General features: G+C 39.6%; 8 protein-coding genes across 15 annotated transcripts in view; 4 read left to right on the forward strand and 4 right to left on the reverse strand.

The window, feature by feature from the left end:
- Nucleotides 1-41,112: 41,112 nt before the first annotated feature.
- TIPARP (TCDD inducible poly(ADP-ribose) polymerase) lies at nt 41,113-155,566 on the reverse strand. 4 transcript variants are annotated; one of them, XM_081026325.1, is made up of 8 exons: nt 155,139-155,566; nt 122,724-122,906; nt 113,123-113,192; nt 66,791-67,748; nt 51,867-52,035; nt 50,367-50,527; nt 44,623-44,901; nt 41,113-43,931 (listed from the first exon to the last, which is right to left on the reverse strand). In XM_081026325.1, the coding sequence occupies exons 4-8, from the start codon at nt 67,705-67,707 to the stop codon at nt 43,484-43,486; spliced, it is 1,974 nt and encodes a 657-aa protein (XP_080882451.1). In that variant the 5' UTR covers nt 67,708-67,748; nt 113,123-113,192; nt 122,724-122,906; nt 155,139-155,566; the 3' UTR covers nt 41,113-43,483. The 4 variants fall into 4 exon arrangements, with proteins under 4 accessions (XP_080882451.1, XP_080882450.1, XP_080882448.1 ...); XM_081026324.1 differs by lacking the exon at nt 155,139-155,566 and adding an exon at nt 125,050-125,150; XM_081026322.1 differs by lacking the exons at nt 113,123-113,192; nt 122,724-122,906; nt 155,139-155,566 and adding an exon at nt 70,728-71,017.
- A 9,118-nt stretch (nt 155,567-164,684) lies between these two features.
- Nucleotides 164,685-180,122, forward strand: SSR3 (signal sequence receptor subunit 3). The gene is made up of 5 exons (XM_081065821.1): nt 164,685-164,899; nt 166,091-166,217; nt 170,750-170,848; nt 175,037-175,168; nt 176,225-180,122. Exons 1-5 carry the CDS (start codon nt 164,767-164,769, stop codon nt 176,289-176,291), a joined length of 558 nt encoding a protein of 185 aa, XP_080921947.1. The 5' UTR covers nt 164,685-164,766; the 3' UTR covers nt 176,292-180,122.
- Nucleotides 180,123-180,203: 81 nt separating this feature from the next.
- Nucleotides 180,204-526,114, reverse strand: KCNAB1 (potassium voltage-gated channel subfamily A regulatory beta subunit 1). Of its 3 annotated transcripts, none has more exons than XM_081065790.1 (14): nt 525,773-526,114; nt 286,176-286,219; nt 258,630-258,667; nt 254,409-254,488; nt 252,060-252,104; nt 248,523-248,567; nt 246,430-246,473; nt 237,880-237,966; nt 204,941-205,026; nt 203,442-203,562; nt 202,282-202,376; nt 195,091-195,211; nt 189,673-189,761; nt 180,205-182,039 (listed from the first exon to the last, which is right to left on the reverse strand). In XM_081065790.1, the coding sequence occupies exons 1-14, from the start codon at nt 526,012-526,014 to the stop codon at nt 181,950-181,952; spliced, it is 1,227 nt and encodes a 408-aa protein (XP_080921916.1). In that variant the 5' UTR covers nt 526,015-526,114; the 3' UTR covers nt 180,205-181,949. The 3 variants fall into 3 exon arrangements, with proteins under 3 accessions (XP_080921918.1, XP_080921916.1, XP_080921917.1); XM_081065791.1 differs by lacking the exon at nt 525,773-526,114 and adding an exon at nt 412,432-413,508; XM_081065792.1 differs by lacking the exons at nt 189,673-189,761; nt 525,773-526,114 and adding an exon at nt 412,432-413,492 and having other exon boundaries at nt 180,204-182,039.
- Nucleotides 526,115-597,021: 70,907 nt separating this feature from the next.
- On the reverse strand, nt 597,022-624,582 carry LOC308510230 (vomeronasal type-2 receptor 1-like; the record flags this gene model as incomplete). The annotated part of the gene is given in 4 exon segments (XM_081079370.1): nt 597,022-597,099; nt 597,101-597,883; nt 597,885-598,018; nt 624,540-624,582. Coding segments are annotated over 4 exon segments (1,038 nt in total).
- A 10,479-nt stretch (nt 624,583-635,061) lies between these two features.
- GMPS (guanine monophosphate synthase) lies at nt 635,062-694,492 on the reverse strand. The gene is made up of 16 exons (XM_081066079.1): nt 694,017-694,492; nt 675,784-675,965; nt 672,414-672,528; nt 668,498-668,595; nt 664,957-665,060; nt 653,768-653,961; nt 653,364-653,529; nt 650,996-651,147; nt 650,311-650,484; nt 648,882-648,987; nt 646,852-646,967; nt 643,992-644,117; nt 641,825-641,940; nt 638,706-638,836; nt 636,255-636,427; nt 635,062-635,184 (listed from the first exon to the last, which is right to left on the reverse strand). The coding sequence occupies exons 1-16, from the start codon at nt 694,041-694,043 to the stop codon at nt 635,083-635,085; spliced, it is 2,082 nt and encodes a 693-aa protein (XP_080922205.1). The 5' UTR covers nt 694,044-694,492; the 3' UTR covers nt 635,062-635,082.
- Nucleotides 694,493-721,002: 26,510 nt separating this feature from the next.
- On the forward strand, nt 721,003-748,412 carry SLC33A1 (solute carrier family 33 member 1). The gene is made up of 7 exons (XM_081067197.1): nt 721,003-722,214; nt 735,470-735,660; nt 738,698-738,882; nt 739,148-739,265; nt 741,792-742,007; nt 742,693-742,889; nt 747,216-748,412. Exons 1-6 carry the CDS (start codon nt 721,446-721,448, stop codon nt 742,858-742,860), a joined length of 1,647 nt encoding a protein of 548 aa, XP_080923323.1. The 5' UTR covers nt 721,003-721,445; the 3' UTR covers nt 742,861-742,889; nt 747,216-748,412.
- Nucleotides 748,413-756,747: 8,335 nt separating this feature from the next.
- LOC308505273 (protein C3orf33) lies at nt 756,748-766,666 on the forward strand. Of its 2 annotated transcripts, none has more exons than XM_081067217.1 (5): nt 756,748-757,214; nt 759,360-759,411; nt 762,751-762,898; nt 763,523-763,683; nt 765,904-766,666. In XM_081067217.1, the coding sequence occupies exons 1-5, from the start codon at nt 756,877-756,879 to the stop codon at nt 766,285-766,287; spliced, it is 1,083 nt and encodes a 360-aa protein (XP_080923343.1). In that variant the 5' UTR covers nt 756,748-756,876; the 3' UTR covers nt 766,288-766,666. The 2 variants fall into 2 exon arrangements, with proteins under 2 accessions (XP_080923343.1, XP_080923344.1); XM_081067218.1 differs by having other exon boundaries at nt 756,890-757,214; nt 759,352-759,411.
- A 21,421-nt stretch (nt 766,667-788,087) lies between these two features.
- Nucleotides 788,088-975,936, forward strand: part of PLCH1 (phospholipase C eta 1) — a 202,184-nt gene continuing 14,335 nt past the window's right edge. Inside the window, exons 1-18 of one of the 2 annotated variants that reach the window (XM_081025261.1) lie at nt 788,088-788,202; nt 812,093-812,211; nt 900,640-900,786; nt 902,751-902,994; nt 906,919-907,048; nt 910,385-910,555; nt 924,776-924,869; nt 927,169-927,372; nt 936,292-936,412; nt 941,162-941,333; nt 945,432-945,539; nt 956,471-956,632; nt 962,084-962,155; nt 964,930-965,021; nt 966,920-967,017; nt 970,093-970,272; nt 970,364-970,471; nt 971,607-971,731. In XM_081025261.1, coding sequence (XP_080881387.1) covers nt 812,133-812,211; nt 900,640-900,786; nt 902,751-902,994; nt 906,919-907,048; nt 910,385-910,555; nt 924,776-924,869; nt 927,169-927,372; nt 936,292-936,412; nt 941,162-941,333; nt 945,432-945,539; nt 956,471-956,632; nt 962,084-962,155; nt 964,930-965,021; nt 966,920-967,017; nt 970,093-970,272; nt 970,364-970,471; nt 971,607-971,731 — 2,307 coding nt within the window. In that variant the 5' untranslated portion in view covers nt 788,088-788,202; nt 812,093-812,132. Of the gene's footprint in view, nt 788,203-812,092; nt 812,212-836,626; nt 836,966-900,639; nt 900,787-902,750; nt 902,995-906,918; nt 907,049-910,384; nt 910,556-924,775; nt 924,870-927,168; nt 927,373-936,291; nt 936,413-941,161; nt 941,334-945,431; nt 945,540-956,470; nt 956,633-962,083; nt 962,156-964,929; nt 965,022-966,919; nt 967,018-970,092; nt 970,273-970,363; nt 970,472-971,606; nt 971,732-975,936 lie in introns of those variants that run through there. The other variant, XM_081025260.1, reaches the window with a different exon arrangement.

Below are 975,936 nucleotides of genomic sequence, written 5' to 3' on the forward strand. Positions count from 1 at the left end.
CCCAGGATCCTGCTGGGCTGTGTCATTTGCATATCGGTCTCTTGTCTCCCACAGGAAGAGCTTGTTCCATCCCATTAAAGATGGCTGAATATTTTATTGACTAAAAACTGGGGGATTGAAGCAAATGGTAAAAGAAGTTTGGAGTGCTGTGTTTTAGTCGTGTTTATGTTTTATTCATGGAATAGTGTTAAATATATATTTTTGTAATTCAAAACACTCCAGAAACTCTGCACCTTGAGGAGACAGCTACAAAAGTTTCATAGCAACATTTGGACACTTTAAAGATCATTTCAGGAACTTTAATGGTGATAAATGAGAAGAGACAACCTTTATTAACTATAACATTTTAGCAGCTGGGTACAGAGATCAAAACCAAGAGCAAGCATTCCAAATTCATACTGTGAAACGCCTACAAAAACATTCTCTGTCAGCTTTCACAATGTGGAGAGTTCATCTTTTCATCTTATCAAGTAAAAATATGCCCAAATTCCCGAATAGGTATTCAGTTAACAAAAGGGGGTGGGGGGATGTGTTCTCTTTCAGCAAACACTCTGCAGACTTATCTAGTCAAAGATCCCCTTGGTCTACGGCTAGTGACAGAAAGGGTGCCCTCTGCCTAGCACAGCTCGCAGGGATCAGCTTTCACAGATGCAGGCAGGAGAACAAAGGGCAGGCTTTATTGGGCCGCACCCCACAGGCCCCGGTGCAGGGGGAGCTCCATTCCAATGCCCATCACATGGCCTCTGTGGCATAAAAGCCTTTTAATAATTCTGATTTTGAATATCAAATTGAAATAAAAAGGGCATTTTGGAAGGATGGGCTCCATCCACATCGAAGAGCGTGTTCTATACAAACAGTTTGGGCAGGCCTGGCTCTTACAGAGCTGTGGTTCTCAACCTGGGTACACATTGCATCACCTGCTTCACAATGTACTGATACCTGCCTCCCCCTGACTCCCCCCCCCCAAAGAATATGATTTAATTGACCTATGATGTGGTGTGGCAGAGAGCAAAACAGTTAACTTTTCTCCTACCTCTAAGTTCTGCTACCATGTTTCCCCCAAAATAAGACCTAACTGGAAAATAAGCCCTAGCATGATTTTTCAGGATGCCATCCCCTGAATATAAGCCCTAATGCATCTTTTGGAGCAAAAATTAACATAAGACGCGGTCTTATTTTGCGGGAAACACGGTAGTTGGACTAATCAAATTAACGTGAAACAGGTTAACAGGAGAAAATGTCTGTTAAGAAACAAAATTCAACTGAGGACGTTTGAAGATCTAATTGGCTTTATTAAGCGATTCATGAATCAGGCAGCATCCATTTTGCAAGTAGGAGGGCACTGTAAACATTGGGAATTATCCTGGGCTGTTATAATAATCTTCTTGGCATTGTATTCTCTCAAAAGCTTTCAATGCATGTTCACAGCTGCTAACTGCCAAGCAAATGGATCTGTCTAAAACTGGAATGCTAAAGAGGGAACTAAGAGAATGACCAGTTTACAGATTATGAACCAGGGATCTGGAACTTGGAACTGTGACCTGTGAATGTCACAGAGATTAAGTAGAAACATCATGCCACATTGAGGATAAACAGAGCTACAGAGAGATAGCTAAGAGTGACACTAATGCCTTACTATTATTATTATTATTTTAAATCCCATCTCTGTTAAACTGAGAGTATGATCAAAAGGAGGGAATTGTTAAAGAAAAAACTATAGGCCCAAAAAACTATAGGCCCAAAACTCTTGCTAAACATCCACAATACTATAAAATTAATTTTAGACTATTATAAAGAATCATAAGCATTTATGTGAGCAAAAGGAGCTGTATCCCAGGAGACACAGAGTCAGGTAGCAACCTTGGTGTTCCACCAAGACAAAGGGGAGGCCATCTTTTATAGTGAAAGTTCCCACCCAAGTTCTCAGTTAGGTCTGTGTTATATAAGTGAGGTATTCAAATTGTGCAGATCTGATTGGACAGGACAGGTCTCAGTCCATTGGTTGAAAGATTAAAGACCAGGTTTCCCTGCAGTGGTTGACTTAAAGGGCGTAAACAAGCATAGCATAGTGCAGGAAGCTGAGGGTTCAGTTTGAGGTTCTTTCCAGTATGCAGAGTTGTCAGCAAAGGGCTGCTAGGCTCTTACTATTCATAAAATTTGGGTCCTTGGTTGACCATGGGGAGTCCATCTCAGCAGATAAATTCCTTCTTGGGGTTCACATCAAATGAATATTTCTTCTTGGGGGTCCACATTACCAAACCTAGATGTAATACCTGATCTAATTGCAGTTTGAACCTCTCCCAGAATCACAATCTTAATTAACCAGTCTGGAATTTTCTGGTCAAGCACCAGTATTGGTAATCTGTCACATAGGCCCTCTCCATCCCCTCATGGAAAGAAAAGGCAATCTATGTGATAAAAACAAACAAACAAACAAACAAAAACAAACCTTTCCCTTTTCTTCCCCCAAAGAAAAGATGTCCAAATCAAAAAATAACCCTGTCTTTTCTTTCACTAATAGCTTCCTTGTCCTTCCCTGCTTTCTAGAAAAACCTTCCATGTTGTACAACCCCTTGGATCCCCTTCTAATTACTAGGTGGGATGCTGCCCAATTCATGAATCACTTAATAAAGTCAAATCTTCAAATTTACTCGGTTGAATTTTGTTTTTTAACATGTCCAAAATTTATTATGGATGTATATTCGGGGGTGTGATATGAGACCCAATGATACATTGGGTAGTTGAGATTTATCTGCCATTTTAGGCAAAGGAGAAGGGGGGTCGGAGTCTGGGATTTCAAAGAGAAAGCAGGTAATTTACAGAAAGATAACAGGCAGTAAATAAATTCTTGCTGGGCAACCCAAAAACAATGGGACACAGAGGGGAATGTAGCAAACAGACTTTTACTTGGATCCTCCCTATCTGCCCCACTTAATTCATATAGGCTAAGGTGAATATGCTAAGGCCATTATGGAAAAGTGAATATGCTAGGATTCCCTTCCTGAAGCACATTTTTCTATCTGAATTCCTTTAGGCAAAAAAAAAAGGGGGGGGAGGGTCATAGGTTCTTTCTGAGTCTTTTGTTTCTTAATAACCAGCTTAAAATCAATATCCCAAATGGCATATTTTGGGGTGGCAAAACTTTGGACTTTGGTCCCCTTCAATGGCCTGGGATTGGGAATTTTAAAAAGCTCTCCAAGTGATTCTAATGTGCAAACTTGAGAACAACTATAGAGTAATTTTATATGCAGCATTCAAGTCCTCTCATAATCTAGCCCCATCAAACGTTTTTACTTTTTCTTCCTCCACCTCTGTGACATAAGTCACAGAGACCTTCTTACTGTGTCCTAAATGTACTTTGCTCATTTGTATTTCCATGCTTTCATGCACACATATTGTTTCACTCTGTGCACAAAAGAAGGCCCAACTCAAATGTCCTCTGTGCAACCTTCCCTGACTGTCACTCCATCTTCACAAGTGAGTCATTCCTTGTCCCTCAATCACACAACACTGTGCATAGCTTTATTAGAGCATTTCTCATGTTACATGAAAGACGTCTGCTTATATGTCTACCCGTTCCCCCTCACCAACGGAATGTGGAATGTAGTTTCAATAATAAGCACAGGGCTTGGGAAGGTATAGGTTTCTATGAATGCTTATTGAATGAATGAATGAATGAATGAATGAATGAATGAATGAATGAATGAATGCCAATCTTGTAAACTGTTGATGTTCCACCACATTGAACCCAGTTCTCAAACCAGGGTCACCTGGGAGACTCTGAGTCAGTAATTTGGGGATGAGAGATCTATATCTTTGCTACTAGCAGTGGTTACATTATCAGAGAGCCTGTTACAAGTGTAGAATTTGCATTTTACCAAGATCCCAGAGTAATTCCTATGCAGTTTGAGCTATATATTTTTAACAAGCTCCCAGGTGATTCCTATGTAGCCAGTTTGCTGACCAGCATTTGGGACCTACTGTTCTAGACTTCCATTTACCGAATGTAGTGATTACCTACTGGTTTCTTCTATTCTCCTTTTTGCATTCCTAACAAAACCTGAATTTTGTTCAGGTATCAGCCCTTCACTTGCCAAACTTGTGACTCAGGGAAGCTTGACCCCACTTTAGCCCCAAAAGTGGACCTGATTGGTCAAAGGGCCATCCCATCCCCTTGGCTAGGGATGAGTTCAGGAATGGACATGTGACCAAACTCAGGTCAATGAAATATCAGAGTGAGTATGCTGGAGGCAATCTAGAAAATGTTTCCTGTTTCCTAAGAGAAAGCTACAAGTGGGGGACAAAAATCTCTCTTCTTCAGGACACTGCACTGCCTAGATATGCTGCCTTATAATTACTGCTGCCGCCTTGCTACCAGCCTAAAGAAGAAAGCCAACACTGAGGGATCAGAGGAGAAAGGTGGGAAAAGACCTGGGTCGTATGACATTGTTGGGCTTTTCTATCTCTGGACTTCTTGTCATGAAAGGTAAGTTTTTTTCTTTTTCTAACTATATAATCCGTTTCTGATCATTGCAAACCAAAGCACTCGTTGATATACTAAACATCTTACTATGTTCCTTCAATCCATAAGTATTTGAGTACCATTGTGAGGTACTATGCTAAGTTGACTATAAATATTATCCCTAACCCTCAAGCAATCTGTAAGTTGGGTGTTATTACTCGCATTTATAGAGGATGGAACTGAAACTTACAGGAATTAAGTGGTTCGATAAGTGAAGTAGCGAATAAATGATAACGTCAGAATTTGAACCCGGGTCTGACTCCAAAGCACATTTTTTTTCTACTTTACTATGCTTCCTAGTTTGGATGCTTTATTATATGAGGTTTCAGTAGATCAACAATTCGCGACTTTTTAGACTCAGGACTCCTCTACATTCTTAAAAAAATATTGAGGATCAAAAATGATTTTTCAGTTATTTAGGTTTTATCTATTGATATTTGACACATTAAAAATTAAAACAGAAATTTAAGATGTTTACTTAATTAATTTAAAAATAGCACTGATTAACCCATGTAAGGCTAACATAAGTAATATATTTCCACAAAAAATAACTATGTTTTCCAAAGCGAAAGAAAATAGTGAGAAGAATGACATTGTTTTACATTTCTGCAAATCTCTTCAACATCTGGCTTAATAGAAGACAGCTGGATTCTATCTGCTTCTGCATTTAATCTGCTGTGATGTATAGTTCTGGTTGAAGTATACAAAGAAAATCTGACTTCACGTAGACATGTCATTGGAAAAGAGAAGAGTGTTTTACAAGCCTTTTCAGGTAATTGTGTATATCGTTTGATACTATACCAAAATAGTATCAGTTTTGTAGTTTCTTAAAGGTTAGTTGCAATGTGGAACCCGAAACCAAATGAGTAAATTTTTCACCTCTATTGCATTAAAATACATTGGTGTGTCTTGTACTTTGAAGTGATCTTTTACCTGTGTACAATCTTGTAACAACAGGCATTGGTCTTTTGGAAAATGTTGATTCACTGAATTATGCAGCGCTCCCAAATGTTGGCACATTACATTATACAGTTTCAAAAATTGCATTTATCAATATAACCATCGATATCATCAGTAAAGTCTTTGAATATTGGTAAACTGTGAAGCTCATGGGACCTAACACAAGTTTTCCCAAATTCTAATTTTTACTTGAATGCTTAATTTTGCCATTGGCTACAAATACTGTCAGCTATTTTCTTTGAAGTGCGAGTCTTGTTTATTTTTGGGAAAAATGTCTACCAAATACCTGAGTCTGAATAACTATAATTTGCACCATTCTTTCAAGTAAAAGTAGTGTTTCATGATAAAAGCAATTAGTTTAGCTTATAACTCAAACAATTACACAAGTACTTTTCCTTGGAGACAAACACAGTAATTCATGCTGCAGACATTCTTTATGCATATTTCCCATTTCATCACATAGACTATTGAAAGGACAGGTACTTTAAGTTTGAAATTTAATAAGATGAATACTTTTAATGGTTTCATCAAGGACTATCTTAAATGAGACTGGTAGAGTGTTTTTTGCTACTGTAAGCATTTGGCAATAAAGAATGCAGTGGTTACTAACACAGTTAGGTCCCACTGCCTTGATTTGTGTTAAGGCACCAGTGGGTTTTTCCACCATTGCTTTTGCATCATCACTGCAATGTCAACACAGTGAAAAAGGTTAATGGCATCTCAATATTACCATGAAAATAGTTTTGACCTCATGGACCACCTGAAATAGTTTTGGGCTCCCCAAGGGTCCACAGACCACGCTTGGAGAACTGCTACAGGAAGTGATCATTTTGTAAATGAAACCTCTTAAGAGAAGTTATGGATACAACATGATTATTGCAAGGGCTCGGAAGAGACTTGAGTTCTGTGTCACATCATGGTCTGGTCCCCGCACTTGGGTCCAGACCTAGTGCCTTGGTGGCTGACAATGCATGGGGTCGTTAACAGAAGAGTCTTGGGTGTGTCCAGGTGCTGAGGTGCTTGTGAGCCTTGGGCTGCAGGGCACAGGAAATTGGCTCACCCAGTTCATGTGCTGCCAGTTACAGACATACTTACAACCAACTTCTTTGTTTCTCTGTTCAGCCCGTTAGGCAATTTAACTTGTGCTCCATTTAGAAATGCACTATTTAAGATGATCTAATTTCTGTTTATAATTCTTAAAATGCTCCTATTAGAGAAGTTGTCTAAGCCTTTTTCTCAAGATAAAATCTCTGATGCTGAATAACTATTAAATAATACACGTTTTGTGTCATTCTGAGGGGCATCAAGACTCCCTCTCTCAAACAGCCTCTTTCCCCCATGGCTTGTCAGAGGCAGGCATCTTGGCAACACAAAGCACAACTCTGGGGGTGTCTCACTGAGCCAGTCCCTGTTTCCAGGAAAGAAAACCCATGTCCTTGAGCCAGAACAAATGTTCTAAGGGCTGGGATTTTCCTTTCTCCTGCTAGAGAGGGAAGACTAACAATGGTTTGCTTGAATCCCTTCAGTAGGAATAGCCATCCAGAAATTCCAGCCCGCCAGACATCTCTATGCGAAAGATACTGTCCCTTGACTCATGAATACACTGAGGAATTTGCTCTGGCACCATATGAAGGGTTAAGAAAGGATCCTGTTCCTTATTAGCAGTGATGTTTGGGTCTGACTCAAACGGGGAAAAGGCCAGTCATGCTGCTGGCCTGCTCTATTTACTGAATGAATTTCTTAAGGCACAGAAGCAAGACAACCCAAAAGACTGACCTGCATTTGTTCTGCAGAATGGTAGTTTCTGTCTTGCTACCCTGCTGGGAAAAACAGCACAATCTGAATACAGGAAGGGAAGGAAGCTCCCAGATCATCAGAGAAATAAATGTCTCTGAGTTTTAGCAAGTTTTTCCTAGTATTTGACCTAAAATGTTCTTTCCTTCAGAACGTCCCAGACCCCTCCCCCCGTGTTTTTTTCCTCAAACACGAAAAACAACTGCATCATACATTCCTATTCTCACATATGTATGTGCTGGGAACATAAAAGTTGTAATAATCTCCTTGTTTCTCGGTCTCTAAATCTTCACAGCCAATCCACCTCAGCTCCGTGCATCAGGAAGGGAGGGAGGAAGGCGCAGGGGCTGTAAACATACTTGGGGCAATGATTTCCCAGCTCTGGGTCCAGCCAGTCTTATCTGTGTGACATGCCTGGCCTCTGCGTGCTCTAGTGTTTGCATACAAATAGTATTCCAGATGACCCTCACTTCTCTCCATTTTCCATTTCCATTGCTGTTTTAGCTGGTTATTATGAAATACAAAATTAAAAAACATTTAGAAAGAACCTTTGACCCTCCTTCTTTCCTGCCCAAGAGTTTAAGAATAGCAAGGCCTGTTCCAGGAAGGGACTGTTAGCATTTTCACCGTAGCAGTAGATAGGAAGGCTCCAAGCAGGGGCTGGATTCCCCCATGTCCCATTGTTTCTGGGTTGCCCAGCAGGAATTTGTTTACCACCTGTTCAGCTCTGTCTTGGCTACCTGTAAATTGTCTATTCCTCTTTCAAAATCCCAGACCCCTGTCCCTTTTTCTCCTTTATCCATAGTGGCATATAAGCCTCAACTGCCCAGTGTGTTTTGGGTCTCATTTTTTTGGAATCTCCGAATGAGCGTTTGCGTAATAAACTTTGGACATTTTCTCCTGTTAATCTGCCTCTTACTTTGATTATTAACCCAGCTAGAAGAACTTAGAAGGTGGGAGGAAAATTTTTTTCAGCCCCCACAACTGTTACATTGAGCTTTTGCTTGGTTAGCTCTTATTATTATGTTGGCGGAATGATTTACCTTTTAAGCACAGTTCTAGTACATTATTTCTGTGTTGTATTAGAAGGAGAAATGGACCAATGAGTTGGGGAGATTTGTGTTCTAGTTCTGCCACTAGATGGTCATAGATATTGAAAAAGATGTCCCTGTTCTGGGCTCCACCTGGAAACAGGATTGGGAGAGGGCTAAATTTCCAGTGTTTAATAAACCTGGAGACCAGAAACACATTTTTGCAAGGCCCTCTTTCCAGCACCTCCTTCTATTGGTCATTTGAAGAGAACAGTATCTCCCCTGTGCTGAGACCAGCTTTTGGGACTTCTGGACTCGATGGGTTCTAGATTCTTTACAATCCTAACATTTGTTTTTTTCCTCTCTCCAGATGCCAAGTCTCCCTGCTCCCCCTCCCCCTTTCCTCACTAGCTTGCACTTAACTTGCCAAAGCATCTGTGCCTTCCAGGTGGTCCACATGGTTTCAGGCCACTCCCAATCTCTCCAGTCTGTAGTCTGGACCTTCCACAGCCTGAAAGAGATGGCAATTTGGTGATTTTTAAAGTATCTCCTTTATCTAAAAGAGGGAAATGGAGGCTTACAGAAGTCAGGTGGTGGCAAGCACTCCCAAGTTGGGTCAAAAAACAGCAAATAGGTGAGAAGTCCCTCATTCCTCAGGTGCCACATCCCAGTAGTCACACAAAGAGGCTTCTGGGAGAAGACATTCCTACCAGTTTCCAGGGGAGCAGATGGCCTAGCAGAGCTGCTTGGAGCTGCCCCACGCACAGGCACCGAGGCCCGACTTAGCTTCCTGCTCCTGTCACCAAGAATGACAAGCGCCCACCTACCGTGTGGGTGGAATGTCTGAGAACTTAGAGCTGTAGGGGAGCACAAACATTTACTCTCTGGAGGTGTAGTGTTGGTGATGCTGTGACCAAGGACAAAAATGTGGTTTCCTAAATCTCCTGATCTTGTTATAGAGCACACACTACAGAGAGAGAGAGAGAGGCTGTGTGTGCCAGTTGGCTAGGCATCTGTAGAAAAAGAGGGAAAAGGGAAAATCTGGGTGGCTTTACGGGAAACCAAACAACCAAATAAGAAAAGAATTCAAGAACATACAGAAGTGTTAGTGAAATACATGAAAACACAACATAAAAGAAGAGCCATTCATACCAAAAGTAAACATTGAGAAGGGGATCCTATGTGGCGAGTAGCTTAAAATGATTACCCCCATGTATGTTTACTCCAGGAGACCAGTAAAGTCTTGCATTTAAAACAAAAGCAGTAGATATATAATTTGCCAGTAAGATAAGTGCTGAAACAATGTATTAAAACTTGAGACAAAATTCTGACTGTATTTTACTTATATATTTCCTTAAGCCACTATTTTAAAAAATCAAGCTACTTCCAGCTAATGTGCTTATTAATTTAAACATACCACAAGAGAATTTAAGATAAAATGATAGCATTGGTCAAGGAGTCTGCATCAAAAACTAAAGGGGAAAAAAAAGGAGAGAAGAAAAGAACTAAAGGAAAATATTTCAAGCAGTCCAAAACTCAGCTGTGGCAAAATTGCTTAAATATTTGGGACAGAATGATGACTTGCGATCTTAGGTTAGTCAGTCATATTACAATCTTGGAGAAATTTCCCAAAATTTCCATGCCTCTGTGTTCTCATAAATAAAATGGGACAATACTGTTTCATGGCTCTATTGTGACAACATGAACAATCTAAAATGCCCCATAATTCTAATTAAAATGTACCTCGAGTGAAGCCTTCTCATCTTTAAGAACCAGTTGAACATTTTTTCAGAAAAAAAGATTTTCCGTAAGTTAGCCAAACCACGAGGAAAAAACAATTCTGTTGAGAGAGGAAAAAAAAGTGGCTGACCCAGCTTTCAGCTCTATGTCCTTTTTTTAATAAAGAGACAAGGCAATCATGGTTTATATCTTCTACTAAGAATTCATTTGGGATGTTTTCCTTATCCATTATAGATAAGTTTCAGAATCCAGTGAGTTTAAAGAAACCGCATTTTCTTTGTGGAGTATGTTGCTTATAGAAATCATTCCTATTACCTGTCACGGAAACGTTTGGCCTATTTAAAGGTCGCAGGTGTGTGAGAACAGATGGTATCGAGAACAGGGACATATTCAGGCTGCAAAAAGACTGCCAAAAGCCACAGTGCTTTAAGAGCAGTGGTGTTTTTTCCTTTCTCTTACTCAAGTGTGCATGGAGAGCAGGTACTCTGTCAGAGCCATGTCCTGGAGATTTAATTTGTAGTTTTTCTTTTTTTTTCTTTGCTGTTCTTTAGTGAGAGCAGTGCTGTATACTTCAAAACATAGGCTAGCTCAGAAAACCAACTTGGAATCAATGCAGTGAGCATCCTTGAGAATGGTAGGTACGGAGTGAGTTGTCCCTACTATCCTGGGTTTAAAAAAAGAAAGGAGAGAGAGAGAAAAATGGAAAGAAAGGCACAGGAGCTGCTTCCTCCTGGGTGAGGTGGGGGCAGGGTTCACATTTGGGACAGGCTGGCGGTTCAAGTGCAGGAGAGGCAGATCCTGCCGGAGGAGTCCTGAGCCATGACTCCCAGCCTCTTGGCCTCCGCAGGGGTCTGTGGACACGAACGGAGTGTGCAGGGCACTGACAATGGCCACAGCTTTGTGTGCAGCCTGATAACTTGTGCCGGCTGCCGGGAGAATGAGTGTGGTTCTGGGGGATCGTCCAAACCCAAAACACCCTGTGAACCGCACAGCTCCGTGGCAGTGGTCCCAACTGAATGCCCAGCCTCCAGCTCCGCTCCCCACGCCCAAACCCACTCTCAGAGTTTGTTTCACCAGGGAGATTCAACCGCCACAGGTCCTGGAGCCACCCTGTGCCCCGGAAGTGGCATCTTGATTCCAAAGGACTCAATCACTTAGGCTGAAACTTCCCCCATGGTGTATCCGTGAGTCATCAAAGATAAGTGAAAAGCGTAACCCTGTCACCTGGACCGCTGTGCTGGAGCTCTTCTGCCTGGCATTGTAGGAGGCAGGGCAGCCCCTGCCCACCCTGAGGACACCAGAACAGGGGGAACGTGACCTGAAAAGCCAAGGAGCTACTGCCTGGTGCTGGGGTGTCTGTCCAGCTTCCAGTGTCAGATGCAAGCCCCCAAGGCCTGCTTCTTTCTCCAGCCCTCCTGCCAACAGCTCAACAGAGACCATAAAGCAGCTCACCAAGATCCAAGCGGATTCACACTTGCTGCTCAGGGCCACCTAAAACAGGGAAGGGGAGGGTGGAATGCGAGTTTTCCTGTTACTCTGGAACTGGCATTTAGAGCTCTCCTGAAAAGAAGAGGTGCTAAATGCCTCACATTCAAAAGAGAGTTATCAGAAACCGAAGCACACCCTCCTCCTTTGTAAGAGGCAACAGATGATACTTCCACAGTCCACACCCACCACCTCACCGCTCCCCTCACATCAGGAGGAGCAGGAAGGAGTCATCTAGCTGTGAAAGTGATTGCCTCCCTGTGTGCCACTGTCCACTCCTGCCCTGAGGCAAAAGAAGTGGGGGGAGGGGCTGCAACAGGGGAGGGTAGCCTCTCACTCCCAGGTGGACATCTGCTTAGGCTGTGGACTTGCAGTTCTGCCCCTTGCCTACTGGAGCAGGGGATGGTGGCAGGGGTTCTGTACCTGCAAAAATCGTTGGTCTTGAGCTGTCTCACCAGGATCCACCCCAGAGGGCTGCCCACGAACAAAGGAACCCAACAGTGAGAGGCTGTGTGCTACGCCACCAGGGCAGAGCTGAAAAGTGGCAGCAGGGGCCTCACGGAGCAAGATCTCCTACATTAGGGAAAGCTGTGGTCCCCAGTTGCCTACCCTTCCCACCCCAACAGCCTGGACGATCTTAATACTATTAAGTCAGAGAAGTGGGCTGGCCTAGAAATCTGAATTAGATATGAGAATGAGGTTTCTAATTGGACTGAAAGCGACAAGAGAGTAATGGAATCTGCCCAAGATGAGCTAAGGGAAAGGCTTTTCCACTTGTATTTGTTAGTTTGGTTTAGTTAGGAGCACATCAAATTTGAAGGTAGTGATTGGAAAAATTAAGACCCCACTGGGTCAGGGCTGCTCCGTGAACAGTTATGTAATCATAAGGGGTGAGGGGTTTATGGAAGCTTGGACTAGATAAGTTTCTAGATCCTTTCACCCCTGAGATGCCAGATTTGATTGTAGCAGGGTATCCATTTGAAAGAGGGCCGCACCCACCTCTGGGATTCAGTTGTGTGCCGACATGTCTGGAGGAAGGTGGGATTAGTCAGCCCTGGGCTCCCGTCTGAGTCCTAAGGGGAAGGTGGGAGGAGGTGCTGAAAGTAATACCTGAAAGAGCCACTTCTATTAAAATTGGGTAACACACTGGAGTTAAAGCGTTGCTCTAAAGTCACAATTATCTTAGTGTAAACTGTGCTCAGGATGAAAAGTTTTTTGCTTGACAACCACTGCTTCTAAAGCTGTGCTGTTCAATACAGAAGCCACTAGTCATACGTACTGTCTAAGTATAATTAAATTTCAATTCTTATATCACACTAGTCATATGTCAAGTGCTCAGGAATCACACATGGCTAGTTGTTACTGTATTGAATAGTGAAGATAAAGAACATTTCCAGCTTTGCAAAAAATTCTATTAGGCTGCTCTGCTTCCGTGAAAAAGCCACTTGATCCAATGATGGAAGAGAAAATGGCCAAGCTGGACTCCTGAGCTATCATATGATATGTACAAAATTACACATTCCAAACTTCATGGGCGAGCCCAAGGTTAAAGAGACATAACAGAGAGAGGACAAAAAGTAGACCCATTACTGCAGGGTAAGCAGTGAGCCCTGAGATCTCAAAAGTTCATGAGGCCTGAATTCTGTTTTGGGAATTTAAGGGCTGCTTATGAAGGAGTCCTCGGGGCCAGGGCCAGCCCAGTCACTAGGCAGGGGCACTGGCCCTCTCTCCCTCTACCCCCGAGGGAAGTGACGGCGGTGCCTGACAGAGATGATGGTGGTATCAGGGAAGGTGGGAGTGCATGATGAAAGGGATTCCTCTATGACAGTCACTTCCCTCCGAGGAACTCTCAGAAACTGGGTGAGAATTAAGGGACAAAAGCCTGGGATGTACACTTGACGGTATCTTATTTTTCTCACCAGGGGCAGGAGGTGAGAAGTAGCAGACGAGGTCTGTTAGTTATGTGATGCTGTGTAACTAATTACTCCACAACTTAGTGGTCCAACAGAACGATAGTTATTTATTATCTCAGTTGCCCACAGTGGGTCAGAAATTTGGGGTCAAATTAGTAGGGTGGTTTTAGCTCAGGGTCTCCCCTGAGGTTGCAGTCAAGGGGACAGCTGGGCTGTAGTCATCTGAAGGCTTGATTAGGGCTGGAGGACCCACTTTCAACGTGGCTCACTCGCTCACCTGGCTAATTAGTACTGGCTATTAGTAGGAGGCCTTAGTGCTCGCAACGTGGACTTCTTCACACAGGCTCGCTGAGTGTTCTTACAACACTGCGGCTGAACCAACTAGAACAAGGGACTCAAGGGGCCAAGGCAGAAGCTGTAGTACATTTTTTGACCTAGCCTTTGAGGTCACACACCATTATTTCTGCTGTGTTCTGTAGTCACACGGCCTACCCTAATTCAGGAAGGGAGGGAGTTCTACTCAAGAATGTGACTACTAGGAGGCAAAGTTCACTGGAGGTCCTCTTAGAGGCTGGCCAGCATGAGGCCATGGAGACCCAGAACTGCGTATTATCAGAATGTATTATCAGAAATCTGACTGTTGCAAGTGACCAAAACCCAACTCAAATTGTCTCAAGAAAAAAATCAAAGAAAATGCATCTACTAACACATACAGTAGTACCTGGGTTTTTGAACACATCCATTGACAAACATTTCGGTTTACGAACGCCATAAGCCCGGAAGTAAATGCCTCAGTTTATGAACACACTTCGGAAGTCGAACATGTCATGCTGGCTTCTGTGGAGTGCAAGATCCTGACGCCTAGCTGTCAGCTGTTTTCGAACGTTTTAGAACTCGAACAGTCCTCTGGAATGGATTATGTTGGAAAACCGAGGTACCACTGTATAATGAAAAAGTCTTGATATGGTGCTTAAATGATATCTCTGGGGTTCTGTCTCATTCTCAGATCAGCTTTCCTCTTGTGGTAGCAAGGTGGCCTCCAGTAGCCCCAGGCTAGCATTTCCAGTGTAAAAGAAAGAGACTGCCTCTTTCCTGTGAGCACCAACAAAAATCCCAGTGGGGCTTCCATTGGCTAGAATGTTTATCTCTGAACCAATCACTGTGATCTCTTTTGGATATGGTGTTCTGATTGGCCAGGCTTAAGTTGCTCGCCCATCCCTGGACTGGAGTCCTGTTACCAAAAGAAGGATGAATGGTGCTGGGCTGGCAAAATCAACCACCGTTCCCTACAAAAGCACATCTTTATCTGTGTGGTTTCATAACAGAAAATTACATCACATTATACTCCCTGCCTTAGGATGAAGACTGGCAATACCAAACATCTGTTCGAATTCAGAGGCACATCACTGTTTTCCATTACCCTTATTACAGAGCCAGAGGTAGATACTCCTCTGTGAGTTGTTTTGCACAGCCAAGGCTAGAGATTTCTCCTGGGTTGACAAGCATCTGATATCTCTAAATCTAGATGGTCCTCCAAGGAGCTGTGACTTTGGTTTATATTGATCACACAGTACATCACTTCCAGTGTCCTCTAGTGTTTCTCTGCCAGGAGGTGGAAAGAGTAACATCCCAGCAAGACCTTAAAGATATGTGATTAAAACTTCTTTATTAAAGAGAAATGTGACCTAGTATATGTAGGCAATAATAAATACAGTAACAGCTCACTCATGTAGACCCTGGAGGGCTGGTTTATGATATATTCAAACCTTTAAAACACAGACTGTCTTCCTAGATGGGAGAAAGTTTCTGCAGATCAGATAAAGTACTCACACAGTTGTACATTTAAATACTAATTTGGAGATTCATTGATTCTGACTGGGCATATAAAGTTACAGTTCTGGACATGCTTGATTTTTCTAGTTCCCCAGTCCATCACATTAATAAACAAATTCCATTGGGGTGGCACGGAGCTGTTGGAGACAGTCACTATGTTGTCGTCAAAGAAGAGATACGATGGTTTGAGTTGCTGAGACTACAGTGGTGTCCTGGTTCTCATTGTTATTTACCACTGATGGCGGGTAATGTGCTGTGCTAAGCACTTTAGATGTTGTGTCTTATTCAATCTTGAGAACACTATAAACTCAGGGCTATTTTCCCCTTTTTATAGGTGGGAAAACTGAAGCTTCAGGGTGACATCAAATTCTTAAGAAAATGTTGTATGTTTTTTAACATCTGTTTAATAAAACAGGTGGGTAGATATCTTTTAGAAATGCTTTCTTCAAAAGTGGCTTCCCAGAGACTTCTTGGAGCTTAAAGGAATACATAGAAAGTTCACTTCCAAGATCTACCTTATCCCATGACCAGGCAGAGTGAAGTGGCTCTGGGGTGTCTTCTAGGCCTGAGATTCTGTGTTCATGGAGGCCCGGGCCTGTAAGGTCATAGAACTTTATAAACAGTGCCGAGGAGGTTGTCTATTGGAACTGCCCACGTGCCTACTGCGTGCCTTCAGAGTCCCCATCAGGGCCCAGGAGGGGAAGTCTGGGCCAGCAGTGGGCATGTGGTCTTCTCTTCAGAGTGATTGCTAATAATGGACCCCGGCATCTCCATGGTGTGTCCAGTTCCTTCAGCTGCATTTCTCTGGCCCACCGGGCATCCCAGCTGGAAGGACATAGATCCACTACGACTTTGGTTGTCCACCGTCCTCTGCTGCCCTCATCCCCTGTCTCAAGATTACACAGACACATTCAAAGAATTCTTTTCTTTGAAGAAGGTCATCATCTTTGGACTCGAGGTCAGATGCAGGAATTACTGAGGCTCCTGCTCTCATTCTCTCCCCTGCCCTTGGTTCAGCTGGTTGTGAGAAGAAGTTATGGGCTTGAATGTTTTCTTAGCCTTGACAAGCAAACAAATGGAGGAGGGGGGAAATCCAGTGTTTTCTTCTCTCACAAGACATATTAAGAGGCCTTTCTGGATCCTTCTCGGGGGGAGGGGTGGATATGTTATTGGGAAGGATAAATACTTGTCAAGACTGTCAGGAGTCATAAGATTATGTGGTTTTCATAGATAGGGTGTATGTGCGCATGCGTGTGTTTTCTTACAGTTTTTCACAACCCAGTGCAGTTCCCCAAGGCCTAAAATGAGCTGAAATCATCCATGCCTCTTTGAATGCCAGTATCTCCAAAGGGTTCAGGAATTGCATGGTTTCCTGGAACTCAGACCTATGATGTGAAATGATTCAATTTCTGACCCTTGGCAGTGCCAATACGCCCATTGTTCTTTCTGGCCTGGAACTGGCCCTTGCATCCATTCAGTAAACACTTATTGCACCGGGCAAGGAAGAGTCATGGATGAAGAAAATCCAGATATCAAAATAGGCCTTTGAAAAATAGAATTGATTACTAGATTCAAATGCTCTGCAGGAACCGAGGGCATGATGTTCTCTTTCAAAGGCATTTCTTTTATTGTCAGACTTTACAATATATAAAGATCAAATATACACCCATAGAGTGTGGTGTTGGCTGGTGCTAGACGAAATTGCGAAGAAAAGGACATTGATTTCCCCATTTTCCTTTTTTGCAATATTTTACCGCCTCTTAGTGATTCCCCTGCCCCAGATTTTCCTGCTCTTAGGACATCCTCTCCTAACATGGAAGAGACAAAGCTTTGTAATAAATTAACTCAAAGGGAAAGAATTAGGAATGTATTGTAATGTTTTACACTGCCCAGAAACAATAAGTCTTAAAAGACAACCTCTAAAGAAGGAGGGGGGGCATTTTGGAGGAACAACTTTATTTTGAGACGGGAGAATCCAAGAGCCATCAAATCAATGAGAACTGAATTTCCAAAGCTCCTCGTCCCATGAAAACCACCTGGTGGTACAACACGGCTTTCCCCAGCCTTACTCCTGACCTGGATGCTCTAGGAAAGGAATCTAGAAGTCAGTGCTCTGGGTCACTGTGTGACCAGCTGAGCTCAGGAGTCCCTGGTCTAGAGAACTATGCACTCCATACTCACACAAAGCTGAAGGTCTGGTGGGGTTTCGGGAAGTTGTGCTTCTTAAGGAAAGACAGACCTGTTGTGTTCGATTCATGACTGTTACTCGACAGGTGGCTGGAGCAAATCATGTAGCCTCCATGAGTCTCATCTGTAAATTGGATTAATTATCCTGTTTCTGCAGGGCTGTTGCGATGCTTGGCAATCACGCATGCGAAGGCCTAGCACACAGACGCTGAGGTCCAAGGCTAAGGCTAAGTGCTCAGGTAATGATAGTCCTTAATCGTAGTTGAGTAAGGATAGACACATGACAAGTGTCTTTGTATCGTTTCAAAAGGGTGTTCAGTCTTCTTTAAAAAAAAGTATTGAAATGATATATACATAAACGTATAGAAAATAGTATAATAATGCTCCCTGTACCTATTACCTAGCTTTTACAAGGATCGACATATTGCGCTGCCTTCTTTTTAATTCTGTTCAATTTTTTAACTGGTAGAAAATGTAATGATCCCTATGCTCGGTATTTTTTAAATATTCTGAGAGCTGATGCTACCGTTTTGGGGAAGGGAAAAAAAGTAGACTAGAAAAACCCAGGGTAAGTCGCCACCCTGATGACAGGCAAATGACAGTGACTCTCCTCACATAATGTGCTGACCTTACAGACTTCATCGTTCTTGCTCTGGACCTGAGGCCCTCAAGGTACGTCCACACACAAGCCCAGTGCCTGAGCCACCGTCAGGACTGCTGGTGGCATTGTAGAGTTAACTCCCGCTAAGACAGATGTTTCCAAAAAGTGCAGAGGGACTGGGTCTGAGCACAGGACTGGGTGACAACTGGGAACACCATAAAGTAGATTCATGTCCATCTCATCCCTCCAGCCAGACTGCATGTTTTGTGCAGAAAGCTGTGTGTCACAGCAGCTCCTCCCCAGGATGAAGAAAGCGCTGATGAGGCTGAAATCCTGGGCCTGGTGCGCTGGGTGAAAGGTCTACTCTTTGAAAGTACAAAGAACATTCGTGACTTCTTCCTTCCTGACAGACCTGTGGATGTTAGCACGTTAGTACAAGGTGACCTTTGGTCCTTTTCGTTAGCATCTAACACTCATTGTTTTTGAGGCATTGGTCTGAAGTACTAATACTCCCAGTGAAAACTCATAGCGCCTAATGTTTTTTATTCATAAGTTAACCACTGAATGGAAAGCAGATCAGCCTATTAACGAATGACCCTAGCCCACACAAAATATAAATAGGGAGAAAAAACACCAGCATAGTTTAGGACTCAGCTCTGCTGACTGTTCGGAGTAGACATCATCAGAATTCAGCATCATGTAGCTCTTATTTTATGAAACCAGGGCAGAAGATGGTTCCTGGGGGGCTCAGGCTGCCATAATGACCTGACTCTTAGGTGCCTACTGAGGTTGCAAAGTTTGGAACCCAGGAAGAGAGAGCACAGGGCCTCAAAGTAATGGCTGTGGTGTTTGGTTTTCTTGTTTTGTTGTTGCCCTCCTCACCTCAGGAAATCACCAGGAAACCTCTGAGGAAATTTCCCACATGCAGTCAGACACCTGGTCCTTAGAAAGTTGCTAAGCATCTGATCCCACCTCTAATGACACACATCTATCTCCTCGGCCTTGTAGAAGGGAGGGCTTTCCCACAGTGGAAGCAGGGTGTACTGTGAACTTAGCCCAGAACGCTGCCTGTCACACACTTGCATTCCTACTGGGTCCCTCGCCTGCCTGGCCCTGGAGGTTGATAATCCTAAAACAATGCACTGTGACTTAAAAAGTGAGGAGACTTATATCTCCCACAGCCAGACCTGGAACTCTGACTTGGTACTTTTCAGTCACACTAGGCGTGTGACGCACTTGGAACACCTCAGAGGAGAGGTCAAAAAGGTATCACTTTTTACTTAAAGAATTACGTAAAACCTGTTACTCACAGTTAAGAGCAGGGAGGAGGAAAAGGGGGAGGAAAGGAAGGAGAGGAGGAGGGAACCCTGGCAAGAAGGGTGGGCATTTGGCTACTAGTCACAAATTAGGGAGAGGTCCAGCTCCCAATTGATACAGTTAAAACCGAAAACATTTCCTCTTTGGCTAGGACAGTTTACTTTGCTTGGGATAAGATTTTCATTCAGTCTGAGGTGAGGAGGTGTCATGCGGTGCATCCGGCGGGGTCTCTGGTCCCGCTCCCCACATAAGAACACAGGATGTGGTGCCGCCAAAAAGGAACACCCACGGAGCCATAGATAGGGGAATCAAACCAATATATTCTCGCTGGCGGCTGGGCTGGAGACACAGGAAGCAGGATCTACATAATCTGCAACCCGCCATCCTAACAGCAGTCCACGCTTGCCAGCCACCATCTTCTTGCTAGCCCCCATTTTCTGCTAGCGTAGCCACGGCAGTTATATTAGTGGCCAATGGCTTACGGGTTACAGCTGACGGCCAACTAGCCACAGCTGATGGCCATCTGATCACAGTTGATGGCCATTTACTACCTGAGCCAGCACCTTTCCACGTGAGGCCGAGAGCCTGCAAACTGCTTTTTGGGGCTTTGTCCCCACAGGAGGAGTAGCACGTTGGCTAAGAAAGAGTTTTCCTTTAAACTGAGGAAAAGTCTTGGGGAGAGAGCCCCTTAGAAGTGCAACATCTTGCCCTGGCAATCTTCATGTGTGACGGACGCACTGAGTTAGTTCACCTTGGCATCTCATGCCTTTCATTTACAAGTTACTGTATTCATTATAAATCATCTAATCACAATATCTAATATTTCCCCAAGTGAAGAAAAACACTGGACAAAATGGGGGGGATAGAAATGTAATCATTAACTTCCACCCCTTCCCCACCCCTATCAGCAGCCCCCGGACCTAACACAGTTGCCATTTCCACACCCTACTCAGCACAACGGACATCACCGTATCAAAGAATTTGCTGGGGGAAATTCAGGTAATAGCAGCTTCCACCTGAAGTATCTGGCCAAGTGCCCACAGCTGCTGGCTGCCCATGGCTTCTCAGAAAATAAATATCTCCCAGGGGTCACTTTTTGTTCTCGTCTGTGTAAAGGAAACTCATCAGGCCTGGAAACTGTCTGCCCACCTTGGTTAGGTCATTCCTCTTTTGAAGAATCTGAATAAGAAGTCAGAGAGAAAAGTGCTCCTTCTCTCCCAAAGCCTGCCCAAGTGTCTCTCTCCTGGGCCACCTGGCTCCCTTTGGACGGCTCCCTCTTACCTTTGTACGGCTGCGTGTTGACTTCAGGTAATTACAGGCAGATCTCTTGAAAGGCAGGCAGCAAGTTCGTTGGGCGGAGGCAAGTTGCAAAGCTCACTTCCTTTACTCATCCTTCTTCGGTCTGAATGGCCTTTCCAAACACTGACTGGTGGGTAATTGGGTGATTCACACTCATTCCTAAGTGACAGGCAAATAACATCATCCCTGCTTTGTCAATGAAGAAATGAGCACAAAGTGGAAGCTGGCAGTCCAGAACCACACAGCAAGTATGTCAGCCACAGACAGGGCCAAGCAGTATTTGTGGGGTGAGACTCATGTTCTGCTGGTCTCACCCTGGGCAGCTCCACTTCCTCTGTACTATTGGGGTATCTCAAAACTGGGCAAAGGGAGAAAACATTAAACAGTACACTTTTTAAACTACAAGATTAATTGAGTGCTCACATCTTAGCTTTCCAAAGCCCCTAGCTTTGGCCAGTCTTTTGGTGCAATATATAAATGGAAACTTCATGAGGTCAGGGAGAATTGATATCCTCTTGGTTGTAGTATCCCCAGTGCCTAGCTCTGTGCCTGGCTCATAGTAGAGGCTCAATAAATTCCAGGTGACTGATGAGTAAACCTACCTGCGTTCTGTTAGCCTTTGGTGCTAACACCTGGGCCTTGCCTGGCTGGTGTCTTTGTCAGCCCTGCACTCCTTACCCAACTCAGTGATAAAGGCCATTTAAATAGGCTTTTCGTTGAGTTTCTCTGAAGAAATCCCAGAAAATAACATCTAGAATGACCTCTATGCTACAGATGAGGAAACACAAATATTTAGAGGTAAAATGATTTGTTCAACCTCCCTCAGCTGGGACAAAAAACTTCAATTATCCTGATGTAATATCTGCTATAGACTGAACTGTGCCCCTCTGCCCCCACTTGTGTTTAAGCCCAGTGTGATGTTATTTGGAGTGGGGCCTTCGGGTGGGTCCCTTGTGTTCTCTCTCTCTCTCTCTCTGACACAATGAGAAGATGGCCATCTGTAAACTAAGAAGAGGGTCTCACCAGAGTCTGTCCATGCTGACACATTGACCTTGGACTTCCACCTTCCAGAACAGTGAAAAAACAAATTTCTGTTCTTTAAGCCACCCAGTCTATGGCATTTTGTCATGACAGCCCACGCTGACTGAGATAATACCCTATACTGGCTTTTCTAATACAACTCTGTTTCAGGGTTAGGTGACAACCACGCTGGTCACCCTGTCCACAGAAAACTTACATAGAAGATACGGAAACTACAGAGAAAGCTATATTCTCACCATTGTGCCCTCAGCTCTGGAAAACTGAGTTGATACATAGGTTCTTGTTAGGTATTTATTTTCAGGGCACACATTGTAAGACTTTAAGCCAGGCTTGGCAAAATGAGCCATCCTAAGGAGCAGCTGTCTTAATTAAAGGGCATTTTGTTTCAGAAACAATCTCAGTGGATCACATGAATGGGAATTATAACATCATTCCTCATTCATGTGCCAGGAAGTATGTGTATCTCTATACCTTTCCCCCTAGGTAACTTAAGTTACTTGTGGGAAAATTCTTATTTCCTGGACAAAAAAAATCTAAGGCAGGCAGACTGATGTTTCATAACCTATAAGGAAAAATATATACTGGAGAATCTTAAATGGGACAGAATTCTACCATTTACCTCTTTTCAAAATCTTACACATTTCTTAAACACAAATATGTAGTTTCATTTGTTTTTTGAGGGTATGTCACGAAGGGTCTGGGAAATATATGCTATGAAAAGGAGGAGAGCCTTGAGCCCTTCAGGTCAATTTCGGTCCTTATGTCTTAGAAACCATGAAATTCAAACAAACTTTTGAATGCTCCAGTCACCCACAATTCAGTACTGACTTTCTTCCAAGCTGTGGAGAAGGGTATCTGCTCAAATGTCCCAGTCTAAGGGGTCAGGGCTTTGCACAGCCCTGAGGGCGAGAGTCCTTTTGCCAAGTGTTGGTGGCGTGCGGGGGGACCCTGCTTGCTGCGCCATTTGTCATGCGGGGCATCAGGCGGGGTCGCTGGTCCCGCTCCCCACATAAAAACGCAGGATGTGGTGAGGCCAAAAAGGAACACCCACGGAGCCATAGATAGGGGAGTCCAACCAATATATTCTCGCTGGCGGCTGGGCTGGAGACACAGGAAGCAGGATCTACATAATCTGCAACCCGCCGTCCTAACAGCAGTCCGCGCTTGCCAGCCACCATCTTCTGGCTAGCCTCCATTTTCTGCTAGCGTAACCACGGCAGTTATATTAGTGGCCAATGGCTTACAGGTTACAGCCGACGGCCAACTAGCCACAGCTGCTGACCATCTGATCACAGTTGATGGCCATTTACTACCTGAGCCAACACCTTTCTATGTGAGGCAGAGAGCCTGGAAACTGCTTTCTGGGGCTTTGTCCCCACAGTTGGTATTTGGAAGTTTCCATGTGTACAGCCTTGGCCTGAGAAGAAACCACTTGTCAAACACAGAAAAATCCTCCTGCATGCAGTGCCACTGGTTCCATCGTACAGAGGACAACCCAGTGCTGCCATATTCTCCCACAGTTAGGTCCCTGGGCTTGCTGAGATCAGAGCAGGGAACTCTATGAAAGGCAACCAAGAATGACTTCCAGGGATGTGGTATGTCCGACAGGGAAGAAATAGAGAGCTGACAGGCTGCCGTGCTATGGCGGCTTTCTTCGGTGTCTTCAGTCAGACCATGCCCAGGGCTGACTGGAACATTGCTCTAGTGGGGACACTTGGGAAGAACCATCTCACTGGATGTGGGGGCTCACTAAAAGACTTGTCTTTGAAGCTGCACTTTTTTAGCACTTTAAGCTTAAGAAAACACGAATTATCCGTTTAAAGAACTGGGGAAGGTGACTAATGGGGATGAAAGGGGTCTCATTCCCACAAGCCACCCCCTTGGCATGGCACTGATGCATGAAATATTACAGGCACTTTATATATGAGAAACTGAACAGCAGACTTCTCTAAGAATTCTGAGAAATGCACATTCTTACACACAAACCTACATCATGTATTTAAGTAATCAAGACTGAGAAATATTTTCCAATGGGAAAATACACATGGTGTCCCCTATATCTTCCAGAATATATAACGTCTGACATTTTCATGTCTTCCTGGTGCCAAGCCAGGGAATGGGCGGCAAGAAATGTTTATACCAACAGTCATTACTAAAGTTTCCCACAAGGCTGAATCTAATTAATTAGGCCTAGCCAAACTTGCCAGCCACACCCGGACTCAGCCGAATAACCCTTAGAGAATTTAGAAACACCCATTCTACAAACACTCATTTATTACTACCTGTATTCCCTGAATACCCTCTACAGCAGATACAGCCTGGCAGAACTTCCTCAAAACAGTACTTTATAAACTAAAATTCAAGGACGTCTGCTTTATTTTTCATTGAAGAATATTTCTTGATTCTCTTAATAACCATAGCAATGGCACTCGACACTATTCAAACTGTTTCTATTCCACTTTGACGCATAGTTTGCCCAGAATCAAGGATAATGCAATTTATTTTTCTTTAGGCCTCAAATCAAAGCACTGGATAGTTTCTGCCAGCCCCATTTGTTTTCCTTGAAGTTGGTGTGACCCTTATTTTCTCTTAAAGCCTGTAAAATATTTCCAGAATGGGTTAGAAACTCCTCTGAGTCACTCCCCCCATCCCACTTTTCTTGGAGGGCTCTGGAAAGTTATTCCAGAGCAAACTCATTCCTATGGGGACCAAGAGTACCTTTAGACACAGAGTTTCATTCAACACACATGTACTATGTGTTGATTCCATGCCAGCTACTGGGTGAACAACATAGGTTGTCATGCTTCCTGTTCGCCCAAGGCTTACCTTCTACTGGGGGTGGCAAGGTAGGGGGGACAATAAACAAAGAAGCAAAGTCATGTCTAATAGTGACAAGTGTGTGTAAGACAACACAAAGGATATGAGGTAGAGAGTGACTGGGGAGGTGTATGCTGTGTGGTCTGAAAAACTGTGTTGAGGGAATGACATTTGAGTTGAGACCTGAAGGATAATATTATGCTAGTTGTGTCATGTTCTGTTAGATATACTTCTCTATTTTTACAGCAATTCCACAAAGGCAGAAACTCAAATACAGCAACGAGATTGATGAGGCGAACACTGTCTTCTCATACCTTTTTTTTTTTGAGTGGGGGGAGGTATGCAAAGAATGTGGGTAAATTGGTTCAGTCTCTAAAGAGGTCAACATTGCGATATCTGTCAAAATTAAAAATGCACTATCCTTAGACCCAACAACCTCACTTCTAGGAATTTATAGAAATAATTCTATAAATGAATGTATAAGGATGTTTGTCACAGCATAGCTTGTAATAGCAAAAGACTGCAAACACAAACGTCCATCACTAGACGATTGGCTAAGTTAATTATGGAATATCCATATGAGAGAACACTTTGTAGTCGTTAAACAGAATGAGGTTGAGCTCCAAGATAAATTAAGTAGGGAAAAGTAAGGTGCAAGAATTACATGTTCAAAATGATGTCATTTTTGAAAAAAATATAGAGACACATATTATCTTTGGAAGGTTATATAAGAAACTGATAACAGTTTGGGCCTCAGTCAGAGTTGGGGGGAGAATTACAGAAACTCTATGTTCATAAATTCTTTTGTAACGTTTTCATTTTTTAGCTTTTGCATCTCTTAGCTATTTAATAAGTGTTTGGAATAATAAAGCATTGCAGTATAAATAATTATATCTGAAATTTTCATACAAAGTTCTTTGCCTGTGTCCTTATACATCACAGTTCCAGCTGAAATGAATTTTAAATGCTAGAAGTGGAAAAGCTCCTAAAATCAGTTGTGTGGTCACCTTCTTAGCTGGCTTAACACATGGGCATTTCTCAGCCAGGGTTTGGGTTTGGTCTCTGGAAGGTGAGTTTAGGAAACGTTTCAGAAAAGGTATTTTTCTCTCAGGATGGCGTCCTTTTTGGAAGACGATATACTAATTTCTAACCTATTTAGAGATCTGAACAACTAACCCGACCAATATTCAGATAGATAATTGAAAAAAAGGTGACTTTTCTTGAAAAATACTTTCCAGTGCATATATGCTGTTATGATTTTCCTACTTCTAAGTTAGAATAAGCCTTGGTCTCTAAGAATAAACTTGTTCCAGCAAGAGTGTTTTTCTAAGTTCTCACAGCTATTTCATGTTCTGGTCCATTTATGACTATGGACTGATAAGAGTCTTCAGCTACCAGTAAAACTTTAAGAAATACAATGGAAATCAAATGTCTGTATCCCGAGCTCAATCTCTGTGGTTTCCTACAATTCTGTGCCAGGGAAGGACAGCAAATAATACTTACAACCCCTACTCCTCCTGGGAATAAAATCTACCCAATGTTAAATAAATCATTTATGCATATAAAAGTTTTATTTAAAAGAAAATTTGCTATCGATCATCTGAAATAGCCATGGAAATGACAGTCAGTATCTATTTTTAAAATGCATTAAATATGTATCTAGTAGAATCGCAAGGAATTAATTTGCTTGTAGGCAAAACTTCCATCAGCTGCAAGGTGGATGTGAGAACCCAGGCAGGGGCTGAGCCTGGGGAAGTGGCCTGCGGTTTGAGTGCCAGTGGGGCTGCAGGGAAGAGAAATGGTTCGTTAGAAAAATCCTTGGTAACACCCCAGAGAACAGTGGCATGTGAAGCTGAGTCAGAGAGCACAGCCAGACTAAGAAGGAGCAAAGTGGGCAGAAACCACTTACCATCAACCCGGGGCTAGACGCTTTGAACGCTCCATTCAAGAAATGAAGGTCATCAATTCTTGGCAGGGTCTACCCCCTCTGTGAAGCGGGGTACAGATGAAAGGTGTTTCCGAACACTCGCTAGCACACTGCGGGGCTTGCACTGCAACACAAGCCCCAGGGGAGAAAGCCAGAGTCAATATTGCAGGAGCCTTTCCAGGCGGCAGGCCTGTTATCTGTGCCGGCAGAACCTGATCGCAGGGGAGGAAGTTATTAAAAAGTGGGTCACTGGAGAGGGCTGAGCAAACTCCTGATCAGGGTCCCTGTCCTTGTGATCAGGTTTCAGGGAAGGCTTTTGTGGCCCTTGAAGACATTCTCTGGTATTCTCGGAGAAGGGAGTAAAAGGGTGGTGGTGTGGGCCCTGGTTGGTGAAGGTAGAGAGAGAAACCTGAGAGAGAGAATAATTGAGACAGAACTCTAGAAATCGTGACTGGAAGTGTCTGTGTCCCAGGGAGGGGCTGCTCTAGGACAGGCAGCAAATATGTCTGAGAGTCCTGTGGAGATCAGTGTGACAACTGTGAATAATCTCGGATTTTCCACTTTCTGTTTTTGAGATCCCTCTTTGGAGTCACTCAGCGTAGAATCAGATGACTTTCTTTATAAAGCATATTTTATATCTAAGGTCAAGGTTTTTAGTTTTAATGATTCAAGCTGTAGGTTTATTTCTTAACGTATCTTAGAATCATAAAGTTGGAAGGGGCAGTAGAGATCCAACTCATTCATTTTACAGATGAGGAAACTAAGGCCTAGAAGAGTTAAGTAACTTGGATTAAACTATCAGAAAAGCTGGGACTACAATTTAAGTTTTTTTTTCCCCCTCTAAGCAGAATCCTTTGCTACTTGAAAAGTAACATTAATTTTCTACTTTTGCATTCTACTCACACCTCTATTTATTCACTCTGTTTCAAACTGTGTGGTCCATTTCCCTGTCCCATAGAGAAGTGAATATGTTGATTCAGCAGGAATTTTCAGAGAGCTGAGCTCAGAGAGGGAGAGGGAGAAGAAGGGGGAGAGAGGGGAAGTGAGGGGACGGGGAGAGTGCCAGAGCAAGAATGCAAACCTATATATAAGGGCCTACAAAGCTTAACGTGACCAAAGGAATCTTAACTGACAAATAATATCCAGATTTAAAAACACTTAAGACATTATAAACTGACACCAGTTCAAACATGAAATACAGAAAATAGGATTAACCTTTGTCTTCTGGGGAAGCCATGCCTGCTTAAGGACAATCTATCGTCAGCTGGCTAATGTCTTGACATGGTCTGGGATTCTGCACTTAATCATTGCAGATAATATTCATGTGGTGCCAAGTGAAAAGAATTTGGCATTTTCCAGTTCAATAAGTCTAAACAAACCACATAATTTGGCATTAAGTACCATGTTTCTCCGAAAATAAAACCTAGCCAGGCCATCAGCTCTAATGTGTCTTTTGGAGCAAAAATTAATATAAGAACCGGTCTTATTTTACTATAACATAGACCGGTTCTTATACAATATAATGTAAGACCGAGTCTTATATTAATTTTTGCTCCAAAAGATGCATTAGAGCTGATGGTCCAACTAGGTCTTATTTTCGGGGAAACAGGGTAGATTATGTTTTACCAGAATTTTCCAGTCCTGCAGTCTCGATTGACCAAATCAACTAATGTTTATCACTCTGGCTGTCTGTGAAAAAACAAAATGAAAAAACCTGGTGCCTTCCCTTATGTAACACATCTCCTGATGATGTGAAATACCCCATTCCACTGAGTCACAGTAATGCCCTCCCTCCCTCACTGGGGGTGGGTCTGTGATGCACAGTGTCACTCTGGGGACATACGCTGCTTTATATTTTTATGTGTCTTTCTTATCTTAGCTAATCTTAAATTAACCTATTCCTAAAGAATGGGTCCCATATCTTGTCTCTTATTCTGCAACGCGGCATTCAGTCACACAACAAACGTGTATTGAGTGTTCACGACACCTGGTTTCTTAAAAAGCTACGAAAGATACCCTCAGGGAGCTCCCAGTCTTGTGGCGGAGATACACCTTTAAATAAATCATAGCAATGTAGTGTGGTAAGACAGATTTAGTCCGGATGGTAATTAGAAAATGCCCAAGAGCCAGAAGCCCTGTTCTGTTTCTTCTTCCATTAGTTCATCTCCTTGACCTTCATCCTTGGAGGCAGCCATCCCTACTTTCAGACACCCCCAACTGAAAGTTGGCTAGTGCTAGAGACGGTAAATTTCCCACACGCCCTCTCCTTCGCTTCACCTACCATTTTTATACCAATCACTTCCTTTCGCAGGCAGAGGTGCAGTAGCTTTAAGACAAAAAAGGGGTACGGAAAATGATGTGGGGTGTAAGCAATAGTCAATTGAGCTGAAGGACAAAAATGTTGGAACATCATATACATTCATTTTTATCTAAACATTTTTAAGAAAAATCTTAAATTTCCTGAACTTTGAACTTTTATGCCACTGACACCCTCATTAGTCCTGTCTGTTGGATGGGCATACACTATACAGTAGGCATGGCACCCTCAGGAAAAAGGGAGAGGTTCCTAGAGCAGAGGGAGGCATCTGCACTCTTTTCCCTTTCAGGACATTGGAACATATTGCTTGGTTGAGTGGATTTAAGAATTGTATCATCCTAAATCTAGGGTCAGCAAATGGTGACCATGGGCAATTCCAGCTTGATGCCTATTTTTGTAAATAAAGTTTTATTTACACAGACTTGCTCATTGGTTTAGTATTGTCTGTGGCTGCTTTCAGACAGCAATGGCAGAGGTAAGCCGTGAGGTGCTCCCTGAGATGTGCTGCCTTGGCATGCAGATTATTTCCAGCTGAGAACAATTACAACCCAACCCACTCAGGAGATTTATTATTTTGTTTTACCTCCCTGCAGAGATTCAGAGAGAAGAACCTGCTTCAGGAAGGGAACCTCAGCATAATCACCTTAGCACATATAAAATTAAGTGTGGCGGGATCCAACCAAAAATTCTGTTTGCTAGTGTCTCCTTAGTGTCTCCTCGTTTCTGGGTGGCCCTCAAAGAATTTGTTTACCAAACACTTGCTCTTTCTCATCTACCTGTGAATTGCCTACTTCCCTGGCTCCTTAGTCCAAATGACTTGCATACCTCATTTTCCCTCACTGTCTTTGGAATTTTCATGCTTATGTGAATTCCCCTTATTAAAATTCGATATTCTTCTGTTAGTCTGCTGTATGTCATTTGAATTACTCGACCAGACAGAAAAACCAAAGGGTTAAGGGGGAACATTTCCCCAGTCCCAACAGTCGTTGCAACAGAGACTGTATGGTCTGAAAAATCTAAAATATTGACTATCAAGCCTTTTATAGAAAATATTTGCCTAACCCCACCATCAAAAGCTCAATTTTTGTAAAATTTTATAAGCTGGGAAGAGAGGATAGTGGCCGTGAAAGTCTTTATATCACACCTATGTTCACAGGTTATCTCTTAAAACAAAGAGTGTTCTTAAAACAAAGATTCATTTTGCATTTTTATTTTATGAAAACACTAATGTTTCAAAGTTGCTGACCTTTTTTTCTGATGACAAGCAGCTCACTCTAGTGACCTAGAAAATATTTTTGAAAAAAAACACAAAACAAAAAATTCCCTGCACACTAAAATTGTCGTTTTAAGTGAAATTGTCTTTTCACTTTTGAACAATGTATGAGAAATGCTTATATTTCACAAGAAACTTGCTATACAGAGAGAATTTTGAAAAAAAAATATTTTGATGTGTTTCCACTTTATGTGATTCTGTTTCTAAATAAAAATAAGTGTATCATAAAAATATTCACATGTGTATTCTTAGAAACACTTGGAAGCAGGATTTTTCTGTTTAAAAGCCATCAAAATGAAGAGTTTTGATGGAATTTGAAGGTGTGTACTATATATACATATATCACCTTTCTACTAGTTTGCAAGAATGATTCACATCTGGAAATACGAATATTTACTATCTGATCAACAGAAATCTTTGTCAAAGGAGGATAAGAATGAAAAAATGAGCATCATGATTTAGTAAGCTCATTCAATGATGGAGTTTTTCCATTTGAATATAAGTGTCTTTGTGATATAATTTTTCCAGCGACTACAACTATTATTATTATTTTTTAGTGAGAACAAAAAATTTGTGTACATTTAATAAATATAAAAACACTACAATTCTTGTTTTTAAAATACTTTTTATCTATACTTCATATTATATGTTTCGTCTTTTCCTTGTTCCATTTCTATTTTTATGTCTATTTTATTACATATATATATAATTTACTAGTAAAGATATATATAATTCATGAATAAATATACATACATTGGGGTGTATACTCCCAAAGTTTTTAATAATAGAAATGTATAATCACAATGTTTGAAGACCACTGATTTTGATTGTGACTTTGAAAATTAGCAGACAATTTTAAATAGGGCTCTGCCACTCACTGGCTATATTCTCTTGATCAGAATAATTTATTATAGGTTTTACTTTCTCAACTGTAAAATTGAGATAAGGTCCATAAGGCACTTAATATGGAGCCTAGCACATAATAAATGTTCAATAACTATCAATAAATATTATACCTAAATATCTCCACATTGTCCAGCCCTCTAGGGTCACCCTTTTGTTCGCTATCTGAATAAAATAATGCAATTCCTTTCTTCTTATCTCACTTATTAATGAGAAGGCCAGCTTATGCCCCTAAATTTCTGTAGAGGGTACTTAAGTTCTGCTGGTAGTAAACATTTTCTTGGTGGTTGCTTGATCTCTCCTGGCTCAGTTGTCTGTTACCTGCAGGCTTCTGTCCTATTCCTTTTCTACATGACCCCAAGAGCAGACATAACCTCCTTTCCAGCATTCCTTAAGACTTAGCTGTTACAAGACTTTACTTAAAACTTGTGGATAACATAGGGTAAATACTCATACAGTTCAGAACAGTAAAGGACTTAAATTTTAGGTGTCACACCACGCTCTTCCTGAGTTCATGGACTGTGGCCCACTGGGGGGAATGTCTTGATCTGTAAAGCCTTGGGCCAAGCCTGTCTTCCTTTCAGAGAACTTTCTGCCTTCTTATTTCTTCCTTGAATTCAGGGTCCAGAGAAAGTTTATCAGACTGCTACAGGCTACTCTGTCATGCCAGGGCCTTAAGCATAACTGCAGTCTGGGCATTAAATTCCTCCAGGGGTGCCACGAGTGAATAACGCTCCCTGGCGTTGTACAATAAGGCAACCCTGACCCCGTCAATCAACAATAGAGATAGATGGGGTGACTGGTTAGCTCAGTTGGTTAGAATGTGATGCTAATAAGGTTGCCGGTTCGATCCCCACATGGGGCACTGTGAGCTGCACCCTCCTTAAAAAAAAAAAAAAAGAGATAGATTAAAAAAAAATTCACTTTCAAAATCAAGAAGCTATTGACATATCTTCATAAAAAAGGAGAAACATTCACCATAGATCTCTATTTCTTGCTAAATAATCAATATGTGTTTCCCCGAAAATAAGACCTAGCCGGACAATCAGCTCTAATGCATCTTTTGGAGCAAAAATTAATATAATATCGGGTCTTGTTTTACTATAATATAAGGCTGGGTCAATATAATATAATATAATATAATATAATATAATATAATATAATATAATATAATACCGGGTCTTATATTAATTTTTGCTCCAAAAGACACATTAGAGCTGATTGTCTGGCTGGATCTTACTTTTGGGGAAACATGGTAGACAGTGACTCCCAGAGCCCACTAAATTTCAACCAAGAGGAAGCAGAGGTGACTTCAGGGTTCCAAGACCTTGTGGGAGAATGTGGGAGCCCTGGAAAAGGCACATTCATGAATCCAAAAAGGCAAACTGGCAAATCCAAACTGGCAAAAACGTGAGTTAGGTCTAGGGAGGATTATATAAAACCCGGTCTTATATTATAGTACAATAAGACTGGGTCTTATATTAATTTTTACTCCAAAAGATGCATTAGAGCTGATTGTCTGGCTAGGTCTTATTTTCGGAGAAACACGGTAGAATCTTTTGAATTTACTGCTTTTCTTTCCTGACTCTAAAGTTATCAGATTGAATTCTGAGGTAGGGCTTAAGGTCATAAATTTTGCACTTCCCTTCTCCTATGAATGGAGCCAAGAAATACAAAATTTGTTTCCCCTACTTTTTTCTAGATCTTTCTTTTCCTTTCCCTATAATCAAATCTTAGGGGTCCTGATTTCTTCCCCTGTCCATGGCCACCACTACAAATAGCAAAGATACCACCCCCCCACGTGACCTACAGGACCACCATGACCATGACCATCACTATCCCCACCCGAAGCCTGTCATCTTCTCCATTATCACTACCTCACCACTGCTACCATCACTGACATCTGAGTCGCCACTGTCATGAGGGACCACCGTTATCACCCCAATGATTGTGATGGCCACCACCATAGCCATAACTACCCCCTTGTTGGCTTTTCTGAGGTCCCATGGCAATTCAGTGAAAAGCTGCCACAGCTCTCTAGAGTTTTTTATTTTGGGAAGTCTATAGGCATGTCTGCTAGCTATCTGCTTCAAATACCCTTTTCTTCCATTTCTGGAGAGAGAGAGAGAGGATAAAACCCATTTCACAGCCCTGATCTCTTGCTTCTATACAGCCCAACTGCAGACTCTAACATTGGCCTCTTCAGATTTGTGTCTGATCCTGAGCCTTGTCAAACATATAGTCATGGTTCAGTAATATTATTTCTACCCTTTCCATTCCGTTGTCTCCTTTTGTCTCCAGAGAAAGCTCCCTCTCTGTTTTCTGGCCTTGGAGAGCCCTACCACCATTCAGACAACACGAACTCTTGGAAAAGTTAGATGGGAATTATGACGCGACCCTTGTGGGGCTTCTTTAGCCCCTTGGCAGTCCTGTGACAGAAAACCCCAAAGGCACCCTAGTAAGAGACTGATCATCTGCCACTATTGGAGCCAGTTGGTTTCTCATCTATTCTGCCCTCTGATATGAGGTTTCTGTTGAACCAAAACATCAAGGACGAAATGGCCTTTCTACTGGTGGGTATATCAGAGCAATGGTAGAAGAAACTTTCTCGTAGTGGCCTCATGATGTCATCTGCCCCCAGCGGGGAGAATATGAGCATTTAGCATGCCTTCACAAATAATGTCAGCCAGAAAGCATAGCCCTCCTATAGGCTTCCCGTTTTCTTTTTGAATTGGATGTGGTCTATTAGAGGACAGGGAGGGAAAGGAAATTAGATTTTAAAAAGTAATAATAATGCTTTCCCTATAATTAGAAGCACAGCTATAGTAAGAACAAGAAGCAAAAATTTGATTTAGAACCTGGACATCTCAAGTAACAAATCAAATAAATGAACTTTGGCTCAATTATTTAGATTTAATAAAAGTGGTGTATAGCATAGGTGGCAGCAGGCTAGGAGTAAGGTTTTATTGGAACATAGCCAGGCTCATTCACTTACACATTGTTTATGGTGCTTTTGGGCTACAATGGCAGAATTGAGTAGCTGTGAGATTCTGGATGACCTACCAAGTCTAAAATATTTACTATCGGGCTCTTTATAGAAAAAGTTTGTTAACCCTTGTTTTAAATAACAAATACTTTTCTCTTCCTGGAGTTGGCAGGAAAGTGAATTGGACTTGTATTTCTTTGTATCAGAGACATACAGGCTGATATGCCAGGTAAGGCATTAGAAAGGGAGTAGTTGAGGCAGGGCTCCTACATAACCTGCTGAATCTGAGGGTATTTGGTCCTAACCAATAATAGACAAAGTAGCCTACCAACCTTCAGTTCAGTTTACTGCATTAGAGATTGAAGTTAAGACTCCAACTAATAAAAGTCTCTTTGCTTTGCTTTCTTTGGGCAAATACGTCCTCAGAGATCTTATGGGGATACGAAGTGACTGATCCAAGGCAGAATTGGGCATACCCAGAGCTGGGTGTTCCTGGGTTTCTCAATCAGAATACTGCCTGGTAACACCTTAATTCCATCAGATGTTGGTTTGAATTAATGGAGAAAGCTAGCTGAGTTTGCTTGCTGGTAATGACATAATTTAACATTATCATATCCAAGGCCTGCCACAAGCTCAAGGCCTGTGGTGTCCCAGCAAATTCTGATGGACAAGCATCCATTTCTGATGCTGCCCATTGCCAATCCCATCTCCTCTTCCAGATTCTGAGTGAGAACTAGCTTTTGGTTGCAGTTCCATAAAGCTGAGAGGTTGGCTTTGACACCAAGGGATGGGGTAGGCAGAGTTAACTTTTAGTTTTCATTAAATTCTGCTTAGCTGTATTTTATCATCTTTGTAGTTTATATATTTTTAAAATTAGGAGATTTTGAGTCCAAAACCAAGGAAAGTAGGTAATTTAACTCTGCAGGGATTTATCCCTACTGTCAAATACCAATCTATTAGGTTGGTGCAAAAGTAATTGCGGTTTAAAAGGTTAAAAATAATTGCAAAAACCGCAATTACTGTTGCACCAACCTAACACAATTTGGCCTCAGTTGAGTCCTTGGACTCAAGGAATAAGTCAGCATTATCATTGTGCTAAATGAATTCTCCTTTAATCCTTATACAGCCCATGAGGTTATTTATTATAAGGAAACTGAGTCTTAGAGATGCCATCTTGCTTCAGCTACCCGACATGGAGACAATGATGCTAAATTTCCAACATAATCTAACTGGAATGTTTGTTCCTGGCCCCTCCTGCTGCAAAGGGTTCTTAATGTCAGTCCACAGGAAGACGAACATTTCACATAAAAAAATAGCTGCACTTAGAATTTGGAAGTCTTGTAGATTACACAGCAGTAAATCCAGTTTTAAGTCAGTTTATAGGCTTTCCGAAACATTACTTTTGCTTCCATAACTCTTTGGTCTTTTAAGTAAATGGGTACCGAGGGGTCTTTGTGAAAATAGATGGGAAAACTTTCCCAAGGAGTGCCCTTTAATGCAATCTCTTGATTTAACCTTGAGAAACAATATTTGTGACAAGTAATTGTTGTTTTTTCTCCCCAACAGCTACTTTCCTTTTTCCTGACAAAACCCCAATCTTGTGCAGGTGACTGAACTACTGAACTGGGTGACTACTTGCTTAACGGATCACTCTCCTGCCCTAGACAGTGAATGTTGGTTAGGCCAAACCATTCATCGGGCTTCTGTTCCCCTTGCCAGGGATTGGTTTAGGCATGGGCACATAATGCAACCAGGACAATAAGACAAAAATGGCAGTCCACTGGGGTGATTTTGTGAAGTTTTTTCTAACTCATGAAAGGTAAAAAACAAACAAACAAACAAAAGGCACTAGATTAAGATCATTCCTTTCTACTTTTGGCTGCTCCAGATGAGATGTAATATTTGGGGTCAGAGGAGTCACTTGTAATCATGAGGGGAGAACCAAGAGAATCATACAGAATCTTTGGAAATTTCGCACCTTTGAATTAATCAGTGTTGGCATAAATTGCTGTTACGAGAGACGTTTAAGTATTTTTACCCAAACAATCTGATTACTGTGACCCTCTCCATAAGACTCTTTGGAAGAAGGTACAATAGAGAAAAGCAAAGCTAAGTGGATGTCCCTTCCCTTCAAAGGGAAGCACCAAATGAAGTCTTCTGCTAAGAAGTTCCTAATTACAGAAAAATAAGGTTAGGAGTAGGGTTATTCTTTTAAAAAAAAAAACAAAAAACTTGTATTTATTTTAAGTGTGGGTGTCCAGGACCCAGGAGCTCCAAGTCAAGTAGTTGTTTCAATCTAGACTTGGAAGGCACAGCTCATGATGGTCCATGCGGGGATCGAAAGCAACCCTGTCGTTAAGAGCACCTCGGCTCTAACCTGCTGAGCTAACTGGCTATCCCAGGAATGTGGTTATTCTTAATACGGTTTGAGACTTTAACAAGGTCTCTACAGAAAACAGGGGTTTCTAATATTCCTTAACAACAGGGCTGAAGGGAAGCCTAGACCTTACTAAGTTAAAGGAAGCTACTTGACATCCTGGAGCCCAGTGCCCTTTCAAGGAGGAATTCCCCGGGGTTCTAGGAGATCGTCAACAAACGGTTTTTAAATAGTTGTGTACTCTTTCTTAGGTAAGATCACCCAAAGGAGTGATTGATTACTTTGATTATGCAAAGTAAACCCACAAATAATCTCCTATGCTAAATTTTCCATCCCTACATCTTTTTCACCAACCGGTTCTCTAAAGCAATTTGATTTCTCCCAATCTTTCATGAGGACTGGGCTATCTAAGTATAGTACTTGTCTTTTATTATTATTTAAATGCCTCTTGGAAGAAGGCTTATTTTAAATGAGGTTTGTCTTCAGCATGTATACCTCTCTTTGAAAGCCACTGGTATTCTACTCTCTTGGAATTTCATACAATCTTTTAACATTTCCAACAAGCATTTGAATTTTTAGTATTTGTAGTACTCGTTTTAATTATTAATTTATACTAGAAAAGCTTCCTGATAATTCAATATAATTTCTATTATAGTTACTACTTGTATGAACTTCCTACTGCTGCTGTTACAAATTACCACAAATTTAGTGGCTTAAAACAAATTTATTATCTTACAGTTCTGGAGGTCAAAAATCAAGGTGTCAGCAGGATTTTGTTCCTTCTGGAAGCTCTAGGGGAGAAATGTTTCCTTACCTTGTCTAGCTTCTAGAGGCCACCTGCATTCCTTGGCTCATAGCCTCATTCTCCATCTTCAAAGTCGGCAGCACAGCATCTTCCAATCTCTCTGAACTTCTGCCTCCCCCTTATAAAGATCTTTGTGATTACACTGGGCCCCTAAGATAATCTCCCTACCTCAAGACCCTTAATTTAATCACATACGCAAAGCCTCTTCTGCCATATAAGGTAACACATTCACTGGTTCCTGGGATGAGGACTTGGATATTTTCGGGGCCTACCAAATCTTTATTTGGATGGGATATCTTTATTCAGCTCACTATAGTACTACTTCTATTACTATCAGCAAAAACTTGATGGTATATCATGAGGCAGGCATTGTGTTGCTTTACATTCTTCATCTCAATCAGTCCACAAGCCACGTACTAAGATTGTGTAACTTTCTCAGACAGGCTTATGACTAAGCCATTGCTTTCTGATGACAGTAATTCATCACAAAAACCCAGTAACGATACAAAATCTGCATTCCCACTCCTGTCTAGCACTGACCTGTATATGCCTACAAGTTAATTATAAGACTGCAAACTTGTATTTTTAGAAAAACATAGTCATAGGGGTAGACATTTGTATTTAGAAGAAATTCAGCTACATTTATGAGTGAAACTCAAGCTTGTAGTTACTGTGTTCAGTTACTTAGATCATGGAGACCAATGATACATTTATGATTGCTGCTCCTAAGAGCACTGTTCATTACACTCAGGTTAAGAAATTATGACTTAAACCCTTGACCGTGATACTATGAAATGCAAATCTTCAAGTAGGACCCTGTCAGAAAAGTGTGGCTTAGTGCCCCAAATCTATCACTGCTGCTCAAAAACCAATTTATATAAACTGATGGTTGCGCAGGAATTTCATGTTAGCATTGAAGAGTCTTGCATCATCGTGTTGAGTACCATCTGCTCAGTGTACTTTGGCCACTCAAATCTGTTGGATGCCATCCTTAACACACGGTGAAACTCTTTTAAGTGTGGCCGATGTATCTAAACATAAGGCCCAACAAATGACAATTTGGCACCTGGGACTTACTAAGTGTGAGGAGGGTCAGAGGCTCTTGAACAGTGGGTTGAGCCTCTTAGCTGCCTGATTTTTTATTAAGGCCAGTTTAAGACTGGATATAATTAAGGAGATACATAGTCATAAAAACCTGAATATGTACTCTCGCCCAGTGTGGGGACAGAGCCAGGAGAGCAGTTTCCAGGCTCTCGGCCTCACGTGGAAAGGTGCTGGCTCAGGTAGTAAATGGCCATCAACTGTGATTGCATGGCCATCAGCTGTGGCTAGTTGGCCGTCAGCTGTAACCAGTGAGCTACTGGCCACTAATATAACTGCTGTGGCTACGCTAGCCAAGAGCGTAGTGTGGCAGAGTGTGGATTGCGGATCTTATGGCTCCTGCCTCCTGTGTCTGCAACCCAGCCGCCAGTGAGACCATAGTGGTATGACTCCCGTACCTATGGCTCTGTGGGTCTTCCTTTTTGGCCTCACCACATCCTGAGTTCTTATGTGGGGAGCGGGACCAGAGACCCCAGAAGAGACCCCGCATGCCACCCCGCACGACACATGGTGCAGTGAGCAGCATATGGTGCCGGCCAAAGCTCCCCGAAAGGCGGTGGAGCAGTTTGTGCGTATGAACACTCAGTCTCAGGAAGACCAGGAGAAGCAGCTGCTGGAGAGCTGGAACCCCATGGAGGGGTGGAAAGACATGGACGGTTCCCCAACCAAGCGAAGGTGGTTGCGGCCCTGAGAGCTGGGAAGTGCTTGCTGAGGCAGCCCGGATCCAGGACTTGTAGTCCCAAGAGGAAATGCTTGCTGAGTCCTCCATGGGAGCTGAGGGTGAGGTCAAGGTCATCCCTCACCCCCAGGACAGCCCTGGCGAATGACTATGGACTCTGGAGAATGGGCTCCATCCCTAATTTAATGATTGCTTGGGAACGTACCACCATGTAGTGGAACTGGCGGATATTTGCTTTTATGTCTTGACCAGCTGCTATCGAGAATATGTGAGAACCCTGGCAGTGCCCAGAAAGATTGGTGGTGCCCTGAGAAACCATGGCTGAGCCCAGGAAGTCTGGCTGTGCCCAGAGACAGTGGCAGTGCCCTGAGAGCCCTGGCTGAGCCCAGGAAGTCTGGCTGTGCCCAGAGAGAGTGGCAGTGCCCTGAGAGCCCTGGCTGAGCCCAGGAAGTCTGGCTGTGCCCAGAGAGTGGCAGTGCCCTGAGAGCCCTGGCTGAGTCCAGAGAGCCTGGCTGTGTCCAGGATGTTGCATTCACCTCCAGGCTCCTCACACAGGGCCCCTCACGGAAGAGGCTTGTTTCGTAGATTGTGAGGTGAGACCCCATAGGGGTGGAGTGTGGGGACAGAGCGAGGAGTGGTTTCCAGGCTCTCGGCCTCACATGGAAAGGTGCTGGCTCAGGTAGTAAATGGCCATCAACTGTGGTTGAATGGCCCTCAGCTGTGTGTGGTTGGTCGTCAGCTGTAACCAGTGAGTCATTGGCCACTAATATAACTGCTGTGGCTACGCTAGCAGCAGATGGGGGCTAGCATGAGATGGTGGCTGGCAAGCGTGTAGTGTGGCAGAGGGTGGACTGCGGATCTTGTGGCTCCTGCCTCCTGTGTCTCCAACCCAGCCGCCAGTGAGACTATAGTGGTGTGACTACCCTACCTATGGCTCCGTGGGTGTTCCTTTTTGGCCTCACCATGTCCTGCGTTCTTATGTGGGGAGCGGGACCAGAGACCCCGAAAGAGACCCCGCCTGTCACCCCGCATGACACCCAGTGATATCCAGCCTATTGGCTATAAACTCGAGCTATATACGGGAGTTATTGTAAGGAGCCCGTTAATCCATTTAAGCGCCAAATGTTGTCTGAAGACTAAGTATATCCTACATAACACATGTAGATATGGTTGTGATGAGTAATACACATTTGCTTAAAAGATCACTGAATTCATAGTTGTTTTCGGTCATTTTGCATTTTACTAATTATTAGCCACCTAAGTACAATTAAGTCCGTGAAATTCTGACATCCTCGGAGTGGTTAGGCAGCTCTGCTTGGAGAACGCAGCAATGTGTTCGTGAAACACTTGTAACACACACACATTTCCCTTCACGTAAGATTAAAGCTTTAGAAGAGCTGCCATCTGATACTTCTATTTAGGAGTTAGTCTCCCAAAAGATATGCTGAGGAGTGAGTTGAACAATAAATTAAAATGAACTCATGCCTATGAAAACTTTCAATATTTTTTCTTTCTACAACAGTTTAAGAGGAAGGTTAGCAAGCTAAAGAAGGTAGAATGTACTTTCATTTCCTTTAACTTGCCTGCAAAGAATACCTAAATCAATAAACTAGATGGGTCTGCTTTTAAAACCCAAAAGTCTTTCCTGAGGAAAATGTACCTGGCTCTTAATTTGTAAATAAATGCTATCGGTTTGCATAGCACTTTACAAAAAATTTTGCATTGTGCGGTCCCAAAGTTGGATCATTATCAGCTGTAGTCTTTCAAAACAAAACAAAACAAATCACCTCTATTTCAAAGATGAAAAAACTAACCAACTGAAGTGTTAAGTGATTTGTCAAAGATAGAAGAGCTTGTTACCAAAAAAATAAATAAATCATATAACAGCAAGAACATAAGTGATGCGGCTTTGATATTAGAAAAGTGCCATACAGAATTTTCTAAATGCATTTTGACTATTCGATCCCAATTAAGAAAACTAGAAATATTTTGTGGTTCTTACCTGCTTAAATGGAGGAAGGTAAAACCCTTGGATTTAAACGGACTATATGGTACTGTTTGGATATTGAACATATCGTTTTTCAGTCATTTTCAGACTTGTAAAAATTTCCTCTATAAAAAGTTCAGTGTTTCAGGCCCTAATGATTTTTATATCTAAATAATCATTTATGAAAATAAACAGATTTCTAGTAAAAGGCAGAGTTGGGTTTTAGAATTTATAATTACAAAGGATCCAATATTTATAAATTTTGCACATATAAAGACACTTCCTGTATATAGTATTACATGACATTGAAATATCTTGGGGAGTTTGCCAACTCTCCCTAGAATCTTAACCATAGTTAAATTATGAGTAAGTTCCAACTTTCTGAGGTACAAATTATGGCTATGCCAATAGGGAGAAAGATTTACTGAAATGTCTTTCAGTATGTTTTAAATCCATGGAACCATCACAAAATTTAGACTAACTCCATAGTTCTCGCTGAGTTAAAACAACATACAATACTCCATAGGAATTTCAAAATTATTACATTGGGGGAAAGTACTGTCAGAGATGCTCACATGTATCAGTCAGAGGAAAGCTGGCTGAGAGCTAAGGTGCTTGAGAACTGACAAGATTTCTATAATTCCTTTATATTTTCTTCAGCACCTGTTGAAGGGGACAAGAGGCTTATATTTTTCACTACAGTTGTATGCTGATATAAAACTTGTCCCTTTATATAAAATATTTACCTGCAAAATAAAGTATTCACTCTTCTCTGCTGACTTGACCATCGACTGCTAAGTAAGGTACTTTCTGCTGATTCTCAGAGCACAAAAGTTTAAGCAGCAGGTTCTGGTTAGGTCTGTTCAGTCATTCAATCACGCATTCATTCAACCAACTGGTATTTATAGATCATCCACTACGTGTTATATACAGTTATCTTAAATGGAACCAAAACAACAAAAAAGTTTTAAAGAATTCCCAGAACTTTTATTTTTCCTTAGTTTTATTAAAAAAATAAATAGGTCATAAAGTTTTTTTGTTTTTCTTTAGGGAGAAAAAAGGAACAAGTTTCATAAAATCAGATAAGCAACGGTAAGGTGTCTTAACTTGAAAAAGATTGGGAATCACTGGTTTACAGGTTATAACTGAATGAAACAACGACTGTAACAGCCACAGTTGGCCGTTTCATGCCAATGGCAGCAAACAACAATCAACTAGGGCAAAATAAATAACTGTGGAAGCCCTGAAAAGTGTTTAAACAGACTGATTCACTGAGACACCAGCATAGATGTATCTTGCTTTAAACAACACAGAAGTTCCTGAAAAGTTTTGTGTAAATGAAATAACCACAAACATACTAGAAGAGGTTGGCATTTGAAGGAATTCTGTGGTGAATTCTTTTGTGAACAGCCACTTCCACTTTTGTAAATCCAAATGTTTGCTTTGCTTAAGGCGAAGTCTGTCTAGCTGCTAGTACCTCTGTGAACTGAGGCATCAGAATATTCACCGAACACTGCTCCAGCTGGGCCAGTGGCACAGTTTCCAAGTTTGTGTTTCTATTAAGTAGTGTAAAATACAGAGGCAGCCAGGGAACCCAGCTGCATCTGGCAAAGCAGGCATAGTGGTGGGATGACCACCTTAAACAACATTTCCAAGTCAACAAATGCTTCTGACAGTCTACTTTGTGCAAAGCGGTAATAAACCTTATCAATTTGGTTATAGCTATACTTCCTTTCTCTAAAACCTGTCAGGGCCTAGGTCTGGAACCCTGAAATAAAGTAATACTTCTAATCCTCCAGACTGGCTTTAAGCAAGTTAGCCCAACTTGTTCAAACTGAGTGGATGATAATGGGAGAGACTGAGTTTTCCAAGGCTAAAGTTTAACATGAGAATCGCACGTAACTAGTTAGTGAAAAATTTTGCTGATGACAAAAATTGTTTAAATTGTTCCTTTTTTTTTTTTTTTTTAAATTTCCTCTAAACAGAACTCTGAATTCTCAGGCAAACTGCAGGATGGTTAGTCACTGACACTCTCTGCTTGGGTGATACATTTCAGTCCTGCTGATAGAAATAAAAATTTCTTTCCACCCAGTAGAATTTCATGAACTGATATACACCATAGCAGTGATATTTTGGACAGGAATAAATATGACAGTACTAGTTCCAGTCAGCTTTTTATCATTGTAAATATACAGAATCCTCATTTTGTTCACAGCTTCCATTTCATTTGGCTTCTACCAGGCTTAAGTCACATTTAATTAGGTAGGCTGTCCTTTTTCTTTTTTTTTAAAAAAGCTTCTAATAACATTGCTGCCTATATGTACAAGTGTGAATGAAGAGTATGTAATCTGTAGTCTTTCCCACACTGAGTACACTAACGACAATTAGTAAATAATTAAAGACTAAGTGGTCATTTTAAAACTTGTTTTTCTTTTAAAAAAATTTCACTTTCTAGCACTTAAAAAAATGGGTCTTAAAAGTGCCCTATTAACCTCCAATGCTGTTCCCCACTCTGTCCCACCCATCCAAAACCTGCTACAAATGCTGGATTGAGTTCATATCAAATCATTTAGCAGTACCAAGATTTTTCAAATGGAAACAGTGTTACTGACTTCTTCATATTGAATAACAAAATAAGGGTAACTCTGGTCATCATTAAAAATGACAAAAATCTGAGGCTCAAAGAAATTATCCACACAAGAGTCATATAGGTCACTGGTGACACTGCCAGGATTGACGGGAGGAGGTCTTCTCATGCCATGACTGCCCATTGTGTATCTGCCAGTTAGTACTTTGGCCAGAAACATGAAATGGACTCCTTTGGAGGACTTCTTAGAAAAGTTATGAGAGTAGCTTGCCTTCTTTGCAAAATAACTGCCTTGTCCAAACATTGTGGCATGCTTTCCACAGACTCGGGGGTCAAAGTTGTGCTTGCAGATTCCATCTACCACATCCTGGGATGTTCCATGAAATAAATGCCTCTCATTGATTATCCTGTCACGGCCACACATTTTCCTGTTCATATATTCCTTTTTCCTAATGCAAAGAGCGGATAGGGAATTTAGAAGAAAGACGGTATAGATCAATTTAATAGGCATGATGTAGACATAAACTTTTCTTTATGGTTTCAAGGGGGAGGAAACATTAAAATAGCTATCGAGCAAAATGCCAAGTAAGAGCATGTTAAAAGTTTAAACTTATCTTTTCCACTGAAGATAGGAAAAGCCCTTTCCTTTTTATTATCCACCAATCAGTTACATGCTTTCTCTTCCATTTCAAAACTAGTTTTCACATCTTACCTTCTCCTTTACCGCACTTGTCTAATTCCACACACCTGAGTTCTCTTAAAGCTAGGATTCTTCAAAGCTACATGTATTCCTTTTGTAATACATCCGTTTGTTTGTTGACTGGAGAGGCAGCCTAGTAAAGTGATGAGGAGCAAGGCGTCCGGTGCTAGACTGCCTGCGTTCAAATTCCAGCACCATATCTTATTAGCTGTTATGCCCTGCGGCAAATTACCCAACGTTTTTGTGACTCAGTTTCCTCTCTGTAAAATGTGGATTGCAATAATCCTACTTATAATCCTCCGTTAGGAGGATTATGTGAGTTAATGTATGAAAAAATACAAATATATTAAGTTCTATGCAAGCCTTCACTATTCGAGTCTGCATTTGTCATTAGCTACAGTAAGAAAAGTGCTCTTGAACTTTTCGTACTCTTGACTTACCTTTTATATTTCTCCCAAAGAAACTGATTTTGGACTCTCAATATTTGCAAAATTCTATATTTAAACTCAGGCACAGTCTTATGAAAAAGATTATAAATGATGCGGTAACTTTTGTCCTCTGCGGAAACAGGCACTTGGATGAAGTCCTGAGATGGATGCATACAAACCCACGTTTCAGGGTAAAAGTTGGCTGAGGTGACCCCATCGGGGCAGATGATTTGTGACGATGAAGTGGCTTCGAGAGGCGAAGGAGCCTGTGTGGGAACGCCACCGAGTGTCCTAGAAGGGAGTGGAAGGAATGTCAAGGGGAAACATTCAAAAATAAGCACATCTCACAGTACAGTACTCCATAGCAATACGTGATATTACAATTTGTATAGCTTAACTGCTTCTTTAGAAAATAATATGGAACGTGCTGTCTATTCAAGAAAAAAATCTTAACAGCAAATATTGCCTGTACACAGATATTATTAGCTTCCTCCTGGCCTTCTCCTTGTGGAGAAAAGTATAGAATACCCTGCTGCAAGGTAAGCAAATAAGCAAGAGCAAATTTACAAATATGTTTCCTTTCTGAGTCCTGGACTCCTCTCTGGCCTATATAGCTAAAGAAACTGTTTCAAGGGAGTGATGATCATTTACATTCCGTTCTTCAAACTTCGCTGTTTTAAGTAGAAAACATATTATTACTAAAGTCTATGTTGGGTAGGGGAGCACAGTGAGGGGAGACTAAGGCAGGTGGGAATGAGAGGCTTACAGGCAGAAAACACAAAATACTAAAAATAAAAAAGCTTCAACTTGAATTTTTTATAAAAACAAAAATCATGGTGTAGGCATTGACAGTTGACATTTGGTATTTGCTTCATTTTTCAGTATCACATACAACAACAAAACCATCAATACTATTCAAATTTGATAGCTTTAGGTGTGATGGAGCTAATTACTTTGAGCTCTAGACACTAAACAGCACATCCTTGAACCTTTAAATTCAGGTCTGCTACTTTGAAGGATGATTTTAGACTGCTGCCTGATTAAATGCTTAAATTGAAATCACATTTCTTGGCCACGATTAACACAGAGCAAAAGGGAAACAGCAGAGAGAAAGGAAATCCTGACCCTGAGACACAGATTTAGGGCCAGGGTACTGCAACACTCATCAGCATGTAGTGGTCACAAGGAAGCAATGAGTCTGCCAAATGGATTAGGAAACTGAAATTTTCAAAAGAGCTTTGTGACACAGAGGTTACAACTGTGTGTGAACATGCATCTAACCTCCAAGAGCCTATGTTACCATCACCCTCCTCATTATAGCCACCTTATGACCAGGCATTTTACACACAGTATCACTAACTGGAATAACCACCCTGCAAGATGGCTTGGTTATCCCTTCTATTCAAATAAAAAAACTGCTAGCATAGCTAGCAAGGACCAGAGCCAGGATTTGAATCCAGGCCTCTCTAGATAGTTTCTAAGTGCATGCTCTTTCCATTTCCATGTATTTCACAATTCATACATATATTTAACAAGGCTTGAAAAGTGATGGATACCAAGTGATGCAACTCAGGTTTGCCTGATTCCCACTACTACCACCACCTCACATCGTCTTTTGACTTTTAAGAGATGGCTTGATAAGAAGCTAAAAATTGTAGAGGTACAAATGCCTTCTTTAATGTCCCCCCGCACCCCCCTTCAAATAGCTGTGCCTAAGATTTATCATGCCTCAAAGTCCCTGTGTGAGACAGACATGAAGTTCTGGGTGGATCCAGGGCTTCCAGGAAACCCTAGGCACTGATTTAAAGGGGTGCTGGTTTCTCTAACCCTCATGACAGAAGGTTCAATAGTTCTTGTCCTCTGGAGCATTTTCACAGCCCTGACAGATTCCTCCAGAGTCTTCATTCACTGGTACCTTTTTCTGAAGAGGCGCTTCACTGTCTTAATCAGATTCTGAAAAGTGTCTAACTCCTTAAAAGCCACCTCTATTCTGGAGGATGGCAGGAAACACAGAAGATAAGCTCCTTATTTTTAGCTATCCCTGCTCTGCAAAAAGGGTAAATCACAGCCCATCAGGTTTTCCCATGTCATCAGTGGTCAAAAGTACCGACAGATTTCTGGGTTGAGGGAGGAAGGTAAGAGTCTCCCAAATACTCTGCCCAAAACAGGTTTTAGGCTGTCGTCACCGTACTGAAAACCTGGCACTAACAATAGAAGACTGCGCTCCTTTCTGACATGATTCCTGCCTAAAAACCAGTTTCATAAAATAAAAGCTTCAAAATGTATTCTTTCCTTTTCCAGGGGAACTGGGTCTATTATTTACTCACACATTCTTGAAGATGAGCCTGTATAAATAAATCCTATCCATCCTAAGGTATTAAATTAGATTTTATACATAAGGTTAACATCCATTCCTACCCACAAGATGCTTGCTTTTTTTTTTTGAAAATAATCAAAATTTTTAAGTAAGACATGTTTGAACACGTCACAAAGAAGGATATACAGAAGTCAATTAAGCACATGAAAAGACATTCAACATCATTAGCCATCAGGAAAATGTAAATTGAAACTTTGAGGAGATAATGTAATGAATCTATTAGAATGTCAAGGGATGCTTGCTTTTAACAAGACAGCATCCTGAAGCTAAAACATAAACATGCATATAGATGTGGCTGATGGACTCGCACACTCTAGTTGCCATGGGGTAAAAGCATATACCCCAAACGCAGTTACAAATGTGGCTTTATTTTCTGAGTATCCTAAGTTTTTATTCAGCTCATGGGTATTCTGAGAACTTCTTTAGGGAGGCAAAGTTGAAGTCTAAGGAGCTTGTACAAGGACCTCTGAAGAATGGATTTTCAGAATCCAAGGTCACCTTTTACCACTCACTTTCCCTACTCCCTTGTCATTTTGAAAGACTTTTTCTAACCCAACTTCAGTAATGAAGTAAAAACGAATTCATTTTATCCTTTCGGGGGAAGAGTCAAAGAAATTGTATCTGGCCTTCTCATGACCACGAGGTGACTGCATGGGAGAGATGTCCTCTCAGCCGAAATGAACTCCTACAGCTCAAAACCTGTGACTTGTTAGCTCTCATGCAACCTCAGCTCAAGGATTCTAAGAATATTCAACAATAAGCTCCTGTTATCAGCCCTATTAAAGGGCAGCAAGCACAGAGAAACTTTTTTCTGTACGCATAACTATGAGGTGATGGATGTCAACTAAACTTACACATTTCACAATACACGTAAGTCAAACCATTATGCTGTATACCTTAAACTTAGTGTTATATGTCAATTATATCTCAATAAAACGGAAAGAAAAAAAGCAGCAGGGAAACCCTCATTTGTAAAGAGCTAAATTTGCAGGAAATTGACGAATTAAGTCAGCCTCCCTACCCCACCATCTTACCACCTCCCTACTAGGGCATTCCCAATTCTTAGGCATCTCTGATTCCCTGATCACTTTGGCTTTTTGACACCTATGTTTTTCTTTGACCTTTTGTGTTTACTAACACTTAAAAACAAAACTTTCTTTCTGACTAAGATCATGGTCCCTCTGAAATCTATTTCTCAAACCTGCTTTGTAGAACTAATCTCACTCCTCTTTCTCCCTCTAGGCTGGTCCACGTGACCCTCGCCCCAGACTCTACAGGAACTGAAGCACTTCATTTACCCATCCCACCCCAGTGAACCTGCTGCTTCTCTGTTCTTTTTTCACTGAAGTGTCTGCACGATCTCTTTGATTTGCTAAGCTCTTACTTTATATACTCATTATCACTGTTCCAAACAAGACGAAAACAGGAAATTTTAAAAAGAAAAAGGAAGAGAGAATAGTGACTTTTTTTGTTCTCTTGTAAGCCTAAGTTATAAATAGCAAGGCCATGTTTGCGGCATTAATTATACTATAGCTAATATTATTATTATTATCATTTTTAAAAAAGATTTTATTGGGGAAGGGGAACAGGACTTTATTGGGGAACAGTGTATATTTCCAGGACTTTTTATTGGGGAACAGTAATGTGTTTTTCCCAGGACTTATAAGCTCCATCCAAGTCAAGTTGTCCTTTCAATCTTAGTTGTGGAGGGCACAGCTCAGCTCCAGGTCCAGTTGTCGTTGTTAGTTGCAGGGGCCGCAGCCCACCATCCCTTGCGGGAGTTGAACCGGCAACCTAGTGGTTGAGAGCCCGCGCTCCAACCAACCGAGCCATCTGGCCACCCTGGAGCTCAACGGCAGCTCACTGACTTCATTCTAGTTGCGGGGGGCATAGCTCGCTGGCTCATGTGGGAATCAAACCGGCAGCCCCGTTGCCCAGAGCTCGCGCTCTAACTAACTGAGCCACCCGTCCGCCCCTAATATTTTTATAGTTCACACCTTTACAAAACAAGGGGAAGTTTAAAAAGAAGGGGGCCGAAGGGGGCATTCTACTATAATTACTCGGCTTAGGATTGAAACAAACCAATTTTCACAATTCTGTCCAATTCTCTCAACAATGCAGCACTAGAATGAGCATTCTTACTCTCACACAGAAGCCACCTGTCACTTGACTGGCCCAGCATGCCGAACTGCAGTCTCACTAACGAGTTCCCCTAGAAGGATAGTATGTTCCTAACTACTGGACGCTGACACTATCTCCAGCTGTGCCAATGAAATCACATAAATGGCATTGTTATTATTGTAATTTGCACACTTGGACTAGAAAAGAAAGCACACATTTACTCCAAGCCAATATACATTTCTAATATTGGCCTTATTACACAGTGCTTTTAGATACTGAGAATTTGTTTGTATTTTATTTTTAATGTTCCCTTTGCAACCTCAGAATTAGAATCATTAAGATTGTGTTATAATGATCTGGAAAAACACAGTTTTGGCTTGAAATTAGAAAAAAAAAAGCTAGTAAAAATTTGAAAAGATTATCTTCACCTCAAACATCAGCAGAAGAGACCAACCAATATTACTCTAGTCCTCCCAAGTTCATAAAACCAAGTAAACTAGTATCATTTAAAAATATCAGGCTCTAAATATAGTATGTCTGACTAGACTATATAATGATTTTCCTAGAGATACTGACTTTCAAAAATGGCCGTGCTGATGGTCAGGTGCCCACCTTTTGGCAACTATGAAAATGTGCCAATGGGCTATCTAGAGAGGGAAAGAAGAAAACTGGGAAAATGGAAAAAGAGCTCACCTACAATTCAGAAGGATGAGTTGAGTCTCAACCTAAAAGTACGACAGGTAATTTAGTGAGTATTACAGGAAGATGGGCCACACTTAGCAAATGAGAATGAGAATTATTTGAAAAGATGAATTCTTCCCATGCACTCAAGGAAGAAGAATGGAGAATACCTCCTTGAAGAACTCTCCCTACTTGACCTGGCAGTTTACCTGGGCTGGGAAATAGTCCCATAACGAAAGGGTATCATCAGAAAACTCAATCTTCCATGAAGGACGCAAATACAAACTTTGCCTCATTCCAGATATAATTACTTTTAGTTGTATAAAAATGTTAATTCTTCTGTGCTTTTCAGTCCAAAAAAATCTAATAGGATGCTCACACTTTGGTGTGGGGTTAATTGGACCTTATCTGAATTCTATTTTTTGAAGAATTAAACCCAAAAAATAACTTAGAATTTCCCATTCTAGAGGTAATAACAAAGTTAGTCTCTTAATTTAAAATCTTTTTTTCTCTTTGGCATTCAGTTGTACATGTATGTAAAATGAGAGTAAAATGAGACTTTTCACTGGACACTTACTGTAAATATGGAAGCAGTATAAAACATGAGCGAAAGAGTGGTCTCCTTTTTATTTCTCTTCTGAAGAATGAATTGTGGAGGATGTAGTGGTTGTTCCACATCATAAATCGGACCTCTTTCAGACCCCGAGAGTTGGCTTCTTCAATCAATCGAATAACAGACTATGGAGTAGTAAACAAGGTAAAGGGAAAAATGCAAGTTAATAAACAATTACAACGAAATATGAAAAATGTTACTGTAACCAAAGCCACAAATAGCTAAACTTGCTATTAGCATCAGAAGAGTTTCAATAAAGTTCAGTGAGTCAAATTAATTCATTTTATACGTAGGAATTTTTTTCTTTTTTCTTTTTTTTTGGCAAAGATGCAGAGTAGAAAGATGGTCCCTGTTTAGAAGAGCATGGATTTTCACCTGAAGAAACGCGTGGAGCCCAGGAAACGACTCTATTTTGAGGCCCTACCAATGTCCTAGAGATTTTTTTTATATTTCTTAAGGTAATTTTCAGAAGAGGATTTAAGATCGTAGTATATACACAGTTCAAATAAATCAATTAAGTTCCAAGCCTAAGAAACCTCTCAGAGGAAAAATACAGGGACAGCCCAAGTATTCTGAAAACATATTTTAAATAGCTTCTTATTCTCTTTGGAAGGTATCAGACGCTGGTGATTACTTAAAAAGAGTCAAAAATTTTAATTCAATATTGTGTTTTATAGCAATTAACATACTAGGTCATTTTGTTAGTGCCTTAAAAGAAAACCTAAGGTAGATAGGTTAATTCCCTCTTTTGTAATGCTGGAAATTAACCTGATCAAATTGAAAAAGTCAAATGTTTGGAATGTGAAATTAACCTCTAAAGTCCATTTCAGGATGTTTAAACTTGACTCAGAATTCTCATTTAGAGGCAAAACAAACCATCATCATTTTAAAACCTTGCTTTGTGATTGATGAGCTATTCTTACCATCTTAGACTAAGGGATGCATGTGTACATTTGATAGAATTTTAAATGATTAATTTGTCTAACCACGGCTCAATAAACATTTTCAAGTACTTCTTCCAGGGGCCTAAGAGTGATTGTTTCCCACTAGACTTCTGAAATGCTAAGTGCAACACATGACCTAATCACCTGAGCGCAGGAGCCAGATATACTTGTAGTCAAAAGTTACACGAATGGCTCATCTCATTAAAATTATCCCAAAGTCGGCACTGTGTCTGAGTCCTTACCACTGTAAATACTCTCCACAGTGTAAGATGCTGGGGAAAGCGTTTTCTCTCTTTGATAATAGTGGTATTCTACTTACGGATTCCAGGAGATTAGTGGGAAGAAGTACATTTTCAGAAAAACCGAGAGAGAAAAGTGCTACTTAGATCAACAAGAGTCAATTACTTTTTTGATTTGTAGTTTTTTGATTTGTCTGATCATTGTTGGAAAGGATGAATGAAAGATCAGTCAACGAGAAAAAAATTCAAATGTACTTTTAGGAAAAAGAACTTGTAAATACCTCAGGATATTCTCTCCATCCAAAGTGGTCCCTACAGAAGAATTTCCAAACTGTGTGGTAAACAGAGTTGACATTGCTAGAGGGTGGTGTGGACAGTCTTCGTAGTTGGTCAAATTCAGTTGTTTCATACACATTCATGGCGTTCAAATCTGCCCAAAATTCTTGTCCTCTAAAAAGACCCAAGAAAAAATGATTTGTTGATATTGTATGTGCAAAATAGAAGTATCTGAACTTCTCATTGGACATTAAAAATATCCAGTATAGCATTTGTGGAATTTTCAAAACTGGTCTTATTTTATTTTGGAGTAAAAGGACATTACTGATTGTTTCCCCATTTCCTACATGCCTTTTCTTACTAAGACCAAAATTTCCAGGCCGTGGAGTCATGGTAAGATTGATTCTATCCTACAGCATCACTGGCCTAAATCAGTCAACATAATCCCATCCTCTCCATCAAAGCAGGATGCCAAACCCTGGTCTCAGCCAATCAGGGAGGCAGATTTAGGATGACGCTAACAGAGAAACAGAAGAAACTTTTCTTGAAGCTTGTCCTTTTTTTCAGAGGCATCAGTTTACCTAAGTGAATACAGGTATATACAATCCTGCCTGATGAAAGACAGGAAAAAGAAAGGGAAAATTAAATGACCCTAGATGAGGTCGGTACTGCTCCTGTACCCAACATCAACACTATCTTTTATGTGGGTGGAAAAAGGAGTCGGCAAAACATGGAGAAAAATAGTTTGGCTTATTATGCGATTTAGCTATGAGAATATTGTCGTCATTTTTGTTATCTGGCTTGTTGCTGTTGAATCAGCACTTTACAAAACATCTCAATATTTCTGGGGGGAAAATCCCACTATATGAATCATAATCATTCAAGCAATTAATTTATAAAGGGAGCTCCAATTAAAACATTTGTGTTTCTTTTTTAATGGAACTTCATCTAGTGTCTGAAACATCTGAACCATTATTTTAAGTCACTGGCAAAATGTTCATTGCTCTTCTTTTCATTTTTGTTTTAAAGTTTGCTAAGAAAACAAAAAATAAATCATAAAATAACATCATAGCTATACTTCCACCACCGATTTCTAAATGGATGTCTATAAACACATGGGACACTCCAGATCCAGTGGCACTCAGGATGGCTGGTTCATGTGAAATCCAGACGTTTGGAAAGATATTCCCAATAATTATTTCCTTGTTGTAAATTAGGATTTTGAAAAGGGTATTAATTTTGACCTGTTGGTTAGTCCAACACTTTCCAAACTGCTCTTAGAACGCTTCTTGGAAGGACTGTTAATAGGAATGCTGTGCAAAAAGCATTCTGTGGTCAAATGTTTAAGAAAAGTTGGTTACACAAAGTTAAACAATTTACTTACTGCAGCCACTCCTCAGCCCCTTTAATGTGCTAAGAAGTGCCGTGACAAGGACTATTAAGTATCCGTCCAAACCTATAACAATGTTGTCCCTTTTCCTCATGAATACCTATTTACATCTCTCAGCAAACACCAGGGAAAGCAGTATTTTCCACCACCATCCCAATACTCGTATTTGTGAGTCAGCTTCTATTTGGAAAAAACTCAAGCCATGAACCCAGTTGATGATGCCGTGAAGCACATAACTTGTAAACAGCAATATGGTCCTTTAAAAATTCCTAAAGAACTTTCCAAACCCCTAATTTCTTGCACAGAAAGAGTACCGACTAGTAGGATGTGGTCTTAAAAGGAATATAACTTTAATTGTAAATTGTAGAATGGGAATAAGACAATAAAACGTAGTTTAAAGTCACATTTGGACACACTGTTTAAAATGATCTTTGGGAAATAGGAATACTCAATCAAAAAGGAAAAAATCTTTTTAGGAAATCCTTAAAAAAAAAAAAAAAAAGAAAAAGAAACCACTGAAATTTGAAACTCCTGTACCTAAACTAAACTTCACATCAACTTGCTTTAAACAATGTTCACTTAACTTTAGGAGAATTTGATGTTATCACTGAGCCAAGAGATAACTAACTTCTTTCGCCCTCTTAAGATCATTTCCAGTTTGTAAGCAGATTTTCCTGCTTTAAGTTTATTTCCCAGTAACTGTTCCCAATTATGAGTTAACAAATCCTCAGTATTTTCTTTAAGGAGTTCTTAGAACAGCAGTCGTTATGTTCAAACGCATTATAATACACACAGCCAACGCTTTTCGCTATTAAAGTACCCGATTTTATTCTGGACACCGCTCCAGCAATTTTTGTTTAAGTCTGTGTTATTAAGACTTCAGAGATAATAATTTGCATGAGAAAGACAGCTAACACTGCAGCTTTTGCTACATCCGTCCTTTGGGTATTATGAAATTTCTATGACAAATCCTAATTTACTACAATCAAATGTTCTTTGGATTGATGTATCAAAATACTGTTTTAGCTCTACTGGATTTTCAATATGCTTTTCTAGATTTGACAGAGACAAAACAACAAATTTGAAAAACATTAAATTATCTTTTTATAAGATTAATTTTACCACCTGCTCTCCCTTAAACAGGGAATGCTTAAAAAAATTCAAAGCCAAGAGTTTTTTCCCTCCTCGGTCTACATCAATATAAATGCACGAAATACAGACGCCAAATGTTCAACACCCGCCACCCTTCGTTAGCAGACCATTGTTTTCTAGTATCGGAAAGCAGTCAGGAGTCATGTATGTGTGGTAACGGTGATGGTGGGCTGTATTAGGCAATACACAAAGATGTAAACAGATGCAGTTCCTGGCTTCCAGGGGCTTCAAGAGAGAAATGAAAAACCAAACATAAAACCAAAGAAACAGTACATCTGCCCATCTAAACTTATCAGCTGCAAATACACTCCCAGAATGAGAGGACAAAGAATAGGTATGCAACATTATGGGAGAGGTGGTGGTTACTATCGAACAGGAATGGATAAAGGTCAGGAAAAGTAAGAGGCTTTACTGCGTCAATCCAAGATAACTTTCTGTAAGAGAAAAAATGCCAGGAGCAGTTTAAATAATAGGAAATAATACCAGTAAGTAAAGGGCTATGTGGAAGAACAGCAAAAAAGACTTCTTTAAGAACTGTACTTCTTGGAAGAAGAGTGGGCACAGGAAGGGACAGAAGCAGTGCAGACAGTTTGAAAAGGAAACCTAAACAGGGGTACACAAGAGGCAATGTGCGAGACGTCAGGCCAGGAGCTGAGGAGGTAGATTCCGGGTCCCAGACAGAGCCTTAAATAAGGGTAGGAATTTAGAGTATTGAGCAGTTGGTGATAAAGGGTCGAAGAAGTAAACAAATACAGGATGTGTAAAAGTTCAGCAACAGACAGTACTAGAGATTGGGAGGGGGAGCTTTGGAAAAGCAGGGTGCAATAATCCTGGTGGAAGAGACCCCTATGTGGCCTAAGGGCATTCCTAATGAGGGATGGCCAGAAAAGACCCAAGTATGGGAGATAGCCACTGTTCTGTAAGATTTAGATATTGCTAAATATATCACATGGCTAAATCAATCAGTACTGATTTACCCAACATATAATCCTATCATGATGAATCAGGAAAAAAAAGTCTTGTGAACAGATTGCTAATTTTTGCTATAAAGGGGAAGAATGAACTTGCAGTGATAAAATATTAACAATTCTGTTTCCATATACTTTGCCAACAAACACACCACCACCACACATACCAATATAAGAATCCAGATACAAAACTAATTTAAAATTCTCAAAAGGACACCCATTCTCATAATTTAGATGCTTTGTAACAATGGTTCGCCTCCTACTCAACAAATATCTTGACATACCAATTAAATCAACATTTTCCAACATGTATTAGCAATACCAACACCCACACTAAGTCAGAAAGTATGCCCCCCACACTATCTTCTGTGGATATTTCAGAGAATAAAAAGGAAGTAAAAAGGGCCTACAACGTAAATGATAAACAGAGCTGTAATGGAAACCAAAACTACTAAAGAAACAGTTGCTGAATGAAATACAAATTAGTAAGAACATGATCTCTGTTAGATAACTACTACTTGGGATTGTGCGTTTGGGAACTCAGTAAAGAGTGTAACCATTTGGGGTAACTTCTCTATTTATAAATTGTTTGAAACCAAGAAAGAAATGTGGCAATTAAAAAAAACAAAGTAAGCTTACGTAGACACACTGATTAAGCACTGGGCTAGGCATGAAGATAAAAAAGGCAAAAAGCCAAAGAGTCAGTGGGGAGAGAGACAGATACAACAAACAAACCTTGTGGCTTAGTGTAAAATGTGACACAAAGGTGGTCTGGGGAAAGTGAATTTCAGAGAGGGCCTACCTCTGCTGAAAAAGGGGTCAGGAATTATGGTCAAGGGAGGTGTCCCACATGGATGGAACGAGAGCCAAGTCTGACCAGTCAGCAGGCAGACAATGGGAGGCAGGACCCCACGTGCAGAGTGACTGACACGACAGAAGCTAACCAAGCAAGGCACGAAAGAACCGAGAGCGCGCAGCACATGCAGTTCATGTGGGAGGTCAGGGTGCATGTGTGTGAGAGGGATGATAAGAGATAAGACTGAACTGGAGAGGGTGGCTGGGGCCAGATAATGAAGAGCTTTGTATGCTGGGTGAAGAGGTTAGGACTTGATTCTGTGGGCAGTAGGAATCACTGGTGGATTTTCAATAAGGTTCAGACTTGCCTTTTATAAAGGTCACGCCGATAGCAGTGGGATGGAGGACTGATTTGTTTATTGTTGGTAGGGCGGTGGGCAAAGGGTGGAGACAGGCACTTATTTGCTAACTATCAGCATGTTCATTATTAATATTTATTTTTGTTCTTGGCCATCTATAGCCATTAGAACTGCACATGAGACACATGATTACAGAACTGAGGAGGCAAAGGATGTTTTAAGAGGAATTTCAGAGTTAGAACCTTGTATGGAGTATGATTACACGTGGAGCTGAAGGGAGTAGAAAGAGTCCAGCATGTGTCCCATGTTTCTGGTCTGGGTAATTGGATAATGGTGCCATTAAGTGTGACAGAAATTACAGGAGGTGGGACACATTTAAGTGGGAAGATGATGCAAATAAAATATAGAATTCCAACTTTAGCAAACATCAATTAAATATAAAGTTTTTCTGGACATACTCCGTACAGTTTTAACCAGATGGGTTAGACTCTGGAACTTTGGCTTCCTGCCTGTAACTGGTTTCTACAAGGACAAATCTGTCACTTCAAACTAATTAACACCTGCCCTAATCAGCCGGACTACCTAGACACAATTAATAGGTCCTCTTATTTTATTACTGTGACATAAAGTGAAAAATGTCTCTTAAAACTGAGGGTCATCACGATAGAAAGATAAAGATCAAATGCAGTATGAAGAGTGTGAAGGCTCTTCTGCTGCAGACTTAAGACAGGCATGACAGATGGGCTATGTTTGCTGCTGCTAAAGAAATTTTACAGGCACACAAAATATAGCTGGCTTTTGATACCTGGCTTTGATGTTTCCAGGAACTCATTTAGCAATGCTGGAATATCTGGCAGCTTACATATCCCTTCAAATATGTTACAAGGTGATGGGAATCAAAGCCATGGCATATACAATACCAACATATTTTGTAAAAGCAGTGTAATTATTCAGCTTCAGAGGACTATGTACTCTTTAACTTTCTGCTTTAGAAGCATAGTAACTGTCATTTATTTTGTTACTAATTAAGATTTTTGGGTAACAACTGGGTCTTTCTCTTGGTATCCAGAAACAGCTAGAGACACAGAGACATACCTCCATCAAAACTGGGAGCTTACACGATTATACACATGGCCCTCAGTAGTTATGGGTAGGGAAGAATCAAATGTTGACTCTCAATTAGATCTGCTCACATCTAAGGAGACCCTGACCTAATCCAGACAAGTTTGCTGAGGCTTACATCGCTCTGTAAAACAATTAACATTAATTTTGGATCATGGATTTATCTTACAATCCTCAATACCTCAAAAGATTGTGGGGCAGGTAAAAATATCCCCCACTTTAAGATATATTCTTTAAAAAGGGATCATTAAAAGGCAAAACTGTGACTGTGTGTGCTGCTACTTTGATCCCTCTTGGGACATCTTGGAAACAGGTGAAAGAGAAGGCAGCAAGTTAGTGAGCAGAATGCTGTCTAGAACCACATTTATCTGTGTGCTAAATCCCATTTACAAATTGTCACACATCTAATCAGTGGTCTTAAAGTCATTCTAGAAGTGAACAGTGAAATAAAAATGAGAGTATAAGAGATAGGAGGAAAATGGAAGGCAGGAAGGTTTCTTAAACGAAAGGATATCCTGCTTTTAAGCTTTTGTAATTCTACTGCCTCCAAAAGAATGTGGGCCACTAAACAAACACATAACACAGTTTATTCTCAAGAAGCTATACTAACACACAGCCATTTGAGTATATCTAAATGTTTCCTAAACCCCTAAGAAATAATATCATACATTGAAGTCCCCTCCACCCTATGCAACCACTAAAACAAATGACTATATCCACTTGGGGAAGAGAACCTATTAAAACACTGTTGTGTTGGGCTTTTTTTGTTGTTTTATTACAAAACTACCGGCTTAATGCAAAGAATACGAAAGAACTTTCCAATAAGACGTGGATAAGCCTAAAACCTTTTGTAAATAAATATTATGAGATCATAAGATGGCACTACTATCTATTTATGGAGGCATACGATTCAATTTTGCATCCTGAAGACATCAGAAATGTCATACAGCCTTAATTTTTATCCAAGTTAAGTCATATGTCCTGAGACTCCTAGAAGGTAACTTAAAGGAGACATACTTCTCAATCATGGCCTGAAGAGGAAATGAAACTTAATTTCTATAAGAACAGCTGAGATAGAAAGCACATTTTTTAATAGATTTTTAAAATGTGGATCATGCTTTACACAATCCTTAAATTTTGCAGTTGTTGCTTTAAATGACAATGTATAAATATCCCCTTTGTTAAGTGAAATATTTTTAAACAAAGAGTTCTATCTTACCTCAGAGTGAACAATAAAAAATGCCTGCCATGTACTCAGGGCACAAATAATGATTAACTCAATTTTGTGGATATAGAATTTGACAGCATTTAAAGAGAGCTGAAATATACTTGTTTATAAAACTTTTCTACATAAATATTATAAAACCAGTTATATGTAAATGCTATAATTGCTTTAAAATAGTTGTTTTCAAATAAGATCAAACAATTCAGAATTCATTTACACATAAATGAAATACTATAATTAATTATAATAAAATATACCCTCCAATGACTCCTAGTAAGATACAATCTGCTAGCTTAATTTATTTCTGGGTTGATTTTTAAAATTACAAACAACTCCTAAAAAAGGTTTTTATTCAGAACTCAATTGAGCCTTGGCTCTCCCAACAATCAGTACGATAAACTAATTGATACAATGAACAAATTAAAAATATAATCAATGATGGCTTATTATAAGAACCCAGAGATGAATAAGAAACACTTTCAGCACTAGAGATTTGAACGTATGCAAACTAACTATATAACAAATGCATCACACCCTGAGTTTTTAAAGCAAATTTCTGAAAGAAAAAGGACCTCCTATAGAAAACATACTAAGAGGTTTTTGTTTTGTTTTTTGTTTTTGGTCTAGGTTTTGTAAACTAAAACCACAAAGCCTTTTAGCAGGGTTTTAAGTCAGTCAACTTTTCCTAGGAGAAAGGGATTCTACAAAGTCAAATTCCTCTAATAGATTAAATTTTATCAATTTCTTAAGACAGTCTACATTATTTTTTTAGTAGCAAATTAATTGTAGAAGACTTTACAGAATGCTTTTGAGGTGTAGCAACATTTGGACAATCCAAATGTCAGAAAGCAAGCAAGCAAAGTTCCTCCTTTCACAGACTCTATTCCCATTCAAGGATGTCTTTTATTAATTTGGAAAGCAAACCTAGCATTTCTCCTGTGCTTATTTTTATTCTCTCAATGTCTGGAAATGAAAGAGAGAAGCCAGGTGACAGTCAGAAACCAAAGACCAACCACAGCAGGAAATTTAATTTAGAGTATTTGTGCCATTTACCCTCTCAGCGCCCTGATCAGCTGCAGGAGCTGTGAAGATTACAGGGTGCAGGCAAGATTCTGCAAGCACATGGACGGCTGCAGGCAAAGCACACCCTTAAGCCCCTGCCCCTGCCATTCTTCACTTACTATTCAGTGCGGGTAAAAATTTAGAGCAAAGAAGGTCACCCAAACTCGATGGCTATGTCAACGAGAAGGAACAATCTAAGACCCTCTTAATCCAAAAAGAAAAAAACTAATGTAATAAAAAGAAATTCCAGTAAGTGTGGCCTAAACATTTTCCAATCATTATGAAAAGTGCTATGTTTCCACATTAAGACTATTCACAAATCCTTCCTTATGCTCAGAAGCAATTGCACTAAAACAAAGAACGTCTATTTGCATAACAAATACAAATTCCCTGAACAAATCTTTCTTAGACAACTTAGTCATGGGGATTCTAATACACTCCTTACACAACATTTTGTGGCACACATACTGGCAAATCACTGGTTTCTGTAGAATGTGAAAGGGAACAGTCATCACTCCAGCATTGTCACTCTCATAGGAGTTTACCCTTTCATTGTGATGACCATTGCAAAGGTTCTTTACTGGTCAAGTGGGTGTCACCAGTAAGTAAACAGCACATAGCAGGGAAGGATCTAGGAGACAGGCAAATTTTGTTTTATGGACATTACAAACAGGAATGCTTAGTTAACTCCCTTCCATGCTTGTCTTAGCAACAGTAACTGACTAGGTCAGCAAGGAAAGGAAGCTTTAGAAGTAGCAATTAATATCAACTTCTAAATTTGAGTTCATGATCACAGAATTGGTTATATTTAGCACAAAACTGCAATACTGTCTTTTGCACAGATTAAATATAAATCTTTACAAACTACCAAGCTGAGTAAGTGGAATTTATTTTACAAAGAACCCTTGATTTTCAAAGATTTCAAAATGTATTTCATCAGAACCTACCTCTTGTAATTTCAAATTCCCCTATTAACAAGGAATTAATCTATATTGGAAACTTGAGGCTTTCAGTTAATGAGTCAGGGATTGGGCTGGATTAGTTTTAATACTTACAGGGATTTTAAATAGAGGTGAGTCTGTGTAATATAATTCCTGGTCCCTGGAAAGCACTACCATAAATAATCTATAGATACAAAAAAAATGTTTTGTTTTTGTTAAAAAATTTCCTTCATATCTAAAGTGTGACTTGTTTTGCTCCTAGAAATGGTGAACTATATTCGTATTTTATTCCTTTGTACAATGTTTATGGAATTGCAAAGAACTGTTCAACCCAAGATCTTAAGCCACTACCTAACAATATCAAACCCAGAATGAAACAGAAAATGGCTCAATCCTCAGCACTCTGGTGTCTTCCAAAGATATAAAATCAATCATGGTCACTTCACTTTAGTTTAAGATTCCCACATTTATTTTAGAAGAGAAACTTTACTACTTTTAACAAAGGGAGTTTCTTGCAAAACTTACCAGTGTCCAATTTGAACCAGCCTCACAGAAAGTTGTGCCAGAATAATCAAGAGTCATCTTGTAACGCAAAATGTATGTTTTTTTTCTTTTGAAAAATGATATACACAGGTACTTAAGTTTTCCTTCCACAAAAGGCAACTGCAACTCACAATGAGTAATTATTAAAGGTTGTTGACCTAGGTTAAGAGGACCTCAGGTCCTAATTTAAATGTGATCAAAATGACTATCAGATAAAGGATGCAGAATCTGGTGGTCTCAAATCGGGGGATAAAAAATAAGAAAGGCCATAGGAAAATAGTCACAATTTCAAATGGCTGGATTTCAGTAGCATTCCTTGAGTAGTCAAGGTTTGTATGAGCTCTATACATACTGCTTCACCCTTTAGAAATAGCCCCCAAACCCAATATAAAACTAAGAATCATTAAGATCAGAGATGCACTGATAGAATTTATGAATTTACCTTTGCTTTATGGTAGAATGCAAATCTAGAATCCTGAGATTCTAATGTAACAATAGGAAACAGATTTACAGGACACAGTAAATTAGTCAAAAGTTGCATTTTTTTGCATGTCCACACATGCAGAATAAAGTTTTAAATGTTGGAGTTATTACATACTTTTCTCCCAGTTTATTTTCAATAAAAAGTAAAAGCTTTAAAGTCAACTCAATAAGAAAATGCATACTATATGATGTACTTGTAGGGACTGCCAGATAACCTTATAAACTATTTCTTCCAATTGTCTTTGCTTTTTGCAAGTTCATTTTCATTACCATAAATATATCAGGAACAGACTGACCCCATCCTGAAGCCAGGTGACAGCTGCTTGAAAGTCTAATCTGTTTTTTGATTAAAAAAAAAAAAAAAAAACCGGAAAAGAAGTAAATGAATGATTGCTATTGATTCCCATGATAGCTCTATGCAGACCCACTAACTCCTCTGGGTTAGTATAGACAGAAGCCAATTAGTTTTATTTCATATGTAAATAGAAGCATAAAGAGGTACAAAAAATAATTCATTGGATTGCTTTATCCTAAAGCACAAGGCACACATTTTGAAAGTCACTTCAAGTACAGTTCTTGCTTATGGAGCTCTCTCTTTCTCTTAGGCAGGAATTTTTAAAATAAATTCAAACTCATTCAGCTGTGTATATTCAAGAAATACCAAAAAGTCACAAGGCATAGTAAGTTTCAGCTGTTCTCATCTTTCCAGTATTATCAATAACACATAATGAGGTAGTTCATACATCATCACAGCTGTGCAGGCCAGAGTTAACTTGGCTAATTTAACTATTCCAGTAGACTTCAGTCAGGAGCTTGCTCTATTTTGGATAATATACTCTGCAAGTCATATACCGTGTTTCCCCGAAAATAAGACCTAGCCGGACAATCAGCTCTAATGCGTCTTTTGGAGCAAAAGTTAATATTAACACCCGGTCTTATTTTACTATAAGTAAAATAAGTATAGTAAACTTATTTTACTTATAGTAAAATAAGACCGGGTCTTATCTAACATAATAGAAGAACAGGTCTTATTTTTGCTCCAAAAGACACATTAGAGCTGATTGTCCAACTGGGTCTTATTTTCGGGAAAACACAGTAGAAAAGAACAGAGTATGACCTTTATTATCATTAATATGCAATTCTCCCATCTTCTTTCAGAGTTCCTTTTAAATCATCTAATGATATTGTCCCTTGGACAAATTAAAAAACAACAGCACACAACAAAACTTCTAAGAGCAATTAGCAATCGAAATCATGCAAAACTAAGACTATGACAACACTAGGCTTTAGCTGTATTAAGTAAAACTCCCTCTTTTATCAATATCCTTTAATTCCAAAGAGAAGAACACTGTCCTCTGAGAAAAATTAACCATGAAGTCGAAGTCTGCAAGTTTCTACTCCACCCTCCCACTCAGAAAATTCAGAATTAGAAATAATCACCAGTCATATTTTCACCTACAGATTACCTCCAAAATAAGGTTTGCAGAATGCCTCTTCTTTATGGTTGATAATAACTATGAGACTTCTTTAAAATGTATGTAATGCAGAAACTAATGGTGATCTTATTTGCTAATGGCAAACTTGCACATCCTCCATGATTTTAATTATCCATAACAGTAATGTACAGTTAGTGAAGCTCTTTTAAAACTGCTTAGACCTGCCATTTAGCGTCATTTTCTATTAAGGATGAGTGCCTAAACTGGCAGAGACTGTGTTTTCTTAATCAAAACATAACATTCAATGTTGTTTTCTTAACTTCCTATTTGGAATTTGGAAATTCTCCAAAGCCCATCCCGTGTGTAAAAGCCTCCGCATCTAAATATGGGAGTTCATACATACAACTAGTTTCCAGTTAATGTTGGCAATAAACATCTGCAGATGTACAAAAGCAGAGTGTGATGGCAAAGTGGGATTGTATCATAACTTGGGGTGAAGGCAAAATTGAAAAATAATTAAAATAATTTCATTATAATAGACCAAGTAAGCATTTATTATTATTGAAATCCTCTTTTTAAAATGCAATTTTTAGTATCTAAGTATCTTGACTAAAGAGTTGGAAGGGACCTGTGAAGTCAGGTCAACTTACCTTCCCATTTGATTCTTGGGAATAAAATAAACACTGCACATCTAATTTGGATTAATTTAGATGTTAAAACTAATACATTTGCAAAACAAAGAATTTTATCTGCATAGTAGACTCAGAACTATGAACCTTCCCCAAGTTCCACACAATGAAGCATTATGGATATAATATGTAATAATGATTTACCAAGTCATATAAAATACTGAACACAGTGGGATCAACAACTGCCATTCATTACTCCTGAATCCAAAGACTGCTGGGTCTGACTTGGACATATACACAGCTGAACACATACTTCCTGGTTATGTGCAATCTGCAGAGATAGACCAGCTTTACAGGCCTGACCACAGAGATTAATAGCTTTAGCCAAATAATGTGGTAACCATGTGAACCTGGGCTGCTCCAGCTTGTTTGTGAATCTCTCAGCAAGGCTCAACATGCCGTTATCTGCATCTTGTTGCCAGGAAACACAACATCGCTTTGGAATACAAGGAAAACCAGGTTGCAATGACCACAGGTCAACTTCCCCAAAGCCTAATTTTTGACACTCAGCTATCTACAATCTTATACATTTCTTACTATAGTTCATGGAGAACTTCCCTTTATTAGGCAGGACCACTTACTACCATTAACAATGTAGAAGCAGCAACAGTAATTACAAATAATAATTCACTTATACTTCTGTCAAGTGTCAAATAAACCTTACTTCATTAAAAGTGTCCTGGAAATCAAGCACTCACAGCAACAACTTTGTAACTGGTCCAACAATGCATACTTATGAGCCTATATCTATGACTATTCTTCCATAAAGTTAAGTTTACCAAATATGCTGCTGACCTAAGAGTTCTTGGATTTTCTGGGATCAAAATATCTGTCTTGCCTTGCTCATGATAACAGAATGTAATGTGTTGGACAATAATCCTAGTTTCTTCCTGACCAAGTCAAACAGAAACTTAATGTACCAAGATACTGAAGTGCTCAGCAGACTGGAAATGTGCTTCGTAAGAGTGAAGTGGGAGTCGACGGTTCTGCACCGCTTTGCAATCTAGAGATGGACGGATCAGCGTGGCGTTGAAAGTACATAAAATTAATTCCCCTTCGCATACCAATTAGAATTGCTAGCTCACGGGCAACAGAAATTTTGGACAATACCTTATTAAAAAGATTTTTAAGAGAAAATGGAAAACATTTCTGTCTTCCAATGCTGACTCAAAATAAATAAATAAATAAGAGTACTTAGCTTTAATACAGGATCTAAGAATTTTGCTACCCAAGCATGATAGAATCTTGAATGCATTATATTATCAAGATAACACATTTACAATCAGGGAAACTACACTCTTGATATCATCTTACTTTTATCTCAAGGGGTATTCTATATAATAAATAATACCTTTAAACTTGGACTTTATATTGTTTCTCATCTTGTTCCATACATCCTTTAGATGTCCCTTTGTATTTTAGAAGATGCAAAGTTCTAGTCTCATAATTAAGTTGCTAAAAAGACACAGATCTGTATACTATATAACCGAAATACTGAAAGAAAACCACTTACCTAATACTAAATGGGAGCTAGAGAAGTTAAAAAAAAAAAAAAAAAAAAAAAAAAAGACCAGGTCTCCACAATGCCAACAACGCTTTAGCACTGTTGGAACACTTAAGATTAACATTAAGGCTAACAGAATCGACAACTTGGATGGGTTTACTGCCCCATTTGCTTACTCCAGACACGTGAGCAGCGCAACCCAGATCCCCTCATGGTCTCCCAAATCAGGCAGCATGGACAGAAGTGCTCTTCTCCCCCCACATAATTTTAATATTTACTCTTGGTCATACACAAATAACTATTAACATCACACATTTTAACTCCTATACTACAGGAGAAACAACTTAGAAATATAAAGATTAATATTATACAGCCACTTTGACACTAGCCACTTTACATGTGGCATCTATTACATTTTTCTTCTGAGTTCAATTAAAGAATTCAGATGTATCAATTTCAGTTCCCTATCAGTGAATATTGCTTGGACACCCATACTAAAAGAACCAAATTATTTATATAATGTCTTCCATACAAAAACATGGGGATAACTGTTTTCTATGTACATGAGAAATAAACATACCGATTAACATAAACCTTCCCTTCACTCATTGTTTAAAAAATACCCTGAACTGAGGAATAATTTATTTTATCTGTAAAATACACAGAATAATAAGCTTAATAGTAAAAACCTTTAAGGAAACAAACAAAACAGAAAAAAAAAGAGATGTTTAACAGTTTTGGGCATGATTCATAAGTTTTGGGGAAACTTCTATATCATTCACAAAAAGCTTATACCATTCAAAACTAAAAGGGGGCCATAAAACTCTCCAGATAATACTATTTTCCTTTATAAAGCATCATCTAATCAATATGCAAAATTTTAAAATCAGATAAATCAGGTATTCTTTATTTATGTTATAAGATTCATCATGGATTTTCTTTCAAAAGTAAGCTCTCCTGTGATTAAAATTGTATTTGATTCACAACATTCAATGTATATGCAACTTCTCAGTCACATACATATTGCACAGTGACATGTGAATTGTTCAAATCACAAAAACTTCATTGTCCGGTTAGGTAAACACCCTGCATTTAACCACCATGAAAAATTAGGATAGCACACAGCCAAAAGAATAACAGTGGAAAAAAGGATAAAACCTGTTCGGTTACTATTAAAAGAAACCACCTTACGAAGCTTTTAACTTCTTTATATTCTCTGTAGGATTTAACAACAGCTTTAAAAAAGTTGTAAGTACATACCCATACTTCATTCTCATTCTATCATTTTCTGGGTTACAGTAAAATCTTTCCAAGTGTTCCTGGGAATCATTGGATACACTCTGCCACTTCTGAGTAGTTGTCCTCTTGATCTGCCAATGATATGGCAAGACCGTGTGGTGCTTCAAACAATCCCTGCCATAAATACACGTGCCTTGCAAAAAGTCCATGCAAATTTCAATTTCGTTCTCTTGGTGAGTGTGGTACTGTAGCTGGTTCACCAGCTCAAATACAAGGTCAAGGGAAGCCTCCTCGCTTTTGTCCTTAAAGAGCTCAGTATTCAACTTGTCACTTGTGTCCAAAATATACTGGATTGTAAAACTATTGTCTTGGAAAACCCCTGGAACATAATCCATGACTTTGTCTATGCAGTCAGGACTAGCAGGAACGTCAGTTGAAACTGGGTGCAAAAGGGCAGTCTGAAAGTGCCCTGCTGTAGAATCTGTCACTGTCCCACGGATGGTTTCTGGTGGAAAGCTGTGATCCTGGATTGGGACCACTTGTTCTGCAGCATCAGTGGAAGGATGAGCTTCTGGTATTTGGCCCCCAACATTTGTTCCATCAGGAATCAGGACAGACATATTGTTTTCTGCTGGTGGACACGATGGATTGATTTCCAGGGGTTTTTTCACCATAGGTTCATGTAAGCTGTTCTCATCTGCATTCTGGTTTCTAGATCTAAAAACCCCATCAAGTGAGCCAGATTCTAGCAAAGTGTTTAATATTGGCCGCAAAGACCTCAGGGTCCCAGTTCCCAATCTCTTCTGATCCTTTTTCTTAAAACAAGTCTTCAATGGAGTGATCTTCTCAGAGAGTCTCATTTGACATGAAAAATCATCAGGAGGAGAGGGAGGCTGCACTACACAGTCTGGCTCAGGTTCGGTGGTTTCCATTTCCATGATGTGGATTGGCTCCAACTGCTCTTCAGAGTCTAAAAATCCTACCAGGAAAGGAATGAAGATGATCATTTACAAGCTGAGAACAATTGCATCCCATCCCATTCATCAAAACGTTTTGTTTTAGTCTGTGACTAAGTCCCTGAAATCACTCCTCTTATACTATATTTCATCTTTATGGGTCAATTTTAAATTTTATTGAGAAATCAAAGCTCCAAAGCAACCAAAGCTATTCAAAAGCCCATGGCAGATAAAGGTAAAAGAGAGTCTCTTCTAATAGGCTCTTGAAATTTATTTGTGGACATAATATACAACAAATTGTAATTCTACCAGGATATGCAATTTAACTATAAGTCTAAAGTAGGGTGGGGTAGAAATAAGTGTATCTCACTAATGACATTGGGGAAACCACATCTTCACTGCTTTGTGGTTTTCTTCCCCAGTTGTTTACTGTATCACCTATTTCATGAGGTGACAAAAACTGTTTCTTTGTTAAAAAAAGCAAAACCCAAAACAAACAAACCTCGAATGAAGGGCAACTTCAAAGTTAAATAATGAGTGAATCTGGAGTGTAAGGACATACTCAGGAAAGAAGGGCTCTCGATTAAAATGTTGTTATGGGAGAAAGCCAGGAGCCTGTTGAAGCATTTCTATTCAGTTAAGCCTTCACTTAAGTCACCTGCGACTTGAAGGGAAGTGACTATTATGAAACAAATTTTACCATAGGCTAATTGATATAAACAAGAGTTAAGTTCCTACAACATAATGTTATTTGACAAGCTGCTGTATTCAGAAAATTCCAACATATTCCCCGAGGATGTTAAGGGTCTACTTTTGCAATTCCCCAAACGTTACCACTGTTGGAGGAGGACTATACCACGGCTTGTTTAGCAGCAGAAGCTACATCAGCAACAACCACTGCACACTGTTTTGGAAACCAAACACAACTTTGTAAAACAGAAAGAGCCTCCCTGTTTTCAGAAAAGTTACATGTATTTTTTTTAAAAGGCAAATGAAGGCATACTGTAGAAAAAGAGCACAAGAATATAAAACACAAAACACATTTCAGATTCCTTATGAACTACTGAAAGAAAATAAAAAAGTGCTTTCTTCAACAAATCAGACCCCTTGGAAAAAACTGCAACTTAAAGTAAAAAGCAAAGAAAACTTTGTAAAATGACAAACGGTGTCTCCTCCACAATCTAGCACTTATTAACTAATTCTGAAAATATTTACTGAGCACGGAGCCAGGTGGAACAGAGTTGGTGATGAGCAATTAATCCTTTCTCTCTTGTCCAACACATTGAGAGAGGTATTTAAGGCAAGGGCCCATGACTTCATCAAGTATGCCTCCCAGGTGCTCAGTATAGTGCCCAGCACAATGCAAACAGTGGGTGCCCCACAGTATTTTGGGGTTGAATTATTGAAGAAAAACAACCTATTAAGTGCCTAATTCTATTAGTCTTTATGGATCCACAGTAACAAATGGTAAAATTGAGTCCCCATAAAAACGAGTATTAAAAGATCTAATTGGAGAGAGTCTGCAATGTGTGTGTAAAATGTGCATAAGGATCCAACACACACACACCACACACACAAAACCAGCATATGACAAGGTGTTAGTGTATACGGTTAAGTACGAAAGGAAAAGGTAGAAAGAGTTCAGTGCAAGCTGCCATTGTTAGGGAAAGCTTCACGAAGGAGGGACTTGACAGAAGAATTGGAAAGCAGCCAAGCCAGGCGTTATTATTCACCATTCAGTGCTCCTGCCTCAAGGCACAATTGGCACAGACTGTGGTATTCCCTCTCAACCACACCAAACCGGCCTGTGCCTTCCCCCACATCCACGCGCGGGCACGCGCGCACACGCACACACACACTACCCACTCCTATCACACTCGATCAATGCAGCACAGACCCGAAACCAGTTTTATTGACACAGACACCCACACTACAACTTTTCCTATTACCCTGTCACACTCGGAAATAAAATTGAGGAAGAGGAAGAGAAGTGCAGTGGCCGGAGTGGGGAAGTCACTAGGACCTCGTTCCTCAATTAGCTCGCAGAACAAAAAATAAAGATGGAGAGGACCCTTCCTCGGGCCCGCAGGTCCCCGGCACCCCGCGGAGAGCGACCTAGCGCTCCGCCCGCCTCGCGAGGCTCGGGCTGCTCCCGCACGCCCGGCTCGGAGCCCGGTCCCGGAAACCGCCCGCCCCGAACTCGGGACTCTGTCGGGGGCCCGCCGCCGCCCGACTCCTCGGCGCCCGGCCGGGTCCGAGCGGCGCCTCCTGCGGGCCGCGGCGGGCCGCGCAGCCCCGCACCCCGAGCCGCGTCTACTCCGCGCAGCGCCGCCCGGCTCCGGCTCGGCCGCGTCCCCGAGTGCCGAGCACCCTGCCCGCGCCTCCTCGCGGGCGCTCCAGTGTCCGCCCCACGAGCACCCCCAGTCCGGGCTCCCCCGCCAGCAGCCCCGTAGGCGCCTTCCGCACACAATCGCCACTTCACCTCCTCAACCGACCTGCCCGAGAGGATCGTCCCGCGGGTCTCGCAGGACCGCCCGACCCACCCGCGGAGCGCCCGGGACGCCCGGCGGACGCTGCCCGGGCAGGAAGGCGAAGACCTCCGCGCCTTCCAAGTGAACCCACAAGCAGTCTGCAAACTTGTGCGCCGCCGCCGGAACGCGGGTGGCCGGAAGGCGCCCCCCGCCGCCGCGCCCTCCCCCTCCGTCTGCGGGGCGCCCCCGCGCCAGCCCGACCCCGGGCGACGGGGAGACGCCGGGGACCCTGAGCCCCCAGCGTCCGGCTCCGACCCCTACACCTGCCAGCGGCTGCAAGTGCCTAAGAAGTGTGAACTGAGTCCATCCCGACACTGACAGGCTTCCAGTTCCCTTGGTACCAAAAGGCAGCGCAATCACCAATCCCCCCGGAGCCCCGGGAGCCGGCCGCCAGGCCGGCGCCCCCTCCTCGCCCGCCATCCCCGCTAGGGTCCCTCAGCGGCTCGTCAGCGCTCACCCGGAGCCCTTTACCTGAACCGGCAGCCCGAGAGAACCGACCGCAGGCACCGAGTCGCGGCGCTGCCGGCTCGCGGGCAGCGTCCGCGCCGGGGGGTCAGCGCAGAGGGCGGGCCCAGGGGTCTAGGGGTCGCAGGCCGGAGACGCCGCGAACCGCGAACGGGCCATTACGCCGCCGCGAGCGCAGAGAGCCGCGACAGACGCCCGATCCAGCTCCCTCTCCTGTCACCTCCAGCTCTGCTTTAAAGTGGCTTCCGGTCGCCTGCTCACAGCAGCCCGGTCGCGAAGGCGGAGCCTCGGAGGCCGGGTGTGGGGTGGGGTGAGGGGGCCGGGCGCTCAGTGGGTGCCGGGAAGGAGACCCGCCCCGTGCGCGCGCGCGCCGGCGCTCGCTCACGGGGAGGCGCGCGGGGTGGGAGCGCCGCGGCCGCGGGCTCCCGCGAGGGGGCGTGTCCTTTGGGAGGCCGGCCGGGTCTCGGAGGGTCCGCGTCTACGCGCGTCGGGGAGCGCGCGGCGGCGGGGAAGGAAGGTTCTCCCTGTGGGGCGGGCTCCACCTGCCTGCGGCCACATGGAGGGTCACTCTGTTCCGAGGAAACCCTGGCAACTGAAGGAGGATGTGAAACAGAACGACCCGTTTCTGGGCGGTTGGCTTTGTTTATTTGCCTCCGCACAAGCCGTCTCCTGCCCCTGACGCCACCGAGCCCCAGGAGGAGGCAAACGGCTGCCACCACCGCGGCGGCCAGACGGGGTCGCCCGCGCCGTACACAACGGGCCGGCCGGGAGGCACACCCGGGTTGGCCACCCGCCCGACGGGGTCACAGGCTTTCCTGTTTCAGGGAAACGTACACTGCATTGCAGAAGGGAAACCTAGCTTTGGGGTTTTGACGATAAAAGCCCGCAAACACCGTCGTGACTTACTCACTCACTCCTGGGCGAGCGCCTATTGTGTGCCAGGAGAGCGCTAGGCTTGGACTACATGCCTGAGCAGCCCAGACCAAGCCTGTCCTCGTGGAGTGTGCAGAGCACCGCGTGCTCACCTCTAAAATAGACACCCCATGAGAATTTACCATATTTTCTGAATTAATAAAAGGCCTTGAATGGTAAGTCCATATATCGAATAGGTTTGCAGTGGTGGAGGAAGAAACACTACATTAAACTCATGTAATTACTATATATTGGAGAAACAAAGGCCCTGATCAAAATCAGAGAAAGTTAATTATGGCTTCACCCCCAGCAGCTGGCAGAGAACAAAATACAGGTTACAAAGAGATACTCTCTGTCAGTGGCCTGAATATGAAATGACTTAATTCCATAATGTGGAGCCTTTCTCGGTTGAAAAAGCCAACTATTACCTTACCAGACATGCAAACCTATAAGAATAGGAGCTGAGAGGTGGTAGTAATAGATACATGGTTCCACACTTTTCTTAAACTCTTCCAAACCAAACGGGGTGACAACTAAACTGTGCTAAATCTATTCAGCAAAGAATAGATTAAGGGTAGTATCTACCCAACAGGCTTATTTCAAATATGGACAATGGTATGGATAGGATTCAGAGGTTAATAAAGAAAAGACAACAATTTCCAGGCTTAAAAAGTGTACTGAGACAAGATCTTGGTCTATGCCTACTCATACATGGAATTGCCTAGAAACAAGTATCTGAGTATAAATCGATTTTACTGTTTGCTTTCTATTTATCTCACCTGTTCTGTTTTATTCTTTTCATGTCTTCTTTTGGATTAAGAATTTGTAATCTATTTTTTCCAACAACTAGATTATTTGCTATACATTCTTAGTGTTTCAGTTATTTATTGCTATGTACCAACTATCTCAAAACTTAGTGACTTAAAACAACTCTTCTTCGCTCATGATTCCAGATTCTCTGGCTCAAGAATTCAATCAGGCCATTGTGCAGGTGGTTCATCTCTACTCCATCATGTCTTGGGCCTCAATTGGGGTGGCCCAGATGGCTGGGACCTGGTTCAACTAGGGCCAGTGTACTGGGCCTCTGTCCTGGCTGTTGGCGGGCTTCCCTGGTTCTTCTCTACATGGCTTCTCCATGTGGCTAATTTGGGTTTCCTCACAGGATGGTAATCCCTAGGTTCCAAGAGGGAGCCTACCAAGAGGACAAGCCTCAATGTAAAAGCCTTTGCTTATATCACCCTTACTAATGTGTCGTTAGGCAAAGCAAGTCACACAATCAACTCAGTCTGTGGCATAAGGCCATGAATATTGGGAGGTGAGGTTCTTTGGGGGCCATTTAGATTAAGGGCAGATCACCTTAATCCAGTCAACAATTAATTAAAAGTTACTTCCAGGGTGTTGCTCTTTGGAATTACAACTTAAAATCTTTCCTCCTCGGGTCCTGAACTCAAAATTTTCACCCTCCACTCTCCACCCACTCCGCTTGAGAACTCGAGCTAGTTTTCAACTTTTCCACTACTGTTTCAGAATGTCAGTCCCCTCAGAGGGAAAAATGGCACCAGATTCTGGATTTACCACTCTTGGATCTAGTCTCAGACCGCCAAAGTTTTAATGCTCCAGGAAAGGTATCCTCCACAGTGTCTACTTCAGATATGACACTGTGGAAGACAATTCAATAGGAAGATCCCCCTACAGAACAGAACCAGGAACTGACAGATTAATTTACCAAGGGCATGGATACCTTGCTATAGTTAATGCAACAGGATTTGAGATGTTCTATGGACCAGTGACCACTATGAGTTTCCCCTTTGCCGAATAAGAATTTTACCAACATCCTGTACCTTGTCTATCCACCATTACTTATTAGGAGTATCGAGGCAGATAACTTTTCTTTAAAAATTATCAGAGCCTGAAGATTCACATTTTTGATGGGGAGTACCCCACATCATCAGGACTTCTGGATCCTGGACCTGAGCTCATTGCAGTAACTGGATGAGACTTGGGGAGTGTTTCTCTTGGGGAGGGGATGAGTATATTTCTTACATGAGAAGCAGGGGCAGACACTGCTTGCTTCCCTTATCTATTAGAAATATCTGGATACTTTTGTGGGGGAGGAGACAAGAGCTGGCAACATGCCTAGCCAAAAAAACTCATTTCCCTAGATGACATACGATGATGTGATGGGATATAGTTATAGACATATGGTGAAGGTTTCTAGGAAAACATTTCTTTTCCTAATACAGAGATACCATTCCATGTCTTACTTTTTCTTCTTCCTACTAGAATACTAACATAAAGATGGAGATGGAGCTTCATGACAATAATGGTGAGAGCATGATGTGGGAAATATGAAGATGGAATTCACAAGCTAGGGATGCTGGAGCAGAAAGATGGAAGGAGTCTGGGTCATTCTTGACATCTTAGAGCTGCTGCAGCAGTCCTAGACTGGCTACCCCTGGACTTACTGTTGTCTAAAAAATAAGCCCTAATTTGGTTTTCTGTTATGTACAGCTAAACATGTTACTTGGATAAGTAAAATATCATAACTTATCTTCTAACTAGTCTTTCTGCTTGCAGGCTCTACCAGTTGGATGGCAGTATGACCTAGTATGTCAGAGATATAAGAGCTGTCACAAAGCCCTATAGAATTTCCTGCCAATTCCACAGATATACCAAATTATAAGATTAAGAAATGTTTATTAAAGAAAAAAATAAGAAGTAGAGAGGAGACATAAGAATACCCAGAACTGAACCTTCTAAAGTCCTGTTTTAACTATAATTTTGCTATAATTTGACTATATAATTTAACTATAATTTTGCTATAATTACGTTCTGTCTTATTCAAAGATTTTTTCTATTATAACATGACTATATATTCATATTTTACTTCACATTTTATCATAAGCAGCTTTCCATGTTAACACAGACTTTTAAACACATAGCTGTTGAATATTCCCAGTAAATACAACAAGTTTTACTAAACTGGTTCTTTGTCATTGAAATTGTCAATTCGATTTAAAAAAATCATTTGTTCATTGAGTATCTAATACATTCAAGTCACCGGATTAAACATTTAAGTATGCATACATGAATAAGTGGCTCCTTTCTGAATGCTCTTCAGAACTACAGAAGGCCCAAATGTGTGTGTGTGTCTGTGTGTGTGTGTAGGCAACATATATGGAATTGCATATTTATACTTTCCATATGTGGCCCTAAGCCATTTAATTCTTTTTAAATATGCTTATAGGATTGAAATATTCTAATTTCCTTTGCATATGTTCCTTTTATTGCTATTGCTGTTTTCCTTGTCTGCCGGATTTGCCTTAGCATGACTGATCAGTTTAGCAGAATGAACAACTTATTAATGTAAAAGCCAAGACTACTTACTTGAAATTTTAAGTGACTCAAGAGCTCTGATTTTCATCTTCATTAACAAAGTACATGCTATAAAGTACAAGTATCAATATCTGTTGCTTTCTGTTTCCGTAATTGTTAGTAATAGTTATTTCCCCAACATCCTTCTGGTGGAAAGATAATCATTTCTGGTTACCACACCAAGAAGGAAACAGTGACTAACGTGACTCAGAGAGCACAATGAAAGACCTGAGATTTGAAAACAGAGACTTTGGCTCTTAGCAATGCTGTACTAAGATTACACGGAGAACACAGCCAACTTGCATAAATGGCAGACTGACAATTCCTTATCTATGAGTGCTAAGTCCAAGCTATAGTTTTCGGACTATAAGGACAATTTATTCTCTAACTCAAAAGAAGTTCAGATGTGCATGTATCTAATATATCCAAAGTGAAAGAAAACTCCAACTGTTATTATCTAGGCAACTAAATGACTGCTGTTTTTAAACATATAAAATCTACTATTGAAAATTCTGTCTTGCTGTTACTAATGAGCCAACTGTTGGAACTTTGTCTAAAGGAAGATTTCCTATTTTCCTAAGAGGGAGTTCTGCACTTTTGAGATTCTAGAGCAAGAAACGATTTTGGCTGAATGTATTCACCTCAAGTGGGTTTGAAATATGGTGTTAATGGGAGAAGATTGGAAAATGCTACTAGAGAATATGTCAGAGCAACAAAAGTAGAGATTTAACCAGCATGAATTAAGGGTGAATTAATTCAACGCTCAAAGGTGGGTTCGTTTTAGAGCATGACATGAACCTGCTTTGATAAATGTAAACTTAAGATTTATATTTTCATAAAGTGATAGAATATTCACTTTGCAGACCATTTCTATGTTTTAGAAACATTTCTCAGTTATAATCTCCTTTCTTGAAACTCACTTCTCTCTGCCTCTGATGAGGCAAGATGCCTCTGTCTGGAAAAGATGAGGGTATAAGGCCTAGTGGAAAATGAAACAGATAGAATATGCATAGGATGAGTTCTCAAATACTTTTGTCAAATTACAAACTAAAGATGATTCTTGACTTACGATGATGTTATGTCCTGCTAAACCTGTTATAAGCTGAAAAATTGTAAGCTAAAAACTTATAAGTCGAAAATGCACTTAATATACCTAATTTACCAACATCATAGCTTACACTAGCCTACCTCAAATGTGCCCAGAACACTTACATGACAGCTACAGTCAGACAAAATCATCTCGCTGCTGCCCAGCATCATGAGAGAGTATCGTATCACATAATCATTAGCCTGGGAAAAGATCAAAATTCAAAGTACAGTCTCTTCTGAATGTGTATAGCTTTCGCATCATAAAGTTGAAAAATCGTAAGTCAAACCATTGTAATTTGGGAACCTCTGTGTTCTGTTTATCTAAGATTTGCATTTGTAAACTGCCTTATCAAATGCTAGACTGTTCTGATCTTCACAGGACAACTAAGTATGCTTTTTAATCCTCTTCAGTTTTGGACCTGTTAAGTGCTGTCTGATCTAATTGGTTTTGGGTCTACATGAAATGAGTTTCTCAGAAAAGTCCCCAGATGTTTTCCAGACCATTCATTCATTCTGCACACATTTGTTGAGTGTGTATGTGCCGGGCACTAGTTATGTAATGACTACAATAGTCCCTCCTCCCTGTTTTTTTTTTTTATAGTGAAGTCTGTGAACCTACCACACAAATCACTTGGAAAAGTCTGCTGCAGATTCCCCAGCCCTATCCTAGGCGTCCTGAATCAAAATCTGGGAGGGCAGTGGATTCTGTACTTTGAAGGAGCTCCGAGGTAGAATTGGAGGCATAGACTTGGAGGCTATGGCCAAATAGGAAAACAAACAAATATAGTGTAATAAGCACTATAAATAGTAGCATAACTACAAGGTGCTAAGAATAGAGAGAGAGGAAGAATTAAGCCTAACGCTATATTGTCAGAGGAATTACCAGCAGCAAGTTTCTTGAGGTATCTAGAATTATTCCTTGGAATGTTAAGAAACTCTGTTGTTTCTACTTGGCGTACACCTAAATTTAATAGGGGAAAAAAAAGTTTACTTTTTTAAAAAGTGAATTCCCAAGTAAAGATAATCTTGAAAATCATGTGCAGAGATCATTTGAGTTAATAGCATCTCTACTTGTGTGAATTTGTCCTAAGGCTATAATTAGGGTTATATGCACAAGATTGGCTACAAAGCTGTTCCATGCAGCAAATGAATTGTGTCCAAATGCTCATTTTCACCAAGTCCCATACTTAATTCTCTGTTAGACACCTTCCCTGTCCCTATTTCTTATGCTGTCTTTAGACATTCTGGGCCCTAAATACTTCCCCTTTTTGCTGTTTAGGCTCTGCAAAATCAGTAGTCTATCTTTATAGTAAAGACTTTTTCCAGTGACAAAGATATAATTTAGGAATTTATCATTAACCCTGGCTGGCCACACTGGACAGGATCATGTACATAGCATACTCAATATGGTGATTTTTGGCTGACGGGATATCCTAGCCATTCACTGAGGGGAAATATTCTGACACCCATCTGCCTTACATCTGTGACCCCTCCACTAGGCAGATAGCTCCTAGACCATAGATTTTCAAGCTCATCTGTACATCAGAATCACTTGAGCCACGTTAGAAACATATACATGTGTATGTTTATATGTTTCCAGTCACACCAGACCGATCAAATCAGAATCTCTCAGGTGGGACTGGTGCATTGAATAGGGACTGCATCTTATTTATCTTTTCCTCCCTGGTTCCCAGGAGAGCAATTGACACTGTCAGGTAGTTAATCACCCCATTCATTCAGCACATATTTATTGAGTATTTGTGTTGTTGGCACTTCTTAGTAATAGGGATACAGCAGAGAATAAAACAAAAGGTCAACTTTTATCAACATTCAAATGGAAGAGAGACAGGTGGTATTAGATGGGGATGAAAGCTGTAAAAATAAAACATGGTAAGGGTATACAATCACATGATTTATCAAACAAGGATATTTTGAGAGTAATTACTTATATCAAGACAATACAGTTGAAACCAGGACTGTCCTGGATAAATCTTACTCTAGGTAAGGCGTTAAAGAGCATTGTGGAAAGGGAATGAGGTGCTTTTTAAAAATGGTGTGCTGTTCAGGAAAGGCATTTCCTAAATGGAACCATTTAAGTAGAAGCCGGAGGAAGATAAAGGCGCTAGCCATGAGAGTATCAGAGGAGGACTTTCCAGATAGATGAAATAGCATGTGCAAAGCTCTGACGTAGGTGCAGCTTGGTTGGCACAGTAGAGGAAAATCACAGAAGTCAGTATGATTGGAGTGGAATGAACAAAAGGAAGTTCTGCTGAAGAGTTCAGAGGGGTGGCCAAAGGCCAGATTTCGTATCATTTAGGCCCATGGTCAGGACTTTGGATTCTACCTTGAGACAAAAATCTACATGATTTATTTACATTTGAAAAGGATAACTCTGGCTCCTGGGTGTAGAGGAGCCTTTTAAGATGGCAAGAGTGAAAGCAGGGAAGATCAGTTAATACTCTAGGCAAGAGATTATAGTGGTTTGGATTAGTGTGGAACTGTGGCAATGGTGAGATGTGCTTAGATTCTGGACACATGCTGAGGGTAGAACTGAGAGGATTTGCTGGTGAACTGGATACAGGGTATGAGGGAAATTGAAGAGCCAGGGATGACCCCTCAGTTTTTGGCTCGAGCAATTAGAAGAATGAAGTTGTCATTTATTGAGATGGTGAAGATTATGGGAAAGGGGCTTTTGGGAGCAAAGGAAAATAAGAGTGTAGTTTTGGACATGTTAAGATTGAGATATATTAAATATTCCAGTAGAGATGATTAGTAGGCAATTGGATAATAAAGGTTAGAGTTTAGGGGAGAAGCTGGGACTGCTTGCTACCATATTTAAGAATATCCCTATTTCTAAACCTACATAGCAAACATATTGGTTCCTCCATTTGACATGAAGGTTAATTAGAACGGCTTAAATATGTGTCTTTTGAAAAGAGTGGTGAGCTATATTCTGCATTTGCAGAGGAGGAAGATTTATTTTCACAAAGCCTGAAAGTGAGATGTTGCCCAGTGGTGTGTGTGTACTCATTTCATATTTCTCCAGCAGAGGCAAACTATAATCCCTATAAACCTACGCTAACTATGGTTCCCATTATCCAACTTTGTCAGTGACGACACTATTCAAGAAAGCTGACTGAAAAAGAAATTGCTTTGAAGCTACAGAAGTGAAACAGTTAACATCTGTGTGTCGTATAAACCTAGAAAAAGAAAAATTGCCAACTCCAAGTCAAGCATATTAAGATAGAAAATACAAAATTGGTACAGGCTCAAACAAGTTTCTAGTAATGTAAGCCTAAATCCAGTATCAATTCAGGTTCCCATTATTTATTGACTTTTTGCCTACAAACCTTCTAACCGGCAACCTTGGTACTCCCAGTACCATGCTCCAACCAGCTGAGCTAACTTTAAAGAAGCAGTTGTCTTTATTTTCAAATGTGAAATAGATTGGAATTTACCAGGGGAATCTATATTAAGCAGAAGATCATATTTGCAACATTATTCCTGTGTCATTTTGACTTCATCACCTACCTGAGACTCTTTATTTGTCACTTTTAGAGGAGTTAGTCAAATTGGAAATTAAGGATCTCAATTGCTTTTTCTTAATGATCAGTGTGTTTATTTTGAAACCAAGGTAACCTCTTGGTTTCGAAGTTTTGCAAAGTCATCAAAGACCAACATTTCTTTGGTTAAAAATAACGTTCTATCGACATGAAATCAACTTGACCATAAGAGAAATGGAAACTGCAACTGTTTTTCTTGTTTGTTTTTTTTGTTTTGTTTTGTTTTTAAATCAGACTTCAAAATTAAAGGCCAGGAAATTCTAGCTGCATCAACAAAAACCATACATGCAGAATTGTTGATGGAATAAATGGGCTAATTGCATAGATAAGTGACTTTAGATTGACAATCATTTTTCTTCTTTCCTCTATTTTATTGAGCGTCTGCTACTAGTTGCTAGGCATGCAATGATGAGCAAAACAGACGTGATCCCTGCCTTTATATAGCATATCGATGAAGAGAAATATTACTCCAATAATCACTCAAAGATTGCAATTACAAACTTTAGTAAGTGCTTCGAAGAAGAGCAGGGGTGCCACGACTGAGACCTGCCTAGGCCGGGGAAGCCAGGGAGGCTTCCTTGCTGAAGAAACATTTGGCTGAGCTCTGGGGTAAGTAAGCATTAACTAAGTCAGAGGGGGAGATGGGAGAGAGCAGTTGACAGTCAGGAGATGGAAACCACAGTGCAAAGCCAAAATTGTGAAGATGTGGCATGCAAAAGAGAGCCAGTGTGTCTGGAAAGGAGAAAGTGTGAAGGAGCGTGGCTGGAGATGATCAGGGATATAGACCTTTGGGCCTACTTAAGGATTCTTAAGAAAAACAAGCAGTCATTGAAGTGTTTTAATTAGGAAAATGACATAACCATATTTTTATTTTTAAAAGTCAACTCTGGGGTAAGGAGAACTTTCACTTCCAATAATGGATTAGGTAAGTTAGGCTAACACTTTTACCGAGAAAACCCACAGAAGTTGGACAAAATCTTTAAAAATCCTTCTGAGAGCTAACATGGCAATGAAGAGTTAAGGTAACAAGATCTGAGAGAAGAAAACTTAGAGAGGTAAGCAGAACTTTTAGAGCCGCTTTTCCCAAAATAGTTGGCTGAGAAACTGAACAGAGCTTTTGACAGATTCACAGGGATAGGGGTATAAAATTGGAGTCCGGGGAAGGTCAAGGGGAGTGACTCCAGGTTTTGGGTTGGGACCCAAAGGCCTGCATTGAGAGTAAGGATAAACCAGAACTAGGCCAGCTCTCCCAGCTTCAAGTCCTCTCAAGCCCTCTAATTGGATTAAGGTGATCTAAGATTGCCAGTGGCCTTAACCTCTTGCCAGAAGCAAATGTAAATCCTCCTTGGAGAAGATAATATTATTCTAGGCCTCAAACTATTTTTTACAATTATCCAAATGCAATGTCTGGTACTCAATTAAAAATAACCAGGTAAGCATTCACAAACTAATGGGATGTGTCAAATGACACAGAAGCCAAATTAAAGGTCCTCCCACTGGCCAATATAGGACAATTTGAAAGATTAAAATAATGATGGCAATTCATTATAACATATTGAATGAAAAAGAATCCATGAGTCAATAAAAATACTAAAAAAAAAGGAAGGGTGCAGGAGAGGAGGGAAAGCTCTTCTTCACAGAAGAGTGCCAGCTAATAAATGTATACGGACTGACAGAATTGGAAAATCATTTTCGTAACCACCAAAATAATAATTGATAAGGAAAGGGTTCCCAGTGGATGTTAGCACCACTGGGTAACAGGTTAGACAATAAAATATTCACATAGTCCCCACCTATCTCCTTATATGTTACTCATTAATAACAAAAGCAAAGAGGTAATCAATCTGACAAGAGAGAAACCTGATACACACCACCTTAACCAAGTGATCAAACTTAAAATTACCACTAACAGGAGTTATATACTTCTGATATGATGACTAGAGGAGGAGAAATGATTATTGGTGTAGCATTGTCAAAAAAATATATCTTTTTTTGATTCAACAAGCATCTGCTGAACTCCAATGACAGGTAAGGCATGTGTTAGGAGCTATGGAGAATACCTTAAGATATCATAATTATGTCTTCTCTGAATTCACGTGTATAAACTAATTGGGGAGATAAGCCATCCATGAAAATTACAAGAATAATTTTGTTGGCAAAGACTAAAACAACAATATTTCAGTCATTCTTAAGAATGTGGAATGTGTGGGAAGATCCAGGGAGGTAGTTGTGGAGATGTTTAGTTTGTTTTTTGGAGGAGGATTGGTTGGTTAATTGTTGGTTGGTTAGTTAAGGAGAGAGAGGAAAGAATAAAGAGAGAGAAGGACATTACAGAAATTTCACTATAACTTACCATACCTACCTGAGCCCTAGTTGGGGAGTGGGAATAGGGTAGGTGGAGGAAACAAGTTAGATTTGATCCAAATCTAAGCATGAGAAACAATCAGACAAGTCCAAATAGTGGGACATTCCACAGACTGTTTAAAAAATATCAATGTCATGAGGGAAAAAGAAACAAAAAACACAGCAGAACTATTCTAGATTAAAGGAAACTAAAGGCTATGCCTGATCTTCATGTAGATACGGGATATTAAACAATGCTATAAAGGATATTATTCAATTGGGGAAATTTGAATACATACTGAATACATAACAATACATACTGATATAATATCAATGTTTAATGTCTTGAGAGTGTTAAGAGACGTGCTATGATCATGTAGGAGAATGTCCCTGTTCTTAAGAGATAGAGATTCACGGTAAAATATTTTAAGAGGTAAAGCATCATGATAACTGTAGGGTACTTTCAAATGGCTCAGGGGAAAAAAACCAACATATATATATATATCACATATATATATATATATACGATATATATATCACATATATATATATATCACATATATATATGTGATATATATATATGTGTGTGTGTGTGTGTATATAGGTGTATATACATATATATGTATAAACACATATATTTATACACACACACACATATATATGCAGTTCTCACTTTGCATGGTAGTGTAGGACTCAAAAATGATTATGTAAAGTGAAACTGTGTAAAATTATTTTAATAATCAGTGGAAAAAATTACCACTGTTCCATGACCTTTAAACATTTTTGTCAGAACATTATGAATTCCCTTATGGTTAGTTATAAATGCAGTAAAATGAAAAACTAGTAGAACAACTTTTCATTTAGTACACTGTAATTTAAAACACTAGAAACATTGAGGATTGTTTTGTTTCTTTGTAAAAAAACTTATAGTAGTTCGAACAATTCTTCTGATTGTATAACTAACCATATGGACTGAGCATCTTCTCTATGTCTTTGCAACTTGTCATACTCCTTTTTAAGTTTGAATCAGCTAGTATCATTTTATCATTTGCACTTATAATGTCATGAAATAGCTTCAAAAGTTCCTTTAATATGAAGTTTTTGCCAATGTCACTTCCTCCAAGACATCTTCTTCCTTTTCATCACAACCACTTTCTTCATTAATCTTGATAAATTCATCTTCACTAAGTTCCTCTGGCTGCATAGCTAGAGAGTCTCTATGGTGACAGTGTTAGTACTCCCAGTTATCTCTTCTATGACTCCATTTTGATTCCAATTTCACTTTCACTGTCATCACTTTTAATTTTTTCCTGCACTTTCATCTTTTTGGCCAATTTCCTCTTTCAAATATTCAAATTTATAAAATGTCATGTGAGTTTATCACTTGGAGACAAAGAAACAACACAACTGCATGCCTTTGCTGTCTGTGCATGAACTGAATAGCAGCTGTGCAGTGACCAATCACTGACAGATTTGGAAAGAGCTGTTGTGATTGGTTACTGTTACTGATCATGATGGGCATCTGTTAATTATGTGGTGCTTTGAAGACTGAAGTTCTGGCAGTGAAGTTTGCGTTTTCTGTAATAACAGTTAGTATACCATGGTACTGAAATTTGAGTCATGTTATTGTGTAACTGCGTGTGTGTGTGTAGATATGTGTGTGAGAATCTAGATAAAGGGTATATAATAGGTGCCCATTGTATTATTCTTATTATTTAAAGCTTTTCTGTAAATTTCAAATTTATCATAATAAAAGTTGGTGAGGAGCAGGTCATGAGGAGAAAAAAACATGCAATAAAAAAACCCTAGAAAAACAATAGAAATAAAAACAGACCAACAGGGAATCCAGAGAACACAAGGCTAGGTGTTCTCTGCTTGGGTTGGAATCCCACTTTACTCATTAACTATATGATCTTTGGCAAGTTACTCACTCTGAATCTGTTTTCTCTTAAAAATGAAGATAAAAATACTACCTACTTCATAGGGTAATATGATGACTAAATAAATTGTATATATGAAATACTAAAAACAATAGTTGTACATAGTAATTACTTGGTAAGTGTAAGCTGTTACACGTTTGTTAAGATAGAAGAGACTTTAACATGTTTAGATGCTGATAAGAATCCAAAAGAGAGAGGCTAAAGTTACAAGAAGGGATAATTAATGGTGTATGGTTCCAAGAAGGCGGGGATGGGAGCCAGGGAAAAAACAGAGGAATTGGTCTTGGACTAGAGGAGGAGCATCTCTATTCTAACAGGAGGGAGAGAGAATACGATGGGTGTGGGTGTAGGTTGGGTGGTAAATTTGCTAGGGAGAATGTGCTACAGTATAATGATTTCTGTATTTTCCAATAAATAAAAGATGAGGTATTTTCTGAGAGTGAGCAGCAAGGTTAGGGAGTAGAGTGGGGAAGACTTGAAACGGCCCTTGCAGAGAGCAAGAGAGCCAGTTGGCCAAAGAAATATAACTGGATTGCTGGCAGTACTGAGTACCCAGAGCGAGTGACCTTAAAATCATAGTCAAATCAGCTGTCCCTTTTGTGTTTCTCCATTGTGGTGCCCAGCTGTCTGGGTTCAAGCATGTAGAATGTGAGCTGTTGAGTTAATTCAAGATTGAGGTTTTTTTTCTAGATTGATGTGAGGAAAAGATATTGGCAAGAGGATTACTGAAATTATGGACCATGAAATCTAATCTAGGAGGGAGGGAGACAGGCAAAGTCTAATGATGAAAGTAAGGGGGACCATGAACAGGGGAAGGGTCCCCTTGAGGTCAAGTAATGGTCCTAGTGAGATTGTTTAACAAGCAAACTAGCCACTTCCTAAATTAGGGAGCAGTGTTCTGTGTAAACAGGATGTTCAGTTGGGGCTCTGTTTTAGTTTGGCTGAGGCCCTAAAGAGAGGATGGAAACAATAGGTGCTATAATGAGAGGCTATATCACCTAATACAGGACTTGCAAAGAGAGGGTCAAACTGACGGTGTAACCCTTAATCTACCACCCACCTGGAGTGTGGACAGAATTGAAGTTGAAAAATTAACAGAGAAGTTATCTTTGGAGAATTGCTGGAGTGCCTTGCATTTTTCCCTCTCTTCTGGGTGAAGGAAGTGATGCTCCCCTCTCCCTAAACCAAGTGAGAGAGATGCATTAAGGAAACTACTCAAAGAGCTTCAAATGTTCCTCCTTGAGTTTAAAGAATGTAAGGTCTGGTAAGAGAAACTGACCAAATTAAGTGGGCTGGTGGTGGTGGGAGGGGGAGGGGCATAAGGCTACCCTGGGAGCAAGCTATGTATCCTCCAACAGTAGGGCAAGATGTGGGCCTGTGGGAGCAGCCAGTCTGGAGCTATCTCAGATTCCATGCCTGGCTGGAGGGAGTGGCCACAGATGGCCAGGGGCTAAGGAAGAAATTGTAGGAAGCCAGTAAGAGACAGAAACACTGGATTGTTCCAAGGCGAGAGTGACTCCTCAAAATTCACAAAACACCAATCAAAGGAAAGAGTGAGGAATAGGATTCTGCCCTCCCAGAGGCTGCCACGGTGGACTGTGTCTGTGCCAAACAAGTAAAACCTTGACAATCTCTTCTCTCTCTCTCTTCTTGATCCGATCCTGGAAGGTGCAGAGGTAACCCAACCAGGGACGGGATGGGAAGGACACAGAGCAAAGAGAGGACAGAGAGAAGCTGCCATCCTGTACTCCCTCCATAGGCTTTCCAGTCAGCGACAGCAAAAAGATGGGGGAGGAGAAAAGCTTTAGCTTTGAATGTGGTTCAAATTCTATTGAACATTTAAATTACCAAACTGAGACTATTCCTGTGACTGAGAGTCCCCAGGAGAATTTTTTTTTTTTTCACCTAAAAATAGCCAGAAAAGTTAGTGATCTACCCTAGTGATCAGAAAAAATAAAAACTAATTTAGAGAAAAAGTTGAAAAGGGCAATTGGGAGAAAAGAAGAACTTGCCTTATAATTCTGCTGTGCAGAGTGCAGCTAATTCACTGTAATACTGGTTACTCCAAATGAGTGAAATAATGATGACAAGGTCCAGAGTGTGGCTGTGGGAGCGCCTCTCACAGAGTGGAGTGAAAGGTCACTGAGAGTGAAGAGGTCAAGATATGAGAGATCTGCTGTTGGCTGAGTCATCGTGTGGGTGATGAAGTCTTCCATGAGGCTGACAAAGGTTGGAGTAGAAAAGCTGCAAGCCCTGTGCCTAAAGCCAATGGTTCTCCAACTTTGGAGTGTACTAGAATCACCCAGAGAGCCATTAGAAGATACAGAGACAGGCTTATTGAAGTAGGATAGGCTGAAACTTCTGTATTTTTACCAAGTTCCCAGATGATCTGGAATATACAACAAAGTTTGAGAAACACTGCCCAATATTTAGTGGAGAGAAGTAACTGATTGGTCAGTACATAACAATACTGTTTCCCTGAAAATAAGAAATAGCTGGACAATCAGCTCTAATGAGTCTTTTGGAACAAAAATTAATATAAGACCTGGTCTCATTTTACTATAAGACCTGGTATAATATAATATAAAATATAATATAACATAACATAATATAATATAATATATAATATCATATATAATATAATATATAATATAATATATACCAGGTCTTATATTAATTTTTGCTCCAAAAGACGCATTAGAACTGATTGTCTGGTGAGGTCTTATTTTTGTGGAAACTCTATCTACCAGAAGAAAGGAAGAGAGGGTAGTTTAAATAGCAGGGACCTCTTGGAAGCAATTTTTTGCTATCAGTAAGTAGGGAAGTTGTGGTCTGGAAACAATAATGGGGACAGCTAGCCTCCCAACCAATGATCCATAACTACCACTTTGCTTCCTTCTTTCCTTTTTTTTCGAAAATGAATGTTAGGGATTAATTATGTCTCTTCAAAAAAAGATACGCTGAAGTCCTAACCCCTAGTACTCTAGAATGTGAACTTATTTGGAAACAGTCACAGAAAACTGGGAATAGACGTGATTAGTTAAGATAAGGTCATATTGAAGTAGGGTGGGCCGCTACTCCAGTATAATTAGTGTCCTTAAAAAAGATGGCCATGTGAAGACACAGGCAATATAACATGATGATGAAGACAGAGATTAGAGTTATGCAGCTGTGAATCAAGAACCAGCAAAGCTTACTGGCCAACCATCAGAAGCTAGAAAGAAGCAAAAGAGTCCCCTCCAGGTTTCAGAAGCAGTATGGCCTTGCCAACATCTTAATTTTGGGCTCCTAGCCTCCAGAACTAGGAGATGATACACTTCTGTTGTTTTTAAGACCCCCAGTTTGTGGTTCTTCGTTATGGAAGCCCTAGGAAACTAATACAATGAATTAACTGACACAATTCCTTTCATGGTGTACTATAAGTCATCTTTCTTACATTCTGCCCATGTTGTGTCCCTGTCCCCTTTGCACGGAACTTACAGTCTTTCTCAGAACACAGAGGAACCACGTGTAAGTCAATGAGTGCCATTAAAGTAACAAGAAAAAGTTCACTGCTTCTTGACATGCTTCAGCTGAAACCCTTTCTGTGTTCTTGATGGAGTAATCGGCCCCCACACCGGCTTTTGCACTTGTTATTGACAAATGAGTCAGTTCATACAAGACTGGTAGCTTATTTGAGTAGGTGTAAGTTAAAGTTACTTTGAAAAAAAGGAAAAGAAGCCTGTAAAATATACCTGCATGGTACTCTCGCAAGAAAACATTCCCATGAGGAATCTCAAAACCGTCTTCATCAAAGTGCTGAGAAAACTTCTTGGCAGTCATACATAATGGGTTCCACCTCCAAAAGTCCTCCCACCTCTTCGGATTTTTTTTCTTTTTTCTACCTCTTCTGATTTTCATAGCTATTCCCTTCTTCCCAATTATTTAAAGAAAGTCAGGGGCCATAGAATGGCCCAACAGCCCACACTAACTGATCCCAGAAAAGATTAAGTTCCTGATTTACTTAACAAAGGCTACAGGAACCAAGCACATATAAGGTGCCACTCAGAGCAGGAAGAAAGAAGCACAGCATATCTCATTCAGCTTTCTCCAACCTCCCACAGTGCCATAAGAGTATGCACAGCTGCTGCCTCTGACATGTCACAGTAAGACACACATTGTGGTCTAGAAATGCTACTTCTAGAAAGTTCTTTTATTGGAAAAAAAATGAAAGGGCCAGGTAAAGGACTAAAGCGGCTTGTAGATTCTAGAGAGGATGAAGTCAGTAGCTGAATGGAGTAGTACAAGACTTACATCTGGAAGGGTTATGTGTTACATTTCCTCTTTTACATCAGGCTCTTGAGCACAGACTGTAGGAAGAGACAGGGTATGTTAAAAGGGCACGTGGGCACGAAACTCTTGTCCTAGCTTTGGTTGCACATACATGGTTCCAAAGCTCTCTCTCAAGTCATAAGCCAGCCTTTTGTAAGATCATTTCACTTTGTTGGTCTGTAACTGTATGGAGCTCACCATATCTAAAAACTTAGTTCATCTCAGCCCTTCTCCCTCCCCCAAATCTGTCTCCTCCTCTTGAATTTTCTTTTTATATGCTATCTAAACTTCCCCCAAAGAGTTATCTATTGGTACCTTCTCAAATTGCTCATCTCTCCCAAGCTATCCAATCTGTCTTCAGTATCTTTCATATTCTGGAAACTGTTTGGTTAAGGCCTCTAGTGACCCTGGTGGTGTCCAGTCTAATAGTCAATTTACTCTCCTCACGCTTACTTCTCAGCTGACTATTTTCCTCTCTTGACCTCTGGTACATTACACATCCTGGTTTCCTTTCTACTTCCTTTCCCTGTTCCTTTTGTATCTTACATTCTCCTCTTCAATCTCTAAAATACAGAGTTCCTCTAACATATCTTTAAATACCATCAATATATGCTGATCCACCATATATCTAGTAAGTTCCAGACCTACGAACATAATTACTGACTTGATATCTCTCTCTCTGTATGTCTCTAAGGCATCTTAAACATAACATAGCCCTAAGCAAACTTTGATTTTCTTTCAAAGCCTCCCATCTCAGTGAATGGTATTGCATTTCATGCAATTGCTCCCTTTCCTTCATCTCCCACATGTAACCCATCTGTAAATCTTATGATTTCTACCTTCACAGTAAATCTCAAATGTACTTCTCTTTATTCCTGTTCTACCACTTTGGTCTAAGCCAACACCTGGCCTCCAAATGGATTTCTCTAATATACCTCTTGTCACCCTCACCCCAAACCCAGAACAATCAGAGAGCAAACGTTTTAAGGACTTTTTACTGTGGCCTAAAAGGCCATGCATAATTTGGCTTTTGCTAAACTCTCCAAGCTCATCTCATTCTGTTCTCTCTTTGCCCACAGAGCTTAAACCTGCTGTCCTTTCAGTTCCTGGGACCAGCCCAGCTCTTTCCTGCCTCAGGGCTTTTGCATCAACTGTTCCCTTTTCCTTGAACACTGCCTACTCCTTTTATGTGTATTCCCGTCACCTAATTACACTTGACATTAGGTACAGTGACTGACTCATACTAGGTTCTCATTTGCTGAATGAGGGCAACAAATGGATCAGACCAGAAAATTCTACCAACAACCCATTGGTCAGTGAGTAGGATAAGGGGAAACCACTCACTGTGCAGAAAATGCAATGGTGCTCCATTTTCTTAAGGATTTTACAATCTCATTGGGCAGGTAAGAAAATAACCAAAATATTAAAAGAACAATATTTAGCTAGAATGAGACGATTTAAATGCTTTCAGAAAAAGGTAGTATGTAAATCACAAGTTAATAATACTCAGGTAGCAGCAGTATAGAAAGATAATTGCCAAATGATTAGTACAGACTTATGGTTCCCAACATTTTCATTACCAAGGATTACAAGGACCTCATATTTTAAAAAAAGAAAAAAAAATCTAGTAAACAAACTACATTTATCATGCAATAGTTTACTTTCTCATTTTTAATTATATGAAATTCCTAATTAGACAGATATGAGCCCTAAGTAGAGCATTTAAGTAATCAGCATGCTACGAAAGATGCAAGTCAAAAGTTTTAGCTTTGTTTCAGTATCGACAGAATTTTCAGTGGGCATTTTGAAATATTTAAAATATCTTGCAAACAACCACCTGATATTCCATTCAAATCTTTAGCCTATGTGTTTCGTAAAGAAAATAATACACATGGCTCGTTTATCTTTTTTCTTCATAAGAGTCTCCCTATAGCTCTTTGCTGATTTGTAACTGTAAAGTGAATCGGATTCCTTGAGGGAGAGAAACTTATCATTGTGGTATTTTGATAATAAGGTAATCAAAGTTTGGATAATCTACCAGAGCCAAATACGTTAACAGACGGCAGAGCTTTGCTTTACGTCATGGCAGATACCACTGTGGAAGCTAACATGCCTCCTCTTTTCTCCAGTGGTTGCCATGCAGCAGTAGAGAGAGAAATGGAGAGGAAGGAAATGAATAAAACTTTCCATTTTAATGGAACTATAGGGTATCCTTTCCATCTTGCCTTTATGAAAGGAAGTAACACTATATACTAGTCAAAGCTAATTTAAGCACTTAAACTCTTATTTTTCCTCTGTACTTGTTACATGATTTTAATCATTTTACACACTGTGAGTTCTTAAGTAATTTGCATCAAGGGAAGGAAGAACATGTAAACATTTTATATTCCATAAAATGAACAATCCTTCATGTGCTTTAAAAGTGTCTCAAATAAATAATTCTTTTCAAGCTGTCACACTTTAAGAGTATTTCCTAAAATCTGACCATTATCAACAAAATGGGTGTTTCTACAGAGGTGTTCAAGATATACAAATCATGTTACATAAGTTCTAAAGAAGAAGAAAGTTAATCATATAGTTGTTGAGCAACTTAACACCGGAAGTCAAGTTATTTCAATTCATAATTTTGCTAACAGGTGCTAAATCTTCTATATTTTAATAGCTTTTGTGTGGGAAGCAAGCTGTAGTTTAGTTGGTAGAAATTTTATCTTACGAGACAGATGCTTGATAGAGCAAGCTTTTTTGGTTCTTAATGCACCCCACAGTGCATCGAAATTTTCGCTTTTCCTGTCAAGATGTTCAGAAACATCCCCATGTTAAGACCTAAAAGGACTTTACGAATGAAAATTTTCTTCCACATTTTAGCCACAGACAACTGTGGTGACTCTTCTGAGGTTATATATAGCCTCTGCAAGCTGGAATCCAAAGCTGTAGTTTCCTTTTCGTTTTATGTATATTTATTTTATTGTGGTAAAATATACATAACAAAAGCATGCCATTTAACCATATAATTCAGTGGCATTAACCACATTCACAGTATTATCCAACCAGTACCATTATCTATTTCCAAAACTTTCCCAGCACCCCAAAGAGAAACTCTATCACTAGGAATATTTTATGCAACTCGTTGAATAAATGTTTATTCATTAAATAGTTCATCCACTAAAAGCATATTTATCAGCTACCCACCATGTGTATAATTCTGTGCTCAATACTGGAGATGAACAATGAACAACTATGATGAACGAGAGTGAACAATGGAGAGAGTGGCATGTTTTTGGACATTTGTGTCTTTCTGGGAATAGCCAAGTGATCAAAGCAAACATCAGTAATAATAATATTCATACTGGCTATTTGACCTAAGAGCTTTATGTATGTGAATTCATTTAATCCCTACAACAATCCCATGAGGTATGTATTATTATTATCCTGAGTCTACAGGGGATGAAACTGAGGCAAAAGGAGATTAAGTAACTTAAGTCCAAGGTTACATGGCTAATAAGAGTTGGAGCTGGGTTTCCAACCCAGGGTGAGAGGTTTAGAGTGTTGGCCCTGAAAGCACTGTATGTAACTATTTTTAACAAATACATTTTATTGAGGCATAATTTCCATAAAGTAAAAGGCAACCAATTTAAGTTATAGTTTAATGAATTTTAACAAGTGAATACAACCATGCTATGACCACAGTCAAGAAATAGCACATTTTGGGGGGTTGGCCATTTAGTTCAGTTGGTTAAAGCATGGTGCTGGTAGCACCAAAGTTCGATCCCCACATGGGCCACTGTGAGCTGTGCCCTCCTTAAAAACAAAACAAAACAAAAAAACAAAAAAAGAAAGGGAGGGAGAGAGAGAGGAATGGAGGGAAGAAGAGAGGGAGGGTGGGAGGGAGGAAGGAAGGAAGGAAGAAAACACATTTTCATAACCCTAAAATGTTCCCTTTTAGCCTTTTGCTGTCCATGCTCCCTGACCCACAACCCCCTAGGCTTAGGCAACCACTAATGTGCTTTGTGTAACTATAAATTTTTCCTTTCTAGAATTTCATATAAGTGGAATCATATAGTATGTACTCTTTTATGTCTAGTTTCTTTTGCTTAGCATACTGCTTGAGATTATTGATATTGTTGCATGCATTAGCAGTTCCTTTTAATAGCTATGAGTAATATTCCATTGTGTGTATATTCCATCAGTTGATTATCAATTCATCTGTTGATGAGCATGAGGGTTGTTCTCAGCTTTGGCTACTATGAATAAAGCTGCTGCAAATATTCGTGTACAGATACATACAGATCATATTTTCATTTGTCTTGGGTAAATATCTGTGAATGGGATTGGTGAGCTGTATGGTGAGTGTATGTTTAACTTTTTAAGAAACCACTCAATTATTTTTCAAAACAGTTGTAGCATTTTATGTTCCCATCGGCAATGTATGACAGTTACTCCACGTCCTTGCCAACTGTTGGTATTTCAATCTTTTTCATTTCAGCTTTTTCAGTGGATATGTAATGGTGACTCACTGTGGTTTTACTTTGCCCTGAAGACTAATAATATGAAGCATCTTTTCATGTGTTTACTGGTTATTCATACATCTTCTTTTGTGAAGTGTCCAAATCATTTGCCCCTTGTTTTATTGGATTGTTTTATCTTCATACTATTGAGTTATAGGAGTTCTTTATGTAGTATTATATTTTGGATACCAGCCGTTTGTCAAATGTGCATTTTGGAAATATTTTTCCCCCAGTTTGTGGCTTATCTGTTTAATTTTTATTTGAGAGCATAGGTTTTTCATTTTGATGAAGTTCAATTTATCATTTTCAAAAATGATTTGCCCTTATTTTTGTTTTAAGAAATCTTTACCTATCCCCAGTTCAGAAAGATTTTCTCCCATGTTTTCTCATCCAGTCTTGTGCAATTAAGTATGGTGCTATTTGTAGGCATTTGTAGATGTTCTTGCTCAGGTGGAGGAAATTTCTTTCTATTGATTTGCTGAGAAATTTTGTCATATATGAAACACTTAACAAATGCTCTTTCTGCGTCTATTGAGATGGCCACATTATATTTTCCTTTATTTTGTTAATATGGTGAATTACATTAACCAATTTTTGAATTTCAAATATTTCCGGAGATAAACCTCCCTGCATCATGATACAGCATCCTTCTAAGTACTGCTGGATTTGATTTGCTAATATTTTGCTCAGGATCTTTGCATCTACATTCATGAGGGTATTGGTCAATGGTTTTCTTTTCTTAGAATGTCTTTAACAGATTTTGATATCAGCAACGTTGACCTCATAAAATGAGTTGAGAAATGTGATTCCTTTCTCTATGTTGTGAAGGAGTATACACAGAATTGATAATGTTTTTTCCTCAACTGTTTGATGAAATTCACCAGTAAAGCCATCGGGGTCTATAGGTAGGCCCAGATCAGGACTTCAATTTTTTTAAATAGATATTAGGAATTCAATTTCTTTAACAGATATGGGGCTAAGTGGGTTTTCTATTTTTTCTTGAATCAATTTTGATGACGTACATCTTTCAAGAAGTTTGTTCTTTTCATTTAAGTTGTCAAATTTATTAACAGAGGTATTCATATTACTTTATTATGCTTTTAATATTTATACAACCTGTAATGATGTCCCCGCTTTGATTTCTAATATTGGTCTTTTTTCTTATTTATTGATTTGATTGATGTTTTCAAAGAATCAGCTTTTGGTTTTATTGATTTTTCTCTTTTGTCTGTGTTCTATTATGTTGATTTCTGCTGTTATCCTTATTTCTTTTTAACTTTGGTTTAGATTTTCTTTCTTCTTTTTACAGCTTAAGTTGAAAGCTTTTAAGTAAAAAGTTTTTAATTATTTTATTATAGTTGATATACAATGTTATATTAGTTTCAAATGTATAACATAATGATTTGACTTTTATATTCCTTATGAGGTGATGACCGCAAGAAGTCTAGTAAACATCTGTCACTATATAACGTTATTATGATAATATTGACTATTTTCCCTATGTTACACATTACATCCCTATGACTCATTTTTTAAAAATATATATATAATTTGAAGTTTTTACCTCTATTCCCCCTCACCTCTTTTACCTGTCTCCCTACTCTGTCCCCTCTGGCAACCATCAGTTTGTTCTCTGTATCTGTAAGTCTGTTTCTGTGTTATTTTATTTGTTCATTTTTTGTGTGTTTGTTTTTTAAGATTCTGCATGTAAGGGAAATCATACAATATTTGCCTTTCTATGTCTGACTCATTTCACTTAGCTTAATAACCTCAAGGTCTATGTTGTTGCAAATGGCAAAATTCCGTTATTTTCTATGGATGAGTAATATTCAGACATCTTTATTCATTCATCTCTAATGGACACCTAGCTTCCTTGGCTTTTGTAAATAATGCTGCAGTGAGCATAGTGGTGCATATAGCTTTTCAAATTAGTGTTTTCATTTTCTTACACAGAAGTAAACTTGCTGGGTCTTATGGTAGTTCTACTTTTAATTCTTTGAGGAATCTTCATACAGTTTTCCATAGTGGCTACACCAATTTACAATCCCACCACCAGTGCAAGAGGGTTCCTTTTTCTCTATATCCTTGCCAACACTTGTTATTTGTTGACTTTTTAATAATAGTTTTGACAGTATGAGGTGCTATCTTACAGTGGTTTTGACTTGCATTTCCCTGATGATTAGTGAGTTGAACATCTTTTCATATGTCTGTTGGCCATCTGTAGGTTTTCTCTGGAAAAATGTTTGTTCAATTCTTCTGCACATTTTTAAATGGGACTGTTTGTTTTGATGTTGAGCTATATGAGTTCTTTATATTTTGGATATTAACCCTTTATCAAATATCTTCTCACATTCATTAGGTTCTTTTTTCATTTTGTTGATGGTTTCCATCACTGTGCAAAAGCTTTTTAGTTTGATGTAGTCCCATTTGTTTATTTTTGCTTTTGTTGCCCTTGCCTGAGGAGATATATCTAGAAAAATATTGCTAAGATTGATGTCAAAGAGTTTACCACCTATGTTTTCCTCTAAGAGTATTATGGTTTTAGGTTTTACATTTAAGTCTTTAATTCATTTTGAGTTTATTTTTGTATATGATATAAGAAAGCTGTCTAGCTTTATTTATTTTTTGAATGTACAGTTTTCCCAACCCCATTTATTGAAGTGACTATCTTTTCAATATTGTATATTCCTGCTTAAATTTAAAACTGTCCATTTTGTCTCTTTCTTCTTTTGTAATATAAGCTTTTAAAGGTATAAATATCTAAGTATTACTTTTGCTGCACCCCACAAATTTTGATATGTTGTGCTTTCATTTTCATTCTGTTCAAGATGTTTTCTAATTTCCCTATGTTTCTTCTCTGGTGCATAGGTTTAGAAGTGTGTAGTATAATTTCCAAATATTTAGAGATTTTCCAGATATCTTTCTATTATTGATTTCTAAGTAATTTTCCTTGTAGTCAGAGAATATCCCCTGGATGATTTCAGTTGAGACTTGTTTAATGGCCCAGAACATGGTCTATCTTTATTGTTCTGTGTGCACTTGAAAAGAATGTATATTCTGCTGTTATTAGGTGGAATTGTCTATAAATGTCAATTATATCAAATTGGTTGTCGTTCAAGTATTCTATATCCTTACTGATTTTCTGTCTACTTGTTCAATCATTTTAAGATAGAAGTATTGAAATCTCTGATTCAATTGTTGACTTGTCTATTTTCCTGATAATTCTATTAGTTATCACTTCATGTATTTTGAAGCTCTGCTATTAGATGTCATCAAGGACACTCCATTTGGCTGGTCAAAGCTCAAATGTCTTCTAGGCCTATGAGAGCACTAGAAATTGGCTTACAGTTAACCAGTCATTATATAAACTTACAACCTGCCCAATACTGTGTTTATCAATCAGTATAGGCTAGGTTATGCTGTGATAACAAGCAACTCCCAAAGCTCAGTGGTTTATAACACAACAACAAAGAGTTCTTTCTTGTTCATGCTACATGTCCATTGCATGTTGGCTATGACTATTCTACACCGTTACTTTGAGACTCAGAGTGATGGCGTACTTGCTTTCTGAACATTGCTGGTCATATGGCAGAGGAAAAAGAGCACATGGCAAACCGTGTACTGGCTCTTAAATCTTCTGTCTCAAGTGTCTTAAACTGCCACCATTCATATTTAATTGGCTAAATCAAGTCTCATAGCAAGGCTGACATCAATAGGATTGGAAAGTCTAAGCCTCCCTCAGGAAGGAATACCAAATATTTGTGAATGAGAAAATAATCTACCACACTGTGCTAAGCATTCAAACACCTTGTCCTTTACTCTTCATAGCAGCTTTCTATAATAGATACTATTATTGTCTCCATTTTACAGATGAAGAAAGTGAGGCTCAGAGAATAACCTGGCAAAAGTCAAGCAATACAATAGTCCACTCTTATCTACGGTTTCACTTTACATGGTTTCAGGTATCCATGGTAACTGCAGTCTGAAAATATGAAATGAAAAATTACAGAAATAAACAATTCATAAGTTTTAAATTGCTTGCCGTTCTGAATAACATGATGAACTCTCACTCTGTCACACTCTGTCTTGCCCAGGATGTAAATCATCCCTTTGTTTAGCATTTCCACACTGTATATATTACCTGCCTGTTAGTCACTTAGTGGCCATCTCAGTTACCAGATCATCTGTCGCAGTATCACAGTACTGGTGTACAAGTAACCCTTATTTTACTTAATAATGGCCCAAAGCTCAAGAGTAGTAACACTGGCAATTTGGCTATGCCAAAGAGAAGCCATAAAGTGCGTCCTTAAAGTAAAAAGTTATGTATGTATAGGAAAAAACATAGATTTATAGGGTTCAGATTCAGGCATCCACTGGGGGTCTTGGAATGTATTCCCATGGGTAAGGGGGGACTACCGTCATCAAAAGGCAGGGTCTGGGTCCAGTTAGTCTGACCCCAGTGTAATTGTGCTATACTGCCATAAGAAAAGAAAAGGAAAAGGAGCGACAGAGTTTGGGAAGGAGTGCAGCAAAGAGAAAGGAAATGAAGGGAGACACGAAAATAATTGCAAACTACTTCCTATGGAAATCTGATGCAGGGATCAGAAAGAGACAAGGAGAATAGAGGAGGCCAGAGAAAGAAAAAGTCTTCCTACCTCATTCTTCCCAGTCCACTGCTCCTCTGTCTATTCCATACCACATGCCTTTATCTCACACTATGCCAAGAAAGTTCAGCTCCTGCCTTTCCACATTCCAAAAGTACTAACCCGATTATCTACACTGAAGTTCCCCCAAAGTCCCAGCCTATTTTAATTGACTATTCTGTTTATACAGTGCAAAAAAAAAAAAAAAAAAAAGAGTTACTATAGAAATTTAGCATTGACCAAAGATATTTCCATTACCGGTATTTATGCCTGGCATGTTGTGGAAATTCTAACACTTGACATTTTTTATTGTCATCTCTGGAGACATGGATGTTAGGGATTTGTGAACCAAAACAATACCAAAAGCTTTCTGAAGCGATTCTGTGAGAACTGGAGGTGAATATAGCTCATTAACACAATCTTAGAATTACATTAAAAAAATAAACTGGAAAATATTATTACCACATATTAAAAAGGCTAAAAATCTATATATAAAATGCTCATAGAAAAATATTAGATCCTTATAAGTAAATGAGGTGGGAAAAGAAAGATGTTTCATTCAAGAGGAAATAACTAGTAAACAAATACATGGACGAGTTCAATATCACTAATGTAAAAGACATGCAAATTAAAACAACAATGAGGACTATTTTACACTTATTAAAGGGACATACGACTCTTTAAATGTCACTACTTGGTCACTTTTTTTTTTTTTAACTGAAATTGTTATAAAGTGTTGGTGTTACTCCTTGTTGAGAACCAAGCTCATGTGGGTTACCAGTCATAATATTTGGGCCTATATTTCCCTGAAATGAACTCTGAGCTTGACCCAACTTTCTAGTGTGGGGGACTGCAGCCCCTTGATAAACCTCTGATGGAGAATTGCCCGTCTCTGACGGAAAATGTGGGAGGCCGTGGCGGGACCTGCAGAGCCCCTCGGTCACTGGGTAAAACAAAAACTTTCTCATATCCAGGCTTCTGACTCTCAGTCCTGCTGTTTGGAATGTATACTGAAGAAATCATCCATAAGGAAACAAAGCTCAATAAATAAAAATTACCTGTAGCATTATTACAGAAAAGATGACAAAATAAATGCCTGACAGCGGGTAAATAATTAAAAATATAGTGTAGTTATGAAATTTTAAATCACAAAGACTACAAAGCAACATGGGACACGCTTCTGAGATGGTATTAATTGAAAATGGGAGAATGTACTCACTGCCATTATTCACAAGGGCTAGAAGGGAGCAAGGTCAAAGGAAAAGTTAGCTCTGCTGAGGTGACAGGACTGTGAGCACAAGTTCTCTCTCACTTATTTAGATTTATTGTGTAATGCAGATAGAATATTTATATAAGAATTCTATTTTTAGAGAAAAGGAGAAATAGAACACTATGACCCTTTCTACTCTGCTTCTCTTTGGAGGCTCCCGAATTTTATTAAAATGCAAAACTCAGAATCATTCTCATTTTTGGTACATTCTGATAAATATATTATAAGCTTACTCAGAGTTTGAATTGGTCATCTTCTTGGGAGGGTTTATGTGCAGATTAATAGCTCTTATATTAATCCAATTAGCTTGGAAGACTGTATGGGAAAGGTACATCAATCCTATTGTCTACTTAAGTTTTTTAAATTACAGAGTGTGATGCAGGGTATTAGTAAAGTCAGAAAGCACAGGAGAATTACATTTTAAAAGCATGATATTTACACTTTTTAAAATGTTCAGTATGTTTTTGTTTTCAACGACATTTCAGATGAGGAATCTCCATTTAAAGCAGTGAGTTTAATTGTTAATCTGAAAAAAACACAGTAATTACACAATATTGTCTGTGTTTCCAGACTTTTGGATACTCCTGTAGTGTTTTTATTATACTTTTCAGATGAACAATTGGACCCACTATATTACACTTAGAGATGCTTCACCTGAAAAGGGGTTTGGAGGTTAAAGAAAGAGGGTCAGCATATTTTTTGGAAATATCTAATATACTGTTTACAAACAAATTTATCCGACATTTTGAATACCCTGTGGTGTCTTTCCCTTAGCATTATATCTTGTAAATGGCAAAAAAAAAAGAAAGCCAGGCACGGTCTCTCAAACTGGGGGGTGGAGGTGATGGGAGAGTGGAGCAAACAGAGAAGAAAGGGGGGCCAGGGCGCTGTCAGTTTCTGCGGCTGTCTTGGCTGAGGAAAGTTAGGTTTGAACTGAAGCTTTGAAATGAGTATGGATTCACTCACTGATGGATGGGGGTGAAATTGGGGAATGAACCAGGGAGGGAAGAAAGAGTGTGTTATGCCCTCTACTATGTCTGGAAACAGTTTTCTTAGTGTTCACACTGGGGTTGAGGCAAAGTTGGGAGAAAGATGAAGCTCTATAGATGTTCCTCTCTTTTCAGTAGTTCTAGTTACCTCTAGGCCTCAGAGGTAACAGTGCAGAAAGCTGTGTGTGTGTGTGTGTGTGTGTGTGTGTGTGTGTGTGTGTGTGTGTAACGTGGGGGTGGTAGCAGAGGCAGTGGTATCAGGAAGGAGAGGAAAATCTCAGAGAAGATAATGAGGCTGTTGAGTGTGGGAGCCCAGAGCAGAAAATATTCTGGTGCCTGAGAGAACAGGAAGGAGTGTATATAAATGTGTGCGTATCTCTTTTTAGATTCTTTCATTCAGGAGGCATCTCCCTGGAGACTGAGGAGATGGTAAGAGTGCTGAGGTGCTGTCAGCTCCACTTACTGAACTTCCGGAGAAAGAGTGAAATGCAAAGTAAAGGAACTGCCTCCAGCAGCTCTCAGGGAGAGCCAGGGCTGGCAAAAGGAAGGGGCAGGTTCCTGACCTGGAAGGGTTGGAGAGGTTTCCAGATTGGTTCCCTTCTCATTCTCTCAACCTCACTGCACTAGCAGCACCCTGAGCAGGATGGAAAACTGTATGTTCCAGGGCCCCGTCCAACTCTAGGACAGCTGCAGGGATGGTACCCACACTCGTGCCCTCACCTTCCCTACTTCTGTACAAACCCCAATGCCCCCAATCTCAAAGAGGATCCTTTCCTGGGAAAGATCCGATGACAAGGTCAGGGAGTGTAGATGGACAGACAATACATTCCCCTGCAGGGACTTCAGAAACTTTATGCTCAAACTCTCCTCAACCATCCCGCCCCTGTCCCTTTCTGTCTCCTCAAAGGCCTGCCTACCAGAGGTTTGTTTCTGACCAGGAGTCACTAGGGCAGAGGAAGTCTGTGGGGTTGAAACACTACACCATACATTTGCAACAGCCTTCTTTGCTACGCTTTTTCATTGCAAATGTAAAGTAATCCGTCTGCAGTGTTGCTACGGAGCTCCTATATATATATATCACTGTTTTGGGGATAAGTATGCTCCATGTTGAAAAACAATAAAAGCCTGATAAACAAACATTTGGAGCATAGACCCTTTAAAGAATGTTGTCTTATAGTCTCTAGAAATGCCACCTAGGTACTAACAAGATTTCTTATGTACCTTACGCCAGGTTGCGAAGCCTGGAACACATTGTGCTTTCACAGGATGGGCCATTGCTGCTGGTGCTATGGGATGATTTTAGATTGTATGCTGGCTCTTAGGGCAGCAAATGCCATTGATTTATTTAGTGAGAAAGTTATTACCACTCTAGTTTTTTTTCCTTCTGATGACACCAACAAGGAGGTCTCGGTTTGGAGCCAATAGATTGACTGCTTTGGTTGATACAGAGGGCAGAATTCCAAAATGGTGGCTCTGCGGCTAGATCCAGCCTGCAGGTATGATTTGCACTGCACCACATATAATGTTTTGAGCCAATATTTAAAAACTCAGAATATTCTGCCTAAAAATCCAGATTTCTAGCTTCTGTTGAACAATCAGAACATCTGGCAACCCTAGGCCTGCATGTTTTCATGACAACAGCTGGCTCTCCCCTTTAAATAGGACATACATTCTCCAGTTTGCCACAGTCTCCACTACTTTTTATCGTGTTGTACAGGACCCATATCTACTTCCATACTTCCCAGCCGCTCTGAGCATTTGAGTCTTAGGCCTATTTTAGGATTCTTTGGCTAAAAAGGTAGATCACAGTCAAACCTGAGTTCCAAGCTGAGGAATTTGGCCTTTATTTCCATAGTAGAAAGCCATTAAGAATATTTTCAGGGGGTAGCCAAGGTTTAAACTAAACCCCCAAATAATTCTGCCTTTTATTTGAAGCTGGGAATGAGAGGAGGAGACTGGAGGCAAGAGGTTAGTGAAGAGGTTACTTCAAACCTCACTGCCTGGGGAAATGGGAACTGGGCTCTCTTGCTAGACTGGGTTGCTAGGAGCTGGACCTAAGCTGTGAAATGAGTGGCTTGACCTACGTGGCTTCTAGATATTTGGTTAAGAGCAGGGTTGGGAGCTTTGGGCAGTGCAGGGGCAAGCAGGGAGCCAAACCTTGACTGGAAATACATGGCTACCAGCAGACAGGTGAAGCTAGCTGGCTGAGAACCAAGAAGGGCTCCCTGACACAGAGATACAAGGAGAAGAGGCCTAAAAGAGGGCCTCCAAGCAGGAAGGAAACCATCATGGAGCTCAAACTGGTTCTGGCCAGGCAGGTAAAGGCCAGACCAGGATGGTAGCTGTAGGAATGGAAATAGCTGGAGAGAGGCAAGAGCCATTTAGAAGGAAGAGTCAATCCAATTGGTGACTAATAGGAAAGGGGGTCTGAAGGAGGAATGACAAAATGAGTTTAAGACTTTTAACGTGGGAGCCAAGAAAATAGTGGTGCTATTACCACACCCAGAAAAGTGAGGAGGAAGAATACATTTTAAAATATATGAAATATGAGGTGGCCTCAGGATGCCCAGTAGGCATTGAAAGGACCAGAATTGAGAGAGGTCTGGGCTGAAAGTAAATATTAGGGTATCATCTAGATGTAGATGGGGAAAAAAGGCAGAAGGAGGGAGAGAAGGAGAGTAAGGAGCGAATCTTGGGCCCTGTTTAGTTTTGAGAGCCACGGAAGTATCAGGAGTGGTCTGAAATGGAGGAGAAACATTTAGCTCCATGCTGGTCAGGGGGCAAGGCTATGGTGTTCAGTTAGGTCAAAACCTTCAACGACCAAAGTGAATGAGGACTAAGAAACAAACGCTGAGCCACAGAAAAGTGTTTTCTAGAGAGATCTCCATATTCGTTCATTTGTTTGACAAATATTGATTGAGAGCCTGGCTCTTATCAAGGCCCTGAACAAACGGAGGTGAACCAAACAGAGAGCCTATTTTCACGGCGCTTGCCTTCTACTAGATCACATTACTGACTGTGATCAATGCTGCAAAGAAAAATGAAGCAGGGAAAGTGGATAGAGAATGACAGGGTGGTCCAAAAAGGCATCTCTGAGGAAGTGGCATTTAAATAAACAAAACCCTAAAGTGAGGGAGGGAGCTATGCAAATATCTGAGGAAGAACATTCTAGGCAGAGGAGAAAGTAAGGGCGAGGCCTGAATCTGGCCATATGCTTGGTGGATGTGCAAAAAACAAGGCGGCCGGAGTGGTAGAGAGCAAGGGAGAGAGAGCCGGGGGGGCCAGGCCATGCAAGACCACATAGGCCATGACCACATAGGCCATGAGAAGGACGTGAGACATTAGCCTATGTGAGAGGGCCCATTGGACGGTTGAAACAAGACAGTGATGTAGTATTAATTTACCCTGCAAAGGACTACTCGGGATATCTGTTTGTGGCCTGAGGGTGAGCCCAAGGAGGGGGCAAGAGCGCAAGCAGGCAGTTAGGAGGCTCTTATAGCAGTTGAAGTGAGAAATGGTGGTTTGGAGCAGGGGGAGTGTGAGATGGATGCTAGAAGGATGGAGGCATCAGAGAGGGAGAACTTGCAGATGCTGGGGGTGGGGGAGGATATAACTGAGAGCACAGGAGAAGAGGAGGGAAACTGTTATGTACATGAAAGAATAAAATCGTCTACACTCAGGAGGTGTTTAGAAGTTCTGAGGCATAAAGAAGTCAGGGTACTCCGGCCTTCATTCCAAACACTTTTGTTTTTTTCTTTTGTTGTTTTTTCCCTGTGGAATGGCTGTTGATATTACAGGAAGGTTAATTTGCCAATGTTCAAAGAACATTTGGGGAGGAAACTTGTGTTTCTAGAGTATGATAGGAAAATGTTGACCTCGCCAGACCTCAAGTGTTGGTCTAGACAGAGGGTTTCTTATCTCAGTCTAACTAGTTTTAAGAACAACACCTCGTGATATTACCTCCTTAGCCTGACTCCGTGGTTTCCTGGACTCTGGGAACCGACATGTGGTGGCCCCCTGTGGCCCATCCTGAGGGCCACCACTCTCTGTCCTCTCCATACTATTAGCTTCTTCCATCTGGCTCTCCAAGCTGCACGCTGGCACTCAGGCAGTGCTCCAAAGTACTGCTTGGATCACATCAGGTCTTTTCTCAAAAATTTTCACGGGGGCCTTTCCTCCTTAGCAAGTTGAAGTAATTACCTCTTCTGAAAGCCCCCCCGCCTGTATCTGTGTCCTACTGGTTTCCTACTCACTCCAAGATCCAGCCAAGTGGCACTGCTTGCATTTCTCCAAACATGCACCTCCTTATTCTATTGCATCACCTTATTCTATTTCCGTGCCTTTGCTCCTGCCCTTCGCCAGATAATTTCCCCACCCATCTTGGCCTCCAGAAAACCTCCTTACCATTCAAGACTCATCTCTCACACCACTGTCTCCACGAAGTCTTCTGAATGTGACCACCCTCCTTTCTTTCACAACTCGCACTATTCTTGGGTACTTGCCAGATTCTGTGTTGGGTTATATGTGTGTTTGTCTCCTCCCTCCCTGCATGAGTCTGGTGCAAAAGCTCCCTTTTCCTCTTGTTTGTGTCATCTAAGGTTTGTAGCACAAGGCCTTCGACCTAACAGGCCGTCAACAAATACTGAATTGGATTGCTTTTCAGATGAGACAAACAAGAACTCTGAAAGACATGAGAATGTGGGAAAAGCAACTTGTAAGCACATATGCACAAATGTTGAAATGTGCTGTAGGGAAAAGCAGTGGGGCAGCCAATGAGATGGACGAGGGTGTGGTGGGCAGCCAATCACATGGACCCGGCAGTGATGGAGGCACAGGCCTGGAGCCAGGGCTGCAGGGTCACCCTCCCACATGTGACCCCTCTGTCTGGACCAGCCACCCTGAGGATCTCCTAGACTGCAGAAGTTATAGGTACTGTTCTCACTTAAGACAGTTTGCTTTCCTGCTATAAATTCTTCTAGGTGGTTTGAAGAGGCCCTCCTACCAGTCATTTTGCATAACAGCTGTATAAGCAGAACAGCTGAGCCCCTCCACTCTTAATTTATGTGCCTACACTTGGCTATAAGGGCCTGGGGTCACCAGACAAGTTCTGACTCCCTCCTCCTCATTGATTCTGGTTCTCTTTAACTGTTTATCACCATGAATTTGTCCCAAATCTATGACTGACACCTAACCATCAAAAGAACTTGGCACAATAGACTCCCAATTCCCCAAACAGCCTTTTCAGCTGTTAGAGCACGAAAGACATCTACCATTATTTAATTCCGCAGCCCCCCAGCTAAGCTGCAATGCAGAATCAGCTGCATACCGTGTTTCCCCAAAAATAACACTAGATCTTATATTAAGTTTTTCTCCAACAGACGCATTAGGACTTCTGTTCAGGGGATGTCATCCTGACAAATCACGCTAGTGCTTGTTTTTCCGGTTTGGTTTAATTTCGGGGAAACACGGTAGCTTTCCTGGGCCCCACCCCTAGAAATCCTGATTGGGTAGGGCCCAGCATCTAAATTTTAACACGACTCCTGTGGGTGGTTCTCACACAGCCTTAGGAATGGTGATGTAATTTCTCCCCTTCTAAGTGAGGGCTGTGAGGCCAGTGCATGTGGCCACCTGGTCCGAGGTCATGCTGCTGGTGTTAATAACAACAGTTCCTTAATACTTCACACGGTACCTTACTTCACGTGATACTCCAATAACCCACAACGCTGGTGTGATTACAGAAGAAGCCAACAAGCTGTGGAGCAGGCAAATGACTTATCTAAGGTCTCACTGATAGTGAACAAACTGGCACTGAGATTTGAGTCCCAGCCCTGCCATCTTTTCATGGAAGAATAAGGGTCCCTAGCCCAAGCAGGTGCTGGCGGGTGGGTCTGAGTGGGAAGGACATCCTAAACCCGTTCCACGCAGGTCTGGCCCCTTACTGCGTGCTGTTACCTAAAGAGAGGGGCAGTATACGAAGGCATACATTGACTTCCTGCCAGGTTCACAAGCTTTCTAACGATCCATTTAACCTTTCAAACAGATTTTTAATGATGAAACTGGTCAAATATATGAAATTAGAAAGAATTGAATAAAAAACAAAACCCTGTTCACCCAACATCCAGATTCAATAATTATGAATTTGTTGCCCTTGCTCTATCTAGCCCCTTTTATTATTTTTCTTCTTTATTCTTTGCTGAAGTCCTTAGATTTGAATATTTTTTTTTTAAAAATCCCAGACATTATATCATTTCTTCCCTTTACACCAGGATGCGTCTTTTAAAAACAGCCACCCTTTGTGTGTGAAGTGTGGCTCTGCAGGCAGTGACCTACCTGTACCAGGGGCACAGATTCCGGCCAGCGCTGCAGAACTGCCTGGGTTCGCTGGCAGGTCTGTGTTGCCCTCTGGCACCAGGTGTGGGTTCTCAGTCATCCTGGCTCGCAAACAGTTTGGGTTCCCTCCAAACCCTCTGCTACATTCAGTTGTTGATTTAATCCAGTCTTGGTTTGCCAGCCACCTTGCCTACTTAAAGGCTGTCAGAAATGGAAGTAGCAAAGCAGCTTCAGGACAGGTTACTCAATTCACGGTTCACAGGTAGAGCTGTAACCAATCCCCTCAATGCAGTAAGATACAGGACATACAATTCTGCTGCCATAAATCTGAGACACAATCACAGATTGAGGCAGCAGCCAGCGTCTCAAGCACACATCAGCAGGAAAGAGCAGTCATCTTTTTTGGAACTCCTTAAATATTTGCCTGCTCAATGCTGGGTGCCCACCAGCCACGCTAAGATAAGAGGTGCCATTTCTACAGTGGGAGAAAGGGTGTGACAAGAGGGCCCTTTTATAGTTCACTTGGTGGAGGCTGTTGCCCTGCTACATGCCACCAGCTGTTCCCATCAGTACTACACCTATAAAAACAAAAGCCAGAGTCATGAAATGTGGCACGAAACATGTCCATCTAAAGCTTTGGTCCCGGCCCTTGGCACTGCCACAACCAAAGCCATGTGTGGACTTTCTTTAGTCAGCTGGCCAGCACCCCTACATCCCTGCTGATCCTAACAAGGCATTCTTAAGAAGCTCCAGAATGTCTGTCCGCTGAGATTCTTCCCCATTCATTTTGCTGACACACTATCCAACACAGACTGGACACAGGAACCACAACGTTGGCTTAAGTTACCCACACTTCTATTTTGGGGAGACCGTAGCATATATGTGTCCTAAAATGCTTTCAGGAAACAGGAATAGCCAAGCTCAACACATGTTTTTACAAACACCTACTAGTTTCCACTTTCAGTTTGAGTAAACAATACTTGACCACTTAGTAGCTCCAGGAGGATCTCAGTGCTGCATTCTGCCACCACCACACGATCTGACATCCACTGACTCACCTCATTAAATTCTTCTCTCACAGGATCGCATTCCTGTTTTTATGTGGTGACCAGGGACGGAGACAATCAGTGCTGTAGTTATTTTTCAACTCAGAAGGGAATTGATGTCATTTGACCCCTAGATGCATCCCTCACATTGAAATTAAACTACATGTGGCATCATTTGTAGATAAATGTGTCTTTATGATGCTGGAACCACCACAGAAAAATTAAATAGTTCAGTTGATTTAACTGACTGTTTTGCAGAGAGAATTCTTTGGCTGGGTTTCCCATAATGATAGGCCCCACTTGTTAAATTTACTTTATCTGGAGCAGGGTGGAGACTAGGGTGAGGCCAAATGAAGTGCCTAAGGCACAAAATTTAAGGAGGTACTCACTCTCAGGGTCATGCACCTGCTGATCCTACACTTGTGCAACCCTGGGAGTGAGTGCCTTCTTAAAGTTTGCACCCAGAGCTCTTCACTTGGTCTCTGTGCTGTAGACTGGGGCATAATAGTTACCTAGTTAAGTTAGCATATTCCAGTCCAAATCTGGGAAATTCCAATTCAGTACATCTGGGGTGAGGTTCAGGCATCATTTTAAATTAGCTCCCTCAGGTAATCCTGATATGTAACCAGATTTGGGATCCAGATTCGGGATCCACTGATACAGTATTTAGAATGCCACCATTAGAAGGTGACATTCCCTTAAATTTAGCATGATTAGCTCCAAGTGTAAGTACCGGGTACAATTTTGAGTTTTCGCCATGTAAAAAGTACTTGGAGATCTGATTCTCTGGGAGTTAGAATTGTGTTCTGCTGCAATCAATGTAAAATCCTACTAACAATGGCTTACACAAGTAAGGGTTTATTTTTCCCATGACTAGAAGTCTGGAGACAGGTTACCGCTAGTATTGGTCAACAGAGAGCTAACATCAGGGTCAAGGCCTCTCATTCTCTTTGACTATTTTTGCTTGTATGCCTTAGAGCCCCCAAATGGCAGCTGTAGTTTCCGGGGCCCCTTACCTTCAAGACAGCCAGGGAGGAAGAAGAAGCAGGGCACTGCCAACCTCCTCGATTCCCTTGTATCAGGAAAGTGAAAGGCTTCCCAGAAACCACCTCTTCCCAGACCTCTACTACCGTGTTTCCCTGAAAATAAGACCTAGCCGGACAATCAACTGTAATGTGTCTTTGGGAACCAAAATTAATATAAGACCCAGTATTATATGATATGATATGATATGGTATAACATTATATCATATCATTATACCCAGTCTTAAAATAATACGGGTGTTATATTAATTTTTGCTCCCAAAGACACATTAGAGCTGATTGTCCGGCTCCGTCTTATTTTTGGGGAAACACGGTAGGTCTCATTGGCCAGAACTAGGTAACATGGCCACCTGTCGTTGAAAAGGAAGCTAGGAAATCAGGGACCAGGCTTGTCGTCATGGGCTTAGACTAGTGCTCCTCAAACTTTAGCAAGCATTGTCATCACCTGGAGGGCTTGTTAAAACAGATTGCTGGGGGTTCCACTCCCAGAGATTCTGATTCAGTGGGCTTGAGTTAGGATCTGAGGATTTGTATTAAAGTTCCCAGTTGAGGCTGATGATGCTGGTCTTAGGAAAAACATTTTGAGAACAACTGACTTGCATTGAAAACACCTGGTGAGCATTTTTTTTTAAGGTACAGTTTCCCTAGGTACCACCTTTAAATGTTCTTTTTTGTTGGCGGGGTTCAGGCATTCCTATTGTCAACGCTCAACAGGTGATTCTAATGGTAGCCAGGGATGGGAACCACTTTTTAGGCCAATCATGATCCCTTATCTGGGGATGTTCCTGAGGTTTTATCAGCAAGGAGGGAGTCGAGGGTAATAGGGCGGCAGTAGATTTAGATAGCCGTTCCCAAACTTCTCTGCAATTTAATATTTTAAATTGGGAATATTTAAAATCTCAAAGTTCAGGTCATACCCCAGACAATTAAGTCACAGCCTTTGGGGGTAGGGCATCAGTAGTTTCTGAAGCTCCCCATATGATTCCAATGTGCAGACACGTTTGGGGACCCCATGGTTAAGAGAAAATTGCAATGAAGATGATTGCTTTTGAAAACAATGTAAGAGGAAGATATGAAGGGAGGTTATTCTAATTGGAAAGAAGATATTTTAAAATTATAGTTTCCAAATGTGTGAGAAAATTTCACAAAGAATGCTGTTGTCTATCTGAACTGAAGACAAGCAAGGAGGAAATGGGATTAACCTGGTCAAAGCCTTTGGGTTGGACACAAAGAAAAAGTTTGTAGCTGCAGATTGTTACAAGGAAATGTGGTACTGTGAGAATGGGGTTATGCAATCCTGTCACTTAAGAGCTATAAAAATAGTATAGATTCTCATCTGTTTAGAATGTTTTAATGTCATTCTTTCTGAGGGTGAAGAGGTAGATGAAATGTCCTGTCTAGATTCCTTCTTTGAAAAATTTCTGTTTTATTTCTCTTCTCATTTCACATCTCAACTTAAAAGACAGACCGCCGCATTAACAATTCAAAGAAAACATAACCTTTGCCCACCTATCTGCTTGAATGGATAAAATATTTGATGTCACCAGCTCCAACTGTTTGGATCTCTAAAAGGTTATTTTGTGCTTCTCGATGACAAGCATACTGCCAAATAGAGAGGGCCATCCGAATTTGATTTGAATAGGTTCCTGTGTTTGCAATGTAAATGTTGTGCTCATGCATGATATACCAGCATGTCTGAGCTCTGCTACTAACACACACACACACACACACACACACACACACACACACACACAAAACCCCAAAATAGCTATTTTCATGTCATCCATAAATAATTCCCATGTTTAAATATAGCTACAATTAAAATGTGTTCTCCTCTATATATGAAAGTGTTACTGGCAATTGTCAGTAGGACATGCCCCTTGAATTGTCTTTTGCAGGGCTGGTAATGGATTTACCCTGATCATACCTAGCCTTATTACCAGTAACATGCACCAGTCCAACTGCCAGGGTTTTAATTCAGAGGAAAAAAATAGGAGGCTATTTGTGGGGACAGAGACAGGAGTGCAGTTTCCAGGCTCTCAGCCTCACGTGGAAAGGTGGTGGCTCAGGTAGTAAACGGCCATCAACTGTGATTCCATGGGCATCAGCTGTGGCTAGTTGGCCACCCGCTGTAACCAGTGAGCCATTGGCCACTAATATAACTGCCGTGGCTACGCTAGCAAAAAATGGGGGCTAGCAAGAAGATGGTGGCTGGGCTCGCAAGAGCAGATTGCAGCTAGCAAGTGAGGTTGGTTGGCAGAGACAAGTGGACAGCGGGTTGTGGATTGTGTGGCTCCTGTTTCCTGTTTCTCTAACCCAGCCTCCAGCGAGACTATAGTGGTATGACTCCCTTACGTATGGCTCCGTGGGTGTTCCTTTTTTGCCTCACCATATCCTGCACTCTTATATGGGGAGCGGGATCGGAGACCCAGAAGGCAGCTCTGCATGACACGTGGCGCAGCGAGCAAGGTCTCCCGCATGACACCATTGATGGAGCAAACCCACACCCAGTGGTTGAATATCCCAAAGATTTAGTGGTTGAATATCCCAAAGATTTATCCCAAACTTTGTTGCACATTAGAATTGGCATGGGAAGCCATGGGTATGGAATCCAGGCATCAGTTTTTAAGATCCCCAGGTGATTTCAATGTGCAGCAAAGTGTAAGACCCATTGACTTAGTCACCTTATGGAATCTAAAATCTCTTAAAGAATTTCTCTCACGTCTCCTGTCAGAAGTTAGAGGTAGGAATTAGGTAAATTTTCCTCTTTCCTGAGTATGACAGAGATTAAATATCCCACCTAATATCTCAATCCTAAGAGAACCTCTAGTAGTTTGCCGACATGGCCATTCAGAATAAACACTATTTTTTCCAGCCTCCCTGCAGGAGAATGTGGCCTTATGCCTTAATTTTGGCCAATGGGGCTAAGTAGAAGTGGTATATGTTTATGCCTGAACAACTCTTAAAGGGAAAGTATGTGTACTTCTCCTCTTCCTTCATCTTGCTAACTTGCATGCAAACTTAATTGATGAAGCTCCAATGGCCAATTGGACAATGAGATGACTTGGAAAGTGGAAATCACGCAAAGCAAAGAAACAAGATGTTTCCCAATACCACTGAGCTTGGTACCGGCCCTACACTATCGACTATCTCTGGGCTTCTTAATCGGTAAGAAAAATAAGCTTCTATCTTGTGTGTGGCATTGTTCTCTTAATTGCAGCTGAATTTAATTTCAACAGAGTGAGTGGTTCTCAAATTTTGGTACCGTGTTTCCCCTAAAATAAGACCTAACTGGGAAATAAGCCCTAGCATGATTTTTCAGGATGTTATTCCCTGAACATAAGTCCTAATGCGACTTTTGGAGCAAAACTTAATAGAAGACCTGGTCTTATTTTCAGGGAAACACGGTATATATCAGAACACCTACCAACCTAATGAAGCATATTGAAGTAGATGATTCTGATGCCTTTCAGAACAGCTATGCAGATATCTCTGGGAGTTAGAGAGGATGCATGGTGAGGGTAAAACTTTGAAAGGTAATGATTGATTAGACTCATTTTGGAAAGGTGAATCTACTGAACAAAATATTTACCAGTATAGTGTACTGGTTAAAGATTTTGGTTCAGGCAACAAACAAACTTAGACTTAAATCCTAGACTTGCCACTTACCAGCCATTAGTAACTTAACTTTTCTAAGCCAGTTTCCTCATTTATAAAATGGTTCAGTAACAGTCTCTACTGCTGGTGGTATAATGAGAATTAAATGAGATAATCAAAGACAATGCTTAGTATGGTAACTGCCACATAGAAAAGGCTCAATAAATTGTTAGCTTGGAAAAACTGAGGGTAGAATTTATGATCTGGCTTTGAATTACATTTTAGTCACTGACTATTCAGTTCTACTCTGGGCAATGTGGTAACCACAAACCACATATGTCATCACTGCATGCTTACTAGAAAGGCTATAGTTAAAAAAGACAATAAAAAGTATTTGCTAGAATGTGGAGAAATTGGAACCTGTATACATTGCTAATAGGAACGTAAAATGATGTAACCACTTTTGAAAACAGTTTGGCAGTCCCTCAAAATGTTAAACATAGAGTTATCACATGACCTAGCAATTCTCCTAGGTATACACCAAAAGAAATGAAAACATATGTCCACACAAATACTTGTACACAAGTGTTCATAGCACCATTATTTATAGGACCATTAGTCAAAAAGTGCAAAAAACCCAAATGTCCATCCACTGACTGAGTAAACAAAATGTTTCATACAATATGATATTATTTGGCAATAGAAAGGAAGGAAGTATCGATACATGCTACAACAGGGGTGGACCTAGAAAACATTATCCTAATGAAAGAAGCCAGCCACACACACACAAAAAAACAACACACTGTGTAATTCCACTTGTGTGAAATGCCCCAAATTAGCAAATCCATAGAGATAGAAAGTAGGTCAGTGGTTGCCTTGGGCTGGGGGGAAGGGAAACGGAATGACTGCTAACAGGTACTAGCTTTCCTTGTAGGATGATAAATGTTCTAAATTAGATAGTGGTGATGGTTGTACAACTCTGTGAATATATGGAAGACCATTGAATTGTACCCTTTAAATGGCTGAATATTATGATATGTGAATTATATCTCAATGCTGTTAAGGACAAAACATAACACCCCATGGGAAAAAAAAACTTTAAAAAATTAGCTTTGTAGGGAAATATAAAATTTACCAAAGCAATGTCATATAATGGAATGACCATTGGCCAAGAGTCAAGCACCAGACTGGAGGCCTGTCCTCACAACTTACTAATGGTGAGGACCAGGGCAAGAGTGTCCACTTCTATTTTTTGCTTCTTCATTTATTAAAGGATGAAGGTTCCATTTCTAACATTTGGTGGCAATGATGTCTTGCCTGTTAACCTGATAGAATAGCGGTTGCATCAGATTCTCAAGGGGCTCGATGATCCATGACACATAAAAGCTGCAGCTTCTGGCTTCAGCCCTGTACTCGCCTTACTGGTAAAAATCTGATTAAATACCTGCATGTTGCCAGACCAATGAAACAGCCCTTCCTCAGCAGGAACTCCATAGTACACTCCCCTAGGAATCCTGCAAAGAGAAAGGGAATCATGTTCTGACTCGGTTTTGATGGAAGAATTTGGTTCAGCCTATGCCCTTCCCTTACAGATCAAGAGGGGTGTGAGGAAGAGAAATATGAGTAAAGCACACTTTAAGTCATCGTTACACAAAATTATATTCCTTATACTATATCAGGAACAAAACAAATAAAACAAGGAATCTTACCAGTTACAGACTCATCTCAAAAAGAATAATATAAAATGTGAAAGAGGAAGGGACATTTGTTCTAATCTTCTCATCTCGCTGATGCAGAAATCAAATGGCTGGAGGTTTAAATGACTTGCTCTTGGTCCCATTTTAAATGACTTGCTCGTGGTCCCAATTTGTTGAATTGGGATTAGGACCTTTGACTGTTGACTCCAATTCTGATGCCTTTTTCTTTGACCTGATATAATACATCTCAGTTGAATGTCAGAGTGGGAGAGGGAAGATTTAGCCTCATATATACCTTACTTTAATTAAACAATCAGTCCAATTAAAACACAAGTGAATATGTTTTATCAGCTTTTATCTGAAAGAATTACTTCAGTCAAATATGAGGCCAGTGTTTCCAAACTATTTTGTTGAAAAGTTGACATGCCTTCTGCCTTAGAACATGGCTATCTTCCCTTCTCTAGGCTCACTTAGATGGTGATCTCATGCTGTCTCTCTTCTTCTGAATTCACAACTGATCCATCAGGAAATCCTATTGACTTGACTTTCAAAATATACCCAGAATCCAGCCACTTTTCCATTATCATTGCTGCCATATTGGTCCAAGCCACCATCATCTTTCATCCCAGGATTACTGCCACAGCCTCTCAAGTATTCCCTTGTTTCTGCCCAATATGCCAGGCAAAACAATGCTTTGAAAGGTAAGTCAGATCATGTCACAACTTTGCTCAAAACCCCCCAATGGCTTCCCATAAAAGCCAAAGCTCTTATAGTGACTTCCAAGGCCTTACATAATCTACCCCCTTCCTCCTACCTCTCCTGTTCATTCTGCTCCTACCATGGGAGGCTGTCCTTGCTATTCCTTGAGCAAGGCAGATGCATTCACCTCAGAGTTTGCTCTAACTGGTTCTTCTGCTGGAAAAAGTTTTCTGCAGGGGTAAATACTAAAATGTATGCAAGTTTGTACATCTTCATTAAGAAATCACAAACACAAAATTAGATGGGATGCCTGCAAGTTAGGGATCTTGAAATTTAAACCTCACTAGCTGTATAGTAAATCCACATCTTTTCTCAGATGTCTGCTTGGCTGACTCTCTCACCTCCTTCAAAGCTTTGTTTTTACCTTCTCAGTGAGGCCTGCCATAACCTGTCTGTACAATACTGCAGTTTGTTTCTCCACTTTTCTACTTCCCCCCCACGTAGAACTTATTCTTTTTTAACTTACTATATAATGAACTGATTTATTATATTTACTGCTCCTCCCCCACCACCTTACTACAATGTAAGCTTCAGAATCCCCAGTCCCTAGAATAGTATTGGCATGAAATAGATGTTCAACAAACATTTATAGAAGGAATGAATTTCTATTTCTTCAATGACATTTTAAAAGCAATTGGAACTCCTAGGTCTGGCTTATGCTAGATGATCAGGTAGTTAGCCATCATCTTGAAGGTGAAGTTAATTTTTAAAAGCCATCATTGCTACTATTCAACCAGTATCTAGCATGTGCCGAGCTCATTTGTACATTCTCTTGACAATGCCATTAGGTAGATAGTATTATTATTCCCATTTTTACAGATGAGAAAACCAGCTTAAATATATTATCTGTGGTCACATAACTCAGAAATAACCAAATGGAATTAAACCCAGGTTTGTCTTATTCCAAAGTCTGTGATCTTTCCATTTTGCTGGTAGCAAGTGCCATGAATACCCCAGTTTCTTTCTGACATGGCTGAAGGAGGCAGTAGAAAAACGACATGAATTTGAAATTAATTCATAGCTCCAATACATACTTGTATTGCAACCCTGGCCAAGTTTCTTGACCTCAGAGTTGTTTTTCTCATCTGTAAAATGGGTTTCATAGTGCTTAGTTTGAAGGAAAGATAAGTGAAGTAAAGGAGATAATATCTAATATCGAGGCTTTACTAAACATCGGATAAATAATCCCTTCAAAGGATTTGAAAGAGCTGATAATTGAACACACATTCATAAATAGAATTCGGAGGAGGCTGTGAGCCAGTTGCTATGGGGAAGTCAGTGGCAGGGCTTTTCTGGAGCCAAGTACACAGAGGCTGGGCTCAAGGAAACAATGTAGGAGTTGGGCAGAGAAGACCAATGTTGCAAACCACAGGGAATGAAAGAGACACTCTTCTGAAGTTACATTTTGTCCTTGCCTCCCACAAGTTGGCTTGCTCACATCTTTCAGTAAAACCCTAGAGTAGGTTTTTTTCAACACTTCACTGAACAAGTGTCACAGGATACCTGAAGTTTCCTGGAATTGAGTCATCCCACACAATTTCAAATATCTGAAGTGCTAAAAGAAAGAAAAACTCCAACTTGTTATGTTTCTGCCAAGCTTCTTTGGGAACAGTAGATGAGGAAAGCCAATCTGGCAATGTTAGGCCTAGAGGAAGTTGAGCCAAAGGTTAGGAGGTCCCCTAGATGAAGGAGTGTCAGGCTAGTACCCACAAGATTCCAGTTAACTCAGCTAAGGGCCTAGGGCTTGCCTTATGCCTTACGCATCCTGGAGGGGTCCACATCTTACACAGACCCTGGTATGCGCAGGCAGCATTGATTCATGTTATTTTATTTTCTTCTTAATGCTACCTGGGGACATTTTTTGGATATTCTTTAAATAAACAATTTAGTCTTACGAAAGATGAATTAGCATATAGTAAAATATTAATTTAAAAAATGTATATGCCTATAAACCTATGGCTCTAATGTGACAACAAATAAAAATATGTATTTTATAAAAACTGTGTCCATGTATCCACATATGTGACGTTCTTGGTTTTCTAGCTCATAATGCAGGGTTCTGATAATGAGGGAGGTGGGACAATAAGATATATAAGACTTGCCAGGATTAAGTCTGGCTGTGAATAACAGAGACTTGAAAAATGGCAGCTTAAAAAAGATATAATTTTATTTTCCTTTCATTTAAAAGAAATTTATAGGTAGTCCAGGAGTAACATAGTGCTCCATGGTCATCAGGGAGTAGAGCTTCCAGGTTTCTGTATCTGCCATCTTTGGGCTGTGGCACTTGATGGCTGCTGGAGCTGCCCAGATGATGGAAGGGAAATTGAAGGGTGTGCCCTTTCCTTCTAAGGAGACTTCTATAATTTCTAGTTACATCTTGTTGCTTACATCTGATTGGCCAGACCTTAGTCATATGATCATACATAGCTGCAAGGGAAGCTGGGAAATGTAGTCTATTAGCTGGTGTATTGCTCCCAGAGAAAAATCAGGTTTTATTATAAGGAAGAGGAAGGACCAATATTGGAAGGCAATATTATTGGTTTGCAGATTCACAATCTGCCTCCACTTCCTTCCTAACTCTAAACTGTGATGAATAACTGAATACCTCTGGTGTTATGAATACTGGATAAGAATTCTGTTAATATAAATTATCATGTTTAATCCTCATAGTCAGTAAAACACCACAGGTTAGGAGTCTATAGACATCTAAAATTATGAAACAACGTGAAATGCGATAACAGCTCAAGACGTGTTCAAAATATGATTCCTTCTCAACTGAGTAACGCTAAGTGAGCAAAACCCCAGAAAAGTGTTAATTTTTTTTTTTTTTGTAATTTGAGGTAGTGATATATTTGAGTAAATTGTTTAGTAGCAAGTTTAAAAAAATATTCTGTTTTTATACATATGATTTTTTAAAAGATATTTGATGGATTAAATCCTTAAGTCTAATATTTTAGATAAAGAATTGCTTAAACTCTAAGATTTTGTGAGATTTATAACTACATTTTGAAGTGTTTGAGGAGTCTGAGAGAATAAAATATAGTAAACTCATAATTGTGGTTTGAAACTCTAAAGGAATCTGTTTAATTATGTAAGCAGGATTGGCCATTTAAGAAATTCTTATTCATTAAATTTATGAATGAAGTGCACATTAGTTAAAGAATTGAGTCATTCCACACAGGTGTTCCATTTGATTTATAAAATGATATGATCTAATATAATAGAATAAAAATACAATGTAAAATTATCTGTATTGTCGTAAAAAGGCTTCAAAACGTCAGTGTTAAAAATGAAAACTTTTGGGGCAGCCGAATGGCTCAGTTGGTTACAGCGTGAATTCTGAACAACAGGATTACCGGTTCAATTCCTACATGGGTTGGTGGGCTGCACCCCCTGCAACTAAGATTGAAAACAGGGACTGGACTTGGAGCTGAGCTGCACCCTCCACAACTAGATTAAAGGACAACGACTTGGAGCTGATGGGCCCTGGAGAAGCACATTGTTCCCCAATATTCCCCCCCACAAAATTAAAACTTTTAATATAATGGATATTAATTAAAATCCAAGTAACTGGGAGACATCGTACACACACAAAAGCTCTCTGTCATTAAAAAACCACCAATAGGTATTATTCACCCCATTTCACAGATGAAGAAAATAAGGCTCAGAGTAATTAAATAATTTGCTTCACATTCCACAGTGTCTCACACAGCTGGGATTCAAATTGAACTTCCTACCATCTCTCTCAGGTAAGGCGAGAGTTCTATTTCTACTTAGGAGGGAGCGCCAGTTCCTTCTGGCCCAGCAGCAGCTAGGAGTCAAGGTTTAGGTAAACTGTCTCTGACTTCACTCCAGCTAGAATTGAGGTTTTCTGTCTAAATACCTCTGCAGTGAGAGCTTCCAGGACTCCTCACATGAGTGATAGAAACACATGCCCTATTTTTATTTTTTAATTAGTTTTAATTGAAAAATTAATGTATGCACACAATAAAAATCCATGAAAATTCAGAAAGTACAAAATAGTCTGTGAAAAGTAAATCATTCTAATTTTCCTCTCTACAGATCCCCTGTAGTCCTCTCTGCTGAGGCAACCACTGTAACTCACTTCTTATGCAGTTTTCCAGAAATATTTCCTATATATGCTAACACATGTGTAGCCATGTGTACATACGTACTTCCCCTTTTTAAACTTTTCACTGTATACTCTCACGCTGAATTGTTTTTTTTGCCACGTGTCTATATTACTTTTTCAAAAACAAATGTAATTTTGCCCAGTGCATTCAGTTGGGTAGGAAAACATCTTTTGAACTCTGTTCCTGGGGTCATAGGAATTGTAAATTGTTTATGGGGCATCTCTGGGCACATCTGGAATCACATCTCAGCTCTAGGAACAGCTCTTCCGTAATGCTAATCCAGAACAATGGGGAGAGGCATTGGGAAGACTGTGCCTGGGTGTGATTTTGAGACAGTTTATCTGTGATGATTCATCCTTCTCTCTCGGGTACCCAGTTCTCCACACACAGTTGGATCACTGATGGAAGCTGGGATAGCTCTGATTTGCTTCAGGATTTCAGACTTTCTGAGGTGAGTTCCTGCAAGCTCTACTGTAATAATAGATGTGCAGTAACTCTGAAAATATCAAACACTATAACCAGGGAGCAGAGACATCTCTGTTGAAGAATCAGTGGGAGAATGCTTAGAATTATCAAGAAAGTTCAGGAAAATGGCTGGTCACAAGAGAATCTTGCAGGAATGTACAGTTGCCTGGATACTAGCAATAACCAGTTAAGCCAGTGTTTCCCACACATTGGGCATGAAAATACCACCGTCATAATTTTTTCTCTATATCCAAATATCACTTCTGCTATTATTTATTTTTATTTCAATAGATTCATTTTTATTTAAATATATCTAACTATTATCCACACAGCAGCCAAAGTGGTATTTTTAAAATGTCAATCAGATCACATTACCCCTCTGCTCAAAATCTTCAATACCGTGTTTCCCCGAAAATAAGACCTAGCCAGACAATCAGCTCTAATGTGTCTTTTGAAGGAAAAATTAATATAAGACCTGTTATTATTATATTATGTTATGTTATGTTATATTATATTATATTATATTTATATTATATCATACCGGTCTTATAGTAAAATAAGTCTGGGTCTTATATTAATTTTTGTTCTAAAAGACACATTTGAGCGGATTGTCTGGCTAGTCTTATTTTCAGGGAAACACGGTAGCTTTCATCTGAATATAAATTGTCTACGAGGATCTACATGACGTGTGCCATCTAAGTGCCCTCCTCACCTTATCTACACTTGTCATCTCCATTAAATTCATCCACCGTGGCTTCCTTGCTGTTTCCCCCAACTTGTTAAGCTCATTCCTATCACAAAGTCTTTGCATTTTCAGGTGGCTCTGCCTGGAATGCTCCTCCTCTAGATACCTCCTTGTCTTACAACCTTAATACACACAAGTCCCAAATATCTTTCTCAGAGAGGTTGGTTGATCTGACCAACCTATTCAAAAGGCACTTGCTCATACTACATGCCCTTCACCCCACTTTACTTTGCTTCTTAGCATTTAACACTATTCAAAATAGGTGTTATATAATTACTCATTCCTTTAATTATTATCTGTCTTACCTGACTGGAATGTAAGCTCCAAGAGTTTAGGATCTTTACTTTTTAACTAAGTATTGTATTCCCAGAAACTACTGTGTACTGTGCCTCATACACAGTAAGTACTTAATAAGTAATTGTTCAATGGATGGACAGATAGATAAATGGAACAGATTTGACTGCCTAGGAGAAGACCCTATTATTTAATAAGGGAGGCTTCACAAAAAATGGGATGAATGGATTCGTCAGTAAGGTTACAGAAAAAACCAACTAGCTTTCCCAAAAAAAGTGAATATAGATATCACCACCATGCAACTAGCTAACTAAATATGTGTCCAGATGGATTAAAAATGTAAGTAATTTAGAGGAAATCATTTTAAAACACCTGAAAATATTGCTGAATTTTCTTCTGATTACTCATGGGGAAAGAACTTTCCCTACAGTAGAAAAATAGTAAACAAAAGTATCAATACATTTGAATTCACAAATACTGTTAATTTCTTTAGAATATTTATTACATTAGGCATTGTTTACCTGTTTTTTTATTTCTCAGGGAGGTGAAAATTACAATCACAATGAAATGCTACTACACACATTCCACATTTATTACCATGGCTAAAAAAAAGCTAAAAAAACAAAACAAAACAAAACTGGCAATACCAAGAGCCAGTGAAGATGTGGTGCAACTGAAACTTTCATACAACCCTGGGAGGAATAACAAATTGAGAGCCATTTAGAAAAACAATTTAGTAGTTTCTTATGAAGTTAAATATATACTCACTCCACAACCCAGCGATCCCACTTTGAGGTATTTACCCAAGAGAAATGAAAATTTGTGTTCAAACATTTGTATGTAAATGTTTATAGTGGTTTTATTATTGACAAAACTGGAAATAACTCAAATGTACATCCACTGGTATATGGATAAACAAAATGTGGGGTTCTATACACTGGAGTATTACTCAGCAATAAAAAAGTACAAAGTACTGACATACACAATAGTATGGATGGATCTCTCAAACACTTTGTGCTAATTGAAAAAGGCCAGACTCAAAAGGCTATGTTCTGTATGATTCCATTTATATGACATTTTGGAAAATGCAAAACTATAGGGATAGAAAACAGATGGGTGGTTTGCTAGGGGCTAGAGGTGGGAGAAGAGTTGACTATAAAAGGGCATGAAGAATATTTTTGGAGGTGATGGAAATATGTATTTTGACAGTGGTGCTGGTTACCTGACTGTCTATATGTGTGAAAATTCCTAGAACTTTTAACTAAAAAGGTGAATTTTACCATATGTAAAATGTACCACAATAAACCTGACTTTTTAAAAGAAAAGAATAAAATTAAAATGCAAGAAAACTTGAAAATGTTTTTTAAATCATGACAAAATATTTATGTTAATATATAAAGAGTACACAAAATTAATAAGAGAAACACTAGTTGCTAAATACCAAAGGAAAAAATGTTTGTTCTAACCAGTAATCAACTAGTATAAATTAAAGCACATCAAGGTGCAATTTCCCACATTTATCCTCTTTCTCCATTGCCTTTTTAATAAGGTTAACACAGAATGCTGGTTACAGTGTAGAGGGATATATACGCACACATAATTTTGGTGAGAGTGTAAATTAGTTCAGATCTTCCTGGGAAGAAGTTTGGCAAATGTATGTCAAGAGATTAAAAAGTGTCCATGCTTTTTGTTCCAGTAATGTTGCCTGTGAGAATAGTTTTATTAAAAGACGGTTGGCACAAATTATTTATAGTAGTAAAAAGTTTAGAACAGCCTAACTGTCTTACATTAAGGTAACGTTAGAAAATTTTGATTTATTCATTTGAAGAATATAAGGCAGCCATTGAGAATGATATTTTTGAAGAATTTTTAATGATAGAACAAGTGCTTATGTAATAATGGTAAGAATAGAGAATAGTATAAAAAGTATAATCTCAACTGTGTAAAAGTATTCATACATAAAAACGTTCTAGAACAGTTTACTAACATGTTGATCATAGTTATCTGTAATAGGTGATCTTATTTTCTTTCATATTGGCTTCTATTTAAAAAAAAATACCCTAAAAATATTATTGCAAAAGAAACATTCTAAGGTTAAGGGGACTCAGCAGGTATCTCTGACTTTAGGATTTCAAATTACTGCTGTTATTGTTCCACAGAAACATATTCTCTTGAGAATCTGCTATACATGTGTGTTTTGTCTCCCAAAACCATACGCCATAACATTTTGAAATAAAATATAACACTGTAATGTTGGAATATGTTAGATTTTTTTCTTAGAAGTTAAAGTATGGCTCTGTTTATACTTCTGTTGTTACAGTTCAAACTTTTAAATACAAGATTCCAGATTCCAAAACTTCACTGCCCAATACGGTAGCGACTAGTCACCTGTGCTATTGAGGTGAAGTGTGTTCAGTCCTGAGAGGTTGTGCAAATGGAAAATACACACCAGATTTTGAAAACTTTGAATAAAAAAGAGAATACAAGATACAGTGATTACATGTTGAAATTACATGCATATGTAAATTAAATAAAATGTAGGTTAAAATTAATTTTACCTAGGTTTTTTTTTTGGTGAGTAATTCATCTCATTACTATTACCTGTTTCTTTTTTACTTCCTCACTGTGGTTACTAGAAAATTTCAAGTTGCACATGTGGCTCACAGTGTATTTCTATTGGGCAGAGCTGCTTTAGTATCTGTTCTCAATCTAGCCTCATATCCTCCCTCCCTCATGTTCGCACACGAATAAACAATACAGACCCCTTCCTCGTTCCTCTTGTAAGATAAAATCTATTTTCTGCTGTTATCTCCTTGGGCTGCAATACCTTTCGCTACTTTAATTCATGTATAAATTCTGTTGATCCTTAGGTCCAACTAAAAGGCTGATGAAGCTTTCTGCATTAATAGGGATTCTATTCAGCTGCATGCAGTAGAAACTACAGTTAGATACCTCAATCGAACAGGGATTTCTCTTTCTTGTATGTCCAGAGGTGGGGAGTCCAGGAGTGAGGCAGCAGCTCCCTGGCATCATCAGCTTCCAGACTCTTTCTGTCTTTCTGTCCTTGGTGTGGGGCTTCTTTATTCATGGTCGCTTTATAGTCACAAGACAGCTGATCCACCTCCAGACAGAACTCTGCATTCCAGGGAGGGAGAAGAAAAAGAAAGTAACAAGAACGAAAGGAGACATCTATAACAGGAAAGCAAACTCTTCCAGACCTCTTCAGGAGACTTTCACTTGTATCTTATTGGCCAGTATCGAGTCAAATAGATACCCCATTTTGCAAGACAGAGAGAAAAATACAGTTCTTTTTGGTTTCGCTGTTGTTTTTGTTCTTGTTGGCTTTGGGTTTTGATTTTTGCTGGACACCTTGCTGCAAGGATATATTAGTAAGGAAAAGGGATTCTAGTAGTGGCTTCCCACGTCTTTGATTTTACTGGTGAAAATTTATTTCCCTGGATGGTGCTAGATACACACTGAAAGCTCCAAAAAGCCTTTCTGAGCTATCAACTCTAGAACCCAATTATATAGAGAGGGTATTTTTATTTTATGATCCAGAAAAATGGAACATATCCACACTATTCAGCAATAGAGGATTGGTTAGGTACATTATGGTATATCCACCCACTTGGAATACTATGCAGCCTTAAAAATTACAAAGTCAATATATATTTCTTAAAATGAAAAGATAAGCATGATAAAATTTTAAATATTAAAAAACAAATCACATAACGATAAGGTATGTTCTGGTTTAAAAACATACATTTATGTATGTATGTATGCAATTACTGGCAGTGTACGCATAAAACTATTAATATTGAACATTTGGATTATAGAAAATATTTTTTTCCTATTTTTTTCTTAAGAAATTTTTTTAAAATGTGGAAAGTTTGTGTATCGAATACTAAGTAAGTTCTCCATACCTACAGGTCAAGTGTGGGGACTTTTTTTTTTTTTGGCTGGTCAAGCCAACAGCGATCAGCAGCAAAATGGTCAAACTTTTGGCACAAAAACTGCAGACCAGCTGCTGTCCTGGTGGCTTCCCTTAGCTCAACACAAAATGATTACTTCAGGAGGAGTCATTCTTGCTTTCCTTAGGGGCTTGGCACCCTGCCTGCCTCCTGCCTTTAGCATTGTGTCAGGGTTTTTTGTGTTATTTTTTGTACTTTCTCCTTTTCTAGCCACCATGGGGACCAAAGCTTGTCCTCTGGCTGCCCATTTTGAAGGCCAAAGCGGTGAGCTGCGTGAGCTCGGAGAGCCCAGCTTTGGAACATAGGCGTGCGTGGTGCGTAGCCAAGGCTCCTGCGCATGGAGCCTGAGGATTAAGCACACGCAGGCCTGGCCAGCCGACTCAGTCCTCCACCTCCACCTCCACTGTCTTCCCAGTGTGATGGAAGAGTGGTACCAGAGGGGCTCTGAGGTTTTCTCAGCCCTGCCGATTCCCTCTTCTATCTCAGAGCCCTGTCCCTAACTCAGCAACATTAATTTGAAGAGAGAAGTGGCAGGGCCCAGGGAAGAGAGCTGACCCACGTAAGAAGGAGTGTGACTTGCAAACTAGACAGGACAGCTGCTGGCTGTTGTGTATTTTTTACCTGCTGCGTTAGGGTAAGCAAGAACCCTCAGGAGTAAAAACGTGGCTAGTTTATTTTTCGTGGACCTTGGGAAACAAGATGATACAAATAGCAGAGTAATGCCAATGAAACTGTCTCTGAAGCACTAATTAACACTAATTACAGATTCCATGAAGATCCTATTTGATTTTCTGTACCTTCAGTGTTGCCATTTTTGCTTACAAAAAAAGAGATAAATGGAGGCGATGAAACAGATTAAGTCAATTCTTATGTGGAAAAAGTCTGAGTTCTCATATGCTTTCAGCTGTTTTTGGTCTCTTGATTATCTTGACTGATACTAGCATCTTGTTTTCATAAGTGAATGTTACAATTTATTTCTGTTACCAATTAACAATTGTAAATGCCAGATCAGTAGTACGGAAATTGAATACAGAGTTGCCCTAAGACAACTCTACTTTTATTGGTAAACAGCATAGTCAGTAGTAAAGAAAAGATTGCTTGAAATATAATTATGCAAGTGGAATCCATTGCTATATGATTCAAATGGATTATTTGTAGGAAAATAAATTTGCTGTAGACATACAGCAAATACTTATTGTCATGCAGGGTGTCATGCAGGGTCTCAGCTCCCTCTCCCCACATAAGAACGCAGGACATGGTGAGGCCAAAAAGGATCACCCACGGAGCCATAAATAGGGGAGTCATACCACTGTATTCTCGCTGGCGACTGGGTTGGAGACACAGGAAGTAGGAGCCACACAATCCGCAATCCGCCATCTGCTTCTCTGCCTGCCAACCAACCTCACTTGCTAACTGCAATCTGCTCTTGCTAGCTCAGCCTCGGCAGTTATCAGTGGCTAATGGCTAACCAGTAACAGCTGATGGCCATTTACTACCTGAGCCAGCACCTTTCCACGTGAGGCCGAGAGCCTGGAAACTGCTCTCTGGGATTCTGTCCCCACACTTATTTAATTTCCAGTCTCTGACCTGCCTACGAACTTCACAGAATGAAGATCATGCAATCGACAAAAATTTATTAAGTGACAGCTCTGTGTGGGATAGCATTTTGATCACCTCCTATTCACCCCATATGGAAAGAGGCATTTCCCACCCTAAATTGTACAAAATGGCCAAACATCCTACATCTGACTCTATATAGATGAGCTGGACAGAAGTATATCGGTCACGTATATACTTCCAGCCTGTGGGAGGACATCACACACCATGGAGGGTCACAGGAAGGTTGCATCTAGGAATCACGTGAATAAGCAGGGGTTGTGGGAGGTAGGCTTTACAGAAACAAGAGGTAGGGTGACCCCTGGTTTCCATGGAAGGGTGTGACTAGCTTATTTGAATAATTGTACAGGCTGGCAGGAAAGTAATATCCATTAGGTTCTGAGAACCAGGTGAAATGTGGCTGGTGCGGCTAATGGGGGAACCAGCCAAGTGTGGAGTTTCCCACTGGGTAGGATTATCTGGCAAAAGCAGGAGAGCTCGTGGTTAGGTCTCTGGGGTCCTGACAGACTCACAGATGTCAAGACAGCACATGAAATTACAGGCCTTACACTAGAGACACAAAAGAGTAAGACACGGTTCCTGACTGCAAAAGGGCTTGAATTTTCTGGGCTGGGCTGGGAGTGGAGGGTTGGGTGTGGGAGTGTCAAGCTAAATGGTTCTGACTGAGCACAGGAGGACTTCTGAGCATATAGAGGAAATTGGGCACAGTAACCGGGACAGATAGACTTCAGAAAAAACATGGTGCTGGGCTAGAATCTCAAGGTAGGCAGGATGCATGATTAGAGGGAAGCAAGTATGGAGGCATTTCAGAGGAGGAATGAGGTGAGAAAGTTTTTGCTTCTGTTTAGAGAACATTCAATTCATTTATTCAACATATACTTACTGAGGGAATGCTCAGGGTACAAGCATTTCAGGGTGTAGGTTAAAAAAGAAACAGACCTTGCCCGTTGGGCTGTCAGGTCCGAGTTGAGGAAGCCGTCTGGCTGGGGCCTACCATTCACTGAGGGCCTCAGACGTGGACTTTGGACATAATTGTCAATGAGGTAAAACAACCACAGAAATACACCAATGGGAGATGTTCAGTTTGTAATGTTAATGTTTGTAAACATTTAAATATTATACATTGCGATTTCAATATTTTTTTAACATTTATTTTTTAGTATACCAGGACCTCAAAACAATGGGAATATCCCTGGCGTCCCTCAACTTCAGGGAGGCCATGCTAACTAGACTGCTCCCTGGAGCCCCCCTTCCATCACAGCCAGGCTGGTGCTTCAGGGCTCACCTCCAGACTCCCTCCTGCTTGTTCACGCTGAGCCTTCCCGTCTCAGCACCCCCCAGAGCACTCTGAGTTTGTTCTCTGCTATGGAGCAGTTGGTACTTAATGCTCCAGCCAACTGGGCTATCCAGCATGTATAGGCAGGCACAAAAAGAAGCCTCTAAATTGATGAGGGGAGCTCTATGTTCTTTCCAGCACAGGCAGTCATTTTTGGGTTGTCCAGTATGAGTGTGTACCCGTAAGATATTTATCGGAGACTTGGTTCACCTCTTGTACTTGGCAACAGAAGCACATAGATGCATAGCAACGTGTCCTCAGGTTTGTTCTCATTTTATATCCCAAATATACTCTGAGAGAAAAGATAAAGGAGTGTTCTTTGGCTCCAGGAAATTCATTATGTCTTAATTTTCTTCTTTTCCTTAATGAATGACTATGTGCTATGTGTTTTTTATTTGTGACACACCAAATAATTTAGCTGGTAAGACATGAAGAGAAAGAAACCTCACCATATCTTCAGGAACGACAAGAAAAAACTTAAAAAGAGAAGAAAAAAAAACATTTTATGGATACAGTTATCCCAGTTGGCACCAACGAAGTCTAAAAGCTGTAATATAAAATGGCTGAAATTCTCATGGCAAAAAATGAACTTGTCCGCAAATAACTGGCTGTACAGATGAGCCCAAAAAGTTTCAGCACAACCAAATTAATAGTTTGGTTTGGGAGGTCAGGTATACTCAAACATCACATTAGCCAATTCTGAGAACTGTTTGCAGACTTTTAAAGACAACTGTGCTACCTTTACAATGACCTCATGGGTAACAATGTTCCCAGATCTGGACATCAGGAAATCTTTAAGTATGTACCAGATCAGTTAAAAGGAAGCCATGCCGACCCTAAATGTGATTATGAGTTCAGTTGACACCTTAGTAGGAAAACAAAATATCCAAAGTCTGTTAAAGAGTTACTAAGGCATAAAATGTCCTAGAACAGGGAATCATTGTACTGTACATTCTTGCAGGAGTTGTAACATTTCAGATGTGTTCTTTCAGACTGGAGATTATTTGGGAAATGAGTGTATAAGAATCATGAGACAGACAAATCACCACTCACATCCTGAAGAAATTCCAATTTCATCTTTGACTGTGGTTTTCTTTGGAACCCTGAGTTGCTTTCAAACCGTAATGCATGCTTAAAAATGACCAAAGGGGCTCTCGTATGCAGCTTGGGGAGATATAAATATGAGATGAGAGAATGCTAGACACTGAAATAATGTGGGAATTGCTAAAGCACTAGTTTCAGCCCTGGATCTGTTAGTGCTGCAGTTTTGCTCCTGATCGGCTCAATGAGCTTTTGGTTAGGGAGGTCTTTCCACCCTGGGCTCACTCCACCTAGGCCCAGGAAGTACTATGGTTTTCATCTTCTTTCTCACTCATCAAAATGTACTGTCCGGAATCTAAGGTAGCTCTATGAGAGAGTCATTACATGAACACAGGCACACGTAACTTCATTTTGTTTTATTCTCAGCTGTCTTATCAGCTAATTTAGCAACTCTACACTGTTTGCAAGGGTCCTCTCGGGCCAGGACGAAGGTGAGGTGCGTGCCTTACTCACCTTGGGCACAAACTTTAAGAGGATGTCAAAAAACTCAGCAATCAAGGTAAGCGATATTTTAATGCAATGTTTTAAAAACAAAATTGACAAACCATGGCTCACAGGCCAGCTGCCAATTATTGTAAACCAAGTTTTATTGGAACCAGGGCCAGGATTTGAGCAAGGTGAGGGAGGCAGGATCATGCAAGTGCATCCTCAGAGCCTGTCTGTAGGTATAAATTTATGGTTTATCATGGTTTCTTTGCATTAATTTTGATTTTTAATAATTATCCCACTTTCTAAATTGCCTTCCATCCTTCCTCCCACTCCCATCAATCTCCATCGTGACTAGTTGGGGTCTAGTGCACAAAGCAAACCCCACCCCATCAGTGCTTTCTTCCTTCTTAGGCATGTAATCAACCTCACACTTTGTTCTCCTATTGTCCTGTCATTCCCAGCTCAGAGCTAGCTTAATCCCACCACAGGTGGTCATTTTCTTATATCCCTACATGTGTAATTAGTTTTTCAATATCCTTTTTCTTCCTCTCTTCAAATTAGCATGATGAAGTTTTACTTAAGATATTAAAAAGAAACCTGATCTGGAAGTGAAAGAAAGCATTGTCAAAACCCTGCTTCAACAGGGCGACCTTGGGCAGTTTCCTTCAATTTAATGGAGCTGCTGTCTCCATTTGTAAAGTCGGTGGGTTTCGTTGACTGATCTTTAGCTTTCCTTCGAGCTGTACAATTTTGGGATCAGAGGTTACATTACCTGAACTGCTAAAGGTCTTGAGAGTACCTGAAGGTTCAGGTAATCCATTTGTAAATTAAGTACTCATGTGTCACACACACACACACACACACACACACACACACAAACACACCATTTTTAAAAATTAGAGTATTACATTTGCTGAACTGCATTTGCTTTCAATCTAAATATCTTATTTATTTAATGGCCTGTAAGTAGCTACTTCAGTGTGTCTCATGAACAGTACAGGACCATACCTGAAGAAGCATTCATCAAACAAGAGCTCAGATTATGGACATAGCGTTATCCTGTGTATATGTATTTAAAGCACATAAACAGGTATACTTTAAACAGGTTTTTTTTAATGTTTATTGAATAAGTAGAAACAGCTCAAAACTACAAAAATTAAAGAAACTACATCTATGATGGAGATACATTAAAAATCATTTATGTTAAATTCAGTGTTTTAAAAAACACTTATCTTTAAATCAGCAATATTTAATTTTAATATGGAAAATTTCTTGAATTTTGACAGCATGCCTGAGTAAGAATGCACAGTTTATACATAATCTCCATGGAAATGACCCTGTGACCTCTTCATTTTGTTTAGATCAGTATGGCCAGAAGTGACCACCTCTTCCTCAATGAGGCAAATGCTGTGAAGAAAACCACCGGAAACCACGGGGGTTGGGGGTGGGGGAGTATGAGAAGCTGAAATGGGCAGTGAGCCAGGAAGGCCCGCCCTGGGGAGCTGAAGGCTTTCTGAACCTGCAGAGGCTCAGAAGCCCCAGAAAAGCCATTTTTAAATTGTCTCCATGCCTGGTTTGGCAGAATGGGTCCAGGTAGCTACTACTCCCTCCCCCAATTTCATGGGTGGACATTTTGTATTTACAGAAAATGTGCACTGATCAAATTGATAGAAATATTAGGTTGGTGCAAAAACCCGCAATTACTTTTGCACCAACATAATATAATTGGGTTTTTCTCAAATGAGGACTATTTACAGTTAATCTCCTCTCCTTGCTTTCCATTTTACCCCAGCTCCAGTCCTCCCTTTATACAGAATGATGCTGAGTGAGTTTTCACCACTCCAATCTGATCACATGCCTTCTTCAGGAAACCCCTGGACTTACTGGATAAAGGGCAAAACCCTTAGCTCAACACACAAGCCCTGGTGTGAGCTCGTCCCTGCCTTCAGCTCTGGCTGCAGATGCTACTATGCGTATCACAGCTCAACAGTCTTTTTTACCTCATTTTCTTTTTTCTTGAGGTATAACAAGTGCACTAATTTTTACCTCATTTTCTTTTTTCTTGAGGTATAACAAGTGCACTAATCACAGTGTACAACCTTGGGGTTTCAATGCGTTTTTGTACCTGTGTACAAATCAATACAGAAAACATTTTTCCCACTCCATCCGTTTCGCTTGGGAAGGGTCCCACTTTATACACACCCTACCCACCACCCCAGGTTTGGCCTGTTCTTAAGCTTTATATGAATACAACCATACAATATGCATTATTTTGTCTGTCTCCTTTCAACATAAATGTTTATGAAATTCATACGCATACATGCTGTACATATATTTAATTCATTTTTTCTTCCTGAATAGTATTCCACTCTATGAATATATCACAGCTTACATACCCCTTATCTTGCTTCTTCTTCATATTTCTCTTATGGCACTTAGTGTAGTAGAGGTTTGAATGAAAAGGCACTCGGGGGCATAGCCCCTGCCTGGGAGGTGGTTTCCTGAGGCCTCAGGGGCACTCACTCCTGGTGTATTGTCTGACTTTGAGTCTGGCTGCCATCAGCCTGAATTGTGAGATTAGGCAGAGGGCCTCAGAGCAACCATGTCCTCAGGACTCAGTTAGAAGGTGAGCACCCATTTATTTATTTATAATGAGAAATATAACTGTCACATATTCAGGTGAATACATTTCATATATTTTAAAAATGGCTCTGTAATATTTAGGTAGCCTTTCTTCCAAGGAATGATGAATACCTTTAAATAATGAGTTGTCACAACATTCTGGTAAATAGACTGTGGAGATTTACAAATGAAGAATTTGGGACAAAAGGAAGAACCGAAGGCAAACTGGTAAGGAAAAAAACATGAGCTTTAACTATATCTCTGCTTTTTTTATTTTCCTCCTCAAGCAGGGCAGCTAACTGGTTAAAGCTATAGGCTCTGGGGCCAGAGGGTTGTGGGTTCAAATATGTGCTCTGCCCAACTCTGTGACCATGGGCAAGTTAAACACTGCTTCACCATGCCACCAAGAAGAAGAGGATGACAATAGGAATTCAAGGAGCTGACAGAGGCAGATTTGAACAATGCTGGTGTGTAGCAAGCAATGAAAAAATGTTTAAAATGTTTTTATTGTCTTGGGAGCCATACATTGTCACTTTTCTCATTTTCAGAAAATTAGATCACATTTAGAAATTACTACCTACTAAGGCCTCAGCTTGAAGTCATGATCTCCTTTAAATTCCCCAAGGACAGGTATTTCTAGAGAAGAACACATGTTCTTTTGATGGCTACTGTAAGATTAGGGTAAAAAAGACCAAACATTAGTCAAAGTATCTCAAGGTGATTAAAATGTTATAAATAAATATCCCAGGGTAGTTAAAATGTTTTACATAAATATATTGTGTGAGGGACACAGTTTCATTTATCTGTTTTGTTTGTGCTGTTTAGTATGCTCATCTAGAAAAGCAGGGAATCTGAAGCATTATTAAAGCTGAGGCCTTTTCTGGGATGTTGCTAAGGAAATTTCACAATCCAGGGCTACTAATTAAAATTAATTCTATTTATTATGCATAAATTAGGTCTTAATGAGGTGAGAAACTGCAATAAAATAATTAACGAATGAAAATATCTTCTCTGAATAAAAACAAAAAAGGGAGGCTTTCCACTCTCAGTTCTATCTTGTTTTTCTTTAGCTGCAGTTGGATAAAAAGAAAACAGCTCTGAGAACAGAGAGATGGAAAATCAAAACAAAATCTTTCATGTAATTAGCTTACACAATCTAGGCAGGGCAAATAAGAACACCTGTGAATGGTAGAGAATGAAGTCTTTGTAGCCATCGAAAGATAAGCCACTCAGGGGCTCTTTAGCTCAAGACCAGTCCAGAAGCAAAGGACAAGTGCCCAGGAAAGGATTGGATTCCAAGCCATAATGACGTGAATATGAAAAGTTAAGAATTACTTGTCAGAAGAACCAGATTATGTCATAATCATTTGTATCTTTCATACTTTTAAAGAATAACTTGTATCGATGAATGTGTTCAAGTTCTTTTCTTTCAATAAAAATAATTATTTTTACAGAGAAAGAGAGAGAGAGAGAGAGAGAGAGAGAGAGAGAGAGAGAGAGAGAGAGAGAGAGAGAGATCCAGGAAGTCTGGATATTATTATGTGTTAGATTTTAAAAAAACATGACAGACCCAGTGAGACTTCTTGGGAAAGGCAAATTCCAGTTTGCCAGTTCTTGGTAAGATTCCGTGTTAAATACAGGGACAGGGTGGGGCATTGGGTCTCCTGGAATCAGAGGTCACAGTCTAGCTGCAATCTGTCTGAAAAACCATTTTGGATGATTTACACTGGGTTTGAAAATATTTGAACCGTAACTCTCAAAAAAAGAAGATAGTACATGTTTTTAAATCCTAATTTCTGTCTTCTCTCACAAACCTTGATATTCTAGCAACAATGGGCCAGGGTTCCTGCCTACCAATAGTTGGCAGTACCTGGTACTTGAGTAATGGCTGCTTCTCTGTAGTTTAACACGGCCCCGGTTTGGTCCGCCCCACCTGCTGAACCCTGGAGGCTTTTGAGGTTTTACCCTTGCCAAAGGTATTTATATTGGTGGAGGTGTCTTACGGGTGAAGGTCAGTAGGAACTTTGGAAAATTTTTTTCAAGGTAAAATATATCTGTGTCTGTTTGAAGGCAAACAGATGGGAGTATTATGGGATTTCTTTGGGGATTCTAATGGACAGATCTTTGCTCCCCTTGTAAAATGGCACCAGTCACCTCTCAGGTAGCTATCGGGGCATAAATATTTGAATTACTACCTCCAGACTAAACTTTTCCATGGCAGGAGACCCAATCTCATTCATCATGTCCCCAGTTTAGCATAGTGTGTGGCACAAATTTGACAATAAATACCTATTAAATGAATAAAAGCACAGATGGCTGTAATGTTCTCCATCCTCTAAATTAACCATGAGGCAGTATTTGCTTTTTAAAAAGGAGTAATTTAGTTCGCTGGATATCATCCCTTTCGACCATACACGAAAAATCTCCATTCTCTTTCCCCTTATGACGCTCAGGAAATTCACCTCTTACCAACAAGCAAACTAGATGGGGGAAATCACTGGGCCACTTCTAGAGTCCCTTCCAGCACTTAATATGAGCCTCACAGGAAATGAGCTAAGAGTATACCAATTGACTACCAGTTGCATTATGAGGAGGAACACAGGGCATTAATCACTTGCATATCTGAGTAATATTAATCAGAGTACACCACAAAGTCAATGAATATCTCTTGTGTGAACCAGCTGCTTTCATTTTGCTAAAAGGACACTGGGTTTTCGGATTCCGACATACTTGGCCTGATTACCCCAGGATAATGATGAGCAAATGTTGGCTGTTCATAAAGCCTGCTTATAAACCAGGGATTCCAAATTCAGAAGCCCACAGGGCCAGGCAGGTAAGGGACATGACTGAAACTTGCTGGGTCAGTCACAAGGGACAGCCACTCCTCTGCTACAAATAGCTAAAACTAATGCAGGAATCTGGGTCCCGTTGTTGCCAGGTTTTCCCATTTTTTAAGAGAAGCCAAATATCTGGACTTACACAAACAGTGTAAAATTAAACAACAACAACAACAAAAAAGGCCAAATTGAGCAGGCCAGATTGAGCCATAAGCCCTCAGGTTTTTGGACTCTGCTGTTTAGCCAGGTAGGGAATTAAGTTCTCCTTGTGAAGGTTTTTATAAAAGGCATCTAACGCAACTTGGTGATCTGTGACTAATAGACAATCACCCTCTCTCTAACTATAAAGGGTTCTGGGACCCTCTGAAAAGAAACTAGTTTTACTTTTTTTTTGGATTTATTCTTAGTGAGGTACTTTGCCATCTTTACAAAAAAAGAATAATATGAATGTATTTAACTCACAAAGTACCTATGTGGAAATGAATTAGTAATATTTACTAGAGACAACATAACTCCCCTACAAGCAGCTGAAACTGTTGTGCACATTAGCGTGTATGTGTGTGTGCACGTGTGTGTATGTTTGTGTGTGTATACCTTTTTTTTTACCATAGGTAATTGATATTTATTTAAGAATGCTTTCTTATTTCAAATCAGGTTTTAGCAGATTTTTTTTTCCTTCATCAAATAACCCTAAGATAGAAATGCATCCCTTGCCTAAAGCTGTTTTGTTTTCAGTGTGGGGAAGGAAATGGGAAAATTTTCAGGCTTTGATCCCAGGACCAGATTACTTTCCGACTCACGATAAGGCCACAAAGAGGACATGTGAATAGAACAAATACTGAGAATCTGCATGGCTCAAAGCCAACGCAATGGTTTCGGACCCTGTCGCTTGATTTTTTTGATAGTAATAATGGAAACACAGACAGTGATGTTATTACTTCCCTTCTGCCTGGGTGTGTCTTACTTTGTGGGGGGAAAAAGCTTGTGACAAAAGTTGAGCCAACTCTGATTTTTAAATTTTCATTTGTAAAGTGGAGATATGAGGAGGTAGGGTTTTTGTTAGCATTGATAAGTTTAACATCTATAAGACACCTGGAAGAATACCCGGTGTTGGCAGAACTGAAAGGTAGTAGGTAGTATTATTGCTGTTACTTGACCCTTTCATTTGTGCATCACAACTCTGATGCTCCGAGTGTGGCGGCCCGGGATCAGTAGTGACAGCATCCCTGGGTGCTTACCAGAAAGGCAGGACGTCAGACCTGTCCCCGGACATACTGGTTTAGTTTATTTGGGCTGCTGTAACTAATTACCATAGACTGGGTGGCTTAAGCACAGCTTTATAAAGTGAACTTTATACTTCAAATTTTTCATGTTTTAAATGTCATTAAGTAGTGTCCAGAAACTTCAATTCTTTTGTACCATCTGTATACTATTTGCTATATCTGTGACCCATCTGCACCATTATTTACTTAATACATACTTCGAATAGTCTTAATAAAAAAAAATACAATTTAGCCTGCTCCTAAACAACTATATAATGGGTTTGATATCCTAGTTATATTTACTTCTAATATACTTTGAAATAAATAGTTAATTATTATGTTAAAAATGTCCTTCCTGTATGTCTAACAGCATCCCGGCTATGCTTATGGTAGACACGTCATCTTTTGGACCACATTCTCCCAGGGAACACACTATCTATAAGAAGGCTGTGCTAAGTGAGTTAATAAAGTGAAAACACTTTCTCTGATCTGAATAATCACTCTCTGTTTTGTTTTTTGTTTTTCTATTTTGTCCATTCACACTGAGGCTGCATGATGTAATGGAAAAGATTTTACTAGTCGTCTGATAGACAACTTTCTAGCATGTATCTGGGCTCGATTCCTTCTTCCCTTCTTTCTTAATTTCCATCAACATCTATTCAGCAATGGCCACAGGCCAGGCCTTGTGCTTGCCATGGGAGACAAAGCTGAGGAAGACAGTACCCTTTCCTTAGCTTAATCGAATGTGACCCTGGTAATGCAAAAGCAGCCCTCAAGACATCATGGAAGCACAGAGCAGGGCACTGGGCCCAGCATGGGGTCCAAGCAAGGCTCTCTGGCAGGAAGTAGAGAACCAGCTGAAACCCAGAAGCTTGGCAAGGGGCAAAGGAAGAGAGGCAGCAGCAAGGGATAGCTACAGTTCCACTCCGAGATATATACCCAAGAAAAATAAAAACATACGTCCATACAAAAACTTGTCCACAGCTATTGATAGCATCATTATTTATAGTAGCCAAAAAGTGAGAGCAACTCTAATGTCCATCAACTGGGGAATGGATAAATAAAATATGGTACATTTATACAATGCAGTATTATTTGGCAAGCAAAAGAAATGAGGTATTGATACATGCTACAACATGTATGAACCCTGAAACATTATGCGAAATGAAAGAAGCCAGAAACAAAAAGTCACATATTATACAATTCCATTTATATGAAATGTTCAGGATAGGCAATATATAGTCAATAGATTCTTATATATCTATAATGTTTAAGGACAGAAAGTGGACTAGTGATTGCCTATGGCTGGAGATGGGGGTGGCAAGTGATTGCTAATCAATGTTGGGTTTCTTTTTGAGGTGATGAAATATTCTAAAATTGATTGTGATGATGGATATACAACTCTCTGAATATACTAAAAACCATTAAATTGTACACTTGAAATGTTTGAATTGTATTATGTGAATTATATCTTAATAAACTATTATTTTAAAAGCACGTAATAGCTAACACTCATAATCCAGGCACTGTCCAAGTGTTGTATGTATGTTAACCATTTAATTCTTATAATACCCCAGTGAGATAGGTACTAAGATAGTCCCCAGCGGCATATACACATCTAACTTCCACTCTACATGATCCTAGGTGAAGGACCGTTAAAAGCTTCAGGTTTAGACTTAGACAAACCAGGGTTCTGTTCTTAGCCCGCTCTCTTACAAGCCACGTGACCAAGTAGGCAAATAGCCTACTGGGCAAGTAGCTGGAGTTGTTTTGCTCATATGTTAAACGGCAGTACTAATAACACATACCTCATAGGATTGGTGTTTAGTATGGGGACTATCTATAGTACGCCCTTATTCACTCTGAGGCCCTTCTTTTAGATAGAATTGTCACCAGTTTAAGAACTGAACAGCACTACACAAAGCGAAGCAGCAGGCAGCCTACTGCCACGGAGCCGTGAACAGTTAGGTTATTATTTCTGCAAGTACAGAAATTTGTTTTCCACATAGAAATGGCCTGGTAAACTCGTGGTCTGGCATTCTACCTTTTACATAATGTAACTTAAAATTAAAGGTTTAAATGAGGATAAAAATATTTGCCACATGCACTAAACATCTGAAATGTTGAAGATTTGCTTTTTATTGCATGAAAATAAGCAGAAGTGTGGGATGGAGAAAGAAATGTGTCACTTCCCCAGCACTGACCTGCAAGGGCAGAGTGACCTTACACAAGAAGAAAAATGCCAGTAATTTCCAAACTAATCTAATTTTACATTTCTGGATTTTTTTTATTTCATCTTGTAGCAAGACATACTTTATTCTTGGACGGGAAAAAAACCCACAACATTAGTGATAAATGAAGTTATATGAGTTTTGCTGGCAAACTCACACTGTGCAGTGTTACAGAGCTCATGTACAAGGCTGAGAAGCAAATCAAAGACCACTGCAGGTCTGTCACTGCCCAGAATGTTTCTTGGAGCAGAGTTTGTGACCAGAATTTTTTGGGAGGGGACGGACAGGGAGCGTAACATATTTTTCTATCATGTGATTCAGTCTCTTCTTTCATCTCCTATAACTTTCCTTTTAACACTCAAGGAGCCCACTCCCCCGCTCCAACACACACACCCAGTTTCCACACTGTGGGAAATATACTACCATCCATTCAGTTGTTCAGATAATCTTTGATTCCTCCTTTTTTCTCCCATATCTAGTCTATAGATACATTTGATAGGCTTCCTCCAAAATATATCTTGCATGTTTTTACTTCTCTCTAACTCCTTTGCACTGCTAATCCAAGCTATCTATGCCTGCTGCCCGGACTTCTATAATAGTCTTCTAAATGCTCGCTCTGCTTCTTCTGTTTTCTCTACATTCAATCCTACACAGAGCAACTGGAGGGATCTTTAAAAAATACTAATCAGGTCAATCTCCTGCTTAAAACCTATCAATAGTCAGAATCCAAATACAAAGATGGAATCTGAAAAGGTGTTCATCAGTAATCATCAGGGAAAGCAAATTTAAAGCTACAATGAGATACTACTACACACCTGCTAGACTGGCTAAAATTTAAAAAATTAAAAAGACTGACAATATTAAGTATATACAGTGAGTTTGGAAAATTGTTGGGCAATAGCTAATAAAACTAAACATATGCTTACTCCATGACCTAGCAATTCCACTCCTAGGTATATATCCAGGATAAACGAGTGCCTGTGTCCACTAAAAGATGTTGACGAATATTCATACCAGCTTCACCTACAATAGATAAAGATTGGCAACAATCTAAATGCCCATCATTAGTACAACAGATAAACAATGATGTGTGTATATAACAAACTACGACAAGTAATAAAAAAAAGAGTGAATTATTGGCACATGCAACAGTATAGATGACTGTCTCAGACAGACAAATGAAGTCAAACAGGTTTGTCCTGTCTGATTCTATTTAAAAGATTTGAGGTATTCCTAATCTTAGGCAAAACTAATCTGCAGTGATAGAAGGCCAGCTCGTGGCTCCTGGGACTTCACCTTTGCTAGGCACTGGGGTCTCAAAATGGTTAGATTGAGAAATGGCTTGAGGGAATCTTCTGAGATTTGGAAATGTTCTATGTCTTGAACTGGGTGGTAGTTTCATGGTGTGTGTGTGTGTGTGTGTGTGTGTGTGTGTGTGTGTGTGTGTGTGTGTGACCAAGTTGTACACTTACTTTCTGCACAGCTTACAGTGTATGTTTTACTTCAGTTTTAAAAAATCAGTGGCATGCCAATGCATGTGCAATAGAATTTACACATGATGTCATGATCTGCCTTTCCTTACCTCATTCTTCATGCCCCTTGTTCTTTATGCTTTTGCCACACCGGCTTTCTGGTTTTCCCTCAGACATGATACTCCCTACCCATTACTCCACATATGTTCTTCATAGACCCTACCACCGTTTGAAATTATCTTATTTGATTATTTATTTATTTCCTACTCTCCTTTTCTAGAATGTCAGCTACATGAGGGCTCCATTTTAGTCACTCTCTATTCCCAGTGCCTACAATGGGGCAATTATAGTACTCAGATGTTTTTTCTATGAATTCACGGTATAATCTTTAAATATTTGTAAAAAGTTACACTTCTGAGTGTTTACAATATCTTGATATTCTTAACAATATCTCAGATGAAAGACAGCTATTATGGCCATTTTGTAAATATCTTACATGACAAATGTATTCACTTATAGCTTCTAACAATATTTATTAAATGTTCACTACAAGCAAGGTTGATTTGATTAGTATTATATGGCAGTGCAATGAGGGATTAGAGAGGGGGAATTAAAAGTACAGGAGACAAAAGAAGATACAGGAGTAGTAATTGAGGGACTATGTCCTAAAGCTGGCCTATGAGTAGAAGAAGGTCATTGCTTCATGTGAGACTGAGAGGAAAATATGGGTGGGGATATATGAATTTATTGGTGAGGAAGTGGGAAATTTTGAGTTCTTACTTGGTAGCTTCTATTTCCTGTGAAGTAAGAGGCAAGGTCATGTGCTGAAAAAGAGAAGGGCAGGAGTAGGCCAGGGAGCTCAAGAAACTGCAGCAGTTTCATGTTCTTCATGCTCAGGGCTCATGTTCTTCAGAGTATGGGCACCTGCTCTGTGTCTCCCAGGTTGAAAGAATGCAAGATGGCATGGTGGCAAGGCAGGAAGTGAGGGAGCTGTGGGTCTTCATATGATGTGGATGAAATGGTAAACATGAGGAGTCAAGAATGGAGATGAAAGGCTGTGAAACCAGGAGGACTTTGGGGAAAGGAAGAAATTAAATTGCTATTGTTAACATCTAGATCAAGACGGCAGAGGGATCGTATAGAAACATCTATATCAAGATGGCAGAGTAATCACAAAGAGAAACTTCTTTTTTCTTTCCAAGCACAAATAAAAACATTTTGAGCCAAAAATCTAATGATACCATGCGTATTTGGGGAACGTGGTGAGTCAGGAGGGAAGTTAACTTGTTCTAAATGTCTTGTCTTGGAGGAGGCCAGAGATACAGATTAACCATTGACTTTGCTAGGAAAATATAAATTTAAATCTGCTGAAAACCACTAAGTGGTGAGAAATAAAGTGTGTAACTTTCAAAGTTGTTGAAGAAAAAGAAAAAGAATTAGGAAAACCTGACAATCCAAAAAAAGGCAAAAAGGAGAGAAAAAAAGAACAACTTTCGTAAATTAGAAACTATAAAATGCCAGAGATAAGTTATCAGATTTCTAATCACAATGAAAAGTAAATATTTAAACTCATCTATTAAAAGACAGAACTCTTAAATTGTTTTTTTTTTAAATCCAGTTATCCATACCATTTACAAGTCACATATCTCAAACAAAATAACATAGAAAGATTACAAATAAAAGGATGAGAAAAAGATATACCAGGAAATTAGTAACCAAAAGAAAGCTGGCTTAGTAATACTAATATCAGATAAAATAGATGTTAAATTAAAAGCATTTCTAGGAATAAAGATTTTATACAGATTATGCAACTATTCACCAAGACGTTATGACAATCATAAACTTGTATGTTTTAATAACACAAATTTTATGGAATGTGGTCACGCAGCAGCCTAACCATCTGTCCCCTCGTGCCTACCCCTAAAGAAAGAAGAATCTATGAGACTGATCCTTTCAGGGATTTTCCTCCACCTTTGTGCTTACACTTTGTCTCTCTGGCCTCAAAAGATGGCTGGTCAGTCAATGACGGGTAAGATTCCCCACGGGGTGGGGGGGACAACCTAAGCCAGGCAGAACCATGTGGGGACCACAAGGAGAACTCATGGGGTCAATAGAGGTGGGCACAGCCCTCCACCTACCCCCTGATGAGGAGAGCTTCTGCCTCTGTGGCTACATTCCTTCCCACAACCTGCTCGGGAAGTGATTCAATGATGTGATAACATCAGTTCTCCTTCTATTCTTATCAATAAGTTTCAGCATAAAGGTTTTGTTCCTGGGGAGGCACATACCACAATTATTAAGACATCATGGGACTTTTGATTCTGGCTGTTTTTAGGCAAGGGTGATTGGTTTGAATCAGTTTTCTGGTATGATGTATGAGACTCACAGACCGTGGAGAAAACAATATTACTTCCTTGTGTGTACATCAATAAAAGCCACAAGGTGACCCGATTTGGGGCTCTCAGTCCTTTGAGGCTGTGAGACCCTTGGCCCCTACTGCACAAATTTCTTGATTTCTGTTTCTTTCTTAACCCTTCGCCGCCCCTTCTCGTTCTCTCACTGTCTGTGTTGCGCTGGACGCGACAATGGAAGACACGGGAAATTGGCTCATTCAATACCACTCCAACCCTTTGTATATTGTAGTAAAAGCTTCATTTCCCAGTTTCCTTTGCAGCTAAATTTTCTATGTGACCAGGTTTCTGCCAAGAAAGAGATTTAGAAGGTGAAAGCAAATATGATGTGGTGACCACGAGGTTCTTCTGGCAGGAAGGGTGGTAGAGGTGCTTGGTTCTTCAGTGACTGTGGGTTCTCAAATCCTGGTTCTAGCACTGGACAGGCTAAGTGGCAGGCAGTGGCTGGCTGTGGCATTCATATAATATTTGGACATTTCTCCTGCATGTATTGCTCACAGTACGAACCAAATGTGACTCCTAAGCATCCCTAAAATTCTGTAAACTACCTTGTAGCCTATAATAAATCCCTTTCTGCGTAAGCAGGCTGGAGTGTATAACATGTGCTATATTAGAGGTAAGGCCCAAGCACTTATTGGATTCCAACTGCGACTGAGGCAAAGTGTGGAATCCTTGTAGGCTTTCTAGAGCAGGTGAGAGCTGCAATATGAGCTGAGGTATGAGTGGGAATTAGCCAGGTAGAGGAAGAAGGAGTAGGAGGGCTTAGATGAAGAAGGAACGGCATGTGCAAAGGGGGAACCCTGGAGATGTAGAGCTCTAATTAGTTCAATGTCCCTAACACAGGATGAAAAGTATGGAGTGACGAAGAAGGGGACTATCTTGTGTTAGGGGAAAATCACAAATGGCCTTGCATGCCAATTTGTAGAATGCAACTGTTGTGGTTTTTTTTTTTTTTTTTTGGTCTACTCAGCATCTTGGCTGCTTCTCCTACCATCTTCCCCTCTCCTCTTCCCACCCCAATCTATACACACACATTTCCTTTGGGGAATCACTCAAATCAAGTGATTTTGATGAGATGGCCAATCACACTAGCCCTTCTTCCTGGTGATATGGAGAGTCTTGGTTCAGGTCTGACCATCAAGGTAGCCATTCCTATGACCATGGCAATTGGTCTAAGGTGAGCCCATGAGTCAATCCATACCTACCAGAGTCTTTCCCAGGGATTTAAAAAATTTAGAACTGGCTCACAGTGTTGTAGATTCTGATAGTCATGTTCTGCCCCCCACATCCTACCCCCAAGAAGAAAGTCTATCTGTGGTGGAAGAGAATGAAGTCAAATAGAAAAAGCTAACAATGAGAGATGGAAGGGGAGAAAAAAGAGAGGGAGAGACAGAGACAGACAGAGACATAGTTGTAGCAAGAACAAATCTTAGGACCCAAGGTCTGACCTCTCCACAGCTGCTCTAGTTCCTGTAGCCCTTCTCTCATATTAGTCAAATACTGACCGGTACACATACTCATAATCAATTTGCTTATACAGTTTGTTTATATATATATGTAAACATTTTCCTCCTTCCTCCTCCTACTCCTCTCCTCTTCCTTTTTCTTCATTTTTGTTCATAATATTCCATTGAATTTACACATATTTATTTTTTTACCTCTTAGGATATTTCCAGTATGTCTGACATTGATGGCTAGGGTTTAGACAGGATAAAATGAGGAGGCAGGTGTGGCATGCTGCTTGCCAGCAGCAGGGAATTGCATAGAAAAGGCATGGAGGCAAGAAGGGAACACAAGCTGTTTAAGGGTGAAACATCCAGTTTGGCTGGTTTGAAGGATAGCGGGAACAGAAGTAACTACAGAAATAGTCTCTGCCTCATAGTATACTAATGGTAGGCTAGATTAAAAGTTATAAAAAAGGGTGCAAATTTTTATGAGGTTTATTGCTAAAACCTGATCAAGAAGTGGACGGGGACAAAATCACCGGCAGTCACATGGGAACTGCAGCATGCTGTTCTAAGAGCTACAGATTACAAGCGTTGAGAAGAATTGCTATGCCTCTAATGATCTGAATCAGCACTTGGAGGATTTGATGTGAGGGAAACTACAGAAAGTCAACCAAATATTGAAAGTGAAGATTTGAGAGGAAGGGCAAGTTAACCAGGTGGAAAGACCAAACTGTACGCAATTGTCAATTCTTAAACTCATAGATGTGGTGACAGTGTGTGTAGGGGATGGGTGTTGGGGTGCTTCTTCCCTACTCCTCTGGTTTATATGAGGAGAGGGATTCCTGGTACCTTGCTACAAATTATATAAGAATATAATCTGTTATAACAAAGGATCATAATCAATGCAGGAAAGTATTATTTAATAAGTGATAGTGAAGCAACTGGTTACATGTTTAGGAAAGAAATCCAATGTAGATCCTCTTCTTAGAGCTAACACCATAACAAATCCAATATAAAGAGAGCAGAGAGTAACAACTCACATCAAAAAAGTCTGGAAGGAAAAATGTGATTTTTTTAATTAGATACCAGTAAAGAGAAGTGCAAAGAGGTTTGGGGGTACTTTCTAAGCTTAAAAGTGTTAGAAGACATTTTTAAAAAGAAAAGTTTAATGCACTTGACCGAGCAATCATTACAAATGTCTATAGGTATCTTACTCCTCCAATTAATATATTCTCAATATATTTACAAAAATTTGCATAATTATGAAAGAACATATTATATGAAATGCTCATGCAGATGAATTGAAATCAGCAGAAATACAATTTCTGAACACATAGCTCAGCTCAGGTCTGTGTCTGATACTTTGCAAACATTCATTTAAAGTGGACATCCCCAGTTGGTCAAGAAGGAAACTGAGGGTCAGAGAAGTAAAAGGTCTTGCCCAGCCACTCACCTAAAGGGCACGTGCTGTTTTTGCCTATCAGACATCTGTTCCCGCCCCTACCAGTCCCACCCAGCCAGGTTTGTAATCATACCTTGATTTCCTTCAGGTAACCATTCCCCCATCCCTCTCAGCACAGAAGATGGATCCTCAAGGGTCTCAGTTACTGAAGGTGTGGCCCCACTCTTCTTACCATTGATTAGGTTTAGAAATGGACAGCTGGCTAATCATATGAGAGGGACCAATCATCTAGGTGGTTTTGGAAAATGATTTCTCATACTTATAAACAGGCAATGCCTTTCTTGCCTTCCTCGCTCTACCATTTTGTATTCCTACCAGGATTACATGAAAATTTAATCAGTTGCTACACATATACGTGGGCCCTTGGATTACCAGTTTGGGGTTTTTTGTTTTATTTTGTTTTGTTTTTGTATTTTAGCCATTCTAATAGATGTGTAGTGGTATTCTGTTGTGACTTTAATTTGCATTTTTTCTGAGAGATGCAAAGACAAACAAGTAATACCTAATGCAGTAAATGTCTTAAAAAAATTAATGATATTTGTGAATTTAAATGTATTGATCTTTTTATTTATTAATTTTCTACTGTTTTTTAGATTAGTAAGTTCCTTCCCAATGAGAAATCAGAAAATAATTCAGTTATATTTTTAGAGTTGTGTATGGATGTGATACCTGGAAGTGCTGTATACATCTTGTGATTATTAGAGGTGGCACAGAGGTTCATGGGTAGAAAGCCAGAATCCTAATCATACGTGGTCTCCAGGAGCAGCTTTATTTGGGGCTCCATCTTATGGGAGATAGTACATTTCTTTATTATTTAGTCCTGTTGAATCAGAGTATTCCATTGCTTGCCACAAAAGGCCTTGTAACAGAGCAAATGAGTGGAAGAACTGAGATTTGAACCTAATTCTAAATGAGAATATAACCTATTAACACACACGGAAACAAGATTCAACTTCACTAGTAAGCAAAGAAACGTAAATTAAATAAGACTGAGCCTCCATTTTTTTAACTACTACATGATTCTTTTTAACTACTACATGATTAAAAAGTTTATATATATAAACTTTTTATATATTATATATGTTATATACACATATACATATATATATACACACACATATATACACTGTCATAGGTTGCTGGTATTTAAGGATGTAAACGTGTCACGCGGGGTGGCACGCGGGCTCTCTAGGAACACCCACGGAGCCATAGATAGGGGAGTCACACCACTATATTCTCGCTGGAAGCTGGGATGGAGACATAGGAAGCAGGAGCCACACGATCTGCAACCTGCCATCTGCTTTTCTGCCAAACAACCAACCCTACTTGCTAGCTACAATCCACCATGCTAACTGCAATCCGCATTTGCTAGCTCAGCCACCATCTTCTTGCTAGCCCCCATTTGCTGCCAGCGTAGCCATGGCAGTTATATTAGTGGCCAATGGCTCACTGGTTACAGCTGACGTCCAACTGATCACAGTTGATGATCATTTACTACCTGAGCCAGCACCTTTTCACGTGAGACTGAGAGCCTGAAAACTGCAGTGGCTCTGTTCCCACAAAACTGTCATAGCTTTTAAAAAACAATAGCAGCTATCATTTATTAAGTGCTCACTAAATGACAGATACTATGCAAAATAAGTGAAACTGATTTAACCCTTAAAACAACCCAATAAAATAGAAATTGTTATCTTCTGTTTAAAGATTAAGTTCAGAGAGACCCGTTGAACTTGTTGAGTTCTTGTAAGCATAAAGGGTGGTTCTCAGGGGCCCTATCACTCTGCAAGTGAACCAAACATGTGTCAAGGAGACGAGGAAAACAGAGGCACCAAGAAAGAGAAAAGATAATTTAACAGAGTTTGAAATTTGATATTCAAAAAAATAGCGTTGAAGTAGTCATCACAGGGAAACATTTATTCATTAGCCTTCCTTACAACATACTTTCAGTTCAGTGTTTTATTTGAGTTACCCATTGGGGGGAGCAGATGGCACCCTACACCCTAATCATTAGTGAGGGTCTCACTACAGCCCATTGAGCCAGGACTCAACCCAGATCCGACTCTAAAGTCTGTACTTATAATGAAGACTACTGGGACCCAACTTAGCCATTTAGCAAATTAAATCAAAAACATTCATATTTCTTAATCTATTAAATTAAATATTGTGAAAAGTTGTAAAAGCCTAAGAATAAATGTATTGAAGGCTGAAATCAGAAATTAATACATACGTTTGACCATAGGGGCCTTGTTAATTAAATTATGTAGTGCAAGCATTAAAAAAATCTTTATGAGAACTTTGAAGTGGGAAATTGATTACATCTTGTCAAGTGGAGAAAAAACAACATAGAAAAGTATTTATGAAAAGTAATTAGAACTACAAAAAAGTTTTTAGTGAGTATAAAAAAGAAAAGAAACACACTAACAGAGACTGGATCTTGGCATAATGAGTGATTTTCTCCAATTTCTTACATTTTTTGTAATGAGAATTTTCTCTAATGAATATTGCTTTTAGAGTAGAGCAGAAAAAATCCTAATAATCTTTATTTTCAAAGAGGCATAAAGGTCTTGGAAATGGTCTTTATTTACATAGTAAAAATTACTGAGGGATGGAGAGGCTTCACATGAAGTTATCATTGTGATTCCTCTATGTTTGAAGCAAAGTCTAGGAGGAAACACCTGAACCTATCCTTTACTCACAGTTTTCCAGTACTACCTGATGTCAAACATTTTGCCCCACTGTCAACTCATGTGATTCAGTATTTGGTTCAGGAAAAGTGGTCTTGGTAGACTTCAAAACATATATACTTATGAAGCATCTTGGTAGGTTACCTACGTTTCTGGGTCACTAATGCCTGAAAAACCCAGGGAGGTGCAGAACTCTTTAAAGCTTGAAGGAGCTGAATAGCAAAAAAATAATATATCATGGAGTAAATCTACAAAGCTCATTATTGTAATTTATTAAAACTCACTCCCTTTTCTTGGAAACACTCTGTTTACTTGGTATCTATGTCATCCAGTAACCTCCCTGGTTTTTCTCTGGTCATCTCTGGCTATTCCCTCTGTCTTCTTTGAGGCTCTCCACTCTGCACTTATCCAAAATATATATGCTTGCTTGTCTGTCCCAGGCCCTCTGTTCTTCTGTCTACAACCTCACCTAGACAACTTCATCTATTTTATTAGCTCTTGTTACCCTCTCTATAGAAATCATCTTCCAATAGCCCCTAAAAGGTGGTACTTAATAACTTAGAAATAGGTTCAATATAAAAGTTTTCATTAGCCTTCATTTTTTAAATAACAGATGACTCTCAGAAATGGTTAACAAGGAACAAACGTATAAACTAATATGTTATCCTTTGATTATCTTTTCCATCAATCTGACTCTCCAATCGAGGATGTTTCAGTGTTAAAATACATAGATTGTCTATTGCTTTCAATGTGCTTCCTCTGAACTTGTTTCATCATAGATGTAGCAAGTGTCCAGTCAGTGTAGTACTTTTAAAAATTCATTTGAGAAATCCAGATATTGAAGAACGCATCTAGGCGTTATAGTCATCCCATGGCTTCCCAGCTGGCCATGCCTCCGTGAGGTACCAGAGTAACACCTACTAAGTAGGATGTCCACTCCCGAAATAAATTCATGTATAAATGATAATATGATAATCCCCAAATTGTCCTTCCTAAGCAAATTCCACTTTTCCTTGTAAATGGTGCAGATTGTGTTTGATTCTCATTGTTTTGCATTGTCTGAGAATCAAAGCATTTGTATTTTCATCCCATCGAAAGATTTGTTACAAGGTTCATCAACTACTTCTCTTTCTCCTTTCCTTCCCTCAGAGGTCGCTCTTAACTCTTTAAGGCAATTCCCTCTCAACTGCACAAGCTAAGTTACGTATTGTTACATCCCCAACCCCCTGCCCTTATTATTGTGCTTGTCAACAAACACTTTTGAGTTCCAACTATGTACCAGAAACTGTGCTAGGCACTGTGGAGTGCAAGAAAAACGGAACAAGAATCTTCAGAAGTAAATCACAATTCTGTCCCCTTCCTCTAGCTTTCAGACCTGACCTGAGCCATGTCCCCAAGACCTGTCAGCCACGATCCCCATATACAACTGCTTTGTGGTTGAGCTCAGGGTCAAAACCTATCAGGGTCTGATGCTGGTTATTTTGTTCTTTAGCGCAACCTTTATTGCAAACTTGAACCTACTGACATGAAGTTAGGTATAAAAAACCCCGAATTCAAAATTAGACATTTCAAATATTCCCCAGCTATCCCAACCTAATGCTTTAAATATTCTTCTTTCTTAGATCAAATACTCCATTCTCCAAGATCATAACTAGCCCATTGTCATTTGTGCCCTCTTTCACAGCAAGTTAGAGAGTTTGATGATCACCATTATTATCAAATACTGACACTGGGTTTAGCCTTTAGACCAATTTTTAAAATTTGTTTTTGCTCCAAGATGCAAACAAAGGAGAGCAGATGTTATTCTGCATTCATTAAAAAATAGCCTTGTATTTGCCTCCATGAATTTCATACTTAGTAATGTGTGAAAGCCCTTCGTAAATAGTAAATGCACAGAGCCAGTGCCACGCATTCAAGAGCACGGAGGTTCTGAGGAGCAAAGGCGGCGGCCCAGGCAGAGCTGTGACCTCCCCCCAACCCCCATGGCCAGCAATGACATCTGCAGCGTGCGGCTGGCCCCTCTCCAAGTATTCACCCCTATTTTGGAACTTTTATGTGACTGTTTTATGAAAACACACTCATTCCATATGCAAAGACCCAAATACATATGCACACCAATGACCCTATGCATGCAAAATTGCAGATGGGCAAAGGAAAATGAAGCCCAGGTTTGGCACGAAGACAAATTATTAACCCCGGAATTCCTAAAAGCCCACATAGGAGTCCTGTGGAAAACCAGTCTTTCTTAGAACTGGTAATGGAAGTTATTTTAGATTTCAGAAACTGTAGTCTAATAAAGGTGTAAGAAAAACACCTTTTAGAAGTTTACTCTTTTTTTAATTTTTCATTGTTCCCTTTGAAAATGAACATCTGAAAGGTCGCAGAATTTCAACCAGCAGGACCATCACCAAATTTTATCTTTTCTTCATGGCTTTAACCTAATATGGACCACAATGTCCTTAGCTGATATGGTCCAAGAGAACCAAAAAATAGGCTTCCTTAAATTAGCTAACAGCTGTATGATTCTTTTTGGGGAATGGAAAGTGGGTAGAATTGGGGGGTAAGAACTATAATACATTTTAAAATATTTACTATTCCCATAGTATTTATAAATACGTGATAGATCTTGCAACAGGTATACCAAACTTTTTTATTAAGATTATTTATTTAGCTTATAGAATTAAAATGCTTAGATTTTCAGATCATATTTAGGTCTAAGGGCTTCCAGAATTAGAGTCAGCATTTCTTTTTCTTTTTCCTCCCTTTCTTTTTTTTTTTTTTTAAAGATTTTTTAAAATAAATTTTATTGGGGAATATTGGGAGACAATGTGTTTCTCCAGGGCCCATCAGCTCCAAGTTGTCCTTCAATCTAGTTGTGGAGGGCGCAGCTCACTGACCCATGTGGGAATCGAACTCTCCGTTCAGAGCCATCCTGCAGCCCCGGCCTCCCTTTCTTTTTTTTTATTGAGATATAATTAACAGATAATGTTGTATTAATTTTAGGCACACAACATAGTGATTAAATATATGTATATATTATGAAATTACCACAATAAATCTAGTTAACATCCACCACCACAGTTACAATATTTTTTCTTGTGATGGAACTTTTAAGATCTACTCTCTTAGCAATTTTCAAATATACAATACAGTCTTATTAACTATTAGAGTCAACATTTCTGAATGAAGATACGTGCAATTTATTTTATTCTCCCCAAAAGAATCCACATGGAATCAACTCAGCAGACTTACTTATTTGTGAGGCACTAGACTGAAATACAGAAAACTCACCTGCTCCGCAACACTTCTTCAGCTTGTCGCCTCACACCATCGATGATGTCACAACTCAAGAAATCCTTTTGCAGGCTGGTGAGAGCCTTACACCTACCGGTGCATTTTTCTGTGTCTATTACAGTGATCAATATTCTTCTCTAGAATCTAAGATCCTGGAGGGTATAGACTGTTGCACCACGTCCCTAGCACCTTACTTTCCATCTTCAGGGAAGTCAGACATTAAGCAGTTACGATAGGTTTTGTTGAGTGTTGTGCTAGAGCAAGGATTGTGTGTTTTCAAAGAATGTAACAGGGAGCCTAACCTAGTCTAGGGATCAGGGAAGGCCTCTTAGAGGAGTAATATTTAAAAAGAAAACTGACTTAAAATTACGTAAGAGATAAGACAAACTTGACTTGATTGACCGAATGAAAGGTTTGCAAGAGCAAGGATAATGCCCAAGTTACGTGGGCAACTGGATGTAAATTGAAATAGGAAACAATGAAGAAAGAACATGTTTGGGAGTGTGAGGTGAGATAAAGAGTTCAGTGTTACCAATGAAGTTGAGTGTGCTACTGAGAAGTTCAAAGGGAGCTATGTAGGAGGCAGTGGGATACAGGAATAGCCAGGAAAGCTGTTTGTACTCTGGGAGTCATTAGCATTAGGGTGTCAGTAAAAGCCAAAACAGTAGATGAGATTGCCCAACAAGATTGGACAGAGAAAGATAAGGGCTGAACCAAGGAGAGGAAGCCTAGGGAAAAGGGGAGGGCCAGGGGGATAAGGAGAAAGCTAGGAGAGGACAGGGTATGGGCCAAGGGAAGGGAGGGCTTCCAGAAGGAAGAGAGGGTCAACAGGGTCAACACTACTGACTCAGAAAGTAGGATTTGGCAATGAGAAATTCTTTAGTGACCTTGAGACGATGGAGGGCAGTGGGGAAGTAAAGGGTACATGAGCCAGATTACACAGGTAGAGGCATGAATGAGGGGTCAGAGAACGGAGGCAGCAAGTCAAGTTTGACAGTGAATGAGGACATGGAAGTAGCTGAGGGACAGGCTGGTTAAATCAGTGTTTCTTAAACCGGGTCATACATTGGAATCACCTGGGGATCTTTAAAAAAAAAAAGTTTGATAACTGCGCCCCCACCCCTGGCAATTCTTACTTAATTGTTATGAGGGGCAGCTTGTGCACCATGCATTTTAAAAAAAACTTTCCAGGTGATTCTAATGAATGAGTAACCAAAGCTGAGAATAATTGGGATAGAAAAATAATGTATTTTAAAGATGGGAGTCAGTTAAGTATATATAAATGCCAAAGAACAGAGCCATAGAGAAGGAGCAGCTGAAAATAAACAGAGGCAGAGATGACAGTTATTGACGTCGGGGCTCCTGGGCGTGAGGTGAGAGGATGGACTGAGCCAAGTAGAGGATATGACTTAGAAATAAGGAGAAGCACTTGTTTTACTATGGCAGGAGAAAGGGAGAAACACAGGGGTATGGGTCGAGTCAGGGTTGAGGTTCTGCTGGCAGGATGATGAGGAGACAACTTTCTAAAGTGGCCTGTGTTGTCTGTGAATCAGTAAGAGAAAAGAGAGGAGTGGGGAAATTAGCATTTGGAAGAAAACAGAGAGAACTTGGTGATGCTAAGGGGCCTGCTTTAGGTTAAAGACCCTGAACTTGTAGCGTTAGCAGCATGAGAAAATGATGGTTCCCAGCAGAACATTAAGAAATATGAAAACAGTACTTCCCTAAGCATGAGGTTTACCTTCTTCATATCATGTTGTTAGGAGAATTCAAAGTTGTAAAGCTAAGACCTTGGGAAGTACTGGGTTGGGGGTGGGGACATGCTTGCAAATGAATCAATGAAACCCCTTGTAAATAGTTACATTCTCTAAATCCAAAACAAATGAACAAACAAAAACTTACATTGATCTAAAAATCTTATATCAATAATAGAGAATATCAACAGCATTCTACATGTTTTAAATGAGTAAAAATTAAATTCTCTATATTTTTAACTGTTTGCTTTCTAAAAACGTTGCAAGATCTCCCTCCCCTGTATTTTCAGTGAGATGTTTAGAAATCCATTCCGCAGACTGAGACTGCGCTCCCCTCACTTCCCATAGTCAGTCTAATCCAATACCTATGGCCTTTCTGGTTTTACAACTGAGTGACTTGGTATTTATGTAGATGCAATCTGAACATTTTGAAGTTGTGAAAAAAATAATATGTCTAAGTGAATCCATGAATACTTGAATTTTCCGTAAGACTACTTCAAGCTGATGAATAGGATAACCAGCCTTCCATTTTGGCAAGGAACTGAGGGATTTCCCTGGATGCAGGACTGTCAGTGCTAAAACCTACAGAGGCCTGGGAAAACATGCAGGGTTGGTCACTGAACCCCTCCCTCCCCCACAAGAATCCCTAACTCCCTGTTTGGTGACATGTGCTTGCTCTCGCGTGGCCAGACGGGGTCTGTGTGCCATGTGGGAGGCAGGAGACCGATGTGCTGAAAGGAGACACCAAGCATTATTTCAAGACCACAAACTCTTCTATTATCTTCCTCCTGTTCCATTGGCCTCTTACTGTGGGGTAGTGAAGCACCCACACAGGGTTAACCCCTAAAACCCCTGTCCGTTTTTCTTCACCACCACTGTTTCTTTGAGGAGGCTATTCTGGCATGTTTGGGCTCAGAGACGGCTCCTTGTTTTTTTGTTTGCTTTTGTTTGTTTGTTTTGCCTTGTGGCGAATGTCCTAAGGCCTCTTTCCTTCTCAAACCACATTTATTTTCTCCTTTCATCCTCAGATAAGAGAAACTAAAATCAAGCACATACCTTAACTATCAGGCCAAAACACTTCATGATTAAAGAATTTTAACCATCTCAATACAAAATGGGTGCTTTGCCCTTTAGAAATGGAGAACATTGCCTGACCAGCTGCTTCTGCCCTTTGACAATGGAAGCCAAATCTTTATCAGGAAGAAACTCTGCTTTCTTCTTCATTCCATCATGTGCTTTGCTTAGAGCCAGTTTTTAAATGATCAACAGATGAAAAGTCACATTCTTGAGGGAGAACAGAAAAATAGTTTGTACAATAGATTGAAGAAATGAGATTTATCTGTATGAAATCCTCAATCCATGTTTGTTGGTTTGATGAATAAACGAAGACAAAGCAGATTTCTTTAATGATGACAAAGTTTCTAATCGCCTTCACTAAAATGTCGCAAAGATGTATATTGCAGCACTAGGTGTAAAGCTCTGGGTCAAGACTGTAGGGTATATAAGTATAAGTGAAGCAAGACTCTCATCATAATAATAAGCTATAATCACTTAGTAGAAGGTGGTAAGATGAAGAAAGAAAATTACAGAGTAGAGGTAAGACCAGAAGAAGTTACTTCAGGGTACCTTTTCCACAACCACATGGTGAGTCAATCTAACCATAAAATAGAAAGGTGTTGAACATTTGCAGGGAGGACGAGAGGGAAAAAAAAGTGGAGTGAATAAATTCTACAGATCCTGTGTAAAACAGAGTGAGTGCCTATTTGTAAGGAGAACATGGTGGCTCATATTTTGGTTACTTTTAAAAGTTATTTCCAGATTTCATGTGGCCGAGTCTCTATACAGAGTCCATTCAAAAGAAACATGAATGTGTCTTTTGAAGCCTTGAAGATTATTGTTATTGGTATTTTTAAAGAGCCAGTCTAGACACACACCACCTTACAGAAAGCATCCCAGAAATCCTCCTTGGCCATAGTTATTTTCTCCAAAGCTCTGTATTTATGGTGGCTCCTAAAAAAATCTATTTTATTCACTCTGGTCCTTGCAGTGGACCCTCTCCCACTCCTCCTTCACCCCATGGTCTTTTCCCCAGCTGTAAGCGACTGTCAGAATTCCCGTCCTTAATTGCCAGCTTGCCAGACTGCTCTAGGATTCTGGAGCACTTTGTTCTTTCCCCATCCTGGTCTTTCTCGCTTCCCACAGCTCAGACTTCGTAGAGTCTTCTGGGATGTGTTGTTGATCCTTACCTGTGACCATTAAAAAAAGACTGTGAAACATTTCTGGCAAACACATATTTCCACTTTGTTCTACATTCATTGCTGGTTGGATATAATTCTCTCTGGGGACAGCTTGGGTAGCTGGGGGCAGATGAGGCTCAACTTAGAGGAGAAGTGAAGTGGAGGTAAGGGATGAATTCAGGCTGGTGTTCCTTTGGGTCAATCTGCTAGGGACAACTGTGTAAATCAAAATGTGAAACCCTGAGTTCGTCTATGTTAAGATTTGATATAGTTGAATGGCATCCTAAACAAATCTTGTCTTTTCCCCGTGAGGCCAGAGTTATAGCGCTCATATTCAAATTAATTCTTCTTGGCTTCCCACTATCCTCATTCTGTTATCTTGGGCCTTATAGAATGTAGTCATTTCCCTTCACCTTAAAGCTTGATATAGTTGACCCTAGAGAGGTCTGTGTGACTTGTGTGCTAGTGCTCATGTGCTTTGGCTCAGTCTCTGCACTTAGTATCTGCATAGGAGCCTATCCCAAAGAAATGGTTAGAGATGCAGGCAAGTATTTATTTATACCTAATTTAGATTTACTTACAATAGTGAAAAGATGGATACAACCTAAATGTCCCCAAATCAAGAAATGGCTAAAAATTTTTGATAAGTTATATGATGAAATATCATGTATTTGTCAGAATTCTGATATCAGAGAATATTTAATGACACAAAGTATTTCTAATTTAGTTTTAACTAAAGCACAAGTACGAAAAGTCTATTTGAACTATGATATCAATTTTGTGTGTATATATATATATGTACATGTGTGCATACATACAACACACACACAATTTGGTAACCCTGGATAGTAGAAATATAAATATTTATTTATCTTTCTGCATTTTATCATGAACATGTTTATTTTATAATCATAAGCAAATAAATATTATTTGTAAATAAATCAAAAAGAGTAGTTCTTAGCAGAGTAACTGATAAAAAAGTAAGCTGGAACAATCTAAATGGTTAACAATATGGGAGGGTTGAATAAGTGAAGGTGCATTCATCTGTCCCATGCCCTGAGGACTATACGTCCTACCCCTGGCTCCTGCCTCCTGAATGTTAAGGAATGTACTTGGTTTCTCAGGCCTGGAATCACTTCTGCCTGCTCCTCTGCCCTTTCATGCTGCTGCTGCTGGTGATGATATGGCCATTGACCTCTTACCTGCTCATACATGATCCTGCCAGCATTTCTTCCTTGTTTGGAGAACCCCACTCCTGCCACGCAGTTCAGTGGAGGTGTCTCTTGTGCAGCCCACTAGGTGTGGTCCCCAGGCACAGCTTTGCCAATCAGATACTCTCTCTTCAGAATGCCTGCTGGTAATCTTCAGGAGCCATTAGGAAACCTACTATCCAATCTCTGGGATCAAGAGCTGTAAACCAGAGAGTCATGTGACCAGCTTTTTTTCAGGAAAATATCCCTCTTGTTCATATTGGAGAAAATGACGCCAACACACACGAGCAGGGATGAGAGATGACAAATAAAAAAGTCCTAAAGATGGTGATTGAGCCTCTGTATTCAGTAGTGGTGGAACTTTATTTTTTTTACCTCAGTTAATAAATGTTTCTCTTTTACCCCTCCTTTCTCCTTTCCCTTCTTTCCTTCTTATCTCTGTTTTTATTGTTTTTCTATTGTTGATTTTTTTCTTAACCTTCTTTGAGAAAGGGCGCTGTCACTTGTAACTGAAGGAGTTCTAACTCAAACAATTACCATCCTTTAGTCTGGTGACTTGGCTTTTGCAAGAAACCACTTGGTTTTGCATGCCAAGCGAGTCTGGACTATTTCTAGAGAACCTCTTGATTTGGGGGCCATGGCCTTATACAAGCCTTTTCGCTCTCTTTCTGGGCATTTTTCTTTCCTTCTTGGCTGGAAATTTCTTTCCTCCCTACCAGTAAGAGAGTAGGATCAGACATATATCATTTAGCATTTTACAGGCACTAAAAATTGTTTTTCAAAGCATTTTTAATGATATAGCAAAATACTTGTAATATATGACCTCAATTATTTTAAATATGTAATAGCTAGTCATAGAAAATGCTAGCAGGAAATATATCAAAATATAAACAGTGGTTATAATCTGAGCGATAAGATTATGGGTGATTTATATATTACATTTTCTAGTTTTATAAATGGTCATGCAATTATTTTGTGATTAGGAAATAATACAAGTTATTAATATAAATATATAAATTGTAGTACATTCATCTAAAGGGCAATTTTCCAGTCATTAGAAAGAATGTTTTGAAGACTTTCCAGGGACATTGAAAAATGATCATAATAGAACAACTGGGAAGACAGACAAAACTATATATAGCACTGATCTCATTTGTGTTAATTACAGATGTGCAAATAGGTGCATAGGAAATGACTAAAGAAATTGCTTCAAAATATTAATGGAAATTATCTTTGAGTTGTAAGATCACAGTTAATTTTGATCTTTATATGTGTTTGTGTTTTCCAACTTTCAAGATCAGAATTCTCCTTTTATAATCATAATACAATAAAATATTACTTTAGTGGAGAAGAGGTCTGAAAAAGCAACTCTACTTTACTCCCACTCCTTTAATATAGGATACCTTTCTTCCTTTTCCAAGGTCAGGGGCTAAAGTCCCCTCTGTCTTTTCTGGAGGAAGTAGTAGATGAGGGTCCATTTACATTCTGAGCAGAGACCTAGGCCTTGGAAACCTTCACCAAGGGTGGCTCTGCTTTCTTACAGCCAAGTTCTCCTGCTTTATTTCCCAATTCAGTTACGTACACACCACACACATACACACTGACACACACACACACATTTGTTTATTTACAAATAATTAAAGCAGACTATCTCAGAAATGGAGGAGGTGAATCTGGAAATATAGCAAGAGAAAAATACATGTTTATGTAACATATTTTGAATGCAAACCCCGAGTCCTGCACTGTGCTAAACACTTTGTGTACATTTTCTCATTTAATCTTTTCAAAATCCCTATGAAAAAGGTATCATCATTTCCCTTGAATAATAGATTAGCAAAATAGGGTCTCAGAGAGACATGAACTAACTTCCCCAACTTCACACAACCAACAAGTGGTAGAAGTAGAATTTGAACTGAGGCTATTTTACTCTAGGTCTTCTGCTGTTAACCAATATGTATATGACAAACCGTGGTAATATATACCATGAGTTTTGTCTTTCACATTCCCACTAATGTCTTCATAGCTGAAAATTGGTGAAACCCTTGCAAAGGGTGGTAAGGGAAGTTTTCTTCATTGTATAAGATTCATAACTGATGTATAACAGAATAAAGACTTCTTGGGATCAAGGATTTTAAAATTAATTGTAGAAAAAGCTCAACTTATCTGCGGTTGATTGAAGCTCAGACTCTAAATACACAGTGTTCAGCAGTTAAGTGGGTACTTTTAGATATTTCTGCTCCTTCCATCTCCCGAATAGATCTGTGTAAGAAAAGAAGACAAGAAGTATGTTCTCTAAGGTGCTCTCTGGAAGGCTCTGAATACACTTCCAGTCGCCTCTCACTTTGTTCTGTGTTGCTGGGGTATGAAGCAGTCTAAAGATCACCTCAGTTTTTGTTAGTTAGGGAGCAACACTGAATTGAAGACTTACCCAGAAAAGATATCTTGATTTTTCCAAAATTATTGCCAGTGTCATATTACTTCCTGAGGTCTCTGGTTGGAACCACGTGGTTTTACTCTTTGACTTTTTCATATCCACGTGAGTGGGCAAAGCTACCCGAAGAAGCAGGGAGAGGCAGTGGTCAGTGCAGGACCACAGAAGGAAGGTCAGAGAGATGGGAGGACAACCAGGGGCCCCTCTAGGTTCATTGGAGACCAGAAGGGCAGATATTCAGTGGTGCTAAATGCTGAAGATAGCTTAGGGGGTTACCAACTGAGGAAAAACGGTTGGACTTGGCCATTTAGTAGCCTGTTTCTGGAGTAGATTCAGGAGAGATGCAGGAATAGAAATCAGGTTGTAACATGGTTACGAGTGAGTGGGAATTGAGAAGCTGAGTCAACCCCAATATATTCTTTCTTTGGCAGTGAAGGGCAGGTAGGAAGTTTGAGCATGTCGCGGAGTTGAGGGAAAGCGTACACACGTGTTTTTGTCTGGTGTGTGTGTGTGTGTGTGTGTGTGTGTGCATGCGCATGAGTTGAAAATGAGAAAGCCGAAGAAGTTTATAAATGGAGCAGGAGGCAACACATCAAGAGAGAAGAGAAGGGAGAAGAGAGCTTACTCTGTTCCAGGTACAGTGCTAGGGCCTCAAATTATTTGTTTCATTTAATGTGTACAGCAACCTTGGGAGGAAAGTGAAGCTCAGAGAAGGTGAGTAATTTCCCCAAGATCACACAGCTATTGCTCTGGCAGAGAAAACAGACAGATCTTTCTGACTTTAAAGACTATAAGTTCTATGCATGGAAGAAAGTGGAAAGAGAGAAGAATATTTAGTATACAAAGGTCCTAGAGGAGGTGGTTGGAGATGGAATAAAAAATGGGTTAGTAAGACAGAGGGACATACCTACCCCAGATGCAAAAGAAGATGGAATCAAAAAATACTGTAGAAGGGATTACAACTTAATTTTGTATTTTCTGGATAAAAATAGCCTAGGTAGCTGGTGTAAATTGTTCAAATTGATTCCTAGGAGAGACCACTGATGATTTCATTGAACTTCCAATGACAGATGTGTATTATCTTTTCTGTGTCTGGTTTTGATCACCCCCCAAATGATCTCAAATCATATACTGTGCCATTGCATGACTGTGGACTAATACAGCTCTTCCTTTTACTAGAATTTCCTTTCTTGTCTATATGTGAGATGTATGGAAATGGACATGACTAGTTTATTGGCAAACCAAATGAAATAAATACTGTGATGAATGAATTTTATTCAAGAATTTGGTCTTACGATTTTTGTATACTAAGTTATTGTTGGAGCATGTGAAATAGAAAAATTTTTAAATAAAGACCCCTAATAATTAATTAGATGAGTAACAAATTACAACTGAGCTTTTGTATCATCTAAGCCATTCCAGTTGAAATCTATGACCTACTTTATCTTATATTCTGTTGCCATAGTGCTTAGGTTAAACATGTAACTAAAGATTTATTTCCAGTGCAAGTCTGAATTTTTATTGTGCCCTGCAGTACTGCATGGATGATGCATGTGTGACAAGTCTCATATTTAGAAGATTCCAGAGGGAGTTTTGAGAGTTAAAGTATTATCACCCCCATCAGTGGTTATTAAGATAATATATTTTCTGTAGATGTGTATCATTTTCTTAAAACAGTGACTTCATGAATATCCTTAGGCACAAAAGAAGCAGACTTTTCGATTGCTTCAGAAGCAGGCTGCAGTTCCCCGAAAAGGAAAACAATATTTATCTTTGAAAGCATAAGCTTAGAGCTCAAAGACAAATTTTGTCCTTGAAATGTTTTAATGCCTCATTTGGTTTAAAAATCAATTCCATAGTAAAGTGTGCATTTTGCATTCTCAAGACCTTATCATTATAAAAAAATTACCCAGCTGGCAAACACCTCCTATCAATGGCGGGGTTGTTTTTGGTGGCATGGAAAGAAGTGACCTGACTAAGTCTAAGGGCCAACATTCTGCAGCATTCTCTGCAAAAGGGCACATTTCTTGCTGAAAGGTAAAGTTTTTTTCATTACATCTGTGGTATAGGAATTTGTAATAAGAAATATATATTTGATCTTGGTCACTTTTCCTGCACAGAGCTACAAAAACCCTTGGGATTTCCTAAGTGTAAAGAGTGAGAAGGTGTCTTTTATTATGCTAATGAGTTCACTTTTGGAAAGCCCCTGGGTAATTTAAGGATGGGTGCTGGTTGCCGGGGGAACCAATCAGGATTAGGTGGTTGGAACTCTCATTCCCACCCTCTGACTTCCAGGGAGAGGAGAAAGGCTCGAGGTTGAATGGATCAGAATTGATTGAATTTTTGAGACAAAAATTCAGTGTTGGTCAGCTTCCAAAGAGAATTGAGTTAATTGCTCAGTGGTGTGGAAAAAACACACAACCTTAAATTGTTTTCTATATTGCATGCATTTAACTCTGTGTAAATTTGGGAGTTTATGGGAGCAGATTAAATCCCAAGTGTGTTCTGTTTGGTTTACCAGGTCTGACAATTAAGTTCAAGAACTTGTTGCAAAGATGTTGCTAACCTCTTATCAGAGGGATTATTCATTATGAATTTGTACCAAATGGACAAACTGTTAACCAAGTTTACTATTTGGAAATGCTGAAAAGGCTGCGTGGAAAAGTTAGATGACCTGAACTTTTTGCCAACAATTCATGGCTCTTGCATCACGACAATGCACCAGCTCACAGGGCACTGTCTGTGAGGGAGTTTTTAGCCAACAAACAAATAACTGCATTAGAACACCCACCCTACTCACCTGATCTGGCCCCCAATGACTTCTTTCTATATCCAAAGATAAAGGAAATATTGAAAGGAAGACATTTTGATGACATTCAGGACATCAAGAGTAATACGGTTACAGCTCTGATGGTGATTCTAGAAAAAAAGAGTTCCAAAATTGCTTTGAAGGGTGGACTGGGCACTGGTGACTGTGCATAGCTTCTCAAGGGGAGTACTTTGAAGGTGACTGAAGAGATATTCAGCAATGAGGTATGTAGCACTTTTTCTTGGATGAGTTTGCGAACTTAATTGTCCAAACTCGTACACAGTATTTATTGTTGATTCTACCTATTTAGTCTATCTCAGTTTTAAGTGTCTTTTGGCAAAGGTGAACTTTTCAATTATATTGACCTCCTACTATCTCATGTCCTATACTGGGCACAATTCATTCATTGCAGTCATTATAGAAGGGAAAGAATTGATTTCTTTCTACTCGATTCTGAACACATCTTTGGGTTTTTTCACCTTAAATGTATGGAGTTTTCCACACATTTAATTTTTGGTGATCACTGACTGTGTAGCCTACAGTTTAATTCAATTTCTGAGACTAACTGCCAGGAGTTAGCACAAACCCCATAGCTTAATGGCTTAGTCCCACAAGACTATCCCCCACTTCAGATACAATTGCAAGTCCCAAGTTGTCATTTGTGCTCTGACCAACAGGCTATAAATTGGTGGTTCTTATGGCCCCCTCCTTGGGTTTGATAATTTACAAGAACAGCTAAAAAAAACTCAGGAAAGTGCTTTTGTTACTATTGCTGGTTTATTATAAAGGATACAACTATGGACAAAAAAGGAGCCCCATAATAAATCTGACAAGTCTAGTGACCGAAAGTAACCTTAAGGTGTGATCTGATAATGAATTCCTAATTCAGCAGGTCATGGTGAGTATAGCTTCCTTAGTAAAAAGTTAATCTTTACCTTAATCGAGCCCTATCCTCTTTTCTTATGCATCTAGGATAATGTACCTTTGAAATGCCAGAATAATCCTCTTTTCCAAATCCCTTGGAGACATAACCAGAGCACATGACCCCAAAACTCCTCATTGTTATCATATTGCCCAAATACCATCACTAGTTACTGTAAATGTTAATTATTAACTATCCTGTAACTTCCAATGTGAAAGAAGTATATATCTCTCCATTTTACTTTTTATCTAATCTGAGAGAATTCCCCACTGCTTTCTCCTACCCTCTTAATTGATCACCAATGGATTTCATGTAACCTACCTAAGTTTACTCCTTTGATTCTAAATGTATGAAGAGAACTGCAAAATTGCTATTCTCTGGAGTATTTTCTCGATCTTCTGAGATTGAGATGCTACTGGGCATGTTTTCAGTTTGGCTCAATTAAACTCTAACTAAAAACTCTTTTAAAATTTTTCTATAAGATTGGAGTTTCTTTCATTGACACTTTACTAATCGCGTACCTCAGTTTCTTCATCTGATAAATGGTGATATAATGACACATATTGCTTAATGTTGCTGCAAGGATTAAATTAGGTGACATACGTGAAGGGCAAATCATAGAGCAGGACATGTAAAAAAATTCAATAAATTTTGCTTCTTATAATTATCATGACTATTTGGATACTTCCAAAGGTCTAGCATAGTACCTTTCAGGTAGTAGCTTTTCAATAAGTATTTGAATGAATATGTGAACCAATGAATTAATCATACACCAGTGCCTAAAATATGTAGTTTGACAGAGTAAATCATCTTTCAGGTAGGACTTTAAAGTATTATACCTAGAGACTAACATAAGTGTTTCATCTTACAAAAACTTATTTCCATAATGAGATTTGCATTTCAAATGGGCTTTATAACAGGAACTTCCACACTAGCCCTGGATGAGTCATTTATTATTCTTCATAAGGTCCGAGTGAAGAGCTAGCAGTGGTTTTCTTTATTGTCTAGGCAACTTGCAGTGTCTGCCACAGAAAGGTAAATTAATTTATAACTTGCCAGATTTCCTTCCACAAAGCTATCAGCAGTAGATGAAAGAAATTTGTTATCCATATCCCTGACAGCAATAAACATTATTGCTCTAAATTCCTTCTCTCTCTCTCTCTCTCTCTCCAATCTGATAAGTGTAAAGTGAGATAATGGAAATGTTAAGCCTGAATTTCACAGATTAGGAACAGGCTGGTATGGAATCAAGTCCATCTGGTTACTTCATGGAGTTGAACTCTGTTGAAATAGGCAAAATATATTGCAAATCTTTGTGGATATAAACTGTTGTCTATTCTTCCTTTTGTTTTTTAGCACATTTACTTTGCTTTGTCTTGCATTTACTTTGCTCGTCCAATGTGCCATGGCCATATATGGCCATATATAAGTGCTCCTTAGGTCTTGCTGCTTTTCAAAAGGAACAAGATAATATTTGATGTAAGAAAACATTGCTCCAGTATTTCAAGTGTACACCTTCATAATCTTCATTGTAACAATCACCAAAAAACCTTCTCTGATATAAGCATCATTGCTTATCATGTTTCTTTAACTTATCCCTATAAAATTTTTAAGTACCTACTATTTTAGATTCTCTCTGCTTCTATTTACTATCTTAGGTTTTTATTCTTGGTTTACAAAATATATTAATTGTTTTCAGCTCCTTTTGATCACTTCAATTTTAACACTTTTATCTACTTAACATTTCACACTTTTATCTTTCCTATTTTATTTGTTTAAATACTTTTTCCTCAGGTATAATATTTTTTTAAACCATTGTTATTTGTTATTTTCTTCCTCTTTTTCTTTTAAATATCCTGATGATTTTTTGGTCCCATTTGATATTATAGTTTTGGGTTTTTTCCTTTTATCTTCTTTTTATATACTTGGTTTACAAATAGTAGCAGGAAATCTAGTTATAGTGACAGGGCCAAACGGTTTTGCTGATGAATTGGTTATAGATGGAAAGGGAACGAAAGGAATTAGCGCTGAAAGCTAGTATTTCAGTCAGAGTAAATGGATGAAAAAGGGAGTGATTTCTTAAGACAGGAGTATGTTGGAAGAAAAAATAAGAATTTCTTGTATCAGCATCACCATATAAGAAAAAGTATTTTAACATAAAAAAAGATGTAAATGCAGATATATTTAAATGAATACTTTTAGTTTCTGAAAAATTCACTAGTCTGTTTTTTAATTTCTCATTTTGCAGTGAATTGGTGAAAACCTCTGGCATTTGGGAATACTTGCTGTAGATAATGGAAGGATTTACAGTTCAGGAAAACTCACTGTGGTACCTACATAGAGATTAGGCTGAAAAGAACAATGCCATTAGAATGGAAGCTGTGGAGGTGTATTACAATTTGGATAAGGTGAGGGAGAAAGATCTATAAATCTGATGATGGGGAAGCTGAAGGTTGAGGAAGTTTGGTCTGAGGTCAGTGATATAGATGAAAAAGCTTTTGCTGAGAAGTGAAGTGGTTGAGGGTTATTCTTTGAGATAATTTGACGAGGCAAAATGGTGTCTAGTTGTTTTAATAGGCACGTTCAATATTTTGAGCTTCGAGGAGGCCTGTGCAGCCAACGTGTTGCCTTCACTTAGTATTATGTTTAGTTTAGCATGTCTTTGGAGACCACATGAGTTTAAAGATTTAGTTGAAATAAAAGTAATAAAATAACAGTAATTTGTAAATGTACTAAGACACATGTTAAATATTATCTTCGTTAATGAGACCATGAGTTCCTTAAAAGCAAAAGTGCCTTCTTTTTCGTACAAAGGTAAAGGCTGTCTTTTGGTGAAAACAGCCCACAGGGGAGACCAGCCCCGCGGGGCTCCCATTCTCAGGTTCTTCACCTACAAAATGAGCCAATGATATACATAGAATTTTTGAGGCCATTTAATGTAATGATGGATGTGCGAAGGAGAAGGGACTCGACTCGTATTAGCTATTTTTCTTTTTCCTCTTCCTCCTCCTCTGCCCCGGTCTTGGGGACACACCGAGGGTACTAACCATATGCTCGTGGAATGAATGACTGTATACCTCGGAGCCAAAAGGTTTTATTTTGGAATTCCAAACTGGGAAAGCGAGAGTTCGTCAGCATCCGTGAAACGGAATCTCAACAAAGTGTTCTTCACGTGAAACACAAAACTACAAATCCCAGCCTTCTTCTGGAAGAAGTCAAGCGGCTCACCAAGAATGCGGAAGTCTGGCCTGCTCGCCCAATCACGCCGGGGAGCTCATGTTGCGGCGCCAACCTGGCCAATCCTGGGGAAGCTTGCTCCGCGCCGCCGCGTGAGTGCCGCCTTCGCGCGCAGCGCTGACGGGTCGTTGGCGGATACGGCGGCCGTGGGGGCGGGGCCAACGCGTCTGCGGGTCGTCGCGCCGTCTGGGCCGTCTAAGCGCCTGGCTTTTGCTCCACCATGGCTCCCAAAGGCGGTTCCAAGCAGCAGTCCGAAGAGGACCTGCTCCTTCAGGATTTCAGCCGTAACCTGTCGGCCAAGTCCTCAGCGCTCTTCTTCGGGAACGCCTTCATCGTGTCCGCCATCCCCATCTGTGAGTGCTGGGAGTAGGCGGGCGGGGGAGGCCGCGCGCGCGCGGGCAGGTCACGCAGGACGGGGACGTGGCAGGGCCGGGCGGACCCGTGAGAGCGAGCGCTGGGTCCTCGGTTCGCTCTCTCGCTCAGGGAAGCGCGTAGCCTCCAGGGGCCTCAGTGCCCTCGTTGGGGATGGCGGTGGGGGCATCCCAGGAGAGTCACTTTGGCGCTTTTTAAAAGCACGCGTGATCCCGCGTCCCGGCCCCGGAGATGGTGAGTCACTAGTGCTGGGATGACAGCCCCGATGTGTGTTTAAAGAAGCACCCCGGTTACGGTCTGGCGCGCACACCCCTGCGCATAGCTTGCTGCTTTTTTCCTACACACCCGCAGTTTGCCGCTGCGAGATCTTCAACTTGGAGCATTACCTCTTTCGGGAAATAATGAATTCCCAGAGGGAGAGGGTCCCCTGACCACTCACACTGAACTGGAAGGTGGACCGCTTCTCAGCGCCGAGCATCACCTTCCCCATTCGATGAGAAGTCAGACCACTGCCCAGGACCAGCGCTTTACCGTTTTAAACGTGAATGAGTCGATGAGGGCCGTTCTCACTTGGGTGGCAGAACTTGGCAGACGCGGCCCACGTGGTCTGTACAGCTCGTGGTCCCCCCAATTGATTGGCATTTCCCGGCTCGTTGCCGCGATGTGGGGCGGTCAAAGCCAGACTTGTTTTCTCTTTCGGCCTCGTAGAACCCATTGTGAAAAGAACGCGGGTCGAAGCCCTTACGGCCCTGAACCCGCCCTGAGCTCTGCCTGGATTTCAGGCAACAGCCACGTCAGCATGTACACTGGGGTGCAGGGCTGCACGTGGCCCTCTGGCATGGCCTGCAGGCAGCACACAGCGCCCCGATGAATGAAATTGGAAGTCTGACTTGTGGTTCTGTTGAGCCAGGTCTCATTTTAGAAGAAGCGGAAATCGCCTATGGACTAGTTAATCGGAAGGTTGTGTTTTTCAAGCGCTCTGAGCTGGGAAGGCTGGAGACCGTGTTTTACTTGACCTCCCGCTTCTGAAGGTCCTCATCTACTACGTTGGAATCCCCAACCTGGGCTGTATTTTAACCAGGCTTAGCTGTAATTATCTCAGCAGGCCTTTGTAACGCGGTGGTAACGTTTTGTTCCTTTTCTGTACCCCCTCCCCCCTTATCTTAATTCAGGGTTATATTGGCGAATATGGCATATGGACCTTATTCAGTCTGCTGTGCTGTACAGTGTGATGACCCTAGTCAGCACTTACTTGGTAGCCTTTGCCTACAAAAATGTGAAATTTGTTCTCAAGCACAAGTAAGTATGTTTCTCAAGTGAAAGTGTGTTATATTTTTATATAGTAGTAGAGTGTGTGTGTGTGTGTGTGTGTGTGTGTGTGTGTGTGAGAGAAAGATGGTGGTGGTTTGGTTTCAGTAAGCATTTGAGATGACATATTTCTGTTTGGGGGAAAGCCACCTTAATGCTATAAAGAATTAACTAACTGAAGCAGAGACAGTGCTTCTGACACTGCTATGCAAGTAGGTTTTGAAGGTGGAATTAGAACACTTAAGTTCTATCCTATATCATGGAGTTTAATCAGAAAAACAAACTCACCAATTAAATGAACAATTCAGAAGCAAATGGAAATCTTTCTGGAAAGATTTGTTCTGGGTTGTCCATGTTCTATTTTTAGATATGAAAGAAGTAGTCTTTTTTTTTTTTGGTTATTATTAAACTCTGACATTTTTAATGCTAATTACATTTTTTTCTTATGAGTATGAAAATGTAAAAGATTACCATGTTTCCTCTATTTCAAGATCACACATATTATAAAATATATCATTATTGAAATGATAGCTTTTGGAGAAGAAACCCAAGCCTCACAACTAAATTTATACATTAATTATAAGCAATTATATATTCTGGTTTCATAAGGTTAAAATGTGGAGGCAACAGCCTAAACTTAAGGAAAGATGGTAACATTTGTTATGTCAGAGTGCCATGATCCCCGTGGGAAGCAGGTGTAAATTAATGTTTAATTGAAAATGGTGTCTTTCGAAATTGCTGTCATGCACACTTTGCTCTCTGATTTAGGATAGCAGGATTTTTCTCTGCTTCCTTATTGGAGCCTTGATGGTGCTGTTTCTGTGGAAGTACTTTCTTAAAGGCAGTTGGAATATTGCTGAGACTCAAAGTACCAGCATGCTTTGTGTACGCTTTGTCTTTCCATTCCCATAGTTCCCACTCTAGTTTGGACACTGTGTTTGCTTGGATTGTTGTAGCAGTCTCCATCTAGTCTCTTAAAAATAAAAACTTAGGTCCCACCCTGCCATGCACTGCATATATAAAGCACATTATACTCTCTGTAATTCTTACATCATTCAGGAGTTATTGTTTTATGGGATGAAGAACGTGTATTTATCGTTATCTGCCATCCTTTTTATCATGTCACTCTCTTACTTAAAACTCACCGTGCTGTTCTCTTTTCTAAGCGTATTAAAGCCAAATTCTTCCAGCCCCTGGAATATAAATCATCTGCCTCCTACCGGTGTGGCTTCATCTTTCAGGGTTGGACATTAGCTCTTCTTACTCAGCCTTCTTGTCATCCTTTGAAAGCTGTCTTATACCTGCCCTCATTTAGGCTTGTCTCCCTTCCTTTCCATTCTTCCATGTCTGTCATTTCGAGACCTAGGAAGTTTTTCCAGAGAAATCCTTCCTAAATCTGTTGTCCCTGTGTTAGGCTCTTTCTGGTGACAGGGCATAGAAACACGTTGAGGTGATCTCCGTTAAAGGGGTTTTATTGTAAGGAGACCAGAATAGCCTCAGTGGCTGAAAGGCGCCTCAGCAGCTTCTCCACTGCTATTCTGGCCCCATGGGAGCTCAGGTGGTGTGTGCGAGGCTGCGGTTCTGCTAGACCAGTAGGGTGACCGGGTGGGTCATCTTTGTCATCTTTCTGCTTGTCAGCCCCTCCTCACCAACTGCCATTCCAGGCTTCAGCCCATCTCAGCCTCTGCTGGTCTGGGCTATCTTTCTTGTGAGGGAGGCATGGCCAGCGATGGAGAGTGAAGCTCTCAGAAGTGGGCGTTCAGCACAACTCATCCTTTGTGAGCCCCTTGGAACTCAGTCCCTTTGGGACTTTGTCGTTGTTCACTTGTTCTGCATGTCATGTTTCATTCACCATTTGGAATCAAATCATGTTCATTTTACATTCTCGTTTCTGCTTTAGGCTTTTTGAGGGCAACTGGCCTGTCTTTTGCTTTATATCCCTTACAATAGTTAATGATATATTTAGTTCAGGAAAAATTTCAATGAGTTACTGATTTAATAGATTCTCAAAGTGGAATTTTTTTTTAGCCATAGTTTTGGTTTTATATTAAATATTGCCGCTGACATCGAAACTCGTAAGAATTGCAAGAACATTAAGAGTCAGAGAGCAGGGGAGAAGCTGCTGGGTGTGCTTAGGTAGTAGACGGAAGATGACTTCACAGTGGACAGTCTGCATTCCAGTCCCAGTTCTGCGGCTCTTAAATCTATAACCTCGGGCATATATTTTATCTTTCTAGACTCAGGTTCCTGAGCTGTCAAATGGGGTGACTAATGGTACCTTATAAGATGGTGAGGATTAAATGTAAGATGTGTGATGTGATAAGCATAGTGTCTGGCATATAGTAAATGTTTATGTGCAGTGTTGGAGAGCTTAGGGGGTGAGAGAGCCCTTAGGAATTCTTTTTTAAAGATGGCATGAGTTAATATTTGCAAAGATGTGTTTATTTTAAGAAATTAGATCTTATTTTTGTTTTTTGTTTTTTATTTTGGAAAGTTTCTGACACACTGATATAAAAAAAAATAGTAGGAGAAAAACAGTTGATTTTTGTGGGTTATCTCATTTGGCTGGGTCACTGGAGTGGCCTCTGTTGTTTTAGAGCATTCAGTGCCCAGTGAGGTTTATTTTCTAAGAGCCCTAAGACGGAGGGTAGGGTTTCTTCTTGAGTTGTAATAATCTTACTGTGTGGTTATTGAATATAGAGTTTTAGACCGAGAAGAGAAATTAACTATTTATCTGGTTCAGTCTTCAGAAAGATTTGTCATGTGGACAGATGATTGACTATTTGTCCTGGATGCTTAGAGATAATCAACTCTTTTGAAAATAGCTTATTCCTGTGTCCTAGCATCCTGATGGGGGGGTGTATGTATGTGTATTATCCCCCTTCTGCTCAGCTAAGAAAGGTTTCTGCTGTAAAGCCTGTCCATTTCTTTTTAATTGGCCTTGCTTAGAAAAAAGTGGTCCCATGGTCCCATGTTCAGAAACACTGAGTACCTGGACTACTAGACAGGTTCAGAAATAAGAGTCTGCCCTTCGGAGTAGAACTTTTACAAAATGAATCATGTGAAGTTGGATTTTTGGAAGAAAAAGTACATTATGGTGTCCTAAAGTATCTCTTAGAAAGACAGCGGTCTGCTCCCTTAGCTGCATTTTCTTTAGGTTTCAGAACTTAATTTCCTTTTATTTATTTTTCTTAGTTATTAATTTTCCTCCCTCTAGTTATCAATTTGTGGAAGAAATACATTACTTGAAGCTGACCAAAGGTTTTCTTTTTAACAGTGTTGATTCTAACTTGGTTCTTGAGTGAGAGCTAGAGATGGAGACATAAGTAAAACTAGACAAAATTTGTGCTTGATTTGTATCCCAGAAACTCTGCTGGTTAGAAAGTTTGAAAACTATTGCCTTAAGTGATCGTGGGCTTTCTTCTGAGGAATCCATCCTGATTTCTCCAGTTTTCCTTGGTATATCTAGTCATGAGGGATTGATTAATTGAACATAAAATGAATAGATTTCTATCTCTGTGTTCTACATCCTGTTGCCTTCAATACATCTCAGTATCGTGTTGAATGTTTTCATAGTGGGACTATGTAGGTAATTGTTATATGCTGCTTTTTATCAGTTCTGACTTTTTATGTTTACGGCTAATCACTTTCTCTATTGTGAGAAATACATCATGTTGCATTTAAATGTCATAATCTTTAGGAGGCTTTCTGTATTTCATCAGTTTAAATTTTATTCTCTTTCACTAGCAACCCCATGTGGTAAAATTCACCATATAGATTTTTTGATGAGTATGCATTTAATTATTTTTCTTTATCTGACTTGGCACTGAAGACTCTGATCTGATATCTTGGATATCACTTCCAGCCTTCTCTGGCTGATTCCATATTATCTTTTGGTGCAATCCTCATACCAATGGTTCATTGAACTAAAAGTGGTGTGGTCAATCTCTGATCATATGGTATTATTTCCTTTTATCAAAATCGTCTTTTGGAGTGCAATTAAAAACATTACTTCAAAAAAAAAAAAAACATTACTTCAAGATATAGCTGTTAATTTCCCTTTGTTTTTTAAGCCTGGTTTTCTTTCCTGTTATGATATTATGTATTTCTTTCCTGTTATTACTGGAATTGAAATCATATCATTTGTTAATGTCTTGTCAAATTTATTTGTTGAATAGTTAAATTATAGGCTGAGACAAAATGGATTTACAGTAATTCATAGCTAAATTGTGCTAATAGCATTTGACTTTTATTTCCCTATTACATATCTAAACTTTGGAAAATTCTCCCTTTTAAGCAGATATCAAAACTCATAACTAACAAACCCCATCTTGGAAGTTTCTTGAGCTTGCTCTCTTGGCTAGTACAGTGTAATAAACTTGGAACTTGCTGTTCAGTTTATTTTTTTTGAAATATAAAGTATCATACAGTTGCCAATACAACAGATGAGTACAGAGTGTTTCTGAGAGAGTGTGGTGTTCACTCCTGGAGTATGTGGAAACTTTTTTTTCTTTTCCTTCCAGAGTAGCACAGAAGAGGGAAGATGCTGTTTCCAAAGAAGTGACTCGGAAACTTTCTGAAGCTGATAATAGAAAGATGTCTCGCAAGGAAAAAGATGAAAGGTTTGACTCATTTAAAGTGTTTGGAGTAATCATAAAAGAGGATACTTTGTACAAAATAAGTTTTTGATTTCTGCTTAGAGAATGAATATTGAAATTGAGGCAAATGTTAGTATTGTAGAATATGCAATAATGGGAATAACAACTGACTGTGAGTTTTTATTACTACCAGATACTTTTCTTTGTGCTGTACACAGTTCATTTATTTCTCTAAAGAGCCCTATGAGGTCTGTACTGTTGTTATCTCCATTTTACACCTCAGGAAACTGAGGTACAGAAAGCGTTGGTAAGTTGCCCAGGCCTGTAGATTCGTGTGTGGTAAAGCCACTATAAGAACGTAGTCATTCTGGCTTCAGAGCTTGTACTCAACTGCTCTGCTGTAGAGCTTTGTCCGGTGCCGGTTCTGCCACTTGATAGCTGTGTGACCTTGAGCATATCATCTAACCCCTCTGGGTCTGAAAAGTTTTCATTGTGTTGTGTGTTAGCATTTTTAGGTGGTGGTACTTCTGTTCCTGAGCTTCCCTGTGGACGTCCAGTCTGGGTTATCTGCTTTGGCTGGGAAAAAGAAAACTCAAGTTTGTTTCCTGTTGCCAGTCCTGTGCCACATTTGTTAGCCCTAGCCCCCACCCCACCCCCATACCCCCAAGTTTTCCCGTTAACTGCTCTTGGAAGGCTTTGCAAATAGTCTATCATCTGAGTAGCAGAAGCCTCTGAGTGATTGAGTAAACTTGTGCTTGAGAGTTGCCAGATGGTTTAATAGAGTCATGAGTCGAGGTTGTTTTCATGGATCTTAAGTTTCAGTATCTACAACGTGGTTTGCAAAATGGAATTTTTATCCCACTTTGCTCCAGAAAGACTTTGTGGGGACTTGCAATATTAAAGTGCATATAAAACAAAGCAGTACAATTTTAAAAGATCACAAACCATTTAAAAATAAGAAAAGGTGGCCTCAGAATAAGTTATAGCAATTGAGCACTAAACTTAGCTCTGAGCTTCCAAGTGTCAGGGGAAGCATCTGAGGTCATACAGCTTTTGTTGTCCAATGAGAAGCGCATGCAGATCCTTCTGAAAAGAAACTTTCCTGGCACTGATTATTGGAAGGACTTTATCAAGTGGTTCCTTATTTAAGGGACACTGAGTAACTTAATGAACAATGTCTTTAGTAGTAGTTTTGCAAAGGCACCAAGACATTATTGAAATGGTTGTCTCCTATGGATCCTTTATAAAACTGAAGGCACAATGTTAAAAACATGACAATGAAGACCTTTCTTCTGGGAGCAGCTTCGATGAGGTCTGGCTGTATAGCTTTCTGATTGCGAATTTTTGCATAGGAATAGAGGTTAGCTAATCTAGAACACTTAAACAAAAATCTTTTCATTGAGTTATAACACTTATTAGAATAGTGGTTCTTAAACTGCAGTGCACATCATAATTACCCAGTTTCAGAATGCTTGTTATAGCTCTTGTAGGTTTTAGGCGATTAATTATATTAGAGATGGTAAGTGGGTCTCATCCCATTGCGGACTTGCCTGCTTTGGTCTGCTACTTGTTCTTGATCCTGGGATGTATCTCAGCATCTTTCTTGCTCGGTATTCAGGTAGTCACTACTAATCAGAATCGGAATGGGAAGTGAAATCTCTTTGTCATTGGCTGGACCACATACTTCAAAGTAGGATGAAGTGGAGGTTTTATTGATACATAAAATGCAGAGTGTCAGATTATAAAATTTCTGTTCTTGTCATCAGTAGAAATTTGTGCTATTAGTATTTCTCTCACAAAGCCACACTGGATTCAATTGTACCCATGTCTGTACTCATGTTTGACTCTTAGAACTGGGACTAATACTCCCATTACATGCCGATATTTTTCTCGAAGGATAAGTTGCTTCCAAGAGGTATGATTTAGGAGAAGGCTTATCAGCACATCGTTGCCTACATGCATATCTATCAAAGCTCCATCTGCACTCACTCTGAATATGTCTTCCATGCCACTGTGAAACTGCTTTGCCACCCATTCAAGGATGGGAATGAGCAGAGGAAAATCAGAGATTCGTTGACGCTTGTCTTGTCCCAGAGTGTGAGTGGTATTTCCCTTTGACTTACCAATGGTCTATCAGTTAGCATTATCTGATTGTAACAGTTGTTGAGTTTGGTCTCAACTTTTCCTTTGTTGTAGGAAGTGCTCCTTGGAAAAATGACTCTTTCGGAAGTGCTCTTCCAAACTAGACTTTCTGTCAGTGAAGCTTTGGCAGAACCATTGCTGATGAGGCCATTTGTGGGTCTTAAAGTTTTTCATGAACCAGGATATGAGTGGACTAGAAAAAGTTATGAAAGCCGTTAGTCCTGATTGTGTACACACGGTCGTCTTGGGAGCTGGCGTGACCTAAATGATTGAGCTGAGTCTTTCTTCAAAGAATTGAAGAAAGGGCATGACAGGGAGTTAGGAAGAAGTGCCGTGTGGGAGGTGGGATGATGTAATTATTCATAGTAAAGGCAGGCTAGTAGCCTGTTTAAGGAACCTGTCTCCATGGGTCCTGTGCCAGAGTCTTCAAAACAGGCAGTTGTTCTGAGTGTTTTCTAGCATTAGACTGTGTTGGAACTATGCATTTTCTGAGTTGGTATTTTCTTTGATCAATGTTAGAATGGTATAGTGTATTTCTTCCAATTTCAAGTCATACATATTTTTAGAACTTACTTTTAAACTTCTCTGAAATCAGAAGCTATTTTATAGTGGATGGCTGCATTGAATGTAATATTGTACTGTACTTCTCCTAAACTCCTAGCACCGCATTTCCCTGAAAATAAGAGCTAGCCGGCCCATCAGCTCTAATACATCTTTTGGAGCAAAAATTCATATGAGACCTGGTCTTACTTTACTATAAGACTTATTTTCTTATTTTGGGGGAAACACAGTAAATTGAAGATTTAGTAAATTAATGGTATCCACAGAATAAAAAAATATGGCCTATATGTTAAAAGCCACAGATTTGTTATGATGGAGATGAGGTGCTAATACACTTTATTTAGCTCCTTTACAGCCACTATGGTTGACTTTGGATTTGAACATTTGGTGAATAAAATGTGGCAGTTTCCAATGACATTAGCCATAGTGCTGTCCATAGGATTGGTAAAGGGTATCATCTGGCCCCAGAGTCGTGTATCTTTTTGGGGGGACGAAGCATCAGTGGCAGTGGCTTTCAGCCTTTTTGGTAATGACCCACAGTAAAAGAATACATATTTTACCTTTTTACCAAATATACTTATACATACACACATGCAAATGTTTCGCAAAACAGTAATTACCCTACTGTGAGTAGGGTAATCAAGTACTCGATACGTTTCTATGCTTAAAAAATTTGTATTTTTAAAAAATGCTGGTCTCACCCCATTGTTATTTTCCCTGAGCATAGGATCCACTTAACTTATTTCACTTTCCACCAATGGATCACAACTTACTCTTTTAAAAACTGCTTTACAGAGTTAATTACCCAAGAGGAATAAAGTATTCACAGGTACCCTGGAACTTCTTCCTGTTGCCCATGTGAAGAGGTCAAAGGAAAGGTTGATAAAGTACTACCAGTAAATTAATCAAGTAGCATAATGGGTTAAATAAAAAGTAAATGGATTTTACAAAATTAAAAAAATCCTCCTAATGATCAATCCTCCTAATGATATTCTTTGTTTGACTTAAGTAAAGAGGGCTAAAGATAGTCACAGACAGGTCTTCTTTTGTGAGACCACAACTAGGTTTTGTCCTTGGGATTGTCTTAAGGTTTAATATTTTAGGGTGAAATCTGTAGGCTGGAGAGAGCCTCAGGCCAGACAACAGCCCAGGAAGCTGTCTTAGCTGCTGATCATCGAGTTTGTTGTAGGTGAGGAACTAGAGAGAGATGTCTGCTTTGGCTGCTAATGAAACAAAGCGAACTGCAGTTACTTACTTTTCCCCAGGCAGTCACGGCTTCGGATGAAAAGAAGATAACATACCCAGCCACTGTTTTCTTCAGCATCAATGGACGGAAATACCTTTTCAGGAGAAAAAAGGGGACCATGCTGACGAAATTTCATATTAAAAACACATTCTGCCTAGAACACCGAAGGAAAAACTTACCTTACAATGAAGTAGAACCATGTGGTATTTAAAAATTTTAATGCATATTTATAAACTTGATTGACTTGTTTGACTTGTCTACAGAATCTTGTGGAAGAAGAATGAAGTTGCTGATTATGAAGCTACAACATTTTCCATCTTCTATAACAACACCCTGTTCCTCGTCTTGGTCATCGTCGCGTCCTTCTTCATCCTGAAGAACTTCAACCCCACAGTGTATCCTGCTTATGCTTTCCTAGAAGTCTAGAAACAGTGGTTTGTTTCGGTTTTGTACAGGGCCCAGTCTGTTAAATAGCACTGTGACCTTAGGCGAGTTTCTGGACATTTACAATAAGGGTTTTGGGTTTGATTTAAAGTTCTTTAAAGTTTGTAAATTATGACTTCATGATACATAACAAGTGTTGCAAAGCCGTCTCACGTATATAATTATGTATACCTGCCTATTCCAAAAAAGATGCAAGGAGCAAAAGCAAGCTTGTCTTCTTTGATAGCCCCTGGCATAAGCCATGTGTCTGTTAGTGTTTGGGGCTTTGGGGTTGGGTGGATGGCCAGTGTAGTTAAATAGGCACATTTCATAGTACCTAACAGCATTTCAAGCTGCTCTCTTACATTGAGCTTTTGGGCAAGTATCAGTATTTTCTTGTTAAGGTAATTTATTCAGGGTGTTATCCAGGGATGTGCAGCCAACTTTTTAACAGTTGGAGATTTTGATGTAATAACATATTAGAAACCCTTCAGCTTGCATCTTCTGGAAACACTGGAGTGGTTTTCCCCAAACAGTCCAGTCCTGAGGCTGAGTAGCTGCGAACTTTCACAACCTCCTTTTGGTCCGCTGTAGCCCAGTGTTTTGGTCAGCTGTATCCCAAACACTGATGGGCAGGGGAGACTTATTTTTCCTGTGTTCTTGAGGGGAAAAAGGAAAACAAGTCTCTTCTTCCTTCCCATATTCTTTGATCAGCTCTTTTCCTGAAGGTTAAAGAGCATTCATTCAGATGTTTTCTTTGTGATCCTGAGTTCTGGGTTTCTGTCTGAAACCCAGACAGAATTGGAATACATATTTTAAATTGGAACACATATCCTGTGCATGTTCTTAATTTTTTATAGCCTTCTTCTGGCTTGTAAATTGTGTTTGCAGACAATGGACTACATATAATTGCCATTATACAGAGTGTCAGGAGGGAAATAGAACATTCTAAAGAGATGGGCTCTTTGTTTTTTGTTGAAAAACTAATTTTGGGTTCCTGATTTTTCCTTAACATCAAATTCTTACAGGAACTACATTCTGTCCATCAGTGTTTCTTCGGGACTCATCGCCCTCCTGTCCACGGGCTCCAAGTAGACCATGTCAACGTCGCCCCTAACTTTGTGTCTGTGGGTGGCCTGTGGTACATGGAGAAGTAGCAGGCTGGTCAGAGTGGAAGACACGGAAGGTGTTTGGAGTTTGAGGGTTTGAAAAACCCAACAACATGCAACTCAGTATTTGTTTATTGGCTCTTTTTTGAAAAGACTGTTGAAATTAAATAAATTGAAAGGGAAACTCAGAGTACCAGGACATTTATTAAAAGGCAAAAAGTGTCTTGCAATGTATAATGCTATAATCACAAGAGGAGAAAATAACTTGTTTCCTTGATTTGTCAGAGGTCACAGTAACCTGGGCTGACTGTTATTATTTATAATAATAGCAAGAAGTTAATAACTGGTTCTGTGTGTTCCAAGCACAATATTACAACTTTTTTTGAACCTTAAATATCAGAATGAATCCCTGGCGGGAGGGGAGTGTGGGCTAGGCGGATTGAACTTCATGTTTATAGTTTCCTGAATTTGTGATTTGATATACTCATAACTCAAAGTTAAAAACATGGCTTCTCCAACTTGGGGAAGACAAACTTGTGGAAAAGTACTTTGAAAACAAAAAAAAAAAGAAGAAGAAAAGTAGCCAAGGTAATAACCTAAAAATAGTGCCCAGGCATATGCGAGGTGTCCTGTGGGGTTAAAGCACACACTGTTCAGCTGGACAGTGTTGGCCTTGGGTGGCCAGGGAGGTCAGTTTGACCCTCCCATATTGGTTTGCCTTGTTTATAGAGACTGGAATCATTGTTTTCTTTGAGTATGGTCTCAGACCACTGGAGGAATGTTCAGTAAGAGAGAGAACCTCTTTCCTGAGTATTGATGTGTAAATGACCAAAGTAATTTTCATGATCTTAGTTCTAGAATTCTAAGAACACACCAAGGAATTACGGTGATTTTAGTGCTTATCGGCATTTTTCCATTAGGACTTTTATAAATTTGACCCTTTTAGTCCATAGGTTCCCATTGATCGTGAATAAAATATTGATTTCTTCAGCTCTTGGGGCCGAGAGCAGTCTTTTGCATTTTTTAACCAGTGTGAGTATACAGATACTATCATTTTCTTTGTGTGCCATGCATTTTTTGAAAAAATTTGGGAAGCTCTTCTTGAACCAATATCATTTAAAAGGTTATGGAATCCCAGATGGTAGTCGTTTCATATTCCTATGAGCTTTTACCACATCTAGTAATTTCTTATTGGCAGTAGCTCAAAGGAAATACCATTATTTCTAATTCCCAATCTTAACTTGAATCTTGTTTTCACTTCTTAAGGTGAATATTGCAAATAGTACTTGCTGTTTTACTTATAACTATAGAAAGGTGTTCGTGAGGAGTTCATTTCTTACTTGCCTGTTGGAGACTTTGGTAGGCCACGTCCAAGAACTGGGAAAGAAGATATTGGCACAGTGGTCTTCATTGTCTTCAGGTGAGGAGTACAGTAGGTTGGTGCAAAAGTCATTGCGGTTTTGGCAATTAGTTTTAACCTGTTAAATTGCAATTACTTTTGCACCAGCCTAATATTTCATCATTGTTTCTAGAAGTTTGAAATTCTTTACTTTTATTTGGTGCGTTATCCATGTGCCATCACTGGATAATATGGGGTAAATGGGAAGTCAGAAGAGATTCACTGCACAGCAGCTAGTGTAACACATGAGAGGTTTATTTTTGTTTTAACCTTCCTCCCCCTTCTCTCCCTCCCCTCGCCGTTGATAAATAATAGTTTGAGTAGTGGCATGGGGTTTATGTACCAAATACATTTGCTTCACAAAATGACTATTTGACTGTCAACATCTATTTGTTACTTGTAGCTGGGCCAAGTATCTTTTTAAAGTGCGGGTTAAAAATTGCCACTAGATGGCAGTGCCTGTGTAGCTGGGGGAAATTGCCACCATTCTTACTATATTACACAATGTAGCTGAAATGGGGTGGTGAAATAGAGGCCTGTGCTTAACAAACTGAATAATTTGAAGAAAAGCAAGTAAGCAAAATTTGATTTTGGTTCTGGGTTTTTTCTCCAGCACTCTTTTGTTTTTAATCTTTATAATGGTTTCTAACTTCTTATACTGTTAGATAAATTTGTGTGCATAAGTTTATGACATGTACTCACAGTTCCACAGTTTTCATTCAGGATACTTTACCAGTACTTTACTCTTGGGAATTACAGAACCTTTTCTCCATTCCTCTCCCATCGTCTGAAATGACTCTGTGGTACATAGAATTATGATTTATGGTTTAGTTAGTAAAAACTTGCTGTAGAATTTTTATCTCAAAAGACCCCCTTGTCCAACAGCAGTAAAATAAAGGGTTCTGCTGTAATGGGGATTCAAAGTGATTAAATTCCATTTTTGACACCCCTAGTGATAAGTAGGGGCATAAAGTACTGGAACATTTTACATTTCCCTATTTTTAATTTTTTTACAACTTAATAAAAATCTTGGATTGAAATTATTCTTAGCCAGTAAAAATTTACTGGTTGTTCTGTTTGATATATTATTCTACCTTGGAAAGAATAATTTGAAGTAAGTTTTGAAATTAACTGAAATGAGGTTGGATTCATACCTAAAATTCTTGTGAAAGGCCTTATTAAGTATCATTAAACTTTGCTTTTTAAAATTTATATTTTCCCCAGGCTTCTTTATAAGAATCATGTGAATAAGTATATCTTTATTATGTTACTTTACATTATCCATCATTTTAATTTCCCACACATGTAAACGTGTTTTTGTAGTTACTGATCAAATATTTGTATGGCGTTGACTGGCATAGTGCAGTTATATTACAGAGCAGAATAATGTTAGGTCTCTGCCAGTATGTGCCTGCTGTGCCTGCCCTCCCTGTTTGTGTGTTTCCAGTATGTGTGCCCGTTACTGCTGTTTCTGGAGACACAAAGGAAGCCTATACATAGTCATGTACATGTATAGAGACCCAGTCTACAGGTACGTGTGTTTGGGCTGAAGGGCTTATCTCCCACCTGGGGAATTAATTGAAGATTAGGAGGGGGTTTTAAGTGGTTGGTTTAGATTTTCATGCAGGCATTTAGAGACTGACTTCTCATTGGCCTTCATGAATTTTGATTGCATCTCTTTGACCTTTTCCCTCTTAGCTGATTCTGAATGTGGATTCATACCCAAGCTTTTTTTAACTTAAAAATTCACACACCCAGTTGACTTTTACGTAAAACTTTAAAGCTAAAAAGGAAAGTTGTACTTACAAGAGCACTGAATAAAATACGAAATACTTGGGTTGTACGCCTGGTTCTGCCATGTACTAGCAGTGTGAGTTTGGGAAGTTCTTTTTCTCTCCAGGCCTGATTGCCTCACTGGCCAAGGAGGAATGGTCTTAAAGACAGCTAAGGTCTCTTGAAGCTCTGCTAGCTTATCTGGTGACCCTTGGCACAGTGTTAATGGAGATGAAGGGACAGTTCTTAAAGTGGAAAGCTAGGCACAGAGTTTCTCGTTCTAATGTCTCTTGGTCAAGATTTCAGTATGTGGATGGCTGCTACCCGGGTTAGTCTCAGGAATGGTATGTTTTCTCCCAAAAAATTCTTTCCAGAAAATAAAATGAGTGCATGGACATTTTTTTTAAGGATATAACTGTGAATTTCTTATCTAGTATATTTACCATGGCAGATGATTTGTTTATTAAAAACGAGCTGTTTCTACGGCTAAGCAATACTGTTTGTATTTGGTTGTAATTTGTGGGCTCTTTTAAATGAGTTTGAGGAGTTGTAACCTTAGTGCAGAGGATTTCTAAAACCCAATGAGAGATGGTATCTTTAGGAGCTAAGCATTTACGCCATTAATAAAAGTTTGGATTGCCGTTTAAATCTTGATCACTGCTGTTTCTGTTAGATAGATATATATACATTTTTTACCTTATAGTGAAAGATCAGATAAAAACTAATTGTGAGATTAAATGCACAAAATGCTTTTATTACTCTAAGCAAATTAATAAGTTAAATTGCAGTTCCATTAGACAACTTCAGCTTATTATACATACAGTAATTTACTGGATTGATTGAATATACAATGAACAACTGCAAAATGATCCATTTTCATCATCAGTCTGATAATTTGGGGTAAAAAACCCAAATTATTTCCCTAATTGAATACAAGTAGTAGTAATCAAAAAAAAAAAATTAGTTGGTATTTCACACTAACATTTTCAGATTTAGAACTTAACCATGAAATACATATCTGGAAATGATGGCAGGAAATAGCATTTAAAGCTGACAGTGTATTTCTTCTGTTAGTCTCAAAGTGATTTCTATATGAAGGACCTGCTGGCCAGAAAATTAAATTATAATTTTGTACATGCTCAGATATCCAAATAGTTATAGGACCTGTGCCCCCAGTACACCCCCCCAAAAAGAAAAAACATGTTTTCTCCCTTACAGGTACACAGTATATTCTCACAATTTTTCTCAAATGGAATATTCATGAGGGTAAGTAGCCAATAGTATGGCAGGGCTAGATAGGTCTCAGTTTCTGAGTGCACTAGAGCTAGTCCCCTTTAATCCATGCAGTGAGCTTTCATGCATATAGTTTAACGCACATAATTTGATTATAGAATCAGGAAGTTCTTTAACGTTTGCTTTTCATTGGGCAAGTTAATTCACCCAGCGTATGCCAAGTAGTGACATTTTTCATGAAGCCCATGATTTACTTTCGTGTAATAACTCCTCAAAACATCAAGCATGATGTTGTAAAATCCCAGTGCTAATTAAACAGCAAACATTTGCCTTTCTGGGTATTATACAGGTTTACTTACAAGAACTGAGCATGTGTATATTTTTAAAGCTCAAATATTTAAACTTGCAGAAGCTGTGCCTACAAGCAGTCGAAGTATAAAGCAGGTTTTCATAACATGTAGTCAAAAATGAACACTTCATTGCAGATGCAGTACATTTTATCCAAAGCTAAGCTTCCATAGCAGTACAATCTTCCCTTTCATGAATTAACCACAGTGTCTCTAGTTAAAGGTGGAGGTGTTCATCCTTTTACCACCTCTACGTGTAAATGGACATAGCATTATTTGAATCTTAATAGACATCTTGGCTAAATTGCTATCCAGGGTCGTTCTTGGGGCCAAACACAGTGAATATTTAAAAGGTTATTAAAGCAAATACCTAGGAATTTTAGTTTTGTTGAATGACAAGTGAAACAACTCTTGCTAACAGGAATGTGAAAATAGAAAAAAAGTGTAAAATTGTTTGTGTTTATTTTTCCAGACAAGACTTCTGACTGAACATAGCTACTCTTTCAGATGCAATCCATGTTGCATCTGTGGATTTTGTTCATTTGAAAAAATATATCTGTGTAGCCTTCTTCAAGTTACTGAATACCTAAAGGTAATATATTTTACCCCCATATACTTTCCATTGTATTAGCATGAGGTGTACACAGCAATGCAAGAATAGGTGACTCCAGTCCAAGATAAGAAAATAGAATGGATTTTCTTAGTTATGAGTTTTCAGATGTGCTCATAATTCAGGTGCACAGTGGTAGCAACAGCAGGCACCTCAGAATCCAGGGACACTAGAGGTTGAGCAGCGGGCTGCTAAGTGATGTAAAAGACTGGCTAGTAACACCGTTCTGTACCGGTATAGACCGATTTTTAACCATGCAGCTCCTGTGGCTCATGCATTGCCTTACGATCTGTAGTCCTTTTTGCTGTAGGGCTTGTTGCGCAATATGTTATCAATCTCATTTACCACATGTGATGTCATCTTTGGGAGAACCTGAGAGCAGGAGAAGTACAAAGGATGTGATTAGGACTTGATATTTGTTCTCTGTGCTGAAAATCTAGACTGGTATACATTTATAAACCTAACTGGACTATAAGCTCCTCATCAAACTATAAGCTCCTCGAAGTCAGGGATCTTGTTTTATTCACCCCTGTATCTCCAGTGCCAATAAGAGCGCTTGGGCCATAGTTGGTGCTCGTGATTACAGGTTGGCTGAATAAATGAAGGCTCATAGAAATATAGACTATCCAGAGCAGCTCTACCCAGTTAGAAATATAATGCAAGCCACACAATACGATTTTAGATTTTCTAGTGGCCACGTGAATGAAAGTGAAAAGAAACAGGTGAAATTAATGTTTTTAATCCATTATATCCAAAACATTTCAACATGTAGTCAGTAGAAAATTCTTAAGATGCTTCCCATTTTGTTAAAATACTAAGTCTTTCAAATCCAGTGTCCATTTTACACTTAACAGCACATCTGCATTTGGATGAGCTAGTGTGCATGCATTCAACAGCCACGTGTGGCGAGAGGCTACGGTAAGTGGACAGGACAGGCCCAGAGACTAATGAGAAGCTACCACTGGGGGTCAGAACCCCAGTGAAGGATGGCCAAGGGTTAACAGCATCTTAGGTAGAGGAAATAGCATGAAAAAAGCAGAAGTCTGCAATGGAGTAATACAAGTTTGAATTGAGTGGCTGAGGTGTGGAATGGTAGGAACAGGGGAAAGAAGTGTGGGGAAAAAGGGGAAGGCTTTGAATGCCATTTTTTGGTGTTGGACTTTATTTTGTAGATAGTAGGCAACCTCTCAGGACTTCTGAACTGGGAGAGAACCCATCAGACACTTGGTAGCTTGAAGGATGAGTTGGTGTAGGCTGAGAGGGAACACGGATGTCAGAAATTTATTGCTATATCTCAACATAATAAAGGCCACATATGATAAACCCACAGCTAACATCACACTCAATGGGGAAAAGCTAAGACCATTCCCCTTAAGATCAGGAACAAGGCAAGGTTGCCCACTTTCTCCACTTCTACACAGTTCTAGAAGTTCTAACCACAGCAATCAGATGAGAAAAAGAAAAGGCATCCAGATTGGTAAGGAGGAAGCAAAATTGTCATTATATGCAGATGACATGATACTATATATCGAGAACCCCAAAGACTCCACCAAAAAACTGTTAGAACTGATAAATGAATTTAGTAAAGTAGCAAGACACAAAATTAATATTCAGAAATCAGTTGCATTTGTATATATCAATAATAAAATGTCAGAAGAAGAAATTAAGAAACATTTCCATTTCCAATTGCTTCAAAGACCGTAAAATACCTAGGAATAAATTTAACCAAAGAAGTAAAAGAACTGTACTAGGAAAATTATAAGACACTGAAGAGAGAAAGAAGATACAAATAGATGAAAACACATACCATGCTCATGCATAGGAAAAATTAGCATAGTTAAAATGTCCATACTGCCTAAGGCAATACACAGATTCAATGCAATTCCCATCAAACTACCAAGGATGTTTTTCACAGAAATAGGACATATAATCCTAAAATTTATATGGAACCATGAAAGACCCCTGATAGCCTTGGCAATCTTGAGAAATAAGAACAAAGTGGGAGGTATCACAATACCTGATATCAAATTATACTATAAGGCTACAGTAATCAGAACAGCATGGTAGTGGCATAAAAACAGACACATAGATCAATGGAACAAAATAGTCCAGAAATCATACTTAGACGGTCATTTAAAATACAACAGAAATTTTGTTGGGGTATAGACAGTCTATTCAATAAATGGTGCTGGGAAACCTGGACAGACATCCAAAAAAATGAAGCTGGACCACCTCCTTACATTATACACAAGAATAAATTCAAAATGGATTAAAGACTTAAATGTAAGACCTGAAACCATAAAACTCCTAGAAGAAAATGTAGGAAGAAAGTTTACAGACATTACCTGAAGTAATATTTTTACTGACATATCCCCTCAAGCAAAGGAAATAAGAGAAAAAATAAACATGGGATTATGTCAAACTAAAAAGTTTTTTCACAGCTAAGGAAACCAATAAAAAGGGAGCCTACTGAATGGAAGAAGATATTTTTCAATGATATATCTGATAAGGGGTTAATACCCAAAATTTTAAAAAACTCAGTCAATTCAACTCCAAAAAATAACCCAATTAAAAAATGGGTGTAGGACATGAAGAGACATTTTTCTAAAGAGGACATACAGATGGCAAACAGACATGAAAAAATGTTCAACCTCACTAATCATTAGAAAAATGAGATACCACCCTACTCTAGTCAGAATGACTATCATCAATAAATCAACAAACAAGTGTTGGCGAGGATGTGGCAAAAAGGGAACCCTCATGCACTGTTGGTGGTATTGCAGATTGGTGCAGCCACAATGGAAAAACAGTATGAAGGTATCTCAATCTCAAAAAAAATTGAAAATGGAACTACCTTATGACCCAGGAATTCCACTCTTGGGTATCCCAAAAATGCTAATTGGAAAAAAATCTATGCACCCTTATGCTTATTGCAGCACTATTCACAATAGCCAAGACATGGAAACAACCTAAATGCCCATCAGTAGATGACTGGATTCAGAAACTGGTACATTTATACAGTGGAATATCACAGCCATAAAGAAGAAATCTTACCATTTGCAGCAATATGGATGGACTTAGAGAACATTATGCTTAGTGAAATAAGTCAGACAGAGAAAGACAAATACCATATGATCTCACTTATATGTGAAATCTAAAGAATAGAATAAATGAACGAACTAATCAGAAACAGTCTCAGAGACATGGAGGAAAAACAGGATTACTAGATAGAGGTGGGAGTGGGGATAAGGGGGAAGTTGAGGGGATTAGAAAGCACAATCGATAACCTTACGATTGCCACGGGGATACGAAAGACAATTTGGGGAATATAATCAAAGATTTTGTAGGGTATCCAATGGATTCTTGTCTTATTAGGGAGACCACCTCAGGGAAGATGTAGATGCCTGATCACTGCACTGTACACCTGAAGCTGAATAATGTCAACTATAATTTTATATATATACACATATATATATGTATACATATATGTATATACACCGTGCTTCCCCGAAAATAAGACCTAGCCGGACCGTCAGCTCTAATGTGTCTTTTGAAGCAAAAATTAATATTAAGACCCAGTCTTATATATACACACACACTATATATATATATATATATATATATATATATATATCGTCACAAGAGGTGGAGTACAACATAAGGAATAGAGACAGGAAGTGTAATGGCTGTATGCGATGTCAGGGATAGTAGATTGGGGAAAGGGGTATCACTTTGAGAGGGGTATAAATGATAAATGTCTATTACAGTGCTTTGTACACATGAAACTAATAAAAAAAATAAATCAAATTGGGAAGTTCTGGCAAAAAAAAGACAGTCATTGCTGCCCTAGCTAGACACTGAAAGCCTTAAGTAAGACAGGTGTAGTGGAGTAGAAAATGAGAGTGGTTCTGAGACATTCTGGAGGATGATAGTGATTTTAAGACTGCATGTCTAGAAAGATACTGATACAAATGATTGTGATTGGCGTCCACAGGAGAAGTAGTTTGGAGTGTAAGTGTGGAGTTGAAGGTGACTGTGTGTGGGCTATCCAGGTGGAAATGGCTTTAGGCTGCAGGAAGTGCAGCTGTGGAGCTTGCTAGTAGCAGGAGGATGAGTTGAGGATTTGCAAGTTATTGTCATGGACATGCTAACTGAAGCCCTGGGAAAGGATGAGATCATCGGGGCTAGCTAGTGTTTATTGTGAGAAGGGGGCCAAGGGCACACATTACACCATCAGACAAGGAACAAAGGCAGACGTTTTTGCAGGAATAGTCTGACCCTGTGTGGAGACTGTGGTGAAATACAATTACGATGACCAGTTCTAAGGTTTAAGCCTTACCCTGCCTCTGCTGCAGTCACGCTGGGCAGGGTGACCTTGTCTCCACTCAGGTGCCATCCCCAGAAACCTTAGGGTTGGCAGAGCAGTAGAGCTACTCAGTCTGGGAACTGGTTCTGCTTAATGTTTTCTTATCTGAAGCTAAAGGAAGAGTTTCATTTCCCACCAGTTCTGGAGTCTCAGAGGATGTAAACCAATGTGTTATTTCAAGTGAGACTGCAATGATGAGACCCAAATCTAGAAATTGGATTTGTTGGAAGTTTTGTGTCTATAGTGGGTTAGCCATGTGAGGAAAAAAAAATTTTTTTATTCATTACACCAAAATAAATTTCAGATAGAGATTTAAACATTAAAAAAAATGAAACCATGAAAGTACTCGAATAAAACAAGAAAAAAATATATAATGTTGCAAGGCCTGAATTATAAAGAGAAGCCATACATCCAGAATTTCATGTGAAATTACCCGATTTTTAAAAATGTTGACAGCTGTTTTACATTTTCATCTGCGCATTACACAAACACTCCCTGGGCTACCAGTTTTGCAACCTTGGTGTTACTCTGACTGGAATAATTGGTGGGTGAGGGGTGTCTGACTGGTGGGGTACTAGGGAAGTCCCAGGATTGGGTCCCTTGAGTCGGACCTTGGCAGGCTGGGGTGGTGGCCACTGCCGGCAGAGGACCATTGTTACTTCTGGTGATCTGAGTGGTTCCAGGTGGCTGGAGATTGGGATTCTGGGGTAGACCAGCCCTGGATGTGAGGAGCCTGGGCTTCTCTGAGCGGCTGATGGGGGCCTCAGAAGGGTTTTAAGGCTGATGGGGTGGAGAGGGAGCGGCAATTCTCTGCACCTTTTAGGTGGGGAGGGTGGGGGCTGTGTAGGTGGTGGGCTTTCTGTAGCTGTGGTTTCTCCTCCAGTCTGTCCCAACTGAAGTTCTGATTTACATATACCCCCTAGGTTATGCACATTAGGCACATTTGATCCCTTGGAGCAGCTGCCTTACCGTGCCTACTAGAAATTTCCTTTCCTGACAACTGCTGGCACTGCAGCTTTCTATCCTGTACCTGGTCTCACCACTGCTGGGACCCTGCAGCCACCCCACCTTATTCCCCCCACCCCCACCCCCGAGCAGCCCAAAAATAGCTTGTCTAGGGTGGATTCTTAGGTGCCGGGCTGGTGGGAGGTGGGAGTAGGAAGGGGATGAGGCTGGTAAGCGCCCATGGTGGGAGCCTCCCCGCCTGGATAACACCTCTTGTAGCTTACCTTTTGAGTGTGGAAGCCCTATCTCGCTACCAGCCAGAGTCGTACTGGCAAGGAGATGCTTTGGGAAGATGACTGACCCAGAGTTTTCCTCTGAAATGTACCCTCAGCTACCTGGAGTACTACAGCCCAGGAGTGACCTCTCTACCATCTAGGCGTGTTGACTGACCCTGGGATGGCAATGCTCGCTCTGTATCAGTATGACGGGAATCCTCTTTCCTCCCTCTTCTTGCCAAGCTATCAGCAAGTCCTGTCTCTGTCTCCAAAACTGACAGAATCCATCCACTTCACCTCCATGGCCATCATCCTAGCTGGTCCAAGCCACCATCACCTGTCACCTGGACAACTGCCCTTGCCTTTCTTCATTCTAATTTCCAGCAGCCAAGAGCAATCTTAAAACGTTCAAATAACAGCATGTCTCTCTTCTGAAAACCCTCCACGTAGAACAAAACTCTGACCCCTCTAGTGTCCTGTAAAGTCTGTCCCCTGCCTGGCTCTCCAGTATATCCGCCGTCCCTTTTGCGTACTGCATGTTGGCCACACGTGCCCAGGACTGGCCTTCCCTGGGTCTGGAAGCTCTTCCCTGGGTTTTCACATGCTGGGGCCTCTTCTTCCAGACTTCAGAATGCACATACCGGGAGGGGCCTGGCAAGGACACTATTTAAAGTGGGCCCATCCATTTGTCAAGTAGCCTATTACCACACCCTCTTAAGTCATTCTCAAGCTTTGAAATTCTTTTATATATTTATTATGTGCCTCTCCCATTGGAATGGAAGCTCCTTGAACATTGGACAATCTCTTGTTTCCTGTGGTATCCCCAGTGCCCAGTCACAGCAGGTTCTCAAAGCTCTGCTGAATGAACGAAGCGACAGGTTGCTTAATTCACTGTCAGCGAGCCCGTGTTCTTACTCTCTGCCTGGCGTGGTTCTAGGCATAGAATAAGTGCTCAATAAAGCTTAGTGGAATTGACATCATCAGATGGAATTCCAGGTCTGTTGGGTACATGGTTGCTCTGTTTCCTCACCATCACTGCGTAGCCTTTATCTTTTCCCAGAGCGTACGTGAAAAGGAGTAAAGGTGGGGGCGGCCATCATAAGAGCAGCATTTCCCTGAAGGGATGGGGAGCCCCCACAGAATCCAGGAGGAGCTGGGCTCGGAGGGCTTCTTGGAAGCAGAGGCACAGCCCTCAGAAAGGTGACGGTGGCAAAGGAAGTCTGTGCCATTTATCCCCCAGCATATTCTGGGCTATTCAGAAGGGTTTTTAACCATTTTAGGTTAGATCAATTTTATCGCCACTCCATCTGTTTCTTTTGGGAGAAGTAATGGAGAGGTAAGTGCTTGTTTCAGGGACAGGTGAACAGGGGAGAAGCTGTGAGACAGTTCTGTTCCCCAGTAAGCAGGAGGAAAGGACACCTTACCTGTTGGGCAGGTGGTGGTGGCTATGGCAAGAGCACTGGGCGGGCTCCCTCCTGGGGACCCCTGCTGAGAGTGGGGGAGGCTCAGGACTGAGATGTGGCCTTTGGGGAGGAGGATGGTCAGGACAGCCGCTGAGCCTCACCCCCCTCAGAACTCCCACCCCTGTGGGCTCCCCAGAGCAGTCTCTGGCCAGAGCCTTGGGCCTCAGGCAGTCCACTCATGGGAGGGAGTGGAGATGGGCACTCTTGAATGTACTGCCAGGGAGATGGGACCCTGGAAGTCCAAACAGAATTTTGATTCTATTTCTTTCAAAATGTGGCAAACATTCATTCACTCAACAAGTGTTTCTTAAGTGTTGACTAAGGGCCATATAGTACGCTAGGAACTGGAAACCAGTGGAGAAGCAAGAAAGGCACAGGTCTCTGACCTCAGGGAGCTTACAATCCAGCAGGAAACCATGCTACATTATCCTAAGTGCTGTGATCAGAGGGCGTGCAGGCTGCTATGAGAGCAGAAAGGAGGGGCTTGGCACACTGGAGGGTGGCAGTAAGTATTTGTGGAAAGAACAAATAAGAGTAAATGATATACGTATGTTGTCCTATGGCTCTTACATTTCAAGCAGGTTATTAAGCATACTTTTATGATCAGGCCTGAGAACCCAGTCAGCAAATTTAACATTGCTTGGGGCGTGGCATGCCATCCTACAGAAACAAACCATCCTGAGACATGAGCTTTCAGATCATTGCTGTTAATAAGAATACTCCTGGATCCATGTTCTGTAACAGTTCTGTTGCCTGTTCTGCCTTTGTCCCCCCTTTCCTTCCACCCCCCATCTAGGAATAGGTAGCCTGTTCCCTATACTAGCAGCTTTCGTGCAACTGGAAGCTGTGACATGAGGGAGGACAGAGGCGGGGAGAGATGGGACCCTGCCTGGGGACATCTTTCAAAGACACTGTGAAATTCCCTGGAGTGTGTTGGAAAGGGCTGTGGTACTTGCCTGAATGGCACCAAGGTTCTCAATGAGTTGTTCAGGGGTAGATGATCCCAGGAGCACAGAACTCACACCCTCGTTCCTCAGGCACCATGCTGGGGAGACAGAGCACTGGGTCAGGATAGCAGAGCACTTCTGATGATTGATTCGCTTACAAACACCACCTACAGCTGCCATTGTGGCAACCAAACTGTACTTTGTGGCAAACATTTATTTTCATAACGGTCATTCATTCATAACGTTTTGGGAGAGGATGGACTGTGTCTCCGGGATTAGAAACCTCAGCAGCACCCCTGTTGTGGAGACGATCTGGTAAATCTGTGCGTTTGAATTGTGGCCTTAGGGCACCACTGCTTTCTATGTGAGGCCTTGCCTGAACAACGGGGCATCGGATCCAGCCACTCACCCCAGGAACACGTTCCTGTGCCTGGAAACACCTGGCACTGCTCAGCCGCAGACGTCTGGATTCCTGTTTCCATGCTGGCCCACAAGCTCCTGCCTTTGCTTCGTATTCATGCTCTCACTTTCCTCTCCCCTGCTACAGAGTTCTGTAGACTCTATGTGTCTGGTTCCTTTGTTTCTACCTGTCCACCCTCGTGGGACCGACCTTTCTTCCTAACAAAAGATGCATCCTGTGTCAATTATCTCACTCTCACTAACCCTCAAACCCCACTCCCCTTCTTCCTCTGCCTCTCTGGCAACATCTACACTTAAATTCTCCATCAGCGCCTGCCCCTCACTCTTAGCACATGACCTCTGGCTTGATGTAAAACATCAAGGCCATCTGTGGGGTCTTCCTTCATTCCCCACTCTCCACGGGCACAAAGACACGTCCACATGCCCCAGGTTCAGAGAACGCCTTGTGCTGTTTCTGTCTGAGGCCAAACTCGGTCTGGATCCATCTCCTTTTGTCTTTTCTTGGACTTAATTCATGTTCTCTCTCTCTCTCTCTCTCCCCCCTACCCCTCCTCCCCGAATTGTATTATTTGGCAATACTGTCGTCATTGTCTTTTCTATCAACATAATGTGCTCAAATGTCTTCCAGTGTAAAATAAGCTTCCTCTGATCCTTCATACCTGCCGAGCAGCGGTCCCACCCTTTTCGCCTTAAACTTCTGAAAGGCCAGTTTAGACTCCCTGATGCCCCTTTCTCACCTCCCAGTCCCCTTCCTGACATGTCTGAAGCCGAGGTCTCCCTGGGGTTGCAGTAGACTGCTCGGCGTGTGGCTGCCTGGAACTCCATGTTTCTATAGGCCCACAGACGCAGTGTCTGCTCTGTGTCCCTGGGAGATGTCCGACAGGCATTGCAGACTTCTTGCTACTTACACCTAAGCCTGTCACGCCTCTATTCCCCATTTGGTGGTGTCCCCAACGACGTGGTCTCCCCATCTGGAAACCTGGCACTTAAACTTTGGGACTGTCGCATTCTGACCCCACATTTACCTTTCACTGCCAAGTCTAGTTGAGTACCTGCTTAAATATTTCTCTAATCCAGTGGTTCTCTAAGGTTAGCATGTATCAGAACATCAGAAAGGTTAGCATGAGGGCTCGTGAAACACCGATTATTGGTGCCCCTCCCAGACTTTGTGACTGAGAAGGTCCCGCTGGGCCTGAGAAGCTGCATTTCTGACAAGCTCCCCCTGTGATGCTGACGCTGCTGATCCAGAAACCAGGTTTTCTTTCTTTCTTTTTTAACTTTACTAAGGTAAAACTTACACACCAAAAATTTTACCCATTTTAAGTGCGCAGTTCAATAATTTTTGGTAAATGTACCAAGTGTGTTAAAATCTAAAACTGTATTTAAGCCATTTTAAGTAGTTTTAGAACATTTCCATCACCCCAATAAGCTCATTCATGCCCATTTACAGTTAATCCCCTTCCCATGGCCAACTGCAGGAAACCACTAATAACTTTGTATCCTGCAGATCTATTGTTTCTGGACATTTCAACTAACTAGAATCATAGAATATGGGTCTTCTGTGTTTGACTTCTTTCATTTAGCACTGTTTGTGAGGTTCATCCATGTTATAGCATGTATCAGTATATCATTTCTTTTTATTGCTGAAGACTATTCCACTGTGTGCATGTGGGGCCCACACTTGAGAATCGCTGCTCTGGTTCTGCTGTCTGCTGCCCTCCTTCAGGCCTCACCATCTCTGTCTGGCACAACTCCTTCTCCTACCTCTTCTTTGGATTGTCCCCCACCCCCACCCCCACCCGGCTTTCACATGTCCAGCAGCAGTTTCTCCAGATACAAATCTGATCGTGTCACTTGCTGGCTAAACGTTCCTCAGCGTGTGCCTTACGTAATCATTGCCCTGTAAGCTGAAACTCTCATTTCTCACCGTGGCAAACCTCGCTTTCTAGCCCACTCTCCAGCTTCACGTCTCCTACTCCTGGCCTTGAACTTTGTGCTTTAGGAACACTTTGTAAATCCTCTCCATCCACAAACATCATGCTGTTTTCCTCCTCCTTGAGCCCTTGGCTCAAGCAGTCGCCTTGGTCTGGAATGTCCCTTTGCGTCCTCCCTTTGTTGCCTTACTATCCACTCAGCATTTGAGATTCCGCACAGGAACTACCTTCTCCCAAAGGTCTTCCCTGAATTCCAGGCTGGTTTGGGAGCTCCTCCACCTCCTGGGCCTTTCCCAATTATTTTACTACAACACTGTATTAAAACGACCCGTTTATTTTTTTGCTTTGCCCACCAGGCTGTGAGATTTGCTCAGTTGGATGCTCAGTACCCAGCCCAGTACCTGTACGTGGAAGGTACTCAAGGTTCTTAGCAAATGTTTGTTGAATAAACACAGGCATGAATGACTGATGGGTGAAAAGGACCCAAGGACTTCTTCTGCCCCATTTTCTCAAGGCCCTGCTGTCAACTAAAACTCTTAAGCTGTTACCATGCTCAGGCCTTTTAATGCAATCGCTAAATCTTTCCACGTGGGCAAAATAATGTCCTATAAAGGCAACAAGCCAAGGTATCCAGGGCTGCTGCTGCTGCTGCTTTTTCTTCCTCACTCTCTCTCTCTCTTTCTCTCTCTGGCTGCATTATTTCCTGCTTGGTACTTAAAACTCTGTTTTGGCACCAGTGGACCTTTTCTACAGGCAAAGCAGGTAATGGGGAAAATTATTGCCCATAAACTAGCTGGTATCAGCAACAGCCAATTTCCCACTCTGGGATGCAGGGCGTAGGAGAACCCACTGGACAGAACTGGCTAGCACACATGCAGATGATTCTAGATAATTAGCATCTAACCAAATGGCACCAAGCAGGCGACACAGAGTGCCTGTACCAGCCAGGTGTGAACGCTGGCTCCTGCGCAGGCAGGTGCAGGCCTGTGAGGTGGGAGCCTGCCCATGGTTGGGTTCAAGTAGTTGGTTTCCTGCTGGTGGGGAGGGAGGGATTTCCCCTCCCCCACATCCTTCTAGCAGATCAAAGGTAATTTCCCTCTTGGTTTGAGAGGTCTGTGGTTAAAAACAAAACTACTTGTTTATTGAAAAAAAGAAATGACAGGCATGATAGATACAGCTGGGGGCACAGAGGGAGGGAAAGGAGAAGCAAGACATGTTCTAACTTAAACTCAAACTCTGTAAAGAGGATCTTTCATGTGTATCTAACATCGAGTGAACGTTTAAATCTTGTAAAGATTTCCTCTTTAGAAAGACAATGTTCTCTCTCTTTCAGAGCTAAATTTAATACTCAGTTTCATGTTACTACCTAAAAAACATATTTATGACTATATATCAAGAATAAGTGTTTCTGCTTGTGCCTGTCACTCTGACCACATGCCATGCCAGGGGGAGACAGAGTTTCAGGTCCCAGGTGTCTAATTCTTTACAAAAACATCAGCAGCCTCATCACCATCGATACCACAAAGAGTATCTACTCTCTGCTTACTCAACAAGTTTGTAAGATGTGTATTATTATACCCATTTTACAGATGAGAAAATTGATAGCAGGTTAAATAACTTGCTGATGAGCAAATAACTAATACTTTTTACTGTGTTCGGTAAAGATATAGGGATGCTAACTAATCACATTAAATATAGTCTTGGATTCTCTTTTTTTTTCCTTTCAGGAAGAAAGGATTAAAGGTAGTCATACATATACTTAGGTTAAATGGTATTCCCCTCCCTGACCCCCAAACCACCTCCCATTTCCATCTTTCCATGACTATTAACTGCCAGTACCATTTCCTTGCCTTCCAACCTCAGAAGGGTCAAGATTCTAACAAATATTCTATCACATTATTTTATTTTTATAAAACTTGTCTTGAGCTTTTTTTTCTTCTCATTAAGTCACTTATCTGATTTGTTTCAGTTCCTGCTATTTCTTAATTCTTAGGATTCTTTTCTAGAATTTACACCTATTTTATTTTTCCCATAGCTACCACACGAATTCTTTTATCTTTAGTTTCTTCATTTGTAAAGTGGAAATGATAATAGCAAATGCTCCATTAATATCTGTAAGTAAGGGCTTGTAATAGTATAGCTCTCAGGGTTGTTTTGATGACTAAGGCTACGAGATAATGGCATGAAGTGCTTGTCACAGAGCCTGACGGATAGCCACCAGCATGGGAACTGAAAGTTTCCATGCTTTTTTATCCAACACCCAGCCACTAGCCACATGTAGCCATTGAAAACGTGAGATGTGTTCAGCCTGAGTTGAGATGTGCTGTAGGCATAAAATACATTTTGGATTTTGAATAGTATGAAAAACAGAGTGTAAAAGGTCTCCATAACTTTTAAAATATTTATTACCTGTTAAAATGATAATATTTTGACTATATGGGGTTAAATAAAGTCCCTTATTCAAATTAGTTTCACGCATTTCCTTTTTACATTTTGAATATGGCCACTAGAAAATGCATAATTAAATATGTGGTTCACATTATATTTCTGTTGGATCGTGCAGTTGCCTGTGGTTTTCAGTTGTTTCCAGGGACCATGACCTTCCATTGACTCCACAGTTGTTAGAGGAGCAATTTCCATGGCCCCTGGGAAGTTTCAGGGGGACATTGCTTCTCTAGGACAGACTTTCCCTGAGGCAGTTGCCTTGGTCCTCTGTCCCAGCTCTGTTTCTCAGTCTCTCACCTTGCCCTGCTTAAGCTTCAACAGGGATGGAAAACTGAGCCAGAAGAAATGGATATCCCCACACAATTCAGAGGGTACTCCCACCCCCGACACGGTGAGGATGTGTGCATTTTCACTCACGAGTCCTCATTTAAACTGGGTTATAAAGGAGGGGAAGGAGGTGACACACGTAGAAAATTCTGGGGAACTCTGAAAATCTCGTTTTAGATAATATTCACCAGGAGTTTATGCTGCCCCTACATATGTGTTTTCTCATAGAGGGATAGGGACCAACAATTGAAAGCTGTATTTTCTGTGCCCCAGCAGAGCCCCTCCCTCGTAACTGGCTTACCAACAGCTAGCTGGGGGAGTGTGCAGCCCAGACGCTCAGCAATCGGGGAGAGGTCTTTTAACTTGTTTTGCTGTTTTCTTCCTTCTTCACTCACAATTCTTTCCTTCAACCACTGGTAGCACTAGGAATAAGATTTAAAGGTTAATGTCCAGTAAGGGTTTGACGTCAAAGACTGTTAATTCAATAAAACATAAGAACCGCATGGTGAATTCCTGCATTTCCTTGACTCTGACCTTTGTGTTTCATGGTGCTGAGGATACCTTATGCCTTCATTCAAAGAAATGGTCCCCATGGTCTTGCTCCTTATTTAGTGGTTCAAAACAGATTAATTTTAACTAATATTCATCACTCAAATCCATCAACATGCATGAAAGATGTGAAAATCCTGACATATAATCAATTATATCCAGTTTGCTAAGTGGAGGAAATGATGTTTCTTACTGCCATAGCCAATTTTAGAATGTAGCAAAAGAAACAAAACAAACAAACAAACAAACAAAACCCCAAAGCATTTACATTTCACCAGTCTATTATGTTTCCTTTTTGTCAAGAAAGCTGGGTGCCAAGCTTTCTGCTCAAAGAAAGGCATTATTTTACATTCTTGTTATAACTGTCTTTCTCCCTCTTGCCTTCAATTTACTCCCAGTTTTGTATTCTTATAATGGGGCTTTATTGTTAGCTTTTTCAGCTCCTTCCTAGAAGTAGACATGGTATAACTGATAGGTACCAAGCACATTTTTAAAAATTTAAAAGTGGATAAAGACTTTCCCAAATGTGTATTACCTTTTCTATAGTGAAACGTAAAAGGTAAGGAAACTCAAATGGGAAACTATTCTTTAAAACGTATGAGAAGTAACTGACTCTGATCTGTGGACTATAAAGTGAGCCTAATTTCCTGAATACAAGGACTTTTAAATCTTTTAAAACTTCTCAATGGCCTACTTTTCAGAAGGTTCTGTTCTTACTATGAAACAGGGAAGAATAGATTCTTCCATACAAAGCTAGCACTAAGGCAGAAACACCCAAAGCAAAAGAATATTTGTAAGACTTTGTTAGTCTGTTTTAGTGAAAATAATAAAAAGCATCCCACTCTGTGGCAATGTGGACTTTCTCCATTACGCGTATGTGTGACATAATTGCCACCACAGACTTTCCTTTATCTTCCCAAAGGCAGCATCAAACTCTGCAGTTGTCACGGTCACTCCACCCACACGATTTGAATAGGCAGCTGCCTTTTGTTTTGAAAGTAGTTTTTCATCATTCTAAGACAATGTTTCCAAAGAAAAGAGGAACCACATTATGTTTTATTATGATTTTTTGGAATGGTTTTGCAGATGTGGAAAAGAGAAAGGGCAAGTCTCCCTGGGCGGTTCACCTCCTTGACCTCCAAGGCGTATGCTCTGCCTCCTTCCTTATGGGAGACTTTGCTTAGGGACATGACCAAGAGTTTTCCCAGCCTCAGCTCTGGGAAACCTCAGCTTGTCCCAGGAGGGAGGGGACTGGAGATGACAGCTGGTGCCAGTGATGCTGAGGTAGACAGTTATGATAATGAACACTGTGACTGGGGCTCAGCAGCCTTCCCTGGCAAGGGGGCTGGGCATGTCAGAGACTCCCTGAACCAGTGGGAAAAACAGCAGTCCTCACTGTAGTTTCCTAACATCTGTCAGGGGACCAGTATCTCTAAATGTTATTCAAATTAAAAATAAATAAATAAATAAAAAGTTGAAAACCAAAAGCCAAATGCTTTTTAAATAATTGATTTTTATTATAACTAGGAGACTTCCTAAGGATTCGATACATACCACACATATAAAGAATGATTGGTTTATTTATTAATCTCTGGAACTCCATTTTTCAAATCTTATGTGCAACGCATTGTTGCTCTTAGGATTGGGTTACAAGTTCTGTGTGTGAAAAAATATTTATACACGCACACACATGCATGCACACACACACACACCAGGGCAGACTTCCCAAAGTAACAAACATCACAATCTTTTATTGAGTCCCTCTCTTCCCACCCTCAACACTGTCAATCTCATTGCTGCCTTAATTATTGGAAAAAGTAAGCAGGTTAGAGTTTTTAAACAGTAAATGCATAGTATTCATATTGTTTTCCTCCTGCCAAAGGAAACAAAAAGTGTTTTGGAAATAAATAGTTTTAACTGCCTTACAAGTGCGAAAATGTTAGCATCAGGAGGAGAAGAGGCTTAATTAAAATATTAATTAATTATGAAAGCAAAGCAGTATTTTATGAGAGAGGATTGGCTGGGGGTTTGGTTGTGTGCAATAATAAAAAACTAGCTTGTTGATTGTGAGCAATACTCTATGAATCAAGAAGACCTAGGGGGTTTGCAGGCATCTGTCACATTGCCTTGTGAGCCACAGTCATTGGAAAGACTCCCCCTCCCCCCAAAATACGAAATTTCCTCTTCCAACCTTATTGTGTTGCTCACCCCATTGCTACAGTGATTTGATTACATGTTGATCTTTTTTTCTAACTAAGTGGAAGGCAAAGATAGCTTCTTGTTCATTTCAACATCTCCTGCCCTGACACAGTGGTTGGCACAGAGGAGGGGGCCCAGCCCATATGTTGGCGAGAAAGGAATCTGAGAAACCAGGCGCCACAAGTAAAAATAAATCTCTTCAACTTTTCAGATTGAGCACCCCCTCCTTCCTACAGTATGACTTCATACAGTATGATTCACAAGTCCATAATGCTTGTGAATTTCACACTGTTTCCTAATTCACCCCTTCACATATCTGTCTCTCAGACACGTCCCAGAGTTACTCTTTGAGGATCGAGGCTGTCCCCATTCATCCCTGTACGCTTAGCACTCAGCACAGAGCCCGGCATGAACTAGACACTCAGTAAATATTTGTGTAAAAAACAATCAAAAGAGCTTTTCTCCACAGATTAGGGGGCTACTGTGTTTATACATAAGTCACAAAATTCTCTAAATTTTCCTAAAGCCTATTTCTTTGCTGTCTTCCAATGCCATGACCATTATTTATGTGTCCCCATTTTATAGGTAACGGTAGTGGAGTGGGTATAGTCTGTGAGCCTGGCCCCATAACCTGTGATTGGAGCTCAGGCAGTGACTAGGAAACTATGGACAGAATCAGTCCCACTGCATCTCTGGAACTTGTCTAGAATAATTTAGCATCCAAGATTGACTATTTCAATTTAAACATCAAAGTTTGGGGCTCAAAAGAGCAGCCAAGTCTTCATGAGTGAGGTTGCAACCTCTAGGTAAAATGCTGGAGCTAAAACATTTCCTTCTGATATCAGACCATAATGTGCAATAGCCTTAGTTTCTTAATTTGAACCCCTGGAGTACTTGGACTGCCCTTCTCTATCCCCCCCATTTTTATTCACCTAGTGTTGCATGTTTCCTAGTTTCCTTTGACAGAGGGGTACATATTTTATGACTCTTTTATAAGGCAGTTTGCTAACAACAGGGAAGAGCTTTCCATAGTTTTATTGTACTTTTCATTTCTATTTAAACTTTCTGTTTCAAAGCTACACACCTGGTCTTTTGATCAGACTTGTTGATCTTCTGTTCTGGCTCACTGCATTCATTTAACAAACATTACTGAGTACCTATTGTGTGCTAGGTTCTGTTATGAGTTACATGAGTAAGTTTCAGTCATCACAGATCATTGTCTGGTAACTTGAGAAGTGTTTTATAGTTGGAGTGACCCCTTCAATGATTTCCTTAGAAGCCATGTTTGTACTGCCCTCCTGTGGAAAATACCCAACAATGGTACATGACGTGAGCTGATCACAGCAACTTATCTTTTTACTCACTGTCATTAGTCTCACAGGTTGGCACATGACCCAGGCTTGGCCAGTTTTCTCTGGACTGATGCTGAGAGAGAAAAGATCTCTTTCTCTTAGGTTACATGCTTTAAGGAGGTAAACCTGCAATCACCAGCTTTCCCACTACTGGCCTCATGGAGAAGACCTATTAGTAGTAGAAGAAAATGACACCCCCCATGCAGAGAGAAATAGGGCAGCTAGAAAATCCTGACAACGTGCAAGTCTGTGGATGGAGTCGCCTCTCAGGCCATCGCCACTCATCCTTCCCAGGGAGTGCCTATGTGTCCTCTTCTTGGACGAAATTAGTTTGAATAGAGTTCTGTTCCTTGCAACCAAAGAATTCTAAGACTCTGCAAGAAACATTCATGAACTAACAGAAGAAGATGAAATAACTCAATTTTATAAAGTGAAAAGGTGAAGATGACCAAGCTTTGTCTTTAGAAATGAAGAGAGCTTCCGGATGAAAAGGGCATTTCTGGGAGGCCGGGGGGGGGGGGGGTACAGTGCATTTGGGTGGAAAACAAAGTAATATGATATGGGGAGAGAAAAGAATGGAAAAACGGGACCAACTTAGATCCCAAGGGGATTTCCTTGAATATTTTTCTGTGGGGCTTGGGTTTTGTCCTATAAACAATGACTGGGGAGTCATTAAAGTATTTTAAGCATGGTTATGATTAATCTTTTAGAAAGATAAATTGGCCATCGTGGTGGGTTGTTGAGAAAAGGGGGGAAAAGAGAGTCCAGACAGGAGGTTATTGCAACTAACCAGGAAAGAAACGATGGCAATCTGAACAGGAGCTATGCTGGGTCAAGATGTGGACTGGAGGAGTGGCTGCCCCATTAGACAAGAGTGAGGCAGGAGAGGACGCCCTGAGGTACTGCCTTGGCTTCTCAGTGGGACGACCAGGTGGATGGGTGGAGGCTCTGTTTAACAGGAAGGAAGGGCAGGGTCTGGGGTGTGAGGTAGATTTCATGGGACAGCCCATGGGACAGCCACCTGGAGATATGTAATAGACACAAAGAAGCAGTGGTGTTTAGCTCAGCAGTGAAGTCAGAGCTGATGACACTGATTTAGAAGTCATTGTTACAGTAGTGGGTCAGATGCAGCCTCCCAGAAAGCCCCCGGGTAAATAGTTCTAAAAGATAGGTATTTTTCACACTGGGTTAATTTATCCTTCAGATACAGTTCAATATTTACAATAGACACAAAATATTAGCATCTTTGTTTTATGGGTATAACTTGCAACAGCCAGTGTGAAAGACCAATCATTTATTCTATTTTTTGGTGGGGGCGGGTAAGGAGGGAGGTTAGGGAGATGTGAAAGTTACCAACTCATTTGTCTACTTGCCTGACTCTCTATGTTAAATTATTTTTAACTATTAGCATTCTCATTCGCTCCTAAGGTTGTCCTGATGATTCAGGAAGCCTTGAGAGTATGTTTTATGATTGGCTGCCTTTCACCTGTTGAGAGCCCTTAATGTTTACCGTTAAGGACGTTTCAAAATAGATGGAGCTGACTTTATAAACGTCAAAAATATAAATGTTTTCTGAGTCGCTTTTGGGCTTAGCCACCTTCAAATATTTTGTATCTCCTTTTTAAATTTTTTTCTCCTTTTGTTAGTGCATTTGTGAAAGTTTTTTCAGCTATCTGTAAGCTTTTTCCAAATAGTGATGGAGGTTAACCAATCATACACTCCAAATACAGGATAGCTACTTCTTCCTTCTTTAAAAACCTGGATTTGGGGTGATGAAATTGAGAGCCAGGAGACCCAGTTTCTAATAACAACTTTATTATGAGTTTATGCTCTTGGATTAGTATCTACCCTCTCTGTGCTCACTTTCTGCATCTGGAAAAGGCCTACCCTCTTATAATGATAGTCTAAAAACAAATACCCAATATATAGGGAAGTACTGTGAGTTTTTCAGAAAGTCTGAAAGAATGTAAGGCAATATACTTAGTTAAAATTGACTAAAAGTCACGCGTATCCATTTGCCTTTGTGAGGATAAAAAGAGATGAATGATAACGCTTAGCTCAGTGCTCAGCACATAGTAGGCGCTAAGTACAATTGCAGTTTTCAATGCTTCCCTTCCTTCTTCACTCTCTTTTTGCCTTCCTCCTTTTATACCTTCATCCCTGAAAATGCTTTTTAGTTTTTCTTTGCTGACTTATTTAAACTTGGTTCATAACGATCTTCAGTTTTCAGAAGCAAGACCATATTTAATATTTTAGGATAATTATATTTGTGATAATACAAAACTAGAAATAGGACCATGTCACCATGCTTACGTTGCATTATTTTAGAGAACAAACAAGCTCACAGGTCAACTGTTACAGGCAGAAAGGAAAGTGACAGGCCTTGAAAAGGTTCTGATTAGAGAAGCTCACGCTGGTCCCAGCCACAGTGATTAAATGGTTGGCAGTTTGGACCTAACTTGAGCTGACCTCCCGCTAACTTTGTGCGGATGGAGGCAAGAGGCTTTCAGACTTCTGCTTCCTCTTAGGGGCCTTTGGCTTGTCTGACTTTTGAAAGTGCCTGTATTCTCTCTGCCTAACATTACGGAGTAATTTGTGATTCTAATGTTATTACACATTCTCTCAAGGTTTAAGAAAACAGACACGTTGTTATTAATAAGGAGATGTTTGGAGTACTCTCCAATAAATTAATCATCAAAATTTTCTGAACGGAGGTAATTTTATGTCAGCAATCTTAAACATCTTATGCTTCAGAGAAGAATTTTAAGCTACAAGATATAGCAGGCAGAGTTGACCTCTGAGAAGGCCCTCCTCGAGCCCCCGTGACAGGCTTGGCTGTGTGTGTTTCTGCTTCCCCAACTCTCCCTCCTCACCCTCCACCCTCACACAGTAAAAAATGTTAACCAACCTCAAACCGCACTCAGCTATAACTGGTTAACCCCATATGGGTTAAATTTCTGTGGCTTAAATTTTGTTTTCTCAAGAAAAGTAAAATTAGATCCTCTCATATAGAAAAGGGATTTTTACATTTCGGTCAGTTTCAAAGGAGGAACGAAATGCCTTTTTTTAAACATAAGAATATATAACAATGGAGGCATTTGAGCCCTGAGTTGTCCAACCAGGTCATTGGCCATTTCCTCCCAGGCCCCAGAGGAGGAGAAGTCTCCATGCTGGCAGATTATGAAGGGCTGACTGATGCCTGGCCAGGAGCAGAGACCTCTGGCGCGCTCAGGGCCCCAGGAGCCTGCCAGAGGACACTGCCCGGCTAAGGCCATGCTCTGCCTGAGCGGGAAGCCACTGGCTGCTGCTCAGCTCTTTCATTTCATCTTCCCTCCCTCTCCACATCCCTGTCTCCCATCCCCAGACTCTTTTCTAGAGCTGGAAGAAAATACCTTCAGAGAAGCCCTGGAGCTTTCAGGCACCCCATTTCCATATTTTCCTGAGATGATTCCACAGGCAAGCGGAGACCATGTCATTGCTCCAACTCCTACAGAAGGGAAAAAAAACAAACTTTAGAAGTTGCCTGTGCAAACTGGGATCAAAAGTGTGGTGGTGTTTAAGCAGGACTTGGTTTGTTATGGGGAAAAGCTGGCCAGCTAAAAAGAGTTTATATCAGCATCTATCTTTCTGTTCCAATTTAGGCATTTACGAATTGTGCTTCATTTTTATAAACCAATTCAACACACACTGTCAGTTACAGAGAGCAGGCCATATTAACTACCCTGAAAATGTGACTTATTCATAATTTTCTGATGTCCAACATTCATGTTTCTTTTTACACTCAGAGACGCCACACTTTTACTTGCACAGAAATCAGCTCTTTGCTTGTCCACTCGGTGCCTAAATAGTGCTTTGTACAGAGTAGACATGCAATGCCCGGTGCACAGTAAACACATGGTAAATGATAGTAATAATAATTATTGTTGTTGAATTTTTTTTATCCTTTTTTCCCTTACCCAGCATTTTTCTGCTCATGTGAACCTCTATTTCTTAGAGAATAAATTATCTCTGGAAACTGCTTTGATAAATAAGCCTGAAAATATGGCTTATTCGTTTTTCTGAGGTCTAAAATTCTTGTGTATATGTTGTGTATTTATTTTTCCCTCTCTTTGAAATCATCATGTCTACCTCCACAAACATGTCAGTCATTCTTGAATTTCCTGTCAGACTCAGTTTCCGGCACAGAGTAGGAGATATAGATGTATATATCCATAACTTTTCTGGAAAGACAGTCATAATCCACTCAAAGATGCATGCCTTGGCTCCAGCAAGCACCCTATGAGTTTAGTTCTTCCCTTCATTCTATATGTATTTTGTTTTCAACACCTGCTGAGTACAGCTTATATGCCGGTCACAATTTGCAACTCTGCTGTATCTGCCTTGTAGACTACATATAAGCACATTTGATTCTTCTACAGTTTCTGGAATGTATAGCTCTTACATCCCTTTGTTAATGAAGGATATTTAGGAAAGCATTTCAGTAAATCTTGTTTTCCAGGTCACTGGTCTCCTGTTGTTAAAAATATTAAGTAAATTTGATTGTGAAGATTACCTATTTTATGGTAGAGCTCTGGTAGCTGAACTTCCACTTTCTCTCTCTGGAAAAGATGGTACTCAGCTTGTTCACAGACTGGAGGGATCATATTGAATTGTCTTGCTACAGAATAGGCTTCCTAGGGAGAAATGAGATTGCAGCTGGTTTATACTGATGAGAAATAAGGCTGCCCTGTGATTTGTGTGCATGAGAAGTTTTCATTTTAGTGAAATCAGTACAAACCAAGAGACATGGAGGATGCCAAATAATAAGCAAAATTATGACCATCAATTTCACTCGGAACAATCAATACCAAATGCAAGAAATACTTTTTAGTCTTCAGAAGGGTTTGGACTAAGTAGAGTCCAGAGGAAATTATCCAAAGTGTGAATTATGGACAATTTTTAAAAAATGTAATTTGACTACTTTTAGGTTTCTAAAGAAATAAAACTTAGACTAATAGAAAATGATCTGTAATTAGCATGTAATAAACAGTATAGTTATTTAATACAGTGTTTTTAAAGAAAACTAGAATTTTGTGTTCATATATCTTATTAGCTGAGAAATTCAATTTATTCTCTTGTCACCCAAGAAGGTGCTAAAACATGATTCTTTTTAGAGACCTGCACCCTCCCTGTTGTATTGTGAGCTGATGAGATCCAGGCCCCATATCCATCTCTGTAATGATGGAATTCATCATAGAATTTGAGTGCCATGGTGATTACGAGTAGAGATTGTGAGAGTTCTTTCAGTTTAGACGTATCTGCAAAACAATAGAGGCACACTTCGGAGACTTTGGGTTTGCTCCAGACTACCGCAATAAAGTGAGTGTCGCAATAACGTGAGTGACACTACCGTGTTTCCCCAAAAGTAAGACCCAGCCAGACAATCAACTTTAATGTGTCTTTTGGAGCAAAAATTAATATAAGATCTGGACTTATTTTACTATGAGACTGGGTCTTTAATATGATATGATATGATATGTTATGATATGATATGATATGATATGATATAATGTAATATCAGGTCTTATATTAATTTTTGCTCCAAAAGATGCATTAGAGCTGATTGTACAGCCAGGTCTTATTTTGGGGGAAACACGGTAATTTTGGGCTTCCCAGTTTATATAAATGTTATATTCACACTATATTCACACTATACCATAGTCTATTCAGTGTGCAATACCATTATGGCTAAAAAACTAAGTGTACATACCTTAATTGAAAAACACGTTATTGCTAAAAAATGTTAACTATCAGGAAGCCTTCAGGAAGAGGTCATCTTTTTGCTGGTGGAGGGTGACAAGGAATAACCAAAATGTGACACAGAGACACAAAGGAGCAAATGCTGTTGGAAAACTGGCACCACTGGACTTGCTCAACACAGGGTTGCCGCAAACCTTCAATTTATAAAAACGGTGCAATATCTGTGAAGCGCAATACAGTGCAGAGCAATAAAAACAAGGTATGCCTGTGATAAGATACTGGGTGGCCATTTGAAAATAGAAATGAAATTACCATGATCTCCATAGCACTCCAGCGTGAGGTTCCCCAGTACATAGCCATTCCTTGGTTTATCACGTGTGTCATGGCTCGAACAATTTCTACGGAAGACCAAACAGCATTTCAAGAGTTTCTCGGCTTTTCAAAGTTATGCGGTCTTTGTCTCTCTTTTTGTTTTTCCTGCCCAAAGCTTAGAAGTTTAATGCAATTATTTGTTTGATTAATACAGTTACTTAACATTGGCGACAACATAATAGTCTACCATGAAATATTGATGGTTTGGAGGCTAATGGTACTTTTGGGTAAATTGACTTTCATTTCCATTTGCAGCAATAACACTAAATGATATTAAAAACATAATGACCACCTTAAGTTCTTCTTTTACTTTTATTGCTTCATGGTTCCTGGCCTGACAAAACAACGCATGAGTCACCTCTTGCAGAACCTGGGAGACGTAAGAGAAAGCATCTATTTTGACTTTGTAGAAGTAAGGTCAGTGAGGGTAGGAGGCCTGCCTTTGTGTGTCAGATTCGCAGAGCGAGGGCTCACACAGGGTGGCTGTTTAATAGAGATGACAGAACAACAGTGTATTTAGCAGAAAGATAAATCTACTAAATGCTGAGCAAACAGCTGAAGCCACATTGGGTCCCAGCCCACAACGGCACTACTTGTCCTTGAGCACTTTGAACCAAGCTTTATTCGAAGACACCCATGTAATGAATTTTACTGGGACCTGCTCGTGGTCCCACCCAGTTTGCTCATCAGCCTCTTCCAGCTTGACACGACAATTCCTAAACAGGACAATGAATGCCTTCCCCAGAGGGGTGGACTGAGCTAATCCCCTTGGCAGCCAGATGTGATGCAGAACCAAAGAGCAAGAGAGCCTCAGGTTCAGCTGAGTGGAAAGTCACAGTCACAGTTGGATTTCTCCTACCAAGCAGGTCAGCCAGACACCCAGGACGCCTGCTAATTTCACATTTTCAAGGGGTCGCAGCCTGGACTTCTCTGTGTCCCACAAAGACCTGTGGGTTCCATGTCCTTCAGAAGAATCCAATCCTGGTCTCAAAGTTGAGTTGAGGATTGGGAATGAGACAGAGGGTTAGGTTCTTTGCTTCCTTGCTTTGGCTTATGTAAATCATTTTAAATTGCTCTTGGTTTCTTTCCCCTCACTCTTTCTTTGGAACATGGGAATGCTTTCATTCACCATTGTCTACCCAGTAGAGGTAGAATTTGGCTTACAAGGAAACTAAACTAACTCAGCCTTGAAAGCAGGAAGTTCATTCTCTCTTCCTAAAGCAAATTAGATATACAAAGTTATGCGAAACATTTTTCTTTTATTATGTAAATGGCAATGATAACCATTTCTGGAAGCGGAAAGCCGTTTTAAAACGTCTGCCCCAGAAGCATTCTCTCTCTTTGATATCTCCATTGTTATACCAGCTCCCTTTCCTTTCACATCCTGTTTCCTTCAGGAGCCGAGGAGTTTATTGAATCAACAATATTTATTAAGTATCTGCTGCACTGGGTACTGGGAATACTGTGATGAATCAAACATGTTGGTAAACACTGATGAGGTTAACAGAGAATAAATTGAACCTAGGACACTTCCCTGTTTCTAATCTGTCGTCCAGTACGATGAGCACAGAACAGGGCCGTGGCTTGGCCACATGGCAGTCACTGAGGCCATGACAAGAGCAATTAAGGTGGAGTGCAAGTTCTGACTCTTCCTGTACCTTCATTCACTGATATAACGTACATGATTAAAAAGCCTAACATTTGCCAGGCACTGTGCAAGTTGCTGGGTTCATCTGTGAGTAGAACAGATAAAAAGCTCCTGGACTCAGGGAGTTTAAGGTTGAGTGGAGAAGATGGAAATGCAAACAAGTATGTATTTGTTTACTTCATAACATTATAAAATGTGAAATGTTATGAAGTAAACAAATAGGGGGCTGAGATAGGGAATAAAAGGGAAGATTTATTTAGTTAGGTCAAGGAAGGTCTCCTTGAGGAGTCATGTGTAGGTGTCAAAAAATAAAAAGGAGCCTGCCATGGGAAGAACAGGGGAGACGTATGCTAGACACATGCATGTGCAAAGGCCCTGAGGCAGAGCTTAGTGATTTTTAGCAGTCTGAAAAAAGCCCTTGTGGCTGGAGTCTGGTAAGGAAGGAGGAAGGGTACAAGATGAAATTGGCAGAGGGCAAACCATGTTATTTTTCTGTTATTCAGAGTTTAATGGGACATCATGAACATTCTTTAGGTAAGGGAATGACAGGCTGTAGTTTACTCTTCAGAAAAGCACTCTTTCTGACTTGCTGGGAAGAATCACAGTGGGAGGACTGCAGGAAGCAGGAAGATCGTTAAGAATGTATTGCAGTATTCCAGGCAGGAGATGCGCGTGGCTTGGAATAGGGTTGTGGACTAGAGACATGGATGGATTCAAATATAGTTTAGAGATAGAATGCACAAGATTTGCAGATAGACTGAATGTGGCACGTAAGGGAAAGGTAGGAATCAAGGGGATCTCCCAGGGACCCGGTCATTTACAGTGATGAGGGAGTCTGAGGGAGGAACAGGTTTTGGGAGGTGGCGGGAATCAAAGGTTCCTGTTTGGACATGCAAAAAATGGAGATGCCTATGAGATACTAAAGGGGAGATGTCGTGTAGAGATGGTTGGATAAGTGACACAGTAATCAACCTGGGTTTGAGGTGATATATTTATTAGTTACCAGTCTATTAGTTGTACTTAAATTCATGGAAGGGGATGAGTCTATGTAAGGGGAGTCTACAAAGAGAAAAGAAAAGAGAAGAGGTCCTAAGAGCCAGCCCAGGGGTTGGAGATCGGACATTGTAGGGTCTGGGTTATCAGCAGCCAGAGAGGCAGGAAGCTTTCAGAATCAAGAGCAGAGAATGCTTCGAGAAGGAGCTGAGCTCACACACTTGGAACACTGTGAGCATTGAAGTCAGAAGGGCCCAAAACGGTGTCTACTGGATTCAGCCACAGGACAGGGCAGTCACAGCAGACCACAATATGAGCAGTTTCTGTGCCAGTAGTGCATGGGGCCAAGGCCAGGCTGGAGCCAATGGAAGAGTGGGCGTGGGAAAAGGAAGCCGTTAGAGACAACCTGGGTAGACTCTAAAGACTTTCTTTTCCCATGTTCATGTTTGGAAGTGAACCAAGCAGAGAAATAGGACAGTAGCTGAAGGGGCATTTAGGGTCAAAGAAGAAATTTATTTTAAAGATGGAAGATGAAAGAATAAGCCTATATGCCCTTGGACGTGATCTAGGAAGAAGAATTATTGATGATACAGGCTAGGGGGGTGGGGAAGAAAGGAGAGAGAAGACTTTTTAAAGTGAGATGGAGGAGGCGCAAAGCACCGGTGGGGGAGGAAAGACACTTTTATCAAGATGGTGGGATGTTTGTAGAACTCATCACAGGACAACACGGGAGCTCCTTTTTGATGAATTCTATTTTCAATAAACTATTAGTCAAGTGAATAAGAGGAGGATGTGAGAAGTGAGGAAAAGGTGAGAACAAATAGTTCAGAGTGTGGAATAGCCTACAGGAAACTCCAATGGCCCAGGCGCTTTAATTGACTGTCAATTCTTTCTCCCTGATTTGTCTGGCCTTTGACTCTGCAGACCAGAGCATGGTGGAATGTGGAAAGGAGAATTCCAGGAGTCCTTTTTTCTTTGTTACAGACACAATCATTATCTTTGAGAACAATCTATCATGGTAATAGTATTGAAAGATTTATAGTTGAGTTTCATTGATCACAGTATTACAACTTGAAGAAGAGCCAAGGACAACAAAAATTGTAATATACACCAAATGAACAAAGCTAGCTTTCTCTTTTCTTCTCGTCTTGCCTTGATTGGATGAAGGCATTTCTCGCCAAGTTCTGAGATAAAGGATGTCTTTAGAATCACACTGACTGATCATAATATCACAAATAGTCCCTGTCATTGTCCCATCAAAAATTAATTTAAAAATAAAACATTTAGAAAGGCTAAAGGACCATGGCTCTTATTTTCAGTTTCATTTGTAGTAAAAGCTTTAATTCAGGAGTCCTTATCCTCTGGAGGATTCTGCAGTGCAGAATGCAGGAAGAAATTGTGGGAGAACTGAGAGGCCACGGTTAGAGATTCATGTTGCCACAAATTAAATTTCATGCATATTAATATTTTTTTAATATCAGGGAAAAATTCCCCAAGTGTTTAAGGTGTCTAACAGGAAATCACCGTACTGATGCCTGAGGTGGGTTTTTATATGATTCTACTATTTAAGAACACTAGAGGGCAGCATTGTTAAGAAAAAAAAATTAACCGAGTCTAAATGCATTCGTTTTACTTGTGTATCATGGAAATACATTTTAAAAGCATCCTAGTCTGAGCATTGATCCTAAATGGGGAAGAGCACATTAAGAATATCATTTAGTGCATTGCATTCACTTGACCTTGGGAAAGGACATCCAGACAAACAAACTGATTAAATCGGTCAACCCAGGACTGAATGACTTCCCTGCTTTTCCGGGAAGCCTTAGCACCAGTGGTCTCAAACCTGAGTGCACATTAAAACACCAAGGGAGGTTGGAAAACAATACTATCCGGGCTCCACCGAAGTAATGTTTATCAGAATCTCTGGGGGTGAGGGCTGGTATCAATACTTTAAGAATTCATCCTTTGCAATTCCAGCGTGCAGCCAGGGCTTGGAACCACTGTGCTTGTCTCCACCAGTGCTCCCAAAGTGTAACAATGCCACTTTATGGACCAGCAGCATCAGCAGCCCTGGGAACTTGTTGGAAATACAATTCTTAGGGCCTGACCTCAGAACCACTGAATTACAAATTCTGGGGGTAGCTGGGGCCTAGCAGTCTATTTTAACCGGCCCTGCAAGCCACTCTGGTGAAAACTGAAGTTTGAGAACCACTGCTTTATATCCTTCCCACCTAAGCCATTGCAGTGGGTATTAATTTCCATGTTTCCTTTCTGCTCTTTCATCTAATCTGAATGCTTCATGCTATAAATTAACATTTAATTTAGTTATTTGCTTTAGTCCATATGACATGCATGCATGTACACATACACACATACACACACACACACACACACACACACACACACATATTTTGGTATGAATCAGGATCACCTGAGAAATTAGATGAAAATGCAGAGGTCCAGGCCCTAGCCTACTTCAATGAACCTGGGCCTTTGTATTATTTTCATCTGCTCTCAAATCTCAAAGCTTGAGAAACACTGTTTAAACTACAGGCAAACTTTGTTAAATCTTCTCTGTGTACTCCCTGTGTCCTCCTTTCCAGGCTGAAATAATCAGTACTGTTCTTTAGCCCGCATGCTGCAGACAGCTCTCTGTCTTATTCCCTGTATCCTTAACGTGTAACTAGCCCTCTATAAATGCTGCAAATCACTTGTGCTTCTCTGAGTCTTCCATTTCCCCATCTGTAAAGTGAGGATAGCACTGGTCCTGTGGAAGCCTTTCAAAGCTTGACATGAGATAACGTGTGTGGACCAACTTGTGAAGCTAAAAGAGCTAACACAAACTGAGTAAGAAGTAAGCAGGGTATGGCCCTAGTCGTGTCTTCCCAAATAGGCTCACATTCTAACATTTTAGTTTAAAAAAGAAAAAAAGATTGACATTTTTCTTTCAATAATGTAGATCATCTATATTTTCAAATATGCATTTTATGCTAAAGGACTTAATAAAACTGTTTTTGAGTGAAACATATTTGTCAATAAACATGTTTTGTTTTAAACTAGCCCTCATGAAAAAAATGGTTGCTCACATTAAACCGTGGTTCATGGGGAATGTTCCCTAGAACCTTGAAAGTCATAAGTAAATAGTTATCCTGCATGAACAATAAACCATAGGACTAAACATACAAATATGCAGAAATGAGTGTTTTGATCACATAGAATGTACTCAAGTTAATCTGGCTATAAAGACACAAAATGATTTAAAAAAAAAGAAACCTTAGAGATATGCCAGTGCAGTTTCCTCTTACTCTGGATGAGGAAATATAGGCTAGGAGTTCATTGTTTTAAAGCCTAATTAAAAGCTTGAATGTTATTAACAATTAAAAATATTTCAAATATGCTTACAAAATGCTGAGTATGAATATACAAACTAATAATTGTACTTATACAGTGGAACTATATGTAATTTTGTTCTATATTTTCCAAGTTTCTGTAAGTGTGCATTATCACACTTTTATAATATAAAAAAAGAAAGAACAAGATTCCCAAACAAAGGTGCCACTTTAAAACACTAACATGTTATAGGTTAATTCACAAATACTAGGCTTAAACAAATGAAGTTGCCATTTTTAGAGGTCAAAATGGCTGACTGTTGACAGTGTCATTCACGTGGTTCAACTTAACTGCTCTTAGGTCCTTTCTTTTTTAAGAGGAGAGCACCGTGACAACTGGGGCACTGGTAGAACACAGAGACTTGATTTCATTGGAGGAATTGTTGTAAACACTAATAAAAAATAACTCTAGACCTGGACACCATTTTTATTCAAAACCAGCTGTTTGTTGTTTATCTAACTTGAGTTATTTACATAACGTCAGCAGCTTGTGGTGGTGTTGATTTATAATCGTGCCTCTTTGTGGCTTAGAAGTTTCCTATTGGTTCTTTGTTAGTCCTTTATCTTCTTGGCTGAGGAGAGCCCTCCCTCAGTGTTCAGCTGAGTGTCTAGAGATATGCCCTTTCTCACAGGAATGGAAACGCATACCCATACAATGTAGTAATGCCATGTTTAGCCTTAATGTGTTGCTGACTGAGGAAAGTCTGGCTCCATCTGCCTTGCAGAGCACACAGGATTCAGGAGACACTGGTTTATGTCCCATCCTTGTCACTATCTTGGGCACATTCCTCGACCTTCCTGGATTTCAGTTTCTTCAACACAAATGAGCAGACTGATATTAATTGAGCCCACAGGCAATCTTTCTAATAACTATTTAGGTGGGTTATATTGTAACCCTTATTTTATTGATGAAAAAGCTGAGGCTCAGAAAAATAGTCACATGGGCACGTTCTCAGGAGATAGTCTATAATGCCTCTTCTAGCTTTGAAGTTCGGTGATTGGTTGTCTTGGAAGGTTTTGTGCATAGTACACGGTGGGAGAAGGTGGGTTGGGGCCAGAAAAATGACAGGGCATTTACTTCATTGATCCCATTGTGTATTTGTCAGCACGTGATGCCTTCTGTGTGGTTATATCGATCCTTTTGTACTTAATACACCAATGACTATAGTTCATGATGTGTTTAAATGGCTTGAGAAATATGAGCTATCTTTTTGCTTCCTTGAACAAAGACCTCAAAACTGATAACTCTTTGGAAAAAAAAAAGAGCTAAAAAAGAGCTCATTTCTGCTTCTGACCTGTTGAGACTTAGAGAAAGAGTGATCTTCACAAGATAATTTATAAGGAATAGCTTTCTGGATCAGGGTATCAGCCAAAAAGATTCTCGACCAAACAGCTCAGAATAAGAGACTAAGAAGGGATACATATGGAGCTTTATGTCTCCAAGGACAATACACTGTTCTCACCCTGCAGCTACCCTGAGAGAACCTCTCTAAAGGTCATCCGGTCTTCAACCTCTTTGCTCTGCCACACTCTGGTTTTCCCTGACCCTAGAGAGTTTGAACTGAGACTTTAAAATTGCCCAGATGTGATTAACGAATCTTACTCTGGTATGTAGAAAAGGTATTTGAAATGGGACAGTTTTATTCTCACTTTTACCCAGAGTCCAAAGTCCTTGAACAAAAACAACAGTTGGTAAGTATCCCCAAGTTCCAAACTGAGGTCCTAGACCATCTATGTAGGACCAGCAAAAAAGGTGTGGCTATCTTTAGTCCACCCCCCACCTTGGAAGAATAAATGGGTGGAGATTAAGGTTGAGAGACAATTTAATTGGACGTGTTTGAGTTTTGTGGCATTTCCTTACCTCCCTCGTGATGCGTCCCTTCACCGCCATTTTTTACCTTATCTCAAACTGAATAAAACTCTAGAACCTAAAAACCCCATTTGCAGAATGTGCAAACAAGAACAATTCCTTGTAGAGCCTGAGCTTACTGTGACTTATGAAGAGACAGACACAGGCTATCCTGGGGACCCTGCTTATGCCTCGTTCAGCTCCCCCTACAGAGGGGGAGGCTATGTGATGCTGCCTGCTTTTAATATTATTTCTTCCGCCACTAGATGGGGGCTATTTAATCCTAGCAAGAGAGAGACCTTTAATTTTACATTTAGATGACCATGTCCAAGCAACTGGCAATAATGACACAGCTTTCTTATCATACAATACCACTCTATCCTCAATTTTTCTGTGTAATCCTCTTTGCACTACATCCGGCCTTTCCAGCTTCTCACTTAGATGCACTTCTGCCTGATGACACTCCCAATAAATAATTGTGTCGAATATGGATCATAAAATCTCACATTTCTCTTCAACATAATCTAAACATGGTCCCCACTATTTCCTGCTAAAACCTGTCGAATTGAAACTATCAGTTTGTAATTTCTATGTTTAGTTAATACTAAATGGTAGTAATTAAAGATTTCTATTCTGGTGGGTATAAAGTGCTATTCTCGCATAATGCCAAATTTTATAGGATTTGTGAATAGTGGAACAAATTCTAATTGACTTAGAGACTATCAAAATGAGAGTACGTGAACCCATTGCCTTAAATTTTGTCTGGAGCAAGGCAACTAATAAACACATTTACACAAATAAACAAATCTAAGTGAACTGAAATTCCAGGGTAGTGCAAATTTCCTAGATACCTAACTTATAGATTCATTGGTGAAGCTAAACTTATGTCATCAGTGGATTGTAGGAAACTGGTCTGCTACATTCACATCCTGGAGTTTTCTTTGACAATATTACTAGTCAAACTTTTAAAATGGATTTTTTGTAGTTTGAACATGAATCTTCCCCTATTGTGGGATATCTCTCTGACATGAATGACAAAATCGAAATTTGAAAAAGGATTCTCTTTCCCTCTAAAATTTTTGAAGTTTTGCTCTTGTCCATTAAGTCCGCAAACTTTATTACAGAATATGGCCGTCTCAGTTAGTTTGGGCTGCTATAACTAAAATACCATAGACATATACAAAAATACAAGAATACCATAGGTGGCATACATACCAGACATTCATTTCTCACAGCCTGGAGGCTGGGAAGACCAAGAGGAAGCACTGGCAGGTTTAGTGTCTGGTGAGAGCTTTCTTTCTGGTTCATAGACAGCTTCTTGCTGTGCCCTCTCATGGTGGAGGCACAAGGATATTGTCTGGGGTCTCTTTACTAAAGGCACTAATCACATCCATGAAGCCTCCACCTTGATGACCTACACATTTACCAAAGGCCCACCTCCTAATAGCATCACATTGAGAATTAGGTTTCAACATAGGCATTTCTGGAGGACACAAACATTCAGTCTATAGCAATGGCCTAGAAAGTTCTCAAAGCAGGTGTTACCAGCTGCTCTTGTCGCCATGGAAGACATTCATTCCATGAATACCTGATTTTGAATAGCCTAATTTTTTTCCCAGTGAATGTACTAGAATGAATGATCTACAAAATGTATGCATAAATAAATAAGGACATTAACTTGCTGTGTACATTTCTTTGATAGAACGAATTTAAGTTTAGAATAGCTAACTGAAACCCTTCTTAGATATCAGGAACAAGGATGGTGGAAGGGAATTCTGGTATATGACAATAAAACCTATTAGCAACACATAGAAAAAGATGTGCTAGAAGCTATCTTTGAGAATTATTATCTTTTTATTTCGTGATCCTCTTGAGTTTTAGGTTGCAGTTTTTCTTAGTGTGTTAGTTTTTTTTTTTTTATGGAATATGTTATTGAAAACTCAATTGTCCTTAAATTGTAAGTCCTTAAATTGTAAAGGAGATTTATAGGCTTTTGTCACCGGAAATGCAGAGGTCGTACATACTTCAGAATTGGTTGTTCCGAGTCATTAAGGACCAATATTTTCTAAACCTGTGCTCTGCTATCCCCAGGCTGGATTCCGTTGTGGCATTAGGTGGCCATGACTGCCTGCTTGCTTGTCCATCTTTGTCCAGGGCTCTTTTGCCTCAGATTCCAAGACTGCTGACATTTACTCTGTGCTGTTTTGGTCACATGAACCAGTGACTCTGGTTAAGGGGAAAAAGTGGGATGATTGACTTAACACAACCCAGGCCCATCCTGGAACTGAAGACTGGAAAGGGGAGAGGAAGAGGGCTTCCTCTGAGTCAGTCGGCAGTGTGGGGAGGGGGTGATTACCCACACGAAAATCTGGATGCCTGAGAAAGGATGACTGCTAGGCCAACCACCAACTGTATTTCCGCTGTGCTCAGACAGGGTTTGGGCATACCAACAACAGTGGGGCAGGGAGAGAGCAAATTCTACCAAGTGCTACCGTGTGCTTGGCTCTGTGCTGGGCATTTTACCAACATGATTGCATTTAAGTTTCGCTATAGCCAAATGAGGTGGCATTGTTACATTTTCATTTTACATTTGAAGAAATTGAAGCTCAGAGAGATTAAGAACTCGATGAAGCCACATTTGCAGTTTCCTCTGAAACCAGCCTCACCCAGCTACCCCCATGCTCAAACAATATGAAGTAAAATATCTTCTTCCCTTTGTCTTCATCCAGATTTAGGTATTTCACGTGCACTCTTTTGATTTTGCTATTTGAAGCACATAGAGGGTTAAAATATCTTTATCAACTGAGGCAATGAGTCTTCGGGCATGTCAAAAGGAAACGTATTATTCAAAACACTCATTAAGGAATAGTTTTCCAAATGTTCATTGAGATCCTAAAAAATGAATTTAACCAAACCCTACAAGTTCTACACGGCACCCAATATATTTATAGCCATTATCAGTGGAACAATTATTTTTATACTTCGAACCATCTGTCATTGCATTGTAGATATCTGACTCAAGCCTTGCATTTCTGATCTTTTAAATTGTGTTCATATCACTTTCATTGGTCAGACACACCGATGGAGAATCTTGACTCGTAGCTTCCTAGTCTGTGATCCTGTCTGGAGCTTTTTATTTATACAACTGTCTGTGTATCAGTTTCTTGGGATAGGCTTTTAACTTTACTTTAAAAGGAATTCTGTCTTGTGGATGAAAGATGAAAGCAGGCAACTTAGCAGAGCACAGATAAGAGAAAAACAATATTTATCCTAATGTGATTTTCTGCTGGCAAATCTAGTTTCATGCTGTAACAGGAAGCAGTCTTTATTGCTTCTTTAGAAGTATAGAGCTGGCCTTACTTCCTGGTCCTATCATGGGGGACGTCTGAAAGGAGATGCTATCTTAATGATATTAAAACCTCTACCCCTACAGCAAATGCGGCCCCCCTGTCAGACCCATTTTTGGCTTTGCAAAGCTTATCTGTATCTGGTAACTAACCAAAAGGCAACTTTTAAACTTGACATGGTGGAGTGATTTTTCTCGGCTTTTCAACAGTGAACTATGTGATAAAGAGGAAATACTAACTCTGCTAAATTTTAAAACAAAGTACCTGCTGCTCTGTATTGCTAAAATGTAAGGCCCAGTGGCAGCTGAGCAACTCCACTGCAAGAGCCAATGCAGAGGACGCCAGCCTGTCCCCGGGTCTGTCCTGGGATGCCCCATGTTCTTTCCTTGTGTCTATTTTACGGTTCCACCCGTAGTCTGCTTGTACCTGGAGCCCTTGATCTCTTGCTTTGGGGCTTTCTTTCCCATTTCTGAGGTGCTTCTATCCCGCCCCCCCCCGCCCCACAGAGGGCTGTTTTCCCTTATTTTCTTCATTAGAATCTTCTCATAAGGAAGTATTTAGCAAGGTTTCATTGTGCTTCTTAAATATTTCTGCATGATCCACCAAAGTGCCGCAAAGCAAATGTTATTAGACAGTTTTGACTTTAGCATGCAAATTTATGCAGATTTCTACCCCACCCGTCAATAAAACATTTACTTTAAAACAATCATAACATTTTTCTTTACAACTCTTTGAGTAAAACGGAAGGAAGGAAAATGTCTCCAGTTTACCCTGTGGCTTTTCCAACTCCCCTCACCCTCCCACAGCTGACTTTTCCACACACAACACACTTCCTTGTGCTTCAGGGGAAACACATGCCTGGCTGTGAGGCAAAGAGCAGCAAGAAGGAGTCAGCGACTAAAAAGGTGTAATGAATTGTCCCCCTTGGGGACTGGTCTTTAATTAGGCACAGAACCCTAGTTTAACCTAATCCTTCATGTCCTGAACTTTGATATATTTTCATGCCACATTTTATGAGGCTCTCTTGTATACAAATAAGGGTCTTCTGGAAGATTAATAATAAGGTTACACTCATTTAGTGCTCATAATGTACTTGGCCTTGTTCTGAACACTTTACATATTTTAAATCATTTAGTTCTCACAACAATCTTATAGCATAGGTTTATTATTACTCGTATTTTGTACATAAGGAAAGTGAGGCATAACGAAAGTGAGTAAATTATTTAAACTTACCCAGCTAGTAAGTGTTGGAGCTGGGGTTTGAAAGCACGCAGCCTGGCCCTAGCCTGCTCTTACTCATAGAGAACACTTCCGCTCATTAGACATAGGCTGAATTGTTCCCAGCCAAATGGATGGGGATGCCCTGGCAAAGCATGACAGGTTACATTAAAGGAACAAAATGCTGGCTACAGAGCTCCTTTGGGGAACCAACAGGAAGTGTGGTTTCCTGAGATCACACAGTTCATATAGGTGGCTGCCCTGTGTGCGGACGCGTGTGTGTGTTTTGTGTGTGTGTTTTGTGTGTGTGTTTTGTGTGTGTGTGTTTTGTATGTGTGTGTTTTGTGTTTTGTGTGTGTGTGTGTGTGTGTATGTGTGCATGGTGCTTCTTTGTGACATAGCAACATGGACAGTTTCTCTTCCCTACTTGGGACTCATTGCATTGAAGCTTTTACATGTGAACCTCTTTCAATACAGGAAGTTGACAGGATAGAAATAGATGATGGAGTCAACTACTGTCTACAAAGTAAGGCAGGAAAAGGTAAGTGCTACACAGAGGAAGAGGCATCATGCTACACAGGTGAAAAAAGAGGGGGTGCTTAATTCCAACTAAGATCAGGATGGCTTCCTAGGGGATAGTCCAGGCTGTTTGTTTTCTTAACAAACAGCAGTACTTTCTACACAAAGAGCAGTGCTTTTCAAAAATTTTTATCACACTTCCCAATTTTCTTTTCCAAAAAGGTATATTAGTTGATATGTCAAATAAGTACTGTACTATCAAGCTAATGTTATAAAATATATATGATGGCACCCAGATCTTGGCTTCAAAGTACTATTTTTCATTAAAAGAAACTAGGGCTCTGGCGAGAAATGGCTGATTATACAGGGCTGAGGAATACATAGGTAAGCTTGGAACATCTCGTGCAAAAAACAACTGGGGAAGCAAAAAAGTCCTCAGAAAAAAAGAAATATGGAGACATGTGTAAAGGACATGGAAGACATGCTAAAGATACTCTAAATATCCATGTTGGGGATAATTGTAGCAACAAAATAAATAATGAATTATAAATCATAGGATAAAATCAGAGCCCATTAGCTCATACTGACATAAATAATTGAATAAATTAAATAAAAAATATTCAATAATTGTCACATAGATCAATGGAACAGAATAGAGAGCCCAGAAATAAATCCATGCCTATATGGTTATTTAATCTACGACAATGGAAGCAAGAATGTACGGTGGGGTAAAGACAGTCTATTCAATAAAGGGTGTTGGGAAACCTGGACAGACTCATGCAAAAAAATTAAGCTGGACCACCTCCTTACACCATATACAAGAATAAATTCAAAACGGTTGAAAGACTTAAATGTAAGATCTGAAACCATAAAATTCCTAGAAGAAAATATAGCAAGAAATTTTACAGACATTACGCAGAGTAAGATTTTTACTGATATATCCCCTCAGGCAAGGGAAGTAAGAGAAAAATAAACATGTGGGATTACATCAAACTAGAAAGTTTTTTCACAGCAAAGGAAACCATCAATAAAACAAAAAGGGATCCTACTGAATGGGAGAAGATATACCCAATAAGGGGTTAATATCCCAAACCTATAAAAAACTCACTTAACTCCAAAAAAACAAACAACCCAAAAATTAAAAAATGGGCTGAGGACATGAAGAGACATTTTTCTATAGAGGACATACAGATGGCAGACAGACATATGAAAAAATGCTCAACCTCACTAATCATTAGAGAAATGCAAATAAAAACCACAATTAGATACCACCTCACCCCAGTCAAAATGGCTATCATCAATAAATCAACAAACAACAAGTGCTGGCATGGATGTGGAGAAAAGGGAACGCTTGTGCACTGTTGGTGGGATTGCAGATTGGTGCAGCCAGTATGGAAAACAGTATGGAGGTATCTCAGGAATCTGAAGATAGAACTACCCTATGATCCAGTAATTCCACTCCTAGGTATCTATCCAGAGAAATCCAAAACTCCAATTCAAAAAAATTTATGCCCCGCTATGTTTATTGTAGCCCTATACACAATAGCCAAGACATGGAAACAACTGAAATGCACATCGGTAGATGACTGGATTAAGAAACTGTGGTACATTTGTACAATGGAGTATTACGCAGACATTAAGAAGAACGAAATCTTACCATTTACAACAATATGGATGGACCTAGAAAACATTATGTTTAGTGAAATAAGCCAGACAGAGAAAGACAAATACCATGTGATCTCCCTTATGTGTGGAATCTAAAGAAAAGAATAATTGAATGAACTAATCTGAAACAGTCTCAGAGACATAGAGGAAAAACCGAGGGTTGCTAGATGGGGGGTTGGGTGGGGACAAGGGGGAAGGTGAGGGGATTAGAAAGCACAATCAATAACCACAAGATGGCCAATGGGATATGAAAGTCAATTTGGGGAATGTAATCAATAATGTTGTAAGATTTTATAGGGTATCCGATGGACACTTGTCTCTTTAGGGAGACCACCTCAGGGAAAATGTAGATGCCTGATCACTGCACTGTACACCTGAAGCTGAACAATAATGAATGCCAACTATAATTTATATACACACACACACACACACACACACAATATATATATATATATATATATATATATATATATGTAAGAGTATAATTACTCTTCTTGTAACTACATATATATATATACTATATACTATACTATATACTATATATATATGTATATATATATATATATATATATATATACACACTATATAGTTACAAGAAAAGGAGTACAGCATTAGGAATAGAGGCAGTGGAAATGTAACGGCTGTGTGAGATGTCAGAGGGGTAGTAGATGGGGGGAGGGAGATTATCACTGTGTGAGGGATATAAATGATAAACGTTTAACTATTACATTGTTTTGTACACCTGAAACTAATAAAAAATTCAATAATTGAACAAACAAATAAATAGGGGAGAAGAGAAAGCTCTTCCTTACAGTAGAATGGCAACTAAAAAAAGTAGAAAGAATGATGAAAATAGAAAATCATCATTTGGCAAATACTACAGTGCTTAATTTCAGGCAAGATTTATTGAGGAGTGCTAAAATTAAGTGGGCAAAAGTATGATGAGAAACAGGATATTTGCATAGTTTAAAAGTATCTCCCCCAAAGATACTCATTAGGTATATACACTCTCTATTTCATACGTACTAAAGGAAAAATAGTAACTTTACAGTGGAGAAACCTGGTAGGTATCACATTAACCAAAATTGACATCATCAGTAATGGGAAAAAGAGACCCCCTGATGTGATACACTGAGAGGGTGCCACATTTCTATGGCTTCTTTGTCCAAATTACCCGACTTGAATTTAATCAGTAGCAAACATCTCTAACTGAGGAACATTCTACAACATAACTGGCTAGTAGTCTTCTAAAGTGTCAAAATTATGAAAGACAAAGACAGCTTAAAGGAGACCAGACACGTGACAATGAACTGCAATGTATGAACTACAAGTTGGATCTGGGCCAGAAAAAGCTATGAGTGAGACAACTGGAGAAATACAAATAAGATCCATAGATTATATAACATTGCTGTGTCAATGTTAATTTCCATATTTTAATAATTGTACCATGGTTATGTAAGATGTTAGTGCTTGAGGGAATCTGGGAGAGGGGTATATAGGAATCTTTTGTACTATTTTTACTACTTTTAATGCCCATAATTATATCAATGGATTGTTTAAAAATAGAAAATAAGACATATGCAATAAATAGAAACTTGACAAATAACAAGATGGAAAATAAATGGAAATTATGGTTTCTTCTCATCCTGCAATGGATTATCTGGCACAGCCTGCTTTGGAGTCACAGAGGGAAGGAGGCTGGCTCAGCACAGCTTGATTAGGAAACGGCAGGTAGGTCTCTTGTGCTGGCATGTTTCTGGAGGGATGTGGTGAGAAATGGGTTGGCTTCTGATGGTGGACTCTGGGATAGAAAAACTAGCATTGATTATGTATTTCTAAATCCTCAGGACTGTGCCTGGACTTCAACAACCATGAGATCATATTTACTACTGACAACTCGATACCACGGGCATTTTTATCTCATTTGTGTGTTGTATGTGTGTGTTTATCATTTTAATATTTAGCTTTGTCAAAGTAACACATGCACGTTGTTTAAAGAGTTAATGCTAAAAGGCTTATGACAAAAAGCAGTAGTCCTTTGACTGTTTGCCTGCACCCCAGAGGAAACCATTTGCAACACATGCAGCTGTTTATTCTGGTACGAATCTCTACATTTCTCAATAATATTTATGCATTACTCTGTTGGTCCAGCTTTTTTAGATGTTATCTGCTGACCTGTGAAAGTGAGGTCAGCTCCCTTTCATACACCCCTCTGTCTTCACGATCTCCCAATATATTCACTTCTCAGTTTAGAGTTAAATTCATATTCTGTGTTTTCATTTTAATGACTGAGTACTTAGTGTCCACTGCTGAGCAAAGTAGTTTACAATGATCACATTTCCTTTCTTCTATAACTTTTTCATCTTCTTTTAGTTGACAATTGCTTCATTAACTTAATTTTATATGGAGCTGTAGCTGAATTTCCCATACTTTATGCAAATGTCTCTCAATACAGTTTTCCACATGGTCAAGTTTGTGAGAAACTCAGCAGTCTTCCCCTCACTCCCCCCCCACCCCGCACTACAACATCCCATCTAGAGCCTGCCATCATCCTGTCACAACCTACACTGGCTGCTCTCTGTCCCTCCTGCACAGCTGGCATTCTGGCACTTATTTTCAAAACGTCCTGGAAATTCTCTTCTTCCCTTTAATGAATTGGATCTTATCCTTTTTGTGGCATTCTTTTCTCATTTTGGTAGAGAACATATTCCAGTAGCTTCTGAGGAGTTGTGTTTGGGAAATAGGAAAGTCAACATGTTATTATTCCTGTAGATTCCCACCATGTTTTTCCTTATAATTCTGAAGACTTGCTCCAACATACTGGGTCTCAATTCTGCTGTTGGAAAGCTCTGGGCAATCGTTATTCTCGATCCTTCGTGTGTGTACACTATTAAGTCTCTGGAATATTTTAGGATGCTTTTCTTTATATTCTCAGTTGTGAAATTTCATTATAATGTTTCTTTGTGTGGGTCTTCATTAATTGTGGTGGTCACTTGGTGGGAACTTTCAATCTGGAGACTCATAGTCTTCAAATGTGGACATGATCTTGTATTTTTTTTTTTTTTTTGATAACTACCTCTCCTCCCTTGCATCTGTTCTTTCTCTAGAAATCTTGTAGCTGAATTAATGTTGGACTTCCTGAAAAGAACCTTAATTTTCTCATCTTTTCATTCCTATTGTCTATGCCTTTTTTTTCTTCACTTTTGGAATATTTCCTCAACTTTAATGTTCAACTTCTTTATTGACTTTAACATTTTTTAAGCATTATATTTTTAATCTCTAATATTTTTCCTTTTCTATTTTTCAGTTACAGTTGACATACAATATTATGTTAGTTTCAGGTGTACAACATAGTGATTAGACATTTATATAACTTATGAAGTGATCACACCGACAAATCTAGTACCCATCTGACACCATACATAGTTATTACAATGTTATTGACTATCTGATCTACGCTTTACTTTACATCCCCATGACTTTTTTGTAACTACCAATTTGTACTTTCTTTCAACTTTTTTACCCATCCTCCCGACTCTCTCCCATCTGGCAACCATCAAAACGTATCTCTAATATTTTTTTTTGTAGTGCTATGCCATTCTTGCTCTTTTTCATCCTGTTCTCGTTCTATTAATGCAGTATCTTCTCTTATCTGACCAAGTATATTAATTATAATTTCCTTGAAATTTTCTATATCACTCTTCATTGCTATTTTCTTCTAATGAGCTCTTTCAAAAATTTTTTTCACATTGGAGGTTTTCTTTGAATGTCAGGTTTCTGTTTACATGTAAGGGCAAAGCACTAAAATTGTGCTTGGATGGCACTTGTTAACTAGTGCAATTCATGGTGGGAGCAATTAGGGGACTTGCCACTTTTTCCCACTGGGATTTTCTTTCAGTACAATGTCAGTATCTGTTAGTTTTTTTTTTTTTTCCTGGGATAGTTAATTTTCTCCAGAGAATTATTCCCTTATCTTTGCATGGGGAAAGCAACCTGGCTGTTAGTGACCTGGAAGTGAGAGGAGAGATGTGGGGTCTCAAATTTTACAATCCTTTTTTTTCCCCCCCAGCCTGGTCCCACTTTCTTCTGACTGGTATCTCTTAGACTAGAGCTTCTCAACTAATTCCTCCAGTTAATGTACCTATTGCTTTCTTCATTGAAGGAGAAAGGCAGGATCCTGCCTGCAGATCTGGACAGGGAGCTTTAATAACTCTGTATAATCTTGTAAACAACCAACTTGTATCTAGTTCTTACTCCACACAGCCCCCACCTGTCTTCTGTGGCATTGGTGTCTGTAATGCCATAACCTTTCTTAAGTTGTATGGTGCAGATTTACTTGCTTCTCCCTTGTGGCCATTTTTAATAAATCTTTTCAGTTCTGCTAAATCATTTACAATTTCTCTATCCCTTCCCCAATTTCATATATATTGGTGCAGGTTTCCAGTTGTCTGCTACTTCCATTAGAAAGGGAGTTTCTATTTCCGTTCTTGGCTCTGTATGTTATTTATTCGGTGTTATTTATTTATTGGGTGATTTTTTAAATTGCCTATTTTTTAAAAAAGGGGCAGAAATATTTTACTTTGTCATCCTAAATCTAGAGGTTTCTTCACTGTTTTCCAATTGAGGAAGCTGACACTCAGAGATTACGTAGCTTTCACTCCTTCACCCATCCCCTATTTCATAAAATTGGTCTTGTCAAAATTATTGATCAACTCTGCACCGTGAATACCAACGTACAATTCTTAGCCCTCATCTTACTTGTTCCATCAGTAGCATTTCATATGGTCAATCAATTCTTCCTCTGTGATGTGTTCTCTTTACCTGCTCTTTGGGCACCATACTCTTCTCTACCTCTTAATATTGGAGAGCCCCAGAGCTCAGTCCGTAGTCCTTTCTTTCTATGTCCTGTTTTTCTTTCCATTTTAACTCCCTGCGTAATTTTATCAATTCTCAATGCTTGAAATACCATTTACATGCAAAGAACTCCCAAATTTAAATCTCTGTCTATCTCCTGAGTTTCAGATTCAGTGTCCAGCTGCCTACTCAACATCTTTACTTGGACGTCTAATGAACATCTCAAACTCACAATGACTAAACACAGACTCCTGATCTCTCCTACAAACCAATTCCACCTATGTTATTTCCCTTATCAGTCGATGGTGGCTCCATCTTTATGGTGACTCAAGCCTAATCCCCTGGAGTCAGTCTTCACTTCTCTTTCCATTACACCCACATCCAACTCATCGGGAACTTTCGCTGGCTGTACTATTAATATTTACCCAAACTGATCCACTTTTAAACTTCCACAGCTAGCACCCTCATCTGAGCCATCATCGTCTCTCACCTAGATTGTTACAATTATTTCTTAACATGTCTTCCTGCTCTTGCATTTGCCCCTTTATAATTTATTCTAATTCTAAGCCAGAGGGATCCTTTAGAAATGCACCGTATTTCCCCCAAAATAAGACCTAGCCAGACAATCAGCTCTAATGCATCTTTTGGAGCAAAAATTAATATAAGACCCGGTCTTGTTTTACTATAAGACCGGGTCTTATATTATAGTAAAATATATTATATATAGTATGATATAATATAAACTAGGTCTTATATTAATTTTTGCTCCAAAAGACACATTAGAGCTGATTATCCAGCTAGGTCTTATTTTTGGGGAAACAGGGTAAGCTAAATCGTGTCACTTCTTTGTCCAAAATTCAGACGGCACCAAAAGCTGTGGCCCCTGTATTCTCTCTATCCTCATCTCCTATACTCTTCCTTCCTTACTGTCTGCAGCCGCATTAATGTCCTTGATGTTCCTCAAACACAACAGGCTGCTCCCATCTCAGGGCCTCTGCACTGTTTCTACAGCCAGAAACAGCCTCCCTGTCTTCCTCCTGCTCACTGTGCTCCTTCTAGTCTTTGCTCAGATCTTACCTTCTCAGTGAGCACTCTCGACTCCCCCAGCATTCCCATCCTCATGCCCTCCTCTATATTTTCTTTTTGCTACATTTTCTTTTCCCATTTCCTCCAATTTTTTCTTTTTGGTCTCCACATCTCCCTTTTTTGTGTTGTGTTAAGTTTTGTGTGAGTTCTTAAGTCAGTTTTTTTTTTTCTCGTCTTATTAGATAAAAGCACTCATTTATAGGTGGTAATTAAGTTTGTTCCATTACCAACTATACTTCCAGTTTCTGTGCTAATGACACAACACTTTTTTTCTCTCCAAGTAAAGAAGAATATTGAAAACACTGAACTTCCCCCGCCCCACCCCGCCTTCTGCTCTTTCTCTGTACCCATTGCTTCTACCCACTTACCCTTAAAAAAAAACAAAACAAACAAACAAAAAAAACCCAAAAAAACAATTTTCTTGTATAAGTAAATTCTGGGTTGACTTTTAAGGATTTAAAAAGTTGTCTGAAAGTATCTCTTTTAATTCTCATTAATATTGTATGATTGGCTTCACTGAAGCTAGTCACAACACAAGTTCACCATTCAGAATTTAAAACAAATAAGCAAAACCTAACACAGGGATACATTCAGAAAGGATGAATAAATTCCAAACTGCAGAGGTTGAGGATTTCTGGCTTATAACCTTTTTTCAGTATTTGAACACTGACAAGCAATTACCCCCCAAAGTAGAAGTGACACTTTCAAAAGTGTTCAGATTCCTGAGGAGGGTTTGTGGGGAAGAATAGTGATAGGGTATGAAGGATATCTATATATAATATGTAAATTTTATATTTGGCCTTTTTATATTTGACCTTTATAGGTGGCCAAGCACCTTATTTTATAATTTGTGGACACCTGAATCTTAAGCACACAAGTTTTTCCCAAACTTCCAGTTATATTGGACATAATGTTATTTTCTTATAAAGTAAGCAAATTTGTGTTCTGAAACTAATAGAAGAGTTCTTTTTTTTAATGTGTAAGTTAAGTCAGGTTGATTTAAAATTAGGTATTTAAAGACATGTAACTAGTATGTGGAACAAGCACGAACATGATAATGTAATCGTAACATAGCTTTAATTTTAAAGCTCCCACTGGCTCTTCACATTCACTGGGAACAAATGTCCCTTGGCCCTGATGAAAACTCAGGCTGGCCCTACAGCTTTTCTGTCCACTCTTGGGTAATAGACAGCCCTGACATCATTTTCAATCATAAACAGCTTCCATAGATCTCAGGTCAAAATTCCAAACTCAAATTCTTTTCCCTTTCCTAGCTTGGATCTGCTTAGACTAGAAGCTTGCAGTAAGGGGTGACATGGGACAGCGCTGGTGTCCCTTCCATTCCTCTACTTTCTGCTTCTTTTCTGGTCCCTTTTACTACTGGCTTTGGGTGTTTAGCTCCAGCCCCTAACCTCCTAGAGGCTGTTTTCCTAGAGGACAGGACCCAAGATGACCCCACCCAAGAAATATTCACAGACCCTCTCTGTCACCCCCAAGGAGAAAAGCACTCTCCTGGCTGTACCCCTAAAGTAGAGATCCAGCCCACTTTTCTACCCCTAGATCTGCCAGACATGAGTCAGCTCCCAAGCCACTATACTCCCCAACTGAGAAGGTCACATTTTGAACAATATGAGTAGCCTCCCAACTCCACACCCACAACTAGGGCTGGAGTGAAGAGACAGCCTTCTCCCACTGTTGGGGTGGGATGGGCTCACAGCACAGTTTCCTCCAGATATACCCTTCTCACTAGATCCTCTCTCCTCCTCTCTCTCAACCTTCATATTCTTGCAAGTGAGGGGGCTCCAGAGTCAAGGAACTGAGAGTGAGGTGGGGGAGAAGAAAGGGAAAGCTCGTCTCTACAGAAGAATGCCCACTCACAGATGGAGAAGGGTTGCAACCTCCATGTAACAATGGACATGCGCAGGGATCCTCATTGGATGCTAAAACCAGGTTGTGGGGAAGGAGGCTATTTACCTGGTCTCAGAGAATCACATTGTAGGTTATTCATTAATTACCAAGTCAAAGAGGTACCATCATGGTGGAGAAAGCTGGCAGACATCATCTTAACCAAGTGATCAACCTTAACTTGACCAATAATAGGACACAGTGACCCTCATGGGAACCTCTGAGGGACACACTGAGAAGGACCCAACATCACCTGTGTAGTCTTCTTGCAGAAATGCTTAATCTTAATCTAATCACAAGACAACAATCAGACAAATCCAGACTGAGAAAGTTTCTCCAGAGCAACAGGCTTGGATTTTTAAAAAATGTCAATGTCATTAAAGAGCAAAAAAGGTGAAGGAACAGTTTTAGACTAAAGGAGATTCAAAGGCCATGGCAACTAAAAGCAATGTGGAATTCTTAATTAAATCATGGACCCACTTTCTCCCCGCGAAAACCTCAAGTAAATCCTGTAAAGGACATTACAGGAAATTTGAATATGGTTTGTATACTAGATAATAGTACGTATTAATGTTAGAACTCTCGGGGGTGATGATTATGTTATGGGTATATAGAAGAATGCCTTGTTCTCAGGGGACAGGAAAGTGTGGGTGAAACATTACAACGAGAAAGCGAGAAAGAGCAAAATAGGGACAAAATACAGCACAATGTGGTACATCTAGATGAAGAGTATTATATGTTTATTTTTTCAACTTTTCTGTAGGTTTTAATTTTTCAAAATAAAAAGCTGGGGAAAGAAAGAGAAATGGAACCAGCCCTTGCCCATTTCCTTTGCAAGTATACAAATGCAGATTGGGTGCCTCTCTTTAAAATTTCATTTCAAAAAGAAATGAAATTGTGTCTTGGTGCCTGGCTGAAACTTTAATGATTATATCTCATTATGCATATCTATTTCCCAAATTATAAACATATGTAACAACAATATCAACCTCAAAATATGTGTACAAGGCCTTACAGTTTCTAAAACATGTTTACTTATATTATCTCTTAATGTCTTCATACCAATCTTGGAAATAGTTAGGGAAGGTAATATTTTTATTCTTCCGATTTTCCAAATGACACACAGAGCAACAGAGTCTGAGCAACTCAACCAAGTTTACATGCCTACAACTAACATCCTCACCCTCTGATTGCAGACCCCCTATTTTTTTACTACACATATTAAATATACAGGAGGAGTTTAACAAAAAACATTTACTCTCTTGTTGCTTCATTTTGTACAGAGAGCAAGAGAGAGAGTTAAGGGTATTTGTTTGTCCCCACTGTCTGAGAGTTCCAGGTAAATGATGGCATAGGTGGCTCTGCTCACCCCATGAAATCAGCAGGCTTGGAAACCCTGCGTTTGTGTGAGATGCTGCTCAGTGACAGGCTGTTAAAATCCACAGCCCCACCTGTCCAGGCTAGCGAGTTGGATAATGTTAGTCTTCGAGTTGCACCCATGTCATTGCAGATCAGCTGCAGCATAATGAGGAATTTACAAAGATGAATTCCCCTGAGATTGAGTCAACATTCCCTCAGAATACGGAGGTAAATCTTGTCACAGCTCCAGCTATCTTTCAGGTAGATGACAACTCCCACAGAAGGAAGTTCACATGAGTCACAAACCCACAGCCCCAGAATACTAAGCAGCTCTGTTTCCACCTGACAGCTGGGGGTGAGCAGAAGCCATCTCCGTTCTCTCTCTGTTTCTTTTTTTCTTAACTAAAAACAACTTGAAAAAATAAACAACAACAAAAACCACCCTTTCTGAGCTTGGTGAGGGCCACAGATTTGGGGCAAGAAGTTCCAATGAGCCCCCAGACACACGGTCCCTGTTGTTTCTCCTTTTGTATCTTCCTAATGATAGGGGTTGAATCTCTTCTGCCTTCACTGTTGACTGAAGATGTGAAGAAAGGAAACAAAAGGGGGCAAGAGAATGGAGGATGTAGCTAAACGGTATGGAACATGAGCATATTCTATTCTATGTGCTCATGTTGGAAAGATCCTCCCTTCCAACCAAAACTTTATGGAATAAGGTTGGAAATCTTTGCCTTCCAAAGAAAGCACAAAATACAGTAGCAGATGATTACAAAGTGGAATGTCGTTTTCTTTAAAGCTAGCCCATCACGTATTTTCTGCAGCCTTGGCAATCTGAACTTCTCAGTATGTCTAATAGAGGGAGTTTTTCTAAAGCCCCTGTTCTGTGGAACCCAGATGGAGAAAGGTAATTTGTTAACCAGGGCCCGGTTCCTGAGAGAGGCATGTCAGAGTGATCGTGTTCAGAACTTTGGGGCCCTCTGTCAAATCTGGAAAATTATTTCAATGGCCTTAGAAGACTGCAAGTCTAAGGCAGAGTGGTAAACTCTGTAATGTGCCTTTGCTGTGTTACTTTAGATTACTCAGTTCTGCTCAAGAAAGTAAGAACACAAACAAATAAGGAGGGAAAATGAGACGGGGTAGAGAACAGAGCAGTTTGTGAGACTGGCAGAATTCACAGTGTGTGTCTAGTAAAACGAAGTGGCTTAGTAACCTTTGAGTCATGGCAGCCACAGACAAAGCAGCAACCGTGCATGCTGAGCATAGAGAGGGGAGGATGGAAAGACATGATATTCACAATGCATCCGTATGAGTAACACCAAACACTCAAGATACACTAAATATACATGAAACTCGTGAGGACTCAAAAGAGGTCTTAAATCAGCCACCGTGGGTGACCCCATTCTGGCTTCAAAAATTCTCTGCAGAAGAAATCCGCATTTCTTGTTCACAGCTATACATCAGGCTAACTAGTGAGGTACAGCTAATGGCCAGGTGGATTTGTCCCCGACGTTTCCAATACAGCAAGTGATCCATTGACCCAGGCACCTTCAGTCTGCTGTGTTTCTTGCTCAAACCTCACCTCTGACCATTATAACCAGGCCACCATAGGGAAGGCCAATGCAGCTGAAAGAAGAGATCACGTGAACACTGCCTGCCCCAAAATTCGTGTAGTTGGGTCCCTGTACCTGCTTGTACTCTACCCTAATTGATTTAATTCCACCTATCTCTTCCCCCTCGCTTCTCACTATGTTTTTCTTTTAATTGGTTTAATAAACCATGTGATTCATGCATCTTAATTTGTTGTGTGAGCCTTTCTGTTTTGGGACCTCTAGGATTACCGGTAGTGAACTAGGAGGCTACTATTGCCCCAGGGTCATTTCCCACGTGGCAAATTTACAAAAGGACCATGCAAACAATAACAATAAAAATTGATAGCTTAAACTTTTTGAACAATTACCAGGTACTAAGCAACATTCTAAACATTTTGTATGTATTATCTCAAATAATTCTCATAATAACCCGTAGAGTAGATATTATCACTTGCATTTTACAGACAAGTAAACTGAGGATAAGAGATTAATTTGCCTAAGATCACAAAGCTAGTAAGAAAGAGGAAGATGATTTGAATTCGGATCTATCTGACTCCAAAGTCCTGCTCTTCCTATGTCGGGGGAGGCCTAGGTACTCCCTCCATATCCTTCTCAGTTAGACCTTCTTTGGACACCTTATGTAAATTCTACCTCATGTACTTCCTATCCCCCTTCTAGGATTTATTTTTTTCTCTATACTAGTATCACTATCTAATGTCATTTTCTTACCAACTTATTATCTATCTCCCCCACAAGAATGCAGTTTGCAGGATGTTTGCCTGATTTATTAACTTCTGCTTCTCCTGGTGCTTGGCACATAGTAGATATCCAATGAATATCAGTTGAATGAATGAGCGAATCCTATTACTGAGCTTTTTTCTAGATACACATTTGAAAATAATGTCACAGGTTCAAGATTGCTTTTGAACTGAATAGATTAACCTTGGAAAATCTATGATGACATTAATATTAAAGGGAACGGAGGATTTCAGAACAAAATTCCAAGGAGAAAATAATGGGCTAGAAGACTTCCTCGCCAGCGCTGTACCTTGATTGCTCCATGGCCTCACCATAGACCCTGGTTGGCCCTACACCTGGCCACTTTCATTGGATTTTCATCACGTGATAATTTCAGGGTCTTGGATTTCTATGGTTACCTCCGAGTAGAGATCCAGAGAAAAATCAGTTTTACATGTAGGCGCATTATGTGGGGCATTTTAGAAATGCAGCTTATATTTGCCTCCTCAGCTCTGAGTGAGGTGGTGGACCTACATTGTTAACTCATTCAGATGTCTCTTTATATATTACCTCCATTTTCAGGTGAAGATATGGAGTCTCAGCGAGGATAGTAATTGTCCCTGGTATACAGTCTAATGGGTACAAAGCCAGGATGAGAAGATGTGTCCATCTAATGTTCTGTCGTCCACTTTGCAGAAATATTGTCCCAATGAGAAAGAGGCCCGCAATGAATAAAAAAATGGTTTCTTTCTAAAAAGCTGCACTGGAGACTAAAAGAACCCAAAGTTAACCCAATCATCCCTCCCTGTGTTTTTCCTTAGAATGGATGAAATTAATTTCTCCTTTTATGACAGGACTTGCTTCCTGTTCTGTATAGGATAAAACATCAAGGGATAGAAAGTATGCAGGGTAGATTTTACATAGGGTGTCCAAGGTAGGTCTAACCAAGAAGGATAAAACATAAGTCTAAAGCAGTAGTAAAATGTTTGGCAAATTCACATTTAAGTGAAAATAAAACTGATTTCATAAAATTGGAACACTTTTTCTCCAATTTTATGAAATCAGACTTGGTAGGGTTTTGCTTCTCTTCTTGAATATGAAAATCATTTTCTCCAAATTAATTTATTGAAAACTCAGCTATCGCAGCCTTCTCAAGCCAGGAGGTTAAATTGATCTGATGGATACCAGAGGCTCTCAGGAACCTCCTGGCCAGAGACATAAATGACATGTGCTAGATAATTTTAATTTGATATCATAATCCTCAGGGGCAACTGAACTGCCAAGAAATCATCCCTCCATTCATTTCTACTCATTTAAGTATCAATCAGATTTCTAGGGAGAGATCCGGCATCTGGATGCTGCCCTTGTTGCAGATGAGGAGACATGGGTGTAAGAGTGTCCTGGGGCTGTTTGCCAGTGTCCCATCCTTCTTAACATCACCCTGAAATATGCTGAAACAGAGTAAGTACCAGCATGTTCACAGATGTTAGGAAACCCACATAAGTTTTCAAGTAGAGAAAAATTAGGTTAGAACTATTTGACTTTAGAGCTTCATTCAGTCAGTTGCTCAAACACTTATCCATTCATCCATCCATCCATCCATCCATCCATCCATCCATCCATCCATCCATCCATCCATTCTTCTAGCTATCCTTCCACCCAATAAATATTTATTGAGCACCTACTCTGTGTCTGGTCCTCTGTTAGACTGGAAATAGAATTTGTATGGTCAAATACAGTGGCCACTAACCGCATATGACTATTGCGCACTTGACATGTGACTGGTCCAAATTAAGATGAGCTATAAGTGTGAAATATATTACAAATTTCAAAGACTTAATATGAAAAAAAGAAAGTAAAAAGTCTCATTAGCAATTTTTATATTGAAATAATTTTTTATACATTGGATTAAAGTATACATATTTTTACAATTAATCTCACCCATTTCTTTTTACTTTTTAAATGTAGCTAAAAGAAAATTATAAATACATATGTGGCTTGCATAATATTTCTATTGCACAGCACTGTTATAGACTATTTGCAGAAGACTTCTTCCTGCTATTATTATGGTGTTTTTTGGGGGGACAGATTGAGAGTGTCTTTCAGGAAGGATAATAAAATATAAATGCAGAAGGGATGACCCATTGTGGGTAGGTGATATTTCTAGGTTTTAGATCATTAAGATTTTGTTCTGAAAACTTTACTTTGGATGCTAAATATCTAGGTCCAGTGTTCTGGAGGTGAAAAAAAAATGTAGAAAAATTGGGATGCTGCAATGTTTGCCACTTTCTTGTATTTCCTGTACTGTTATTGGATATTCTAGATTCCTGAATATCCATAGATCACTGATTGCATATGGTGACACTAAAAAAGATGGTTTAGAAAGAAGTAAATACTTATGGAATAGGTTGTTTGACATGATGATATTATGGAATTAGGTGAAGCTAACTTTGATCTCGTCTCTCTCATTTGAAATAAGACATCTGGGTTGTTTTATGTCTGCATTGAATTGCTAACAGGAAACTGTAATTAGGAAAGGAATAATATCTAATGACTCAAGGAGTCTATGAGATTAACTAGTTTTGGCCAAAAGCTCAAAATAAAAGTTAGAAGGCTCAACTCCAAGTGTTGTTTTCTTTTAAATTAAAAGTTAAATTAATATAAAAATCATCATATTCACAGATCAACAAATTATTGGCTTTCTTCCTTCATTTTTAAAAAGCTATATAAAGGAAAATGGGTCCCTTCTTTCTTCTGTTATTCACAAGTGGTACAAGGTTTATAGCCTCCTTTCATTGCCTATCGTCATGCTCCATCACGTCCTCCCTGAAGCAATGAGCAGCAAGTAGATGGAGAAATGAGCCTGGCACTTGGGAATGACAGAAAACCGAATAAAAAAACTCCTAGTACACGTCGTCAGACACACACATGCTCCAAGTCTATCCCTATTCAGGAGGACTCGTTGGAGTGAACTTTCTCTTTCCAATGAGCTCAAGAGGTTTTAAAATACACATAGGGGATTGATGGAAAATGAGAGAATTAAGACTATTAGTGTCACAGAGCATGAGGACCTGTCAGTGACTACAGGGAAGAACACAGCAGCATGAGAAGTAAGAAACAGAATATGGGCTGATTTTTCCTGGGATTGGAAAACATGCCACCGATGCCAGATATTGTAGCAGAGACAGATGGCACAGCAAATGCTGTGAAAGAAAAATGACTTACTACGAGGTGAACCAGAAAAACAAGGAGGCCAGAGGACAAAGCACACAAGTGCCCCTCTGCTGTCCAGAACATCTTCCCAGAGCTCTAAAATGTTGAATTGTGTGCCGTAGGGTTGTAGATTGCAAATGAAGTGTCACCCCTTTCTCCACTGATGAGACATTTGGAATTCTTTTCAGAGGACTCGGTTTTTGTCTATCGGTTTTCTAAGGAAGAAGGGAAGGCAGCAACTCATTGGATATATGATGCCAAGATATTATGAAGAAGGTGTTACTGCTCATCTTTTTCTGGCTCAATGGGTTGCTCTATGATATGTCAAAACTGGATGAAACTCATCCTGGTCTATTTTAGAAATGTTCCCAATTAACATCCTTTCAGGGTACAAATTAAATGAATGGAGTTGGCATTTTAATACATTTAAATCAAAGTTGTTTAACATGTGTCTTGGAAAGCTGGTCTATGCTCTTTCATTAGATCTCATTAGGGGTTTAAAAGAGGTGCCTCAGAAAAAGTATAAGTTAGTTTGTGTGGTGCCTCTGTGGAGTTGTCTGGGAATGGCCAAAACCAGTAAAAATCTACAAATGCTAAGGGTCTCCTACAGGATAGCCAGCATATACACACAGCACAGGGCCAATATCTGTAGGTTTAATGCATGAAAATTTGGCAATACATAATCGGCAACCACTCTTGCATCATTTCATTTATATTAGACATGAATGTGATTGAGCCTAAAATTGCCAATGTGAGTTGCTGAAATGAGAAAAGGCTGTGAATGATATTAAGAATTTTCTGGCCATTACAAAAAAAAAAAGTGGCTCGGTGATATCTAGTGATGGTTTTGTCACTATATTTGGTGAAGAAATTGAGTAACTAATTAAAGGCTATAGAGTAGCATTGACTAACAAAGAATTACTGTAGAGTTTTCAAGGGTAATTTTGATTATACATAACATTTACTTTCTGTGTTGCTTTTAGAAACAAATAACCCTCCTAAGGTAGCCCCATTGTACATGTACAACTTTCATTCTCCACACATATGACTTACAAAACCACTGAAGAAATGAATCTTAAGAACAACATGGAATCCAGAAAAAGCTTGGACACCAGTTGTTTTTGTTTTTCTTTTTTTTGTTTTGTTTTTTCATTCTTAGAGGAGCAAATGTACCCAAGGCCACCTGGCAATCCCTGTCTATTTCTTACATGCTTCTTATTTCCCATTTCTTCTTCTCTCTATTACCCAGATCAGTGCTTTCCTCTCTTACAGTGAAAAGATGAAATGTAGAGAATGAGTTTCCAGAGACTAGCCTCAAACTGGCACTTCCATTGCGCCCACCTTAGAACATAGCATAGGAAGTCTGAGGATACACCTGTTCTGAAAGCTAGGGAGAAATCCCATTTTAATCTGGAGCAAGTCCTACGTGAGCGATTGCCTGTGGTGTGTCCTTGCTAAGTCCTCGCAGAGGAATAAAACTCTGAGCCTGATGGGCCGGCTCGGAGTGGATCTGCCCCTGGTGGGGGTGCGAGTGGGAGTGGGGGTGGGGGTGGGGAAGGATAGGCTACATGGCAGTATAAGGTGGCTGACTGCCCCAGAGCCACATTCCTCTCCATTGTTTGACACTCTTCATTAGACTTCTGAATCTGGACAATGGCTCATGATAAAATAGCTTCTTATTCTGCTATGCAGAATTTTCTATAAGGAAATCAGAGAACATGGGAATGTTATCTGATTCCAGCAGAGGCTGGACCATGCTACAGTTCTACCTTTTTTTTTTTTTTTAACAATTGGAAGCACCCTTCTAATAAATTTCAACACATAATCAGTGTTCATACAACAGACACCATTATCATATCAGCATCACATAGTTTGGCTCCTAATCGAGAATTTCTTCCTTTTATAGGTACATCATGCAAATTACAAAACTGTCTGTTTGAGAGACTCCTACATTATATCCCTAAGATTAAAGATAGGGGTAGGATGGGCAAAATGGGGAAAAACACAAAAGACTGAAAAATCCCAGCTGTTCGTCTATCCTGCATATGGTGTAATTGCAAAGAACACTAGGACACTTTTCCAAAGAGGAAAATAGTCACTAGGCACTTAAAATGGGAAGCAATTTCAGTCTTTCACAGCCCCCACTAAATGGCCTTTCATCTGCAACTTTTACTCACTACATAGCTGTAGTACTCTGCTCTAATGTGAAAAGAGTGACATTATATTATCCTTGCAATAAGCACTTCTTGTACTAAAAAATGTTTATGATTTGCTTTATCAAATACCCATTTTCTGCTTTGATAAAAGTATGCATTTTTATGTCATTTCCATGGATAATTTTTTATTATGAATTTCTAACACTAATATTGCCTTATGCAATAGTAAACTCCTAATTTACTCAGAATCAATCAAGCAGACAATTCTAGGAGAAAATTATACATATATAAATATGTATTTTAAACATTTCTCTGTAGTTGAAAAAGAGACAAATGGCAAGGAAAATAACTTAAATAACATTGTTTTGGTCAGAAATGCAAGCCACAGGAAAATTCATATGTACTTCAATCATTTATAACTTGTACAACTTCTATAACCCGACAGCAAGAATAAATCTTCATAGAACTTTTATAGGTTTATTACAAGATCCTGAACTACCTTTTGAATCATCAAAGACAGATTTACCATCAGTGTAATTTTATGTTGATTATTCTAATTCTTTGAAAATTTGTAGATCTATGTCATATCATAAACCTCAAATAGCAAGAACATTCTCCTTTTCCCAAAATGTTTTTATTCTCCTTTACCCCAGATAAGTGATAATCCTATGACTGCAAACCTCAATTAACTAAAATATTGTTTGTAATTTACCTCCCAGACAATCTTCTTTCTCAACCATTCCATAAATTAATGTAAACTGAAGAAAACCTGGTTTTAAGAATGTTCTGAAAAATGCTTAAATTATTGTCTTCAAGCAGTTATAACAGAAAGGAAATAAAACGTTGAAGCTCCTTTAGAATCAAAAACCAAATTGGAACAGTCTCATTTTGAATAGTGGCTCCTGTAAAATTCCTGCTCATGGTACCACTTAGCACTTATTACTACAGATTGGAAACTAATCAGACTTAGGGTCATTAAAAATAGGAAGACCCTCAGCAGACTCACTCCAAAATAATGATGGCTGAGTTATAAACTCCCCTTCCAATTAATTTTATTGTTTTAGTTGATAGAATCACAGAAGTGAAATGAACCTGGAAAAAGTGAGCATGGTACCCAACAGGAGGCACAATTCCAATGCCTGCAACTGCTTTAAAAAATAATGAAGATGTAGGATGTTTAGCATTGGCTTAAGGAGTAAATACTGAGGCTGAAAGACATCGACTGGAAAGGTTTTTATTTTTCATACTCAATCAAATCCGTCTGAATGTATTTTATTTCCTACTGTGAGTGGAATAAATTGTGAAGCTGGAATCAATAACTCTACAATTTTTATTAAATTTCTTCACTCACCTTCCATGGGGGTGTTATTGTCTGGTCGATTTGCAAAGACTACGTCCACATACTCAAGCTGCAGCCTCTGGAGGGAGCCCTTCAATCCTGAGAAGAGAAGCAGAGAAAACCAAAAACGTCTAAGTATGAGCACTATGAGAAATAGCTGAAGTTTGGTTACCTTTAAGAATTTACTCTCTCTTTTTTCAAAAAGAGCATTGGATTAGTTTCAAAAAGGCATTGAATATAATGATGTGTTAACTGATCTCTAAAACCTTTAAAAAATATATGAAAGGCTGATTTTGACCCCAACAAGGAAAAATCTTAGAATTTTCTCAATGATTTTAGCTCTCCTATCTCACTGGAAAACCCATACTTAGTAATAATCTTGCACAATGACTCATGGGTGGCAGTATCCAGAAGCAAAGTTTAGAATAAAAAGCAGACTAAGAGTTTCTTCTTGAAAAATGTAAATTAATGTCATGTATTGAATTACTTAATGGGATAGAGATATATTTATTGCACATCAAAAACATAAAAACAGTATAAATCAGAAATAAATGACTACCAGCCCTATGTACACATGGGTTTTATTATAGTAGGAATAAAAGGGTTGGCAAATGAAGGCTTTTGTTCCAATTTACTGATTTGAACAAAATTTGAAGAACCTTAAATATAGCTGAGCTCTACCATTTTTATTGTTCTCCATTTTTTGGGGGAGATACAAAAATGCTAGAAGCTATAAAGACCTAAGAGGTAATATAAAGGAGAGAGTGAGAGCATTAAAAAAATCTGGCACTAATATTCATTTTTTTAGCCCTAACCATTTGGTCACATTTCTATGAGCACTCATAAAAACTTATTTAATTTCAGTGAAATTAATATTTCCTTGAAATAGAATGCATTGTATATAATATTATACAACCAAAAGGATGACAGTGTTCATGAGTAGTTTTACCTCATTTTCATAAGGCACAGCATTTCCTAATTAGCCAATTTAATTTCTTCAGGAAGACCGGAGGTTTTTCTCTTTTTATTATAGGCATAAAATTAATTGCATGTTAAATGAAGCTCTTATAAATTTAAATTTGGCTCATTTAAATTTGATTTTTCAAACTGGTTTATTGGCCAGCCACAATTATGTTTTTGACAGGAAAATGGAGTGCTTGAATATAGTTCCGGAAATATTTTTCATTCATTGAAAAAGGATTGTCTGTAGTGGAAGCTTGTTCAAAAGAGCACTGATGAAGAGATGAGGGTAGGTAGGTGTTATAAGGTCTAATGCTTGCTCTCAAAAGACTGTAGTGACTTTCAGACTCAGGCTACCTCAAGGGCAGCTTGAAATTAAATTTACTTTAAAAAGCACTATGATATGAGCTACTTTTCGGAAACAATTGTGTTTATGGAGGAGGTAAGGGAGGACAGGATAACCAAGCAGACAAATAATAGGGTGTTACAATTGCGAAAGTTTAGAAATCTGTACCCTAGCACGTTGTGTGACCCCACCTGGGTTATTTCACCTTCTTTTGTGACTCAGTTTTCTGATCTGCAGTGGAGATAACAGTATTTACTACCTTTGGAATTGTTGCTCCAGAGAGCAAACAAAATCAATTGTCAAGAGATACGGTAATTATAATGGTGTGCACATCTGGAAAGGTTCAGAATGAGAAGTGCTAAAGCAAATGCTACAGATTTTCACTAAAGCCCCTGGTTTTGGAAGGAGGCATTTAGTGACATTCTGGTCCACGCCTGGCACTGGAAGCAATGTCCTCCTTTCTGATGATGGCCCACTCCTTCTATGTCTTTTCAAACAGCTCAGTGTGGGCTGAGAGCAAGTAGGAGAAGAAGCTGAGACTGACTTGGCCCTTGTAATGCTGTGTGACCAATCAGTCATGACTTAAATCATTTCCTCTTTCACACCATAAGCGTGTGCTGAATTCCAATTTGATCCTGAAATTGTGCTGGGCTCTGGTGGTATAAAGATGTATGGACACGGTGCTCACCCCCAAGAAGCCAGCAGTGCATACTGAGAGCATCTATTGGTATAGGGTCATTGATCATGGTAATAATGTGTGCTCCTAAATAATGGCGTGCACTTGCCATAAAGGTCATTGTATTTGGTCATTCCTCACCTGTCAGTTCTTTCTCTAGGAAGCAGAGACTCAAGTGTCTTCATGTGAGACTATAAGCAATGATATTAGTGATCCACCTGGTCCCTACTCTGTCTTTGCAGTGAAGTAAAAGGAGATTGTGCCCCTAAGAGACATTATCCACTCAGTGTGAAAATCTGTCATACAGTCTTGTAATCCGTGGTATGAATTTTGGATTTTACTCTATGTGAGATGGAAAAATATTGGTTGTGGGACTGGGAGGTAAGGAAATGGGGGTTAAGCAGAGAAAACGATATTTCCCTGAAATCTCTAATGGGATAGACTTCCATTTTGAACTGAGCACTTGGTGTGCTGAGAAAGATCCGTTGGGGACAAAAGAGAAAGCAGGAGGGACACCAGTAAGGAGGTGACTGCAGCAGACCAAGGTTGGACCAAGTCGGTGAGAGGTGTTCAAATTTGGGACGAGTTGTATAAGCAGAAATGTGCTGATGTGCTGGATACAGAGAGTGGAGTCAAGGATGACTCTCAGATGTTTGGCCTGAGAAGTGAAGTGCGTATAAGTAAGGTGAGGCAGTCAGGGGAAAAGAATATTGGTGGTGATGGTGGGAGCCATGATAAGTCTGAGCAGCACATGCAACACCCACACGGGGCCATTGGCAGCTGGGTGGCCCAGTGTGGCATATTCAGTGAGATGTCTATATGCAGGTGAAGCACAGGGTTTGAGATGCAGGGTACTAATTCAGGCTTGCCTGAATGACCTCGCCTATGTCTCTGAGCTCCTTTGGGCCTTCATTTCCTCATCTGTCCAAAGATGAAAGGGAGCTAGGTGATCCTTGTGCTTTGACCTTTCTGGGGACTGCAAACCAAATCGGGTAGTCCTGTCTTTTCCTATTTGGATACTTTAATCTTGTAGAAATAGCAAAGAATCATAGCAACATAGAGATGTGCTCAGTGACTGTCTCCTTGAGAGCCATTTAGGGTTTATCTTCAATAAACAAATTGTCATGTTCTATCTCCACTTAGCAAATGTTTGTTGAGCACTGACTTGGGGCCAGGTATTGTCTTAAGTTTAACTAGACATGCAAAAATGCATTAGCCTTGGCTCTGGAGGGGCATCTGGACAGCGAATCATAACCCAAGGTGGTAAGTGCTCCAGTGCAGTGTTGCACTTGCTGGAGGCACTTTTGACATAGCCTGTCCTTTGGCACCCACCCAGGGTCTGTGGGACTGAACATAGGAGAAGCATGAGAAATGCTTCCTGCCCTTGAGGAACGTCTAGCAATTAACTGGCAAATCCTCAAAAGCCCACAGGATGATAAATTGTGTTGTGCAAAGAAAATAGCTTTTAAGTGACTACAGTAAAAAAAGAAATCTAGCTTCGTTTTTCTTCTAGGTTCTGAAGTTGAACAGGAACTGTATTATTCATAAGGTGAACCTCAAATCAAGTTAAGCCTATTTCACAGGCATCTAAAGAAATCTGCTCACTCAGAGATTAAGCAGATCGCCATAGAGGTGGATCAGGTGGTCAGGGTTGCAGGCTTATTGGGGTGGAAACAGGAAATCAGTAGTTTGGAGATTCTGCAAGGGTTCTACTCAAAGATGCTATATCGTCATCTTTTACACCTACCACACATTTGATTTCCTATCTAGCTTGAAAAAAAATGTTAGCTTAAGTAATGTACACGGTTTCCCTGCATAATTTTCCAGCATCTTCTTGGCAGACTTCTCATTCATGATTTAAAATACACTTGAGATATGTATATATATTTGAAAACTGCACTGTATTAGAATAATACATGTGACTGCATCTGCCATTATGAAACATGGTTATCCTGGTGGGTAATTTTAGTTTACTATGAACATGGAACACTAGAAAGGTATCCTGTGCTGAATCCATTTGTTAAAAAATTTATACTTCAATTGCAAAATCATCAATTATCTCTTTTTTTAAAAAAGTTCAGATAGGAGGGTTTAACATTTGCTATTCATTAAAAAATTTCAAGCAGAGCTTTCTCAGATGATTTTCTTTATCTACTCCTGAAACAAAATGACAGTGGGTTTTTGTTTTGAATCGCATAGCAAAACTGTTGTTTACCTGAAAGGCAAACACAGACTTAGACACAGCTTTTGTAAAAGCACACAATTTACTTATTCTTCCAGTATGACTTACCAAACCATTTCTATTTTTCCTGGTAGAGCCTAAGGAAATTTGATCTGCTAAATTTTAAAAGAGGCTTAATGAATGTTTGTAAAATGGTGGAATGAATAAATAGAGCTTCAGAGACTGAGAGGACCTGGGGATTCTAAATGGATATAATAAACCTATTAGTGAAATTTCTACCCCTCCTTGTGAATCTAAGGAGAATGTTATTCCTAACTGGACTCAAGTCAAGGACTTTGGGCCCATTGAAAAGGCCTTTCATATGAATTTTCTTCAAAACTACATTATGTACAAGTCAAACTCATTTTTCACTCTATAAACTAACTCAGGTGGCCAAGGTCACTCAGCATACAAGTGGCCTGAACTCTCCATGAATTGGGCTTCTGTCTTATCCTTTAAGAGCAGCTCTCAGATTTAATGTGTGTATGACTATCCCGTGTCGAACAAAGTCACCTTCATCACAGAACAAGTACCAATGAGGCTCAAGGATAATGACTTATAAATCACTCAAATTTTATTTTGGGTCTGGAAATCTCATGTGCCTTTTTTCTGCAAAAATCACTCAATTCCCTAATTTTAGCCTGCCCAGAAATATCCTTTTTGCTGACTCTCTTGCACTCATGAACATTTTTTGTCTTTGGCTGAAACTGTGAACTGAAAAATAACATAATGACATAATAATAACTGATCCTAATTCTTCTTCAATCTCAAAAGTTTGGAATTTTGTGTTGAAGTTTGAATCTGGGTCAGTTTGAACTTCAGCTGAACTGCTTCATCTATCCTGAGAGATTAGTTCCTAAGAGAACTCCTGACTTATTTAAAAGGGAGCGAGAATTTAAGGTATTTCTATTAAGTTGTATGAGGCTTGAAGAAAACTTCAATTCTCTCTTTAAAAAAAGAAAGAATTCTAAAATTATGCGCACACACTGGTAAATATTAAAGCAATGGAGATTCGTTAAAAAGCACAGTATCACACCTCCATTTTTTTCTCTTTGATTTTATTTCTTCATTGATTGCCAGTGTGAACAATTTTCTAAATATCTTTTTTAATCAATTAGAGTGAAAAGAAAAGAAGTAGCACTGTTGGTTCAACTTGTTACTACAAGCTGACTTGGGTTTAACAAACTGTGTGGTAGATGAAAATACTGGGGTAAAGGCTAGAGAAGGAGTGGTACCACTTTTGAGAGGCAGGTTGGGTTTAACTTTACAGTGACAAACTGGACACCAAGGCCTGAAGAGAGCTTGTTTGGGTGAGGAATCTGGAAGCTTTCTGTAGTGCTAGAATGTGGTTATTTATTGTGACGACCTCAGGTGTTGCTTACTTAGTAAAGGGTGTTCTTATCCATAGAATGGTGACTAGCAGTTGCACTACGAAGAATGATGGTGACAAAAGTAAAATTTATCAAGTGCTTATTATGCTCACTGTGCTCAATGTGAATGATCTAATTTCAATTGATGTATAGTATCATCATAAGGCAGGAATATTTGTGACCCATTTTATAGTCAAAGAAATGGAGGTTTAGTGAGGTTAAGTCATTTGCACAAAGTCCCCCAGCTCATACATGACAGAGTTGGAACTTGAACCAATGTTTGTCTGATTTTAGAGCCCAAATGCTTACAAATATATTAAAAACCAGTTAGTGAGAAATACCAAACTCAAACAAAGACTATGGAAGTAAATGAATATAATTATTACTGTTAAAAGTGTGTGTGTGTGTGTGTGTGTGTGTGTGTGTGTACACAAGATCTGGCTTCAAAAGTCTCCATTTTAAATTAAATGATTGAATACTAAAACTGTTTTTTATTCTAATGCAAGTCTAAGATATTTCAAAGTCATTATCGTTATAGGTCAATAGGGAGCTCCAACTCCCAAACTAGGAAGAATGTCTTTAAAAGTAATATTACATTTTAGATTAGATTCATGCAGAGAAAAATTTCACCATGAAATGACAGCCTAGGAGAAAACATTTGCAACTCATGTCATTGACAAACGGTGAACATCAATAACGTATAAAGAGCTCCTACAAATTAATAAGATCAAAACAAACAACTCAAAAGAAAAATAGCTTAAGAATACAAAGACTTAATTCCCAGAACAAGAAGCACATAATTATGAAAAGCTCAAACCCATTAGTAAATAATTGTACAAAAAAGCAAATAAATAAGATCAATTCATTCATCAGATAGGTATGTTCTTTTTAGAAAGTAATTTTGTGTGAAAATATCCATTATTTTTTGACCTAACAATGTAATTTCCAGTTTCTAATTCATTTATATAACGATGGTCATTTGTATAATTCTTTAAAATGCTAAAAACAGGAATGACACATAAATCGTGTGTGTGTGTGTGTGTCTAAATTTATTTTAATTGAGACAAAAAGTGAAGTTTAAGTTCATAGCTATAGCTTAATTCCATTGGTTCAACACGATATGTTTTTGTGTTTATAAGTAAGTTGTGTAGATAGTCAGTGTGACTGTAGGAAAAAGTTGGGAACCAGATTGTCAAATTTGGAATGACATGAAGTGAGCAAAGGGAGGACTTTACTTCTTTATCCATTTTTATTTTCAGAGTGGTGTGATTAGAATATATTTTATGCTTTTTGGTAACTTTGGCATTTCATAAATGAAATCAGATTTTAAAAGGAGAAAAATCATCTGTGTCAATGATTAATCATGAATCTAAAGTTATAAAATCTTGGATTTTTATGAATTAATTCATGAACTAGTAGAAAGATGTTAGAAACATGGCAGCCCCTTTTAACATGTTTTCCTTTATTGAAAAAATGTAAAATTTTTGTAATATACAGACAAGCAAGAAATAAATGAAAGTTCCTTATAATTTTCATAATTCTCACAGAGAAATAGGGTTGTAGTACTCTACTATTAATATAATGGTTCTTGCAGACTATTTTATTAGGTTGGTGTAAAAGTAATTGCGTTTTTTGCAATTATTTTTAATCTTTTAAACTGCAATTACTTTTTTTTAAAGATTTTTTTTTTATTATTGAGGAAGGGATACAGGACTTTATTGGGGAACAGTGTGTACTTCCAGGACTTTTTTCCAAGTCAAGTTGTTGTCCTTTCAATCTTAGTTGTGTCAATCTTAGTTGTGGAGGGTGCTGTTCAGCTTCAAGTTGTTGTCCTTTCAGTCTTAGTTGTGGAGGGCGCAGCTCAGCTCCAGGTCCAGTTGCAGTTGCTAGTTGCAGGGGGCAAAGCCCACCATCCCTTGGTGGGATTCGAGGAATTGAACTGGCAACCTTGTGGTTGAGAGCCCACTGGCCCATGTGGGAATCGAACCCGCAGCCTTCAGAGTTAGGAGCACGGAGCTCTAACTACCTGAGCCACCGGGCTGGCCCAAAACTGCAATTTATTTTGCACCAATCTAATATTTTCTCTTTATTTCTAAGCTATGCAAAATTTTGATACCATTGCAAAAGCAATGGCACCATGAATCAATCACCCAGTGGTAATTTTCTACAAGTTTTTTCCATGCATATATACTTTTTTTAAAAAGTATGGTTGTCTTAACATAGGTCCACACAAAAACTTGCATACAAATGTCTATAGCAGCATTATTCATAGAATAGTCCAAAAGTGAAAACAACACAAATGCATATCAACTGATGACTAGATGATATGTGGCAGAGTTATACAATGTAATTTTATTTGGCAAAAAAAAGGAATGAAGTACTGACACATGCTACAACGTGGAGGAACAATATGCTAAGTGAAAGAAGCTAACCACAAAATATCACATACTGTACGTTCTTATTTATATAGAATGTCCAGAATTAGAAAATCTATATAGAGAAAAGTAGATCAGTGGTTGCTTGGGGCTATAGGAGAGGGTAAGGAGGGGATGGGAAATGACTACTAGTGCGTAAAAGTTTTCTTTTTGGGGTGATGAAAATGTTTTAAAATTAAATTATAGTGATTGTACAACTCTGTAATTACCCTTAGAACCAATTAACTGTACACTTTAAATGGGTAAACTTTTATGGTATATAAATTACATCTCAATAAAACTCTTTAAAAAGTCTTATGGAAGTGTTTTATTAATGTCAGCATAGCTGTAAATGAGAAGAGTTCTAGAAACTTTGACTTTTTTCTGAGATTCCATTCTTTCCTCTATTATCACTACACTCCCCACACTCAACCCCAGGAAGAAACTTAGTTGACTGTGATTCTTTTTACAGAGAATTTTCCACCCCCCCTAAAATATTTTGAACCTATTCGGTTGATACCTTTTTTGAATCAGCAGCCCACAGACGAAAATAAAATGGAAGCACCAGTACCTACCTTCAATAATATGTTTTCTTGACAACCCTCTTTCCGTTTCAGCTCTAAGAAGAAAAAGAAGCAAACGACTTTGAGTGGAAAAGTACAGAATAATAATTCTAGAACAAATTGCTAATTTCATACCCTGTTCTTTGCAAATTCTGCACCTCTGCAGGCTGAAGAGAAAAGGCTGGTGAGCAACATACTGAGCCCCTTTTCTTTGGAGACCGCAGGAGATGAATTAACCATGACTGTCATCACTCCATAGTAATAACAACTTAGCCATGCACAGCCTGTCCATCTATAACTTGACACATGGCTCAACCTTCCCACCTTGTTCTTACCCAATCCCAAGCAAGTTCAAAAACTCAAATTCAAAAAAGGCTTCACTTTAGTTTGTGAACTTAACTATAAAATTGCCAGGCTGCTGACGAGTCATTAGCTCTTCTGAGAAAGGAAGCAAATTTGATAGCGCCTTTGACTTTCAAAACAAATTAACTATTTCCTTTTAAAATGTGATCGACCAACTTTTCCTTAAATGATATGCTAAGAAGAGCAACTTTTAACCAGGACTTTTGCCTTTTCAGACCATTCTCAAGCTCTGGCCCATTAGAAAGAAATATGTCTGAGTTTAAAGTATTGATGAAATGTTTCTTCAAAATTAGTACCTTTGGCAACCTCTTTTTAAAGCATACAAGTTTACCATTCGTGATTTTATATCTTTTATAAGTATATCAGATAATAGTGTACATAACACTCTACTACATAATGGTTCTTGTGGATTGTTTTACTTCCTGTTTATTTCTTAATTTTAGGCAAAATTTGGAGTTCCACTGCAAAAGCACCAGGCAATGGCACCGTGGATCAGAGCATAGACCATGTAAGCCTATATTTCTCATAGGTACTATGTTGCTTTATTTTTATATAAACTACAATAGGAATAAACATCTGAATTCCATCTTTCTGTCTTCATCATGGGTGTGCACACTAACATCATAAACAGGCTCAATAAAATATGAGTAAATACAGAAGGTGCCAAAAAATGTATACACATTTTAAGAAAGGAAAACTATATTAAAATTGTAATACTCAATATATACCAATAACAAAAGATGAATACAAGTCACGCTTGACTTCCGCATTTACAAGAGGTGTTCAAAGTGATTACCATCAGCATCCAGACACTTTTGATTACGGTGAACTACTGTTTGAGCTACGTTGACCAAAGTGTCGACATGTATACATTTTTTTGTCACCCCCAGTTGTATGTGTGTACGTATGTATACACATATACATTTTGAGGAACTGGCCTCTGACTCTAATTTCATTTTTAACTCTTCCCTATCAATTATTAGCAGATGAATAAGGTTTCGTTTGTTTGTTTTTTTTCTAAGACTCCACGGAAGGTACATGAAAAGGTACCTTGAAAAGGTACATGGAATAGCTTGCTATTTTCTTACATGTTTGTCAAAAAGATCAGACTTCTAAGTCCTGCTGGGTAATGTAAGCACCAGTTCAAACACCCGTAGACCCATCAGAAGCTAACTCACCCTGTAAAATTTGTTCTGCATCCCACACCAGAGAGAGGACTGCTCTTTCATGAGGCCTGACAGAGAGTGACACAAGTAGCTCTGTGTCACTCTCCAGTGGGATGCTCCTTTTGATGAGCACGTTCAGTGCGCTCAGCAGAAACGATCAGAGACGTACACGTTAGACCAGAAGAGATATTTTTATCTTTACATTCTGTAGAAATCTCCAAGTTTGGGCAGATTTGAATAGATTTTCTTTTGTGATGCTATGTGCTTATTTTCTTCCCCCAAAATTTGAACTCTATTTTGAAGATGGTTCTAAGGATGAGGATGGTATTTGAAAATTTCCACGAATCACTTGGTAATGAGCGACCGCATGCTTTGTACTACATTTCTTTGGGGGCATCTTGCTAAACTTGACTCCTAGGCTAACTGCTATTTCCTTCAAGTGAGAAAAAAATAACCTTTCCTTGCAAACCAATTAATTTAAGTACGTTAGATGTAAAATGGTTCCCTAAAAAGATAAAAGCATGAACTACTACTTGTTTACTGTCAAGAAGGGAAAATAAAAGGAATTTAACTTACTTTCCACCCCAGTACAGTTTGGTTGTTATGACCAGGCTGGACCTCCTGTATATGGAACAGACAAGCAGAGAGAAATATTAAATAAATTGCTGGTTATTATACAGAGTCATATTATTATTATTATAACACTACAAAGAAATATATAAAATATAGCTTATATTTTAAAAAATTGGTGTAAAGAGATAAATTTGTTAATTCATGTCACTGAAATGTAAGGACAAAGGGAACTGGTGAATGGGGACTTCAAGTCAGACCCCAGAGAAAGAGGCTGAATGGAGTGACCTTTAATAGAGGGGTTGGAGGAGGGGGAGGGCTGTGACAGCAAACAGGTAAGTGGTGGTGGCAAAGGGAAGGTAATTGGTAGGCATAGAGGGTCAGAAAGAGTAAATGAGAAGGGTAAGTGAAAGGACTTAAAGGATGGATTGCTTTAGTAGCTCAGACAAACAGCCATCAACTACCACTTACTTAGCATCTAACTTAACGTTGCGCATAAACTTTTCTGGGGTTAAGTCTACCCTCCAAGGACCATAGACCTAGTGATTCTGAGTTACTACCTCTCCCACCACCACATTTACAGGCAAGAACTGACTACATGGAAATATGAATGATGAAGTAAATTATAATAGTCAATAAATAGGAATACAATTTCTTTGAGTGTCTTATTAAATGGAAATGTCATTTCAGGAAAACGGTCCTATAATCCTTAACTCAAAGCTTTACTACCTTATGCTTAAGGGAATAAAATGTGAAAATCTTGTCAGCAAATTTATTACTTTCTCAAAACCACACCCAAAGGCAGAAAATACCATTATGGTCGTGGAATAAGAAATATGTCTTGAGAATTATAGTTATATAATTTCAAATTGGGAGACAGATCTCAGTGTAATATAGTTGCTCCAGGTATGTAATTCAATTGAACTGGTCTAGAAAAAAAAATCATTTGTGATTCAAAAGTTAAGACCAAAACTTGCCGAGTATTTGAAATAAGGCATTTATACTTCCATTAGCTGTCGCGGCGATGCCTCAGGGCTCTCAGGTATGAAAGCCTAGTATGATTAATGATAACCAATGGGGAACAGCAGTGACAATTCTGACAACAGGCTGCAACAAGAAAAATTTGCAGAAAATGTCAGCAACCCCATCCCACTGAAGCTAATTCCCCGAAAATAATTTGAATCACTGAAATGAAAAGTCTACAGATATATGCATCTGTACATTCCAGAAGGGCTGCTGCATTTTCCAGGTTGATCTGTCAACCTCATGAAACCTAGTATAGTAGCAAGGTCTCCTTTAGCAATCATTGGCAGAGCTTCAATCGAAAACTGGATGGGGTAGTATGAAAAATGCATGCAGCCCTTTTGATGATTCAGAGTATTTGCGCCTGCCAAACACCACCGCGGACTTACTTATTTTTGTAAAGCTGGGCTTTCTGTAAAATGTTCGGCCTTACATGGGTGTGCCCACTAACATCTGTGTTCAAATTGCAAGAGTAGACAGCAACCTGGCAAATCATCTGGCAAATCATCACTGACCTCACGGAGGCATTTGGAGTGGGTGGAGAATGATAATATGAATGGTTTACTTTGCACCACCTTCAAAATACTTTTGCATACTGTCTGTCACGTTATCAGCATGACACTTCCTGAATAATTAGACTGTCCATTTTACAGGTGGGGCAATTGAGACTCAAAGACAGAAGTAACTTGTCCTGGGCAGCACAGCTAGTGAGTGGTGGCACTGGGACTAGAAGACAAGTATGCTAGTTGAAACTGCTTTTATAGACTCTGTGCTACGATGATATGGTTTATCTTTTCATCAGTCTTCTGGGGGCAGCTGTGAACTGATATCAATACTTTGTAGCATGATGATAGCTTGAGTTTTTATTTGCAAGACTGAAAGGTAGTTTGTGAAATATTCATGTTAATCTGCTTTCTTTGGGCTTGTGCACTATGGAGAGTGGTGGCTAAATGTTCTCTGGGTGCTGAAGGGAGAAGAGCTACTGCACTAACACGTCCCCTCCTTCCTCAGGTACTCTGTCAGCCTACACCTCACTGCAGATTTCACTGCACCCCTACTGGCCTCATCTCCAAGGTCTCTGTTATAGGTTGAGTTGTGTCCCTCAAAATTTTATGTTAAACTCCTAACTCCTCAGTACCTCAGAATGTGAGCTGATTTGGAAATAGGGTCATTGCAAATGTAATTAGTCAAATGAAGATGAGGTCATATTGGAGAGCGGTGAGCCTTTATTCCAATATCAATGTGACTGATGTCTTTAAAAGAAAACACAGACACACATGGGGGGAGAACACCATGTGATGACGATGACAGAGGTAAAGGTCTGCAGCCCAGGGGATCTTATGCTCCACACTTTGTACAGACTGACAGGCCAGTTGATCTGCTGTGTTTTATACTAGTGACAATAAAGATTATTTTTGGATAAAAAAAAAAAAGTGCTGTATCTGTACCAAGGAACACCAAAGCTCCCACCAGACGCTCAGAAGAGGCAAGGAAGGATTCTACCCAGAGTTTCAGAGGGAATATGGCCCTGTCCAAATCTTGATTTTGGACTTCTGGCCTCCAGAACTGTGAGAGAATAAATTTTTGTTGGTTTAAGCTCCAGTTTGTGGCCCTTTGTCACAGCAGCACTATGAAATTGATCCAATCCCTATTTGGGAAATGATGGATGGATCAACATATGAGTGGGAAAGTGACTCGGGTAAGGTGGAGGACTGGGAGGGGACATGAATATTTTTCCATATTTAAGGATGAATACAGTTCTCTTATAACACACAGCCCCTGGAGTTGGGGAGGAAGAGAAGTGGGAGGGAGAAAGTAGGTCACTAAATTTTATTTGTTGACATCTCCATAAATTTCTGGTTTTCTATTTCCACAAGGCCCCTAGTTCCTACCAAACGTTTATCTAAGAGTGAGGAGTAAACAGCCCTAATACATAGAGCTCTGTATGACCTTTCTAGCTTCCTCTTCCAGAGGGAAATTAAATGCTTTGTACAGAGAACCCATAAAGGATAGCAGATGAAGCGCTTTCTTGAGTCCCCAGATAATAGGGCTGCCGGTAGACAAGAGAGACACTGGCAGATAAGAAAGCTTTGGGGTATTTATCTCAAGGGCTTCTTACTTTATTATTTCTTTGCTTTCAGAGTTATTAATAGTGGTGTGTACAATATACATAATCAGCTTCCTGTCAGCTGGCTTCCTTCACCAAATTACCATAAATGGTGGTCAGAAGCCATGAAAATGTCACTTTCTTTTATGGACGAAAACCTCCTGAACATTCCCCCCTTCTCTGCTCAACCCCTTGGTAATTCACTGTGATTAATGACTAGTCAATAACTTTTGAAGCACCAGAAATGAACTGGCTGGTATTTTCAGAACACTGTAAATCATTTCTTTACTAAAAGTTGACCTTATTTTGGAGAACCCTTTTGTCAATTGTCATACAATTTTTATTTTCCCTTTTCTGGTACAAATAGTAAGTCTTTTAAAAAGGTAAGTAAATGATTATGGTGAATGAATTACCTCCAGCCTTTCTTCTTGATGATGCTCCCCAGAATCACTTCAGCCCTGCAGGGGGAAACAGATAATGTCTTAGGGTACAGTGTCCTGGAAATGTGGGAGTCAATCCAAAACACCAGAACCATTTCTTGTTTGAATTGTCAGTGCCTTCATCTCCCCAAAATAGAAAGGGCTCTCCATTTCCACTGTTTCTGCTCATGCCTGCAGAATCCTGCTCCGGAACATTCCAGAAACACCTGCCAAATCCTGACACACTGGCAGGAGACCACCTGAGATTCTGATACTAAGAAACAGTGGAGTCCCTTGGCAGTTTGGTGTTTTGAAACCACTGATCCCATATATAAATGTTGCGCTTCGCAGTGCCCGATGGGAGTCAAGGTTTTCCTTCTATTTGCAGTGGTCCCCATTTGGGACCAGGGAGGACAATGAGACCTCAACTGTTTAGACAGAAAATACTGACTCCCAGGAGATCTTGCAGGATAAAAGAACCCACGTGTGGGTTTAGATGCCCCAGCGGCCAGGACTACAGCTCTAGTGGCCCACGTAGAGAATGATCTGGGTTCCAGTGAGAAGGACTGTCATAGAAACAGGACAAAAGGTCCTTCTTGCACCAAAGCCTGGGTTGTGGAAAGGTTCACTGATGGGATCCCCACTTCCTCTCCTCATCTACCTAGCTCAGCTGGGACCTAAGCTGGAGGAGACTAAAACTGTCTTCTAGGTCCCTCCCAGTAAGACCAACTGTGAGAAGCAGCTGGTCTCTAGAGACTTGTGAATGGGGACATCAATGGAATTAGCACTTGGTCCATTAGTGTCCTATAGATGGGAGTCATTGCTAATCGGTTTTTGTCTTCACTGAACACTCCGTCTTTGTTGGAGTGTATTTAGGAGCCTGGCAATAAGCCATGATGTGCTTAGCTCTGGAGCATGCCCCCAAAAGACATGCACTGAATGTTAGGGTTATCTTCTTCCTCTCCTCCATCTCTCTGACAGTTGCCTTTGCAACCTTGCATTTCACAGTGGGAAACTGTCTCAGTTACACTCTGACAATCAACCAGAAATTAGCCGGGACTGATTATCCTTCACAGTAGGAACATAAACAGAACTCTAACAGACTCGCTCATCACTCCTCCCTTTGTCAACCTGAACCCAATTTGGTGTTGAGCAGAACTCAACAAAAGAAGAAAACAGTGAGAAAGGGTAGGATATAGAAAGGAGCAAGGCCTTATCAATTGTATTTTCTCTCCTTGAATTCAACAAAAAATATCAGGGATGTGGGCTCTCAACCTCCTTGATGGTCCCTAAGCACACACCTGCCCTTGAAAAGGAGGAAACCCACTCAAGGGACAGGCCCTTCAACTAGGCAACAGTGAACCGGATGCAGCAAGTCCAGCAGTTTGATCGTGATTCTCACCTGGAAGTGGGGGCGGGCATTAGGCCTGCAGGTGGCTATGTGTTACAGTCCTGTTAGAAAATTGCAGAGCTGCTCAAGCAGCTGTCCAGCTATTTAGTTCCTTTCAGCTCCTGGAGCTGTGTCCATGTTCACCGTGGGAGGCCCAGGTGTTCCAGTTCTGTTCTGGAATGTGCTGCTGTGCCTGGACCTGGAACGCATGGATTCTGTGGCCTGGCCCTGAGGGCACAGGCCCCATGTGTTCTGATTCAGGAGTGAGCCCTGTCCTAGAGCTCATACCTGCTCTCAGGTCAAAGGGAAGGTGGTAGCAAGATGTGACTTCTCCAGCAAAGGAAGCAAGGCCTCTTTGTAGCCCTCTCTGTCCTCAGAATGGAGTCTGAAATGCCCTCTTTTAAAAGATATTAGATTTCCTGGCAACATTGACCCATATTTTAATCTCTGACCTACCTATAATGCTACATGGAGGGACAAGTCTGTAAACAGGAAAAGCAGGCCCTGCTTCCCTGCAGAGTGGACAGCCCAGTTTCCCTCAAGGGCTGAGGAACTATGAGATGTCGTCATAAAATAACGAGACTAGCTTTTGAACAACCACACTGCAATCTGTTCATTTATTTGCTCATTCGTATATCTGATTAACATTGATTGACTTCCACTGCTACCACTCTGGTCCCACCCACTTTTTACCCTTACGTAGACCATGGCAATTGCTCCTGGTCTATTCATCATGCAGGGACCAGAGGTGGGAAAGTTTGGGTGGGCAGAGGGGGCTGGAGATGGTCAAGATCCCTAATCCTGGTGATGGTGGTAGAGGGGGGGAGAAAAGCAGTGCCATCCACATGTGTGGGAAGGGCAGATCCTTTTCACCAGCAGGTCAGCAATGTTTTGGGCAGAGTCTCTTGGTTCTACAGATGCCACCTCAGAGCCACAAATAGATACTGACTTACTTTCCAGCGGCGTAGACCTCGGCAGTATCAAAGAGATTAACTCCACTTTCGTAGGCGATTGTCATGAGCCGTTCAGCAACCTGCAAGAGGATGCGAAGGTCAGTCAGAAAAGCCAAATGCTTTCCAAACATGGGAAATGACTTTGAATCCTCTAGTGGTCTTTGAGAACACTGAAATTCCACTAACCACTCCTTGATTTCTCAGTTGTAGTAAAGAAAGAAAACAAGAAGCTTCAACCAGCATGTTTAAGGTAACCATTCTTCCCCTCAGACATCTACCTGGGTGCTAAGGGATTTCCAGTGGTCAGGAGCACAGTGAAGTAAATAGATTTGTTTCTCACTCTGCTTGGAAGATCAGGTTTGACAACATCTCTCTGACAAAGAGGATAATTTGTACTGTGATTGACTTCATTTCTCTTCTCCTTTCTCCAAGCCAATAGGTTGTGGTACCTGGGTGACTCGTGACCGAATAGTTTGTGCCTTTTTTCCTCAAGGCTTAGCAGACTGTACTAATGAATCAATGGTTAGACAGAGCTGTGACTGTTCTAACTCCTGCCACCCGCTTCTCAACAAAACCTCAGACATCATCACAGTGGCCAGCCAGCCAAATCGATAGAGAAAGGAAGGAGGAAGGCACTGGCTCACCAGGGATCCAACTCCCTCATGTCAGCCTGAAAATAGATCTCCAGGCTCCTTGTTCCTTCCTTTGTTCTGCTGAAGACAAGTGGCAAGTATGACAGAAGAGTGTTGGTGGGGATAGCTGTAAACAACGGCCTGAGTGATAGCTATAGAGGAATGGCCATAAACAACAGTGGAGAAGGGACATTTTCATCTTGCTGATAGACTTATTAGTCAACTGAGAAATTATATACCTCACAAATAATTAAAATTGATTTTTCCATTATGGTTTTGACTGTGGGCTAAAGTTGCTTCATCAGCGTATCCAAGATAAACTATTTTGTTGTTGTTTTTAAAGTTGGCTATTCAAGAAAATTGTTAGGCTAGCAAAATGGAGATCCTGCAAATCCTTTAGAAAAGTAGCAGCAAAAATGCTATGACTGCTTTTAATTTGGTACTCTTATCACATTTATCCTGAATAGAGATTAAAAGATAAGTATAATCTTTCCCACTATGAATGTCCTGTGTTTGAGAAATTATCATGCTTGTATTGTACATCATTCTTGTGTTATGTCACATGATGTACTGGTGGATTATTACTGGGAAATGTGCATAATACATTTTATATAGAAAGAAGTTTTAAGATAAGATGGAGAATCCTGGATGGATAGTTGGACTAAATGATTGCTGAGATGTTTCCCAACCATAGAATTTGAAGACCTCAACATAGAATAACAAAATCACTGAACTAAGTCAGAAGACCGACTTCTGGCCCTGAATGTACCAGTTACTAGATAAATGAACTTGGGCAAGTCATTTGAACGCTCTGTATTTCAGTTTCTTCATCTGCAAAATGAGGATGATTCTGTTCAGATGTCCCATGGAGCCTACAGGCCCAGAGGAAGCTGACCTCCCTTGCCTTTCCCTGGCCTTCCCATTCTAATTGCGGCCCAGAATTCCTACAGCTCTCTTACTACCTGAGGATGGAGTCGATACCCAAAGGAATACAGGGCCAAGAGAATCACTGGGAAATGGAGTGGGGGCCACTGGTTGCGTCAACCCCGAAGCTTGCTCTACTTCTACACTTCTAGTGTGAAAGTCAAAATAACTTATTTTCTAATGGGTTAAGACAATTTGAGTTCTTAGTTACGTGCAATTGAAGGAATCCTAACTACCTTACAGATGAGAACATGTAAATAAAACTCTGAAAATTAAATGCCTTATAAGATGATAATACACCATTTTCTAGAAACGGCATTCATATGAGTAACATCTATCACGTTTTTTTGCTGAAGCCAAATCATCTTTGGGAGGCATCTCATGGTGTTATCTAGTTATCTAGTTTCATGTTTGAATTTCATGAATGAATTTTGATAATATCCCTGGCAAGTGGCTATTCCATCTATGGATATCCCCAGTAATGGGGATATCACCACCTCTTGAGGCTGCACTGATGATTGCATCACCCAGCACATTACTGTGTGGTCATTCCTGGATCCCATAATTGTCCTTGCTTTGTGCTGAGCTCATCTGAAGGCGAAGTGGGAAAATTGCCATGAGCTTAAGCAATTCACCCACTGGCATGACTGGTCTGCTGCGCCTCCCTTCCTTCTCGTGACTGGCATTCTCTCCACAGGGACCTGGGGGATGTCACAGGTGCTCTCTGGAAGGACAGTTAGCTATTTGTCTGGTCTGTATCTGAGCTGAGAGTGGTTGCAGCCATTCATGAGATACGTGTGGTTGAGATTTTAGAACCATAATTTTGAAAGGATTTTTTTCAGAGCCCAGCCCTTCACACTCTGACATGGGCAACCTGGGCTTATTGCAGCAGAGTGGCCAACACTGTAAAGGGGAAAGCAAAGATGAAGGGGAAAGTGACGTGCTTACAGTCGGCCACTCTGCTGCAAAAGGGAAGTGCCATACCTGGCAGTAGAAGGTTATGCACGTACTGGGTACAGTGGATTATTAACTTTAGACCTCCTTCCCTACTTGTTACTATTTTGTATATAAGTCTGTGGTCATTGCTCTGATACCTGTGGGCTTGCCTCTGTGCCGCCTCCATACGCCCTACCTGATGCCCATCAGAGGACCCTATACTGGACTCTGTGATGGCCACCCAGATTCTCCTTCAGAACTGAAGGACTTATTCCCATAGTTGCTAGGAATGCTGACATGAGATGGACTTCAGCTATCAGCCCTTTCTGGAAATTGCACTTGGCTAAAGAGAGTTGCCAAGCCCAATCTTAGACCTGCTTCTAGGGATATAATTGCTCAGTCCTCTTGCCCCAACTTGGGACAACCCTGCAGGCCATTTCAGCTCCTGAGCTCCCCAAGGGGTCAGCTGAGATGGCAAAATGGCTCAGTTTCTGTCTGCCCAATTCTACCTCCTTCCCTGCCCTGTGTTGATCCTGAGAGCGCTTCCTAACAGTGCTCTGCATGCTACTCTCTAGCTCAGAGTCTGTTTCTCAAGGAATCCCCCAGGTGACACTCTCTCTAGAGTAACCCGTGCCGAATACTGGGAACAGGCATTCAGACAGATAATAATATGCAGATAAGATTCCTCCTCCAGCATCTATTAAATCATGCTGGTGACTTTGGGAGCTGTGGAAAAGACCCCTGGTTCCCCCAGGGTTCTGCTTAGGAATGATAGTAAGAACTACCTTTACAGAGGGCTTGTTCTGGCTGGGTACCCGTCTGAGCGCCTTCTAGGTGTCATCTTATTCATGTTGGCCAGGACCCCTCTGAGTTGGGGCTATCCTCTGCATTTTCCTGGCAACCGCTAATACTAGATGTAAATGTTAGTTAGTCTAGTCAGTGCCAAAGTGGGCTGCGTCCCCTGAGTGTATCCATTCAGATATAGCATCAGTGGTGCTGCAGGCAGGCAAGGAAGGATCGGGGGTCTGGAGGGCACTGGAGCCTCAGCTCATTATGCCCTGTAGATACCCCTTAGGGCAATGGTAAGAATGTCACCTTGGTAAGCATTGTTCTGAATGTATAAACAAAGATTTAAAGGAATTTTATGGCAACTATGATTATTACAGCTGCCATTTATGGAGTGTCTGCTACCTACTAGTCAAAAGTCTATATAACTGTCTGATATGCACGACATGCTTAATCCATTCTACAGACCTTCAACGTCTACATTATCATCCCATTTCACAAAGGAGGAACTGAGACTCATGGAAGTTGGATTAACTTGCCCAAGCCGGGGTGACCAACTGTCCTGGTTTGCCCAGGACTGAGAAGGCCCAGGCTAAAAGGTGAAAGTCCATGCAAACTGGGACCAGTTGGTCACCCTAGGTGAAGCTAAAGCAAACAACAGCAATAAAATATTTTCATAAAGTGATTAATTCCAAACTGGTTCCTTCTCTATCTATTTAGCCTGCACATATAATACATTGACAGCCTCAGGATTAATAGTCTAAATGTGAAAAATATAAGAAGCAAGAGAAAACTGAAAACAATCTTTGAGTCAATCTTGACCGTTTCCTGTGATTAAAACATCATCCGTGTAAGATGCCAGGATCCCAGGAAGAATACCTCTACCATATAGCTCTCTTTGTATTTTCTTTGATCAGCTTAATGGAAAGAAAAAGTAACTTACCTCATCTGAAATTTGACCTCCAAATGTCACCCATGTTCCTAGAAAATAATAAATATTTGCACGTTACTTATAATTTTTCTAATATTGTGTATAATGAGAGGACACACTTTTTCTTATGATAAGACCACTTCAATTGGTTGTTCCTGAAGGAGCCTGGATGAGGGGCACTGAAATCCAGCCCACCCCCGTCTTCCCACTCAGCGGTCCAGCAGCACCTGCATACCCCTGGAGGGAGGGATGCCCTTTCTTCATTGAAAGGCACCATATATGCTAGGAGCAGCCCTGTCCTACACAATGCTTTTTCTTCTGATATAGAACCATGAATATTAGTGTGAAAGAGGGTAGTGCTACCATGCCCACTCTGGCTATACATCCATTCTTACTTTCACTTAGATAAGAAGCCACCAGTTCTGAAAGTGAAGGTAAGACCTTGGGTTATGGTTCTTCCCTTCTTTGTCTCCAACAAGCAAGGGACTCTGTTTTTTATTCCCAGGTATTTTATAGTCTTGAAAGCAATTGTAAATGGGGTTGTTTTCTTAATTTCTCCTTCTGATGTTTTATTATTGGTATATAAAAATGCAACTGATTTCTGAGTATTAATTTTGTATCCTGCTACTTTACTAAATTCATTTATCAGCTCTAATAGTTTCTTGGTGGATGTATTCCCTATTATCTTTCAAAAGGAACCCTCTCAACTGTCCTTCCAGTTCCCATTTTCAAGCCCCAGGAGGTGGCACTTAACCACCTTCTCTGTTGTGATCTGCTACTCCAGAATGGAGATCTCCATTGGTTTAGGGCTGGGAGTAGAGGGAACTGGAGTGAGGAATGGGAAGGCAAGGGGAGAGAGGCATAACCAGCAGCCAGATTTGCCTTGGTCCAGCAGGAGGGAAGCAGACCCTGCATGGGCTCTTGCCACTGCCCTTTACTGCTACCTCATTCCTTCCTTCCTACTCTGATCCACTGTTTGAGCCCTAATTGCATGCCAGGCAAAGGCATTGCACCCAGGTGGTAGGTGGTAGGGACAATCAGGTGGTTAATCCAATTCCTTCCTCCCATATGACAATACTATGCCTGAGGCGGACACAAGGTGGTAAGACAGGCAGTTTGCTACCCAGATTGGAGGGAGATAGCGCTCAGGAAAGACTTCGTGGAATTGGTGACATTTTAGTTGAGTTGCAAAGGAGGTGACTGAATGAAGAAGGAAGGGACAGATATTCAATTATATAGGCAAGGCAAGGAGGTAGAAAACTTTAGAGTGTGTTGATAAGCTGTGGCGTGGGCCATTGGGCCAATGAGGAAACATAACACAAAGAGAAAGGTGGCCGGAATGAGAGCAGCGTGGGCTCAATTGCTATTTGTGGGAACATACAAAGAAACACTGTTGGAAACTTATGTTTTGTATTCCATAATAACAGTCATTGCTACCATTTATGGAACACCTTCCAAATGCCAACAGTATGCTGAGAAATTTGCATACTTTCATGTTTAATCTTTTTGGAAAACGTACAACACAATTTTATTATTCCTATTTCCAGATCAGGAATCTAACGTCAACCAACCTAATGAGTGAAATACTCAGGATTCCCCACAGACGCTTGGCTTCAAGGAAGCCATCCTTGACACTGCATTTCGCTGCCTCATTAGAATGTCTCCAAATTAATTACGGCACTTGGATTTCATACTCCACAGAATGTTGATGTAATTGTATGTTTTCCCTTCTTTGTTCCCAGGGACGAACTCAAAGGTAGGATATAAATTATTTTTTTCTACACCCTACAACCCCAGAGGGTGCAGATGGGCAGTCCACAGGCTGCCCCAGACTTGCTGTGCCTGGCTCGAATTATGTTCACCCACCTGCTATTTTAATACATTTTGAATAAGCTACCAACATTTAAATAATTTGAAGATGTTTCTTTAAAATGTCTAATTTCCAGTGTCTCTTAACAACAGAGGGCCTGTGTCCCCACTGTGCCAACATCCCTGACTCCGAGGGGCGATGTCGTCTGTTGGAAGGATGCTGCCCTCCGCAGTTAGTCAAAGGCCGGACGGCTTCCTTTGTATTTCCAACACTGAAATCACATGCAATCGTTCTTTCCCACCTCACGTTTACTGCTATTTTTCTTATTGTAAAATTAAGAGAAAAATGAACTTATGCATCTCCTGAAACACAGAGTTGAGTATTTCAAGAAAAATATAAGAGTGTGCTTTATGGTGGATGTGAAGAACATTTAAACAAAGACTGTTCACACAAACAAATTATAACTTAAGTCACCATAATAAAACCAGCCATGAGTGGTATACAGAAAAGATGGGCGTTGAGAAGCTTAATGGACTGGTGAAATGTCAGGGTTTGTTCTTGAATGAGAGGAAAATAAGTGATCGGCTGTGAAATGCAGTTCTCTATTAAGTGAAAAAAAATGGCCGGGGCATCAAAACCTTTTTACAGACAACACTTTTATAAAATAATCTCTTTTGAATGCAGCAGAAATGATATGTCCAGAGCATAAACAAACATTTGCAAATTTTAGTATAACCAGAAACATTGTAGTTTTGCATGTTAAAAATATGGTTGAGAACTTTCAGGATAAGTTAAATTATTGGTGACATTTTCTATTGCAGCAAAAGAGAGCACAGATATAAATAACAGCACATTGTTAGCTATATTTATTTGTGATGTTTTGCGAATTTTGGAGGGTCTAAGAACTTTTGAACAAGGAGTTCTGTGAGGCACAATGTCAGGAAATGGCTCAGTTCAGGACGAGAAAGGTCTCAGACCACTGGATGTAGGATGTACTGTTCCAAGTTATGTGACTTTACAAGGGGCTGACTCTGGAGCAGCAGATCCCAAGGCAGCAGTATTTTGTAATAGGGGCACTAAACATTTTAAGTCTATAAATCCATTAATTTTCTCATTCATCAGGAGTTGCTTTGGGCTAACAAGCTAAAATGAGACGAGCCATGGATTCAGTAATTAATATCATGAATCGGCTATTCTGTTATAACTTGGAGCAACATCAGGCCAGTGTCTGCTTGATGAATTTGCTGGCTTACTTGTGCTGTGATGAAGGAGATTTTTTTTAAGTATTCATGGCATCAAAGGGAGCAGTCCTATCTCCACTGAATAGAAAAGGTTGGCTCGAAATTCCAAGTTTCTTGCTGACATTATAACTCATCTACACCTTTTGAATATTTTTTTTATGAGACATTCACAAGTATTTGCATAAATATTTCATTTGCTTCTCTACATCCTGACAGAATAGTCTTTGGGAAATTCATTTGTTAAAGAATAATTTGGTCCTCTTTCCTACATTGCAGGCAGTTTCCAAAAATGAAATTGATAGCTTGAAATTTATTCCTCGAAACTGGGCCATTGAATACTGAATTTCAAACTTTATGAAAACAAGCTAGCATTATTTAGCTTAACTTTCTCAATTAATTTTTGACAATACAAATGAAGGGCTCTGATGTGAAGTTATTAAACTGTAGTACAAAATGATATTGAAGACTAAATATGACAACATTGAAAATCAGGATTGAACACACATCTTGGAGATCACCCTACTTATAAGAACCATTTAATAATTCTACCCATGTTGGAAAGAGTTTATTTTTAGAAATATGAATCTGAAAATAAATCTGAAAAAACTACCTACCGACCCCAGTTTAAGTATTTAAAGCTGCATACAGTATTCGTACCACAGTGAAAAAAATACAGTGACTGACATTTTGCTACAGAAGATGTCAAGTTTCTGATTCCAAATCAAAGCATTAATGAATTATGAAAAAAATAGTAATTATTAAATGTTTTTATTTTTCAGTTAGTTTGAAAATTTTAATATAAAAAAATTTTATATTAAAATTTTAATATAAAATAGAACATGGATATCATATATGCATATATATGAGGTGTGATCAAACAGTATGGTGAATGTTTACATGAAAAAAAATTATTACAGTAAAAGAAACATTGCCATTCATCCCCATCAGAATACTCCTCCTTGCTTCAAACACACTTATCCCATCATTCTTGCCACTTTCTGAAGCAGTTCTAAAAGTCCTCTATTGTGAGTGTCTTCAGTTGCACTGTCGTGGCTGCCTCTGTGTCCTGAATCATTTTGACTTTAGAGAAGAGCCAGAATCGCACAATGCCAGATAGGTGAATAAGGTAGATGAGGACACACTGTCATGTTTTTATTTGACAGAAATTGTCATTCCAGAAGTGATGTGTGACACAGAGCCTTTGCTTTGCGATCACAAAATACAGTGAATGCTGCTGCCAAGTGTCGTCTGACAGAAAGGCAGGGTTCTTTAATACAGGAAGTGGCGCGAGGAACCTTAGTAACACAGTGTGTGACAAGTTTCAACTTGTTCAGGGCAGTCAATCAGGTGTGAGCTACAGTTGAGAAAAGATGTGTTTTAAAGTGTGTTATAAATCATCCTCCATCATGACAATGCTCCATGTCACAGATTGCTTCTGGTATAAGGCAATTTCTGTCAAATAAAACATTACAGTGTGTCCTCATCCACCTTATTCACTGGATCTGGCACTGTGCAACTTCTGGCTCTTCCCCAAAGTCAAAATGATCATGAAAGATAAACATTTTAAATCTATTCAGGATATCGAGGCAGCCACGACAGTGCAACTAAAGACACTCACGAAGGAAGACTTCCAAAACTGCTTCAGAAAGTGGGAAGAACGATGGGATACGTGTGTTCAAAGAAAGGGGGTGTATTTTGAGGGGGATTAATGGCAATATATCTTTTACTGTAATAAATTTTTAAAAATTTAAACATTCATTGTATTTTTATTACTATATCATATATAATATACATATTATATTTATATATGTCTATATATGTAGACATATATGTATATGTCTACACTATAACTTAGCAAAAATAAAGAGCTTGATACCATTTCTGGGACTTTTGTTACTCTTACATTCAGCTTCCTTATTCAGGTAGGCTACCTCATTGAACTTTTAGACATTTGCTACTCATTTGTTTTATAATTATTTGTTTACAAACTTTAATCTTTCACTAGGGAATAAGCTGTCTGAGGGTTAGTGTTTTATTTCATTTATCTCTTATCTCCACAGCCCTAGAATAGAAGTGAGTCCTTAGTAGATGGTCAATAATTGTTGGTCAAATTGAATTGCCTTTTCGACAGTCATTAATCTACAAAATACTGGGATAATTCCCCACCAAACTAACATGTTTATTTTGATTTAAAGAAACATAAGCAATGCCCTTCAATAGTCTTCAGTTCTTCTAGTCCTGAGGTGATTGATATGTTTTTTTCTGGTCTCTGGGTACCCACCCAGCTGTGTCCCATCCCGGAAAGGAGCTTGGGAAAGTCCCTCTCCTAGGCTGCAAGGCCTCTGGGGGTGGGTTGGGGGTGGCAAAATGAAGCAGGGTCCAACAGCCACCCCTGAGGAAGAGTTGCCACTTACAAATAGGACGCAGTCTCTCCTGATGGAGAGGGATGGAGTGGCAGACTTCCAGACAGGGAAATTCTGCTCGTATGATTTTATTCTCTACTGCCCTCTTCACCCAAGATCTAAGGTGGTTTATTAGTTAATATGATTCTTAAAAGTCCTCTGTGACCGGTTTCTTGATCATTTCTCTGCTTCTAAAGAGAATACTCCTTCTTGAGACCTAGGATCGTGTACGATTCACTGTGAAACCTCAAGTTAGGGGGGCATTATTTAGAAGATAGTTTTACTAATCTGACACGTGTTATTTCTAACCTTTTAAAAGCAGAGAGAGTATAAAGAGAACTTTGAATTGTTATTGTGTCTTCTGATGAAACTCCTTCACGTACCAAGGAATGTATGCTTTGAAGACTTCTGCTTGGTCATAGAAAAATGATTGCTGAAACATTAAAACCTGCCGTTACACATACACACATACACAGCCGTATCTTGGTTACTCAGTTACCTTGTTGGTAATTGCTTCTTATTACTCATTTAGGAAACACGCTTATTATTTAAATGACTTCCTTCCTAGAGTGTGAAGAGATGTTTTAGACCATTAGATGTAGTACATTAGAGGTAATACTGTGTGTCCAGGCAGGCTACCTCCCTGGCCCGTTAGCCTAGTACATCATCTTAGTGCAATTATCAAGACCAGAAAATTGACATTGTCCAGTACTAATAACTAAACAAAAGACCTCTTTTGGAATCTCACCGTCCTCTCTTCTGTCCCAGGAGCCTATGCAGGACCCAACATGACATTTAGTGTTCATGTCTCCTTAGTCTCCTCTGACCTGTGACAGTTCTTCAGCTTTTCCTTGTCTTTGGTGACCTTGACATTTTTGAAGAGTACTGATCAAGTACGCTATAAAATGTCCCTCAATTTGGGTTTGAATCATTTTAAGGTTCTAGATTTGGTGACTTCTTTTTCTATATTGCAGTTTGACTTGCTTAAGGTTTGGATATGTATTTTTTTATAACTACCAAGACGGAAATATATAAATGCAATTGTAATATTTATTATGCCACAGCTAACTTTTCTTCACTCTTTCATGCAACAAATATTCATTGAGTCTACCATATGGCAGGCATTGTACTTAAATTATCAGGATACAATAATGAGCAAAACTGGTAATTATTTTTCTTCTCATGGAGCAGATTTATGGGGAAAGAGAAAACAATAACAAAAATAAGTTAAATATATGGTTTTGATTTATGAATGTTAATTTCATAAATAAGTAACATATAAAACACATAATATTTATTGATGGGTGTTAAAGAGAGTCATTTTTATGAGGCCAGGCTACGGTATATGAAATGTCAGGAGGTGGGTGTCGAGATTTTAGATAGGGTGGCCAGGTAAGTTTCATGAAGAAAGTAGTTTTTGAGAAGAGACCCAAAGAAAATGAAGGAGCTCGCCATGCAGCTAGCTGGAGGGAAAGACAGGGTGTGGTGGGGGGACATGAGCAGGAGGGGTGTGTACTTCTTTGGAATGTTCCAGGTCAATGAGGAGGCCAGAATGACCAGAGAAGAGAAGGTGAGGTCCAAGGGGTCATGGGGAACAGACAATGTAGGGTCATGTCAATTACAAAAAGGACTTTGGAGAAGCCAATGAAGAGTTTTGAATAGTGAAGGAACCCCATCTGATACTCCTTGAAAGAACCATGTGTTGCAGTGTTGAGGTCACACCTCCAAGGCTGAGGCTGAAGCATAGCAGCAGTTAGGAGGCTGGTGTGATAATTAATCCAGGAGAGACGACAGTGGTTGGACCGAGGTGGTGGTAGTGAGGTTAGTGAAAAGTGCTTGAATATTTGATAAGTTTTGAAGACAAGGCAATAGGGTTTGCTGATTAAAAGAATGTAGGGTGTGAGAGAAGGTGAGACTTCAGGAACAAACAACATCAAGGTCAGAGCAAGGGGAGAATAGAGACCCAACTCAACACAAACAACTGTAAGTTTTGCACATAGAGCACATATCAACTCCAGGTTAATGTAGTCAAGGTTGACCAAGTGATCAAGAACTATTTAATCTCGAGGTGTTTAGAGTTATTTATTAGAATCTGTTATATCACTGAAGAATTTAAGGTTAGCGATTCAAACCCCAGATCTCACCGAATTTAGACAACGTACTGGGCAAAAGTTACGTGGTCACTATCTCATTCAAATGGAATTGTTCCTAGAGAGAGGGGGAGCTGGAGGAAGGAGCATCCCTCCACACTGCATGGAAAACAAGAAACAATGTAAGCTGAGGATGTGGAGGAGGGGGCACCAAGCACCCCTGAGAGCAGGGCCGGGGAAGAAGCCCTCTGAGGTCTGCCCTTCTGAGCTGTGGGCTGAGTCTCCTGAGAATGGAAGCCTTCCCATGTCCTTATGGCCAAGTCTGACTTATACTTCAGGACCCAGAACTTCAACCTCAGAGTACAGAGCTGCTGGACACAGTCACTTCACACTTCCTCTGGGGAGTCGAAGTGAATATTTTAGGTCTCTGTTCCATTAACTCTGTGACCCTGAGAAAGTCTTGGTGTCTACTTTCCTTAATTTCTAGTTTCCTTGCACACAAAATTAGGGACATCAAGCTCCTTTCATTTCTATAATTTCATGACTCTGTGGTTGGAATGTGAAGGGAGAAAAAATCATTTCATTTACTCTTCTTTTACACTTTGAACTGCTATTACCACACTGACCACCTTGCATTGAAACTATGTTAATTTACTTTCACAAACGACTTCCCCATCAGACTGTAACTGTCCTGATGGCAGGGACCAACTTTAATCTGTATTTTCAATTCTAACCACTGAAGTGGAGCCTGCACATAGTAGGTGCGGAATAATTGTTCAATCACTAAATAAACATTTTAAGACACGGGCATTCCAGCCCTAGTAAGAAAGTGTCTCTGACATGACAGCCTGTGCAGTATGTGGGTTGCTTCTCTCACTCACCATCTTGGGCGAGTGACTCTCAACCCTGGCTGCACCTCTGAATGTCCTGGGGAGTTTTCAATGGTACTGCTGACCTGTTTCCTCACTAGACCCGTTGACTCAGAATCTGTGGGAACAGGATCCCGGCGTCAGAATTTGAAAAGGATCCTCAGATAATTCCAGGGCTAAGAACCACTGTTCTAGACTCTTTCCATACCGATAATTGAGTATCTCATCCTTTTCTTTACACTTTCACTTGTCTTTCTCACACTTTTACTGAACTTTTACCATCCCCATTTTTACAGAGGTCTAAGAGACTTGCCCAAAGTTCAAGTATCTAGTAAGTGTTACAGCTGGAGCTGGCATTGAAATCCAAACAAGTCCCTCCCTGCCCCCAACCAACTTCCCACTCTTATCGATACCATGGTGTGCAGTAAAAGCTGTTCTTTCCGTAAGAGAGGTTCAGTTGCACAGGTAAGTGCTTTAATGTGCACATGGCTGCAGGACCCAAACCAAACAGACAGAAAGCAGGCACTTAGCTATCTGGACCTGAGGGGAAATCTCAGATGATAGGGCTGGGATGTACCGACAGTTGACAGAGGTGAAGAATTGGCTTCTTGCCCTTGTTGCCCTCTACCAATTGAGGATCGTGGGATGGAGGTATTCTGCTCAGGAAGCGGTAGAGTTAGTAGTTGAGCAGTTAGGGGGAATCAGGCAGCCCTGGGTTGGAATTCTGACTCTACCCCTCACTAGCATGGGGAGGGAGGGTAGTAATAATAGATAGTTCACAGAGTTGTTAGGAGGAGTCAGTGAAATTTGGTGTTTAACAGCGTCTGCCAATGCAAGCATTGATTTTCAATCTCCAATCAATGGCTCCTATGCTTCAGGGTACATCAAGAACTCTCTAGGAGCCCCACTCTGAAAGCTGATTCTGCAAGAATCTTTATATGTAACAAGCATCCCAGGTGATCGGGAGGCAAAACGCTGTTCTGAGCAACCCAGTTGTGGCCACTACAGATAAACTAGGTGTGGACCTGTGTCTGGGCACCTGGGACACAGCCCAAGGCTCTAGCTGTGACAAATGGCGCAAAGCGTTCTTCCTTCATCTGTTGATGTTTGCCACAGAGCCTGGCCCTTAGTTTTGGATTCAAGCTGCAACTTGGTCTTTCATTTTTGGCTTCTAGTGTATTGCTAACGAGCATCTGGCCTGAGGTAATGAATGTGATAACAACTTGGCCTTTTCATTTTTACTTTGATTATCTTTTCTTGCAAGAACCAATAAAACCACTCAAACTCTGGGGGATTGAGGGGGTGCTTTATAAAGACACCTGCACTTTATAAAGAGCTGAAAATAACAATGAAACTAGACAAGGAAGTGGTAAAGCCCATGTGGAATCAAACAGGGCTCTCAGGCAGGTGAAGGGCAAGTAGAATTCCCATTTACAGGCAACTCTGCAAGCTCTGAAGAATTCTACATATTTTACAGATGAGGAAGTGAGTGGTAGAGAAGTGACTTGCCACAGCTGGTTAGAGGTGGGGTCTCCAAGGCCATGGTCTCTCCCAGCCCCATGCTGCTTTCTGGTAATGATACCTCCCTCACCCCTCCACCCTCTTGAGCCAAATGGTACAGCCTAGTGTTTTCTCTCAATGCTTGTAACAATATCCCACTTTCATGAATCTTCCATGTTCTTCCATCTGCCAAATGCCTCTGTCACTGAACCTGCCTTATAATAAGCTTAACACCTATCTCTGCCCCCAAACCACCTCATCTATGGATGAAGAATGGCATACACTTGCCCTCACTCCTCTGGGTCACCTCCTGGCTCCCAGTTTCTCCCAACTCCACTTGAAGACAGGTTTTATCTTCCTAAGAGACCCCATGCACAGAGCCGTCCTGGGCTATAAGCTCTCAAATCCATAAGAACCCCAGAGCCAAGGCTGAGAGCTGAGCAATGAGATGGGTGTCACTGAAGGAATCTGGGGCAGGTTGTACCAGGGATCAAGGCAGTAGCAGAGGGGAGTGCAGTCTTAAGTTAGTCAAGGCTGGGGTAGGGCTGGCTGGCTGGGTTTCCCAGAAAAACCAATGGACAGTTGGACCCTGAACCACCTTTTAATGCCCATGTATAGGCTTGAGGTTTTGAGGGTTGAATGCCTGGGATAGACATTAGGTTCTTGTGATTTTTGTAGAGAATGTACAAATATTTGATATTTTCCTTCTTTCTTTGAGCTAAAGTGCCAAAGGACACTACCAGTTCCATTTTTGTTTTAAGATTTGTTTCAGGGAAAATTTGCCTGGAATCCTTGTGTTCTGTTTCTCCATTAATCTGATTAGTAAAGTTTAAAGACAAGGAAGTGGTGATGGAAGCAGGACGAAGGATGGGGACGAGTTTAGAAAAGGCAGCTTTGTGCTATAAGACACTCCTTTGTGAGCATAGCATAGGAATGAAATCTCACTGCTCTAAATCTTCCCTCAGAAAACAATGACCCACTCCCCACATTTAGATGTTAGAATTAATAATATACTCATATAGTAATTTAAATCCATGGCTTAAGCACCTTAAGTTTCCTTATGTTGGTATGACTCCTGACTGGATCGATTTAGCATGTTGGGCCTGTTATGGAAATTTTAAAATAAAATAAAGCCCCCAAATTTTCAGATACATTTTTCTTCTCAGTGTTTTGCCCACACTATTGAGATGAATATTATTACTTTTACAATCAGAAGCAAGTTGTTTTTTTTAATTTTAAACCTTATTACTTCATGGGGAAATCCATTCATAAACAAGAGTTTTAACAAATTATAGCTTTCCCTCCTTCTTGAATATGAAAAAGAGGCAGTGTTTGTGTTTTGTTCTAAGTTTCTTGGTAAAAATTCCTCATAGTTTCTTGTACTGATATTTACATGTTGAAAATTATTTCTTACAATGAAGATTCCAGGGCATTTATAACCAGCATGTATCATTAATGTGCCTGTTCATTTGGTTATTTGAAAGAACTCCTATAAGAAATGTACACAATAATTAAATAGGTGAAATAACGCAGTGTTAGAATAAGATTAGACACCTATTGTGGGACATTAGGTCTAAATGTCATTTTACGTTTTTGTAAACAAATTCAATATTTTCAATATCTTCTAAAATGGGATCTATTATTAAGATTGAAAGTTTTGTTGTTTTTTCAGTGAACTCCTAGCACAGGGCCTGGATAGTATGTGTTCAAATATGTTTTTCTTATTTTTTTGCATTTATCTTTTGTTTTCCCACAGTAAGTTACTGTGAATAAGAACTCTCTGAAAAACACTGATGTCAAGAAGTTTTAAAGTCAACATTACTTCCTTTACATTTTCTTTTATCTCTGAAAAGTTCACATCAAATCTTTGTCTTTGTGCAGGGATATGCTTTCGGATGGTTTAGTGAGTTATTCTCCTCAAACAGTAATAATTTTAAAGAACTCTGTTGTATCTGTATGAAAAAAACAGTGTGTGCTCATAGGGCTATCAGGTATTCCAGGAAATAAATTTTTATTCCATGGTGAGGCAAAGAAACTTTTAGTGAAAACAAGGATAACACATTGTAAAAAAGAATAAAAAATATTTTACAACAGTCCTTTCAAATTCTCCCTCTTGGGCTATGAGCTTCAAGATGTTTGCAGTTTTAAATATCACTAACAAAAACTCAGAAGAAATACAAAATGATTCACGTACTTTTTGACTGAGAAGTTTTTGAAATGCAGAGAAATTAAAACTGAGGAACTCTATAAAGAATAAGTTAGTAAAAACTTAAAGACTTTAAAAGTTCCCAACTCTATTACATTCAAATTAACTCAGTTCCCATGTAGAATCCCTGTAGATTTATGGATTTACATATAAAGTTTGTTTATTTTATCTGTGACTAACAGGTACCAACTGTTAATGATTTTAGCTTTTTTTATTAATTCTATAATAACTTCCTTTTCCTAATGGAAAATTCATAGCTGTATCAAGTAGATGAGGTATTTTTTCAGCTCCCATAGAACTATGCATGGATTTTTAAAAAAAACTTTATTTAAGAACTGACTCTATTTCTATCTAAGAGTCAGAGACCTTCCCTTTTCAGTAATTATATGTAGAAATTTATCATGTTAAAGAAGAAAGTGGAGCAATACTAAATCATAAAACCATGTTGGTATATCTTTAATCTTAGCAGATCCCATTTAATTAAAACTCTACGTAGAGTCATTCTCCTTTGAAATGATATTTTGTATTATACTGAAAAATTAATTATGGCACTGGAGAAGTCCAGAACAGCTCCTGGCAGCCTGATCTGAACACTGGTGTTCCCAATCAGGTTTTAGCATGGAAGTGATGACATTATAACCAAATAGTCCTGATTTTATAGGGATGGAATAAAATTTCCATCATGCAATTTTCAACATACTGTATGCAAAGTTATCCAGAAATTTAGGTAGCCAAAGACATCAAGGAATAGAAAAGTTACATTTCTAGATCAACAATATTTTGGATTGTTCTCAATATAGAAGATTGGTCTTCCTGAGCCATTTTCAAAACCACTAACATTTTGGGATAATTTCTGTATCCCCAGAGTCTATATAAAACCTGGTATAGCATTATTCACAGTAGGTAAGATATGAAAGCAAGCTAAGTATCCGTTGATAGATGAATGATTAAAGAAAATGTGGTATATATACATGCAATAAAACATTATTCAGCTTTAAAAAAAACGAAATCCTGCCATTGGCAGCAACATGAATAAACCTGGAGAACATTATGCTAAATGAAATAAACCAGACAGAGAAAGACAAATACTGTATGCTCTCACTTATATGTGAAATCTAAAAAAATTGAGCTCTTAAAACTAGCGAGTAGAACATTGGTTGCCAGGGACTGGGGAGGGGGTGGGAGACATGGGGAAATGTTGCTTAAAGGGTACAAACTATCATTTACAAGATGAATAATTTCTGGGGATCTAACACGTAGCATGGTGACTATAGTTAATAACACTGTATACTTGAATTTGTTAAGAGAGCAGATCTTAGTGTTCTCATGACAAAAAAAAAAAGAAAAATAGGTAACCATGTAAAAAAAAAACACAAAAACCCTGGTACACAGTAGGAGTTTATTAAGTGTTTTATGAATGAATAAATTTAAGACCAGCAGAGAGGAAATAATCAGCATAGCAGTGATGTTCAATAAACTCTTTTATCGACTGCTGATCTTCTTTTCATTAATTCATTGCTTGGAAATACGTTAATCTGAATCAATGCATTTGTGGCTTTATATGAGTTAGTGGTCTGGGTATTCCCCAGCTACCACACCAGTATACACAGTGAGAGAACATTCCAGAGGATTGCTGGGAGGTTGGCATGGATCCAGAGAGTCATTATCGTAGAATAACACTTGCATTTGCCATCTTAAAACAGTGATAGCATTTTGTTACTCCTGTTAGCAGCAGGGGCCCTGGTTTCAGGAAACAAGGGACAAGGCTACCAGAAGGAACTCCTGGGGGAGCAAATACACTCGCCTGGTGACTCTCCACCTTTGATCATTTTGTGATTAGTCAAGAACCTTAGGGACCACTCATTGCAAAGCATTAGAACTGTCTGGTAACTAGGAAAGAATATGCCACTAAGAGATCTGGTTTGTACCATGCTTCATGGTTCCTGAAGTTTGGCTGGAAATCTCAGCTTACTCACCACAAAAACAGGGAATCTGACCGTCTGTTCACCACTGTCCCTCCAACACCAAGAACAGAGCTCAGTTTTGCAGGTCAACTATCTTTCAGATCCTAGGCAATACATTCTGAAATTATTTCTCTTATTTTTCAACAGGGCTGAGTATGTCTAGTACAGTACTAAGGACACAACAGGTCCTCACTAAATGTTACTTTCCTTTTTATCTTCCAAAGAGATGTATGTCAAGCAGCAAAAATTCTATAGGAAAATAAATGACTTTTCCAGAGACTGCCAAAGTTAGAACTTAGAATGCATTAGTTCTAACAGTATACCCATCTTAACATAGCACAGGAAAAATCTATGATTTATTATGGATTGTTCGGAAGTGACATATGGAGAGTAATGAATACACTAAAACATTCAAAAGTGCTGCAAAATTCTGAATTTTAATTGGAGACCAAAGCTAAATGAAAAACAAAGACCCCACCTGGCACTTGCATCTTGCACTGGGCACTAAAAGTGGCATGCCCCTGGTCACTGGATCTGTCTTCTGCATGCTGCCTGAGAGATCTGCAAAATCTCTCAGGTGCTCAAAGCCTCCATGGTGGACTCAGCCATCTGATAAAAAGTAACACAGGTGGGGATTCAGGAAGCAGAGTTTCGAGCTCCTTGACCTGGGATCTGATGCCTTACCCCACCCCAAAGATTCTGGGTTAGTTGGTCTGAGGAAGAGCTCAGGCACAGGTATTTTTTAAAAGCTCCCCATGTGAGAGTAATGGCAGTTAGAGTTCAAAACTGGTCTAGGCAGTGATCAGAATGTCATTGGAATGGACTCAATCCCTCTACAAGCTCCCACAATGACGGGAAGCTTGGAGTGGTAGGAAGAGAGACATTAAGTATGGGGCAGAGGTTGAAGAACCATTCAGAAAAGATTAACAGGCCTTGACTCCAAACTGGACATTGTAATGCCTCACAGGGTCTTTAGCTCTGACCAAATAAAGAACTACAGACTATTCTTTCAAGATTCTCTCTTTGGTGATTTGCCCTTCATTTTATCGGGATTATTAAACCTCTGCAAAAATCCCAGTGGCAGTAGATGACTGTAGCAAAAATAGCTTACTGGGGGGGAGGGGGAGGGGAAAGGTGGGATAAAAGAGCATCAGCATTCTCACTTTCTGGGACAATATTATAAGGGCTACCGATCCTGATAGAAAAGGGTACAGGTGAGACACATCAGTTTGATGAGGCCAGGGAAGAATTTCTCCCATGGTGCCATGTAGAGTGATTAATTCAATATGGAGATTTAAAAGCTTAACTGAAGCTTAGTCAGAGAAGAGCTACTAGGACATTACACTGTTCCTACACATTTTATTAACTCTAGGCGATCCTTGATTTTCCACTAACAGGTTTTCGTGTCTATGGCATCCACATGCAAATAGAAATACAAAATTCATTCCAAGGACAAACATAAATGCATTTGGGAAAATGTCCCTCTCTCAGCAGAGGTAATTGAGAATCCATGTCTTCCTCATACAGCTCCAGTGGGTCAGAGGACCAACATAGCAGCCACCAAGTCACCTGAATAAAATGCGAACTCTTCTGAAAGTTACAGCGACATAGAAATTACATACAGTTAGCACTCCTTGGATATTGCAAACTCCCAAGTATAAACCTCAATTTAAAAAATTGTATGCAAGACAGGTGATGACTATTAGATGGACAGTAGAAAATGCTGATGGGGTAGAAATAGAAGACCACAAAGCTGCCGTGAAAAATACAGAGTTGACAATGTGACACATAGGTGATGTATTGTACACTTGAAACCTATGTAACTTTAATAATCATTGTCACCCCAATAAACTTTAATTAAAAAAAAAATAAAGCTGAGCTTCCACACAAGAAAACTTGAGTGGAGGTTCGCCTTATTCATATTCCAAATATATGTATTAAAGATCTACTATTAGCCCTCGATTGCTATCATCTCTCACTCTTGCTAATTTTGTGCTGTTGCCTTCCTCACACACTGTCCTCTAATCCCTGTCTTCAATTCCTTCCTTAACCAGAAAGGTTAGAAAGGTTGGGTAACATGGTTCACTGTGTAGAAGATCCTCTTGCCCTATTCTCAACTGCATTATTTCACTCTTCCGTCATTGCACCTGCCTGGCTAAAATCGACCCCTGGAGGAATGTGACTATCTGGCTGCTCATTACCTGTAACCAAGATGCTGAGCTGTGCTGGAGAAAATCACAGACTGCTGAGACCCATACGTTATAAATTCTTGGTCTACAGTAACTGTGCATAGAGCCCACCAGTCCTCTGTTTTCTAATCATTTTTTTCTCCACTGTTTAGATTTCAAACTTGCCCTGCTTTTCTCAACCTCAGATCCCACCCCTCTTCCTTCATCGTCAGCGGATAATCACACCTTCTGCTTCACAGAGAAAATAAAACCGAACAAACTATAACCTCCTCCACTTCCTGCTGCCGAATCTATCAACCTCCCCATAGCAGACACGATTAATGTCCTGCATACTTCTCTGTGGGTGTCCAGCTACCTGAGGACTCCCTCTGGTATGTACCCCACCTCCCTCACTCTGGTGGATGGGCACTCACCATTGGTTCCAGAGTTAAGGGGACATAAACTAAGACAGCACCCATCTTTTCTTCCTTTCTTTCTGTCACTGTGGAAGAGGGTCCCTTCTCCCATCCAAGATTCATTTCTCTACTGATTGATTATCTGGGTCTCATTTCCTGTTCTTTCTCAGGGACCTCACTCCATTGATTACCAACTCTCATTACTGTATCTTTTTTTCGCCTGATCCTACTTCGTTTATTAATTTTATGACTCCATTTCACTTCCTTTTTGTTCATATTGTCTGATTTGTATTTGTCCATTTCTTCATTTTCCATTTACCTCTGTCCTTTTCCTTAAAGAACAGAGCTTCTTTAAATGCACTGTGGCAAGTGATTCCTGGAGTTAAATATTTCAGAGTCCCAATCACAAAACCAATAAATTCCAAGTTTCATGGCACGGCCTCCAATATTCTTTGTAATCTTTCCAAAGTCCTCTCTCATCATTTTCTTTCCCATATAGTTCCCTCTCCAGGCCATGCTGATTTAGACTTCCTTGCTTCTCTTCCTGAAATTGATCAATTCATTTACAAAATATTTATTGAGCTCTCATCATCCCCCAGAACCATGCCAGATAGTGGGGGTCAAAGTGGCAAATGGTAATTATGGAGCTCCCCGTTCATTGGGGAAGACAGATCAATACTCCAACAATTACCATACAGGCCTTAGGAAGCTTCTCCTACACTTGGTCAGGAAAGCCCAGATCTCAGTGAGGGGTTTGTAGGAAATTCAACAAAAGAAGTGCCTGTGGTTTTCTTTCTCTTGCTGACCTGACAGATTCCTATGCATGCTTCAAAATCATACTGCTCCAGCAACTTCCCCTACTCCCTGGTCCATGCCATTTCTGTGTTTTTTACTTCAGTCTCTGTCTCTCTACCTCTATCACATCATTGTTAAACTGCTTTTTCACTTGTTTACTCTTTGACCTGTCTATTTTTCACCTTATTCATTCTTTTGTACCCAACTCAGATCTCTCTTCTTCCAAGAAGCCTTCCACGATCTCCCCAACTCTATCTTAGGCAATCCTCATTGGTGTTCTCCTAGCACCTTGCATTTCTCTCAGAGCACTAGCCACACAGTGACTTATTCAGTCATTTCACAAAGGAGAATATACTAAGCACCTTCTCTGATCTAGGCACGTGTGCTGAGCTGACAATCCAGCAGGAAATAAGTCGGGCTAAAGAAACGATCACCAAAAAAACAAATGCAGGGTGTCCTCTGGAGACACACAGACCAAGGATCTAGTCCAGCCGGGGAATCAGGTCATGCCCCCTCCCCCCCCCACCTCCCACCCCCATGTAGGCTGTGTGAGGGCAGGTGCTGGTGCACTGGTCCATCTTTTCCCCAGCACAGCCTCTGGCACACTTTTGTATAATCCAAAAACACAGGCATGAATGAGAGGAAAGCCAGATTCCAGGCCTTCCAGGGACAATGGAGTCAGTTGCAGCTTCTGCCCTTTAAGGCCTTACAAACTAAGATGCTAGTGGAATCTAAGGCCATAAATCTACGAGCAGGGCCAGGGCAGCCGACCAGCCCTCCCGGGAAGGTGCTGAATGGGAAGGCAGCCGCTCTGCTCCTGAACATTGACCCTGGGAATGGTGTGACAGGTAATGAAGTCAGACAGAGGGTGCCTTCCAGAAACAAGTTGCAGGACCCGTCCTGCCTCCTCTCTTCAACCAGCAGTTATGAATATCACTGCTAAAAGCAGCTTGATTCCATTCCCCAAATTGACTTTCGTATCCCCATGGCAATCTTGTGGTTACTGACTGTGCATTCTAATCCCCTCACCATCCCGCTGATCCCCCCCCACCACGTCTCACAACCCTCAGTTTTTCCTCTATGTCTCTGAGACTGTTTCTGATTCGTTCATTTATTCTTTTTTTAAAAAAATTCCACATATAATTGAGATCATATGGTATTTGTCTTTCTCTGTCGACTTATATGAAGCTAAACAATAATGAACGTCAATGTCAACTACAATTTTATATATATGATTACAAGAAGCAGAGTACAGCATTAGGAATAGAGACAGTGGAAATGTTATGGCTGTGTGCGATGTCAGAGGGGTAATAGATGGGGGGAGAAGGGTTATCACTGCGTGAGGGATATAAATGATAAATGTTTAACTATTACATTGTTTTGTGCACCTGAAACTAATAAAAAGTAAATAAATAAATAAAAACAATAAAAATATGAATAAAAATGATGATAGCTCAAAAAAAAAAAAAAAAAGCAGCTTGACCAGGTTGGGCTACTGTTGCTGCTAAGGGGAAAAGGAAAGGGAGTGAAGAGCGGCAGATGAAGGTACCATCAGCAGGGGAGGTAGAGACTAAGAAGAAACATGACAAAGTCCCACAGAAAACTTGTTTCAAGTCACCACAAACAGCCAAACCAGGACTTCTATCTTTCTGTTTCCTTCTCTTCACCCTGAAATAATCCCTATGGTTACACTGTCAGCTCTAATTTATCTCCTGCTTATTACCTCATCACCAATTTTCTATAATTGCATGTTAGGTAGCCTCTTCCTCCTCTCATTTTAATTGTCAAATATAAAATACACATTGCTGGTATTTTCTGCTTTGCTCTCTTGGAGGTCCTCCTTTGCATATTTTCATCATCCAGGTATTAGGATGAAGCTTCCATTTGTAAATGAGCCTCAGTCTCACGGATCCTTCGAGATTATAGGGAAAATGTACAGAAGAGAGTGTATTAAAAATGCAAAACTACATATTTACCCTGCAGAGGAAAATTTTCTCAATTAGGCAAACTGAGGTATCAGAAGCTGACCTCATGAGCTGACCCACCAAACTGAGCATCATGCTATAGAACAGGCTGGGAGAACTTTAATTTCAACCAGGGCTATCAATGACTCAGAAAAGGCTCAGATAAGCTAAACGAGGGGGGAAGGGATTTCAGGACCCAGGGATATCTTTTCATCTTAACTCAGAGCAGAGGAACTCAGAGCCCTTTAGGCAAGAGCACTGTAACTTTCCTTTGGGAATCTGCATTCTGTGGTTGCGGTAGATTTAAAGCTGTCCTCCAGCTTCAAGAGTAGTTCTTGATTGACTGAAATCTTTCAGTGATTGGTTCAGGATGGATACACAAGCCCGTCAGAGCCAAGGGGATATGAGGCTTGGAGCCACTGTGGCCATCTTGTCATTCTGAGGCAGCCCAAGAATGGAACCAACCGCTGGTTTGCAGAGCTCACAGTCTGACCCAGGGATCAGCCATCTGGATCCACAGTGCATGGGAGCCTAGAAATTCTCCTACGTGAGTCTAGAAATTTCTGTTTTTGCTTAAGCTGATGTTTTTGCTTTGCCTTGAGCTGGGTTTTCTGTTCACTTACTCAAGAAGGCTTCTGATTGATTCACACTTGATAAACCTAAAAAGAACTGAGATTTTATTCCTAACTCCGCCCAGCTAAGCCCTCTAAGGCGTATGTATAATCTCCACACGTTTCTCCTCCGTGTGCCACTGCAGGGCACCCCTCAGACATTTATGCCACCCTCCCGGAGGTGTCTCCCCACAGCCCTGCACTGTCTTAACACGAACACACCAGAGGTGGACCCCCTCTTTACAGGAGGATAGCACCCAACTGATTTCCTCGTGTGTAGCCTCACTCCTAGAGGAGCACAACTGCACTGATGATTGAAATAGTAAAACTGTCCTTTGGGTTTTCATGCTGCATAGAGTTTAGGAAAATAATCTTATAAAGGTGATCTTTATCAACATAGAGTGTTCAGGGCAAACTCTGGGGAAACAACAGGAATAGACTCACATGTACACAAAGTGTACCTTAGGCTGCAGCTTTGAGTACAGCTAGCCACTCATGGCAGGACTTCCTGAGGAGCATGGGCAGTGTGCACAGAAGGGGCAGCCAGGAGTCGGGAGCTTCAGTCAGGGCACTCACTTGCCTTCTTACTTTGAAATCTCATAGGGAAATCACACCTGATCATGGGCCACAGGACACAGATTCTGGCCCCCATTCCATCTATGGAGCTTTGATGGGTCTTTGTCTTCCCTCACTCTGGAGAGTGACGCCAGGAGTCATTCAGGTTCTGACATTTTCTAGTTCTAAAATAAAGGCATTTTTAACCAGCTGCCACCCTGGAGTCATGCTGAATTTGATGGCTGCGCACATCACAGCTATTAGAGCTAGAAGGGGCCTTACATGCTGGTCCAGCCATTCACGTCCCTCAAAGAGGAAGCTGAGGACCCGAAGAGTGGCAGACAATAGCAGTGGCTGTGAGCACTTGGAATCTGGAGGTAGATAGGGTGGTGGGGACCCAGGTGGCTGGTGGAGGGGCCAGGGGCTAGATATAAGGGCTCTGCTGTCTCTTGGGCATTTCCCATCTTTCTGCCTCTGTTTTTCTCATCTGTAAAAGGAGTGGTGACTGCAAGGACTGATTCTCCCTCTCATAACTGTTAGACCATGTTTATAAATTATTATCCGTTTCAGCAAATTGCCCACATCTGGCTCTGGGAGGACCCTCTTTCCCATGCTACTCAATAGCTTTGCAACCATTTGTGTCATTTTTGAATCCCAGATTAGCAAATGAAGGCTAATCATCCCTTTACAACTGCACTGAGGGCAATGAGATTGTGTGTGTGTGTATGTGTGTGTATACACGGGGTTCTTTTAGACTCCTCTGCTTTCTCTTCTTAAGTTTTCCCTTGAGCCCTAGCTCTGACCATGCGTGGAAAATCAGGCTGCTGTTCTTGCCTCACACTGTACCTAATAGACTCCACCAGGGACGGCCAAGGCACGTGGGCCGCAGTCATTGGTAATTCAGAGGGCAGCCAGGTTATCAGCAATTCTTTAGAAGGATTTTATCTATGCAAGTAGGAAATGAGGGAGAAGTATTTTAAAATAAATTTGTAAAAATACAAACGTCTGCTCATTTTTAATGGGTGCGCATCATGATGCTTATTCAAGGTAGACTTTCCAGGAAAAGTGACAAGCACCAAACTCGGGTGCTATGTTTAATATTCATGCAGCATTTAAATTCTGAGTATTTTGGTCTTAAGATAGTGCACTCTGTTATGCAGAAAAATTAATAAACTTTCTCAGGGAAGAAATTGCACTTTTTAAATTGTTTCTCCAGAGTCTTGGAGGCCCTTTATAAACACTATTGTTGTTATGTCATTGTAATAATAAGCAAGGGGCCTAGTGTACATTAGCCTCGGCAATAAGGGTGACAGTCACAAAGGGTGTCACAAAAATAATACCATCCGTGTTAAATATTTCATGTCATGTTCTCTTTGTGTCAAAATATTTAGTGCAGTGAGAGCATCTCCAAGGCAGAGGGAGACGAGCCAGGAGTGTGTGCTGCACATATGCAGTACATTACAAAGAAGCCCACACAGTCCATTCTTAAGATTCACAGCTTTTGCTCTAGAAGGTTCCCTCGGTTAGGGAAGGGCATAAGGCAATACGGACGAAGGTGGCAGTCACGGAATGGAAGGGAATTGAGCTCAATTTGCCTGCCCCAGGAACCTTCTCAGGACTTTGGCTCCAGAGAAGCCAAAGGCCAGCCCTGAGCTGGGCAGATTTTCCTGTTGGAGGCCACGGTTCAGGTGGAAATGACTTGGCAAACTCCAGTAGCCAGGACTGGAGGCTGCCGCCACCTGGTAGGTAGAAATCACGGCTCTGGCACCGAGCGGCTCACCAGATACCAGTTCTCCATCTGGTGAGGGCAACAGGTTCCAACACTGCCACTGTCACCAAATCATCATCAGTGCAGGCTTTTAAAAACACTTGAGTCTGGGAGCTTATGATTCCAAAGGTCTGGGTGGAGACCAGTTATCAGCATTTTTAAAAGCACCACAGATAATTCTGTGGTGAGAAGAAATGGCTCTGAAGAGACTCGTGTTCTTCAAGGTGTTACATATTTTCCTTTAGGGCTTCATTTTTTCAAGATGAAGTGGGAAAGGGCTACATAAAAGAACATAAGATGTAATAATCATGGAGTCAGTTTGCACTACCTAGGAATTACGGCCTGGAGGTTTGTGTAAAACAGTGCAGGGTAAAATCGGCCCTTTTCAAGCACCTGTAGGAGCAGCTGCCCACTGCGGTGAAACACCTCCATGGTAAGCAAGAATCAGGCAGGTCTCCTGCTCCCCATGTGAAACTTTGTGGAGCAACTCAGAGTGCAGACAGGTGTCTCTTTCTAACTACTGGAGTGAGAGCCCTGCTGAGAAGGCCAAAGCCAACCCAGCCTGGACCCCATGGCACAGTATATGCAGTAGACCTCCTGGTCCCTGACTTGTTTGGGGGACAATCCTCGATGCTGGGACTCTCTCTCTCTCCCCTCCCCACCTCCCACCTCCACAAGGCCCTCTATGTTTCTGCATTGATATGCTGCTGAAGAAAACCAAAGAACTGAGCTGGCTGCAGCCCAGCAATTCATGATTTCTGACTTCTGCAGGATCTTCACTATTACCCAGTGCACTTTTTGTCATTCCTCAGCAATTGATCCATCTATCCAGTCATTCATTCAGTAAATACTTTTGAGCACCTACTACTTATCTGATACCATGATCTATTAAAGGTACAACAACAGTATAGAAAAAACAGGTGGTCTTTGCTCTCAGGGAGCAAGCAGTCTGGTAAACTCCACAAGGTGGGTGTCCTAAACCTGTGCAAATATTTCAGTTCTCTGTATTTGCCAGTGATCTCAATGACAACCCTGGGTTCGCCATTGTTAGAAGTTCCGGGGTCTTTGTTTCCAGCTCAGAGCTCTCTTCAACTCTCCCCATGCCCTCTGGGTATCTGAAACCAGAGGATCACAGGCTCACTGATCACCATTCCCCAACAACGCTCCCACTTCTCCAGATCCTCCTGCCTCTGATTGCTAACTCTTGCATTTCCTCCTGAGATTTCAACTTGTCCACCCCCATTCCCCATCCAGGAACCCAGGCACCCTCTTCTCGGGACGACCTCTCATTCTGCACCCCAAGGTCACCAAGTCCTGTTTATTCTTCCTCCTAAATAATCACATCCTTTCTGTCCATCTTTGATATCACCATCTCATTATCTGACTCCTAATCTATCCCCCAATCTCCAGTTTCAACCCTTTCCCCCTCCAATCTAGCTTTCGAATAGCTCCCGGAAAACAATCCTAATGCATTTGATCATGTCCTACTCCTGATCCAAGTTTTTAAATGGCTTCAGAGTTTTAAACTTTTCTTTGGCAGAAAGATGTCTTCCCTTCACCCCCCTTCAAAATGTAATATGAAACACTAAAAAGAGCTATTAAGCCATGAAAAGATATGGAGGAAACTTAAAGGCATATTGCTACTGCCAGTGAGAGAAGCCAATTTGAAAAGGCCACATACTGTAAGATTCCAACTATATGACATTATGGAAAAGGCAAAACTTGGAGATCATAAAAGGATCAGTGGTTGCCAAGGAATAGGAGAGAGGAAGAGATGAAAAGGCAGAGCACAGAGGATTTGTAAGGCAGTGAAACTACTCTGTCTGGTACTAGAATGGTGGATACATCCCATTATACATTTGTCTGAACCCACAGAATGGAAAACATCAAGAGATACATATACCTAGTGTAAACTATAGTCTCTGGGTGACGATGATGTGTCGATGCAGGACTGTAACCAATGGATCACTCTATTGTGGGATGGAGACAGTGAGGGAAGCTGTGGGTATGTGGTGGACGGGCTCTCTGTATTTTCTGCTCAGTTTTGCTGTGACCCTAAAACTGCTCTAAAAAATAGTCATTGATTACCTATCATATTTAAAACATTACATTTATATTTAAAAATTTGTAATTTACATTTAAAATTTTACATTTAAATTTACATTAACATTTTTTATATTTACATTTTGGAAAAAGTGGAGTTACTTTGAAGGACGCTGTGGGAATGGAACGAGGAGAGTGGACAGAGTGGAGCCCTGCCTGTCCCTCATCCCCCAAGAGTTCACTGAGACCTGGGGATGTCCTGGAGACCATAGGTCTTGGAGGAATACCAGAGACCTAGTGGACAAGAGCTAAATGCCTTACAAAGACAAACAAGGGCTTTCCCGATCAGGCCTCGCTTTCCTTCCAGACTCATTTCTTCTGGTTCCCGAACACCTTGCATTCACAATATTCTACATGTACACTTATGTTTCCCCAAGTACCTCCTGCCCTGTAATACTCGCTCCAAGCTATTGTTCGTGTTGCTTCCTCTATCTTGAGTTCTTTGCCCTTTTTCCACCTTCTTCTCCACTTGATGACTGCCTTTAAGTTTCAACTCCTGCATCCAAATTCCCCAGGAGCTTTTCCTTGCCGCTTGGTTCATGCAGGACTCTCCATTATGGTATTGCCAAAGGCATTGTCTGTTTTTATAGGCCTGACTCCCATTAGCTAGGAGCAATCTGACAGGAGGGTCCCAGCTTTCATCTTGGCATCTCCTGTAACCAGCACAATGACTGGATTCCTAAATGCTTGCTGAGAATGAATGAATGAATGAATGAATGAATGAATACATAAATTCTACTCTTCCGCTCTTCGAAGATGATCCTACCTCCATCTAGTGGATTTTGGATGGACTTACTCCTTTCCCACAAGTTTTGTTGAATTTGGGTCTTAACAGTAGTGGTCAGTGTAGTTATAAAAGAGGCCAATCACAGCAACCGACAAGTGGGTTTGGCCACTTAATATTTTCCCCTTTCTCTTGTTGGCAGAGCTATGTTCCTTCAGATGTCTCTTCAGTTCATCCTCAGGCTACTTCACCTATCTGCTCCTATTTACACATACTCTTTGTTTATCAAAAGGAAAGATGGCAGAGCAAGAAATTCCCAGCCTGTCCTCTGACAGAGAAGAGAGTCAGAATTGTTAGCTTTAGCTATGAACTTTAGAGTATTTCCATAAAAGACACCTACAGTCTTGTGATTGCTTGGAACACTTGTGGGGAGCCATGATTTCTTGTTTCTCAGGAGTCTTGTGGTCTGGCTTCTAAAACATTATCTCTGCAAAACACCTGGGGAGCTTGCAAGTTGCTGAGGAATAAGGTGGGAGTGGCCGGTTTCCCCGGACACAGATAACCGATGGCTATCAGGGCAAATGGTAGTCTCTTTCATATGTTAATTACTTTGGGGAATTTTGTAGTGACTCTGTAGTTTCTTTGAAGTTAAAAATTTACCTTCTGTGAGGTAATGCACACATGTGATTGTTAAACTGCACGTACCCATAGGGTATATATTGGTGAAGGTAAAATAAATCCGCGCTCCAGCATCACTGGAGACCGGCCGCATTATTTCTTGTGTGTGTCTCTTTTTTTCATTTCCACTCCCCCTTCCAGGGACCTTTCAACTCATGGCGGCTGGCCCGCCACAAACACTGAATACTGACTTTCCAAAACCTCAGTTGAACATGAGCTGTGATTCCGCTGACATCCCAAGCCTACAGCAATAAACCTGCCCCCCCCCCCCCCCGGATTTCACAGTAGGGTCTGCAGAGCCTGACACACTATCTAAGGCAGGTTTATTATTCCTTTCTCTGAATTTTTTGTCTCCTCTGGCTTACAGAGGCAGCTCAGAAAAATTCTTAGAGAATTCTTATTCATGCTGTCAAGCTTTGTTACCTGTTTTGAATGAAGCCAATCAGCCCATAAACTTTCTTGTTTCCTCCTATTTCTCATTCAGTGTCTTATCGTACGTGTTCAGGCTCTCAGAAAAGCTTGAAGCTCAAATCCGGACTTGTTGCTCCTGAATCAAGTCTGTTTCAAAGTTCACCCAAATACCTACAGCTTACGCATGTGGGGGTTTAAAAAAAACTGTTGTCCACCCTCTGGAGACTCATTTACATGTGGCACTTCAGGGACACCTGAATGTTTTAGGTGTTAAGGGCCTTTGGTTGAGTTTTCTATGTACTTTTGACTAAATTATTTTCTGTCATAGATACTGACTCTATAATTGGTCAATGACTCTTTTTTACTATATTTTTAAATTTATGTTTTCTTAAATCATATGTTTCATAATTTATATTTATAGGTAGTTTCTTTCCATGGAGAGTGAATAATTATTTACCATAAAGCACATTCGCATAAAACTAAGGTTAGTGAATCTCCTGATAGTGAGATTCCCTGGTAGTGAATCTCCTTTCAAATAAAAGTAAATGGTGACAAGATCAGAGCCGTAAATTAAGCAAATGTCTCATTCCCTTCGACTTACGTTGAACAAAAACCACCCTTACCTCCCAAATCAGAGCATGAGGAAGAATCAGAAAGAACTTAGCCATCAATAACTTTAGTATCTTTGAAACACAGTCAAAGGAGGCAGAATTCGTTGCCACGATCTCATTCATTCACTATCATCCCTTTCATTCAACATGGGTCAAGAAACCCTCCTCCCAACTTATATATATATATATACATATATATATATATATGTATATATATATATATATGTATATATATATATATACATATATATATAAACTAAAGTACATAACAATATAGAAAACTAAGTCAAGCAATTAGGCAAAGGGAAAATAAGGATGGAAAAAGTTCAGGTGACGCAGGTGAGGTGAGCAAACAAATATATCCGATGAGGTCCTTCACACTTGCTAAATGGGAATAACACATGAGCCTCTCCCTCTAGGCTGTGCTCTAATATCAGGTTTCTTTCTCTTTGATGAGACCCCATAAGGCATCATGAATATAGTTGCTCTGTGGGCCTGACAGAGAGAGGGGCTGCGTTGGGCAGGAAAGGCTCCGAAAGAGAAGTGGCCCGACGCTGATCAGGAAGTCCTTTCTCACCTTAGAACGGGTCACCATGCACCCCAATCACTCCCTGGTATCCTCCCTAACCTCCCACCTCCCAGCTTACCCCACATGATACCCCAAGTACTTACCAAGTCCCAAGCAAGAAACTCTGAGTCCTGATTTTCCAAGATTCCTAGAATAAAAATAAAGCAACACATGGTCAGCGTTTCCTCAGCTGAAACTGTGTACATTTAACCATGAATATTATATCTCACTTTGGATAACATTGTGCTCGACTAGAGCCGTGGCAGACGCAGAGCCCCAGACACAGGCTGTGGGGTGGGGTGGCGGAGAGGTCTCTCTCTCATTTCCATTTGGGCGCTAGGATATTTGGAATGTGCTGAGGCTCAGCGCAAGAACAAATGTCCCCACCAAATGCAGCTTTGCAGCCCCGAATGACAGTTTTTATTAGTTTGTTTACAAGTTGCCTTTCTCTCTCTTTCTAGAAGGTGAGTTCCTTCAGGGCAGGGTCTGTATCTTATTCACCAACGAGTCATGTATTATTATTCATTCATTATTCATCAACAGAGCCTGACACGCGGTGGACCCTTAATAAATAAATACTCGTTAGTTTAGTAACTGACTTCTACAACAGAGTATTATTACTAGTGGATGGGTATTATTAAAAGAACAAAATCCTTTAGGGTATGTAAGCTAAGTTATATTATTTTTTTAATAAAATGCTACATAAGAAGGTTAAATAGTCCTTTTAAAATGTTTCTTTTCCTCATCAACACCTTTGCTTTTCAACCCTTGAAGTCTATCAGAGAAAGGAAATACAGTCCCACTCTCTAAAGAGGGAGAGAACTAGGCACTGTAGTCTGCATTGTAAGGCATCTGTCCATGGAGACCCAGACTCAACTCATCTTCCTGTCATCTGCCTAACTGCCTTCAGAGAAGGACTCAAATTCTCAGGGAGGGGATGCTTCATAGAATTTTGTAGGGGTTCAATGTGAGCAGTGAAGCTTAAATAATTGAAACATGGTAGACAATTCTGTCTCTTACTATCTGATCAGATGCTCTTCTGAGAACACTATTTTCCTCCCGCCCAAAACAAAACAGCACACACAGACTTTTCTGGCTGCATCACAGCTCAGCTCCTCCAGGCCTTGCCTTGATCTTCCACAGTTTGGCTTCTTTAGAGTTAGTAATCAGTGCTCTCATTTTTGCATTGATTTCTTTTCTCTGCTTGTTATTCTTGTTTATAAAATGCCACCTAAGCAACACATTGAACTTCATAGCACAGTCCACATTGCGAAGAGTGGAACGTTGAAAGACCATCAAGTTTCTATTCCATTGTGGCAACTAGCTTGGTAACCTTGGAGAAATCACTTCCTTCCTCCAGCGTTCATTTTCATCCTCAGTAGGATGGGATAGTAACGCCTATCCCATTCATCCAGCATCACTGTTGTGGGGCCAGGACATGGTAATGTACGCTAAAAGTATTGCACAGTACACAAATGCAAGGCATAATTCTTTTTTGTGATCTTTGACTCTGCTCACCCTCTTACAGGCATAGTGCTAGATTTTCCCATATGAATTAGATATATCCACCTGGAAGGAAGCTCTTGCATAAAGGTGTGTGTGGAAAATATTTTGAACTACTTTACTCAATAGGATAAAAATAAATCGAACCTCTCCCATGAAAATAATTTGCATAAAAAATTGTTCATTTAGTAGTTTCTCAGAAAACTCTAGGATGTGTAGCCAGAAGATCTTTTAGTCTAAAAGTCTACTGATCTACGGCAAAAGCTATACAGTGGGGAGAATAAAAGGAGACTACACCAAAACCAAAAAAACAAGTATATGTAAACAACAGTCCTCCAGATAGAGATATCCAACACTGATGAATTGGTAAATATGTATGGGGAGGTGACCACGTTCCAGGCAATGTCCTGGTCATGGGGATCAGAGAGGAACAAGGCACAGGGCTCTACCCTCTCACCCTTTTCTGTGGGCACAGAAAGACAACCATATAGTTACAATAGAACAGGGTATGGCCTCCGTGGACGTCTTTGGGTGTAAGAGGAAGGCGGATGCTATTTCACGCTTGTATTTGCATAATTTTGTGGGTGTCATGGAAAGAAGATCCAGGTAAGGATTTTCAGGTCATTTTAATATTTTTCCATGATTCTGAGAACAGGGAGGAGGGACTTAGTGCAGAAAACTATGCAGAGCAAGACATTTTTCTCACGAACTCCAGTAGGGCAAGGTGGTCACTGAGCAACATCTCCACAACCAAGATGGGGAGACCTGCCCTATTTTCCTTATGACAGTGACATGGGAAGGCAATGACCACTCTGCTATGAGTTTGGAAGACCCCACTTGATAAATTTGAGAATTGTCAGCAAAAACAGACTGCAAAGTAGCAAGTACTACTCACGGCCCATCTTGCTATCACTGCTGTTTAAACACCCAGGCCAGCTTTTCTGGAATGAAAGCCTTAGAAGATTTTGCACTGTAAGAAAAGTTCGGTTAAGCCAAATATTGATACAGTGGTAATAGGTCCCGCATTGAGCCTTGGAGCTTTTATTTCCTTTAACTTTTTCTCTAAAAGGCTTCACCCTCTACATGGAATGGCTACTACATTCAAATGGCTGTTTATATTTATTTTCTTTCTTCTTATTATTTTTAAATTTTCAATTATAGTTGATATTCAATACTATTTTATATTAGCATAGTGGTTAGACATTTATGAAGTGGTCTCCCAACCCCAGTCCCAATCTCAGGTGGTTGTTTTTAAAGTGAGAAGCCTTTTCTGGGTATGAACCGTAGCCGGTCTCTCAGTCCATTGCCCTGACCTTGTCCGGGGCTGAGTCTATTCACGAGACTCCTACCTCGGTCAGCCCTCTCAACACATGCCAATGCCGCTCGCTTTGCAGATGGAGAAGGTAGGAGGAGCTAGTTTCCTCCAGTTCAGGGACTGGAATCCCAGCACCAATTTCTAAATGTCACATCTGCATCGTCCTGCTCATGTTTCAGTCTGCGCAATACTAACAGGAGACATGGCCATTGTCCAGCTACTCTGATCTATTTACGCTCGGCTAGGTAATAAGAGCCCAAATACCGTATGCATTTGAGCTAATAAATACAACATATATCATCCAAAGCTTTTTTGGGTAGCTGTACCACAAAATAAGGGCCAAGTTTATACCATCATGCTGGGCTATAACAGATGCTCTGGAACCTTCTTTATCTCATCCATATGGAATTTTCACGAACACTTTATGATCTTGAGTGACATTGTACAACAAAACAACTTTAGAGATTTTTCATTTCATGTCTTAATTCCTCAGTGTTTGCACAATTGGGACTACGTAAAAATTCTGTAAGCACATCAAATTTTCAGTTAGATTAAACTCCTTTCCCATTTTATTCAAAATACTAGTCTCATTGCACTGCTCTACCTAGTTTATCTGTGTCAGATATACCAGAAGGAAGTCTCACTGTGTTCATTTTTAGTATCTGCTCCTGTTTAACTCAAAATAAAAGCTCCTCTTCCCCAGGTGAACCTGAGCTGCTCTGCTGCTAATATTAGAAATGAATGACATCAGTGTGGGGGCATGGGACATTTGGCTTTGATAGTCAAATTTTGGAAATCCTAAATCTTAAATCAAAGCTTCAGTAAAGAGTTATCTGGAGAAGGGATATAGCTTCTCAAAACTCAAATGTCGTATTTCTCCTTTCTTTCTTTTCTTTTCTTTTTTACCATGAATTTGCACTTAATTTATTGTCCTCTATGCCATAATTTTGTTTACTAAAACATGATAAAATACAGTTTCACCACCTTGCATCCTCATTATGTGGAAACATATATATTTTTAATTAAAGTTTATTGGGGTGACAAGTGTTACTAAAGTTCCATAGGCTTCAGGTGTACAATTCTGTCATACATCATCTATATATCACATTGTGTGCTCACCACCCAGAGTCAGTTCTCCTTCCATCACCATATTCCCTTCTTTCTGAAGGAAGGACTATCTACTTAGTGAATAATCGGCTGAGTTTATTTTAGAACAGTGGTTAGTTCCATGGCAGAGGCATTAAATGTAATTCCTAGTGTTGTTCTGTGGAACATCCATCAGGCCCTTTTTGATGTTAAGGCAATAATGGAGTGGGGAGAACTGAAATCAGGCATCACCTCGGCACCACATCACAAGCCAGTCTGACTGTTACGGTTCCTTTACAAATCAGAGATGCTCAAAGCAGAAGAATAGCAGCCCAAATGGGTTGTTTTAAATTGTTTATCTCTGAGTACATGTATTTTAGACATTATTCACGGTTGTAAACTGCTCGGAAAAGAGGAGTAGCTAGCTAAAATATGTTCCTTGCTTTCGATTAAGAAAGATATGTATTACATAGGAAAAAATTCCTGATTTACATTTACACAACATGGATGACTGAAAGTAACGGAAGAGGCTTCAGTGGCCTCTTCCGTTAGTGCCATAACGATAACTACAGAGGGTAATCACGCTATCTTACAAGGGCATTGTTCATCACTGTTGATAAGTGAATAATGACTCATTTGGAAACTACCAGGCACATAAATAATTTAGCCATGCATTTTGATGACAAGCATTGACAAGTAGAACAATGAAACTTTGTTTCCTTCTTAACTTTCATTGAAGTATCAACAAAGTAGGATGGCATTCTTTCAGATTCTTTGATTTAAAGGTTTAAGTCATTTGTCAGTTGTAAATCCCAACCGACAATGTAAATTCCTATTCATTTGCTTTGAACATATAGAATCACATATTGATCTGTATCATTCTAGAAAAGTCTAGAGATGTACGGCAAAAAAAAAACCAAAAAGACTTCCTTAAAATTAATTAATTAGTTCAATAGAGATGCATTGAGTTCCAACCTTATATTACTGTTGTATCAACCTACATACCAAGCCATGTATTATGGTGTGGGGTTGTTGGCTGAGTGACAGAGAGTTGCTGATGTCATGGAACTTACATCATAGAAAGGGAAACAGACGTTAAACAGTGAATTCATGTTTTGGTTATAACCTTAAACAAAAGAACAGTATGCCCTACGTATAAAATTGGGATGTTGGGGAAGCTGACCTGGTCCTGATGGTTAGGAAAAGCTTCTCTACAGAAGCAGAATTTAAACTGAAATTCAGAGGAGGAGCAGAAAGTAACTTAATGAAAAGAGTAGGGATTAGCAGTTTAAGCAGAGTGAACAGCATGTGCAAAGGCCTGGAGTTTGGAAAAAGCGTGGGTGATTAACGAAATGGAATAGAACAGGTCAGCGGAAGAGTAGAGTGCAGAGTGACTGCAGATGAGTCTGGCGGGGGGGAATCTGTAGGAGGCACATCAAGCAGGTCCTCACCAATTAATTTACGTTACCAATTTTGGTCTTAATATGAAGGAGTAATGGAAAACTACTGAGAAACTTAAGGGGAAATGGATTAAAGGGAGGAAAGGAGAGGAGTCAGGAGGCTCCTTTGGTAATCCTGATGAGAAATGATGGTACCTTGAAATCAGATTCAATGGAGATAGGAAAACAGGGAAGATTCTAGATATTCTTAGCAGGTAAAATCTATAATATTTGTGTTTGATTGAATAGGTGAGTAAAAGAGAAGGAATAATGAGCCATTCTCAGGTTTCTGACTTGAGCAGCTGGGTGAAGAGCGCTGCACTTTACCAGAGTAGGGTTCATTTGAGAAACAGAGGGTTTTGCCTCAGCTTTGGGCCCCTGGGCAAACCTGCGTGAGATATCCTAGCTTTCCCTGAAGCTTAGAGTGGGGAGAGGTGTTTTCTGGGTATCCAGGGTAACAGGTGCCGTGGGCTGTGGTCAACTTCCCAAGGAGACAGTGCTCAGCTGGAACAGAGGGCCACGACTTCAGGAGCTCCCACATCACAGATGGCAGAGAGCATGCTGCACCGGCAAAGGAAATAGAGAAGGAAGGAGTGGTAGAGGTGCAGAAGGACACCAGGAAAGTGTCAGCACAGAGGCCAAGGTGGACACGGTTTCAACAGGGCGACAGTGTCCGGCAGCATTGCAGGCTGCTGAGAGATCCAATTCCGGGAGACAGAAATGCCCTGGCTCTTCAGTCACGTGAGATTGCCACCAACTTCCATGGCCAGTCATTTCAGCGGTGCTGTGGGTGGGCATCAGGCTGGTGGACTGATGAGAGCTTAGGTGCAGAAACGATGCTTATTAGCTGTGTGTGACCTTGGGCGGGTTATTTAGCCTTTTTAAGCCTCTTTCCTCATTCATAAATGGAGATCTTAACAGCCCACATTTTTTGTTGTTGTTGAGATTGACAAAACGTACATGCAGCACTAGACCCAACACCTTTCAATAAATGTTCACTGCTTTCAGCCTTTCCTATATCCTAGGAAAAGTAGTGTCTCAAACACTGAATCTAGGCGGCGGGGCTCTGGTTCAGGTACTGAAGCTGGTAGGAAGCCACCTCTGTGCCTTATACGACCCAGTTCCCTGAACTTCGGATCCACCTACTGCCTGGATTTGTGTTGAGATATCACAACCGTCCTGAATCTATTACATGTACATTGTGAGTCATTTTCCTAGAATCATCAGAAAAGTAGGAGCCAGGAGATACAGATAGATAAGGGAGGCAAAGGAGAAGGTAGTACTTGGTTGGCAAAGATTGGGTAAATCACGTGGGTCTGGGGTAGTTAGAATAGTTCTTCCACCATCACCAGGAGGGGAAGATGGAGGTGTGACAGAAAGCTATGTGGACGGGGTTACACAACCTTGGGTGTTTGGCAGGGGTGGGGGTGGGGGGGGGTTGAGAAATGCTCCCCCAGGTCTAGTTGTCGCTTAAATAAAAGTTACATTTCTTTTTTGCAAGTATCAGAACAGAGGGAAATCAATAGCTCATAGTCCTAAATCAGAAGACTCTAGAACCTTTACCTCAGGGGCATAAAATTTGGGGTTCATGAACTTGGGAATGGAAAAAGAGACATTTTTATTTTTCACCAACTGAACTGAAATTTCACATCTCCTTCAGTTATGAATGTAGGCAAGAAAGCACAGAAGTAGTCACAATTCCTGTGACTTTGCCACCAATAAAAATTACAGGAAAATTTCTGTCACATCACAGTTGCTTCAGCGATCTCAAAAAAAATTATTTGCACTCACCATTTACCCTCATCACCACTTGGAAACTGTGGTATTCTACTTGTTTCTAGAAGTTGTTGTTTGATATATTGATAAAGAAGTGCATGTTTTATGAGGTTGTGAATTTGGATTTTAAATATTTTGAACGGTACTTCAACTTAAGTGGAACCCTGTGTATTTTGCGTATTTAGAGCTCTTATTTTTCTGAGGGGTCTGTAGGCTTCACTGGACTGATAGAGGGCTCTATGCATTAAGGATCTTGGATGCAGATGAAAGATGAAAGTTGTTTTAAAAATGCCGCATGTTACATCCATCTGCAACAAAGCAGGTGAGTTTACAAGGATCTTTTTACAAATGGGAGGGAAGACAATCTTGAAAAATATTTGAAAGCAAAATTAAATATGCAAAACCCCACTGCTACTACTTAAAAGGTGTATAATGTAGTCAATAGGGTTGGCACTTAGTAACCCTACTTATGTGTCTAATTTTGGTAAAGTAAAAAAATATTTCTTAGGCCCTCAATGAATTTTATTCCCAACTCAGGCCCACTACTTGTGTTATCTCTACTAGGATATAAGTCCTTGCCTCTAAGGTCTCCGCGGGCTCCTCAAGGGCCTCATCACCCCTCCTGCAGCACGGGGCTGCCGTGCTTGCCCTCTGGGGCACAGGAGAGAGAAGAGGACTCGCCAGCCTCAGGGCTCTGGGGTCGTAGCAAGAAGTGGATTGCCTCAGGCACAATGCTTTTTATAACAATTCACTTTAATGTGATTCATTCTTTCCACCATTTTATATTCCATTTCATATATCTGTGTCTGTTTTAATATAAAATAATGCTTCCTTCTTAAATTTTCAAGCATGTTTCTTATCTTAGAGATGTGCCGTGTTGGTCCCATGGCTTTACTGGGTACTCCTGGGCACCCTTTACTGCCCCAGTTTGAAAGGCCTGGCTATATATGATTACCAGTCATTTACACCTTAGTGTGAAAGAGTTCCAGACCTTTCTCTTACATCATTTTGCAGGGACCTGAAGGTGCAATCAAGAGATAAAGCACTAAAACTCTGAGAGAGATGGAAAGGGTAATAAAGGTGGGGTGGGCATTAGATGAAGGAAGTGAGCCCCCGAAGGGAGAGCACACTTTGGCCCTTTTCAGATTTTGTCCAGGATCATAGCTCTCCTCCTGACAGAATGACGACACTTTCCTATGTAAATATCTTACGAGCACTTGCTGAAGCAAAGGTCAAGCCTTCTCTGACATCTACTTTGTAATGAGGGCTATGATTAGTTTCCGCTGTAATGAGCTGTGCAGTTTTCAAAGGCAAATGAAACAAACAAAACAGCATCTGATGTAGGAGTTCCATGCTCCACATCTTTTCGACTCCTTTTATGTGGGGGTGTTTCTTACTTCCTCTTCAGAAAGCAAAGTCAGCAATGCAATGCCGACTGAGAGGCACGAGCCTGATGGAGGCAGGTTGGTGTCTAAATAGCCACTTAACCAGAAGGAAATGCTTTCAGCGATAGCGCATTGGTTTGCCTTTCACTTTCCTTGACAGAGGAACAGAAAATTAATGCCTGTTTTCTCTGTGGTGTCCATCTCCTTTACATCTGCCGACGGAGTGCCCTATATCACAGTGCAGGTTATACTCATTGTGTACACGGTTGGTTCTACTTGCAGACTGAGATCTGTTGGGACAGGGTCTTGGTCTGATACACCTGCTTATTTCCAACACCTAGCACAGTGCTGGGTACCTAGCAGGTGTTCAGTGATGCCCACAGTGGGTGCTCTCATGCCATCGCTTTGCTGTGGATAAGGACTGCGTTGTGCCACTCTTGTTGGCTCAGGAGGCTCTGCGGTTTGCTGGAAAACACTGGCCAGCATAGTGCAATGGTGGAATACAAATCGTGGAGAAGTGCCTCTACCCCATCAGTGAAACCTTGGGAGAGTTACCCAACCTCTCCGTGCCCCATCTGCTACTGGGGATAATAATAGAGACTACCTCATAGGGTGCATGTGAGTATGAAATGTGAGGATTAATGCATTTAAGATAATGCTTGGCACATGGTAATTACTCTAAGTGTAAGCTGTTATCAGACAGACGCGAGTTTGAATCCAAGCTCCACTCCCTCCTGGTAACCATAGGCAGCTCATTCACCTCAGACAGTAATCAAGGCAGTGTGGTATTGGCAAAGGAATGAAGCACATATAAATGGAGCAGAATAGACAGTGTATGGAACAGAATAGACAAGCCAGAAATAGCTCCACACAAGTGTAGTCCACTGATTCTTGACAAAGGTACAAAGATAATTTACTGGAGAAAAAATAGTCTTCAACAAATGGTGCTGAAACAAATGGAACAATTGTTTATATACAATAAAATAAACCTTGATACAAACTTCACATCTTATACAAAAATTAACTCAAATGGACCACAGACCCAAATGTAAAACTTAAAACTACAAAACTTCTAGAAAAAAAAAAAGGACAAAAATAATCTGTAAGACTTTAGGTTTGGCAAGAGTTTTTAGATATTGTACCAAAAGATTGATCCATTGAAAAAATTGAAAAATTGGACTTTATAAAAATATAAAACTTTTGCTCTGTGAATGATACGGTTAGGAAAATAAAAAGACAAGCTACTGATTGGAAAGAAAAATGCCTGAACAAAAAATCCAGTAAAAGGTGGCCAAAGTACTAAACAGACACTTGACCAAACAAGATAGTTGGATGGTAAATGAACCATATGATAAAATGCTCCACATCATTAGGCAATAGGGAAATACAAATTAAAACTGTAATGAGATACCAGTACACACTTATTAGAATGGGCAAGATAAAAACAAAACCAAAAACGAACACAATGCTAAGTACTGGCAAAGAGGCAAAGCAAGTGGAACCCTTGCTGGTGGAGATGCGAAATGGTACAGCTCACTTTAGAAACCATTTTGACAGATTCTTATAAACATACTCAGACAATACGACTCAGCAATTCCACCCGTAGGTATTTATCCAAGTGAACTGAAACTTATGCTCCTGCAAACAACTACAGGCAACTACATATATAGCAGCTTTATTCGTAATCATCAGAAACTGGAAACCACCTAGATGCCAGGATCCTAACAGGTGCTTTCACACGGAATTCATGCATAGAAAGGCACACAGTCTTTCCAAGTAGACACTCTTGTGCCCATTTGATCCATGAGGAAATGGAGGCCGAGAGTTTAAGTAACAACAGGCCGAGGTCCCATACATCTAACACGTGGCTCCTTCCAGGAGTGGAATTCTGTCTGCTATGGAAGTGTGTGCTCCTTCCACTGCTCCACCTTGCCTTCATGCAGCCTGCCCATCACAAATGACTCAACAGCTAGCTATTTTCTAGGGGGACAGCAGGGGGAGGGTCTCTGCCTGGGTTGGGTATATTTTAGAGGCCTAGACCTAAAAGAAAATGAGTTTCTGCAGCTCTTGCTAGGCATGCATACCCTCTCCCGATGTCTGTTCTGGACCCCCCGCCCCCTGCCCCCACTCTCCACCCCCACTCCTGACTGTAGCTTTCCACAGTCTCTCTGTGACTGATGGTATGGCAGCAGTGGGAGGTGGTGAACTGCCACTCATCTCACTCTTTCCATCAGCCTTCAGACAGAAACAGCAGGGGAAGAAAGTAGGCAGAAGGAAATGTACAGCTCACACTGTTCAAAATGCAACAGAACTGATTTCATCCCATTTTTTGCTCTTTTGAAAGGAGAAAAAAAAATGAAGTCATTTGTGTGCTCTGCTGATTGGAGAAGGGATCACCCATGGTGCCGGGACGGACCATGTTCACAACATGGGCATGAGGTGTGGGGTTAGGGGCTTGGAAAGGGGGACAGAAAGAAAAAAGTTTGGAAGAGCTGAGGTAGCCTTGCCTGAAAAAGAAGGTTGGATCAAGAGTTATTTCCAGCACAATTCAATCTCACAAACACTTTAGAGCTGTGTGGGCAAGGAGCTAAGGACATCAACGTGAATAAATCGTATCTCCACAATGAATTATTAATTCCCCCAGTACATGTGTATGGAGCACTGGCTGTTGAGACGGATACTGTTCTAGGTTCTAGGGCTGTGGCAGTGAACCTCCTCCTGACCTCAGGAGGCTTACATTCTGCTGGGGTGACTCACAGTAAACAAGGAGGCATAGAAACGGCTTCAACAAATGAGAGGTGCTCTGAAAACGTGAGCTGGATAATGGCAAACCCGAGTGGTCAGGGGGCAGCCACTCCGAGGAGGTGACATCAGAAGGATGGGAAGGAGAAGTCTCGGAAAGATCTTGGGGAAGGAAGTTCCAGGCAGAGAGATGAGCCAGGACTGAGGAACAGAAAGGAGGTGAGTGTGCTTTAAGTCAGGAGGCACTGTGGGGAGCAACACAGGACGAGTTACACAGACACAGAAGCCAGGCTTAAAGGCTGCAGGCAACCAGCTTACTGCTCTCTTCCTGGGCAGGGTGGAGAAAAATCGTCCCCAGATTGCTGAGGACTGTATTCTAAGAGATATTTTATTTAAATAGAGCTTTATAACAGAGAGGGTATTAACCTGCGCTGGAGAAGTTTAGAAGAGGACAGAGACTAGATAAGGGTGGAAGGAGCATCATTTGGGAAAAGGTAACATCTCCCTACACTGGTGAGGTCTTTGGGTTTGGGGGCCTAGGGTTGCCTTGTTGCACAACTCTAAGGGCACACTATATTCCATTTGCACACCCCCGTTTCCCAACTGTACAGTTCCGTGTTCCTGTCTTAGGCTCCCTGCTTTTCCTTTCTGCACCCCTTTGCTTTTTAATGGTATTCTCTCTTGTCCCTCTGGTATCAAGTATCTCCAGGTCTCAGGCTCTGTCTTTTTTCTCTGCATCAAATTCTGTTCTTAGGAAAGCCAGAACAACTCATTCTCACCAAGGTAGGAGTGACCAACACGGCAAAGTGCTGCCTGGAGTGGGGAAGGAGCGATCAGCAACTTAGGATTCCCGGGAAACAGGAAGAATGGCTCTTTACGTGTGCAGATGCTTGGAATGCTTTTCTCACATATTCTCACTCAAGACCCAGCTTCAGAGTCTGTTTCCCAAGGAAGCTTCCCAGGAAGAGCCAGTTGCTTCTTCCCTGAGCTTACCTCTCAACTCTTTTCATTTAATATGGTAAATGCCTTGTCTGGTTGATCTGTCCCCTCTCAAGCTTATGGACTTCTTGAGGACAGAGTCCAGGTCTCATTCATCTGTCTCCCGGGCCCTTGCACGATGCCAGGCTCATGTTGACTGTCTGACCAAGGAGTGGGGGAGGGTTGTAAGAGCCCTTCCTTTGATCATAGTAGATAGGGTCTTCACAGTGATGAACTGAATTAATACTTTTTAGAAAGTATTAATTCGTTTCTTTTTAGGAAACCTCCCTTCCTTCACAGTCTTGCAGTCACTACAATTTTGATTTCTTCAATATTATAAATATTGCTACCAATTGAAGATTCATTTGTTGGCAAACTTCCTCTTCTAAAATGCAAATTATCCTAATAGGATTATGTTCATTTATTTATACAAGAAACATTTATTGTACCTCTGCTCTGTGTCATACGAGTGCACTGCTCCACCAACCGTACCAAAATACTGCTCTTACATAAAACTGCTCTTCATTTTCATATAAGGAATCAAGACTCCCAAGACCTGATGATTCTACTTTTAATAATTTACCTAAAAGAAAGATTCAGATATCTACAATTAGATTTGTGCACAAAAATATAGATGGAGTCATTATTTATAATGGGCAAAGGAAGAAAACTAATTTAAGAGGAGAATCAAATTGTTTCATCAGTAAGATGGAATATTATGTAACTATTTCAAATTACATTAAAAAGAAAATTTTATTAACACAAGCAATTGCTTGCTTTACCATATTAAATGAAAAAAGCAGGATCTGAAAGTTGTTGCAATATGATCTTTAAAAATGCATAGAAGTAAGCCAAGAAGGAAATTCACTAAAAATGAAAACAGTGGTAGTCCTTCTAGGGGATAAGATACTGGTAGATTTAAATTTCTGTATATTTGTATTTTCTAAAGTTTCTTGTATTAAGCATGTATTGCTTTTATGATGGGAAAAAGAAATGTACTGAACTGAGAAACGCGGCACTAGTTGTTAAGAGCAGCCACAGAAAAGGAATGGGCTGGGAGGGGATGGGGACAGCTTTATAAACAGGATGAGCCCAAGCCTGTGTGAGGGCAGGGAGGGCAGGAGACTGGCCGTCCAGGGGGCTGACCTCTGCAGATGGAATGGGGAACAGCGAATGCATGCAGATGGGAGGGCACAGAAGACCTGGTCCAGGGTAGCTCTGTCTTGCCTTGGCCAAGCCTACGATGGAATAGAGACTTCTCCATGTTGGGACAAGGTGAACAAATGCTCTGGTCCCAGACTGGCTGCGCAGCTGAGTAGGAGCCACCTCACTGGGTCTATTTCCCCATAGGTATAATGAGCTTCTAACCTCAGCAGCGTTTATTTTTATTTTGTCATTTTGCAATTTAAGACTCAGCTGTTAGTGTTAGTACCATCAGGTAGCGATGTTAATGAACCGTTCGTCACCAGGAGCTGAAGCTTCTAGGCCCGACTGAAGTCTACAGCAGATCTCCGAGGCCCACAGAAATTCGGCCCTGACTCTGACCGGAACAAAACACCCACATACAGCGCAGGGCCTCCCGCGAGCTCTCCTGAGCTTTGCTCCTGAATCTTACATTCATCTCTTCTATGTCTGATACCTTCCTTTCTCATTCTTCCCAAGCAGACACACTCAACAGCAAAGTCATCAAATTGCTTTGCATGAAATCATTTCTGACCACTCTTCACACACTCTCACCACCAAAAAATAATTAACAATAGTAATAATAAAAGATTTAAAATGAAAGTGAAGACAGGAAGCATAATGTTGAAAGGCTGGAATGAGCAGCAAAGACCTCCGGTTTGAAGGCTGGGCTGCACTCCTCAGCAGCCCTGGGATGCTGGGATCGTCATGTAGCCTCCCAAACCTCAGTGTTTCCATCTGTGAAATGTGCAGAAATTCAGTGCCTGCCTTAACTTGCTTACAGGCAGTTAGTTGTGAGGGTCAAATGAGATAAAGTATGTGAGAAGGCTTACAGAGCCACACAGTTCTTTACAAATGTTCATCATTGCCATGATAATAACTACTGGGATTAATAGTTGCAGGAGCTGCTGCACATGCCCGAAACAAGTGGGGAAAAGACTAGCATTTCTGTGCTCTCAAGGCAAACAGTGGCCTTAGGTTCCATAGCCTGATAGACAGATTTTGTAGCAATATCAAATAACTCACACTGTTAAGAACTCTGCTGAAATGTTTTGTGTAGCCGTTTATGGAAATAAAAGGATTAAGATACATTCTGAACAAAAGTAAAAACAAACATTTTTTGAGTAAGGAAGTTCTTATTCACTCTTTGCTCATTGAGATCTGCACTCAAATAAGGCCAAGAAAAGAAATTAGAAAGTGATTTCTATCAAAGTAATAAATAATGTGTGTGTGTGTGTGTGTGTGTGTGTGTGTGTGTGTGGCGGGGGGTGCTGAGGGGATAGGAAAAGTAGGGTTGAAGAAAAAAATGTCATGTTCAAACCACTGAAATTCCTTTGTGCAATGGCAGATTATTTTTAAAATAATACTCCTCCTTCATTAATTTATGAAACAAATATGTGTTAAACAGCCATTGTGTGCAAAGTCTGACAAGACAGCAGAAAAAACAGACGTGGGCCTTGCCCTTACAGTCTTTAAAGTCTAGCTGGGGAGATTAAACGTTACATGAATAATTACATTATCGCATTGTGTTAAAAGCTATAGAGAAGTACAGAGAACAATGAACACATCCTCTCTATTGTCAAGGCCTAGTGCATCCCGGCCTCAAGTATCCTTATTACAAAACTCCACAATAAGCTACTGTGAGATCTGAGAACCAAGGAGTGAATTCATTGAGTACTGAAGGCAGAGAGCGAAGGCTCGCAGGTGGTCACTGGATTATGGCTATTTTACCTATTCCCTATGGATCTAACTTGGTTCAGGAAACCCTATTTTGAGTCATTATGTATCATGGCCTTGTCTGTCTGCAAAGGGAGAGAAAACATACTCAAGATTTGTCATAAAAATAGCAGGTGTTGAGGAATGTGGATTCAATAATTGAGACCCCATTATTTCATTTGGGCAGTTTGATGATAATTACATCAACATTCCCTAAAATAAATTTTTCAGTGAAAACACTGGTAGGCCAAAAGCATATGTTTCTGAGGAGAGCTTGTGTGAACTTTGTTTTTCTTTTCTCTTAGTGAACAGAAAAACATACCTCTTAGATTAACTTGTAAATCTATTATTTCGATATTGAGAGATACTTCATATTGGTCTCTAGAGATTATGAAACACTATGATTATTGCATTTCTTAACATATTCCCACCTACAATGCTTCTTTTTTTTGTTGCTTTTAAGTCAAACTGCAATTTGCTTTTCCAAACACTTTTTTTTTCTAACTAGTGTAAAAAATAAAATTGAAACTCTTTGGGGGAGACTTTGCCCTTTTCTCTTAATAGAACCTTGCCAAGCAGTCATGCTTTTACAAATGTAGAGAGGAACATGTTTTGGAATGAGCTTTACATTTAATTTGGCTCATTTTGGAAAGAGCATTTCAAAACCCTGGCTGTACGCCTTTGTTGCTATTCTGCAAAAAATGCAGGTTTCATTGGGCGGCTGGGGACTTGGGGACTTCTTAGCTGAAGGGGAAGAGGGTTCTCGTTGTTAGACTAAGAAAATGGAAATCTGCACTCAGACCCTCCTGGTGGCTTTTCTGTGATTAAATGAATGAACTTGGACATTGATGTGTCAAAGTAGCCTCAATTCAATGTCAAGACGCATCCATTAGCTGTAGCACCCTTAACTTAGATTTCACTGCCTAAAAATAGAAAGAAAAATAAAAACACAATCAAGACCCAATTCAGTGACTCATGAAGTACATTTTCAATGTTGAGGGCTGTTCCAATCATGGAACATCAGATGCAGAACTGCTGGTGAAATCCAATTAGCATCTGGTTCAGGATTTACCTGCTTTGCACATACATGCATGCATAAAGCAGGGCTAACATCTAAAATGTGAACGATATCTGTGGTAGGGAGGAAGAGTTAGCAATGAAGGACTCTTTCTAATAATGTTTGTTTTGTATTCTATTTCAGCTTGAGGTTCTCTGTTTATTTATGGAATGTCCTATGATTTGATTCAAGATATTTGTAGAGAAGTGGTGAGAATTTGAGGCCCTCCACATCGAGACCTGGGGATTGAGCCACCTACAAACAAGAATTATATACCCCATCAGAAAGGAGATTTCCTTATGTGGAAACCTTGGAGATCAGTAAGTTCCTTCTGTTCCGTCATTTGTGGAGGGTTTGAGTAGCCCTTGGGTATCACTGTGTTGGGTTCTGGGGCATAGAGGCAAGGAAGACAATGAGTAGACAAGAATCGGACAATAAGTAGACAAGAATCAGTCTAAGATGATGATGAGTAACAACAGAGCTATGTAGGAGGTGGGATGGGAGCAAAAAAGTGGGCAGGGACCTCTGTTTGCTGGTGTTTGAAAGCAGCTTCCCTGGGGAAAGGAGGATCTGAGCTAAGACTTGAGGAGAGAAGAGGTGTTCACCAGGGCAAGAAGTTGGGGAAGGGTTCCAAACAGGAACCAGTTCAAGTAGAGACACATCTAAACAAGAAGGTACATGGTGTGGTTATCAGATGGGCAGTGTGTCAAAGTAAACCTACGGAGTTTGAAACAGAGCTAGGAAGGTCAATTGGGACTAGAGAAAGGCTTGAATGCCATGTTTAATGAATCTAAAATGTAAACCTGTGGGTGATACAGAGCTATCAGAGTATTTAAGCAAGGATAAAATACCATCCAATTTGCATTTCAGAAAGATACTGACAGCAGTGTGGAGGATGGATTGGAGGAGGCAGTGATTGGAGCGAGGGAGATCAACCAGGAGACGATTTCAGTAATCTAAAGAAGAAAGTATCTGTAAATTAGAGCAGCTGCCTTTGATTGACAAGAGGTCTGTAAGTGACCTGTAGTACAATAGCTGTTATCATCACAGACTGCAGAGTTTCACAGACTCTAAAAACATTGCTGGTGTGTTAGATGATAGAAGGGAGACCAACTCAGGAAACATCCTCAGGAAATTTAAACGTCTTTTGGCATTAACATCAAATCTTTGTAAGCTGTTCTTCCTTTCTCTGTCACTGACAGATTAACTTATTTTCCTCCCGAGAGGGCATTGAAAACAAATGAAAAGCTCACGTTTGGGAATCACGCGAAGAATTCGTTATGGATTCGCTTTGACTCGCGGGTGCTTAGAGCTGTGGCCACCACAGAGAGACACCCTTTACAACGTAGGTATATGAGGGACGTGGTGTGGCCTCTGTGGGGTGTAGAGGATAACAGGCAGGGCAGGTAACCGAGCTGGATGATGGAGGCCAAGAGCCTGAAGGAAGAGTTGTGGTTGAGAAAGTGGTACAGTCACATGATATGGCTTCTGAAGTGGAGGATTGCAGACTGTTTTATTGACAATGGAATGCTCTTCATGTTACAGCTTTTAGTGATGGAAAATTCTCCCTCCTCTTAAATTTTACTTTGTCATCTGCCCTTTCCAGGCAGAGGCTACTGAATGGCTGTGGCACCAGGGCAAGGGTGGCGTTTAGCACCCCGTTCACTGTGCGTGTCCATCTTGAGTCCACGTGGGCATCTCTTTTGGGCAGTCGTGGTCTCATAGGCTGTGTGACAGGACTGGGATGGGATACACAGAACTTCCTCTGGATGACTGCCGCCTCTTGTCATGACCAGCTGCTTGCAGTGTAATTTAGTTTCTCTAGTCCATATTTTGTCTTCCCAGGAACACTGAAATCTCCCTGAAGCGGACAACTCTGTCTCAAAGTTCTCAGCCTCTAATAGGGCCTTAGTGCATGTTTGGCGGACGAGCTATTGTGTGGGCTCCCTGCAAGTCCACAGGATGGTCCAGGTTCCACGGTCACATGGACCCCAGCCTTTCCCCATCACCTCTTTACCATACCTCCATCTGCATCCTGAAATGAAAAGCCAGATTGTTTCTGCAAAGAACGTTTCCCACAATTTTTGTGGGTGACCATTCCATACAGCACCCCTAACACAACTGAAACACCAGGCAGACTGTGAGATCCTCACAAACCAGCAGCCTCTGGGGGCTTCTTGTATTTATGAGAAGAGGGGGAAATGCAGGCAGCTGGTGCACCTTTTGCATCCAAGAAAATAATCATGGAAGGCTTGAGTCTAAGTTAAGTAAGACATCCGTCACCCAAATGTCCCCCCAGATACCTACAGAGTCAATGTGTACGGGGGAGGGAGGCATTGAACAGAGAAAGCATGGTAGGCAGGAGACTGGTGGAAAATAAAAAGCAACCCAGAACATGCGTCTCGGTCCTGCCTGGCCAGGGTGACTGTTCGGTCTTAAAAAAAAAATCAGCCATTCCTCAGCGCTGTGGGGCAGCAGTCTCCAAAATGGATGCTCGTGTCCCAAAAGGCAATGAATGCACTGCGGTGTGGAAAGAAAAATTAGAAGTGCTCATATTTGCATTTTTAATCCCTTTTTAAAATGTCTGCTTTTTTGAGGTATATTTTATAATTAATATTAGCACAGCAGTACATGCGTATATTTTAAAAATGAATACTTATGTGTGGGAAGTGCCTGGTTTTCCCATGCACTCAGTGAAAGATGTTTGGAGGTATCTACTGTGGTACAAAACAGCCATCCATTAAAGGTCTTGTTTGCAAAGGCTTCCCTTCTAGTTATGGAGCTGAAAATACATACATACGTAAACATGCATTCAGTAGTTGTTTTTCCCCAGGTACGTACACATACACACACACCCCAAGAGCGTGGCCGTGCTTCTTAAAGCTCAGGACAGATGTTGGGAAAAGAGTGAGTAGAATGAAGGTGAAGAACAAAGAGCATCTCTCTTCTCCGGTAACAGGATGGGTCTCTGGGGGCTGGCATTGTTATTCTTGTGTGGATGGGATTCTTCATACACCAGAAGAAAGGAGTTTTAATGTCCCGATGGAAGGAAGGATGGAATGAAGGATGGAAGGAAGGAAGGGATTCTTCATACACCAGAAGAAAGGAGTTTTAATGTCCCGATGGAAGGAAGTAGAAAGGAGAGAGACACCTTCTTTCAGGAGCCAAGCCATTACAGCTTCCCAGGAGGCGGGGAGCGTTCTTACAAAGCAGAAGGGAAAGGCATAGAAAAATCTTGATAATTCCATTTCTTCACAAAAGCAGCTTGGCTTCCCATGGAAACCGTTCCAGAGCTCTTTCTTCCAGTTAATGTGAACTAAACATGTAGACAGTTCAGAAGTTTGCAGAATAAAGAAATTGAAATATGCTTAGCAGGTACCCAGGTACTCCTAGTTCTCTTTACAGATAAACTGTGCCCAGCTCTTTACGTACATTACTTCATTTACTTCTTATAAATAACAACTGTGAGTTGATAATCTCTCCCATTTTTCCGAGAACTCAGACTCACAGAGTGTTTGAGTGACTGATCCAGCTAGCAGTGCTAAAGTGCGAGTTCCAGCTATCCCTGCTCGACTCTGCCATGGCACACAGCTTTCAAAGGCTTTGTTAAAGGACTCCTACCTTCTGAGTATCCAGTGTGGTTTCTGGTAGCCAGAGTGTATTACTTCTCCTGCCTCAAGGCACAGAGGCGATTCCTACGCTTCAGCCCAATATTGTTACATTTACAAATCAATATACACTAGTAAATACCACCAGATCAGCAGCCAGCAGTCACCCCAAATGTTTTATAATCCTACCATATGTGTTGGATTGTGTCATTACGTCGCTAGTCCTAATTAAGATGAAAAGAATCTGAATCAAAGTAACTGGTTCTGTGAATGCCAGAGCCACTAAAATAGACTCCCCATGGACCTCAGGCTTCCCAGCCCCAAGGCTGCTCGTGTAAACTTCCTGATTACCTATCTGCTGTCCATCCCCACTTTTAGGAGGCCAATGCCTTATCCATTAGGCGACTGGGGATGTCCACCCCCACTTTTAGAATAATTAATTACATTGAAAATGTTGGAAAATGAGTATTGCAGTCAAACATATACCCAGGCAGATAAGGCTTACCCAGGAAACTTGGGGCAGTAGAAATCACATGTTTCATTACATTGTATATTTGCCAGAAAGCTTTCAACCCCTCTACAGTGTTCTTTTGGTCTTGTAATTGGTGGGAGGCCTTTGATTCAGGGCAGCAGAGAGGAATAAGAAGAAATATTGAATATTGTATCTGGTTGATTATGTTATGACTGAGTTCTGGTAAATGAGGCCACACATGAGTGAATCTTGGTGAGAAATGTTTGCCTTGCTCTGGTGGAAAAGATGCATTTTAAGTACAGGAGAATGAAAGTGGCCGCCCTGTTCAATATTTATGTTTTGAATTTTAATTTTAGAGTTTTGTGGGGGATTTTTTTAATACAAAATTAAGCAAAAGAAAGTTTCTAACTTCTTTTCAGAATTTGCATAGTCTACATGTTGAAATAGGTCTATCTGATTTAGCTCTACCTGCCTACAAACAGCGAGATTAGGGCTAGCTATGCATGGAAAATTATCTAGGGCCAACACATGCATTAGAATAATTCGATCTCTCTTTAGAGAAAAAACAAAAACAAAACAAAATTAAACAAGCCCCGTACAAATGGGGATGTTCTCCAGCTCTTCCAAGTCATCTAAAATAAGGTTTATCTAGCCAGATGGTTTCACCAGAACCTTCTAGGTTCACTGCATTGTTTAACCTTCTCATTATTTGTGATCAATACATTGTCCCCAACCTTTGAAGTAATAATAATTTGGTTCGGTTTGACAACCCTTTAAAGGCATCAAACTTGGGCAGGATTGAGCAAATGTTTTTCACATATGGTAATAGGTATAAAGTAGGAAGGAAGGAGGCCGCTTCTCCCGAGTCCTTGAGGCATCGGTTTCTTCTTTTGTCCCTGCCTGCCTGCTCTCGTAGACATCCACGCACACCATTGGCAATATACAGACATATTTAAAAGTGGAAAGAGAGATACATTCTGCTTTGGGAATGTTTACCTAAAATTCACAAGTGATTGTTTTCTTAGGAGAGAGAGAAAACAATAAAAATTGCAACACCAGCAATTTTTCCTTTTCCAAAAATGGTTGGAACCCACGGCCTTCACAAATCAAAATGTCTGGCTTTGAAACTGCGAATTATAATGTGGCTGAAAACGTATTAAGTGCCCAAAGAGAAGAAGAAGGCATTTTTCTTGATAAATGAAAATTGGACTGTGGCGAGCATTTGTATCTGAAAAGAATGATCACCACGCTCTTAGGATTAAAGTGCACACGTCCATTACTTCAACATTGGAACAAAGAAGTTTAAGAAGAAGAATTTCGGAAAGTTCTACTTGATATCTGAACGTTATGTGAAATAGAACGGCAGAATGCGAATAAGAGCTTGCATGCAAAACAGCTCACAAATTGCTGTCTTTGGTTATTTAAGACTATTTCGATGTTCGCAGGGAGAAGCTTTCAATAACACTAGATGATTGACATATCATTATTGAGTTCATTTATATCCTGGACCATTTCCAACTTTCACTGAACACTGGAGCCGGAAAGACTCTATTCTTTTTGGAACTTGAAGAAGAGAACAGAATAAAGCTGGTAAACAAAAATGTATAAAACAGGAAATGAATTGGGAGTTACAAGGATTAGTGTAGAGACTGTGGTTGGGGTGCGGTGCTTAGGGGTGATGTGGTGGCTGAACAGCTTAAGGGTATTTATATGAGGCAAACGTGTCATATTCCTCTGTGATTTGACCTCAAATATTCTTCCTCCTCCTCGTCTTTCTCCTCTTCCTCCTCTTCCTTGTTTTCCTTTCTAGCCTCACAAGGCTTGTCTTTACCATGCATGGTCAGTAAAGGTAAGAAGTTGACAAATGGTTATGGAGACAGCTTCCTTCCTTGTACAACTCAGCTGAGGAAGAAGTTTCTCTTCACCTCTCCTTTGCCCAGAATCAAACATTGTGTGATATCCCCGAGGGCCAGAACACTTCCGAAGCTTTTTGTTCCTATCTTAGTCCAACTTCCCCCGCCCCTTCTGGTCCCTACCTTTGAAAATAGACTTCACTCCTGAGGGATCATTTTTAGAACAGGGTAGAATCAGCATTTGCCTTATTCTAGCTCCCTTACTACTGCTGAGCTCCACTCTAGAAGATTCCAGGAGAGATGGTGAGGCTAATAAAAACGGAGTGTTTATTTCCAGGTTTTGCTCACCCAGCATAAGCCAAATCCTGCCTCTGTAAAACAGCAACTGTGCATTTGTATAGCACCATCTCATTTGAACCCACTATTTTCACTATTCTCATTTAATGTGGGCAGGGTAGGTATTGTTTTTGTCTCGTGGATGTCTGTCTAATCAATACTCCAGAGGTTGACTAACTTCACAGAGAAGAAAACAGAGGGATGGAGTCCGCCCTCAAACGCGCATCATTCCATTATTGGGCTTGTGTTCTCTCCCTAGGCTATGATGCTGCTTTCCTCCTGGTGCTGCTGTGGTAACCATTTTTCAGCTTAGCAATTTAAGATGGGTTCCAATTTGTGCAGATGAACAGATTACTGACATATTCCTTAACTAGACCAAGCTACCTTCTTTTGAACATCCCTTCAACCCTCCCTAGAATGAGGGAATGGAGAGAGAAATTAGACCTTACTTATTCTGTCACACATTGGCTGGTACTATTTAATTTATGACTATTCATTAAGAAGGGAGTGTCCTGTGCTCTATCAGGCAAAGATGGGAAGCTTATTCCTTGTATTGAAAAAGTTTGCTCCATAGGAGCAGATATAAATAGGGGTTTGGAATAACTATTACAGAAAAACAAAACAGGAGGGAATGAAAGGCTTTGGTGTGCAGTGTGGTTGCTGGGGTCAGTGAGGAAGGTAAGAGGAGGGTCCACAGAAGAGATGGAACCTGGCAGGAAGGTGAGATTTGAGCAGCCCTGGGGGGTGGGGTGGAGAAGAGGGGTGTCCCTGGAGACAGGATGAGGCAGAGAAGGTGCAAAAGTGGAGAAAAACAGGGTATGGGGTTGCTCTGAGGAATGGATGTACCTAAGGGACAAGCACATCCAAGTGACCAGAAAACAATGTCTTATTAAAACTAACTTCAGGTAGTTTTGGCAGATGAACTACTCTGAGGTAACTGTAGGGCCCTCTAAGAGCACCACCACTCACAATTGCCGTAGCTAGCCCAGACTGGTCACATGGGAAAAAAAGGTATCGTAAAGTTGCCTACAGAATGTTATACACAACCTAAGTGCACGTTTTATTCATCATTCTAGCTTAAGAGTAAAGCAGCAGCAGAGTTTTAAGTCAGTTAATTGGGAAATAGGCAACAAGGATCCCCCAAATCTGCATACTCCGATACAACAGCCACTAGCCACCTGTGGCTAGTGACCACTTGACATGTGGCTACTCCAAAATGATAAAATACATATCAAATTTCAAAGACCTCCCATAAAAACATATATATTCTTAGTAATTTTATATGATTTGCACGTGGAAAGGATATTTTGGATATGTCGAGTTAAATAAAATATTTTGTTAAAAATTTAAAAATAAATTAAAAAAAAATAAGTTCAGTCTGTCCACTCCGATGAGTGTCATCTCCTTCAAAGCAGTCTCCTTGGGAGTCTAAACCCTAATTCCCATACTCCTGCCTCATGCAAGCTGATCCTGGAACTCCTGTGTGTATGTGTGTGTGTGTGTGTGCACGTGTGTGTACATGTGTGTGTACGTGTGTGTGCGTGTGTGTGTGTGTGTGTGTGTGTTGGGGCGGGATAGCCCTCCAACTTCTTTCTATGTTTTTCTAACCCTGACCTAACTCTCTGAATATTTTGAAGAGAGTCTTATTTTTATAGGCAGCAAAATTAATGAGAAAATCAATCTGTTTTTCCTATTTCTTACTATCCCCTTCCCCTACATCATATGCTCCAATAATTTATTGAGTACTTGTTATGCACTAAATATTGTTTAATACACTTTACAGGTGACATCACATTTAATTAAGTGGTCTCATAAGGTGGAAAATATCATTAATCCTATTTTACAGAAGTGATAACTGAGGCTTAGAAAGGTAAGTTACTTGACCAGGTGAGTGCTATCAGAGCCAATATTTTCACATAGGTATGTCACTCTTTTTACCACTGCGCCATGTTGCCTCTCAATTTATCTCTGTTTTCTCTTTTCATGTGCTGTTCCCTCTCCCTGGAATGACCATTCCTCCTTTTCTTTACTGCTAACTCCTGCTCCTTTCTTAGAATCCAGACTAGCATATGGCCTATTAACCATATTTTCTAGAAAGAATCAGTGTGCTACACGAGTATGTCCTCTCTGTATAAATACCTTTGGTTCTTTGTAATGGTACCTGCATTATGCTGTCATTTGTCTGTCTAAATACCCATCTCCGCAGATTACGACCCCTCTGTTATTTATCTTTGTATTCTTTGTACTTTGCCTGAGGTATTTGGTACCAGTAGGGACTGAAGAATACTTTTTGAATTGATTTGAATAAGAAGGTAGCAATCAAACCTGGTCCTGAAGATGATGCTAATGAGGAGATCAAGAATTTCTCAGCAAAGGCAGCATATTTGGAATAAGTGTGTGGCCCACCACAAGACACTACTTTGAAAGACTTCACTTGGGTGTACAGGTTCTAGTTTCCTTTTTTGTTTGAGGAAGAAAAACACCAAACTACTGTCTGGTCATAGTGGAGTATGTAATTTAGAAAAGCTATCCAACTGAAGAGAATAAAAAAGCTGGACAGAATGAAAGCACACATATTTGAAAGGAACAGAAAGGCAACAGATGAGTGTAAAATTATGGGACCACGATCGGGGAGAAACTGGAAACCCAGAGCAGTAAGGTGGGACGCGGCAGCTGCTCTATCCCCAGGGGCTTCTGCTGATTATCAAAGAAAAGGCTGACAGGCTGAACAGCACTTTGGACAACCTTCCGGGCTGGAGGACAAAACATGAGGCCTGGATGATGGCAGGAGGCTTGGAAAACTCTCCGCACTTTGGTTTGGGATCCTGAATAACTAAACCCAGAAGCAAGGGTGAATGGAAAGTAGACTGGTCCATGAAGAGATGGCAGCTAGGCTTTGAAACCTCTCAAGCCCTGAAACTGGATTGGTATGATCTGTTGCTTTCCTAACACCTGAGAAGCACAGAAGTACTCCAGGCCTAAATGGCTTCATTAATGAATTCTATCAAGTACTGCAGGCAGAAACAACACCCACCCATCATGCCAGAAAACAGAAAAAGAGGGAACATGACTTTAATATCAACACTGGAACAGGACATTATGAGAAAGAAGAATTACTGGCCAATCTCATTGTTGAACATAGATACCAAGATCCTAAAAAAAATCTTGGCAAATTAAGTCTAGCAAAATATAGCAAGAACCCATTCATGACCCAGTAGAATTCATATCAAGAGTGTAAGGATGGTTTAGCACTTGATAAAACAAGAGAAAAATCCTATGATCATTCCAACAGGTACAGCAAAATTATTTGTTTATATTATCCACACATAATTAAAACAAAACTTAGCAAACTATAAATAGAAGGGAACTTCTCTACTCTGATAAAGGGCATCTCAAAAATCTTACAGCAAATACCATATTTATTGCTGAAATGTTGAAAGCTTTACCTTTAAGATTGGAAATAAGAAAAAGATGCCCATGCTTAGGATAATATTCAATATTGTATTGACTAAACCAATAGAGTAAACCTAGAAATAAATACAGCAGGATCAGACACAAGCAAATGAATGATAACCTTGATCCCAGAAATAAAAGAGAGACTTTCTAAAACAAGAGACTACTGAGTCAGTTTGAAGCCTCCCTTTTTACAATGGGACACAAATTCTAATTAGAATTTTATTAAAAATTGTTTTTGGGGAGTTAATTCCTTCACCAAATGCTTGTGTATTGAGTACTTGCTCTAAGCCCTGAGGATAAAGCAATGAATAAGGCAAAGGCCTTTTTCATTCTGGTTGGAGAGCCTGACAATAAACAAGTAATCAGATAACTGTACCATATTATTTCAAGTAACGATACAGTGAAGTGGGCTAGGTATAGGCGAGTAGCTGGAGTGAGAGGTCACTGTAAACGGGTGGATGGGATGGTGGATGGGAAGTCTTCTCTGAAGAGGTGACTACGAGCAGTGACCTGAGTGAGAATTCATGCTGAGTAACAAGAGCACTTCAATCCTTTCCTCCAAACGAATTAATTTATTCCTTATGAGAGTAGTGGGCACAGCCCTTAATAACAAAACACCTATTGATAAAGTATTTTTATTCCTGGAGATCACAAAGCGTCTCCTTTTAATGATCCATAAGTTGTTGGGCATCTGACAACTACAAGGGCTGAGATATTAGTTAATAACTATTGACTTTGTGGAGCTCTTTCTCTTTTTCCATGTGCCATCACTCTCCACTGCCCCATTCCCCATCTAAGTCACATGCGTTTTAGACAATGGAAATTGCTGTTGGGGCTACTTTACTCTCAGGGAGTCCTGAGAGTAAAAATAACTTGGTTGGTCAATGCCTGAGGCAGCTCTAGAGCCCTGTTTGTTAGAGTCATCTTTATACTTACTTTCACCCCCTCATTCCTTCCCCCACCCCACCGGTGTTAGGATGTGCCTAGGACACTTGTCCTCTGTCTGGAAATTCTTCTCCAGCATCTTGTAGAGCTGTTAACCCAGGACTAAGCAATTTCAAAGACCACTACCACACGCAAGAGAGATGAATAAACGAAGCTCTTTCCTCAAGTAAGGGAAGTTCTGTTAGCTCTCTTAAAACAGCATCTTTTTTTCCCTACAAAGCTTCTCTTTTCTCAGTTCTGCTAAAGTTTCCGAAATTACAAAACAAAGAAATCATAAACTATAAAAGGAAAAATTCTACCAACAGGCCAGGGGAGTAAACGAAGGTTAACACTGACTGAGTGTCCCATATTACATTAGGAACTTATCATCTCAAGTTTAAGTTTATCTTTAATCTAGATATGATTATCCTTATTTTGTAGATGAGGAAACAGGTTCAGAGTGGTGGAGGTTAAGTAACTTGCCCAAGGCCACAGCAGTAGAAAGCTACAAGACTGAGATTTCAATCTGGGTATTCAAATTCTAGCTGAATTCTAGGAGCTATTTCTTGCCATTCTACTGCATTGTCTTCTTGACCTTCAGAAATTGCTGTTTCAGAATGGCTATTCCCATTTTCTGTATTTCTTCTGAAAAGGTGAAAATATCCTCTTTTTAAGGCAGATGATTTCCCTCCCCCCATCACCTCCATCTCCCATGAGTATTAGAGACTGAACGACACGTCTAAATTGGAGGTCTGACCTAATGACATTCTCCAGCTTTAGACATTTACAGATTGCTCTTGTTCTGGAAAAGCTTGCAACTAGGGAGTGTGGAGAAAGCATTTTCGATACTGTAGAGAGAGCCAACAAAGAAAAATGGAATTTCTTAAGCTGCTAAGGGAAAGAGCTCAGATACTCTCTCCACTTTTTTTTTTTTTGAGTCTAGGATAATCAAATAGCATGCTGCCTTGAAAAAATCTGTATTTTTTTAATAAGAAATGCTTATACTGCTAAAATGTAGTCTCTTCTATACGCAACTGACAGCCCAGCATTCCTGCGCACCTGCAAATTCTGTGCTGGCCCAGCCCTTAGGCCTCGGGTGGCCTGGGGCACCTGCCAGCAACAGCCTTTACCAGAGACTTCTGATCTCGACTAGAGCTGCTTTCAGGGGTTTGCAAGTGCTCATTTCACGGTGTGTTATTGTTGTTGTCTTTGCTTACATTTCATTTGGCAAGAAGCCACGTATTTGGTCCAAAAGAGGATTTGTCTGCGTAGATCAGGGGTCAACAACCTTTTTCTGTACATATTTTAGGCTTTGAGGGCTATACAGTCTCTGCGACAACTTTTCAACTCTGTCCTTATAGCACAAAAGCAACCATAAACAATATGTAGATCAGTGGGCGTGGCTATGTTCCAATAAAACTTTATTTACAAAACACACAGTGGGCCGGATGTGGGCCACCGGTTATAGTTTTCCAAACTCAGGAAGAGAGTAATAATTTCCCCAAGCTCATAAACTGCTTCTCAACATGTGGCCCACAGATCAGCATCAGCATTACCTGGGAAACTGTTAGAAATGCAAATAATCACACGTTGGCACGTATCAAAATAACCTGGCAGGCTTGTTAAACACAGAATGTCAGGTCCCAATCCCAGTACGTACGTATTTTTGATTCAACGGTTTTGTGGTGGGACCTGAGAATTCACTTTTCTCAGAATTTCCCGGAAGGCATGAGTCCTGCAGGTCCAGGACCACACTTTGAGAACCACTATGATAAATGCGTACCTTCCTATTTAAAGGGTCTGGGGAGGGGGTATGTTGTCATAAGAATGCACTGATGGAAGGGGCTGGAGGGGCAGGAGCAGCTGGGAGATTCAGCTCTGCCTGTCTTTCTAATGGACTCCTTGCTGGGGTGAGGGTAGGATGGCCAAGGAAGCAAAAAGAGCCAAGGTCATGGCAAGGTGAGGAACTTCTGGAGCAGGCGCTCAGAGAGGAAAGCTATAATAGGGTTGGACTGTCCCCTTTCCCTGGAGCTAAAGATGGCCCGACAGACTGCATTTCCTTGTGTCCAGGTATAGGAGAGAACAGGGGAACTTTCTGAGCCAGGTGAGGAGTGCACAGGGAGAATTTACAAAAATCTACCTTGCCTGAGAAGGCTGTAGCACAACCAGACCCCAGTTACTTCCCTGTGGTCTCAGATCACACACCTTCAGATCTGAATGACTAGACATGGAGTTGTGGAACTGCAGGCTCCAGCGAAACAACTGGGGGGCAAGAGGAAGGGACACCCCCATTAGACCAGCCCCAGTCTCTCTCACTTTCTGAGCAGAGTTGAGTTTCTTTAATCATTAACAGCCCCTGATGTGAAAGAACAGGCTTGTCAAAGCCAGAGGCTGGTGTGCAAACAGCTTGGATACTAAGCCCTCGACCCTTGAGGGCTTGTCTGGGGATTTGCAGGGCAGGTGGAGCTGGAGATGAGGAGAACTGGGAGTGGAGCTGCCCACAGGATGTGAGATACGCAGGCATGCTCTTGGTGTCCTAGTGGGAAGAAAGTGAACGGGCATAATTGTTTCCACAGCCATTTGCTCCAATGTGTATTATGAAATGCACCCTTGCACTACCGGGACGCTGTCTTGGTTGGAGCCCATGCTAGAACTGCCCAAGAGGACAGCCTGAAGAGAATCAGCTCAGAGTTGTGAAGCGTTGGAACACATGGTGTTGGAATATTATTAGGATGTCTAAGGCTTCATGTCAGAACCAGACTGGGAGAAGCAGCAGTCAGGCTGTACTGCTCTCTGCCCTAACCGTGGGGCCCTGTGGAAGGTTCGCAGGGTTCCAGCGCTGAGCTGCCACATTCTTCCAACCTTCCAGGAATTCTGAACCCAGTTCCACTCCCGGTTTTTGTGAAAGACCTTACTCAAATCTTATTTCAGAAGTTTTTTTTTCGTTGTTGTCGTTGTTTTTGTTTGTTTTCATTTTTTTCAGATGAGACTAACTCCAGATACAAGGTCCTACTTCCTATGCTTTTTGTCTGGCTTGCAGGGTTGGAGCACTGGGTACCGTACCCATAGTTCAATTAGCATTACCCAGGTGATGGGTGATGCCTCCCTTGGGCTTCAAGACCTAATTGACTAGACTTTTCCCAGGCACAGATGGCAGAGAGCAACACCTTTGACCATAAGTTACTTATGCCTTTTCTAGGAAAACAAAACTCATTATAAATAGCACTTATATGTTTTTAAAATTAACAAACGGAACCTGAATTTAGAGCAAGTTTTTAAAAAACAATAACAGATCTGAGGTAAATCTTCTCCATCACCATCTAATTTAGTCCTAACTATAATTATTCTTCACTAGGAAAAATCTCTAACTTTTTCTCATCCGTAATGATTTGGATTAAAAAAAAAAAGAAAGCCCGTATCTTGCACACTTCGCCAAGGTTTTGCCTATTCATTGACTACCTTTTTCAGGGTTCAGAATTGTTTGGTGTCTAAAACACTGATTACCCTAATGGCTCCAGATTTCCCCTACTTCTTAAATGTATCTATATTTTTATTAGTGAATATCTATATTTTTCTTCTTAAATTGGTGAATCCAGATCTATCTAGTAATTTCCCTTTTAATTTTAACTTTAAAGTGTATGAAAATGAGAATCTTAAAAAGCACTGCAATCTAACAATAGGGAAATGGTTAAGAATCTTATGCTACGGGAATATGACGGAATATATGCAGCCATCAAAAATGTTGTAAAATAATAAACAATATAAAAACACCATATATAGGGTTAAAAGGGGGGAGTCTCCATTTTCAGCTGAGAACATGAAACTATTTTGAACCCCCCGTCACGCTCCCGATGCTCATGGAATCCACTCCATCCCCAGCCTATTTGGCTTCTAAGGTTTAGGCTCCTGTCTCATTCAGCTCTGAGTTCACTCCCGGGGATTTGATCATCATACGCAACTCCCCTCGCTTGGCCTCAGACAATCCCTAGATTCATCTCTTGGCTTTTCCTGCCCTTGGCTGCTTTAGTACCTCCCCACGTCCGCCCAGTTTTGGATCCCTGGGACTCAATCTTTTTACACACCCAGAACCTGGACCACATTTGCCCTGCCCCAGCCAATCTCTTAGAACACACAGACCCTTTCAAGTTTAGAAAGAAGAATTTGTAATTTCATGGAGATTATAGAGCAGCATACTAGATCTCTTAAAAAAAAAAATCAAGCTCAGATCCTCCAAAGTCAGCAAAGGATGGAGACTTGACATGAAAGGGAAGCTGGGCCTTGTAGCCCTGACTCTTATTCTCAAAGATTCATCTTTCCTTTGGTATCGCTCTCCTTTGCTGTAAGAATGGTGGTGGCCACCATTCATTGGTAAGAGTGCTGTAGAGGGTCTGGGCTCAATTTGCTAAAGGAGTTGATAGAGTTCCTCACAGAGGTGAGGTGACTTTAACCAATGGTCTGTGTCTAATGAATAAATTGGTTTGACACTGACTGATATTGACAGCGATAGTTAAATCAGTTGAACTACCCATTGCTTGGAAACTTGGAAGCAGTAGGAAGGCCCATATCATCTCTTTAGGTCTCTTCTTAGATGCTTAAAGAATTGATAAAATCTTTAATGACTTTTTTACAACCTGGAAAACTATATAAAAATTTCAAATCCAATCTACAGATAACACAAGTACACAAAATAGAAAGTGCTCACTTTAATGTATAGCTACACTAAATTAGCTAGTCACTATAGGGAAATCATTGCTTATGAGAATGAATAAACTTCTGAAAGAGTCTCACGTTCTGAAAAATTTTAAGAACTTACGTGCTATGTTCAGTTTTTAAATTATATAAATTAAACTTAATTTTCTCATCTTAGCTGAAATATTGTTCTATAAAAGTTTCCTTTACTGTAATTTATTTTTGCTTTAATTTCCCTCATATTAGGTAGCTGTGCCTCGTCTGACTTTTCACATAATTTTGAATCAAATTTTAAAACATGCACTTTTGAAAAAATGCATTAAAATAATAGATTTTTACTTTTTGGCGATATCTATGGCTTCAACTTCGAAGTTTTTCTTTTTCCTTCATTCAGCCAGATTCTCCTTTTGTCTGAAGGAAAATGCAAACTTGTTCCTTCTCTGATCACTTCTTCTTTCTAGAAACATAGCCTTACAGGTCCTGCAGGCACTGGTGTCCGTTCGGTCCCAGTAAGTAAAATGGCCTGTTGGAGCCAGACAAGATTCCCACGGTACCATCTTTTTCATAATTCACATCACTGAGCTTCTCCAGTCAAATGTTTGTCAAACATGGGTAACCCCTCAAAGCCCATGACTTAGAAAGCCACAAAGGCAGGCTGACTGGCACTTTGGTGTTCTCAGGAAAAACCAAATTCTTGCAGAAATTGAAGACGTTAAGGTGAGATTTACTTGCACGAATCTTACTGAGGCTACCTTCCTGAGGAGGCTGGTGAGGAGAAAAGCCCAATCCACACAATTTCAGGCATTTTGTTTTCTTTTCCTGCTCACGGGGTCAGCTTTGGGGAATGTGTTGAAGTAGGACAAATACTGTGTGTTGTACGTCACGTTCCTTCCTGTACATTTCAGTCTCCCAGGTGCCCCTACCTCTCAGGCACCGTGTTCTACTGCTAGCGGAATAAAATCTATGTGATAAATTCATTCACATGTACGTGTCATCCCATTCCAAGGGAGATTTCATGATGGAAGTTTTCTGATGAGAACTGAACTTAACCTAAAAGAAGAATAGAATTTCTTGTATTGCGGTTCCTCTGCCAGGGTGAATATATGAAACAAGAAGCCTTTCCCAGCATTTCTCAAACCATATTTCCTGGCATCCTGGGCCATCCTTGCCTCCAGAAATGCCCTCAATTTCCTGCCTTTCTTTCCACTCATTGTGTTTGACATCTCATTTTTTCATTTCCTCCTAATTCTGTCTCCCTGGAAGTAGATTTTTTCTTTTGCACTCTATCTTCCTTTTGTGCATTGTTCCAGGAGCAAATTGTTTCTGCAACAGCCTTTGGTCTGGGACCCAGTGCCTACTGAGAATGAAAGGAGGGAGGAGGGTGATAGAGCCAGAGGCAATCTGCCTTTCCTCAAACCCTTCTTTTCTGTTGGGCTGCAGAGTAGAGGGACATTCGGGCAAATAGTTCATTTCAGAGGTATTATCTTAAAGTTAAATACGATCATCTTAGCCATTTCACAATACCTTGTATAAGCCAGAGGGGAAGCAAATGCCATACCAGCTTTAACTGCTCAGGATTTCAGCCATTTTCCGACAGGCCCCCATTTAGTTCTTCATTACCCAGTTTCTCATTACCACTTTCAGCAAAAAGTCATTGCATTCATTTAATTACAGAACAAAAAGTGTCTATCCTTGTAACTAAGCAGACTCTTCAAGTAGGATACAGACCATTTTCCAACATTGAATATTTTCTGAAGCACATTTACTAGGGGGCTCATCTATCTTGAAAACAAACCACCCAAGTACTAAACGCCCTTCAAAAGACATCTTGTCTAGTTGTTAGAACAGGAAAATTCAAAGTGCCCCTGATGGTGACAGACTGTGGCAGCTCTGCCAGCGTCTGGAATCCTGGATGCCGTCAAGTGGCAGAGCTGCGAGGTTCAAAACCAGCTCTGGGGTGAAAAACTTTGTTGGAAACCACCCATCTCTGTCATTGCCTATCAAGCTGGCAAAAGAATCAAGCTGAGAATATTTTTTTTTCTTTTTGGCTGGCATATTGAAATCTATAAACCTCTTTCTGTAGAACAGAAGCTGTTGAGGGTTTATTTTTTCCTGACTTGAGCTAGAGCACATGGAAAGAAGTTGGAATGTAAATTTGCCAACTCTCGGAGTGGGGTGGTGAGTTTGTCTTCATAGTGACGTTACTGAAAAGGAACAAAGTGGCTCATAGGGTGACCAACAGTCCCAATTTGCCCAGGACTGTGGGGTTTCCCAGATGTGGGACTCTCAGTGCTAAAACCAGGACAGTTCCAGGACAACCAGGATGGCTATTCACCCTAATAATGTGTTGAGGTGACCCAAACTGTGGTGCTAAGGAGCTTAGGCCTCAAACTCACGAAAAGAGTTTCCAGGCAGCAGAATTTTAAGAAACCATCATTACCGATGTTGAACATCCCTAATGCAGATTATCCATCCATTCATTAAAAACTTCCAGTGCCAAGAAAAATTGAAATGATAAAGGTAGGAATTCCAGCTGCCGAGTAGGCCCAAGGCCCAAGGTGAGGTGAATCTTGGGAATGTGCCTTCCCCTTGCTCCCACATATGACTGCTTTCTCTAAGAGCTCCGCTGTACCCCCTACCCTAGATACCCCCCTCACCATTCTGATCTCCCTATACTTCTCATTTTGCAGCAGCAGCTCTCAGAAAGACCTCAGAAGAAACTTACAAATCTGATGGCCAGTTAGCATCTTCTCAGAGGTTAATAGCTAATAACCTGCTTCCAGAACCAAAAAAAATTAGATTTGGAAGGCACCTGAAAGGTCATCTAGCTTCTCAGAGGCCTGCCTATTGTCAGTCTGGCTGTGTGAGAATCACCTGAGGATGATTATCCGTTGGTCTAAGCTAGGTTATGCTGTGCTAACAAACAAGCTTCCCATTTTGTGGCTTGTAACGACAAAGATTATAACAACAAAGGCTCAATGTCCAATGCAGGTAGGCAGGGTGCTCTGCTCATCGTGGTCACTCAGAGGTCCCAAAGTGACTGATCAGAGTGCCAAACGGAAAAGACAAGAGGGGACTGCCTCACTCTGACAATTCAATACTCCAGCCCAAAGCAGACACTGGCCTCTTCCACTCACAACTCAGAGGCCAGAACTAGTTACACAGCCTCACCCAACCACAAGAGGGCCACACACACAACAATGCTGCCTGGTTCCCAGGAGTCAGCTGGACAGGAAATAATTGGCGACTAGCACTAATGAGTACCACAAAACAAACAAACAAACAAACAAACAAAAATCACCAAAACCCTATGAAATACAGGTTCTGAGTCTAGCTTTTGGAGATCCTGATTCAGTGAATCTGAGTGGAAACTGGAACTAAGATAGATTGAACTCTCCGTGATTGCACAATGGGCATCATGTTGGGAAACTGCTAACGAGGGCATCTGTTGTACCTAAGGCCACACAGCTACTCAGGTGAAGAATCCAATGAGGTCAGGTCTCTTGACTCTTGATTCAGTGCTCTTTCAACTTGGCTGTACTGCTTCCTCAAAGAGTTTGCATTTTATTTTATTTTTTTTTCCAGCTAACGTAGTGGATCTATAATAACATAGTAAGCATCTGTGCAAGGCTAATGGGGCATTTCTTTGGGTCTTGGGGACCTCTTCACATGTCAGATAAGTGGATGGGCCTTCCCCATTTTATCCAGGCTCCATGTTTTCCAGAGGCAAGAGAATATTGGCGTGAGCATGGAAGGAATGAGGTAAAAGAGTCTGTCAGCTCCACTCCCCTGTGTGTCATGCCAGCTGAAGCCACTCCACTTTCCCTCACTAGGTTCTTTCCTCACTTTGTGTTTCTGGCTAAGCTGGTAATATCCTCAGTGTCCTTCTGACCTCTATCCTCAGTATCCACTGATTTAGTTAGATGAGACAATCTGTCACCTTCCCTGGGGAGCCTTTGAGGGAGCCCTTCCACAAGCCTCTCCCTGCCTGTGAGTCCCCCTTGGAGGGCACCCACGTCAGAGTAGCTGCGTGTGAGAAACGCGACCCACAGTGGCAGGAGTGAGTGAATGCTCTTGTTCTCTTGGACCCTGGAGGCTTCACTCCCTTCAGCACATGGTTTTGGCTCCCCTCCTGTGCTCAGTGTCGCTAAAACCCCCTGTGTCGGTGGCCGGGCTGTTCTCAAAAACTGCCACGTCCTTTGGTAGAACTCACACTGTTCCCTCACTGAGCCTGAAATGTTCTGTTCCCCCAAATTTTCATTCTTTAACCAACCAGCTCCGGTTTCACCAACTCACTACAAAATTCCCCAGTTCCCAAAGTCAGAATTAACACTCCTTTCTCCTAGGGTCTAATGGTTTTTCATTCTTGGCTCTCTTCTAAAATTGATTTTTTTTCTACCTCCTATTATAAGTTAACTTGGAGGCCAATGTCTCCCTCAGCGGACTGTGCCTCTCAAGAGCAGGGACCAGATCCATTGTGTCTGTTTCTATCCCTAGCATCTGGCATAGTTCCTGCAATATTTGATGTTGAATACATGTGTCTGCAAGGAAGGAGGAAAGTAAAGAAAGAAGGGAAAAAAGAAGGAAAAGGGGGAGGTTGTTTCACTTTTCTCCCTAGATTCCAATCTCTTTAAGACTATAATTTATTTGTTTTTGAATTTATAGCTATCCCTAACCTCATTCAATTTAGCAATGATTTCATATAAGTGCTCTAGAATTTTGTTTGACCGGGAGACTGAATAAATTCTGTTTTTCTGTGAACTAGTTGCGTTGTTTTGAGACTTAGGCCTTAGTTTTCTTAAATCTAAATCAAAAAGGATTCAAATATCATTCAGACTTCCCAAAGGAATGCTCTGTACCAAAACGAATGTAGATCGCTTCTAAAACTAAATATTGGCTATGTGTAGAATACATGATTCACAAACCAAATCAAGGCACTCTGAAGGATGATGGTATTTCTCTATAATCCAAATCAGCCAAGAAAACAGAACTGCTACACGTGGGTTGCCTTGGTTTTCTGTTCTCTTTCCTGGCAATGGAAGAGAAAGAGGAAGACACTGGGGAAGGACTACACGTGTTTAGAGACCTCAGCTGACGGGAAGGTGTCAGGAAGCAGAAAGTCACCTTGCTGCAATGTGACATTCAGCAGCTGACATGTTTGTAGTGGCTACTCCCATATCTACAATCACGAGGCATAGAAAGGAAACCTGCTGGAGAGATGACTTGGGGCAACCATATCCTTCCAGGCACTGAAGCTAAAACCTCAGCATCTGCTATGGTTTGAGTCTGTGTCCCCTCCAAATTCATATGTTGAAATTCCACTGCTCAACGTAATGGTATTAGCAGGCGGGCCTTCCAGAGGTGATTAGTTCACAAGTGCTCTAATAGCCTACTGAAATCAATATCTTTATAAAAGAAACCCCAGAGAGCTCGCTTACCCCTTTCTACCACATGTGAACACAATATGAAGTCTGAGACTCAGAGGAGAGCCCTCCCCGGACCATGCTGGTGCCATGAACTTGACTTCCAGCCTCCAGAACTGTGAGAAATAAATTTTTGTTGTTTACAAGCCATCCGGTCCGTGGTGCTTTGTTATGGCAGTTCAAACAGACTAAGATAGTACCAGTCCTGACTCCTTTCATCTCACAGCTCATGCCCAATCCTCAGGAAATAAATTCTGTCTGCTCTGTTTTCAAAAGACATCCACAACTCAATTGTTTCTCACCACCTCCACTGCCACCAGCAGTCTTCTCAATCATTCCAGTAGCCTCAGGACAGTTTCCCTGGCTCTAAGCTTGTTTTTTCCTTAGAGGTCAGAGGGATATTGTTAAAACACCAGTCAGATCCCATCTGCTCTGCTCAGAACTCTCCGTGAATTCCCATCTCCACCATGTGCAGGACTCCAGAGCTCTCCAGGACCTGGCCCCCGCTGCCTCCCAGACCTCCTCTCTTACACTCCACTGGTTCCCTCTGGAGCCGCCTTCCCGACCCCCTTGCATTTCGTTAACATCCTGAGCACTCCTGCTCTGAGCATTGAACAGGAGACTGCCTCTACTCTGTGCTCTTCCCCAGACCGCACAGGGCTGGCTCCCTTACCTCCTTCAGCTCATGCGTCACCTTCCCAAGGATGCCTTCCCTGACCGATCTGTCCTGATAGAAGCACAGTTCCCACACCAACGCCCCCCTCCACCTTCCTTTAGTTTTACGCACTGGCCACCACCTAACATAGTACACATTTTCCTTATCTTTTTTGTTATCTGTTCTCTCTCAACTAAAATGTAAGCCTTATGAGGGCAGGGATTTTTGTTGGATTTATTTTTTGCTACATCCCCAGTGCCTAGAGCAGAGCTAGCAGATACAATAGAGGCCCAATAAATATTTGTTGAATGAATGAATAAATGAATGGCTAGAGGGCAGCTCGGAGAACTCACAGGGGGACTATAGAATCCAGTTCAGAAATGGACAAGAACTTGACTTCCCAGCAGGAGGGTCATCTCCTTCACAAACTTCCATGGAATGCTCCTGTGGAGTTTTTCTCACGGTTAAAACAAATGACTCAGTGTGTCCCCCCAAACCGTTCCTAACGAGTGGCTAGCTGGAAATCCCACAGGAAGCCTGCTCCCATAGCCCTGGGGATTTCCAGCAGAAACTGCCAAAAAGCTTGAGACAGGGGGATGTCCCGCTTCCTCTCCTAGGCCCTCCTCCTCCTGCCTCTGGTTCTCTATTCCTAGCTTTGCGTGAGACTGGCTTGGCTCTTGGCCCTCCTGGTTCCTGGGCTTGGAGCCACCTTAAGGCAAGAGAACATCCAACCAATAAACATGTTCTGAGCATCAACTATCTGCCAGGCACTGTGCTGGGTTCTAGGGACCCCCAAAATGAACCCATCAAGGACTCTACGCCCCCCCCCTGGGGAGATGAAGGGAATGCACATAGAAGGGAAAACAGTGAAGCAGGACCCGATTTAAATGTTGAATGGATGACGCACCACTGGAGTTCAGAGGAGGGGGTGAGGGAGCCCTGGAACATGGATGCCCAATGAGGGTTCATGCAGGAGGCAGGGTTTAAACCAGGGCTGAGAGGAGCCGGCAGACCAACCCAAAGGAGCAAGTCTTCTGGAAACATCCAAATACCCATAGTTCAATCCCCAAATCCAAAGGGCAAAATTCTGGAGTAAGTGAAGCCAGGAGTCTCCTCCAGACCCTGAGCTGGAGGCGGCTGCCTTCTTTCCGTGTGGTCTCTAAGGGTGGGAGCAGCATCTCAGAACAGTGGCTCCCATGCCCACCCCTTCCGCCCTTTGTTCCCGGGCCATGGGGGTCCCCTAGTTAGCAGACACAAACCTTCTCAGGACCCACTTCTCGGCTCTGGGACGTTCAGATTCTGGAACGCTTGTAGCATTTACTTCTTCCCTGAGTTTATTCCTATAATGTGGTTTCAGCACATTCATTGTCCTCCTAATCAGATTTGTTTGCGTTTTCACTTCTGAGGTGTGCTCTGAGGATAAAGCCTCCCTGCATGTCCACATACACATTAATTATTCTTGTTCAGAAGGGCAGGATTCCTCCCTTGCCCACCAGCACGTTCTGTAGCACCTGCCCGGAGATGGTCCTGGGACTATTTACACTGACCATACCTCCATGCAACTCTATGGGGACCAACCACGCCTGTCTGAAGAAGAGTTGAGGTAAATTATAAAAATAAGGAGACACACTGAGAAGAAACCAGCTTTTCTCAGCGTTATCTATGAGGTTAGCTTATTCTTTGGGAATCTACGGGTCCTTTCTTTCAATAAGTAATAAACTTAAAAAGTTATTTTCGCAGATTGACATGGCTCGAGTTATCTTTGCTTCTCTCCCTCCTACCACACCTGCAGGTATTTCCACCTCTGCATGGGACCTCCTTCCTTCTCATGATAGGCATTTATTTTAATTCACCTTATCAACTTTCATTCCCCCTCACTTGTGGAGGAATGGGAAAAAGGGGAGTTGGCGGTGGGTAGGTGGGAGTGCTGAGATTTGTGGAGGCTGCTGCCAGACTTGCACAGCATTACTAAGTCAGGCTTCTTCCCTCATGCACAAAACAGAGGCCACCAGCCTGGACTTCCTCCGTGTTCCCTCCTCCAAAGTTTTCACATCTTCTGGTCACAAGGGGCAGTGGACATCTGATTTGATTATTTATTTATTTATTTATTTATTTATTTATTTATTTATTTATTTGAGCTGACCCAGCATCCTTCCCCACTTTTCTGCTATCCACACCGGGGTTTTCTTGGAGAACTCTCTCATTCTCAGCTCACATGGCTTACCAGGAGTCATCCCACCTCTAACTCAGCAGATGGACATGTGACCCTGTCCAAGCCAATCAGCTCTTCTTTCTCTCTAATTGGAATCATTGGTGAGGAATGGGCATATGACTAAATATGGCCAATAAGAATTCATTCTGAGAATTTTATTCAAATGAGAAGAGAATGCCTCCTGAGAGCCTCTGTGCCTGAGGAGTGTGAAGCCAAACAGAAAAATTCAGAGCTAAGAGATGGAGGGACATGAGGTTCTGATTCAGCTTCTCTTAAAATTAGCTCCATCCTTAGACTTTTCTGAGCCAATTAACTTCCCTTATTTGTGCAAGCGGGTTGCTTCATTCTACAAACCAGTGATTAACTTCTGTTGTTATCTGCAACAAAACAAGATTCCTGCCCTCATCTGGGGAAAAAGTATCCCTCCTTCTATTCACCAATGTCCTTGATCACATCTCCTCCTATCTCCTTTTCTCCTCTCTCGTCTTCAGTACCTTGTGTTTCCCTCAAGTCTCTGACATTCTTTAAAAAAAAAAAAAAAGAAACCTTCCCTCAGTTGTATCCTCAGCCCTCCCATTTCCCTTGCCTACCCTTCCCTCCCCTTCTTAAACATTGGACTCCAGGGCTTGTTCAGGGCTCTCCCATCTCTCACTGCTCTCTCCTCTTGGGTATGACTTCATCTATTCCAGTGCCTTCTGGTCTTGCTCACATATTGCCTTTAGTTGCTCGAGTTCTATTTGGGTATTTCCAACTATGGATACCCTGCAGACCAGGTTATGGGGACCTCAAGCTTACAGAGCTCCACACATAGTAGATGCTGAATAAAGAATTGTTAAAAGAATAAATGAAAGCATCCTCAGAATGTAAGGCATACAGAACTTTCTGCCTTACCAGCAAAATTATTTTGAGCTTCTATTATTTTGCACGAGGTTTCCCCACTACCTACCTTTTCTCCAAGTGCCTACTTTGCAGCCTACTTTTTCTTCAAATATCAGTTCAAGTACTATTTCTGGGAAATCTTCCCTGAACAACATATACCCTCTCATGCAACACATGTAACACACACACACACACACACACACACACACACAATTATTTTCTTTTGCTTCTGGGACCCCACAATATCTTACAATTCATTTAAAAGGGATTATGATATTTATTAGATTGTCTTGATTTGCTTGTTTTTATTTCTGTTTGTGCCACTAGACAATGAGTGGCTTCTGGTCTTATCTCTGCCCTTCACCAGGCTGTGACTCAGAAAGTCATTTAACTTCTTGGAGTGTCGATTTCCTCACTTACCAAATGGAGGTAATAACACCAGTCTAGCTTTCATCACAGAGTGGCAGGGAATGAGAGGCTGCATGTAGATGGCCTTTGTAAACTCTATAAACAAGGGTTGTGGCTTCTGCAACGAGCAGAGAGTCAAGAAAACTGCATTCTATTTCCTGCTCTGCCACTCACCATCCCTGTGAACTAGTTTTCTTGTTAGAAGAAATTCAAGCTTGTTGAATTATAGGAGATAATGCATATGAAATTGCTTTGTCAACAAATAAACAAGCAAAAAAATCATAGACAAAGACAACAGTTTGGTGATCACCAGAGGAGAATGGGGATGAGGGAAGGATAAAGGGACTCAAATATATGGTAATGGAAGAAGACTAGATTTTGAGTGTTGAGTGGTGAACACACAATGCAACATACAGATGATGTATTATAGAATTATACCCTTGAAGCTCATGTTATTAACCAATGTCATTAACCAATGTCATTAACCAATGTTTATTAACCAATTAACCAATTAACCAATGTTATTAACCAATGTCATTAACCAAAGACAATTAACCAATGTTATTAACCAATGTCACCCCGATAAATTTAATTTAAAAAAAGAAAGAAGAAATTGCTTTGTAAATTGTGAGGGAGCAATTCAAGGTATTAAGTACTTCATTATTATTTTGCTTTTACTGACATAGTTTAAACACGAAACTAAATTATATCAGTGTAAAGATCTATCAAGGAAGATGTGAGGGAGATTTACATATTGAGTACAGTCCTTGCATATTTATATCACAAGAATGTCGTTTTAATAATTTTACTTTCTTTATGTTGCCTACCATGAGAGCTCACTTTTTTTGAACACTTACTCTGAACATCACATTAAGTGCTCAACCTACATTTAAAAAATCTAACCTTTACAACAACTTAGAAGTAGGTATTGTTAATACCTCACTTTATATATAAAGAAAGCGGGGCTCAAGAAAGTTGAGTAACTTGGCCAAGACCAGACAGCCACAAGTGACAGAGCTGGGCATGACACCCATATCTGCCTCAGTGGGACCAAGTCCATGCCATTCACCACTGCACTCTGCCACCTGTCTCTAGGGGCAAGGGCAAGGGGACACTGGCTGCTAGGACGCAGTGATGCCGAGGATGTTCGGGATGGAATCCTGCTTTTAAGTTCTCTCTCCATTTGACCATAAAAGTTGTTTTTCTGCTGCATTTCCCCTACGTAAGGCTTTTTGACTGGACCCATCTAGTGCAAACAATTAAACCTCAATATTGGTGTAGCTTCTAAAAATGATGTTTGACAATCACTCGCTATGTGCAAACTGTCATGAACAAATGAAATTTTCCAAGGCAAATAAAATGTTCTCTGAGTGTCGTTCAAACTTTGAAGTAGCTCAGGAATTCCTGACCAAAATTAGTGTGGTAAGGAGACAAAAGTTCATCTCTTGCTCTGCTCCATCCCTTTATTTCTCTTCCTACTTTAAGGCAACATATTCACAGCAGAGTCACAGAATCAAAAAGTAGAAGAACAGGAAGGTTCTCAGAGATAAAGTCATCCTACTCCCTCAATTTTTGAGAAAACAGAGACACAGAGCGATTGAGTTCCCGAAGCCCAGATAGCTGGTAAGCATCTGATTACCGCCTATTGGATGGGTGACATTCAAGACCTAACCAATCGAATAGTCACAATAACTCTAGAAGGTAGGTAAAATTATCACCCTATTTTATAGATGAAGAAACTAGGGCATAGAGAGGTTGGGTGACTTGGGCCATTTGGTTCCTGTTCACTGCTTCCTTCTTCTGAATCTTCAACGACCCACCCTATTTTCACACAGGAAATACACAGCCAGGGAGACTGTCCCTTGTCTGTCCTGTACATAGCAGACAGAATCCCTTAAGAGCCACTCCTCTGATGAATGCCTGCGGTAACTGAAATTCCTTTTGTTTTTGCTAGCCAATGCCTATCACAGCCTGGGCCAGAAAGGCCATTGGGTCCAGGCCTCTTCTTTAGACCTTTGACATTCCTCTTACTGAGGCCATACAACTGTCTCAGAGAGACAGAGGAAAGATGGAAATTGCTTATCTTCATCACACAGCCTGTCAACATATCTCCAAAGCTTAATATGTGTTTTTAAACATAAATTATTATTTCAAGATAACAATTATTTGACACTTTACATTTTATGTTAAAATGGTGAACTTATAGGAGACAAACATTTCAAAGCAGTTTAGCTTTTGTAACCTTCCTTTTGCATTTTTTCTTCCTTTTTGAACAGTAACGTGTCCCTTGAACTCCAAGAGGCTTTGACTTGCACTTTTCGAAGCCTCTCCAAATTATTCTTTACGGATATATAAAAATGAGATTAAGCTCTCCATTTAAGGAATCTACAAAGGCGATTAATTCTGTCTGGATTTCACACACCCTGGCTCTCAGGAAATTTCCAAGGCTTTTGTGGTGTTCTTCCTTCGCCCAGCTGTAATTGTTTTGCAGTAGATAAAATTGCTTTGTGGATTTTCCCTGTTCTGTTGGGATAAAATAATGAAAGGAGACAGTTTTCAACTGCTCAGCTGCCTTGAAATCTTGTGTTTGGTCTAAGCAGCTCAGGGCTGTCTGTGTTTTTCAAGTTAGGAAGTCGCTAAGTGCTCAGCTGCTGTTCTTTATAACTGACACAAATTTTACCCTTTCCGCTAATATGCATTCATATTATATGCATTCAGCCCACAAGCATTAATGAAGTGCTCACAGTGTGGTCTCGCGCCTGCCCTCTAGTAGCCAAAGTCGTGTTAGAGAGATAAGACCCGAGAGAGAAGAACTACAACACAAGGAGCTTGTCATGATTTAAAGTCTCTGTGGCTCTCACAGGCATTCACAAACTATTCCTCTCTAACTTCCTTTCACAGTCTCATCTTTGCATTCCCTAACCTATATTGCAGCTACACCAAATCTCTAATTTATCCCTAAAACATCATGCTGTTTCCTTTGCTTAGAGTATCCTTGCAAAGGATTAGAGAGACCCTGTTCTTGGAGTGTCGTCCTTCTCCTGGCAAACTCCTACCCAGGCTTTTAAACCCAGCTCAAAAGCCCATAAATAGTAGCTCACACTTATTGAGTGTCTGTCATGTGCCAGGAGTTTTATGAGCCCCTCACTTGTATCACCTCTGGTTCTAAAATTGTAGCATCCTGTCTTCCAGCACCAGCCTCACCCAAGAGCTTGCTAGAAAGGCAAATTATAGAGGTTCACCCTACTACTAAATCAGAAAATTGGACTCACATCAATGTCTTTACTCCAGGTGATTCTCATACCCACTCGGGTTTAATAACCACCATCTTAACTCATTTAATCCTGACAACAATCTTAAGAGGTTAAACAGTATTATTCTCATTTTATAGCTGAATCCATTGAGGCAAAGAGAAGTTAAATAACTCACCCAAGGCTCTTATCAACCCAATATCCTACTATTCAGAATTTTTTTTCCTCTATGAAGAATTTCCCTTCCCTGGCTCTTTTCTGTGTTCTCCAGTGTGGTGTATCCAATCTGTAATCTCTTTTTTCACATTTTATTATTATAATAAATAACTGTAGTCTCTGGTTTGCTGGAGACCAGGGAGGTCCTCCAAGACAGGCATGCTGCAAGTAATTTATCTTAAACTGCCCCTGATCTGGGGTAGATGGTCAATGAACATTTGTTTAATGAATGAGAAAAATGAATCACAACGTTTCATCAACACTAAAACCAGTTAGAAACCATGTTCAGTATTCTCTGAAGAACAAAGATTTATAGATTTTCACCATCTTTGTTCCATTGCTTTCTGGTTGTTAAGGATAATTTTTGCACAGAAAATGGGCTTGAACTCTGCTTATGTTGCATGCAGAGTTAGATTAACCATTGTAATTCATTTCAACATCTATTGGTTATATCGAGTATTTATTATCTGCATAATACTGTGCAAACTGAGAGGCAGATTTAATTGTTTATTTTACTAAAATTAATTAACATTGCAATTAATTTAAGCCCCCATTTCCTTGTTTGCTTGTGTTTTTAATGTGGGAAAACTCTACCCTGAGAAACCCCTTTTCAGATTGCATTTCCGTAATTTTTCAAAAGTTGTTGTAGACCCTCATCTGAAGTACCCCATTCTTCTTTAAATAGAATTATGTTTCAGGAAGTGAAACAACAGTATCAGCATGCAAGACTATACTATCTTGATGGGAAGAAATCATGTACTGACCTGCTTCAGGTATCTGAGCAGAAAAATAGAATAGGGGAGGGTTGGAGTGGGAGAGCATGTAGGTACCAACATTTGTTGAGATTCTCTCATAATGATTGGTGGTTGCCACAGTTGATCCCACCCTTTTCAGGTCAGGAAACTAAAGCTCAGGAAGTTAATATTAACAAAGACACAGTCCTGCAAGTGGCAAGTTTGAGACTTGAACCTGCGCCTGCTGCCTCACCACGTGATACTATTCTCTAATTAACTTCCTTGACACTTTGAGAAGGGATAGTGGGAGAGGCACAATTCAGAGAGGGCTTTATTTCCTCAATTCTAGAAGTAAAGGACCAACCCCTTGGCTCATTTTGTATCCCGTCTCCTTCCATTTCTACTGACCTTGTTCAGTCCTGTACAGCAGTTTCTGCTAGACAGATTTTGAATGAACAAATACCATACCAGAACCCTCATCCGTTCAATGCTCTAAGACATTCTAAAGATGGCTTCTGAGTACTTAATCTTATAATCCTTGCCCTGGGCTTCTGGTATTATTTATTATTTCAATACTAAAATACTTTTAGGCAGAATTATCTATTTCACAACAATTTACAAGTGATTGTACTTTACAACCAAATGCTTAACTTCTTGGAGGTTTATTTGAAAGACCTCTTGTTTTGCTGGACTCTGCTTCTCCCTGATCTTGTCCCAAAGCCCCTTTCCCTGAGTAGCTTCAACAGTGGAATGCTCGAAATTGTGTGGTTTAGCTCTAACATCAGAGGAGGACGAGGCCAGGGGGTGATTCAGCTGAAGGTCAAGTCCTCTTCTGCTGGTGCAGGAAGGCAGCAGCACTCACTGTCCTACCACAGGAGGGAGAATTTTAGCCTAATACTGGGAAATTACAGTAAGAGGCACACATTGCCCAAGGGTGTGGAAAGCAAAAGCATTATATTGTTCCTACTTATGAAAATTTTATTTTTTATAAACTTCAACATATTTTATTTTTTTCCAAAATGGAAACAATATGAATGACATTTAGTAATTTTGGCCTTTAAAACCTGGCTTGTCTGTGAAGTATTTTATGTCTAATAGTTAATTTGCTATGGTGTGACAGTTGGAGCAACTTGAGAATTGACAAAAATATTTTGACTGATGTAAAACAAATGAAAGTGAAGGCTTAAACATAAACTTTATGTAAGAAGAAACTACCATTTTTTTTCTTAAATTAAATGACATCTGTTTAAACTTAAATTAACTGCATCACTAATATGTGACTAAGTGTGTAAGGCTTAAGCTTTTCTCTGGATGTTTTCCTTTCTTATTTACTTCGTCCCTCACTCGCTCATATATGTGTGTGTGTGTGTGTGTGTGTATATATATATATATATATATATATATATATATATATATATATATACATATATATGCATGTTTGCAATGCATGCCATGCACCTGGAGTTGGAGAGAGAACATAGATGTGATATGCCATGACCCAGCTATTCTACTCCTATACAACTAAGAGAAATAAATACATATGCTCATGAAAAGATATGCACAAGAATGTTCAAGGTGGCTTTATTTATGATAACTCAAAACTGGAAAAAAAAACCCTTAATCTCCATCAACAATAAAATGGATAAATCGTAGTATATTCATACAATGGAATATTATACTGGAATGAAAAAGTCAAACTATTGTCACACACAACAATATGGATGAATCTAAACATACAATATTGAAATGATGCTCAATTTCACTATCTATTAGAAAAATTCAAATCAAAACCACAGTGAGATACCACTTCACACCTCTTAGAATGGCTATTATCAAACAAGACAAGTGATAACAAGTGTTGGAGAGGCTGTGGAGAAAAAGGAACCCTCATATACTGCTTGTGGGAATGTAAATTGGTGCAGCTGCTATGGGGAACAGTATGGAGGTTCCTCAAAAAATTAAGACTAGAATTACTATACAACACAGCAATCCCTCTTCTGGATATCTACCCAAAATGTCTGAAAACATTTATCTGTAAAGATATACGTATCCCTATATTCACTGTACCTTGTTTCCCCGAAAATAAGACCTAGCCGGACAATCAGCTCTAATGCGTCTTTTGGAAAAAAAATTAATATAAGACCCAGTATTATATTATATATTATATTATATTAGACTCGGTCCTATATTACAGTAAAATAAGACTGGGTCTTATATGAATTTTTGTTCCAAAAGATGCATTAGAGCTGATTGTCTGGCTAGGTCTTATTTTGGGGGAAACACGGTAGCATTATTCACAGTGGCCAAGACATGGAAATTACCTAAGTATCCTTCAATAGAGGATTGGATAAAGAAGGTGTGGTACATATATACAATGTAATATTACTTGGCCATAAGATGAAATACTGCCATTTATGACAACAAGGGTGGATCTTGAGATTATCATACTAAGTGAAATATGTCAGACAGAAAACGTCAAGAACCGTATGATTTCACTCATATATGAGATATAAAACTGAAAGCAATAAGCAAACAAGACAAATAAATAAGCAAAACACATAGACACAGACAACATTTTAGTGGTTACCAGAGGGTAAGGGGAAAGAGAAGTATGATAGAAGAGGGTATAGGGGGCCAAATATATGATGATGAAAGGAGATTTGACTTTTTGGGTGGTGAACACAACAATGCAATATAAAGATGATATATTATAGAATTGTGCACTTGAAACCTATATAATTTTATTAACCAATGTCACCCCAATAAATTTAATTTAAAAGTTTACAAAATAAAATGTACAATATTATGTGAGAGAAGCCAGACCCAAAGGATACATTCTATGTGATTTCACTCATATTAACTTTAAGAACACGGAATGTATGGTAATAGAAGTCAGAATAGTAGTTACCTCTGGGAAGGTGGTATTGACTAAGAAACAGTATGAAGGAATGTTTTGGGGAGATGGAAATGTTCTAGATCTTGATCTGTCTGTGTTCCATGAGTATATGCATATAAAAACATTTATCAAGTGGTGTATTGAATATTTGTGCCCTTTACCACATATAAGTTGTACATCAGTCATACACTGAATAATGACATTTTGGTCAATGATAGACCACATATATGATGGTGGTCCCATAATATAATGTAACTGAAAAATTCCTATTGCCTAGATGTCATAATGTCACAGCACAATGAATTACAATCACCTAGAGTATTCAGTACAGTAACATGCTGGACAGGCTTGTAGCCTAAGAGCAATAGGCTATACCATACATGTGTAGTAGGCTAGACCATCTTGGTTTGTATAAGTGCACGCTATGACACTCGCACAACAATGAAATGGCGTCACAATGCATTCCTCAAAACATATCCCCGTCATTAAGCGACACATGACTGTATTAAATACAGAAACAAACAAGAAAGATCTGTAGGAAGAAAACGTACCCACTAATGCTTTACCAAGAAGTTTGGGGCTCTAATAGTTCCACCATTTCCTTTACTGGTGGGAAATGGGGCCACATTGATCACTGGTTTTATACACGGGGCTTTGTGTTACTGGCTTTATGTTCCTTTTTAATTCTCACTCCATCCTGGGAGGTGTGCAGAACAGGTATATTTATCATCTCTGGTAACAAATGCACATTAATTAGTCTGAGGTCACACTGTGAATAAATGTCAGAGTTGGAATTACATCCAGGGCGCCTAAGAGGGTGCCCTTTCAATTCTACAGTGTTGCTTTCCTAGGCAAACTTATTTCAAATAAAGGTAAGCTGGCAAAAATGAACCCCTCTCCAAAAAACAACCACCACCACCACCACCATCATCACAGAGGGTCTAATTGTTTCTCACCTGAAGTCACTCTGGCTGGCTTTGAATGGATCACCAGGTCCTGTGTGTACAAATGCACTCACTGAGGCTTCAGGGCACAGCTCCCCACCCAGGAAACCTTCTCCCAGGGTTTCCAAATAAAATACAGGATGCCCAGTTAAATTTGAATTTCAGACAAACAACCCATAAATTTCTTAATATAAGTATGTCCAGAGTATTGCATAGAAGATACTTACACTGGAAAAGTATTCATGATTTATCTCAGGTCCAAGTTTAACTGGGCAATTATGTTTTTATTCCCTACAATTGGCAACACTACCCCTCTCCCACCCCAACTTTTCCATGAAAATTCCAAGTCCTAGAGCTTTTCATGGCACAATCAGAGCTAGGTGTAATTGCGAAAAGCCAAGCACACACAGGAATACAACCTTGAAAGCAGACTGGAGGAAAGAATGTTGAGCCTTGGGGTTTGGGGTAGAAAGAGAGACCCTGTAGGGAAACTTTGCCATCAAACACTTTGTCTCATTCATGCTTTGCTAAAAGATCTTTCAATTTCAAGAACAGAGAAAAAAATAAAAAATGAAAAAAATCTCCTAGCTCTGTAAATGAATTCCCACCGAATTCTGTGCATTCTGGCTTACCTGCCAGAGGTGTTTGAGACTGGGAGGAGGAAGCGTGAAGCTTTAAGCATCTCTTGTGTCTTTGCAATGCTGTTGCTACAGCATTTCTACTGGGCCATTTGTCAAGGAAAATGAAAAGTCTGCTCAAATTGTCAGCCACTAAAATAGCACAGGTTATAGTTTTTGAATTATCTATTTTTTTGAGGGGGAGGATTGCTTTTTCATATTATCCAGACAGCTTCTTCTATAAATAAAGGACTTGTGTTAAGGTAGTCAGAAGACTCTGAGATGCCACTTTCTGGGAGGGGAATTGTTAAAGGTACTAATTACTCATGCAAAGACTTTTATGAAATACAGAAATCTCTGAAATTTTTCCATTTGAATTCAAAAATCCAGTCAACCTGCCCAGTTATTGGATTAGCCACGACACAATTATGACTCTCTGCTCCTCTTGCAGGTTTCCTGCAATGCTCCAGGGACCAGATCCTTTCCTTCTGCTAACTATATGCTTATTCTCAGTAGCTGAAAAATACCATTCTTGAGAGCCATGTGGTTCAAATTTAAATGCAGTAAGACATTAAAATGAGATATACTACATGCTGCATGAGAGGTCACACTGAGCAAAGTAGTTTCCCTATTTGAATGTTATTAAAACAAAATAAAGAGGCAGAGATACTGGATTCCCTTTCCAACTGGGTAATGATTCCAAATTACAGCTCTAAACATGGAGTCAGGTGGCAATGCAGAAGTCTTTGATGCACGCTGGAGTGTTTCTCCTGTTAATTTAAGAAACAAGATGCTGAGAAATCTCAATTCCTGAGTTGGAGTTCTCCCTCAAATGGGAGGAGTTCTCCTTCCTTCCCTTCCCTAGAGAAGATCATGGCTGCTGAGAGCTGGAATGCTCCTTTGGTCTGCTTGCCATTCCAGTGGGGACCATCATGTCTAACTTTACCAACTCTACAACCTGAAGAGGGTGAAATTCTGTTCTCTATTTTCTTATGCTTTCATGGGTGTTTATCGAGCACCTACTGTGGACCAGCCCTCTCCTAGGTGTTTAGGGATCCAGAGGTAACCTTGAACGAGGCCGCCAGCATCCCCATTATTAAGGAGCTCACGTTTCAGCAGAGGAGAAGACAATAAATTAGTGACTAAGTACACAGTTCCAGATTTTTTCCCTTCATCCTTTTCCAGCATCATCCTCTACACTTTCAGTTTCTGCTCAGTTATTCAAAGTTTGTCCTCTTTTCACCTGTCATTTGTTTTAAACATGATGGGAGACAAGGAGGGATATCTATAATTTCAAAAGATAGATGGTAAACCATAAATATTTGCTATTTTCCCTCTTCAGCACTCATGAAAATGTCACATTGCATACATATTGCACCTACTGTGACATTTGTGCATTAGTTAGAATAAGAATTATCAACTATCGAGAGCCAAGAACTTCTGCTTTCCTTCATTACCTTTTATGTCTGAAGGCCAAATATAGAACAAAATACTAAGTATTCAGTACAGAGACAAGAGAAAGGCTGAGATGAGGAGCATTTTTCCGTCTGGTTACAGGCTTTCTGAATAGTGAGCCCTCCCCACAAAGCCATAAGCGTGTTCACCCCTTACGCTTTCCCAGTGTGCACAAACAATTTAATTTCTGCAATATTTCAAGACTTGTTTGCCTGGGTTATGCCTGGTCTGCATCCGTTTGAATTGTGTGAGACTGTGAACTTGGAGGTTGGGACCTTGTCGATTTTCATTCATTCTGGAAGGGTGGAGCTGGGGCTCAGTGCTTTGCAAGATAGTGAGAGATTGGTAGTGGAAATTCAAGCTGAAAAAGCTCAGGCCCTTCCTGACAAAACGGTTTCATTTGTCCTGGTCCAAGGTCCTCCCCAAATCACAGCAGACAGAAGAGCACAAGTCATGGCCCAGTGGGAGCCCAGATTTAAAGGAAAATGAAAATATCTGAATAGGAACGTGTGCAGTCACTATGATTATAATTGTGAAAAATACAGGTGCATGAGAGCAAACCCTGGAAAGGGGGGGAAAGCTGACAGAGGTATTGTATTGGAAAGGGAGAATGTGGGGGGGCAGTTTAAAATGCCTTAATAATGCTGCTAACATTTTGCAGGGCTCAGGAAGTTTAGTGGTAATTAGCATTTTCCTTAGATCAGGAGGAAGATGAGCCTCTTGCACTCATCTGTCTTCTACAAAGAGAATAGAAACTAACAGCTATTAACATTATCTATGTACCAGGTACCATACACATGGTCCCTCATTAAGCATCTCAGCTCTCTTATAAGGTAGGTACCATTGTTACATCATCTGCATTTTCCCCGTTTTATACATGGGCAACCAAGAGGTTCAGCAAACTGACTGGAGCCACACAATAAGTAACCGGCAGAGACTAGATTCACTCCCAGGCCATGTTAGTCCAAAGCTCTGCTCTGAACTCTTCTACTACACAGCCTAGATTTGGGGCAAGCCTCCTGTCTCTGGGACAACAAAACTAGGAAAACCTTGAATTTCTACTTTCTTTTCCCAGCTCCGGTCCAAGTCCCACAAGTAATGATTTCAGGTGCAGACAATCCCATCTTCACCACTAATGGATTGTGTTTAATATTTAGCTTTGATTCTACCTTTTTCCTGGACATCGTCTGTCTTATGACCTCCCCTTTGATACCGCTTCCCTGACAGTAAGTATAAAGGTACGTTTAATGAAGTAGAGTTTTGAATAATGCCTCTTTCTCCATTCAGGTGGCTATGTTTGTGTCACAGCTTTAACCCACAGAAGGGCATCTCATTTCTGTGCTGAGGGGCACCTGCTCCACATTCATTTCTAATATGTGTTGCCATGAGCTGAGGATCATTTGATATTCATCAAAGGACTTGGTTTCAGGCTCAGCTGAGGTCTGAGGGGAGAATTTCTGACATGAAAAATGGGCTGAGCTTAACTGGAACTAAGCAGTCTACTCTCAAATACGCTTCATTCGTCACACGTACATCTCAACTGCTCAGAGAGCCGAGAGGACTGGGCAAGTTTGGACTCTTAATTGTGCAATTTAGCCTGAAGGCAGATGAATGGAGCAGACAGCCTCTGATACTTCCTTCAGACTGACAACTCTGCGGCCTCTTTGGCATGCTACCAAGCATCTCTCTTGGAATTACAAGAGTTGAGCTGGAAGTGACGGAAAGACCTTGAGATGTACTGCGTGGAACAGAGAGAAAGTAAGAAGTATTCAAATGTGAACTATATAAGCAAAGTGTGCCTAAGCTACCTCATCGGACTTGTAGTGTGTCACTTCCGTTTAGCTGTTGAACCAGAAATGGAGTCGTGGAGTCTTGCCTACAAGCATTTTAGACTTCACTCTTGGAGAACATAGTTAATGTTAAAAATCCCTAACTATAATAAATGCAACTGCCGAAGTATAGAATTCACAAATGTCTTATTCCTGCATTGAACAATATGCTTCATCAGATTTAATTGGATTATTTGTAAATGATTATGATAAAATGCTAAATGAAAATATTTTCAAGTAATAATGTAATTGGATTTGGCTGAATATACTAAGAAGCAAAATCAAATGAACAAATAAATAACTACCCCAAGTATTAAAAACTTTCAGTTGGATTTTGATAAAGCATAACCACTTGTCAAACAATGACATTTGAATAAGTTTTTCAAAGGATTACATATATTTACCGCAAGAGTGTTACTAATTTAAAATGTGATCTGGGGTAAAATCAATCATTTTTTCTAGTTAATATAAACAGTTGTTTTTCTAATTAATATAATTAACTTCACATCAGACATACAGGCATTCCCATTGGAGTGCCAATTACACAAATTCATTTTCACTGCTCTTTCTGTGGCACCTGAGATGGCAATATCCTGACTCCCTACTTACCTGGCCAGAAAACCAGCTTCCACAGGCCACGTCTGAGACAGTTCTGAGAACTGAGCTGGGCTCTCAGGGAAGACTGCTCCTATTCTCAGAGTTGTTCTTTAATTCCTGATGAATTTATCCACAGAAGACCTTATTATAAATAAATTATTCAAATTTGTTTGTGAGAGTAAAATTCTAAATAGCATTTTTATAGGAGCCAGTAAATGCATAATTAAACGTAATGGTGTGGAGAATAAATCCCCCTTCATTCAATAGTAATAAAGCTTAGAATTAATAACTATAATGCCAACAGAAAACAGTAATAGTGCTTATCATTCATTACTCATTCCATGTCCTGCACTGTTCTCAGCACTTTTCATGTATTAACTCAATCCTCACATCAACCTCTGAATTAGACACTATTTTTATCGCCAAATTTTAGATGAGGAAACTGAGCTACAGAGAGAGCTAAGATCATATAAACTAGCAAAGATTAGAGTCAGGCAATTTAGAGTCAGCAATCTTCCCTGCCTCAATAACAGCAGGAATACAACAGTTTGATACCTAATCAGACGTCTGACTGTGTTCACATGAATGCAGGATAGATGTTAAAGTTCCCTTTGCATTTACCTGTTTCTTCACTCCTCTTTTCTATCTGCATAGCTATCTCTGATCGCAACAATAACCACAGGCCAATTTAGAAAGTACAGAAGAGCACAAATATGGAAAATCACCCATAATCCCATCACTATACACTTCCCAGTCTTTGATAGGTAGGTAGGTAGACAGATAGGTAGGTAGGTAGGTAGGTAGGTAGATAGACAGATACACTCGTATGTAATGCACATGTAGATAGATAGATAGATAGATAGGGAACAGTATCTTTGACTATTTTATTTACTACGATATTTCAAGTTCCTGGAACAATGCATGGCACAGGACGGGGGCTCAATAACCTTTGTTGAATGAATATAGGCAAATAATTCACTTACATATTTCAAAAATATTTACTGAGAGCCTTCTCTGTGCCAGGCATTGTTCTGGGCAGAGGGATTATAGCAGTGATAAGCAGAGGTTCTCTGCCTTCATGAAGCTTATATGCTAGTGGAGAGTGGCTGACACCACACAAATAAATTACATATATCTGTGTATATATGTATATGTCTGCATATTATGCACACATGAACACACATGGCAAAATGCAATAATGTCAAATGGTGATAAGCATCACAAAGGAAAATGAAGCAGGAAAGGGGGATGAGAAGTGTGGGGTGGGGATGGGGTGGCTATGTGAAATAGGGAGCTAGTACAGGCCTCACTGAGAAGGTGCCATTTGAGGTGAGACCTGACATTGGTCCAAGGGGAGCCAAGGGGATGTCTGGGGATGCGCAGGCAGGAAGACGCAAGTCCAAAGGTACTGGAGTAACAATGGGTTTGGTCTGTTGGAGGAAAACCCAGGAGGCCCATGTGGCAGGAACAGAGTGAGCAGAGGTGGGAAGAATGATGAGGGCCAGGAAGTACTGGGACATTGGGGGTATCAGATCGTGAAGGGTTTGGCTGGACCATTGTAAGGGCTTTGGCTTTGACTCTGAGTGGATGGGGAGACACTGGAGGGTTCTGCACAGAGCAGTGACATGAAATGACTTAGGGTGTCAAAGGATCCCTCTGGCTGCTGGGTTGCAAGTAGGCTATTTCAGGGCAGTAGGCAGTAGTGAGACCAGGTAAGAGGCCGTGGCAGTAACCCAGGGGAGAGACAGAAGCTTGGGTTAGATGGTAGTAGTGGAGAAAGTGAGGAACTGTTGAAATTTGGGTTTATTTTGAAGAAAGAACCAATAGGATTTTGCTAACAGATTACATGTGGGGGAGGAGAGGAAAAGATGGGTCAAGAATGATGCAAAGTTTTTGGACTTGCAAAGTTTTGGCTTCTGAGACCTGAAGGATGGAGGATATGACCTGTTATGAACTGAAATGTGGAATGCTGGAAGAAAGGCAGGTTGGGTGGGGGTGGGAGGATATGGAGCTTGGTTTTGGATATGTAAACTTTGAGATCCAAGTAGATATGTCAAGTGGGCAGTCACATGTACAAATCTAGAGCCTGAGACAGAAAGTCAGGCTTGATACAATGATGTGAATATCTAATTACAAAATTTAGATTATCTTATGAATAATATGGAAATCAATTTACATTCAATTATATATTATGAACATTTTCTCATGTGATTCAATAAAATTATATACATTTAAAATTAATATATATCAAACACTTGAGGTTAAGAATAGCCCTAGAATACATTTGTTATCTTGTTTAATCCTCACATAAACATCAGGGTGTAGTTATTTTGATGCTCATTTACAGATGAGAAAACTGAGGCTTCAATGGGGTAAAAAGACTTGTTCAAGGTCACAACCAGCACGCGGGAGGATAGGATACAAACTTGGATTTTCTAGCGCTTTTTCTACCACACCACCATTGCCTCTAAGGTACAATTCCCAGTTTCACTTTTCTCAAACTATGACAAATCTATAGAAAGATTATTATAGCTAAATACCTGTTAAGCATCTCAGGATGTCACTCAAAAATAGAATCTATAACGACACACTCTACGGATTGCATAACATGGTGATGTGCAACTTCTACCTAATCTGATCATTGGCAGATGACCTAAAGTCACATAATGACATACACATACCATGGTAATTATTTCCTTAGTGTTACATAAGCAAATCATTCATCCTTTCCCTCACGTCCTTGCTCCTTTTTGGCCTCTTGGATCCTGGTTGAAGGTCCCTGACCTTTCTAATCCAGAGGCAATAAGAGCCGACTGGTATAAACTGATTAGCTGAAAGAAAATCATTGCTAATTCACTGGGCTTCACCGTTTGAAATCGCTTAAAAACCAATGGCAACAGGTTATGGGAGAGGGTAGACAAGATGTAAGGTCATTACAAATTGTCTTAGAATCATAGAAACTTGGCCTCTAATGTACCATGTGAGGTATAGCCTGAGGCATGTGATACCTGGGGTGCTGGTGAGGGAGCTGAGGAGAGGAGAACCAGGCAAAGAAAAAGGAAAAAAACGTGAGTTCATTAAAAAAAGAAAGAAAAGATTAGTGACCATTGGCAGAATTTGTATTTTTCTCCTGCTGTGGGGTTGGGAGGGGCATTCATTTTCAATGCATATCAACAGAATGACTCAAACAACCAAATGTTGAAAGGAGGTCTGCTGGTGATAATGGAATCCTCCTCAGAGCAGAACTGGCAGGGTACTTCTGCTAGACATGTTCATGTGAAATAAACTCAAGATTTGTTTATTTAAAATTAAATACTATTTTGGACAAATCATAGCAGGCGTTTTCTTTTTTGAGCACTGTAAGATGTGCTGCCCTTAAAATACTCATATGTTATGCATAGGGGTCACATAGTTTTTTGCTGATAAACTTTAAGAGTCCGTAGTCTAAAACAATAATTATAAGTTCTATTCTTTCTTGAGGACTTTTCATCCACCAGACTCTCTGAGAGGTGATTTAAATACTACCTCATCAAAACCCTGTTTTATCGATGGGGAAACTGAGCCATGTTTTCTCATCTGAGGCCACACAGGTGGGGAAAGGGGAAGCTACCGTGTTTCCCCAAAAATAAGACCTAACCAGGAAGATAAGCCCTAGCATGATTTTGCATGATGACATCCCTTGAACATAAACCCTAATGTGTCTTTTGGAGCAAAACCTAATATAAAACCTGGTCTTATTTTCGGGGAAACACGGTAGAAGTTTGACCCAACAGTCAGGTTAGCTCAAGCTCACTTTCGAAGAAAATGGAAAAACACGGACAACAAAAAAAGCCATCGAGAAGATAACTCATTGTAATTATTTCCACAGGCATCAGCAGTGTGTTTTCTATTGTGTGTGTGAAAAACCTGTAGCCTTTCCCAAGGAACTCCCAAGGCAATTGCAGAGATCCAAGTAACTGCAAGCTGCCTTGCAGTGACTGGGGGTCAACGAGAGGGAGGAGAGGGAAGGGTCTGGTGGGTGGTGAGAACACAGTGGGGTTGAGGAACTCAGCGTCCTTGGGGCTCCTGCTCTGGGCACCTGCTCTGGCTTCTCTGCTGTCCTTCTCTCAGCAGGGCCCAGAGCACAATTCCCTCCCTCCTCACCACCCTAGCATGTGGGCCCCATAGGAGAAATGGAGCTTATATCACTCTGGACAGCTGCTAGCTGATGGAGGAACAAAAATGACCGACCAAAATTATGTCATGACCTTAATTTTTTTGGTCTTTGTTGTTGTTTTAGGAGAAGGGATGATGTACAGTAAAGCAAGAAAAATTCTCAAGCCTATTTGCCAAAAGTTATAATCCTTTAAAATTAATCCATCCCCTGGGAGGCCTGTGGTGGCTCAAAGGATGAAAAGGAACATTGTTTTAAACCTGTGCTGTCATTCGGTAGCTACACGCCACATGTAGCTGTTGTCACACATGGCTGTTGTTCACCTGAAATGTAGCTGGTGCAACTGAGACGCTGCATTTTTAATATTATTTCATTTTCATTCATTTGAATTTAAAAATTGACCTCAATTCAGTTATTTTAAGTATGTCTGGAGCAACTTGGAAATATGAGCCGATTTTTTCAGCTGTAAATTTTATGAAAACTAAATAGATTCAGTATTTCTGATGAAAACTTAACATCCAAATTGAGTGTTTTAAGTTTAAAATATTTACCAGATTTTGAAGATTCAGTATAAAAAAATGTAAAAAATCTCATTAATAATTTTTATATCATATCAAATGGTAATATAAATATAGTGATTAATGTAGCCACTACATATATCAAAATGATAATATTATGGATACGGTAGATTAAATAGATATATTATGAAATTAATTTCATTTGCTTCTTTTTACATTTGTTAATGTGGCTACTAGAAAATTTTAAATTACATAAGTAGCTTCACTATATTTCTATTAGAAAGCGCTGCTCTAAAACTTCTTATAATTTATGAATTAAAAGTATCAAACAGCTTTCTGAGCACTGAATAACCTTTGAGTTTTTTAAGAAGTGAAATTGCATAGAAAATAGTCAGAACCTTGTACTACACCCTTTATCTTGTTGGCTCTGTCTTTCCCTACAGTAGTAGGGAATTCCTTGAACTGCCCACTCAACTGGCAGAAGAGGTGCTAGTTTTGTGATACATTACACTGTCATACAGAAAACTAGAAATGGAATTCACGAGGGGCTCATTAGAAATAATTAATATATCCTCCTGTAGCTCAAATATTAAGACTCCCTTTTCTACCTGTGTCTCCACTTGAAAGTTCCCCCTCATAGCAGCATGAGCCACTTCTCAGACCAGCCAAAGGATTCACTGTGGGAACTTGCAACATTTTTTATTAAGAGGAAGCATGCATTTATTCAAGCCTAGTAACAGAATCCAGAGTCTTCAGAATGAGGGTGTGGGTGTGAGTGTGTGTGTGTGTGTGTGTGTGTGTGTGTGTGTGTGTGTGTGTGAGAGAGAGAGAGAGAGAGAGAGAGAGAGAGAGAGAGAGAGAGAGAGAGACGACTACATGCTCATACATACATTTATGTTTCATGGCTTTGGCCACAGAGACTTTGCTTGTTTCTTCCACTTCATCTCAAATAAAACACCCACCACAACACAACACACCTGAGACGTTCTGCCTGTTGAGTGGCAGTTCAAGAGACTCCCCACTGCTGTAACTTGAGAAGACAGAGCCAACAAGGAATTCTCAGGTCCTACTGCTGACACCACAGTCCCCTCCGCTAACTTGGTCCTGTCTCTGTAGGATTTCATTATTTCTTGCAAATCCGGAGAAATATTACTGTTTAGCTCTTCTTTTCTAAGCTGGTAAAAGACAGTTCTGCAGAAACTTGTGCATCTAGTAAGGAAAATGTACTCAGAACCCTAACATGTACTTTGTGGGACCAGTGATGATACATCTCCAAGTTAATAGCATATTTGTCTTGTGCTGCATTCTGTTGTACTATTTGCATAAGAGAAAGGGAACTATGGGAGTTGCTTACTTTCAAAATTTGAAAAGTAGGATTCCCCTTGGGTTTCGAAGAGGCAGTGAGTGAAAATCCAAAGAGACTGGGCTTAATGAGTGCCTGACTGCTGATGCCAGCACCTCTGTGACGCTAATGTCCATCAGCAACTTGGGTCTATGATCCCTGCCCCTGCCATGGTCAAAGGAGTAATATAAACAACTTTAAATGAGTTCTTAAAGAAATTATCATATTTTTTAAATGAAGACAGAATAATTGATGTGTGTGTGTGTGTGTGTGTGTGTGTGTGTGTGTGTGTGTGTGGTTACTACCTGAGCCTTGCCTGATGTGTTTCTTGTGGAAACTGGTCTTGTAGACTGAAAAGTTTTCATGCTCACAGTCACCCCCTCTCTAAGTTGTATATTGAGACAGCTTTCCATGTGTTTCTTCCTCAGTGATCTCTAACTTGGGGTCACACTTTCAGTAGTGTGAAATTTCAAACATTTTAGAACAATGAAATGGGAATATAGTGACTGAGGTTCTGAGGTTTCAAAATCAGATCCTCCACCTGTGACTGTAGGTGACGATCAAAAAACATATGCCTTCTATGCAATACTCCCAAACTGAATTTTGATTATGGATGCCAATTTTCTCCGTGATAAAATTAGCAATAAAATTCTAAGTTTTGAGTAATAAATATGAATTTATTTTATGTTTGTACTAAAAATAAATAAATAACCCCCCACGAACTTGTTGCAGTATTTCAATGAACGAGGGCCTTTGAGGTAGGTCAACATATGCATAGCTGATTGTTTTGCAAGACGGCAAGTGGAGCACTGAGCGTGAAAGATGGAGCTGTCTGGGCAGCAGGGACATCTCCTTTACCTCAGTCCCACCATCTGTGACCTACTTGTCAGGGGGCTTTCGAGGATCTCTGCATTAATGCTTGTGAGACGGAGTTAGAACCTAAGGACGTGGGTCTCATTTCAATGCTGGCAACTTATGTGAATTAAAATGGTAGATTTTTGGTGATATATCATGCATTCTGTATAAAATATTTAGATATTTCCATTCTGCATATATATATACACACACACACATATATAATGGCACAAGCATGATTATACTCTTTAAAGCTTAAACAAATTGTACTGTAGGATCATTTGTATGATCCATTATTAATCTTTTAGAATGAAACATGTGGTATCTACAAACACTAAGGTATCAACCAACTTCATTTCCTATGCATTATCCCAAAGCAGCCAATTAGGATGGCCTTCAACCTTTCCCTTATCAGATACTTTAATGGAATAATACCCAGGCTCATAGGCTAGATTCTTGAACGGAAATCTTTCATTTGGATATTGTGTGTGAGCTGATATTCTGAAGGTCGCAGGTTTTTCTGGTTGGAAATTTGGATAAAATAGATATTGAGTCAAAGTAGATACATCACAAATTGTAGCACCTTCATTTTACTGGAACTAAATAGGGATGAATATTGAACTGAGTATTCAATTGAATATTTAGTTGAATAGTCTCCACTTGCCTCACTGGCACTGGTCTTTTTTTGGGATGGATGGGAGGGCTATGCTTAGTTAAACAGAAATAACAGAAGTTATTTCAATTCTGCATTGGAGACAGAAACTGAGATGTAACTTTTGGCAAAGTTGAGAAACAGGAATAATGAACCATTTTAATTTGATCTCCAGGGCTTCATTCTAATGCTCTTTAAGTTTCCTCACCTGCCTTCCTCACTGCGTCTTAAGAAAAGGGGCAACTGATATTTTTAATTCACTGTGCTTGGGCCAGTTGATTTGAGGCCGAAATGTTTCAAAAGATATTACAGCAATACCTGCATGGTAGGTAGTCTCTCATATCCCCTTTGCTTCCCAGTATTCCCACCTTGTATAATTTCATCCCTCTGAGTGTGAACTGGACCCAGTGACTGACTTTTAACACATAGAATATGACAAAAGCAATGGGATGCCACTTCCAAGACTAGGTTAGAAAATGACTGTGGCCTCCTCCTTCCCTCTCTGGCTCTGTTGCTTGCTCTCTCTAATGGAAACCAGCCCCCCTGTCGTGAGCTGATCCACAGACTCAGTCAGCAAGGAGCTGAGGGAGTTCTCTGGCCAACAGCCAGCAAGAAACCATCATATGTTGGGGCCTCCCAGGAGTCAAATGAGTGAGTCTGGAAGTGGATTTTCCCCCAGCTGAGATGGTACTGGCCAGGCCAATACTTTGTCTGTGAGCTCACGAGATGCCCTGAGACAGAAGACGCACGTGAGCCACACCTGGATTCCTGATCCCCAGAAACTGTGAGATAATAGATAGAAACTATTAAACTTTGGAGCAATGTTACACAGCAATAGACAACTTATATAACCTATAACACTTATCATAATCATGTATTCATATGTCCATGAGCTTCTTGAGGCCAGGGCCGGGGTCTGTTTCATCCTTGTTTGTTAGGCATCTATCGAGTGAAAGAATTAGACAAGAAGGAGAATAGGACAGAGAAAGAGAGAGAGGAAGGGGAAAAGGTAAGCATCTGTGAAAGAACAGAAACTCAAGATGACATAAAGCTGAAAATTAACAGCTGATTGCCTGAAGAATAGTCACTAAACTGACAGATTTCACCTCCACTTCTAATTAATTTTACATTTGGTGAACAGCTTAACAACTGCTCATAGCAGAGTTCTTCCCTGGAGTATGCGCTGGACTCATCTCGGGAGCTCCTATCAAATGGGTGAGTGCGGAATGCCGGCCCTCCATCTAAGATGGCTGGGGCGAACGCCACGTCGGTGCTGCCCTGGCTGAGAAGCCCTGCCTGACCATCAGCACAAAGGCCGTCCACAGCCAGGCATGAGGACTGGTAGCCAATCTTACTCCATGGTCGGGGGTGCCTGTGGGGAAGCCTAGGCAGAAGCTTGTGGAGAATAGAGCAGACAGCAGGAAGGGGTCAGCTGGGTTTCCTGGGGGCAGTGGCCTTTCTCTGCCCAGGACTGTCCAAAACCTTTCTGCTGTGGGTGGGGGTTTTTCCTTTTCAGGCTGCTCACCTGGGGCCTGGGCAGCCAGGAGCATTAAGAGAACATGAAATAAATAGATCCATTGAATGTGACCCTCAGGGCAGGGATGCTGCCGGGAGACTTGGTAAAGAAGAGACTGCAACTAAAGGCGTTGTCCCAGGGTCCAGTGCCGTTCCTGTCACTAAAGTGTTAGGTACTATAGAAAGGTCCAAACCATGGTGAGGACTTGGGGTGGAAGAACTCTGAGCTCCTTTTCCACTGTGTGAACTCTGTGTTGACGTGAGATTATGATACATTCACTGACATGTCTTTTCCTTATATTTTCTGTTCCCTTACCCCCCACCCCCGGGAGTCTCCCCTTTGAGAAGCTGCAGTATTCATTGTCTCTGAGTGACTGTGACACCACAGAATGCAGACATTCAACTTCAGAGGAGAAGAGAAGGGACTCTGGGCATAAAGAGCAGCTTTGGAAGAATCTGTGATGAGGCTTAGCCCATACCCTCCCAGCCTGTGGACGACAACCATCTCTGAAGAGGGAAGGAAGAGACATTGATGTGGGTCCCCAAGACAAGACCTAAGGAGAGATGTTATTGGCAGAAACTCTAGACAGGGCAGGGAATGGGGTGTCTAAAGGCAGAAGTGTGGCCCTGTGAGGCAGCAATGTCCTCCAGCTCCGGTCCCCTGTGTATCACCATGGACTTGAGCTTCAATGGCTGATAGGAAGCCTGGGTGGATGAGTTGAGCCAGCCTTACAGAATTCCTCGGGGCCCCAGTGAGGTGCCCTGCGTCCCGAAGAGAGCAGTAGACAGGTTAAGGAGACCTCCATGGTGAGACAGGACGGAGAGGGACCTGCAGTGGATGGGGACTCTCGGCTGAATGGGCGCTAAGGCAGCCCAGCCCACACTTGCCCGAGCACCACACCAGTCTCAGAACAGAGGCTCAGCCCTAGAAGAAGGACAGAGGGAGGCTCTAAATAGCCTGAGATTGTTTCACACGCCCACTGGAATAAAGGGCAAATTAAATAAAATTAATTGCAGATGCAGAGAAGAAAAGAATGTCACAGGTCTCACACAGCTCAGTCAATAAGCTGAGACTATTACCCACCTCAGAGCCTTCCATGTGTTAGGAGGACAGATTAGAGAAGTTATGGAGAGGAGCTTCTGCCATAACCCCTACTCCAGGGCCCTCTACCTTTCAACAGGCTGGAAGAAATTCTCTGTGAGTCCAGATGTTTGTAGTACCAGTTAAATCCCAAATGAGGATTAAAAAGTAAAAGGAAACCAGGGGGCAGTGAACAGTAGGATAGTAAGTGCTAAATTAGAGATAAACTGGAGCTTGATTAACGTCAGGTGGATGTTGAAAGACTGCATTACACTCAGCACACCATGCAGCAGAATGGAAAGCCTCCATCTGTTCATGCCAGTCTCCATGTGCTCTGTTGCCTCTTCCTTAGAAGCCCATGCACTCCCGTGATGTAGAACTCCTTTATCACAGTGCTGTTTGCTTAGCCCTGACTCTTTTTGGTAGGGTTCTGCTTGCTTTCTTGGCTTACTTTCCCCAACTCACAAGATAAGCTCAGTGTTGCCAACTAGGAAAATAACAGAAGCATTGTTGCATCTGCTCTGAGATTTCTTGAAAAACTTCAGAGACATTTCTTATAAGAGCTTCCACCTTAGCTCAGGTTTTCATTTTCTTTCCATTTTGGGTGATTAAAAAATAAGTTGTTACCCCACACCACCATCTATTAATCTGTTTGTCTGATTCCATTCATTCAGTCAGTACTTTCTTTGGCGCCCATGCATATCTCACACAGAACCTGTAACACACAGTGTCCCAGCTCCTGAGTTCCTGTTTCTGGCACCCTCCAGCTGGGTGAGAGTAGAGGCTACTCTTTTGTACTCTTGCTGACTACAAAAATCAATGTACAAAAATCCAGTGCATTCCTATATACTAACAATGAAATTTCAGAAAAAGAAACGAAAATAAAAACACAATTTCTTTTGTAATTGCAACAACAAGAATAAAATACCAAGGAATAAACTTAACAAAGGATGTAAAGAACCTATACACTGAAAACTATAAGACATTCTTAAAAGAAATTGAAGAAAACACAAAGAAATGGAAAGATAATCCGAATTCATGGGTTAGAAGAATCAACATAGTTAAAATGGCCGTATCAACCAAAGCAATATACAGATTTAATGCAATCCCCATAAAAAACCCAACAGCATTTTTTAAAGAAATGGAACAAAAATCATCATATTTGTATGGAATTACAAAAGGCCCCTGAACAGCCAAAAAAAATCTTAAGAAAAAAGAACAAGGCTGAAGATGTCACACTCCCTGACTTAAATTTATACTAGAAAGTGACTATAATCAAAACAGCATTGTATTGGTAGAAAAATAGACACACACACCAATGGAACAGAATTGAAATCCCATATGTAAACCCACATATATTGGGCAGAACATTTTCAACAAAGGAGCCAAGAATATATAATGGAGAAAAGAAAGCCTTTTCAATAAATGGTGCTGGGAAAATTGGAAAGCCACGTGCAAAACAATGAAACTAGACTACTGTCTGTCACCATATACTAAAATTAACTCAAATGGGTCAAAGACCTAAACTGAAGACCTAAAACAATAAATTGCATAGAAGAAAGCATAGGTACTAAACTTATGGACCTTGGGTTCAAAAAGGATTTTATGCAGGTGACCCCACAGGCAAGGGAAGTGAAAGCAAAAATAAATGAAAGGAACTATATCAAACTAAAAAGTTTCTGCACAGCAAAAGAAACCATCAACAAAACAAAGCAGCAACCAACAGAATAGGAAAAGATATTTGCAAGCAACGCCTCTGAAAAGAGCAAATATCCAAAATGTTTAAAGAACTCATACAACTCAACAATAAAAAAACAATCCAATTAAAAAATGGGCAAAGGAACTAAACAAATATTTCTCCCCAAAAGATATACAAACAGCCAACAGATACATGAAAAAATGTTCAGCTTCACTAGCTATTAGGAAAACGCAAATCAAAACCACAATAAGAAATTACCTTGCATCTGTTAGGTGATTGACTATCATCATGAATGATTATCATCAACAAGACAAACAATAATAAGTGTTGGAGAGGCTGTGGAGAAAAAGCCTGCTGATGGGAATGTAAATTGGTACAGACACCATGGAAAACAGTATGGAGGTTCCTCAAAAAATTAAGAATAGAATTACCATATGACCCAGGAATTCCTCTCCTGGGTATCTACCAAAAACATCTGAAAACATTTATCATAAAGATATATGTGCCCCTATGCTCATTGCAGTATTATTTATGGTGGTCACAACATGGAAACAAAGTGTCTGTCAGTAGATGATTGGATAAAGAAAATGTGATATATATACACAATGGAATACTATTCTGCCATAAGAAAAGATGAAATACTCCATTTGTGACAACATGGGTGGATCTTGAGATTAGTCAGACAGAAAAATGTCCAGAACCATGTGACTTCACTTATATATGGCATATAAAACTGAAAGCAACAAAGGAACAAGACAAACAGACAAAGAAATAAAAACTCATAGACACAGACAACAGTTTAGTGGTTACCAGAGGGTAAGTGGGGAGGGGAGTGGTAGAAGAGGAAAAAGGGAACAAATATATGGTGATAGATTCTGGATGGTGAACACACAATACAATATATAGATGATGTATTACAGAATTATACACCTGAAACCTATATAATTTTACTAACCAATGTCACCCCAATAAATTTAATAAACAAAATAATAAGAAAAGAAAATCACTTCTTGTAACTAATCTGTTTGATCAATTCAGCATTTTATCTCACTTATTTAATATTTTTTAAAAAAAGGCAGTTGCACTCAGATGTGTTCAGCACTGAACCAAAGTTTAATTATCCTGACATGGTCACTGTCTGCTAAGGGTTTTCAGAATAAAATGATGGTGGACACAGGTAACAATAATATAAAAATAACAAGCACCCAGACCCTGGCCATATGGTGGAATAGATAAACACCGTGCCTGCATCCTTCTGTGAACACAGTAAAATTACAACTAAATTATAGAACCATCTTAAGTCCAGCCGAAAAGAAGTCCTATAACTAAAAATATAAAGAATCCACATCAGGACTGGTAGGAGGGGTGGAGACAAAGAATGGGCCCCAAACCGCCCTGTTGTGTTTGAGAATCAGGAGGGCTATCTCTGCCATGGAGATTCACTTCAGAGAAGTGAGGGATCTCAGCCCCCCACACCAGGCTCTCTAGTTTAGACTTCTGGTGGAGGGAAGAGGAGCCCCCACATCTGGCTGTGAAAAACACTGGGGATTATGACAGTTTGGCTGGGACAGAACGCTGCAGGAAACCCACATCCTCTTAATGGCCCATGCACAGCCTCTCTCGCAGGCACTTACCTTGTGTTCCAGCAGGGGGACAGTGACTTGGGGGGCCTCAGAGACATATGGGAGGCACACTGAGGTGTGGTTTCAGGGGAGAACTGGAGGACAGTTGGCATTTCCCTGAGGAGGGGAGCCATCCTCCTTCCATGCAGCCAGCAGACGGGCGTCATATTGCCTGTGTTGAACCCACCTTCCACAGGCCAAATCTGAATCTGATTGGCCTGGTGAGCTCTGCTGTTCATCCCAGCTGACTCAGCTGAAACCCTGCCCTACTCAATACGTGCACAGCTGAAGGAACTTTCTCATGAGCAGCCAACCCCACCCACATTGCACTCTTTCTTGGAAAACTACCTGTCTGCTGGGCCACAGGTGAGCAGCTACTGAGCTTGGTGTGCTCTAAGACTTTTACTGAGTTGCTCCAGCTCAGCACTGGCAGCAAACAAGAATATATTTAACCTAGTGGCTGCAATTTTTCCCACTCTAGTGACTGCCTGAGACCCTGCCTACTGCATGAGGCTTTATCTGTGGCTGGACCTGAAGAGAGCCAGCAGGTGGAGTCAGGCCTTTGGGTATCCTGGCTTTTTGCGGAGTTACCCCAGACCTGGTACTGGGGGCAGCTGACCTCAGTTCACAGTGAGGCCTCTCCCACATGCCTCCAAGTTTTGCACAGGCAGAGAATAACCACAGATCACTTTATAGCTCCTATCAGGTAGTCCCCAGCTGGTTACAACAGTGGGTGACCTGGGCTTGCACAAGACCCCTTCCCAAGAGGCTCCAGAACAAATATATTTGGTGGTTGGCTTCAGAAAACAGCAGATCACCACCCAATTACCCACACAAGTAGCATACACAAAGGGTGGTCTTAACAGGCACCAGAGCCTGCAGGGGCAAATCCTGCTTCATGTGAGAAGTCCCCTCATACAACAGCCCATAAGCTGTGCATGTGGCCAAACCCCACAGCCAATCAGACTGACATACAATAGACATACAAGCCCAGGAAGTGTAGAGTCCCAAACAGGATGAACCCAAACAGGCCCACATCTAGACACATTATAATTAAAATGACAAAGTTAAAGACAAAGAGAGAATTGTAAAAGCAGCGAGCGAAAGGCAAGTAGTAACTTATAAGGAAGCCCCCATAAGATTGTCAGCTGATTTCTCAACAGAAACTTTGCAGCCAGAGGGATTGGCACAAAAATTCCACGTGATGAAAAGAAAGGACCTACTACAACCAAGGATACTCTACCCAGCAAGGCTATCATTTAAAATTGAAGGACAGATAAAGAGATTTCCAGATAAGGAAAAGCTAAAGGAGTTCATCACCACCAAATCAGTACTACAAGGAATTTTAGAGGGACTTCTTTAAGGAAAAAAAGAAAAACAAAAAAAAGATCAAAATTATGAATAATAAAATAGCAATAGCTACATATCTATCAACAATTGCTTTCAATGTAAATGGTAAATGGATTAAATGCTCCAATCAAGAGACATAGTAGCTATGAATGGATAAGAGAACAACACCCTTACATATGCTGCCTATAAGAGACTCACTTCAGACTGAAAAATGCATACAAAGAGTAAAGGGATGGATATGGATTATTTCATGAAAATGAAAATGAAAAAAACCAAAAAAAGCTGGGATAGCAAAACTTATATCAGACACATAGACTTTAAAACAAAGGCTAAGAAGAGATAATGAAGGACCCAGTAATCCCACTTCAGGGTAATATCAGAAGATACCCCAAATGCTATAAATACTTCAAGGGGAAGTGTGCAGCCATATGTTCATTGTAGCACTGTTTACAATGGCCGAGACGTGGAGGCAGCCTGGGTATCCATCGATGGATGAATGGGTAAATAAGAGGTGGTCCATGTATACAGTGGAATATTGCTTGGCTAGAGAAGGGAATGGGTTCTTGCCGCCTGCAGTGGCATGGATGGACCTGAAGGGTGTAGTGCTGAGTGGAGTATATCAGACAGAGAAAGACAGATGCAATGTATTTTCCTTATATGTGGAATCTAAGAACAAAATTAACTAACAAAACAAACTCATAGATACAGAAAACATTTTGATGGTTGCCAGATGGAAGGCAGCTTGGAGGTGTGGGTAAATAAAAGGGGAAGGGATTAAGAAGTAAATTGATTGTCACAAAGTAGTTATGGGGATGTAGGGTATAGCCTAAGGAATATAGTCAATAATACTGTAATAACTATTTCTGGTGTCAGATGGGTACTAGATTTATCAGGGTAATGGGAGGGGGTTGGGGGCAGGATGAAACAGGTGAAGGGATTAAGAAGGACAAATTGGCAGTTACAAAATAGTCATGGGGATACAAATAAAGCATAAGGAATGTAGTCAATAATATGGTAATAAATATATATAGTGCTAGGTAGGTACTAGACTAGTCAAGTGGATCACTTCTTAAATTATATAAGTCTAACTACTATGCTGTATACCTGAAATTAATATAAAATAATATAACTGTAATTGATAAAATTAAAAAGGGGGTTGGGAGGTGAAGGGGAATAAGAGGTCCAAATTTCCAGGTATAAAACAAGTAAGTCATGGGGCTGTAATGTACAGCATGGGGGATATAGTCAATAATATTGTGACCGCATGGTATGGTGTCAGATGGTTGGTGGACTTATCATGGCGATCACTTCTTTAGGTATATAAATGCTGAATAACTATGGTGTACCCCTGAAACTAATATAATATTGTATGTTAGCTATATTTTTAATAAAAAATCTTTAAAAATAGATTTCTTAACACCCAACTGTTAGTACATGTAAAACAACATTGAGCTCAGCATTTTGAAAACAGTTTGAAAAAGATGACCAAATTCCAAATGATCCCCATCTTAAGCCCAGAAGAAAATTTAGAAGTTGATTTAGCCAACACTGACAGGGCTCCGTATATGACAGGGAGACAAAGAAATTACAGAGAGGAGAAAAATAACTCAGTAGGAAATGAAAATTAAAGAGGAAAAACAAAGACAAGAAGCTAGAGAATTTGAAGTCGAAGTAGTGGGCTAGGAGATCACTGACAATTATCTCAGTGCTACAGATGATCTTTTCCTAATTAGAAGGTACTTTGTGAAACAGTTGTTCAGAAAGGGAACTGCTTTGTCCTCCTGTGGAATTTTAATGAACTTTTAGTGGGTTGCCCTCTAGTATGGTGCTGGACCAGAGTCAGGAAGGGAAGTTTCTGTTGCAGGCTCCACATTGGCTGGAACATGACTGAATGTACTCCTTCAAGACTTCCCTACTTTTTTTTTTTTTTTTTTCACTTGCCCCAGATAACCTCACAAGAAGAAATTCAATGTTGCCTCTAGAACTGATTACCATTTCTATGAGTCAGTGTAGTATAATGAAGTGTTTGAGAGTTCAGGAGCTGCATGACCAAGTACAATTATTAACTTCCTGTGTCTCAGTTTCCTCATCTGTGAAATGGGGGAAATATCAGCTCGCTCTTAGGGTCCTTGTGTTATTGTGAGGCTTAAACAAGTAGTAAGTAGATTTAAAGTGTTCAGAACAATTTCTGACATATACAGTGATCAATACATGTAAGCACTCTCATTATCATCATCATTTTCACCAGACTGCCATCATTATCACCTTCATCATCATCTTCACCAGACAGTGCATATGCAGGGGCTGCAAACTCAAATGCTGCCTCCTTTAGGCCCGGCAAGTCACCAAAATGAGAAAAGCAGCCAGGTATGCAATAGAGAGTGACGGAGACTGTGACTGTTTACGGAATGCATGCTTGTCTGGTATAAATAACACAATTAAAACATTCAAAATCACTATGCTTGCCAAAACAAAACAGATCTTAAGTCTGGATTCCTTCTCATCAGATGCCAGTTTATGCCTTGCAGTGGTATATAAATAACAATGTCATCAACACCCTCTTTATAGTAAACACCAGGATGAGTTCCTGGTATAATTTCTCATAATGGGTTGAGGAAAGCACTTAATATAAGCAGAGAGCATCTTCTAGTAAAAGTCATTCTGCCTTCAGGTTGCGGCATCATGATAGAGTCAGAGGAAGGGTTTGGAAGATCCAAGGGAAAGGAAGGACTTTCCATAAATATTAATCTTTAAGCCTCCGAAGAGGCTCCTTCCAAGGTGTATGCCTCAGAGGAAATCACATCTGTTCCCATGGATTCAGCAACAATACTGAATGTGAGTTGATGCCTCCCAAAGTCATTTCTTCTGATCAGAATGCTCCTCTAAGTTTGGACACAGGTATATAACTGTCTGTCTTACAGTTCCACTTGGCATACAGATTTCTCAAACCTTACATGTCCAAAACGGAACTCATTTCCCCCCAAATCCTGTTCCTCAACTCAGTAAGTGACACCACCATCCTTCCAATGACTCAAACCAGAAAAGCAGGGAGAAGCCCTGTTTCTCAATCTCTCATGCCCAATACACCAGCAAGCAATGTCCATTTCATCTCCAACATACATTTCAACTCTAACCATAGCCCTGAGTCTCTGCTGCCACCACCCAAATCTGATCACTGGTGTCTCTTGCCTGGACCACTGTAACAGCCCCTTGTCTGCTGTGCTGCTTCTCCTGCACCCCTCCAAGACACTCTCCCAAGCCAAGTTCTCTCCCAGCTCTTGGCCTGTGCATATGCTGTTCCCACTGTTGAGTTGCTCTTCCACCCACTCTTTACTATTTCCTCAGTTTTAGACCTTAGCTTAAATGTCACAGCTTCAAAAAGCCCACCCTGGTCACTCTATCATATAAAATAGGTCTCCTCTTGTGACTTTCTATTTCAGCCCCTGGTTTCTGTTCTTTTTCTTTCTTTTCTTTTTCTTTTTGTAGCTCTTATAATCCCCTACATTCTTTTATTAGTGTGTTCATTTCTTTTTATTTGCTTGTACCTTAAGGACTGGGGCCCTGCGTATCCTGTTCTCCTTGTATCCCCAGTGTCTAGAACAATGTCTGGTCCTTGGTAGATAAATGGTCCATATATATTTCCTGAATTAAAAAAAGAAAAAAAAAAAGAATGAAGAATGAATCAGATTCCTTCCAAAGGATCCTTCTGTTTTGGGTTTCATTGGCTCTGCCCTGTCAGATCCATACTGCACATATTTTGAGAACTGGAAATCTCTCAGAAGTACCAAGTTAGTTTAAAGTATACAAAGATATGTGAATTGTGAAAAAACTTTAAAGGTCACAACTTTGAAGAGCTAGCAAATCATGTCTGAAATAAAAATACCACTCAGAAATGATGGGGATAAGCTCTCTCAGTTGTTAAGTGAGTCTATAAAAGGACTTGAAGGATGGAAGTTTCCAGATTCTTTAAGTGTTCTTTTGATTAATCTTTTCACAGAGGCAATAAAATGCTGGAATGGAAACATTTCTGTACATAATATGCTAACTGGTGGATGAGTTTCTTATAATATGAAACCAAACAAGCCCAATTCTATTGATTCTCTAGTTCCTTCTGATGAATCAAGTTCTTATGGTGACAAATCCAGTCAGATATGTCTTCTCAGAGTCTTAAGAAGCCTGCAGAGAGCTCAGGCAAAGGACGATGACCTTCTCCTCAAACAGCAAGCAACCGGGCCCTAACACACCTGCCAGGGCTGAGTTCCAGGGGTGGAAAAACTTCATTTTCAGCTGAGTTAGATGTCACTTATGATCTTATTTCTTCTAGGACTGTTTCAGTGCTGACTGCCTGTTTCTCTTTTTTCTGGTTTCCTATAGGAAACATTGTGTCGTGCATTTTACCTGGCACATGAAGCTAAACTTCAAAAAAAAAAAGTTTCATCTTTTAACCTTATTAAAATTTGTGTTACTTTTTTTCACTTTATAAGTAAAACTAAAAAATACATATTTCTTACTTCAGGAATATTTTTCTTTAAATACTTATGCCACATAGACTCTGAAAAGAAAATATCATTTAGCTTTCTTCTCCTCCTTGTTCTCCTTCTTCTCCTTCTTCTTCTCTTCTTATTTTCTCTCTCTTTCACTCTGTCTGTTTCTCTCTCTGTCTGTCTCTCCCTCTCTCCGTCTCTTTATCTCACTAAGAGAGTTGGATTTATTTTATCACTCTTATCACTCATACGTTTTATGAGAGTGGCATGCTGAGAACCAGTTGGGCAAAATGTCTGAAAATCATCTGCTGAAAAATTCATCTGCTGAATTGATGTAAGGGCTATAACTGAAAAAAACTATGTTTCATAACATTAATCACCTTCTGCCATTTACTTAGACTCCTTCATATTTGACTACTTCATTTTTGATGATTATCATAGCTAGCATTGGATGATCACTTATGAATAAGATACCGTACATGTATTATTTCATTTAATTCTCACACCAACCCTGACACTTATTATACCCATTTTTTAGGAGGGAAAAAACACCTCATACTTCGTATGATTTCTCCTGATTGTAAAGCATTTAAGAGACAGTGTCATGATGGGAAATGAAACCTTGGTCAACCACAGACTCTATGCCTTTTCCCACCAGACACTGCTCTTTAGCTTGTTTGTTTGGAGAGCTGTTTCTGCTCATTTATTTCTTCACGGAGGTTAGTGTGACTATAACTTGTCATGGACCACACATATATCAGCAGATACAAATTCTATTATTTCCTCTGCGTTTCTCTCCTACCATTTCAAAAATAATGAAATGTGGAGATTAAACAGTCATTGATCTGCTTTATTTCCCTTCTGGTATCTGCTCTAAGAGCTTTATGTGAATAGCTTCTCCAGACCATATAATGAACTACATGAACATGGAAAATGTATGTATCAGACCATAACAGGCCCAAATACATGGCTGTCATTTCAGCGAGGGCAAATGCTTAATGTTCACATAATTTAAGATTATATCCCTCCCACTTGTTCCCTTCAAAAATGAGGCCCAGCCAACTGGGCTTGTTTAAATTCAGGTAGCTCTGTGGTGGTTGCTATTCAGGAGTACAGTCCCAGACATCCTCACGGATTCATTTTCCTTTCTCTCTTCTTTCTTTGTCTTTTCTCTTTTTCCCTTCACTTCTTTCATATAGAGGCTGGAACTGATCGTTATTCTTCTGTTTGTTTCTAGTTCAAATTAGGGTTGGTGGAGAATATTGCAACGCTGTCTGTTACCTTCCAGCTGCCAAACCCTTTGTTCCCCCGCATTCTTCCCAGGATTTCACAAGGGAGTGCCTCAGCAAACTGAGGCCCGATGGAATTATATCGGTCCCTCCCTTTCAATGGATTCCTTGGAGTTGTGCGTGTGTGAAGGCAAAGTACAAGCTGGAACACAATGGGAACTTTCAGAAAGACAGCCAGCAGGCTACATAACTCACAGATCTTGAGATTAACAATCACCTCCTTAGAAGTTAACCAATAAAAACTATGTGTTGGCCTGATTTGGAGGTCAGTCCTTGAGGCTTGGGGCTCAGTCCTTGAGGCTTGAGTCCCTTGGCCCCGCTTGCATTCTATTCTTGGCTACTGTCTTTTCTTAACCCTTCACCGCCCTTCTCGCTTCCCACCGCTTGTGTCATGCTGGACGCGACAGCTGTCCTTCCAAATCAGTTGGTAAAGAGTTTCCACCTCAAGCTCTCCCCAAAGTGCCCCAAGCACCTCAGTCCCAGAGACTATGTTATCCCTCTAACTGCACCCACTATTCCGCAACTGAATGGCTAGCCTGCTCCAGCATGAAGGCCAGCGTATCAACCTTGCTTCTAACAGTTTGTTCCAGCGAACTGTAATAATACAACCTTCACATTTCCATTACCTGAAATCCAGGGATCTCAAATAAAACATGCAGAGAAAACATTTTTGTTTAGTGGGCCATAATGTAATGTATTAACCGTGGAGACACCAAGCCACCCATCCATAAATCTGCTTTCAATTCAAGTTGCGTAATCTCAAATTCCAGTGAGTTTCAATGAACTTGAGTTCTTCCTTGTGTTAACATTACACTTGAACAAAGATAGAATATGTCTTTATTTTCAATTGCATGACACACTTAGAGAATTAAAAACCAGAACCAAATTAGAATGCAATTTTAAAATTGGTACACTTATTTCTAAAACATTGACCCACTTCTTTAGCCCCCATGCAAACATTATTAATGTAGCGATTAGTTTTTCCCTTTTGTCACTAGGAAAAGGAGAATTACTATGCCTTCTGAATCCGATTCAGTGCCTGCTGAACACAGCATGCGAGTAAAGTATAAATAGTACAAATGAATAAAACAAATTATGCTATTTATTTATTTATACTTCTGATCCCAGAAAAGATTTTAGGCATCTTATTATTTATTATGAGAAGAATGCCCAGAAACAATTTGATTTTAGTTTGTTTAGCATGTTTAGAATGTGAACTCTGGGAGGAAGGGGCCATACTTCTGGGGTGTCATGCATATGCTAGTTGGTGCCCAACAGGTAGATTTTCCATTTCACCATGGAGGATAGAGAATATTTGAAGGTGACCAAAAAAATAAGGTGGGAGAATCAAAAATTCAGACCAAAAAAAAGTTTTGTTTAATATTCAATAGTTGTATGAACTTGTAAGCTTTATTTATCCTTTAATGATCCATGACACACCTCCATCCCCCATTAATTGACACTGCATGTTTCTGTTTTTTTCTTGAACGGGTATTAGGCATATCATGTTGGAGTCAGATGAGATTGTCTTTTTGAGTCAATGGGATACCTTCATGGGGAGGGTGAAGTTCTTTGAAGGAATAGTTATTGTCAGTTATCAAAGGAAGAGTTCAGGTCTCAGAACTTGGACAACTAACCTTGGACAGGTGGAAGCAGGCACGCCTCTCTGTACTGGATCTCATGCTCTGGGTCTAGAACTAGAGAAGAACAGAGGGCCAGACCTGGAGATAGGACATGATGGGCTCTCGGAGACTCAGAGCATAAACCTGCAACCTGATTCTATCTCGTTGTACACTGTTCTCTCAGTTTATTTCTTGGGAAATTTTAAATTTCCCAAAGTATAGTCCATGGATCATATTTGAATCACCCAGAATCATCCCAGATGTATTAAAGCAGAATCTTCAGGACTAGGACCCTGTTAGCTCACATTAAATGGGCCCTCCAACTGAGAATCAGTGTCCTGGTCTTTAGTAAAGTCAGGTTTAAATATTCCCATCTTCTCAACTGTGTTACTAAGTCGATTGGAGGTAAACCCATGGTTGCATATGAGGCAGGAATGTTAAGAAAGGGCACCCATCATCTAAGACTTGCCTGTAGGGGTGGGTGGTCAATGGCAGCTAGTGGAAGCTTCCGGAAGGAGAAAGTGGCTGTTGGCAGGGAAGTAGAGAACAGAGAAGGATCCAGGCGGGGAAGTTGAGCAGTCCTGTTCTACGTATAAGTTGAATTTCCCTCCATTTCCAAACTTAAGAGTGTGGAGTTTGATTTTATTAAGGGAAATGGTCCTTTTCTTTACAATTCTAATATTATTTGTGGTTCAAATAAATGACCCCTTTAAGAAGTTAACCAGAAAGAGCTAACACTCAAGTGACAATGATAGATCTCTCTAATAAAAAGGAGTTTTGGACGGGTGCCTTTGGGCCATTCTAGGAAGATCTGATCTTTGTCTGATTATCAAAGATCAGATGGATTCAAGACACAATGGTGCTAACAAATTATTGAGTAGGAAAGTAACACTGTAATATCTCAACCAGGGCATTAACTGTTCAAAACATCAAGAAGAAGCTGAACGTGTCAAAACAGATCTCCACCCTCCAGTAAGAAGAGGTAATATACATTTTTTCACTTAGAAGGTCTTTGTTTTCTTTGGCTTCTTGGTATTTCTTGATTTATGTACTTAAGTAAATTAGCTGTTATGGTGTTACTATAAATAACTAGCCTTTCTGTAGAGTCACTGGTGATTGTTCCCTGGGCTTACTAACTTCTCCTATCCTAAAAATGCTCATGCCTAAACCACAGTGCTTTTGATGCCATCAGAACTAACATCAAAGTCAATCAGCCAAGGGGAACCAAAAAGGGAAGGTCTCAGCTAGAGCAAGAGCCAACTAACTGGGGCTGTCCCAGCAAGCCCCCTGCCCTTTCTTCCACAAGCTGAGGACACTGAAAGGGCCCTCACCTGGGAGGCCAATTTGCCGGATGAAGCTTCCCTGTAGTGAGAAAAGCTGGCTGCACCCTCCCCTCTGACCCCATGGTCTCTGGGTAGACTTCATGGGATCATCGTAAACTCCTGGCTCCTCACTTGCGTATAGCTGTCACGTAGGGGACCTGTGGTCAGAAACTGGGCTGGTCTAAGGCCTGTAGACAGAGTGGACCAGCACCATGGGTGTCATCACCTGGCAGCTTGTTAGAAATGCAGAATCTGGGCCCCTCCCCAGATGTACTGAATCAGTACCAGTGTTTTAACAAGAATCCCCAGATGGTTCATGAGCATGGTGAAGTTCAAAGAAGACATTTCAAAGCTGTGGCAGCTAGAAAGCTCTCTATTTGGAGCCCATTTTATGCAGGAAGATCTAAGTTCAGAGCCTGGAAGGTAGAACTAGAGTAAGGAGTGGACGTAGGGAGGCTACCACAATTCTTTATAATAATGAAGGTTTGTGCAGATTATGTGCCTGTAAGGGTTTTCTTCCTTAATGTCTATGGAAACTACACCCACTCTAACAATGCATGACTTGTTTTGGGGATCATTCTCTCTGTGTGTCTGATTCTATAGCTTCCATCCGTACGGTCAAGAAGAATCCTCCTTGTGCACCTCAGTGTGGGGTGGTCTTGAAGGAAACTGCACCTGGAGGCCCAGACCCCTAGACTTCTTCCCTGAAGTCCCCCAATATCGTCAGTCAGTCCCAGTGTTGCTCAGCCCTTGTTGTTCATCAGAAACACCTGGGAGTTTTCAAAAACCAACACCCAGGCCCCACCTCAGACCAGTTACATGGAAATCTCTGGGTATGAGGCTCTGGGCAGGGGTATTTCTAAAAAGCTCTTGGGGTGTGCAGGCCAGGTTGACTAACTCGGAATTGGGAAATGAACAGTGTGTCACAGGGGTGGGGGGAGATGGCATTTAGATGTGCTTCTAGGGCAACCTTAAGGGATGAAGGTCCACAGTATAGAGATACAATGGAGAACAGGAGAATGGAGAACAGGGGAGGAAGGACAGCTACACACTGAGGTTTGTCTACAAGGAGACCCCCACAAGAAGAACGTAATGTCTTTTGGTGCTTTCCCCTGGGTGAAGAGGACAGGTGATACAGCTTACAGTCATCAACTTTTCCAATGGAATATTCCATTTCCATTTAGATCTCCCAATCCTGCAAGGTAGTCTACCTGTGGTGTTGGCAGTGTAGAGAAAAGAAAATGTAGGCGTAAAAGGAAATTTGGCCTCCTCCACATTCACACTTTCTTTACAATTCATGTTTGTTGGGAACAGGGTGTTACTGAGGGGACTTCAGCCAGGCTTTGCAGGTGGTGTCACTGGAGCAGCCGAGGGCAGCACACGCTCCAGTGGGAGCAGCTGCTGGGTGCTGGCTCTGCTGTGGGCCTGGGAGAAACCTTTCCCCACATACACTAGGGAGTGGCTTTCAAGTTGATGATTGTGACCTATTGGTTTGTCATGAAATCTATTTTAAAGATCACATCCCATATTTTCAACCAGGACAAAATGGCATGGTATGGAACAGAACAGAAAATATCAGGGCTCAGAGACCATCTCACATACAAGCATAACTTTTGTTTTATGAAACTTTGGTTTATGGTATGTATGTATATGTATGGGTGTCATGGTCTACGATGGAAAATGTATTTCTATGGTTGTGATCAAAGCATTTGAGAACCACTGAATTACATTGCTTTGCAGCAGAATAAAAAATAAATTGTATCGCACACAGTCTATAGGTGCGGCATGTGTGGTAAGTTAAGACAGGCCACAGGGAAGACCAGGCACGACCTCAGCCTGGCAAAGCTTAGGGACCAGTTGGGCAGTGAGAACAACATACATAAGAGGATTGGGAGGTACGGCAGCATGTGAACTGGGGTTCTCTGGCAGATCTTAATTACAGTAAAAATTTAGAGAAAGATAGGTGAAGGTAATGAGAACGGAGTTTATCACTATAGCTTTTGCTTGTTACTCACGCCAAACTTGGTAAGCAGTCTAAGGGCTTATGTGCCTGAAAAAAAACAAAAACCTAACCTAGTATCTAGACCTGGTTTTTATTTCATAGGTTCCTTCACTGAGAGTTGACAACTTTCCATCAGATTTCAACCCTATGAATTATCCATGAATGTAGGTATGTTACTCAAAGAGAAACTAACATATATATCTATAAATAGATATCCATAGATAGTGCCTTTACATTATAAAAAAAATTTCAGGTTCCTTGTAGCTGTTGAATTTAGAAGGGCATTTTGCATAATTAAATTATCATAAAAATATGCTTAAACGTAAAAATATGTTACGTTTTCCAGACCAGTGTATTGCATAAAGGGAGAAGTGTCTCTTTTCATTGATAATCATTTCATAAAACCAAGTTTTCTCTATTACTGACCTTAATTTGGGGGACAGGGAAGGGTGGGTGGTGTTAGGGAAGTCTAATACTCTCAGTGAGAAACAACAATAACAAAAGTGAAACATTCTGCTATTACATGTTGAGAAGATGCAACCACTATTTTGGCAGCAAAATGACCAATAAAGAAATAGCAGTAAAGGTCTGGGCAGGCACCCAAGTTATAAAAACCATCTCCTCTTCTCCTGCTCACTGACTTGGCCCATCAGTTGAGATGGTCACAGGTATTCTGAAGATATAGGTGGGAATTCTGCCTGCAAAGCCCCTGCATCGGCTCTTTACTTCAGATAGCCTTGTCTGAGGTGGCAGGGAGGACATACTGACTGGGAACAGGAAGGAGGTACCTAGGACTCTCAGGAAAGGAATTTTCTATAGGGGATGGTAGATTGTGGTTGTAGCTCAAAGCCCCCCATACTCTGAAAGAGGTGTTGTGGGGGGTTGGTATTTAATAGAAGAGTTTTTTCTTCTTTCTAAAGGAATCCTGAATCACTGCTAAGAACTACAGGGATTTAAATTAGTTAGCCTACCCAAAAGTCAGTTTCTGTGGGATTTTTCCTTTTACTTGAGTTGAATGCTGGTCAGGATGCACTTTCCCACTAGGCCCCAGTGAAGGGTATTGCAGAATTGCGCTAATATCCAGTCAACATGACGTGTGATTGTTCTGTGGATCCCTCAGAAATGCTTCTGTTACTGATATTGAGAAATAATGCCTCCCCTGATTTCCCTTTGATACAAACCATGATCATACACAGCACTTTACCTTCAGAAATTGTTTCTACCTTCATATTTATAATAATCTTGAGACAGAGTTTAGTAGATATTACTGCAATGGGTGAAAGAACAGAGACAGAAACTTGGGAGGCATTTCCCTCATCTCACAAGGTGAAGAAAAGACAAGGAATGAGCCAAAGTACCCTATCTTTCAGCATCACCTCTTTCCAGGAGCCCACACAAAGGGAGGACAAGCAGTCATGAGACAGGAGTGAGGCTCATTGTCCCGGGGGAGGGGGAGGGCGCTGTGAGCTTTCTACCCTCCACCTAGGTAACAGGGGTGCAAAGGCAAGAGAATGCACCCACAATGGGGTAAATCTGCAATGGTTCTTGGGATACTTCATAGCGCATGCCCTGCTGCCTGCCTGAGTAAATGAGACAACAGACACACATGTTATTGTAACAGACATACATGTTATTGTAACGGACACACGTGTTATTGTAACTGAAACAGGCTGGCCTATTGCAGGATTGAAGTAGGCACAAAGTTGTGGGGAGAGGCCACAAGAACAGGCTCTGGAGCCACCGATCTTAAGGTCAAATCAGGGCTCTACCACTTACGATCTATGAGGTTTTGAGCAGACACTTCACTTCTCTGAGCCTCAACTCCTCTTCTATACATTGGGATAATAATCACCTGGGTTATTGTAAAGATCAACAGTTTGCACATAGTAGGCACCTCAATAATTGGAAGGAAAGTGATATTACTATTGTTTTGGTCCCCAACTAGGTCATATTACACTTAGAATAAACCCTGTTGCTACAGACTTCATTAGGAGAAGTAAATAAGATAGTCCTTATGTTCCAAGATTACAAAAAAGAATGGCTATGGAACACAATATTAATAAATATTTGCTAAAATAGAGACACCATGCTTACCCCTGGACTATAATACTGAGGCCCACACTTTTACTTTCTTGAGCAACACTGCATAATCATTTAGTACAGACAAGCTCCCCTCAGTCATTCATATCCCTGAACCTCAAATCCAGGCCGGGCTCCTACCTGCTGCCCCTTCCATACCCTCCGTCACGCCCCTGCTGGGACTAATCTTCCTCTTCTAGGAGTTTCTCTATACTTTGACTAAATTACCTTAAAGGCATGCGTTAGAAGTGCTGGTGGGGTTTTGATGGTGTTGTGGCGACCCAGGAGTGCCCGATCCTGCCCTGTGGCATGCTGCCCAGGTAAAGGAAGAAAACTAGTATGTATCACACATGCAACATGGCTATGCTAGGTAATCAAACCTATCACTGTATTTAATTCTCACAAGGATCATTTGAGGTAGACATTGGTGTCCCCTTTCACACGCGAGGTTGAGTAGCTTACCTAAGGTCACTGGTGACAAATACTAAGCAGAGAGGGTAAGTGTTGAACCCAGATCTGTCTAACGCCAAAGCTGTGCTCTATACCCACTCTGCTGTCCTAGAAGCTCCCAGAGTCAGATGAAATGTACCCGTGACCGGGTGTGCACCACAAGTACATGCCATAGGACATAACACAGTGGCCACAGAGCATCACACGTTACTGGGTGAGCTGAAGGGACTTCATTAGTGGTAGAGGTGTCTACTAGTGCCTGCCCCTAGCTGCTGGGGGAGGAGAGAGGAGAATGGGAAATAGGAAAATAAAACAGAAAGAAGGGTGAGGGAAGAAAAAAGAAGGATGAGGAGAAGTAAGACAAAGACAAGATAAAAGAAGAAAGTAGAGAAGAAAGTGAAAACAAGTTAAACTTATTCAGCTTTTTGACTCCAATAAGAAATACTATAATAAAGCCCCTATGCTTCAAAACAGAAACTTCTCCCCAAAACTCCACAACTTTGGTGTCCCCAGAAGATATTTATTTCCAACTTATCTCACTTATATATAATGAAACTTTATTTCTAGAGGAGATATTTGATCTCTTAAGGCAGAAGTAAACAATCTGAATAATTTCTGTGCATCTAAATGCCATGTAAATTACATTAAATATATTGAGATTGGTAGCAAAGGCAAAAAAAAAAAATGAGACTATAATGGTGACAATAATAGTAATTTAAGACTCTGATTTTTAATTGCCTACCAATTCTGCCACACTGCAATAGCATCCTCACTGGCTCTTATGTGTACCCTTACACTATCAGTGGCCATAAACATATTCTGCGATGTAATCTGCATTTATCACGAAAAAATTTAGTTTTGAAATTGTGGTCCTTGGATATCATCATGTCAAACTTGCCTCTAGGCCTGGGTATGGTTGAGCTGTGATGTATCAACTCGTTGAACCCACAACTGGTTCAGCTAACGGGGTGGCTCAGTTGGGTGTCTTTCCTCCTTCCCACTTCTTGTATTTCTTCCTCAAGGTAAAGCACTTGTTCAAAAGAGAGAAAAATCTCCAAGAGAAGAGGACTGAGCTATAATCTCTCTTAGAATCTCCAAAAAGTATCTCCTTGTTTATCACTGGAAATTTCAGGATCGCATATGTATAAACAAAGTCTCCTAATTTTTCATCACTATACACATCAGCAACGAAATTTTCCGTAATCTGTGCCATCCTGAACATGCAAAAATCCATGGATCATCAGAATTAAGGTCCAAATTCCCTTCCAGTTGCTGCCCAGAGTTTTAGTCCATAGAAGAGCTTAAAATAATTTTGGTTGTTGCTCCCCATAGATTATAAAACTAATTTAATAACAGCCAAGATTTTAGCACATGGTTAGCAGTGTTGTTTCTCTTAAATGTGTTCTGGATTATAAAAATTAAATTAGACAAATAATTATAGTTCCTTGGGTTGTAACCAATGATTCTGACATTTTACTCTCAAGCAGATAACCACAAGTCAGTCTCACAGTAAAATGTAAGATGCACAATGTTGGCCAAAGGAATTTCAAGCTCTGATTGTAATGCAAAAAGGAAAACAAAACAAAACAAAACAAAACCCAAAAGGCTTTATCACATTCCACTCTGACAGATCATACTGTTTTTTAAAGAGTGCATTTGTGTTCTTACCTAAGTACAATCCTGATTCATAGGCTAATGTTTTATAATAGGCTCACGTTATAAAATACCAAATAACAGGTGAAATGCTGACAGTGAAAAACGGAAATAGAAGCGCTTCTTTGAGGTATCTTGGTGTTAGCTGAAAGTGACATGTTCCAAAGCCTGGAAATCCTAACTCAATTATTCCTTCCCGAGAGGCCCAGAAAATGTCTGGATATTGATGGATTAATATTTTACCTTTAACAAATAATTTTGAGACTGTCCTATATATTAGGCAGTGTGCTAGGGGTAAATAGAGCTGTAATCCTCAACTGCAAGGAACTCACAGTCTGTGGAAAACCAGACATGGACATGAATAATTTAATGCCATGTGAAGAGAATGGAGGTGTCACATGGTAAGTGTTGTAATCAATGTGTGTATAAAGTGGTGTTCCAAAGTCACTCTCCTTGGATGGCGGGAGAAGTAAAGGCAAGTCATGCTGGAGATAAGGGGAAGAGGTGTGCTAACTCTCAGAGAGGGGAAGAAGGAAGCTGGAACAGGGTCTCAAGGTATAGGGAAGAGTTTTCTGGGTGAAAGAAGAGTAAGGGAGAGAGCATTCTGGGATGAAAGAACAGCAGGGGAAAGCCACAGAGGTGCAGAAAAAGAACAGTGTGTCAGGGAATCTACCAGCATCTGAAGAGGCAGCAGGATTGAGCTTGTGGAGAGCTTTGCCTTCTATAGCCACTGGGGTGTTATCCTTTAAGTAGGGAAGTAACGTAATTGACTTTTTTTCTGGAAGCAGAATTTCGTAGTTTTGCAGCAGACTCTAGCATGGATTTGGAGGAGAGGGCAAGATTGGAGTCAAGGAAATAATCAGGAGGAAAGTATATGATCTTAGAGATAAGAAAGCCTGGAAGTTGGAGGAATCCAGACAGAATTCCAGGTTCAGGCTAAGCTCGTGTGAAAGTGCACATGATCCACAGTGAGTTCTAATAGGTGTCCTGTGGAGGGCCCCAAGTCCCAGAAAACATGGGTGCAGGGGCTGAGGTTGAAGAAGGAGGCCAGAATGGGAAACTAGAGACCATGATTTCTGGCTAGGGTTGATTTCTACTGTTATTTACAAGAGAAAAAAAGCCAAAGTGAAATGAAAAAGTAATCCAAAGGAAAAGTAGGATTAAACTAACATTCACTGGGCAGCTTTTAGATGCTGGGTACACTGCTACTCCTGGGCGACCTTGTACATGTTTTCTCTCTTACCCTTCACAGTAGGTACCATGTGTAGGAACTGGTATCCTCACTGTCACAAGGCAAAAACGGAGGCTCAGATAAAATAACTTATCTGAAGCTTCCCAATTCACAAGGGTAAAGCAGAGTTTTGTTCCCACGTCTGTGGGACTCTGAACCCACTCTGATCAAAAGGGATAGAGGGCCCTTTCGTGGCCATTGGTGTTGAGGAGCCCCCAGCAGCATTCTATCAATATGTCATTCATTTGACGCTTCTTCGGGGCAGTGAAGGCTGCTTATTGATGGTGTAACTAGTCCATTTGGCTCGGCATCTCTATTTTCCTGGCCCTGTGCTGCCACAATTGGGAATATTCTTTTTCTTCTAAGATAAAAAGAGGGACATACTCGTTACACCAGAAAAAAATTCCACAGGTATCAAGAACTTTCCATGGGTAACAGGGATTCTCAAACATTATCAGTAGGAATGTATTATGTAGCTATCTTATTACAGTCATTTGGCAGTATGCATGAAAATTTTGAATGTGCATTTCATTTGACTATGCAATTTTACTTCCAGAAATTTTTCCTATGAATTTATATATATCTATATATATGTATGTGTATATACATATATGTATCACAGTATTCAATGCAGCTATTATGTGTGCATATGTATGTGTGCAAAAAAGAACTAGGAACAATTTAAATATTGATTGATAGGGACACTAGTTACACAAAGAATATTCTACTAAAATGAATGGGGTCACATACTGATGTGACCTGATTTCCAAGGTACATTTTTAAAGGGAAAAAGCAAGATAAGAAACAATGTATCTAGTATGTCAGTGTTTTTAAAGGAAAAGGAAAAAAGGTATATGCATTTATGTGTGTATTGTGTACCTGTGTATACTTGTTTATGCATAGACTATTAAAATACATAGAAAATTGGTAACAGTCCAGGATAGAGGAAGTAAGAACAGATAAGAGAGGGAGAGTTAATTGTCACTCTGTACTCTTTTTAACTATTTTAAAAACTTTTTCACTGTGTGCATTTATTTCCTTTTCCAAAATAAAAGAAATAGGGTAAAGCAGGGTAAAGGGAGTGAGAAACGATATATAAGACAGATAAGAGTACAGGAACACACCCAAACAGATTTTAACTCTGTTCCTATTTTATTTCCGGCCAGTTTCAAGGCTCCTTGAGGCTTTACACTGGTAAGACCAACTCCACAAAAGGTTAGCTAAGGGACCAAGGAAAAGACGAGTTATTTTTGGGAACTGTTTTATATGTAGGGTTCTGACCAACCTTGGTTATGGAAACTTAGAAATGAACAATTAATCATAAAATCTAGGGGCAAAACTGGTCTCCCCAGAGGAAGTCACAAATCACATGCAGTATTGTGCAGTCACTTGCCTTCATCTAAGGTTAAATAAGTTTTCATAGCAATCAAACACAATTTCATTATTACTTTTCAATTTTCCTAAATAGCACAATGGCCACATTTTCCGAAAGAAAAATCAAGCCTCTTGGTCTGACCATGGTCTGAGTACTAGAAGGTAATCACTGCACTTTCAGGGAGGGTAGAAATTACTGAGTACAGAGGCCTCAGCCCCATTTAGCAGGTAGAAACATTCTCCACTGCAGGTGCAGTTACATTCTTCGGAAAAGCTGTGTTGTTACAGAAATAGATGTTGACAAATATTGGTTGGAACTAACCCATCCACTAGGGGGCGAAGCATCATACTACAAACCAATTCTCAGCAGTAAATGTAAGGCACAGGTGTATGGGTAAATACTGTGGGTGCCAAAAAATGTATACAAGTGGACACTTTGGTCAACGTTGCTAAACGTTGTTCACCATAATCAGAAGTGTCTGGATGTTGATGGTAACCACTTTGAGCACCTCTTGTAATTGCAGAAGTCAAGCATGACTTGTATTCACCTTTTGTTATCGGTATACATTATTACAATTTTAATATTTTTTCCTTTCTTAAAATATGTATACATTTTTTGGCACCCTCTGTACAGTGGGACAGAATATTAAGGATTCCGCTTAATAAAAGAAAATTGGATGACTAAACTTGGTGAAAACTGGTGAAGGAGAGGGATCCTTACGTGAAAACAAGAAAAACTTGGAATCGAACTACTTATGCAAGCTTGACCTTTCCTTACTCATATATATAAAGTTTCATTAGCTATTCATATTTTAAAATATACCATTCAAATAAAGGAATGCCCACAATCTCTAATCTAATTAAGAATCCAAACACATAAAGCCCAGAACAACCTTTAAAAAAACAAAACAAAACAAAACAAAAAACACCTCATTTTAATTACAAAACCTATATACTATGTATGGCTTTTTTAAAAAATGAAATTTGTAAAGAGATGTAACTGATCAAGATTATGCAAAGTTAGACTGCATCTTCACATATGGCAAATTAGAAAAAGGCTGCAGGGAAGTCCTCTTGCATCCCAGCCTTAGACCCCTGAGCTCAGGCACATTCTGACAGGACAAGAGAGAGTTTCCAGGTCACAGCTGACTTTTATGTGGACGCAGATCTCCCCTTCTTTCAGTGGTCATCGGGCTCATCCCAGCGGGGCTCAGAGTACAAGACCCAGGAAAATTTGACCTTCTAGGGGTTTGCAGATATTTAGATTTCAAGTACAAGTAAACATTCTAAAAGAACCTGGGGAATGGACATAAGGTTGCTAACTTTTATTTTGCCACATGAGGACATTAACAAACAGGCAAACAAAATGCTTCCCACCATCCTGCTATCACCGGGGTTTCATAAATTTTAAAAAAGCCTTTTAACACCACAAAACAATGAAAGAAAATACCCTGTCTAAATTGTACCTTAAAAATCATGTATAATGCTCTCATTTGCATTATGTAAAATTATGTTATATTAGTGTCTATATGTAAAAACACTTTTGAAAATTATCGTAAGAACGATAAAGGAGGATTATTTTACATTGAATGATTAACAGTAAAGCAAATCTCACTCGATTGTTCTACTTTTTCTCATCCTGTCATGTACTGAAGCATCTATGTTGGGTGATTGGGTCCCACTGACCTGGACCACTTCTCTAATCTCCTCAGCTTGACGTTCCTCTAGCTGCCTCTGCATACCATACCCACATATTACTAGATACTCTACGAGACACATGGGGGCTCAGTGTTCAGAAAAGGATCTAACGATACTTTTAAAGAACAGGCTAGGCAATATTTGTTTGCAAAGCAAAGCCAATCACCTCAAGGCTTCTAGGGGCAGGCTTCCAGAGCCTGAGTGTTGACAGTCCACGAGGAGCCCCTCTCCAGAAGTGCCTTGGGGCCAGAGCCACACCTACCACCCATAAGAACCTCTCCTGGGCTACGGTGATGACTGTACTCAGGAAGAGAAGAAGGAGATTCAGTCTCCCTGGTCTTTTCTTTAAAAACAGCTTCAATAAGAGATAAGAAGCACACTCTAAAAGAGGAGCATCCAAATAGTAAGCCAGAAGCAGGAATGCCAGGGGTTTTGCTCCAAGCCTGAAAGGCCTGGAGACTTTGAGAAGGTTTATGGTGTTCCCTGGAAGGGCAGAAGTAAGTGAGCCACGGTCTACCACTAAAAAAGGCTGAGACCACAGAAGATGACTCTGCGAACACTAGTTCACTCAGCAGAGGTTTTCTCTGCATCAGGCATAGTCTTAGGGGCGTGATAAAAGAATGGTCATTGCTTGGGGCAGATGAGGTCACGTGGCTGATGACAGTCAGGAGCAAAACTTCTCAGCTCTCCTGTTGAGCCCATCATTCTCCATTAAGGCCCATCTGCAAGGCAGTTTCCTCCCAGAACTCCAGCTCAACTGTAGGTCCTGTTTTCCCTCTCCTCTTCCATCCCCAAAGGTAGAGTTCCATCCTCTTCTTGACGTGTCCTATGGCTGTAGGCAGGGGACATGCTCCCCACCCCCAGCATCTAATTCTCTTGCTTGCTTTCTTCCCACTTTCTCCTTCCTCTTCCCAACTCAGAATATCTTTATTTTGTATCCATACAAAAGGGAGAAAGAGAAGATGTAGGAGGATGGGGACTAGCTCTGTCTGATCGCAAGGCATTTAAAATATTTCCACCTGCCTTTTTTTTGATCTTTAAAGTCAAGAATTCTATGGTTTTGTTGTTTTCTTCCTGGGTCCACAATTCCCTCTACGTATTGGAGAGCTCACATTGACTGGCCGGATGCAAGGTACTCACCAGCAAAAAGAAAGTGCAGCAAAATCAAGTGTGTTTAAACTTCACCATAACCTCCCACCTGGAAAGCAACTCGCTTTAGAAAATTTTGATAATACAGAAAGGCAGACTTGTTTCACATTTAAGAACTAGACATCTAGATAGACTAAACTGGTAGATTAGGGAAATGATATAAATATCAAACATCTCTGTTCCAATAAGGCAAAGACTCACCAGATGGAGTGTGGAGTCAGTGGTTTTGGAGCTGGTTAAACAACTTGCTCAAAACTTATTGAATTAGAGATCTATTTTCCCCTGGGAGGAGATCTTTAACACAGTGCAATACAGTTTCATACTGTAGTGCATTCTGTCCAACAACTCCGTTAATGATTTTGCTAAGAACAGAAGATGTGATTACTGAACTTGTAGCTGGCCCACAGCTAGGAAGGGCAGACAGGCTGCAACGATGGGCCGAGACTAACTTGATGAAACTCTAGTCAATAATAATTATATCTTGCAGTTGTATTTAATATAATAATGTCATAACTGCAGGGTAGAAGTGACCCACTAAATAATAAGGGTATTAAATTCATAACCTAGAAGACTTAACCAGAACCGTCATATGTGCAAAAATGAGGGATGATAGTTGGGAAATCTAGTGAGTTTGAGGCTGATTGATGAAAGATCAATGTCCATAAGAAATATTTATCTTATTATAGTTTGTCTTAGAAAACTCTATCTTCTTATCTTCTTTCAAGACAAACTCCAAGTATTACAGTTCCCCTTCAAAAGCATTCGATAGCTCTTCACTGACCCCAGAACAAAGCTCAAACTCTTTTCTTATGGTGTACCATGCCCTTTATAATCTACTCCAACGACCCAGCCTCGTAACCATAGTGCATGTTTCCTACCTCCTATTCCATTCCAAACTATAGGCAACTTCCTCTGCATCCTTTTTTGTGCCTTTGGTTTTTTTTTTTTTTGTCCAGCTTTTTCTTATCTAAATGTTTAGCTCTCCCATGAGGTATGGGAAAGCATGGATGGGAAGGATTGTGGGGTGGTGGTGGGAGGTTTGGGGAACACAGTCCCATGAAGTCAGGAGCTAGACAGCATGAAGACACAAATGGAAGTGTCAGACAAAGAACAGAATTGTGTAGAAGCCCAAAGGTGGGGTGGCTACCAAAGGAAAACATCAAAGCTATGGGTCAGAGCCAAAAATTTGAAGCAAGAGAGATAAGTGGGAATGAAGGAAGCCACCTACCAGAGATGCTTGCCTCCTTTCCCTCAATCATCTTCCAAAAATGTTTTGACCTTTATCTTTATCTCTCATGACTCTATCCAGAATAGTTCTCTTATAGATTCTATATGGCCCAGATTTTCAATTATTTGTTTATATTTCCAATTCTCCTACTAGACTGAATACTTGCTCAATAATGGAGCCCTAATTTGCCTGTGTAACCCCAGGGTCTAGTTCATAGTACTATATCTGTGTCAATACCACCATGTCTGCACATAGCACACACAACACGCACATATACACACATATATATTATATTTATATATGCACACATATGTATATAAAACATGTTTAATAAATTACTGGCATTTCTAACTTGTCAAATGTTAGGGAAAACCATATTTCTCAAAGTAGCATGGAAATATTAACATATAGGAATCAGTGCTTCCTGATCTATCTCATTATGAAAAAAGCATTTAAAAAATACATTATTGAGTAGAAAATGCTTTTCAATCCATGTTCTGAGTTAGTTATATCTACTCAAAGGCAAGGCATTTAGATCATATGGTATCGCCATGTGCATTTCTGAGTACTTCGGGCTAATTTAGGTTAATTATAAGTCTTCCAGTGAGAAGGAAGTAAAGTACCTGATTTTAACACAAAACTCTTCCACTGTCCTTCAAATTGAATACGTGAGTGGGATTGAATACCATGGAAACATGCTATTTTATTATTGCTCTTACATTTGCCTTTACCAGATTTTTAAAAAATATGCTTAATTAGGCGGACTAAACTTTGAAAAGGGTTATACCTTACTTAGACAGAGAGGTTCATGGGTTGGCGTTCTTGTCAGTTGTTTCTTATCTGCTTTTCTTTTCAGAGCATGGAGTCTAAACTGCAACATTATGAATGTTCTTTCTACTCTTAATGCTAATAAGTCTTAGTCATTTATTCTACAAATACTTATTGAGGACCCACTATGTGTTAGGCACCTTCAAGGTGCTGGGAATACATCAAGTAATGGAACTGACAACATTCTGCATTTAAGGGCCTTATGCTCTAGTGAGGAAGAGAGACAAACAAACATATAGTATTATACTAAATAGTAATAAATGCTATGAAGAAAAATAAATGGGATAAAGGGATGGAGAATAACAGCGATTACTATTTTAGATAGTGTACCCAGATAAGACCTTAAGGAGGAGACATATCTGAGTGGAGAAGTGAGTGAAGTCAGGGAGGGAGGCATGCTAATTGCTGGGATGAGAGCATTCCAGAAAGAGGAAACAGCAAGTGCAAAACAACAACAACAAAAAAGAAACAAAAGAATAAAGTAAGGACGAGAGAGCAGTGGAAAGCCCGATGCTTATAGGTAGTAAAGAATATGGGAGGACTGATGAATGCAACAGGAACCAGCTGCTTTCTTTACTTTCTTTGCAGTAGAAAGAGCCTCTAGGTTAGCAAAGCTGCCAGGCCAAGTTGCTGCCCTCTGGGAGGACGGCCCTGTGAACAGCCCCATGATGACAGCACGCCTTCATCTGCTGGTGTCAGCAAATAAGGCAGATCCATCTGTCTTCTCATACTTTGCATTCTGGTCTGGGATTTCCTCGAGGAGCTGACACTTCTGTTGAATTGGCTTGAGTCAACCTTATTTATCAGGCCCAGAGCTATTCTGTTAATATAATTTATGAGAACCTTAGGTGTTTGACATTTTCCGTCCTAGCAACTCAGTTTATTAAACCAAAATCTAAGGTGAGAGTGTGTCAGATGTGTTGATTCCCTCACTGGATTGTGAAAAAAGAGGGGCAGAAAGGCCACGTCTGTAGACCTCGGGGCCCTGATCTTTCATAGTTGACTAACTTTATGCCTGAACAAGACCCACCCACTGTAAGGTTAGGGTGCTGTCCCATACAAGGCAGTATATACTCTAGGTCACTGATCAATGCTTGGTGGGGCTCTTCCCTAACCATTCACAATGTGGTCTATACTGGTGAAGTGGCCAATTCTATTTCCTGTAATGGCCAAATAAACTCTTATCAGAATGATCCTCCTGAATTTAACTATAAACTCTGGACAAAATATAAATGCAACTACCTGAAGGCACCAAAGAGCAACCAACAGAAGGTACATTCTGGCGAGTGTTGAGAGGAACAATTTGCTATACGTCCCTGGATGTTCTTTCTGGGTGTGCCTAGGATGTGAGAACCTGACTGCTTATAACCTGGGCCATTACTCAGGGTTGAATTTGCAGTAAATAGTCTTGAAGGATTGTATGTCTCCCTGAGGGACAAAGAGCAGGCTGATTAACTGCTTAATGTAAAAGAGGCAGATTCCCCAAGCTCAGTGTTCCTCTCCTATAGTACAACCCATGTGCGTGCAGGCATACATCTGGGCCCATGGACCAATTTATATGAAACTTGGGGACAAGAGAAATTAATGCTAGCATGTTGTACACATAGTGCTTGCTGTGCCATGAGTAATAAAGCCCTTGTTTATGACCCATGAAATATTGACAAGCTTATTTTGAGCTTGTAAGTAGGTTAAAATCAAATCCCAGACTTTGACAGAGGGGAACTGACACTTGAAAGAAGGGAATGGCACTGGATGGATTTCCCATTTTCATGACTCTGGCCTGACAGCAGTTCTCAGTCTATGTCAGGTGGAGTGGCTAAGACTCTGATAGAAAACTTGTAGTCTTTCCGACTTAAAGAATTAGAGGGCAGAGTTTGGGACAAGCACAGCCACTAGAAAGCGAGAAACAAATCACAGAAATTAGAGAGCCAGAGAGAGGAACTATAAATTCTCTGTACCGATTCTGCCCAAATCTTTGGCTGGTCTCTGAACCAAACATTTCCAAGGCAGACTCCAAATGGGCAAGGAGAGACTAAAATGTCAGAAATGAGATTGCAGTTGCTGCCCAAGAGACAGAATTTGCACTTTGAATTCAATTAAGTTAATTGCCTGTGATATCAACAACAACAAAAAGTCTTTGGAGAAATATAATAGCATGAGGAATCTCTGCAATACAACATTTACAATGTCCAGAATATAATCCAAAATTATTCCACATACAAAGAAACAGGAAAATATGACCTATTCTCAAGATAAAAAACAACAAAGAGAGAATGATGCTGAGATCTCCTAGATGTTGGAATTAGCAGACAAAGATTTTAAAGCAGCAATTACAACTCTGGTCAAGGATAGAAAGGAAAATATGCTTATAATAAATAAAAGGAAATTTCAGCTGATAAATGGAAGCTGTATATATTTTTTAAAGATGCAATTTCCTAAATAAATTAATACAATGTATGGGGACACATTCACTGAACGAGCTTAACATCAGAATGGCGATAACATAGGTAAAACACAATAAACTTGGAGCTAGATGAATAGAAATTACCAAATTAAAATTAAAGAGAAAAAAAGATGTTAAGAAATGATCAAACCTTCAAGGACTTGGGGGAAAATATTCAAAGGTTTAACATATGTAATTGAATGTGAGACAAAATATACTTTAAAAAGCAATGACTAAAAATTTCCCAAATTTAGTAAAGACATTAATTTATAGATCCAAGAAGGTCAGCAAACCCTAAGCAGGATAAACATAAAGAAAACCATCTTTAGGCACATTATAGTCAAACTGTTAAAAAACCAGACATAGAGAAAAACTTGAATGCAGCTAAAAACACATGATGCATTATTGACAGGACAATATGATTTAAATAAACTGATTTCTCAGTAAAAACTGTAGAGGCCAGAGACCAATGAACAACATCTGCAAATTACTAGGGGGAAAAATTCAATCCAGAATTCTATATCCTGCAAAAACAAAGACAAATTAAAAACATTTTTTAGACTGAAAAAAAATCTAAGAAAATGTATCACTAGCAGATCTTTAGAATAAGAAATGCTAAGGAGGGTCTGCAGGTGTAAAGAAAATAATATCCAATAAAAAATCTTCAGGAAGGAGTGAAGAACATTAGAAATGATAAACGTGGGTAAATACAACAGATGATTTTTTCTCTTAATTTCTTTAAAATACCATTTAATCTATAAAGTGAAAATGATAACATTGTCTTGAGGGTTTAAAACATCTGTAATCTAAAGGGAATGAGTGGCTACAAATGAATTTATAAATTTGCAAATTTCTACATTCTACATGTAGTGTTACTAACTCTAAGTAAGCTTTAAAAATTTAAGGATGTATGTTGTACTCCCTAGACCAACCATTTAAAAATAATGCAAAGTGGTATAGCTAAAATGGCAATAGATAAACCACAATGCATTTTTAAATGCAATTTTAAAAAGCCAAAGTAAGACAGTGAGGAAGAACAAAAGAAAGAAAGAAAGAAAGAAAGAAAGAAAGAAAGAAAGAAAGAAAGAAAGAAAGAAAGAAAGAAAGAAAGAAAGAAAGAAAGAAAGAAAGAAAGAAAAAAGAAAGGACAAACAGAAAACATAATCCAAACATAAATCCAACGTTTTCAACAATTACATTAAATGTTAATAGACTAAACATTCCAACGAAAAGCTAGAGGATGTTAGAATGGATAAAAAAGCAAGATCCAAGTACATGCTGTCTTCAAGAGATGCACTTTATATAAAGAGATAGGTTGAAAGTAAATGGATGAAAAAAATTAAACCATGCCAACAGTAAGAAGAAGGCTGGAGTGGCTATATTAATAAAACAGACTTTAAGACAAGAGTATTACCAAAAATAATGTGACACATTTTATAATGATATAAAGCTAAATTAATCAGTAAGACAGGCAATCATGAATATATACATGCTAATAATAGAGTTCCAAAATATATGAAACAATTTAAAAAATTAAAGGGAGAAATAAACAATTCCACTTTCAGCAACTAGTAGAACATCCAGACCAAAAAAAAAAAAAAATCAGTTAAAAACACCATAGTCGACCTTGAAGTCCACTGATTAGAAAGCCCAAGCTGTACAATTATCCATGGCAGCGTTCTGGGGGCATCTTTGGAATTTCACATATAGAAATAAGGCTTCAGAATAAACTAGATGTGGCCATTAAATTGCTAACCATGCCTCTAGCTCCCATTCATGACCTTGCTGAAAAAGCACTGAAAAAGTTATGTTTTTTTATCATGAGACTCCCATTCCCCACTATTACACCCTTGTGCACTGAAAATTGCTGGGACTAGAGTGGTCACCTCCCTACGGGCAATTCAGTGTCTATATACTTGCCAGTGTCTTGGTGTCGAGGATTCCGCCTGTACAGAGGTAATGTCATAAGCTGGACCTATCTGATGCTATCTCAGAAATTTTAGCTGGGAGATACTGAGAAAACGCGGTTGTTAGCAGGTAGCGCTGGAGCTGAAAAGATGTATAGAAATGTCATGGCAAGGAGAGTTATGATTAATCAGATCCAATGTGATAGGTGAAAAAATACAGGAAAGAAAAGAAGACGTGAGAAAGCAAGTCAGAAGTGTAGGAGAAGGGAGCAGGTACCCAGAAAAAGCGGAGTGAGCCTAATGAGGAAGCACCCACTATTGGTGGATGATGTACCAACTCCTGCATCTGAGGTTTCTAGAGCTGCCTGGTATCGAGGTCAGGGGAGAACTGGCTATTCTATGGTGGTTTTCCTTGAAGTCCCATGAGACTCTTATCATTCACACAGTCCATTACATTACAAGCATCCTTTAGGAAACTCCACCTTACTTGAGGAGCAAAGGGGCCTTTGTTTTGTGCAATTATAAACCTAATTAGGCGAAAGTTATTAGTAAATAATTTTAATTTGGTGAAAACATTGATTTACAGATTCAAGAAGATCAGCAAACCCAAGCAGGATAAATACAAAGGAAGTCATCCCTAGGCATATTTAGTCAAACTGCTAAAAAAAAAAAAAAAAAGATAGAAAAACTTGAATGAGCCAAAGATATATGATACATATTTCAGGCTTTCATGTTATGCTGAAACCTTACATTCCTTAATATAGAAACATCACATTTTTTAAAAAAATTAACTTTGAATTTTGTATAAAATTTATTTTTTTAAAATGTAGAACAAGTACTCAAAGGAAATCAAGAGAAGTTATTTTCTTTTAAATCTAAATCTTTCTGAAATGCATTACATAATAGTATCTACTTCCACCTGGGTCTATGAGTCACATTTATTTTGAAAGAGACTTATAAGAGACATATATTTCTCAATAAAGTATAACAAAAATAGTGGCACGGATATCATAGTTTATAGATGAGAATGGACAGTCACTAGAACTAGACCCATAATTTGTTGTAGAGTAAGGATGGCTATAGCATGAAGTTTAAGAGCTTGGGCACTAGACTCAGACAGAACTGGATTTAGGTCTCAGCTTTTCTACTTATCTACCTAAGAGATACCAGAATGGTTACTCTGAGCCTTAGTTTCCTCATTTGTAAGACAGGAAGAAGGGTAGCATCTACCTTGTACAGTTTTTGTGAGGATGAAATGAGACGACGTGTGTAACGTGCTTCACATCACATCTAGCACATAACAAAGTCTCAAGCAATGAAAGTTGTTGTCCCTTGTACTCATGGGCACACCCAGCAAATGAAGCTCAGTGCCGTGATCTTAGGAATTGCACTTTCATAAACCCTTGCTTGGACAAGGAAAGGGAAAGAAGAAAATGAAGAGATGTATAAGTTTGAAGAAAGCCTCTTACAGAGTGTGATTGCTGAGGGGTCAATAGAAAACAAACTCCTCGGAGCTCACACGCTCAAGGACAGGACTCCAGAAGTGTCTGGACTTCTCTTAGGGAAGACTACTCTTGCCTTGATATCTCTTGAGCATGGTAGAGAGCCTGGCCCAATAAATGCTAGTTGAATGAATGAATGAGATTGTGATGAAGAGCCATTGCAAAATGGCTGACTGTGAGGGTTTGGGAGAAAGCACCAAAGTTTGCAAAGTCCCAGGAAACAGGGGTGGCCTCTGACGACTGGCTCCCATGTAGAACCAGTTCTGAACTTGAGAACTCTTGTCAGCCAGGTCAGTGTGTGGCCTCGAGTTACCATCCTCGACACAAAGTAGGTGCACAATATTATCCATTGAATGAATAAATGCATGGATAAATGAGGCATCCTTAGAAAAACCTGTTCATCAAAATCACTAAAATGTCACTGATTCACGGGAAACATATGGGCAACATTTTCCTGGAGATAGATGGTAATTATAGAACAAAGTCTTAATGAAATCACTTTGTACCTATCTATTATGCTTCCTAATTGAAGTGCATTGCAATATAGACCAATTTAGAAAATATAGGTTGGCCTCCCAAAAGCTTGAGAGAGACAAACTGTTGCCAAGGACAGGATGAACTTGAATTACTTAAATGAAAATACTTGTCTATCCATTCAGCTCAAAAAGATGCTGACAAAGCAGCATCAAGATTATGGCTTCTTTTTTTAAAACATGTCCGATTAGACTCTGGAAGCAGACCTGATTCTTCATATATTTTCATAAAACTATGTGTTGTCCCGAGGACATGAGAGCAAATGCAGAAAAACGCAAAATAAATTGTTCCAGTTTTTGACAGTTGTTCTATGTGATGTTTCGTGACATTAAGCAGTAGTAATAATGCAGAGTAAAAAAAAATAAAAAGAAAGTGCTCTCTACATGTTTGAAATGCTGTCAAAATCATGAGAACTTTGTTTCTCTGTAATACCTGATACAAAGCAATTTCCATAATGATTCTCTTTTGAGTTTTTTTAAAAGCATCATGAGGTAGGAAAAAGACAGCCTCGGGCTAGAAATACAAATTCCTATTATTATAAAAGTATGGAAAGATTGTTTGGGACTGAGAAAAGTCAAGTTGTGCCCAGGCTCTAATAACAGGAACCCAATATGGAATTGCCACATGCAATGTTCCTAATGCACTTCTCCCAATATTTCACAATAAGCCATTACCATGGCAACTTAACCTGCAAGCACACAAAAGAAACACCTCAAATCCTTTCTTCAGAATGACACAGATCTCACACAGGATCAAGGGATTTGTTTAAAAAATACTTCTCTAAAGCTATTTTTAATGGATGAAAGATAGATTTAAAAAGTGGGGCGGGGGGAGGCAAAGTACAAACAGACTGAAGATGAACCAAGTACATAAATGGTTGTTACATATTTTTACAGTTTTAAGTGGCTTGAAGTTCTACTGTAATGATGTAAATAAATACAACTCTATGTACACTGGTTAGAGGAGGAATTTGATGAATGCGAGTGTCATTTCTCTACCCCCAGACCCAATACCAATGGAATAGAAGTGATTCCATTTTATGCTGCTTTGAAAGGCACTTTCAACCCACTCCAGTCATGGGTCCTTAATGTCTAGCATCTTACCTAAAGAAGCTTCTTGGCAACCAGTCACTAATATGTATATAGCAATATGGAGGGGGAGGGCAGAGAACACATTTCCAACGTGAGTTCCAAATCATAAAAAATTAAGAAGGAATTAGGAGTCAAACCACAGAGGTAAGTCCACCAGAATGTCAAGGGATGTTGATTTGGGCACCAAGCCAAGACCGGTGAAAACGTGAGACTGGTTGGTACAGAGTCATCCTCTTGGAAAAATAATTTTAAATGTGGGCTTCCTCTTGGCACATCTGTGACATCACCTTTTAATAACAGGAGAGCTGATATCTCATAATCCAAGCAGTTTATAGCATAATGTCTCCTCACATATGTCAACTTATAAAAGCACCTGAGTCTCTACATGAGCTAAGACAGCTGGCTCAGCAAGTGAGAGACCTCAGCAGCCATTCGAGCCATCCGGTAATTATTCCTCAATGTCGTGTTTCTAGGGGAAATTATCTGGGAAACCTGTGGTTCTGTAAAAGTGCTGGGTAAAGGAGTAAGAATGAGAATGCTTGTGTGAATCTTTTGAGATCATTCTGAAGCCCTAAGATTTTTAGCAGTCTGCCTTACTGTACATGTCATCTGAGCTCAGTCCCATCAAACATTCATTTAATATACCCAAATTTAACAGAAGGCACTAAGTCAGAAAAGGGAGAGGAGAAATAATTCAAGCCATTCTTGTTGGTGATTTCCTTCATCTAAAGGCTATTCTGGGGTGACCAGAAGGTGGGAAAGTGTTCCATTTCCTAGTGGGACCCAGTCCCTTGTAACTGACACAGAGTGACACCTCACTGGACTTAAGTGACCCGGAAGTTCATGGCCCTAAACACTGACTGCTTCACCTGGCATCCAACAGCACTGCAGGAAACAGTAGGCTGGGAGCTGGTATAGTGACCTCCCATGTGGAGCCTTCTGGAAGGATTTTCAAAGGTAATTTTGCTTACACTTGGTTTTCTCCTTATCCACTGACTTTGGAACATAATGGACATATATAAGGTGCGTCTCCACTATTTTTAATTCTAGGATAAGTCAGAGGACTTTGACTTTCTGAAACAGAATTTTTGATTTATTTAAAATGCTGTTTTCACTGCCTGGAATTTAAAATGAAATTAAAAAAATCCATCTTATAAATAGAGTGAAGCTCAAAAGTTTATTTGCAAGCTGGCTGTTTGGAAATCAAATGCATTTTGCTATAAAAACAATGTTATAAATGGTGCAAAAGGTATCTGAGTTTCCAGAACCCATGTACATCTTTGCTCTGTAATTTAGTACGCTTGCAAAGTAAAAATAGAGAGAAACAAGGAAAAATGGGTATAGAGATAGAAGTATACTATAGTGGCTAAGAGCACTCAAGCCAGGCTGTCAGTGTTCAAATACCATCAATACTCACTAGCTTTTGGCCTTGACTGTTAATCTCCCTATGTCTCAGTTTGCTCATCTGCAAAATGGAGCTAATAGGTTATTTACCTCTGAGGCGTGTGTGAGGATATGGCCAGCCAACATCATGCACGTTGCACATAAGAAGGGCTCTGGGTTTGCTCCACAACTGTTTCTCTGGGGGAGAACTGCTCACGCACTATAGCATTTCTATTACCTGCTTCTGCAAACACTAGCCATTCTTGAACGGGGAGATTCAGCAATCTTAACCAAATCATATCTAGTACAGACATATCCACTCTAATGAACATTTGATTTAATTTGAAAGGAAGGACAGGAGAGAGGTGTGTTGACAGGAATGGAGCCGGGAAAAGTTCCTCCCACCATGTTCCTACACCCGCTTCCTTCCTTGTCCAATCACTATGCTGTCTCTATTCTGCTCCTCTCCAGTCTGGGGGTGTCTGCAGCAAAAGGCAAATAAGGACATGAGGCAGCAAGGGGAAAGGGAACTTCCTCCAGGCTTCCCAGAGCCCACCAGACAAACCTCATAGAGGTGTTTTTACAGAGCAGCCCCAGAGCGGTAAGGACAGAGGGACAAGTGAGTGCTTTTCCATCTGCTTCCTGGAGCTCCTTCCTCATCTTTGCGTTCCAGCATCCAGCTGTCACCATACACAGTCTAGCTGGGTGGCCTTCTACCTTCTAGCTCTTCTTCATGAGCTGTCAATTGTTCTCAATAGGCAATGGCAGAAGACTGTGGATTGCACCATTCATTCATTCATTCATTCACTCTCTTACTCAACAAATTTTGTGTTTAGGATTATGTTAAATTCTGAGAATACTTTCTGGAATTTCAGATAGCGCATACCTATAGTATGATATGCAAACTTTTTAACGAGTTACTCTTAAGTGTAATTGCCATTGATTTTATATGTGAAGTCAAGTTCATAATAAAGCTGTTATGAAGTTTTTAATATTGCAAGAAAGAGATAAATAAGCCTTTTGCTTGTTTATTTTTGGTTAAGGAAAATGTCCTTCCCCCAAGGAGCTTACAGTTTAGATCAGGGAGAACAAATAATCAGCCCTGCTTAGGGGCACACTATTGGTCTCCATTTGTTAACAAACCAAAGCTTTGCTTTTCAGTTTTCAGTGCAGCTGGGACACAGCAACTAAGCCTGCAGTTTCCAGAGTGTGGCTCGCTGGCCCTCCATGCCCACCACTGTCTGATGGCCTGGAGACTCCTCAGAGTACATAGAAATATGGCAATATGGCGTCTGTGAACACACTTCATTTTCTGGAGCAGGCCTAGCTCTGCCTTTGCCCAGAGAGAGTATACTGGTCACGTGTATGCATTAGGGCAATCGTGGAGCTGGGGAGAGCCTTTACAATCAACATTAAAACTGGATCTCGCCAAAGCAGACTACGTATTTATTTGGAAATCAAGAATATTAACATGGCACTAACAATTAAGCCACATTTCCAAGCTTTTTGTTTCCTTTCATCTGGTTAAAGCACTTGATTGCGCTTGGAACAACTTGAAATACACAAGGGCCCACAAGAGAGAATATTCGATAGGAAATGTTGACGAGTAGAACATTTAGCTTTTCTTTACTAGCCTATGTTTAAGAAACAAACGTGTGGACCTAAGTCGGTATTTTGTGAGAGCGTGTCTTTTTCTCCAGGCTCTGGAGCTGTGCTAAGTCAAGTTGTTCTTCTGTTTGTCAGCAGTTCCAGCCCCTGCATGCCAACCATGGGCAGGGTTGTTTTTGCTGCCCTTTCTAAGTTAGGTGTGGCCATGTGACTTACAGGACCAATAACGTGTAAGCAGAGGTGACAGGCCTCATTTCTGGACAGAAACTCTAGGAGCCAGTGTGCCACTTGCCACACTCTCCATATTTGTCTGCCATAGCAAAGGACAATGACCTAGAGGTGGCTGCTGGTTGCTGTTTAGTGTGGGTCCCAATGTAAGCACAATGTAGAGAGAACATCCAGCTGACCCATGAAGAAATGCAGTGTGAATGAAAAATAAACCCTGTGCTTGAAGCTGCTGAGATCTGGGGGCTGTTTGCTCCTGCAGCATGACCTGGACTTCAGGTTCTGACAGACAAAATGTGGGCGAGGAGAGCTTTTTACACAGCCAGGTTGGCTGTGGAGGAGCTACGGGAGGGGTTCCCTCCTGTATCTTTCTCAAACGTTCCATCACCCTTTTGCAAATTATCTTTTAATTTCAAAGTTCTTGGCTATCTTTTGACCTCTTAGAAAGGAACCTAACTTTATTTCTTGATCTTTTGACGTTCCTGTGGTTGATTTTGTATTTGTTTTTGAAGTAGCAGCAAGGTATGAAAAAGGAGAAAGCTCTAGATGGGCAACTAGAAGGTGGAGGTTGTTTTGTTGGTTTAACTGACTGTTTACTGGTTGTCTTGCTGATTCTGACTCTGCCGAGAATCATCTGGGTGACCCCTGAACAAAGCATTACTATTTGGAGGCCTCAGTTTCCCTGTCTATAGCACAGGGAACTTGGATTAGATCCCAGGAGGCAAAGCAGCATCCCATGATGAACTGTACTTAGACCGGAGATAGGTTTTGTTCGGTCCACATAGGGGTGGATTTTACCCCCTTTTAATTAAACCACGACAACATAAAAATCTATTTATCAGCATTAGAATTCAAAAGAATTCACATAAAAACCCTACTTGCTTGCTAGCTTTTCTACGTGCATGCATTCAACAAATATTTTTGGAGTGCTCACTGCACACCACACATATAACACTGTATGTTATACACCAAGCAGGTAAAAAAATCCACGCCTTCTTGGAGTTGACATTCTAGAGGATTTCCAGCTTCTCTTGAAAAATTGGAAGATCTGGTAATAGGGGGCCCATATTTCAACACGGCAAGAATTCCTGAGAAGCTGAGGAGCAGCTGTACATTTAGACTACGTGTTGGGTCCCTCTGCTGCTGGCTTGGGGAAGGGCCAGCCAGGTACTCACTTTACCCACCTGGCGCCTGCAGGCCTCTGACATTGTGATGCTGAGACTAAGTGACCTCTCAGACTCCTTCATCCTTAACAACTATTCTGATCCTAAAATTATATGCAACATAAAAGGAAAAAGGAGTATTTTCAAGAGTTTTAAAGAAAATCTACATTTCAATACTGCTACAAATTGTATAAGCTGAGTTGTGGATGTATGTTAAATAAAGAAATGGGCTCTGCCCTCTCTCTCTCTCTCTTAGCCCCACTGTCTCTCACTTGACTTAACCCTCCAGAAAGAAAGTACACCCAGCACCCTTTAGGTCTCCTTTGCTTCTGTCCTGTCCCTTTCCTCCCTTTGTTGCTGCTCTCCCGGCAGGCTTTTCATTCTGGAGATGCACATTTGCTTTGGAATTAATCAGGGATGCTTTAGGTATCTGAAATATTTAGCTACCTGTCTTAGATTTTCGTTCAGCAGTAGGATGGAAATTAGCATCACTTTAACAAGATTCTGGAAAGCCCACTGTTTGCTCTGCAATGTTATTTACTAACGGCATCACTGTTCTCCCTTTGCAGTGAATCCAAGAAGGCATGTGGGTACAGAGCAATGGCTCTGCATTTTAGCTCCAGTGGGAACAGGCTTTGTGAAAAATGTGTATGCTGGTAGATATTAAAAAATTATTTGCAAGGTTATTGTAAATCATCTGTCCTTTAGCCGTTCTTTGTATTTCTCCTTTCTTTATTTGTTCTTTTGCTCTTTTTTTCTTCTCTCTTCCTTAGGTGGGATTGTAGATGAGTCATCTTTGAGTCATTTCCTTGTTAAGTTGCAGGGTTAATGGTATCAAGACAGGGAAGAAGTAACACAGAACTCCAGAGCTATTACCACACGTATTAATGGGTAGATATACACATATCTACACCCACGGAGCACACACATATATTCTATTACTCAAATGAAAGACAATTAAAAGGTCATTTTACTCTGTTAAAATTTTCATCTGAAGGCTGAGGCATAGTAAGCCAAGTTTCCACCAGAGCAAAATTTTATAACCAAGTTATAAAAGCTTGAAAATAGCAAGACACATGGAAACCCTGACACAATCGTAATTACACTGTCACCAGACACAATCTTAATTACACTGTCACCAGACACAATGTTAAAGTGTACATATAAATGTTCCCTTTTAATCTTGTGAATTAGTCCTGTAGATGTGTCTAGAATTATATTCTGAATGTCTGACATACCTATCCCATCTCTGAGCAGAATAATTATTCTAGGTTCTAGATCAAAATAGGTTCTTTTCAGTCAAGTTTCTAACAATACCTCCCTGCGGCTGAAAGACAACACCAAACGTCAATGAGAATAATAATAAAAATAATTTCAACAACTAACATTTACTGAGGACTTGTTATGTCTAGTTCAAGGCACTGTCCTGAGCCTGTCACCTGCCTTATCTTGTATTTCCTCACGACTACCTATGATGAGGTCCTTCTGCAGGTTATTCTCTGTTTGCCCCTTCGGGTCCACTCTCCATCTTTCTTCACCCTGCTCTGTGCCTGGGCACTGACCTTTATGGACTCTGAATAATATAGCACTATCATTTCCCATTTCTAGATTGAAAAACAAAAATTGAGCCTTTGAAATGTTATGTGACTTATCCAAGACAGCACAGCTGGTAAATGCTAGAGTCAAGATTTGAACTGAGATCTAAGCCCAGGTTCTTACCCAATACAGTACATGGTCTGTAACAGAATCCCCATTGTGTTGGTTTTCTGTCAAGAAAAGGATCTGGACCTTGATCCCAAGGAGGGGCATTGGCTTTACTCTACCACTGCCGAGCTGGGCTATATAGTTTTCTAAAACCACTTGGCTTCTCAGTGCCTTGATTTCATCATCTATAAAATGAGGGAAATACACGTACTCCACTTATTCCTCAGGAGTCTTGTAAGAATAAAATTGAGATAACAGATGTGAAAGGACCTTAAAAGGATCTGAGTGTTATGTAAAGGTAAGTTATTTTTCCTTGGGTTATACAATTTGTAACAGTATTAAAATGTAGCTGTCTATATATATATATATATATATATATATATATATATATATATATATATATATATATTTGTATATGTGTGTGTGTGCTCACACATGTGGAACATATGTCTTTTCATTCTGTAAGTTAAAAAAACCATTGTTCTCCTATGATACAAACCCTTTGTTAGGGTATCTACTATTATTTGTTCACAGTTTAAACTTGTATATGTTCTAACTATTAGGATTCCACATTTATAGTCAACCATTTTAAAATGTAAGAAAATGTCATTCACCATTGATAATTCTCTGTATAACAAGACATATCTATAACTTTAGGGCATGTGATAATATAGACATGAAGTTATATTTTATAAAATGGCCTTATCCCACATAGTAGATAATGAGAAATATTTTATCTTAAATTGGACCCATTTATGCTAGAGTTGAGATACAAAATATATATTAGTCATGGTTGAGATAAAAAAAATAAAAAATAAAAAAAAATAAAATAAAATCAAAAAATTAAAAAAGTAAGGGATAGTGAAAAGATGTATTCCACTCCTTTACATCAGCTGGGAGATGGATAGATAGTTAGCAGTATTCTGGGACACTGGCTTGGAATGAGAATCAGTGCTTGAATCCGGAAAGCCTCAGGTCCTGAGGAATTCCAGGGCACCTCAGTAAACAAGGTGCTTCCTGCTGTGAAAGTGGTGGCCAGAAGGACCCCCAGAGAACCCCGGTAATTTGACCACTGTTGCATTGTCTGGCAAAGCCAGAGCCCCTGCGTGGGCCCTAATCACCAGCCCACTCTGCTTACAGATCGGTTGATGGTGACCTCCTCCCCCACTGACAAGGCTGGCTGGCCACTCCATCAGGAGGTAACAGTGGGCACTCATACTGCACCACTGAGATAAACCTCACCTTCCCTCTTCCTTCTGGCTCATTCTCTGATACTGGGAATATTATTTCATTGTTTGATAACTCAATTTTCCTGTTGACAAAGTATGTACCAGTTTCCTGCCTCTAGCTCACAATATTCCTGAAGAATTTTTAGATACCTAAGAAAATGTTGCCACAGAAAGCTGAAGGAAATGTAAGCACTTAGCAATGTGCCTGTACATAGTGAAAACCCAATGAATGTTAACTCCTCACTGTATGTTCTTGACACAGCACTTCACATATTATATAAATTTACTTACATTTTTGCTTTTATACCCACACCTCTCACTCTGCCCCTCCAGTGCTCAGAATTGTACGAAGTATACAGCAGGTACTGAATAAATGTTGAATGAATGAATGAATCAAGGAAAAATTCAAGATTGGATCCCTGCCCTCCAGAAGTTTACTATCGAGTTGGCAGATAAGAAAACATTTACCCACAAGATAATTGGAATTATACCTGGCAAAAAATAAGGGGCATGTGAGTTATATACATGGAGGTAAGAAAGAGGGACTCCTTCTGATCAAGTGGGAAAGAAGGCTAATGGAGAAGGGGGTGGGGGGGGTGGAACTTAAATTATTATCCCTGCAGCCGGGCAATGCTCAAAAAGAATGTCACTCCACACTCTGGTCACTCAAATGCTCCATGTTTCCTCTCCATCTTCCTGGTTTTAGCTTGGTAGGTAGCTGTATTCATTTCCTATTTCTGCTGTAACAAGTTACCCCGTTTCCCCGAAAATAAGACCTAGCCAGACAATCAGCTCTAATGCATCTTTTGGAGCAAAAAAATAATATAAGACCTCATCTTATTTTACTATAAGACCCGGTCTAATAATATAATATAATATAATATAATATAATATAATATAATATAATATAATATAATATAATATAATACCAGGTCTTATATTAATTTTTGCTCCAAAAGACTCATTAGAGCTGATTGTCTGACTAGGTCTTATTTTCGGGGAAACACGGTACTACAAACTTAGTGTCTTCAAAACAACATGAACTTACTCTCACAGTTCTGGAGGTCAGAAGTCCCAAGTCCGTTTCACTGAGCTACAGTCAAGATACAGACAGCGCTGGTTTCTCCTGGAGGCCCTGGGAGAGAATCCATTTCCTCCCTTTTTACAATTTCTATACCTTTTTCATTTCTTGGTTTTCTGCCCCGTCTTCCATCTCCAAAGCCCGCAGCTTAACATCTCCAAACGTCGCATTGTTTCTGTCATCACATCTGTGGTCAGATCCCTCTGCCGCTCTCTTGTAAGAATATTTGTGATTACATTTAAGACCCACTCGGATGATCCAGGATAATCTCCTGTCTCCAGATCCTTAATCACATCTGCCAAGTCCTTTTTGCCATGTAAGGTAACTTTCACAGGCTCCAGAAATTAGAACTTGGATATCTTTGGAGGCCATCATTCAGTCTACCAGAGGAGCCAATAAAGTAAGGGAGAGAGAAAGTACCTACCAAACGCTTGGATTTTTTCTAGTCCATCTTAGTACTGAATCTAGCAAATGTGTCAGTGAATTAAGACGCATACCTTTCATGCTGTGTCTATTGTTAATTAGAATTTGCTCAAATTCTTCCGCTGAATTTCAGTTGAATGTGTAAGTTTGAGCTAATGATGTTTGCTACTGATGCTGTGGAAGAGAGAGATCATCAATATTTCCAAAGAAATAGAAACGTGAAGCAAAAACGATCCAGTCAGAGATACTATGTAGGATGGGGGGTTCAGCAGACACCGGTACGAAATGCTCACCAAGTGAGCGAAGGCTTCAGGGTTCATTCTGGCTGGAGCCAGGCTTGTGGCCATTTTTTTTTGTTTGTTTTTCAGAAAAGGCATCTGCTGACACTCCCCTCTTCCCTGAGATAAATTTCCACAAACCATGGGGAGAGAGGGCCAAACGAGCAGTCAACCTGCACCTTCTGCGCTAGCAATAATAACCCTATTTCTTCACAGTAGAGTTTGAGCCATTCAAATACGCACAGAGAGAAATATGCTCATTATTATGAGATATTTGACAATTTTACGATTGGTTTTTGTACACACATAACTTTGGGAAAATGTGATTGCTTTAGCATATTAAAAGTCTCCTTTTTGTACTCTCCATAGTTCTTTTCATGCTGTTTAAAACCTCTGGCAACTTGTCTTCGAGGTAAAGATATAGCTCTATTTTCTGTTTAAGTGTAATATCCACATCTCCTACCAGACGTGATAGTCTACATAAATGTGGTCGCAATACTTATCACCTGCTTTACTCAATGAAGACCGTCACACTGCCAGCTGTCACAGAAAACCACAACAATACTGCAGTTGTGCATGTCACTAAGCTCTGCCCGAGTTCTAATAGCATCATGTCTCCATAGTTATTAATGCACTTCAAGGAGGGGAGGGGGCACAGAACAGTTTAACATTATTGATAACAGGAAAAAAGTAAGTAGCATAGATAAAATGTGTGATGCGTGGGGTGTTCCCAAATTGATGTTACATGTGTGGACAGGGAGTCTTGGCTTCTGAGTGGATAACTGAAACCAGGCTGCAGAGTTTCACATCCCCAGCTCTCTACGCAGTGAGCCCTATAATGCTTAAAAGGAAGGGATTCAAGTGCACAACTGCATTATTTATAATCAGTAAATGGAGCTAAGTAAAGGCGTGGGTGTTAACAGTCGTCCTTCTGAATCCCTTTGCCCTCCACACAGGGCTTCGAATAGCGTCTTATGAGTGATTCTTCTGGAGTCTCCCTCTTGGCTTTGGGGTGGGAGGAGAAATAGCCCATTCTGTTGTAGGGAGTTGGTGAAAGGAGAAAGACCACTGCAGTACTCCACCAGGAGACCTCTCATTCTCTCCTCAGTCAGTCTCTATATTAATTTGGGGGAGAGGGTGGTGGTGATGGTGCCGGGGCTGATTCTGCTGAAATCCCACTCTTGGTGAGGCCTGCGGGATATGTTTGGCCACTGCACTTGGCCGCTGTGTGTCCCTAAACAATGGGGATCATTGCACTAGGCACCCAGCTTTCTGTCCAGATCCTAGAATTGTGGAGTCTTCTGCCCCTGCATTCTTTGGCTTGTGACACTTGATAATCAGGTTGGCCACCAAGATAGCAGGAAGACTGGGGGCTGCTAGCTTTCTCCTTGCTTTTATGATCAGAGGTCAGCTATCTCCTCTCTCTGATGTTGACCATAAAATTGGATGAGTTGGGATCCATGGTTTATAACATTCAACTTGATATATTGTTATAATTGTCCAGAGTAATCTCGTTTATATTACTTACATTGTTTTCAAGTCATTTAAGCAGGTGAATCTTGTCTCCCCAATAAGGTACAAGCTTCCATGCTCCTTAAAGAATAAGTAGAATTCAGGATTTCTTTTGTTTCATGCACAGACCCTACCAGAGTGCTATACCCATAATACATAAGGACTAGATAAAGATTTGTTGACTTGATTGGGTGACAATAAGAGCTATAGACACCGTGAGCCTGTGTGGTGGCAATCTGTGGTGGTTGCCCACTGCCAGTAGAACAAGAGAGGGCCACAACTTCTGTGGTAAAGAGGACAGTAGCCTCGTTTTACCTATAAGGCTGTGTCTACATCATACTGAAGATTAATTCTGTTCATCAAAAACTCAAACAATCCAGAATTAACAATCCAGTTTCCTAGTATCAGGGAAATAACATAGCCATATGATTGAATGCTTGCCTTTTATTTTAAAAAATGATTTATTGTTTGCAACTCAGGATAGTGCCAGAGAGAATTAGGTACGGCAAGAAAAAAGTAAATTGCTAGCAGTTCAGGAAAAATGTTTGTTTTCCAGTTTTGAAATTTGACAGATGGGGGCGGATTTTTTTTTTGCTTTACTCTTTGGAAAGGGAAAAATAAGGGAAAATAAGGAATAGATCCCTAACAAAAAGGGAAAAGTAACTTGTAGTAAAAATCTGGAAGCTCATGCTCATAAATCCTCAGGATATATGTGTTCCTTTTTTTTTATGTTGATACCCTGTATTTCCTAAATTCCAACATTCCATCACTTGAAAATATACCATCCACTTAATAATAGCTGTTTAGAACAAAGACATGTGACCACACTAATTCTTGATGTTGATCATAAGATACTTTTGAATACTAACATGACAGAATTAAAATGTTGAAATGTTAAGATCAGTGCTGTGCTAAGCCCTTTATTTAATCCTCTTAACAACCTATAAGATGGATACTGTCATCATCTACATTTTACTGATGAGCAGCTAGCCCAGACAGCATAAGTGACAGAACTGGATTCAAGCTCAAGTCTAATTACTACAACGAACAGCCCCAGATTAGAAGCTCCATACGTAATAGGACCTCATCAGTATCATCATGGGCTGGTCTACCTGAGATCTGACCATTTCTCACCACTTGCACCCCTATATCCCCAGTTCAAGTTACCTTCATTTTCATGAAGATGACTGTAGCTTCTTTCTGATTGGCTTCTTGACTTGCATTTGTACCCCTACAGTCCATTATTTACCAAGATACCTGAGCAATCCTTATAAAGCCTACAACAGATCTTGTCACTCTTCAGCTCAAAATCCTGCAATGGCTCCATCTTACCCAGAAGTAAATCCAAAATCTCCACCATGGTCCACGAGGCCCTCCAGATCCGGCTTCTGGCTGGCCCTCTCCCTCCCTGACCCATTCCAACCTCACTGAATTCTTAACTCCTCTCAGATGCAGCAAATGTCCCCAGAGCCTTTGCACTTGCTGTTCCATCTGTATTGATCTTCCCCCAGATACTCAAAAGGCTCACTTGCTCTCTCACCTTCTTCCAGTCTGTCACATTCAAAAATTATCAAAAAACATCCCTGTCCACCCTCTTTAAATAGCACCCTCTGTTACTCGCTAACCCTTGCCCTGCTTATCTTCCCAGTAGGTCTTACTTCCTGATATGCTGAACATTGGTTTATTTCTCTTTCTCCTTGTTCAAAAATGTCAGCTTCTTAAAGGCAAAGACTGTATTTTGTTCATTCCTTTAAACTCAACATCCAGAACAGTGCCTGGCACAGAGTGGGTACTCAAGGGGTGTTTGCTGAACAAATTCATCCATTCCAAATCACATCAGCCTTAATAGTTACGAATCCAAATACTATACGAGCATGATGCTCTCCTTGGAACTCTTTATTCTGCATAATCCTGATTCTGAATAATCACAATTAAATATGAAAAAGCTTTAATGCCGATAGTTTAATAATGAGACACACTTGTCCCCTAACTCCTGCTATATCATGGTTAGAACAGTGCATGATATTTTAGTAATAACACGTTCAGTCGATGGCCTCCCTGAGAAGGTGTCACTTCTCCTTATTTATACATCTGCACGTTCCTGGGCCTTAGCTCTCCTCCGTCAGAGGGGCAGTAACAGCCCCAGAGGAACCTCCGAGTCTTTCCTTTTCTCTTTGGACTTGGCTCTGCACTACCAACTCAGCTTCAATTTTAATAAAATTCTCTCTTGTTCTAAACTGAAGTGGAGACCATTTAATCGTTCTTTTGAGAAATAAGCATGCCAGTAAAAGGAACTTTTTAATCAAATAATTAATTTCTTTTTTCTGTGAAGGCAGAACAAGAAATGATGAAAAAATTCAAATACAAAATATTCCCTATTTCCATAAAATAACTTCCGTTGTTCTTAAAACAAATCCTTGTAGTATCTGAATGGCTAAGCCTCAGACTCATGTCTATAGCACAAAGCACTTGTTTTCTTCCTTATCCCTTTTACTTTCGTTGGCTCCTTTCCCATCTTGAAATGATGCCTGGATTATTCTTCCTGCTCTCCTTGTCCACCTTCCAAAATGCATAAGAAGCAGGTGAGACTCTCAGGCCACAAACTCAGGTGTGCAGGAATTATAGCATGGTAAAATTTTACTATAAAATTAACTTAATTTCAACTCAGGGACCCCTTCCTGCCAAGGTAACAAGAAATTTAACTTTCAGACAATACCGGATCCCTCCTTGCTCCCTCCTTGATGCTGGCATTGGTCCAAGGTTCCAGGGTCTTACACTCCCAAGGCATCAGGAAGTGCTTCCCATCATCAGTCATCTGTCCAGTGTTATCCTGGCTGGCCCTTGTTCCAGACCACATGGTTCTTGCCTCTGCTACTCTGAAGTCACTCAGGGAGCTTCATAGATCTTAGGAGAGCTTGGACATCCCTGGCTGGGGAACCAGTCTCTCTGATACCACAGGGCCATTCCCTCTGAGATCCTAGTATGTTCTTTAGCTGCTATCAGAGAGCAAGTCTCATGGGGCCCATCCAGCAGAATCTCAGCGGAATCTGGGAAGTGCCTTTTCTCTCAAACCCGACTCTCTTCAATGGACTTAGTATTTTGGAAACAAAAAACACATTTTCTGCAAATAAGAAAGCATGAGCTACTTGCTTGAATAAAACAAGAAAGTGGAAAGCAGGGAGAAACCATACATGTTAATACATATCTTTAGATGGTCTCGCCACACCTGCCCCCATAACAACCAAATAAGAAGATCGCTTTTCTGTTCACGCATCTCAGAAGAAAATGTAGCTCAGTGTGGGCTGGAGTGAGTAGACCTGGACTTGGGGTCTTGAGTGGCCCTGCTACCTGCACTCTGGGGCATTCAGACCCTCAGTCTGCTGCAGCTATTGAGAAAAGGACAGGGCGACTGGATGTGCCGTAGGAAGACTCAACCAGCTCCACCTGCACATCACATTCTGTTCAAAATCCAAGTCACTGAAGGAGTCTTGGAACTGTTACGAATACATCACTTTCTAAATTGACTAATATAAACCTGTGAATGTTATTTATCAATATAAATAATTTGTCCTCAAATTATAGTTTGCATACAGGCATTCCCTTTTTATGACTAAATCTGTTTACCACCATCAGGAACATAGTTTTATAAACCATCTTACTTTCCTCGTCCCCTTTTTGGTAAAGGATTGAATGATGACTCGGGAATTACCATCTCATGCAGACCCACATTCTTAGCAGAAAACCAACAAAAAACAAAGACTCAAGCAATCCCTGATCAATTTTCCACCGCACCCCTAAGACCCTGCATACAGCTGCCCTTTTCTCTTTTGGAACAACACAGTGCAGGGCCAGCTGATGGTTCTCAAGGACGTGCACACACATTAGTGTCTGAACAAGACAAATGTCACAAGCATCCAAATGTCTGTCTTTACCTTGCCATTTTCTTTTTCTTTTTTCTTGTTGTAATACACGCGATTTGGGGGACCACTTTACATCCTTTTCTTTTACAAGGTTGGGTGTAAGTAGATCTAATGGAAACCATGGGGGACAGCAAAGGTAATTCAGGCTCTCCAGCAGCCAGGATTCCCGACTCCAATGCAAAGAAGACCCAACATGAATGTGAAGAGGACAAGTCTGGTAAAGAATGAAGCCTAGACTGGAATCCAAGATAGTTATATAACATAATGTAATATGATCCTATGATAATCCTTGAAGCTTATGAAAACTGGACCATTCAACCATCCATTCATCCACCCAACAAACTTTTACTGATCACCTACTGATCACATGCCAGACATTGTGCTAGAGCTGGGGATGATTAAAATATGAATATTCTAAAGCAAAAAGAAATGTTTAAAAAAGACCTATCACAGTGATATTACCATGTGCTCATAGAGCCTCATTTGTTCTTGTCCCTTTTTTACTGACAGTAATGACAATTATAATGGATAACAATCTGTACTCTCTCATGCAATCTTGCAAACAACCCCAAAAGGATTACCAGGACCATCTTACAGATACCGGGACACAGAGATGCTATTTGCTAGTAAAGACAAAGCTGGGTAAACAAATGCTGTAGTACCTTTGGCTACTATGTCATGAACCCACAGAGCCATTCACCACTACAACTCCATGTTATGTGTTTACACCTTAAACACACCCACCCAGACCCACCCACACACACACCTTGCTGGACCAAATATGTATGACAAATATTTGCCCCCCAAAATCACCTTCTGGTACCTCCTTGAGTTATATATAAATTTAACTAGTTACACCTGAAGATGCATGTATTCCCCTCCTTGATGCAGATTTCTAATAGCTTGAAGTACCAGAACTAAACAGTGGCTGATGAACTTGCCATCAGCCTGTGGATTTGGGATTAGCTCTGATCTCCTGAGCACACATTCTTTGTCTCATCATGCTGCACCACCCTGTCTCTGCCCTGGTTTTCTGGGCAAAGTAAGGATGAAGGACACCGAGCACCTGGACCATTCTACTGCCTCATTCCAACAAGGGAAAATAGAACCTTTTTCCCTTGTTCCCTGGTCCAGAAATGTCATTTGCAAATGTTAGGTTTCTTTCAGTCCTGATTCACTACTGGCATAAACATCTGCTGGTCACTATAAGGAAAAGTAAGCTAGAAGCTGTCTGAGCTTACCACTGAAACCAAAAGTTTCAATGATATTTTGGACTGCACAATATGCCATTAGGTTGTATTTTGTGCCTCAGTTGCTGTAACTGAAAATAGCCATAACACTCCTTGCTACCTCATTTCAGAGTTTTTCTCAAGCACAAAAATAATATTAATTAAGCTCTTTCAGTTCCTGGGTTTAAATGTTTACATAGGCTATCAACATAAAGTAAGATTTGTTTTAGGGGCAAAGAATGTCATTCACACAGTCTGATAGTTAGCATTTGCCTTTTGTCAAATACTGTCCCCAAGATATTTCCATCTCAAAATAGGTACAGACCAGGCTAATCTCCTTAATAGGAATAACCAACAAGAAAAAACATACACTAACATTTTATGAATGTTTCCATTCCTAAATAGGAATAACCAACAAGAAAAAGCATACACTAACATTTTATGAATACTTCCATTCCTAAAACTAATCAATGTTAAAGTACGGTCAAATACTTTGCTCAATGTTATTGTCACATGAATAGTATTGCCTTCATGCTAAGAAACGAAACTGAAGTAAACTTATTAAACTCATCACGTTTGTTTCATTAGTGGCCATCAATGACCTGTAATCAGGCACAGTTCATTACTGGAATTAACATACAGACTTCAATGTGTTTGTTTTTCTTTTCTGCTGTCAACATTAACCAACGTCCATTGTTGAATTTGCATTAGGCCTAAGAAAAACGTCTTCTCTGAATTAGAATACAGACCCTGTTGGTTGGTTATAGTTTGATGGACAGCAAGGGTAGGTGGGATTCCTGACCTCACCTTCCTGACCTCAGTGTACTTAGTGTTTCCTGTTGGCTCTAAATACACTGTCCTGTCTATATAAAGATGGTGACACTGAATTGAAATGCATGTGGCACTGACTAGCCCTGTGAGGGATTCTACAACACCTTCCCTTCCTATTTTAGAATTCTTCCTCCACCACTGCATTCTAGCCCGTGCATTGTGCCCCAGCTATAGAGTTCAGGTTGGTTTCACAGTTCACAGTCAGCTAGGTCTCAAAGGGGTCATTTTCTCATTTCCTTTACTCAAGCACTACATACCTTACAGCCTTCAGGAAACAATATCTGTCCATGAGAGACTGAATTATAGGCCAAGATTGAGTTTTAACTCTTGACTCTCCTGATTTCTGTTCCAGCAGTGAATCTTTTTTAACTTACTTTGATCTACAGCCTTTAACATTTCTCCCCAAATTTGATGCAATCTGGTATTTATTACTTGCATTCTAAAAGAAGGTATAGATTTAAATGATTTGGCATCAAGAATATGATCTTTGAAACCCAATATTTGCAGCAGTGGTAGAGGAGCTATGAGGCTTTAGAAAGAGATGGAAAGAACAGAGCCACAATCAGCTTCCTCTATTGGTAGGTAAGACAAAAGTCCACAGAGGAAACCGGCATGAGATTTAAATTGAAAATTTGTGTCATTTGAAAATTTATGAATAAGAATAAAAAGGCTTTTTGTGATTAAAATAAAATGACTGGCCAACCTAATGGATTCAAGAGAATAGTATTTAATAGATAGGTTTGGAAAAAGAATTTTACATCCCTGCAAGAAACTCTGTCTTTCCTCCCCCACATCACTGCTATAATGTTAGTAAGGCAGGGACAGCATGAATTCTACAGGAGAGTAAAGTTCTGTCATATTGTATGCACAGAGCCTCACAGGGGCATGACATCAGGATGAAAAGTGGGCTGGGGAGGAGGGTGATTCCATATTTCGTTGATTAGTCATGAAAGTTGGAGGTAGCTATACTTGTTAAGCCAAAGGAATTTTAATTATAACTTGATCTTTATGGTTATCCATTGATTTGTATTCATGTGCACCTCCAAATCTTCTAATTTGTATTTAGGTCTCAAAAGTAAAACAAACAAACAAAAAAAAACAAAGGAAAACGGCAAAAGGGATATTCGTAGTAGTGCTACATCGAGGGGTCTAAGGAACAGAGCAGATTCAGGCACCATGTAGCTACCATTATGTAGTAATTGCCACGGTCAAGAAAAAACTATTTAAACTTTTCCACACTGGAACTACACACTGTGAACAGGCATTTTTATTCTGATTCCAAACCTAAGCTGTAGTGTTACACACAGAAATCCCCAGCGCTCTGCATTTTCAATGACCTCATTATTCAGGTGGTTTTGCCTCACCTGAATATGTCTCAGATGCTAAGAAAGGGATGAGGATGTAATGTTTGATATTTCGGGATTCCGTTAACTCTCCCTTCTCTTTTGTAACATATTTGCATGATATGTATGGTAGGCTATATAACAGCCCCGGAAGGATATTCATATCCTAATTCATGAAACTTATGGATAATATTACCTTATGTAGTAAAGGGGACTTTGCAAATGTATTCAAGTTAAAGATTTTGAGACAGGGAGACTATCCCTGACTATTCAGGTGGGCCCAATGTTATCACAGGGTCCTTATAAGGGGACCAAAGTGAGAAAGAGATGTGAAGACAAAAGCAGAAGTTGGAGAGACGTGTTTTGAAGATGGAGGAAGGAGCCACCAGGTAAGAAATGCAAGTGGTCTCTAGAAGCAGGAAAAGGGAAGAAAATGAATTTCTACCCAGCAGCCTCCAGAAGGAACACTGCCCTGCCGACATCTTGATTTTAGACTTCTGATTTCTGGACTCTGAGAGCATAAATCTGTGTTGTTTTAAGACACTAACTTTGTAGTAGCTGGTTGCATCAGCAATAGGAAACTACTACAGTGAGAAATGGCCAGATTTGCTTCTTAAGGATACTTGCTGTATCCTCTTTTAAATCATGTCATGTTTTTGAAATGGGACCACAGAAGGTCCAGAAGCCAGCAGGAAACATCTGGTGGAATCTGGAGTCCTCAGGCAAGTATGCACTTGGCTTCTCTCTTAAGGAATGATCCTGTGCTCTTATGGATTAAGAGATCCAACCCTTCTGATTTCCAGGAGATTGCTTTTGGAAACTGAAACCTTAAACTTCTTCCTTGAAAATGAAAGACAAGCCATTATTGAGTGGGAAGTTAGACCATGAACTTTCAAACACCCACTCTCGATTTGAGTCTCTTTACAGTAGTTCGTTTATTTTCTCCTTATTAAAACTGATCATATATGTTTTCTAACAAGATGAAAACCCTCTGCAATCAGACAAGATTTCTTCCGAGCATTTCCAGTCTTTTCAGTGAATGCAAAGATTCCGTAATGCAGAAGTACTTGTGCATGCATATTGAGGGAGGAACTGGAGTGGTAGAAAATCAAAAGGTTTCTTTTCATCAGATGCCTCAGAGGAATCCGCTGCTGGTTCTTGAGCTGAGAAAGAAGTATTAGGTTGGTGCAAAAGTAATTGCGGTTTAAAAGATTAAAAATAATTGCAAAAACTGCAATTACTTTTGCACCAACCTAATAGCACTCATTAAACTCATTTTATTTACACAGTTGATTTTTACAACAAGCTTGTTGCTCTGATCTTAGGCCAGATATACTAATAACAAAATCTCAGTAACATAAAAACCAAGTTTCAAGTGGAAACTAATTTCAAAGAGAAGGGAAAGGGTGCTGTATTAGCATCTGTTCTTCAGGAAAAAGCTCGCTGCTTTTCTTACGTATGAGTTCTGTTAAACCAAACGGGCCTTCCAGTAGATACAAACTCATCACGAAGAGCATGGTGCTTGGAATTTCCTGCAGCTGAGTCCCTGCAGGGACAGCCTCCTGGAAGACGGTAATTACCGATACAGAAAACTCCTTGTTAATAATACTAGTCATGTACAACTGCCTTTATACTTACATCTGATAGATTAAAAAAACAAAACAAAACAAAAAAAAAACTTCTCTATAAGAGTATACCAAAAGGCAAATTAATCATATTTAAGCTGTTAGTTTTTATGTGCATATTCAACTACCGTTAAAACTCATATACCAAATCTGACCTTTTCATGATCCTTCAGGAATGGGACGGAGTCCCCTCTCATGTCGAAGGGGCTTGGGATCCTCTGTGTGTCACTCCCTTGCCTCACTGCTGTGCCCCTGCTTTCTCAGTCCTCAGTCTTCTGTCTTCACCTTCCAACCTGACTTGACTGTTAAGAGTCTAGACAATAGGCAAGAATTCTAAAAACCCTCACCTTATGGCTTCCTCTGAGGATTTCAGAGCTTAATGAATGGTCCCAATTCTTAGAAAGAAGAGCCAAATTTTTTCATGACTGCCGTGAAAGGAAATTACACAATATTTCTTCAGGGGCCTTCACAAGTAGTTGCTGCACAGTGCAAATTGGAAAAACAGGACAGATTTCTCATGAGGGCTGGACCAGATGGCCTGTGCGGCTGCTCTCAGAGTCTTCCCTAGCTGTCAAGTCCAAGAAAAAAAAAAAATCACTGCTGGGCTTTTGTTTTGGTTTCCAATCTGAGTAACTGAAAATCAATCTGCAATGAAGATTTTTAAATGTATTTTGCTTCTGAGCTCTGGAAGCAAGATGTCAAAGTAATCTCTAAAATCATGAAGAAGAGTAAAGTATGCTCAACACTGACTACCCCAATGAGCATTTCTTATCAAGGACTGACTTCTAGCACTCTCCGGTCATCTGTGCGCACAGTTTTGCAGCTCTTTCTAAGATACCAGTTCTTTACAAATTGTAATGCTAATTACACTATCATCTGGAAAATAATTTATGTCAGTTTCAGAACATGTACAAGTAGAGGGCTCCTGTGGGGACCCTTTGGAGTCCTCACGACTCTTCAGGAGATGAAGAAAGCTGGTCTGGCTCTCTCGGTGCATGTCATGGCTTTGCTTCTTCTAAAGAGAAAGCTTGAAATGCAACCTGTGCATATGTATAGAAGGGAATTGGCCCTTCTAGAAGCATTGCATGCCCTGTGCTTCTTTCCTGTGTTGAAAAAGGGAACATAACCAAGAAGTTGCAAGGTAGAAGCTAAAGGAGTGCAAGGAATCCTGCTCATGGAGTCAGGAGACCTGAGATTGGCCTTAACCGTCCCATTGGCAGCCTGAGAAACTCTCACCAAAGAACTGGCCGTTCTGTATAAAATAATGTGACTGAACTAGATGGCATCTAAAGTTTCCTCACTGCTAACCTCCACAGCTCAGTCATTTCTAGTGACCACATTCTCAATAGTAAAATGGAAATTTGAAAGATTTTTGCCTTAAATTTCTCAGTCTCTATCACTCTATTCCCAATTCTCAAAAGAGTGGAAAACTGTTGACAGTGATTTTTTTTAAGCATACAACGTGATTAATTTGCAACATCGAATCATTTTTTATTATGTCTAATAACTATCAGAATGGCTTTGAAATTCTTGCAGGCAAAGTATGAATTGATGCTAGTGAATTCGGTTCTTCTCATAAAGAGGTTTTTCTCTCCTACAAGGAGCTTTGAAGAATACTCAGAGAAACCAAGAGTTCTATATTTTGATCAGATTCACTGGACCCAAACCTCATACTGCTCAAGAATCAATATACTAATCAATATACTAATGCTGGACTATAAATTGGGTGAAATAAATTTGAAGAACCAGTCAAGTTTATTAATATGATTTTCCTTTTGAATTTAATGTGATTTTTTCCCTCCTTCTCTCACAAAATTTTTCAAATTATCACAAGTTGAAATGTTTGAGGAACATTTTTTAAAAGGATATCTCTAAAAATGAGTGCACCTCTAAAGGGGGTCATTGAGTGGACTTGAGATTAAGGATTCCATCTGTAACAACCCTATTGAAGAGTGCAGCCAAAAGACAAGCTGTTTCTGAAAACACTTTGGATGGATTCCTTCACTTGCACATGCTTGCGTACAGACACACACACACACACTTCCAGAGCCATGAAATGACGTTTGCCTAACAACTTCCGGGAGGCTCCCTCTCCTCCTACCGTTTTCTCACCATCCCATAAACGCCAGACTTCTGACTGGTGCCTTGCAGAGGTGGAATAAACTCGATGAGATTGAATCAGCAACTAATTTTCAGGAAGGTTTCTCCACCTCCCCATTCTCAGCATTTTGCTCTGAAGAAGAGAGTGAAAGCCCACACCCATAGGAGTCAGTGGGAATGACAAATGTATTCTTTACCAAAAAAAAAGGTATTTTAAATAACAAGCTGCTCTCTTCTCTGGACTAAAGTCAAATATTTCTATTTGAAACATAGCCACAGAATTGGCTCTTCTCCTCTTCCTCCACTTCAGCCCACCTATTTCCTCCCACTTTTCCCCGTATGGAGGGGCACACACACACACACACACACACACACACACACACACACACTTGGTGCCTTTTACGTAATCAGATGACAAGATTGATTTCACTTCTATTGTTTTGATTCAAAATCTGCCCACCATTCGTGGGAGGTAAAGAACAGTGGATGAGATGAGTGCTTTAATAAAAAGGCTGGGAAAGGAATGCATGGGAAAAACATCTGGTCTGAGTCTTTTCTATGGAATGTTGCTTCTATATAGGAAAATAGAGAGTGCTATGGAATTCAACACAAAGTCTCTTGTTTCAAACTTACAACTCTAAAATTTGTATTTGGACCAACTTCCAGATTAAGCCTCTCTTAACAGAACTTTGTAATCAGAGACCCTGAGCAAAAATTCATAATGGTTCCACCAATGTTGATGTTTACTTTGTGTCTAAATTGCTTACCGTGACCTCCAGGGTGCCATAATCTGACCCCTCTTTACCTCTACAAGATGCTCTCTCACCACTTCCCTGCACGAGCCCTCTGCCCTATTCCATTGTTTCTCACCACTCCATGCAGTCTTTGAGACATGCTGCATTCCCTGCTGTAGTCGGCTGTCCGTCTCCTCTCTGCTCTTCTTGGTATTTCTCCTTCCTCAATACCAAGCTCCACTGACCTTTCTCATGAAACTTATCCCGGACTCCTGAAGCCCTTGGTGAATGAGGTCTCCTCAAACTACAGCAACCGTTCTTTGTTTTACTTAACATATGCAGCCATGTTGTGTAGAAAACTAGTCCGATTAAACTATAAACGCTCAAGAGAGGACTCTCACTTTCTGTATCTCCAACAATTAACGGAATGTCCCACATGTGTAGTCATTTCTCTAGCAGTTATTGAGTAGCTATTATGTGCCAGGTGCCAAATTTAGACTCTGGTTTACAGAGATGAATAAAATCTAGACCCCGTGCTGCTCCTGGACTAATGGGGAAGACACAGATGCAAATAGATAATAGCAACACTACGCAATCAATCATTTCCATGATTGCATAACAGAAGTAAGAACCAGATGCAGTGAAGGCATTAAGAGCAAATATTTAATGCTATATGGGATGGAGACAAGAAAAGTTTCACAGAGAAGATTATGCTAGAGTTGAGTCTTGGAGGGTGCATACCTAGGAGTTCACCTGACTGACCAAGAGGGGTATGAGAATTCCAGAGCACAAGGACCTGCATGGAAAATGACACAGAGACATTAAAAATAACAACAACAAAAACCCAAGAAGGTTCAGGGTATCATGAACAGCCCTCTCTCGAGTAGGTTCTTCTCAAAAAGCATGAGGTTGGAGGTAAGATGAGAAAACAAAGAGTAGTGACTGAAAAGCGTGACGGAAGCCAGACCATGAAGGACCTCAGGTAACATATTAGGTAGTTTGGATTTTATCTCCTGAGCTACTGAATGGCACTGAAAGAATTTGGAAATAATGTTATAATCTGACAGTACCAATTACATGCTAAAAATAATGATTACGACAAACTGATTGTCCTTCAATGGATGGTTAAAAAAACAACAACTGTGGAACATCCATAGCATAGAACACTACTCAGCAATAAAAAGAAATGAATTATTGATACATGCAACAATTTGGATGGGCCTCAAGAGAATTACGCTAAGTGAAAAAAGCCAGTCCCGAAATATTTTAAAAAAACAAACCTATGATTCCATTTATATAATGTTCTTGAAACCACAGAATTATAGAGATGGATCACAGATCAGTGGTTGCCAAAGATTAAGGATTGGGGAGGAAGTACATGGATGTGACTCTAAAGGGGCGTTTGAGGGAGTCCTGTGGTAATGGAACAATTCTGCTTCTTCACGGTGGTGGTAGTTACACAAACCCTCACATGTGATAAAATTGCATAGACATATAAACTTACACACACATGAACATATACGCAACTAGTAAAGTCTCAATAGATTCTGTGGATTGTATCAACATCAATTTATTAATTCTGATGTTGTGCTAGAGTTACGCAAGATGTTATCACTGGAAAAAACTGGATTAAGGGTAAACGGAAATTCCCTGTATGTGTGCATGTGTGTGTGTATGTGTGAATTCCTGAATATATAATTATTTCAAAAAATTTTTAAATGATGACAATAATGATAATGGTTAGCCTAAAAAAAAACTGGGAAAAGAGAAATTTTTAGTGGAATTAAAGATTATTGCTCAGACAATATTTCTTCTTGTAAAGAATGCTCTTAAGAATTTCAAAGCTTGTTTTATGTAACTATACAGCACAAGGTTACACTGACATTGATGTATATGTTACAGATAAAATTTTTCTCAATGAAATTGAGTCCATCAATATTGAAATTATTCTATAGTTAAAGTAACAACTTTAGAATGAGGGTTGGGGGTAGCTTATCAGTACAAATGTGCTCAATTCTGAATGACAAAATCTCTGAGATCACGTCAAACACTAGTAGCTGGACCATTCTAAAAAGTTATTAAAAAAATAAATAAATAGATTAATAACACCCGACCAACCAAACAAGCAAAAACAACCAAACAAATCTGACTTAACTTCTGTTCTAAGTGATTTGGTTTTCTCAGGATGAAGGGTTCATGTATGTGTTTACATCTATCCTATCTACATTTATCATGTATATGGTTGAAGATGGTACCTCAAACTCTAACACAGTGTGATGAACTCTGAGATTAAAAACAAATGTAAAAATAACATAAACTCTCATGCATTAAAAAAGCACAAGTATAAAAACTAGAAGAAACAAAATAGTGCTATGTTATTTACATACAGGATAGTCCCCAGGCTAAACGTTAAGTGAAATCTTGTTCTCTTGGGCTGACAGTATCATTTAAGTAGCAAATTGTCCTAGTGGATTTTTTTTCATCCTCAGCCTTGAAACAACAGCAAATTTTATGCAAGAGTCTTGCACAATGGTAGTGTGGATCTAACAGAGGCTTAGAGCATTTTATTCTTGCAGAATGTATATGCTTCACACAAGAAGCATATATTAATTTTTTCTAAAATCCCAAGTTCATGAGTTTTTGATTTATGAATGGTAATCATAGACTATGATATGGGTTGGGCTTTAAAAATCATAAGGCATTATATCAGTAGAAGGCATTCTACTAGTTTACCAGGGTTATAAGTACGTCCTCAATGGCCAAGTAGCACCTTACAGCAGAATTGGAACCTGAAAGAAGTCCTTGGGATGGCAAAAACAGGTGGCAGATATGGGCACAATTACTCATGCCTCAAAATGTAACCACAATCCTGGAACTGAGGACCACATGGCAGCCTCAAAATGGATAAACCAAGAAGGCCCAGACATGACTATCTCCCCCCAAATTATAACCTTTATAAGAAAATGTCTCACAATAGATTACTATTTGTTTTCTTATTCATGGTCTGTTTCCCCAACCTGAATGTAAGCCCCCAACCTTGCCTGGGTTCTACATCTTTGTGGACCCAGTTCTAGTAGAGTTCCTGGTGCAGAATAGATGCTCAGTAAATATTTGTTGACTAACTGAATACCTCTTCACTCTATAACACTGCTTGTAACAATATTTGAGTGGTAGACACTTTTCAAATTCTGATGAAAGCTATGAACACTCTCTTCAAAAAAAAGTGCACAAAAAGATAATGATCTTGATTTCCTGTAGGGTTCATGGATCCAGATTAAGCTATGCCTATGGAAATCATTTTTTAGGATGAGACTATTATTTTAAACACAATTAGCCATTGACTTTCTATTCTAGTTCCTTCAGGCATTCTCCTGGTCATTTACGCAAGCTAATTACCTCCCCAACTCTATAGCATTATATTTTTTATGTTTTGCTATTTATCATTGATCAATAGTCATACATGCACATTAAATTTTGGTGACATCAATTTCAAAGAAAAGGATAATTAAGCTAATAAAAATATTTCTATTATTTTTGATAAAGTGTATAATTAGTCTTTCTCTCCACCTGCCTCTCTCTGTCTCTCTTTCTCTCTCCAACACTAAGAAGTCTTAATGTACACTTGGCATAATCTCATAATCTCTTTCCTAAAGGTCACCCGGAGTGGAATTTGAAAAAGAGAGGGGTTAAGTCACAAACACAAAACCACCAGCCTGATATAACTGGAATGGTTCAGAATAAGAGAGAAAGTGGAGGTAAGGTATCTTGTCCAGTCACCATAAACAGCAAATCGTATAATTGAATTCAAAGTATACAGAAGACCACGTATAGCTAACATTTTGTAGAAAAGAGCTGTCCTTAGTTACCAGTAATGAAACATGCCCAAGTGAATCTTGCCCACTGAGCTTTTGGCAAGGGGAGACAATTATCATCCCATCTGAGCTGAGCTGTAAGTTACCAGCAAATCCTTAATGGAAATCTCCTGCCTTCTAAAAGCCTTCACTAGACCAAATTCTTCCAGTACAATGATCCACAAGCAACTATGAAACTCTGCCACAATAAATGAAGGGTGTTACTTTTCATTTCTTCTGGTTTACAAAAAGAAAGTTCATGGTGTTGCTAAAGTGCCCACGGCCACACTCCAAATCACCTTTGTAATCGGCTTTAACCCTGAGTGTCCCATTCCTAGGGCCCCACCAAGGAAGGCAGAGAGCAGTTCATCTCCATCTCAGCACCTGAACTGCGTCCACAGGGCAGGGGTTGGGTGTGTGCCACAGAAGCAGCAACAGAAGATGCCAATGCACCCAATACTGCAGTCTCAGTTAGTAAACTGTCATTGTGGGGCCCGACTCTCCTTCATGAAAATATTGGGAAAAGCAGAGATACACAGCAGACACTTCAAAGAGGTGGCCGGAGTCAGGCTGCTTGCATGGTCCTGAGGTTGGGGCAAAGAGCTTTAGCTATGGTTTTTAATGCTCGGACACCCCCCACTCACAGTTTTCTTTCTTGATGGCTCAGAAATACATCAAAACAACAGTGCTTGGAGTTTTTGCAATGAGAAGCTGTCCTGTAACTCTGCAAAGAAACTTTTTCAAGGACAAGTTTGTTAGAAATTGTTTTAAATGCTTATTTCAAAAGCCCCACATGGGAAACGGTCTTAGGTGCGCATTGTTTTAATTGCATTAAGTTCTTTCTATTCTAAAATCTGGTTCCTAAAAAAGATGCTGGATAGTTAACTGTAAATCGTTGACTAAATTCTATCTGCAAATGAGAGTAACCAAAGCCTTCGGAAGATGCATCATTAGCTTTTCTCCTCTACATCTGCAAACACTTTTAGAGATTAGAAGCATAATAGTTTAAAAGAAATAAAGTCAGAAAGGCTTAGTACAAAGAAGACATAATGAGAAGGCAGGAGTCACATAATTGAATAATGAAATTTTCTACTTATCAAATTTAAGTCATCCCCTGTTAAAGAGAGCGTCAACTATTACCAGGAAGATTTCCAACTATGGAAAACAACATAGAGGAAGACAGAGCTTAAAATTTTATAAGGAAAATAGTTGTATTACAACAATTGACTTTTTCTCCATGTTTCCCAACATGGCCCACATTTATTTCGAGCAGGAATTTAGATTTAAATATGTCAGTGTTCAATCTAATTTGCCATTTGGGGGGGGGGGTTCTTCCTGCAACAAAACTTCCTCAAAGGCTTGCATAGCATTTCGGTCTTTCAAAAGATAAATAAGAAAGCAGTACTACATGGAAACTATTTTTAATAGTGTAATCACAGAAACTACAGTCTGTGCCATAAAATAGGACAATCACATTTGCTGTTGAAAAACTACCCTGATCTCAATACCAGTTTCCAGCAGTGTATTATTCTCCGCAGACTGGAATTCATACAGCTTCTAAGCTGTTCGTAATACTTTAGAATGCACAAAATAGGCCACATTAAAAAATAAAATAAAAAATCCTACACACACACACAACACAACACAACCACCTTGGGTTTCCCACCCTGCTAAAGAGCTATTTTAGAGACACCTGAGAATTCTAAATTAAGCAACCCACAGATGAGTAAGTCACTTTTCAAAACCGGTGACCTGTCTCCACTGCACCTATACAGAACACTGACACCCTGGGCAGAGGGAACCAGACATCCATACCTATATTTCATGCCAGTCTGCTTTGCGGTGGACTCTTTGAGAGAAATGTGATGCTGAGGGGTGAACGTCCCCAGGCTGCGTGCGATGATTGCGACCGTGCGGAATTTGGCCCGGGCTGCGTTCACCACATTGGGGGCGGTGGAGCTCTGCTTGCTCAGAAGTCGGTCCTCACCATTCCGACTCTTCAAATTGTGCTCTGTGCAGGCTATGGAGACTTGCATTGCTTCCCCGGGCAGCACACGGTCCCGCTCAGAACCCCAAAACACAGGCAGTCACCAGAGGTTGAGCAGTTGGGAGGGTTTCTGCTCGCCTTGTAACCCCTCCTTGGCGCACCCCCTTCCCTGGGATGCCGTCCGAGGAGTCCTCGCGGCAGACTTCAGGGCCGGGAACGTGGCTGCGGTGCAGGACAGAGCCCCGGGCACCTGAGAAGTAAACAGGCAGCCCTGAAGTTGGCACCGCCGCTGGAGCGCGGATCAGGCTAGCAAGTCTTCCCGGGCAGTCCCCTCGCTGATCAAACAGCCACGTCCACGTAGTCGGGAGGCTTTTGCAGACAGCGAGGGCTGCCCACCCGTGCCGACTACACACAGCCCCGCAGGAAGCCCGTCGCCGCGTCTGAATGCGGGCTCGCCTCTGGGCGACGGCTCAGATCCACGCAGGCATGCCGCAAGACGCGCCGCCGGCACCCTCTGGACCTCAGGCAGGACGCTCAGCTGGCACGCGGGGCATCGCACGAAGCTGCTCCACGCAAGCCCGGCTGCGGGGGCCGGGGGTCCTCATCCACTCAGCCTGTCAGCTCCCCCCCTGCCCGTCTCTGGGAGGTCCCGGGAGCTCTTCAAGACCCCTCCCTATTCATTGTCAGGCAAAAGCCCTGGTCGCTGAGCCCACAGGGACACGGGTTTGGAGCTGCAGGAGAAGCAGGCAGTGAGTTCCCTTAAAGAGCTCCTCGTCTTTGTGTGCGGCGGGAAGGCGCGGGTCACTTTGCTGTAACAGAATCTGGAGGGCTGCTCATGAAGGGGGACTCTGCTCAGACTCAGATCAAATCCTGCTGCAGCACAACAGTTGGAACAGGGGGAGGGTGGCGTGGGGGTGTTTCTGCCACTGAACATGCCAGTGAATTAACACGTGATTACTCTGTGACTGGCTGGCTTGCTAAAACAGCCTAAAGTCCCTATTATTAGCCTTGCCAGGGTTCATTTACCCTTTGCACATTATTTCTTAAGCAGATAAGTTTGAAGTTTCCTGAAAAGCCACAGTGCAGACTTTTTGGAGTCAAGACAGCTAACTTGCTGCAGGCTCTATTTTGGCTCCCCAAGGCTGGCCAAGGATGGGCGAGGAGGGGGCAGTCCAGCACCACCCAAAAAGGGGCTGCACTAAGTGAGCAGAGGTCCACATCACCATCCAGAAAGGTCCAGGCCAGTGGCCGGAAGCATGTACACTGCCTGCTGGTCATCTACTGCCAGCTGGTGAGGACAAGCACTGTCCCCAGATCAGTGGTGGGCAGCACTATGTGAGGTGGGAACATTGCCTGGATCAGTGTCAAGTGAAAAGCAACTGCTCAATAAATGTGGTTGAATCAAACCAAGCACCAATTGGCCAATAACAATTTATTTCTCCGTTTGAAATGCATGAAGCCAGAATCCTTGTATGATGAATTTACACTAAAATTGTGGCTTCTGCCAAATCAGTTTTCTAACTGTTTCCAGACACCACTGTCAAGCAAAAAGAAACAGAGCTCAAACCAACAATATTTATGAGCACCATCTCTGTACTAGGCAATAGAGAGAAATGTGGCAGAGAAAAATGGAGCAGTGTTCTTCTCCTCAAGGAACTAGCAGTCTGGGTGAGAAGTACAAAGCATTGTCTTAAACGGGCTAATTGACAATGTCAAGGTCATATTAGTTAGAGTGAGTTATACAGACGCTGAGTCTACTAGGGCTTAAAGGGGGAATGATTACAGCAAGCTGGAGAAAGTTCCTCATTTATTAATTTCCCATGCTTCTCCTAAGACCCTGTTAGGTACCTGGGTTTGTTGTTGCTGGGGCACAAAGGTGACTTAGACAAAGGCTGTCCCTCAAGGAGCTCATGGATGCCCAGGCAGCCCTCACAGAGGGAAGGGACTTTGCCTGGGGCATGAATTTGATTATCAGGAAAGGGACTGTCATCCCAGAGATTAGTGGGTGTGGGGAGAACACACACTCTGTCTGTGTCTATGTAATAAAAAAAATAAAATAAAATAAAAATAGCGGGTCTGACCACTTCTTTCCAGCCAAATTAAGGTGTAGAAATAAAATTTTTAAGTACAATCTGTGCCTGTTTTCAGTTCTATTCCAGATATGAATCTTAACATTTTATAACCTGCAGAAGAGGTTTAAAGCATATTGTGGAATTTCCTCTTTTACCCTCCATGCCCTTCCCACTCTACTTTAAAATATAAATAATCTGTCTAGTTTTCAGTGGTTGGGAAGTAACATTAGGATGGGGGTGAGGGTTGTAGAAAGGGACAAATGAACCTAGGACGCCTTCTTTTTACTCTCAACTCCAAGGCAGGAGTTCTTGAAGCATATCTTTGTTCCCTGGAATAAATAGCAGTGGGCAGAGAGGAAGCAGATCATTAGAATGTTTATTTTTTCACACTAAGCTGGCTCATCGGAAATGATCAATGCGAATCAGGAAAAGAGTCAAATTGAGAAGAGGAAGAAGTGGGAGGAATCAGAAGGAACAGCTGAAAAATGGGGAAAAAATAAAGCAGCCTGGGAGGGAAGACGGAACATAGCAATCACCACCACAGGGCCAGAGGGGTCAGTTGTCAGTGACTAAGGGGGAGGAGGTGTGGAAGGTGGCTAAGGCCTGAGGTAAGAGTGCTGCCAATGCTGGGGGGGGCGGGGGAGGGGTTGCTGAGGGTGCCAGGGATCTGGACACTGCTAGCTGAAGTGTCAGAACTAAGAGCAATGCCTGAAAACATAACCAGCAGAGGGAATAGTTTATCAGAATAAAACATGCATAGCAGAGTGCCTCTGAGTCACCCTTTTATCCCCCACAAGACCAAGCAGAGTGCCTTATGCATAGCAGGCCCTCACTCTATAAATAATTGAGAGAGGGTGATAAGGAAGCAAAGGAAGGAGGAGAGAGGAAAGGAGGAGTATGGGAGTATGCCAAATTCTTAGATAAACTTGATTCCTTAAAAGAAAAAAGAAGAAAAAAGAAAGAAAATCCTAAAATAAACAAATGGGATTATATGAAACTGAAAAGCTTCTGCACAGCAAAAGAAACTATTGACAAAATAATGAGGCAACCAACTGAATGGGAGAAGATTTTCGCAAACAGTTCCTCTGATAAGGGGCTAATATCCAAAATATACAAGGAACTCATGAAACTCAACAACAACAAAAACAACCCAATTGAAAAATGGACAGAGGACCTGAAGAGACATTTCTCCAAGGAGGACATACAAATGGCAAATAGACATATGAAAAAATGCTCAACATCGCTAATCATCAGAGAAATGCAAATAAAAACCACAATGAGATATCACCTCACCCCAGTCAGAATGGCTTTCATCAACAAAACAAATAGTAACAAGTGTTGGAGAGACTGTGGAGAAAAAGGAACTCTCATACACTGTTGGTGGGAATGCAGACTGGTGTAGCCGCTATGGAAGGCAGTGTGGAGGTTCCTCAAGAAACTACGAATAGAATTACCATATGACCCAGCAATCGCTCTCCTGGGTATCTACCCCAAAAATATAAAAGCATTTCTCTATAGAGACACGTGTACGCCAATGTTCATTGCAGCTTTGTTTACGGTGGCCAAGACATGGAAACAACCAAAATGTCCTTCGATAGATGAATGGATAAAGAAGTTGTGGTACATATACACAATGGAATACTATTCGGCGTTAAGGAAAGATGATATAGGAGCATTTGTGACAACATGGATGGATCTCGAGAGAATAAAGCTAAGTGAAATAAGTCAGACAGAAAAAGCAGAGAACCCTATGATTTCACTGATATGTGGTATATAAACCAAAAAGAACAAGACAAACAAATGAGAAACAAAAACTCATAGACACAGACAATAATTTAGTGGTTACCAGAGGGTAAGGAGGTGGGAGGTGGGTGATGAGGGTAAAGGGGATCAAATATATGGTGATGGAAGGAGAACTGACTCTGGGTGGTGATCCCACAATGGGATTTATAGACGATGTAATACAGAATTGTACACCTGAAATCTATGTAAATTTACTAACAATTATCACCCCAATAAAATTAATTAAAAAAAAAAAAGAAAGAAAATCCCGCACGTGCTACTTTTAGATAGCTTGCTCCTTAAAAGGAGAGAATAATTGTCCCACATTCACATCTGCACCTCTTGTGTAGAGGCAAGTGTTCCAGCCTTCAGTACATGCCTCCGAGAGAATCAAAGACCTGAGGCCAGAGCAATGCTCACAGTGCAAGCCTCTTCCTTGCTGCCCACAGTGCGCCTTTTCAGATCTGTCGCCACATGGGCTTTCTGACAACCAGCCAGCAGCTTGGTGACTTACCCAGCTGAGCTCACCCTGCCCGCATTAATGGAGCAGTAGGTCTCAGGAGCCCGGAAATTGGATAATAGTCGGCTGTGAGGATGCTCATTCCTAATAAGTTCGTGCTAACAGGCCACATGCTAATGAAGCGGGGAAAATCAGATGTGGAATACGTATCTTTTCATGGTCACACAGTAGGATTTGGAGGAGTTCTCTCTATTATTATTTCAGGTTCACAAAAGACCCACAAATGATATAGATATCGATGTAGATATAAGCACAGATACAGATACAGGTGTATATGTATATAGAGATATAGATAGAGGCATAGATATTGTTATGGGCCCCCTGAATCCATATGTAGAAGTCCTAAACCCCAGTTAAGTATCTCAGAAGGTGACTGTATTGGAGATAGGGTCTTGAGGTAAAATGACTGGTGGCCTTATCAGAAGAAAAGATTAAGACAAAGCCCCACAAAGAGGGAAGGTCATGCGAGGACACAGGCAGAAGACAGCCATCTGCAAGCTAAGGAGAGGGGTCTCAGAAGAAATCAATCTTGCTGACACCTTGATCTGGGACTTCCAGCCTCCAGAATTCTGAGAAAAATAATTTCTCTTGTTTCAGCCACCCAATCTGTGGTACTTTGTTGTAGCTGCCTTAACAAATTAATACAGATGCAGATATTGCTTGTTTTTATTTTAATTCTTATATTTTTGGTCAAGAGAAACTATGGAGCTCTCTCAGGAATGTGCTCCTAAACGTCATTATTAGACCACGATGAATGTCATTATCAGTCCACTCTACACATCCTAAGCCAACACTACAAATGTGCTCCAAAGACAGATCCAAACACAACTCCTTTCCACAAAGGCATACAGGCTCTACATGGTGATGTTTGATTAAAGAAAAAAAAAAAGTGGTGGTTTTCAAGGCACTTCTAGTACTTTTCCGTGTTCTCAGTAATCTCCTTATTTTGCCAATTTGCCCTTTTAAGGGCTTGCTTTATACTGGGCATCCGGAATCAGAAACCTCAGAAGTGTCATGAGGTGGTAGAGACAGGCCTGCACCAGCAGGCAAAGGCCTGGGTTCCAAACCTGGATATGTCACTTTGCCTGTGACGTCAGGTGTCATTACAGCTCTCTGTGCCTCTTTTCTCTCACCTGAAATACGAGGGCGATACATATTTATTTCCAAGATCCTCTCTTGTTTTATACATTCCATGAGTTGTGTTTTCAGATTACAAGATTACAGAGCCAAATTACCACTTACCCTGAACTTTCAGCTTGGTCTCAGCTCGTCTCTATCATTACCTGATATTTGGAATTCTTTCGAAATAATGTCAAAGGGTCATCACTGGCTCATGGTACAGAGCTGGTCAGCAACAGACCACAGGCTCCTTAACTTGCACCTTATCTTCTCATGGTCATCCTAGGGTCTTGATGGTAACATGGAAGGACTCTAGGGTGAGGAGTAAGTTAGAGCTGGGTGTGAATCCCAGCTCAGATTTACCCCTTCTTTCCCATGTGTACTGAGCAGTATTCTCAACCTTCCTATGCCTCAGACTCCTGAGGCATAAAAATACATATTTATTACATATTGTGAGGAAAAAATGGTACAAGAACATGCTTCCCTGGATGTTGGTGGGAATTCCATGATACAGTGCTTGGCCCACACACAGCGGGGACATGGGCTAACTGCTAAGTATCCATCTCAATTCATTAAAGCTGGGCTGTGAGGAAGTCTTTCATTTCCTCTCACTCAAGCTCACCGGGAGACCTCAGCAATTACTAATAGCAATAACACTTACAGAGCACTTCCTATATCCTAGAAACTCTTAAGAACACCTTACATGTATTAACTCATTTTATCCTCATAAAATCAAATGAGGGGGGTGCTACGTTATCAATTGAATTCTATAGATGAGGAAACATGTAACACAGAGGAGTTAATTTACCCAAGGTGACACCGGCAAGAAGCTGCAGACCTGGGACTTACCTTGGTTAAGGCAGGGAGGGGGGGAGGGGGGGCCTGACTTCCTAACCACTGTGCACACTGCTCCTCACTGCAAGAACTTCCTTGTGAGAAGGGCTTTGAATAGTGCCATTCAATGAATATAATTTAATAAAAGCCCTATTCTTATTATGAGGAAGGAAAATTCTATGTTAAAAGTCTGAAAAATTCAGAACAATTAAATCATCCATTTTTGGTAGCTTTTGAACATGCCTTTTATCAACCTTTTTCAATACTTCATAATACTTTATTCCTACTGCTCAAGAAAAACTTTTTCTTACAATTTCCTGGAAAATGTTTGATTGATTCAATTTCTTATAAGTAAAGTCAGAATTAAATGCTTTTTGCTGAGTCCACTTAGAACTTATGGTTTATATTCCACTGGAAACCACAGCCAGCCAGGCCCACAAAACAGTTAATTTTGCAGCCAGGAAAAATTGGATTCATTCAAAACACAAAAGAAGCTGCTAATATCCAAATAATTTTAAGCATGCATGTGTGCAGATGGCAAGCCACTTATGTGCTTATTATTTGTGATTAAAAGAGGAATTAATTGTTAGAGTGAGAGTTTGCTATTTATCAGAAATTCTTAACACGTGGGTTTGGAGAATAATTTATCATATTCTGACAAATTGAACCAGCAGTGAAAATTAACATGGGCCCACATTTAGATAGGCATAGGTTTGGGGATAAAAAAGAAAGTAAAATTGAGAGGTCAAATTGGAAATATTCAAGGCTCTGCTGAATAGAAGAACCTATCATATACTCGTCTCCTCCCCTGGAAGATAAGGTTCACCAGAGAACCCCTACCAGGAAACGCTGAGGACAGGCTCAATACAAGTATTCTTACATCACCAGCCACATATCCCAAACCAAAACATAATTAAGGATAGTTAAGCTTTTCAATTAATATTTAAACTATACCCACAGCCACTGACAAATATTTCCTTAATTTGAAACTTCTGATACATCAGCTATATCAGCAAGATTTCCAGTATTTATCTATCGCTTTATACATTTTAGGCAAGGTGCCACAGTACTGTAGGAAGCAGGTGTGGAAAAATAGAAAATTCACAATTCATATTATTTTGTTCAGGCCTTTTCATGGTAGGTAATTTCTCATAAACTTGTCTGGAACCTGGATATAGAGCTGGGAGAAAACAGGGACACATGGTCTATTTTTTTTATATATAAATGCCATTAGTTCTTCCTCAACTTTTGATTGATTCAATTTCTTATAAGTCAGAACCAAATACTTTTTGCTTTTTTACACTCATGTACATACATGAAAATATAAGGGGAATAAATTGGTTAAAGAATCCCCCACATGTGTTCACATTCAGAATTTGATGCTTCTGGATGTTTTACTGTGAGTCATTAATGTCCACACTGTCCTCCCCTGTGCTGGTAACGTGGCATTTTTTTGTTGTTGTTTGTTTGTTTGAAGAAAACATGCTCAACAATTGTCTCTGGGATTTTTCCCCAAGCTGGTGACGCCCCCTCTGAAAGTTGTGACGCACACCTCCAGCATTAACTACCACATCCTGAGGGATCCCAAGCCAGCAGCAGCTATCAATTATGTCACAGTTTCAGCAAAGGGGAAATATGTGCTTCAAGGAATTGATGAACTGTGATGATTTCTAAGACAGCATCTTAAAAACTTTTATTTCATGACAACTTAAATCTAAAATTGGAAGGAAGGGAGGGAGGAAGAGAAGGGAGGCAGAGAGAGAGGGTGGGAGGGAGAAAGGGAGAGAGGGAAAGACTTTTGAGTACCCACTGTGTGCCAGGCATTGTATGAAAGGCTTTTACATCCATTATCTCATTCCAGAGCAAAGGGAGGTGGGGACATCAGCCTTTATTAAACATCTAAATTAATTGGGCTCTCAACTGAGTAGTCTATAGATGGAGTCAAATAAACATTCATCTTCACCTTTGCAAAACTGAGAAGTGAATCAGACTTTGGAGGAGCTTTCCACCTGAAGTCACCCTTGCCTGACAGGGTTGAGAGAAAGAAGCAACCTGAAGATATTTCCAAAAATACATTCATGGGTTAAAATTTAGTTGTTTCCATTCAAATTTGTTGGTCTTAGGGTGAGAACGCCATTATTATACATGTCACTCTACCTCATAATATCTATTATATTTTTATAAAAGATGTCTTCTCTCATCTCTTTAGTCTTCATTTTCAGAGGGGAGGTGTTATTAAAAAGAGCAGATCTAAGATCTTATGGGATTTTTTCCTCATTTAAGTCTTTCCCTTTGGAGGCTTTCATTACATTTAAAACAAAATTCTTTTGGAGGATATAAGGATCAAGCTCTCTCCGTGTGCTCTATCGGGCACTGTGTTGTCAGAAGTTTTTACAATATACATGTATTACTCATGTAAGTAAAATAAAATAAAGTTTGTTTTTTTAAAATTATAAACTCATCACAGATTCCAAGAGGAAACAGTGATACGTGGAGGCAAAAAGGAAAAAAATGTCACGCATTAATCCAGACCTTCAATGTTTAATAATGTTAATATTTTCTGGGTTTTCGCGGTTTTCATTTTTCATGCATAGTTTACTGGTTGTTGTTATTTGATATAGTTGACAACTTTTCAAGGTAGTTACCTCGGCTATCATTTTGCACGTCTTCGTCTGTCTTTTCATTTTCTCACATTATCCTTAAGACAATTAGTTGTCGTCACGATGCATTGATCACCACGTCAGCATGCACTTTTCATTGTTCAGTTGACAAGTTCTATCCCCTGACGAGGAAAAGAGTGGAGGACTCAGCCCCTTCTCACAGGGCTCCCTTCCTGGCTGGGGAGCGTGCAGACATTTATTGATGACTAGTTGCCTGCCCCATATGTCAGACAAGTGGCATAGCTGATACCCACTTTATAAGAAGAGGGGGAGACTCCCGGGGGGTAGGGCAGTTAGAGAAACTATGGTGGTATCAGAAAAGAGCTGACCTTTAGGGACAGAGAAGAACCCAGGCAAGGAAAGAAAATAGGGGTGGAAGGATACACCAGCAGAGAAAGCAACTTTAGCAAAGGCAGCAGGGGTGTGTTGAGGGGCCTATTGGGAAATAATGAGCAAAGCACTTTGGAGGGAAGCCTATTTTAAAAGGATGTAGTTAGAAATCATGCAAGTGAACTGGAGTCTGTTGCCAACAGCCTGGAATAAAAGTCTGGGTGAAGCCTCTCCTCCTTGGGAGAGCTGCAGGTCGAAGGAAGACGGCCCATCAAGGATTTTGGTCCAGGGTGCGGAGTGTAAAGCAGTATTTTTGAAAGCTCCATCTGGAAGCCAATAGAATGGCCTGCAGGCATAAGAGAAGAGACTCAATGGAGGAAGAACAGCAGGAGACTGCTGGAATCAGCCAGCCATCAAGTAAAATCTGCTAATGGAAGAATGATGCTTCTCACTGCCAGTTCTAATAGAAAGATGATGGGGAAATGTTTGCAATGCACTGTGAGCTGAAAAAAACAATTCACAAAATAATATGTACAGGATGAGCCTATTTTGACAGAAGCAAAAATTATCTATCTCGGCAGAGAAACAAAAGGATATACATATACCCAAATATATTTGGTTATTGGGTATATTTGATATACCCAAATATTATTCATAGTTACTGGTAGGTGGTGGAACGAGGGGTAATTTTTATTTCCTTTATTTTGATAGTATATGATTTTCTGCTGCAAGTACATTTTACTTTCACATTATGAAACAGCAACAAAAAGTGATACCCAGAAAAATAGAAATAATGCTTGAAGAAATGAGGAGCCTGTAGGTGTACTTATCGTGGTGGGAAGACCAATGCCTTTTTTCTTTTTATTTCACAGCACCAGTACTGTGGGATAAACATCACCAAGGCAACTCAGCTTACTTTTTAACAAAAAGTAAGCAATTATCCCAGATGTCACCAGTAAGCTTTGCTGACTGATGTAGAGAAGAATTTAGCAAATCAAATCACTGTTTATTTGTTTCCCTCTAGATCTGATATGGATTCCTGCTGGGGAGGCAGGCAAGAAGTAATCTGGTCCACTAAGGATCGCAACAATTAAACATGAACTATTAAAGGAATTTTTGGTAATGACGAGTACTCTGTCAGCTCAAGACTGATTGACCCTCCCTAGAATTGACCTCTACTAAATGGAAGAGAACCGATATAAGTCCATAGTCAATCAAATTAATGAGAGCTGAGCTCCTTAGGAGAGAAGGACATGTCTCAGTCTACCACATGGCTATGCAGAGAGGTACTTTATAATTCCTGTTGACTGAACAAATGAATTTATACCAAACTCTGGGATAGTGCCAGAACTGGGTAGAAATCTAATCACTATGTTGAAATTTCTGAGACATCGCTAATAATTGTGGTTTGTCCCCAGTGTTCTGCATTCACCCTTCCCCCCTACCTCCTACTTGTTTTTTTTTTTTTTACAGAGTTACATGGTGGTTAAATGAGAGAAGAAGAGAGAAATGCAATATGGTATTTCTGTGTAGATGTTAGGAAATATTGGCAAAGGAGTAGTAGGAATGAGGAGGGGACTGAGAAAAGGAAAAGAATTTTAGCTAAAATCAAATGTAGGGAAAGATTTGAAGGGAGACAAAACTTGAACATAATCTGCTGACTAAACTCCATGGGGAAGTGGTTGGTCATTTTTTGGGAAAGGTCAATATATTAGTTTCCTAGGGCTGTGGTCACAGATTATCTGGCTTCTCAGCATCAGTTGCTACATTCTGACACAGGAAGTTGAAGGAATCCAGTGGCCAACAGTTAGAGTTTAGAAACAACCCATATTTTATGTTTTAAATTAAACAAACAAATAAACAAACAAAAACTTGGTGGCTTAAAACAAGAGAAATGTATTCTTTCACAGTTCTGTAGGCCAGAAATCTGAAATCAAGATGTCAGGATGGCTATGTCCCCTCCAAAGGCTCTAAGAGACAATTCAGTCCTTGCCTCTTCTAGATTCTGGTGGCTCCCAGCATTCCTTGTGACTGTTTCAGTCCAATGTTTGACTCCACCTTCAAATGTCCTTGACCTCCAGGTGTCTTATAAGGACACTTGTCATTGGGTTATCCACGGCGATCTCATCTTAAGATCTATAACTTCATTTCATGTGCAAAGATACTTTTTCCAAATAAGGTCACATTCACAGGTTATAGGGATTAGGATGTTGACAGATTTTTTTGGGAGCTACCATTCAATGACTACAGCCGGTTTGGGGAAAGCATGGGTTACAGGGGAGGAGGATGGGAGGAAGATGGGGAGAGGAGAAGGCATTGGACTGGACTTGCTTTCCAATCTGACAAGAGAGCAAAACTGAAGATACAACCAAATAGCCCAAGACCATATAGGGATGTACACTCACCCAGAGCACAAGTTTGAACAACTCTCCTCTGAAAGCGGTTTCTTTGATGGGGTGAGAAGAAAGAGAACAAGAAGAAGTCTCATAGGTCAAATAAGGGAAGGTGGGCTTGCCCATGCCCCACTCAGAGGCTCTTTGCCCAGGAACAATACTGGCTCAGGGACAGAGATCCCACATGAAAGGATCATCCATCACCACACCCATGGTGAGAATGGAAAGAACCACCAAATCAGAGGGTCTCTCTGGAAGGAACACAGGCCCAGAGGTGGTGAGATAATGGCACATGGACTACTTGGGAGGTAGAAGTAGCAATGACACAAGTAGGATGGCAATGAAACAAGCAGAATGGAAGCTATGAGGCATGCAAGCTGTGGAGGGAATAACAAAGCAGTGACAAAACCTTAAGAAATAGCTGGTTTGTTATTAAATTTACCATTTTCCTGATCAGAGTACCCCCAAGTTTTTGAATGAAACCTTCTTTTTTGGTAAATGCTTACACTATCACGTCAGCAGAGGTAGTTTTTGGAATCATAACGTCCTGGGGTTCAGGATCAAGACTCAGTTGGAACTCGAGTTCCAAGAACAGAGTATTCCAGTCACAGGACTCATGATGAAGTCAAGGAGCAGGCAGTGACATTAAATCCGAAAGGAAGCTTGGAAACTGGGCAATTTAATACAGTTGTCAGGGGATCAATTCAACAAAATAAGATCAAAGTGGACCTGTCTCTAAAAAGAAAGGATAATCCAGAAAATATTAAACAAAATACTTTTCATTCCCAGTAATGATTTATAGGGAATGAAAAGTGTTTTGGTTTAATCATTAAAACGTAACACATGGAGAAACTGGAACCCTCAAGCATTGCTGATGAGAATGTCACATGGTAACACCACTGTGGAAAAATAGTTGGGTCATTTCTTAAAAAGCACAAATTTCTCATATGCCCAAGGAATTTCACTTCTAGGTATAAAAATACATGACTACATAAAAGACATGTACATGAATTCTCATAACAGCATTATTCATAATAACTAAAACCAGAAAATTATCCAAATGTTCATCAACTGGTAAGTGGATAAACAAAATGTGTTATATTTATATATTTATGCAATTCTGTTCAGCAATTAAAAGAATGGAACATGCAACAACATAAATTATCCTCAAAAACATTATGCTAAGTGAAAGAAGCCAGACAAAAAGGCTATACATTATATAATTTGATGTTTACGTATGACAGGTCTGGAGAGGCCCATTTATACAGACAAAAAAGACCAGTGCTTTCCTGGGACAGAGAACAGGAACAGGGCCTAACTACAAACAGGCATGAGGATATTTTTTGAGGTTATGGGAATGTTCTAAAACTGAATTTTGATTATGGTTGTACTATAAATTTACTAAAATCATTGAGTTACACATTTATTTTGGGTGAATTTTATGATGTACAAATTATATCTCAATAAAGCTGTTAAAAAAACACAAAATAAAACAAAACATGATTTTGCTGAAAGAAGGTATTTGTTTCTTTGTTTTTTAAGCCCCACACTTCCTCTTCTGTGTCAGAAGCAAAGACTGTAGGCCTGAACATAGAACTTACTATAAGTAGACAGAGATCAGAGGTCTGGGGAATCTCTAAGACTCAAGATGGATCAGGAAGAATGATGAGTTTAGTTTCTGTGGGGTTCCCAGAAGAGTCTGTGCTTCCTCCATCACTGGGCTGAATCTAGAAACCCTAACTAGGCTGAGAGAGAGTCCGAGGCATCCCAAAGAAGTTCCACATTGGGCACAACAAAGTTCCACATTGGGTCTAGGATGGCATGTGAGGATGACAGCAATAGCTGAGGGTGGTGCCTGAGGCAGCCTCCTGGAGTCACCCACATTGTGGAATGGGGCAACAAAACCACCAAGAGCCATTAGGGCCTCCAGGCACACAGTAGGTCACAGAGCACAAAGCTGGACACTGAGGCAGTGCAAGGTTTGCAGTCGAAGATACTGGGTGCAGCAGAATCCCCAAGAACCAAGTGGGACACACAGGTACCAGGGGACAACTCAAAGGAGAGTAACAAGAACTTGAAGAATGGCATAAAGACCAGCTCTAATGGGAAGGTAGAACTTTGAACTAGCTAAACCTTTACCCAAAGCTCTTGCTTAGGAAAGGGATGAGTTACCTTATACAGCAATTTATGGGCAACTTCCTGCCCTTAGCAGAATTAGGGCTTTAGAACCAGATGAGGCCAGTCAATAAAAAGCTCCCTCTCTGACCATTGATGGACATTTGCAGGATGTGGAAGGCTCCCAGTGAGCTGAGGGTGTAATGCTGCCACCTTTGACTTCAGATCTCCCAGGCTGACCTACAAGGAAGAACGTTCTCTGTCCTCCAGAAGCCAACTCTTCTGGATTTAAGGGGCCTCATTTTATCAGATTAGATTAGTCTCCCTGCCTGTCAGAGGGTGACTCAGGTCTTCTTGAGGGGGTTTGAGCAGAAGGACAAGGTGCTCAAAGGTAATGGCTGAGACCCTATCTTCTCATCACCAAAATCTCACTTGGAGCCTCAGGCAAAAGCACTAGCTGCAGAAGGTACTTCCAGGTGCTAAAATGGTTTGCTTCTGCAGTAGGCACCGTGACTCATTAGATCCCAAACTCTTTCTTTGGCTTATACCCCACGTGTTTCTGGTTCATTTACAGATCAATTCACCCATTTGTAACTCTTCAAGTGACATTTTCAAGTGAGGTATCATTATCCAAAAGACAGTTGGAAGCAGTCATTCTATTTCCCTGCTAGTCAAATTGGATTATCTGTATAAACCAACCACTGTTGTGTTCCCCATGTAGAGGGGGATTAGCCATTCCACTGCTCACATCCTTATTAGGCCCTGTGCTCATCCACTCAACAGCATGGCGCATTATTCAGAGCAATATGGTTGTTTGTTATAAAAGCTTTCATGTGGGGGAAGAGCAGAGAGGATAGTTAGACACCTAATGTTTTTGGCTTGGGGCTTTTTCTTTTAATTGAGTAGGCATGAGGTATTTAATGTTACATGTAGGTAAATGAGAAAATATGTTCATTCCAGCAAATGATTGCCTGATTTAAATTTTCCTGTAATCATTCATAATTGTTAACTGTCTTCTGAAATTCAAAAGGCTGTCATGTGGAGGAGGGAAGACATTACAGAGTGTTGTTTTATAGGACAGAAGCAGGACCAAGGAGAACTGGCAGTAGCACCTGCTGACAACGTGGGCTGTTCACCAACACAGCGGGCTGTGGAGACCTGGGAAGCTTGCTGTCACTAGAAGTCCTCAAATTGTGGCCACAGGACCAGATGTCAGTACATGAGAGAGAAAAGAGAGGATTTATTTCTCTGGATGGTAGTTGTGTTCGATGGGCTCTTTCAGGTGATAAGAAACTGAAATGAGTTTGTTCTTTTTGCACATCCAAGATGTCTTCTCCCTTCTGATAAGAGCATCCGACGTTTCAAATGGGATAGACTCCCACGCCCAAGCTCCTGTGTGAGCATGTGATCCAGGCCAGTCAGAGAGAGTTCCACACCCAGGTCACAATGATTGACTCAGGATGGTCGTGTGACCCAAATCAATTCAAGAATACTCAATCCTGGGACTTAAGAAAAGAGAAACCCTCTTTCTTCTGGACTGGTAGATAGTTAAGCCTAAAGCCACCTAAGGCTATTACAAGGAAAAGACCTGCTTGAGAACGAACTGAAAGGTCATTAGGGAGACCATGTTCTCTAGTGGCCCCATCTACTTGTGACTACCCTCAGCAGGTGGTGTCTGTTCTTTCCTACTCTGGTGCTTTATCCACCATGTTATAGTGACTCAGCTACTAGGTCTCTGGTTCCACTGCTCCTGGGACTACAGACTAACAGTAAACCTCCTAGCTAAATTCCCTAAGAGAAAGAACTGCACCAGCCAGTCACCAAGTAAACAATGTCTCTCATACTTGGCTACCATCAAAGGCTGTCTTTATGTTGGGCATTGTTATGGACTGAATATTTGTGTCTCCCACAAATTCATATGTTGAAGCATAACCTGCCCATGGTATGGGATTTGGAGGTGGGGACTTTGGAAGGTAATAAGGTTTAAATGAGGCCATGAGGGAGGGGTCTCTATGACAGGATTGGTGTCCTTATAAGAAGAGGAAGAGACCAGAGTTTCAAACTTCTGTTTTTAGGTAATGATGTAAATGTGCAAGTTTTCCATAGAATGTGACTCAGGGCATGGACTGGATCCCCCTCCAAACAATTTCCAGTTTTAGATTTCTACAATGTCTTTTCATTTTTTAATTTAAAATTAATCCGCTAAAACCTAAAGACAAACAGTTTCACTGAAATTATTCAAACTCAGCCATCCAACTAAGGCTGCTGTTTTCTCCCTTTTCCGAGGAAGAGTCTAATATGGGAAAGAAATCACATTACTCTTCCATTTATTAAACAAATATTTACTGAACATCTTACTGCATCCAGGCACTGTTTTAGGTGATGGGAAAGGGAATTTCAAGATAAACAAGACCCATATTTCCCTTAAGCCGTTCAAAGTCTAATAAGAGAGACAGACATAAAAATAGATAACTACCATACAGAACAGAAGGAAATGCGTGCTCAAGAGGGTAAGTCAGACAGAGAAAAACAAATATCCATGATTTCTCTTATATGTGGAATCTAAAAAACAAAATAAACAAACAAACAAAACAGGAACAAACTCATAGAGAGAACAAACTGATGGTTGCCGGAGGAGTGGGGGTTGAGGAGCTGGGTGAAAAAGGTGAAGAGATTAAGAAGTACAAATTGGCAGTTACAGTCACAGAGATGTAAAGTAAAGCATAGGGAATATAGTCAGTAATATTACAACAACCATGGATGGTGCCAAGTGGGATCACTTCATAACTTATATAGCTAACCACTACGCTGTACACCTGCAACTAATATAATACTGAATGTCCACTGCAATTGAAATTTTTAAAAATTGAAAGAAATAAATAAATCACCAAAAAAAGAAAGAAGCTCAGGTAATTTGGGGACGGGGAGAGTGCCAAGCAGAGATTCACTCTGACTGTGTGACAATCAGAGAAGGCTGCATGGAGGAGGTGATATTTGCTCTGGGCTTTGAAAAATTGAACAGGTTATTGTTCGAGGGCACAGGAGCCCATTGTTAAAGACAAGGGTACCCCAAATCAGGGCTGAGTGTGAACAGACACATTGGATACATGAAGTGTTGGGCAAGTGTAGACCAGAAGAGGCAGTGTGTTACAGTAGGATGATATAGTGAAAAGGGGATGGTAGAGGGAGATGGGGAAGGAAAAATGCATTGAGTCAAATCATGAAGAATCTTAAATAAAGCTTACTTAACTTGATTCAGAGGCAGTAAGGACTCTGGTGGGTGCCATGTCTGGTTGCAACGTATGTTACATATATTTTTGTGGTTTTATTTTGAGCATCTTGTGCTATAGCAGCTCTGTCTTCCTGCCTCACGTTTGTGTCCAATTTGTGTCTGTGACAGTAAAATCCTAACTGCAATCATCCCTAATGCCCCACATTACATCACTTCACCCAAATGATATTAATGCTTTCAAAGTGTAAATAAGATCTGGCTCAGAGCCTCCTCATGGATGATGGAAATAGTTCAATACCAACCAGACGAAGGAGCTTAGAATGAAAGTGGTTTGTTGGAACAAAGTAGCCTATAAATAGTCGTGCTGGGAGAGATAGGCTGCGTTGCTAAAAGGCCCTCCAACGAATCTGCTGAATGTTCCATAAATCAGTGTGAGTACAGAGAGGGGGGCCCTTGTGTCACCCTCATAGTCAATTCAGTAGGAGAAAGAGCGGGAGCCTGCTAATTAATCTCCACATCCTGCCATTAACAACTCACTGTAATTTCCTTTCTATCAGGGAAATTGGTATTAAAAATGAAAAGAAGGAAAAACCATTCTGCTTCCTTTATAAGCTCTATTACCTAACCCCAAAGGCCAAATCAGAAAACACTTTTGGATTTTGGTGTTAAAGAAGACTGGAGGAAGAAAAAGAAGTTTGTATGAAACCAGATTGACCGTTGCGAAGTTAACTCTCTAACTGAAATGGAAAGGAAGCCAAAGTCCCCAGCCGAGCTCTCAGCAACTAATATTTCATCTGCTTCAGGGCTCAGTTAAGAAAATAGAGCCAAATGAAATGTCACATTTTCAGCGGTGAGCCTTTGTAATTAAATATCAAATATTGGGACGCCCTTGTGCAGAGTCCACACTGAGACTTCCCATAAGCCTGGAAAGAACTGCAAACAATCCTGAAAGAGAAGTGGTTGAGCTCCACAAACACTGCTCCTGACCTGGGCAGCGGCCACTGAGCAGCTGCGAGGACAAGTCTGGGGGCCCTCTTTGCCTTGCATGAGTGAGCCAATCGACGTCCATGCATAGCCATTCTCCGCTGCCCCAGGAAAATGCTCCCCTCGGGGAACAGAGCAATTGGCGAGGGATCTGCCTGAAGTGACTGGCGCATCCCTACAGCTGGTGCCTGACCTTGAGGTGACATCGGCGTGTCCTGTTCTGGACTGACTGACTTGTGGTCCTTCTGAGGGAAGGCAGCAGAATAAGGTCTCATGGCCAGAATATTCCAAATAAATTCTTCACATAAACTACATGAGCCTCTGCTGGCTTTGTATTTGTAATATTTCACGTTTTTCAAAGAAATAATGACAGTTGTTTGTCAAACCTTTTTATAAACACCTCATTACATGAATATCTTAAATTCACTGTCTGCACATCAATGTCCAGAGGCAGGGGAAAACGGACATGTGTCTGTCTTTTGTGTCTTCTCTAGAAGCCTCAGTTTCCCCTCACATCTCACTGACTGGGACTGCATCACATGGCCACACCTAAAGTGTCACAGACCAGGGGTGTGAGTCTCTAAGGTTGGCTTAGGCCAATGGTTCTCAAATTTGAGCAGGCATCAGAATCACCTATAATGCCTGTTAAAACAGATTGCTGGCCTTCTTTCCCAGAAGCTCTGATCCAGCAGGTGGGGCCTAAGAATTTGCATTTCTAACAGGTTCCCAGGTCGATGTGGTGTGTCCACACACTGAGGACATGGCTTAGACAAATCAAGGATCAGACTTAGATACAGGAAAGTCACTGACCCTCCCTGACACACCTGGTTGCTTGGAGGAAAAGGATCAAAATCAGGGACCTTTTAGCAAGGAAAAGGACAGGCGTGTGGCTGTTAAATGGCAACCATCAGAGTCTCCTGGGTTGGAAGCCACTAAAACTTGAACTTCTTCACAAAGAGGAGATCTTTGGTGGTCTATGTGGGTTCTGGCTTCTGGCTCATTTGGTTAATAGCACTTGACTCTGCTGTTCCCCACAAGCCCAGGGCAAGAACTGAGACAGAGCTTATGCTGGAGATGGTCAATGCCTCACCAGCATGGATGGAGCCCAGAAGACCCCATGGGAGGGCATGGTTACCAACGCACACCAGCAAGAAGCACCAGCTTTGCATCTCATTCCAGTACCTCCATTTTGTGAGATAACGTGATAAAACCAAAACAATCAACTGACGATCTTGAATTTAAACTGAAATAACCCAGACGTTGTAAATACAAGTCTGGTGCAGCAACCTACCTTTTATGTGTCTTCTGTGTATATGCAATAACCCAAGTATCTGATTACAGTGGTGCTATGAGCTGAGCCAAATGTGAGTGCTCCATCAGTGCCTGGTGAAAACATGATCTGATAATGTGGCCTTCTCTTGGCTGTTCCTCACAAGACGAGTTTTGCTCCCTGCACAGTTTTGATTTTTATTAGTTTAGGGTTTAGGCTGTGTTAGGAGGAATACCAGGGGTTCTTTGTCAGAATTCAGACATGAAATGATGGATGGATGAGCTTTCTTTCTCAGATAACCCAGTAGGCAGGACATAAAAGCTTATAAAACCATGTGTATTCAATAAATGGTGCTGGGAAACCTGGACAGACACGTGCAAAAAAAATGAAGCTGGACCACTTCCTTACACCATAAACAAGAATAAATTCAAAATGTATTAAGGACTTAAATGTAAGATCTGAAACCATAAAACTCCTAGAAGAAAATATAGGAAAAAAGTTCACAGACATTACCCGGAGTAAGATTTTTACTGATATATCCACTCGCGCGAGGGAAGTAAGAGAAAAAATAAACATGTGGGATTACATCAAACTAAAAAGTTTTTTCACAGCAAAGAAAACCATCAATAAAACAAAAAGGGATCCTACTGAATGGGAGAAGACATTTGTCAATGATATATCCGATAAGGGGTTAATATCCAAAATTTATAAAAAAAACTCACTCAACTCAATTCCAAAAAAAACAAACAACCCAATTAAAAAATGGGCAGAGGACATGAAGAGACATTTTTCTAAACAGGACATACAGATGGCAAACAGACATATGAAAAAATGCTCAACCTCACTAATCATTAGAGAAATGCAAATAAAAACCATGAGATACCATCTCACCCCAGTCAAAATGGCTATCATCAATAAATCAACAACAAACAACAAGTGCTGGTAAAGATGTGGAGAAAAGGGAACCCTTGTGCACTGTTGGTGGGATTGCAGATTGGTGCAGCCATTATGAAAATCAGCATGGAGGTATCTCAAAAAACTGAAAATGGAACTATCTTATGACCCAGCAATTCCACTCCTAGGTATCTATCCAGAGAAATCCAAAACTCTAATTCAAAAAAATTGATGCTTTGTTTATTGCAGCACTATTCACAACAGCCAAGATATGAGACAACCAAAATGCCTATCGGTAGACGACTGGATTAAGACACTGTGGTACATTTATACAATGGAGTATTACGCAGCCATAAAGAAGAAAGAAATCTTACCATTTGCAACAATATGGATGGACTTAGAGAACATTATGCTAAGTGAAATAAGTCAGACAGAGAAAGACAAATACCATATGATCTCACTTATATGTGGAATCTAAAGAAAAGAATAAATGAACGAACTAATCACAAATAGCCTCAGAGATATAGAGGAAAAACTGAGGGTTGCTAGATGAGAGGGAGGGTGGGGATGAGGGAGAAGGTGAAGGGATTAGAAAGCACAATTGGTAACCACAAGATTGCCACGGAGATGTGAAAGTCAGGTTGGAGAATATAATCAACAACGTTGTAAAGATTTTGTAGGGTATCCATTGGACACTTGTCTTATTAGGGAGACCACTTCATGGATGGTGTAGATGCCTGACCACTGCACTGTACACCTGGAGCTGAAGCTGAACAATAATGAATGTTGACTATAATTATATATATATATATATATAATTTTTTTTATAATTATATATATATATATATATATATATATATATATATATATATATATATGGTCACAAGAAGTGGAGTATAGCATTAGGAATAGAGAATGGAAATGTAACAGCTATATGCAATGTCAGAGGAGTAGTAGATTAGGGAAGGGGGTTATCACTTTGTGAGGGATACAAATGATAAATGTCTATTACACTGTTTTGTACACCTGAAATTAATAATAATAAACAAACAAACAAAAAACAACGTGTATGGAAAACTGTTTGTTGTGCCCTACCATATTGCTCATCCAAGCTTCCACACTAAGACTGGAGTCTTTCTTGAGTACTTTGGGGATTAGGATGGGGAGTGTTTTAAGTTATACATTGTGGGCGCACTCAGCTTTCCATAGGGCTGTGTATTTTTCCCATACACTTGAAGTGAGCCAAGAAGCACATCTAACCTATGTGCCAATTCTGGAGAACAGTGACTTTGAAGACAGCCTCAGTAACTCCATATTTTGAAAGAAGAGAAAATATATTGTGTACCATACTAATACTGTCTTTCAACCGAAGCATATCAGCTGCTTGGAATAGAGTGCTGTCAAAGACAAATCCATTCACCATGCCTTTCTTCTGTAGATTTGGGCAGAATTTGCAACACCAAAACAACAAAAATAAACAACAAAAGAATAAAAGTGTTGGCTTATCAACTGTACACAGTACTGCTCTACTTTCCAGCCAGCAGGAAAACAGGGAAAAAATACTGATAAACAGCAAAAGAGAAGACACCACTTTCAGCCCAGTGATTTAGTTCTGGTGTGAATAACATTAAGCATTGCGCCAGGTGACAGATCCACATGTATGTTGTTCTGGCTCACGTTTCCCTCATAGAGGATGCTGGAGCCATGTCCCAGGTGAGTGTCCTTGGCTGTATGGCTCAAAAATGCCCTCCACAGGAAGAGCCAGGTGCTTCTCATCTGCTATGTCCAGTGTGTAAGAACTTTCTATTTCCTGGGGGTCATCACAGCCCAGGAAAGAGGAACAACTCACCAGCAATGAGGAAGCTAGAACTGTCACCAGAGTGGGCAGGGCAGGGGTACTTGGAGCAGTCGAAACTGGAAGTCACAGCTTCCTTTTTTGGGCTGCACAAAAAATGCAAGCTCTCTGTCTCCAACACAACTTGGACTAACAAAGATTTTGACAGATACTCAGCAGCGTTTTATCTACAATATAATTAGATCAGGCAAATTTTATAAATCTTTGCAGACAGGTTTAAAATATTGTTAGCAGCCTAAATTTCAATTTCACAAAATATCTACTCTCAAGGAGCACAGCAATGGAAATTTGGGGCTCCTTCTTGCTGTTTGACTACATATTTATATTTTAGAACATATGAATAAAGTTGTTTTCCATTTATATAAATCCACCCATTGAGTGGTTGGGAATCCCCTTAATACATATCCTCTCAGGCCACCCAGTTATGAGAGGACACACATCCTCAGCACAGACATGGGAATGTGACCAGATGGACAAAAGCCATCAGCTGTCCTGGGAACACTGACAGCAACTCTATCCAGGAGTGAATATGCTTCCATATTTCTGTCAGTATCATAATACATGCCCAAATAGTCAATACAATTGCTATACTCTTAGAACTTCCCTTCCTTTTTTTTCTTTCCTTCCTTCCTTCTTTCCTTCTTTCCTTCCTTCTTTCCTTCTTTCCTTCCTTCCTTCCTTCCTTCCTTCCTTCCTTCCTTCCTTCCTTCCTTCCTTCCTTCCTTCCTTCCTCTTCTAAGACAGGTAAGGGTGGAACAGAACATATCATCACTTTAACTTAGATATGGCAAATCACAAATGCAAATTAGAGGGCTTGCCACCACCCTGACCCAGCCTACACTTTCTTGTTTTGCAGCATGTAAATTTAATCATTTATCATTGGAAGGCAGAAATTACAAACATATACAAATATCATCAAAGAAATCAGGAAACGCCTCCAATTTCATTAAGAATAGTTTATTCCAATACATCCACAAGGAAAAGGTTGAATAACATTTAGGTGACTCCATTGTAAAGCAGACACCTGTTCCCTTGTGCAACCTGTCCCATTGGAGGCTTGTGCCTGAGGAATGGTCCTGGCTTTGAAGGTAGAGACAAGCTCAGCTCTGAGTGGGTCAGAAAGCCATGTGATGTTGGGGAGTCAGAACAAGGCCGCAGCTGCAGGTAGGTGCTGAGAGAGCCAAGAACTACACAGACTGAAGCCAAGAGTCAGCTCATGTGCCACCAAAAAGAGTAGAGAACAGAGCACCAATAAACCAAAGAGCACAGAAAAATGTGAGCCAAGAAACAGGGGGTGTCCGACAGTGTCCAGAGTGGCCCCCAAGGCCTGTATGGATTACCATGTGCCTCCTGGACGGTTGCTGCAGGCTGTGGCAACAGCAGAAGTTCCTCCCTTAAAGTGATTTAAAGCTTACAATTTACAAATAATTTGCATTTTATGGACACTGTGAATCTTAGAATTAATCACGTTTCTCACTTTTCTCTGGTCACCAAAAAATGCAAAACTTAACGTGTTTCCTCCTTGCAAGTACAGACAACTTTTTATTGTACATTTCTCTGTGTTAATTTTAGTCCTGGTGTTAATATGCTCAAACCTTATTATCTTCACCCCACCCAGAATCCTTCATATATTTCTTCTGATTACCTTAAATATTAGTAATGAGGACAATTAGGCAATTAAGCCTACTTACTTGCAAGTGATTTGCATTCCAGAGCTCTGCTTTAAGTTCATTGTATGGAACACAGAACATATTCTGCCATAGAAAATACTGAAAGCCTGTATCTCTCACAAGCCTATTTAAATTTACGTTGTAAGCATACTCAAGTATTCTCTTTGCTAGCCACGTCTCCTAGCATCAGGTTTTTACCTGGTTCCTAGTAAGTTATTCATCAGTAATCCAAACTCTTCAATGAACTGGATATCTAATTTTAGTTTCTACTTTTCATAAAGATCTCCCCTGGGTACCTTCCGACTTCTTAATCATGCATCAAAGAATGATGTGGAATGAAGTAGACTCAAGAAAAACTTGTACAGATAAAAGAAAATATTAAAATGAGCAGAGCTTCCTCATAAAACCACTTGTTAATTTCTAACAAGATAACTTGTCCTTAAAAAACATTCCAGTTAAATGACATGAAGGCATTAACCTAAATATAGCTCAGGTGTTGAGAGAGATCTGACTGTGACATTTGTCACCCATTCGTCTGTAAGGTGTTTTGGCTCATGGAGTGAAGAGGGCAGAAATTTCCTTCTTACATCATCCCCTGAGGTCACCCATTCATGGAAGAGGGTACCCTCCTAGGTCCAGACCAAGTCATGTGGTCAGATAGTAAAAGACATCAGCTCTTCTGAAATGCTGGCAGCTCCTCTATTCAGGGGTAAAATAAAGAATGGCTTTTTATTGATGCTAAATACCATACTATACAGTCGGGAACACCACAAGTTGCAGAGTTGGTACACAAAAAGTTTGTTGAATGAATAAATGTCATTAGCTAGAACTATGAGATGTGGGAGCAAAGGACCATATGAGTATATCACACAATAGAAGGCAGAGGAGTAAAAGAAAGAGGAGAAGAAAAATAATGAAATCTGTTTCTTGAACACAAGCTGGGCTTGAGCAAATTTTGATGATTTGGATCCTGACTCCACCCCTTACAAGGTCTGAACTTGCTTTCCTCCTTGTTAAAAAGGAGAACTGTTCCAGTTGCTTTCTAGGGCCAACCCCTTTCCTGATGCACTGGGTTCCTTCTATTCCTCCCTTCTCAAAGTTTTTGATTTTGCCTTTCTCTTACATTGTCTGTTTCTCCCTCCAAACTTCATCATTCCTGATAGCATCCAAAGATGCTATAAAACTTCCAATCTTAAAAAAAGACCTCCCAGACCCCACATTCCTCCAGCCATCATGCTATTCACTCATACACAATAGAAATCCTCTAAAAGATGCCAATCACTCCAGATTAAAGTTTCCCCTGGCTCCACCCAACTAGCTTTTATCAAGGTCATTAATGAGCTTCATTTTGCCAAATCCTGTGGTCAATTTTCAGCTCACCTTACTGAGATCTTACTAAAGCAGACTCCCCCAAAGGTTTGTGGTCTCCATTCTATAGCATTGAGCCAACACTGAGAGATGGCTGCTGAACTAGAGACTGCATTTCCCAGTGACACTTACTGGCCCCCCCCAGTCATGTGTGACCATGGGACTAGTCTTTGCCAGCGGACAGGGACCAGATTATATAAGGTCTCATAGAGTGAGGCAAGGAGTTTGGATTTCATTTTAAGATTGATAGGAAATCATTGGACCATTTTTAGCAAAGTCTTCTTTCTCCTTGAACCTGCAAAGCTCATTCCTAGAAAGGTCCTCTGCATTTACTCTTACTTAGTCCCTCTGTTTCTTGAACACAAGGTGGGCTTGAGCAAATTTTGATGATTTGCTCTTACCATCTATCTTTGTTTGGCTGGCTGCTTACCTTTTCAGGTCTCTGGTTAAAGAAATCTCCACTAACTTACCTACCCAAATAGCAACTTTTCTATCATCCCTTTCTCTGACTTATTTTTCTCTGCAGCACTTACATTGACTGATATCATATCCACTTGTACTCAGACGTCATGAGAAGTACATCAGAATCACCTGGGCACTTGCTTAAAATACAGATTTCTGTCCCAGGAATTCAAGAGATCTGGGAAGGTGCCTGGTAATCTGAATTTAACCAGATGACTCTGATCCATAGATAGGTATTCCTGGTCCAGTCAAAGAGGGACTGCCTCCCATTTGACCTCTGGGTGGGAAATGATGAGTTTTTAAAAAGGAGAAATCTCTGCTAAGAGAAGACTCATCATATGGGCCTTCACCTGGCTTAATTAAAGGGAAAGAGCTGCCTTGCTGGGCAGCTCGTTTCTTTAGGACATTTCTGAATTATTCCAACTGTACAAATCCTGTCCTAAAGCCCTAAAGTCATTGTGTAACTCTTAGTATGTCACTTTACCTCTGTGGGCCTCTGTTGTCACTTCTATAAAATAAGACTATGTTGAACTAGGTGTTATCTTTGATCTCGCTCAGCCCTAGGGAGTCTTAACTATAGGTATTCGTTCCATAGTGCTTGTGCCTGTAAGCAATAACATGCAATAAGAAGCAAACGCTGAGACACAGAGGGGTTTGTTACAATAGGAAAACACCATTTCAGGCCCCCACAACTGTGTAACAACTTCCCATGGCACCAAATTGCCAGTTAAAGAAAAGTACTTTCAAAAGCTGAATCTTGCACAACTGCCACGGAGTTCTGAACATTTGACCATAAACATTTCTGTGCTTGTAAACGCTAAGAACCTGGGCACTGGCAATTGCACCACACAAAGTACATGGAAGGGAGCCACCCCAGCTGAAGAACTGAAGTAGAAACGCTACCTTGCCATTAGTAAGCTTCACAAATGCTCAAAACTCTAGCGACACAACATGGAGGAATAGACAAGCATTGTTCCATTGATGACAATTGGTCAAATAGTCCAATTTTTGTCAAGGTATTTAAGGGTGAGAAATGAATAGGGAATAAAAGAGTCTCCTCCAGATGACAGCTTCATGACAATGTGGGTGGGGGAAGTAAAAGAACTGAAAAATGGCCATTACCTCATTTAATCAGAAAATATTTGTTGGGTTAAATACTGTGCTAGGAACTGTAGACATAAAGATGTTTAGGAAAATAGTTCCTATCCTCAAGGCACTGAGAACTGTACACAGACAATAGCAGTACAGTTAGTGGTGACACAAAGAAGGCTGAGGGTCCACTCTGTTGGGGCAGGGCCAGAGCAGTCTCCCCAAGGAAGTGGTGCTTGAAGTAGAAGGACAAGTAAGAATTTGCCAGCAGGATAAGAGAAAAAATACCTGCTGGGTACAGAATATAACAGTAAAATATTGATCGTGTTACTGTGTTCGTATTTCTCTTAGCCGTCAACTTCAGCCCAGAAAATGGATTGGCTTTGTGACTTCCTTTGGCCCATACAATGCAACAGAAGCAGTGGTGTGTCAGTTCCAAGCCTAGTCCTCATGAGGCTTTGCACACTTTCATTACTATCTCAGACCCTGCAACCACCATGTGAATAAGCCTGGGCTGGTTCTCTGAAGGATGAACAACCACGTGGAAGAAGACCATCCTAAACCAGTCAGCCCCAGGCAATGTGCCAGCTGACCACAGATGCATAACTGAGTGCAGCCAAGATCAGCCAGACTTGGTCAATCTCGCTGGTTTTTCTCCTGGTCAACCATAGTCTCATGAGCGATAACAAATGGTTGTCATCTTAAGCTACTAAATTTTGGAATGGTTTCTTATGCATCTATGGATAAGTGAAAATACTCCTCCCAACTTGAGTTTACAATGTTATTAAACAGAGTTAAGAAAAAGAAGAATGAATTAATGTAGTGATCATCTCACAGTTTCCCTTAATTTTCTTAAACCATCATAGTTTCATTTAGAATCCTTCAATAATGTAGTTCAAATCCTAAATCAGTATCACGGATAAACTGAAACAAAAGATTGCAGAGTAAAAGAAAAACATTTCTTGTTATCGCTTCTGTTTATCAAGGCCTACCACATTGATCACCTCCTCTGCCTGTTTCTGATCAAACACAACAAAGGAAACAATAGTTATCTTAGAACCGCAACCTCCCAGAAGAGCCAAATAAGAAAATGGGAAAAATTAGTATTCCTTTTCTTCATCTAAATACATCTGTAATAAGGCACAATATACGTAAATGACTAAACATAAATTGTTGAGTCTCTTTTACTGCCTATGTTGACTTTTAGGTTAGATATTATTGCCTGGTTTTGATTGTCTCATAGAGCCTCCATTCCTACTTCCTGACTCTGAGTACAAATACATACTGCTGCATCTTTTCCATGACTGCATTAAGCGGAATCTAAGTGGCCCATCGAGACAATTTAATCATCTGAGTGCCCAGCTCCTAGGAGTGATTTTAGGGGATTCGGGTACAGCTATCAATCCAAAGACAGAGCCTCATCATCTCTGTGTTTATGCCTCCTGAAGCATTAATTCTTTATCTCTGCAGATTAAGATAACCCATCAGTTATAGTTTAGTATGGACAAGAAGCCTACTACAGAGAAAGTATCCTGACCCTAAAATGTGCATTAATTCAGTTTTGTGTTGCAAAATTCCTTTCTCTAGGTTGAAGGAGAGGGAAAAAATAAAAAAGAATGTTTACAACCCAGCAGTTAAATGAAGAGCATTGTTAGCTGATCTGTCAGTCTGGAAGCAAAGTTGTACAGAAGATAAAAATTTGACCATACTCTGCTCTTGTTCACAAGCTTAAAATACTCTGTTATTCTTCCTGTCATTCAACTTTAGGATAAAGGTGGTACATAGGACACAGCGTCTAATTTTGCTTTCTGCAAAACTCTACTAAACTATAGTAAGGAGACATTTTTCTTAAAAATACATAAAGCACATACTACAAAATTGCATAGAACCAAACACGCACACACACACACAAGTGTATGTAAAAGTGGTGAAACATGAACAAGGTCAGTGGATGGTTCTATCAATGTTTCTTTGTGGATTCTGATACTGTCCTACAGTTATGCAAGATGTTACAATTAGGGGAAGCTGAGTGAAGGGTATGTGGCATTTCTCTGAATTATTTCTTATAATTATATGTGAATCTAGAATGATCCCAATATAAACCGGCAAAAATAGGAAGAAAAAGAATGGATGACATTAATAAAATTTTGGAAGCGGTCAAGCTGGTGGGTATGAGGTAACTGTCTTAGCTGACTCCAGGAGTCAAATTCTAAGACACAGTAAAGAAAGTCGAGAAGCAAGCTCATTTAACCACAGAATCTCCAAAAGCTTTGAGAACTGATAGCAACAGATCCCTCTGAAGTGAAAGCTAATGAAAGCAGGATCAGAAAACCTGATTTTTAAAGTTTGCTAGAGCCCCTCTTTTTTATCTGTCCCTGGAATTCTGCTTTTCCCTCTTCACGTGGCCAGAGCCTGGAGCTATGTTCTCTGGAGATGGTAAGGCGAAGACTCTCTATACTGGGGACTCCTATAGCAGGTGATTGGGGGAGAACCAAACTGAAAATCAATAATTGGATGGATAGAACCAATGAAGACCCCTCTACCATTTTCAGTTTCTTGACTCCCAGATCCTTGAAAGCCCTTGGATTCTAGAAACTAGAATCCAAGAAACTAGAAAAAGAATTTCAGGGAAATGTGACTAGCCCAAAGGAAATACGTACTTGTAGAGACACTGACATTGGGAGGGTATTAGTCAGTGTTTAGTCAGGAAATTGGAGCCACTAAAGGTATTACAGGACCATGGGGCTTACTCTAGGAATTGGAGCTTATACAACTCTGGGAGGAGTTGTGAAAATGGAAGTCTGGAGGAGGGCAATCAGATCAGAAACAGTCACTACTCACTGTGGTAGATAAAATAGTGGCCCCCAAACACATCCACATTCTACTCCCCAGAATGCTCCCATATGTGGCAATGGGAACTTGGTAGATTTGATTAAGCTAAGGATCTTGGAATGGGAGAGTATCTGGATTATCTGGATTGGCCCAATGTCATCACAGCAGTCCTTATAAGAGGGAGTCAGGAGGATCAACAGGAGATTTGAAGACAGGCCAGAGGTGGTAGTGACGTGCTTCGAGGATGAAGGGGCCAGGAGCCAAAGAATGTAATTGGAAATACAAGGAAATGATGGAGTACTCCCCTAAAGCCTCCTAAAAAAGACACCTTACTTTTAGACTTCTGACATCCAGAACTGTAAGAGAATACATTTCTACTGTTTTAAACCACTACATTTGTTGTAATTGGTTACAGCAGCTACAGAAAACGAATATACTCACAACAGTTTAAGCATGGATGTGAATACGGCATACGGGAAATTTTCAGAAAGCGTGCATGTTTGGCCGCCCAAATGGACTAATGGATGGGGAGCCATGGCAGCTTGATGGAATCTACTGCCTGTGGGGGAGCTGCAGTCAAGCACTTGACGGCTTGAAGCCACTCTTAGTCAGTGGGGTCAGAGTTGGGATGGGAGGCTGGAGCTCACCAGACTGCCTGTGTCTATGTGTCATTGCAGAGTGACCGCTGAAAGTAAAAGCTCCTACTTCACCTCCACTTTCCAGATCTTATGCAAGTTTCCCTCTTAGCCCAAGCTAATCACACAGGAAAGGGGGGTCTGGAAAAGGTAATTCCCAGTCTTAAATAGGAGCAGTAATGCCAATGTGACAAAACATACTCAGCTTCTGAGGTATTCCCTGCAAAGGGCCCAAATAGCTCATCCCTGAGCAAAGGTCAAAGTCAACGAGCCCCATCCATATGTTTGGATCTTCCAATCGAAGTTTTTTTTCTCCCTCTTAAAAATATAGAGGGTTATCAAACATCTCAGAAAGCTTTGACTATCAAATATATATATATATATATATGTATATATATATATATACACACAAAAATCAATATCAAAACAGAAAAAGTCAACTTGAAGGAAATAGAGACTATGCACAGAAAAGAAAATATAATACAAAAAGAACAATTGTAATTGCTGGCTTATTTGGAAGGTTAAGAAAAAAATATTTCATCCATGAAATAGTATTATTAAGATGCTTTAAAAAATAAACATCCAACAAACTAAAAAGAGCTCTTAGAAGCTTACAACATGTTATTGAAATGAAAAAGTAATGGAATGATTGAAGGGTAAATTTGGGGAAATTTTTCAGAAAGAAGAGATGGAAAGTAGGAGAGAAAATATAAGGTGATTAGAGAACCAGAGCAAGAAGTCCATCATCAGAATAACAGAAGCACCAAAAAGAGGACAGAGAAAATATAGGGGAAAAATTAACAAAATAATTTCAGAGCATTTCCCAGCACTGAGAAATGAGCTTTCAAATTGAAAGGACCTGGCCCATGGAGCAAACAAGATACAAGTCAGCCCATACCAAGTGACTTTATCACAAAATTTCAGAACATTGGAACCAAAGAAGAGATTGTATAAGTTTCCAGAGGTTTAAACTTAATGCCAGCAACAGGCCAAGTACAAGGGTTTATAAATCAGAATTGCTTCATACTTCTTCACAGCAACATTGGAAGGTAGAAGACTACAGAAAAAATATATTCACAATTGTGAATATGTCTCCACAGCATATAACTCTTTATCCAGCCAATCCATCAATCGAGAGGATAATAAATACATTTTCAGATGCACAATATTTAAAATATTAACCTTCCAAGCACCTTTTCTAAGACACTGGAAGATTTAGTCCATCAACATGAAGGAGTAATAAGTAAAAGAAGAAGGAAAACAGAATACCCACAAAAGAGATCCAAACAGGAGAGCATTGAAGGGACTCTCCCTGGCAATAAGAAGGGAGATGCTAGAATGGCAGCAATGCAGAAACAAGGGGGCAACCAGCCCGGTGGAAGCAGGGTGACTCAGAAGATGGTTTTCTAACCTGACTATGCTCTGAACAATGTGCTTCACTGAGAAGTAAACCAAGGTGGAGAAACACTCTCACAGAAGGAAGCAAGGGAATCCAACTCAGTAGGCAAAGCATATTTCCAGGATTGAAGCACTGGGAGTTCCAGGAAGTCATCTTCTGTGTACAAGACCCTGAGAGCATGAAGTCCATAGGAGATAATACAGGCCCCCAGGAATGTCTGCAAGGGAAGAATGGGAGCTGACAGATGACCTGATGTAATTAATGTTGTAAAATAGTGTGTTCAGAAACTGTTGAAAGGCATGGTAAAAATTTGTAATAGGTATCAAGAAAACTAAGCAAATTTTAAAAGCAATTAATAATTTCAGAGGGAAAAAAACAAAAAAATACGAAACCATACCCATAATGCACTAGATAGTTGGTATTTTTGGCTAGCTTCTAACTACCAGCATTTGCACACAGCAGAACAGAATTGTTGAGGAATTAACAATCCTTGGGAAACAGTCTTCAACAAATTTCTGACAGGGGTGGGCCTATAAACAACGCAACTCCCCCACCCTCCATGGATGACACAAGTAGTGTGTTCCACACAATTTCCCAGAGTGCTCCTCACTGGATAAAGCTCTAATTATTCGTAGTGGTGACACCTTGACAATGCACCCTTTATTACTGTTAGGGAAAACGCTTCCTACTTTCCTATTGGTGTTTCCTGTGCCTCCCAAATATACTACACGTAGCAGAATCCTTGTCTCAGGGTCTCTTCCTGGGGAATTGAGATATCACAAATTTCAGGGAATAAAATTTGCACAGTAATAATAATGTTAACGCTAAATATATATTTAACCAAAATGTGTGTAGAATAGGTGAAGAGAAGCAGAGGGGATGGTGATATAAGAGAGTGAAGTCCTCATGGACCATATTAGAAATTCACTAGATTATGTTTCAAATCGAAGAATCCAAAAAGAGTAGTATTTATGTGTTATTTAAAAGTATGGAGATCCATAAATACCAGAAGAAGAGCTAAAAGTCCAAAGGGGTTGTTTCTAGGAAGAGGGAGTCAGGAAAATGGAGAGGTTGGGACAAAAAATTGTCATATTTTGATACATAAACCCTGTAATAACATTTGACTTTTTAATAGTACTATCAGTTTTAATAGCATCACTATTAGCATGTGCTGTTTTGATATAATTCAATTAAGAAATAAGGAAAGAGAAGAGAAGAAATGAAGGAAGGAAAAGAGAGAGAGAAGTTAAAAAGAGGAAAGATAAATGAGGCTAGCTCTCTCAGAAATGTCAAAATGTTTTACAGTTGAAACTGCCTTTTCTCATCTGAACTGTAACTCCTTAACCCTAAGGCTTGTGTTAAATCCAAAGCCAGACAAATATATTTTAGAGAACCATGAAGTCATAAAACATGTCTATTGTAGAAAATATTGTTAGACAATGAACTATGTCTGCTATTATTCACTTAAGCTATAAATGACCTCATTAATGTGTGTGTATGTTTCTCACTCACTTTCCCCTCTCCCCAACACAATTTCCCGGCAGCTATTGAAGTTTAAAAGTACCTCTGGCTCATGAAGCTTTGTTTTCCCCCCATCCTTTCAAAGGCATCTTTATTCCCTTTCTAAAGAAACACCCACTATGAGGGGACAGATGAAGTCCACACTGGTTTGGAGTGCAACGGATACAAAGAAAGGTGAACGAGACATAGTCTTTGCTTTTATGAAACCTACATACATCCTAGAGAGGAGACTGATAAGTGAACAAATATAAAAAGCTAGACATGTGCTTTCCAATTATGATAAATACCTCGAAAGGAATAAACAGCAGGATGCGATTGAGAGCAAGTTGGAAGGAACTCGTAGACAAGGTGCTGAGAGAGGCCTCTCTGAGGTTGCACATGGCTGTGGAGAGCATTCCAGAGGCCCCAGCTCAGAGCCAGGGATCAGAATGGGCAGGTATGAGGTCACGTGGTTCGGGAAGGAAACTGAGTGAGGGGGAGAGGAAAGCAGTTGGGAGGGAAGAGGATCAGGACAAGGGTTAAACTACTTTAGTTTTACTAAGGACGGAAGCGACTAGCTGACCGCTAAGAAGCTCCTGATAACAACAGCAACAAAATGGATTTCCTTAATAGTCACTTACGTTTCCTTAAAGTCACTAACACTTTTAAATTCATCTTTTTATCTTTACAGGAAGCTTGAAAGAAAAGGCAAAAAAAAAAAAAAAAAAGAAGCATTTCCTCAACAAGCACAAAATACCCGCGAAAGGAGCAGAATGGCTACATATTTGTTTGTTACGTGTATAAGTTTCATCATGTATTTCACATGCAATACAGTGCGTACCTTTGACTGCTAGAGAAAACTGAATATTAGGTAAAATCCTCCAAGTCTCTTAGAGTTCTCAAAACTGACATTTGATTAAAATGCCTGTTTATCAAATATCTCTGAAATGGGAGTAATGACCTGTTCTCTGTTTTTCCTCAAAAGTGTTAAAACTTAAGGAACCTTTAATTAATTTTTACCTGCCTCAAGTCAAGTCTTATGTGACATGAAAGCAAAGTATGATTGTAGATATTTTTCACAGTAACCTCGTTGTCAGTTAGCTTATTTATAGCCTGAGCATTCATGCATAATTTCACATCTCAACATATTGTTCATTTTTCATAATTTTAGGTCACAAGCAAGATTGTGCCAGTGAGCTGAATCAATGACACAAAAAAACAATGCAATTTGGAAAAATTACCCATGTTTTTCTAGAGTCAACCACTAAAAATTGATGAGTAACCACAAATGTTCAGTCTAAAGAATCTGAAAGAGACAAATCTATCAAAAAATGAGGTTATGAATCGAAAAGTTCTAAAGTCGGTGTAGAATCATTTGAATTCTACCAAACCCTCAATCAGGGTCTGGGACTTAAAAACTTTTGTCACATTTGGCTACTTGCCATTTGGTTAGGGGCCACACAGTGTCCTTTAGGATCCTTCTGGACCTATTAACAAGTGATCCCACTGTCCTCAGAAGTGCCTTGGAAATCCAGCATTTGTTTGCCCAGAGTGGATTTTCAGCTCCCACCTTCTTAGCTGTGCCTCTGGCTTTCAGACAGGCTGTTGTTTCATTATTTATTCTACAAATACCTATTAAACCCCTACTCTGGGTTAAGGCACTGTTCTAGGAAATGGGAATATAGTGGAATAGGACAGAAAGGGTTCTGGCTCTGTTGGTGCTCACCCTATAGTGGAGAAGACAGGAAACAAGTAAACTAACTATGGAGAAGGTGACATCGGGGTCATGGGGCTGGAACAACTGCAGAACGGGATACAGTTTTAGAATGAGTAGTCCTGGAACACCTCTCTGAGAAGGTGACATTTGATCTGAGACATTGAATGATGAGAAGAAAACAGCCACTTAGAAGAGATAGGTAAAGCATTGCAGGCAAAGATAGATACAAAAAATTTCCAATCTCCGAATTCATAGTTTTCGTGTTACAAAACAACATGTAATGTGTGTGTGTGTGTGGTGTATATTTTGTGTGTGTTAAAAGTCTGTTCCCCAAAATATCAAGTCATTTTCTGAATAAGTGGTAAAAATATGAGCAACTTTTATTCTCTTCTTTATCTCTTACAATTTCTAATTATTCTACAATTTACATTAATTACACATGTAATAAAAAAGCAACTATTCAGACTCGACGCAGTAGTTTGCAATAGTTTCCAGCAGACTCTGCCCAGCCAACCCTCCTCTTACTTTGATAAATCTTCCTTCTATATTAAAAAATAATAATCATAATAAATAAAAAAATTAAAAAGCAACTATTCTGAAACTTTCCATTTTCTTTCTTAATAACAATAAATATACATTCAGAGAGAAAATGACCATTCTGATCCATTTAGTAAACCTCACTTACTTACACTTTTTAAATTTAAAATCTTGGATAATTCCAGACACATTAGGCTGAAGTTTGCCTTGCGACCGTGTATGAAAATAAATTATTTGGAAGTAATCCAAAGAAGTGATTAGTCCAGTGAAGGACTGAAATCAATAAACTGCTTTCAAGCTTCTCTCTTCTAGACTTCCTATTCAAACATCTCTGTGCTGACAACAAATGGTTGTCCACATGCATTCCTTACAAACAGCTCAGGCCAATCTCTGCCCAGCTCGTCATCTACACTGAAGAAAATGGCAATGCAATTCCATAAAATGTTCTTCTAACTCAGCCTTTACCAGGTCCTACTTCAGTCTTTGCTCCAATTAGGGAACTGGTGAGGAGTTTTGCTGTGTTTAGTAAATCTGGTACAAAAACAACTAAGAAGTTATACATGCTCTATTATAAAAGCTAGAGTCCTACAATCACAGATTGAATATGTAATTCTGGAAAATAAACAATTCCAGTTTCAAACAGGTCTGTGTCAGTAACACAGAGCACTGGAGTGGCCACATGAGAGGACAAGCAGTGGCAGCAATGGTTGAACAAACAGACAGGTGCTTTGAGCTGAGGTATGAGAGTAGGAAGCCTGAAAAATATTTTCACAGAGAGGATTTCAGGTAAGAGGCAGTGCAAAGTATCAGATGTGATCAGGAAATGTGGCACGTTTGCGTTTTAATCAACTGACAGTTCCTGGAGTACCTCAAAAGGGCTGTTATGGCACCTGCATTTTGGAACATCCTACCAGAGTCACATATTTGTGGGTCCCAAAATTGCCTCATCCTTGTAGTCATCTGAGGTGTTTCTGAAAAATAGGGATTCCTGGACTCTGCTCCCAGAGACCATGATTCAACATGTCTGGGCTGGAGCTTCAAAATCTGTGTGATTCCAAACCTCTTGCAGGTGACACTACCGGGTTTCGGTGTCTGAGCTTTAGAGGAGCAAAGCTGGCAGGCCCTCAGTTTCACCGTGCATCCCAGAAGTAGAACTTTGCAGGAGCTGAATGGCAGCCAGCACCCAGAGCTGCTGCTTTCTTACTGAGTGAGAAAGTTTTCCAGCACCATGAATCTTTTCCCGATGAGCTGGAAAGGACTTGGCATAAGGAACACTTGATATTTCCAACCTGGCTGATCACTAGAATCACTTGGGAAGTCTTGATGGTTTTGTTATTGATTATTATTATTATTATCATCATCATTATTATTATTGTTTTAACACAGTCCCAGGCCTCACTCCAGAGTCTAATTGAGCATGACTGAGATGAAGTTCACAAATCTGTGTTTTAACTATCCTGAGAGAGTGGTTTAGGAGCCATTGCTCTAGACTAGTAGTCTTAAAACTTTAGAGCATATATATCTCTCAGACACTAATTAAATAAGCAACTCCCTGGCCCCACTGCCAGAGATTCAGCAGTCTGGGACCCAGAAATTTCTATTTTTAATAAGCAATGATCTTACAGAGAATCTAAGGACCGCCCTTTCAGAAACCCTGATCCTGCACAACCACCGTCCCTATGACCACTGCCTCATGCCACTAAGCTGATGGTGCTCTGCACATTGTGGGAACCTTTCATCCCAAAGTGGAGATGTCTAAGACTTTCCATTACTATTTCTTTAGTATATGCCCTGGTAGGCACCTGCCATGGCCTCATTGCTTCCCATAGGCTCCAGGCATACCTGTCCACAAGGCCAAACACGTGGGCCAGCCCCAAGGGCACTGACCTCAGGGCTTGACCTGCAATGGGTAAGGCTGCTGCTACCCAGGGAAGCTGGATGTGGACTGTGCTGGCAGGGAAAGATCATTTTTTAAATGAAAGGGAAGGCCAAGGTTAAGATACCGCATTAGGTACTGCTTGTTAGAGCAACATGAAACTAAAGACAGGAGATAAAGAGTTAGCTTCAAGACACAAAATATGAGATGGGATGAAGAGCGACAGTTTGGGCATCGGGTGCAAACAAAGCAAGGCTGCTAGGTGTTCAGTCTAGTGATGTGGAGGCCATGTGGGGTACAAGCAGAACAGCCTGATTAAAGAGGGCAAATGACAAGCATGAGCCAGAGCAGAGAGAATGCTGGCGTTTATGAATTTAGCAGCTGCACTTTCCACCAGCAAATGGGATATTCTGATACATGACTTCAAATCTTGCACTTACAGCTCATGGGTCAGCGTGAATCACTTAGCTAGAGAGAGAGCGCAGTTACTTGAGAATAGACACATTGAAATATAATGTTGTTCTTACTCATTGCTGATGTGGCACATATTCACATGAAGAAATTAAAAACTAGAAAATCAACATCTAGTGTTGACGATATACAAGAAGAGAAAGAGAGGAGATCAAAGACAGTAATCGATACATTTCTCGTTATATATTAGCCAACTCTGGTAGACGTTGGCATCTCGTATGAGTTTGGATATTGTGAGTCTACTTTCCAAGAGAAGCACTAACTCTGTTTAAATCTCCTTCTCCACATTTGCACCCATGCAGCTACATGTGACTGAAGCAAAACAGACACTATATTGACTAGTCTCACTTTAAATTCATGAAACAGACCTCAAGGGTCCCTTAGTGATCATACTCTGCTTCCCTAGTCCTTACCTTCTTCCTCTCTTCCCAGCTTCTCTTCTCTCTTCAAACCTTCAAGACACCCCCAACCTATCCCTATTCTCAGCTATTCACCTCACTTCCAATTTCACTGAGGAACAAAAGGCATGGAGTCTCCCGCCACCATATCTCCTCACTTCCTGCATAGGGGCCCATTTCCTCTCCCTTCTCCTTGTTACAATGATGAACTGTCCTACTCCTGGTTAAGGCCACCCCTCCCACTTACATTCCACTTCCTGTTTCCTCTTCTGTACTTAAGGAAATCACTCCAGCAGTTCTCCCTTCTCCCTCCTATAGTGTCAATTTTTCCCTTCTCTACTGGGTCTTCCCTATAAACATATGTACACATTTTGCCGGAGTTGATCACACTGTCCTCCTTCAAACACATTCCTCCTCTGGCTTCCAGAATACCCACCTCTCCTGGTTTTTCTCCTAACTCACTGGCTGCTCCTTCTTTCTCTCCTTTGCTGGTTCCTCCTCTTCTCCTCAACGTAGGTCCCATGCTTTGAACTCTTCTCTGTCCACACTCACTGTCTCAGTGATCCATCCAGTCTCAGAATTGTCAATATCATCTATGAGCCAACACATCCCTAATTTCTCTCTCTAGCCTAGTTTTCCCCCCTAAACTCCAGACTTTATACCCAGGAGCCTACTTGTCACTTCTACTTAGATGTCTACTGGTCACTTCCCACTTTACAAGTCCAGATTGAGCTCCTGCTCCTCTTCCAACTCCAGTTCCCCCACAGTCTTCCTTTCCCAGGGAAACAATGCTTCCCTCCCAGCATCTCAGGCTTAAAATCCTAGAGTCACTATCAAGGCCTCTCTTTTGCTCATTCCTCACATCCATTCAATCAGCAGATCCTCCAGCTCTTTCTTCAACATATCCAGTGTGCAACCCTCCTCATCACCTACACTGCACTCCACCCGCCCGGCCACCTCACTCTTTACCTGGATTCCAACAGAAGCTTCCCAACCACTCTGCCCACTTTTGCCCTGGCCAGTCTTCAATTGAATCTTAACCCAGTATCCCCAGGCACTCCCCCTATACAAGCCTTCCCATTCCACTTGAAGGAAAGCAAAAGTCCTAAAGGTCCTACATAATTTCACCTCTACCTGCCTTCTCCTTCCAGCTTCCCCTGCCACCTTGCTGGTCCTTCAGTTCCCCAGTTCCCCTCCTGCTTAGGGCTCCGTACTGGCTGTTTTCTCTGCCCAGGTCTCTGCGTGGCTCACTCCCTGTCGCCTTCAGGTGTTTCTTCAGGTGGCATCTTCTCAGTAAGACCTTCCCTGACAGCTTCGTTACCACTGCAGCCCCCTGGTCTCCCATACCCTCCTCCCTGATGTTATTTTCTTCCTTAGCACTTACCACTATCTAATACATTACATGTTTAAATTAATATTGTTATTATGTACTCTTTGCCACCCACATAAGCTCCACAAGGGCAAAGATCCTTATCTGTTTCGTTCACGTTTTGCCCAAAATGGTGCCTAAAACTGTGCCTGACAGATTTTTGTGCAGAATTATTATTTTTTGAATGAATGTAAAAGTTGAAGCTTGAGATTTCAGACTCTGCAGAGCATGGGCCAGCCTCTAGAAGAGATTACACTCCCAGGTGTAACAGCCCATGAGGCCTCTTAGTTCAAGGAAGAGAAGTTAGAAAGAAAGTAAGCCAGAAAAAAAAAAGGAAAATTGAAAGAAAATATTTTTTCTACAGTCTCTGTGTTTTTCTGAAAATCAAATACTTTTATATTGTGAATTTATATTTAGAATAGTGACTAAGGTATTTCAGTATTTGTGTGTTACCACCTGCCCTTCAGTCTCCCCAAATGGTTTATAAAACTTTGGTAATTGTTAGATTTTACTTCTAAAAATCATACTTCCAGATTAAAATTCCTGTACACTTGGGGAAAACATTACGGTCTCATTTTAAAATGAAAAATCAGCCTTCTATTTCTGCCTCCTGGGACACTCACAGAGATAGGAAAAATAATTGTATGTCTTCTTCCCATGTTGTTGATTGGCTTTTGTTTGTTGACTGGTGTAGAATTTCTTGGCCGTGATCCTGCCGTCTTAGCTAAACGTGAGGTCTAGGAGTAGTGCAGGCTCTGTGGGGAAGTTGTGTTTATTTTTGTAGAATAAGAAACAAGAAACTCATTGGCCTCCTTGCACAAAAACATCACAATCGGAGGTGAGTAAAAGCTAGTATAAAGGTCTAGCTTCCCTGGACTTTGAGATCCAAAATGGAAGGACTAATAAATATTCAGTATTTCTTTCTTGAAAGGTAAATTAACACCAGAATTAAGAATAGTTTTATCTATTTTTAGCTTTGTTTACATATCCTCACCACCCATGTAAATCAGATATACATTTGCACTTAACCAGTGGGGGTGAGAGTGCGGACAAGGGGTGGGGCTAGGAGGCAAATTATCTAATCTCATAGTTGCAGGTCACGTTCATTTACTATTAACTTCGAGGTAATACCACTGACAGGTTTCTACATGCTGAGACCTAGTATTCATAACTAGACTATTAGCTAGAAATCATTTTCTTCTTTGCTTTCTTTCATCCTTTTATTTTTCATATGATAACATGAGTGAATATTTAGCTATGATCTACTATCTGGATATACAGCACTTCCTTTCTTTCCTTTTTACTCCCTTCTTCAGCAAATGGCTTTTCATATTCATGTTCCATTTTAGGGAAAAATTCTTCTCTAATAGTAAATTGCAGAAAAAAAAATATTTTCCTTGGTAAGTAATACATCTTTGAAACAACCTACAAATGAGTATTGCAGTCATAAACTTCCCAGACTTCAGCGAGAGATGTGCTGCTGAAGTCTTCAGAACAAAGCTTTAAATATGTAATTTCTTTATAAGTTTGTACCCAATAACACAGTCAGTGAACACATGACAAAATTTAAATAGTCCCTTAAGTGATTTGTTGAACTAAACTTTGAATCAAAGAGTTCATTAAGATTGTCACTATAATACGACAAATAGGTAAAGAAAACAGTTTGGGGTGATGAAAGGAAGTGTTGTTGTTGTTTTAATGTGTTGGTCTGTATAACTGTTTATATATTACTATCCATATCTAAAAAATAACTCCTTTCATAGATTACAGAATTATTACCAAATTACCTACTTTGAATAGCAAATGAATATAACACTTTAATCAATTTTTTCACAACCTTGGTTATTTGTTGGATAAATCAACAAGTTCTTTTGCTCTTAAGTAAATAAAAGAAAGTCAAGTCAAATGCTGTTAAAAACTATCGTGAGAGTGACAAAAGCATATTTAGATTTTTTAGGACTCATAAGGGTGCTTCCTAAAGTAAGAAGGAATGTCTTTAGATTATATGAGTTCTTGGATTCATTCCTACATTAAAACCCACATCTTATTGTAATACACAACATTACCTTGGGAAAAACAGTAAACAAGAACATTTACTTAGAGCAGCATTTGGCAATATGCCAACACCACATTCAGTCCTTTTACTGTTCTGCTACTTAAGTACCTGTAGAAAACAAACAACCAGGAAATTAAACCATATAAAAATTGTTTTCTCATTGTACAATAGTCTTTGTGGTCCAGGTCTACAAAGGTCTCTGAGTAGCCATAAAATGATTGGTTACTTGTCTCTAATATGAATTTTTTGTTTCCTCCTAGCTTTCTCCATATTGGGAAGTAGCATCATTTTGCATCAAGTAAAACTTGTCGCACTCAGCTGCATTCCTCTCTCTCCCTCACTCCCCACATCTAAACCCTTAGCCAAATCCTTTGTACATAAAAAACATGTCTTGGAGCCATGCATTTCTTCCAATCTCTCCTGTCCCTTACCTAGCCCCATCCTTGTCATTTCTAGTACAGACTGCAGCAGGCTGCCCCCACCTTACTCTTTTCCAATCCATTCTCCACACAGCAGCAAAACAATCATTTTAAAGCATAAATCAGCTCTTGTCACAGCTGTGCCTGGAAGCCTTCACAAGGGCGACATACAGGTAAAAATGGCAGCTTAAAACACAAATATTGAATTTCATTCCCTCCTGAAACTTCACTAAATCTACAGGAAAGTGATATTTCAAAAAGACATAAACCTACAAGGGCAGGGAAAAGAGAAAAGGAAACCACAATAATGAAATTTTGGAGGCTGGGAAGCAATGGAAAGTGTGAGAACTGACAGCCATTCTGAGAAACATGTCTCCTAAGCTGGATGTGGGAAAACCAAGAAACAACCTGATTTACACTGTAGAATCTTAAATGGTTCATAAAATGGTGGCACTGGGTCCCTTAGGGAGTGGAATGAATTGTGGTATAAAATAAGGAACACAGTCCAAAGCTATTTAAGAAGTCCCACTCCTACTCTCTGTGACTGGGCAGCTGTGTTCTCTCTCACCCAATCCTAGCAAGAGACCAGAGGTTTATCTCTAGAAAGGATGAAATATGAAGCCCCCAGATGGGAGCACCATGCACAGTGAAGGACAAGGGTGTCATACAAAAAAATTGAAAGAAAATGAAGACTTCATGATGTATGCTTAGATCTTCTGGCCCTCTTTCCCAGGCCTTCACTCAGAAAGAGACTGGGAAAAACACTTATTGGAGAGTGTGACCAGTCAAGAGGAAAGACCTAAAGTGATTAACAGCAGGTATTTTCCCACAAAAAATTCCAGCCAAATCACCTGTGGAGTGACCTACTTGGAGTTAACAAGCCCCACCCACATGCTCAAAGTTTCCAATCAGCTTTTGGGTCATCTACTCTTAAATCTGAACAGACAACAAAAATTTAGTACCTACTTAAGGAAAAACTCTAATAAGAAAGAGAAAAATACAAAAAGGGGTGTGGACCTCAGGGAAGATGTAGATGTTTGATCAATGTACTGTACACCTGAAGCTGAACAATAATGAATGCCAACTATAATTTTATATATATAATGTGATGGCTCGGTGCGATGTCGGAGGGATAGTGGATGGGGGGATGGGGGGAGGGGAGTCCACAGTGTGAGGCATATAAGTGATGAACGTCTAAGTATTACCTTGTCTTGTGCACCTGAAACTAATAATAATGAAAAATAAAAATAAAAATAAAAAAATAAAAAAAATAAAAAGGGGTGTGGAGGCAACTGTTTGGAAGAAAAAGGGAACTATGTAGAGAGAAGAGTTTTTTAAACATCTTTCTAACATCTTTAGAGGAATAAGAGAAAATTGAAAGAATATGATGGTATTTATTTAAAGGAACAGTCAGAGAATAAAAAAATGGGCTCTAGACATTACAAATAGAATAGGAGAAAAGAAAACCCCATTAGAAAATTTTGAAGATAAATTGAGGGTATCTTCCAGAAAACCAAAGACAAATAGATGTTAAATAGGGGAAAAAAGCAATAAAAATATTACACAAATATTTCAGGAGGCCTCACATTTCAATTACAGGACTTCTAAAAAAAAAAGAATAGAAAACAGAAAACAGAGGGGAGAAAATCGACAATGAAATAATTTCAGAAAACTTTCCAGGAAAGAAGAATATGAGTGCACAGATTGTAAGGGAGACAGAGTGCCCAATACAATGGATGTGCACCATGGCACATTCAATACGAAATTTCAGTTTACTAGGGCTAAGGCGTAGATCTTAAAAGCTTCCAGAGAGAAAATAAAAACATATATGAAAGATCAAGAATCAAAATAGTTCCACAGCAAACTGGAAGGTAGAGACACCAAGGCAGTGCCTTCAAAATTCTGAAAGCAAGTGATTTCTGAACTAGAAATCCATACAACCTAATTATCAAGCAAGTGAGAAGATAGAATAAAGATATATTTAGACAGGTAAAATTTCAATAACTTTTCCTCCCATGAAGGCTTTCTCAGGAAACTGTGGGGAGATATGGCAAAAGCTTCAAAATGAGGCATTGAACCAATAATGGGAAAGCCATGAGATTAAGAAAGCCAGTCTTGCCGGGGAGTGAGGTAAAGGAGAGCCGGCCGGGCTGCAGGTGTGAAGGCCAACCTCAGGTGGACCAACTCGGAAGTCTTTAGGAATGTGAAACTGAGAGCATGCCTGATGGGAATGGATATTTTGAGAGGATATTCTGACAACTGGAGGAGTATTTGAGGTTGAATAAGGGATGTATACATTGGGAAAAGATAATTATTAATTCCAGGAAAAGCAAAAGTGTGTGCAGGAAAAGAAAAGTAGTCCTATGTGATTACAAGCACTCACAGCTCGGCTGTGACGCATGTTTTCATGGTCATGAGCATCGAACATTGATCTAATCAAATTGAAGATAAATCTGTAGCATGAAGATGGCAAAGGCATGCTGTGTCCAGGGCAGGAGGAAGACAGAAAGCCATAATACCCCAAACCATAAACATAAGGAAATGCCAACACATCCGTCTAAGTGTGGAAAGCAGTTTTCTCCTGGGAAGGGGAAACAGAAGGGAGGTGGAGACAGTTGTTTCTCCCAACAGACAGCCAAAACTGGTTGAATCTCTAAAGTATGTGCACAAATTTTTAACCCAGCTTTTTTTGTTAAAGGAAATAAATCTTTTTGCACAATCATGTATAATTCTCACAGACAAACACGTCCTGGATCTACCACCTGGATCAAGAAAGAACTTCTCTGCCTTCCTTTTCTGCATCACCAAGGGCCATTCCCCACAGTTACTCTTTATCTCATCATCCCACTTGTTTACTTCATAGCACAAGTTGTGCTGTGTTTATTTGGATGTTGACTTGTTTGTTGTCTATCTCTCCCTCTCGTGTGAACTCCACAAGTCAAACTCCTCACTCTACCTACCCACTGCCACAGGATATGACACATAGTGATCTGTCAATAAATACCATTAAATGAAAGAATAAATGAACGCAAGGCCCTAAACATGATTAAATGGCAGTACCAAAAAACCTTAAACCTGGAAGGGACCTCATTTAACATGAGCCTAATTTCAAATGTTTTAGATGAGGAAACTAGGTATCAGAAGAATGAATATTGTTAATTACGTGTCTAAGGAAATACACCTAGTGAGTAACAGAGCAAGAACCCAGACGCAGGACCACTGACCACCAGGTGAATGCTTTCCCATGACACAAAGCCTGCCCCGAGAGTGTCCACTCTCAGACACATTTATTTTTAATTATTATAATATGCCAGAAGGTCCTACATTACAAAACTAAGCACTTACATTCAAATTTTGATAAACTGCAAAAAGAAAACCTTCTTCCCCTTTTCCTCACCCCAGGTTCATTCTTGTATGTTTACTAGATTGGCACAAACTTTGTTATGAATTCTGTTAGTGTTTATGTTCTATGTTAGTGTTAATTCTAAGCATTCTAGAAGAAGCTTTGGCTCATGCTCTTTTATGTCATAAGAAAATAGCCTGTGATCTTATCTTGGCAAGTTGAATGTTCAGTACAGTGCCTGAAACATCAGTAAGTCCTCAATAAATATGCATTAAAAGTAGAACAGAATGTTTTCCTAGATTACACCAACTATCACATTTTTGGACACCAGATTCCCCCTACATAAGGAGGTGGTCTGTAGGTTGGTAATATCCTGCCACCCCAAACAAGGATCTCTGGGCACAGCTGGTATTTATCCACATCCACTGAAGAGGAAACAAGAGATTACCGCTGTCAAAGCTGGAAGGTCTTTGCTACATTTCTGATTTTATCCGTTGTCTCTCGTTTCTGTACCGTCCCTAGACTCACCCTTTATTTCAGACCTCCAGTGACTTCCTGCTTCCCTCATCCCACCTTCCTATCACATTAGGGAATGATTTTACATCATTTTGCTACTCCAGTGATTACACTTCAGGATGAATATGTGCTGTCTTTGGCATTAGAGCCGTCAGCATAATCATGCCACGTCCTTTATCTCCAACCATAGGAAAAAAAATTGTCCTGGTCCTGGGGCATCAAGCTTCTCTCTCAAAGAGACTGTGTCCAGGGTGCCCTCTCTAAGTCTTCCCCCCATAGAATAGAGGAAGCAACGTTGTGGGGTACAGTCCAGTGTCCTCTCCCTGAACTCTGCTAGCACAGCGCCTTCTCAGAGTAGTCCTGAATTCAGGCATGCTCTGGAACTCACAGGTGAGCTGCCCAGGAGTCATGGCATGAGGAAGTGATCAGCCTGTAGGAGGAGTATGAGCATGGACAGAAAATTTGTCCAAGTGGAAAGAAAAAGGCAGTGGTCTGAAATGGAGGACAATTTTGAGGGCATATTACACTGGCTGCATTAATGAAGTCACTGAGGCTATTCTCTGTCCTGTCCCACTCAGACTCCTATGTGGGTCTGGGGGAAGAAAGGTCTGGAACCCAACGTGAATGAGCTGTTTCACTACAGACCCTGAAAGCCACTGGAAGCCCTCCCACAGAGGGCAATGCGAAGAGGAGAGAGGCCTCTGCCGCTTCCTGCATCTTAGCAAAGGACGTCAGTGCTCGTTTCCGGTGGGACAGGAGAGAACCCCAAAGAAGAAAGCTAGCGAGAAGAGGGAAGAAACAGCAGAGGCTGTGTGAGGGCACAGTAGGCTTGTTTATGACCACATACAAGACACATTCGGGGGCTTCCAGAAATGCTGTGGGGACAGAGCCCCAAAGAGCAGTTTCCAGGCTCTCGGCCTCACATAGAAAGGTGCTGGCTCGGGTAGTAAATGGCCATCAACTGTGATTGGATGGCCATCAGCTGTGGCTAGTTGGGTGTCAGCTGTAACCAGTGAGTCATTGGCCACTAATATAACTGCCGTGGCTACGCTAGCAGCAAATGGGTGCTAGCAAGAAGACGGTGGCTGAACTAGCAAGCACGGATTGCAGAGAGGCGGATGCCGCCAGTGAGAATATAGTGATATGACTCCCCTACTTATGGCTCCTTGGGTGTTCCTTTTTGGCCTCACCGTGTCCTGCGTTCTTATGTGGGGAGTGGGAGCAGAGACCTTTCAGGCTGCCTGTCACCCCGCATGACAAATGCTTAAGGAGAACATCACAGAGGCTGGGGACCTCTACTAGTTAGGTGGAGGCAAAACCATCAAACGCTGCTGTCGCCTTCAAAGCACATAGGTCTGGGGACAAGAGATGTATAGCTTTCTGTGATTCACCACATCCCAGGTTTTAGCTCCCTACCACCTGCCAACCAGCACTGGCTCCTTTTTGTCCTACCCTTGTCCCCTGAGGCATGTGCAGTACCTGAGGGCAGGGTCAGTGTCTGCCTTCTCACCAGCACAGAGTCTGCCAAAGGGCTGCTGCTCAGTAAAGATGTGAGGGATGAAAAATGAATGAACAGAGAGTAGAATCAAACCACTTTGGTACCCGGGACGATTTTTTTTTTTTTTTAACTATAGATGACATTACATGTACGAGAGAAGACATTTCTGGGGTTTGGATTCAATTTATATAACAAGAAGTTAAGTTTAAGACTGTGTCCTACCAGTTATCTTCCCCCTCTTCTGTGTCTCTAGGACCATTGCTAAATGTGCATTTGGTTCCCACATCAGTTCCTGACTTGCCTTCTCTCACAGACCTTGAACCATTGACATGGCAGAAGGGGCTGGAGGGGGAAAGCCGTGTCTGGACAGAAAGTCTCTGTTCAGGGAGGTCCCCCCCAAGCACAACGTGCTGAAAAAGCTCTAAAATGGGATGGCAGCCTGGAAGGGGTTTGAGGTGACAAGTTACCACATGCCTGCTAACGGGGGCCATGTCCCCTTACATAGAGAGAAGAATCGTTGGGTGTTGAAGCCACCAGGGTTCACGTTCAAACGTTTTTATATACTAACTGCATGACCGGGAGCAAATTTTCTACCTCTCTGGGTCCCATTTTTCTCCTGTCCTAAAATTGAATGATAATGCCCATCTTACCTACATCACCTATTGTCTAATCAAACAAATACATATGCTAAGTGGTATGTAAAAATATATACATGTACCTATATACATATATATGTATGTGTGTACATATATATACACACACATACACATGTATGGAGGTATGTATAAATTCCCATTCTAGGCTAACAATATCATAAGAAAAGACAATTCTTACAGAAATCAGAGAGAAAGTCTTTTCCAGTTTCTCAGAATTGTCACATTTTTACTGAATGTTTGGTATGGATATACTCCAAGCACCACTTTTTTCCCTCTAAGTCAAACTTTTAGGGCCTATTAAATACCTTTGAGAACAATGCCCTTTGCCGTTTTCCTTGAAATTAGTTATATTCTTGCAAATGGCCAGTCATTTCAGCACTAAATCAAAACAGGTTCATGTTGTAAAAGCATTTAAAAGACCTTTTCCTGCACGAGCTACTGACCAGTGGATTAACGGCCTACACTGCCTCACACAAAGACCAAATGGATAATTTTTTTTAACTACATTATTATCAAGCAGATTTTCAAAACCATTAAGAATTACAGACCAGGATAACACAAAAGTTTTTGATGGTTCCTGTAGCTGTTTCTATCTACAGTTGGAATTCATTGTTTATATGCTTTTATTTTTACGCAATACCTGCCAGCTCCAGACTCTGGGCTTTTCTCCTTTAATAAATGTTTATCCCTTATGTCTGTGTCACCTAGTCCACCATGATTTGATTTGCCCGAAAGTCAAAATGTGCTCTTGATCATTACGCACAGAATTCATCAAGACTGACAGACTATGAATGGTGCTTGTCGCTTACACAAGAAAGTGGAAGAGCACAGGGCAGTCAGGGCCTCCTGCAGGGGGTTTTCTGAGTCTGAGATGAAAAAGTGGCCTCAAAAACATAGAAAGTTCTTCACTTTGGGAGATAAAGCTTTTCACCACCGGGCCCTGGAGTCCCTGTTCTAGATGAGACTGGATATACACAGTTCCTAACAAATGCGTATCAGATGGGACATTAAGACCACCCTGTCTCAGAGCGGAGATAAGGGGACTTGCCATCCCCTGGAGAGAGGAGCAGGTATATTTAATGATGAGCTCCCTCTTTATATCAATAACAAATATCAAACCAGCTCCAGGACTCCTGCCTTTTTAAAATAATAAGAAACTAAGCTCTGCACTCTCTACGTGCCTGACACCCAATTAAGGAAAAGGTTGCTGGTTTTCTTTGTTCACACCAAACTATGGTGGAATTTCAATGACGTTTAAAAGGAACAAAAATCTTTTCCAATGTTCATTGCAGCTTTGTTTACGGTGGCCAAGACATGGAAACAACCAAAATGTCCTTCGATAGATGAATGGATAAAGAAGTTGTGGTATATATACACAATGGAATACTATTCGGCGTTAAGGAAAGATGATATAGGAGCATTTGTGACAACATGGATGGATCTTGAGAGTATAATGCTAAGTGAAATAAGTCAGACAGAAAAAGCAGAGAACCCTATGATTTCACTGATATGTGGTATATAAACCAAAAACAACAAAGGAACAAGACAAACAAATGAGAAAGAAAAACTCATAGACACAGACAATAATTTAGTGGTTACCAGAGGGTAAGGGGGTGGGGGGTGGGTGATGAGGGTAAGGGGGATCAAATATATGGTGATGGAAGGAGAATTGACTCTGGGTGGTGAACACACAATGGGATTTATAGATGATGTACTACAGAATTGTACACCTGAAATCTATGTAAATTTACTAACAATTGTCACCCCAGTAAATTTAATAAAAAAAAAAAAAAATCTTTTCAGGATGGATGCATTCATCAGGACAAGTCCTTATTACTCAAGTCTGCAGGTAGTCGTTTTTAAAATGAAGAAAATGGAATTCTTTGCATATTTCACTCCAGTTTCCTGACTGCATATCTCCGAACAGAATATGACATGAAGCTTTAAGCCATATAAACTTTGTTGTTGCTACTTTCACATATGTGGGATAGAGAAGGCAAGTAATGATAATCATGTCACCCGAATTAATAGCACAACCTCTGGGTTGCAACTTCTACAAATTCATCAAAATTGGGACCAAATTATTGTTATGCTTGCTAACTCTAAGCAATATCTTTGTACTTTCTCTTGACGTAGAAATTCTTGTGAGACTTGTTCGATTTGCAGGAATGCTGCTGCATCCTTCCCTTGGGTTGGAAAACTGTTTCCATGGCTATGGCAGATAAATATCAGCCACCTGGCCTTGACACCCTAATCCTATCTCTATGCTTGCATTGCCATTGTCAACAAATGGTTCTGATTACACTATTCTGGTTCCATTCTAGTTGAAAAGAAAACAAGGCCCTGCAGGCTTGTCATGCTCAATCTAAGCTTTGTGCTGAGGACACTGATGGAAAGAGCTCAGGCTTTGAAGATAAACAGATCTGGGTTTAAACCCCCACCCCATCACCTCCCACCTTGGTAACCTCAGCAATTTTCTTAATTTCTCTGACAGTCAATTTCCTCATTGGTTAAAAGGGGATAACAACACCTAGTTTGCCCAAAGGTGAGGTAGATGAAAAGGAGATAATTAGGCAAAAACCCAGTGTCTGGTGCTAAAGAGGCACTGGTCAGATGTCACCCTCTCACATCCCCCCTTTCTCCACTTAGATTACACGGCCACATTCATGCACAGGTGGGCACTAGATAATCTTCCTGTACAACATTTTAATCATCTGTTATTCATTCTAGTTTTGCCCCAAATCCAAGAACCAAATACACAAATGTATCTGGTTTAAATCCAACCATATGCCCAGTGCCTAGAACTGTTCATGAAACATTTAGACACTCAGAAAGCATTTGATGGATGACGAAAAGTAAGCAAAAGCCCCAGGACACCCAAAGTTGCTTAGAAATATGGCGTGTCTGTCCATGCTGGCTCTCAGTAGCAGTCTACAACAGCCTGTAGTTCTGACCATCAAAGACCTTCCTTAATCTTCATTCCCTATCCACCTTCTTCCCTATAGATACTAGAAATTTCTATGATTGTATCAACAACCAAGCAGAGCCTCTGATTTCCGTCATGTAGCCAGAATTATCATCCTGAGTTATCCAAGCTCCAGCCTAAAATAAATAAAATTTTATTTCATTGCCTTACTGGCTAACCTAAGACGCTCAAAATAATCATTAGACCCCATTGGTACTTCTGAGGACCTCTAAAGAACAGGAGATTCCAAATTTACAGCCACCCACTATATGCAAAGGCTTTTCCAGAACCAGAAGCAAAATCTCATAAAATGTGTTAAGTTGAACCACAGGAAATTGTCATTTTTGTACATCAAAATGGTCAACTGTCAACATTTTTATATAGTTCAATCTAGTACCTCACTGAGCATCAGCAAACATACCATGAGTATCTTGCTCACACAAAGAAGGAATGCGATCGTGTCACTTCTCTTTTTGAAAACTCTTCCATGGACACCCATTCTATAGAAAGCCCTTGGCCAGCACTACAAACCATTCTCACCTCCACACGGCCTCCCTCTGGATTCCCCTCTTCCCTCTACTTTGGTGGCCTATGCTTCCATCTCTGTGACTGGTCCTTGAGCATAAGCACACCAGGTACCCTCTCACCCCAGGACCATTGGTCAAGCTGCTGCGTCTATGTGGAATGCCTTTTCTGTCTCTGCTGGTTTGCAAATACACGGAGAGCAAGGAGAGATCAAAGAAAGAGGCAGACTCGTAGGTGGCAGTTTTAATAAGCAAGGGAAGTTACATACGAGGCTTGTCTTGGGCAGCTATAATACGAGTATATCTCTGCACCCACCCACTAGAATCTTAAAAGTTTATATAGAGGACTTAACTAGGTTCAGTTACGTACATAGTCCAGATGGTCTAAACAACATATTATTCTCTCAAGGCTGCAGCCTTGAAAAAGCTCCTAGTGTGGGAGTGGTGGGCGGAACCTACATTCTAAGGACAGGGGAAGGAGTGAGAAGCCTCTGATTGCCCCCGTCCAGATCACAGGTCAAGGGTGGTCACATCCTCTCAGTGGTCCCCCCAACAGTGTCCACCACTTGTCATATGCTTGCTGGTCTTTCAAGATGCAACTGAAAAGATAGTATCACTCATAAACGTTTCCCAGTTTCTTCCCACCACCCCCCAACACCCCATCAGAATTTACCTGTGTCACCTCAGTGTTCCCATAGCCTCCGCCTGACCTCTACTTTAGCACTTAATATAACATGTCTGTGTTATGTGGACATCTAGGTTTAGCTTCCAACAGACTTTAAGCCTTATCAAAGAAGAAACTCAGGTTATCCATCTTATGTTCCTTATACTGAGCACAGTACCTGGCATACCGTTGGTGGTCATTATATGTTGATTGAATTGAGTAGCTGTGTGGGCCACAGACCAGCTTTCCAGGACTATGCCTTGCTAAGTATCAAGGTCAAGGACTTAGGTTTTGTTTAACCACCATCTCTGCCACTTAATATTTGAGCTACATTTTGCAAGTTACCTAACTTCTATAGCCTCCCATTTGTCATCTCAAAGCCAGGCTAATAGCCCCTATGTCAGAGTTGTTATAAAGATTAAATGAAATAATATGCTTACTGTAGTGCCTGTAATAGACTGAAGGAAGTATGCAGAAATGAGAACAAGTATGACTTTATTACTCTTACAATAATTATGATTGCCTCTTAAAAAATTAACTGGATTTAAAGAAAGAGTAGTGCCAGAGACAGAGGGATAAACATTCTCAAAGAAGCCTTTACACCCTGAAAGACTGGATATTATGATCTTGCTAATGGTGGGTCACAACCTGATCTGTTTGGTACAGATATACCAACCCCACACTCCCCAGGTGACAAGAATAAATTTTTCAGGCTTTATTTCTCACATTCAGTGGGATGATATGACTGAATCTGAGTTTTTCAGAAATTAGAGTTTGGCTTCAATGAAGCAAGCTGTGAGTGCTTGTTAAATTATTCCATCCTGCTGCCATTCTCAAATTCAGCAGGTTCCCTGAGTCTCATCAGCCTTGTGGTTGGGGCCAGAATCCTTTAGATAGATGCCATGCCCATCACTGCAGCAGGCAGCCACCAGCTTTGAACTGACAAAATTTCTCCATCTTCCAACAATAGGGGCAATGACAGGAAGTATGGGAACTTTGATTTTTAATTAGGTTTCCATTTTTTATCTTGGGTGGGAACTGGTAAGGGGTTCAGGTTATTATGTCTTACCAGATTCCCCCAAAACAAAGGTGAATGACACAGATGACAAAATTGACCCCCAACAAGCCCGGGCGTGCAAGGGAGAAAGTGGAATATCTCCCATTTCTCCCAGAAACAGTGCAGAGATGTGGGGGTGTAGTAGCCTTGGCAGGATCTTCCAACAGTTTAGACATGAATCTTATGAAAGTTAAAGAGGCTAATAGGACTCTAAGCTATTTTATTTAAGCACTAAGACAACATAAGCACAGGATTGCAGGAGGGGAACTCCCTCTCTCTTACCCCACACTCAGCCCATCTCCAAATCCGACCGGTTTTAGTTGCTAAGTAGCTTTGAAAACTGACGATAGCCTTGATCTCCCTGCTTTTCCACTAGCCCCACTAAATCCATTCTCCAATGGCAGTCAGATGTTTTGACTTTGAAACATCACGCGCTGTTTCTTAAAAGCCTTCCACGGCTCTCCGACTGCTCTACTGATACAGTCACAACTCTACGCTATCTGTAAAGCCCGGTGGGCTAGCCCTTGTCTACCTCTGCAGGGTACCACTCATAACCTTCCCTCTTGCCCTCTCCATGCAACACACTCTTTCAGAGCCTTGCCCAACCCCCAAATTCCCTCCTTCCCATCCCAGGCCTGCACCCCTACTGTTCCCCCAGGCTGGAGTACTCACCTTCTTTCTTTGCTTTCTCTTCAGACAGCAGCCCAATCATTGCTTCCAGGCCCGCCCTGATTAGGTCAAGGGCTTTGCAATAAATTCTGTGAGTAACAGGTATTTACAATTTGCAAATTTACAATCGTTTTGTCTTATTCTGTCTCCCACTGTATCTCCCAACTAGTGAGTTAGTCTATGTCTGTTCCACTATAGCTATCTCTGAAACTTAGCCTAGTGCGTGAGGTAGTAGGGGCTTCATAATTAGCTGTTGATTGTTGAATAATTGAAGGAGAAACAGATTTGTATTTTTTATTCATTAAAAAAAATCTACCATCCCATCTTTCATTTTCAAGTCTTTCAGAGGGGTCAGTAAAATGAAACCATCCCTGGAAAAGAGAACATTTTCCTCTGCTCACACTTGAGTGGTCCAGGTGAAGAATGCAGCTGCCTCTTCCACGGCACTGCGGTGGCCTCTGTTCTTTGTATCCCTCCCTTTCCTATATCCACATTTGTGGGATAAGTTACCACCAGAATTTGAAACCAGGAAGATATCTCAGGAACTAACATGGTTGGGGATCATGACATTCCCTTACATGGTTCCTTTCACCCCCAAAAGAAGCCCCCACCAGTGTTGCTGGATCTCTGGAATCCGCAGGACAAAGCAGCCACGTGCATCAGCACCACTCTCGCTGGCCTCATTTCCCTCCCTGTTTTAATCTGAGAGCCCAGCCTCTCCCTCTGATTCCAGCCCGGCCCCTCCTTGGAGCCTCTTCCTGTGAACATCTCTTGCTGAGCCTTCTCCGTCTCCACTGCTACTCCACTGGGCAGCCTGCCATGTGCTTGGACACCATCTGGGATTGTCACACAGACACAAACGTATCCCTGAGTTTCCTGAAGTCATTCATTTCCTTTGAGTAATTACCACAGAATTATGAGAAACATCGAGGTAAGCAAATCTGTTGGCCATGGATAAGTAAATTAACTTATTTTTCTATTACTGAGTCATCTATTTTGCTCTTCATGGGGGCATAACGTGATAGCAAAGAGAAACTGCCCTCTGAATGCCTTTTCCACAACAGTGCTGAAGGGATCACCCAGTATGTGTACACTAGCGTAGCACCTGGGTTATGAAGCTGAGGGAGTAATTTCAGAATTGAGCCAATTGTATTAGGCCTGAAAGGCACCTTCTGATGATATCCAGAAGAATCAATCACTGATTACCCAGAAATCCAACACATTTTATTGACCATATGTCTAAAAATAATGCATATCTGCATCTTCCAAATATTAATCATTGCAGATAATTACTTTTAAAAAATCATAAAGTAATAATCTGCTGGAAAGCATCAGGCAGTAAACAAGCTTTGAAGACAATTTCTAATCAGTAATTCATTTTGTGATTCCTTCCCCCTTCTCCCCTTTGATTTGTAGTCCTCAGAATAAAGTGTTAAAAAGTACAGTTTCAGATGCTGTAATTTGATTCTTTTCCCTGACTAATCTATATGTGCTTGGACACCATCTGGGATTGTCACACAGACACAAACATATCCCTGAGTTTCCTGGAGTCATACATTTCCTTTGAGTAATTACCACAGAATTATGAGAAGCATCGAGGTAAGCAAGTCTGTTGGCCATGGGTAAGAAAACTAACTTATTTTCCTCAGCACCCAGTGTACTCCCTCTCCTAACTGCCCACACTCACCATGAGGACCATCTCAGATCTCCCTTTGTTTGACATCAAATACAGCCTGGCAACTCAGATTTCATTACCATCGTTCATAGAGATTTTTTCTTTTCTTCTTAAAAAAATCTTTGAAATCTCAGCTTTGCAGTTGTTCAACCCTGCTTCCTGGGTGAAACCTTATGGAAAATCATAACCGAGGCACCCAGCCACACATTCTCCACCCCATGTCCTCTAGGAGCAGGTAAACAAATAAAGGGAACTTGAAAATGGAAGGGATGTTTCCAGAAGGGCAGCATATAACTAATGGAGATTGAACAGTAGTTCCTGATGATACAGGTACCTGCCTGAGGCCAGATCACAGCCCACTCACAGGGTCACTGTGGGGAGTAGAAAAAGGCACAGAGTCTGGGATAAGAAGACATAGCTTTCAGTCTCAGCGCTGCCACTTACTCCTGGGATTTTGGGACGGTCTCTGGACTCGGTTTGGTAGTGGGTGGGGTGCCTGGCTATTGCTAGCAATGGTGCCTGTCACATAATATGATCAATCACTGTCTTTCCAATGAGTGGATGAATAAATGATGTGAGTGTTTTATAAATACTGAGCATTAGAGCCTCTTGTTTTCTGAGTGCAGGCTGGAGAAACGACCTTCCTCTCCTCTAGCCCTCTGACCTCCAGAAAGCACACACAGAACCTGGACGGATTTGCCCAAATTTTCTGTATTATAAACGCAAGCCCGCTCACTGCATAGGGGAAGGAGGGGAAGGAGCATTATAATCCAGGACAGTAGGAGAACTGAAAATCAAATCTGTGAACATTCAAATCTAGCCTGAATTCTGTTCCGGATCCCAAGCTCCAGACAAAATAAAAACGCACACAAAGTAAACTGGAGGAACAACTGACTTCATAGAGCAGAACCAAATTCTAAAACACAGCAAAAGAAAGCAGAGGCATTACTGGTCAGCGAGCTGTCCTCCTGACCATCAACCCTCAGCTCGCGAGCAGGGGCTCAGCGTGCCATTGCCTTCCGAGTCAACAATCCAATATGACCTGACAGTTGCTTACTGAGCATCAGTGATGAGTTCAGACCTTTGCAGATGTCCTGCGGGGGAAGGGGGAAACTGGCACAATCTCCTGATGATTTAGTAGTTGTAAAGAAATAACAGCAAGATAATGTTTTTAAGGTCTTTTTTCAAGAAAGTTTCTGTAATGTGGAATACAGAGTCCACTGGCGTGAAATTAATTCTATCATTTTCAGTTCTATCACCTGCTCTACGCCTCAGCTTATCTTTCATTCTGCCATTCTTGAATAAGATTTACTAGGAAATGAATGGCATGATGAAGTTGCTGGTTGTTTTTAACCTTGACAAGAGAATAAACTCTTTGAAGTGAATTTAGCAGGCTTGTTGACACACTGATAATGAGCATGTTTCTCGGTTCCCCACACAACATGCATCCTTATGCTTCCGTGTTGTGATAGAATTTTCCACAGCTTTTGTGTTCTGTTTGCATATGTGACCTGGTATGGAATGTCTGTACACCCACATTCCAGAAAGCATCTGTGTCAGCATGAACTGAAAATATCAAAACCATAACATCTATCATTGATATTCAGGAAATATTTGTACAATCTTTCTCAAAGGGTCTGCTCTTATGCTAAAGTTTATTGATATAGATATTGGTTTATTAATTAGTATAAACACTGACATATGCAGTAGCCCCTCAGTGTTTGCTCCATCGTTCTGAATAAAACCTAAACAAGATATCCGTTAACATAAGCATGGTCTAGTTCCCTGCCACAGTACTTTTGCACATGCTATTTGCTCTGCCTAGAATGCCCATCTCAATCCAACTGCAATTCAACTTCCACATTCCTTCCAGAAGCCTTTGCTGGCTCATGCCTTTCTTTCTACCAAGCTAAACTATGTCTTCTCTGTGTACCATTAATACCATACACTTTGATTATGACAATCACCTCTAAATGTAATTATATATAAACTTACATCTCCACTTAACTGTTTCTTAAAATAAGGTTTAAAAAACATAGACTCTATTCCTCTTTGAGCTCTGAATACATGAGTAACAGTGGATGGTTATCCCTGGAAGCAGAGAGGGAAGAATACCTTCCTGTTGTGCATTTTGTTACTGTATATTCTTGAAAACTATACCGCTGAGATAAACATGCCAGAGCTGATATTTCTTGTTAAGACTTACTAGTTGTCACTTCCAGTTGATATAAATAGTCAGGTTTCACTATAGAACCTTTGGCTTGGCTTGCATATACACGTATAGTGCGTCCCTAAACAGTAAGAGTGCTAGCTAATTAGTGCCCATTGTGGTCAGGGGCAGGTGGTTAAGACGCAGGCTCCTCGGACAGCTGACTTATGCAGAATTAACATTTAGTTCTGTTTGCTCACAGCATGGGATTCAGCTCATCATCAGCATGGGCAAGTCTTCTTCCCCTCCTTATGAACATAAAGACCAATAACACACTCCGAGTACAACACAGGAACACCTCCTCCCTCTCTGAGCTGTCAGGGATGTTCTTAACCAAGCACGTTAAGGACGCAGAAGGGGCATTGGGAAATTTAAAAGCTCTTAATGAACGTGCTTTCTGCTCCCCACACCCGCGTTGTTATTTTTAACTCCACACTGCTACAGCTGCACTTCAAAGAAAGCCAAGCTGCTAGAGAGGCGCAGCCCCATTCCCAGGAGGAGAAGCAAAGCTGCGGAAAAAGAGAGAGAGGAGTTTGCAGCACTGCGCAGAGAACAGAACTATTACAAAGGTCAACTAGGACCAGAGGCAGCCCTGAGGAATGGGAAATCATGAGGCTCAACCCACTTCCCAAGCTTGGGGGCCAGAAGTGGACACTCCCAGGCTTGATAAAGGATTCGGGAACTAGACAAGGATTCAGGAAGTCGGGTCTAAGGAAACTGGATGTTGTGTCAACTGGTATTAGATAAACATCTTAGAGGCCATGTATATTCTAACCTAAAAGAAACTTCCGCGGCAAAGTTCACTATCCCTCTTTGCTTGGATATACAACTCTTGATCTGTGTTCTTTTAGAAACTTGGAACTAAAGGAGCAATTTTCAAGGCCAAAAGAAGCCAACAAGTTTTGGAGTTTCTTTATCAGTTTTAACCTCCTTTCACCCCCCAAAAATTGCTTGCTTTGTTCTCGTTCTCCTCTTACTAAGTAGACATCGTTTGGATTGTCATACTTTCCTAAAGTTAGCCCGGGGTTGTGGGATAGGAAGACTTGCTTGAATAAAACTAAGAGGGCCCTCTAAGCATTCTCCTTCCATGGTTTGTCTTTTTAGTCATTTTCACATCGGCTCAGCTAACACGGGCTCTATTTTTTCAGTCTTAAAAGATAGTGTTTCAGGTGGCAGCATCAAAATGCATTAGGTTTATATTGTCCATGTTTAATTTTTTTTAAATTTCTGAATTAAATATGTACCACTTGGGGTCCCAACAGAAAACAGATGGCACACTCAAATTAGTCAATTCAAACTAGGTTTATTTGCGTAGGTGTAGAAGAATCCTAAGGGACACTGTAGTAAGCCAGCGTGAGCAGCAGCAGAGAGAAGGGAGTGGTTGCCAAAATCGAGTTGGAGAGAGTCATATAGAGAAGGCTGTCATGAGTTCACTGCTAAGGACTTACAATCTTTGGTCAGGGGCTACTGTCAGCCTAAGGACAAGAAAAGAGTCAATACCCCAACCTCACTTTCCTTCTGCATTGCTGAGGCTTCCCATTGGTCAAACCAGATGGTAAGGGCCCCCCAGTAAGCCATGAAGGTCACCTCCTGAGGCAGAGAGCAGGTTGGAAAAGTGGAGAGAGTGGATCTGAAGAATCAAACAGAAGATAACTGATACAAAAGAGAAGCTTTATTTAAAAAAAAAAAAATTTAATATTTTCTATCACTTAAAACATTTATAAATTTATTGCTTAAACTTCTTAATTCCCAGTCCCTTCTAGAGACATGTAAGGTCCTACAAGCTTCTTTTAATATGCTCCTTGAGAATTCAATGAACAACAAAAATTCTTGAAGATTTTCCTTGTGTGTGTCCTTTGTTTTTATTACACTTTTTCTACCCTTTGGCAAGAAATAAGATATAAAAGGATTGACATCTAAAAAATATCAGAGCAAAGCTTTGCTGTTCACACAGCCAAATGGAAAGAATTTAGGTAAAACTACAATTCTCCTTTCTTTCTATCTTTTCACAAACATTTATTGAGAAACTACTATGCCCCAAGTTCCCTGTAATACATTGAGATGCAAAGATAAATGTAAACAAACCTAACTCATGTTGGTTTAATCAAAAAAGATGGCAGGTAGGTAGGTAGTTTTTGTCTGGTTTTGGCTCACAAAGGTGTTCAGCTTGCTCTTCATAGTGCTGTTTGGATCTTCAGGAAGGTTCTCTTTGTGGTGGGGAATGGTTAGAGGAATCCAAGCCTCATACTTTTACACCACCAAACCCAGAAGAGAAGCAATACCTGTGTGTCACAAACACAGCAGAGATCTGTGTTCACTCTGAATGGACAAGCTTAAACCACCTTTGACCCAATCACTGGAGCCAGGAAAATGAGATACTCTAATTAACACAGGTCAATGACAGCCCATCATTTCGGTTGAGTCTAGAGCCAATCCAACCCCAACATCCTGACGATGGAGGAAGGACACATCCCCAAGGGACAATCTGAGGGCTGTTGGCAAAAGAAAGGGGGAATGAATGCCCGGGAAGCAACCATCACAAAATAAAGACACATGCAAAAATGTTCCAGAAGTTAAAAAGGGAGTAACAAACTCCCCCAATGGGCTGGGTGACATTTTACCTGATTCTCGAAGGAGGAATAGGATAATACAGTATGGGGTAATGCATTGAAGGGGAAAAGTGAATCTGGAAATAAAACAGCATGTGCAAATGCACCGAGGCATGAAAGATTATGGTGTGTAGTAGGAGCAATGGGACATTCAATGTGGCTGGATCACAGGGCCAGCTGGAAAGATGTTTGGAACCACTTTATATGATGGTAAGGATTCTGGAACTTATCCTTAAAGGCATTAAGCATTTAGCCAGGGAAATAACAGGTCGGATCCATGTTAGAAAGACAATGTAAAACAGGCTATCTACGGGGTGGGGCTTCGAGGGGAGCCAAGCCTGTAAGTTAAGAGAGCTGTTCAGGGGCCATTAAATTCAGAGGCAAGAGATGGTATCTAAGAGAAGAGGAAGGAGAGGGTAGTTTGGAGACGAAGGTAGGTGTTACAATCAATTGGACTTGATGATCAATTGGACTTGACAACATATGTATAAGGGGAAAGAAAATGAAGATGACTCTGACTTTACCTGAGTACTGACAGGATATCTTATCCCATTCCAGGTGTTCTTATTATTAACTCCCATATATTTCCTGTGAATTCATTTTTATATTTCTTAACACCATCAACTTCTATTACAGTTGAAGTTTTCAGTGTCTTCATCTACACAGGCAAAGCAAAGTGGAGAAGTGGAATAATTGCAGGTGAAATTCAATCCACAAAATACCTTAGCTAAAATGAAAATAACCAAAAATTCATACCAGGGTCAATTAAAAAAATTTCTTTACATTATCTGAGTAATTGAATAATGAATGCAAATATAAGCTTAATATAACTCAATCTACAAAAATTAAGCTCAAGAAATCAGCCTTGGAATTTTGTCCTCTTTGAAAATGTTCTTTCTAAGAATCCCTTCTCTACCCCAGAGTTGGCAAAGAGAAGAGAAAGAAGTCTTTTTTTTTTAAATTATCTTTTCAGGTGATTTACAAAAATCATTAAATGTGTAATTATCAATTGCCTGGGCATATAAGAAACATGTAATTTGGTTTGTACCTATTGGTTATTTCACTGAAATGTTTTCTCTTTTGTCTGTCTACCACAGTTGAGAAACATAAAAAAATCAATTGACGTGTTTCAAGGTTATCAATCTAACTATCCAACTAGCATGCCCTTATTTCTTCTAAAATGGGTAAGAGTAGAGAATTTATGTCAATTCTAGACCGAGGAGAGTGTGTTTCCCTTATGCCAGTTACTTTGAGAATATCTGTAAGATACATGCAAGGGCAGATTTCAAAAAGAATTTACCAAACCCCAAGTCATAAATTAAAAAGCAACTACCCACCTGGAAAGTAAGTGGATGGGACCCTGAGCCAAACTTCTACAGTGGCAGGTGCTAGGAAAAAGGAGAGGCCATGCAGCTATCATTAGGAGGGCAAATTTCAGTCCTGCACTACCTGGGAGTAGGTGGTTCCTAATGATACAGTAAATGTGAAGGTGGGAAAGAGGACCATGCTCCTCGAACTAATGAATGCAACAAGAATAATAAAAAATAAACTTGTTTGGAGTTTATAGTTGAACTCAACAACAGTGGCTGTGCCCCTGACATCTTGGTTTCTGCTGTAAATTCTTCCTTTCACCATTTGCCCAGACCTGGCATATTGGAGAAAAACCCACATAAGCTCAGTTTGGACCAATCTGCAATCCCAGCAGTGAGTGAAAAAAGAGTCCCCTGAAAAGAAATCAATTACTAAATATATGAGGAAACACAGAAGTTTAAAAGAAGAGGATCTGAAGAATCAAAGCAAATGTTTTGCTATTGAAGAGACATACTTAAAAAACAGAGCATAAACTTGAGAAATCTTTCATTTATAATTTCAGTAAGATGTTAAAAGGCATTGTAGTTACTAAAAAGACTCCTAATTAGAAAAAAAATACTTTCAGATAAAAACTAAAATTGCTGAAATTAAGAATATATCACTGGCCACAAATTCAGTCCAAATTTTGACAATCTGTTATTGTAATTCATAATATATATAAATACAATAAGTGAAACGTGTTATTAGTTCTTCAGAAAGGTTTTTCAGAATTCAACATTCATTTCTAAGTTTTAAAGAAACTTATATATACATATTTATATACAGAGGGTGCCCCCAAAAATGTATACACATTTTAAGAAAGGAAAAAACTGTATTAAAATTGTAATAATCAATATATACCAATAACAAAAGATGGATACAAGTCATATGTATACATTTTTTGGCACCGCCGGTATATCATTATTTCTACTTTATAAATGCATAAATAACAATATATAAATAGCAACATACATGATATATAAACACTATCTATGCCAAAAAATTATTTACATTGTAAAAAAGACTTCAATACTAAAGATATCTCCATGAAACAAAAAGTAAGATAAAGATAACCTTTACTAACACTGTTATTTATTATTATTCTGAAAGTCCTAGCTGAGGTAACATGACCAGGAAAAAAGAATATTAGAAAGGAGGAGCCAAAATTATAGCACTTTTCAGGTGATATAATTGCTATGAGAATTAATAAGTGAAAAAGCAAGTTATGAGTTCCAGTTTCTGCTATGGCATGGAAGGAGCTTGGAAGTCATCGCTCCATCCTAACAAAAAGTAAAAGGCTGAACAACTGAACATCAACAACTCTTCGTAGATGTCTCAGAGAATGGAGGTCACAGGGCAAACTGCTGCCCCAAATTTGGAGCAACAGACAGGTTATACAGAGAATCACATCTGACTGGAGCACAAACGCAAGAGTAGAAACCTCCATGGGAACCAGTGCTGGGGTAGGAAAACCTAAATAGTAATTAATAAAATGCTGGAGGCTCAATGTGGACAACTCTGAGAATTTAAAACTCAGGGGAGGAGGCCACTGTTATGAGGGCATCCATATTTTTGTTAGTTTTACCTCCAGGAGCTCTCCACGACTCTCACAGTGGAAATCAGAGAAAAATCCCCTCCAGTCAGGGGAAGAGAGAAGTAACCATTGTGAAATATGCCAGAGCGTTTTGTTCAAGTAGATCTGCCCTCAAAAGTAACTATTTTACCAGAGACTAACCTACTTGGGGTTTTATTAGAGCATAACTGACTTGGAGGAAGAAAAATACCCAACTCCAGCTTCTTCCAGACCCCAGAAAGGGAAAGAAAGTCTTTCAGTATATAAACGATAGCAAAGGTAACCTAGCTCCACACAGAGGAATAACAAGTATCAGAAACAACTACATATGTAGTTTATAGATAAATATAAAGATTTTTTTCTTAGTATTTATCTTTTTAAAAGATAATTGACTGGTTAAAATAAAAATAACAGCAATGTATTATGAGTTTTATAATATATGTAGAAGTAAAGTGTCTGAGAACAACTGTACAAAGGCTGGGAAGTGAGGAATAAGCAAAATTTGTAAGGTGCTTGCACTATATGTGAAGTGGTATATAACGAATTGAAGGTTGACTATAATAAATTATATATATATACTAAAAACCCTGAAGCAACCACTAAAATAGCAGAGTTATAGCTAATAAACCGAAAAAGGAGAAAAATTGGAATCATAAAAGATGCTCAATCCAAAAAGAAGTAAAAAGGAACATAGAACAGATGAGACAAATAGAAAACAAATACAGCGATGATACATTTAAATCCAACCATATTAGTAACCACATTAAATGCAATTTGGTTTAAAGAACCCAACGTAAAAGTGCAGGGATTGCCAAATTGGACTAAAAAGCAAGATCTCAATTGTGTGCTTCCTACAAGATGTCTAGTTAAACTTTAAAGATACACATAAGTCACAACTAAAAGAATTGAAAAAGATATACTATCATAATGCTAAAGACAGCTGGACTGGCCATATTAATATGAGGCAAAATAGATTTCAAAGCAAAAAAATATTACTAAGGTCGTAGAAGCGCATTTCATATTGAACAATGGATCAATTCATCATAAGACATAAAGAACCTAAATATTTATAAAACAAAGCTTAAAAATTCATGAAGCAAAAACAGATAGACTTATAAAAAAAAATAGAAAAATCCACAATTGCTGTTGGAGAATTTAATACCTCTCTTTTATAATTGATGAAACAAAGAGATAGAAAATTTGTTATGATATAGAAGACTTGAGTAACATTAACGACCAACTTGTCATACTTGACATTTACAGAAAATTCTACCTAAGAAAAGCAGAACGCACATTCTTTTCAAGTGTTTCAGGAAGATTTACCAATAAAGATCATATTCTAGACTATAAAAAATAGTCCCAACAGATTGTAAATCAGTGTAGTCACTATCCAAAACAGTGTGGAGTTTCCTCAAAAAATAAAAAGTAGAACTACCATATCACCCAGCAATTCCACTCCTTAGTATTTATCTGAAGAAATCCAAAACACTAATTAGAAAAGACATACGCACCCCTATGTTCATTGCAGCGTGATTTACACTAGCTAAGATATGGAAGCAGCCTAAGTGGCCATCAATAGATGAATGGATAAAGAAGAGGTGATACATATATGTATATAATGGAATATCACTCAGCCATGAAAAAGAGTGAAATCTTACCATTTGGGAAAACATGGATGGACCTAGAGGGTATTATGCTTAGTGAAATAAGTCAGGCAGAGAAAAACAAATACCATATGATTGTACTTACATGTAGAACCTAAAAAACAAAATAAGTGAACAAACAAAACAGAAACAAACTCTTACAGAGAACGGTTTGATGGTTGCCGGAAGGGAAGGGGGTGGGAGAATGGGTGAAAAAGGTGAAGGGATAAAGATGTACAAATTGGTAGTTAGGAAATAGTCATGGGGATGAAAAGTACAGCATAGGGAATGTCGTCAATAATATTGTAATAACTATGTATGGTGTCAGATGGGTACTAGACTTAAACAGGGGTGAAGACTTCGTAAGTTATGTAAGTGTCTAATCACTTTGGTGTACACCTAAAACTAATATAATATTGTATGTCAACTGTACTTGAAATTTTTTTTTTAATTTTTAAAAAATAACTTCAAAAAATTCCAGTAGTTTTAGAAATTCAAATCCTATAATATATGCTCTTAATTCCACTTGAATTAAATTAGAAATTAATAACAGGAAGATTTCTAGAAGATCCTCAAATCCTTATATAAGAATTCTAATGACGACTTGAAATTACCCAAATACCCATCAAAACATGACCATATAAACAAATTGCAATACATCCATGCAAAGGAGCACCATTCAGCAATAAAAAGAATAAACTTGTGTTACACACAACAACATAGATGAATCTCAAAATAATTTTGCTGAATCAAAGAAGCCAGACCAAAAAAATAGAGTATACACGGTATGATTCCATTTACATAAAGTTTTAGAAATTTCAAACTAAAGTGACAGAAAGCAGATCAATGGTTGTTCGGGGATAAAGAAGGGAGACATGAGGGACATTCCAAAGGAATGAAGCTGTAACTGTGAAACTTCAGATATTAGCCTGCTATAGATGAAAACATGTGTAAAGTCAGAATGTTTTTCCTTCACAAAAAATTCAGTGCCTGGCTGGGGAGGCTGGCCTTCCCCAGTACCTGGGATTATGACTTTGGCTCTCTTTGTTCATGGACATATCATTAAATGAGGCAGGGGAAACACATGCAAATCAGGAGGAACAAAAAAATGCAAAAAATGTGGCCAAAGCTAGTAGTTCTTCATTAGGTTTATATCTGTGGGACAAATAAGTTTTTTAAAAGTCATTTTTTAATCATATCCCTTAAACCACAACAATGGTTTTGCACATTTTGTAAACCCGACTGAGACCTTTTTCCACTTATTATCATTGTGTTATATGTCTCTAAATTGGATTCATACAAAACAGGGGGTTTACATATAGGTTTTCCTGATAGAAGCAGCCGGTTTGAAGAACAAAAGAAGAGAGAGCATCTAATCATGCTCCATCCAAGGAAGCATTTCTATGAAATAATTTTCAAATGAAACTCAAGCCCCAGTGCAGGAAGAGGACTGCTGGTCTATAAAGCAAACTGAGCCTGAGATGGAAGTTCAGTTTTTCTGCAAGGATTGAAGGACTAGGTTCCCTAATGATAGAAGGTGCTGACATTTGGAAACCACAGAACTCCTACAAGGCTGCTGTGGGACAGGGCACAGCCTCACTTGACCAGCTGTTGTCGTGAGGGCTTTTCTGCATGTTCTTGATCTGATGCGCTGAGGTGCCTCCTCGGCCATCTTCCCAGTTGGTATTTATTTCTACAAGTGAATCCATCTCTTCTTCAAATCTCTAGCAAATGCAGAAATCTTCAAGTTATGAGACTCTGCTTCTGCATGTTTGAGGAGGCATGCCTTTATATCACCTTTTCTACATGTGTTTTAATGATTAAAAACCCTTTTCGAAGTGCTTTCCTACTTCTAGGCATCGCCTTGTGCGGTGCTACCCAACCCTCTGACATCAGTAGGGCCGGTGTTATTGTCCCATTTTCCAGATGATAAATCAACTTGGCGAGGGATGGGGGTGGGGCATTAACGGTCTGCCCTAAGTCTCAACAACAAGCTGGCAGACACCCAGTTGTTCAAGAAATAACAGCTATTTACTCTCTGTAACTTGTGTTTGTATTTTATAAGTGACTGACTATATTTAGAAATGGCCAAAATTGGTTCTTTTTCTACTTTTTGAAGCTTATGTTTTTGTGCTCCATGAGGAACGCATCAACTTCTATAAATAAAGAATAATATTATATGTAGAGCTAAGCTTTTTAGGTTTAACACAGAAAGAAAACAACATAATCTATGGGTTCTAGTGAAGAAGGGACAGGGTGGCAGTTGGAAGTAGTCTGCAGTATATCAGGGAAGGATGGGCCCCAGGGGAGGAGGCAGGAGGAAGAGGGACTTTCGAATACTCTAGAAGTGGCCCAGGAAAACCAGCAACAGTCAAGCAGAGAAAGTGAAGCTGTCAACTTCATGGACCGCCCCAGGACTAAGCTTTTGTTTAATGAGTCAACACAACTCAGATACTGACTGTAGTTGAACTTCTTTAGTATACTCATATTTGTATGTATTTTCCTGAAATACAAAACATTCTTAAATTACTGTTTTTTTTCTTAATTTTGTTTTTATTGGGGAATATTAGGGAACAATGTTCAACGACAATTGAAGTCATTGTCCTTCAATTTAGTTGTAAAAGGCGCAGCTCAGCTCCAAGTCCAGTCGCCATTTTCAATCTTCAGTTGTGGGGAGCATAGCCCACCATCCCATGCAGGAATTGAATTGGCAACCTTGTTGAAAGTTTGCACTCTAACCAACTGAGCAAACCTGCCACCCCTTAATTGTTTTAATAATTTCTTTTGGTTTAATATTCGGTCAAACTCTATGTCTATCAAAAGACTCCTTCAATCCAGCATTGTTATCAGACTGAGGAAGACATTTGATTGGTGATTTATTTTGTGAAGGAACGTGGCAGGGCTCCCCTGCCCCGCCTCCCCCCGTCCCAACAAAGTGACCTTAGCATGTGTCCGTTAGTCCACTCAGGGTCCTATACTGTCTGTACATTTTGAAGACAGGTGTTTCCCAACCTGTCCGTAAAAAAGTATAAAGCATGTGCCATTGTGCATTTTTAACTAACAACCACTAGAAACAAGCCTTTCTTTTTCTGAATTTAATGATCGCATCCATTTAGCCACACCTTCGTTCTATGCGTACGCTAGAAATTTAAATGGTAGGAAGATAGAGCAAAGGGAATGCAACAGATTAGAAGAGGAAAGAAGTTTTTCACAGTTTCTGAATACATGAGCACCAACCTCAGCCTCCTCATACCCCAACACTCTCTTAATAAAATACTGGGTATGGTGACGTGGCAAAGCACATGCCAACCAAAACCATGGTGTTCTGTCCTTTGGAGGGGAACACTTTGCTCCTGACCCACCATCTGTTTCCTCTAGCAGTGCCAATGGATCGCTGCTTATTCACACCTTCTCTCTCTGGGATAAAGGAAAGCTTGCACCTCTGAGATGACTGCTTGGATTTAGGTGGGTCGCTCTCATCATGGAACAGGGTAACTGGACTACACAGGAACTCAGATAGCTCTTACCTCTTAGCCCCATGATCCCATCAACTGAGCTCCAAAGATTCCACTCCTACCCAAGCAGTATTACAAGGCCACAATTCCCAGTCAGAAGCTGAGGCTGAGACTCTGTCAGATAAAGGAACAAGATAATCATTCAACATGGACAGAGGTAACACCAACACTTTGAGAGAGCAAGAGAAGTGTATCCTGGGATTTGGGGTTAGAGGGACCCGTCCCGGGGCAAGGCAATGTCCAGAGCCAAGGGTCTGACTCAGCCAACTCAGCTACACCTGGCAGAGGCCTCTACCCGCCAAAGCTTGGCTGGTTCCTAATGTGCACAAGAAAGCATCCTCCCCTAGGGGGCGAGGATTTCTCTAAAGGGAAGTGGGTCACAGCTGCCTGTCTGATATTCTCCCAAATCACTAGAAAAATAATAAACTAAGTCCACTTCCAGGAAAACAGTTTGGGCCTTGTGGTATCCTAGAGGAGAAAAATGAAAAATGGTAATTATAACCGAGACATCATTAAACTGTCTTTTTACATTTTTGAACATACATTGTTGAATACTTTTTTTAAAAGAAAGTTTCAGAACAGTGTGAAGCATATTATCCCATGAATGCAAATTTTTAAAATGTTTATGTAAGTTAGTAGAAGCATAGGGAAAAGTCTGAAAGAATCTACCAAAAACTAATTAAAAATTATAACCAGATTGTAAAGGGTATTTCTCAATTGTACAAAGAGGGAGTCAAAGATACTGAGATGAGTTAGGAAAGCAATATTCTAAAAGACAAGAGAGGGGTACAAACGGGAGGGAGAGTTCAACGGCCAAGGACAACAAGGCTTGAAACCTCTCTTTTGGCTGTTAGAGAAAGCACACCTCACCTTGTCAAGGGCAGTGTTCCCGGAGTGATGGAGGTTGGAAGCTAGAGTACAAGGAGGTGAGAGGATAAATGGAAATGAAACGGCATAAGCAGGAAGGACAGGTAGAAATGAGACAGGGCTAGGAGTAGAGTGCAGAAGGAAGAGTGTTGGGTTTTGTTTTTAAAAGGGGAGAAAGTTGGACAGGTTTGTATTCTGAGGGGGCATAGACAGAGGAAAGGAACAAGGGAAAAAAGAGATAACAGATGGCGTCAGGCTCTGGAGGGATGTGGTCCACAGCTTGGCCTGGGAGAGGGATGTTGACAGGAGCAGGAGAGCCGGATGATGTTCTGAGGGTGGGGGAGGGAAAGAAGTAGGACAGGAATCGATACAGATAATGTGGTAGATTAACAGGCTAAATTTTAAGGGGGATACCGAGGGACACTCTAAGTTCTTTACAGAGGAAGAGGCAGAATCATTGAGTAGGAGTCAGGGAACTGGGCATAAGAAAGTGGGCTGAAATATGGAAGCAGCAAGTGAAATCAACGTGGCAGCATGAAGGAAAAGGACCGCCACATAATAGTGAGGCTCCCACTGAGGCTGGTCATTGGAAATTGACGCCCACTGATTGGCAAGATGACAGATTTTTTTTCACCCATAATGCTCAGTTGCTACAATCTGTGAATACAATGAAGACACTAGTATTTAGATATGTCCAAGGCTTGGAATTTAGAACTTGGGATTTGCAAGGACAGGGAAATTAAGAAGGTTATCAGCCTAGAGGTTGCGGAGGTGGGTATTGTGTGCTTGGCTGGCTAAGGGAGAAAGAGAAGCCCAGGATGTTGTTGATAATCAGAGATGATGAGGTGTGGGGGCAGCTGTGGAGGTGGTAGGAGCATGGGCCTACCGTGCTGGTAGGACAGGTGGCTGTGAGGGGGATAAAGCATCCCAGAGCCTAGGACAGCAGAAGGCACTCAGCCCTGGGGACTGAGAAAGTCACATGACCCATGGGAAAGGCTTGCCAAAGTGGGTGCAGTGTCAGTGAAGGTCGCTGAAGATAACTGGTGGGGACTCATCAGGGAGGGCAGGAAGACCTCCAGACCTGTAGTCAGGAGTCCGGGGACTCCATCACATCCCTGCCACTTTCTGTCTGTGTGACCGTGAGCTTTACCCTCACACTCCCTGGGTTTTGGGGGTTTTTGTTTCCTCCTGTAAGAATAGAGATACGGGGCACTGTGAATATTAGATACTGTGCATGAGAGAGCCTACCCCTGCATCTGGAGGCTGGTACATCAGGCGTGGGCACAGGGGACTTCAGGGCAGGTGACGTGAGGGAAGATGGCCTGACCAGTACAGTGAAGGAGAGAGGAGAAGTGGGCTGGGGAGAGCAAAGACAATTCGACAGACTTCCTGGTTTTGCTTTGAGCTGATCTTACTACCTTCAGGTGGAGGCGAAGAGCAGCTGCCCTGAGAGATGCTTTGGTCACGCCCGCCTGCAAAGGTAGACAGCTTTATTTCACTTGATTGATGAAGACTGTGTAAAAGATCCAGCCAACTTTGTTCTCCGAGACCCGTGTTCTTGAACCCACCCCCTCCTGCCCCCTCCACGTACTCCCTCCATCAATTACCACCTCCTTCCAGCATCTTCCATCTCTCCTTCTCCACTGGCAACTTCTCTTTGGCCTCCAAACACCCTGCAGCTCTATAATGTCTCTCTCTCCACGTCCTCATAAACCACACTTGGGACCAGAGCAGAGCTAGACAGAATATAAGTTTCTCTCTGGGTAGAAGAGGCACCTGAAACTGCATCAAACTGATCCCAACTGGGCCGGGCAAGGGATGAATCAAACTGGCAGGAAACAAAGTCAGAATAGGAGGTGGTTGTAAAGAGGAGGCAGGAGCATGAAAGCAGAAGAAACAACCATCTTTCTCACCTGCTCACAATATAAGTCATCTCTCTTGTGTTATATAAACTTTCGACTGACTTGATTTCTTTGGAGGACAAGACATGCTGCATATAAACAAATACATTTCCACTTGTAGAATAGCTAACATATAGCATTTACTAAGTGCTATGATTTGTTCTATGTTTGTTACATATACTAATGTTTTTAAAGTGCACAACAATCCCATGAAGTAAGCATAATTATTATCCCTTTTACACATGAAGGAACCTCTCAGTTCCTTCATGTGTCAAATTCAGCACAAAGTTAAGTAACTTGCTCAAAGTCACATATTTAGTAATGGGCAGAAATGGTGGCCAAACCCAGGAAGTCTGGGTCAATAGCATTTTATAGAGTATTTACACCTATACTTTTTCTCATTTCAACCTCATAAGAACCCTGAAAGGTGCAGGTGGCATGTCTAATGATGCTCATTACCACTTAACAGATACAGAAACTGAGTCTGGGAGGTAAAATGATTGCTTGAGGTCACAGTCAGGAGATGGCAAAGTCAGGAACCTGGGTTCTCTACTACAAATACCCACCTCCGGGCAAACAGAATTAAGGTAAAAGGATCTGGTGTCTGAGGCTGTGCAGGGCAATCAGCAGGGACCCAGGAAGGGTACAAAGCCAGACTGGTGACCGGGTGAAGCCCCTGGTGCAGCGGGGAATAAGCTCAGCCACGTTCAGTTCAATGCTAAGGGGTTCTCTGGCAGTGCACACAAATCAACACACTGCAACTGTTTTCAATGGTTCGTTCGGGAGTTCTGGAGTGCCCCTATTCATAAAGGCAGTAATCATTGCGTGTGACAATCCCAACAGGGATACTGGGTCTAATAGCATCACCATCCTGAATCCGGTGGCCCCAAAGACTTTCTCTCCATCTTCATCCTCTGCAACTCTATCCTTTGAGATTTAACTTCCACCCCGCCTTAAAGCTCTCATCTCCCTAATTTGGTGCTGCCCTTTCCTAATTCCCCCTGGGTTCTCTACCCCTGCCCCTCTCCACCCCTCATTGTAGGCATTCGTCAGCCTCATTTCTTTCAGCCTTGTGTACATTTCTCAGGTGGTCTCATCTCACTCATGACTCCCAACACTTAGTTACCTTTAAAGTATTCTTTAAATAAATTACTGCAGAGTGAAAAAAAAAATCATGTTAAAGCCTGAAACTCAAAATCTTCTTAAGGATGAAGCTGTCTTAGGAAGAGACTTTATTGGGCCACTTGGATAAAAAAAAAAAGACGAGATTCAGGGCAAAATCTGGAAAGAGGGGCCAGAATATAAGAAGGACTAAACTGATTATCTTAAGAAAATGGGAGGAATTTCGGGAACAAGGGTGGAGGAGAAGTGTTCCCTAGAGGAGTAGAGATGAGTGGTATGAACTGAAGCTGAGTTGGTGGAAATGGCTGAGGGACACTTTCAAAAGAGAGATGTCCCCACATCAATGTTAAGTTATTTGCATATCTGGAATGTAAAGCCCCCAATCTCCTCTGATATTCAACAAATTCTGCTCTCAGCAAAGGACTTATAGGAGCTTGTTTTAATGAACCCTTAAAATAAGGAAAATACTGATTCAATATCTGGATAAATGAGGTACAGAATAGGAGTAGTCCTGTGAGATTTTAGACAATCTACACACTAATTTAATAAAAGGCTCCTAGATTCTCAGGTGAGTGGAGAATATCTTGTGGAGAGTATTGGACTTACAATGAATGATGGAATAGGGCGCTTAAATCTATCTTTTATGGGCCTTGAGAAACATGGAGAGCCTACCTCACAATAATACAATTATGAAATTAATAATATTGCTCATGGTAAACATTCTGAATACCAAAAAGGTGAAAAGAAGGAATACAAATTAACTTTAATTCCACCCTCCCAATACAATCACTATTAATATTGTAGTGTATATCTCTCCAATCTGTTTCCTAATAAAACTTTCACATAATTTAATAATCTTTTATTTACTCAAAACTGTCTCCTAAATTTTAGATCCATCTTTTCAAATTTTTTTCTATTGAACATCAAACTTGGTATGTCCTAAATTGAATTTAAAACATCTTCACTCTCAAATAGAATCCCCTCTCTCCAAACCACCCCGCCTCCAACACACACACACACACACACACACACACACACACACACACACACACAAATCCTGTCTTTCAGTTAATGACAAGACCATTCTTTGACTCATTAATCCTTGCTTGGAGCCATCTTTGAGCCTTCCTTCCATTTCTGCCCCCAAAGTTAACTAGGCACCATGTTCAGTGAGTTAAACCTCTGTGGTATTTCTCTCATTCAATTGTTCTTCATGTACCCACAATCTAGACTCATTTCCTCATTCATACTCTTACCTCTTCTTGACTGAACTTCTTAGACGAACTCCTTGCCTCCCATCTCTATTCTGTCTAGCCAACCCAACACATTACTGCTTGACTGATAGTCCCCAAATAGAGTTTTACCAAACACTTCATTGCTAGAGACTTTCAATGGCTCCCCATTGCCCACCAAATAAGCACCAACTCCCTGCCCTGACCTTCTGGATTCCCCTAAGTAAAATCTTTTCTCCATCAAGTGAGATTACTAAATTACTCCCCCAAACATACTGCATATTTTTCCCATCTAAACTTGTCTCTCTGACTCACCTTCTAAACAGATAGTTTACCCATCTGTTATAGGACAAATTATGTCTTCACAAAATTTGTATGTTAAAGTCCTGACACAAGTACCTCAGATGTGACTGTATTTGGAGATGAGGTCTTTAAAGAAGTAATTAAAGTAAAATTAGGCCATTTGGGTGGTCCCTAATCCAATTTTATTAATCTGCTTCTAAGAAGAGGAGATTAAGACCCAGACTGAGGCATGACCATGTAAGGACACAAAAAGAAAGCGACTATTGAAACCCAAGAAGAGAGGCCTTAGAAGAAACCAAAACTGCTGACACTTTGATCATGGACTTATAGCCTCCAGAACTGTGAGAAAATAAACTTTTGTTGTTATTTTCTGTTGTTGGTACTTTGTGCTGCCCTAGCAAACTAGCACACCATCCTTCAAGGTCCATCTATGCTTCCAACTTCTCCATGTGACATTTTCTCTTCCATCCCCTTAGGACCTGTAGGACAATCTGTTATTGTTTATTTGCTTATTTGTTCTCCTGTGTGGTGCTTGGGATTCTGCCTTGTCCCCCACAATCAACGATGTTGTATTCATCTCTGTCGTCATCATGGTGCCTAACTCAGAGCCTTGCAAATGGTAGGTGTCCAAAGAGTCCGCACTGGATTGCACTAAAAAGAATTCTATTGCAGAATACTTTACTTAAGTATTACTGTATTCAAAACAAAAGACAAAAGGAATAAAATGAATCATTATAAGTAGTAAGAAAAATGTCAGACATTTTCTAGAAATTCTCCAAGTACCAAGCATTTTCCTCTGAGAATAAACAGCCAAGGGAAGAAAGTTATTAAGTAAAACCAACATAATTGTCTATTATTTTGAAAGGGGAGATAGTAAGTACCTCCCTTTTGATATTGTAACATGTTTTAAGTCCATGGCTACTCACTGTGGTGTGTTGAAACAGACACTGGTTTATGAGTCAGACTAATCTGATTCCACGCCTGGCTCTGCCATTTACTGGTTCTAGGACGTTATCAGACTAATTCACCTCTCCAACTCCGTTTCCTTATCTGTAAAATGGAAATGTCCATAACTACTGTATAGGATTGCTGTGAGGATTGAATTAGAAATAGGATTAGAGAACCTCTATTAGAATCCCAGCTTTCCACTATTTATCAGCTGAGCGACCTCTGATATGTTACTTAATCGCTCTACGCTTAAATTCTCTCAACTATAAAAGGAGGAAGATGACAATAATAGTTCCAAGCTAATAAGGCTGATTACTTGATCACCTAAAACAGTAAATGTTCAATATATGTCAAGTAATATAAGTCAATATTAAAATGCCTAATGCAGAGCACACCGCATAGAGAACACCCAATAGTAGAATTTTTATTATTATTATTATTATTCACACTAGGAGGAATTAAATCCAAAATACAACTATTATCATATGGGAAAAGTAGTCTTTTATTATATGCAGTCAGTTATGAAGTTTCTAAGGGATGATTCCAGTATTTGAAGCAATTTAATCTTCTGAATGAAACTAATTTTGAACGAGAGCAATATATAATCTCATCAATTCTATCTATTCTATTGATGCCTTTGGTGTCTATGGTTATTGCCCTCTTTGAGCATCTGGAACTATATATTATAGAATTATCTCATGCAATGTTGAACAGAGAGATAAAGCTCTCGGTGAAACTGATTCAGCTATACATCACATCCTTTCTGAGGGAGACCCAAATGGGCTGCTTTTCCAACCTAAAGTACACGTATGAGTCTGGTCCCTTCAACACAAAGCCACAAGAGCTTTGGGAATAATAAAGGATATTTATTATTTCCTTATCACCAGGGGTTCCAAACCAGGGAATAATAAAGGATATTTTTTAAATGTCTTTTATTTTATACAAATCTATGTCCTCTTTTCTGGAATGGGGAGGAAAAACATAAACAGACTAATTTTTCTCAGTAGTTAGTATCTAGATATGGTTTTTGGTATTAGCACAGGGCTATGAACTCTCTTCCTAAAACTCCATTATTTTAAAAACTCTACTGTGTCAAGCACATAACAAGAGCTTAGTAAATATTTCTTGAATTTCAATAAATAAATACATATCTATTTCAATGACTTCAGTAAAATAAAACCTTAGACAATATTGGCGATTCTCAGCCAGAATGGGGCAGCAGGAGTTCATCACATTATTTGGTTAAAAAAGTAACTAACAAAAAATGTTTATTTAGTCAAAAAAATATTTGTTTTGCATCTATAATATTTATGTGCATAGGTTTTCAAAAAGTAAAGATAAATTAGATTCTCTATCCCCTCAAGATTGAATAGATAAATCCTCTCCCAATTCCACGGGCTCTCAAGGAAAAGAGAATTCTAGAAGGGTTCTGCTCCCTTCCTACCAATTTCCTCCATGAAACAATGGACAGAATTGTAAGAAGAGGAAAGCCAGCCTTCTGGCCTCCTCTGTCGTGCTACACATCTTCTTCTACTAGTTCTTGGCGAAGTAGCCTCTCAACTTTGTGGAGTAGAATTTCTGAAGCAAAACTCAGAGTCATAGAACACTGGAGCCAGAGGTAATCTTAGAGCTCTGCTTGCTCACAGTTCCCAACCCCATTGGGAGCATATCAGCTTAGCTGGGGATATTTTTCAAAATATTTGCCCGTCCCCCAGATTAGACATATTCTGAACGGACATAGGGCGTGAAATATGCCTCCAGCACTGTCCCTAATTGAGAACCACTGAGAGGTCCAAGGTTTTGATATACATAGTCTACAAGAACACACAGAACTTGCCTAAGGTCACCGTGGGACCTCAAATCCATGTCTCCTTATTCCAAATACCAGACTTTTTCTAACCCTGGAATCCCAAAATGAGCTCCAGGAAGTCTGGTGACCCTCTTAGAATGGTATATAAATGTGGGTATATGTGCATACATGTATTTAACTGGGGAGGGGATCCTTAGCTCTTAACATATTCTCAACAAGCTCCATCAACTCCCCACCACCAAATTTAAGAATCATAAGTTCAAATTTGCATTGGCTATTTCCCAGGCAATTTTACAAAATGTCTAGGTTCAGTAAAACAGGACCAGCCATGTTTAATTGGGGGTTAGAACCCTTGCACCACGTGATTTAAAGAATGCAGTCTGAGCCTCTCTCTCTATAAAAGCCCCTCATGTACTCCTGGATGTTTGCCTGAAATCACTTGTGTGTTAACGGATTTTGTCCTATTCAAGCGCAATGGCCCTGGAGAAACAAAACAAGTCACCGTCACACACAATGCAGCTGAAGTCATCATACTGCTTCCAAAGTGCAGCATAGGCTGGAAGAATGGGGAGGAGGCAGCAGGACCACTGAGGAATGCAGACAGCTCCACAGACAACGGGCATGAAAATAGCAGACAGGTGGGCCTCAAAAACCCAGCGCATCCCTGTTTTCCTTTAATGACACTCCTGAGGGGTATAAATCCAAACCCACTGCAACAGTTCAGAGCCCTCATGAGAGAGCTGACCATTTGACCAAGACCACTCTAAGCCCTGTGGCATCCTCCATCAAACAAATAAATAGCTAAGTAAAAAGTATAATAAATCACGTGACAACCTGAGAAGCACAAGGTTGCCCTGAAGGATCCCACTCGCAGATTTGAGGAGGACTGAGACAACTAGCATCTGTCAGAGATAGCTAGAAGCTGGCACGTCTTCTAGAAATGAGAACTCACTGACAACAGAAGCCCCCTCCTTGGTCGCCAAGGCATGTGGCTTCCCTGCTTCTTTACAGCCCTGCATTGGTGACTCCACATTCCACTCGCAGTGGGCTGCTGTGAGACCCAGAGAGCCAGTGGAAGCAACCATGTCTGCTAAATATCAACTCTTCTGGCCCTTCTGGATCTCACCCACATGGGACATTTAGGGGCAGCCAGCCACCTTTAAGGAACAGGCCTAAAGAAGGGTTTGGCATACTTGTGGGTTCCTGGTTTCCTCTGACTATATGCTCATACTACATGGTGATACTTTGACTAACGCTGAAATTATCAGGATGTTGGGGAAGGGCCCATCCCATTTCTTATGAAGCAGGCCACTTTTGGCTGGGAGAATTTTATTTTCTTGAGTACCATAGATCCTGCTGTCTCGCTGCCCTTCCTACAGCTGTTCGCACAGCTAAAGAGCTCCTCCTGCTGAATTCTCACCAAGGAACTAGCTGCAAACAGCATCTCTTTCTTATAAGCTCTGCATGCAGCGTACTGTTGGCCATGTAATATTTCTAATTCCTACCTGGGACTGAAGCACGAAAAATCAATTATTACTTGAAGGGAGCAAAGATAAAGCAAATAATTAGTTCCTAAAATTATTTTCAGTGAAATTGAAGACGAGAAGGCTAGACTTGAGCAATATCTTTATTCCCAGATGGGCAATTTGTTGTTAGTCAGGGTTCTCCAGAGAAACAAAAGTAACAGGTCAGGGAGATATATACTAGGGATGCCAAAAAAATGTGTACACACGACTGTATTCATCTGTTGTTATCAGTATATATTGAGTATTACAATTTTAATACAGTTTTTTCCTTTCTTAAAATGTTGGAAGGAGGGGGAGAGAAATTTATTACAAGGTACTGTTTCATGTAATTATGGAGGCTGAAAAGTTCCACAATCTGTCATCTGAAAGCTGGGGATCCCGGAGAGCTGGTGGTATAGTGCTAACCCAAGTCTGAAGGCCAGAGGCCCAGGAGAGTCCCACCTGAGGAGGGGAGAAAACTGATGTCTCGTTTCAAGCAGTCAGGCAGAGAGCAAATTCTCCTTTCTGCTTTTGTTTTCTATTCTAGCCTTCAACTGACTGGATGTTGTCCACTCACTTTGGAGAGGGCAAGTGGCTTTCTCAGTCTACCAATCCAAATGCTAAACTCTTCCAGAAACACACAGGCACATCCAGAAATAATGTTTAACCAAATATCTGGACATGCCTTGGCTCTGTTAAGATGACACATAAAATTAACCACCGCATATGACTCATTGCACTTTTTTTGGTTACACATACTATTAATACTGGAGAAGACTTTCGAATTAAGTCTGTCATTTAGATGTGGAGAAACGGAGTACCCTAGAGAGGTTATGAGACTTGACTCTGAGTCACAGAGACAGTGATGGTAGAGCTAGAAGTAAAACCACAATGGAGTATGCCATTTTCTTTGTTACCAACTGCTGGAAAATAACTGTTCTTGCTACCCAAATAATTCATCATCCATTTCTGGTGTGTTCCACGTTGCTAATTAATTGGTTAAAACTAAAAAGAGTCCTACTTCCATGAGATGACTTTTTTCTTTGTTTTTTCTCCTCTCCTTTCCATTGTTTACTATGTTTCCCATCATTCTTTCACCTTAGAAACACTTTGGCCAACTCATCAGCCATCTTAATAACAGTTCTGTTGCCGCTACCATGAAACCAGGTGTACACTTCTTAAGACATGGTAGATGTGCTGTAAGAAAAGTGCTGAGTCCACTTCCACTAAGCAGATTTTGTGACAGGATCTTATTACCAGGTCCCCTACTCCGCTTAGAAGTTTACAGCATGGGCTGAAGCATCTGACATTCAGAGCTTCTTCCAGGCTTTCCTTTCCCTTCAGAGAAGGAGGCTTTGCTAGACAACACTTGTCAGGTGCTTTTGATGAGCCCTACATGTCTTTCTCCAGCAGCAAAATGTTTAAGGCCCATCAGTGCATAAAATACCCAAACCAGTTTCTGAAAGAATCTGCCCAGTTTCAGCAAGGACATTTATATTCACAGGCTACAAAAATAGGTTGGAACTACTCTATCTTGAAAGGTACCAGATGCCCTCGGCTCTTTCCATGGCTGGTAAAACCCAGAAGCCAAGAGTATTCCCAGCCTCTGATACCACCCTGAGGACTTTCCAGATCCTACCTCAGTCCTTTGGCCAAAGGCTCTTGTCCCCTTGTATTGTCTTTCTAGGACTTCATGATAACTGCCTCAGTTTACCTAGAAAGGCCTCTATCTTCCCTTAGTACTACTTGCCACTGACCACTGGCCTAGGTATAAGTGACCAATCATGTCACCATGATTGTTAATTCCCTTTTAAAAAATGCCATTTGAATTAGGTAACAGGGCAATGCTTAAAAATTCTGTTATGAAACTCCACTGTCCCTCCGGCTATCACACCCCACTAAAGGGAATTAGAGCGTGTTTGCTTATGATGTCTGGCTTAGTAACAGTTTCTGATGAATGCAGATACCAAGAAAATTGCCAGGTTTATGTGTGAATCCACTGAGAATCAAATGCTCATCCTGTTTCAAGTTCAGGGATTTTTTTTCAAAATTTCTTTGAATCGTGTGTGTGTGTGTGTGTGTGTGTGTGTGTGTGTGTGTGTGTGTGTTCTACTCCCAGAAATCTCCTTTGGCTTGGTCGCACTGAATAAATACAAAGATCCCAGAGCAGCCTGTAGTTTGTGAGGGAAGCTTACAAAATGGAACCCACTAATAGATTGGGCGTTTTTGTCACTGATTTTAAAAGTAACTTTCAGAAACTGACTGTCAGAGAAGACAGTTGGTTATGTGTTTAAGGCCTGCGGGCTCTGTGTTATCTTGGCTCTCTGGAGAGGGGAGGGAAAATGAAGAGCCCTTGAAATAAACACTCAGTACTAGAGCCCATCCACATTGGACTCTTCCTTGTGACTGGTTTATTCAAAGCAGAAAATGTTATGCAAACATGAAAAACTGTCTTCAGGGAGGACATATTTCACATTCTTGTCCTTTAATGGGCCTAACGATATAAGATTGCATAAAATAAGTATTACCACTAAATGAAAAGTATAAATCTCTTTCCCTCTTGCAATCCCATTTCCCTCAAGGAGATTCTTCCAAGCACTCTGCCTTATAGTCTGTGCTAATTTCTCCATAGCCAAACGACCACTGGGGAGAAATTTATATTTAAAATGTAGTCATATGGATTAGGATTCTTCAGGAAAGCTACTATTCAATGACATTTATAAGGGAAAGAAACCCATATAAACCATTCTTACTCTTACAGTGATGTTCCTGGAAGGAGTGTCAGAGGTCAAAATGATGTAAGTGGAAACTGATGTGGTGTGTGTGTGTGTGTGTGTGTGTGTGTGTGTGTGTGTGTGTTTGCGCACACAAACAAGCACACATTAAGTTTCTGGTTATGATCTGATGCTCAGATTTGATAGAAATGGCCATAAGCAACATATTTAACCAATTTAAAATTTTTATCCTAGATCATGGAAAAGTAAAGAAAATGTAATTAGGTAAGTACAGAAACTTTGAGCAGATAACCTGCAATAACCTTTTAACTATGACTCAGGAAGTGTCCCAGCAGCCATGTTTTCCCCAGTTCATGCTCAGACAGCAGTGTGTGGAATTCCTCTTTTCTACCCCAGTTTGGAGAAGAGATTTAACTGATCAGGTCCAACAGAAACAAGAAGCTGGGGCCCTGTGAACCCAGATAGAAGCCATTCTTGGAAGGAGCAGCCTTCAGCAGTCGCGGGAAAAAGAACTGTGATTGATCAGAACCCTGCACTTAAAATAAAGTTTGAACAGAAACTGAAAGAAAAGAGCAATTAGAAATATTCAAATATTCCATGTGGCAAGGACAGCTCAAGAAGGGAAATCCAAACCGAACAAGAACAGAAACCGTTCACTTAGTTCATCCCTGACTAAGGGGCTTTGCCAGCTGCTGCCTGAAGAAGAACAAAACATCATTGTTCATTGTACATAATTAGGCTTGAAATCGGTGTATATGATTTCCATTATATTGAGTGGGTTCGAGCATGTTCAGCTAATTCTTTTGCCGTCTTCCTCAGTACAACCACTGTAGATGAAGATATTAGGGATGAATGAACCTTATTTGTTACTTACCTGGTGCCCTCAGGATTCCCACTCTGAGAACGAGTTCACTAGAGAAGTATCATTCCTTACAAAATGCTGCTTTAAAGGATTATTTAAATCTTGGGGTACAATAAGACATGAATGAATAATATAAAGATGTAAGTGTGTATAAATCCATTTAATAATGTAGCATAATAATAAATCATGTAAAATTGTTTCATATCATATACAATTTAGAGTAGACAAGTGTTTCATAAAACACTCATTCCTTGCCTATTTCTACTGGAGAAGAAATGACAGATAACAAAGCACTTTCATCAAAGTCATGGAATTAACAAGTGCTTCTTTCTACAAGGTTTTTGTAGAAATGTGGAAAACGTAACCAGGGTCCCTTGATTAATAAGAATCTGATCTGGGAATTCTTGTTTACCCGCCTTCCATTGCTGAATACAAATTTCTATGAAGCAAATGTCCACAACAGAAATCAAGTTTTTGGTGATTGTGCTGTTCTCAAAAGAGAACATCTTGCTGTTTTCTTGAGCTGAATTCTTATCAGCATCACTAACGTCATGTGCATGTTGACACCATGAAAGGCAAGTATACTTCTAAAATTCCATTATTCAATACATTTCAATATGTTGTATTGCCTGAAATACAATAGGCACTGAGTTTATACTTATTTATTGAATGAATAAATGAATGACTAGATATGACAGGTACCTTGAAAGACACCGTGAAGGATGTTTCGATAAATAAAATAAGAATCACTGTATATTAGAGACTTTAAGATATTCTTTTTATATTTTTACATCTCGAAACGAGAATGTTTCTTACAGTCAATAGTCTTGTAAAATTATGACAGGCCGTGTGTCTCTTTCTTAACAGTACACAAATTAATGGTGCATCTTACAATTGATGGTCTTTGATTTGATGACTAGCTTGTCATATATCTAAGTGAGAGAACATGGCTTGTGCCAAACTCCTGGACTTTCATATATAGAAGAAAGCTTAAAAGGCATCTTTTCCGACCTCTTTCATTGAATAGACATCAAAACTGAGATCCTAAGGGTCAGGCCCCAAACAACTCAGCTGTTCCACAGAAGTGCTAGAACTGGAGTGCAGTTTTCCTGACTACGTGCTGCATGTATCACACCACGTCACTTTACACCTTAAAAATTCCATAAGTAATCCCAATCAGCACCGACTTTTTTCCTTTTGGTTAAAAACCTATTTGGTTTAAAATTGACCGTTCCCATGGCATTGTACACCAGAGGCTGGACATTAATGAATGCCAACTATAATTTTATGTGTATAATGTGATGGCTCGGTGTGAGGTCAGGGTGGTGGTGGATGGGGGGAGGGGGGTTCACGGTGTGAGGGATGTAAAAATAAAAAAAAATAAAAATAAATTCCATTTAGGTAAGGATCTAAAGAAATGTAATATATGCATACATTTTAGAGAAGATTTTTTGTTTCAGTGCCCTAAAGTTTGAGAAACTCTCCAAGCAGAATCAATTTTCGTGAACCATAGATTCTCAATAAAGCAAATGCGTATGGTCAGAAAAAAAATAAATAAATAAAATAAAATAAAATTGACCGTTCCCCCTCCCCCCACACATACCAGATCTTACATATTTCAATGAGTTTTCTTTAAAGTAAGAACCTTTGAAAATGATACATTTTTATTCTATAGGTGCTATCATAGCACAAAACATCTCTAGAGTTTCTTTGATGTTATCTTCAGGGAAAGTTTATCTGTTAGAAAAGAAAATAAACCTTGCTTAGAACAGTAGTACTATTACTTACTAGAGGGCATTACAGAAATTCACAGAATGATTTGCTTGTAAAAATGATTATGTTGCCAGTGCCCTTTAGTAGGTATCGGTCAGGAATATGCTCATGCCTAATCTTTGTGAATGAAAGCCCCCTTCTTTTCCATCCCATACACCTTCGGTCTCTGCAAAGAGCCTCACACACCAGCCCCTGCGGAGATTCCAGCCCAGGTGGACACCCAGCCTACACATCTACACCCTCCAAGGACGAGAGCTATAGAAGAGGCTTCACAGGCTCTCCAGCAGGGAATTCTGGGTACGCAGGGAGGGTAGTCCAGAAAGGGGGAGCAGCTGGATGGGCACATTCCTTGGGTCCCAAGGACGTTTTGCCCTGTGGGAGAGTAGGATCCTGCAGTGCCTGGGGCAGTGCTGGCCCCACTGCCCTGCAGGGACAATCCAGGGCAACCAGAAATGCCAACGTCCTAGATGATTCCCAAACGCCCTGCCACACTAAACCACTGCAAATACAAACTGGTTCATAGAAATCCGAAAAAGTCTTTCTAAGAAGTCACATGAAAAGCCCAATCTTCTAGAAGAACATTATTAGGAAGACAGAAGCTCAAAGGGAATAGTGTCGTAAAATTATTGACCAATTTATTCACTCCACATATTCCCTCTACCAATTTCAACTATATATTCAGTCAAAAGGGGTGTCTGTGCAATAGTGTAATTACCACAAAAGCAAAGAAACTATGGGCAAACAGCTAAGAAGTGAAATTTGAAAGCTCTTTAAAATCACATGAGAAGTAGAGGGATCTCACTGCATATCATTAATTAGGGTTATTTTTAAATATACCATATTATCGATTACTTATATACATATAATTTTAAATTTTTCTAGTATGATAAAATAATAATATATAAAAATTATTTATTTGGGGATTATCTGTTACTTTCCAATCTTACTCTGTTACTGCCCCTCTAGTTCTCCCACACAATTTCTTTACAGGTTCTTACATTATTATTTGTTGCCAAATGCATCCTCTGCTCCCCCTAGCCCATCACAGGCTAAGACCTCCAGAGCCTTTGTATGTTCTAAAAACTGAGTGTGGATTTCCAAAGGCATGGGAATTCAAGTAAGGGAGTATATGCCACCTCATCTCTACTTTGTCCTCTGTAGTAACACTGAGAATTATTCTGACACTACACTTAAAGCCCAGCATATTATTTGCAATATTATACTTTCTCATTACCTTTGCAATTTATCTCGGCGTATTATCTCTCCTTCAAGTAAGGCCATTTCCCTCTTATGATATGTATGTTCACTGAACATCTGTATATGGGAAGAAATGAGGGAGGCAAACTCCAGCCAGAAACTGGGTGATTCCCACACCTCAGTTCCCAACATCACAATAGGCTTTGCTTTGCATGTGAGCAGAACCTAAGAGTCCTTCACACACCTTTAAGGACCCACCCTGTGATCCAGAGAGGAGGGAAGGCTTTGTGAGAACAAGTAAACAAGTCCCATTAACAAGATTCAAAGTGGTACAGTAGCCCCCTTCATCTACATGAGATAGGTTCTAAAACTCCCAGTGGATGCCTGAAACCACGGATGGTACTGAACTCTATATGTGCTTTGTTTTTTCATATACATATATATGTACATTTCATATACATGTACATATATATGTAATAAAGTTTAATTTATAAATGAGATACAGTATGACATTAACAATAATATAGAAAATTGTAATAATATACTGTAATAAAAGTTATGTAAATGTGGTCTCTCTCTCTCTCTCTTTCTCTCAAAATACCTTATTGTATTGTATGTAGAGCGTGGACCTGCTGGACAAAGGGATGATTCACATATTGAGTAGGATGGAGTGGGATGATACAAGATTTCATTACACTACTCAGAATAGTGTGCAATTTGAAACTCATGAATTGTTTATTTCTGGAATTTTCCATTCAGTATTTTCAGACCACCATTGACTGCTGGTAAGAAACTGTGCAAAACAAAACCTCGGATTGGAAGAGAGGGGGCACTACCGTGTTCAAAAGTGAGAAGTGATCATTTACACGTGAAAACTAAAACGAGAGCTCAGAAATGCAAAAGATAACTAAACCATAACTACAAAAGTAATGCTCAAGATAAATATAAGTAAAAACATTAAATATAACAAAGCATTTGCTCAGAAGAGGAAAGGTGAATGCAGCATAAAAGATCTATAAAGCAGTTACGATGTTTGTCAATAGAGTCAACTTGACACCAGATTTTGATAGGAGTTTTAATCCGTGAAACACGAAGTCCTGCTGACCGTGGAGACTGTTACCTCTTAACCTCTTCTATTCTATCATCTGAGCTGAGTCCAGAGCTGGACTACGACCTGCACATACCACTTGCCACACGCAGGATCACATGCCTATGTCCACCAGTGACCAGCAAATTTGTCCGTCAGTCTGTACTTACAGTCCACTTTACAATACAACGCTGTAGTCACGTTTGCTTTTATTAAGATCTCCTTTCACATCAGAAGGGTTTTAGACATCATATTCAGGAACAAAAGTATAAACAGCAATATAGCTTTTCAATTCTTCCTACTTAAGCATTTGTAATCTATTTCTATTTGGAATTCAGGTAAAATTCATTTTCCCTTTTGCTAGGCTAGCTACAAAGAGACATGGAATGTCTTAAACTATTCAATGGTATAAAAAGAATAGAACATTTTAGAGGGAAATGTATTGTGAAAGAGACCTGAGTCCTAGATGTAACTCCATCACCAGAGACTGTGTGACCCAGATCATGCTAAACAACATCTTCCTGAATTTGAGTAGAGCAAGCACCCTGAGAAACAAAACCCAGAATAATGTGTTTCTCCCTTAACAAGACATCATGACTCCTTTACAGATCTTTTGTGTTCCATTCACCCTTCTTGTTCTGGGCAAATAAACAACTCATATACCAGGCATCATGCTAGATGCCAGGAAAACAAGGTAAGTAAGAACATGGTCATCCCACCCCCGCCTCCAGGTAACTTCAAGTCTGGTGAGAGAGGTGGTCATGCATACAAATAATTACAAACAGAGGTATACGGAGAGGAATGGGATCAATGGAACATAGATAGAAAAGTGATCAATTTTTCTCCAGAGAGCTGCCACATTTGTGATACTAAACCTTCCCTGGTTGGATACAGAATAACATGGGATCGAATGAGGCATTGTTGTGAAAGCACTTTGAAAAGTATAATACTTTCTTCTCTTCTGAGGTGCTCATCTTATGTTTCCTGTCCTTTTTATCTGGTCACATTTAAACTGTAGTGTTGGGCAAACGATGAACAGCCAAGGGGATGTAGGGTAAGCCATACTTTATATTTCACCACTTTCCCAGATGAATTCACTGGATTTAGGTAATTGTTTCTAAAAGGCAGCTCTTTCTGCAACCATGGGGTTAAGACTCACTTAGATCTGAGAAAGATATTATGCAAGACTTTAGGCTCCACGCCCAGTGCTGACTTTTGTCTATTAGTATGCATTAGCATCCAACTCCTCAGGTGGAAGACAGGATAATAAATGATGAATCACCTTGTAGATCATAAGATTGTGTGTACACTAAATGAATCTTTGTACCACGGCACCCCGGCAACATTTGGCCTTGATTTATAATTCTGTACAAAGTTTGCCATTACTGCAAAAGGGTAATAAAATAACAAGATAAAGTTAAATTAAAAGTACTTCTTCATCTAAATGTCTACACCCAGCAAAAAGTTATGGCTGGATTTTAACCGACATGAATAACGACAAAATGCATATTTCTCTTCTCCTAATCACAGGGATCAGCTGGTGCCAGGCATCTGCTCATTGCAGTAATTTAATCACCATGGCCAAATAATGCTTCTCGTTGACTTGAAAAATAACTGGGCGTGCAGAAGAGCATACATCAAAACGCTCTTTGGTGAGCTACATTCTGCCACCTTCTCCATAACAGAGTTTTATTTGTAAGTTACTAAATTAACCCCACTGCCAGGTTGTCATTTCATATTTAGTGATCATTATTCCTACCCTTACACCATGAGGTTGGCATGGTGATGGACCAAAGCCCCCATTATCTGACTTGTCTCAAGGTAAGGGGACTATATAGAGTTATTTTTAATGCCATAGTTCATTTGAAAACCTGAAAAAAAAATCCATAAATGCAAAGACAACCCTTCGGATGTTGGGTCTGAGATTCTTGCCTTGAGTTGATCTTTTCATGCAGGACTATGCTATGGGACGGTGGGGATGTTCTCTGTCTTCACCATCCAATACAGTAGCCTCTAGCTTCATAGGGATACTAAGCCCTTGAAATGTGCTAATGTTACTGAAGAACTAAATTTTAATTTCATTTAATGTTAATTAACTTTCACTTAAATAACCACATGTGTCTACCATATAGGATAGCACAGCATGAGTCCTGTTTTCGCATACATCCAGAATTAAAGGCAGTTTTCTCAAGTACCTAAGTGTAATTCTTCTGCAAGATGTTGCTAATGTCAGAGCACCTAAGTTTTATGCATTCCATAATTGATTTGTAGAATGGTTTTCCTTGTTTTTCTGATCTTACTCTTATCTTAAACAAGTGTCAATGTGGATTTTTACCTTCCTTTGGTTTCAGTTTGAAGCAATTCATCAAATGAAGAAGGTGAGGAGTTGTTTTTATTTATTTGGAGCCACATAGTGGGCAGACTCCCAGGCTAATCCGAGGTCGAACTTTCTGGTGTTTTGTTTTTTTTTTAACCCAAGAGTAATAGTTACTGAAGATGTCACAGTGCTGGCTGACAAATAGCCTCATGTTGAGTCACCAGCAAGAATGATCTGAAGGAATTTCACAGACACCACTTATCTATGAGAGGTATTAGCCACCACCTTACCCTCTTTAAGCAAGACTCCATGTCTTAACATCTGTGATGCTCTCCAATCTGACTCTGAATTGCTGAAGACTCAGCTGAACACACAATGAAAGTAAGATAATAGTCCTCTCCAGGCCACCAGGAGGGAAAAGATTAAAGGCAGCTGATGGGATATGTTGTTTTGAGAGTCCTTAGCCTTATTAGTGGCTAGCATAGTACTTTGCAAGTAGCAGGTGGTCAACATTATTGGTTGGTTGACTGCATAATTAATAGACCTAAAATTGGAAGAAATAACCGATTCCTCTAATGCACAAAAATAAACAGGTATAGTACTATTGCTATTATTTGCTCTGTCTTGCTTGCTTAAAAACATCCAGTCTAAATAGTATATCCTAAATCTGTGATCTATTCAGTTTAGCCTCACGGAATGTTTAGAAAACCACTTTATTTCACTTGATTTAAAGGTAATGAAATTTAAATTCACTTGATTTCAGGTAATGAAAGCACTTCAGATACAGGTTTTTCACAGGCTCCTTCTCTGTGCCCCACGCTGAAAGTCAGATATCCCGAGCAATGTTCTAAATGTGTGCTCTGAGGTTTTGTGAATTCTTTCAATGTCTAAATCAAAAAACTCACAATCAAGTCAGATCTAAGAAAATCATGTGAGTCATTTGTTTTTGTTTTTTTAATATAGGCAGCCAAAGCACACGGTTCTTTTTACAGATAAAAGCACAAATACCTTGGCAATAGTTCTTCACTGATTTTCATCTGGGCTCCAATATATAGATATTGTGTAAGTAAATGTAGATAATTGTGTCAGTAGATAATGAAGTCAAAGACCAATCATTTTATGAAAAGTGTGAAGCTATGATGCTTTTCTTACGTGGGCCAGCTTTCACACATTATGCAGAACCTCATATGTGGGTAGAATTCAAACATATTCAAAGTGTATAGATTGCTATTTATATTTAAAAAGAAAGTATGAACAAATATTGAAATACTGCTTAGATCTAAAATCAGCATGAAATGGAGTTGCAGGGGGAATAAACTTCTTTCTGATTAGACCCATGTTCGGAGGTTGGACGTCAGATAATATTCCTTTTCTTGATAGCAGTCCTCTAGTGGATTGAAGGGGAGGTTGGGGTGTGTGTGTACAAGTTATTCCATCTTTTAATTTGGTCATTAGTAAAAGGGCTCATGTGAAACAAGAAAGACAAACATGTAGAACAGGCCACAGGGCTTTTACAGGGAAGTAGAAGGTAAGTGATGGAGGCCATGGAGCGAATGCAGTCGACCCAAGGGATTTGGTGAACACTCCCCGGCGAGCCCTGCACCCACTGGGCCCTTCAGTGTCTGTTAAAGGAAAGACACGGGCCAGCCTTAGAGGGAAGTCTGGAGCTGCTTAAAAGTAAAATATTTAAGTTTACTCTGAGTTAATAAATTGTAGTGAAGAGATTATTGCCTCAGGAATGTAGTAGTTTAAAGAGTTGCTTTAAAGTCAGACAAGGGAGAAAAGACTTGACAATGCAGGGGCTCCCTCTGAGGTTTCTTTTCATGTGAATGAGAATGTGGGTGACTTAAGTGATTCTGCAGAAGCACTTTAGAGACACAAGAGCCTAAAGCAATAGCAGCGGCTGCAGAGTTTTGCCCTTTTGCCTCCTGCCTGATGCCAGAGTGCCTTACCTTAGGGCCTAATTAGTGAGCGTTTTCCCTCTACACAGTCTCTAATGTACATGTGGAAATGAAAACCAAAATGCAGTGAACGAAGCTATAGCAGAATAGCAGAATGCATCCTGCTTATTGAACCTCCCCAAATAGCTCAATCCATGCTTTCTTCTCCTTTCCATTCTACTGCTGCTACTCCCGTCTTCAAGCCCACTGTGGGGACAGAGCCAGGAGTGCAGTTTCCAGGCTCTCGGCCTCACGTGGAAAGGTACTGGCTCAGGTAGTAAATGGCCATCAACTGTGATTGGATGGCCATCAGCTGTGGCTGGTTGGGTGTCAGCTGTAACCAGTGAGCCATTGGCCACTAACATAACTGCCATGGCTACGCTAGCAGAGAAAATGGGGGCTAGCAAGAAGATGATGGCTGAGCCTGCAAGTGGCGGAGTGTGGATTGCAGATTGCAGAGAAGTGGATTGCTAGCAAGTGAGATTGTTTGGCAGAGACAAGTGGATGGCGGGTTGCGGATAATGTGGCTCCTTCCTCCTGTATCTCCAACCCAGCCACCAGCGAGAATATAGTGGTATGTGTCCCCTACCTATGGTTCCGTGGGTGTTCCTTTTTGGCCTCACATATTCTGTGTTCTTATGTGGGGAGCAGGACCAGAGAGACCCCACAGGCCGCCCCGCATGACACCTGCTCACCTAGATTATTAAAATAGCTTTCTATCAATTTCCTATGCACAGCTTTTTCAAAAATCCCTTTTTGGATGTAAATTTGACCTTCTCACTTCTTACCTAAGAATCCAGCCACAATTTTTCATGGCAGGCTTTCCCCATGATCCATTTTTTCCCTGCCTCTTAACCTTGTTTTCCAGTACTCTCCTCACCAAGAAGGTTTGCAGGGAAGCAAGGAGAAAGAAGAAGGAAGATGGAGAAGAGTAACTATCTGCTCCTGAGTTCCTATTATGCTGTGTGCTTTATAGTTGCAATATTATTTAATCTTCTCCATAACCCTATGGAATATGTATTATTTCCTTTTTTCTGATAAAAAAAAAGTGAATGTGCAGAAGGGATAAATAAATTGTGTAAAGTCACCCATTTAGTAAGCCTTAGAACCAGCATTCCATCCAGATCTGTCTCCAAACTTGTTGATACAAAAATCACCTTTGCACCTTCACACATACTATTCCCTCTACATCAAATGCTCTCCTAGTCTTGGACCAATTGTAGAACTTTTATTCATCCTTCAAAACCCTGTGTATGAATCGCCAATTCTTCAAAATCATCCCTGACTCTCAATAGAGCATTCATCACTTGCTCTACTACAATATGAGTGTTTTAAACAGTAATATTGCATGTATCATACCAGACTCTAATTATATGGCTGACATGGCTCTCTTACCTACTGGATGGCTCTTGGAGTTGCTTAAAGTCAGAAACCATGTCTTTCCTTGTTGTGAGTTCAGTGATTGGCATACTGCCCAGGGCACAATCGGTGCTCAGTCTTTGTTGATTTGAACAACTCTATTGAGCAAAGAGTTAAATGGGAGATCAAAAGTCTTTGGTTCAATTCATAACTTGAACTTAGCAAACCATCTATGTTACTGTTAGCAGATTGCTTAACCTCTTCAGGCCTCAGAAAATGTATCTGTCAAATTACCTGGGCGTGGGGAGGAGATATGAAATTATCCCTATCTCTGCAGATTCTAAAATTCTATGCACTTACTCTTTGCATACAGAGTGTGTGAGGAGGGAGAGCTACTATAATCAGATGCAAAATGAAACATGGCATTTGTATAATTGCACTTACTGAATAGTTGATGGAACTTAACTGTAGTTATTGGGGTAATGGGGGGGGAGGTTAACCACTTTATAAATAAACCACTTTATGAGTTTTTAATGTGTTCCTTATTAAAAATGCATTACTTTCCAAGCTAAATTAAATAGCATTTAAAGCCAATGTTTCCCTTCTTACCTTTAGTTAAATGAGATTTCTGCTTATTTTAGTCATGTGATTAAGTAGCACAAGCTATTGGGGATGTAGACAAACAGAGGAAAATATCCCTTGACACATTAAAAATCAGAGGATTTTAGAGCAAGAGGAAAACTAAGAACCAGACCCAAAGCTCAAGAAATGGAGACAGTACACAGCTGGTTAATGGTGGAGTAGCCTCATTCCCAATTTCCAGATGACTGACCAACTGAAATCTCATTACCATGATTCATTACCACACCAGCTTATGATACGTTTGTCCCCTCCAGATGTGAACCTCCCCTCTTGTCACACCAAGAGTATTCTGTCTCTCCATTCTCAGCCAGGTAGTTTAGGAGTGGTTGAGCATGAAGCTGCTCCCATCACCCAGATCTGGTCAGTGATCCAGTAGCGGATAAGACACCAAGTCAAAACCAAGGAATCAATAAGAAGATGGAACTTCTGGAAGGAGAAAGCTCCTTCTTTCTTTCTTCCTTCTAGAAGTGAATGAGAGCTTTTGTCAGCCATCTTGAAGATGAGATAAGAGCTTGAAGCTGCCACAGACCCACTATATGAAGCTGAGAGTGGCACCATTAGCAATAAGAAAGTCACAGATGCAGACAGGAAAAACTTTGCCCTGTCTACTCTTCTCTGAAGTTTTCCTACTTGTAGATAGATAGATGATAGTCAGATGGTCTATGGTTACATATAGAAGCATTTTGGTAGAATGCATTTTTAATTTCTTATCTACATAAAGGCCCAAATTTTTCTCCAGGTTAAATTCAGAACAAGAGTCTTTATCTGTAAACCTCACTACGGATCAGATTCATGAATCCCAAATCTTGTTGTAGATGTGGGGTATCTCAAAAAGAACTTCAAAGCACATATCTTAAATTCTTAAAATCTAGCCTCTTAAAATCTAGCCTAAAAAATTAAAAAAATTTTTCTCTCTTTTATAATAGTACACACAAATTTGAAAATTAGGAATAGAAAAAGGGAAGAAACATTATCCCCCTAAAATAACAAACCCTTCCACCTAAAATAACAACTGCTAATATTTGGTTGTTTTTTCTCCTATTCTTTTTGCTGTGCTTCTCTTTTAATGTAATTGAGTCCATTCTGACTGTTAAGTATAATATCTATTTGTTTTGATTTAAAAAACGAACTCTAGGTCAATATGAATGATTTAATTGACGTGGAACATCACACAGACACACTCCAAATAGAATTGTTGCATAAAATATAAAATAAACTTAAATGCAAGTTTAAGTCCTAGAACAGGAAATCTCTAAATGTCAAAACCAAGGAAGCACCAAAGTCCAAAAAACAGGTAGTAGGGTAAGGGCACAATGTCTTGGTACCCTCACTCACGATGCAGAGAAGTTCTGTTTCATGAGGCAAAGATAGATAATACCATGAGTATTGTTTTTAATAATCCAGCATTAGAAACATCATTATTATTGGAAAATCCTTCTATATTCTGGTCAGACATTGGGCCCATTTAAGTTTTCAGCTATGATTTTTAAAAATATTTTTCTCTGTGTTCATAGGTGGAAGGAAATTCAGAGATGCTGCTCCATGGAGGGGAGTTCTGTTAACTAGGAGTTCAGAATTAACTTTAAAAATGTTTCTACATACATACATGGGTCTTTGCTTTCTTCTATCAAGCACATCTCTGTGTATAAAGTAAAATCTTTCTCCCTCTCCCTCTCCCTCTCCTCTGCTCTTGCTAACAGTGACCTCCATGTTCCTAGATCCAGCGGTCTCCTCTTGGTCCTCGTCTTACTTGACTTGTCAGCACTATTTAACATAGTTGTTCTCCTGCCTCTTCCCTATGGCTTCTTGACACCACACTCTCTCATGTTTTTCCTACCTTTCTGATTCCTCCTCATCTCCCCCACCTCTAACACTGGAGAGCCTGGGGTGTCATTTGGGCTTTTTCTCTATTCTGTCTACTCTTACTAGCTCATCTCATGGCTTTACACTCTCGTGACAGACTGATGAACTTATATCTTTATATCAGGAATATAAATCTCCAGCCCAAACCTCTCCCACGAACTCCAGACTCTTGTCTACTTCATATTTTCCCTTTGTTGTCTAATGGTCATTGCGACCTTCTGCGTCCAGAATCCAGGTTCCTACTCTTCCTCCCACCAGATCTTCTCCCCTGCAGTCTTACTCATCTCATTTATGGGCAACTTGGCTGTCCCAATTGCCTAGGCCAAGAAATTTGAAGTCATCTTTGGTTATTCTTCTTCTCATACACTACATTTAATTTACGGGCAAATGCTCTTTTATCTTAAAATCAACCATAATCACATTATTTCTTAGCATCTCTACCCTAGTTCAATCTACTGTTACCTCTTATCTGGACTATAACTGTAACTTCCTAATTAGTAACCCTGCTTCAGTCTTTGAATCTATTTTCCAGTTTAGCTGTTGGTATGATGCTGTTATTCATTCCATGATGATCCTGTTTAAAAAATCCCGTTTAAAAAAATAAATCGAATCATGTCATTCTCCTGCTCAATACTCTCCCAAGTTTTCCACCTCAGACTACAAGCCGACATCTTTTAAATGGCCTACAAAGACCTGCATGATTTGGCTTCAGTGCAGTGAAGTATTAATCTTGGCCAAAGAAAGGTTTGATACTTTGCCACTAGCTCCTGTGAGGTAAACTCTAAGCCCTTGGAATGTTCTACCCAACAGACGTGACTTTGTTTACCTGAAGACCTTGGGTTCCACAGAATTAGCTCGACCTCCACGTGAACTAGAGACCAAGGTCAACCATGTAGGTGGTCAGTGTATCTTGTGGCCAATCTCCAATGAAAACTCCGGACACCAAGACTCCAATAAGCTTCCCTGGTTGGCAACACTGTGTATTGTCACACTTTGTTGCTGGGAGAAAAGTGCTTCTCATGTGACTCCATTGAGAAAAGACACCTGGAAGCTCTGTGCCTGGTCCTCCCAGATCCTACCCTTGGCATCTCTTCCTGTCACTGAATTTTAATCTGTATCTTTATACTGTAATAAACTATAACTGTGAGTATAACGGCTTTGCTGAGTTTTGTGAGTCCTTCTGAATCATCGAACCTGAGAGAGGTCTTGGGAACCTTCTGAACTTACAGTAGTCTACTTTCTTGACATTATTTCTTGCTACTCTACCATTCACTCACTCTTCTGTCAGACTGGCTTCTGTGATGTATCTTCCTGTACACTCTCACTCTAGGCCTTCACACATATTACCCTCTGTCTGGAGTACTCTTTCCCCCAGAAACCCATTGTCCTTTTTACCTCCTTCAGGTATTTATTCAAATGCTGTCTTCTCAGTGAGGTATTCCCTGGCTACACTATTTAAAATCGCAACTGTTCCTGACATATATATTCATCTTCCTTTCATACATTTTGTTTCTACAGAGGACTTATCCATTCTGAAATGTTACACACACTATTTATTTAATTAATCTATTGTCTACCTTACCCAACTAGAATGAAATCTTCAAGAAAGCAGGGAACAGTCTGTTTTGTTCACTGCTGAGTTCTGAATGCCTGAAATAGTGTATAACACAGTTGATCACTTAGTAATTGCTCTTGAATGAAAAATCAAATCTTTGTATGTCAGGGAAAAAATAAGCTAACTGGCTCAACGGAAAAGTAGATACTGCACCCAAAAGAGCAAAGACTGATTAGTGGTCATGTAAAATAACTTTATTAAGAGTGTTACCAATGAATTATAAAATGTGGATTAATAGATATGGCTGCATGAACCCGATTCTCCATCTTCTAAGATAATGTGTTTTAGATTACCCAATAATTTAAAGACAGCTTAAGATATACAGGGAAAACACACAGCTAACATCATACTCAATGGGGAAAAGCTAAAACCATTCCCCCTAAGATCAGGAACAAGACAAGGTTGCCCACTTTCTCCACTTCTATTCAACATAGTGCTGGAAGTTCTAGCCACAGAAATCAGACAAGAGAAAGAAATAAAAGGCATCCAAATTGGTAAGGAGGAAGTAAAATTATCATTATATGCAGATGATATGATACTATATAGAGAGAACCCTAAAGACTCCACCAAGAAACTATTAGAACTGATAGATGAATTTAGTAAAGTAGCAGGATATAAAATTAATATTCAGAAATCAGTTGCATTTGTATATACCAATGATAAAATAGCAGAAGGAGAAATTAAAAAAACAATTCCATTTACAATTGCTCCAAAGACTATAAAATATCTGGGAATAAATCTAACCAAAGATGTAAAAGATCTGTACTCAGAAAATTATACGACACTGAAGAAAGAAATGAAAGAAGACATAAATAGATGGAAACACATTCCATGTTCATGGATTAATATAGTTAAAATGTCCATACTGCCTAAGGCAATATACATATTCAACGCAATTCCTATCAAACTAACAACAACGTTTTTCACAGAAATAGAACATATAATCCTAAAATTTATATGGGACCACAAAAGACCCCGGATAGCCTCAGCAATCTTGAGAAATAAGAACAAAGTGGGAGGTATAATGATACCTGACTTCAAACTATACTACAAGGCTACAGTGATCAAAACAGCATGGTACTGGCATAAAAATAGACACATAGATCAATGGAACAGAATAGAGAGTCCAGAAGTAAATCCATGCCTATATGCCCATCTAATCTACGACAATGGAAGCAAGAATGTACAATGGGGTAAAGACAGTCTGTTCAATAAGTGCTGTTAGGAAACCTGGACAGACACATGCAAGAAAATGAAGCTGGACCACCTCCTTACACCATATACAAAAATAAATTCAAAATGGCTTAAAGACTTAAATGTAAGATCTGAAACCATAAAATATCTAGAAGAAAATATAGGAAGAAACTTCATGGACATTACCCGGAGTAAGATTTTCACTGATGTATCCCTTCGCAGGAGGGAAGCAAGAGAAAAAATAAATATGTGGGATTACATCAACCTAAAAAGTTTTTTCACAGCAAAGAAAACCATCAATAAAACAAAAAGGGATCCTACTGAATGGGAAAAGATATTTGCCAATTATATATCTGATAAGGGATTAATATCATAAATCTATAAAAAAAACTTACTCAACTCAACTCCAAAAAAACAAACAACCCAATTAAAAAATGGGCAGAGGACTTGAGGAGACATTTTTCCAAAAAGGACATACAGAAGGCAAGAAGACATATGAAGAAATGCTCAACCTCACTAACCATCAGAGAAATGCAAATAAAAACCATAATGAGATACCACCTCACCCCAGTCAAAATGGCTATCATCAATAAATCAACAAACAACAAATGCTGGCGTGGATGTGGAGAAAAGGGAACGCTAGTGCATTGTTGGTGGGATTGCATATTAGTGCAGCCACTATGGAAAACAGTATGGAGGTATCTCAGGAATCTGAAAATGGAACTATCCTATGATCCAGTAATTCCACTCCTAGGCATCTACCCGGAGAAATCCAAAACTCCAATTCAAAAATCAGTATGCACTCCTATGTTTATTGCAGCACTTTACACAATAGCCAAGATATGGAAACAACCGAAATGCCCATCGGTAGATGACTAGATTAAGAAGCTATGGTACATTTATACAATAGAGTATTACGCAGCCATAAAGAAGAAAGAAATCTTATCATTTGCAACAACATGGATGGATCTAGAGAACATTATGTTAAGTGAAATAAGTCAGAAAGAGAAAGACAAGTACCATATGATCTCACTTATATGCAGAATCTAAAGAAAAGAATAAGTGAATGAACTAATCAGAAACAGTTTTGGGGACAAAAAGGAAAAAACCGAGAGTTGTTAGATGGGCGGGGGGGGGGGATAAGGGGAAAGGTGAAGGGATTAGGAAGCAGCTGGTAACCACAAGATGGCCTCAGGGTTTTTGAAAATTAATTTGGGGAACGTATTCAATAATGTTGTAAAGATTTTGTTGGGTATCCGATGGACACGTGTCCTATTTGGGAGACCACCTCAGGGATACTGTGGATGCCTGATCACTGCACTGTACACCTGAAGCTAAACATTAATGAATGCCAACTATAATTATATATATATATATATATAATGTGATGGCTCGGTGTGAGGTTGGAGGGATAGTGGATGGGGGGAGGGGGGTTCACAATGTGAGGGATATAAATGTTGAACGTCTAAGTATTACCTTGTCTTGTACACCTGAAACTAATAAATTAAAATATATTTAAAAAAAGATATACAGGAAAAATATTTAACCCATATAGGACATCCAGAAACCAAGAATTGGTGAACATGGAGTCAGAAAAGGAAGGTCCTTGGAGAGGAAATCATTGTGAGGAAGGAGCACAAAGCAGATAGTTGGACTCTGTCTACCGTCACTGAGTCTCACCCAGGCCACTTCAGCAATTGAACCCCTGAATGGAAAAGTGCAACCCTACTGTTGTTATTGCCCATTCAGACTAACACTGAGTCAAAAAGGTCAGGGTCTTACCCAGGAGGTAGAATCAAATGACAAGGGGCCAGATTCAAGTGACAAGCCCCACAATGATCTAATGATACCACCAAGGTACCATCCTGCAGCTGCTAATCACCAGCTGAAGAGTTCCGTTGTTGTAGGCCAGATTGTTTCTGGAAAGGTCTGCTCCGCACCAAGAACAAGAAGGTCTAATCAGCACTCACAATCATCCACAATTACTGAGTAGAGAGAAAATCTTCTATTGTATTTAGGATTATGGGTTACCCAGGAATCCCAAGAGAAGGGCTGACTCCCTAGACTTGTCTCCCATCTTTTGAGAAATGACACCTGGGTAATGTAGTGAGATGAAGCCCCTCTTGTAATGAGGTTGAAATGGAAAATGACCACAAAAAGAGTAAATTAGAGAGAGCTTAGGCAATGGGATTGATGGACAAGGGGTACGAAGGGGAAGAGCTTGTGGTGGGAAGGGGTAGAGAAGGAGAGGCCCATGGCTCCGTAATGTGGGTATGTAAGCACCACATCCAAGGAGAACTGAAGAATGTGCACAGAGTGAAAGCCCTGAGTGTCTCCTAGTCATTATAACTCAGAACCCCATCAAAGATAAGGCTGGACAGTGGCACCACAGAGAACTTTCTAGAGAAAAGTTCAATGAAGACTTCATGAATCGAGTGACGTAAATGAGTGAATGAAAAGTGAAACAAGATGGATGTCAGAGGAGAAACAAAAATAAAGTGGGTTTATGACATTATGATAAATATGACAGGCAACTTCAAAGAACCTTAAAATTCATGATTTAAGAACCTATTTCTAGACATAGACAATAGGGGTTACCAGAGGGTAAGGGGGGAGGAGGGCTCTAGAAGAGGGTAAACGGGGTCTCATATATGGTGATGGAAAGAGAACTGACTCTGGGTGGTAAACACACAATGTGAGATACAGATAATGTATTACAGAATTCTACACCTGAAATCTATGTAATTTTACTAACAATTTTCACCCCAACAATCTTTAATTTAAAAAAAAAAGAACCTATTTCTATGAGAACAATGCTGTCCCCAAGTACCTCTATTACAGATGAGGACACTTTGGATGCATTTTGTAGAGAAAATTAGGAAGTAAGTGGCAGGGAGACTGGATGGAGAGCCTGGTAGAGAAGTTCCCTGTGTCTGATGATTCAACAGATTGTCTGCCAGGGAACAACGAAGACTTATTTGTTATACTCCTGCTTAATAATTCATTTGATCAGCAAATATTTATTGAGTTCAACACTAGATAATCAGGTTCTGGGGTTCAGCTATTAATCATACAGATAAATCCTTGCCCTCCTGGAGTTCACACTCCCGGGGGAGAGACAGACAATACAGAAGTAAACAAATAAGAATGCTAGGAGGTAAAACAGGGGTAAAGGAGGGAGGTGCTAATTTGATGAATCTTACAAAGAAGTTACAATGAGGATTAACCTTTTGAGAAATTATGCATAGATGTGCCATTTTATACAATCTCAGGAAGCAACCACAGCTCCTTCTTAAAGCCTTAACCAGTTTTTAAAGTGTTGCTGAGTGCTGTAAAATTTCAAAAGGAGGGGGAATCAGTGACCTGTTACAGACCCTTCAAATGTTAAAGCAAGAGCTTAGATACTTAATGAACCGCACATTCCACACCCACACTCCACAACTGTCAGAGCTTCTATCTCATTCTGCCTTAGCAAATTAAAAGGAATATCATGGAAGGAAAAATAGACGAAAGGCAATTGGGTCAAAACTCCCTTGTCTAAAAATATTACATCTAACCCGCTCAGAATCTATGTTTTCCTGGCTGCTGGGGCATCTCAGCTACTCCCACCTCTCACAGTGAGCTCACCGGAACCTGCTGCCAGAATCCACAATCTTCTGTTCTGGAGCCAGTTTGTAATAGGCTTCTCCCTTTGGCTGCTGCTCCAGCTTCCTGGGGGGGGTTCGCTGGCCCAGCTTCATGGGTACTTGACTTTGGGGCTGGACAGTCTCAGATACCTGCGTGCTTGGCTCTCCCTGTCCTCCCACCCTGCCTGTCAGTGCCCGGGGACTCTCAACAGCCCTGCCCCCGCCCGCTCCGCCGTCCCCCCACCCCCCAGTGCACACTGCTGTGCGGAGATGACCCAAAACAGATGACTGAAATTTACCTATGTAGGTCAGTTAGGACAGTAAGTCTTGAGATGCACTTTAGCTTTGGACCTAAAGTTCAGGATGGAGATGTGGTGGCTCTTGTTGGGTAACAGCAGTGTTGGGTAACAGCAGTCTTTGACACAGAACTGGTAGCAGTAACCAGGAGACCTTAGGACGTGCATAGCAATCGCGCAGCACTACAGCGCCACCTCCCAACTCAAAGCAGACATTGCAATTAGTCAGGCCTCTTTCCCACTGACCTCCCTGTGCTAAAATTCCAGTCTGAACTGTCCAACATTGAAGGAAATTAAAAAGACATGACAGCAATAAAACAATGTGATCCTAAACTGGATCCAGTATTAGTGGACTACAAGAAAATGGCTGTAAAGAGCATCACTGTGCCAGCTGACAAAGTTGGAATACAGACAGAAGATCAAATAAAAGTATCATATACCTGTACTATGTAAATTTAACTGAAGTTGGTCATTGTACTAAGGGGTATATAAGAAAATAGCCCTACTGTTAGGAGATACTGAGGGGTAAAGGGGCATGACATACATAACTCATTCTCAAAAGTCTTCGAAAAATAAATTGGGACTGGGGGGTAGGGAGCAAGCATGTAAGAACATGAGCAAAGTTACGGCCAATAGGGCAAAATGTTAACAATATGTTAAAGGATAAAGTGCCTACAGGTGTTTTTATATTATTCTTGCAACTTTTCTGCATGTTTGGAATTATTTTCAAAAAAAGATTTTTCAAAAAAGCATCTGGTTTCAGAACTACATAGATTATCTGAAAATAGTTCCTCTATAGCCTGGACGTCCACCATGAGAGGTTCATTTCTTTGGATATGAATTATTTTGCAGACATCCTCAGGCCCCCAAGTTCAACTGGGACCGCTTTACTTTCACCTGTTTGAAGAAAAATGTTTTGCTTCATAACTGTTTGAAACATATTATCCTAGAACATATCTTCATCTGAATGTTGATAAAACACAAGATACATAGATGAAATCTTAGGGAGTATCAGTTGATAACTAAGGGCAGGCAAAGGGGTCACTGGATGAGAGGCTCAAGTGCTAGGTGTGTAGAGGGGTCCCATGATTAGTGAAAATGAGCCCTGGATAGAGGAGAAAGGACTCCATCATTCATCCACCTCCTAATTTGGTGCTGAGCCAGACCTGCTGGGTTATGGTTCTAAGAACATTCTTGGGTTCACCCTTCTCAAAGGCCTTCCTGATACTACACATTTCCAGATTCACTACCCCTCCTCCATCTTAACTGTGCGAAAAGGTGCCTGCCCCTGAGGTGGGGCAAAAGATATTAACAGAACGTTCTCTGAAGGCAGGCCAAGTGGAGAAGACATCTACCTTTCCTGTTTCCACCAGGAACCCCCAGGGGTCTGTGGCATGGTTCAAAATTCCCTGTGCTCAGAAACTCCAGGACATAGAAAATTTCCTCTATCAAATATCTAACTGAGTTGGGTTATAATAACACGTCTTCTGTAGCATCAAGGGCTTCTCAGAATCCCAAGAGTATGGTGGCCATAACTTCATTTTTCTCACTATAGAAAATTTTCCATTTGGTATCAAAAGAGATGCTTCTTAATTTTCACAATCAAGGGATATATATATACATTGAAATTGTAAGTTCTGGTCTAGGATTGTTGGGGTGAAGATTTCCGTTGTCTTCAGTTCAGGGCACTGAAGTGCTCCATTTTCTTTGTGAAATAGCTCATCCCAGTGGCACTCACAGGCACTGCAGGGAAATTCAGGAAGAGTTTTGTTGTTGTTGTTTTATTTGACCTGTAGTGGCTCCTTAGTCAAAAAAAAAAACACAAAACAGGTTTCAAAACGCCTGTTTTTTTTCCATATGGAACTGCCATCAACAATTTCTATATGAGAAAGCAGGGGTTCATATAACCCACTGTTGTTTTCAAGTCCCAAATTTCCAATGTTTTCATTATGCTACATAAACAAAGCAAACTTTCTCCTGGAAAACCACAAGCGGAAATTTCAACCAGAATGAAAATAATATTTCAAATCCAAGTGGCACTCATCTCTCACTCTTGCTTAAAGTTTAAAGCATTTCCTATCTAAACTGCCATTTTCAAAACGCACTTATTTTAGAACTTCTGTTCCAGTCAATAGGAGAAAAAACATTCTACTATGTTCTGAATAGGCTTCTTTCACTGAGCCTTCTGGGCCCTTCACCAGCAGCTGTTTCAGGTTTCAAGTAATCATATAGGTTTTGAGCCTGAACCATCTGGGTGTCACCCATATTCCTCCAGAAATGTTGATGCCAGGAGAGCCACAGAGCAAATTAGCTCAGAGCAAATTAGCACAGGCCCACAACTGATCAAAATTAGGCCAGTTTAAAATAAATCATGTCGGCTTTTTTTTTTTTTTTTAATGTAGAAAATACAACCCCCTGCACAGGAAGCATTTTTTTCTAGGCTTTTGATTTTCACGATCATGACCACAACTACTTTTCAAGCAGGTCTGAGTATGCCAAGTGTTCCAACAAAAAAGTAGGTCATGGGAATGCATCGAAAAAAGATTTGGAGGTAGGGGTTTGTGGGGGTTGGGATTCTGCGAGGATGATCGTGAGTTTCATTTAGGAACAAAAATAAGTTTCAACTTCTATGTTGTATCACAGAAATTATGAAAAGCAGAAAGGTCATGAGGAGGAGAGTATTTGTTGAGTCACAAATAATATTATCTTGTGAGGAAAGGTTTGCTATTTTCATTTTATAGATAAGGAAGCGAAGGATCAGAGAAAGAGAGAGGGAGGAAGCTGGCCTTCAAATCCTCCAGCTAGGACACCACATTCTCACTATGACTGTCACGCAGGGACTCAGCTCCCACTCCCCTCACAAGAACGCAGGATATGGTGAGGCCAAAAAGGAACACCAATGCAGCCATAGATAGGGGAGTCATACCACTATATTCTCACTGGCGGCTGGGTTGGAGAACAGGAAGCAGGAGCCACACAATCCGCAATCTGCCATCTGCTTCTCTGCTAATCAACCAACCTGCTGGCCTAGCCACAAAAGTTATATTAGTGGCTAATGGCTAACTAGTTACAGCTGATGGCCATCTAATAACTGACCCAAAGCCTTTCCACGTGAGGCTGAGAGCCTGGAAACTGTTCTCTGGGACTCTGTCCCCACAATGACAGAACCCAGGAAAAGGTTCTCAAAGTGAAAAATAGTTCCTACTTATCTTTAGCCTCTTGTTTAGAGATCAGTGAAAACTCGATCAGTTAATGAAGGTTTTCAAACACTGCCCAGACATCTTTGAGAAGAGCTGGTAAGGGAATGAGGTTTCTTTCCAGTTTTCCTGCCCTCTTCTTCGGTTTCTTCCCTCCTGCATTTCTGCACAGTCAGCCTGTAGCACTAAGCCGGGCCCTGACACCCAAGCTTTCCCTTGGATCTAGTCTAGAACCTTCCTTCCCACCTTCTCTGTTTTCAGGTCAGGCCTGGCCAGTGTCCTGTTTCCTTGCTGCTGATAGATTCCATTTTAACAGAAGAACTGCTGCCTCTAGTCAAAGGAATTGTCAGACATTGTGGCAAGCTGATGGGAGAGGTACTGCAATATACAAGTGGGAGTGTTAACGCTTTTCATTTCATTCTATCTCAGATATTTCTGTTTTAGACATAATGCTAGCCACTGGATATACACAGTTTGACAAAAGATTATTTTATGTTCATATTACACCATTTGGAGAGTAATTTATTCCAATACTTCATGAGGCCATTTTAATTAAATAGAAGGCCATGTGTAAAAAAGAAAAGATACAAAAGATCCTAAGGGGACATTCTGATAGGAAAAGCAAAAAAAAATTATAAAAGCAAGTGAGGAAAGGAGGATGATATGCTTAAAATTGTAGAATATTCAATTTGTAGGTGTTTATTTTCTGCCCCTCTCTCTACATCATTATACACATTTTCTTTCAACCTCTGAAAGATGACTAAATGATGGATTCCTAGGGTTGGTTAAAATGGAGGTTGGATGAAGGGCACTCAGTTTGTTAGGCTTCCATTCTGGCAGGCAGAGAGCTAAGCACTTTCACATATGTGACTTCATTTAATTCTTACAACACTATTGTGAAGTAAGTTGAATTATGCCCATTTTACAGATGAAGAAATTAAGGCTGAGCCAGGTTAAGTGTCTAATGTCTAAGTGTCATCGTGTCTAAGGCATTGTTAAAGGGGAAAGGGAGGTTCCTTTTTGTTCTTTGGTGTCTTTCTTTCTGTTCCCCAACTTCTGAACAGATATATCCCAATGAAGCAATAAATACACATTGAGCACTTTCTAAGTGCAAAGCTCGTAGGATTACAAAACATTATAAGCTCTAGTTCTTATCCTCAAGGTGACAACAGCATAATTTTAAGAATAAGAAATACACATACACACACACACACACACACACACACAACTAATAATCCAAATTCTATATCGAGCTAAAAAAAAAAAAAGGTCATTGTGAGACAGAAGGAAGAGACTGTGGGTTGGATTTGCCTAGGCAAGGGGAATGCGAAATAATATTCTAGTTAGGGAAGGTAATGATGAGTGAGACTCAATGTTCCTGGACAGGGGTGGAGTGTCAGTGTGCAGAACAGGACTGAAGCAGGTTCCAGAGCAACAGGAGAAGCGCCTGGAAAAGTGGACCAGAGCAGGATGGTGAATGTGACAGGGCCTGAAGCATCCCCAGGAGGCAGTGTGTGGGGTGTGTAGGGTGCGTGAGGGGGATATGTGGGGTGTGTGTGCGTGTGTGTGTGTGTGTGTTTGTGTTGGTATGGGGTGGGATGGAATAGGTTGGGGAGCTGGGAATAAATATGGAGAGTCTAGAGAAAGCAATGGACTGGGACCCAAGGGACAAGGGTTCTAATTCCCTGCTTTGCAACCACCAGGCCAGTCACACAACATCTCTAAGCCTTGATTTTGTTCAGCTGTTTAACCAAAATTTGGAGATTATCTGCGAGTTCTGCCCCTTACTATACTTTCGAGACATCCCCCTGCCTCTTCTTTTCTTTTTTTATGATCCCCTCCCCACCTTCAACTCAAGGCTATATAAAATTTTATCTTTGGTTGGCAAATAACATATTTAAAAAAAACAATAACAAAACAATTATTTCATTCCATGAACCTGCACAAGCCCTGTCATGATAATAGATAATAATATTTGTGTCATCGTTATGGGAGAATTTTAAAAGCATAAATAATCTCAAACTGATCAATCTAATTTCTATTAAACCAGAATCATTTCTTCTACCATCGACCCACTTGCTGTTGATGAATTATTATTTGATGCAATGACACATTAATATTAGGGGCTTCATAGGAAAGAGCCCTAGGACCCTCACTGCTGTGTTTATTATAAGGATATTTTTGAGGATTTTTTAACTACACAAAGAAGAACCATAAGAGAAACTTCTCTCTGATCCCCCAATCAGGAAGAATTAGTCCATTACTAAGCACATCTGGTTCGTCTTTACCTCAAGGACTTTGTGACTGTTGTAAAGAGCTCCATTTCCCTTTGCACAATTTGGTGCAGCTGGAAAGCACAGAGCCAAATCCGGGTTCAAGGGCATGGCTTGCCTGGGGCATGCACTTGTGCTGACCCGGGCTGTCTTCCCTTCCTGCTCTTAATCTTTCTTGACCTCATTTTCAGTTCTCCTATATTTATTTTTATCTTTCTGATTATATGCATTTGGGCAGCTTAAATACCTCTGGACACAAGAAGTTTTAAAAATGAATAAACACAAACAAACAAATATATCACCTGTTGAAGGCTTTGTGTATTATACGAGGGTGAGCAAACTTTGGCCTACTGGCAAAATCCAGCCAGCCACTTGTTTGGGTCTGGTCCACAAGATAAGATTGGCTTTTATATTTTTTAATGGTTTAGGAGAAAAGAAGGTGATTTGTGGTATGAGAAATTATGTGAAACTCCAATTTATGTGTCTATAAATAAAGTTTTATCGGAACACAGCTGTCTACTCATTAGCTTATTGTCAATGGCTGCTCTCACCCTGCAACAGTAGAGTTCAGTAGTTATGACAGAGGTGGATATGGCCCATGAGCCTAAAATACTTACTATCTGGACTTTTACAGGAAAAGTTTGCTGACCCCTGGATTAGAGTATCATTTTACATCAGTTTGCGTTCCTCCTGCCTAATGTTAGTTTTATAAAATTGCTTCAAAGATGGATGTTTGCTGCATCCTTACTCAGTCTAGCTATCTTTTGTGCTTTGTCCATAAAACTACTTCTCAGTGTACTTTAACTTTGACCCAAGCTCGGGCTTACTGTCTGGCTCAGTGCTGTGTAATAGAGACAATTAACTTTCAGCCTCTGAAGAATCCTCTTTGGTGACTATTTTATCGACACTAATAAAATAAACCCACAAAAACTTCTATTTTTGCTGAAAATTCTAAGCCAACAGAAGGATCTACAACAGCAACTTGGCACTTTTTACACCACATTCAAACAATGTTCTCCAGTTTCTTTTCAGTTGATACATGTGTTTGCATATTTACTGGGTTTTTTTCCTCCCCGATCACCCTTAGTTAGAAATATAACCAAGTCTCCATGGAAACACAGCATAATGCTCTCTCACAGATGATCGAAGGACCTGAGCAGCTGGTATTGGGCTGAAGGCTGCAATGGCATCTGACCAAATTAGGAAGGGAAAACAGCTTACCCGGCTCTTCCAGGCCTCTTAGAATTCCAAAGCTCAGCATGGAAATCTACACAGATTGTGAATTGCTGAGAATTTTTTATTCTTTCTTTTCCATCTGAGAATGTTCTGTCTTATCCATCTATGTTTTAGCTATAGGAGTATTTTATCCCCGGCCCCTGGAATTATTTACAGAGTCTACAGAATAAACAGGGAGAGAACCTACATTTAATGAGCGTGTACTGTGTGTTAGGTACTTAGATGTCACAGCTGGCCCAGTGTCAGACAGTTTAAACCAGAAGAGCTGGGATTTGAACTCTGGTCTGGTTCATTTAAAAACCCATTCTCTTTCTACCATACATGAAGTCATACCCATCCAAAGAAGAAAATAGGACAGACAGGTTGAACCACGTCTTGTAACAGAGTCATAGTCTTGGTGGGAGGTGGAAATCAAAATAAAGAATAGGAGACCCAAGATGGTGGAGTAGATAAACACTGTGCCTGCTTCCTTCTGTGAACACATTACAACCAAATTATAGAACAATCAACCGGAGAACCACCGGACGTCTGTCTGAACAGACTAAGGATATAAAGAAGAAGCAGAGATGCGAAATGGGTGGTCCCAAACCTCCATGTGGCAGGAGAAAATTGGGATACCTCTGTCATGAGGTTTCCCCCCAAAGGAGCAAAGAACCCCAGCCCACTTGAATCTCCCTAGCGCAGAATACTGGTGCCAGGAGGAGCAGTGCCCACAACTTCTGACTGTGAAAAACAGTGGGGATTCCAACCATCCGGATGGCACGTTAGCTGCAAGAAACCCAGGAGTCATCTTAAAGGGCCCACGCACAGACTCACTTGCTCGCAGGCACTCACCTTGGGCTCCAGCGAAGGGATGGTGACTCAGAGGAGTGTCAGAGGCATATGGGGATCATACTGAGGTGTGTGACTTTGACGCCGTTTGACCTTTGCCCTGTGAAGGGTCCTCCTCCCGTGTAGCCCAAAGGCAGCCACCATCTTTAACATGTTGAGGCCTCCCCCTATGCTTACAGCCAAATCTGAATCTGATTGGTCTGGTGAGCTCCAGGGCTCCACCCTGCTGACTCAGTGGGACCCTGCCTTACTCACCTCCCCCAACTTTCTCCGTGAGAAACAAGTCCCACCCATATCGCACTCTCTCTGGGAAAGCTATGGGAGTCCTCAGGCCCTAGGTGGGCAGCAACCGGCCTCATGTGCTCTGAGACTTTTGCTGAGTAGCTCCAGGCTCAGCACTAGCACCAAACCAGAATTTACATTAACCTGGTGACCACACTTCCCACTGTAGTAACTCCCTGAAACCTGCCTCACCCAACTAGCATATTGCATGAAGCTTTATCAGCAGCTGAACTTTAAGGGAGCTGGCAGGTGGCAGCAGGCCTTGGGGTGTCTTGGCTTTTTGCAGAGCGACCCCAGGCCTGGTACTGGTGGCAGCCATCCTTGGTTCATAGCGTGGCCTCTCCCATGTGCCTCCAGGGTTAGCACAGGCAGCAAAAAAAAACTGTGGATTGCTTTCTCCAACCATGTAGTCTCCAGCTGGTCACAGGAAGTAGGTAACTTGGGCCTGCACCAGAGCCCCTCCCAAGAGGACCCGAAACAACGTACCAGAAGGTTGGCCTCAGATCACAACAGAGCACTGCCCAATTAGACCCATAAGGAATACACACAAAAGATGGTCTCAACAGGCACCAGGACCTGCTGGGGCAAATCCCACTCAGTGGGGTAAGCCCCCACATGCAACAGCCCATAAGCTGTGAGTGTGGCCAAACCTCACAGCTAGTCAGCCTGAGAGTAAATGTCACCCACTGATGTGACAATAGTAATCAAGTCCCAACTATCACAGGAGGGCACACACAACCCACATAAGAGATACTACTGGAGCACCCAGAGCAGATGACCAGGGAGACTGTGCCCACAGGGCACCTAATACATAAGACCACCCGGCCAAGACCGGGAGACATAGCAGATCTACTGCATACATAGAAACAAATACATGGAGACAGCCAAAATGGAGAAACAAAGAAATACATCCCAAATAAAGGAACAGGAGAAAACTCTAGATAAAGAACTAAACAAAATGGATGCAAGCAACCTACGAGAGACAGAGTTCAAAACAATGGTTATAAGGATGCTCAAGAAATTTAATGAGAACTTTAATAAAGAGATAGCAAGCATTTAAAAAAAAAGACACATAGAAACCATAAAAAAGAACCACTTGGAAGTGAAGAACACAATAACCGAAATGAAGAATGCACTAGAAGCAATTACCAGCAGACTAGATTAAGCAGAGGACTGAATCAACAATTTGGAACACAAGGTAACAGAAAACACCCAATCAGAACAGCAAAAAGAAAAAAGAATCCAAAAAAATGATAGTTTAGGAGACCTCTGGGACACCATTAAACATACAACATTCTCATCATAGGGGTACCAGAAGGACAAGAAAGAAAGCAAGGGATTGAGAACCCAATTCAAGAAATAATGATAAAGGGCTGAATGGATAAGAAAACAAAGCTCTTACATATGCTGCCTATAAGAGAATCACTTCAGATTTAAAGGCACACACAAAGACAGAAAGTAAACAGATGGAAAAAGATATTTCATGAAAATGAAAACGGAAAAAAGAAAAAAAGAAAACTGGAGTAGCCATACTTATACCAGGCAAAAGACTTTAAAACAAAGGCTATGAGACAACAGAAAGCACAAATTGGTAACTACAATATTGCCACAGGGATATGAAAGACAGCTTGGGGAATATAATCATGTGCATTTATATGTTCATTACAGCATTATTTACAATAGCCAAGATATGGAGGCAACCTGGGTGTCCATCAATGGATGAATGGATAAAGAAGAGGTGGTACATATAGACAATGGAATATTACTCAGCCATAAAAAAGAATGAAATCTCATCATCTATAACAATATGGATTGACCCAGAGGGTATTGTGCTGAGTGGAGTGTCAGACAGAGAAAGGCAGATGCAATGTGATTTTGCTTATATGTGAAATCTAAAGAACAAAATAAACAAACAAACAAATCAGAAACAAACTCATAGATACATAGAACGTTTTGATGGTTGCCAGATGGGAGGGAGGTTGGGAGTGTGGGTGAAAAAAGGGGAAGGGATTAAAAAGTACAACTTGGTTGTTACAAAGTAGTCATGGGGATGTAGGGTATCGCATAAGGAATATAGGCAATAATATTGTAATAACTATGTATGGAGTCAGATGGGTACAAGATTTGTTGGGGTGATACATGAGAGGCGGCTGAGGGGACAGGGTGAAAAACTTGAAGGGATTAAGAAGTACAAATTGGTAGTTACAAAATAGTCATGAGGATATAAAGTAAAGCATGGGGAATATAGTCAATGATGTGGCAATAACTATGCATAGTGCCAGGTGGGTACTAAAATTGTCAGGGGGGTCACTTAAATTATATAGATGTCTAATCATTATGCTATATCCCTGTAATTAATATAAAATAATATTGAATGTCACCTATAATTGAAAAATTATAAAGGGGGGAAGGTGAAGGGCAATAAGTAGTCCAAACTTCCAGGTGCAAAACAAATATGTCATGGGGATATAACATACAGCATGGGGAATATAGTCGCTAATATTGTGACAGCATGGTACAGTGTCAGATGGTTGCTGGACTTATCATGGTGATCACTTGTTTAGGTATAGAAATGTTGAATAACTACTGCATACCCCTGAAAGTCATATAATATTGTATGTTAGCTATATTTTTAATAAAAATCTGTTTTTAAAAAGAAGTAAGAATATGAAAGTCATCTTCTTACCTAACCCCAACTATATTTACAAGAAGTCAAGGTCAAAAGCTCGGTTGCAGAACAACCAAAAGAACCTGTATTCTCTTCCCCCCAAATCCCTCCCTAATGTTTAAAGGAGGATATTTTAAATAATGTTAATTAATAAGTGCCTTGAAAAAGAATAGACAGAGTACTATGGAAATTTGGGAAAAGGAGACTTGCTTCAAGTTGGGGGAGGGGTAATGGAGGAATACATGAGGAAGAGGAGGCAGAGCACCCCGAGTTCATCATAATTCAAAGCCTTGGCTATTTACTGGGCCAATGATCAGTTTAACTGCACTTGTTTCCCCTCACATTCTGACCAGGGAACAACATTCTCGTAAGTGCCATTTCTCCCTAGAGTGTGATCTAGTCGCACATATACTCTGAGCAGGACCGAGTATCCTCAAGGTCACAGAGCCTGTTCTCCAAGGCATTATGAAGGGTCACCTCAGAACTGTACTCTCAAACCATGGAGAGTATGAAGCCTCGGGAACCAGGAGTCCCGGTCCCCTTAAGCAAGTGGGCTCCAGGCCCCCAACTTCAACTAGGGTAGGACACCTTTGTTTTTACCTGTTTGAAGAAAGTATTCCTTTGTCTCATAACTGTTTGAAAAACACTTTCCTAGAGTGTATCTTTGTCTGAACATTGGCACACATCACAAGACGTGTAACTGATATTTAAAGCAGGACTTTTGAAAAAGACCTGCCCTCCAAAGGCTTATCCAAGAGTTCATGGTAATACCACCAATCCTATGACAAAGATGCAAAGACAGATTTTTTTCTAAATGAGACAGTCTACCCTCACTTGGTCTATATTCCACCACTGAGGGTCAGGAAATCACGGAGAAGACAGTGAGAGAATGTGGAGAGTCAGAGAGAGAAGCAAGCTCCTTCTTGTGGAGGACAGATTCAGGAAAGGTGGGTGAGGTACATAGGCATCTCCAACTCTGACCCAGTGCATAAGCCACTCGTTCTCTTGAAAAAGTGGCTAGGTTCTTCTCAGGCTGCACTTCTAAAATGCATGATGGGGTGGGCTGTGCTATGTTTTTACGCCCTATAAACCTCGTGAAGTTCATTTCTCTTCTGTATGAGCCCTTTATCACATAAAGTGTCTGTGTGAAATACTGTTCTCCAGAGAGAAGCCATCTCATTGCAAATTGCGTTGCTAATCAAATTAGCTGATAAACTAGAGCACTAGCTACTACATTAAAACTGACCTTTGGATTATAGAAAAATGAAATCAGTGGGGACATCTTGTCCATGCAAAAAGAATCTATTCTGTGAAGTAGAAGTTTTGATTTGAGCTAAAACAACTGGTCTTTACAAACACTTTTTCCACCCCAGTTTTCAGCACCCTTGATCTTCTGAACAGCTTTGATCAGCCTTCCAGATATTAAAACTCTAGGCATTTGTCACAGAAGCACTTGTGCAGGTGCTGCTGGGTGATTTAGCTAAGCACAAGCATATTTTATAGGTTTGACTAATTATTGCTCTGAAAGAGAATGATGCTTCCCATCTCAGAGCAATTTACAAAGATTACACATCCAACCCCACACTAAGAAAAAATGTCTCCCTTTTGTTAAACTTTCACAGAATAAATGATGGTACTGGAAGTTTAGAGAATAACCAATAATCTATCTCGGGCTACACTGATAAAAAGTGTTGTCATCTCAAGAAAAACTAGCTCATTCCATGAACTACTTTATTAGCCATTAGCCCACAGGCCACATGATTCAGGCTTAGGAGAAAATAACAGCCCTAAAGCCCAGGCAGCTAAAAAATCCTACTCTTAATTTATCAATTCCCTTAAGAAGAACAGAGTCTCCATTCTTGATTACGACCCAACAAATAACCTACCTACCCAAAGTCAAAGACATTTGCACTGGTAGCACGTGTGGAGGGGCTTCCACAGGTGAGCTGGACTGTCTCTTACGTCAGCTTTTGAGCAGAGAGGAAGTACACGATTTAAAGCTTAAAAAACTAAGGTAGCCCAAGAAGAGGGCTCACGGCATTCAGTTTCCTTTTCCTTTTCCTATCTGTGTTTGTTTTGCTATTTCAGTCCTTATTTCTTTAATAACAACAACCTTTGACTTCAGTCAGTACCCTGGTTGGAGGACATTACAACCAACAAGTACCTGTAAGCCATGCCCGTCTCTGCCCTGGTGGTTTCTTGCAATGAAATTCCGTGGACACGTAAAAACTTCTCCAGATATTTCCGTTCTGCTGCTCCGCTGGGCCTAGCAGGCCAGCAGGCTGCCTGAGGCGGAGGCTTGGTCACTGCTATGTGCCGTCTACATTTCAGAGCTGATTCACTGGATTTGGGCAGACCCAGCTTGGAGCTGGGGATGTCTGCACAGGCAGGTTTATACAGATGCATGTTTCAAAAACCCAGGGAAGCAAAGCTAATTTAACCGTCCTCAGCTCTAAGACTGGCTGTAGCTTGCTATGATTAACTTGAGTTATCTTGGCTTTGGTGTGTCCCTAAAAGGGATCAGGTTGTTTTCCTTAGATGTCCCCTGTGGTGTTTGTATGTGAGCAGGCTCCTGAGTCCCTGGCAGAGCTGCTGCCTACATGTCTCTGCTAAAGAATGTGCAAAAAGAAGTCTGACAAAGGCCAATCATTTTTCTCGTCTCTTTAAAGTTCACAAACTCCAACTTAAGCAACTATGTATTGGCTCTGGGAAAAAAAATATGGGCACTCTTTCCCATGTCTTTCTATTTAGGTAAAAGGAAATATTTTGGTGGGATATGGGCCAAATGTTCTGTTCTCATAAGGACCATAGGCTTTGAGGATGATTCATGACTGCGTAATGAGATCTCTCCAAATGATCAAATATTTATCATCAAAGAATTTATTTTACTAGTGACATGATTCACTTGGGCATAAGGTCCATTAACCTTTTTCCTCTTCAGATGTTGCTGTCAAATGATAGGAAATATCAATGAGGTGGTTTTGAAAAGCAAAGGGCCCACAGCAACAGGCCCAGCTGATTTTTGGCAAAGGTGCAAGAGCAATTCAATAGGAGGACAGACTTTTCCACAAGTGGTGCCGGAGCAGCTGGACGTCTATAAGCAAAAACAAATAAACTCTTAAAAAAACAAAAAAAAAAAAAAAAAAAAAGCAAATGAACTCTTGATTTACACCTCTCACTTATACAAAAATTAACTCAAAATGGATCACATGCTTCAGTGTAAAACGTAAAACTCCTAGGTCAAAACTTAAGAGAAAGTCTTCAGGACCTCGGGCTAAGTGGAGAGTTCTTAGACTTGAAACCAAAATCATAGTCCATAAAAGGAAAAAAATGTATAAACTGGATCTCAAAAACATTCAAAACTTTTGCTCTGTGAAAGACTATAAAGAGGATAAAAAAACAAATGACAGACTGAGAGAAAATATTTGCAAACCACATATCCAACAAAATAGTTAAAAGTAGAACACATAAAGCACTCTCAAAACTCAACAATAAAAACAAACAATCCAATTAACAAATAGACAAAAGCCATGAGCAAATATGTCACTGAAGAGGATATACAGATGGCAAATAAGCACATGTAAAGATATTCATCATCATTAGCCATTAGGGAAATGCAAATTAAATCTACCACGAGATACCTATCAAAATAGCTAAAATAGACATGGCAATAACACCAAATGCTGACAGAGATTAGAGAAACTGGATCACTCATAAAGTGCTGCTGGGAATGTAAAAAGTTACTGCCACTCCCCCCCAAAATACAGCAGTCCTTCTAAAACTAAACACACCAAACTTACCACATGACATAGTAATTGTACTCTTGGGTATCGATCCCCAAGAAATGAAACCTATGTTCATAGAAAACCTGTACACAAATGTTCATAGGTGGTCAATTTGGAATAGCCAAGGAAGAACCAGGGGTGAACTGGGAAAGCAGTCATGAAAAGTGAGACATGAGCCCTATTAGAGGCCTCATAGTCTTTTTCTGCCCTCTGGATATGGAGCCAGGCCCAGGAAAGGAGTGAGGGAAGAGAAAGCCAGTATTTGTCTGACACTGAGGTTTCTTTTCATAACATTCTCAAAGTTGATCACTGTCACAAAAGGTCCCAGCTTGCAGGTGGGGAGTAGAAACTATATTTATGAGGGAATTATTTGCACTTCTGGCTGGCAGTGCAAATGATCAGTTTGAAACTAAACACGTAAGACTATAAGAAATGCCTCTGAGCAGCTGGGGGAGGGTTTGAGGGGGGTGCAGCTAATGTCTGCCTTGCAGTCTTTCTGTGTCTCAGGAATGATAATTATTACATACTGTTCAGAATCGGTAAGTTTTGTGCAATGCAAGTGTCCACAGAGTGTGGGGAAAAGTGACAAGGAGATTTGATGAGAGAAGGGCTCCCAGCCACATTTTGCTGACGGGGCACAAGAGGCCCTGGGACTCAGAAGTCACAAATGGAAGCTCACCAAGCTCTGGGTGGTGACCAGGCTTTACACACACCTATTCAGTGTTCATAAATAACTCTGTCACCTTGGGCAGGTCTTGACCTTTCTGTCCCCTTCATTTCTTTATTGGCTCAGGCTTAGGTAATCTCGGATTCTTCTAGGTCTAGTGTTCCATGAATCTTAAAAGCGACTTGAGCTAGATGTTCTTTAGAGGTGAGGGCCCTTCCTGTGTTGACTGGTGAAATGTGGATTCAATAAATACTAGCTAGATCTCTAAGGCCTCAGAGATTGCTGCTATTATTCTTAGAACAGGCCAATCACATTTATAGCCTAGTTTTCAAAGTTTCTTGGCTACAAAAGAGACTTATTGGAAGCACTGGATCATGGATTTATGGACACATGACAGTCATCTAAAAATTGTCTGGGCCTACAGTTGAAAACTGAGGCGGGAGCTGGTGAGGCTAGAAGACTGGGACTGTTTTTCCACAGCTGGGGTGAAGGAGTGCTGGTTCTGCCCAGATGAGTTTGGACAAGGGACACCAGACCACAGATCAGAGCCTGTTTTCCTATTCCAATTACTTCTAGGAACATCGCCCCCTTGCTCTTGTTCAGGTGTCTGCTTGCTGGCACTCTGCAGGTGATGCTATGATGAGTGAGCAGTCACCTGACTGATACATCTGCCCCCACCCCCCTGGGAATCCTCAGAGGGGGCTCTCCTCTTGTCATTGCCACCTTTGCCAGAACTACCTCGGGGTCTAGCTGTACATGCTGACACTGCAGTTAAATACGTGTGTGTCGTATCAACACAACACAGTAAAGAAAATAGCACCTTTGCCCTTGAGGAGCTCACAGTGGAGGGGAGAAAAGAGACCCATAAAGGTTACAAAGCAGTGCACTATGAGCCACGATGGGGGCAAGCAGTAAGATGATGCTGAAACCCAGTCTTGGGGGTGGAGAATCAGCAGTAACAGCAGTAAAGGAAAGAAGTGCAAGGAGTAGAGGGAGTTTTTTCAGAAGTTTGCAATCAAGCAACAAGCCTAATCTGGAAAATCGGTCTTCTTATCATTCATTGGCTCTATTCTGGCTAAACCGTTTCACTTCCTTTTAGACCAAAATTTCTCTATAAATAGAATAAAACAGTCGCATCAGGACAGGGAGGGGACACATGTACAGTGTGAGGGATTACAGCATGGGGCTCATGGAGAGCCCCCATCAAGACAGCCCCAAGTCCCGAAGGCAGTACCCCGCCTCAGTCTCAGTCTTCTTTTATCTCTTTTCCTTATCTCTGTTGTTGGTATATTACATACTCTTGCACTGTAACATAAAAAACCCTCCCCAATGTGTCATTGTCATATTTCTAATACATATATATTATAGCCTTGCTTTAGAAAGAATAAAGCACACTTAAGAGTGAACAGATCTACTGGCCTCTTCCTTGGCCTGTCAAGGGCTTGTGGGCAGGGCTGGCCCTGGGGATGTCACTGGCATTCTACATATGTCCCACACTGACCCGCATCCTCAACCAGAAAGCATCTTTGAGTACAGTTTTGGCATTTGCAGCAAACGCCCCCTTACTGCTTTGAGTGTGACCCTCTGCTGTTTCTTGAAAAGATGCCAAACTGTGGCCTTTCATATAAAGCTAATGTAAAGGAAATGGCCAGAGGGACCCCAATGTGTGAAAGTGCACTATATGGCCAGAATTGCCTGGAAAGATGGCTGTGGGGGGCACAGAGTGCCTTGGAGAAGAGGTAAGTGAGGAGGAAGGAAGGTGGGAGATGCAGCCTCGGTCCCATTACATAGGCTTTATTTTTAAGTATGTTGGGCCATCGAAGGTTTCAGGATAGTATTGTGGTCACGTGCTATTGAGTCATCACTGAAGTAAAGCTTCCAGAATGCTGAGAACATGTTTCCCCCTTATCCCAGTCTGCATTGGCCTGGCTTAGGAGCATTCTGTTGTAATGGGGGTGGAATATGATGGAAAGAGCATGGGCTGTGAAATGAGGACGACTGGGGTTCAAATTCTACCCCTACAGCACACGAGTGGAATGGCGGTGGGTACTTTCTGAGTCCCAATTTCTTCCTCTGGAAAATACACCTCACCATATCCTCAGGTTGTTGGGAAGATAAAAGGAAATATGGTATTTGATGCACCTGACACAGAAAAAATAGCCCAGTAAATGGTGGTTATTGTTCCAATATCTGCTGCATGGCACAACTCCAAGCACTGCCATGACATTGTTGTCTGTGGGGATGATGGCCCCCAGTGTAGCAGTGCACAGCAGGCATGGCTGTATGTGGCAGACCTTGACAGACTTAGCAAGCAACAATTTTCAGGGGGCTTCAATGTTCTAGGTTGCATGTCTGCAAAATGGATGGGATGGCTTTAAATACAATGTTCTCCTTTCTAAAGTGAAGGATTATTTGGATAAAGTTGATTTATTCATTATGTGGTAAGAAATCCCTCTATCACTCCTTAAGCATCTACTCAGAAAGCAGATTTGAAAGTTGCAAAGAACCCCACACGTCCACAGTCACTGCTCCACGTGCTCTGCCACGGGTCTCACACACTTCTGCCACATGTTATTCTTCTGGGGACTGGAACTTGTCAGAGACAAGGCTGGGAGGCTGGGACACAGAGTGGCATCAGGTAAAGTAAGTCTCAGCTACAACAGCAAGGCCTAAAAATGTATAGTTTCAGTTTTGTGATGAATGCACTGCTGAGATCTTGTTGAGATCTTTCCATCTGAACCCATCTATTTCATCATTTTCTAGACATTTACGATTAATCTAAAAAATCTAGAATTCTAACTAGAGCTGTAACAAATCTTAGAAATCAGTTACTTAATTCTCTTGTTTTACAAATAAGGAAGAAAACATCTAGGTAAATTGGCAACATTAAGAGTCAGTTACTGTAAAAACCGGAATAAAGTACAAACTTCCAGGAGTGGGAGCTTAGAGGTTAGACAGACAGGGGTTTGAATCCTTGCCTAACAATATACTACTGGGTGATATGAGTACTCTGAGTTTTCAGTTTCTTCCTCAGAAAAAAATGGGGAAAACAATGCCGCCTTTACATAGTTATATAAGCTAAAGTCAGTTTGTGTGTTTTAAATCCCCCAATATGCCACACTTCCACTTGAAATATATAATATTTTTAAATGTATACTAATTGTGAATGTTTAATCACTGACTAAAGTTCCAAGACAATATTATTGAAAAAGTATTTCTGCCGGGGAAGACAAAATCATTTTGCTTACTTTGTGATAGAATATTCTTTTCAGCTGGGAAGATTATAAAATCTAGAGTACAAGTGTCCCATCAACATTTTGAGAAATTGTGTTCTACATGGTTTGCTTTTCTAACATCTCTAAGGATTATTCCAAGATAAACTTCAACTTGAAGCAATTCCAGCATTTGGCATTTTCCCAAACAGATTCAAATGTTAGTTCAAATAAAGTAATAACGGAATTTTTTTAGAGGTCACCTTTTTAGCAGGCTTGTTCGATGGAACACAACCAAGAATAAACAAATGAACAAATAAGATAACACAAGGCCCATGTTTCAAACTTCCAGGGAGAGTACCTCAATTCATATACCATTTACTCATAATTCAAGCAAGGCGGGTTTTCTTGTTTCCCATTCTTCAGCAGAGTAAAGACAGCACCCTAGATGAAACAGACTATTAGAGGCAGGCCTACTACTGACAGCAGCAAGGAAAATTTACAGCAAGGTGAGGACATAGAAAGAGTAATGAAGGGGGGAAAATACAGAAGCCAAACTTTAAAAATAAAATTGCAAAACAAGACCTCTAAATTCCAAGGTGAATAGTTCTATATGCCTTAATAGTCCCCAAGAACATTTTAACATAGCACAATAGTTGACATTTAGTAAGATAAACTAGAGTTGTCAAGTTGTTTCTTCAAGTTTAAAAAGTTAACATTAAAACCTTGACACTTAAATTAGAAAGTTTCAGGGGGAAAAATTGCTTGAGTGAGAGTTTTCAATCTCTAATAATGTCAGATGAACAAGGCCTAATTGTGAATATTTTCTGCATTTAGAAATATGATCTTGCCCATGTCACCAACTATTTTCCCATTACTAGGAGTTTGGTGGTTTAGCTGACTGTAGCCTAAGAAAATGTCAACTTTGATCTTGAGCTACAGACAATATGTTTCTTCCCTTGCCCCTCTCCTACCCGCCTCCTGCTGGTTCACATTCCCACAAACTTCTGCACATCCTTGTAAAACTCCACTTCAAATGGTGCATTCTGTGTGTATTTTTTCCTGACACTTCTCTTTCTTGTCGCCCCTGGTCCTGGCAGAACTAATTCCTCCTTTATCTCTATTTGCATAGCACTTCATTCGTATTTCTAATATTACACCAATAAAACTATCATAGTCTTGTCTTCCCTGAAAAAACTTCAAGATTATTCACGGCAAAATCTGTCGTACATATTCCAATATCTCCAGAACTAAAACATAATAGATGATTAAACTTCTTGAATGAATTTATGTTAAATTTTCTAGTTTGACTCAGAAAGTCTTTCAATATTACATATATGATAACAGAAAAGTGTCCTTGAATTCTGAATGTTGACTTTATTGGAAATTCATTTAACTGAAAATACTTTAAAAACACATTTAAACGTAATACTTCTTGGCCTTTTGTTTTGGATAAATGGCCATCTGGAACCTAAAACACTGTAAACAGATTTAAGCATTTAATATTTTGTTCAACAAGCAACTGGTGTTTGGGTGGTCATGTCATTCAAATTACTCAGCTTGGACAGAAAGAACTGATCTTCCTAATGCATGCTTCTTGCAAAACTGTTTATGCGTACTCTCACCTCCTTAGTCTCGGGGGTAATTAAATAATTCAACAGCCCTTTGGGACAGCTTGTTTCCTACTTAATGTTCACTGCTGTAATCAAATTAAATACAAAGATTAAACTATCAAATGCACTTTGGGCTTTAATTTTTTTAAGTGAAGTATTTCAAATGGGAGATATTGTAATAAAAAGGTCTCCTGAATACAAACCCATATTTTCTTAACCAATTTTTCCTCCAACTCCTCACCATTTCACACAAAAAAATGTGCATATGTCTTGTGTCAGGATAGTGAGCCAGAGAAGGAGTAGCCAGAACATAGTCAATGATACACAGTTTTATTTAACACTATCACATTCAAAACTATGCTGTATCCACTGCTGGGAACACAGTGACTGCCTTCTCTGTCTTCAAGGATCCTGGAGGTGAATCACAGAGACACCTGTGTAATGATGATATTGCTCGAATGAGCATACTGTCATTTTAAGAAGCTCCTCTTAAAAACGCACGCCTGGCCCTCTCTGAAATAACACTGAATTAGTGAGCTCTCTTGGCTCTCAACAAGCACTGCCTGGCCTTTGAGTCCATGTGCCTGATCCTGCCTCATGAGCTGTCTGTCAGCCTGTGTCTGTGATGCCAGAGCCGGTGGCTGTTTCCATGGGGAAGAATGACCTGGGGTCCTACAGCAACTCCATCTTACAACCAAATGGAGGCGGAATAAAACATGAGCTGCAGGGAGGCTCCCGGCTCAGCCATACCTAAGTGATTCTCCGGGCAATTAAACACGACAACAAAAAAAACTCTGCAAGGTTCAAAACAAGAGCTGAGCACCGATGGATTGACATAAGCAAGGCTGTGCCCCAAGGCCCTGCCAAGCTCACATCAGATTTCTGATGTGCAGGTTTCTGATCTGCAGGTTTCTGATGGGCCATCAGCCTTCTCAGTGAAACAGTAAAGTGAGTTCCAAGTTGACAATCCAAAAGATATTCACCCACCATGTGGCTAAGGCCAGATTAGTGGGTCAGGCTTTGAAAGAGAATAACATTAAAGGTAAAGGAGGGCCTTGGCCTCTCTCTGTTACAGAAAGCAGCCAGACTCTACCTCAGCACCTCCTTTACTCTGCTCGGACCACAGCTCTGCTGCAGCACAGACTGGTTATCTGTTCACAGGCCTATTTTTCTCTCTTCCTAGGCACGAATTTGGACTACAATTCCCAGTCTCCCTAAAGTTGCGTGGTCATGTGACTGAATTCCAGCCACTATCACTACTGCCCACTGGTGCCGCTTACACGCCTGGCCTATAAAGCACCCTCCACATGATCCTCCACAGTCTCTTCTGTCTGCTGGATCCATGTCAATATTCAGCTGCTGTCCACCTTAGAAAACAAAAGCTGACGATGACAAAACTTTCATCAGCCTGGATCCCACCTGACTGGAACTTCTTACCTTTGATTGGACTTAAATGAGCAGAAAATAAACAGTCTTGTGTCAAATCACTGAGGTTTCAGGATTTAGGCAACCTAGGATTACCTTTAATAAAATCAATGGAATTTATTTTGTAAAGGGCATTTACTTACAGCCTAACCATAATAAGCATTCGGGAGCCCTCCCTGGATTGGGAACCAGAACCAGATATCTTATCTGAAATGCAGTTTAATTTCCTGATGACTGAAGAAATATTTAGCAAGTTTATTTTTGCAATTAGGTTGCAATGTGTGTACCAATGCACACAAAACCCCCAATTTCTCTTGCCTTGGAAAGGAGATTTTTCTCCAAAACTGGAAGACTGACACCTATGACATTTCACATAGCTAGAGAGGCCGTTGGGAAAAAGAAGTATTGTCTCAACTATCATCTCCAGAGAAATGTGAGCAAGTGCTTCTCAGAGCTATGCTGTTTCCCCTCCCACAGAGCAAACACACATAATACAACCGTGAAAACCTCTGGCAGGACATTAGCACATGCCGCTTAGTGACCACAAGCTAAAGTCAGAAAAGCTGGGACAGCTTTCGCTGTGGAATCTTTGTATCCATCCTCTCGGAGCTCATCTGAGAGAGAGAGGAACAAAGACTCTTAACACCTAAGATCTGAAATTGCGTTAAATTCATCTAATAGAGGATGCTTCTTGGGGTCTCCAGGGCCTCTGTTTTTACATAACTCTCTTGATGGAAACAACTTCCATGGGAGAGAAGCCTAAAAAAATATTGAAATTCACAGTCCACTCTATCACACAGCCCTTTGCTCTCCATCAAAGTGACTTCCACCACTCCTACCCCCCAGGTCTGACTGCTCCCCAGCATTCCTTGGACCTTTGCTAGACACCAGCAGGGCAAAATGCAAGGATCTAAAATGGGGAAAGAAATGACTCCCACAGGCCACTTAAACTGTGATGGAAAGTGAAAGGTGAAATTACTGAAGTGACATCTCATTAGAATCTACAATCAACCCAAGCTAAGGGAGGAAGTATTCTGTGGGGCTAGCAGGTGACATCTGTGCCCAACTATCCAGGTTCATGTATTGTTTCTATCACTTACTTGAGTATGACCTTGGGAAGGATCTTTTCTAAGGTTCCGTTTCCTCCCCTGAAGTGGAAATTATAAAAATAACTACCCCATGGATGGTTGCAAAAGATTAAAATGAAAAATCTAAAGAGAGTGCAAAAGATTAAAATGAAAAATCTAGAGAGAATACTATAACATAATATTTTCAATACACAGTTGCTGACATTAGGGGAAAAAAGACAGATGTCATAGTCTTTGCAATACACCCAAGAAAACATGTCCAGGGTCTGGGAAAGAAGTGTGGCTGTATTCACTCCTGTGTTCACTAGAAAACCAGACTAGTGGTAACCATGCTCTAGACTAAATTTGAGCCAATATTTCCGGAGAGAAGGTGATAAAAATAATATAATAGCAAACATATACATAGCACTTGTAGCATACTGAGGATTTTCATATATACTATTGGATCTAATCTTTAAAATCCTGGAAGATAGAGACTGCAGATGCTTGATTTTCCATCACATAGATGAAGAAATTGAGGATCATAGATGGGACATGAGCTGCTGAAATCCACACCGTAGCCAGCAAACGGGCCAGATGTTAAACCCAGTCCTCTCTGTTCTAGAGACAATGGATGTATCCTCTCCTCATGGACAGAGGACATGTCAGACACACATTTGATCCTTGTTAATCAGAAAGAATTTTAAATGAGGACATAAATCAACATCTTAGAAGAAAGGGGTTCTAAGGAAAGCAAGGAGGGCAACAGCATGCCAAGACCACTCTTGTAGAGTTGGAGAATTTTCCCAGTCTTAGAGTGCTTATGGAAGGAATCCAGTGACAGAAAGAGTGTGGAGGTAAAATAATAGATGAAGGCTGATGGCACTCTCAAGGGGAATGGTAATAATAGTATTTGTTGAAAGGGCCTGTATGCTCTCAGCACTGTGCTAACCACTTCTATCCATATGTCATTTAACTCTCCCAACTCATCAATGTGTGATACTGCTATTCCCATTTCACAAGTAAGGAGACTGAAGTCCAAGGTCACATAGATAGTGACCAGTGGATAGTCCCTGGTGGGAGGATGTAGGTGTCAGATGTAGGTGTCCTGACATCGAGCTTATGTTAATCTGCCCCCAGTCTATGAAGTCCCAGAGGCAAGACATACACTGTCTCTTATTGGCGAACACCAGAAGTACACAAAAAGCTGAAGGGCAAATGTAAAAATTTAATAAACTGAAATGTCTTAAATACATCTCAGTTGTACAAAATGGAACTAAGCTCTATAACTAAAGCTAAATTTTAAAGTCACAGCATGATGTTACCAGACTCCTGGAGAAGCACAATATTCAATTTTTAGGGACAAACCTAGAAAGGCTGACCTTGGACACGGGGTAGAAAGCCAAGGTTCAAAATGGCAACCTGGGAGATACTTAAACCTATTCACAGAGAGGCAGCCCAGGGAATAGTTCATCCTCTTAATGGGTAAACAAGAAAAAAATAATCAGCCCTACACAGAAAGTGAATAAGCAGAGCCACCCTCTTGATCACTAACGGATGTGGAATGTAACAAGTCCATGGCAATGTTATATGAATTAAACGGAATGAACATCAAAAGTCCTGGGCAGATAGCATGAGGCTTTAGAGGTACTTGATACATGTAAAGGAGATGAAATAAATAGTGCTTTGTGTACCTCCTTGAGGATTTTTGTCAGATCTGAGTTCCACATCTACTAGTGAATATTTTCCTTTAAATTGACTCACTGATTTTAAAACTTAGCCTTGTCCTCTGCCACTATAGCTATGAATTCATAGGTGTAATGTATAAGTTATATATTTCTTCCTAATACTCATGAAAATAAGCCTAAGACCATCAAGAGATTTAATGTCTACATGCCCCCCATATCCCAATATCATCTCAGGAACAACCAATGTGCCATAATTTGGGAAACACGGAAAACATGTAAAGAGCCCCGGATGAGGGGCCAGGAGACCGGAGGTCCAGGCCTCACTGATCGGGTAGGCCACCTTCATTAGGCTGTTCTCCCATAGGAAAGCGGGAGATAAGAGCATGTGTTGTGTGAAGGCACCTGAGGTAATGAAGGTGAAAACATTTCATAAACAGGGACATCACACATTGACGGTGTTTGCATAAGTGTTTCTTTCTATTAAGGAAAACTTTTTTTAAAAAAATCAAACATAATTGGCGATGGTCAGCCAATTACTAAAACAATATACTCTAAAACTCAAAGAGAATGTTCTACTGCCCCTATACCTTCAAAATAATGCCTCAACTTGTTTTGCTTTATCATGCAGAGATAACACACACACACAATCTCTATAATAAAGGTCAGTACTCAGGAAATCAAACTTTGCCGCTTTGCTCTGGATTATGATATTATTATATCATGGAGGCTCAGCTGGAAGGAGCCCAAGACATCATCATGACTAGTCTTCTCATTTTACAGATGACATACTGAGTTCTAGAGAACTTGAAAACCTTATTATGGTCACAGAGCAAAATGGGATTTGAATCGTGACTCCAAAACCCTCAACCAATGCTCCTTCCATTGCACAAGCCTGGCCTTTGAAAGGCAGAGGACATCAGGAGAAGAGAAACCGAAGATGCTGTGCTGTATATAATCCATTAACATTCAGTTAGGAAAGAACCCTATGGGCAGGTCTAAAGACTAAAACAGACACTGCCTTCAAGATGTCCATAGTCCTTCAGAAGGCACTGGACACACACAAACATGGCCCAACCAACAGGAATATAAAACTGGGAACTGCCTCAATTTTCCCAAAATATCCTGAAAAGCAGTTACAGGGATAAAGACGGAAGCAAGTCCCTATGTATTTGGCTCCTATGGTGGGGCTAAGGATGCCTGCTCAGGGATGTCTACTTCAGCTGACCACCCTGGGGGTACAGCTGCACAGGGTAATGACGGCTTCATGGTCTTTAAGTAAAAACAAAACAAAACAAAACAAAAAAAACCATAATCATCATAGAGACCAGTGCAACCCCACCCCCTCACCAATCCCCAGGGGTGCTGCTGGGATGCTGGGAACTTTCTGGAAACCTAATTCCTGTCTAATTGATGTTTACCCTCTCACTCCTCACCCAGTCATTCAATAATCTAAGATTTGCACTTACTTTCAAAACAACAGAACAATAATCTAGGAAGCAATCTTTCTAACGTGTCAAAATTATAGTAAACTACACAAAAATGGCCTCATATTCCAACAGCTCTGGAAAGATGCTCCTACTCCAATGGAACTTCTTAAAGAAAGCATGTCTGATTTAAAAAATATGTATCATCATTTAGAAAAGGAAGAGCTTTCTCTTTAATAAGAAAATAATCTAATCAACATTATTTTCTAAGGAAAAAGATTGGCTTAAAATTTTAGTTAATCCATTATATGTCATTTCCATCACTCTATACTGTTTCTGATACCATTTTATTGATGCCACCCCCTATATTCTAGATCAGTAGAGGAGGGGAGAAGAGATGAGGACCCAGACTGCACCAAACGTTTTACATCACTTCATGGAATCCTCACAGCAGTCTTGTGAGCTATTCTTACACCCATTGACAGAATCAGACCAGAGTCAATCCACTCCAGAAAGGGAAGGCATCCCTAATTTTGGTAGATCAAATAACAGTCTCCTGACAATAACAAGGGCATGGACCATGAGTCAGAACTATGCTAAGGGCTTTTATATAATAAAACACCATGTGCCAGGCCCTAGTCCAGGTGCTTTACTTATTTCAGACATTTAATTCTCATAATAACTCTACAGCACTGGTACTCTCATTACCCACCTTTAATAGCCGAAGAAACTAAGTCACATACTGGTTAGTGGCAGAACCAAGGCTTGAACCCAGCAGCCTGGCTTCAGGATCTGTGGCCCTAACCCCCAAGCTAACTGCCTCTGTCAGGCAAGGGGCCCACGCAGCTGGTAGGTGGTGCTGCTGGCATGTAGCTTGCAGACCACAGGACTCCAGAGATGTGTTCTTTACCACCAGTCTCCATCAACACTTCTTTTTGCCAAAGCTAACACTTGCGTTCAGTGCCCTTGACTCTGTCTTCTTCCTGTTTTGCAATTTTGCCTTGCTATTTGGGTTACACACTTTCTCTCCTGACTGGACTCCTCCCCTCTTGCCCCCAAAATCTACATATCAGTTTTCTCCTACAAAATTCTCCACTAATCTTGCTTCAGACTTCAACTATAATCCTCTCTTCTCACCTTCATTGCCTCTTCTTGAGAGCAGCCCACACGCTCTGCCTCTCCTCCATGCCTGGTCTCTGCCTGACTCTCACGTCTCTAAAATGGTCTTCTCTCCTCCCATTCTCCAGCTCCATCCTGAAAGAACCTCTGCCAGGATACTAACAGGAGCCTCGTGAACGGAAGCAGCTCTCCATTTCCATTTCATACTTTCACACATCTGTGCCTTTGCTCACATTCTTCCCTCCACATGGATTGCCTTCCCCAGCCTCCATCTCCTGATCAAGTCCTTCCTGCACTTGTTCCAAGTCCAATCATTCCAGCTGTGAGCGTTCACACCTTTGTTTGTTATGACCTTTTGAACAGCATCTTTTATTTATGCATGTGTCTCATCTCCCCTAGGCTGTATCTATCTTGTGTCAGCTACAGGACCTTGTAGAAAAAGGCTGCTCACACAACTCTTATTGGATGTTCATGCACAGTCCTTACGCTTGATTTTCAACATCAGCTCTCTCTGCATCACAAGTCACATTGCTAAGCTCATGGATCACCTGTTTCCCTGCTGACAGGAACTGAATGCACCAAAATTCACCTTGGAGAACTTCCTGTCCTCACATAGAACCACATCTGATCCTCTGGCAGCAAGTAGAAGTACATGGTTTCTAGGAAGCCAGGGAGTTTTAATAGCAAAGAGGAAATAGTAGAAATGAGGCTCGGTGTAACTACTCTTTCGTTAAAAAAAAAAACATTTTTTAAGATGGTAGAAATCACTATTGAAATACTATAGCTAACGGTTCATTCATGTGTGGATTTGTCCTACAAAATGCACCCAGTCATTTCAATCTAATATGTTCAATCAGCTATGGTTTGGAATGTTAACATTGATAGTATTTAAAAACTCTTTGTATTCTATCCCCAAGTCACCTCTCCGCAGGAGGATGGTGATGGTATGAATCTCTAAAAAGCTTCTGTAAGAACGCAGAATGATCTCTCATAAATATTAATTGAGCACAGCAGTACCCTAAGCTGTTGTGTGCTAGGTGAAGTGCACATTTTTGCCAGATAAGTTAAGAATCACCTCATCCTTAATTATTTTCGTAAGACTTAAATACAATATGTACAATGTGGGATCTCAATACTTATTTCAGTTTGAAACCAAAGTACACTACTCTTTTCAAACCACTTGTACATTATTTCATTTAATTTTTGTAATAGTCCTTTATGATGCTTTTAGTTCTCTTTTGCAATAAAAGAAATTGAGACTCAGAAATTAACTTCAGCAAAGCTAATTAACTTAACCAATAATTTAACAATAAAACTCAATGTTATAGATTCCATATAAATACTATGAAGTATAGAGAAAGCAATGAGACAGGCATTCTCAAATATTGCCAGTGGGAAGGTACACTGAAAAAATATTTCCAGAAGACAATTACATTAAGAATAAATATGGGTTTCCGGTCAAGATGGTGGAGTAAGTAAACACTGTGCTTGCCTCTTCTCATGACCACATCAAAATTACAACTAAACTACAGAACAACCATCATTGAGAATAAACTGAAGTCCAGCTGAACCAAAGCCCTACAACTAAGGATATACAGAAGAAACCACCTCAAGACTGGTAGAAGGGGAGGAGATGTGGGCTGATCCCACACCCACATTTGACCATTAAAAACCTGGAGGGATATCTCAGCTGCAGAGGTCCCCCCAAGAGGAGTGAAGGGTCTCACCCCCACACCAAGCTCTCCAGCCCAGGGTACCAGTGCCTGGGAGGAAAGTCCCCACAACTTCTGGCTGTTAAAACCAGAGGAGATTGTGGCTGAGTGAGACTAGGGTGGCTGCACTCCCAGGTGCTCCTCTTAAAGGGCCCACGCATAGACTTTTTCACTGATAGATTCACTCGCTCTGAGCTTCAGTGTTACGGCAGCAGCTCAAAAGGCTCTAGGGACATAAAGGGAGGAACTGAGTTGTCTGGCTTCAAAGCAAGGGCTAGAGGGGCAGCTTTCTCCCAGACAAAAGTGTTGGCAGAATCCATTGTTTTTCTGTCGAGCCCTCCCTGCTACCAGTGTGCAGGCACGGGCACCACCATATCTGAATCTCCATCAATGTGGCTAACACCATTCATTTGTCCTGAGACCCAGACTCACCCAACTTTCAGGCACACCGCAGCCACTTCCAGTGGCTTTTCCATCCAAACAGCCTGTCTTGGCTCATGCTGTAGACTTTTCTAAAACTTCTTAAAGGTCACAAAACCCAAACAAGCCGCATCTAGCTTTGGAGAATATCATACCTCTGGCTCAGCAGCCCCAAGTCTGGCACTAGTGGCAGCTGGCCTTGGTTAGCAGCTTGGTCTCTCAAGGCACCTTCAAGCCCTGTGCAGTTGACAGCCATCTGTGGATGGGTTTGTGGCTCATCCTGGGAGAGGCACAGGATACAGCTGAACTTGGCCTGTGGCGGGGCCCCTCCCAGGAGTTTCTGGAGTTGGTACTCCCAGCAATCAGCTTCAGACCAAGCCAGAGCATCACTTGGCCACCTCCGAGAACAACACACCCCAAAAGCAGACTGGGCAGGCACCAAAAATCTGTTAAAGTGAACCCTGCTCTGTAGGGTCAGGCCCTGCACAGCTCCTCCACTGTTGTCACAGACAGTCCTCACAACCAATAAGCCCAAAGGTTGATTCCTCTCACTGATGTGCAACCAGCAACCAAGGCTCAACTACAACAGGAGGGCACACACAGCCCACACAAGGGACACACCTGGGGCACCCAGCTCAGGTGACCAGGGAGACTGTGCCACTGAGGTCCATAGGACACCTACTACATAAGGCCATTCTACTAAGACTGGGAGACATAGCAGCTCTACTGATACATAGAAACAAACCCAGAGAGGTAGCCAAAATGGGGAGACAAAGAAACATGTCCCAAATGAAAGAACAGAACACAGCCCCAGAAAAAGAACTAAACAAAATGGAGACAAGCAAGGTTCAAAACACTGGTTATAAGGATGCTCAGTGATTTCAGAGAGAACTTCAACAAAATGATGGGAAATATAAAATTAGAGATAGAAAATATAAAAAAGAACCAGTCAGAAATAAAGAATGCAATAATTGAAATGAAGAATACATTAGAGGAAATCAACAGTAGATTAGATGGAGCAGAAAACTGAATCCACAATTTAGAAGATAAGGTAGCAGAAAACACCCAATCAGAACAGCAAAAACAAAGAGAATCCAAAAAAAATGAGGATACTTTAAGGGACCTCTGGGACAATGTCAAGCATACCAATGTTCACATCATAGGGGTACCAGAAAGAGAAGAGAGAGAGCAGGGAATTGAAAACATATTTGAAGAAATTAATGACAGAAAACTTCCCTAACCTGGAGAAGGAAATAGACACACAAGTGCAGAGTCCCAAACAAGAACCCAAAGAGGTCCACACCAAGACACACCATAATTATAATGCCAAAGTTTAAAGACAAAGAAAGAATCTCAAAAGCAGCAAGAGAAAAGCAGTTAGTTACCTACAAGGGAGCTCCCATAAGATCATCAGGTGATTTTTCAACAGAAAATTTGCAGATTAAAGGGATTGGCACAAAACATTTGAAGTGATGAAAAGCAAGAACCTACAACCAAGATTACTCTATCCAGCAAAGCTATCATTTAGAATTAAAGGACAGATAAAGAGCTTCTCATGAAAAGGCTAAAGGAGTTAATCACCATCAAACTTGTATTACAGGGAATCTTAGAGGGAATTCTTTAGATGAAACAAAAATAAAAAAATATGAGTAACAAAATGTCAATAACTACAGATCTATCAACGATTACTTTTAATGTAAATGGATTAAATGCTCCAATCAAAAGATAGAGTGGCTGAACAGATTTTAAAAAGGCCCTTACATATGCTGCCTATAAGAGACTCATTTCAGATGGAAAGACACACATAGATGGTACGTAAAGGGATGGAAAAAGATATTTCATGAAAATGGAAGCGAAAAGAAAAAGCTGGGATAGCAATACTTATACCAGACAAAAGACTTTAAAACAAAGGCTGTAATAAAAGACAAATAAGGACCCAGCAATCCCACTGCTGGGTATTAATTTGAAGAAACCCAAAATGCTACTTCAAGGGGATGTGTGCATCCATATGTTCACTGCAGCACTGTTTACAATGGCCAAGTGGAGGCAGCCTGGGTGTCCATCAATGGATGAATGGGTAAAGAGGAGGTGGTACATAGATACAATGGAATATTGCTTGGCCATGGAAGGGAATGGGTTCTTGTCATCTGTGGCAGCATGGATGGACCTAGAGGATACTGGGCTAAGTGGAGTATGTCAAACAGAGAAAGACAGATGCAATGTGATTTTACTTATATGTGGAATCCAAAGAACAACAACAAAAAAACAAAAAAAGCAGAAACAAACTCATAGATACAGAGAACATTTTGATTGTTGTCAGATGGGTGGGGGTTAGGGGGCAGGGTGAAAAGGTGGAAGAGATTAAGAAGTACAAATTGGTAATTACAAAACAGTCATGGGGATGTAAAGTAAAGCATATAAGGGAATATAGTCAATAATACGGTATAGTGCCAGGTGGGTAGTAGACTAGTCAGGGGGGTCACTTCATAAATTATATAAATATGTAACCACTATGCTATTCACCTGAAATTAATATAAAATAATACGAATGTCAACTGTAATTGAAAATTTTTAAAAGTGGGGGAAAAGGTGAAGGGGAACAAGAAGTTCAAATTTCCAGGTATAAAACAAATAAATCATGGGCATGTAATGCGCAGCATAGGAAATATAGTCAATAATACTGTAATAACATTGTACAGTGTCAGATGATTGCTGGACTTATGGTGATCAGTTCTTTAGGTATATAAATGTTGAATAACAATAATGTACACCTGAAACTTATATAATATTGTATGTTAGCTGTATTTAAAAAGAATAAATATTCATATATGTATATATGTACATGTAATATTATATGTATGATATTCACCCTTTAATTCCACTTCCAGAAATAGAGCCTAAGAAAATAACCAAAGATATGGGTTTTTTTCAATCTGTATAAAGCTGTTTATTATAACATTATTTATAATAATGTAAATAGTAAACAAAATAAGAAAAGCTAAGCAATAATATAGTCATAAGATGTAGTCCTTAGAAAGAAATAATAAACTAGACTGGAATAATATTTAGTGAAAAAAGGTTGAAAACAACATATAGTATGACTCCAATTCAAAAGGCTGGGGAAGAGCACAGCAAAATATTAGCAGTGGTTGCCTTTTCCTCTTCATATGCTTGTTTTTAAAGTTTTCTACCAAGTTCAGATGTTACTTTTGTAATCTTAAAAATAGCTGTTTAAAAACAAATAAATTTTTTAAAAATCATATCCAGTTACACAGGAACTAAAAGCCAATCCTTTGCCTCCAACTTCAGGACTCTGTCCCCTGTACCACCCTCCCTCACTGTGCAAAAGAATAAGCCATCATATAAAATATATCAGCCTCACAGGATAATTAGACAACTCTGCAAAATGGCCAATAAATCAGTATGAAGCAAATTATACTAGATTGTTTAATATGTAGTCCTATGTAGACACAGCCCCAGAAAGGGGGTCAGAACCACTTACCACAAGACCAGTGTACATCTCTACTCTGCTTCCTGTAATTTTATTTGTGAAATATTCCAGGATGGCTGGACTCCTCTCTATTTCTAATGCTTTCTTCCAATCAGTTAATAATACTCTTTGTTTCAAATAAAGGTTATCATTGAATCTGGGCCAAAGGCGATCCTCAAATCCCTCATGAACTAGAATTTACCTGTTGTAAAATATTTTCATTCCATATTCTCAGAAAGGAAATTGGAGTTAGAGAACTCTAGCAATTCTCTGTTGATGGCCATTAACCAACAACCCATGGAATTCTTGCCCATAGCAAATGTGTAAGGTCTTCAAAGACTCTTCAATCCATTTTATGTTCTGTCCTATATTTAAGTTTTCACAGATAGATATATTTGTTCATACTTTACATTAGTCAAATTTATCTTCTATATACAGGTCTCTAATGGAGACATCATTCTTGGACCATGTTGTTAGAAGAAAGGACAACTGGAAGTTCAGAAAAACTTTCTGTAACTTCTTCACAGTCAACATATATAAATGAAAGAAAAACAGGTGGCTTGGGGAATTGCATGTTCTATTGCCTTCTTCATAATTTGAAGGGACTGTACTAACATCATTGTTACTGTTCCAAGCAACCTCAAGGACTCAACTGACATAGGCAGTTCCATCTTTGGGGTGTAAAAAACAAAGGAGCTGGCAATGAGAAAAAAAAATGCCTTTTTCTGAGATAGGCACACATAGAGCTCTGCAGTAAATCTAATTTATAGATGGACTAAGTTCCAACTGCACACACTAGTCTCCTGGAAACAATCATCTTGTAAAAATAAGGGAGAAGGAGACATTTTGAATCTTTGATAATGTAAGACATGACTTTCTCTGTTCTTTAGCACTTATTCATTAAATAAGGGATTCACAAAGCTATTGCGAAGCAATGATTAATAACATGATCTCAAGATTACCAGGGAAACCATTAATTCTGATTACAGGACAAGTTGTTATTGCTTGGGTAAAGCAGAAAAGAGTAGTGGTTTTTTTTCCCAAAAGTTGCTGGCTAAACCTGGTTACCTTAATTAATATTACCCCTCTGACCTAATAAATGTTATTCCAATGTCAGATAATAGAGCAGGAATTTTATAGTCCTGTGTTAGACTCCTTTGAGGAAAGTTTCTGGCCTAGAGTAAGTTAAAAAATGTGTATGGAAGGAAACCATTATCAAGGCTTTCTTTTGCTACATAACTCTTTTTCCAGAAGCTCTTTAATGATAACTTTAAGATATATAGATATGAAGTACATTCCCAACACTGACAGTTCATTTCAGTTTTCTTTGATACCATTCTTGGGTCCTTCCTCCATGTACACTAAATGTAGACACAACAGCTTACAAGAGCTTCAGACAAATCACTCTGCCCACAAATAGTAAATGTATTTCACAACACATTTCCAGAAACTTAAGTTCATTCTATCTTTTAAATGTTGATTTTTAAATAGTGACTTAGATTTGGAACTATCTATTTTATTCCTGCCTTGGAAGGGGAAAAATGGAATTTGGGACATTTTGAAGTTTGTAGTCCAAGTTTTTAGTCTATAAGCATCAGTTAATTCAATTGCTAAATAAGTTTTCCTATAGTATCCTTTTGGGATTAGAAATAGAAAAATGGGGGCATCTCAGAGTACACTGGGATGCTTTGATAAATAGAATACATTTCAGGCTTTCTATGGTACCACACAGTCTCTACAGTAGTTTTCCATACTTCAGCCATTTCATTGGAACCATTTTTCATTTCTAATGGATTTTTATTACCATTTAACGAAAATAGTTATTTTAGGCTTTATATTTACAATACTTTTCTTTGCAAAATTATCTTTAATTCCTAAGAGATTTTTTATAGCAATTATGGGAATAAGAATTCTTAAATTTCAGGAGTCCAGACACTTTTACTCAGTACATTTTGCCTTATACCACTATTTGTGAAATAATAATTCCTTCCCTGCATTATTTAAAGCCAAGACTGAGGGAGGGAGGGAGGGAGGGAGGGAGGGAGAGAGAGAGAGAGAGAGAGAGAGAGAGAGAGAGAGAGAGAGAGAGAGAGAATCTATAGAGATTTATGTTAGATTACCTCTTTAAAAAAAAGAAAATGTCTTAATCAAGGGGCTCAGACCACCTTATTAGTGGTCAATGTGCTCTACTTTGCACCCCCATTGCCAAACTAAGTTATTCAACAAGTTCACACTACCCAATCGTCCACTTTTCAAACAGGCAAACACATTTCCCTCCCTCATCCCCAAGTTCTCAAGGTAAAGGAAATGCAGAAAGATTGCAGTCTTTTTGTTGTTATTTGGAAGGGGCATTTTCCTGCAATCTTTGAACTCCTCTGATTTTCACTTTAACACAAATCTTAATGCCATACTCCTTCTTCCTGTCAGCTCTTGAGTGTCGACTGCCTCCTTACAATGGGGTGTTTCCTGAATAACAATCCATAACAATCCAGGGAGCATTATTTGCCATTTTCAACAAGTTCCCGTTCTTTGTGGTAACACATATTTTAAAGAGTCACTCACCTGTAAGGCAATTAGAGCCCTTCAGACGTCAAGCAGCACGAGAAAAGAAATCAAAGCATTTACTGTGGAGAGCACTTTCAAATGGTGTTTCCTAGGGCCCGCAGAGCGGGAGGAGGCTTACCTGTGAGGCATCCCGGTGGTGCAGGCGGTGCTGCGCTCGCTGGACAGGTTGCAGAGTTTTAGGTACCAATTCATCTCCACTTCACGCAACAGCGCCAGTTGCCGGGCCCTGAGCTGGGTTTGCCCAGAGGGGCTGAGGCTGCTGTCTTTCCCATTTTCTGCATTTGCTGAGGCTTTCTTAGGAGATTTGTCTTTGCTCCCTGCGGAGACCCCAGATTGTTTCTTTAACTTGGGGGTGTTCCCTTCTGAGCCCTCATTCCCCACTGGCCGGGATGGGACTGACAGCATCTTGGAGGTTCCGGTCTGTCTTTCAGAGAAGACTCTAAGTCACTGTAATGAAAGTAATTTGAATTGATTTTTCCTCTTCTGCCTCCGTCGTCTGCCGTGTCCTCCCCCCCACCCCCATCCCCTTAACCTTATCCTGCCACAAAGCTGTAATTGAGCCGGGTCTGTGGCTGGGGATGAAAGGCTATCTCTAACTTTCCTGAGGTAGAGCTAAGGCGGCCACCACCCCGTGATATGTCCGAACATGGACATTTTTAAAACAACCCCCAACCACTTTGTAATACGAAAGTTTTGCAGTGCTATTTCTTCTGCAAAGTAAGGACCCTCTGCTTCATTTCACAACGATAACTCTGAAACTTAGATCACTAGGATTTGATAAATTATATCTGATCATCATGTTAGAGTCATTTTAAAAAAAGACATCTAATGGCTCATTAGCCATTCTTCTTTAGATTCCCTTGGAGTTTAAAAAGTTTTAATGTGGATATCCTCAAATAAGTTTAACTATAACGATGCAAAGGGAAGATTATTCATTTTGTGTAAGACTTAAAATAATATTTTTAATTTATTTTATAATCCTTTGGGAGAGGGAGGCTTTTTGAATGTCAGTGAACCACATTAATATGTCAAATATTCTTTCATTCCAAATGGAAAAATGGTAAGTCCCCCATAATGGATTTAGTAATTGACTCTCTCGATACTTCTGATGAATGGAAGCCGGAGACTCATCTCATAATTGAGGAGACCGAGGCTGAAGTTGGAGTGGAAAAAAAAAATAGTAAAACGAGAGGAAGTGGGTGTGTGCGGGTATGAATGAGGCAGATAATGCCCACTGCACAGGAAAGCTAGCTCTACAAATGGAAAGTACAGTTAATGGCCCTTGTGGTTAAAATACATGGGACAGACCCACACATGCCTGCCGATCTGACCTCTGTCCTAGCTCAGGGGACGAAGATGCCTGTGCCACCTAAGAGTCCATCACAAAGTTGTTTGGTGACCCCCTAATCAACCTCAGTGCCTCCTGCATCAGCTGCCTCAGTATTAGCTGCATACGAAGAGTCCAGGGCAATGACCCTTTTAAAGCCCTCAAAGTACATTACCTACTCCCTAGCTCAGAATGTCTTATATACCTATGTGCCCTTTCTATCCCTGAACCTCGGTGCATGTGGGGTCTCTCTCTCAGGTATGTGAAGTCCCCACACATATATATTATTAAATTTGCTTATTTTCTCTTGCTTAAAAAGAAAATTGAGTTCAGGAAATTTGTGAATTTCTCTGTTCATGTGAGACCGCACATTAAAAATCACTGAAGTATAGTGAGGTCTTATAGACTCAGACTGGCAAGAGAGAAAGGAGAAAAGAGGAGGTTCTTCCTGAAGAGGTAATGCTTCTGGAAAGCATGTAGACGTCTTTGAGGATGCCTATCGCTGCTAATTAATCAAAGCCAACAATGAGGGGACAGAAAATCATACCACACGGACTCTTTTGTATTCAGGTGAAAGCTGTTTAATATTAGTATCCAGGGAAGTCTAGAATTATAACCATGACTGCCAAGCAATGTACAACCTGAAACATTTATCAAAAGGCAAGAAGGCAGCTGCCACCATGTACCAGGTCTGCCTCACCTGAGGCTGTGGGGACTCAGGAATTTTTGGCACCAGCAGCTGCAACCTCTCCAACTCCTCTCTCTGTCTCCCTTCCTTGAGTCATTGAAGAGCTCTGGCAACATAGTATCCATAGCAACAGTCTCCCCAAAGTGTAGACTCTGTAAACCATCTCCCAGTTTGATATTGTAGGGTATGTGTCGATAGAGGGCTCTGCAGGGGAACTGGGAGGCGGGGCTCATTCAGCCAAGGGGCTTCACACTTCCCTGGAGGCAGTGTTGTTGTGTTTGCCAGCTTTGCTCTGGAGTCAGACTATTGGGTTTGAATCTTAACTCCATCACTTACCTGCTCTGCGATCTTAGACAAATTACGTAAGCCCATTATGCTTTCGTTTCCTCTTCTACAACACTATGGGGATAATTATCTACTTGTGGCAGTTTTAAAACATGGACTTCAAGTTCTTGGACACTCCTTTCATTGACAGGTGATCTATTTTCCTTCCCCTGAAGCTGGGTGGGATTTCTGCCGGTTTTGATCAGTAAAATATCATGGATGTGAAGCTATGTCAGAAAGGCTGTGCAGCTTTCCCCCACCAGGCTTGCAACATTCATTCTGGGGGACGCCAGCTGCCATGTAAGGAAGCAGAGTGCCTTGAAACTGCCACGGTGGAAAGTCATGTCCCGATGCTCTTGAGCAGTATCCCCAGATGCGTTCCCAGACAACCTCCAGCTGTGTGAGCAAGCCAGCTTGGGCATCAGGGCACTGTCCAGCCTTTAGATGACTGCGGCCACCACCAACAGCTGACTATACCTGCGTGAGACATCCCAAGTGAGAACAGCCCCTACCCCCAGCGCTCCCCAAATTCCTAACCCATAAAATTCTGAGCTAAATAAAATGGTTGCTCTATCACCATCATTAAGTTTTGAGGTTATTTATTTGGCATCAGTTGTAATCAGAACATTAGTCATACCCTTATTATAAACATTCAACAAAAGATGTGGAACTAGAACAGTGTCAAACATATATTAACATTTAATAAGTACTAATACTTAGTCTCCAGGTTAGATACCATGGCAGCACTAGAATTCAAACCATACATTTCTTTTTTAAATTATTGAAAAATTAAGCATGAACTTAAACATTTTAAAACATACATCATCTTTCATCACAAATAATCACAAAGGATGTCACCTCAGCATTATTGTAAGTATTGTTACATTAAAATTCAAGTTGTTACATCACTATCTTAAATGTATCCAATGGAATTTAAATCCCATAGCTATTTGATATCTATCATCATCCATTTAAAAAATTCATGAACCCACTCTTTCTTTAGCAGTTGGAAATTTTACATTCTTCCTTTTTCTCCCTGAACTTGTTTTTCCAGTCTGTTTCACACCCAGACTTTTATTCTGATATAGAATATTTGTATGCTTGAAAATATTTTACAGATTTCCCTATAATATTCTGCAACAAAAATATGAATATAAAATGTTAAATTTTTATTTTCTATGCCCATAAGACTCTAAGTGTTATAAAATGTCTCATGAGTTGAGTTATCATGACAATTATTATTGGACATAATTGATCAAAATGAGATTTTCTAAATTTTGAAAAATTATTGCTTACCATAAAAAGTAAAATTTTATTGAAAATGTATCTCTTAATGACATGGATTGAGCTGGGATTTTTTTTCCTGAATTAGGTCGTATATCCATAGAGTGGTATTATTTATTGGTAGATTGAGACAAGATTCAGTATCAATTCCATACCCTTTTTTTTTTTTTTTTTTAAGATATATGTTCTGAAAAACCTTGTTCATTTAGATAAGTTAATGGAAAAAGGAAAACCTTCGTATTATAGTAAAAATTATTCAGTTCTTTAAGTGTCTACTCATATATGTTAAAAAAATCACAATGATGTATCATTTAAAAATAACATTCATGATTTATCCACCAACAACTCTGAGATGAGGACCTTTTAGAAGGTGGTGACAGAGGAGTGATGTGATCAGGTTTATATATTTTTTAAAAAATCATTCTGGCTACTGTGCTAGAACAACCGTTAGGAGTCAAGGGAAGCAGAGGGGAGGGGAGTCTGGAGCCTGCTGCAATAATGAAGGGGTGATGACGGTGTCTTCGTCCAGGGGAGTGAACAGTGAGGTAATAACAATAACAATAATAAAAGTGTTCAAACTCTGTGTCCATATTTTGAAGGTGGAAAGGACAGAATTTCCTGGTAGGGTGGTACCAGGAAAGTAGTAGAAAAGAATGAGAGGTATTAAGAATGACCCAAAGAATTTTGGCTTGAGCCACTTGCTGAGTCTGGAAAGATACAGATCAACTTTGCTGGGTGAAGGTAGATAGATGTAATCGGAGGATTGCTTTTGTATGTACTCACATATTCATCTTTGTTGACGCTCTTGATTTATTCCTGAGAATTCGTGTTTCCATCTATTATCATTTGCTATAGTCTGACAAACTTCCCTGAATATCCTTATAGGTCTACTAGCAACAAATTCTCTTTATCTGAAAATAGCTTTATTTCACCTGCATTCTTAAAGGACATTTTCTCTGGGTTGTTTTTCTTCCATCGCTTTCAAGATATTTTTCATTGTGTTCTAACCGCCATGCTTTCTGATGAGAAGTCAGTGATCAGTCGAGTCGTTTTGTCTTGTATGCAATGTGTTAGGTTTTGCTGGATGTTTTCAACACTTCCTCTTCAGCTTTGATCAGTTTGACTATAATGTGCCCAGATTTTCTTTGTACTTATACTATTCAGGGTTTGCTGAGCTTCCTGAATCTGTAAATTACTGTCTTTAGGAAAGGTTTGGCCATGACTTTTAGACTCTCTCCTGTCTTCTGGGACTCCAAAAACACATATATTAGATCTTTTCATATTGCTCCTCATGGCCTCGAGGCTTTGTTGATATTTTTCATTCTTATTTCTCTTCTTCAGATTAGATAATTTTATTGATCTCTCTTGAGGCTTATTTTGTCATCTCTATTCTGTTAAGTGCATCCAGTAACTTTTTAATGACAGATTATATATTATTCAGTTCTAGAATTTTTATTGGGCTATTTTCTATAGTTTTATTACTCCGATGTCCCCCAAACCAGGAGATGCAATCATCCTCCGCACACCCCCAGCCCAATGCAGAACAGCACCCCAGTGTTTCTGTAGCAGGAGGCCCTCCATCAAAATGCATGACTGAGAGAAGCCAGCAGTCATGAAAGCTGGGCTCCAGACAAAGGAACTGCAACGAACCCTAATGTGGGCCCTGCTTTGAGAGCATGGAGTCTTGTGCCAGGGGGATGAGCAGCCCTGAAGTGCAGGCCTGTGAGGACCAAGAATCGTCAGAGACCAGACACCCCTCCCATGATCAAGACTAAATGTAAGAAGCCTAGAACCTTAGATCATCCAAAGGAGAAGGAAGGTGAGGACATCATCTGAAACTGACTAACTTTACTTTCAAAAGTGACTATCTTGAAGTGGCAGACTTTTTGTTCCCTTTCCATGGAAATGAAGGTGTTGTGAAGTAGACACAGAGGCATGAGTGATGTTTTGTATTCCTGATGGCCACAACTGTGTATTTAATTTTGTTTCAACCCTCATCCTAAGACTATCGATACTCTTATTATTTCCAATGTCCCCTGCATCCTCTGAGAACTTGATAGAACCTATCAGGCCAGTCCCAGGTAAGTGTAACACACACATCAGCAAATAGGCAGGGCTACAATAATCGGCTACTATGGGCAGAGCTTAATGGGAAGAGCATGAGGACACTAACCTCCAAGGCTCAACAGGGAGAACTTTGAACCAGTGCTTTTTCAATGAGGGCCCCTACTTCTGATCAGAATAACAATAATATTTACCCCAATAACCAATACTCACGTAGTTAGAGATTTTAATCATTCTCACATGTATTCTCATTGCATTCTCCATTTTTTGATGAGGAAATGCAGGCCCCAAAGATTGTATAACTTGTTCCACATTTAGTAGGTGTGGGGAACTCAAAACCACATGCTGTTTCACAGTCTATACCCCTTCCCCAATTGCCAAGTCAAGAACCATCACCCAGAGACATAGGGAAGGGTCCTTTGCTGCACCGATAACCTAGATTCTATCCAGGAACAAGCTCTCTGTGCACTGAGTATTTCTTAAGATGTCAACTTCTGTCACTCTCACTTTATGACAGTAATAAACAGTACACGGGCTATTTGCTCTGCTAAAGCTTTGGATTTTGTTTTTCTTGACATGCCTGTTAAAAGTTTACTGTTAATTTGCTAATTATGAATTACTATGGGTCATCTTTATAAACTTTTAAATACTTAACACTGTGTAGTATTAAGTCACTTTGTATTCCTATGGCATTTCTGCTGCTTTAATATCTACACATTTCTTTTAGAACATCATCATTGAAAGAAAATGCAATTCTTAATAGATTTTAGAACATTGCTATTGGTAAAGCATGGAGCCCTCCCTGAAAATATTTAAGTGCCTGGCAAAGAAAGAAAACACACTGAATCCATCCATGAAATGTGTGCTGAAGACTATTCCATCCCTGTAATCACTGCTTCAAGAAAACATCAAGAAAAAAAATATAATAGCATCCTGTACAAACCTTTAGCAGCCTGTTACCAAATGTAGAGACTTAAAAATCATCTACATTTTCTCCATCTCCTCTCCTCGAAAGGAGAAGAACTGAGCATGGTCCCAAAAAGGAAAAGTAGAGAGTGTGCAGGATGGCCCATAATTATTTTTGTGTTGTTTTGTTTTGTTTTTAAAGGCCAACAAGTTATGATAATGGTCAAGCAATCAGGATCAATGACACTGTGTGATCTTACCAGAAACATATGGGATAGCTGACCCACAGTAAGTCTGTCCCGACCATTGCCCTTTATTGCTATAATTTATTCAAACTTCTTTCTTTAAAACTTGAAAGACCCCTCATTAATACACTTGGAGGGCATTTCCAGCTTATAAAAACTATTTTGGGGAGTCCAAAATTTCAGTGACTCCTCCCTTTTTGGAGTGTTGCTGCTGTGATGACTTTTGTCGTGTTCCTGTTTAGGGCCCATTGCCTTGGTTCTCATCCTAGGGGCTGACTGCAGTTCAGTCACTCACAACAAAAATAACACATCAAGGCTCTTAGTGTGTGCTTTGGTATGAACTCAAATATTTCTTCAGTCCCACATTGGAAAAGCAAATAATGGCCCACACACCCAATGCATTATTTCCACTGCCTCACTGCCTGGTAGAAAGAGTGATTCCATTTGCCACCCATTCCTGTTCCTCAGGAATACCATTTTGTGTAAGATTAAACTCAACTAAATATGCTGAAGAAACCTCTTATTGATATTTTCCAATGTGATGATCACATTGCCTCAAGTCAGGAGAAGTTTCATTAATAAAACCCACTAAGATGATGAATGAGAAAGTAAATGGCAAAAGTAAAACAAGGCATTATTGAAGGAAGTGGTTGGCTAATGAAAAGGGAGCCTAAGAGATCACTTACATCTGGAGAAGCAGAAGTGGTTTGACATGCTGGCACATCAGACAGAGGTGGGTGGATCCAAGCTCTGCAGCATAGGAGCTGTGTGACCTGGGAAGGTTGTTTAACCAATCTGAGCCCCAGTGTCCCCATTGGCACAAGATTACAATCTGTTTCTATGAGGATTACAGAAAGTACTCAATACAACTATAGACAATATTATAACATCTTGTCATTTATTGTTATATTAACTTCATTTTAATACGCCAAGTATTTTTGAAATGTGTCAAAGCATTCACACATGCCTTATTTAAGTGTAATAAATGCACATTGAAGCATTGGCCCAATTTTTTTCTAAGTATAAAAGCTGATTTATGTGACTACCCAGTATAGCAGATCCTTGAATAATGTTGTTCCGTTCAATGTCGTTTCATCATCATGTTGATGAGCAATCTGTTACTTTAACAGGAGAAGTGTGGTAAGAGGATGGATACAGATGCAGGAGGGTTATAGGCTTAACGGAAGGAAGTTGAGGAGGTTCCCTTCTAGTGGCTTCTGTTCTCTCTGTAAGAACGAAGGGGTCACTTTACTTCTGGTGATGAAGGAATCATTAGAGAGACCACGGGTGTGAGGAGAGTGGATGTGTTCAGTTATTTTCCAGCAGGAGACAGATAATACACTCAAAAGAGTTTATTTAACTCATTAAGAGAATTAATAAAGGGTAAGTCAAATCAATGTGGGGTGGGTTAAGGAAACAAAGAGGGAAGGTGAACCACCCTGCAACAAGCAACAGTGGACAAGAGGAGGGAAGCGAGCCCTCGAGAGCTGAAGCCATGAAAGGGGAATTGCCCAACAGAGACATTAGACAAAGGGACTCAGTCCTTGTGAGACACGTAGTGAGGCGGCGAGGCAGCAGGGAAATAGAGAACCCGACTTCTCTGGCCTTTGCCCTCTGATTCTTCTGTTGGTGCCTCCCTTGACCAAACCTAACAGGAAACCAAAGCACAAGGAGCCAAATGATGTTGTCTGCAGAAGTCAGACAATCAGGGCACAGAGAAGACATAGGTGGAGAATCAATCCGCAGGATAAACAGCAAATAACCAGCAAGCAGAAAATGTTTGAAATGGCCACTATGGAGCATGGATCAAAGAGCTGCCTCGGAATGAGGCTAGCGTGAGGTTGTAGGCCACGAGTTTACAATGGCTCCTACCTGTGCAGACCTGTCATCATCTCCTGGGGTGCTCAGCCATCTATGTATAAGTGAGAATGGTTTGGTTGACCCAGATCTGGGGGGGTTTTCAGGCAGGTGGGATGGAAGCACAATGGGGGTGAGGAAATTGACACTGGAAAAGTATCAGTGAAGGATAATGCTGTGTAAAATCTGTGAACAAAAAATTGAGAAAAGGAAGCTGCTGATAGAAAAAAAGAAGATCAAGTTCTTGGCGACTAGGACCTGGGGTACTCTGCTGTGTTTCTTGGTGGTCTCTACACGGTCAGTGCATCTCTGGGTGGACAGGAGGTTGAGACCAACACAGGGATTTACCTCTGCTCACTAGGCCTCTTGTCATGGGTTGTATCTGTTTGGTTTTGCCTGGCACATCTTTCTTCATTGGTAAACATCAATTACTCCGTTCCACGTAGGTATCACTGGACTATAAATCACAACGCCCACCTGGCCCCTGGTCACATTGGTGGCCACATCCACCAGGCCTTTGTATTTTGAGCACTGTGGCACACCATTTACATGCTACCATGTGCTCATCAAGGAATGAGCCATAGCAAACAAGATCCACTCGGAATCCTTGCACAGAATTTGGCTTATGGACATAGAGAGAGAGAGTCTGTTCCTATGGGATTGTAAGCCAAAGGCTATAAAACTAGGTCTGTCAGGGTCTAACTTTGCTGTCAGGTAGAGAAAGTCTATCTGAAGCAGGTAGAAACACTAAAAGTCCAACGCTCAAAAAGACTGACAAGAAGAGCTGAAAGATGTAGAGAAAAAAAAGGCCTGAAGCATCATCTGAGCCCCTCATCCAGCCAGGTGTGTATCCATCCCTTAGACTTCCTGCTTGATGAGACAATAAAATCCCTTAGCTGGGTTTTACTGGACTTCAGCTGGTTTTTATTGGGTTTTTGCCACTTTTCATGAAAGGTTGAAAGGTAATAACCTGGACAATATAGAAATGCCTCACGTGGCCCTAGAATTGGTTGATCTTTCAGAACTCCAAGCAGGGTTTGTGTTAAACTTCCCTGGATGCTTCTTGCCCCTAGAAAGTTTCAAACTATCATCCATCCTGAGACCCACTTGAGATATCTACCTAGCCTCTGCTCTCCTACTTTCCTCAAGCCCAGCTCAAGTCATTTCACCATGGAGGCCATACAGGCCACCCAGTCACTTGTGGTCATTTCACCTCTCTGCTTGGAGCCAATTCAGTGCAATGTCAGAGCAACTTGCGAGTGAATAACAACAATATAAAGAATCACAGAATCAAAGACTTTGCAGACACGAAACATAGTGTAGTTAGCTAGCCAAGCCCGGTAACTTTACAGATAGGTAAACACCAGGAGGACCTAAGAGACCGCCCAGGATGCCTAATTATAAAGCAGTGGAGGAAGTGGGGAAAGGACCTAACAGTTATTGAAACATGTTGAGTTCTTACCATATGCTACACTCTGAGATTTACATACATTTCCCTCGTCCTGCAAACCATTCTGCAACATGGGTTTATCACCGCCATTTTCCAGATGTGGACATTGAGGATAACAGGTTTTCAGTAACTTGCCAGGGACAATTTAATGGCTGGGCTGGAGTCCATACCTTGGTGTCCCTGCCCCAAAGCCTCCTAGTCTTCTTTAAATTCCACAGAGCGCCCTCCCTATTGCAAAGATTGAATGAGACTCTTAGAAGAGCTCTACTATAGCTTTAATTTGAAAACTTCTCAAGTAGATACTGACTGGGATATATAGGAGTTGGTCTTTCCCATGATCTGTCAACCATAAAATATTTCTAGTTGTGACCTTTGGGGAAAATCTTAACACACAGCATGGCCATAAACCATAAAACATGTTACAAAAACTCCAGGATTCCAAATGGGTTCTTCCGTTATTACAATGGCATAGGAAGAGAAAAAGAAAATAGAAGATTCTTTCATTGTCAAAATAAAATGTAACTGACTTCTGCCAAAGCAGGTATTGCTGGAATGTCTAATTATTAAACCAGAGGCTGTTATTGAAAAGTCAAGCATTTCATTCTGGCAAGAAGCCTTTTGGAAGCTCAATACAGCAACAGTGGGGGGAGAATCCTTCTTCTGAGGACTGTGCAGAATTCAGTTTTATTTGAAAGAAAATCCTGCCATCTCCTTGGCAAGAACTGTATAGCATGCACAGTAAATAAAATAGGATGACTCAAATGGCCCCAATTTCCTCCTAGGGCCTCCCCTAGGGAGAGGAGAGAAGGGAAGTAAGGAAGCCAACCATTTTCGCATCTACTAGGTATCCAACACCGCGTTAGGCACTTGATGTTTCTTGTCTCTCTCGGTCACAACAAGCCTAGTTTATGTAAACAACACTATTTTCTGTAAGAGTTAACTAAAAGAGAGACTAAGTAACCAGACCACAGCTAGTCGATGGTTGAGTGAGTATTTGACACAGATCATCTGTTCTAAAGATCCCTTCCTACATACACAATATGTGTGCAGATGATTTAAATCCTAGCTTTGCAATACTACATAGGATCTTGGACAACTCCCTGAGTCTTAGTCTCCCCACCTCTAAAAAAGGAATAAAAATCCCTCCTTAAGTAAGTCGAAGGTAAACTAAGATAATGCATGGGAATCCTTACTGCATTCCACTTTTTCACACACACCTCCCTCCTCTGGTTTCTGTGTAAATGGTTGACACCCTTGTCAGAGCCCTCCCGCTGGGCAATGCTCCTTAGTGGCTATGTGTGTGGGGACAGCATTGTGAGCCCCAGAGGGCCTACATATTCTATAAAACCCACATCTTGGGGTGGACCTGGCACTCACCTGTTATTTAGTGAATGTTGACTGTTGAGGATCTCCTGCCGTCTGCCATCACAGGGACTAAAGATGCTTTTGGAAAGTCCTAAATCCCTTAAGGGATCATTTGACCTGCTGGCCTCTGTAACTTCAGAAACCCTGGCCACAATCTCAGCCCTCCCTTTAAAACCCAAACTGCCAAAGCAATGCCCCCTCCCAAATATCCATTATCATCATCTTCCTTTGAAGAGCTACCTTCTCCAGCAAACATTGATCAGATTGTATTTTTTGAAATTCCATTTTCCCCAAAACTTGGGGAAAACTTGGGGAAAATATATAAAGGAAGGCACACTCATATCCACCCCTGTGGCATTCAGCCACAGTAAGAATTATGTGGTCCCAGAGCTCCAGATCTACTTTTCTGGTCCTCAAGCCATGTATACACAGCTTATCATGTAACATGTTCACGTGAGCCACACAGATGAGGAGCCCATTGCACTGACTGAGCAGTGACCAAGAGTGCAGGCCAATTGAGCAGGGTATTCACAGAGGGTAATTTTACAGGGTGAGGTCTGAGTCAATACTATCATGTGTAACGGGATGAGGAAATTTAGACCTGTGTTGCTCTTGAGCTAAGTGTTTTACCAATAACACAGAATGCAAGAACAAAAGTTCTCAAAGGTTTAAAAAGAATCCACCAGATTTTGCTCATAAGACACACTAGTTCAGTGGTTCTCTGACCAGAAGCATCAACATCCCATGGAAACTCTTTAAAAATTCAAATTCTCAGGCCTTGGAACCAGCATGTCAGCAATATTCTGGTCGCCTACATGTCCTCCTATAAGAGAAATACCGTGCTAGCCAATAGAAGCTATCTGCTGGCCAGGATGCCCTTCTAGAAGCAGGGTCCTGCCACAGAGCCCTGGAACAACCCCATAGTTATGAGTCCTGAAGTTCCTGGCCATCTGGTCAACCCCTTCTATAGGAAGGTGCTGTAGAGAGTCAGAGAGCACTCTGAACAGGAGAAACAAACACCAGGGCCTATGCCAGACCCAACCCAGGCTCAGCGTACCGTGCTTAGATGGCAGTAGGGGTCCTGGCTGGAACTGAGCACTGCAGAAGCACATAGAAACTTTTGAGAAAGGTATTTCAAAGCATAGGAGCCCTTGAGACTCTAAGGGGTAAGGGGGGACAGGAGTAGTGGATGGCTCAGGGAGCCCCACTTGCTCAGGTCTAAGGACCATAATGCTGTTCTTATGTCTGCACAGGCCGCCCCTACTTATTAATTAGAACCAGCATCTACTGCCCGAGGCTAGTTTTTGTTAGCTTCCTCAGAGCCCAGCATAACATTTTTTATGTAAGGAAAGCTCAATAAAATGTGTTAATTGCTTCATACATAAATCTTATGTTTGTTTTTAACTAAAGGAAAAAGCATGCTATTTGTGGTCTAAACTAACCACCCTCGCTCACTGTGGGAAGCCTGAGGCACAAGGCAACCACAGCAAGTCAGGAGCACACGTGAGACCAGGAGATTACTAATCAGACTCTAACATCTGCTCCTTCCACTGTACCCTGTTGCTTTAGGACCATCAGAAGTTACGGAGACCAGCACTTGGGAAGTGGGGAGGGCTCAAAAGGTATCTGGTACGAATCCTTAAAATAAAGGGTCTACAACCAAACTATGGCTACAATGGTAGGTCTCTTATCCCTTCCTGCAAATAATCCTCATTTAGACTGAGGTTGTTTAAAAACAGATTATTAGACACTCCTCCCACAGAAGGTGGAGTCTAAGTCCCCTCCCCTGGATATATATGGGCTGGCTTTAGTGATTCATTTCTATTAACTTGAATGCAGAAAAACAACAACAACAACAACAAAAAAAAATTGCTGTCTTCTAAGGTAGGTGAGTAAAGGCAATACAGTTCCCTCCTTGTTCTTTCTTTCTCTCTCTCTCTCTCTCTCTCTCTCTCTCTCTCTCTCTCTCTCTCTCTTTCAATCCACGTCTTGGGAGCCCTCCACCAATATGTGAAATATGTCTGGCTACCCTGAAGCCACTCTTCTAGAGAGATCACATGGAAATTGTGAGAATTGGCCATGGGGCTTCCATCACTCCAGACCCCATCTGCTTGAGTCTCCCTAGCGTCACCCATCAGAAACTCAACTGGAGAGGTTTCAGATAATTCCATGCTTCTGCCTTCAAGCCACCAAAGTTGACATTGAATGGATTGGAGACAAGCTGTCCCAGCAAGCTCTGGGTAAGTTACAGATTCATAAGCAAAAAACATTGTTGCTGTTTTAAGCCACTAAGTTTTGAAAAGTTTTGTTAACATGACATCACATAACTAGAACACAGCCCAAACCAAAGGAGGTGAATGACACTTATGGAAAAGTAGAGGGAAACTGGCAAATGTTAACACTCGACGCCTGGTTTTCAGCATCCATAAATGACATATTTTTGATTCTTTACCCCAATAAAGGGAATGGGCACGTTCACAGTAGTCTTTCCTGCTAGAGATAAAAAGAAGCCAGTAAAAGTGTTGAGTGTCTACTAGAGTTGCCCATGAAGATTGAATATTTCATTCTGAATGAGATTTTCACACCCAGATCAAAATTACTGTGAAATCAATTCAGCATTTTTTTCCCTCCAGGACATCTCTTTTGCTGGTATGTTACAGATTTTCAGGTTGGAGGAAATTTTTACTTTGTGGCCTGTTTATGGATATTCCTGTTGATGCTGTTTGCTTGTTCTATTTAGAAAACCCATTGATTTTCACATTCTAGGATATTCTTTGGCATTCTCAGGCCCAACCTATTGTATTCCATATGGCTTCAGCTCTCCGTTCCACCTCGTCCCACTGATGCCTCTTTCAGCATGACTGGCTCTCAATTTCAGTTTCTCTACTCAAGTCTCCTGGGTCATTCAATACTCTGTCCTGTTTTTTTAAAGTCCTGTCTCAGTGTTGTACCCATTGAAGCCCCTTAGGCTCCTGCCATGGTCCAGCATCCGGGCATCTGTCCTTTTCTACCATCATCACTCTTCATTTGTTTCCTACATAAGTACAATTGTCTCCTAACCAGCCTCCGTGTTTCCAGTACCACCCACCTGAAATCCCAGCACCATGTTGCTAATATATCTTTCTAAAACAGCAATCTAATCAAGTCACCAATGATGCCAGAATCAAGTCTAAGCACACGACCCTAAGAAATTAAGAATTTTTACAAAATGTTTTCTACAAGAAGAAAGTCGGTAGGAAAATTGTTTTAAATTGTGGGGGGGGGGGATTGAAAACAACCTAAGTGATCAAAATAGGAGATCAGATAATTAAACATCCATACATTTAAACATCCATACATTAAACGCCAAGATATGGAAGTATAAACATGAAATTATGTTTACTGAAATAATTACATTATAGTATACACAGTAAAATTCAGTTTTATAAATTTACGTATGTATAAATATGCATGGAAAAAAGACTGAAAAGAAAATATAGCCAAATGCTGGCAGTAATTATCTCTGAGAATTTGAGTTATAGATATTTATATTTTTCATTTTGTTCATCTGTATTTTCTGTTTTCTAAAATCGCCACGTGCTCCTCTATAAATTTTTAAAGTAAAATAATGGTAGAAATTGGTATTATAATTTAGCACTGGATATAATCGGGAAACCAAGTTTGTAGGTGTTTCCTGATTTGGTTTCCCAGGATTTGGTTTCCCAGGAGCACCCTACAAACTTGGTTTCCCAGGAGCACAAAATAGATATAGGGGTGAATTAGAATTAGAGCTAAAGGTGGGCTACAATGAAGACATGGAGATTCTATAAAGCCAGGTTGAGGAGCTTAATCTTTATTCTGTAAACAGTATGGAAGATCAAATCTTTTCTGTTCATAAGAGTGATTTGAACACAGTTCTTATTTAGAAAAATAATGCATGGGTGGAATTGGACTTTAGTGGCTAATTGGACTGAATGGAAAGAGGGGAAACAGAAGCCTATGTTTCCAGTTATAAGGTTTAAAGCTTAAGACATGGGGCAGTGATGACTTAGACAGGTTCATAAAAAGAGAAGGAAGAATTTGGAAATGCAGAAGGAAGGTGATGATAAGCTAGACTCATTTGTGGTCTAGTAGGTGGGTAATTGCTACCGTCTACTCTTGCAAACTTGATGTGGATCCTTTTCAGAGGAAAGATTATTTTAAAAAGTGTCTGTACATGTGAAGTTTATACAATTCTTATAAGCTTCATATTTCCTAGACCAGTATTAGATTTCAGAGGCCAAATTTAATAGAAGGTTAAGTTTAGAGAAAGATTAAACTGGGTCTTTGTAGAGAGACCCATCAAGAAATCAGAAGAAACTATATAGAAAGTGATTCTTTTAAACCAAAGCATCTAAAGCTAAAAAGATGTTAAAGAATCACAAAACTTAAAAAGAAGGAAAGGAAATGAGAAGTATATGTTTTTAATCTCTTCATTGATATTTTAATACAATTCTTGACTAATTTATCTTTTGCTCTTTTCCATAGACTAGTTGGTTTTATACCTTTAATGTATTCATAGTCATTTATAATTTCAGATAAACTCTTTTTGTTCATTTCCAAACTGAATTTAGTGAAAAAGAACTGAATTGAACGCTGATGTGACATTCATTGACTTCATGATCTCTGTTTCAGGCTAGACACGTGGCGCAATGAAACACCATTCTGTATAACCATTAGCCTCAAAGGCATATTATTGATTAAAGGATATAAGACTAGCCCATAGCCTATTTAGAAAAAAGAGAGGTGTTTAAACATAACAGTCTGTCCATTTGTAAGAACTATGGGAAAGTTTACTCTACAGAGAAGTAATTGCTTGGTGTTCTGTTGGAAAGCCATTTTACATTGACATCCTGTGAGCAAACAACTTAACTATCATCCATTGCTATAATGAGGACAGACTGATTTAAAATTTAACATACATTGGAATTTATTTCCTCTTTAATGTTTACAGAAAGGAAGAAGCCTGCAGACCCACACACATTTTTAAACTTTATTGTAAATACCATCCAACCTCCTGTACACAAGTCAAGTAGACGTTTTTGGGAAAACAGATCTAGTCATCTGGATTTGAATAGAGGCATTTTCTTAAACAATAGCAATGAGCCCAACCAACATATGTCATCAAAATGTTGTTTCCCAACTAGATGTCCAACAGAAGATTTGAGAAGCATTATGCCCAAATGATAGACAAATGTCTTTAGCGTCATTTTGCAACTACAAGCTGCATCCCCTGCTCCTGCCTAAAGCTTCCGGTTTTAGTTTGCCTTCCATTCCTCAGGCCCAGGGAACTCACTAAAATCAAAGCATTTCTCAGGCCTATACTACTGAGTATCTGTTGGCTAGAACTCACCAGAAGTGCCTCTCCGAATCTCCTGGCTCTCATGTGACACACACCCTAGTTCATAAAGCAGAGATACTGGGATTGGCCCTCTTTCAGACACTCAGGCCAGACCACATCTGTGCTCACCACCGCAGCTGGGTCTAAGAGTCTGCAGATTCCCGCAATTTCCTTTAGGCAATCAAGGTCCGAGGACACTCAGAATGCAGAGGCTAACCCTATAAGGTCTTGTAAGAATCTATGCACAGACTAACTAAACACACCATAGCGTCTGAGAACTCATGCCCAGCACCCTTCTTCTATACCAACACCTTCACCTGTATGCTAGCCAGGTCTCCATTTGCTTTCTCGCCCCTCCCCCGCCCTTTCCCTGCTCTGCTCTGTGGTGCAGCAGGCTGACACCTGCAAGGTACACGTCTCACGTTCCCTTCCTACTGAATTCCGTCTGGGTTCAGCCAATGAGAACCTGGCATTGCAGGCAGGGTGGGGAGAGCTATTGGGAGAGAAGGAAGGGAGAAGCCAGGATACTTCTTCCCCTCTCTCTGCTTTGGGCAATGTCCCCAGGAGCACTGCCTCGTCTCCTGGATTCCAGTTCCCACCAGACTACCCCTCCGTCTGTATTCCCAGGTTCCACCAAGCAGCTCCCCATCTTGTTTCCAGCTCCCACCGTGCAGTCCTGCCTCCTGGGCTTTAGGGCTTTTTCCATTTGCCTCTTGAGCCTAAGGGTGGTAGCCGCCTGCCATCGTTCATCTCTGGGCTGCCTCCTGTCTCCTGTTTGGCCATACAGTTCTTCCAAACACCTCATAGCCACTTCCCACATTCAATTCCCTCTATCGAACTACCTGGTGAGGGCACTACTCTCCTGGTTAGAGGCTGCCTGATAGAATCGATCAGCCCACTGGTCTGGAGACGAGAAGAAGGGCAGAACTGCTGAGCAGCCCTTGTATGGGGAAGGGTTTGGAGTGGCCACAGGACAAGAGCAGTATGCCATAGGGGCCCACTTAGTTCTAGCATGAGACCCCAAGCTCATTTCCTGACCATCTTCTGGCATTAGAGACTCTAGATTCCCCACTGCCACAGGTCAACAGCCAAAATTTGGCCTGCCTGCTTCTTTGAGGCTAGGTCAGGCTCACTCTCCAAGCCTGAGCTCAGTTCTACATTCATCCTGTGGTTTCCACTTATAGAGGCAGAAAAACTTTTTGCCTTTACACTCCTAGATGCAGTGGCTGGGGATCCAGCTAATTAAACTGAGAAAAGACAGATTAACAACAGAAAAACAGAGTTTAATTAGCACAGGCAGCACACACACACGGGGAACACTCAGGGATCGGTAACTCAAAGAGATGCTTAGTACTTGGGCTTATGTAGCATCTTAACAAAGAACATACTTGTAAAGAAGTGACAAGATAAAGGAAAAGGAGTTCAGGCTTTTGGGGTCAGCTAACTTTGGGGATATAAATATAGAGGGAGAAACTAATGGCAGATAAGGGTTAATTTAGTAGGGTTTGTTGTATAGATTCCTCTTGGTGCTATCTCTGGGCTATTAAGACACCAGAGTTGTTCTGGTGATTAAGCGTCTAAGCCTGATTTTAGGCAAATAATTGGGGAGGACAGAGAACAACTTTTGGCATCTACTGTTTCTCAATTGTCTTCAGCTCAAAATAACTCATTCTCATGCAGGGTGTCATGGGGGGTCTCAGCTCCCGCTCCCCACATAAGAACGCAGGACATGGTGAGGCCAAAAAGGAACACCCACGGAGCCATAGGTAGGGGAGTCATACCACTATAGTCTTGCTGGCGGCTGGGCTGGAGATACAGGAGGCAGGAGCCACATGACTCGCAACCCGCCGTCCGCTTCTCTGCCAACTAACCAACCCCACTTGCTAACTGCAATCCACACTTGCCAGCCACCATCTTCTTGCTAGCCCCCATCTGCTGCTAGCATAGCCACGGCAGTTACATTAGTGGCCAATGGCTCACTGGTTGCAGCTGACGGCAAACTAGCCACAGCTGATGGCCATCCAATCACAGTTGATGGCTATTGACTACCAGAGTGAACACCTTTTTATGTGAGAGCGAGAGCCTGGAAACTGTACTCCTGGCTCTGTCCCCACACCCATATGCCACATGGGGCATAATTTTGGGTGGCATATTATGATCACCCACACTCTTATAGTCCTCTGTTGCCTTGGTTTCCCTCTACCCCCACCTCTTCCAATTAACTGTGACAAAAGAGAGAACTGTCAAGACACTCAGGCCAGTCTTGTAGCTGGAAAGCAATTAAGAGGATCCCGCCACAGGTGGCTCTCACCTGCGCTGGCACACCAGTCCATTATAACATGTTCCACAGTCTCTTCTCTAGCAAACCAAAAAAGAAAATTCCCTAATCTCATCGCTAATCAGAAAACTTTTCATCCTATCGCTTCTAGATGACAAGAATGTTACTACATTTTTTACCACCACACCCTCTTCCTCCAGGGATTTGCTTGAAATCAACCCAGGAAGGCACTGGGTTCTGTGGATTTGGGCCTTAAACATACAGACCTCCCACAGGTGGAGTCTTAAAAGTTCTCCATAACCCATAACCCACCTAAATTCTCTGTCTCTGAGATATTGCACCCTTGTAATATTTTATTAGTATGTTCTACCCTTCATAGGCACCATTTCTGAGCTCCCCTCCCCTATTAAAAATCTTTGGGTTTCATTACCTGGCGATGTCCAGCACAGGCCACATTGCTTGTCCTACTGTCAGTTCAAGGACATCTGGCCAGGGTCCTAGTGGATGTCACCAGATTCAATGCTGCTTGAGCCATCCTACCAACTTTGTCGTATCACTCTGGGGGCTGACGATGATTCAGGGCCTGCCTCCCTCCAAGGGCCAGTTTCCGGACACCTCCCCCTGGAGTTCTCTGCAGAAAATAGCCAGGTACCTTACTCAGCAAGACACAGTCCTGGCTTTCCGGCTGAAACACTGACACTCTCACTGTAACTCAAGTCCCAAGACTATAGCTGTCTTCCCTTCATCCCTCTCCTTTTGAAGGATATTCAGAACCCCTTTGTCATTCACTCATGATGTATCCACTAGTGTATTGAACATCCCCTTCTTAGGAATCTGGATGTCATGATGGACCATTCCTTTTGATTCAGGTGCTGCTAGATGCCACAGGCCAGTTCAACATTTCTAGTGCTGGTCCAAACAAAAGTATTGAGGTATTCTCTCCTTAATGCAGGAAGAGGGTGAGTATCTTTGTCGTGCAGAGGACCCTGCTCGCTGAGCCATTTGTCATGCATGGCGGCCTCAGGAGTCTCTGGTCCCGCTCCCCACATAAGAACACAGGATATGGTGAGGCCAAAAAGGAACACCCACAGAGCCATAGATGCGGGAGTCATACCACTATATTCTCGCTGGCGGCTGGGTTGGAGACATAGGAAGCAGGAGCCACACTGTCCGCAACCCTCACTGCTCTGCTTGCAGGCTCAGCCACCATCTTCTTGCTAGCCCCCATTTGCTGCTAGCATAGCCAAGGAAGTTATATTAGTGGCCAATGGCTCCCTGGTTACAGCTGATGGCCATCCAATCACAGTTGATGGCCATTTACTACCCGAGCCAGCACCTTTCTATGTGAGGCCGAGAGCCTGGAAACTGCTCTCTGGGGCTCTGTCCCACACTCCATTCCTACAGGTTCTCGTCTCACAATCTACGTTACAAGTGTCTTCCGCGAGGGGCCCTGTGCGAGGAGCCTGGAGGTGAATGCAATATCCTAGACACAGCCAGGCTTTCTGGACACAGCCAGGGTTTTTCAGGGCACCACCAGTGCTTCTGGGCACAGCCAGACTTCCTGGGCTTCTTAGGGTACCACCAGTCTCCCCGGGCACGGCCAGGGTTTCTCAGGGCACTGCCACTCTCTCTGGGCACAGCCAGACTTCCTGGGCACAGCCAGGGCTCTCAGGGCACTGCCAGTACTTCTGGGCACAGCCAGACTTCCTGGACACAGCCAGGGCTCTCAGGGCACTGCCACTCTCTCTGGGCCTCTCAGGGTACCGTGCTGGAACAACAGTGGCTCACAGTCAAGGTGCTTACATATATTCTCGATGGCAGCCAGCCAAGACACAAAAGCAAACATCCGCCAGTTCCACTACATGGTGGTATGTTCCCAAACAGTCAAGTGGTCCATTAAATTAGGGATGGAAGGCAACTCCATAGTCCATAATCAGAATATCCATCTCAACAAACAATAGGTGATTGTGTGGACATTAAGTTTGAGAAGCACTCTTCTAGAGGGAGTATCCCAATTCTTTTTTCAGTGAAACTTTTTAAAAGATTTTTATAACTTTTACATTTCTAATTTGTATAAATGTTTTAGGAGTCAGTATGCTTCCTGGCTCTCCACCCCACCTGTCGTGCGGGGCGGCCTGCGGGGTCCCTGCTCGCGGGGTCCCTGCTCCCGCTCCCCACATAAGAACACAGGACATGGTGAGGCCAAAAAGGAACACCCACGGAGCCATGGATGGGGGGGGCATACCACTATATTCTCGCTGACGGCTGGGTTGGAGACACAGGAAGCAGGAGCCACACTGTCCGCAACCCTCACTGCTCCGCTTGCAGGCTCAGCCACCATCTTCTTGCTAGCCCCCATTTTCTAACTGCAATCCTCGCTTGCCAGCTCAGCCACCGTCTTCTTGCTAGCCCCCATTTGCTGCTAGCATAGCCACAGCAGTTATATTAGTGGCCAATAGCTCACTGGTTACAGCTGACAGCAAACCAGCCACAGCTGATGGCCATCCAATCACAGTTGATGGCCATTTACTACCTAAGCCAGCACCTTTCCACGTGAGGCCGAGAGCCTAGAAACTGTTCTCTGGGGTTCTGCCTCCACAATCTTCCAAGCCACCTGAAGAGGGACAGTAGAGAAAAACTATGTGCATGTGGCCATATAAGCAAGGCAACAGGGTAAACACGTGCATGGAGTTCCAATTTTATTCAAAGACATGGAGAAACAAATCATGTAAGTATCTAATAATCTTATAAAAAGTAACATGGCTATTACAGAGTGAAATAAAAACTCACATGTGTTTTTAAGATCAAATGAGAAAATTCAAAGTTCTGGGAATGGCCTGCTTTGGGCTAGGTCCTTCATTCCTAGAGGTATGAATTCTTTCTCCTCCACTTGTAGGGATTCAGGATGGAGGCAGTGAGAACTCTCAGGGGGCACACAAGGCCATGCCCTCTTGCACTCTGGGGGATTCCAGCCATGCATTTACTCCCGCCCTAAGAAATATTTCACAGCACATGCTACACAAAAACTTATAGGAAAAGAGGGAGGGGCGTTGGGTAAATGTCTCAGGAAAACTCTCCACAGGAAGGACTGTTCTTTCTCTCTCTCACAGAGAAAATGGAAAATTCCCAAGAGGAAGCCACAGGCTGTGGATATAGGGGAAAGGAGCCCCTACCCTCTTCTATTACAAGCTTGAAAAGAATGTTAAAAAAAAGAAAGAGCCATGAAAATGCTCAAGGTTTACAAATGGACCAGCCTAACTCATCAAGAAGAGAGTACTTTTAGGGGTCTGCACTGTTGATATTTTGAGTCAGTCAATTCTTTCTTATGAGGGGGTTTTCCTATGCTCTTTAGGATTTATATACCTGGACTCCACCCACTAGGTACCAATAGCACGAGGCACCCACTTGTCACAACCAAAAATATCTCTAGACGTTGCCAATGTGCCCAGAATTGAGAACCACTGATTTAGGATAAGGGAATTGTAGCTTAGCTAATAACAAAACATTTGTTTTCTTATAGTATCTTCTGTGTGACATATATCCCCTAGGACTCAGGGAGGGTGCAATGGCCATAGAACGTGTGAAAAAATTTAGGGTGTAAGGATTTAGACCCCTATCCTGTCAACTACCCTCAGGACTAACACTAGTTGAACTGGGTGCCACAATGAAAAGCATAATTCATGCCAGTGTCACCAGGGCTATATACAGCTGCACAGGCTGGGCACAGCACAATTCCCGAAGGTGCCATTCATATAGACTGTGATGTGAATGGTGTTCCCTGGAGTTATACAATGCAGCAGCCCTGGGTGGCACAATGTTTCAGCCATCTGTCTTCTGTCTGATACAGAGAATCTTAGGAAGAAGAAAGAATAAAACTAGTAGACAATTTATAGCCATCAGGAAATCATGAATCACTATCTCAGCTTCAAAATGGGATACCACTTCCAGATGGCATCACATTCTCAAAAATTAAAACGGAACTTCAAATCTAAAAACTTTTGTAACAAAAATTTCTTTTACATTTCTGTTTTGTTGTCAGCATTATATTGGATTATTTGAAAATAGTGCAGTACAGTGCAGTGAGCTTGGGATTTCTCACGAGAAAAATCTAGATTTGAATGTTTCTACTACCTAAGAGCCCTAAGCTGGCTTTGTAGTGTAAATTGGAGACATCATAATTATTCCTGTCCTAAAGTGCTACAGAATTAACAAAGATGAGACAATGACAGAACATGTGCATAGTACAGGGTAAAGCACAATACAAATGTGGCTCAATTTGGCAAATAGCTAACGTCACTTGATAGCTTATTAAAAATGTTAAACTTTTTTCAAAATGTCAAAGATATGTGTCTTCTCAAAGGTATCCATTTTTAACATTTTTAGAAATCCTCTCTCATCCATGGAATTTTAAATACTGGTTTGTTTATGTTTTACATTATTTTATGCTTATAAATCACAAAGCTTCTCTTACTGATAAGGTACTAAAGAAATAGTCTGATTGATGGGATGTGAAAAGAAAATGGCACTTGTAGAGAAGCCTTTTCAAAGTTTACCCAAAGGAAAGTACACTGGCCTGCCTTTATCCTAAGTATCCTAAGAATACTTTTCTTTCTAATTATAAAAGCAACATGTGATCATTTTGAAAGATGAAAGAAAATAAAGAAATAATGACCAACTAGTTTGATTTTTCCTTTGTATCTATCCATTTTTTTTAACTTCTAAATTCCTATTAGTGGAATTATGAAATCAAAGGGTGTACATTTCAGTTTGATACCAGAAAGGTCATGATTTTAATTTGCTACCAGAAAAATAATTATATCAATTTTCACACCTTTTAGCAACATGAGAATGCACTTCTCAGAATACGCTAAGCAGAATTGAATATGCTCATTTTTAACATGTTAACTTTTAATTTGCATATATTTGGTATCTCATTTTATTAGTATCTCCTCTTCTATATTCTCTATATATTGGCTCTGCTCATTTTTTTTATTGTGCCTCAATGTTTTTAATTGATTTGTATGAACTTCGTATATGTAAAGTTTATTAATCACTTATTTCTCATATTTGGATAAAGAGATTCCCAGACTATTATTTATTCCTGTAGTATTGTGTGCGTTTAACATTAAAAAGTTTTTAATTTTTATGTAATCAAAACTACTGGCATTTTTCTTGTAATTTCTATTACTTTTAAATTTAGGATAGAACTATTTTTTCACCCCAAGAACATTTGTATTCACCTACATGATCTTTCTTTTCATTCTTTTATAAGCACCTAAAATTTACATTGGCTTATCATCCCAAGGAAGGGAGGGTCCCAAACCAGACAAATAAACAAGCAAAATTCTTGGCTTTAAGTACAAAAACAGGCTTTTCAAATCCAAAGTAGAAACAGCAGTCTTGAAGACAACGTCCTTTTAACTTTTCAAGAGCTGCACATTTCGAGAGGTAAAAGCCTGGAAGGAAGACTTGCAGCACAGATTTTAAACTCTGAACCAGAAAGCAGAGAAGCACGAGTGAGCTCTCATAAGGGCAAGAGTGGACATAAGAATCCCCTCTAGGCTGGAAGGAACATTGAGCCAAACACAAGAGCATCGGGACAGAAGCTTAGATAAGTTTCTGAAGGGCCAACTCTCCAAGGCTTCAGCCTTTCGTGCCCGGGACCACTGGGAACAGCCACAAGTGAGTAGAAATGGCAGCATCACGGGTTTAAGAATAGCGCCCTCCACCGGCGTAGAATGATGAAGCGATTTGGGTGTTTTCTGTTAGTCCCTGAGAGACGTGCAGAAAAGTAATCAAGAATCCAAGGCCAGCACTGCTGGGGCAAGGACGATGGCCTGCAGCAGGGTGATGGCCTGCAGCCCAAGCCAGGGGCCAGCCACAGTGAGGCCGATCCAAGTCAGGAAGGAGAGGACTCCGCTCGTGGAGGAGTCGCTATGGCTGAGAGGACAGAGCACAGCTTCCTCAACCATGGACATCTGCAGCACATGCTGTGGACAGAGAAGCCAGCCCTCTGCACCCACAAGTGCAAGCTCCACATCAGTGCGGCAGACAGGAGGAATTCACACCTGAGACCCACACCCATTCTAAGGCCGTGCCTGACCCCCTAGACAAGCTCGGTGGGCCCAGTGTGGTGGAAATGAAGAAGAAAAGCCCTAAGAGACTGAGTTTATATGAGAGGTGATTGGGTTACATGGAATTAGCCAAATTAAGTTTTCTATTCTCAGAGAAAACGGGCTCATGAGTCATATTAATTATTATAATTAACATTGCAAAATTACATGTAAATATAGGGACCATAAACATATAGATACATATATAAAATATACTCGTAAATATGTATTATAAACCCATGTACTATATAATTAGTATGGATACCTCCTTTCCCACTCATTGGGACACCACTTTCATCATACGGTAAATACATATACGTGTATGACGTGTACTGACATCAGTTTCTGAACAGTTTGGTTCCATTCGTTTGCCTACTAGCCTAAGACGATATCTGACAGATTTAGGCTAAGGGACTCATGCTTGCTTAGTCTTGCAGCTTTCATTTTGATTGTATTCAGATCCTGCAGTCCTCTCCTAGAAGCTGCCCACTCCTTAAATCACAGCAGCCCTTTAGCTATCCTCCAATAAACAATATACCACATCCTCTCTGTCTGCATTCCTCAGCATTTCTATTCATTGAGAATGTTCAATGATGTGCTCTCACCAGCCCACGAGAGTCAATTGTGCACATCTCTTCCCAGCTCCACATTCAGTGACATCACACTGATACCTTGCAACGGACCTCAGTCAGAGTATTTATACCACAGAAATCAGCAAATGCTACAAATCCAGACCTTTTTTTTCAGAGAGCCAGTTTACCAGCATACCACAGACTAAATTGTCTCTGAAGGCGCTTCGAGGCCCACGACCATGACTAACCATAATACAACAAATAGATTAAAAGGTCTAAAAGCAACGGGACCATTATCTAGTCACTTAGTTTTACTGCACCAACACCCAAATAAAATTGTAAATTGAAGACATGTATCCTAAGGAATTTTTTCTCTAGTCCTGTTTTTCTCTTTCTCTCCTTGACAGATAGGATTCTTGGAGGTTATTAAAATAGAAATTATCTGCCTTAAAATCAGGTAGAAAAGAAAGATACAGCTTTGACCTAGAAGAATGTGACACTGGATCGTGAAGAAAAAAACAAATAACATTTTCTCATATCAGTCTCTGCCCCAGGAGGTCTTAGGTTTTTAAATATAACTGCTGGAACAAATAGTACTTCTCCTCCTGGGAGACCTGGTTCTTGTTCTGCTCCTCCCAGGACAAGCTGCACAAAGCCAATTAGTCAAATACCCTGCACCAGATTATAACTCTCTCCTGACTCCTCTGCAAACACCTAGCTGGGCCCTGTTAGAATCACCCTCGTTAGCCTTGTCCTTCTGCAACACAATACCATCCAAAGACAGCTCTGTGCTGGGGGCCTGTCAACAGGGGGAATCCAAATGCAGCCACTGGGAGAAGTCCATTGTGGGGGGATCTCCGTCTTTCAGTTTCAAGCATTCCTTACTCATAATAGCCCTCTGTTGAGGCAATTCTTTCAAACAACCCCTCTCATCCAGTCTCTTCTGGACCATGAAAGCCCCCAAAATACAGCTCTAAAGTCATAGACTAGAAAATCCAGAAAGGGTCTCAGGGATGTTTTGCTCCAATTTTCCTTTTACTGATGAGGTCTCAGAAAGAGGGTCACTTGCCCAAAGTACTAGCAAAGCCCTATCCAAGTAGAACTAGGAACTCAGGACACCACGGCCCAGTCCAAGACTCTTTCAGTGACATTCTGCCTTTCTCTCTTTCAGTGTCTCCCTTGGAGGTGGGAGACAGAAGTGGTACCTTGGGGGAAAGGAGGCCACATCTTTATTATCTGCCCACTACAGTGATCACAGATTTCAGGGATCACTAAATCCTTGAGAATATCAAAGGTCCCCAAGATGCCCAACTAATAGAGATTTCACTGAATTTAATTTGTGATGCAACTATTCTTTTTAATTGGTTGAGTCAGTTTTAAAGAATACTTCTGATGCATCGCCTAATCAGAAATAAAGAATAAATTCCCCAAATAATAACTTAATTACAAAGCCACAAAGAGGAGACAATGTAATAAAAATATTCTAGTGCTTCCTTTTTAGAAATAATTCAAGAACAAATAAATGAGGCCTTACTTCATTCACCTAATTGGATAAACCTCTCAATAAATCCTTCCATGATGCCAGTAACAGAAAACAGAAACCTCTTTAATTTTCAATGTGAAGAATAAACAGTTTCTAAACAAAACAGACCTTAAGAAATCATTTTAGCCTCAAGTCAGCTTTAAAAAGGAAGAAAACAAAGTTACATTACTTAATGTTTTTGCAATTTCCTTTTAGAGCACAAGTCATAAATTGTAAGAATAAATTTCCACCTGTAGCAATACAAACATTTTAATGGAAGAATAGTGGGTCTATGCTTTCACTTATTTATTACCTGACTTACATCTGGATGGTTCCCATTGTCTGCATAAGCTGGTTCGTTTTTCTATCATATATAGAACTGCCAAATTACAAGGCTAAATGGTATGTGCATCAAACATCCCAGAGACTGACTCCCTCACCTTGCAGATGAGAAAAGTGAAACACAGGGAGATACTGGGACATATCCAAGGTCATAGAGCTAATTAACCTCAGAGCCACAAATAGAATCTACCTCTCCTGACTCCCCAGAATGTATGCTGCTGATCTTTCCCACAAAGTTTATAAAGCATCATTTATTCCCAATTTCTATGAGCTTTTGTTGGATATACAAAAATTATAATAGTGCTATTTCTAATAAATGTTTGCTCCTCATACTTACACGTTCTTAATGAAATACATGTGTAACATCAAAATATTCATACTTTGTCAATGACCTCCCTATTGGTCCTCAAAATATCACAATTGTTGTAAGGCAGAGGGAAAAGAACTCAGGTTTACAACTCAGATGGAACGCAGAGTTTGAACCCCAATCTGCTGTGTATAAAGATAATAAAGTTGCTTGAGTTAGTTGATTTACTTAAGCCTGTGAACCTCAATTTCCTCATCTAAAAATAGTACAATTAATGCCTACTTTAGTAAGATTAATGCAAAGTCCCTGAGACAGTGTTTGGATCTGGAGGTGGGGGAATTTCTTTTGACATTTGAAATCTACCATATTTCTGGTCTGTCTAAATTAATTAATTTATTTATTCATAAAATATCTTTAGGCACCCTCTATAGCCAAACATTGTTCTAGATTCTGAAGATACAAGAGTGAACTAATGAATAATACGCTGGGGGAAATCAGCCAGCAGTTGCTGGTGTCGCTGAGGGGACACGCAATAAAGCTGGTTTTACATATGCTAGAAAACTGCAAACTGGACTCAGCTGCTCCTAAGGGAATGAACTGCTGCTCCCACGGTAAAGAAGCGTTGTTGAGATAACACTCTCAGAATCAGAAGGCAAGCCGGAAGCAAGTTCTTCTCCCTCCTCCGACCTCCAGGCTCCCTCTAGCGCCCCCTATTGACGGAGTCTAACAAAGAACCAGCAAGCAAAGCAGAAATGCAGTTTGCAGTCCCAGCCCTAACATCGCAAAGCAAAGCGTCAAGGGTAGGTTTGGATCTTAAAGACAATATTTTAATAACTGACATAAATAGACCCTGAGGAAGTTAATCACGTGGTCTCCTTTAATTTCAAGGCAAGGAGAGTGGGCCTCGATCTTTCCACGCAAATTTGGGAAGAACACTTTCCACCTACTGCTTAGAATTCTGAATCTTTTACTGTGAAACACCACCTACACAAAGCGGTGCATACCTGTGTGGTTTCTTCTACTTTTCCAAGGAAACATCTCTCTATTAGTTTGTTTATTCTGAACTATTTAAATATTGTAATCAACGTAATTGAATGACATGTGGGAAGAGGAGAAGAAAGTGAGGAGCTTAGAAGGTAAGAGACCTCTGGGGAAAGATTGGGAAAGAGATTTGGAAAATGACAGCTAAGTAGAACTTTGGGAGGAAAAGTGAAGGCTCTATGGAGGATTTTTCCTAATTTTTACCAAGAGGTGTGCAAACACTAGTCTAATCCATTTCCCTACAAAATTTACAATAAAATTTGCATCACTCATAAGTATTTTGTAGACTTGGGATATTATTATTTATCATCATCATCATCAGAATAGGTAACATATACGTTGGTACAGAAGACAAAAAGCACATTATAATAATTAAGTCCTCCTTCCATCTGTACATCCCAACTGCTAAAGAAGAAATATGATGGCAGATGTATTGTGTTAGGGCTCATTTCCAGAAAACAAAACCCATCTGATTAACACAAGGAGAATCATTTTAGATATTGAGTACTGTACCAAATTCACTGGGAAAGTGAACAAAACAGAACCTAGGCTGAGTTTCCAGGAACACCTCCCAAAGCCTCAAAACAAAACTAGGCCAACAATAGAGCATCTGCTCCTCACAGAGTCAAGAAATTACTGACTGCTTAATGGCCCACATTTGTCACAATCTTAGTCAAGGAATTACTGACTGCTTAATGCCCCACATTTGTCACAATCTTCACCAAAGTGGGGGCCAGACAATGGCACCTCTGCTACAATTGCTGTAGGAAAAGAAAATATGCTCTGTGCTTCCCAGCACAGAGCAGCCTCCAAAATGTTATACTCCACTTTTCCTTCTAAATATTAAATTTCCAACAGAACTGCAAGTGCAAGAGAATCTATGCAATGTAGACTTTAATCACCCCACTTTTGAAAGGAATTGGAATGGGTGCTGAGTGAGCCTCTCCACAGAACCTGCCACAGTACAAATCCTCTACACAATAGCAAAATATATGAAAGCCTCTAGAAATAAAAATTATGTGGTACTAGCAGAAATTTAGAAAGATAGGGCAAAGGGACAAAAGTCAGAATCCAGGAAAACACTCATCAATATATGAACATTTAGCAAAAGATAAAGATGGCATTTCAAAGCAGTGAAGAAAAATGCAAGATATTCAATTAAATGGGTGGGGAACAATTGGTTAACCAATTGTACAACTATAAAATTACATCTTTCACATATACACAGAGAGAAAATTTTCAAATGGAGTAAAGAGCTAAATGTTCAAAAGTATAACTACAAATTATAAGAATAAATTATAAGATAACATTGTATTATATTGGGGTGGAAAAGCCCTCTTAATTGAGCTACAAACTCAGAAATCATATAAGAAAAATAGCCTGACATATTTGACTCTGTAACATTTAAAACTTCCCAAAGCCCACCATATTAATTAAGATGAGCAACATCCTAGGAGAAAATAGTTACAATATACACAAGATTAACAACCAGAATTCTTTGGAAGTACATTCAAATCAAATAAGAGAAACTAAACTATCAAGGGAAATTTTTACAAAGAATAATGGAGGCAACTCTCAAAAGAAACACAAATAGTCAATAAATATATTAAAATACATTCAACCTCACTGGTAAGTAGAGCTAAATCTAACAAAGTATGTGCACAATTTGTATGCTAAAAACACAAACAATAATGAGAAAAATCAAAAATATCTAAGTAAATGGATAAATGCACTATGCTGCTCGGAGATGAGCAGATTCAATATTGTTACAATATCAATTCTCCCCAATATGATCTATCAACTCAATGCAATCCCAATAAAAAATTTCAACATGCCTTTTTTTTGCACAAATCGACTAGCTGACTATTTATATTTATATAGAGAAGCAAAGGACTTGAAATAGCCAAAATAATATTGGAGAAACAAAGTTGGAAGATTCACACTACCTGATGTCACCACACTCTAGAGAAAGATCCAAGGTAGTGGAATATATAAGTACTGTGCCTGTTTCCTCCTGTGAACACATTAAAATTACAACTAAATTATAGAACGACTAAATTGGAGAACTATCTGAAGTTTGGCTGAACAGAAGTTTTATAACTAAGGATATAAAGAAGCCATGTCAAGACTGGTAGGGGGAGTAGAGACACAAAATGGGCTGGCCCCAAACCTCCATGTGGCAGTTGAGAGCCAAGAGGGATATCTTGGCCATGGAGGTTCCCCCTGAAGGAGCATGAGACCCCAGCCCCACACTGGCCTTCCAAGCCCAGAGTACTGTTGCCAGGAAGAGGAGTCCACATGATATCTGGCTGTGAAAAACATTGGTGATTCCAACCATCCAGGTGGGACAGAAGATGGTGGAAAACCCAGATGTACTCTTAAACAGCCTATGCACAGACTCTCTCACTTGCAGGCATTTACCTTGGGCTCCAGCAGACAGTAACTCAGGTGTCGGAGGCAAATAAGGGGCAGACTGAGGTATGTGTCCTCAAAGCAAGAACTGGAGAACAGTCACCATTTTTCCTGCATGAGGTCCTCCTCCCATGTAGCCAGCAGGTGGCCACCGTCTTTAACATGTTGAGACCTCCCCCACAGGGCAATTCCAAATCTGATTGGTCTGGTGAGCTCTGCTGCTCCACCCTGCTGACTTCCTGAGACCCGGCCCCACCCAATTTGCCTAACAACATTGCACTCTTTCTTAAAAAACTATCAGAGTCCGCAGGACCCAGGTGCGTGGCAGCTGGCCTTGGTATACTCTGAGACTTTTGCTGAGGCTCAGCATTGGCACCAAACCAGAGTCTACATTAACCTGATGACTGCAGTTCTTCACAATCTAGTGACTCCCTGAGACTCTGCTTCACCCAACTCACGTACTCAACAAGGCTTTATCAGGGGCTGAACCATAAGAGAGCTAGCAGGTGGCAGCAGGCTTTGGTGTGTCCTGGCTTTTTGTAGAACTACCCCAGTCCTGGTACTTGTGGCAGCCATCCTCAGTTCGCAGTGTGGCCTCTCCCACACACCTCCAGCATTAACACAGGTAGCAAACAACCATGGATTGTTTTGTAGCTCCTACCAAGTAGTCCCTCGCCAGTCACAGGTAGTGGGTGACCTGGGACTGAACTGGAGCTCCTAGCAAGAGGCCCCAGAACCAACACACTTGGAGCTTGGCTTCAGACCACAGTGGAGCACCACCCAATTAGCCCCACAAGTGACACATCCAAAGGGCAGTCTCAAAAAGGCACCAGAGCCCACTGGAGTGAATCCCAGTCAGTGGGGTAAGCTCCCAGCACAGCAGTCTATAAACTGTGAACATGGCCAAACCTCACAGCCAATCAGCCTGAGAGTCAATCTCACTCACTGACATGCCAATAGCAATCAAGGCTTAACTATAATAGGAGGGCAAACACAATCCACACAAGGGACACTCCTGGAACACCCAGAGCAGGTGACCAGGGAGGCTGTGGCAGGGCCCAGCCTACATAAGGCCACCTGGCCATGACTGAGAGACATAGTAGCCCGACCTAATACATAGAAACAAGCACTAGAGGCAGCCAAAATGAGGAAGCAAAGAAATACGTCCCAAATGAAAGAACAGAAGAAAACTCCAGAAAAAGGACTAAACAAAATGGAGGCAAGCAACCTACCAGATACAAAGTTCAAAACAATGGTTATAAGGCTGCTCAAGGAACTTAGTGAGAACTTCACCAGAGAGCTAGCAAGCATAAAAGAAGGACATAGAAACCATAAAAAAGAGCCAGAAGTAAAGAGCACAATAACTGAAATGAAGAATGCACTAGAAGGAATTAATCCCCAGTACACTGTAATTTATGTCACATCCTTGTATAGGCAAAACCATAGATCACATCAATGGCTGCCAGAGGTTGAGGGTTAGAGGAAGAGATTGACTATAAGAGGATACGGAGGCCCTGTTTGGGGTGATGAAGTTGTGCTACATCTTGGCTGTGGCCTTGGTTATACAGCTTTGTATGCCTTTGACAAAGTTTATTGACTGTCCACCTAAAAAGGGTGAGTTTTACTCTCTATAAATTAGACATCTATAAACCTCACCTTAAAAAAATATCTGTATGCACAGCATAACCTTCTTTAACTCTATGCTTTGATAAGTATCATTTTTAAATATGCCACTGTGCTCCTTTTTTTTCTTCCTTGTATTTGAAATTCTCCCAATTCAGCTAGAGACTGAGGATTGTTTGAGCAAAAATACAAAATGAAAGAAGAATTTGGTGATAGGCAGAGGACTTGTAAAGGAGGAAGTTCTAGTCCAGAGCAGAAAACGAAGAAGGGGGTGGGAGACAGGAAGGATCACGGAAAGGAGAAAGAGAGTCTTGAAAGCCAAGATTATTGAGAATGGATTCCATTATGCTAAAGATTCCCTTATAAACCAAAATTTGGCCAGGTGAGCTTAAAGTTTCCAAAAATCCAAAGGTAAATAAATTTCAAGAATTAATACCCACCTAAGGAGGAGGTAGAAACATTTCTGAGTGCAAGAAGAGGAGGAGGAAAGAAGCAAAGGACACATTAGACGCTTTCAGGGTCAGAAGGAATTCCCAGGAAGATGCTAGTCCCTTGGCATAGCCAGGGGACACTGAAAGCCTCACAGAGGAACCCCACATTCATCAGAGCACTGCATCCAGAAGAGCCCAGGAAAAATGGTTGAAAGCAGCCAGTGTGTGGCCTGCAAACTGTAGAATAGTGCAGAGAATACAGTGTGGGTTTCCTGAATCCCCAGAAAAAATTCTGGAAAGACACCTAAAACTAGAACTAGAGAGCATCAGCAATAGGACACTTGGGTAAAATGCAATGGAAGGCAGACTTCCACTTTTTACTCTATACTTGAGTATAGCTTGAACATTTCATTACAGTGAATATATGTGTCATTACTTTTGTGATTAAAGCTAAATTTTAAGAGAAAAATCAGTAAATACAGGAAAACATAAATGGTGAAACTAAAATCATACATAATCCCAGCTTCCAGAAATAGTCATGGCTCACCTCATATGTGTGGAGTTCTAATATTATCTAGAAACATACTTTTATATAAAATTAAAATTGTACTGTAATATTGTTTTTTAATGTTTTTTTCTTAACTACATGATATATTATAAACATTTTCCTACAAAATTAGAACCATAATTCTGTTGTCATTTTTCAGTACAAACTTTTAATAAAATCTTGAACACCCATACTTTTTCTTATACAGCACTACATCAAGAAAACATTTCCACATTAAATAGCCCTTAAAATAGCTGTATGTATAGTATTTCACTGTATTCCTATATCATAATTTATTTAAATAACTTCCTATTGTTGTAGCTTAAGGATTTGGTGGGGAGGGTACAGCAAGTAAAAGGAATGCTGAAGATAAGTCCTTTCGTACATGTATAACTATTTCCTACAAATAAATTTCTGAAAGTGGAATGACTGGGTTACAACCGGGAGAAATTTTAGACTATTTAATACGTATCATCAAGTCTCTTCCCAGAAAGTTTGTACCAATTCTCCCCTACATGGTATGAGAAAGCCCATTTCTGCCTTTTATACTGAGAATTAACATTTTAATCCTTATGATGGGGTGCATGAAAACAATGCTCCACTTGATATTTCAGTTCTCATTTATTAATGATGTTGAGTATCTTTATTTTTTGCTATATTCATTAGCTGTTTGTATTCTTTTGTGAATTTCCTTTTCATATCCTCTTCTCATTTCACTTTTCGAGTTGGAAGGATTTATTATTCAGGTGCTTACAGAAGAACCATATAATGGATAATGCAAAACTCTGGTTTCAAGGAAAGTAAATGTTTCTCTCATATCAACCATGTAAAAAAGAAAAGAAAAGAAAGGAAAATAAAAGAAAAGAAAGGAAAGGAAAGGAAAGGAAAGGAAAGGAAAGGAAAGGAAAGGAAAGGAAAGGAAAGGAAAGGAAAGGAAAGGAAAGGAAAGGAAAGGAAAGGAAAGGAAAGGAAAGGAAAGGAAAGGAAAGGAAAGGAAAGGAAAGAAAAGAAAGCTATAACATTAAATGTTTCTTCAGGAATGAGAAAACATGACCCAAGCACACTGCTTTGCAATGGTTTAATGGCACGAGTCTAGCATTTCATGTTTTTCTAAAGCCCAGCATTGTAAGCATTATCTCATGTAATCCTCTCTTTACAAGATAGGTGCTATGAGGACACACACAAACCAGATCAGAAAATTTAGAAACAGAAAGCATAAAACTCCCAGGGATGGTAAGTGATGTAACCAAGGTGTTTTATATGCCCTTAAACTGTGTCTTTTACTGACCGGATGTTTGGCATTCTCCAAATGACTGTATTAACCTGTTTCCCTGGCTAGAACATAGCCCCCCAGAGGAGGTCCATGTCTTCCTTCCTCCACTGCTTCTCCTCATCTCTCCATTCCCTTTTCCCTCACTGGCAAATTCACTTCACTGCTGGGGTCACAGCAAGTAAGGAGCAAGTACCTGGTGATTTTTCAAACTGACCAATGGAGTCCTAATTCTTGTTATTAACTGCCCAAAAGGATATTCATCAATCACTTAGTCCAAGTCCAGATTTTATATCCCACTCTCCCACTCTGCCAGGGAAATGGCTACTCATCATGAATGGGCAAACAGAGGTACGGTACTTCTCTATTTTTCACTACCCCTGTACTTTCTTGGGGAGCCCTGGGTAGACAAACTTGCCCATTGGCACATTTTGGCATCATTGGCTCTAAGGCCATCTGAAGGGTCAGCTACCCTCACCAGTTTCCTCCGTATCTTGGTTACACTGACCCAAAACATCAGCCTCCAGTTCAGCAGCCATCTGATACTGTATAGTGATAGGTACAATGACATTATTAAGTGATCAGGCTTCTAAATCTGAGACACATCACATGGCCCCATCTTACCCTGCTCTTAAAATGCAACATTAATGTATGAAGGTCAAAGCTATGTATCCATTACTGGTCTTTAAATTAGAAATCTGAAAGGAGGTTACAGATTCAAAATAAATTGACTGAACTTGTTCTTTTGGATATTTCACTTTTTTAAAGTAGAAAATAAAGAATGCAAAAAATTAAAAAAAAATCATGGGAAAAAAATGTCACTATTCTCTTTTTCCATGCTTCAAGGCTTAGAAACTTTTTCAGCTTGTGTTGTGTTGGATAACAGTAAAATACAAATAAGAAATATGGCAGACATCATTAGAGTTCATGGTAAGCTACACATAGATAATTCATCCTAACTTCTCTTGAGTTCTGCAAAATTGCCATATGTTTATCCATATGTAATCCAGTACAGCAAGCAATTACAGGAATTCAAAAGAAGAAAAACACTGCTGTGGAATAATAGTGCTTCCTAATATATTCATTTCTTTGATTAAATCACAAAAGTTATTTGAGCCCCTATCATTAGCAGGGTGAGAACGCTTTTTCCCTACTCCTGACTCCTTCCATATTGAGGGCACTCAACTAGTGTAACACCCTTGGCCCCTCTCCACTGCTTACTCATTGCTGAGAGGAAGTGGAGTGACCTAGCTGAGTTCAGACAATTTATCTGTCATTTTCTTTGGGAATGGACTGTCCACAGGGCATGGGACTTTCCCCTTGCTTTCCCATGGACAGTTCCTCATTGTGTGGAGAGGCCTGTCCTAGTCCCACATTACTTGTGACGAGGTGATTCAATCACGTAATTCTTGGGATCAGGTTTAGGAAACCCACTTGACACTCTCAATAAGTTACATCTTCAACTTAGTGTTCATTCTAAAAAAAAATTGCATTTTGCTACTGTTTGACTTCTATCTTAATTTGTTATAAATCCAAAAAGAAGAGGAGGATTTAATTTATTTTGGTGTGTTCTCAATGGTTACAACATTTCATGGGCTGGGAATTGAAAATTCCCACACTGAAAATTAAGCAATTAAATTGAGGAGAGCAAAATATTCATGTAGACCTGCTTTTGGTAGGGCCAGGAAACGTGGTTGTCAGCCTTGAGCTTTAATGGGCAGGCAAGGTATTTTGATCTTAGTGGCTTGTAAAGGCTTATATTAAGCCAGCTTTAGCTGCTGTAGCCTGGGCCAATGGATGGAAAGCTCTAGGAGGGCAATTCTATGTTGACCTTTATGGGTGACTATGGCTAATTGTGGCTTTGTCCATAGGTGAAAGGTTTTCTCCAGAAGCAAGTCATCTCAGATACTGTAATGCTGTTTTAAGTACCTGTTAGTATAGCGTTTATTACAGGGCAGAGTCACGTGTGAGGAAGTTTCAATATGGCCACACCCATGGACTAAAATACAACCCGATGCCAGTACTTCTTCGGAACTTTAAAAATGAACCAAAACTTATTATGTATAGTTCTCTCTGTATCTTGATTACACTGACCCAAAACACCAGCTTCCCAGGACAGCAGCCACCTGATACCGTATAGTGATATTCAGGATGCATTTATGGGGCACCTATCACGTATCAGGCCCTTACCAGGAACAAGAAATACAGAGATGAACAATACAGAGCTCCCTGGACCTTCGGTGCTTCCTCCCAAAGTCCATCACAACACAAGATGGCAAATGTTATAATCACAGTAGGCATGGAGTGCTACAAAGCACTGAGAAGGTACCCAACGCCAGCTTAGTGGAGAAAGGTTGCTCAGCAAGCTTCCACAGAGAAGTGATATGTTACTTCAATCTTCAAGGCTTGGAGGGAGATAGCTGGCAAATGAGGGACAGAGAAGGAAGATTCCGGAAAAAAGAAGCCACCTTTTTCTCTGAAGAAATAAATTCAGTTAATTGTAAACAATGTAACCAAAGGGAAGAGAAGCCATAACTGGTCAGGAAAGAAAGAATGTCAAGAGAGAAAGATAAACGAAACAAAAACAGAATGGTGAAGTGTTTTAGTCAGAAAGTGACAAAATTAGATACACATCTTAGAAAGAGGACTTGCTGCAGAGAGATGCAGGGTAAGAGAGGAAAAAGTGTTGGAGCCAAGAATGTTTAACTTATCGTGTGAACAAAGAGGAAAAGACTAATCTGACAGCATATTGAGGTTGGAATTGACAGGAATTCATGGATAATTGTGCTGCATGCAGGGCTTGGAAGGAGGATGGAAGTGAGAGCTGAACAAAATAGATAGATATGTGGATAATTCCCAGGTTCCTGATTCTAGGAACTGTGAGGCAGAGAAGTGTCCCTGACTATCACATGAATTAGAGGAGGGTTCATTGCCTCCACTAGAGTTTAACATGCTTAGTCCTTGGGGTTAGGACTAAACAGACATAGCAGAGAATTAGCTAATAATAATAGCTAACAGTTCAAATCACTCTGTTAAGATAACTAGTGTAACTAGCTACTATGGTAGGAATGTCTGTGTCCCCCCAAAATTCATATGTTGAAATCCTAACCCCTAAGGTGATGATATTAGGAGGTAAGGCTTTTGGGGGGTGATCAGGAAAGAGCCTTCAGGAATGGGATTGGCACCCTTGGAAAAGGAATCCCAGACAGATCCCTTCCACCACGTGAAGCAGGCTCTCCCAGACACTAAATCTGCCAATGCCATGATATTGGACTTCCCAGGCTCAGAACTATAATGAATAGATGTTTTGTTTATAAGCTACCCAGATCCAGTGTGTGGTGTTTTGTTACAGCAGCTAAACAGACTAAGATGCGAGCTAACAGTTATTGAACATTTACTACATGCCAGGCTTTGTGCTTAGAGAAGTAAAGCAATTTACCTAGGATTAAACAGCAAGAAAGTGTACTGTTGATCCCAAACCATGCTATTCTAAACTCTTTGCTTTTAGTCAGTTCACTCTGCTGTTTCCAACCAGTTCTGAGACCAGGGCACCAAAGTAATTCCTTGTCTTTTTCTTCCCCAGTCAAGGCCCTCTGTCAGTCTGCTTAATACCGTGTTTCCCCGAAAATAAGACCTAACTGGAAAATGAGCCTTCACATGATGTTTCAGGATGACATCCCCTGAACATAAGCCCTAATGCGTCTTTTGGAGCAAAACTTAACATAAGACCCGGTCTTATTTTGGGGGAAACACGGTACTGAGGAGATTGACTTTTAAGCTGAAGTCAAAATAGCAAAGGCAAGTGACAACAATAACCTAATAAGAAAGTAGTAAGTAATTTGTGCTTCGCTTCAGAAACCCTTATGTTTGACCTACAAATCAATATACTCCAGCCCAAAAAAGTGGGGCACCATAGAGAGAAGTTTCAAAAAGAGAAGTAGAAATCAACTTTGGTGTCTTTGGGAGGAGAAAAAAAAAGGCATTGGCTGGTTAGGCTGTAAGTCTAAATTCTTTGCATATCACGCAGGTCTATAAGTGACTCAAGGAGATTGCGTCTTCCCATTTCCCATGTCATTTGTTCCCAGTGATGATTTCTGTTAGCCTGTCACTTTTTATCCCCAAGAACAGGGATAGCATTTGCACCCACATCCATGCCCATTGTCCTGGCACCACCTAGAACATGGCTCTCTTCTCTAGCAGCACTTATAAATCAATATACACAATAAAGACAGAAAGGAGAGAAGATCTGTGTTTCCTTGCAGATATTTAAACTTTTAAATAGGAAAGAAGCAGGAAATTTTTCATTCATGGTTTTCAATTACTAGTGAGCTCTGGCAAACCACTCTGAGATAATCATTTTCTACGCAGGTGGCTTTATCAGCTTAAATGATTTTCTTATTAATCAGAATTTCAAAAGGCAGTAAAAGCCAGTACAAAACAATAGGATTACTTTTGGAAGTGATGTTAGGTGCTTAAATTGTAGCTTTCTAATAATGTGCTCCCTTTTCCTTTGAACATGTACTTCAAGTATGCAACTGTCAAATGTCTAAATTATGTCGGGAAATCTGGTGTGACAGGGTCCAATTAGCCACAGATTGTGAAGAGCTCTGAGCTTGGTCCCAGCCATCATAATCTCTTGCTTAGATGACAGTAATCACTTCTAAATTGTGTGCCAGCTCTCAACCTTACCCGCCAAAAGTCTTCTCCCCACAAGCAGCCCGTTCATTCTTATTGCTGTACAGGACCCCATTGTGTAAAGACATCCTCAATATACTTATCCATTCTAGTTTTGATGGGCATTGGGGTTATTTCCTGCTTGGGTAATCACAATTACTCAGTGCATGGTTTGGATGAGCATACAAGCCTAGTTTAGTTAGCATATCCTGGGAGTGCAGTTGCTGCATCATAGGGAATGTATTAGATCGGCTTCAGTAGATACTGAAAATAGTTTTCCAAAGTGGTAATTAACATTGCATTTTTATTTTGTTTACCTCATTTCTTATTCCATTCAGTCTTTCAGTTTTTCTTTTACATTTTTCGGTTTTTCTTTTACATTTTTCTTTCAATGTTTAACAATAAAAAAAATCTAATCATTCTGAAAGTAAAGATCCTTCATAAGTGAGGATTCAAAACCAGGTGTTAGAAACTCCCCCAGACATTTCCATAAGACAATCCAAAGTGTTCTGAGTGATGGTGTATTGATGGGAAAACGGGTAGCGACAGCACGTTTTGCAGCAAACACTGAATAGCCCTGGAATGTTTATGGATAAAATAAGTCATATGGCAGTAATATCTTAAGTAATTTGAGATTATCTTTGCCACTGCTTTGCCCCATTAGCAAAAATAATTATGTTCATTATCCTAAAGCACCTAAAACCTTGTTCTCATTCATGTCCAGTGCTATCATATGTTTCAGGATAATACAGGTTTAAATCAGTAAGATTTACTTTGATTATATGGATTTGAAACCTTTCTTTCTTTGCTCTTCTTGTCCTTGTCCTGACCACTGACTTTGGATTCTACTCCCAGTATTTTCTCTTCAGCGGAGGCTTCTTCCTGGAGTGGTACTCTTGCTTAATAGAATTAAGCAAGGAATTGAAGAATTCCTCAGAGACAATGGAAATGAAATGGCTGTGTGTGAGATCAGAGGGGTGGTGGATGGGGGAGGAGTGTTGTCACTGTGTGAGGGATGTAAATGATAAATGTCTAACTATTACATTGTTTTGTACACCTGAAACTAATAACAAAAAATAGTTTCAAGAATTCCTAAGGCCCAGTCCTTCCCAGTCTATTTATATTCATCCATGAACTGGGGCCTGCAAAGCATTCTTCCAGCTTGCACTAAACACAGCAGCACCATAAAAATGAAAGGACCTTGGGACATTGTATGAGTCAGGGTCCCAGCAGGAAACAGCTGGTATGCTCAGAAGAAAAGAGAGTTTAAAGGAGGACTATTGAATGAGTGAACAAACTTAGAGGATCTAACAAAGATTGGTGAAGCACCTGGGACTACAATGGGAAGTAGTTCTGATACTCAGGTCTGGAAGGAGAAGGGGATAGATCAGCAAATGCGGCACCTTGTGAGAGCTACAGTCGTGGGAGAGGGGTCTCAGGTAGGAGACTGACTGCATCATGACTGAAATAGCAAAGACCTTGACCTCTCCTCTCACTCTCCTGTCTCCCACTAGTGCCTCTCATTAGCAAAACCCACTGGAAGAGTAAGGGAGTTTATGTGATGCAATATACAGGGGCGCAGAGCAGAGTGGAGAAGGCCGAGAATGCGTCAGGTGGGGCAAATACAGGTGATCCAGCAGCGTTCTTGAGTCACTACCTAGAAGGGGGCCACCTAGGAGACAGTCTGACCAATAATACCCACACCAGTCTTGGTGTATGTTAAAAGTTAATCTGTTAAATCTGTAAGTTTAACAAGTTGCTGGCTTTAGCAGTTAACCTACCCTAGCTGCTATATCCTGTCTATGTGGATTTTCACATTATGCCTTTTATAGCCAAACTGTTTTTCCAAAACTATCAGGGAAAATGTATAACAATCCTCTAAAAACGCAAATGATTGAATTTCACAAAAATATTTTATATGAATTGTTAATAATGCTACCTGGAAATTACAAACCATTACTCTGCCTTTAGATGTTCCAAAGAGTTGCTTTTTACAATGGAAGCTCAAAATGGAGGAAATTGGGGGTGGGTAAGGCAAAGTATTGCATTTTTTCTTTTAAATATGAGAACATAAGAAAGACAAAATGCCATGAGAAAATAATCAAATGAATACCATAAAAAAATTCTTTTCAAGATTGTACATTCCCATTTCCACTCAACTCCTTCCTTTCAGTCCTGCTCTTCCTTCTGTTTCCCCATTGAAGTGACCATTACTCTCACACTAGCCCCTAATATCTTGGAAATGTACTGTTTCCCCAGCAGGTTCTTTCCACTTCCTACCACCTGCACCCATGCATGCTGTGCTCCCCGCCTCAATTTACATTGAAACATTACACTTGGGCTTTGCCAGATGAGCGATTAGCTACCTTGATAACTTTATGCCTTCATCCATTCATTTATAAAATAAAATCATTGGGCACCAAGTAAGTGCTAGATATATTCTAGATGTTAAACCTGCAAAGTTATGGACCAGGATCCAAGATGGTGAAGTAGATAAACACTGTGCCTGCATCCTTCCATGAACACGTTAACATGACAACTAAATTATAGAACAATCAACCTGGAGAATCCTCTGAAGTCTGGCCAAACAGAAGTTTTATAACTAAGGATATAAAGAAGAAGCCACACTGAGACTGGTAGGAGGGGTAGAGACATAAAACGGGCTGGCACCAAACCTCTGTGTGATGGTTAAGAGCCAAGAGGGATATCTCATCCATGGAGGTTCCTGCTGCCTCTGGAGGAGCAAGAGACCCCAGCCCCACACCAGCCTCCCCAGCCCAGAGTACTGGTGCCAGGAAAATGAGGCCACAATGTGCCTGTGAAAAACATTGGCGATTCCAACCATCCAGGTGGGACAGAAGGCTGTGAGAAACCCAGACATCCTCTTAAACAGCCCGCACACAGACTCTCTCACTCACAGGCACTCACCTTGGGCTCCAGAAGAGGGACAGTAACTTGAGGGGTGTCAGAGGCATACGGGGGGCAGACTACAGTGTGTAGCAATAAAGCAATGGCTGGAGGACAGTTGCCATTTTCCCTGTGTTGCCAGGAGGTGGGCGCCATTTTTCCTATGTTGAGCCCTCCCCACACACAGACAAATCTGAATATTATTAGCCTGGTGAGCTATTCTGGGACCTCGCCCCATTCCCTCAAGGCTGGAAACACTTTCCTGCACGCAGCCAGCCCCGCCCATATTGCATTCGTCTGTGAAAAACTATGAAGCCCCACATGGGTGGCAATTAGCCTTGGTGTGCTCTGAGACTTTTGCTGAGTAGCTCCAGGCTCAGCCCTGGCACCAAACCAGAATTTACATTAACCTGGTAATTATAACACTTAATGCTCTAATGATTCCCTGAGACCCTGACTTACCCAATGCAAGAACCACACGAGTCTCTATCAGCAGCTGAACCTTAAGGGGGCCGGCAGGTGGCAGCAGACCTTGCTGTTTCTGGAGCTACCCCAGGCGTGGTATTGATGAGATGTCCTCACTTCTCAGTTTGGCCTCTCCCACACGCCTCCAAGTGTAGCACAGGTAGCAAACAACTTCGGATTGCTTTGTAGCTCCTAAGAGGTATGTCATGCAGGACGGCCTGCCGGGTCTCTAGTCCCGTTCCCTCATGAGAACGCAGGACACGGTGAGGCCAAACAGGAACACCCACGAAGCCATAGTTAGGGGAGTTATACTACTATATTCTCGCTGGCGGCCAGGTTGGTGACACAGGAAGCAGGAGCCACACTGTCCACAACCCACCATCCTAACTGCAATCTGCGCTTGCCAGCCACCATCTTCTTGCTAGGCCCCATTTTTCCTGTTAGCGTAGCCACTGCAGTTATATTAGTGGCCAATGGCTCACTGGTTACAGCTGACGGCCAACTAGCCACAGCTGATGGCCATCCAATCACAGTTGATGGCCATATACTACCTGAGCCAGCACCTTTCCATGTGAGGCTGAGAGCCTGGAAACTGCTTTCTGGGGCTCTGTCCCCACACTCCACCCCTACAGGGTCTCGCCTCACAATCTACGCGACAAGCGTCTTCCATGAGGGGCCCTGTGCAAGGAGCCTGGAGGTGAATGTAATATCCTGGACACAGCCAGGCTCTCTGGGCACAGCCAGACTTCCTGGACTCAGCCAGGGCTCTCAGGGCACTGCTACCCTCTCTGGGCCTCTCGGGGTACCGTGCTGGAACAACAGCGGCTCACAGTCAAGGTGCTTACATATTCTCAATGGTGGCCGGTCAAGACACAAAAGCAAACATCCACCAGTTCCACTACATGGTGGTAGTTTCCCAAGCAAACAGTCAAGCGGTCCATTAAATTTGGGATAGAAGGCAATTCCCCATAGACCATACTTATTCGCCAGGGCTGTCCTGGGGGTGAGGGATGACCTTGACCTCCCCCTCATCTCCCATGGAGGACTCAGCAAGCATTTCCTCCTGGGACTACAAGTCCTGCATCCGAGCTGCCTCAGCAAGCACTTTCCAGCCCACAGGGCTGCAATGTTCTTTGCTTTCTCTGGCCTTTGCTGGTTGGGGAACCGTCCACGTCTTTCCACCCCTGCACGGGGGCCAGCTCTCCGGCAGCTGCTCCTCCTGGTCTTCCTGAGACTGAGTGTTCATAGGCACAAACTGCTCCACTGCCCTTTGGAGAGCTTTGGCCAGCACCGTATCCTGCTGACTACGCCATGTGTCATGCAGGGGACCCTGCTCGCTGCGCCATTTGTCATGCGGGGTGTTAAGCGGGGTCTCAGCTCCTGCTCCTCACATAAGAATGCAGGATATGGCTAGGCCAAAAAGGAACACCCACGGAGCCATAGGTAGGGAAGTCATACCACTATGGTCTCACTGGAGGCTGGGTTCACACGACGTGTGACCTGCTGTTGTCTTTGCTGTCAACTGACCGACTCTCCTCGACTCTCCTTCACTCTCCTCGGCTTCCCTCCATAGCCGCGGCAGTTATATCAGTGGCCAATGGCTCAACGGTTACAGCTGACGGCCAACCAGCCACAGCTGACTGCGCTCTACTACCCTAGCCAGCACCTCTCCACATGAGGCGGAGAGCCTGGAAACTGCTCTCTGGGGCTCTGTCCCCACAAGGTAGATCCGGCCCGTCACAGGGAAGGGTGACCAGGGTCTGCACTGGAGTCCCTCCCAAGAGGCCCCAGAATCAACATACTTGGAAGTTGGCTTCAGACCAAGGCAGAACACCAACCAATTGGCCCCACAAGCAGCATACGTAAAGGGCAGTCTCACCAGGCCCCAGAGCCCCCAGGCAAATCCCACTCAGTGGGGTAAGCCCCCCACCCACAGCAGCCCATAAACTGTGGACATGGCCAAACCCCATAGCCAATCAGCCTGAGGGCCAATCCCAACCACTGACAGGCCAATAGCAATCAAGGCTTAGTTATAACAAGAAGGCACACACAACCCACACACGTGGTACCTTTGGAGCAGGTGACTAGGGAAACTGTGCCAGGGACCCACAGGACAACTACTACATAAGGCCACCCGGCCACAACTGGGAGACATAGCAGATCTACATAATACATAGAAACAAGCACAGAGAGGCAGCCAAAATGAGGAAACAAAGAAATACATCCCAAATGAAAGAACAGGAGAAAACTCCAGAAAAAGAACTAAACAAAATAGAGGGAAGTAACCTACCAGAAACAGAGTTCAAAATAATGGTTATAAGGATGCTCAAGGAACTTAGTGAGAACTTCAACAGAGAGATAGCAAGCATAAAAAATGACATAGAAATGATTTTTTTAAAAGAACCAATCAGACATGAAGAATACAATAACTGAATTGAAGAATGCACTAGAAGGAATCACCAGCAGACTACATGAAGCAGAGGATTGAATCAGTGATTTGGAAGACAAGGTAGCAGAAAACACCCAGTCAGAACAGCAAAAAGAAAAAAAAGATTGCAAAGAAATGAGGATAGTTTAAGAGACCTCTGGGACATCAAGCATAACAAAATTCTCATCATAGGGGTACCAGAAGGAAAAGAGAGAAAGCAAGTGATGGTAAGTACCTGGAAGTAGGGCACAAAGCTTTGTCTTTGTACATATTCTATGCCTAACGCTGAATCTGGTGCACACCAAGCCTTCCATAATGAGTGAGTAGAAGGAGGGGAGGAGGGGAGGAGGGGAGGGAGGGAGGGAGGGAGGGAGACAGGGAAGAAAAGAAGGAAAAAAGAAGGAGGGAGGGAGAACGGAAGGAAGGAAGGAAGGAAGGAAGGAAGGAAGGGCTGAAGTACTATTAGAGCCAAAAGGGAATCATGGAGCCAAATGAAATCAGGAAAATTGAATCTCGGCTCCAGAAGTTGCAGAAGTCCACTTGGATTGTATTATAAGGATGTGAGCAGAAAGACTGCAGGTGACAAATGTTGAACATAAAAAAAGGAAAACAGTTTGTGGGGTTTGGATGTCAGGCTAGGACAGTTGAATGCATTCTACAGAGAGAAAGTAGAGAGCCACTGGGAGCTGACGAACAGGGAGGGTATGAGATCAGAGCTCTTGTTTAAGGAGACTAATCTGACACGCAGAATATCTTTCCCTTTTCCATAATACATTCACTTCCTATCAGGAATTTTCATTGCCTTAATCCAAAGGAATTAATCTTATGGTGTGGTTTGAGCAGCCCTGATAAACATCTCTTTTTCTAAAATAGCTCAAACTCACATGTGTCTAGGTCAGCCTTGAATCAAGTGCTGTTTTGCAATTTTTTTTCTTTCAAGAAATTAGTCTTTATGCTACTCCCCAAGCCAGCAACTGCATTATTTTGATCCAACACCCTGAAATTAATCTGAGCAGCTCCCCAAGGCCCAGTATATGTTTATCAGTCAATGCTCACCCACAGCAGGGATTGTCACTAGTGAGTTCTATATGAGATTCTCTTACAAAGCAAGATGTACTGATAGAGATTCCCATCATTTTTTTCACTAGAAATCATTTTTAAATGACACATTTATCCAAAGAGAAATTATCTTTTAATGTTATAAAAAATGTTTTAATACTTGATAAGTAATTAACTATAAAGAGTAAATCAATACTAAAAATTAGACCATCACCCTTTAATAATCACGTGTTATTCATTTATCGACCATAAGCCAGTTGCTATGACAATGTATGTGTACCAAATCAACAAGTGATAACTTCAGACCACACTAGATACAAGTTACATCCTAAAACATGAAGTTGTACACATAAACATTAAAGCTAAACATGCAAGTTCAATTGATATTTTGTTTTTAAATAACATTTATTTTCTCTAATTTCCCAAACCTATTGCTGATCAGAAAAGTGAATAATTACAAACAACACAAGTCCATTAAGACAGTATTATTGAGTCATGTGGTATGAAAAGAGATAATGGAGATTTTGATATTGCCAGATTTTGATCTCTTTGATAATCTCCAAGAGATAATGGAGATTTTGATATTGCCCCAAATCTCCAAAATGGAGATTTTAATATTAGATAATCCATCTAATTATCTTTTTAGATGTCACATGTTAATCAAAATTTCAGAAAAGAAATGGATTACTCTGAGATTGAACTATTTTGAATATAAAAGTAAAGTGAGTCACTAGACTTCAGCCAGCTTTCACCTTTTTTAAACTCTCAAGATGGATCATTGAGACTACTCAAGCCATATGTATAACTGAACAAGAAAGTTACTCAGTAGGAAATTGACCCAGATTCTCATTTTCCTATTATGTGATACTTTGACAAACTATCCTCTCTTTTCCAAAATTCATCCCTGGGTCAAGTGAAGGGACAAGGGAAGCAATTTCCCCACTCTTCATGTTGTAATGTTGGCTCTTCTCTTAGAATCCCAGGGCTGTGAGGAAAGCACTGTCGGAGTTTTGAAAGATAGATGGATGCCTTCCCAGAAAGTAATGGGATGCCATTAGTCCTACAACAAATGAGCTCACTTGGAGCTTTGCTGGACCTTGGTTTAAACTTCTTATTTAAATTACAGAAAGCTCATCCCCTTCGTCTTGTCTAGAATAATCATTCTTTAAAAATCAATCAATAAATTCCTGACAGACCTATCCTGCTAAACTAGTTATCATGCTTTCTGCTCCCATAAGACTGCATGAATCTCTGCCCAGTTTGGTTAATTGACATTCACAAACATTGTTAAGTTCTTCTGAAAAAAGAGCTCTTTCTGATCCCTTTGGTTTCCTAGAATCGAGTATGCACATAGGTATTTGGTTTATCAGCATTTCTACAAATTCTGTTTTTCCATACATTTAATTCATATGCACGTAAATACATGTAGGTAATTTTCAAAGATTCATATCTGGAAGAAGGCTGAAAATATTTTTATAGCATTCCAGTTAACTATGGATAATTCAAGGGCAAATATCTATCATTCAATTTATCCTACAAAATATTGCATTACCTGCTCTAGGTAAACATTTGCTTCTTTTTTCTTTTTGCCATCCAGGTATTCACTATATAACCAACCTAATAACTGTTTTCCTGACATCTTAATTTCCTTCATTTCTATTTTTCAAACAGAATAATATTTGAAACTCAACTATTTTACTTCTTATTCTCCAGGAAACTCGGGAGCAGGTAGGCCTTGCCTTCCCTCTGGGAGAAACTTGTCTATTCCCATTATGAATTCAAAAGAGAAATGAATTTTATTCATATCTTAATTTCTTCAATGTTTTCTGTATGTTTCAGAGTCCTTTGAAACATGAATTCTCTTATCAAATGCCCTGTTGCAAGAGAAAGTTTGTGAAATGTAATTCTTACCTCAGTCAGAGAAAAGCTGTGTATTCCACAGAGGCATTAACAGAATATAGAATAAGATGTCTCTTTTGGTTCCCACAAGGTAACTTTGTTTAATGTAAATTTCTAGATCAGACAGCCATGATATACATATATATATATATATATAAAAGTGCTCAAGAGTCAAATTGTTTTATCCATTACTTTAGATTATTTGTGCCTGTCATATCCTCTACTATACATTACTCATACCAAAGCATTATGAATGTTTGAATAAAGTGGTTTACTATTAATAGTAACAGGTAAAATGTTATCCTAACAGTATGAGAGTTCATATATCACGCTAAGATTATCCTACCAGAACTCAAATCCTCAGTATTACCCCAGAGCATCAGGTAGCTGCCTCAGACAACCTGAAAGGGAATGTTGAACCATGTCACCAGTGCTTTAAATTCACAACTCCAGTCCTCCATAACATTTTACACCGCAGTATTGTTAAGCTCACTGCTCACAGAGGCTGAAGTCAGTTGGATGCTCTTATCCAACTGGACGAGTGGTGACTCGTCCACCAACAATTTCGTCGGTGTTCCTCTTTGGCCTCAGCAAAATAATGAAGCACTTGGGAGCAAATATACAGCCCAAGAAACCATAGTCAGATGCCAAGGTTGTAAATATTTCCACAGCCACTTTGAACTTGCCTTTGGTGCTCAAGTAATCAGGGACAAAAGAGATCCAGACAATAAAAACAACCAGCCTCCCTAAGGTGATCCATTTTCCTTCATCGGAATTATCGGGCAACTGGCGAGCCACAGCCACAGGGCTTATAAGAAAGCATAGCAAGGCCAGGAAGATATCAATTCCAAATATAGAGCATAAAAATTCGATAGAAGCTTCCTCACATTCCAGAATTTCGGAATTTACATTTTGACACTCCACGTTCTTGTACATCCTTGGAGACTTCAATACTAAGTAGGCTGTGCATATGCCCATGTCCACTAGAACAGAGATTAACACAGTGGTTTTCCAATAAAGGGGGGCGGATGGATGGATATAAATCGGGTTTTGGATTTTTTTGGATTTGGAGATTCTGTAGGCTAAAAACAGTGAAATAGTCTTTCCAAGACTGCAGGACAGGCAAAGAGAAAAGCCCAGGGCCAGAACAACCTGGCGGGCCATGCAGGACCAGTGGTATGGCTTGCCAATGAAAAGCATAGAAAACAGCAGCGTGATGACCAGAGAAACCTGAATGAGAAAGCTCAGCTCCCCATCATTGGCGTTCACAAGCGGAGTGTGCCTGTGTGTCACATACAAAATTGCGACTGCCAAGACCACCAAGCACCCCAAAGATGGAGAGAATGACAAGCGTGAATCCTAGGGCCTTGTCATAAGCAAGGAATTCCACCTCTTTCAGCGCACACTCGCTCCTTTGTGCGTTTGGCCAATGGTCTTCACCACGTTGTTCACACTCCCTTTGACCTAATGGACAAAGAACAGTGGATTGACTGCAAAGAAATCCAACTGACCCCTTCAGCTGTAATAGCTCTGAGCAGCCAAAGGCCTACTGCAAGATTCATTGAGATCCTTTTATATAGAGAATATATAATATCTCCTAAAAGGCTGTGATAAAATGGTCTTACAGTATGCAGCTTTTATTACAGATTGAGAATTATTTTCTTTTTCTTTTTTTAATTTATTGGGGTGACAGTTGTTAGTGAAATTACATAGATTTCAGGTGTACAATTCTGTATTACATCATCTATAAATCCCATTGTGTGTTCACCACCCAGAGTCAGTTCTCCTTCCATCAACATATAATTGATCCCCCTTACCCTCATCTCCTCCCCTCACCCCCTTACCTTCTGGTAACCAACCACTAAACTATTGTCTGTGTCTATGAGTTTTTGTTTCTCATTTGTTTGTCTTGTTCTTTTGTTGTTTTTGGTTTATATACCACATATCAGTGAAATCATAGGGTTCTCTACTTTTTCTGTCTGACTTCTTTCGCTTAGCATTATACTCTCAAGATCCATCCATGTTGTTCCTACATCATCTTTTCTTACTGCCGAATAGTATTCCATTGTGTATATATACCACAACTTCTTTATCCATTCATCTATCGAAGGACATTTTGGTTGTTTCCATGTCTTGGCCACCGTAAACAAAGCTGCAGTGAACATTGGAGCACACGTGTCTTTATGTATAAATGTTTTCAAATTTTTTGGGTAGCTACCCAGGAGAGGGATTGCTGGGGCATATGGTAATTCTATTTGTAATTTTTTGAGGAACCTCCACACTGCCTTCCATAGCGGCTGCACCAGTCTGCATTCCCACCAACAGTGTATGAGAGTTCCTTTTTCTCCACAGCCTCTCCAACACTTGTTCCTATTTGTCTTGTTGATGATAGCCATTCTGACTGGGGTGAGGTGATATCTCATTGTGGTTCTTATTTGCATTTCTCTGATGATTAGTGATGTTGAGCATTTTTTCATATGTCTATTTGCCATTTGTATATCCTCTTTGGAGAAATGTCTCTTCAGGTCCTCTGCCCATTTTTCAATTGGGTTGTTTGTTTTTTTGTTGTTGAGCTTCAAGTGTTCCTTGTATATTTTGGATATTAGCCCTTATCGGAGACACTGTTTGCAAAAATCTTCTCCCATTCAGTCGGTTGCCTCTTTATTTTGTCGACGGTTTCTTGAGAATTATTTTCAATTTCAGAAATTCAGTCTCTCTTCTTGGTTTCAGCCTTTCCTCCTGGGCTTTGTCCAGTAAGATTCCTCTTTCTTTCTCTTCCAGTTATCCAGTTGAGAAGGGAGGTGTGCATCCTCATAAACTCCAGAATAATTCATAGATGATTTCCCATGTATGAGAAAATTAAAGCTACTAAGGTGAAACAATCGAGAGAATTGTGTCAAGGATAAGGTTAATTAAAATACTAGTGTTTTCAGTCTTCCATTCAGTATCATCCTCACCTACTGAAGAGAATTTTGTCTTTGCCCAATCAGCTTTGCCCTCCTCACCCTCCAGATGCAGATTTGGGAGAAGAGGTAGAGAAAGACTGAGAATAAGAGGAGAAACAAAAATGACCATGTTGACTAAGGTTGAGAAAATGTTTGGAGCTTTCAGCTGGACAGAGGCTCTAAGGGAGAATATTGCAACATAAGGAAAACTTGTTTGAGATAAATTTGTGGTAGATTATGAAATGGATCATATTCTTTGAAAGATGCAGGTACAGACTGGAATTCCCTTTTAATCACTCTGACTGCTGGACTGGACTTCTCTTGCTGTAACTGCAGAGACTGTTCAGGTTACATGGTGCTTATTTTCCAATTGGGGACATTATTACACTTTTAAAATTCTCTTTTAAATGAATTGCTCTTGAGGGACTTTTGACAAAAGACAAGTACAATTTGTGTTATCTTTAACAGAAGGTGGAGACAAAAATAAACCTGCTCCAACATGCTTCATAAGGCTCAGCATAACCAGCCCAACTAACTCTGGTCATGAAGAGCAGCAATTCAGCAGGTTGTAGTAAAGAATTCATAGGGCAGTAATTGCAGAATTCATCTGTCCTACAAACTTTGAGTAATTATGGCTTTAAGACAATAGTCTTGATCTTATAGTTCCAAATTAGAGATAATATAGTAAAACATAGAAATGTAATTCACTTATTTTTCCAATTATTTACTATTTTTTCTGTAACTAATGTCTTATCTATTTCATAAATCAAAGTAATTTTAAATACTATTTTTATAAATCTGTTTATTCATATTTCACATACTAAATTTTTTCCCCTCTTAAATTCATAGATGCAGGGTTTTTTTCCAACTATAGCAGCTTATGCACTGAAACCCAGTGTTGCGTTTTTTCACACTGCACAGACCATCCAATAGATTATAACGATTTTTGTTATAAGTTGTTCACACCTATTTAGCTAGAAGGCTCCAAAGAATCTCTGCCAAAACATATTTAATCTAATTTCATTTTTATGTCAATGAAGAAAATGACCATTTCTACCTGGTTCCCATGACACCTGTCCATTAGCACACAGGATAGAGTGGAAGCAGCATATTGGTTCCTTGTCTGGGTCCCAGGATGACACAGATGGGTGCACACCGAATGGGGAAGCTAACAAAATACAGCACAAGTAATAGAGTCCCTTGTTGCCACCACTTGTGAAGCTGAGAGAGTTCACATCTGGATTTCTGTGGACGTTTTGTGATACATTAGGAAATCTAGGACAGCTGAACAAGGATAATAGACAAAAAGGAATAACAACATATAGAGCCTAGAGAGGAATTTTGCTAAAAGTCAGTCTTGTGGTTGCTTCTAGATACGCAAAGCTAATCCTAAAGTTTTCTCTTTCCAACTTGGGGACTCAGACCAGACTCCATGCCCATGAGAATCCGGGGAGGGGACAAATTTGTTTCTGCTTTTGGAGGGCTGAGGGATCTGTGACCCCAAGAATTATCTTGAGAGCCTGAAAAATATTTCTTTCCACAAGGTCATTCCAGCATAGTCTAAAAGTAAAGATGTGTTATAAAGGGTTAGTAAAAAAGAAAGATGAAAGATCTGTTCCATAAGGAAAATTGGCACAGGAAAAGGTCTTTTTGCAGCGCTTAACACAGAGGGGGAGTGATAGTACATACTTAGTAAATTTGTATTGAGCTACATAAAAGGGCTAGATTTCTAAGCTACATTTCTATTGAGCTCCCTTGAACTTCCTATTTAAAAGGGAGATGAAATGTATTTTCCATTAAGCAAAGATTTATTGTGGAAAGTGAATAATCACATTCATATTTATTTGGGAAATCAGAATTTTCTTAAGTTAAATCTGAATTAGTTAACAATGGAAAATACTCAACTAGAAATCACTGAGCTCAGTTATGGTATGTAACATTACTGAAGTACGTATTGCTACACAATAGGTAGGCTACTTGTAAGGTGTGTGTGTGTGTGTGTGTGTGTGTGTGTGTGTGTGTCGTCCACAGAATGAACTGGATTTCCTATCTCCCAATGCAGGCTTCTGAAAAGAGCTTTCCACATACCTTACTTTGAAAAATCATTGTGAACAATGAGCCGAGGCCTTTTTGTTCCATTTCTCAATATCCAATCCTTTCTCAACCCTCATGATCTAGCTTCCAAATCATTTACCTCACTAAAATGTTCCTTACCATGTCTGATAGCTTTTCCTCTAGCCACGTTCTCCTTTTTCTCTCTTCAATATCTGGCACAATTGATCTACTCCTTCTTGAAATGCACTGGGCTTCCATTGGGTCCTTTTATTTATTTTGTTGATTCTACTTCCTCCACCTTCCTCATGACAGTGGGCAATTTTCTTGGGTTTGGTCCTTGATCCTCTGCTTTTATCCCTTGATATAAAGCAGCTCATTCACTCTCTTGTCTTTGAACAGCAGCTCTGTATAAGAACTCCCAAGTCTTAATGTCTAACACCAACCTTTCCCACCTGACCTTTAATTCTATATTCTAAATTTCTAACACCTTCCGACTTTGAGTTCCCACCATCACCTCAAATTCAACATGTCTAAAATTATCCCCATTAACCCTATTCCTCCTCCCAAATTCCTCACTTCTGTCTCTGACACCATCATTCTCATCCATCATCCCCAACCGTGCCTTCCATTGCTTGTCTATATGTACCCTTTCCTTCAGGCAGGCCCATCTTTTCACCAACATCCAGACTCAGTTTACCATCATGAGTTAAATTTGCCCTATGCCGTTCACTAATTGGTTGATGCAGGACACTTGCAAATCCAATATGTCAGCAAACTCTGTGACTTCTACCTGTAACATCCAGAATCGAACTCCTCTGTACCACATCTCTCCGGATCCAAGCCACCTTCATTATTTTGGATTATTTTATTGGTCTTCTCACTGATTTCCGTGGTTCTACTCTTGTTCCCCCACCCACCCCACTCCTTTAGTCTATTTGCTATGTGGCAGACAGAATGATCTAAATCAAATCATGACTCTCCTCTGGAAAGAGTTTCTCTTGGCTCTCCTTTTCACTCAGTGCAAAAACTATATTCCTTCAATAGCCGATAAGGCCCTACATGATCTGACCCTCTCTTGCCTCTCTTATCTCCTCTCCCACTACTCTCTCTCTCTCATTCTTTCTAGCCACACTGATCTCTTTGCTATTCTTCCAAAATGCTAAGTATGCTCCTGCCTCAGGGCTTGCTGTTCCCTCTGTTCCAAATGCTCTTCCCCTAGATAATGCATGGATTCACTTTCTTTTAAGTATTCCTTCAAATGTTCCCCAGTGAAGCCTTCCCTGACCACATTACGTGAAATTAAAATATGACAATCCCGCCAGCACTCTCTATCTCAGTTGTTGTTATTTTTTCCTCTGTAACGTTATCGCTCTTTAAGATAACATATAGTTCATCAATTTATCTTGTTTATTGCCTATTTCCTCCCACTGAAATGTTAAGTCCATTAGGTACGGATTTTTTTCTGTTTTGTACACTGATGTATCCCCAATTCCTAGAACAGTATCTAGCACATATAGTATTGTGCTCAATAAATATTTGCCCATTCAATTAATTAGATCATAAGTGCTCTGAGAGCAGTGGTTTTTTTGCAGCACTTAACACAGAGGAGGAGTGATAGTACATACTTAGTAAAATTGTATTGAGCTACATTTGAACCAATTTATTTATACAAATAAAACCCCAATTTTAATTTTAAAAGATGAGAAAAATAAAATCACTGTGCCCTGATGAAACATTAAAATAGCTTTTACTATTTTAAAAAATTGTACTATTTTTTCCATCAGTTTTAGTAGGAGCATTTTATGAATTTTGTTTATGTAAGTGGTAACATCTTCTCTTTTTTCGTGCAAAACACTATATTGAGCACCTACTATATGCTTAGCACTGGGGATACAAAAGCGAAGTCTCAGGCCCCACTGAGGGGGAGAGCTCTGGGCCACAGAAGATGGTTTATAGTCTAGCCCAAGGGCAGCTCTTCTTTTCTGCAGTGAGAGACATTTCACACTCTGTGCTATCCAATATGGTAGCCCCTAGCCTCACATGGCTATTGAGCACTTGAAATGTAGCTAATCTGACTAAGGAACTGAATTTTTAATTTTATTTAATTTCAATTCATTTAAACTTTAAAAGCTACGTGTACCTAGGTGGTACTGTATTGGACAGAGCAGCTTTAGGTCAAAGTAATCAAATGCCCCTAGAGTGGCAAACAATGACAAGGCTTTATTTTTATATCCTGTCATAATGTATGCAAGTACTGCTGAAGGGTGGGCAAAGAAAGGGAAGAACTACTGTGTGTGTGTGTGTGTGTGTGTGTGTGTGTGTGTGTGTGTGTGTGTGTGCTGTTGTGAGTAGGTATGAGTTTATATGTGTTCAGCTACCCATGGAAAGCAGAGAGGGAGAAAAGGATAAAAAGAGAGATTGAAAGAAAGACCTCCCAGCTCACACAGCACTGTCTGTGAGGAAGTTTTTAGCCAGTAAACAAATAACTGTATTGGAACACCCTCCCTACTCACCTGATCTGGTCCCCAATGACTTCTTCCTTTACCCGAAGATAAAGAAAATACTGAAAGGAAAACATTTTGATGACATTCAGGACATCAAGCGTAATATGATGACAGCTCTGATGGCCATTCCAGAAAAAGAGTTCCAAAATTGTTTTGAAGGGTGGACTAGGCACTGGCATCGGTGCATAGGAGTACTTCGAAGGTGACCGTAGTGATATTCAGCAATGTGGTATGTAACTCTTTCTCTAGGATGAGTTCATGAACTTAATTGTCAGACCTCGTGTATATAGAAATAAAGTAAGATGTCAGAGTAACTTAGCTCTGATGGTTCAGTATTCAAAAATATTGTTGCATTTTTTTTAATCACCATTTCAAACTTAGAGTTTTTGAATATATATTCTCCTACCTTCACAACGGTGATCTCTCCATTGTCATCTAATTGCCAATTTAGAGTTCATAGTATCCAGTTATGTCTCCATTTTCATCAATTTCTATTCACATTCTATTATGAGTAGTAAACTTAAGTGTCTCCAAATAGTACGTTAACTAGAAATCAAGGGTAAAAAAAACAGAAAAAATGCACTTGTAAAAATTTGATTGCCTATAAAACAGAGTCCATAAAGAAAATAATCTTAAAACTCGTATCTAATTCATGGGGTTGGATTTTTTTCTTTTTCTCTATCTTAGCTGTCTAATACAACAACTTCTAGTCACGTGTGACAACTGAAATTTAAAAAGTGGTTGGCCAAACTGAGATGGGCTGTAAGTATAAAATACACACTAGATAGCATCAAATTCAACATGTCTAAAATCATACCCATTAACCCTATCCTCCCAAATTCCTCACTTCTGTCTCTGACACCATCATTCTCACCCATCATCCCCAATCTTATCTTCTATTACTTGCCTATATGTACCCTCTCCTTCATGCAGACCCATCTTCTCATCAATGTCCAGACTCAGTTTACCATCATGAGTTAAAGACTTAAAGATTTAGCTCAAAAATATTAAACTATTTCAATAATAATTTCATATTATTTTCCTTATGTAATGAATGACCACGTGTTAAAATATTATTTGGGGTTAAATAAAATACATTAAATTTAATTTCATCTCTGTCTTTTAATTTGATTACTAGAAAATTCTAAATTACCTGTGTAGCTTATCTATTTCTACTGAACAGCACTAATCTATACTAAGGTAAAAAGTGACTAATATTTTCCAATGCCTCCATATCTAGGGAAGAAGGATATTTTGAGTTCCTTCCCAGATTTCTTCCACTTAGAGGTATCAGTCTACCCTACTACCCCCACTCCCTTCCCTATATGTCAGGTACTAAAGAGATGAAGATCAACAAGATCCACTCCCAGCCTTGCAAAGTTCACAGATCGGGGAGAAGTTAGACAAATAAACAGGTACTAATAGCAAACTTCAATGTGATCCATGTTGCACTTGTGGCAAGAGTGTTGAGGGCATAGGTGAGGGAAAGGCTCACAACTGCCTTAGGAAAATTGGAGGTTTCCCCAGGAAGTGGCCATCTGAAATGGGTTTTAAAAAATTAGTAGGAATTTGCCTGGCAAATATTGGGGACAAGGAGATTCTAAGCCAAGGGAATAATACATGGGACAGGGTGTATAGAAGAAGTCATGGATACAACAGTAAATGGGGCTGGTTCTATACCTACAAAACAAAAAGGTTCTATACCTACAAAATCCTGTTGATTTTATAGACATCAACAGGAATCCCCTGACAAAATAATATTTTTCTTACTCTTGCTTCACCTGTTCAGCTTGAGCTGGGGAAAGAGTATGTTTTCTTTAGTATGAACGTGACCAGTCTGCACTGGGATATATCTTGTGTGCTTGGCCATTGTCAGCACCACATGCTGGACTTATGTGTCCCAACCAAAGAGCCCAGTCCAGTCCCTAACCCTCCACAAACCAGAGAGGCCACACCACATAGTAGAAAGAGCATGAATTATGGTGTCTGATAATGTGAAGTTGTATTTCTTCTCTGTCAAATGTCAAACCTTGGACAAGTTATGTATCTTAACTAAGCATTAGTTTCCTGGTCTGTAAAAGGAGGAAAATTACTCCTGCCCTATCCCTGTCATAGGGATTAAGGTCATATAATCGAAAGCCTTTAGTAAGCCAATCTACCAAGGTAAGGATGATAATAGCTGCTATCTACCAGTAGGGCCATTCCAGGTCACTTGCCCTTTGATGTCTCCCTCTCCCTCTCCCCTATGCTGTTCTCAATCAACATGAAACCTACATCAGAGTTCACAACAGGATAATTTTTATTGCTAAGTACATAGGGGAGAGGAATTTTTTTTTCTTTCCATTCCTCAAAAGAGTCAAGCAAGGAAATATTCAATGGTTACCAGTCCCTGACCATTCTCTGGAACAACCTTTCCATAATTCCATCTGTTTATCATCATTGGATGGTAGCACATAGTTCCCTACCACCCATGTATGCACAAGAATTTAGAAATGTCAAAAAAACCCACAAGAGTAAAAGGGTTTTACAAATATATAATGCATATTCTCATCAAATCTGCTAATGGGATAAACTGAGAAGAATGAATTTTGACTGCATTATCATTTCAGTTTTAAGTAAATCAAAAAATTTTACTTTGATACATTTATGAAGCATTTTTAACTGTACCTCTTAACCCTCTCTACTGTGAGGTCTTGTTTTTCACCGTTTGAACTTACTGACATCTTATGGGCAATGCATCAAGGCACCTTAATCCTGTCATAGACAAACCCATCAACATTCACCCTGACACTAGGTGGTCCCTTGACCCTTCCTAAAGACTCTTCTCTGCAATCCTAATACATATTTGTTGCTCTTTGAGCAAATTTAAATTATAACAGTGATACGTTCAAATAACAAATTAAAGGGTTGTTATTTACCATATCGGATCCTTTTTATTACAAAAAAAGTACCCGGAGGATTTCTTTTAAAATGAAGGAACTCCTTTATGGCATTAAACTATAACTTGAGTTCTTATTCTGAATTTACCAGAACTTCCCCAGTACCAATGAACACACACCTAGCACTCAGATCTTGGTTTCCACATTCCATTCTCCAGTAAATGGAAATAGGATTCTCTAGAGAAATAGCTGACTACTGGGCTGGGAACTGGCTTTTCAGATGCCCTGGATCGCTAGAAAAAAGTTTTATACAAAATATCAAGAATCAGAAGGTCATCAGACTTCTCAGCAGCAACCCTGAAAGTCAGAACACGCTGAAGAAATATTTTCAAAGCTCCTCAGGCTTTGAGTTAAAGTGGAGGTCGAGTCAGCACACTCTACCCTCTCTCTCCCACTGATTACAATGAAAATCCCTGGACAAAACATATACAGCAACCGTCAGGCTACTCTGAAAATTAATTAAAAATGGGGGTGGTAGATGAGGGTAAAGGGGATCAAATATATGGTGGTGGAAGGAGAACTGACTCTGGGTGGTGAACACACTGTGGTATATAGATGATGTAATACAGAATTGTACACCTGAAATCTATGTAACTTTACTATTGTCACCCCAATAGACATTAAAAAAAACAAACAGGTGGACATGTTAGGGAAATCAAAATACCCCTGGTAGAGTGAATTATTTTTAAAGTAGGACTGACTTACTTGTCACCACTCTTTCAACCACAGTGGATATGCCAAATTAGTTTTTTAATGAAAGGGGTCAGTTTTTATTAAAAATGTGTACATTGGCTTTTTCATTTAACCTTGCTAGGAGGATAACCGTCAGAAGTTCTGATGAAAGGTGAAGAACAAATTAAGTGATTCCATTTAAAAATACTTGTGTGCTGTAGTATGACAAACTCCAGTTTTCATTTTACATATTTAGGGATTGAAAAAGTGAAAAATTCTGTGATAAATAGTAAACTGTTCCCACAATAATGAAGCTGTGAACAAAAGCCTTTTTCATCTCTCTTTTCTTTGCTTCATTGTAAGAACAGAAAGGAATTAGAAGATCCAGGAAAGAGGTAAATAGGAACTAACTGCAATCCTTTCCTTTTGCAAACATTACAATTTGTCCATCACTCTAATGATATTTCAAATATAAAGCATGAAATATGATCAAAGAAAAATAGTTTTGATCAGTAAAGATTTAATTGTGTAAGAAATTGCTAAAAATTTTACAGTGTGCATTAATAATTACCATGCAGCATCACGGAAATGCTTACTCTATAATGTAAAATGGGCAATATAAAATCGTATCCATGCTATGGTCACAACTATGCAAAAATTATGGTTGCATTTATATACAGGACTCGGAAAGAATGAAAAGAGCTGCTTTGTTATGGTAGTAAAATAGTGGATAGCTATGAGTATTTTCCTTTCGTTTAATATCTGGTAATCTTTTCATGTCTAGAGTGTGTGTGAGTGTGTGTGTGTACACACACACACACACACACACACACACATTTCACAACCAGAAATCTGACCCATGTTTGCCTTTTGTACAATGGATTGTTAGCAAATTCAGATTATCAGTTCCGGATCCCATTTTAGGACATGACAATTTCGGGGCTAGGGGAGAAGGACAAAAGCCTTCCAGATGAAGGAATCTTGCTGTGAACATTAGCTCAGAAATAAATCAGCCTTCCCACTCTGTATTTTCACTTGTGGAGAGTGTAGTCTAATAACAATTCACAGTAAAGCTGTAACCACTGCCTATTTCTGTATCACTGCTTCTCAAACCTTAATGTATGCACGAATCACCAGGAGGTCTTGTTGAAACACAGATTCTGATTCAGCAGACACGGGATGCAGCCTGAGAGTCCACATTTCCAGCACACCCTTGGGTAATGCCACCACTGCTGCCACTACAGGCCTTCCTCTGATGAGCCATGTTCTGCAACATACAAAACCTGTCCTTTTTCTTTGTGACGTACAGAAGCAGGAAAGGACCCACTAGAGACCAAGCTTTTCTTATTTCTGAGCAATCCTAGAATGTCCACCTTGGAGAAACGGAGGCCCAGAAACAGGAAGTACCTATCCTGTCAGAACTAGGGCTGGCCTCACGACTCCAGCTCCAGACTCTGACTCCCACACCCAAAACTCCCTCGCCCCCACCACCTGTGATTGATGTAAAAAGAAGACAAAAGGAATGGCTTACCCCTCACATTTTGCTGACACTTGTTCCAACATCGACTTGTTTGCTGGGATGGTTCTAGTGTGAATCAGAAACAGTCCTCCAATAACAAGTAAATGGGTTTTGACGTCTACATACCCATTCAAATCAAACTTGCCCAGCAACCAACAGGTCTGTTCTTCTGTCTCTTCTTTGCCATCAATGCTCAATTCAGCCCATACAAAAAGCAAGAAATCCTAGAACCAAGTATTTCTTTCTGCTGGCCATTTTAATAAGGTGAATTTGAGGGAGATGACCAGTGTTAAGCATTTTAACGAGGCCCCTTGATAGAGTGTTCCAGTGAGTGAGTGTCGCTTCTCAGTAGACTCAGCGTGCCACCACTTGCCACATAATTGTCATGCCTCCGCCAATCACAGAGCCTCCGACTCACCTGCAATTTATGGATCTGGATCAGGAGCTGAGCATTCCTTTGGAAAAGAGCCTCATAAAAGTTTGTTGTGCTTAGTAATAGCATATGACATAATAGTGGGGTTTGAGTTTAAAACAGAGTCATTGCATTTTATAGAAATTGTCCCTTTCTTCATCAGCCTCACTCATTCTCACTTCAGCCACCCTGTGGGAGCTGCTCTTCACTTAAAGGGGAGAAAGGGCATTCTGCTTCATCAGAAAGTTTTTTTTAAAGTGGCATCATGCCAAGCTCTTTTGTTAGGGGCATATAAAAAGTCGAGTGGGGGATTTCGATGAGAAGGCACCATTTTGAATCTGTGTTCTGTCTCTTGTACTAGTGTGACAGTTCGAAAGTCATTTAATTTCTGTTCCTCAAGTTCCTCATCAGTGACTAGGATAATAAGCTACCCTAGAAAGGTTTTGTAAAGCCTATAAGAGTTCAAGGAACATTTTTCATACACATCATTTTCTTTAATCTCCTTCCTCTTCATGATGAAGTGTTGACCTTGGCTTACTTTGCTGACTTTCTCACTGGTGCAAACACAAATCCCTGAGAATTTCTGCATTCTTTCCTGAGAATCTTTCCTCCTGCCTTTCTTGCTGGGCCCCTCTCAGGGATATCTCCCAATCTCTTTCTCCAGATCACCTCACCATGAATTCCCAGTCTCCCAGTCTCCCTCTTTAGTCGTTCTCAAACATCTCCCCTTGGAGTATAAGTTCATATTTTCAGACCACAATCCCATTATATGTATCAGGAATATGAAAAATGTGTATACCTTTTGATAACATGATTTTACTTCATAGTATTTACCTCAGTGACACAATACAGATCAACACAAACATGACGCATAAGGATATTGAGTTCAGTTTTACTTATAATTGTAAAAAATGGAACTAACTAAATGTACACTATAGGGAATTTCTAAAATCGATTATGAGGTATTCACATGATAGAATACAAAGAAACCATTTAAATCATGTTTTAGAAAATACTCACAAGGGAAAATCTCACAATATGCTTAAAATGAAAGTAACAGATAACAAAGCAGCACATACAATTACATTCTAAATGTATAAACTTTACCAATATATTATAGCTCTTTCATCTGTATATTTCCATTAAAAGCACTAGAAAAACTACTGCAAACTGAAATCAAAAGAAGAAAAAAAGAGACAAAAATCCCTTTTCCTATTATTTTAAAAACCCAACTGTTGTCATGTTTCCATGTTCATTTCCAGTCCAAATCAACACCCATACAGTACTTGCAATCATTCGCTGATTGTCCATTATGGGTGATTTCAATTCTCTTCTTTATATTTTTCTATGTTTTCCCATGTTCTACAATATTCTTGTATTTCTTTTATAAACAGAAAAAAATGCTACTGCAAAAAATAATGGCCCCTCCTTTTTTTTACACCTCCTCTGTACGTGTACAAACAACTACAACAGTCCCCCAGCACACACACACCCTACACATTTACCACCCTAATATCATGATTACCAGTCACCTTGGTCCCACCAGCCCTTCCACACAAAAGTCATTTCCTTCACTTCACCCACTGAAGGATTTCCAATACACAATTGTTGGTTAAGTGTACTCTCTACGTGACCCTGGAGAATCCCCAAAGAGAGGTTCCTATTACTACCTCCCAGGTGAAATTGCAGCCCCACGTGTCAGTCTCCCCACAGCAGAGCAGGCCTTCACAAGTGAGCTAGCAGATGGCACACACTCCTCGTCCCTGACTGAGGGACATCTCTGTCTGTCAGATGTCTGACTCGTCTTAGTTTTCTAAAGTTTGTATAGTCCACAGGTTCCACCCTCAGAGTTTCAAAATGATAACCGAAAAGACTTAAAGAAAAATACAGATTCCCAGAAGAATCTCTTCCCAGATGTGCTTCAGAGTCTGGCTTCATCCAAACAAAAGGACACTCTGGGTGACAGACCACCAACAGCCTGAGAACCCCTCTCTTGAGCGGGAAAGGTTTTAGTCCACGGCCTTTCTCGGAACTATCTGGAACTATTCCTCACTCCTCTTTGCTCTCCCCTTCTTACCAGAAGGTAGCTGTTTCTAAGCAATTACCCTTCTTGTTGCCAAGGGCTACCCTTGCACAAAGATATGTTTATCACCAAAGCTGATTTGTCTTAATCCTCTGGGCAAAAGTTATACTAGGGACCATTAAAAAAATCATTAAAATAGGTTAAGTGACATTAACAACAAAACCCAGCATTTTTATCACATTTTACATACAATTGTTTTTCACATACATTTTTCTTCCTCTATATCAGAACTAGATTCAGTGTTGATGAGGCTTCTGATTGGTGCAGAGGCTTCTGGTATCCAGTGCTTCTGTAATTCCCGGGATGATAGTACATTTTACCAGGGCCACAGTGATTACATCCTCCGAATGTGGTAGAATTCATCACAGATGAGGCAGAGAATAGGAAAACAACCTCAGTGCTCCTGTGCAGAGGGTTCTCATTAAGTTCAGTGATGGATGCTCAGCACCTCATCCTACCCTCATAACACCATGCATGACTGGTTTTCTTTTGTTCACTTTAAAGATGAAGAAACCTGAGTTCACGTGGCTGGTACATGTTAATGTGCAGATACCAAAGCCCACATTCTTTGTGGTATAGAAAAAGGACGCAGACCACATCCCGGAAGGTGAGTCCTAAATCAGCTTCTTGGCTGGCTGGCTCTCCATCTCCTTGGACTGCCAGCCCCTTATCCCCAAACAGGACACTTTGGGCTAAATGGCCTTTTTTGGAGTCTGTGGGTCTGAAGGAGTCAGTAATGCTCTGGTTCTGGTTCAATCATAACTTAATAACGTGCTGTCAGAGCCAGAAGTAGTAGCCAATTGTTTGGTTAACTATCAAGGTGAGATTGTTTCTTCAATAATACTTTAAACCTAATTACCATTTCCACAGGACTCTGACTTCAAGAACCCCCAATCAAGGCAAAAGACACCAGATGAACATTGGTGCAAAAAGCCACGGGTATTTAATGCCATGTGTTCATAGCCAGGCTCGTAGGTCTGCATCTGTCCCCCCAACTTGTTTGATCCTTGCTGTTCGCCAAGGGCCCTGGCGAAGGTCAGGCTCCCTTCCAGGAACAGTAACTATTCAGTCCTTCTTCTCTGCCTTCAAGCAAAGGAAAACACCTGAGCCTCTGAAGGTTATGAAAAAAAAAGAAACATCTTATTAGCAAAGAATAAAAGAGTATTTAAAGGCTGTTGTATGATTTCAAGGAAAAGCGCAAACTCCATGATCAACTGCGGATGAACAGCCCTACGTGCTTCTGAAAAGCCCACGGATAACAGCAACTGAAGTGAATTTCATGCTGGATGGCAATCTCCTGGTCAGGCAGAGCTTGTCAGGCATCACTTGGCTTTTATAGGCCTCTGTGACATTCCCTTAGCTTTATAACCGTGTAGAATCCTAGGTACTACTCATGCTCTACCATCAGATGAGTGGATACTCTATAATCTACTTCATTTTCTCATTTCCCCTGCAGAGCTGTCCTTCTAAACAGTCAAGAAATGAACACCTAAATTGCTGTTTTTAAATTGCTGTTTTTTACTTTATGATATATATGTATACACGAGGTCTGCCAATTAAGTTCACGAACTCATCCTAGAAAAAGTGCTACGTACCTCATTGCTGAATGTCACTATGGTCACCTTCGAGGTACTCCCCTTGGGAAGCTATGTACCAATGCCAGCACCTAGTCCACCCTTCAAAGCGATTTTGGAACCTTTTCTGGAATGGCCATCAGAGCTGTCACTGTATTAACCTTGATGTCCTGAAAGTCATCAAAATGTCTTCCTTTCAATATTTCCTTTATCTTTGGGTAAAGAAAGAAGTCATTGGGGTCCAGATCAGGTGAGTAGGGAGGGTGTTCCAATACAGTTATTTGTTTACTGGCTAAAAACTCCCTCACAGACAGTGCCGAGTGAGCTGGTGCATTGTCGTGATGCAAGAGCCATGAATTGTTGGCGAAAAGTTCAGGTTGTCCAACTTTTCCATGCAGCCTTTTCAGTACTTCCAAATAGTAAACTTGGTTAATTGTTTGTCCAGTTGGTACAAATTCATAATGAATAATCCCTCTGGTATCAAAAAAGGTTAGCAACATCATTGCAACCAGTACGTGAACTTGATGGTCAGGCCTCATATGTGTGTGTGTGTGTGTGTGTGTGTGTGTGTGTGTGTGTGTGTGTACATATATATATATTCTATCTTTTTAAATGTATGTCTCCAACAGTTAAAAATTTACTGCCTGTTTTGAATTTTGTGATATTATAACATATGTTCTGTATCTTAATCATGAGAAGAAAGGAAGCCTAAAAATAAACCTGTTTTCATAAGTGTATTGTTATATGAGGTGCAAGTTACTGATGAGAAGCATGGGGTGTGTAAGAAGCAGGGTATTGTTTTTTTAACACATCAGTACTAACCACTTGTTACAGGAGAGCCCCCTGTGTGTCTAGAGAAAGCTCTCAATTACAGCCAAAGAAAGAGACACTCAGACACTGCAGGCATAAAACAGCTGCCTTGCTGAACTTAGAAAGCCACAGATATTATCTCTTCCGCTGCATCTATTTTTCAGGGACATAATTTGACAGGCTGATTAATCCCCTACCTCTAAATCAGCTGGCTTGCTAAGCAGCAAACTCTTCCTACAGAACCTAAAGCACCCTTTCTGCATGGATACATCACATGTTACGTAGCTAGAGTGTGCTGTGGCTAGAACAAAAACTGTGAAGAATGTAAGCAATTGACTAGAGTTGTGAAATGTTATAATCACAGTCTTTTAGAGAATGAGCATCTTTTTTTAAAAAAGTAAAATTTAAGAACACCTGGCCAGCTTTCACTCTAACCTGAAAAATTTAACATGCATGCCTGCTCCAATCTTGCCCCTCTTCCGTTCCTACACTGAAGGAAACTGACCGTGCTAATTCCCAGGCCATTTTTTGTCAAAGTTACAGTTTTATTGAGATATAATTTACATACCATAAAATTCACCTATTTAGAGCACACAATTCAATAGTGTTTAGTGTATTTATACTTATGTAGCCATCATCACAATCTAATTTCAAAACATTTCCATCATCTCAAAAAGGAAACTTCATTTCCCATTCCTCATTCACCCCAAGCCCGAGGCAACCACTAATCTATTTACTGTCTCTGTAGATTTGCCTATTCCAGACATTTCATTTAAGTGGAATCATACAATAACGTGGTCTTTTGTGTCTGGCTTCTTTCACATAGCATAATGTTTTAAGGTGTAGCTATGTATTGTAGTATGTATTAGACTTCAGTTTTTAAATATTATTAAGATATAATTTACACACCATAAAATTCACTCATTTAAAATGTACAAATCAATGGGTTTTAGTATTCTTATGGAGTTGTGTAACAATCACCACAACCTAATTTTTGGACATTTCATCACCCCCAAAACAAACCCATACCTATTAACAGCCACTCCCATTACCCCTCACCACCACCCTAACCCTGGACCACCACTAATCTGCTTTTCTGCTGCTAAAGATTTCCCTATTCTGGACATTTATAAATGGAATAATAACAATATGAGATCATTTTTACTGCATTCTTTCAGTTAGCATACTGTTTTCAAGGTTCATCCAAGTTTTAGTATGTATCAGTACTTTATTCCTTTTCAATGTTTCTTTTTTATTGTAAATAATATTCATAAAACATATACGTGTATATATATGTATATGTATATATATAATTTTATTTATCCAATTCATCAGCTGATAGACATTGGGTTGCTTCCACGCTTTGGCTGTTACAGGCAGTGCTGCCATGAACATTCTTGCACAAGTCTTTGTGTGGACATATGTTTTTAATTCTCTGCTTAGGTTCCTAGAAGTAGAATTGCTAAACCATATAATGACGATATGCTTAACATTTTGAGAAAGTCCCAAACTCTTTTCTAAAGTGGTGTACCATTTTACTCTCCCACTAGCAATGTATGACAGTTCTCATACCTCCATATTCTTGCCACTACTTGTTATTATCAGCCCTTTTTTTATTATAGGCGTTCTAGTGGGTATCAAGTGGTATCTCATGGGTCTTGATTTGCATGTCCCTAATAGTTAATGACTCAAAGAAAGCTATATGTTTCCTTCTAGATATTTTCAAATTTTAACTCTTACATGTAGATTTATGATTCATTTTGAGTTGATTTTTGTGTATGATACAAGGTAAGGTCTAAGTTGCTGTTTTTATTTTTTTAATTATAAATAACCAACTATTCCTGTACCACTTATTGGGAATACTACCATTTCCCCATTGAATTATTACAGCACCCTTGTCAAAAATCAATTGACCATAAATATAAGGATTTTTATCCCTTTGGTCTCTAGGTCTATCCTTATGCCAGTAGTGTCCTGTATTTATTACTGTAGTTTTGTAGTAATTTTTGAAATTAGGAAATGTAAGTCCTCCAACTTTGTTTTTCTTTTTTATGATTGTTTCAACAATTCTGGGTCCATTCCATTTCTATATGAATTTTAGGATCAGCTCATCAATTTCTGGGGGTGAAAATCTGCTGGCACTTTGATAGGGATTGTGTTAAATCTGCAGATCAATTTGCCATATCAGCAACATTAAGTTAATGTATCAGAGGACCCAGGTCCTCTGCATCTGCTGGAAGATAAAATCTATACACACAACAGACCTTACAAGGTCCATCTTGATCCAGCCCCTAGTTAACTAACCAGCTTCCTCTTTTTGCAGCACTGCCCTCTCACTGTCAATTAAAAACACACTACTAGCCACATAAACGTGCCTTCAGTTCCTTAAACACACAATGCTCTTTTATCTCAAGGTATTTTCTCACTCACATATTTCCTGTGTCAGTAGCTTTCTCCCTTATGCCCCATCACCGGATTCACTCCTTTTCCTTCATATCTCAGAATATTTGTCACTTCTTCCGAGACTCACATCTGAGATACACAATGCTCCACAGTCTACCTTACTTACCTTTCTTTGTACTTACGTGGTGAACTTTAGGTTATTTGATGGAAAACAGGTTGGTCAAGACTTCAAATTGTTGAAATGCCTTGGTTGAAATGGACAGCACTGGTTCCTATTTTAGGCAGCATTAGAAATTTGGGCACTTTTACAACTATTCATATGTCTTTAAATATTTTTATCACTTTTCACAAAATATTCAGGATTTTTTTCCTAGTATTTTCCCAGACTATTCTACCTGCTCATATTGTTTGTACTGGTTGTTATTGGCTGAATAATTGCCCCTCGAGACGTGCATGTCTTAATCTCCAGACCCCGAAAATGTACTTTGTAGGTGTGATTAAGTTAACTATCTTGAGATACATTATCCAAGCAGGTCCAATGATATAATCACAACTGTCCTCATAAGAGGAAAGTAGTGGGAGACACTATGCTGAAGTGAAGGCAATGTGACAAATGCAGAGATTGAAATGCTTCCTAGAAGGTGGAAAAGGCAAGGAAATACATTCTTCGCTCAGAAACACCGGAAGGAACCAGCCCTGCCGACATCTTGACTTTAGCCCACTGAAACTGGTTTCAGATTTCTGAGCTCCAGAACTGTAAGAGAATAAATCTGTGTTGTTTTAAGCCACTAAATGTGTGGTAATCTGTTACAGCAGTGATAGGTAATATAATAGTAATGAGTTGGAAATAACCTAATATCCAACAAAAAGGACTACTTGGAAACAACCTGAATATCCAATAAGAGGGGTTAGTAGGAAATGACCTAAGTGTCCATATAATGGAATTGGTTATATAACTTCTGATAATTTTCGAAGTAGGTGTGGTCTAATCATCCTTTTCATTGTATTAGAAGTGATGTGGAAGGCTATCTGTCAACTTATTAAAGTGCATAGGCTATGGGTACTCTTTAAGCTAGTCCTGTTTTTTTTTAATCTTCAGTGAGCCTAAGGTTGAATTGTTTTGGTAATAATAAAGGAGAAAAAGCAATACAATAAACTTAAGCAATGAAAGAAATGAAAAAATAAAAGGAAAATTTTAGAATTCTTAAGAGCTTGATAGGATCTGATTTCTTAATTTCTAATTTCTATGCATGCAGCTTTTCCTATATTATTTGTTCAGCATTGTTTTCAAGGACTTTTCCATCTTCTAAAACTGGCTGAAAATGAGTACTTCTAATCTCTAGTTCACATTTTTTATACCTCTACTGCAGGAACGGGCATTTGTGTGCCATAAAACACAGTGCCTGCCTAGAAATGATCGTTTAGATGGTGAGAATCAAAAAAAAATAAGTAAAATAATTAGAAAATGAGATGATATACAGTAAGATCTCGAGTTACAGAGCTTGGATTTTAAGAGAATAATGATGCGGTGTTTCATAAAACCACACATATAGCTTTGCATGGGCTTAGATTATTTATCCCCATCAGAGGCCCCCAACTATTAGTTCAAAATATACCAATCAATAAGAACAGTAAGAGCAACGATAAAAGTATTAATAACAATAATGGTGTTATATGCCACAGTATATTTTTCTCATTATTCACCAAGCCTTACAAAAACTATATGCAGCAAATACTATTTTATGTTTATTTCCACTTTGTACATGAAGAAGCTAGAGTTCAGAAAAGGTAAGCAATATTCTCAAGTTCACAAAGGACCTTAGTGACTTTGATGAATGTTCCAGTCAGTGACTGGCCCCTGGGAGTACACATATCCAGCTGCCTATCCATCTTTCAGAACAAAAAATAGGAGGCATTCCCAGCAGATCTCTCCCAGCCTCCTCCACTTTGGGGATTTCCAGTGGGGCAGAAATTGCTGCCTGACATCCGCTCAAGACTCAAGGAATTTCTAGTGCCTAAGGGGTCTCACTAGTCAGTTTGTTTTTAAGGGAATTAGGTTACTGCTCAACTTGCCAGAGAGACTTCCAATGTGTAAGACGTACATCAATGTGATATAGCAGAATCAGAACTTACAAAGATTCAAATGTGTACTTTATTTTCCATTTCTGCTGGTGGCCATTGAGGGAGAGCTGGAATAATGTTGGGGAGGAACACTTGATTCTGCCTAAGACTGGTACCAGCATCTCTTTCCATTTTAAGTGCTCTCTTAAGGCAAATACCCAATGTGTTTCAGATTTAGACTCTTCATTATGGTGGTTTCTTCCCTCTTATGAAGTCTCCACAACCATTTCTCCTTTCTGCTTAGTTCAAGGGAAAATTCATGAGAAGGTGGGGAAGAGCCTCTGGTCCATGTGCCATCTTCTGGGTCCTTGCTGGCCTCCTCCCATTTGATCAGTGTTGTGACTATCATGTTAGTGCCCACCAACAGGGTTGCAGACCTCTAATCATACCTCCCTCACAAGGCCTTTCACTCTGTGACCTCCTTTCCACAACTCCCGGCTTCTTCCAGTGAATCCTCTCAGCTTCCATATTCCTCTCCACTTCCACACAGTCTTCAAGTACTTGTGACTCTCCGGTGTGCCATTGTACATAGCATGGAGAATAGAGGAACTATTTTAAGCCCATCCACAGAAGTATCTCTGCCTAATGCCACTTCTGAACTGAGCCCATGGAAATGGAGCAATGTTGAACAAGGTGCCATAAAAACCCATGGCTTCCCTCAACTGTTTAGTCTCCCAGCCTGGACACTCTCTAACAGCCCCCAACCTGTTTAGATGTTTAACTACTCCCACCCTGTGTTCAACTCTGAGGACATGGAAAGTCAAGAAACTCTTATTTGACCCTCCAGTTTCTCAGCCCCTTTCTTCCTCTAGCACCAGGGGGACTTTCTACTTACTTTCCTTTCTGGAAGCAATTTTCCTTATGTCATAGTTTTCTTCTTACCAATCCCATGAGCTTCTCTTCTACAGGTGGCTATCTTTTCCCTTCCTTGGCACAAAAAACCTCACGATCTAGCCCTAATTATCAAAAGGCAAGTACATCAGAAATTATTTCAAAAATATCAGTTTTGTTACAAAAGCAGGGGTTACGTGTGAGGATCTGTCTCCAGGACTAACTATGTGACCTTGCACAAGTCACTTAACGATTCTACACTTTAGTTTCCTCGCATGTAAAAAAGAGAGACAATACTAAGAGTGTTATAGGAATTAAGCATGGCTGTGAAATAGCAGGTGTAACACTCAATATAGCCACTGGCACAAAATGAAGTGCCCAACTAACATTAGAAATTAACAGTGTTTCTTTGTCCCTTCGCTACTAAAGAAGTCTCTCATTCAGGTTATTGAATCTTATATGCAGAAAAAGAACACAAAATAAACAAAAGATACCCATTACTTTCTTTTCCTCCAGTGTTTTAGACTCCCTTTGCAGAAGGTCATTGCCGAGATGCCTGACTAACCCTGGATGCCGATGTCACACTGGGTAGAATTGGGTAGAATTCAGTAAAACCTTAGAAAGTAGGTCCCGTTTTTTCTGAAAAAGGGCATAGTTCAAATCAACCTGACAAAATCTGAAGTGAAAATGTAGGGTCTGTCACACACATACACATCAAAATCAACCAGAAGATATATCGTAAAAGGTATTTTCACATATTAAATGATCTATTTAACACTATATGTTTTATTAGCATTGAAAAATATCTTTTTTATACTTTATTAAATGCTATCATCAGTACATAGTTTTCTGTCAAGTGTTCAGTAATATCTGATTACTGTAGGTTAAGTGTCAAAGTGACTTCTGAATGGATGAGAAGCACTTTGAAACGTAGCTAAAATAATTTACCTGGTTGTTCAAATGCAGTTCAGTGAAACATGCTAATAAATTTACTTGGCTCACAGTCATGCTCTTTCAAGGTTTGTTAAATAACAAAATGTTACAACACAACTGCCTTGAACCAATTCTAATCTTGGAAACCACCACTATAGAGAGATTTAGGGTATAATAATTTTTGATCTAATTTAGCAAGATACATATTAAATCTCAAATTGGGCTATGATATTCCTTTGTTTGTTGGTTCATTCACTCAAACCATGGTTCAGAAAGAGATAAAATAAGCCAGATTTGCAATTTCAATAACTCGCACCAGAATGCTGTTTTTCCATGTTCCTCTTAGAACATGGTAGTCTAAATAATAAATATGTGTTTAATTTAACTAAATATCTATATAATCTTTCTAAGATGCCTCAAATATAGTTGCTCTTATAAATCATTTCTACCACCGCAGACACTACCAGACTCTTCTTATTAAAGATATTAATTTTCACCATCTGTGAAAAAAGGGTTTGCAGAACAAACCTCAGACTACTAATGCCTATGGAATTAAGAATGTGTGGAACCCCAAATAAGGAGACTTGATAGCACTGAGAACCAAAGGCAGAGCTATTCCCCGGGGGGTACATCTGTTTTCAGAATTAACACTGTCTACATTTTGGGTTTTGCCACACCTACACTGGAGGAAACAATATTCTGACTAGTAAACAAAGGTTTTCTGAAACTTGGGCAAACATTTTTTCAAAGCAAAGGATAAAACGTTATCCTTGATAAAAACTTTACTGCCCCTCCCAGAGTCATAGCACTTCCCCCCACTACCAGGAGTATGGGTGCTGTCCCAGTGCAGCAAGTAAATACAGGGAAAACCTGACTGATACTACTTCCAACATGTCATTCTTACTTTATTCTAAATTTCCATTTTATTTCCATAATCAGGAGGAATTCTGAGGCTCCTTTCCCAGTTGTGTTTGGTAACTAATGTGTTTGGTTTGGTGTGGGAGAACAGTGGCTAGTGCCACTCTCTAAAAATTATGAAATCCCTCTTCTACCTTTCTTCTTTTCTTCTTCCCTTTCCCCAATTTTTTATTTTTCTTTCCCAAATAAAACTCCATTAATTTTCATCATAGAATGCAAATAGTACCCAATGTGTATACCTTGCAGTGACATGAAAAATAGCAAAGAAATGACAAGGAAGGAATGGGAAAAGCAGATGAAGAAATAAAATCTCTTGATTTTTTTCACTGATCAGTTAGACATAAGCAGTGTTCCATGACTGGGCTTCCGATTCACCCCTCCTCAACAGTCCTACTCCCCATCCCACAGCTTACCCCTCCTGGTTGCAATTAGATCAAAACATTTTAAGCTTTCTTCCGTTAAGGGGAAGAGAGAGAGAGAGAGAGAGAGAGAGAGAGGAAAAGAGACACAATGTGAAAATTTTAAAAACCCAAGTAAACCAAGTGGATGATCTTCATATCCAGGGAAGAAAGAAATTCTTCTTCTGGTTAAATGAATCAGGTAAAATAGGAACATGAATTTATTTCACTGAGTGGTATTAATATATCAACTTTTCTCTGAAAAACATACCCAATGCAATAAAGGAAGAAACCATCATTAAGAGTTGAGTGTTTCATGGATGGTATAGATGCCTGACCACTGCACTGTACACCTGAAGCTGAAGCTGAATAATATTGTATGTCAACTATAATTCAATATATATAGTCACAGGACGTGTAGTACAGCATAGGGAATAGTCAGTGGAACTGTAACAGCTATATACGATGTCAGAAGGGCAACAGCTTGGGGGTGAGGGGGTATCACTTTGTGAGGGGTGAAATGTCTAACTATTACATTATTTTGTATACTTGAAACTAAAAAAAAGAGTTGAATGTTTTAAAAACTGTATTTACTCTTTATCTTATAATTGATACTTTGCTTTCTGCCCCATCCCAAAAGATAAAATAGAAAACAAAAGTTAATTTAAAACAATTCACTGATAAGCTTGTCAATCTTAAAGTCAGTGAATTTTTCTTTTCTTTACAAACAGTCATTTTGGGTTGGTTACTTATCACCCAGAATATAAATATTAGAATAAAGTTATAACAAATTTTCTCCCTTTTCTCTTTTAAGACATATAATCATCAGTACAGGTGTCAGGCAAACACACCTAAATTTTAACAAATATTATTTTGAGCTGGCAGGAAAAAAATGTGAAAAACTTTAACATAGTCCAATAAGACTACTGGGCATCCGGTCCAACGCACTTTCTGGGTTATGTCTGCCTTTCATTGTCTTTGAACTATTTTACAGCTTTGAAAATGTGGATAACTGACAGCAATGCAAATGATTCTCATTCATAGATGGCAATGGGTTTTGTCAGGTAGAGGTGCAAACTGATAATCTTCTCCCTCCCAAAAGCTAGTTTTATATTTATTGAGCAAATCCATTTCAGCATTCTTGGATGTCTATGTGTGTGTCTGCTCTTCAAATTCTCTCAAACTGGTTATACATCTTACTGGTTCCCCATTAATTAATGAATAAAAAATATTGAAATTTTTCATTTTACATTTGTATGAGAAGCATGATGGTTAGCTTTTTATCAAAATTATCTTTTAAACAGATCCAAGACACCTAACTATCCCCTTACCAAAAGGAAATTTTGAATTTCCCTTCAACAACAAAAATACTAAATCTAAAATGATCCCTAAGACCATCCCCAATGCCAAAACGCACATCCCAGCACTCTGCCATTTCTTACATGGTTTCATTTTTGGTTTTAATAACTTAATTTTTAAAATAATTAACCCATAAAATGTAAATACTATATGTGTGTAAAACAGAGTGACAATTTCTCCCTAAACCCTCAGATATCACTTCCAGAAGTAACCAGTGTTAATCGTTTTCCACTCCCATTTTAATCTGGATAAGATGGATATTAAAATGAAGATTATGAACATAGATCTAGACTATATGGAAAAGGAATCACAGGAAGGTAATGGGTTGGGGAGGGGTAAATGTACCTTGGTATTCCCAACTGAATATAAACCACACTCACAGAATAAGAAGCAGTGTGGAAACAAGGCCACTCCGTCACCATATTTGGAATGAGACAGAGATGAGGCCACTGTGCAACCACAAAAATGATGAAACATCCCCCTCTTCTGTTTAACAGGAGAGACTGCTGGTCCTTCACCTTACCAAGGAGTTCGCCCACCTCACTATATGATGGATAAGCATTGTTAAGTTACACAATCTCAAAACTGGTGCTGTTTCCTAAAACACCAGATCCACAAATGGCCTCCACAACCTTAAACCCACCTTGAATCATCCAGCATCCACTCACATCCTACGAGAAGCTTCTCCCAACTCTTCCTGGTTTCTTTGGTGTGCTTGCACTCGTGTTACAGCAAGAAAAATAAATCTAATTTCTTTTTAGGATAATAAATGTGTTCCTGATAGTCTTTTCTTGGTGAGCTTAATAGGGTATATCTTATTTACTTCAAGGGAATATTAAATTCCATTCTGATTTTCTAGGAACCCTTAAAAATACCTCTCTCTGCATGCTTCGTATTCTTCCATTTCAAATAGTCCTATTGCAATGCACTTCCAAAGCATTTTCTCACTCTAATCTAGCATCAAACATGTAAAGCCAGGAAAAGAAGCATTTTTGTCCCCAAAACCCACTAAGGTTGAGACTTGTGCAAGTTCACTCAGGGAATTGTGAATAATACCATATAGAGCTCTGAATTCTCCAACCCTGAGAATGCTCCAACACAGGGTGAGGAAAGAGCCAAAAGTTTACATTTATCCCTTCAAAAGCACACTGGGGGTACAGAAGCTCCTAGAGGAGCACTCCAACTGAGCTGAGCATGCTTCAGGAATAGCGGCCACTGACACCTGGGCAATGGACAATCCTGCACCAGGAAAGGCTAGCCCAATACTTCCCATAGGTCCATGGGTACATACTCATTCGGGATAGTCAGACTGGAGGGACACTCAGCTGCATTCAAGTCCCAACTCTGCTATTGATTAATTTTTTCATCGTTTCTCCCAGGGGAGGGGTGATTAGGAGTTCCCAATCCCTGACTCCTTTAAACACTCCATCGTTGCCCTTCTCTGATTGTCACCACATCTGGAGTCACCTTATTCCCAGCCCTTCACCTTGCGTCTCCATAACCCCTCACCCCCAACTTCACTAATGGAGTCGAAGCTTACAAGCGCCACCATCGGGCCGGCTTCACAATAGCACAACGGCCCCCAAGGTGATCAAAGAACCTGCAGCTATAAGGCCCCTAAGTGTGACACCAGCAACTGTGTGAGATGTAGTCAGCAGACACCCCAGATGGTCATTAACGCTTCCTCCAAAGCATTGTTAAGCTCACCACTAAAGCATAGTCCTTGAAGTTCCAACTTCAGACACAGGTTTGTCCAGAACCATCTCCTTCCTCAAAATAACTGAGGCACTGGTATGTGGCTGGGGCTCATCTTCTCAGTTAGTGCCATTTGGGGAGGTCACAAGTGGCCTTTCTTACACTACTCACCATTTGGGATGATTTCAATCATCAGAGAAGTTTCAGTGGCAGTTAACATGAGAGAAGTAGCAATCCTTGATCCCAGAAGTTTCTTGAGTCCCCTATGCAAATATGACCACTACCATCCCAACAAATTTTCAACACCTCATTCCAAGGGATATGGATTAGAATCTAAGTCTCATGAGCTTCAAAGCTCTTGTGTTTTCCACTGAACCTTCTGACATAAGACCGACGGTTATTTGAAACAACCACTTCAAAAGACGCTCCTGCCAGAGCTCAGACCTGCACTGACCTAGTACCTAGTACTGACCTAGCATTATCAAAACACACATTCAGGCTCCACTGCCATAACTGCACCTCAAAAAGCAGGAAGAAATGCAATGTAAGTAAGGTTTTTTATTATTTTAATATGAAATATAGGAAAATAAATGGCTTTTCGGGGCCTATACATGAAATAGAATGTCTTCAAGCACATTTCTATTTAGATAGATATTTTCAAATATGAGAAATAATGTGTTCTATGAGCTGTCACCAGATGTATGAAATATTTGTACAACTTTCAGCTGAACATCCTGATGGAACCCTAAGTCACTATAATGCTCTGTGTGTGTGTGTGTGTGTGTGTGTGTGTGTGTGTGTGTGTTTGAGATTAATTTAAAACTTAAGCATTTCACTTCCTCAAGAAGGGTTTTGGCTTATAAAACGCCTTCTGGACATCAAGTATAAACACATTTTTTTGAGACTAATCCATCTTTCATTTCCAGAATTGGTGTAATGAGGGGATCGGGTGAGTTAATTTATGCTATTTAGGTTTCTTCTCAGAGGCATGTTCTCCACTGATTTGATGTAGAGTCTATGTCTCATCTTCCTAACTAGGCTCTTAGTTCCTGAGCAGAACTTTCTACCCCCTTCGTGTTCCTCTTTGGGGGCCATAGGAGAAGCTGACATTTCAGGAGCATCTATGTGCTGATCACCTACAGTACCTCAGCTAATTCTTTTCAGTAACTCCAAGCACAAACATTCCTATCATTTCAAGTAAACGGAGGCACAGAAATGTGCCTTAAAACACTTACCCGAGATCACAAGGCTAGATAATAGCAAAGTTGATGCTTGAGCTATTCAGTGAGTCTAAGTACAGCCACATCCTATACTGCGTGGAATATGCTACACCGTACCATACCACACCCAGCACACCACACAACGCCTCACTCCAGCACAGTGTGAGAAGCAGCGGATGTTTCCTAAAACCTAACAGTACAGATTACCACGGAGTGAGAAGTTAAGTCACTTATAAGGCACCAATCCTTCTATTTAAGAACATTGACTCCCTACTTAACAATTTGAAAAGCCACGTAGCACGTGCACAGCAGTCCAAAAACCACAATACAAGGTCTCATCACCAAAGGACCACCTTTGTGTTAGGGACCACCTAACAATTAGGTGGTGAGAATCAGAACCACATACCTGACATATGGGCTCAGAAAATACTGAATAAATGAGTGACTCAGAGCTAAGGAATACATTTTGCTCTGTTAAGCATTGTGACATCACTTCAGTGACTCCTAAACCACAAACATTAACATGAAGCCTAAGTTATTGAAAAAACGGAGGTAGAAGAGACACTGAGTGGCTTTTTTTTTTTTTTTTTTTTTTAATCACAAAAGTCCCAGCACTGTGTGATGACCCTTGGTCTGGGAGGTGAGCTCAGGAGATTTCAGTAGAGGTAGCTATAAAGCCACGTTGGAAGAGTTCAGCAGTTATTCTTGGACCCCGCGAGTAAGGCTGCAGTGTTCTCCTACAATTTGGCTGATTTTCTCAGCTTTAAAGACTGAATTAGTACAAAGTATTAGGAAATATAAATGATGAGGGAAAGTGAAAAATCCAGTCAATCCAGCCTGCTGGGACTCCCTGGGCTGAGAAGCCTGGCAAGCCCTCCAACCCCATCCTGCCTGCATGTTCTCTCCTAATATCCAGTTGCTGCAAAACTTGAATAGGGTAAAGGACAGAAGGGACTTCCCTGACTTTGCAAATTAAAGGCAGTATTGAGACAAGTTAGTTAGCATGTTGCTAGGTGGACAGGGTGGTCCCTGGTGGAATAAACAAAAAGCGGCCATATCCTGAAACTCCAGGTTCTGGAATGTCTCCTTCACTCCAGGACTGGGACTCCATGAGACTTCGCCCTGAGGTTAATAAATTATCTCAAATCCCTTCTGGCCTGACAAAGAAGCAGATCTGATAGATAGGAATGGGTTGGTTCTTAATTCCTTCAGGATGGGCAAACAAGACAAACCTAATAGATGAATTCTATTAGAAGGCTCCAGCCCCCTTCCCCAAGCAGGCAAGGGAAGGTATAAAAGAGCTTTTGCCTCAGTCACTGGGCACCTCCCATTGAGGACCCCCTCCCGCTCAGGAGCTGCAACCTCTTCTCCTGCCTCTAATAAACTGTCTTCCTTTACAACTCTTTGCCTCTCCCTGGTCCGTGTGTCCATTCTTGGGCTTCACGAGACGTGATCCCGGCCCACACCCAAAAACGGTCGGCATATCCAACACCACCTACACCATTGGCGGGCTCACGGAAAAATATTCCTACTTCAGTATGACTCTTCAGAGACCCATATTTGGGATTATCATTGATGCAGTTCCTTGGAGGCTGCTTCACATCCTTAGTCACATCTGCACAGATAAAATTAATGTAAAAACAGCCCAGAAATGAAGGAAGAGGGCAAAGGAGGCTTATAAAATCCAACCACCATCTGCCACTTCAAATCCAGCAGCATGAGGTAGTTTAATTTGCAGGAATTTTCCCTCTGGTTGCTAGAAAAACTCTACTTAAGCTAAAGTGGAGTAGGGCATCTGGCAGTTTTATGCATAAGAGGACTTTGTGGACTGGAGATAAGTGAATGCACTGAAAACAGCAAATAGGAAGACCACAAATGTGTGCCTGGGTAACAGGAAACTGTGATGGTTACATTAGTGTTTGGCAGCAGAGCTGCTCAAGTTTGGCCACACCAAAGAATTTATTCCATCTTCACAAATTAAAAAAAAAAAAAGAAAAAAAAAGATTAAAAGAGTTATCTTTGACCAAAATGTGAAGGAATAGTAGCTCTTCTTTATTATTGATGTCTTTTGTAACTTTAGGTTTACAGAACTGATCACATCCCTCAATTCATAGTACGCTCTCGTTGGTGGCACCTGCAAGGCTATTATAGTCTATCTCAATTGGTTTTATTTTAATTTTCTTTATTTCCCATTCCTAATCCCAATCTCTTCCCAGGTATAAACATCTCAAGGGTACCAAAAAAGTGTATACAAGTGGACACTTTGGTCAATGTTACTCAAGCACTAGTTCGCTGTAATCAGAAGTGTCCGGATGCTGACGGTAACCGCTTTGAGCACTTCTTGTAATTGCAGAAGTCAGACGTCACTTGTATTCATCTTTTGTTACCGGTATATATTGAGTATTACAATTTTAATACACGTTTTCCTTCTTAAAATGTGTATACATTTTTTTGGCACCCTCTGTATATGGCCCAGACTCATCCTGTGAGCTGTCAGCCTGTTCCTACTGTGTCATAGAATATACCTTTAATACTTTGACCTGAATTTTGATGCTTTGTATTCTAGTTATTGTGAGAACAACAGCTTTTGCTTTCACGGCTTTGCATTTTCTCTACCCATTTATTTAATACATCTTACCTATCCTTAACCTGTTCCTAATCCTGCCCATTAAGTAATTTAACCCCTATCTCTAGACAGATGAAATAACTGACCATCACTCAATAGGCATTATTTACTTATCATCACACAGATGCAACCTGATGGCCACAGGGGTGGCCACACGCTTCTCAAGAACCAAAATCTGATGCGATATACAAGAAGTCAGTTTTCTACCATCTGTCTCACAATGCTGATTCTAGGAACATATGCTTACACCAAAGATCTGCTGGAGAGGCAGCTTTATAAATACTTTGAGAGCAAGTACTGCACCTTCAATCCCACCAAATGCCCAAGAGCTCCTCACAAAAGCATTTATCTGAAGAATTCCTTTGTCCCCTCATCCTCTAACAGCGACCGTAAAAGAACACAATCTCAAAGTAGCTATGGAGATGGTCAATAAAAACTTTGCACAGTAGTTATCACAGTCCTGGGATAACTTGGTAAGAGAATTCTGAATAGCTACTTCATAATAAAATAGGGGCGAACTTGGTAGAAACTGTATGGCAAATTGTATTAATATTCAAAATATCTCTACTCCTGTAGGAAAGTTATATCTTCCAGCACACTGATGCCATGCTTGGCTGTGTGGCTCGTAGTACCCTTTCCTGGAGCCTACCCTATTGAACTCAGGAGGAGCCAGGTGACGGCTTTGGGCAAAGAAATGTGAATAGTGATACTATGTGCCTCTTTTGAACAAAATCTTCTCTTTTCTTTTGATTGGCAGGTCCCTGAGTTGCAGAATAAAGATGACCTGGTGCAAAGCCTCAGCTGACCTGTAGCGAATATCTACGTAGGGACCGACGGACGTAGCACGAGTGAAACACAGGCCTTTGTCATCATAAGCCATGAGATCTTAGGGCTCATTTGCTAGCACAGCATGGCTTAGCCTGAGCTGACAGATAAAATTTACTACAATGAACTCACAATACTTGCATTTTAGACACTTCCTTCCAAACTATTTATAGTGCTTTACATTCTCTCCCTAATTCTCTTAAAAGCATTAAGTGATTTTTTTGTTTTGTTTTGAAATTATCTTTTAACAAATACAGTTACTATTATGTTGCCTCTGTCCCCTAACACCAAGTACTCTTTTCACCAGACTACAAGACACACTACTTAATACACCTGAAAAGTGCTTTGAGAATTCGGAGAAAGTTAAACTTTAAAAGCTTGTTTTATTTTAAGAGTTTTTTTGAGGCACCAATTTCCAGTTTCCAGTCTGGAATGTAATGTTCTTAGAAGTTTCCACTCTGTCCTAACAAGTTAAAAGCTGAACAAACAGAGAAATCAATAATTAGTCTTACATCCTTCAGAAAAGAGAGGCCACAGAACAAACTGCTACCCCAGAAATCATAAAGATAGACAGGCAGAACTGAGAATCACATCTTGCTGAAGCAGAACCTAGCTATAGAAACCTCCCTGGGAAAAACCCCTGAGAGTAGATGCAATTTTTTATTTCCAACATCCTGACAGTGTGTCCTCTTTGCTCTCGCTTCTCTTTCTCGTGAACACTGAAGCTTAATGACAAATTATGCACGTCATCATTTCCTCCTTTATGAGTATACTGAAGAAAAAAGGCATTAACGTCATTTCACATTAATTTAGCAAAGCTATTTTATGCCTACATTATCACAACATACAATAGACATTTCAGTATTCCATGAACAATTACATGATTTCACAACTATTATTCCATTCAACAAAATATTTCTTTATAAAAATATGTTCAAAAGGTTACATTCATCTAATATCTTAAGGTTGTAGCTATGGTCATAGACTCAAAGACAGAAAATTACTTACCTTAAACATCTGTATTCTCCAAAAGTATGTACTCCACTTCGATTACTCAAGCTTCAGGCTTCCTGGAACAACTCAGGAGTTTTGGAGCTACTGAACTTAGTGTATCTAAGAAATAGCCAAACTCCCCGCCAAGTCTCATGATTTTGCTAATCAAAGGGCCCTTAATGAAACCAAAAGATGCCACAGGATTGGCCAGTGAACACAGAGCCTCCTGGGGAGATAAATTAAGATGAAGCTGCTCCACAGATTCTTATTTGGGGAACTCAGGGACCAGGTAGGTCACCTCTAGCTCTCCAGAGAATTATCCAAATGACACAGCTCCAGGATTTCTGAGTGGGCACAGTAATAGCTCAGTTTCAGCTTCACGATCTGGCTAGAATCAGACTTGGAGAGATGGCTGCAGCATAGGGGTGGACTTCTCGTCTTTGACAAAAAGCAAAAGGAGTGGGAAGAAAGAGGATGACAGAGTGGTGCTGCCCGTGAGTTGTTACAAAAATCTTCACAGGGGCGATATTCCTATCAGCTGCCCTAAATGCTACCAAACAGGTGTTTGGAGTGTCTGAGCTACAGCACAGCACAGGCAGAAGCAGTTCCAAAGGTCCCTAGTTCTGAGTTTAGCTTGAGATCCTCAGCGAGACAGCATCTATGCCTTCTATTCTCACCTACAGGTTTGACCAAGATTTTAAACCGTAGGAGACAGACCAGGTATGTCCCTCATTAACAATTCATTCCAGCTGATTTAAAACTGTCAATGTTTGGCACCACAATGACATCAAATTCAGTTGATTGGATTTTGGTGTCTCGGCATTATACGGACGTAACTCCCCAGGTAGTAGTAATAGGTATTCAGGGTCGAGAACCACTGACAAAAAGGTTCGAGTTGGGTAGAATACCTGGGCCTCTTCAATATATAAGGTTAAGGCTGGAAGTTGGCATTTGGCACTCTTTGGGGGATTCCAAATCTCTTCACTTGTCATTAAATGAATCTTTCAGGAATATGAGACAAAGATGCCACTATTACTCCTGTCAAAGCTGTAAAATGGTAAAAAAAGAGACCCCAACCAGGGTATCACCTGTATCAGCTGTGTGGCTTAACCCCCTCAGTAGGGACAACTTGTATTCAGTTCCCCATTACACTGTTAACTTGGGCTAAGGAAAGGAGTATCCGCTGGTAATAGCTAAGATGTGTCCTGACCACATTCCAATGAGAATTCAGGAGAGAGGGGAAGAGAGGAGAAATAAGTGGAGAGTACAGGAGGGAAGGAGTGTAGAAAGACAGAAACAGGGGTATAACACTGGGCATAAGAATGTCAGAGCAATTTCTGATAGTACTATCTCCAGAAAACTAATCACTAACTTTTTGTCAATAAGGAGATGAATAACATTTTGGAAGCACATGTGTCCCTGATGGTCAATTTCGCATTAACTTCCTGTTCAGCGATGCCCTGATGGGCCTTAGAACACTACCTCTTCAAAAGAGAGAGCTGAAAGCCTACATTCTAGCTACAGCTCTGCCAATAAGCTATATATAACTGATTGTAGAGACTTTTCATTAGTCTCAAAGTCAAAGCATGTTGTTAACTTTTCCAACAACACGCAGTAGAGAGACTGCCACTGGGTACACGCTGAGGGATATTTTCCAAGTGTCATAGTCACGAGAAGAAAGATTCTGAGGTAGTCAAACCTTGCTGATCTATACCACAACTTCATAAAAGGGTAATTAATATTTGATTTTATAATGTATTTTGTTGTTTGCCTTTGACTGGGTCTTACTTTATATTAAAATAACTTTAAAAAAACGATTCCATTTCTCCTTATGTCTCTTGCTATGAGTTTTCTTGTCATTTATAAAAATTTAGGGCTGGATTTAATGTTGTAAATTTAATCCAATTGCCTCATAATAGATTAAAAAAAAACAGAAATGACTTAACTATATCACACAGATTTTTAATGGCAGGACAAAGCACTAAAGATGGATGGTCTCACCTACCTAATCTGAGTGCCTTCATTCTCTAGAGGTTTGATTCAAGGTATTTGGCAAAATAGGCAATCAGGAGACAAGCCCAAACACAGGGGGGAAAAAACAAAAAACAATTTTTACTCTCAGGATGAAGAGGCAGCAAAAGACAGGAAAACAATGTAAACCTATTTCTCAGATACATCTACAGACCTCCTGTAAGAAACAATGCCAGGCTAATATGTTATTCTAACACAGCTGACCAACGCAGATGGGACCATAAAGGTGGGGCTGAGTATTTGGTTTTTAAAAATTCTTTTGGGCTTGTCAATCTTAGAAATAAATGATGCTTTCACTGCTCTGCTGTCCTCCTTCTAATAGGTACAAGGGAAAAATATCTATTTAATTAGGTAGAGAGGTGTCCCGGGTAGGTGGGGAATGATGGGAATGCAGTCATGATCTACCAAGGATCGTTATTTAATTCTGAAACTCATTAGGTAACTATTATAAGCTGAGATTGTTTCCTTAACTATAAAATGGGATTGTAATTTCAGATTCTCAGCATCTCAAATGAAATACTGCAGAGGTATAGAGCAATACTGTATGGCACAAAGCAAAAAGTGCTCTGCAAATGAAGAGAGGGTACTAAATATTAGGGAATTTCTGAATATCAGAAATTTTAATTTTTTACTGTACCATGTCAAGGTGTGTTTTGGAGAAACCATTTTTCCAGTATTAAAGTCTATATCAGAAGGGATTTAGTGAACAAATATCAGGAAAACATTAGGTTAAAAAAAATTAACCAACTGTTTTAACTTCAAATTTTCTCAGAGCTTTGAATATAATGTACACCATGAACTCCCAAGATGGAAAGACAAGTTGGCAGCACTTACCAAGATTATACAACCGAACCCTTTCCACATGGGGGCAATTGTCCATAGAATATTCTCAGTGAGCAATGTTCCACAGAACACACTTTAGGGAAAAATACTATTACTACATAGTCTCTCATGATTCCTACTGTTTGCTTGAATACAAAATCATATGACACTTTTGCTATAAAAGGAATTTTTCCCACAAAGATAAATGTTTGTTAACTTTTTAAAGGTTGTCTATTCCTGGTCTAAAATAACACGATTCCAAACCACTAACATATCCTCCTTCCAAAAAGCTATTATGAATGCTTCATCATCAGGACAGAGAGTAAGTCCTTCAAGTTTTGTAGACATCATTTGACTCCTGTCTCAGGTAAGGATAACATGTTACAACTGACTGAAGATCTTCCCTGATGGTCCAGCAACACAGTTTTCTTGTTCTCTGGGCCAGCCGGAATGAAAGGAAAACATCTGCCATGCATAATTTTATTGTTTCTCTAACACTGAATCCCAAACAAAATTTTGCACCTGATTAACACAAAATTTTGAAATAAGAGACAACAACCCGAGATGGAAATGGTATTAGAAAAACATGGACACCTGAAACTAATATAATGTTCTATGTCAATTATACCTCAATTTGAAAAACAAAAGAAAAAAAACATGGCAACGTTCTTAAATATTAACATCAGCTAAAAGACTAAGTGGAAAATGGTTGAAGGATTTAAATCTAATACTGCCTATTTTTATAGTGCTTACACGAATGTTATAAAGAATCTGGTAGAAACTGGTGGCAATGACATCAAGTCCTACACCAGTTCCTGAATCTTGTCTTACAGCTGGTAGGATTACAAGGTTTGACAATAGACTGCATGAACCAAGACTGGTCCAGTTTTCTGAGCAGTGAGTAATAAATCCGTCTACAGATTACACCTAAGAGTTCATTTTACAACTCTTTACTAGTTGATAAAAGCTGCAGACATGCATTTGTAAGTTGTGGGCATGCGTGATGGTTTTCATGCTCTCAGAGTTTCCCCTCTGACCAGTTAAACGGGATTAAAATGCTCAAAGTTTATGCTACATCATAGACACTCTCTTCTAGGGAGAGAACAGAAACGTCCTATGCAAGGCTGTGGGGGCTGGCAATGTAAGGTGGGGGAATAAAGCTCCTCACTAATGAAAAGGCTGATAGTAAGCAACCTGACATCTATGTGGAACATGATTTGAAAACATTTAAAACCAAGACCATCCATAGTTTCTCCCCGGCTGTATCATAAAACCCCCGAGTACTTCAATCAACTCCTGGTGCTTCCCATTTTAAGGAAGCTTACATATTATAGCGCCAGGTATTGCAACAGTGGCTGGAACACCTATACCTTCACCTGAAATGTTCATCTCTTCCCCCAACCTTTGGAAGAATAAGGTTAATTACTGGGAGACTCAGATTCTCCAAAAGGTATTCATACTAAGTCACGCTGGTAAATAATAGGTATTTTCTAACAGCTCTTAGAAACTGGCAAGGGAACAGAAGCGCATTCCTACCCACAAACTCAGCCACCTTCATACATCTTCATCGACAGAGACATCAATAGCAACAGTGATTATAGACATAAAGAACAAGTGAGGCAAAGGCAAAAGCAGTGTCAATCTGTCTGAGAGGAGGCAATGACGCTTTCATTATACTTGTACCAACGCTTCAGTCCCTTTTAGTTATCCCCAACTCAGCCCTCGGGCCATGATTTTTGCTGTAGAGAACTCAGATGTGATGTAGCTGCTCCGTCAATACTGGGAATGGTTTCTAATCAATTTAAACTGCACACAGTACTTTAATAGAACAAGAAGTTTATTACTCCCACTCAGTAGTTCCTGGGGGCTTTGATGTTAAGTCATACATAATTCGAGAAATACCAGGAATCTTCTTAATCTCAGTGACCATCTTTAACACCACCTGTTATAAGACAAAGATTTTAATTAGGAGAGCCAGGATCCACTGTAGTCCAACAGATCTAGAGGGCTTGCATTTACAATTTGAAATTTAAATGTGATCTCTTTTTTATTATGGTCCTAGATGTTTATGGGATGGTCTCTAATTAATTTTATGTAGTGAACCTACTTCCCTCTATATTTAAGTGACAAACTGAGTACTATTCAAAGTACGGTCCACAAACAGGTGCCAGCCTGCAAGGCATGTTTGTTACTGGTCCATAACAAGTGTTTAGAAATCTTTATAGGAATCTGGCATTGCTATGGCATCTAAACATGATTTTATGTGTTTAAACGAACGCTTTACAAATTGTCTGTGGCTTAAACACAACAACTCTGAGGCTACCAAGATGGCATAGAATGCACTGTAATAAACAACTACTGCCAACTGTATAGGAGAGGAAGGCCTGGTCACTTGACTGAACAGAGATTTGGCAAATTTCAGCTGAAGGGAAAACAAACTCTAAGACACATTTCCCAGCCCAGTTATCCAGCTATAACCAGAGCCTTGCATTAGAGCAGCAGTCCAACTAATCAAGACTCACTGTAATTTTCATTTACTATTAAGCAAATATCTCCTTTGGAACACTGATGGAGAGATAATAGGAGAGGAAGATGGTGAACAAAAATGGAATTGCTAGTAGGCAGAGCACTAAGCAATTCATGGGTTTCTGGCTATAATTCCATCAATTCTCATCTTTATTTCTAATAAACTTTTCTTCATTCCTAGGTTTTCTTCTTTAAGAACACTATTTATAGTAGAGATTGGTTAGTGAAATTAAGGTAAAATTATAGATTAGAGTTGGTTACTCTACACATAGTAATCAGACATCTAGAGGGATATAATAAATTGAAGGCACTTTTCTACTACAGTGTATTAAATAATCACGTGGAGATTTAAAAAAAAAAGAGCCTATCTTATGAACTGGAAACCAACCCCCAAAATATCAACGTTGTCATAGCCTATTCCATTCACCATATTATAAAATGTATGAGGTACTGAAAGTGTGCATCAGGAAAAAATACATAAGTTACCTCTACTGGGATCTCATTGCCAGGTGTTGCAGGTATACCAGTCATGAAATCACTAGTAATAAAGGTTCGAATAACCACAGATCTCTGGCATGATGGCTGCTTCTGAAGTGGGTCCCGATCAAAATGCAATGGTGTCAAAATCACTGGCATCTGACTGATTTTCCCAGAATATCCTAGAGAAAGGAAGTTAACATGTAGAACCAGTCGCTACCCATGGAAAAGGACTCTCACCCAGCTCAATGAAATCCTCCCAGACAATTCCTAAAATCACATACACACACACGCCAGTTAGGACAGTCATCGTGTATTGTTTCCAGCTACTCTATTTTCAGTAAACTCAATCACAAACACAAGTCACAGAATCTGATGACTGCAATGTATGTTACAATGATGTTTTTGATTTATATTGATAAATACAAACATATATTTATTTATAAATATAAATATTTAAATTTATAAACATTTATAGATATTTAGATTTACAAATATTTAAATTTATAAAATCTATAAATATATATATACGCATTTATATATATAAAGTCTATTCTGGTTATTCATGGTAGTTATGGTCTATACTGCAAACAGTGAATTAGCAAATACTGAACCACTGCCCCTAGAGGAAATACAGAGTTAGGTTCTTGCAAGCCTCTAATCACAATTTTTCAACAACTAATCAGTACATAACCTTGTTTTATGTATTTTTAAAGACACCTTATTTAATATTTATTGTAGATTCACTAACATTGAACTCACGGCCAACAGCACTATAATCCAGGCCTGAATGAAATCTATCTAACCCACGTATCTTCTCTGTAAGACAGATCACACAGCCTTCCAGTGTTTAGAAACATGGACGGCACCTCAGCGCTACGCTTGAGGGACATTTTAAACAGTGAAACCACCAACATAAGCAGAAAACTGCAAGAAATATGGCACTAGATAGACTATAAAAAGAACATTTGTTTACAGTAAGAGAACTGAAACAAGAAGGCTGAGTACTGTCTTACTGAACCTCAGCTGGGAACACGCAAGTTAGGCAACTCAAATATTTTGCAGCTCTGCACATGTCCACAAATGTCCAAAGGGTGAATAAATTTTATATGGAAGGCAATATCCTAGAACTATCCACAGAAATGAATAAAAATGAAAGCATCTAAAAATTAAAAGTTGCATCCTCCTGAGAAATAATACTGGGTGTGATAAAAAAAATATAGTGAATAGTTAAATTTAAAAATAAATATTACAGTAAAAGACACGTTGCCATTAACCCCCCTCAAAATACTCCCCCTCTCTTCAAACACATCCCATCGTTCTTGCCCCTTTCTGAAGCAGTTCTGTAAGTCCCCTTTCTTTAGTTGCGCTGTCATGGCTGTCTCAATGTCCTGAATCGATTCAAAACGTTTACCTTTCACGGTCATTTTGACTTTGAGGAAGAGCCAGAAGTTGCACGGTGCCAGATCCGCTGAATAAGGTGGATGAGGACACACCATAATGTTTTTGACAGAAACTGCCATACCAGAATCAACGTGTGACATAGAGTATTGTCATGATGGAGGATGAAACCATCTGCCCACTTCGTGTTAATGCATTGTTCGTGATCCATGATTTATGGCACACTTTAAAACACACGTCCTCTCAACATCAGCTCACACCCAACTGACTGCCCGGAACAAGTTGAAACTTGTCACACACTGTTACTAAGGTTCAATGTCCTGCTTCCCGTATTGAAGATCCCTGCCTTTCCAAGTTGGATGGCGCCTGGCAGCAGCATATTTGCTGATCACAACGGAAAGGATCTGTGTCATACATGGTTTCTTGGGGAACAGTGTGTACTTCAAGGACTTTTTTCCAAGTCAAGTTGTTGTCCTTTCAATCTTAGGTGTGGAGGGCGCAGCTCAGCTCCAGGAACAGTTGCCATTGCTAGGTACAGGAGGCGGAGCCCACCATCCCTTGCGGGACTCGAGGAAGCAAACCAGCAACCCTGTGGTTGAGAGCCCACTGGCCCATGTGGGAATCGAACTGGCAGCCTTTGGTGTTAGGAACACGGAGCTCCAACCGCCTGAGCCACCAGGCCGGCAATTTCTATTAAATAAAAACATTATAGTGTGTCCTCATCCACCTTATTCACTGGATCTGACACCGTGCGACTTCTGGCTCTTCCTCAAGGTCAAAATGACCATGAAAGGTAAATGTCTTGAATCAATTCAAGACATCAAGGCAGCCACGACAGAGCAACTAGAGACTCACGAAAAAGGACTTACAGAACTGCTTCGGAAAGTGGTAAGAATGATGGGGTATGTTCAAAGAGAGGGGGTTTAATGGCAATGTGTCTTTTACTGTAATAAATTTTTTTTATTTAAACATTCACCCTATTGTTTGATCAAACCCCATAAAACCAAGCTTCCAAATTCTAGTTATAGTATGCAGTGATAAACAAAATGAACAACTTACCAGACTCTCTGAGAATGTTCTGGGCTTCAAAATCAGCTTGGCGTAAAGTACTGAGCACCCCTGTTGTCAAGAAAGTGGGAGTAACATCTGTAGGAGGCTCTTTAACTGGTGGGCCAAATATATAGACAACTCTAGAAGGGGAGAGGTAAAAATGATAGGGAAATTAACTTTAGTATGAGAAGCAAGGAACATAGAATAACATTCTTTCCATTTACTCTTAGATACCTGTCCTATCCACTTCAAATCTCCAAATGGGTAGGTTAACATATAAAATTATAAATGGTCTATGTTCTATGTACTTTCCTTAAAGTGTAGTCTCTGGAATACTAGTATCTCATAAAGTGCAAAAACATGGGATTATCACAATCCTCTTTTCATATAATGTACTGGGTTGAAGAGTATCCCCAAAACTTCGTATCCATCTGGAATCTCTGGGTGAAAATAGGATCTTTGCAGACTGAATCAAGTTAAGATATAGTCATAATGGATGAGGGTGGGAGTTAATCCAATGACTAGGTGTCTTTCTAAGAGAGAAATTTGGGGACAAAAACACAGAGGGAAGACGGTCATGTGAAAATGAAGACAGACATTGGAGTTATATTTCCACAAGCCAAGGACCGCCAGCAAACACCAGAAAGTAGGAAGAGGCAAGAAACAATCTTCCTTAGAGCCTTCATAGAGAGCATGGCCCTGCTAACACCTTGATTTCAGACTTCTAGACTCCAGAACTGTACAGCTCTGCTATTTTAACCCTCCCAGTGGTTTGTGGTAACTTGTCATGGTAGCCCTAGGATATTAATACATGTAAGCCTGAGGAAACACTGGGTTGAACAAATAAGTAGGTTGTTGTTATGACAAAACTTCAGAAAGTGTAATGTGCTAATATGCACTAGAAACCTCCAAAATGAGACTACACTGAATTTCCCAAAGTTATTTGCCCACTCAATCTTTTTTTCACTTTGGAAAACATTGATCCCAAAGATTCTCATTCCCACTGTATTAAAAATGTCACCAAACTTTGGTGTCCTACTATTACTATTTCCTTCCAAAAGGAATAACTCACTATTGCTTTAAGTAAATATGTTTGAAAGATGTGAAGATATAGTACAGCAGGTGTTAATAAAAGTAGGGTCTGGAACTTAGCTTGAGGATATTCAGATCAAACAACTCAAGAGGAATCTTACCACTGGTTTGGAGGATCCATTCCCCCACCTTAACCCAGAAAACAAGAGGCATCAGGGTCGAGATATGAGCACCACCCAGCTCTCCCCACTCCACTCCAGCCAGCAGGCAAGTGTCCCTTTCCCTTAGCCCTATCTGTCTTTAACAAAGAAGATAAATCTCCCTGGGCAACTACCATGGTGAAGTCTAATGTTTTTCCTTTCTCCTTAATGTATACTTGGAATAAAACATACAGAAGAAAACAGCATCAAATCAAAACTACCACTACTTCACTGCCTCCTTCCAAACATACTGCATTGGGAAGGAGGTTTTTGTCCCACAGAAAGCAAGCCACACTTTACTACACGTCATAGTTCCTAGAGCTCAAAAAAGATCCTCAGAGGAAAAAGCAACCAGGCAAGAAAATGCCATGAACTTGTTTGTGTCTTATTTCTTACACACAAGACTGTTCATAAAATGTACAAGGATAGGCAGTCTTCCACACGGAACAGAAAAACTGGACCAGTCCCACTCTGCACAAAGATTTCATCATGCAAATTAGGGGGGGGGAAATGGCAAAAATGGAAAACAATTTTTAAATTTATTTCCAATTCCCAAAAAGGAGCTTGGCAAAGAAATTTAAAATTCACCAAGACTCTTTTAAGGATTTGCTAGGTTCATATTTTAAAATGTAGTTTTCTGTTGCTTAGTTAGACTTTTTTTCCCTTTGGGGGAAGGGAGGAAGAACTGGGAAATAAGGGAGAGAAAAACAGATAGACAAGAAAAGACAGGCAGAGATAACAGAACATAAAAAAACAGAGATAAACTTTAAACAAGGGTAAGTGCCCTTTGGCAAAAGAAAAATACAGTGAGAGAGAGATGAAACTGTAAGAATGTTGTAAAATAAAAAAGATACTAATTATATAGTAAAAACAGTGGAGTCAAACTTAGGGAAAGGGAATATTCTGTATGACGTGAAAGGTTTATTTAAGTATTAGCATTATTCAGAAGATAACTTATGAACCATAATTTATTTTAAGGAAAACAATGATCTCCATTACAAATTTACCATTAGTTATTAATAATTCACTTTGTTCAATGTATTAAAGATGCTTCTGTTTTTGTGGGCCTCCAGTTCATCTGAGTAATAAGCCTTTTAATGGGCATATTCCCATTAGCAAAAACATGGCTTCCCTGTGACTCCTTATCTTGAAAGTCACACCAGGAGGCAGTCAGAGAACTATACCCACCTTGCCAGGTGAGCACAAGTGGGTAGGTTTCTAATTTCTGCAGCAAATTGAAGTAAATAAACGTCAAATAATTATTTTGGTTGTTCACTACCTAATATCTACACACAAAAAAAAACTAGAAAAGATGAACAACTGTGAAATAAGAATATTAATGAGCAATTAAGTTGAGATTTTTGAACTGTATATAGCATAATGCAAATGAACATTACACATAGATTATAAATCAGCTGTTGATAGAGCCAACCTAAGAAATTAATGTGCAAATTAAAGGAAAGGTGAATTTGAAAAACTAAATTCAAAATAAATTATACATGTAATAATTTTACTGATATCTTGCATATGCCTTTCTTTATTTTGATTTCCCCTGGGATTATTGTTAAATTAACCAAGTCCCTATTGGTAATTCTCTAACTTTTAGATATTTTTTTCAATTCTTTTGAAATAAAACATGTTACCATAAAGTTAGTGTAAACTGCCAATTTGGAAGACACATTTTAAAACTACATTTAGTATTTTATACTAAAATAAAAATCCTTCCATTTTTCCTTTAAACAAAAACAATTTAAACTAAGCAGATGATTACAAAACTGTGACCTAAGTGCATACCTATATCTATACTTGCACCGTTTGGTCTTTCAACAGTGGAAAGACCTTTAAAAACACATCCTTCCATTACACCTCACCCCCTGCAGCCACTGCAGAACACACCTGTTAATGTTGTGACACATGCGAGGTATAAGCCTCGCCAGGAAAATAAGGGATTCCCAGTCAGGCTCATCTTTACTGGAGATTCCACACACGTAACTGTAGGAACGACAGTCACCCTGGAAATAAAAATACAATCAATAATTTGTAATAGTTTTATAGAAGTCAAAGATGGAATGGAAAACATTACATGCATGGTGACACCATTAGTAGTATATTTTTAACAAAAACTTGTTCAAATAAAAGTATATATCAGTATTTCTCTGATATAAATAAATCCTAAATTTAAATCTCATATTAAATTCTACCTATATCAGTTCAGGCATAAAAAAGGCGTCATGGTAATTTCAAGAATTTATTCAACACATGCCAGAGGCCCATTGGGATTTCTTTCCAAGTATCTGCGTAACTGAGGATAGCCCGCACACTTCATTTGGCAGATAAGATCTGCCCATATTCATTAGGCGAATGAAAGATGCTTAAGTCGGAGATGAAAAAGTGATTTCATAAATATTCACTTATCAATTTGTTTAAAAATGAGCTTAGAAAGTAAATAAAACTGGTAATACTATTATTGATTCCCTTTTCCTTTGTCCTGTTTAATCCAAGTAATCTGCTTTTTTAAAAATATCAAATTAAACTAAAAAGCGATTTTAAAACATTCATTAGATAAATACTTAATAACCAGTAACTGGGAAAACAAGAATGCTAATTTGATAATATCTATCAAAGTTCATAATGTACAGGATTTCCATCCAGGAAATGATCTTACAGAAGCACATGAATAACTGCTTAAAGAAATAAAACATTACTTGCTGAAATGCCTATAGTAGTGAAATACTGAAAAAAGTTTAAATGTCCATATGTAGGGGACAGATTAATTGAAGCATGGTACGACAATGTATGAAACGTAAGGCAGCAGTTAAGAGTAATCTACTTGTAATAGTGTAAAAAGATAAGTTAACGATGTACTGTTTAAAAAAGGTGACCGTGCAACTAATTCCCTTTTCTTTTTAAAATAAAGGACATACAATGCAACCGGAGAGCAAGACGAGGGGAAATTATTTTTAAATGTACTGCATTTTTATTATTTTTTTTACAAGTATGGTTTATTTTGGTATTTAGAAAATAAACTTTATTGCTATACTAACTGTGAATTATGATTTTACTTGGGCTTCAAAAACTCTCCAAAGGCCTCAAACACTAGAAGAAAGTTAAACATCTAACAAAAGAAACTTTAATTTTGATGGAAAGAGTAGTGGAACCTGAATAAGCTTCATTTTTTATTTTTTAAAAAAGTCACTATCCAACAAATTTAGGAAAAGAATACATTTATTAAGTTTCAGATAAATAACATCTAAAATAGTTCATTTCTTTCCACACATAATTCTACTCTAAGAGGCAATTATAAACACATTAACCAAATAACTGGCACTCATGCCATTTTGAGCTAAATTACTGACACCTTTTCTAGTTTTCATTTAACTACAAACTCGAAATAACGGACAAGAAACCTTCCTCTTACCTACTCTCCCAAGCTATTTTTCCCCAGAAACTCACTGGTGAACCATATAAAGGAGAACTTAATATAATCTAATTATAAATAGTGTTTGAAAAGTGAGAACTGTATTATCCTCACATGCTTTTACAATTAGAAAGACACAATAAAGAAATACAACATGTTAGTTGTACATTATCACAGCTAAAAGAAAGAGGACACGTTGAAGAAACAGAGCACTAGTTTAAGAAATACACAAGCTAAGAAGACCCACATGATATAACATGTTCAGCTGGGGGCCATCTTGCAATTACACTTCTAAAGCCGCCGTATATTTCACACCGAGAAGGATAAATGAGGACATGATCTCTTGGTACCTACCCTTCAAGGCAGAAGCCGGCCAGCCAACCCCATAGCAAATCATTCTTTGAATTTTTACTTTTGATTAGAGATGACAGATGTTCCAAAACTACAAAATCTCAGCCTGAGTATTTAGTCCCTAAAATCGAATTCACTCCATAAACATTCTATAAAACTCTTTCTTTTTACATTTCTAAAATTGGTGTATATGCTTTCATATTTCATTTTCCTAAGCCATTCCTATTTCAATATTAGTGGATAGAACAAACTGCAGAAAATGTTGTCTCAGGTCAATGATTCCACACAACTCACCTGCACACCTACAGTTTTAATTGGCAGCAAGAAGGCATTCAGTGAATGCAGACTTGTAATTTGCATCAGCTTCTCCTGATCCTCTTCTGTCGTACAGGCTTTGACTCTTTGTAATAGTGTATGCGGCTAAGAAAAACCAGAGATACTTCTTAGGATTTCAAGAAATAAGGTACTCACTTTTTTGGTATCTATTACTATCTTACATATGTATTCTTACTGTTTTATAGCAACAGATCCTATTTGGTATTTCTCTTTGACTTGTGTGTGCTATGCAGTGTATCAGAATTTTATTCCTGAGAGCTAGGGCTATGAGAAGTTAAACATCAAGATAACATATAGAGATTAGATGTAATCCTCTGTCATAAGCATGGGGCATACCTCACACTAGTCAAACCTTCTCCTTATCTCTAATAAAACTTTTTGCCATAAAGTCAATTTTGTCTGAAAACAATCCACCTACTTCTTTTGGTTTATTTGACTGGTATATATTTTTCCATTCGTTTACCTCTTCTATCCCTAGGTAAAGAGACTATAGTTAGTTTTACTTTTCAATCTAGTTTGACAGTTTATGTTTTCATTAGTCCTTTTAAGTAAATGTGGGTTAACGATATGGTTGGATTTTATTCTACCATTTCATTCAGTAGTTTCCTTTTGTCCCACTTTTTATGTTTCTTTCTCCTTTCTTACACTCTTCTGAACTGATTTCTCTCAGCTCATTTATTTCCCCCTTGCTGATTTTAAAGTTAAACGCTCTACTTTTATTCTGTTAAGAATTCCCCTGGGGCCGGCCCGGTGGCTCAGGCAGTTAGAGCTCCACGCTTCTAACTCCGAAGGCTGCCGGTTCAATTCCCACATGGGCCGGTGGGCTCTCACCCACAAGGTTGGTTGCCAGTTCAATTCCTCAAGTCCCTCAAGGGATGGTGGGCAGTGCCCCCTGCAACTAAGATTGAACACGGCACCTTGAGCTGAGCTGCCGCTGAGCTCCCAGATGGCTCAGTTGGCTGGAGTGTGTCCTCTCAATCACAAGGTTGCCACTTCGACTCCCGCAGGGGATGGTGGTCTGTGCCCCCTGCAACTAGCAACTGGACCTGGAGCTGAGCTGCGCCCTCCACAACTAACACTGAAAGAACAACAACTTGAAGCTGAACGGCACCCTCCACAACTAAGACTGAAAGGACAACAACTTGACTTGGAAAAAAAATAAAAAATAAAAAAAAAAAAAAAGAATTCCCCTGTGTTAACGTGGATACTTAAGAAAAGAGAATCAATCTCTCTGATCTCCTGGCAAACAATATTTTAGCTATACAGCATAATATTTCTTAAATAAACACCAAAAATTATACATTATTTTTATTAAATAATCTATGTTTGCTTCAATTTTATTTAATCATTTAATATTTTTTTAGTTTACCATTCTTTCTTCCATCTCAGACCTTTCTCCAGGGATCCTTCTGCTTCTCCTAAAGTCAGCGGTTCTCAAGCCTAGCTGTATACTCAAATTTCTTGGTATGTTCAGGTTCCATCACAGATTAAATAAAAAATTCTAGGGAGAAATACCCAAGCATAGTATACTTCAAAAGCTTCCCCAGGTGACTCTAATACACAACCAGGTTTGAGAAACACTGAATTACTTAGTTCCTTAAGTAGTGGAGTGCTAACAGTAAATTCTGTTTATCTGAAAATGTCTCTGAGAGTATTTTGCCCTAATTCTTAGAAGACAAGTTATCTGTTCACTATTGTTCACAATTATTTTTCTTGGCACTCTGAAGTCTTTCCTTCTAGGTAATCAACCTTTTCTCTGCAGCTGCGTTGTGTTTGGCAGTCTGCAGTTCTGCTAGGTATGCCAACCAGGTGTCCAATTCCTTCCTTTATCCTGATAGAGATGTGTTAAGTTTCCTAAATCTTAGGTGTGGTGTCTTTAACCAGTGTGGAGGAATTCAAGCACTTTTTTCTATCATCTGCTTCTAGACATATGTTAAAGTCGACTTTCTCATTCTATCTTAATCTCTTCTATCCGTATTTTCTCTTTGATGCTTTGTTCAGATTTCTGGATAATTTAACATCTGTTTTTGAGTTCACAAATTCTTTTTTTAGCTGATTTTAATTTCAGTTATTTTTATTTCTAGAACTTTATTTATCTTCAAAGTTGCCCAGCTATTTTGATAGTCTCTTATCTATACTTTATTCTTACTGTCAATTGCTTTTACTGTCAATTGCTTTTTAATTCTATGTACTTTATATTGTCAATCTGCTAATCTCAGTATTTGAAGTGTTTGAGGGTTATGTTCTGGTAGTTTCCACTAGCTCTCATTCATGCATATTTTGTAATTTTTCACTGTGAGCTCGTATTAGTTGGAATTGTATCTGTGGGAATCCTTTGGCGCCTGTCTGAAAATACTCCAAAGAGAATTTACACTGCTTCTTTCCTGACACCTGGCAGCACTACCAACCAAGCGCCACATTAAATCTCAGAATTCTTAGCTTGTGGTTTTTCAGACCACACAGATTATGAATTTAGGCATCAAATCTACAGAAGGACTGGAAGACTTTTCCATTCATCCTCAATTTGGAGCTAGAACACCCTCTCATATTTAGCATTTTTAAGGATTTAGGTATCTAATCTACTGTATGTCTGGAAAGAGAAGTCCACATTTAAGTGTCTCTGTAGAATATTTTCTTCATAGTCATTGCAAAGGTTAATTACTCTGAATTTTCAATGAAACCCTAATATGAATAGGGTTTCCAATGAAACCCTAATTATAAATACTGGAGTACAACAAGAATCCATTTAATTTCTTGTACTGATTAGCTGTGTCTGTTTAAAGCTCTCATAATATACAAATTCAGTGTAAATTATTACCTTTTTAACACTTGCAGAAAAATCAGCTACTATTTTTAAAATATTGTTGGTTTCAGGAAAGTCTTTACAAATATAAGGTTCTTCAGCACATATTACTCTGATTGCCAGGCCAGGACCTAAAGAGAAGAGTAACAATGGTATTTAGTATAAATTTACATTTAATATAAAAATTTAATATACAATTTTTGCTATTTCCAAATATAAAGTCCTTCCAAAAATTAAAATCCATTTGCCATTTTAAGTTTTTTTCCCAGTTTTATTGAGATATAATTGACATATCACCATTGCAAGTTTTGTAAATTGTTTAATTTCAAATGTAGCTATTAGTTTCCCATCCATTTTTTAGACTGTTTTAATTCCCTTTACGTATCAGTGATTTCTATTTCATTTTTGATTAAGTGTCACAAATTTCCAATATATTTTAACTCACAATATATGTGCCAATCTATTTAAAATTTTTTAATAAGGAAATTTTAAAACATACACAGAAGTAAAGAGGACAGTACAATAAATCACCTTATCATTGATAACCCAGGTTCAACTACCAATCTAATTTTAGAAAGAAGAGTATGTTGTTTTAAAAAAAAGTCAAACGTACAACAAGAGTGTTTAATTCAAAAAGATGTGAACTGGTGTTTCTATTTCACTAAATACTTAAAAGGATAAAAACACAAGATATGCATGGATCTAAGAAAAATGGATTCTGCTGCTTTACTATACAAAAACAGAAAAGGCATCCCTTCAGATGCCTGCTTATAGACAAAACCTTAGCCATGTCCATTAACTTCTCAGTTTCATGCCTCACCTTTAGAATGAACAGCTATTTAAGTAGCATGCCTAATTGTTTTTAAAAGCAGCAAAATCCTTTTTGTCAATGAAATCTTACATAATAAAAAATCCAACATATAAAATAGACTTTTAAAACAGTCAAGTGAATCCAGCTAAAAAGATGACCAAGGATACTGGACCCCTTGGCCTCCCTCCATTGCATTCATACACAATCCTTTGATTAATCTAATCCTTAGATTAAGGACTGATCATCTTAAATTACAAGATTTGAAGTTTATTGATAAAAACAGTGCTAATCACCACATACGTTATACCTCTGTAGAACTGTTTTTAGGAAGCAATATCGTAGTTAAGAGCACAAACTCTGAGGCAAGATTATTGGGGCTAGAATCCTGGCTCCAAACCTAATCTGCATAACTATTGGCATATTAGTCTCTGTCCCTGAATTTCCTCATCTGTAAAACAGAATAATAGTAGTTTTTATTGTGATACACATATTGTCTATCAAATAAGACAATATGTGTAAAATATTTAGAAGAGCGCTTATTAACACATACTAGTAACTCAAAAAATGTGAACTATTACTGTATTTTTAATTTAATTGGACCATTGTCTCATCACCTACCTAACGATGAGAGCTAGAAACTGAGGCACAAGACTTGCCCAAACTGAAGAACTCATAATAAAAACAGGTTAAGACTCTCAGTCCTAACTTTAAACAAATATCACCTCTAATTAATTATTCTTCTATATGACAGCAAATGACTAAACTGAGTAGTCTTTGTCCATGAATTAGTTGCACACCACTTTGTGCAAAGAAAATGAATGGTGCATCCATTCAGACAAGTCAGCCATGGGGTAAGGATTTCAGAGAACCAAGTTTTAACCCCGTCTTCCATGGAATACAACATGGTATCATAGAAAGAACATACAAATCTCAGCTCTGACACTAAGAATTGTGTGGCAATGTAATTAAAATATCTTTAAGCCTTGGTTTTCTCATCCGATGGCAACATTATCTGCCAGACTCATAAAAATAGTATAATATAAATACAATGGAAAATGAGTAATAAAGAATATACAGTAAGTAGTACAAAGAATTTTCTCATGCCCTACTCACCTTTTCCTTTCTCTCAAGTTACGTGTTCCCTGAGATAAATTATTTTTAAATTGTCTGAATTGATATTTCTTCAACATGAAGATCTAATGACAAATCAAACAGAATTCAATTCTAATTTTACCTGGAAATGGATGCCTGGAAACTAACTCTTCTGGAAGTCCAAGTTCTCTGCCTAAAATTCTTACTTCATCTTTATGAAAATCTTTCAGAGGTTCTATCACTTTTCCCTACAGGGGGAAAAAGCCAATTAATACAAATCAGTAACCAAAATGACACGGAAAACAAAGAGTAACAAATGATTGGCTTTTCCTGCTGTCTTTACCTTAGAGTTAAAAATCATTTTTTAAAACTTCATCTTTTCAAGTATTTCCTTCTATGTGCTTATAAGGAATTAGATGAAAAATATAGTGATCTTATTTCTTTTGAAACATATTTTAAATATAATATTTTAAATATAAATATATCAGAACGAACCTACCCTCCATCTCTGACATAGTTCTCATTACAATACAAGACAATTTAAAAATATACTAGTGTTTCAAAATTAAAGCTCTCCAAATGATACCATCAAGAATGTGAAAAGACAATCCACAGAAGGCAAATCATATATCTTATAAAGGACTAGTAATTAGAATATACAAAGAACACTTAAAATTCAATAAAAAATTAAACAAATTAAAAAATGAGAAGATCTGAATTGCTATTTCTCCAAAGTAGATATACAAATGGCCAATAAGCAAATGAAAGAATGTTCAATATCATTAGCTATTAGGAAAACGCAAATCAAAAACCACAATAAGATACCACAGCACATCCACTAAGATGCCCAAAATATGGAGACAGATAATTCACACCCATTACAATTGCTATTATGAAAGCAACAGAAAATATCAAATGTTGCCAAGGTGCAGAAAAATTGAAACCCTTGTCTATTTATTGTTGGTAAAAAGGTACTATGGTGTAACCGCTATGGAAACATTAAGACAGTCCCTCAAAAAAATTAAAAATAGAACTACCATATGATCCGATCCAGCAATCCCACTTCTTGGTATATATCCACAAGAATGGAAAGCAGGGTCTCCAAGAGATATTTGCAAACCCATGTTCATAGCAGCACAATTCGCAACAGCCAAAAGTGGAAGCAACCAAAATGTCCATCGACAGATAAGTGGGTAAACAAAATGTGTATATACATACAATAGAATATTATTCGGCCTTAGAAAGGAAGGAAATCCTGTCACAAGCCAACATGGAGGAACCTCAAGGACTTACGCTAAGTGAACAAAGCTAGTCATTAATATAAGGCATCTAAAGTAGTCAAATTCATAGAAACAGAAAGTAGAATGGTGGTTACCAGGGGTTGGGGAGAGGGAGAAAAGGGCAGCTGTTATTCAGTGGGTACAGAGAGTGTCAGTTTCACAAGATGAAAAGTTATGGAAACCTGTTTCACAACAATGCAAACACACTTAACACTACTCAACTGTGCACACTTACAAATGGTTAAGGGAGGGAGGGAAAGAGCTTTATGGGAAAGTTCACAGAGTTTTTACCTCTTCTCTCAACTTTCTGATGAGCTCTGTATCATTGTGATGCGTTTTGATGAGTTCAGCTTTGCCACTTGCAACAAGGGATGCACTTTCAATTAGATCAGGCCGTAAAGTTCCTTGGGCAAGGAAAACTTCCTCGGGTTTCAGGTTCATTTCTCCAATTACTTCATTGGCAATCTATAACCAACAGAGTAAAACAGCCTTTTTAAAAGATAAATCTTTTTTAAAAAACAGCAAAATTTTATACTTTCAGCTAAATTTCTCAAAGTCCTTATGCAAAACTGACCAGATGAAATCCACCAACGCCCAAAATAAACTCCTTTAAGAACGTGTGTTCTTTAAAGAACAAGTTTTAATATAATTCAAAAAGGTATCCAAACATTCCCTTCAAGAGCCTGAAAATTAGCCATTGAAATACCCAAAGAACTAAAGTCTAATATCAACTTAAAATACCTATTCTTAAATAGTTACAAAAGCCTGAAAACATAAGTACACATTATTTTTTCTAAAAATGTAAAACAGTTCCTACAAGTCAGCATAATTGAAAAATAGAATAAAACTCTTGGCCAAAAAAAAAAAAAGATCAAAATTAGTCAGGAAATTTGGTTATTTGATATAATGACAAGGAAAAAACAAATATTAAAATTCACATAAAAATTTCTACACACTGAGGATATTTAAAAGGTACCTTAACGAAAGTATCTCCAATAATTTTTCTTTTCTCCTCAGGACTTGTAGTCATATTTAACGTTTTGCTAATTCTTTTTCGTGGAGTTCTGTCTTCATCTGATATTGGTAGAGTTGTTGTTCCATTGTAGAAAGAATGAGCGGCATTTATCACTGGGGAACAGGGGAGAAACATGTTTTAAATAGAAGATAGTTTTTAAATTGTACAAACAAATCAAACTACAGGAAGAAAATCTAGATGAATCCTTTGATCACTCATTAATTTGCCTATATATTCCAGAACTACCAATAAACCATGATTAACAGAGTCCAGAAATAGGCACTCAACAGTGTCCTTTGGTGAATCCTGTGACATTTAATGATCTAGGCTCATGATCTCATAAATTAGGCTGGTTGCTTTCCCTCTATTTAGTGCTCCACCAGAGCAACAAGCAAAAGCCACAGCAAGAAGCATGGCCCCAAGGGAACTGAAAGCAGTGGTTCATATACAGGGATCAAAGTTCTCAGAACTGTCCATTGACTAATTTCTTAAAAACTGACATTTATTAACATGTATCTACTAGTCCATGACTGTCCCTTTACATTTAAGAGCAAGGTATTCCAAAAACCGACTAAGATCTGTATTTGGTAATACGGCTGAAAAACCAGTGGGCTTCACTATAAGATGACAAGGCAGCTGGTATTTCATTGGGGGACTACTAGTAAAAACTGTAGGCCTTTCTCTTAAGCTCTTCAGTTACTCCAGAGAAGATATCTCCAATCTCCTGCCTATCAGCATTCAGGTAAATTGAACAAAAGAAGTGTCAGGGGGAGGAAGTCACCATTCAGTACACATATTTTTACTTAATCCTATTGTTTTTAATGTAAAATCTTACTTCCACCCTCAACTATGCCTGGTATTGATATGCCCAAATCCAAATGTTTCCTGTTTAGCCTCATTAGAGGATAAATCCAGTCTTCTGATAGGCAGAGATAGCAGCAGATTGTTCCTGTGTTAAGGAAAAGGAGCTGCTTCCAAATTTTCAACCAGTCCACTTTAGGCTCACCGAGAGAACCACATCCAACAGGAAAGCCAAGGCTTCCAATCCCCGAGCCTCCCCAGAAGTCTTGCTTTTTGTTGGCTTCCTCCCCTAAGCCCACACCCCGAGGTTTTACTGTCCCCCATTCTACTATGTCAGTTACCAGGGACAGATGCAGGTTTCCAATTACAAACCACATATATACAGGCATACCTCATTTTATTACATCTCACTTTGTTATGCTTCACAAATGTTGCGTTGTTTACAAATTGAAGACAAGACCCTCCACCAGTGAAAAGACTCCTTTATTGAGGAGGTCTGGAACTGAACCCACAATATCTCCAAGGTATGCCTGTACCACTAAAACCCAAACTAAATGTATACCTAACAACTTTTTCTTAGCCTAATCCCAAAATGCCCACAGCCACAACACTACCCAACAGAGAGCAAGTTAGAGTAGAAAAACCCAGTGAACTTAATTAACTACAAATTATTAAAATGTCTTACAAATTTCATAGAAATGTATGACCATGTGAAGATACTACTAGGGTCCCTCCTAGTATTTCAGAAAAGGGTTGGCTATTGAGGGTTCATGAAACTTCAACTTCATTAGTTTATCAGATATAATCCACATTTTCCATCTGCTTCCCACATTCTAACATTTTGTTGAAATCATTAGACTGCTGTCACCTCCTCTATTCTTTGTCCTTGTGATACTACACTTGGTTTAGGCCTGTATTGTTATTTTGGTGAAGTTTCAAAAGGAGAAAGAAATAGACTCACCTTCACTGCATATTCAACATTTTGGCATCAATTAAATTAGTTCACTGATATATATCGCCCGCATCATTAAACTACTGACTTAATTTCACTATAACTATTACACCCAGTTTTTAAAAAACTATAAAAGATTTCCACAAATGTAAATGTAGTTAAGCCCCCAAAAGTTTATTAGTGGCCTTAAAAGAAAAAAAGTGGCTATAGGCTCTTTATTCCTCTTCTCTGTATAGCCTTTGTTTGTAAAATAATCTGTATATCAGTACCTATTGTAAAAAGGCTTTCGATAGTCTCATGCTTAAATATTATGTGTAAGAAAAAATTTAAAAAGAGAATGAGTAGAATAGAATGGTAGCTGGAATATGGTAACTTATTAATCTATATACAATATTAGAAATAATCAACAGTTTTAAAATTTATACTGGGGCCCCTCCTGAACCAGAAGTAATTATAATATTTAAAAATAAAAAAATATTTTCAACCATGAACTTACTGTGAAAACTACACTTTCAGGCTAGATTTGATTAAACAAGTCCTGCCATGCAAATTAACTTTTCTGGGGCTCATCAATACCTTTGACCTGAATTCCAAGCTTTTTGAGGGCCTCTTCTACTGACTGGCTTTCTCGTTTTCGCATAAAGCCATTATCAATGTGCACAGCTATGACCTGATCTTGGTTCAAAGCACGATTCAGCAACGCTGTACAAACCGTTGAATCCACTCCACCACTGAGCAAAACCTACAGGATGAAAAGGAAAATCAAATAGAGTACAATAAGCAAAAAGGAAACAAAAACTATCAACTTAAATTGTTACCCAAGAACACTGTATCAAAGGAAGTATGGTAACTGAAAGAGCAGTCTCAGTGCAACTCACAAAGCACATGCTCACCCATTCCACACTGAAGGGCTGTGTTGAGGAAGCCAGCTCTAGTATTACTGACATAAATTTGTAGCCTTTCAGATGTGAACTGCTTACCAAAACTTTTGACGTGCCCACTCTCTCTTTGATCTCTCGAATACACTCAAGTTCTCTGTTCTGCACAGTAAAGCTCCCACTGCACCCTGCTATATCATAGAGGAAGTTCTTCAGTATTACTTTCCCATTTTCCGTAAGGCCAACTTCAGGGTGGAACTGTGCTCCGTATAATTTTTTAGATTCATTTGCTATACCTTTATAGAGAAAATAATCACAAATTAAAATTTTTTCATGTTGAAAAGACTCAATTAGTACCCACAGTAATTCCTCACAATTTTTTCCTCCGAAAATGTGAAAACAAATACAAATTAGTTGGATTTTTAGCAACAGGAAAAATAAAAATAAAAACTATACAGCCATGATCTTTTTTAAAGGTCTTATGTAACAATTAATAAACTACCGTGTTTCCCAGAAAATAAGAGCTAGCTGGACAATCAGCTCTAATGCATCTTTTGGAGCAAAAATTAACATAAGACCCGGTCTGATTTTACTATAAGACTGGGTGTGATGTGATGTGATGTAATACCAGGTATAACATAACATGATATGATATGATATGATATGATATGATATGATATGATATGATATAATATAATATAATATGATATGATATAATACTGGGTCTTATATTAATTTTTGCTCCAAAAGACGCATTAGAGCTGATTGTCCAGCTAGGTCTTACTTTAGGGGAAACACGGCACATGACAGTGAAATAAGTCATACAGAGATTATTTCACAGTACCCTCACTTCTCCACCCAGATTACCTCAATTGTCTTGTCTATTTAATGTAATGATAACTCAGTTTTGATTCTCAGACCCAAATGGCTTTCACATGCAATGTGCAGCTACCAATTTTCTGTATGAGAAGAACCTCGTATATCAGACCAGTTACAGTATTCTAAGTGTTTCTTTCTTGGCTACTATTAACCACAAATATAACATCACTGACTTGACTAAATGTGTTTCTGACAATTACTGATTATCTACTAAGCAGTACACGTTAGACTGATGTTTTACATGTGCATGTATTACCCTTGTTTATGGTTCTGAACTCAGAGTTAGGTAAGTAAGGCAGGCCTGGGGGGCTCCCAAACTCTTACTGGCCGTACTGTATCAGGGAACCTCACACTTACTTTACTTGGCTTCTAGGACACCATTCTCTCCGTTCATTTATTTCACTGCTCCTTCTGAATATTCTTTGTTGCTCTTCCTCATCTTATCCATCTCTATGCATGAAAGTTACTCAGTTCTCAGCCTTTAAATCTCTTCTCTATACATTCTAAGTGATCTCAAAGTATCATGACCTTAAATTCTACCCATATGTTGCTACTCTCCCTAATTTGTACCTCTAGCCCAGTTTCCTCCTCTCCAGCTCATAGCTACAACTGCCTACTCATACCTCCAGTTTAATGTTTTTTTTTTGTTTTGTTTTTAAAGCACCCAACTGGTCAGTTTTTTTGCATTTTGTGTTTTTATTAGGAGGGGTGAGCGTTTTGTATTTTTTTAAAATATGTATATATATATATACATATTTTAACTTTTATTTATTTAAGTGTGTTTTTCCAGGACCCATCAGCTCCAAATCAAGTAGTTGTTCCAATCTAGTTGTGGAGGGCGCAGCTCACAGTGGCCCATGTGGGAATCCAACAGGCAATGTTGTTAAGAGCACCGCCCTCTAACAAACTGAGCTAACAGTCCGCCCCAGTTTAATGTTTAATAAGACATCTTGAATTTAATATGCAAACCCAAACTCCTGCTTTGTTTCCCATCAGATAAATAGAAACTTCATCCTTCTGGTTGCTCAGATCAAAAGCCTTGGGAGTTTAAACTTCAATTCTATCCTCTCATCCCCACTCCACATGCAACACAACTTTATCTCTCCCTTCAAATCCTATCAGAATCCGATCTAACTTCCGGTTTCCACTTCAGCATGTAAGTAGCTGGAAGACACCACTCTGTCCTAACAAGAAGTAAAAAGGTGACTACTGCCCTTGGAGAGACTAACAGGTAAATGCAGAGAATCACAACTTACCAGAGGAGAAACCCATGAATGCAAACCTCTACAGGAACCACTGCCAAAATGGGGAAACCTGAACTACAATTCATGAATTGCTGGAGGCTCAGCATGTGCAAAACTAAGAGATAAAAACTCCAGAAGGACCCAGTCATGGGGACCTCACACACGAATTTTACATCCAGGAGCTTGACCAAGTTCTCACAGAGAATATCAGAGCAAAATCCCCTTATGCTTCCAGCAGGGAGAGGGGGTAAAGGAACCATTTTGAAATACACCAGACCATTCTGTCCTTCTTAACAAGGTCTAGTCTCAGGAAAAACTATATAATTAGCTTAGCTTCCTACGGTTTTAACAGAGCCTAAGTTCCCAGGGGAAGGGACATACCTAACTCCAGCCCACTCAAGTCATTCTGTCCCGTATAACAAGGGGAAGAAGTGACAGGGACTTGTGAAGTTCATAACCAAGGACCATGGGCTCCTGAAGAGACTGAGACCTACTCATAAGACTACAGAATGTACTCCCCGTCCCCAATACCTTACCATCACAAACCAGGCCTGTTCACAGCAATTCCTTTTACCTAGTGCATCACGTCTAGCTACCAAGAAAAATATCACAAGGCACACTAAAAGACGAAAGAGTTTGAAAAGCTAGAGCAAGCACCAAAATTAGCCTCAGACATCACAGGGATATTGAAATTATCTGGTTGAGAATTTAAAACAACTATGATTAAGAAGATAAAAACTCTAATGGATAAAGTACAGAATGCAAGAACAGATGGGCAATGTAAGCAGAGCAATGGAAATTCTAAAAAGGTACCAAAAAGAAATGCTAAGATCAAAAACACTATAAAAATGAAGAATGACTTTGATGAGCTTATAAGTAGACTGGACACAGATAGGAAAATAATCTATTAGTGAGCTAGAGGATGTCTCAATAAAAATGGCCAAAACTGAAAACCAAAGAGAAAAAAACCACTGAAAATAAAACTAGAACAGAATATCCAAGTACAAAAGGTGTAAAATACACAGAAAGGGAATTCCAGAAGAAGAGAGAAAGGAAAAAAGGAAATATTTGAAACAACAATAGATGAGAATTTCCCCAAATTAATTTCAGACACCATGCCACAGATCCAGGAACTCAGAAAACACTGAGCAGGATATATACCAAAAATACTACACTGAGGCTTATCATTTTCAAACTACAGAAAAACAAAGATAAAGGAAAAATCTTGAAAGAAGCCAGAGGGAAAAAAAACTTACTTATAGAGGAGTGAAAATAAGAATTACATCCGACTTCCCCTCAGAAAAATTGGAAGCAGAAGAGAGTGGAGTGAAATATTTAAAATGTTGAGAGGAAATACACATTCTTCTCAAGTGCACATGGAACACTCTCCAAGATAATCATATGTAAGGACAGAAAACAAGTCACAATAAATTAGATTAAAATCATATCAAGTATCTTTTCCGACCACAATGATAAACTAGGAATCACTTACAAGAAGAAAACTAGAAAATTCACAAATACATGGAGATTAAACAACGTGGTCCTGAAAAACCAATGGGTCAAAGAAATCAAAAGAGAAATTTTAAAAATTTTGAGACAAATACAAAAAAAAAAAAAAAAAAAAAAAAACTTATGGGATGAAGCAAAAGCAATTCTAAGAAAGAAGTTTACAGCAAGTAACATCTACATCAAGAAAAACTAAAGATCTCAAGTAAACAACCTAACTTTACACTTCAAGGAACTAGAAAAAGAACAAACCAAGCCTGAAGTTACTAAAAGGATGGAAATTACAAGATCAGAGGGGAAAAACATGAAATAGACTAAAAAAAAAAATAGAAAAAGGTCAATTAAACTAAGAATTGATCTTTGAAAAGATAAATAAAATAGACAAACCTTTAGCCAGACGTAACCAAGAAAAAAAGAGAGTACTCAAATAAAATTAGAAACGAAAAAGGAGACATAACAAACATAACAACTGATAACAAAGAAATATAAAGGATCATAGAGACTACTACCGTGTCTCAGCGAAAATAAGACCTAGCTGGACCATCAGCTCTAATGTATCTTTTGGAGCAAAAATTAATAAAGACCGGGTCTTATATAATATATTCTATTACATATATTATTATATGTATTAATATATGTATTATATGTAATACAATAACATATGATATAAGACCCAGTCTTATATTACATTATACCCAGTCTTACATTAAGACCCAATCTTACACTAAAAGAAAAGCCAGGTCTTATATTAATTTTTGCTCCAAAAGACGCATTAGAGCTGATGGTCCAGCTAGGTCTTATTTTCTGGGAAATACAGTATAAACAATTATACACCAACAAATTGGACAACCTAGAATGGATAAATTTATATTAATAGAATCATAAAACCTACCAGTGCTGCACCAAGAAGGGAAATTTTGAAAAGACCAATTATTAGTAAAGGGATCAAATCAATAATCAGAACCTCCCACAACGAAAAGTATACGACCAGATGGCTTCACTAGTGAAATCTACCAAAAAGTTAAAGAAAAATATTAATCCTTATCTAACTATTTCAAAAAATGTAAGATGAAGGAACACTTCCAAATTCATTCCACCAGGTCATTACTCTGATATCTAAGTCAGACAAGGACACTACAAGAAAATTATAGGCCAATATATACCTGATAAACATAGATGCAAAAATCCTCAACAAAATATTAACAAACTGTATTCAACAATACATTAAAATGATCATACACTGTGATCAAGTGTGATTTATTCCAGGGATGCAAGGATGGATCAACATCTGCAAATCAATGAATGAGACACACCACATTAACAAAATGAAGAATAAAGAATCATATGTTCATCTCAAAAAATATAGAAAAAGCATTAGATAAAATTCAACATCCATTCATGATAAAAACTCTCAACAAACTGGGTACAGAGGGAACATATGTCAACATAATAAAGGCTATATATGACAAGATTACAGGTAGCATATTCAATGGTGAAAAGCTGAAAGCTTTCCTTTTCAGATCAGGAAGACAACAAGGACGTCTATTCTGGTCACTTTTATTCAGCATTGGACTGACTGGAAGTATTGGCCATAGCAATCAGACAGGAAAAAGAAGTAAACTTTTCCAAATTGGAAAAGAAGTAAGATTTACTTGCAGATGACATGATATTATATACAGAAAACCATAGACTCCACCAAAAAACTGTTACAATTAATAAACCGTTTTAGTAAGATTGGATAGAAAAATCAACATACAGAAATCAGTTGTGTTTCTATACACAAAAAAATTAAGAAAACATTCCCATTTATAATAACATCAAAATAATGAAATACTTAGGAATAAATTTAAACAAAGGAGATGAAAGATCTGTACTCTGAAAACTGTAAGACTGATGAAAGAAACCGAAGAAGGCACAAATAAATGGAAAGATATCCCATGTTCATGGTTTAGAACAGGAGTGTCCAAACTGCGGCCCGCATCCATTTTTAATTGGCCTGCAGCAAATTCCAAAAATATATTTAGTTTACTTAAATAAACCAGGTGAGGCAATACGTACTTTACCTTTAGTGAGTGGCCTGGCTGTTTTGTGTATTTTACCGCATATGGCCCTTGGTGAAAACCGTTGAAAAAAGTTTGGACACCCCTGGTTTAGAAGAACTAATATTGTTAACATGTCCATTCTACACATAGCAATCTATAGATCCAATTCAATCTCTATCAAAATCCTAATGGCGTTTTTCACAAAAATAGCAAAAACAATCCTAAAATTTGTATGGAACCACAAAAATTTCCAAAGAACCAAAGCAATCTTGAGAAAGAACAAAGCTAGAGACATCACACTTCTTGATTTCAAACTATATTACAGCACTGTAGTAATCAAACACAGTATGACACTCACATAAAAACAGGCACACAAACCAAATGGACAGAACAGACAGCCCCAAAATAAACTCATGCATGTAGGGTCAATTAATTTACGGCAAAGCCAAGAATATACAATGGGGAAAGAATAGTCTTTTCAATAACTGGTGTTGGGAAAACTGGACGGCCACATGCAAAAAAAAAAAAGGAATTGCATCCCTATCTTAGACCATACATATAATTTAGCTCAAAATGGATTAAAGACTTGAATGTAAAATCTGAAATCATAGAACTTCTAGAAGAAAACATACAAAAAAAAACTCCATGACATTGGTCTCAGCAATAATTTTTTTGGATTTGATACCGAAAGCAAAGACAACAAAAACAAACAAGAGGGACTAACTACATAAAATTAAAAAGCTTCTGCAGAGCAAAGGAAACCAACAAAATGAAAAGGCAACCTATGGAATGGGATAAAATGTTTGCAAACCATATATCCAACAGGAGGTTAATATCCAAAACATATAAGGAACTCACACAACTCAAAGACAAAAAAACAACCCAATTAAAAAATGGGCAAAGGACCTGAATAGACATTTTTCCAAAGAAGACTTACAAGTGGCCAACAGGTAGATAAAAAAGTGCTCAACATCACTAATCATCAGGGAAATGCAAATCAAACCCACAATGACATATCGCCTCTTACTGATTAGGGTATCTATTATCAAAAAGACAAGATAACAAAGGCTGGAAAAGATGTGGAGAAAAGGGAATCTTGTACACTGTTCAGGGGAATATAAACTGGTATAGCCACTATGGAAAACAGTATGGAGGTTTCACAAAAAAATTAAAAATAGAACTACCATATAATTCAGCAATCCCACTTTTGGGTATACATCCAAAAGAAATGAAACCATTATCTCAAAGAGATATCTATATGTTCACTGCAACATTATTCACAGTAGCCATGACCTAGAAACAAACTAAGTGTCCACTGATGGATTAATGGATAAAGAAAATGTGGTGTACACCTGTCTACACACACACACACACACACACACACACACACACACACACACAAATATCATTCAGCCTTAAATAAAAGAAGGAAATCCTGTCATATTCAACAATATGGACAAACCTGGAGGGCATTAAGCTAAGCAAAACAAGCCAAATACTGCATGGTATCGCTTACATGTGCAATCCTTAAAAAAAGAAAAAAATGTCGATCTCAGAAACAGAGGGCAAAGAAAGTGATTGTCAGGGGTTGCAGGGGAGGGTAAGGAACAGGTTGGTTAAAGGGTACAAACTTTCAGTTGTAAGACAAATAAAGTCTGAGAATCTAACGTATAATACAGTGAACATAGTTGATAGCGCTGTATTGGATAATTGAAATTTGCTAAGAGAACGGAACTTAAATCTGCAATATTGTGATTTATAGTTAATATATATTTGGTTTTTGTCCACAATTTCTGACTCACAGCTTCCAAAACCCTTGGCATTTCCTAAGTTGATGAAAGCTTAACGGTGTCTGTAATGTTTGGAATGCACCTAAGGATGTGAGTTGGCTGACAAGAGGAGCCAACCACGTGATTAAAGAGTTGAAACTCTCAGTCCCAGCCCCCTGACCTCCAGGAAGGAGAGTGGGGCTGGAGGTTGAATCAATCACAATGAGCAATGATTTACTTAATCATGCCTATGTAATGAAGCCTCCATAAACCCAAAAGGACAGGGTTCAGAAGGCTTCCAAGTTGGTGAACACAGGGAGATCAAGGCGACAGTGGTGTGCCTGGAGAGGGCATGAAAGCTCCGGTCCTTTCCCCACACATTGCCCTATGCATCTCTTCCATCTGGCTCTTCCTGAGTTATATATCCTTTTATAAGAAACTGGTGATCTAGTAAATAAAATGGTTCTGAGTTCTGTGATTTGTTCTAGCAAATCAATGGAGCTCCAAGAGGAGGTTATAGGAACCTCTGATTTACAGGTCAGTCAGTCAGAAGTACTGGTAACAACCTGGAATTATTATACAACTGGCATCTAAAATCCTAGGAGGGATCACTGGAACCTCCAATCCTCAGCCAATCGGTCAAACTAGGCTTGCAACTAGTAAGTCGTGTGGGACTGAGCCCTCATGCTGTAGAACCTGAGGTTATGTCCAGGTAGATAGCATTAGAATCGAGTTGAATTCTTGGACACCCTGCTGGTGTGGGAAACATCCCCCCCCACACACACACTCCCACACACATTGGAAATTGGTCTGAAAACACCAAAAGACAGCAAAAACAGAACTTAGAGGGAAATTTATAGCTCAATGCACATATTAGAACAGAAGATTTAAAAATCAATCATCTAAGCATCCACCTCAGGAAACAAGAAAAAGTGGAGAAAATTAAATCCAAAGTAAGCAGACAAAAAGAAACAACAAAAATTATATCAGAAATCAATGGAATTTAAAACAGGAAATGAATGGGGGAAATAAAACACCAACAAAACTAAACCCCAGTTCTTTGAAAAGAGCAATAAAATTGATAAGTCTCTAGTCAGGCTAACTAAAAGAAAAAAGGACACAAATTACTAATATCAGAAATGAAAGAAGGAACATCATTACAGATTCCATGAACATTAAAGGAATAATAAAGGAATACTAAAGGGCCGGCCTGGTGGCTCAGGCGGTTGGAGCTCTGTGCTCCTAACTCAGAAGGCTGCTGGACCACAACCACAAGGTTGCCAGTTCGACTCCCACCAGGGATGGTGGGCTGGCGCCCCCTGCAACTAGCAACAGCAACAGCAACAGCAACTGGACCTGGAGCTGAGCTGCGCCCTCCCCAACTAAGATTGAAAGGACAACAACTTGACTTGGAAAAAAGTCCTGGAAGTACACACTGTTCCCCAATAAAGTCCTGTTCCCCTTCCCCAATACAATCTTAAAAATATATAAAAAATAAAAAAGTGAAGGAATACTATGAACAACTCTGTCCCAAATTTTATTACCTAGATAATGTGGACTAATTCTTTGAAAGACATATTTATCAAAACTCACACAAGAAATTGATAATCTGAATAGGCCTAGATCTATAAAAGAAATGACACGATTCTATCAATACATGCAGAAAAAGTCCAACACGCATTCAGGCTAAAAACTCAGTAAACTAAGAACAGAGTGCGAGTTCTTCACTTGATAAAGACTATCTTCTAAAACCCTTCAGCTAACATCATACTTAACAGTGAGAAACTCGAGTTTCCCACTAAGATCGGGATCTAGAGGAGGGTGCTCCCTCTCTCCGTAGCTTTTGAACATTGTACTAAAAGTCCTAGCTAATACAAAAAGACAAGAAAATCAATAGTATACAAACTGGGAGAGAGAAATAAAACTGTCTTTATTCACAGATGACATGATCGCCTGTACAAAAAAAACCTGAAAAACTCAACAACAAAAACCTCCTGGAACTAATTAAGTGATTAGAGCAGAATCACTGCTTGAGTTGCACACTACAGGTTAATACCAAAAGGTCATTGCTTTCCTGTATACCACTGATAAACAAGTGGAATTTGATATTTAAAACACAATACATCAACATTAGCACCCCCAAAAAACTGAAATACTTAGTATAAATGTAACAAAACACGTCTGTCCGAACCTCTCCGAGAAAGCAGTCACTCCACCACTCTCAGCACTGAGCCCACTGCCCAGACCATTCTCCCTCTTCCTTCCTGATCACTGCCACGGTCGCCTAGCTGGTCTCCTGCTTCAACAGCTGACTCTGTCTTTTCTCCTCACTGCAGCCAGGTGAATCATGAAATTAGATCATGTCTCTCCTTGGCTCAAAACCCCACCTCACTAAGAGCAAAGAATGTTTTCATAATGGCCTCAAAGATCCTGGGTTCTGTTGGGTTCAACAACCTTGCTGGCCCAACTTCTCCCACTCTTCCCCACGTTTACTCCAAGCAAAACCAAGTAGTCTGTTTTCTGTTCCTCAAACATGGTCCCATCCTAGAAGCTTTGTACTGCTCTTTCTTTTTCCCTCGAATATCCAGAAGGGTCAGCACTTACTTCCTTCATGTCCAATATCATCTTGTAGAAATACCTTCCCTGAATATCTGATATAAAACATTAACAATCCTAATCACACATATTCTGCAACACTCCTCTCTTCTCCTGTTATTTCAATGTACTTAACAAACACTGACACCTGATATATTCTGTATTTGTATATTGTCAGTGCCATATCTTCCCCCAACTAAAATGTTCAAAATTTTGCCCATTTTGTTCATTACTGTATCCTTGGCACCTAGCATTGTTCCTGGCACATAGTAAGTGCTCAAATATTTGTTGAATGAATAAAAATACATAAGCCAACCACGACTGTTGATCTTTTATGTGAAGTAAAAACACTTCAATATGAAAACCATTCTTGGATCATTCGTATGCTAATATATTAGTCTGTTAAGTAACTGGGGCAGATTATACAGTCAATTAAGTTTATCCAGGACAAATCTTTTCCTCAACTTATTATTAAGATATGGCATTTCAAACAAAACGAACTTTATTGATAAACCCACTTTTCTCTTCTACTGATTTCCAGGATTACTGATGGTTATTTACATTATAATTATTCAAATAAGCAAGTAAATACCAGCAGCCCGAAATCAATTTCTCTTCCTCAAAAAAGTAGACGACAAAAATGGTTTTAGAGCATGGGCGGGCTAACTTCCTACAGAGAGCTAGACAGTAAAAAATCTTAGGCTTTGAAAAACACACATATATAGACAGTCTCTTTTATTATAATCCTTTAATGTAAAAATCATTCTTAGTTCCTGGACATACAAACACAGGTTACTACTGCATTTGACCATAGGTAATAGTTTGCCAACCCTGTTTCAGAGAAATGTCCTGAGTGCTGAGCCTGGTGTTTTACAGATGTCCAAGATACGTGCCTATGCATACCTACGAAAGGCATTTAAAAAGGCAATTATGAATATAGCATGTTAGAAAGAGGGAGAGTTCTCAAATTTTTCCTGAGCTATAAAATTATAACTACTGTGTTTTATATCTGAAAAACTTGTGTTAGTATAAACATTTTTTAAAATATTTCAGAGCAAACCAGTAGGTGACTTCTCTTCTAGATAATCTTCCTAATATTTCATTTCTTTCATAAATTAATAGTTGATTCTATGACATTTACAGTACCTTTAAAAAAATAAAAAAAATAAAAAACAGTACCTTATACAGAAACATAGTCTTAGACTCTTCAGATAAATTTTTAAAAATGAAATCTGCAAAAGTTTTAGAATTTTCACCTGCCACAATGTTCCCAGAACGTGCCACAACCTTGAATCCATCGGCTACTTTGTCTACACTATCTCCATGGGTAAGTAAAACAATTTCTTCCTTCTGAAGGCCCCTAAACATAGAGAAAGTAAAATACAACACATCAATATCTTAATTATAGACATGATTAATGGGTCCTTTTGCTTTGCTTTTTTCCAGCTGAGATATAACTGACATCTAACATTGTGTAAGTTTAAGCTGCACATGACAATAATATATATATATTTTTAAATGATCAGCACAATGAGGTTAGTTAACACATCCATCACTTCACATAGTTACAGTTCTTTGTGTGTGGTGAGAACATTTAAGATCTACTTTCTTAGCAACTTTCAAGTATACAATACAGTGTTGTTAACTATAGTCACCATCCTGTACGTTAGAGCCCCAGAACTTATTCATCTTATAAGTGAAAGTTTATACTTTTGCTTTAGAAACACTAGTTTGCCATATGTGTAGATCAAGAAAACAGAAATAAGCATATGACAGTGCAACACTGCTAGAATTTAAATTTATTCTATCCATTATAAATAAAGCCAATTAAAAAATATTAAATCTCAGAAAAAGACAATCTTTAAAAACTGAAAACTGAGACAAATAACTACAAAAAAATAATTTCAAGAGGTTATAACAATTTCAACATTTTATCTCTATTGGGATTTATCTTGAGAACAAAAGGTATTTCAAAGATCCTAACACTTTATTCAGTAGTCATATTAGCAGTCATTGTACTAATATTGTTATTTGGCAGCTATATGTGTAATATATATATATATATGTGTGTGTGTGTGTATATTGTAAGTTAAAACAAATAGTAAATAATATAATTAGGAATTCAGATTTTCGGCTTCAGAGCATGGAAATAAAAATAAAATCAAAGGAGTTAAGTAAAAACCTAATTGGAAATAATAGTATACATTAATGATTGCTTTCTCTTTCTGGAAGAATATATACACTTAACTGTTCACTGAAAAGGCCTAGAAACAATGACACCCAGTAGCAACGTAGACCTCTATCTCTCGTGCCACACCAATTAATAGTATGGATTAAAAGAGATATAAGTAATATTAATCAAATGCAATGTGTGGACCTTCTCTGGACCCTGATTTAAATAAACATCAATCATAAAAAGATATTTTGTACATTATGGGGAAATCTTAAATATTAAGAAATAAAAAACTAAATTAAAAATAAAGCAAGATGACATAGTACATTCAAGCCAAAGGATGTTTGGGATTGTTATTGCTGTCATCACTGTTATTTAGGATTAGTATAGGCTGTAATAAGTTTCAGAATTTTAGAACTAGGAAGACAGAAAAACTCTAAATCTTAACCAGATCTTTACGTTTGAAGCCTCTGATGTTGTAACACACTACCAGGACTCCTAAAGCAGATCTCAAGTAACTCGTCTTGAGAGCTGCTTTAGGAGTCCTGGTGCTATGTTATTTTGTAAGTAAATATAGACAACTCCTCTTCATTGTGAAGTGGAACTAGCACTGGATTTCTAACATATTTTAGTAATGAGTAGCTTCAGTGTATAAAATTATTTTGAGCAATCTTGGCATTTTAATTAATCTTCCTTTGAAAACTAGAATCTTTGAACACAGATTTACTTATTTTTGCTCTTCCTCAATATTAAAGAGGAGCTAGTTACAGCCAGTTTTATGTAAAAACTAGAATTGTATCTACATTTCATATAAACATAAATTCATAACACGGATCTTAAAATTTCTGTTGACATATGAGTTAATATCCAAAATATATAAAGAACTTAGCTAACTCAAAAACAGAAACAAAAAAAATCTGATTTAAAAAATGGGTAGAAAAACTAAACAGACATTTCTTCAAAGGGGACATCAAAATGACCTACAAACACATGAAACGATGCTCAACATCATTAATTATCAGGGAAATTCAAATCAAACCACCATGAGAGATCACCTCACACCTGTCAGAATGGCTATCATCAAGAAGACGAGATAACCAGCGCTGGGAAGAATGTGGTGAAAGGGACCACTTCCACATTGGTGGGGGATCTGTAAACTGGTTCAACCACTATGGAAAACAATATGGAGCTTCTTCAAAAAAAATAAAATTAGATCTACCATAGGATCCAGCAATTCTACTTATTACAGCATCACTCAAAATAGCAAAGACAGGGAAACAACCCGCATGCCCATAAATGAATGAATGGATAAAGAATGATGGGGTACATAGAGTGTGGAATATTATTTGGAATATTATTCAGTCATGAGAAAGGGAGATATCCTCCTACTTGCAACATAGATGAACCCTGAGCACAGTAAGCTAAGCAAGACAGAGCTAAGTCAGACAAAGGAAGTAATGTGTAATATCCCTTATACGTATATAATGTGATAAACTATTACTACATTAGCAATCATATTACAATATATAAATTTATCGAAGTAATACACTGTACGTCTTAAACTTACACAATATCACACATCAAATATACTCAATTAAAAAAATTCTGATCTGTCCAATTTGGAGAAAACCATGCATTAAGAATTAACTTAGGCACAAATGAATGGAGGCTTTAAGGATATATATTAGTAAAACAAACCTATAATTAAAAATAATTAGCACAGTGAAAAGAAATGATAATAAAAAGTAACTACATGTGCTCATTAATTGACACCAGCCTGCATTTTACAGATTTAATGCAGTTAGAGGAAAATGTGGTTTTAAAATAAAAATGAACTTCAGGTCAAAAAGAAGCAAGTAAGTAACTAATAGTCCATCAAAATGGGCTTTACCCAAAACAGAAAAACCCCAAAAAGGAAGCAAGTGACTAAAACATAAGTTTTCTGGTCTTTCAGAAAACTGAATGAAAACTCAGTGACTTTTTTTTTTTTTAAGTAAAGCAGAAGATAAATAATTCTAGGAAACTAGTCAACAGCTCATTCGTCATTTTTATATAGATTAAAGCTATAGCACCTAATCTATTATCACGCAGCAATAAAATCAATTAATACATTCACCATATTAAAAACCTAATACACCAGGTACTGTTATGCTCAATGTAGAGAAAGTGAGGAGGGAAACACAACACATGTTAAGTCATGAGTCCAATAAATAGGTAGCTTGCTAAACCCCCAGCAAGAATGTGGTAGGGAAAGATATACAAATGCATCTGGTAGATGCAGGACAGTTTAAAACTGTATCCATTTATCACATCAAATGTTTAGAATCACATTCTACCAAAGAGTACAAAGGGAAAACCACAAACGCTGGCATCACAATATGCAATCCCAAATAGGTGTCCACGGCCGGCCGCAGAGGTGCTTTTAAATTATGTAGTAAGTATCACCACCACCCTCTGCTGTCTTGACACTCAACCGGAAGACAAATACTGTAATTACACCTTTGGCCACTACTGTGGCCTTAACTTTGTCTAAGAATTATAGAATCTCCAATTTTGAAGCATACAATCCAAACTTTAAATTAGTTAATCTACCATTCTTAGTCATCTAAAAATATCTACAATACCTGAATAATGAGCATGTGTTATCCACACTAATACTGAAGACTCCATCTTCTCGAACACTTTTTTTGTGCACAGTACCTCCAAATACTTTATTCATCATCTGTTCAAAGAGAAAATAAATAGATGTTAATATAAATCAAAAGAAAATTACCCATTTTCTTATGCCAATTTAATTTCTATTCCTTATTTTCAGGGTATGTTATGTTTGTGCCCACAAAAAAAGGAAGTCTGAAAAATGGAGCTAACTTGGTATTGTTATATATAATTGCACAATTACTAAGAGACGTAGTTATAAAACAAAACTAGATTAGAAATTTGATCTGAGGTTAATTTCTGTTAAACACTGGCAGATTTTCCATTTAGTGTACTTTAATTCATCTATTAAAAATAGAGATTTAATAGTTTCACCAGAGTACAATTTAAAAACACTGTAAAAGATAATATGAACTTTTAAAAAAGCTAGAGTAGTCAACAAGAGCTATGGTATTAAAATTAGACAGGTATAAATTCCTCCAAGCTAGGTATTCAATCTCTAGTCCCAAAGGAAGTCTGAAAGCCAACAGAAGGCTGTGCTATGGAGATGGATGGGATAAGCAAAAAAAATCTGGTCTTTCAATTAAACTCATTTGTTCCAATCCCAAATACCTACATACTCTTATTTCAAATGGTCTCTTCATTCTGCCCCTCCTTTTGTCAATCAATCTTCTATTCTTATTTACATTTACATATGCCCAAACCCCCAACACCAAATAAACGCCAGATTTTTACAAAGATTAAGTCTGCATTGATATAATCACTATAATTCATCTTGATGTGTCTGTTCCACAAGTGTCATAAAAAGATATCTGGCATAGTAACACATGATGCAGGCTGACCCAGACACCAACAGAAAAGCAAGAAGCTAAATAAACGTTCATTCATATAATGCACAGTGTCATATTATTTAAAACCATCACCAAATGCTGCCCTGTACAATTTTCCTTAGACATTCACAGCAAACCTTCCTAAATAAAGGTTTCAGTTAAGTCCAGCAGGAAAGAAACTTGCTAACCCTTATCTAAACCAGTACAGGCATACCTCGTTTTATCACGCTCCACCGTTCCACTTAACTGCGCTTCACAGATGTTGCCTGTTTTGTGTGTTTTTTGTTTAACAAACTGAAGGCAAGACCCTCCACCAGCAAAAAGGTTACAGTTCGTTTTACTGTAGTGGTCTAGAACCAAACCTACAGCATCTCCGAGGTATGCCTATACAGATGTTAGCTACTAAAATTGTGTTATCCATGATTAAATTATTCAATGGCTCTTTAGCATATCCATCAGGGATTGGTCGTTTTTTCCTGTAAAGGGTCAGAAAGTATTTTGGCTTTTGCAGGCCCTTCTGTCTCTGTAGTAACTATTCAACTCTTGTCACTGTAGCACAAAAGCATCCATAGATAATACTTAAATGGATGTGGCTGTGTTCCAATAAAACTTTATTTATGAACACAGAAATTTGAGTTTCATTTAATTTTCACATATCACAAAATACAATTCTTTTAAAAAAAATTTTTTCCAACCATTTCAAAATACAAAAACCATTATTAGCTTGCAGGTCATTAAAAAACAGGCAGTGGGCCAGATGCGGCAGGAGGCCATAGTTTCCTGACCCTTTGTCGATAGGAGAAAGTCCAAGTCCCTTACATTGAACAAAGACTTTTCATTGAATGGCCACTGTCTAATTAACTTCATCTTCCCCTTCATTCTCTACTCTAGCCGTTCAAGCTAGCATGATTACCAAAATAGACCATGTCCTCGCCCCCCATGTCTTCAGGTCTCTTCAGAGTCCCGGGGGCCTAACATGCATGTGACCCAGAGCAGTCATTCAAATTTGCTGAATGAAATTTGCTTCTGTAATCAATGAACCTTGTGCACCTCTTCCTCCCCTCATTTGCAGTTCTTAGAGGACAGTTGAATGATCAAGGTAACCAAAGCTGTTGGAACCCTACAGAATTTAAAAGTCCATATAAAGCTTAAGTCTTTTTAGAAAACCAATGGCTTGCAGTAAAGTTTAAAGCTTTCACCTGTTCACAAGGCTTTCATAGTTATTTTTAGTTCTTAACTATGCTACTTAAGTTTGCAAGTGCAAGGAGGTGAACCATCAGCTGTGAGTCTGTGGAAGGAGGGGATAACCTTCTGTATAATAAAACAATTTCCTTATTAAATTTTTGTTTTAATATTCTATTTTGGCTTAAGGAAATGGTTTTCAGTATGGATTCCTGATAACTTCCAAGTCCTAAATGCCTCAAAGAAAGCCATGTAGTACTTCAGGTCTACCACCCTAACCATATCAGCCTCTACTGCCTGTCAGATATGCCAAAGTTTTACAATACGGTTTAGATTTGGGAGGAAGACAGAGAAAGAAATTCTGCCAATAAAAAGAATTTGAGAAAAGCTTGTGGGATTGTATAAAGAAACCAAATGCTTGTAAAATAGATGTTCTTACAACATTTAAAAAAAAAAAAGACCATATGAAATGATAAAGAATGAAAAGTCACAGTCTAGAAGGTATCTGCAATATAGCTAATTGACAAAAGTTTACTATCCAGCATAAATGCAATTTTTTTTTTTTTTTAAACAGGACTTTATTGGGGAACAGTGTGTACTTCCAGGACTTTTCTCCAGTCAAGTTGTTGTCCTTTCAGTCTTAGTTGGGGAGAGCGCAGCTCAGCTCCAGGTCCAGTTGCTGTTGCTAGTTGCAAGGGGCGCTGTCCACCATCCCTTGCGGCAACCTTGTGGTTGACAGCCCACTGGCCCATGTGGGAATCGAACCGGCAGCCTTTGGAGTTAGGAGCATGGAGCTCTAACCGCCTGAGCCACCGGGCCGGCCCCATAAATGCAATTTTTAAAAAAAGACAAGTCAATTGAAAAAATGGGCAAAAATCATGAACAAGGTTTTATAATAAAGTAGACACTAATAGCAAATAAACATACGAATCTTACAATAATAAGGAAAATGAACATTAAGACTACAATGTGATCCTTTTGACACCTCTTCAAATAGGAAAATACAAAAGAAAAAGAAATCTCACCATGTCAAGGCTTGGCAGGGATACAGAGGGGAGGAATTTTTATAGAATGTGAACTGGGAAGAAATATCATTACCCAATGAATCTGAGACTCAGCATTTCAATTTATGGTTACTCTAGAGAAAAGTTTGTGTATGTACAAGACAAACGCAAAAGACAAATATAGCAAACAAATACAAAAATATTTATGGCAGTTTGGCAATAGCAAAAACTGGGAAAAGACCAGCAATACTAACCAGTGAAATGTACAATTAATTTGTGCTATATTAGAACACTAAATTCAATAGTAAAAATGAGCCCGGTGGCTCAGGCGGTTAGAGCTCCATGATCCTAACTCCGAAGGCTGCCAGTTCGATTCCCACATGGGCCAGTGGGCTCTCAACCACAAGGTTACCAGTTCAATTCCTCGAGTCCCGCAAGGGATGGTGGGCTGTGCCCCCTGCAACTAGCAACAACTTGAAGCTGAACGGCACCCTCCACAACTAAGATTGAAAGTTGAACAACAACTTGACTTGGAAAAAAAAAGTCCTGGAAGTACACACTGTTCCCCAATAAAGTCCTGTTCCCCTTCCCCAATTAAAAAAAAAAATAGTTAAAATGAATAACTTGAATGAATCTCAAAACCAAAGTCGAAAATAGTACATGAAGTACGATTTTAATTATATAAAGATGGGTGGGCAAAACTAAGTCAGGTCAGTTCTACTATACTAGTGTAGCAATTCATAGAGTTGCAATATGAAAATGATCTCATATAACTAAATATCCTAAATACTCTCAAGACAGAAAATACTAATAAAATAGGAGTTACAAGCAGAATAAAATTAACTCTGAAGGCAAATTCACAGATGTACCTGCATGCCGTAGCAAATTCCAAGAACAGGCTTGCCAATAGTGAATATTGCTGGGTCAAACCAGGGAGCATCTTCTGCATACACAGAATTAGGTCCTCCAGAGATGATAATAGCACTGTGGATTTAAGGAAGAAGAGTCAGTGAAGAATCTCTCACTGCTGATTTTTAAACAAAGTCTACAGATTCAGAGATTTATGTTTTCAGTATATTGTAGGATATCCAGATTCTGTAACAGCTAATTAAAATCATCTCACACAGCTTAATTATATTTATGCTACTTTATTGCAATGTGTGGAAGTCTATCAATTCAACCTTCACTTGTTAATAAGCACAAACTTCCAAATATATAAATACCAATGTTTCTATCTATGAAGGTTAGCATGAATGTTTTTATTGTTTCCTCACCAATGGAGGAAGTAAATGAAAATGCTAAAGGGAAATGGAAAACACATCGGTCCTTCTGGGAGGCAAGGAGTAAAAAGGCAAGGCAGGGTACAAAAGGACAACTGAAGGTATTCTAAAGGCCCTTAATGACTCAGAATAAATACTCTACAACAGATGGCAGAGTGTGAAGAATTACCTAGCTTTGCCTGTTTAAAACCTATCCAACATTCCCAACAGTTTTACCTGAGACCCAGGAAAGGGAGCCGACATCACTTTTGCCCCATATGCCCTGTTCCCAGAACACAAGTCGATATTATAACATGGCTACAATTTACAGAGCATTCTGTGGGTTAACTTGGGAGTCCAGCTGTTAGTATAAAGGAAGCTGCAAAATGAGACCTATGTTCCTCATCTGGCCACCGATACATCAAATTTGGCCTCAGCATTCATTCAAAAAAAAATTGGACATCTTAATACTATTATGAATTTACAGAAAAATTCAGATGGCAGGATTTTCTGTAGGAAAAAAGGGAAAAAATCTGGCCACACTGGGCCTTCACTGTAGCATGGCTACAAATAAATGGAATCACAGAGACGTGCTTGCACCATATCACACTACCCTCTCTCGTTTGCTGCATGCCCACCTACATAATACAGGCACACTTGAGCCCTATACTCAATTTAAGATACCCTTGGCCTCATTTTAGGTTTCAGTTTGCAGGAATCCTGATTTATCCATAGTTCTAAAGGAAAATGTATTCCAAGTCTAATCAAAATCTACTTACAAACAAACTTGGGTTACAATTCACTTTATAATTAGCAGCTCTCCGCCATGTAAAACCATATAAACTAAAATGCTAAGCTTATAATACATCCAAAAGAATAACGTAACAAAGGTCAAATTCATAAAAATTACTTGCCAAGCTAGGGCATTTTTAAAAAATGTAATAATGGGGTGGCCAGTTAGCTTAGTTAGTTAGAGTGTGGCACTAATGACACCAAGGTTGCTGGTTCAATCCCTGCATGGGTCACTATGAGTTGCACCCTCCTTAAAAAAAAAAAAAAAAAAAAAAAAAATATATATATATATATATATATATATATATATGTATATATACATATATATACATATATATATATATACACACACATACACACACACACACACACAAATAAAATAATCATTTAAGTGATCTCAAAAGCTTCACTCTTTGAACTTTGTATTGGAAACATGAATTATGGTATATGCTTGCTAGCCTATCTTATGCAAAAAGAAACTGAAGACAATGTAAACAGGTGATAAATGTGACATCTTTAAGATAATTCTAAAGGGATGTGGGGTTACTCCTAAGAGGAGATACGTAACCTAGCTTCCTAAAATTGCAAATGATAAAATTCTATAAAACATAATAATCACAACCTCTAGAATTTCAGTATGTTTTATATAATTTTATAAAGGATAATAACCACCATGGGACTGCCCAGCACCTCTCATTAATCTGATAAACAACTCAAGGCTCTAAGATTCTTAATACTTGAAAAGGCAATGGTCTTAATCAGGGATAAAACTCAAGCAGTATTTAAACCAATTATGAAAATTCTTATCTCAGTAAGTCTTGAGAAGAGCTAATCACTCATTTTCAGTCTTCTATTTCTATCCTGCTATTATTTTGAAACTAACTTGCAAGTCAAAGCCTAAGGCATTCCTGATACATATTTTATGTTATCAGGCAGATCAAGGTTCTAAAACCAGGGAGAGGTTAAGATGTCTCTCATGTCATAAAACTAACATTTACTCGAGAAAAAGAGTGCTCAAATAGGTATCTCGGCAGGAAGGACTAACTTAATAAAAGCCACAGTGCCATAGTTCCCATTGTCCTACACGGGCACAAGCATGATCTAGGAACTATTTAGGATCAGGTGATGAGAAAAACAAGTAGACTTTTATTGCCAAGTATCTGTCCACCCTATGCTAAAACAATTATCTCGATTAGTTTGCTGGGAATTTTTTGTTGGTTTGTTTTGGGTAAGGGGAATGAAGAACTTTGGATGTGACAGAGACCCATTCAGATTTCTCACAAAGTTTTTTGATTGTGCCAACACTGGTTCTCACTGGCAATGAAGGCAGGTGAATTAGATAAACTCAAGAGTCCCATCTTACTCTAAAATTCGACAGTTTAAAAAATATAGCTGTTTTAATCTGTATCCTAAGACTAGGACAGAGTTAAATTAAATATGCATTTTGACTTCCAATTCACTTTCAGAAACAAGAATCACAGGATCTTGTATACCTGTCTATGAAGTCTAAAGTTAAAAGTTAACTTTTTCCATTAGAAAAATAGTTATTAATGTTTCTAAGAAAAACAATGTTTTGGAAGAAACATAGCATTAACATTTAAGAGCCAAATGAGGATATAAACTGCAGTTGCTTACTTCGGAATACGAACAGTAATTCCATGAGAAAAGGCATAGCATTAACCAGAAATAGTTGTTAAACAAGAAACTATATGCAAGTTGGCTATCTTTTTGACTATTCTAAGAGTAAAGCTGCGGAATTAGCCCCATATTAGACTTAAGAAATTTTATTTTACAAATTCTTTCTTGGGATAGGAAGCAAAAGAGACTCACTGTACACAGAATTCTCATTTAGGTACTCTAGTCACTGTATATATTCATTTGATCAAATGTTCTTGGATCAAATGAATGAATAACCATAATACAGACTTAGTCATATCTAAGTCTGATCCAGAAATTCCATGAAATTCCATTCCATAAAATGTTCAAATGGTAAGTTCTTACAACTGTGCAATTAAAATTAAGGTAATCTTTTTAACTGGAAACTTAAATTTTTCCTTTAATCAGAACCATTCCATTGTCTTATATTCATTTAAAAAAAAAAAAAGCAGTGCCCAAAGCAAATTTAATAATGAAATATCCCACAATCTAAGCTCAATCTCCTCAGAAAAAACCGAAGTGAAAAGTCTACCGGAATCCATGCTCTTTGATAGCAAATGCTGGTGTTTCCAAGGGGAAGATTTCAGACTGCACGAACAGTTCCCTCACTCTTCGGTCTATGACTTTCCCGTACTGAGCACCAGCATCCAGAATGACAACAGCTCCTTCATAGTGGTGGCAGCCATCTTTAAGGTCTCCTCCAGCATTCTCCAGCTGCAAATATTAATACAAATATCTTAATTATGAAAATTAGATCTACTTTAAAAAAAACAGCGGTCACACTGTCAGCTCCAAAAACACAAAGAAACAAAAACGGTTAAATTAGGGCTTTCTGAGTTGCCAAACTCAAAACACTTGTTTTAAAGTGGAGATTTTTTTTATCCATATCCATATACTGGCATACATAAACAAACACTTTAATAAAAGCTACCATTCATTGACTACATGATGCAGTCACTTTATGTATAATGCATCTCATGTTCTTTAATAATATGGTGAGCATACAACACAGCTGTGCCAAAATATACTCCTGCTTTATGCGTTATACTGTCATTATAATTAATAGTGCCTCCTTCAAACCTCAAAAGCATCCCATTTGGACAATAAATTAAACGGTTACCCATCAAACACTTACAGCCATTGCAAGGAGGGAGATACTGATGAGAAACTGTAAAGTTTGCTGCCACAGTAGGAGCTTGTTCAAATTCACTTTATTAGGATTCCGCATATTAACTGAGGAAAATGATATACATGCATCTCACCCATAACACCAAAAATTTTTAAAGGTTTTGTAATCCTATTTCTGTCAGGTATACACCGGTGACAGTTTTCTAAAAAGCAATTCGGCAAAACGTAAAATTTTTAACTATGTGTGCTGAAATATTTACCTGGTACTGGCTTCAAAATAATGCAAGAGTAGGTGAATGAATAAAACATTGAATAAAACAACATTGCTTTTGTACTAAAATCATTCAAGTTGGCTGAGAGGTACACTCTGTTCATTTTTGTCTAGTCTCTATGCTGCTTTGGATACTTAAGAAAAACCTTTCAAAATGTGTATGTACCCTGAAAATCCTTGAAGGAAGCATATACGGTATGGTCCCATTTTAAAATATTTGGTGTAAAACTGCAGTGTTTCTGTGCACGTATAAAAACTAAAGTATGGACATATATACACCAAAATATTAACAGAGGTTGTATTTGAGTGCTGGAATTACAGGTGATCTTAAGTTTTGTTTCTTTATGCTCTTCAGTATGTTGTAAATGTTTACAATAAACATATTTTTGGAGTTTTCTCCCCTCCAGTTGTAAAATTTGCATGTGAAAAAGCTTAATTCAGTCCTTCAGACACTTGTAACCCTTTCCATCCCTCCTCCCTTTGTATTTATGTGAAAAAATAAATGTAGACCTCACAAACACTTCTGCTGCAGTAATAAAAAAAGCACCAGTCACAACCACTACAGAGGAGGATTTGCAAGAGGGACCAACCACAGGCCAGAAAGAAGTACTCATCACAAATATGAAGATTTTAATCATATGAATATTGAACAATGAAGAAAAATCAAATCACAGAAAGAAGCAGTTTATAGAATATATTAGTGCAAGAAATACTAAAACTTTCTCCTTTTAGACCTTTGTCCTCAGTCCTAAGGTACTCTTCCCTTCAAGGAATATATCTAAAAATCCCTTAATCTTAATCTACTTTTTTCCTAAAGAACACTTAAAGTATTTTTGAAAGACCACTGTTATCGTGTAAATTTCTCAGATTCAGTCCCATTATCACCTTCACAATTTTTACCAAATCCAAGTACAACCTGTTTTTTAATATTATAGGCAGAGTTCTCACTTTGCATGATGCTGATACGCACGAATTTCAGTTACCATGGTTTATACCAAGGCCAGTCCCCAACATGGCTCAAATTTCAGTTACTACAAATTAACTGTGAGTACATGAAGTAACAAACTTTGCCAGTTCTTCAGTCCATAAATCATCATATAAATAACAGATGAGCATCACGATTAGTGACCAATCATGTCACTTCTTTCAAAGTATGTTGTCAACTGATTATTGCACAACAGACAAGAGTGCAGTGCTGCCTCCCAGTGATAAATCCACAGGGCATTTTGCACATATGGATAATCCAAACAAGCAATTTACCAACAAAGAGGAAAGTGCAGCAAAAAAATGAAAAGTGATACGCTGGAAATGAAATTCGATTCCAGTGTAAGTGAAGTTACAGAATAAAGAGCCGACTGTGGCAAGGTTAACACTGCTGTGGGGGGCGGGCAGGTGGATCAGGTGGTTACAGCGCAAGCTGTGGGCAACAGGGCTGCCAGATCGATTCCCACATGGGCCGGTGAGCTGTGCCCTCCAACAAGAATGAAGTCACTGAGCTGCCGCTGAGCTCCAGGATGGCCAGATGGCTCGGTTGGTCGGAGCGCGCGGGCTCTCAACCACAAGGTTGCTGGTTCGACTCCCGCAAGGGATGGTGGGCAGCGCCCCCTGCAACTAGCAACTGCAACTGGACCTGGAGCTGAGCTGTACCCTCCACAACTAAGACTGAAAGGACAACAACTTGACTTGGAAAAAAAGGCCTAGAAGTACACACCGTTCCCCAATAAAGTCCTGTTTCCCTTCCCCCCCACAAAAAAAAAAAAAGGGAAAAAAACCCACTGCTGTGGTTTGAACGCCTCTAGAGGTGCAACCAGAGTAACTTAGCAAAGGAGAACTTATCAACATCAGTGAGGAAAGTCACAGTGAGAAGGCTGTCCAGAGGAAGTAACTCCAGGAAAATACTTCAAATTAAAGAAACTATTGGAGATATTTCATGATATTCAAAAGTGCAAAGGATAAAATGTTGAAAGTCATCAAGGCATAGAAAAGATAAGGGAAGCACAGTTTAAAATACTCAATAAGTTTTTTACAAAGAAATAAAACAAGTTTCAATGCTTCTAATGTTTTAAGTTATAGTATACTAAATAGTGGTTTTACTGTTTTTATTTCCCTATACTTTTATAATTAACTGTAAGAGTTAATGTTTTAACAAAAAATTTTAAATGTCATGAAACCGTCATAATTTTCCCATTGATTAAAATTATTTTGTATAGTTTCAGCTTACATGATCATTTTTATGGTTGTTTTACTATTGTGAAGTAAGACTGGTCGGTATTTCTTTAAATTTTTACTTAAATAAATGTATTTTAAAAGAAAATTTTATACTGTTAGTAATTTTTAAAAATGGTCAATCACATTATACCGTGTTATTGAGAAAACAATGAATCTTTGTCTCCCTTCTTTCTACCTCACCTATCAACTTGCCTATTCGGCACAAAGCTTCAACAACTCAGAGGAAAGCAAAAAAGGCCACCAATGATAAAAGCAAAAGTTCCTTTCCCTCAAAACTTTGAATCTACCTACTCCTACTTTGCATTGAGTTGTAAAGTTTAATAATTAGACTTTAAAACCTGTGGCAGATTAGAAAAAGTACCCTAGTGAGAAAAGGCGCTATTAGTCACATCAATAGTAGAGACAAATGAAATTCAACATCACAGGACAGAAAAATCTATTCTTCTAATAAAATCTATTGAAAAGTAAAGACAAAAGCCTAAAGGTTTAAGGCTAACATCCATCTCAACTGACCTGAGGTCATCATAATAAAGTAAATGATGTTCATAGATATCTTTTAAGGTATCAAGACAACAATACTAGGGGAAAGGCTAAACCATATTCAGCATCCTATTTAAGAATTATTAAGGCAAAGAAATCTGGCAGATTCTGGGAAGACGGAGACACCATCATTTTTGGATCTTCCTGAATCCCCACACATATCACTGAACAACCAGACAGCAAAACCAAAAACCCAAGACATTTACCAAATAACTAAATGACAAGTTATTCCCCGCAAGAAATTCAAAATACTAGCTGGTGGGAACAAACTACCACAGTCACAAACCCGGTATTACCGCGTCTGTGTAGGAAGCAATCTGGACTCATTAGGAACTTGAGAACAGGAGAATTCCAAAACTGCCAATGGGTACTAGCTACAAACAAAGTGCAGGGCCAACTGGAGAACAGCCGCTGCACAGGGAGGATGGCTGCCTACTTCAGTGGTGCACAGATGGCAAGAGACTTGAGGTAAGACCTAAGGGGAGAAGGGGTTTAATCCCCATGAACCTTCCAAGCTAACAGGCCAGGGCTCCCTTCCAGGACAGGGTTCTCAAAGAGGTACAAGTTCTGGGAACAGAATCAAAATTAAGTAGGACAAGGGAGAAGGAAAACAGAAGAGCCAGACTACAGAGAGGGAGGGGAAGCATCAGAACTAGGAATCCTTAGAAAACAAGCTGCCCTAATGCTGACAGAAGTGGGAACGCTATAAAGTTATATATGATATGAACAAAGATTCCTTCCTAAAATTCAGGAAAATTAAATTCACATAAAAGAGAAACAAAAAGTACAGAAGTTAAATCCCATACAAAGTAACTAAAAGTAAAAATGAGGGAACAAGGAATAGAGTAACATCTCTACAAGAAAGCAAGACAGAAAGGCATATTCAGCAGATCAAAACTGGAATGCACTATTTCTAAATGAGCTAAAAGATATTAAGAAAATTATACAAGGCATGAAAGAATACGGATCAAATTAGACTTTGAACCCAGAATATCCAATCCCAAGACTACTCTTAACAAAATCACTGGGCTTTAAAGAAAAAAAAACCTTTGAGTATTTTGAATAAAACGTACATATGACTTATAATTCACTCAACTATATATTTTTGGAAACCTACCTTCGAAGTTATTTTATTTTTTAATATTTTGGTACTAAAAAGGTGTATGCTTTATTACTTTAGAAAGTTTGCTCATGTAAGTGAAATGATGCTCTGATGATGCCTGAGCAAAGCACCATTATACGATATAAACGATTTTGGAAATTGAATTTCATCATTAAACAATTTTGGAAATTGAATTTCATCATATTAAACTTATTCAAGTAGTTCCCCTTTAAAAAGACCTTTCACATTAGAAGCCTTCAATTGTCAAAATATAATTAAAATTTTTAGGGTTAAAAGAGATTTTTAAAACACACACACACACAAATTTTAGTGATACGAGATACTCAACGACCCAAAATAACCCTTTCATTACCAAAAGGCTACCAGTGGATGTTTGACCATTTTTACTTATCTAATCTCACCACACCTATAACTCTGGAAAAACAGTACCTTTTCTTCACAAAATTATTCAATACTTCAGGTACATTAGAAATGTCAACTTCACAGTTTTTTTGTAAGAGACCATCTGACGTACAACGTTGAATGAAATTTGAGAGTTAAGATTCTCTAGTTCTTGTCCTTATCATATGCTTGGTCTACCCTTCTCTTTTTTTCATTTTGAAAAATTTTAAATCTACAGAAAAGCTGAAAGTATTATACAACAAATACTGTCTTCCACCCAAATACAACAATTAGTAATATTTTTGCTACATTTGCTTATTTTTATCTATATATACTTCTCCCCTCCCCAAATACTGGAAAGTAAATTATAGGTATTTCATTCCCCCCAAATGTTTTCAACATGCACCTCCTACAAACAGGAACATTCTCCTACATAACTACAATTCACTACTACACTCAAGAAACTTCACACTGATAGTATCTACAAGCAAATTCCCCAAAATGTTACATATAATGTCCTTGATGGCTTTTTAAAAAATTCCAGAACCATCATCTCCTTTACAACTATTTACCTCTTCACCTTTTTATGGTCTTTCATGACACTGACATTTTTTAAAGTTCAGACCACCTTTTTGTAGAATGTCCCAGGACCAGGATTTGTTTGTTGCCTCATGATTAGATTCCAGGTAAACATTTTTTGGCGACAATTTTACACTGGTGATGTTATCATATCTCCTCCGGATGTGATACAACGACAAGGACAAAATGTTAATTTCTTCCACTACCGGTAATACTGACTTTGATCACTTGGTTAACATGTCTGTGTGCTTAAAAGAAAAAAATCTGATTCAAGTCCTCTCCCTGCTTAAAACCCTACAGTGACTTCCCCATATAATAAAATTCAGTCAAGTCCAAGCCCAATAATGTCCAAGCCCTTACGAGGCCTAAACTGTTCTTTAAATCCTCCAGGGTCCCACAGAGTGGTACGCTGTCCTCTCTGGCTGAAAAATCCCAACATGGATGAATCAATCTCAAACACGCCAACTGAAAGAAGATGGTCATCTCTGACACCACACTGCATTCTAAATGTTCCATCAGCTCAGTAACACAACGGTCATTACCATGGTCATAGTTACGTACAATTTGACATAAAATCCCTTAAGGGAGAGAGATTCCCAGTCTCTCAGGAAATCTCCCTTAGAGCAGAAAGATGATCCAAGGGTTCAGGGAAAGAAATAAAGGCGAACCTGGCTGAAAGTCATCTAAAATAGACATGTTGGAGCTTTATGTGACTCACCATCTGTCATTCCTTATGTATTCTATGAGCAGTTCAATAAGATGCCTGGAAAATGCAGTGGCTTGTTTTTCCTAGTGGTATGATCAGACAAATGCAGCCCCTTCACATTTCAGTCAGCAAACATTTAAAAACCATTTGAAGAAGGACTGTGTTCTGGTTATTACCTGAAAAACTTCTATTGACCTCTTCTGGTAAGACCAAGGAAGTGCTAACATCAAAACTTGCAGAATGAGCTGTCACTGGCCTGGAAAAAAATCCCAGAAGTAACTGAGCATTCTCAAGAAATGCTGAATTACCAAACTTCTTGATGGCAAAGATGTATGGAAAAGCAAGACCCGACAGCTCAAGTCAAAAGGTAATTTAGAAGAGTAAGACTGGACACGAAAAAGGTTGAGAAATATCAAAACTAATTTATTTCATATAGATATATAGACATCCTTTATCTGTGAATAAGTGGTATATGATTCGAAAAACTGTCTCTAAATAATTCTCTTACTATATATATATATATATATATATATATGTGTGTGTGTGTGTGTAATTCAGGTGCAATTATTGAATACAAATGACAGTTATGCAGTTGTTCATTGTATGTAACAAATGTATAAAATGCCTTTAGTAAATGATGTTATACCTGAGAAATCTGTAAGTCATGATACAACACCCTCCCTGTCCACCCCCCTCCCCGCAATAATACACAATACTGGATATACATTTAGTTGTATAAGCAATGTTTACCAATCATCAACTGTTTCATGTTGCCTAAATTATGATGACTGACTTTTGTTCTATTTGTCTTATTTCAATACACTCGTAGATACTAAACATTGTAAACAAAAATTTTGATCACTCAATTCATCTGAGTTTACTTTTCTCTACCTCCTTCAATCTAAACGTGCACCCTAGTGGTTTCTATTGGAATTCCTTCAATAAATTACTATTTTTTTTCAGTTGTTCAATAGGTTTGGGAAATACAAGTCCCTGATGACATACAGTGTTTTCTTAGCCTTTTACTGCTCTTGGTTTGTTAATGACTTCATACATTGAGAAAACTTCCCTGAGATTTCAAGATACCCTGTTTCCCCGAAAATAAGACGTAGCTGGACCATCAGCTCTAATGCGTCTTTTGGAACAAAAATTCATATAAGACCCAGTTTATATTACACTGCATTATAATATTATACCTATTATATAATATTACATTACATTACATTAAAGACCCGGTCTTATAGTAAAATAAGACCGGGTCTTACATTAATTTTTGCTCCAAAGGACGCATTAGAGCTGATGGTCCGGCTAGGTCTTATTTTCGGGGAAACATGGTAGTAGGTGGGAATTCATTTGTTTGCGCATATTATATAGGACCAATCCACCACCATCTCCACATTGTTTCTAATTTCTTTTTCCTCCTTTACTGAACCAATCGATACTTATTAGAACTTTACCTTCTTTGGAATTGCCAACTGTGTGTCTTGATTTTTCCAAGTCATTCCAAATCCTCTTCTACCCTTTTCTATATATAAGGTGCCGATAGCTCGTTTCAAGTTTAAGTGGGTACCACTCCTGAGCATAATGAACAGTCTGAATGTACTATCTAAAATCAATTAATTAAAAAGCAGTTTAGCTTGGACTCAGATACTACTTCTAGCATTCATTCAAGATAGCCAGACTCCCATATACTAATTCTAAATCATGGAAATGTTTGAGAAATTCCATCTTCTCATATTAACTAGAGTTGTAATGGATCTAATTTTTTTAAATTTATTGGGGTGACAATTGTTAGTAAAATTACATAGATTTCAGGTGTACAATTCTGTATTACATCATCTATAAATCCCATTGTGTAATCACCACCCAGAGTCAGTTCTCCTTCCATCACCATAGACTTGATCCCCCTTACCCTCCTCTCCCACCCCCCACCCCCCTTCCCCTCTGGGTAACCACTAAACTAGTAATGGATCGAATTTATACATGTGAATGCTGGGTAAGATAAAACCACAAACTTTATATTATCTTTCTCTTCTAACTTGAGGGAAAATCAAAATTTAGTCCATGCCTCAGTTTGTAGTACCAATTACTCACCTTTGAAGGGAACAATTATTTTCCCCTTGGATTTAACAGGTTCAGCCAGAAATTTATGGCAATGTTATTTGGTTGACAAACTATACCTATGTAGCCAGTTCTAAATTGCGTAGCAGAAAATTTGACACTGTTGGCTAAAGTCAACTACTACTCCTTATCTCATGACTTTTAAATCCTTAAAAGTTTTCTTACAGTTGTTTTTCCATTCAATGGTGAGCATTAGCCAACTGAGGAACAAAGTCATCTCTAAACAAATCTAAACCACTATCAATCTGCCCAAATCAACCTGCATAAGTTGCCAGCGTACACACACACACACACACACACACACACACACACACACACACATTTAGTAACACTGGCTGTCATACTATTAAAACATGGGAAGAAAAAGTTCTGAGCTATGTTCAGTCTGATTTTCGCTATTAAGTTACCTCACAGGTTTCTTTTATGTTGACCTTTAGTTTTCCCAACTGACTCTGCATTCCTGTTATGACTGAGATCTATCATTTTAACAAAAAATATTTCTTTTGAAGATGACATCAAGTGTGCACATGTGTATAGTTTAACATGAAAAAGGAACAAATGTTCTTTGTAAAGAAGCAAACAAAGAAATAAAAACAGATTGATCCCCCAACTTCACGACCTCTCTTCAACTCCTGTCTCCATACTATCAGTATACAATAGATGACCTCAAGATGATTCGTCAGGCACAGATGAAAGATAATCAAAGAGATATCTCTTCCTAAATATACCACTGAGTTTGTCAACAGACTCAATTTTGCCTCATAACCACTACTCCTAAAATACTTTAAAGTAATTTTAGGTTAGAAGAGACCTATATTTTTTTCTTTCTTTTTCAAATATGGAACGCTTCACAAATTTGCATGTCATCCTTGCACAAGGGCCACGCTAATCTTCCCTGTAGCATTCCAATGTTAGTACATTGCCAAAGCGAGCACTATAGTTTTTTTCATGTAAAGTTTAAGCAGTAGAATGTAACAATTTCACATGTATTTAGTTCATGGTCCATTTTTTTCAAGATGCTATTATTATACTTCACAAAACCAGTCACCTTTCAACAAGTGGCCCTTTATACTGTAACAGCAACTACACTTTGTTGCAAATAATGAACTAATAAAACTTGAAAAAACTATTAACATAGTAAAACTAATGGAAAGGTATGCATTTTGCCTTCCAGTATAAACTCTACCACAAGTAAACATAGTTAATGAAAGTTCTTTATAAGAGAATTCAGAAAGAATATAATTAGAATATCAACATTTTGCAATCCCTAATAAAATAATGGATCTAAGCTAGTATGGTCCACAAAAGGACGAGTGCTGATCTGCAAACAGTTTGTTACTAGTTCATATTGAGAAAAAGTACATAAATTTTATATATACATTGTAAACTTGTATAACAAGTTGGCAGAGTAATGTTATTTCTGTTGAATCTACAATAAAAATTTGGAGCTTTTTTTGTTTGTTTATATTTTTAAATTTCACTTATCTAACAATTGATTGTATTTTACAAAAATAACAGTCTTCAGTGGATTGAATTTTTTTAAATTTTTTTAAAAAACCTTTTTTACTGCAAATCTATCTGTAAGAAGCACTGAACTAAAGCACCAGCTATTAAAATCATTAGGTGAAAGACTGATGAGAAACTTGATAATGGATGGACAAATTGGCAACACCTGAATCCACTGATTAATCTTAATGCACGAAAATAGAGACCGAGATTATGTTACCTCTTACTTTGAGGCACCAAGTAAACATATAAAGGAAGACTAAACCACGTGTTTATAACTGTTGAGCTGGATGATAGGGACTTTATATTCTTTGCTCTACTTGTGCATATGTTTTTAATTTTCCATATGTAACAGATTACATATGATTTGCCCCAATTCTTCATTATTCCCTATACCCATGCCTTTTGTCATGTGACTTTGCAGTTTGTCCTGGTATAGGCAGAATACATTTCTTCACTCCCAACATTTGGCTCTACCATAAAACTTGCTTTGGCCAATGTAATTAGGGCAGAAGTGACAGTGTGCCAAGCCTAAGCCATCTTAATGTTCCACTTGCCTCCTGTGCTTCTGCCATTATCATGAAAACAGCATGAGCCTACTACTATGTTTCCCTGAAAATAAAACCGGGTCTAATGTTAATTTTTGCTCCAAAAGACGCATTAGGGCATATGTTCAGGGGATGAAATCCTAAAAAATCATGCTAGGGCTTATTTTCCAGTTAGGTCTTATTTTCGGGGAAACAGAGGAGTCCCAGGGGAAGGATGAGCTTACCGAAGCTCAGCAACGCTGAACTCACCCCCAAACTCATGAGCAAGAAACTAGTATCACATGTTGTTCTGAACATGTTTCTAACACCACCTAAGGTGAAAGATTTTTAAAACTCGAACACCAAAGCATCCATGGCAGGTTCTGAATTAATAGCATGTCATGATTCATGCTTAGCTCTCTGTGATCTTCTTTTTAAGATACTTACATTGATTCTTTAGCTTTACAGATAAACGTATAAATGCATACTTACCCATTTTTAAGGGGTAACTAATGAAGGAAAGACATCAGGGAAGAAAAGCTAGAAGCACTATTAATTACCTCTAAAGAGCTAGGCCTGGTAAGCCCAAGATGTGCCACCCTACGTGGGATAAGACACCTCAAAAACTGACAGAACTTTTCTTATAAAATACCTAAAAATAACTTTAGATGAAAATACTGCACCAATACCAAGGCTGTATTTTCTAAAAACCCAACCTTGTTAAATCCAGAGCACTTCTAATTCTATTTATATTCATCAGCTTTAATGTCAAATTAATTTTGGATTTAAAATTTAGATTGCTATCAAATAAAGTGTTGCAATTCTACTGTACGTTTTTATGTCTATAAAGCCAATCTAAAATAATCTGTTTACCCACAAACCATACTATTTCCCTTAAAATAAAGCAGAACTTTTTAAAAGATCCGTATTATTATAAAATATTATAATGCAATTTTTTTAAGTTTGTTGTTCTATACCAAGGTTTATCTCTTGCAGGCATCAAGTACTCTATTACTACAGCCTAAATATTCCAAACCTAGGAAACAGAAAATACCAAAACCTAGTAGGGGCTATCCTCTGACCCAGCAATTCCATTCCTAGGCATTTATCCAAGAGAAAGGAAACCTATGTCCAAAAAACCTAGAAACAATCCAAATGGCCATCAACAGGTGAATGAATAAATAAGTTCTAGTGTATCCATATGATGGAATACTACGCAAAAATAAAAATGAACAAGCTACTGATGCAGGCAACAACATGCATAAATCTCAAAAACATTATGCTGAGACAAAGAAGACAGAATCGTTGTATAATTCCATTCACATAATTCAAAAACAGATTAAACTAATGTGTGGTTATAGAAAGCCGAACCGTGGTTGTTGTCGAAGGGATTGGCGGCCAAGGAGCACAAGGGAACTTCGAGAGGGATGGAAATGTCCTGTATCTTGATTGGTTACGTGGGTAAATACATTTGTCAAAACTCAAATTGTACACTTAAAGATTTGTGCACTTCACTACATGTACATTGTACCTCAATAAAAACAAAACACCTATTAGTGACCTATTTCCAAGTACCATTTCTCTCCACAGACTGAAGGACAATGCTACAATTAGCACCTGTTACCCTCCGCCTTCAGGGATACCGGATGATGATCAAGTTCTGCCATGGTGTCAATAACAAAGCCAACACTTACTCAAATCTAAGAGCCACTCTGTCACAAAACCAAAAATCTATCAGGTTAAATCCACTTAAGTGGATGAATTCACCAGCCATTAAAAGTTCACACCTGAAACCAAAACCAAAAATAAAAAAAAATGTTAAGTTTATACTTTTATCCTTAAAAATGTTCAGACTAACTCAAGCTATACCCAAAGTTTAACAATTTATCTTCAAAAGAGTTATCTTCTCTGTCTAATGCTCTATGTGTTATGCCTTATTTCACTCAATCAGATGTTGGAGTTGGAAGCAACATCTCATAGTTCATTACAATAATGCAACAGTATAAAAATAGTCCCCCATAATGTAACTTAGGGTGTCACACACACACATACAAAATCACACAAAGCAAGTATAGTAAAAAATGAATGGTATCCCAACTCATTCTATATCCATCCTTGTCCTGATACCAAAACCAAAAATATCACAAGAAAAGTACAAGGCATTATCTCTTATGAATATAGATGCAAAACTCCACACAAATTTTAAGAAATCAAATCCAGCAACATATAAAAAAGGATTATAGACCATGACCAAGTGAGATTTATCCCAGATATGCAAGTTTGATTTAACATGCAAAAACCAATCAATCTAATAATATACCATATGTCAATAAAGGACAAAAACCATGTGATCATCTGAGTATATGTATAAAAAGCATTTGTCAAAATCCAACAACTTTTCATAATAAAAACACTCAATAAACTAGGACTAGAAGTGAACTCCCTCAACTTGATGAAGGGCATCTACAAAAAAAAAAAAAAAAAAAAAAACACCCACAGCTACATTATACTTAATGGTAAAAGACTAAATGCTTTCTCTCTAAGATCAGGAACAAGGATTTCTGCCCTTGCCACTTCTATTCAAAATTGTAGTAGATATATTAGCGAGGACAATTAAGCAAGAAAATGAAATAGAAAGCATCCAGAGTAGAAAGGAAAAAAAAAACTATCTCTATTTGCAAATGACATGTTCTTGTATAAAGAAAATCCTAAGGGTTCCAATAAAACATTATTAGACAAATAGATAAGTTCAGTAAGGTTGCAGGATACAAGATAAATATACGAAAAATCAATTGTATCTCTATACACTTGCAATGAACAATCCAAAAATGTAATTAACATAATTCCATTTACAATAGCATCAGAAAGAATAAAACAATTTAAGAAAGTACAAAACTTATACTTGAAAAGCTATGTAACATTGGTGAAAAATTAAAAACTTAAATGGGGAAACATCCTATGTGGGTCAGAAAACTTAGTATTGTTAAGATAATACTACTGCCCACATTGATCCACAGATTCAACACAATCACTATCAAAATCGTAGCTGGCTTTTTTGCAGAAATTGATAAGCTTATTTTAAGAGTCACATTGAAATTCACAGGACTCAGAATAGCCAAAACCGACTTGAAAAAAGAAAAAAAAAAGAACAATGTTGAAGGATTCACACTTCCCAATTTCAAGACTTACTACCAAAGCTACAAAATGAAGACAATGTAATATTGACATAAGAATGGATGTATAGATAAATGGGACAGAATTAAGAGTACAAAAGTCAATTGTTAGCCTACAAGGGTGTCAATGACATTCAAAAAAGAAAGAATAGCCTTTTCAAAAAAAATGGTACCGGAACACCTGGATGGCCAAAAACAAAAGAATAATGTCAGTACCTTACCTTACAGCATATACAAAAATCAGCTCAAATGGATCAAAGACCTAAATATAGGAGCTAAAACTTTAAAACTATTAGAAGACAACAGGTAATTACACAGGTCTTCATGATCTTGAATTAGGAAGTGTTTCTTAGATATGATACCAAAAACACAAGTGACAAAAGAAAAATAAATTGAACTGCATTAAAAATTTTTGTGTATCACAAGACACCATTAAGTGAAAAAACCCACAGAATAGCAGAAAATATCTGTAAATCCTACCTCATTAGAGACTTATCACTAGAATAAAGAACTTTACAACTCAATAAAAAGACAACCCATTTTCAAAATGGGTCAAAGATCTGAATAGACATTTCTCCAAAGAAAATATACAAATGGCCAACAACACACGAAAAGATGCTCAACATCATCAGTAATTAGATAAATGCAAACCAAAACCACAAGATACCACTTCATATCTACTATGATGGCTATAATCAAAAAGACAAGTGTTGGCAACGATGTGGAGAATCTAGAACCTAACACACTGTGGGCTGACAGAAATGTAAAATACTGCAGCCACTTTGGAAAACAGACTGACAGTTCCTCAAAAGAATCACTATATGACCCAGCAAGTCCGCTCATAGGTATGTACCCAAGAAAAGTGAAAACATGGTTGCAAAAAAACTTACAGAGGAATATTCATAGCATTATCCATAATATCAAAAAAAAATGTAAAAAACTCAATGTCCATTAACTAATGAATGGATAAATAAAAGGTGGTATTATCTGTACAATGGAATATATTCAGCAATAAAAAGGAATAAGATACTTACACATGCTACAAGATGGATGAACTTTGAAAGCATTATACTAAGTAAAAGAAGCCGGTCACAAAAGACTACATATTTTAAGATTTTGTATTTAAATGTCCAAAACAGGCAAATCTAGAAACAGAAAACTGATTAGAAGTTGCCTAGGGTTGAGAGAGAAGACAGCTGGGGAAAAATGAGGACTGACTGCTAGAGGGTATGGGGTTTTTCTTTGTGAGGTGATGAAACTGTTTTAAAATTACTGTGTTGTACAAATCTGTGAATATCCTAGGATCCGATGAACCGTGCCCTTTAAATGGGCAAATGTTATGGTATGTGAATTGTATTTCAATAAAGCTGCTTTAACAATTGTTTTTGACAGGTGAATGGTAGAATCTAGATACAGATGTTGACTAAATTTTCTTTAACGTGTTTGAAATTTTCATAAAATGTGAGAAGGGGTGAAACAGATAAGAAAGTTCCACTATTACTAATAACATATCAAAACAATGTTATATCTACAAGTACTTTTATTCATTTAATGTTTCCCAAACTAATGAAAGATGGGTCATCCAAAATTCGTCCAAAGCAGAATTTCAGAATTCTGGAGTCCTAGATTTGCATTCATGAGACTCAGAGGATAAAAATTACCAAAACTAGTTCTCCAAATTACAGACAAATGAGGGTGATTTAAATGTACACAAATCTCCATGAGTTCTAAGAAATAAAAAAAAGTATTCTGTTCTCCCGGGGACAACCAGGAGTAACTAAGAGAATTTTATGTATCTAGGCAGTTTTAAAGATTTGGGAAATATCCTCTGAAAGTTTTATGGCACATTAGAGCATAAAAGATAGAACAAAAGCTAAAGAACATTATTCTGATAATCAATCCTGCCTTAAAAGAACTAGAAAAAAAGTTTTTATGTCTAATACTTGACATATCCTATTCATACACAATATTGAATAGACGTAAAAAATTTTTAAAGAATAGCTGATTACCTTTACTCTTGTTTTTATTAAATAAGATCTTAACTGAGTAACATTTATCAACTCATTAACTAAGGAAACAAAAATCTCTGCTTTGAATTGTTAACCAAAGGAGGACTGAAAAAAAAGAAAAACTAGGTTCTAATACAAGCTATGGTTTTTCAGTATAGAAAGCTGGAACACTTAAAGGTCCTTTCCAGCTCTAAAATGATACTCTGTGGATAAAACTAATGAAAAGAGCTGAAATACTTTTACAAATTTTAGGTATCTCCCAAATTTCTATCATGCACAAAAAAATGTTATTTTAGAAAATCCTAATAAAAACTGAAATGTACCAGAATAGGAATCAAAATCAGCTTGGATTTTGAGTCAGAGGCATAACAGATGGACAGAGCGAGCTTGAGTCCAGTAGTTGTATTTTACTCCAAAGGGAAAGGTGGTTCAGTAGTAAGCTATGGAAAACAGATGTCTACTCAGATTTCCAGGTGGAACTCCTAAAAATATCCTATTTCACCTACTTTATTATGCTTATTCCCCACATTTAAACTCCTCTTTACTTGAAATGTCCCTATAATCAATGACATATCATGGGTGAATTGTTTTTTTTCCCCTTTAGGAAGTAATTATAGTTTTGATGCAATAGTTATTCCCTTGTATTGCTCCTCTTGAAAATGCTTCCAATTCAGCCTCATTTAATTGTTAGTACAAAAAAAAAAATAAAAAAACAGAACATGACATTCTTGATTATGCTATAAAACATAAAGGACCTAGAAATAAAAATAAGGTAATCACCAATTCATCCGAGGCTCAAATATATCAAACTAATAATCAAGATCCTCTTTAAAATTCAAACTGAACGAAAACAAACAACACCAGTTAGGAAATAACAGTCATTTCCTCTATCAAGACAAAGATGAATTTTTCCAATGAGTTTTAGAGCTCAAAAAAGAAGAAAAAGACTCTGCAAGTTAACAGGAAAGAGCTGTACACTCAGGTTTACTTAATGAGATCAGAAATTAAAGGTTTGAGTGTCTTCATTCACCTATTATAATCCTGAGAAAGGGCTCCAAATAGTCTGACCATCAGCATGTTTGGTTTAAAAGAGTATATCGACTACCTTACAATCTTTACGCATTTGCTCAACAAATACTTTTTGAATGTCTGCTAGATACTAAGCAATCACTCATGGAGAGGACCCACTACGATCTGACACTTAGACACCACCTTGGTAAGAGAATACTGCCTGAATAAGACCTGACAACACCACCAATTCCCATCTGACGTTTAAAACTCCACACACCGGAATACAATGTAACGGAGTCATTTCTTAAAGCCAGGCCCTCAACAGCATAGAGGAGGTACACCTTGCCCAAGTAAATCGCGATTCAAAACTGCCGTTTCCTGCTGACCAAGCTGACTTTGTGAGGGTCTGCAAGAATTCCAGGCCCACGAAATTGTTAAGACAGAAATGGAAGCGCAGGTGCTCCATTCAGAAGCGAGCCGAAAGAAGGGCTAAAGAAAAAGTGAGCCGGGTGGGGGGGGGGGGGACGAGGAGTGCCGCAGCGGCCCCCCCGCGCCCTCCCGCCTCGGCACAGCAACTTAGCAACTTTTCCAGCGCCGGTGACTCCCGACTGCCCCAGCCGTCCGGCATGACGGCCGGGGCTAGAGTCAGGGCGCAGGATCCCCACGGCGGGAGCCGGTCCCACAGCAAACCCACGCGTAAAACAAGGAGCGAGCGGGATGGGGGCAGGGTTGGAAATGCTCCTTCCCTCGGAGAAGGGTGAGGGAACAGGAGCCGAGTGAGCGACCCTTGCTGGGGCCACCAGCTCCCACCCGGGAACCGGGAGTGCTAGAGTCTCGCGGTCTCGCCGAGGGCCGGGCTCGCAGCCGCGCGGGACCCCCAGGCCGGCGTGTGGGAACCCGGCGGGCCTCCCCGAAGGCAGGCGGGAAACGGGGTGGCGGGAAGACGACACGATGGCCCAGCTCGGTCCTCGCACGCGAGGCCACAACCCTGCCCTGCCTTCGGCGGGCCCCGGGAGCTCGCATGAAAGGCCCCCAGCTTCCTGAAGGGACGGGATGAGGGATGAGGAAGACCCTCTCCCCACGTACACACACCCCCGCTCGCCTCCCTACCCCACCCCCGGCCGCGCGCGGCCGGCTCTGCGCCCCACAGCGGCGCCGGGAGGCCAGGGCCAGCCGCGCGGCCGCCAGAAGCTGACGCCTTCCCCGACGCCCGGCGCCCGGCGGGCGCAGGAACCCCCGCACGCAGACAAAATCAACAAAGGCACCTGCCGCTCGCGAAAAGAAAACACGCCACAGGCCCCGACCCGTGGCTCTCTGACTCGCTGCTGCCGGGGCCGCAAAGCTGCGCTGACGGGTTGAGGAGAGGGGGCGGGGAAGGGCCACGAGCGGTGGCTCCCGGGCCACGGAGCCTAGCGTCCCTCCGGAGGCGCTGAAGCGGGGATCACCACGCCAGACACTGACCTTGGAGTCTCCGTTGCACAGAGCCATCGGGGCCCGGGCCGCGGCAGCCAGAGTATGAGACGGGACGGGAGAGGGCCGACGGGGTCGACGCCACGGGACGCGGCTCAAAAAAGGCCTGGTTGAGGAGCGGGCGAGCGCAGAGAGGAGCGGGCCTCCTGCAAAGCGCGAATCCCGCAGTAGCTGCCGTGCGCTGGCCCCAGCGCCGCGGGAGAGGAGACCAGCGGCGCACACGGTGCCCCCGCCTCCTGCTTCCGCCCTGGCCGGCCACTGGGAGGAGCCAGAGCCCGTGTGGCTAGGCAGCCCAGCCAAAGACACCCCCGACTTGCCGCCGCCCAATGAGCCCGCCTCAGGAGGCGGGCCCTTCGGCTCGAGGCCCCGCCTCCAGGCCTGTCCCGCCGCTCAGTCCTGCTCCCCGGAGAAGAAACCCGCCCAGTCTCCCGCCTGCTGGCCTACGGGAAGAGGAGCCGGCGGCTCCTGGCCTCGCCCCCGCTGCCAAGCCCCACCCCCGCCTCCGACCGGCCGGCCCCTGGGAGGAGGAGCCCGCGGCGCCCAGCCAGGTTCCGCCTGTGTCTCCCCCGCACCGGGCAGCCGGCCCTAACTGGAGGCGTTCGTGGCGCCCCGCCCCGTCCAACCGTTAAGGCCCGCCCTCGAGGAAAATCCAACCGCCGCCAACTTATTTACGGGCTCGCCTCTGAGCACTGTGAGAGGCTTGCGGTGCCGAGTTGGTGGCTTTACAGAGCTGGGTTTGTGGGGGTACTGAAGCCCGTGGGGCGGCCTCAAGTTTTGGGACTTGGAGGAGGCCAAAGCTGCTTTACAGTTTCGTAGTGACGTCTCCAGGGATGACGAAGTGAAATTTGATCTCTGGTCCCTCTAAAGTTCTACTGCGGATGCACAATTTCCAAAAGACAACGGTTTGGGAGCAGCAACCTGTTCATGAAGCTCAGTTTGCACAGCAAACTATGTTTCTATTGGGATTATGGAGAAGGGGCTGCAGTCCTTCGCACTACTCCTTGGCATCCGTCAGGATGAGGCATTACTTTGAATTTTGCCACCTGAGAGCCTAAATCGGGGCTGGGGACTAGATAAAAACACTTGGAATGGCTTCCAGTTAACAGCCTTTTGACAAGTATTCAGTTGTAATACAGTCAAATTTGGTGATCTCATGCTATGTGTCAGGCTGTACTCGAGGAGCTAAAGTGAGCAACCCTGACTTCCAAAAACTCATTTTATCCTAACCAATCCCATAAAAACAGTGAGGATTGATATTCTTTTTTATTATTATTATTCACATTTTTTTTTCCATTTTGTGGTTACCGACTTTTTCTAATCCCCTCACCTTTCGCCTTTTCCCCACCCCCCATCCATCTAACAACCCTCAGTTTTTCCTCTTTGTCCCCAGAACTGTTTCTGATTAGTTCATTAACTTATTCTTTTCTTTAGTTTCCACATACAAGTGAGATCATATGGTACTTGTCTTTCTCTTTCTGGCTTATTTCGCTTCACATAATGTTCTCTAGGTCCATCCATGTTGTTGCAAATGGTAAGATTTCTTTTTTTCTTTATGGCTGCGTAATACTCCATTGTATAAATGTACCACAGCTTCTTAATCCAGTCATCTACCAATGGGCATTTCGGTTGTTTCCATGTCTTGGCTATTGTGTAAAGTGCTGCAATAAACATAGGAATGCATATAGATTTTTGAATTGGAGTTTTGGATTTTTCCAGGTAGATGCCTAGGAGTGGAATTACTGGATCATAGGGTAGTTCCATTTTCAGATTTCTGAGATACCTCCATACTGTTTTCCATAGTAGCTGCACTAATCTGCAGTCCCACCAACAGTGCACAAGCATTTCCTTTTCTCTACATCCGCGCCAACACTTGTTGTTTGTTGATTTATTGATGATAGCCATTTTGACGGGGGTGAAGTGGTATCTCATTGTGGTTTTTATTTGCATTTCTCTGATGGTTAGTGAGGTTGAGCATTTCTTCATATGTCTGTTTGCCATCTGGATATCCTTTATAAAAAAATGTCTTTTCATGTCCTCTGCCCATGTTTTAATTGGGTTGTTTGTTTTTTTGGAGTTGAGTTGAGTGAGTTTTTTATAGATTTGTGATATTAACCCCCTATCAGATATATCATTGGCAAATATCTTTGCCCATTCAGTAGGATCCCTTTTTGTTTTACTGATGGTTTCCTGTGCTGTGAAAAAACTTTTTAGTTTGATGTAATCCCACGTGTTTATTTTTTCTCTTACTTCCCTCGCGCTAGGGGATATATCAGTAAAAATCTTACTCCGGGTAATGTCTGTGAAGTTTCTTCCTATATTTTCTTCTAGATATTTTATGGTTTCAGATCTTACATTTAAATCTTTAAACCGTTTTGAATTTATTTTTGTATATGGTGTAAGGAGGTGGTCCAGCTTCATTTTCTTGCATGTTTCTGTCCAGGTTTCCCAGCACCATTTATTGAATAGACTGTCTTTACCCCATCGTACATTCTTGCTTCCATTGTCGTAGATTAAATGGGCATATAGGCATGGATTTATTTCTGGACTCTCTATTCTGTTCCATTGATCTATGTGTCTATTTTTATGCCAGTACCATGCTGTTTTGATTACTGTAGCCTTGTAGTATAATTTGAAGTCAGGTATCATTATACCTCCCACTTTGTTCTTATTTCTCAAGATTGCTGAGGCTACCTGGGATCTTTTATGGTCCCATATAAATTTTAGGATTATATGTTCTATTTCTGTGAAAAACGCCATAGGTAGTTTGGTAGGAATTGCATTGAATATGTATATTACCTTAGGCAGTATGGACATTTTAACTATATTAATTCTTCCTATCCATGAACATGGAATGCGTTTCCATCTATTTATGTCTTCCTTCATTTCTTTCTTTAGTGTCTTATAATTTTCTAAGTACAGATCTTTTACTTCTTTGGTTAAATTTATTCCCAGGTATTTTATAGTCTTTGGAGCAATTGTAAATGGAATTGTCTTCTTAATTTCTCCTTCTGATATTTTATCATTGGTATATACAAATGCAACTGATTTCTGAATATTAATTTTGTATCCTGCTACTTTACTAAATTCATCTATCAGTTCTAATAGTTTCTTGGTGGAGTCTTTAGGGTTCTGTATATATAGTATCACATCATCTGCATATAATGATAATTTTACTTCCTCCTTACGAATTCGGATGCCTTTTATTTTATTTTTTTTTTTAAAGATTTTATTGGGGAAGGGAAACAGGACTTTATTGGGGAACAGTGTGTACTTCCAGGCCTTTTTTCCAAGTCAAGTTGTTGTCCTTTCAGTCTTAGTTGTGGAGGGCGCACAGCTCAGCTCCAGGTCCAGTTGCCGTTTTCTAGTTGCAAGGGGCACAGCCCACCATCCCTTACGGGAATCCGACTGGCAATATTGTGGTTGAGTGGACGCCCTCCAACCAACTGAGCCATCCGGGAGCTCAGGGGCAGCTCAGCTCAAGGTGCCATGTTCAATCTTAGTTGCAGGGGGCGCAGCCCACCATCCCTTGCGGGACTCGAGGAATTGAACCGGCAACCTTGTGGTTGAGAGCCCACTGGCCCATGTGGGAATCGAACCGGCAGCCTTCGGAGCTAGGAGCATGGAGCTCTAACCGCCTGAGCCACCGGGCCGGCCCCTGGATGCCTTTTATTTCTTTCTCTTGTCTGATTGCTGTGGCTAGAACTTCCAGTACTATGTTGAATAGAAGTGGAGATAGTGGGCTGTTGCGACCTGCACAACACAAGCCATGGGAAGGTGAGGGAGGCGGCGAGGGTTAAACTATAATAAAGAGACAGAGACTCAAATACAATTAAATCACAGATGACCAAGGGACTCACAGCCTCAAGGGACTGGAGCCCTGAATTGGGTCACCGTGGGTATTTATTGATTTTTTACAATAGGAATCACATGATTAGGGGCAGGGTCTGCGAAACTGTTACACCACACAATAATCATTCATTCCAAATCCCATAATTGTCCCAAAACAACCGATGCATACCATCCCCCAAATGACCAAGGTGTGGTGCATACAATCCCTGGAGGAACAAGTCTCACAAGATAAGACTATCCCATGAGCCAAACAGGAGGAGCGAGATGTTATCGCTCTAATGGGTCCATTACACCTGAGGGTATAGGACAATAGTTGAGGCATGCGTCAGCAGCTTCTCAGAAGAAGAGGGGCACAGCTACCTCCTAACTTTACATTAGCTCATGGGGGTCCTAGGGGGGTCCCGTCTGGTTTAAGTCGTTCCTCCTATGAGGAAACTTACTCATCTTTGACTGCAGACCCTGCTTACAAGGACCAAACATGGAGACTTAGGGTAGCATAAACTAAACCCCAATAAGGGACGATCCCGCAGGGTCACTTCTCCCTACGGAAAGATTGGAGGGGACAGACTGCTAGGCTACTGTGTGACTACAGTGGGCAACCTTGCCTTGTTCCAGATCTTAGGGGGAATGGTTTTAGCTTTTCCCCATTGAGTATGATATTAGCTGTGGGTTTGTCATATATGGCCTTTATTATGTTGAGATATGATTCCTCTATTCCCACTTTCTTAAGGGTTTTTATCATAAATGATTGCTGGATTTTATCAAATGCTTTTTCTGCATCTATTGATATGATCATGTGATTTTTATTTTTCATTTTGTTAATGTGGTGTATCACATTAATTGATTTGCGGATGTTGAACCACCCTTGCATACCAGGGATGAATCCCACTTGATCATGGTGAATGATCTTTTTAATGTATTGCTGAATTCTGTTCGCTAGTATTTTGTTGAGGATTTTTGCATCTATGTTCATTAGAGATATCGGCCTGTGGTTTTCTTTTTTTGTGGTGTCTTTGTCTGATTTTGGGATCAGGGTGATAGTGGCTTCGTAAAAAGTGTTTGAGAGTCTTCCCTCCTTCTGGATTTTTTGGAAGAGCTTGAGGAGAATAGGTGATAATTCTTTTTTGAACGTTTTGAAAAATTCACCTGTAAAGCCATCTGTTCCAGGGCTTTTGTTTGTTGGGAGATTGTTGATTACTGATTCAATTTACCTGATGGTAATCAGTCTATTCAGGTTCTCTGTTTCTTCTTGAGTTAGCCTTGGAAGGTTGTACACCTCTAGAAAATTGTCCATTTCCTCCAGATTGTCAAATTTGTTGTCATATAGTTGCTCATAGTAGTTTCTTAAAATTTTTTGTATTTGTGCGGTGTCTGTTGTCACTTCTCCACTTTCATTTCTGATTTTATTAATTTGGGTCCTCTCTCTCCTTTTTTTTAATGAGTCTGGCTAAAGGTTTGTCAATTTTGTTTATCTTCTCTAAGAACCAACTCTTGGATTCATTGATCTTCTGTATTGTTTTTCTGGTTTCTATTTCATTTATTTCTGCTCTGATCTTTATTATCTCCTTCCTTGTGCTCCCTTTGGGCTTATTCTGCTCTTCTTTTGCCAGATCCCTTAAGTGTGAAGATAAACTGTCAATTAGTGATGTTTCTTGTTTCTTTAGGTAGGCCTGCAGTGCTATGAATTTCCCTCTTAGGGCTGCTTTCACGGCATCCCATAGATTTTGGGTCGTCGTGTTCTCATTCTCATTTGTCTCGAGATATCTTTTGATTTCTTCCTTGATCTCCTGCTTGACACATTCATTATTTAGTAATAAGTTATTCAGCCTCCATGAATTGGTGTGTCTTCCAGTTTTCTTCCTGTAGTTCATTTCTAATTTCATAGCACTGTGGTCAGAGAAGACAATTGGTATGATTTCAATTTTCTTAAATTTATCAAGACTTGTTTTGTGGCCTAACATATGATCTATCTTGGAAAATGTTCCATGTGCACTTGAGAAGAACGTGTATTCAGCAGCATTTGGGTGAAATGCTCTGAAAATATCGATTAAATCCAAATGGTCCAATGTATCATTTAAGGCTGTTGTTTCCATATTGATTTTCTGTCTGGAGGACCTGTCCCTTGTTGTCAGAGGTGTGTTGAAGTCCCCTACTATGATAGTGTTACTGTTGATCTCTGTCTTTATGTCAGTCAGTACCTGTTTTATATATTTAGGAGCTCCTATATTAGGTGCATAGATGTTTATTAGGGTTATGTCCTCTTGTCAGATTGATCCCTTTATTATTATATAGTGCCCATCTTTGTCTTTTAATATGTTCTTCATTTTAAAGTCTATTTTGTCAGATATAAGTATTGCAACTCCAGCTTTTTTTCACTTCCATTTGCATGAAATATTTTACTCCAACCCTTCACTTTCAACCTGTGTGTGTCTTTTGATCTGAGGTGAGTCTCTTGTATACAGCATATACAAGGGTCTTGCTTCCTTATCCACTCAGCCACCCTATGTCTCTTAATTGGAGCATTTAATTCATTTACATTTAAAGTGATTATTGATAGGTACATAGTTATTGCCATTTTTAAAATTTGTAGTTAGATTGTTTTCATCTTTCTTCTATTTACATACGTCCTTTTAGTATTTCTTGCAATGCTGGCTTGGTGCTAATAAATTCCTTTAGCTTATTCTTTTCTGGGAAGCTCTTTATCTCTCCATCAACTTTAAATGATAGCCTTGCTGGATAAAGCAATCTAGTTTGTAGGCCTTTGTTTTCCATCACTTTGAGTATCACCTGCCACTCCCTCCTGGCCCTCAATGGTTCTGTAGAAAAGTCATTTGGTAGTCTTATGGGAGTTCCCTTGTATGTAACCCTCTGTCTTTCTCTTGCTGCTTTTAGCATTCTCTCTTTGTCTTTAAGCTTTGCCATCTTAACTATAATGTGTCTTGGTGTGGACCTGTTTGGGTTTATCCTGGTTGGAACTCTCTGCGCTTCCTGGAGTTGTATGTTGGTTTCCTTCATCAGGTTAGGGAAGTTTTCAGACATTATTACTTCAAATATGTTCTCAATCCCTTGCTTCGTCTCTTCGCCTTCTGGTATTCCTATGATGCACATGTTGTTGCACTTGATGTTATCCCAGAGGTCTCTTAAACCATCTTCATTGTTTTTTATTCTTTTTTCTTTCTGTTCTTCTGTTTGGGTGATCTCTGCTAACTTGTCTTCTAAGTCGCTGATTCGATCCTCTGCTTTATCTAACCTGCTGTTAATTCCTTCAAGTGAGTTCTTAATTTCGGTAATTGTGTTCTTTACTTCTAACTGGTTGTTCATTATGATTTCTACCTCCTTCTTTAGTTCTAACTGGTTGTTCTTTATGATTTCTACATCCTTCTTTATGTCTTCTCTAAGTTCCTTAAACATTCTTATCACCAGTGTTCTGAACTCTGTCTCTGATAGGTTGGTTACCTCTGCTTCATTTGGTTCCAGTTGGGGAGGTTTCTTCTGTTCTTTTATTTGGGACATGTTTCTTTGTCTCCCCATTCTGACTGACTTTCTCTGTTTGCTTTGATGTACTAGGTAGATCCCCTAGAGTTCTTAGTTCTTGCTGGATTATCTTATATAGTATGTGTCCTTTATATTTGACTTGCACTACTTCGTTCTTCTCCTCTGCCTGTGCTCTAAAGGTGACTCTTGTGTTGTGAATATTGTCCTGTTCAAGAAGAACTTTAATTGCTTTTTGCTTGTGAGTAGGTGGGTTTAACTCCTAAGCTGACTAGTTGTGAGACTTGGCTCTGCCCACCGCAGGGTGTTCTGCTGGGTGAGGGTTGACCACTTGAATGAGGTTTGACCTCTATGGGCTCTTGTGTCTGCAGAGAATTCCCTCTGGGTGTGTGACTTATAGGTCAAACCCGGTAATACTCTGGTTTGGTCTGGAGTTGGCTTCTGGATATGTTGAATCTTGTGCCTCTTAAAGTGGGCCCTGGTAGGGCAGTTTCAGAACAAAGCAAATTATCAAGCACAACAACAATAACAAAGAAAAAAAAATCAAGTACATTCACATGTAAAAACGACCGACAACCCCTGCTCAACATAGGCAAATATATCGAAGAAATAAAGACAAAGCAAAGCAAAACAAAGAAACAATAAAACGAAAACAAAGAAACAAACAAACAAAAACACAACAAAAAACAAAACAAAAGAAAACAAAAGAAAAAGGGGGAAAAGAAAAACAAAACAAAAAACAAAAAAAAACAAACCAAACAAGGAGCAGCACCAGTCCTGGCTTAAGCCCACCAATTAATCTCCAGGTTGTCTTCTGATGTGCCAAAGAGTCCCCTGCCTATTGCGCAGGCAGCGCTGGTCACCTGGTACCCAGAGTGAATTTGGGACTGTAGATTTAAATGCGAGGGGCTGAGGAGTCTGGATGACAGTTTTTAGAGAGTCAGTGCTGTTTCTGCCCTTGCTTGCACAAATGCACGCTGACAGTAGCACCACCAGCCCTATGTCCAGTACTCCTGAGACTTAGAACACTTCGCCCGTGTGTGTGGGGGGGCGGGGGGTGGGTACGAGATTTTTGAGCTGCTGAGAGCCAGAAGCTGCCTCTGCGGCTTCTCCCTGCTGATCTCAGGGAGTGCCTCTGCAGTTGGCCTTGCCCCGCCCCAGGCCAGCCAGAAAGGGTGGGGGCTGGGGAAGGAGGGGTCTTCTCTCTCCCAGATCAGCTGCATCACACTCCTCCCGCAGGCCCGAAATGGTGGTGGCTGGGGGTGGAGGAGTCTTCTCTCCTAGCCCAGCAAAAATCACACTCTTCCCAGCCTCTTCCGTGGGTCAGAGCTGGCTGCCAATCTTCCCAGAGCCTGAGCACTAAGGCTCCTCTGTAATCTGACACCACTCCTTAGTTCAGGGGTCAGTTTAAGTCTCTGGAAGGGCGGGGGTAGGATTGGAAGCGCAGGGGGGAGCGGCCCAGGTGTTGAATCTGTGTTCTTTGTCTGCCCTAGGGCCCAATAGCTGCCCACCCCTGCGGGCGAGATCATCAAGGGACAGGGACGCAGGGAAAGAGCCCACTTCCTGGCTTTTGTGTTCACTGTTCCGCCCTGGGCTCGCGCAGCAGTGCGCCTACATCGTGGCTCTACCATGGGGCGGGGGGTGCGCAGCGCGCTTCCTCTCGCCCTCCTCTCTCCTCCCCCGCTAGCCCACTTAGCGCACCCCAAGCAAACCTTCCACGAATCTCTTAGCCGTTCTCCTGGCTTCTGTGCTCTCCTTTCCACCCTGGACTCCCATGTGTCGTTGGAGCTGCGGAGGTTGCTGCTGCACTGCTGCTGTTTTCGGCGTGCGCTGCCTTCGGCAACTTTACTGGGGGAGTGCGCGTCTCCACTTCGCGCCCCTCTCTCCTCCCCCGGTTGCCCAACTAGCATACCCCTAAGCAAACCTTCCATGAGTCTCTTAGCTGTTCTCCTGGCTCTTGTGTTCTCCGTTCAGCCCTGGGACCCGGCGTCCCTGGGGCTTTGGGCACCGCGGCAGAGGCTCCGCTGTGGTGGGGGGGTGGCGTGTTTCCACTTCGCTGTCCTGTCACTTCCCCCGTTTGCAATCAGCGCGCACCTTCAAGTAATTCTTCCAAGAGCCTCCCAGCTGTTCTGCATGAGGAGCAAAGAACTCCTCGATGGGTTATATTTGTCGCTTGCACCAAGATCCCCAGGAGGACTGAGGACTCAAGAAGAGCGCCCAGCTGCCGCCATTCCTATGACGTCATCCTATTCTTCACATTTGATGACAATGTTCCTACAGGCTCTTACTTCCTGGAATCCGCCATGATACTCAGGATTGATATTCTTATCCACTGTTTACTAATGAGGAAACTGAGACTCAGTGAGATCATGTGCCTCTGCTCTCTGCATAGGAGGTAAGTGGTACCTGATCTGAGAAATGATAGACAGTTTAATAGTAGAATATTTATGGTAACAAATGGTCCAAGGCTCTGGTGAGCCTCTGACTCAAGGAAAATATTTCGCTTACCCTATGTTGAGCTGAAAAGTGGATACTTGAACTTTTTAAAGCCATGGATACTGGGTTCTCTTGGTATGAACAATCCAAAGACTATCCTGTAGTAACCAATAGGAGAGCTTCAACTGGCATCACCATCCACCCAAAATAGAATGGGATGTAGTATGCTGGCAGTTAGGATTGGCTAAGTCCCATCTATATTAGATAGTACCTAATTTAAATATATCCTAGTGGTCACTTATGTTGCTGGCTAAGAATATCAGAATGTACCAGGATCCTTACATCTTATGTTCTTCTTCTGCAACTTTTGACTATTGACCCTTTCCTCTTTCTTTTTTTTAAACTATTTTTTATTAGTTTAAGGTGTACAAAACAACATAATTAGACATTTACACACCTCACAAAGTGATAACCCCAACAAGTCTACTACCTATCTGACACTGTACATAGCTGTTACAATACCATTGACTATATTCCCTATGTTGTACTGTGTTTCCCCGAAAATAAGACCTAGCCAGACCATCAGCTCTAATGCATCTTTTGGAGCAAAAATTAATATAAGACTCAGTATTATATCATATTATATTATATTATATATATTATATTATATTTTACCTGGTCTTATGTTATTTTATTATATTATACTCAGTCTTATATTAAAATATGACCAGGTCTCATATTAATTTTTGCTCCAAAAGATGCATTAGAGCTGATGGTCTGGCTAGGTCTTATTTTTGGGGAAACACGGTATTGAGATTATCATATGGTTTTTATTTTTTCAGTTTGTTAATGCTGTAAATTACACTGATTTTGGAATGTTAAACCAACTCTGCATTCTTGGGATAAACTTAAAGTAATCATGATGCATTTTCCTTTGTATATATTGGATTGGATTTGCTAAAATTTTGGTTTCGAATTTTTGTATCTGTATTCATTAGGAATATCAGTTTGTAGTTCTCTTGTAATGTCTTTGGCTGCTTTTGGTATCAGGGTAATGCTGGCCTCAAAAAATTAAGTTGAGAATTTATGTAGAATTATTATTTCTAGAATAGTTGGTATAGAATTAGTTTTATTTCTTCCTTAAATGTTTGGTAGAATTCACCAATGAGGCCATGTGAACCCGAAGTTTTTGTTGTAATAAGGTTTTTAATTACAAAATCCATATTAAAAAATAGATACAGTGTTCTTCAGATTATCTATTTTTTTCTTGCGTGGGCTTTGGCAAATTTTGTCTTTCAAGGAATTTGTCAGTTTCATCTAAGTGTGACATTCATATGCATAATATTATTCAATAATATTCTCTTACTATGCTTTTAATACCTAGAATCTACAGTGATGTCAACTATCTCATTCCTGATGTTGGTATTTGTGTTTTCTCTGTTTTCGCTCATGAGACTGGCCAGAAGTTTACTGATTTTATTGATCCTCTGGAAAAGAAAAAAACAGCTCTTAGTTTTATTTATTTTCTCTATTATTTTTCTCCTTTCTATTACATCGATTTCCACTTTGATCTTTATTTTATCCCTTTTTCTTCTTGCTTTGTGTTTGATTTGGTCTTTTTCCAGTTTTTTAAATTGGAATCGGAGGTCATTGATTTTAGACGTTTCTTCTTGTCCAAAATAGGAATTTATCTTCATAAATTTGCCCCTAAGTATTGCTTTAGGAATATTCCACAAATTCATATATATATGTAATTTTCATTTTCATTCAATTATCAATAGTGTCTAATTTTCCCTTTGAATTTTTCTTTGACCTATGGGTTAGCTAAAAGTGTGTAATTTAGTTTCCAAATATTTGAGGATTTTCCAGAGGTCTTTCTGTTATTGGTTTCCAATTTAATTCCATTGTGGTCATAGAATATATTTTTTATTACTTGAATCTTTTTAAATTTCTTGAGATTTGTTTTATAGTTTAGAATATAGTTTATCTTGGTGAATGTTCGGCTGTTGTGTGAGTTTTCTATAAATGGGAAATAGGTTAAGTTGGTTGATAGCATTGTTCAAGACTATTATATTCCTGCTGATTTTCTGTTCATTTATTCTATCAGGTATTGAGAGAGGGGTACTAAAATCTCCAACTATAATTATGATTTTATCAATTTCTGCTGATAGTTCTATCAGTTTTTGCTTCACGTATTTTGAAGCTTTGTTAATAGGATCATAAATGTTTAGAATTGTTGTGGATCACTTTATCATTATGAAAATGACATTCTTTATCCCTGGTAATATTTTTTACTCTTACAATTTCTTTGTCCAATATTAAAATAGCATGCCTGATTTCTTGACAGGTTCTTGGTATGATATATCTTTTGCGACCTGTTAACCTGTTTTTGTCTTTATGTTTAAAGTGTTTATTTTAGGCAGCAAATAATTAGGTGTTGCTTTTTTTCCCTGATCTGCCAATTTCTGTCTTTTAATTAGAGTGCTTAGACCAATTATATTCAATGTGATTATTGATACGGTTAGGTTTATGTATATAATTTAGAGATTCTCAAGGCAGTAGACTGGGGCAATTAAAGGGCCATCCCTTTTGTTTCCTGTCTCTCAGGGTCACTAAGATGCTTGATATCCAGTATTTTGAAGCCACGGTTTTATTTATTTTGTCTGAGATTTTTTTGGGATGTTTAAGACAGGAGGGTAAATTCAGTTCCTGTTATTCCATCTTTGACAGAAGTGGAAGTCTGGAAACTTCCTTTAATGATTAGTTGAAGCATCTTAAACCTATAAGGTTTTCCTTTATCTGTCATAAACATTTTTGTTAAGGGTGAAGATTGCCCTGAATTCAGAACAACTTAGGCAAAATAGAATAGTGATTCTGATTTTTATAAATGTAAATGTGTGACTTCAGAAACTAACACATTTTTCAAAAAAAAATAGCATTTGATAAAATCCACAGATAGATATTTGCAGATTTGGTGTGTATTGTATCACGAGATATTAATTTCAGGTATAATCCATTTTTCATCCTTATTTCATCTTCCAAAATGTTTACTCTTAAATTTCCCATTTACAACAACAACAAAATTAAATTTTAAACTTACGAAAAATATTAGATGCCAATTAAAGTATGAAAGAAGTACATAGTTTTTTCAAAATCCTTTTAGGATGGTATGTGAGTTCTTAAAAAATTGAAAACAGCTGCTCTAAAATAAAATTTAATCATTTATCCCTTCTTAATGGCTTCCCATTTCTCTCAGGATAAACTCCAAACTTCCAAGGTTGCTCACTTAGTACTTGGCGATTTGGCCTGTCCCTGTTTACCTTGTAGCCGGTTCTCTTATCACTGCCCCCTCGCTCTGCTCCCTAGCCATATTAAATTGCTTTAGTTCCTTAAACATGACACAGAGTTCTCTCTTGTCTTGGGTATTTAGCACCTAAATATCTTCTGTCTAGAATAGTTCTGTTCCCTTCCCCACAACTTTAAAGTCTTGGGATAGATGTCTCTTCCTCTTTTGTGCTTCCATAAGTTCTCAGCACCCTCCATTGTATTTACCTGTTCACTTGTCTCAGTCCACTGAAAGCCCTGGAAGTAATATCATCCCATCAGCAATGAGCAAACATAACAGTCAGACACTGGTTTCTAAATACCATTCTCCAGCAAGAGGAACCAAGTCTTCTTGGGGAAATGGCTGATTTTAAAACTGAGGCAAGGACAAGATAACCAGGAACATCTTTTTGTGCCAGAAAGTAAGGAAGTGCACAGAGAACAATGGGGACATGTCAGAGGGACACAGGATTCAGTTTGAGAGGACTTTCACTGGCCAAATCTGGGACAATATATCAAAATAAATAGCAACGGTAAACAGATTATATCTACTGATTAAATTAGGAGTCCATCAGTCTATGACTATACAAATAAATGAATGATTAAATGGAGGAAAAACTCCTTCCTTAAAGTAGAATGTCCACTAATAAAAGTCAAAGAAATAATTGAATTAAAAAATCATCACTTTGCGACCATCACAGAAATAATAAATTCAGACAAGAAACATCAATGGATGGTAAAATTCATGGATGAAAGTTGCATCAAGAACAGGTTTTATTTACGTTGTCTCAAAGTCTCTCCCTATAAAATAATTATTAATTATTCCAGGAAAAAGAGTAACTTTACAGTGGAGAAAACTGAAGTCACCTCCTTACTCAAGTAATGGAAGCCAACATCAACAGTAATGGAACAAATCAACATCATCTGTCATTGATGGATACAGTGAGCTGAGCACAGTGTTACTTAGGGTTGTCTTGCCTAAAATGTATAACCTAATCATGAGTAAATATCAGGCAAACCCACATGGAGGCACATTCCACAAAAAAACAAGTCTTTAATTGTTCCAGTTATCTATTGCTTTGTAACAAACACCCTGAAACTTAGTGGCTTAAAAGAACACTTCTTATTTTACTGTGATTTGGACAAGGCTCAGCAGGGATAGTTCATCTCTGCTCTAATGTGTCATCTACTGTAGGCTAGAGCCTGTCTCCTGTAAACCTCAGCTGGAGTGGCTCAAAGGCTGGGAGCTAGAATCATTCGAAGGCTTTCCTACTCATATCTCTAACACCTGAGCTCGGAGACTGAACTAGCTGAGGGCTGGAATGGCTGTGGCCTATCTGGCATCTCTAACTCAATGTGGTCTCTTTCTTTATTACTGTGACTTCAGGATAACAGTATTTCCTACATGTCAGCAAGAGAGAGAGAGAGAGAGAGAGAGAGAGAGAGAGAGAGAGAGAGAGAGAGAGAGAGAGAGAGAGAGAGAGAGAGAGAGCGCTGAGCACTGTATGGACCTCTATAATCTACCCTTGGAAGTCATACAGGTATACTTCTCTTCATTCTATTCATAGAATGAGTCATGGGCCTGTCCAGATTTAAGGAGAGGGTTCTAGAAGAGCATGTGGAACTGGAAATGTGGTGCAATGCTTGGAAAATACAATTAGCCACAGTAATCTTAAAAAATGAAAGTCAAGGGGTGATGGAGGAACTGTTCTAGATTGAAGGACAATCGAGAGACATGACAATTGAGTGGAATACAGGCTCCTGGATTGAAACCTTTTGCTATAAGGATTGGATTGGAGCTCTTTGTACTGTTATTGCAACATTGCTCTAAGTTTGAAATCACTTCAAAATTTTAAAAACTCAAATGTGCCATAAAAGCTCACAATTTAAAAATCTTACAATTAATCTTTTCATTAAGCAATAGATACCATGTAATAAAAATAACCACCCATGTTCCATATACGATACATTCATATTTTTAATATGATGTTTTATTATTAAAGCAGACCATGGAATTATTATATTTTTATTGATTACCCTTCTATGATCTTTGTCCCAACTATAGTCTCAAATTTGGGTCACCTTCTCTTAGAGTCAAACTGACATCCTCCTGGTGAGAACTGATTCAGCCAAATCCTGTGCCTTCATTTCTAGGAAAAAGAAGGATATAACTTTTGGTATCTTAACCTTTGAAAGGTTTCTAAAACTGGTGACCAAAATAGCACTTTATGTGTCAAAGCAAATTCTAAATTCTTTATATAAACTCATTTTCTCAGAGCAGTCCTATGAGATGTGTGCTACTATTATCCCCTTGCCACTCTTCTATGATTGAGAAAACTGGAAGATAAATTAACTAGCATAAGGTGATACAGTCTGAACACCACAGACTGAGATTCACAACAGGCCAACGAGCTCGAGCCTTTTTATTGTTTATTAAACATTCAAAATATACTTTGCCAAGCAATCTTTGAATCCACAAGTATCAGCAGGAACAATTCAAAGCAGAGCAATGGCCCTGTTATCACTGTTTTTTCCATCTGTTTGCAGTGCTATGATTTTGATGCATTTTTGAAATGGTTATTGTGGGGACAAAGCCCCAAAAAGCAGTTTCCAGGCTCTCGGCCTCACATAGAAAGGTGATGGCTCTGGTAGTAAATGGCCATCAACTGTGATCAGATGGCCATCAGCTGTGGCTAGTTGGCCGTCAGCTGTAACCAGTGAGCCGTTGGCCACTAATATAACTGCTGTGGCTATGCTAGTGGAAAAAATGGGGGCTAGCAACAGGATGGTGGCTGAGCTAGAGAGCGCGGACTGCTGTTAGGATGGCGGGTTGCAGATTATGTAGATCCTGCTTCATGTGTCTCCAGCCCAGCCGCCAGCGAGAATATATTGGTTTGACCCCCTATCTATGGTTCCGTGTGTGTTCCTTTTTGGCTTTACCGTGTCCTGCGTTCTTGGGCGGGGAGTCGGAGCTGAGACCCCGCCGGACGCCCCACATGATAAATGGCGCAGCGAGCAGGGTCCCCTGCATGACAGTTATCCTTGACAAACTTCATGGCATAAATTCACTGGAAATTACACACACACACACTCAAGAGGTCTGAACTTAAGTTCGTCAACTTGTTGCAATGATGTTGCTAACCTTTTTTGATATCAGAGGGATTATTCATTATGATTTTATACCAACTGGACAATTCACCAAGTTTACTATTTGGAAGTGCAGAAAAGGCTGTGTGAAAAAGTTAGACGAAAACAACCCGAACTTTTCACCAACAATTCATGGCTCTTACATCACGACAATGCACCAGCTCACACAGCACTGTCTGGGAGGGAGTTTTTAGCCAGTAAACAAATAACTGTATTGGAACACCCTCCCTATTCACCTGATCTAGCAATGACTTCTTTCTTTACCCAAAGATAAAGGAAATATTGAAAGGCAGACATTTGGATGACATTCAGAACATCAAGGGTAATATGACAAAGCTCTGATGGCCATTCCAGAAAAAGAGTTCCAAAATTGCTTTGAAGGGTGGACTAGGCACTGGCATCAGTGCATAGCTTCCCAAGGGGAGCACTTCGAAGGTGACCATAGTGATATTCAGCAATGAGGTGTATAGCACTTTTTCCCTCTCCTCCCAGCCTCTGGAAACGAGCATTATATTTTATGTTTTTATGAATGTGACTAGTTTAGACACCTCATGTAAGTGAAATCATACAGTATTTGTCTTTTTCTGACTGGCTTATTTCACTTAGCGTCTTAGCATAATGTGCTCAAAGTTCATTCACGTTGTCACATGTGACAGGATTTCCTTCCTTTTTAAGGCTGAATAATGTTCTATTTATATAAATATAAACTAGAATATTATTATTATGTATGATATGTGTTTATTTTTTCATATATATGTATATATATCACATTTGTTTTTCCATTGAAATGTCAATGGACATTTGGGTTACTTTCACCCCTTGGCTATTGTGAATAATGCTGCCGTTGGAGTGTTTGTGTATTAAAAACAGAAAATATAAGAATGAAACTTGGTAAGTCATAAAATAGCTTATAATGATAGTGAAAAAATAAAACTCTGCAGGTTTTGAAATGTAGTATGCTTTCTGTTCTTCTATAAATAATGATAACAACATGTTACACAGAATTTTTCAACTTAGGAATTTAAGCTGTTTTCATATATTAGAAATCACTTATCTTCACATAATGTCAGTATTCTGGCCATAGACATCATAATACTTATATAAGTATAGGGCTCAATTTGTCACTGTAGGGGAGGAAGAAACGTTCCTCTACCCACAAGGTTCTTTTGGTCTAATAATCAAATAGATCTGAGACAGATTAATAAGAGAAAACAACCAAGTTTAATACATACATATGTATAGGAGCCCCACATACATGAAACAGAGACCCACATGCATGAGAATGTTCAGAGTCAGAAAGAGCAAATGGGTCGTAAGACATTGTGGGCTAGGGATGAGGTTAATGTATCTTGGGGCGTCAGAAGGTAATGACAGGGACAGCACACGTTCAATAATTATTAGTTTGCCCTACCATGTACATAAGTAAAAAGTCCATTCTCGTGGGCCAGGCTCCTAATTTAAATTCTTCTAGACAGCAGAAGTTTCTCTTGAGCCTGCAAGGTCTCCATTCCCTTTAGCTCGAAAGAACTCACTCGGCACTGAGGCACATCTTTGGGTGGCTTATTTTGAACCCCTACATAACCAATAGCTTGATGTTTTTAAATTTCAACATCTTCCTACTAATCAGCTCTACTTTCAGAGCCTCAATAGTACCAAAAAAACTACAAACCTGAAGTGGGTTGGACAAGAAGTATGGCCCGATGTTACTTACAGACTGTTACAAAACTAGATGCTTTTCCTGAAAGGAGAGACTTCATAAAAGTTGCCTTTCCAAACCTCCTCCTGTTTTATCTAAGATTTATTTCTCTAGTAGTGGTGTTAGTCACTCAAAGTAAAATTCCTTCTCTGGAAACAACAACTTCTTAGAAAAAATAGGTAACCAGTCAATCACTATCTCAAAAGACTATTTAAAAATGTGAGGTTGGAAATAATCCAAATTGTAAAGATACCCAAGGAAATTTCAAGGTGAGACCAATATGTGTTAAAGAGACAACCACAGTCCCAAAATGGCGTCTAGCCTATTGCCCTGTAGGAGAGGAAAAATAATTTCCCCTCTACCCTTGTGGGTTCTTGGCTGCAAAATTTGAAAAAGACAAATTAACAAGAAAAAAATGAAAGTGTAATAACATGGTTACCTCCTGTATACATGGGAGAAACCCAGGAAAACTGAGTTTAACTCATGAAGCCAGCCACCACCTTAAAAACCACCATCAGCTGAAGACAGAAGAGGAGCTAAGAAGGGGAGGGAGTCAGTTATGAGAGGTTACCAAAAAAAAAGCACAGTAAACAAGGGTAAGATTGTTAGGCAGATTTAAGTCATTGCCTTTTGCACTGGTAAGAGTTTCTAGAGATTAGGTCTCCCCCGTTTCCTGGTACAACAAGGGAGATACCCTTACAACTGGAGATTTACCTTATAAATGTGTCTTTTACAAAGGGTAACTTGGTTTTTAGAGCTTCTGCCATGTCCTGTTTTTTTAAAATTAACCAGCATAAAATAATCATTATGCCAAAGAGACATATTTTGAGTGACCGATTCTGTCCCCCTACAACTAAGAGCTGCAAACCTGTACAGCAAGTCGCTGTACTGAATACCACAGGCAGTTTGTCGTGTAGGGTCTCAGCTCCCACTCCCCGCCCAAGAACGCAAGACACGGTAAGGCCAAACAGGAACACCCACGGAGCCATAGATAGGGGAGTCAAACCAATATATTCTCGCTGGCGGCTGGGCTGGAGACACAGGAAGCAGGATCTACATAATCTGCCTAACAGCAGTCCGCGCTTGCCAGCCACCATCTTCTTGCTAGCCCCCATTCCTTTCCTGCTAGCGTAGCCACAGCCGTTATATTAGTGGCCAATGGCCTACGGGTTACAGCTGACGGCCAACTAGCCACAGCTGCTGGCATCTGATCACAGTTGATGGCCATTTACTACCCGAGCCAGCACCTTTCTATGTGAGGCCGAGAGCCTGGAAACTGTTTTTTGGGGTTTTGTCCCCACACAGTTACAACACAATGGTAAGTATTTGTGCAATGCATTGTGTTACCACTGCTACAATGTCACTAGGTGAGAGGAATTTTTCAGTTCCATTATAATCTTATGCGACCACTGTCATTCATATATGCAGTCCATCATTGACCGAAATGTCGTTATGTGGTGTGTGCCGGTATTCGTTGAATGTCCTTTCTTTCTTTACTTCTCAGCCCCTTATGCATACATTTGTTACCCCTTTCTTCAACTTTCTCCATCCCCTAGCCAATTAAACACGTGGTCTTTTGTCTGTCCTTCTATTGTTCACTCTTATATTTCTCTCTGCCCTTTAATTGGCTACAATATATACATGAAAAGAATGTTTGGTTGTGGATGGTTGTGTTTCTTTTCTTTTAACTTGTTATATAGAATTAGATACTATATATGAAATGACTTTGTAAATGATAAAGCACCAAACAAAATATTAGTTATTTTCAGACTATATTGCAGTGCTGAGCACATTGTGTGTATCTAATATATGGTTGTCAAATGATTTAGTAAAAGATTATGTACTCTATCCTTATTTTTAAAACCACACACATTAGAACATGATGAGATGGGGACATTTTTACAGCAAAAGAACAGGTATGTTACTCTCTAAAATATATGGAACATATTTTGATAAATTAAAACAAAAAACACCAATACCCCAATCAAAATAAAATGCACAAATTAGGCAGTACAACTAGTTAATAAATATGATATGCTACTTAAACTATTTTGGTGCCATTTTCCCAACCTTTTGCAATCTCATAAAATGACAGAAGAAAAAATTTTAATTTTTAAATTTAAAAATATGGCAATATTGGAAAACCAGGTGGGATGTCATAAACAGAGGAAAATGTTGTTGGAAGGAGATCAAATTGGCAGAATCACTTTGGAAAATGTTTTGGCAATTTCTCATGCAGTTAAATATACACACACAGGCTCAGCAATCCTACCCTAGGTCATTGCCCAAGATTAATGAAAACTTATGTTTACATAAAAACCTATACACAAGTTTGGAAATAAGGTTGGAAATAATCCAAATGTCCTTTGGATTATTTACAAATAATGGATATTATTGGTGAATGGAGAAACTCCTGTTGGTACACCCACATGATGAAATACTACTCAGGAAAAAAAAAAAAACCCAAGAAGTATAGTAGAGAGGGGAGAATTATCAATACAGGTAGGTGACAACATGGGTAAATCTTAATGTATTATGCTCACTGAAAGAAGCCAGACTTAAAAGGCTACATAGTGTATGATTTCATTTATATGACATGGTGGAAAAGGCAAAACTACAGGGAGAGAAAAACAGATCAGTGGTTGCCGGGGGCCACGGGATGGGAGAAGAGTCTGACTTTAAAGTAACATGAAGGAATTTTTTTGGAGTGATGAAACTGTTATATCTTAATTGTTGTTGTGGTTATACAACTATTTGTCAAAATGGTTTGTATTTGTCAAAACTAATAGAAATATACACTAAAATTTCACTGTATATATATATATATTATACCTCAATAAACCTGACTCTCTTCCCCCTAAAAAAAATTTAAAATTCTGAGGAATATATATTGTAGAAGATATAATTTAGATAATAGTGAACTGGAAAACCAGTCAAGAAATCTGCAACCACAAATAGGTTTAGGAAGGGGCCACTAGATGGTGGTGTTAATTTTTGTAACAGAGATGGGAAAATCCTGAAGCTCAAAGATCACAGGCCTGCCTGGCAGTAGAGCAGTTTCTTGGAAAATTGCCTGTAAATCCATAGTTGTAACTCCAGCTGTCAATCCTTGAGCTGCACCGGCTTCTGTGGTTTTTGCCAAAGTAGGTCTTCCAGCCTTCCACTGATTCTGGGAGGCCATCAATATCCTTCCAATAAAATTCTGTATCTCTCTCTGTTTTTGTTTTTTGCTTTCTGAAACCAATTGAATAGCAGAACTAAAAATAGCTGTTAACTAATTTATTGTTTGTTTGTTTTGTTTTTCTTATTTTTCATTATAGAGAATTTGAACATGTACAAAATAAACAGAATCGTATAATGAACTCCCAATATCACCACACATCAATAGTCATTGATAATCTGCCATTCTTATCATCACCCCAACCCCCACGCAAATCATTTTTTACAGGTCCTTTTTTAAGTGAGATAAAATTTACCTATTTTGAAATGCACAGATTTTTAAAAATTGACTTATTTCTTTAAAGCAGTTTTAGGTTCACAGCACAACTGAGCAGAAAAGTACAGATTTCCCATAACTCCCATCTCCACTCATGCATAGCCTCCCTCATTGTTGATATCCCTCCCAGAGTGGTACATTTGTGATAACTGATGAACCTACATTGACACATCATAACCACCCAAAGTTCATAAAGTTCACAATTGAGTTGACTCTTGGTGTTGTACATGCTATGAGTTTGGACAAATATATAATGAGGTGTAGCTGCCATTCTAATCATTATAGTATCATACACAATAGTTTTACTCCCCTAAACATCCTCTGTGTTCCACTTACTCATCCCTCTCTCCCCCTATCCCCTGGAGAAATACACAAATTTTAGCCATACAATTCCAAGTTGTTTTTGAGGGATCTAGTTTGGGAGTTTCCAATACCATAGAGGAAAAAGAAAAGGGAAAGTTATGAGAGAAAACTTAAGAGATAAATCTAGTAAACAAACTAAACATTTACTATTTCCAGGAGGAGTCAATGAAGAGGAAAGAAATAAAGGAAAAATCAAATATATTATAGAAGAAAATTTCCCTAAATTTGTGAAAGATTTAGGACTTTGTTCAAAAAGGCCTAATAAATGTTGAATAAGATTGACAGAAAAAGTTATATGCTCATACCTTCATAGATCCTGTTGAAAATTCTGAACTCGAAAAATAAAGGAAAATTCCACAAGCTTCCAAATGCATTACTATTAAGAACAACAATACAATAATATGTTACAAGTAATCTTCTTTGTTTTAATTTGTACCTTATTTTTGAAAGCTTCAGCCTCAAATCACAGGAAAAAGAAACATTTTTTAATATATATGTCATAAACATGAACATATGTTTTTACCATTGAAAATTAAAATTAAAATAACATTACATTTTTGTGCTTGTCATATTAGTGTAAACTGACAAGTTTAAAATACAAAGGGTTGATGAGGTGCAAACAAATGAAAATAATCAGTTAAACAGTGTAAATTGGTACAAAACTTTTTAGAGGGCTATTTGACAATATCATTACATTTTAAATATATATATTCACCCAGAAAATTCACTTCTAGAATATATATGTATGTATGTATGTATTGGGGTGAGAGGGTATTGGGAAAACAAACCATCAAACTAGAAAGAACCTAAATGGTCATCAGTATTATCAGTATGAGACTAGCTGGTAAATTTTAACAAATCTATACAATGGACGCTGATAGGCCAAGCATGGACCCCATGTTCACCCTAATGGTTATTCAGGTGTGGGCAATGGAAGATGGAGAATGTACAGGGTGCGGCAATTGAGGGCAAGAAGGGATCATGGCTCCCACCAGGAGGGTTTTGTGTTTGGCAGTTTCACCAGCTTCACCAGAACACATCAATTAGGGAAGACCAATTTCCCAAAGGAAAGGGCGAATGATATTTAACAGAAGTGAGTAAGGGGCACTGACTATGCAAAAAGAACAGCTGTTCATGGCAGTACTGACTGAAGTTCCTGCAGTGTCAGTCTTGATTTCATAGTAGTAGTGACGGTTCCACATTTGCTAAGGTACACTGAGATCCTGATGGGGGAGCATTCGCAGATTTCTCGAGTAGTGTCTCAGTCTGTCTCACAAGAAGACTACCATGCGGTAGGTCTTCTGAGGAGAAAACAGCCATTTAGGCATGGCTTAACAGTGAAGACTTGTCTCTGCTCCATGTGGTGTCAGCAAGGGGAGCTCACTGTGGAACTGGCAGTTTCACTTACAAGATATTGTGTCCATGGCTGGTGCCATTGAGTGGGAGCTCAGACAGCACTGACTCACAGGCCTTAGTTCCTTTCCAGATAGTCTTTCCTTAAGTGCATGGGCCTCGGTTCCAGGAGTGACTGTCTCAAAAGACAGGAAATGAAACTACCAATTTCATAAGACCTGTGCCTGGAAATTAATCCAGCACCATCTCAGCTGTATTGTATTGGTCGGTCTTAGAGCCTAGATTTAAGGGAAGGGACACTGGCCACACCTCTCAAAGCAAGAAGTGATAAAGAATTTAAAACTGCCACATCAGGTTCAGGGAAAACAATTTCAGTTTTTTATTGCTCCCCTAAAAAGCCTTGAGAATTTTGATGTGGAGTATGCATTATATACAGGTCTGACCACTGAATTCGTGAACTCATCCTAGAAAAATTGCGACATATGAAGTCTGGCAATTAAATTTGCGAACTTGGCGCCATGCATTTACATTGGCAGCACTGTACAAACAGCTCAGTAAGGTTTCATAACCTTGGTATATCAGTGTCTCACAGCTGTGTTTGTGTTTACGTGGTAGTGTCTTGATGAGTGGCATTCATTATTGTTGTTGCATGTTTTTGTGTGCCATGGTGAGAATGTGTGAGCTTGAATTAGAGCATGAACAAACATTAAATTTCTTGTTCAAGTTTTCAAGAGTGGAAGTGAAATCAGGGACATGTTAGTCCAAGTTTATGGGAATAATGCCATGAAGAAAATGGCAGTGTACGAATGGATTAAACATTTTCTGGAGGGGAAAGAACGCATCACTGATAAAGAGAGGTCAGGGTGGCCAGTAATGAGCAGAACTGATTAAAACATCGTAAGAATTCGTTGAATTGTGTGTCAAATTCATCAGCTGACTGAGAAGCATAGCAGACCAAGTAACCATTGATAGAGAACCAGGAAAATCTTAACTGAAAATCTTGGCATGAGAAAAATGTGTGCAAAAATGGTTCTGTAGGTGCTCACTGATGAACAAAAGCAAAGAAGAGTCAAAGTTTGCCAGGGCCTTTTGGAGATACAAGATAATGTCTTGGGCCATGTTATCACTGGTGATGAAACATGGGTATGCCAATATGACCCTGAAACAAAGTGTCAAAATGCACAATGGAAGTCTTCCAATTCTCTATAACCAAAAAAGTTCTGTCAGTCCAAGTCAAGAGACAAAATGATGTTGCTAATCTTTTCTGATATCAGAGGGATTATTCATTATGAATTTGTACAACTGGACAGTTAACCAAGTTTACTATTTGGAAGTGTTGAAAACGCTGTGTGAAAAAAGTTAAGATGATCTGAACTTTTCGCCAATTCATGGCTCTTGCATCACGACAATGTACCAGCTCACACGGCACTGTCTGAGGGAGTTTTTAGCCAGTAAACAAATAACTGTATTGGAACAGAGAGACTCACATGGCAAGGAACCGAGGCCTTCTGCCAACAGCCATGTGAGTGTGCTATCTTGGAAATGGATCTTCCAGTTCCACTCAAGCATTCAGATGACTTGAAACCCCAGCTGATATCTTCACTGCAACCTCATTAAAGAATACTGAGCCAGAGAACATCCAGCTAAGCCATTTCTGAATTCCTAACCAATGGCAACTGAGATAAAATGTTTATTGTTAAAGTGCTAAGTTTTAGAGCAATATGTAACCCAGCAATAGATAATGAATATACCCAGGAAGGATTAAGATGTCTTTTTAAAGGGACATCTATACATTAAGGAAAAAACTTATCAGCACCAGACAGAAAGAATAAGCTCACAAAAGAAACAAAAATCAGGTGAATATTTCTTTCATATCAGAATATTAGAAGCTGGAAGTCAACAACAATAATTTTTGGAGAAGCAATGTCGTCTTTTCAAAAATAGTGGAAGAAATTTTCTAACAATATAAAAATGGCATAGATTTTGATCATGACCACAGCAAAATCTTAGTGGTAAGATAAAGAGCACCAAAAAAAGCTACTTTGCAATATGTAAGTTAAATCTAAGTGGATGGAGACACTGTGAATGAGGATTTGTAATTTATGTTGTAAAATTAGTCTTGAAATGATTTCCACATATATACTTAGATAGCTTAGTATTAAATTTTCAACAAGTATTGCATGTAACTTACAATGCATATGTACTTAAAGAAAAAAGAATTCAGCAAGTTAATAGACCTTTGGTGCCCACAAATGGAGCTTCCTCTAAGAACTACCATTCCCTAAGAGTTGCAAAAACTTTTCTAAAACATTACATAAATTAGTTTTCTGGAATGCAGTGTTTGTATAGTTTGGTTTCCTGTCTACACACTAGGTTACACTTAATAAATGTATAACTTTTTGTATTCAAATTTTAATGTCCGTCTTCCACCTTTTTTTCTCAATAATTTTGAGATGGAGAACTGTTATTTCAACATTCATATTTAGGAAAGGCCAGCAATAACACCATTTATCTCTTAAATTATGTCAGGTTTAGAATGTTTAACTATTAAGTATATGTTTTTTGTTTTTATTATGTAATTAGTTATCCATTAGAAAACAATACATTATATAATATATAAAACTTCATAGGTAAAGGATTTTCTGAGTGTATTATGTGTCAGGGGTTGGTTTCGACACCTGGCAACCCTGGGAATGAGTGCTGTCTACAATGTCTCGTCTTCAACAGCCCTGCTCAGCTCCTATAGACTCATGCCTCCTCTTTCATGGAGTCAATCCATCTCATATTCAATCTTCTCTTCCTGATGCCTTCTATTTTTCCCACCATTATTATCTTTTCCAAAAACCTCTGCCTTCTTATGATGTGCCTGAAGTAGGACAGCTTCAATTTTGTCATTTTTGCCTCCAGCCATGTTTCAGGCTTAACTTCCTTCGAGACCCACTTGTTCATCGTTCTGGCGGTCCAGGTATCCAGGTATCCGTAGAGCTCTCCTCCAACACCATATTTCAAATGGATAATTTATATGACAAATAATGCTATCGCTTCCCTAAAGTTATTTTCTCTTATCATTTCAATAACGAATACACATTGAGTTGACATGAAATAAAATTTTATTTGGCCCTTACAAGACCTTTTACAGCAGCTTAAAAATAGAGGGATGTGACAAGTTTTATAATTCCAATCCACCCAAAATAGTGGATGGGGTCACCTAGACTTCAGTTCCTCTACATGACTTTCCACCACACTGGAAAAATGGACTGCAGAGAAGCCTAACACCTCTGACCAGTTTCATTCATTCTATAAATGGGTACCATAAGGCACTCCGTTCACCATTTAGCCAGGCATTTTCCTACCCTTTTTAGGGCACAAAGCACCCTTGCCTGCGGCTAAGAAATTCTGCAAACTTGAATCCTTCTCTTCCGGGTTTCTGCCTGGCCCACGATAAGCCTGGCGTCTGGGCACTGCCCTTCCCTATCCTAAAGACGAACCCTCGCGGGGCCCCGGCACCTTGCGAGGTACGGCATTAGCACCGCCTACTGGAGCAGGCTTGGCGCAGCCCGCCCTCACGTGGCCCCACCGGCCCAATGACAGAGGCCCACGCTTTCCAGACTGCCGCATGCGCTCACAGAGCCGGAGCTCTCGCGGCGCCCCGCCCCGACCACTCCGTGCGCCCGCGTTAATCCTCCTATGAGGTCCGGGTCTCCAGAGTTGCAGGTTCCTACCAAGAGATGTTTCTCGACTCGGCCACGGGAGCGTGTCCTGATTGGCTCGCTAGAGAGGCGGGACCGGACTCATTTGAGCCTAGGACCACTTCCTGAAGCGCGACGCCGGAAGTTATCTGCTCTAGCTGGAGTCCGGTGGAGAAAGTGTTGTCTGCTGCGCCGGTGGCGGCGGCACCTGGAGGTCGGTCTGGAGACTGGCCGTTGCGTTTGGCCGCAGTTAGGAGCCCGTTTCCATCGCAGCACCACGGCCCCCTCCTCCAGCCCCGAGCCCTGCGCGGTTGCCCAGGGAGCTCCTTCAGGCTCCTTGACGCTGCTCCACAAGGCAACTACCTGGGCATCACCTGGGCCTCCAGCCAGGGGACAGGCTCCCGGCTTCAGCTTTCCGGGCCGCAGTAAGAAGTGCTCTGGTCACCCCGCGCCCTGCCCACCCTCCTCGAACCATTGAGACCCTAGCCCAGAGCGACAACTTTGGACCTGGGACCAGACGGATCCAAAACACTCAGTCCCGACCCCCCAAAGAGGGGGCTTGTATCGTCTCTGACATGTCACCCACCATCTCCCACAAGGACAACAGTCGGCAACGACGGCCAGGGACTTTCAATCACTCTCTGGATATGAAGAGTGGCCTTCTGCCGCCGGGCGACTGGGATGACAGTCCTCTGGATTTGGTGGGCGGAGAAGGGGACAAGGAAGCTCTCCTGCTGGATACGGGTGATTTCTCCAAACCCCCACGGAGCTGCCGGGCCGAATTAAGCAACATTTTGCTGTTGCTTTTTCTTTATGTGCTTCAGGGCATTCCTCTGGGCCTGGCAGGAAGCATCCCACTCATTTTGCAGAGCAAAAATATTAGCTATACGGATCAAGCTTTTTTCAGTTTTGTCTTTTGGCCCTTCAGCCTCAAGTTGCTCTGGGCCCCCTTGGTTGACGCGGTTTACTTGAGGAACTTCGGTCGTCGCAAATCTTGGCTTGTCCCTACACAGTATGTACTGGGACTGTTCATGATATATTTGTCCACTCAGGTGGACCATTTGCTCGGGAATACTGACGGCAGAACCCCCGATGTGGTTGCTCTCACGGTGACGTTCTTTTTGTTTGAATTCCTGGCCGCCACTCAGGACATCGCTGTGGATGGTTGGGCGTTAACTATGTTATCCCGGGAAAACGTGGGTTACGCTTCTACTTGCAATTCAGTGGGCCAAACAGCGGGCTACTTTTTGGGCAATGTTTTGTTTTTAGCCCTTGAATCTGCCGACTTTTGTAACAAATATTTGCGGTTTCAGCCTCAACCCAGGGGAATCGTTACTCTTTCAGGTAGTATATTTAAACTATAACGCTGTTAGGTTGGTTTTACATGTATGAATCCTTTTGACAGAGTGGGTGATGTTGAAGGAAAGCTCATTCCTTAATTTAGTAGAAGTCGTTTTATGGGAGATGACCCCAGGTAAGTTTTCTGTTCCACTAAAACGGGCTTCAGCCAGAATGACTACATTGGAGTCATCATAATTGATCAGTACTTTGCAGTGAGCGGGGAGAGGCAGCCCATCCAATAACGTTGCTGTGGAATGGCAAACAAAACTCAGTCTAGAGATCTGTTCGTTGGCACTTACCTAATACCTAGATGCACATTTTTTAAAAGTCTGGTTAGTGTGAAGGCAGGAATTCAGCTTGACTACCAGTGGTTCACATCTTCCTTTTTTCTTTCCTTGGATTGAGATTTCTAGCTTCATGCTCTCTGGCTCATTTCTAGCCTTTACTCTTATACCAAGAATCCTCATGTAGCCCTCTTGTAAAAGGAATAGGGTTAATTCATTCAAACAATAAGTCAACTAAGAGACAGAGTGCTAAGGGCCTGCTGTAAAGCAGAGTCCAGCCCACAAGGAAAGGGAGAGATGCACATTTGAGGGAGCTCAGGATTGCCGGGGGGAACTGCTTGCGGGAGTCGGGCTTCGGGCAGCAAATGTTTGACCTTGTTGAATTACAAGATTCCATGAAATAGATAAGTGGGATTCCAGAACGCACAACACCAGGTGAAAATGCAGTAAAAAAAGCAAAGTACAGCACAATGCTTATGCTGTTCCCAGTGCCTGAAGCGGTAATTTGTGGGGACTGAGTTTGGGAAATGGTGCTGAAAGAAAGGTTGTGACCAAATTTGTAAGATTTCCTTTCATTGCTATGAGAAGGAGTTTGAAGTTTATCCAGTAAGAAATTGGGTGTAAAGTCTACAAAAGTTCCAGTTTTTCTGAATAAGTAAATACATGCTTTGGAAAGTTTTCTGAGGGTTATTTTCTTTTTTAAACTTTCCTAACAATTAGGAAACAGAAGTAAAATGACTGACATCAGGAATGTAACAGAATTCTTCATTTTGGTGCTGATGAATAGAAACAGCTAAGCTTTCTCTCACCTTCCCAGTACTGGATGGGGGATTCCCAACAGGGTAAATGTCAAGGATAGGTGCTTGGTGAGGGAAGTGTAAGAGTTGTATCATAATATTGGGGAAGTTGAGAGGAGGGAAGGATACACAACGGAATTACTCATTTCCTGAAATCTTAGACAACCCCTGTACACCCTGTAAGGGACCTCTTTTCGCCTCCTCAAACCTCTAGTAAGCCACTACTGATAAATGATTATAGTACTTTTCATCAGTTGGTCTGAGGCCAAAATGGTTGAGAGATCATTCTTTGCACTAGACAGATTTTTGTCTGAATGTTCTGGGGTCTCACTCCTGCTCTATGGATAAATCTATGCCTAGAAATAATTTGTGAATGCATCAAATTAGCACCTTGTTGCTTTTTTGTGTCTTGCTTTTCATTGTGTAGTAGTAGTATATATATCACCAAGAAGGACTAATGAGATGATGTGTTAACGTAGGAAAGTCTCAGTAGAGATATCAAGATTTAAGAGGCTATGGAAACTAGGTTACTACTAAGGTAAATAAGAACTTTCTCTTAAGTGTGATATGAGAGTGATTGATAAAGCATCATTCCAGAGAATGGTATTCAGGAGCCATTATAATTATATCTTCCCTTAGCCACAACTGTTCCCCAATGGGAAGATCAAAATTGTGCCATGGGAGTTTTATTTGCACTGATTTGTTATTTTGAATAACTGTTCTGTGGAATTTGAACTTTGTTCTCCAGGAATTTGTAAAAGTAGCTTACGTTTTATATCTCTAGGGGACTGCTGTTTTGGGTTCAAACATTTTAGTTAAGAGTTGAAGAGTTCCTGCATTTTCATTTGCCTCATGACTGCACATATCACTTTTATAGCCTTGTACTTTCTGGAACTTGGTATAACTAAGAAAAACTGGTGGTTCTGAGGAATTTAAAGAGCACAGAAATAATCATGATGGAAATCAAATTGCTTAGGTAATAAAAGAAGAGCCAAACATTGAGCAGATGCTAAGAAAATCAGAAAATTAAAAATAGGCATAATTACTTTGTAAACTTCTAAAATATGTTCTGTGATTAACACTTTTGAGTGTTACAGATACAGGAAGATGGAAAATACTGAGAAAGAACAGGTTTTGCTATCTAGAAAGCAGTAATCTAAGTAGTTAGTGCACATAGACCAGTAAGGATAGGATGAGAATAGAGTTTCAGAAACAAAACATTCATTATGCTGAGATTGGCCTTTTGGTACAGTACTGAACTCCGGGACAGTACTGAACTTAGAAGTGAGCCTTTTCTGTCCTTGCCACATTTGGTTTTCAAGGATCTTTAGTAGCAAAAAGAGACGACTTTTTAAGCTGCGAGAACTGATTGAAGTAACCTGGCAGAACATAGATATGAGAACATAAAGTTTTATGACTTGGAAAAATCATATATTTCAATTCCTTTATTCTTATAGATGAAGAAACTGCAGCCAGGGAGCTAGTTAGAGGTAGAGATACACCTACTGCTTAGGTTTCCTGACTCCTTAAATATAATAAATATATAATGTAACATAATAAAATATGTGCTAATTGGGCTTTTCTACCAGAGAAAAGTAGCACTCTGACTGCTGGTGTCTATAAAACATCAGCCCACTCCTGGAACATCTGGCGCTCAGAAGTGACAGGTTAAAGTTTTTTTGTTGTTTTGTTTTTTTAAGTGACACATGTTATTCATTTACTCAGCATTGAGGGCCAGTTTGTTACTAGCCATGTGATAGTGTTCTAATTTGACGAATAAGACCTGGGAATTCTCTGCTCCAAAGGAATTTATAATGGAGGTTTATAAACCAAAATGATGGAGCGGGTAAATGGATAAGGGGTCAAATGAGTTGGTGCAAGACTGTAGGCATTGGAGGGGACAGTGCTGACCTGAAAAAGCCAGGCTCATCTAAAGGCAGGGAGCTTCAACTCCAGTACGTTGTTGTCGCTGCCAGTAGGATCCCAGTATTGCTAGGTAGGATGAGTATTCAAGAGAAACTGGAAATTTCTGTCCCCCCCCCCCTTAATTTTAAAAACACTAATTAAACATATAAAATATGTCTTTATGTCTTTCTGGCAGGTCCAGCCTGTGAACAGGTAGTTGACAACCTCTCCTCTAGAACCAGTGATAACAATCATGAATAGAAGAATTGGGATAGGGAGCAGGACATTTTGGGTTTAGGGACAGGAAGCAAGATAGGCTGATACTGGAGAAGAAAACTAAACATATTAGAGTTTATGAATCAGTTTGTTTAGACAGAGGCATACATATACAGGAGTCAATCAGAAAAAGGAAATGTTGCTTTGCCAAAACTGATGTTCAAAGTATGAAGCTAATCAAACTGCTGATCATAGTAAAAGTGGTATGTATTTCTAAGACATTCATGCTTTGAACTAGGAAGAGAGCAGGAACAATTAATTCTTAGTGACACATTTCTTTGTCTAGCTTTCTAAAGCAGTCTCATTAATCTAGTTTATGTGACTAGAAATGCAATTTAGCGTTTGGGTAGATCTAAGTGACTCATTTCTGAATAGACTGGTTATTCTTCCATAGGCTATAATGCATTCTTTAGCATCTATAGGCCTGAAACATTCTCTTACATTCTTAAAAAAATAAAACTAGAGATGGGGAACAGAGTAGTTGCTAGGGGAGGAGGAAGAGGTAACTATAAATGGATAGCCTGAGGGGCTTGGGGAGTGACGAACTCTTCTGAATCTTGACTGTGGTTGTGGTGGTTTGAAATTTATACGTGTTAAAATTTATAGAACTGTCACTAAAAATATTTAATTTTACTGTATAATAATTTAAAAAGTAAGATTTAAAAAAATAAAAAAACCGAATCCATTACTTAAAAGCTAATGTCTGGGTAAACATGATATAGCTCCCTTTTTGCCTTGAATGGACCAAGGTCATAAATCCTGTGGATCTTACATCTCAGTGTAAGACAAATGGAGCAAATTTGAACTTACTTTCAAATGTTGGGGCCCTGGTAGTAAAGTGAGATGGGTAGAGGAATACTGGGGCTCGTAGATTCAAGGGGGATTAGATATTGGTATTAAAAACGAGCCCATACCCCAGAAGGAAGGTCTTAAAGCCATTTTTCTTTTTTAAACAAAGCAAAGCAGAAATGGTACTATGTGATTTCTTTGTCCAGTAAAGAACTGTGGAATTTCTTTTGTGCAGAAAAGCCAATTTACAAAATACACTGTGAACCAAAAAATTATTTGATTTTATTTGGCATGTATCTTATTCTGAATTTCACTTCTAATTTTATTGAAATTTACTTAAAGGCCAATTGAATTAGCCTTTACTATGTAAATTTATCAATAAAAGAATCAGAGCCTTACTAATTACAAGCAGTCTCCTATTTTCATTTATAGTGTTCCAGAAAACTATAATTTTATTTGAGAAAGCAAAATATACTTACCTTATAAAAGGAGATGTTGTTTCTGGAAAATTAAAAATGAAAACTATGAAACCTGATTTCACCTATTCTTCTAGACAAAATTTTGGACAAATCTGGCATTTTATACAAGTTCTTTTAATTTCATTCTTTTTTCATTATTTCGTATTTTTAAATTTGGGGTGTATATTTTACATTGTATACGATATGTTAGTATAGGAGGTCACAAATACATAATTTATATGTGAGTGTGCATATTGAAACAATTTTAAGGATGGGATACATATTCAAAAAGCAAGATGTTAGTTACCTTCCACCGTCTCTATTCCTTGGTTTGGTGTCATCTAAGATTTTTTTTTTTTTTTAATTCCTTCCCCTCACTTTTGAACATGCTCTTTGCTGGATGAAGTCCAGTGGTCATCAGTTAAAATAACAGAGTAGGTGATTTCAACATACATAGATTTCTCTTTTTTGATCTTTATATTTCAGATATACACACCATGTTCCTAGCACAGTGTTAGAACTTTTGCATTCTTAAACTTCCCATTTGTTTAAAAAAAACTTTTTATTTTAAAATAATTATAGATTCACAGGAGGTTGCAAAGAAATACTCGTATTTAGTGAAGTCCTAGGCACCCTTCGCCCAACCTCCTCTCTTGTTAACATCTTAGATAATTGTAGTACAACATCAAAAGCGAAAAAATCCACATTGGTACATACAATCCATAGAGTTTATTCAGATTTCACCAATTATACATGTACTCATTCGTGTGTGTGCATGTGTGTAGCTATATGCAGTTTTATCACATGTGTAGCCTTGCATAACTACCATCACCACAATCAAAATATAAGACTCCTTTGTGTGGCCTCTTTATAGCTATACCCATTCCTTCCTCCTAGTCCTAACCCCTGGCAGCCACTAATCTGTTTTCCATCTTTATAATTATGTTAGCTCAGAAATGTTACCCAAGTGAAATCATGCAGTGTGTACCCTTGGGGAGTGGGCCTTTTCACTCAGCAGAATTTCTTTGAGGTTTATCCACGTTGTGGCATGTAGCATTGATTTGTGCCTTTTTATCGCTGAGAAGTATTCCATTTGTTAGACATACCACAGTTTATCTCACGAGTCATTTGTTGAAGATTTGGGTAGTTTCCAGTTTTGGACAATTGCTGTGTGAAAGTAAGTCTTCGTTTCCCTGAGATAAATGCCCAAGAATGCAAATGCTCGTTATGGTAAGTCCATTTTTAGTTTTGAAAGAACTGCCAAATTTTTTTCCGGAGTGGCTATACCATTTTATTTCCCTGCCAGCAATATATGAGTAATCCAGTTTCTCTGTATCTTTGCCAGCATTTGATGATGTCGCTGTTTTTCATTTTAGCTGTTCTGATGCACCCTGCATCTTCATGCGATAACTTGGAATGTTTGTTGTCAAATGTTTTATCAAAGTCTGAATTCAACTTAAAGTGATTTAGGGGTGTCGGGATATAGGCTGCACCAAAGCTGAATGCAAGAATCTCTTATCATAGCATCAGAGAAGAGATATATGTGTTTAATTAAAATAGATTTTGTGCCTGGCCAGAACATAGTTTAAAAAAATGAAGAGTGACTCACTTTTATTCATTCAGCGATACAGGACCAGAGTTAGCATGAGGTGGCAACACTGAATTCATTAGTCATGAATGCCTTAGTCTTTCATCCTGGGCTGAGTCTGAGCCCAGTGTTTGGGGACAACATGGCCGTTAATAGCAAGACAGCTGCTCAATCTGGTGCTTGATTGAAGATACAATCTCTTCTACCCTGGAGGAAAACCTAACATTGTTGGAGTTAATGAAAAGGTATGCGATCTCAAACATGGCATCTTTTTAAGAGGTTAGGAAAACTAAGATTAGGAAGATTTCAAAATTAGCTTTATATTTACTTGATTTTTACATTACATTCTGTCTTTTAAGAACCTAATCCCCAATTAAGACATGACTACATTGTACAATAAAAACAATATTTTCTGAGAGTGTGCTTCAACAGCATGGATATTTTGAGCAAATGCTTAAGAGAGAGATTTGTGGAATAAACAAAAGGTCTGTTTCTGCTAAAACTCAGCTGGTGACCCAAGCCAGACATATAATATTTCTATTTCAGTTTCCTCCATTGTGAAAGTGAGAGCTTTGGACTGGATGATGGGTATCTAATGTCCCTTCCTGTTCTTAACTTGTGAAGTAGAGAGCTGCTGTGCCACCAGCGAGAAAGTGAAAGGAAGGCCTCCTGACAGTTATTTAGAACAGAAACTGAACGTTTGTTTTCCTTCCACTGACTCCTGAAGACCAAAGGTAATTTCTATAGTGTGAGAGTTAGAGGGAAAGAGAACCTGGTGTGAGCCAAGATGCTTGTATCAGACGATACTTCTTAATTTTTCTATCTCTTTTGATGGTGGAAGAGACTGAATCTACACCACAGAGGCCCTCGGGGCCTAGTTCAAAGCCTTGAAAGCTTGACTTTTTTTTAAGTCCGTTTTATCTTAAGAATTCTTGGAAATTTTGCCTTCTCCATAACATTTTTTTCATCAAAATGTTTCTCTGTAGGGGCAGCTTGTTGGCTCAGTTGGTTGGAGCGCTGTGTTCTTAACAGCGGGATTGCCTGTTCGATCCCCGCATGGACCACTGTGAGCTGGGCCCTCCACAACTAGATGGAGGCAACTGCTTGGCTTGGAGCTGATGGGTCTTGGAAAAACATGCTTAAAAAAAAGTTTCTCTATAAGTTATTGAGTAAAATGAACTCGAGGAAGATGCATCGTGTTTATTTTTCCTATGGGTTTGTACACCCTTTGACATACCAACCTTATGGCGAGGAAGGAGTTGGGAGAGAGAATATAAGAAGCCAGTTAAAAGAAGTATGTTCAGGTATCTTCATGGTTGGAGCTAAAATAGGTATCTTTCCTCTCGGGTGTACGTGGTTAATAAGAAAGAGAGCCTACTTGCTCTAGGTGTATCTGATCATCTTGGTAGTATAGTGGAAAACATTCTTGCGCTAAAATCATCTGAGTTTGAATTTCACTTCTGGTACTTTCTGGCTTGTGATCTTGTTTCATTTTATATAAAGTAGGAATAATAATGCTTGTCTTGAAGAATGACTGAGATTTATTGCACTGTCCTGTTTTGCCTTGCATAGTGGGCACCTGGGTGCCAGCTGCCCTATGCTTCTTAGTTACTGGTGAATTGTTACATGCTGTTAATTTTTGCATTCATGGGAGCTTTAGGTAAGATCTAGTAGCCACTTCAGAATATTTAGTATGTATTATAGGTCTTTGCTCAAAAATCATGTTTATGAAACTTGAACATTAGCTTTGACATCTTGATCATATATATCATAATGCTTTTGTAGATAAAATACATAAATCAAAATTAATCAAAATGTTAATAATGAAATATTAAGATTATTTTTGGTAATAACATCTTTACAATGATTGGTCTGTCAGAGAATGTATGTTCTAGCATCAAAGCGATATTAATAAACAATAGCCAATAGTCTAATGGTCAGTATTTATGGTAATTATGTTCATAAAACTTAATAAGACTATTTTGTAGCAGTGGCTAAGCCTCTCTTTCTGAGCTCTTAGCTTCACTCTTATGTTCAGGTGAGCTATGGAAAGATTTTGAATAGGGGCTCTGATGACGCATTGTCACTCTATCCTTTCATGTGACCTCTTGTTTTATCCTCAGAGCTCAAAGAAATTACAAATAATCCTATCTGCAAACAATACTGACACCTGTTTAACTTGTTATTATTCTTTTTTTTCCCTGGTATTAGTATATCAGGGAGTTTAAATTCTAGATGAAAATTTTTTTCATTAAAATTCGGAGGGTGTACTAAGCAAATTTAAAAAATTTTTGCTTAGAGAACTGGAACTCTTAAAGTAGAAAACTTAATTTTCACTTAACCATTTATTTCTGGTGACGGTGATAGCAATTTAGTTTTTTTCAGGCTTTCTTCAACAGTTAATTTAAACCAAATGAGGAATGAAAACTTTCTGAATGAGAATATTATAGATGAAATTCTGTTAACAAGTCATTATTTGTCACATTTCACAGATAAAATTAAGAATGCAAAAATAAAGAACATTAGCCTCATTTATAAGAATAATCTTAAATTGTTTATTTCATTTGAACCAGATTCAAAAACACTATGTTAACATAAACTAGAAATTATATTTTATGATATTATTTTGATAAACTTTAATCATAACTTGTATATGGATACCTTTGCGTTTAAGAACATTTTGTGTTTTTCTTCTGATATCTAAAATTAAGTATAAGTTTCTCATGTTGGAGAAAAGAATTCACCTCAGAATAACAAATTTCCATATATGCCTAAAGTGTTTTGGTTTCTTTAATTTGCATAATTTGAATACCATAGGCTTGCTTTTGTTTAGGCTGGTGGAGACTAAATAATTAGCCAATTCTAGTAAATTCTTATTTCAACATTAATTTTTTTAAAAAAACTCTAGGCAGTCAGTGTGAAACTCAAATTCAGATTTAGGTTTAAGTTCTACCTCTTAATAATTTGACATTTGGCAAAGATGTCGATATTCTGGGCTTCTTTTTCTCATGTCTATATTAATAATGCCTGCTTTGCCTCTCTCAACATGTTTGCTATGAAAATCCAATGAGATAACATATAAGAAAGGAGCATGTGAGTACTAAGGTGAAAATGGGTCTAAACAAGTAATGCTTTATGCCTTCATCATAAGTGAGGTTCAAGCTGTAGTGGTCGCCGTCGGCTAGAACAGCAGCAGAGCAAGACTGAATACAAAGCAGAGGCCCTGACTGAAAAATGCTCTACTTGTTTTTGAAAAAAGGTGACTAGGCTCCATGAACAGTGCTACATAAACAGCAATAAAATTAAAAGTAAACACATATAAAAACTAGTACAATTCTACAATATTAGTGCTAAAAGCATCTGGGATTTTCTAGCCAACTCTTATTTTATAGATGAGAAAACTGAACAGAGTTATCCAATAAATTTTTTAAATAATTTTTTGTTTTTCAATTACAGTCGACATAAAATATATTAGTTTCAGGTGTACAACATAGTTATTTGAAATTTATATAGCTTACGAGGTGATCACTCCCATAACTCTAGTACCCATCTGACACATACATAGTTATTACAATATTAAACTGACTGTTCTTTAATGTTATACTCTACATCCCCATGAGTACTTTGTAACAGCCAATTTCTTATTCCTTTCCTCTTTTTCATTTGTCGCTCCAACCCCCCCTCCCCAACTGGAAACCCTCAAAATGTTCTCTGCATGTATGAGTTTGTTTCTGTTTTGTTTGATTATTTTGTTCTTTAGGTTCCACATATAAGTGAAATTGTATGTCATTTGTCTTTCTCTGTCTGACTTACTCCACTGAGCATAATACCCTCTGTGTCATTCATGTTGTTGCAGAAGGCAACATTTCATTCTTTTTTAAATATTCCACTGTATATATTCCATTGAGTAATATTCCATTGTATATATGTACCACCTCTTCTTTTCCCATTCATCCATTGATGGACAGCCAGGCTGCCTCCATATCTTGGCGATTGTAAATAACGCTGCATTGAACATGTGGATGCACGCATCCCTTTGAAGTCATGGGGATAATTTCCCAGAAGTGAGAACACTGGGTTCTTCTTGGTCTCTTGTTACAGGCTTTGCTTTAAAGTCTATTTTGTCTGGTATAAGTATTGCTACCCCAGTTTCTGTTTTGTTTTGTTTTGTTTTTGTTTGTTTGTTTGTTTCCATTTTCATGAAATGTCTTTTTCCATCCCTTTACTTTCAGTCTGTGTGTGTCTTTGATCTGAAACGAGTCTGTTGTAGGCAGCATATGTAAGGGTCTTGTTTTCTTATCCATTTAGCTATCCTATGTCTTTTGTTTGGAGCATCTAATCCATTTACATTTAAAGTAATTGTTGATAGATAATGTAGTAATTGCCATTTAATTATTCATATTTTTAACCTTGTTTTCTTCCATTTAAAGAAGTCCTGTTAATATTTCTTATAATACTGGTTTGGTGGTGATGAACTCCTTTAGCTATTTCTTGCCTGGGAAGCTTTTTATCTGTCCTTCAATTCTAAATGATAGCTTTGCTGGATAGAGTAATCTTGGTTGTAGGCTCTTGCTGAAAAATCAGCTGACAGTCTTATGGGATTTCCCTTATAGGTAACTAACTGCTCTTCTTTTGCTGCTCTTAAGATTCTTTCTGTCTTTAACCTTTGCTATTTTAATTATGATGTGTCTTGGTGTGGTCTTCTTTGGGTTCATCTTGGTTGGGACTCTGTGCTTCCTGGCCTCATATGTCTATTTCCTTCACCAGGTTAGGGAAGTTTTCCATCATTATTTCTTCAAACAGGTTTTCAGTTCCTTGCTGTCTCTTCTCCTTTTGGTACCCCTATGATGTGAATGTTGGTATGCTTGCTGTTGTCATACAGGCCCTTTATCCTCGTTTTTTGGATTCTTTTTGCTATTCTGATTTGGTGTTTTCTGCTACCTTATCTTCCAAATTGCTGATTTGATCCTCTGCTTCATATAATACAGTGTTGATTCCCTCTAATGTATTTATTTCAGTTATTGTATGCTTCATTTCTGGCTGGTTCTTTTTTATGTTTCCTCTCTTTGGTGAAGTTCTCCCTGAGATCCTTAAACATCCTTATAAGTGTTTTGAACTCTACATCTGGTAGATTGCTTGTCTCCATTTTGTTTAGTTCTTTTTTTGGAACTTTATTCTGTTATTTTATTTGGGACATGTTTCTTTGTCTCCACACCCATTTTGACTGGCTCGCTGTTTTTGTTTCAGTGTATGGTAGAACTGCTATGTCTCCTGATCTTAGCAGAGTGGCCTTATGCAGTAGGTGTCCTGTGGGGTCCAGTGCCACTGTGTGTCCTCCTGTTGTAGTTGAGCCTCGGTTGTTGTTTGCACCTCAGTAGGAAGGATTAACCCTCGGACTGATTGGTTGTGAGGACTGTCTGTGACTATAGTGAAGGAGATATTGTGCAAGGGCTGACCCTAGGGAGCAGGATTCACTTCAGCAGGACTCTGGTGCCTGTCCAGTCTGCCACGGAATCACCAGGGTGGGGTGGATAAATCGTGTTAGCCAGGTTGATAGAGACTGAGATTTGGCGGTCACCTGCATGTGTACACTGGGTGAGGGGAGATCCCAGCAAAGGAGCAACGGCATCTGCCAATACTTCTGTCTGGGACACGGCTGCTCCCCCAGCCCTTACCCGTAACCCACACAATTCAGTTCCTCTCTATATGTCCCTGGCACACCTTGAGGTGGAGCTCGGAGTGAGTGAGTCTGTCAGTGAACAAATCTGTGTGTGAGCCTTTTAAGCAGAGTGCCTGGGACTGAAGCTGCCCTGTTTCACTCAGCCACAATCAGCTGGTTTTCATAGCCAGAAGTTATGGAGAGTTCTCTCCCGGCACTGAAACCCTGGGAGCCTGGTGTGGGCCTGGAACCCTTTGGCTCCTCTGCAGCCGAGATATCCCTCCCAATTTTTAACTGTCACACACGGGTGTGGAATCAGCCCATTTCGCATCTCTGCCCCTCCTATCAGTCTGGAGGTGGCTTCTGTATGTCTTTAGTTGTAGAACTTCTGTTCGACTAGACTTTAGGTGACTCTCAGCGATGGTGGTTCCGTAGTTGTAATTTTGAAGTGGTCATGAGAGGAGGCAAGTACAGCGTTACCTACTCCACCATGTTGACTGGAAATCTCTAATAACTTTTGTAGAGGCAAACTGAGATGCATTTCTCAGTGTGGTTAAGGAGATACAGGTTTTGAAATTAATGGTATAAGGCATCAAATCACAATTTTATCACTGACTTACAATGTAACTTCAGACCTGTTAACCACTCTAGGCCTGTTTCTTTGTAGATTGCGACTAGTTAATAACCTAATCCATTGGGTTGTTGTAGTAAAGGAAATGATATATATATATATATATATATATATATATATATATATATATATATATATATATATATAAAATGTTTAGCACACTTTGGTACATAATATACACTCAATAAATGGTGACTTTATTATTATTTTTAGCTGTTACACGGAATTTTCCAGAATATTATTCACTCCCTTTGCTTAACTTGTTCAAAATAATGGTTAATGGCCCAGCTATCTTTACAACCCAAGTAGTAATTTTCCTGTATCTCCATTGTGCACCTGTAAGTATGAGGAAATTGCTTCTGTATCTCAGTATTGAAAAGAGAAGGCTATTCTTAAACAGTTTTAAAACACTAAAGAATTTCAAAATAAAAGTTGAAAAATCTAATGTAAATGATCATCTGTTGTCTAAGTTGTCATAATTTAATGAAGAGCTAAAAAGCTTAGATGTTTAAGAAATATGACTGATGGCTCTTATGCGATAGGAAAATCATCTCCCCTCAAACCCCAGCTCTTTTCTTGAATAAAACAATATGATAGACTTTGGTTTGTAAGCCTTTTTCTTTTTCTTTTTTTCCTTAAGTATCACTGTTCTCTCTTGGGTCTATGTACGTAATGTATGCTTAACAGAGCCAGCACCGTCATGTTCATCTGCTGCGCCTGCTATGTACGGTGCCGTGGACATGATGGGCATGTTAAGTGTCAACTTTTTTTTAACAGATTTTAGTTGATGGAAAGTTGTATACAGAATTATATAGAACCAGTGAAATTAGATCATTTCAATAATTACAACTTTTAACATTTTAAATTTCAGATTTCCTTTTTTTCTGGGGAACTGTATTTTTGATAACAACAACTTTAGTTGCCCTTCTGAAAAAAGAAAACAAAGAAGTATCAGTAGGAAAAGAAGAAACCCAAGGGATCACAGATACCTACAAACTGCTTTTTGCAATTATAAAAATGCCAGCAGTTCTGACATTTTGCCTTCTGATTCTGACTGCAAAGGTAAAAATGATTTATAAAGCAAATTTACCACTTTGTTATAATTACCAATATCGTGCAATACTTCTGTTGCCTTTTCATATCATAAATCCCTTTCCACTTCTATTAGAATTCAACAATAAAAACCAGTATTTTTGGTTTATTAAAGTGTTTTAAAAGGTGTAATGATATCAAATATAATTTCAGAGTAAGCTGAATGTCTTGGGATCTTGAAAAAAATTATGGCAATTTGAAGTAATTCTAGTAAGTGTAAAATGTATTTAATGAATGATATAAATGCTTTACATGGAACTGAATGCCTTGAAAAAAATAATAGCTGTGTCGCTATTATAATGAGTATACATTTAATGTCAGAGGTAGTAAAATTATTTACTTAGGATGTTATTTACAAAAATGTGGAAATGTATGAGTACTATAAGTGTATTTAAAAATGAATTGAAATTTTTTGTGTGTGTTAGAAGGAAATAATACCATCAAGTAAATGGGGATTTTGGTGATTTTTATTTTATTCCGTACATTTTCTGTATTAAAATGTCCTGATTTTACAGTTCTAAAACATTTTAAAGATATGCTAGAAGAAAGGTAAGTATACTGTTACAGTGAGCTGTTGCTAGCGCTGGAATTAATATTCCTAAAGTCTATAATCAGTTATAGGAGTTTCATATTAAATATTATATATTTAAACTTGTCTACATAAATACTTTACAGCTATCTTTTGACAACACTGAAGTAAAAATTGTAGCCTTCATGTTTTGAAATGGTGAGTTTTTCCTCCTCTAGTGATAGGGTGGGTTAAATTTTAAGGAAATGTTAGTAACACCTCTCCTGACTTTTAATACCAGAGATTAGTTTTCCCTGCTTTTGAGTTTTATATAAATGAAATATCCAATATGTATTTTTATGTCTGGCTCTTGTATTCTTTTACTCAATATTATAATTGTACAATTTATATTTTATTTATAGCAATAGTTTGTTCATTTCATTGTGTATAATAATATCCTGCTGTATGAATATGCCACAATTTATCCATTATATCGACAGATGTTTAGGTTGTTCCTACTTTTGGACTATTATGAATAGTGTATCTGTGGACATTCACGTTCATTACTTTGGATGAACATAGTTATACATTTCTGATAGGTAAATACCTAGGTGTAGAATTGCTGGGTCATAATAAGTGCATTAGGATATACTGCTAAACAATTTTCCAAAGTGGTTGCTTCAGTTTTCCCTACCACCAGCAGTGTAAATGTTCAGTTGTTTCACAGCCTTGAATACAGATTTATTGTTTTTTTTAATTTTAACCCTTCTGGTGGGTGTGTAGTGGTATCTCTTTATGGTTATAATTTGCATTTCCCTAATGATTGAACAAGTTGAGCATCTTTTTCTATGGTTATGGCCATTTGAATATGCAGAGTTGCCTTAATTTTTTTTTTTAATTTGTAGAATTTTATTTTTTATGTATCCTAGATATGAGGTTTTTGTTAGATATATGTATTACAGATATCTCCTACTATACCACTTTTATGACAGTTGGTTTGTATACCTAATTTTTACAAATAAGATGGGTGAAATATAGGTGAAATTCTTGTGAAATATCTTTGACCTTTAATTATTATTATTTTTTAATGGTGACGTTTGCTTTTTGGCTCCCTTCCAAGAAGTTAACATATATAGAACTTATTCCTTTAAAAAAATTATTTGATAGTTTCATACTTATTGAAAATTTACCTGTATAGTTGAAAGAATTCCCATATATCTTTATCCATGTTCCCTAATTGTTAACATTTAGTTCCACTTGCTTTATTCTGTAAATTTGCACTCTGTTACATATTTCTTCTGAAATATTTGAGAGTAATTTGTACATGTCATGCCCCTTTATCCATAAGTACCTAAAGTATGTATTTCTCGTACAAAGCCACAACTTAATAAAAAATCTGGAAATTCAAAATTGACACGATATTATTATCAAATCATAGTCCATATCCAAAATGCATTAGTTTTCGTAATAATAGCCTTTATAACTTTATTTTTCAGGGATCCAATCCAGGATCACACATTGCATTAGTTGGCATAAGCCGTTTCTTTGACCTTCACGACATGGATATTTTTAAAGAATACAGGCTTTACTAACAATTGTCACTCCTGTAAACTTTAAAAAAATAATAATAATACAGGCCAGTTAGGGCATCCATAGAATGTCCTTTCATTTATGTTTGATGTTTCTTCATGTTTAGGTTCAGGTTATACAATTATGTGAGAAATATCACAGAAGTAATATTGTGACGTGTTCAAGGAAACTACTTCAGGAGACATATCATGTCCCTTTATTCTATTAACTGTTAACTTTAATTACTTCGTTAACTCATTGTAAAGTTACTATTCTTTTGTAATTAAAAACTAATTTATGGGAGATACTTTGATACTATCTAAATATTTTAGTTCACCTCAAACTTTTGCTGACTACTTTTAGCAACCAACTTTTTTGGGTTGTTTTTAAGAATTAATCTAGCTGTACTTTTTCTTTCCCCTTATTTTATTCAACCTCTCAGATAAATGTTTTTTCAGAATTACTTTTGAAATGTAAATGACTTGGAAATTTTATTATGGTAAGTCAGAAATCATCAAAAATGTGTATATGTGGCAGTAATGCTTCATTTTAACCAGATTTATTTGAAATCAATTAAAAGCTTTTATTTTAAACTTAAAACATACACATCAGTAAGTTTGGATTTGGACACTGTTTATTATAACAGATTGAACTTTTTGAAGTGGAAATTTAGTTGTAATTAGAGCCACCTACAGTTCCTAAGAATGCTGAATTTTCAGTTTTTTTTACTGAATATTGTAAATAGACCATAGGGTAAAGTGTACCTCCTGTAACTTAATCATTGTACCAGATATAATAATAATATGATACTTACTTGTAACTGGCATAGGTCAATAATGAGATTGAGATTCTTGAAGAACTTTCATATGCTTGGAGAAAAATATTACGTAAGTCACAAATTAAAATATTTTTTTTGTTGTTATTTTGCAGATTGGTTTTTCAGCAGCTGACGCAGTAACAGGACTGAAATTGATAGAAGAGGGAGTACCTAAAGAACATTTAGCCTTATTGGCAGTTCCAATGGTTCCTTTGCAGATAATATTGCCTCTGATTATCAGCAAATACACTGCAGGTCCCCAGCCACTAAACGTATTTTACAAAGCCATGCCCTACAGGTAAAACATGAAATAAAACCTTACAAAATAAGAAAGGTTAAATGAGGAACACTCATCAGTATCACTAATATCTATGTGTAGAGTATATATGGAAAAAGGCTTGAAAAACATCTTTAACTTCAGTATTATTTATGTGCACTCTTTTTAACCTAAAAGGTTTTAGATACAGGGATCTTTTATATGGTAGACACACAGATTTCTGTTTTTGCTGTTGCTTTTTAACCTAAAATGGAAGTCAGTTCCGTGTTTTTTTCTTTCTCTATAGATTATTACTTGGATTAGAGTTTGCTCTATTGGTTTGGTGGACTCCTAAAGTAGAGCATCAAGGGGGATTCCCTATATATTACTACATTATACTGCTGCTGAGTTACGCGTTACATCAGGTAAGTTTGTGGTGGTGTTTTCAAGAAGTAAACTGTTCTTTGTAAAATAAAGAAGACATTTTTCTATGGTTGCCTTAAAATAAGATAGTAAATTATAAGATTTAAGCACAAATCTGACAATGAACAAATTATTTGACAGTGAACTTTAAATCTTGTGACTTCTGATTTAATGAGTTCTGTTTGTGGAAAGAGAGTTCCTTCTTCATTCATTTCATTTTTTTTGTTCATTCAACAAATATTTTTCACATCTCAGAATTTATTCCAAAGCTAGTATTTCAACTCTTGCTAAGTATCCCTTAGTCTATCTCTAGACTTGGGTTTTTATTTCTATTCCAGATAGTTTTTTTCTGAAAGTATTGAGAAATAATGATGGTTACTGGGTTAGACATAAGGTATTTGGTTTAGAGTTTGTATTGAAAGTTATGAGTTACTCTTTGTGATTTTAGAAGCTGTGTGTTAATCTGCTTTTTCTTTCTTTCTTAAGTATGTTTGTAATCCATAAAGTGATCCCCACTTTGCCCTAACCTCACCTAAGCTGCCTTTGCAAAATGGGGTTTTGTCTGGGGGCAAGTGATTCAAGTAAATGGCAGACCTCCCCAGCAGTACGCTTTCTGACACAACTGCAGTTATTGCTAATGTGTATTTCAGAGTCACTGGATTTTTCTATGGAACCTAGCTTAAATATTTTGAAAGTTATATTTACAAACTGCTCACTTTGTTTTTAGCTGAAACCCAAAAATATGGCTACCAGGTAATCTCAATAATTTTTTGCATACAATTACATCATTTAGGAAACTGCGTAGTGGATCATGTCAGACTAACTGTATATCACTCATTGAGGCTAGGATATCAAATATAGTTTTCTTTTTTGCACATATTTAGTTAATGCTGGGCACAAGATAAAAGTTGAAAGAAGTGGTTTAGTTTAGTTAATGCTTCACTGTCTGAGTAAGTAAAAGAAAATCTGTGACTTGGTAGTGCAAAAATCATTTGTTTGGCTTTGAATTTCACTAGAGAATTTCCCAAAGTACAGTCATTGAAACTCAGACAACCAGATATTTTGTGGGAAAATATGTACAAGGCCAAATAAATTTGAGAAATGATACATGACATAACCCCTCTTTATGTCGCATCTTAATTATTCCTTCAGCAGGTATTAAATGGACACCTATTCTATGCCCAAAATCATTCTAAATACTAAAATATAATGGAATAAATCATGCCCAAATCCCTGCCTTAAGGAGTTTGTATCCTAAAGGCTTTCAGAAGACCTACAGTGAAAGGGACCTGTTCAATTTTGTGTAATTCAGTGTTTCTCAGTCTTATTTGATATTGGAACATCCCTGGAATGGTATTCCAAGGAATGCTTTTTTGGAAACATGGTTTATTTCCATGTTCCTAAATGCAGGGTTAATTCTTGCCTCTTAAGCACTTTGGCCTTTAAGGAGATTTTTCTCTTCAATTCAGCACATAAATTTTTTTTTATTTTTTTTTTTAGATTTTTTTTTATTGGGGAAGGGGAACAGGACTTTATTGGGGAACAGTGTGTACTTCCAGGCCTTTTTTCCAAGTCAAGTTGTTGTCCTTTCAGTCTTAGTTGTGGAGGGCGCAGCTCAGCTCCAGGTCCAGTTGCCATTGCTAGTTGCAGGGGGCGCAGCCCACCATCCCTTGTGGGAGTCGAGAAATCGAACTGGCAACCTTGTGGTTGAGAGGATGCGCTCCAACCAATTGAGCCATTCGGGAGACAGCTCAGCTCAAGGTGCCATGTTCAATCTTAGTTGCAGGGGTGCTGCCCACCATCCCCTGCGGGACTCGAGGAGTTGAACTGGCAACCTTGTGGTTGAGAGCCCACTGGCCCATGTGGGAATCGAACGGGCAGCCTTTGGGGTCAGAAGCATGGAGCTCTACCCGCCTGAGCCACCGGGCCGGCCCCATCACATAAATTTTGAAATGTTATTTTTCTTCTGTATATGTAGACGAAAATTGTGTATATGTGTATAATTATAGGTTCATGTTCCTTTGAATATTTGAATGCTTACATGGATTACATATACATATAAATAGATACACAACATATGTGGTACATTTAGGTACAGTGTAAATATGGGGTTTTGCTTATTGCTGTATGTATCCTTCGAGACCACCTTATCTGTCATCTTCTCTTTCGAACATTCCTTCACTACTTATGGTAGAATTAATCTCTCATTTATTTAGGCTCCAGTAGCATGATGTGTGTATTTCCACTTACAATACTTACTGCATTTCATCATAATTATTTACTCCATGTTTTCCCAGACTAAAATAAATTCTTGAAGGGCACAGAGAGACTGTGTCTTAGTCATCTTTATATTGCCGTGGTCAGGCTTAAAGCCTAGCCAGTAAGAAATGTTCAATAAATGTTAGTTGACTTGTGTTAATAAAGGTCATGAAAATTAATTTTCAAGTTTATGATTTTGATTTTCTTAATTCAGACCATACCTTTATAAATTCTACTCATTCTAAAGATGTTTTACATTTTCCTTGTAGGTTACATTGTACAGCATGTATGTTTCCATAATGGCGTTCAATGCAAAGGTTAGCGATCCACTTATTGGAGGAACGTATATGACCCTTTTAAATACTGTGTCCAATCTGGGAGGAAACTGGCCTTCTACAGTAGCTCTTTGGCTAGTAGATCCCCTCACAGTGAAAGAGTGTGTAGGAGCATCAAACCAGAATTGTGGAACACCTGATAATGTTGAGGTAAGTACATTGTAATTTTAGATACCATTATGCTACTATTAAGATAGTAATTTCCTCGTTTTGCCTCTAGAAGTACTATATTTTTGTAAAAAGTCATATCTCTTCATAGTTTCTTGTCTAGAAAGCTATATATTTTTTCTTTCTTGTCATAAATTAACGGTTATAATGCACTCAAATCAAGAGTAGCTCATGTGAAGGTGCTGCTCAGCAAGGGAGGGGCAAACTTTCTCTCTTCCACCTGAGGATCGCTGTCCTACACAACAGGTGCTTAATAAATGCGTTATTCATAGCTAAGTTTCATAATGATAGCAAAAGGGAAGTTTCATTAGCTATTCCTATAACAATTTTAGGTAAAACCAAATGGTTAGTAGTTTGTTGATAAATTTCAAAATAATAGCCTACGTCTGGAGTAGATTCATTGAACATTTCTTCACATCTCCAGATATAAAAGGCTGTATCTTGAAAATGAGTGTTGTTTACAGCACAAGCTGAAAATTGCTTTTAATCATATTAGTAGCATTAGAGAGCTTAAGATACGTTAACATGCTTTGCCACTGAAGTAAATGGAAATGTTTTAACAAAAATAGATTTTCATTAATTTTTAAATTAGGAATTAGAAACATTGAATTGGTGAATTCTTCCATTTTGAAATTGTGGAATATTTATTATAATTTTATGTTTACAGCTTTGCAAAAAACTCGGTGGCTCGTGTGTTACAGCACTGGATGGTTATTATACGGAGTCCATTATTTGTGTGTTTATTGGATTTGGTTGGTGGTTCTTTCTTGGTCCAAAATTTAAAAAGTTACAGGATGAAGGACCCTCTTCATGGAAGTGCAAAAGGAGCAATTAATACATTCACTACTGGGTATTCTGAGAAAGGTAACTCTAGTTTAGTTTCAATTCAGAAAACTGTGAAAATCAGCGCACAGGAGTATAAAATATTTTAAACACAGAAATTATTAATATAAAATGCCAAATGGTTAAAAAATAGAGACCTCTCTGTATATTAATTATATTTTTCCTTGCCTTGTTGATGTATTTAAAGTTTACTTAAGGTTAGGAAGTGGATTCTAAAACAACTTTTCATGCCTTGTTATTTGATTTATATCTTTTTAATTTACTTGACCAAAGCAAATTTTAAGCTGCGATGCAGTAGTCATGGATGGTAACCATGCAGTCAAGTATTGCTATCAGTTCTTGTCATTGAGCTGGATTTAAAATTTTGGTAAAATATATTAAATGGAACACAGCTTGATATTCAGGTACTAATTACAACTAGTTTGACTTGTTGAAAGTTAAGTCTTATTTTGAATTGCAAATTGGTTAAATTCTATGTAGAATTTGCTGAGAAGAGAATTTAGGCTACTGACTGAAATGCCATTTTAGTTGTTATTTTTCTGACCACAACCACATTGTACTTACGAATCTGTGTTATAAAGACTAGTGACAACCATATTGTACTAATGAATCTGTGTTAAAAAAGTCGATTTTAAATGTATTTTCTGCTTTTGTAAGCATTAAAGATTTATAAGGTATTATTCAAACTATTTTTTATAAAATGGAACTATGATTTTTAATTTATTGATTCCCCTGTCCATCCTTTTTGGGAAGATATTTTGATTCCCTGTTAACTATTACCATAAAGCTTACATATGTTTTTTGTTCTAAGTGCTTCGTGGCACACAGACATCTCATGAAGGGATCAAAGTTAGCGTTATATGTGTATGTTCATGGCATAGTTCTGAAAATAAAAATTTAACGTTTTTCTTCAAGTAGTTTTTTTATTACTGAGAAAAAACAACAGTAAAGCTTTCATATTAAAATTTAAGTAAGTAATACTGTAATTAAAAATAACGCTTACATATCAATTATACAAAGTGTGATCAAACAATACAGTTGATGTTTAAATAAAAAACATTATTACAGTAAAAGACACATTGCCTTTAATCCCCCTCAGAATACTCCCCCTCTCTTTGAACACACTTATCCCAGGGTTCTTGCCACTTTCCGAAGCAGTTCTGGAAGTTCTCTTTCATGAGTGTCTTTACTTGTGCTCTTGTGGCTGCCTCGATGTCCTGAATCGTTTTGACTTTGGCAAAGAGCCAGAAGTTGCAAAATGCCAGATCCGGTGAATAAGTGGATGAGAACACACCGTAATGTTTTTACTTAACAGAAATTGCCATACCAGAAGTGATGTGTGACACAGAGCGTTGTCATGATGGAGAATGACTTAGGGCACACTTAAAACACACCCTCTTGGGGGCGGCCTGATGGCTCAGTTGGTTAGAGCGTGAGCTCTGAACAATAGGGTTGCCAGTTCAATTCCCACATGGGCCAGTGAGCTGTGCCCTCCACAACTAGATTGAAGGACAATTTGGAGCTGATGGGCCCTGGAGAAACACATTGTGCCCCAACATTCCCCAATAAAATTTAAAAATACAAAACAAAACAAAACAAAAAAACACGACTTCTCTCATGCTTGCTTCGGCAGCAAACATACCAAAAACAAATTGGAACAATACAGAGAAGATTAGCATGGCCCCGGCGCAAGCATGACATGCAAATTTGCAAAGTGTTCCATAAAAAAAACAGAAAAACCACTCCTTATCTCAACCGGAGCTCACAGCCGACTGACTGTACCGAACAAGTTGAAACTTGTCACACGCTGTTACTAAGGTTCAACACGCCGTTTCCCGTATTGAAGATCCCTGCCTTTTCATTGGATGGCACTTGTCAGCAGCATTCACTGTATTTTATGATCATAACGGAAAGGCTCCATGTCACATGTCACTTCTGGTGTGGCAATTTCTGTCTAATAAACATTACAGTATGTCTTCATTCACCTTATTCACCGGATCTGGCACCTTGCGACTTTGGGCTCTTCCCCAAAGTCAAAATGACCATGAAAGATAAACGGTTTGAATCGATTCAGGACATTTAGACAGCCATGACAGCGCAACTAAAGGCACTCATGAAAGAAGACTTCAGAGCTGCTTCAGAAAGGGGCAAGAACATGGGATAAGTGTGTTCAAAGTGAGGGGGATTAATGGCAATGTGTCTTTTACTGTAATATTTTTTATTTATTTAAACATTCATAGTTGTTGATCACACCTCATAATTGGAAAAAAAAGAATATGTATTGCAACCAGTTTTTATTTAAAAAAATAATGCTGTAAGGCAAGAGACAAAGACATTTTGTGGAAGACTGTTTCTTCATTAAGCACTTTACTAATGAGAAAAGAGCTCACAATTACTTGATACCAAATCAGGTACTGTATTTCCACTTATTAAAATGCAGTCTTCTTTTTGTAAACTCTAGTTCCCAGTACAGAATTGCTATCGCAGCAGAATTAAGCCTTTTAGTACTTGAGCAATTTTCAACATATTATGTACACCCAGTAATAAAGTTCTTTGCATATTTTGTGTTGTGTATTACTCTGACTCTTCAGAGTCAAAAGTTAGAAAAAAGGAGATTAAGTAGAGTCTTACTTAATAATTTTATCTTCATGGGAAAATATATACTAATTCCCGATTTAGTATATATATTTTTTATATTTAGTATATATTTAGCATATATAACATAACCCCTATGTTAATTTTATAGGTTGAATTTTAGAGTGGGTTTTTTTTATAAGTAATGGAGGATAAAATGGGCAGGAGAAAAGGACACTCAGCATCTGAAAAAAGATAGAGACAGTGGCCTCTACAATGCATGCATTGTCATTGGAAAGCTTGTTTTGGGCATCGATGTCAGATCCTGAAGAATTACCTGGAAAATAATCCTAGAGACAAACAGTCTACCCCAAACAATAGATTACATTGTCAAAACCGCTCTTAGAGTCTTCATTTTATCTGTGTCAATTGTTAGCAGGATAGAATGGGCATGTAGAGCTAATAACACTTGAGATTCTGTTTTGGTAGTCAGGTCCTGTGTCAGGGCATAATAGTTAATGTACTGGAATCATGCCCTCTCCCTTAAGTGAACAAAAACTTTCATTTGACTTTTGGATTATAAAGGTTGCTTTTAAGAAGTTTTTTGTTTGTTTGTTTGTTTGTTTGTTTTAATTGAGGATGGGGCAGTGGACATTTTGAAGGAGAAGATAGTTTTATGTAGCAGAATGAAATTCTATGATTAATCATAGTTCATCTTTTCAAAATTTTTTTCAAGTGAATAATTAAAATGATTATATGAAAATATCACCAGTATTAATTTGCATAGTTTATATGAAGTCTTGACGCACTGTGAAAAAGGTTGCTACATTTTAATAGTTTTTACTGTCCGTATAGACATAACTTTTTCTAACATTTTTGTGTGAAGAATTATGATTAAGTAGCACTATAGAAATGAATAAGGTACTGGCATAATTCTTAGGGAATTATCATTAGTCTCTAAAATTTAGTACCCTAGTCAGTTAGAACTAATCAGTCACTATTGTAAATATTAAAGCCTGTTCTCATTTTCATCAGAATGAATTTAAATGTGGGGAAAAGTTTACTTTTAATTACTTAGTGAACTTGAAATATTCTTTGCTTGCATATATAAAATTAGGAAAATATAAAATGAGGGACAAAAATTTGATGTTTTGAAAAGTTGTTTTGGCCTATTTGATAAATTGAATGATTACCACTGTCAAATTATATTGGTGTGTCTATATTATTATCCTCAGACATTGCCTAGGCAAGAATTCGTGTAAAATTGACAAAAAAATACTGAATGTTGAAAGCTATCATCGTTGAGGTATTTATGAAATCATTGCCCTCATGTATAGTTTTTAATTAAAAATGCACAGTGCAAAATCATTTCTATTACTATTATCTTTGAAAGATCTAGCATTAGCTTTAATAACTAAGCATTATTTAAGTGTTTTGGTATATGAAAAGTTTGTTTGGTTAATTTATTAAAAGATGTACATTAAAGTTTGATATTTGCAATGTTTAAGTATTTGGAGATATTTGAAACAAATTCTCCAGATTTTTACATAAAAGATTATTTAAATACTCAAAATAATTGCTTCACAATTGATCTCCAAAAAAAACCATTAATGAAATATTTTTATTTTTATTATTAGCCTAAATTACCTTCAAATAATTCATGTTAAAATTATACTAGATTGGCATTATATAATGAAAAGCAAATACAATAATTTCAAGTTATGTATACTTACCACCAAACCTTTGTTTTTTTGTCTTTTGTTATGAAGCCAGACTGAATTATTGATTGTATCTTCTACAAGTAACCTGGGCAAAAGGGAGAGTAAGTGGAGGCATAACACTTTCCTTCAAGAAGAGATGATGTATGGATAATTTGGGGTGACAAAGAATTTCACTTGCGAACTTTATTACAAAATCTCTTTTGAAACATTTATATTTGTATATTGGCTTCAGTAGTTACAATTTCGAAGAATTTCTTTAAAGGACAATTTGGGACTATATAGAAAATAATTTTGTTTCTTCACAGTTAGAACTTTCTGAGCCAGTTTTATTAAAACTTGGCACCTGTGCTGAAAAAGAAGCTTCAAAGTTAATTTGTGACTACTCGATAGTGAGAAACCATCCAGAGTGTGTTAGTTTGCTAGGGCTGCCATAACAAAATACTACAGACTGGGTGGCTTAAACAATGGAAGTTTATTTTCTCACAGTTCTGGAAGCTGGAAGTCCAAGAGCTAGGTGGCAGCAGGTTTGGTATCTCCTGCAGTCTCTTTCTTTGGTTTGGAGACTGTCACCTTTTTGCTGTATCTTCACATAACCCTTTCTCTATGCAAGGACATCCTGGTGTCTCTTCCTCTTATAAGAGTAACAGTTCTGTTGAATTAGGACCCCACCCCTGTGACTTCACTTAACCTTAATTACCTCCATAAAAGCCCTATCTCCAAATACAGTCACGTTGGGGTTTAACTTCAACATATCAATTTTGGAGTGACAATTCAGTCCAGAACACACAGATGTTTGCTTTTCCAATATGCACATTTCAAGGGTAATGACACCTGGGACCATGGAGGTATCTCTGGGTTGTTGTAAATCTGGAGATATAAATCTTATCTTCCCTTCTGAAGACATTCCAAAGGGTAAGAAAGTAGGATCATTCCCAAAGAAAATTGGTTTACATTAAGGAGATAAGATTTCTCTTCCGTTCTGAGGAAGATAGGAGGGCTTCTGTACAGCTGTTCTATATAGCCACACAGATTCCTATTTTGGGGTTCCTCAACTACAGTACAGTAAACAAATAGACTCTAGTCAGGCTCTTATCAAGCTGTTACCGATCTGGTTCTCATTGGTCACCACACAGGTGAGAACTGGAGTGTGGGAAACCAGTGTGGTTATCATAAGTAACTAATAATTAAATCTATCCCTGCCCCAGAAACTTTGTGTGTACTTTCAGTACAATGTGGATAAATATAACTTAAAAAGATATGTTTGATGTTTCTTGAAATCGTATTGTTTAATTTATATATTTTGGTTATATTATGAGAGGACTGTGATAATGAAAACCTGGGTCTTACAACCAAAAGTTCAGTTTCAAGTGATTAGATGTCTCTTATATTTTCTCCTGGTCTAAATGGGGTGTAGTATCCAAGTATTTAAGGTGATGATAATGAAAAATTCCATGCCTGTGGGTAGAGAAAATTGTAAAACTAATATTTTAGTAGTGAGGTGTAAGTTGAGGAAAAATTGGAAGCTTTATGTGAAGAAATCAGACCCTATAAATCAGGAAATGAATATTACAAAAACAGAAAGAACGAACTCTGGGTTTTAAAAGAATGGTGAAACCATTTCAAAATAACACTTTCGAACATTTTGTTTGTTAGGTTAATACCTTGTAAAAAAAAAAGTGCTGATTTTTTAAAAATTCATTTCTTTCTAGTCCTTAATTTTAAAAAAATTGTTGATCAGATACTGCCTGCACTGAGAGATTGACTTATACATGGGTCATACTGTGTATATAGTCAGAGTATGCAAAAGCTAACCTTTTGCTGATTAAGCATGAATTTATTAGTGATTACCTTTTTCACTGCCGATTTCTAATCAAATGAAATTGAAGGAGAGATCACTTAAAGGCCTTCAGAGTAAACAGGATCTAAACTAGAATAGTAGCATTGGAAAAAGGAAAAGAGGAAATGGATTCCAGAGATTGTGAAAGTGAATGATGAGGATAATTAATTGCTCTAGGAAGCAAGAATATGAGCTTTTGAGTGTAGATGATTGTAGGAAATGTGTGAAAGAGAAGGTGGTTTTCGTGAGACAATTACAATATTATGAGTAGAGGATAGGGACATGATTCAGAATACTTTTTTTTTTCCTAAGGAGCTGAGTCTTGAGCATTCTCTAGAGTTCAGTGAGTAAAACAGGGAAATGAAGCCAGTGAGGGTGTAAAGGACAAAGGGAGGGTGTGATATGTAGGACAAAGTTCTGGAGAAGGCAGGATGAAGAGAAGAGTGTCTTTAAAAAATTTCAAATTACTGTAAAAAATTTAATGTACACTCTTCATTGTTCCAGTCCTGATAAAAACAAAAGTTAAGAGTTGGCATTTTGTTATATAAACTCATTCCTCATGGTGAATATCAAAAGTATTTGTTTGAGGAGCTAATTGCCTCTCAGTCTAGAATTGTGCAATAGCCTTCTGATGGTTCTTCCTTACTCACATTTCTTCCAAATGTGGCTACATTCCTTAGTACAGGTAGTATAGGGTTCTTCCAAAATGCAATCAGAAATTATGAACTCCTTTCTTTAGAATAAATTCCTTCCCCTAAGTGATAAAATCAATAATCTTCATGATGTCACATTTTCCAACACACTGTCCATTGCATATTCCACATACCAGACGCAGTAAGAGAATTCCAGATTTCAGGAACACTCTGTAGACTCACCCTCCAAATTCAAGGTGACATCCTTTGGACATTCCTCCTCTAAAACTAGCAGTGAGCCTTCCATTCACTCCCTTGTCTACAGAACCACAGGCAGTTTCAAGATGTGTCTTGAATGGTTACTAAGACCATGACAGTCGTGTTGAGACCGTTGCAGGTTCCTAAAATAGTAACAGCCAACACTTATTTAGTGCTTTCTTAATTCTATGCACTGTTCTAAACTCTTTACCTAAATTAGCTTATGAAGATGAAAATCCATAATCATAAAAGGTAGGTATCATTGTAATTCGCATTTAATGAGCAAATAGAGATGGAGAAGGTAAGTGATTTGTGCAAAGTCAGACTGCTAGGAAGCAGCAGATTCCAACTAAGGTAATCCAGCTTGAGTCCACATTCTTAAATCACTTAACTGCCAAAGTTGTGCTCTCAGTATCCACTCACCCACCCCATCTCACAGCTCAGTAGTATTCTATGCTGAACCTTTTGCACCATTAGTCAAACGATGACAAAATTCCTCATAGAGGAAGAGAATTGGAGCTCCTCATTCTTGAACCAATATTCCAGTCCTGTTTATGTCCCTTTGATCATATCATCACTTATACTTCAAATACTTTTAAAGATGAACTTTTATTGAAGATAATTATTTGGCAGGGATAATAGTTTTAGCCAGAACAGACATGTCATCCTTTGAAACTAGAGAAAGATTATGAGAGAACATTTATAATCTGTTGATGGAGAAGGGAAAAGAGTTGAAATTCATATTTTCAGTTATTTTGATAAAAGTAAAGGGTCAAAAAAACTGAAGGGTGAGAAAATTCTACTGAAAAGACAAAAAACGGAGATAAGGATAAATGGTAAGGAATCAACTGGAAATGAATCAGGGCTAAGTTTAGAGTTTGGATAATGTAATTATGTGGTGAGATTAGTGAGGCTAGTTTTCTGACTTTCCCAGTACTTGGCACCTAAAGAGGAGTGTTAGCAGCAGGGGCGGGGATCTAACCAGTTTTACTTGGCACTGCAGATGTGACACAAGAGTATGGGGCCAAGAGATTCTAGGGCAACAGATCTCAGGTATTTCTACAGTCATGAGACACACCTAAAGCATACCCAGTGTTATTTCTAATTCCTGAAAGACTGTTTTGCTATTTTCAACTCAAAACTTACTAGGGTATAAGAGTAATAACTTCCATCTGGAACAGTTTCCTCGTTATTCTTTGTATTAGATGCCCTTCACACTTGTATGTGCATATACATATGTGCACACACACACATTGGATATGTAATACTGGAGAACAAAACTGGTGAGTCTGTTATACCAATCTCATTCTTACCAGTAAGAAAACCACTGATCTTCAATATCATGTATTTAAATTGACCTCTGTAAGATAAGGGAGATTTTTAAACATTATTTTTTAACATTTTATGGAAAATTTTAAATACATATCTAAATACATAGGTAATATTATATACTGATGCAGAGTTCAGCAGAACAATGCATAAGACTGCCCTTCTGATGCCTACGGTAGAGTTCGGAGATTCTCAAGACCATTCTCAGTTGCAACAATTTGCTAGAAGGACTCACAGAACTTACTGAAAGCTGTTATATCCATGGTTATGGTTATTACAGGGAAAGGATACACACTAAAATCTGCCAAGGCAAGACATGCAGTAGGCAGAGTCCAGGAGAGTTCTAAAAATGCAGATTCCAGTTGTCCTAGACCCATGGAGTCATGGACAGCGTGAATCCCTCCCAGCTGTGATGTGTGACAATATGCATGGAGTATTACCAACGAGAACAGCTAATCAGACTTTGGTGTCCAGAGTTTTTATTGGGATTTTACGGTTGACTGCCCATGTAGCTGAACTCAGTCTCCCATCTCTCTGGACAGCAATCGGATAGCATGAGACTCAAAGCCCCTTTAAGAACCCTTTCTTAGTTCATGATAGCCTTGTGAGACTCGTGGATGTGAGCCCTATTGGCTTTCAAAGCTAATTATTTTGGGGGCTCATCTCAGGTGCAGGTCTTAAATGCTGAGGTGCCCAACGTGAGTTTCAAACCCTTCGCTCCTCAGGGAGAAGCTCCAGGGTTGGAGTTCCCTGGGTCACAGCACCAGGGGTGTGGTTTATGATGAGATTGTGGCTCAGCCTTTCCTATTCACTTCAGTGTGGGTTTTTTCTTGTTTGCCTGATGAATAGGAGTTGCTCAGCTAGTTTGGGTGCTTTTTTGTTTTTGTTTTTTCAGAGAAAACTGTTCCATATATAGCTGTAGATTTTGGTGTGTCTGTGGGAGGAGGTGAGTTCAGGATCTTCCTTCGTTGCTACCTTGAACTAGAACTCTCTTTGTGGTTTCAATTTGCATGTCTCTAATGGCTAGTGATATTGAACATCTATTCTTCTTCCAATACCACAATTCCTATTGCTTTAGTGAAGGTGAGATCCTGTGGGCTGTCTTAGAAAACATACTGAGATAGTGGGTTCTCCGGTTTTATGTAGTAACTCCTTTTTAAAATTCCAATCTTTCTTTTGATCCATTCGTCAATATCCTGCCAAAGCTGTTCTAGCACCTCCACCTCATTTACTGTAGATTACCATTGTGTCATTGCTTTAAGGAACCATCCCACTAGTGTAGTAGAATTGGCCCCAGGTATCCTTCCCAGAATGCCCACCAGCCATATGTTCTGCTTCCCTGGTCTGACACCTATAAGATTCACTCCCACAAGTGTTTTCCTAGTCCCTACTGGTACATTAAAGCCGTGCTCGAATTTTCTCCATGAATAAGTTATTTCTTCCTTTTATGGGTTTGGTGTATCTCCACTCAGGTTATGCTGAGACTGGCCTTGTTACTGGCCTGGAAACAATGAGTAGAGGTGAAGCAGACCCCAGAGGCTTTTGCTACACTGAGTAAGCTGGTTACAAAGAAGCAGAAACTGTGATAGGCACGAACTATGAGGCATAAACAGAGAAGGAGGGAGGATTAGTAGACATTTTGCCATATAGAGAATTGGAAAGGATATCTCTCATTCCACCAATACTTAACAAGATTCTCCTGTGTATCAGGAACTATGCTTGACACTGGATATTGAGTCATAATCACAGACACAGTAAAGAGACACACTCCCTGACCTACAGGCTAGTGGGGGAAGGAAGGGAGCAAAAGAAAGACTATCAGTCCATTACATTACAAATTAAATTTTATATCGAGTACGGTGAAGACTTACTTGAGACAGAGTGGTTAGAAAAGACCTCTTTGTGGGTGTGATACTTAAACTGAGATCTCTAAAGGATAAGGAGCTAACTTGATGGTGGGGGGGGGAAAGTAAAAGGGTAGGGGGTCAGAGCATTCTAGGCAGAAAGAACAGTAAGTGCAAAGACTCTGAGGCAGGCATGAACTTGACATGTGTGAAGAGCAGAGAGAAGGTCAGCGTGCTCATTGTGCTCGAGGCATAACGAATGAAGTAGGGAGTAGGCAAGAAAAGCTTGGAGAAATAGCCACGACCTCCATTATGTAGCACCTTGTACATGAGCCTACGGAATTTTGACATTACTTGGAGCATAATGGAAAACCATTAGGGCAGAGAAAATAAACTGCAGGTCTCAGCCTTAAGAACTGAAAGTCTCTGCCTTAAGACATATTCTATGCCCAGCGCAGTGTTTTGCCAACACTTCATTTTAATTTCAAAACAGAGTGATTGCATATAAAAGCCTAGATTTGTGGCCTCTCATGAAAAAAGCTGAAAATCTCTCCATACTGGACTTCAACTGCTCAGTGCAGGGTGGGTGTGATCCAGTGTTGGGGTTTTGCCAGGCAAGTGCCAAGGAGGCAGAGGGGAATTGGAGTTGATGCTATTTTCAAGGCAGGGATTATAATGCCTAAGCTGGGGAAGATGGGAACTGAGGACTAGAGGACGCTGACGAACAGCACATGGTTCAGCGCATGGGTCATGTGAAGGAACTCAAAGAGTTATTGCTAGAGGGGTATTTTCACAAGTGAACCACAAGAACAGGAGGTGGTGGTGAGAGCAGGATGTTAGGGCTGTGATTGCGGCTGTAGTAACTTACGGTGAAGACAAGAGCCAGAGTGTACCGTGGGAGTGGATGACTGAAGTGGGGTAGAGGACAAAGGCATTGGGCATGGGACAGTCAACCGAGAGATCAGAATAATGACAGGATTGAGATGAAGAGAAAGACTTGAAGTCAGATGTTAAAGTCTTCAATGAATAGGAAAGAGTGACAGCTTGATCATTCCGACAGACCTGAAGGGTGGGGTGGGGGTAATAGTTTGGGGAGCAAGGAAGTTACGACCTCACCTCCCGGTCCTGAGGTGCTTAGGTGTTTTCGTCATCTTGGGTTGCTATAACAAATTACCACAGACTGGGTGGTTTAAACAACAGATGTTTATTCCTCACAATGTTGGATGTCCAAGACCAAGATGCCAACACATTTGGTTCTTGCTGACAACTCTCTTCCTGTTTTGCAGACTGCCACCTTCCCTGTGTGCTCACCTGGTAGGGGGAGAAAGGGCTCTGGTTTCTCTTCCTTTTTGTATAAGGTCATTAATCCCATCATAGGGGTCCACCCTCATGACCTCACCTAATCGCCTTCCCCAAAACTCCCATTCTATAATAAATAACACCACATTAGGAGTTAGAATTTCAACATAAGAATTTGTGGCAGGGGACACAAACATTTAGTCCATAACAATGGGTGTGATAGAAAAATGGAGTGGTCGACTTTGAAATTGGAAACCAAAGCTAGACACGGGGGTATTTTTGTGAGGGGGTCCCGTTAAATATTCAATTTTTTTCTTTGGATTCTGGGAACATTCACATTAACATCCAGTTAATTTTTTTTTTTAATTTAACTCCACTTAGTTAATATGAAACCTCCAATAAGTCTACCACAGACACAGTCTTTGTGTTCATGGTACTGTGGGAAATTAAGAGAAGGGCAGTGAATTGAAGTGTGGCTTTTTGTGCATACCACTCTAATCACATAAGCAACAGTACAATGAGCAGGGTTTGTTGGTGGAGCTAACCCAGGAGAATATTAAATCTCTGGTTAATCTACAGGAATCCTGGTGCAGGAACTACTCACATCAATGGTTAGTGGAATGATGCTGAAATATTACTGAGACAGACACTTTGAGAAATCTGAGGATTTAGAGACACCCAGTTGGCTGATATTAGGCGTGTAGAAAAAAGACTTTGGGATGGAAAGTAGGAGGAACAGACTGCGATGTCTTTAAGTAGGGCAATGAGAAAAAGAGCAGAAAGGAGGTCAAAGACAAAGGACTTTGGAAAAGCAAAAGAAGCAGAATTGGCATAAAATTGACCATGAAGAAATCTTTTCCCCATTTATAACACTATTCAAAATCTATCAATATAGAGAACTTATGTTTTATTTGAAATATTCATTAAAGATTTTGGTATAGTTGGTCTTTTTAAGAGGATTTTTCTCGTCATTTCACTGGAAATTTATAGGGATTTATGTGATTTAGCTGATTGCCTTTACGGGAGGCAGCGTTGTGGTTACGTGCACAGACTGAGCCAACTGGCTGAGTTGAATCCCAGCACAATATCCCAACTCACCACTTCTTGGCTGGGTGACATTGACTCCTGGCTTAATCACTCTGTATGTATTTCCTCTTTAAAACTGGAATTAATAATAGTGCCTACCTCATAATGTTGCTTTGAGGATCAAGGGAGTTAATATATATGAAAAGTATTTAGAACATAGTAAGCAAGATCTAGGTGTTAGCTATTGTTATTTACCTTCTATTAGCTACAGTACTGAAGCAAAACATTTTGTGAAGACACTGCTCACAATATGTGTTAGGAAAACAATATACTCTAAGTTGACTTTTAAAGGTAATATATGCATAAGTTAAAAAAAAATCCAACAGTATACCTGCATTGTCCAGTATGGTAGTCATAAGTGATAGCCACTAGCCATAGTGACTATTTAAATTAAAATTAACAAAATTTTTTAAAATTTTGGGGCATACGGTTAGCTCAGTTGGTTAGAGCATGATGTTCATAATACCAACGTTGCTGGTTCTATTCCCACATGGGCCACTGTAAACTGCGCCGTCCACAACCAGGTTGAAACAACTACTTGACTTGGAGCTTAAAATAAAAGAAAAGAAAAAAATAAAAAATTAATTTCTATTTAAATTAAAATTTTTTAATTAAAATTAAATTTAAAAATTATTTTCAGTTGTACTAGCTATATTTCAGGCACACAATAGCCACAAGTGGCTATTAACTATGAACTTGGACAGTGCAAATATGAACAGTTCCATCATTGCAAAATTTAAAATTGTTCTATTAGAGCTGGCACATAGTGAAACCTCCCTCTCATTCCCATTCCCAATCCCTCTTCCTGGGAGCAATCACTGTTATAAGTTTCTTGCACAGCTTTTCATGGTTCAGACATACACACACACACACACATGCACCTTTTTTACACAAATATTACTGTATCATTTGCTCTGTCCTTGACCTCATTTTTGTTTGCCTTAAAATATATTAGCTGTATCGATTTCTTTTTTTTAAATTGATATATAAGTGACACATGATGTTGTATTAGTTTTAGGTGTACAACATAATGATTTGATGTTATGTATATATTGTAAAATGATTACCACGAGTTCACTTAACATCCATATATTGATTTCTTGAATAAGTAGCTCTCTATATTTTTATCAATTAACAGGTCAGAGATTCAGAGCGTCTGATATTAGGCTTACAAAGCAACTGTGAGAACTTTAAACACAATTCAAATATAAGAAACACGCATTTTGTTGTGTTTGGAAGTAGGTGGAGGAATGAACTACTTCAATTTCCTTTCTTGCGTGGCACCTGAGGAATCCACACTGGGGCTGGGTTAATTGCAGTCACAAACTGATCGTGTTCCCACCAGCATGGCCGAGAATCCTTCGTCCCATCCCGGTATCGCTCACGCTGTGGGAAGACCCTGCAAAAGATTGAGGGGTCACTATTAGGATGTCTCATGAAGCGTCGGGAGGCCCGCCCACAGGCGATGGGAGGAGCGAACCGACAGTCGTGGGGCCAGTCCCAGGAGGAGGAGAAGGGGACTCCGGAGAGCCCGTGCGCGCGGCGCCCCCGGCAGCCGGAGGATGGCCGATCCCCGCGGTGCGCGGGCGGAGCACTGCGCCCCCTGTCGGCCGCCCGAGGAGCGCGGCGCGGGCTCGCGGGAAGCCCGGAACATGGCGGGGCGGCCCGCGGCCCCCGCCTCGCCGCCGGCCGACGGCGACGGAGCGGCGCCCAACGTGGTGGCGCGGATCTCGCAGTGGGCGGATGACCACCTGCGCCTCGTCCGGGTACCGCAGCCCCGCTGGCCGGGCAGGTGGTGGGCGCCGGGCCGCGTGGGCGCAGGGCAGGCCTCGGGCAGTGGATCCCGCCGGCGCCTGGAGGGGCGCGCGGCCGGGCTGGGCTCGCAGCGCCGGGGCGTGGGCGCCGCGGGCCGCGGACACCAGCGCTGCCCGATTACGTACCGACGGCGCTGTGCCCGGCCCTGGGCTCCTGGGGGCGCAGCCCGGCTCCGGGCCCGCGGCCCATTCGGCGGTCAGGGAGGGCCGGGGCCGTGCGCCCTGGCGGTCTGGGGAGAGGAGGATTCTGCTTTGTAGACTTTAGGTGAAGAGGCCACTGGGGGTCGAGCCAGGGAGGAATATCGTAGGCGACAGGGCGAGAGGCACAGTGGCTAAGACCCCGTGGGTGCTGAGGCTGGTTTGGGTGTGGGGTACAGACAGGAATCCAACGGGGGCTGCCGGCTGGGTGGGTGGTGGGGAAAGGAGCGCAAGAGTTGGAGTAAACGAGGTGTTGGGGAAACCTAGAGAACTCTTTGGACATGTGCACTTGAAGCTGCCTATTAGACTTTAAATGGAGATGTGTGAACTTGAAGGTGGTCATTAGACCCAGAAACGTAGTTACAGGCGTTCTGGGCAGCTAGCTACAGGAGTCTCGTGTTGGTGGGGGGTCAGAACTGGGCAGACACCCGTGGGAATGAGCTGCGTACACCTTAAGTCGTTTTTAAAGTTTGGGTGACATCTTGGAGCGAGTCAGAGAAGCTGAAGAAGTCCTGGTGTCCAACCGAGACCTGGGGGACCCTCTAACATTTAGAATTTGGGGAGTGGAAAGGAGGATGGATGTCAGCAAAGATTAAGAAGGAACCGTGAGGGAGGTGGAGGGAAACTAGGTGTCCTAGAAGCCAAGTGAAGGTAGTATTTTCAGAAGGAATGATTAACTGTGTTGACTTCTGCTGGGAAGTTGAGGAGGGTCATCAGCCTTGCCCATACTCTCCATCCTAGCAACGCAAGGGCTAGGACTTTGTTTTCGCTCCCTAGTGTAGTTCCAGTCCTTGAAGCAATGCCTACCACGTAGAAAGTGCTAGCTAAACATTTGTAGGTAGATATATACGTATTACTCGACAAGGCCTCCGTTCTTCCAAGTCAGTGGGCAGAGATGGGTGGGTTATTTCAAATTGAAAAATGACGTCAGCAGGATTGAGAGAGGAAACCGTGTTTAAGTTAGTGCATGGATATATTATATCAAATAACCCGTCACAGAATGTACCCTTGTGTATGTTTTCAACTTCATTTCTTGTATACTTAGTTGTATTTATTAAAGGAAAGCATGTCAGATTATCACTCTTTTGTTTTTTTTTTTGTTTTGTTTTTTAAAGAGACTATGGCTACCTTTTTTTTTTTTTAAATTGCATAATATTGGGGAACAGTGTGTTTCTCTACGGCTCATCAACTCCAAGTAGTTGTCTTTCAATCTAGTTGTGGAGGGCGTAGCTCAGCTCCAAGTCTAGTGGCTGTTTTCAATCTTTAGTTGCAGGGGGCGCAGCCCACCATCCCATGTGGGAATTGAACCAGCAACCTTGTTGAGAGCTCGCCCTCTAACCCACTGAGCCATCCAGCTGCCCCAGATTATCAGGCTTGATGAGGGAGTTGCAGGGTTTTTAAATTAAACTCCTTTAGATCTGTTTCAGTTTAAATGAAGCACTATAAAAACATTAACAAGTTTTTCCCAACTGTTTACCTACATGTATTTCCCAAGGTACTATATTTTAAGATTTTGGTGATAAAGTTTTCTGCCAAATAATTAAATTCCCACTGTAGACTCAGGGTTATGTGAGTTTACTGTGGGCATTGCACAAAAAGTATTAGACTGATTCATGCATGCAGGGAATTCATGGTTAAGGTAATAAGTAGAGAACAATACATTATTATGTGAATAGTTACTGTGCATGCCAGATTGGGAGAAAAAGGGGAAGATTAATGGGTAGGTGGGCAGTTAAAGTGTTTTGTAAGAAGTGGGCATTTATTTGAAGAATGTGCCTTATTGGGACAGTTGGATATAAGAAGGACAGACTTCTTTTTTCCCCTTCTAATTAGTACTTTCACTATTATGAATAATAATTAGTGAGAATTAATCATAAATCTCTTTCTTAAGAGCATCAGCACCGTAATGGCCATAGCTGGAATCACCTTGCTTCTAAGAAGTGTTCGACTGGTAAGTTTGAAAATAATCCAGTAGACAGTTAATTTTTTCTCACTTCAGAAAGTTTTAATCTCAAGCAGGGTATCATTTTGTTAATCACATTAGAAGCATTTAAATAGTATTTTAGAACAATGAACATATTTTAAGATCTTGGTTTAAAAGTAACACATCCACAGGATTTTATGGAAAATAATTACACAGCCTCTATTTCCATAATCACTTTCTTCATGCTTAGAAAGGAATAGGAAAAGGATTTAATTTGCTAGAATGGTGTAATCACTAGGTTTGCATTTCAGATGTGGAATGTCTCAAAACTTTTCTATAGTGGTTTTAGATTTAGATCATAGTTGAATTATGCCCCTTTGCTCTGAATAATTTATGCTCTTTCTTATTTCTAACAATCTTTAAGATCTGTTGTTAAATGAATAAAGCAAGATGTACAGTGTAAAAAAAATATGCTTTCAATCATCATGTGTTTTTGCCCTTTCAGTAATGGTTTAATAATAGCCATTGTGGAAATTAAATTCATTTGGTATTTCAAGACTTACAAGTAATTTTTTATATAACTGATGCTTGCTATAGGATGTAATTTTAGTGTCATGTTGCAATCTGGCATAGATTTCTTCTGTGTATATTTATTATGTCTGTATTGAACTGTTGCCTTTTCCCCGACACCATGGCACTTTTATCTTCTTTAGACTGAAACTTTTGAGACTTCAGTGTTTTCATTCTACTTTTTTCTTTATCTTAAAAATCTATATCTAATCTATATCTTTATCTTAAAAATCTATATGTCCCATAATATTTGTATTTTCAAGGTTTCCAAATTGTGAAAATATTAAATGATCTGATTAAGAGTTTGGATAAAAATAGTGCAGAGGGATCCTTTCTCTTGTTAGCCCTTAAAAATACATGAATCAATTTGGTGGGGGGGGCATCAGGAAAGCAGAAGAGGGGTTTTATGTGTTTTTTTTTTGATAACCTTATCACACTTTCATTTTGAGTTCACAAAACCTGTCTCTCTTTCTCCCCCGTCCCCCCTGTCTCCCACAACTACTATTCTATCCTTCATTAGTTTTGGATGTAATACAGGGGAAGACTTAAATTTAAGCTTATCATTCTAGTTGTCAAGATCTTTTTAAATACCAATTTTGACTTCCAATATTCATACCCTTCCAAGCTTCAGACCATGGTGATGTTTCATCCTTATGTTCTCATTCAAATCAGTGGTGATCATATTAAACTGGAGAGGATCCAGGTCAGACTCTTGACTTATTCCTAGAGCAACCCCTCCCATTAACGTTAGTTCATCAGTGCCACTTAATGATGGCACAAAACAACAGTGGGAGCCATCTATGTGGACATTAGCCCATATTTCTCTGTTTTTTCCACACTTCATAAACAACTTTTGTCAGGTGACTCAAACTCTTCATCATTTGATTTAGGATTTCTCCTCTCTTTTATTTACATTTCCCATATTTCACATTTGTTTTTTAATAAATTTTATTGGGGAATATTGGGGAACAGTGTGTTTCTCCAGGGCCCATCAGCTCCATGTCATTGTCCTTTAGTCTAGTGGTGGAGGGCACAGCTCAGTTCCAAATCCAGTTGCCGTTTTCAATCTTTAGTTGCAGGGGGCATAGCCCACCATCCCGTGTGGGAATTGAACCGGCAACCTTGTTATTGAGAGCTGGTGCTCTCACTAGTTGAGCCATCTGGCCGCCCCCCATATTCCACATTCTTGAACAATATAGATCCAGAATCCTTACCCCCCCAATATTTCTTAAAACTTCAGAAAAATTTTGTAACACCTACTTTGTATCTCTATGAATGGGTTGTTAATTTTTTGCCACAGTGTGCTTTCTGTTTCTCCCTCTGTGAAAAATGAAACCATTTGAAAGCAAGTTGCAGACATGAAACTTGCCGCATAAATCATAATGTACTTTCTAAGAACAAGAATATTGTCCTACATAACCACACTAATATCCCATCTAATAACATTTTTTGCAGTAATGTTATCTAAAATACAGTTTATATTCAGATTTACATACTCAAAAAGGATATTTTGAGAAAGTAAATCTGAATATGAACTGTCTTTTTCCCAGTTGAAAATTCCACAAGGATCATGCATTGTATTTAGTTGTCATGTCTCTTTGGTCTTCTTTAATCTAGAATATTACCCCACCTTACCTCTATTTAAAATTTTTGTCTCTCATGACATTGTCATTTTTGAAGAGTCCAAGCCAGTTTTCTTATAGAATGACCCGCAATCTGGATTTGTGTGTTTCCTCCTTAGATTTAGCATAAACAAAGTATAGTTCCTTGCATCCAGAGGCTCATAATATCAGTTTGTCCTATAACATTATGAAATATAATATAATTAATAATCCCTTAGTGTCATCTAATCCAGTCCATATTAAAATTTCCTTGATTGCCTCCATGATGTCTTTTTTAAATTGATAATTATTCAGCAGGATTCAAATGGTCCAGATATTGTATTTGTTTTTATGTTCTTGTCTCATTTGTTTTATAACAGTCCACCCCTTTCCCCTACATTTTCCCCCAAGTCATTGATTTGTTAGAGTGACCAAGTCATTTATTTATCCCGTTGAATGTTCCACGTTTTGGATTTGTCTGCTACCATATTTTTCTTGTGTGGAATTTTTGTGTGTGATGTTTAGTTCAACTTGACTGTCTTAGGAAGATGGGTACTAATTCATCCTTCTGCATATGTGAAGCTCTTACCTAGCCATGATTTCGAGTGAAGCTCGTCCCTATAGTACTGTTAATATTGAAGATGTAGGTATAATGTTGACTAACTTCAGGACATTAGGTATTAGGTATTTAATTAAATTCCTAATGTTGGCCTTCTGTGGGGGCCTTTTTCTCCTACGACATACAAAATAAGGAAAAAAATCTTGTTGATTAAGAGTTCTAATTTAATTTGACTCATCTTTGTTTAGGTTCTCTAAACAGTACCTGCATGAATAGATTGTACATCTATAGAACAGGATAGTGACTATTTAACCAGACTTGTGTGGTGCCAAGTACAGATCTGTACTCGTTGCTTTTTGATGAATTGTGTCATTTTGAGGTGGTTAGCTTTTTAGAAGTTAGGAGATTCTTTAATGTTCTCTATGTAGTAGCTTGAAATAGTAAAACAGTAACAAAGATTTCTAAATAATGGTCTTGTAAACACTTTTGATTAAATCATATTACAACATTAACATAAAACTAAGAACCAAATAATTTTTCAATGGTTATGTTTTGTTAAATGTTTAGATAATTTAACATGCTTAATTTAAAGTGAAAATAATAATGAAATGTATTTTTCTCTTTGTAAATTGGTAGACGTCAAAATTTACAAGTTCTTCAGATATTCCAGTAGAATTTATAAGAAGGAATGTTAAATTACGTGGACGATTACGCCGAATAACCAAGAATGGTTTAGAAATTGAACATATTCCTATTACTCTACCTATTATAGCTTCATGGAGAAGTAAGTAAGGTGCAAGAATAATAAGACTAACTATTTTAGTGTTCCTTTATTAGAAGTTATTTTTAAAATAGCAAAACAAAATGTCTTTTTAATTTTAATAACTCTAAACTCTTACCCTTACGTACAAGGAACTATTTAATTTAGCTTCAGATTTCCTTTCCTCCTTAACCTCCTTTTTCCCCCCAACCACTCAGTATCATTCAGCTATTTAAGCATTTATTCCACAAATACTGAGAACCTGTTAGGTTAAGTGGAAAAGCAGTTCATACAGTTTTATTGGTAGTAAGAGCCCATATTATTAAAATGCCTATCTATAGCTTTGTGTGCATATGTGTGTATATTTGTAGAAATAAATCTGGAAGGTTAAAAAAATGGTAAATTGGTTAAACCCCATATCCTGTTGTGGAGGTTACTGAAATTGGTTTGTGATATTATTCCATCTGTTACATACTTGTTTTAAAAGAAAACATGAGTATAGAAATAGATGGATCTACATCTAGAGAGTCTGGATATTTATAAATGAACATAATATAATCTGTTGTTTTTTGGGGGCCAAAGGATTTTTGGAATTTGCTTTCACAACATGAAATTAAAGCTAAACTCTTTTCTACCTAACCTTTTTAGAAGAGCCATGTGGTGTTTTGCTGGTGAAGCTGGCCGGAGTAGAACTCACTGAAACTGGGAAGGCATGGTTACAAAAAGAACTAAAACCTTCCCAACTTCTATGGTTTCAACTTCTTGGAAAGGAGAATTCAACACTCTTTTGCTATCTTTTAGTGAATAGGGTAAGTAGTGTGAAGAAATAATGAGTAATATTTTATTCTTTTTATACATAAAGATGTCTTTAATTAGAACCTTCAATATATAATGGGACTGAATTTTTTTTGTCTTTTTAAACTGCTACTTATAGTGATTATGTATAGAGAACCAGGTATTTTGTATATAAATTTTGTTATAAAATTTTATGTATGTTTATGGTAGAAAAACAGAAAATAATTAAAAGGAAACAAACTTAAAATTATTAATGACTCTGGATATGGCTAATTTAAGGAGAATCTATACATTTGTTTATGCCTGAGTATATGATATCACACTTGTTATTAGAAACAACTGGTTGAGTAATACTTATCAATTGGAAACTACAAAGAGCAAGGGTATTTTCTGAAGGTAAATATAGCTCAGTCTTTGAACACTGATCAGTAGTCAGTCATCTAAAAACACTGCCTCAGCGTTTTCTTACCTTTATGATTGCCCATAACCATTGTGGAACGGGATGCCCAGAGTTTCATCTGTGTTGCTGGTGTTGCCATGTCACTGTCCTGAGACCTTGGGTATACCTTACTCAACATTTTTGGTGGGTGATCATTGAAAAAAGAACATAGAAAAATTAAATAGTTGAAATGTTATTATGACAAGATTAAGAGCAGTTCCTTTTTTTCTTTTTCTTTTTTTTTTTTAAGGGGACACAATGGCCAATGCAGGGATCGAACTGGCAACCTTGGTATTACTAGCAACACACTCAAACCAACTGAGCTAACTGGTCACCCCAAGAACAGTTCTGTTTTTTAAAGTCCCTTAGTATGTAACAAACAAGAATGATCTGAAGAAAAAAATAACCTTACATTAATGTGATTAGAATTGTAATCGTTTTAATTCTTAAAAGTTTTTCGAATTATCAGTAGAAAGCCTAATGAAATCCATAAATTGTTGCATGTCCAGTTCTTTCAAAATAAGAATTATGTAACACTGATTGCTTGAAGCATCTTACATTTAAAAGTAGATAATACAAAATTAAACAAAAGATGTCAAAGGCCTTACAATATTATCTTCTCTTTCAGTTGAGGAGTATATTTTATTTATCCTCAAACCCCCTGTGGAATCACTGTTTTTATTCCCATGCACACGTGGGATTCAGGGTAACCAAGTGAAAGAGCCTGTATTCAGGTCCAGCTCTTCCTGGGTCCTGAACCTACACTTCATTTTATATATTTTACCTTATATTGCTTCCTAGGAGGTGACCAAAGTATGCTATATGTATATTGTGGTAATTTACATCTGTTGAATTTTACTAATGTGTGAGGTTGAATTTTAATTTTTCTGATTTTGGTTTAAGGGAACGAGCTCTTAAAATTTAAAAGATTGAGAAGAATATGATAAACTTTTAAAACTATTAATTCCTTAGCATTATATACCAAGAGTTGCTGCATTTAAAATAGCAAAAGTTTACTTTGTTTCTTTAGCTAGTCCTAGAAACTATCGTACTGTAAACCTGGAGTCTTCACATTTTTAAAATTTAACTATAAATTACTTGTCTAATGAAGCTATGAAATTATTAGTACTGCGTTAAAATTAATTTTGTTAGGTTAAAATCCCACAAGGACTATAGAAATGGCTAAGCAGGCTCTCCTTTATACTGTAAATTAGTGGATTTCATTAGGAAGTGAGGTATCCCATGAATGAAATTTCCTGAAGGATGAAGGTTCAAGGACAGGCCTATTTTTATGTTAATTATCTTGTGGAAAGTCTTAAAAATTCATTTACATACCAGTGCCTTCCATGACACTGGAATTCTCAACTGATTTAACAGTTCAGTGATGATTCAGTTCACTTTGCATTTGTCTACTGTTTTGTTTCTTTTGCGTGGCCTCCTGTCATTTTACTATCTTGTGTGCTCCATTCCCTCTCCAAACAACAAACAACCCCCAAAACCCTTTATGTATACTTTACCGCTGCTTTGCCACTTGGGGTTAGGAGACTTATGAGCTTGTGGAGAACTCTGTGTTGTTATAAAAGAAGCAATTGATTGAGCAAGGATCTCTTCTAGTAATGAAATTCTTGGATTTAGCATTAGCTGTTTTAAGCTCTTGGGACCCTCTTGCTTTATATTTTTGGCTTTTTCCTGGAGTACTAAAGTTGCTGAATGACTGATTTTAAAGTAAATAGATATGATGGGTATACTAGCAATTTTCTTAAGTAATTGATTTGTGTTTTTTATTTTATTCAAGGGTAGATATTTTAGTGTGAGTCTGAATGAAGAAATTTTGAGAAGAGGCCTTGGCAAAACTGTTCTTGTTAAAGGGTTAAATTATGATTCTAAAATCTATTGGAAAATTCACAGAAACTTACTTAAAGCTGAATTAACAGCCTTAAAAAAAGGAGAAGGAATATGGAAGGAAGAATCTGAAAAAGAAAGTTATTTGGAAAAATTCAAAGACTCCTGGAGAGAAACATGGAAAAAAGACAGTTATTTTAAAAAAGCTGGATCATATTTCAACCTGAAAAAAAGTTATGACAAATTTAGAAGTACTTATGAAGCATGGAAAGACAACTACTTAATACTGAAGTTCAAAGAACTTATGAGTCGCATACACTTTCGTAGAAAAGGGTGAAATATTCCAAGAGGTCTGGAGGTGATCTATTTTGAAAAGAGTAAAACATGTAAATGTATGAATATTTTTCATTGAGCTGAAATGGAAATTTCCTGAAATGATCAACGTTGTATTCTAATGGTATTTCAATATTTAAGAGATGATTGTTACAAGTGTAACAGCAGACTAATTTAAACAAATTGTGATTAATGTAGTATTCTTTTAGGAAAAAAACGATAAAAAGTTACCAGATTGAAGGATACATCCATACAGTGTTAATATTTGAAGAGAGAGTTTAACTATTGGCCATTGTGTTGTTTTAGTTACTTTGGGTAGCCATGTTTATTTTTCCAGTTTTATCAACTTTGATTATTTATAATAAAAGAACTGTTTATACCTCATGTCTGAGGCTATTCTTTTCTCCCAGTTGCTTACTAACTGCTTGTGAATTTGGGGCAGCGCTACAGGGGAAGTTAGTTCACTTCAACCATATAGTAATAAAGAGTGTCTCCTTTCCACCTGTTGTTAGATGAGGGCGAAAATCCTGAGAAGACAATGTGCTGAGGAAGGCAGCACAGAGAACAGAAATAATAGGGCACTTTATGGCCTTGTCAAACCCTTAAAGTAACCAGTTCTTGAAAGATCTTACCTCCCAATTTCTCATTGTGTGACATAGTACATTTGTTTATTTTTAAAGCCAGTTTGCTTTGTTTATTTTTAAAGTCGGTTTGAACCTTGGAGGTAAACACACACTTGCTGCTGACAGTATTCTGACTGCACAAAGCTTCTTACAACACCAGTAATCTCCTTACACCCACAATGTCGACAGAAGTTTTTCTTAATGACTTGTGATACTGACAAGTCAGAAGTATCATCTGGTCCAAAGGGTTAACTCCTGTTCTAATCAGTAATACAGAGTGAGAAGTTTACTGCTGCTGCCTGACTCCTGGTTAAAACACAACGTGGATTTCCAATATTAATTTTTAGTGAGGTCCCAAATTTTCCGCAAAAAAATTTCCGTGTGTGATTTTATTTCATCCCCTTTGGGGTCGGATAGGATGTGACATCCTAATTTTTGTCCCCTGGGTCTAATGCCTCTATAGCTTTTTGTTTTGTTTTTAGGGGATGTTTTTATGTTCGTTTACAGAGACGTTAACAGAGTACATTTAAACTAGCTTCGCTCTTTTCCAGTTGCCTCCCAGTGATGTCAGATCTCATCATAGTTATCACCGTAATTAGTTCTCATGACCTCTACCAGCTCTGCCAGTGCGCCACTGTCTTTCCAGTTAAGCCGTGTGAAGGTGAGGCTGGTCAGGTATTTCTATGGACAAGATGACCTGGTCTGACTTTTCCCTTGTTGATGTACTAGGGAACTCTAATTTTATGGACAAGGTGGGCAAGATTGCTGGGACACCTGTCACAGGCAGTCACCATCTGCTGAATGTTCTTGTTCCCCACGGGTAGTGTTAATACCTACTTGAAGGATAGGAAGAATCCCAGCAGCTTTCTTCTGGGTCAACAACTCCTGCTTGTTTGGCTTTTGTCTCTGGTCTCTATCGTAGACCAACTTGTTTGATGGCCCAAGAGCCAGGTGAACTGGATAATTGCCCAGAGGCTAGATCTTTGTCATTAGAGATGTTTTTAACAGTGTCATCTGAAAAGTGGAAAAGTTCCTTTAAGGCTGAATTTTTTACTAAAGCCGAGGTTCTTTGCCTTTCTCAAATAGAGGATTTACTACTTCTTGGTCTCCTGTCTTCAAACAACAGGTTCTGACCACCTTTCTCCCCGGGCCTTTTTTTCTTTTGGTATTTGAATATTTAGACCCCTTTTAAAATATACTTCTATCAAATGAATTTAGTTCTTACTGTTTTTCTAAAGGATTGGATTTTAATGGCCCCTTTTAATCTATTTTCTTTCAGTTTCACATTTCCTTTTCTGGTTTTGTTTTATTTTTCATCTTCCAGTCATACTTAACGTATGAAATGTTGACAGCAATACCAGCTTTATCATAATTAATGGTGAACAAAACATGGGAGAAGCCCATACATACGACCTCGCATTGTTACGATTTACGATTTGGCAGCTAAAAGCATATTCTGATAACACCCAGAAAGGGAAAATAGACAACCAAAGTCTCGTTACATTTTGCTTTCTGTTGTATTGATGTTTCCGTTGGTTCCAACCAGGAGACAGGTGTCCAAATGCTGACTCTTCTCTGGCACATTTGATCACAATTATTGTCCCAGGAGGGCTCTCTAGAGGCTCCCTATCAGAGTCTCCTGTCTTGGGAAATTCTTACCTATGTCTCTCTCCACCTGCTTAACTCCCAAGGCGGTGTAGTCCACAGCCTTTTACTTCCGGGTCCCCACCACCTTGGAGGGCAAGGACATAGGAGTTTGTGGAAGGTAACTGGACTTAAGCACTCCACTCATGGGTGTGTAGGAGAAGGGATGTATTAGCAAATCTGCCTCAGTCCTGCTACTTTCCATGGTGTTCAACTTATAGGAAATTCATGTATTTTAAACTAAGTGATGGGCATATAGGCTATCCACCAGGCATTTTCTCTCTCTCGCTTCCCTCTTTTTGTCATGCTTCTTTCTCCTTGTCTCAGGAAAATGAGGTGCTGGCAGGTCCAAATGTCAGAAAAGAGATAATCAGTATTTCCCGACTTAGTGAAAACAGGATATATGGCACCCTCAGTCTTATAGAAAGTGGGGAGAAGTACTAATGTCAAACCTTCCTCCTCCCCTATGTGAACGGGAGAAGGAAGGGATGGTTGCTGCTCCACAAACTCTGCCCAGCTCCTTACTCCAAGACCTCTTATGTCTCTTGGATGTGAAACCTAAATTAGCTTACCTTTCCCACCACTGGAAAAGTCTGCTACCTGAAATGCCATCTTTTAAAAACTTGACTTGAAGAAATATTAGGGCCATCAATCCCAACAGTTGTGCTCTCTCACGTTATTCCTGCGCTCTGGTAACTCCGAGTGTGTTAAAGATTCCAGTCAGGACTTCACACCAACCTGGTACACTTAAACACCTGCGTCATGAGAATTAACTGCATCTGAGGCAGGCAGATCGTTTTGGACCCAGAGTTTTATCGTCTTCTAAATTTCTCCTGCATCATCTGGTTCCTCACCAAGGTGAAGTTTGCATCTTTGAGACAAGAGTTTCTCCCTGGGGTAACCCAACTCCATGTGCTGTCATTTTGACACAGTCTGTCCCAAATCCAGTGGTTGTATACGGAATGAATTTGAAGACTGTGGCTTTTCTTAAAGAGACAACATGGTTCTAGCAGCCATGAAACAGCATTTTGGAAGTTTCAGGGGCAAACAGAATCCTTTTTGCTAGAGCCCCATTCAAAGGGGTGGCAGATACATTGAGGAGCAGCCACTGCTGCTGGGGTAGCTGAAACAGAGATGGTTTCCCGGCCCTTGTCTGCGGTGTGGGGAGGAAAAAATTTCCCTCAACCCTCTTAAGGTCCCGGACTGGGTCTGAAGATTAAACTGACAAAGACAGATTAACAGGAGAAAAGCATACAAGTTTACTTCATATAAGTTTTGTGTGACGTAAGAACCCTCTAAGGGAATAAGACCTGAAGAAACTTAGACCCGAGTATTGTGTGCTAGGTTTGATGAGTGCTCAGCCGTGGAGAAACAGGGTCGGTAAGTGTTTTTAAGTACCTGGGGCAAACAGCAAGGCCTGCTTGTAAGGATTCCTCTTGACGTCCCTTTGGCATTGGGGATAAAGATGCTCCTTTCCTCCAGCTACAGAGAGGGCACCTCTTACATGAAGGTTTTATGACCTGTTTCAGGGAAGAAGGGCAAGGGAAGGAAGAGGTCAGAGTGACCTTCCTGCTTCAGCCATTGTCTCAAACTCCTTCAGCTTAAACATGCCAAGATGCCATATTTTGGGGTGGTATGTCCTGAACCCAGTCCGTGGTTTGGAGCTTCTCTAATTCCATTACCAACGCAGCATTTCAATGAAGGCAAATCACAGGGAGAAAGTAATGCAAATTTATGAAAAGACTGAAGAAAATAAAAAATATATATATTAAAAATTAAAATGTTAAGAACAGAAATTTAAAAGTAAAACAGTAAAAAAATATCTTAAAAATGAACCAACTATACTTCTATTTCAAGATGTCCATTGAGCTCATTCATTTAACTTCCATTCAAATTACATCAAAATACCAAATAGAAAAAAATGGCATCAATGATGGAAAATGGGATGATGCCCTGGATTAGCTAGATATTTGTAAGTTTTGCAGCCTATGATGAAGTGGAATTAGATTGAGATACTGGTGATTCTAGGGTTCAGTATTCTTTAGGAAGGAGAAAGGTGGGGTTCTTATAGGAAGTAAGTCCTTGCCCTAGTTTGGGATCCCTAAGTGATGAGAATTCCTTTTGGTCAAGTCCAGAGGTAGTCCCTCATGACCTGGAAGCTTAAGGCCAAATATCAATGCACCCAAAATATAATGTGGAGGGAAAAATAGGATATCAGCAGTTCATAGCGTATGTCTTACCCTGCTGGACAGGAATAATGATGACTCCCGGTCCTAGCAGCGTGGGGATTTCTTGGCCGGTCAGTCTGGGAGTCACCATTCTGCTCTCTGGACGATCGCCCTGATCCTCTATAGCCTCTTCAAAAGTAGGCATTGGGGAGAATCTACCCTGTGAGGGATGGATACCTTTAGAAACCCCTTTCTGTTGATGTGGGTTCATGGCCAAATGGCTGAGCAATCACAGGCCTTTTTGCCCCAGAGATTCAATCCTGTACGCCTTTGAGATCTATCAATTCACTGGGCAGGTGTGCAGTTGGGCTTCTACTGACCACACTTGTTTCTGTGGTGGAAGCTAAAGAAATGAATAATTTTCTTTCCCAGTTCTTCCAGCTGGACTGATAATCAAATTAATAGAGACACATTAAAAGGAAAATAAAAATTTTAATACATGTACATGGAGAATTCACATAAACATGGAAATTCTAAAGACAGTGAGGCAACATTGGGTATATGTGACATTTTGGGACAAAGGAGAGTGTGTGTGTGTAGGAATGAGGTATTACATTTCAGAAGTGAGAATGAATAATTTACACATAGTTGAGGAAGAGAGAAACATACACGGCAGCGAAATTCTTGCCTGGCAACTCAGAAACAATGGGGCATGGGGGTGTCTAGCTAACAGGCTTGGAGTCTTCCTGACTAATGCTGGGGTGAAGATTCTTAAGGTGATTAAGCCCAGGCTCCTTTCCAAAGGTAGGTTTTTCAGTCTGAATCTCTTGGGCAGGAAAGAGGGGAGGGCCAAAGGTTCTTTCTAAGTCCTCTTTTTTTTTCTTGTTAAACACCTTGAAATCAGTATCCCAAGAAGCAGCTTCAGGGTGGCAAAATTTTGGTTCTGTCATTCTGAGCATTGTGCTCAGAATGCTTTGCTGCTTTTGCATTTTTAAAGGACATATCAGAGCCATGTCTTTTGACTGTAGGCCATGAACTATTAGTGAGATGTGAAATCAATTTGGGTTTCTCGCCACCAGCAATTAAAAAAAAGAGTGAAACAGAATAAAATATGACAGTGCATTACACATCAGAAAGATAAGTGTTGTTTTGTTAATTTTTAGAAATAAATATATTGGCTTGCAATGCAAAAGTATGTGGGTTACTGAAAGTCATTATAGGAGATCTCATTTTCTACCACACTCTTTTGAAGAAACCCGATAAATAGATTTATATAACTAAAGTGAGGACAACAAGTAATTCAGACAGAAATTGACTTTTGAAAAAATGGACTTATTGGAATCATTACTCCTATTTGCTGTTTTGTTTCCGTTATCAAAACACAGCTTGACCCATCTCCTGATTCAGTCTTTTTGGACACAGACATAGGCTACATGGCCATTAGATCTGGTGGGTTGGCTTCTTTATTTCATTGTCAGGTTTTGGCTGCATGGACACCCCTTTTTGCCAAAAATCAGTCTGGTTTCTTTGCAGGTTGTTCTTATTCTGCCCCCATTCTTCAAATATTCAGATTGCCCAGGTTTCAGTCTGATTTACTGACTTTGCATCACAAAGACTTGCGGTTCCAAGCCTGGGATGTTAACCCTCTCCGGGCCCTCAGGTAAGGAATAGCATCTCCCATTCCACTCCAAGATTCCCGCTTTGGCTGTCAGGCTGCCTTGAGCTGACCTGCGCGCACTCCTTTAGTCTTCCAGGTGGTCTCCTGGGCTCTGCCCCTGGGATCCAGCCCTCTTCCCAGCCCTATTTTTGTCTGCACTTTTCATTTGCCTAAAACATCTTTTTATTGGAATACTGAGACTAGTTTGACATGTTAGACTTCCAATAATTTCTTCTCACAGTCCAAAACAAACCCCAAAAACCACAGCTTGTAGATAATTTAGCAGTAAAATTGAGTAATAGCGCCCTCTTCTGTCCTTCCACAACACTGTACGCATCTCTATTTTAGCATTTGTCAGATTGTAATTATCTACTTGTCTTTCCTCTATTCAAGGTATAGGAGTTCTTGTAACTCAAACCAGTCCTTATTAAATTTTGGATCATTTCTGCTCCCTCCACAGCATTTAGCCCAGTTTCTTACTCACTGGAAACTATATTTGTCTGTACATCTTATGATCCTATACCATGAAGATTAATTTGCCTTAAATGGTCTTGAAAGAACTTTTGTTTTTAGTTGTCAAACTTGAAAATGATATTTCTATTGGACAAATCAAGCCCCCTAAATACGTATTTAGTTTAAATATGCAAATAAATGAAACAAAAGTAAGATATGGATTTTAAAATTCAGGTTTTTTCCTTTTACTATGTTTGTGTAGAAAAACCTAACCATTTGTTTTCTGGTTAAAAAAAAACAAACAAACAGGTGTTAGGAATAAGGAGTGCATACCCCATTAGGATTCCAAATAGTACGGAAATAGAATTTTGCTTGTGGTGTCAATTGCCTTCTACCTCCAACCCCCAGCGTTCAAAACTTTAGAATTTATATTCTGTCCTACCAATTTCTCTCTTCAGTTTTCTCTCTGCAGTACAATTTGTTCATTTGCCTACATTTTTGTTAAATGTCTATAAAAATAATTGCTGTAATAGATGACTGGTCTATAATTAGATTATAAAGATACATTTTTTCTTTATGTACAGGGATTCTGCAGGAATATTTAATGGTCGTCTGGGAGGGGGAACCCAGTATGCTCCATGATAGAAATATGTAATTTCAGAGTTTCAATATTATTTCCTAGGCTGAAGAAAGTACTTCAGTTTTATGTCTGTCCTGCCCAACAGGCTCTGACCATCTTGAATGTTGTAAATAGATATTGGCTCTGTGGGAGGTCTTTCTGGAAACAAAACCCAGAGAGCTGAGTTGTGAACCTCTTAGAATGAAGGAAAAGGGCCTCTGTCCTCTGACACTATTGTTTCCTCTAAAATACTTCATTCCCCGCCTACTTCCAAACCCCCAAAAGAAAAAACAGTGACACTTGTTGGAGAAAAATAGAAAGTGGGAAAAGTTCACTTTAATTAGCATACTTTTTGCCTTTTAAAAAGTATTCAGTCTATGCTGGGAACTAAAAATCTCTTGAGAACTTAACTGGCATATAAGAAAAAAAAACTTAGTCGAATTGAAGAACTTAACCTAGGCAGACACACGCTGCTATTTTATCTTTGTTCAGCATTTGTAGGATGAGTTATTTTGCTGATGTATTAAAGTAGGAAACCTAGAGTTTAGAATTCTGATATTTAGTCCAAACTCACCCTTGAGCTGGACAATGTAACCTATATTTTCTCCTTATTTGTAAGGTGAAAAAGTGCATTTGCTTGTAAGATGTTTTACATTTCCCTATAAAAGGGGAAACAATTGTATAGAAGAAAAAGAGAGGGTCCACATAATAAACCTGACAAGCTCAGGGGAAGCCAGCATGGGGGCTGGTCTCTACAATCTCAGACTAAACTTAACTACATAGGATGGTCTGAATGTACAGATTTCTAATTAAAAGCCAGTTATGGCAGGTACTCACATCCTAGGCCTGTAGCTTCCTTGACAAAGATCAATCTGGACCTTAAGTGAACCTGCCTATTGTCTTTTTGTGTCTAAGATAACATACCTCTGAAATGTCAGAGTAATTTTCTTTTAGAAAAGTACTCAGGACACAACCTCTGCACCAGAGCACGAGACCACAGAACCCCTCATTGTTATCTTGTTTCCCACATACCAACTCTATGTGCTGCGAATGTTAATTATTAACTATCCTGTACCCACCAATGTAAAAGAAGTATGTGTCTCTGTTTTACTTTTTATCCAATCCCAGAGATTTCCCTCGTTTTGCTTTCTTCCGACTCCTTAATCTACCTACCACCAATGGATTTCACTTACGTCTCCTCCTTTTATTCTAATATATGAAATAAACTGAAAAACTGTCATTCTCTGGAGCATTTTCTCAATCCATTGAGATTTTCACAGCAATTGTCAGTTTGGTGGCTCAAACTCATAAAAATTCTCTATAGGTTTGGATGTTTCTTATGTCGACATTTACTTGGCATAATCGGCAGGATTCCAAAGAAGCCCACCCAGGACCACTGTGCTAGGTACCAGCAGGGGCCCATTGTGTCCCACCTGCTTCTCCTTTGCATTGAGTGAACTTGGGTAAGTTTTCTTGGAATTCCAGACCTCCTGTTTTAAGGTAGGAGGCCCTGACTTTATTTCAGCTGTTAAAAAAAAAAAAAAAATCCTTGAGGTGGCACTAAAGGATAAGGGTTGAGATAACCCAGGCTAAGAATAGGGTTGAGATAACTTACGGACGGGGGGGAAAAAGGGTGGCTGATTTTTAATTTTGGCTTTTCAATTGGAATTGTTTACTGAGAATCTGAACAAAACGTTTTGCTGGATAAATGAGTCTGAACTCATTCAGCTCTGAAGTGAAGGGGCATTTACTCCCTCCAGCTCGAATTTCAGGTATTCTTAGGTGACGAAGAATCTATGTGGAGGTTTGTGAGGGTAACCCTCAAGACAAGCAGGGCCTCATAGGGAATTCCAACACAATTGTAATTAAATAATTGACTTGTCTGGGGACACCCAGTCTCTGAGTCATGATTGTATTAGATAGCTGGAGAGAGAAACTGAGACACATAAGAGGGTAGGAGCAACAAGGGAGGTAACAGACCCTTGGAGCTCAACTCATGAGCTGCACACTTCAATCCTCCACACAATATCACTAGAAATTTGTTCAGACTCTGCAGATCCCAAAATAAAACTAAAATTAACATGGGAAATCATGCCTCCGAGGAAACAAGCTGACAGTCCCTAGCCCCCATTAATATTCCTGCAGATATACAATTCGTAGGGAGTTTTTACTTGCAAATACTGAGAAATGGGAAAATTTAACTAGAAGATGGCTGAAGATCAACTTAAGGTGGCTGAAATGGAGTTCTTCTAATGACTAAATTAATTTTTGCATGCCCAATAGGAAAAAAAAGCCGATCTAAAAATCAAATTGAGTGAATGGGAGGCTTATGTCAATTGGTAAATAGAAGACTCTGAAATGGAACACAGAGGCTTTCTTTTCTCCAGGAAGTTAATTAGAAAATTTTAGAAACTGTCCCTGAACAAAATAAGGTTTCCAAAGCTGCTCAATGCCAACACCTCGTTTTTCTCTCTTCCTCCACTGTCCCACTGAACCCTTTACTTTGTTGAGTAGACTTACTCTCCTTTCCTCCTCTCCCTTGTCTCTTTCTTCTTCACGTCCTCCCCTACAGCTCCATACCAACCTAAGGGACACTAAGAATAGAAAGCCAGACCAGGATAGACTAGGAAAAAGAAAACCCCCCAAAACCAAGAAATTCTGGCAGCAACCTTTGGAGAAAAGCTGGTCTCCAAGGGCAGAAGGAAACCAGCAATTGTATACGTTCCATGGACTAACAGAATTAAGGAATCTACCTGAAGATTTCCCCAACCCTTTCCAGGACCCCAATGGGTTCACAAAGGAATTTGATTTAACCGTAGAACCTATGATCCTGGCTGCTCTGACCTATTCCAGTTAATACATTTACTGGTTTCTGAGAACAAAGCAACAGAATGGCTAAATAAGGTTCTGTGGGAAAGTCCTGTAGAGAACTTTTTAAAATAGAGAGAGACACACTGGGAAAAATGCAGAGAATTAGCCCACTGGCTTGACCAAGCCATACCTGAGATTTGTCTCTGGAAAATAGACTGGACCAAGATCCAGCAATGTGAAAGAGAGTCTGATGAAATAGTGCTTAATTTCTTTGAACATTTCAAAAAGGCTTTCAAACAATACTCTGGTCTGTCTCCAGACAGTTTAAAGGATCATCAACATTTTACTAAATTGAGCATTTTGGAAAGGACTAGATGAAGAGTTCATAACTCTGATTAAATAACGTAAATCAAAATGGCCAACTACACGTACTAATGAACTGGCAATTCTGGCTGATCAACTATCTAAATCTACTCAAAAGAGAGAAAAAGACAAAGCTGCCAAAATCATGAACTTACAATTCTAGCAATTAAGCAATCAGGTCATACCTCGCCAAAGGTCTCTTAGACAATGGGAAAGAGGAGTCTGTTTTTATTGTAGAAAGTCAGGTCACCTTAAGAAGGATGGTGGAAAAATTAAATGAGATTTAGAAAAAGAAAAAGAAAGAAGCATACTGCTGCTTCAAGGACTGTGAGAGGGCATTTCCTCTTCTCTTTACTAATACTGAAGGAGAAGTTGAAATTAGTGTAAAAGGGAAAACTACTATCATGTTTCGCCCAAAATTAGAGCAAGCCAGACAATCAACTCTAACGCGTCTTTTGGAGCAAAAATTAATATAAGACCTGGTTTATATTACATTATATTATATTGTATTATATTATATTATATTATATTATATTATATTATATTATATTATATTATATTATACCCGGTCTTATAATATAGTAAAATGAGACTGGGTCTTATTTTAATTTTTGCTCCAAAAGATGCATTAGAGCTGATTGGCTAGGTTTTATTTTCGGGGAAACACAGTAAGGCCCTTGTAGATACTGGGGCTACTTTATCTGTCCTTAACGTTACCCAATTAAGTCGCCCTCTCCCTTGGACTAAGCTTCTGTACAAATGGTAGGGACATCTAATCAACCAATGTCTGTTTTTAAATCAGAACCTGTTCTCTTCCAGCTAGCAAATGTTACCGGGCAACATATACTTTTACTAGTTGAATCTGCCCCAATTCACCCAATAGAGTGAGACTTCCTTAAAACCAATGATGCCCACATATCCTTTTCCCAGAAGGCTGGAATGTATTCAGAACTAAATGAATCAGATACTGAACCAGTTGGGATAGTTATGATTTTAAAGGAACCTCCACAAGAAGAAACTAATCTTGAGACTCAACATTTGTTACGGAATGTTCCAGGGCACCTTTGGGCCCTTTCCAGTACAGATATTCGTAAGATAAAGCCAGCTACTCCTATTAAGTAACTATTACAATACTTTGCCTCTATGTAATATTCACCAATATTCTTTAAGACCTGATATGCTAGCTAGAATTAAGCTTTTTATAGAAGATTGCTTTAAAAAGGGGGCTTATAATTCCATGTATTAGCCCCTGTAATGCTCCTATCTTTCTAGTAAAGAAACCCAATGGGAAAGAATGAAGATTTGTACAGGATCTCATAGATATAAATAAAATAATTATTGCCAGACAATCCAGGTTCCAAATCCACATACGCTACTATCAGCTATTCCTGAGGACTGCCAATATTTTTCAGTGATAGATTTATGTAATACCTTTTTCAGCATTCCTGCAAAAAATAAAATAAAATAAAAACGACAGTAAATATCTCTTTGCTTTCACCTGGGAAGATCGGGAGTTTACCTGGACTGTAATGCCCCAGGGATATACGAAGAATCACACCTATTTCTCTCAGATACTAAAGGCTAATGTGAATGATGTTGACTTCCCCAGAAATTCCATTCTAATCCAATATGAGGATGATACTTTTATGTTCTGGGACATACTAGGCTCCCAAGAGGACACAATTTACCTATTACAATAGTTAGCCATAAAGGGACATAGGGCCTCAAAGGAAAAGCTCCTATTCTGTCTACTCCAAGTAAACTACCTTGGTTATCTAATAGCTAAAGATGGGCTAATTAACTCTGAAAGACTCAGAGGAATCCTATCCTTTCCTCTTCTAAAAACAAACAAACAAAGAAACACCAACTTGGAGGGTTCCTGAGTCACAATTGCATTCCAAATTTTTCATTAATGGCCCAGCCTCTACATGTCTTATTAAAATCAGATTGACCTGATCCAATTCAATGGAATCCTAAAGGGAAACAAGCTGAGGAAGCTCTAGAGGAAGTATTATCTAAAGTTCCTGCTTTGGGACACCTTAATAGTAAACTTTCTTCCTTTTCATACATGAAAATAAAGGAAATGCTTTAGGAGTTCTAACTCAAAAAACACAGATATCATCATAGACCTATAGGATAATATAGTCAGCAGTTAGATAGCAGTCAAAGGGCCCCCTCCCTGCATGAGAGCTGTCTCTGCTACAGCCATGTTACACAAACAAACAAGAAATCATTATGGACTCTCCTTTATTTATGTTCTTCATTCTGTTGAATTTCCATTGAACTCTCATCACACTCAACACTTCTCTAAGTCAATTGGCTTCTTACGAAGTACTCTTGCTTTCTGTGTCTAATATTATTTGAACTCGATGTAACAGTCTTAACCCAGCAACTTTGCTACCTTCTTTGCAGGATGAAGACATCCACAACTGTGTTTTGCTTATTGACCACCTTCTTGTTCCTAGGAATGATTTATAGGAAACTCCTATCAATAATGCTGACTTAATCTGGTTTACAGATAGATCTTATATGAAAGATGACTAGAGGTACTACTCAGCTTGATATGCAATAACTTCCATAGTGGGCATAACTGAAGGTTCCTATTTACCTGAATGAAATAAGATCTGTCCAACAAGCCGAATTCATTGCTCTAACTTGAGCTTGTCAATTGGTCAAAGATCAAATAGCCAATATTTACACTGATAGTTGCTATTCGTTTGGTGTAGCTCACAACATTGGAATGTTGTGGAAGCAGCAAGGCTTCTTAACTTCCTCAGAGAAGCCCATTAAAGAATGGAAAATAGGTTGAGAATTATTAGATGTCATACAGCAGCTGAAACAATGGGTAATTATTAAATTCCAGGACATTCTAAAGCTGCCACCATGGAAGCAGAAGAAAATAATTTAGTTGATACTCCAGCTAGAGAAGCAGCAATAAGCAGCCAAGTTATTGAGACCTGAGAATGTTTCTTCCTCTCTATTAAATCAATAAAAGACTCTGTCTTATGGTTTAAGTGGACAACTGTAGAAGAGGAAAAGAGGATATGGCAACAAAAAGGGGGAAACTTTGACCCAGACTAAGAGATATGGTTTGTACCCAATCAGAAACCAATCTTACCTCTTGGGGCTCAATTAGCTATACTCCTACATGTCCATGAGCTAATACACTGGAGTCCTGAAAAGATGATTTCATTGAGTAAACAGCATTACTGGAAACCTCTTACTGTAGCTTATAAAGTGTATTGCAGATATCTGTCCAAAATATAGTCCTAGAAAATCACTCCATTGGTCCTATGGACATTTCCTACTTTCTTTAGGTCTACTTGAGGTATGATAATTGGATTTTATCCAAATGCCACCATCTCAAGGATTCAAATATGTTAGTTATGACTTATACATTTTCTCACTGGGTTGAGGCATTCCCTTGCAGGAGAGCAATAGCCTTAACAGTAGGTAAATTATTATTGGAAAAAAAAATCCAATTGGAGAATTCCTTCTGAATTACGTAGTGACTGAGGAACTCATTTTACTGGGCAAATAATGCAATCCATTTGTAATATCTGGCCTATTCTACAGCATTTCCATTGTGCTTATTGCCCCAGTTCTCTGGATTGGCAGAATGTACCGATGGTACAATTAAAACTCACTTAGGTAAATTTTCAGAAGTTTTTGATCTCCCTTGGCCAAAAGCTCTCCCTGTTGTACTCCTCAACCTGAGATCTACATGTTTTGGTACACATAAATTTTCTCCTCATTAAATAGTCTCTGGTCATCCTGTGCATCTGGATGGAGGGACATATGAACCAACCTTACTAAAAGGAGACATTCCGCATTATTATCAAGGACTTATTAACCAGCTTAAAGAAATTGGCAAATGAGTAACTAATTCACTTCATTGAGCTCCTGGGAGATGAAGACCTCAAAGATCATGACTTAACCACCAGGAGACTTTGTCCATTGGAAAACATACCAATTAAAAACTCTCCAGGGGCCAGCGCGGTGGCTCAGGCAGTTGGAGCTCTGTTCTCCTTACTCTGAAGGCTGTGGGTTCAATGCCCACATAAGCCAGTAGGCTCTCAACCACCAGGTTGCCAGTTCAATTCCTCGAGTCCGCAAGGGATGGTGGGCAGCGCCCCCTGCAACTAAGATTGAACACAGCACCTTGAGCTGAGCTGCCTCCCGGATGGCTCAGTTGGTTGGAGTGCATCCTCTCAACCACAAGGTTGCCGCTTCGACTCCCACAAGGAATGGTGGGCTGCGCCCCTTGCAACTGAGCTGTGTGTCCTCCACAACTAAGACTGAAAGGACAACAACTTGACTTGGAAAAAAGTCCTGGAAGTACACACTGTTCCCCAATAAAGTCCTGTTCCCCTTCCCTAATAAAATCTTAAAACAAAAAACCAAAAACCAAAAAAAAAAACCTCTCCAACTTCATTGGAAGGGACCTTATCTGGTATTAGTAACTAATCCATGTGCAGCTAAAGTTAAAGGTGTTAACTGAAGGATTCACATTTCTCCACAACAACAACAAAAAGGAGCCTACTGCTAATGGACATCTTCCCTTGTCTCTGACACTTGATTCTGCCTACAGGTTGTCAAAGACTCCTCCAGGATGAGAAGCCACCAACATCAGAGGTAGACAGCTATCCCAAGACTTCGAGAGGGCCTATATACCTACCAATTGATGTTGAATTAAAAAAAAAAAAAAAGAAGAACATTTATTCGATTGTCTTTACCTGTCTGCAAATCATATTAGTCATAATAATAGTTACACTTGTTCTTTGGGCTTTTCTTAAACCTTCTTCTTATGTAGCCCAGCTATTAACAATTGTTGAAGGTGTATAAGATAACTTTCGTGTTATCAATACTACTCTTTCTATGGTTTTTCTTTTGAAATGTAGAAGGAATGTTATTGTAGAAGGAAGGAAAGGGATGTCTGCATTTTTGAGAGAAGTTAAAAGGAGATACTTTGTCCTAATAAGTTGGTTTTTCTGAATGAGTAAAAAGAGACAAACTAAGAAGGACAAGGGAAGTTGTAGAAGGTTTGTGCAAAAGGAATCTTGAGAAAGGAATTTTACATATAAGTAACGCTAGAACCCAATCATGGGAATATGGTTACTCCCTAACCTGACAAGGACTACTAAATATGTTAATCCAGATGGAGGCTGAAGTGGCTATGAAAACAAAAATAGATGGCCTTCTGTAACAGCTGCTGAGGCACAGGAAATTTATTTATAAAACTCTTACTGTTCTCCTGGCCTCTGGAAATATTTTGATGCTAATTGTAAATGTAATTGGTGCCGCCTTGGCCCCAATTAAACTTTAAAGTTACAGTTCCGAATTGCATAACTAGCAGGAATAGGATTAATAATGAACGACCCTTGAGTGCTTCCAATGGGAAGTAGATGGGCTATATTAAAGTAGTAGTAATAATAATAATAATAATACCAGTAAATAGGAATCTGTCTTATGGTCAAATTGTGAAAACTGAAGAGGTGAATGGTTGTGCCTTCAAACTATAATGTTATGCTAGATGCAAAATACAGAAAAGTGGGTCAGCAAAACTTGGATCATGACAGTGTGCAGGTTAGAAATGATCCAGAGTGTTTTTTTGTTGTTGTTGTTGTTTTTTTGTTTTTTTCTTTTCTTAATGAAGGCCATGAGACCTGACTGTCTCCAATTTACCTGTCTAACCCTTTTGAGAAAAATTCAGCCTTGCCTTCCTTCTAAGGTTACGGTCTTGCAACACCTCAGGGTTCCACCATTTCAGCAAAACAAATGATGGCACTAAGACTTCTTAGGAATGAGCTTCTTAGCACCGTGGGACCACATTATCCAACCAAGAGGTTGGTCACTAATGCATCCTTAGGATTGACTTATGACCAAAAGGGGGAAGTGTTGATGAAAAAGAGTCCACATTCTAAACCTGACAATCTCAGGGTAGGCCACCATAGCGGCCCTACAAACACAGAGACCAAACATAACCACATAAGATGGTCTGAACACAAAAATTTCTAACTAAAAGAGGGTCATGGCAGGTAGTCACGTTCTAGGCCTGTACTTTCCTTGACAGAGGTCAATCTTGACCTTAAGTGAGCCTGTCTATTGTCTTTTTGAATCTAAGATAACATGCCTTTGAAATGTCAGGGTAATCTTCTTTTCCAGACCACTCAGGGTACAACCTCTATGCCCGAGCACGAGACCATAGAACCCCTCATTCTTATCTTGTTTCCTACACACCATCTCTATGTGCTGCCAATGTTAATTATTAACTATCCTGTACTGATGTAGGAATATTTCTCTGTGAGTCGCCAAATGATGTAGAGGACTTTGAGTGAGTGAGTGAGTCACAGGATCTAAGTTCTCGTGAGAACTTAGAATGGAAACATGGACCCAGGAGAGGCAAAGAGTTTTAAAAAGACAATAGTTTATTGAAAGCAAAGGTACAGAGCTCCCAAGCAGGAGAGGGTTCCGAATGGGGGTGCCCAGTGACTGAGGCAAAAGCTCTTACTTTTATACCTTCCCTAGCCTGTTTGGGGAAAGGGGCTGGAGCCTTCTAATGGATTTCGTCTATCAGGTTTGTCCTGTTTGCCCATCCTGAAGTGATTAACGAAATAACCCATTCCTATCTATCAGATCTGCTTCTTTGTCGGCCAAAAGGGATTTATGAGATAATTTATTAACGTCAAAGCGCGTTCTCATGTCTTTGTCCTGGAGTGAAGGAGACATTCCAGAACCTGGAGTTTCAGGATATGGCTGCCTTTTGCTTATTCAACCAGGGACTTTCCTGTCTACCTAAAGACATACTGACTAACCTGTTTCAGTACCCATCAATGTAAAAGAAGTATGTGTCTCTATTTTTCTTTGTATCCAATCCCAGAGATTCCCACCCATCTTTGCTTTCTTCAGCCCCCTTAATCTACCTACCACCAATGGAGTTCATGTAACCCTCCATATGTCTCCTTCTTTTATTGTAATGTAGAAAATAAGCTGCCAAAACTGCCATTCTCAGGAGCATTTTCTCAATCAATTGAGATTTTGTTTCATGTAAATATCACATTTGAAAATGGATCATGTAAAACTGTTATTGTCTATTGGTAAGATGATTAGCCTTAATTTTTTTTTTCTCCATAGGCCAAATACATTTCAATAAGTAGATTTTGGTAGCATTTAAAAGCTTTAATAGGTTGCCAATAACAGTAAAAATAATTGACATTTTTAAAGCTCAGTTTGTACTAGGCATTTTGCTAACAGCTTCACATATATTGATCTTATTTAGTTATTTTGGAGGCATATATTTCTTCCATTAACAAAGATTATAGCACTGCAACAATGTGTTAATTTATGAATTTAAGTATTTTAGTGAATTCCCCACATTCCTGAATAGATAAAAGATTGCCAAAATATTAATAATTGTTGAAACTAGTTACTAATACATAGGGCTTCATTATAGGATTCTACTTTCGTGGGCCTATGAAAATTTCCCTGATAAAAAAGACAAAGCAAAACGAAACTCTCCAGCCGGAGAAAAAAGATTGGTGGCACTTGCACTGATTCAGCCTCCCCCCACCCCCACTCCCCTGGTTCTTCCTGATGTACTCAGGAAGTTTCTCATAAAAAAAAAAAAAAAAAAAAAGATCTGTCATATACATATGAATCTTTACAAAGGTGTTTATGTCTTTCTTTGGTGGCCAGTTCAGGAGGGGGTACTGTAGGGAATACCCACTCGTTTTATCTGCCAGAATCCCTTCCTACCCTCCTCTGGGGAACAAATCCTCCCTATGTCACCTTCTGAGAGTTCTGCAGCTGCCACTCACACTGTCCCACCTCCCTGGCTATGGGGATGGGCGTGTAATCAGGGACTGGCTACACATATACTCTACTTGTTGCTGACCACCCTAATTGATCCATGGATGGACACATGACCTGAACCAGGTCAATTAGAATCCTTTCCTACAATCTTAGTCACAAAGGTAAAAAGCAGGAACTCCTCTCCATCCTCTGGGATCCTGCGCCCAGATGATGGAAGCCTGGAGCTGTCCCTGGTAATGCTTTCCCCACCCTCACCAGCCTATAGAGGAAGCTCACATGTGAGTACTCAAGAAATATGTCTTGGAAGAGGGATAGCTCCTCCTTGATAATGATTAAGCTCTTTGATCATTCTCTTGACTTCTTGGTGTATTCAGTGAAACAGGGATAATATTCATCTTCACTCTCTTCCTGGATATAACTTAAAGATTAGTGTTGATTAAATTTGAGTATCTTAAATATGGCTAGTTTTGCAATTGAAAGCACCATTTTTGTACAGCTCTAAAAATCTACTTCCAACATGCAGATTCCTAGTGCAGTTTTCTAAGAAACCCCTTACGATATGCAGCACAGCAGACCCACCACAAGGTGCATCAATCATCTTACCTTGTATCAGGCAGCTTTTACAGGATTTTCTGTGATCCTGGTGTCAGTGCACATTCTGGATCAAGGCAGAGGTGATATGTAGAAATCTGGCAGCTATTTAGAGGGGAGGCCAGGCAGTGCTGTGCCAGTATAATTAATGAGAGTCATCGCTCTGGAAGTGAGAGGAGAGTGGGGGTTGGGAAGGATGTCTTTCACCAGTCAATGGCATTTAAGAAAAATCGGTGCTTTCACAGCCCTTTTACTGCTGGGAGGAGGGTAGGTCAAAGGACCGCTGTAAAGGGCTTTCTGTAACTCACTGCATGATGGAGGTCCGCCGTGTACAGAAGCAGGGAGGATTCAATCCCAGACTTTTCAGCTGGGCTGATTTCAATCTTGAATTGAGGTGCCAGCAGGAGACCCTTATATTTGGTAAATCGTTACTAAAAGATTATAGCTCTTGTGACGAAGAGACCATTAAAAAATGTACTTCACTACCATATAAGACATATAGCTCAAAGAAGTATTAAACCTAGACCCCATTTTTTCTAATTCCCCTGTAACCAGTGAAGTAAGAGGGTAGTATTTGTTTTGTTTTTCTATTGACTTTTTGGTAACCATGGAAAGGCTTGTGTAACCTAGAGAGGCTGTTTATTACCCACTGTCTAATCCTTTTGTTATTATTCCCCCTGATTGTCACAAGCAGGGAAAAATAGTTCTGTTCTACTTCCAAAACCTTAGAGATGTAACAACAATATTTTCTTGGTTTTAGTTAATGATTTTTCTCTGATTCATGGTATTAAAAAAGACTCGGGGAAAAACTACATTAAAAAATTTATGGATATGTACGTATGTCCTAAGACCATGCTTAAATATGATTCACACCAACTTCAGATGGGCTACCTTTGGTGAAGAAGAGAGGGAGAAAGGGTTTTAGCTGTTATCTGTTATATTTTATTTAAAAAAGAAGGGGTAGAGGGAGCAAGAGTATTATATGGATGGTTGTTTTTGGTAGGCTTGAAATATTGCATAATTAAAAAAACTTACAGTTCACAATGTCATAGACCTTAAAATTGTCAAAATAAAGAATGCATAGCAAACAAGTGCTCTTGTTATGAATTTTGTGTCTGAGTTTATTTCAGCATGTGCCTCTATGGTGGTTTTTTCAGAGATGAGAAAGATACACACAGGAGGTGGAGGGAGATAACTTCCCTGGTTGTGTGTGGGGTTGTCTTGGTATCTCTCTCCTTTTTATTGTTTTTGGCCTTCCTATTCACCAAGGAGACTACCAGCAAAACAAATCTCCAAAAAAGCTCATGTGTACAAAGCAAAAAGCAATTTGGGTGTAGAAGTATTCTCTCTTTAATTTCTGATGAATTGGGGATTTGTGTGAGCGTGTGTATACATACATACATATATATATATATATATATTATATATATATTTTTATATATATATATAAAAATTTGGGGAAGTTTCTTTCTATGGAGCCAAAACACCTTATAGGTCTTTCCAAACTGATTTCTTCCTGCTACCCTGGCAGGAAGAAATTCAAGTGACTATTCTGGTGGCTTTTCCTTTATTTTTTTTTGAGTCTAGGTTTGCTTTCAGGATAAAGTTTCTTCTTGCCCATGGTGCTTTGCTGTAACATTGTAATTGCCTCTGTTGAATTGAATAATACAAATGGGTTGTTTCTATGGTATCGGATAAGTGGGATGAAAAGGTGAAACCCTAGATCTTGCGCGGAGAGGTCACGGTGCTATCCGACCCCCCACCCCACCAACACACGCACTCTGTCAGTCAAAGAGTACCCACAGTCAGGCCCGGCTCTTCAAGCTCCGGCACTCATTTGTAACTTCCTGAGCAAATTCACGCATGAAAAAGAAAATGACTTTCGTTTATGTTGTCACTAAGCCCAGAAAATCCCTGCCAACCCCATGCTGCCAGCTTTTCGAGGACCTTCTTATTGGTGGAGAATTTTAAATTGAAGGTGAGTGAGGAGCAGTCCCTCCCAGCCAGGCTTTGAACTAACAATAGGGCAGGTTGAATGAAGGCTGATAAATGTAAGTCCTGGAATCCCGACGCCGGATCGCCCCGCGGCTGCCGAGGCCCGCGCCGGTCAGCGTGCTAGCAGCGGTCCCGACCTGCGCACTCTCCGCGTCGGTGCGCTCAATAGATTTCATCCCTTCATCATCATTTGAGTACCTACTGTGCGCAAACTTTCCTTCCCCGTGGCGGTGCTCTAACTCACCGCGCGTTGCCCGCCTGAATCTACCAACCACTAAATTGATCTGATTGAATAATCGGCCCGTTAAGGCTTAGGAGAGGAATCTGGAAAAAGAGACGAGATGGCGGGGTGAGGGGGAGAAAATAAAAGCAGTTTGTTACTTACACTCGCTCTTCCTCAGTCTTAGCTGTACGTCACTCAAAGCAGGTCTCCTTGGTTACAATGGCCTAACAGAGTCTATTTTCTTAGAATGGTAAAAAACGGGAGGGGCAATGAGATGGGCGGTTCGGAAAGTTCTTTAAGATGCGGTCCTGACACTTTTTACTTTGGTGCAAGCTGCACACAGTTCTCATTCCCTATGCCCTCTCCTCCGACTTCGAGTCGCCAAACTCCTTTACCTTCCCACCACCGAGGCTCTCCGGGACACAGCCCCAAACTGATTATCAAGGGAGTGTCCCTGAGTTTGGGCACCTAGGAGATTTGAGGGGTGGGGGTGGGAAGACTTAATTCCCAGTGCTTCTGGCCCTTGCTTGCTGCGGAGCCCCGCAAAGGGGTGCAGGCCTATGGGTCCAGGCCCAGCCCTCGGACCCTACATCCAGTCGGCGGGGGCCCTTGGAGGCTGCGGTAGCTCCAGTCCACTCTCCTGAGCTCCAGTTCCAGATTTCTGAGGGAGCTGAGGGGCTGGGAGGGAGGGGGCTGCAGAGTGAGCGTGAGGATTTGAATGAGAAAGCAGGTTGTGGCGGAGGCGCCCGGCTCTTCCCACCCCGTCTTGGGGGTTTGTGCTGGCTGCTGGGGAGAAGTGCCTTGGGGGGAGAGGGGGTGAGGGGCTTTTCTGCCCCTCGACAGGGTTTTGCAGTTGGAGTCCCAGGCGCCAATAACTCGGAACCCCAGCACTTTGGAGGTTGCATCTCTGCGGAGGACTCTGAAGACTCCTTCACCTACTGAACATTCCAAGTGGAGCAGGTCGGTGCTTTCGGGGAAACGAGGAGGTACTGCGAGAAAGAGGACTGGCCCTCCCGTCCAGGTGTGCAAGTGAGCAGGTGGCCCGAGCTCCTCTCTGCAGTCGCCACCGGGCCACGCTCTTGAGGACTGTGTGAATGTTGTGCGTGGGGATCTCGCAAGCCTCTGTGCGGAAAACGGGACCACTGCTGGTGTGGGGGTCCCATAATCTGTGGGTGTGTGAGCCTGCGCCAGAACTTAATGCTCAGGTCTCTTGTGGTGGTGGTGGGTGGGGTTTCCCCCGGTGGAGGGTAAGGCATCCTTGCTGGAGGCTTCAGCCGCTCGCGGGGTCCCGGGGACTAATCTCTGATCACCAGACGCCGCGGAGAGAACAGGTCCGCTTTTCCCAGCAAGGGGAGTGCGGTGTCTATTACACTTGGGCAGTTTCACGGTTCTTCCTGCGCTCGGTGACCCCACTCAGGACCCTCTCGAAGGAGACCAGGTGCTCCCAGTGCGAGGAGGATTTACTCCATCGCCTTTTCCTGGAATAAACGAGGGGCACCGGAGCGGCGCCGGGAGGTGGCAGCAGGTTGCGGCGGCGCACTTTGCGCCTGCGCGGGGTTCCCATAGCGACGGGACCGCGAGTCCGAGACGCCACCCCGCGCGCCCCAAAGCCCTGTTCCTTGTGGAGCGTCTGCGCCGCCCCCTCTCCTCCCTGGGACTCTTTCTTTGTTGTTTGTAACTCGGAAGCAGTTTGTGATCACATTTTTGACCTTAGGAGTTCAGCATTAAAACAATAACCAGCTCAATTGAAAAAGAAGACATTTCCCCACCCCGCGCGGCGACAGTCCCATTTTGATCTTAGACGCGAGAAAAATGGTGAGAAATTGCTTATTGGTACAGTGATCGAGACACTCCCTTCTTTTCTAGCCTTTGAAAGTGGAGACAAATAAAGTATACTTACTTCCTGGTGAGGCGTTTCAAAAAATTGAGTCAGGTGCTTGCCCTTGAGCATTGAGAGGACCGACGCGTCCTCATTTCCGCGGGTGGAGAGCGGGGCATGTATAATACAAACCCACAGCACCCGTATCTCCTCGTGGCATGTGTATGAGAAGGAGATGCACTCCGAAATGGACCAAAGTAAAATGCCAGTGAAAAGACACAGGCTATCCAAGGAGATTGTTTTTCCTGGGGTTAATCTTCTAAATCTTCTGCAGGGAATGTTTCAAGAAGCCTTGAGCAAACCACCAGTCAGATTTCTCAAGACTTCTATTAGGGGAGTCATTTTTCCTTTTAGTAAAATTGTGTCTTGGTAGCTCCATCTCCCTTTCAAAATCCCATTTGTTTCCACACAGATTAGCATTTGGCAAGAGTACACATACCCCTTAAGGGGTATGTAGAAGGAACTGTAGCTTCTTCTTGCTCATTTTTCTTAGGTTGCATCAAAGTTTGGCAGCGTGATTGCTTTACCTAGTTACTGTTAAATAAACATTGGTTAGAATTAATGTAACTGCTAGTAAAAGGTTAAAATAGAGTTATTCTTCCTGGAATAAAGCCTGGCATAAAAATATCTTAGGTCAAGTAATATATGAGCACTGTCTTGCTTTATTCTATTTTTAAATAATTTGCCTTCAAGAATAGCAAACCTTTATTGGTGGTAGAAGTTTTCAGACAAGATCCTTCTATCAGCAAACGAAGTCAACATAGTATTACTTTTCAGATGATTAGTAAATAACAGGCTGTTAAAGTTATCTCTCCCATCCCATTCATTATAGTAAATGCCTAGACATTATGCAATCCATCTAAGTCGAATGTTAAAAAAGAGTTGCATTAAGTTTTTTCCCTTTTCTCATAATTAAAAAAAAAAAATAGAAAAACTCATAATTTTCAGGTTCAGATACTTTGTGACCCTATTTGGTGGCTTGTAACTGGCTCCAGTTCCCTAATTCTCAGTGACATGTGTTTCTGCTGGTTCCAGGAGGTAAACTGCAGTTTAGCAGATCCTGGGATAATGAGCCTGGGAGTGCTTGGAGGGAGGCTGGGGAGAGGCAGTGGGAATGAGACAAAGGGAGTGAAGGTTGATGGGCAGAGCCAGGATTTATAGCTGCACCAAATTCTTCATAAAAACTGTTAAAGTCATTGCTTCTGTTTGATACATTTTCCCACATTATCAACATCAACTAAATTTCTTTTCAGAATTAGTCTTCTACATAATTATAAGGATAAACTTATAAAAACAGAATACGATAAAGGTGCTTTATGTTAGGGTGTCATCCTATACTGGGAAAACTCTTAATTAAATGTTTTCTCCTTGATTAATTCATTTAGTCAACAAATATTGATTGAAAACTAATTATATGTAAGACAAGATAAATAAATCCAGATTCCTGCCCTCAGTGAACTAAGAGTTGTGAGTTCTAAAATAATTCTAACGCTTTTCAGGTTGTCAGGGTCCTGTTAAGAATAGTTGATTTAGTGCCGAGCAATCAGATTTCTAGATTCAGAAACAAATGCTTAAACTTTGATTAGAAAAAAATCCTGAACATTGTTTTTGAGTGTTTTAGGTTAAGAGTCTTTCTCTATATATATATGGTAGAAAGCATTGTATGCACCTATATTCTTATATTTTTGTAGTATAGACTCAGTGCTAAAACCTAGTCTTGGCAAGTGTAGCTCTTGAGTTTGAGAGGAACAGAGAAACCCTGTAATTCTCAGGTTTCTTAGATGAAGATAAGGTGTGTGGTTCAGTAGTCCTTTGTTCTGGCTCCATGTTGCAGGACATAATAAACCTCCTTCGCTCCCTTCTAAGAATAGTGTTGGTCTGCCCGCTTAAAGGATCATGACTGTTATTTCTCTGAGCAAAATAAGAAGGGGGATATAAAATTATGATAGATGGATGAAAGGAATATAAAAGGACATTTAAACATTGTTTAACTTTTGAGCTGGAATAACTTCTAGGCATTTTTAGTGAATTTAGACTATTGAAATCCATTACAGCCATGACAAACCTGGCCTAATAGTGACCAAGGTTGACAAACGTTTTCTCCTGTCATTCCTAGGACATAGAAGGTTAGGGAGACTGGAGTCTCCTTCACCACCTCATGAGTCAGCTAACATGGATCAGCTCAGAGAAGCTTGCTGAAGAGCATCCCCGTTTGGTTATTGCTCTTTGTCTAGGAAAATCAGACTCAGCTGTGAATTGTGGACCAACTGGTGCAGAACACATTACTTTGAACAATGCCTCCTCCGCCTGGGAAGCGTGTTCTCTCTTCTCGCTCATAGGAGCTTATTCCAGGCTGGCTTTGCTCACAAGGAAAATCATTTAGACACAGCTCAGTGGACACTCACTCACATCTCTTTGACACCCGTGACCATTTTTGTTTAGGGAGAAATCCAGTACTGCTGGGATCGGGTGTGCCGAATTAGAAGTGCATTTGAAGAGCCCCGTGAAGAAGTTTACACAGCTTTATGTTATTATCATCAAGGTCTCTGTCTTCTGGGCTTCAAAGTAAAAGAGGGCAGGATGGATGCTGAAGGGACAACTAAGAAAACTTTTATAGCAAAGTTAAAAACACTCTCACCAAATTTGAGGTTTGGATGCACTAAGCTACATGCCTATTTAAAATTGTCATGAAATTACAGAGCAGAAAAACACATCTACCCAAGGTTCTGATTTCTAATGATCCTGTTGTTTCCAGGAAGTCTAGGGTGGGCAGGTATGAAATCCTTGCTCTAGACTTGGCATTTGCAACCATATGAAATTGTTGTAGTTGTAGGTATAAAATGGTTAAACATCAGCAATGTTATATGATGTAATATAATTTTGTTGAGTGGAATTGACAGTGGGCAACTTCTGATTATATATTTAGTTATAAGCATGTGTGTATCATGAGAGCGTACACATTTATGTGTACACATTTATAAATGCAAAATGTCCTTCTTAGTACCTGTTTTGGGCTGAACAGGTAGGTCACTGGCAGGATTCTGGCATTTAATACAAGGGGGACCTAATAGAAGGGGGAACAGTTTTTCTGGATATTGTCCAGTAAATACCAAGGAGTTCTGGAAGAAAAGGAGGAAATGAACATTAATTCATTGCACCATGTGCCTGGGCATTCACTTTTTGTCACTTTAAAAGTCAATCAAGATATGCAGGAATTCTTATCCCTTGTTACTGATGAGGCTCAGAGAGTTTAGTTTTTTTTTTCCAAAATTCACCACTCCATCCAAAGTAGACAGGTGGAAATGTTTTCTGATCAGCTTTTTGGTGAGTGGAGAAGTTGCATTTCCTATATGGAGGTTATAAATTTAGGCCTGGTTCCAGAAAAACATTCAAGACTTTGTTTATAAACTGTGTTGGCTATTTGTTTGGAAGTGAGTGGTGATTAGGTTCTCTTTTACAGATGCTTTTCCACATCAAAGTGGCCCACGTATCACTTCTGAATTGTCAAACTGCGGAGGGTCTAAGAGAACTCCTCCCTCGTGATTTTAATGTGTTTTCTGGCATCCCAAGACTTAGATATTGGTTTTATCTTACACAAACTTTGCTCACTTATTTTTCTTGAAATACTATTGAGGGACTTACTGCTGGATAGAACAGATGGTGTCTTCCTGTAATGTTTTTCAAATTAGAGACCCAAATCACCTTGGATAGTTGCTAAAAATTTCTAAGCTTATGCCAGAAACTGGAGTTTTGCCGCTCCTCACACTGCTCTGCCGTGGTGTTGGGAAATTGAAATTGGACTGTACTGAGCTTGTTTCAGATTTGCAGTGTTTTTGAGCTGGTTTACCCAAGGAAGAAATGAAGACTTGGTTATGCCCATGCTCACACAGCTGAGTTGGGACTTGAACCTCGACATTGCCAGAAAACACGGGACCTAGTGTTCTTCGCAGCACACAACTTAAAAGTATGCTGGACTCCACTTTGGAATTCAGCCTCAGCCTCAGTCGCTGCTGGAAGGCTCTCTTCTCTGGGTTTTCCTCTTCATGAGTTTTTCTGTGGCTTATCCTACTAGCAAACCTCTTTTCTCTATGGCTGATTCTGAATTGAACAAGGGACTTCAATGAGCCTGTGCAGCCAGTCGGGTGCCTGTTAAATTGCTACTGGAAGGCAGAAGGATCTAGTTTAATGCTAGCATGTATGAGTTACTGATTAACAGATCTAAAGCAGTCATGGTTTCTCTTTCATCTGCCTTCACTTCCTTGTTGCTAGTCCACAAGAACCAAACATTTGAAATCAGCTTCCCACTTCACTCTTCTCTCCCTCTTCCTTTAATTGGAGGGGGCCTCTGGACCTCTGAACAGGTCTCCATGGAGTGCTAATGGAACCTCTGCAAAAATACCCCTAGTGGGAACTTGGAAAATCTCTGTGGTTTTTTCAGGGGTCAGAATCCTGGACCAGCAGTTAAGTGAGTTGATTTGCTGTGTAATCTTGTGCAATTTAGTTCTCTAGATCTCCTATGTCTTTCTGCCAAACAGCTCTCTCTTAACTTCGGGTGACATGAGAGATACTGAAAATACATTTATTTTCTTAAAAGAGATTTCTTTATAGAAAAGAGTAAGGTGTTCATATAAGGAGTTAAGATTATGTAAAGACAATTTGATTTTCATTTCAGGTTAAAGACTATTGGTTCCATACAGCCATTTGTGTAAAAGAGAAAAAAAGGGAGGGTTTCTTGTATGCATGTAGACTATCTTCTGCAATGGTACAGAAGAAACTAACAATGTTGATTGCTGGGAGACTGATACCAGAGGTAAATTATTCATTGTATAACCTTTTGTGCCATTTGAATTTTGAACCTTCGACTTAATAAATAAAATAAAAATAAAAAAGAAAATACTTGTATTTCAATAATGAAGAAATAAATAAGTAACCTCCTCCTGGCTCCTAAGTGGTGGAAGTAGGAAACTAAGAAGCAATTTTAAAGAAAAGAAAAACAATTCTCTTTCTTACTGTCTTTTTAAATCCCACCCAACTTCACATTTAGTAATTTTTTTTTCACTCTCAGTCATTTTTAAAAGCAGTGTTCTTTAAGCTTTTCTGGATTTTCATAACAGGACTGCAGAGATTTTTTTTCTGATTTTTCATAGTTTTCTTCCTTCTCATAAAGCATCAGCTATTGGCTGCAGCCAAATTCAGTGGGCCAATGGAATCAGATTCACCCCACTCCTGAGGAACTAAGCCCATCTTATGTTGTCAGTGTGTTTATAATAAAGTCTAGAAAGTTTCTTCCGCTCTCACAGTGTTTTTTTTCCCCATAGAGAAATCTCTGTAATGTGATTATTCTTTTATTTTCCTGAGCAGTGTCTGAATGTGAATGCCAGAGGAATCTTTTCTTCTCAAATTGAAAAAGAAAAACAGTTTGTGTTCACATGTTTTATTCTGAGCCACAGCTTTTCTTATTTTCAATAGGTTGTGAATTGGAAGTATTTTTCTGTTTACTGGGTAAGTCATTAAAATACAGTCTTAGAAGAGAGTAAACACAAACTGTGCACCAACTTCTTTTTCAGTCATCAAGAGAGAAATGTGAAATCTATTATTTAGTGTCCAAGTTTCAGTCCAAATCAAAAACTGAAGTTGAGACCAATTCTCAGCACATTCTTGAAAATTTCTCATCTCAAATTTGTAAAGTAAATAAAAAAGCATATATTTTCCTCCTAGATTTCTTCTTATTGCTTTGTTGCTTTTTATTTGTTGGAGGAGAATAACTGAATAGATCATACAATCTAATGCTTAAAATGTTTTAAAGCTTAAAAGGTCATTTAGTGAGTATTCTCTCTCAACCTCTGTCCCTGAGCCATCCAGTTCTTTCTCTAATAGACCAACAGTGAACAGTGTTACTAGTCTCTTATGTATTTTTTCAAAGATACACACACACACACACACACACACACACACACACACACAGGTGTGCACGCGTGTGCAAACACACATGGATGCCTTTTTCCTTCTTTTAAAAATCAAATAGTGGTACACCATCCCCATGATTCTGTATTTTTTCTTTTAACAGTATATCTTGTATATGATTCCACATCAACATATAGATCTTCTTAATTATTTTCTTTTACTTTATGTTTTAAAAGCAGTTTTAGGTTCACAGCAACATTAAGGGGAAGGTACAGAGATTTCCCATGTATCCCTGGCCCCTGCACACCCCATTAACGATAACCCCCACCGGAGTTACAATTTGTTACAAATGGTTACAAAGTTACCATTTGTTAAAATGATGAACCTGCATTGATACATCACAATCACCCAAAGTCCATGGTTTACATTACAGTTCACTCTTGGTGCTGCACATTCTATAGGTTTGGACAAATGAATAATGAAATGTACCCATTATTATGGTATCATACAGAGTCGTTTCATAGCTCTAAAAATCCTATGTTCTGCCTACTTGTTGCTCCTTCAGTCCCTGGCAATCACTGATCTTTTTATTGTCTCCATAGTTTTGCCTTTTCCAGAATGTCATCTAGTTGGAATCATACAGTGTGTAGCTCTTCCAGATTGGCTTCTCTCACTTAATAATATGCATCTAAGTTTCCTCCATGTCTTTTCATGGCTTGATAGCTCATTTCTTTTTAACGCTGAATAATATTCCATTGTCCGGATGCACCACAGTTTATTTACTCACTCACTTACTGAAGGACATCTTGATTCCAAGATTTGGCAATTATGAAAACAGTTGCTAGAAACCTCCACATGCAGGTTTTTGTGTGAACATAAGTTTTCAACTCCTTTGATAAATATCAAGGAGCAAGACTGCTGGATTGTATGGTGAAAGGATGGTTAATTTTGTAAGAAACAGCTGAACTGTCTTCTGAAGTGTCTAACATTTTCCATTCCCACCAGCAATGAATGAGAGCTCCTGTTGTTTCACACTTAGTGCTGTCAGTGTTCTGGTTTGGCCATTCCAATAGGTACGTACTGATGTCTCATTTTAATTTCCATTTCCACATGACATAGGATGTGGAGCATCTTTTCATATGCTTATTTGCCATCTGTATATCTTCTTTGATGAGGTAGATGACCTTAAGGTCTTTGGCCTAGTTTTTAGTTGGTTGTTTGTTTTCTTATTATTGAGTTTTAAAAGTTCTTTGTATATTTTGGATAACAGTTCTTTATCATATGTGTTATTTGCAAATATTTTCTCCCCATCTGTGCCTTGTTTTCTCATTCTCTTGACATTGTCTTTCACAGAGCATAAGTTAAACATTTTTGTTTTCAACAGAACAAAACAAATGTTCCCAGTCCCTGCTTTATTTTCATTTGGTCACACATGCTTGAAAAAAACACACAACACACACACTTGCAAAATATCCAAACATCAGCAATTAGAAGGATATAAAACAAGGGGCTTACAGGCTTGAAAGATATCTTAGGCTTTAGAACAAAACAAAAACAATCAAACATTGAAAATGTCTGTATTTAAAACAGTGATATTTTGTTTTTAATGAAATTTAGGTTTTTTCTTCTTTTTCTTTTTAAGGAACACTTTAGGGACAAAAACTAAGCTGCTTGTATGGCTTGAGGTAGGGCGTGGCTTCTCTTTCTTGAAAGCTTTTTTGCAAAATACAGACACGAGCATTCACTGGCCTGGATTCCCCCCCCCCACCCCCCCCCCCCCCCCCCCCCCCGTCCCCCACACACCAGCTGCACTCCTCATTGCTGGGTAGAAGGCCTAGTGAAAATGAGAATCCAACACATTCCTGGTAATAAGCTTCCTTCTCTCACTATAGTGGACATAAGAGACGATGAGATGAACTTGGGGAAAACTGGGAGATCTGCCCTTCTCTGAAAGGGGTCCTTTCTGAGACTGAATTTTGGACATTGTTATATATGAAGGAATTGTGTGAAGAGCTACTTTGAGGTCCATTTCTAATATATAATTTTAATTTATTGGGGTGTCAATTGTTAGTAAAATTACATAGATTTCAGGTGTACAATTCTGTATTACATCATCTATAAATCCCATTGTGTGTTCACCACCCAGAGTCAGTTCTCCTTCCATCACCATATATTTGATTCCCCAACCCTCATCCCCCACCCCCCACCTCACTTACCCTCTGGTAACCACTAAACTATTGTCTATGTCTATGAATTTTTGTTTTTCATTTGTTTGTCTTGTTCTCTTGTTGTTGTTTTATATACCACATATCAGTGAAATCATATGGTTCTCTGCTTTTTCTGTCTGACTTCTTTCGCTTAGCATCATACTCAAGATCCATCCATGTTGTCACAAATGTTCCTATATCATCTTTTCTTACCACCGAATAGTATTCCATTGTGTATATATACCACAACTTCTTTATCCGTTCATCTATCAAAGGACATTTTGGTTGTTTCCATGTCTTGGCCACCGTAAACAAAGCTGCAATGAACTTTTGAAGTTCCAAAGCTCTTCCTGCACCAGATTCAGAGCCCGTATGTTTCAGCAGTTCTGTTTACTCCTGCAGGGATCTGCCAAGATAGGTGGGGCCAGGGGCGGGGTGAGTTGTGAGAGGTGGCCCAGAGCAATGGCGGCGACCACCACCACAGCCAGTCCTGCTTCCACAGCTCCCTCCCCTTTGCCGGAACTAGTTGGGCTGTGAATCTATGTCTGCAGTCCACAGTTCTCAGAACAGCAAATATTCTGTTCTTTTGATCTGAGACTGCTAGTGTTCCGCTTCTAGCACCGGGCAGGTGGGGGCGGGGCGAGCTCTGGGAGGATAAGGAGGGGACAGCTAGGCTCAGTGCCTAAGGCTTCCGTTTTCTGCTCAGCAGTGAGGACTTAAACCACTGTTTTCATCCTTCTTCCCTCAGTCTTTTCTCCGAGGTCTCTGCCGTGAGCCTTGGGTTCAGCCGTGTTATATGCTGTCCTCTCAGCCCTGTGGGCCATAAGTGGATCCCTAGCAGTCCGAGTTCTTCCCTCTCCCGCAGCTGCGGTAGTTTTGGGATGCAACGAGCTCAGAGCACTGAGCTAGGTCTGCGTCCTGCGCCCGTGAGGCTCTGTCCCGCACTTCTCCCTTCCCTCCTCCCCCGCTGGCGAGATTCGCCCACCTTTAGGTCAATTCAGGAGTGGGCCTCTTTATTTTGCCTGTGCTGTGCAGGGAGTCCTTTGTCGAGCTATTGTTGTTCGATTATTTGTAAATTCCACGGGAGCTTTACAGAGGCTCACCGCATGCCACCATTTTGATGATGTCTCCCCATTTCTAATATTTAAAAAGTTTGAAAATTATTTGTTTAGAGATAATTATTGTCAATCAAGGATTTTTTGAATGTTAGATCTAGGCATAAGTAGATGAAATTAGAATTGTAAAAAAAAATGTCTGTTAGAGTGTATCAAGAAAAAGAGTCTTCAAATGTGATCGAAGTCTAGGTTTCAAGATTGATGTCTGCTGAGAGTTGAATTACCAAACAGTTTTTCCTTTGGGTGTTGTTTCTTTCAATCTAGCCTGCATTGTGTGCTCAGTTTTAAAAAGAAGGGACATATCAAAAAATGATGTAAATATGCCAATCCTGACGTGAGTATATAGGAAGGGATGGTAAATTGGAAAACCTGGATTCCATTACTGACTTTGCCATACCTTAGCAGTGCTCTCCCTCCCTCTCTTATATTTATTATTTATTAGGAAGCAAAAAATTATATAGATGTTAAGAATACAGTCTTTGGAGTAAAATTGTTTGAGTTCAAATCCCAGTGATGTCACTTGATAGCTGTGGACCTTAGGTAATTACTTTTATTTATTTATTTATTTATTTATTTATTTATTTATATTTTTATTTTTTAAATTTATTGGGGTGACAATTGTTAGTAAAATTACATAGGTTTCAGGTGTACAATTCTGTATTACATCATCTATAAATCCCATTGTGTGTTCACCACCCAGAGTCCGTTCTCCTTCTATCACCATATATTTGACCCCCCTTACCCTCATCTCCCACCCCCCCACCCCTCCTTACTCTCTGGTAACCACTAAACTATTGTCTGTGTCTATGAGTAGGTAATTTACTTAACCTCTCTGTGCTTCAGTTTCTGTGTTTGTAAACTGGGGTAGTCATTATACCTAGCTCTTAGGATCATTGTAAGGATTAAATAAAACAATATATGTAAAATGTTTGCCATGATGCCTTGTAAGTAGGAAGTGCCAAAAATATCAGCAGGTATGTCAAAGTGGCCATCACTGAGCTAATACTTTTTGGGCTGTAAAGGTCCTGATGTGGCTATCAAACTCCAAGACTCCATGGCTTTGAATGTAAATTGCCAGGGTTGAATTTTGTTTGTAGCAATGTAGTTTACCAACACTCCTGCTAAAACAATTTAAAAATGCTGGTTACAATAGAAAGGTAATTTTCTTAAATGCAATGAACCAGTAAGAAAGTAATGGGTATTTAAGCCAAAACCTAAGTGAAGAGGTGTCTCCTGTGCAATGAAGCTGGCTTTTGCTTTGAGAACATTTGCCAAACCAGCTTAACTTGAACTTCTGTTTTCATGGCCTGAGGGCATCGGAGAGACAAGGTAAGACATCTGAGAGAGTGTCTGTCTTTCAGTCATAACGCTGGGACTTCAAAAGGCTTCGCCCTCTATTTAAGGGTGAAATTAGAATAAATACAAAAACAAAAATATCATTTAATCTTTCCAACCCTAGGAGACTGTAAGGAAAATCACCTATCAAAAACCTTGCTACGTAGCAGATGCCTAATTATTTGGTCGTGAGAATTTGTGATCCTTAACCAGCTCTAATGCAGGTATGCATCTGGAATTGTAATAACTAGGTGGACAGAAACACCTCAAGATGAAAATTTGATTTAAAGAGTTTCTATATTGGAAGTGTCCCTGATACTAAGCAGAAACCAAAATTTCTCCCTCTTTTGGAGGAATCTTTTTTTTTTTTAAGATTTTATTGGGGAAAGGGAACAGGACTTTTTTGGGGGAACAGTGTGTACTTCCAGGACTTTTTCCAAGTCAAGTTGTTGTTCTTTCAATCTTAGTTGTGGAGGGCGCAGCTCAGCTCCAGGTGCAGTTGTTGTTAGTTGCAGGGGGCACAGCCCTTCAACCCTTGGATGAGGAGTCAAATCAGCAAACTTGTGGTTGAGAGGATGCTCTCCAACCACTGAACCATCCGGGAGCTCAGCAGCAGCTCAGCTCAAGGTGCCATGTTCAATCCAGGGTGTGGAGCCCACCATCCCTTGCGGGACTTGAGGAGTTGAACTGGCAGCCTTGTGGTTGTGCCCACTGGCCCATGTGGGAATCCAACTGGCAGCCTTTGGCATTAGGAGCATGGTGCTCCAACTGCCTGAGCCACTGGGCTGGCCCTGGAGGTGTCTATTTTTGTCAAAGACTTCGGAGAGTCCCCACCAATAAAATTAAAAGGAAAATGAGCATCTCATAGTAAAAAAAAAAAAAAAAGTTGATAAATCACAAAACACAAGATATGAGCTGAGAACAAGAAACTGTAAAGACTAAGCTGATTTGACAAACAACCAAATAGAACTTAAAAAAAAATAATAATTGAAAATAAATCAATGTATGAATTTAACAATGGATTAATCCAAGTGGAACACGGAAATAGTCATCGGAATGACAGATCTGAAGAAATTTTTCAGATGGCAACATGGAGTGCCAAAGTAATGAAAAACTCAAAAGAAAGGTTAATCAATGTGGAAGATAGATAATTCAGCATCAATATAAGTTTAATTACAGTTGCAGAATGAGAAGAGAAAATGGGAAGAGGCATCATTTAAAGAGATAATATCAGAGAATTTTCAAGGACCAATAAAAAGCTTCACTTCATGTATTCATGAAGTCATATGAATCCCAATCAGGATACGCAAAAAGAAATCCACACAGAGTCAAAATATAATGAAAATGCAGAACACAAAAGGAAAAGAGAAGATCTTTAGCAAGGTCAGAGAGAAGAGGCAGCTTATCTTCAAAGGCAGAACAAATATTCCTGACAGTGCAACAATAGAAGCCAGAAGATAGTAGAATATTATCTTTCATGCACTGACAGAAATTAACTCTCAGTTTAGTAATCTATTTCTGTTTAAAAAAATCTTTAAAAAAAACTAGGACAAAATACTTCTCAGACTTACAAAACCCTGGATAGTTTGTTCTAGCAATCCTCACTAAAAGGATGTAGAGTTGACCCTTGATTAAAATGGGTTTGAACTGGGCGGATCCACTTATCATGTGGATTTTTTTCAACAAATGCAGTGGTAACTGCGGGTTTCCCATCTGAGGATTTAATGAATCCTGGATGGAAAACAGTATTTTCACATTTCTACCGTGGTTTTGATTTGCACTTTGTTGAATCCATAGATGCAGACAGGCCAACTGTAGACTCAAAAATTATAAGTAGATTTTCAACTGCATGGAGGTCAGAGCCTCTAATTTCCACCTTGTTCAATGGTCAACTGTACTTAAAGCAAAAGAAAATCATTTCCAGATGAAAGGTTTCAGAAACAGGATGTAATGAAGAGCAAAGAAAGGGAAAATGTGTACGTTAAAGCACATGTTGATTGTATAAAATAATAATAATAATAATAATCATGTCTTCAGTGAGAACTAGATAAAATAAGTGGTGTAAGTTGTAGAAGCAAAAGGAATTAATATCTCCTAAAGTTATTGCATAATTTAGAAGGAAATTAAAGATATTGATCAAATTTAGACTTATAAGTAAAGTGCATGTTAAAATTTCTAAGGCAACCACTAAAAATTAGTAAAAGAATGAATAACTCTCTAGCTAATGGGGAAAATTAAAATGAAAAAAATAATAAATCTCGTAGTCAAAGAAGCTGAGAAAAGTATAGAACAGGCAAGACAAACAGTACAAAATAACATAGAGAAACAAATTTATATGTATTAGTAATTAAAATAAATCTGAAGGCACCCAAGATTGGTAGTGTGGATGAGAAATGAAAATTTAGGTATATGCTGTTTATAAAAGACATGTGTGAAATGTAAGGATACAGAAACATTAAAAGTAAAATAAAATAACTGGGTGATTAAAAACCAAAAGAAAGCTGGCAATATTGACATCAGACAAAGTAGACTTTAAGTGATCCCAAAATGTTTTCAGAGAAAAAGAGGGTCATATGGGTTAAAAAGTTGCAACTCAAATATTAAAAAAATGGTATGCATCTAATAATACGGCCTCAATATATAGTAAGCAAAAACTACAATGAGAAACATATAGTCCCAGGAGATTTTAATATACTTTCTCAGTTCTTGGTAAAGTGGGAAAAAGATCAATTACCACATACAAGATTTGAACAATATGATTAATAAGTTTGAGCTGTTATGTGAGGACCATGATCACCACATCTCAAAACTGCAGAACACACATTATTTTCAAACACAGAACAGTTATAAAAAGTGACCTCAAACTATGGCATCAAGCAAGTCTTCACAATTATCGAATGACAAGTATCATACAGACTAGATCTGTGACCACAGTGCAGTAAGCTAGATACCGATAAGTAAAAAAACAAAAACAAAAACCAAACAAACAAAAAAACCATGCTAGGAACTTGAGGTTTAGTGGTGTATCTTGTGAGCTTTAAAAAATGAACAAAGTACCCTTTTATTTCTTTCCCTTTGTGTACATAGCTGGGAGGGGGTTAGCTATGGAATTAGGCTGTTTGCAGAGCCCTTTTACAACCAGTGTGGCAATGCCTAGGAACCGGTGGGAAGTGGGGGAGAGGACAGTGACCTGCCACCTGCGGAGTAGATTGGGGCCCCTCTGACCCTGGCCTTCTGGGCCTGACTGCTTTAGAAGCTGTAGGCCTGGGCCTGGGCCAAAGGAAGAAGAGCTCCTCCCTCCACATTTCTGCACTGTGTAATTCTCTTAATTTGTTTGTCTTAAAATTAGTGGAGAAATGTGAGAAGGAGGAGCTTTATTTGAAATCTTTTAACTGGATTTACAGATGCTCCTTGACTTACGATGGTGTTACGTCCAGATATACTCATCATAGGTTGAAAATATTAAGTCAAAAATTCATTTATTGCACCTACCAAGCATCATAGCTTAGCCTAGCTTACCTTAAACATGCTCAGCACCCTTACAGTTGGGTGAAATTATCTAACACAAGCAAAGCCTATTTTATAACAAAGTGTTGAGTAATTTGTTGACTAATGCACTGAAAGTGAAAAACAGAGTGGTTGTGTGTGTACACCATTGTGAAATTGGACAATTGTAAATCAACACCATCATAAGTCTGGGACTGTCTGTAGTTTGAATTCTCAACCTTTAGGGATACCTGGATACAGAAATTCCCAAATGTATTGTGTCAGAGTTTGTGAGGTGCGGGACTTTGTTTTGCGAATTTCCCCCTATGTCTTCCTGTTTTGAAGCACTTTGCTTTATGTATATTACTGTCAGAGCCTATTTATGTCTTTTGTCTCAGCAAGGCTTAAAGAGAAGGAAACCAGCACTTCTTCATATAAGTTAAATGCTACAGTGCTAATGGGGATTAACTCTGGTTTCTCGGGACTATTTTATAATTGAAGATGAGTGGATTGGGATATTAGGGAGGGGTTATCTATAGTATCTATTAATGCGATGTGGAATGTTAAGTTTCATAGTTCTGAGGGAGATCATTCACCACATTCCTTTAGTGGTTACATAGATGAGGCAGCCGCAGCACAGGGGAACGATGAGATTTACCTGACAGTTGGGTTAACGGGAGGACTGGCTTGCAACTCTGGTCTCTTGACTTCCAGACAGGCATTTTCCCATTTCCCCGGATGCCTTATTACACCCCCTGAACTAGTTATTCCTTTTTCCACAACAGGGTGAGTTTATGCCTTATGTTTGAATTTGTGGCTTATAGCCTTCTCCCCTGTTAGCAATTTGGGGAACACCTGAGTCTCTCAGACAGTTTTCACCATGATGTTTGGCTAGAAAACTTGGCCTGGTGTTTCTGAACTTGGTCCAGGTAGCTTACTTACACTTCAAAGAAACCTTCCACTATTTGATACTCAAAGGACCGACCCTTGGCTCTGAATCACCTCCAATCTGTATACTGCAGAGGTTCCTCCTGGCTGGAGGGACAAGCTATGTATTTCAGTCATTTACTCAGATCTTCCTGTCGCTTTTCCTTCACTGGCTTAGAGTGGAGTTGGGTTGAATGGTCAAGGTGGGAAGAATTAGTCTTGTCTATCATGAGCAACATGACTCTTGGCTCTTTCCATAGGGAAACAGAGTATCAGGGAGTAAATACTGCTGGAAAGAGTGTATGTAGCCCTGGACTCAGGGACTGTGGATTTGGAGTCAGAAGACGTGGGTTTGCATGTACGATTTCCTATTAGCCTCTTTGAAGTCATGCTTAATAATGCATTACTTGTAGGGCTATCGTAAGGGTCATTAAAAAATGTGAGATATAAGTGGAAATACTGTATAAACCATAAAGTGATTTACCAACATATTATTAAGCAAGAATGTAAAGGATTGCAAATAAATAAGTAAATAAGTAAATAAATAAATAAACAAATATTTCCCCTCCCACAAAGTTTTCTTTTCGAGATTTTTCTAGTTTGTTTCCTTTAGTATTCTGATTTTAGAATTCTGATTTCTATGTAAGAACTTGAATAATTTGTCTTTTATGAAGCCGTTTAAGTGACTTGAACAGATTTGTAGTCTTTTATAAAACTCATGTTAAAGCAGTGACACAGATTTGCTTCATGTGTAAAAACAACTAAGGGAATTTTAAAGATGAAGATTTCAGGTTTTATTCTTAAATACCTTCAAGGAGTATGAGGGAATCCTTTACTACCAGAACAAACGACTTGAATGCAGCATATCCCTTCGGAAAAGCCTGAGTAAATATAGAGTCATAGTTTGAAACTCAAGACCAGTTAAAAAAACTTGCCCAATGTCATCCTAGAATTTCTAATGTTTTATTTTTGTTGTTGTTGGTGGTGGTCTACTGCTACAGTGTACTGACTGTCATATAATTTGACTTGGGCAATTCTAATCATGTACCTCCAGATAAAAATGTCAAAAATTAGAAATGTACAATGATTCTAGGAGTTACTAATCATTTATAAAATGAGCTTATGTGTATTTAAACTTTTAAAATATTTTTTTAGTTCATCTGATGGCACGAATCTGCTGAATGCTTACATAGCTCTTTTTGTTTCTTGGAGTGTGCAGTCTTTGAAGAGAGTTAATTACAATTTCTTTTCCAAATTAATTTATTCTATATCACTATGACTAGAGTGTCAACATATTAGTAAGTTATTAAGTGAAAAGTGTCAACTACAAAATAGTAGAATCTGATATTATATAGACACCTTAGGAGGTGGAGTAAGCATTTTGTAAGCTCCAAAAGAAAATTAAAGAAATCAATTTTTAAACACCTTGCTTTTACCTGAATATTGACCAGATAACTTCAAATTGAGTACAAGGAGCCGTGGAAGTACATCACTAATATAATTTAAATTGTTATTATTATTATTTTTAATTTATTGGGGTGACAATTGTTAATGAAATTACATAATTTCAGGTGTACAATTCTGTATTACATCATCTATAAATCCCATTGTGTGTTCACCACCTAGAGTCAGTTCTCCTTCCATCACCGTATATTTGATCCCCCTTTAAATTGTTATTTTTAAAAAAAATCAGTGTAAGTGTATTTTTGGTGGATATTTTCTCCCATTGTATTCAAACAAATGGGACCATGAAACATTTAAGAGATCCCTGCTTTGGGACTGCTGAGGCAGGGTTCCTGCCACTTTATTTGATAGCTAACAGTGCTACCTTGCAAGTTACACATCCTTTGGGCCTCAGTTTCCTTCTGGCTTCACAACGAGAGGTTTGGCTTAGCTGAATTCTAAGGTTCCTTTCAGTTGGTTCCCCTTGTAAGCACTGGGTCCTTGGCTCATCTAAATCTGGTTGAATGAAAAATTGGGTTTTTTGCACAGCTCTTTCTTCCCCTGCCCCAGCCCTGCTAACGCCATTCATTGTCTCCACCTCCATCTCTAAATTTTGAAATCATTTGCTCTGATTCTGGAGGTCAGAGTGAACGACTTCCTTCCTTTAGACTGGGCATATAGTGAAGGCATTACTGATGTTTACTGGGGCCTGTAGTGTGTGCACAGCCCAGGCCTGGCCCTCAGAGGCAGCTTACAGCCTGCTCCTACCCTGTAGCGGCAAACAGATGCCAGGGGAGGTAAGACAAGCAAGCTCTGATGAAAATAAAGAGGTACACAACCTGAAGACCATAGGGTTCCATTACTTATATAAACTTTTGTGCTTTAGCTCAACCATTTACATTCCCTGAACCTCCTCTTCCTAAAAACACCCACCCAGAAGAGTTTCTTCAAAGAATGGAGATAATGTTCATGAAGAGTGGTTTTTCAGCTTTGGCTGCACTTTAGAATCACCTGTGGAGCTTTAAAACCCACCGATGCCCGAGTCCCACCTTCAGAGAATTTGATGTAATTGGTCAGGGGTGTGGCCTGGGAATAGGGATTCTAAGGTTTCCTAAGTGATTGATTCTAATGTGTAGGTAGTCAAGGTCGAGAGGCCTTATCACAGTTCCAGATACATAGTATTATAGTACTCAATAACTGGTACATAGGATTATGATAGCTCAGTGCATGAGAGAGTTTTAGGTAAATTGGAGGGAGAGATTCCTGAGGGCATTTTGGGAAGGCAGTGGCATTTTACGCAGCCCGTAAAGAAAAAGGCAGCGATTACAGTGTCAGCAAAGTGATCTGGAAGTTGGAAAGCCTGGTCCATTGATGTGAACCAGTGCTCAAGTATCGCAATATTGTATAAATCTCTGGGATTTGTCTCTGTCCTCCAAGAGTTGAATGTCTCACCCTCATTGGATGTATCTGAGGGTCTTACCTACATTTGTTACCTGCTGCTATGCAACAAATTACCCCCAATCTTAGTGTCTTAAAACAACAATCATTATTATCTGTGACTGTTTCTGTGGCTCAGAAATATAGATGGGGGTACAGAGGGGATAGCTTGTCTCTGCTTCTCTGTATCTGGGGCCTCATCTGGAAGACTTGAAAGCTGGGGGTTAGAATAGTCTTCAGGTTCATTCATACACATCTGTGGTTGATGTTGGTTGTTGGCTGAGGGCTTAGTTGTGGCAATCAGCTGGAACATTCACACCTGGGCTCTCTTACAAGTTGGTGGCTGGGCTCCCAGGGCAAGCATCCTGCGAGAGACAGGGAGCCAGGCAGAAGCTGTATCCATTTTATGACCTAGATTGGAAGACTCATGGCATCAATTCCAACTGATTTTGTTAGAAATGAGTAATTGAGTCTAGCCCATAATTACAGGAAGGTAAATTAGATTCTTCTACCATTTGAAGGGAAGAAATGTCCAAGAATTTATAGGATATATTGAAAAACCACCATCTTACATAATACCTTATTTCCTTCTAGCCTGTCATGGCTAGAACTTTGGGTTTGGAATCTGAAAATTTGATTTCAAGTCCCATTACTAATTTTTCTTAGCAGCATCTGTGAATCACATACTCTTACATACCCTTTTCTCTCTTTTTTCATCCAGTTAAAAGGAAGTCAAATGAGAGTCAGGTATGTGCATGTGTTTTACTAACTACATACAAATGCACATTATTCTTTCATCTTTTGATTCCACTAAACTTCATCCTTGGACTGAGAATGAACAGAGTGCAAAATAAAGAATGACACGTGAAATTGTAAGATCAACTTAGTAAGAACAAATGATCAACTTAGTAAGGACAAATGAGCATGAATACAGGCAGGGTTCTCTTTAATTCCATGTAACTTAAAATATTTCTAATATAAATCATAAATACACTTTTTATAGGAAATAGTTACTACTGATATTACTGAAAATTATTTCCAAGTCTTGGGAAAAGTTATTGTTAAAATACAGATGTCTTTAAATTTACATACATGTATGTACCAGGGGTGTCAAAAAAATCTATACAAGTGGACACTTTGGTCAATGTTGCTCAAGCAGTAGTTCGCCGTAATCAGAAGTGTCTGATGGTAATTACTTTGAGCACCTCTTGTAATTGCAGAAGTCCAACTTGTATTCATATTCTGTTGTTAGTATATATTATTGCAATTTTAATACAGTTTTCCTTTCTTAAAATGTGTATACATATTTTTTGGCACGCTGTTTATATATGGTATATACTGGGAGTGCCAAAAATATGTATACACATGACTTGTATTCATTGTTTGTTATTGGTATATATTGAGTGTTACAATTTTAATACAGTTTTTTCCTTTCTTAAAACGTGTATGCATTTTTTTTAATTAAATTTATTGGGGTGACAATTGTTAGTAAATTTACATAGATTTCAGGTGTACAATTCTGTATTACATCGTCTATAAATCCCATTGTGTGTTCACCACCCAGAGTCAGTTCTCCTTCCATCACCATATATTTGATCCCCTTTACCCTCATCACCCACCCCCCCAACCCCCTTACCCTCTGGTAACCACTAAATTATTGTCTGTGTCTATGAGTTTTTGTTTCTCATTTGTTTGTCTTGTTCTTTTTGGTTTATATACCACATATCAGTGAAATCATAGGGTTCTCTGCTTTGTCTGTCTGACTTATTTCACTCAGCATTATACTCTCAAGATCCATCCATGTTGTCACAAATGCTCCTATATCATCTTTCCTTAACGCCGAATAGTATTCCATTGTGTATATATACCACAACTTCTTTATCCATTCATCTATTGAAGGACATTTTGGTTGTTTCCATGTCTTGGCCACCGTAAACAAAGCTGCAATGAACATTGGAGTACACGTGTCTCCATAGAGAAATGCTTTCACATTTTTTGGGTAGATACCCAGGAGAGCGATTGCTGGGTCATATGGTAATTCTATTCGTAATTTCTTGAGGAACCTCCACACTGCCTTCCATAGAGGCTGCACCAGTCTGCATTCCCACCAACAGTGTATGAGAGTTCCTTTTTCTCCACAGCCTCTCCAACACTTGTTATTATTTGTCTTATTGATGAAAGCCATTCTGACTGGGGTGAGGTGATATCTCATTGTGGTTTTCATTTGCATTTCTCTGATGATTAGCGATGTTGAGCATTTTTTCATATGTCTATTTGGCATTTGTATATCCTCTTTGGAGAAATATCTCTTCAGGTCCTCTGTCCATTTTTCAATTGGGTTGTTTGTTTTTTTGTTGTTGAGTTTCATGAGTTCCTTGTATATTTTGGATATTAGCCCCTTATCAGAGGCACTGTTTGCGAAAATCTTCTCCTATTCAGTTGGTTGCCTCATTATTTTGTCAATAGTTTCTTTTGCTGTGCAGAAGCTTTTCAGTTTCATATAATCCCATTCGTTTATTTTAGTTTTTACTTCCATTGCCTTTGGAGTCAAATTCATAAAATGCTCTTTGAACCCAAGGTCCATAAGTTTAGTACCTATGTTTTCTTCAATGCAGTTTATTGTGTCAGGTCTTATGCTTAAGTCTTTGATCCATTTTGAATTAATTTTGGTACATGGTGACAGATAGCAGTCCAGTTTCATTCTTTTGCACGTAGCTATCCAATTCTGCCAGCACCATTTATTGAAGAGGCTGTCTTTCCTCCATTGTATGTTTTTAGCTTCTTTGTCAAAAATTATCTGTCCATATTTATGTGGTTTTATTTCTGGGTTCTCAATTCTATTCCATTGGTCTATGTGTCTGTTTTTCCGCCAATACCAAGCTGTTTTGATTATTGTAGCCCATTAGTACAAGCAAAAATCAGGGAGTCGTGTATGCATTTTTTAAAATTAAAGTTTATTGGGGCGACAATGATTAGTAAAGTTACATAGGTTTCAAGTGTACAATTCTGTAATACATCATCTATATATCACATTATGTGTTCACCACCCAGAGTCAGTTCTCCTTTCATCACTACATATTTGATCCCTTTTACCCTCTACTACCTCCTCCCTCCTTACCCTCCGGTAATCACTAAACTATTGTCTGTGTCTATGAGTTTTTGTTTCTTTGTTTGTCTTGTTCCTTTGTTGCTCTCAGTTTTATATCCCACATCATATGGTTCTCAACTTTTTCTGTCTGACTTATTTTGCTTAGCATAATAATCGCAGGTTCTATCCATGTTGTTGCAGATGGCACTATTTCATCTTTTCTTATGGCAGAATAGTATTCCATTGTGTATACATACCACATCTTTTTTATCCTACCATCTATCGAAGGACGCTTTGGTTTCCATGTCTTGGCCACCGTAAATAGAGCTGCAATGAACGTTGGAGCACATATATCTTTACAGATAAATGTTTTCAGATTTTTTTGGTATACACCAAGGAGAGAGATTGCTGGGTCTGTATGTATGTATGTATGTGTATGTATATATATATATGTAAATGCATAGGAAAAGAACTGGAATAATACACACTTAAACAAAAGTGGTCATTCCAGGAGAGGGACATGAAATAAGGAAAGAGGCGACTTTCATTTTAAAAGAAAATTGAATTTCAGTAGTTTTCAGTTTTTTTCTAATTAATGAGCATATATAACTACATTATTCATATACTGAAAAAATATTTTTTGAAGCAGAGATATTTGTTGTATGCGGTATTGGGTGGAGAGAGGTTAGATGGGGGTGGGGGTTGTCTCCATAATCAGCCATTTTCTGTTGTATTTTACCATTGGGTCCATGAATGATTTTATCTTAGAGTGGTGGGACTCATCTTCAGCCTGAGGGTGTGGGAGAAGGAGCCAGACTTAGTTAGGAGGGGATGAGGCTAGAAGAACCAGGTAGGAGTTGAGGTCTGCAGCCAGAGGAAAGGTAGGATAGGTTGGGGTTAGGTTAGATTAGATCACTATTGGGGAAGGCTAAGAATGAGCCTTAGGGAGCCAGGGAGAAGCTCTGGCAAAGCTTTAGGAGCCTTCACCAATTGTTACATGCATGAATAGACAAAACCTTGATAATTTATTTTTTTTACTTAAGCGGCTGACCTCATCCTGGAGCACAACTTTACAAAACTCTCGATTGCTTTAGTAAGGCAGATGACAAATTGTTTCCCACCTGTGGGTTTTCCTTCACGCCTGCCTTGTTTGGTTTTGCCTGGCTTTATTCTGTGACCAGAAAAGAAGTTGGAATTCTGAAAAGTTGCTGTAGCCAAATCCTGTGAACAAAGGGGACCTTGTTCAGGGTTATGCACATCAGCTTTTGGAGGAGTTTAATTCATCAGCTCAGATCTCTGCTTTTCAAGTCCTCGCTGTAGTTAGCATTATGTTTCTCTGTCTGTGGAGGGGCAAACCTGATGGAGGAGCAGGGCTTGTTCACCCTGCTTGAGGCCTGCATCCGATTCTAGTTATATCAATAAGTTCAGCCTGGGCCAATCCAGGCCCTAGTCATCCTAAATGGACACCTGTGAAGAATCCAAAAGAGGAGGCAAGTTTGGTTGCTGTTTGGGTTCTCCAGGGCTGCATGGATGCTGTTGTTATTTCTAAGATTTCCACAGGTCTGGGGTTTACCAGGGAGGTACTGTCACAAAATTCAGGAACTGGGAGTGAGAGCCATCCTTCTGTTGGACACTTCCCATCCTGCTACTGCAGTTTCCTGAAAAGTCACCAGCATATACTGGTTTGGGTCCCGGCCAAATACGACCAAGGCCTGGAGCACATAAGCCTGTCCTGAAACATGTTCCCTGTTAGATTCATTTTCCCTGTCGACAACAGTAACTATTTGTTAGAAATAGCAGGTGATATTTGAAAAAGCTACTATTTTAGTATGTTAAATGACATTCTATCCTTTGGGAAGACTTGAGCTAGATTTCTTAGGATCTGGGAGATTCCAGTTCCATGCCTGGAGAAGTTGCATGCCGGATGTGTTGCCCGCTAATGCCAGGTAAACTAATGGCATTACGCTGCCGGTGTGAGCATGCAGCTGCCATTTTCTTCATTTTTGTCTCATTCTGTTTCCCTTGACAGGGCAATTTGATGTTGATGGTGTGCCAGAAATTTTCTGACAATGAGTTACTGGAACTTGAAGAAAAGGAATTGCGTGCAGTACCGCAGGCATTTTCTGGTGGACAACAGTGTGTTTCATGGTAAGCTGGCTGCGTTTTGTATTCATGTAGTTAGATCTTTTATTTTGTTTCTGACAGCACTTTTATTCCACCACAGTGGGTGCAAATATGGTGTAACTGTCGGGTTGCACCAAGAGCCTGAGTTAACCTGTTTATGGATAATGACCGAGAAGCCCCACTGGACGCCATTCATCATCTCCACCTCCATCTCTAAAGTTTGAAATCATTTGCTCTGATTCTGGAGGTCAGAGTGAACGACTTCCTTCCTTTAGTTGGGCACAAGCTTAGTTGTAAGCAATGTGCCCCATCTCGGCAACCATAATGTTGCCAACACTTTCTACCAACACCGTAAATATGTCAGTGCCTTTCCTCTTCAAGTACACTGTCAACTACAGGAATACCCCTTTCTGATGTGTGAAATTTGGGGACGCTAGACCCCTAGTAATTATTCAATTAATATTGAGTCATCAGGGAGTGCTTATTACCAAGCGTAGTGTGTGCCTTCTATCAGGCCACGTATCCAAACAGAACAGAGCAGCTCGCAGCACTTACCCATCACTCTCATGGTGGATTACTGCAGCCACAAATCAGAGAGTAATCAGTATTAGTCATTTTCATGGCACACCAAGACTAATTGCCCTCACGCTGCTGGTGTGTTTATTTTGTGGTATACAGTCAGGGATAAGCTCTGTCCTCAATCAGTCCTGTAATCAGGACTCCCTGGAGTGAAATTTATTGAAGAGTCAAAGATTTATGTGTAGCTAGAATTTTTGGAGCAATCTCCATCAAAATTGTAGCGGGAAGAGAGAGATTTCACTGCGAGGAGCGTGCCGTTTGACAGAATCCTATAATCTAAGCTGCCTTCAAATTTCCAAATTTGGTTTTTCTTCCCCAGTTTGGTAATGGACGATGTTTTTGTTGCTTTAAGTTTAAGGTAGCAAACTTAACCTTACTTTTTTAAAGAGCTTTAGAGTTTATGATGTTTTTTCACATTCCTTCTATCTCCACACTATAAGACTTCACTAGGCAGAGGATGATTTTTATAGGTGAAGAAAGGGAAGCAGAGATGAAATGACCAGCCTAAGCTGAGGTAGCAAAGGTCCCAACTAAAATTCCTGCCTCACCTTTCCAGGGTGGCTCTCTGGACATTGCGAAGGGAGGGGCCCTTGACAAAGGGGCCATGGGAATTATGACTGAACCTTGTGGTACTGAGTTGTACTTTTTCTGTGAACCTCATGAAGTGTCTTGTTGTTCATTGCTTCATCTTTCTCTTTCACACAGTGTTTTGCTGTGTGATATTTTCTGTTAGAACTTTATTTGTATTAAAAAAGCTTATAAGTATGGTAATCGAAGAAAACACAGGTGTTAGAAAAACTAGCTCTAATTTTTCAAGTTTCATTTTGTGCCAGTTTTGAAGAAGTTCAGATTTAAATCCCTTCATGCATTAGTTTAGAATGCCTCTGTCCCGAAGTCTTAAAGACTGTAACAACTTAAAAACCATTGCCTATGTATTTTTATGGTTGCATTACCACTTAGTGTACTACTGTGTTGCAGATAATTATACTGAGGGCTTGATGATCATTGTCATATTGAATCCTTGCATTACCTTTGCAATTGTTGTTACTCATCCCATTTTATGGATGGGGAGATAGAGGTTTGCGGGAGGTTGTGAAGACGTGTTCTAGAATTCAAACTGTATTCTGTCTAGTTCCAAAATCGCACTCTTGCCTCAGGTGTCATCTCCATTTCAGTAGAGAAATGAACACTCTGCGAGGTTTACGTTCTATTCAACAATACTTGCTGTGCTGTTAACTAGCAGTGTGTGATCTTGGGCAAGTTATATAACCCTTCAGGATCTCAGTCCTCTCCTCTGTGGAATGAATGTGCTGCTCTCAATGATTTTCGAGGTTCTTTCCAGTTCTAATCTCTGAGATTCCGCTGAGATTCTCTGAGAATTAGAATTACTATATTTTGTGAGCTACCATTTCACTTAACATGAGATACACTAGAGGGCAGTAGAATACTTAGAGTATGAACCAGTTACTTCTTACATTCAAGGATTGCTCTTTGTGAAAGAGTAATGTAGAGATATCACATCTGCCCAAGATGGAAATGATTAGAGTCAATTAGAATTATGATTCTATTCATTTATAATCAAGCAGTAGCTGTAAGTACTTCTGATGGTGTAAAACACCATTTTGGATTTTTATGGCAAGGATATATAATTCAGGAAAGAATGGTGCCTCTGCTTTTCCTCTTTATTTTATTTACCTGTACGGAAAATTAATGTTAAGATAGGAAATTATTTAACTTAAAGGAGGGTTATGAAGATTCTTGGTATGTTTTAAGTCAAGGGATGTCCAGTGTTAATATCTGTAGAGGATTTCTGAGAGAAGAAAGGGACAGGACATGTTGACTCAGACATGTCAGATTTATTTGGAGGGGCTTCTGGAACATAGGATGCGTGTTCACATGTTTTTTGCATACTAGCTTGGCTTCTCTTTGTCTCTCAATAACTGTCTTTACATTACCAAATCAATCAAAACGAAAAGGAGCAAAACCTCTTCCATTATAAACAGAAAAGAACCATTCCTCTGCAAAATAATTGACTTGTAGAATATACAGACTTGAATAAACAAATGGTGCTAGGCAGACTCTTTTGCATACAGAGTTAAGCAGAATTCCCAGGAGGAAAGAACTATATTAAAATGAGGGCTATGGGGGCTAAAATGGTCAACAAAAGTAACAGTAAAAATGTGACATGTAGACTGTTTCACAGTTCATAAAGCATATTCGTAGCCTCATTTTGAGTATAGAGGTGGTAGATTCTCCCTGGAAGCAATTTAGAAAATTACCCACAATCTAAAGAGAAACAGTTTTAATAATCTGTTTCTGTCCAGTCTTTTATCTATTTTTATCTTCACAGCGATTCTGATGTAGGAATGGAATATCTGGAAAAGTTAGGAAATGGTAGATGATGGTCAGTAGAAATCATCTGGTTGAGTTGACTTGTTCAGTGATGAGAGGGAACCACGTTAGGGATTATGAAAAGTTATTTTTGTATTTCCCACTTGTCTGTCCTTTGTCCATATTTTTAGGGGATCCATTGGATCCCGAGGGATCATATACCTATCAAAGAAGCCAATCGCTGGAGTTTTTCACCACTTGGCTTTTATTCTCCTGATATGTTTGAAATACAGAAAAAACTTGGGCAAAGAATGATTTGTGTAGTATGAACCTTGCTTTAATGGCTAATACATTCATGAAAATATTTTTATTTGAAAATTACCTATACCATCAGCTATTGCTCTTGGTTGCAATGAATTGCAGCATTTTTTTTTTTTTTTGGACATGGGACACAGATTCTAAACCAATAATCAGTGTCTTTTCAATTAATATATACAATTTCTTATGCACATAGCTTTTCCAAACATTTGAGTTCCTTAATAGACTATACTCGGAGGTGCTTTTTGTTTTCATGCACTGTTATAATCGTGATGCTGGGAAAAATTATTCATTGCTTTCCTATAAGTTATTAGGGTATCATTCTAACTTATTTTATTGAAATTTATTTCTGTTGCTATCATGTTGTTATAGGTGTTCAATAAAAATTCAACTGAGTAAATTTCAAAGATCTAATTTGCTTTATAGTACAACTCATCAATCAGGCAGCATCCTATCTAGCAAATAGAAAGGAGATCCGGAGTGCTATAGAAAGGGAAAGGTTTTAAAGACAGAGGTGGTGGGACAAGGAACTCATAAATGAAAAGATTATTTCTGGCTATCTTTGAGGGACAGGAGGGTCTGTTAGAAGGATTACCTCATTGGTGCTGACCAAGAAATTCCAGACTGGCTAGTTAAGATTACATTTCTGAGGAAGGTTGTAACTGCAATTAAATTAGGTATTAAATCTTGGTTTGCTGACATTGGCCTTAGCAAACCAAGTGACTCCATTTTGGGCATATTGTCTCTTCACATATGAATGTTTCTGAATGACCATCTCAAATCTAGACTAGAAATGTTTTGAGTTGAATTATGAGTGTCTCTTACTACCTATGGATAAAATTAAGGATAGTTCTCTTATTAAATATTTATGTAGTATGTCTTTTCAAAAAGTGCCTTATATATACTTTCACTTTGCCTCACAACAATGAAACTAATTAATTTAGTTGATAAATGAATTGCTTTTACTCCAGCCTCCTTTTCATGGCCAGTCGGTGAAGTGAGGACAGAAACTTGACTGCTAGCTTAGAAAGGAAAGTAGGCGGGAATGGGATCCTGGAGACGAGTTCTGTTTCCAGCTTCACTGTTAACTTGGTAGCCTTTGTCCCCTGAGTGATCCTCAGTTTCCCTATCTCTAAAATGAGGGTTTTACCAGATTCCAAAGTTCCTTCTAGCAGCAACATGCATGGGTATGCAGTGAACCACAACGTCCGATAGGCCAGGATGTGGAAAGACTGGCAAGATGGTGATGAAGAAGAGGTAAGATTCCCTTTTGATGGTAAATTTTGTAGTTAGCTTTGCACTGGCAAAAAGCTACATTTCCCTTTAGGGAGAGAGGTAGGGGTGTGTGTGTGTGTGTGTGTGTGTAAGGATGTAGGGTGTGTGTGTGTGTGTGTGTGTGTGTGTGTGTGTGTGTGTGTAAGGATGCTCATGAGTTTCTTATGATCGTGGAGTGACCAGTAGCTAGGACTAAAAAGCAAGCTTTCAGGACGAGTGTCATTATAGTATTCAAAAAAAGAAGCAAAGACATTTTCTTTCGAATTCCATCCTACCTGGAAAAATAAAGAAGAATGTCAGATTCTGCCTGGCAAATATGAAACGAGAGTGAAATTATGCAGAAGTGAATTATGTTCTCATTAATTTAGGCCACTTATTAGGAGGTTTTGACTTCAGCAATCTGCCTTCTTTAGGGGATTGGAGCTTCACTAGATTTTATATTGAACTGTCACTTCTTCACTGAGCCAAAGCTTTTCCAGTCAATGGCTATATAAACATCCTCTCCCAGGTTCAGAAAATATCTGTGCACATAAGAGTTCCTATTAATGCAAAGATAGTCAAGATTTTTATGAGCATCATTAAAGTACAAAGCATTATCTCTTGGAGAGGAACATTGGAACATGGGAAAAATTTCCAAAACTAGTTGAGAGAAAAGATTATAAAAAGAAGATAGGCTTTAAGGGAGAAAATGTACTTGAGTCATTTAAATTAGATAAATGAGAATAGAACTAATTCTGGAAGCAGTTTTGCCCAGTAGGTTACTCTTTAGCCCCACCCTCCAGACTCCCTACCCTCCAACAGTGACCATGAGGCAGAAAGCTTTGACAGCAGGTATCCTTTCAGTTGTGTGATGTTAGGTACATCTTGCAAGTATGCCAGAGGCAGGGAAGGCTTAGCAAGGCCTGACCCGGAGGGGTACCTTGCAGGGGTTGCTTTGGGTGAGTTGTTCCATAGGCCATAAGTTTCCATGTCAGCAAAATGCTGTACGCGATTTAGGACAAATGACCCCTAAACTCCCAAGTGCTAAGATTTCAAGAAATGCTTGCTTCTCTACCTCTCCCCCTCACCCCACTTTTAAACAGAGAATTGGAGAATCTGCTGTGAATTAACTGACGCCTTTGATTTATGTACTTTTCCTTTTCCCTTGTTTGAGATAAATCAGGGCCAACCTTTTAGGCCTCACAAAAGTGAATACTTAACGTTTAGGTTATAACACAAAGGAAATAATCTTTAATGTTAGCTGGTATGAAACAGGCTTATTCTGTAACATTTTCGGAAGCGCGTGCTCTTTCTTCATTTCTTGGATATATAGAAAATTCTCAATGAACACCTCAGTGAAATGCTATTTATTTATCTATTAAAATTGAAAGTTCATTTCTTTTTTTGTTCTTGCTCCGTAATGAGCATTCCATTTGTGACTGGTCTTATTGAGCGTGCTCAACTTAGTGTAGTATGTACATGAAATTCTTTATATTTTTTCAATTCATGCTTTAAAAAGTACTCTTTACAACATCTTGGGCAGACTCTATTACTGTTTGGCTAGTTTTGGTTGTTGAGGGTCTAGTCTGGTTTAAAATGTTCCTCTCAAGCTCATTTAAATCCCATCTCCTCCCCTCCCTCAGCACAGGCCTGACATGACTCTTGCGGGTTGAGGGAGGGCGTTCAACTTGCTCTGTTACTCTTCTTCCCTTAGAAGAAAAATTCAAGGCCTAGCTTCTCAGATTTTGGTACAGGGAAAAGAAGGGGGAAGCAAAGGTCTTTGACCTACACCCTGGCACCTGTTTGTTTGTCAGTGGTGGTGAGGTGATCAAGATGACCTCTGGTTCCATCTTCTACAGACATTTAATCCCACCTTGGCCTTCTCTGTCACAAGCACTCTTCAGAGAGAACCCACTCTCTCCCTTGAGCCCCACCCACTGTCCATTTCCCCTGGTCCAGCTATGGCTTCCCTTGGCCTGAGGGCCCTGGGCAGCTGTCTGGTCCATGCCCTATCTCTTATCTGCCATGTTTCTTCCTATGGAGTTACACAGACTGCTGTGGGCTGTGGAGAATGGATAGGATGGAGTATGAAGGTGTCCTCGTCCTCTTCCCAGGCCCATTGACTGCAGTCTCTTCTTACACTGTTACAGGGGCTGCTTCCGTATGCATTTGCCTTGAAAAGATCCCTGAATCCTTTTGTAGCTCTTCCCCTCTGCTTGTCTCTGGGGTGAGGCCATTTCTGCTGCTCCAGACACCTTGGCTGTACACATAATAGGGTTCAGGTACTGTGATTTTGAATGGATGGAATCCCACACTTTCCTACCAATGACAATTCTCCGTGGACCCATCCAGGCTGGTCCTTGTCCATTCACATTTTGGCTTAGAGTGACTTCATTTCCCCAAAGGTACTGGTGTTGGTTTTCTTCGTTGGGCTTGCTTCTTGCAAGGTTGTATAGCTGAATTGATCAGAACTAAGCGATGATCTAGGTTTATAAAAAATAAACCTAGATGATCTAGGTTTTATAAAAATAAACCTAATTTGATGGGGTGGTTTTGCTGTGTATGCCATGCTTTCTATGTCGAGGTCATTCATGCTCTGTACTGATGCAGAGCAAAATGGCAAATTGAAGATCTGCATACCGGGAAGCCCACATGGATGAGAAATAACAATGTTCAGTCTTTGAAACTTGAGCTTTAGTTGGTGTCTGAAACAAGCCTATTGCAGTAAGGGAGATTTTTTGGCTGGCCTTTCCTTTTAGACTCTCAAATTCTTTCTCTTAAAACCATGGAGTCTCCAGCAAGTAGAAAGGCCCTTGATGGTTTTATTCCTTTATGCTTAGGAATACCAATTTTCTAATTACTCAATTAGAAAGAAGAGGGGCCGGCCCGGTGGCTCAGGCGGTTAGACCTCCATGCCCCTCACTCCGAAGGCTGCCGGTTCAATGCCCACATGGGCCAGTGGGCTCTCAACCACAAGATTGCCAGTTCAATTCCTTGAGTCCCCCAAGGGATGGTGGGCAGCGCCCCCTGCAACTAAGATTGAACACGGCACCTTGAGCTGAGCTGCCGCTGAGCTCCCAGATGGCTCAGTTGGTTGGAGCTTGTCCTCTCCACCACAAGGTTGCCGGTTCGACTCCCGCAAGGGATGGTGGGCTGCGCCCCCTGCAACTAGCAATGGCAACTGGACCTGGAGCTGAGTTGCGCCCTCCACAACTAAGACTGAAAGGACAACAACTTGAAGCTGAACGGCACCCTCCACAACTAAGACTGAAAGGACAACAACTTGGCTTGGAAAAAAGGCCTGGAAGTACACACTGTTCCCCAATAAAGTGCTGTTTCCTTTCCCCAATAAAACCCTTAAAAAAAAAGAAAGAAGAAATATGTCTAATAAACAGTCAACTTTTCCTTCAGATTTGCAGACTTCTCACGTTTTAAGTGGTTACTTATGAGAATTATTTTCTATCAGACCTGTGTTACAAATTTAAGTCATTGTTCTTTAAACTGCATTCCAATAATTATAATTAATTTTCCTCTGCTCTCTCATTTTCTCAATTGTCTTTTCCAACTCTGTGTCTAATGTATGCACAGAAATTGATGGGAGGATGAAATGTCTTTCCACGAGTAGATTTAGAGTCCTTCTAGGGCAACATAATTAATTAGTTATACAAAAGATTCAGATTTCTTTTGTGGACTACAGTAATAATTATTAGTGATTGCATTTGTAATAAAAAAACCTCCTATCTCCCATCTATCACAACAAAGATGGAATATTCCAGTTTGTTCCTTTATACTATGTAAATGAAAACTCATCCCAATAGACTTGTGATAGTTTATATTTTCTTAGGGCTCATTTCTTTCAGGAAGTATGTCTGGGGTTATTACAAGTGCAAACTGTTGATTTCAAAGGGATATTTACTCCTAGATATTTTTATTTAAAGCCCATAGCCTACTGTGTGTTTCATCCACACCCACAGCTTCAGCTCCCATTTACGTGCTCATAACTCTCAACAGGATGTCCCTGGTTTAGACCACCCCTCTGTGCTTCATACCTAAATGTCCATCCTCTTACCTAATAGGTCCACTGATGCCTTCCAGGTCTTCAGACTCAACATGTCTAGAGCAGAATGCCCACTTTCCCATTTGTATCCTGCTGCCTTGCCAGCCCTCTCTCACCCTTCCCCGGCCTCTTTGCACCCCAGCTACAATGACCTTTTTTGTTCCTTGCCCACAAAACTTACCCCTTCTTCACTTATCAACTCATCCTTCAGATCCAAGTAAAGGTCCCTCCCAGACAGGTTAGGCCCCTGTTTTATGCTCTCCTATCACCCTGCATTGCTGTCTCCTTGCATTATTGCAATTAATTTCGTGATAACCAATTTAATTTCTGTCCCTCCCCCTCCTAAGTTCCAGGAGACAGACAGTGTTCTGACTTCTATCTCCAGTACATAGTAGAATGCATTGCATACAACAGGTGCTTAATAAAATATTGCTGAATGAATTTACTCATTTTATTTAATAGGGGAAATAAGAACGACTTACTGTTTAATTATTTTTGCACTCTGTTAGGTTTGGCTTTTAATCTTTGTGCTGTGGAATGCATCACTTCTCTGGCTGCAAACTCTCTTTTCTTCACTCACACTTTTGCTTTGAACAAAAGAATACCCATAAACCACTCCTTTCTGAGATTGAGAAGGAAAGGCCACTTCTGCTGAGAATCCTAGTGTGCTTTAGAAAAGATTATGACAAATGTATAATGCCTCAAAATGGAAAAGGACAAACCCATTTCTTTAAAAGAATTTTTTTAGACATTTTGAATTAATTTAATAATACTTTCTGAAATTTTTATGTTGGTTATATATACTAGTATGTTTATTTGGTTCAACTCTGAAAATGGAGGTTTTACTCACTAAAAAAACACTATTAGTAAAAGCTGTTTAATTGCAGCATTTTGCAGACTATTAAAATTCCTGCTGGTATTTGAAAATCTCCAATCACAGAAGTGTTGTCTATGGTTTAATTTTTACCCCAGAGAACATAAACTATATCTTAAAAAACAAAAGCACCAGTTTTCTCAGTAACAGAGGAGGAAAGGAGGCCTGGGGATACATGAAGAGAATAATCAAACAGCATAGGGCTTCTTTAAAAGTTAAGAAGATACACTTTCATTACAAATTTACAAACAAGAAAATGGTCAGCATCTAGACCTTTTATCTAAGAATCTCAAGCAACATGAGTACAATCCTGACTTCGAGGTACCAGAGTTACTCTGAGGTAGCAACTACTTGGATAGGATAAATGTAGAATTTGTGGACATTTTTTTTGTTCAGTTTTGTTTTGCCCATATTCATCTTTTGGTCAAAATATGTGACTGACATAAAACAGTGTTCTCAGAATTTCTTGCATTTAAATGTGTAAGATAGTGACTTTGCCCAATTAAAAGGGGTGAACCTTTATTATTTGTATCTTATTTTTACTCCTTGCCAACTTGAAATTGAGCATCAATGCATATCCACAGGTAACCATTCTTTGAAATTATACCAATGTCAGAATTTCAAGGTATTGTGCTTTTCATCTAGCAAAGCTTGTCATTTCCAGTTGTGAAGACTTGTAATTAATTAACTTTTTAATCCAGTGGTTCCCAGCCTTGGCTGCACATTGGAATCAGTTGGACACAGACACACACACACACTGTTGCATGGGTCCCAGCTCAGAGGTTCTGATTTAATTGGTCTGGGGTATAGTCGGGTACTGGAGCAATGTTTAGAACTCTCCTGGTGCTTGTGGTGGGCTGAAGATCCCAGACATAAGGTGACAAGTTGGAGAGTCCCAGAAGACAAAAGAAGCACACACAAAAAAACAATCTATAATCTCAGTATGTGTTTTAAATCTGTACTTCTTAAAATGATTTAAAAGCTAAAGGCTAGTGATGCTCAGCTCTTGTTGTACATTAGCATTTGCTGGAGTGCTTCAAAATACAGATGGTTGCTCTCTACAAAAGCCCAGTTAAATCATCTCTGGGGGATGGGACCCAGCTCTATTCATTCATTCATTCATTCATTCATTCATTCATTCATTCATTCCTTATCTCTATATCTTTATACATGTATATATAAAGATATATATATACATGTATTTATCTTCAGGTGATTTTTTATTTTTTCATTTTTTTTATTGGGGAAGGGGAACAGGACTTTATTGGGGAACAGTGTGTATGTCCAGGCCTTTTTTCCAAGTCAAGTTGTTGTCCTTTCAATCTTAGTTGTGGAGGGTGCCGGTCAGCTTCAAGTTGTCCTTTCAGTCTTAGTTGTGGAGGGCACAGCTCAGCTCCATGTCCAGTTGCAAGGGGGCACAGCCCACCATCCCTTGCGGGAGTCGAACCGGCAACCTTCTGGTTGAGAGGACATGCTCCAACCAACTGAGCCATTCGGGAGCTCAGTGGCAGCTCAGCTCAAGGTGCTGTGTTCAATCTTAGTTGCAGGGGGCGCTGCCCACCATCCCTTGGGGGACTCGAGGAATTGAACTGGCAACCTTGTGGTTGAGAGCCCACTGGCCCATGTGGGAATCGAACTGGCAGCCTTCGGAGTGAGGAGCATGGAGCTCTAATCACCGTGCAGGCCTCTTCAGGTGATTTTGATGCAATGGGATGCGTGAGAATCATGTGGCTAAAGTTGTTGATTGACTAAAATATTGATCTGATCAGTAAACGAAATCAGGTTATTAGTTGACTGATTTAATATGGTATGTAATTATGGGCAAAGGTGACACATGAAAATTGTGATTTTTTTTTTTTTTTTTTTTTTTTTTTGCAGAGGAGTGTTGGGGCAAGTGATATGTTTACCTTCATGTAGTTCCTTTTTTTTCCTAACGTTTATTTCATATTCCTTGGAATACCATTCTTTCTTAGTGCCCTTAAAATGTGATTTGTCTTAACTTTACAGCCAATATATCTGTTACATGATCTAAAGAGAGAATATCTTTGAGTGTTCACTGACTTCCCCGTGTTCTCTATGGCCTCCTGCTCGTAAACAGTAGTACCGGTCCTTGACGACAGGTAACTTGGAAGACTGTGTTACTAGTGCCTTGTTTTTGTTAATCCAGAATGAGAACAACACAGTTCACAATAGGATAACTTAAAGAATGGATATGGAAATAAATAGTGTCAATGTAAGAAACATCCAAACCTGTAGAAAATTTATATGAGTTTATTTGAGCCAAACTGACAACATCTGTCAGGGAGCAAGACCTCAAATGGTCCGGAGAATAATGGTTTTGCAGCTTCTTTTATGCATTTGAAATTAAGGAGTGAACATAAGGAAGATTACGTGGAGGTGGGAGAAAGCAAGCTGGGAATTAGATTACAGGAGAGCTCACAAGTTTATGTGCTCTCTTGGGGGTGCTTATGGCTTCTTTCAAAGATGTGTTAACCTAGACCCACAGAAACAATGGACAGAGCTTGTTTACAGCAAAGATAAACCTTTTACTAAGGCAGTTATATTCGTATGCCTGGGGCGTGAATACCCACCATGACCTGCCCAGTTAGGAATTTATGAGCAGATCACCCTGTGAGGTTACTTTCCACAGAACCCCTTTCCTCATCCACAATATAAAACACAGGAATTTGGAGAACAGTACTTGGAGTACATCAAATGTAACCTTGAGTATTATTAGAATTGTTTGTCTACCCACCTTGGAAAATGAAGGGGTACCTAGAGACTTAGAAAAGCACAGTTTTTTCGTGGGAAGCAAACTTTGTCAGCCCTTGTAGACCTCTGTCCTACCTCCATCACTATGGGTGAGAAAACTGACACTTGGTGTCCTTGTGTTACTCCTAGAAGTTTCAGAGTTGTGAAGGAGAAATGTTGTCTTCTCAGATCACTCTTGTTTTGCATGATACCTCCTTCTTTGAACATAGAGCCTTATGGGAGACACAAAGGAATTTGAGGCTGATGTTAACATAACTAAATTTAGACCTTTTCAGGAGGACTTGGTGGCTTCTTGAGGCACCATCAGGAAATGGTAGGGTTGATGCTGAATCAAGATTGTCATTAGAACTGGCAATGCCGGTTGCTTTACCAGACTTATTCCTTGTAAGCCTTTCAACAAGACAGTGTTACAAATAAAACTCAGATTCACAATTTGCCACAAATCACATTGTTAGATTATGGTGTTCAAACCAGGGTTGTTAGACTTTAAAATCCAGGGTTTTGCCACGATTGTGACACATGATGTGTTATATACAAACATATCTTTTAAAGCAACTGAGGGAGCAGGTTTGCAGGTTTTAAAAGAGTTTCAAGCCCCTTTCAAGGCTATTAGAGGTTGCCACAGAGGTACTGCCACAGCGATATCATGATGAGTTGCCCACAGGCTGAGAAGTGGGGCTTAGGGAACTGGGCTAGGGAGGCCGAGAGCTGGTATCTACTGGAGTGGTCCCTGGGAACTTGCTAGAAATGCAGACTCACAGTCCCACCCAGGACCAACAGAGCTGGAATCTGCCCTTTAACAAGATCCCCAGGTGACCTGTGTACTCTGTCAAGTGTCAGCAGCCCTGCTCCGAGAGGCACAAAGGGCTTGGGTGTGAGTTCTCTGAGTGAGGGAGTAGTCCCTATTCTCCAAGGAATGGGTGGAAGAGGGAGAGAGTGAGGGGGAAGAGAAGAACTGTTTCCTACCCATCAGTGCATTTAGAGGGTGGAAACTTGTGTATGAGGGGCACAGTTAATGACCCCAAATGATGTGCCAGTGCTCAGATTCCCAAGTGGGAGACATGAGGGCTACAAATGCCAGGGAGTTTTCTTTGTCGAATGGACTTAAAATTTTGAAGCTCCTATGTCTAAAACATAAAAAGACATAGTTAAGGATATAAGCAGTACCCTGGTCTGCAGTGTTGCCTGGCGGATCAGAACTAGAAAGGAACTGAGAAGCCATCTGATTGAGGAATTCGAAAAGAACTCAGAGCTGGGCTTCAGGCCATTTGTGAAATCTCTGAAAACATTGTGTTAGACACTATGTGTATAGACGTAAATACACCACCTCCTATGACCAGAGTCCCTAGCTTTCATCATATTTCAAAGTAATCTGTTTCTCCTTGCCCCTTCTAAACATTATAAACCGCCAAACAAAACCACTCTCCTTTTATAGATGAGAAGGTAAGTGGTGCATATTCATGTCATCCAGCTAGTGGCAGGGTTAATTTTAAAAGCCAACATTCTGCCATTCCAGTGCAACTGGCCTTTATAATCTGAGCTAAATATTAGGAAACGCTGAGTGGATTTTCTGTGGGATAAATCTTGCAAATCTCTGCATTTTCTGATTATTGGAAATGGTTAGATCTTTAGAGCATTGGAATATTGTGACATAAAAGGAATTTTTCATGAAAGGGTTTCAAAGCACCTGTATATTGGGCAGGCGAATATTCATGCAGAGCAGCGAGAGGGCTGAGCTCCTCAGCACTGAGGACAGCAGAGCTCTGTGAGATGGCGCTTTCTTACCTGGTGACATCCAGTTGACTTTTTAGATAGCTTCATAGCTAATAAATGATTATTAAGTCTTTGTGGGGAGCCAGGTGCTGAACTATACAAATAGAGTGATATAATCCATGTAGCATTTAGCTCAAGTGGTAATTTTACTATCTGGTAAAGTGTTGAGTCCATGACTTCAACGTACGTTTAGAACATTTTTCATTTCTAGGGATTAAAGCTTGTAAAGCTGCCGCTCTATAAAATCACAGATGAACGGCCTTCAGTTGTAGAAGTTAACTCTTTAAAGTGATCCATTGTTACATCTACTAGAAAATAGTTAATAGAGTGTCTAGATCTTTGTGCATTATGTCCGGAAGATGGCTGTTTTCAAGGACAAATACTTAGTCTCAATATCTCAGCTTGAAGCCTGTGTTTGAAACCATCTTTCATAGATATATTTCTATTGTAGCTTTTGAGAACTCATCTGGGAAACAATATTCTCATGTACTTCTGATTTTGATCTCTAATTATATGTTTTACCCCTTACCCTTTGCCATTTCTCCTAAAATATATAAATCAATGCAGATGTTTCATATCTGGTAACCAAAGGTACCATATTTCTGATACTAGTAATATAATAATTTTTCTTGGCTAGATAAGTTCTGCATAAATCATAGTACTAAATTATTTCTAAATTGGATCAATTTATATGAAGTGATAAAATGTTATTGGTTTCCTATTTTGTCATCTTTAGTATTCATGAAGGAGCAATTCTTTCCTTTATTCTCCAAGGTCTCTATCAAAGATTAGCCTTTATAACCATTTTTATGCTCATTGCCTACGAATGAGGAGGGCTAATGACGCAGCAAATTAAAATACTTGTGATGTTTTCATTTTAACATTAATCATTAATCTCTACTTCAAAGTTATTCCTCACTGATAAATTCATTGCTTTAAAAAGTGTTTCTATCTTTTATAGTGTTTTTTTCTACAGAGCTTTGTTAGATTTTTAAAATTCTTGCTATTTGTATAACTTGTCAAGGCATAACATAAGAATTTTGGCAGTTAAAATCAACTTGATTATTGGCAGAAGGCTTAGTTATATATGCTCTCAAGCATTTCACTGCCTATGTGGACAGATTCTTTTTTTAATTTAAGAAACAGGGCATCTCAAATAGATTTTCGCCTTTAAGAGGGTATGCATTTGCTACAAGTCCTTTAGAGCGTGGTTATGCTATCATATTCATGCTTAGTTTTGAAGTAAAAAGCCCCAGAGTTTTTGTGTAGAATTTTCAGGGCTGAAAAAGACCTCAAGGATCTCAAGAAATTATTTAATGCAGTCAGTTTGTGAGATCCCTTTTAGAATGAAAGTTCTTGGGAACAGAGCACGTGACGTGAAGGTCTGGTCTATGGGAGATGCCCAATAAGTATTTGGTGAATGAATTAGTAACCTCCCACATTCTATCACTGAGGATTCTGAGGCCTGGGGCGGGGGGTGAAATGGTGGGCCTCAGGTGGGTCTAACAGAACTATTAGTAAGTGGTAAGAACCAAGGCCTGGACAGTGTGTGGTAGATACCATGCCACATTGTGTACCCATGTTCACGAATTCCTTGGTTTCATTCTCAACAGAGGCAGCTCACGGATTCCCAAGCACTGGCATAACTATGGATCATTTGTCCCAGCCTCAGGTCCTTATTCCCCAGGCTGGTTTGAACACGCGATGTTGCCTTAAATATTCGTTAACCGAGGTTCTGAGCTGGGGGTTTAGCAGTTAACAATATAGAAATGGCCCCTCTGTACATAGAGCTTCTAACCTTGCTTCTCTTTGTTGTTACCTCTTCCTCCCTTTATTTCCCTCCCAAACTCACATGGGACCTTCATGTTATGTGAGTTTTATCTTTGGAAATAATTTTATCCTCACAGAAGAGTTGCAAGAATAAGAATACAACAAAGAACCGCCCTATATTCTTTACCCAGATTTATTTACTTTTAGGCTTTACCCCATTTGTTTGTCATGTTCTCTCTCTCTCTCTCTCTCTTTCTCTCTTCCTCCCTCCCTTTCTCTTTTCCCCCCTCCTTCTACACGTACACATACTTATTTTTTCTGAATAATTTGTGAATAAGTTGCATACCTCATGGTCCTTTGCCCCTAACTACCTCAGTATGTGTTTTCTAAGAATAAGGACATTCTCTTATGTAACCATGGCACAGTTATCATCAACTTAAGTACATTTAACATTGATAGGGCCCTTTAATTTGTTTTTTAAGGTCCTTTATTTTTTAAAGATTGTTTTTTTGTTGTTTTCAACTGATATCTACAGGGAAACAGACCTGGAAGAAAGAAACAAAGATGGTGAAAATGTTAGGACTTCACAAAACCTGCCAAGTTCATAGAATTAGAGCCGGCTTCATGGCTTTGGCCTGTGCAGGGCTTTGAAGGGGCATGCGCGTGGTTTAATGCTTGTTGTTGTGATCTTGAAATTCTTTATTTTGGGGGGAATAAAAAGCCCCATATTTTCATTTTGCACTGGACCTGGAAGTTATGCAGCTTGTCATGCTTAGAGTACTTAGGTACTGGGCTAGGAAGTTTCCAATCTGTTTTTTGTAGGTACTGTTGTAGATGGGGAAACTGAGGCTTAGAGGAATTTAAATGAACTTGGCTCAGGTTGCTGAGCTACCTGGTGGAATCAAGATTTGAATTTTGATTCCATATCTGATATCTGTCATGTTGCTTTTAACTACTCTGTGCCCCCAACTCTCTGCCACTGTGCTTAATTATCTCTAGATTTGGAACTGACTTGTCTTTTGTTTTTTTCTCCTAAGGGATACCACTTTCTTGGTACCAGAGGCTGGCTCTCTCTCTCTCTCATCTTAAACTCCTGGGATAAAGTGTTAACCAGAACGCCATTTGGAAAACTTGAATAAGTTGATAATTTTCATCTCATGGGAACTTCCCATGAGTAATTTCCATCTTGATCTTCTCCCTGCATATAGAGAAAATGCTGCCTATGGTCATTCCCGTATTCACCTGTACCCTATATCACAAGTCCAGCAACTGATTTTCTTCATGCTTTTGGAGTCCCTCTGTCATCCTTGGGGGTCTTGGGCCTACTTTATTCTCAGTGTCTTCCTGGGAATTGGAGAATTATCTGGAAGCTGAATTTCTCTATTTGGGTGGGTCTTCCTCCTCTCAGACCTTCTTAGCAATTACTACTGTCCTCATGTATTCCTGGGAATACACTGGTGAACAAGACATTCATCGTTCGCCCTCTCAAGGGGTTTATATTGTGGTTCTCCCTGTTACTGTGGCCCATCTACCTGTTAAGATGTCTTTTAGGCAGAACAAAAAATTAACCCATCAAGATTGTTGCTGGGAAAAGTAATATAAGAAGAAAGGTTGAAGAAATGAAATTATTTGACTTGGAGAAGAGACATTGCTAAAGTTTTTATATGTGTTAAAAAATGCACTGTTGAAGTTGTGGAGAACAACTACTTACTACTTCAGCAAGAAAGAGACAAAGGAGGTGATTTTTCATTTCTGTAGAGCAATGTAGGTTAGGAATTTAGACTGTTGTGATAGCAGAAGAGTTTTGTTTAGGGAAGAGGTTGTTTAATCATCTAGAATCTCCTCTGCCCTTTCCCTCACTCCTCTCTCCTTATGGTTACCTTTGTGTCTACATTCCTGAAGGGACCCATCTGTATGAGTAGTGTTCTGGGGTTTAGTACTGCCAGATAAGGGGTTTGCATTATGGTGACCACATGTGCTCCCATATGAATGCACATTTTGTAATCCCTAGTAGACTGACTATAAGCCAAGCCATGCCTAGGTAGATACCATTTACCTTGTATGAGACCCAGAGATGTCAGATTTAGGCATAGAAAAATGTTCTCTATGGAACTATCAGGTATGCGCAAGCATGGTTCTTATATTAGCCAACAGTCCTCTTTCAACTGGAGTGCTGGAGAGTACAAGCACTTCAGGGTTATTCTGGACTTTTCCACCCCAGGTGTGTAATTCCTCTCCCCAAAGGAGGAAGTAAGGGGGCTTCTCTGTTCAAGTGTACAAGTGCCTTCTGAGTGCTATGGGGGAGGGGGTTCTGACTGTCACTACTGAAGTTTTGAGAGTTTAATTAAATCTTCAGCCCTCAGAGTAGATATTTGTTTTAATATATGTCACTGTCAACAAGCATTAGAGAGTCCCATGTGCCTCCCTATCTCCTGTTAATTCCCCTCCGTGAATGTTATAATTAACACTGATCAGAAGTGATGGTAGGTATCCAAACACTGGATGCTGGTTCACAAAGTCTGGGTACCTTTATTTATATCTGGATCTGAGTTCATGAAACCCAAATGTCAATTGCATTCCACATTTCCCAGTTTCTACCAGAAGCAGCTGAAATATACTGGTTCACATGTGTCCGCAGGCTTCAAGCTCCTGGATTTCTCAGAGGGACTGATAATAAAATCTTGCCTGTGAGGTCTCAGTGGCTTTCGTGGACAGCTCAAGCTGAAATCAAATTCTGAGCCTACCAAGGGTTTTACTTTGAATTATACTGACATCTTCATCATGCTGACAGTAATGTGCCTGTACGTTTTCATGCTAACCCATAAAATGTCAAGTGACACGAATGATAAATAGTCAAATTTTTCCAAAAAAGAATGAGGGATTTTTATTTTAAAGCCAAGATCTTGAAGGGGAGGTGAATAAATCATCAAGGAGGCATCGTTTCAAAGAGACAGTTGGGCTAAAGGGTGTCTCATCTCTGTCCTGTGGAACGTAGCAATATTAAATACAGGTAATCGTCTGTTTGGGATTCAGATGCTTAAAAATGCGTGTCGGGTTTTTAATGTAATGGAAGTCCAAACTGATTTGACAGGCATGTGTGACCTATAGGACATGTTCTATATCATTACAATATGTAGTTATATCTTTCCAATGATGAAAAAACAGCTATGGTAAGTAAATCTGCTGTCTGAATAAAACTCCGTTTTTTCTATTCTCAGCATTAGTTTAGCAGGCATTGAACAGAAACTCGGACCCCTTCCTGTCCTCCTCTGTATTCTGAAATTTTTGTAGCATTCTTAATTTAAGTTTTTAATTATACTGTTATCTAGCAATTAATTCTTGCCGGCAAAAACTATGGTAAGCACATATGCGTGGTACGGGGAGAGGGCCCTGTGTTGGATGAGAAAGCCCAGTTTCAGGTGGGATTTTCCCCCACGTGTTAGCTTTGGGATCTTGGGCAAGTCATGGAGAGTCGCTGAGGCTCAGCTCCCTCCCCAGGGTGCTCACGATGCCTCTGCCCCCTTCATAGAGTTGTCAGAGTCATGGAGACACCTGTTCCGGGAAGGACTTTCTAAGGGGAAGAATATAAAGCACCACGCAGGAGTGGCGAGAGTATCATTGTTACTGATATTGAGCATGTACATACATTGTATACACCTTGGTTTATGGAGCCCCTTCACTTTCCCTTTGGAAAGAGCTCAGGGTTGTGTTCTGTTTGGTTCCTCAGGGGTTAATGCAAAAGTTCTAGCAATTTTCTTAGTCCTGACAGGGGTTTCTGAACTTCATATAATAGTGATTTCCTTAAAAGTGTTGGTGATGAACAGACCATACTGTGCTGGGCTTGCTTGAATTAATATATGATCCCTACTGTTTTTAATCTGTTTAACTCCAAATGTGCAATGACTGCAGCAGCTTTAATCTAGTGAGTTGAGTCCATTGTAAATAAAAACTGAGAGCAGATTTCTGGTGCTATCCCTTAGGTTCTCAGTGGATGCTCAGAGGCTGACGTCTCTAACTCAGGTTTGCTACTGCATCTTTGTGATCCACACAGGCCAAGTCGTGGGGTGGTACTGCCCCCACCTCAGAGTCAGATACTGCTCAGGACACCTAGCTGAGTACAGATGGCCTGGGGTGGTCAGAGGGTTTGGATGAAGGACTGGTTTCTGAAGAAGGAACTGGAATAGTTTGGGACTCAGAAGGGGGTCTCAGACAGGCCTCAGGCCTCAGGGATAGGTCCCCTCTGTTGTATGGACACAAACAAGCTTGTTCATCCTGGTAACATCTCCCTGGAGCAGCCACTTGGGACTTTGCCAGCATCTAGTTCTTTGGGTCTGTATGTACACGTAGGATTCTTGTTGGGCTTTCATGTGTTTGTGTAGTTACATTAGTGATTTTGCTATGTGACTTATATTGAGGATTTGGGGTTTCCTGAATAGTTGAGTGCACAGTAAAATTTCCTAAAAGGCATTAAGCTGTAGTAGCCCCATTTGTTGTTCTATGAGGGTCTTAGATGAAAAAGTGTATTGTAGGATGTAAGTTACATATTTAAGACCTCTGTACAACCCTATCTGGTGAAGAGCAGTGGCCCTGGAACCAGACTGTGGAGATTCAAAGCCCAGGTCTGTCACTTATTTGCTGTGCCAGCTCAGGGAAATGAACTTCTTATTTAACTTCTCTCCTCCTCAGTTTCCACATCCTGAAACTAGGAAAAGAATGCACTCATAGGGGCATTGTAAGAATTAAATACGGCATGTACAATGGTAGGAGCTGTGTCTGGAACATAGGGAGTGCATTATAAATGTTAGTAATTCTCAAAGTTGGTTTTCCATTGTTACAATACACCACGAGAAGAGAGTAGCATGTCTCTAGTTGAGTGTTACCAGACTGGCTATACCCTTGAAAAATAATGTTATTTTCTTTGTGAGTAAAAGAAATGCTCGTTTTAAAAAACATATATATAGTTAAATTTAAGAAGAAAATAAAAGCACCTAGAGATAGCTATTGTTAATCTTTTTCATATATTTTTCTATGCCTTTAGTCTATTTCTATACACATATATTTTACAAAATTAAAATCACATTGCATATTTAGTTTGTTTCTTTTTTATTTCACATAGTACGTCAAACCATCCGCAGGTAATTGCAATGTCTAAAAAATATTGTTCATGCCTCGATAGTATTCCAAAGTATGAATGTATATTTTATTTAATCATTTCCTTGTTGATAGGCATTTAGATTGCTGGCAGATATTAATTGTTATAACTAATACTAAGGATACATTCTTGTATATAGATTTCTATATTTCTGATGATTGCTTGATGATAGCTGTTTAGCAGTAATGATTATTGACTAAAATAAGGGCAAACATTTTTACAAATCTTGCTGCATCTTGCCTGATGACTTTTCATTAAGTTTGCTATAGTTTATACTCTCAAAAATTGTTAAAATTTACAAGCAGTGTGTGGAAGTTTCTGTGAAATCCACCCCTTCCCATTACCTATGGTAGGTTTGTTTCAGTAGGTTTTCTGATTGGATTTTGGAGTCTCAGGGCCATGCTTTTGCCCTGAGTTGGTCTTGTTTCAGTTATGCAACTGGTTAGGTTGAGGTATGGGGAGAGTGTAGTGTAGAAACTTCAGCATAAAAGTTGATTAAATGAAGTTATATAAAACCAGTGATTGGAGTAGCTAGGCACTTCACATCTAGCTATTGGATACTTATTTGTTCGGCCACTGGGGTTGGCAGCTCATTTATTCTTCAGAATACTTTACCAGGTGGCTGCTACTGTCCCCAGATGGGAATATTTAGGCTTAGAGAGGCCTCCTCAATGGGGTTGTCAGATTTAACAAATGAAAATACAGGAAATATTGCATGGGACATACTGATGCTAAAAAAGTATTTGTTGTTTATTTGAAATTCAAATTTAACTAGGCCATCCAGTTTTATCTGGCCACCTACCCCTAATTTCCCCAAGATCTCATGGTGAGTAAAGAGAAAGCTGGGACTTCACATTTTTGCTCCATTTGATTTTTGAAGCCTGTACTTTGACTTCTTATTCTGTGATGTTTCTTTAGAAATCAGAAGTAGAACTCAGGTGTGAAAAATGAGAAAAATGATGTCACATGGAGTTTAAAGTCCTTCAGTCATTGTAAATTCAGAAGCTGAACTCAGACACTTTTCTCTTTTACCTGATTGGTGAAAGGTATTTCCATATTAGGTCTAACGATTAAAGATGGAGACAGTTATTGAGGGTTTATATGATAGCTACTATATACCAACTATTGGGCTAGAACTAATCTGGAAAAGCCCGACCTTTCAAATGAGGGTTTCAGGTAAGAAGTTAAAGATTTTAAAGCTGTACGGTTGTTGGTGACCTGTCAGGGGATATACCACTGCCCCCAAAGCCTGTTGGCCTAGACTTCACATTGTACATGACTTTCTGATGGGAGAGTTCTGGGGAGTAACCAACGGTGATGTGTTATTCATCCAGTGCCCCTGCTGACCTTAGAACAGGTGTTTACGTTTTATGATTCTTTCCCATGGGCTGCATCAAAGGTTATTTGCTGCTGCTGAAGACTTGAATATTTAGTAAGGGGTAGATGTTTCTAGGTGCTCAAAAATATATGAGTGTTCCTTGGTGGTTAAACGCATACAAATGGGTTGTGCTTGCTTTTAAAAGCTTGCCCACTTGCCCTGAAGAGCTGTAGAGTGCTCATCTTGGCTATGTGGCTTGGCTGTCAAAGATGTCCCAGAGCCATTCTGGATTAACCTGAGGCCCTGCTCATCCCTGTGGTGTTGGGCTCCATATCTGATCTGGACACCAGCCCTTCCAGGCAGGAGCTCTGAAGGCGAGAGGGGGAGGGATGAAGAACTTGTGGGGAGGAGAAGACTCCTTGTGGAAGAGCAGGGTGAGGAGCCTTGGCTCCCTGCCCCTCTCCTTTGCCTCCCTGTTTTGACATCTTGAGACTGTGGCAGGGGATTTTAGGAAGGAAAAGGGAAGGAGGGTTTTCCAAGCCTTCCTTAGGGACACTTTGACCTCCATCTCTTTTCTGGATGAGTGGCAAATCGGCCCAAATATGCCTTTTGCTTTTCAGGTTGCTTTGGTTCTGGAAGCCACAGGAAGTAGAAATCCATCATGTGGTACCAATTTTGTGTTATGGGACCACCACTGTCTTTTTGTATAAGATTATCTGGGACTGTTAATCATTTTAATTATATGTCTTAAAATTTCAAGTTTTGGGGTGCCATGCTGTTTTCAAAGTACTGGTGAGTTCAGATTAAACCAATAAAGTCCACTGCTTTTCTGGATCGATGTAAAGAATTTCAAGACTGATAACAATAGTGTAATAATCATAATATAAAATAATTGTGATTCTAAGCATTTTGTGTATTAAGTGAATACTTTTCCTACCACGTTGAAGTGGGAACTATTATGCCTATTATACAAACAAGGAAAACAAGAAGCAGAGAATTGAAGGAACCTGCCCAAGTTCACACAACAGGTTGGTTGGCAGAGTCAAGATTTGAATCCAGGCAGAGGGGCTGGTAAACTCTAATCTGCTACTTTGTGTAGTTGTGTCTACATATATGTCAGATACGATCTTGCAAGAAGGGTATTCTAATTATACGCACCCACACCCATACACCTTTGAAATTCAAATTTCTCAAGAGTAGTTAAGAGTACATAGTGGGGTTTGCAAATTGGGAAAGAAGTAAATGGGAACTGGGGTAGAGCTTGGCACCCTGGAGGAGGGGGTAGGTTAGCAATCTGGGCTGGGTGGTCTTGATGGGAATGGAATAAAGGGGTTGACACTGACATGTACTGAATGGCAAGGGCTGAGAGTCTCAGGCCACAGCTGAAGCCGGGGAGAAGAAAATGGCAGGAGAGGCTGATATCAGTAAGAGAATTCTGGGAGTAACGGAGTGAATGCTAGGATGCAGAGACCAGTTACAACTCGTAATGCAGGACTACAGTAAATCGCTTGTGAAATGTCTACCTGTCCGTGTGTCTACTCTCTCTACAAAGAAGTTGATTAAAACATGCACATAATACTGCTATGTACTTTAGGGAAAATTGCCCTCTAGTAGTATACTGGTTCGTTCACTGAAAACTGGCTTTTTCAGACCCATTCCTGCTACTTCCCTTGCCCATGGGAAGGGGGTGTGATTTTTACCTGAGAAGGATCTCTCACTGCCCAGTTGTTTTGAAACTGTCACCTCATTCATTCTAAGTTGGAAACATTCCAGTCTTTTCTGTGATCATTGCTATGTTTGTATGTGGAGTAAGGACGAAAATCAAGGAGAAGCTTCCACACTGCCAGTAAATATGTGTTTACATGACTGATACAAACATAGTGTACGGTGTAGAGGCCCACGTGTGGCTTATTTTTTAATTGATTGCTTTTGCCTCACTTGGAGTGATGTTTGCTTCAGAGAGTGTGTGTGTGTGTGTGTGTGTCTGTGTGCGTGTGCTTATGCGTGTCTCTGTGTGTGTGCATGTTCATTTTTTGTATTCAGCCTGCGTCACTACCAGGGCAAAATCAGTGCTTTCTCAATGGTCTCTGTAGGTGAGGAGGGTGTCGTTAATGGTTAAAGACCTACACTTCCCAGACATTAAATGTGCACAAAGCCTCGAGGGCTTTAAGCGCGGCACTAAGCATGCATATCTCATACCTAAAGTAGCCACAGCGCCTGCATTCCCACAATAGCGGCAGCCCTGAGCAGATGCTTCCAGTGTTCTTATCTGGCTGTGCTTTTTTTTTTTCCACTTTGGGACAAAGTTCTATAATCATAGCTCATGGATTTATTTTCTTCACACTATAAAGCCTGAATTTTGAAGATGTCATCATGCTATGCAGGGTAGCGTGAGCCAAGTTCTTGGGGCTGCTAAGGATTTATTTGCTTTTTTTTTTTTTCCTTTTCCTTTTTTGAGATGTGTATCAGGAAAAGGCTTTGCCTTTAGAGAGAAATTTTACTGCTCTTGCCAATAATGTGTAACAGTATTAAATTTAATGGCAGACCTTGAAGTGTATAAAAACTTAAGTCCAGAAAAAGGTAAGAGTCACACTACTAATTTTAAGGTAAGTGTAATAGTTCTAGTAAAAGATGGTATGCATTTCTTATTTTATGTCATGTTTAGTTAAGTTAAAGATTTCTCTGACCCTTGACAACATATTTGAGAATATTATATTTCAATATGAGATGAAAAGGTAGCTAAGTATTTTTGACTAGGCAAAAGAGTTTTTCTTTTTTCTTGCAAATGTGTACTTTTATAATGATAAAATTTGCATGCTGATGAGTTGGAAGTGTGTTATTATAATAAAGCAGTCAGTGAGAAAACCATTTGCATTCTTAGTTTCAAGTCAAGGATACAGACATTCTTAAAAATTTTGTCTGACACTTATAAGCAGTGGGTTTTAATTTGAACATTGTCAAGTCTTATTCAGTTTGAATAACGATGGATAAAGCTTTGTTTTCAACTTTTCACAAGAATCTGGACAGAATAATTCCCAATTTGTATCATAGAGAGTCATGTTTAATAATTATAATTATTTCTATAATTATATATTATATGTGTCTAATTAGCTTTCTAAAATGAAATGGCATAGTATTCAGCATAGATAAAATGGAGGCAGAACATGTGTCATGTTTTTAGAGCCTATCTGTGAGCTCCAGTAGCGTGAGAGAAACATTTTAAAGTATGAGTTAGGAGATCAGAAATTTAAAATATTTGGAGATTGTTTTTGAATTATAAGAAAGGTTGCTTCCTGCTCAGAGAGAATAAATGATACGTCAAGAAATGTCTTCTAAACTTATCTTCAGACTGAAATGGTTCTGTCATTTCAGATTATTCATGTACATCTATGTACTCAAATGTAACTTGACCCCATCAAGGCTGGCCCTGAGAGCCTGTCCTGAGATTATTGCTCATTTGTGGCAGCCATTTCCATGTGTCATGTTCACAGGACCAGCATCCATGCTTGCTTTTTATTTATAACATAAGTTAGACCATGATTGAAACTTCCCAGGTATAACTGAGTTTTCTAAGCCTTGGAGGGACCTTTTATACAGAAATAAGGTTGAATTTGGTTTACTCGATGCGCAGTTTGTTGGAAGGATTTTCCATTTAGAGTTTTGTCTTTTAATATGTTTAGAAACTCTTTTGTATGCTCAATGTGGGAGTAAACTGTATTGCATAGCATACTATCAGGATTGTCTTGCCTTGCACGTCATGAAAGTACTGATGAAAATGACTTCTATTTCACCATATAAAGTAATCTCTAAGATTAAAATTAAAATTAAATTTTAACCATTATGGAAATTTTAGTGACTTTATGTCATGTAAGCTTTTAAAGTTGACAAATGAAAGGCGTCTTGTTTCAAGGTAGATGTCTTCACATACAGAAGGTCTTATTAGAGATTTTTTAAAAAAGTGGTATATATTTTATATTTTCAATAGAGTTTCAATTATTTATTTTAATGGTTTATTTTGCTGTGTGAAAAATTTCCTTTACTAACTGTCCATCTTGGTATTAAAATCATCTTAGTGGGTAGCAAGACAATTTTAAAATAAATCTTTTTTTCTGAATTCCAGATCAGTTGTAAGTGGAACATCTGAAATTATACAGATCATTTCAGAGTATGTAAAATTAATAGATTCTGAATTCTCATGAAATCTGAGTTGTTATTAAACAGTAATGTTAGAGGAAGTGGTTTCAATTGATGGGCATACAAAGTTGAAAAATGTTCATTCACAACCAGGAAGACCAAAGAGAAGAAACCTGAGTTTTGAGGGTATATCCTTAATCTTAAAACTGTACATTAAGTATAAGACTCATGTCCTCTCCTGCATTTGGTATTTATGCATATACTTAGGAAATTATTATTATTATTAGCCTCAAAATTTTAATATAATGTGTTAAGCCTCCCAGTTAGAAGTCATCTTAGTGATTCTTAAAACAATCAATCCTAAATTTGTAAGAGACTTGAACTGCCACAAAAAAACAGAGGTCAGAGCAAGCTGTAGGCATCTAAAGCAAGTGCTTTTATAATCTTATGTCTATGAACCCCAACGTCCTTTTTAACAACAAGACATTATAACTAGTTTCTTGCTTACTTCACAAGGTTGTTACAAGAATCCCTGGTATGGTTCCAGGGATGGCATTTATTTAGAAGATGGATGGAAAAGAACCACAGAGGTGTAAAATAGTGTAATCATAGAAATAAGGATCATGCACATTTCATCTACTTAATTGAAAAGAAACGGTATTTGTTCTGGAGTGCAAATACAAAGCGCTTTGACACAGAAACTTGGTAGCATCTGCTACTAATTTCGCCCTTGGCTCAGTATAACCTACATCCTAGCAGTGTGCGTGCTGTGTCTGAGTGCTTTGTGGAAGGGCTGATGTCAATGTAGCAGCGAGTCCTCGATTTCTAGAGCAGGGAGAAAGCACAGCAATCTCACTCTATTTTACAGGAGAAAAAAATGTAGACTGCATGATTTTCTCAAAGGCATGAAATATATCTATGTGTGGCAGAATCAAGCCTTCCAGTTCCCAGATCAATGATGGTTAAACCTGCTCTTTTCAATCATATAGGTTTTTGCTCTTAGGAAATGCTAAACATTTAGATATTTGTGATTTCTCTTGTCATGCCATCTGAATTCTTTTTACAAGGCCATTTTTAGGGAGGGGAATATTGAGAGTTTCTTATGATCTTTAACTGCTAATAATTGATACAGTCAAGGATATATTGAATGCTTTATATACCTACAAGATGCTCATTGTGGACATAAAGATGAATAAAAGTATTAACCTCCTTTTTAGTAACTCATGGTATAGTGCAAAGACATGCTTATCGCTGATGAAGGTGGCCCTGTCATAGATGAGACTTCCAGTGGTATCTTGAGCATGGTGAAGTCAGCCAAAGATTTCTGGAGGTGACATTTGAACCGAGACTTGATGAATATGAAGGATTATATCAGGTAGATAAGCAAAGACTGAAGACGAAGAAGTAGGCAAGAGCCAGGTGGATAATAAAGACCTCATAATCCAGGTGAAGAAATTTGGACATTATTTTTAAACAGCAGTAGGTTTTAAGCTGGGGAGAGATTAATCTGATTTGAATTTCAGAACGATCTCTTTGACAACAGTTTAGAGACTGAGGGGAGTCACGAGGTTCTAGTGAGGGAGACCAGAAGGCTGATTGATGCAGGAAATGGTGAGAATACCATGGTCTCAACTCAAGTTTCTTAGCTTAGATCTTTCCTGAGAAAACACTGGACTCGCACGTTCGCATTAGTATCTTTTGCTCCTGATCAAAACTGCCCTAGAATTCACACTTATTCTTCCCCTGCACACGTTTTTTTTTAATCCAGTCACTGTCTCATCTTTGGGATAAATCAGCTACAAGTATGTAGTTGCCTGATAGGAAATTTAATATTTCTACTCTTACTCAGTTTGTGACCTCTTGTCCATTAGACAGGATTGTGCCTAATTATGAGTATGTCTGGCCTTCTTTTACAGAGAACAAAAAGTCATTTCCCTAGGAAGCTCAGAGGACCCCAAATCAACCTTTTTTAGGACATTGATTTGCGTGTTGTCATGTTGCTTTCATAGTCAGTCCAAATATAACATTAGAGTAGGAAGGTCAGTGGCCATTTCTTCACATAAGACATCGAGTCCTTCTTTTCAGGAACATAGTAGGATTCACCATATTTTACGTCTTCTTTTATGTCAGTAAAGATTTAGAGTTTTCTTTATGTAGGTTTATTTGTGTGGTTTTAGTTGGTATTGTGAATTGGTTTTTTCCAGTTACCTTTTCTTATTTTTAAAAATAATTGAAAAATTTAAACACAGTATTATAGAAAAACTAGTACAGAAAATATGGTTCCCTTTCTTAGCCTTCTTCACCTCTTTCTTAAATAAACTACCTTTAACTCTTTGTATCCTTTTTGTAGGGTTTTACTGTTACTTTCATGTCTCTAAATGATGTCCTTATATTACTACCTGTGATTTTTCAATTTTTGATATTATCTATTGATTTTATTCTATAGTGGATGAGGAATTAGCTCACACCGCCACCCCCACGTCTCTTTCAGTTACTTTATTGGTTACTTTTGTGACTTCAACAATTCACTTACACTTGTTCCCTGCTCTGCCAAATAGAAGTTATCTAGTGACCTTAGTTAGCGTTCCCTTTTATCAACCCTTTCTCTCACTATCACTCCTAACTTCTATTGTATATAATAATTTCCCCATTTTTCTGTACTCATAATTACTTCTTCCATGTTTCAATCATAGGTTGATTTTAAAAGATAAATATCAATTAGCAAAGTTTACGTACTATGACAACATAAAATCATGTTATTGTGACTATGTAAATGTTCAGTAGAGCTAAGTAATCGCCTAAGTTAATTGTAATTTAGGACACTGCTTCAGAAAATGATGCCTGAGAAAAAGGATAGATTCTGGAGATTTCTATACCAGATGAAGGCATCAAATTCATTAGAAAAAAATGAGTGGCTGATGATAATTTTGACAACTAGCAATCTTCAGCATAACTGAACAAGGCATGTATAGTTGTTACCTCCATCTTGGGGATGAGGAATTAGAGACACAGGGAGAGATAAATAAATAGCCTAGGTCATACTGTAAGTGGTAGAGCTGACATTTGAATCCTATTGGCAAGCTTTGGACCCTGGACTTGTAGTCATGTTCCCTGTCTTGGTGATATTGTTACTTTCTTGGGGGTGGTAAGATGTATAGGCAGGAAACAATTAACAGCCTTCTTCATAAAAAATTCTCTATCATCTCTATAAGGACATCTCAGTTTAACTTCTCCTACTTTCTGCATATTCCTTTTCCCAGCCCACAGGTTGGCCTGAAGTTTCCTTGAGTAAGTAGGTCTGCAGTTGAGTAATTCCTGAGAGACAGAAAGAAGAGAGGTGTGGTAGGTTACTCAGGATTTGCTGTAGGGAAGCGGTGGGGTAAGAATGGTTATAGTGGGACCAGATCACACGAGGCTTTTGACATCCTGAAGAGCTGGGGCTGGATTTAATGAAGAAGGGGAAAAGATGGTAAGCTTTGCTGTGAATGGGTGATAGAAAATTGGTATTTTAAGAAAAAGTAGTGGTATTTTAGAAAAAAGGAGTGACATTGTAGGAAATAAGAGTGGTATATTAGGAAAAGTGCCGAGAAGAATTACTTCAACAATAAAAGATAAAGTGTCCTGCAATCTACTTGAGAAATCAAAGGCATGAACCCTCGTCATTGAGTTTTTGACAAATGATCCATTACTATCTCTAATTAGTTGTCAACAAAACAGAAGCTACCGCATGAGCTAGAGTTACTTCAGCTGTCTCTTTGAAGGTGAGTGATTGTTTCTATTGATCTGTTTAAAGAATAAGTCATGGTTGTAGATGTGTGTAACATAAGGTTTTCGTCTAATTCAGTGACCTGTAGCTTCTTGTTTTTCTTTAAAATCGACATCAGTATCGTCTGTTTTTACAGGGAGGGTATGAAAAGATACAACTTGAGAGAATATACAAGCGGGGCAACTGAGACATCCCTGCTCCCACCCCCCTCCCACTAGATGTAGATATAAAATCAGGAGAAAGGAAGATGAGATAAAAGCTCTGAAGGACAATTGTGTTACTGTCTTTTTATAATTCCTCTTGGCACATTTTTCCCTCGTCTATAAGTTCATCCATCATCATCTCTGTCCTTTTCCTTTGTTTCATTTTGAATGTCCAAAGTTATACTGATGATGGTTTTTTTAAAAAAATCAAGTGCTATTGATGTATATAACTAAATGGAATTTCTCCTTGCCTTTCTCACTCCTCAGATATAATCGTGGTGGATATTTTGGTATGTGCATTTACATCCTTCCAGGAGTGTGTGTACGTGTGTATATGTGTGTGCACACAGATACAGGCAGGAGTCACATCAATAGTGAAGGTCCCATAGGAGACTACATTTTTGTGATGAACAAGGAGAATGAAAAATATAAATTGTGTGGACCATTCCATAACCCCACCTTCCGGTTTCTATTTGTTGAGCCTCAGTATGAACATGAGATAGGACCTCAGCTATTATTTATTTAGTTATTATTGTTTAGTTACTAAGTTGGACTTAGTACCTAAATGCCTCTCGTGTAGTGAGCATTCTCCTGATATTGAGGTTTTAAGATTATTTTATACTTTCTTTATACATATATACGTATATATACGTATATATACATATATACGTATATATACGTATATATACATATATACATATATACATATACATATATGTATTTTCTCAGGTTCTCATTAATGTTTTGAAAAATGAAAACGTCAGAAAATCAACTAGAAAAATGAGTGAAGGCAGGCGTGAGAACATAATAAATAGGAATATATAAATTTTGGTGGTGGAGGTGGGGAGGAAGAGAGATCATGTTTTAAATTTCTTATTTACCACTTAATTTTCATTTTAAAGAATTTGGCTGGCCAGTCTTCTTCTTATTTGATCATGGAGCATAGTCATTCTGAACTTTATTTCATATTCTCTCACTATTTACTTACTTGTTTCCTGTCTCAAATTTATTCCTTTTTTCCCCTCCGAAGAAGTCATGACTGGAAGCAAAATATAGACAAATGAGCAAAGGAAGAATTCAATGAAGAATGAATCTGTTTCATTTTTATGTTTGTATTTTTACTTTTCCTACTCTGCTCACTCACTCTTCTGTTGGTTGTGATTTCTCCTCCACAAACTCTTCCTTTTTGTTTTTTATGCTTCCTTGCCCTAGTTTATCCTTTCCTTTTTTTCCTAGAAATAAAATTTAGAATACTTTTTATTTATAAAGCCACGCACAAGTCCATGAAAATAAGAATCAGTGGTTGGTATTACTCTGGCTCTGACAGGAGTTAGCTGTAAGACTTTGGAGCAGTTGCCTACCCTTTGTGTTGGGCTAAGGGATTTTCTTAAGAAGCTTTCAATGGCTTTTCTTATTCTAAGTTCAGATAAGTGTCAATAAGAACAAAAACAAAGCAACACAAATATTGGCAGGCCTGGCAGAAGTCCTGAGGATGTGGAGAGCAACAAACTTATGAAAGCAACAAACTGATGAAAGTTCTAAAATTGTTGGCTCTAAGTGAAAATAGTGTTACTAGGCCCTGGTTAACATTCCCCTTGTAATCACTGGGTGCTTACGACCCTTATTTGAAGAGAGCATTCAGTCACTGCATTTAGAAAAGGTGGTGAGAAAATTGGCATATGATAACGGATATTAGGAGAATGGAAAATGGGTTCCTAAGGGACAGGTCAAGATTAAGTAACTGGATATATTTCTTGATTAAACCATCCAGCTTTATTATTCTGTGGGTTCTAGGTATTATTTGCCTTTTCCTTCTTTTGTAATTTCTTCATTTGCCTAATATGTGTGGTGTTTTTCATGCAGTTGTTTTATTGTGCTACTTATTTACACTATATTCATTTATTCTTGTCTTCTGGGCACGATTCTTAAGTTTACACTCCTTTTTTCAATTTCTTTAATTTCGTATTTACTCAAAACATCATTTACCATCTTGTTCTTTTATTCATGTTTCTGGGACCTTTCCCATTCTCATTTGTAACCCATTCTGTGTTTTTACATTATGATTTCTTTGGGTTTTTTTTTTTTTTCCATCCCAAACTGAGAGAAAAGTGACCCTGGTGGCAGGGAAGTTCTAATCCAGGATTTCTCCACTGCTTTGTCACAGGGGGGATGTGAATATGGGATATGGAATAAGACAGAAGCAAAGACAAAAGTTCTAACAGCAGCTTAGCTTTTAGGCAACCACCTAGGCCAATTTCTCTGGCACTCATTTTCCTCATTAAAGAAAACATGGATTCTGTGCGTTTTGAAGAGTTGTGAGGAGTAAGTAAGCTGGTGTGTATAACAAGTCTTGCCCAGCGCTTGGTACATAGGCATTCAGTAAATGTTACACCTTCCCCTTAATAATACATGCCTGCTCATTTTAGTATCTTCCTCATGCACCTCTTCTGTGTTCCGTCCCTTCCTTTCTTGCAGGCTAGGCAACCTATCGCAGTTTTCTATTTGTATTTTTCCTCTGATCCTCCTCATGTACTTATCCTTTTACCTACCGTGTTTCCCCCCAAATAAGACCTAGCCGAACAATCAGCTCTAATGCGTCTTTTGGAGTAAAAATTAATATAAGACCCGGTATCATATTATGTTATGTTTTGTTATGTAAGATCGGATCTTATATTACAGTAAAGTAAGACTGGGTCTCATATTAATTTTTGCTCCAAAAGACGCATTAGAGCTGATTGTCCGGTTAGGTGTTATTTTCGAAGAAATATGGTAGCTACTATAGAACCAAACCAAAAATAAGTCAAACATATGACGAAGGTGTGGAAAGAAAAATCTAAGGAAGCAGTGAGTTAAATCCTTAGCTTATTTTAATTAACAAGACAGCTTTTATTTCGAGTACTACATAAATGCAGAAACAGATTACCTACTCGATTCTGATAATCACAGCCTACCCACATTACTCAGTATCCCTTGAAAAGAATTAATATTTGATTATTTATGCTGACTTCTTCCAAAAAGACTTCCAAAAAGACTTCTTCTGAGTCTTTCGATCTATGTCACTCTGCTTCTAGTCATTTAGACCAATTGAATAAACTAAGGACACTGTCACCTTACTAAAGATAACTCCTAATGTTATGTGTTTAGGATCTCACATGGAACAGAGAGGATGTTTTAAAAAATGTATGAGGAAAAGGACTAAAAAATTGTTTAACTGTTATCAAAAATTAAAAAAAGAGATAGGTTCCCCCCACCCCCCCTTACGTAATTGGCAAAGGATTAAAAAAAAAAAAAGATATTCAGTGTCAGCAGAGGTGTGGGAAAATGGGCAATTTTATACACGGTTAGTGGGAATCTGAATTAGTATCTCTGGAGGGCAGTTTGACAGCAGCTTTGGCTCAGCAGCTTTACTTTCAGAAACCAGTCCTGTAAAAGTATTTGCTCATTTGCACCAAGGTATAGCAATAAGAATGTTTATTGCAGTAATTTTTTTTTGTAATAGCAAGGAAAGGATAACAACCTAAAATGTAGATATCAACACTAGTAGATAACTAACTTTTTCAAAAATGATAACACGTTTATATCATGGGAACAAGGCAGCTAGTCACAAGGATGTGACAATCTATGTTGATTGACAATTGACAGGAGAAGGTGCCCATGGTTACAGTCAGTGGAAAATACCACATTCTTTAATGCCTAAATGTATGTGCATATAAAAAAGGTAAAATAAGCTCAGGAGTTTATGCCTCAAAATAGTGATACTGGTTATCTTTGACTATGGGATCCTGTATAGTTTATTTTCTTTTCACTTCTGCATACATTTGTACCTGGCATAGTCAGACAATTAAGTTCGCGAACTTCCTACCGTGCACTTACATGGTGGAAAGTTCCCAAACTTAATTGTATGACTTTCGTTGTTACATGTATAATCAGAAAAAAACCCCAAATCTATTTAAAAATCAGGTTACATAAGGAACTATTTTTTGCTTGCTCACAGCTCTGTTCTAATTATGCCAGTTCTTTCCTGAGATGCTTGAGGTGGTCTCACTGCCTCCAGCCTCGTCTTCCTCTGGTTGGGTGTGCTAATGGCAGGTCTAGTTGCTGCCTCTTGCTCTCTACAAGTCTTTTTTATTCAGTGTTGTTATACAAGTTCTTTCCCGATGCTCATCTTTACTGCCTCTCCTCCCACTGCTTTGCCAGCTTACTATCTAAGTATTTAGAATAGTTTGTTGTTTCTTGAAGGCACCCCTTCCCCTATCTGAAATATCATCTCTTCTGCCTCATCAGCCTGGTAAATTCATCCTTTACATCTCTGCTATAACGGAATACAAACAACACTGGACCTGGACAGAGACTGTATTAATTAAGGTAATGTTAGCTGCTGTAACAGATAAAGCTCCGTATCTCAGGATTAATACAAGTTTCTTGCTGCTTTCACAGTGTAATGCAGATGTTCTTGGTTGGGTGGCTTTTTTCTAGATGTGTTGATTCAGGGACTCAGGCTCCTTCTATCTTGTGGTTCTGCTGTTGGCAACATGTGACTCACAAGGTTATCTACTCTAGGGGTGTCTCCTTTACAGCCAACTGAAAGGGGTAAAGAAAATAGAGAATCATGTATAGGTAATTTTTATGAGGAACTGTTAAGGGGCAAGGACTAAATTCTACTGGCCAGAACCCAAACACATGGTCATACCTAACTGCAAAGGAGTCTGGGAAGTGTAGTCTGGTGTGTGCCCTGGAGGAAGAGGAAGTGACTTTTTGTGAACACATATTAATCTCTGCTTTTTAGGTAGAAGCTGAAATCTTAGTTCTACCCCCAACTGTGGGATTACTGAAAGTTCTTTAATTTATGTGAGCTTTACTTTTCTCACGTGTAGAATTAGAAAAATAAGACCTATCCACTACAAAGAGTTAAGGATTAAATGTTGAGTCATCGTACATGAAATAGCTTTATTATTTCTAAAATGTTACACAAACACAAGGGGAAGCTTTCATTAACATCTCAGTGTTTTGCATTAAGAAAACATATGTACCTGACTCATGGATTATACCAGGAATTGGCAAATTTACATCCTGCGGGCCAAACCTGGCCAGCTTCCTGTCTTTGTCAATAAAGCTTTATCGGAACACTCATGTTCAATAGTTTATACATTTTCTAAGGTTGTTTTTGTACTATATTCAAAGTTGAGTGATTGTCACAGAGACTGTGGCCCACAAATCCCAAAACATTTACTATCTGGCTTTTTACAGAAAAAGTTTACCAACTTTTGGAATAGACTGTGAATACCTGAGATCTTATTCATTTGACATTTAGGACAGTGTCTGAGATATAGCAGATGCTCAGAGAATCTTTACTGAGGGGCTGAAAAAAATTTTGGAGCCCTGTAGTTCAGAAATTAGGCAGCTGGGAAGCAATTTCAGTAGCAAAGATGCCTGAGCACCACAGTGGCTGAACACCCTAGGGTCTTTTGCTTTCTTTGAATAGCCAAATAGCCAAGATAATCAGGCTCCCTGAGTTCAGTTCCAGCTGAAGCCCCTCTACTGTTTTTTTCTGAACATAAGCAAATGCCCCCTTCTCATCACTGTAATTGGTAACAGTCATCAAAATGTTTACGATGCATCACTATTCAACTCATTTTGAACATGAAGTGAATAATTATTGCAGAGAGTAAAAGAGTAAAGGACAGTTGATTGAGGAATGCTTTGATATTATTAGTGCCTGTCGCCTTAATTTTAGCTTCTGCTTGTTGCATAGCCTGACTTTTGCTAGTTTGAAGATATCATAGCCTGATCAAAGGCAGTGCAAACTTGATAGTAACTCTTTTCCTCTAATGAGGCAAATGAGAGTTTGTATCAGCCAATCAGGACAAATTCAGCATTGAGCATGTGGAAATATTAAGCTAGATGATAGATGTCAGCTCCACAAACTTCCCCTCTATGGACTGCCTAGTAGCTGTTATGAATCACACATTGGGCTAGGTGTCAAGGGGAGTAGGATAAATAGGCCGTAGCCCTTGCTTGAGGCACATGCAGCTTAGGGGGAGAAGATGCAAAAGGAATGGGCAGATCCCCTCTTACCTTTGAGAGAGGGAGAACTTTGTTGGGAGATTTTTTAAAAAAAACATTACTATCTGGAGGAGCAGTCTCTTCAACTGGGATAATCAGTAGGTTGAATACCTGGCTGCTTATAGAAAGTGGGGGAATGGGCCAGAAGAGGAAAGGGGGTGGGGAGAGAGCAAAAGTTTTCAGCAGTGAGTTAATGATAGAACTGGATCAAGATTTACTTCTCCATGCATAGTCTTAGTTACCCAAATCTAACCAAGGCACTTGTCTAACTTGATTAAATCACCCGTTATAAGAGAGGTGTTTTTACAGCTATGCTTAGCAGATACATTTTTGCAGCGTTCTCTTTCGTATTTTTGTTTTGAGCAGTTAGATTTTTAAAAAGTGCAAAACCACAAGGTATATCCATAGAAAACCTTTGTAGAATGTAGTCATTGAAAATATGAGGATAATTACATATAGATATATGTAAGTATTGTCATGGGATGTGCAGTACAGCATAGGGAATATCGTCAGTGGTATTGTAACAGCCATATACGATGTCAGGGACGTTATCCCTCTGTGAGGGGTGTAGTGTCTCATCATCATGTTGTTTTGTACACCTGAAACTAATTAAAAAAAGGCAGTATGAGGGTATGTTATTGTAATAAGTTTGCAGAACAGAGACTCATTCCAGCTGGCATCCCTAGAATCTACAACAGTGCCCTACGTGGCGTTGGTGCTCAAATATTATTTATTAATAAAGTATTGGGAGTTTTGCAATTGGAAACACAGATTTAATACCCCTTTTAATTGTAAAAAAAGTGAAAGAAATAAGCGTACCTGTGTAGAAAGCAAAGATCAATGAATGATTCAGTGTTCTCATTAGGGCTACTTATTTGCAATGCATTCTCTGTTCTCTCTGGCTTCTTATTTTGCTGGTCTCAGGCTTGCGACAGGAGAAAAATTGATTTTCGAGCATGGCAATAGCTCTTCTAATTCTAGTGAATGATTCCATCATAAGTTTGCTCAGGCAGTATCTTCAAGGCCTTTCCCTGACTAAACAGATGATGGACACTGCAGCCAGGGTATGGGAAGAGGGTGACAGCTCCAACTCGGGGCAGATGTTAGGCTTTCCCTATAGATTCTGCGGATTCACAAAGGGCACAGTCCTCCCCTATTCTTCAATATGCCAATTCTCCACGTGGCATCATGTTTGAAAGCTGCAGGCAGGTAGGAATTTGGGTTGTATGGGATGTTCTGCAGAGCACATCAGACCATTGTTATTTGGTAAATCTCATATGAAATTCAATTACCCATGGAGTCACCCTAGGGCAGTCACTCATTCTAAGGTACATAGTAGGAAAAGGAAAATTGTCAATTTATTTTCCAACAAGGGATTTTCTTTTTTTTTTTTAAAGGATGTTGATTTTCTTTCAATAATGTAAGATCCAAATGCACAAAAGATGAGACAAAACTTGAGCGACTGATACAGATAAATGGGTAGAAGAATTATTTTAGTACTTTCCTCTCCTTCCCCCCACTCTTGCGGTAGTTGAAACAATTTAGCTAAGGTCAGGTGCAGCTGTAGTTAAATGACTTCTAATATTAGGATGGAGTCTAGATTTCTCAGGGAGGGAAACAGTGCTGTGTTCCTTTGTTAAGTCCCTACACTCTTTAGTGCGGAGCACACAGCGGGAATCTAAGTGCCGTTGGCTACTGAACAGTCCTTACTGTGGAAATAGCCTTGGAGTTGGTCTGCTGCTGCAGTCTCCATGTCAAATGCCTTTAGTTTCTGCAGCATTCTTAAGAATTTCAGAATTTGCTCTGAGAGTCAGTTTGGAGAGAGACTAGGTTGGTAAAAGAGGCTGTTGACTTCTGAAAAAAAGTATAGTTTCCCCAAAGATAGTGTGTTCAGATGGCCATGGATCTGCTGTTTTCGGAAAAGTATGGATTTCAACTGTGCTCAGCCTTTGAAGAAACTGAGGACCACTATACAGAGTGGGCAGCACCATTATCATCCAGGTATGGGTGCCTTTTCAAAAGACCCATCCATTCTAGGAGACATTGGGCTCCCTCACTCATGGGTGTTGATAATGAGTTTGAAGATAGAAATGAATTCCACGTTCAGTAAGAGAAATTACATAGTAGTAGGCACAATATACTAGTGTCAAATGAAGCAGAAGGTCCTTTTCTCGAATAATTGACTGATGTTTGGAGAAGATGAGGAGTGAGTGAACATCTCACCCCTCGCAGGTGGTCAGGAGCAGTAAAGGAACATTCTGCAGTTTTGAGCTCAAGGAGGGTCCTTTCTTGTAGCGATATCATCCCTTATCCTAGGAATAACACTAGGACAGACTAGGAACTTAATTGACTTCTGCCCAACGTCCCACACGGTCTTCAGCTGCGTTGTTTCTTGGTGCTTCAACAAAGCTGGGAAGGCTTGGTTCCTAGTGACTGAAGAGTCATGATGGGCTTCGCTTATCTCCAAACGGTGGTGAGGGGATAGCTAGAGAGACAGCTTGGGTTCTGCGTTTGTGAGTGTGGTACTGCTTCTTTGAGCTTTAACGCATGACAGGTAGATAAGTTTGTTCTGTGGTCTGCCGGGTAATTATGTTTCTAAGTAAGATTAACTTCTAAATTACTTCTGAAGGAGAAGTGGTAATGCTGAACTGTGATTGTTTTTGGCAGGCAGCCAGGGAGAAAGCTCAATTAAATGTGTGACTACTTCTTTCCAAATATGAAAGGCATACGTCTAGGTAGGATTATTTAATCACTGGATCAAGACAGACTGAAGTAGTTATATCAAAACTGAATAGAGATTAACTAAACAAACTTCTTTAAAAGCAAATTTTATTTTTTGAAGAATATTCTTTACTAAATGAATTATTTTGTACTGTACTGATAAAGCTTAAGGAGTAAATAAATGAGATATGATTGGGAATATCTTACCTTTTTCTCAAAAGTGTGGTTTCAGATTTTATAATTCATAAATACTTTTGAAATAATATAGAGGAGGAAAATTTCTATTTTCGGTTTCCTACATTCTCTGGCTGGGGCCCTGTAAATTAGTCTGACAAAAGACAGGGTAACAAGAAACAATCATACAAATTTATTTAATATAAGTTTTATATTGGGAGCCTTACGTAGGAGCCTTCAGAAGGAAATGACGACCTGCAGAAACAGTTAAGCCTAAGTGTTTTACATTAGGTTTGATGAAGGGTGGAAAAACATGTTATGACAAGATGGTAGTAAACTGGGGGAAACTGAGCAAAGCCCATCCATTTGGATTTCTCTCGGTGTCCGTCTGTCTTCAGAGAAAAGGATGTTCCTCAAAGGGAAACTCCCTCTCACAAGAGGTGCTTCAGGGGAGAGTGGGGGGATCGGAGAGTTCTCCCTGTGCCTGTGTCTCTCAACTTCCTTCAGCTTAAAATATTCAGTATGCTAAGGCACCGTATTTTGGGGGTTTTCTGAACCCTGCTGATATTATTATTATAAAGTGAAACTGTGAACTCCAACAATTGTTTCCACTAATCCTTTAGGATGGTTCCTTTCTGACCTCGGGTAGCTTTCACATACATGTGCTAATCAGCTCTCCGCTGAAGACCAGAGGAGACCTTTACAAGCCCCCAGAAGGCTCTCCTTATGCACTTCTCTTCTCTCCAGTAAATTTTCCTGTGAAGTCTAGTGACCTGGGTTTCCCTGGACTCCCAGCTTTGTCTTCTCAACTCAGAGATACCAGGGGGCTGGCTGTTCCAGGGCTCCTCTTCTCTGCTCTAAAGTCAGAAAAATCTCTCTAGGCTGTAAACTGGGGCAACCACAGGGCTCACTTCATTTGATTCCCATCTCTCAGGGATTGCTGTGCTGCATTGCCTGTGATGCAGTTCAAGACAGGCTACCCTAAAGTATGGCTCCACGGCATACTGAATATTTTAAGCTGAAGGAATTTGAGAAATGGCGTGTGCAGAAAGGACTTTCTGACCTTCCCCTGAAGCAGGTCATAAAACCTAAGAAGATTCCTTCCCTCACCCCTAGCTTTGTTGAGATGTTATTGACATATAAGATTTTGTAAGTTTAAGGGGTACAGTGTGTTGATTTGATACACTTATGTATCGCAAAATTATTACCACCTTGGTGACACCTCCATTATGTCATATAATTACCTTTCTTTTTTTTGTGGTGAGAACATTTAAGATTTAGTATCTTAGCAACTTCCAAGTATATAATACAGTGTTGTTAACTATAACCACCACAGTGAATATTAGATCCTCAGAATTTATTCATCTTATAAATGGAAGTTTGTACCCTTTGACTAATATCTCCCCATTTCCATACCCTCCCGGCCCTGGTAACCACCATTCTACTCTCTGTTTCTATGAGTTCGGCTATTTTAGATTCCACATATAAGTGATACCATACAGTATTTATCTTGCTTTGTCTGACTTATTTTGCTTAGCATAATGCTAAGTTTTTTCTACGCTGTTGCAAATAGGAAGATTTCCGTTTTTCTCATGGTTAAATAATATCCTGTGTGTGTGTGTGTGTGTGTGTGTCAGTCACATCTCATAGGTTGTTGCCATGTCTTTTCTATTGTGAATAATGCGGTAGTAAACATGGGAATGCAGATATCTCTTATCTTTTCATTTCTATATTCCCAGATGTAGAATTGCTGGATCAAGTGGTAGTTCAGTTTTTAGAGGAACCTCCATACTGTTTCCCATCACAGTTGTATCAATTTACGTTCCCACCAATAGTGCACAAGGGTTTACTTTTTTTCCACATCCTTGCCAACACTTGTGTCTTAACTTTTTGATGATAGCCATTTTCACAGGTGTGATTAAAATTTTGATTTTGATTTTGATTTCCCTGATGATTAGAGAAGTTGAGCACCTTTCATGTATTTGTTGGTCATTTGTATGTCTTATTTGAAAAATGTCTATTTAGTTCCTTTGCCCATTTTTAAATCAGATTGTTTGTTTTTGCTATTGAGTTGTGTGAGTTCTTGATATATTTTGGAAATTAACCCCTTATCAGATATATGATTTGCAAACATTTTCCCATTCCATAGGTTGCCTTTTCATTTTGTTTTTCTTTTGATGTGCCGAAGCTTTTAGTTTAATGTACTTGATGTAGTCCCACTTTTTTCTTCTTCTGTTGTTACTTGTGCTTTTGATGTCATATCCAAGAAATTATTACCAAGACCCAGGTCAAGGAGCTTTATATCCTATGTTTTATTCTAGAAGTTTTATGGATTCAGTTCTTATGTTTAACATTTTAATCAATTTTGAGTTAATTTTTGTGAGTGGTATAAGATAGGGGTCCACTTCCATTTTTTTGCATGTGGTCATCCAGTTTTCCAGCACCATTTATTGAAGAGACTATCCTTTACATTAAGTATTCTAGCCTCCCTTGTTAAATATTAGTTGACTATATATGTGAGGGTTTATTTCTGGGCTCTTGATTCTATTCCACTGTTCTATGTGTCTGTTTTTATACCTGTAACATACTGCATTTGATTACTATAGTTTTGTAATATAATTTGAAATCATGAAGTACGATACCTCCAGCCTTGTTCTTTTTCAGGATTGCTTTGGCTATTTATGGTCTTTCATGGCTTCATAAAAGTTTTAGATATGTTTTTCTATATCTGGAAAATTGCTATTGGAATTTTGATAAGGGTTGTTGCATTGAATCTATAAATAGTTTTAAGTAGTAAGATCATTTTAACAATATTAATTCTTCCAATCCATTAAATTGAGATATCGTTCCATTTCTTTGTGTCTTCAATTTCTTTCATTAACATTTCTTAAACATTTCAGGTCTTTACTTGGTTAAATTTATTCCAGAATATTTTATTGTTTTTGATGCTATTGTGAATGAGATTTAAAAACATTTGCATTTTCCAATATTTTGTTGTTTGTGTGCAGAAGCACAACTGATTTCTTTATGTTGATTTTGTACTCTGCAACTTTAATTAATTGATTTTTTAAAAATTTCTAACAGTTTTTTGGTCTTTCAAATTTTTTATATAAAGATCATATCTGCAAATTTCTTTTTGATTTGGATGCTCTTTATTTCTTTTTCATGCCTGATTGCTCTGGCTAGGACTTCTAGTACTGTGTTGAATTGGAATGGTGAGAGTGAGCACCCTGTCTTGTTCCTGATCTTAGAGGAAAAGATTGCAACCATTTACCATTGAATATAATGTTGCTGTGGTTTGTCATACTGTGTTTCCCCGAAAATAAGACCTAACCGGGAAACAAGCCCTTGCATGATTTTTTCAGGATGACATCCCCTGAACATAAGCCCTAATGCGTTTTTTGGAGCAAACCCTAATATAAGACCTGGTCTTATTTTCGGGGAAACATGGTATATAGCCTTTATTATATTGAGATATGTTCATTGTATATCCAGTTGGTTGAGAGTTTTTATTGTGAAAGGATGTTGTATTTTGTCACAAGCTTTCTCTGCATCTATTGAGATGATCATATAATTTTTATCTTTCATTATATTGTGGTGTGTCACTTGGTGGATGTTGAACCATTTTTGCACCCCAGGGATACATTTCACTTGATCATAGTATTATATATGATACTTTTAATGTGTTGTTGAATAAGGTTTGCTGAGATTTTGTTGAGAAATTTTTCATCTATATTTATCAGGGATATTGGTCTGTATTTTTTTTTCCCTTATAGTGTTCTTATCTAGATTTGGTATCAGGGTAATGCTGGCCTTTCAGAATGAGTTTGGGAGTGTTCCCTAAGAAGAACTTCCTGACTTTCCCCTGAAGCAAGCAGATGTGCATATAACTGGAGGAAAAGGGCATTGTTATCTCTAAAAGTGAAGGACTCAAAGAAGAAACTGAACAAGTCGGCTTTGCTGTTTTCTCCAGTTTACTACACTTACCTCGTAATCTTTATACTATCATAACTTTTCTCGACTTTGCACTATTAGTCAAATGTGGTATAAGAACACTTACGTTGAATTGTTTCTTTGGGTTTGCATTTCCTTATGAAGGTTCCTGTGTCACTTAAAACTTATATTAAATAAATGTCTGTTTTTCTCTTGTTAATCTGTCTTTTGTTACTGGTGTCCCAGTGGAGAACTTAGGAGTATAAGAGTAAAAAAGGATTTTTCCTCTACTATACTGCTATCCAAAGTTTTGAAAATGATTGTTTCATATGTTTTGTTCAGTTTTTTTTTAAGACGGGTTACTCCATCTTAGAAGCAGAAATTCTTTTCTGAGTTATTCTTGCACATTTCTTCTTCCTAATACTTTAAGCTCAACTTGTCTAGCTGCATAGACATTAAAAACTGGTTTTTGTTTGTTTGTTTTGGTTTATGGGATTTCCTTTTCTATTGTATCTTCTAACTGGCTTCTATATTATTTTATGAGGACCATTTTATTTCGTATGTTAATTTTATAACTTTCTGACTTACTAAATTCTTTTAATTTTTATCTTTGATTACCTTGGGTTTTATAGGAATACTGTTGCACAATCTACAAATGTCCCGACCGGCAGGACAATGCAACGTGGGACGAGGGGAAGAAACCTGTTGAGGATGAAAAAAAGGGGAGACAGGAGACGCGAAGAATGGAGGCAAGACAGGGATCTGATCAAGCCTCAAAATTTTATTACGATGGCGGGTTATATATATAGCTATGTCAGATGGGGGTGGGATATGCTATGTCATAGGGTGGCGAGGTACTTGTCGCGGGCTGATAGGCTAGGACAGGGCGATGCCATATGAGGTACAAGGAAATGGGCAGGCTCTGGGTTTGGCGCGCGCGGGCTCTGGGTTTGGCGCGCGCGGGCTCTGGGTTTGGCGCGCGCGGGCTTTGGGTTTTGTGACCAGGAAGTTCTGCCTAGGCAAGGCCTGGGGATTTCTATGGCTTCCGACATCTCCTCCCTTTTTGTTTGTTTTAAGGAGGTGGGCCTTGACCGAGTGAGGGAACAGAGGCCTGGTTCCTCCAACGAGCAGAGCTCGTTATTGGATGGTTTTGGGTATCTTTTGTGGAGGAGAGGTAGAGATTTTTTGATACCAACCTCTATGCAAACCAGGTATGTTCTCAGGAAAGTTAAAGGGAGCCGACCGTTGTGAGTCGAGCCCTTTCCTTGCAAATGCTTTGCTTTGCACTCACCTCGGTGCCCATACCCCTCCCCAACTCGTGGGGGGAGTAGACATACCCTTAGTATTATGTCGTCCCCGTGGGGAGGAAGCCAAGATAGCCTTCTTCGAGGCCGTCCCCTGTTGCTAGCCGCTGATAATGGATTTGGATTGGTTTGGCCAAAACAGCATCGATTTGGTTTTTAATGAGGTCAGTAATGCGCCTAAAAGCCCATGGCCCGAAGGCTATTAAGAGAAGGATGCATAGGAGGGGGCCAAGGGTGGGGAGCAGGTAGGGGAGAAGTCCGTTGAGACCCGTCCAGAGTGGGTTTTCGAAGAGTTCTTTGCGTCTTTTTACTAGGTCCTCTTGTAGTTTTCTGATCTTGTCTCGGACGATCCCAGACTTGTTAGCATAGAAGCAGCAGCGTTCCTGTAAAGCTAAGCAGATACCTCCCTGTTCTGCAGTGAGAAGATCTAGGCCTCGACGGTTTTGTAAGACTACTTCAGCTAAAGAGTCAATCTGATCTTGGAGATCATTGATGGTCCCAGAAAGTGTTTGGACATCATCTATCAGCTGGCGTGATAGTTTATTGTAGGACTGGACTGCAACACCTACTCCCGCGGTACCCGAGGCTATTCCAGCAGTAATTCCTAGCCCTACGAGTAAGGGAATGGCTGTAATAGCACGCTTGTGGCGCCCGGTGGCAAATTCTAGGCTGGGGAGAGGGACAGGTGTGTCTCCTGGGATAATAGAGATATCAGGGAGGAGACTAGCTGAGACACAAAGTCCAGTCCAGTTGGTGGGTAACGTGGTGTAAGCGAGGCTGTTCCCACATATGAAAACTTGTCCAGGGCTAGAACACAAGGTTCCGTTAACTTGAATGATGTCAGAACAGTTAGTAAAAGTGACAAACCCTAGATCTACATCAAAAGTGTTGTTTTGAAATCGTCCCTGATAGCAGGGGGAGGTATTAAATCCTACAGGTTGAACTCTAAGAGGAAGGGAGAGACGGGAACAGTTAGAGATTTGTGTGTTTACTGTGATATTGGAGGGGATTGCAGTAGGTATGGGAGTTCCCATAGTCATGCAAAGCCAGCAGTCCTGGGCAAGAGAAGGGTTGGAATGATTTAAGGCCCAGAAGGTGGATTCGAGAATGTTGTTGGTTTGTGTGTCTAAATCCATATCCCGGGATTTTGGGAGAGCCAAGGGGTGGTAAGTTAAAGGGGGGAATAGGTGGTGGAGTATTTTTTGAATGTGCTCAGTGACAAGAGTCTCTTTTAATATGTCATTTGGCCCTCCGCCATCTGAAATGTGGACAGGCATTTTAGTTGGCCAACAGACTTTATTTCCAATTGTACCACTGCAGCCCGCCTGACTATATTTGTTATTGTCAGAGAGGGAGGTGGAGTCCCAATCGCCTCCGAATGTGGCGGACCTACGTCTCAATAACATGGCTGTGAGATAAGTTTGGTTGTCTGAGCCAGTACAAATTTGGGTGGTTGTGTAGCAGGAAGAATGCATTTGATCAAAATAGCTGCATTCGCTGGGGCAGGGCGGTGGTAGTCCTGCAATGGGGGGAATAATGCGGGGCTTATTGGTACAGGTCCATTGTGTTTCATCTATTCCTAGTCCGAATCCCCCCTTTATATTAGGATTATAGGCGAGGTAGGCTACTTTATTACCGCAATCAGTGGATGCTAAGTATGCTAAATCTACCTGTCCTTGTGGGGCTGGCTCCTCGGTGTGGGCACGGAGGTATCCACTGGGCACTGTGCCTCCCGGGCAGTCACATGGGTTGCCATAGAGCTGTCTGTATAGCTGCTCGCGGCTTACGGGGGGCCCAAACCCTCCGTAAACGGGGATGATGAGGAATGTGAAGAGTGTCAAAGTGAAGGACTCCATGAAGAACTTTATGTCCAATCTCTCGTCCTTCGCTGGGCGGCTACTCCAACGTCGGGCAAACTTGGAGTCTTTTCTTGCGGGTGAATACCTCGTGAACTCCAAACGAGCCTTTTTACTGCCGAGGGGGCTGTCGAGTCTTGTCCCTTACGGGCTCGAAACAAGCCACACTCGCGCCGGGGAGGCCCTCGAGTCTTGTCCCACGAGTGAAAACTGCGTGGGCTCGAAAGAAGCCAGCCCGTGGAGGCTCAGGGAGGGGGGGGGGGCCGCGGCGGTTTCCAGAGTAGGTGTCCTCATAGAATCTTCGTACCTCGGGCCCCACGTTGGGCGCCAAAATGTCCCGACCGGCAGGACAATGCAACGTGGGACGAGGGGAAGAAACCTGTTGAGGATGAAAAAAAGGGGAGACAGGAGACGCGAAGAATGGAGGCAAGACAGGGATCTGATCAAGCCTCAAAATTTTATTACGATGGCGGGTTATATATATAGCTATGTCAGATGGGGGTGGGATATGCTATGTCATAGGGTGGCGAGGTACTTGTCGCGGGCTGATAGGCTAGGACAGGGCGATGCCATATGAGGTACAAGGAAATGGGCAGGCTCTGGGTTTGGCGCGCGCGGGCTCTGGGTTTGGCGCGCGCGGGCTCTGGGCGCGCGGGCTTTGGGTTTTGTGACCAGGAAGTTCTGCCTAGGCAAGGCCTGGGGATTTCTATGGCTTCCGACATACAAATAAATATAATTTTATTTCCTTTCTACTTTTCATGTCTTTGGTTGATTTTTTTTTTTTTTTTTTGGTCTGATTGCATTGGCTAATGCCCACTCTAATACAATGTTAAATAGAGATAGTGGGCATCCTTGCTTTATTCCAGACCTTAGTTGAACGACTCTAATGTTTCCCCATTAAATAAAATGCTGACCTTATGGCTGAGGGACACACACACACACACACACACACACCAATTAATTTACATTTTATTGAGGTTTTTTTTTTAAAATCAGAAATGGTAATGAATTCTGTTGAAGGCCCTGAAGGCCCTTTTAGTATCTCTAAAGATAATCTATGATTTCTCTCTTTACATTTGTTAAAACGGTGAATTACATTAATAGAGTGCCTAAAAATGAAGTTTTCCTTGCATTCCTGGAAAAATCCCACTTGTTAATGCATTGTTATATTATTTTATATTATGCATTTTTATATGTGATCTTTACATCAATATTTACAAGTGAGGTTTGTTTGTAGCTATTTTTGTGTAGTCTTTATGACATCAAGTTTAGGTATTAGTAACATATCTGCTTGATAAAAAGAGTTTGGTAGTTAATGCTGTCTTTCCTGTACTCTGGAACCATTTAAGTAGCATTGGGATTATCAATTCTTTGAAGGTTTGGTAGAACTCCCCCCATAAAACCATATGGGTCTGGTGTTGCCTTATGTGGTAGTTTTTATTTGGAGGAATAATCTTCTTTATTTCTTTAAACAAAATTGATGTTTAAGTTCACTATCTGTATTTTGAGGTCAAATTAAAGAAAATGTATTTTTTAGGAAATTATACCCTTTACTTAGTTTTTCGAAACTTTTTGCCTAGAGTTGGTGAAATACTGTCTTGGTATTTTAAGCATATTCTCTGTTTCAATGTTCTTTCCCCTTTTCAGTTTGGTATTTTGTTTATTTATGCTTCTCTCCCCCCCCCCACCCCTTTATTTCCTTGAGTAGGTTTTCAAGTAGTGGTCTGTTTTTTATTTTTATTTTTACTTCTTATTTTTTTATCTTTTTTTTTTTAATTTTTATTTTTTCACCCTCAAAGAATCTATATTTAAACATTTGTTTAGTAATCTTACTGTTTGAAAACAAAACAAAACAAAACTATGTTTCCTTTCTGCTTTCTTGGGTTTACTAGCTTTTCAGGAGGTATCTTTTTTGGGGGACAGATTTCTGTCTGCTTTCCACCACCTCTAGGCTCCCACTACCTCCTTCTCTTTTCCATGCAGTTGATAGCTGACCTAAGAAGACTTTTATAAGAGAAGCCTGAATAACATGAGGGAGGGAGCCATAACAGAACTAAAGAAAGTGCATTCCAGGAATAGGTAATGATCGCAGAGGCGATGTGACAGCGTCAAGAATGGTGCATTTAATGAATAGTAAGAAGGCCAGGGCAGTGGAAGCAAAATTGAAGATAGAAAGAATAATAGGGTGTGGAGTCAGAGAAGTAGCTAGGTGTCGCATCCAGCGTAACACGGGCAGTGAGGGAATGAGAAGGGGTGGCGAAGGGTTAAGAAGGAAACAGAGGTCAAGAAAATTATGCACTAGGGGCCAAGGGTCTCTCAACCTCAAAAGACTGAGAGCCCCGAATCGGGCCACCTTGTGGCTTTTATTGATGTACACACTAGGAAGTAGCATTGTTTTTACCACGGTCTGTGAGTCTCATACATCATACCAGAAAGCTGATTCAAACCAATCACCCTGGCCTGCAAGCAGCCGGAATCGAAAGTCCCATGATGTCTTAATAACTGTGGTGTGTGCCTCCCCAGGGACAAATCCTTTATACTGCCACTTATTGATAAGAATAGAAGGAGAACTGATGTTATCACATCATTGAACCAAGCAGGTTGTGGGAAGGAATATAGCCACAAAGGCAGAAGCTCTCCTTAGATGGGGGAAGGTGGGGGGCTATGCCCACCTCTATCGACCCCGTGAGTTCTCCAGGTGGTCCCTATGCAACTGTGCCTGGCTTAGGTCGTCTATCCCCCCCTTGGGGAATCTTACCCGTCATTGACTAGCCAGCCATCTTTTGCGGCTAAACAGGGAGACATAAAGTGTAAGCACAAAGGTGAAGCAAAGTCCCTGAAAGGATCAGTCTCACAGACTCTTCTTTCTTTAGGGGTAAAGTGAATAAGAATAGTTTGTTTACTCTACGTTTTAATTTACTTTCTGGAGGACATTTTGTTCCAGAGTTTTTTTTTCCACATTAAAACATCCTTATTGATGAATGTTTAAGTTTTTCACTCTTAGCAATAATGCTATAACAGACATTCATTTACATATATACACATATGCCTTTGTACCCTTATACAGCCTATAAACTCTAAGACTTGAAGCTGTAGTCTTGAAGGATAGGAAAATTTTGATAGGTGTTGCTAAATGTCCCCAGTCTATGAGATTGCCTGTTTACTCACTACAATTCTAGTTCTCACCTGTGGTTTTTCGCCCCACACTGCTGAGCAACTCTCTGACACCAGCTGGGTGTCCTACAATGCAACTCAGTTCTAACACCACCTAGCTGGTGACATCAGATGCCACATGTTAAGGACTGAGTCCCCTAAGACAGACCCTAGATTAAGATGCCAATCACAATCACAAGTCCAAAACCACCTCTAAGTCACAGCTCTAAGATCCAATGACCGCTTCCTTGGGTTCAATTAATTTGCTCAAGTGTCCCACAGAACTCAGGAAAATATTTACTTACCAGGTTAGCTATGTATTATAAAACATTATAACTCAGAAACAGCCAGATAGAAGAGATGCATAGGGGAAGGCATGGGGAAAGAGTGAGGAGTTTCCATGCTCTTTTAAGTGCACCATTCTCTCCAAATCTCCCAAGTGTTCACCAGCCCAGAAGCTCTCTGAGCCCCGTTCTTCTGGATTTTTATGAAGACTCCATTACTTAGGTTGATTAAATCACAGCTATTGGTGATTCAACTCAATTTCCAGCCCCTCTACCTTCCCTGGAGGTGCAGGTGTGGGGGGGTGCTCCACTGGCAACCCATCCCCATGCTTTGTTTACCAAGGGACTGTCCAAAATTCAGCACGTCATTAATAGTACAAATATTACCCTGTACAAATAGTACCCTGGTCACTCTCAACACTTAGGGAATTCCAAGGAGTTTTAGGAGCTATGTTCCAGGAACAGGAAGGAAGTTCAAATATATATATTTTTTATTATAAATGACAATATCAGACCCACATTCTAGCCAACACTGCATAATGTCAGCCTTTTAAATCCAGCCAGCAATGTTTATTGCTTATTATTGTTATTAATCTGCATTTCTTGAATCATTAGCATTGTTGAGCATCTTTTCATGTTTACGGGTGATTTCCTCTTCTATAATATTGTTTATGTCCTGTAACCATTTGTATATTGGTATATATTTTCTTATTCACTTGTACTAGCTCATTGAATATGAGGCATATACAATGTTTGTCACATATGTTGCAAATATGTTCACCTACTTTCGTTTAATTTCTGACTTTGTTCATAGTGTATTTTGCCATTTTTTCCTTTAGTTTAAAAGAAATATTGCAGTTTGGCGACTTATAGCTAATTCCACGTTCTCAAATAACATTTGATTTCAGATGACTCCAGCTCCCCGGCCATAGCAACAGCCCCTGCCTGGTCTGCCAGTGGTCATCTCCTCTGGCAGGCTCTCCAAGATAACAGGAGCACACTGAGTGCCTATTTGTGGCACTATTATTCTATCACTTAGGGCAATGTGTTTTAGTAGCAAGACCATGGATTTGGATTCAGAAGTTCTTGATCTGGGTTTCCCCCCAGCTGTGTACTAATTGTATGATATTTGAAGCAAGAATTGTAACTGTCATGTCTCATGGCACTTTTATGAGTCAGATATTATAATGAAAGTAAAATGATACAAGCTACAAAGGGCTCCTCTGTATATATTTTTTCTATTTATATGACAGGTGGTTGTTGTTTTTTGTTGTGTTTTTTTTTTTTTTTTTTGGCTAATAAGGAACCTTTTGAGGAAGCCCACAGAAAGTTGCAAAAGTGTGACATTCTCCTCTCCCATGCCTCCCTAGTCACACACTTTCTGAGTCTCATGAATTCTACTTTTTAATAGACTTTGGAATTGTTCTCTTTCCCACTATTCCCACTACGGTCATCCTCGCCAAATCAGAGCTGGATTAAAGATGGGTCAATTGGGTAGCTGATCAGGGAGCTCTGTGATATGGGAGTGCTAAAATGACTAGAAATATGAAATGGAGAAAACGGGTTGGAAGTCCTTAGGGGGTAGAGAAGTAAGACCCCTGTCTCCTCATCCTCCAAAAAAGCTGCTCTGAACTGGAGCATAGCGTGTGCACTGTGCAATTTGTGGTCTGCACAACATGTACCCCAGAGGTGGTGCCTTTGCCTGAGGGGTATGTGCTTGTCAGATGGTCCCCAGGGCTCCTTGGAAGGACAAGGTCTGCTAAGTGGCATGCTTTTTTCTGTTGTTTAGGGTATTTGAGGGCCCAAACAACAGTATTTATTACCTAGCTCAATGGGGGAGACGTTTCTTTGCCTCACATTCCTCAAGCAGTTTCAGACATGTCTCTACATCAGTGTTGAACAACTATTTGAAGACTTCTAGTTGAAGAGAACCCCAGGTTATAAGCTCACACATCTCTGCTGTACTTGTCTAAGTTCCTCCTTATGCGCTTAGGAGACAACCCCACTCTTGTCCTTCTCAACTATCCTCCAAGCCACAGCCAGGCTGACCCTTACAAAAGGCCAACCTCATCCCTGCTTAACAACCTTCAGTGGATTTCTGTTGCTCTTGGGCTGGAAATCAAGATCCTTAGTACGGCTAAGAGGTCTTCCCCTGTTACCACACTGTCGCAATGCCCTGCATGTGTTGGTCCCTTGGAAGGGACTGCTCCCCTGCCTTCTCCCTGGCTGACTGCTGCTTGGGCTGAGGTCAGACTAACAGCCCCTTCCACAGAGAAGCCTTTCTTCACAGCCCAGGACGCATCAGGCTCTCTGTCATTTGCTTTCTGTCTCTATACTTCTTTTTTCATAGCACTTACATCATATAGTACGAAGTGCTTTGTTGTCTAATTTGTTGTTTATTGTCGATCACTCCTGCTTACTGAGGACAGGAACTTGTTTGTCATCATGATCATATCCTTGACACTTAGAAATACACCTTGTCCCAGAAGACACTCACTATTTTCTTTACTGAAAGAGAGAATAGATGACTATATAAAATAGTTGTGGCCCTTCAGAAAATTTAAATGAAATCGGCCTTTTACCCTGCTGGAAGCTGGACGTTCGTCGGGGAACTGTGGCCTTTACATAGAAGGAGCCTGTTTTGCAGGGAGGACTTTTAGATGGGAGGCCGGTAAACATACCTGGGCTATAAATGGTCCACCCAGCCCATAGCTGCCTGGTTACGACTTCTTTTCCCTTTCCAGACCACCAACATCTTGTGTTGCTGGTTCTTCTGCCTGTTTTTGTTTCTTTGTTTTGAATGTGATTGGATGGATGTAAGAGGGTTGAAGCTGGGCATCAGTAACTCTCCCGTACTATTGCCTTTGTACTGGAGAGTTGGGGAAGAATTTAAATTCCTGAGCTATGACTCTGTCGATACAGTCTTGCTACTCCTAGTGCTGGAGTATTTAAAGATGACAATATTACTGATTGAATGATGCTTTTTCTCTCAGTTTATCCAAGCGTCAAATTTTTAATTCTTTGGAGCTTTCAATTTGAAAACATGTGCCAATTCTTCTTTTCCTGCCTTCTGGTAAACTCAGCAGGTTGAACACCCAAATTGTTCCTTCCCAAACCCTGCGAAAATCCCTCTACTACATTTAGTGGGCACAGTCAATACCAAGGAAACAAAGGAAAACAGGCTAAGTGCCCAGGATTTAAAAATCTAGCTTTGCCATAGGCTTAGAAATTCTTAGCGCTACAATAGATATTTCAAAGATGCTTAACATTACTTGTTGAGTAAGAAGAGAATTAATGTTCACGCTCTTTTATCTTCAGACAGATGATTCTCCTTTTCTCTTATCTCAGGGGTTTTAATATTTTTAATGGTATTTCTTTTTCAAAATGATTTTTGAAGTTCTTGAGTTTTAGAGGGAGGATGCAGGATAGATTTAAGTGTTTGTGGGACAGATTTAAGTGTTAGTCACCCCTGACCTTTTCCATATCAAAGACCATCGGGACATTGCTTTACCAGGAGCCTTTGCACTCCTCTTTTTGTCCTCTCTGATCTCCTAAATTGTCTGCTTTTGTTGATCTATAAAGAAAATGCAGTTTCTTCTTAATTGTGTCTTTTGATCTATTTAAATGATTCTGCAAGTTTGGGGAAAAGAGGTTTGGGATATGTGCCTTGGTGTGATTCCACTGTCCCCAGAACATCCTTATTAAAGTACTTTTGAATGAAGCAGTCAGCATCTTTTCATCCTGGGACTGTTAAAGTGTATGTAGGGAATTATTTCAATTGTTTGGAGCACAAATGCTTGTTGTTATGCTGGATGGAAGAGCACAGTCATTTTCCTTATTGACTCTGAGGTGAAGAATACATGCATTTTTTATTAGCTCAGCTTTGCATCCTCAGCTTGCTGAATACGAAAAGCAAATGGCGTCGGCTCTGCGTGGCACTGCATTTGTATAAAATTATTTCACTCTCTGGGAAGAGAGTCAGAAATCAAGAATGAAGGTGATGGTTAATTTTGCACAGCTGCTACCAGTCTTGGCTCTGTATTATCAGTATTTGTTCTGGTGATGAATTCTGTTTGTTAGTTATGAGTCACTAAGGCCAGCCTTTATCCAAGTGGTGGGGATTGGATTTGATCCCTCAGTGACAAGAGTGTCAAAGAATTTGTGGATATACTTTAAACCACCACAGATATATATTGTAATGTCCTCTGTACTCCACTGAGCTGTTTTATCAAAAGCCAGCCCAGCAAAAACATGTCAGACTAGCAGAGGCACAATGTATTAGGGACTTTTCTGAGTTAGTGGAGTGTCAAGTGCATGAGCTGGGGGCAGGAGGCTGGCACGTGGGAAATGATGCTGGCTGGTTAGAGGGCTGTTCCAGGAAAGACTAGGTTTAGGCTCTCTACTTTGTTTTCCAAAAACAAAAGACCTTTGTTTTCCAAATTGTGGTGACTTTACCCTCTATGTTTTTGAAGGAGTGTCAGGATAAAAAGGGGACTATTCTTAGAAGGCCAGTTTTGCTCAAGGATTTTGTGGGACTCTTATTATGAAGTTGGGGACACCATTTCACTTTTAAAAGATAAAAGTCTTCAAAGGATTTGATCAGGGGAGTTAGTGTTGCACATTTTGAAGCTCACTATTGTCAGTGCTGAGAATGGAAGAGGGTGAGGCAGGACCGTGACACTTGCTAGCTTTTAGGATGTCATTTAAAAGGTTATGATGTAAAGACTGAGCTGTGAGGGGACAGAGGGGAGATATCCAGGAGGGAGAATCGGGGGTGGTGGGGGGTGGTGGGTGGTGTAGGAGAATGGAGGAGTCAGTAGTGACAAGGTGCCTGGCTTGGGCCAGTAGGTGGTCGGTGATGCCACTGGACTGAAACCAGGAGGAGGGACAACATGTAGGCAGGTACACGAACCATTTCTTTCTATTTTCTGTATTCTGATGCTTTCATATTTGGGGCTTTAGCCTGGGGGCTGCCCCTCCCAGGTTTACCTGAATCCTACAGATAGATAAACAACTCACCTGTGATTGCAATTTTCACATATAAAAACTAACCAATCCAGATTCCTTACCCCCAACTACCTCCTTTATCAGTCTTTCATATATAGGTCACTATTCACCTACCCTAATCACCCAACGGCTAGATACCAGACAACTAGGGACAGCACCTAAGCTGCAGAGCCTGCTAAAATGATTTAAACTGGTCAATTCTAAGCCTGCTCACTCTGTCTCACCGGATCCTCCCTCCAGACACCACAATAAAGGCTCTTGCCTGCCGTTCACCCCCACCCACACCTCATCCCTCTGCTTCCTGGTGCTTCGCGTTTCCTCCTTGTGTGCCCCTCCCTCCCCCCGCGTGGCAGTGCTTCCTGTTTTTGGAAAACTGAGAGTATACAAAACTTATTCCTTTATGACAATCATATCTGGGTCTATTCTCGCATACATACCGGGATTTTAAAACAAATCCCAGGTACCCTTAAAACAGTGGGGACAGTGGAGAATTTGGTTTTATATTAGTTGATTTTGAAGTATCTGAGGTACTGGAATATCTGGATGGAGATGTCAGACATAAGGATTTGGAGTTTTAGGGAAGATATCTCAGTATTTCCTTCCTGTTCTGCCTTTACGGTGATTGTGGGAAATAGGTGAGATTATGTAGGAGAAGGGGCTTTGAAAATTGTGAAGTGCTATGTCAATAAAAAGCATTCTTATTTTATCACTTTCTTTTAGAGTCGAGGGCTAGATACTGTTGAAATACCTGCACCTCACTGAGAAAAAGTGATCCCCTTGTTTGCCAATATTTATTCAGGCAGCAACTTTTATAGGAGTTTCCTGGCCGAATGTTGCTGCCTTCACACCGGCTTGGGTTTGATTTTAAAAGTGCAGCCTGTTCTAACAACAGAAGAGGTGAATTTTAGAAGTGAACATCTTCCTTTGTTTTGATCCCGAGATAGTATTAATAATTGGAGGTATAAAATAAGAATAAACTAAACATGATTTAGCATAAACTCAAAATTTGTATTTCCTTTCTTGGAAATTCTTTTCCTCCTCTTTCTCCTTCGAAACATTGTTTCTTTTAGTATACTCTTTGGAATTAGTACTTTTAGACTTGTTAAATTAGTTTCAAGTGAGTCTCAGATTCTCAGATTGGGGACTAAAGAGCTCTGGGCTCCAGAGATCACAAATAGAGAGTGGGACCATGTAACCCCACCTCTCATGTCCCTTCATCTTACTGTAGCTTTGTGTTTGTCCCTTTCTGTGTTACAAGGTGCTTCTTCTGTGATTATGCCTATCTGTTAATATCATTGACTCTTCGTTTCAATGACTCTGGTTTTTCTTTGAAATTCAAAACAAAAAGCTTATAATCCAGCAATGGAAACCAATTCAGGATGGTGAGTTTAAGTTAATTTTCTTTTCTGGGCCTGATGGCAATCAGGAATTAGGCAGGCTTTTTGATATATAACATGCCAATCGATGTTCAGGTGGGACTGGCCAACAAACAGAAAGAAAAGAAAAATCACTCAATTTAATAGACCTTAGTACTTGACTGCCACTATTCCTTCATTCTTCACTCATATGTTTATTTATTTATTCAGCAAATACTTACTGAGCATGTCCACCATGCCAAGTTCTGTTGTAGATTTGAGAAAATGCAATGATGAGCAACACTAGTATGATTCCTGCTCTCATGGAGCTGATGTATTACCAGCATCATGTTTGTTGGTCTAATGAAATGGTAATGCAGCATAGGATAATTTTGAGCAGTTCAAGATTAATTTCAAGGGAGGTACATTATAATGTTAAGGCATTCTGGAGGATGAATGCCATCAGACACACAGACATTTTATTATCGATTGCTGATAACAAATTACCTCCAAATGAATAACCATTTATTACCTTTCACAGTTTCTCTGAGTCAGGGATTCAAGAATTTCTTGGCTGGGTGGCTCTGGCTTGGGGTGTCTTATGAGTATGCAGTCAGATATTAGCTGAGACTGTAGTCATTTGATGGTGTGACTGGGGTTAGAGGATCCGCTTTCAAGGTGGCTCACTCGTGTGGTTCTCAAGTTGTTGCTGGTGGGAAACCTGTTCCTCTTGATGTGGTCATTTCCACAGGGCTGCTTGAGTCTCCTTATGATGTGGTGATTGGCGACCCCAGTGTGGAATGATCCGAGAAACCAAATTGGAAGCCGCAAGGCCCTTTATGATCTATCTTTGGACATTACATTGTCACTTATTGTCACTCAGTAGACTGCCTGATTCAATATGGGGGGAGACTATACAAACATATAAATATCAGGAGTCAAGGCTGTCTGACCACTTGGCAGGGTGGGCTCTCTTGGAGGTTGGTTTTCACAGGTATGGTTTCAGCATTAAGTTCAGGTATATATGTATAACACGAAATACAAATAACAGTGCCTAAACAAAATAATATTTCATTTTTCTCCATGTAAAAATCCTAAGGATAAAGGCAGTCCAGGACTGGTGTGGTAACTCTGTGCCCTTCTGGGTTTTAGGTTTCTATCTTTCTGTTCTATCATTGTCAGGACTTTTGTAATTATTAAACTGTGTAGAATAAGGGAGGACAGGGGTATAAGGAAAAGAGCTAGGTTCCTTGTTCAAGGAACCCTTGTGATTATAAGATGGCAGCTATAGTTCTAGCCATCAAATCTACATTCAGATAGCAGGAAGGATTAAGAACAAAAGAGTACCTGTTTACTGAATCAGTCCTCTTTTGAAATACTTTTCAGAGAAATTAATTTATGAACTCGCATTTATATCACCTTGGCCATAATTTAGTCACATGGCCACCCGTATGTGCAAAGGAGACTGGGAAATATTTTTAAGTGAGACACATGGACCCAGTTACTTGCATAAGTAATGAGCAGTATCTGCCAGAGGTTTTTTAAAAAATCTCATGTTCTTTTGCTTCTTGTATAGTCTCCCCCCATATTGAATCAGGCAGTCTACTGAGTGACAATAAGTGGCAATGTAATGTCCAAAGATAGATCATAAATGGCCTTGTGGCTTCCAATTTGGTTTCTCGGATCATTCCACTTGGGATCACCCAATCACCATGTCATAAGGAAACTCAAGCAGCCATGTGGAAATGACCACATCAAGAGGAACTGAGGTTTCCCACCACCAACAACTTGAGAACCACACGGGCCACCTTGAAAGGGGACTACTAACCCCACCTTGTTTTCAATAACAAACAGAACCTGCAAATGTGTGTTTCTGATAAAATGGGCCATTATTTTTATGAAAACACAACAAAATTAAGCCAAAATATATATTAGGTTGGTACAAAAGTAATTGGGTTTTTACAATTGTTTTTAACCTTTTACACCACAGTTACTTTTGCACCAACCTAATATTTCCCTGGATGAGATGATATCTAGGGTCCCAATGTTAGAGAATCACTTTACCAGGAGAATTTGTTTTCCTTATATGCCTATAGAAATTCAAATAATATAGACTAAGTTCCTGTATATGAGCAGCTCTCCATGTGATTTTTCTGCTACTGTCCAGTTAAATGCTTGACATTATCGAAAATGGACAGAGAGTATGCGTGCATTCTGTTGTGTATTTTGTAATTGGATTAGCTAATTATCATACGTTTTTTTTTGTTTTTTGTTTTGCTTGTTTGCCTAAGGCCTTATCTCCCTGAACCAGAAAATATGAATGTTTGGTCTTAGTTCTACATTTAGTTCTAATTCCTGCTTATTTAAATAGCCCACCCATTAAAGTTCTGAAGAGATGAGGGAAAAGGCAAAATTCTCTACTAGATAGGTGAGCATGGAAGACAGTTAATTAGAACAAATAGTTCATTACAAGGGCTTTTAGATCAGTGATTGTTAAACTATATTGTCATAAAACAAAATTTGGTGAGCAAAATCAAGGTTAGGTAGTAAAAATTTGGTTAATAGAGGTTCCTGCAACACCCACTACACAAACTGTAGACCAGTCTAACTTAGTGGAAGGATATGCCATGAAAAAAATTTTTTTTGTATCTGTTTCCACTTGAATGTAGATCATGAACAAAGGAACACTTGTTCTAAAAGGTGCAATAATGTTCATTGGGAAAATCCAACCGACCATAGTTGGCTAATTTGTTGACATTCTGGTCTGTTGTCTGCTGTGTAGTTGTCACAAGTGTGTTTGATGGAGCTAAGTATGTATGAGTATGAGTACTGCTTGAAGAGCCTGGGCTTGTGTCCCACAAAGAACCCTGGACCTGCTGGTCCTCTGCCCCCTAGTGCATGGTCCGTCTATCCTGGTTAGGGAAGATTCCTGTGATCCTTCATTATAAAATGCATTTCACCTCTGGGTGCCACAGGACTGTTCTCCTGAATGTCACTTCACTATAGAAGTCTTGAGGATGCCATTTATTTATTCATTTGTCTTTTTAAAACTGGCTATTGGTAGAGAGCTTAGAAATTTCCGCCAAGTGGAGCCCCTTTGGTTTCTTTCAATGAAAGTGATGCTGGAGGCAACACAGAAGAATACAGTTTACTGAGTAAAAAAAAAATTGTTTTGGTTTTTGCTTTCTGCTTTCATTGTGCCAAAGAATGTAGTGATTTTTTTTTTTTTTTGATCCAAAGTAACATCTGGGTCTTGGGAAGTAGTTCAGTGAGGATGCTGAAAACCTGTTCACTATTTCTTTGCTCTGTGACCTGGGGAAGTGACTTAGCTTATTTTTGCCTCAGCTGTAATATAGAGATAATACTAGCACTACTCATAGGATTACTACATGACTCCAAACATGCCGAGCACTGTGAATAGTGCATTGTGAGGGCATATTAGGTGTTCAATAAATTTCAGCTGTTCTTTTTATTATTGTATTGATGCTTTTGCTTTTCTTGAAACTGGAAAAATTTGCACTTGGTCTGTTTTTTTCATATGTCACTCTTCAGCAGCTGGTGAGTCTTTCAATTAGGGGTTTCACTAAGCTTTTTGGCTGATCTAAACAGGATTAACTTCTCACCTTGTGTTTAATAACTTCTCTGCCAGGAGAGCAGTTAGGTTTTTTTGAGGAGTTAGTATGAATTTTCAATTGGCAGGACTTATGTAGTCTAAACTTGTTTTGATGAGGACTCCCTCCCCCTATTTTGACCAGAAAATGGATCAAGCATAGCTAGGGAATTTTGGAGTTTATTACACAGATGGAAATACAAGGCACTATAATGTTTATGACCATTTAAGTCTAAGAAAAGATTTATAAAGACAAGTTATAGGAAACACTGAGTTGAATTCTGAAGATTTTGATGTTAAAAAAATGATAAATGTCAGGGTCAGTGAAATACTCTAAAAGCCGTTTGTTTTTGTAGTTTATTTTTAAATTGAAATAGCAGTTTTAAAAATGTACTCCAGGCACTGCACCTGCTGTAGAGCCGAATTAGCTGTAGAAAGCTAAGTTCATTCTAAATGCAGAGCTGGGATGGTCGCATTTCAATACCTAACTTGCACTCTCCCTCTCTTGAGCCAGCTTACTATTCAGTTATATTTAGAAGAAGCCTGGAGAGCTCCAACTCTTAAGGGATTTAGAAACATTTTGTGAAATTAGTGAAGTATCGGCTACCAGGTGTTACTTTATTAGTTTATTTGTGGAAATTTTCTTTGAGAGATTTAGGAAGAAATGTTAGAGACCACACTAAAAGAGCGGTAGAGTGATATTCTCCCTAGGCGATTCTGAAATACGGCCTAGATAAAGAATGGGAGCTCCCGGAGACTTAATCTCTAGTCCTAATAATTTAATTACACAATCATGGAGATTTTTGATGAACAGTCCAATAATTTATTGTGCTGGGGTGACAAAAAATGAGATTCCATGTAATGTTTAGAGATCTTACATAAAACATGCCCCTTTGAAGAGAAATAGCCCATCTGTTTAAGTTATACCAGCAGGCAGCATTGAACATGAGCACCAGATACTTCCCTGGGACCAGAGGCTGTTGAATCACCACAAAAGTCTCCTCACTGCAGTCTTGCTCTATGCCAACTCTCAGCCAAGGTGGTGCTTGTAAATGTGACTCCTGATCAAGGGTCACTCTCTGCTTAAAACCTTTCAGTGGCTTCCAGAACCCTCAAAAGAAGTCCAAGCTGTTATTGCATCCTTCCCCTCCAGTTCTTATTTTTATTCCCCCCATCATTTTATTACCCAGACATCTTAGACATGATCATGTCAAAGGACCAAGGATGGCCAGGTTTCACAAGAGACAAGCTAGGGGCACAGACAACCCCCCTGCCCACCTCTGATCTCCTTGGCGCTCCCTGCCATCTGCCTCATCTCTTTCCCTGAACACTGTCTCTCTCTGCTTTCGTGTGCTCGGAAATGATCACTCCACAACTCCCCGGTTTAGATCACTTTCCTGTAAGTGATCAGCAGTGATGGAGACTAGTTTCTCAGGCCCTATTGCAAATTCTTGGGAATGTGAATCTGATGGACTCTCCAGCGTTCCCTTGAGCCTGGGGGATGGTCACATGGGTAATACTGGCTATGAAAGCAGGCTGCCATTATTAAGGTGGAAGTGTTTAGCATGTTACCAGATGAAAACACAGAGAACTCTTTCAGTTTTTCAGCCTTTGATCTCTGTACACCCCCTCCTCCCAATTACTCTCAGATGTCTTCAAATAGACTTGGGTTTTGTCTTTGCTGTTAAGGACTGATTGCCATCTACCTGGATTATTTAGGAGAAGCTTCATGCAACCAAGTATTTACCTTTCCGACCAAGTGTATATCTTGTGGATTTTTTCATTCATTCATTTAAAAAATTTTATTATCAGAATTGTTTAAGGTGCTATACTGTAGACACGTATGGAATGTAATCATATGTAGTTTAAAGTGTATTTTATTTTTCGAGGAATATAATGTTACGTGTTTAAGCTGCATTTACTTCCTTGTGCAGGGTTATGATCCTTCATTCATTACTGTTTCCCCCCAGGTCTTGTTCTAATGTTATGGCAGGCAGTGAAAGCCTTTAATCATTTGCATGTACAGATGCCTATGATTTAGTCAGAAGTTTTACTCCTTCTAGTTATGTGTGGGAGAATAGACATGTTGGAAAAGTAGAAACTTTCCAACAGCAATGTTGCACCACATTATGAGTTTGGCATTAATTAAATAACAAGAGACAGATTTGGTATAATCTGGGAAGCTGAAGGCTTCAAGCTTATAAACGTGGCAGCATGCCCATTCATTTCTGGAATTGGAGGTGGCTCAAAGTTTCAGACTTCACAAGTAAATAGTCGCATACACAGAGAAAAGTTAGAAAAATCATAGCCTACGTTCAAAACACAGTCACCGCCGGCTGCTTCAGGAAAAGAAGGATGAATTTTGATGGTGATGTCAGCTGTTCCGCATGTCCAAAGTATAGGTAGCAGAGTCTAGCAGAAATGGAGTTTTGCCTCTCTTTTCTGTCAGGCTTAACCTGAACTCTTTGTGGGAACTGGTAGCGGTAGAGGACCTGTGCATGGTTGGAGGTACAGCATTGTATTTTTAAAGTTCAATAATGAGAGCTATTGAGGGGATTATATCACTAGAGTATTTCTTAGGGTGATAGTGGATGAAAAGTGGGAGACCCCTACACAGAGACCTGTAGGTGAACCTATTTGGGAAATATTTGAAACCACATTCTCCAATAGTGAGGGAGGGAGCACAATGGAGCTTGTGTTCTTAAAGTTGAATCCCTAAAAGAAAAAAAAAAGAGGAAAAAAAAAGAGCTGTGCCGTGATAACCGATGGGATATAAATAAGGAGTAGAAAGCAGAACCCACTAACAACTTCCATCAGAGATGTGCTAAAACTCAGAATGATCTTGACTGTCAAGCTTCAATTTGAGAACCAGTTTAGAATTCTTAACTGCCGAGCCCCTTGTCTCCTCTGTGCCTTGGTTAGCGCACTCAGGGATGTCAGGGGAGCTTTTCCTGAGACGATGGTATGTTAATTTCATAAAAGCCCTGTTAGGAGCCCAATTTGAATACATTTTGAGATGGAATGTTATCTCTGCAGTTGGTGATTTGAAATTACTTTGAATCCACTGAATAAACATACCCAAGGAGGTGAAGGGTTCTTTGGTTATGCAAATGTGTTATTGATGTATGCTAATTATGGCAAAGGTAATCTCCTGTCTTCAATATTAACTATAGGTCTGTACTGTCCTTTATGGAGAGGTGCAAGAATTAATTAATATGATTTCTGTTTGAGAAAATACATATGATAAGATGTGGGACTATTTACAAAACACATATTCTTTTTGTTTTTTTTTTGCATATCTATTAGGATGTATTGGCTGGCAGGTAACAAAACCCTAAACAAAACTGATTTTAAGGAAAAAAAGGGGACCTTATTAGTACAGATAACTGAGCAGCTCAGGAATAGGTGTGGCTGCAGGCGAACCTCTCTCCAGGCCTCAGTGACGTGCTCAGGTCCCAGCTCTCCAGGTCTTGGCTGTGCTTCCTAAGTCCTGGCCTCATTCTCAGCCATGCTCTCTTCTTGAAGCCCCAAGCAGCCTTCCAAGAACGTTTGGACTACAGGCTTCCTTGCTCCTAACCAATGGAGAAAACAGCCTGTGGCCCCAACGTCTCAGCAAGAGTCATGAGGGTCACTCTGATGGGAATGCTTAAGTCACTGCCCATTCTTGAAGCAACCTTTAATCTTTAGCATCTTACTACCCGCCTATCTACAGCCTTGTCTCACTATTTTGGTGACTCATGAGACCTGTACTGTCCATCTTCCACATGTTCTCCACTGGGATGGACTCTGTAGGTGCCTTGAGAGCAGGAATCAGATTTTCTGCTTTGTTTCAAACTCCCCGTAAAGGAGGCATCTCATGGAGTGTGGGGTCTTAACCTGGGTCCCCAGGCCCATAGAGAGTGAAACAATGGCTAGATTTCAGGCTCTGTTGTTTGGAGCGGGTCCCTGGAGCTGCCTTGGGGTTTGCCAGGGCTGCTGGACGTCAAGCTGACGCTACGAAATGGATTTCGATAGCAGAAGACTACAGTGCTAATTGAATGCAGGTGATATTCCCGTTTGAAGGAAAAAGTAATATTAACTTTGAATCCGGTCCTTAATGACAGTGACATTTTGCTCATCTTAATGACTTTTCTCATCTTTTGTTGGATGAGGTCCCAACAGGCTTTTCCAGTAACGTTGGCCTGGTCAAATTCATACACAGCTTTCCCCTACTCCCTTTTTATATCATGTTGTATCCAGGGGTTGGTTGGCTAAAATTGAAGGTCACATCTCTTCTGGACTGGATGAGGTCAGAGGTCCACTAGTTAATAGACCTCTGACCTAAGGCTCATGAGTCCTCTACCGTTTTAGTTTTTTACATTCAAGTATATTTTACAAAATTCAGACCACACAGTTAGCTCAAAAAGTCCTAGACCTTAATTATGTTGGAAGAGAAAGTTACTTGGTTTTGTTATGACAATTAAATGTAAAATTTAAGTTGTTCTATGGATAACCTATTAAACTAAAGTTAGACAAATCACTTAGGACAATCCATCACTGGTAAATGTTTCTTTTATCCCCAATTTTCAGGTCGTCATGGACTGATAATTTTGTACAATACAATAAAAAAATCAATTACTAATAAAAACCAGCACATAATAAAAGATAAGCCCCCAATTTTTATTAGATTTAACTATCAAGTTAATCTGTCAAATGTTATAAATGTTTCTATTTTTTTTTCTTTTCAGTTTCTATACTTATTTTGGATCCACTACAACTGGCACGGGGCCTGGGATTACACTTTGAGACACCAAATCTAATTATTTAGTTGAAGTTGAAAAAGTTAAATCATACCTAGAAGCTCCCATTTAAAAACTTTCCTGGAGTTGTATCTTGATTTGTACTTGTTATATTGATATTGTTGCCTAACAACAACTTTCTGTTTTCTAACTGTGCCTCAATCAGGTGAATCCTATCCAAGGGGAGTCTGAGCATCTGCTTTGCCTGGAGGAATCTTGATCAGATTGGGTACTCCAATTTCCTTTGAGTGGTTGATGTAATAGAGACACGTGACCACAATTCTGGCCAATGAGATGTGAGGGAAATGAGGGCACTACTGAGAAAGTTTTCTTTTCCTTTAAAAAGAAAAAAAACTGGAATGACACTAGGATATGATGCCTGGAGCTGCTGCAGTCATCTGGCAACCTATGGGTTTAGGAAGAAACTTGGACTTCTAATGAATTCTTGAACTGCTAAATAAACTAACCATGTTACTACCTTTCAAACTGCTTATGGGAAATAAAAAAAAAAAAAAACCCTCTTTATTATTTAAGCAGGTTGTAGTTGGTCTTTCTCTTACTTGCAGCCTAACACATCTAAACAGTAATTTAGGAGTCGTTCAATGCATGTATTCTAATGAGTTCAATTTTTAAGGAAAAGGAATAATCGATCAGATGTGTAAAAAGCAATTTCCCCTGCAGTGTTCTACCCCATGGCATGGCTTTCCATCAGGTGGCAGCTCCTAGACTTGCAGGCAAAAAGCCTACAAAGAACAAATGGATCTTTGTAGGATTTGCTTTGCAAACCAAATATTTAAGCAGCAGTACATGTCAAAAAACAAAAAAACAAAACAAAAAAACAAACAAAAAAGCAAGGCATACTGCAGCTGTAGACTGTTTTTGTTTTGAGATATGCGGCATTTCTAACCTTTGGGGTGGGACGGGTTAAAAATCAAATCTGAATCTTTTGTTTTGAGTGTTGAAAGTGCACTATGTGCTCGTATATAATTATCTCAGCAGGCTGTAGGATTTGGAAGCTCTGACTGAAGGGTCAAACATTCTTTTTTCACCCCCTGGCATTCTGCTCCCAGCCTTTAAAGTTTACTGAGATACCCAGATGGAGGAATATAGAAGCTGCAGGGCTTAAGAAATACTTACTGGTGTAAAAAGAAAGATTACTAAGCATTTTGGGAGTTGGAATGTTTGAGAAGTGGATGGGAAGGAAAAAGGAGATGGAAGCCAAGTGGGGCCATGTCAGTGTAGCTGGCAATAGAGCTGGAAAATCTTAATTTTAAAATATTAAATAAATGGTACTTTATGAGTCTGACATTATTATGTATCAGGTATTGTTGCAAGCATTTTTCTTATATTAATTCATTTAATCCTGAGTGAAGCAGATGCTATTATCATGCTCTGTTACAGTTGACGGAAGTGAGTCCAGAGAAGTTATTAACTTTCCAGAGGTCCACAGCTACCATAGTTCATGCTCTTACCATTGAACTGTATTCTCTCCATATGGAATATTTCAACTGTACAGACAAGTACAGAGAATAGTATAAGAATCAGCTAGGCATCCAACACTCCACTCCACATTTAAAGAGATACATTACAGACATAGTTGGTTCCTGAACAACTCTCTGTGCCGACCTCCCTCCCCCCACATTCTGTGATTTTCTTTGGCATGGGACATGAGGTTTGGTTCAGTGTTTGGTAGAGGAGTTTTGTCTACTTTCTCATGCCTCCTGGGCTCTGCTTGCTTAAGCAGCAGATCTAAAAGCTGTTGGGAGCAGTTTTCTTCAGCCTCCTTTCTGGAGCGCAGAGCCATCCTTCAGCTCTGCATCTTGGACAATGAGCCTCCCTCTGGCCCCCCCTTATAGGGTGGATCTTTTTAGTCTGCATTTAGTTCTCATTTCCCTGCAAATGCTCAGCAACGCCCCCGCTGCCCACTGTTGGTCCTGGTGACCTGCTTCTCACCACTGTGAGCCCTACGGGGAAAACGAGAGGAATGATGCCACTACTGGCCTTGTGATTGGGGGTTGGGGGGAAAGAATCTCATCTTGTTCAGGGCTACTACCTTGAATGGTGCTTATTCGCCAGTCATCAGTAGGTGGCGCAATTGAGCACTGTGCATGTCTTCTGCTAACAGTGCAGGGCACCATATTAGCACAATAGACTGTGTTACTTCGTTGGAGGGATAATGGCCAGCCTCTGATTTACTATACATCCCTATTTTGGTTGTAAACATCCTATTAACCTGAGATCTTTGGTTTCCAAGAAATTAGTTTCGGAAGGATACATGAAATTTGCTAACAGTTAAATTAATTCGATCTTGAAATGCAAGTTTTCTTATTCACCCTAGGGTGATAATCAGTAAGTAGAGTTACAGGTCTGCTTTAGGCTTCGTTATTGATACTGTTAGAACAACTCAAAGGAATTTGGAGAAGACATGACTTTTAGCCCAAACCCTCTAAATGTATGTTTACCTTAAATAAATAATAAAAAAGTGGAATCAAGAATGCATCAACATGGAATCTTCTATTATAATTTATCTTTTGATTTATTCATCAAGTGTTTATTTATTGAGTGTTCACTGGCAGGTATATAGTAGGAATAAAAACAGATGAAAAATTTTAACCTCTTAGAATTTATATTCTAGTGAGAGAGACAGACAATAAATAAAACAAGTAAGATTATGAGATTTCAAATATATTGCCTCCTAAGGCATTTACATTTTTGGAATATAGATATATTTCAGAAGGTGGGCATCTGAACAGTAGGCAACTCTTTGTACTTTTACCATTGGGAGCTATAGACCACTCTCTACCCTCCAGGGTGACCTTTTTCAAGTTCTTCCAGATTTTCTGCCCCTTCTTCTTTCCAGTCCCACAAGTAGAACTGACTACTGTCCCAAGGGAGATACTTAGGAGTTCTTCACACTCAAGGAGGGGAAAATGCTGAGTATAGAAATATTTTATGGTAGCCCGTTGCCATCGTTAGCAAAATTAGAAGTGAAAGTGATTTTTTTTTCCCCAGGAAAGAATTTTGATGTATGTGTGTCTAACTGTGATATGGTTAGGTCAGCCTAGGAATATGGCAAGTTGGAAATGAGCTTTTTATTATTATCAAAAATCCCAATGGGAATTACTTCCCTAATGTGATTGCCCTGAACCACGAACATCCATAATATTAATCTGAGAGATCATGTGAAGACTGTCCTCTTTAGTTCACTAATGAAAGACTCGTAAATCAAATAAAAATTTTAAGACTCTTTCACATTCTCTCCTTTCCTCTCCCCTCCCCCCACCCCACTTCCATTCTAATTAAACTGCGCTGTTTTTTTGTGTTTTTTTTTTGTAAGATCTTCCTTTAAGCAGCACCCTTAAAATTCTTTTGTAATTGAGCACTTCAAAGTGTCTACATGGGCATGGCTTTATAGATACAGAGTTAATTGACTTAGGCCTAGCCATCTCAGAGTACGGAAGATAAAGGCAGAAAATTGTATTTTAAAAACTGCATTTTAGGGGCCGGCCCGGTGGCTCAGGCGGTTAGAGCTCCATGCTCCTAACTCCGAAGGCTGCCAGTTCGATTCCCACATGGACCAGTGGACTCTCAACCACAAGGTTGCCAGTTCAATTCCTGGAGTCCCGCAAGGGATGGTGGGCAGGGCCCCCTGCAACTAAGATTGAACAGGGCACCACCTTGAGCTGAGCTGCCGCCGAGCTGCCACCTAGCTCCTGGATGGTTCAGTTGGTTGGAGTGCGTCCTCTCAACCACAAGGTTTCTGGTTCGACTCCGGCAAGGAATGGTGGGCTGTGCCCCGTGCAACTAGCAATGGCAACTGGACCTGGAGCTGAGCTGCACCCTCCACAACTAAGACTGAAAGGACAACTTGAAGCTGAACGGCACCCTCCACAACTAAGATTGAAAGGACAACAACTTGACTTGGACAAGTCCTGGAAGTACACATTGTCCCCCGATAAAGTCTTGTTCCCCTTCCCCAATAAAATCTTTAAAAAAAATGCATTTTAGACAGGAAAATATTTAATTTCCATTGATAAACTGCTCCAGTGATAGGCTGATTTGTTCATGGATATGATGAAGGCTCTAGAAGGTAATAGACACTTGATTCAGTTGTCTGAATAGTCCCAAATTCTGGATTAAAGCATGGTAATTGATTTAAAGAAGACATGGCTTTTTGTTGTGATAGAGATATAGGAAGCACTGTGTGCTAATGGGTTGTATAGGGCACTTTCTGATTATAAATTTACCTGGTTTAGTGGGGGTTCCACTTATAGCTTTTTGGTAGCTGGAATATTTCTGCCACTGAGAATAGCACTTTTCCAACACAATAATTACCATTTGCTGATATGGCCCTCTCAAGCCACATCCACCATCTGACAGATCTGATGGTCACTGTGAAACTACTACTTTAGATGAGTCAAGCTGGCCAGAGTGGTTTAACCTTGGATCTCCACATTTCAAGAACAGAAGGAATGGTACATTGGTTGGAAATATAATTTCAGTGAAATGAACCTTGTTTATTTTTACATTCCTGAGTTGAATACTTAAAAACAAAACAGAGTCCTTGTGGTCACTTGTTCACCTAGGATGGACTCGTTTAAATGGCCAATAGTGGTAATTTTTTGCTAAATGCTGACAGATGCTTTTGCATTATTCATCAAAGTTTTCTCCTATCATTAGAATCACTCTGCTTCCACAGTGTTGCAAATGTTTTCTGAGATTGCAAGAAGATGTGGGCCTCATTGGTGCTTTCTTATCTTTCAGATCAGGATTGTGGGAATAAACTGTGATGATGGAATGGCCCTTGTTCTGCTACAAGAAAAGAATTTCTGATTACAGTACTTACCAGCAACTGGAGTGCTGAATCAGTTGCAAAAATTTAAAATAGCATGCAGACTGGGACATAATTGTCCTGTGAATAGGTCTTTAGGGAGGCAGCATTATGGGAGGAGGGTATCTGTGTGTTACATGCTATTGAGTCAGCTCTGACTCCTGGTGACCCTAAGAATGAGCAATGTTTACAGTATCCTGCCCTTAGCAGCCCCGCTCAGCTCCTGTGGACTCCTGCCTATGGCTTCTTTTATGGAGTCAATCCATCTCATATTTGGTCTTCCTCTTTTTCTGCTGCCTTCTATTATTCCCAGCATTGTTGTCTTTTCTAAATAACCCTGGCTTCTCATGATGTGCCCGAAGTAGGACAGTTTTAGTTTTGTCATTTTTGCCTCCTGGGATGTTGCAGGCTTCATTTGCTCTAGGACCCACTGGTTCCTCTTGCTGGTGGTCCAAGGTATCCACGGAGTTCTCATCTAACACTGTATTTCAAGTGAATCATTTTTTACCTATTAACTTTCTTCACTGTCCAACCTTTGCATCTGTACATAATTGGGAATATGAGGGTGTGCATGAGTTTAGCCTTGGTCTCTAATGACACATCTTTGCTCCTGGTGAACTTTCCTAATTCCTCCATTGCTACACTTCTAAGTCTCAGTCTTCTTTTGAGTTCTTGGCTGTGGTTCCCTTTGAACTGATGACTGAACCAAAGTAAGGAAAATCTTTAACAGTTTCAGCGTGTTCATTGTTTATGTTAAAGTTGAGCATTTATTTTGTAGTCATGATTTTTGTCTTCTTGATGTTCAGGTATAGTCTTGCTTCGGCACTTTCTTTCCTCACTTTCATCATGAGTTGTTTCAAATCATTGCTACGTTCTGCCAGTAAGATGGTGTCATCTGCTTATCCTGTTATTGGTATTTCTTCCACCTGATTTCATTCCTTCCTCGGAGACTGGCCCATTTTTTTCATATGGTATGTTCTATGTACAGATTAAACAAAGAGGGAAATAAAATGATAATAGGGAGGTAAAATGACGAGAGCCTACGAGGTTGACAATTCAGTTTGCAAACTTGTTGCAGGGATTATTCATTATGAATTTGTACCACTGGACAAACAGTTAACCAAGTTTACTATTTGGAAGTGCTGAAAAGACTGCATGAAAAAGTTGGACGACCTGAACTTTTCGCCAACAATGCAGGGCTCTTGCATCACGACAATACACCAGCTCACATGGCACTGCCTGTGAGAGAGTTTTTAGCCAGTAAACAAATAACTGTATTGGAACACCCTCCCTACTCACCTGATCTGGCCCCCAATGATTTCTTTCTTTACCTGAAGATAAAGGAAATATTGAAAGGAAGACATTTTGATGACATTCAGGACATCAAGGGTAATACGACAGCAGCTCTGATGGCCAGTCCAGAAAAAGAGTTCCAAAATTGCTTTGAAGGGTGGACTAGGTGCTGGCATCTGTGCATAGCTTCCCAAGGGGAGGACTTCGAAATGATCATAGTGGTATTCAAGGTATGTATCATTTTTTCTAGGATGAGTTCACCAATGTAATTGTCAGACCTTGTATGTGTTCATCCTGTACTGAATGTTGTGGAGCAGGGCACAGAGAACAGGCATCTGGGAAGGCTGGGCATGTCCTCAGTGTTGACTTGTACTTTTGCCAGAGTGTTTTCTTTTGAATTGAAGTCCTATTGCTTTCAGTGCATGCATCATGTTTACCCACAGCATACCTTGAATTTGGCACAAACCCTAGCATTGTAGGGGGCTGGTACAATCACTTATATGCAAAAGCTCCATCCCAATTTTAAGGCTTGCAATTTCTTGTTTGTTGGGTATCTATTTTAGATCTATTACTGTACTTTAGCGAATTTACCAAAATTACTGGAATTGTTTCCTATACTCTGATTTGCCGTGGCTCTAAGTCAGGCAAATGTGGACCAGTATAATTTTTAATAATAAATTTGGATCAGAATTTTAGGGTTAAATAAATAACTTTAAGGTATAAGACAGATATTCTTCTTGTACAAATTAATAATTAGAAGAAGTTTTTGTGGGAAGCGATAAAGAATATTTTAAATTCCAAAGATTTCCTCTATCATATTAAAGAACTTGTCTTTTAACTTTCAAAAAATATTTAAAATTCTTTTTCTATATGGGCCAAAAGCATATTAGAGAGTTAAAAACAAGTTTTTTTAAAATTTTATTTTAAAAATATGCTTTAACTGCAAAAAAAAAAGAAAATCAAAGAAGAGAATAAAGAAAAATATGAACCACCTGAGACCCTATAATCTAGAAACAATTATAGTTGACATTTTGGCATAAAGCCTTCTAGTCTTTTCTCCTCTTCCCTTGTATATTGTATATTTGTACAATATACAAATGTAATGTTAGGGCATCACATTTTTTTGAGTCACTACAGTGCAGGAGTCAGAAGAAAACAAAAGCAGATGGTAGCTATCAAAAGAGTGGGTGAAGGACTAGAAACACAGAAAAGGCCTATAATAATGCTGCCTCATCTATAATATGGTGAAATCTCAGGGACAGTCCAAAGACTTTCTTTAGGAAATTGACCTATATTGTACTTGGAGTTCTGGGAAAATAAAATATTTTGATTGGATAAGTTCTCCAGGCAGCTGGGTGACTCTACTATACTCTGACAGGTCTAATAAAACAGTTTCAAACCCTTTTCTTCATTATCAGCAGAAGTGACACATTGATTGCCATTTAAACTAATAGTTATATTTTTTTCACCATTTGTATTGATTCTTAGTCAACTCTTAGTTTTAAATGCTAAAAAATCCCTATTCCTGAGATAAACGCAAATCAGTCCCGAGCTTAATTCATAAAGTATTCTAATTTTTTTTTCTTCAAGGCAGTAGACAAGTATTGGGCATCTCTTTTAGATCTGTTCATCTGCAACTACAAATTCATTAATCCAATGAATACAAATGTATGGCGTCACTACTCTGTGCCAGGTACTGTTCGAGGCACAGGAAATTATGGCTGAATAAAAACACTTTTGTCCTCATAGACTTACGTTTTAGTGGTTCATGACAGAAAAAAAGAAGTAAATAGCTGTTAATATGAGGCAACTAGGAGGCCTCTTTAGATTGGGTGATTAGGACCTACCTCTCTGGGTTACTTAAACCTGAATTCAAGAAGGAGTCAGCTGCGTGGAAATCGGGAGGGGGGAGGTGAGGGAGGGAGGCATTCTAAGGAGAAGAAACAGTGAGTGCAAAGCATACTGGGGAACTGTATGGAGCCCAGGGACTTACCAGAAAGAGGAGCAGGAAAAACAGGCTAGAGTGAGATTATGTAGGCCTATAGTGAGAAATTTAGGATACTTCCTGTGGGAGGCTGTTGGTTTGTTTTGAAAACTCTAATTGACCTTTAAAAAATATATTAGCCATGACGTGGAAAATCATTTATGGGGGGAATCAGGGAGGCCAGCTGGAATGCTCAGACACACAGGAGAGAGATGATGGTGGGGTTACCATACGGATGGAGAGAAATGGTCGATTTGGGTTGTGCTTTAGATGAAGAATCAAGGCTTTGTGAAGGATGGAGAAAGGAAACAATGATGATTTCTTGGTTTGGGGCTTAAATGATTAGGGGATGGTGAGTTCATTTACTGAGATGGAGAGGCTGAGGGAGGAGCAGATTTAGGATTTGTGTGATATTTATGATTCTTGTTAGATATCCCAGCTGTGTCATCTGGCAGTTGTATATACGAGCCTGAAACTGAAGATGGAGGATGGTGCTGGTAATTTACATTTGAAGTCGTCGGTGTGTGGACTGGAATTCATACCCTAGGATTAGGCCACATCACTCAGGGTGGCATAGAAACTCAAGTTCCTTCAACATTTGGAAGCCATTTTATTGTCCTGCCATAGAATTTTTGATGATTCAGAATCTGGTGACAATACCTTGGGCTGCTACTCAGGAAGAAGGAAAGAAACTATTTGTTGAAAGTCTAATGTGTGTTGAGCACTGAGCAAGACATATTTTATACTTTATCTCATTGAGTCTTCACCATGATTCTTGTGTTTAACATGTGAGGAGACTGGCTCAAAGTCAGCTAAGTAGGTCGGTGACATTGTGACTGAGCAGTGAATCCAGGATCTGAATGCAGGCCTTTCGGCTTCCCTTTTGTTTCATTATGTTTGCAGTTGGCAGAGTTTCAAAGGTGTGGAAATATTTTCTTTATGCTTGCTCTTGCAAATTATGAGTAATTTTATAGTAAATATAACATCTCCCATTTATATTTTTTAAAAGATTTTTCAAAATAGTACTTGCTCATGGCAAAGACAAGAAAATTCCTTAGCAATATAGAAACCTTCAATGTGGGAATTTAAATACCCTTGTCGTCTCTTTCTCTGTAAGTACCATTCCCTTCCCACAAGTTCCACAAAATTTCCATTAATGTATATATATTAAAAAACTCAGAATTATGCTATAAATATTGTTTTGTATCTTTTTTATTCACTTGAAGTATTTGGGCAGCTTTCCATTTTGGTAAATTTAGATCTATGATGTTCTTTTTAATGACATCATAATATTTCATGTTATGGTTAAGCCATCATTTATTTGATTAAGCCTCATGGATATTTATATTATTTCTAGTTTGTTTTTAAACAGTCACAAACAAGGTGGCAGGTATTCAGCTATGTATTTCTATCTCTACCTCCTTGTTTCATTGAGCCAGTATCTACACAGGATAAATCCCAGGTATTATGATTGCATGCTTAAAATGCATGTTTATTTTAAGTTTAGATAAATATTGCTAAAGTGATTGAAATAATGTCACCCAATTTGTAATCTTAATGTCAGTTCTTTAATTTCATCCACAATGTCTTTTTTTAACATTAGAATTTGTGTTTATCAGGTGATATATTATTTTATTGACTTTAAGCTTTTAACCATGAGTTGATTAAGCATTTTCTTCTATATGTTTTTTTGTCATTTCTTCTATGAATTGTCCGTTCATATCCTTTTGCCTATTTTTAATTGGGTTATTTGTTCTTTTTCTTATTCACTTGCTGGAACCGTTTATAGCCTGGATATTAATCCTTTATCTGATATATATCTTTGTGAAGATTTTCTCCTAGTCTGTTGCTTATTTTGAATTTTGTTTATGGTGCATGCATATATATATATATATATATATATATATGTATATATATATATATATACATATATATATATTTAAAATTATAATTCATTTCCATTTCTTTTCCATTAGGACTTCTTTCCTTTGTCTTCATTATAGGAAGTATGAAATCCTTACTCTGGGAAAGCTTCTAGGAGGACAGACAGATTTATTTATATGTCATTGTGTATGTGTTTAAAATTGTGTAGACTACGGTGCTGAAATATATGTCCTGCATTTCACCGACTTACTAGTATCATGTATGACTCTCCCAGTGTCCTGTGTTTCTGATATTAGTATGGCAGTCAGGTGTTTGTCACCTTTTCTGTCACCTCCTACTTTTTGTCCTGGACTACAACTCTCCTTGCTGGCTCTCTTCTTCAGTATCACAAGTTTTACTTCCAGTTGCCCCTTCTTGTTCCTGCTACTGTTGTGTTTAATATTTTCTACTCTCTCAATCCATCCCCAACTCTCCCTCTGCCCTCCATAATATTTTTTCTGTTCCTCATCAATTTTTGTATGCTTCCCATAATGTACTTGAAATACCCCGGCAATCATAGGGTAATCACGTGCAGGTCTCAGCTCTGTTTCTTTTTACAGTGGATACCCTGTACTGCTGAAGAAGTGTGTGAATGTTTGTGTTCATGTACACGTGCGTCGGTTAGTATAATTATTCCTGAGAACAGAGAGACTCAAGAAATCTCGTATCCAGATAGTTATGGTTTAATGCTGGCCTTTTTTCTGTGATTGTCTATTTAGAAAACTTTACAGCACATCTGCTGTGATTATATATGCAAACTTTGCTTAAAAGGAATTTTCTGCTTTTTATCTTCCATTTTTAGATGTTTCTACTTTAATGAAAAAATGATTTTAAGCTCTAGTGCAGTGATTTGGCATAGCAATTCCAATCAAAACGCCACAAATAAGCTGTGATGAATGTTCAGTTACTTAGTGATGTTGATGTGGTATTAAATTTTTTTGAAAAGGGAAGGTTATGATATTAGGACCAGGATTTGGATGAGGACAAACGATTTGTGAAAAATAAACCTGAGGGGATTCTCCCAGGCATTTTCCTTACCACATGGAGATCTGTTTTTGTTTTTTAGCATGGATTCTTTTTTCCACAAAAACACCTGCCTCATAAATAAGGTGCCTCCTTTTTAAATGCCACACAACTTGATTTCCAACTGGCTGTAGCTGGAAGGTGCCAGGTCTGCTTCACCTCAGCAGGTGGTCTCTGAAAACTTCAGCCCCTGGGAGACCTTCAGGCTTGAGAACAACAAAGACCCGTGGGGGAGAGGCACTTTTTTATTTTCTAGAGAAAATATGATCTCTTCCTCCGTTTTCTGTTGACTCTTAGATGGACCGCTTTAAAGGCACGTAGAAGTAGAACCTGTGTGGACAAAATTAGGACAGTTTGCATGAAATCAGTTAAGCTTCTTTGGCTTTTCTTTCTCTCTCTCTCTCTTTTTGACAAAAAAGGATCAACTTCATAAACCAAGAGTTGGTGAAGGAAATAAGGGTTCAAGTGTAAGAACTGGGAACTGCTGGGGGCACATGAATTTGTTGGAGTACAGAATAGACTTTCTCTTTTAAAACGCAATTAGATGCAGGAGGTAGGCAGAAAGTGGGCACAGTGACTTTGGGAAATGAATGAGATGCTAACAACCTCAACAAATACTTGTTGTGTGTTAGTGTGTGTTTCCTGTAGTATCCTGTGTAAGTACCCTGTAGAGGTAGGTAGGTGCCTTGCTCTTCAAAGAGGTGACTCTGGATGCAGTGTGGGTGAGATCAGATAAAAAAGGCCGATTGGTCATTAGGACTCAAAACTAAGAAAGCACCTCTGTTCTATTCAGCAGTTTTGTTAGACCAGATTTGAAATCGGGAGGTATTCAGCAGCCTCCAAGGGGACAAGAGGTTATGGAGAAACAGTCGGTAATGATTGTTTGAACATCAGCATTTATATCTTTTAACCCTTGCTTTAACTGGGATATTTCATATTTTATCAGTAGGAGGGAGGCCTTGTGCTAATGTCCTAAAATGCCACTTAGTCGTAGGTCTTTACTTCTTTCTTTTAAGTGACTCTGAGTTAAGGTCCAATGCTGTGCCTGGGAAACTGGTTGGCTCCCACTGACCACATACTAAGAAGGTAAAGTGTAATGGTGCTCAGAGCTATGGTTTCTAAACTTAAATATGCCTCAAAATTACTTGGGAGGCTTTTAAAATGTAGATGCTCAAGAAACAAGGGTATCTGGAGATGTAGTCTAGGAGTCTGTATTTTTTTGCTTGCATCGTGTTTTTTTTTTTTTTTTTTTCCAAGTAGGGCACAGCTCACAGTGGCCCACGCGGGGATCGAACCAGCAACCTTGGTGTTATTAGCACCATGCTCTAACCAACTGAGCTAACCGGCCACCCCTTATATTTTAAAGTAAGCCGAGATTGGGGACCATTTGCTGCCTTAGGATAAGTTAGATTTATCCAAGGACCATATTCAACTTCTACATCTTAACAGCCAGGTGCACTTCCATTTTGACCCAACCATCAACCAAATAATAAGCTAGCACTATGAAATTAGTGTGGTCTGGTAGAGTTGCTATTCTTTTTAACATGCCCAGTAGAAGTACTTTTGTGCTCTGATATGACAGTTCTTACTTCCAGTTAGAACTAAGAGAAAAGATTTTCCCAGCTTTAGGGAAGGGTAAGCCTGACTTAAATTATGGCCGAATCAAATTGCCCTTGTTACCCAAGAACCAACCAAGAAAATTAGGAATGAGCAATAAGTGGAACTGGCTTCCTAGTTAGTAAGAATAAACATTAAGGTATAATTTTTTAATGTGGGGAACCGAGTATTTGTAATTTGTTTAAAATCATCATTGCTGCCATTTATGCACTCTGTGAGGAGGAAACGATGTACATAGACCTAGAATAAGAACAATTTAAAAAATTGAATCAAGTGCTCTTATTATGATCTTCAAGGGTCAGGCTCAAATTCTATCTTCTCTGGAATTCACTTGATGTGTGCCCCTATCCGCCTCCCTCCTCTCCATTCCTTATTGTCCTTAATTTTTGCACCCCACCTCTTATGATCACTGTGATACATAAAACTTCCAAAAGCTAGACCTAATATATTATAGACTTCTAGTATTAGGTATTAGAACCATCAAATGTGATTCCTTATTTTTATAGATCAGAAAATTGGAGTCAAGGCTGTTTAGAATACTTAACCAGTGATCATTTAGTTCTGGCCTCTATAGACAGGATCTGAAGGCAGACATTACAAGTGGTGAAATAGAGAGAATTGCCCTGGGATTCAGGGCACCTAGTTTCTAACCTGGCTCTGCCGTTTTCTAGCTTTATGACCTCAGCCAAGTTCTTTACTTCTCTGAGGAGTCTGTTTCTTCAGCTCTACAATGAGAGGAAATTAATTATTCTACCAACTTCACAGAGATCTTAAGAGGGATAAGTCACATTATACACATCAATAGTCTTAACTCTGGATACACAGTAGGATCTCTGGGAAGAGTAAACAAACAAACCAACACACAAAACAAATATTGTCTAATCCAACCCCACCCTAAGAGATGCTGATTTAATTGCTCTGTGGTAGGGCTTTGTGGTAAAAGATCCCCAAGTGATTTTAATGTACAGCCAGGATGGAGAACCATGAAAGAACCTTGTTGGATGGCAATGTTCTAGATAGATAAAGGCCAGTATTAGTGTGACTTGAGAACTTTTGCCTTAAATGTCATATCACTGAATAAATGATGGAACGAACTGGGTCTGTAGTCTTTTAAAATACACACACATGACATGAATTTTATTATTTAAAAATATTTTATTAAAGTACAGTTGACATACAATATTAGATTAGTTTCAGGTGTACAGCATAGTGATTTGACATTTATACACCTTATGATGTAATCACTACACTGTCTAGTAACTATCTGTCACTGTGCAAAGTTATTATAATATTTTTGACTATATTCCCTGTGCTGTACATGACACCGCTGTGGCTTATTTATTTTATAACTGGAAGTCTGTACCCCCTATTCCCTGTCACCTTTTCCACCCATCCCCCACCCCCGTCCCTCTGGCTACCATTAGTTCGTTCTGTTTCTATGAGTCTGTTTTTGATTTGTGTTGTTTGTTTTATGTTAAACATGTTTTTTTATAACAAACTATATTGTGGAATTTATGATCTTATATTGAAGTAGAAAAAACTTTACATATTATAATAGATGAAACCAAATTTGAATTTAAAATTAATTCATATCTCCCTCCCCAATGGAATAACATTAAATAAAACCAGCAAAAGAATATTGTTATTAATTCTTATTTGTACTTCATTTATTTCCTAGGGCTAACAATTATGGAACAGAAACAATTGTTGAATATAATATAGGTCTCATTAAAAAATAAAGCGTTATGTGGAAGGCTTTAGTAAAAGAAAAAAAAGAGGCTCTTACGTTTTAAAAATTACTGATTAATTCCTTTCACCATTTCTTTGACCTAAATTCTCCCAGGTGTATTCATCAGTGTTGCAAGCATATTGACTATATGCATATAAGTTTCCAAACAAATTCTAAAATGTTACTGCTAACCAATTAGTTTCTAAGGCCTTTTGAATAGTCTTATCTTCTCTACAGGAGTGATTTAAGCAATGAAATAGAAAATCAACGAACTCTAGATCATTTGGCTTTCACTGGAAAGAATCATGACTTAATAAGAATGGAGCTTTCCATTGTTGTTTGTAAGCACATTTATATGCCCACATTATTTGGCTTCAAAGCCAGGCTGCTGGTAAGGAAAAGCTTTTCAAGTAAAGCCATTTCCTGTGAAGAGCAATTATATTTTATATAGAGATCATTTTAAAGATCCATGTCTGTAGTAAGATATCTAGATATTAATCAGTTTTTTTTTTCTTTCTTTAAAGTTATTCTGAAAGGCTTTTGGACTAAGTGGAATTTTGTCTTCTCGAAAGATAAAATAACATTTATGAAAGCTAGATCAGCTGTTTTAGAGACTCACAGAACTTAGAGGAAAATGCATGTTTAGGTTGAGGAAAGTGGGATATTCAGTGATACTGAGTGATCTTCTGAAGTTCACAAAGCCAGTTGGTGACACAGCAGGACCCAGAACACTTTTTGCTCCCCCTCCTGTCCTCGAACCTGTGGATTGACTCTCATCCAGCTGCATTGCCTATCAACAAGATGTCCCAGACTCACTTCCTATGTACCAGGTCCCAAATATGTTTTGGTTTGTGCTGAGAATTAAACATACATTTTACTTCTTCTCTGGTGACGTTAGGAAGACTTCCTTTTCTTCCTTTGAAAAAAACATTACCTGCATTATTTGCCACTTTTTTCCACGGAGAAATAAAGTTGTTTTCAGAAGCTAATCCCTTTCAGTCATTACTCAGATTTACTCTAATCTGCGGAAGATGGAAGAAATCAATTCACATTTTTTTCATGTACTTTTTTGCTGAAAAGATTCTTTTGCCGATGATGTGGACTTTTGCTTTGCCGGCTAAAGCACAGTTTGGTGGTCAGAGTTCAAGAATAGATGGGTTCACAAAAGAGCGCAAGTGATATTTTTGTATGGCCTTACACAGGCATGGTCGTGACCGTATATGTGAGAAACTGTCTCAAGGTGACCTTTAGAGCAGAGAATGAGCAGGGCACCAGGTGTCCTTATTACTATTGGAGATGATTTTGGTTCTTGGCCTTTTAAAGAATAGAGCAATATGCAGGAAATATGCAGTTATACAGACGCACACACACACACGAGCATGTAAATATACATACACAAATACTTATACATGTATACGTGTGTGTGTGTATACTTCTGTTTACTTTCTGTTTGTTTCCGTTCTCATTTTTATTGATTTAGTTTTAATTTTGCACCTGTATACTGACAGAGGTCACTCCCTTCCGTATCCTTTCCACTAGATTGTCTCTCAACCCTATAGATAACCGTTTCATTGTTTTCAGGGTTATCCTTTTTGTGTTTCTTTTTGTAATCATAAACAGATTATTTGTATGTTTATAAAACTTCCCATCATTTTCTTACATAAAAGGTAGCCTAATATATAGTATACGCTTATTTACACTTTGCTTTTTTCACTTATATCTGTCATTTCATTAATAACTCTTGAAAATTACTCCATATTAGTTCATAGAGATCTTATTTTTTTTAATTAAAGTTTATTGCGGTGACAATTGTTAATAAAGTTACATGGCTTTCAGGTCATAGAGATCTTCTTTATTATCTTTTACAGTTACATAGAGTTCATTGTATGTATGTATATATTATTTTATTCAGCCAGTATCCTATGCAGGATCATTTTTACCCTAAGTGGCAATGGAAGAATTTAATGTGATGTGCGGGAGGGGGGAGGAGAAGACAAAAAAACAAGTGAACACAATCATCATATGAACTTCAAAAACATGTGGTGTGAAAGAAACCCAGACACAGAAGATTGCATAATATATGATTTTTATTTATATGAAATACCTAGAAAAGGCTCATCCCTAGAGACAAAATGTAGGTTATTCATTGTCTATGGTTGTGGGTGAAAATGCGGAATGACTGCAAATGGACATGAGGTTTCTTCTTGGGGTGATGGAAATGTGCTAAAATTAGATCATCACACAACTCTACATATACTAATGTCATTGCACTGTTCATTTAAAACACGTGAATTTTAATATATGTAAATTATACCTCAATAAAGCTGTTATAAAAATCAGCATCAGGTGGCATGGATGATATTCCTAACAGAATGGGATTATCTCTGATTCAAACATGGTTGAAAGAATTAAACCCTCTTAGATGTCATATATACATAGTGGAAATGTTGGGAATCTCTACGCGAATGATATATATTTTGTATTAAAATACTTCATATCAGATGTGTATTTTTTTTTTTTACCACATTTTCTGCTTTAGGGATTTAATGAACTGATAACCTCTAAGGAAATTTACTTATTTCAAATTGAATGTGACAGAAACAATTGATTTAATCCTTTCAAAAGAGTTGGTACTTATACACAATGGAATATTACTTGGCCATAAGAAAAGATGAAATACTGCCATATGTGATAATCTTGAGATGATCATGCTAAGTGAAATAAGTCAGACAGAAAAAGTCAAGAACTGTAAGACTTCACTCATATGTGGGATATAAAACTGAAAACTACAAATGAACAAGACAAACTAACAAAGTAACAAAAACTCATAGACACAGACAACAGTTTAGTGGTTACCAGAAGGTAGTGAAGGTGGGAGTAGTGGAAGAGAGTAAAAGGGGGTAGATATATGGTGATGGAAAACTGACTCTGGGTGGTGAACACACAATGCAATATATAGTATTACAGAATTGTACACTTCAAACCTATATAATTTTACTAACCATTGTCACCCCCCTAAATTTAATAAATAAAAAAAGTTGAATTTTAAATGACTTTACAGACCACTTTGTTACGCCTTTCATTTTACAGATGAGACTCTGTTAAGAGTTTTAAAACTCTAATTATGTAATAAAATTAGAAGATACTCCTCTACTCATTTGTTCTGCTCTTTAAATATTTATGCTCTGCTGTTAGGCAGCCATTAAAATGATAATTATTAAAACTGTAGAAACATGGAAAGCTGTTTATAATACAAATGCAATAAGCAGAGGGCCAAATGGCTTAAATATCATGATTGCAACCAGTGTGTCAAATTTGTGTCCATATTGAGATCTGGAGCACAATACGCAAAAAGGAGTGTGTGTTTTATGTGATGAGTTGATGGGCATTTCTCTATTAGTATTCTTGAATGTTGCTGCATTGTATCCAAATAAACTTCTTTTCTAAAAATATTAAGGCTACCATAGGGAGAATGATATAGGATCAAAGGGATTTTGCCCATGGTGGTAGCTGTCTGAATTTGTAACTTTCCCCAGATATCTTCCCGCGCTGGAAATGTGTGTGAAGAGGTTATATCATTCTGAGCCCCTGGAACTCTTTCCTTGTTTACCTGCCTCTGGAACTCTTGCTTTATTGCCTTGTTTTTCGTCCTGTTTTATGGAATCTACCGATCCAGCATAGCTGGAGAATGACTTTTATGGGGGATAGAAACTACTGTTATGTATCTCTACTAAAGGCAGAGTGTGAAGAACTTGGCTTACTCACATGCTGACACTTCAGTGATTTACAGGACTCTGGAAAAACATTTTGTCTCCATCCGTGATCATTACCCACTGGGATGAGTTACAAAGAATGACTGAGGGTGCTCCTTCTCTGATTAGCTTTACATTTCAATGGACTGTTTACGATCAGGTTTGAGGAATGGAGAAGTGGGCTAGATGACTCTCAGGACTCCACTGGACTTCATTTTTCAATTTCACTCTAACTGAATGGCTTTTCGATGTAATTGGGGAGCATCATGGAGAAGGCATAAAGCACCTACATAAACAATTTAAGCAGCATGTTGTTTCACAGCCTAGCTCTTGTCAAGTACGTGTTGATCCTATGTGCTTGTCCACTGCAGTGGGTGGTGCTGGAATCTTAGTCGGTGGCTCAGTTGGTGGCATAAACCTGAAGCTAGAGAATAGTTAATACATGGTATAAACATACTCCGTCTCTAAGGGATTGGATCCCACTTTCTCAAATGTTTGGGTTTCTCTGGATAGTGTTTGCTAAGTGGTAGGTGGTGTTTATTAGCTCAAATAACTGATTACAATTTTTAAAAACTTTTTGTTAGTTTCAGGTGTATGAAACACTGTAATAGTTAGACATTTACACTCCTCACAAAGTGATAACCCCCCCTCCCTGTCTACTATCCCTCTGACATCTCCTATTGCTGTTACAATTCCATTGACTCTATTCCCTATTCTATACTCCACCTCCCGTGTTGCAGACATTATCCTTAGTAATATTTTTACTGATATATCCCCTTGGGCAGGGGAAGCAAAAGAAAAAATAAACATATGGGATTACATCAAACTAAAAAGTTTTTTCACAGCAAAGGAAACCATCAACAAAACAAAAAGGCATCCTACTGAATGGGATATTTGCCAATGATACATCTACTAAGGGATTACTATCCATAATTTATAAAAAACTCATTCAACTCAATACCAACAAAATAAGCAACCGAATTAAAAAATGAGCAGAGGACCGAAAGACACATTTCTCTAAAGAGGACATACAGATGGCCAACAGACATATGAAAAAATGCTCAACCTCACTAATAATTAAAGAAATGCAAATAAAAACCACAATGAGATACCACCTCACTCCTGTCAGAATGGCTATCATCAATAAATCAACAAGCAACAAGTGCTGGCGCGGATGTGGAGAAAAGGGAACACTTGTGCACTGTTGGTGGGATTGCAGATTGGTGCAGCCACTGTGATTACACTTTTATGTCACTGCCTTTCCTCTTAAATTGTTGAAATATTATAGCCATAGCAATTCCATTTCAGGGGAAAGAAATGGGACTGTGAAAAGGAAAGGGGAAGAACGGACAGTGTGAATAAAGCGGAGGACCCTGTCAGATGTGTGGGCGGACTGCAGACTTATAGTCCTCGCTTTAGATCTGTGATGGTACAGTTCATTCAGCTTTTTACTCTGGTTTAAAAAAATTATGTTCTCTCTTCCCAGAGACATCTTCCTGAATTATATCTTTTATCCTGTCACTCCTTTGCTCAGAAATAGCTACTGAATCTCTCATTGCCAGTGGATTAAAATCGTATACCAGCAGCCCTAAACCTCTACAGCTTAGTCCTATCTGGCCCATGGAATCATATACGAGCTTGGACAATTAAGTTCATGAACATCCTAGAAAAAGTGGTGCATACCTCATTGCTGAATATCACTATGGTCACCTTTGGAGATCCATGGAAAGCTACTCCCCTTGGAAAGCTATGCACTGGTGCCAGTGCCTCGTCTACCCTTCCAAGCAATTTTGGAACTCTTTTTCTGGAATGGCCATCAGAGCTGTTGTCATATTACCCCTGATGTCCTGAATGTCATCAAAATGTCTTCCTTTCAAAATTTCCTTTTTATCTTCAGATAAAGAAAGAACTCATTGGGGGCCAGATCAGGTGAGTAGGGAGGGGGTTCCAATATAGTTATTTGTTTACTGGCTAAAAACTCCCTCGCAGACAGTGCCGTGTGAGCTGGTGCATTGTCGTGATGCAAGAGCCATGAATTGTTGGCGGAAAGTTCAGGTCGTCCAACTTTTTCACACAGCCTTTTAAGCACTTCTAAATAGTACACTTGGTTAACTGTCTAGTTGGTGCAAATCATAATGAATAATCCCTTTGATATCAAAAAAGGTTAGTAACATCATTGCAACAAGTTTGTGAACTTAATTGTTGGACTCGTATCCTGTTCTCTTTGAGTCACTCTTCTATGGCTGGAGGTCCCTCCTTCTCTATCTTCTGATCATGCCTGTACTCTTGCCTGTCCCCAAGTCTTCACTGATGCTGTTTTATTATCACACTTCTTATTCCAGCCCACTCTCTTCTCTTTTTTCTATGAAGTCCCATAGTATTTCACTCTGTACTTCTGACTTGGCATTTATTTTTTAAAGTATTTTAATAATAAAATTATAGTAATAGCCACCATGTATAGTGTTTTTGATATGCCAGATACTCTTTTTAGCACTCTACTTGAATTAACTCATTCAATTAACAACAATTCAAGAGGTAAATAATATCCCCATTTTATAGATAAGGAAATGGAGGCACAGAGAGATTAAATAACTTGCCCAAGGTCGTACGGCTAGTAAGTAGCAGATCTGAAGTTCTACCCCAGACTCTCTGGATCCAGACTTGGTGTTCTTAAGCACAGTTCTATACTACCATTAACAAATTATCTTTTTATGTGTTTCATTCTCTTAAAATTCAACCTCTTTTAGCCAAAGACAAAGTATCCTTGTTCTCTGCTTTACTTCATTATACAGCCCTGTGCCTGGAACAAAGAGTTGCTCTGTGAACATGTGTTTATTGAAGTTCTAATAGATTGTTCTGTGAGGTTTGCTTGGTTAGTTTGACTTGATGATTTTATCTTGGTACACTGACACACTCTTTTCTGTTCTCCCTCTAATTACTCGTGTGAGATGGTCAGTGTGACTGTCAAGAATTCCAATCCGTGGCTTCCATTACCTAAATGAACGGTGCTCAGTGGTGGGTAAATTTATGAACATGTGTGAAACAAAGTTTTGTGTGAAATTTGTGTGAAACCAAGTTTCAAATTTTGTTCTGTGCTTCAAAGTAAACATTTTAAGTTTGCGTTTATTTTCCTAAGAAGTATTTTTGTTACTTGGGTATTTAATATGTCAGATAAAATGAGTAAGAGCAAGCTATGCTTTACCTTCCTTGCAATATCAAATCCAAAAACCATATCTAATTTTATACATCTCTCCCTTTATTTTTGGGGGAAAGAAAAGACTCTTCATGGAAGACATAGTGAAAGACGGTAACCTTTAATGAGTATCCTGCACATACAATGTTAAGCTTTGGGATCAAATTATCTTTCCTAGTAAAGACAAGATACTTAGCCAAAAAAAGCTGAAGTCTACCATTGTTGAAGTTTATTTACTGTGTTTCTTTGATCTGATTCTAACAGCTTGATAAGGTAGGTACTCAGAGCCAGATGTTTCCAGTGCTCTATATATGCCTGTGTATTTGTTGATGAAATGAAAGCTCTTTCTGGCTAATATAATCAAAGAGCTTTTTGAAGAGTATTGCATAAGTTGTAGAATCAAGGGAAAAAATGGAATAATTTGTCAGCCTCAAGAAGAATAACTGTGACAACTGTGGCATCTTGGGATGGCCAACAAGGAGTGTCTCTTGATTCTTGGCCATTGAAATGGCTCAGTTCTGTTTTCATTTAGTGCTCTGCTCAGAATTGGTGTTCCAGGAAGGGAGACAGATTTGCTTTGAGCTTAAGTCAGATGTCCATTTCTTAGTTGGGATGATTGATAGGCCACCAAAGGCACATGGATGGGAAAAGAGTATTTCCAGTTATCAGTGGTGGGGAAAAAGGTAACACCAATAGATGGTCTCTTCCACTAAGGTTCATCTCAAAGCAGAGAGAATTTAAATGACAGCTTTAACTTGGACAATAAGTGATTTGAATATTACCTGAATTTATTCACCAAGTTAATTCTCTACATGGAAAATTCTAGCAGTTTGATTCATCAATACATATTTTCTGTCTAGATCCTTATTTTCCTTCATTATACACGAGGTCCTCTTCTTTTAGGATAAACCTTCCTTTTATTTATTTATTTTGTTTTAATTAATTAATTTATTTATTGGGGAATATTGGGGAAGAGTGTGTTTTTTTCTCCCAGGGCCCATCAGCTCCAAGTCAAGTCATTATCCCTCAATCTAGTTGTGGAGGGCGCAGCTCAGCTCCAAATCCAACTCACTGTTTTCAATCTTAGTTGCGCGGGGCACAGCACACCATCCCATGTGGGAATTGAACCTGCAACCTTGTTGTGAAGAGCTCGTGCTCTAATCAACTGAGCCATCTGGCCGCCACACTGGCAGCTCAGCGGCAGCTTGTTATCTTCAATCTAGTTATGGAGGGTGCAGCTCAGTGGCCCATGTGGGATTCGAACCGGCAACCCTGTTGTTCAGAGCTCCTGCTCTAACCAACTGAGCCATCCGGCTGCCCCAAGGTATTTTCTTCAGAGGTGCTATCGCTAGCTGCTATCTCTGGAGCTTAGTAACTTTCAGTTTAAGCCTCAGAAAATCCTAAATGTAGAATGAGAACTTGACAGGTTAATTAGTCCACTTAAGCTCAGATATAAATACCATTGAATATATTGGTTAAAACTCTCAAGGTTGCAAGTAACAGAAAACTCAAATTGAAACCATTTGAGCAAAATCTAAGTAGTTCAGGGCTATACCTCCCGTTGTATGAGGAGGTTGATGAAGGGCTCAAACAGCATGACAAGGACTCTTCATTCCTATTTATCAGCTCTGCTTTTGATTCCATTTCAAGCAGACTTACTTTTCATGAACCCAAATGGCAGCTGGAAGTTTTGGGCTGCAAAGCTTAGGTACAGAAGGAGTTCACAAAATCCATTTTTTTAGGAGTCCCAGTGAATATCTCATTGGCTTGGATTCATTCAGTCACATGCCCATTTCTGAACCAATGACTGTAACCTATCCTCAGTGATAATACCGTAGAACTGAAGGGTAGATCAATTTTAAATGATCCACATGACTGAAAATGTAGGGAAAGATGAATTACCTAAAGAATAATCAGAATGCTTTTGGCAGAAAATGGAGGAAGGAATTGATGCTGGGAAGTGAAAAAGAAAAAGTTTATGTTCAGTTGTGAAACTTGATAGTTTTGATATTAAAATTTATTTTAATCTAGCTATTTTCAAACATACACAAAAATGTAGTAATATGAACCCATATGTAACCATCATCCAACTTCAACATTGTTGAAACATTTTGCCAATTAGTCTCTGTTGACTGCATTTTAAAGCATTATCATAAGATTTTTTTTTTACAGCTGGCTATAAGATCATAAGATCTTATGATCTCATAAGATCAAACACGAAGTTTGAGACCTTGTTTTATGAACATGAATCTAAGTATCAAATGATCATTAGTCTCATACCAGAAAACATTGTGTTGCCAGTTAGAACAAAATGGCTCTGTGCAACAGAAATGCATTGTTTACCTGGAAGTAGAATTTTATTTCAGTTGGTGAGGCTTTTTCCTGCCTCAAGCCTGATGAATCAATTCCTTAACAACTCTTTCCAGAGGACCTGCAGCAAATTTCTGTTCTGTTCCTGCGATGAGTCTTTTGCGATGAATCAGAGGTTTTACTTGACCGTAAGGTTTCTGAACACCAGTAATCATGTGCATTGTGCGAGAGCTGAATGTACTCCAATCTCTTTTGCAGTTGAAAGATGCATGAGTGTAATGCAGTCTGGGACACAGATGATCAAACTGAAGCGTGGGACCAAAGGGCTCGTCCGGCTCTTTTACCTGGATGAGCACCGGACTCGCCTCCGATGGAGACCCTCTAGGAAGAGTGAGAAGGCAAAAAGTGAGACCACCCTTTGAATTCTTTGCTTGGCCTGACATAGTAACACATGGGTTATGTTGGTTGAGTTCTGTGGAACTTCCAAATTTTTGCAAATTCTGGGGTCAGTTGTTAAAGGACATGGACAGACAGAATAAGTAGTGACCATTTTTTGCCTTTTTAATTCTTTGGGGAACTTAAATTGATAAAAATTTTCTTGTCCATGAAGGCTGTAAATATTAACATTTCCCTTGTGTTAGGTAGAGACATGACATTTTTCTTTTCTGGTTGGGATATGGGGTTTTTTCATTTTTCTATAAAAGTTTAGGGATCTCATAAATCCAATGCATTTTAAAGTTAATAGCTTCGATCTGATCTGTAGATAAAGCCTTTCTCCCACACCTTCGACACACAGCCCCAACTCCGTGTGGAGTCCCCTGTAATGTCTGTCTCATGCTCCTACCATCCTCTTTTCATAGGAACCTCCTTCTCCAGGGTCTCTTTACCTTTATGGTGGTGAAATCTAACCGGTCTCCATTTGGCTAGTTTCTTCTGCTTTCATCTGTTAAGATGCTTTCCTCTTCAAGTAACGGAAGACCTTGACCAAATGAGACTTACATGATAAACAAATTTATTATCTGACATAACAAGAAACTCAGAGACTGGCAGCCCCCAGGCATGGGACATTGAGCCTCTAGTTCTGTATTCCCAAGGGCTCTTGGTTCTGTTCTGTCCCTCATGCACTGGCATTGTCATCAAGGTGACAACAACATGGCTTCCGCTATTCTGGGCCTCACAACTTGATATGACAATGGAGGCAAAAAGGGACCTTCTTTTCTGGTACTTTGTTTTTTTTTGGAGGGGAAGAACCCCTTTCCAGACCCTTCCCTCACAGCAGATTGCCCCAGGTCTCCTTGGTTAGAACTGGATTGCGTTTACATACGTAAATCAATGATGAGATATAGGAATGGGGCTACCACAATGGCTGAGACCTACCAGAATTTGCTCTGGACCTGGGCATAGCCTCCCTCCTTTACCTGTGTGTCCTGTGGAGACTGAGCTGATACCAGAAGAAAATCAGGACTGTGCCGTTTAGGCAGAGAGGAGAAGTGGACGGTGAGTGGGGGCCATCAATGGGATAAGCGACACTTCTGTTTCATGCTTAAAAACAAGCCAGCAGAGACAAAATACTGTTTTAGCCTAAAGTAATTATCCCCACCAGTGCTTCTCTGATCCAAACCTTCAGTGCTGCTCTACTACCTAAATAATGCTGATCTCTGGTCTATTACTCTAGACTCTCTGTAATCTAGCCTCTCCCTACCCTTCCAGCTTTATCTCCTGTTAACTTTCCCTCTTGAGCTTTCCAGTCCCGCATAAATGGCCTATCCAGCAACCCTGGAGTAGGCCTCATGTTTCTATCTTTCTGCCTCTTCCCCTGGGATGCCGTCTGGTTCCTCTCCACCTCTCTGAGCCCTGCTCTGCCTTCTCCATAATAGCATTTTCACTGTTAATGCCAATCACTTTTCACTGTGCTATCCATTTGCCACTAACTTTGTTTTCTTTTCAATTTTCTAACCATCTTCTCATGTATATTATAAAACACCAGAGTTGGCTGTGTAGGTCTTTGTATGTTTCCCTTGCCTAAATATGTAAACTATAAATTTAACATATTCATTAGCTTCCTTTTCTACCAGACTTCTTGCCCTGGTGGGCATCTCTGTCATTTCATCATAAATTTCAGCCCATGCTCACTCACTCAGTGCCCGGGAAGGCATTGTGCAGACTGCCCGGGAAGGTGAAGTCTTATGTAGAGAAGGTTCCTAGCAGGAACTGATAGGGCTTGTATTTCACATTTGGACTTACAGCCACAACTCGTAGACAATGAATTTGTTCTTGTTTAGTTTTAAAAATTTAAAACAACGTTGCTCTTCTTTTTTCTGAGTCTGTAAACGTAATTTCATCTGCCATGTATTTTATTTTCCTCCCAGTCCTTATTGACTCCATTTACAAAGTCACCGAGGGTCGGCAGTCTGAAATATTCCACAGGCAGGCTGAGGGGAGCTTTGACCCCAGCTGTTGCTTTACCATCTACCATGGTAACCACATGGAATCCCTGGACCTCATCACCTCCAACCCTGAGGAGGCCCGCACCTGGATCACAGGCCTCAAGTACCTGATGGCCGGCATCAGTGACGAAGACTCCCTGGCCAAACGGCAGAGGACCCACGACCAATATCCTTCCTAAAACTGTTCTGGAGCTCAGTGTGTAGTGTGGTGCGGTGGTGGCGGCGGCGGTGGTGTGTATGGAAGTGCGGCTCAGACTACGCTTCATTTTTCCCCATAATTTCTTTCCTTACCCCCAGCCCCCTCTGTCCCCTCCTCACTTTCACACTAAGTAAATGAATGCATGGAACATATAGACACAGGCTTGTACGAACTCAGGTACAGACTTCTTCTGAAGAGACTGAATTTAGCGCCACAATCCGAGAGCTCTTCAAATACCATTTCCTAAGAGAGGTGAGGCAACACGGAAAGCATCGATTCATATTAGAGAGAATCCTGCTTTGTTCTAGTCAGTTTAATTTCACAAATACTTTTTGAGTTCCCGTTATGTACCAGGCACTTAGCACCTTTCTACTTTCCCTGTCTTTTTGTTTAACTTATAGTTTGGAAACTGACCTGATTGATACGCAAGGGGAAGTTATTTTTTACTTAATAACATTTATCTTCTCTAAATTGCTTGAAACGCTGGAGGCTGTCTCATTCTTGATTAAACCCATTTTTGTGATCCTGCAGTGCTGATAAGATAAATGATTAATATGCTTTGTCTGAAGGGCACCTCTCCTGCTGGGATGGAGCTGGGCATATGACATGGCGTTTCTGGCCTCAGGTTCCTTACCCATAAAGTAAGGGTATTAGACTGCTTTGGTTTCCTTCTGCACATTTTGAATGGCCTTAAAATACATGTGCCCTCATCCGTGTAGGAAGCAGTACTTCTTGCTGTCATTGGAATGCGTGTCCTAATTTTTTTTCCCCCCAGAGTGGTGATAAATTTGTGCTGCTCTAGCTGGACCCCTCACCTGGGGTGCTGTTGGAGCAGAGTGGAAATGTTCAGTCCATAAAAGGATTCTGACAGGATGAACGTCTGAACTGATGAGCCATGATGTTTTCATCAGTATTCTCAGCATGCAGATCAATGCAACTGGGATTCATAAATGAACTAAACTCAAACATGGGAAATAACGTTTGGTGCTTTATTCTATTTGTTTGCTTCTTAACTCCTTATCATTTGGTAAAAAACAAACCAACAAAACCACTGAATTAGTAAAATGCTTTCTGATGCAACTAACAGTGCCTTAAACAATAAAAAATATTAATTTCTCATGAACAAGAGACGTGAGATGGGGCCGTTAATTCAGAGTCATTAATCAGTGGTTCAACCATATCACAGAGACCCAGGTTCTGCCATTCCCAGTGTGTTGGCTTGTTCCTTCAGCAGGCTGCTCTTTGGTGAAAGAGCTGTAGCAGCTTCAGGCCTCAGATCCAAACACAGCTCTGCCCAGAGGGAGCAAGTTCCTTCTGATAAATCTTTTCTCAAGAGCAAAGAAAAACTGCCCAGTAGGCTTCCAAAAGACTACTTGTCATCGTTGGCCAAAATTGCTATTGTAGGCCCATTCCTCACAAGAGAAATTAATTCACATAATTGGACTTTGACCTCAGGAACCTTCTGCAGAGTGCAAAGAGTTTTTGTTTATGTGGGTTCTAGCTATAGATATTTCTCATATTAGAAATTTGAGAACTTGAAAAATATTCATTAATTCATTGAAAATTATAATAAGCTCTGTTACGTTAATGTAACATTTTATGAAGAATAGCTATATTTTGTCAAGCAAAATAAATTAGTGAGAAGAGCAATATTGCTTTACTCTTTTGCAAGTCTCTTGAATGTCTGTCTTATGGATTCTCATCTCTGTGTGTGCATTCAGTCTGTTGTGATGTGTATGGCTATGAATCACTAATCCGGGGCTTCCTCAGGCACTCATGTGTTAATTAGGAAGAACAAACAAGTACCTTTCAGATAGCCGAATACTTCAACCTGCAGTGTATCTTCTACCATGTATACTGTTACTAGGAGAGAACTGTTTTTCTTTCACAGAATCTTAGAGTTGAAAAGGGACTTCAAGGTCATCTAGTTGTGCTCACTGACATTATAGATACAGAAGTAGAAGCCCAAAGAAGTGACATAAGTGATCCATGTCCCAGGGCCATGTCCTCATAGAATCAGAACTAGTGTATATTTCTTGGTCTGTTTCTACCTTTGCTTTTTGCTTCCCAACCCTACATACCCTAAACCAACAGCCAAGGCCAACTTGTGAGCTGGAGGCGTTGCAGACAGGCCTACCCTAAAGGGTTTGTCTCTGCAGAATATTCACACTTAGGGTTTGCTTGTCCCTATCTCTTCTCTGGAGAACTCTTTGAGAGGCTTTGGGAAAGAAGTATAGAATAAAAGGATGAACATGTGGCCGTCATTGGCTGTCATCATGTCTTTGAACTCTGGCTAAATATTTTGATAGGTACAGAGCAATGTTCACAGTCAAAAGAAATGGAGCTCGTGGAATGGGCACTGTGTGCCCGGAACACAAATGAGATTCAGTTACTTAGGAATTGGCCCAAATGTTCCACTCTTTTGATTCTGTAGCTAATTTTCCCCTGGTCCTGGGTCACTCTTTATCTTCCAGGTATCACATGCAGTGAGGTCAGGTCCTGCCTGAACTCTATGAGGAGAAATTGAACTTGAAAGAACTGGGCTGTTTATTTTCAAAAGCTGTAAAGGGAACAAAATATGAAACGAGGTATTTGCAATCTGACAGTCACCTCTGTTTAACTTTAGAAGAAATAAGACTTGAACTTTCTGGTTGCTTTGACTTTCTAAGGTACAACCTCCTACAATCATCGTTTGAATCACCTAAGAAATGTAAATGTGCTGTATTATCACTGGGAGGTTCGTTAATATTTTGACTTAAAATGAAAATCAGTTTGGTGTCACTTGCTTGATAAGCAATATTATCCACTGACTCTTTCCTTTGACCTATTCCCATTCTCCCATTTCTCAATTTTAAACCTATGTCTTTTGCTTACTTTGATTCTCTGATTTCTTTCCATCACCTTCATTTCTTTCCTCTTCATTACCCTTCAAATTTTGAAACTCAGTTTGGTTCTCTAAGTATTCACACAATACCTGCCTTTTGTAATTTACCTTCCGATAACTATAAAGCATCCATTAAAAACAAAAATGCTCTGCTAAAACTTGGAATTTTCAGCTCACCTATTTGTTACCATTTATTCTGCTTTTCCACTATGTAAAACAGTGCAATACTCATCCTCCTGAGGGTCTTTTAAAATCTCATTTCACATGATGTAAATCGTTTGTCTCTAAACTCATCTTCAGAGCCTCAGTCACTGGGTATTATATGTGAGCTTTGAGGGCAACCTCTAGCATGTTAGGTTTGTAGTTCATTTTACTGCCCTTGACGTACAAGTTTCGGGCTATTAGGGAAGAACCATCAAACCTAGTATAGAGACAGACCTTCTGTGAAGGAGAAGACTGGGCTAAAGCAGGTTGCATGAGATCTGGGTTTGAGACCTGGGTTCCTTACTAACCCTTATGAAATTTCTCCCTCTTCTCTAGTTTATGTCCTCAGGTGGACAGTGAGGAAATTGAACCAGTCTAAATTTCTAAGTGTAAGAGTGGGAATGAGAAAAGGGGATTGGAAAGATTGTATAGTGTGGAGTATTGTAAAGGTAAAAGATACTAGAGGAACGGTCATGCAGAGAGACCATAAGGCCGAAGTTTGGTGTTTCATCACATCATAGAAATGCTTTAACAGATTGGATAACAATGTTGGAGTTGAAGAACCTCTCAGAATAACATGGTGTGACTCATTTCACAGTAAAGGGATGTATGTGCCCCTGCTTCCCCCATTTCTTTTGTTGTTATGTCACTGTTAACTCACCAAGAGCCTGTGGATAGCTGGTCCTTCTCAAAAGAATTTCTTCAGAAATTCAATGTTAATGATAAATGCCTTTGAGTGTATCCTGTGAGACAGCAGTTTTTACTTTGTGAGAACACAAGTGTTTTTCTTGACCTCGCTGTATGTGGGTGAAAGAGACCTTTGAGGAAGCTGATAAGAATGGTGACGGCTTATTGAATATTGAAGAGATACACCAATTGATGCATAAACTAAATGTCAATCTACCCCGAAGAAAAGTCAGACAAATGTTTCAGGTATGTTTTCACAATTGAGCTGGCCTTCTGTAAAAGACGCGTTAGAGGTTATTGGTGTACTTAGGTATTTCAAAAGGCTATTTTGTTTTGTTGGAAGTTAATATTACCTGCTTTGTATTGCTTTATTTTTCTTTGATGAAGAGAGACATTTTGTTTCATTGAGGAAATAAAAAAACTTTCTAAACTTAACATGCATCCACAATTTCACTTCCTAAAATGCTTTTTTGTGGTTGCTCTTTTCAGAGTAATTATAAGCGCTTTACCTGATAAATGGTGGAGGAAATGTGATCAATTCTCTTAGAGAGGATGATACTTTCTAATCATATAAAGTCTTTGTTCTTTATCAGAATAAAGACTAACATGAAAAAAATAGCACTTGTCGAAATCCTGAAGAGCCCTCTATTTTATTTCAGAGGAGTTAAAGATTTAGAATCCTCAAATCTTAGAAGTGCTGTATCACTGCTACCTTTTAGGGAGCTCTCCAGAAGTTCATTCATCTGCTTGTTAATGTTAGGTGAGATGCTGTTTCCTTGTAGGTGGGGGCTTGAGGAAAATCCTTGGGCCCAAACTTATTCTGTGGCACCTACCTGGGACTACACTTATTCCTGCGTCTAGGTGCAGAAGTCAGCTGTCTTAAGTTTAAGTTGGTGCAAAGACAATGTTAGATTATTAGTAATTACTAGAACATTAATTTAGGAAAGGCTTTTATTTGGAGGTAAGTTGAATGCATAATCCATGTTTTTGCAATGGTTTTCTAAGTGGGTAGGTATGTGGTATTTTATACATGTAAAAGTAAGTATAGGGTGTGATACTTTGTGATATTTAATGTTTTGTGCTTCCTTTGTTTTCTGACCACTTGCTCCTAGTAGTGGTAAGGCAGAAAAAGCATGAGGAGTGAGTTGCAACAAGGAATGGAAGATAGAGGCTATCTTCCCTCTGTGGCCTCTTACAGTGGTCCTGTCCTTGGAAGCTCTTGGCTGGAGATGGTTTGCATTGTGGGGAACTTGGTCTTAATACTGGAAGACTACATGAGGGAAAGGAAAGAAGGCGAAGGAATGAGATATGCTGTAGACAAACCTCAGAGATGGAGTGAGGGTCTTAGGAGGGGAAATGCATTGCCACAGATAGAGTGAATTGTCTTTAAACTAAATGAAAATGTTTAACGTGTTCCTGACACTCCCTGTGACATCTTACTTTTATCCTGTTTTGAGCCTTACCTCCCATCTGATCCTTTCCACAGGAGGTGTTCAGGTACCTAAAGGGGTAGCTGCTGATTAAACCAGAGAGGCCAAACTTAAAGAGGAGCTCAAAGTTTATACCTACAAAAATGATGATTTTCTGGGTACTTTTGGAAGAAAGATAAGAAAGAAACATAAGATACTGAACTATTTTTGCTTCTATATTTTTCCCTTCAGACACCTTTGATCTTGGGTGACCTTTGGCTCACCCTAATATTTTAGAGGGTGAACCAGGAAATGTTTATGTGAAGTGCCGTATGAACTCAAAGTAAATCCTTTAGTTCCCTATTTAAAGAAATGTTAAGGGTCTTTTTCTGTGACCTTAGATGTATAGACTTACCAAGCCAGAAGTGAGTGGAGATGTTGGGCCTGCTGTATGTAGAACATTTCTACCACAGGCCTTGCTTCTAGCAAGTTCTGTAAGTGGTCGAGGTGGGGATATGGGGCCAAGGATGTTAGTAGTATTTCAGGAACATTCTCTCTTTTGACTGAATTGCTGGTAAAGTCATTAAATCCTTCCTAGAATTTTCTTTGCCTTTTTGTTGCAGTGCATGATTCACCTGACTTTTAAGTAATATTTTAAGGTATGGATAGCTTCTTTCGAAGTCTTTGATGCTATGATTTAAACCTCAGAGTATTACTATTCTTAATTGTTTAGGTATTTACAAGGAAGTCTTGAAAAAGGTTTCATCTCTGTTAGATATTTTAAAACTATGTTTCATCCAGGGTTAGATATTTTGAAACAAAGTTATGACAGAAATATGAACGCTAGCCCTGGTTTCTGAGGATACAAAAACTCTGCAACCAAGGGCCTCAAACACTAAAACTGTTGATAATCTGTAGACCAATCTATCGCTACCTTTCAAAGGACAGAAGACGACAGCAATCAGCCTCACAAAGAAACTATGTATGATTTAAATATTGGTTAAACTGTTTGTTCATAATTGACCCAAAGTTGGCAAAATTTAAAAAGATATATTTTTATGTGCACTTTGACTTTCAAATATACGTTTAAAACCATGTAATTGCTACATATACTTCACAAAATATATATTTCAAAATGCCATTGTTGCCCTGTCAGTTTTTGTTTAGTTACAGTTGTGTACATTTAGAATGAAGAAGATCATGTAAATGGATTGGTTGCTCATTATGTATTTCCAACAGTTTTATGATTTTATGATAAATTTAGCCAATTAGAAGAAAGATACACAGTGAAAGATTCTTGCCCAATAATTACTAGAAACAAATAATTTCAGCTACAAATTAGTCCAGATGGATTTTTCAGACATCTGTGGAGGGAAAGCAGGGAGGTGTCAGTGATGGTGATGGTCGTGAGAACACTAAGCCAGCTATGCAGAATTAAGAGATTTGGTTTTTTTTGTAGGTAAAAATCCCATTTGATTGAAATGCAGTTCAGAAGCTGATGAGACACTGATATTTTTATTGTGTGTTAAATATATCATCCCTTTTTTTGTTCATGATTAGTCCTTGTTTCAGCTTTGTCTGTTTCATTAATTTCTTCAAAAGACCAGCTTTAGGTTTAATTGCTCAACTTTGATGTTATAACCATTTGTTTTCTATTTCATTGCTTTTGCTTCTGTTTATAATTTATTTCCTTCTATTTTCTTTGCCTTAAACTTTTTCTAGGTTTTTGAGTTGAATTATTAGCTTATCTGTTTTTAATCTACCTTGCTTTCTAATAAATTGAAAACTTCAAATTTCCTCTAATTACTGTTGTAACTTCATCACACAAGTTTTAGTATGTAGTGCGTGTGTTCACTTCTATATGTTCCATTTCCTACTTAGAAATGTACTATGTTATTTCCAGACAGTCTTTTTAAAAGCTCTTTTGTTGATTTATAAATTTATGGTGATCAGAGAAATTAGTTTTTATAAGGCTGATTCTTCATCATTTACAACTTTGCTTGTGGCCTATAATGTGGTCAATTTTAAAATTGATCCATGTGTACTTGAAAGGAATGTTTGTATACCGTTTGTGAAATGTATACTAGCCTTTTTATAGTAAATATTATTTCCCAGTACCAAATTTCCTATTTCGCACTCTCACACTGCTTTATTTTTTCTATTTCTCTTTCAGGAAGCTGATACAGATGAGAATCAGGGAACTTTGACATTTGAAGAGTTCTGTGTTTTTTACAAAATGATGTCATTGAGACGGGACCTTTATTTGTTGCTCCTGAGCTACAGTGACAAGAAAGATCACCTAACTGTGGAAGAATTGGCTCAGTTTTTGAAGGTGGAGCAAAAGGTATTATTAGACTATTGAATGTTTACCTGAAAATACTTGTGAAAGATACATGGGCTTCTCTTGGGGTTAGATGTAGATATTCTTTAACTTTAGGGTATAGGTGTAAATATCATAATTCCACAAAAGTCTTATCTATGAGTTATTTAAAATTGTTTCCAGCAGCTTTTAAAGAGGGAATGATAAATTGAATTTTTAACCTTAAATATGCTGAGTATAGATATGCATATTTTCCCACAAAGTTGAATGGTAACTCATGTGTTTCATTTTAAGAACAATGGTAATGTTTTCTTTATACTAGTAATATAGCTTGGTATTTATTAACTATGATGTAATTCGTAACTAACAACATAATAATTATAATAATTCATTGATAGTTCTGATGGGAAATTGGCATTTGATCATACGAGTATGAAAAGGCTGAGTAAATTAAGTCCTGATTAGCAAAAAATGTCCCTAAATATGTTTAAAAGAAGACCTTTTAATTTTAATACTATGTAGGCTGAATTATGGTTGACAAGGTGAGGCTTCTCCTATTGCTTTTTTAGTGTTACATTAAACTCTGTTTCTCACTAAAGTAGAAGAATCAATGAAGACATTTTTTTGGTTTTCTCAGTTTTATTGAGGTATACTTGATGAATAAAAATTATATATATTTAAAGTGTATAAGATGAGGTTTCGATATATGTATACATTGTAAAATGATTACCATTGTTCAAACCAATGAACACATCTATCTCCTCACAGTTTTTTATTTTGTATTTTTTTGTGGTGAGAGCCCTTAAGATCAATTCTTAGCAAATTTCAAGCATATAATAGAGTATTATCAACTATAGTCTCTATGCTATGCATTAGATCTGCAGAACTTATCTATTTCCCATAATTGAAACTTTGTACGCTTTGACCCACATTCTCCCCCCATCCTTTTACCCCCTAGTCCCTGGCAACCAACAGTCTACTCTCTGCTTTTATGATTTTGACTTTTTTACTTCCACATGTAAGTGAGATCATGCAGTGTTTATCTTTCTGTGTCTGCCATTTCACTTAACATAATTTCTTCTAGGTTTTAAACATGTTGTCACAAATGGTAGGAATAATTTCATCAATCCTGTCTATGTGATGAAACCTCTAGAAGAACCCCTAAACTGTGGGGTTTGGTCAGCTTCCTGGTTGGTAAACACATAGACGTGGTGAGAAAGAGGTGTGCTCTGAGAGGGCAAAAAACTCCAAACAACACCCCTCCTACCTTGCACCATGCATCTCTTCCATTTGGCTATTTCTGAGTTATATACTTTATAATAAACCACTAATAGTTAGTGAAGCACTTATTTGAATTCTATGAGTCAGTCTAACAAATTATGGAAACTGAGTCATGGGAGCTGTTAAAGACTTTTTCTTTGACTAAATTCTAGGCAGGTTCTTCTGAGCCCTTTTTCAACCAGGCCCCATCCTTGGGCCTTGTTCTCTAGTCTAGTTGAAGCAAGAATCCTGCTAAGTCAGTTTAACCAGAACCCCCATCAGATTACCTTTGATATCTGATAAAATTCCTCATTCTCTACTGTCTATCCCCCAGGTCCTATCCAATTGCTCTGGCCTGCCTTCAGCAAGAATTCTCTTAAGATCAGTTAGAATCCTTTAGCCAGAATCATTCTTATCCCTGATGTTTGTTCCTCTGACTCCCCTACTCCATTCCTTGGCTATAAATCTCCACTGGTCCTTCCTGTATTTGGAATCAAATCAGTTGTATACTGAGTTCTCTTTTCCCCCCTCCCCTCTTACAGTACATCGTTAGTGATTAAAATCTGGTTTTACTGCTTTAACTACTGTCCATTTCTGGATTTTCTTTGACAGAATGGCCAAATTTATAGTAGCTCAGGACAAAAGGGGATAGACTGAACACCTCTTTTGTGGTTGGTGTCTGATGTAGGGGCAGTCTGTACAATTGAACCCTTAATCTGTGGGGTCTAATTCTAACTCTGGGTAGTTAGTGCACCCAGTTAGTGTCAGAGAATCGGAGATTTGGTTGGTGTCAGAAAACAACAACAACAACAAAAAACACTACACCTGGTAATAATTAACTTTACCCCGTTATCACAATCACATACATTTTAGGAATAACCTTCAGATTTTATGAATTTTGCTGTTGCTTTCCTAAGGATTAAGCCAGATAGTGTTAGCAAAATGTTGTTTTTTTTTTAATCAAAATCAGTTGTTTTGATGAGTTTGATAATTTGGCAAAGACAGAGATTTTCCATTAATTAAGTTAGCTATGAGACAGGTAGAAAATGGGAAAGAGGTAAGAGAAGAATTTGTTTTTTGCCCAGAGAATGTGCCCTTTTTATATCTCAGCTCCTCTGTTTCCTGCAATTTTAAGTGCTTCTCCATTCTCCTTCTGAAGACCTCTTCATAGTACGTGAAAATAACATTAGAGCGGGAGCACAGAAGACCTACATTCCACACACTCCCAGTACGTTTTATTGATTGGAGAATCTTGCACAGATCAATCAATACTGTTTCTGATCCTTCGTTTCCTCATCTGTACAAAAGGGAGCTGAGATCTACCTTAACTATCTCATAATGTCAGATTGAACATTGATTGTAGTGCTGAATGTGAAAGCTCTTGGATAGAGATATCCAGAAGCACAGCAATGTGAGAAATTAAAATAAGAATGTTTAAAGCTGCTGACTTCAAATTCATGTGGGCTGGTGGAATGAACCCAGTCCATTCGAATAGCAATAGTGACTATCACTTGTTAATGGTCATATGTATCTTCCCTTCTTTTGGTGATATTGACATTCTTACTAGTCCATTTTAGTTGGGTAAAGCAGAAGCCAGCATTCTGTGACATCTGCCTTGGCAGATGATTACCTGAATCCAGTTTAATTTTCTAAAGTAGCTTCAAACTAGATATGGGCATAACCTGAAAGACATTTTTAAAAATTATGATTCATTAAGAGACATGAACTATAAAGGAAAATATTAGTGTCCTGAAATTTTAAGTTTATATGTGGTCCAATATAGCAAACACCATAAAATTAATGTTAAGTACAAACTAGGAAAATATTTGCAACATACAAATGAGAGAAATTGTGAATTTCTTTAATATGAGTAGTGCTCTCCTAGGCTATTGAGGGAGAAAAGTGAATACCAAATAAAAAAAAATGGGCAAAACATTTGAAACATGTAAAAAAATTTCAAAAAAGTCAATAAACCTATGAAAAATATTCACATTTCATTAGTAATTTTAAAAATGTGAAACAAAGCCAAGAGAACATTTTTTTGCTCATCAAATCAATAAAGATTAAAAAAAGTTACTACTAAACATGGTGTCCATTTCTTATGCTTCTGGTGAAGGTGTAAAGTGGTATAATCTTTCTATAGGACAGTTTTATTTACCAAATGTTATATAATTTATTAAGTTCTCACCAAACCATTTTATTCTAGAAATTTATCCCAAGGAAATGTGTATAGTAAAAAGTCACAAGATTATGCATTCAGCATTATTTAAGATAGAGAAAAATTGGACGTGATCTAAACGTATAGCAAGAAAGTTAAGAGTGAAGAATGTTATGAGGATTTGAATTTTAAAATAGGATTTCCACAGTGGAATAAATCTGTGCCAATTTGACTATCCATATGACAGTATGTAATTCATTCATTTCTGATGGCATAAGATTGGTGTAGACACCAGAGTATTCAACTTTTACAGATTTACTCAGTTGAGAAATGAAATATCCCTGCTGGCCATATATGCTGTCAAGGATTACGTGAAATCAAACATTGGCCCACAAGGGTCAGTTTCACCGAAGCTCTCAGAAAATTGAATTTATGCCTTTGACAGACCCAAGGGCTGTTTGATCCTTAAAATGTTGATGTGTGAAGGAAAATTTTCACTCTTTTATGTCCATGAAGAAGTGCCAGTTAAGCAAGAAGCCAGCAAGAAGCCAGCTGGCTGAGGTTTCTCTTGAATTCACAGATAAATATCACAGACATCCATCAGATTGTGGTTCCAAAGTACTAGGGCAGTTTGAGGTTTTTGGTTTCACCCCCACCCCATCCCTTGGTCCCCTCTGGGCAAAAAACAACCTATATCTGCTCCAGAGTTCCTATCCATTTCCTGGCACTGGGGCGGAATGTGTTTTGTGTTTAATCCTTTTCAGATTTTTTGGTTCAGAAGTGATCATTTGATTGAATTCCCTCATCTCCCATCACAGCCTTTCTTAGTAAGCCTCTACCCTCTTTTTAAACTTTTGGTTCCTTATGGATTGAGGAGAGAAGAAGAGAAGACAGGAATATTAAAGCACCCTTATAGTTTGAAAAACCTTCTATTAATTAAGAGCGAAGGCTATATCCATGGATATGTCAAAAGCAGATTTCTATTTATACAGTGCTTTCATCAATATATGTATGGAGATGGTTAATTCCAGGGGATTTTTCAGAGCTTTTCTGATTCCATGCTAGAGGGGCTTCTGATTGTAACTCAGTTTATCTAACATAGATCTACATATTATCCCTTTGTGGTGATTCTACCAGTTGCTCCTTTTTCTTCTTTATTCTGAGAGAAAGTTCCTGTTGTTTTAAACTAAGTTTGTGGTAATTTGCTACAGCAGCCCTAGGAAATTAACACAGCAACCCAAGGAAAAAAATCCCTAAAGATATTTATATCGGAAGTCTCTTAATAAAATAGTTAGCCAGAGAATTCCACAGTGAAGCCACGAGTCAGTAAGCTCTGTTCAGGAATACAGAACTTCCTGCCAAAGTTTTCGTTGCTTTACTTTTAAATATGTTTTTAAATAGCCAATTTTAAAAATGGGTTTTAAATAGCCAAGGCTTGCCACATGTTTGAGGAAAAGCTCTAGTGTAAGAAGCAGAGGGCAAAGCAAACAAATAGAATGAAGAAAATTGGAGGAAGTAGAGGCAAGGCAGGGAGAAGGCAATTTTTAAAACTGGCATCAATACATCACAATGGTAGAAAACATTGCAGCCATGAAGCAAGAGCAAGGTGCTATGAGAAAAGAACATAAAGTTGAGAAAACTGCCTAGAAAGTAGAACAAACAACAAAGAAATGGAAAATAGAAAGAAAAATAAGGAAATTAGTAGATTGATGTAGAAGGTCCACTATCTTCTAGAGTAGCAGGAGTTACAGAAAAATATAAGAAGAAATAGGAGGAAATTATCAAATAAGTAGTACAAGAAAGATTAACACTGAAAGATAGGAATCTCTATATAGGCAGTGATTACTGAGTGCCAAATGTAGTGAATGTAGGAAGATCCACGCAGAGACAAGTCATAGTGAAATTTTGCTATGCCAAGGATAAAGTGAAACCCTAAAAGCTCACAAAAAGAGAGAGGAAAAAAGAAACTAATCAAATCAGTGAACAAAAACAGGTCTCATGAAAAGGAGTGGAATCAGAATGGCATCAGACCACGTTATTTAATGTAAAGAATCATAAATAATGTAAAGACCTCATTATTTAATGTAAAATAAATCAAATTTTCCTATGCAAGCCAATTGCCTTGTATAGTAAGAATAATCATCAGTGTTGGAGACAGCAGGCGGCTCAGATATTGGCAGCAAACAAAACTCAAATGAACTCCATGGGAAATAGGGAAAAAGTGTTTCTATTTCACCTTACCAGCTAGGTCAAATGGGAAGCAAAACATGGTGGGGGGCGGTGGGGGGGCAATAAAGGACATTAACGTATATTGAAGCTTCATTTATACAGTAAAACCCCAATATAACTTTTTAACTGAGGTTTAAAAAATTCAATTGTGTAAAATGTAGAATTTTACTATTGGGAGGTTAATTCAACGAGAACAGGGATGGGGGAAGGATAGGAGCTGATTGACTCATATTTCAATTCTCTTTATTACCTAGTTTTACTGTATTTTACTGAGTTAATCCTCAGTACTTGAATTTTGTATAGAAAGTGGATTATTTCCCATTAATTCTTTTACCCAGAAAATTGGTTACTTCCTAGAATACCTACTAATGTTTTCACTAATTTAATGAATACTTTTCTAATGTGATACTTTTTGTTAGCACATTCTGCTTTGTATCTTGAACTAGTAACCTGTCCTCACTCATCTACAATTAGTTCCATCCCAGAATGACAATTTCTTGTTGTTTGTTTGTTTGTTTAGATCTCGTGGGCTCCTGGTAGGACTGCCTGAGTCTAGTTCACGGCTCCTACATGTCTAAACAAATGGCCTCATAAACCAAATAATTGCAATATAAACTCAGTCTTCCTATGGCACATATAATTTTTATCAATTTGGTCCTTTGTATTTTGTGAGAAATTGTTTATATTTTGGATTGCATGTGATAAATCTCTCTAGCTTATAGTGGACAAATTAATGATCTGCTCAAAGCCTGACTAGGTCAACAGAGTTCCTCGCAGGTAGTATGGTTTCATTTATTTATGGTATTTTCAGGTGGTATCTGGTAAGGTAGGCGTCTGAATAAAGTAAGAATTATAACTTTTACTCAAAGGATTTAGCCATTATGCAGCTAGTCTTGGCAGGGGCATGAAAGGGGGAGGGTGAACAAGCATTCTGTGCTCTTTCAGACAGGCAAAAAATAGCTGCATAACAAAGCCCCCCCCCCCCGCGAAAAGCTTAAATGCTATTAAATAGACTGTTTAGAAAGATTAGATTTTATTAAAACATAAGTGTTGAACTGAAGAAATAACAGAATCTTTGAGAAGTATCATTGAAATATAAAATCCTAGCTCACAAAATGAGCTTCCTCTATCACTATACATTAGTATTTTTTTTTTATTAGTTTCAGGTGCACAAGACAAAGTAATACTTAGACATTTATCTTTTATGTCCCTCACATTGTGTGAACCCTCCTCCCCCCGTCCACTAACCCTCTGACATCACACAGGGCCATTACATTTCCACTGTTTCTATTCCTAATGCTGTACTCCGCTTTTGTAAGTATATACATATACACATATATACATATACATACTAACTTGTAGTTGACATACATTATTGTTCATTCATTAGCTTCAGCTTCAGATGTACAGTGCAGTGATCAGGCATCTACATCTTCCCTGAGGGTGGTCTCCCTAATGAGACAAGTGTCCATCGGATACCCTACAAAATCTTTACAACATTATTGATTACATTCCCCAAATTAATTTTCAAAACCCCGTGGCCATGTTGTGGTTACTGACTATTTTCTAATCCCCTCACCTTCCCCCTTATCCCCACCCTCCCGTCCCATCTAGCAACCCTCAGTTTTTTCTGTCTCCAAAACTGTTTCTGATTAATTCATTCACTTATTCTTTTCTTTAGATTCCACATATAAGTGAGATCATATGGTATTTGTCTTTCTCTGTCTGACTTATTTCACTTAACATAATGTTCTCTAGGTCCATCCATGTTGTTACAAATGGTAAGATTTCTTTCTTCTTTATAGCTGAGTAATACTCCATTGTATAAATGTACCAGTTTCTTAATCCAGTCATATACCGATGGGCATTTCGGTTGTTTCCATGTCTTGGCTATTGTGTATAGTGCTGCAATAAACATACAAGTGCATAAAGATTTTTGAATTAGAGTTTTGGATTTCTCCGGATAGATATCTAGGAGTGGTATTACTGGATCATAGGGTAATTCCATTTTCAGATTTTTGAGATACCTCCATACTGTTTTCCATAGTGGCTGCACCAATCTGCAATCCCACCAACAGTGCACAAGCGTTCCCTTTTCTCCACATCCGCGCCAGCACTTGTTGTTTGTTGATTTATTGATGATAGCCATTTTGACTGGGATGAGATGGTATCTCATTGTGGTTTTTATTTGCATTTCTCTAATGATTAGAGAGTTTGAGCATTTTTTCATATGTCTGTTTGCCATCTGTATATCCTTTTTAGAAAAATGTCTCTTCATGTCCTCTGCCCATTTTTTAATTGTGTTGTTTGTTTTTTTGGAGTTGAGTTGAGTGAGTTTTTTAAAGTAAATTTGTGACATTAACCCCTTATCAGATATAACATTGGCAAGTATCTTTTCCCATTCAGTAGGGTCTCTTTTTGTTTTATTGATGGTTTCCTTTGCTTTGAAAAAAACTTTTTAGTTTGATGTAATCCCACATGTTTATTTTTTCTCTTATTTCCCTTGCGTGAGGAGATATATCAGTAAAAATCTTACTCCAGGTAATGTCTGTGAAGTTTCTTCCTATATTTTCTTCTAGGAATTTTATGGTTTCAGATGTTACATTTAAGTCTTTAAGCCATTTTGAATTAATTTTTGTATATGGTGTAAGGAGGTGGTCCAGCTTCATTTTTTTGCATGTGTCTGTTCAGGTCTCCCAGCACCATTTATTGAATAGACTGTCTTTACCCCACCGTACATTCTTGCTTCCATTGTTGTAGATTAAATGGCCTTATAGGCATAGATATATTTCTGGACTCTCTATTCTGTTCCATTGACCGATGTGTCTGTTTTTATGCCAGTACCATGCTGTTTTGATTACTGTAGCCTTGTAGTATAATTTGAGGTCAGGTATCGTTATACCTCCCACTTTGTTCTTATTTCTCAAGATTGCTGAGGCTATCCGGGGTCTTTTATGATCCCATATAAATTTTAGGATTATATGTTCTATTTCTGTGAAAAACGTCGTTGGTAGTTTGATAGGAATTGCGTTGAATATGTATATTGCCTTAGGCAGTATGGACATTTTAATTATATTAATTCTTCCTATCCATGAACATGGTATGTGTTTCCATCTGTTTGTATCTTCTTTCATTTCTTTTTTCAGTGTCTTATAATTTTCTGAGTACAGATCTTTTACTTCTTTGGTTAAATTTATTCCCAGATATTTTATAGTCTTTGAAGCCATTGTAAATGGGATTGTTTTTTTAAATTTTTCCTTCTGATGTTTTATTATTGGTATATACAAATGCAACTGATTTCTAAATATTAATTTTGTATTGTGCTACTTTACTAAATTCATCTATCAGCTCTAATAGTTTCTTGGTGGAGTCTTTAGGGTTCTTGATATATAGTATCATGTCATCTGCATATAATGACAATTTTACTTCCTCCTTACCAGTTTGGATGCCTTTTATTTCTTTTTCTTGTCTGATTTCTGTGGCTAGAACTTCCAGCACTATGTTGAGTAGAAGTGGAAAAAGTGGACAACCTTGCCTTATTCCTGATCTTAGGGGGAATGGTTTTAGCTTTTCCCCATTGAGTATGATGTTAGCTGTGGGTTTATCATATATGGCCTTTATTATGTTGAGATATGATCCCTCTATTCCTACTTTCTTAAGGGTTTTTATCATAAATGGCTGCTGGATTTTATCAACTGCTTTTTCTGCAACTATTTATATGATCATGTGATTTTTATTTTTCATTTTGTTAATGTGGTGTATCACATTAATTGATTTGCAGATGTTGAACCAGCCTTGCATACCAGGGATGAATCCCACTTGATCGCGGTGTATGATCTTTTTAATGCATTGCTGAATTCTGTTTGCTAATATTTTGTTGAGGATTTTTGCATCTCTGTTCATTAGAGATATCAGCCTGTAGTTTTCTTTCTTAGTGGTGTCTTTGTCTGGTTTTGGGATCAGGGTGATAGTGGCTTTGTAAAAAGTGTTTGGGAGTCTTCCCTCCTTCTGGATTTTTTGGAAGAGCTTGAGGAGAATAGATGATAATTCTTTTTTGAACGTTTTGTAAAATTCACCTGTAAAGCCATCTGGTCCAGGGCTTTTGTTTGTTGGGAGATTGTTGATTACTGATTCAATTTCCCTGGTGGTAATGTCTATTCAGGTTTTCTGTTTCTTCTTGAGTTAGCCTTGGAAGGTTGTACGCCTCTAGAAAATTGTCCATTTCTTCCAGATTGTCAAATTTGTTGGCATATAGTTGCTCACAGTAGTTTCTTAAATTTTTTTGTATTTCTGCGGTGTCTGTTGTCACTTCTCCTCTTTCATTTCTGATTTTATTAATTTGGGTCCTCTCTCTCCTTTTTTTAATGAGTCTGGCTAAAGGTTTGTCGATTTTGTTTATCTTCTCTCAGAACCAACTCTTGGATTCATTGATCTTCTGTATTGTTTTTCTGGTTTCTACTTCATTTATTTTCACTCTGATCTTTATATCTCCTTCCTTGTACTCCCTTTGGGATTATTTTGCTGTTCTTTTTCCAGATCCCTTAAGTGTGAAGATAACTGTTGATTAGTGATTTTTCTTGTTTCTTTAAGTAGGCCTGCAATGCTATGAATTTCCCTTTTAGGACTACTTTCGCGGCATCCCATAGATTTTGGGTCGTCATGTTTTCATTTTCGTTTGTCTCAAGATATCTTTTGATTTCTTTCTTGATCTCCTGGTTGACCCACTCATTATTTAGTAACATGTTATTCAGCCTCCATGAATTGGTGTGTCTTCCAGTTTTTTTCCTGTAGTTCATTTCTAATTTCGTAGCACTGTGGTCAGAGAAGACAACTAGCATCATTTCAGTTTTCTTACATTTATCAAGACTTGTTTTGTGGTCTAACATATGGTCTATCTTGGAAAATGTTCCATGTGCTCTTGAGAAGAATGTGTATTCTGTAGTATTGGGGTGAATTGCTCTGAAATTATCGATTAAATCCAAGTGGTCCAATGTGTCATTTAAGGTCGTTGTTTCCATATTGATTTTCTGTCTGGAAGACCTGTCCCTTGTTGTCAGAGGTGCGTTGAAGTGCCCTACTATGATAGTGTTACTGTTGATCTCTGTCTTTATGTCAGTCAATATCTATTTTATATATTTAGGTGCGCCTATGTTAGGTTCATAGATGTTTACTAGGGTTATGTCCTTTTGCGGATCGATCCCTTTATTATTATATAGTGCCCATCTTTCTGTTTTAATATGTTCTTCATTTTAAAGTCTATTTTGTCAGATATAACTATTGCAACTCCAGCTTTTTTCTCATTTCCATTTGCATGAAATATGTTACTCCAACCCTTCACTTTCAGCCTGTGTGTGTCTTTTGATCTGAAATAAGTCTCTTGTATACAGCATATACAAGGGTCTTGCTTTCTTATCCACTCCGCCACCCTATGTCTCTTAATTGGAGCATTTAATCCATTTACATTTAAAGTGATTATTGATAGGTACATAGTTATTGCTATTTTTAAATTTGTAGTTAGAGTGTCTTTCTTCTATTTACATACGTCCTTTTAGTATTTCTTGCAATGCTGGCTTGGTGGTAATAAATTCCTTTAGCTTATTCTTTTCTGGGAAGCTCTTTATCTCTCCATGAACTTTAAATGATAGCCTTGCTGGATAAAGCAATCTAGTTTGTAGGCCTTTGTTTTCCATCACTTTGAGTATCACCTGCCACTCCCTCCTGGCCTTCAATGGTTCTGTAGAAAAGTCATTTGGTAGTCTTATGGGAGTTCCCTTGTATGTAACCCTCTGTCTTTCTCTTGCTGCTTTTAGCATTCTCTCTTTGTGTTTAAGCTTTGCCATTTTAACTATGATGTGTCTTGGTGTGGGCCTGTTTGGGTTATCCTGGTTGGAACTCTCTGCCCTTCCTGGGCTTGTATGTTGGTTTCCTTCATCAGGTTAGGGAAGTTTTCAGACCATTATTATTTCAAATATGTTCTCAATCCCTTGCTTCGTCTCTTCGCCTTCTGGTATTCCTATGATGTACATGTTGCGCTTGGTGTTATCCCAGAGGTCTCTTAACCCATCTTTATTGTTTTTTATTCCTTTCTTTCTGTTGTTCTGTTTGGGTGATCTCTGCTAACTTGTCTTCTAAGTCGCTAATTCGATCCTCTGCTTCATCTAACCTGCTGTTAATTCCTTCAAGTGAGTCCTTTATTTCAGTAATTGTGGTCTTTATTTCTAACTGGTTCATTATGATTTCTATATCCTTTTTTTATGTCGTCTCTAAACTCCTTAAACATTCTTATCATCAGTGTTCTGAACTCTGTCTCTGATAGGTTGGTTACCTCTGTTTCATTTGGTTCCGTTTCTGGAGGTTTCTTCAGTTCTTTTATTTAGGACATGTTTCTTTCTTTCCCCATTCTGGCTGACTCTCTGTGTTTGCTTCGATGTATTAGGTAGATTCCCCTAGAGTTCTTAGTTCTTGCTGTGTTATCTTATGTAGTACGTGTTCTTTATGTTTGACTTGCACTACTTCGTTCTTCTCCTCTGCCTGTGCTCCAAAGGTGACTCTTGTGTTGTGTGTATTGTCCTGTTAAAGAAGATCTTTAATTGCTTTTTGCTTGTGAGTAGGTGGGGTTAACTTCTAGGCTGACTAGTTGTGAGACTGGGTTCTGCCCACCGCAGGGTGTTCTGTTATATGAGGATTGACCACTTAAATGTGGTTTGGCTTCTATGGGCTATTGTGCCTGTAGATAATTCCCTCTGGGTTTGTAACTTGTATGTCAAACCAGTAGTCCTCTGGTTTGGTCTGGAGTTGGCCTCTGTGTATGTTGAATCTTGTGCTTCTTAAGCTGGGCCCTGGTAGGGCAATTTCAGAACAAAGCAAATCCCCAAGCACAACAACAACAACAACAACAACAACAACAACAACAAAGAAAAAATCAAGTACATTCACATGTGAAAACAACCGACAACCCCCACTCAACACAGGCAAAGATATCAAAGATATAAAGACAAAACAAAACAAAAAACAAAACAAAACAAACAAAAAGCAGCGCCAATCTTGGCTTAAGCCCACCAAGTAATCTCCAGGTTGTCCTCTGCTGTACCAAAGAGTCCTTTGTGTATTGTGCAGGCAGAGCCGGTCACCTGATGCCCGGAGTGAAGTTGGAACTGCAGATTTAGATGTGTGGGACTGAGGAGTCTGGGTGATAGTTTCTACACAGTCAGTGCAGTTTCTGTCCTTGCCTGTACATATGCGCACTGAGAGTAGCACCACCAGCCCTGTGTCCAGTTCTTGAGTCTTAAGGCACTTCTTCCGCGCACATGTATATGTGTGTGTGTGTGTGTGTGTGTGTGTGTGTGTGTGTGTATGTGTGTGGCGGGTGGGAGATTTCTGAGCTGCTGAAAGCCCAGAGCTGCCTCTGCCCCTATTGCTGATCCCTGGGAGTGCCTCCGCAGTTGTAATTGCCCCACCCTAGTCAGGCCAGAAAGGGTGGGGGCTGGGGATGGAAGGGTCTTCTTTCTCCCAGCCCAGCCATGTCACACTCCTCCTGCAAGATTTAACTCTTTGATACAGAAATTTGAAGGCTGGCCTCAATATTCAGATTATTTTTGATACCTTTCAAATTATGTTGATATTCAATGGTCTGTTGTAGCCCTTTTGTCATATGATGAAGAGTAGCACATTCTGCTGTTCCTCATGGTTCCCTACAGCCTCCCGTCACATCCTCCTGGTGCCTCTGCATTAGTATTTTTAAATGTCACTGTTAAACTGTGGGGCTCAATGGGTTTTTGATCAAAATATCACATTCTTTGTTTAGTTAAAGAAATGATTCCTGAAGAGTTTTCTTTTCCCACTGACACTAAATTCGTCATGTTCATGCAGCAACCCTGAAACTGACTCAATAATAATAGCATGCCCTGCCTTTTGGTGCCACATTTTGTTCTTATAAATATCAATTCATTTAATCCTCACAGCTACTTTAGAAGGTAGCCTCAGAGAAGTAAGTGACTCATTTAAGATCCCACTGTCAGTAATATGAGCCAGCGGATTTGCACACCAGCAGTCCGGCTCGTTCTCTGTTACGCTAGCTGCCTCACCTAGCTTTCTGTTTTTATTTTTTCTTGCTAACGTTTGTGTTTCTGAATCAGCAAGGCAGACTGCTGTCATGATGCAGTGGGGGGTGTTTGTAGTTATACACATGCACAGGTGAATTTACCTAGAACATCCTGTTCTGGTAGGAAACCATTTTCTTTCAGGATGTATGTGTTATTAGCAAACTTCAGTGTTTGTGTAGCTACTAGCTCTAGGATTTTTGGCAATGCATTTGTATTGATTATTGATTTTATTTATTAATATCATTGTTTCATGGAGAGCATTTGTCTAGTGGTTGAAGGGCTGTTTTCACTGATTAAATCTGCAAGGTGCAAGAAAGATTGATCACAGTCATTTTCCAAAGATAAAGTGATTGTGACACTTGTAACCTCAAACACTGTTTACTTAATCGCTTTGTAGTGTATCAAGAATGCTTTAAAAAATTAGTAGGCTTTTTTTAGTGTAAAGAAACATCTCATGAAACTTCAGGTATTCTACTAATGTTGTTTTTTTTTTAGATGAGTAATGTGACAACAGATTACTGTCTTGACGTCATAAGGAAATTTGAAGTTTCAGAAGAAAATAAGGCAAAAAATGTTCTTGGCATAGAAGGTAAAATAACAAATATTCTTAATTACTCATTCTTTAGTTTGGTTCACTAAGTTATATTCCGCAAAATTTTTAGGAGGACAGCTATTTGTGGAATTACTGATGATTCAAATACCATACCCCCCACACACATATTTTCCTACACAGCAGGTTCCGTGATACTGTCCCTTCTCTTCCTTTTGCAATGATGATATATATATATATATTCAACTCCTAGCAAGCCAACTTGATGCCACTGTGTATGAAAGATACCAAGACATATTTGTACTTTTCTCAAAGGGCTAATTTTGGAAATAGCTTCAACCTGATAATTTTATGAATGGAAATTCGGTCCTAAGATAAGTAATCTATGAAACTAGTGTCTTGACAGTAAACATGTGCCTTAAAAAAATGTTGGCAACTAACTAGTTTTACCTGGTTGGTAGCAGTGGATAGGTTTGTTGAAACGATTTCTTTAATACAACAGTCTCTTTTTATGGTTGAGGAAAGTGAGGTTCAATGAAATTAAGTAATTTGCCCACAGTTATATATTCAGAATCTAGGTCCTAGGGTCTTATATAGAAATAATGCAATATGAATGTAGCTACACATATGGCTAAATTTTATGTAGGGAAATAAATGGCAGGCTTCTACTTAAGAGGAGAATCTTGCAGACAGAACAACTATTCTTAATGAAAGACTGTTGTGGCACCTTAGTGCCCTCAAGAGCATCCAAAGCCATGGTTTCTCTCATCAGTTTTGATTGTTGATCTCCTATTCCCCCTGCTCCCAGGCTCAGTGTGGACACGGGCGTTTTGATATCATGTATTTACTTCCTGGGGTAGAAGGTAATTAAAATAAAGAGGAATAATTTAAAATTTATCAAAAACCATTTTAAAACAGCCAGAGAAAATAAACTATTTTGGACCTTTTTTTTTTTTTTTTCTAAACTAAGAAATGAGTTGCAGCCCTGAAAGATGGAATTAAACACAGTTTCTAAGTTATGGCCACTAAGAGGGGCAAGAAGAAATTCTCTGGAGTCTCAGAGGGTATTTACAGATACAGTTGTACCACACGATTCTTGAAGACTGGAAACCATTTACCCTAATAACCATGCCACTTAGGTACTTGTGGGTCATTCATGCATTTATTCATATATTAGTGAATGCCTCTTCTACCCAGCCATTATGTTTTGAAAAACTATAGAAAACCTGACAGGGTTTTCTACATAACCTTTAAGCACTGTTTCACAGTTATAAAATGTGTGAGTCATTAGCATCTTCCCAAGCCAATTTCATGCTCAAATAACCACACCCTGAATTCTGGCCATGCTTAACTTTTAACTGCTACTTCAGCTATGACAAATAATGTTATTTTTCCAATTCAACGCAACCTATCAAATTGTTGATTGATCATTGTACCACTTAGAATGAATAATACTTTAATACTGCCTCAGTCACTGATTAGGTCACACTGCATGATCATAACTTGAGCTCAGTAGTTACTGAATGGCTTTGCAGAAAGCTCTCTGGTTTAATCAAAATTCTTAACAAGTCTGTTTTTCTGTAGGTTACGTTTAAACTGCTACTCCCCCAAATCCTATTTAAGCTTTTGACACTGTCTTTTTGACTTGAAGCACGTCTCTCATGCCCCCAATGTTCCCTACCAAGGCTGCTCTGACGGGAACGACCGTATTTTGCTGTGTATAATGTACTTCCATGTTTTTGACCCAAACTTTCAGGGGGAAAACATATCTTTTGTTTTAATTTTTTTAATTCAAATTTTTTTTTACATTTAGGTACTTGTTTTTTTGTATTATAAAGGAATTTTAGCATTTTAAAAAACATACTATGGTACAAGAAATTTTATGTAACAAATAATTACAAAACACGAAAACCAGATACCAGGTATAAGAAATTTTATGTACCGGTAACAAATTTACAATATTTATGCATCATAGAAGGCCAAGAACTCTTCATCATCATTGCAAGTTGGTCGTAAATTCAACAAAACCGATTATCATATTCCATGTTGGTATTTTGCATACGGATATCGTTATTGACTTCTAGAGTTACGCTTTTAACTCAAAAGCATAAATAAAACAATTAAAAACATTTATATAGATACGGAATTAGTACTACCCATGTATAATGCTCATCCTTGTTTTTCCCTCACAAATTTAGGCAAAAAAGTGCGCATTATACACATGGCAAAATATGGTAACATAATCACTATGAATATACTCTGATGTTTTTTTGTCCCTGTTACAGTCAAATAAGTACATACCCTTTAAAGCTACAGTACTTCACTCTCTCTTCCAAAGGCTTCACGAACTTCATGCGTAGTCCTGCCTGTGACATCTTTAACCCATTGCACCATGAAGTGTACCAGGACATGGACCAGCCCCTGTGCAACTACTACATCGCTTCCTCTCACAACACGTACCTGACTGGGGACCAGCTCCTTTCTCAGTCCAAAGTGGACATGTATGCTCGGGTGCTCCAAGAGGGCTGTCGCTGTGTGGAAGGTATGTGCTTTGTCTGAGCTCTGCTTAGGTTGGTGAACATGTCCTTCAGTCGGTGAGTCAAGTCCAGTACAAATAATGGGGCCCTAACAAATGCACTCGCACTAATCAGAACCATTTCTCTGCTCATTGTAAAGTCATTCTTAACTCAGTCCTTTACCAAAGAGGATTACTGTTCAATCAGGAGGGAGAGAACTATGTGCTTGCAGTTGGGAAGTACTCCTTGGGTTGCTGAAAAATTGTGATGAAAACGAAAGTTTTCCTAGAAAGGTAGTTTTGATTAAGTGGTAGCAAAAATAGTTCAGGATAGCTGTTTGTCTTCACAATACTTCATGGTCTGTCAGTCAGCTGACATGCATTCAATTTCCATTGGGTTCTGGTGGTAAGGACACAGACATAAGACATGGTTTCTGTCTTCAAAGAGCTGACAGTCTAGTTGAAGGGTGCGAAGTATAACAGTAGTACAGTGTGAGAATTCCACCAGTTGAATCATATATGTGGTAGAGAAGTGGTACCAAAAGTAAGGTGTGAAGTAAAATACAATGACAAATCAGGTAGGCTGGGAAGGTAGAATTAGGTCAGTCATAAGGGTTTTGAGTGCTGTAGTGAGGAATTTCAACTTTAGCTTTTGGGAACAGGGGTCCAATGAAGGGTTTCAAACCTATAGTGATATGATCACACTTGCAGTTTAGAAAGATCACTTGGACAGCAGTGCAGGAAGAAATTTTTTATTTTAAATAGGTATTTGGAGGGGGACGGGAGAGGACTTTAGAGCAAGGAGAATGGAAGGCTATTGCAGTGATGCAAAGGAAAGATTATAAAAGCTTGGACTAAGTGAGACGATTAAACAGATATTAAAGAAGTAAGCTCAACACGACTTGGTAAGTAAAGTGAAGGATGTAAGGAATGAAAGAGAGAGCTGGAAGGAATGAGCAGTGCTACCACATACTATTGGGAAGCTAAGAAGAAGACCGTTAATGAGTTCAGTTTTCCATCTGTTGACTTTGTAACATATGTGGACATTTTTATTCATCAGTTGATAATGATATCTGAATTCAATGGAAGGACCCAGGCAAGATATATTCCATAATTCTGAGCATTATACGTGGTAGTTTAAATCTCCAAAGTGTCTGATGTCACCTATAGAGAGGACTGGAGAAGAGAACGAGGCCTGGGGATATGATTGATCCAACATTTAGAACGTAGGAAGAGCAAGGGGAACCAATGGGGCAAACTATCACACAGTGGTCGCTTGGACCTAAGGGTTGGAAGTATCAGAAGGGAATGGTCAAAATTGCCCCACGCAACAGAAAAGTAAAATAAAGTAAACACTAACTATCCAATCTGTTTTTGACAGTGGAGGTTAATGGTGTCCTTTGCTATATAATTTTGGTGACATGTTAGTGGGAAAGCGGGGTAGCTAATCTGCTATGGGTTAGTATCTCCACATTTTTATTTACTTATATTTATTTATTTTGCAAGCCCACATATTTTAAATTATTTTTCTTTTAAATTTTTGTTTGTATTTTTCAGTTACAATTGACATTCAATATTATTTTATATTAGTTTAAGGTGTACAGCATAGTGGTTACACGTTTATATAAGTTATGCAGTGATTCCCCCCAGTTAATCTAGTATCTGCCTGGCACTTCACATATTTGCTGCCACGTTATTGACTATATTCTTTATTGTCTCAGCATTTTTATACATTAGAAGAAGAATTTGATGATATAGGTTGGGAAGATTTGAGATTTCGGAAGAGGGCGAAATGGGGATACAGGCTTGTTTTTAGATGGGATGAGGGAACAAGAGATTTTGAAAGTGTTCATGCCTGATAGGCTCTCTTTTCTCAGAGAAGTAGGAGAAAACATCATTCACTAAGTGCAAAGTGGATAAAGGTTGGCTTGGGGGCTTATGAAGATCAGCAAACTTTTAAAATAAGTCATCAGGTAGTGGAAAAGGAGTTGACTAGATAAGTTGGAGAATGCTTAGCTAATTTCCAAAACCGTCAAAAAAAACATAGTCTTTGGGTGGCCCGATGGCTCAGTGGGTTAGAGCTTACGCTCCTAACAAGGTTGCTGGTTCAATTCCCTCATGGGATGGTGAGCTGCGCCCCCTGCAGCTAAATAGTGAAAACGGCAACTGGATTTGGAGCTGAGCTGCACCCTCCACAACTAGATTGAAGGACAACGACTGATGGGTCCTGGAAAAACACACTGTTCCCCAATAATCCCCAACAAAAAATTTTTTAAAAAGTATTTTTGTGATACAAAATCCTATGCTTAGACTACTCCCACCCCATCTCCAACAAATTAGTTATAGAAGCAGTGAAGACAGATTATAGAATTGATTCAAGCCTCTAGGTCATATAAAATGTCTTCAAGGTATTGGTGAGAGCTCTTAAGTAATTGACAGTACGTCCATGGTTCTCGGAAAAGAAGTGAAGTGAATAAGGAGCCACAAAATGAGGTTAAGAGACTAGAAGACTCAAAGAAATGGAAATATGGAGAAAGTTGTCGTCACACATATAAAAAACAAGAACAGTGCGTTATTATCACAAGGTGTGATTTTGGATGTAGTTATAGGTGCTGCGTACATCCAAGGCATGTCGTGGGAGAGCATGATTGATGTTGGGTGAAGCAAAGGATTGTTGGCGTTGGAGGTCGAGGCTAAGAGATTGAGTGGATTGCCCACATGGACTTTTAACTCACAAAGGATGCCAACAGGGAGATTAAAAGTTAAAAAATTTAAACATGAAAAGCTGGAGATTAAACACTATAAACCAGATATTTAAGTACAAAAAGAATGCTATAGAAAAGTCAATTGGAACATGCCAGAAAGATATGGTTGGATAAAGCGTGGAGGATATTTTATGACTATAGAAGCACAGTTGTTGAAAAGTAGCAATGAAGGCCTAGAGAATGCCTCCTGGTTCTGTGATTTATACCAAAAAATATCTGTGGAAAAAGGAAGTAGCATCCTCCAAGGTCAGCTGGTTGTTAATGGAGATAAGGAGGTTGAGGGAGAGTTCCAAAAAGAGTCTGATGATAAAGGGAGTTTGTTTATAATGGAATGGAGCCCATGGAGCAAAGAGGAATTGCTTTTTGATGGGGGTATACTGGGATTCCTAGTGGATAATGGGTTGTTCTTGAGGTGGATAATGGGCTGTTCTTGAAGTGGTGGAATGGAATAATACAGAGAAATAAATAAAGCAGTCGGCTGGTAAGGTAAAAGTAACAACTGGATGGACCTTTCTTTGCCAGATCTTTTCTGGCTTGAATTTTTTCTGCTACAGAAGTATAAGATGTAATATTATGGCAACAGTAGTGGTAATAGTAGTAGTAATGTTATAAAAGTGAATTAACTTATTTTAAAGGTGGACTGTCATAACTGTCTGCATACAGAACCATTAGGATCACTACAAATGTAGCACTTTGGAAATTAATGCTCTAAGACACGTCATTTTTGCTGTGGATGCAGAGAACACCTATTGACAACAGTGATTGACAATTGTGTAGCTTAAGCAACTAAATAATGAAGATGCTTATAAAATATTAACTAAAAAAGCTTCGAGCAACTAAAGGTCTTGAGATGATATTCTGCTCTCAGGCATTATTCAACCCTTTGTTCACTCAACACTCCCCAGGGTTTACATGTCTGCCATGCATAGAGATACCCAGGGCGCACCCTGTCATAGGATTCATAGTGATAGTTGCCTGTCATTTTAGACGGTGACATTTTTGTGGAGGCCAAATATGGAAAGTGACTTTTAGTGACTCCAAGAAGTGAAGTCAACTCTAGGCAATTGTGCACTTTTGTTACTTCTATGTCCTGTACTCTAGTTCTTTTGCTTTTCATGTCCTTCAGGTACCCAATTTTCTCTTTTTTGGTTTCGCTGTCCAAAATCAGTATCCAACCCAAGCTTAACCATGTTCCTGTCATTGACTCCTTATATTGAGTCAAAACTTTAATCCTCCAGTTCTGTTTGGGATATTAAGGAGGAATATTAATAAGTTATCTGATTAAGAGAACTTATAGTAAGGCACACATGCGGTTGTCACGTTGGCTTTGCAAATACTGATTTTTAGTCTTAGTTTTTTCAGGGGTCTTTTAATTTTAAAATGAGAGCTTTTAGGAATTGTGTGTAGTAGATGATATTGAACATGAGCCTTTTGTGCTACATACTTTTTTTCTTGTCTGCCAGTCACCAAAGTACTACAATAGAAAGAAGCTTCTTTGCCCTTCTTGTCTAAAAGGTTACCTGCTTTAGAGAGTGACACAGACTGAGAATATGCACAGCTGTGGTGTAATTTTAAAGGACATGGAATCGCTCAAATATCACCCTCACCAGCTTCTATCAGCAAATCACTCTTTTATTATTTGGCTTGAAGTTCTTACTATTGGAATAATCTATGCCTGGACATTGCAAGTCAAGCTATGAGTTTTGCAAGGTTTTTGTTGAGGAGAAGAAGTCTATTTATCTGGGAGACTTGGTCAGCTTTATGCTTGATCTATTTACTGTTTGAAATTGTGGTTGTCACCTTGGCTTTGCAAATACTGTAGGAAGGAACAGGTGGACTTCCATGATTTCAGCCCCGTTTGTGTGCTAGTTTCTGATGAAGTGTTTTCAATACATTCTCATTTAATTCTTACAATACTAAGGGAGATGGAATAATTTTATTAAGAAAACACCCCAACTTGGAGTGGAGTTAGTGGCTCAAGTTCCCATAGCTGGGAAGTTTGGAAGCTGGGCAGTTGTCTGACTCCCCCCACTCCACTATTTTCCAGGAAGTCTGTGTGTTTTTTGGAGGAGCGAGCATTGAAAGGCATGACTGTCCCTAAGGGGGATCAAATGAGGGACATCAGGTCATATAAGGAAAGCTAGAGAAAGCAAAGTGTACAACACAGAGGGCAGGTTGGCTTTACATGGAGGAATTTGGTTGTCTTATGAGTAGGCCTGACATCTAAATATTTTGATGTTCCTAAAGAAGACTTAAAATGCGATGACATGATCTTTTATGTTCTAACAATTTTTGTCAGCTGTGTGATTTGAAGACCTTAGTTCACATTTGAAGCTTGGGCCTGGAAGACACCAATGTATATATGCTCAGTGGTCCTTTATCTACCTTAGGTCCAGATGAAGTTTTTATTCTCAAACACCTGTGGCTAGGATTTAAAGAACCTGATTTATAGAATGTAGCAGATCATGAATTGAAAATTCAGGTACCCCCGATATTTTTCTGAATATAACACTTAGAGATGAAGAGTAGTGAATGCAGACAGTTTCTTCATGGCATTGGGACCCGAAGCATCTCTCCACTTTCAGGCTTCTATTTTGATAATGTTGTGTTTTCCATTTGCCCTGGTTCAGCTGCAGTAATGTCCTAGGTCAGGAGATGTATGGTGTCTTGAGGAAGACTAGCACGTCTTTTTTGGTGATGTGGGCTTCTCAGAAAATCAAATCAATACCATTTTTTTACATGACCTTTTATTCTCTTGATTTTCAGCCTGAGTTACTTAATAAATATGGATGTTCTGTCCAGGGGATTTTCACTCTCATGTTGGAAGTGATGATGTTGCATTGCTGTTATAATTGTTTACAACCTTTCCTGTTGTAACGGAAAGGTTGTGCTAACAGAGTGGGATGTTTTTAAGTTACGTTATGAAAAGCTGTCGTGTTAGCTGCTCGGCCTGCCTTCAGAACTGACCGACTCTGTCAGGGTGCTTTTGGGGGCCTCTACTGTATGACCTGATTGAGAAATGGGCCCTGGCTGTTTTGTGGCTAGGATTGGTTAGAGGATTTTAACCTTGCCAACATTCTCATTACAGCCTGAGATCTTATAAGAAATGTCACTGCCATTTGAACATGGCTAGCAATGCGACCTGTTAGCATGCCAGCACTATCTGGGAATGTTGTTATCTTCATGTAGCAGACAAGTCATGAAATCAGACCTAAAAAGCAAACATTGGAAGAACCATCCTTGACTATGGATATTCTGCCTGTGTTATAAACATTAGCAAAAAGTACCTTCTTTTATGACCAGTGTAGTTTTAAAGCACTACTTTTTGTGTTTATGATAATTAGGTCAGATGCGGCATTGTCTTGTCTACTTTACATTTTTTGGGAAAGATTAGCTCATTTATGAGGAACCCTCTTTTGTCCTTTCTTCTGCAAGATGGGTGTAAATTAGGGTGTAAATTGTTAATAGTATATATTTTTAAAACATCTGTTTATTCTTTCCACACCTACATCCAGACAAAGAAGGTCAAGTGTATGTCAAAGGATAGACAGAGCCTTTCTTTTGAGAAGATGTCTTTGATACATTTGACCTCATTTGCAGGCCCAAAGGAACAGTATGACACTGCATAATAGTATACCAAAACCTTTGGTCTTCTCAACAGCATCTTTACTCTTAAACTTTGTTTCCAGTATTCCTATGGTATTAACCTTGAAAGTTCTTTCTCCTTTTACCTTCTCTAATTTTCTCCCTAAGTCTATTTAAATAGCTAATGCTTAATTGACTCAAGAGGTAACAGTATTAGGAAGCAGAACTAATAGGAGATCTGTCTATCTATCTACCTACCTACTTACATAACTATTAGAGATAGAGATAGAGATATAGGGGAGATACATATATAATATAAAACATGTTTTTAGGAAACATCAGTCTTTGCTGTTAGGGGCCTTTAACTGATTGGGTGAGACCCATCCCTTATATTATGGAATCAGCTTTACTGGATTCTCTTCTTCTTGTTATTATTAAATATCTTTACAGTAATACCTAGACTGGTATTTGACCCAAAAACTTGGCATCATAGCCCAGCCAAGTTGACACATAATTTCAAACCACATTATGGTTGTGGTGAACAATTTGAAAGTTTTAGAAGGAAATAGAGATACTATCTCTTGAAGTAATATACAAACACACATATAGAAAAGGTGCTACTAAAACAGAGAATAGATGTGGTCCTGAATTGTGTGGCCCTAATTAAAAGGCAGAGTTTTAATTGGTATGCCGTTAGCCAAACCCAGTCTACAGAATTATTTATGTTTGGCCCATATTGTAATCTTAAAAATGGATTAATTTCCAGTAACTAAACATTGGGAAAATTCATTATAAGAAGATCTAGATTTTTGGTTTTCCTCAGATCTGGCAACCAGAGTTTTTATTCCTACTCAGCAATGATTGACTGACAGTATGAAGTAGTTATCTCATGGAGACACACATTTGCTGTTGGCCTGCTGCTCTCAGTCATGTTACCTGCTGCGTTCTTGTTGGTATTTGAGTTCGTGACATCTTACCATAAGGAAAGACAGTGTAATGAGAGCTGGGTAGGTTCTGTGGGGGTGCCTATCTAAGCCTGGATTGGGACTTAGATAAGCAAAATGAAAGAGAAAGGGGGTATTTCAATTGACCTTCAATGAAAGAAACTAAGGCATAAGGTAGGATTGTACTTGAGGAAACTTCCCTAATTGAGAGAACAAGCCTGTGAGTTTGGGTGTAGGAGAAAATAAAGTTGACTTGTCATACAGGAGCTAGGATATTAATTAATGCAATACTAGTTCCTTTAGCAGTCAAACCTAATATCTCATGCCTTAAAACAACTAAAGTTTATTTCTTGCTTACGTGAAGTTCAAAATAGTTGTTCCTAATGGATGAATCTTTCAAACAGTGATCTGGGGTCCAGGCTCATTCCATCTGATGGTTGTGCCATTTTCAACACGACTTTTAAAGTCACAGCAGAAGAGCAAACATGGAAGACTGTAGGGCAAGTTTTTGTAGACAGACCTGGATGGAAGTGGTGCACATCATGTCTGCCCACATTCCCATGGCCCGTCCTACTGCGAGAGAAGCCTGGCCAGTATAGCCCAGCTGTGTGCCAGACTGAAAGAGAAAATGGGTTCAGTGAATGACTAGCCAGCTTCTAGCACCAGAGGTAGGGACCTTGGAGTTTAGCAAGCAGGAGCGGCTGTATGATATTTATTAATAAATTTAGCATGTATCTACTAAGTATTTGCTATGTGTTGGATGCTGTGGTATGCTGTGGAAAAGTTAGGCTTTTGAGCAAAGGAGTAATGTGGTGAAAGCAGTTTTTTGAGAAGTTAGTTTGGCGGCAGAGTGTAAAACAAGAGAAGGCAAACTCTTAAGTCACGGAGAATGGTGAAGAAGTAGGTGTCTTTCTCTCGCTGGGAGCCAATGAAGTTGTCTACACACATATCAATATCAATATCATCAATAACAATATCAGTTACTATGTGCCATGCCGTGCTTTAAGCAACTTTACATGTAGTGAATTATCACTCAAACTTAGGATGAAAGTGCTGCTATTATCTTCCTTTTAGAGACGGGGAAAGCAAGACTTGAAGTGATTCAGTCATTTGCCCATATTCACATCAATCTTGACATGGCTTGAAGATTTGAATTTAGGAAGTCAATGTTATTTTATAACTACTGTAGAATTAATAAAGTGGAAATAAATCTAAGGGAAACCTCATGAGTTTAAGTGAACAATAGTGAAAAACCCTGTTACTGATTTAAGAGGGTCACTGCGACTATTAAAAGGCTGTAGTAGACTGAAGGAAAAGTGAAACTAAAGAAACAACCTGTTAAGAAATATCACTGTCCTTGGCACACTTGATTGGATTTAGAACACTTCTAATGAGAGTTCTTGGTAAATACTGAGCTGCTTGTGAGTATGACATCTTTGTTAACTTTAAGCACAAAAATCCCCCAATTATTTATAATCTTTTGAGTCCTTACTCTGATAAATATGCCAGAATACCCATTTCTCTGTTTGACTTCTTTATCATGATTATAATAGATACAATCTCAAATAACAAAATAATACTCGTCTCATGTTTCCAGAAATACTAAACACCAGAAACTTTGGTTTGTTGATGTGAAGTTCTGTTTTTGGCAGTTGACTGTTGGGATGGCCCAGATGGAGAGCCGGTCGTACACCACGGTTACACTCTCACTTCAAAAATTCTCTTCAGAGATGTTGTGGAGACCATCAACAAGCACGCCTTTGTGAAGAACGAGTAAGTATAGCAATACCTGGAAGCTAAGCTAGCCCAGCACACAGAGCCTTGCCTGAAGTAACATGGCTACTAAAGCACACACTCTTCCTTGGAGCCTGCATCTCCTTTCTCCTACCCTAGTTCTCTCCTTCCTTCGCAACAAAATATTGTGAACAAATAATATGTACTCCATGTACAACTTTTTAGTGCTTTATTTATTCCTTCTCTAGTTGTTGCCTTCACAAAGCATGGTCTTGCAAAGAGTGACCTAAAAACTTCTAAGCCCAAGGTGCACAGAGTATCTATGCAGTAGTCTGAAAACACAGTTTACTATACAGTAGTTTATTGATATGACGAGTTGTGATAAAAAAAGTACAGTGAATGTGTAAATAAAAAAAATTATTACAGTAAAAGACACATTGCCGTTAATCCCCCTCAAAATACTCCCCCTCTCTTCCATCCCATCGTTCTCGCCACTTTCTGAAGCAGTTCTGGAAGTCCTCTTTCGTGAGTGTCTTTAGTTGCCCTGTCATGGCCACCTAGATGTCCTGAATCACTTTGACTTTGGGGATGAGCCAGAAGTCGCATGGTGGCAGATCTGGTGAATAAGGTGGATGAGGACACACCGTAATCTTTCTATTTGACAGAAATTGCCGTGTACCAGAAGTGATGTGTGACATGCAGCGTAGTTATAATGGAAGATGAAGTAAAGACACTCACAAAAGAGGACTTCCAGAACTCTTTCAGAAAGTGGCAAGAAAGATGGGATAAACATATTTGAAGCGAGGGAGAGTAGTTGAGGGGGATTAATGGTACTGTATTTTTTACTGTAACAAATTTTTTTTTAGTTAAACATGCATCATATTTTCTGATCCTACCTCATACATTGCCATACAGGAAAATAATATCTAGGTTTCCAAACTTGCTGGATGTCCTATATATGCTAAAGTGTCTAGCATCCTTATGTTACTTGACCCCCCCATCCTTGGTATTTGATAATATTGACTATTTTCTCCCCAATACTTGCTCTTCTTTTTGTATTTTTTTGTATTTTTGTATTTTTTTTGTATTTTGTATTTTTTTGTATTTTGTATTTTTTGTATTTTGTATTTTTTGTATTTTTTTTGTATTTTTTGTATTTTGTATTTTTTTGTATTTTGTATTTTCTTTTTGTATTTTTTTTCCATTATAACAGTCTCTCCTCCATTACTGTCATTGCTTCACTCTCATTTTGTGGCCTGTGATCTTCTATTCCATTTCTTCACTCCTTAAATAGTCACTATTTCCTATTTGGTCTACCTTTTTTTGGTTACTTGTCTAATTATATGTCCAGATCGTTTCCCTTAAGTTTCAGAGCTATGTAGAAAAATTCTTAGTAAAAACTCACTGGAGTATCTCATAGGAACCTCAAAACCTACAAATATTATTATTTATTCAGATATTTGATGGTGCCTACTCTAAGCCAGGCATACTGTAATAGGTGCAGGGAGCCACAACACTGAACAAAAAATAAGACTCCTGCCATCATGGAGCTTATATCCCAAACTGAACTCACCACCATCTCGTTCTGCCAAATCGCCTCTTGCTCTGCTGTTTATTTTTCATTTTTAAAAAATAATTGGGTGTAGCACTGTCTGCCAGTGACTTCAGCCCGAACCTGGGAGGCATTCTAGATTCAGCCAATTCTTGTCAGTTCTACTCTAAACTATCTTTTGATTCAGTTGCCTTCTCTTCATTTTCACCTTCCTTTCGGTTCATCCTCCACACCGGTGTGATATTTCTTTCTGAAAATATAAGCATGGTGTTGTAAGTCTTGTTTTTAAGTCCTTCAGAAGCTCACTGTGGTTCACAGTCATGTCTCCCCTGCCTTCCGGGGCCTGGCTTCTTCTTTGTCTTCCAGTGTCTTGTCCCACCATTGCTCCACACACACTTCAGCTTCTGCCTTCATTGACTGACTGTCTTTCGGATTTCTCAGTGATCCCACATTTTTCACAACTCACTACCCTCGCATATGCTCTTCTCTCTGCCTGGAACACCCTTCTCCGTTATGCCACTTGCCTAATTCTTGCTTATCCTACAAGACTACTTAAGCATTGTTCCTTTGGCAAACTTACTGATACCAGCAGTTGATTTAAAGTCTCCTTTTTTCTGTTCTTGGCACCCTGAACATATTTCTATCATATCGTATAGGTCTCTATGACAATTGTTGGTTACTTGCCTTCTTTTAAGTTTTTTAGACCATGAACTCATTGACGATATGGGGCTATGTCTTATTCATTCTTTATTGCAGAACGTGTGCCTGCAATATACCAGACTGTCAGGAAATGATTTTTGAAACAAAGGAAGCAAATTAAAATTACAGCTGCATGAAATTAACCTTATAAAAGTTAGCAGCCTTTGAAATTTTTAATATTTCGTCTTGTCATTAATTAACCATGAGGTTAAAATGCTCCTCTAATGAGAGACACTTGCTGCATAGCAGGTTGAGTTTATGGTGTCTTGTATGTGGAAGAATGATGAGTACTGATTTCTGATGGACCTTTGCTACCCTGATTGCTACTAGTCTCAGCCAAGTTGAAGGATTGATTTTGCCCTGTCTTTCCCAATATGTGAAGTAAAGTGCTGAGAAGACCTGTTCCCTATGGACCTCTGAGGAGCCTCTGGTGACTCGATAGCCCTTACTTTCAAGTTTGGGACTCCTTAGGAGAAAAGCATTTCAAATTAAAACAGTTAATAAGCTGCTTTAACACCTATTAAAAGTTAAGTCTTTTTCTGTTCTTTCTTAAACTTCAGTTGCATCTTTACACCAGGAATTTTCAACCTTGGCACTACTAACATTTTGAGTCAGGTAGCTCTTGATTGTGGGGAACTGCCTTGTGCGTGTAGGATGATTAGGAGTGTCCCCGACTTCTACCTACTAAGTGCCAGTAGCAGCCCCCATATTGTGACCACCAAAATGTCTTCAGGCATTGACGAATGTCCCTCTGTGACGGGGTGGAGGTGGGAGGGTGGAGTGTGGAGCACAGTTGGCCCATCCCCTGCCAAGAGGCACCGCTTTACACTAAGCACATTCGACACTAATAGATTTTTTATAAGCAGATCAATAATTTAAAAAGTCATTGTTAGAACTCCCTGATATGATTGCATAGACAACTAAGGGTTGCTAGTTTGTTGTTTTTTTCTCTTTTTGTAACACTCTGGATAAAACCCAGGTGAAGACAGCGCAAACAGATTATAGTCAGATAACTAAACCAATGTTAGTCACAAAGTTTTATCCCTTATATTACTCTGGCATCAGGTTTTACTAATGAGGACAGAATGTAATTTTAGGAGGTCACAGCCTGTATTGTGGAGCTTATCCATGTTATACAAGCCCAGAAATAAATTTTATTTCCTCCACGATATTTTAGGCAATTTAAATATTGATTTGTAACTCTGGAAGAAAATATATTGCCTATTACTTTTGAAAATATTGTTGGAAAACTAGAAAACAAATCAAAATAAACCTGAATTTGAAGTAATTTCTCATTCTGAGGAAAAAACAAAGTCAGAAGAGGGGTAACATCATGTAATCAGTCCTGGTTCCCTTTCTGCCTTGGCTACCGCCTCCTCAGGCTGTCTTTGGTGATCGCTTTACGCAGGTCTCGCATTCTCTACGCAAAAACCTGAGTGCTGGGGGCCGGCCCAGTGGCTCAGGCAGTTAGAGCTCCATGCTCCTAACTCCGAAGGCTGCCCGTTCGATTCCCACATGGGCCAGTGGGCTCTCAACCACAAGGTTGCCAGTTCAATTCCTTGAGTCCCGCAAGGGATGGTGGGCTCCGCCCCTGCAACTAAAATGGAACATGGCACCTTGAGCTGAGCTGCTGTTGAGCTCCCAGATGGCTCAGTCGGTTGGAGCGCGTCCTCTCAATCACAAGTTGCCGGTTTGATTCCTGCAAGGGATGGTGGGCTGTGCCCCCTGCAACTAGCAATGCCAACTGGACCTGGAGCTGAGCTTCATCCTCCACAACTAGGATCAAAAGGACAACTTCACTTGGAAAAACATCCTGGAAGTACACACTGTTCCCCAATAAAACAAAAAAAGTCCTGTTCCCCTACCCCAATTAAAAAAAAAAAATCTTAAAAAACAAACAAACACCTGAGTGCTGGTGAAGAGTGAATACTTGACTTTTGTTTCTTTTTTCTGAAACAAAAGACTAATATATAATTCTATACAAATGATTTTAAAAGGCCTGATATAAAATGCTATGAAACAAAAAATTCCATTATGGTATTTTATACTTAATAGTAATTTCTAAGTCAGGGCTGATTGTATATTTTCAAGTAAATATCTGCATTTAATAGTATTCAGTGGTCTCTTAGATGTTTCTAGACTTTTGAATAAAAATAAGACAAAGTAGTTCCATTATGAGTTTTGTTTCTTTAGGCTTCTCAGCTCTCATAAAATTTTCTCTTTTTTAAAAAAGACGTATGTACCATTTATTTTCCGAGGTACGAAATATCAAACTAAGTCATCCCATGTGAATTGGTGTATTGTTCAGCCATTACGCCTGGCAAAGTATATTTGCTCACAAGAGGGTATTTTTGTTGTTGTTGTTCTTGTTTTTTTAATGCATATGTCATTTTTCTCACTTTGAAGCATTTTAATCATCACCACTCTTACAAGTACTGTCTATGATTGCAATAACATAATGAAAACAGAATGATTTCCAAAACTCCCTGTGAGTTGCCTGTACTCAACACCTTTAAATCGTGGTGCTGTTCTTGCAGGTTCCCAGTTATACTGTCTATTGAAAATCACTGCAGTGTCCAGCAGCAAAGGAAGATTGCTCAGTATCTGAAGGGAATATTCCAGGACAAGCTGGACCTGTCATCTATAGACACGGGAGAGACCAAGCAACTTCCAAGCCCTCAAAGTTTGAAAGGCAAAATCCTCGTGAAGGTAATTACCCGAGGGAACACGATAAAAGGCATTGATGGTCAACTAAGCCCTCCCTTCCTTAAGGACTGAAAACTGGTTTATCAGGAGAGTAATCAATGGAGTCCACATATGAAGGGTTGTCTAGATTTGTGTTGGAACCTTGCTCCTATTTATTTATCGTCATACTTTCAGAAATAGCTTGTTATTGACTGATCAACTATTCTAGGACTTGTTTTTATGAAGGGAGAACGTCAGTACTATAAGCCAAATGTTTACTATTTAAGTCTGTAATAGTTCACACTGGAGAATTATGTGTATTAGAATGTGGGGTACCGAGGAGGAGAAGGCTCCTGTGTCCATATCTGAAAGCGTTTCTTTCATATTCTTCTCTCCCATTTCAAGCTCCAATAACTGTCAAAGAAAAAAAGTCTTCACGGTTGATCAGCCTGGGTTATGTAAGTGAGAAGAGCTCTCTTCTAAGAGAAGCTGAGGTGCAGACATCATGCCCCACAGGGCTTGCGTGTATGCGAAGGAGCAGTCAGTGACTAGCCTGACATTTGATCAACAGTTTTTCTGGGGGAGAGGGGCAACTTACTACCTGCAATGAATATTATTCATGCAAGGAATAGACAGAAAGACAGATCTTAGAGACTTCAGATCACTGACTTTGTAATTTTACTTCATTTCAGTGATTTTGTGGGTTTGGACTAAAAGCATCTTGGGTAGTTAGATTGTTTTGAGACTAAAAACCTAAGGAAGAGCAGTATTAACTCAAATTGGGTTATATTTTTACCTGAAAGAGATGGGTATGAAAATTCAAATGTCACGTAGGCACAGAAAAGTCGAAGAAACAGTTTCATTTCATAGCAAGACGTTAAGGGGGGGGGGCAGTAAATGGGATAGATGTAGTCATCTCTGGAATTGGTCAAAACCTGTTTTTCCATTAGCTAAATGAAAATTGTAGACTGAATCTGTCAAAGGGGTTTTATTGGGCATTTGTATGTGTGAAAACATTTTGAATAAAAGCTCCAAATAATGCAAGAGAGAACAGTCAATTTCCTTGAAGTCTTGCTAAAATACACTCTTGTGAATACTGATTGCTGGGCTAGAAAGCTGTTACCTTTATCACCTTGTAAATGTTTCCGTGTTTCGCGAATTGTCTTTAGTCAGCAGTTGGAAGATTAAATTCAGAATAAATCTATTTGACTGAAATCTTTCCATTTTGGATGGTGGAATTTAAGGTAGATATTGATATGAACTAATTGAATCCCTTTCACATAACTGGACTTGGTCATTTGACATGGATTGTCCTTGGGCTGATGGGCACCAGGATGAGTTGGAGCCAGACGTTCGGAGGCAGCACTGGAAGGATTGGCAGCAAGTTAACTAGGAGATTTCAAGGCACCTGAGGTCCATTTGCAGGAGAAATGTTCTTCAGACTTTAAGATTCCCCAGATCAATGGCCAGCGTGCTCCCATTTAAAGCAAAAACAAGGGAACTGATTTTCCTATGTTCCTTTAGTATCAGAGCTATCTCTGATCCCCCAAGTGCATTTCAATGGCTACTTACCACTTTGGAGGTTGGCAAGTTGTTTATTGTAACTATAACACAGGTACACTTTCCACCTCTCTCTCTCTCTCTCTCTCTCTCTCTCTCTCTCTCTCTCTCTCTCTCTCTCTCTTCCTTCACTCACTGCCACACTTAAAATAAGGGCAGCTGAGGCTCAGTGCCCCTGCCCTGTGCTTGGTACTACATGCTCATCACTGTTCCCCTGTCCTTTCTGTCCTGTGCCATCAGAACCATGTGTATTACTCAAAGGCTGTTATTCCTTACTTGGTGATATTTTTTCTCATGTTTGTTAGCTCTATTCTGGGGAAACTTTAAAAAATATGTTGGCTTGGATGCTGTTTCCAAAGAAGAAATTGTCATTACTACATTTAAATGTCTTGTGTACAGGTCCATCCCTGTGTTTTGAGGAGTACCTTCACAGGGGCTAAAAATGCTAGACATTTGTTTTTGTAGCCTTTCTTAGAGCTAGGTTGTGGGCACATGATCTAGTGAGTGGGACCAACCAGAATCCATCCTAGTGAAGGGTGCTGGGAGTGGTGGCAGCTACATTTAGGGCCTCATGGTGGCATCTCTGGCAGTAGTTCCTCATGTTTGTTGTGTGGTTCAGGGAGTCGAAAGCCATGAGGTCTGGGCTTAGTTCTGTTGCAAATGGTGTATTCAGTGTATTCATTCTACTCTATGATTTTGGTTGGCCATCGTATTAGTTATCTATAGCTGCATAACAAATTACCCCAAAATTTAGCATATGAAAACAACAAACATTTATTATTCCATGGTTTCTGTAGGTCAGGAATCTGGGTGTGGCTTAGCTGGGTCCCCTGGTCTACGTGTCTCATGAGGCTGCAATCAAAGTGTCAGCCGAGGCTGCCATCATCTCAAGGCTCTCCTCGGAGGGGATGCACTTCCACTTTAGTGGTTGTTGGCAGGTTTCCAGTCCTTATAGGACATTGGTTGGAGCCCTGTCTCAGTTCCTGTGCTGTGTGCTCCTCCATAGGACAGCTCACAGCATCAGTGCAGAGAGTGAGAACAAGAGAGAAAGAGGGTTTTCTAAGAGAGAAAGGGGTGTGGGAGAGGCAAGCAAGAAAGAATCCACAATCTTTCCATGGTATAATCTCAGAAGTGACATCCCATCACTTTTACAGTATTCCATTTGTTAGAAGTGGATCCCTAGGTGCAGGCCACAGTCAAAGGGAAGAGATTACAGAAGGGCATAAATACCAAAAAGTAGGAACCACTGCAGGTGTTTCAGAGGCTGCCTACCACAGTGGCGTTGGCCACTTAGCCTCAAGGCCTGGTTCTGACCCCGCCCCCAACCTTCCCTAGGAGATTCTGGGGGCCAGTTCAATTTCCTATTCTGCTACCAAGGAAGATGCCTTACTGATGCACATGGTTAGATGCCTTAGAAGCCCTTATCAGGCCCCTGGGACTTGCCCTCTGCCACTGCTTTTTATTTGCTTTTACTTTTTTCTGAATATACTCTTAAATTGGTAAGTGTAGAAAAGGATAAAATAACTATCATCCATAACACTGTTACTCAGAGATACCTATTCTTAATAATTGACCGTATTTCTTGCCAGAGTGTTTCCTTGAGTTTTTATACATCATTGATATTATATTGTATATATAATTCTATAACTTGAATTTCTTACCATTTCATTATAAGAATTTCTTCTTGTCAAAAAGCCCCTGATTTCTAAAGTGTGTTGGTAAGTGGTCGTGAAGAGCGTGCTCCAGCTGGGCAGCAGTCTCAAATCATTGTCTGTGAAAGAAGGGCTCATAAATGCAGAGGGACACAACAAGTGTGTGGTAAGGGTACATTTAACCAGCTCAGAACATGCTGCTCTTAAGGGCATGGGATGGAGTGATGCTTGTTATGATAAGTCATATATTTTTGAAAAGATGCCTGATGTTTACTTATAGTGTCCCTAGCTAATTATATTTCATTAAAAGTAATTAAAGTACCTTTTCTTGAAAGTGTTCTCCCTTGTTTAGCCCATAATTCAAATAATCTGCTTTCTAGTCAGTCTGAAGTAATGTTGGCCAAAGGATAGGACATTTTTATTTTTCATATTTAAAAAATTATTTTAATTGTAAAATACAAATGACAAAATTTAGCTACCATCATAACCATTTTAAGTGTACAGTTTAGCAGTATTAAGTACATTCTCATTGCCAGGTAACCAATCCCCAGACCTCTTCATCTTGTGAAACTAACTCCATACCCATTGTTAATTCCCTGTTCTCCCCTCCCCACAGCCATGGTAACCGCTATTCTACTTTCGGTTTTTATGAATTTGACTACTCTGGGTACCTCATATAGGTGAAAGTATTTGTCTTTTTGTGACTAGGTTATTTCACTTAGCATGATGTCCTGAAGGTTTATCCATGCTGAAGCATGTGTCACAATTTCCTTGCTTTTTGTGGCTCAATAATATGCTGTCATATGCATATACCGCATTTTGTTTATTCATCTTTCGGTGGACACTTGGGTTGCTTCCACCTTTGGCTATTGTGAGTTTATTTTTATTTTTAAATAATGTTCCATTTCAGGGTAAGAAATTGCCTTATCACCTTGGAGATGAAGCAGACGAAGGGGAAGTTTCTGATGAAGACAGTGCAGATGAAATTGAAGATGAGTGCAAGTTCAAGCTCCATTATGTAAGTTACACGCTTGGTCCTAATTTGTACCCTCAATGTGCTGTGGTAAAAAAAATTGCTGCTGGGTTGGAATCCTTACAAATATGGTGGCTCTAGTGTAAAAAGGATATTCATTGAAAGTTACTTTGTGTGCCACCACACCGACACTCAAATGCTTATTGAATGAAGCAAGGAGTCTTGTGTCTTTGAGTTGTAAGGAATGTTAGTGATTAACCCATCTGACCCTTTCTCCAGGGACAAATCCCCTTCTATTACAACTTGGGCAAAACTCAAATTATGGTTAGAAATGTCACTGTCTTGGAAATACTCTGGGTTTAGCACTGTCTCCCTCCTCCCGCTAGTAGCCCCACCGTACTGCCTGTCAAGGCTGGCTCACAGACGCCGCTGCATGTGTGTCTACCTGTCTAGGATGCCCACACTCACCCTAAGAGAATGTACCTTGGGCCAGAGGATTTCCAAGATCTTTCAGATGTGGGATTCTTCCTTACTCTTTAATTTGCCACACCTTAAATAAAATGGCCTAGAATAATTTGTTATCTGCATGGTACTTCAGACCCCTGTCCTAGATCAAGGAGCTGCCGTTCTAGAAAAGTTCTATTTAACCAGGTAGTCCAAGGGAAATGAAAGCCTAGGAAAGATGTAAGGCTTAAAGAGATACCCCCTCCGACCCACCATGGGTGGCTAGGATTTCTTGACCTCCTACTCCCCACCCCCACCTTTTACAACTCATGTGATCGCCAGGATCCCATGAAAATCTGAAATTAGCATTTGTTCATGTTAATTTGTTACAGGGTTTACAATTTTATTTATGTAGAAAAGGGGTATTCCTCTAAATATCAGAACTATTCTGCGATCTAAAAAACAGAAAAAAGTGTATAAATTCTTTTAATTTACATCATTGCCTGGATTTCAATGATAATATTGTTAAAAACAATCTGCTCTCTTCTAGATTATGGTAACTGTGCTACTTTCCTGTAGGTACCAAAAGGGGCTGGCATCATTTTCAAAGTGGGCAAGAGCATAACACAGCTGAAGTCTCAGTCGACACTTCATTGTTGGCTTTAATGCACTTTAAAAGGGATGAAGTGGAGAAGATTCAGCTTGAAGTGGAAAAGAAAAATTACCATCTGTATTAATCTCTTTCCTTTAATAATTTATCTTAGCTCAATTAACTACCACTAACTAATTGGGCTATAGTTTTAGAAAATTAATCTCAATAGATTTACATAAGTGAAAAGACAGTTAATATTTTAAATAGTTTCTTATTTGCTTTCCTAGGAATTTACAATTTTTTTGTTTTTAAATTAAATACTTGCAATTATGGGTAATTTAGCTCACATGTCTCAGCTTTATTTTACAAACCAGATTTTTGTTTCTGATTTTCATTACCTTTCCATCTTGTTTCCCATATCTCTTAGTTGCTAGCCTCAGAGTAGTCTATCATTTGAAAACAGGCAACAGAGAGGTTTGACTAAGTTATGTGGTTAGGAGATGCTATTTTTAGTGAAAATGAGTGGTGGAAATTTAACTACTATCACCATGTAGTCATGTATTGCTCTGAGTAAAACCCAAGTTGTTCTGTTTTCTAAATCCACCCACTTAATATAATTTTTTCTCTAATGTTAGTGAACCTTCTAACTTTCGAAGTTAAATGTCTATCAGCTATAGTTTTATAGAAACAAATCAGTAAAAATATCCAGCTGAGTTCTTTTCATTCTCAAAGTCTCTTTGTTGGTTTCTAGGAACCCAAACAAGTAGATAGTTTTGAACATGGTTCCATAAAGACAGTCATGATACTTCATTTTGATTCTTTGATTTGGGCCAAAGTGAAAGTGGAGAGCACCTTTATTGTGAAATTTTACACGTGTCTTTTAGATTTTCGGAGAGAACATACATAAAGAAACCAACATTCCAGTGGAAGTCTATAAAGTTTTCACTCTATTTTTTCAAATCTTTTTCCTCTATTTTTGAGCTTTTCTAAGAAAAGAGCATGCTCTATTTAGGAAGCCAAAGTGTTATCCTGTAATCAGTCAATTTATAGTCTTATTGTCAGCAGAGGGGTCAAATGCATCATTTGAGTGTCAGATATGAATTGCCTGCTCTAAACCTAATGCTTGATCATATTTGTGCAAAAGAGAACGTACTGTGTATCCTTATGCGAAACCAATAATTACCTTAGAAGAAGTGCTTAACCTCAGTTTTAACGCAACAGGATGTGGTTAAATTTATAAGCTTTATCTGAATTATTGCAATAAGTAAAGGTTTTAGCTTAGCATGTATGAACAGTGGAATACTAACTCATGAGGCTTATGGAAGATCCATGGCACAGTCAACAAATTTTTATTCAGCATCTCTTATTGGAGATGAGCCATCACGTCGTACGTGTCGGGGCAGCTATCAGGAAACAGCACAGAGAAAAATCCTTGCCTTCATGGAGTTTGTATATTAATGGGAGAAGGGGAGGACAGACAAGAAATAAATAAATAACATCTGTAACGTACTAGACAGTGATAAGTACTAAAGGAGAAAAAGGAGGGAAGACGTGTAGGAAGTGTGTGTATGTGAAGGGTCTATTGAAGTTTCAGATGGGATGGCCAGCCAGAAAATGTCTCGCAGAGAAGGTAACATGTGAGCAAAGACCTGGAAGAAGTGAAGAGTTAGCCCTGCTGGGATCTGGGGAAGAATGTTCAGGCACAGGGAATAGCAATTACAAAGGTCAGAAGCAGGATTTGTGGCTCACCCAGCATTGCCCTGTGTTAGAAGTAAAGTGGGAGACAGGACCCTCGCACATGTTTTCTTACTCTTCCTAGTCTATTGTTATTTCTAACTAAGGGGATTCCAACCACCCTGAAAGTTTTTTACACGTGTAATAAATTCTTTCTTGTTGAGTTCATTGAATGCTTCAGGCTTCTGCCTCAGGCTATTTTGTGGCTTCAGCCATAGAGAAAATCTGGCTCATGATGTATCAGCCACAGGGTAAACCTTTTGTGTTCAGTGACCCAGGAATCATATAGCTCAAAGACACAGGGGACAATTTCCTTTTCAACCACAGTACAGTTATCTAACAGATTTGACTCAGTGAACCCAACTTATGATTATTTATCTTTATGGGGTCCTCTAATGTCAGCATACCTTACAGATTTTCCACCCCCATATTTCAACTTCACTGATTATTTCCTCTTTTGAGGATTCAGTATTTTTTTTCTTGTGCTTTCTGAATCTGTTTAGCCAGCCTCTTTGGCACAAATATCAGCTAGCTCTCTTCTATTTGAAGCTCATTCCTTCCAACAATTTTTAAATGAGCCCTAGTATAGTAGCATGTAACAACTTTATTATACTAATACCCTAAAACTATTATTCAATGTGTGTGTATATCTCACACTAAATATTCATTGTTTTTCTCTTTTCCCACTCCCTTAGCTACAAATTCATCTTCTCTCCTAAGTGATTTGTTTTATGATTTGAACCATTTTAAGAAGGATTATGGTTCTTGTTGGTTTAAGAGTTGTCAGCACCCACAGAAGGGATGAGTTACCTCATGAGGGTGTGAGGTTTTCCTACTGAAAGTGTTCACCCGCATGTTGGGCGTGCTGTTGTATCCTGGCAACAAGGGGTGGGGAGTGCACCTGGGAGGTGACCTGGAAAATCCCTGGGCGATTCCAGTAGTTTCTAGTACCTGATACACTTTTGCCATCCTGCCAAACAGTTAAGGTGATGAGCATTAAGGTCTAGCATAGTGTATATATTACAGTCATGTACCACATAACGATGTTTCTGTCAACCATGGACTGTATATGCGAAGGTGATCCCATAAGATTACAATGGAGCTGAACATTTTCTATCACCTGGTGATGTAGTCGTAGTGACATCATAGTACAAGGCATCACTCATGTGTTTGTGGTGATGCTGGTGTAAAAAAACCTAGTGTAGTGCCCGTCTTATGAAAGTATAGCACATACCGTTAAGTACAGCACGTAATACTTGACAATGACAATAAATGACTATGTGCCTGGTTTATATATGTACTATACCTTTTGTCGTTATTTTAGAGTGTACTCTTTCTACTTACGAAAAAAAAGTTTGTTGTAAAAGAGTATGCTGTGTTCTGCTGGCAGCAGCCCTGTACACCTCCTGTTTACTGCATCTTCTAATTGTCTCTTTTTCTCTTGTTCTTGATTTAATCTCATGTCCTTTTGTACAGTAAGATGCTCAGGCTTGGAGCCTAGGGGCAATAAACTATACCATATAACCCAAGGGTATAGTAGGCTACACCATCTAGATTTGTGTGAGTACACTCTGTGATGTTTGCACAATGACAAAATCACCTAACACATTTTTCAAAATTTGTCCCCATTGTTAATCGGCACATGACTCTATATACATGTACATGTATATATTTTCTTTTGTATTTCAAAGTTATGCTCTTCTGGGAGCTACAATTGCTGAAGAGAATCTATCAGTCAAGGTTTTCTCCCCTTGTTGGTAATCTGTCTTTCTGTCCTTGTTCTGTACTTTCACTATTAGCTGACTAGGAGTGGATATATTTAGTTATTTTCTTAACACTCATATTAGAGAGCTCATATTTTCTTCCATTCTAGAAAATACTTGGCCATTTTTTTTTCTTTGAATATTGTTTCTATGCCACTTCTTCAGTCTTCTTTTTCTGGAAGTCCACACTGGGATTCTCACAGTGTGTTATCTGTATCTCTTAATTATTCTTTAATATTTTCTTTATCTCAGTGCTCACTTCTGGGTACCATTTACAGTATTATTTTTCAGTTCATTAATTATCTCTTTGTGTCTGGTCAAGAGTTTATTCCAGCGATTGTTCTTTTAATTTTAACACTGTACTCTTTATTTACAAAATTTAATATTGGTTCTTTTTCATCGACACTTGTTCTTACTTCATTATTTGTCTTCTTAGCTTTTCTCTCTCTCTCTCTCTCTCTCTCTCTCTCTCTTTCTTGATGGGGCTATTTCTTCATATCTTTGTGCATCTAAAATACAAGTTTTAAAGTGAAAGAGTGAATTCCCATTCCATGCATTGATGTTTTGGTCACTCTGTCTTGGCATTACTTTTCCTCTTAGGTTTTACAATTTGAGATTGAAGGTTCAATTTTGAATGGAATGCTGTTTCCCTTCTATCCTCTTCCTTTATGTATTTACCCTTCTTATCTAGTGGTTTTGGGATTGCTTCCACCTGAACTCTGAGCACCTCCCACCCATGCCCCACATTCCTAACCAGATCTTTTATTGATGGTTTGGGTCTCTGCCCCTGAAGACATCATTGATCTAACCATCAAGCACACTGATAATTTGGTGTTTTTACTCTTTTTGTATTAAATTTTATGTCTTCTACACAATAGCATTTCAATGCTTCCTGGTAAAAGCAAGGACACTACCCCACCACCTTGGTGTCATATCGTGAGACCACCTCGAATCTCCCACAAGATGTGGGGCACCTTTCATTTCTATTACACCATAAAATATGAATCCTTAGCTACCTCTACCTGCTTTGAATGTGGAGCTCAGCTACATTTATGATCTGCAGTGATTTTGTTTATTTTTGATGCAGATTATGACTTTTCTCTCCTTTTTATTTCTTCTTTCATTGAAGTAGTAGGGAACTTCAAAACGTGAATATACAGTGCCATGTATAAACCCACATGTATTACAGATGCACATACCCAGACTTACATTCATTTTGGATTGTATTTTTCTTTTTCTTAAGGTATATAAAGAATGTTTGCTCTAATAAGATTTTAAAATGTATGCTTAACAGCTCTAAAGAAACATTACCTTTTGCTACTTTTCTGACATTGTACTGTTATTTTTTCATACCTTAGCTAAACCAGCTTTTAAATACCTAACATTTATTGAGCTCTCAGCACCAGCAGTATGCTAACATCTTTACTTACAGTATTTCATTTTATTCCCGTAACTATGGGGATAGAGTAGAAACTATCACCTCCATTATATAACAGATTAGGAAAATGGGGTTTGGAGGACGAAGTGACTTGTTCAAGATCATGGCTACATGAACTTTCTAGAGTTAACTATGTAATATATTAAAGTTTGATTTAATTAAGACGTCTTTTATTTTTTTTTGTAAAAAAAATCTCGTTTCATTGTACGTAAGTTTGGGTCACAGGAAGATCCCTAGAACTACCATAATCTTTCTCGTCAATGTAATTAATTCAGATGAGGAAAAATACATGGACCATGCTTGATTTCAGGGGTGATAATAATTGTGTATAACCCCTCCGATTTGTGTCATTTGGGGAACTTCATCTAGCTGTAGAAACACAATTACACTGCAAGCCAATAATGACTTACAAGCTCAAACTGTTATATCGTATGGTATTGAGTAGGTAGAATGTGAATTTAGAGGAAAGAGAGCTCAAGGTGGGCTGGCCTACCCAGAATGGTATAGAGAGAGACTGTAGCATTCATTAAACACACCATCTGTGGAGCCAGACTGCCTGGGTTCAAAGCTGGCTTTGCCACTTGCTAACTTTGTGACCTTGAGGAGCTCACCGACCTCTCTATATCAGAGTTTCTCTATTCTCTTTCTGTAAATGGACATCATACTAACACTTCACAATGTTATTGTGGCTCTTTCTCTGCCTGACTGCCACCTTCATAAGTTGCGTTCAAACTCCTGAGAAGGGGATGTCCCCACTGGCTTTGACCTGTAGTGGTATTGTCCTCTCCTGGCCCAAACTGACATCTGACCTGGAGAAGGGGCCAATCTACAGTCCTAGGGCTCTCTCATGACATTGCACAAGCACACGGTGACACAAGCAATACAGTCTTGAGAATCCTGATGTCCAAATTCTCTCTTGATCTTCCTGAGGAGCGCTACTATGTAAGTAAAAGAGCTGTTGCTATTTGAAAGCATCTTGAGACAAACAGAAAAAAATAAAGATTCTAAATTCTGTCTGATTCTTACTGAGAACCAATCAAACCAATAGCTCTATTATAATTAGAATAAGTGATTTCTCCCAGCAAGAAACACAAGTCATTCTCATCTTCTGCCTGGTTGCATAAATTTAACTCTTCATGTACTAAGGGAATGAAATAATTATTTAACTTAAAAGAAAAAAGGAAAAAGGTTATCATGAGGGCTAAGACAGTTCATACCCTATAAAGAACTCAGACCAATACCTGGCCCATGATTTGTGCTCAGTAAATGTTCAATTTCATCAGTAACAGGAATAGCAGAAGCAGCATGATTATCCCTAATGTAAGTCCTGAGCTGGCCCTTGAACAGGGGAAGGTGTTTTAAGGGAGGAAAAGGAGCAGGCAAGAGATAAAGAGGACTGGAGTAAATGACTGAGCATTCTTCAGACCAAGACCTTCAGGTGATGGGTTTGGAAAGCTCTACTGCGCTCGTAAAGCACAGCTAACATACAGAGGGTGCCAAAAAAAGTATACACATTTTAAGAAAGTAAAAAAAAAATGTATTAAAATTGTACTAATATATACTGATAACAAAAGATGAATACAAGTCATGTGTATACATTTTTTGGCACCCTTGGTATATTATCCTTCCTACTCCAGACTCTGGCCTGGACAGAAAAAAGACATTTGGGGAGGGTGAGCTATTCCTGTGTTTTACTTATCTGTTTGTTTGTTTAAAGTAAAGGTTCTCAAGTTTGGCTGCACATTGGAATGACAGGCACTTTCAAAATTCCCGAAGCCCAATCCCAGCGCAGAGATTCATGTGTAAACGGGCTGGGTGTGGCCTGGGATTTTGGAACCCTCCCCTGGTAATTCCAGTGTGCAGGCAGGTAGAGCACCCCTGTCTGAGCCAGTCCCCCTTTGTGGGTTAGGCCTCCTCCATCCCAATCCCTTCCCTTTCCTGCTGCTTCCCAGCCTGGAGTAGTAGCCATGGTTCTGGGCAACCCTTTGCTTTTCCAGTGATCCTTTCATTTCACCCTGATTACAAAACAAAAATGTATTTGTGTGTTTGATTTATTTATTTGTAGTAGGAATTCCTAGATCATGTGTACCTCACAGAAAAGGGAATTGGGAACGGTGATGACTTCTCTGGTGGAAACTACTCTGGACGATATTAAAGGGCTGCCATTGTCCCCTCCCCCCTCCTCTCCCACTGGCTCAGGGAACAAAAGAGCAAGACGCCCATGGCTTCCAGCTGTGGTCCCTCCTGCAGCTGCACGGTGGCTGACAGGTGGTGAGGTCAAGTGCCTGTCTCAGCTTTCTTTCAGTAGTGCTATTGGGTTCCAGCACTGAATGCTAATATGTTAATGAAACCTCAGCCACATGTTTGTTTGTTTCTCTGGCTGCTAATATCCTTGTGCTGTAAATCACAGGGAAGAAAAAGATCACCAGGCAGAAATGTCATTCCTTCGGCAATAACTCCCAGTGTTTAGAGGCTGTGAAGTGAATAATTATAGCCTTTGTATTAAACATTCATTATTTCACCAGCACCAGTCGGCCCGGCTTTGTATGTTTAGCCTTGCTGTGCTGACACTGAAAATATCTGTACATAAGGGCCACAGTTCATCTCCTCACTGTCTCTGACTCCATGTGCCCTTAGCCAGGGAAGAAAACTGATGTGCATGTGGGATATTCTGTGTGACCTGGGCACACGAGGTGCTCTTACACGTTTTCTCTTTGTGTCCTCTCAACAAATGTGCTCCCTGCCAGGCTCCTTCATTTGATCAAATGCACTGAGAGTTCTAGACCTGGAGTCCTTTTTTTGGATTTTCTTCTGACCTTCTGTGAAACCTATTATTTTCCACAGAGGGATTGTGGCCATCTAGTTCCCAGGTGTCATATAGAAATAATGGTGTGTAAAATATGAGCCTGCTGGTGGGTAACTTGGCCCAAGAATTTATCTTTTTCTGTAGCAGTGTGAAAGAGATGGCTGTAGCATTGTATGGTGAAGTAGACACAGAATGTTGTATCAGAAGTCTTAGGCTCAAGTCCCAAGTCAGCCACTTCATAGGCATGTGTAATTGGACAACTTATTGAATCTTTGTTGAATCTTTCTGCCTCTGTATCATTACGAGTAAGATTTGTCTAACCCTAGTGCTACTTTAAAGGGTGTTGGGCAGGTCCAATGAAGTGTCATTATCTCTTTATATGATAGTGCTTTACGAGCCTTAGCACAATATAGTTTTAGTTGCTTTTTCTTGATTTCCCTGTGCTTTTTTCCCTCCTTGTTCATATGGTTACTTGTTCTCCTTGATAATTTGTTTTCTTCATGCCTTGGCTCATGTTGCAATGCTGTAACCCTACTCTTTGCCAGATTATCACCTGTTACTCGTAGGTTGGTTTGTTGCCACTGAAAGATTTGTCCAACCCCTACTCCCCTGGTACCTGTGAATGTGACCTTATTTAGAAAAGGGTCTTTGCAGATGTAATTAAAGATCTGGAGATGAGATCATCCTGGATTGACTGGGTGGGCCTTAACAATCTGGCAACAAGTGTCCTCATAGGAGGAGGTGACATAGTCAGAGGGGGGACACACAGGAGAAAGCCATGTGGAAACCCAGGGAGAGACTGGAGTTATTCTGCCACAAGCCACCGAGTGCTGGGAGCTACCATAAAGTGAAGAAAGCAAGGAAGGATATTTCCCTAGAACCTTTGGGCAGTGGTTAGTCCTGCTGACACCTTGATTTTATACTTCTGGCCTTTAGAACTGTAAGAGAATAAATTTCTTTTGTCTTAAGAGACCAAGTTTGTGGCCGTTTGTTACAGCAGCCGCGGTAAACTACCAGTAATACTCTTCATCTTTTATGGCTTGGCTCAGGTGTCCTCTGTTCCTGGAAGTCTCCTACCTTCCCAGGGCTGGGAGGGCTGCCCCTCCTCTGTGTGCCTACCATATCCCTTACATCTGTCTCTGCAATTGCCCCTGTTATATAATTATCCAATTGATGTGGCTGTGTGTCTCCATGACACCAAGGATTCTGTGACAGTGGAGTTGTGTCTTATTAACATTTCCCACCTGGCACACGGCAGCTCACTACGTGTTTGCTTTATGCAAAATGAATTTTGCTCTCAAACTTGCTTTCTTTTTTATTAAATCCCATATCAGCACATTGGCCTAGGCTCTTTGTGCTTCTATGGAGAAGCCATGGGTCTGGCTTTTCATCTGTAGGTCCCTTTCCTCTTTCGGCACATGCTTCCCTGTTAATAATATTTCTAGAATACTATTCAGGCACTTGTCTACCTAGAGTCTCTCAGTAACGCCAAAGCTCTTTCAAGTACCTCCACCACCTGGTTCCAAAGTATGTTTCCAGCTTTATCCACCACTACCCTCCTCTATGAACTTCTGCTTTAGGAAAACAAATCTATTGCTGTGTTTACAGAACATGCTTTCTGAATGTAAAACCTTGGCTACATCTATGGATGACAGGAAAGCCCATCACTGTGGAAGTCTTAATTACCATGCAGAGATTTCCATAGCATTCTTTTCCCCTCAGTGAAGGAAGTGGATATGTTTTAAATAGCAGATTTTTGCTCAAATTTACCTGTGTGGACATAGGAAACTTAGTCTCCAGAAACGCTCTCTGGCCTTCCCTCTATTGAAAACATAAAGTGGCATAGTGGGAAGGGCTTTCCAGCCCTTAGTTTGAATCCTGCATCAATTACTTGCTATCTTTGTAACCTTGAACAACGTATTTAATTTTTCTAAGTATCAGATTCTGTATCTGTGAAGTAGAAATGACAATCAGACTTTATAATGTTGCTGAGGGTTGAATGCAGTCATAGTAATCATTATTTATGGGATTGATGTGCGTGTGGCGGGGGAAAGGACCGAGACTGTGCAATGAGCTTAACTTATTACAGTTATTCGAGAGAGGATCCAGTAATCAAGGCAATGATGGCATGAGTGAAGGGTGTGTTCTAATTCTGTGTTTTCTTAAGGGAAATAATTTCCATTGCTTAATTCTTTGCAGAATAACGGGACCACTGAACATCAGGTGGAATCTTTCATAAAGAAAAAACTGGAGTCACTGTTAAAAGAATCTCAAATACGGGACAAAGAAGACCCTGATAGTTTCACGGTGAGGGCACTGCTGAAGGCCACGCACGAAGGCTTAAATGTACACCTGAAGCAGGTACATGATTCCCTCTTGTACTTGTCCTTTGACAGGAAAGAGAAAGCATGTCATACTTTGTTTCTGATCACTTGTCATTTGTGAAATGCTTCTCCAGTTTCTTCCATTTCTATCCTCCTAATGCCTGAGAAATGAAAATCTATTGCAAAATAATGTGAAAAATGGTTCACGTTTGATCAGTGGGGGTGAGAACAACAGGAGAAAGCCCAGCGCCCCTGAACTCATCCTCCGCATGCATGTCTTAAGTAAGTGGAGGCTTGAGCCCATCAAGCACTGCACGCCCCCACCTCTCCACGTTCGGTCAGCCTCCATGCCCCATGGGGACACTCCCTGAATGAATCTCCCATCTGTCCACTTCTCTTCTCCTCTAAGGCTCTGTCCCTATTTAGGCCAATGTCAACTCTCACCTAGACTTCTCTTGCCTTCTTCAGTCTAATCTCCACTCTGAAATCAGCAGGATTCTTTAAAAATGCAGATCTGATCACATCACTCTACTGCTCAAAATTCTTTGCTGGCTTCCCATTTTGGTTGGGATAAATTATAAACTCTTTAATCAGGCTTTCAAGGACATGCATCATTGCATCCTTGCCCACCTCTCCAGTCTCAGATCTCCTCATTTTCCCTGTGACACTGCCTTCCACAATTGTCACACCTGCCACAATTGTCTATATGCATGGTCTTCCTCATATTGTGGTTCTTTTGCCTGGAACACTCCATTTCTACATCGATTCCAGCTAAGTCCTACTTAGTCTTTTAAATTCCAGCTCCAGTGTGATGTGCTAAATGAGTCCTGCCTTGACCTGTGGGTTAGGTTAGCTATCTCCATTGTATTGCCTTCAGTAGCCTGTTATATCGTCTCTTTTGTGAAGGGTTTTGAAACACATGTGCAATTACTTGTTCAATGTCTAACTACCCAACTAAGCTATAGATTCCATGAAGACAGGAACCATGTTATTCTTGATAACTGTTATTGTGTTCTGGCTTGTCGAGTGCTAAGAATTTAGTAAAATCTTCTTCAATAATCGTTGAATGAATAAATGCTTTGTACTCTGGTTGAGATTCTTACTCTGCTTTCTAATAAAAAATATCCTAAGTGGGCTAGGAAAAGGGACAGTGGGTTTACTGATGGCATCATTGCAGGGCATTGAGGGCATTATTTTCTGGCCCAGAGGAGATCTGTGCAATCACTGCCTCAAGTGATAGCAGCTTTCCCTGCTGTCACCACCTGTCCTTCAGTGCTCAGGGCTCCACAGGCAGAAGGAACATCACATGGGTGACCATCCTTGGATCTAAGCGACCACTTAGCATTACTGATTACTCTCTAGACTCTACAAAAGTTTAGCTATTTAAGCACTAGGCTGTTCCTCAGGTCTATTTAGTTTCCAAACATAGGAAACCAAATTCAAAATGGCTTAGATAATGAAGAAAAATGTTGGGTTAGGTAAATAGCAAGTTCATTTGCAGAGTGGCCTTCAGGGTTTAAGTGTCAAAACTTAACCCCTGGAACTGCCAAGGTCAACGCCTCTGGAACTGCATGTTATGAGAGAGCGAATGGAATATTGGGGAGGCAACCAAAATACCAATCACAGAATTATTGTCCTTATAGTTTATCATATAATCTTGGATGTTCTTAAAAATTTATATACACGTAAATAGCAGTAAGCTTCTTCCTTCCCTCTCTCTCCCTTCAGCCACTTATTTACAACTACACAAATGTCTATAAAATCACATTTGGTTAGCCCAGCTTCATTTCAGCTGCCTGTGCTTGGTGAACTCTCATTGGCTAATGTGCGCCAATCACTTTCCCTTATGCTTTTGGAGAACTCTTTGCTCCATCCTAGCTCATTCCAATTGTGAGGGCAATAGTAAATCTTGGAGATTTTGGAAGAAATAAATTAAGTCCATTTTTCTTTTGCTTTTCATGGAAGAGTTCCTAATGATAATTTCTCCATCAAGTAAGATGGTAAGGGACCACAACTTTCAGAGATGTAGTGGAGTAAATCTTAGCCCCCTTCTTATTTTTCACTTTCCCTTAAATCCGGATGACTACAAGAATGTGTTAGACTTGTGTATAGTAAGTGGAGCCTGTGACTTTAAAAAACCGAGCTGTACAGTGCTGAGGTTTTTAACACTGCTGTAGTATTAGTTTTATAATATGGTTTTGGTTCAATGGGCAAGCTAAGACAAGTTACTACTGAGACAAGTACCTCTGTGTCAGATACATATGCATATTTAGATCCAAGGGTGAGAATTTGCTGTGTGGTTCAGGGCACACGTCCTCTGGCTTCCTCCTTCCGGGATCATCATTCAGCAATGCAGTACTGTGTTCTATTTGTGCTGTCTTTTCCCTGGAGAGTCCTGAAATAAAATAAAAATCAAGTTCTCATCCTTCAAGCTGGAAGAACTTAGTAGACACAAAGATACCTGCCTTCTTTAGAGTTCCTTTCTTTACATATCAGCGGTGGCTGTCTGGATAGCCATAATTATCCCCAAACTGGACTTTTCCAGGTTTCTTACTGTCCTGCCCCTCCAATCTCTCATTTACACTACTACCATAGTGATATTTCAGAAATGTGCATCTGATCATGTCATTCTTCTATTTTAAACCATTCAAAGGCTCTTCATAGTTTGGAGGACGAAGTTCAAATTTTAAGATGTAGCTCAGAAGATCCTTTCTCCATATTCTGGCCCTAGCTCTGACTTGTCCGTCAGTGCACATATGTACAAGTACATACATACACACCCCACTTTATTATGTTCTTAGCAATAGGCCTTTGAGTTTATTGTTTCCTTGGCCACAGCACACTTCCTCTTCCTCATTTCATGTAGATAGTATCTACTCATCTTTCCATTTCAGCTGTTGAATCACATCCCCTTGAAAGTCTTTCCTGATCCTCCAGTCTGGGGAGATGGCCCTCCTGTGCCATCGCACAGTGCTCTTAACTTTCCCCATCGTACTCTTACTACAGTGTGTTGTAATCATTTGTCTCCACTGTTAGACTGCAAGCCCTATGTGGACAGAGTCTGCATTTCTCTTGTTTGCTGTCACCCTGTATGTATCGGGGGTGCCAAAAAATTTATACACATTTTATTTAAGAAAGGAAAAAACTATTAAAATTGTAATACTCAATATATCCCGATAACAAAAGATGACTACAAGTCGCATTTGACTTCTGCAATTACAAGAGGTGCTCAAAGTGGTTACCATCAGCACCCAGACACTTCTGGTTATAGGGAACACTGTTTGGTAGACTTCTGTGGTGAGCGTATGAACTGTTGCAACACCACAGCAGAAGCAGCAGGACTTGTTCCTGTGCGAGGCGTTCCGGGTCTTCCCCTGCGCACATCACACCCAGTACCATGCGTCTCAAACTTACCACGGATGATTGCAGTTGTTGGCCGTGTTGGAGGTTCTGGTGCATACTCATGCCTCCATTGTTGTACTTCCACAATGTTCTCGGAATTTCAAATACCACTTCAAAATGGTCTCGCGCTCCTCAAAGGACACCTGTACTTCCGCTATTTTCTTTGACTGTCCTGCCTGTCGCATGGTGATGCTACCATTCATTTGATTAACGCCATCTTTTGAGCAAACGGCATACTACACATTGCTACTGTAATTCAATACAACTTCAAAAAGGAATATATAGATAACATCTCTTAAAATGTGTATACATTTTTTGGCACCCCCGGTATATGCCAGGTTCCTAGCACAATGTCTGATTCATGAATTCCATGAAAGACATGGTGCTGGTACTCAAGTTGGAGAGAGAGACTTTATAGTACCCTTCTATATAAAGAGAGGGTGGGGAGAGGAAGGGAGGATAAGCCAGCAAGGAGACTTAGAGCTACACAGAATCCCTTTTTGCTCACCAACCAGCTTTGTAACTTTGGGCATATAATTTAACTTCATTATATTTCAGGTTTTTCATTTGTAAAATTGGGATTTGAATCATACTTATCACCAAAGATGGTTGTATATATCAAATGAGAATCTATGTAGCATAATCCTTGGGACATAGTATGTGCCTACTAAATAGGATGACCATATTCCTCAACTTGCATGGGGCAGCCCTGCTTTGTACTTATTATCCCAGTGTAATTATTGAAAGTACCCCATTTCACTCCCCTGTTGGAACAGTAAATGACATGATCTCCCTACCAATAGATGGGCTATTAGAAATAGAAATGAGCTCAGAAGTTAATTGGTCCATTCGTCTCCCATTTCACAGATAAGAAAACTGAGGTCAAGAGAAGGGGTTTACCAAGAAGGGACGTATAGCTATTTGGTGGCAGGACTGGTTCTCCAAACCTGGAGAACAGTGTTACTTCTATAACAACATCTGGCTAACTTCTTAATTCCAGGGTCTTTAAACAGTTAATGATCAGCTTTAACAGATCTACAAAGGCAGTCATATATAAATAGTCAACTGAAATTACCCTGTAACTCCTCGACTCTTCTAGTATTTTCTGAACTATCCCTTACCGCAACCAATTCTCAATCTTCCCTACTCGCCACCCCAAATTGCATCTTTGATTAATCTCTATGGATATATGTAGGTGCTCTCCCTGGCTTTTTGATTTTAAGTGGTATTACTACTTACCTACATTTATTCCATTCATGTGGTTATTTCTGGTTCTTCTCAGTTTAGCTGGAAGTCCTGGGAGAGTGTGGCCTGCTGGTCTCTCCTTAAACCATGTCACTAGTACTGAAGCACCTAGTGTCTGTTTTTACGGGTGATAATTGAATCTAAACCCCTTTCGCATGGTGGCCTTCCTGTTCCCTAATGAGAGATAGGCTTAAGCAAGGAGAGCTCTAGGCTAGCAAATGAACCCACATGAGGAAAAATTCTGAGGCTGTCACACTTCTTTCCAATGCTTACCATATTATTTCCATGAACAAGTAAGCTTTTCCTGTGGTTTACTTAAATAAAAAGGGTTATTACCTACCTCATAGATATACTTGAGTTTTATTGAATTTTAATCTTTTAAATTCCCAAATAACAGTATTTTATCAATGTGGTTACTGTTTTTATTCAACAGAATTAGCTCTTAATGACTTCTGGCCGTTTTTCAAAATTAAACGTGCTTTTAACTGAAGATGATTTTATTCCCATTCACTGCTAAAGAAATGCATCTGCACTGTGGAGAGCCTTGTGAGCAGGCACTGGACAGGCCTGCAAAGCGGGCTGTGCTGAGAGGCACTTGAGCGCAGCTGTGGGAAGCTGGTGCCCAGGCTTCTCCATGTTAGTGTTCCCCTCAACTGCCTCAACTGAGGCAGACTCAGCCACCTTTGAGGTACTGGAGGGGTGAACCAGGAGGAAGTGAGCAGGCCCTCTTGCTTCCCACCTAGAGGCAGAGGGAGAGAGGGGGGCCCCTGTCACTCTACCAGAGCTAAGAAAAAAAAAAAGGAAAGAAGAAAAATAGTTTTATTGTGTTTTATTTACTCAGCATTCAGATGTGAAGGAGAGTGGAAAGAAATCACATGGGCGATCCCTCATGACCAATTTCGGAAAACATAAGGTATGAATTAACAGTAATAAATGTGTGAAATTAATTTAAATTACATCTGGAAAGTAACAGGAGAATATCACAATAACCTCGGGATAACTGAAGATTTCTTAAATAGGACTCCAGAACAGGAAAAGTTGATAATTAAACTATGAAATTTAGGAATTTCTATTCATCAAAATGATGAAAAATAAGTAGTACACTGGGAAAGTATATTTTTAATACGTATATCCAACAAAGGACTTGTATCCTGAATATATAATGATTCCTACAAATCAATAAAAAGACAGATATCCTAAATTAAAAAAAAAGGATGATAGACTTATATGGTACTTCGCAAAAGAAGAAAACCAAGTGGCTAATATGGAAAAGGTCCTCACCCATATGAGTCCTTTGTGAAATGCAAATTAAAATGATAGTGAGATTCTGTACATACAAGAGCAAACGCAAAAAAACTGACAATTCCAAGTGTTAGTGAGGACGTTGAGCAACTGGAACTCTCATGCCCTGATATTGAGAACATACATTTGTAATAGTACAAACAGGAAATAGCTTAAATGTCCTTCAACAACAGAACAAATAAAAATGGTGGTATATTCACATAAGGGAATATTTATTAGCAATGAAATTGACAAAATTATGATTACACACAATAATATAGTCTGAGGAAAAGAAGCTAGACCCAAGAGAGTACATACAGTTTGATGTACTTTTATATGAAGTTCAAAAAGAGCCCCCACCCCCCCAAAAAAATCTATAGGGTAAAAGTCCTTTGGGAAGAAGGTAATTACTGAATGGGAGAATCAGGTTTTTGGAGGCAGATAATATTCCATTTCCTCAATTGGGTGGTTTCGTTTGTGGAAAGCCGTCACGCTATGTATGCACTTGTCATTGTTGTACTTTACAAAATGCATGTTACTCTTCAGTTAAAAGATAAAACATGTTTTATAAGCAATCAGTTATTGGATGGTGAACTCTATGTGTGAGTTTTTTGTAAGGCCATTACTTGTACTTTCAGGAATGTTGTATCTGGAATTTTCTGCCCCATTAATAGCATAATTTATTAAAAGGCTTGAAAAGTAGTTATAATAGAAAACTGAAAATAACCAAAATGTTCCCCCATAAAGACTGCTTAAGTGAGCCATAATTCATTCACATAATGGACAGTTATGCAGCCACTAAAAGATGATCACTCGAAATAGCTCAACATGCAAAACATTAAGTAAAAAAGATGAAAAATTGATTATATGGTACGTTAACCATGATAAGATGTGTCAAAACTCTATGTAAAGAAAATATATCATCATTTATCCAAATATTATCTGCCTTTGGTGATTCATTTCTTTTTTTTTTGCATTTATGTTAATAAATGAACTTTAAAAAGACAGATTTGCTCTTGTAACTCTTCAAATTACTAATTATATGTAGAATTAGAGAATGTTTCATTTCTGGATTATATCTACTGATTTAAGTTAAAATTATTTTCCAAAGTAAACCTTTCAGGCTGTACTTTAGCTACTATGGAATTAGAATTGTTATGCCTCAAGTCATAAGAATGAATGTCCACAGGAGTATTTATAGATTATTTTAATAAATATTAATCATATTTTAAATTGCAAGTTAATATTATGTAGCTTACTGAATGACATTCCATGCCATCTCATTTAATCATCACAACAATGATAGTCCTTTAAAACAGATGTTGTCCTACCCTTTAAAAGACACAATAGGAAGCTAGAGAGGTACCAGCTTGGTGAGAAGCTAAGCTGGAACACGAGGTCGTTAGAGACTGGGGTTCCCACACCATACACACTGAGGTTTGTGAGGCATAAATAACACCTGAGAACATTTCAGACTAAATTGGCGCCTTGCTGTGAGTACAATAGAGGTGAGTGTGTGTATGCCAACAGTGTGGCTTGGTTTTTATTTGTTGAGTATGAGAAAATCTGTAAGGTAACATGGTCTTGCGGTAATGCAGGGATGGAATCCCTTTCCTTTTTTTAAGCTATATTCTCCAGATGTCCAGGGTACTCTGCCTGAAGCTCTTTCCTTTGTTTATGTAAGCTGTATTTTTAGTGGCAAGGTTTTCTGCAATTACTGGGGTCCCTCCTCTTCACTGGTATTGTTGACGGTATGTGTTGCCAAATATTGGGGTTATCTCCTATGTGGTAGGGAATGAAATCTCATTATTCCAAAAAGGTTTTATGTCTAGCAGCTAATCTGTCCAGAAGACACCAGATTAGTCCTACAGCCTTTAAGCCTGAATCCTATGGGTAACAGTTTTCATTCTGCTGCTAGAAATTAAAAAGGGTCAAAACCTGATAAGAACAGTTTGATATAGATGGTCATTTCAGTGCATACTGATCAAAAACAGGAAAGGTAGTTATTCATTAAAAAAAGTAATAATACTTTTTAAATCAAATCTGCCTTTTACAAGTCAATTAGAATAGTGACCTTCCTATAAAGAGGACATTTTATTCCTTATAATTATTTAAATAGATGTTACAACTTTGACCCTGCTCCTCATAGAGAAACCATCGATGCATGACTAATAAGGTCTTTCTAAAACCTACATTTTATGTGGCATAGAAGTCAGTTTAAACATAAAACCCTCCATTTTGCTTTAATCTTATAATTAGGCCATAGATATGCTTCTTATTAATGGTGAGGCAAGTTGCAATATTTAATCATTTTTCCCCCTCTGAGCTATTTTGTGTGTGTGTGTGTGTGTTGTAGGTGTACCTGATGCAGTGAGTGTGTTAAGTTTACTGTGATTTTTCTGGCAGAAAAGCACAAAATCGCAGTGTAAATCCTACAGTACTGATGAGGAGGAGGACTCACAGCAGAATCCTGGCAAGGAGATCAGCCCACTGTACAGGTAAGAAAGCATCTCCCTGATTCTCGCTCAGACTCCCTGAACCTCTCCGTCCCCATTAGCTTGGCTGTTTTAGTTACATGGGTCTAGACAGTTGGGAGATAAAGTAAAGTGCTCATTGCAGTGGGATCTGTGAAGATCAGTGGGTAAGAGATGATAATACGCATAGGGGACTTACACTTGCCTGTGCACAGGGAGCTCTGCAATGCTAGCTGAAGCAGTTGTCAAATAGAAGGTATTCATAGAAAAGAGAGAGTGGACACGAACTACTAGTACAGAGGGCTCTCCCACTCACAGGAGACTAAAAATGAAGACAGATGATAAGCACATATTAAGCACCAAGGAGCTGAAATCAGCCGAGCTTCAAACGTTTGCTCCTCCAACTTTAACTGGGCAGGTTAGGCTCCTCATTTGAATCTATTACTTAGGGTGATTGTAAGGATTAAAGGATTTAAATGTCTTACCTTGATAAGCCCTCCCCCAATTAACGAAGTGCTGAAAAATATCAGCTGCTGTTTGTTTTCTTTGTCATTGCCAATAGAATTTGGGATGAGTAAAATGAACATATTTTTAGAATCCAGATTGTGACACATGATCTGATGTAGGATTTTCTGGCAGTTTATGTATACAGTAAGTCTCACAAAGGGATGTAAATTATATCACAGATAGACAAACACTTGCACGTGCACACCAGTGTCATGCATGTACACAGCCCCACCCCATGTCCTTATGCCCTTATTGAAAGACTGAAATTAAATGCAATTAGAAGCGTGGAGTTCCTGTAGGAATGGATGGCATGTAATGTTCAATTAAGTTTAATATTTGATTATATGTGTATACTGCATTTTATCCATTAGTTGAAAGACATTTAGGTTGATTTTAGTTTTTGGCTGTTATGAAAATGCTGTTATGAACATTCATGTATTAGATTTTATGTGGATATATGTTTTTATTTCTCTTGGGTATATACTTAGAAGTGGAATCATTGGGTCTTATGGTAATTCTGTTTAACATTTGAAAGAACTGCCAAACAATTTTGGCACAGCATTTGTACCATTTTCTATTCCCCAGCAATGTGAGAGGGTTCCAATTTCTCCTCATCCTTGCCAACACGTGTTCTTGCCTGCCTTTTTGGTTATCGCCATCCTAGTGTGTGTCAAGTGGTATCTCATTGTCGTTTTGATTTGCATTTTCCTAGTGACTAGTGATGTTGAGCATCTTTTCGTGTTCTTCCTGGCCATTTGTTGTATCTTCTTTGTTGAGGATTAGATATTTTGATTGTTAGATGTCCCCATAGAGGAGAAAAGTGTGGATGTGAGGAGAATGTAATAGTCCATGGAGCACTCTACTGTGTAAAGAGTAGTGGTAAAATTTGTAAAGTTGTAGAGGAGATCCTACGAGTGGTTTGTATGGGAGAGAGAGAACAAAGTAAGGCATGTTTGTTGTAAGAAAGTTGAAGAATACTGTATAGAGAAAAACATAAAGAAGAAAATAAAAATCACTTATAATTACACCTCTAAAAGAGAACCACTATGGAAGTTTTGGTGTATTTCCCTTTAGATATATAACTCTTGTGACCCGCAAGGTAATGTTTCTGATCCTTTAGATTAGGTTCTCATTTAGCCAAAGTAGAGCAGATCCCTGGTGACCTCTGTTGTTACTCCCTAGCCGGGAATGAAGCCCTTAACGGTAGAACTCACAAATACATGAGGGATAGACTGTGATTCTGGCTGAGAGGTGAATACAACCCCGTGAGTAGGGTGCTGTGGTGAAAAGACTGCCAAACTAGGAACCACACTTGGGTTCTACTCCTGGCCGTATTAGGAGCAAATAGGAGTAAACAGAAGCCCAAACTTCTTCCAGCTCTAAAATGTCATGAGTTCTGGGTGTGTGTTTTACAGATTGGGTCGCCGAAGGAAAACCATGAAGCTCTGCCGAGAGCTCTCAGATTTGGTGGTGTATACAAACTCCGTAGCAGCCCAGGACATTGTGGATGACGGTAAGGACTGACTGTTTTTACTTCTGGATAAACATTCTTGACCCTCTTTGTCAATTATTAATTAATCTCTTGTTAATCAGATCATCAGCACACATTTCTGGGACTGGGTACAATCCAATTTGAGTTGCCAGGAAGCTGACTGTCAGTAGAATGCTTTTAGCTCCCAAGGAGGGCTCTTGGGTATTGTAATTGCCCAATTAACTAATAGCAGTCAGGGTCCCCCCCCCCAAAAAAAAAGACCAATTCCAAAACAGAAATATTTTTGGAAATTTCCTACAAGGCAGAGAAATTTCCTACAGGGCAGAAGGACTTCATTTTTGTGAAAAAGAAAACTACATCAGAGCAAGGTCTTTCCCACAGCTTGAACTATGGAGACCTGACCTGGTTTGATGGTCAGGTAACAGATTGCCATTACCAGTGTGAGTAACCAGAAGAAAGAAGAAATGAATTGGCTTAAATAATACCTTGGAATGCCCCATGTTTTCTCATTGGAAATTTTGACTTTGATGAAAATAATTAAATCCACAGATTGAAATTTAACAAAAAGAGTAGAAATTTCAGAAGTGTTGGCTTTTTCACTGATTTTCACCCATCAGTTGCCATATATTGAGCTGAGAAATTCTACTCATAGCTCTTCTTACCCTGAGGTTTCCTACTAGTTGCTCTTTTTCCCTTTATCCTCTTCCCTGCTCATTTTTTAATGTTGTTCAGTTAGTGACTATTTATAGAAATTATGGTTATGTAGGCTTTCTATCTACTGTCAATTTTAGTAAAAGTTAAACGTAAGTCAATCTCCCATTTTCTCAGCAAGTCTTAGTGAAAGGAAAATAACATTGTGGTGTGAGTCTTACGTCCTCACAAGCCTCCAGGAGTTTTCCTCAGGTCTTTTTCACCCCCTCTTTCACAAGTGTATCTTTTTCTATCTGCAAATTTTCTTCCCTTTGATGTTGATATCTTCTTCAAATGGTGACAATTATAAAAATTTTAAATTAATTTCACATGTGAGAGCATGCTAAACTATAGAAGTGTCAGCAAGTGAACAACACATTCTTAGAATAAATGCTTACAACTAGAAAATGAACTCAGAGAGTGGATAAATGGAGTTGAAGGTATATTTGGATTAGAGAAGTATATTTTCTAATAAACATGTTAGGAAATCATAATTTTATGAGACTGACGCGCTACCTACTGCGCTAACGAGGCACCTTGGAAATCATAATTTTATTAGCTTAATGGAAAAACCGAGTACTTATTTAGCTTTTGAACTTCAGCTGTGTCTGTCTTTTGTAGGGTTTTTTAGCCTTAAAATTAACAATAGCTAATGAACACATGGCTTATCCTAATGCAAAGCAACTCTATCCTATTAGTATATTAATTGATATGTGCCTAATTAACAAGGTCATTTTAATGTGATGTGGTATGCATATTTACATGGAGCGACAGAACAAACAGTGGTACCAATTACATTGCTACTCCATTTAAATGTGGCTTGTCAAAAAGACTGTATATTTTATCTTGTTATGTTCAAAGTATTCCTGATCAAAATCTTCAAAAAGGATTGTTTTTAGTGTACTTGAGATATGTAAACTGCATTAATAAGCTATGTCAATAAAATATAAGGAAAGAACTTACATGAAGCAAATCAAATTAAAAACGAATTCTCTAATTTCTTTGCCTCCCACTTGTATTATGACTGTTCCAAGTTCCAGCTCTAGAGTATAATTGTTAGACATTTGGCCAGCATTTAATATCTAAAGCTATACATCCCCGAGGACACTAGGGGCCCTGGGAGACTGTGTGCTCTAATAAACATGCACAGTCTGGATATAATTCAGGACAGTTGGCCCAGCTAGCCCATGGTTCTACTCCTCGGATGCATGGGCCGAGTCCCTCAGTCTGGGTTCAGACACACTCAGGTTGTCACAGTGCACTTTGGAATGAAAATGATGCTCTGGGCAACTTTGGATCTTTGTCTAGACTGACATCTTCCAGCAGGTCCAGAAGACATATGGGTGGTTGTTTGGGGAGTGGGGGATGGATTTTTGGTGAAGGGGTGAAAGTGTCGGGGTTATTGTAGACACAGTGCAAAAGAAGAGATTGGGAGAAAAGGGTATTGATATTGAATATTTGGGGGTTTACTGTATCATGGCCCCCAAACTTGCAGCTTCCTTGGCCCTGCATCGACCCCTCCAGATGATGATCCAAACAGAAATTTTAGTATAGACTTCTTGTTCTTTTACCTCCCTTTATTTTTTCCATTGTTTATAAACCTGGGTAGGTGGATGATTGTTTTGGTTTCTGAAACTTTTCTGTATAATGCTCTTTTGAACTCTTTATTATTATCCCTTTCTCCTAAACAGGTTTTGACTGGTTCCATAATTCTATTCAAATTAACTTTAAAAATAAATTTTTCTTTTTCGGAATTGGTCTTTGTTCTTGGACCCTGAATGCTATTAGTTAATAACGTGTTTCATATGTGAGCTTTTTTGGTGAATGCCTTCAATGAATGTCTCCCTGTTATCATGTCGAAGGCACATACTGTGTTTCCCCGAAAATAAGACCTAACCGGAAAAGAAGCCCTAGCACGATTTTTTCAGGATGACATCCTCTGAACATAAGCCCTAACACATCTTTAGGAGCAAAAATTAATATAAGACCCTGTCTTATTTTCAGGGAAACACAGTAGATACTGTTATTTATTCATGACTGTCTATATCTTCAGTAAAGGTATTCTATTTGAATTATGTACCTGAAAAATAATTTTGCTACCTGCCCTGTTCATACTAGCCAGATAGACATGAATTAGTGAGATGGTTGAACTCTTGGGAAACATGGGACCCTGAAATAGAAAGTTATCTTAGCATAGCTCTGATTTGGCCTCAAAATGTCAAAAGAGTCCCAAGAATGGAATTATATGGGTCGTTCTTGGTTGGGGTCTGCATCTTCTCTGGTTGGATTTTCTCTTTTGCTCCGCCTTTTACTACGGGTATAAATGGACATATTGTAAGTTCTTTTGTGAGTAGTGTTTTCCTTACTATACTCAGTTTTCTTTTCTTCTTTATTAAAAACTGCCAGGAACCACAGGAAATGTGTTATCATTCAGTGAAACAAGAGCACATCAGGTGGTTCAGCAGAAATCAGAGCAGTTCATGATTTATAACCAAAAGCAACTCACGAGGATTTACCCCTCCGCCTACCGCATTGATTCTAGTAACTTCAACCCTCTGCCCTACTGGAACGCAGGTTGCCAGCTAGGTGTGTATGCCTCGGGAAGGAGCGGTTCTCTGTATGTTTTGAGTCTATGCTAACATTTTGCCTAATTCTTTCAAACTTTGAACTTGTACAGTGGCACTGAACTACCAGTCTGAAGGGCGAATGATGCAACTAAATCGAGCCAAATTCAAGGCAAATGGCAATTGTGGCTATGTCCTCAAACCTCAGCAAATGTGCAAAGGTGTGTGTTATTTCATCGTCATATATCTGAATGCAGATGACCTATATTGAAGGAACTCTCTAGAAAGTGTGATTCTGCAGTGTTTTGCAACATGAGGTTGGAATATAAACTAAAACTCTTGTCACACTATAATATTTAGAATGTTCTCCCCTGAGGTTATGCATGTGAAGAGGGACTTAGGTAGCAACGGCTTGTCATCTGAAATCCAGTGCCCTAGCATGATATTCACTGGACATTACTTATAAATTGGACAGTGTTCTAAGGTCTGAGCCATATTTTTCATAAATTCTCTTAGGGGGTGTGAGTCAGAAACATGGCAAAATAAAAATACCACCTGAAACAATTTTATTAAGCCTTTAGTCAATATTGTCCAATTACAAAAGTGCTAATAAAAAAGGAAAGATAATGTAGTGTTGTATCAAGACAATACATTTTTTTTTTTTTGGTTTTGCTCATTAAAATTCTTTTAAAATTTCCCAAATTGGGGTTGCTGATTAGCTGAGTTGGTTAAAGCATGGTGCCGGTAGGTAGCACCAATATTGCCGGTTCAATCCCCGCATGGGCCATTGTGAGCTGCACCCTCCTTAAAAAAAAAAAAAAAAAAAAAATCCCTAATTGGATTTTTAGCAGTTGAGGTAAATATGTGTTGACAGACGTGTTTTCAAGATTTTATGCTTTGCATGTTTTCTTGTTCTGCTATTTACTTAATTTCAGATCTTCTTTCTGCTTGTTATATTCACTCTATGCCTGAGATGGTTTAGGTTAGAAAATTATTTGGATCTGACATACCTGCTCCTCTTCTCTGTACAAGTGGCATTCACATAAAATGCTCCTTCTCCCTCATGCTATGACTGATAATTGCAATTGCAGACTCTTGCTTTAAATTGGCTCGTTCCCCTGACTTTCGGAGCATGGATTCTAAGAAAAACCACAGTATTGGAAGTGCCAGCTGGCATTGGCTTCGGGCAGAAGCCACACTGATAGTTATGTGATAATTTCTTTGCTCTAAGAAACACGGTGGTAACTCAGCATTTGTTGTTTCTTTGTTTTACAAGCTTAAGCTGTATATGTATGTATGTGTGTGTTTTCCCATGCTCCTAACCTTAGATTTTTACACCTGCTTTACTTGGCTTAGGTACTTTCAACCCTTTCTCTGGTGACCCACTTCCTGCCAACCCCAAAAAGCAGCTCATCCTGAAAGTTATCAGTGGACAACAACTCCCCAAACCTCCAGACTCCATGTTTGGAGACCGAGGAGAGGTAAGCCATGTATGACCTAACAGTTAATTATGTGATTCTTCTTTGTGTTTACACATTTCATCCAAAATGTCAGCTGTGTGTGTACGCGTGCACAGACATTCATAAATGAGCGCTGACCTCAGCTCACCAGATATTAACCAGCTTATTGGCAAAGCACACACACTTCCTTCTGGATTGCAGTGCATCGTCTATTTGGGAGGCATGAGTGCATGTGATTCAATTCATTATTTAAGATTGACACGGGCTATTGTAACATTGGGGTGCAAAAAACAATGTTAATTATACAGACACTGCATAAGGATATGCCTTAACTCTCCAGCCACATTCCGTATCTGCTCAGACCCTCATCTCTGCTGCATGTCAGCCACCTGTTCCTGGCCACATGCTGACGCTTGTCATCACTTGCTGCACCTCTGTCGCATGATTTTAAAATGGCTTCCTCTGTGACCACAGACTCCTATATTTCCAGAGCTTTTATTCCATCTCTCTCATGACACCTGGTCTTGGCCTTCTTGGCTTCAAGTTTCTCCCTACCTCTCAGACCCTCCATTGTTCGTGTCCTTCCTCTCAGAAGTGGCCCATTACTTCAGACTCTTTGCCACTTCCACCTGTTAAACCATCACTTCCTGATCTTCCAGCTGCAGCATGGCACCACCATAAACTCTTGGTCTCAACTCTCAACTGACCCACAGGGCTGGGCTGCCATCCCAGCTGCACCGAATCAGCCCACTGTCCTACTCTCTACAGTGGCTGTTTCCAACCTACTGTCTTCTCAAACAGTTGTTCTCATCACCTTCTTTCTCATTTTTAACAGATGGCACCGTAGCCTAGTCCTCAGAAAGCAGGAGCTTCAGATGGGACCATTTCTTCTATCTCTATGGCCTCCAGGCTAATCCAAGCCACCATCATCTCTTGTCAGTTCTGCTACAGTAGCTTCCCAGCTGACTGGTCACCCTGCTTCCATTCTGTTCTCTTCTTAACAACAAGAATACTTGTTTTGGCAGTATCAGAAAGTTTATCCTTACCTCTTCTTCTTTCTTCCTTTACTATCTATGCAAAAGAATATACTTGCTGAATTTCCTCCCAAGCTTTTTATTTTGAAATATTTTAAACCTCGGAAAAGTTGAAAGAATAGTAAAATGAACACCATATCTCCAACACCTAGATTCACCAATTAAATTATTAAATTTTGTGACATTTTCTTTCTGTTTTTTTGGGTATATGTGTGTATATGTAGGTATGTATACATATTTGTGTTTATATGCGTACACACACATACATATACACATGAAAGACACAGCAAATGTCAAAATTTAGTTATATATACTCACATACATATATATGTATTTATGCATTTGCTTTTCTTTGCAGAGTCGTTTGACAGTAAATTGTTAACATAATGACCCTTGGCCATAAATATGTCAGTGTTTATCTCTTAAGAACAAAGAAGGACATTCCCCTGTAAAACCAAATATAATCATGACACTCATGACATTTAATACAATAGTATTATCCAGTATGAAATCTATATTTGATTTTCCCCAATTGTTCCAAAATTGTCCTTATATCTTCTTTTTTTTCCCCTTTCTTTTTGAATTCAGGATCCAGTCAAGGATCATACATTGTTTTAGTTGTCATTTCTCTTTGGTCTTTAAATATCCAGAACAGTTCTCCAGCGTTTTTGTTTTCGTTTCATGATATTGACATTAAAAAAAGGTTTAAGCCAGTTATTTCCAGAATGTCCTGCAATTTGGATTTACCTGATTTTTTTCTTCATGACTAGAATCAGAATAAATATATTTGGCTGGACTATTACATGTGCAATGTTGTGTCCTTCTCCGTGTCACGCCAGGAGCCACATGATGTCATTTATCCTGTGGTTGATACTGTTACATGGATAAGGGGTTCTTCCAGATGTTTTTCATTGTACGGATATCTCTTTACCTTTGTAATTAATACATAGTTTGTGATGAGTATTGGTGATACATGGAGATTTCTGTAACAACTGTACCATGACATGAAAACATCTATGGTTTCTATCAGGTACAAAATTGCAGTGCTAACATTCCTATGCTGTTCTTTAGTCAGAGGCTAATGTAAATAAAGGTAGAGTTTTTTTTTCACATCCAGGCTCCCTGAAATCTCAGTGCATGATGTCTCACATTATTCATATTTCTGAGAATGAAATCACAATTTTTCTTGTTTCCAATCAGAAAATTGTCATCTTTAATTTTCACCTTTTTCCCCCTTTGCTCTTTACACCTAATTAATTACCATCTCTTAGGTGTTCTACCTCCCAAATCTCTCGCCAGTCTTGCTGCCACTATCTGATTCTATTATTCTAGTATCTCACCTGGGTTATAGTACAATGAAGCACACACTAATATCACATGTTCACAGATGAGGAATCTGAAGCACAGACACTTACTGAACTTGCTAAAGGCCAACACAGGAATGAAACTTTGAAACAGAAAGTTGCTTTTAAAGCTGATGGTCTTGACTTCCTTAACAACAGAAATCATATTCATTAGCTGCCCAAAAATCCAAGATCCCCATTGGTCCAGTTGTACCACAGGGTTCTATTTAAAGGAACTCTGTGGACAACAACTCCTCTTTTAGCATAAGGTAAATAATTGAAAATGAGTAAATTTTAACTATGGTTTATTTTCTCTCTCTCTCTCTCTCTCCCTCTCCCCACCTGATTATCTTACCATGTTCTTCCGTCATACCGCTAGCTCTTATTCCCTGAAGTCCCTCACAAAGCTCTATACTCTCTTTACTCTCCATGATCCTAAAAATATGTTTTCTGACACTTCATAACTCTCTCCATTTTTTTTTTTTGAGTTTTGTCCTTCATTGCTCATTATCCAGAACTTGAACCATTACAGAGAGATTACAGATGGCCAATAAAGCAGGATCCCTTCCCCCAGAGGAGGGGTGATGGACAGGAAGTGTGAGGAAGACGAAACACTCATTTTTTCTTTTGATTACTTTTTAATCCTTTTATTTATTTAAAAAAAAGATTTTTTTCTAATATATAGTTACCATACAGTATTATATTGGATTCAGGGGTACACCGTAGTTATTCAGTGTTCATATACCTAAAGAAGCGATCACCATGATAAATCCATCAACCATCTGACACCATACTATACTGTCACACTATTCTTTACTATATTCCCCATGCTGTATATTACATCCCCGTGACCTATTTGTTTTATACCTGAAAATTTGGACCTCTTATTTCCCTTGACCTTTTACCTCCCTTTTTAAAATTTTCAATTACAGTTGATATTCAGTATTATTTTAACTTCAGGTGGGCAGAATACTGGTTAGACGTTTATATAATTTTGGAAGTGATCCCCCTGACTAGTCTAGTACCCACCTGGCACTATGCATAGTTATTACCGTATTCCCTATGCTTTACTTTACATCCGCATGACTATTTGATAACTACCAATTTGTATTTCTTAATCCCTTCACCTTAACCACCCAACCCCCAAACCCCCTTCCATCTATCACCCCCATTAATCTAGTGTCCATCTGACCATACATAGTCATTATATTATTACTGACTATATTCCTTATGCTATGCCCTACATCCCCATGACTGCTGTGTAACAACCACTTTGTACTTCTTAATGCCTTCACCTTTTTCACCTATTCCCCCAACACCCCTCCCATTTGGCAACCATAAAAATGTTCTCTGTATCTATGACTTTGTTTCTGTTTTCTTTCTTTGTTTGTTTTGCTTAGATTCCATGTATAGGTGAAATCATATGGCATTCGTGTTTCTCTGTCTCACTTAACTACACTCAGAACAATACCCTTTAGATACCTTCATATTGTGGCAGATGGCAAGATTTCATTCTTATTTTAGGGCTGAGTAATATTCCATTGTATATATGTACCACCTCTTCTTTATCCTTTCATCCTTTCCAGGACACCCAGTTTGCCTTCACATCTTGGCTATTGTAAATAATGCTGCAATGAACATATGGATGAATATGTTCCTTTGAAGTAGTGTTTTGTGTTTCTTCAGATAAATACCCAGAAGTGGGATTACTAGGTCCTTCTTTTTCTCTTGTTATAGCTTTTGGTTTAAAGTCTATATTATCTTGTATAAGTACTGCTACCCCAGCTTTTTTTTTTTTTTTTTTTTGGTTTTGTTTTTTGTTTCCATTTTCAACAAATGTCTTTTTCTA

The sequence above is a fragment of the Rhinolophus hipposideros genome, assembly GCF_964194185.1.
Source record: "Rhinolophus hipposideros genome assembly, chromosome: 2".
NCBI lineage: Eukaryota > Metazoa > Chordata > Mammalia > Chiroptera > Rhinolophidae > Rhinolophus > Rhinolophus hipposideros.

Bases quoted from the DNA above. Each gene is read 5' to 3' on its own strand.
- TIPARP (XM_081026325.1), bottom strand. From the start codon at position 67,707: ATGGAAATGGAAACCACCGAACCTGAGCCAGACTGTGTAGTGCAGCCT. The intron at 52,036-66,790 runs GTATGTACTTAC...GGGTCTTTTTAG, and splicing joins AGAATGAGAATGAAGTATGG to AGGACAAGAATTTTGGGCAG. The intron at 43,932-44,622 runs GTAAGTCAAGAG...TCTTTGCATTAG, and splicing joins CTTTGGGAGAAATATAAAAG to GAAAAAGGAATATATGAACA.
- SSR3 (XM_081065821.1), top strand. From the start codon at position 164,767: ATGGCTCCCAAAGGCGGTTCCAAGCAGCAGTCCGAAGAGGACCTGCTC. The intron at 170,849-175,036 runs GTTTGACTCATT...ACTTGTCTACAG, and splicing joins CGCAAGGAAAAAGATGAAAG to AATCTTGTGGAAGAAGAATG. The intron at 175,169-176,224 runs GTATCCTGCTTA...AAATTCTTACAG, and splicing joins AAGAACTTCAACCCCACAGT to GAACTACATTCTGTCCATCA.
- KCNAB1 (XM_081065790.1), bottom strand. From the start codon at position 526,014: ATGCATCTGTATAAACCTGCCTGTGCAGACATCCCCAGCTCCAAGCTG. The intron at 286,220-525,772 runs GTACTTGTTGGT...TTTTTATTCTAG, and splicing joins GAGACGGGCATGGCTTACAG to GAATCTTGGAAAATCAGGAC. The intron at 258,668-286,175 runs GTAAGTACTTGG...ATTATTTTCTAG, and splicing joins AGTTTCTTGCTTGGGACTTG to GAACATGGGTGACATTTGGA.
- GMPS (XM_081066079.1), bottom strand. From the start codon at position 694,043: ATGGCTCTGTGCAACGGAGACTCCAAG. The intron at 653,962-664,956 runs GTGAAAATTCTA...TTCTCTATAAAG, and splicing joins TTCTGGGAACATTGTGGCAG to GTATAGCAAATGAATCTAAA. The intron at 650,485-650,995 runs GTACCTTTTAAA...TGTTGGTTATAG, and splicing joins TTGGAGATACTTTCGTTAAG to ATTGCCAATGAAGTAATTGG.
- SLC33A1 (XM_081067197.1), top strand. From the start codon at position 721,446: ATGTCACCCACCATCTCCCACAAGGACAACAGTCGGCAACGACGGCCA. The intron at 735,661-738,697 runs GTAAAAATGATT...GTTATTTTGCAG, and splicing joins TTCTGATTCTGACTGCAAAG to ATTGGTTTTTCAGCAGCTGA. The intron at 739,266-741,791 runs GTAAGTTTGTGG...TTTTCCTTGTAG, and splicing joins TGAGTTACGCGTTACATCAG to GTTACATTGTACAGCATGTA.
- LOC308505273 (XM_081067217.1), top strand. From the start codon at position 756,877: ATGTCTCATGAAGCGTCGGGAGGCCCGCCCACAGGCGATGGGAGGAGC. The intron at 762,899-763,522 runs GTAAGTAAGGTG...TAACCTTTTTAG, and splicing joins TATTATAGCTTCATGGAGAA to AAGAGCCATGTGGTGTTTTG. The intron at 763,684-765,903 runs GTAAGTAGTGTG...ATTTTATTCAAG, and splicing joins GCTATCTTTTAGTGAATAGG to GGTAGATATTTTAGTGTGAG.